Raw genomic sequence first — 1,153,433 nt, 5'->3', positions numbered from 1 at the left:
AAAAAGTTCATTGAAATCCTTTTTAAGAAGTTCCGACTGCTCTTTATGAATATCATTCTTCCCCACATGAATGATGAGTCGATTTGCAGTCTTATGTTTCATCAGAATGTTCTGAAGTTCCCTGTTTACATCAGATGTGGTTGCTTGTGGAAGGCAGCACGTTGTTGTATCCCTGCTATTAATGTTTCTGATTACGGAGTCGCCCACTATCAGAGTCCTGGGCTCGGCTGCACTGTGAGCTGAGTGCCGCTGTCTGCTCGACCTTGAGCCCCAGTTAGCATCAGTGTTAGCTACTGGCTGATTCTGTCTGTGTGTGATCACATTCATCAAATTTGGGGATTCCTCATTCATTAATACTTCAAATCTGTTCTCAAGATGTATAGGCGGTGGTAGGAGACCAGTGTTTGCAGTCCTTGTCAGAGCCGTATTTGGGGTAGAGGATGCTACTGCAGTAATATGTGATGCTCGTGACAATCTGATGTCTCGAGTGCCTTTGGGTCTCGCACCCTGTTTGTGCCATCGATTAGTAAAACGATCGGCTTGTTTCTCTACACTCAGTATGGCCTGTCGAGAAGCACTAGATTTTTAGTATAGCGATTTATTTTTTACAGGAGTGCCGTGAGGTATGATTTCGGCCTCTGTGCTCGCGCTGGCCAGTGGAAAAGCGGCTAATGGTGAAGATGGCATGAAGAAGACTATACATTCGCGAGATGGACGTATGAGCATTAGGCTCAGGGACGTGCACAGGGGGGTTGCTCAGGTTGCCCGGGCAACTGCCCATATGCCCTTCTCGACTCAAGTTGCCCTTCCGAGAAAAAAAAAATCGTACAATGGCTGCAGAATTTCACATAGGCCTAGATACATTTTTTATTTTATTTTTTTTAAATCGCAAAGCCTCATTCACTTCCATTCGTGCACCGAACTTGAAAGTCAGTAAGGGAAGGGCAAACTGTTTACGTGGCTGCAGCGCTGCACGAGACCGGTGCGTAAGACCCCACAAATTACTTAAGGCCCCGCCTCCATCTCGTGTCATAGCGTGTCAATTAATGTGTACAACATCCATGACAAAATGAAGCGAAACTATCCTTCTGGTCACGAAAAGAGGAAGAAGAAAAAACCCATGAGAGTGAATTGCGGGAACAACAATCAGGTAAACTTGTGTTCTCTCCTCTCTAAGTTTGATGTCAGCAAAGTTTGATGTTTTTCGGTCTTGCTAACCTAGCTGGGCAGGCAGTGCATCTCTTGCATCACTTTGTGTCTGACAAAAGTGAGAGTAAAATAAAAAAAAATATTACGTTTGTTTTTGATAAACGACAAAGTGCAACGGTGTTTGTTTACTGCAGCTCGGAAAACATAACCGCGTCGCGTGTGTTATCGTGCGTTCATATGCGCGTGCACGAAATGAAACTCGCATTTTTCAAGCGGAAATATGTGGAGACCAGACATACTGTACAATACATGCACGTGAATGATGGCACTCCCAATCAAAGTCACATTTATAAAACAAGAAACTGATGATCTAGTCTCAGTGTAGTTAAAAACTCTAAACAACTGCACTAATTATGCAAGATAGAAAGCAATGTATTGACAATTTGACATTGATTGACTATTGATTTATAGGCTATATTGAATTTAAAATGTTGATTAGCTGGACATACTGGTCAATATGGATGCACATCCCTCAGTAAATAATAACCATAAATCAAGAATTGCTTCAACATGCATAATAATAAATAAAAAAAATCATACTGATGCCGAAAATACCCAGGCTGTAGAGAGAACCAAAGTTAATCCCAAAAGCCAAAGCTCAGGGTTATAATTTATTATTTTCTTCTTATTTATGTTTACGTTAATATTCACTTGTTATGTTAACATTCTATAGAAAATACTCTATTCAAAAAATATTGTTTGTTTGAACCTCATTCTGTTCTATATTGTTGTACTTATTCTTTGACTGTTTTGTTTAAAGGAGGGAGGATTGCATTGGGAGCACTGAAGTGTCAGGTGTGATTGTGTGGCAATGGCAAATGGTTTACATAGCTCACGGCGTCACAGGTCAGGTAGAGGGCCCCTTTTGCTTAGGGCCCCAGGGGGAGTTCAGGATCGGCCCTGGGTTTAGCAGTCGATTCTGTTGCCTACCGGAATTCCTGTTCCCTTTACGCAATCATACCTCAAATCATGCGTAGTTGCCCGTAGCCTACGGCAAATGGTTTACATAGCTCACGGCGTCACAGGTCAGGTAGAGGGCCCCTTTTGCTTAGGGCCCCAGGGGGAGTTCAGGATCGGCCCTGGGTTTAGCAGTCGATTCTGTTGCCTACCGGAATTCCTGTTCCCTTTACGCAATCATACCTCAAATCATGCGTAGTTGCCCGTAGCCTACGGCAAATGGTTTACATAGCTCACGGCGTCACAGGTCAGGTAGAGGGCCCCTTTTGCTTAGGGCCCCAGGGGGAGTTCAGGATCGGCCCTGGGTTTAGCAGTCGATTCTGTTGCCTACCGGAATTCCTGTTCCCTTTACGCAATCATACCTCAAATCATGCGTAGTTGCCCGTAGCCTACGGCAAATGGTTTACATAGCTCACGGCGTCACAGGTCAGGTAGAGGGCCCCTTTTGCTTAGGGCCCCAGGGGGAGTTCAGGATCGGCCCTGGGTTTAGCAGTCGATTCTGTTGCCTACCGGAATTCCTGTTCCCTTTACGCAATCATACCTCAAATCATGCGTAGTTGCCCGTAGCCTACGGCAAATGGTTTACATAGCTCACGGCGTCACAGGTCAGGTAGAGGGCCCCTTTTGCTTAGGGCCCCAGGGGGAGTTCAGGATCGGCCCTGGGTTTAGCAGTCGATTCTGTTGCCTACCGGAATTCCTGTTCCCTTTACGCAATCATACCTCAAATCATGCGTAGTTGCCCGTAGCCTACCATCAGAACTGAATACGAGCAAGAAGCACAACTGAATGTACAGGAAGCCCTTTTTTCAGGTCAGAGCAACTGCCCCTCATAATTCCTGTGCACGTCCCTGATTAGGCTATTCGTTCTGTTTTCTTTCTAAACAGTTAGGCTATGTGTATGTGGTATTTTTCATGTTTTCATCACGCAATCATGTTTTTGATGCCGTGGTGACGCGTTCATGTAAGGGCGGCGGCGCTGCCGATAAAGCACCTAAAAGCTGTCACAAAGAACCGGCAAAAGCAATGATTATGAATATGTCAAATATAGCAAGGAGACATGTTGATTGTTTATTAATAAAGTCAAGATGAAGTTGACTATGCTGACTCGCGATCTTCGCAGTAGTGAATGCACCAGAGAGAAATGCACATTTCATTTCATAAGCAGAGAGCAGTCTGTTTTCTTTCGTTTTGAATTGTTCTGTTTACAAGTAGACATTTCAATATAGATATATTTTTCAGGTCCGTACAATTAAAACAAAACGAAATTCACTTTAAAGAAAGGCTTCGTGTCTTCTGTGTAAGGTGTCTGTGAAAGTTTTAAAGCAGTCTTTTAGTGCCGCTTCAGAGCGGTCGCGTCCGTAACGGAGAACTGTCACGTCTGTAACATTGTTTTTTCCTCATAAATGCGAACACGAAAAATAAAATAAAATGAATATTTTATGTTCTGTGGAGATCCAACCCTTCTTCATTAGATTTGCGCAGTGTAATTCACAGAATTACAACAACAAAAAATCGTTGCCTCCTAAAAGTTAAAGATTTTTTTTTGTCACACATGACTGTCGATTTCCCTAATATTAAATATAAAACGCATGTGTAGACTGATATTTTTCTAATGTCTGGACTCCTTTCTGGGAGGAGACTATGGATAAACAGACGTTTCAATATTTTGGTATTAATGCATTTTCTGAGAATTTATATAATTATATAAGTTAACTGCAAGTCTGCAAATGTCATGTCCATAACGCTGGAATTCCCAAATTTTAAATAATTTATCCTCAACTAGTTTTGTGGTGTAGGTCTACATATTTTATAATGTTAAGTTAACTTCAAATAATACTAATAGTAATTTAAAGATGTGGTAGCATTGGATCTGGACGGTATGGATAACGCTGGGAGTTGGAAGGGGTGTGTCGCGATTCTGCAGGTTCGTGGATCTGAGTGTCGCGATTTCGGTTTCATATCACATATCGTTACAGCCCTGGTCATTTTAGAATGTTAAGTTCTACTTCTGTATAGTTATTTTGGTGAAAGTAATTCAAAAGTAATACAGGAGTAATGTAACGCATTACAATTCTGAGACAGTAATATTGTAAGGTAATGAATTACTTTTAAATAACAGTAACAAGTAATATATAATGTATTACAGTTTGGAAGTAACTTGCACAACACTGGTCCCTGGTAGCAGCCAATACCAGTCCTTTGGAGATAACTGGCCCTGGGGCCTTTACAAGTCATAATCCGTATCTGGGTGTAATTCTATGAACCTGCTTGCCTTACATTAAGTATTCAGCAGTTAAAGGGATAGTTCACCCAAAAATGTAAATTCTGTCAGTATTTACTCTCCCTCATGTTGTTCCAACCCCGTAAGAACTTCGTTCATCTTCGGAACACGAATTAAGATATTTGTGATGAAATCTGAGAGCTGGATCACTCCTCCATAGGCTTCTTGAGGGATTGAACTTGCCAGCCCCGAAAAGTTATTAAAGACATCGTTAAAATAGTCCAAGTGACTACAGTGGCTCAATCTTAAGTTTATCAAACGATGAGAATACTTTTTGTGCGCAAAAACAAACAAAAATAACGACTTTATTTCAACTATTCATGTCCTTCTCTGTGGGCCTCGAGTCAGTTCACTAGTGTAACAGCGCAGCGCTTCTGTTGTTGTACGTTATACGTTATACGTATCACACACATGACCAGCGTCGGCCAATAGTGACGTAGCTCTACGCAATCACACTAGTTTAACTGACTAGAGGCCCACAGAGAAGGAAATGAATAATTGAAATAAAGTCGTTATTTTTGTTTGTTTTTGCGCACAGAAAGTATTCTCGTCGCTTGATAAACTTAAGATTGAGCCACTGTAGTCACTTGGACTATTTTAACGATGTCTTTAATAACTTTTCGAGGCCGGCACGTTTCAATCCTTTAGAAGCCTATGGAGGAGTGATCCAGCTCTCAGATTTAATCAAAAATATCTTAATTCGTGTTCGAAGATGAACGAAGTTCATACGGGGTTGGAACAACATGAGGGTGAGTAAATACTGAAAGAATTTTCATTTTTGGGTGAACTATCTCTTTAACGTGCAAAGTATATCTTGGTGTGAGAGGCACCAGGTGGCGTAGTCCCGAACCTTTAAGCATAGATTTGGTCAAAGTGTCAATAGGTCACATTTAGTATATTTTCTAAAAATATATTTTAGAACAATAAACTTGAAGTGAATATTCAGTTAATTTTTAAATGTGTATTTATTTGCACTTAATTAAAAATATATTTTAGGTATATTTTAACTGTGTACTGGAAATTATCATTGTAACAATGTATTGAAAATATACTTTCAAAAATACATTATAGTATTTTGTACAAAGTATAGCTAAGTATTATTTGTTTATTAATGTGCATATGTCATTCAAGACAAAGTAATTTATGGTATACCCTATGTGGCCGGTGCCAAAAGTTTCGTGGGCAAGTGCTCTGACATATAGTGCCGTTGTGCTTCGGGAGACCCAAGTTCGTCCCGGCTTGTGGACCTTTCCTGATCCCGTCTCTCCCACCTCACTTCCTGTCTAGCTACTGTCCTATCCTAATAAAATGCCAAATATATATGTTTATAAACTTATGATATATTGCTTGTATGTTTGGAAGACACCCTAATGAATTTGTAATGTACTTGTAACACAAATAAATTACACTTTAATATCACTAATCAAGCATGTAATTAGTCCCAACACGGGAATATACTTTAAGTATAATAAGTATACTTGAAGTTGCTCCAATTTAGTACACTAAATACAATTAAAGTTATGCTTCACTACAATTTAATTACAACTAAAATATAGTTAGTACAAAATTAGTTGTTTCAAAATAGCACACTTCAAGTTAACTAATCATTAACACACTTGAAGTATACTAAATTAGTCTGGCTGCAATTACACTTAGCATTTTTTTTTCACTAGGGAGTTTCGAGAGCTGCCAGGTCAGTATATTTTTTTGTTGATATGAAAAATCGGGTAGATTTAGCAATATAGCGGTTGAATATTACGATGTTATGAGGCACTAAATGAGGCAAGGTTGAGTTACATTCGAGATATTTTAAGGCATGAAAAATTGTACATTTACAGGAAAAAAAATGTTAATGTAATGTTAAGTAATATGTAATTTTGGTGATTAAAGATGAGTTTTGAGGGATAAAATTATTGACTACAGCGGAATTAAAAAAAAATGAAAACTGAAATGAATGAAGTAACGCTATATATTCAGACTCAGCACAATGCAGGTTTCAGGCCTTTGTTTTATGCTTGAGCTCATACCTATTATCTCACTCTCTCGATTGTACTCTTATTTGTGCACACAATGAAGAAGTATGTAATGTTGATGATTCTGGTTTTACAACAACTAACCTGCACAAAGATGAATTTCCTCGACCTGATCTGACGCGCCTCTCAAATTACAGCCAAGCAACTTATATAAAGTATAAGTCTATTTTTACCACCACAGTTCATTGAAAAGTTTTTCTGTGATTGTGTTTCATGTCACATGCTTTCCTCACTACATTAGCTAATTTGCCATTTGTATAATTTCAGAGATAACATGTGGGAAATAGTCATACTAATCATAGTCATAAAATAAAGAATAAGATGTGAAGAATGATGTAGTGTAGGCTGATCAATTGCACTTTGTCACTGCCATTTGACTCAGTATTTTCCACAATAATATTAATATAATATTGAATGGTGCAGATGTTTTTCTAAACTACACCTTCTCTGAATCGCACGATCTGTTTACACATTTGCGTCATCACCTGTCAATCATCTTGCATTCACCTTTTCATTCCATTTCACAAGATCAAAAATAATGAAGTCAGAAATTTCACATATTTCAAGTTCAACAGACTTGAACTCTTGACGGGTGTCATCATGTGTCTGTTCTGATGTGAACAATAGGGAAAAACAATAATCAAATGCATTTCTATTCTAAAATAAATAGAATTACAAGTAATGCCAAAACAATCTTTAATTGAAAGTAGGGCTCTGGAAAGATTAATCGCGATTAATCGCATCCAAAATAAAAGTTTGTGTTTACATAATATATGTGTTGCACTGTGTATAATTATTTTTTATATATAAATACACACACATGCATGTATACATTTAAGAAAAAAATGTTATCTATATATAAAATATTTATATTTATATATAATATAAATTATATATAAATATATACAGTATATACATGAAATATTTCTTAAATATATACATGCATGTGTGTGTATTTATATATATATATACACAAAATAATTATACACAGTGCACACACATATATTATGTAAATAAATTATATTTTGGATGCGATTAATCGCGATTAAGCTTTTCACAGCCCTTATTAAAAGTTTAATCAATATGAAAAAAATGCATCTTTTGAATATTTTAGTAAAGTATTTGTTCATTGATGTTGTTTATTTATTTATTACGTTGTATGTTTTCCTATTTTATGTTAATCATTTTGCATATTGTTTGGCCTATGCAGGTCATGGTAATATTAATACAGTTGAATTGATATTTAAAGCCGTGTCTTATTCACATTTGTAAAATAAACGTGTTTCCTGCAGGAGGCATTAAGCAATCAATGCTGTAATTCATGTCAGAAGAAGCTGTAGCTAAAAATAGCTTCTTTCAACTGTTAGTTCAAGGAATGTTTTCCTATTTACTCAAGTCATATTTCCTCAATGATTGCGTAAATAGGCGGAGCCAAAGATTAAGTATAAGAGCAGCGCAGAGTTCACTCATGCTTTTTGTTTTATTATCCCTCTTTCTCTCTCGATGAGTTTGTTCTGTTTTCTCTGAGCTCTTGTTCGGTTCTCGTCATACATCAGATGTAGTTACAGGATTCTCTCTCTCTCTCACACACACACACACACACACACACACACACAGAGCTAATGTGGATATTTCTGCTCCTCGTCGGTTCATTTTTACAATCATCAGAAGTCGAATGAAACAAGTCTATGCATTTCGTAAAGCTGAGTTTAAAATATGGGATTGCTTAAATATTGCGGTTGAAGTGAAAGTCACATGACAATCATTGCGCTGGACTCACTGTGGTGATGTGAGACGGATCACATCTGGAGTATCAGACCCTGCAGAAGAGATAAAGGTCTTAAATGAGAGATGGAAAGCAGAAAGAAGGACTCAAAAATCAATGAATCATGGGAGAAAAGCATACTGAAGATTATTCGCAGAGACAGCATGCAGCAAAAACCAAACAGTGAGTATTTTATCTGCAATTGTGTTTTGTTCTTAAAACGTTTGCCTTATTACAGATAGGGAAGGCTGGGGCAAGTTGTAACGATTTTTATTTAAGTGAATATTCCTCCAGGAAATGCATTTTTTAAACACAGCTTAAAGTCTGAAGATTACTTAAGATTAAACAGATTTGTACAGCACACTGTAACATATAATGTAGATAACTTTTAAAATGTGTGACAACTTGCCCTAATTACACTCAACCCTTATTAACTATTGTTTAAATGTGTGTATTTTGCTGTTCATTTTAGTTTGGAGGACTGAAATTCACAAGAATGATCCTAATTTAAATCATTTTCATATAAAACTACAGCGAAAGCGTGTTCGTCATTGGGCTTTTAATTCAAAACCGGAATTTTATGAAAATTTTTACTGAAATACAGACCATGTGACAACTAGCCCCGTTTTATCCTATACTTCCTATCCTATACTTCTTTTCTTTATAGAGTTTATAAATCTTTTTTTTATTATTATTCCAGTGTGTCTGGATGCAGCAGGACCTGAAAAGTTTCATTCTGCTGAAACAGAGACTGTCACAGATGAGGTGAGAGATACACAAATCATCTACAGAGAAAGAGAGACAAATGATGTGTGGAACTGAAATCTGAACGAAATGTGTTTTTGGCTTTTAACCAGTAGGAATAACCTAACAACCTAGCAAATGCATAGCAACACCTTAGCAATCACCCAGAACCCCTTTGCAACACCTGCAAGCACCCAACACACCATAGCAACCACCCAAACACCCTGGCAAACGCATAGCAACACCCAAGCTACAATCCATAACACCTTAGCAACACCCTAGCAAATGCATAGTAACATCCTAGCAACCACCCAGAAAATATATCCGCAAAAGTCAAGTCAAGTCACCTTTATTTTTACATTGCTCTATAAAATACAGATAGTTTCAAAGCAGCTTTACAGGGATAAACAGGAAATTAATGATTAAATGATGCAATCAGAATTCAACTCTGTCATTGATCAGCTGAGGTCAATTCATTGCCTGAGTTAATAAATTATAAAATAACTTCAATTCAGCCATAAAGCAGCTTTGTAGAAAACAGTGATGTCATTGTCAAGCTCAGTTCAGTTCTCATCCAACAGTGTTAGTGCAGTCAGATCAATAATATTGCTTAATATTATGTGTATCCAACTATGCAAGCCACAAGCAAGAGTGGCAAGGAAGCCAAACTCCACCGGTGACAGAAATTAACCTAAAAATCAACACCCTAGCAACCACCTATAATACCTTAGCAACTACATAGCACCATCCACAACACCATAGCAACCAGCTAGAACATACTGGCAACTTCATATAGCAACTCCATAGAAATGGCCCAGAAACCCATAGCAACACCCTAGCAACCATCCTGAACGCCCCTAGCAACTGCATAGCAACACCCTAGCCTTAAACCCTTAAAAATTCAAGCTTTCAAAACTAATCCAAACTATCTGTTCTGGCCTTCTCAAGCAAACATAAAGTTTGTATTGAATTGTTTTTGATCTTGTTATAGTGTATTGTTATATTTATTGCTGCCTTTTTTCCCTTTAGATCACTAATATACATTCAACTTGTTTTGAGCTCTTCAGCTCTCATTCAGCAGTCAGTTACGTCACAGTGTGTCTCCATCTGCTGGTGAGAGTCCTGTAACGCAAGAGGACACTTAAGCCTTGAGTGCTTGTTTTAATCCAATGGCAGCAGCGTATCTTACAGTAAATCCATGTAAAACACTGTACAGTATGAAGGTTGTCAGTTTACTGAAATGTGGCATTTTATCTACACTGACATCTGTCAACGTCTCTGTCCTTTTGCTTTTCCGTCATGGAGGATCTTCAGCTGGTTGACCTGAACGTGTAGTTCAGTATGAAAACATTTCACTGGCATTTTGCACCTTATTAACATGTTCTCATCATTTTACATAATTTTAGGGGTTCTGGGGAAAGTTCTTTACAATAAAACTTGTATATTGTTTTATATAAAATAAAAAATCTCTGTGAGGTGTATTACACCTAATGGTTTGTGTCTGTCTTCACTTTGTGTTTCTGTGGTTTTGTATAATTACATTTGAAAAATTAATAAGAACAGAGTTCTGCCGATACAGAGGATCCCGAATACGATTGGTTTTTAGAAAAAAGGTCTGTGGTGAACACAAGCTCAAGATATTTTCTCATTTTATTCTATGCTATAAAATATTTCAATAATACCAACTTGTCAATTGATCAAAGCTTTTACTTGTCTATAAAAAAGCGGTTATTAACAAGTGGGTGTACAGAGGTTGGCAGTGGATATTAAACATCACACCCAACAGGTTAACATCTCAGGTTACGACTAACTGATGTTCCCTGAGAACAGGGAACGAGACACTGCGTCAATGACACTAAGGGGAACGCCGGAGACAGCCCGTGAATCATTAATGTGAATGATTAACGTGCGACCTGGAAGTATATAAGGGTGCTATGCAAATATGACAAATCACCTTATCGTCTGAAGGGACTGTTTGGTAGGCAGGCCCCGAAGCATGGCGAGAAGACGCAGTGTCTTGTTACAGCCGTAGCCTAGAACTTTCCCTTTCGAAAGGGAACTCGCACTGCGTCGATGACGCTAAGGGGATCAGTATAACCATGCCCCCATGCTAAGGGGAGTGCATGCCCATTGGCAGTGACAACTGTCAGAACTAGCAGGATTCAACTGAAATGCCAGAAACACCCACCCCCTCAGGTCAAACTGGGCTGTCAGTGACAGCATTCCCTAAGATCATAGCCCAAGCTATATGCTTCACAGGAAAACCTCCATGAACTCTGTTTAATGAAAAGGCATACCTGGGCCTGCTCAAGGGCCTAAGACCACAACTTCAAATTAGAAGGGGTCCCTTATAGGGAATGTAGCTAGGGAACCCGAAGCAACCCCAGCCAATCACCAATCAGGGGAACATAATCACCCGAAATGCCACCAGGAGGGGCTGACCTGGTGTCACTTACATTGGACACTACAGTCTGGCCAGCTTCCTGTCTGTCCGAAGACAGAGCCTCTGGACACTTGCCTTTAGGTAAGGCATACAACCCGAGGAACGGCGAAGCTGACAGTAAACCACTCGGGCCGGATCTCAGAGAGGGGGTATCCCAGAGAGTATTACTCCACATAGTGCTTACAACCCTTGCCAGCAAGGAGAGTGTCTCTACTCGATCCACGGATCTACCCAGCGCTTATGTTTCAAAGCACTAAGATGGCCTGAAAAGGCCTAAGGACTGATCTAACTGGGAGGCTACGCGAGATACCTATGACCGTCTGACCAGACTCAGGAGGCTGAGTACTCATAGTGACCCTCAGTGAGGGGAGCACAAGGCCTGCCTGGTAGCCAAACCAGGCTGTAGACTAGATATAGAGGTTCCAGGAGGGAACCAGTAGCAAAAAGTTGGGGCGCAAGCTCGTCTTCAGGAGCTGCCTGCTAAGGCCAGCTGAACTGATAGCAAAGTGGCTACAGTTGCCAGAACCGAGTACCACTGGGAAACGCCTTATGGGGAGGCCAGGTGAGACCTGCTACCTTATAACCATAAGACTGGCTACATAGAGCCAAAACTTGGGAATCGCTCTTATTGCCAGTTAATCATTCACGTTAATGATTCACGGGCTGTCGCCGGTCAATGTGATCATCATGATTTGATTGTGATTTCAGACACCTGTCACGCCTGAGGCGTTCCCCTTAGCGTCATCGAAGCAGTGCGAGTTCCCTTTCAAAAGGGAACTACAGTAGATGAGATTAATTGTTATTGATTGATTTTAAAGCACTAATTTACAGCTTAATACACTGTAGGGCTGTTTTATGATTATGATTTTTTTAGTTAATTAGCTGATTGCATCACCTACTGCAAAACCTTTAAACAAAAAACATTTTGCAATAATGACCTTGCAAAAGATGAATCCGGACTAGATTGTAGGGTATCTGGCTAAATCATGGGTCGTTCATCTGAACACATATAAATGCACATTCCTTCTGAAATCACAAAGCTTTTAACCTCTGAACTCATGAAGGCAAATTATGCATTAGGCTCTGGCCAGTCTGCAATAGACGATTCGAGTGACAACTTTATGGCACCCAGATGTCCAACAGACAACAAGACACCGAGCTTCACAGAGATGTGTTATCACCCAACTATCCCCCCTTTCTGGCAAGGAAGAACTCAGGGTGAAGACACACACACACTTTCATCATATAAAGACTTTACCGAAATATATTTGATATGTTTTTATGTGTGTCGGCATGCCCAAGTCAGATGGGAATACATATATTGCTGTTGCAGTTTTAAATTAACTATAACGTGTGTAATTATGTATCAAGCCGTATCTTTGTAATTCCTATGCTTTTTCATGTGTTGTCTGGTACCAATGTAAATCTCGCAGTTTATCCCAGCTGAATCCATATCGTATATTGTGCTGAAATGTATTTTACTATGTTTTATCATCTCTGGAGGAAAATTTAACTCATTTCTGTCACTGTCATAAAACACCTAAATGACCTACGTGACAGGACAAAAGAAATTCTGCCCGCCAAAGTTTCGTTGAATGTCATTGGCCAGCTCCCCACAGAGGTGTGGACTTCAGTTCCTTTAAGAGAACTGACACCCCTGCCTCCGCTCTCTCTTACCCTCTTGTCCTCATTTCATAATGTAACGTCTCACCTCCGGGCGAGCTCTTCTTCTTTCTTTTATTTGTTTCTAGTTTAGTTTGTGTTTTTCAGTCTTAGATAAGTCTTCGTGTTTAATTCCAATCGACGAGGGAAAAGAAAACCCCGTGACATATCTCTTCAGCAAATCCATCTACAAGTGACCTTTAAACGAGCGCGCGCTCGCTTTGAAGGAGAAACACGCGCACGTGACCACGTGACGCACCGGACCGAGAGACACACACACATGCTTCTTCACAAGCCATGCAAAGAGTGCAAGTATCCGTGTTTGATCACGCTTTTAAGATTTGTTGAAGTCTTGTTGTCTCTCAAAGTTCCGTTGTCTATGTGAATTTGCTATTTAGAAAGATCCTCGGGTCTTTCTAAACTACCTCTTGCATAACTGCAACTCTCTACATTTCCTCTCTCTCTCTGTCTCTATGCATTTCTCGTTCATCGATGCCTTATCGTGTTTTGTTGTTTATTATGTTTGTAAATACATATATCCCATGTAACCGAAGTAAATACATAAGTAGTTCTGCCTTTTTAAATTCATAATATTCATTTGATTGATGTACTGCCTCTTTGCTCATTTTCCAAGTCCCTTAGGTGTAAAAGGTCTTAGAAGCTTACAAATTAAAGATACTTTACAGAGTATTCGCTTATAGGGCAGGAAACCCAATTCTTGTGGCCACAGAATTGCTTTTCCTGAAATCCTATAAAGTAGGATGATATTGTGGATCCCCACAAATATTATTCTGACAATTGAGCTAATTAATTTTGCCTGTTTTGTAAGACGTGGTCCGTGTTATTAATTACAATCAACTTGTGGTTAATTGCAAGGATACACATGCATGCATGCAGGTAAAATGACATATCATCCCTTATCGGGAGATTTATTAACATGTAAGACTGAATAATTATTAATTACCAATTATTAATTATGATATACAAATCCCAAGATATTTGGCAAAAACAGAAACTTATCCAGTTCACCTAAAAAAAATATTTAAAAAAGTGTAATGCAGCAAAACAAGTATTTGAAGGTCAGTAAAGTTCAATCATATTATTATAAACCATGTTACAGCAGTTGTGAAAAGAGAAGTGCAATGCCTAATCAAGTGTCACCAGATTCAAACTTCACTACTAATTTTAGCAAATTACCTTCTTAGAATAAATTAGGGCTGCCCCCTAATGGTGCGTTGACACCGGACGCGAATAGAGGGTCTAGCGCGAGTGATTTCAATGTTAAGTCAATAAAAAGACGCGTTACACGCGTAAAAAAATTCCTGCGGTGCGAATGAGGCGTAGAGCGCGGCGCAATAGACGCGAATTCGCCTGCGCGAATGGCGCGAATTGAGCGTCTGGCGCGTTGCGCGCGAATGATTTATTTAGTGCTTTTTGTGCATTCACGTGTTTGACGCGAATTCGCGTCTGCCGCCCGAGTTGAAAAATCTGAACTTCTGCGTCAAATTCGCGCCGCCTAGGCTGGCTCCATTTTTCATCAAATCAAAAATAAATTACAGATTAGGTGGGTGAGGGCGAGGGTGATCCTCGCTCCGATGCGGGACAACAGGTCATCAAACTGGGCGCGGGACAGGCGGAAGTACCGCTGAAAGCGGCCGTCATCCAGGCGAAGCTCCTGGAGCAAATGGTGAAACTCGCCGAACTGGGTTCATCTCCGGAGGGTCTGGTGGACCCAAATACGGCGATGATGATCCCTACGCCGCTGTTCTGCTCTCCAGAGCGGTGACTCTCTCGATAAATTACCCATCAACAACAGACATCTTGTAAAAAGATGGCCGCCAACGGGGTTCGAAACTTTTGAAAGTTTCGCCTTTGACGCGCGTAAATTTCGCTTCAAACTTTTTTTACGCGCATCAGTTTCACTCTTGGCGCGCGAATTAACACAAAGTGGTCAAGCGTCAAACTAGATGCGGTAGACGCGAATTTGACGTGCTATTCGCGTCCGGTGTGAACGCACAGTAATAGTCAAGTAATCGTTAGTCGACCAAAAATTTTATTAGTCAGTTAGTCGAAGAAAAAAAACTTGTGGCAAAGTCATGAGGTCACATTAACGGCGGATCTTTGTGGGAATTACAGTATGTCGGGCAGGAAACGTTCATCGTTTCACCTATCACCCATCAACCTTAAATATGGTTTATCATTTGAAACATGTTAGTAGCAAGCCAGCAACTTTAAATAGCCGCTCGCTCTAACATTAACCTAGATAAATGTGTGCTAGAACTATTATTAGGCACATATCCAAGTGTCTGTGCAGTGTGGAAGCTGAAGTATGAAGGCACCAGCGTGATCACTTGCATTTAACTTAAAATACTCAGTCATTTTTGGTCTTACATCACAAGTAGCCCAATACGTCATTTGAAACTGACAAGTTTTATTTGTGTACACTCACAATTGTCACACACAGTTGAAGGAAGAACAAGAAGATGATGAAGATCAAGTGTCAAAGGGTTTTAATAATCCACTTCGAAGGCAGTCCAAAAAGGCAGGAAAACAAAACACACCCTCTAACATAGAAGGTTAACGGACAAAGAGTGACTGTGAGGGTAAAACTTATAAAACACACTCAAACGAGATGATAATAAAACACAGCTGAAACACAGAACTCATAATGGTAACCAAAGAGACAAACGAATGGCGGGAAAATAGAACAAAGGGAAACAGGAAACTTGTGAAAAACTGAAAGTTTATGATAATGAAACTGAGAATGAGCGTCTGTGACAACAATAACTAAACAATGTGCGTTTGTAAAATAAAGAAACAATTCAGGAAGCTGTTTCTGCTGTCTTGGTCTCTGTAAACTTGAGTGTGTCAAAAATTTTACTGAAACTCAATCTGAACTTTCCTCACAGACATGATAAATACATCTATTGAAGGCTTGAAATGTCTATTTTCAACTGAACCGATTCAAATGGAAAACAAATATTCTAAGATTATGTAATGAAACATACATATAGGGGTATGCACTATTCTGTTGAGATGACGAATCGGCATCGTCAATAATCAATTATCAATAAACTATTAAAATGCTCAGACAGTCTTCTTGCTGTTTTTTCCACAACATTCATAATCATTACTTTAGCCATTACTTTTGATTAGGCTATGTATAGGCAATTGCAAGGTTCATTATTATGATTTGGCTTATTGATATACACGAGCGATTAGTTGAATAATCGAATAAATCGAAATTGAATAATTTGAAATGAACGACGAATAGTCGACTAGAAAAATCTTAAAACGAGGGCAGGCCTAGATTAAATCACTTTAGGGACTGTTCGTTTTTTATTTAAGGGGCCACCGGAGGAGTTTTGAGATTTGTTGTCAAAAAAGACTTGACCCTCCCTTAGCCAGCAATAAATTTTTCTATGACCCTCCAAAATGATTGTGAAAAAATGCATGACCCTCCCCGATAATTTATTGATTTCTGTACTGGTTTGCGCTTGGTAAAGATGTTCAGAAGCCATTGTTTGTTTACAACTATGACAAACCTCTGCATATGTTACATTACACTCCACGTTTATGGTGGCCAATTCAGTAGATTATAATACTCACATTGTTGTGGAAACACAATAAGCAACACTTCCTGCATACTACTCATCTAACGTTTGTATTCACATGAAATATAACAACATTGAGACCATTCAACAAAGCACAGTGGGTATAACAAATTCATCACATTTGCTCAGTCATTGTATATTTTAGCATAGGTATTACCTTTAAAAGCTGCCGAAGCTGAACATTATCCAAAACTCCATTTGGAGACACGAGCGTCAATTTGGGAGTTTGCATAACGTTTACTCATTCCTTCTCATGTCGTTTGCACAATTTCAAATCACCGGGACCGAAAGGATATTTGAAGAGTTGCGTACGTATTGCCGCCAGAAATCACATTCGCGCTTTGCTGCTAGTGCCCAGTGCCATGCCCTCTCAATAGTTTTCAAACTTTTTCTAGAGCGACCACTGATTGATTGTACGGGGGTCATGTGACACGTGGAGTATTTATTTTGCATGTATTTGAAAGATTTTTCAGTGTAATTCTATTGAAAGTTAATATCATCAATAATATTCATATTAAAACGGATTTAAAAACAGTTTTAAAAAATCACTGGCAAACCTTTTTTTTTAATTCTCGCGACTCACCCGAGGGTCGCGCGCAGTGTCACCACTCGAAACCCACAGCGCGAGGCTCAGGCAATTACTTTACTCCCCATACCGTTCAAGAAAAAAAGGAAATGAAGGATAAACGTGGTGTGCAGAGGGGTAGGTGCCTGAAGTGTGAAGAATGCGAGGATTACGACCTGCCAGCACAGGGCAATGCCTGCAGCTACTGTGGATGCACACCAGTACACCACCTTCAAGTCCCAGAGGCCGAGTTGGGTCAGAAATTTGAAAGTTGCCAGAAATTCGACCAGGTATTTGTCTACATTTGACATGGTTTATGTTCCTAGAGTTTCTGCTGTTGGTTTGAAGCTTTAAAAGAATTGTTGCTAGGCAACGTGAAACCTTTGAGCTAGTCAGCTACATTCCAGCTTCAAAAACAAAACGTATTGGTTACAAAATATATAATAAAGAAGAATGGCAGACATTTAGGCCAAAGTGGGCGAAGATAAAAATCCAAAATATTTAAAATTATATTTTATCTTTGTTATTAAAAATAAGAAAAAAGATACACAACATATAAACTGCTTAAACAACTATAAACAAACTGCTTTATTATTTTTTTCCAGCTATAGGAGATGTATAACAGTAGCATTCAAGAAAGAAATGTATGAACAATATAAAAATAAAACGCTATAACGTTATACACTTCACTGAAGTTATGTTTTTGTGCTTCCAGCTAGCGGTCCGTACTTTCGTCCTCAGAATGTTGTGATCCATTTTGAAATAAAGCGCGTTCACAAGAGCCTACTGTGATTGTTGGAGTGGGGTCAGGTGTTAGGCATTTATGGGTTGGGGGATGGTGCGATTTTTGCTGGGTCAGACCCATCTGCTAGCGATGGAGAGGGGGGACTGAGGGAGCTACATGGAGCTACATTGAAAATATGCACCGAAAAAGCCACTTTAAAATTTAGATGTTTTCATAAATACAAAAGTTGAGTGACCCTCCCCCTAGACTAAAAAAAAGTTGGATGACCCTCCCCTCACCAAAGAAAAAAACGACATGACCCTCCCCTATTTTCCTCCGGTGGCCCCTTCCATAAATACCGAAAGGTCCTTTATTGAAACTATTTGAATGTCAAATTATTTGTAAATACAATATTTGTAAATCATGGATGTGAAAGTGAATTTTGCTCACTTAGAAAACCTCCGCCAATGCTTTTTTTCATGAGATCGTAGACTAGATGACCGAGTGAAACTCTTTCCACACGAAGAGCACTTGTAAGGTTTCTCTCCAGTATGAACTCTCTGGTGTGTTTTTAAGGGGCTGGATGTAATGAAGCTCTTTCCACAGTCAGAGCACATATAAGGTTTCACACCAGTATGAATAAGCTCACTTTTAAATGTTGCAGTCGTGAAAAACTGTTTCCACAAAAAGAACAAAAGTGAGGCTTCACAGCAGCATGAACTTTAAAGTGTTTTCTTAAGTTTGATGAAGAAACAAATGTTTTATTACACTGATCACAGCTGAATGATCTCACAACAGAGTGAGAGCTCAGATGATCTCTGAGATTGCTTTTCTGAGTGAAACTCTTTCCACACTGAGAGCATGCGAATGGTTTTTCTCCAGTGTGAATTCTCATGTGTCTGTTAAGATTTCCTTTGTGAATGAAACTCTTTCCACACTCAGAGCAGGTGAAAGATCCTTTGACTCCAGATTTTCCAGCTTGTTTTTGTGTGAAATTCTCTTCAGTCTTTGAAACAACTGCATTTCCATCTTAATTTTTGAAATGATGAGGTTTTGGAAACAGATGTTGATTGTCTTCATTTTTATACATCAGTTTTTCATTTGTGAAATAATGGTGTTTGCCTTCATTCACTTCCATCCGGTCTGAAATCAACATATTAAATTCAACTTAGAAAAGGACAAACGAGAAACAAAGAAATAAAGTTCATTCTTAATTTAGCATAAATCTAGTTGACTTCTGAGTCTACTAGTATCTAGTTTTAGATGTAAAGTTTACATTTACATTTTACATTTAGCTGACGCTTTTATTCAAAGCGACTTACAATTGCTATATTTCAGAGGTCGCACGCCTCTGGAGCAACTAGGGGTTAAGTGTCTTGCTCAGGGACACATTGGTGTCTCATAGTGGATTCGAACCCGGGTCTCTCACACCAAAGTTATATTTCAGTTTTCATCTTAATGTTCCTCATCAGTCATTAAAGAGAATGAAGGAAAACACCAACCTATTTGTTCCTCTGTATCTTCATCTTTTATTCTGCAGGGTTCTTCCTTAATCTCCATCTTTACAATAGTATGTCAGTAGTTTCTCCTGGAGTAATTCCTCCTGCTTGCTTCTTCTTCTCCTGTGGGAAGATGGGAATATTCCCAGCATTTAAACTCTCATGATCGGCTGTGGGAGCTTCACTGACTGAAGGAGTGAATTGTGGTCGTTGTTGCTCATTTAGCAGATGATCATCACACTTACAATCACTCACAATTATTCAGGTGCAAATGTTCGCTCAAGCAGTCATTTAAAAACTATTCATGATTTAAGTTTTAACTTCAAATTCCAACTCACCTGGCTGATTTTTGAGTTGCTCTATCTTGAGTTATAGTTTGTCATAGATTGATTAAAATCCATCGTGAGCTAAGATGATCTTAAAGTCCACAGATGGTCACGTTCTCTAAAATCCACACTTGCTTCACATTGCTAGCATGTAACTTAGTTTAAGTTTACTTCATTTACTTTTTTACTTACTCATTTACTTACTTCATATTTGCTTCATGTTCTTGTAACACTACTGTTAAAGACTCCAGCAATTGATAGTGAGTTGGCTGGATTCTCTCGGGTATTTCTACAGAAACTATCATTTGTGTCATTGTGCCTCCAAATATATAGCCTAAACTATACACAAAGGGAACAAATTATTTGTGTGTTACCCTTGATTAAATAAAATGCTACTTCACTGTTTGTTATTGTTATAGAATGACAACTGAACAAGCTAATCAATGTCTTCAGGATTACTAAGGCTATAGGCCGGTGAGGTTTTTTTCAGTGTTGGAGCCAAACTCTGCTGGACAGCAGCTCTCTAGGACCGAACTTGCCTACCCCTGCACTAGGTGAATGAAAACATCCTGCAAAGTTTTAAATCTGAAAGTGCACCGTATATAAAGTTATTGTCTTTCAAAAGTAAGAGTCGACTCAGAGTCAATGAAATGAATCGTTTTTCAAACGAGTCATAAACTGTTTCGTCGTGACGTCAAGACGAAACATTATTGCCTGCCCACTTATTGAACACGCAGACACCAGGGAAAACTTTGAACCTCAAACTGGCAGCTGATTCCTGTGGATACTGGATAGCATCATGTCGAGAAGATGCTGTGCTCTACAATGTGAAAGGTAGGCTAAAGCCAGGTTTTTTTCCACTGCCCAAGGACGAGCATGTGAAGATCAGTGGTTAAAATAAATCTTTACCACGATGTCACAGCAGTATATTCCTAAACTTTTGCTGTATTCCCTTTATTTTACTGATTACTGCTTCTCAAATCTCATAGTTTAATGCAGGATTCGCAAACCGCTTGCTCTCGAGGGTGTTCAAAATACTTAGTTTTGAGTTTTATATTGTATAGGTCTCCTGGTAACTGGCTAACTCACATTATGACTGTCTTACTGAAATACTTCTGCTGATCAGCTGTGGGCCACTAAAACCTGAAACTGTGTCTAATAATGCAGATTGTCTGAAAGATTAAGCATAGAGCAAGATTTGTTTTAACAACTTTTATGTTACATCAGTCATTAAGCTAGAGCTCAGCTAATGTATGCACTGTTATTGATACAGTTTCCATGTTCCCCGCAATAAATTAGAAAAATACTCGGTAAATAAATATGTACAAGTAAAAAAAATGGTTTATTGATGGACATGCCCTTGTTAATGTTGATGGTAAGGAATTACAGTTGCATAATGTAGGCTACCTCAAACTGAGTAGTGTGTAACTGAGAAATGTCCTTCTCGAGTCGTCCTTGCGATGGAGGTTCGGGTTGAATGAATAGTTCTTCCAATGTTTCCTCTTCGGATTTGCGCTCGGATTTATATGGTAAAATCGACGTCATTGTTCGTTGTGTGTACTAGTTTACACATTAGTTTACGGTGTAGGAAGCCTCAGGACAGGCAAAGCTTACGTTGTTATGGCAATGGGCGCTTTTGTTTTTGACGTGCGCTGTACGCGGTGCCCAATCACAACAGGCTGAGCTGTCTGGCCAATCAGAGCAGAGTAGCTCACGGAAAGGAGGGATTTAGAGAGATTGATTCATCTGACGAGTCGTTTGAGAATCATTGAAAATGTGGTGATGTGCAAATGTATATTATGAGAAAATTAAACAGTTTTTTGACCTATGATGCATGTAAACCTGTTGTAGGAGACTCCAAATCAACATTAGAAAACTTTAAAATAGCAAAATAGGGGCACTTTAATCTATAATTTATACAGTGCAGAGGGTTTGATAGCTTTATTCAATTTCTGTATATTGTTCTGTATATGTCAGACAGGAAGGAAGGGCACAGGTAAATATGATATTTATTATGGGTTTATGTGAGGATTGTTTGAAGTTAACTTAAATTAAAAGTTACTTTTTTAAGCCTAAAATAAATGTTTAAAAATGTATAGCTTTCAATGACACTGTATTCAACATTAGAGTCACTGTAATGTTGAATGGCTATGAATAATTGTAACAGACTTTGTTGGATTCTGTTATGATGAATTAATTCCGGATGTACTGGCACTTGTTGTATACTTGTGTATGCAATGTATTTTTCCCCTTGGGGCTTGCCGTAGATAGGCATGGGTCATGAGCACTTTTGGTACTGGAGTGTCGGAGGTTTTTGGAGTTAGTTACTCATGTGTTGCATACAAACATCATCTCATAAAGTGGAGAGAGGAGACTTCCGGGTTAAGGATGGAGTAAGATGTGTTGTTTTTTAGCTCCGCTGACTTTCACTCAAATTTCATTAAAACAAGACAACATAAAGTTCGCTAGTGATCTTGAAGCCTTTGTAGTGTTGCATACGTTCAGAATAATTTGCAACCTGCTTTTTTAAATGAAAATTGCATTTGAACAGTTTGGGGCAGTAAAGTAGATGTTGAACAATAACTCGAAGAATTCCTGTTGTTTTGTTGGAAGTTTCTTTTATTTAGCGGACTCGATGCTGGATGTTTGTGAAGTCTTTAAAAGGTAATATGTGGAGGTGGGCTTTTTATTTTCTACGTTCTAATTTTTAGTTTACACTTTTCTTGCCTTCAACTTCGTGAAAAGTTGAGCTGTACATTTGTTCCTTTAACAGCTCAACATGTTGTGTTATCTAATGTTTTGTTGGGAGGATGGGTTGGTGTTAAACATTTCCATGGAAACAACTACCAGTGTAGTGTGTAGATAATTGGTTGGAGCAGATTAGGATGTCTGTTATAATCAGTGTTGTATAAAGTACTAGAAAGCAATACTTGAGTAAAAGTACAAGTATCGTCCTAGAAAAAGACTTTGGTAGAAGTGAAAGTTACCTTTTAGAATATTACTTAAGTAAAAGTCTTAAAGTATCTGATATATACTGTACTTAAGTATTTGAAGTAAAAGTAATTTTATTTTTATTTTTAAAGCAAGCGGTTAGAACTTTGATTGTGAACTTTATTGTGGCCGTTCGAAAGGGAACTACTCGGTTACTATCGCAACCTCAGTTCCCTGAGAGAGGGAACGAGTATTGCGTAGCCGGCCGCACTATAGTAACCTGGCGAGTTGTCGCTTCAGTCGTTAAACCTGCTATAATATCGAATTCAGGGGACTATTATAGGCTAAGACCACGCCCCCTTGGCGGGCTCTGACGTGTAATGTCGTAGGGCTAGCTCATTGGTCGCACGTCAGAGGCGCCCGCGCCATTGGATGTGCAGTTGCCGCAGCACAGCCGATGAGCGAGCCAGACGCTCAATGTGCTAGCTGTGCAGCTGCAAATGCGTTTTACACATAGGCTTCAGTAAATCGAGGAAAATGAGTTCCCCCCGGTCCTTCAGTAGGTGCTTCCATGGCGGTTTCAGTTGTGCTTCCTTCTCCTTTGGCAAAAAACAAGCATTACGCTGAAATAGAGCATGCGGAGCGTGCGTAATGCAATCTAAGAGCAGTGATCCGCCAAACCTCCCTTATTGCAGCCGCACACATTTCTTCTGATTTTATTTTGTAGTAACGAGTAACGAAGATGCTTAGTGGAAATATATCGGAGTAAAAGTATACATTTTATCTAGGAAATGTAGTGAAAAAGTGAAATGTAGTAAAAGTGAAAGTTGACATAAATTTAAATCGCGAAGTAAAGTACAGATACGTGAAATTTCTTCTTAAGTACAGTAACGAAGTATTTGTACTCCGTTACATTACAACACTGATTATAATCATAAAAGGGGGCTTCACTAAATGTTAAAGGGCTGAATAAACCAGTTAATAAGGGGAAAAGTCTTCGGATGTTATGTTCCTGCAAGAGACTCATTTATACGAAAGCATGTTCCAGGTCCTGCTAATATCCAACAACTTCACACAGCCATTGAAGAGGAGTGGACCAACATTACACACGCCACAATAAACAACCTGATCAATCTATGCGAAGGAGATGTGTTGCACTGCGTGAGGCAAATGGTGGGCACACCAGATACTGACTGGTTTTGTATGGTTTAATTTCTGCTAAAAAAAAAATATTCTTTTGTTTTGGAAGAAAAAGGAAGTTCCAACGCTTAACTATGGCTGAAAAAGTTGCCGGGTACACTACATTTAGAAAGAATTAGGTGTGCTCTAAAAAAAAGTTATTTTTTAGTTATTTGAAAAAAAAAGGTCCCCCTTTATTTATTTAATGTTTACTATGCCTTCATCACCTGCTTTTACCACCGGATAGCACTTTTGGATTGAGTTTTTGTGGATTTTTTTTTTTCAATGCATATTTCATAGGATGTACATTTTATTTGTTTGGATAAGAAAAAGTGTTGTTACAAATGATCTTCTGCTGAAATACCAAATAAAAAACATTTAAACACACAATTAAGTGGAGATGAGTTCAAACAGCTATGGTTTTATTGTTTTCTTATTTCTAAGTGTTAGACGAACCTTATACGAACGCTCAGTCACATAATGTTTAAAATTGGATAATTTATATCCAGACATCAATGGCTGTATTAGTATCAGTGATACTAACCTTCATTCATAAAAAAAGATAACATTAAACAAGTATTTAAAATATACTGTCTTTTTGTTGTCTCTACATTATTGGAAATTAACTGAAATTATTACATTACAAAATACATAAACTAAATATAAACCTTATAAAAACGTAAGTGTTTTTAATTTTGATTAATTGCGATTAATCACAATGTTTTTTTGATTAATCAAGTTAATTTTTAATCGATTGACAGCACTAATATATACACTCACCTAAAGGATTATTAGGAACACCTGTTCAATTTCTCATTAATGCAATTATCTAATCAACCAATCACATGGCAGTTGCTTCAATGCATTTAGGGGTGTGGTCCTGGTCAAGACAATCTCCTGAACTCCAAACTGAATGTCAGAATGGGAAAGAAAGGTGATTTAAGCAATTTTGAGCGTGGCATGGTTGTTGGTGCCAGACGGGCCGGTCTCAGTATTTCACAATCTGCTCAGTTACTGGGATTTTCACGCACAACCATTTCTAGGGTTTACAAAGAATGGTGTGAAAAGGGAAAAATATCCAGTATGCGGCAGTCCTGTGGGCGAAAATGCCTTGTTCATGCTAGAGGTCAGAGGAGAATGGGCCGACTGATTCAAGCTGATAGAAGAGCAACTTTGACTGAAATAACCACTCGTTTCAACCGAGGTATGCAGCAAAGCATTTGTGAAGCCACAACACGCACAACCTTGAGGCGGATGGGCTACAACAGCAGAAGACCCCACCGGGTACCACTCATCTCCACTAGAAATAGGAAAAAGAGGCTACAATTTGCAAGAGCTCACCAAAATTGGACAGTTGAAGACTGGAAAAATGTTGCCTGGTCTGATGAGTCTCGATTTCTGTTGAGACATTCAGATGGTAGAGTCAGAATTTGGCGTAAAGAGAATGAGAACATGGATCCATCATGCCTAGTTACCACTGTGCAGGCTGCTGGTGGTGGTGTAATGGTGTGGGGGATGTTTTCTTGGCACAGTTTAGGTCCCTTAGTGCCAATTGGGCATCGTTTAAATGCCACGGCCTACCTGAGCATTGTTTCTGACCATGTCCATCCCTTTATGGCCACCATGTACCCATCCTCTGATGGCTACTTCCAGCAGGATAATGCACCATGTCACAAAGCTCGAATCATTTCAAATTGGTTTCTTGAACATGACAATGAGTTCACTGTACTAAAATGGCCCCCACAGTCACCAGATCTCAACCCAATAGAGCATCTTTGGGATGTGGTGGAACGGGAGCTTCGTGTCCTGGATGTGCATCCCACAAATCTCCATCAACTGCATGATGCTATCCTATCAATATGGGCCAACATTTCTAAAGAATGCTTTCAGCACCTTGTTGAATCAATGCCACGTAGAATTAAGGCAGTTCTGAAGGCGAAGGGGGGTCAAACACTATATTAGTATGGTGTTCCTAATAATCCTTTAGGTGAGTGTATATATAATCACATTTTCATCATTTTTCACATTGTGCAGTGTGATTTCAATGCAAACAAAAAGTCTTTATATTTAATGCACCACGTCTCAACAGATAAAACAAGTTGTTTGAAATATGGATTGTTACACAGATGCCTCATATGCACAATTAATCTGAAAAAAAAAAACTCCACAAAGAAACAAAACACATCCATTCACAAATTAGTTTTCTAAATTATTAATTTGACCGTCCCCAAAGGTTCCTCTTGTCAAACAATCAAACTTCACTACTAATTTTAGCAAATTATCCAGCTTTTGATTAATCTGAATGTCAAATTATTTACTTGTAAGTGTATTGTTTGTAAGTGATGGATCTGAACATGAACTTTGCTCAGACAACTTTGAGCAACATTTTTTCTTATGATTCAGTAGATGAGATAGCTGAGTGAATCTCTTTCCACAGTGTGAGCACTTGTACGGTTTCTCTCCAGTATGAACTCTCTGGTGTGTTTTTAAGTTGCTGGATGTAATAAAGCTCTTCCCACAGTCAAAGCACATATAAGGTCTCACACCAGTATGAATACGCCCATGGTCTTTTAACTGTTCCAGTAGTGAAAAACACTTTCCACAAAAAGAACAAATGTGAGGCTTCACACCAGTATGAATTGTAAGGTGTTTTCTTAAGTGTGATTTCACAACAAATGTTTTATCACACTGATCACAGCTGAATGATCTCACTCCAGAGTGATGGCGCAAATGAATGTTGAGAGCGCTTTTGCGAATGAAACTCTTTCCACACTGAGAGCATGTGAACGGTTTTTCTCCAGTGTGAATTCTCATGTGATCATTTAGGTATCCTTTACGTCCGAAACTCTTTCCACACTGAGAGCATGTGAACGGTTTTTCTCCAGTGTGAATAATCATGTGATCATTTAGGGGTCCTTTACGTCCGAAACTCTTTCCACACTGAGAGCATGTATAAGGCTTTTCTCCAGTGTGAATCATCATGTGTCTCTTAAGGTCTGTTTTATATATGAAACTCTTTCCACACTGAGTGCATGTATAAGGCTTTTCTCCAGTGTGAATCATCATGTGTCTGTTAAGGTTTGATTTATATATGAAACTCTTTCCACATTCAGAGCAGGTTAAAGATCCTTTGACTCCAGATTTTCCAACTTGTTTTTGTGTGAAATTCTCTTCATTCTTTGAAACAACTGCATTTCCATCATTTTTAAAATGAGGTTTTTGTAACAGGTGTTTATCTTTATTTTTATATGTCAGTTTCCCATCTTCGTTTATGAATCGATGGTGTTGGTCTTCATTCACTTCCATTAGGTCTAAAATAAACAGTAAATTCAATTTAAAAAGGAAAAATTAGAAACAAAGTTAATTCTTTATTTAGCACAAAGTTTACTACTGAGTCTACTAGTATCTAGTTTTAGATGTAAAGTTATATATCAGTTTTCATCTTAATGTTTCTCATCAGTCAATAAAGAGAATGAAGGAAAACACCAACCTGTTTGTTCCTCTGTATCTTCATCTTTTATTCTGCAGGGTTCTTCCTTAATCTCCATCTTTACAATAGTATGTCAGTAGTTTCTCCTGGAGTAATTCCTCCTGCTTGCTTCTTCTTCTCCTGTGGGAAGATGGGAATATTCCCAGCATTTAAACTCTCATGAACGGCTGTGGGAGCTTCACTGACTGAAGGAGTGAATTGTGGTCGTTGTTGCTCATTTAGCAGATGATCATCACACTTACAATCACTCGCAATTATTCATGGTTTAAGTGAATTAAGGGTTGATTGCTGTAATCAGACAGCAATTAAATGTGGGAATGTGTGCAAAATAGAGACAAAGGAATATTTTGCCATTCAGATGAGATGCACCTAAAACTACAGTTATTTCTGCCACTAAAGACTGATTTACAGCAGCGCATTTAGAAAATGTTATAAAATGTAATTTAGGCACACAGAGTAGGCTTGTATCTGTTTTTAGCCTATGGATAGTTCAGTTAAAACCTTCCCCTATTTGGTTTACTATTAATATTGTTAAACTTAATGTTTGAGGAAATCTTTCTGCTTAAACAATAACAACACTGATATAAGAATGCATTGATTATTTTTCAATCAGTTAAGAGCCATTCAGGCGTTAAAAACGAGACGCGGTCAGTGAAAAGGAAAAAACGCAAGGCCCAGAGATACGTTTTAAAAAGTTGGACGTATTTTAAATTGGGCGCCGTATTTTTAGTACGCATGTCTGAGACGCTGCAAAGTTCGATAAAATGTTCGGTATAAATATAGTTATTAATAAAAGTTATAAACCTTTTTATAACCCCGCTTCAAAAAAACTGAAAAAACTGATCCAGTCTCAGTGCTTTGGTATTATTTCTTTCTATGTTAAAGGGATAGTTCACCCAAAAATGAAAATTCTGTCAGTATTTACTCACCCTCATGATGTTCCAACCCCGTAAGACCTTCGTTCATCTTTGGAATACGAATTAAGATATTTTTGATGAAATCTGAGAGCTGGATCATTCTTGCCAGCCCCGAAAAGTTATTAAAGACATCGTTAAAATAGTCCAAGGGACTACAGTGGCTCAATATTAAGTTTATTAAGCGACGAGATTACTTTTTGTGTGCAAAAAAACAAAAATAACGACTTTATTTCAACTATTCATTTCCTTCTCTGTTGGCCTCTAGTCAGTTAACGTAGTGTGATTGCGAAGAGCTTTCAGTAAGATTTTTTTGGGCGTAGTACCAAACCTTTTCACTAGGTGAAAACAAGACTCCATTACTGCCCATATAAGGGCACCACCATTTCCATATGTGATTTGATTGATGTGAACCATTATTTCAACAATTTTCATACAATTTATGAAGTAGACATCCTATTCAGAAGTAGTATGGGAAGTTTGGCCAATTTTAATATGAATTCAACCTCTAAGAAACATAAAAAGAACATGTATGTGCATTATTGCTCGTTGCCACATCACAAATGGTGAATCTATTATATTTTTATTTTGTTCTAAAATAAAATGAATGGATGTTATCTTTTGAACTCTTGGCATGAAAACAAACTCAGGTTTCAACCATTCTTTCATGATTTTTCATGTTCATTTCTGAACATGCCTTAGGAGTATGAAAATATTCTTGTAGCAATTTTAAAAATGATGGCTCCTCTGTCATTTATTTTGAAACTCAGTCACCAAATATGGAAACTAGAGATTGTAAGCTTTCAAATGATATATAGTTTGTCAAGATTAGTTTAAGTTTAGTATTGAATATTACTGAATGTCAAATTATTTACTTGTAAGTGTATTATTTGTAAGTGATGGATCTGAACATGAACTTTGCTCATTAGACAGCTTCGGGCAACGTTTTTTCTTATGATTCAATTGATGAGATAGCTGAGTGAAACTCTTTCCACATTGTGAACACTTGTACGGTTTTTCTCCAGTATGAATTCTCTGGTGTGTTTTTAAGTTGCTGGATGTAATAAAGCTCTTCCCACAGTCAAAGCACATATAAGGTCTCACACCTGTATGAATACTCTGGTGCACTTGTAAAGTTTGCAGAAGTAAAAAACTCTTTCCACAAAAAGAGCAAAAGTGAGGCTTTACACCAGTATGAACGTTAAGGTGTGTTCTTAAGTGTGATTTCACAACAAATGTTTTATCACAGTGATCACAGCTAAATGATCTCAATCCAGAGTGAGAGAGCAGATGATAGTTGAGATTTCTTTTGGATGTGAAACTCTTTCCACACTGAGAGCATGTGAACGGTTTTTCTCCAGTGTGAACTTTCATGTGCACACTTAGGTGTCCTTGATGTCTGTAACTCTTTCCACAGTGAGAGCATGTATAAGGCTTTTCTCCAGTGTGAATTCTCAAGTGATCATTTAGGTGTTCTTTCCGAATGAAACTCTTTCCACACTGAGTGCATGTATAAGGCTTTTCTCCAGTATGAATTCTCATGTGTCTTTTAAGGTCTGATTTCTGTCTGAAACTCTTTCCACATTCAGAGCAGGTGAAAGATCCTTTGACTCCAGATTTTCCTAATTGTTTTTGTGTGAAATTCTCTTCAGTCTTTGAAACAACTGCATTTCCATCTACATTTTTGAAATGAGGTTTTTGTAACAGATGTTGGTCTTCATTTTTATATTTGAGTTTTCCATCTTCATTTGTGAAACGATGGTGTTTGTCTTCATTCATTTTCATCAGGTCTAAAATAAACATATTCATTCAATTTAAAAAGGACAAATGAGAAACAAAGTTCATTCTTAATTCAGCACAAAGTTTACTACTGAGTCTACTAGGATCTAATTTTAGATGTATTGATGTATTCCTCATCAGTCATTAAAGAGAATGAAGGAAAACACAAACCTATTTGTTCCTCTGCATCTTCATCTTTTATTCTGCAGGGTTCTTCCTTAATCTCCATCTTTACAATAGTATGTCAGTAGTTTCTCCTGGAGTAATTCCTCCTGCTTGCTGCTTCTTCTCCTGTGGGAAGATGGGAATATTCTCAGCATTTAAACTCTCATGAACGGCTGTTGGAGCTTCACTGACTGAAGGAGTTAATTGTGGTTGTTGTTGCTCATTTAGCATATGATCATCACACTTACAATCACTCTGGATTATTCATGGTTTAAAGGGGAACTTGGCAGCTCTAGCCATTTCTTCGCAGATTTTCACTTTTGTTGTCGCATGTTTTCTCAGCGAGCTCCCCTACAGCTGTTGGGCGTATATTTCACAACACTGTCGTAAAAAAACTCACTTGCGGCCCCTCCTCCCCCTTTCAACCGCTGCTCATGTGCATTTGTTATTATCGGAGCCGGCCAACTTTATCGTGTAGAGCTACGTCTACCGAGGTGGTTAATACATCATACACAGTATCATGGCGTGTGTGTTTATGTTGAATTGCCGTAAAGCAGTTTGTTTCTCGCTCGTTCTCGCTTCTCACAAGACTTCCTATTTCCAACTTACCGGGACGTTAGTCCCCATGTTGCAAGGTTGGTTTTCCGCCTGGGAACGCTGGGGGGAGCGGGGAAAGTCACCATTTTCACGGGAACATGTTATTTAAACATCCAAATGATTTCTAAATGGTTTTATTAAGTTGAAATAGTTGCCAAGTTCAACTTGCTGTAATCAGACAATTGTTATACGTGTGCAGACTGATCTCTTGAAATGGCATATGTATGACACGCCAATTCGTATTTCCATTTTTGGCGTGCTATCAACACGCATAACCGCTTTTCAGCGTGTTTATCAACGCCTTTGACTTAACGTTATATTAATGTATTATGTATATATAAATATATGACCTACCCCAACCCCGTCCCTAAACCTACCCGTCACTGGGGTTAATACCATTTATGAGTGTTCTCCTACCATCCCAGGAAAAGAAATATCGCTCCACAGATGTAGATATAGATTTTGCTTCGTTTCGCTCGGACATTTAACGGCGTACACATACACGCGGAATCACTCGGACATTTAATGGCGTAGACATACACGCAAAAGATTTCGGCGTGGACATACACGCGGATAACTCAAAATGCGTATAGATAACACGCCACTTGACTTGAAAGTGGCGTGTATGTTTACGCAAAGTCATGATGTCATGTTGACGTGTGAATGTGTGCAAAATTGAGAAAAAGTAATAGTTTGCCATTCAGATGAGATGTACCTAAAACTAGTTATTTCTGTCACTAATTACATAATTTACAGCTGCACATTTAGAAAATGTTGTAAAATTAAATTTTGCACACATAGTAGGCCATTATCTGTTTTTTAGCCTATGCATAGTTCAGTTGAAACCTTGCCCTCTTTAGATATCATAAATCCTCCCAAAACTGCACAAATGTGGAGTGAAAACATTAATAAACAGAGTAAAAAAAGTTTTTAAAAATAAATATTTCATCACAAAATTACATTTTGTTGCCTGGGGTCTCTAGAGACACCAAGACCCCGTGGTTAACTCCTAAACGAAGACTGCACAAGGGTCAAAGAGCCAATTGCCAATCGGTTAAGTCATTGCATCACTACAGCTGCCGTTAGAAACTCTGTTTGGTATAGAAACAGTCGGTGTTCTGAGATGCACACTTAGAACTGAACATGCGCAATGTTGGCTGGTCCAGCCTGAACATTTTTTTTTTATTTAGAAACAAGATTTCTTTGGTAATTTCAAATATGAAATATAATTTTAAGCTTTAGCTTAGTGGTTTGGAGAATTTGATGTTCGAGCTGCACATGCATGACTGAAATATCTGAGGCCTTTCAAAGATGAGTGCTGATTAAAATAAAGGGACTTTGGCTCAGTTCATGTTTTCAGATTTATATTTCTCATAATAAATAGCAAATGTTCTCACAGTCTGATAAGATCTCTTCAAGTGTCCTTTCATGAACCCCTATGAGTGAACTTTTAATGAACTCAACAAGAACACATGGTTGAAATTAAAACAATTGTGAACAATTAAACAATGAACCAATAACAACATGACACATCAGACAATGGAACACATGGCAGGATCACATGAATTGCATGAAACAGGAACAAAGAACAAAACCCAAACCATGACATACCCCCCCTCTATGGGCAGCTCCTAAAGCCCAACAAAACCAAAAAGCAATAGTTCAGGAGGGTGGTGAAGCGGAGGCGGTCTTGGAGGAGGGCCGTGGAGTGTGGACCAGACAGTTCAGGGGGCCAAGGCAGACCAGACAGTTCAGGGGGCCAAGGCGGACCAGACAGTTCAGGGGGACAAGGCAGACCAGACAGTTCAGGGGGCCAAGGCGGACCAGACAGTTCAGGGGGCCAAGGCGGACCAGACAGTTCAGGGGGCCAAGGTGGACCAGACAGTTCAGGGGGCCAAGGCGGACCAGACAGTTCAGGGGGCCAAGGTGGACCAGACAGTTCAGGGGGCCAAGGCGGACCAGACAGTTCAGGGGGCCAAGGCGGACCAGACAGTTCAGGGGGCCAAGGCGGACCAGACAGTTCAGGGGGCCATGGCGGACCAGACAGTTCAGGGGGCCAGGGCGGACCAGACAGTTCAGGGGGCCATGGCAGACCAGACAGTTCAGGGGGCAGGGCGGACCAGACAGTTCAGGGGGCAGGGCGGACCAGACAGTTCAGGGGGCAGGGCGGACCAGACAGTTCAGGGGGCCAAGGCGGACTAGACAGTTCAGGGGGCCAAGGCGGACCAGACAGTTCAGTGAGCCAAGGCGGACCAGACAGTTCCGGGGGCCAAGGCGGACCAGACAGTTCAGGGAGCCAGGGCGGCATTTCATTTCAACCCGATGATCCTGCAGTAGCTGCACGAATCTCAAGCTGTCTGTTGGATATCTCGGCATGATTGAAGGAACATCTCCGGCGCTCAACCTGGCAAAGACTGAGATTCTCGTCTTCCCTACCACCCCATCAAGATCGGTCAGAAATCTTGAGTAATATTTGAGGACCAGCTGACCTTCACAGACCACATTACAAAGACAGCTTGATCACGCAGGTTTGCACTGCACAACATCAGGAAGATCAGGCCTTTCCTAACTAAGCGTACAACACAACTTCTTGTCAAGGCCCTGTTCATTTCTAGGCTTGATAACTGCAAAGCTCTTCTGGCTGGACTTCCATCATGTGCAACTAAACCTCTATAAATGATTCAGAATGCTGCCGCTCGTATTGTCTTTGACGAGCCCAGAAGAGCCCACCCTGCACTCGCTACAATTCGCTGCTTGAATCAAGTTCAAGGCATTGACGCTTACTTTTCTCGATACCAATTTTATCAATATAACATTACCTAAAAAAAAAAAAACTTATTTTTTCAGTTTGTTGACTTTTTTACACTCATATTTTGAGTCTGTAAAAAAGCACCAATGCTACAGTTTTCTATGTTTCCTAATCATTTAACAACATGTATTCTTTACTTCAATGAGCTCATTGTTTCTGCCTTAACTTAATGCATTGTTTAACAATGAAACTGAATGAAAATTAATTGAAATGCATTACACACAGTCACCCCTGATAACAGATGCCTCTAAATTGTAATTTAGACACATGCATTTTCTGTAAAGCTCCTTTGAAACGATAGGCTATGTATTGTGAAAAATGCTATACAAATAAATGTGAATTGAATTAAATATAGGCTACTGGGGTGCGGGATATATGCCTCGCGCTCAGCACACATGAAGCTTGCGCAAAGCGCTGGCAAAAATAGCCTAATGATTATGGATGTGTCGGGAAACGATAGCAAGGAGATATTTTAATTGTTTATTAATGAATTTGCGAATTTGCGATGCTGACTCGACATCCCTGCAGTAGTGAACGCGCGCGCGCCTATATGGATTAGGTAATCAAACTATTTATTTCTAATTGTTTCGTTTAAAAGTAGACATATTTTGAACATATATAGAACTATTTCTCATGTCAGTGAGGCAAGTATCCTATACGCTGAGTTTCGGTTCATTTGTGACGCGCTCCAGTTCTTGTAGTCGAAGGCGGATAAACTTTCTACTCTCGAGTGTATTCTGTGCGCTTTTAAGTGCCTTATCAGATTTACCGTGTTACCGGTCTTGGCAGCAATTATCTTGTCGAAAATATTGCATCGTGTGCTTATGGCATCGAGTCGGGTACATAGGTAAACTTTTGATCATTTCCACATATTTTCTGTCTATCTGGGTTGGACGCTTACACACACACACACTACAGCCACACGTGCGACGAGCCACGTCTCTGGGCAGCCGCGTAAACTAGTGTTTTTCCGCCACAGCCAATCATGCTGCATGTTTATTGTTTAACTGACGTTGACGAGATTAACCTCTTAGGTACCGAAACTTAGTACCGAAAAACAAGACATGTTTCGATACTCGGTAGTATCGAGGCAATTCGGTCGGTACCTAAAAAAGTACCGAACTCGGTACCCAGCCCTACTTACGAGTCTACATCCCTACCAGAAGTCTACGATCGGTCAATGAGCAACGGCTTGTGGTACCATCACAGAGAGGCACATTTCTCACAGAAGAGATGAGTTTTCATCTGTCTTTTGAATGTTGTCAGGGATTCTGCATTCCGGATGAAGGTGGAGAGATAATTCCACCACCAAGAAACAGTGAATCGAAATATTCTGGAGAGTGATTTTGTGGCTTTCTGTGATGGTACTACGAGCCGTTGCTCATTGTCCGATCGTAGACTTCTGGTATGGATGTAGACTCGTAAGAGCGAGTGAAAGTAGGAGGGAGCTGAGTCTGTGGTAGATCTGTAAGCAAGCGTCAATGTCTTGAACTTGATGCGAGCAGCGAGAGGAAGCCAGTGCAGAGTAGGGGTGTAACAATACATCAATATGGTTTGATGCTTCGATCAAACCTCTATCGATAAGGTGTGTTGATGCCATACGTAAAATATCAATATGAGGTACCTTTATTTTGACACTTTCCACATCCTCACATAACGTCCCTCTACACATTTCCTCCAAAGCGTGCATTTTCATTTACTCACCATACTATCTTGTATCGTTCATTTCCTCAGCTGAAATAGACGCCTGACAAAATTGACTGAACCCTAAACACGTTTCGTCACAAAACCCGGTATTGTCCACTGTCAAGGCATCGCGAGTTCATGTTTTACAGCAGAAACCGTTAAAAAACGGAAATAAAAGGAAAAGGAAAATAAAAGTTGAAACTTTTTATCAGAAACTTTCAGGTGTCTATAATTAACTTAGTGTATTATTATATATCATATCAATTACTTGGTTTTGTTTAACTCTGAAACATGAGATGTGGAGTTATCTCCTTTTGCTAAAAATATAACTTTTAATATATAAAAAAAACATACTTTCAATTAGGCTGGGCGATAAACGATAATTAACGCGACATAATTTTTTCTCGATGAAACGATTTCAAGAGTTCGATAAATGTTCGATAATGTTTAGCCTATGCGCCAAAAGTGGAACGAAACTCATTTGAACCGCGCGCCACACGGATCATTTATCCGCTCGGCTCAAAGTCCAAACGGCAGCGCAGGGCGAGCTCACTAGAGCAGATGCGTTTACACTGATCGGCCTCTGTCACAAGATCCAGTGGGAAGCGCTTGAATTCAGCGAAGAACACAAATGTCTCAGTGATTTAAACCAGTTTAAAGGCAGATGAAACAGCGCTGACAAACAAAAGAAACACTGTGTGCAACAATACAGTCAGAAGGCTTTTCCGTCTACAAATTCCCATCCTTTACCATGGGTTTACTGTAACGTTAGCCTAGTAATATTAACCGCACCATGAAATGCGGGATATACATATTGAATTGTATCATATTATTAATGTAGACAATGTATTCAAGGACTAATGGAATATAATTACAGTATTTAATAATGTATTTAGGCTACTGTTTTTCATACAACTACCATAGAAACCATAAAGTTACATTTTGCGATGATAGTGAGGTGCTATAGGCTATGCCTGGTTTTATCTGTGGTTATCATGACCTAAATGCATGATACTGGATGACCAATGGTTAACTTTAATAAAACTCAAAGTCAGAATATTACATTTTACCAAATAAAATTGAGGTAGTTCATTTTTTTTAACAGATGTTACTGTTTTTGTTAATGAACATAAATTTAACATAGTAAATCTGCATCCTAACTCAAGCTAATACTGTCAACTCACTGTCAAATATGCGTTTCGAGACAAAACATGTAATATTAATATTGCAGCCTGCACTGCAAACTGTGCCATCAAAGTCAGGCAACACAAACCTGTTTCAAGACTTACAATATCCCCCATTAGCACATGCTGAAACTAAGAAATTAATTTTCCTATTAAGATTATTTTATTTTTATTTATTTATTTTATTATTTTCTATTAATTTATTTTGTTAAGGAAAAATGACAAATGTTTGAATGTTCTACCTGAGATTTGTGAAATTTTCTGACAATAAAGAGCTAGTTTAAAACCACAATTAACGCTCTGGTTTCTACAACTTTTACTTAGGAGCAAAAATCTGCCTTTAAACTTGAAAGAAATAAAAATAATTATATTATATTATACCATATATTGTGATAATTTTTTTGGCCATATCGCCCAAAAATAAAGCAAACAACATGATGCGCTGCTTTAGCGCGTCTCGGTCTCCTTGAACAAATTTCTGGCGTTGCCTACAGCAAAATACAGCGAATAGCCTCATTGGCGCGCCTACTTTTGAAAGTCAACATCTAGATTATTTAAAGTAAAATGCATTATATAGGTAAGTCCCTTAGGAATAAATCACAGCGTGCTTCATGATAAAAAAAAAACTTGACTTTACAGTCCGGAAAAAATATAGGAAAATAGCAAATTATTTCACGGACCCCATGGCACTTGAGAACTCTTGGTCTACACAGAAGTAAGCCCTGTCTAGGCTCTTACCCGGTACGGGTTGTGTCGAGCCATTCGTTAGTCTGGTTGTTTGATGAGAAAAAGATGAAATGTAGTTGCAATAAACGAGATAAGAATCCGCACATCAGCTGCAGCGGAGGACTGGCGTTTAATTCTCGCCCACGTGTAGAAATCGAATATTAAAGCGGTTTATTCCTTTTTCTACCTCAGAACGAAAAATGAAAAAACCAAGCTGAATTAATATTTTTTGTCTTTTTGGAAAAAAATGAAAAAGGAACTGTTTTCTCATTTTTCTACCCGTTTCTGAAAGGAAAATCAAATGACCAAAAGATACATGGACCAGGGATGTGCACGAATATTAGAATTTTCGATCTGTAATTATTATTTGAAAAATAAAATACTATTAAAATTGTACAAAAAAAAAAAAAATTGCAGTTATAATTAAATGCGCTGTGGAGCGTGCTTATCAAGTTGATTGTATTTGATCACATAATGTCGTCGTCTGCTTCGCGAAGTTTGGAATTACTTAGATGAAAATTATATTGCAAAATGGAATTACATTTAATCAATTATTAATGAAACTGAGTTATCATAATATCACCACCACAATGAGAAATCACATGAAATCCAAAGACCAGTGCGACCGGGGAAGCAGCTGTCCATCACTGCATTAAAGAGTAACTAAACACTAAAACAACTTTTTTTTGTTACTTATCTGTAAGAATGGAACTTCATAAATGCTGTTCATTGATTCGAGTAAATTTTTTGACATTTTGGTATAAAGTGTTTTACTTTTCAAATATATGGTGTAAAAACGTCCGAGTGCTGCCCTCTTCAGGTTAAGCGGAAAGCTCCTGCAGTAGGGGTACTCTCTGACGTAGAATACTCTCTGACGTCACTCTGTCACGCCCTTGGTGCGAGCTCACCACGCCCTTGGCAGCCCCTGGTATAAAAGCATCTGCTTCCATCAAAACTACTGTAGCGAGTCAGGAGTTGGAATTACGAGTATTGAAAACGGATAGATATATATTAGCATATAGTTAGCATAGCATTTATTAGTGGTGGGGGAAAAAATCGATTCTGTTCAGTATCGCGATATTTTGCGCACGCAATTATATCGATACAGTAGCGCAAAGTATTGCGATATTTAATTATAAAATTATCTGTTTTACTTTCCGGTTTTCTCAGAGTTTACTCTGATCATTTACATTTGCGTATTACATCCACAAGGTGGCGCTTGTTGAGGTGCTTTGTTGTCGTACATTCAACAGCAAATTCAAATGAAAATGGCTTCAGTATTACGGTTGTACACGACGCTCCGCATCTTTCAAATCGAAAGTGTGGGTAAATTTCGGTTTTATGATTATTCTCAGGTTTATGTTACTCTATTATGTCTGCTTTATGTTACTCTATTGTATTTAAATAATTTTAAGTTATGTGCTGGGAGCTCAGTGAGTTTTGTTTGTTTCATATTAAATAGCTATTACCTGCTCAGTCTTGTCTGTCAGCGCGTTGTCATTGTCCTCTATTTTTCACTGCTTGAGAACATGGGTTGAAATCGCCCACTAAACCCTCATTCACTAAGTTAGGCCTATTCCCTAAGTTAACGTTAGTCCACTAATACTGTTCACTTGAAGGAGTGAATGAAAACGAGTGAGCGACAGGCGTTGAGCGTACATAAGCTGTACATTCGTTAATGCAGTGCAATGTGGGACAGAGACGCGATCTGACACGCGTCCCATTTTCTCACAAATCTCTACGTTTATTTAAATAATTCAAGATTGCTCTTATGAGAACACTCGACAAAACTGACATTTTGGCATAATTTGTGTGTGTTATGGTGTGTTATGGCGAGCCCGAAAGAGAACTTGATACTGACGCGCGTCTTTTCTGTGGGCCGTGTGTGTGTGTGTGTGTGTAATACAGGCAGGATTTAACGGATACTGCGTAATTGCGTTAAACATTTTTAACGCTTTAAACTTTTTTTTTTGTTTTTGTTGCGGTGCCGCGGTGGGCAAGTGATGAAACCAGTGTTGCAATGTGTCCCGAATGTTCAAGAACAAGTTTTTCAGTTTTTGCTCTTCAGTTAATGTGTAGAAGATAATGTTTACAGAATTAAATGTGACATTTAAAGTGAGGTGAGCGGTCTTATTTTCCTAATTTTTTGTAATGCCTTTGAATAATATTGGGGACGTGAATCGCAATATCGCAGAATCGAATCGCAATAATATTGAATCGTAGCCCAAATATCGCAATACTATCGAATCGTCACATTTTTGCCAATTCCCACCCCTAGCATTTATATAGTTATTTAGATTATTTCGTGTAGCCTAGGTAGTTAATCTCGCCTATCGCTCCAGTGTGCAACCCGCATTTTACGTAGGATTGCTTCTCCAAGGCAATGGAGGTGGAAATGGGCTTCTCCACACAGCTCGCGCTGCCAAACGCTGCTGTTCCTGCATGAACTCGGCTTCATTTATGATGTGAGTGAGCATATATTTTTAATCACAATTTATGTTCCTTCTTATTAGGCTAAAGGGCAATTCCATGCAAAGGTCATCTTTACCATGAAAAAATAAAGTTTTAACCAAAAGAACAAAACCCTTTTTAAGTTGTCCATTTAGGTCTGTAATATACTGTATTAATGTGCTTTAACAAAAATTTTAAGAAAATCGCCTTGTTTATCCACCAGATATGAGGTGAGCAACAATGCTTAAATTACAATTTCAACCAGCCATATTTCATGCTTTCAAAAAAAGGTATCAAAGACCCCCCTTTTTAAACTTTATTTTAACAGTAAGCATTTTTCAGAAAGATGGAGGCATGCCTGAGAAATAAATATACGGACATGACCGTTATGGACGCTTCATATTAAATCATACATATGACTATTGTGATCTGTTTCAAGACAGAAATGATTTTGGCCACTTCATTTCAAGTTTTGTTTTGTAGAAAGACTTTATTTAAAGTGAATTTCGTTTTGTATAAATTGTATCTTAATTTTAAATCAAAGTTTCATCAATAGCATGGAGGTGCGATCACTTGCAACACGTAAACTTGAGCGCGTCTCATAACTGAACAGAAACTCGACGTATGCCTCTCAGAAATATAGCCTATCTATAGAAAGATTGCAAAGATCAAAACGAAAAGAAATAGGCAACTCTCTGATTGTGTAATCTGTATGTGCTTTTTCCACCACCAACGTCCCTTTAGAGGCTCGGTACGATCACGCTGACAAAATAATAATAATAATAGGCTAATAATATTGCGTGTCAATTATTTTGTCAAATCATTTTTATACGAAATAAAATGTGATGATTTTGACTCGCGACTGTGCATTAAAATCCATAAACTGGCCGAAAACCGTGCGATCATTTAGACACAAAAAATGTAGGCGTTACATGATTGCTAGTGACTCACATCTACGGACAATAATGTCCATCGGTTCACCTGACTGTGGAGGAAACCTTTTGTACTCATATATGACAAACATTAATTTTTAATGTATTTTAATTTTGACTGTCTTCCGTAATAGTCTCTGCTTTAATGTTCCGTCTATGTGTTTATAGTAGCCTATTCACGTCCAAGTCGAGAGGCGTCCTGCAATTGCGCGAGGAACCTGATTGGTTTAGGCGCGAAACAGGCGCCCTCTAATTCGCTCGCGCTTCCTGTCATTCAGGCTCAGGTTTTGACAGCTCGAAGATAGCGTTATCTTAAAGCTAAACGGCTACCACAACGACAGATGGATAAAATGGTAAGATGATCCTAAAAACCAATACTTCAATACTTTTACATATTGAATTAAGATGTACAGTAAGATCCAAGCTAAAAGAAAAACTAATTCATAATTAGGGGGGGGGCTACATTCTGTCTTCAGAATCATTTCAGACAGTCTTCTTAATGTGAAAACACAGCCATTATGCGTCAACAAAAGTGCCATGATGGTTTGATTGTTGATTTTCCAAACAGATTCTATGTATTTCAGACGCGTCACATCCATAACAGGGTTTTTGTCACATCCATAATGTTGGTTTTTCCTCATAATACACTTCATAAAAATATATATATTTTAAACATTGATATTTTTATGTTCAGCTAAGACCCCTTCATCATGTGGATAGCAACAGGGGCGACTCTAGGGTCAGAGCTTTAGAGGTGCAAAGCACCCAATGAGCCCCACTGCCAACACCCACCCTCTTTTCACACAAAAACAAAAAATATGTCTATTGAAAAATTACTTTATCATTTTAACATTGGCTCAACTGACTCCAAAATCCAGATATTTTTTCTTCTTTTTTGAGACCTTTTTCAGAACACCAGCTTAATTGTGAGAGTTCACACAGACAACCCAAAATTGAGCCTTGGTATTGTAGCCCACATCAGCCCACATTACCCCCCCACCCCCCACAGCCAAGTGCATTTAAACGTGAGGTAGTTAGGGGGTTTCGGGGGTATGCTCCCCTAGGAAAATTTTGATTTCTCTGACCTACATATGTGCAATTTAAGACTTTTGAAGGCCAAAAAAATTGATAATAAATAGCTTTAAACCATGTCATTGTGCATTAGATTATTTGTCAATACCTGCTCGCTCATTTTAATCTTTCTTTTTCTCTCAGTCGCCTTATCCTGCCGTATTTCTTCCCCTCCTAAAGCTGAACTTTGACTGATAGTCTTTTCATTTTCGTCTGTGTCAGTGAAGAAAGTAAACATAGGCTCAACTGATGAGTTTTATGAATCATTTTCTAAGATAATTTAATTTACTCAAGGCTTCCAGATCAGCATTGCCAATAGGAACCTTCTACAAGCTTTGGAATTTGAAAAGTAATTTTAAATAATACAAATTATAGGCTACGTTTAACACAGTTAGTGGGATTGGCAATTCCCTCAGGCATGCGTTGTGGAAACGCGTCAAAGCATTCTGAGGTATAAATATGCAGCATTAATGCACGGACCGGTGATTTTGAACGAATATTTAATGTCAATAGTGGTTACATAATGTTAAAACTAATCCTGCTATTGATATCTTTGTAAGACTGCCGACCCTATAACAGTGGCAAGGGAAAACAATGTCCAGCGAAATATCGAACATTAAACTAATTTTACAGCGCTAAACCACCGTGAGTTCATTTCACGCATTTATAATCACTCGCGTTCAGCAGGGAGGAAGGGAGGTTGGTCGGCCGATGACTATGGACGAGTCACCCAGGTCCTGTGCTAGCCTATTCCACAGCAGCGGCGACCCTCTGGACTAAAATAGTCCGAAAATAAACAGTTATTATAGGTGTACTATGGTGATTCAGGATACTGACTCCAGTACTCACCGATATGATTTCGGAATCGGAACAAATATAGGTAACGTTAAAAGGAAAGAAGTGTGAGACACAGCTCTGGAGCAACTTAGTTGATTCACATTTCACAACACTACATAACTGGATCTCACTCTGCGTGTGTTTCGCGCTGGATGACGGCGTGCAGACTCGTGCTGAGCAGTGCAAGTACAGAGAAGTAGAAGAAGAGAAGAGGGTGACACCATTTGCTAAGCGGGGCCAGGGATGTTTTCATTTTTATTCTTAACACATACATTTTAAACCACAAACTACGAAGTATGTTTTGGACATTATTTAACCTTGTCAAAGCCGAACAAAATTTTTAGAATAACAACATTTTTTACTCCAAGTTTTAGGGGTGCTGAGCTCCTTTTTAGGGGTGCTGAAGCACCCCTAAAAAGGGGCTAGCCTTGCCCATGGATAGCAATATTTATACATTGGATTTAAAAGTTCACAGACTTTAAAGGAAATCGAACAGTATCGCAAAAAACTCTGTCATTTTCCGTCAAATCCATAACGCATGCATACTTTCCTTTTTTGGGGGTGCTTAAATATATTTTAGAAGAACATATTTTGCCTATCAATTCCCCAGATTGGGTGCTCTGAGAATATGCATTTCCAATTTAAATATTGTAAGAAGTTTTTTTTTTCTGAGACATTTCACCTGTCATTATGAGTTCAAATGTCACATCCATAACGCTGGAATTACCCTAAAGTTAATCCTCTGGTGTCGACAAACGCGCCGGCGCGATTTGCTGATTATTTTTTTCACATAGCAGCAAAATATGATGAACATAATAGTAATAATAATCCTGGAAAAAATTACCTCAAAATGACTGAATATAAGAATAATCGGATGCCGATCGCAATGCGGGAGTTAAGACCGCAGTTTGAGCTGGTGTCCACAGACAATTCACCCTCCTCCACTTCAGGTGAAGGTGGGGGAGAAAAGTTCTCGACTTCAAATGACCGCTCTGTTGCAAAGCTACTTGCGTCACTCCATTTTAGCTAGTTTGACAGCAGCTGTCTCTGCGGGTCTCTGTGTGTCAGATGGTTGCATAACAAAATGTACAAGTTAAACAGAATGTTATAACAAAACTTTTTATTTGCCTGATAAATTTAACATAATAGCTACTCAGTGTTAATATAATGGCGATTGTGGTTTTACAGAGGGGACGCTTTATGTAATTTTCTCAACAAGGGAGAAAAAAATAGAGCCCTGCTGACATTATTTATGATAACTTATCATTAAAAACTCTGTTTTAACAGGTTTCATTTGTTCATTGCAAAAAATTAAAACAAATAATAAACTTCACAAATTGCAATGTGAAAAAAATCAGTAATGTTTACGTTTCGCGAGCGTAACATTAGTGAACAACATCAGTCGGTTCATATCGACTCATTTCTGAATGATTCACTAAATGAGCTGACTCGTTTAGTCGTTTGGATTTAGATTTCTCCTAATAAATGATAAAATGAATGTACTCACAGTCTGAAAACAGCAGATTTAGAGCAGAATGAACGGCTGTGTTCCACTTCTCATGTTTATGTTCCCTTCCCTCGCTCACTTCTCTTCTTCTCCTAGACTCGGATGTGTGTCATTGCTTCGGTTGCTCGAGCGCCTCTACTGGCGGATTTCCAGCGATGGGAATTCTTTACATTTAGATTGACAGGCAATGCATCGCGGTAAAGTGAGAATTGCTCAGATATTCTAGCCAAGTGGTCCTCAAACTTTTAAGAGTGTCGTTCCCCTGAGGCATTTAACATCCTTCTGCGTACCCCCTCTCTTCCTCTTAGACTACAGTCACATCTTTTTCATTAAGGGACAATATTTGCCATTAAGGGAATATTTTCATTAAGGGACAATATAAAAATCGATTTTCCAGTATATTTTTTTACCTTTACAAATACTTTTGTAAAAATGAGTAGCCTAATGTTTTAAATTTAAAAAATAAATTGTTGAATAGAGTAGCCTAATATGCAATGATGGTAAAAAAAAAAGAAATACTTTTAAATATTGAATTAAGTCACTGTCTTAATGAATGATTCATCAGGTATTCATTAGTAACTAAGCAAGTAGGCTAGCTGTATTTAATGAATGGGTCATTGAATCCTTGACTCCCACGACTCATTCACGAAAAACCGCAGCGTGCTGCAGTTCTGCTGTGGCTTTCGTTGGGACTATTATTTCGTTGCAAAATAGAACAAAAAATACTGATAATACTGTGTTTAAAATGAACATCACTTAAAGGGATTGTTCACCCAAAAATCAAAATTAGCCCATGATTTAGGCTACTCATTCTGAAGACAGGGTTATATGACATTCTTCCTTCAGACGAATACAGTCGGATATAAAAAAAAAATGTCCTGGCTCTTCCAAGCTAAATAATGGTAGTGAATGGGCACTATATTTTGAAGTCCATACAAGTAGCCTACATCATCACATCTATAATAAAAGTGTTCCAAACGACTCCAAAGGGTTAATAAAGGCCTTCTGAAGCGAAGCGATGCGTTGGTGTTAGAGAAATATCCATATTTAAAATAACTAGCTTCCAGCAGACAGCCGTTGGCAAGTCAATTTACGCAACAAGAGTAAAGGTCCTTGCACACTGAGTCCGAAATATTTGTATAAGTTTTTTCGTATTCATGATTCGGTGGCTCTGAATTGTCAAAATACCATTCAAAATGCTTGCTACGGATGCGAAAAACGCAGAAAATCGAACCCGATCCTAATATTTCGGAGTTTCGGAAGTTCAGCAGCGCTATACGCTTGAAAGTTTTTCTTCGTAGAAGTTTTGCTTTTGGTGAGCTAATAAAATATTAAAACTCAGTTGAATCAATGTTTTGTGGACTCTCTCACTCTTGTTTTATTCAAACGCAGATGCTGCCATTTTGTGAATATATATTTGTACACTGTTGGATTATAGGATAACAAACATACGATTTTAAAAGAGTTTAATCTCCATGGAAAATTGTTAAAATACGGCAGCCGCACACTCAAACACTGTGCAAGATCAATTTTTTAGCAAGCTTTCGGCCTTACGACCTTCTTCAGGCATACAAACAGAGTGAATGTGGCCATATAAAAAAGCCCTTGTCAAACACCTCTCCTGATTGCATAATGCCAGACACCTGTGTTAACATGGCTAAGGCTACAGGGATAGGAAACATGGGAAATGTAGTTCAACATAGCCTATATCAAATACAGCCTTAGACACAGGGTCTACTGAAAACAAAACACATAAATTACATCAAGATTTCAAAAAAAAATTACATCTTTTTTTTTTAAAGAAATGTACAAAAGATTTTTTAATTACACTACATAAACACCCTATTCCATGTATATATCAGGCTATGGCCATCATAAAACATGGAATAGTCCATAGTAGTGGAATTAAAGAAACACACTCATATTAAAATCCTCATTAAGGCCCAGTGGTTGTAGAGCTTCTAACATATAGATCCAATATAACTCTCTCTGACATAGTCTCCTGTCTACATCACCCCCTCTCTGAGAAGTAACCTGTTCTATTCCCTGAAACCTGAGGGAGGACAGAGGATGTGAGTGGTTATTAAAGTGGCGGGCAACAGAATAATTCATATCATTTCGTCTTATTGAACTTTTGTGTTCGCTGATTCTTTGCTTCAGAGGGCGAATAGTTTTGCCAATATAGAGCATATCACATGTGCATTTAAGCATATATATAACATTTTTTAGTGTAACATGTGATAACCCCTCTTACTGGAAAAGAATATCCTGTTCTAGGATGTGTAAACGTGTTTGTTTTCCACGTATTGTGGCACTGAGCACAGTTACCACAAGGGTAATTTCCATGTTTGAGGGGAGCCAAAAGTGTCTGTCTAGGACTTGGTAATATATTGGCTCTAACCAATTTATTTTGTAGGTTTGGCCCTCTTTTGAAAACAAAAAGGGGTGGATCTTTAAAATGTTGAATGAGAGCTGGGTCTGAGGTCAAAATGTGCCAATATTTAAGAATGGTACTCTTAAACATGTAAGCCGGAGGGGTAAAAGTTGTAATACAGGTTACGGAAAAATTATTTTCTTTCTGGATACTCTTTGTCAACAAAATCTGTCTTGGTTTCGACAGGGCAGCCTGATAGGCGTTATCGACACAACAAACAGAATAACCCCTTTCTAGAAACCTTTGTTTCATTTCCAAAGACTTTTCTATGAAATCTTCATCGGAATGGCATATGCGCCTCAGTCTATAAAATTGACTCTTAGGTAGGCCATTTTTCAAGGCTTTAGGATGAGCACTACTTGCCAAAAGAAGGGTGTAACAGTCAGTGGGTTTCATGTAGAGTCTGGTAATGAGGCCTCCATCCTTTAACTCTATCCACATGTCAAGGAAAGATACACGTTGGAGATCATATTCAATTGAGAATTTTAGATCAGCATAAACATCATTCAAAAAAGACACAAAATCTAAAAGTTCTTCCCTTTTCCCTTGAAAAAGACAAAATATATCATCAAGATATCTGTACCACTTCAGAATTTTTTGACAAAAAGGTTTTTTTTTCCGGATTAAAGACAAATTTACACTCAAACATACCCATATATAAATTGGCAAAGTCTGGTGCGAAGGTAGAGCCCATGGATGTACCTTTTAGCTGTAAATAAAAATCCCCTACAAAGGAAAAATATTTTAGCTTAAGGACTAGAGAGGCCAATTCGCAAACAAAATTACTGGTGGGGAAATCCGTGCGATCTTGGAGGTAAAATCCTAAGGCATCTAATCCTCGTTCATGGGGTATATTAGTGTAGAGGCTTTCTACATCTAAAGTGACCAGAAAAATATCACCAGGTAAGTTGTTAATTTCTGCAATTTTATTAATTACATCAGTTGAGTCTTTGATGTAGGATGAAAGTTTAGAAACATACGGCTTAATGTAATGATCCACATAGTTAGATAAATGTTCCAAAAGGGAATCATAGGAAGCCATAAAAGAGTTTAATCTAAAATCACTATCTCTTGTTATCACCATAACTATTGTAATGAAGACTACGTTATGTTCTGGTGGAAAGTGAGCAGTCACAAGACGTCAAGTCAGAGACGTATATCTCTTTAACGGGCTGTATTTTGCAGCCACATTTAAAGCTCCAGTAGGTAACTTTTGTAAACAAATATTTGTTAAAACTGTCATTATGTCCTGACACTAGAATATGAGACTGATAATCTGTGAAAAAAATCAAGCTCCTCTGGCTCCTCCCTGTGGTCCTATTGCCATTTGCAGAAATACACCGCTCCCGGTCAGAAACAACCAATCAGAGCCAGGAGGAATGTCTTAGCAGTGTCAATCACGCTCGTGTACGCGCTGATCACCCCTCTCTTGCACAGCGCGAGCGCGTACCGTCGTTCGTGACTCTCCTGTTCGAACTCGTTCATCCAAATGAACGGATCTTTTTTCGAGTCATTTCGTTCATTCAATGAACGAAATGACTCGTAAAAAGATTTGTTCATTTTGATTAACCACTTCGAACAGGATCACAAACGTGCATCACAGAACAGAGCAAGGCGAGCATTTGTGCTTATAAAACTTAAAGTTTTTTATTTATTTTTGAAATGACCGATCGTTTCGCTAGATAAGACCCTTATTCATCGCCTGGTATCGTTTAAAGCCATTTGAAGCTGCACTGAAACTTTCATTTGGTCCTTGAAACGTTTGTGTCCTATTGAAGTCCATTATATGGAGAAAAAGCCTGGAATGTTCACATCAAAAACCTTAATTTATTTTCGACTGAAGAAAGGAAGACATGGACATCTTTATTTTATTTATTTATTTCGAGCAATATGTAATTACACATGACAAGGCAATAAGAATCATTTTGACTAATCTGTACAAGCCTTTAAATTCATCATACTTTCATCAACTTAAACAAATACTTCAATCTATCGCTCGAAACAGAGTGGGTAGAAGTCAAACTTATTTGAACCCACCCCGGTTACCATTAACAGGAAAAACAAAACAGAACAATGGTAGCTGCTTCCTTACACATTATCCTAACACTCAATTACAATTTTGTGTATAAATACATAAGAAAACATGAGAAAGGAAGAAGGGGAACCCCTTCTCCCTCACCAAAAGCAAAACAATACCAAAAACAAAACAAAACACAACATATCCTAAATACACACCATATATGATCTTAGGTAACAATTATAATAATACCAACAATGGTAATCAAATACCTACAAGGTAAAATAAGACCGATTATGAATACATGGATACATCTATGATAATACCAACAATGGTACTCAGAATACCTACAGGGTAATATGAACAGACTATGAATACATAAATACAAAACCACAAAATTAAACCATGCCCGCCATGTATTGTGATAAGACCTTCTGTTTATAGAGTACTTTAAATTTAAGACTGTTTTGGCATTGTTTTAGTTCTAGCCCCAAACTATTCCATAGTTTAAACCTGCATACAGACACACAAAAACTTCTCCTAGTAGTTCTAATCACTGGTATTACAAAGTTCCCATAACTCCTCAAGCTGTACGACTGCTCTCTCTGTATAAATAACTTTTGTATGTTAGCAGGTAAAAGATTGCAAAATGCTTTAAATAAATTTTTTGCTGAATTAACTTAAACTAGGTCCTGTATTTTTAATAATTTAGATTTAAGAAAAAGTGGATTTGTGTGTTCAAGATAATTAACCTTGTGTATAGTAAGTATAGCCCTTTTTTGTAAAATAAATAGTGATTGTATTAAGTTGTTATAGTTATTTCCCCATACTTCAACACAGTAAGTTAAGTACGGTAAAATTAGGGAACAATACAAGATACGTAGTGTATTCCATTCAAGTACCCGTTTGGCTTTATTTATTATCGCAAGGCTTTTGGAGACTTTGGTTTTTATGTGTCTGATGTGAGTTTTCCAAATTAGTTTGTTGTCTATTATAACTCCTAAAAAAAATATTTCAGAGACATATTCAATTTGTATCCCATCTATCTCAATCATCTTATCCATTTTTTCCTCATGAGTACCAAATAATATGGCTTTAGTTTTATCTAAGTTTAAAGACAATTTATTACTGTCCATCCATTTTTTAATATTCCTTAAACACATGTTCTGATCTGAACGAGCAGGTGGTTACCATTTCTAAATATATAACTTTCTGTGTTGATTCTCTTATACCTACAAAAAAGATGATTTTGTATCCTAATAACAAACCCTGGGTCACAGAGGAGTTAAAATGTATATAGAACATGAAGAAGAGAGTATTTCTCGCAGGGACTGATGAGGAGAAAAAAACAGATACATAGGGAAGTTAAAAGGGCAATCAAAATTGCTAAAAAATAATTATAAAAAATAAGATTGAGGGTGGAAAACCAGCCTGACTGGTCACTATTGTCAAAAATTTCAAACCTGTCCTGAACTCGGCTCGTTCTAGTTTTGTATCTGCCACAATTAACAAATCAACCAACAGGCCAAAAGCATTATTTAACACAATAAATAAACTTACCAAACCTCCATCTCAGGTTGCTCTAGCTTCAGATGAACTTTGCTGTTCATTCCTGAATCACTTGTTAGAAAAGACAGATGCCGTCCACCAGTGCTTCTCTAATGATGCTACAAATATTAGATATTTGCCCAATCAATCTGGTCAGTCCCTGACTTTCTTTTCTCTGACTACTCCATGTTCTGTCTCTGAGTTAATCTCGAAATCCAACCCTTCATTTTGTCATCTTGACCCTGCTCCTACTTCTCTTCTGAAACTCTGCCATTCAGTTATCTCTGCATCTATCTCTTACTTCATTAATGCATCTTTTACCTCTGCTTCGTTCGCTCTGCCACTCAAAACTGGTGCTGTTACCCCTGTTCTCAAGAAACCCAACCTTGATCCCTCAGTTTTAGCTAATTATCGTGCTATTTCAAATAGCAAAATGACTGGAAAGTACTGTTGCCTCCCAGCTTCAGTCTTTTCAAGTCGAAAATAATCTCTTTGATTTTTTGTGTTTTGCGCCCACTTAATAGTACTGAAACTGCACTTGTAAAGGTACTGAATGACCCACTTCTTTCTGGTGACTCTGGTTCTCTGTCTATACTCCTGCTGCTCGACCTCAGCTCTGTCTTTGATACTGTCTCCCATGAACTACTCATTTCTCTCCTATCGGATGTGGGTATTTCTGGTGTTGCTCTCTGGTTTTCTTCCTATCTCTCTGATTCTATTTTTCTCTTACAATTCTACATTTCAGTTCAAGATTTTCGCTCACCTACTGTCCCCCCTGAAGCAAGGTGTCCCCCAGGGAGCCGTTCTCGGGCCATTATTATTCATAATTTACATAATACCTCTTGGTCAAATCTTCCACTGTAATGGGTTTAATTATTATTTTTATGCTGATAACATCCAATTATATACCATCTGTACACCAGCTCTATCTGTCACAACTGACAAAAGCTCTGCTTGTGTGCATGAAATAAAAGATTGGCTTCATTCAGTTTTTCTAAAACTTAACGTGGACAAAACTGAGATCATTTTTACTGGACCTCCGTCACTTACTGGCAAAATTCCTACCAATTTCACCTGTGAGATTGCTGGCTCTCACATCAAACCATCTACTACTGTTAAAAATGTTGGTGTAATTTTTGACTCCTCTCTCTCTTTCCAGGCTCATATTAATTATATCACCAAATCAGCATTCTTTCATCTACGTTGCATCGGCCAGCTCCGTCCCTTTCAAGTCAAGTCAAGTCAAAGTTTATTTATATAGCACTTTTTAGAAACAACAAGTGTTCAACAAAGTGCTGTACCCATATATCCTTTATCAATAATGCAAACAACCAACATGACTAAATAAAAAAAAGAATAAAAGACCAAAAACAAAGAAACAAAACTCTCATAGCGTCAAATGCCAAGCTGTAGTAGTAAGTTTTAAGATTCGATTTAAAAATAGCAAGGGTTTGAGCCTGTCTAATATACAGGGGCAAACTATTCCAGAGCTTCAGTCCTGATACTGCAAATGCTCTTTCACCCCTGCTTTTTAGTTTCACCCGTGGGACAACTAAAAGCAAATGGTCAGCGGACCTAAGCACTCTTGACGGAGCGTATTGCCCAATCAGATCTGACATATACTTAGGAGCAAGGCCATGAAGCGTTTTAAAAACAAACATCAAAATTTTGAAGTTAATTCTAAAATAGGCTGGCAACCAGTGAAGAGAGGAAAGAACAGGTGTAATATGTTCACGCTTTCGTGTACCTGTCAACAAGCGAGCTGCAGCGTTCTGGACTCTCTGCAGTCGAGAGAGAGAGAGGCCATTACAATAATCTAAACGCGATGAAATAAAAATATGGAGAAGTCTTTGAAAGTCTCTAGAAGACAGAAATGATTTCACCTTGGTGAGTTGTCTCAATTGGAAAAAACTCGATCTAACTACCAAGTTGATCTGTTTATCCAAATTAAAATCACAATCCATAGTGAAACCTAGATTTTTTACATAAGGCTTCACTAGTGGATTCAATTCACCAAGATCCAAATTTAGTGATTCGTAAGTACCACCACGAGTAAAAAGCATAACCTCTGTTTTGTTTTCATTAAAACATAAAAAATGTTGTGCCATCCAAGCTTTAAATTCCCCGAGACACTGGAGTAGAGGTGCTAAAGTGCAAGTGTCTATTCTTTTCAAAGGCAGATAGACTTGGGTATCATCCGCATAGTCATGAAACGAGATTCCAAATTTCCTAAAGATATGACCCAGGGGCAATAAATACAAGGCGCCTTTATCAGAATCAAAGACGCTGAAAGGCTCATCCATGCATTTGTCACATCACGTCTTGATTACTGTAATGCCCTTTTCATTGGTTTATCTGCTAGCTCCATTTCCAGATTGCAATACATTCAAAACTCAGCTGCTAGAATACTTACCTAAACCAAGCGTTCTGCTCATATCACACCAATTTTGTACAATCTTCACTGGCTTCCAGTGGCTTATCGTATTAAGTTCAAAATCCACCTGCTCACTTATAAATATCTGCACAGCTTGGCTCCCCCCTATCTTTGTACAGTTTACCTGGATAAATAAAGGTTAAATAAAAAAATATAAAAACTATGGCACTCTCTCCCCCGATCACTCTTTTGTGTTAATACTATTTCTGAATTTAAAACTATGCTCAAAATTCACTTATTTTCTGAATATTACCATTCTTAAGTTGCATTGCATTTAGTGGTGTCTGATTGTGTTCTGCTGTATGCTGCCCTATCTACATAATTCTCCTTTTGTTTGTTATTTTCCATTGCCATTATAGTTGCTTGTTCATTGTAAAGCGTCCTTTAGCCATGGAGAGGCGCTATATAAATAAAACATATTATTATTAACACAAGTTTTCTAAACTATTATTTTTGTTGCATCTGTATGAAATGATCACGCACTGCTTGAGCGATGACACTGACACAAGTATTTTCACATTTTTACTTTACTGGTCGGTTCGTCTTGTATACAGGTAACACTCAGTGTTGCGCATGTACAACACAACAGTGGACCAATACAGGTGTCGGAAGAACAAAACGTGCAATACTTACAACATAATACACAACCACCTTCCTCAAAGGTTTCCCTTGTAAAACAATCAAACTTCACTATTTAAGGTAATCCCATCTTTTGCTTAACCTGAGTATCAAATTATTTACAAGTCATCGATCTGAACTTTGATCACTTAGACACCTTCGGGCAATGCTTTTTCTTATGTTTCTTTAAATTAGATAATAGGCTGAAACACTTCCCACATGAAGAGCACTGGTACGGCTTCTCTCCAGTATGAATTCTCTCATGATCTTTCAGGTTTCCTGACTGAGTGAAACTCTTTCCACAGTGTGAACACTTGTACGGTTTCTCTCCAGTATGAATCTTCTGGTGTTGTTTAAAGCCACTGTATAAAGTGAATGTCTTCCCACAGTCAAAGCACATATAAGGTCTCACACCAGTATGAATTCGCTCATGCTGTTTTAAAGTCACCATTAGTGAAAAACTCTTTCCACAAAAAGAACAAATGTGAGGCTTCACATCGGCATGAACTTTAATAATGTGTCTTTTTAAGTTTTTTTCCACAACAAATGTTTTATCACATTGTCCACAGCTGAATGATCTCAATCCCGAGTGAGAGCGTAGATGATCCTTGAGAGTTCTTTTGCACCTGAAACTCTTTCCACACTGAGTGCATGTGAACGGTTTTTCTCCAATGTGAATTCCCATGTGCAATTTAAGGTTTCCTTTTCTCATAAAACTCTTTCCACACTCAGAGCAGGTGAAAGATCCTTTGACTCCAGTTCTACCAGCAAATTTCTGTATGAAATTCTTTTCAGTCTGTAGAATGATGTTTCCAACTTTATTTATGAGATGCTGGTTGGCTTCAGTCACTTCCATCAGGTCTAAAATAAACATTACATTCAGGTTCAATTCACAAATTAGAAACAAAAAGAAAACCAGGGAGCAACAAATGTATGGAAGTAAAATAATGCCCAATGTTTTTGAAACAAAAAAGCCTGTTGAATCGCACTACTTGGAAAAAATATGCATTGCATTAATCATGCTTGCATTTTAATGTATTTTATTTTTAGGGCTTGCATTTTTATGGGCTGAAATTCAACATGGTTGAATATTTAAGCTGTGAATAGTTCAATTCAAAACATTTCAAAGACATTTTCATTATTAAAAATGCAATAATCCATATTCACCTTTCATATTTCACTTCCAAAATATTACAACTTTTTAAAAATACAACCTTTAATATTCAAAAGACAATATTCAGGCCATTTTATTTCTCATTGCAAATTCTCTTCCACAAATTCGGTGGTTCAAATTCGACAGTAAATTCAACGTTGAGGAACTGCAGGAAAAGCAGTAGATTACCGAGCATAATCTCCATCTGCTGTTAGTCGATCTCACCAGCAGGGGGTGCACGCGCGTGTTGTTGACGAAGACCAGAGCAACAGTTAGAGCAAGCCATCCATTCATAAAAACTCATTTACAGCAATTGATCATGCATTAAGTTTTTGTGATGATTATCTGGGCCAGTAGATATGCGGAAAAGATGATAAAGACAAAAGCTGTGTTTATGTGTAATTCAATAACTTCATAGAATAGAACATAGACTACACTTTCCATGTGTAGCCTTACATCTTATCAGCTTTCTCTACCATGAACAGTATTATAATCGGTTTCCCTCAATACCTCATCATACTCAAGGATTTCCCTTCCGTCGGGACAAAACACTTAACGTAGCTTAATGGACTAATACAGTGATATAAAGGACCAAACTCACACCTTATTGGGGATGTAGGCTGTACTATAGGCTAAAGGCAAGCAGATGGACTCAGAATATGAACTTAACGCGCAAAGTTTCATGGTGAGCGGTTCCCAGTGAGATACTGGCATAAAATCAACACTTTATCAGTTAATACTAACACTTTCTCTATCTATTCTCTCTCTATATATGTATATACAGGTGCTGGTCATATAATTAGAATATCATCAAAAGGTTGATTTATTTCAGTAATTCCATTCAAAAAGTTAAATTTGGATATTATATTCATTCATTATACACAGACTGATATATTTCAAATGTTTATTTCATTTAATTGTGATGATTAAAACTGACAACTAATGAAAATCCCAAATTCAGTATTTCGGAAAATTAGAATATTAATTAAGACCAATACAAAAAAGGATTTTTAGAAATGTTGGCCAACTGAAAAGTATGAACATGAAAAGTATGAGCATGTACAGCACTCAATACTTAGTTGGGGCTCCTTTTGCCTGAATTACTGCAGCAATGCGGTGTGGCATGGAGTCGATCAGTCTGTGGCACTGCTCAGGTGTTATGAGAGCCCAGGTTGCTCTGATACTTTCCCTTCCCTTCGTCTCTCTATTAATGTGCTTGAATACAGAGCTCTGTGAACAGCCAGCCTCTTTAGCAATGACCTTTTGTGTCTTGCCCTCCTTGTGCAAGATATCAATGGTCGTCTTTTGGACAGCTGTCAAGTCAGCAGTTTTCTCCATGATTGTGTAGCCTACAGAACTAGACTGAGAGACCATTTAAAGGCCTTTGCAGGTGTTTTGAGTTAATAAGCTGAATAGAGTGTGGCACCAGGTGTCTTCAATATTGAACCTTTTCACAATATTCTAATTTTCGGAGATACTGATTTTGGGGTTTTCATTAGTTTTCAGTTATAATCATCAAAATAAAAGGAATGAACACTTGAAATATATAAGTCTGTGTGTAATGAATGAATATAATATCCAAATTTACCCTTTTTGAATGGACTTTTTTGATGATATTCTAATTATATAAGCAGAACCTGTATATAAATATATATAAGTATGCCTACATGTACTGCATTAGATTAAAACTGGGAAGGGTCATAGAACTTGCATATTGTTGTCCTATATTGTTAGTTTAACTGTAAGTCGCTTTGGATAAAAGCGTCTGTTAAATGACAATGTAAAATTGGCTTGACATTGGACATTCGCACATTTAGGAACCGTCTCTAAAGTTGCATACAACATTGATACACATTTCTAACTTTAATAGCAAACCTCAATTTATTTGAATAAATATTAAAATCTAAAAGGTGCGCAATTATGCCTGACACCTACATGAACACTTTACAGTTGGTTTTATGACTAAGTCGATCTCTTCAAATGCTATTGAAGTTAGAAACGTATATACCATTGTCGTATGTAACTTTAGGGACGGCCCCTAAACGTGTGAATGTCCAATGTCAAGCCAACTTAACTGTAAAGACACTGAATTTAACATAAAACAGCCATCATAATAATCACAAATACACTTACATTGCTGTAAATGAGGTTTTATGAATGAATGGCTTGCTATTACTGTTTCTCTGGTCTTCGTCAACAACACGCGCGTGCACCCCCTGCTGGTGAGATCGACTAACAACAGATGGAAATTATGCTCGGTAATCTACTGCTTTTCCTGCAGTTCCTCAATGTTGAATTTACTGTCGAATTTGAACCACTGAATTTTTGGAAGAGAATTTGCAAAGCGAAATAAAATAAAATTGCCTGTTGAATAGAATAGGTTGTATTTTTATAAAGTTTGAATATTTTGGAAGTGAAATATGAAAGGTGAATATGGATTATTGAATTTTTAATAATGAAAATGTGTTTGACATGTTTTGAATTGAAATATTCACAGCTTAAATATTCAACCATGTGGAATTTCAGCCCATAAAAATGCAAGCCCTAAAAATACAATGCATCAAAATGCAAGCATGATTAATGCAATGCATATTTTTTTCAAGTAGTGCGATTCAACAGACTTTTTTTGTTTCAAAAACATTTGGCATTATTTTACTTCCATACAAATGACAAAAATCTAGTTAACTATTGAGTCTACTAGTATCTACTTTTAGATGTATTGTTTTATGTCAGTTTTCATCTTAATGTTCCTCATCATTACAGAGAATGAAGGAAAACACCAACCTATTTGTTCCTCTGTATCTTCATCTTTTATTCTGCAGGGTTCTTCCTTAATCTCCATCTTTACAATAGTATGTCAGTAGTTTCTCCTGGAGTAATTCCTCCTGCTTGCTTCTTCTTCTCCTGTGGGAAGATGGGAATATTCCCAGCATTTAAACTCTCATGAACGGCTGTGGGAGCTTCACTGACTGAAGGAGTGATTTGTGGTCGTTGTTGCTCATTTAGCAGATGATCATCACACTTACAATCACTCTCAATTACCCAGGAGCAAATGTTTGCTCAAATAGTAATTTAGAAACATTTCAACTCATTTAGCTGATTTGTATGTTGCTCTTACATTCAGGGGTCGAATTGAAAGAAAAATCAGGATGGTGAGGTTGCAATACTGTAGCTTACAAAATGATTAAAACATTTTTTAAAGAGTACAATTAAACTCTATATATTCAATATTCATGGCAGTATTCATGAAATAATTTATATAATTGCAATTTTGTATTCCAAATTCTTAGTACTCATCTTTCTAGATGTCTTCTACTTTTGACACAGTTAACGCCCTGATTCTCCTGGCAACAATCATGATGAAAGGTATCTCAGTAACAACACTCCAGTTGTTCAAGTCTTGCCTCTCAGTAAGTTCTTCAGGGTGTCGTGGAGGGGTGAAGTGTCTTATACCCATTTTCCACCAAGGTAGCTTGAGTGCTGGTTAGACCAAGAGCCTAGTATCAAATCAGTTCTTTGTCTTTCGAGCATTGAACCATCTATTACACTGATGGATCCTAAATGAGAGATACTCTAGCCACCTAAATCGAAACATCTAGCAACTGGGGTGCCTCAGGGCTAAGTGCTCGGACCACTTCTCTTATCCATCTACATGCCCATCACTAGAATCTGTCAATCAGAAACATGGCTTTTCCTATCACTGCTATGCTGATGAAACAACTCTTATTCACAGCAGTATGGATTTTAAGGTGTGCTCTTAAGTTTGATGAATAAATCTTTTATCACACTGTTCACATCTGAATAATCTCACTCCAGAGGTTTTAGAAACAGATGTTTTTTCTTCATTTTTATACGTCAGTTTTTCCATTTTAATTTGTGAAATGACAATGTTTGGCTTTATTTACTTCCATTGGGTCTAAAATCAACATATTAAATTAAATTTAAAAAGAACAGATGAGAAACAAAGAAATAAATGTTTATCCTTAATTTAGCACAAATCTAGTTTGAGTCTTCTATTATCTAGTTTTAGATCTATTGTTCCATGTCTGTTTTCATCTTAATGTTCCTCGGTAGTATTTAAAGAGAATGAAGGAAAACACCAAACTATTTGTTCCTCTAAATCTTCATCTTTCACTCTGCAGGGTTCTTCCTCAAACCCCATCTTTACAGTATTATATCCATAGTTTCTCCTGGAGTAATTCTTCCTGCTTATATTACCCAGCATTTAAACTCTCATGAACGTTTGTGGGCGCTGCATCACTGACTTAAGGAGTGATTTGTGGTTGTTTTTGCTCATTTAGCAGATGATTGTCACACTTAGGTGCAAATGTTTTCTCAAATAGTCGTTTAGAGACAATCAGTACTCATCTTGCTGGATCTGTCTGCTGTTTTTGTCACTGTAAAACACCATAACCTTCTGTCCACCCTCATGATGAAAGGCATGTTAGGAAATGCACTCCAGTTGTTCAAGTCTTAGTAGGTCCAGAAGGCTTCTCAGTAGGTCCTTCAGGGTGTCGTGGAGGGTTGAGGTGTCTAGTTGCAATATCTAGTTACTGGGGTGCCTCAGGGCTCAGTGCTTGGACCACTTCTCTTCTCCATCTATATGTCATCACAAGATCTGTCATCCAGAAACATGGCTTTTCCTATCACTGCTGTGCTGATGACACACAACTCTACCTGTCATTCTAGCAATCCGATGGTTGCTGCTAGAACTTCTCGGTCCAACAGATTTTCCTCATACAACATCAGTAAGACCAGGCTCTTCCTATCAGAGCTACACAACTCCTTGTCCAAGCTCTTGTTCCATCCAGAATGGACTATTGTAATGCGCTCTTGGCAGCCCTTTCAGCATGTACTGTCAAACCTCTGTATCTGATCCAGAATGCAGCAGCAAGTGTGGTCTTTAACTAGCCAAAGAGAGCGCATATCACACCTCTCTTCAAAAACTTGCACTGGTTGCTAAATGCTACTCGCTTTCATATTCAAGGCACTGATGTTTGCCTACAGAACAACCACTGGCTCTGCACCCCTATACCTTAACTCAATCCTTCAGACTTATGTGCCCTTCACAAGCTCGTGTTCTGTGAATGGCAAGAGATAATAAAATGTCTCTGAGTTAGAGAACACTCATTAAAGGGTTAGTTCACCCAAAAGTGCGACCAGAATACTTTTTGTGAGCCAACAACCCCCCCCCCCCCCCCCCCGCTACATCTGTATGACCATGTACTGCTTGAGCGAAGACACTGACACAAGTATTTTCACATTGTTGCTTTACTTTTCACTTCACCTTGTATACAGGTAACACTCTGTGTTTACTGCGCATGTGCAACACAACAGAGGATCAATACAGGTGTCAGAAGAACAAAACATGCAATACTTACAATGGAATAAACAATCACCACCTTCCTCAAAGGTTCCCCTTGTAAAACAATCAAACTTCACTATTTAATTACATTGTTTGCTTAATCTGAATATTAATCTGAATATGAACTTTGATCACTCAGATACCCTCGGGCAATGCCTTTTCTTATGTTTTTTTAAAATTAGATAATTGGTTGAAACCCACATGAAGAGCACTTGTATGGTTGCTCTCCAGTATGAATCCCCTGGTGTTGTTTTAAGGCACTGTATAAAGTGAAGCTCTTCCCACAGTCAAAGCACATATAAGGTCTCCCATCAGTATGAATACGCTCATGCTCTTTGGAATAGATGGAAAAGTGGAATAGATTGTTCACTCGGAGCAGGTAAAAGATCCATTGTTTTCCAGCTTGTTTTTGGGTAAAATTATTTTCAGTCTGTGAAAAGACTGTTCCCATCTTTAGTTTTGACATTCTTTTGAAACTGATGCCTTTGTCTTCATTCACTTCCATCAGGAATTTAAAATGTAAAATTAAAAAAGAAAAAGAAAAGAAATCTAAGGAGCCCTAAATGATCAGTTTTCATCTTTGAACAACCTATTTGTTCCTCTTTATCTTCATCTTTTAATCTGCGTGATTCCTCATCAAACTCCATCTTTAAAATAGTATTTCTGTAGTATTCTGATGATACTCAGCTCTATATTTCTTCACTCCCTGACGAAACTTACCAATCCACAAAATTAACAGAATGCATAGCTGATATAAAAAACTGGATGACTAGTAATTTCCTACTACTTAATTCTGAAAAAACAGATTCTAATTATTGGTCAAAAACTTCCTCTCAACCTAGAATACTGTCTAACGCTTGATTGCTGCTCTGTCAAGTCCTCATCGACGGTTAGGAACCTGGGTGTGCTCTTTGATACCAATCTTTCATTTGAAAGTCACGTGTCTAGTATCTGTAAAATCGTATTTTTTCATCTCAAAAATATATCTAAATTACGTCATATGCTCTCAATTAAAAATGCAGAAAAATTAGTTCATGCATTCATGACATCAAGGCTAGATTATTGTAATGCTCTACTGGGTGGTTCCCCTGCACGTTTAATAAATAAACTACAGCTGGTCCAGAACGCAGCAGCTCGAGTTCTTACCAGAACCAGGAAGTATGACCATATTAGCCCGGTTCTGTCAACACTGCATTGGCTCCCTATCAAACATCATATAAACTTTAAAATATTGCTGATTACTTACAAAGCACTAAATGGTTTAACTCCGCAGTACTTTTAATGTAGTGCTGGGCGGTATACCAGTTCATACCGAAAACCGGTGTATATATTTATGATATTAATTTTTAATATACCGCCATACCAATGTATTTAATTACACAACGTTTGGAACGAACGTTACGCTGCGCCGAGCGACACTGTTTCAGAAGGACCCTTTACAATGTTGCGCTTCTAAGCAGCGACTGCGAGGCGAGGGTAAACAGCAGTTTTCTTTTACTGTCTATGGGTAAACAGCAGTGCTCTGGTGTTACGTTACAGGGAAGATGGATGCTGCAGAATTATGGTTCTGTGTTATTTTCCTGTCAAATGTCGAGAGCGCATTATTGTAGCGCAAAAGTACATTAATATAAAGCGCGAGTGCGAATCTCTCTGCTCGTGCGCTGAATATAATGTGCCGCGCTCTCAGATATACGCTGCTGCTCACGTTGGTCTATTTTCTCTGGGCTCGCTCAGAGAATCCTGCACTAAAAACGTGTTCAGTGCAATCTTTCCTCTTGCCCAGCTAACAATTTTAGGTTATAAGAACGTTTTCATAACGTTCTCATTAAGTTATAAAAACATTATTTCTGAATGTTCTAGGAACATTCAAAACGTCCAGTTTTTAGACGTTGTAATAACGTTATTTCTTGGTTATAAGAACTTTATTCAAAACGATATAAGAACGTTCAATTCTCTCGTTATATAAACGTTGTATTAACGTTCTTGCTTGGTTATAAGAACATCATTCAAACGTCATTAGAACGTTAAATTCTCCCTTTATATAAACGTTGTATTAACGCTATTTCCTGGTTATAAGAACGTAGAACGTTAGAACAACGTAGAACAATATTCACTCATGACAGAAAAATAGACCATCCTAAGTCAATTGACTGCAGTAATTCCCCTCTCAACAAGTAGAAAATGCTTTGAACACCTGATTATGCATGAAAAAAATTTTTCATAAACCGGAAAACCGGCATAATAATAATAAATAAAAAAACGTGATATAAATTTTTGGTCAAACCGCCCAGCACTATCTTAACGTATTATAGTCCTTCACGTCTATTGCAATCTCAAAATTCTGGCCAGTTGATAATACCTAGAATATCAAAATTGACTGCTGCCGGTAGAACCTTTTCCTATTTAGCGCCACAACTTTGGAACAGTCTTCCTAACATTGTCCGGGAAGCAGACACAGTCTGTCAGTTCAAATCTAGACTAAAACACATCTCTTTGACCTAGCATACACATAACACATTATAGACTTCTACAACAGTGTTTCCCAACCCTGCTCCAGAAGGACCCCCAACACTACACGTTTTCTTTGTCTCCCTAATCAAACACACCTGATTCAACTCATCAGCTCATTATCACATATATCCCCATCCAAGATGGCAGCATGTGTCTCTGTTTGTGCATGACTGTGTGATTGATACTCGTTTGTTCATTGGAAAATTGCAAACTGATCACTGTGAGCTTTCAAACAATACTACTACTCTAATGAAGAATCATATTTGTCATACTCGATGGTTGTTTATGACGAAAACTCGTATAGTTTAAGTCAGGACTGATATCCCCAGTGAATTGGCTCTCTAGTCCTAGCAGTGCTTTCTGAAAACGCACGGTATCCTTATAATCCCTGTCTGGAAAAGATCTGTTTCATGCTGACTGATCAGTGCCTGGAGCCTGTTTACCTGCTGGAGCTTGAGTGCAGACGTGTCGCTGATTTTTGATGTGCCTGATCTCTTCATGATCAAGGAAAGTGCTTTTTTCCTCGTTCTTACTGCTGGTTGGGATATAGTCTGATGTTTTAGAGGTGATTGGTCTTGATTTTAACTCTTTTACCTGCAGCATTGCTGTACTCACCAGGCTCCCTGTTTTTGAGTGACGACACATTACATCATCGGTTGTCGTGGTGAAACGGAAAACCCGTACTGGATTTCTTCTGTCACTGACCTGGACGCCGTTATATACGAGGGCCTATTTTTCTTTGTCCTTATTTATTACTGGGGGCACCTACCACTGGAATGGCTACTCCGGTCCAGTGCTCCCAATACCGTGTGATTCATACAAGGGCACGTGTGCATTTGGTTGTTCACTTAATGTTGAACCATTCCTTCTGCCCCTTTTCTTCCCCTCTGACACTGTTGACTTGGTTTGCCTGTCCAGTATCATGACATTATGTGACAATTTTACCACTTTCTCCTGTGTGCTCCAAGATTCCAATTTTGGACATAAAAGCAATGAACCGTATAAAAAATCAACTAAGCACGAATATTTAATTGTTCTGTTGATGTTAATGTCAGGGAATGTACTGCCCAACCCAGGGCCAGACACCCTTATAAGTTTTAACACCCGGCTGATTTGAAAGAAAATTCTGGTCTTGGTTTCTTTCATATGAATGTTCGCAGTCTTGTTCCTAAAATGGACATGTTGCGTATCTGAGCTCACTCCACGGATGCTGATGTATTTGTCTTATCTGAAACTTGGTTAAGAAAATCTGTTTCAGATGGAGAAATCAATATTAGTGGTTACCATGTTTTTAGGACTGACTGCCTTAATAGAGGTGGGGGTGTAGCAATTTACATCAAAAATCAATATCAAGTTAATGTACTACTGTCAAAATTATTAGTTAAACAATTTTATTTTTTAGCTTTGGAGCTCGAAGTATCTAAATCACGGTTATTCGCCTTATTCACCTGGCGGCCATTTTGAAAACTCGAACGCCGTTGAGGGGTACACAAACACGGAAGTTTGACTCCAACGCAGCAGCACCAGCAATGGAAACTCCAGTGTGGACCACCAATCTTTCCTGTCTGCCCGAATTAACAGTACAAAATGTGGAGCCAGTGGGCCAGGACCGACTGCAACGTCCCCCGGGTTGTGTTAATTAAGGGATACAGTAACTGGATCGAAGGTTTTATCCATGACATCTAAGGTATGAATGGAAGCTAATTTACTGATCGAACTGTGTGTGTGTGTGTGAGTGTGTGTGAGAGAGAGAGAGGCGCGGGCACGATCGGTGTGTGTGTGTGTGTTTGTGTGTGTGAGAGAGAGAGAGAGAGAGAGAGAGAGAGACGCGGGCGCGATCGAACAGTGGAAACATAGAAATATACTACGTCATTTTGATCGTAGAGGACATCATTCAAACTGCAAAGTGTTTACTTATATTTGTGTACACTCGCAATAAAACACAACATTGTGATTTTGTCACACTCTAAGATTGGTGGTCCACACTGGAGTTTCCATTGCTGGTGCTGCTGCGTCGGAGTAAAACTTCCGGCTTTGTGTACCCCTCAACGGCGTTCGAGTTTTCAAAATGGCCGCCAGGTGAATAAGGCGAATTGGTTGTTATAGGAGACCCTCGGCTATTAGTGATGCTCTGCCCTCCTTAATGAAACTTCTTTCTGATTTTAACTCTAAGGAATTAGTAGTCTTCGGAGACCTAAATTGGAACTGGTTACAACCAGTATCTGATGATTTCAGAGCTTACTGTGATTTATTAAATCTTTTTCAGATTGTTGACACGGCCAAACCTTAAAAACCAGGAAAAATCATCGCTAATTGATGTAATCCTAACTAACGTTCCTCATAAATATTCAACTGCTTCCATTTTTGCAAACGACATCAGTGACCACTTTGTCGTAGCAACAGTTAGAAATACTAAAATGCCTAAAACTAAATCACGCATTATTGTTAAGCGAAATATGAAGCACTTCTCAGAACAAGACTTCCTTTATGATTTATCTTACTATGACTGGGATAAAAATTATATTAGTACAGATGTTGAAAGTGCCTGGAATCTCTTTTATGAAGGGTTTACCAATATAATTAATAAGTATACCCCACTAAAGAAGTATAGAGTCAAAGGTCGAAACAATGCTTGGTTTTCACCTGATTTAGCAAAAATCCTTCATGAGCGCAATGTGGCATGGGCAAAAGCCAGGAAATCTAATCTGAACTCTGACTGGCTGGTCTTCAGACAACTGCGCAATACATGTACTCTCAAATTTAGAAAAGCTAAATCTGATCATTTTCTTTCTCAAACCACTCATAATCTAAATAATCCTTCAAAATTTTGGAAAATTATAAAATCTTTATCAGAAAACAGTAAAGGCCAGGAGCTTCCCTCAAGCATTGTCATGGACTCTCTAAAAGTTACCGACAAGTCCAAAATGCTGTATTGTTTTAATGACCATTTCATAGCCTCAGGATTTTTATTTGAGTCACTCAGTCCTCAACATGAGTGTTCCTCTACAGTTGAGACTGTTAGTCTTGACCCTTCTAGTCTGTCTTTTAGTTTCAGTCCCATTAAAGTCTCAGACGTAAATAAAGCCCTCAAGCATTTGGACACAACTAAATCTGCTGGCCCTGACAAACTGGATCCCTACTTTTTAAAGCTAGCAGGAAATTTTATTGCCGAGCCCTTAACTACTATTTTTAATCTGTGTTTGAATAAAAATGTCATTCCTCTCATCTGAAAATCAGCCTTAGTGGTTCCCCTGCTAAAAGGTGGTGACCCTACCATCTTAGATAACTACAGACCAATCTCTAAACTGTCTGTCCTGGTCAAGATTCTAGAATCCCTTGTCAGTGATCAGTTAAAGAACTTTTTTTACAGTCATAGTGTGTTGTCTGACTTCCAATCTGGTTTTAAAAAAGGGCATAGTACAACATCGGCAGCTCTTAAGGTTTTAAACGACTTTGTTGAATCCATGGATAATAAGCAGCATTGTGAAGCCCTTTTTATTGACCTTTTAAAGGCATTTGATACAGTGGACCACATAGTGCTTAAACAGAGACTGTATAGGGCTGGGCTTTGTGAGAAAACTGTTGGCTGGTTTGTTAATTACCTTACAGACAGAACTCAGCGTGTGCAAGCAGAGGGTTGTACTTCTCGCTATCTCCAAATAACAAAAGGCGTGCCCCAGGGATCAGTCTTGGGGCCACTACTATTCATTCTTTATATAAATAACATTGATCATAACATGTCTGATGTAAAATTTCATTTTTATGCTGATGACACTATTGTATTGCTCTGCACCCACCGCAGACCGGGTCCTCTCCCAGTTACAACTTGCTTTTAACACGCTTCAACAGAATCTTTATGATTTAAAACTTGTTTTAAACGCAGATAAAACTAAAGTCATGCTTTTTTCAAATTCAAAATCGAAGTCAAATCTCCCGTCAATCCTTACTTCCCAGGGTATGAAAATTGAATGTGTTTCTAAGTACAGGTATCTTGGTATTTTAATTGATGAATCTCTTTCTTTTAGTCTTCATATTCAGCAGCTAGCAAAAAGATTCAAACTTAAATTAGGATTTTACTTCAGAATCAAATCCTGCCTTTCGTTTAAATCTAGAAAGAGGCTGGTCGCTGCCATGTTTATGTGTTTACTTGACTATGGTGATGTTTTATATATGCATGCGTCATCTCAAAGTTTACATGCACTGGACACTGTATACCATGGATCTCTGAGGTTCATCACTGGTAGGAAAGCCCTCACTCACCATTGTGAACTGTATGAACGTGTTGGATGGTCCTCACTATCAACACGGAGACTTCAACACTGGCTTATCTTCATCTACAAGGGTATTTTAGGTCTCCTTCCATTCTACCTTTTGACCTATATCAGTATAAATAGTACCGGAACTTATAATCTTCGTTCCCAGAATCTTTTCCTGCTATCTGTCCCAAAGGTCAGAACTGAGCTAGGAAAAAAGGCTTTTAAGTTTGCGTCTCCTTCTGCTTGGAACAATTTACAGAAATCATTGAAACTTACTGAGCTCGTCTCATTGGTTGCTTTTAAGAGGTTGTTGATTGACATGGAGGCAGCCACATCTGGCTGCAGATGTTTTACCTAACGTGTTTTTATGATTCTGGTTGACTTTGAAAAATTTGCTGTGTCAGTTGTTTTATGTTTCTAGTGTTTTTGCATATTTTATGTTTGTATGTACTGTATATGTGGTTTAGTACTGCTGCCTGTCTTGGCCAGGACACTCTTGAAAAATAGATTTTTAATCTCAATGAGTTAATCTCATTTTCCTGGTTAAATAAAGGTTTGAAAAAACAAACAATAAAAAACACTGTTCTATAATTAAATGTTAGGCTGCGTAGTTCAGATCAGCCGGAACCGGGAATACTTCCCATAAATCCTGATGTACTTGGTACATCATAAGAAGGATGGCATCTACGCTAATATTAGTCTCTCTGTTTATCCCGAGGTTTACCGCAGTCCGCCGGATCCAGGCCATATCCAGATCTGATGAAGAACCATCGCATGGACACGACGACAACGCATCCCTGAAGTGTCAGCCTCATCAGCCCTGTGAAGGCCTCATGGACATCTCAACAAACTCGTCTCCATACCGGCGTGATGACTCCGACCCCCAACCAGATGGAACTGGATAAATATTGTGAAAGTTCTGATCCAATCTGACTTCTGACCTATAATGCTGCCTGAATCATAATAATACACTGTTCGTTGGTTGGCCAGAGGAGGACTGGCCCCCTGACTGAGCCTGGGTTCTCCTAAGGTTTTTTTCTCCATTCTGTCAATGATGGAGTTTTGGTTCCTTGCCACTGTTGCCTTTTTCACCTTTCTTGTCATTGGCATTTGGCTTGCTTAGTTGGGGATATTTCATTTTATATTTAACAATATAATTTTTTAAGTCCTCTGTGTTTTCCATCTCAACACATTCTTTCCTTTCAATAAGCAGTAAACTACACCAAAATAAAATACACATAGCTTAAACGACATAGAACATTGAGGCTACAGATAATCTACCTAAATTTTGGGGGCTCGTCCGGGATATTCCAGAGGAACACAGGACTGACAAGTCATCCTAAAACAAGTTGTTTGAAATATGTACTGTTGTATTAGACTACTGTTGCCACTTTTACACAAATGCCTCATATACATATTATAAAAAATAAAAAATAACTGAACTCAACAAAGAAATGAGAAACATCCCTTCCTAAATCATTTTAAGGCAACACACTAGTTTTCTAAACTATTATTTTGACCTTCCCCAAAGATTCCCCTTGTCAAACAAGAAAAATTCACACCAAATTTGAGCAAATTATCCAGCTTGTTCTTAATATGAATGCCAAATTATTTACTTGTAAGTGTATTATTTGCGATTGATGGATCTGAACATGAACTTTGCTCATTAAATAAGATTGGGCAACGTTTTTTCTTATGAGTCCATAGATTAGATATTTGGATGAAACTCTTCCCACATGAAGAGCACTGGTGCGGCTTCTCTCCAGTATGAATTCTCTCATGATCTTTCAGGTTTCCTGACCAAGCAAAGCTCTTTCCACAGTGTGAGCACTTGTAAGGTTTCTCTCCAGTATGCATTCTCCCATGATCTTTCAAGGATTTTGAGCAAGAGAAACTCTTTCCACAGTGTGAGCACTTGTACGGTTTAGCTCCAGTATGAACTCTCTGGTGTGATTTTAAGGCACTGGATGTAATAAAGGTCTTCCCACAGTCAATGCAACAATGAGGTCTCACACCAGTATGAATACGCTCATGCTGTTTTAAAGTGTGCAGTTCAGAAAAACCCTTCCCACAAAAAGAACAAACGTGAGGTCTCGCACCGGCATGAACTTTAAGATGTGCTCTTAAGCCTGATGCCAAAATAAATGTTTTATCACACTGATCACAGCTGAATGATCTCAATCCAGAATGAGAGAGCAGATGATTGTTGAGAACGCTTTTGTAAGTGAAACTCTTTCCACACTGAGAGCATGTGAATGGTTTCTCACCAGTGTGAATCCTCATGTGCACATTTAAGTGTCTTTTATGAATGAAACTCTTACCACACTGAGTGCATGTGAACAGATTTTCTCCTGTGTGAATTCTCATGTGCACATTTAGGTGTCCTTTATGAATGAAACTCTTTCCACACTGGGTGCAGGTGAACAGTTTTTCTCCAGTGTGAATTCTCATGTGTCTCTTAAAGTCTGGTTTATGCATGTAACTCTTTCCACACTCAGAGCAGGTGAAACATCCTTTGACTCCAGATTTTCCAGCTTGTTTTTGTGTGAAATTCTCTTCACTCTTTGACACGACTGCTTTTTCATCTTCATTTTTGAAATGATGAGGTTTTGGAAACAGATGTTGATTGTCTTCATTTTTATACGTCAGTTTTCCATCTTCATTTTTTAAATGAGTTTTCTGAAATATATATTTTTTGTCTTCATTCACTTCCATCGGGTCTAAAATCAACATATCAAATTCCCAAGATTATATTAAAAAATGACAAGTGAGAAACAAAGAAATACAGTTAATTCTAAATTTAGCACAAATCTAGTTTACTACTGAGTCAACTAGTATCTAGTTTCAGATGTATTGTTATATCCTCCTGAGAACCAGAACTTTATTTGTGTCTCCATACCACGTCCAGTGAAATCCATGCATGAAATCCGTTCTGCATGAACCTCTTGTTTGTTAACATTTGATGGTTTAAAATCGATGCCATGCTTAATATTTACTTGGTATAAAATATATAAAATAATGGGGTAGAGTTTATTTGCTGCTGTGTGAACATTGCAATATTGTCATTCTGTCTGGTCCGTAAACTACGTTTCACAACAAAAACACGTAAGAAGTGCAGGGCTTGCAAAATTGCTAGCCCGACGTCCCGGGGCTGTTGTGTTTTCCAGTCGGGCTACCAAAATGCATAACCGGCCTGCCCAACGGGCTATCTGAAATGGTATAATCAAATTTCTCCTTTTATTTACATTATTGACTAGTTATTTTAGGAAAAAATATGACCGCGCAAGTTTTTGATCATGCTGATTTATCTGCCGCACAATTTCTCATGAATCTCCGTTCCTGTTTTAAAGCAACACCAAGGAACTTTTCCTCTGCGGTCGCCCTACAGGTTGGAAGCGGAATTGTCCATTACCGCTGTCATAAATAATTTAGCCTACCGCAGCCTACTGTCGCACGCGCATGCTCGCTGTTTATCCAGCACCGGCTTTGGAATCAACAATGGCCACAGACAAGGTAGAGTATGATGCATGATTTTATGAAAGACATCACAAACGAAGAAAAACTATGTAGGGCTCGACATTAAGGCTTGTCCGCTTGTCCGGGACAAGTGGATTTTTTGTAGGACAAGTAGAAGAGAAAATTAGTTGTCCGACCGGACAAGTTAAATTTCAAACAAAATAAAATGCCATGTTACTTCACGTTATGTGCCACTCGTTACGTCTATTTTACAGATTTAATTTTACAGATTTGAAACGAAGACATGTCCTGAATGTGAATGGCCTGTGAATGTCCTGAATGTGACTCGCAGAAAGACGCGCACCAGTATGATGCGCATGCACAGACCGCGCGCCAGAATACAGTTCTCTTTCGCGCTTGAACGAACATCAACACACACAATTAAGCCAAAATGTTATTTGTCGAGTATCTTCATAACACAAGAGCAGTCTTATGATGGACATAAAGAGTTGTGACTCGTGAGAGAATGAGGCGCGTGTGAGATCCGCGTCTCTGTCCACAGCGGCTGCTCTTAAAGGGCCAGCTACCAATAAAGTGTTCTGTCAGTAAAGTTAATGAAAGAACAAAGGGAACAGAGAAAATTACTCACTGCTCTTGACTAAAGAACTTGTGTAGCTTTAATAAGGAGTAGTCTATATATAATTTATAATTTATGCTGCGCAGACTGTTTGATAACTTTATTCAATTTCTGTATACGTCCTACCTGTTAGACAGTTCATTTTTATCCAAACATCAATGGCTTATTGATCATTATAGGTGTTATCAATCATTTAGTTGTTATTGCTAATTTCAGAATTATCACTAATCTGTGTGTGCATTTGGTTTAGAACCAAACAAGTTGACTCATGAAACCATTTGTTTATTATATCGCAATCGCATATCACAACCGCAATATTGATCTCAATAATAGGAATATGACATTTTCCCCAAATCGTGCAGCCCTAGATAAAATTATAAATCTTTACCCGGACAAGTGAGTTTTGTGCATGGACAAGTGAAACATAAATTTACTTGTCCGAAGGACAAGTGCCTCAAAAAGTTAATGTCAAGCCCTGCCGTAAAGCAGTCGAAATTTTTAGTTCTTTTTGTGCTCCGGTTACTACCCGAAACCCAAAGTTACATAGTGCCAGTAAAAGCGATACAGACCACGTCAGGCTATGGCAGACGTGTCATTTAACCTATTGTAAGTCGATGTACCATCACAAGGGTCTTGGAAATATATTATGAAGGTTGAAAAACTACATAGTGTTACTTTAAGAGAAACACATGATCAGTGGCGTAAGTTTGTTTTAAAAAGTGGGTGGGTCAGGTGTGTGTGTGGCGATGTCTAGAAATCCATTTCAATAGTAACATTACATTGGGTTTAATTAGTCTTTTAATGGGATCTACTAATATCTTTACTGTATCTCCACTAAAAGATCAGCAATATTGCTTGTGTACCTTAATGGTCTTGTGGTTAAAACTTTGCCAAGCGTGAGGTTCTGGGTTCTAATCCACACACGTATCCACCTTATTCCTGACAAGTTTACTGCGTTTTGAATTATGGGTGGCACTTCCGGTTTGGACAACTCCCATTCAAAAAGACTGAAACGAATCATTTCAAATCATAAGGTTGCCCTACAAATAAAGCTGATCCGTCAGTTTGACTTAATGAGCTATCAGTTTTCTTTCATGTTTTATCTAAGAATAACATGAGAATAACGTAACACTTGGTATTTTACCGTGACAAGTTATAACAAGAATATCTATAGTAAGAGCTCTGCATTCTTTTCCTCATGATTATTTTCTTTTTTACTTTTTAATTTCGCTGTAATAGTATGATAAAGGTCAACATATAGGCTACTGCATATTTGTGGTCTGTTCTCCCGCTTTAATTTACGATGTATACCATTAATAATTCACTGGAATCCTCCCCAAATCCTCACGTCTCTTTCCAGGTTTGGTTTCACAGGTAAATACAATTTATTATCTGTCAAAATGACTGAAATCACTTTAAAATATCACGCAATGCTGAAGTAAAAAATTTTTTTATTATTAAGGCAACGTATGTTACACAATACAGATTACCACAGTGATATTTAACCGACCGATTTTGCTTGGGAAAGATGCTTTTCAGAGATTATTCATGGTCTGTTGAAAGTAACTTGATGCTTTTACACTTTTAAATGTCTTTTTAATGTTCAATGGTTGAAGGGTGAGTAGAATAATATGTCATTGTGCACGGTTTAAAAATTAAGGGTATCACGATTTCGATTTTAAATCGAAATCGATCGAAATTAATTCACAAACTCAAAAATCGAAATAAAAAATGGAATCGTTGATACTGCCACGCCCCCATGTCGCGCCCGTGATAGAAAGTTCGGATCGTTTTACTGACTCTATTGTTCAATCTCGTTCATCAAAATTAACTAATCTTTTTTCTAGTCATTTCAGGGGCTTTAAATGTTATACTTTTAACAGGCAAATTCCCCGAACACATCCAACGCAATCCTGATCATATTCTGAATTAAGAAATCATTATAATGCAGTCAAAAGTAATTTACAGGGAACATTAATACTTGACCTTCCGAGTCTTTTGTTCATTTGTCGCGTGACAGAGGCAATGAACGGATCGTTCATGAACAACTCATCACGGCGCGGGAAAAAAACACACGTGTTGAAAGGCTGTGAGTCCTCTAACATGGATTCTATGCCCGAGCCCGAACTTGGCCGATATTTCCCGTCACTATCCTCGGGCCGGGCTCTTGATCTATAGACGTGCACTCCCAACGCAATAGAGTGCGGCGCGGGACTAGATTTGATAGCTGAGTGCGAGCGCGGGCGGTAATGCACTCACTCTGTGTGTGCGGGAGAATAAAAAGATTCGCGGGACTCCCGCAAACTAGAAATATCTATGAATAAAAAATATAAAAACTAATACATTTTTTTCATCTGTTGCAGAAAAGCAACAAGAACAACTAAAACAAAATAGAAACGATTTACAGGCCAGAGTTTCTATTTATAACATGTTTGCAGCGTTGAGCGATTTAGCCAATCACAGACATATGTGTTGATTTCTTGAACGCAATGACCAATCAGAAGCATTTAAGATAGACTCTCCTCACCGCTCAAAACTGACTTTTTGTTCAGTGCTGAATTCTGTATGCTGGCAAATCCTATAATTATAACAAACAAAGTGTATGCTATATATTATGAAAGATTCATTGTGCAGTCAGCTTCACTGATAATAACAGAGATGTGTGAGATTGTAGTGAACTGATGTCAGCTTTTAAGGAGCAACAGCAACCTGTGCTTAAAAAAAAAAAATCGAGAATCGAATCTAACAGTGACCTTAGAATCGAAAATGTAATCGAATCGAGGATTTGGAGAATCGTGACACCCCTATTAAAATATATTTTTTTTATTGCGTCCATAAAGCTAGTCTTTCACTGATTGTTTACAGTTTAACAGAAGTTACACCCATAATTCGCGCAAAGCGTCATGGGACGCAGGAATACTGTGGATAGACTTTTTTTTTTTCTCATTGAAAACCGAATATGTTCATCAGTGGTTACAGTAGATATCAAGCAGGGACACGTTTGTTTGCATTTTGTTTTGTGATTTCACCGGGACAAATAGAGAGTCTCCGCAACGGCGATAGATTGAAGCGCGCGTCCGAGTGAAGACTGCTCGAGCCACAAGAGAACACTGTATGCATGCAAATGATCGCCACGGCAACGAGCGCTCAGCTTGATTTAAAAAACAACACATTTTAGCGCTAGATTGTCTCTTATTTAATAACGAACTAAATGATTGCTCTGCTAGTTAATTGGAGATGTTTATTTGTATTAGGTACGTCCGTGCCTCGAAATGTTTCACAAATTGGTGGGGGAAAATATCGACCCTGAGGAAAAGTGGTGGGGAATGTTCCACCCATAAATTACGCCTATGCACAATAAACATTAAAGCTCCACTTTCACATGAATGCTTTACTTTGCGTGTCAGAATGTTTGAATCCATGTGCTAACACACTATCACTGTAAAGCTGCTTTGAATCAAACAAATCTGTATGGTAAAAAGTAGGGATGCAACAGCTCCGATACTGCCATTCTTGGGTATCGGTTAGATGAGGCCGATCCAAATCCGATATTGTGCACTTACGATTCTGTGTTATTGTTAAGCCCCACAAAAGCATAAAGCACCATAAAGTTTTCGTGCACTATATTATAAGTGTACTGAAGCCATACTATAGTATAATGTGAGATAGAAATGAATATTTAAGTCATTAAATTCAAGTTCACGTAAACTTTTCCCTCCGCTGCGGCTGTCAGTCATTCTCCATTCAGCATTCAGCAGCGCGTCGCGTTCGGTTACGACAGTCAACGATGAAACTCTCTCCAAGATGATTCAATGTTACTATTATTATACTTGATCTGTAGATAAAGGTCTATGGTTTTGCATAAAATGACTATCTTGCTGGACTGTATTGCTGTACCTTAATCATGTAAACTGTACTGAAGATACATGAAAGTCAGGCAATACAAACCTGTTTCATAACTAGAAACAATATCCCCGTTTAGACCCCTTTAGAAAATGCAGAAACTAAGAAAATTTACTTTTACATTAAGATATTTATTTTGAGGAAAAATTAGTGGAAAAGTGTAAAGAATTCAAAAACGTGAAGTGTTCGTCATGTTCTGACAATAAAAAGTAGTTTAAAACCACAATTAACGGTCTGGTTTCTACAACTTTGACTTAGGAGCAAAAATCTGCCTTTAACATTTGACATGACATTTATTCGTAATTATCGATATCGACTGATATAAAAAAAAAAATATTGTGATAATTTTTTTGGCCATATTGCCTAAGAGAGGTGCTGTAATAATGTAAAATATGTGAAAAGTGTGTTTTTTAACAATTAAGCATAAAAACATACAAGTACACCCCAAAAACAAAATTAAGACTTTGTAAAAGGGCATAATAGGACCCCTTTAAGAAAATAAAATGGCATGATAAGACATATATAAGCAAAAACAATGTTTCTTTTTTATTTATAAAAACATTTTTAAGTTTTAGGCTATTTTTAAACAAACTTTGTATTAAGATGATTCTCAATTATGTTATGAAAGACATAACCATGATTTGATACACTATTTTACTTTATACAATAGGCCTACGTGTGAAATCGCCATAAATGCGTAGTGCCATTCTATACAATGCATCTAATTTGTATATTAATGTGTTCTCGTGGCAACATATAATGAAAAAAGAAGTGTAATAATGGGAGTAATATCTTGGCAACATTTTCATAAGAATCTCATATTTCATTGGAATATTGATACATAATTTCTTTCCCTATTCACTTGTTGTTGCTAGGGATGGGCAAGAGTAGGGCCCTATAATTTCCGCGATCACGGAATCGCGGAATTGGCAAATTAACGCGGAATCTAGTGTTAATGCGGAATTTCGCGGAATTTTACATATTTGGAATGAAATTATGTTTTTGTGTGGGAGAAGAACGCATGTCTGGAGAAAATGCAGACCGGGGGAAGGAAATCTGGGCGACACAACCTCTCCCGTCATTTCAGCTGCCTCTCCCCCTTCAAAACAACGAAAGCATGGCGAAGCGGCTCTCCACGGCTCTGCTTTTGTCGGCGAAAAAGTTAAGAAACTTGAAGCTAAGCCCTCAGTACGGAGCCGAGCAGTTCCCACGTGACTTTTATGCAGTGTTTCCCACACACAGACTAATTCGTCGCAGTGCGCCACAGAATCAACACCGGCCGCCACATTTTGCGTTTCGTTATTCATTTTTTTAACGCTATTTAAAACACGCAGCTATTCTTTCAGTTGCATTTCCTTTCCCTGCTCTCCCTCCGTCTGTCACTCACACGTCTCTCTCGCATACACACACACACACACACACAACCCCTCCCCTCCGTGTCCGTAAACTAATATAATTTATTTTACTGGACAATTTAAAGCTCATAACCATTAATATTTTGTTGTTACCTGAAGTACTTCGAGTGCAGTGTTTGCGTCATGCAGCATTTGTCCTGAAAAGTAAATGTGATGTTTGTTACCTCAATAAATTTAAGGTCATTCCTGTTTTATTTGTGTACATTTTAATCATTAACATTAAAAACACACTCTTTTTACGAATAAATAACAGTAAAGGCTATAAAAAAAAAAAAATTCCCCAAAATTAAAACGGAAAAAACGGAATTTGGGAAAAAATAAAACGAATTTTATAGGGCCCTACAAGAGTGCCGAGTAGGGGAGAGCAGGGACGATTGAAACGCGGGAAGGATGAACCATTGAGATTTCCTTGAAAACCCCTCACGTCATGTATGTCAAATTTGGTCAGCACATTCAACACGCAATTTCGACAAGACTCGCGAAAATCTTCCTTCTTTACGTCATGCCGTTTTGGAGTTAAAACTGGAAAACTGTTTTTGAGTGCGGTAAGTGAATTCTTTCGTGCTGTACTTTTTTTTTGACTGATAAGTTGTATTTATTGTTTCATGTGCCATTGTAATGATAATACGGCAGGTGTATTAGTACCGCAACACACCCTTAAGTGTGCATTATCAGAGTTTTTTAGTTTAAACAAAGCTCAGGGAATACTATTCAATATTTAATAATATTTTGGGATGACTGTAATGACTTTCCATCATGAAAAAGAAAACTAAGTGCAAAATGTGCAGCGCCACTTAATCTGCATTGCATGTTCTCAAAGAAATTCAATAAAATGTAATGTTCTCTACAGAGGAAAAAAAGTCTAAGGCCCTGTCCACACGGAGACGCATTTAGCTGTATACGTACAAATTTTGTATCGTATTGGCGTTTCGTCCAGACGGATCCGGCGTTTTGGGACACTGAGGTGGATAAGTGGTGGATAGAGTGGATAAATCTGAAACCAACACCCTTCCGTTTTCATGTGTACGGCCAATCCGTACATTTTATGAAACGATGATGTCATCAAACCATGTGTTGGCATTAGTCACACACCGCTACGTCACACGTAAGAGCAACAACAATGGCGCACTATATGCTTGTGATCGTGCTGCAGAAGCTACTGAGCCTATTAGCTTTACTAAAGCAAAATCTTCTCCTCCTATGCTACTACGGTGTAGCCTGGGTTTCCCCATGCTGCCTTGCGCGCGGCGCGATTTTATTCACGCTGCTAGGCAGCCTGGATTCCATGGACCAGATTTTCGCCTCAGCAAGGGAACCGATCACAGAACGGGGAGGGAGCAGCAAGACGATGACGACGTCTATGTGACACACCGAAGCAGTTTGTTTATACCTATGGATCCAACATGGCAGCAGACATGAAGTTACCTTTCGATGCAGCCTTAGATATTCTTCAAAGTAGTTTAGTTAAATCTCCGACCCATTGTCTTATTCCTCGTCTAATTTCCGTCGCTCTTCATACGTCATCTGTGATCATAACAAGATGACGTAATTGAAACAATTGGCTATGAGCTACGTACAGGTAGGGGTGTGACGATAACCGCTTCACCGCGTTAATGAGATGCCTACCGCGGTGTGAGGTCATCACCGCACTTTTTTTTTTCCTGCTGAAAGTTACAGGAGTGCATATGGTGTGTGATATGAACTATAAACTCATTAATATTTGCTTATAGTTTACTGTATTCTCTCTCCCTCTCCGCCATGCGCACTCTACACAGTGTGGAGAACAGTATTGGGAGTCTCCGGGGCCTTTGCGAGAGGTGCGAAGTACCAAAGAGGCACCGATCAGTGGCGAGCACTTACTGACTAGGGTTGTAACGGTATGAGATTTTCACGGTATGATAATAGTCTCAGAAAATATCACGGTTTCACGGTTTACGGTATTAAACAATGATTATTATTATCAGCTGCAATGAACCTTAAATTAATGAAAACTGATAGGGTTTTTTGGTTGAACATATGGTTTATTAAAACAAACTTTTTTAATCTACCTTTTGAAAAAATAAGAAAGAAAAAATAAAGCTGCAGATCTCCCATTTGAACAAACATGTTTGATCAATTGAATTAATAAAATTCTTAATTTATTAATTATTATTTAAGATAATTTTTATTTTGACAGGTTGTACTAAACTCCTATGAGTTTCAGTCAGAGTGTATTTGACAATGATTATTTTCAACAAAATTATGAAATGCTCATTTAGTTCTCTCAGAGCAGCTCTGGATATGTTCATGTGTTCACGTCCTTATATAGTGAGTGAGACGGCAGACGCTTTAAACACCATGAGCGTCCCACATACTTGAGTATATACTAGGTGAAACGGTGCTGCTCATTCACACAGACACGCTGAACAAGCAGAATATAGATTTACAGTTTTTTGCGCTGTTTAATAGACACACTCATATAGCGATTTTATTTATTGCACAGCTATATTTTAGATTTATTCATCCATCTATCAAATCGCGCATTTTACGTGACATCTGCGTTATATTGTAAATTCCCTCAGCAACACGTAAATAATATGGACTTAAGTTATAAATGGAACTTTATCTGCAGGGAGGGAAGGTGTTCGCGAATATGGGAGAACATATTTGACATATTTCCTCATTTTGCAGCCACTCTTCGTCCATATTTCTGGACACAACTGGATATCAATCTTCAAGGAAAAACCCACGTTAGTTTTTCGGATACCCAAAGTATTCCCACACTGCAGATTTTAACTTTTTTTTTCGAAGAATTCGCAGCCTCAGTCTCAGACATTTTCTCCAGTGCACATGTATAGGTGGAGTAGTCAAGTGGAAATAAGTTGCATATGCGCATTTGAGATCTGCTTTAATTTTTTTTCCAAAACCGTGGATAAGCAAATGTTCACGATATGATAATCGTACAAGTCAATATCGCGATAAACCGCCATACCGGTATACCGTTACAACCCTATTACTGACAGCGTGACTCGTTATTTGGTTGAAGAAATGGTAAGTTACCATTCTGCACTGTTGAGAAGCCAGCGTTCAAAGCCATGCTACAGACATTTGATAAGCAATATCTGTACTTCCTGACCGAAAGCACTTTTCTCAAACAGCGATCCCAGAAAAGTATCTGTCAGTGAAGGACGGCATAATACAGGACTTAAAAGTCGTTGATCATTTCTCAGTGACTTTATTCTAATTAATAGTTAATTATTAATATTTACAATTTAATATAAATGGGAATCTGCTGTTAATAATAAAGAAAACTGCTTTATAATTTTTAAAAAAGGTTAAGTTTAGCCAAATTAATAATTAATAATTAATATTTACAATTTAATATAAATGTTAATTTGTTTATTTGTTAATAAAGAATACTGCTTTATAATTATTCATTTCCATTGTCATTTACAAGCTACATGCGCCCTTGATCGTGTCTGCAGTGGGGTGGGGGGAAGGGGGTTGTCGGTTAACCGCCAAACCGCGAGATTTGTTGCTTCTTCACCGCGGTAAGAAAAAATCCCATACTGTCACAGCCCTACGTACAGACGCATTTGATAGACATTCGTAGCACCCAATAAATGGCTCTGGGCATTCGTAAACCACGCCTCAAATAGAGAAAATTAACATGTGGTTCACAGACCCACGTCTCAATGAGACTAGGTCTGACGTTAGCCAGGCTAACTACGGTGAGCAATCTTCGTCTTCATCTTGCTGTCGTGTTGGGTTCGTATAGAGCGCGCAAGGTTATGCGCATGCTCCAAATCTTCTTCTCCTTGTTAAGTGTATCTCTGTGGCAGAATTACAGCGCCACATACTGGTCTGGCATGTATACCACATCGTTTTAATTCGGTTTCAGTGGTTTCGTGTGTACGCATATAGCCTATTTCTTAAGACGACGCCGTGTTTACGGAAAAAAAATTAGAACGAGGAAAAAAAAAAGATCGGATAGGGAAAGCTCTGGCTTCGTGTGGGTGTGGCCTAAGCCTGGGTCTCAAAGGGAGTTTTCATGTTAACGCGCCCTAAGCGATGTTGTGTGACGTCACTTCTTGCTGACGTTTAAAGTTTTGTCACAGTTTGTCATGTTTCGTGGTGCGTGGTACAGTTTTGTTGCCGTTTTTGGAGACTGGGGTGTCTACAAAGACCGCGTTTTTTACAGTGTGTTCAGGGGACAGGCAGCTGGCGGATAGTGAGGAGATGTTTGCTGTATGTGACAAAAAATGTTTTGGCCTAAAAAACGTGTGACATGCTTAGAGCACCTTTAATGTTCCTCATCAGTCATTAAAGAGAATGAAGGAAAACACCAACCTATTTGTTCCTCTGTATCTTCATCTTTTATTCTGCAGGGTTCTTCCTTAATCTCCATCTTTACAATAGTATGTCAGTAGTTTCTCCTGGAGTAATTCCTCCTGCTTGTTTCTTCTTCTCCTGTGGGAAGAGGGGAATATTCCCAGCATTTAAACTCTCATGAAGAACTCGTTGTTTAAAATCAATAGAACTCCTAAAGCTATTTTTCCCCTATAAAATTAAAACAACTCATAATCTTCACAAATTTTAATATGAAAAACCAGTCAGTGACGAGTTTACGTTTTACGAGCGTAATGAACATCATTCGGTTCATTTCGATTCATTTCTCGTTTAATCGTTTGGATTTAGATTTCTCCTAATAAATTATAAAATGAATGTACTCACAGTCTGAAAACATCAGATTAAGAGCAGAATGAACGGCTGTGTTCCACTTCTCATGTTTATGTTCCCTTCCCTCGCTCACTTCTCTTCTTCTCCTAGACTCGGATGTGTGTCATTGCTTCGGTTGCTCGAGCGCCTCTACTGGCGGAAAATAATCCATATTAATGAAGGAAAACACCAACCTGTTTGTTCCTCTGTATCTTCATAATATATTCGGCAGGGTTCTTACTCAAACTTCATCTTTACAATAGTATGTCAGTAGTTTCTCCTGGAGTAATTCCTCCTGCTTGCTTCTTCTTCTCCTGTGGGAAGATGGGAATATTCCCAGCATTTAAACTCTCATGAACGGCTGTGGGAGCTTCACTGACTGAAGGAGTGAATTGTGGTCGTTGTTGCTCATTTAGCAGATGATCAAAATTAATCAGAAATGAAAGATTCATCAAAATGTATCATACCAATTACACAATTAGAAGCCAATTCAAAAATGATAATGCAATTGTGAATCACATTGATTCAAGACAAATAAATTCATGTTCTCAAACATAACTTTGAAATTGCAGAACAATTCCAGTACAGTTATTCCAACTATCTTTAAATATATTAAAAGTATATTAGCATGCGTTTACCTATTTTCACAATACAACTTTAACACACTTTAAAATAATTGTACTTTAGTATATTTTCAAAAATATATATTTTAGAAAAATATAGGCTTACTTGAAGTGAAAATTGTTTATTTTTAAAAGTGTAGGCTATTTATTTGCACTTAAAATATATTTTAGGTATATTTTTAACTGTTGAAAATGATCACTGTAACAATACGTTGAAAATATACTTTCAAAATACATTATAGTATACAATAGTATATTGTACAAAGTATAGCTAAGTAATATTTGTTTATTAATGTGCATTTGTTATTGAACACAAATTGTGCACTTGTAGTATTTGGAATAAGCCAAAGGTATTACTGAGGATTTACTTTTTACTCAAATATAATACACTTATGTTATATTGCTTGTATGTTTCGAAGACACTATTAAGGAATTTGTAATGTATTTGTAACACAAATAAAGTACACTTTAATATCACTAATCAAGCATGCAATTAGTCCCTACACGGGCATATATTTAAAGTATGCTTGAAGTTGGGTCCAATTTAGCTCACAAAAGTACACTAAAAACACATAAAAGTTATTCTTTACTACAATTTAATTACAACTATAATATACTTAGTACAAAATAGGTGTTTCAAAATGGCACACTTCAAGTTAACTAATCATTAACACACTTGAAGTATCCTGAATTACACTGGCAAGCTTAGTATACTTAGCTTTTTTTCTTCACCATGGGTAACATCTACAACCGTTAACCAATAAGAATTGCATGCAACATTACAGTAAAGCAGTCTTTTAAAGAATAAACTCAACTAGTCAATTTGTGTATGTAGTAACACAAACTATGAGCACAATGTGTTTAACAGAATTTTTAATACAAATATGAAAATACAGAGAAATTCATACCTGACAGCAGAGACAGTGAGAGTGTGTGAGTTCTGACTCAAGAAACTTCAACGCACTGCATGAGTGTTTTCTGGTTACAGAATCACAAAGACGGTTCTGAAAGTTTCCCTTAAATACCCACCCCAGAACAAAACACCATATTTACTACACAAATACAGACCTTCGGAAAATGTTTTATATATTTACAGTCTAATACAACACTGTAGGGCTGTTTTATGATTATTTACTTGAGTTAATGAGCTGATGACATCATCTACTGCAAAACATTTTTAAACAAACAAAAAAACATTTTGGAATAAGGATTTAGCAAAAGATGAACTCGCAAAAACAGGAAAAAATGAATCTCACCAAAGTTCACCTGAAAAACTTCTAGAAGAATTAGAAGTTCAGTAAATCTGAATGTGCAATTATTTGTAAGTGCAATATTTGTAAATCATGGCTGTGAATGTGAACTTCACACTAAGACAATGTAAGGATGGATTTGCTGCAAAACTGCAGAATGACTAAAGAAACGTTGTCTGCAAGACGGTAGAAAACTGTACATTTCTTGTCTATTACCACCCAATGCTACTTATACCAACAATGGTAATAAGCACAGTTGTAATAGCTCAATATGTGGGAGAGCATTGAACTATAGACTGACAATATTGTATTGCAATAGGTAGCACTTCAAAGTCAATACCAAATCAAAAATAGTTAGCACATCATTTTTAATTGAAAAGGTTTAATGACAAAATATGGTTACACTTAAAATATATGTATGAGAGGATAACTTATACCATTCATTGTTCCCAGCATATACCTGTATGTAAAATGTAACATTATTTTCTTTCCTTTCAGAAACTACGGGCAATGCTTTTTCTCATGAGTCCGTAGAATAGTTGACTGAGTGAATCTCTTTCCACAGTGTGAGCACTTGTACGGTTTCTCTCCAGTATGAATTCTCTCATGATCTTTTAGGGTTCCTGACTGAGTGAATCTCTTTCCACAGTGTGAACACTTGTACAGTTTCTCTCCAGTATGAATTCTCTGGTGTTGTTTTAAGCCACCGTGTAAAGTGAAGCTCTTCCCACAGTCAAAGCACACATAAGGTTTCACACCAGTATGGACTTTAAGATGTTTTCTTAAGTTTGATTTCACAACAAATGTTTTATCACACTGATCACAGCTGAATGATCTCACTCCAGAGTGACGGCGCAGATGATCTTTGAGAATCTTTTTGCATCTGAAACTCTTTCCACACTGAGTGCATGTGAACGGTTTTTCTCCAGTGTGAATCATCATGTGCTGTTTAAGGTTTCCTCTTCTTTGGAAACTCTTTCCACACTGAGAGCATGTGAACGGTTTTTCTCCAGTGTGAATTTTTAGGTGCTCATTCAAGTCTCCTTTATGAGTGAAACTCTTTCCACACTGAGTGCATGTGAACGTTTTTTCTCCTGTGTGAATCATCATGTGCTGTTTAAGGTTTCCTCTTCTTTTGAAACTCTTTCCACACTCAGAGCATGTGAAAGATCCGTTAACTCCAGTTTTTCCAGCAAATTCCAGTATGAAATTATTTTCAGTCTTTAAAATGATGTTTCCAACTTTATTTATGAAATGCGGTTTGTCTTCAGTCACTTCCATCGGGTCTAAAATCAACATTACATTTGGGTTCAATTCACAAATTTGGGGAAAAAATAAAATTAGCAAAATCTAGTTTAACATGGAGTCTACTAGTATCTAGTTTTAGATGTATAGTTATGTGTAATTTTTCAATGTTCCTCATCAGTCATTAAAGAGAATGAAGGAAAACACCAACCTATTTGTTCCTCTGTATCTTCATCTTTTATTCTGCAGGGTTCTTCCTCAATCTCCATCTTTACAATAGTATGTCCGTAGTTTCTCCTGGAGTAATTCCTCCTGCTTGCTTCTTCTTCTCCTGTGGGAAGATGGGAATATTCCCAGCATTTAAACTCTCATGAACGGCTGTGGGAGCTTCACTGACAGAAGGAGTGAATTGTGGTCGTTGTTGCTCATTTAGCAGATGATCATCACACTTACAATCACTCGCAATTATCCAGGTGCAAATGTTTGCTCAAAATAGACATTTAGAAACATTTCAACTCATTTAGCTGATGTTTATGTTGCTCTTACATTCAGAGGTCAAATTGAAAAAAAATGGGGGGTTGGGTTGTAATACTATAGCTTACAAAATGATTAAAATATTTTTTAAATAGTTTTTATTTTTAGGATTACAGAGGATTTTTATTTGTATAATTAAAATCTAGATAGGCAAAATCATTTATATGATTGCAATATTGTACTCCATATTCTCAGTACTCATCTTTAGATCTGTCTTCTACTTTTGACACAGTTAACCACCAGATCCTCCAGGCAACAATCATGATGAAAGGTATCTCAGTAACAACACTCCAGTGGTTCAAGTCTTGCTTCTCAGTAAGTTCTTCAGGGTGTCGTGGAGGGGTGAAGTGTTTTATACCCCTTTTCCACCAAGCCAGCTTCAGTGCTGGTTCAGAGCCAGAGCCTAGTTTCAAATCAATTCTTTGTCTTTCGACACACAAAGCACCAGCTCTGAACCAGGAAAAGTGCTTCGTAAGTAGCACCAAAACATTACTGTTTTAGAAGTAAGAACCGCTTGCATCAGGGGCTGGGGTTACAGATTAAGCCAAAACAACAGTGATCCGTGAAGGAAACAAACTGCTTGGAGGGAGCTTCACAAACGAAACCACCGTTAAAGAAAATTCAGCACAAGATTGCTGCAACAGGCTTTGACTAGAACGTTGAACAGATTAACAACAAACTTAAAAAACTAAAGAAAAAGTACAGACTCTACCTGTGCGACTCCACCGAGCAAGGATACCGACAAGGCACTTGAGTGTTACTTTTTTTCTTGTTTATTATTTATTGTTGTTTCCTCTCTCTTCTACAACTTTTCGTCTGATCTTCCTGTTTGTGAGCTACTTTACACTATGCGTTTTCAAATCCCTACTATTACTAACATACGTAAATCAAATGTCACACGTCGGAGGCGGACAATCCTAACAATCTCCGTACCCTTCCGATGTCTTCTAATACTTTATTCTCTTTTCCTTTTGGTCTCTGGAACTGCCAGTCCGCTGTAAACAAAGCTGATTTCATTACATCTTTTTCAAGTCATTCAGGTCTCAGCCTATTGGCCCTGACTGAGACCTGGATCAGACCAGAGGTCACTGTCACACCTGCTGCCCTCTCCACTAACTTCACCTTCTCACACACCCCTCGTCTGACTGGAAGCGGTGGAGGTACTGGTCTGCTCAGCTCAAATGACTGGAAATTTGATCCTTTACCACCTCTGTGTGACAACAGCTCTTTTGAATCACATTCAATTACCATCACTAGTCCTATTAAAATCCATTTTGTAGTTGTATATCATCCCCCAGGTCAACTTGGCAGTTTCTTGGAGGAGCTTGATGTGCTACTCTTATCCTTCCCTGAAGATGGTACTCCTCTCGTAATTCTTGGAGACTTCAACATACACCTTGAACCTCAGGCTGCCGATTTCCACACCCTGCTTGCCTCATTCGACCTCAAACGAGTATCTACTTTGGCTACTCACAAATCAGTTAACCAATTGGACCTTATCTACACGCGCTACTGCTCCACGGACAATACACTGGTCACTCCACTGCACACCTCAGATCACTTCCTCCTCACTCTCAACCTCAACCTGCCTCAGAACACAACACACACTCCTCCACAGGTCACCTTTCGACAGAACCATGCTCACTTTCACCCTCTCGCCTTTCCTCTTTGGTCTCATCCACACTTCCTCCACCTGATCAGCTCTCAACACTAGATACTAACAGTGCAACTGATACTCTTTTCTCCACTTAAACATCCTGCTTGGACAACTTCTGCCCCCTTTCCTCCAGGCCAGCCCGCGTCTCTGCCCCCTGGTTATCTGATATTCTCCGCGAACATCGTACTAAACTCAGTGGTGCAGAGAGGAAGTGGCGCAAATCGAAAGATCCTACAGACCTGGGTCTTTATCAATCCCTCCTCTCTTCCTTCTCTGCTAATATCTCTAATGCTAAAATGGCTTACTATCACAACAAAATTATCAATTCTTCTGACTCTCGCATGCTTTTCAAAACCTTCTCCTCTCTTCTCAACCCTCCTCCTCCTTTTTTTGCCACATTCTTCATAGATAAAACAACCACCATCAGTGGCCGATTTACCAATCCACAAACTGACACACACATTTTACCAGCAAACGCACACATTCAACCCTCCTTCTCTCTACTTTCAGAGGCAGAAGTCTCTAAACTCCTCCTTTCCAATCGCCCTACCACCAGTCCACTTGATCCTATCCCCACTAATCTACTTCAAGCCATTTCTTCCTCAGTTGTACCCACACTCACGCACATCGTAAACACCTCTCTTCACACTGGTACCTTTCCCACAGCTTTTAAGCAGGCTCGGGTAACCCCACTGCTTAAGAAACCCAATCTAAATCCAGCACATCTAGCAAGTTACAGACCAGTATCTCTTCTTCCATTTGTCGCGATTACACTTGAAAGAGTTGTTTTCAACCAGATCTCCTCCTTTCTTACACAGAACAACCTCTTGGACAACAATCAGTCTGGTTTCAAAAGCGGACACTCAACTGAGACTGCCCTGCTCTCAGTAATTCTAGCTCTGGAACTGGCAAGAGCAGCTTCCAAAACCTCAGTTCTCATCCTGCTGGATCTGTCTGCTGCTTTTGGCACTATTTACCACCAGATCCTCCTGTCAATCCTAAAGATGAAGGGCATCTCGGGGACTGCACTCCAATGGTTCGAGTCTTAACTCTCAGGTAGGTCCTTTAGGGTGTCGCGGAGAGGTGTGGTATCTAAGACCCAACATCTAGCTACTGGGGTGCCTCAGTGCTTGGACCACTCCTCTTCTCCATCTACATGACATCACTAGGATCTGTGATTCAGAAACATGGCTTTTCCTATCATTGCTACGCTGATGACAAACAACTCTACCTCTCATTCCAGCCTGACGATCCAACGGTAGCTGCTCACATCTCGGCCTGCCTGTCAGACATTTCTGGCTGGATGAAGGACCACCACCTTCAACTAAACCTTGCGAAGACAGAGCTCCTTGTGGTCCCGGCCAACCCAACACTTCATCACAATTCATGTGACCCACACTTCTCCATTCAGCTAGGCTCATCATCCATAACTCCATCAAGGTCAGCTAGGAACCTTGGGGTTGTAATTGATGATGAGTTGATATTCACAGACCACATTGCTAGAACTGCCCGGTCCTGCAGATTTGCCTTGCACAACATTAGGAAGATCAGACCCTTCCTAACAGAACATGCTACACAACTCCTTGTCCAAGCACTTCTCTATCCAAGCACAGTTCTATCCAGACTGGACTATTGTAATGCTCTCCTGGCTGGTCTTCCAGCTTGCTCTGTCAAACCTTTACAATTGATCCAGAATGCTGCAGCCAGAGTGGTCTTTAATGAGCCGAAGAGAGCACACGTCACTCCTCTCCTCACAAAATTGCACTGGCTACCAGTTGCAGCTCGCATTAAATCCAAGTCACTGACGTTTACCTACAGAACAACCACTGGCACTGCTCCCTCTTACCTAAACTCATTACTTCAGACTTATGTGCCATCCAGAAATGTGCGCTCTGCTAGCGAATGTCGTCTTGTGGTACCATCTCAAAGAGGCACAAAATCTCTTTCTCGGATCTTTACCATGACTGTTCCCTGTTGGAGGAATGATCTGCCTAACTCAACCAGAGCTGCTGAGTCAGTAGCCACTTTCAAAAAACTGCTGAAGACGTATCTTTTTCGGCATCACTTGATCCAGTAATACTAACACTTTCTCTTCTCTTCTCTTCTATTCTACTATTTAAAAAAAAACTGTGTTAAATTAAACTGAGAGGGGTTGTAGCACTTAAGTATTGTTGTCTTACTGTTAGTTTAACTGCTTCTATTGGCGCTTTTCCATTACCAGTATCAGCTCGACTCGGCTCGCTTTTTGCTCCGTTTTCCATTGCAGATAGTACCTCCCCAATAGTACCTGGTCGGTCGTTATAGCGACGCCACAGGAACGACGCGACACACACCCGCTACCCACACACACACACAGGACAATGGAGGAAATCGAGTGTATGCTGTTTTTAAACCTCGGGATGTGGCTATTTTTCACAGCAAGAAGACAAACGTGGTTTCAGGAGAGGCTGAGGGCAGCAAAACGAAACACTGCTGAAAAAAATAGCTCTGTGTGGCGCATGCAATGATGACGCGGTGAATAGTGACGATTCTCTCTGGCCAATCAGCAGTCTGCAGTGTTTCACGTCACATTTTAGTATCGCCTCAGCTCGCTTAGAACCTCGCCGGAGGTGACACAAAAAAAAGTACCCGAAACCAGGTACAGGTACAACTTTTACAGAGTGGAAAACCAAACAGAGGCAAGTCGAGTCGAGCTGGTACTGTGTAGTGGAAAAGAGCCATATTGTTCTCATTTGTAAGTCGCTGTGGATAAAAGCGTCTGGTAAATGAATAAATGTAATGTAATGTAAAATATGAGATACGGACGCGCCGTCACATTAAATTGCTAAAAATTTATTTAGTAGCATATCCTATATTTTAGCCTATATATTTTGTACAGGTACAGATAGGGTACAGAACGACAGCTAACAGTTCACCGGAAATGCCCAAGCTGGCTTATCGAAAACCAGGAAGTTACTGTGCATATCGTCAATTCCTAAAGACACAGAACACATTCACTTTTCCTGAGCAATTTCATCTTCTCTCAGTGATGTGTTTGTCTCTGTAATGAACCCAGAGCTGGAGACGGATCAGAATCCATGTTGCAGAGGTTCTTTATTGTCAAATACAATCAAAGTAAAACAACTCAAGACGACAGATGATAGACAAAATCAATGATTTCAGTAAAAGAAGCTTCATTGATTGAGTATGAGTTATAGGCTATATATATATATATATATATATATATGGAAGTGTTTGTATATATACATATATACACAATATATTTTGTTCATTTTTCACATTGTCCAGAGTGATTTCAATGCAAACAAGTCTTCAATATTTAATGCATCCTGTCTGATAAAACAAATTGTTTGAAATAAGGATTATGATTTATTAGACTAATGTTCCTACTGTTACACAAACTCCTCATATGCGCAATTAAGGAAAATAATTAAACTTCACAAAGAAACAAAACACATCCCTACACAAACTACTTGTTTCTGAACTATTATTTTGACCTTCCCCGAAGGTTCCCCTTGTCAAACAATCAAACTTCATTACTAATTTTAGCAGATCATCCAGCTTTTGTTGAATCTGAATGTCAAATTATTTACTTGTAAGTGTATTATTTGTAAGTGATGGATCTGAACATGAACTTTGCTCAGACAACTCCGGGCAATACTTTTTCTTATGTCGCTGTAGATTAGATGATTGGCTGAAACACTTCCCACATGAAGAGCACAGTGCGGCTTCTCTCCAGTATGAACTCTTTCATGATCTTTCAGGCTTGATGACACAGAGAAACTCTTTCCACAGTGTGAACACTTGAACGGTTTCTCTCCAGTATGAACTCTCAGGTGTATTTGTAAGGCACTGGATGTAATAAAGCTCTTCCCACAGTCAAAGCACACATGAGGTCTCACACCAGTATGAATACGCTCATGCACTTGTAAATTTTGCAGAAGTAAAAAACTCTTTCCACAAAATGAACAAATGTGAGGCTTCACACCAGTATGGACTTTAATGTGTGTTTTTAAGTGTGATTCCACAACAAATGTTTTATCACACTAATCACAGCTGAATGATCTCACTACAGAGTGAGAGAGCAGATGATAGTTGAGATTTTTTTTGGATGTGGAACTCTTCCCACACTGAGAGCATGTATAAGGCTTTTCTCCAGTGTGAATAATCATGTGATTGTTAAGATTTCCTTTATGAATGAAAATCTTTCCACACTGAGAGCAGGTTAAAGATCTTTTGATTCCAGATTTTCCAGCTTGTTGTTGTGCGAAATTCTCTTCAGTCTTTGAAACGACTGCATTTCCATCTTCATTTGTGAAATGGTGTTTGTCTTCATTCACTTCCAGTGGGTGTAAAATCAACATATTCAATTCAATTTAAAAAGGACAAATGAGAAACAAAATTCATTCTTAATTTAGCACATATCTAGTTAACTAGTATCACATTTTTGATGTATTATTTTTCAGTTTTCATCTTAATGTTCCTCATCAGTCGTTAAAGAGAATGAAGGAAAACACCAACCTATTTGTTCCTCTGTATCTTCATCTTTTATTCTGCAGGGTTCTTCCTTAATCTCCATCTTTACAATAGTATGTCCGTAGTTTCTCCTGGAGTAATTCCTCCTGCTTGCTTCTTCTTCTCCTGTGGGAAGATGCACACTAAAAACTCATGGGTTATTTCTTCAACCCATTTTCTGGGTTATTTGTGTTGGGTCAAAATTATGGGTTATTTTTTTAGAGAGTAACCTTTTTCTGGGTTATAGGGCTAATATTTTGACCCAATTCCTGGGTTGTTTGGGTTTCTGGGTTATTTTTCAAAGAGTAACCCATGTTCTGGGTTATAGGGTTGGCTTTCTCTCTCTCTATATATATATTTTTTTGTTGGAAGGGTGTATTTTATGTAGTTATTATATTATCATGTCAACATAGTTCATAATAATGACCAATCACACTTGCGTATTGTGTACATTATGATAAAACAGTATCACCATTTGTAGGAGAAATAAAATGTCACACCCTCTAAACATGGGTATATTAACTAAGAAATAGAAGATATAAGTTCATATATTACATCCTTGCCCCTATATTATTTAAATCAGTGTGCCAGAAATTCAGAAGAAGAGCAAGAAGAAACGCCTCTTTCTCTCTCTCTACCGCCGCGCGCGCCCGCGCCCGCGCAGTTCTGGAATTTTCTCACAGTCGTCGACTCGTTTGAAATAACTGTCGCTTCGCGCTCAATCCTTTTGGCCTGTGCCTCTTCGGTGAAACTTCATCGTGTATTCAAGGTAAGCGAGTATTTTCAGTGTTGATGTAACGTAAACTTTTATGTGTCAATGTCCCCGTTGTTAGTTTAGCACCATTTGCTGACAAAATTACCATGACTTAGTTGCTACGGTGAGATAACAAGTTAACCGTGGCAAGTCTGTGGTAACATCTAACGTTAACTAACGTTAGTTTTAAGTCCGTGTAAAGTTTGTCAAACTAAAGAAGAAGGTGTTATTAACCACACAGCCAGATTTGAATGATTAAAAATAACGATAAGTTCATGAAATTAGGTGTCAAAATGGTTGAAATGCTTTGTACACATTGTTGAGAAATACATTTAACTGTTATGACCTATTTAATGTGTTTAGAAGAAAATGACTGAATTCACTTTACACGGTCTTTAAGTTCTATTTTTCATAACCTTGTGGCACCATTTGGCGTCTGTCCGCGACCAGCGCCCAGCAACGGCTCAGGACCTTGTTCAAAACCCTGCCGCGCAACAGAGCGCCATTTTCATAGTTTTATATTAAATTTATATTTATTTGTTACGGATGCTTTGAGGTAAAGTGTTCAGAATGAAGACTCAGCTACGATTGTATTTAAATTGTACAGTACAATCATAAAATAGTACATACATTATCGTAATTCCACAATGTCATTAAACATAACAATATTGCTGGCCGTACATTGTACTGTACAATTAAATACAATGGTTGCTGAGTCTGCAGTCTGAACACTTTACCTCAGAGCGTCCGTTAACTGAATGAATTGAGAATATCACCTGAAAATTGTTTGCTAACTTCTATATTGCTATGTTCTTTCCAGGTCAATGGACAGCTTTGTCACTCTTCAGCTAACCGCTGTCAGAGCTGATCGAAAATTTTAGAGGTGAGCATTTTACTGCCTAGAAACTTGTGCCTTATCTTTAAGCTGTTATGCATAAAATGGGCCAGATATTCATCTCTGAATTAATGTCATTACAGTTGTTAATGAAATAAAAGATGGACAGTATAGATTGTCATTCACAAAAAATGGGTAATGCTGCAAAAGAACCACATTAGTTAACTAGCAAATTGGGCCACATTTTAAAACAAAAAAGCCACAGTATTCCATTAAAAGTGATTATGTTAGCTTGATAATCAAAGAGTGACTGGTGAGATTGTCTCGACTTATTAACAATACTCATGTTGTCTTGTTTTCTGTCTTTTCAGATGAAGAAATAGATGCCTACAGATGCCAAAGGGGAACTAGCTCTAACACTGCTACCCACCATGGTGCCACAGGCCCTCTACAGGGTTGGGAAGAAGACTATCCGGCACTCCACTGAAGAGTCCCGGACAGCGTTCATACACCAAATGCCTGTAAGTACAATGGACCAGTTTCTCAGCACCACTCTGAGAGAGAATATTCTTAATTCTAACCATACTTTACAGTTGAAAGAAGGCAATCCAAATGACATGTTTCATGTGAAAGCTAAAGGGTGAAACCTGATTTAAAAAATAAAAAAAAATCCAAGGTTCCTCAGTTGTATTTAAGTTTTGGGCAATGCCATCCAAGGTAGCAATCTGACTAGAAAATGAAGTTAAAGATGTTAAGTTTTATTATTCAGTGGTTCTCAACCCACATTTTCTTGTACACATTCATGACCCACACATAAAGAACACACCAATTAAGAACCACAGCTCATTTGGCTTCCTTGTAATATAACACAGACTGCTAGTCTATTATCTTGCTTACAATTCACCTTCTACACAATATTCACTTTCTTTTACCTATCTTTCTGTCTGTCTGTTTTAGGTTGGAACAAATATGGTGGAATTCCTCCAGCAATCAAAGCCATTCCCCACTGTCCTGGCGCTGGGAGATCCCCAGCAATGTGCCTCTCAGGCATTTGTTATATTAGCTGGTCAGGCACTCCCTCAGAGCACACTGCTTGGAGCAGTTGACGTGTGCTTCAAGGCATATTATGTTCTTGATATCAACTACCCCAAGCAGTGTGCTCCCGCATGGGAGTTTCTGCAGCAAGTTGTGTATCATATTGAGGGATCTGAATCAAATCCAGTCAAATTTCTTAATACTGCCTTGCTTAATTGCAGAACTGTTTAATTGTGTTAAGCTGCAGTAAATTACATGACCAATGTTTGTGTTCTGTTTAGTTAATTACCATCATCATCATCATCAGCTGTTCTACTTTGTAGTCTTGTTTAGTGTGTGTACATCCTGCCTGTCTGTACTTTTTGGAGGTACTTTTAGTAAAACATTTGAATTGCAACTTTGGACTCCTCCTCTTCTTCTTCTGCCTGCACCACACCGTGACAGATATAATGTAAAACAAAGTTTTATTTTCTGAAATGAAGAGTACTGTCATAGTAACTAGTTTATTTCAACCCAGATATTGGGGTTGTTCTTTTGACCCAGAAGTTGGGTTATAGTTAACTACTATGTTGGGTTTTTTAAACGCAACATTTGGGTCAGGTATTTAACCCAGAATGTGGGTCAAAAAGAAGAACCCAATTTTCTGGGTTGAAATAACCCAGAAATTAGTTGGTCCCTTTTTAACCCAGGATTTGGGTCAAAATTAACCCATTATGGGTTATTTTTGACCCATGAGTTTTTAGTGTGTGGGAATATTCCCAGCATTTAAACTCTCATGAACGGCTGTGGGAGCTTCACTGACTGAAGGAGTGAATTGTGGTCGTTGTTGCTCATTTAGCAGATGATCATCACACTTACAATCACTCGCAATTATTCATGTTTTAAGTGGATTAAGGGTTGAATGCTGTAATCAGACAGTGATTATACGTGTGAATTTGTGCACAATTGAGACATTTACACAAAATATAAACATTTCTGTCACTTAAGACTGTAGCGTAATTTACATCAGCACTTTTTGAAAATGTTGTAAAATAAAACTACCTAGAAAAATATCTGTTATATGGTAGGGTAAAACAGGGCTAAAAGGGGCGCTAGGGTAAAAGGTGCCTGTAGCAATGTTTAAGATTCAGGGAAGGAGGAGGCGGGAACCAGCGAACAATAAAACAACTTTTAATAAAATAAAACAAATACAAAAACAAAAGTATCCGCCAGCAGCCCCTCACAGACGACTGCTGGCTACACAAAACAGAAACAAAACACAACAGGCGTGTTCCTCTCTCGATCTTCACAGTTGTCGCTCCTCCTTTTATGCTTGCGCTCCTCCGTGAGAGATGCGAGACCGGTGCGTCTCACAGGTGACGTTCATTATCACTCACGTCACCGGCCTTGCGCCGTTCTCTCACGTCCCTTGGCCTCGTCCTGCTCGCCACAGTGCCTTTGATTTTAATTTACTCTAGATGGGGGAAAAACTTTGATGCAGCATTTTCCAAAACATCCGCTTTTCAGGATGCATGTGGAAATGTCGTAGATTTATGTAGCGAATGAGAATAGCTAAAATAATTGATTATATTTTGAGACAAAGATCTTCTTTATGATTTTCAGATTTTTTTTCAAGAAAATTAAAGCAAAGGTTTTCCAGTTATGTAAAAGTATGGTATTTGGGGTTAAAGGCACAATAATTAACATGATGGTAAACAGCTGACTGATTTTTCCATTTGATTTCATGACAGAGTTTGGCAATAAAGGTATTTAATACCATGTTTGACATCACCTATTGAGTCCACTAAAAAAAAGCTCATTAATTACAATACAGGGACATTTACTGTGAGTGTAACCCATCTCTACTGATGAATCCAGATCTGGTCGCTCAGTGCTGAATTCAATGTCAAGGTTTTTTTTTTTCCAAGCTGATTCAGGATCAGATCTTCTGAGAACTGAAATCCAACCACATTACAAACTACAACTGTGCAGAAAAATGACCATAAAACAACCTTTTTACATCCTGAAAATAACTCATTAGCATTAATGAGGTCAAAGTGTATTTCTAATTTTTATACGCAATTCAACTGAATACCATTAATTAACAATTGAAGTAGTGGTTGAACAGGTCAAGTAAGCAATGAGTGAATTTGATATTTCTTCTTGTATTCCTTAAGGCATATCAATAATAGGGAAGCATCTAAAAGCACTCCTTTTCCACACTATAAATAATCTTCTAGATCCAATTCAACCCTCAGTTTTCACACTTTCGTCTTCATAGTATATTACTTTACCTTGACAAAATTTTGAAAATTTTATAATCATTCTTATTTATTCAAAAGCGAAACGTGAACAAATATTAGGCTACAGAAAATGGCTAATATGAGCCAACAAATGCTCCTCTGCAGCCATCTACTTGTTATAATGGCAATTCATGTCTGTAGTTTTAAATTAAAGTTTTTTCTGTCTAATGTTGGATTTCCTACATCTTTAAACATTTAGGTTTACAAATGGAGACACTTTCAAGATGAACAAATACTGTTTTTGGTCACCACATTAAAAATAACATTTGAAGTGTTGGACACATGTGTGTGTGTGTGTTTGTCTAATTACAGACACTGTGTTTCTTATTTATATATATATATATATATATATATACACACTCACCTAAAGGATTATTAGGAACACCTGTCCAATTTCTCATTAATGCAATTATCTAATCACCCAATCACATGGCAGTTGCTTCAATGCATTTAGGGGTGTGGTCCTGGTCAAGACAATCTCCTGAACTCCAAACTGAATGTCAGAATGGGAAAGAAAGGTGATTTAAGCAATTTTGAGCGTGGCATGGTTGTTGGTGCCAGACGGGCCGTTCTGAGTATTTAACAATCTGCTCAGTTACTGGGATTTTCACGCACAACCATTTCTAGGGTTTACAAAGAATGGTGTGAAAACTGAAAAACATCCAGTAAGCTGCAGTCCTGTGGGCGAAAATGCCTTGTTGATGCTAGAGGTCAGAGGAGAATGGGCCGACTGATTCAAGCTGATAGAAGAGCAACTTTGACTGAAATAACCACTCGTTACAACCGAGGTATGCAGCAAAGCATTTGTGAAGCCACAACAAGCACAACCTTGAGGCGGATGGGCTACAACAGCAGAAGACCCCACCGGGTACCACTCATCTCCACTACAAACAGGAAAAAGAGGCTACAATTTGCAAGAGCTCACCAAAATTGGACAGTTGAAGACTGGAAAAATGTTGCCTGGTCTGATGAGTCTCAATTTCTGTTGAGACATCCAGATGGTAGAGTCAGAATTTGGCGTAAACAGAATGAGAACATGGATCCATCATGCCTTGTTGTGCAGGCTGGTGTTGTTGTAATGGTGTGGGAATGTTTTCTTGGCACACTTTAGGCCCCTTAGTGCCAATTGGGCATCGTTTAAATGCCACGGCCTACCTGAGCATTGTTTCTGACCATGTCCATCCCTTTATGGCCACCATGTACCCATCCTCTGATGGCTACTTCCAGCAGGATAATGCACCATGTCACAAAGCTCGAATCATTTCAAATTGGTTTCTTGAACATGACAATGAGTTCACTGTACTAAAATGGCCCCCACAGTCACCAGATCTCAACCCAATAGAGCATCTTTGGGATGTGGTGGAACGGGAGCTTCGTGCCCTGGATGTGCATCCCACAAATCTCCATCAACTGCAAGATGCTATCCTATCAATATGGGCCAACATTTCTAAAGAATGCTTTCAGCACCTTGTTGAATCAATGCCATGTAGAATTAAGGCAGTTCTGAAGGCGAAAGGGGGTCAAACACAGTATTAGTATGGTGTTCCTAATAATCCTTTAGGTGAGTGTAAATACACAATATATTTTGTTCATTTTTTCACATTGTGCAGAGTGATTTCAATGCAAAAAAAGTCTAAAAAATATTTAATGCATCACGTCTAAAGTTGTTTGAAATATGGATTATTATTTAATAGACTAAACAGCTCATATACACAATTAATGAAAATAATTAAACTCCACAAAAAGAAACAAAACATCCCTTCACAAATAATTTTTTGGAAACACACTGGTTTTCTGAACTATTATTTTCCCCAAAGGTTCCCCTTGTCAATCAATCAAACTTCACTACAGTGGCGGCTGGTGATAATCATTTTTGGAAGGGCGGGGCGAAAAAACAAACAAATAAATTTCAGATAGCTGTTTGAGGTTTCTTACCCCTGTTATTGTCCACAAAACTCAAGTGCCGACACGTTTCTCATGACAAGCGCGGGTGAAGCTCGTCCTCTGTCACTGGCTGCTGCCGGATTTGTAAATCGGGTTGGTCCGGTCCGAGATCCTTTATCCTTTTTTTTTTCTTCCAACGAACGCCTTGTGAAAGGGTTTTTTTGTAAATCAATGACAGAATTTGGTTTAACTGCTGCCATTATCTCTACGAAAGTGATCAGCCTAGCAAGGTTTTGTCGAAGTCGCCTGTGCACTCGCAGTAGTGGCCAAGAGCGTAAAGTTGAATGACAGCTGACGAGAACCAATCAGATTGGATAAAATAACAATCAAATTCTGATTCGCCAGTGACGCAGCGACCTGCGCCCAGAGCGGGATCTTTAAGAAACCAATTAGAGACCAGCTTCAGGTCACATGCTGCTGAAAATTTAAGTACTCTCATAGACATCCATTTGTCCGGCGTCCCTCGCCCATGAAACCGCTTGAAACATATTGAAAAACAAAGAAAATAGTTAACCGATTAAAGCCAGTTTTTATTAAATGCTGAGGATCTTACTACCAGCCTGCACATCATATGAGTAAACTATTTTATTTGTTTTTCATTTTTATATAATTTTTGTATACATGTATATTTCTGTAATGTTGATGGGAGCGGCGCCCCAGCGCCCTCTATTGACGAGCCGCCACTGCTTCTCTACTAATTTTAGCAAATCATCCAGCTTTTGTTGAATCTGAATGTCAAATTATTTACTTGTAAGTGATGGATCTGAAAATGGAATTTGTTCATTAGTCACCTTTGGGCAATGCTTTTTCTTATGTCGCTGTAGATTAGATAATAGGCTGAAACACTTCCCACATGAAGAGCACTGGTGCGGCTTCTCTCCAGTATGAATTATCTCATGATCTTTCAAGGATTTTGAGCAAGAGAAACTCTTTCCACAGTGTGAGCACTTGTACGGTTTCTCTCCAGTATGAACTCTCTGGTGTATTTTTAAGTTGATGGATTTAATAAAGGTCTTCCCACAGTCAAAACACATATAAGGTCTCACACCAGTATGAATACGCTCATGCACTTTTAAATTTTGCGGAAATAAAAAACTCTTTCCACAAAAAGAACAAAAATGAAGCTTCACACCAGTATGAACTTTAAGGTGTGCTCTTAAGTTTGATTCCACAACAAATGTTTTATCACACTGATCACAGCTGAATGATCTCACTCCAGAGTGACGGCGGTGATGATCATCGAGAGCGCTTTTGCGACTGAAACTCTTCCCACACTGAGAGCATGTATAAGGCTTTTCTCCAGTGTGAATCATCATGTGTCTTTTAAGACTTCCTTTATATATGAAACTCTTCCCACACTGAGAGCATGTATAAGGCTTTTCTCCAGTGTGAATCATCATGTGACTGTTAAAATCTCCTTTGCGAATGAAACTCTTTCCACATTCAGAGCAGGTGAAAGATCCTTTGACTCCAGATTTTCCAGCTTGTTTTTGTGTTAAATTCTCTTCAGTCTTTGAAACAACCGCATTTCCATCTTTATTTGTGCAATGGTGTTTGTCTTCGTTCACTTCCATCAGGTCTAAAATCAACATATTCAATTCAATTTAAAAAAGAAAATGAGAAACAAATTTATCACATATCTAGTTAACTAGAATCAAGTTTTAGATGTATTGTTATTTTTCAGTTTTCATCTTAATGTTCCCCATTAGTCAGTGGCGGGCCGTGCATTTCACACTAGGCCTTCAGTGGTGTCCTACCTGAATTAATAACTTTTAATAGTGTAGCAGCGCACAGACTCTCTATAATTGTTGTGAAATTGCTGTTTGTATTTTGCACCGGCAGTTATAGGGTTAATGCGGTGAGTTGGGAAAAGGCCGGTAGAGAGAAACGAGCGAGTGAGTTCGGCATGTGCGTTAGTGTACAACGGTTTGCGTCCCGATTATAAGTTCAAAAGCGGAGCCTTCCTTGTCTTGTCCTTGAAAAATGAAGAAAATCATATTCACCACGGGAAAAACGGCAAAAAAAGCATTATACTCACCAAAACTACTAATTATTTTTTTCATGGGTTTGTACACTTTTTCCAAGGTCAAATTCAAGCACTTTTGAAGCACTTTCACGGTCCATTTTAAAGCCTTTTCCAGCACCTTACACCACCATAAATTACATACCAATACATAGTCAAAATTATTATATAGTGTTTTTATCACATTAAAAGAGATAATGCAATAAACAGGCAAAATTGTGTATTGTAATAGCACAAGGATCACATATTTAAGCAAATCACAAGTTTTATTTTTTAAAATGTATAACTGTCTAAGTAGATATGCCTATGAATAATAAAAACATTTTATTATATTGATTGCCCAAATATTGCTTCTCAGATAATATGATTTTTTTTAGGCTGTAAAACTGAAGAAATTTAAAGGGCTGAAAATATGAAGACAAGATTTGAACAGAAATATTTTACAGGCCTTGGTTTTGGGACACATTCTTGATATAGACAAGGTTTGAACAAAATCTGAGCTGGTGCAACAACAACCTGTAATTCCATTTTAACCCAGAAGACTCTGACAGTGCGCAGGCACCTGGCTGATAAATAGCCTATATATATATATTTATAAGCATTTAATTGCCAAGACATATATACACTCACCTAAAGGATTATTAGGAACACCTGTTCAATTTCTCATTAATGCAATTATCTAATCAACCAATCACATGGCAGTTGCTTCAACGCATTTAGGGGTGTGGTCCTGGTCAAGACAATCTCCTGAACTCCAAACTGAATGTCAGAATGGGAAAGAAAGGTGATTTAAGCAATTTTGAGCGTGGCATGGTTGTTGGTGCCAGACGGGCCGGTATGAGTATTTCACAATCTGCTCAGTTACTGGGATTTTCACGCACAACCATTTCTAGGGTTTACAAAGAATGGTGTGAAAAGGGAAAAACATCCAGTATGCGGCAGTCCTGTGGGCGAAAATGCCTTGTTGATGCTAGAGGTCAGAGGAGAATGGGCCGACTGATTCAAGCTGATAGAAGAGCAACTTTGACTGAAATAACCACTCGTTACAACCGAGGTATGCAGCAAAGCATTTGTGAAGCCAGAACAAGCACAACCTTGAGGCGGATGGGCTACAACAGCAGAAGACCCCACCGGGTACCACTCATCTCCACTACAAACAGGAAAAAGAGGCTACAATTTGCAACAGCTCACCAAAATTGGACAGTTGAAGACTGGAAAAATGTTGCCTGGTCTGATGAGTCTCAATTTCTGTTGAGACATTCAGATGCCAGAGTCAGAATTTGGCGTAAACAGAATGAGAACATGGATCCATCATGCCTTGTTACCACTGTGCAGGCTGGTGGTGGTGGTGTAATGGTGTGGGGGATGTTTTCTTGGCACACTTTAGGCCACTTAGTGCCAATTGGGCATCGTTTAAATGCCACGCCCTACCTGAGCATTGTTTCTGACCATGTCCATCCCTTTATGGCCACCATGTACCCATCCTCTGATGGCTACTTCCAGCAGGATAATGCACCATGTCACAAAGCTCAAATCATTTCAAATTGGTTTCTTGAACATGACAATGAGTTCACTGCACTAAAATGGCCCCCACAGTCACCAGATCTCAACCCAATAGAGCATCTTTGGGATATGGTGGAACGGGAGCTTCGTGCCCTGGATGTGCATCCCACAAATCTCCATCAACTGCAAGATGCTATCCTATCAATATGGGCCAACATTTCTAAAGAATGCTTTCAGCACCTTGTTGAATCAATGCCACGTAGAATTATGGCAGTTCTGAAGGCGAAAGCGGGTCAAACACAGTATTAGTATGGTGTTCCTAATAATCCTTTAGGTGAGTGTATATTTATCTACTGGAATAGAGCAGTGTAAATATTGCATTAGGTTATCCTCAACCTTACAGTAGGCAACTTACACTCCATCTCACATGATTTCTGTTTAGCAATCAACGATTGTTGTTATGCACTGGGATAACGTAGTTAACGTTACAGTCACTGTGCTGTAACTTTGGCAACGTTCACTGCATATTCCTGAAATGAACGTGCCTTAACGGATATGCAATACTAACATTACATTATCACACCAAGTAGCCTACTTCGCTTAAGTCGATGGCTGTTTACACTTGACCACTTCATGCGTTTTCTGTGATCGGATAGTTATCCTATCGTGAAGAGACCAGGTGTAAATGCCCTCCGAAACGCATTCGAGACGGATTTGAATCCGATCGCTCAAACCACTTCAGGAGGAGATCTGAGACTCATTCCAGACGAAACTGGACAAGTGTAAATGCATCTGATTGGTGAAACCACATATGTAAATTTTACTCCTCCCAAAAATGCTAAAAAATAAACATGTGAGAGCGTGTTATAGGCTATATGTAATGTTATAGCCAGATATGACGGCGCTACTGCAACACGCATTACCGCAGATGAGAAGCTGAGCTTCTAACTTATTCATCAAGCCAACGAGCAAACTATCGCAAATCAAAGTGAAAGTAAGTCGCAGACGCTTCACACAATCATCATTTAAAGTAAAGAAACAAAATGATCTTACCAGTGCTGTTGCCGTCACGGGCGTGAGTTTGGAGTGAACTGTGCTGGGGACAGAGACGCATTCGGAAGTGCATTTTCAGAAGTGCTGGATACAAACTTGTCAAACTGTGCAGTCTCTCTGCTCAACCCATAAATAAATGTATCGATCGGCAAATTTTGTTTGAGTTTTTAAATGGTCTAGTGGTTGATCTTTTGCCAAGCGTGTCAGAGGTTACGGGTTATAATCCGCACTCGTATAGTTTTTTTTCTCTCTTCAAAACTGAATATGTTCATCAGCGGTTACAGTATATCAAGCAGGGACATGTTTGTGTGCATTTTATTTTGTGATTTCCCCGGAATTAAAAGAGAGTCTCCACAACGGCGATAGATTGAAGAGCGTGTCCGAGTGAAAACTGCGCGAGCCACAAGAGAACACTGTATCCATGCAACTGATCGCCGCGGCAACGAGCGCTCAGCTTGAGTTCAAAAACAACATTTTAGGGTCCATGTAACGCTTCACAATTCAGTTTTCAGACCATACAGTCTGAATAATACATAAAAATTGAAACCAGACATTAATTTTTCTTGTTTTTCCAGTTACATTATCAATGGATAGTTACCTTTTTCTCCCCTTTTTTAAAAATTTACTTGTGCTAAATTGTGACTTCAGAAACAAACATTTGAATAAATGAAATCTAACCGATTTTCGATTTTTCGTCTTGTAATTTGCGCCGTGGGCGGTACATTAGCACGGGGGGTGTGGCCGTGGACTAACTTTACTATCATTTTATTGATGCAACTGCTTTATTTACACTGCACGCTGAGGAGAAGTTTAAAAGACGGAACACAGGACAACGTTTATCTCATGATATGCTGCATGTCAAGAGTAGCGGATTCATAATTTGTTTCGGTTAATTATCAAATGGCGAGTTCTTAAATCATTCGGGGGCATCGAGGCATGCATCAATATAATAAAGTAATATCGAATAAGTAGGCTAGCCTAGATAAATACAAACAAGCGACGCGGGCGCAATAAGCATACAAGCCACCGTTTTTCCCGCTGCTCCCGATGGCCAGACCTAAGTTCTACATTTAGCTCACACTGTTAGACATTACCAAGTTTTTTTTTTTTAAATAAAAAACTGGCAACACTGTTTTAATGGAAAATGGTATGATATGTCAGAATTTGGCCTTTTTTACAGCAAGGGTTAACAGTGCATTTATTAACAGTAAAAACTGCAACTTTGGGTGAAAAACGTTGTCATGTGTTCCGTTTTTTTTAAACTTCTCCTCAGCGTGCATTGCAAATAAAGCAGTTGCATCAATGAAATGATAGTAAAGTTAGTCCACGGCCACACCCCTGTGCTAATGCACCGCCCACGGCGCAAATTACGCGAAAAACGCGAAAGACGAAAAATCGATTTATTCAAATGTTTGTTTCTGAAGTCACAATTTAGCACAAGTAAAATTTAAGAAAGTGGAGAAAAAGGCAACTATCCATTGATAATGTATCTGGAAAAACAAGAAAAATTAATGTCTGGTTTAAATTTTTCATTTTTGCATTTGCATTACATGGTCTGAAAACTGAATTGTGAAGCGTTACACGGACCTTTTAGCGCTAGATCTCTTATTTAATAGCGAACTAAATGAATACTCTGCTAGTTAACTGGAGATGTTTTATTTATTTGTATTAGGTACATCCGTGCCTCAATGTTTCAAAAAGTGGTGGGTACAAAATGACTCATGACGAAATCTGGTGGGGACGCGTACCCACCGAAATCGACGCCTATCGTTGCCGCTCTCTCTTATTGCGGTCTTTGCTTTTTATTTTAGCTGATGATCAATAAAATGCAGCTCATATCTGTTGAATGTTGAATATTGAAGTCAGATCGTATTTATATCCGTTTTGCGAAAACACATTTATGTGACCAGGTGTATATGGAATCGTTTTGATAAATCAGATAGCTATCCGATCTGAGGAAACGCATGAAGTGGCCAGGTGTAAACAGCCCATCAGGGCCGGCTCTAGCCCTTTGATTGCCCTTGGCGAGATTGAGTTTTGCCCCATATAATAAATTATTCATACAAATGCTATAAAGAACGTTCAATGATATTTCTATCATCCTACATAGTTGCATTGTACAAATACCTTTTGTCTGACCATGTAACTTGTAGTATATAAATTACAATTACTACCACCACTACTATTATTACTAATCTATTCGGGGGTATGCCCTCCGTAAATAACCCAGCGCCGCAAATTAAACAAAACAAAATGAATGGACAGATGTACGAGTTTTATGGGCCACTAAGACAAAAAAATAAATAATAAAAGTATTATGTATCGACCCAAAAAGCACGTCGGCCCACTGGAAATCTCTACCATCCTGGGGGAAAAGAATTCGCTCCCGGTAGTCCCGATGGCCAGCATGCCTGTGCACAATACTAAGTACATTTATTTCGTTTGACACCTTAATGGCTGAGATGAGAAGACTTACTTCTATACTGGGCTTTCTTTTTATCTTCTTGCTTTCTCCGTTTTCGTCCCTATGCACCAGAGGGTTTCGATCAACGCGCCAGCAGCTGAGCACTTGCCTAACGTAACGTAACGTAACGTAACCCCCCACCCACGTTAGGAAATGATCGACAATAATCATCAATTCAATCTAATAATCAGGTTGACAAGTAAATAAACGTGTGGCTGAGGGGGCGCTTAGGATGATCATGTTTAACAAACATGTTTTTGTTTCGCTTGTCATTCTAATTCTGTGATTAATGGGAAGTAGGCCAAGGTCGACATTAGAGGGGGCCCGCGCGCCGCGCGCCAAACACATTTGTCGCCCTAGGCAACCGCCTAGTTCGCTTATAGACCCCTTTTGCGCCGACGTCACAATTACGTCACGGCGTTAGCTGGAGGCAAAACAAAGTGAAAACTGGAGGCGGCCAATTCAAACCAGCACAGATTCGGCTACATAATAAGGATCTTAAATTATTATTATTTTTATTAAATGTCATCTTGTTGTGTTTCTGGGTGCAAGAATCACCTACAGGATCCAATTTGAAATTTTATCGCATAATGTTTTCTAAATTATTGTGATTATTTGTGAATCATCTATAATTGTATACATTGTTGTGATTGATTGTGATAGACTTTTTGAAGAACCTGGTAAGAAAGAATAATCAAATACATATTTAATTAATATAATTTTAATACATAAAAAATATTTTTATTTCTAGAAAATATTCACATCATTAATGTCACTCTTTACATTGTGGTCTTCTGGCCTTGGTGCTGGGCAGGACCGCGCAATGTAACGTTGCCACAAGTCAAGACCATTCATCACATAGTTATAGGCATCTAAAGATGTATATGCCCTCAGTTTGTCTTTACGCTCGGTTTCTCTATCAGGTGTAGATGTCAGGCCACTCACCCGAGGTAACGTTAATCCAGTCAGATGATCGTCCATCCATTGACTGAGCGTGTATGGGTCGGCCAATCTGGTTCCGTCCGTTAAAATGAACTTTTACAAATAACAATCGCGGTCCTGGGTGACCTTGCACATGAAGATAAAATCTGATTTTCTCCCGTCATTGTTAAAAAACAAGCTAACAAAGCGGCCAGAGGGATCGTTCTGCCTCCACCCACATAAAAACGTCATCATGTTTACCAACTGAAAAGGGGTCTATAGCCCTGCAGCCCATAATGGCCCGTTCAGACAGGGCGCAGAATGCGCTGCACTATGAAACCCATTTATTGCAATGGCTTGCGCCGCGCGAGAACATTTTGTTGCTGAGTCCAAACCAACAAGCGCGGAAATCAAATTGAAATCTCCACCTACTTTTGCTCTGGCTTGCGTAGCGCAAATCGCTTTGTATCTGAAGGGCTACATTTTATTTCTCCATTTTAATAAACAAACTATTCAGTCAGATAGGTATTTGTTGACAGAGAACAGTTACAATTTCAAGCATTTTATCCAAAATTTAAGCACTTTTCAAACCTTGAAAACACAACATCAAAATTCAACCATTTAAGGATTTCAAGCACCCGTACGAACCCTGTTTTTTACACAAAATCCTAATTTCTTTCCTCAAAAATACTTAAATTACTCTGTTGTACAAGTTATCCGTGTGTTTCAGTGTCAACAACCTACTCTACGGTAGCCCAGTAGTGCACAACACAACGATGTTTAAAAAACAAACATAAGTTGAAAACACAACGAAATGAATCCCCAACACAAATGAATCCACAACACAACGCAAAATGTACAACACAATGAAATATAGCCGTAACACAACGGAAATGCTTCCGACCACTAGAGGGCTCTCGGAGCGCGGTAAAGTTTTCCTGGCCATTGTTCTACAGAGTCGGCAGTCTTAATACCACGATTAGTTTGAACAGTATGTAACCATTGTATATCGACATAAAATATTACTTCAAAATCACCAACATGAATTTTAGCTGCTTATTTATACTCGAGAATGCTTTGACGCGCTACCACAGCGCATGATCCCCAAGGGAACGTCTGGCAATTCCACCAAGTGGTTAAAACGTATAATTTATTATAATATAATTTGATAAATAAAAATAAAACCATTTGGTGAATTGCAGAATTAAAGGAAGGCATTGACACAATTTCACCTGTATTAAGTCAGTCTGGTCACTAGGAACCTACCACAAGATTTGGGACATGAAAAAAAACAACAACATTGAGGTGAATTACAGTAGGCCTAATATGTTTTTAAAAAAAACAAATTGTGTACTGTATACAGGGAGCTATTGGCACCTGTAGAAGCCCAAGTCAGTCTACTACCAATACAATCAAGCTTTGGGTTTTGAACATGTCAGTTTTTGAATGTTAAATGTAATTTTAATTAATACAAATTATACGTTTAACAACTTGGAGGAATTGGCAGACGTTCCCTTAAGGATGCGCTGGTAGCGCATCAAAGCATTCTAGAGTATAAATTAGGGCTGCACGATTTTGGGAAAATGTCATATCGCGATTATTGAGGTTAATATTGCGATTGCGATATAATAAACAAATGGCTTCATGAGTCAACTTGCTTGGTTTTAAAGCAAAATGTACATACAGATTGGTGATAATTATGAAATGTGTATTTCTCAACTCAAACTAGCAACAACAACTAAATGATTGATAACAACTATAATGATCAATAAGCCATTGATGTCTGGATAAAAATGACCCCCCTCCCCATTTTAAACATTAATTATAGCTGTCCAACATTACAGTGATTCTGTTATTACAATTAAAAACTATCATTTAAAAAAAAAAAAATTAGGCTTCAAAAAATATAACAGCTTTTAATTTCAGTGAACTTCAAAAAATCCTCACATAATCCCATAATAAATGTCATATTTACCTGTGCCGTTCCTGTCTAACAGGTAGGACATATACAGAAATTAAATAAAGTTATCAAACAGGTGCTGCATAAATGATAAATTATATATAGACTAATTCTAATTAAAGCTACAAAAGTTCTTTAGTCAAGAATCAAGACACGCCGCATTGCTGCAGTAATTCAGGCAAAAGGAGCCTCAACTAAGTATTGAGTGCTGTACATGCTCATACTTTTCATGTTCATACTTTTCAGTCGGCCAACATTTCTAAAAATCCTTTTTTGTAATGGTATTAAGTAATAATCTAATTTTCGGAGATACTGAATTTGGGATTTTCATTAGTTGTAAGTTTTAATCATCACAATTAAATGAAATAAACATTTGAAATATATCAGTCTGTGTGTAATGAATGAATGTAATATCCAAAATTCACCTTTTGAATGGAATTACTGAAATAAATCAACTTTTTGATGATATTCTAACTATATGACCAGCACCTGTAATTGGATAAAAGCTCTAACATAGCATACACTACTCAAAGCAGGGTAACCAAGAGAAAAGCTATGAAATTAAGAGACTGGACTATTGGGAATTATTTAATACTCATTCATGGAAAAAATATATTGATGTGCTAGTCAGTGATTCTGATAGTAGGCCAGCAGAGAAGGCCTTGCTTGTCCTGACGGCCCACCACTGATATTAGTATTTAAAGAGAATGAAGGAAAACACAAACCTATTTGTTCCTCTGTATCTTCATCTTTTATTCTGCAGGGTTCTTCCTTAATCTCCATCTTTACAATAGTATGTCCGTAGTTTCTCCTGGAGTAATTCCTCCTGCTTGCTTCTTCTTCACCTTAGTGATAATCACCATATTTATAATGAAACAATTTTTTTAAATATGATATTAGTCATATCATATAATAAAATAAAATAACATAATATAATATAAAAAAAATCGATCTTGTCTTTGATAATACTTTACAATAACTGATCCAGTTGATGATTTCATTACAGAGTTTGGCAATAAAGATATTTAATACCATGTATGACATCACCTAATGAGTCCACTGATGATGACACAAATTTTTTATTAGGAAATAAAAAAGCTCATTAATTGCATTACAGGAACATTTATTTTCCTACGGGATATGTAACCTACTGATGAATCCAGATCTGGTCGCTCCAAGCTTTTTTTTTCAAGCTGATTCAGGATCAGATCTTCCGAGAACTGAAATCCAACCACATTACAAATTACAACTGTGCAGAAAAATTAGCATAAAACAACCTTTACATGCTGAAAATAACTCAGCAGCATTAGTGAGGTCAAAGTGTATTTATAATTTTTATATGCAATCCAATATGCAACACAACTGAATACCATTAATTAATAATTGAAGTAGTGGTTGAGAGTAGCCTCGAGATTGTAGTGAAAATGAAATGTGAAATCATCAATTGCATTTTATTTTTATGCACTGTCACTGTGAAAATGAAAACATTTAATTTCATTCTCAATTGTGTCAGATATTTTGCGTCCAGTTTTCTGTAATGAAATGGTTAATCTGGTTTTAGTTTTCATTTTATCATTTAATTGATTTATTTAATTTAGGCAGAAAATGCCTTCCATAGTTGAACAGAACAAGTAAACAATGAGTGAATTTGATATTTCTTCTCGTATTCCTTAACTCCAGGCATATCAATAATAGGGAAGCATTTAAACTTCAGGCTCAGCTCAGTTCGGTTCTGGTCCTCAACAGCATCACAACATTTGCATACTCCATTGGCGACTATGCACATCAACTGTGTAACCAATAAATAAATAAATAAAATCATCAAATATTGTAATTGCAATTGAATTATATTGGTGTGTGGCAGCTGCATGCAAAATTAGTATTAATAATAATAATAATAACGAGCTTAAAATCACATTTTAAAGGGCCTATTGCATGAAAAACAGGCTATTTAAAAAAAAAAGAAAAAAAAAGAAATTCCAACATTGTTTTTGAAAGTCCAACAAAGTAAATATATAAATAAATACTCAAACCTGAAAAGTTGTGTGGCTCCCTGTTTTCATTTCATTATCATAGTACACTTGGAGGCTTAGTTGTAAATACTGTGCTACAACTAACACCGCTGTGTAAAACATATTTAAAAGCCTAGCTAACAGTTGCTAGGAGTTGCTGATATGTTTCAAAATGGTGCTATATTAACAAGACCGTGATTAAGGTAAAATAAAGTTAGATTTGGTGACGTACACACCCAACCCAGAAACCGAACTAAAAGTATGATGAAAAAATGTACTTGCATATGGTGTCAAAACACTCTTTGTCCAGTATCTCGACGAAATCTTATCAAAACTTTCCACAAATCCGCGGGAGACCGTCTTCTGGCAGCGAGAGAAAAAGAGCGGAAACACAACATGACTGACCCTGACTAACTATATAAAACTAAAAGCTCCGTGTTACATTTAGCCCCGCGCTCCCCTGTCTAATCTATAAAGGTTATATAGTTTATTGTTGATTGGTTTCCGCCAGTAGAGGCGCTCGAGCAACCGAAGCAATGATACACATCCGAGTCTAGGAGAAGAAGAGAAGTGAGCGAGGGAACATAAACATGAGAAGTGAAACACAGCCGTTCATTCTGCTCTAAATCTGCTGTTTCAGACTGTGAGTACATTCATTTTATCATTTATTAGGATAAATCTAAATCCAAACGACTAAACGAGTCAGTTAATTTAGTGAATCACGCGGAAATTAATCATAATGCTATTTTGGAAAATGGAAAATCAGAAATAGCCCTACTATTTTATTTAATGAACAAATTAAACCTGGTAAACAGACAGAGTTTTTAATGCATGTAAATCAAATCTAATTTAAGAGCAACATAAAAATCAGTATGAAGAGTTGAATTGTTTCTAAATAACGTTAGTTGTTTGAGAATAACACTTAATAATTGCGATTAATTGTAAGTGGGATGATCATCTGCTAAATGAGCAACAACGACCACAATTCACTCCTTCAGTCAGTGAAGCTCCCACAGCCGTTCATGAGAGTTTAAATGCTGGGAATATTCCCATCTTCCCACAGGAGAAGAAGAAGCAAGCAGGAGGAATTACTCCAGGAGAAACTACGGACATACTATTGTAAAGATGGAGATTAAGGAAGAACCCTGCAGAATAAAAGATGAAGACACAGAGGAACAAACAGGTTGGTGTTTTCCTTCATTCTGTTAAAGTTGCCCCCATTATGCTATTTTAAAGGTTCCTAATTGTGTTTTGGTCATTACACTTACATGCATCTGAGTTTTAAATGATTCTCAAACGACTCATCGTACGATTCAGTCTGTCTAAGATGGTCCAGTCTGTTGTAATCCCTAAAGCTCAGTGATTGTACAAACTGTAAAGACAGTAACAATAGTGTTGAATTTACCATATCAATCCGAGCGCGAGTCCGATGATGAAACATTGGAAGAACTAGTTATTCCACCCAAACCTCCATCACAAGGACTTGAGCAGGACATTTCTCAGTGATACACTACTCCGTTTGAGGTACATTATGAGATGTTGCAACTGCAATTCATCACCATCTATTTTTATCAACAAACCCATGTGTATATTTCAATTTTTTGTGGTGCACATGCAGGAACTGTATCATTAACAGTCAATAGTAGCGCATATGTTAGCCGAGCACTATCGTGAATTAAAGTTTGTAAAACAAATCTTGCCCCATACTTAATCATTACTCAAAGCAGTGAGAGCTAAAGGTTGACCAATAGTGAATGTTACCGATAACAATAAATAAGTTGGACGGGGACTTGCCGATAACCAGTTAATCACCCATAGTTTTAAATATGATACTGATTGAATCCTGCATAACACATAAAATAATGCTGAACTTCATTACAAAAATTGAAAGTACTAACCCATGAAAATTAAAATATAAAAATATGAATATATTAATTGTTAGTTCATAGTGCATTAATGTTAAGAGACACAAACTTAAAAATGTACAAAAAAATAGTATTGAAATCAACAAATAAACATTGTTTATTAACCTTAATTGTACAAATGGACGTTGTAAATTGTTACCATTTCATTATAAATCCAAACCGTTATTCTTATAGATGGTCATCTTTATATCTACGCAAACACCAGCATTGAAATTAGACACATATTGTATGTATACTCTCACACTTTATTTTCTTCTATTTTAAAACACTCGATGATTATCTAATCAAAATATGTGAAAACACACAAACATATGTGTTACAGTGACGACAAACAAATAACTTAAATCGAAAGCGTTTCTGATTTGTTTATGTTTCTGTCGGCTGTATGACGATACAGTTTGCTTTCTTATGTGACTAGCTTTATATATGCAACTTCACTGGATAACAAATGTATAAAAGCAACCAGCTTGATATAAACCAATGCAAAAACACCAACACCCACCGTTTAAAAAAAAAGCAGTGTAAACGCACAGATTATAGCTTATATATTTACTACAGAAACTAACTCTACGAACATGGAAAACAGTGATAGATGGGATAGATAGGATCGTAACCTTTACGCTGAGAAGAAAATCCAATACATCAACCACACGGCATACGCTAATAACTTCTCATCACTGTCTACTTTCTATATATAACAGTTCTATCTAACAACGTGTTTTACAGGACAGATCGTAAACAAAGGAACACAGAGAATGCGAGCGATGTGAGCTCAGGCTCTGGTTGGCGTTCTCAGTAGGGCTGTCAAAATTGCTCAAAAATGACGTTTGAATATTCCCTCTAAAAAAACACATATATTCGAACTATTCGAACATCCGGTTGCGCATTTTGTCAATGACACGCATTATGTCAATAACAGGACAAATTAATACAAAGAGACATAACTACTTGTATATGTAGTTTATTTAAGTTTAAACATATTTGACAACGTATTAACTTACACAAAAACAAGTAAATCAACTAATGGCCAAGACCACAGACCTTACTCTCCCAGGCAATCTCTCTCTCTCTCTCTCTCTCTCTCTCTCTCTCTCTCTTTCTCTCTCTTTCTCTCTCTCTCTCTCTCTCTCTCTCTGCGTATAACGGTTTAAATGAACAACAATAAACAAATATTGAGTGCTGAGCAAGAGTTTTGTGCAAGCAATTTAAGGTCGCGACTCTTATCCTAAATATAGCAGGCTTCATTCAGTGATTGAAACAAATATTATTAACATTAATTGAAGTTCTCTTTCATCATCTCGTGTTCGAGATCCACCTATGGGAAGGGCATCCGTACCTGACCTCTGCAGAAGCATCCAATTGCACCAAGTCTGGCTAGACAGACAGAAGCGCGCAGCCAATGCCAGGTGAGGCCACACGGTCTCACGGGACTCGAGGTTAAGGACATGGCGGCGCACGGTATGGGCGAACCTCCCACCGTTGAGCCTTCCATCGCCAGGCACCCTAACCCCGCTCAGGGCGGGCTGCTCGCTCCCCCTGAGCCGGTCTTGCCCAACAAGATGGACCGTTTTGCTGCCTCCGTTCACCAGGCAGTTTATAAGTCCTCGGCCGTGGCTGTCAGGGCCCTTAACGTTTCTTCGCTCCTCTCCGCCTACCAGGCGGAGATCCTCGAAGAGTTAGGGCAACAATTGGAAAAGGGAAATCCTTCTGAAACCCTGTGGAAGGAGATCCTCACGGTGAACGACCTCGTCCTCCGCAACGCTCGGCAGGCCGTCCAAGCTTGCGGGCGCTCCATGACGCTTTCCGTGGTCGGAGAGCGCGCGCTCTGGCTGAACATGTCGGGACATGCCCTCTCTTCGGCCCCGCCGTCGCACTGATGCAACAAAGGTGTGACGATAAGAAGGAGGATGAGGCTTTCAAGCTTTGCCTTCCCAAAAAATCAGTCCCACGCCAGGCGCCCCCTGTGCGGTTGCCTAACCCACCGGCTGCGGGACGACAGTTTCATCAGGGCAAAGAAAAGCCCCGCAACAAACCACCCCCTCGGCAACATAACCCAGCACCTACACACAAGCACTGGGGTAAGCCCGCTCCCACCGCGGCCGCGGCCGGGAGACCTGCGAATTCCAACCCCACCGACTCGAAACGCAAGCGGCCTGCCTGATGTTCAGCCGATGGGGGCTTCGAGTCCATGTTCACGGGCCGCAAGCCCTTCGGACTCCCCTCCTCTTCTAGGACCCCCGTCCAAAAGACCCAGGGGGTCCCGCGGATGGGTCAGCTCTCCGCCTGTAAACGAGACTGCCCAGCTTGTGTGTTCGAGAAATGTGTGTTTTCCACCCACGTTCAGGGGGTCCTTTGTGAGGGAAAGTTTAAGCTCAGTGACACCACAGTGCCCACACTCTGTTCCCCTCACTCTCTCAATAAAGGCTTCGGCCCCAGTGTTTGCCCAACAAAAAACACACTAAACACAAAAAAATATGAATCAAATGAATTCGTTTCGGAGAGAAAACCTCTCTCCGCAGAGAGAATTCATCTCACTGCAGAGAGAGAAAATCCCTCCGAACCCCTGCATGTCGCCTCTAGTGTGCCCACTAGATGGCGCCATTGCATCACAAATAAACCTGTCGGTCTCACACAGCTCCACTCTGGCCCGAGCGGGAGCTCTCGCGAGTCACGAAGCGGCTTGGCGAACCGTTTCAGCTCCCGAGTGGGTGATGCGTACAGTAATGCAGGGTTACAGATTGCAATTCGCAGTAAAACCCCCGCATTTCAACGGCATTCTCTTTTCTCGCACGGAAGAGAACGCCTCTCACATTCTGAAAGAGGAAATTTCATCTCTCTTAAACAAGGGAGCGATTCAGGTGGTATCCCCCAATCTGATGAACCAGGGTTTTTATTCCCGTTATTTTCTGGTCCCGAAAAAAGACGGCTCTCTCCGCCCTATCTTGGACCTTCGAGTGTTGAACAAACATTTGAGGAAATACAATTTCAGAATGCTGTCACAAGGCGCACTCGCCCGTGCAATAAAACAGAACGACTGGTTCACATCAGTCGATCTGAAAGATGCTTTCTTTCACATAAGCATCTATCCTCCGCACAGGAATTTTCTTTGTTTCGCCTACCAGGGCATATGTTACGAATTCACAGTTCTTCCGTTTGGACTCAGTTTGAGTCCCCGGTCTTTCTGTCTGTGCGCGGAGGCGGGCTTAGCACCTCTGAGAATATCAGGTCTGAGAATCCTGACTTATATAGACGATTGGCTCATCATAGCCGAATCAAAGGAGAAGGTGTTGCAGGACACCGGCCGTGTGCTCGCGCACATCACATCGCTCGGGTTCCAAGTGAATGTGAGCAAGAGCAATTTCACGCCCAGTCAGAATGTCATTTTCCTGGGCTTGGAGTTGAATTCGGTCTCCATGCGAGCGCGCCTCTCTCAAGAGCGCGTTCGCTCTCTGATGAACTGTCTGACGCAGTTCAGAGAAGGGGCAAAAGTGCAATATCGCACATGTCTCAGGCTGCAGGGTCTCATGGCTTCATCCACCCAAGTTGTGCCATTGGGACTTCTGAGGATGAGGGCGTTCATGAAATGGGTCTTGTCACTACATTTCAGCCCGATTCGCGACCTTTGCCGCTCGGTAACAGTGACACGCGCCTGCTCGGCGACCTTGCGCCACTGGGAGAGCGAGAACTTTTACGCACGGGGAACCCCTCTGGGGGCGGTTACGATGCGGAAAGTTGTGACGACAGATGCGTCCTTGACAGGCTGGGGTGTCACCCAGGAGGGCAGAACGGTGAGCGGTCTGTGGCCAAACAGACTACGTTCAGCGCCCATAAACTATTTAGAGCTTTTAACCATTTGGAAAGCTCTGAATCATTTTCTGCCTCGCCTGCAGGGACATCACGTTCTAGTACGGTGCGACAATACCACGGCTGTGGCTTATATCAACCGTCAGGGCGGCATGCGCTCGTCCACGCTCTAGCTTACAAGCTTTTGGTGTGGAGCAGACGGGCTTTCCTGTCGTTACGCGCAACTCACGTTCCGGGCATTCTGAACAGAGGTGCGGATCTGCTATCAAGGGGAAACCCAATCTACGGAGATTGGCGTCTTCACCCTCAGATAGTGGAAATACTATGGATGAGATTCAGACGGGTGAGCGTAGATCTATTCGCCTCGCGCGAAAACTACCATTGTCCTATGTTCTTCTCTCTAAGGGACATGGACGCGCCCCTCGGGGTAGACGCACTGGCCCACCCATGGCCCAGAGTGCTCCTGTATGCTTTTCCTCCCCTGTGCCTGATAATTCCCTCATTGGCTAGGGTGAGAGAGCAGTGCATGTCTCTCATTCTGATAGCACCCAGGTGGCCCAAGGCACCATGGCTGGCGGAGATAATTCCTCTGTTATACGCCGAGCCGTGGCGCCTTCCCGTTCGCACGGATCGATTGTCCCAAGCCAACGGGGAGATTTACCACCCCCACCCGGACAGGGTGGCTCTCTGGGCCTGGCCCGTGAGAGGACGAACCTGAACGCACTTGGGCTTTCGCCGCGTGTGGTCGCCACTATTCAGAATGCCAGGGCCGTCTCTACACGGTCCTTATATGGCTGTAAGTGGCACGGGTCGAAGGGTGGTGCGATGGGCGCGGTCTCACATCTTATCAGTGCTCAGTTCCTGATATTTTGTGTTTCCTTCAAGACCTCATGGAAAAAGGGAGGTCTTTTTCCACCATTAAGGTCTATTTGGCTGCGATTTCAGCCTGTCATGTGGGTTTTGAGGGCTCTACTGTCGGGCAGCACCCTCTAATCCGCAGATTTATGAAGGGTGCACGCCACTCGTTGCCAGTCATCAGGAGAACTGTTCCGGAATGGGACGTCTCCATGGTGCTGGAAGCACTGTCTCAACATCCTTTTGAACCCCTGGGGAGTATTTCCCTTAAGCTTCTGTCCTTCAAGACAGCTTTGCTCTTGGCCTTGGTATCTGCTAAACGTGTCAGTGAGCTACATGCACTCTCGGTTCACCCCTCGTGCTCTAAGTTCTCCCTCAGTGGAGATAAGGTTTCCCTTAAGCCTAACCCGGCCTTCATGCCGAAGTGCTTCCCTGCGTTCACTTCGGAGGTGTTGGAGCTGTCCGCTTTTCACCCTCCACCTTTTACCTCTCTGGAGGATCAGAGGCTGAATGCTTTGTGTCCAGTCCGTGCTTTACAGGCTTATATGACCAGGACCAACGCTTTCCGGAAGAGCGACCAGCTCTTTGTTTCATGGGCCCCTCCGCACAGAGGGAGTCCCATATCGAAGCAACGCCTCTCACATTGGGTTGTGGGCGCTATAACTATGGCTTATGAAGCAAAGGGAGTGCAGCCCCCAAGGGGCATCAGAGCTCATTCCACAAGGGGCTTAGCCGCCTCTTGGGCTATGTTTAGGGGAGTGTCACTGCAGTACATCTGCTCCGCTGCCAGTTGGGCTTCTCCTCATACCTTTGCGCGTTACTACCGGCTGGATGTCACCAGAACCTCGGTAGCACATTCGGTTTTAGGGGTGGGGTCTTCTTAGCTCTTCCCTGTACCCTGTTGAAACCAATAAGAGTGAATGGGCCGGCTGGTCATGTTCATTCTTGCCACCAAACATTTACTTCCCGTTATGGGTATAGTTTATGTGCCTTGGTGGGTTGGGGGTACTATCATGTATGTGTCTCATGCATGCTTCATGTCCTGCTTGTCCACAGCAGTTGGTGTGGCGTCACCTTTGCAGGTTCATGATTAATGGACGTGTCAGGCACCGCCTCCCTGAGGTGACCGTCTTTCTCTGGCTTTCAGAACCTCACTGTGAGTGTATTGGGCAATCGGGGAGCTGTCCATGTCTCTCCCATAGGTGGACCTCGAACACGAGATGTTGAAAGAGAACAATAGGTTACTATCGTAACCCCGGTTCTCTGAAACATCGAGTGGAAAGATCCACCAGCTTTGCCCCGCTTGCCGCACGAGAAGCGAATATACTTACTGAGGAATAGCAGCGCGCCCAGATGTTATATGCCCGTAGGTGAGGGGGTGTGGCCTCACCTGGCATTGGCTGCGCGCTTCTGTCTGTCTAGCCAGACTTGGTGCAATTGGATGCTTCTGCAGAGGTCAGGTACGGATGCCCTTCCCATAGGTGGATCTCTCCACTCGATGTTTCAGAGAACCGGGGTTACGATAGTAACCTATTGTTTTACAGTATATAGAACCGACATTGAATGCTCCGAGTGAGCTGTGCTGTGGTAAACTGCTGCTATAATGGCTATTTCGGGGGCGTCTGGCCATGCCAGTCACGCCAAACTACCTGAGCGCAATATATACTTATTTTTTCAGAGACACATAACATTGTAATACATAATCGTGTGTGTATTATTATCATTATTATATTATCATTAATTTGACTGAAACGTTATATTGTCCTAAAGTGTATTCTCACCGTGTACCGCCTGTTGTTTTGTATGGTTTCGCGGGCTATGTGACGTCAGAACTCGTAACTGGGAGTACATCGATCTAGTACGAGTTCACGGGTGGGAAGTCACGGGTTTGACTGCCGTTCCAGTGCACTTTCACGGGTATAAGGTTGGTCAAACACGGGTTACAGGTTGCCTGGAACGCGGCATTAACCCTGCCCCCTTGTTATCCTCGTCTTGTCATTATTATCTAGTCAGCATCACCTGTTCTCTTCATTCGTTTCTCCCTATTTTATCCCCTTGTGTTTACTGTCCTGAGTGTTATCTTACCTTGTGAAGCCTTGTGAGTATCCTGTCAAGAGTATTGTCAAGAGAGAGTACAGATTCTATATTTGCTGTTTGTTTATCGTCTAGTTATTTGTCAGGTCATAGTCTAGTTCAGTCACTCCTTACCCTGTCCATGTTTTGCCCCCTCGTGGGTTTAGTTTTTCCTGTTTATGTCAATAAATAAACTGTGTGTCAAGCATCCTGTCTGCGCTTGGGTTCATCTTCAAGATCATAACACGTTGTTCACGGGCAGCCAATGAAGACCATAGGCAGGCATTATACAAATGTGTTACTGCGTTACATGTGTAGGGTCTGGACCAATCAGACACACACTAATTATTCATATTCACTATATTTAATGAATATAAAGGTCTATGAAACTCTCCCCCAAAACTAACCTCACAAATGAAGTTACTTTGTCAGCCGGGTGTCCGGTTACAGAACACTTTAAGACTGATAACAGACTTTACGACCTCAAAGGAATGTGGCCACATGCGCCACATGCTTAAGAGAGAGAGACCATCTTTAATTAAATAAACTTTGCGGTGTTACTCTGATCTATGAAGGAACATGCCTCACAGAAACTGTGATGATTTACTGTCTCGTGTACTATTAGGTATAACAACATGGTATGTTTGATTGGGGTGTATGTGGTTGAACAACCACCCAACGGTCAATATAACCTCACCTGTATCATGCTTCCTAGCAAATTAATCCTCATTTAATGACACACACTTTGATGTACATCACCTTCTCTTAGAATGCAATGTGAATTTGTTATGTCTATTTGAGCTTGAATGAACAGTCTAAGCATGCTGGGGACAAAGACCATAAATCAACTAAGAGCCGCTTCCCCTCTCGGACATGTCACCTTACTCATAGGTCCATTCAAACCTTAGGGGTTGGTTCTTTTCTCGGGGTATATCAGAGGCAGGCAACAGTGACCGCCCTCTCTTAGTTTTTTCATCCAGCCGCAACACTGTTCTGGTGAGATTGGGGAGCCCCCTCCCCCTCCACGGGGGCCCCAGGGCCCAGCAGGCTTCGATTCCAACCAGATCCGGCCTCATGGAAAAGAGAGAAGACTCTCTCACAAAGAACCAAGGACAATCTCAGGAGTTTTGGAACAAAGACTCCAACCAACAACGACTCCAATCACCCATCCTTCCGACTTCCTCACTTCTCCTGGGTGCTCGGCGTGGCCTCAACAGAGTCCCAGGCCTTCACCAAACCAGTCATGCGTTCCTGGAGAAAGAGAACGCTCAACCAACTTCCACTTGACACTGCCGGAACCATCAACGACTCCAATTTTCAACAACTTCAAGAATTGTTCCCATTACAAATGCAAGTATTCAATTCAATGAAATGTGAAAATGAAATTCTGATGGTTCTTCTCATAGACCCTCTTCCGGTTTCCAATTTCATCCTATCACTAACCTATTTATGTATTCATGTGTGTATGTTGTTTAGTTTATTTATATTCATATAAATATCTATATTTAGTTAATAAAACTTGTACATAATATGTATTTGGTTCTGTTTTGTTTGCAATACAATTCACTTTACGATCACGGTTTTTGCTACTGGCTCAAAGTACTGTACAGGCGAAGAAATAATTATTCTTCGGTGGCCATGGAAGATACCCTTTATTAGAATAAATTAATAATCAAAATAGTTCGTTGGAAGAACTGATTAATTGATTGTAATATTAATTCAGCCACATCAAGTTAATCCAATTAACTGACCCAAATATTTATAATTAATAATAACAAGATATTATTGATTATTAATATTTCCAAAAAGCTGAGTTCCTTACACATGTGAACAGACCATTTACATTCACAGACAGCAATACTACACATTAGAGCTGCACTGATACTAAATTCAGTGTCCTCATACTCATTAAATTGCTTCGATAGCAACAACTGATACCACACAGTGTGTACAGTGCAGCTCTTGTGATAAAGACACACAGACAACGGAGTAAATAGAGAGCAGAATGGATACATCCATGAAGTAAATGTTTCAAATGAATAGAATGTTAAACTAATTAAATATTTATGCCTGGTGTGCACGAGCTGATAAACGAAACGCAGGGTGGAGCTTGTCAAGCACACATCCCCCTTTCACAGACATCGCTGGAGAGTGTGTAGTTCTGTAGCAGTAGAGTTCTGTAGAGTTTCCGCTAGAAAAAAGTGACGGCAGAGGTTTCGTTTAATGGACATTTTGATAATATGCCGGTCAAATATCGCCTCTTAATTAGTCAAGTTGAGGAAAACTGGAGGCAGGCTATGTAACTTAAAAAATGAAATAATTAGGTCGTATAGAATGCAACATGTTGCAGTGGTAGCTTGTGATAAAAATAAATTTCAAATAGCTGTTTGAGGTCTCTTACCCCCATTATTGTCCACAAAACTTCAGTCCGGTCCGAGAACCGAGATCCCTTATTTCTTCCAGCGAATGCCTTGTGAAAGGTATTTTGAGAAATCAATGACGGGTTAAATGTGGTTTAACTGCTGCCATTATTCTCTACAAAAGGGATCAGCCTAGCAAGGTTTTGTCGAAGTCGTCTGTGCACTCGCAGTAGTGGCCCAAGAGCGTAAAGTTGAATGACATGGTGACGAGAACCAATCAGATTGGATAAAATAACATGTATCAAATTCTGATTCGCCAGGGATGCAGCGACCAGGAGCGGCGGCGCCCCAGCGCCCTCTATTTACGAGCCGCCACTAGCCTAACTTTCAAATAGACGGAAAAAAACATGAACGTCCGGTGGTGGTGGAGCTCTGGCTCTGGACATCCGAGGCTTCAGGCGTTCCTGATTCACCATTGTCCGTCGCGTCTGGCCTCGGAATAAAGCTTTTAAGGCTAGTCTGCCTGGGCCTGGCCATATTTGAAACATCTCACTCAATCGTTCGTTGTTTAGGTCTATATTACAGCCGTTTTAGGCGTGCGCTTTATTTGAAATGCAGCATGCGATGTTGTTTAATAACTTTCAAACGGTAGAGCCTGTTCCTTTATAACATAGGAAGAGGCCGGTGTATTTTTGCTTTATACATTTTAAGCTTATTCTCAAATTCAGATTGTGTTAGGGGGGCGGGATTATCAGGCAATTTTAATCGGACAATTTGACCGGAGAGATTTAATTTTGTCGGACATTTCATTTTTTTCCCGGCCAATGTCCGGTAACCGGACAACGGAAACCCTGTTCTGTAGGATATGTCTATTAAAATAGAGTAAAACAATGCACATGTTACTAACGTTAACTGACGGTAGAGAGAGAGAGAGAGAGAGAGAGAGAGAGAGAGAGAGAGAGAGAGAGAGAGAGAGCGCAACCTTCTGTTGAATACTATTGATTGCTGATCGCTCACTCAGCATCATTTGGATTAAAAATAAATTGTATATGCAAGTAAAATTGTGAATGTTACATGATTTATGCACAACAGATGTTTAAAGTGCGCAAACATCCGAAGCACGTGCCCAGAAAACCACGTCTAGCGCTTGAATCCTGCATTGAAATCTCTTTCTGGCGAATTCACAAAAAAATCAAGTAAAAACACCAGTCTTGGAAAGTAACCTAGAAAACATAGCTGTTAATGTCTTAAGTGACATGAAATGCAGTTAAGAAATAAAACGCATGAAACTATTTTGGATCCGTACATTCGGTCTTAAAGGGACAGTAGCTTATAAACTTGCTGCTGTGTTTTAAATGTTAATCAAACAACAATGGACAAAGAAATCACTCGTTGCTCTTGACTGAATTACTTTTAGACGATTATATGCAGTGTTTTTACATTTGATTAGTTATTAAAATTCTGTGGCTGATAAATACTGTTAGAACTACCTGAAAACATGAAAAGCACTGTTTATTTCATTTGCATCTTAGGCCTTGTCCACACGGACACGGGTATTTTTATAACCGTGACTTTTTTTACGCGGTTCGGCCGTTCGTCCACACGGAAACGCAGTATCAGGTCACTGAAACCGAACGTTTTTGAAAACCCCTTCCAGGGTGAGGATATTCAGAAACGCCGGTTGCAGTGTTGCCCTATAGACAGTAAACCGGCGAGTGCGCCGTTATCCGCTGTGTTTGACGGCAGATTGTGCGCTGCTGACTGCTTTGTTGACGATTCTGTGCTATCTTGATAGTGTGTTTTTTCGTTTTCATGTATACGGAGATTTTTTTTTAAACCGAGCATGTGTGGATGGGATTTTTTTTTTAAATGCAGGAGGAAAAACTCTGGTTATAAAAATACCCGTGTCCGTGTGGACTAGGCCTTATATTGGGTTTATTTGTGCTATTTGTAATTTGAATATTTGTTCATGTTTTATTACTGACTTGTCTTTAATAATTTTTTTTAATGTTCATTATAGTATAGCTAGTCAGTCCTTTCAGAAAAATGCGGAGTTTTTTTGTGATTGTTGCAGGCAAAAATCCTTGATTATGCGGCACGTTTTCTTAAAAAAAAGCGATATGCAGGATATTTATGCAATTTTATGCGATGAAGCCAGTAAAAAAATCCTTATTAATGATTGATCCCTGCTGAAGCAGCTCTAAATATGCGGTTTACTATTAAATCAAATATGATAAGCAATAGAATGAACAGTGTAAGTAGCAGAAGCGTGTACAATACATTTTAACAAGCGTAATTAAGCATGAAAGAAAATAACTGAAGGAAAATTTATAATTGCTAAACAAATAAAATTAAGAATTATGATTCATATTCGTTTGGTTTCTCTACCTAATATATTTAAAAATTACAAATGCAGTGAAAACACAGGTATCGGTATCGGCAAGTACCAAAATGTAAAGTAACTGTATCGGACTCGCCGTGTTTTAAGCGTAGTTACACATTCTGCAAACCACACATCTGAGGTGGCGTTGGTGACACGTTGTATTAGTCTTTATATTTGATTATAAATAACTAATGATCAATCACATTGACTAATTTTGCAATCCTTTTAGGCCTTTATTTAGATTAAAACTCTTCTCATTCATTTGGACTGGAACATGGCGTTTTGATGATTATTTGCACACCCTGTCGTGCTGTCGACTATGTGCCACTGCAGTAGACGCATGTTGCAGTATTAACGCTAACGATTCATCATCTAATTGATTGATAATTTAAAGGACGATCAATCACGGTAATCAGACATCCCTAGTTTCTGTTTATTTCCTAAAATAACACAGTATATAATGCTGAATCATCCTGCACGTTAAACCTATATCTAAATATGTTACAGTTTAAAAGTAAATCCACATTGTTCTTAAGGGGGGCATGTTCCCCTACTATTTACACCTGAATATTATTAATTAATAATAATTATATATTCCCATCTTCCCACATGTGAAGAAGCAAGCAGGAGGAATTACTCCAGGAGAAACTACGGACATACTATTGTAAAGATGGAGATTAAGGAAGAACCCTGCAGAATAAAAGATGAAGATACAGAGGAACAAACAGGTTGGTGTTTTCCTTCATTCTCTTTAATATTTGAAGGCTACATGCTAATGTTCTAATGTATTAACTATATCTAATAACTAATAGCATTAATGATTAACTAATTTGTCCTTTAATTGAATTTTAGATCCTATTGATGTGAATGTTTTGAAACATGAGTTTCGAAAACCTCATTTCACAAATGAAGATGGAAACATTATTTCACAGACTGAAAAACAATTTACACAGAAAAGTGCTGGAAAATCTGGAGTCAATGGATCTTTAACCTGCTCTGAGTGTGGAAAGAGTTACACAAATAAATCAAACCTCAAGAGACACATGATAATTCACACTGGAGAAAAACCGTTCACATGCTCTCAGTGTGGAAAGAGTTTTTTTCACATGGGAAACTTTAAAGATCACCTGAAAATTCACTCTGGAGAAAAACCTTTCACATGCAGTCAGTGTGGAAAGAGTTTCACACATAATAGTAATTTCAAAGATCATCTGCGCTCTCACTCTGGATTGAGATCATTCAGCTGTGATCAGTGTGGTAAAAAATTTGTTTCTTCATCGAACTTATGTGCACACCTTAAAGTTCATGCTGCTGTGAAGCCTCACGTTTGTACTTTCTGTGGAAAGAGTTTTTCACTACTTAAGTATTTAAAAGAACATGAGACTATTCATACTGGTGTGAGACCTCATGTGTGCTTTGACTGTGAGAAGACCTTCACTACATCCAGCGCGTTAAAAACCCACCAGAGAGTTCATACCGGAGAGAAACCGTACAAGTGCTCACACTGTGAAAAGAGTTTCTCTTGCTCAAAATCCTTGAAAGAGCATGATAGAGTTCATACTGGAGAGACGCCGTACCAGTGCTCTACATGTGGGAAGAGTTTCACCCGATTTGCTAGTCTACACTATCATAAGAAAAAGCATTGCCCAAATTTTCCGGAATAAGTGAAGTTCATGTTCAGATCGATCACTTTCAATTAAATAGTTAGATATTCTGATTAATCAATAGTCATGGTGAGGATTGTTGGAAATTGAGGGAAGGTCAAAATGCTTAAATTTTAAATGGAAAAGTTTATTTTGCTCATGTTAGGGAGTAAATATAGTGAAACTAGTTCCCTTTCAGTCGGTCACGTTCGAAGTCATTTCGGCAGTTACCGACGAATTGGGATCCCGTCCTGGAATTATCTCCATCAATATTCTGTACAAATGAAGTTTGCCAGTCCGGCTGTGAAGAGGTGATGCACTATTATTAATGTCATTCTACTTAATCTGTTCTTGTACAAATGCCACTGTATTCAGCAGTACATGAAAAGTGTTTCTGTTGCTTCATGAAAATGTCTGAATTACAAATATTGTATCTCATCCACTTCACCTGTGATTAAGTACACAAACGCAGCACGAGTGTCACTACGGGAAGCAGAAAGTGTCCGACTTCACGGCTCCTTTTCAAATCATTTTATTATTATTTTTTTATATTTCCATTTTAATAAAAACTGATTGAAGGGATAGTTCACCCAAAAGAAAAAATTCTGTCATCACTTACTTTCCCTTGTGTCGTTTTAAAAGTGCATGACTAACTTTCTTTTGCTTAACATAAAAGAAGATATTTTGAAGAATGTTGAAAGCTAAAATGTTTTGATTACAAATGTTTGTGCAGTTAAAAAGATGACAATTCTGGCTATAGTTTCGTTATTTTAATAATTTCTTTATTTTTAATTTTTTTTTTAATTAATTGTATTTATTGATCACCCAGGGTAATCTAATTTAACTATTTGTGGCTTGTGTTTTGCATATATGTTCCCCTACACACATTTGTTCTGTATCTTCTGACTTATTTCATTTTGTATTTTTATTTATTAGAAAGGTATATTCTGTTCTAATTTAATTCTGTAAATTAATTGTTGACTATTTTTCGGTGCATCGATGTTGTGCTGTAGCCTAGGCTGCTTGGAGTCTGCTCGCTCAGGGAATTTACCCGATTTAATTTGATTTGCATGTGAAATGCAAATCCTGTCTGCACTGTGGTCTTTCTGCAGTTATTTGTTATTTCTTAGTTTCATTGATCCGAAATGTTTTTATACATTTCCTTCTATATCTTTGTGTGATGATCTGTAGGCTAAAGTGGCTTCAAAATGTTAAAGTTCCCTCCCCTCCCCCCAGACGCATGAGTCGACTATACATGAATATCAGATGATGTCACCAACATCTCCTCACTAACGTCACTCACTTCTAAAAGTTGTCTTCCGCCATTTTGAGTACCTGATTCGGCAAGATCGATACGTCAGTCGCAAAGGAACTAGAGCTTAGATTATCTGCCCGAGCCCGAACTTGACCCGACCCGGCCCGACCCGATATTTCCCGTCACTATTCTCGGGCCGGTTCCTTGATCTAGAGATGTGCACTCCCAACGCAAAAGAGTGCGGTGCCGGACTAGATTTGATGGCCGAGTGCGGGCGGTAATGCACTCACTCTGTGTGTGCGGGTTGCGGAGAATAAAACGATTCGCGGGACTCCCGCAAACTAGAAATATCTATGAATAAAACATATTAAAAAACGAATACATTTTTGGACATTACAAAATAGAAACGATTTACAGGCCAGAGTTTCTTTTTATAACATGTTTACATTTATTCATTTAGCTGACGCTTTTATCCAAAGCGACTTACAATTGCTATATTTCAGAGGTCGCACGCCTCTGGAGCAACTAGGGGTTAAGTGTCTTGCTCAGGGACACATTGGTGTCTCACAGTGGATTCGAACCCGGGTCTCTCACACCAAGGGCATGTGTCTTATCCACTGCACCATCCCTGTTTGCAGCGTTGAGCGATTTAGCCAATCACATACATATGTGTTGATTTCTTGAACGCAAAGGCCAATCAGAAGCATTTAAGTAGGGCTGCAACTAACGATTATTTTGATAATCGATTAATCGGACGATTATTTTTTCGATTAATCGATTAATCGGATAGAAATTAAATTAGATTTTTTTTTTATTATAACTAAATAAAACCGTAAATCAGGGTATTTATGTGTAAAAGTGTACTTTAAAAAGTGCAAAAGCCACACATTGAGTTTTACTAATATCAATATTTGCATTGTTTTTAATGATAATTGCTGATGGCAAGTTGACAAACATGATTATTGTTAAAAAAATGATATCCAACATATGTTTTAACACAATTTTTGTTAAAACAAATTTACACAGACATGTTGTTCAGATGTGAATATCTGAACTAAAAACAAACTAAAAACATCTAAAATATATAATTCATTTAATTTTTATTTAAAATTAATTATATATAAGGAATATAAGGATAAAGAATATAATATATATTATATATATAATATATAAAAGAATATAATATAAGGATAAATTGATTAAATAAATATAGAAAGACTGAAAACAATTGTGTGAATGTAGAGCCGCAGTAGATCGCGTTTGAAAAACAATTAAAACTTAGTAGACAAATGCTATAAAAAGAGAACGGAATGGAGGTAACGTTACCCAGCAAGCTAACAGGCTTGAGTAAAGGACAGGAGAAATTATGCATTAGTGCACAAGCATTCGCTGAAAACCATTGAGTACAGTGACTAAAAAACAATATTTTACTGCTGCTGTTATTAACTGCCTTTGTATTTAGTGCTTCGCTTTGTAAAGACCGTTTTAATTTAACCTATTTCTGCGGTAGCGCTATTTTAATCCCATCACTTACGTTGCGAGCGAACTGATTGCACAACCTGATGCTCGAGACAAAATACAGACATCCCGGAAGTCCCGGGAGTCTCCCGCATATTGATTGCGGCTCCCTGATGCCCGCGAATTAGTTCAAACCATAGATATCATATAGAGACTAGATGCCCTATTGGCCGCTGAGCACCGAGAAATGCGGCCGCCATCTTGAACCGGTCGTATTCCTAGTTTCGTTGCGTGGCAGCAGATAAGATGCCAGAGCATTGTGGAGCATTTTCCTGTTCTAATCGCCGGACCATCAAAAATAGGGCTTTTCACAAGTGAGTCTTAACATTACTGTACTATTGGTTGTATTTTGTGAATAGAATATTACCAGATAATCGAGAAGGAGCCAGGATATGTGCTATTACTGTACTGAAATCGTTGTGAAATGCTGTTTAACTTACTGCATCAGCCGGGGTTCACCCGGCATGGAGAGGTGGGGTAACGTTAACTGTTAAAGTAATAATTACAAGAGCTTCTAGGTTATAAGATAAGAATTCAACTGCCCTGTTGTATAGGTTATTTGTGTTTGCGCACATGATATCAGGAAGCAATGTAATACACGCATGACAGCGATGCGCAAATTGAGTTACCCCTCCAACTTCTAGTGTTATTGATAACCTATATCTTATCACACGCGATTTGGCTATTGATATTACAGAAGTCCTGTGGTAAAATTACATTATTAACTTACTCCATCTAACCTTGTAAAGTTAATCCGAATAGGGCTTTAGTCTCGACATTTTCCCCTCCCACATCCACATACAATAAAAAAGGTATAGGCTTAATGTTGTCCGAATTTAATTTTTACAAATTTCTGATGCAAACACGTTGAAAATCTTCTTCTCAATTTTTATAGAGATCGCTAAGACATGTGACCAACTGGGCGGCAACGTCATCAGAACGCAAAGAATTATGGGTATGTTTGGCCCGTTTACATGGGCTGGCATAGCAGGCTAGTGTTCTGGCATGAAAAAAAATATCAAGAAAACATTGTAGGACCATACCAGAAAACTCGTCCGTTCAAAAGTATGCTAATGTTTTAAGCACCACACTCCTCCCTCTCTCATCTATCTGCATGCAGTCACAATTCATGTCAAGATTACAATGCTGGAGTGTGTGTGTGTGTGTGTGCGTCCGCGAGAGAGAGAGGCGCGGGCGTGATCGAACTGTGTGTGTGTGTGTGTGTGTGTGTTTGTGAATGAGAGAGAGAGACGCGATCGAACAGTGGAAACATAAAAACATACTCCGTCATTTGGTTCATAAAGGTTATTCAAACTGCAAAGTTTTTACTTATATTCGTGTAATTTACACTCGCAATAAAACACAACATTGTGCTTTTGTCACAGTCTAAACTCTTGTCAAACTGTAACCTACAACTGTCACCCAACCAAACACACAGTTTTTAAAGCAACATATTTATCCAACCCCATTTCAAAACAGTCTGTGGGTTACATCTTTTGGACATTAATCATATCGCATTGGTTTTCATTTCTTGTCTTCAGAGCAGTTACATATTCTACATTGATTAAAAAAGAAAATCAAATGTGCTTTTAATGGTAGTATTATTTTATACGAAAATCTATTATTTACCATTCAGATGAGAATAAAGTCAGGGTTAATTAAAATTAAGGAAAACAAATATATTGATCCGTTCTTAAAGGATAATTCAGATATTTAGCACTTTGAGTCTATTTTCTAGTTAGTTTTGGATGAACTAAGTTAGAGTGGTGTGTAGAATTGGGTACGATAATCCTGTCTCGACTTTTTGAATCTTTTAGAATCGCCTCTGACCGCTTCAGAGTGGCTGTCTACGAGCATACACAAACATGTCCTTAAAACAACCCTTAATGTTCGTTTTCAAAACTGTGCAAGAAGGACTATTGCAGTTTATAACACAGCAGGTAGACGGCATCTTGAACACTGCGTTCTTCCCTCCATGCAATCAAGTCCGGCGCCTTCTGTTTGTGCCGCGGATTCCCAAAATGCTTTGCGTTCACCACTGGTAATACGTCACGATGACGTCACATTAGCAATCTCTATTACATGTGGCTGCGTTCGGTGGCTGCGTTCTGTGTGTGAAAGTGTGTGAAAGTGTGTGTGTGTGTGTGTGTGTGTGTGTGTGTGTGTGTGTGTGTGTGTGTGTGTGTGTGTGTGTGTGTGTGTGTGTGTGTGTGTGTGTGTGTGTGTGTGTGTGTGAGAGAGAGAGAGAGAGAGAAAGATAGAGAGAGAGAGAGAGAGAGAGTGTGTGTGTCTGTTCGTGTTTGTTTGTGTGTCTGTTCGTGTGTATGTGCGTGTCACAAATCATAAATTGTTTCTTCAACTTATTAAAATATCTTACTTTACTGCAACTATCTGTTTCTGCTTCTTTATTATATTTATAGTGTGTGATTTATAAAATACATTATATCCTTCATCACACATAATGTGTCTGGTCACTTTATATCTTATATCAGAATATTATATTACTGTTAAGCCTACTATGGATATTAAAATACGCCGAACCATGTGTCCTGTATCATAGCTACATGAATGACCTTTGCAGCAAAAAAAACCGCGTGAAAATCAGTTCAGTATTCAGTGAGATATGATTAATTTAATGCGCTGATAGCTCATTTCACCTGACATTCAGATTACACTGAGCGGAGCGGGTGACCGGTTTAAGATGGCGGCTCCAATTCTCGTCCGTGCCAATAGGCAGTAGCGGTCGATAGGGCGTCTACCTATATGATGTCTATGGTTCAAACTATCGAAATCTAGAGCGCGCAAGCAAGAGCGCGCATGCGAGACAGAAGAGACTGCTCCAAACCGTGTAGCGCGCGCGCTCGGCAGAGCGCCTGAGGGAGAGAGACCTTGCGTGTAGGGCTGCAACTAACGATTATTTTGATAATCGATTAATCGGACGATTATTTTTTTCGATTAATCGATTAATCGGATAGAATTTAAATTAGATTTTTTTTTTTATTATAACTAAATAAAACCGTAAATCAGGGTATTTATGTGTAAAAGTGAACTTTAAAAAGTGCAAAAGCCACACATTGAGTTTTACTAATATCAATATTTGCATTGTTTTTAATGATAATTGCTGATGGCAAGTTGACAAACATGATTATTGTTAAAAAAAATGATATCCAACATATTATGTTTTAACACAATTTTTGTTAAAACAAATTTACACAGACATGTTGTTCAGATGTGAATATCTGAACTAAAAACAAACTAAAAACATCTAAAATATATAATTCATTTAATTTTTATTTAAAATGAATTATATACAAGGAATATAAGGATAAAGAATATAATATATATTATATATATAATATATAAAAGAATATAATATAAGGATAAATTGATTAAATAAATATAGAAAGACTGAAAACAATTGTGTGAATGTAGAGCCGCAGTAGATCGCGTTTGAAAAACAATTAAAACTTAGTATACAAATGCTATAAAAAGAGAACGGAATGGAGGTAACGTTACCCAGCAAGCTAACAGGCTTGAGTAAAGGACAGGAGAAATTATGCATTAGTGCACAAGCATTCGCTGAAAACCACTGAATACAGTGACTAAAAAACAATATTTTACTGCTGCTGTTATTAACTGCCTTTGTATTTAATGCTTCACTTTGTAAACACCGTTTTAATTTAACCTATTTCTGCGGTAGCGCTATTTTAATCCATCACTTACGTTGCGAGCGAACTGATTGCACAACCTGATGCTCGAGACAAAATACAGACATCCCGGAAGTCCCGGGAGTCTCCCGCATATTGATTGCGGCTCCCTGATGCCCGCGAATTAGTTCAAACTCCCGAAATCTAGAGCGCGCAAGCAAGAGCGCGCATGCGAGACAGATGAGACTGCTCCAAACCGTGTAGCGCGCGCGCTCGGCAGATTGCCTGAGGGAGAGAGACCTTGCGTGTGTGTGCGTACCAGTAAACGCTCCCCGTGACGTAAGCAGACCAACTAATCGATAATGACATTCGTTGACAACGATTTTCATAATCGATTATAATCGATTTTATCGATTAGTTGTTGCAGCCCTACTTGCGTGTGTGTGCGTACCAGTAAACGCTCCCCGTGACGTAAGCAGACCAACTAATCGATAATGACATTCGTTGACAACGATTTTCATAATCGATTATAATCGATTTTATCGATTAGTTGTTGCAGCCCTACATTTAAGATAGACTCCCCTCACCGCTCAAAACTGACTTTTTGTTCAGAGCTGAATTCTGTATGCTGGCAAATCCTCTAATTATAACAAACAAAGTGTATATATTATCAAAGATTTATTGTGCAGTCAGCTTAATTGATAATAACAGAGATATGTGAGATCGCGATGAACTGATGTCAGCTTTTTAGGAATTAAGGGAGCACACTTTGCGCGCATTCAGTCATATCATGCCAAACCATGCACGCAGTACCTGCTCGCTTTTATGTTATAACAGTGGTTTGTGTGTGCAAACTCTCTGTGCAGTGTTCATTTTGTCTGTGGTGAGTGGATGTAAATATATTGTTGTTAATGAGCTAACGCTAGCTTAGGGGTGTGCGATATCACGATTTATGATCGTGGACGATTAAAATATCTCCACGATCTGCTTTTGAAGAAATGTCGTAACGTTAGTATCGTGCATTATATCAGTTGCATTTCTGGCGCCTCCGTCTCAGCATAGGCTACAACGCAACGTATATTCACATCAAATGTTAACGCAGAGGAAGGGACACTGCAGTTCACAAAAGTTAATTATTTGCATGTGCTTTAAAGCCTTGCCAGTTAAACATGTCATTCACGTGTTGATGCGCGGCTCTAACGTGCGCTTTTCTGAGCGCAGACACCCGTTTCGCACATGCACTAAGCCTGTCTAACAACAGCGCCTGGTTACTGAACCAAGTTATCTTTCTAGTCTTATTGCGCTAATACTGTCAAATACACACAAGGTTTACATAAACAAGGTTGGTTATGTATAAAGTGAAACAAAGAGAAAATTGAGAGAAAATCGGCTTGTCAAATGTCAGGCTGGAAGTAGCTACTACGCATCAGGTATCGCGTAAGGATCACACCCTAACGATGATATTTTTTGAAAATAGCGTTTCTTTTCATGGTAATCTAGGTGCGAAATGTTGTCTTTCGTAGCCATTTACTCTATCCATATGAAGCTCTAAATCGTAGCAAGCTAGATAGCTAATGCGTGTCAGGTACTCAAGATGGCGGCAGTCAACTGGAAAAAGAGCGGATGACGTAAGAGGTCACGTGACTGACATTCATGAATAGGCATCGGTTTCAGCCAGTAGAGGCGCTCGAGCAACTGAAGCAATGACACACATCCGAGTCTAGGAGAAGAAGAGAAGTGAGCGAGGGAAGGGAACATAAACATGAGAAGTGGAACACAGCCGTTCATTCTGCTCTAAATCTGCTGTTTCAGACTGTGAGTACATTCATTTTATCATTTATTAGGAGAAAAGAATTGGTCATTTATTACTCAGAAATTAACGACTGATGATGTTCATTACGCTCGTAAAACGTAAAATCTTTACTGAATGGGTTTTTACATTACAATTGGAAGATTATGAGCTGTTAATAAAAGCCTGAATTCAATCTGTTCATCATATAAAGTGATCATGTCTCTTCAGAAAATTTGGATTAAACAGTTCAGAAAATAAAGTTGGAAACATCATTTTAAAGACTGAAAAGAATTTCATACCGAATTTTGCTGGAAAAACTGGAGTCAAAGGATCTTTCATCTGCTCTGAGTGTGGAAAGAGTTTCAAAAGAAGAGGAAACCTTAAACAGCACATGATGATTCACACCGGAGAAAAACCGTTCACATGCACTCAGTGTGGGAAGAGTTTCAGATGCAAAAAGGTTCTCAAAGATCATCTGCGCCGTCACTCTGGAGTGAGATCATTCAGCTGTGATCAGTGTGATAAAACATTTGTTGTGAGTGTAAAGCCTCACTTTTACTTTTGTTCTTTTTGTGGAAAGAGTTTGTCAAAACGGCAGAATTTAAAAGTGCATGAGAGTATTCATACTGGTGTTAAACCTTATATGTGCTCTGACTGTGGAAAGACCTTTATTATTTCCAGCGACTTGATAAAACACCAGAGAGTTCATACTGGAGAGAAACCGTACAAGTGTTCACACTGTGGAAAGAGATTCACTCGGTCAACTATTCTACGGACTCATGAGAAAAAGCATTGCCCGTAGGATTGAAAATAATCCCAAGATATTTGAAAATGACTAAAGATATTTGCTTTACTGTTTTCCACCCCCTCTTTCTCAACCAAGAGACAATTTGGAGTGTGTGTTGATGTCTGTACTTCAGGGGTCTATGAATTGTCACACCTTTAGACGAAGGGGGAACTTGTAATTATTTGATTGGTCAATTTGCTCGTTACATTTTACATATATGCTGGGTACAATTAATGGTATAAGTGGTATAAGTTATCATCTCATACAACTATTTTAAGTGTAACCATAACCATATTTTCTCATTAAACCTTTTCAATTACAAATGATGTGCTAACTAGTTTTGATTTGGTATTGAATTTGAAGTGCTACCATATACAATATTGTCACTCCATATTGCAGCGCTCTCCCATATATCGAGCTATTGCACCTGGATAATTGCGAGTGATTGTAAGTGTGATGATCATCTGCTAAATGAGCAACAACGACCACAATTCACTCCTTCAGTCAGTGAAGCTCCCACAGCCGTTCATGAGAGTTTAAATGCTGGGAATATTCCCATCTTCCCACAGGAGAAGAAGAAGCAAGCAGGAGGAATTACTCCAGGAGAAACTACGGACATACTATTGTAAAGATGGAGATTAAGGAAGAACCCTGCAGAATAAAAGATGAAGATACAGAGGAACAAATAGGTTGGTGTTTTCCTTCATTCTCTTTATTGACTGATGATGAACATTAAGATGAAAACTGAAAAATAACAATACATCAAAAACGTGATACTAGTTAACTAGATATGTGCTAAATTTGTTTCTCATTTTTCCTTTTTAAATTGAATTGAATATGTTGATTTTAGACCTGATGGAAGTGAATGAAGACAAACACCATTTCACAAATGAAGATGGAAATGCAGTCGTTTCAAAAACTGAAGAGAATTTCACACAAAAACAAGCTGGAAAATCTGGAATCAAAAGATCTTTAACCTGCTCTGAGTGTGGAAAGTGTTTCCTTCATAAAGGAAATCTTAATCACATGATTATTCACACTGGAGAAAAACCGTTCACATGCTCTCAGTGTGGAAAGAGTTTCAGTCGCAAAAGCACTCTCGATGATCATCTGCGCCGTCACTCTGGAGTGAGATCATTCAGCTGTGATCAGTGTGATAAAACATTTGTTGTGGAATCACACTTAAAAACACACATTAAAGTCCATACTGGTGTGAAGCCTCACTTTTGTTCTTTTTGTGGAAAGAGTTTTTTACTTCTGCAAAATTTACAAGTGCATGAGCGTATTCATACTGGTGTGAGACCTCATGTGTGCTTTGACTGTGGGAAGAGCTTTATTACATCCAGTGCCTTACAAATACACCTGAGAGTTCATACTGGAGAGAAACGGTTCAAGTGTTCACACTGTGGAAAGAGTTTCTCTGTGTCATCAGGCCTGAAAGATCATGAGAGAGTTCATACTGGAGAGAAGCCGCACCAGTGCTCTTCATGTGGGAAGTGTTTCAGCCAATCATCTAATCTACAGCGACATAAGAAAAAGTATTGCCCGGAGTTGTCTAATTAACAAAGTTCATGTTCAGATCCATCCCTTACAAATAATACACTTACAAGTAAATAATTTGACATTCAGATTCAACAAAAGCTGGAAGATTTGCTAAAATTAGTAGAGAAGTTTGATTGTTTGACAGGGGGAACCTTTGGGGAAGGTCAAAATAATATTCAAAAAACTAGTGTTTCCAGCCTGGTTTACTGAATTCATTGATTATGTCTATAGTCTGTCATGTTGGATTGTTTGACTTTGATTGTATTTGACAATAAAGAACCTCTGCAACATGGATTCTGATCCGTCTCCAGCTCTGGGTCCATTACAGAGACAAACACATCACTGAGAGAAGATGAAATTGCTCAGGAAAAGTGAATGTGTTCTGTGTCTTTGGCAATTGACGATATGCACGGTAACTTCCTGGTTTTCGATAAGCCAGCTTGGGCATTTCCGGTGAACTGTTAGCTGTTGTTCTGTACCTTGTACTCGCTGTACATCATTACAAAATCATCAATGGTTGACTTTTTAATGTTGTATATATATTTTAATGCACACATACCTAATTTGACAATTAATTGCAATAAAGACTTGAAGACTTGAAGCTAATGGGAACATTGGAATAAGAAACACAGTGTCTGTAATTAAACACACACACACACACAGACGTGTACGCATACGTATCCAGCACTTCAAATGTTATTTTTAATGTGGTGACCAAAAACAGTATTTGATTATCCTGATATTGTCTCCATTTGTAAAACGAATCGTTTAAAGATGTAGGAGATCCAACATTAGACAGAAAACACTTTAATTTAAAACTACAGACATTAATTGCCATTATAACAAGTAGATGGCGGCGGAGGAGCATTTATTGGCTCATATTAGCCATTTCCTGTAGCCTAATATTTGTTCGTTTCACTTTTGAATAAATATGAATGATTATAAAATCACTAGGTTTCAAAATTTTGTCACGGTAAAGTAATACTATGAAGACGAAAGTGTGAAAACTGAGGGTTGAATTGAATTGGATCTAGAAGATTATTTATAGTGTAGAAAAGGAGTGCATAGTTTTTGGGGACTTATGGCCTGACATACACAGTTGTGTTCACAAACATCGCATTACCACAAAGTAACCATATACTGTTTAAAATTAAAAATAAAGTAGCAAAATTGCAATATCCATGAACCAAGTCAAGACACTCTATATGAAAAATATCAACAGATAATTATTTCTGAGCTTGAATTACTAAAGAAGATGATCAGTTTTATTAATATTATATTGGCTGCTCGGATAGTTTAAATCACGTTTTAGTGCAAGTTACAGACTTTGAATTTCCTAACATTTGAAGGAAATACAATAACATCAAAGCACTGAGACTGGATCAGTTTTGAAAGGGTGGGCTTTTCTTGAAGGGGGGAGGGGATCCATGTCTTTATGGACCTTTCTTTGTGCACTGGTGCGCAGTCATGTTGGAACAGGAACATCCCCAAACTTTCCCCACAAAGTTGGGATCATGACATTAAGAGTTCCTTTCACTGGAACTAAAGGGTCGAGCCCAACCCCTGAAAAACAACCCCACACCATAATCCCCCCTCCACCAAACTTTACACTTGGCACAATGCAGTCAGGAAAGTACTGTTCTTCTGACAACCGCCAAACCCAGACTCGTCCATCAGATTGCCAGTCAGGGAAGCGTGATTCGTCACTCCAGAGAACACGTCTCCACTGCTCTAGAGTTCAGTGACGGCGTGCTTTACGCCTCTGCATGCGACGCTTTGCAGTGAACTTGGTGATGTAAGGCTTGGATGCAGCTGCTCGGCCATGGAAACCCATTCCATGAAGCTCTCTACGCACTGTTCTTGAGCTAATCTGAAGGCCACGTGAAGTATGGAGGTCTGTAGCTATTGACTCTGCAGAAAGTTGGCAACTTATGCGCACTGTGTACCTCAGCACGTGCTGACCCCGCGCTGTGATTTTATGTGGCCTACCACTTTGTGGCTAAGTTGCGTTTGTTCCCAATTGCTTCCACTTTGTTATAATACCACTAACAGTTGACCATGGAATATTTAGTAGTGAGGAAATTTCATGAATGGACTTATTGCACAGGTGGCAACCTATCACGGTACCACGCTTGAATCCACTGTGCTCATGAGAGCGACCCATTCTTTCACAAATGTTTGTAGAAGCAGTCTGCATGCTTGATTTTATACAACTGTGGCCATGGAAGTGATTGGAAAACCTGAATTCAATGATTAGAGGGGTGTCCCAATACTTTTGGCAATATAGTGCATTTCCATTTTAAACCACAAAGGCGAATCAGTGGATATCACACAAGCAATGTGCAAACTTTGCTCTAGTTATGACGGTGAAGAAGTCTCATAAGTAGTGAAAAAATTAGAAGAGAAGTATTTAGTGTTAAACAAGTTGTTTTTGAAATGAGTAAGCTAATCTAACTAATCTTTTATTTTCCTCGCAGCGTGTCGGTTACGGGGTGATGTGCTGTAAAATTATTGCGGGGCAAATTAATTGTAATATTAATAAAATATTAATAAAATAATAATAAAAGTATTAGTAGTTTTAATAATAATTGAATACATTAATTGGAAATGCCAAATCCTCTTGATGAGGCCGATAGCTGATGCTTTTGACGATATCTCTGACAATCTTCAATATACGATATATTGTAAATTTTTAACAAATAAGTTACATAGTACGTTTATGAATGATTTTATGAGTTTATGAGGCATTTATATATAGCGCTTTCATATGTACATAGGTTTATGAATCACAATGGATTCAACAAGGTCACATGGTTGAAATAAAAGCAAATGGCGCCATCTAAAGGAACATCTAATACCATAACTACACATAGAGAAGCTCATGAAAGTTATTCAGAAGATCAAGACGAGACAAAATCAGATTAAACCAGTAACACAATTGTTATTACTTTTTTAAACCAAATTGTTTGTCAAAATACAACGTATGATCACAGTGTAAGAAATTAAACAATATTAAATCTAATTTCATCATTACTAGAAAGCAGCTGTATAACAAGCATGTCACTGTTGAATTGACACTTTTAATTCTAATATTCTGAGCTATTTCATCTTCTCTCAGTGATTTTTATCAGAGCCCATTTTATGAGAAATCGTCTCTCTCCTAACTATATAAAAACATCTGGTGCCACTTTACTTAAAATAATGAGTTATTCATACTTAATTAGCAATGCAGAACAACAATACACCCCTTGAATTAATGTTAACGACTAAAAACAAGTTGTTTGAATTATGGATGATGATTTAATAGACTACCGTTTCCACTTTTACACAAATGCACAATAAATAAAAAAAATTAAACTCCACAAAAGAAACATAACACATCCCTTCCTAAATCAGTTTATGGCAACACACTAGTTTCCTAAAATATTATTTTGACATTCCCCTTCTCAAACAATCAAAATAACATTTTATCAAATTTTCCAGCTTTTCATTAATCTGAATGTCAAATGATTTACTTGTAAGTGTATTATTTGTCAGCGATGGATCTGAACATGAACTTTTAGACACTTTCGGACAATGTTTTTTTGTATGGTTCCGTTGAAGAGCTGGCAAGCGGAAACTCCTTCCACAGTGTGAGCACTTGTACGGTTTCTCTCCGGTATGAACTCTCTGGTGGGATTTTAAGTTGCTGGATGTATTAAAGGTCTTTCCACAGTCAGAGCACACATGAGGTCTCACACCAGTATGAATACGCTCAAGCTCTTTTAAATGTTCCAGTAGTGAAAAACTCTTTCCACAAAAAGAACAAACGTGAGGCTTCACAGCAGAATGAATATTAAAGGGGCACTTCCCCATTTGCATTAAGCTTTGTATTGTTAGAAACCCAGTCATATTTTTGAATGGTCATGAATTATTCCCTCATTTTCCCCTGAGATGAGAGAAATAAGGATTTAAGTGTTGCAGTTCCTGTATATAATGACGTAAAAATCGTCATTCTGTGTAATTATAAGCAGGAAGTCCCATTTCTTTGTATAAGGGTTGAGATTACAAACACTAGTTCCTCATTTCTTCAGGGGGTGGGAACCACTCACGCTACAGACCTATTAGAGATCAGTGGGTGGGACTTCACTTGCAGAAACTAGAAGCAATATCCGCCATCTTGGAAGCAAAGCTAAGGCTGCGTTTACACTTGGCATTGACATGCGACCTGTATCCGGATGTTGTCCACATACACATTGAAAAGACAAGTGTAAACGCACTTCTGATCGGAATGTTATCCGATCAGCGTGTCCAGGTTCGGAGGTAGTCGAGGACGCATTGTGATCGGATCTCAGTGTAATGTAAACGCAATCCAGCCATCGTGTCTGCATTCACAGGTGGACGTAATTTAAATCCCCGCCCAGTCTCCCCGCGTGGCTGTCAGAAAATAATGGCAAGACGCAGTTTAGACAAGAAATGAAACTTATTTGAACCTTACAATAAACGTCAATCTTTAAAACAGTTTATTTAGACTTACATGATACTATGCGTGTCATTTTTTATTTTAATTTTGCAACATTATCTGAACGAGGCGATCGCCTGTATACAGTCAGTCATGATCTTAATGAAGAGCTGCACGCTGCTTTGCCAGAGGAATACTCGGAATCGGAATTTTTTTTTATGTTTAAATGTTGAATGTTTTTATTGTTTCAGCATGTTTATCAATCTCCCATTTCTGTCAATATAGTCATTGCACGCTATAAGCTTAAAACCAGATGATCGATGTGACTTTAACATGATCAACCCAGTTATTTTTGTATGATCAACTCTGGAAGTATTCCTTCGTTCAAAAAAAATAATTTGATCTAATAATTACTGGAGATTGAAAGTAAAGTGAGTGAGTGAAAGCAATTGGGACATTGTTTAATTTGTATCATCTTTACTCTTAATCTGGTGTCGTGCCACAGACCTAATTTATGCAGGAAACAGGAATCCGATCGGTTATCCAGATACAGAGGCTACTTAATGTGAACAAATATAAACGCACAATGTCCTGATTGTCTAATGATCCGATCTGCTTGATCGGATCACGGTGATCGCATGTTAATGCCAAGTGTAAACGCAGCCTAAGAAGCACTGTGGAGACAGATGGGAAGTTACGACTTTTTTGGTAAAAACAAATATTTTTTTTTAGTGGTGGGCCGTTATCGGCGTTAACATGCTGCGTTAATGTGAGACTCTTATCGGGCCATAAAAAAAATATCGCCTTTAATCTATTCTCAAAGTTGGGTTGGGATCATAAAATAGCTTTTTCGAATGCGCAACTCCATGTGTAGCCTAGTATATTTGACATAATTGACGCCGCGCCTACTGTCACAGATCGCGCAGCAGGGTATTTTTCTGTCAGGGACACTAGGTGTATAGTACTTTTACGTTACGTTGGGCGACGTTCCTCTTTACTTTATTTTAATGCAATTACATGTTGTTAAATGAGTTTATTCCAAGTGCGCTGTATCTTTTTATGGGCATGAGCGATGCTCAATTTACAAATGAATCACTCTTTTAAATCGATTCTGTTCAAAGACTTCATCAAACAAGTTGTCAGATCTGTTTAAATCGGTTTGCGAATCAGTCTGAATGATCTGTTCAGTTCCTCACGCACTGAATCGTCTGAAGCGCGTTCAATCACACTCGACACGGAGTCGTAACAGGAAGATTTAAGAACATCAAGAGCGGTGGATGAAGTGGCCGTGGATCTACAGTTTAGTCTAGTGAAAGCAAATCTGCAAATGCATCATATTTTTGCCAGCGATGAAGATCTTTATTAGTTGAACATCTTCGTAAGCTGTCTGTGAATGAATGATTCCACAGGACGATACATTCGATTTCATTTCATTCAGGTAATACGTTTTATAACCAAACAGATTATTACGCCTGACATTATCCGTTATTTGGACATATACATTAATTTATAGGCTACAGAAAAACGCTTCAGAGCGTCGGCTCACTGGCAAAGGTTAACAGGTTAAATAAGTTAACGTTACCATTGTGTACAGTTTATGAAATGAACACCCGCCCTCCCGCGGTAATGTGTGTGTATTGCGCAGGGGCAGTCAAACGAACCGTTTACATTGATTGAAAACTAATTTGTTTAAAAAGGAGGAGGCTATTGCCAGTAAAGGCAGGTTCACATAAAATCATTATGACATTATTTTTTTATCTAACGAGCATCTGGTTTGGAGACGCAAAAACGGACTGTAGCTACGTCGTGCTTATTGTTTTTTTCTTCTTCTAATTAGCCTACTATGTAAAAAAAAACGACGAAAACATGTTACTTGTTCAATTAATAAACAGTTTGTTTGATGACAAATCGCTAAAGATGAAATTGGCCTCCCTTTCTGTCATTGTGAGCGTGTTTTTTTTTTTTGTTTTCTAACGATATTCGACTTTTGCTCCTCTATTGTCGAATGGCATTTTTGGCAGAAATTCACATCCCTACGCGAGGCGAACTATTCTCAAAGACTTACTTTTAGTCATTATTTGGGTAGCACACATATTCTGAAAGCCTTCGGCAGAATTCAAATGAGCCATTTTAATCTAGATTAATTCCAAGATTACAGTGAGATTAATCTAGATTAAATTTTTTTATCTATGCCCACCTCTAATTTTTTTCCAAGAACCCTTGCAAAATTATGGATTAAGAAAACCACCACTACTGGTCACATCTATGGTTAGATTGATTTGTTTAGATCCAGTGAAGTCGTGTCCCACCACTTTTTCTCAGGATCGATATCACCTCATAGGTGTTGTTCTGGATTAGTGGGAGTGGCTTGCGGAGCTTTGCAATGTGGTGCATTGTGGGAGTTGTGATTTTCAATACAAATGCGCCCTAAAGTTACTTTCTGTCTATACCCGGTCAAGAAGGCATCACATTCAAAATTGTTGCATTTCGACTACATACATGACCCACTTTAAATAAAGATGAATGTTCCCACGGGTTAAATGCCCCTTTAAGGTGTGTTCTTAATCTTAATTCAAAAACAAACGTTTTTTTACACTGATCACAGCTGAATGATTTCAATCCAGAGTGACGGCGCATATGAGTGGTGAGAATGCTTTTGCGACTGAAACTCTTTCCACACTGAGAGCATGTGAACGGTTTTTCTCCAGTGTGAATTCTCATGTGCTCATTTAGGTGTCCTTTACGTCCGAAACTCTTTTCACACTGAGTGCAGGTGAACGGTTTTTCTCCAGTGTGAATAATCATGTGTCCTTTTAAGTCTGATTTATATTTGAAACTCTTTCCACACTCAGAGCAGGTGAAAGATCCTTTGACTCCAGATTTCCCAGCTTGTTTTTGTGTGAAATTCTCTTCAGTTTTTGAAATGACCGCATTTCCATCTTCATTTGTGAAATTATGGTGTTTCTCTTCATTCACTTCCATTGGGTCTAAAATCAACATATTACACTCAATTAATAAAGGACAAATGAGAAACAAAAAAATAAAATTAATTCTTAATTTACCACAAATCCCGTTAATCTACTAGTATCTAGTTTTAGATATATTGTTAAATGTGTGTTTTCATCTTAATGTTCCTCATCAGTCATTAAAGAGAATGAAGGAAAACACCAACCTATTTGTTCCTCTGTATCTTCATCTTTTATTTGGCAGGGTTCTTCCTTAAAACCCTGGGTGAAAGATCCTTTGAATTCAGTTTTTTGGGTTTGCTTTTGTGTGAATTCTTCTCCATCAGTGAAATTACTGTTTCCATCTTTATTTGTGAACGTTTTTTGACACAGATGGGGTTTGTCTTCATTCACTTCCATCAAGTCTACAATATTAACATATAACACATACAATTATCAACATTCAAATAAAGGACAATTTTGAAAAAAGAAATATAGATTAACTAGTTATTTAAAAAAGTAAGAAAGATTATATGTCAGTTTTCATCTTAATGTTCCTCATAGGGGTGTGCACGAATATTCAAATTATCGAAAATTATTGAACTAAATGATCTTACAAAATTAAATTACTTTTGATCAAATTAATGAATCTGAGCTATCATTATATCATCACACCACAATGAAAAAAAAATCACATGAAATCCAAACACCAGTTGGATGAGGAAAGACAGCTGTCCATCACTGCATTCACGACTGCAGGTAAGCGCAGTTTTACCCCGCGTGATCAGAGATGATAACTTGTCTGATAGCAAAATTATTTGGAGACATATGCTTCCTTTAAGTTAGGTTGAGGGAGACAGGTTTAAGAACAGAAAACGCAAAGTGCTGTTAGAAACTTCACTTAGCTCACAATTATCTGTCTCTGAAACGTCTGTCAGCGCAGTGTTTTCTCACTCGAGCATGTGGATATTATTGTTTTTCTCAACATGAACATGAAACAATAGAAACACAATAACCATATGCTGACTGAATCTAGTGTATATGTGCGTTCTGTACGATACGTCTTTCTCGTATAACGTCTTTAAAATAAACGAATATTTGATTTTTGTGAGCCTGAATATTCAAGTGCAATATTTCTGAAAAATGCCCATCCGTTTCTCATCAGTCTTAAAAGAGAATGAAGGAAAACACCAACCTGTTTGTTCCTCTGTATCTTCATCTTTTATTCTGCAGGTTTCTTCCTTAATCTCCATCTTTACAATAGTATGTCAGTAGTTTCTCCTGGAGTAATTCCTCCTGCTTGCTTCTTCTTCTCCTGTGGAAAGATGGGAATATTCCCAGCATTTAAACTCTCATGAACGGCTGTGGGAGCTTCACTGACTGAAGGAGTGAATTGTGGTCGTTGTTGCTCATTTAGCAGATGATCATCACACTTACAATCACTCGCAATTATCCAGCATTAAAGGTAGGGTAGGTAATTTAATAAGAGGCTAGCAATAGTGAGCTAGCTGTAAAACCATAAAGCCCAATTTATACTTCTGCGTCGGACCTACGCCGGAGCCTCTACGCTATACACAGGGATTAAAGTGAAAAAAATTCTTCTGACTGAATTTTTTTTCAGGCCAAGTCATATTCCTTTAACTTTATTTAAATAGTCGAGACCAATAGCGTTTTAAGGGGAGATGTTTTAAACCGCTTTAATATTGCCAGTTTGCGTATTTTAAAAGCTATTTTAATCTATGAAAAATGTTTAAACCTTTAAAGCCTGACACATTAAAAAAATGGCAGAAAATTATATTTTTTGGAAATTAGATGTTTATTAAGCGTTGAATCAAAATAAAAAATAAAAAATTTTGCCAACTAATTTTGTTTATGATTTTTTTGAATCACATTTGATACATCAGGCTTTTTGGGAACGTTTAGCTTACAACAGTGTAGATTTTGGATACGAAAAATCTATTATGCCTTTAACAGTTTGAAAACATAGAACATTTTAGGCAGTTTTTCTCTCTTTTTTTTTACATAGATCTTTTTTCCAGTCCTTTTATTTTACTTTGTGGTAGTCATAAAGTAGATAACATTACTACAATTTGACATTACTGTTTAGACAAAGCAATACCTGCAGTATCAAATTTGATACACAATTTCCAACACGATTTACTTGTAATTTAACGATTAAATTATTAAGTAATTATGCATTATTTCAATTCAGAAATTGTTAAATTAATTATATCAGGCGCAATCCAATATTAATTTTACCTTAACAACTTGAAATTAGCCTTTATTTTCCTGCCGAAAGCGTCTGGCTTGATCCAATCGCAGCCGCCATTTTGAAAAGCTAAACAAATCACCACTCTACTGCCTGCAGTACAATGAAATTCCACAAGATGGCAGAATACACGTATCAAAATAGATACAACAGGTTTTCAAATAAAGTATTGCTCTCACTGATTCAATATAGGCTATGTCTTAGAAACTTGTGTATTAAATATGACACGTGCGGTTTTAAAGGGTTAATTAGCTTGACAAATAATCAACGATCTACATAACTTTTCAGTGCATGTTTTTATTTATCTTATAAGACCAAACGATGCTAAACTATATTAATATACAGTTTGTTCCATGGCAAATCGTTTTGGCTGAGGGCAAAGTGAAGTTTCATAACTTTATATATTTAGACTATTTAACTTTAACTTTGTAGCCTATTAGAGAGCTGACTTATGTTTGACTGAATTGTTTGCTTTATTTCTCATTGTATAGCTTCATATAGCCTACCTATTAGGCTACTTATACTTTTATACTGGATATTATTGATCATTAAAACTGACATTTAACAAAAAGAGACAGGGTTGTGTAATGTTATATATTCTAAAATATATAAAATATTCTATATATATATTTTACTATGCATTCTCTTCACTGAATGTGTACATGCATAATAAAATAAAACGATACAACACTGACATTTTGTTTGTTAAATGTCAGTTTTAATGATTAATAATGTTTCATATTTTTGAAATGAAAACAAAAATAAGCAGGGTTGTGTTTTATATTGTTGTGTTGTTTTTTTAAGCAGTGGAGTTACCCGTGCCTGCTTGAATGCTGTAGGGAAAATGCCAGTGTGGAGGGATGAGTTGGTGATGTGTGTTGAGTGCTGGTAGAAGTGTGGGAGAGATGGCTTGTAGAAGGTGTGAGGGGATGGGCTCTAGAGGGCAGGTGGTAGGATGACTAGAGAGGAGAAGTTTAGATACTTCTTCCTCGGTTAGCGGAGAGAAGGTAAAGAGAAGGTTTCTGGTAGTGGGAGAGGATGGATTGGGTTCCTGTGTGTGTGGAGTTGAGAACTGACTGCTGATAGAGGTTGTTTTGTTGGTCAAGAAGTTAGCAAAGTCATCAGCAGTTAAAGAGGAGGTGGGTGATGGTGGAGGTGGACAGAGGAGAGAGTTGAATGTCTTGAAAAGTGTTTGTGTGTTAGAGGCACTGTTGATCTTGCTGTGGAAATATGAACATTTTGCAGCGTGAACATCAGCAGAAAAGGAAGAGAACAGAGATTGATACACACTCAGGTCAGACGTGTCTTTTGATTTTATATTTTGTGTTGTTATAAATATATGCAGTGAAGATAATCAATGTTTGTTGCCTGAATCACATTTGTGTGGCCATTAATATGTTTGTTTATGATAATATTTTCATTTATAAATGTAAAGAGGTGTTTTATATACATTTCATTTTATTGTTGATGAAAAGAGGCAGAGTTGTATTTAATACCATATTTCGTTTTATTGTTGCCTAAAATATACATAAAGAGATAACCGGAGTAGCCGGCCAGCGCGAGCTGAGTGACGCGATCAAGAACGCGCTGTTCCATTTGCAGAATAACCGGACTCGCGTCCTCGGGAGTTGTTCTCCCGAGTCGAACTTGGCAAGTCCGAAGTTTGCGTACTTGGTATTGAGAAACGGCCAATATTGACCCGCGTTCTGTTTTCTATCATGCGCCGTGCACGTTTGCGATGCTGTAATATGCACGCAAACGCACCAGGGTTGGATAGAATCAATTGAGTGTGAAACCAGACCAACGCTGCGGGGGGCGCCGGGAAAAACGTGCTCGGATTCGGACCGCAGCAAACCAGCTGTAGCCTGACATGCACTTATCCAAGAAGATTAATTGAGTGAGCAGTTTTTCCGTGAGTGGGAATTGAAAACCCAGACCGGATCATAAGCGAAGTGATTACAGAATGCTTCGAGTGGAGAGAGGAACGTGCTTTCGCTCCAATCCAGGCTTTATCACATCCCCCTCAGCAAGGTGAATACACCTCATCTTTCCTTAATTTAAGACCTATTCAAACTAAAATTAAGACATTTATCACACTATTTGAGAAATGAAAGCCTATTTACGGCCTTAAAATTATGAAAAGTGAATTTAGGACATTAAGGAACATAAGGACAGACGGGAACCCTGCAATTGACGGAAATCCCGGAAATCCGTCGTAACGACGGAGAACTTTAATCCCTGTATACACTACGCGATGGTTTTCATTTATACGCCGTTGTCCGCGTTGACGTGCAATTACACATGCAGAGGGAGCATGTGAAACCCGAGGGATGGGTATTAGCAGACTAATCACAGCGCTTGCGTCCGCGTAGAATTGATGCGTTGTTACATTTTTGGAGAGGTGCACGTTAGGGTACGCGCGCTACACACAGCCTACGACGGAGCTACGGCTTGAGTTCGACGCAGAAGTATAAATTGGGCTTAACGGTGCATTCACACCAAGGGGGTAATCCATCAGCCGGAAACTGAAGCCTAGCGGGAGCCGCCATTGTAGCAGAACTTCACCTGCTGTTAGCATTCCATTGACTCCCATTCATTTTGGCGTCACTTAGACAGCGAATAACTTTACATCTGAGGCGTCCAAAGACTTCATTTGTCCATTGTTTATTTCTAAAGAAACACGACAATGTATAAAAGCTCCATTACTTTGTATCTTACGTTATGGCCATGTAGAAGCCGTTTTTGTAAAAATAAGCTAACAATTGCGTTATAACCACGCGACTCCTTGTCACACCATAGAGAAATTACCGTACAGACAGGAGGAGAAGCTCTTAGGCAATCTTTTACTGTCTATGAGGCAATCGGGAGGACATGGAGGCATAAAGTCAAGGGAGAAGCCCATAGATAGAGAGTCCATAAAAGCAACGGTCTCTGCAAGATTAGGTGATCCAGAATTGTCTTGGCTCAACTACTAGAAGATTTACAACTGTCAGACAGGTTGTTCACGTCACATCTACGTAGTCAAGCTCAGTTTGCGCAGTCGCTCAGCCATCAGGAAGTGAGTGATTCTAATGGGCTTCACTTTTCTCCGTTGAAATCAAGGGGGTCGCTGTGTTCATTTCTTTTGCTGTCTATGATTCACACGGGGCGTCGACGTTAACGCTTCTCGTTTACTTTGAATGGGTGACGTCACGCGTTGCCCAACAGAAATAGGGGGCGTACCGGAGTGGGAATCACAGGGTACCTCAAGATATGATACATGGCTCACAATACCGATAATATCACGATACAGCAATTCTGCGATAATCTATAAATTGGTGGACAATCCTATAATGATACATCACAATATCCGTCTAACTATGAAAACGTATTGCCCTTGAAAGGGTTATGTACAGGTTTTCTCTCGGATCGAGGATTATATGGACAGCAACAAGACCAAATAAAGACCAACACCGGGGCTGTGGAAGGGTATACCTCACTGGCGGAGGAGGTAAATCCCTTCTTTGCCCGTTTTGAGGTTCAGCCACCAGAGGTAGCCACACCACATCCAGTAGCTCACAGCGACACCGTCCTCATGGTTGAAGAACACGGAGGTGAGACGTACGGAAGGCGGCTGGCTCTGATGGCGTCTGTGGACGCGTACTAAAGGACTGTGCGGATCAGCTGGTGGGGGTCTTTACTAAGACCTTCAACCAGTCACTCTCCCAGCTCACTGTCCCATCCTGCCTTAAGTCCTCCATCATTGTACCCCTGCCTAAAAACAAAAAAACATCACCACACTCAACGACTACCGGCCAGTAGCAAAAGCTACATAGTGGGGCTTTAAAATGTGGATGCCTGCATGGGTGTCTCTCTTATGTGTTTTCAGGATTAATATGTATGCAATAGCTTTATTTTCGTATTTTTAGATGTTTGGCACCTGACAAGGACTGTACTTAATTTCATTGTACTTGTTACAATGACAAATAAATATTCTATTCTATTCTATATGTCTGTGATTGGCTACAATGATCAACACTTCCAAAAAGTTTTGTAAATAGACATCTTTGACACTCTTCCCCGAGTGCTTACACAAGTACACACTGGAGCAACATGTTTGTCCCATCGATGGTATAAAAGCCAAAGTGCGTCCAGACTTTGAACTTAAACGTGGCATCCATTATTTTACTCACATTGCTATCCACCATCCCGTTAAAAACTCCAGGCATTCAGGAAAGTTAGGAGCACCCACCAAATTTGACGTTTAGCTATGCCAGTAGAGTGGAACGAACTGGTGATTAAAAGCCTTAATAATCGATCCTGCTTTGTTTTCTATGGAGCCCCTAAAGGGACGTGGTGGTGGTGGAAAAAAAATTAGGATGGGAGATTTTTTTTTTTTTAATCTTTTGCGTTCCCTCGCAAAACTTTTGCGTTCCCCCGAGAAACTTTGCGTTCCCACTCAAAAGTTTTGCGTTCCCACGCAAAACTTGTTGTGAGGTCGGACAGACACTTCCTGTTTAATGTGCCGCTTTCAGTGCTTCAGAGCTCCGTACGTTAAATGGAGCGTTTTATAGTGTTTGAACTTGGACTCAAATATAAAGAAATGCGGTCAGTGCTTAACTCAAGGAACTTCCCGGGTTCAATAATCTTGAGCTAAACGTTGTTAAAACACAAACGACACCTATTTACAATCAGAGTAACCTAGACAACTAGCTACAACCCAATTTTCCTCAAAACGAGCTTTATAATATTGGCTAAATGGATCTTTATGTGCAGGCGGCTGAGAGACAAGTCAAGGGACCATCTGCAAAGTGCAATATAACTCAAAAAACAACTACAGCATCAACAATCAAACAATCAATCAAAAAAACAAAATAATCATTAACTTCAATGTTACAAACTGTAGTGCCACCCAATTCAGCTTACACATCAATGGTGACCCACTGGTCATACTACACTGCTTTTGCACATTTTATATTATGAAAAATATTCAATAACTTCACTGTAACACCAAATTTAGTTCACACATCACTGCTCTAATATTGGTTATACAACACTTTGCCTTCCAAATGCATAACTGTAAATGTAACTCTTATCCAATACATTTACATTCTTATGAGTTCTTGCTCTTCCCTGGGAATCGAACCTATGACCTTGGCATTGCAAGCACCAGCGCTCTACTGTTTGAGCTACAGGAAAGCTAGTATGGGAAGTAATTGCACATAAAAAATAAGTAGGCCTATTATTTACAAAAAATTATATTGGTACTGTGCGCAGCTAGTTACAATCACATTAAACGCTACCGTTCAAAACTTTGGGGTCAGTAAGAATTTTTATTTTATTTTTTGGGTGAAATAAATAAAATAAATCAATACTTTTATTCATCAAGGAGGAATTAAAGGGGCATTCGGCAACCCTAGCTCTTTCTTCGCTGATTTTCACTTTTGTTGTCGCATGTTTTCTCAGTGAGCTCCCCTACAGCTGTTGGGCGTATATTTCACAACACTGTCGTAAAAAAAACTCACTTGCGGCCCCTCCTCCCCCTTTCTACCGCTGCTCATGTGCATTTGTAATTATAGGAGCCGGCCAACTTTATCGTGTGGAGTATGTCTACCGAGGTGGGTAATACATCATACACATTGAGGAAGGCGTGTGTGTTTATGTCGAATTGCCATAAAGCAGTTTGTGTTTTGCGCTCGTTCTCGTTTATTACGAGACTTCCTATTTCCAACTTACCGGGACGTTAGTCCCCATGTTGCAAGGTTGGTTTTCCGCCTAGGAATGCTAGGGGGGAGCGGGGAAAGTCACCATTCTCACCAGAACATGTTATTAAACCATCCAAATGATTTCTAAACGGTTTTATTAAGTTGAAATAGTTGCCGAATGGCCCTTTAAATTGATAAAAAGTGACAGTAAAGACATTTATAATGTTACCAAAGATTCTATTTCAAATAAATGCTGTTGTGTTTAACTTTCTGTAGTTACATCCATAGAAAGTAAAAGAAATGGACACAGCGACCCCATTGATTTCAATGGAGAAAACTGAAGCCCGATTAGTGCACTCAGTTCCTGATGGCTGAGCGACTGCGCAGGCTCAAACTGAGCTTGACGACAGTCTGACAGTTGTAAATCTTCTAGGAGCTGTGCCAAGACAAATCTGAATCAGCTAATTCCTCAAAAACGTTGTTGAAATATTTTGTCCTGTTGCTTTTATGGACTCTCTATCTATGGGCTTCTCCCTTGACTTTATGCCTCTATGTCCCCCTGATTGCCTCATATACAGTAAAAGATTGCCTGCGAGCTTCTCCTCATGTCTATACGGTAATGTCTCTATTGTGCGACAGAAAGTTGCGTGGTTATGACGCAATCGTTAGCCTATTTTTACAAAAACGGCTTCTACGGGGCCATAACGTAAGATACAAAGTAATGGAGCCTTTTATACATTGTTGTGTTTCTTTAGAACTAAATAATGGACAAATGAAGACTTTGGACGCCTCAGATGTAAAGTTATTCGCTGTCAAAGTGATGCCAAAATGAATGGGAATCAATGTAATGCTAACAGCAGGTGAAGTTCTGCTACAATGGCGGCGCCCGCGAGGCTTCAGTTTCCGACTTATGGATTACCCGCTTGGGTACATCTACAATGAGGAGGAGAAAAGGGGTCCTCAGAGTTATTGACCATGATATTGCCTGATTTATTCAGAATTACAAAAGAATCCTGGCAGAGTTTAGTGAGGACACAACTTTGATGGACCTTTTTTAAGGAAAATAAATCAAGATTTACTTTTTGTATTGTTTGATATATTACATGTCTATGCCTTTTAATTTAAATGTTTATTTTTGCATTTTGTAACACTCTGTTGTTCGGCAGGTTAAATTACATGTATTTTCCAAGTATAGAGCCTGTATTTAAAATAATACAACCGAAATTATTTTAAAATAAGATACATTTTAAGATAAATAGGACTCATGTCCTGAATGTATTTTTATTTTGATACATTTTTAACATAAAGAGGGCTTTTGTGTCTAAGACATGTTTTGTCCCTTAAATCACGAATAAGTGAAATACATTTAGACCACTAACCTTAGTGATTGCTATCAGGATGTTAAGATACTTTCAACCAGATTAATAATAAAAAACGTTTTTGGAACAAATTGCCTACCGTTACGCTGGATGTAAGTGTTTTGCTCAACTGTTTAGAAACAATTTAACTCCTCTAGCTGATTTTTTTGTATGTTGGTCTAACATTAGATATGATTCACTTGTATTTAAAATACCGTTTGGACAGTTTCATTTGTTCATTACATAAATTGAAAACACAACAACACATTATAATGTGAAAAAAAAAACGAGTGTAATGTAGCCTACAGCATCAGTCGGTTCATTTCGATTAATTTCTGATTGATTGACTAAGTTAAGTGAACTGACTCGTTTAGTCGTTTGGATTTAGATTTCTCCTAATAAATGATAAAATGAATGTACTCACAGTCTGAAAACAGCAGATTTAGAGCAGAATGAACGGCTGTGTTCCACTTCTCTTCTTCTCCTAGACTCGGATGTGTGTCATTGCTTCGGTTGCTCGAGCGCCTCTACTGGCGGAACTCCAGCGGTGCGAATTTTTTACATTTAGATTGAGATGCGTCGCGGTAAAGGGAAAGTTGCTCAGATATTCTTGCCGATCTTGAAAAATTAATAGGAAGCAATATATTAACCACAGGTTTCACAAATAAGTCTTAAGCTAATCTCAGACTAAAATGCATGGTTGAGCTTTTTTAATTGAAAGCAATGCCATTGTTTTGTCTCAAGATGCACAGATATGTTTTTTTTCTAATGCATGTTTATAAAAGCTACTTAACTAATTGAACTAAGGCTTAATTCTGGCTTCTAAGCACTGTCTGTGAAACTGAGCCTTAAACTTTGTGAAATTCCATCTTAATTTGCAAAATGAGTTTTTTTAAACATAATATTGCTGTTTGTCTTCATTCACTTCCATTGGGCCTCCAATCATTCAATTCCCAAAATTCAATTAAAGAATGGCAAATTAAAAACAAAACGAAAGAGCCGACTGTTAGCCTACTGTACACTACTGTTATTTCTTTATGGTATTTTAGTTTTATCTTCTAAAAAGTGGTGTTATTATTTGAGCTCTATATTTCCAAGACTGTTAAACTATCAATCCTTTAATTCAGTTCATAGAGAAGCTGAAAGAATATTGATGAGGGTTTATTGCTGTAATCAGACATCGATTAAACATGTTAATGTCTGCAAATTAGAGACAAAGTCATAGTTTGCCAATCAAAAGGTATGAAGATCTGAGTAGGCTAAACCTATAGTGTCTCTAGAAATGATAGCAAAGTTATTTACATGTAAGCATGTTTTTTTAAAAACGATCTACATATAGATTCATTGCATGCCTGAAACTATTCTTCTGTAGTTCATATTGTTTACAAGGTTTCATTTATGCATTGCATTAAATAGCCTAATGCTCAACACAACTCATAATCTGTCATGTGAATAACTGCTCAGTAACGGTCTTTGTAACTCTTGACTCTTAGGAGTCTGACTGACTGGTTTCTGATTTTTGATTCACCAGATTCCTCCTAATAATTAATCAAATTAATGCACTCAGAGTCTGAAAAACACAGGTGATTTTGAGCAGCAAAAATGGAGAATCCTTTAATTAATGTCCTGACTATCTGATAAACAGTGAATTTAATCAGTTACACGTTTCATGAATCACAATATTCAACAAGATCACGTGGTTGAAATGAAAGCAAATGGCGCCATCTAGGTATTACCCCAGAGTGCAGTCTGGACGATGGGGCGGGGCGACACTTTTAGGCGGGGCGACACGTGTCGCTCCGCCCACCCCCAATTTAATTGGTTTATAATACCGCAATCTTATTGGTGTAGATGATTCAGGTCTGAGCATGCGCATTCTTTTATGTACGATTTTGTGAATGATTTGGCAGTAGGCCTATTAAAGAAATATTAACTGCTAACTTTAATCGTATCTTATTATCGGTTTACCATGGTAATTTTTGTTAATATCTATTATTGGCTAATACTTTATTATACTTAAGACACAGAATAGATGAAGTTATTGTTTAAAAACGAACGCTTGGTGACAGCACCTGTACTTCAGGGAGATGTTTTACATTAGCGCGTCATTCACTTGGCTTCTTCATATCTCTATCAGGATCGGTGGATCAGCACAAACTCGGGATTTTACGCAAATGATGATAATTCACTGTAAGAATGTAAGCAGCTGATTTTAAATTCTAAAGCATGAACGTTTTTTGTTGTCATTTTTTACCGAGATTTGTTGTCCAATGCTCGCATTATTTGGTACAAAGTGCAAATAAAATGTTTAATGGCAAACATGTTTCCTGGTTGTTTACCTGTTCATACAATATGAGGGCCTATTGGTTCTGTAAATCCCTATGTTATAGTTTTTAAAGATTCATGTTTTCTAATTAGTGTCAACCGGTTAACATGTACGACTGTCAATCTGTGACTGTGACATCAGGTATATTAAAAATACAATTGTTTATTCATCCACCATCGCATTGCGTGCTCATGTTTTAATCATCGTATACGTAGTCTACGGGATAAAAATGGTTTCAAATATTAACACTCACATATAGGCTAGCAAAAACCCACTGCTGTAAATCTGTGCAATTATAACATAACAAAATAAAACAAATACCCAGCAAGTGATATGAACATGTACTAGGCCTGCTTAAATATGCTCTTGAGACTATAACATTTGCTATAGATCGACATAGTAACATGTTTTAGTAAAAAAAAAAAAAATATATATATATATATATATATATATATATGTAAATATATTTATTTATTTTCACATTGCTGCCCTGCACGGATTTTATTCCCATTGTACGCACAAAACCCAGTGGGCTTGTATGATATTTGGTAGCCTATTATTGTCTTAGTTGTGTGCATGGTTTTGCTTTAAAATAAAATAAAACACACTTTCGGATTTATACTATGTTTTACTGAAATACAGGGAATTATAATCATATGTGTAAAATCCCGAGTTTGTGTTTATTGATCCTAATGGAAAAACGAAGAAGCATAAACGAATGATGTAAAATTACGGAGCCCTGCATGAAATGCGGAAAAATATTGTCTAAATCTATATAGAATTTATCTCTCCTTTGATATGCCAGTATTTCATGCAGTCATGCTCATTGCCCACCAAAAGTGGCACTGACTTATCTGCACGTTAAATTAATAAAGTATAGCTAGGCTAAATCTCAAACAGTGTATAATTTATCAGCAACATCTAGAATAACATCTGTGACGCTGCCAAACTATTGCCAAAACTATATGAAATCTCGACTCAAAATCAGCTTAAAACACGACCAGATCCATTTTATTGCTTTTTCTTAAACCAAATTTTTTGACAAAATGTACGTTATAACCCTACATTATAAGAACTAAAATAACATTAAACCTTCTTTCATAACTCAGATAGCATGTAAAACAAGTGTCACTGCTGAATTGGCACAGACACACAGAATACATTTAGGCCTCGTGAAATGTGACCCAACTCTGATGTTTTGCTCATATGCGACACAGATCGGATGTGTTCTATGACAGTGTAAACAGGAAAAAAACGCATGCATTCGGATATTTCGAAATCGGTTTCAGGCCTCGTTCATATGTGGAAATAAATCAGATATGTGCCAAAGCGACTGTCATGTAAACAGGCAGATCGGATTTTCTGAGGCATTAGGCTTCGTCTCCGCGGTTTAATGACGAGAGAAACCCCGACGCGGATCTGTGAAACGTCGTGTTGTCGTAGGAGAGGAGTGTGGACACTAGGGGTGTCACGATTCTCCAAATCCTCGATTCGATTCAATTTTCGATTCTAAGGTCACGGTTCGATTCGATTCTCGATTTTTACATTTCCTTTTTTTAAGTCGAAACCGGCCAATCAGGATGCTATATGTCTTACATGCGCTTCATGAGGCACATACACAAGGTCTCTCACTCTCTGCCGTGCGCGCGCTATACGGTTTGGAGCACAGTTTTTTCTGTCTCGCATGCGCGCTCTTGCTCGCTCACTCTAGATTCGGGGAGATTTTAACTAATTTGCGTGCATCAGGGAGCTGCTATCAATATGCGGGAGACTCCCGGAACTTCCGCGAGACTTTGGATGTCTGCAAACTGTGGCTTTTTTGAAGCGCGAACGTTGTCAACATAACTCACTGGAAATCCAAAAAACGTCCACACCTGCGACTTCAATGAAAGAGGAGGGGGTTCAAGTTCTGTCGATGGGTCTTCTGCAACTGCAGTTGCCATGCTTTCTTTTGAGTGGCTGTAGCTAAGTTAGAGGAGGTTGACCATAGACTCGCAGCACTTCAACACGCGTGTTTTTTTGCGCTTGGCACGCCGACCGGACGTTACATGGGGGCGTGGCAGCATCGATGATTGCATTTTTTTATTCGAAGTTCAAGATTGTGAATTAATTTCGATCGATTTCAATTGTGACACCCTTAGTGGACACACGTCGACACAACATATCATAGGTTGGCTTGCTCAATATGCCATAGACCCACTGCTCCTCTTTAAAGCCCGTCACAATCTCATAAAAGTGTGTCTATAGCACAAATGTTATTTCTCGTGCCATTTATGGCAAAAATAGTTTTTGCATGCATATTGTAATGCATTGACTGACTATTGTAAGAGTGAGGTTCCTTTAAGAGGCTAAAAGCCTGGGGAGGGTGTGTCTGTTCTTTGGGGGAAATATGTGTTTTGCTGGCCAGTGTGTTTCCTGGAGTTGACCAAGCTAGATGTGGTCTATGTTATATGTTGCCTTGAGTTCAGTAAATATTTACAAGATTACGAACGTCTCCTCATGTTCTTCAAAGATATTACACATATGATACGCAGTTTTCGCGTGCATATGATACGCAGTTTATGGCATGTAATACGCACACACTCCACACCCCCTCTACACACACGCACTTTCATTAGATCGTGTTGTGTTCCCAGCAGTCCTGAGATCTCTCTTTCACACAATAACTGAAGCACATGTGCAGGCTGCAGTGATATCGCAAAGCTAGCAAACAACAAATTTTAAGTTCGTCCATCTGTACAAGAAACCCCTTTAAGCAAACGCAACGTTTCCGATAGTATGTCAAGTGTAAACACATGAATCGGAAATGGGTCACAATTGAAAGAACGTGTAAACAAACGGTCAAATAAATCGGATATAGGCAACAAATCAGAATTGGGCATCAAGACCTGCAGTGTAAACGAGGCCCTTTTTCCAGGTGAACCTTTGAGTCCAGTTTTTCCAAACTTCTTTTTAGTCTGTGAGGTTTTTGAAGACAGTGACTTTTGTCTCCCATCAGGTCTAAATTCAACACATTAAATTCTCATTTTTCACCTAAAGGAGGACTATTATTTGTGAGTGATGGATCTGAACATTTAGACACCCTTTTCTTATGTTTCTGTAGACTAACTAATCGGCTGAAACTCTCTCCACAGTGTGAACACTTGTACGGTTTCTCTCCAGTATGAACTCTCTGGTGCTTTTTTAAGATGCTGGATGTACTAAAGCTCTTCCAACACTCAAAGCACACGAGGTCTCCACCAGTATGAATACGCTAATGCTCTTTTAAATACTTCAGTAGTGAAAAACTCTTTCCACAAAAAGAACAAAAGTGAGGCTTCACATCAGTATGAGTTTGAATGTGTGTTCTTAAGTCTGATTTCACAACAAATGTTTTATCACACTGATCACAGCTGAATGATCTCAATCCAGAGTGTCGGCGCAGATGTTTATTGAGAGTGTTTTTCTGTCTGAAACTCTTTCCACACTGAGAGCATGTGAACGGTTTTTCTCCGGTGTGAATTCTCATGTGCACATTTAAGCTTCCTTTATGTCTGTAACTCTTTCCACACTCAGAACATGTGAAAGATCCTTTGTCTCCAGTTTTTCCAGCTGGTTTTTGGGTCTTTTCAGTCTGTGAAATGATGTTTCCATCTTTATTTGAGGAATAATAAGTGTTTTGAAACTGATGTTGTTTGTCTTCATTCACTTCCATTTGGTCTAAAATAAACATATACAATTTTCAAAATTAAAATAAAGTAGGATAAATGAGAACAACAATAATTTACTAGGTGAGTCACAATAAAGCAAAATTTTAGTCCTTTTTTCAGTTTTCATCTTAAAGGCGGGGTAGGTAAGTCTGAGAAACTAGCAGAAAACTGCTGGATTTTGAAAGTATCCAACAGAGAAACTCCCCCCCCCTTCCTTCTGAGCTCATTCCAAAGCCACGCCCCCAAAACACTTGAACGCGCAATGTCAACCGCTAAGCTGGAGGACGCGTTTACCAGTGCGGAGCGGATAGGAGCACAGTGCGATGGAGTGACATCATGTCAGAAACACAGGTAATAAAATACCTTTTTGACTGCTCTTTCTCTGACATAATTGTGAGACTTCGTGGCTTGCGGTCGGTACGCGCCTCTCCTCTTCCGTAATGAGCGAGTTAACCGCGTGCGTGCATGTGGGCAGCTCCTGCTGGTAGCCATAGCAGCGAGGGAGAGTGACAGTCGCACAGTCAATCAGAGCACTCGGTCCGAATGTAATAGGCCTATGTCACACTTCCTGCTTCCGGAACGCAGAGTAGGGATACAGAACTTCCGGTCAACAGAATTTCTCAATAAGGCCAAAATGTCTAGACCATCTGAGGTAGACTGACCACGAGCTATGAGGTTGTGAAACGAAGGTTTTTGCTCCTTTATAGGCTATAAGTTCATATGAAACCTTGTTTTAAGAAAAACGTGTTTTATCCGCGATCTTATAAAAAAAAACTACACTACCCACAATCCTAAGTGTAGCAGCAACAGCTGCTGATTGGTCCAACTCACTGTTACCATAGAAACGTTTACCTTACTGGCGAACAGCTAGAGCTATAACAACAATGGCAGGCTACACCCGCAGCTGTTGTTGTAGTGTACCGGGTTGCTCTGCATCAGGACGTAGACAGCCATACCTCAGCTTTCACGCTTTCCCGAAGGACAAAACACTCCGCAAGTCTTGGGTTAGGTTAATAAGGAGGGATGAGGGGCCTTTTATAATCTTTTAATATTCTCCGGGGCAGCACTTTCGTTTGCAGTTTGAATTTCACAAAGGAGAGCAACTTGTACCCTTTCCTCAGTTCTGACGTTTCCACTTGAGAGTTTTTATTTACCATCCAAACCACGACTTCAGGCAGTTTGCGGAGAGCCATTGTAAAAAGCTAACCGGAAGAGCCTAGGGCTGGACAATATTTCAATATTGGGTGTGATGGTGCAGTGGATAAGACACATGCCTTTGGTGTGAGAGACCCGGGTTCGAATCCACTGTGAGACACCAATGTGTCCCTGAGCAAGACACTTAACCCCTAGTTGCTCCAGAGGCGTGCGACCTCTGAAATATAGCAATTGTAAGTCGCTTTGGATAAAAGCGTCAGCTAAATGAATAAATGTAATGTAAATGTAAATATCAATATATATCGCGATATTTTTTTTTCCGATAACGGTGATATGATTTTTAAACACATTTTCGATATTTCAATATACATAGCAGCATTTGTCACTGACTGACGTTAGGCGCGCAGCCGTCAGAAAGAGCAGAACACAATTGGCTACTTTCCTGATGACGTACACCACAGACACGCAGCCACTGCTCAGAACAGCGGATCTCCAACGCGGCAAGTTTCAGCCACAGAATGAGCGCCCCTGACCGCAATGCAAATGTGACTGAACGAGCTTCCACAAGTGAGGAGAAAGCATACGAAATAGTTGATAAGAGAGGAAAGACTAATTCAGTGGTATAAATTCAGTGGTGTTTCGGTGTTTCAGCGTGCTGCAAAATGTGCCGGAGTGTGACTGCCAAGTCCGACGTCTAGCAGCGGGAACACATCACTAGGATCAGGAGATAGACTGTGCCGATGCGCGCGTCCGCGGCCAGGAACGTCGCGTCCACACTCTAAAAATAGGTCACCGAAAGTTCTAATGAGCAGGTATCACTCCCTGTGAATGTCCTGATGCGCACACGGTGCGCAGAATCCAGTTCTCTTTCTTTAGCGCTTGAATAATAACACACACATTTATGCCAAAATGTCCGTTTTGTCAATTGTATCCTCACAAGAACAGTCTAAATGAGTTAAATAAAATCTTAAATGAAAGTTAAGAGTAGCCTAAATGAGAAAATTAAATGCGTAAGATCCTCTCATCAGCGACAGATCTTAAAGGGACAGCAGCCAATTCTGTCTGTCAGTTAAGTTAACCAAAGAACAAAGGGGAACAGAGCAAATTACTCACTGATGTTGTCTAAAGAACGTGTGTAGTTTAATAAGGATTAATCTATATTTAATTTATAATTTATGCAGTTCAGACTTGGGGGGGGGGGGGTGGGGGTTGGGGGGGTGGTGTAGTGTTTACGTGCGGGCTGGGTGACACCGTGTGGTGCCTGTGTGAGTGAGTGTGTGTGTATGATTCTAGGTCAGAGAGAGAAGCGGTAGGATGTGTGTTTGGACGAACGACTGAAAACTCTGAAATTATCGTACATTATGGGATTTTTTACATTATTGATCGTACATCGTACAGAGGTCATAATTATCGTACATCTGGCAAAACTGTCCTTAGTAAAAGACAAGCTTCCGGTCTTCGTTTTTTTTCGTGACATAGGCCTATAATGAACTGTGTTTATTGCAGCCGAGAGGACTACAGACACTCTATATAAGCTTTTTTTATAAACTCCTTTTCAAAGTACTTACATTTTAGATATGTATTGTATATGATGACAGTTTAATAGATATCCAGAGTGTAAACATAAATGAAAGCAGATAAATCCAAACAACCATCACATGTAGACATTAACAAATACCAGACAAATGTGAGCTGCAAACACAGGTACTTCTATATACACAGGTAAATGAGGAGAACTCAGCAGAACAGAATGACATACGACCTTGAACCTTTACGAATTTTTTGTTTTTTTTGTTTTACCCCCGGAACAAACTTTACTTCCGTTTGGATGAACTGAATTCCATTACACAACAATTTAACTAAACTGAATTTAAGTGACACACACATTTCTATTGCATTTTGTTTTATTTCAAGCTCAATGTCATGATACAACATATGATTGTTTCATTTTGCTTATTTTTGGTTTGATGAAATCGTTCTTGTCTGTAAAAAAAAGAAAGAAGTTAACTCAGAAATTTGCAAAACCTAAATAGGTATAATGAATTAACCTTTACTACTGATGATTAACCTTAATGGGGTCAAGAACTGGCTTTTAAAAAAATTGGGATCAACGTACGACGTTCGCTTGGTTTTTACATTCAAAAACATCAAAATGAACAAGTAATAGGCTATTTTCGACCCTGGTTTTGACTCTATCTCCTGAAACGTTTTTATGAGCGTGCCACATTGAAGACTTGGAAGTAAACGCCCACTGCTATGATTGGGTTCCAATCCAAGGTTCCTGTGATGTTAAATTCAGTGCATCTTTTTGACAAGCTACATCCTTCATAGTTGGACCCTTCTGTGACTGGTTAGACACGTACACATTATCGTTAGATATCAAACGATCTGTAACAATGCAATACTATCAGATTTTTTTTATTTATTAAATTTTTACTCACATAAGTGTATTGCACCATCCATATCGGATCCAATATAGAAGGCACAGCATCGTTTTTAATCTTAAAGGATTATCTCACTTTCGAATAAAACATTTCCTGATAATTTACTCAACCCCCATGACATCCAAGATGTCCATGTCTTTCTTTCTTCAGTCGAAAAGAAATTAAGGTTTTTGAGGAAAACATTCTAGATTTGTTCTCGATTTAATGGACTTCAATGACAACCAACGGTTTGAAGGTCCAAATGTCAGTCTCAATCATTGCTCTCAATGCTGCTTCAAAGGCTCTACACGATCCAAGTCGAGAAATAAGGGTCTTATCTAGCGAAACGTTCGTTTAGTTTAAAAAAAAAAAAATAATAATTATAAACTTTTTAACCACAAACGCCCGTCTTGTACCATCTCTGAGATGCGCCACGCATTACAACATCACGTTGGAAAGGTCACGCAAGACCTAGTCGGAAGTACAGACCCAGTGTTTACAAGTATGATGTATGTATGTTGAATGACACATATTTATATATATTTGTGTCAGTTTATTGTTTAAAATGGTCCTTACGTGTACATACCATTATTGGTACGTGTATTAGCCTTTGCCCATTCGCTTTGTAAACACGTCTTGCGCTACCTTTCCAACTTGATGTAATACGTGGTGCATCTCAGTGATGGTACAAGACGAGCATTTGTGGTTAAAAAGTATATAATAAATATATATATATATATATATATATATATATATATATATTTTTTTTTTTTTAAACGACCGACTGTATTGATGGAACCAAATGTAAAACATTTTTCATTTTGACAACTTCAGGCAACACTTTTTCACATGAGTTCGTAAATGAGATGTTTGGGTGAAACTCTTCCCACATGAAGAGCACTGGTGCGGCTTCTCTCCAGTATGAACTCTCTCATGAGATTTCATGTGTCCTAACTGAGAGAATCTCTTTCCACAGTGTGAACACTTGAACGGTTTCTCTCCAGTATGAACTCTCTGGTGTATTTGTAAGGCAGTGGATGTAATAAAGGTCTTCCCACAGTCAAAGCACACATGAGGTCTCACACCAGTATGAATAGTCTCATGATCTTTTAAATGTTGCAGTCGTGAAAAACTCTTTCCACAGAAAGTACAAACGTAAGGCTTCACAGCAGCATGAACTTTAAGGTGTGCACATAAGTTCGATGAAGAAACAAATTTTTTACCACACTGATCACAGCTGAATGATCTCAATCCAGAGTGACGGCGCAGATGATCTTTGAAATTACGATTATGTGTGAAACTCTTTCCACACTGACTGCATGTGAAAGGTTTTTCTCCAGAGTGAATTTTCAGGTGATCTTTAAAGTTTCCCATGTGAAAAAAACTCTTTCCACACTGTGTGCATGTGAACGTTTTTTCTCCAGTGTGAATTATCATGTGTCTCTTGAGGTTTGATTTTTTTGTGTAACTCTTTCCACACTCGGAGCAGGTTAAAGATCCATTGACTCCAGTTTTTCCAGCACTTTTCTGTGTAAATTGTTTTTCAGTCTGTGAAATAATGTTTCCATCTTCATTTGTGAAATGAGGTTTTCGAAACTCATGTTTCAAAACATTTACATCAGTAGGATCTAAAATTCAATTAAAGGACAAATTAGTTAATTATTAATGCTATTAATTATATATATATATAAATATACAGTAGGTGGACAACCAGAATGCCTATTACCGCCGCGGCAAATCCACCGCGGCAAAAATAAACCAGTCGCATTTCAAAGTCGTTCGCGAAATGACCACCAGGTGGTGCAAAGGGAGATTTAGCGAAAGCAAAACGTAATTATGTAAAAGTAGCCTACATTTTATATAGAATATAGCAAACGTTTAGAGCAGAACATTTTATGAATCAAAAGTTAAATTAGGCCTATCTCACAGTCAGTGAAAATAAATTGGGTGCAATCAATGACGCTAAACTATTGAGGAATGAGAATGCTTCTCTCGTGCACGCTCACACTGACTGCTGAACAACCCAACTTCTGGGCATTTCTCAGTGAGAAAAGTGGTCGAGTGGTAGAACTTAGGTTTCGATCATTTTGATGACACCGTTTCAAATCCCGAATAAACATGGTATTTATAAAATTAACATGCATTTCCATTTTACACTTAGGGCACAAATCTCATCCAACAGATTGACTGAATTTACGTCTTCAAAAGCAGTTCTGTTAAAAAAATAGAAAATAAAACTTAATGGGGTTCCATGCAGAAAGAATTTTTAAAAACATAACCTAAGCTAAGCAAGGTGCGATTTGCCGGTGGGGGATTTCCCCCCTCCACAGTAATCAATGCTATAATTAGCCTAAATAGACCATATCAAATATATACTGTATATATATATTTTTAAATATGCAACAATACCAGCAGGTGGCGCTATTGCTATAACCGAATATGAGCATGGTCATGTGTTCAGGACAGGACTCTTATCAAACATGTGAAGTTTGGGGCAGATCGGACATTGTTTGCCTGAGTTACTGCAGGTTGTTTGTGGTTGCCTAGCAACATCGGAACTGCAAGCAAAATTTACAGAGAACTACTCTGATGATGCATATTCCACCCAGAGGCTGAAACTGGGTTTGCACATCTATATTTGTCAGGCCGCCGAGGGCACATCCTTCGACGAAAACTCAAGATCTTCGCAATTTAACGTCGCAAAGGCCTTAAGATTACACTCACCAAATTTGAAGATGATCAGATTAAAACTGTAGGAGGAGTTGGTTAAAGTACAACGTCTGGAAATGGCAAAAACTGCACAAAAAGTTAAAAATAGCTGACTTTCAGTTGTGTTTAGGGCTACGTTCCAAGAGACTTTTTTGTAGGTATTGGGTCATTACATGTATCTTTACATTGTTGCACTTCTAAGCAGCGACTGCGAGGCGATGGTAAACAGCAGTGCTCGGGTGTTACGTTATAGGGAAGATGGATGCTGCGGAACAATGGCGTTATTTTCCTGTCAAATGTCGAGAGCGCATTATTGTAGCTAGTGCTGCCACTAACGACTAATTTTCTAACGACTAATCTTTCGACTAATTTTTCGATTAGTCGACTAATCTAAACGACTAATTTAAAAAAAAAATCAAGTGTTTGTTATTTCATTGTGTCCATTTAATTTTGAACTCAACTGAAGGGCCAAAACATAAAATGTCACCTGTTCAAAAACATTATGTATTAACAATCAAAGCATTAACTATCTGCATTTCCATTATGCTATACCATATTAGTCAGAGTCCTAATCTAATCCTCTATTAACAAACATGTATGTATTAATTAAATTAGCTCTTTGTTCATCTATGCTGTTAAATAAATTTTTATTAGCTTACTGTAAATTTTTTATGTACATTTCTGAAATGCATAACTGATAACATCACTCTGAATTGTAAAGTAGATGCAATACATGCATTTTCTGATATTGTGAACAGCGCTACACAAATAAATTGGAATTGAAAGAGTCTAGCCCACTACGCATAGCTCTGCCTAATAATGAGTCGCGCTGAAAGCAGGCAGGCAGATATGCAGCTCGCGTTTACACTTGCGTGCATGGCGGGCCCGTGCCGCGGTTTGCGTGAATGTGAAAATAACACGGACTCAGGTGCGCACTTGTTCAGGAAGTAAAGTAACCTGCGCATGCGTTTTAGCTTATTATGATGTATTTAGTTAAAAAAACATATGTAAGGGATGATAGTGTTGATGATTTACCTTGGATACGAGCGAGAGTGAGCCTGTAGTGTATTCGTGCTTTGCGCGTGGAATCAGGGCAACACATTTGGAAATCCATTGTCTCCTCAAAAGAGTCCGTTTGAAAAACACAATACTGACCCGCGTTCTGTTTTCTATCATGCGCCGTGCACGTTTGCGATGGCATAATATGCACGCAAACGCACCAGTGTTCGATAGAATTAAGTTGAGTGTGAAACAGACCAACGCTGCGGGGGGCGCCGGGAACAATCGCGCTCGGACCGCAGCAAACGAGCCCACTTTGAAAGCACCGTCACCTGCCTCCGCAATTTTTCATACCAAAGCAGTGAAGGCGGGGCGGGAACGTGAAGGAAGAGGATAGCAGATTAACCAGCAGGCCGCGCACGGCGCACAGACTGCTGTGTGGAGGTGAATTAAAGTCAGCCGTTTGAGACGGGAGACCAAAAATAAATAGGCGGTCAATAGTAAAACGACACGTCGACTAAAAAAATTGCCGTCGACTAATTTGCATGGTCGATTACGTCGACTAAGTCGACTAATCGCGGCAGCACTAATTGTAGCGTGAAAGTACATTAATATAATGAGCAAGCGCGAATCTCTCTGCTCGTGCGCTGAATATAATGTGCCGCGCTCTCAGATATACGCTGCTCTTGTTAAAATAGGTCTATTTTCTCTGGGCTCGCTCAGAGAATCCCAGGGGTGATAGTAGAAAAAATCCTGAGCCTGAACTTTTTTCCCTGGGACAGATGCGTAAGGGCAAGTTTATCCTCCGCTAATTTCTGACACAAAGTGTTCTCTGACACTTCTAGTCTTCTAATATTGTTGTCATATATTTTTGTCATTATTTTTTGAGAATGCAAGACACACACAAACACATGCCTATCTTCATAACTCTTTTTAGTTTTTTGAATTCGACCCAAATCCTAAATTTCACTTGCACTGCACTGCAATGTATTTTTTCCATGATTAATATTGCATTGCAAAATAATGTGTGCTGGTCAACTAGTCTAAAATTAAGAAACCCCTAGAAAACAGTAAAAAAACATTTTTGTACATTTAAGATAGTTGTACTTAATTTGTTATTTCAATATCCAAATATGATAGCCTACTTGATAAAAAGAAAAGAAAAAAGGGCTTTTATTTGTGCCTTGCTGTCTTTGCATTTGAACATTGCACATTTTAAACAGGACACGCATTAGCTGAATAAACGTTAGCCAATACAAACATACTTATAGAAAATAGTTGACAATGAATAGACAGGAGTCCTGTCACAGGACCAATAATAGCAAAACGAACCACTTATTCTAAAAAGAATATCAAATAGAAGAATCTGACATAGGCCTGTGTTAATAGTAAAACGTCCGTCATTTAACGAATTTTAAAAACACGGGATGAATAATAAAAAATGCTTTCTGGCATTTTGACAGGAAAAAAAAACAGAAACCAAGAACAAAACGGTTCGTAAATTTTCATTTTACAATTATCTCTCGCGCAGCACTGATACAACGGTTTCTTATCCATAAGTAACGCGCTAGTTTTCATACAAAATTATTATGTAACATAATTAGGTACTTTAGTTATTATAACACAATAACGTAACACATGCAGGCTACGTTTCTCAACACTGAGAATGAATAAATAAACGCCTGTTTGCAGACTGTTATCAGTTAATTAATCCACAAATCACAGCACTTTCATAATCATTAAGCCATAGCGATTTTAATTTTATTTAGATTTATTGTTCATCAATACTTAAACATTTTATAATTTGCATGGCTGTATGATGTCTTCATCTTATCTGAGTGACATGAATGACGGAGTATTTTAAGATAACCCATGCGATTGCGATCACTCCGTGTGATAATAGAATCCAGATTATAGAATCCAGATTAAATTAACTCAATACAATACTTCAACTTTCCACATCCACCCCAGCCCGTTTACCTTCAGGAGTCAGAAGTACCGTGACTACTACGGTCCTCGCTTATGAACTCAATCAGAGGCGGCCGCGGGAGTGGAAGCGGGATCGAGCGGGATTCTTTATTGCTGTCGATTTTCAGTCTCTTTTTAATGATAGGCCTTACGCATCTGTCAATCATACCAGCTTGCTATTTGGGGAATGAACCCAGCGCTATGATTGGTCGAACTCCGCTTTTTTTTCTTTTCTTTTTTCCGCAGACACGTCTGTACGCCGGAAATCCGGTGTGGCGCCGGAGCGCTATCAGGCCTGGAATCCTGCACTTAAAACGTGTTCAGTGCAATCGCAAATCTCTCCTCTTCCCCAGCTAACAATTTTAGGTTATAAGAACGTTTTCATAACGTTCCCATTAAGTTATAAAAACGTTACATTCAAAATGTCCAGTTTTTTAGACGTTGTATTAACGTTATTTCTTGGTTATAAGAACTTTATTCAAAATGATATAAGAACGTTCAATTCTACCGTTATATAAACGTTGTATTAACGTTCTTGCTTGGTTATAAGAACATCATTCAAACGTCATTAGAACGTTAAATTCTCCCGTTATATAAACGTTGTATTAACGTTATTTCCTGGTTATAAGAACGTAGAACGTTATTAGCTATTCTATTCTACAATATTCACTAATGACAGTAAAATAGACCATCCTAAGTCAATTTACTGCAGTAATTCCTCTCTCAACCGGTAGAAAATGCTTTGAACACCTGATTATGCATGAAAAAAAAAACGTCATAAACCGTAAAACCGGCATAGTTTTGAAAAAAAAACGTGATATAAATTTTTGGTCAAACCTGCCAGCACTAATTTCTGTATTGTGATTATGAATTATTTTAACTACGTTTCACTTGAATTAATGTGCTACCAGCTTTCAATTGCTCTGAATGAGCCGCGGTGCGGCGGCAGATTACGCAATAGAGAGAATAAACGGTCACTATTCAAAGTCTGTGATTGTAGCGCCTCTTAGGCAGCAAATACACCCCAAATTTTACCGACGCGGCAGAACCGCGGCGGTAAAAGTATTATTCTGGTTGTCCACCTACTGATATATATATATATATATATATAATTAATACATTTGAACATTAGCATGTAGCCTTCAAATATTATAGAAAACACCAACCTGTTTGTTCCTCTGTATCTTCATCTTTTATTCTGCAGGGTTCTTCCTTAATCTCCATCTTTACAATAGTATGTCTGTAGTTTCTCCTGGAGTAATTCCTCCTGCTTGCTGCTTCTCCTGTAGGAAGATGGGAATATATAATATGTAGCGACTACGAGAATGAACCAAACACAATTGAAGCTTTTAGGTGATTGTTCATACATAATCACACAAAAGAGGCTTCACATTCCAGATTCAAATCACCAAACCCAGAGCCATAAATCACCCCTAGGCTCCGGAGAGTCTGTAACCAAAAAGACTTTTTATTGTTTAACTAAAGGAAGAACGTTGTCAACGTTTTATAATTTGGCATGACAGATCTGTTCAGAAATGGTGAAACAAGAGGCCCTAACAAGAGGTCACCTGACCCCTGCGACTGACAGACTACGTCTTTCTTAAGGACCAAGGTCCCATGAGAGATGAACAACAAACAGACTTCAGCAGGAACTATCCCTGACCTCAGACTGGAATGGCTTAAACCCCATAAACTTTACACACTAACACACTTTACATATCAAAATCCATAAAACTCATCCCAGAACAATTCTCGATGGACTTATAATCAAACATCATGCAACTACATAATTCTATATTGTTTCTACAATATATGTGTGTGTCTAATATGCTTAGATGCCATACAATTCATAATTGTTATAAATATTAGGTGTGTGAATGAAAGTGTGTCGTGCTTCCTGTCGGCAGGATCGTACGTTCTTCTTGGCTTGATTGAAATCTGGGTAAAATGTTTTGTATTCTTATAATAGTAATAATGGCTAAACTGTGGCCTCTTGTTCTCTCTGCTAGTGCTGGAGAGCAAGGAGATCACAGATAACGCATGATTTACGATAAGAAGAAAATAGAGCCACCTCCTAAATTAAGCCAGTGTGTAATTGGCCAGAACTCACCCTGGAGGTTAGACAAACTTTGAGTTTAAAATCTTAGACCCGAACACAGAAGTGCTCTCTTGTGCTCTCTCTCTTCGCTCCTCTGCTCTCTTCTCTCTCTCTCTCCAAGTCGGGTGGAGCAGACGATGGTTATAGTAACCATGTTGACGCATAGAGACAAACGACCCAAATCAAGATCAGGGTTTAAAACAGCTAAGCCATCTAACTCGTCTCACTTTCCTTTCTTTTCCTTTGTTTTCTTTTCCGTTAAAAGTCTTGTTTCAAGTTAAGTTTTGCTGCAAAGTTTCGTTTAAACGTTTCGACTGCAACGCGCTACCAACTTCAAAGACTTTCATCCATCCGCCAACACACCACGTGATTGGCTGCCCAAGATCTAGCAGGCACGAGGAGACCACCAGCCAAGCAACGGACCCGGGAAACCCCTTTACACCGACAAAAGGGAATCCCCAAAGCAAACCGAAGACAAGCAAGTAGCCTTCAGACTCTTAACTGAACTGGTGCTTAATATAAAATTGGATAACCCGCCTAAGAAACGATAGAAGGGTTAAATCGATGATTGATGGTTCGTTCAGGTCATGTCTTTTAAGTGCATATAGAAACTTGGGATCTCACCATCTGACTCCTAAAACTCATTCTTCCTCACTCTCTTTCTTTCTGCAACTCGTATGAATGTGTGTGTGTGTGTTAGATATTAGTTTTATGTGTTAGTCTTATAATCAATAAAGTATTGTTTGTATTTGAAAAGAGAAGCAATACTTGTGTTATGTGCTTACAAATTTATTGTCTTGAACTGCGATCTAAGCTACCTATGCTTTTACCCTTGAATTATTTCTAAATTTAGCTGTTAGCTGGGAATTAGTCTTTCTTGGCCAGGAAGATATTATATTTCCTAGAATTAATAATTGTTTATGCTTTCCGTTCATTGGATGAACTGATAAAATTATCATACTATTGATTCTGCTACAGTAAATTCTGAAAATAATTATTAATTATTACTATTAATTATTGATCATAATCCGTTATTAAATAATAATTAGTTATATTTATATGGGCGTATAAACGCTACAAATAATATAATATATAATAACATTCAGGTGCAAATAGTAGGTGAACATGGGGGAACATGCCCCCCTTAAGAACAATGTGGATTTACTTTTAAACTGTAACATATTTAGATAAAGGTTTAACATGTGCAGGGTGATGATGCATCATCTAATGTGTTATTTTACCAACACCTTCTAAGATGCATGCATGTCAGAATGTGTAACTCCTGTTGCGGATACGCTTTTCCTGGAACAAATGTTTTCACAAAAGGTAACATTCACTATTGGTCAACCTTTAGCTCTCACTACTTTGAGTAATGATTAATGGTTGAATCAGCGATTTAAGGCCCTAACATAAATGATCACATTCATCTAATCTTTCCTAACGACCCGCTAGCTGCCCGCACCATAAGCAGGCTGTCAAAACAAAACGTGTTTCTGAGAGGCTCTGAGATCTGCACACAAAAACAACTATTCTACACAAAAACAAAATAAATAGTGTTCCAACCAATCACCGACGGGGGGGGGGGGGGGGGTGTTGTGAGGTTTTTCGCTCATGCACGGCTGCACGCGAAGTCGGAGCTGAAGAAGAAGCTATCAACGAAGCAGCCCTATACCTCTCCCTCGTACAGAACTGTACTAAATAAATGATAATAGGCTATGATAAGACACCTTGCTGGTAATCATGTATATTTCAAATGACAATTTTGTTAGCTGGGAGCAAAGCTGGAAGCGAGCTATGTAGTTCACAGCATAATGTTCATGCATACAAAGTAAAAAACACTAAAACATTCTCTGCATTAGCCTATTTGAGAATACACAATATTGAATGTGCAAGTAACGGATATTATATTTACTTGGTTATAAAATTATGTTACAAAAACAACTATAATGTCTTGCCTAGCAGAATGAGCCATCATTGAGGTAGAGCGTCGATCTGAATTTCATGTGTCTGTCGCTTTAAGAAATGCGCGAGCATTATAGTTATTTTCCAGGAGGGAGGGGCGAGCTAACTTGGTTTGTTTGGGATCTTTTTTTTAATTTAAAAAAAAAAAAAAATTTATTTAATACAAAAAAATACATACAACCAAGGCAAATGCATTCCTTCTACAGTGTGTAAGAATATCGCATGAAAGGCTCAACACAATATAACAAAAATAAATACAAACTTGGAAATCATATCTTACATTAACTTAGGGTTAAAATTAAATAAACAAATAAAGGTAAATAAAATAAAAATTTAAAATTTAAAATTAAGGGGCAATATCACACCAAATCAAATGAAATTAAAAGATCAAGTTGCTTTATCGCACTCCCACCTCTCATTCCTTCAAGGGCTCTAGAAAAACACTTTAATTCATTTTTGAACACAACAAGTAGTGGGAGGGATTTAAAAAATCTACATTTGTGAATGAAATATTTTGCCATTATTACAATGTTATTAATCAAATAAAAATTAGCACAGCAGTCTTTGGGAATTCCAAATAAAATATGTTGTAAAGTAAAAGTAAAACCATCAACAACCACCTCCTTTTCTATCAACCAGTTCTGAATTGATATCCAGAAGATTTTGGACAAATTGCATGTAAAGAAGATATGGACTGTGTCTTCAGAAAGGTTATTACAGAAAGAACAGGGGACAATATCTATATTAAATTTTTGATTTAAGAGTTTGTTAGAAGGATAAATTTCATTTAAGTGCGATTTTAAGCGATTTTAAGTTTCATTTAAGTTTCATTCAAGTGATTTTGAAGTGCGTTTCTTTTGCTTTAGGGGGAATAGGAAAACTTAAATAAGCTGTACTAAGATATTTTACAGTAGTCTCATTAAACATGTGATCCAACTTATTTCTTTTAATTTGACAGGGATAACACCTTTTTAATACAACCTGTCTTATATACTTGTTAGTACAATGAGCACTTTTAAAAATGAATATCTCCAATGAATAAATTGGGAGGAGCTGGATTAACTTCAGCATAAGAAAGAGCGTATCTCATCAGCATTTTTATATCAGAGGGTATTGCATTAATGACAGTGAAGAACTCTTTCGGGTGACAAGTAAATCCATGCTTTAATGTAAAAGCATTATAGTCTAAAAGGTTACCCTTTTCATCCATTAGATCCCTCACTGACCATATGCTTCTGCTTAGCCAATTCTTAAAGCATAAAGACTTGTTCCTGTGCAAAATATATTTGTTGTTCCAAATAGAAACACTATGAGGTGTAAAATTGTGCGTATGTGCTAATTTCCAAAATAAGAGAACTTGTTGATGGAATGTTGATAGTTTCACCGGGAGTTTGGATAAATCAAAATCACATTTGAGAAAATATTGAATTCCACCAAATTCTTGAAATAAAGCTGAAGGAACTGTAAACCAAAAACTATCTTCATTACATACAAACATTTTTAGCCATTTGAGTTTTAACAAAATATTCATGTTTTCAAATTCAATCACATTCAAACCACCTTGTTCGTAAGATTTAATGATGTCCGCTTTTTTAATATAATGAGCTTTGTGCCTCCAAATAAAATTATACATTTTACGGGAGCATGTTTTAATAATCTTTGCAGGGGGAGCTAAAGAAAGAGCGGGGTAAACTAATCTGGATAAATATTCCACTTTGGTTAATAGGATTCGACCAAAAATTGAAAGGTCTCTCTGTAACCAGCAATTTAAGATTCGGTTTGCTTTTTGTAGATTATTTTCAAAATTGTCTTTCGTACACATTTTCTGATCTTTGGAAATTGTAATGCCTAAATATTTCACCTTATTATTTACCGGAATATTATGCAGACAAGTGAAATCACTCTGGTGAAGGGCAAAAAGTTCACATTTGTTTAAATTTAGTTGGAGTCCTGATGCCTTAGAAAAAGTATTAACTAATGAAATAGCCAGAGGAATATGATCCTTGTTTTTTAAAAATAACGTAGTATCATCTGCCAATTGACTGATTGCTATGCTTTTATCAAATACATTTAATTTCTGTACTGTTCGATCATGGATAACTAAAGTAGACAACATGTCTGCAAACAAAATGAATAAAAGAGGGGATAAGGGGCAGCCCTGTCTTATTCCACGACTAATAGAAAATCTTTGTGAAGTACCGCAAGGAAGAGAAATGGAACTGTTCATATCTTTATAAATCATTTTTATAATATTGACAAAGTGCTCACCAAAACCAAAGTGCTCTAAAGATTTAAATAAAAACCTATGCTCTAACGTGTCGAAGGCTTTCTTAAAGTCTAAGAAAAGAATATTTCCATCATCCTTAATCAAATGATTGTATTCAACCATATCCAATACTAGTCTTACATTGTTGTGAATAGATCTTCCTTTAAGGAATCCCGATTGAACCTCATTAATAACCCCATTAAGGCCCTCTTTCAATCTATTGACAAGAACGTGTGTAAAAATGTTATAGTCATTGTTAAGCAAAGTGATTGGTCGGAGATTATCTAAATATCTATGATCTTTATCTGGTTTGGGGATTAGTATAATCAAGCCTTGACTCATTGTGGGGCTCAAGGATCCATCTTCAATAGATTCAATAAGAGCATTAGTTTGTTTGGGATCTCGCTTCAAACACAAACAGGAGTTACGTCACCCACAATCGCTGATACAACCTATAAAGCAAACTTTAATTCACGTCAGTGCTCTATGAAGGTATATTTGGTGCAAATCAACTGAACGCCTGTGACAGTGAAATTTGTAGTTGTAGAGAATAGCCACACGTGTATCAGTAAATTTAAAGTCACACAAACACAACACAACAGTTACACCTTCTCAAATTCTTCATTGCAGGAGCACAAATCCTCTTCTACAAATCACAAATTAAGAAACTCGTGCGCTCTCATTTTTGCAACAGTTGCTGCAGGGAATATGGTGCAAAACAGATTTAAACACCCGCATCAAAAAATTTGTCACAGAGAAATTTTGCTCATCCGGAAATCAGTATGTGAATTCATCCAATGAGAGTTGCAAACTATTTTTCTGGCACAAACACAAGTACTTAACTACAGCTGCTTGAATCTGCTGCGACAGAAAAACACTGTTTTTACCTTTCAAGTGACAAGTTTCGCGTGCTCTCCCTTTTGCACTGTGAAATGTGGAGCAAAAGTGAGTTGTGCATCTGTAGAGGCAGTGGGCGGAGCTTACATTAATATTCATGAGTTTCCCGGAACTGCTCATTTTAGTTCACGCTCCTCGTTTCTCAGCAGGTTTAATGGATTATTTCAAAAAAGGTAAATATAGTTTCACAGGGTATCTGCAGAATTTTTAAAGTCAAATCAAAATTAATACCTTACATTAGGGGTGCGCAATATTGACAAAAATATGTCTCGATAATTTCAAACTCTTGTTGATAATTAGATGATATTTTACTGATTGTGTTTGTGTACTGCTACTATGGCTGGGTTAGGCCTTTCGTTGACAGATAAGCTGACTCACGAAGATATTCATATTTTTCATATTCTATTGCAGTGGCAGAGCCGGCCCGAGCCTTTTGGGGGCCCTAAGCAGAATTTGATTTGGGGGCCCCCTCCCACTACGCAAAGTCACCTGTGCTTGACAATTATTGACACAAATGTCACGCAATAATGATACATCATAAATGAATACAGTGAGGTTATGTATTAATACAAAATAAATAAAAAATAAAAAATTAATGCCTACTTAAATAAAAAAGTTGAAACTTTTACTTTACTCTTTTACTAACTCTTTGAAACTTCTTAAAACAAACTGTCTCAAAACGTATATAAAATAAATTATTTGCAAAAAATAATGACAAAACTGAGAAATCAGAAACATAACAAGAACAAGGGTTCAGCAATGACAATTATTGTTGAAAACTGTAAAAAAATATTATTATTATTTCTCTACTGTCTCAATACAGTGTAACTGTCCTCAAAATCTTTTTTATTATTGTCTTTTTTATTATTAAAAAATCTTTTTTATTATTATTATGACAGAATCCAACAAAGTCTGTTACTATAATACGGGTAATGTACTGGCGCTCGTTGTATCTGTGTATGCAATCTATTTTTCCCCTCGGGGCTTGCCGTAGATAGGAATGGGTTGTGCGCACTTGGTACCGGAGTGTCGCGGGTTTTTGGAGTTAGTGATCTGATGTGTGGTATAATAAAGTGGAGAAGAGTTCAAACTGCTATGTTTATTATTTATTCAAACTGCTAACCTTACACCAAGAAGGCTATGTTCCCCTGTGGCTATTTTCTCCAACTTAAACCGATACCGTGACTATGCGCAGTTGCGCACGAATTGTCTATGCACTCGCGAGGTGACTAGATTATGCGCATAGATTTATGTCACTTGTTTAAGTCATCTAATAATAAAAAAAAAATTTAAACTCGATTGGGGGGCCCCTGGTGGCCCCAAGCAGCCGCTTAGTTCGCTTATGCCTCGGGCCGGCCCTGTGCAGTGGTCAGTTCACAGCAGTGACAGAAATTATTATTTTTTATTTTTTATTAACAGGCAATATTTGCAAGCTTAAATTGATTTCCAGGGGCATTTTCACTTATATATGGACTTTTATTTTTAATTTTTTTTACTTTGAGGTATGCACCACTCAGGGGTGGTGATGGCGCAGTGGATAAAACACATGCCTTTGGTGTGAGAGACCCGGGTTCGAATCCACTGTGAGACACCAATGTGTCCCTGAGCAAGACACTTAACCCCTAGTTGCTCCAGAGGCGTGCGACCTCTGACATAGAGCAATTGTAAGTCGCTTTGGATAAAAGCATCAGCTAAATGAATAAATGTAAATGTAAATGTAAGGTATGCATAACCTTTTATGTCAAATTCTAACATTCAAATTAAATTATATTAGAATAATAACACAATACCACTGTTACCAGTTAAGTTAAATCATTACATCAAAATCCTTCTTTGCAGTGCAGAGATGACAAATAAGCGGCATCAGAACTGGCATTAATATATTTACACTCCATTTACAATTGCATAAATAAAGCTATGAGACAGTTTTTTTTAATTCAATATTTAAATAGGAACTGATTTCTAATTGTAACAATTTAATTAAAGGGTACTTAAAACCCGTCACTGAACAAGTCACTGTCTTAGTGAGTCATTCATTCAACCGATTTGTTCAAACGGCTGATTCATTCATGAAAAATTGTTAATTGAATCGTTAAAATGATTCGTTCAAAACGCAGATTTCAGTCAAAAAATCGTCGTTGTCTGTTGCATTGAGACTCTGCTACGGTTTCATTTTGAAATTCTCAATTCTCAATATTGTCAATGTTGTTTTATGCAACTCACAATGTTCATTTATTGTTCATGATTTAAGGCGAGACACTGCAGGTGAATAGGGTAAATATTTTAACTTACAGATATCACCATGAAACTTTACCAGTTGATTACTCACATAAATAGGAGAAAAAAATGTATTGCAAGTTTTCTGTAATTTTATGTTAAAATATGCTAAGCAGGCTATATCTAATTAAATATGCACTAATTTGCATATATTTGGAAGTGACGAATCTGACCATTGAAAAAAACAAGTTTCAAAATTATTTTTGCATTTTGTTGATATATTCAATGAAAAGACATTTTCAGAGGGGATTATGAATATCTCCTTTTGTTACCTGTGTGAAGCTTATGGCTATCTGGCTTTTTTCCATCCTCCTCTGCTCTCCTGTACCAACACCAGGATGGATTACACCTAGTGTGTGTAGGACTTTCATCACTAGACATGGAGTGGAGGAGACCTGCCCATATTTCTGCCTTCATTTGATCTAGTGACCCTTGATTATTTAGAATAGCCCCCCTGTAATAATTCTGCAAGGCTTTACATTTCTTGGCAGTGAGCTTACCCTGACCTTTCGCCCCTAACTTACGCTCAGCACTCCGTTTCCTAAGTGCTGTGCCCATGCGCTTGTGAGCGTGATCTAAGCACTCAAGCTTTACAATTTCATGTCCAGGGTATGGGTTGAGCGCAACCACCTCCTTGAATGCTGCACTGTCCCCATCTGACAGCATCTCTGTGTAGCGCAGCTGCTGCTCAATTACTAGAATAACTAGTTCTTCCAATCATAGGCGCCGATACCGTGGGTGCTCCGGGGCTCGAGCACCCACGGAAAATATCGAGCACCCACGTGTGCCAGACTACCAGTAGGCTACATTCATTTAAAATTAAACATTGCAGTTGGTGCTATGTGAAGCGTCTGTCACACTGTGATTGGTTATGTCGCTGTCAGTCGCCTGCTCCATATCCTATCCACCAATCACAGCGTTTCTCGGATGAAAACGCCTCAGATCGCAGTTAAACTTTTGATCTCCAATCTTGTCTGTATTTGTGAGAAGTGGCGCTGTCCTGAGCTATGGTCCTGAGTTGAAAGATAGCCTACTTTACGGCTTTATTATCAAGTAAATAGGTGTGTTCGTGTCGGCGGCTGTCCATTTCCAAAAAGGGGTTGCACACCGGACGAGAAGCGCAGCGCCGCGTCGCGCAGTGCCATGTCTTTTAAAATTCGAACACATTATTCTCTATGAGTGTAACTAAAGCCCCGTTCACACCGCCAGCGACTTTGTCGCTGTATGTCGCTAGGCTCTGCACTGTGAAGTCGCTTGTGGGCGTTCGTAGTGCTGTTGCTCTAATGTTATTGGTAGACTGCACGTCTGGCCATATCTATACAAAATACCATCACAAGTGATATATACAACTATACAATTTTAATTTGACTATGAATTAGGCTCAAAAGAAACAGTATTCTGTTATATGCTGGGAGAGTGTTTTTATATTACCACAGCGGTGTTCAGTAGATTAAATAATTTACTAGATTAAAGATCGATCAATCAACAAATTAAACTCACTCATACTGTCATAAATTACAAAAACGTCATTCGAATTTGACAAATAATCAATTTTCTTGTCCCTAATAGTCAGCACAATGCAGGGGAAACTGTAATATGAACTGCAGGAGTAACGTTACTAAACTTGCATCATAAAATTACACCACTCGAACTATAAATGTATGAATTAAACTCACTGAGACTGTCGGCAGTTTCTTTTCCATGCATCATTTTATTATATCCATATGTGGTTACAGTCAAATCATATAAAACAGTGGAATCATCCTCGAACTCTTCTGTCTTGCCTGCACTCGAGACGGTGACGTGAGCTCCACTGAAAAGACTTCTTTCCTATTGGTTGTCGCTCGCCAAAATCGCTTCTCATTTGCATAAAGTTGAAATTTTTGAACTTTTGTCGCTTGTCTCTTGTCGCTTGACACGCCCACATTCTGTCGCCAAAGGTCAATGTCGCTCCTGTCGCCGGAAGTCGCCAGCGCTCCATTGAAATGAATGGGATCATGTCGCTTTGTCGCTGCGCGTCGCTGGCGGTGTGAACGGGGCTTTAAGCTACATTCACACCGCCAGCGACTTTGTCGCTGTATGTCGCTAGGCTCTGTACTGTGAAGTCGCTTGTGGGCGTTCGTAGTGCTGTCGCTCTAATGTTATTGGTAGACTGCACGTCTGGCCATATCTATACAAAATACCATCACAAGCAGGGCTGGATTAACCATTAGGGCAACTGGGCACTGGGCACTTGCCCAGGGGCCACGACATCTAAGGGGCCCTGGGCACCAGGGGCGGAGTGGCAATCGGGAGAGTCGGGAGTTTCTCCGGTGGGCCGGTAGTGTTTCGAGGCCGCGAGGGCCGGTCTGATAAAATGTAGGCCTATTCATTGCAAGTTCGCCATGCGCACTTGTGGCCCAAGCGAGGGGAAGAAAAAAATATTTTAGATAACAGAGCTTATATTTGCACTAAATGCCTGTCTTTTTAGCAAAAATACGCCCTTCACGGTAGCTACAGTGGCGCAGGTCGTAGCGCGTGAAGTGCTAGAAAGCAGCTTTTGATGCGCTCGACCCGAGTTCAAATCCGCCTTTTGCCGAACTCTATCTTCTCCCTTTTCCCAACACATATGAGATGTAAAATGTATAACCTTACCTAACATAAAGGTCTCTAGCGTTGTATTTTGCCAACAAACTAAAATCGAAACCATGATATGGCTTTGTGCCTTTATAAAAACAGCACAAAACTTTAAGAATAGGCATCCTGTTTGTGCTGCGTGATTTAAAGAAAAGTGCGCTCTTTGCTCACGCGATCAGCATGGTTGGTGTTTTTCTCCTAAATAAAAGCTCAAAGGTTTATTTCTTGCAAGTGAAAAAATTAGGACAAAAGTATTTTAATTTTCCTGTATTATAGTGTAATGTAGACTAAAATATACTTTTGAAATATTCATTTTCATTTATATAGTAGCCTACATTTATAGGCTATATGGATTTTACGTCACAGGAATAATTATATAAATCATTAGTACATTATTATAATAATTGTTTGGCACCATTGATAATGTAATGTAGACTGAGACTCTCAGTCAAACTAAAAAGATGTTTGAGCCCTCTTTATTTTCCTGGTACAAATCAATGCTTTTTCTTTGTTCAACGAGCAGTTCATGGGTTGAAGCTCTTCATTTTGATCTCTCAAAGAGCACGAGAAGGATGCATTTAACCTTAAAATGTAAAAAAATTTCTTGCGGGGGAGCATGCCCCCGAACCCCCCTAGAGGCACAGAGGTCCACCCAACATAGTTTTACAAATTCCTATGGGAAAGACCGACCATTTATGAACTTTACTCCAGCATAGTACAACAAGGTTCCTTTTAAGTCAGTAAAACTGTAAATGCCATATTAAAATGTCCTTGGACAAAATATACATTTGGCCTGCCTAAGGGGGGGCCTACAAGACATTGTGCCCAGGGGCCTCTGAACTCTTAATCCGGCCCTGATCACAAGTGATATATACAACTATACAATTTTAATTTGACTAGGAATTAGGCTCAAAAGAAACAGTATATGCTGTTGGGGGAGTGTTTTTATATTACCACAGCAGTGTTCAGTGGATTAAATAATTTACTAGATTAACGATCGATCAATCAACAAATTAAACTCACTCACACTGTCATAAATTACTAAAACGTCATTCGAATTCGACAAATAATCAATTTTCTTGTCCCTAATAGTCAACACAATGCAGGGGAAACTCGAACTATAAATGTATGAATTAAACTCACTGAGACTGTCGACAGTTTCTTTTCCATGCATCACTTTATTATATCCATATGTGGTTACAGTCAAATCATATAAAACAGTGGAATCATCCTCGAACTCTTCTGTCTTCCCTGCACTCGAGACGGTGACGTAAGCTCCACTGAAAAGGCTTCTTTCCTATTGGTTGTCGCTCGCCAAAATCGCTTCTCATTTGCATAAAGTTGAAATTTCTGAACTATTGTCGCTTGTCTCTTGTCACGCCCACATTCTGTCGCCAACGGTCGATGTCGCTCGTGTCGCCGGAAGTCGCCAGCGCTTCATTGAAATGAATGGGATCATGTCGCTTTGTCGCTGCGTGTCGCTGGCGGTGTGAACGGGGCTTGACCATAGATATCATATAGAGACTAGATGCCCTATTGGCCGCTGTGGCGCAAGAAATGCGGCCGCCATATTAAGCAGGTCATACTCCTATTTGCGTTGCATAGCAGCAGTTGATTTCAGAGCACTGTGCAACATATTCCTGCTCAAATCGGCGGACCATCACTCGGGGATTACTTTACACAAGTAAGATTTAACATTTAACATTACCGTACTATTAGTTGTATTTTGTGAACAAAATATTCAATGTGTCCTGTATCGTAGCTACGTGTATGACATTTGCAGCAAAAAAAACCCGCGTGAAAATCCGTTCGGTTTTCAGTGAGATATGATTAATTAAATGCGCTGGCAGCTCATTGCACCTGCCAAACAGATTACACTGAGCGGAGCGGGTGACCGGTTTAAGATGGCGGCCCCACGGCTCGTCCGCGCCAATAGGCAGTAGCGGTCGATAGGGCGTCTATCTATATGATGTCTATGGGCTTGACGGTACTGATCCACTTTTGCGACACGACTGAAGCGTGGTGTCGCACGCCTCTCCACATTTGTAAGTTGATGGGCGTTCCTCAAGTTTACCGCTATGGGCGTGGTTTTGACCAAGCGGCCAGTCTAGAACAAAGGCCCCTCGAAAGACTACTTCTATTGGATAGACGCGTCGCGTTTGACGGATTCATTTGCATAAAGATGGGCATCGGCCAGCTTTTTGACGCGCAGCATTTTTCCCAAATGAAGCGCCGCCTTCCCGGGATGCTTTGCGGGCGCTTTAAAGTTGCGTGACGTCACCCATTGGAATAAAGCGGAGTGCGGCGCGACTGAAGTGTCGCACGGACAAGTGGATCAGTACCGTCACACACACCGGCGGCGCTCAGCTGCGGCTTTAGGACCTTGTTCAAAATCCTGCCGTGCCACAGAGCGCGATTTACATAGTTTCATAGGCGGAAATCGCGGGGGGGTCGGGGGGGTCAGGACCCCCCCTATCTAAAGGTTGTCCCCCCTAAAATATCATTAAAATATGTGTGTTGTAAATAAAATAATGATATATTCTTACAATGATTGTTTAAGAAATAAAATAATACAAATGCAAACGGGGCAACAACAAAAAACGTTTTAAACATTTTGAGTCCCCCCTCGCTTGCCTCACAGTGCTTTGGTCCACTGCCTCCGCCCCTTTTACCTCACCACCGACACACACACATTCCGGTGGCGGGAGAGATTAACTAAGTTTTTGAGTAGTGGTGGAACTCCAGTAAGTCAATGTTATTTTATTTACTTTAAACATCAGATGAAGTGATTATTTTCTCTTTAATATAGATGATGCTGAGTCATTAATAAATCATGTCAAAAAAACAAATGTCAAACTTGTGTACCAATGTAGCTACTTTTGTCACTGATGTAGTCTGCTAACTGTATGTTAGCGATTATAACGTTACCCTTGTTTAATACAGTCTGCGTTTACCTAGCTTGTTTAATACAGTATATCCCCACACACACACCCACACAGTGTACGCATACACTACGTGATGTAACGTCAGTCTTGTAGATTAGACTAGTCCGGGTGCGCATTTAGATTTTAACGCTTTCACTGTGATTTAGTCGGTTTATATCATTTAATATAGTTAATCTAATATAATATCACACGAAGAGAGTGCAGTTTTTCTCCAGATATCAGCATGATAACAAATATGATTTTGATTGTATACAAGTTTAATAAACAAGAAGTTAATATTAACTAAGTGATATTTTAGACACCATATTGCCAACGAAAATAGTTGAAAACTAAGCCACAGCACTGAGAAGAAACACAGCGAGGTCTTTCCTTACTGAATGAATCAGCTTTTTGAACAATCAGTTGAATGAATCTCAATGACTCACTCATTAACAGTGACTTACTGCCTCCTACTAGCGGTTTTAATTTCACATTTAAAGTATCTTTTCATGTTGTAAATAATTTCAAATATAAATATTTTACATTTTATTTTTAAAACGTCATAATATTATTTATGTCTGTGTAAAAACATCTTATGCTACTTTAACCCTCATTTATCTTTGGGGTCTATGAGCCCAATCGACTTTTCCGTAGTAAATAAAACACGGTTCCCGTCATCTCAGTTGCATAAAATTGTGCCACTTTTTCTACATTATCTATCTATACACACAATACACACTTGGCTTGATTCGGTTGTTCTAAAGGTATGTAAAAAAAAATGCCATTGTATTTTGGTGGCTTGATGAATGAAAAAGCTGACTAAATTGACCAAAAAATTCTTTAAAACCATACATTTTTTGTAAATAAGTTGTTTACACAAATCAACTTATTTACAAAAATATGTATTGTTTTGAAGAATTTTTTGATCAATTTAGTCAGCTATTTCATTAAACCAGAAAGAAACTTTGAGAAGAAGGATAATGGAACGGTTTCCTCCATGCTACACTAATAATAGTAAGGCTTTCCTCAGTGTACACGTATCCTTGCAAGTACAATTTTGCCTGTATTATTGGTGTCCCCTTCACAAATTGCTCTTGAGAATTGTTTATGTTTATTGTCCCCCCCAACATTTTGATGAAATTTTCGCCCCTGCATAGTTTTATATTAAATTACATGTATTTGTCTCAACTCGTCGTTAGTGTATATACTGGCTACAACCATGTGCTGCAATATACATTTAGTTTTACAGTAGTTGACAGAAATCAGCTGCTTGAATGAAAATTGCTGATGTTATCGGATTTTCACGTGATATTCTCAATTCATTCAGTTGGACGCTCTGAGGTAAAGTGTTCAGATGCAGACTTTGCAACGGTTGTATTTAATTGTGCAGTACAATAATAAAATAGTACAGACATCTTAATTCCATAATGTCCTTAAACATAACATTACAATATTGCTGGCCATAAACTGACAAAGTGCGCGTCCGGTGTGCGATAGGCTACCTCGAGTTGTCATAGACGCGGCGCTGCGCTTCTCGTTCGGTTCTGAAATGCAAACATTTTTTGACTTTTTTTTTCTTTCTTTTTTTTAAAGGGCGTGCGCGGAGTGCTCGGCTAACATATGCGCTACTATTGACTGTTAATGATACAGTTCCCGCATGTGCACCACAAAAAAATTGAAATATACACATGGGTTTGTTGATAAAAATAGATGGTGAGGAATTGCAGTTGCAACATCTCATAATGTACCTCAAACTGAGTAGTGTATCACTGAGAAATGTCCTGCTCAAGTCCTTGTGATGGAGGTTTGGGTGGAATAACTAGTTCTTCCAATGTTTCATCATCGGACTCGAGCTCGGATTGATATGGTAAATTCAACACTATTGTTACTGTCTTTACAGTGTGTACAATCACTGAGCTTTAGGGATTACAACAGACTGGACCATCTTAGACAGACTGAATCGTACGATGAGTCGTTTGAGAATCATTTAAAACTTAGATTCATGTAAGTGTAATGACTCCAAAACACAATTAGGAACCTTTAAAATAGCACAATGGGGGCAACTTTAACAGAATGAAGGAAAACACCAACCTGTTTGTTCCTCTGTATCTTCATCTTTTATTCTGCAGGGTTCTTCCTTAATCTCCATCTTTACAATAGTATGTCAGTAGTTTCTCCTGGAGTAATTCCTCCTGCTTGGACTCTCATGAACGGCTGTGGGAGCTTCACTGACTGAAGGAGTGAATTGTGGTCGTTGTTGCTCATTTAGCAGATGATCATCACACTTACAATCACTCGCAATTATTCATGGTTTAAGCGTTATGCTCAAACAACTATTTAGAAACAATTAAACTCTTCATACAGATTTTTATGGTGCTCTTAAATTAGATATGATTTACATGCATTAAAAAACTCTGTTTACCAGGTTTCATTTGTTCTTTAAATAACATAGTATTTCTGATTAATTTCCGAGTGATTCACAAAATTAACTGACTCGTTTAGATTTATATTTCTCCTAATAAATTATAAAATGAATGTACTCACTGTCTGAAAACAGCAGATTTAGAGCAGAATGAACGGCTGTGTTCCACTTCTCATGTTTATGTTCCCTTCCCTCGCTCACTTCTCTTCTTCTCCTAGACTCGGATGTGTGTCATTGCGTCGGTTGGTCGAGCGCCTCTACTGGCGGAACTCCAGCGGTGCGAATTCATTACATTTAGATTGAGATGCGTCGCGGTAAAGTGAAAGTTGCTCAGATATTCTTGCCGATCTTGAAAAATGAAGACGAAGCAATATATTAACCACAGGTTTCACAGATAAGGCTTATAAGCTAATCTCAGACTAAAATGCATGTTTGAGCTTTTTTAATTGAAAGCAATTTGCAGTAGCATATTTTATGTCACTGCCCATGTTTTGTCTCAAGATGCACAGTTATGTTTTTTTTCTAATGCATGTTTATAAAAGCTACTTAACTAATTGAACTAAGGCTTGATTCTGGCTTCTAAGCACTGTCTGTGAAACTGAGCCTTAAACTTTGTGAAATTCCATCTTAATTTGCAAAATGAGTTTTTTTAAACATAATATTGCTGTTTGTCTTCATTCACTTCCATTGGGCCAGAAATCATTCAATTCCCAAAATTCAATTAAAGGAGGGCAAATTAAAAACCAAACGAAAGAGCCGACTGTTAGCCTACTGTACACTACTGTTATTTCTTTATGGTATTTTAGTTTTATCTTCTAAAAAGTGGTGTTATTATTTGAGCTCTATATTTCCAAGACTGTTAAACTATCAATCCTTTAATTCAGTTCATAGAGAAGCTGAAAGAATATTGATGAGGGTTTATTGCTGTAATCAAACATCGATTAAACATGTTAATGTCTGCAAATTAGAGACAAAGTCGTAGTTTGCCAATCAAAAGGTATAAGATCTAAGTAGGCTAAACCTATAGTGTCTCTAGAAATGATAGCAAAGTTATTTACATGTAAGCATGTTTTTTTAAACGCTCTAAATATGGATTCATTGCATGCCTGAAACTATTCTTCTGTAGTTCATATTGTTTAGAAAGTTTAATTTATTCATTGCATTAAATGGCCTAATGCTCAACACAACTCATAATCTGTCATGTGAATAACTGCTCAGTAACGGTCTTTGTAACTCTTGACTCTTAGGAGTCTGACTGACTGGTTTCTGATTTTTGATTCACCAGATTCCTCCTAATAAATAAATATATTAATGTACTCAGAGTCTGAAAAACACAGGTGATTTTGAGCAGCAAAATGGAGAATGGTTTAATGTCCTGACTATCTGATAAACAGTGAATTTAATCAGTTACATGTTTCATTAATTACAACATATTCAACAAGATCACGTGGTTGAAATGAAAGCAAATGGCGCCATTTAGAAGAACATCTGTGACGCTGCCAAACTATTGCCAAAACTACATGAAATCTCGACTCAAAATCAGCTTAAAACATGACGAGATCCATTGTAATGCTTTTTTTAAACCAAATTTTTTGACAAAATGTACGTTATAACCCTACATTATAAGAACTCAAATAACATTAAAGGTTGTATCAGTGATTTCAGGCCCAAAGATAAATGTCTAATCTTTCCTAACGATCCGCTAGCTGCCCGCCCCATAAGCATGCTGTCCAAAAACCGCGTCTCTGTAGGCAGCCTAGGCTCTGAGATCTGCACACAAAAACAAATGGGTACAACCACCACTCAAAACCAAAATAAAGTGTTCCAACCAATCACTGACAGGGGCGGGTGTTGCTCCGATTTCGCGTCCAGCCGTGCACGAGCGCAAAACCTCACAACACCCGCCCCTGTCAGTGATTGGTTGGAACACTTTATTTTGGTTTTGAGTGGTGGTTGTACCCATTTGTTTTTGTGTGCAGATCTCAGAGCCTAGGCTGCCTACAGAGACGCGGTTTTTGGACAGCATGCTTATGGGGCGGCAGCTAGCGGATCGTTAGGAAAGATTAGACATTTATCTTTGGGCCTGAAATCACTGATACAACCTTTAAACCTTCTTTCATAACTCATATAGCATGTAAAACAAGTGTCACTGCTGAATTGCCACAGACACACAGAACACATTTACTTTTCCTTTTTCCAGGTGAAAGAACCTTTGAGTCCAGTTTTCCCAACTTCTTTTTAGTCTGTGAGGTTTTTGAAGACAGTGACTTTTGTCTCCCATCAGCTCTAGATTCAACACATTAAATTCTCATTTTTCATCTAAAGGAGGACATTTAGACATCCTTTTCTTATGTTTCTGTAGACTAACTAATCGGCTGAAACTCTCTCCACAGTGTGAACACTTGTACGGTTTCTCTCCAGTATGAACTCTCTGGTGTTGTTTTAAGATGCTGGATGTACTAAAGCTCTTCCAACACTCAAAGCACACATGAGGTCTCCCACCAGTATGAATACGCTCATGCTCTTTTAAATACTTCAGTAGTGAAAAACTCTTTCCACAAAAAGAACAAAAGTGAGGCTTCACATCAGTATGAGTTTGAATGTGTGTTCTTAAGTCTGATTTCACAACAAATGTTTTATCACACTGATCACAGCTGAATGATCTCAATCCAGAGTGTCGGCGCAGATGTTTATTGAGAGTGTTTTTCTGTCTGAAACTCTTTCCACACTGAGAGCATGTGAACGGTTTTTCTCCGGTGTGAATTCTCATGTGCACATTTAAGCTTCCTTTATGTCTGTAACTCTTTCCACACTCAGAACATGTGAAAGATCCTTTGTCTCCAGTTTTTCCAGCTCGTTTTTGGGTCTTTTCAGTCTGTGAAATGATGTTTCCATCTTTATTTGAGGAATAATAAGGGTTTTGAAACTGATGTTGTTTGTCTTCATTCACTTCCATTGGGTCTAAAATGAACAAATACAATTTTCAAAATTAAAAAAAAGTAGGATAAATGAGAACAATAATGGCTCGTTTCCACTGAGCGGTACGGTACGGTAAAGTTCGGTACGGTACGCAATTATTTGCGTTTCCACTGTCAAAAAAGCCGAACCGTACCGTACCACTTTTTGGGTACCCTTCCGTTGGGGTACCTAGCACAGTGGTACGGTACCAAAGAGAGGAGCTAGACTCACTGCAGAACGCTGATTGGTTGACAGAGTATCGTCACTTGCGCGTGCTACAAGGGGAATAAAATCATAAGAAGCGCCATTTTTTGATATACAGTTGGAATATAATACTACAGTTATTCTTTCACGAAATGTAGTTTTAAGAGTTTTTCAGACGAGAATGTAGTTGTTTAAAGCTCAAATCTGTGGTTTATTTATAATGATTTATGATAATTTGATCCATTCCAGGCGATCACCGGGCGCTCGGCGCTCATGTTCCCCGCCTGGAACAGCCTTTCCTCGGCTAGTCGTTCTGACGTTTGCCGCTGACTCTGTAGTGGTAATTCGTCTTGTGTAAATTTAACGGGTGATCTTTGGTCTCGTGAATCGATAATTCGTTCCCTGGCCAATCGTTTTGGCTGAGGGCTAAGTGAAGTTTCATATATTTAGGCTATAACTTTTCCGTTGTAAAGTTAACGTTAGACTAGTGCTGAATTTGTATATTTGACTGAATTGTTTGCTTTATCTCTTATTGTATAGCTTCTTGTAACGTTACCTTTTACTTATACTTTTATAATGGCTATTATTGATAAAACTGAAATTTAACTGGGTTGAGTTTTGTCATTTTTTATTTTATTTACAAGATTATCACTGTAATGTTGTTTATTGCAACATTTGTACAAATGCACATATCGCCTGGAATATGTTTAATATTTTTAAAATTTAAACGAAAAGATGCAGGGTTGTGTTTTATATTTCGTTTTGTTATAAATAGGCTAACGTTAAATGAAGTTTTATGTAACAAAGTTCGGGAGGAGCATGTTCAGGTGATCAACCAATCAACTCAAGAGGAAGCCGGTATAAATAAAGCTTTTCCTCACCTCCTGTCTCACGACAAGTCTCTCAGCATTCCTCCACCACCCCATCACCTCACACTCGGCTGGGTTTACCCCAGTATAGGGGGAGTACTCTGGGTTCGGGCAAAATTACGAGCTCGGAGCCCTCCCCCGGACAGCAGGCCAAATACGCATTAATATTACATTTGATTTCATGTATACGTGTGAACTCGTGAAACATGCAGTAAATAATATAATCAAGTCTATAGATTGCCTGAACCACATTTGTGTGCCTATAATGTTTAATATGTATATAAATGAAAACGAAAAGAGGCAGAATAGTGTTTTATAATATATTTTGTTTTATTGTTGCCTAAAATGTACATACGGAGCGAGCTGAGTGACGCTTTCAAGAACGCGCTGTTCCATTTGGAGAATTACCGGACTCGCGTCCTCGGGAGTCCTTCTGCTGAGAACTTTGCGTTCTTGTTATTGAGAAATGCCTAATGTCGGCGCTTGTCTTCTTGTGACAAACATGCCGAGAAGCAAGGACAATATCTGCTGTATGCCATCCATTAGTGTTTACTTTGTCGCTTTCTTCTTCGCGCGCAAATGACGTTGATCACTTCTTTCCGGCAAACACCACGCCTATCAAGAAGGGTATTGTTGGCGGTGGAAACGCTAGCCGGATCATGGTTTACTGACCCGCCCGAACCGAACTGTACCGTACCGTACTGCTCAGTGGAAACGAGCCATAATTTACTAGGTGAGTCACAATAAAGCAAAATTTTAGTCCTTTTTTCAGTTTCATCTTAATGTTCCTCATCAGTCATTAAAGAGAATAAAGGAAAACACCAACCTGTTTGTTCCTCTGTATCTTCATATTTTATTCTGCAGGGTTCTTCCTTAATCTCCATCTTTACAATAGTGTGTCAGTAGTTTCTCCTGGAGTAATTCCTCCTGCTTGCTTCTTCTTCTCCTGTGGGAAGATGGGAATATTCCCAGCATTTAAACTCTCATGAACGGCTGTGGGAGCTTCACTGACTGAAGGAGTGAATTTTGCTCGTTGTTGCTCATTTAGCAGATGATCATCACACTTACAATCACTATAAATGTTTGCTAAACTAGTATTTAAAAACTATTCATGATTCAAATATTCACTATTCATGATTTTTTTAGGTTTTCTGACCCCAAGACTCTCCAATTCTCCAGCTGTGATCCTTAGAGAGTCTTTGGCTATTCAAATACTTTCGTCCTCGCCATGCAGTAAGACGATATAGACACTTGTCCTCTTCCAGGAAGATTTGTAAAAAATTGTGATTGGAATTTCTTAAATATTGCCCTCATTGTGGAAATGGGGATCTTTTCTATGCTTTAGCGATTTTTACGGCCTTTCTTTCTTTCCATTTTGTGATGCTCAACAATCTTTTGCTGCACATCAAAACTACATTCTTTGGTTTTACTCATTGTGATAGATGATTAAGGGAATTTGGCCTGTATGTTTCCACTCCCCCAACTAGTGTGTATGCTAACGTTACCCTGAGGAAACAACCCAATGTGCGTGCAAGATATTGTGATTCTTACCTCGGACGAATCTCCGCAAATGAATAACAAATAAAGCGAATACATACTAATACAGATAAACAAACACTCAAAAATAAATCTTCCCATATTAAACCTGTGGTCATTTTCCCCTACGCACCTGACTTGAGTTTAACCCAGTGTTCCTGACACATGCAAAATTATACTCGGGTGACTTCCCCTCTGACCGTGTTGGTTGACACCGAACTGTGGAGAGCTGAAGTCAGGTCAACTTTATGGTAATGAGCTTTGACGCGGTTTTGCAGAATTTTTACGCTCTCGCCAGCGGCATTGTGAACGCACAGTAAGTGCTATTCTGACCTCATAGTTACCGCAATCGAACCCCACCTAACTGTGCGGTCACACCGCCGCCAGCGAGAGCAGCAAAATTCGCTCTCGCCGCCCTGCCAGCGACGCCGTGGAATGATTCATGGACGCTCTGACGTATATCGAATGCTTGGTCTTTTTTAAAACTTCATTTAAAGGGGCCGCAAAGCAAACAAGCATGTCGATCGGTATTTTTGCAGAAAATTGGTCGATACAAAGAACTTAACAATTATAGTGACATATTTGCTAACGAAATAAACCAATTAAAAGCCATTTGTGTGGTGTGGCTTTTGTGTTCATGGTTAAAGGGTAACTAAACCCCTGCTCAGAGCCTGACTCCACCCACTGGCAATATTTGAAAAATGCTGGAAAAGTGGGAGGGGGGGATCCTTGGGGCATGCACCTGAGACCCGCAGTGACGGATTAATTAACAGCTGCTGTCAGACTCTAAAATGGAGAGTGACTGGTGTGACGCAAGTAGCTTTGGTAAATCGACTGCATTTATATACCGCTTTAACAGACCTATGGCCACCAAAGCGCTTTACATATTGCCTCACATTCACCCATTCATCCACTCATTCATACACTGACGGCGGTGTCAGCCATGCAAGTCGTCATCCAGCTCGTCGGGAGCTGGCTGGGTTAGGTGTCTTGCTCGTGGACACCTCGACACTTGGTCAGGTGGAACCGGGGATCGAACCACCAACCTTTCGGTTTGTAGACAACCTACATTAACCACTGAGCCACTGCCGCCCATTTACCAATAGCGCGTGCTCTCTGAATCCAGCAAAATGACTCTGCGCGTTTGTCAACCCCAGAGGATTAACTTTAGCCTAACCATGAATTGTGATTAAAATATATATGATCACTCACCTCAAGACGACGCTGCAAAGTAGAGTTTGGGGGTGTAGTCTAATATGTAGTCATTGTTCATTGCCGAAGTATTTTTTGGCACACAGTGCCGTAATAAATCAATCACTCCTTTAGACTGGCTGCCTGCACATTCATTCACTGAGCTGCAGCAACTTGCGCTCTCTTCACGACTCAACCTCCACGGACAATTTTTAACAATAACTAGGCCTACTCAAGATTTTGTTTTAGAATAATTTTCGGGACAACAGCTTAGATTTCGGGACTGTCGAAACAGTGGTTTTGACGAAATAACATGTTTTTTATACTGCCAAAGGGCGTGGTAGCTCGTACCAAGGGCGTGGTGAGCTGGAACCTGCTTACGTCACCTGCCACCGCTAACGTCATCTGCCACCCCAAACATCCAATAGGAAAATTCAAGTAATCTCGAGTAATGTTTACCTTGGATATTATATAATTTGCATTCTTAATAAAATTTGTGGAAAAAGACACATTTTTTCATGTTTCCAACTCTAACTTTGAACCAATTCTGTAGAATATACACTCACCTAAAGGATTATTAGGAACACCTGTTCAATTTCTCATTAATGCAATTATCTAATCAACCAATCACATGGCAGTTGCTTCAATGCATTTAGGGGTGTGGTCCTGGTCAAGACAATCTCCTGAACTCCAAACTGAATGTCAGAATGGGAAAGAAAGGTGATTTAAGCAATTTTGAGCGTGACATGGTTGTTGGTGCCAGACGGGCCGGTCTGAGTATTTCACAATCTGCTCAGTTACTGGGATTTTCACGCACAACCATTTCTAGGGTTTACAAATAATGGTGTGAAAAGGGAAAAACATCCAGTATGCGGCAGTCCTGTGGACGAAAATGCCTTGTTGATGCTAGAGGTCAGAGGAGAATGGGCCGACTGATTCAAGCTGATAGAAGAGCAAATTTGACTGAAATAACCACTCGTTACAACCGAGGTATGCAACAAAGCATTTGTGAAGCCACAACACGCACAACCTTGAGGCGGATGGGCTACAACAGCAGAAGACCCCACCGGGTACCACTCACCAAAATTGGACAGTTGAAGACTGGAAAAATGTTGCCTGGTCTGATGAGTCTCAATTTCTGTTTGGCGTATTTTTTGGCGTAAACAGAATGAGAACATCGATCCATCATGCCTTGTTACCACTGTGCAGGCTGCTGGTGGTGGTGTGGGGGATGTATTCTTGGCACAGTTTAGGCCCCTTAGTGCCAATTGGGCATCGTTTAAATGCCACGGCCTACCTGAGCATTGTTTCTGACCATGTCCATCCCTTTATGGCCACCATGTACCCATCCTCTGATGGCTACTTCCAGCAGGATAATGCACCATGTCACAAAGCTTGAATCATTTCAAATTGGTTTCTTGAACATGACAATGAGTTCACTGCACTAAAATGGCCCCCACAGTCACCAGATCTCAACCCAATAGAGCATCTTTGGGATGTGGTGGAACGGGAGCTTCGTGCCCTGGATGTGCATCCCACAAATCTCCATCAACTGCAAGATGCTATCCTATCAAAATGGGCCAACATTTCTAAAGAATGCTTTCAGCACCTTGTTGAATCAATGTCATGTAGAATTAAGGCAGTTCTGAAGGCGAAAGGGGGTCAAACACAGTATTAGTATGGTGTTCCTAATAATCCTTTAGGTGAGTGTATATAAAAATATTAAATGGTTTAAGGCAACGGCCAACTAATTTGGGATTAGAGTGGCCTATTCCGATTTCCGATATTTCATTGAGTTTGACCTGCTGATTAGGGCTGCACGATTAATCGTTAAAAGATCGCAATCTCGATTCAACCCCCCATGCGATCTTAATCCTGCATTTCTACGATTCTGCCAATGATATTCAATGAGATAATGCGCTAAGGGTGGAATGGATCGCACTTCGGTTCTGCGCGCATGTGATTCGGGGATTAACTGCTAAATATAACCATCATAGAGTGAAAGTTTATCATTTGGACGTGTACTGTCTTGCTAGTTTACACATTCAAACAATTTTAATCGCAGAAGAGACGAAAACCGGGACTCGCGCGTTATCTGTGCGCAAAGCCCCCAGCCACACACACTCGAAGCGCACAGAGAGAGAGAGAGGCAGGCGCGTGTCAGACAGCGCTCGAATACAGAATTGATTCCTCTTTCGCGTTTCCTTGCCCTTGAACCGACACATAAACACAAAATTGTCAAAATACCTGTCTAAATGGACGTTTCAACAACTATTCTCTCGTTTATGTCATAAGTGAACAGTTGAGAAAGAAATGGATGTTTGTAATTTTTTTCCAGTCTGTGCAGTCGGTCTTAAAGTGACAGCACACACTTAATATATATACATACACTGTTTTCTGTGTTATTGATATTAATAAAACAAAAAAATACAGCTTTAACAAAGATGAAACTATATGTAATTTATACAGTGAACAAATAGTGTTATTTTACATTTAGGCTTAATTTCTGTACCTGAATACTACTGTTAGACTTTGTAAACTTTGTTATTTAGTGTTCATCTCTTCTTGTAATATGTGTATTTGTTCTTATTTTATTAATGACTGTTTACTTGTTTTAAATAATGAGTGAACTTTATCAGTTAGGCTATTAGTTTTTAATGTAGCTATCGAAAAACTTCGTGAGCTTTAAGTAATAAATGAAAAGCAAAGTTATATTATAAAACTTATCTCAATTAATAACTTATCCTAAACTACAGTATGAGATGGTTAAAAACAAAACTGCTAAATCACAAAGTACCAGCGGCTAGACGAAACAAACTTCTATAAAAGCAATATCCAAAACTGTCTGTGCTGGCAAGGAAATACCTCTCTATCACTGTTACAAGTCCCCCATCAGAAAGGGTTTTTAGCACAGGGGGAACATTGTAACATGCCTGCGTTCCTCCCTGAAACCTCAAAATGTTGGTAGGTTAGTGTTCTTGGCCAAGAAGCTTCAAGGTTCTGTGCCAATTGGAGCAAAAAGCACACCTTCTGTTTAGTTATTTGCATTTATTATTGTAGATGTTAATGTTAACTTATGTTCAACAACATAAAGCTTTAAAATGATTCACTTTAAGGGGTCTAAAATAAAGAAAAGAGACAATTTTTTGTTACTCCTGCACTTTATTATACTGAATGTCCTGTGTTTTTTATTTATTAATATTTATTAACAAATATTTATTTTCTCTCTTTTCTTTAGTAGAACATTTTACATTTAGCGTATAACATTTTTTGAACAGTAATCACTATAAAATAGAACTATATCAGTGGTTCTTAACCTCTTTTGAACAAACGCCCCCCTGACCTCTTCATGATCACACACTGATACCTGAAGCCTTAGTTTGTGGTCAAAAAACTGAAACAGAAGTTGCTTTTTTTATTTAACCTACATGTAAAAGCCTCAAGTTGAGAAATATTGTGCTTGGAAAAAAAGCAAAAACACATGGATTGTTTGAAAGGTATGGCAAATGTATGTATTTAGAAACTCAAACAAATTCAGGCTCACACACATTTTTTTTAAGATTAACCAATCACGTGAACAATAACATAACCTAAATGGCCAATGAAAAAGCAGCGGTCGTTCGCAGTCCATGTATCTTTTGGTCATTTGATTTTCCTTTCAGAAACGGGTATTAAAAAATACAAAATTAAAATACAAAGCGTTTATCTTTTTCAATGTCAAAAAGGGATGAGCGAAATTTTTTAAATTATTTGAGTTTCATTATCTATTTCGGATAACAAAAAATAAAATTACTTTAAAACTGAAACGAAAAAAGGCCCGTTTGTTCACATTCCGAGACCGGATGTGGCCACTTACATGACAAGAGCGCCAAATTTGTAGGACTGGGGCTGGGCGGTCTATCAAGTTTGTACAATACGCACAAAATTGCACATACGTGTGATATCTGCGCTAAGATTTCTGTGGGATGACAGGCCTTGCTTTGCAATGTCTAAAATCATAATTGAGTCAACTGACCATGTAAAATTTGGCGCGCTTGTCACGTAAGTGGCCACATCCGGTCTCGGAATGTGAACAAATCATTTTTATAATTTCGCTCATCCCTTTTGACACTGAAAAAGAGAAACGCTTTGTATTTTAATTTTTGTATTTTAAAATAAAAATCAAATAGCCTAGCCACTTGTTTTTTAATACCCGTTTCTGAAAGGAAACTCAAATGACCAGAAGATGCACGGACCATTCGCGCACTCAATTATGTAGGCTAATATAGCCAACTAGGCTTCAAATTTGAATAGCCGTAGTTTAATTTTAAATGACGATCAAAGACGACAACAGCTCGGCCACCTGAACTGAACCGAAGAAAAAATGACGAATACGTCAAAAAGAGCCACCGTAATTACGGTCATTAGTGTGAGCCCTGAGCTTGGTGACTCGCAGCCAATTTCTTAACATCAGGACACAAGGATGTCCGCTTGAGCCGGAGTGCGCCTGAGCAACGCAGTCTCATGAAAGTGCGTATCAATACCACGAATGTTATTTCTCGTGTCATTTATACGCCAAAAATGTTTTTTGCGTGTATATGCTACGCACTGAAAACCCCTTGGGTAGGATTAGGGGGAGGGGGAAATGGGGGTGCGTGCGTATAACACGCTATAAAGTGCGTATCATATGCACGCGAAAACTGCGTATCATATACACGCAAAAACGATTTTGGCGTATAAATGGCGCGACAAATAACATTCGTGGTATTGATACGCACTTTGATGAGATCGGGCTGGCCTGAGGTAACCAAACTGGGACAGCTGCGGTAGCCTACTTCGTCTGCATGTGCAAAGCTTAGGTGCTTCTTACGGGACGGTTTCATTGCCTCGTTAGAGAAAACCTGCGCAAAGCATCGGGAGCTGGATGTTCGTGGGTGAGGGAATAAAGCCATATCTAACGTACTCAACACTATACTGTCTGCACTTCTTGTTTTCCGCCATGATGTTTGAATGTTTTTTTTATATCAGATTTGTTTAACCTATGTAATTGTGGTTGTGTGCATTTTGATTGGACACATTAACTTACTCTTAAACCACGCAGCTTGAGTACATTTTGATTGGACACATTTATCTTATCTTAAACCGCGAAGCAGAGTTCGGAGGGTGCTGTCAGTCCGTCCTCAGCGGCGTTCACTCGTGTTCACTCTGACAGCGGCGGCATTTGTTTTTTTGGCGTTGCTATTGAGATCATCATTTGCCGGTGTTACGTATCAACTGGGGATCATGTTAACTGGGGACATGCGCGTGCACGCAGATGGTTTTACCTGGATTTCAAGCAGATGTTAACAGCGACAGATTCATACCCTATTTTACGGATCACCGATTAAAAACGAATATTTAACCAGTTGTATACAAGGTATGCGAATAAAGCGCATTGTTTATGCAATGTAGGCTATGCCTATGACATTCCTTCGTATTTGACGCATTTTCAAAGGAGTTTAACATACTTTAGTGTCTAGCTCAGAAACCACGCCCGTGTTAACAAGGGTCATTCGCTTTCATTGGATGAACAGACTTGTCAGCGCACTTGTGTTGTCATGAGTTCACAAATAACAACAGATGTAGATTAAAGTAGGCTACCTAAAAGAAACATAAATTGCAAAGTCATTTAAATTTTTTCAACAAGTTGCATTTATCGATCTGCATATAGCCTAATTTTATAATGGATCAATTATTTTTTATATAAAAATACTTATCAGCTTATTTTACTCTACTATGATATTTAGATCTCTTTTTTGAACAACCAGCTGTGACGCGTCCGTATCATTTTCCCTGGATATAAAGCAGCAATGCTTGTAGGGTCATGAAGTTAATATCTCATCAACTTGTAACACTTTCAAAAGATTTATAAAATAAAAAATAATTTCTTTGTTTCTTTCAGAACAATTTTGTATTTCCTAGGCTACTGCATCTTCTTAAAAGCATATAATCATTTGATCAACCAAGTGATCAAGCCATTGTATCAAGCATACCAGTAGCTCAAACAGTAGAGTGTTGTGCTTGCAACGCCAAAGTCATGGGTTTGATTCCCAGGGAAAGCAAGAACTGATAAAACTATAAAATGTGTACCTTGAAATGCAATGTAAGTCGCTCATACATTGTACATTATGCTCAGTAGCATGAACTTGAACGTTGTGTATCTAATGTCTTGTATTGGACATTTAGAGAACACTTTGTCTTTAGTGATTGAAGTCCTGTGAAAAAACAGTGGAAAGTGCAACTACAAATTGTATTACTGATAAAGCAGAACATATGATATAGTGATGATAGATTTTTACAAATATATAGGCCTACTGATATTCTCTATGTCTAATTTTCACCTACATCACTAACCTCTTAATCATTCGTCACCTCACATGAATAGCACGACCCTCTCTAAAACAACAGGAAATGCTTTATTGTTTACGTTTTTGCTGACCTCTTTAACAAAAGAAATTACACAAAGGTCTATGAGTTTTATAAATAAAATGTAATGTGTTTGGGCCTCTTTTTATGTAATATAAATTATGCCTTCATTTGACTGGTACCATGAAACTCATTAAAGGATTAGTTCACTTTCAAACATTTTTTGCTAATAATTTACTCACTCAGGAATGTTTTCCTCAAAAACCTTCATTTCTTTTCGACTGAAGAAAGAAAGACATGGATATCTTGGATGACATGGGGGTGAGTAAATTATCAGCAAAAAATTTTTTGAAAGTGAACTAATCCTTGAACATATTCTCTTTACTTGTTATTCATCACATCATGTGCATTCATTGTTGTCATCTGCTATATGTTAGGAACAGATTGAAAAAAAGTCTATAAATGAAGTGTCATTATTGTTACTGGTGTCATTGTTGTTAGGCCATAGACTACCACAGCAAATTGACGCAATTAAAGTTAGACAAATCAAAAACTTTGTAGGATAACCAATATCCTGACAGGTGCTCAATAAAGGAACACTATTATATTAAGAGGAGATGTGAACATTTCACAATGAAGGGTGATTGTGTGTTAAATTGGTCTTACTATAAAAAGGTAATACAACTGTGACATTTATTTTCTAATATAACATGATTACATTAGATGGAGAGCAGTAGGTATGAAGGCCAAACTGGCCAATGGGTAAGAAATATGTATACACATTGCAAAACATTAACTGTTCTTCATTAGCATGTATTATATTCTAACTTATTCTATAGTTTGTTCGTCCTTCCTTACATTGAATGTTCAGAAGGCTAGACTGTGTGGTCAGACCTTCACAGTTGGCAAATACAGATGTCCTGCATGCATGCACATTTGCCTATTTTTTCTTTTCTTTTGTTGCTTTCATACTAATGAATATGTTTGTTGAACATTCCCCTATATAAATGCTGTGGGTAAATCACTGGATCCATAAGCTATGACTTATCAATTTGCACCACTCTTTATGAACATTTATGGAGTGTATGCTTTATGCTTTAACTCATTCCTCAGCAACATTAAAATACATAAATAAATAAATGCTTGACATGTCCCTTTAACCACAGCAGTATTGCTGCTCAATTTAAATTAAGCCACAAATTGGCATCATAACAATAATCTGCGAATACACACGCACTGCAAATACACAATGTCAATAGTATAATTTATTTAATATATTTACAGTTGAAAATCAGATACAAATTTTATTGAACCGAATGTAACAAAATAATGTGGGCGTGGTCTGTGTGTCGCGAAATTAACCCTTTCATGCATAGTGGTCACTACAGTGGACAGCTATTTAAGAAGCATTTTCTTGACTTTGCAAGGGTTTTGATGGCAAAGTTAATCATCAAACTCTTCAGCGGACCGTGGTGGATAATCCTATACATTGCAACCAAGTTGTAAACCTTGGGCTGCGTCCCAATTCGCCTACTTATACTACGACCTAAAAGTATGTACTCTTTTTGTGAAGAAAAAGTACATACTTTGAGTGTGTAGCAAAAGAGTAGGCAAGCTTTGGGACATACTACTTCGTCATCTTTAACGGACAGCTCTGTCGCGTGCGTCCAGCCACCGTAAACTGCCCTGTCAATCATCTTGTCACAGTTAAAATCCTCCATTCAATCTAATTTAATTTCCTACCGTTTTCGGAGAGAAATGTTGTGGCACCTTGGTGTGCAGCCGTGGGTCATTAATGCGGAGACTCTCACTCTCCTCATGTGTTTGCAATTTGAATGTAATGATGCATTTAAAAGTTAATGGCTAAACGTATCTTTACAAAAGTTCACAATGCTGCTGCAGATGCAATATAATGTAGACAACATTGAATAAATAATTTTGCGTCATGTTAGATACTGATAATTACCCACTCAAACCCCTTTATCCAAACCTTTCTACATAACCACCGGACTCGCACGTCCTCCATGTCTGTAGTTCCCTTTCGAACGGTCACTTCGTATTGCGTAGCTATACGCAGGGGGGAAACTCCTTTTCCTCGATTTACTGAAGCCTTTATGTAAAGCGCATTTGCAGCTGCACAGCTAGAACATGAGCGTCTGGCTCGCTCATAGGCTGCGCTGCGGCAACTGCACATCCAATGGCGCAGGCGCCTCTGACGTGCAACCAATGAGATCACTCTGCGTCATACACGTCAGAGCCCGCCAAGGGGGCGTGAACTCAGTCTATAATAGTCCCCGAATTCGCCATTATAGCAGATTTTACTCCTTCAGCGACAAACTTCACGTCTCTGACCATTTATTGAGCCTTCGCCGTCGAACAAGCCTTCAGCCTGAGCGAGCTACAGTTCAGCAGACTACACATCTCAACCGTGTTTCTCCTGACGCCGTCTCTCCTGTGGCTATCCGGCGATATCCTTTTCAATATCTGTTTATTATGTGTTTATATCTGTATCAGCGTTGTTCCATATGCCTCGTGTTATGCGAGGCCTACGAACACGCGAGCTGCATTTCATGCCTGGGACTCTACCACGCAGAGAATGCACTCTCTGTCGGCGGATGTGCGGCCTGCGCGTGCATGCCTATCTCCGTGCTGCGAACTCGGCTAACGTTAGCTCTCTCTCGAGACGGCGGCGCCGCATCACCCGCGCTCCCTTCTCCGGCCCTACTTCAGCCGAGGAAGAAGAAGCGCCGCAGCCAACGGCATCCAGAGAGCACGGACGTTTGTGAATGCACGCCGGCCACGTCCCCGCGTGCTTCACTCACTCCAGCTCAGTCATCTCCGGTCCCGTTCGAGGGAGATCAGCGCCCCCCCACCACCACGTGGCGGGCCTCGTCTCTTTCGGCGGACCCAGCGAGGCAGGACTAACTCCGACGCTGAAATGCTTCGGATCCTAACACAGGCCGTCGCGGACCTCGAGCTCGAGTGGAACTAACCGTGCTAGCTGGCGCCGACCAGCAAAGCCCGCGAAACAGGCCTCTCAGCCCCGCCCTGCGGCTGATGCCGAACGCTTCCCGCCAAAGCCGTCCTAGCACGCAAAGGAAAGAGAGGGCACGTGTCCCGCGCTTGCCGGACCACCCTCAAAGAAGCCAGCAAAACTTCCCACAGCCCCCTGTACAGTTCAGGCGGCTGGGGATTTTATTATTGTAAACAGGCCCGCAGCAGTGAGCGCGTCTTTGCAAACAAACGCCGTTTTCACGGCGACCCAAATAAAGCACACGAGCACAACACATGGGTTCACGGTCCCCCTTCACTAGGCGGCCCCTCCCTTGTTGTAACACTGACTTCCCCACACGCAAATGCTTGTGCAGTCAGTCCAACATTCAATGTGTGCACAAATCACAATATAGGGGTTCACGGTCCCCCTTCACTAGGCGGCCCCTCCCCTGTTTTAACACTGACTTCCCCACACGCAAATGCTTGTGCAGTCAGTCCAACATTCAATGTGTGCACAAATCACAATATATGGGTTCACGGTCCCCCTTCACTAGGCGGCCCCTCCCCTGTTTTAACACTGACTTCCCCACACGCAAATGCTTGTGCAGTCAGTCCAACATTCAATGTGTGCACAAATCACAATATATGGGTTCACGGTCCCCCTTCACTAGGCGGCCCCTCCCCTGTTGTAACACTGACTTCCCCACGCGCAAATGCTTGTACAGTCAGTCCAACTCTCAATGTGTGCAAAAATCACAATATAAGGGCATCAGGTCCCCCTATGTTAGGCGGCCCGTCCCAATCAGTGTGTCAAGCCCTAGCCACACGGGTTATAGCCTGGCAAGCTATCCCCGATGTGTCGAGTTGAGTTATAAACGCTATAAAGCGAGGCAACTCGCTCCAATTCGCTCGCAGACCCCCAAAGTTTCAGGCGGTTCTCGAGACTTCGGTGAGAAGCAACGTGGGTCACATGCTTCGCACCGATGTACAGAATTCATTAGCAAAAGGGGTGATAGAATTAGTCCCCCCTGTGCTAAAACATACGGGTTTTTACAGCCGCTATTTTCTAATTCCGAAAAATGACGGCGGCCTCAGACCCACTCTAGATCTGAGACATTTGAACAAAGCTCTCATGAGACGGCCGTTCAAAATGTTAGCTATCAGTTTTACAAGCACAACACATGGGTTCACGGTTCCCCTTCACTAGGCGGTCCCTCCCCTGTTGTAACACTGACTTCCCCACACGCAAATGCTTGTGCAGTCAGTCCAACATTCAATGTGTGCACAAATCACAATATATGGGTTCACGGTCCCCCTTCACTAGGTGGCCCCTCCCCCGTTGTAACACTGACTTCCCCACACGCAAATGCTTGTACAGTCAGTCCAATACTCAATGTGTGCACAAATCACAATATAAGGGTATCAGGTCCCCCTACGTTAGGCGACCAGCCCCAATCAGTGTGTCAAGCCCTAGCCACACGGGTTCTAGCCTGGCAAGCTATCCCCGATGTGTCGAGTTGGGTCATAAACACTATAAAGCGAGGTTACTCGCTCCAATTCGCTCGCAGACCCCCAGAATTTCAGGCGGTTCTCGAGACTTCGGTGAGAAGCAACGTGGGTCACGTGCTTCGCACCGAAGTACAAAATCTATTAGCAAAAGGGGCGATAGAATTAGTCCCCCCCGCGCTAAAAAATATGGGTTTTTACAGCCGCTATTTTCTGATTCCGAAAAAAGACGGCGGTCTCAGACCCATTCTAGATTTGAGACATTTGAACAAAGCTCTCATGAGACGGCCGTTCAAATTGTTAACTATCAAACATATCCTCGCGCAAGTGCGCCCGGGGGATTGGTTTGTCACAATGGATCTGAAAGATGCTTACTTTCACATTCAAATAAATCCTCGTCACAGGCCATTCTTGAGATTCGCCTTCGAGGGCCGGGCTTATCAATACACCGTTCTGCCGATCGGTCTATCGTTGGCACCCCGTACATTCACGAAGTGTATGGATGCAGCGCTTTCTCCTCTGAGATTTCAGGGAGTGCGCATGTTAAATTATCTCGACGACTGGCTGGTGGGGGCACAGTCGAGAATCGAGCTATTAGCTCACAGGGATTTGATTCTCGGCCATCTAAAATGCCTGGGTTTCACAATCAATGTTTCAAAAAGCAAACTAACCCCCAGCCAGAGCATGATCTTTCTGGGCACAGTTTTAGACTCGAGAGCTATGACAGCGTGACTCACATAGAGCGCGCGCTCTCGGTGCGAGCACTTGCAGGCACTTTCAGATTGCGCGAGCGCGCGCCACTGAAGAAATTTCAGAAACTGCTTGGTCTCATGGCAGCAGCATCGCCAGTACTCCGCATGGGATTACTGCGCATGCGCCCGATGCAGCATTGGCTGAAACGCTGTGGGCCAACTCATGCATGGCAGTCAGGCAGCTTGCGTGTTATGGTGAATCACGGTTGTTTAAGAACCCTGATTCCCTGGCGGGCTCAGAACTGGCACCACGAGGGGGTGACAATGGGAACAATTTCCAGGAGGAAAGTGGTTCTTACAGATGCGTCCAACCTGGGTTGGGGAGCGCTGCACGAGGGCATGCCTGCATCCGGCCTCTGGTCGAGCACGGAGCAGAGCTTACATATCAACTGTCTGGAGATGAAAGCAGTTGGGTTGGCCCTGAAGGCATTTCTGTCGAACCTCAGAGGTCACTACGTCTTAGTCCGCACAGACAATACGTCAGTGGTGGCCTACATGAATCGCCAGGGGGGCATCAGGTCAGGGAACCTGCATGCGATGGCGAGAGACCTCCTCTATATGGGCACAAACCAACCTGAGCTCTCTGAGAGCAGCGCATATCCCGGGCGTCCAGAATGTGGGCGCGAATATGCTTTCATGGGACAACACTCCCCTCGGCGAGTGGTCCCTGAACCCACAGACGGACCGTCTAATATGGAAGGTGTTTGGCGAGGCCGAAATCGACCTTTTCGCCTCGAGAATCAACACCCACTGCAAATTGTTCTTCTCGAAGAACAGGGACGCGCTGGCCCATGTCTGGCCCAACCGTCCCTTTTATGCCTTCCCCCCCCCCCCGTCTCGATGATTCCACAAGTCATCAAACGGGTCAGAGAGAGCGGGTGCCCAGTCCTTCTGGTGGCCCCTCTCTGGAAAACCAGATCGTGGTTCCCGGAACTAGTTCAGTTATCGGACACAATCCCATGGCCTGTCCCACTGAGGAAAGACCTCCTCACACAGGTGAACGGGACATTGTGGCATCCGAGACCCGATTTATGGGCCCTTCATGTTTGGCCCCTCAACGGGTACCCAAGGACCTTCCTGAGAAGGTTTTAAGCACTATATCTGAAGCCAGGGCCCCGTCGACTCGGCGCCTGTATGCTTCAAAATGGTCAGGTTTTTCCAGCTGGTGCTCGAAAAATCAGGCTGACCCAGAGTCATGTGTGATATCAGTGGTTCGCTCATTCTTACAGGAGCTGCTGGACGCGGGTTGCTCCCCGTCCACGCTCAAAGTGTATGTGGCAGCCATAGCAGCACATCATGTTCTGACGGCTGGCCAGTCACTGGGAAGAAACGACCTGGTCGTAAGATTCCTGAAAGGTGCGAGGAGAATGAACCCCTCCAGGCCTCCGTCTGTGCCGCCTCTGGACCTCTCCACGGTCCTGGGGGCTCTGAAAGGTCCGCCTTTCGAACCGCTCCAATCGGTTGATCTAAAAACCCTCTCGCTGAAGACCGCTCTCCTTATGGCGTTGGCATCTATCAAACGAGTGGGAGATCTGCAGGCGCTCTCTGTGAGCCCTGCATGTTTGGAGTTGGGTCCAGATGACTCCAGAGTCATCCTCAAGCCCAGACATGGTTACGTTCCTAAAGTACTCTCAACACTGTTCAGAGCACAGGTGGTGACATTATCAGCCCTCCCTCCTTCTGCAGAGGATGGAGAGGTTAATCTTCTCTGCCCTGTCTGAGCGCTGAGAATCTATCGGGAGCTTTCTGCGTCTTTTAGACAATCAGAACAGCTTTTTGTCTGCTTTGGTGGTAGATCCAAGGGGGATCCAGTCACTAAGCAAAGACTGTCTAGATGGATAGTGGATGCTATTTCTATGGCTTATACCGCAGCGGGTCAAGTTTGCCCTATAGGTATCAAGGCCCATACGACCAGAGGTATGTCTCGTCATGGGCTTGGTCATCTGGCATTCCCATTAGTGATATTTGTGATGCGGCCGGCTGGTCCTCGCCTTCCACATTTATGAGTTTCTATAATAGGGAAGTGCCTTCCCTGCAGGCGAAGGTGCTTTCGGTATGATTAAGACCCGTCGGTGGCTGGTCTTGTCATATATTACTGTGCACTATCACATTCACATATATATATAAAACCCGCTGCTGGCTGGTTGTATTCATGCATAAACCCGCTGTTGCCGGTTATATTTACATATATATAAAACCCGCTTTGGCCGGTTATATGACATATATAAAACCCGCTTTTGCCGGTTTTATCCCTTACATATATAAAACCTGCTTTGGCCGGTTATAATTTCATATATAAACCCACTTGACTGGTTATATGTTCATATACCAATAACCCCGACAGTGTCTGGGTTCATTGGTGTAGTATGTTGGGTTATTTCTAACTGATGTGTACTATTTTAGACCTGACGGTGTCTGGTCTATTTATACATAATTATGCGGTTATGGCTTGTTCTGTATGCTCAGGGGCCTGAGTTGCAGTGGCAGCCAGTTACTCAGTGCGGCGTTTTGCATGGCGTCCCCACTGCGTATAGCTACGCAATACGAAGTGACCGTTCGAAAGGGAACTACTCGGTTACTCACGTAACCTCAGTTCCCTGAGTTAGGGAACGAGTATTGCGTAGCCAGCCGCACTATAGTAACATGGCAAGTTGTCGCTTCAGTCGTTAAACCTGCTATAATGGCGAATTCGGGGACTATTATAGACTGAGGTCACGCCCCCTTGGCGGGCTCTGACGTGTATGACGCAGAGTGATCTCATTGGTTGCACGTCAGAGGCGCCTGCGCCATTGGATGTGCAGTTGCCGCAGCGCAGCCTATGAGCGAGCCAGACGCTCATGTTCTAGCTGTGCAGCTGCAAATGCGCTTTACATAAAGGCTTCAGTAAATCGAGGAAAAGGAGTTTCCCCCCTGCGTATAGCTACGCAATACTCGTTCCCTAACTCAGGGAACTGAGGTTACGTGAGTAACCGAGTAGTTTTTTAACACCTTTCACTCGTGTTTGTAGTTCTAATCGAATCCTCGTCCAACGCGCGATGGGTTGTGGGCAATATCAGCCGTTAGAGTGTGCATCGATCTGCACTTCGGATTCTGATCGGAAAAAGTAGACCATCCGGGTATCTTTGGAACACTCATTTCAACATACTACGATTTGGGACGTACTAATTCTAATTTCGAATACTATTTAGGATGGATAGTATGCGAATTGGGACGCAGTAATTGTGTTTTGACTTTTTCCCCCTCCAAAACAAACGTGCCGCACAAGCCCTGAAAAGTGAAGCCAAAGCGTCTCGATCGCCCCCCGGTGACCGGTCCTAGTATAGCTCATAAACCCCGCCTCCCCATGTTATTCAATGGGACGTGAGACCGACTAAACAATTAAATTATACTTCACATATATTTTTTCCAAAGATAGTTTCTGTCATTTACTGTAGGTTTCATCACGCTGATGTAATTTCAAGTGTTTGTTTTTAAAATAAGTTTGTTTTTAGTTAGTTATTTTATGCAATAAAAACAGTGCTGTGGTGTCATGATTGACAGCTGTGATTGACAGGTTCTCTGAGCAAAGTAGTCACTGAAGCAACAACAGACTTTTTTTCAGGATCTTTGGAGGACTGAGGAGATTGGAGCTTTAAATTTAATATCTAAATTTCTATAATTAAATATTTCACACCGACATAATGGGTTGTTCTGCAGCACAGGCGCGTGCTTGCGATTGATTCAGCGAGAGTGAGGGCGGGACCAGAGCGGGACGTTGATTTCGCGGCTTTACTTCCTGCTCACTACTGAGAGTGTCTGGTCCCGAAATCGCAACTGCGCAGACTCAAGTCCCAAGATGTCAGCGCCATATCGGGACAATGGCGGCTTCACTTCTCGCCAATGGAAGAGAACGAAGGGGCGTCGTCCATCTTTTTTTTACAGTCTATGCTCCAAACCAAGATGGCCAATGGTCAGTCAGACATGCCAAGTTGCTCCGGAATATCCACCCATTCCTTCTATCCTAGGAGACTCTTGTAGGTAAAAAAATATTGCAGCATCAAGCAATATCTAATGAGTCATATCACAGTAAAAGTTTCCATGTTTTGATTTTAGATTGGGAGGAAAATCCGATTAATCACCTGTCCACTATATTGGACCTCATGCATCAATGGCTATATTTCAGCTACAATTCATACTTATACTCGTCCCCTTGGAATTATAAGGTTCTATCTGCGTTCTGAGCAGTTTTGAGATATTGAGCTTCAAAGTTTTTGCATTACATATAGGAAAATTTATATGGGGAACAAGTTTCTTTCAAACATGAAAATAACAGGGACCCTAAATGTATTCTAAATGTACAATATCAAAATCCTCTCAAATTTGTAAATGGTTTTTTTTGGAATGGGTCAAACGCAGATAGAACCTTCTAATTCTAAAAAAACACTTTTCGCTTAGAATTATAAGGTTCTATCTGCCAAAACATTATTTGAACATTAAATATAAAATTAATGTTGTAACAATGTCTCAACATGTGTTAGAAAGTAAAATTGTATCCTTTCTATGACATTTATTTCATATTTTTTAGCACTTCCATGTATTTAGGACATGCTAACTTTTATTGTTGTAATTAAGACCCCATCAATGAAATTGTTAACTATTTGACCTTTAAGGCTTAAAATTGTAAAAATTAAGACATTTTAAGACTTTAAAAACTACAATAAAATCGACATGCTTCAGCAAATTAATTCATAAAGTTAAATAATCATTGAAAAATGATTCACTGACTATATGATCACAAAAAATGTCAGACTATTTTTTTAATCACACACACACACACACACACACACACACACACACACACACACACACACACACACACACACACACACACACACACACACTCTCTCTCACTCACACACACACAGTCACACACACACAAACACACACACACACACACACTTTCACACACACACCAACACACTTTCACACACACACACACACACACACACACACACACTCGCACACACACACACACACACACACACTCGCACACACACACTCGCACACACACACACACACTCGCACACACACACTCGCGCACACACACACACACACACACACACACACACACACACACACACACACACACACTCACACACTCTCACACACACACACACACACACACACACACACACACACACACACACACACACACACACACACTCGCACACACACACACACACACACACACACACTCACACATACACACACACACACACACTCACACACTCACACACACACTCGCGCACACACACACTTGTATGTTAAATGTTTTTTTTTTAAATATTCAATTTACTCACTGCATATTTGTATAATTCAGATAATAATAACTATAATAATAATAGTTATTAATAATAACCTCATTCATAATTAATAATAATAACCAATACACTATAAAGAAAATGGCCAAATTGAAGCCACTTCATAACACTACACAATTTAGTGAATATTTAATTTACTATAAATGTATAGCATTCTGCCTTTATGGGGTTTCTTTTTGTCTTCAAGGAAAAAGCCGGCGACATGACATATAAAGTTGATTCTGATTGGTCCTCTTCTGTGCATTCGAAGTGCTGATTGGCTCACGCAGATAGAACCTTATAGAGCCAAGTTAGAGTTCGATTTTGTAGATAGAACCTTTTTGTTTTTTCAATAAAAAGTCCCACAATGTACACAACTTAAAAAAAACACATCACATAATGTAAATAAGTTGTCACAGAATAAGAATATGTGAATAACTCAATTTTGACAAAAATGTCAGATAGAACCTTATAATTCCAAGGGGACGTACTGTGAATATTGTTTTTGAAAATACTTCATCTGCAGTGACTTTTTTTTACTGTAAATAAATGTATTTGTATAATTAGAATGTAATTTTCATTGACATCGAAAAAAGTTTTGTAATTATGTAATTACATAATTTATTTGACTTGTAATGCATTACTTTATTCATTTCATCAAAGAAGTAATCTAATTACGTAATGCATTACTTCTTAGATCAAAACGTTATCTGTTTACATAATGAATGCTGCTTGTAATGCATTTATTTACTTGTAACATCAAAAAGTAATCTGATTTCGTAATGCACGTTATTGTAATGCGTTTCTTTACTCGTAACATCAAAAAGTAATTGATTACGTAATGCATGTTACTTGTAATGCTTTTCTTTTCTAGTAACAACAAAAAGTAATCTGATTACGTAATGCACATTACTTGTAATTAATTACTTATTAGATCAAAAAGTAATCTGATTAGGTAAAGCATGTTACTTGAAGCAGTGTTGGGGAAAGTTACTTTTAAAAGTAATGCATTGCAATATTGCGTTACTCCCCAAAAAAGTAACTAAGTACGTTACTTAGTTACTTTTTATGGAACGTAATACGTTACATTACTTTTGCGTTACTTTTTCTCACCTGCATGGGCTTGTTTGTTTGTTTTTTAATAACAGCTAAAACAATCTATTTTTGCCAATTGTTAAGGCCCTTTCACATCAAAAGTTAAATGAATAAGCCTAAGGCTGAAGGAAATGCATATTTACTACTGTACAGTAGAGGGCGCCGCTCAAACAAACCTTTCAGCTGCTGCTGTTCTTGATTAAATAACAATAGGATACAGGAGAAGGAAGTTCAACACTCTTATTTCTAAACCTAATCTAAAGTCATTTTTGCTTATTAGTATGGTTGAATTAGATCATTGTAGGTCAGCAGCAAAGACATTGGTTAATAAAGTGAGATTAAATACATAAAGTATATTTGTGTAATTTAACATAGTTAATTATAAAATTTTTGCACAAAATTCTGAGATTGCATCTGACTGTTTTTATTCATTTTGAGGAATACTGAATGTTTTTGTGCAAATGAGATGAGTAAATGCATGTTCAATGCAAATGCACACAACACCTCACTTTATTTCTCTCAACATGGGGACAGGAGAGCTGTCAGTCAATAAATGTGAAAAAGTAACTAGCGTTACATAATTGAAAAAGTAACTCAGATATTTTGTTGTAAATTGAAAAAGTAATGCGTTACTTTACTAGTTACTTGAAAAAGTAATCTGATTACGTAACTCAATAAGTTTTGTAATAAGTTACCCCCAACACTGGTTACTTGTAATACATTACTTTACTCAAAACATTAAAACAAATCTGATTATGTAATGCATGCTATTTGTAACACATTACTTTACTTGTAACATCAAAAAAGTAATCTGAATGCGTTATGCCTGCCCCAACACTGCTAATTTCAGATGAGATTGAAAAAAACATATCGCTAGGTTTTCTCAGAAGAGGGCTATGCTAGAAATGTGTCCATCTTGAACATAATCATAATTATCAGCTAATTAGGGTAAATTGACATACTCTGGTACACTGGAGGGAGCATCTGAGTGGTTTCCACAGTTGTACCTTGACAGGCTGTAGAAAATTCTGATGAAATCACGTCTTCATGTTCTGATATCAACGATACACGAAGTGCAACTTGTATGAAGGTCAATTGCCTTTGCAATATTTCGGATTTATATATTTTTTATATATTTTATAGTTTTCAAATGATTTGATATACTTTCATTGATTAGTTTGTTAAATACACATACTTTAAATGTTTGATTATTGTCTCTTCAGTTTAAACCATAAATGCAAGCTGTCCACTCAAGTGGACATCTGAAAATCTCTTTGAAAATTTTGTAAAAAAAAAAAAAAAAAAATCTAATCAAATCTTGTTTTTCATGCCCTAAGAGCAATAAAAACACATAGGAAAAAATCCTGACTGAGGTTATCCTAATTCATGCATGAAAGGGTTAAAGCACATTAAAACTTCCCTTAAAGGCGTCTGAAACATACAGCGGCGCAGAGTAAACAACAGAGTCCTAATATGATACAAACATTTAACAATAACATGGAAAGCTTTTAAATCTGCTCAGTGAAAAATTACCTGTGACGAATCTGTCACCGTTTATCATCTGCTGGAAATCCAGGTAAAACTTTCTGCGTGCACGCGCACTTCCCCAGTTAACATGATCCCCAGTTGATTCGTTACACCTGTAACTAGCCGGATAAGTCTGAGTGGGCTACTAGCAACATTTAAATAATAATTCATTAATTTGCACAGACATCATTTTATTTTACATTCAAATGAACATTGAATGTGTTGTCAGAGTCTTCAAAGTTGTGATGAATAACAGTAAGTAACGCCCCCCATTTATGCCAGAGCGCGCCCCTCTCTGCTGCCTCGTTCACACCGCCCCCCAACACTGTCCAAACGCCCCTGTTGAGAAACGCTATAATAAATGATAAAATGAATGTACTCACAGTCTGAAAACAGAAGATTTAGAGCAGAATGAACGGCTGTGTTCCACTTCTCGTGTTTATGTTCCCTTCCCTTGCTCACTTCTCTTCTTCTTCTGTCATTGCGTCGGTTGGTCGAGCGCCTCTACTGGCGGAACTCCAGCGGTGCGAATTCTTTACATTTAGATTGAGATGCGCCACGGTAAAGTGAAAGTTGATCAGATATTCTTGGCGATCTTGAAAAGAGCAATATATTAACCACCGACCGGTTTCACAGACAAGGGTTAATCTAGTCTCAGACTAAAATGGGTAACTGTAAGCAATTAGCATATCTTAAAATAGCCTATGCACAGCCATTTTTTCTCTCAAGATGCACACAGTAATGTTTTTTCTTTCTTTCTAAGGCACGTTTATAAAAGCAACTTAAATAACCTAACTGAGCTAATAACCTTGATCCTGGCTTCTAAACACTGTCTGTGAAACCTGGCAGAATAGATCTTTATCTGATGTGAGATTTATCATGTGCTCATTATTCCTTTCTGAAACTCATTATAATTTTTTTCTGCATAAACATCTTTTTAGTTTGTGAAATTCCATCTTAATTTGTGAAATGATGAAGTTGTTTAAAACGGATGTTGCTTGTCTTCATTCACTTCCATTGGGTCTCAAAACATTAAATTCCCATAATTTAATAAAAGAAAAGCAAATAAAAACAAAACGAAAGAGCCAACTGTTAGCCTACTGTACAGTACTGTTCATTCTTATGGTATTTTAATATTTATCTTCTCAAAAGTGGTGTTATCAGGAATGAGCTGTTTTTCCAGCACAGTTAAATTATCAATCCTTTAATTCAGTTCAGAGAGAAGCTGAAAGAATATTGATGAGGGTTTATCGCTGTAATCAGACATTGATTAAACGCGTGAATGTGTGCAAATAAGAGACACAGGAATCGTTTGCAAATCAGAGGTATGAAGATTTAAGTAAACCAATGTCACTAGAAATGATAGCAAAGTTATTTACATGTAAGCATTTTTTTTACAATCTAAATATATATGAATTGCATGCCTGAAATTATTCTTCTGTTGTTCATATTGTTTACAAGGTTTAATTTATGCATTGCATTAAATGGCCTAATGCTCAACACAACTCATAATCTGTCATGTGAATAACTGCTCAGTAACGGTCTTTGTAACTCTTGACTCTTAGGAGTCTGACTGACTGGTTTCTGATTTTTGATTCACCAGATTCCTCCTAATAAATAATTATATGAATGCACTCAGAGTCTGAAAAACGCAGGTGATTTTGAGCAGCAAAATGGAGAATCCTTTAATTAATGTCCTGACTATCTGATAAACAGTGAATTTAATCAGTTACACGTTTCATGAATCACAATATTCAACAAGATCACGTGGTTGAAATTAAAGCAAATGGCGCCATCTAGAAGAACATCTGTGACGCTGCCAAACTACATATTGAGAAGCTTATGCTATTACAAGTACAAGTTATTCAGAAGATCGAGACGACACAAAATCAGCTTAAAACACAAGTTCCATTTTATTACTTTTTTAACCAAATTGTATGCAAGTTAAAACCATAAGGACTCAAATAACATTAAAGGGGTCATATAATGGTACATGCTCTTTTACAAGTTGATTGTACTGAAATGTGTTGGCAGTGCCTGTACACAACCATCATATAATGATAAAAATCCATCCAGTGTTTTTGTTTTAATCTCCTTATGTTTTCCAATGCCTCAAATTGAGCCGTTCGATTTTGTGACGTCACTAGATCGGACGCCCCTCTCACGATTGATAATTGACAGCAGCGTTTCAACACAGACCTGCCCTGAGCGAGCTGTCATCGTAGTCCACCATTGTTGGTACACTGAAGCAGAATGGCGTCTAAGCGATTGTGGTGGTCTGTTCTTGTGTGTAATAATAAACACAGCAGTCATTTTGGTGTTCCTAAATTGGAACCGCTGAAGACGCAGTGGCTGAGTTTTATTTTTGAAGGGAATATTCCCAACGATCTAAGTAAATGCTTTTATGTTTGCGCTAATCATTTCTCACCAGACTGCTTTATAAACGAGGGTCAGTGTAAATCTGGTTTTGCTAAGAAGCTGCTCCTGAAAACAGAATCGGTACCAAATATTCGTGTTCCTGCTGCACCTCCAGAAGAAGTGAGTGTAACGTTTTATTAACCTTTAAATATTAATCTTTGCAAATCGCTTGCACGCTTCACGATGAATGCGCCTGATGTTTACACTCAGGGTATATTAAGGCATGTGTTCTCTGTAACGTTACGGCGTTCTCAATATAATTCATAATCCCACGTTTATAATTGACAATGCATTATGGTTAATGTGTTATTAAAAACCCTGCCAGTACATACAAAAATAAATCAAAGTGACATTACGTTAACCAACCATTCAGAAACGCCCTGTTCGAGCCTTAATTGTCAAACTTCTTCGGTGCCGTCATCTTGTTCAGGGTCCGACTCCGGTTCAAATTGGTATGGTTGCACAGATGTGTCCTCGGAGACTCCCGCTGACATTCTTTCTCCAAAATATACCCTCAACTGTTGTCAAGGCAAGAGAGGGGCGGAGTCAGCAAAGCTCATTATCATTTAAAGACACATGCATGTGCTGAAAACAGAGCTGTTTTTGACCAGGTAAAATGAGTGTTTTCTTACAATACTAATGAGAATTTTGAATAAAAGTACATTATAAAGTTTTCCTTTAGACCCTAAAGATTCATATTAACTTGTACAAAAATGTCATTATATGACCCCTTTAAACCTTTTTTCATAACTCATATAGCATGTAAAACAAGTGTCATTGCTGAATTGCCACAGACACACAGAACACATTTACTTTTCCTTTTTCCAAGGTGAAAGAACCTTTGAGTTTTTTCCGTTTAGCACATTAAATTCAATTTTTCATCTACAGAAAAAGAAATGTAAGTGAACCTCAATTTAGCAAAACGACTCGGTTACTAACGTAACCTCGGTTCCCTGAGAGGAGGGAACGAGTATTGCGTAAGTAGCTTACGCTATGGGAAAACTCCTTTTCTCGAGAATATTGAAGTCTTTATGTAAAACGCATTGCAGCTGCACAGCTGACAGCAATGAACGAAGGCAGCTCGGTCATTGGCTGTGCTGCGGCAACTTGCTCGAACCAATGACGGGGCGACTCTGAATGCGCGACCAATGAGCGCGCTTCGCGCCCGCGCGCGTCAGAGCCCGCCAAGAAACTCAGGGAACCGAGGTTACGTTAGTAACCGAGTCGTTCCCTTTCGAGAGGTCTCTCCTATTGCGTAAGTAGCTTACGCTATGGGAACACCATGCAAAACGCCGTGCGTGCTGAACTTCGCCTTATGATAGCCAGAGGCAGGTGCCTGAGCTAAAAAAGCAAAGTTATCATCCAACTAGCCGGCAGAAGCGAGCTTTATATGTGGGAAAGAATACAGAGCGGCTAGAAGGCGCTCAGTGTGACACAAGCACATACATAATCTAGATACGAACTCGTAGTTCAACTAGCATCATGCTGATAGTACATTGGAATGCAGTGTCGGGACCTGTAGGTTGTAGAACCTGATAAATGTGGACGGTGAGGCCCAGCCTGCCGCCGCACAAATATCCTCGATCGGTATCCCGCTCGACCATGCCCAGGAAGAAGCCACACTCCTGGTGGAGTGTGCTTTGACTCCCCAGGGGCATTGAAGTCCCTTAGCTTCATAAGCCAGCGCTATAGCTTCAACTATCCAGTGAGAGATTCTCTGCTTTGAAACGGCGGAACCTTTCGTACGGCCGCCAAAGCATACAAACAGTTGTTCTGTCTGTCTGAATAGGGCAGAACGCTCCAAATACACTCTGAGAGCCCTAACGGGGCAGAGTAGATTAGCGTCGTGTTCGTCTGCTGGGGACGATAGCGCAGTTAGGGAGATAACCTGTGCTCTGAAGGGAGTGGTGAGCACTTTAGGAATATTCCCATGTTTCGGTCTAAGGACGACCCTGCAGTCGTTAGGTCCGAATTCTAGGCAGGCAGCGCTTGTCGAAAGCGCGTGCAGGTCGCCCACTCTCTTGACCGAGGCGAGTGCCAGCAAGAGCGCAGTCTTGAGCGAGAGCTGTTTAAGGTGCACGGTTCGGAGTGGTTCGAACGGAGGCCCTTTAAGAGCGTCTAGGACAGTAGCTAGGTCCCAGATCGGCACTGAGGGGGGGCGTGAAGGGTTCATCCTCCTAGCGCCCCTTAGGAAACGAATAATTAGGTCGTTTCTTCCCAATGGACGTTCCATTACAGGGTCGTGTGATGCTGTGATGGCCGCCACATATACTTTGAGCGTGGAGGGGGCGCGGCCCGCCTCCAGAAGCCCTTGTAGAAAAGCGAGTACGTTCGTAATCTCGCATGTTTCAGGGTTCAGGCCCTTGGCATTACACCAGACACTGAACACTTTCCATTTCTGGGCATATAAGCGTCTCGTGGAGGGCGCCCGCGCCTCAGCGATGGTTTTTAGTGCTCCGCTCGTGAGGTTCCTGGGAACCCGTTGAGGGGCCATGCATGAAGGGCCCACAGATCGGGGCGGGGATGAAATATCATCCCGTTGGCCTGACTGAGGAGGTCTGGCCTCAGTGGAATCGGCCGTGGTGCAGATTGCATTTGCATCAGATCTGGAAACCATGTTTGGTTCTTCCAGAGTGGGGCTATCAGCAGCACTGCGTTTTTCTCCTCTCTGACCCGACTGATGACCTGCGGTAGCATCGCGATCGGGGGAAAGGCATATAAGGGACGGCTCGGCCAGCTCTGGGCGAGCGCATCCATGCTTTTCGTGAAGAAAAGAGGGCAGTGCGCGTTCTCCTTGGAGGCGAAGAGGTCGATCTCCGCTTTGCCAAAGGTTTTCCATAACCAGTGAATCGTCAGCGGGTTGAGAGCCCATTCTCCTGGGAGAATTTTGTCTCTGGATAGCATGTCCGCCCCCTGGTTCAGGGCACCTGGCACATGCGCTGCTCTCAGCGAGCGCAAGTTGTGCTGGGACCATAAAATGAGTCTCCTGGCCATTGAATGCATGGAGCTCGACCTGAGTCCACCCTGGCGATTTATGTACGATACTACCGTCATGTTGTCCGTTCGGACCAAGACGTGTTCGTTTCTCAGCTGTGGGAGCAGGGCTCTGAGAGCCAAAGCGACCGCTTTCATTTCCAGACAGTTTATGTGTAGGCACTTCTCCGGGTTTGACCAAAAGCCGGAGACAGGCCTGCCCTCGTAAAGGGCCCCCCAACCTATTTTGGAGGCATCTGTCGTTATCATCTTTCTCCTTGTGTTCACACCCAGACTCACGCCTGACTGGTACCAGTCGGCGGCTTTCCAGTGCGTCAGGGCTTTTATACAGCCGTGGTTCGCTCTGATTAAAAGGTGGCCCGAACGCCACGCGTGAGTAGGGACGCGGCTCTTGAGCCAGCGTTGGAGAGGGCGCATATGCAACAATCCTAGCTGGAGTACGGCCGATGCTGAGGCCATGAGACCGAGCATCCTCTGAAACCGCTTGACGGGGGCGAGCGCGCCCGCTCTGAATGATGTTGCAAGGCGCTGGATGGTGAGCGCGCGCTCTGATGAGAGACGCGCTGTCATTTGCATCGAGTCTAGAACTATTCCCAGGAAAGAAATCCTCTGGCTGGGAGATAGTATGCTTTTTGCAAAATTGATTCTTAGACCCAGGCATTCTAAATGGCTGATAATCCAAGATCTGTGTGTTATTAACTGACTCTCTGATTGTGCTAGAATCAGCCAATCGTCGAGATAATTCAGTATTCGCACTCCCCTTCGCCTTAGGGGGGAAAGTGCTGCATCCATACATTTCGTGAATGTACGGGGAGCCAGGGACAGGCCGAACGGAAGTACTGTGTACTGGTACGACTGTCCCTCGAAAGCGAATCTCAGAAACGGCCTGTGATGAGGCGCTATTGGAATGTGAAAGTAAGCATCTTTCAGATCCACTGAGAGAAACCAATCTCCTGGGCGTACTTGCGCGAGGATATGCTTGGTTGTTAACATTCTGAACGAGCGAATCATTAGTGCTTTGTTCAGGTGTCTGAGATCTAGGATGGGGCGGAGACCGCCATCCTTTTTCGGGACGAGAAAATAGCGGCTGTAAAAACCTGCCTCGCTCAGAGAGGGGGGAACAGTTTCCACAGCGCCCTTTTCTATTAGTTTGCGCACCTCGGTGCGTAGAACATGTGAGCACTCTTTTCTCACTTTCGTCTCGACCACAGTCGTAAAACGTGGTGGTCTGCGAGCGAACTGGAGCGAGTATCCGTGCTTTACTATATTCAATACCCATTTCGGCATATCTGGAATATTTTCCCATGCCGCTGCGTGTACAGAAATGGGCTGAATACAGGCTAGGGGCGGGCCGCTGTGACGCAGGGACCCGGCCAGTGAATCGCCTGAGCTCATAGCTCTCAGAGGCGCGGGCGCGCGCTGAGCAGCTGAGTGAATGGGCGCGTGTGTGATTACAGCAGCGCGCGCTGTGTCTGTAAAACTCGCAGCCTGGGCTGGGGTTGTGTTTGACACTGTAAGGACAGTGTTTATAAGTGGGGGTGTATAAACAGTGGTAGGCACACGCGTCACTTTTATAATGTTTCCCGCTTTTACTGGGGATGAATTTATAACTGTGTGAACAGTGCTTGTGTGTAGTGGTGCGTACATGACCGTAGGCACGTGATCTACATTCATGGGGTGCGCAGCTTGAGCTGGGAATGAATTTGGCACTGTTTTGACAGTATCTGGGAATGCACACTTTGTGGACATGTGAACCCTTAGTGACACAGGCAGAAAAAGACTCTTTTTGTGTTTTCTGTGCGTCGCCGTAAAAACGGCGTTTGTTTGCAGGTGATCGAGCTCTGTGACTGGCCCATTGACTGCTGTATGAACATATCCAGCCGCCTGTAAGGGGACTGGGTAATGCTTGAGCTTTTGCAGAGAGAGTGGTCCGGCTTTTGCGAGACACGCACTCTCTCTTTTCATTCTTGTGGCTAGGACGGCTTTCGAGGCTCGGGGTTCAGCACAATCTTGGGCCGAGGACCCCGTCGCTCAGAAGGCGGCTTGCGGTTGTGAGAGCGCGAGCGGCGTCGAGCGTCAGCCTGAGGCGCGGGCTGAGAGGCGGTGGGGGCTGTTCTAGCCCGCTGCGGCTGCGGCGGCCTCTGTCTGCTCTGCGATGAGCTGGAGCGCTTGGGCAGGAAATGCCGCATAGCTTGTGAAGCATTCTGGGCCTCAGTGAAGCGTTCGGCGAAACCCTTAACCGCCGATCCAAACAGCCCGCTGGTGGAGATAGGCGCGTCGAGAAATGGCGCCTTATCCGCGTCCTTCATCTCAGTCAGAGTCAACCACAGATGGCGCTCGAGAACAGTCAAATTAGCCATGGCACGGCCGATAGACTGGGCGGTGGCCTTCGTGGCTCGCAGGGCTATGTCAGTCGCGCTGCGTAGGTCCTTAAAGGCTTCGGGTTCGGGGCCAGACTCGTCCATAGAGCGGAGAAGCTTGGCTTGGAACACTTGAAGTACCGCCATAGAGTGAAGCGCTGATGCAGCTTGGCCGGCGGCGGCGTAGGCGCGACCGGCGAGAGCTGAAGTAGTGCGGCAGGGCTTCGAGGGGTGGGAAGCTTTGGCTTTCCAACCGGTGGTGGAGGGCGGGCAGAGATGATTGGCCACGGCCTCCTCGAGGGGCGGTGTTCCCTCGTAGCCTCTTTCCTTCGCGCCGTCCACAGAGGAGAGCGATGAAGAAAAAGAAGGCTTTAGGCGCGCAGAGTGGGGGGCTTTCCACGACTTGGTGAGTTCGTTGTGAACTTCCGGGAAGAAGGGAGAAGGCCTTTGCCGAGGGGCCTGCTGGCGCCCCTGCAGAAACCACTCATCCAGTCGGCTCCGGGTTGGTTCTTCGGGAGAAGACCAATCGAGCCCGAGGTCTTCCACGGCCTTAGAGAGAACGCGGATAATCTCGCTATCCATGGTGGAGCCCCCGCTCGCGCTAGCTAGCGTCGACGGGGCGGGGTCGAGAGTGGAGCCCGGCCAGTCGTCCGATGCAGCGTCGATTGACAAGCTGTCATCCATTCCCCCGTCGTCCTCGGACGCGCCGAAAGTCACAAGGCCCACCGCTCTGCTAGAGGGGTGTGGGTCCGGCTGGGTGAACTGAACCGGCGGTGGGGAAGGCAAGAGCGGCGGTGAAGCACGCGGAGACTGGCTCGGCGTGACGTCACTGAGCTCAGGTTCAGGAAGCCTCTGTGAGCGGCGCTTTTTCTTAGTGCGCGGCTCGAACAGAGGGATGGCGGCGATGGGCTCGCTCACGGCGAAAGCGGCGAGGCGAGCCCGCAGTGCGGAGAGACCCAGGTCGTCACATTCGGGGCATCCGCCCTTGGTCAAGCAGCTTCTGCGTGGTCCCGGCCCAGGCAGCGAGCGCAGATGATGTGACGATCCCCGTCCGGGAGAAGGTCTCTGCACGACGCGCAGGAAGGCATTTGAAACAACGCCTTGGAAAATTTGCTCTTTTACAAGTGTCGCAGAGCAAACAGATGTAAATACTTGCGTGAGCAGTACGCCGTTAGAAGGCGGCTGAAGGTGCCGACGTCCTCGTAGCAAATCCCGCTGGTATGCTTTTCGACGGCGAAGCTTCAATAATCCGGAGGATCCAGCGAAGAAGGTGTTCGCTGAAGGAGATTAAATCTAAAGAACTCTCATGACGGGGCGCCCAATATATAGCTCTTGGCCACGCCCATCTTGGCGGGCTCTGACGCGCGCGGGCGCGAAGCGCGCTCATTGGTCGCGCATTCAGAGTCGCCCCGTCATTGGTTCGAGCAAGTTGCCGGAGCACAGCCAATGACCGAGCTGCCTTCGTTCATTGCTGTCAGCTGTGCAGCTGCAATGCGTTTTACATAAAGACTTCAATATTCTCGAGAAAAGGAGTTTTCCCATAGCGTAAGCTACTTACGCAATAGGAGAGACCTCTCGAAAGGGAACACATTTTATAGGGTCTTTAGATATATTGTTATATGTCAGTTTTAATCTCTCATTCAGCAGAGAGAAGCTGAAAGAATATTGATGAAGGTTGATTTATGTAATTGATTAAACATTTGAATGTGTACAAAGGAATAGTTTTGAAATTAGAGATTTAACTTGAAGACTCCAGTTATAGGTCACTTAAGACTGTAGCATCATTTACTGCAGTACATTATGCTTTTATATATGCAATATATGCTGCATTTACTGCAGAAAATATGTTGTACAATAAAACTGTCTAGAAAAATACTTTGTTGTATGGCATCTCTGAAATAAACGATTCTGTTTCTTCATACCTTGTGTTTGCCAGGTTTCATTTATTCATTATATAGGTGAATTACAGTGAGACCCCATAAAGAGATCAATCTTCATAAATCAGGAGTCAAAAGTCAAAGTTCAACAAGTTAAAAGAGATATGCCATATATACTTCCATATGCCATAGAAAATGAGTAAGAGGATCCAGCCTTGAACTATAGGATACAGAAACACTAGTACTAGTCATATGGATAATCATTTGCCGTCATTGGAAAAGCTGGAAAAAAATACCAGATTTTGATGAATCTGAATGTCAAATTATTAAGTATGAACTTTCTGGTGTGTTTTTAAGTTGCCCGTTGTAATGTAGCTCTTCCCACACTCAAAACACACATGAGGTCTCACACCAGTATGAATATGTTCATGAACCTTTAAATAATTCAGTAGTGAAAAACTCTTTCCACAAAAAGAACAAACGTGAGGCTTCACAGCAGTATGAACTTTAAGGTGTTTCCTTAAGTTTGATTTCAGAACAAATGTTTTATCACACTGATCACAGCTGAATGATCTCACTCCAGAGTGACGGCGTAGATGATCTTTGAGATTACCTTTGTGACTGAAATTCTTTCCACATTGAGTGCATGTGAACGGTTTTTCTCCAGTGTGAATTATCATGTGTCTGTTAAGGTCTGATTTACGTCTGAAACTCTTTCCACACTCAGAGCAGGTGAAAGATCCTTGGACTTCCTTATTTCCAGCTTGTTTTTGGGTGAAATCCTTTTTAGTCTGTGAAACAACAGTGTTTCCATCTTCATTTTTTATCTTCTTTTGAAACTGGTGCCCTTTGTCTTCATTCACTTCCATCAGGACTACATTTTTTTTTAGAAACAATAAGAAATTTAGGGAGCCCCAAATTATTCGTTTTCATCTTAATGTTCCTCATCAGTCATTAAAGAAAATGAAGGAAAACACCAACCTGTTTGTTCCTCTGTATCTTCATCTTTTATTCTGCAGGGTTCTTCCTTAATCTCCATCTTTACAATAGTATGTCCGTAGTTTCTCCTGGAGTAATTCCTCCTGCTTGCTTCTTCTTCTCCTGTGGGAAGATGGGAATATTCCCAGCATTTAAACTCTCATGAACGGCTGTGGGAGCTTCACTGACTGAAGGAGTGAATTGTGGTCGATTTTGCTCATTTACCAGATGATCATCACACTTACAATTACTCTCAATTATTCAGGTGCAAATGTTTTGTTCAAGTAGTTATTTAGAGTCGTTGGGCTGTAAGTTACAGCTTTCAACATTAACAGCTGTGAAGAAAAGATTCTCAAGGCTTTTAAACCAAGAAAATGTATTTATTAAGTTACATGTTTCTATATACAAAAAGCAGCTGAAATGTGGACTTATCTGACCACAACACACTTTCCACTAGGCCCGGTTCCAGGCACCTATGGAAGGATGGGTGGCAGATATTGCCTTGTTAGAGAATAAAACTCCTCTGTACAAGGCAAGGACACATGACACAGAGTTTAGATGCCAGTTACTTTCAGTTTCGCTATGAATTCATTCATTTTGGCCAGTATTTCTTTAATCTTGTTTTGTTCTGAATACGGTTAAATATAAAGTCCCACTGTGGTGAAAATCAAGTTTTTAATGTTGTTTGGCCATGACGGCTGGTGACTCTTGGGTGACTGGCGTGACGGCTGGTGACTCTTGGGTGACTGGCGTGACGGCTGGTGACTCTTGGGTGACTGGCGTGACGGCTGGTGACTCTTGGGTGACTGGCGTGACGGCTGGTGACTCTTGGGTGACTGGCGTGACGGCTGGTGACTCTGGCGTGACGTCTGGAGACTCGTATTCAACTCGAATTCGGTCGAATTCAACAAGATCACATGGTTGAAATGAAAGCAATTGGCGCCATCTAGAAGAACATCTGTGATGCTGCCAAACTATTGCCAAAACTACAAATTGAGAAGTACGGCTGGAGACTCTGGAGTGACGGTCATGACGGCTGGTGACTGAAATAGTGGGTACAAAGTGAATGTTGCGCTCCTCCTTCACAACACCCACAGTAAATGCAGAGCCACTCAGTTGCAATGCTAGGTCTATATAAAACTCTAGAGTCCAGTGTTTATTCTGCAAAGGCATGAGTGCGTTGAGCGGCTCAGATAGCCCCCCGCAAAAAAAAGCATACGGCATACCTTGTCCATAGGTGTTGAATAAGCCGGTTGCGGTTCAAAGTCCTTTATATATTCCTCGATCAGGTGGACTCCCTGGCGGAGACACATGATCTGTGCGGCTGGATTCATGGTGGCTAGTGGTTCTGTTACGATTGCTGAGAGACTAAGCAGAGAGAGGGAATCCATTTGCACACACAACTTTAATGAAAAGATTCCACATAGGGAAACAGGAACATCCAGGAACTCAATCCCAAGACACAAAACAATACAAAACAAAAAACAGAACTGGGATAGTGACAGGGTGACAGGGATCGTGACAGGGAGTGCAGACGGCGTGCCTTCAGTTGCGGATGCCGACTTTAACTTCAGGCAACGATTCTAAAATCCCTTTAGAGCTCTTGGGATTCAATCCACTCTCTTTTCCTCATTTGAAATAAAATGACATTACTTAATAAACTGTATATAGGCTATATTATTTTTGTCACAGTGTTGTAGTGAACACACAGCGATGATCAAATATTAAAGTCTTTAATAGATATCCAGAGTGCAAACATAAATGAAAGCAGACAAATCCAAACAACCATCACATGTAGACATTAACAAATACCAGACAAATTTTTACCCCCAGAACAAACTTTTCTTCCATTTGGATGAACTGAATTCCATTACACAACAATTTAACTAAAATGAATTTAAGTGTCACACACAATTTTATTGTTTTATTTCAAGCTCAATGTCATGATACAACATATGATTGTTTCCCTTTGCTTATTTTTGGTTTGATGAAATCGTTTGTAAAAAAAAAATTAACTAATTCGAAATTAGCAAAATCTAAATGGGTATAATTAACCTTTACTAATGCTAATTAACCTTAAAGGGGTCATGAACTGGCTTTTCAAAAAATTTATATATTGTTGTCTTTGGTCAACTTATGACGTTGGCTTGGTTTTTACATTCAAAAACATCAAAATGAACAAGTAATAGGCTATTTTCGACCCTGGTTTTGACTATCTCCTGAAACGTTTTTATGGGCGTGCCACATTGAAGACTTGGAAGTAAACGCCCACTGCTATGATTGGGTTCCAAAAGCCAGCTGTGTGCCCTGTGATGTTAAATTCAGTGTATCTTTTTGACAAGCTACATCCTTCATAGTTGGACCCTTCTCTGACTGGTTACACGTACACATTATCATTAGATATCAAACGATCTGTAACAATGCAATACTATCAGATTTTTTTTTATTATTACATTTTTTACTCACATAAGTGTGTTGCACCATTCCTGTCGGATCCAATATAGACGGCACAGCATCATTTTTAATCTTAAAGGATTAGTTCACTTTCAAATAATAATGTCCTGATAATTTACTCACCCCCCATGACATCCAAGATGTCCATGTCTTTCTTTCTTCAGTCGAAAAGAAATTAAGGTTTTTGTGGAAAACATTCTAGGATTGTTCTCGATATAATGGACTTCAATGAAAACCAACGGTTTGAAGGTCCAAATGTCAGTCTCAATCATAGGTCTCAATGCAGCTTCAAAGGCTCTACACCAGGGATGTCCAAACTCAGCCACTGTCCTGCAGAGTCTAGCTCCAACCCCAATTAAACACACTTGGACCACCAGCTAATCAAGGTCTTATAGGCTAGAAACTTCCAGGCAGGTGTGTTGAGTCTGGCTAGAGCTAAACTCTGCAGGCAGGGCTGGACTGGGACTAAAAATTGGCCCGGGCATTTTTGCCCAGACTGGCCCACTACATCATAAACACAACCGATCTTTTCACGCCCCTGAATATGTATACTAACTCCTATTAAAACCACTAATGCCACTAATGAGTGAGTAGGAATGAGTAAGGGTTAATAGATTAACTAACTAATTGTAAAATACAATCAAACTACTCCACAATGATGAATCCTAAAACAAGCTATACGCTTATTTCACGCAGCTGTTATTTTGTAATCGAAAGTGAGGCTCCGGTGGGAAGAACCCCGGAAGTAAAGATAAACAACAATGCCTTGGACTACCAACCTGAAGCTGCTGCCGCGATTTACACTATTGGATGTTAATATCCAATATAGGATGTGTATATAGTTCATTCCTGCTTATTTTTTTACTTTCTGAATTATATATAAAAAAGTATTTTATTTATTAATTAATTTCACTGTATATAGTCTAAAGTACGAAAGACATGTATGTACAGTTTTAGAATAACCAATTTCTACATTAAACAACAATACGCCATCGCATTCGAGACTCTCCTATGATTAAAGGCAACACTTCCGGTTTTCTTCCCACCGGAGCCTCACTTTCGATTTCAAAATAACGGCTGCGTGAAATAAGCGTATAAGCTGCATTGGCATAGCAATACCAGTGTTTGACACAGGCTTTTTGATAAATCTTTGATGGGTGGACCTGTCCCTTTAGTAAGAAAAAATGTGCTTTTTAATGTTAAATTCATCGATCTGGTGCACTTTGAGAGTTAAAAAATAAGAGCTCCAACCCATAATCAGTGTGCAAATTGAACAAAGAAAAACTCAAAACTCCTGTGATATAGTGTCTGTCTATTACACTACTACATAATAATAGTTATAATATTAATCCCATGACAGTAATAGCCATATATTGTAAGACAAATGCACTGAAAAATAAAAGCAACTTTCATAATTAGTTTTGTACTAATTTCTATGCTTGAAAGAGAAAAACGCATGATCTTTTATTTTGGCGGAAAACATGGTTTACAAACGCGTCTCATTACAATTCTAGTAAAATGCGTAATCGTCAACTATGCAGATGTGTAAATAATGCGTAACTGGGTAATGGGTTCCTACACTCATAGCCTAAGTGTTCTGAAAGTAGCCTAGTTCTGCTCACACTTCTCTACACTCACTCATTCTCTCCTGATCCTCCTCAATATCCTCATCAGACATTTGAAGGGCTCGTTTCTTTTTTTCACGCTATTTCTCTGCACATTCCTTGCGTTTCTTCTCCATCTCTGACTATTTTGACGGATACACACTGACACTGCATGCTCGCTCAGAGCCCAAAGGGGGAGGAGTTTAAAGATGTGATTGGACCAGTCCCGTGTCAATCAAGAAAAGAACCAATGGGCCGCTGATCTACATGTTTCATGGGCCGGTCTGTGAAAAAAAAAAAAAAACCTACGCTGACTTTTTTTGTCCAATGCATTACACCGACACAAAGATCCCAGCGCCGCCAATTAAGCAAAACTAAACGAATGGGCCACCGATGTACGAGTATTATGGGCCGTTTAGACTATTTTATTTTATTTTTTTACAATGATCTGTATCGGCCCAAAAAGCATGTCGGCCCACCAGGAAAGTGCCCTGTATGCCCGATGGCCAGGCCAGCCCTGTCTGCAGGACAGTGCCCCTCCAGTACTGAGTTTGGACATCCCTGCTCTACACGTTCCCAGTCGAGAAGTAAGGGTCTTATCTAGCGAAACTTTTTAACCACAGATGCCTGTCTTGTACCATCTCTGATATGAAGTAATATGTGGCGCATCTCAAAGATGGTACAAGACAAGCATTTGTGGTTAAAAAGTATATTATATATTTAGAAAATGATAGATCGTTTCGATGGAACCAAATGTTATACATTTCTTATTTTGACAACTTCAGGCAATACTTTTTCACATGAGTTCGTAAATGAGATGTTTGGGTAAAACTCATCTCACACGAAGAGCACTGGTGCGGCTTCTCTCCAGTATGAACTCTCTCATGAGCTTTCAGGTGTCCTGATTGAGAGAATCTCTTTTCACAGTGTGAGCACTTGTACGGTTTCTCTCCAGTATGAACTCGCTGGTGTCTTTTTAAGGCACTGGATGTAGAGAAGGTCTTCCCACAGTCAAGGCATATATGAGGTCTCACACCAGTATGAATACTCTGATGCACTTGTAAATTTTCCAGTAGTGTAAAACTCTTTCCACAAAACGAACAAATGTGAGGCTTCACACCAGCATGAACTTTAAGGTGTTTTCTTAAGCCTGAAGCCAAAACAAATGTTTTATCACACTGATCACAGCTGAATGGCTTCACTCCAGTGTGAGAGCGCAGATGATTGTTGAGAAGACTTTTGAATCTGTAACTCTTCCCACACTGAGAGCATGTGAACGGTTTTTCTCCAGTGTGAATTCTCATGTGAACATTTAGGCCTCCTTTCTCAACAAAACTCTTTCCACACTGAGTGCATGTATGAGGCCTTTCTCCAGTGTGAAATCTCAAGTGTCTCTTAAGGTCTGATTTATGTTTAAACCTCTTTCCACACACAGAGCAGGTGAAAGTCTGTGAAATGACTTTGTTTCCATCTTTATTGGTGAAATTATGAGTTTTTTTGAACCGATGACGTTTGTCTTCATTCACTTCCATCAGGTCTAAAATCAACACATGAGAAACAAAGAAATCTAGTTTACTACTGAGTCTAGGGCTGTCACGATAACCGCAATAGTGTAGTACCGGAATACTAACATGCCAACAGCAGAGGAATGCAAGTAACCGCAGCAACCGTGATATTCGCACGTTTTCTTTTTTCATAATACTATAACCTTTTTGTTTTGAACTTTGAGCATCATGGGTGTAACGGTTCACAAAATTCACGGTTCGATACGATACAGTGGCGTCACAGTTTGGTACATTTTCGATACAGCAAAAAGAAAGAAATGCCAGAGAAAAGTCTTATTTATTAAAAGAAAAATTATTTTTAAATAACAGTTTTCCTACATCTTGAAATTTTTAGTTTTATAAATGGGGGTAATATTTGAAGGATGAACAAATAATGTTTTGGTCATCACATTAGAATAACATTTAAATATGATAATATTTGAGTTTTGAAATGCTGGAAAAAGACGTGTGATGTACTTGAAAGCATTGGACTATTTCTGCCAAACTTCCATGGTTACAGTGAGTGTTACTACAGTAAATCCATGATGAATGTTGCTGATCTGTGGACTTAAAACCTATAACTAATTCATTCATTAAACAATGTTTCTCTTGGTTTCCAATAACGGAGATTTGATGATTTCCATTTGATGTTGTGCAACATTGTGGTGCTCGCGCCACCACAGATTTTGGTCGGCAGGAAAAATGGTCCAACAAATCGTTCGGTTTGTAATGCGTACCGAACCGAAAGCCTCGTACCGAACGGTTCAATATGAATACATGTATCGTTACAACCCTTTTGTGCATGTGTACTGAATGTTAAACAAGTTAATGATGATAACATGACTGTGTTTATCATGGTGATTTGTACAAAGGCTTTGTGCAGATTTGCACTTAACAAGACTAAACAGTGAATGAGAGAGATCGACTGAGCAGCGAGCATGTGCGACTACATGCGTATGTCGTTGAGGTCAAGTCATATATATTTGTGAAAAGGTTGCCATGTCCAAGGAAAGCGAAATATTTGTCGTACCATTCTTTTAATATTTTATGGGTATTTCGACTTATGAATGGTGTCAGTGGCAGCGCTGGCCAATGCATTGAATCAATGCCATTGGTCTTTAATAAGTGAAGCATCAGCTTCAGCGTTACCCATTGCAGGACAGCAGAACCTTGAAAAGTAGATCAAGGTTACATCTTTAAAAGGTGATTTGTGTAATATATAGGAGGATCTGTTGACAGAAATGCAATATCATATATATAACTATGTTTTCAGTGATGTGTAAAGTAAAGACCTTACTTAATGAACCGTTATGTTTTAACGGAGTCTACTAGGATCTAGTTTTAGATGTTAATTGTTAAATGTCAGTTTTCATCTTAATGTTCCTCATCAGTCGTTTAAGAAAATGAAAGAAAACACCAACCTATTTGTTCTTCTGTATCTTCATCTTTTATTCTGCAGGGTTCTTCCTTAATCTCCATCTTTACAATAGTATGTTCGTAGTTTCTCCTGGAGTAATTCCTCCTGCTTGCTTCTTCTTCTCCTGTGGGAAGATGGGAATATTCCCAGCATTTAAACTCTCATGAACGGCTGTGGGAGCTTCACTGACTGAAGGAGTGAATTGTGGTCGTAGTTGCTCATGTAGCAGATGATCATCACACTTTTAATAATTCGCAATTATCCAGCTTTAAGTGTTTTGATCAAACAGCTGTTTAGAAACAATTCAAATCTTCTAGATGATTTTTGTTGCTCTTACATTAGATATGATTTACATGCATTAAAAACTCTGTTAACCAGGTTTCATTATATAAAATGAAAACACAAATCATAATCTTTACAAATTGGCCTTTCACCGATTCCCGCCTCCCTTAGTTAATGTTGCTACGTCCGACAAACAAATGGTCAAACTCGACAAGCGCGACAGATTGCCATGACGGGAAGTGGTATACCTGTGCGTGTCAGTGACCTTTTTTGGAGCAATACCTCAGCGATATCCTACAGGTCGAGGCAAAAGGGGTTACAGTGTATAGTGGAGGGATACATTCAAAATATATAAATACTTAATGAAGGAGACAACTACTATCGAGGCTAATGCTTACTGGTCTCAAGCAAAATCCGAGAAACCCCATGACCTGTACCTCAAATGCAACCAGCACAGCCTTGTGGACCAATCGTGCTCTTGCACTGCCGGGTACGTTCTCTTTCATATGTTATGGTCTTTTATTGTCTATTGCGAGTAGCTATTTTGTTAAAATACAAGGGTATGTTAGCTAGCTAAACCTACATGTGCGTCAAAGCCATTCAAAGCTAACTAAAATTTCTATGTTGTTTTGAGAATAGCCGTTTTGAGAATCAGAATCATATCGTTTTATTTCCTTTGTTGATTAACAGAATTCACAAATAATATAATAAGATAATATAACAAAATAAAATAGATAAAACAAAAATATAAGGCATTCAGATATCCATTTTATTTTATTATCTGTTATGCACCTTTAACTAAGCCAAAGCTATTTCCTAGTTGTGAATTATGTTCAATAATGGATATAAAACATTCTGATTCTGAAAACAGCTAATACTAATAACATTAATAACTAATGCTACTTCTGTAATTCTTCTTAATTAAGTTCACCAGGCTTTTGCACATTATGTGATTATAATTTATTGTTCTTCTTGTCTTTTACAGCTGCCACTGGTTAGTCAAATTGGAGAGCCTTGTTACACTATGAGTTACTTTTGGCAAAAGTTAAAACTGAAAATGGAAAACAATACAGTAAATACATTTACGCCAGTAGTAATGTGAAAAATCCGTTCCACTCACCACTTTCAACTGCATGTAGTTGACTCTCTCCTGCATCAGTAGTGGAGGAGGCATCCTGCACACAGACTCTGCACACACGTTTTGTAACTTACATGAGCGTCACCCTTTAACTTATTTACAGTAACATGTTGATAGGCACTATTACCATTAGTGCTATTAGTATCAACATACCGTACAACTTTATAAATTGGCCTACCGTTTTTTGGCCGACTTTCGACAGCCTCCAAGCTTCTCCTTAGCTGGGTTAGGCCCTTGCACAGCATTTACGGGATTGGGGAACTCAGGGGTAGGTTTTCCGTTAATAAAATGCTACATGAAAGATAAAAACAAAATTATTTAAAGTTGCTTATTGGGCGCTAAGTTCGACTTTGTTGTAAACTGACGAAAAATAAAGTTGGGGAGCTCAAAGAAGACCCAACACAACAGCAGCTACTGTAGCTAGCGTTAGCTAACATGTTAACTAATGTTGGCTAAAGCTAAAAGGGCTCGTTAAACTTAGCTTAGATAGTAGGTTAACATTCTGGCAATGATATCCATGGTAATCAAAACTTTGGTCGAATTTTACTTCTTGCCTCTAGTTAGTAGATCTAGACAACACGGTGACTAGTTAACTTAGTTGTTAGCCTTACCTTTGAGCAGACATAATTATGCTTAGTAATTTTCGACACATTTAACTGGCAGTGCGGCCGTCCACACTGTCTGATCCATTGTAGGCACCGCTCACGTTGTGTTTTCGGCTTTGGGAATGGAAAGAACACAACTCCTCCAGACAATCTCTCGGGATACCTAGTGTCCGATTTACAAACGCCATGGGAACACCGCTTCACCATCTTGCTTGGAGTCAATGTTTGACGGACCTGCTCACATAGTAACGGTTGCTATGCTGTGTGATTAGACAATGGCCGTTTTGGGGGAGGGGCCGGCGAAAGGCTAATGTGAAAAACAGTCAGGAACTAACGTTAGTTTACGTTTCACGAGCGTAATGAACAACATCAGTCATTTCGTTTCAATTAATTTATAAGTGATTCACTAAATGAACTGATTCGTTCAGTCGTTCTCCTAATAAATGATCAAATGAATGTACTCACAGTGAGTAGAATGAACGGCTGTGTTCCACTTCTCATGTTTATGTTCCCTTCCCTCGCTCACTTCTCTTCTTCTCCTAGACTCGGATGTGTGTCATTGCTTCGGTTGCTCGAGCGCCTCTACTGGCGGAAACCATATTAAACTCTTTAACCAGTTTCAGATTCAAACAAGCAGTTTGTAATTGTATATACCCTCTGGACTCTCTGTTACTGATGTTGTTTATTTTAATATAAATCTTGACTTCATTTTCAAGTTAGATGTTACAAGTATTATTAATAAAAACATGTGAGAGATATAAAGAGATTTTAAGATATAAAAGTAACAAATAAAATGTTTAATCAGTTACTTTCTTTCTTTTTTCTTTCAGCTTCACCAAAAACAGAAATGAAGCAAAGTCTTCAGGGTTGGGCTAGGCCAAAAAAAAAACTGACTAAACCCACTTAAACCAACTCTATAATAAAATAAACTAAAATGGTCTCACTCGCTATACCAAACACAGAATAAAATATCAAAAGAAAAAAGCACACAAGCCCTATACCGCTTCAGTAATAAAGGAAAAATTAAAATATTTACAGAAAGAGGACAAAATGAAGGCCACAATAAAAGGCGCTTGAAACATGAGGGACAAAGTCAAAATGTGGCTTGATATGAAGCCCAAAATTCAGTAATCATGGAATTGTTTCTAAACGACTATTTGAGCAAAACATTTGCACCTGAATAATTGCGAGTGATTGTAAGTGTGATGATCATCTGCTAAATGAGCAACAACGACCACAATTCACTCCTTCAGTCAGTGAAGCTCCAACAGCCGTTCATGAGAGTTTAAATGCTGGGAATATTCCCATCTTCCCACAGGAGAAGAAGAAGCAAGCAGGAGGAATTACTCCAGGAGAAACTACTGACATACTATTGCAAAGATGGAGATTAAGGAAGAAACCTGCAGAATAAAAGATGAAGATACAGAGGAACAAATAGGTTGGTGTTTTCCTTCATTCTCTTTAATGACTGATGAGGAACATTAAGATGAAAACTGACATAAAAATAGCATCTAAAACTAGTAGACTCAGTAGTAAACTGGATTTGTGCAAAATTGAGATTTTGATTTTCTTTTATTTTTTTGTCTCAAGTATCCTTTTATTAAATTATGGGAATTCAATTTTTTTATTTTAGACCTGATGGAAGTGAATGAAGACAAACAGCATCAGTTTCAAAAACCTCATTATTTCACAAATGAAGATGGAAATGCAGTCGTTTCACAGACTGAAGAGAATTTCACACAGAAACAAGCTGGAAAATCTGGAGTCAAAGGATCTTTCACCTGCTCTGAGTGTGGAAAGAGTTTTGTATGTAAATCAACCCTAAACACACACATGATTATTCACACTGGAGAAAGGCCTCATACATGCACTCAATGTGGAAAGAGTTTCATTCGCAAAGGACACCTAAATGATCACATGAGAATTCACACTGGAGAAAAACCGTTCACATGCTCTCAGTGTGGAAAGAGTTTCACTCATAAAGGTAATCTCAAAGATCATCTGCTCTGTCACTCAGGATTGAGATCATTCAGCTGTCATCAGTGTGATAAAACATTTGTTTTGGAATCAAACTTAAGAGCACACTTTAAAGTTCATGCTGGTGTGAAGCCTCACGTTTGTTCTTTTTGTGGAAAGAGTTTTTCACTACTTGGATCTTTAAAAGAGCATGAGCGTATTCATACTGGTGTGAGACCTTATATGTGCTTTGACTGTGGAAGGACCTTCACTAGATCCACCCACTTAAAATCCCACCAGAGAGTTCATACTGGAGAGAAACCGTACAAGTGCTCACACTGTGGAAAGAGATTCTCTCAGTCAGGAAACCTGAAAGATCATGACAGAAATCATACTGGGGAGAAACCGTACCAGTGCTCTTCATGTGGGAAGAGTTACAGTCATTTATCTACTCTACTGAAACATACGAAAAATCATTGCCCGAAGGTGTTTAAGTGAGCAAAGTTCACTTGCATAATTTGTAAATAAGCAAAAGATGGAATAACCTTTTATACAGTCATTTATTCTAAAATTAGTATTGAAATTTGATTGTTTGAGAAGGGGAACCAGTTAAAATGGTTGTGAATTGCATTGTAAGTATTGCATGTTTTGTTCTTCTTACACCTGTATTGATCCTCTGTTGTGTTGCACATGCGCAGTAAACACTGACTGTTACCTGTATACAAGATGAACTGAACAGTAAAGCAACAATGTGAAAATTCTCGTGTCCGTGTCATCGCTCAAGTAGTGCTTGGTCATCTCATACAGATGTAACAGGAATAATTGTGCAGAAAACTAGTTTGTTGCCATAAAACACTATGATTTATGAAGGGACGTGTTTTGTTTATTTCTGGTTTAATTATTTTCATTGTACATATAAGGCATTTGTGAAACAATGGCAACAATAGTCTATCAAATATCATTCATACATCCAGGGGCGGGTCAGACAGACTCAGGGAGGGATGGCCCATTCAAATACATGTAAACAGTGAATCAGTATAAATAGCCCTACATTGGAGGTAATAATACTGTATATTATTGATAACAAAACATATTATTCTCTGTGAAAAGTAATTCAAAATAAGTCATTTGAAATGTGATATGAAATAACTCATCAGTAATAGAAGCACATGTCCTGTGGTAAATGCAATGAAAGCAAGATTTTTCTTCCATAATACATGTAGTTGTAAACAAGATACAACAACTTCATTGACAACAGTAGAAGGTGGCTTTTGAGCTCAGCAAGAAGCTGTAGCAGTGTTTATTCATATCATATTTATATTACATACAGATTGGACCAATTAAGTTTTTTTTTTTTATTGAATGGCAGACAGCTTTTAAAAGTCTGCTATATTTTTTATTACATTAAAGAGGAACAGTAGGGCAAACACATTGTTTAAAAGTTGTAAAGAACAAACGTTTAACTGACATCAGTGCCAATAACTTTTTTTATGTTGTTATTTTTTATGTTATGTCAATAAGTTTGACAATGTTTGTAAGCATTGAGTCCACAAGGGGGCGTTAGAGTTATATAGTTGAGTTGAGTCTGCGGATGCAGCGGCGGGATGCAGAAAAGAAGAAAAGGAGTGTTGACAAGGAAAGGAAAGAATTGTAACGGAGATTGAGAAGTTCATTAAAAAGGTCTGAAAGCTACTTTGCTGTGTCAGTCATATTCAAAAACTTTACAACCACAAATTAAACATCAACAGCAAGGAATTATAAAAGCTGGATACGCCTGTTACGGTGACGGAGGGCAAAGCGTCCAACAAAATCTTCCATGTTCAATGATCTTGCTCTCCGTCTCCCCTCAATGCTCAGTACACCAATATTGCTCAGCCTCTCATCACTTATTGTTTTGCGCAAATTATTTTTTATAAGCGCCCAAATATAAAATATACTGCGCTCACAACTGCCACTGCTAACGGGCAAGGCTACAGATATTCAACACAAGCGGAAAAGTTGATTTTCTTTGTAAGGTTCGAGAAGAGTGGTAAACTCCACAACACTCGACAGGTCATTCCCACACTGTGCTTTTCTCTGAACAACCTTCCTTGCCTGATGCAGCTCATGTTAGAGATCCTCAAGATCACATTCATAAAGGCTTGCCAAACCTAAAACCATTTCGGTCGGTGGAGCTCTCGGCATCGCGAAAACGCCACGCTGATTTTGATCCTCGTTTACTTCTCCTTTTTTACCAAAGTCTAGCAGAAAAACACTATGATTTAGGATTTATGAAACACTATGATTTATGCACAGTGTGTAGCAGACAGGGCGACCCTTGCCAAATTTTTGTCCATCTTGGACAATGTCCATCACCCACTGCCAGTGTTGGGAGTAACGCGTTACAAAAGTAATGCATTACAGTAACATATTACGTTTTGCTGTAACGCAGTAGTGTAAGGCATTACTAATCAATTTTCAGTAATATTTTACTCGTACATGTTCGGTAAGGCTTGCGTTACAACAGACTTTTAGTTTTAATTGTAAAACAAACAAACAAACAAAAAAAACAGCAAGACCGCCAGACATTACGAATGAAAGATGCAAGTAGGCTAAATTAACTGTTCGTGGTCAGTCAATATCCGCGTGTGAGGTCCAAGTCTGTAATTAAAGACTAAATGGCAGCGTCTGATATATTTGTATAGCGATTTATTTTTTACAGGAGTGCCGTGAGGTATGATTTCGGCCTCTGTGCTCGCGCTGGCCAGTGGAAAAGCGGCTAATGGTGAAGATGGCATGAAGAAGACTATACATTCGCGAGATGGACGTATGAGCATTAGGCTATTCGTTCTGTTCTCTTTCTAAACAGTTAGGCTATGTGTATGTGGTATTTTTCATGTTTTCATCACGCAATCATGTTTTTGATGCCGTGGTGGCGCGTTCATGTAAGGGCGGCGGCGCTGCCGATAAAGCACCTAAAAGCTGTCACAAAGAACCGGCAAAAGCAATGATTATGAATATGTCAAATATAGCAAGGAGACATGTTGATTGTTTATTAATAAAGTCAAGATGAAGTTGACGATGCTGACTCGCGATCTTCGCAGTAGTGAATGCACCAGAGAGAAATGCACATTTCATTTCATAAGCAGAGAGCAGTCTGTTTTCTTTCGTTTTGAATTGTTCTGTTTACAAGTAGACATTTCAATATAGATATATTTTTCAGGTCCGTACAATTAAAACAAAACGAAATTCACTTTAAAGAAAGGCTTCGTGTCTTCTGTGTAAGGTGTCTGTGAAAGTTTTAAAGCAGTCTTTTAGTGCCGCTTCAGAGCGGTCGCGTCCGTAACGGAGAACTGTCACGTCTGTAACATTGTTTTTTCCTCATAAATGCGAACACGAAAAATAAAATAAAATGAATATTTTATGTTCTGTGGAGATCCAACCCTTCTTCATTAGATTTGCGCAGTGTAATTCACAGAATTACAACAACAAAAAATCGTTGCCTCCTAAAAGTTAAAGATTTTTTTTGTCACACATGACTGTCGATTTCCCTAATATTAAATATAAAACGCATGTGTAGACTGATATTTTTCTAATGTCTGGACTCCTTTCTGGGAGGAGACTATGGATAAACAGACGTTTCAATATTTTGGTATTAATGCATTTTCTGAGAATTTATATAATTATATAAGTTAACTGCAAGTCTGCAAATGTCATGTCCATAACGCTGGAATTCCCAAATTTTAAATAATTTATCCTCAACTAGTTTTGTGGTGTAGGTCTACATATATTTTATAATGTTAAGTTAACTTCAAATAATACTAATAGTAATTTAAAGATGTGGTAGCATTGGATCTGGACGGTATGGATAACGCTGGGAGTTGGAAGGGGTGTGTTGCGATTCTGTAGGTTCGTGGATCTGAGTGTCGCGATTTCGGTTTCATATCGCATATCGTTACAGCCCTAGTCATTTTAGAATGTTAAGTTCTACTTCTGTATAGTTATTTTGGTGAAAGTAACTCAAAAGTAATACAGGAGTAACGTAACGCATTACAATTCTGAGACAGTAATATTGTAAGGTAATGAATTACTTTTAAATAACAGTAACAAGTAATATATAATGTATTACAGTTTGGAAGTAACTTGCACAACACTGCCCACTGCACAATACCATCGTCAGGCAAAAGAACACCTTTAGCGACATGATGCTGTCTTTGTCCTGTTCAAGAGAAAGAAGAGCAGGGCCTAATTTATATATTTATTTATGTATATTGGGCTGCTTGTCTTGTTTTGTTTTATCAGTCATTTTAATTGTTGCTACTGGAAATTCGATCTGTACACCTCAACCCTCCACGACCCCCTGAAGGCCCTACTGAGAGGCAAGACTTGGACCACTGGAGTGCAGTTTCTGAGATGTGGGTGCCCATGTGAGATGTGTGAACCCATGAGGGTTCACAGGTTGTTTTGATGGTTAACTGTGATAAAAACAGCAGACAGATCCAGCTAGATGAGTGCTGATTGTCTCTAAACGACTATTTGAGCAAACATTTGCACCTGGATAATTGAGATGGATTTTAATTGTGATGATCATTTGCTGAGTGAGCAATTCACAATTCACTCCTTCAGTCAGTGAAGCTCCCACAGCCGTTCATGAGAGTTTAAATGCTGGGAATAAGAAGCAAGCAGGAGGAATTACTCCAGGAGAAACTACGGACATACTATTGTAAAGATGGAGATTAAGGAAGAACCCTGCAGAATAAAAGATGAAGATACAGAAGAACAAATAGGTTGGTGTATAACAATACATCTAAAACTAAATTCTAAACTCAGCACAAAAGAGAAACGTCCTCCAACTTTCAACTACATTTTTCCAGCCAGTTCTATTAGGGACTTTAAAGGGGAAATGAAGCAGTCAGTGAAGTTTACATGATTTAAAAGATGGATTTCCACTCTAATCAAAAATTATATAAGAAACATGACAAATGTTAACATATAAAAGAAACACCGTTATATCTTTCGTGGCAAGGGCGCCGCCATTGTGCAGTATTATAACCGGTGACGTCACGGGGTGAGTTTGCTCTGTGCTGAGTTCAGTAAAATACAGTGAAAGATGCATGTAAGCTGTCAGTAGTAGTCAGTAGAAAGGTCTCTTTAATGTTATTGTGACATTCATTGTCTTCCAACTGTTAGGCCTGGTTTCTAAAATCTTGGTTTAATTAAGACATTTAATTAGCTTTTATAAATGTGCCTTGGAACATTACTGTGTGGTTCTTGAGACAAAACAATGGCAGTGACACATTTTAAGATCTGTCAGTGCAAGTTGCTTTCACTTAAAACAGCTCAAACATGTATTTTAGTTTGAGACTTGCTTAAATATTTTCTGTGAAACTGAGGATTTGTGTCTTAAGGACTGTTTCACGGTGCATGTGCAATAATTATAACTTTAAAGGTTCATTGAACAAGCATTAAAAACATTGTTTAAACTGTCCAATAAAGATCTGAAAAGCTCATTTGGATTTTACGAAATTATCTTTGAAATACAATATCCTGAAAAAGGGACATTTATTTTTTTGCTGAGTTTTTTAAACTTAACCATATATATTTTTGTTCCTCATTTGTCCTTTTTTTATTGCATTATGGGAATTTCATATGTTGATTTTAGACCTGGTGGAAGCGAATGAAGACAAACAGCATTTCACAAATAAAGATGGAAACACAGTCATTTCAAAGACTGAAAAGAATTTGACACAAAAACAAGCTCGAAAATCTGGAGTCAAAGAATCTTTCACCTGCTCTCAGTGTGGAAAGAGTTTAAGACGTAAATCAGACCTTAACAGACACATGAGAATTCACACTGGAGAAAAACTGTTCACATGCACTCAGTGTGGAAAGAGTTTAACTCAGAATAGCGCTCTCAAGATCATCTGCGCTGTCACTCTGGAGTGAGATCATTCAGCTGTGATCAGTGTGATAAAACATTTGTTCTGAAATCAAACTTAAGAAGACACCTTACAATTCATGCAGATGTGAAGCCTCACTTTTGTTTTTTATGTGGAAAGGGTTTTTCAATACTTACATATTTAAAAGAGCATGAGCGTATTCATACTGGTGTGAGACCTTATGTGTGCTCTCACTGTGGAAAGACCTTCAGTACATCCACCCACATAAAATCCCACCAGAGAGTTCATACTGGAGTGAAACCGTACAAGTGCTCACACTGTGGAAAGAGTTTCTCTCAGTCAGGACACCTGAAAGTTCATGAGAGACTTCATACTGGAGAGAAGCCGCACGAGTTATCTTCATGTGAGAAAAGTTTTTCACTCATATGAAAAAGTGTTGCCCGATGTTTACTAAATAGGCAAAGTTCATATTTAGATCCGTCACACTCAAGTAAATAGTTTTATATTTTGATAAATCAAAAGATGGAATTTCTTGCAACATAGCGGTCATCTGACACACAGAGGCATGGTGAGGACTGTTGGAAATGGGGGGGGGGGGGGTAATTTTATTAAATTTTAATAACTTTATAATTTTATTAAAAATAAATACAAATTATTTTTGTCTGGCTGTGAAGAGGTGATGTACTATTATTAATGTCATTTATTACATCTGTATACTTGCATTGTACTGTATATAGAATTTGTTACAAGAATAAAGGAACAAAACTTGTACTTTTTGAGTGGCTTAAATCCTGAGCAAAATTTTTCATGGACTAAGTCATGAAAAAGTTATCTGAAAGTTAATAAAGTCATCTGAGTTATCAGATTTAAGCACTCTTTCTTCTTCCATTGTATGAAGGACTTCATATTTACAAGAGCCAGCTGACCAAACTTCACCCCACAGACGCTCAATTCTAAAATAAAAAGACACACAAGTAAGCACAAATCATAGCTTACAAAATAGCAAAGAACATGCAAATAATTCTCATATTGCTGCATTACAAGGTTTGGCAAACTCTGTCCTCGACTTCATATCATGTGAAGATTTGTGTGATTTATAGAAGATTGATCCGTCATGGTGTGACCTCTAAACTGAATTAGAAGAAAACCAATTTTAAAGCTGCACATGCAACAAGTTGAGAAAATTATTTGCATGTGCTTACATTTTAAGTCTCCCACAACTGAATGTATATAAATGGAAGTCAATACAACAAACGGTGTAGTGTGACTGTCCCTTTAATCAGGGGAGATTTGAAAAAAAGCTGCGCATTGTTAGTGATTTTCAACATTAGACTTGAGTGGTTTCTGCTGAAATTAAATTAGAGATCTTTGTGTTTGGCATCATGTGTAGCCTAAGGCAAGTGATTGTGCCCCACAAGAAATAAAGAGCGTGAGATGCAGCTTTTAATGATTTGACCAGTAGCTCGTACCTTTGATTGTGCACACTTTTTCCAGAAATGAAACTGCCCTGGCCCGTTCCTCGTACTGAAAGCATGCAACGAGCAATGTCCACATTTTCAACTCCCTGGTTACCACGTAGGCTACTCTCTACAAGATTTAGACAATATGCATGCATTGTGTTATCGATTTACAAACTTTTTTACAAGTTCCTGTAATTGTATGTTTAATGTCAAGCACACACATGATTTTAGCAGTCGGATGGTCGGATGAATTTCTGGCATGTCAGAAATTTTGGTCGCTCCTCGTGACTATCGCACAGTTGAAGCAGAGCTGCGAACCGATTGCCCTAAACTCAGTGTTTTTTTCCCTCACCGCGCCTGCGCGAAAACAGAATGTTAATGTAACCCGGGTAACCCAGGCCACTAATAAAATAAATGTAAAAAATAAGTAAGAAAGAAACAGAAAGAAATCACCGATTAAATGAGGTGATGGGCTCTTTAAGAGCTAGTAGCAGCAGTGAGCTAAGCCCCGCCTATCTGCTACTGGTGGAGCGAGTGAGATGAGGCAGCTTAAGCCGGGTTCACACGGGACTATTTTAAAATTAGATTTTCCAAACCTGAGAGACCCCACACACGGCGATAAAAAATCACGGGTCTAACAGTTTTGGTCGTACCGTGTGTTGTGCGCAGCCACACGGCAAAATCAACACATCACACACGAACCGATTTGACTCCAGAGCATTCCCAGTCACCGTCAGACGGAAAATCTCGCAAAATCCCTCGAGATCAAACGTGACTTCAGAGTAAACAATCATGGCGGACGAAGAGGATGCAGTGGCGATAGTTTGTTTTTAACCGAATCCATCTCCGACGTCCACCGGACTTTCTGGTGCGCCATGCCGCCGGCTGTTTTGATTTTGTTTCCCAGTGCTTCCTCTGCGCCTCTTCACCTCGCTTTCTGATTGGCTACACGCCACAGTCCACAGGCTGCGTGCTTGTTTGCCCGAGACAGGGGTAGCTGCAGCCTGGAGTAATGGGCGTGGCAAGAGGTAGGGGCATGGCAGGAGGTAGGGGCGTGGCAAGAGGTTTCTCATTGGTCAAAGGAGTTTCCTCCTGGCAACTGCGTTGGCCAATCAGCAGTAACCATAGTTACAAGTCATTTCCTTTAGCTTAAAAAAATCGTAATTTCCTTTAGACAGAAAGAAGATGGTGGAGGTAATACACATGTGCGATATAATTTGTTGTTCTCTTTGCTTTACATCTTTCAGCTTTGGTAATTATTTAATTGTTGCTGACAGACACGTTACAGTGAGAAGGATTAACGACTCCATTTGCGTCGAGGACATTAGAGTCTGCGATTTATATCGATGTCCGTTCTGTGCTCTCAGTGTTTTTAGACCTTGTGAATATAACAAGATCCATAGTCATTTGCAAAGCCACAGACTTCGCGCGGTTCGCCATGAACGTAAGTATGAGTTCAGTTGTGATATGCATGCCTGTTACGTTAACATCTGTTACAGATAACTTGTTAAGGTTATAGATAATGACGTGAACGGTGACGTTACGTATAAATTGGAAACTTATGACAAACATGTTTTGCTTTATATATTAATTTTCCTATTTTAAATTGTGTTTTATGTTTATGATTCTTATAGATTTGATCATCTTTGACTGCCACTTGGAATGCAGACAAACCAAACACTTTCACTGCTTCCACTGCTCAAAAACTCTAATTAAAAAGTGTGATTTTATAAAGCACATAAATATGTGCAAAGTAGTCAAACATACATCTCCTCCTTTGTACCCTCCCAGTAGTGATACAGCTCCGAAGGTGGTCCAGTGTGCATCTTTGTCTCCTCCCAGTAATGACACAGCTCCAAAGGTGGTCCAGTGTGCGTATTTGTCTCCTCCCAGTAACGACACAGCTCCAAAAATGGTCCAGTGTGCGTCTTTGTCTCTTCCCAGCAGTGGCACAGCTTCAAAGGTGGTCCAGTCAGATAGTTTTCCTGCTCAAAGTGACGACACCGCACCACAAGTGACCAAAACGGTGTCTTTTGCACCTCGTTGTAATGACACCAATAAAACCCGCTTGAAATATGTACGTAGAAAACAGGGGAAAAGATTATGTTGTCCCCACTGTAATCTGTGCGTTTTAAAAAAAATCTCAAGAAACATATACGAAGTGGATAAGACACATGCATTTTGTCTGAGAGACCCTGGTTCGAATCCACTGTGAGACACCAATGTGTCCCTGAGCAAGACGCTTAACCCCTAGTTGCTCCAGAGGCGTGCGACCTCTGACATATATAGCAATTGTAAGTCGCTTTGGATAAAAGCGTCAGCTAAATGAATAAATGTAAATGTAAATGTTTGGAATCCCCTAAGTGATCCTTTGCTCATCTCTAATAAAGCTAAAATTGTCACAACAGTTGGAATAATCAGAATCAGAATCAGAATCAATTTTATTGCCAAGTAGTGTTGTGCACATACAAGGAATTTGCTTTGATAATAAGGTGTTACCGAGGCTGCTATATTCAGCGCCAACCTGAGAAAAAAATACAGCATGACATGAGGAGAGGTGAGGAGAAAAAAGGGCAACCCCCAGACTATGCTCCTGTAAGGAGTACAGTCTGGGAACAGGAAAAAACACCTCAGCAACATTAGCACATAAACAGTACACTCTACAAACAAGATATTGCAACACGGTTGGGAGTGGGGGATGGAGGTAGTCCAGCCCAGGCAAGCAGCATCCGGTCCTGTAGCCATTATGGCGCTGGTCACAGACCCGCCTGTCAGACTGGGGGTACGAAGCGGCGAAGGCGTGGGATGGGGTGTGGGGCAGGTGCATATCTGTGTATGTGTAAGTTCATGTGTGTGTAGACCTGGAGAGAGTCGCTAAGCCAGCACCATAATCTAGGAGCCTCAGTCCGCAGGATTGTCGTAGCGATACACAGCAAGTTGCCATGGAGACAACCTTGATCATGTCCCAGGCAGAGTCAACAGTCACCAGGTGTCTGAGGAGTCGGGGAAGGATCGCAAGAGCGGCTCACTGCAGTGCTCTTCCGGGAGAGTTGTTGTTCCAGCAGCGGCCTTGGCCAAGGCCAGTGCTGGTAGGGGGGTGCAGAAACAGATAAGATTGGGATTGTTTGGTCTTCGGGCGAGTAGCCGCATACAATTTATACAGGCTATTCTCCTGGTCCATTTTGGTCTCTGAAACGATCCATTTGCCTTTGCAAAGCTGTGAGCTTCTCCATGATGTTATCCATATTCTGGTTCATAGACCCAGTCTGAGTGCTGACAGCTCTGCCCAGCGCTTCAATCATGACGGGCAGCCTTGCGGGGCTTTTGACAGCTGTCACCGTCTGTTTAGTTCCTCGATAAACCAGGGCAATGCCTAATCCAATCAGCAGAAGACCTGTTATCATGGTGCCGAATAGGTAGATATCTTCAATGTCCTCCACGGAAAGACCCGCCAGACACACGACCCGCCACCTCTCCCACGCGTCCATCATGTAGCCAGCTGCGAACGTCCCGGCAGGGCAGTCAGGTTCCCCCGAACCCAAGCTTCTCGTCGAGAAGATGGTGTCAATTGCATTGAGAGTCCAGTTGATCAAATCCATAATTTCTTGGTTTTTGGAGAGCAGTATAGTGAGAGTCTCTCAAAGTACAAGACAGTAGACGTGACGAGAGAAGCAAAGCAGGAGAGGTAAGGGGAGGGAGAGGGAGAGAAAATGCGACCGCCTTCGTTGAGAGCCAAGAGGGAAAATAATTGAAGGTTGGTATTTATTTGTTAGTAGTAAATTCTTACTTCAACAATGTGTGTTAAGATTAGCTGCTTATTTTGTTTGTTTTTGTGTTTAGGTGTTGAAACCTATTGCAAGACATGCCCAGTGTGTGGACTTGCATATCGCTATCAAGAATGGAGCACTGGTGTGCATAACTATGATGACCACATCATACTGAGCTTGAAACTTTGTCTTATGCTTCGGAGTTTTTTGCAGGTATTGTGGATTGCTTTATTTATTGCAGGTTGTCCAAACTCAGTCCTGAAGTGCTGCTGTCCTGCAGTTTAGTTCCAACTTGATCAGCTGGACCAGACTTTATTAATTAAGTTTGGAGCTAAACTCTGCAGGACAGTGGCGGTTCAGGAGCAGGATTGGACACCCCTGTTTTACAGTGTTAATGTTAGTTCTGCTAATGTTAGTGTCACAATGTCTAATACCTATTTTTTCCTCTTTAGTCTCACACCGCTGTTGAAAGTGTCTGTAAAGCTCTTTCAATATCCAATGGAGTGGTTTACCCAAGTAAAACAGTTCTTTGTGCTTATTTGCACTTTGAAGCATTAACTAATCACGACTACAAGTTTTCCTGCTTAAAGTGTGGATTTCATCCATCTGTTGTTATCGTGGATGCTCATCGAAAAGCAGTTTTTAACATGCCAGGTATTATACAGATCTAATTAGAATTTTAAATATCCTGCCTTGGATGTAACTTATTAGAATCAATCATCAATTGAAGTTTTGAGTTGTTGTCTTTTATTCATCAAATAATCCTCAAAAGTATCACAGGTTCTAAAAATATTTCCACATTGATAAGTAATAAATAATTACATTTAGATCATGTGACACTGATGACTGACACTGAAAATTGTTTTGCATCGCAGAAACTAATTATTTTTGATAGTACATTAAAATAGAATGCCAAAAATTTGAATTGCAATTTCTGCTCCAATAAATGCAGACTTGATGATCATAAGAGACTTCCTTCAAAGCATTAAAAATAGTGATGTTTCATAAGTTTTGACGCTATAAGTTTGAGGTCTTGTGGAGAGTAAGTTATTTTATTCATTTGGATCAAAGTACTACACAGACACGGGTATTTGTATTATCTTGTATTATGCCTAAACTTTTACACTGGAAGACATTACACATGAATGCAACATGCACACACACAAATTGGAGAAAACATCCCAGAAACACCTGCTATGAGTGTACCCCATATCATTATCTGTTATTACATATGAATGTATTTATATTTATGTATAACTTATAACTTGTGCAACATAAACTTGGTGTTTCCGCCCGGTCTGGGTTCATCACGAAGCAAGCAAGATGATTCACGAGTGACGAGACGGTAAGAGTAAGCTATCTAGCTACCGACTTCGTCAATACTGCATTGCCCCAGACGAAGCAGGGAAGGTAAAACTTTTCTATAATGTCAAAAGTGCAACAGATGTCGTCTGCATGGGAAACTCTTGTAGCTGAGATAGAAGAAAAGTTACTAACACTGACAGCAACAGAGTTGAATTATATATGCTGGGCACTCAGTCTAACGGTGGAAGAAAGTGACAAAGACTTGGCATATTCTCCAGTATCTAGAAGGGGAAGATGTTATTTCACAAGAGGATTGAAGGGATGTCTCTATTGTTGCAAGTAAATGACAAAATTGAGGGAATCAAAGGGAAAAATTACGGTAATGGCGAACAAATAGCGCAAGAGTGGTTGAAAATGATATCGCACCAAGTAATCCAAATGAACAAGTAGAAAATGTTTCTGTCCCGAATACAACAAGAGCAGGTTCTCAAAGTGTTTCTTTGGTCCTTCCACTGTACAGAAGAGAGTTAAAAATAATTGGACAAATTGGAGAACCAAATCAAAAGGATAAATTAGCGTACACTAGTTTGGAAAGACAAATACAAAGAGCACTGAAAAAAGGATTTGAGGAGGGAGAAGTCGTAGAAGCGGTCAATCGAGCTATAGCTCCAGGAACAAAACTGAAGAGTTATCTTGAAAGTAGAGTTGATCTGTCATTGCAAGCGCCCAGACAGATATTACGGACTCATTACATTGTGAAGGATGCTACAGACCTGTACCACTCCCTCACGCGCGCTGTTCAAGATTCAAAAGAAACATCCATTCAGTTTTTAGTGCGAACCATGGATCTTAGACAACAAATTGTCTTTGCTTCAGAAAGAGTTAAATCTGGTTTGAAGTACAGCACAGAGCTAATCCAAAATCAATTCCTCCAAACAGTACTCACTGGCCTCTATGATGACGCCATCCGTGCAGACATAAAGTCATACTTACAGAATCCGAAAGTTGAAGATGAAGTCCTTTTGGAGAAAATTACAGCTGCATACACTCTGGAAATGGAAAGAAAAAATAAGTTGTCAACTACATCAAAAGCAAAGATGATCAAAATTGCAGCGGTTAGTGAGGAAAGGGAGGAAGGTGTAAAGGAAAGCTACGTGCACAAACCAAACAATAATAATAAGCACTGTGAGACGAACAAACGTGATACACTGATGAAAAAGGTTGACCAAGGTAATAAAGCTATATGTGAAGCTATTCACCACCTCACCACTCAAATTGCTAGTCTCCACCAGACTTCCAAGCCCCAACCAATGAAAGTGAGCAAACAGCCGAACCGAAAATATCGACCACAGCCAAAGACTGTAAATAGGAAACAGTGTCAGCAGTGTCAATTGTCCAATCCGGATGGAAGGTGTAGTCACTGTTATAAGTGTGGCAGGGCAGAACACTGGGCAGCAAGTTGTAGAATGAGAAATACCTCAGCCAGCACAAACAAAATTGAAATTCTGATTCATCCCGCCGAAAACACAGACAACGTGGATCTGTTCAGCTTAAGAGCACCACTCACTGGTAAACAAAAACAAACAGCCAAGCAAGTAGGGAAGAGATGTCTAGTTCGAGCCTCCCTAGGGGGAGTTGACACTTCAATACTGTGGGACACCGGTTCACAGGTATCAATAGTGGGAACGAACTAGAAAAGAAAATACCTGCCAGATGTTAGGGTGAGACCAGTGGAGGAGCTGCTTGAGGAGGGAGCATTGGAGCTCTCAGCTGCAAATGGAACAGACATTCCGTATGATGGATGGATGGAAATCAAATTCACCTTGTCTAAGAATGCTGTGGCTAGGATGAGTGACAAACCTGTCGTGGTCCCAATCCTGGTTGCCAGCGGTGACCTTGAACGCCCCATCATAGGCTTTAAAGGGTTAGTTCACCCAAAAATGAAAATGATGTCATTAATGCTCACCCTCATGTCACTCCAAGCCCGTAAGACCTCCGTTCATCTTCAGAACACAGTTTAAAATATTTTAGATTTAGTCCGAGAGCTTTCTGTCCCTCCATTGAAAATGTATGAACGGTATACTGTCCTTGTCCAGAAAGGAAATAAAGACATCATCAAAGTAGTCCATGTGACATCAGTGGGTTAGTTAGAATGTTTTGAAGCATCGGAAATACATTTTGGTCAAAAAATAACAAAAACTACGACTTCATTCAGCATTGTATTGTCTTCCGGTTCTGTTGGGGATCCGCGTTCGCGAGTCCGCAGTGACGCTGATGACGTAAGACGCTGCTGTCGTGTATCTGGTGCGTCTGTGTATTCGGGTTCAAATAAATATGGCTGGGCAAAAAAATGCAAGTCTTCCTCTGTGTGGAAATCCGTAGACATGTTTGTGAAGATTGTTTTGTTTCCAGCGTGCGTCTCCCTCAGACTGTAAACGAGGCTCGGGCGCACCAGACACACGTCAGCAGCGTCTTACGTCAGCAGCGTCACTGAACGCGGATCCACAACAGAACCGGAAGACAATACAATGCTGAATAAAGTCCTAGTTTTTGTTATTTTTGGACCAAAATGTATTTTCGATGCTTCAAAACATTCTAACTAACCCACTGATGTCACATGGACTACTTTGATGATGTCTTTATTTCCTTTCTGGACAAGGACAGTATACCGTTCATACATTTTCAATGGAGGGACAGAAAGCTCTCGGACTAAATCTAAAATATCTTAAACTGGGTTATGAAGTTTAATGGAGGTCTTAGGGGCTTGGAGCGATATGAGGGTGAGTCATTAATGACATCATTTTCATTTTTGGGTGAACTAACCCTTAAATGTGATTGAAGAACTAGGATTGACGAATGACACCTGTGGAGACTGTACTCCTTCTGGTTACATGGTGGAAAGGCTGTGCTCAGCACTGGAGGTAGGGCGCAAAACGGCGAGAGCTGTCTTGTCTGTTTTAAAGAAACGAAAGCTTGAGAACCAACCCCACATAGCCAGAGTAGGCAGGCAACCGGTGACCATACCGAAGAACAAAGTGGTAGCGGTGCCATGTGGCCGGCTAAATAAGAGAGTGTTGAGTACTTCACATGTAGTGTTGGAGCCGAACCATGAGACACCATGGCCAACAGGCTTAGTCATTAAAGAGCAGTTAATTCAGCTCCTTTCAGAAGATAACGGTAAAATAGAGGTTACCGTGGAAAACCAAACTGACAATGACATCATGCTGTGTAGTCGCACGACACTTGGATGGTTGCACAATGTTGATGCCATCTACCCGTCGCAGTTGATCAGAGACCTGAGAGACAAGACAGCAGCAGTGCCACCTCACTTACACTGCAGTCCAGCCGGATGCCACAACCTGAGCTATTGGACCCACCTGTGGACCTGAGTCATCTGTCAGATGACCGACGGCAACAGGTACAACAAATGCTCAGAGAGGAATGTGAGGTTTTTGCAAAGGATGATTGGGACACGGGGTGTATTGAAGATTTGCAAATGGATACACAATTAAAAGACAATGTGCCTGTGCAAAGAACATACAATGCAAGTCCTAGACACCTCTACCAAGAAGTGAAAACTCACATACAGGTCTTACTCAGTCGAGGCTGGATTCAGAAGTCTTGTTCTTCATATTCTTCACCTGTAGTATGCGTCAGGAAGAAAGATGGAGGTCTACGCTTGTGCATAGACTACAGACTGCTGAACGGGAAAACACAGCCGGATCGTCATCCGATCCCGAGGATACAGGAGATCCTGGAAAACCTGGGGGGCAACTCCTGGTTCACGGTGTTGGACCAGGGCAGGGCTTACCATCAGGGCTTCATGAGTGAGAAAAGCAGACCCTGCACCGCATTCATAACACAATGGGGACTGTATGAATGGGTGAGGATCCCGTTTGGTCTTACTAATGCGCCTGCAGCTTTTCAGCGTTACATGGAGGGATGCCTGGGAGATCTGAGAGATGAAGTGTGTGTCCCGTATTTAGATGATGTGTTAGTGTTTAGCTCCAGCTTCGAACAACACATCCAAAACGTGAGACATGTACTGCGACGGCAAAGACACTGTGGTATAAAACTGAGGCCAAAAAAATTTGACTTTTTTAAAAGTGAGGTCTGTTATGTGGGTCGAGTAATCTCTGCAGAGGGATACAAGATGAATCCAAAAGAGGGGGAAGCAGTTCAAGCACTGAAGCATGGGACACCAACCACTGTGAGAGAGGTGAGAAAGCTGATGGGTTTCCTCAGTTACTATAGATCCTATATACCAGACTTCTCCAGGATAGCCAAACCTCTTTACAAACTGTTAGCAAAGTCTAAGTCTGAACAGACCCAAAGCCAAAAGAGAAAGAATGTGAGCCGTAAGTTTGCTCAGTTGCCACCGTCCTATCCTGTCCAGTGGACAATGATTCACCAAGAAATACTGAACAGAATGGTAGATCAGCTGACAAATCCACCAGTGATGGCATATCTGGACTTGGAGAAACCCTGTTTTACTTCACGTGGATGCCTCAGAAGAGGGCTTAGGTGCAGTTTTGTACCAGCGTCAAGAGGGTGTTCTTAGGGTCATTGCCTATGGCTCACGGACATTGTCACCGGCAGAAAAGAATTACAAGCTACATTCTGGCAAATTAGAATTCTTGGCACTAAAATGGGCCATCACAGAACGTTTTCGTGACTACCTGTTTCATGCACCTGACTTTGTTGTATATAGTGACAATAATCCTTTGACCTATGTCACAAGGTCAGCAAAGCTCAATGCAGCAGGGAAACGCTGGGTGGCAGAGCTGGCGGACTATAGATTCACACTGAAGTACAGACCCGGAACAGCAAACAGAGATGCAGATTTCCTGTCACGAAGACAAAAGCCCATTGAAGAGATCATTCGAGAGTGTACAGAGGAATGCCCTCAGGAAGCTATAAATGCATCGGAAAAGCACTGGAAAGCGATAAAACCCAGGAGGTTGATTGGATCTCTGCTGTCACATGTAACATCGATGCATTGCCAGAGGGGTATAATATCTTAGAGCCAATCCAGCCTCTTGCTGTGGAAGATATCAGAGTTGCCCAGAGTACAGACTTAGCCATTAGCAGAGCTCTGGCTTTAAAAAAAACACATGCATTCTTGAAACATAAAGACAAGCTGGCAGAAAGTGAAGCAGTGAGACAACTTCTCCGAGAGTGGGCCCGTCTAAAGATTGATGAAGATGGCATCCTCAGAAGAGAGACTGCAATGAGAAAGCAGTTAGTTGTTCCTGAGTCCCTGAAGCCTACTGTGTACAAGCATCTCCACGGGGAAATGGGACACTTAGGGGCCGATCGAATGGTGGCTCTCGCAAGAGAATGGTTCTTCTGGCCAAAAATGAGACAGGAAATGGAACACTATGTTACCCAGATGTGTCGCTGCATAAAAAGGAAAAAACCTAACAGAATAATCAGGACACCTATCCAAAGCATTGAGACCTCTGCGCCGTTTGAGATGATATCCATCGACTACCTACACTTAGACAAGAGTAAAGGGGGTGAGGAGTATATACTTGTAGTTGTGGACCATTTTACCAAATATGCACAGGCCTACGCAACGAAAGACAAGTCTGGGAAGACAGCAGCCAGAAAACTCTTTGATGATTTTATTGTGCGTTTTGGTTTCCCATCCAAGATACATCACGATCAGGGAAAAGAGTTTGAAAATACCCTCTTTCACAAGCTACAAGACTACTGGGGTATTCGCCATTCACGCACCTCCCCATACCACCCTCAAGCTAATCCTGCAGAGCGCTTCAACAGAACGCTGCTGGGTATGTTGCGCATGTTTGAAGAGTCTCAGAAGTCAAGGTGGAAAGAACACCTAAACAAACTGGTCCATGCTTATAACTCAACTGTGCACGAAGCGACGGGATTCTCTCCATTCTTCCTTCTCTTTGGTCGTGAGCCAATTTTACCAGTCAATCTAATGTTCCCCAAAAAAGGAGAAAGTGGAGAGAAGTCATGCAAGAAGCCTATGCTATTGCGATGCAAAACATGAAGAGTGCGAGGAGAGGACAGAAAAACTACAATCAGCGCACGTGGAGTTCTGGAGCCAGGTGATCATGTCCTGGTGAGAAACCTCACACCCAGAGGTGGTACTGGAAAGCTGCGTAGCCACTGGGAAGACGTGATTCATGTTGTCAAGGGAAGAAAAGGCCCTGATAGTCCAGTATACGTGATTGAACCATTTCAAGGAACAAAGAGAAGACGGAGTCTGTTTTAAGTGTGCAACACATGGCCAAGCACTTGCAGGTAAACTTGATTTTTCATAATGTAATTTAATGTCATTATTTGGCTTCTCCAGAAATGTTAGATGACACTCACATGCTTTATTTCTAGGGACTTTAAGTGAAAGCACAGTCGAAATGGATGATGAGCCAAGTATAGACAAGGCGTCTGTGACATGGCTGAGGGATGAAATGCCCAACAATACCGCCTGGGAGCAACCATTCAGCGAAGAAAAGGTGATTGCTCTATGAAGGTTGGAATCTTAAAAACTGAGGAATGAGTAGCCTGAAACATTTTTGTAATGTATTTTGATTATGTTTTTTAGCTCACACGTGTTTTGGACACAAAGCTAAATGGGAGTGAACATGTGGCACGTGTTTATTCTACAACCCTGATGCGAAAAGATTTTCAGACCTTGGGACTAGAACGCAATGTAGAGGCAACAGTTAGGATCATCTTAAATTTCTTTGATCCAATTTACTTTTCAAAAATGTTCCTGGTTTTAAGTGAAAGCTGTTATATCTTAACAGGTTCTGAATTGTTGTTTCAAGAAAATTGAAGACCTCAGCAAATTGCCGGTAAAATGTCATTGCTTGCCTTGTAGCGTGAATAAAATGCTAAAAGCTATTATGAAGAAATGTGTATGTTTCGATTATTAGGGAATCCAAGTATGGACGTCTAACAGCTATGTGAATGCAACGCTGATTCCCCCACTTTGTGTAGATCCCATGTTACATATCCCTGTAAGTAATTATATATATTTTTTTCAACAGCGTAATATTATTATTATGATTTGTTATTGTTTAGCATACATAGTTTGGATTTTATTGACTCTTTCAATGTATTATTGCTATTGACATTTTATGTGGCATATATGTTGTAAGCATTCTTTCAAAGCAGGCATTTTGTATTCTACAGGGGTGGTAAAAGTACTCAAAAATTATACTCGAGTAAAAGTATAAATACCTAAATAAAAAATGACTCCAGTAAAAGTAGAAAGTCCTCCATTCAAACATCACTTGAGTAAACGTACAAAAGTATCCGATTTAAAACGTACTTATACCGAAAGTAAAAAGTAAATATTCAAACTGTAAATATCAATAATTTAACAGATCAATTGTTTTGGGAGTGATATGCAATGTTTTAATTTAACAAATTATTAGATACTGCAATTAAGAATTTGTTAGATTTGCAATCATAAGAGACAATGAAGCAACTTGCATCAATTCTAAACAATTTCATTAAGTTTAGTGAATTTCAATTCAATTATTGTGGTTTGATTCCGATCTTGATTCAATATAGATTCATTTTGATAAATATTTGGTACAGTAGATGCATGTTAATTTTTAAATTAAGAAAATCTCACCTAATTCTGTAAACATAGGCTACAGAGAGCCCTGTCAGCTGGTATTATTACATGTTAAAAATACATGTGATTTTTATTATAATAACAACTTTATAATATTTTAATGATATAAGTAAACATATAATAAATATATAGTGCACATTTAACAAAATACTAATTTATACTAATATTAAATATATTATAAAATAATAATTTTTCCAGCCAACTAACATGCTATGGTCATCAAATGTTTTTATTTTTCCCTGAGGTAAATGTAACGTTATGTGACATTGTTCTCCAGCTGTTTTATTGACCTCTTTCCGCGGTTGAAAAACACTGATTTATTGATATTATGTATAAGGTATATACATTTCGGTAAGTTGTACTGTAACTTTCAACATAGGCTACCTATTATTGTTCATTTGTGTTTATTTACAATTAACTAGTAGTAAAGAGATTAACGGCACCCCATAGCAGGCGCTAGCTATCGGTCACGTCACATTTAAAAGCTCCAAAACAGTATTTATTGTTTAAATTTCGTAATACAATTGACAGAATCTGAGAGCTGAGAATTTGTTTAATATCAAAAGTAACCTAATCTGTCTTGTCTGTCGGTGTCAATGTCCTCTTTGCTTCGCGATTTTTCTCTGCGTGAGAAAATGGATGTGTGTCGTGAGAGCGTGTGTAAAGTGTCGATTGCGTGAGTCTCACACTGAATGAGTGAGAGTTGGCAGCTCTGCAATAGACATGTTCCATAACATTAGCTGCATCAAACAGAAGATGTGCAAGATTCAAGGTAAGCGGAAATCTCGGGATCATTGCTGGGCAGAGCTGCACCTTCACCTGTTTCTGCGGTCATCTTCCACAATGGCAAACTGACTGCTAGTGCTATGTGAGCGTATGCTGGCAAAGAGCTTGCGCATTCTTTTTTTCAAAATAAAACCAAGTTTTTCATTGGTTTGGAAAGCCAGTGTAATAAATACTTGGAGCAGGCATGGGGAAATGTAACGGAGTAAAAAGTTAACTTTGTCTTCAATATTGTAGTGGAGTAAGAGTAAAAGTAGATGCAAATAAAACATACTCAAGTAAAGTACAGATCCCCGAAAAAAATACTTAAGTAAAGTAACAAAGTATTTCTACTTCGTTACTTACCACCACTGGTATTCTATTTATTTTTGACAGGTTGATGCTTCTACAAAACACTGCACTCTATTTCCATCGTGGATCAAGTCACACTGGATGCTTGTGTAAGTAAGTCTTGACATTTTTATCCATGTCAAATTGATTTCTATATTTTGGTTTTTTAACAACCATTTTCAGATTTTGCATCCAAAGCTGAAACAAGTGCTTTTTCTTGATTCAGTCTGCGCGAGTGGTCTGAGTGATGGGAAATACAGTCAAGTGTACACGTCTTTTACATAGCTCAATAGTTCATGTTCAGAAGTTCAAGTTGAACAGTTCTTGTTCAAATGTTCTCAGCTGCTGTATGGTGGTTCAGTTCTAAACCATTCAGCATTTTCCTTTTTTTCCCCTTTTTTTCATTTGTGATGTTCTTGTGTTGATGATGTCTGATGTGAATTATATAACGTCATATACGTTTATTAAAAATGTAAAACGCGTATAACCAATCAACAGTAAGGGGCGTACACAATCAAAATGGGGTACTGTTGTATAGTGTGTTCATAAGTTTATCAGCAGAGTTATGAAGATAGGGGTGAGATACCTTTTGAATTGGGTTGTGTTTTGCTGATTTTGAATTTCAAAATAATTTCTAAAAATCACTTAATAGGAGGGTTGCTCAGACTGTCATCCCTGGCCATTGGACTATGATTTCCTGTAAGTATCTTCCAGTAAGTAAAATATTCTAGCACACAAATCAAATAATTACTTTCTTGCTTACTTGCTTTTTTACATTTCTTGATATGCTTGCAAACCTTATCCAGGAGATTCCAATGCAGCATTTCTCCAATAATTGTGGAGTCTTTGTGCTAATGGTGAGTTTTTATATTAGTGACATCAGTTTAATTTAGAAACCAAATAAAAAAAGTCTAAAAAAAATAGCCTTTGAATTTCAGTATGACCTGTACATTTCTCTTGGGGTAGCTTTTGACTTTTCTGAGGTGAGTCATCAGATATTTGTTCAACACATTTGTTTTGTTTTGCAAGCCAGTATAAAAACAGAATTTTAAACATTGTAGTAAGGGTTTTTTTTTTCAAGGCTAATATGCCAAGAATAAGGAAATGGTGGTGTGTACTGCTACTTGAAGACTCAGGGTAAATTCAAATTCTAATCTAAATCTAAAGTAATATTTTAGCATTTTATAAAAAAAAAATCTCTCTCTCTCCGTCTCTCTCTTTCTCTAGGTCTCCTACAAATCAGAAAAGGCACAGAAAAGATGCTGAGGTTGAAGGCCCATGTGAAGGCAAAACTGGTATGTTAAACCGTTTGGAATATAAGTCATGTAAACATAAAAAATGGCCAGTGAAAATTTACTTCTTCTTTTTTCAGCCATGGACCCAACAGGAGGCCTTGCTGATGTACGGATGAAGATTATGTCTTTAAAAAATGTTTTAGAGTAATGTTAGATTTTAAAATAGTTTTTCCATATTTTTATTTCCAGCTACCACCAGAGCTGCTGAGTCACATTCTTCTATGTTGTTGAAGAAGCAGACAAAGCCTTTCACACTCTGTCACTAGTGTGCAAAAAGTTTAATGAGACTGTCCACCATCCAGGTTTCCTTAAAAAAGCTCACTTTGCCTGGATGGACAGTGTGTATAAGTACTACTTTGTGAAATTAACAAGTTAAGCTAATATATTAAATTCATTTTTTTGCATTAAAATTCATTTTTCTTTTATCTTGTAGGTATAGTTGACTGGAAGTCAGTCAATCCGGATGTGAGAGAGGAATACAGGGTGGAGTTTAAGCTCACCAGATGTGATGCCTGTGGATTCCTGTACAAAAACACCACTGGATATTGCGGCAATGGAAAGAAGGGGCTCTTTACTGCGTTCTATTCAGATAGACAATTTGATGGCTTCTGTTCTATGGACTGCTACTATAGTATGAATGAGTAATAGCGGAATGAGTAATAGCCGCGGAATGAGTTAAAGCGGAATGAGTTTTGACTTTGATTAATTGTAATTTATGAAAAATTAATTGTAAAAATGACAACTGAATAAATGTTTTTTGAAGAAAATGGTGTTTGTTTTGCTTAGTTGATTAATGCCTCTTAGAAGTTTATTAAGCCGTTTTTACTTAATTTTTTTTTATATGGTGTTTTTTTTAAATTATTATTACATGGTGAGTGTTTGATCAAACATGTATATATGTATGCCTTTTATACAGCAAAAACATTTCCTGTACCATTATTATAAAAATAATATTACTTTTAGTTCGTATGTACTTGAAAGTACAAACCATTACTTTAATAGTGTCAGGAGACATTTTTATCTTTGAAATATTTATTTTTTAATGATTTAATTTAATTTATGTAGTTCAAGTACAATGCAATAAAAAAACAAGATGAATAGAAGGCATAGTAAATACAGCTCAAAATGTGTAAACCAGAGAATAACAAACTGAAGTATAAAATAAACGTAATATAAATAAATACAAAATTAAAAGTTTATAATATCAAGGTAGTTAGAGATATTGTTTACAGTTATATATATATATTGACAACAAAGTTGTTTGTCATATTAAAGTCAGTCCAAAAAGAAATAGAAAAGGGGCAATACAAAAACAAAGGTTCAATATCTTCAAGTGATGTGTTACAAAAAGTGAAATTTTCACAAACAGTCTAGCTGTGTCCCAATGTGAAGGGTGCATCCTTCGAAGGACGCACCATGTAGCCTTAGGATTTCCTAATTGGCAACCAGGTGTTCCCGATTACCGCTCCTGGCGCCAAGCAACGGTGCGAGAGTACAGCTGCCATCCTGATAATTCATTTTATACAATTGAATAAACAGCTATGGATCCAGAATTGGCTATTGTCATTTTTTGTTTGTTTATATTTTACTGGAAGACATGGTGAGGATGTCTGTCATGTATTTTCGGCTTTAATAGCCAAGATCATGGCCAGAGCTGGTTTGCTGCGTCCCAATTCAGAAGCTGCTTCCTGAATTGCCAGATTAGGCTACACTTTAAACTGTTCAAGTATTGGGTGTTAACTTTCGTAAATAATGTAATGAAAAGAAAAGAAAACATAGCCTACATAGGCATATGGTTCAAATGTTCACTTATATAGGCTACCTTGATGCGATTTTGTAGGCTAGTGTATTATTTTTATTATGTAGCATAAATGGACAAATGATGAATATGGTAAATATATATTTCAACCCCGTATTATGGAGGGAAAAACCCTCCATCTGTGGGAAAAAACAAAACAATCCGTGGTGACGGTTGTGCAATCCGTCCCTTACTCACAATATTTTTTATGTGTAAACATAAATCTATAAAAATACACAATTTTATTTGTGTAAACTCACAATAACAAGAAAACTTTGTGCTTTTGTAAAATAAAATAAAAGAATCGGGCGCGCTTAGAAAACCAGTAAAATCGATTTTTTTACCATATTAATTTGTGAATATTTCAAATATTTCAAATATTTAATAAACGGGAAAAAAGTCATAAACAAAAATCTGAAAATAGGTCTATTTTTTTTGCGGAGCATTTGGTGTGTACAGTTCAAATTCAAATTTTGGTGTTCAACTTTGCGTTTTAAAAATAGCCTAACAACCGTTCATTTTTCGTTTTTCAATTACGGGTTGAAAAAAGAAAAACGAGTGGACGCAAAGGTACACGGACCTTATCTTATTATATTTCAAATAATGTAGGCTATTTGTAGAAAAAGTTAATCTTGGGTCCGTGTACTTTTGCGTCCATTCGTTTTTGCACAAATAAAAGTAGGCTAGTTGTGAATGATGTATTATTCTTTTCTGTATGACCAGAAATGATAGAGTAAGTTCGTTCCACTGTTGATATAAAAATGCATGTTGTTGAGTCCGCGCCTCCACAGCCACACTCCACACACACACTTGGATATGCGTCAAAATCTTGTGTTAGGCTATTTATGACAATCTTAGCCCTGTATTATTATTGTCTAACCATTTATTATGACTGCCATTTGACAAATTGCTTTGTTCCTTTTTTTGATAAAAGCGGCTTCTATGCAGCCTAAATGTACTAATAATAATGATAATTATTATTATTTGTGTTTATAATTATAACTATAAATGAATTCACAGAAGACAGTAATATGATAATCATAAATTAATTTATGAATGTTTTATTTTTATATAAAACCTAACCTTGTGTTTGTGTTATATTTCTTTTTTATATGTGAAGTCTTTTTTTGCTTATTCTATTATACTGAGTTTTTTTCTCCCATAAAATGGAGTTTTAGAAAATTTAAGAAATTATCCATTTTAAAAAATCAAGTTTATGCACAGCATCCCTCATAAACAGGTGGCCTGGTTGAATCGTCGTGGGCACGATTTGTTAAACCAAGGGAAGTTTAAGAATTCGTGAGTACAGTTTATAAACTGAGGGGAAGGATTGCACAACAGTCGCCACGGATTGTTTTTTCCCCCAAAAGAGACTTTCCGGGCTCCGTACTACGGGAATATAAAACCCAGTTGAATATAAAACAGTGCAGTTCAAAGTTACTCCCGCTCTTCATCGGTAGCTGTCACAGTTGCTAGGTGACAAGAACCATCCGTCATTTTTTTTAAAATAAAAGTGGTGTCGTCAACGGCCGGCAATGACTCATCCTTCCTTTGACGGGGAAACGAAGGGTGCATTTGGCGTCGCTTTTGAATCAGGGTAGCCTTCGTCGCGCCACGATAACGCAACCGGCCTTTGAATACGACCTTCGAAGGATGCCAAATTGAATTGGGACAGCCTTCATCACGCCGCGGTGACGCAATCGGCCTTCAAATGCGGCCTTCGAAGATGCAGCCTTTGAATTGGGACATCCTTCGTCGCGCCGCTGTGACGCAATCGGCCTTCAAATGCGGCCAATCAGCCTTCAAATACGGCCTTCGGGTCTTCACATTGGGACATAGCTAGCTTCTGAATGTTTTTTTAATGACTGATCCTAAAAAAGTCGCGGTGGTGATGACGTCATGTAACCCGCGCCATACAGAAGGTTTCAATGGTAACGTACTTTTGAATGTATTCTGAATAGCAATATTTTCTATTTTTACAGTGAAATAAATGTATTTGGTCTTGTATAATTGTTTGTTGGTCAATAATGATTTATGTTTTGGCTCGCTTTTATGCGGTTAAGGAAGCTTTCACGTCCAATTGTAAAGACCTTACGGCACGCCCCATTCCTCACGTCACGCCCCATTCCTTTCCGACCTTATGGCACGCCCAATGTCCAGCCTGCAATTACCTCTACTTGGTTTGTCCCCGGGGGACACCACACACAAGGAGAAATCGGGCCAAAATAATTCAACATGTTGGATATCCCCGATTTGAGATCGGAGCGGTCCCGACGTCCTTCCGAGCAGACGAGAGCACTTTTAACACACCACACACGGCAGGAATATCTGAGCAGATTATTTTATCATAATCGGAGCATCCTTAAGATTGTCGGAAGGGGTAAATCGGGGCTAAAATCGGCCTAATTATCCTGCCGTGTGAACCAGGCTTACACAGAGCGATCTTCAAAACCCCTCCATGAGCTGATGCCAGAGTAAGAAGCGGACGAGACGGAGGCTTGTGAAACAGATCGATGCAGATACACGGAACAACAATGTGCCACAAATGAACTTCCTTGTTGAAAATATATAAATTCATCGCCTTGGCTGTTTTTGTTGTTGTTGTGAGATTCAAGTTCTTCTGTGATGAGGACCCTGATTCGTACTGGACACACAATGTGCAGATTGTATATGGCGAGCCACCCATGGAACCGTTTTCTCTGTTGAACTGTGTTTTAGAGCCATCAAACTGGTAGGGGAATTCTTTCTTTTACTTTTGGACAACCGGGACTCGGACTCATTGAGATCATCTTGTTTTTCTTTTCGATTTCTCAACAAAAGACATTGATTGTGATCCTGAATCATTCTAAAAGAATCAACAGTTCTCTGAACTCATCGACTCGAGTTATGAACTCGGGTTAACTAAAATTGATTTGACAAATCTTGAGTCTCTGATTCACATTGGACAGACTAAGTTTTGAGGAGAAAGTGATTCGTTTGCAACTGAAAGTGGAAGTTCAGAATTTCATTCTGTGTATTGGATCAAACTGATTGTTCATTTGATTATATTTTGAGGTATTTGAGCTATTGATTGCAATACCTTGTGTGAAAGCATTATCTATTGTTCTTTAATTTTGTTGCGTTGCAAGGAATCTGACACAGAGGTTTATTTTATTTCTTTTATTATTCATATGTGAGAGTGTTTCCAATAGAGTACTGTCCAAAACTGAGTCCACATATCTGGAAAAAAAACAAGAAGAGTGTGAATATTGTCATTTATTGTATTTTAATTGTTCATATTTGTGATTCACACATTTTGAGTAAAAGTGTATTTTCTCCTAATACAAGACCAAAAACTGAATCCGAAACAAGACTTTGTATTGATTGTTCACTCACCTGTTGTGCTGTCTTCCTCTTTCCAGTAGACGCATCTTCCTTCTGATCAATTGGCCCATATCGAATGTTACGCTAGTATGACACACTAAACACGTGATACACTTACCAACAAGTGTTTTTTTTACAAAAAAAAAGAAAAAAAGAGGGAGATCTTTAAGTTCTGTAGTTCTAGCTACAAATTACTGTTGCTTACCTTCAGTTATTACCCACGTCTTCCAAGCCACCTGCGATGTAACACAGTGCCTCTTTTATTAATTTGTTAAACAATGTTTTGAAATAAACCTGTTTTAAATTTTCATTGATGACTAATTATTGCAGTGTTCGGACATATTATAGACTGTTGATATAATTATATGCCTATAATTCATTGTAATTGACCTAAATGTTTAAGACAACTTTCAATGAGGAGGAGTAAGCTTCTATGTAATATTTTATTATCCTCGCAGCACGTTGCGGTGATGTACTATGAAATTATTGCGTGGTAAATTAATAATAGCCAGTGGCGTCATGCCCATTCAAAGTGAGGGGCACGTGCCCCCTCAGATTTTTCCTCCCTGGTAATTTTTTTGTCACAACTTTATTCCTATTATGCTCCATAATTACCAGAGCCTTTAACGACTCCAATATTCTTCTGGATGTGTCATAAATCGGTCAGCATCAGCCCGCCCCTTTTCCTAATATGGTGTCTGTTTATATCAAATCTAGAGAGCTATGCGCGTATCGCTCTATAATCTTTGCTGTGTATGCTCAAGCAACTCACTCGTCTCACACGTTGAGCTGGCAATGTTTTACATATGGTCTTGAAGTGGTAAGTGGGCAAAGCAACAAATCGGCATTGAATTAGTTATCGGATGATATTAAAAGGTAGTGGGTATTTTGTGGTTAACCTGGAAATTTTAACTTGATCAAAAAGTTATGGATTTGATATTAGCTGCGAATTCAGAGCATTAACTTAAGTTGTGTCAGTGTAACGTTATCGATAGCTAGCCTAGTCTAACCGTAAACTAGTTGGCTAACGTTACTGCCTGCCATACAAAGCCAATAAGCCATAGTAGGTTAAATGTACAAGTTACAAGTTACTGGCTTTTCTGTTAGCTCATAAATTACTCTTTACAAGTTCCTTATTTAAAATATAATAATGAGCAGTGTAGCTACAGTATTTCATTGATTTCACTAAAGTAATGTTACATATTACATTTGATTTGATTACTTTTTTACATTTCTGTCAAATATTAAAACCATTTTCAAATAAACGGGGTAGTGTTAGCCTTATTCAGCACTGAAATCTGTCAAACTTCTTTCAAAGTCTTTCATCACATATTAATATTAAAATAACTTAATTTTAGAGCACCACAAAGTCAGACCTCAGCACCTTTATGTACCTTTAATGTAAGATCGTTCTTAAGTCACATACCAATTTAATATCATAACATAAATACTGCAATGGTAGCCTACTGGTTTTAAAATCATGTGTAGTAGGCCTAAGTGTACAGTAAGTGTGTGTGTAAACATGCTTTAATGAAGTAGACCTCAAAAGCTTTTGAATTTATTTGAGCTTACAGTTCTTTCATCAACCTGTCTATTACATAAACTTACAAAATAGATACTTTAACTTAGTCCTCAGATAGAGGAGGGTTGCTGCTAGCTCCGTTAAGGTATTTCTGTCCCTCCCAAACTGCATTGAAATGGTATGTTTAGCAGCCAGAATTTAAAAATGTTCAGGGGGAGAAACCCCCTGACCCCAACATGATCCATATCACCCGTCAGAAAACAATTGCAATGTCTCAGATTGTGCCCCCCAAGAATTTTGGCTTGCATGACGCCCCTGATAATAGCAGATCAATTTAATAATAAAATTAGCCTTCCCTAATAATGACAATACTAATAAGATTTTAATACATAAATTGGAAATGCTAAATCATCTTGATAGCTGATGCTTGTTTTGACAATATCTCTGGATACATGATATTGTCTAGGCGCAACCCAGGACAGGGGGTTTATCGCACATATTTCACACGTATAGCAGTCAAGTCGCAGCTCGACGTTCGGACCGTCTAGTGTGAGCACATAAATCCTGAGTGTTGGCTTTACATCGCATGCGATCTACTCGTTCAGTGTGAGTAGGTACCTTGCTGAAATCGCACAGACATCGCACAGTGTATGGCCGCCTTAAGTGTGAATTATCAAAGAGGCGATCTGACAAAAGATTTGAAGAGGTCTCATTCATAGTGTAGTAAACCTTTCTAATACTTTAAAGAGGTTTAACAACATTAATGGAGGACAAAGGGTACATCACCACACAGGACTTTAGGGAAAAATATACTTTTATTGACAATCTGATTTAGAAAAATATTACCATCATATAGATGCACATTGAAAGAGGTTCTACCAAACATTTACTCAGTACGCTCACACTAGGACAACCCGCGATTCCCAAGTGCACACTCCAAAACTATGGCGTTATTATCCTATCAAATGTCGAGAGCGCATTATTGTAGCGCGAAAGTACATTAATATTATGCGCGAGCGTGAATCTCTCTGCTCGCGCGCGGAATATGATGTGCCGAGCGTGAATCCCTCTGCTCGCGCGCGGAATATGGTGTGCCGAGCGTGAATCTCTCTGCTCGCGCGCGGAATATGATGTGCCGAGCGTGAATCCCTCTGCTCGCGCGCGGAATATGATATGCCGAGCGCGAATCTCTCTGCTCGCGCGCGGGAACTGGGCACGCGCTCTCAGATACACTTCTCTTGTAAGAATTCTCTCTCTGGGCTGAGTGGGCTCGATGCCTCGCTCAGAGAATATGCCTGCACTTAAAACGTGTTCAGTGCAATCGCGAATTGCTCCTCTTCCCCAGCTAACAATTTTAGGTTATAAGAACGTTTTCATAACGTTCCCATTAAGTTATAAAAACGTTATTTCTGAATGTTCTAGGGAATTTCAAAAAGTCCAGTTTTTTAGACGTTGTATTAACGTTATTTCTTGGTTATAAGAAAGTTCAATTCTCCCGTTATGTAAACGTTGTATTAATGTTATTTCCTGGTTATAATAACGTTAGAACGTTCAATTCTCCCTTTATATAAACGTTGTATTAACGTTCTTGTTTGGTTATAAGAACGTTATTCAAACGTTCAATTCTCCCATTATATAAACCTTCTCTTAATGTTTTTCTAAGATAATGAAAAACGTTTCATTCAATAAAAAAATAATTATTAAAACATTTCTTAATGTTTTTTATATAACAAGGTAGCCTATATAATAGGCCTAGCCTATATGAAGAACCTAAAATTTTTTAAAAAGACCCATGAATCATGTCTATAATATGTGTAATGTAGTCCACTGAAGTCGAGTTGAATTGAACCGGGTTGAAGTGACCATATGAAATTAACATGAACATAAACTTGGACTAAACATAGAATCACCAACAATGGTACAGGGAACAAAGCTAGACAAGAGACAATGGGAACACAAGGACAAGGATTATGACCAAAAACAACCAATGACATTCACAAGTTAAAGTTAATTTAATTTATATAGCTCATTTTTACAACAATTTCCAAGTTTATGTTCATGTTAATTTCATATGGTCACTTCAACCCAAATCGGTTTATTGGAAAAAATATAGGCCTACTTGGGTTCAATTCAACTCGACTTCAGTGGACTACATTACACATATTATAGACATGATTCATGGGTCTTTTTTATTTATTTATGTCTTAATTTTAAAATCTGAAAGTTCTTGTTTTAGGTTCTTCATATAGGCCTATTATATAGGCTACCTTTTTATGAATGAAACATTTTTCATTATCTTAGAAAAACATTAAGAGAACGTTTATATAATGGGAGAATTGAACGTTTGAATAACCTCTTATAACCAAGCAAGAACGTTAATACAACGTTTATATAAAGGGAGAATTGAACGTTCTAACGTTATTATAACCAGGAAATAACATTAATACAACATTTACATAACGGGAGAATTGAACGGTCTTATAACCAAGAAATAACGTTAATACAACGTCTAAAAAACTGGACTTTTTGAAATTCCCTAGAACATTCAGAAATAACGTTTTTATAACTTAATGGGAGCGTTATGAAAACGTTCTTATAACCTAAAATTGTTAGCTGGGGAAGAGGAGCAATTCGCGATTGCACTGAACACGTTTTAAGTGCAGGCATATTCTCTGAGCGAGGCATCGAGCCCACTCAGCCTAGAGAGAGAATTCTTAAAAGAGAAGTGTATCTGAGAGCGCGTGCCCAGTTCCCGCGCGCGAGCAGAGAGATTCGCGCTCGGCATATCATATTCCGCGCGCGAGCAGAGGGATTCACGCTCGGCACATCATATTCCGCGCGCGAGCAGAGAGATTCACGCTCGCGCATAATATTAATGTACTAATATTAATGTACTAAAACTCACAACTATACAACATACACACCACACATAAAATGATTCAAATATAAAAAACTTCCCCATTTTCAGGAAACAAGACTCCGCCCAGGGGTCTAGGGAAAGGAATCAGCCGTGCCGAATTGTCCACAGAGAAAGCACGCGTTGTTTCTCCGCGTTATTCCCGTCTCGCAGCAACAGCAATTATCACACTGATACTGGCTTTAATTAGTCCTCTTTAAGCAATCTTCTTTTTAGGAATCACAAAGGTTGTTTTTGCGAAACGCAGCTCTTCAAATCACTCCGGGAACATGTGGCCAGCGCTCCTACACCCCTCGTCCTGCTATCACCTAACTACACCAATATAGTTGTAGCGACAATGAGTCTTACATTAAATTAGCTCAAATTATATATAGAAAATTTGAATAATTAATCAGGAATATGATTAACATATATCACATATTACAGCTAGATTAAATCATCGAAGCTACAAATAGACTGATTGTATACATGAATGATCACCACAATGAGTTATGGTTCGTCATTAATATATCAATAGTCCCATTACAGATCGATTATATGAGATAACTTTAAAGAAATTAATTTAGTTATCAAACGATCTGTCTGTCCCGCAAACGGCCGTAAGATTAACTTATCAATTTTCAACAAAAATTATCTCTTTCTTATAATTCCAAAAAAGCTATTTTCTGGCCATGAAAAATCACCTTCTTGTTATTATAAAATTTAGGTTACTGAAATAGTAACGAATTGTAAAGCTTTGTAGCTAGATCAAACATTTCATTGACTTTGTAAAAATGAGCATTTTAGACAGAAAGCAATCAAGAATATGGTTTTAATAAAATGAAACTACGGATACAGAATTCTACATTTAAACCCGGGATACATGTATGTACAGTAAACAGTAAAACCATGGTTCGAATTACGTTGGAGCCAGTGGGAGCTGAGCTCCCATAGAGAGAGGATGAGCTCCCATGAAAGCAGTAAAATCATACACCTGTGGGATCTCTAAAAATCATCAGCACCATTATTTTAAATTACAAATAAAGCATTTTTTCCTTCAATATATTCCTTCAATGTTTATGTTAACCCTTTTGCACGTATGATCGATGAACACCGGTGTGATTAGAACGGTCAGTGCATCACGTGATCAACTGCTAAATTCAAACGTGCTTTCGCGCTTTGGCTGGCGCTGAGCCAGAGACAGACGCGCTCAGTGCTGCTGTCATGCATCATAGACAGATCAACTGTTCTGTGTTTTCAACCACATACTGTTTATTTTAGGTTTCAGACATTTAAATACACATAAGTACTAGCAAAAAAATATTTTGAGTTTCTAAAATACACACTGATGTCTAGGAAAGCGGCAATCATAATCCTTTCCATTAACGTTACCTTACAATAACGTTTTCATATCAGATACACATTGTGTAAGTAGCTTTACATTTTACTCTATTCTTCTCCCAGTTCACCGGCCACTTACTTTCATGTATTTCGTGAGAAGTTGAGGAATTGACCTGTTGTAAAATAACATGGCGCCGCCCATCGCACATACAGCTCAACTAACTTAACGCGATCGTTATAAAGACGTTTAAACAACAAAACACATCCACTTGCACATATTTGAAAATCGGAATATCAGTGTTTCATGTTATAGCTAATACATTTGTGAATATTTTGTATAAAAAAGGAAAAATGACATAAGCAGATCATCATTCATTCAGCGCAGTGTGTGACAAGCAATGATGCGTCACCATGGAAACATTAAAGTGACAGGTCCTAAATAATGCTCATCTAGAATAACTCACGCTGGGGGATCAGTTAGAATATTTTAGAAATAGTGTAAAGTTCAGAACCAGCAACCATGCCACCAAAAATAAAAAGACTGCTACCAACATCAGGTACAACTTTGGCAAAATTCGGGTTTATTTAAAAAAAACAAAAAACATCATCAGAGGACAGTCTAAATTCACCTGCTAGCATGGTGCATAGCACTGGGACTGAAGACGACTCTACCGCTGTTACCACGACTAGTTCTGCTGCTGCTTTCGCTGCTGCTGGTGCTGATTGTGGGACAGAGATGAATGTTACCTCAGAAAAGGAGGCTTAAAAAGCCGGGTCTGACACTATGGACACCACTGAGCAATTGCCAAAGAAATGGGGACTAAATCAGTGGAGGTCATGGAAGGAAAGAAACCCCTGGCTGGTTACAGGGGAGGGTGGACTTGGATGCATCATCTGTAAGGAAGCTAAGACTCTATTACTTTCAGAGAAGAAAATTGGCGTGCATTTGTCGGATGCCTGGATCAATGGGACAGTGAGTAGCCCTGTGCAGAAACAGTTGCGCAAAAAATCTACACACCGTGACAGTCTTGCCCATGAACGAGCTGCTGAAATAGCAGATCTCAAACAAAAAGAAATACTTCCAAGCAATGTTGTCAAACTAAGTTCAGCTATGTTTGAGGAGACAGCCAGTTCATTCAGGACCGCCTATACTGTTGCTAAAGAAAGGTTGCCTTTCTCAAAATTCAGTCCCATAATGACAGTTAATGAGCTAAATGGTGCAAAAGTGGGCCCTGCTCACCGATCTGATCACTCATGTGCCAACATGGTTGAGCACATTGCAGAGCAGATGAAAAGGAAAATAATTTCTAATGTGAAAGCACTTGATTCCCGTATTAGCGTTACACTTGATGAAAGCACAATTCTTTGCCGTGCTTACATGATTATTTATGTGAGATGTGATGTTACTGGGAAGGGAGACCTGGACAATTTGTTTTTTGACCTTGTTGAGTTGGACCAGGGTACAGATGCGGAATCTCTGTATAACTCACTGAGAAACAGTCTTCAGGTGGCTGGGATGGATGCTGCGTTTCTTCGGAAAAATGTAATAAGCATAGCCACAGACGGTGCTGCTGTCCTAACCGGGAAACAGACGGGACTCATAGGAAGACTGAAACAGGATTTTCCTCGACTTCAGGCAGTACATTGCCTTGCACATCGTGTAGAATTAGCTGTGAATGACTCATTGAAGGTGGTTGCAGGGTGCAATAATTTAGAATATTTCCTCTCCAAGCACTATGTGATTTACCATCAGTCCACAAAAAATGCAAGGGAATTGGAGCAAGCAGCTTCAGAGCTAAACATGCACATTCTTAAAATCGGGAAAGATTTTACAATAAGATGGGTGGCAAGCAGTTTCAAAACTGTTAAAGCTGTGCTCAAGGATTTTCCTGTGTTGGCACATCACTTTCGATTAGCTAGTGAAGATGGGTCACGTTCTGGTGTGGAGAGGGCCAAATACACTGGTTTGCTTAAGCATCTGTCATCCACCGGGTTTGTCGAGGATATAGCTACAATGAAAGACGTGTTGCGTGAGCTGAAAGGACTCTCCCTTAAATTGCAGAGACGGGACACTTCTCGTGTTGATGCAAGCCGTTTCATTCATCAAACAATTGAGGTGCTCTCTGCCATGAAAGACCGAGGGGGGAAAACTGAAATTAAAGTCAAAACGGCCATAACCAGGGGACAGCTCAAAGGGGTTGTTCTTACCGAAGCGCAGCCCAAAATAAAAAAGAGCCAGTTTTACCAGGCAATTGTTGACAATCTCACCAAGCGTCTCCCTGAAAGTGACCTAGTGACTATGTTGAAGCCAATGGATCAACACTTTTGGCCCAAAGAGAGAGCAGAACTAGTTTTCTTTGGAGAGCATGAGGTTGCGACATTTGCAAAACTTCTCGGAGAGTCCGCTACTGAAGCAGTCAGTGAGTTCAGAGACTGGAAATTGGAAGGTGATCAGGGAAATACATTAAACAGACTTATTGTGGCAGGCAACACTGTTCTCCCAACCTCTGCAGAGTGCGAGAGAGGATTTTCTGCGTGCAATGACACAGACTGTCAGACCAGAAACAGACTGCGTGCCAGGAGCCTTCCTGCATTGTTGTTCGTGGACTTAAATGGGCCACCCCTCGACAGATTTGATCCTGCTCCATTCGTCCAATCGTGGATAAAGACAGGACATCGGATGTCAGCATCATGGGTCCCCGGACCACAACCACAGCCTGCTGAAATCAGACCACTTTGGTCCATTTTCTCTCCATAATGGTAGGCTAATTAATGGCTTTTACTGTTTAACTGGCCATTGCGTTCTCCCATTGTGTAAGATTTAGGCTATTTTAGGCTATTATAATGGAAAATATCACAAACTGAATTGCACAGTTCAGCACCACAATTGAGAAAGGCTTTTTCATCCTATCTACAACAAAGTCCAAAAAATGTCATTGAATAAGACATGTACATATTTCAATATTAGAAGACATCTCAGCTATCAAGTTAAATATCAAGTTCATTTGATAGTTAAACCCCAATTAATTTCATATTTGAATATTAATTTAATTTAAATATAGACCTAAGGGGAAAAAAGATTACTCTAGTCTAGGGGAAGATGTTTTAAAATTTGGTTTGAATGATCCTGCCCTGTTCTTGACAGTATGTGTTAAGTGGAATTATCCTCCTTTCTGACTTTTTCCATTATTTCACCATGCATGGGCGTGTTTTTGGTCATGTTATACCTCGGTTTCTGCTTGTTGTAAAGTAAAAGTGAATTAAATACCAAAGGATACCACTTTGAAGAGCCCATTCTTTGCCATGAGGACAACAAAGTCATACCATCAGTAGCAACAGGGTGATATAAGGTGGTTTATTATTGTCGTTTCTCTACTCCTGTATTAATAAACATTTAAATCAAAAGAATCACGTGCAGTGTTAAGCAATTATTTATCACACACACCACGCCTGCTTATAGGCTACTTTTTTTTTTTTAAAGAGACCCCCACAAAGATGAAATCATAATTCGAACCCTGAGTAAAACTAACGAGACAAACGAATAACAACGGGAGTGAGAGAGAGAGAGATTGAGTGTGAGAGAGAGAGAGAGAGAGAGAGAGAGAGAGTAAGAGGATGAGAAAGTGAAACTAAAGGTCAGGATTAGAGATTGCAGTAGGCACAAACCACAGACAAAATGAACCCTGAGAGACACAAAGATCAAATCCCCTGAATGGGGTTAAACTGATCTTAAAGCAATTAGATCGATAGGAATTACGATACTTGCATAAAGCATAAAGGAGCCATGGAACCGGAAACCTCTCACAGGGAAAAAGCTCTCTGTAGGGATGTCCTGGGGTCAGTCTTTTATGGAAAAACTGGGTTCACGCCTGTGTTTGCGCGAACCACCCATGATCATCCGAGAATCTGAAGCGGACAAAGTTTTCTTTGTCCTGTGGGGGATGCCCACTGGACTGAGGAGATTGTGTTGAGCCGTTCGGCTCCAGCACTATGAAATGTGTAAAATAATGCACATTACTGCATTCTGCTATCGGAATTCGGCTCTGTTAGATTGAGAGAATTACAGAGATATCAAACACGTCACATGAAGATTATAGGAATACAGAGTTACATAAGATATGCATTTTATAAGCATTTAGTTCCTTCAAAGCAAGTTTGTTCCTTCGTCATACATGAATATAAACTGAGAAACACACAGGAGTATAGGACACATTGACATGCTTATATTCTAAGTTTAATGTTCAAAGTTCATGTATGTGTGTGCGTTAATGTGTGATTGTGTGTGTGCGTATCCTTATGGTCAGCATCTGTCCATCCGTGGTGTGTACTACGTGAGGGTTTAGTTCGCAAATGGTTGTCTTCAAGACAAAGGGTAGTTTTGTGTGTAAATCCACTTATCAGTCTAAGGACACATAATAATTGATGAGGGGGGGGACACTAGCTTGAGACCCTGAATGGATCAGTTCTTATTCTTTGTGACTGAAAAAAAATTGCAAGCCGTGTAAGGATTTGAGAACAACGGGGACCTGTTTCTTGATAATAAATGAATGATTATAAATGAAGTTAATCAATGACCTGCTGGCAGACATTGGGGCACCATATCACATGATTCAAGGTTTTGTGAATTAAACATATATGTGTTCATATTTGTTCAGTAGTGAAAGGAAAACAGGATTCAGTCAGTCGCTACAGTCTATCTAGCTAGCTATCTTCGTTGCCGGACAAACCCTAATGGTCTTGAGCAACAAAAAGCGTCCCCGTTTTCCACCGAGCGCGAAAAGCCAGTCACGTTCACCCACGCACTGTTTTTCCCTCTCACCTCACCTCTTCTCTCTTAAATGTCCTCCACTCCAGGTGAGATAAATTATCTCTGCCTTCAGTTCATGCAATAAAAACATGCTACAGAAAGGTCCAGATGGGCGGAACCAAAGCCAAACAAAATAACATAAATCCTCACCACTAATCACAATAGGTTCAAACACTGATAAATCATCATGACTAACATGTAGTACATATATTTTAACCTTGAGGGCCAGGGGGGGACCAAGAACCAGTCGGGGGGGGGGGGGGGGGGGGGGGGGGGGGGGGGGGGGCGGGGGGGGGGGGGTAGGCATGGGAAATCAGAAAATTAAACTGGAAATAAATACTTATTTAGAAAATATTGAGCACGATCTAAAATATCTTTGCAATGCCCAGTGCCCTAATATAGATGGTATTAAATGTGGCACTGAACAAGAGCCTGAAAAGCATTTTGTATTTTACATAGATTGGACCCGTGTTGAGCGATATGCTCCATCTCGTCAGCCTGTGAGATCGGCGATACACAATATTATCGTGAGGGGGCGGGGCTTACTTATTTGATTATTAACTTGATTATTTACTCATTAACTTGCTTGTTTTATTACTTCATTTTATACGAGAATATTTTTTTATTTTGCTAGCAAAGGTGGAGTCTTTATTAATAGGCTAGATCAGGTTATTTGCCAGTATATAGTGAGGTAAAAAAAGATCCTAATCATTTTTGTATCTGACTCGAGTAACATGTCAGCAGGAAATTTATGGACACCCATGATCCTCTCATGCCGTTACAGATGCAGCATTTTGACTGTACTTCTGCACGAGATTAAAACACGTTTTAATAATTTCTAAGGTCAAGAAAGAGTCAGAGTTTGCGATATATGTCCTCCCACCAGTGCTCTCTCTGTCTGGATGCACTTCACATATGCGCACTTCAATAAGCCCCAAGAACGCGGGTTCTTGTGTTTTAAATGCCGGGAGAAATCAGAGTAAGGGGCAGAAATCGATCGGTTTATACTTAAACTTATGACTTGACTCTGATAAAGGAAAACAGGTTAGTGCGTTTACATGACCACATGCATTGTCAGTTTATTCAGAATAATCGGGTTAGAAAAGGCAAGTAAACGCACTCATCCTCTGAAAGTGAAAGTAGAAACGGACTGAGCTTTCAGCATCTGTCGCTGCTTTAACGCCGCGTTCTCTCAGAGACGACGTTGGATATAACGGTATAGCGACTATCTTAATTTACTGGCTTAATATTTCTCTTGTGCATTCTTCATTAATGGTGAGGCAATACCAACAGTTTCTCAGAAGCCAATGAAGAGTCTAGGGAGATGGTACGATGGGGATCTAAAGGACACAGTTCGAGTGGGAGAAGTTAGACGACAAGCAGTGGAAGGGTTGAAGAGCATAAACAGCTGTGCTCTACCAGGCAAACTGAAACTCTGGTGCTTTCAGTTTGCTCTACTGCCAAGGTTGCTGTGGCCACTGACTGTGTACGAGGTTTCTTTGACAACAGTGGATAAGCTGGAAGCGTTAATAAGTTCATACATCAGGAAATGGTTGGGAGTTCCACGCTGCCTCCGCAGAGTGGGACTTTATAGTAAAGGAGTATTGCAGCTGCCAGTCTCTGCTTTAACCGAGGAGTTTAAGTGTGCCAAGGTCAGACTGGAAATGACTTTAGCAGAGTCACGCGACAAATGTGTAAGGGAGGCAGCCCCGGTGGGGCTGCAAATTGGGGATATCGTGGGACAGGTACAGCATGGATTGGGGATATCGTGGGACAGGTACAGCATGGAAGAGGGGGTTTTGGGCTGAGTTTAGCTCCTCCTAAATGGCAGAAGGTAGGCCCAGCTCAAAGGAGGAAGCGTGTAGTCAACGAGGTGCGAAAGCAGGAGGAGAGGATGAGATGTATAAAGGCCATTTCCCAGGCCAAGCAGGGAGAGTGGATGAGATGGGAGAGTAGTGGTGCAACGGATCATCATTGATCCGTGATCCGTTCGGATCAATATCTTAGGTTCGGCACACAAGTGATCCGCGGATTGATTTATGAAAAAAAAAAAAAAGTTGTGCGCATGCGGCATGTTCAGTCCACACACAGCGTGGTCATGGCGAGCGGAGGAATAGAGGAGCTTGAACGCCCCGCGTCATTTAAATCCCCTGTATGGGAGCATTTTGGCTTCCCTTTCAAATATAATGATGAAGGAAAGAGGTTAGTGGATAAAACCGTGTGTAGGCACTGTGGCAGCATGGCCACGCATTTGAAGCGACATCGCCCCGATGTTTCACTGACAGGAGTGAAAACATTCACGCAGCACTACCAGGCTCTCGCTCGTCCCTCTCTCTCTCGCGTGCGCGCTCTCTCTCCCTCATATGAGGCGCAGTCTAGGGCTTAAAAAAAATCAAACTTCATTCACGCACACATAAAACACTTGCATACACATATACTAAGTAGTCAAACATACATGTATACTGCTGAAAGCTCAAACAAATGCATATGAATTGCACAAAGACACACCTAAAGTCGCTCTCGCACATAACGTTACACGCAAACTCTACACACACGAGATGTGCGCACAAACAAACTCTCCACGCACATACTCATATGAGACACGCGCGCACACACACAAAGTCCACGCACCTACTCATATGAGACGCGCACGCACACACAAACTCCACGCACCTACTCATATGAGACGCGAGCACACACACACACACAAACTCGCGCACAAACTCAATGAGACGCGAGTACACACAAACTCCGCGCACACACTCATATGAGACGCATGCTCACACAGTAGCCTACATGATGCATACGATTCTCAGTGTGAACACATTGGTAAGTTCATTTTTTGTTAACAGAGAATGAGAGTCCATTGCTTTTGTTTTTGGTTGTTTTGTTCATATATTTAAAATGTTTTCAGTGTTAAATAGTCTTTAGAAATAAAAGTTTATTGATCTTTGAAAAGGTGTACCTGCATTATTATGCCATTATCATTATTTTAGATGAAAATGGTCTCAGAACGACAATATTATCGTTTATCATCAATATTATAGTTTAGCGCAATAATTTCTTGGACAATTTATCGTCCAGCAAAATGTGTTACCGTGACAGGCCTAGCTATCATTTGTATTTATAGGTGCAGACATGAGGCCTTTTTTTTTTTGCTGATCCGAAAAATGATCCGATCCGTGACTCTGATCCGAGAAACGATCCGAACCCTGAGTTTTTTGATCCGTTGCACCCCTATGGGAGAGTGTGGAACAATGCAAAATGGGCAGGCAAGACCTTTGGTCAATGGAAGAGAGTAGGATCAGTTTCCTTATTAGGTCAACATATGATGTTCTCCCATCACCGCAGAACCTAAACCTCTGGGTAGGAGAGGATCTCTCTTGTCCTTTGTGTTCATCACCTGCCACATTAAGGCACATATTGACAGGATGTAAGGTGGCTCTTAGCCAGGGTCGGTTTACTTGGCGCCATGACCAAGTATTGCGATGTTTGGCTTTAGCATTGGAAGGCAAGCGTAGTATGACCAATAAGTTGCCGCCTGTTCTAGCAAAACATTACACGCAGAAGACAATATTCCACCGCCCAGGCGAGCAACCACCAAGAAAAGGTGCTAACACCAATTCTAGCCCAGGACAACTGGAAGCTGCTAGGGACTGGAAGATCCTGGCTGATTTTGATCAACGGCTTATTTTTCCACCTGAGATTGCCACCACTAACCTACGACCAGATATTCTTTTGTGGATCAGCACGCATTGTTCAACTGATAGAGTTAACAGTGCCATGGGAGGATGCGGTAGATGAGGCATATGAGAGGAAGAAACTGCGGTATGCTCATCTGGCCACTGAAGCAGAACAGCGAGGATGGAGAGTCCAGGTTTATCCAGTGGAAGTGGGTTGTCGAGGTTATGTGGCACACTTTACAACACGGTTCCTCAGAGACGTCGGATTCAGTGGCCAAGAGTTGCGTCGCACAGTAAAGAACTTATCTGAAGCAGCAGAAAGGAGCAGCAACTGGCTGTGGTTGAGACGGAAAGATTCTAGCTGGCTGTGTACAGGCCGCCATGCTACGGTTTTGTAGATTTCTTGAAAACTTAAAGAGTCTGTTGGTTTATTTGTATAGGTTGTATAGTATTTACAGTCATTACGTTCCTGTGTATATTGCGTGAATGACGGGTGGTTGGGCAGATATTGTGTTTTGTGGTAGGTGGTATGCCATACGGAACCGTTGCCACTGAAACTGCATATTAACGCACCAGTGGGGCTCGCCAGCCTTAGTCAAACGGGTTGGCGCGTATGGTTGGGTTGCGGACAGATTGTTAGATTGTGGTTAGGTCTCAGCAGCAAGAGGGAGGTGGAGGTCAGAAAGCTGGGTTGAGTTGAGTGGGGGACGGAGGGGGGTGACTCTGGGACGCCAGAATCACTGTCGAGCCCTCTTGAGGTGTCGTGGGCTAGTCGACGAAACACTGAGGACGGAAGGTGCCCACTTGAAGACCCTAGAGATGTTCCCTACTCCACTCAGTCCAGAGGGTTGTTATGGGGGGACCGCACTGTGGTTGCAGCCGTTGTGTGTGTTGACGCGCAATACACTGCAGCTATTAACACCAGACAGAAGGAGATTCACGTCACCAGATGGAAAGAAGCGTAAATGGATGGAGAAGCATAGGTTACTGTAAAGCTACGTCTTAGTTGTTGATTATCTTGGCGAAAGCTGAGTACAAATCAGCATGAAGTTTTAACACCTACTCTCGTGTAATGGAAATCTTGTGGACCTATATGATGACAGTGAAAAAATTAGAAGAATATTTCTTGTTAAACAAGTGTTTGAAGCTGCTTTTGATTTTCACAGATGGTAGAGTTGTGCTGTGTTCGTGAACTAAAGACTGGCCTAATTTTAGTTAAATTATTATTATAAATATTTAATTGTATTGTTTATAGTGTTATTAGTGTCATTAAACATTTTGTTAATGTGCTATGGAAACAAAATACTGACAAACAACGATGCCGTTTTCATCTTGGATCTGTATAAGATATGCGACAAACAAGCACTCTTGAAACAAGCACTCTTGACAATTTGTGAGTGGATCACCTTGCAATTCAATTTTGATGTGGGATGTAGGCCTAGTTTTTTATTCTGTTTTTAAAACATTTTCTTAGAGGAGTCCTCATACGCGCGTGTCGGTGTTGTCACAAGTCTTAGGCTATGTGGTGATGTCGTTATGAATTTAGGCAAGGCAAATTAATCGTAGTTCCTAATATTAATTTAATAACAAGTTAAGTTAAGTTAAGCACGCACTGGGTATTGAAGGGGGTTCCTATAGCATAAGCTAGCCTTACGCAATACGAGAGACCTCTCGAAAGGCAACATCTCGGTTACTTAAGTAACCTCGGTTCCCTGAGAAGAGGGAACGAGTATTGCGTAACCCGCCGTGCTATTGTGCTTTGAATAAGGGATCGCTTCAGTCGACTTAACCTGAATTCCTTTTGGCTGAATGGGCCAATATAAGGGCTTAGGCCACGCCTATTCTGGCGAGCTCTGACGTGCCAAGGCGCGAAGCAGCCTGATTGGTTCCACGTCTGAGCCGCCTCGCCATAGGTTCGTGCAGTTGCCGCAGCACAGCACAGCCAATGACCGTGCTATCCGCTCATCTGTGTCTGCTGTGCAGCTGCACTGCGTTTTAAAAAAACAATTCCTCAATATTCTCGAGAAAAGGAGTTTTCCCATAGCGTAAGCTAGCCTTACGCAATACGAGGGAACCTTGGATGTCCTGTTGCGGTGTAAAAATAAACAAAAACCCATTCAGTATAAATTACACAGAGTTGCATGTAAAGTTCTCACATTAACTATGGCTCTGCTTTTTTGGAAAAAGATTATAGTGCCTTTAGTCTTTAAAACAAAAGATAAAGTAATATGTATGCATATGATGCATACTTGCATCACAAATGCATACTTCACAAGATATCACAGCTGGATTCGATAAAATCTACAAGGTTTGTGAAATTAAATGTTTATTAGATATTCAGAGATTTGTTTAAATGATGTAGATGTGCATTTGCTGAGTGTTGACGGTAAATGAGAAAGAATTTTAGCCTAATTGTTTGCCTTTTCTGTTACAAATAATATAAAAGCAACGCTTTACTTTTACAATGTATTATACATTACTATGTATTATACATTATACTATGTATAAATCTCAAATTTTAATATGCTAATATAATTAATAATAACTATAAATATATAAATATATAAACTATAATATATAAATATACTATAACTAATCTAACCTGATATAATGTAATAATATGCAGCCCTAACACATATATGACTCAACAAGGACAATGACAACTCTCTGACTCTAGTTCTGCTACTGCTTCTACTACTACTGAAAACACCCACAAGGTGGCGCAAGCCGTTGAAGTATTCCACACAAAACAAGGCCTGGTTTGTCATTAGTCACGTGATTTCTACGTTAACAACAGAAGGCTCAAATCGAGGATTCATCTGGCACACCCATTTATTCTCTTGAATATCTTTTGTAATGTTGCTTCACCTAGAGCCAGGTGGTCATAACATTAAGGGGGCTCGTCCGGGATCAAACTGAGAAAAGCTCAGTCAATTCTTTGGTAGGCCTATTTAGTAAAACAGTTAGGTGAAAGATAATTGGATGAGTTTGTGAGTTTGATTATTTGGTAAGTAATAATTTGATTAAAAGTTATTCTTGGGGAGAGTTTGGATAAAGCCATATGGAAGAATTACATCAAACGAGGGTAGACAGGTTAGCCGTTGAGCTGTATGTGGGCGTCCTGAAGACTAGGTCTGAGTTGGACCTTGGTGCCCTTCGTCTTTTCCTCTTCTCCTGTATTGTTTTTCTTTTCTTTGTCTTTAATTAATTTTTTTATTTTCGTTTAATTTATTTCTAATTAAATGTTCATTTGTTAAGTTTACTTCTGTCACACCTCTAGGGCTGGGTATTGTTAAAAATCTTTCGATCCGTTGCCAATTTCGATACCTCAGTTTCGATACCGGTTCCTAACGATACTTTTTTCGATACCAATTTTATGAAATCCATTTTAACAAGATTACATAACACATTACCTCAGAAAAACTTTGGTTTTATTTTTTCAGTTTGACTCATGCTCCTAAGCCAGTGCAAAAAGGAACAAAAAAGCACAAAGGAACAAAAAATGTTTTATAAAGAGCTCATCACCAAAGCTGATTTTTTAAAATAAAAAACACAGTAAAACTTGTAATACTGTGAAATAGTATTACAATTTAAAATCTTATTTGAATATATTTCAAAATGTAATTTATTGAACTGAATTGAATTCAAAGCTGTATGTTCAAAATCATTACTTCAGTGTCACATGACCCTTCAGAACTATGAAAACAGTTTGCTGCTTAATATTTTGGAAACTATGATACATTTTTTCATGATTCTTTGATGAATAAAAAATTCAAAAGAACAGCATTTATTTAAAAACGAAATATTTTGTAACATTACACATGTTTTAATGTCACCTTTGATAACTTTAAAGGTTGTATCAGTGATTTCTGGCCCAAAAATAAATGTCTAATCTTTCCTAACGATCCACTAGCTGCCCGCCCCATAAGCATGCCGTCCAAAAACCGCGTCTCTGTAGGCAGCCTAGGCTCTGAGATCTGCACACAAAAACAAATGGGTACAACCACCACTCAAAACCAAAATAAAGTGTTCCAACCAATCACTGACAGGGGCGGGTGTTCCTCCGATTTCGCATCCAGCCGTGCACGAGCGCAAAACCTCACAACACCCGCCCCTGTCAGTGATTGGTTGGAACACTTTATTTTGGTTTTGAGTGTTGGTTGTACACATTTGTTTTTGTGTGCAGATCTCAGAGCCTAGGCTGCCTACAGAGACGCGGTTTTTGGACGGCATGCTTATGTATCTCTTCATTGGCCAGTCGAAGATGGAGCAAATTTTGTTTACTCCAAGCACTGTCAAGGTCTTCATCATATTTGTCGTGGTACAGGTCTTTGCAGCAATTATTTTACCGCAAATACTGGATCGCGTGCTGTTGGCATCGAGCCTGGAGAAATGTACCCACACGACTTTTCCACATTTTTAAGGTATTATGTGTGTGCGCTCACGTTTCATATGAATATGTGCGCGGAGAGTTTGTGTGTGTGTGTGTGCTCGCGCGTCATTGAGTATGTGCGCGAGTTTGTGTGTGTGCTTGCGTCTCATATAAGTATGCGCGTGGAGAGTTTGTGCGTGCACGCGCGCATCTCATATGAGTATGTGCGCAGACAGTTCCGCGCGTCTTGTGTGTGTAGAGTTTGCGTGTATGTGAATTTCATATGTATTTGTTTGAGCACTGACGTTGACGAGTTAACTCCTTAGGTATCGAAATCTGGAACCGAAAAACATGTCATTTTTCGCTACTCGATAGTATCGAGGCAATTCGGTCGGTACCTAAAAAGTATTGAACTCGTTACCCAGCCTTACACACCTCGTCTATATCAAATGCCTGACATGAAAATGAAACGAAACAAAACAAAAAAACATGTGAATGAAACAATGTTTATTGGATTTAAAAGGTTTATATTACAATTGGAGATTTGGCTTCAGGAGCCAACAGCGTTTCTTGAAATATCTTGATCAAATCTCATACAAAAGATGAAGTACTATGCATTGGATATTTGAAACAGTATATTTGACTTCAACTACGGCAAAGACTTAGAATACTCTCCGCTCTTCAAATACAAAAAAATGTGAGCCTTTATGGACATTAGGGGCTTTCGCTCAGGAGAAACCTTTTCATAGTTCCTAGAACTATTGGTGGAAGTTCACGGTTTTTGGTGCATGATTATGTATTTCTGCTCAGCTGGCGACACTGGACATCAACCACATGACACACTCTAATAACTTTTCATTACTGTCTACTTTCTATGTAACAGTTCTATCTAATATCGTATTAGACAGGACTGTTAGACAGATCATAAACTAACGAACAGGGAGAATGCGAGCGCTGTGTGCTCATTCTCTGGCGTACTCAGCACCATCAAAATAAAGGGCCGCCACACAGTTAAAATAAGTTACAACAACAAGTGCGGCTTACATCATTTCAGAATTCCTACTGGCGGTGCGAATGCAACCAGAAAACCGTTCCTCGGGGAACAATTATATCTCGGAGATCCACCCTGGTGGTTAGTTCCTAGAACTATCCGGTGCAAAACCCCTTACAGTGTTTCTTGAGAAAGAAAAATTCTGTACTTACTCAAACATCAGTTCTTTATCTGTTCCTTACCCTTGCATTGCAAACAAGCAGAGATCTCCTGTGCATGGCACTTCATTATAAATGGAGGCAGGATGGAGTTATGAGGCTTGACTGACAGTTAGAGGAGCCAATGCAGTTACGAGGTTAAGTCAAAACATTTTAATTGCTTTTTATTGGTTAAAGGGGTCATATAATGCCATTTTTGTACAAGTTAATATGAATCTTTAGGGTCTAAATGAAAACTTTGTAATATACTTTTATTAAAAATTCTCATTAGTATTGTAAGGAAACACTTTTTACCTGGTCAAAAACAGCTCTGTTTTCAGCACGCCATTTCAGTGCATATGCCTTTAAATGATAATGAGCTTTGCTCACTCCGCCCCTCTGTTCTTTGGGGCGTTTTGACACAACGCATGTGGAGTGTTGCCTTGACAACAGTTGAGGGTATATTTTGGAGAAAGAATGTCAGAGGGAGTCTCTGAGGACACATCAGTGCAACCATACCAATTTGAACCGGAGTCGGTCCCGGAACAAGATGACGGCCCCGAAGAAGTTCGACAATTAAAGGGCATATTGCAGGTTAGAGGACCCAACGAGTCAATGTATAGAAAAATAATGTAGGAACTATATTTTCTTTAAAATATACTTATAAATACGCTACAGAAGCTTCTGGAGACGTTTTTGTGAGAAAATTGTACTTCTGCGTCTGAAAATGGGCGTGGCCGGCGTGACTTAACGGGCGGGAGAGCGGTCGATTCAGACAACAGGAAAACAATGGATCGCAATGACATTTCGGACGCTGAGGAAATACTTACTCGTATGACGGACCACAGCCGTACAATTGTGAGCCTGCTATGCTGCCAAGAGAGCAGGGACAGGCCAGGATTAATGTTAGACAGAACGGTCAGAGACAAATTGAGTTGTGGTGTGAGGAGAACCAGTGGAGAACAGGAGAGGTGTCTTGGTGAGAGAGACCAGTGTTAGCTGAGAACTTAAGATATACACGTTCGCTAACGATATACACTGTGCTCACAATATTGTACAGATTATTACCATCGTATATCAGGCCAGCAGACATGAGTATGTTTAGGGTAAATACTATTAAATGTATAAAAACTATACTTGAGTATGTTTGTATTGTACTAAAAACATACTCAAGTACATTTTTAACACATATTTTTCACCTGGGTTATAACATAAACAGAAAATTAAAGATTTGAATATTTAAACAACCTAGTAATTTTCTTTTTCAATTACAAGTTGCCTCTATTAAGGGTATGACTACCTATATCACACTATTTGATGCCATTGGTACAGTATAAGACGTTCAGTATTCTTGCTTCGGCATCCCATGTTAAACTCCATCATATCGCCGGGATGATAATCCTACGATCTGAAGTGAATGCTACACACGACCGTGTTTTTCGAAGCCGATGCGGAAGAGAAATGCCGTCTCTTCACCTGCACAACCCGCACCAGGCACGAAAGATATATAGCACCGTCCTTTTTCTTGTTATGGAAACCTGTGGACTCAATGTCCTGACGGGCCGGAGTTTTTGCAACCTCCACAAACACAATAATTTACCATGATGATGATAAATTAAAATACAAAAACTACCGAAACCACACTGACTCACGATAGCTCTTACTTAATACCAGCCTAATCTGAAGTCTGCACTGAGCTGAGGCTCCCTGTCGTGACGTAAAATGACGCGATGTTGAAAAAAAAGCCGTTTTTACGAGCAGTCCAAGAAACGCTCACTTTATCTACTAAATTAGTGCCCTTATGTCGTTTTAAAACATTTAATATCAAGCATTAACTTTTCATATGGTATTTTCATACAAGGTTATATATTAATTTTGATTTTCTTTTTTACCTGCAATATGCTCTTTAAGGCTCGAACAGGACGTTTCTGAATGGTTGGTAAACGTAATGTAACTTTGATCTATTTTTTTTATGTACTGGCAGGGTAGATACAGACACTATGCGTTTACCTATGTATAGGTTAGTTCGTTGACCGATTGATATTGAAAAACTTATGTAGGATTACAAATTTTATTTAAATGTTTAATTGAGCTTCCAATACAATAGTATAGAAACTGAGAAAGTTTATTAGTGTGAATTTTGTATCTAAGGTAAATTATGTCACAAACCTCCCTGTTCCTGTCTGTCCAGCTCTCTATTGTAAGTTAAATTGGTCAGAGCCCTGAGACTATAGCCTTTTGTCTTTATGCACTGCCTGGCCATTAAGATAATGTGAAGGTATCGGTGAAGAGTCTGGCTGATTGGATACATTACACTGTTGTGCTGATTGGATTAGGATTGGTAACACTCTCAGTCTAGGGCACATTCCTTAACCCGTATGCCTCATTTACATGCTTTTGTTTCCACCTTTATGTAACTCCTCCCCCTGAAAGGGTATATGAACTAAATGTATACTGCCTTAGACTGGACTTGATTGAGATGACTACAGCGCCAAAATAAAGAACTTATACCTCAACAATCTCCTGGTCTGCAACTCTATCTTTTCTACACTTGAGAAGAAGTTCACAACAGATGGTGCCCTGTGACCCGGATGGAGAAACTGAAACTCAACAAAGAATGAACTTTTGAAACTTCAAAGCTCAAAGATCTCAACAAAGATCTGACTTTCCAGTTCACGACTGAATCTTTTGAATCCAGAAAGATCTCAACAAAGCTGCCTGAGTTCGCGAACTGAATCTCAACAAAGATCTCAACAAAGCTGACTGTGTTCCAGAACTGAATCTCAACAAAGATCTCAACAAAGCTAACTGAGTTCCAGAACCAAGCTCAACAAAGATCTCTGACTGAGTTTCCAGACGGAATTTTTTCCATACAACAATAATTTGGTGAGTTTCACTCCATTCAAAGAACCGTTGAAAAACCAGTAAAAATTATCCTCTGTGCCGTCAGAGAAAGAGTTATCAGACAGCTGTAGTGTTTGATTACCCAAAGTTATCCTTTAGAAGTTGTCTTTTAAAGATGAAAATATATCCTCTGTTCAGGCAGGGACGTTTTTAACATCACATGTTAAAAAGATATCCTCTGTGTCAGGCAGGGAAGATTAGTATTATTTTGCTAATTATTTGTTTTGTTGTTTGTTACCTTGTGGTGTTACCCTCTAAAAAATTTCTTTTAGAGAAGAGAGTTTGATCCTCTGAATAGTCAGGGAAGTTGTTGGTATCCTCTGTGCAGAAAGGGAAGATTTTAGCATTCAAGTTAAAATATTGTTAGCCTCTGTGCAAGCAGAGAAGAGGTAGTCTTACAGGCTATTTATTTTGGTTACCCTTTTAAAAGTTTTTCTTTTAGAGAGGAAAGTTTGATCCTCTGTTTCAGGCAGGGAAGAGTTAGCAATACATGCTAGTAATTTTGTTTTATCCTCTAAAAAGTTAGGAAGGTGAAAGATCCTTTCCGTTTCTTTCAGGGAAGATTAGCGTAACGTGCTAATATTTTGTGTTTCATCCTCTGTTTCTGGCAGGGAAGTTAAATGTGATGTGTTGGTAACAAGGAAGGTTTATCAACAGTTTGATCTGTGACATAAGTGTAGACTCTTTTGATCAGAGAAGTTTTAGTGTTTTTGATTGTGTGATAAAGAAATCCACAAAATGGTTAGAACGAATGCTAGGCTGGTTCCAACAACTGAAAAATTTGGTCTTGCGACTCCTTTGTGGTCAGATAGTGAATTTAAAACACTGTTAGGAGAACAAATGAACCTAATAGTCACTGAGAAAGTTAGAAAAGAACTAACGCAGAAATATGAGATTCATCCAGACAAAACTTGGTCGGTAGATGATTGTAAAAAAGTACTAGGAGCAAGTATTCGCAAGAACAATGTGAAAGGCATAATATGTTGCCATAGAGAATTTGGTTTAGCACTAGCTACAGAACAGTCTAAACGCAACTCAGAGCTAGAGAAACAGATTAATGAGCTCCGGGCTAAAGTTTCCTCTTTAACCAAGAAATTGAACCGCAACAAAGATGCAGAAAAAACTGATGGGGAAGAAGTAAGTCAGCCTGATAACATTTACCCTGATTTACGAACGTTCTTTGAAACAGATGTAGCCGTCCAATCAGTCACTGATAAGCCTGTTAATTCAGTTTATGTGTGTGGAGCTAGAAAAAGATCACAGGGAATTGAGGAAAATGAAAGTGTTTCTACCCACCCTTCTGTAGTCCGAATACAAACTGTCGCAAAAGCCCTTGGACCTAAGGATATAGAACGACTCTCTGAGAGTTTACACTCACCACGTAAACAGTTTTCTGAATTTAGAAGGGCATTGATCAGCAAAATTCGTCTATATGACATGTCGTTAACAGAAGTCACACAGTTAATGTCACAAATTTTAACTGATTCTGAATTCAACAGTTTTGAATCTGCAGTGACTTCTGAACTACAACATGCCAGTAGAGGCTATATGAGAGAAGGTGTTTTGAAAATCCTAAAGACTATCTTAGGACCCAAAATAGACTGGTCTAGAGTTATTAGCTGTGTACAAAAGAAAGAAGAAACGGTAAATGAATATACTGAACGGTTTTGTCAGTCAGCCATAACTTACAGTGGAATAGTGGATGATTCCGAAAGTGTGCTCGATGACAAAGGACCACTAATTCGTATCTGGTCAGATGGCCTTGTAGCCGAATACAGAAGAGCTTTGCCATTCCTAGATCTAACTTGGTCTAACAGAACTCTCAGAAGTAACGTTGACAGGTTAGCTGCATGGGAAAGAGATGCTGATGTTAAAACCAAAGTGAGAGTAGCAGCAGCAGCTACATTTAGCACAGCAAAACAAGAAAACAGGTGGTCTAAAAAAGAAGGGAGCTGCCACTATTGTGGAAGATTAGGACATTGGGAGAAAGAGTGTAGGAAGAAATTGCAAGATACAAAAAGAAATGCTATGCATAATTCTGCTCCTTCTCAGCCTGCTTACAACCCGGAAGCAGTTCCGCAAGTGTCCACTGAAACTTTAGGACAGCTTGTTCAGGCTCTTTTAAGAGCACAAAAAGACCAGGAAAAAAACTAATTGTTGGGGCTGTGAGTAGCTACCTTACCCCTGTAATACATCATAATGACACAAGAATTTTTGTGAAAGGTAGCATACAAGAGAAAGAAATTGATTTTTTGCTTGATACAGGTGCAGAAATTACCATAATTCCTACAAAATTGGCTAAAGGTTTAGACATTCCGTACAAGAAAACCAAATTTTCTTTAACTGGCGTAATAGGTGAAGATTCTGATTTGTATGAAACCCCGCCCATAGATGTACAATTTGGCCCAAAAACTCTGACTACAAAATTGTTATGTGCTCCATTAAATACAGGTGCAATTTTAGGCATGGATCTCCTGAGACAAATACATCTAACTTTAGACGTGTCCTCAGAATCTGCTAGCATTCAAATTTCCTCAGCACAAGTTTCTACCAATAATGTAATCCCTCCAGAGTATGCTTTCTTACAGAATCATCCAATTTGGGCTAAAGACAAGGATGATTGTGGTTTGTTGACAGGTGTAGAACCAATAAAATTGACGGGGACTCCACCTCCGGTCACCAAACAATATCCAATCAATAAGGAAGCTATACAGGGGATCAAACCTATTGTAGAAAAGTTGCTGACGCAAGGAGTGCTAGTTAAAACCAACAGTCCCTGTAACTCACCCATTTGGCCCATCAAGAAATCCAATGGGACATGGAGACTTACAATAGACTACAGAGTAGCCAATAAAAATATTGATAAAATCACCCCTCTAGTGGCAGATCCTTCCACAATTTGTAATGGCATACCATTAGAGAGTAAGATTTTTTCAGTAATTGATATGTCTAATGGATTCTTTTCTGTACCGTTGCACTCTGACAGCCAGCCATGGTTAGCTTTCACAGTTGACTATGAGCAATACCAGTGGACACGTTTGCCACAGGGATTTCAAAACTCCCCAACCATATACCATCAGGCTGTCAGACGTGATTTGTGTGACCCAGAATGTCCGGTAAAACAGTCCACTATGATCCAATATGTCGATGATATTTTGATTTCCTCAACAGATCACGAGGTACATCAAACAGAATTGGCATCATTGTTGGACTATTTGCATAAGAAAGGACACAAATGCAGCTTTCACAAAGCTCAAATTGCTAAAAAGCAAGTCACATTTCTGGGTCAAACAATTGGTGCAGGAAATAGATCCATTACACAGGATCGAGCGGCTTCAGTCAAAGCCATACCCCCGCCTACTACCATTAAAACACTCCGATCATTTTTAGGAACAGCAGGTTACTGTAGACCTTGGATTGAAGACTATGCCTCAATTGCACAGCCGCTCTATGACTTGTTGAAAGGCCATGGTAAAGATTCTGATACTGTTTGTATGGAAGAATGTCACCTCAAAGCGTTCAATGATTTGAAGAGAGCACTATGTCAAGCACCAGCATTAGGAATTGCCCAAACTGATAGACCATTTGTGCTTTATGTCCATGAACATTTAAGCTTCATGACTGCATGTCTAATGCAAGATCATGGGGGCAGTTTACGCCCAATTCATTACTATTCTGGTAAACTTGACATAGTAGCTCAAGGTATGGGCCCATGCCTCAGAGCAGTACAGGCAGTGCATCTAGCGCTTCAGGCTTCATCAGGAATGGTGTTAGGACAGTCTGTAAACGTAAGATGTCCGCACGCAGTGTCCGCATTAATGAATCAAGCAAAAGTCACTTCTGTCACTTCCTCTCGCTGGGGAAATTGGTTAGCAACTCTCACAGCCCCGAATATTGTCTTACAGCGTGCACCTGTCACGAATCCGTCCTCATGTATGATGTCTGCTATGACTGAAGTTTTGTTAGAGGATGAAGGAGAAATGACACACGATTGTGTTACGCTTACATATACACCTATGAGTGAAATAAAAGAAACTCCCACAGAGAATTCAGAATTTGAGTTGTTTGTTGACGGTTCAGCTCAAGTAATTGAAGGTAACAGACGAGCAGGTTATGCAGTAACGTCCACCACGGAAGTGTTAGCTTCAGGACGTCTTCCAGATCATTTTTCAGCTCAAGCTGCAGAACTAGTAGCCCTAACAAGAGCATGCACGCTAGCTTCAGGATCAGTTGCTAATATCTACACAGATTCCAGATATGCTTTTGGGGTAATTCATGATTTTGGTGTCATTTGGCAAACCAGACAGTTTCTAACTTCTGCTGGATCCCCCATTAAGCATGCTGAATTAGTGAAAGATCTAATGTTTTCCATGAAACTTCCAAAGAAATTAGCAGTGATCAAAGTGAAAGCACATCTCACAACTAATACTACGGAAGCTAAAGGTAATGCTCTTGCTGATATGGCAGCTAAACAGTCTTGTTTCTATGCAACTGTACAAGTGTGTTCAGGTAGTGCAGCACAGAAGAAAATGATGCCTCCTGAATCAATTATTGATCTGTACAAAGACGTTTCCTCCATTAGAACCAAAGTGACATGGGCCACATCAAGTGCAGTGTTTCCCCTAGGATTCTTTTTTAGGGGGGGTGTACTGCTAGTGTTGCGGAGCGGGCGTGTTACGGATACGTGGTGTAATTTTTTTGCAATCAAAAAGCATGTCTAATTAATTGAAATCATGTATTATGAATCATTAAACAATACTTTTTTTTAAAATATATGAAAAAAAATGTCACACTAATTAATTCTGCGCTAATTCACACTAACACTAATTCTGTGTTGTGTTTTTTCTGGTAATAAAATGAAGACATAAAACAAAAATTGTATCATTTATCATCAATTTTAATCATGTGAAATTAAATAAACTTTTTGTCAAATAACTTGCTGCACAATGAGCTTTACTGTTAAAATTAAAACATGGATTATTCCTTAAAAATTTCAGTTTTGATGATAATTTATTTGGATTAGTGTTAGTGTATTATTACATTGGGACATATCTAAATTCTAATGTACAACAGTAATATATTTCTGTCAAGTTAAACCGAACTTTTATTTTGACGGGTTGCCGTGAAGACCTTTTGAGTTTCTTTGTGTTTATGTCATGATGATAGTTGTTCTCAAATGAAGCGGTTAAATGATCACGAAGTAGGGTTGGGAACATACTGTCTATGGTTGGGAATCGTAAGAAATTTTTCGGTTCCGATTCCGGTTCCGCCAAACGATTCCGGTTCCGGTTCCCATTCAATAAAAATTATTAAAACTAATACAAATAGTTGTACGGGGAAAATACACAATCCTTTTTGTGTTTTATTTCTGATAGGCCCTACTTGTCAAATGAGTTTAACAGACTGGCAATGTCAACAAATGCAACATATTATTTAGCAATATTTTTTTCTGAAGGAAAATAAAAAATGTTGCATTCTCAAGGATAATTTGGGACCTCTCCTATATCTTATTGTATATCCAGCAGTGGAATACCCTCTCAGAAGGGGTAGAATATGCTTGAACACACATGTAAGATCCAGACAGGTGAAACATAATATTTTTTAAATCGGTTTGAATGATTGATTTCTGTGAAACTTCACTTGTTTCCTTACTGGATTAAAGTGCTCTAGCAGTTAATAAACAGAAATGCATGCGTCTTGCGGAAGAACATTGTAGCCGGAGCTACTTCTCTATGTTTATGTCAATGACGCGAGTGAGTCACGCAGGCACTGGGCTACTCCGCAGCAGTGCCGAACCGACCAGTGTAAAGTAGTCTGAGTCTAAACGCTTATTACAGCCTTACCGTAGTGATTCAGGATAAGACAAAAACACGTTTTGAAAAAAGGCATTCATGATGTAATCGCTCATTATATACATTTTGTAAATTCTGAAGCGAATTTTCGTTATTTGAAGCGACTTTCAAAAGGTGATTAACTGTTTTAACATCAGTGTTTATTCTCGAACTATAAACTTTTATCTCAGTACTTCTGTGATCATTTGAATATTTTTAACACAGAAATATCGATACGGTGTTGTTGAAAAGACAGAAAGTAAAGCTAACGTTAGATGTTTCATGTCAGCGACAGCGCAAACAGATTTGAATGTCCCGGTGTGAAGTTTTTGTCATTTAGGAATAAGATCGCGTGGGTGTTTGAATCGAGATCGTTTAAAGATTAATGGTGCAGCTCTACTGTCTTATTCTCTCTCTCTGCGTTGATATCTGACGCAATTTTTTTTAACTTGTTATACGAATAGCGCGAGGGACAGTGCATTCATTACAATTTTAATATTTATGTGGTGAGACGTCGCTATTAAAGGATAAGCTCCCAGCACTTCGTCCACACATCGCATCAGAACCAAAAACACTACCGGTTCTGCATAAGAACCGGTTCTCGGTTCCCAACCCTATTACGAAGTGACTTTCAGAGTGGATCTAGAGCCTGGAGAGGAAGTTCATGCGTTTGTGTCTTCATATAGGCCAAAAAATAGCGCAAGCGTCACACGTGCTTCAGTGTGTGTGTGTGTGTGTGTGTGTGGTAAATGAAACTGCGCGTCGGCGGCACCATTCATTCACACAGAACATGCAGGATTCGTATTTAAATAGTCTTTGTGTTTTAATATTCACACACACTAGTCTACATCGCGATTTGATTTCAAGTGTACTGAACTGCTTTCTATTTTTTCCTCAAATTTACAAATTCCGTGAAATTCCGCGTTATACACTAAATTCCTTTTTTATGACTGGATTTCGTCAGCATTTTAGGGGGGGGCGGGGGGTCGTTTTGGGGGGGCGGGGCGCCCCCCCAAAACAATGGTAGGGGAAACACTGAAGTGATGTTGATTACAGCAGCTGCAGTATTGTGTCAGGGAAGAAAAACCTAGACTCATGTGTCACACTGTAAGGTTGTTCCTGCACCAACAGGGATAGGTTAGGACACAGAACCAGTGAGGAGCCCCGGGAAGAACCGAATGCAATAGGCTTCGGGGGTTAACCCTGGGGTGAAGACTTCCCTCATAGGCCCTATCCTAGTCCATCCTTACCTCACTGTTCTTTAGGTGTCAAAGGAATTAAGAAATAGGGAGAGATGGAACGACAATAGCAGACCCAGAAAAAGTTTACAACCCTAGTGTTTGAACAAATACTGCTCTACTGCTTAGCAGACTCGGAAGTTTACAACCCTAGTGTTTGAACAAATACTGCTCTCCTGTCTTTTGTTTTCTTTCTTACTCTGTGCAGATACCACTGATGACTTCCCGAGACCCATACGCACTGACCTCGTCATCTGCGTATGAAGCCACAAGAAAACCTCAAGAAACAACTTGACCCTCTTCCGAGCCAACTATCACAAAAGGATAAAGAAAAGAAAAAGAAAAAAATACACAACGCAGAGACTCACATACGAAACCTTCAGTCATCCATCAACATGATCAAGATTGTCGTACCAGTAACATCACAGACACTCTCGCTTCGCACAAGATAATGATCTTACAGAACAGAGTGGCCTTAGATTACATTCTAGCAACGGAAGGAGCCTGCACCATCATCGGACCTGAGTGCTGCACCGGGTTTTAATGGATCCAACAGAGAACTTGAACAAAATCCAACAAGACATTCTTGATCTTTCAGCAAAATTACACCAGATGACTGAAGTAAATTTTTCATGGTTCGGAAACTTGATTGGGAAACCCTGGCTGTGGATAAAGGAAATAGCAATTCTGCTGTTATTTCTTCTAATAGCGTACTATCTATGCGTCCACAGTATCAAGTGTTTCATTCAACAAATGACTCACGCCCCTCACAAAGAAATGACAGTTCCAAACAGAAAAGACTATTACCCTTAAGAACTTCACGGACCCTAAATTTGCATGTTTGTTTCTGTGTCAGCATGCAATTGCAGAAAAGCAAACATAGAACACGCATTATGTGCCTGTAACGATCACAAGTTACAAGAATGAACTTTTAAGTCTTTAAATTTGTATTTTGTGAGAGTTATTTAGAACTCTCAAAGGGGGAAATGTAGGATTACAAATTTTATTTAAATGTTTAATTGAGCTTCCAATACAATAGTATAGAAACTGAGAAAGTTTATTAGTGTGAATTTTGTATCTAAGGTAAATTATGTCACAAACCTCCCTGTTCCTGTCTGTCCAGCTCTCTATTGTAAGTTAAATTGGTCAGAGCCCTGAGACTATAGCCTTTTGTCTTTATGCACTGCCTGGCCATTAAGATAATGTGAAGGTATAGGTGAAGAGTCTGGCTGATTGGATACATTACACTGTTGTGCTGATTGGATTAGGATTGGTAACACTCTCAGTCTAGGGCACATTCCTTAACCCGTATGCCTCATTTACATGCTTTTGTTTCCACCTTTATGTAACTCCTCCCCATGAAAGGGTATATTAACTAAATGTATACTGCCTTAGACTGGACTTGATTGAGATGACTACAGCGACGAAATAAAGAACTTATACCTCAACAATCTCCTGGTCTGCAACTCTGTCTTTTCTACACTTGAGAAGAAGAAGTTCACAACACTTACATCCAAAAACAGAACACCACAATCGCTTAGACGCCATTCTGCTCCAGTGTATTGTAGTAGAAATTTTAATAGTCATTGATCCCAGACAGGTATCATAAGAGAAAGAACCTATTCAATGTATAAAAGTATATGTGTGTACGTGCTTGTGCGTGACGTTTCAGGAACATATGGGACAGGACCTCTGACCTTAGGGACGGTCAGTTTTGGCCAGTTTATTTCAGTACCAGTTTGTGTCTTTAAGTAGAAACTGAACAGCAGTAAGGAACTTTATCTGGTTGGGTGAAAGGTACAGCGGGTGAGGAGGAACCTTGAAAAGAGTATAAATGCTGTCTCATACCTTCCTGTTGGGTGTCACTCTCTTGCACAGCGTAACTTCTGTGTACTAGACTGAACCTATTCTTGCAAGAATAAATACTTTCCTTTTTTATTAATTTGACTATGAGTGTTTAACACAATTTTTGCCACAACAGTATCAACAATGGCGGACTACAAGGACAGCTCGCTCAAGGCAGGTCTGTGTTGAAACGCTGCTGTCAATTAGCAATTGTGGGAGGGGCGTCCGATCTAGTGACGTCACAAGATCGAACGGCTCAATTTGAGGCAGGGGAAAACATATTGTAACAAACTCGGCTAGCAACCTAAGTAAACCAGAAGTCACTTTAAAGTCCAGGGCACTCGCAAGGCAAGAGTGAATAATGAAAAAAACTGTATTAATACTTGAAATCAAACATAGACAGTCCTAAGCAGGATAACCAACAATGTATATTGATAACAGTCAAATCAGAAAAATTGTCACCTATCCGAGAGTCCTTGATCAAAAAGTCCATGCATGAGAAGCATTGTCCTTCTACATGAATCCTCAGTCCTTGAGCCCAAAAGAAAATTAATCCAAATGTCCAGGGGGAAAAAAATGGTACTAATCCTCCAAACGTGATGAAATGGCAAAAATACCAAAAAACCAAAGTCTTCTCTTGAACTTCAATGGGTAATTAATCCATGATCGACTTCAAATAAAAAAACACCTAACTGTCTGTATCAAACAGAATCACCTAACATGCATCCCCTTGGCACAAAACTTGCTTGCTTTTTCTACTCAACAAGGCCTTCCTCTAAGGTGCTCTCCTGTCAAAATAAAAGTCAATTTTGCCAACTACAGGATGTTTCTACACCAAACATAAAAGTCCCACATACAAAAGATAGAGAACATCAACTAGGGCTCGAAACCAATTGAATCATACCTCAAAGTATTTTATCCTCCACATTTGTAAAATAAATTATATGTATTTAACTTAGCCCTAATATACAGTAGTGTCACAATATAAGGAGATTAAAACAAAAACACTGGATGGATTTTTATCATTATATGATGGTTGTGTACAGGCACTGCCAACACACATTTCAGTACAATCAACTTGTAAAAGAGCATGTACCATTATATGAACCCTTTAAATATTTGTAAGACCCACATACAGACGTAAAGGATGACCAATAAGATTTATCTTATCAAACTAAAATTATGAAATATAGAGTTACAAGGTTTCGGCCCTACATAGTGATGATACTTTCTCATTTGTAGCATTTATTTTTACTTATTTTTTGGAATTTGATCATTTTCCATGGCACACCTGACAACCTGTCACGGCACAGTGGTTGGGAAGAACTGAATTAGACAACTCCGGCAATGAGACAGTATCTGAGATAATCGGGTAAAATTCTTCCCACATTAAGAGCATTGGTGCGGCTTTTCTCCAGTATGAATTCTCTCATGAACTTTCAAGGAATCTGACCGAGCGAAACTCTTTCCACAATGTGAGCACTTGTACGGTTTCTCTCCAGTATGAACTCTTTGGTGTTTTATCAAGTCGCTGGAAATAATAAAGGTCTTTCCACAGTCAGAGCACATATAAGGTCTCACACCAGTATGAATACTCTCATGCTCTTTTAAATGTTGCAATCGTGAAAAACACTTTCCACAAAAAGAACAAACGTGAGGCTTCACACCAGCATGAGTTTTAAGGTGTGTTTTTAAGCCTGATGCCAAAACAAATGTTTTACCACACTGATCACAACTGAATGATCTCACTCCAGAGTGAAAGAGCATATGATCTTTAAGAAGGCTTTTGTAACCGAAACTCTTTCCACACTGAGAGCATGTATAAGGCTTCTCTCCCGTGTGATATCTCATGTGTCGGTTAAGGCCTGATTTATCGATGAAACTGTTTCCACACTCAGAACAGGTGAACAGTTTTTCCCCAGTGTGAATTCTCATGTGCACATTTACGTCCTCTTTGCGACTGAAACTCTTTCCACACTCAGAACAAGAGAACGGTTTTTCTCCAGTGTGAATTTTCATGTGATCATTTAGATGTCCTTTATGTCCGAAACTCTGTCCACACTGAGTGCATGTGAACGTTTTTTCTCCGGTGTGAATTATCATGTGTCTCTTAAGGTGTGATTTATATAAGGAACTCTTTCCACACTTAGAGCAGGTGAAAGATCCTTTGTCTCCAGATTTTCCAGCTTGCTTTTGTGGGGAATTCTCTTCAGTCTTTGAAACGACTGCATTTACATCATTTTTTAAATGATGAGGTTTTTGAAACAGATGTTGTTTGTCTTCATTTTTATATTCCAGTTTTCCCTCTTCATTTGTGAAATTATGCCGTTTGTCTTCATTCACTTCCATCGGGTCTAAAAATCAACATATTAAATAGCACAAAAATGAATTTAAGAAGGCAAATGAGAAACAAAGAAATAAAGTTCGTTCTTTATTTAGCACAAATCTAGTTTACTACTGAGTACTATTATCTAGTTTTAGATGTATTTTTGTATCCTCCTGAGAACCAAAAATATAAGATATTTTTTGTGTGAATTTAGTTTGTCTACATTGTTTGGAACATGAGAAACCAATGGAGATTTTTTTTTTGTATGTGAAAAAAAAACGTCTGTAGTAGGGCTGTGAATCTTTGGTTAGGCAACGAATCGATTCGATTCACGATTCATAGGTTTTCAATTCGATTCAAGAACGATTTTTGCAAATTCAGAAAGATTCGATTTGATGCGATTCACATTAAAGTTCGATGCGATTCAATTATTTCGATTCTTCATTTTTTCTATGCATTCATAGGATTATTTAAATTCTTCCCCCAATGGGTCTTAGTCAGGGTGTGAATTACACAGTGGTTTTCGGGGGTCAGAGAGTGGGGACAAAAAAAAAAACAACAAAATTTTTTCTATTGTTAATGTTAGTTCATGCTAGTTTTTAATAAATTTATTATTATAAAAAATATTTCCAAAGCCTATAAATTAGCATTTGTAGAAATGTAAGCCAAGATTTAAAAAGCATGATGAACTAACAATACTTTTAAAGCCTAACTATTTTGTAGGATATGTTAATGGATACACAACCTTAAAGTGTTCCTGGCACATCCTTCCATTGTGAGACTAAAAATACCATGAACTTTCCCACTAAACCTTAACTAACTTTCCTCATGGAATAGTAAGTATTCCTCATGGAATACTCTTTGTTCTCTTTATACTGAACATTTTCCTATGATTCTGAGAGAAAACGCGCCGGGTGTCTACTTTTGCTATAGGCTAGTAACGATTACGAATGCAACTTTAATCCGCATCTGATTGATGGATAAACCACGCGCTCTTATTTCAGTGTAATTAATATTGTAGTTATTTCAGTAGTTTCCTTCGTACATTTAGTTTAATGACATAAAGTTAAATTTCATTCATGATTCATAGGAAGCGTGTGTATTTTAGGTCTATTTGCGTTTTCTCTTTCCATGTAATAAATGCGCACCTTGAATAGTTGGGGTTTTACTTCAGCTGCTCAGGACGGGTATGACCCATTTCCGTAAAACTTCAGTATCTTATCTTAAAGAAAATAACGGCGACGTTTCCACGCAACAAACGCGTTGTTTCATAGCAGTGCCCGCGCAATGACATGGCAGCTTTAAAAATGGCTTGAGCGGTTTGACTCAAGACTTGCTTTCTCGATAGAAAGCTGTCATCTGCTCATGTGAACATCAGTGGCTGTCCTGAGGAGAGCTCAAAAATCTGTAGATGAGAGCTATATGGGACCGAGCGCGAGCGAAATCCAGTGAAAGATGGTAAAGAGTGCAGCGAGTATCTGTGAAGGAGAGCTGGGAGGACGCCAAATGACGTCGCACAAGTACGCCTCCATTAATTCACGCATGTAGTCATTTAATGTTTACATATTGTAAAGCACTGAATCGCTATAGAATCGAAAATTATTCGATTCTTAGCATTTTAAATCGATTATTGACCGAAATAAACGATTCACGTTTCAAAAATACATGTTTTCAGGATCAATGCATAATATGCATCGTCAGGATTTGTAATCGATGCATCGAGAAAACGAGTGAATCGTTACACCCCTAGTCTGTAGAGGACACTAAGAAAATAAAATGGCATAAGACATGTATATGCAAAACATTTATGTTATTTTTTGCCAATCAATTTTTCAGGCCGTTTTGAACCAAACTTATACCAGACCAAACCAAACAATTTAATAAAATTATTTGATATACTATTTTACTTTATGCAATATGTGATTGCAATAAAATTGCTATAAATGTGTAGTCACATTCTATACATGTAATTTGAATTTTATTGTGTTCTTGTGGCAACATGTAATCGAAAAAATAAGTGTAATAATGCGAGAAATAACTTTGAATATCTCATATTACATAGGAATAATGATATATAATTTCTTTCCTTTTTGACTTGTAGTTTCCCCCCCAAAATGCCTGATAAGTCCTGATAAGTAATGCTGTAAGTCTTGGTGTCTCTAAAGAGCACACGCACAATTTGGGGAAAAAATCTAATTGCGTTTTTTTTTTTTTTACGATTTGCAATTTAAAATGGGATTTTTTTTAAACAAATTAAATAAATGTATGTATATGTATATATTTGGGTAGGTCCTATTTTAAGCAGATGGTCTAAAGCACACGGCGCAAGTGCACTTAGGGCGTGTCCAAATCCACTTTTGCTAGTTTAACGACAGGAATTTTGACATAATTGTGTGTGTTTTTGCCCGTTAAAGAGCTATTATCAGTTAAAAAGAACTCAGTTTTGTCCAGAGTTGGGAGTAACGCGTTACAAAAGTAATGCATTAAAGTAACATATTACTTTTTGCTGTAACGCAGTAGTGTAAGGCATTACTAATCAATTTTCAGTAATATTTTACTCGGTACATGTTCCGTAATGCTTTCGTTACAACACACTTTTAGCTCAAAATTTAATTGTTCAAAAAAACAAAACCAAGACCGCGAGACATTAACGAATGAAAAATGCAATTAAGTTATTACCTGTTCGTAGTCAGTCAATAGCCGCGTGTGGTGTCCAAGTTTTTGTAAATAAAGACTTAATGACAGCTTCTGATATATTTGTATAGCGATTTACAGGTGCTGGTCATATAATTAGAATATCTTCAAAAAGTTGATTTCAGTAATTCCATTCAAAAAGTGAAATTTGGATATTATATTCATTCATTACAACCATACTGATATATTCCAAATGTTTATTTCATTTAATTGTGATGATTAAAACTGACAGCTATGAAAATCCCAAATTCAGTATCTCCGAAAATTAGATTATTACTTAAGACCAATACAAAAAAAGGATTTTTAGAAATGTTGGCCAACTGAAAAGTATGAACATGAAAAGTATGAGCATGTAGAGCACTCAATACTTAGTCGGGGCTCCTTTTGCCTGAATTACTGCAGCAATGCGGCGTGGCATTTCATAATCGCACTATGCCAAATCGTGCTGGATTAATCATGCAGCCCTAGAGGACATATAACAAATCAATGCCGTTTCCTAACATATTCTGATTTGAAACCCAATTATGTTTTTCTGAGATGTTTATTTACGACAAACAGTTTGAAAATTACTCAGATTTAAATGATAATTACAAAGTATTGTAATATTTCCATAAGAGTGCTAAATTTGACCATTCAGTCAATGTCAGCCATTTTTAAAGACAGAGAGGAATTTGTCAAGGTGAAACCTCCAAAAATGTGGTATCTCTGAAAAGCCCTGAATGTGCTCTTTACAGGAAAAACTGTGACATTTATGTTCTCAGACAAATTCGGTAAAATATAATGTCCTCTACAGAGGATAAAGTCTATGCCAGGGTCTCAAGAGGATATGTGAGTTTTTATCTTAATGTTCCTCATCAGTCATTAAAGAGAATGAAGGAAAACACCAACCTATTTGTTCCTCTGTATCTTCATCTTTTATTCTGCAGGGTTCTTCCTTAATCTCCATCTTTACAATAGTATGTCAGTAGTTTCTCCTGGAGTAATTCCTCCTGCTTGCTTCTTCTCCTGTGGGAAGATGGGAATATTCCCAGCATTTAAACTCTCATTATTAGAAACAAATCAACTCAAGCCGATGTTTATGTTGCCCTTACATCAGATATAATTTACATACATTAAAACAGATTACCAGGTTTAATTTGTTAATTACATAAAATAAAAACACAACTCATAATCTTCACAAATTGCAATGTGAAATAATTCAATTCCAAGAGCAATTCCAAGAGGGTCCTCTCACCATAGGTGCTCGGGCCCTAAAAACAGTCAGTAACGAGTTTATGTTTCACGAGTGTAATGAACAACATCAGTCGGTTAATTTCAATTCATTTCTGATTGATTCAATATATGAACTGACTCGATTAGCCGTTTGGATTTAGATTTCTCCTAATAAATGATAACATGAATGTACTCACAGTCTGAAAACAGCAGATTTAGAGCAGAATGAACGGCTGTGTTCCACTTCTCATGTTTATGTTCCCTCGCTCACTTCTCTTCTTCTCCTAGACTCGGATGTGTGTCATTGCTTCGGTCGCTCGAGCGCCTCTACTGGCGGATTACAGGCAATGCGTCGCAGTATACAGTGAAGTTGCACATTCTGCCAAGATATTCTAGATCTTGAAGAGTTAGGAGGAAACAATATTATTTAAACTCTGGAATGAAATAGAATAGATCTTTATCTGTGTGATTTCTCACGTGCACATTCATGTTTACGTTATGAAAGACTTTACACGTTTTGTTTTGTTTTTCTTCAATGAATTATTTTCAGTCTGTGAAATTCCTTCTTTATTTGTGAAATGATGAGGTTTTTGAAAAGGATACCGTTTGTCTTTATTCACTTCCATTGGGTCTCAAAACATTAAATTCCCATCATTTAATTAAAGATATAATAAATAAAATAAATTAAAAAAAAGAGCCGACTGTTTGCTTACTGTCCAGTAGGCTGCTTTTATTTCTTTATGGTATTTTATTTTTTATCTTCTCAAAAGTGTTATTATCAGAAATTAACTCTTTATTTCCAGCACTGTTAAACTATCAATTCTTCAATTCAGTTTATAGAGAAGCTGAAAGAATATTGATGAGGGTTTATTGCTGTAATCAGACATCGATTTAAGTGTGAATGTGAACAAATTACAAAGGCATAGTTTGCAAATCTAGACGTGTAGCTAAAATTATAACCTGCATTCATACAGATGTATATCAAAAAGTTCACCTATTGACGAAAAAATGGCACTGTAGAGTCCAAAACTATTGTTATAATTACCTATATAAACACATTAAAGTTATTCTGAGGATGTATACGTCAAATCACCTTAAAATATGACACAGATAATTAATAATACTTTGACGACTTAATTTAAATTTCCTGTTTCTCCAAATAGTATACAACTCAAAGGTATAACCACTAGGTTTATATTATCTTATAAGTTAGTTCATATTGTAATCACTAGATGGCAGCATTAAAACAGACATTACTTGGGATGTTCCGATCTGCCCTTTTCGCCTCCGATACAGATTTCAATACCTGGGAATCAGCATTGGCTGATTATTTTTATTTTCACCCGATACTGAAATATAATTTTTTAAACAGTGCTGAATTATCTAATAAACTGTATGCATCAATGTGGAAGAGACTGGGATAATTTTTTATGCAAAGCATCAGGCTTGACTGAAACATTACTTTCCTAACTTTGTAAAACAAAATAACAAACAGACACAAATGTAGTGAATTATTTATGAAATATTTGTGCACTAGTGCAACTGTAAATAAACCAATACCTTCTTGGTAGACATTCAAAATGTCTCCTACATTCAAGACTCATGTTCATCTGTGCCTCACATTAAACTATGGAATGGCTTCAGAAAGATTGGAAAATAGTGCATGAAAACTTTGGTTTTTTATAACGCCGTTGTGCTTTTTGTGGGGCTTAACAATAACACAATAGTATACGCACAATATTTGGATCGATCTCGTCTGACCGATACCCAATCCGGCTTAAACCATTTACTGTTATAAAAACACGGATTTGTGAGCATTTAGCGGAACTGAATGTGTCAATAAACACGAAACACACTCATTGTCGTCATCAGAGCTCGTGCACTCGCTCTGGATAAGCTCTCTTTATGAATAGACATTAAGTACGTTTACAAGCAGCCAATAACCCGATCAAAACCGGAATATTAGCAATAACTCGGTCGCGCACGGCCATTTAAACACCGGAAAAAACCCGAATATACTCATATTCCGTTTTATAAAAACCAGGGTATGATCCCTGGGTTACCCTTTTCTAACCCGAATATTTGGTCATGTAAACGCGTATCGGCATATCCCCATCAAAAGGAACATTGATTTGTGTTCTGCGCGTGTTCTATTCGCAAGGAATCTTGATCTTTTGAGTAGAGGAACTTCTCGGCGCATACAAAAACCCGCATGCAGTATACCGGAAGTAAACATGGCGAAACGCAGCACAGCATACTTTTGGAGCGAGGAGGAAACCAATTTCTTTATTAGTGTGGTGCAAACCATGAATATAATGTCTTTTGTTGACGGCAGAAAGTACCGAGATTTGTACGGGTTTGTACGGACGCCAGACCAAATCAAGTATCGCTGGAAGACGCTGAAAAAGGCATACTACAAGTAGAAGAAACAAAACGGTACTAGCGGAACCGACCCGTCTTCTTTCCCCCAGTTCGACATAATGGATGAGATTTTGGGGAATAGGCCCATCACTACTGCCGAAAACAGCGGGGTAGATGCCGGCTTTGAGGACGAACATGAGCAGTTAACTGACGACCAAGGTAGGTTAGCTCGACTTATCTGAGCAAAATAGCTACAGTACGTAACTAAGGTCAGTTGTTATAATAAATAGTAATGCTACTCATTAGTACCACAACTGCTGCCTAGCATGCACTGTCCCTGATAAATAAGTAAAAATAAACATCAAATTAATGTAAAGTAACGTCAGTGTAAGGCAGTCTATTGCTATTTTGCGGTCTCCTCATGATGATGCGTAAAAAGAATTGGTAAAGCCCTGTCTTTACCAATTCTCAGCCCCAGCCAATCTATTAGCCATACAACAACCATTTTGACAATTACGCACAACCCCCTGCTCCTCCACATCGTGTCCCCTACTCAGACACCTCAGCCTGAACGTGATGACAACAACAATGATGACCAAGGTTTTACTAGATTCTTCCAATTGTAGTGTCCCAGCTTTTAATCCATACAACTTTATGATTAATGAGAGAGTTGTGTCAGTTTTGTTCTGTTATTACGAAGTACGTTCTTGAAAGTATTTTTGTAAAACGTTTACACCTTGCACCTTTTTGTAAACAATTTTTATTTATTACAAAATATTTTCAGGGGTGTCCACATTTGCTCCATATGTTTAAAGCTACTATAGGTTGACCCTTATTTGAACCTCAGTTTTACCTCATTTGTAAAAACAAAACAAAGCTCTTACTTTTTTATGATTTATTTTGAATAACAAATGTTATATAAAAGTTACTTGAAAACTTGCATGTGCTGAACTTCTATTAGAAATTGTAAACACAACTTTTAGATACCTCTCCTCTGTCTTTCATAAGTAGGGAGCAACAAACTCAAGCTGGTTTCACACTCCAGAGAGCAGATAAACATTTAAAGACCTTAGAAAAAACAATGCAATGCAAGTAACAAATCATTAGCTTAGATCCGCTTCTTTCCCATCACCCCCCCCCCCCCCCCCCCCCATTCATCTTACTCTCTCAAGCTCTCCTCCTATAAGCGCCTACGGAGTGGGACATGTGCAGCAAGGTAATCCGTTAGTGCCTGTCTGATGGCTGTGGCTGCACTGTTATTGGCCCTATTGGCCAGTGACAGAGGATGTGGAAACTGCCTTCCTGCAGATGTCGCCTCCTCTGCCCATCTGGGATTCACATGCTCCTTCTCCATCTCACAGAAATCAACACAACATGTTGCTACCATGTATGACGTAAATGTGAAATGGAAATCACTGCGCATCAACAGAACACAGAAACGAGATTTCAGTCGACCAAATGCTATCTCAATACTTGTTCTAGCAGAACTCAAATACACATTGAAGGATTCCTCCTGTGGTGTCAGTCTTGGAGACTGCAGATAGCCCTTCATTAGCCAGGGCATCAGCAGGATCTCTCAGCAGGAAGAAATCCACATCCTGCCCCTCGATCTGCATTGCTCTCTAAAATGGGACATTGAGATATAAATATTAGAGTCCAAAATTATGTCACAACACATTTTAATTTTGTCGCAAGAATAAAATCTAAAACTCTGGTTTAATAAGATTAATAGAAAATTAATAACATACCTCTTACATTTAACAACCAAACCAGATTTCAAATGCTGTTTTCATGCATTACCTACCTTTGGGAAGGAGTGGGCATTCTGGAACAGATGGGACTGCCTGAATGCATTGGCGTCATGCGCAGAACCAGGCATTTTGCAGCTCACACTCCAGAAGCTATGGAAAAATTATCACAGTGAATCAAAAGTGTAATTTTGTGCAAAAAGCTGCTTGATTATGGCAAAAAGTATAATCCCAATTCATTCAGGTCAATAATGAGATCAAATTTATTTGAACATGAAGCATGTGAAACACTCAATAGATGCTAGGGAGGGGTTCTATTATAGCTTAGTGGAGTATGTCTGTGAACATTATATACAATTAACATCATAAACTTAAATATAAAAGCTGGGATTTGGCAAAAAACTTACCATTATTTGTCATCACAGACTCCCTGGAGGATATAGGAGGGCCATCCCTTCCTATTTATGAAGTTCCTGTAGCCATCACTTGGAGGCAAACAAGGGATGTGACTCCCATCCACACAGCCTATGATAAAAAATAAAATAAAAATAAGTTTACACACTGCAGTGTAGCCTACACACATAGTACAGTTCACATTTAACCTACTCTCAGAAAACTGCACTGAAATTATCAAGACAAAAGAGCAGGAAATATTTTTACCTATGATTAGAGGAATGGAGTGGGCCCATTCAAATCTTTCTGCGATGGCACATGCCTCCTCCAAAGTGGGTACTCTGATAAGTGTTTTAATGACAGAGTCGACCATTCAGTGGCAGAATAAATACACCAACTTCTTCACGGTGCTCTTGTGCACTCCGAATTGGTTTGCGATCACACAATACTCTGCGCAGCTTGCTAGTTTGTATAGCACCATGGCAACACGCATCCCTGTAGGCACTGGTGTGTGAATGGTTACTTCACAGGGCTTTTTTAGGCCAGAAAATTGTCACGCCAGTCCGTGTCAGTGAACTTCATCATTACAACCCGTTACCACGAGTCTTGACTGCGCACCTTCATCCAAAGTGTCCGGGGGGCTCTGGTGGTAACGGGTATCGTGGATAAGTGTGGCACAGCTCCAGCTACATTTCCCATTTCTTGCTCACCTTCTCTCCTTCTATTAATGAAGACCATGAGGCACAGTAGTGTCAAGTGCTGCTGGTGGGTCAGTACCAGCACCAAAGTGCAAACAAAGGCGATCGCTATCTGCCCCGAACTATTCATTATCCGCGTGCTGCTGCTGTTGTTGTTGTCTTTGGATACAGGAAGAAGAATCGGAAATGACGCATATTGCGTCTTAAGGTTGTCCGTACGTCCAGACGCTAACCGCGCGTCGCCGTTTACATCGGGATATTACCAATTGATTACAAATTCCATGTATACAGATTTAACTCTCTCTCTGCTCACTCATGTAAACAGGTTGTTCCGAATGTTTCAGAAACCCAAATAGTGACCTTAACCCGACCATAGCCTGAATATTGTCTGCTTGTAAACGTAGTCACTGAGTCTGTTTACATGCACTCGCTGTATGTAACTTTTTCACTCTAAAGCATAAAAATACCATAATATGTTTGTATATATTGAGGAAACATGCTAAGTTCACATACTTGTTTCTCTGAAAAACACGTCTACAGCCAGTTATTTTACTTTGAAATGAGTGTTTCCAGGTTGGAATGTTTGTTATTGTTTTGGTCTGTGATACTGCATGTTAACAATTTTCATTGTCCATTGCGCTCGTTCCTGTTGCGTGTGCTCAGATCGTCGAAGGCAGAACATGCATCATGTTTTTTTCTTTATTTTGCAAAAAGCCCTTTTTTTATTGTGTGTGTACACAAATAAAATACACTTAACGATTTTGATTGATGTAAAACACTTATCTGTATGACCAAAATCGAAGGAGTATTTGGAGTCTCTTTCGCATTGATAAGAAAAAAGCAATGTGGGTTAGCCACCCTAAGCCTGGGGTTCTCGACATTGTTAAATTATAATTAAATCAAATTAGAATGGATAAGTGTCTGTGACCCATTAAAAATACCAAAATTAGTTTTCCTGGGATTTAGTTTAAGCCTACATTCACAAATAGCAGCATAAACAACAGAACATGAGGATTCATCATCAACAACACGCACACACAGCACTTCTGTGAATGGAGAAAAAAAACAGGATAAATTATAAATAGGTTGTTATGGCCCAAGGTGTTTTGTGTTTTTCCACCAGGTGGCACTGTGCCGTGATTATTAGGTTTCTTCCAGAGCAAGCGTGTGGAGTGTTACCTCTGATTGAGGCGAACAGGCGTGGAGTGTTACCTGTGATTGAGGTGAACAGGTGTGGAGTGTTACCTGTGATTGAGGTGAACAGGTGTGGAGTGTTACCTGTGATGGAGGTGAACAGGTGTGGAGTGTTACCTGTGATGGAGGTGAACAGGTGTGGAGTGTTACCTGTGATGGAGGTGAACAGGTGTGGAGTGTTACCTGTGATTGAGGTGAACAGGTGTGGAGTGTTACCTGTGATTGAGGTGAACAGGTGTGGAGTGTTACCTGTGATGGAGGTGAACAGGTGTGGAGTGTTACCTGTGATGGAGGTGAACAGGTGTGGAGTGTTACCTGTGATGGAGGTGAACAGGTGTGGAGTGTTACCTGTGATGGAGGTGAACAGGTGTGGAGTGTTACCTGTGATTGAGGTGAACAGGTGTGGAGTGTTACCTGTGATTGAGGTGAACAGGTGTGGAGTGTTACCTGTGATGGAGGTGAACAGGTGTGGAGTGTTACCTGTGATGGAGGTGAACAGGTGTGGAGTGTTACCTGTGATTGAGGTGAACAGGTGTGGAGTGTTACCTGTGATGGGGGTGAACAGGTGTGGATTATGTTACCTGTGATGGAGGTGAACAGGTGTGGAGTCTTACCTGTGATTGAGGTGAACAGGTGTGGAGTGTTACCTGTGATGGGGGTGAACAGGTGTGGATTATGTTACCTGTGATGGAGGTGAACAGGTGTGGAGTCTTACCTGTGATTGAGGTGAACAGGTGTGGAGTGTTACCTGTGATGGAGGTGAACAGGTGTGGAGTGTTACCTGTGATTGAGGTGAACAGGTGTGGAGTGTTACCTGTGATGGAGGTGAACAGGTGTGGAGTGTTACCTGTGATTGAGGTGAACAGGTGTGGAGTGTTACCTGTGATGGAGGTGAACAGGTGTGGATTGTGTTACCTGTGATGGAGGTGAACAGGTGTGGAGTGTTACCTGTGATAGAGGTGAACAGGTATGGTGTGTTACCTGTGATTGAGGTGAACAGGTGTGGATTGTTACCTGTGATTGAGGTGAACAGGTGTGGAGTGTTACCTGTGACTGAGGTGTATTTGTATTCTGTGATGGAGGTGAACAGGTGTGGAGTGTTACCTGTGATGGAGTTGTGGATAAAAGTGAAGTATATGAAGAAAGGAGTGTCTAAAGTTGGAACTTGTATTTGTATTATTATTTTTATTAATTTCAAATTAAATGTTCATTTGTTAAAGGGTCACTCCACCCATTTGCATTAAGCTTTCCATTGTTAGAAACACAGTTATACTATTGAATGGTCGTGCAATACTCTCTCATTTTCCCCTGAGACGAGAGAAATCCTCTATTTACCTTTTTCACTTCCTCCTACAATGACGCAAAAATCGTCATTTTACGTCATTGTAGGAGGAAGTGTAAGACAGGGGGATTTCTGTAAAGACTACAACCACTAGATCTCACCCTTTCAAACCCGCCCATAGGGGGCTGGACCTAATGCGCTAACAGACCAATCACAGATCAGTGCCAGTGCGTTTGATTTCACCAGCAGAAACTTTTTGAAAATATGGACGAAGGTACTGAATAAGCAGACGGATGCATTATGGAGGATTGGGATTACACATAGTGTCAGCCATCTTTTTTGGAAAGTAAGCTAGCAGGCTCTTGTTATGTGGAGAAAGCTGAGTAGTGACTTCAGGGGTTGCCGTCCTCTTTTTCCCAGACATGTCCGGCCGTCAATGTCCGGGATTCAGCTTTTGCTTTCTGCGGTCGCCATTCATTGTTTACATGCACAGCTTTTGTTTCAATCTAACTGAATTCATTCTGATTGGTGATCTGAATGTAGTGTTTACATGAACGCTAAACAAGTGATCGGTTGATGTGCGTTTTAACATTCCTAAGAAAATTCCCGCTCCTCCGTGAGAGATACGAGACCGGTGCGTCTCACAGGTGTCGCTCATCAGTAATCACTCGTTCTCCACACGGCCTTCACTCGTCCTGCTCCATTGACCATACTACGATCCCGGACATTTTGGGCGATCTCGAAACAATTTTCGGGCAGACTCACGGAGACTCACTAGTAGCCTAGACTTGTTGTTTAACTACTGCGCTCTGTTACCGGTAGGCATGGCCACCTAGGGCAGCGAAGCAAGTGCATTCTGGGAGTTGTTGTCTTTCATCCACATAAGCCAAAAATACATTTTCTGTCTTTTCTCAGTCTAGAAAGCTCCAAATTCAAAAATAATTGCACATTTCTTCTACATATATTACCCATTTTAAATACACATTAATCTTTCCAGAGGTGGCGTGACCCTTTAAGTTTACTTTCATGTGTGGCCTCCCCTTTTGTTATTGCTTCACCCAAAGGATCATTGCCTGAAGCTTCATTCAGCATTGCTCACTAGTGACACCTAGCTAAATAAATAGCAGACAAATCACTTAATCCAGAACCAATGACCTGAACAGATATTTGTCCATTTCCTTGTTATAAAATAAAATTGTTCTCTGCACAAGTAAAGTCAGACAGAGAAAGATACATGTCACACACACACACACACACACACACACACACACACACACACACACACACACACACACACACACACACACACACACACACACACACACACACACACACACACACACACAGTTAATTATTATTCATAAATTGTTTGGATAGTAACAGTATGAACAACAAAAGTGAGACTGTGTTGAGTGCAGTGCTTATGGTGGAGGAAGTGTAATAAATCAAACTGCAACAGAAGGAGAGTCTGGAGAGGGAAACGTGAAGAATTGGGTTTCGGGGTTTATTTTGTGCAGTGAACGGTTACTAGTCTTAGTGAAGTGTGGTGCTTAAGGGACTGGGGATATAGTGGAGCAAACTGCAACACTGCAGTTTGGGGTGTGTGCATTAAGGATTGCAATAGATTTTTATTGATGAACAGAATTTTTGGAAGTGTGTTGGGGTTAAGACATCATAACCTCTCCAGCCTTGGAAAATATCCTTTCACAAGGAACAGAGGATGCGGGGGAACATAAAAATGCCAGTACCAGCTGGTATAAGTGAGGATACAGATTCTTCTGTTGAGCCCAATAGACTAGTTGATCCTCAGATCTTGTGAGATTCCCTTCTTCTGATAAATACCGGTCCACTTTTACAGAAGCATCTGCCGTTGCACTTGAGCTCCTTCTACTGTGATCAATCGTGCCAAAGGTCAACTAATAATAAAAGGTACAAAGACAATGGTTCACAGTACTAATTCACTAATGTGAAAATTTACACAACAAAGAAATATACTACTTACTGTTGTTTGTAGATTAACCTACTTCTGAAGAGACTGGCAGCTGAGCTGAGAGTCCTTGATGACCATGTTCACCAGGGCCTCATTCACCATTTCTTTTTTGGAATCTATAACAAGATAAAATGTTGGTGTATTGAAGGAGCCTAAAACATTATTTAAATATTCAACAAAAAAAAAAGTTTGATTATCTATTAATTTGACTAGTGTGTGGATAGTTATTAGTTTGTGCATGCTCATGCAGTGCTCGATAATGTCTGAGCATGGATGAGGTGTTATTGCTGTATGTCCGCTCCTTTAGGCACAGCCAGCATATCACCTTGAAACATGAAGTAATAGACATGAAATATTATACAGCCATATAGTGAGGATTAATATTATATCAAGACAGTAAAAAAAAAATTACACATACGTACCTTATTGTGAGTAACCATTTCAAAACACTCCCAGACAGGGGAGAGTTTCCTCTTTTTTTTTGCTGGCTCCCTTCTTTTTTTCAAACTCCCTTAATCCGGAAGCAACATTCAGACCGAGCCGTTGAAGTATTCCACACAAAACTAGGCCTCGTTTGTCAATAGTCACGTGATTTTCACGTTAACAACACAAGACTCAAATCGAGGATTCATCTGGCACACCCATTTATTCTCTTGAATATCTTTTGTAATGTTGTTTCACCTAGAGCCAGGTGGTCGTAACATTTTGGGGGCTCGTCCGGGATCAAACGGAGAAAAGCTCAGTCAATTCTTTGGTAGGCCTATTTGGTAAAACAGTAAGGTGAGAGATAATTGGATGAGTTTAATTATTTGGTAAGTAATACTTTGATTAAAGGGGTGGTAAAACACATTTTTTCGAAGGCTTGATTGTGTTTGTGGGGTGCACTGTGACATGTGTTCATGCTTCATTTTTAAAAAATTGCATTATTTTTCATATATTTTACCTTTATTCTACACCGGTAGTTTGTGCTTTGGTGTACTATAAACAATGGCGTCAATAAAACAAATCGGACCTAGAGAATGTTAGTGAAGATGATCGAGCAGAACCTGTTAAAGAACGGCTGTTAAACAGCGTTTCAGAAAGGTTTGTTTATTGTTGTTGTTTCTGTCTCATTACTTTTTAGATACGCTGTAATTAAATTGTACAAATTATTATAGTATTACAAAAAATAAGCTTCATAAAGAAGAATTTCATATAATCATTCTAACAAATTATACTAACGTTACAGTCCTCAAAAGGATTTTTTTGAGTAAAGACTGCAGATCTATAGTGATCGTTACTGACTGTATGGCACCGTTACTTTTGTATTTTTAGAACGATTGTAGCCAAATATCTGTTGCCAGAACTATTAACCCAAAACAAACACTAAACATTGGCTTTACTACAGTAGCCAAATCAAACACAGAACCATGTTTAGCATGCCTGTAGATAAACAAGCATTTAGATAAACAATACATAAAAGCTCTAATCAAAGAATAATTTACACTAATTTCAAGTTCGCTGTTGAGATTAAAAAAAAGTTTGTAACGTTAGGTGTTTGTCGTTAAGTATGAATCAGCATTTAACAAGCTGGTTTGCAGAGCCAAACAGCGTTGTCATTTGTTTACTTCCTTGCTACAACGTACAATTAACAATACGAACTATTACAGGAAAACACATCGACGAAAAAAAAAATAAAACTTAAAGGTTGTGGCCCGTAAACAACAGTTTCTGTTCTTAAAGTTGGAACTGCTCCATCTTTCAGGACAAGCCGTTGTGCGAATCCTGCATTGAGCTCGCGAAGATTGTGGAAGCTTTCCTCCGTAAAATGTGCAGCACAGAGAGCGAGATTTGGGTCATAATTATGAGGGACCGAGTTAAAAATAAATTAACCATTGATCCCTAACTCCCCCGACCCTAGGAAGGCTTGACAAAGTGGACCTGCAATCCGGGTGAAAATAACAGCATTCAGACGGCAGTGCCGCAGCAACAGCCTACTATACCACAACAACTCTTCTCCAACGCAATATAAAATGGCCTCTTCCCGATTTAGGATTCTCGGAGGAGGGGTTTATTGGGGTTAGTGATGTCAGCAACCCTGAAGGAATGTCGTGTAGTCCCTACCGGCCGTTTGCTGTAGTCCTTAGAAATTGATTTCTTTAAAAGCAAATATCTCCCTTTGCTTTGAACTTTGAGCATTGTAACTTTGCAGATATTGTTTATGCTCAAACAGCAACATTACACACTAGCTAAAGTTAGTATAGTGAAATCGTGTTTTACCACCCCTTTTGATTAAAAATTATTCTTGGGGAGTGTTTGGATAAAGTCATATGGAAGAATTACATGAAACGAGGGTAGACAGGTTAGCCGTTGAGCTGCATGTGGGTGTCCTGAAGACTAGGTCTGAGTTGGACCTTGGTGCCTTTCATCTTTTCCTCTTTTCCTGGATTGTTTTTTCTTTTCTTAGTCTTTAATTACTTTTCGTATTACTATTTTAATTTATTTTTTATTAAATGTTCATTTGTTAAGTTTACTTCTGTCATACCTTGTCTACGTCAAAGGCCTAACATGAAAATGAAACAAAACAAAAAAACCTTGCGAATGAAACTATGTTTATTGGAATTAACAGGTTTATATTACAATTGGGGATTTGGCTTCAGTATCCAACAGAGCCCAAAATAGCAAACAAAAATACAATTACTTCCCCACTTCCCTATCCAGGCAATAATTATCCAGGCAAAAATTATCAAACAAAAAGTGGCATCAGTCTCCCAACCTCCCAAATTACTATACACAATTAAATATAAGAGCAAACAAATCAGTGCAGGGGTAATCTGGAATCTAGGTCGTTAAACAGGCGGTAGTCAATATCACAAGTAGGGATGCACCGAAATAAAAATTCTTCGCCGAAGCGAATAATAATGAAACGCTTGGCCGAAGGCCGAACACCGAACGCGGTGTTTCACATTTTTTCCCTTTATTTTGCCAATTTTTTCACCATTGCATTTAATTAAATAGTAAAAATATGCTTTTTTACTATTTTGTCTTGCTTTTCAGAGAAAAAAATCTAATTGCAAAAATACAATTTATTTAACATTGATTTTTTTTTTAACATTCCAGCAGATATTATTTAAACAAAGCACAATATAACTTAAAATAAATAAATTAGTAAAATAAAAAATATATTTTTATTTGGCCATCTTTGAAGACCCCCTTCTTGAATAGCCTATGTCAGGCCTATAACTGACTGCTGATAGAATGTAACTAAAAAAGTGCATTGGAAAGTGCAAAAAAAAAAAAGTGGATGAACCCACAACAAATGAATAACTGTCCTAGACATAAGCTTTCTTTTGCGGTTTACATACACTTTATGATGGGCGTTGACAGGTTTGCCTCAGATCATTTCAATATAGCGCGCGCTCTCCGTGGCGATAAGCAGATAAGGAGTTGCCATGAGAACGACTGACATCTCTCTCTTTTCATACAGATTACATAAACAGAGAATATTTGTTTTCGTTTTGAATTAGATCATTTAAAAGTAGACAATTAAATGATTATAAAGATATATTGCCTTTGCCTATGTGACTAGTATTGGCTGAGTTTTGTTTAAGTTTAGAGACGTGCTCCAGAAAAAAAGTTAACGGAGACGGAGGGGCAGAAAGCACACCCTGTTTATTTTCTTTATTTTACAAAAGCACAGTTTTGTTTCAATTGTAAGTGGACACAAGTAGAAGTTTAACAGTTTATTTTTTCAAATTTCTTAAGTCTGCATTTAAGTGACCATAAATGACGGAGTATTTAAGTCTATTTTGCTGCTATGTGAAAAAAATCCAGCAAAACGCGGCGGCGAGTTTGTCAACTACAGAGGGTTAAAGGGCTTTAGTGCTGCAAGTAAGGGTACAACGTCTGCCACAGATGCATCTGATGAGCTTCTCTTTTCTTATCTGCTCAAAGGGGGCATGTTTGCTGCATTTATAAAGCGCGCGCCTCTCACTCTAAGCTGGTTACTATTTGATCGCGTCATCAAAAACGTCATTGTTCGGTCTTTTTACTTCGGCTTTTTTTTGCTATTTTCGGCCAAATAATTTCGGTTGCCGAACATTCGGTGCATCCCTAATCACAAGTATGGCAGTTCACAAGAAACAAACAAACCACTTCTTTCTCAAACAAACCCTCAAATAAACACCCCAAAATAAACACTCAACAGTCTTACTAATACACTCCGAAAACTAACTAGCAAAGTCAAGCAAGGCAAGTGAGCACAAGGCTAATGAAAGAAGTAATGAAGGGGGCTTTTATAAATGACCAGGAGTCAGCTGATCAATCAGGGCGTGGCACCAATCAGACTGCAGGAACTAATCCGGTCTTCCTGGATAAAAAAAAAAAAATAAACACCTCCCAAAACAGACTAAAACACAGAAACAGACCACAAGGGACGTAACAAAGCGTAACTCCATGTGTGGCCTCCCCTTTTGTAATGTTTCTTCACCTAAAGCCAGGTGGTTGTAACCCAGGATATAGTTTATTGTAACTGCATGTACTTTCTTGTATGAAAAGGAATCTTTTCATAGTTCCTAGAACTATTGGTGGAAGTTCACGGTTTTTGACGCATGATTATGTATTTCTGCTCAGCTGGTGACACTGGACATCAACCACATGACAAACTCATGAATAACTTTTCATTACTGTCTATTTTCTATGTATAACAGTTATATCTAATATCGTATTATTAGACAGGACTGTTAGACAGATCATAAACTAATTAAATTATTTACAACAACAAGCGCGGCTTACGTCACTTCAGCGTTCCTACCGGCAGTGTGAATGCAACCAGAAAACGTTCCTAGGGGAACCATTTGTTCTTAAGGAACCACCCTGGTGGTTAGTTCCTAGAACTATCCTGTGCAAAAGCCCCTATACTATAGCGTTTCTTGAGAAAAGAAAAACGCTGTGCTTACTCAAACATCAGTTCTTTATCTCATTACCCTTGCATTGCAAACAAGCAGAGATCTCCTGTGCATGGCACTTCATTATAAATGTAGGCAGGGTGGAGTTATGAGGCTTGACTGACAGTTAGAGGAGCCAATGGAGTTACGAGGTTTAGTCATAACCTCTTTTAAATGCTTTTTATTGGTTAAATATTTGTAAGACCCATATACAGATGCAGGGCTCCAGACTAACTTTTTTTTCTAGCAGTGCTGTAGCCTCTGACTGACAATTTTAGGAGCGCAAGCAGAAAATGTAGGGGCACATATTAAATCAGCTTGCAGTGCAATTATGCAAATTTCCCCCCAAAATAACTAATACCGACATATTCTTTAATAATAAATAGACTTAACGTACAGATATTACAATGTGCTGTTTTATTTTAAGTTAACAGGGCTCCAGACTAACATTTAACACTAACAGCAGCACCGGAGCCACTGAGTTCTACAACACATATCTGGTAGCACTGGGCTGACAATAAACCACTTAATTTAGGGTGTAGATGTAATTAACTTTAATTATTGTCATTCATAATGTCTTAATATTATTTAAAAAGTAAAAAGAGTGAAAAATGTATATTAGGGAGTGAAAATAGCCAATAAGCATCCTACTGTTTACAATGCTAATTCTATTTTATTTTTTTAAATAAGAGTTGACCATCTTTGAAGGATGGACAAAAAATGTGTTGGTCATCATATTAAAAATAACATTTATATATGATTTATTGTTTTGAAGTGCTGGAAAAAGATGTGTAGTACTTGTAAGCGTTTGACTATTTCTGTCACAATACCATAGTTATGGTTGGAGTTACTACATTACCCTAAATCCATGGTGAATGTTGCTGATTTGTGGACTGAAAGCCTTATATAAGCGTTTCTCCTGGTTTCCACGTCAGCGCTGTTTGATCTGATATCTATGGTTTAAAACAGAGAACTCTGAGGCGAATTCAATGGATTTCTTCACTGGATCTCCAGAGTCTGGATCTCCTAGTAACAGTTTCGCGTGATTGAGATCGGCCCGCAACTAGCGAGTTCGGGGTGCTGCGCTGTCTATTATTGGTCTGAACTAATAAACGGTCCGTGAAGCATAAATGAGTAGCGCATTTTCGTTCCACTTTCATTTTGTTTGCATTTGCTGCTCGGCAACGTTGTGGTTGCGCCAGCGCAACCTAAATAAATATTTGGTCGCACAGGCAGGAAAAATGGTCGCAGTCTGGAGCCCTGAGACATAAAGGATGACCAATGGGCCTATGTCACGAAAAAATTGAAGACCGGAAGTTCGTCTTTTAGTAGGGATACGGCTCTTCCGGTTAGCTTTTTACAATGGCGGAGTCCAATAGATACCGTTGGACCAAATCTCTCCGCGCCCTGCCTAAAGTCACATATGGGGATGTGGTTCGAATGGTAAATGAAAACACTCAAGCGTGAAAGCTGAGGTATGGCTGTCTACGTCCTGATGCAGAGCAACCCGGTACACTACAACAACAGCTGCGGGTGTAGCCTGACATTTTTGTTATAGCTCTAGCTGTTCGCCAGTAAGGTAAACGTTTCTATGGTAATAGCGAGTTGGACCAATCTGCAGACGTTGCTGCTACGCTTAGGATTGTGGGTAGTGTAGTTTTTTTTTCATAAGATCACGGATAAAATACGTTTTTCTTAAAACAAGGTTGATTTCATACGAACTTATAGCTTCTACAGGGGCAAAAACCTTCGTTTCACAACCTCATAGCTCGTGGTCAGTCTACCTCGGTTGGTTTAGACATTATGGCTGATAATCTAAATCCTTATTGAGAAATACTGTTGACCGGAAGTTCTGTATCCCTACTCCGCGTTCCGGAAGCAGGAAGTGTGGCATAGGCCAATAACATTTATCTTATCAAACAAAAATTATGAAATATAGAGTTACAAGGTCTCGGCCCTACATAGCTCTATATTCTCATGATACATTCTCTTTTGTAGCATTTATTTTAACTTTCTGGAATCTGATCATTTTCCAAGGCACACCTGACAACCTGTCAAGGCACAGTGGTTGGGAAGAACTGAATTAGACAGCTCCGGCAATGAGACAGTAGCTGAGATAATCGGGTAAAACTCTTCCCACATGAAGAGCACTGGTGCAGCTTCTCTCCAGAATGAACTCTCTCATGAACTTTCAAGGAATCTGACCGAGCAAAACTCTTTCCACATGAAGAGCACTTGTACGGTTTCTCTCCAGTGTGAATTCTCTGGTGTGATTTTAAGTTGCTTGATATAATGAAGCTCTTCCCACAGTCAGAGCACACATAAGGTTTCACACCAGTATGAATACTCTCATGCTCTTTTAAATTTTGCAGTCGTGTAAAACTCTTTCCACAAAAAGAACAAACGTGAGTCTTTACAGCAGAATGAACTTTAAGGTGTATTTTTAAGCCTGATGCCAAAACAAATGTTTTATCACACTGATCACAGCTGAATGGCTTCACTCCAGAGTGAAAGAGCATATGATCTTTAAGAACGCTTTTGTAACCGAAACTCTTTCCACACTGAGAGCATGTATAAGGCTTCTCTCCAGTGTGAGATCTCATGTGCACATTAAGGTGTCCTTTCCGAATGAAACTCTTTCCACACTGGGTGCATGTGAACAGATTTTCTCCAGTGTGAATTCTCATGTGCACATTTACGTCCTCTTTGCGACTGAAACTCTTTCCACACTCAGAACAGGAGAATGGTTTTTCTCCAGTGTGAATTTTCATGTGATCATTTAGATGTCCTTTGTGTCTGAAACTCTTTCCACACTGAGTGCATGTGAACGGTTTTTCTCCAGTGTGAGATCTCATGTGTCGGTTAAGGCCTGATTTATCTATGAAACTCTTTCCACAGTCAAAACAGAAGAACGGTTTTTCTCCAGTGTGAATTCTCATGTGTATCTTAAGGTGTGATTTATATAAGGAACTCATTCCACACTCAGAGCAGGTGAAACATCTTTTGTCTCCAGATTGTCGAGCTTGTTTTTGTGTGAAATTCTCTTCAGTCTTTGAAACGACATCTTCATTTTTGAAATGATGAGGTTTTTGAAACAGATGTCGTTTTTCTTCGTTTTTATATTTCAGTTTTCCCTCATCACTTGTGAAATTATGCTGTTTGTCTTCATTCACTTCCAACGGATCTACAAATCAACATATTAAATAGCACAAATTCAATTTAAGAAGGCAAATGAGAAACAAAGAAATACAGTTCATTCTTTATTTAGCAAAAATCTAGTTTACTACAGAGTCTACTAGCATCAAGTTTTAGATGTATTTTTGTATCTTCCTGAAAACCAGAAATGTAAGATTTTTTTTTGTGAATTTAGTTTGTGATTACATTGTTTGGAACATGAGAACCCAATGGAGATTTTTTTTGTGTCACACAAAATCACACAATTTTTTTTGTGTGTGAAAAAAAAATGTCTGTAGAGGACACCAATAAAATAAAATGACATAAGACATGCTAAAAAAAAATTTTGCCAATCAATTTTAAGGTTTCAGGCTATTTTTTTGTATTTGTATTTTTTAAAACCAACATTTTTTTGGTTATTTTTTAACTAAACATTGTATAAAGTAGGGATGCAAATCGATGACCGTTTGACCGATGGTTGACCGTCTCAACCTTAACCGATCAAAGTTGTCGGTAGTCGGTTAAAAAAAAAAAGTGATCTCTAAATTAGGCTATTATAGACAGTGGACTAAACGCTACTACAGTTAGCCATCTCATTCCAAGTTATTTTTGCGTGTAGTGAACAAATCCCTCACACTCAATTTTTCATAACTCGCCTGTTTGTACTTAATAAACCAATAAAAACATTTGGCGCGAGGTCACAGCGTTTGGGTTTGCGCGCTCACAAGGTTTGAGAAAAGTAAAGGCTACAGGCTAAAGCCTGTTTTATGCTTCTGCGTCGAATCGACAGCGTACCCCCGCAGACCCCTCTGCGTCGCCGCGAACCCCTCCGCCGTAGCTCGACGTGCACCTCCAAAAAATTTTAACTACGCGTCGAGGCGACGCAGACCACAAGGGCTGTGATTGGTCAGATGCACTGCGATGCAACTCAACCTGACGCAGAACCATAAAACGGCCACGACGCCATAGGAGTGACGGCGTAGCTACGCCGTGGAGTTGACGCAGAACCATAATGAGGCCTTAAAACACTCAAGGTTAGAGCCAGGGCAGACGACAGGATGAAGCGTGCAAAGAAAAGTAGTGTGTGGGAACATTTCACCAAAAAGATTGACACAGTAAGTTGCAACTTGTGTGATACAGTGCTTAAATACAGTAGTAATACTGTAGAAATACATTACATCTACATTTCAGTGGTAACAGATAAGGTGATGATGATCATCATCTTTCTTTATTATTGTTAGCACTAACGTTACCTCAAACTAAGTCTCTTCGGAGCTGTCATTTTCTTAAATGAGACGCTGCAATGTTTCAAATGAGCTTCTAACGCTAGACTAACACCTTTATTTTCAACGCGATCACCTTGTACCCAAACCATTTCGAAACTAAGGAGCCATTTGCCCTCCGATTACATACAAGCTCCTCGGCGCCGCGTTTGCGGGACTCATTTTTCGCGCTGTAGGGGATTTTAAAAAAGTGACGTGAGTGGAAGCGCGGCAGCGGGGCAGTGTGTGTGTGTGTGTGTGTGTGTGTGTGTGTGAGCAGGAGGCAGAGAGAGATGCGACAGAGTTGCGAAATTGCAGGCGCGGCTCGAAATGGCTGTTATTTCAAATAGCGTGTCATATTTTAAACTAATCGGTTAACCGGTTTCAACCGGCTAATGAGGCTCGGTGGTCGGTCAAGAAAATTTTTCGTTTTCGCCATCCCTAGTATAAAGATGATTCTCGACTATGGTATGAAAGATATAGCAGAAATATTTGATATAGTATTTTACTTTATGCAATATGTGAGTAAAATTGCCGTAAATGTGTAGTCCCATTCTATACAATGTAATTAGAATTTTCATTCAAACATTTTCATTTGAATATCTCACATTTCATAGGAATACTGATATATTATTTCTTTCCTTTTTGACATGTAGTTTCCTCCCAAAATGCCTGATAAGTCCTGATAAGTAATGCTGTACGTCTTGGTGTCTCTAAGGAGAACACGCACAATTTGGGGGAAAAAATCGAATTGCGTTTTTTTTTGCGATTTGCAATTTAAAATGGGATTAAAAAAAATAAAAAAATAATGTATAGCCCCTTTCACACAGAGATTCCGGAAAATACAAGGATAAAGTGACCTGAGATTTGATAAAGTTCCCTTGGCCTTTGGAATTAAAATAGCCCCACATCATCACATTCATTTCCCCATACCTAGAGATTGGCATGGTGTTATTTCATGTAGGCTAATAGCTGGTTTGATTTGCATTGAGAGATGATCTTATGGAAAGTGCCCCATGCCGATCTCTAGATATGGTAAAGGGTGTGTGATGAAGTGGGGCTTTTTTAATTCCAAAGGCCAAGGGAACTTATCCTGGATCCATGAAATAACTGGCTTTGAAAAATAAAAATCTGCCTGCCTCTATGGGAATTTAACATAGGGGTGTCCTAACTTACGCAACCTGTATTTTAAGGAAGAACATTTATTTATTTGCGATACATTATTAATTCACAAATAAAATTGGTGTCCTTAAAGGTTGGATTTTTAAATTAAGGCATCTAGATCAATTTCCAAAAGATGATTTTTTCACTTATGCTAGGCACTGTATGTGCAATAAACCAGCCAGAGTCTCATCTCCCATTCCCTTTAAAAGCCAGTTGCGCTCGCGCCATGGCGGATTCACTATTTACATGGCGGAATTTACAAGTGGACAAACTGAACGCGTCTCCAGAGTGCAAACGGATCTGTTCGTGCGCGAAGTTAAAGCAAAAGCTGTTTTTAATATTTGGCATGTTTGTGTGCTTCTGCTTATTGTTTGTGCAATAAGCAGAGTGTGCGCACGTTGTCCACCCGCGTATGGGCGCACATTACTAACGCACCTTTTAAATAAGAAAAAATTAATATTGCGCCATAGACTTTAGACCAGGTTTTTGTTGGTCAATCACGCAGTCTATTTCAGTTGCCTCAAAATAGCAACGCACCAACAATGCACCTGAACACACCTCATTTTCAGGCGAGCAGCCAATGGGCGCAAATGCACATATTGCTGCTGTCACTTTAAAGGGGCATTCGGCAACTCTAGCTATTTCTTCGCTGATTTTCACTTTTGTTGTCGCATGTTCTCAACGAGCTCCCACAGCTGTGAGGCGTATATTTCACAACAATGTTGTAAGAAAACTCACTTGCGGCCCCTCCTCCCCCTTTCTACTGCTGCTCATGTGCATTTGTTATTATCGGAGCCGGCCAACTTTATCGTGTGGAGCTATGTCTACCGAGGTGGGTAATACATCATACACATTGAGGAAGGCGTGTGTGTTTATGTCGAATTGCCATAAAGCAGTTTGTGTTTCTCGCTCGTTCTCGCTTCTCACAAGACTTCCTATTTCCAACTTACCGGGACGTTAGTCCTCATGTTGCAAGGTTGGTTTTCCACCTAGGAACGCTGGGGGGAGCGGGGAAAGTCACCATTCTCACCAGAACATGTTATTTAACCATCCAAATGATTTCTAAACGGTTTTATTAAGTTGAAATAGTTGCCGAATGCCCCTTTAAGAGCTAGTGCACGGATCCATACTGTAACATACGTTCTTTATCAACTGCTTATGTTTATTTAAGACATAACCGACTGTGTTTACGAGGATACTAGTCAAGACTGGAATTTTGACATAATTGTGTGTGTTTTTGACCGTAAAGAGCTATTATACGTTAAAAAGAACTCAGTTTTGTCAGAACTGTCCCAATTGTGCATGTGACAATTCTGTCAACTGTCCCAACTCCCGAAATGCGAGAGTCTGGTATCGCCTGCAGCGCGCTTGACACTTGCCATGTGCAGCTGCAATGTGGTGATGTTAAAAGCACATTGTGTGTGAGAGAGAGAGAGAGAGAGAGAGAGAGAGAGAGAGAGAGAGAGAGAGAGAGAGAGAGACGCAGCACCACTGAATCACTCGCGCTGTTTGACTCATGTTACTTTTTCAAATGCATGTTATAACTCAAACTCGCAGTGCTTTTAGAGATGGAGCAACATTTACTGATTACAGAGCTGCTCTTCACTAACACGCTCTGCATATATTTATTTAATTAATTAAAAATTAAATTTATTTAATTAAAAAAATAGCAGCCTTTGTGATTTCATAATCGCACTACGCCACATCGCGATTAATCGTGCAGCCCTAGAGGACATATATGAAATCAATGCCGTTTCCTAACAGTCATATTCTGATTTGAAACCCCGTAATGTTTTTCTGAGATGTTTATTTACGACAAACAATTTGAAAATTACTCAGATTTATAAAGTATTGTAATATTTCCATAAGAGTGCTAAATTTGATCATTCAGTCAATGTCAGTCATTTTTAAAGACAGAGAGGGATTTCTCAAGGTGAAGCCTCCAAAAATGTGGTATCTCTGAAAAGCCCTGAATGTGCTCTTTACAGGAAAAACAGATTTCAGACTGTGAAATTTATGTTCTCAGAGAAATTCACTAAAATATAATTTCTTCTACAGAGGAAAAAACGATCTATGGCTGGGTCTCAAGAGATGTGAGTTTTCATCTTAATGTTCATCATCAGTCATTAAAGAGAATGAAGGAAAACACCAACCTATTTGTTCCTCTGTATCTTCATCTTTTATTCTGCAGAGTTCTTCCTTAATCTCCATCTTTACAATAGTATGTCAGTAGTTTCTCCTGGAGTAATTCCTCCTGCTTGCTTCTTCTCCTGTAGGAAGATGGGAATATTCCCAGCATTTAAACTCTCGTTGTTTAGAAACAATTCAAGTCCTCTAGCTGATGTTTACGTGGCCCTTACATCAGATATAATTTAAATACATTAAAACTGTTTACCAGGTTTAATTTTTTAATTACATAAAATAAAAACACAAATCATAATCTTCACAAATTGCAATGTGAAAAACCAGTCAGTAAGGAGTTTATGTTTCACGAGCGTAATGAACTACGTTACATCATTCGGTTCATTTCGATTCATTTCTGAGAGATTCAATTAATGAACTGACTCAATTAGCCGTTTGGATTTAGATTTCTCCTAATAAATGATAAAATGAATGTACTCACAGTCTGAAAACAGCAGATTTAGAGCAGAATGAACGGCTGTGTTCCACTTCTCATGTTTATGTTCCCTTCCCTCGCTCACTTCTCTTCTTCTCCTAGACTCGGATGTGTGTCATTGCTTCAGTTGCTCGAGCGCCTCTACTGGCGGATAACAGGCAATGCGTCAGGGTATACAGTCGCCCATTCAAAGAGATGTCAAGATATTCTAGATCTTGAAAATTTAGGAGGAAACAATATTATTTAAACTCTGGAATGAAATAGAATAGATCTTTATCTGTGTGATTTCTCACGTGTGAACATTAACATTAGTGTTTACGTTATGAAAGACTTTGCATGTTTCTTTCTTCTTCATGAATTCTTTTCAATCTGTGAAATTACATCTTCATTTGTAAAATGATGAGGTTTTTGAAACGGATGCCATTTGTCTTCATTCATTTCCAGTGGGTCTCAAAGAAAAAAAGAATATTAAAGAAAATCAAATTAAAAACAAAAGAGCCGACTGTTAGCCTACTGTACATTACTGTTATTTCTTTATGGTATTTTAATCTTTATCTTCTCAAAGGTGGTGTTGTTATCAGAAATGAGCTCTATATTTCCAGCACTGTTAAACTATCAGTGTTGGGGAAGTTACTTTTAAAAAGTAGTGTTTGCTCGTTACTTCTTAAAAAAGTAATCCGTTACTTTACTTAATTATCCCCTTTGGAAAGTATCTTTTTACGTTACTCATTACTTTTACGCTAGTTTTATGTTGCTTGACTTTGGGCAGAATCCAATATCTGTTCCTAAATGTGTAGACCTACAAAAAATTCTACTATGAACTCTACTTATTGAAAAACTAGAAAAAAAAACTAGAAAAAAGAGAGATTTTTGGGATAGAAAAAAATAGGCTATATATTTTTATTTAAATAACATTTGAAAACCCTGTATAAACTGAACACCAAAGAGCAATATTAACTATTGAGCAGTGGTGACGCGTTCATGACAAAATGTCACAAAGAACCGGCAAAAGTAGGGATGGGGCCGATCCGATCCAGTATCGGGACCGATACCAGCATAATACACGTATCGGATTTTCCCGATCCAACCTGTGGAGATATCCGATATCCATGAGCCATGTCTGCGCTTTACCATTGTCTGCTGAAATGACTCCAAAAGTGATTCCCGCCGGCTTAAGCACAATATATACTTCTGCGGCGAACTCACGCCGTAGCTACGTCGTAGGCTGTGTGTTGCGCTCGTACCCTGACGTGCACCTCTCCAAAAATGTAACAACGCGTCAATTCTACGCAGACGCAAGCGTTGTGATTGGTCCGCTAGAACCCCTCCCTCGTGTTTCACATGTTCCCTCTGCATGTGTAATTGCGCCTCAACACGGACAACGTGTATTGACAACAGAAGTATAAATGAGACATCCGAAGTCTCCCTCATATTGCGGCTTCCCCTGATGCCCGCAAATTAATTCAAATCTCCCGGAATCTAGAGCGAGCGAGCAAGAGCGCATGCGAGATAGAACAGACTGTGCTCCAAACCGTATAGCGCGGTGTGTGCCAGTGTGCGCTAGTGTGCGTGTGTGCCTCATGAAGTGCATGTAAGACAGAGAGCATCCTGATTGGCCTGTTTCGTTAAGTCAACCTGTCAGCAAATCTTGTGTGTAAGATGTTTACAGTTATTGCACTTTTCTTATTTTTCAAATATGTGACATTTTAAAACCTTGATTTGTTGATGCTACAAGAGCCAGTGTACTTGATTTGTGCTGTTCAAATGCACACTGTTTTATTGATAGTGTGTTTGTAAGATGTTTGCACTTTTCTTATATTTCAAGACTCAAGTATTTGACATTTTGGCAATGTAATATTGACATGACAATCAATTTGAAACCCTTACAGTTGCATCTTTATTTTCAGAATGGGATTTTTCCTGTTAACAGGATTTCCTGTTTTTCTGACCTCCTTTTCTGACCTTATGCTTACCTCAAGTTGCCATACATGCATATGTAGTGGGACGTATTGTTGCCCGGTAATCAAGTTAATGTGCTTGGGGTAGTGTGGGTCCAATCACAAACAGGGTGGGATGATATAAAAAAAGAGAACATGTAGTCACTTATTGCGTGTGCGTGCTGGTTGAGTGTCGCGTCATTGCCCGTGGGACCGCCCTTTGTCCCTGTAGTGCTTCCGCTTTGAGGTAGGTAGTGAACACCGATGTGGGATTTTGTGTAAACGATTGTGTTGTTTATAGCATCGGGATAGTTCGCGGCTGTTCGCGGCTCCGGCTCTTACGTTACATGCCTCTCTTGTAGTCCCGTGTCATGATGCTTTGAGCGGCCGGGATAGGTTGCGGAGTGAGCTTTGAGCGGCGGCGCTCTCTCTTTGTAGGCCCCTGTTGCATTCCCGTGCTTCGGGGGATGTGTATCCCGTGTCCTCTGTATGCGTGGCGTGGATGGGCGACGGGTTTATGAATTAAAGGTACGTGAATCCTCCAATTTTTACAGCGCTCATTCTTTTATATATCGCAAGCATGCTCATGTTTGTATTTTTAGGAGGAATAGCTGTGACGCCTGGTGGGCAACGCTGATTTGCTGCTGCTGCTTTGTCTACATAAAGATTATCTCGATAACAATCTCTCGTGTGTAAAACACGTGTGTGTGTGCATGCACAGCCTAACGTTAGGCGTCTTGCGTGAGACTTGCTCGCTCTCCAGTACGTGCCACCGTGATCGCCGGGTGTCTTCCACACTTCCCAAGTGTTTGTGTTTTGTGTTTGTCCTTCAAAAGTTGCGACATCTTTGGCATTGTGTTGTGTGATAAAACTGCAGATTTTAGAGTGGCCTTTTATTTTGGCCAGCCTAAGGCACACCTGTGCAATAATCATGCTGTCTAATCAGCATCTTGATATGCCACACCTGTGAGGTGGATGGATTATCTCAGCAAAGGAGAAGTGCTCACTTACACAGATTTAGACAGATTTGTGAACAATATTTGAGAGAAATAGGCCTTTTGTGTACATAGATCCCAGCCATGCATTTAAACACTAATCAAAGAAATATCATCTCTTCTCTTATCTTCTTTTTTTAAAGAAGATCAAAAGATGCGCTTGAACCGTTACAATATTGAGTTATGATTGGTCAATTGCTGTCATTTATAGTTAATTAATTATCATATGTAGAGAATTTTAATATTTCATTAGCATGATAAGTTTTACATAACAGCTACTCAACACTTAATTAGTGATGGGACGGTTGATACCGGGGGTCCGTCACAGTTTTCAAAGCACTATTGTATCCCACACTGTACCGATGCTTGTATCGAAATGACAATAACACGTGATTGATGACGTTCGAAGCTTCAAGCTGGTTTGTACAAATTGTCCCTTCGCGACCCAACTGATGCATAAAAGGGAAATGCTTATTTTGGATTCATTTTTTGTTTAAATGATTTAACACTATACTTAGATCAATTAAATTGTAAAAATAATAATAACAATATTTTTTTCAACTACTCAATTACTAATTATGATCACATACTTATATTATAACGTATAATGAACATAAGTATATTTTATATTACTGATCAATACGTGAATCCGTTGACCAAGCTACACATGACATGAGTTGTGGTCTCATTGGCACAAATTAATTTAGATGAGATCAGATTAGATTAGATAGAACTGTATTGATGCCAGATTGATTCCACTCTTGGATTTTTTTTAAAACTTTTTTCTTGCAAAACATACAGAAATGGCATGTTTATGATATACAACTTTGTATACAATATAGAAAATGTATTAATAATATGTTCAATGTCATCAGATTACAAATGAGAAAAGAAGAGTTAACAAAGTGCTGAAAACTAAATAAAATAAATAAAAAGAGATAGAGAAAAAGAACATGATAATAAGATATTAATCTATACATATACAGTAACATTGTACGAATTAATTACTTGCTTTCTATTACCGAAGACATAATTGTATTAAGTTACATTTTAAACTCTTTCAAAAACACAGGAGAAAAAAAAAAAGGTATGTTGTTGGTAAACTTACATTTATAGATAATATAAAGTTAAAGTCTATAAACTAAATTTATAACAAAGCAAGCATTGTTTTTAGTAGGGTCAGAATCAAAGTATGTCTTTAAGATATATTATATTTTATACATCTTGGATATACAGCGGGTGAAATAAGTATTGAACATGTCACCATTTTTCTCAGTAAATATATTTACTCCATTAAATATATTTAATCCAAAGGTGCAATTGACATGACATTTTCACCAGATGTTGGTAAAAACCCAAGTATCCCATACATATACAAAGGAACCAAAACAAATAAGTTCAGAAATTAAGTTATGTGTAATGATGTGAAATGACACAGGGAAAAAGTATTGAACACATGAAGAAAGGGAGGTTCAAAAAGGCATGGAAAGCCAAGACAACTGCTGTAAACTATCAGTAATTAAAAAGCAATCCAGCCCCCTCTCAGTGCAAATTAATATCAGCTGGTTCAGTCCCAACTGATGGCCTACAAAAAAGTCTCATTGCCAAGGTGTCACACAAGACACATCTCATGATGGGTAAAAGCAAAGAGCTGTCTCAAGACCTTCGCAACCTAATTGTTGCAAAACATGATGGCATTGTTTATAGGCGCATTTCTTAGCTTGTTCCAGTGAGCACTGTTGGGGCCATAATACGGAAGTGGAAAGACAATCATTGAAAACATTTGGAGCAACATGATGATATATATATTTTTCTCTATATTGTACTAAAGAGTTTCTTTCTAATGATTTATAGTTATAGGCTGCTTGCATTTCCCCCCTAAAAATAAAAGTTTTCTGTAAAGTAAAAATTATTATTATTATTAGTAATATTATTTTATGCAGCCTTACAAGTAGCCACAGCAAACCTGGTGTGTGTGTGTGTGTAGGGCTGGATTAACATAAGGGCTAGGTTATTAGGGATTAGGGGGCCCGTGATTGGCTGGAGGAAATGAGATTGTCAAATCATAGGTGGTTGATTTGTGTATAATAAAATAACAAGAAGTTATTGGAAAATGTGCCTGACTGATATAATTCACCGCCCAATCAAATTAACTTAATTTGCGCCATGACGTTGGGAAAAGCCTCTTTTCGTTATGCTTTGCTTTCATGTAGATAGAACATTGGTATAAATCGCTCGCTGTCGCTAGTGTGCAAAAATGATGAAAAAAGTGATAGTGGTGCACAAAAATGGAAAAACAAACTCGAAAGACAGAAAAGGGATGCAAAAATTCCTAAACTAACTAAATACTTTGGTTCACTTTCATCCGTGCCCGTGGAAGACCCCGAGTGCAGCGCACAGTTAGCTTCACCCTCTTGCGTCGTCACCGATCTGCGTGTTTTATACGTCGAAAGCAGCTGAAGTAAGTTAATGAGTTAAGCACTATTTGGATGGTAATTGTTTCTCGTGGAGTCGTAAGGTATTTTCAATATTCGATGATTTTATTGCAGTCTGAATCCAGAATGTCAGTGTTTTTTCTCCCACCACTCACCCGTGTAAAAATCCCCGGCCAAATTACTGTTTTTTGACGAACATCAAGGTCCAATATCCAAGGTCTACATGGGCATTTTTGCCCCGATGAGTTTTTGTCTTATTGTAATATTAAATAATATAAAATAAATATATCACAAGTAAAAGCGCAGTTTTCCCCAAATATCAGCACAACTGATAATGTGATATGTTATGCAAAAATACATTAGTTGACCAATAAGTTAACATTGAGAGTTACGCTTTGGTTTATCGTCACTTTGCCGATGAAAATTCCAAAATGAAACCAAACCACAGCAGAAACAATCTCTGAAACTGAAAGTAGTGATTCGTTACTGAATAATCCGCGTTTTGAACGAATGGGTTCATTTAATGATTAAATGACTCCTCGTTTGTTTCCTCGTTGAATCAAACAGCCGTTTGAACAAATCGGTTGAATGAATGACTCGCTTATTAAGACAGTGACTGGATTTTAATGATATCATAAAGGATTTCTGCTCTGCTAAAGCTAGAAAAAAGACTATTGAACTGTAAGACCCTATTTTAAAGGAAAGTTCACCCAAAAATAAAAATTCTGTCATCATTTACTCACCCTCATGTTGTTCAAACTGAAAGAATTTCTTTTTTATGCTGAACACAGATATTTTATATAGTGTTAGTAACCAGACAGTTTACGGTAGTCATTGACTTAATATATTTTTTTACTACCATGGAAGTCAATGGGTGCTGTCAACTGTCTGGTTACCAACCTTCTTTAAAATATCTTCTTTTGTGTTCAGCAGAAGAAAGAAATTCATACAGGTTTTGAACAACATGAGGGTGATTGTTGTTGAACTATCCCTTTAAATCATTCATGGTTAAATAGCTACTTATTGAGGAAGTATGACTGAAGTATGAGAAATGTTTTTGCTGATTTTGGCAACCTTTATGTTTTTGAGTTCATATCTGGAGTAAATGCACTTATGGAAGGGGAGGGGGTAAAAATGTTTTGTCAATAAAATGTTCCCAAAATGAACCAAGAAATTATGTGGAGTAATTTGTATCATGATATTCCATATCAAAATGTTCCTTTCGTAAGATGTTTATATTATAACACGTTTTTGCATAACAAGGATTCTGTTCATACACAGTTTATTTCATAGCGCTATGATTGTTATTTGTTTACAAAATAAGATTTACTGCAATGCTTTTTTCCCCTTAGTTGATCAGAACAAAGTGGATGTTACTTGTTCAGACGTTATTTTCCGTTGAAAATTCTAATATTGGTCATACTTCCAAAAAAAGTATAGGGCCTAATGTGTGAGTCTGAATGCCCGTATCCATCCACACCGGCGCGGTGATTAACAGCCGCACACTCACCTCAAAACATTGGATTCATCCGCGCTAATTCATGCGGACGTACAACCCACGTAAAGTTGATAATTCTGTAAATAACTACAAGTGCAATTGCAGTCTTCGAACAGAGATGGTGACAAAGAGGAAAAGTTACGGACTGCAGCTTTAATAACAATAAAAAAAAATATGTATTGCGGTAGAAGACTGTGGCGTGGCAATCAGATGAAAGAAGGCCCTTGGTGTTGCTATAGCCACAGGGCCCAAAGTCCTCTTAATCCGGGCCTGCGCATGGCACACACTTCTCAATAAAGAAAAAACACAATCTCAACAAATGATACGTCTCTGCATTATTTAACGTAACTACACACCATGACATAGTATATTATGAAACATTTTCAACATTTTTTCACATTATTACCCACTTGATCACATTACTATTACAAAAACAATATTCTCATTAATTAAACACACTTCTTATAAAGAAAATTGCACTCACCAAGGATAAATATAAATCGAGGAACAAAAGAAAACAATTTTCCAAAGGAAAGATTAGAAAATCTATATCTCTTCAATATAGTTTCTGCACGGCGCGTTCCGTTTTCACGAAGCACTTCTCACACGCGAGCTTTCTAAAGAACTAATACCTCATAAATCTACTGTGCTTGTTTATTATGTATCGCTAAATTATCACTGTTCCTTCTTTCTTAACTCATTCAATCGATTTAATATCACTTTCGTGTCTTCTTCTTCTTTTGGTTTTATGGCGGGTTGCGAACCAACTTTAAAGGTGCATACCTTCACCTACTGTGATGGAGTGTGAAAAGAATGAACTAACTTCTCCTATATCCTATTATATAACCCACTATTCTTAATAAATCTCATGACTGCATTTATTTGTTTTCTTGAATTTGGACCATCATTTAATAAGTCGGTTATAGTGAATTCCTGGCATCCTACTGCTAGCAATTCTTCCTTAAGAATCCTCCTTTCTTTATTATAAGCCTTACATTTCTTCAATACATGTTCTACTGTCTCCTCTATTGAACATACTTCACATAAACCTGTGTTGTGCTTCCCTATAATGTGTAAAGTATGATTTAGATTTGAATGTCCTGTTCTTCACTTTCGTGTCATTCATAATCTCTCTTATCTCTGGTCTCTTCTTCTTTTTTAATTGGCGGTTAGCAACTATTTCTTGTGCATTACCGCCACCACTGGATTGGAGTAAGGAACGGGAGTTATTAACTATTCTGTACTGTTTTGAACAAACAAAATAACCAAACAAAACCAAACATATAAAGTAGAGTTTCTGGTCTCGTCTCAGCTTGATAACCGATCTTTCTGGAAACTATTTTTCAACCGTGGGCGGAGCTAACCTTTCACCTCATCCTCACCAATCTGAAATTAATTCAGAAACTTTTTTTTTATTCAATTATTTATAATGAAATACATTTTATTTCTTATTCTTCACTTACTATTAGTTTCATAGCGATATGAATAAACCAATACTAATTATAAATACTAGTGACCCAAATTAATGTACTGGGTTACATTCAACATTCGATTTCATACATTTTAGTATGGCAATAGTTCAACTAGTAGGCAACAATAACACATTAACTAATTGTTAATAAACATCTTACCTCTGTTCGATCAATCGTGTTCTTCTTCTGAGGTAAATCCATGGTAAACTCGCAGATTGTCTTCCAAACTCGATGAAAAGCAGATGAATCATGAAGCTAATGCTTTGTTTGTCGAGATGATGGTAGCATTTACAGGATAGCGTGGGTCACATATGGACGATTAGCATGTGAATCACTTGTGTGCACGTGGCTGTGTTCACATTACGCATAATGAGCAGACACTTGAGAAACCGTACCGTTCGTTGGCTTTTATACAGATTACATGAAGAGAGAATATTTGTGTAACCCTGTGGAAATTTGTTGAAAGTATATCTATATTATTTTACTTTTCAAATTGTATCTTTATATTGTTTTGTTTATATATTTGATTTATATTGTATATCTGTACTCATCACGTATATTGAAAACGCTATTTCATATTGTTGGAAGTGTATAAAGTTTCTAGGCTCTGATTGGGTATTTCACATGTCAGTTTGGTTTGGAGAGCGATATGATAGGCGAGAGTGAGAAGGGAGGGAACGAAGAAGAGGAGATAGAAGGAAAAAAACAACAACAACGACGACACTGAGTGTGATGCAGTTAAGATTTGAGTGTTCATTTGTTTTACTAATAGTAGTGAGTATGTAATTTCGTACAGAAGTTGAAGTATTGATATCCTACATTAGTCATCGTGAGTGTGTGTAGTTTATACTCGCGAGTCGCAAATGTGACGCACTTGTTATTCACGAGTGATTTGGATTAACCGGAGACTGAGCTCCTCCTATGGCGTTATTTTTTAGTCAAAAGTTAGGAGCGTGTAAGACATGCTCGCGAGCACATTGTTATTTCACAGGCGCAAAAATGAACCTTCAGGTGGCATGATAAAGTACTCGCGCACAAATTCAACAACCGAGAGGTGTACAGGTAGCTGCGAGCGAGCGCTTGGCATAATCTCATAGGTTAACTCTGCTTGTACAGTGGAATCCTGCTCGCAGAGTGCTGTTTTGCTCGCGCAGTGGATTTCTGCTCGCTCAGCTGATTTCTGCTCCCTTGAGTCTACATGACTTGACAATTTGGGGGCGGAAACCAAGGAGGGCACTGACTCTCTTATGATTGGTCACTTTCATCGTAATCACAACCACAGGGACATCCTTGTACCTTGATTGACAGCTCTCATTACAGGAAGCACGGAGTCAAAGTATCTGACGGAGTTCAGTCATTCAGTTAACACTGCACAGTGGACGGAATGGCGGCGACACCTGAAGATGTCGGCGTAAGTGATATTGATATATGATGGGGGCTGTGTGTTTGACAATGTAGCAATTTAATCTGAAATTTGATTGGAACACGTAAGTAGCTGACATAAGCCAAACAAATTTCAGATTAAATCGCTACATTGTCAAACATCAGCTGAGCGAGCAGAAATCCACTGCGCGAGCAAAACAGCACTCCACGAGCAGAAGCCCGCTGCGCGTGAGCAGGATTCCACTGTACAAGCAGAGTTAACCTATGAGAGTATGCCAGGCGCTCGCTCGCAGCTACCTGTACACCTCTCGGTTGTTGAATTTGTGCGCGAGTACTTTTATCATGCCAGCTGAAGGTTCATTTTTGCGCGTGTGAAATAACAATGTGCTCGTGAGCTCGCTTACACGCTCATAACTTTTGACTAAAAATTAACGCCATATCCTCCGGCCATGGTGGATTTCATTACCAGGTAGCGCTTCATGTACCCTGGATTGCCTGGAAGTTCCCCTGGCCTCGTTGGATGCCCTGATCGGGACCGCACGGCGAGTGTTGATCTTTTCGCCCGATGCAGCATGGTATTTTCTCCTTCCTGACGCTCTCTGCGTTTCTCCATTTTTCGTGGGACTGTGATGATGTGAGCATGACAAGCGTGAGTAGTATTTTCCATTATTGTTGGCTCTAGTAAGAGTGAAGCGGCGATTCGTATTTTTTCCGCCCCAACGCACACAAGCGTCGTTCAGGCCTGCATCTAATTTTATTTGTTTACTTTATCGGGACTGTTTTTGACATTTATATATTTTTGGTGGAAAAATAAGCCGTTGATCAAGATCAGCCAGCATCTTTCAGTCCCTAGCATCTTCCAGTTGTCCTGGGCTAGAATTGGTGTTAGCACCTTTTCTTGGTGGTTGCTCGCCTGGGCGGAGGAATATTGTCTTATGCTTGTAATATTTAGCTAGAACAGGCGGCAACTTATTGGTCATACTACGCTTGGCTTCCAATGCTAAAGCCAAACATCGCAATACTTGGTCATGGCGCCAAGTAAACCGACCTTGGCTAAGAGCCACCTTACATCCTGTCAAAATGTGCCTTAATGTGGCAGGTGATGAACACAAAGGACAAGAGGGATCCTCTCCTACCCAGAGGTTTAGGTTCTGTGGTGATGGGAGAACATCATATGTTGACCTAATAAGGAAACTGATCCTACTCTCTTCCATTGAGCAAAGGTCTTGCCAGCCCATTTTGCGTTGTTCCACACTCTCCCATCTCATCCATTCTCCCTGCTTGGCCTGGGAAATGGCCTTTATACATCTCATCCTCTCCTCCTGCTTTCGCACCTCGTTGACTACCCGCTTCCTCCTTTGAGCTGGGCCTGCCTTGTACCATTTAGGAGGAGCTAAACTGAGCCCAAAACCCCCTCTTCCATGCTGTACCTGTCCCACGATATCCCCAATTTGAAGGTCAGCCTTTGCCTCTACTACAGATTTCTTTGCTGACCACTTTCTACCAGTTTTTACCACAGGGGCTGCCTCCCTTACACATTTGTCGCGTGATTCTGCTAAAGTCATTTCCAGTCTGACCTTGGCACACTTAAACTCCTCGGTTAAAGCAGAGACTGGCAGCTGCAATACTCCTTTACTATAAAGTCCCACTCTGCTGAGGCAGCGTGGAACTCCCAACCATTTCCAGATGTATGAACTTATTAGAGCTTCCAGCTTATCCACTGTTGTCAAAGAAACCTCGTACACAGTCAGTGGCCACAGCAACCTTGGCAGTAGACCAAACTGAAAGCACCAGAGTTTTAGTTTGCCTGGTAGAGGACAGCTTTTTATGCTCTTCAACCCTTCCACTGCTTGTCGTCTAACTTCTCCCACTCGAACTGTGTCCTTTAGATCCCCATCGTACCATCTCCCAAGACTCTTCACTGGCTTCTCAGAAACGGTTGGTATTGCCTCACCATTAATGAAGAATGTTTTATCTACTACCTTTCCTTTAACTATCGAGATGCTCCTTGATTTAGAGGGCTTAAATTGCATTCGTGCCCATTCAATATTATCTGTTAACTTCCCCTATAACCGATTAGTGCAGACTACTGTTGTATATTCATGGTTGTCATGTCATCCATGTATGCTCTGATTGGTGGTAGTCGCATCCCAGAAGCCAAGCGCTCTCCTCCTACTACCCATCTTGATGCCCTAATGATTACTTCCATTGCCATGGTAAAAACCAGTGGAGAAATGGTGCATCCTGCCATTATTTCAACCTCTAAGCATTGCCATGCGGTGCTGAATTTTGGAGTTGAGAAACTAAATTGCAAATCTCCAAAATAGGCTTTCACTAAATTTGTTATTGACATTGGTACTCTAAAAAATCAAATGCTGCCCAAAGAAGCTCATGTGGCACTGAACCATATGCATTAGCCAAATCCAGGAATGTCACATGGAGCTCCTTCCTCTCCTTTTTAGCTGATTGAATTCGTTGCCAGATAACGTTGATGTGTTCTAAGCATCCTGAGAACCCTGGAATGCCCGCTTTTTGAACTGAAGTGTCATTGAAGCCATTCTTTAATAGGTAGGTTGACAATCTGTGCGCAATAATGCTGAAGAAAAATCTTACCTTCGACGTTTAATAGTGAAATAGGACGAAACTGACTGATAATTGTAGCATCTTTTTCTTTAGGTATAAAGACTCCACCTGCTCGGCGCCATGCTCTAGGTACAACCTGCTTTTCCCATGCCACTTTTATCAATTAATAGAAATACATTAACTTACAAGACACTTCAATGAGCATAAACATCTTCTAAAACATACATTTTTAAATATAGATGGCGTAGCATACATAATAGCAGACAACATTCCATTAGTCCAATTTGTACACCCATCTAACATCTTCAAATACAACACCACAATATATGACAAACACCAAAAAACTTTCATAACATTGCTTTTAGAAAACACTTACAGACAATGCCTTTTCAAGAGTGAAGTATGAATGGAGATGGAAATCATCTGAGTGCTCTCTCAAATGCCTGACAACAAAATGGCTGAACAGCACATGCTCTACTTAAATAGTGTGACATTACCTCTAGGGGGCGCTAAATTGCAAACTGCAGCAGAGAACAGCACAACAGGTGTGGAGTGTTACCTGTGATTGAGGTGAACAGTTGTGGAGTGTTACCTGTGATTGAGGTGAACAGGTGTGGAGTGTTACCTGTGCAGGAGGTGAACAGGTGTGGAGTGTTACCTGTGATGGAGTTGGGGATAAAAGTGAAGTATATGAAGAAAGGAGTGTCTACAGCTCAGGGTGGAAGCTGGAGAAGCTGAACACAGCACCAGCTGAAGCTTGGGCTTTGATCCTATAGGATGGTAAAGGTATTTTTATAAAGTCCCAATGTGATCACACCTCAGTCCAGTAGATGGCGGTAATGCACAATGATTGCAAGCTGCCAAATAAAATCTACTGAAGAAGGAGGAGAGTCTAAAGTTGGACCTTGGTGCTGGTCGGTTTTCCTCAGTCCTGGATTGCTTTTCTTTTTCCTAGATTTTTTATTATTATTATTTTTATTAATTTCTAATTAAAAGTTCAGTTGTTAAGATTACTTTCATGTGTGGCCTCCCCTTTTGTTAGTGATGGCAAAATGAGGCTTCCTGAAACACTGAGACTTTGCAGCCCATTGCTTCCATAGACAGTAAAAGAAATGGACACAGCGACCCCCTTGATTTCAATGGAGAAACATGAAGCCCAATTAGAAGCACTCACTTCCTGATGGCTGAGCGACTGCGCAGGCTCAAACTGAGCTTGACGACGTAGATGTGACGTGAGCGACCTGTCTGACAGTTGTAAATCTTCTAGTAGCTGTGCCACATACCGAATTATTTCCAATTCCTCAAAAACGTTGTTGAAATATTTTGTCCCGTTGCTTTTATGGACTCTCTATCTATGGGCTTCTCCTTGACTTTATTTCTCCATGTCCTCCCGATTGCCTCATAGACAGCAAAAGATTGCCTGCGAGCTTCTCCTCCTGTCTATACGGTAATTTCTCTATTGTGGGACAAGAGAGTCGCGTGGTTATGACGCAATCGTTAGTCAATTTTTACAAATAGGGGGTAATCTGGAATCTAGGTCGTTAAACAGGCGGTAGTCAATATCACAAGTATGACAGTTCACAAGAAACAAACAAACCACTTCTTATAAACACCTCAAAATAAACACTCAACAGTCTTACTAATACACTCTGAAAACTAACTAGCAAAGTCAGGCAAGGCAAGTGAGCACAAGGCTAATGAAAGAAGTAACGAAGGCGGCTTTTATAAATGACCAGGAGTCAGCTGATCAATCAGGGCGTGGCACCAATCAGACTGCAGGAACCAATCCGGTATTACTGGATAAAAAAAAGAGCAAACACCTCCCAAAACAGAATAAAACACGGAAACAGACCAAAAGGGACGTAACAAAGCGTACGCAACACATTTGTTGCCTGCACCTGTGTGTTTGCTTCTACTTGTGTTTCTTTGTCATTATAAGATCAGTTTTCTATCTGCTTCACTATGCCCTGAAGAAGGCTCCATGCCGCTATGCGTGGGCGTTTTAAAGTTGTGCTTTTAGGACATGGCATCTGTGTAATAAAGACATTTTAATTAAGGAGTGCCTCAGTCATCAGAGAATTTTTTCTCTACACTGTCTCTTAGATGTTTTACCTTGGACCGAAGAGCACCCAAATAAAACTCAAAAGGAATTGAGCACGCCATTCATCTTGAATCTAAAGGGCGTGGCACCAATCAGACTGCAGGAACCAATCCGGTCTTCCTGGATAAAAAAGAACAAACACCTCCCAAAACAGAATAAAACACAGAAACAGACCAAAAGGGACGTAACAAAGCGTTATTCCATGTGTGGCCTCCCCCTTTGTAATGTTGCTTCACCTAAAGCCAGGTGGTTGTAACCCAGGATATAGTTTATTGTAACTGTATATACTTTCTTGTTGTTGAAATATCATGATCTAATCTCATTATACAAAATATGAAGTACTATGCACAGGATATTTGAAACAGTATATTTGACTTCAACTACACGGCAAAGACTAAGAATATTCTCCGCTCTTCAAATACAAAAATGTGAGCCTTTATAGACATTAGGGCCTTTCAAACACGAGGAACCTTTTCATAGTTCCTAGAACTATTGGTGGAAGTTCACGGTTTTTGGCGCATGATTATGTATTTCTGCTCAGCTGGCGACACTGGACATTAACCACATGACACACTCTAATAACTTTTCATTACTGTCTACGTTCTATGTATAACAGTTCTATCTAATATCGTATTAGACAGGACTGTTAGACGGATCATAAACTAATGAACAGGGAGTATGCGAGCGCTGTGTGCTCATTCTCTGGCGTACTCAGCTCCATCAAAATAAAGGTCCGCCATACCGTTAAAATAAGTTACAACAAAAAGAGCGGCTTACGTCACTTGAGAAAAGAAAAACGCTGTGCTTACTCAAACATCAGTTCTTTATCTGTTCCTTACCCTTGCATTGCAAACAAGCAGAGATCTCCTGTGCATAGCACTTCATCATAAATGTAGGCAAGGTGGAGTTATGAGGCTTGACTGACAGTTAGAGGAGCCTCATAACCCCTAATTGAGTTGCGAGGTTTAGCCAAAACCTCTTTTAAATGCTTTTTGTTGGTTAAATATCTTTAAGACCCATATACAGACGTAAAGGATGACCAATAACATTTATCATATCAAACCAAAATTATGAAATATAGAGTTACAAGGTCTCGGCCCTACATAGCGATGATACATTCTCATTTGTAGCCTTTATTTTAACTTTTTGGAATTTGATAATTTTCCAAGGCACACCTGACAACCTGTCACGGCACAGTGGTTGGGAAGAACTGAATTAGACAACTCCAGCAATGAGACAGTAGCTGAGATAATCGGGTAAAACTCTTCCCACATGAAGATCACTGGTGCAGCTTCTCTCCAGAATGAACTCTCTCATGAACTTTCATATGAACTTTCAAGGAATCTGACCGAACGAAACTCTTTCCACAGTGTGAGCACTTGTACGGTTTCACTCCAGTGTGAATTCTCTGGTGTTTTTTTAAGTCACTTGATATAGTGAAGGTCTTCCCACAGTCAGAGCACACATAAGGTTTCACACCAGTATGAATACGCTCATGCTCCTTTAAACTGTGCACTCGTGTAAAACTCTTTACACAAAAAGAACAAACGTGAGTCTTTACAGCAGAATGAACTTTAAGGTGTATTTTTAAGCCTGATGCCAAAACAAATGTTTTATCACACTGATCACAGCTGAATGACTTCACTCCAGAGTGAAAGAGCATATGTTCTTTAAGAAGGCTTTTGTAACTGAAACTCTTTCCACACTGAGAGCATGTATAAGGCTTCTCTCCAGTGTGAGATCTCATGTGCACATTAAGGTGTCCTTTCCGAATGAAACTCTTTCCACACTCAGAACAGGTGAACGGTTTTTCTCCAGTGTGAATTTTCATGTGCACATTTACGTCCTCTTTGCGACTGAAACTCTTTCCACACTCAGAACAGGAGAACAGTTTTTCTCCAGTGTGAATTTTCATGTGCTCATTTAGATGTCCTTTATGTCCGAAACTCTTTCCACACTGAGTGCATGTGAACGGTTTTTCTCCAGTGTGAGATCTCATGTGTCGGTTAAGGCCTGATTTATCTATGAAACTCTTTCCACACTCAGAGCAGAAGAACGCTTTTTCTCCAGTGTGAAATCTCATGTGTCTGTTATGGTGTGATTTATATAAGGAACTCTTTCCACACTCAGAGCAGGTGAAAGATCCTTTGTCTCTAGATTTTCCAGCTTGTTTTTGAGTGAAATTCTCTTCAGTCTTTGAAACGACTGTGTGTCCATCTTCATCTTTGAAATGGTGCCGTTTGTCTTCATTCACTTCCATCGGGTCTAAAAATCAACATATTAAATAGCACAAATTCAATTTAAGAAGGCAAATGAGAAACAAAGAAATAAAGTTCAATCTATATTTAGCAAAAATCTAGTTTACTACTGAGTCTACTAGTATCTAGTTTTAGATGTATTTTTGTATCTTCCCGAGAACCAGAAATATAAGATTTTTTTTTATGCATTTAGTTTGTCATTACATTGTTTGGAACATAAGAAACCAATGGAGATTTTTTGTGTGTGTGAAAATGAAGATTAGATCAAATAAAAATGGCATAAGACAAGACATAGTATATGCAAAAAATGTATGTTATATAAATTGTAAGGTTTCAGGCTATTTTTAACCAAACTATGTATAAAGATGATTCTCGACTATGGTATGAAAGATCTAGCAGAAATATTTGAAATACTATTTTACATTATAAAATATGTGAGTAAAATTGCCATAAATGTGTAGTCCCATTCTATAGTGTTGGGTCCGAGTCCAGGTGAACAGGCTTGTTATTTCAAACAAACTGCAACGTGACACAAGGAACAAACTAATGTTACAGTATGAATAATAATGTGTGTGAATAATAGTATGTGCAATGCAGCCTTTTAAACTTGCCGGGGCAGTGACAAGCGCCTCTCACTGCTCTGCTCCTCCGTTTCTGATGCTTTCAGTTACGTGACGCTGGCTCTGAACGAAAACGCTTTGTGGAAACGCGTTGGCCTAGTACTTTTTGACCCTCTCTGCTATTATAGTTTTTCAAGATGGCGGAACGACATGGAAGGCTCCGTGGACCTACCCGTCACATGTATATAAAGATAATAGCATCTTTGTTTGCGAGGATAAGTCCGATAATTGGCAGAGGTATTTGTACATTTTTGGACATATTTATGAATAAAAATATTGATTTTAGATAATAAAATACCTAAAAAACTACACATTGTCCCTTTAACAATCGAGTCCAAGTCTGAGTCCAAAGAGGGCCGAGTCGGACTTGAGTCCGAGTCCTTAACATCCCAGTCCGAGTCGAGTCTGGCCGAGTCCACAAAGATTTAAATGATTTGAAATTGACCTTTCACAAAGACCCGCCCCTCTTAGTTACTGTTGCTATGTCCGACAAGCCTTTCCGCTCTCACTCCACATGTTCTCACACAGTGAAAAATATATTTGCGGAGCAAAGAGGACACTGACAATACGCCAACATACAAGACAGAGCAGCCTACTTTTGGTATGGAATAAAGTCTCATCTTTCAAATGTTTATAATTATTATGAAATTCAAACAATAAATACTGTTTTGTGGTGCTTTAATGTGTAGGCCTCGGTTCAAGCAGCACATGAACTGATAATCTCTTCTAGTTATAGGACGAATTAAACATGAATGAAAATCAGAATTGCAAATAGAAATCAATACACACCATTTTTCCAGTTTAAGTCCACTGACTTTAATCTTCTAACTGGTTTGGTTTGTTTGTTCGGACAAAAATGGCATTATGATTGGTCAGATCGCCTGTCAATCAAATTCCGGCGAACGGTCTCAACACTGAGCTCTTAAATGAATATTTTAAACCTTACAAACTGATTGCAATATATAGTCAAAGTCATACGTTTACCTATTGTACATCTTTCAGAATCTGCAAGGTAATGCTCAAGAATGCAACACGATGACTAAAAGAGCCAGGGGTAAACTTTTGAGCAAATTTTTTTTTTTTGATGTTTTACATGCTAATATCTTTTTTAGCCTATGAAGGGCAGGACTAAATTAATATAATTTTTCAACAAAATAAGAACAATTTACATCCAGTTTCATCCTTACTGTGTGTTCACACCAGACACGAATTGAGCGTCAAATTCGCGCCTGCCGCGTCTAGTTATACGCGTGTACACTTTGAATCCATTGACGCATCAAGAGCGAAATTTACGCGCGTAAAAAACAATTGTTTGAAGCGAAATTTACGCACGTCGGAGGCGAAATATGTTGGCGGCCATCTTTTTACAAGACAGCTAATGTTGATTGAGCATTCATCGAGAGAGTTACCGCACTGTATTTGCTCTGGAGAGCAGAATAGCGGCGTAGGGATAATCGTCGCCATATTTGGGTCCACCTGACCCAGTTTGTCGAGTTTCACCATTTGCTCCAAGAGCTGCGCCTGGATGACGGCCGCTTTCAGCGGTACTTCCGCCTGTCCCGCGCCCAGTTTGATGATCTGTTGTCTCGCATCGGAGCGAGGATCACCCTCGCCCTCACCCACCTAATCTCTAATTTATTTTTGTTTTGATGATAAATAATTAATCGCTGGCAAAAATATGATGCATTTGCAGATTTGCTTTCACTAGACTGTAGGCCCACGGCCACTTCATCCAACGCTCTTGATGTTCTTAAATCTTCCTGTTACGACTCCGAGGGTGAATTGAAAGTGCTTCAGAGGATTCAGTGCGTGCAGGAAACTGAACAGACCATTCAACTGATTTGTGAACCGATTTAGACAGATCTGCCAACTTGTTTGATGAAGTCTTTGAACAGAATCGACTCAAAAGAGTGTTTCATTTGTGAATGGAGCATTGCTCATGCCCATAACATTTACATTTATTCATTTAGCTGACGCTTTTATCCAAAGCGACTTACAATTGCTATATATGTCAGAGGTCGCACGCCTCTGGAGCAACTAGGGGTTAAGTGTCTTGCTCAGGGACACATTGGTGTCTCACAGTGGATTCGAACCAGGGTCTCTCAGACAAAATGCATGTGTCTTATCCACTGTGCCATCACCACCCCAAGTTAAATAAAAAAGATTCAGCGCGCTTGGAATAAACTACGCATTTAACAGCATGTATTGCATTAAAATAAAGTAACGAGAGGAACGTCGCCCCAACGTAAGGAAGTAAATGTAGCCTACTTGTTACTACCATAGACGGTTACTACCCTAGACAGTAAAGGTTTACTACCCACCTCTGTTGGGCGCAGAGTTAACGGTCACGGTGCTCTTCTTCTGTTGTTTGTTTACACTATGTATAAAACACTGGTATCCTATCGCGCAGTAGGGGGTTTCATTCATGTTAGTGACACCTTGTGTCCCCGACAGGAAAATACCCTGCTGCACGATCTGTGACAGTTGGCGCGCCGTAAATTATGACACATTGGAATTGCGCGAAAATATAACGATATTCGAAAAAGTAATTTTATGATCGAATTTCGAACGCAGTTCCACTATTCGAAGATCGCGACTCATTCCCTAGCTCTTTACGTGAAAAACAGATTTAAAACTGTGGAATTTATGTTCTCAGAGAAATTTACTAAAATATAATGTCTTCTATAGAGGATAAAGTCTATGCCTGGGTCTCAAGAGAATATGTGAGTTTTTATCTTAATGTTCCTCATCAGTCATTAAAGAGAATGGAGGAAAACACCAACCTGTTTGTTCCTCTGTATCTTCATCTTTTATTCTCCAGGGTTCTTCCTTAATCTCCATCTTTACAATAGTATGTCAGTAGTTTCTCCTGGAGTAATTCCTCCAGCTTGCTGCTTCTTCTCCTGTGGGAAGATGGGAATATTCCCAGCATTTAAACTCTCATTATTAGAAACAATTCAACTCCTCTAGCTGATGTTTATGTTGCTATTACATCCGATATTATTTAAATAGATTAAAACTGTTAACCAGGGTTAATTTGTTAATTACATTAAATAAAAACACAACTCATAATCTCCACAAATCGCAATGTGACAAAACGGTCAGTAACGAGTTTATTTCACGAGCGTAATGAACAACATCAGTCGGTTCGTTTCGATTAATTTCTGAGTGATTCACTAAATGAACTGACTCTTTTAGTCGTTTGGATTTAGATGTCTCCTAATAAATGATAAAATGAAAGTACTCACAGTCTGAAAACAGCAGATTTAGAGCAGAATGAACGGCTGTGTTCCACTTCTCATGTTTATGTTCCCTTCCCTCGCTCACTTCTCTTCTTCTCCTAGACTCGGATGTGTGTCATTGCTTCGGTTGCTCGAGCGCCTCTACTGGCGGATAACAGGCAATCCGTCGCGGTATACAGTGAAGTTTTCCATTCAGATGCCAATATATTCTAGATCTTGAACATTTAGGAGGAAACAATATTATTTAAACTCCGGAATGAAATAGAATAGATCTTTATCTGTGTGATTTTTCACGTGCACATTAATGTTTACGTTATGAAAGACTTTTTTCCCCCCATTAATTATTTTCAGTCTGTGAAATTACATCTTCATTTGTGAAATTAGGTTTTTGAAACTGATGCTGTTTGTCTTCATTCATTTCCAGTGGGTCTCAAAACATTAAATACCCATAATTGAATTAAAGAAAATCAAAAAGTTTATGGTTTTTTAATCTTTATCTTCTTTGTTATCAGAAATGAACTCTATATTTCCAGCACTGTTAGACTATTAATTCTTCAATTAATTTCATAGAGAAGCTGAAAGAATATTGATGATGGTTTATTGCTGTAATCAGACATCGATTAAACTTGTGAATGTGTGCAAAGTTATTCTGAGGATCTACACTGTTAGACTCTTCTGTAATTTTTACAGTTATTTACTTTAAATCAGCCAGTATTATACTGCTATTTCTCTTTACAGTAAATAACTGATTCCCATTGCATCATGGGAATTTTCTGTGACGTCAAACACCACATACAGAGACTTACTGTATTTTTTAAATTTGTTGTATACTACTGTATTATATTTTTGAGCGCAGACTCTTTCATGACCCAGAAAATGATAAAAAATGCCCTCATCTCGTGCACAAGACCAAAAGTACTAAATTGCTCATAACTCCTAGACCGTTGGTCCTAGCCTCAAGCTTTTTACAACACTGTGATCCTTGGCTCAAGACGGACAAAATTTAGGCAAGAAAAATTGTCCGCTATGTCGAATTTTGTCCAAAACCTACTTTTGCTAAGTAGTCCCTGGTTTTTCGCCCGATCGGAACCAAACCAGTCTAGGCCTATTCTCTGGACTCTCTAGATCAGAGGTCTTCAATCCTGCTCCTGGAGGGCCACTGTCCTGCAGAGTTTAGTTCCAACCCTAATCAAACACCTGAATCAGCTCATCAAGCTCTCCAGGATCGCTTGAATATACAAAGGTAGGTGTGCTGAAGCAGGTTGGAACTAAACTCTGCATGACAGTGGCCCTCCAGGAGCAGGATTGAAGACCTCTAATTTAGATCAATAATTATCGAAAAAAAGAATGAGACCTTTTTGACAGTTATAGCGCCACCTATGGTCCGATCTCCATGAAACTTTGCATGCTTCTTCACCATGTTATGACACATATGCTCATCAATTTTTGTGAAGTTTTGACTCTTTGTTTAGGATTTATAGGCTTTTGACTATTTTGCCCCGCCCCTTTTCTAAATGACCCTGTTACAGCCACCCAAATGCAAAATTTCAACTTTTTTTCGATAATTATTGATCAAGAGTCCAGAGAATAGGCCTAGACTGGTTTGGTTCAGATCGGGCGAAAAACCAGGGACTAGTTCGCAAAAGTAGGTTTTGGACAAAATTCGACATAGCGTAAAAAAAAATTGTTATAGCGCAAGCTTTTTCACAGGGGTGTAAAAAGCTTGAGGCTAGGACCAACGGTCTAGAAGTTATGAGCAATTTAGTACGTTTGGAGGAACGCAGGCATGTTACAATGTTCCCCCTGTGCTAAAAAACGAAAACGAAAAGTCAAAACTTCACAAAAATTGATGAGCATATGTGTCATAACATGGTGAAGAAGCATGCAAAGTTTCATGGAGATCGGACCATAGGTGGCGCTATAACTGTTAAAAAGCTTCAAAACCATGTATTTCCTATGGTACATTGCCTGTATTAGCTGTAAATGGTCTTTTCCATCTACGATCATATAATGTTCATATCATAATGTTCAAAACCATCATAAATCATTATAGAATTTGGCATATCATGGTAAATCATCCTATAACATGGTAACTCAAGGTAAACTAAGATAATCATACTAGTAAGTAATAAGTGAATCAAACTAGAATCAAATTAAATCATACTAGAATGTGTTCAATTGTGGTAAACCATGCTATAACAGGGTAAATCATGGTGAATCATACTAGAACTTGGTATATCATGGTAAACTGTGGTAAATCATGCTAGATTCATGGCAAATCATACTGGAACATGGTAAATCATGAAAAATCACACTAAAAGGTGGTATATCATGGTAAATCATGATGTCAGTTGGTTAAATGCTTGCTGCATAAAACTTAATGTCTTTTGATGCTTGTGTGGTTAAAAATCTTAAATGCCTTAACTGCTTGAACACCGCTAGAAGCTGCTTGCAGCTTTAATTTTTATTTATTATTGTAGATGTAAATGTTATCTTATGTTCAACAACATAAAGCTTTAAAATGATTCACTTTAAGGGGTCTAAAATAAAGAAAAGAGACTTTTTTTTGTTACTCCTGCACTTTATTATACTGAATGTCCTGTGGTTTTTGTTGTTGGTTTTTTTTGTACTTGAGTGCAGTAAATTTTTGTTTTGAAAAAATGAGAATCGTGTAGGAGAATCGTGATCTCAATTCCCATGGAGAGAAATCGTGATTCACATTTTAGCATGAATCGTTCAGCCCTACTCGGCGCCATCAAAATAAGTCACAACAAGCGCGGCTTACGTCACTTCAGCGTTCCTACAGGCGGTGCGAATGCAATCAGAAAACGTTCCTCTGGGAAACATTATTTCTCGGGGAACCACTCTGGTGGTTGATTCCAAGAACTATCCGGTGCAAAAGCCCCTATAGTGTTTCTTGAGAAAAGGAAAAATGCTGTACTTACTCAAACATCAGTTCTTTATTTTGTTCCTTAACCTTGCATTGCAAACAAGCGGAGATCTCCTGTGCATGGCACTTCATTATACACTCACCTAAAGGATTATCAGGAACACCTGTTCAATTTCTCATTAATGCAATTATCTAATCAACCAATCACATGGCAGTTGCTTCAATGCATTTAGGGGTGTGGTCCTGGTCAAGACAATCTCCTGAACTCCAAACTGAATGTCAGAATGGGAAAGAAAGGTGATTTAAGCAATTTTGAGCGTGGCATGGTTGTTGGTGCAAGACGGGCCAGTCTGAGTTTTTCACAATCTGCTCAGTTACTGGGATTTTCACGCACAACCATTTCTAGGGTTTACAAAGAATGGTGTGAAAAGAGAAAAACATCCAGTATGCGGCAGTCCTGTGGACGAAAATGCCTTGTTGATGCTAGAGGTCAGAGGAGAATGGGCCGACTGATTAAAGCTGATAGAAGGGCAACTTTGACTGAAAAAAACACTCGTTACAACTGAGGTATGCAGCAAAGCATTTGTGAAGCCACAACACGCACAACCTTGAGGCGGATGGGCTACAACAGCAGAAGACCCCACCGGGTACCACTCATCTCTAGGGGTGTGCCGGTTTCAGAATTGGTGATGACGGTTATGACGTGAGTCAAATGTGACAGTTCGTAACATAACCGTCGTCGTCCGGGGGGGACGTTCGTCTGTTATATGCGTTGCGACGTTTGTCTGTTATAGGACAACTTAGTTTGAATAAACGAGCAGACACTGATTAGCTACTTGCTCTACGTTTATTTAAAATTAACAGCAGACAACTAGAAGTGAATGTCCTTTCCATTAAATGAATCACACACAGTAAAAAACAAATCCTTGACAAAAAAAAACAACAACAACAACATTGCAATGAACGTGCTTTGTTTTAAATAAATCACACACAGTAAACAAAACCTTAACAACAAAAAAAACTTTGCAATGAACTGCAATTTAGACGCGCAAACTGGGTGCCAGTGCTGCGAGACGTACATGCCTGGGCAGATTCGGCTTGAAGTCGTTCAACCTCGGATTGCTGTGCCGCGCGCGCTGTTACAAAAAAAGCCGTGCACACAGCCAAGCGAAATGGGGTCTTGCGCACCCAACGCGTCATTTTTGCCACGCGCATCTTCACGCTCGTGCGGACACGTCGAGTATAAACAAGGCTTTACTCCGTGTCAGCGCGCGCTCTGATCGGTAAAGGGGCACAGACCTCTCTCGAATCTTCTTCAGCAGTAGCAGACTCCGAAGCACCACTAACTCCGGCCCCGTTTCCCTCGTAACCTGATATTAGTATTTAAACATTCTCTATGATAAAAATATAAATAATTAATAACACGGTTTTGGCGGTTATAGAGTTCTAATGACGATATTCAACTATAACCGTCGGTCTCACGGTTATATAGTAACCGTCACACCCCTACTCATCTCCACTACAAATAGGAAAAAGAGGCTACAATTTGCAAGAGCTCATCAAAATTGGACAGTTGAAGACTGGAAAAATGTTGCCTGGTCTGATGAGTCTCGATTTCTGTTGAGACATTCAGATGGTAGAGTCAGAATTTGGCGTAAACAGAATGAGAACATGGATCCATCTTGCCTTGTTACCACTGTGCAGGCTGGTGGTGGTGGTGTAATGGTGTGGGAATGTTTTCTTGGCACACTTTAGGCCCCTTAGTGCCAATTGGGCATCGTTTAAATGCCACGGCCTACCTGAGCATTGTTTCTGACCATGTCCATCCCTTTATGGCCACCATGTACCCATCCTCTGATGGCTACTTCCAGCAGGATAATGCACCATGTCACAAAGCTTGAATCATTTCAAATTGGTTTCTTAAACATGACAATGAGTTCACTGTACTAAAATGGCCCCCACAGTCACCAGATCTTAACCCAATAGAGCATCTTTGGGATGTGGTGGAACGGGAGCTTCGTGCCCTGAATGTTCATCCCACAAATCTCCATCAACTGCAAGATGCTATCCTATCAATATGGGCCAACATTTCTAAAGAATGCTTTCAGCACCTTGTTGAATCAATGCCACGTAGAATTAAGGCAGTTCTGAAGGCGAAAGGGGGTCAAACACAGTATTAGTATGGTGTTCCTAATAATCCTTTAGGTGAGTGTAAATGTAGGCAGGGTGGAGTTATGAGGCTTGACTGACCGTTAGAGGAGCCAATGGAGTACGAGGTTTAGTCAAAACCTCGTTTAAATGCTTTTTGTTGGTTAAATATTTGTAAGACCCACATACAGACGTAAAGGATGACCAATAACATTTACCCTATCAAACAAAAATGATTAAATATAGAGCTGGATGGCGCCTTGCATGGCTGACACCGCCGTCGGTGTATGAATGGGTGGGTGAATGTGACGCAATATGTAAAGCGCTTTGGTGGCCATTGAGTCTGTGAAAGCGCTATATAAATGCAGTCCATTTACCATTTTGTAGCATTTATTTTTACTTTTTGGAATTTTATCATTTTACAAGGCACACCTGACAACCGGTCACGGCAGTGGTTGGGAAGAACTGAATTAGACAACTCCGGCAATGAGACAGTAGCTGAGATAATCGGGTAAAACTCTTCCCACATGAAGATCACTGGTGCGGCTTCTCTCCAGTATGAACTCTCTCATGAACTTTCAAGGACTCTGACCGAGCGAAACTCTTCCCACATGAAGAGCACTTGTACGGTTTCTCTCCAGTGTGAATTCTCTGGTGTTTTTTTTAAGTCATTTGATATAATGAAGGTCTTCCCACAGCCAGAGCACACATAAGGTTTCACACCAGTATGAATACGCTCATGCTCCTTTAAATTGTGCAGTCGTGTAAAACTCTTTCCACAAAAAGAACAAACGTGAGTCTTTACAGCAGAATGAACTTTAAGGTGTATTTTTAAGCTTGATGCCAAAACAAATGTTTTATCACACTGATCACAGCAGAATGGCTTCACTCCAGAGTGAAAGAGCATATGTTCTTTAAGAAGGCTTTTGTAACCGAAACTCTTTCCACACTGAGAGCATGTATAAGGCTTCTCTCCAGTGTGAGATCTCATGTGCACATTAAGGTGTCCTTTCCGAATGAAACTCTTTCCACACTCAGAACAGGTGAACAGATTTTCTCCAGTGTGAATTCTCATGTGCACATTTACGTCCTCTTTGCGACTGAAACTCTTTCCACATTCAGAACAGGAGAACAGTTTTTCTCCAGTGTGAATTTTCATGTGATCATTTAGATGTCCTTTATGTCTGAAACTCTTTCCACACTGAGTGCATGTGAACGTTTTTTCTCCAGTGTGAAATCTCATGTGTCTGTTAAGGTGTGATTTATATAAGGAACTCTTTCCACACTCAGAGCAGGTGAAAGATCCTTTGTCTCCAGATTGTCCAGCTTGTTTTTGAGTGAATTCTCTTCAGTCTTTGAAACGACTGTGTGTCCATCTTCATTGCGATGTGGTTTGTCTTCATTTTTATATTTCAGTTTTCCCTCTTTATTTGTGAAATTATGCTGTTTGTCTTCATTCACTTCCATCGGTACTAAAAATCAACATATTAAATAGCACAAATTAAATTTAAGAAGGCAAATGAGAAACAAAGAAATAAAGTTAATTCTTTATTTAGCAAAAATCTAGTTTACTACTGAGTCTACTAGTATCTAGATTTTTTTGTGTGTGAATTTAGTTTGTCATTACATTGTGAAAATGAAGATGAAAATAAAATAAAATGGCATAGGACAAGACATGTATATGCAAAAAATGTATGTTATATCTATTTTAAGGTTTCAGGCTATTTTTAACCAAATTATGTATAAAGATGATTCTCGCCTATGGTATGAAAGATATATCAGAATTATTTGATATACTATTTTACTTTATACAATATTGGAGTAAAATTGCCATAAATGTGTAGTCCCATTCTATACAATGTAATTTGAATTTTCATTTAAGCATTTTCAGTTGAATCCGTCATATTTCATAGGAATACTGATATATAATTTATTTCCTTACTGACTTGTAGTTGAATTGCATTTTTTTGCAATTTGCAATATAAATGGGATTTTTTTAAACAAATTATATAAATGTATATATATTTGGGTAGGCCTAACACTAGGGGTCCTATTTTAAGCAGATGGTCTAAAGTGCTTGGCGCAAGTGCACTTAAGGCGTGTCCGATTCCACTTTTGCTAGTTTAACGACGGGAGAAATGGTTGGCGTGTCTGCCGCATGGTCTAAAAGTGTTGTCCCTATTCTCTTAATGAGTAATGGTTGTGTTTTGGGCATAATGTGCAATAAACCAGCCAGAGTCTCATCTCCCATTCTCTTTAAGAGCCAGTTGCGCTCGCGCCATGGCGGATTCACTATTTACATGGTGGAATTTACAAGTGGAAAAACTGAACGCATCTCAGGGCTCCAGACTAACTTTTTTTACTAGGAGCTCTGTAGCCCCTGACTGAAATTTTTAGGAGTGCAAGCAGAAAATGTAGGGGCACACCTTAAATCAACTTGCAATGCAATTATTCAAATTTCCCCCAAAATAACTGTAATACTGAAAAATTCTTTAATAATAGACTTAATGTACAGATATTACAATGTGCAGTTTTATTTTAAGTTCACAGGGCTCCACACTGACATCTGAGGGCAGCGGCACCGGAGCCACTGAGTTCTACAACACATATCTGGTAGCACTGGGCTGACAATAACGCACTAAGCTTAATTTAGGGTGTAGATGAAATTAACTTTAATTATTATCATTCATAATGTCTTAATATTAATTAAAAAGCAAAACGAGTAAAAACAATATATATTAGGGAGTTAAAATATCCAATAAGCATCCTACTGTTTACAATGGTACTTTATTTTTATTTTAAATAAGTGTTTAAATAAGAGTTTTCCTACATCTTAACATTTTAGTTTTTAGGACAATCTTTGAAGGATGAACAAATGTGTTGGTCATCACATTAAAAATAACATTTATGATATTTTTTGAAGTGCTGGAAAAAGATGTGTAGTACTTGTAAGCGTTTGACTATTTCTGTCACAACACAATATAGTAATGTTTAGAGTTACTACATTAGCCTAAACCCATGGTGAATGTTGCTGATTTGTGGACTGAAAGCCTACAAGTGTTATAAGTGTTTCTCCTGGTTTCCACGTCAGCGCTGTTTGATTTGATATCTATGGTTTATAACTGAGAACTCTGCGCCGAATCGGAGTGTTCCTCACTGGATCTTGCGGAGATGATGTTATTAATTCTGAAGCGAATTCAATGGATTTCTTCAATGGATCTCCTAGAAACAGTCTTGCGTGATTGAGATCTGCCCGCGACTGGCAAGTTCGACTGGCAAGTCTATTATTGGTCTGAACTAATAAACGGTCCGTGAAATGAGTAGCGCATTTTCGTTCCGCTTTCATTTTGTTTGCATTCGCTGCTCGGCAACGTTGTGGTCGTGCCAGTGCGACCTAAATAAATATTTGGTCGCACCGGCAGGAAAAATGGTTGTAAAATGCGACCAAAATACACTTGCGTAGAGCCTGGCACCGCAATGCGCCGGGTGTATGAAAGGTCTCTAGTATTCAGAAATACTACAGAAATTGAATAAAGTAATCGAATTAAAAATAAAGCTGATAGTCTTTTAGTCCTGTATAAATTAAATACATAGGCTAATCCTGATTATTTACCGTTAAAGCTATCTTTCGTTGTTTTATCAACATTAGGCCTAATGACAGACACATATTGCTGCAGTCACTTTAAGAGCTAGTGCACGGATCCATACTGTAACATACGTTCTTTATCAACTGCTTATGTTTATTTAAGACATAAAGACTGGGTTTATGATGATACTAGTCAAGACTGGAATTTTGACATAATTGTGTGTGTTTTTGACCGTTAAAGAGCTATTATCGGTTAAAGACAACTCAGTTTTGTCAGAACTGTCCCAATTGTGCATGTTACAATTCTGTCAACTGTCCCGACTCCCGAAACGCGTGTGTCTGGAATCGCCGCCTGCTTGACACTTGCCATGTGCAGCTGCAATGTGGTAATGTTAAAGGCGCATTGTGAGAGAGAGAGAGAGAGAGAGAGAGAGAGAGAGAGAGAGAGAGAGAGAGAGAGAGAGAGAAAGAGAGAGAGGCTTAAAAACATATTTATTTGATCATTTATCATATATCATTCCAATATTTCCCCCCAAAAAAAAAACTGCAAAAACATAAATAAATTAAAAATAAATTAAAACACAATCCAATCAATACAGATTACAGCCCTTTCATTACATCTTTAAAACCAACATTTCATCCTCCCCAACCTCACACAAAAAACTTCCCACTGACCACAATGCAGAAAAATCCATAATATTATTAACTAATTTGAAATAAGCAAACTCAATTTTAATCCGAGCAGCCACCATCCCCTTCAGAACTCTCTCTGCATCAACTGAACCAGCTCCCAAGATCCTGTTTTTACGTGTCTTCCAAATTGCCATCTTGGCTGTTCCCAAAAAGTAATTTAACAAAACCACTTTTCTTCTATCGCTGACTTTGTACTTTGGACCACTAATAAAAACTTGATAGGAAAATTCCTCACCCATTCTTTCAAAACAAACCTCTAAAAAGTTAAAAAGACCTCCTAACCTCCCACAATGGATAAACAAGTGATCAACCGTTTCCTCCGTTCCACAAAAAGGACATTCCCTCCCTACTTCTGGATTCAGGTGCGCCACGTGTCTGTTCGTAGCTATTATACCATACATCAGTCTCCACTGTAAATCTGCTGTACGCTTCTCAATAGGAGGTTTGTACAGAGATCTCCAGCATCCTCTGAAGCCTGGCCCAAACACTTCTGTCCACCTCCATGTTTTAACTCTTCTCAAAACAGTTTGATGAGACACTTTAACACACACAATGTATAATGCCTTTTTGCCAAGATCTTGAAATAATCCCAACTCTGGAGTTTTAAAGGACACAAAGGAGTCTTCACCCTCCGCCCTCTCCAGTGCAGCAGAGACCCGTATTGCTGGAAACCTGTAGCTCCATCCCTGCGAAGGCGCTCCCAATGCTTCTCTGCAGGCTCCAGGCAGCGCTGAGCGCACTTCATCCAGCATCCGACCCACCAGACGTAAAGAACGTAATCCTGTCTTGTGCTGAATTGAAACTGCCGTCATCCACCCATTGTCATCCCTTAGATGTTCGATCTTCGTACACCCCGCTCTGACCAGACAGTTCCTCACACTGCTTGAGGACAAAATGTTTGTTTGTATCAAAGAGTTATGAAACAGGGGTTCTCCCATAATCCAGTCCTGGGGTCGCAAAATCTCTCTGGTCACAGAAAACGTCCTGTTCCACACCTTTAGCATGGACTGGTAGAATGAAGTCAAATGATTCAAATCCAGCTCATTAACTTGCAGTAAAAACAGCTGCTTGTCGTATCCCAGATTCGATGTTCCTCTCAACAGAGCGCATGCCACACCCGTCCACCCTACGTCCTCCTCATACAAAAGTCTCTGCGCTGCCTGCAACCGAAAGGTGTTGATCCTGCTCCTTATTTCGATCAGACCTTGTCCCCCCTCTTGAGTTGGAAGATATAGAGCTGACGCAGGAATCCAATGCTGTCCTGACCAAAAGAACTCCACCAACTTTCTCTGGATACTTTTGACAATGTCATCTGGTGGCTCTAAAACGTTGAGTCTGTGCCATAACATGGAGGCGGCCAGGTTATTTGTAACCAAAACTCTACCCCTATAGGATAGCTCTGGCAATAGCCATTTCCATTTAGACAACTTAGCAGACACCTTCTCCAGCAAACCCTCCCAATTCTTTTTTCTATAGTTTTCTACTCCTAAAAACACTCCGAGAATTTTTATACCTTCTCTTCCCCAATGCAATCCCCCAGGAAGTGGAGGTGGCCCACCATTTCCCCACTGGCCCACAATAAAACCATTACTTTTCCCCCAATTGACCTTAGCTGTAGACGCTTTCTCATAAACATCCAAACTCTCACATAAAATTTGTATATCTTCTTGCTCAGTAACAAAAATAGTTACATCGTCAGCATAAGCCGACACAAAGCATCTCGACTCCCTAGGGTCACCTGGAACTACAAAACCCTTTAAACCATTTCTTAATTTGCATAACAGGGGCTCAATTGCTAGACTATAGAGTTGGCCTGAGAGAGGACACCCTTGTCGAATACCTCTTTTCACCGGCAATGGATAGGTCAAACCATTCCCCATCTTAAGCATTATTGAAGCCCCTTTATACAATAACTTGATCCATGAAATAAAACAATTCCCGAACCCAAAAGACTCCAAGACTTTAAAAATGTACTCATGACCCACCCGATCAAAAGCTTTCTCCTGATCAATAGACAGAAATCCAACATTGCAATTTTCAATAATAGACACATCAATAACATCTCTTATTAAAAACAGATTGTCCATGATTGTACGACCCGGAATACAATAAGTTTGTTCTCCTTTGACCACAATGTGCAAGTATTTTTTTAACCTATTGGCTAAAACTTTTGCCAATATTTTATAGTCCGAGCACATCAAAGAAACAGGGCGCCAATTTTTTAAAAAACCCAGATCTCCATTTTTTGGTAAAAGGGAGATCACAGCCCTCTGACAGCTAGATGGTAACATTCCCTTTTCAAAACATTCACAACAAACTTCATAAAAATCTTCACCTAAAACAGTCCAAAAAGTCTTGTAAAATTCAGCAGGCAAACCATCTATTCCTGGCGCACGCCCTGTGGAGAGCTGCTGAACTGCATCTGAAAGCTCGTTAAGGCTGATCATGGTGTCAAGCTTTTTCTTATCCCCAGGTTGCAACTTTGGAAGTCCTTGTAATAGTTGTGCCATGTTCTCAGAATCACAGTCAGTATGTCCATACAAGTCAGCATAAAAATCCATAGCCATTTTCCTCATTTCTGTCGGATTAGATGTTAAGATTCCATTCTCCTTGCGCAGGTGAAGTATGCGCTTTTGCTGTGCAACTTTCCGCTCCAGATTAAAAAAATAAGAAGTGGGAGAGTCAATGTCCTTGATAGAAGAAATTCTTGCTCGAATTAAAGCGCCCTTCGCTCTTTCCTCTAAGATGGATCTTAATTCAAGTTTCTTATTCCTTAAATCATTAGATACACCCAAAACATTTACATCCATCACATTTTCCATATCAATAATTTCCTTCTCCAACTGCTCAATTTTCTTTTTAACACACACAGTAGTATTGTAGGAAAAATTTTGACAAAAAACCTTTATCTGTGTTTTCCCCACCTCCCACCATTGTGCTATTTTTTCAAAATTACCTTTATTCAACTTCCACAATTTCCAAAAATCACCAAACTTTTCACAAAAAGACCTATCCTGCAGCAACTTAGTGTTGAAATGCCAATAGAACTTGGGGCGTGTTAAAGTAATAATGTTAAAATCTATGATTGCAATATGATGATCCGAAAACCCGGTAGGGAAAATGTTAGCATTAGATACTCTATTCATGCTTGTTTTACTTATATATATTCGATCTAATCTTGCTCCAGTTACATTAGAATCTAGTATTTTAACCCATGTATACTGTCTAATTCTCTTATTCATGTTCCTCCACACATCCATCAAGTCAAACTCATTAATAATATTCTGAAGAGCATTACTAGACGGTGGATGAGACTCCTCTCTGTTCCTGTCTAACAGAAAATTTGTAGTGCAATTCCAATCCCCACCCATTATTATGCAAGAATCATTATCACATTTTCTTAATGCACTCTGCAACTTCCCAAAAACTTCCACACGATCTGAGCCATTGTTTGGAGCATAAACATTTATGAAAATAAATTTTAAGTCATTTATCTCCCCAGCAACCATTAAAACTCTACCCTTTTCTATCTCTTCAGTTGACAAAATTCTCAAGTTCAAATTTTTTGAAAAAAGAATAGCCACTCCAGCACTCAAGTTTGACCCGTGACTGAAGACGCTCTCCCCCTCCCACCATCTACACCACTCTACTTCATTATTACAATCTGTATGAGTTTCTTGCAAAAAAGAAACATTTACATTCTTAATATTAATTAATTCTGCCACCATTGCTCTCTTGCTCCTGTCTCTCCCTCCGTTAATATTTAAAGAGGCTACCCTTATCATCTCCATAGAAAATATAAAGAGAAAGAAAAGAGAGACAGAAAGAAATAAAGAGTGTAGTAAAGCCATCCTGAGTGATATGCAAACCATTAATTCAATTATTTAAATTTACGTTTTATAGGGGTTTTATCCCTTCTCAGTTTTGCAAGAAACTTTTTTAAACGAAATCTCTTTCTCTGACTGAGTTCATCTTCTCCAACCTTCCTCTGCCAATAACGAACAGAAGTCTCAAACCTCTTCAGATCAGAAAAATGATTACTTACATCAACAGATTTTCCAAAGGTTTCGTCCAGGAATTTGTTTATTTCATCTAGAGAATAAACCTGCTCACAGCTTACTTGCGAAACATCTGACATGTCTGAGAAATCAGACAACCCACCACCATCATCATCATCATCATCATCACCACCACCACCATTGCCATCATCATCCATTCCCTCATCAACCATTTCTGATTGCACCTTCTTAATCAAAGATACTATCTTTCCTCTTTCCAAAACATCACCTTTCAAACCGCTTACGTCATCAATCGTCTGGCTTGTATTCTCTGAACTCTCCACAGTATCACCCTGCTCAGGCCCCTTTACCACAGTATCACTCTGTCCAGACCCTTGTACCACAGTGCTTCTCTCAACAGCCACATCAGTTACAACATTAACTCTCTTCATTTTTCCCTGTTTTGTCTTACTACCAGAAGCTTCCTCTGTATCTTTTTCATTATTAGTGGATGGATCTTCTACTATCATTCCTTCCTTCAAATTTGAATCCACATTCTGAACCTCATTATTCACCACTGCTGCTTCATTTGGTACACTACTCTTTTGTACTTCATTTTCATTCCTCTTATCTGAAGTATTGCTAGGGCCTGCTTCATTCTCTAGTTCAACTCGATGAGGACAAGACAGCCTGACATGTCCAATACTCCCGCAATCAAAACACCGCATTTCTCCCGTGCTCGCGTACATCATGTACGACTTGCCCTCAAAAACACATCGAAAAGAGATATTCAGCGTCGGTTCTTTTAGAAACATATACACCTGTCGCCTAAATGACAACACATGCTTTAAAGCGGCATTCTTACAACCAAGTGAAACCGTTCTAATTCCACTGGCAAGTTTCCCAAATCGAGAAAGCTCTCGCTCAATGTCGGCATCGGGAATAAAGGTCGGAACGTTGGAAACCGTCACCTTCGTCGTGATTGAAACTAAGGGTTGAACAGAAACAAATGTGCCACTTACCGATATCCCGCTCTCGATCAAACCATGAACCAGATTTTCTTCCTTCAAAAATACCACTACGGCCTTGTTCATCCGAGACGCCGAAATGATATTCTCATGGCCCACGCGCTCTGCCACGTCCAGTAACACATCCTCTACAGGCACACCTGCCTGGGTCACACACCTAATCCCATGCCGGAGCGACAGGCCTGACGCCTGCACACTCGCGTGAGTGTGAGACGCCATCCCTACCTCCGACACGAGACAACTCTCGCGGAAAACAAACTCAGTTTTTTTTTTTTTTTTTTTTTTTTATTAAAACTTTTTTTCCTTTTTCAATTAAAATAATCGAATACAAGAAAAAAGCAAGAAATAGTGAAAAATTGAAAAGGTCCTCTCACCTAGATCACCCTCCCATGCATTCCCTTCCCAATTCCCAGCATACACCAGAGAGAGAGAGAGAGAGAGAGAGAGAGAGAGAGAGAAAGAGAGAGAGAGAGAGAGAGAGAGAGAGAGAGAGAGAGAGAGAAAGAGAGAGAGAAGACGCAGCACCACTGAATCACTCGCGCTGTTTGACTCATGTTACTTTTTCAAATGCATGTTATAACTCAAACTCGCAGTGCTTTTAGAGATGGAGCAACATTTACTGATTACAGAGCTGCTCTTCACTAACACGCTCTGCATATATTTATTTATTTAATTAAAATTTTTATTGATTTAATTTAAAAACATAGCAGCTTTCGTGATTTCATAATCGCACTATGCCAAACGCGACTAATCGTGCACCGCTAGTGAACATGTATGAAATCAATGCCGTTTCCTAACAGAGTCATATTCTGATTTGAAACCCCATAATGTTTTTGAAAATTACTCAGATTTAAATGATGATTACAAAGTATTATAATATTTCCATAAGAGTGCTAAATTTGATCATTCAGTCAATGTCAGTCATTTTTAAAGACAGAGAGGGATTTGTCAAGGTGAAACCTCCAAAAATGTGGTATCTCTGAAAAGCCCTGAATGTGCTCTTTACAGGAAAAACAGATTTAAAACTGTGAAATTTATGTTCTCAGAGAAATTCACTAAAATATAATGTCTTCTACAGAAGAAAAAAGTCAATGCCTGAGTCTCAAGAGGATATGTGAGTTTTCATCATAAGCCCTATTCGCATGGGATTAGTATTATCTGGGGACCTCGTGTGATTTAAAAATTACCCCGCCACATCTGAATTTCGTGTGGCGCATTCGCACGGGATAACCGAAGCCTGTGATTTTACTCAAATTTACTGACTTATCTCCCGGATATGACGTCAATAGGCTTGGAAATTTCTTTTCGTTATAGGTCTACCTGTATGAAATATTATGACATAAACAGAATAAAGTTCCTTACCGCATGCTGCTATACATGTCATTCATCTCCATCTAATCATTCGTTTTGTTTTTGCTCTTCTGATGATTTTCAGCTTTCACTTTCTGCAAATTGTGCAGTTGCGATATGACCCAGCACCCAAAATACTATCAAAACACTCCAAACCAGCCTCCATTCTTCGCGAAAGATGGATAAAAAGGCGCACATGATACAAAAACCTTGAAAAAATGATATACGATCCGGCCAAATCACAGAGATGCCGATTCGCGCGGGACTAATATTATCACAGGACCTCAGTGTTCGGCGAAATATAGTAGGTAATTTGCGGGGGAATTTTTACTTTACAAATTACAGACATGGCGGATTCGCACGGGATTAAGATCACAGACAACCTCCGCAAATATTACAAATTACTAGAGGTCACCAGGTAATTCTTATCCCGTGCGAATAGGGCTTTAATGTTCCTCATCAGTCATTAAAGAGAATGAAGGAAAACACCAACCTATTTGTTCCTCTGTATCTTCATCTTTTATTCTGCAGGGTTCTTCCTTAATCTCCATCTTTACAATAGTATGTCAGTAGTTTCTCCTGGAGTAATTCCTCCAGTTTGCTTCTTCTTCTCCTGTGGGAAGATGGGAATATTCCCAGCATTTAAACTCTCATTATTAGAAACAATTCAACTCTAGCTGATGTTTATGTTGCTCTTACATCCGATATTATTTAAATACATTAAAACTGTTAACCAGGTTTAATTTGTTAAAGGGTCATGAAACCCTAAACCAAATTTTCTGAGATTTTAACAGAGGAATGTGTGTTGAACACCATTGAAGACAATGTTAGCATCTGTTAGATTTAATAGTAGGGTGAAAATGGTTAAATTTTAGTTTCTTTCCGCTATTTTCGTCTTCCGGGTTTAAAATCTTCATCGCAGGCTGTGACGTGGCAGAGCACTGTATAGTGCGTTGGTGACTCATCGGTCTCTCATGATTATTAATGAGACAGAGTTTTTATATCCTATGACAAGACACTGTCTCTTAATTATTCATGACACCACGTGGATCTTTCCAAAGACAGACATGTCAAACTGATATTTATCGCGAAAGGAGAGAGACAATCATGGGATGCAAGTGTATATTTTCGTGGTGCTAAAGTCAAAGTGGGTTGAATATATTTCCCCGCGATGCTGCCAGGGCTAGACTCTGGCTCCGGGCGGTTGGTTGGCCATCAACCACGGACACATCTAATACGTGTGCCGCAAACATGTTTCTCGAGAGAGCTTCGAGAACTGGAGAACTGAGATCGGCACACAAAAACAAATGGGTACAACCACCACTCAAAATCAAAATAAACCAACCACCGACAGGGGCGGGTGTTGTTTGTTTTTGCGCTCATGCACGGCGCCTGCACGCGAAGTCGGAGCTGAAGTATAAGGCAGCGTCTATCAACCCTATGCTATCAACGGACCAGATACATTTAACATGGAAGAGGCAATCCCCAAGAAGAGAAGGAGGATTAGGGCGAGGGAATACCCTCGTCTTTCGTCAAAGAAACTAATAATAATCTGGAAGGCTTTTGAACGGTGGAGAGAACTCAAAGAATTGAAAATTTTTAAATCGGACACCGAGGTTGCACTGTTTCTTCTGGACAGGTGAGTAGCTTCTAGTGCTGACTTTTTTAAACTGTGTGTGAAAATATAATTCTTTAAAAAATATGAGTGAAGCTCGACTAGACTTGGATAGCTCTAGCGAATATCGGATTGTAGGGATTTAGTGTGTGAGATTGGCATGCTAGTGAGCGAGTTGATTGTGACGAATTGGAATTCGTTGAGGGAGAGGCGAGCTAACTTGGTTTGTTCGGGATCTCGCTTCCCACTAGGGCTTTGACTCCGAACTTCGTTATTCGAATAGAATTCGAATATTTAAAAAAAATTATGATAATCGAACGAATATTAGGCAGCCTTTAATATTCGAACCTGTTATGGGCATTATTTTTTTGTAAATGTGTTTGCTTGTAAACGTTGTTTTCAATTCAGATTCCAAGGCTTTTTCACGCCTGGTGAAGTTGTGAATCAGGAGCTCATTAGCAAGGCAATTATTGGTCATCTGGGCTCCTGTAGGTGACGTTAGTGTCCTGGTTAGCGCAGCGCCTATTTTGTATATCAAAACAATGGCCGCGCCAACGCCTACGACAACAACTCCTGACGAGGAGTTCGAAATCTACACTCCGGACAATTTGAAAAGCAACGTGTGGCGCTACTTACATTTTACCAGGTATTCGTTCACTGTTAAAATCCTTCTGTGAACGGTAAGCCCCGGCTTCTTTAATCATTTTGACATCGATGAGCTAACGTACCGCTGAACTTTTAGTCATCATGAAAACAAATAGAGCGGTGCGTAATGGAGTGCATCAGAGCAGCATCAAGAATATTAAATACATTGCCGAGAATCTCTTATTTGCATCTTAAGTTTATTGCCAATAATAATGAAAGGTTTGCGAAAAATGTAGAACTCGGTGACGGTGAGCCCGCGCAAAACACATCTTCAGCACAGGAACGCATCTGATTGGCCGATGCGTTCAACAGCATGTCTATGATTGGCTACAATGCTCAACGCTGCAAAAGCACGTTGCAAGTACCTTTAATGCAGAGGTAAAAATATAAATAAAACTGTGATAGCCTATGCACTTTTCATGATTAGGTAAGTTAATCCCGGCAGCTGTAATCTTATTCACATTTGTTTTTCTGATTAATTGTTTTGCTCTATGAGAAAGACAAGGTAACAAAATATTTGGGGCTTTACTTAAAACATTCAGGGCTTAAGCCCCCTTAGCCCAGGCCTAGCGCCGCGGCATTTAATGGTCAAAATATTAATAATTAATATTCGAATATTAATATTAATAAACCAACGAACTTCGAATATGATTTTTGGGCAAAAGTCAAAGCCCTACTTCACACACAAACAGAAGTGACTTCACCCACAATCGCTGATACAACCTTTAATGCGGGAGACTTGTGAACGTGTAGTGTTGACGTGGGGGCCGGACACCGTGTGGTGCCTGTGTGTGTGTGTGTGTGTGTGTGTGTACGTGCTTGCGAGAAATGATTCGGGGTCAGAGAGAGAAGCGGTAGGATGTGTGTTTGGAATGGATGAACGACTGAAAACTGAAATTATGGGATTTTTTTCATTATTGATCGTACAGAGGTCAAAATTATTCTACGTATACGATAATTATCGCACATCTGGCAACTGCTAGCTGATGACAGTTCCCACTCTCTCCTGACGTGCCAAAACCCACTCCCTCCCTTCTTCTCACAGCCATCCACGCCCATTTAAGTTGCATTTTTCAAAAAGATTGTGAGCTAGACTTCAGAGTGAATGAAAGAGGGGGGTTTCATGACCCTTTAATTACATTAAATAAAAACACAACTGTAATGTGACAAAACGGTCAGTAACGAGTTCAGGTTTCACGAGCGTAATGAACAACATCAGTCGGTTCGTTTCGATTAATTTCTGAGAGATTCAATTAATTAACTGACTCAATTAGCCGTTTGGATTTAGATTTCTCCTAACAAATGATGAAATGAATGTACTCAGTCTGAAACAGCAGATTTAGAGCAGAATGAACGGCTGTGTTCCTCTTCTCATGTTTATGTTCCCTTCCCTCGCTCACTTCTCTTCTTCTCCTAGACTCGGATGTGTGTCATTGCTTCAGTTGCTCGAGCGCCTCTACTGGCGGATTACAGGCGATGCGTCGCGGTATACAGTGAAGTTTCCCATTCAGATGCCAAGATATTCTAGATTTTGAAAATTTAGGAGGAAACAATATTATTTAAACTCCGGAATGAAATAGAATAGATCTTTATCTGTGTGATTTTTCACGTGCACATTATTGTTTACGTTCTGAAAGACTTTTATTTTTTACTTTTCAGTCTGTGAAATTACATCTTCATTTGTGAAATGAGGTTTTTGAAACGGATGCTGTTTGTCTTCATTCGTATGGGTCTCAAAACATTAAATTCCCATAATTGAATTAAAGAAAATCAAATTAAAAACAAAAGAGCCGACTGTTAGCCTACTGTTATTTCTTTATGGTATTTCAATCTTTATCTTCTTAAAAGGGTTTGTTATCAGAAATTAACTCTATATTTCCAGCACTGTTAAACTATTAATTCTTCAATTCAGTTCATAGAGAAGCTGAAAGAATATTGATGAGGGTTTATTGCTGTAATCAGACATTGATTAAACGTGTGAATGTGTGCAAAGTCATAGTTTGCAAACCAGAGATATGAAGGTTTAACTTAAACTACACGTGTAGCTAAAATTATAGCATGCATTCATACAGATTTATATCAATAAGTTCACGTGTTGACAAAAAATGGCACTATAGAGTCCAAAATTATTGTTATAATAACCTATATAAAAACATATTAAAGTTATTCTGAGGTTCTACACTGTTAGACTCTTCTGTAATTTCTACAGTTATTTACTTTAAATCACCCAGTATTATACTGCTATTTCTTGTTACAGTAAATAACTGATTCCCATTGCACCATGGGAAATTCCTGTGACGTCAAACACCACATACAGAGACTTACTGTATTTTTTAAATTTGTTGTATACTACTGTATTATATTTTTGAGCGCAGACTCTTTCATGACCCAGAAAATGATAAAAATGCCCTCATCTCGTGCAGTTGTTGTTCAGTCAAAACGCTGCACCTGTAACTGCATGAGAGGATAATATATGAGCTGTAAGTTTCTCGCTGACATGTTGGAAGCTTTATTTAATATCACAACCGACATAAATGAAATACTCGGAGTCAGATACGCAAATGACTCAACGTCACATGGGCATGACCTGATTCATTAATAAAGTCATGTAAACATGTATAATTACCTAATTAAAATCTACTTGAATCTGTGTATCAGTGTTGTTCGAATACCTAAATTTAACCAGTTACTTTAATCAATCACAATTCAACAGACTTTTAGCCATGACATTTTTTCAACCATCAACTAAAGCCATTTTTACACTGCAGAGGTGGAACAGAAGCTGCATCTGACAGGGCATTTATGTTTATTTAAAGGACATGTTCGGTATTTTACACTTAAAGGTGCTATATGTAACTTTTCTTAACTTTTCAGTTTCTTCCCATCGGCAGCAAGCCTCCTTAACAAGGCCCGGGTTCCCCACTGACACTCCCTTGCAAATTACTCAAATGTCTCTGCACGTGTAAAAACTTTCTTCTCATTTCATGCACAACCTGGCACATTGCAAATACTTGTAGTTAGTCTTTATTGTTGTATATTTTATTTAGTCAATTTATATTTCATTTCATATTTATATATATTCCTACATTTATTTATGTCAACTGTATGTTTGTCTACATGTAGCACCTTACGACCAAAGCAAATTCCTCGTATGTGTAAAACACTACTTGGCAATAATGCACCTTCTGATTCTGATTCTCTTCTAAAATGAATCCTTTTTTTATTGCCTGTGTGTGAAGGTGTTGTAATCACACATTACAATGATCCACTTGTCGGGTTTTGCTATTACCTCTGAAGGCCAGTATTCCTATTTCTATGTGAAGGCTCCGGGTCAGATTTACCGCAAAATCCAACGGATGTGACGTGCATGCGCGCTCCCGAGCCTCTCTCCTTTTTATATACACTGCAGCTAACTACATGGAGTCTGATAACACAAAAAAACGACCTGCCTCCAGCACAACACAGACTCCAACACAAACTCCACATAAATTTAAAAAACAAAAAAAAGTTTTATCTGCTGAAGCTCGCCAGGCAAACGTCAATCGGATCAACTTAGGACGAAAACACGGATCAACATCGGCAGAGCGTTTGAGTTATGGAGAGACCTCCGCTTTGTTTTCGGGATAAAAACAGACTCGGAGTTGGCTTTTTTATCCTATTGGACAGGTAAGCTAGCCTGACTACGTCAGACTTCCTACTTCCGCTAATTTCATTTCGCTCCTGTAGTCAGTCTGAGATAGCAGCCTATCTTTCTGTTTTCCACCGGCCTGAAAACAGCCTGGCCAATCAACGAACAGAGGGCGGGCTGAAAGCCGTGACGTAGTCGGTAAGCGCCGTGTTTAAGATTAGGTCAGGGAAATCGAAAACGACCGCTGATATGGAGACGCGGATGCAATTCGCTCTGTTGTGGAGAATATTCCCGGCATTAGCAAACTGAAGCCCGAACACGAAGAGTGTGTATTAAACATTTTGAATGGAGGTGATGTTGTGGCCCTACTCCCTTTGGGAAAAGTTTAATTTATCAACTATTACCGATCGTCAGCGAGAAACTGGGGAGCCTTTTGACAGGTCAGTGTCTCTTTTCTTTTCCAGGTCTTAAATACCGTAAAACTTCAAATAATAGCCCGGGCTTTTATTTGCCCAAATCGTCGAACTGCACCGGCTTGTACTTGAGATAGGCGTCTAACTTATATGAGACAGGCCTTTATAGTTGAGATGTTGTTCATTGAGATGTTGTTCCTAGAGTCTATAATCTCTAAAAATCTCCAAATGCTCCACGTGAAACCGCGGTCTTCCGACCTCTTACTATCTTGTCGATTGATTTTTATGAATATGCGCGAGGGAGAGAGAGCAAGACAGCGCTCGTGTTGTTTGTAGACGTGGGAGTGCGCGCGCGCGGCCGGGGCTCTCTCTCTCTCTCTCTCTCTCTCTGCTCGTTTGTGCCCTGTCAAGCGCAGCAGTCATTCTATTACATCACTCACAGATCAAAAAAGTCGTTTACAGCCATGTTCACTCGGGTATTTCGCTCGCATCATCAAGTGTTTACAGTGGAAGTTCGATCATAGATTTGAGTTCGATGCATGATGTCTGTGGTTCGATGCGGCTGTGTCGGGGCATAACATACGTCATAAACAAACTTATCTGATTGGCTTACGGGTAACCAATGATTTTAAACTTCAGTACGCGCCCCCTAGCGAGAGAGAAAACACTTCTCTGTTATGCTATCCCAGACTCTGTGTACGAAGCAAAGTGAAGTAGCAGAGTCTGGTATTACCAGGCTACAGGTAAGCTAACATTACTTCAAAGCATGTAAAATATATTGTGATTTTGTGCTTTAGTTGGCTCAAATTAGATAGCATTAGTTCGCCGGCTAACGCCGACCAGTTGCTAACGTTATCTGATGTGAAATACTACATTTGTAACGTTATGCTTTCCACATTACTTCACCAGCTAACGCCGGTTTCACACTGCATGCGTTCGCAGAGCGTAAGAAGCGCAGGAGCAGTGCGTACGGTGAACGGAAGCAGGACACGCACGTTTTGCTTTCACATTGGCAGCGTTTGACAGACAGAGTACTTTATAATGGGTAAGTTGGCATTGCTTTATTTCATTTTCAAATACATTTAAGAGAAAAGACTTGTCAAGAAGCTTATTTTATTAATATATTATATAACGTTTGGTTCATCTTTGTTTTTGTAGCTTGGGCAACAAGTTTGTTTTTGGACATTTGTTTTCTTTTTAAATTGATGAAGGTCATTTGATTGATTTTTACACAATAGATATCATCAATGCGATTTTTGGGTAAAGCTGCTGTGTATTTTGGCCATGATCAATGCATTGTCACTTTAATTCAGCGTAAGCGGCGCAGCAAAAATAGACCGGGCGCCGAAACTATCGCGACACTGCTGCTCCTGCTCTGCTCCTGCGTGCTGTGTGAATGCTCTAATCTGTTAACATGGGCGCCGAAAAAAATACGCGCTGCTTACACTCTGCTAATGCGTGCAGTGTGAAACCGTGTTGGTTCTGCAAGAAATTATGACCTGGTACAAAACAACGGTTTCATAACGTTAGGTTAGAAAGAGGTTCATAATTGTCTGAATTGGAATCCTGAAATGAAAACAATGAAACCAATGCAATGGCTATTTTTATTGTGGTAAATTACAAGTTTTCAGATATGCTGAAATAAATAATGGTAAACTGTAATGAAATAGCAAGGTAAACTACAACATACATAAGACATGAAATGAATACAAAAGACTGTACCATGTTAACAAAAAGTAGGTGCTTTAGGATGTAACTTTTATTTTATGTACTAGATCTACTGTCTGAAATTGTTCAGTCTAGTTCACTAACCGTTTTCATTATTATATCATACATTCACATGTTGACATTGCTGATTGAGAAAGATACACAAATAGTTAGTGAAATGCCTTATGCTAGATAACATCACATGTCGGCTAAATGCAGTCAATGTAACGTTATCATGGTATGAGCATGGAGCATTATTTCAACGTCAAGCTGATAAAAGTAGCCTATTATTGTAGTGCAGTGGGAGTTTATATGAGTTTCCAGCATGTTTTGTGATGCTTTCTCCGGTGTGTTGAAAGTCTCAGTGTGGGCGGTACCATGAGTGCTCGCTCTTGAGTTTAAGATCGTTTCTGATGAAATAGTACGGTTAAAGGTGCAATGTGTGAAAATTTTGAGTATCTATTAACAGAAATGCAATATGACATCCATAACTATGTGTTCAGTGGTGTATAAATAACTTACTTAATAAACCGTAATGTTTTTATTACCTTACAATGAGGCATTTATATCTACATGGGCGCGGGAATCCCCTTCTATGAAGGTCGACATATTGTGACGTCATGTTTCTACCGTAGCCGACAGCGAACAAACAGCGTTACAGAGCGCGTTTCATCACTACCTTGAAAGAGAAGCCGCAGAAAGCTAGAAGCTAGCCATAAACACCGTGAGTAGTGACTTTTCCCTTGCCAGTGGTGTAAAATATGTAGTTGTATTGTTTCATGTAACTTTATTCTTCTCCCTCGCTGTGTTATGGCTATCCTATGTGGGGATAAATGTGCTGGTTACGTTTGTGAGACAGCTGATTAGTACTCTAGTCATTGACCGTAAAACAGTTACAGGAATCGCCAACCCGTCGATCTTGGAAGCATTTAAAGTCGATCGAGTTTCCAAAATCAGAGAAAAAAAGCCTATTGTGTGTAGTAAATGGTGTCTAGGGGATGCGAGGCGCGCGCGCTGTTAAAATCACGTCATTTTTGCCGCACGCACCTTTGGGCTCATGCGGACGCGTCCAGTATAAACAAGGCTTAACGCTTTAACCAGCTCAGCCACAGTAACAGCTCATATTAGCCATCTAAACTTTTACTACCCTGTTAGAAAAAATATATAGTTGCATAGTTTCATGTGGTTCTTCTCCCTCACTGTATTATGGGTTTGCTATGTGGGGAGAAATGTGCTGGTTACGTTCGTGAGACAATCAGCTGATTACTATTATTATATTATATATTAAGACCCTTGATCCTAGCCTGACTATGGCTTTATCCATGATGTGGTTTATAATGGACTGTGGTACAGAAACTTGGTTTACTCTGGCTATTCTCTGCTGTCTCAGACGACAATATGTTTGTCCAGTTTCAGGCACCGTAGCTTCTTCGAAAGGGAGGGGTGAGCGGTGGGCTGAGCCCTTAGTGTAAACTCGCAACCGAACCGCTAGATGTCGCCAAAAGTCACACACTGCACCTTTAAGATTGAAATTTGGACAAATGCTGCTGTCCCGAGAATTTTCGGTTTCTGTGTTAGCACCCCCCCCACCTCCACAATGGTTTCATAGGGGCACTGGAAGAATCATTCATAAAACGCATTAAACTTTAGTTTACAAAGACGTGTACCTCACCGAGTGGTCTGGGGTGTTCACTGATATGCTCACACAAAAATCGCTGCAAAAGATGCTTTCCAACAGGTTTTATCGTAGTTTTTGTCCAACGCCATTGACTTGTATTGGATGTTCTGTGAGTTACGGTATTACTCCGCCGCCGGAAACGGAAATGGGGTTGTTTGTATTCTTTCTGTAGTCTTATGCAGCCGCGGAATCGTAGGCTACGCTATCCAAACATTGTTAAAGGTGCATTATCGCCACCAACTGGGCTGGAGTGTCTATTATTCAAGCTCTCAACGGAAGAATGTCTGGTTGTGAGGCTTTTCGAAAAATAGGTCAGAGTTTTACAACGAACGGTAAAACACCTGTTGGAAAGCATCTTTTGCAGCGATTTTTGTGTGAGCATATCAGTGAACACCCCAGACCACTCGGTGAGTTTCACGTCTTTGTAAACTAAAGTTTAATGCGTTTTAGGAAGGATTCTTCCAGTGCACCTATGAAACCATTGTGGAGGTGGGGGGGTGCTAACACAGAAACCGAAAATTCTCGGGACAGCAGCATTTGTCCAAATTTCAATCTTAACCGTTCGATTTCATCAGAAACGATCTTAAAAAAGGGCTTTACTTGTAAAATACCGAACTTGTCCTTTAAGAATCAAAAATACAAAGAAGGTGTGCCCGGTTTGGGCATTTGGGATGAATTTCTTGCATAAGGTAAATAGCCTATAAACATGAAGTCATTATAGAGGTGCTCTTGAAATTGAAATTGTAAATAACAGTGACGAATCAAAATTATTCTGATTGGACATTGCATTTCTAAACTCAACAGAAACGTGTGATTTGTTATAATGCTCAACACTGCAAACTACGAGTAAAAGGAAATGACAATAAATATGATGTAAAACAAACAAATCTAATGTAAATTTAATGCCACAATATTCATATTATGGGTAGACTACTTTCTTTAAATGTGGTAAAAAAAAAAAAAATTTTCATGACTTTCCATGAAAAAAAAATTCTCATGCCACTCAAAAAAGTACATGTTTTTTCCCTTTATTCTTGTAGCCAATTCTACATTCAATGTAAGTATATATAGAATTAATTACATTAATAATAGTGCATCACCTCTTACCAGCCAGACTAACTAAATGAAATTGTACAGAATATTGGAAATAACTGGTTTTACTATATTTACTCCCTAATATAAACAAAATAAGCATTTCCATCTAAAATTGGAGCATTTTGACCTTCTCCCAATGTCCAACAATCCTCACCATAACAAAGTTCTCTTTCAGATGATGTTGCTTTGTTGCAAAAAATTCCATCTTTTGATTTATCAATATATAATTTACTTTATAGTTATTTTCTTGAAAGTGATGGATCTGAACTTTGCTTACTTCGGGCAACACTTCTTATGTTTCTGTAGACTAGACGATTGGGTGTAACTCTTCCCACATGAAGAGCACTTGTACGGTTTCTCTCCAGTATGAACTCTCTGGTGTCTTTTTAAGTCGCTGGATGAAGTGAAGGTCTTCCAACAGTCAGAGCACACATGAGGTCTTACACCAGTATGAACACTTTCATGCTCTTTTAAAGACTTAAGTTGTGAAAAACTCTTTCCACATTTAGGACAGACGTGAGGCTTCACATCTGCATGAATTGTAAGGTGTTGTCTTAAGTTTGATTCAACAACAAATGTTTTATCACACTGATCACAGCTGAATGATCTCACTCCAGAGTGACGGCGCAGATGATCTCTGAGATTTCTTTTCTGACTGAAACTCTTTCCACACTGAGTGCATGCGAATGGTTTTTCTCCAGTGTGAATTCTCGTGTGCATATTTAGGTCTCCTTTCTCAACAAAACTCTTTCCACACTGAGTGCATGTAAAAGGCTTCTCTCCAGTGTGAATTCTCATGTGTGTCTTAAGTTCTGATTTATATCTGCAACTCTTTCCACAGACAGAGCAGGTGAAAGATCCTTTGACTCCAGTTTTTCGAGCTCGTTTTTGTGTAAAATTCTTTCTGTTCCCATCTTCATTTGTGAAACGATGAGGTTTTTGCTGTGTGTCTTCATTCACTTCCACTGGGTCTAAAATCGACATATTAAATTCCCATAATTCAATAAAAGGAGGACAAATGAGAGAGAGAAAAAATATGGTTCAGTCTAATAAACTCAGCAAAATTTTTATATATATATATATACATACATAAATATATATATATACATACACACACACACACACACACACACACACACACACACACACACACACACACACACACACACACACACACACACACACACACACACACACAGGTGCTGGTCATATAATTAGAATATCATCAAAAAGTCTATTTATTTCAGTAATTCCATTTAAAAAGTGAAATTTGGATATTATATTCATTCATTACACACAGACTGATTTATTTCAAGTGTTCATTCCTTTTTATCAATTTTAATTTTGATGATTATAACTGACAACTAATGAAAACCCCAAAATCAGTATCTCAGAAAATTAGAATATTGTGAAAAGGTTCAATATTGAAGACACCTTGTGCCACACTCTAATCAGCTAATTAATTCAAAACACCTGCAAAGGCCTTTAATTGGTCTCTCAGTCTAGTTGACGACCAAAAGACGACCATTGACATCTTGCACAAGGAGGGCAAGACACAAAAAGTCATTGCTAAAGAGGCTGGCTGTTCACAGAGCTCTGTATTCAAGCACATTAATAGAGAGGCGAAGGGAAGGAAAAGATGTGGTAGAAAAAAGTGTACAAGCAATAGGGATAACCCTGGAGAGGATTGTGAAACAAAACCCATTCAAAAATGTGGGGGAGATTCACAAAGAGTGGACTGCAGCTGTGTCAAGCCACTCTTGAACAAGACAGCGTCAGAAGCGTCTCGCCTGGGCTAAAGACAAAAAGGACTGGACTGCTGCTGAGTGGTCCAAAGTTATGTTCTCTGATGAATGAAAATGTATAATTTACTTTGAAAATCAAGGTCCCAGAATCTGGAGGAAGAGAGGAGAGGCACCTAATCCACATTGCTTGAAGTCCAGTGTAAAGTTTCCACAGTCAGTGATGGTTTGGGGTGCCATGTCATCTGCTGGTGTTGGTCCACTGTGTTTTCTGAGGTCCAAGGTCAACACAACCGTCTACCAGGAAGTTTTAGAGCACTTCATGCTTCCTGCTGCTGACCAACTTTATGGAGATGCAGATTTCATTTTCCAACAGGACTTGGCACCTGCACACAGTGCCAAAGCTACCAGTACCTGGTTTAAGGACCATGGTATCCCTGTTCTTAATTGGCCAGCAAACTCGCCTGACCTTAACCCTATAGAAAATCTATGGGGTATTGTAAAGAGGAAGATGCGATATGCCAAACCCAACAATGCAGAAGAGCTGAAGCCCACCTTCAGAGCAACCTGGGCTCTCATAACACCTAGGCAGTGCCACAGACTGATCGACTCCATGCCACACCGCATTGCTGCAGTAATTCAGGCAAAAAAAGCCCTGACTAAGTACTGAGTGCTGTACATGCTCATACTTTTCATGTTCATTCTTTTCAGTTGGCCAACATTGCTAAAAATACTTTTTTTTTAGTTGGTCTTAAGGGTGGGGTATGTGATTCTCTTTTTTGTCCATATTTTCAAAATAACTTGAAATCCTATTCCCAACCCACTTACAGCCACTGAGTTACAAGCACTGAAATGAAAATTAAGCAATTTAATCATCTGTGGAAGAGGCAAGACTCGAAAAACTCCAGCCAATCATTTCCAAGACCACCTGGAATCATTGGACAGTAAGTTCGTTAATCAAACGGTTGTACCACACCCCCTTCCCCCCAGCGCGTGACCCCCTTCGTGCACATACTCAAAGCTTGTGACGCATGCGCATCTCGTCAGTAAAGCCGGTTCCATGATTAGTAGTAAATCGTCATTACAATCTTTCGCACATCTGAGTTTTCGCTCGTGCATGATTGCGCATCCATGTTCTTCAAATGGGTGGAGTCAGAGCCAGCGTTGGAGGAAAGAAGGTAGGACCATTTGAATTGTGCAATTTCAAAATCTGCCGGTCGTTTTCCAAATCACATACCCCACCTTTAAGTAATATTCTAATTTCTAGAGATACTGAATTTGGGATTCTCATTGGTTGTCTGTTTTAATCACAACTAAATGAAATTAACATTTGAAATATATCAGTCTGTGAGTAATTAATGAATATAATATCCAAGTTTCACTTTTTGAATGGAATTACTGAAATAAATCAACTTTTTAATGATATTCTAATTATATGACCAGCACCTGTATATAATAAATTATTTTTAATATATATAAATATATATATATATATATTAAAAATAATTTATTATTGTACCCTTTTTCAGGATACTATACTTCAAAGATAATTTTGTAAAATCCAAATAAGCTTTACAGATCTTTATTTATCAGTTTAAACAATGTTTTTCATGCTTGTTTCATGAACCATAAACAATTATTGCACATGCACCCGTGGAACAGTCCTTTAGACAAAACACAGGTTTCACAGACAAGGTTTAAGCGAGTCTCGAACTAAAATACATGTTTGAGCTGTTTTGAAAGCAACTTGCTCTGACATATCTTAAAATATGTCACTGCCATTGTTTTGTCTCAAGAACCACACAGTAATGTTTTTAAAGGCACATTTATAAAAGCTACTTGAATGTCTTAATTGAATTAAGGCCTAATCTTGGCTTAATCTAAGCCCTGTCTGTGAAACCAGACCTAACAGTTCACAGGTGCAAAAAAATGTATGTCACAATAACATTAAAGAGACCTTTCTACTGACTCTTAAAAACACCAGTAGAAAGATGCTCTACATGTAAATACATTATGCAATTATATATATATATACCTCAGATCTGTTTAAGAACACGCCTTGGTGGAAGAGTGAAGTAATATCTCACAGCAAGATCTGGCAAATCTTTCTCAGTCCATTAAGATGAGATGCACTATAGCATTTAAACTGCTGTAAACACCATATTTACACACACCTAAAGGATTATCAGGACACCAACCTAATACTGTGTTTGACCCCCTTTCGCCTTCAGAACTGCCTTAATTCTACGTGGCATTGATTCAACAAGGTGCTGAAAGCATTCTTTAGAAATGTTGGCCCATATTGAAAGGATAGCATCTTGCAGTTGATGGAGATTTGTGGGATGCACATCCAGGGCAAGAAGCTCCCGTTCCACCACATCCCAAAGATGCTCTATTGGGTTGAGATCTGGTGACTGTGGGGGCCATTTTAGTACAGTGAACTCATTGTCATGTTCAAGAAACCAATTTGAAATGATTCGAGCTTTTTGACATGGTTCGAGCTTTTTGACATGGTGCATTATCCTGCTGGAAGTAGCCATCAGAGGATGGGTACATGGTGGCCATAAAGGGATGAACATGGTCAGAAACAATGCTCAGGTAGGCCGTGGCATTTAAACGATTCCCAATTGGCACTAAGAGGCCTAAAGTGTGCCAAGAAAACATTCCCACACCATTACACCACCACCAGCAGCCTGCACAGTGGTAACAAGGCATGATGGATCCATGTTCTCATTCTGTTTACGCCAAATTATTACTCTACCATCTGAATGTCTCAACAGAAATCGAGACTCATCAGACCAGGCAACATTTTTCCAGTCTTCAACTGTCCAATTTTGGTGAGCTCTTGCAAATTGTAGCCTCTTTTTCCTATTTGTAGTGGAGATGAGTGGTACCCGGTGGGGTCTTCTGCTGTTGTAGCCCATCCGCCTCAAGGTTGTGCATGTTGTGGCTTCACAAATGCTTTCTTGCATACCTCGGTTGTAACGAGTGGTTATTTCAGTCAAAGTTGCTCTTCTATCAGCTTGAATCAGTCGGCCCATTCTCCTCTGACCTCTAGCATCAACAAGGCATTTTTGCCCACAGGGCTGCCGCATACTGGATGTTTTTCCCTTTTCACACCATTCTTTGTAAACCCTAGAAATGGTTGTGCGTGAAAATCCCAGTAATTGAGCAGATTGTGAAATACTCAGACTGGCCCGTCTTGCACCAACAACCATGCCACGCTCAAAATTGCTTAAATCACCTTTCTTTCCCATTCTGACATTCAGTTTGGAGTTCAGGAGATTGTCTTGACCAGGACCACACCCCTAAATGAATTGAAGCAACTGCCATGTGATTGGTTGATTAGATAATTGCATTAATGAGAAATTGAACAGGTGTTCATAATAATCCTTTAGGTGAGTGTATAATGACTCATTATTCCATTTCTGTTAGTCAAATGTCTGTGAAATCTGTTCCTTTAATGTCTCAGTTCTTGAATCTTTACATGTTCATAAAAATATTTTCACATAATCAGAAATTTTCACTTTCAAAGCAGTTGAAAATGGCAGGACGTTTCTTTTTTTGCTGAGTTTAGGATCTAGTTTTAGATGTATTGTATCTAGACTATATTGTATTGTTCTATCTATACCAACCTGTTTGTTCCTCTGTATCTTCATCTTTTATTCTGCAGGGTTCTTCCTCAAACTCCATCTTTACACTAGGATGTCAGTATTTTCTCCTGGAGTAATTCCTCCTGCTTGCTTCTTCTCCTGTGGGAAGATGGGAATATATTATTATTATTATTATTATTATATTATTCAGGTGCAAAAGTTTTACCCTAATACAGGGTTCCTACACATTTTTTAAAGTCAAAATTAAGTATTTTTAAGACCTTTTTAAGACCTGAAGAAATCAATAATAAAAAATACCGTACATTAGGGGTGTGCAATATTGACAAAAATATTGCAAAAATATCTCAATATTTTTGACGTTTTGTTGATAATAATTATATGATATTTTACTGATTGTGTTTCTGTGCTGGTGCAATGGCTGGTATAGGCCTGTTGTTGACAGCAGACTCACGAAGATATTCATATTTTTCATATTCTATGCAATGGTCAGTTCACAGCAGTGACAGAAATTATTAATTAATGTGCAATATTTGCCACCTTAAATTGACTTCCAGGGGCATTTTCACCGATTGTATGGACATTTTTTCTAAACTTATTTAAAGTTATGCATCACCTTTTATGTCAAATACTAACATTCAAATTATTCAAATTAAATTATACAGTAATTATACTTATTTATACAATAATACTTAATTACCAATTATACAGTACCACCGTTACCAGTCAAATTAAATCATTCAATCAAAATCCATCTTTTCAGTGCAGAGGTGACACAGCAGCGGCATCAGAAGTGGCATTAATATTTACACCCCATGCTATAAGATAGCCTATTGATTAAAAAAAATTCAATATTTAAATATAAAATGATTTCTAATTTTAGCATTTTAATTAAAGGGTACTTTAAATATGAAACTAAAACCGCCAGTAGGCGGCGGCAAGTCACTGTCTTAATAAGCGAGTTGAGGGAGTCATAGGGATGGGGCCGATCCGATCCAGTATCGGTATCGGCTCCGATACAGCCATTTTTGCCGGATCGGGTATCGGTCAGACGAGGCCGATCTAAATCCGATATTGTGTGTTTACTATTGTGTTATTGTTAAGCCCCACAAAAGTATTATAAAGCACCATTAAGTGTTCGTGCACTATATTATAAGTGTTCTGAAGCCATTCTATAGTATAATGTGAGATAGAAATGAATATTTAAGTCATTAAATTCAAGATCACGTAAACTGTTCCCTCCGCTGCGGCTGTCAATCATTCTTCATTCAGCATTCAACAGCGCGTCGCGTTCGGTTATGACAGTCAACTCGATGAAACTCTCCAAGATGATTCAATTACTATTATTATACTTGATCTGTAGATAAAGCTCTATGGTTTCGGATAAAATGATTATCTTGCTGGACTTGCTGTACCTTAATCATGTTACTTTTTAACGTGTGTCTGTTAGATCACAACACTGGAGAGCACTATAATTGTTCTTCAAGCACACAGTAACTGAAATTTAAAACTGTTAAAAGAAAAGGCTGAATAAACTATTGCATAGATAGATACTGTACAATACACTACGCATCAATATGTCTTTCCTTTGTGCGTTGAACTTTTCAATGCGGACTCGACGCGCTGCGCGCTGTGACTCCATGTTGCTTCAAGCGCATCATTCTGTGCTCGGGATGCGCATAAGCGCTTTGTGCCGCACTGTATTGGAGTCTTTCATAATCATATCATAATACTTTTGCGCAATGAAAGATTATTAAATGTCCCATCTATCATATGTTGCTGCCTCAATAAACAGCTGTGCTATACATTAAAAAAATGTCTTAATTTTATAGTAGCTAGACTATATATAGAATAATTTATCTTTTTGATTTTTGTTATCTTGTTTTTTAAGAATGTATTTTACAACAATACAAACAGCAATGTGTAACGTTTTACCAGATTTGGTGCTGGTGCCTACACTTATTGTCTCTTATTTGTTTCTAACCTTATACTTACCTCAAGTTGCCTTTTGGGACATACATGCATACATATCATACTTGCCTGTAGAGAGAAGTTTATTGCAGCATCATATAAAATCAACAATAATGATAATAATAATATTAAAGCAAACACAGCTCTGGTATCGGAATAGTATCGGTCGATATCCAAATTCAGGTATCGGGATCGGATGTGAAAAAATGCGGATTGGTGCATCCCTAGGGAGTCATTCATTCATTCAACCGATTCGTTCAAACGGCTGATTCATTCGGGAAAGAAACAAGTGATTGTAAATTTGAATCGTTAAAATGACTCGTTCAAAACGAGGATTTCAGTCAAGAAATCATCGCTGTCTGTTGCATTGAGACTCTGCCACAGTTTCACTTTGAAATTTTAGTCGGCGAAATAAAGGAGGGAAAGTGAAAAAAACAATATTGACAATATGGTGTCTAAAAAGTAACTCACAATGTTAATTTATTTTTAATTTAACTATTGTATAACATAAATATCACACTTGTGCACGGGAAAACGGCACTCACTGATGTGATATACTAATATAAGAACATAATATGATATAAATATAAGACAAAAACTAATTTGGGGACATACCTACTGCACACATCACGCAGTGAAAGCACGAGAGATAAATGCGATGTCAGCTCACAGTGCCTCATACATCGTTTATAACAATGATTACAATATCATAATGGACATTACACATCGCACACCCCTACGCACATAAAGAATGAACTTACGACTGAACAGACATTTGCCAACTTTCTTCTTCTCTCCTCTCTAACGTGCAGGAGACAGACGTTATTCTGCCGCGAATGTGATTAAGCAAGCAAATCCACAAAGATAGAATAATAAAAAACAATACTACGTTAATTCGATAGTTTTAATTTGGAAAACATTTAGATATGTCTAAGGCCATAAAAAGTCTTATAAAGTCTTATTTTTACTTATGAAAGGTCTTAAATTTTAGATGACACTTCGACTTAATGCCGGGCGTACACCAAAGGATTTTCACAGTCCCAGACTAAAGACCGGCAGTCTTTAGGAATCTTACTGGAGTCTCAGCGCGCTCCCGTCGTCTCGATCGTTTAATGTGAGGTGATAATCTGTAGTCGGCGACCCGATTTATGCCAGTCTTTCTCTAGTCTTTCATATCAAACATGTTTGATATTATCGCAAGTCTTTAGTCTGAGACTAAAAACTGTGAACCCAAGTCTTTAGATGTGAGCTGATAATCTTATAAAGTCTTTTCTAAATCTTTTCAAAGTCTTTAGGTGTAAAATCTAATTTAAGACTTTTTAAGGATCCGCGGGAACCCTGTAATAGTAGGGTAAAATGGGCGAGATGCCCAAGATATACGTTTAGCATGTGCAGGATGATGATTTATCAGCCAATGGTGTTACTATAGGAAATAAATATAAACATTTGTTAATAAAGTTGTTATAGCACAAAATGTACATAAAAAGGGGGGTAAATTGGTCCCTACTTGAATAAGAAAGGCATTTTAATTAAATATATGTCATAATAGAAATGTTTTCCAGGGTTTTTCCTGGCTCAATTTTTTTTTTACATTTTAAAGATAAATTCATTAATCTGGTGCACTCGAATCCGCTGTTAAAAATAAATAATCCATGTTCTTTGATTTAGATATCTGCATCTGATCATCACATTACAATTATTCAAATTCTCAGTGTATCACACTGAAGTAGGCTGATTTAAAATGAACATTTCTTTAAAATAAAAGTTTACCGCTCACCCCTCCCTTTCGAAGAAGCTACGGTGGCTAAAACGGGACAAACATCGTCGTCTGAGACGGCAGAGAATAGCCAGAGTAAACCAAGTTTCTGTACCACAGTCCATTATAAACCACATCATGGATAAAGTTTACAAAGCCATAGTCAGGTGAGGATCAAGGGTCTTAATACTAGTGGTCGACCGATATATCGGCCGATATTTGGCTTTTTTAAAATATCGGCTTTGGCCGATACGTTTTTCTGATTGGCCGATGTGTTGGAAGCGGGACTTTTATTTTGACGGCGCTGCAGAATTTTATTTTTTACAGGCGGCGCTGAGAACACCAGCACCTGAGAAGAGAACGGCAGCGCCTGAAACAGATCTCAACGCGCTCACTCACATTCTCCGTCTCTCTGTCAGTCATATCTAATAGTTTGTTAGACAGAACCGGTGGCTACAGAACTGGTAATCAAAGAAAGTAAATGGTATGTGAAAAAGTAATGTGTTTGCGTTTATATTATTTGTAACCGAAAAGCCAAACAATCAGGCTAAAATACTTTCTCATTTACCGTCAACATTCAGCAAATGCGCATCTACATCATTTAAACAAATCTCTGAATATCTAATAAACATTTAATTTCACAAACCTTGCAGATTTAATCGAATCCAGCTGTGATATCTTGTGAAGTGTGCATTTGTAGCCTGCATAAATGTGTTCCTGCGAGTGACGGTCCGTGCGAAGTGAGTGAATGTGAACAGAAGATCAGCTTCACAGGAGACGCGATCGAAAAACTTTAAATCCTTAATTTTAAAATATGCTGTGCTATATCCAGTTGCCCACTGTGTCATATTCATGTCGTTTTCACTGTGTGCTGTATCTAAAATTAGCGTTACCTTGTCAAAAGTCAAAGTAAAAAAAATATGATTATAAGTGTGCATGAAATTACCAGGTTACTGAGTGCCCTGTTACAGTGTTTACTTCCTTTTTATTCACATATTCATATATTTTTGAACAATTACTTTATTTGTGAAAAATACTGTAATAGGATTGCAGATTCAAGAAGTTGCCATCTAAAGAATAGGGCCTAAGCATGTTTATTTTAAATATTTATTAAATGTATCTAATTTATTAAGTATTGATTTATATAAATATAAAGTGTTATAATTTATATATATCAACATATATATTTATATATGTGTGTGTATATATATAAATGTTTGATATATAAATATAAATATCGCCTTTATATTGGCCAACGGCCACCCTGCTCTCTAAGATATCGGCATCGGCATCGGCCATCAAAAAACCCATATCGGTCGACCACTACTTAATACGTAATATAATAATAGTAATCAGCTGATTGTCTCACGAACGTAACCAGCACATTTCTCCCGACATAGCAAACCCATAATACAGTGAGGGAGAAGAAACACATGAAACTATGCAACTATATATTTTTTCTAACAGGGTAGTAAAAGTTTGGATGGCTAATATGAGCTGTTACTGTGGCTGAGCTGGATAAAGCGTTAAGCCTTGTTTATACTGGACGCGTCCGCATGAGCCCAAAGGTGCGTGCGGCAAAAATAACGTGATTGTAACAGCGCGTGCGCCTCGCATCCCCTAGACACCATTTACTACACACAATAGGCTTTTTTTCTCTGATTTTGGAAACTCGATCGACTTAAAATGCTTCCAAGATCGACGGGTTGGTGATTCCTGTAACTGTTTTACGGTCAATGACTAGAGTACTAATCAGCTGTCTCACGAACGTAACCAGCTCATTTATCCCCGCATAGCAAAGCCATAACACAGCGAGGGAGGAGAATTAAGTTACATGAAACAATCCAACTACATGTTTTACACCACTTACAAGGGAAAAGTCACTACTCACGGTGTCTATGGCTAGCTTCTAGCTTTCTGCGGCTTCTCTTTCAAGGTAGTGAGGAAACGGGCTCTGTAGCGCTGTTTGTTCGCTGTCGGCTACGGTAGAAACATGACGTCACAATATGTCGACCTTCATAGAAGGGGATTCCCGCGCCCATGTAGATATAAATGCCTCATTGTAAGGTAATAAAAACATTACGGTTTATTAAGTAAGTTATTTATACAACACTGAACACATAGTTATGGATGTCATATTGCATTTCTGTTAATAGATACTCAATTTTAACACATTGCACCTTTAAATTTGATCAATACATTAAATTAGAATAATAAGACTCTAGGCTGTTACTAATCAAATTAAATCATTTATATTGAAAAATTACAATGGTATTAAATGAGATTATGAGATTGTTTTAAATATTTTTTGAATATACAAATAAGCAATGTTGAAAAGAATAATACTTTGAAACTAAACCGCCAGTAGGTGTTGGCAGTAGGTGACCGTCTTAATGAGCGAGTCATTGAGTCATTCATTCAAACGATTAGTTCAAACGGCTGATTTATTCAGAATGAGGCAGTTTATGAATGGATAATTGAATCTTTGACTAAACCGATTCGTTCAAAACGCTGAATCATTCGCATAATGAAACATGGCTGAGTGTTCTTGTGAGATGCGTTATGGTTCTGCTGTGATCTTTGTTTGGAACTATTTTTGCGTCTAACATGAAAAAAGTGACTTAATTTGAATTATTTGTTTAATGGACGGTTATGAAATCAGTGCCTCTGTTTCAATCGTGATGGTATTCAGGAAACAGCACTCTGGTCGTGTGATGTTTTTTAACTGTATAATATGTTATAAATAACTGCGTGAGCCTCAACAGCGCAACTTTGTTACTGTCAGTAGCCTACATTAGGTAGGCCTATATTATTATCAACTATATGCTATCAATCGCCACTTACACTAAATGAAATAAAATCAGAATCCTCCTCGTGTATTCGGTGATTCCCTACTTATTTAAAAAAAAATTGATATTGAAAATTGTTTTAATCAGGGCATTTTGTCCAGTTGGGCAAGTACAATTCGCTTTCACTTGTCCTTTCAAAAAAAACATGCGTGTCACGGAGAAGCGTTAATGTCGAGCCCTGATAGGTTTTCCTTGATTGGTTTTCCCTGAAGAGATTACGTTGTTAAAAACGAAAGTAAAAGAGTGACGTACATTCATTACGTTTTACCGTGATGAGAGATCCGTGTCTTTATTAAACTCAACACATTATAATGATTTATCTGTCATCCACCCTCGATTAATTGGAATGTTACGTTTTTATTACTTGGCCTGCTCAACCAGTGGATGATGATCCGCGCAGCACTATCGGCAAACTATCGGTTTGAGAATGGACACAGGCCGGTGTTGTGCCAAATTTCGACTAACAGAACCGGCACGGTGGAAAAAGTTTATCTGAGCATGTGACTGTCTGTCCGAGTTTTGTCGAGAGCCGAAGGCGGCACGAAATTTGACGGAGGTGGCCGCCTAGTAGCCTAATTCTCTATGCAGGAAAAATCCTGCTTTCACTCAACTAACCTATAGGTTTTATCTGGTCACACCAGATACTGACTCCCCCAAAACAATAAAACTGCACATTTTAGAGTGGCCTTTTATTGTGGCCAGCCTAAGGCACACCTGTGCAATAATCATGTTGTCTAATCAGCATCTTGATATGCCACAACTGTGAGGTGGATGGATTATCTCAGCAAATGAGAAGTGCTCACTAATTTAGACAGATTTGTGAACAATATTTGAGAGAAATAGGCCTTTTATGTACATAGATGCATAAAAAGGGAAATGATTATCGCGGATTAATTTTCTGTTTAAATGATTTAACACTATACTTAGATAAATTAAATTGTAAAAATAATAATAATTTTTTAAAATACTCAATTACTAATTATATGATCACATACTTGATACACTGGATGCTATGATCAATACGTGAATCCGTTGACCAGGCTACACATGACATGAGTTGTGGTCTCATTGGCACAAATTAATTTAGATGAGATCAGATTAGATTAGATAGAACTGTATTGATGCCAGATTGATTCCACTCTTGGATTTTTTTTTCTTGATTTCTTTTTTCTTGCAAAACATACAGAAATGGCATGTTTATGATATACAACTTTGTATACAATATGCAAAATGTATTAATAATATGTTCAATGTCATCAGATTACAAATGAGAAAAGCATAGTTAAAGTGCTGAAAACTAAAAAAACAAAATAAAAAGAGATAAAGAAAAAGAACATGATGGTAAGATATTAATCTATACATCAGTTACATTGTACAATATAAAATCCTTACAATTGAAGAAGTTCTACTTGCTTTTTTATTTACCGAAGACATAATTGTATTAAGATACATTTTAAACTCTTTCAAAAACACAGGGGAAAAAAATGGTATGTTGTTGGTAAACTTACATTTATAGTAGGGGTGGGGGAAAAAAATCGATTCTTAGATGCATCGCGATGCGGACGTGGACGATTCTGAATCGATTCACAAATGTCAAAAATCGATTTTCAAAAAAAAAAAAATTTTTTTTTTTAGATATGCAGCCTATTTATAATGACGTAATATTGACGGAACGCAAAAGACGGAACTCTGAAGCGCGGAAGTGCAGTGCCCGGACCGTCTGTCTGTGGCGTGCGCACATAACAGAGACGCGATGGCTGAGCGCGAAATCCAAACACCCTCCTCGTTAAAAGCTGACGTGTGGAAATATTTTGGCTTCTATGAAGTTGAAGGGGAAAAGGAGCTGGACAAGAGCCACACTAGTTGTAAGCTTTGTAGAATAAAACTAAAATATTTCGGCAACACGACAAATATGAGAAGCCATATGACACGTTTCCACCCAGAGGAGGAAAAACACTCGGCTGTACCAGAGCCGTTTCTCTTTTACCCCTTTTCCACCAAGGCAGAGCTGGTGCTGGTTCGGAGCCAGAGCCTAGTTTCAATTCGGTTCTTTGGTTTTCCACACGCAAAGCACCAGCTCCGAACCAGGAAAAGTGGTTCTTAAGTAGCACCAAATCATTGCTGGTCTAGAACAGAGCCAAGTAAGAACCACTTGCGTCAGGGGCTGGGGGCGGGGTTACCGTGACCAACAAGACGAATAGAAACTTGTGACCGCCATTTTTAAATAGCAGCTAGTCGAGCTAATAGCAGCTCGATTATAAATATCCGTCTATGTAAGTTACGGCGAGCTGCACAAACGCGTTGGACTCCGATGTATTTTGTAAACCCATGAGCATCCATAGTATTGCAACGTCCGTTATTGTTGATGGCTTGTTCGAGATGCATCGGAGCGGCGCGGACCGATCGGAGCTGCGGGAGTGTTTGGAGAACATACGACTCCTTGTGCTTTTAGATCGCTATCGCAGTGCTTTGATGTCATGCGGAGATCGATCTGCGAGAAGCCGATGCATCTCGAACAAGCCTGGCGTACTGTTTGGCGCTACCGCACTAGCGTTGCTGGGCAACATGAGACGTATACAGTGACGTAAGATCTGGCTCTGTTGTGGCTCTCTAGCCGGTGGAAAGGCAAATCGGTTCTTATTAAGCTCGTCAGTCGAACCCACTCTGAACCAGCTCTGGCTCTGGCTCTGAACCAGCACCCGGTTCTTGTTGGTGGAAAAGGGGTATTTATGGCTCTGGGCTGTACCGGTGTTCAGACGATTTCTGCTGCCTTGTCGAAAAATGCTACCCAAACGCAAATCGATCATAGATAATGTTGATTCATTCTCTATTGTTTCCATAATGGTGTAAATCTCACAATATTATAACATCGTTATTTCATTTTAATCAGGGTAAGTGTATGGGGAGCATATTTGGATATTTTAAATGAACTAGCAATTATCACATTTGATATAACAAGTAAAAATGATATTATTATATGAAATAAAATTATAATAAAATTCGAAGTTAAGAGTACAGTATAATGTACTGTTTTTATTTTTAAAACGGTGTGAAAAGTAAAAATTATCATCAAATATTCATCTTTGACCTGTCAAAGTTTCCTACAAGTATCCACAGCAAGGATGCATAGATTTATGGGCGTGGTAAGCAGAAGAAAAATGAGTCTCCACATGCACCAGTAAGTAGCACATCTCGATGGGTAGCAAGAATCGTCAGAACACCTGTTGTTGTTATATTATTAATTTACTACAAGTATGCTGCTAGTTCAGGCACACATTTATTTTCCTGTTGGTTCTTTGCAATGTTAATAAAATATATTGTACGTTAATTCTTTATGGGTCATTACTTTGTACTTTTAAAGCAAAGTCTTTATATTCACACACACACACACACACACACACACACAAAAGATTCAGATAATCGATAATCGCTTTTGAATCGAATCGCAGGCCTCTGAATCGTAATCGAATCGAATCGTGAGGTGCCTAGAGATTCCCACCCCTAGTTTATAGATATAAAGTTAACAAAGATCATTTAAATTTATAACAAAGCAAGCATTGTTTTAGTAGGGTCAGAATCAAAGTATGTCTTTTATATTATATTTTATACATCTTGGATATATATATATTTTTTTTGTTTAGTTTATTTATTACAGGGACAGTACATATTCATAAACATTACTGTCAATATGCCAGAATTAGCCTAAAGGCTATTTTTCATCTGCAGTCCCTAGACAGATGGTAAAAGTCACCCTAAAAGAGATTACATATTACATAGCACTAAAAAAATTTTAAAATACATTTAGTAAAATTATCTATTACATTAGAATGTATAATCTAAACACATCAAGAGATCAATCGGACAAACATCACGTAAAAACATGACACACACATAAGGAGAAAAGCCAACAGTGTGCAGCAAGAACAGGTTTAGTAATAGGTTAATGTTGACAGCTCTGATGATCAATAAGCCATTTCCTCAACTGAATCTTAAAGGAACTATACGTGTTTATATTTCTGATGGTTATTGGGGTGAGGTTCCACTCAGCAGCAGCTTGAACAGAAAAAGCAGTATGACCAAATACACTTTTTCTAAGGGGAATGATACAATCTCCCCTAGCTGCACCTCTGGTCCTGCAGTAATCAACTGTTCGGGTATTGACAAACTGATGAAGAGGGGAAGATATACCATGAATAATTTTATAAATGAGACATAAATTTGAATATATAACCATATTATCCCAACTGAGTAATCTATATTTTTGTAGTATTGGACAATGATGAGAAATACATGGTTTATTGTCCAGAATTTTAACAGTTCGTTTGTAAAGTGATTGCAGAGGTTTCAAAGATGTAATACTAGCTTGTGCCCAAATGGGTAAACAGTATGTGATGTGTGAGAAAATCATAGAGTGCATGTACATTTTTGCTGCCTGTGTGGACATTTGATGGCGAATGTGTCTAAAATTACAGAGACTATATTTAATTCGATTACAGACCATTTTTACATGTGACGAAAATGATAACTTTGAATCAATTAAAACTCCCAGATATTTGTATTCTGACACGATCTGCAGTTTTTCCCCTGAAACAAAGATTTCTGGCTCAACACTGAATTTTTTGTGAGACTTGGTAAAAAACATTGCTACTGTTTTTGATGTATTCAGCTGCAGGCAGGAGTGTTTCAACCAAGCTGTGACATTAACCATGGAGTTAGTGAGCTTCGCAACCACCTGAGAGATATTCCTACCGTGTGCATAGACTATGGTGTCATCAGCATACATCTGCACAGAAACATCAGGACAAGCGAATGGGAGGTCATTTATATAAATGGAGAATAACAAAGGCCCTAAATTAGATCCCTGAGGAAGACCGGTGGACAGACTCAAGGCTGCCGATTTAGATGATTGAACTCTGACATGTTGGGAACGGTCAGTAAGATAAGACTCAATCCATTTAAGTGCATCTGAGGAGAAATTAAAACTACATAATTTTGTCAGTAAAATTTTATAATTAACAGTGTCAAAAGCCTTCCTGAGATCCAGGAATACCGCTCCAACAACCCCACCTTGGTCTAACAAAGCTCTTATATTTTCAGTAAGGAAGCAAGTCGCAGTCTCGGTGGAATATTTTGCTCTAAAGCCAAACTGCATAGGGTGGTGAGCATAAGGAGGGGTGTTTAGATGGTTAATAATTTGCTTTGCTATCAGTTTCTCGGCAATCTTAGACACTGTGGGCAATATACTTATGGGCCTGTAGTTTGACATGGAATAAGGATCTCCACTTTTAAAAACTGGAACAACTACAGCTGGTTTCCACATGCTTGGGAACAAATTTTGAGAAATGGACAGATTAATAATTTTGGTGATGGGGGGTGTGACTGATGTACTTAACGCCTTGAGCATCACCGTATCCATATCAAAAATATCTTTGAATCTCGATGGTCTGAGTGATTTAATGGTCTGAGATACTTCTAATTCTTTGATGTTAGATAAGTTGAAAACTGATTGCCTTATGTCAATTGACGGAGTAAATACGTTCTCAGGTGTGAAACAACTTGGTATGTCAGCCACAGAATCAATAAAATAATGATTAAAAGCCTCTGCTACAACCAGATTATTATTTGTCAGCCGGTCATTTACTTTCATTTCTACAGTTTTTTGTTCGTTGCGTTGATCACCTGTCATTTTTCTTAGGTGGTTCCATATTACTTTAGGGTTTCCATTAGATTTTTCAATTATAGTGATAAAGAAATCAGCCTTTGCTTTTCTTAATGACCTTACGACTTTATTTCTCAACATGGTGAAACGTCCTCTGTCATGAGTTGATTTAGTTTTATTTACTAATTTTAGGGCTAGGTCTCGTTCTTTCATGATTTTTATAATGTCTGGATTTATCCAAGGTACAGTGTTTTTGTTATGTTTGTACTTGATTTTTTGTGTGAATTCTTTAATAATTCTCTTAAGTGTTATTAGAAATATTTGGCTATCTTTGTCAGAGTCAACTAAGGGCAAAATGTCATCCCATTTAATTTGGTTAGCTGCGTCTAAAAAGTTTTGATATTTACTTTTAGGAATTGTAGTGGTGTCTTTTTTATTACTAGTACAAAAGTGAAAACGTTTTTTAGTAAGGTTTCTGGTGACAAGAGTTAAATTATGATCCGATAAACCTGTCAACATATTAAATGATTTTACAATTCTTTCTGGTCTATTGGTAAATATGAGATCGATTTGTGTCTTAGTAGAGTTTGTTATTCTCGTTGGCCCACGGACAACTTGTGTTAAATCTAACCTGTCTGTGATTTGTTTAAGCTTTTTTCTAGATAGTTTATCCTGCCAGTTAATGTTAAAATCCCCCATAATAATAATTTCTTTATCAAGATTGTTTTCTTTTAGCAGCTTCTCAAAGTTTTCATAAAAGCTGTTATCTGCAGAGGGAGGCCTGTACATTACAACAAGGACAAAGGACATTTGTGGGGAAAGCCTGACATTGAGCCCTAAACATTCTAGATTACAATTCGACCATTGGATTTTGTGACACTGTAATGTGCTTCTTATGTAAACCATCACTCCTCCCCCCTTTTTTGATTCCTGTCTGTCTGTCCTGTATATATTATAACCAGTAATATTCAGAGCTGCTATCTGGCTGGATGTTCTCTTTCATAAATGTGTCAATATTTTATCAAAGTTGTTCAGTATAGAAACATGAACAAAATAAATGATAGACAGTTTCTGTGAGTATTTGGCAAAATGAGCATTGTGTATTTGCTTTATATTTAATCATAAAATGTTTGACAGGGTAAAATCTATTTATTATTTTGAAAGACACTTCTTCGATTCCACTCTCATATGTCACAGACTCCTAAAGCTTTGTTTCGTCATATGCTTTTATCTTCTCTGCATGATTTGTTAGATATGGTGAGAGGCGTTATTAAAATTAAGTGACATGGCATCTGACGCACAGAAGCCAATGGCACATATCACTATCCGTATTCAATTGGCACATCCAATTCGGCCTCTAGTTCATAAACGCCAGAGGAGAACTGGCCCCCGACTGAGCCTGGGTTCTCCCAAGGTTTTTTTTCTCCATTGGGTCACCTGATGGGGTGTTAGGACACCATTAGGTCACTGGATGGAGTTTTTCGGTTCCTTGCCACTGTTGCCTTTGGCTTGCTCAGTTGGGGATATTCAAATTAATTAACCAATCATACCATTGATCAGCTCTACCAAACTTGGATGTCTTTTTTCCAGTAATAAACAAACATTAAGTTGTTTTGATTGATACTGTGAAGCAGCTTTGATACAATCTGTATTGTGAAAAGCGCTATATAAATATATTTGACTTGACTTGACTTCCGGTGGCACATCCGGTCTTCATTGACATGTACCAGTGCATGTGTCATTGACATTATTTGCTTGTGCCAGTGTATAGTGGCATGTGTCACTGACATTATCTGCTTGTGCCAGTGTATAGTAGCATGTGCCATTGACATTATCTACTTGTGCCAGTGTATAGTAGCATGTGTCACTGACATTATCTGCATGTGCCAGTGTATAGTCGCATGTGTCACTGACATTATCTGCTTGTGCCAGTGTATAGTAGCATGTGTCACTTACATTATCTGCATGTGCCAGTGTATAGTCGCATGTGTCACTGACATTATCTGCTTGTGCCAGTGTATAGTGGCATGTGTCACTGACATTATCTGCATGTGCCAGTGTATAGTAGCATGTGTCACTGACATTATCTGCTTGTGCTAGTGTATAGTGGCATGTGTCACTGACATTTCTCTGCATGTGCCAGTGTATAGTGGCATGTGTCACTGACATTATCTGCATGTGCCAGTGTATAGTGGTATGTGTCACTGACATTATCTGCTTGTGCCAGTGTATAGTGGCATGTGTCACTGACATTATCTGCATGTGCCAGTGTATAGTGGCATGTGTCACTGACATTATCTGCTTGTGCCAGTGTATAGTAGCATGTGTCACTGACATTATCTGCATGTGCCAGTGTATAGTAGCATGTGTCACTGACATTATCTGCTTGTGCCAGTGTATAGTGGCATGTGTCACTGACATTATCTGCATGTGCCAGTGTATAGTAGCATGTGTCACTGACATTATCTGCTTGTGCTAGTGTATAGTGGCATGTGTCACTGACATTTCTCTGCATGTGCCAGTGTATAGTGGCATGTGTCACTGACATTATCTGCATGTGCCAGTGTATAGTGGTATGTGTCACTGACATTATCTGCTTGTGCCAGTGTATAGTGGCATGTGTCACTGACATTATCTGCATGTGCCAGTGTATAGTGGCATGTGTCACTGACATTATCTGCTTGTGCCAGTGTATAGTAGCATGTGTCACTGACATTATCTGCATGTGCCAGTGTATAGTAGCATGTGTCACTGACATTATCTGCTTGTGCCCGTGTATAGTGGCATGTGTCACTGACATTTCTCTGCATGTGCCAGTGTATAGTGGCATGTGTCACTGACATTATCTGCATGTGCCAGTGTATAGTGGTATGTGTCACTGACATTATCTGCTTGTGCCAGTGTATAGTGGCATGTGTCACTGACATTATCTGCATGTGCCAGTGTATAGTGGCATGTATCACTGACATTATCTGCTTGTGCCAGTGTATAGTGGCATGTGTCATTGACATTATTTGTTTGTGCCAGTGTATAGTGGCATGTGTCACTGACATTATCTGCATGTGCCAGTGTATAGTGGCATGTGTCACTGACATTATCTGCATGTACCAGTGTATAGTAGCATGTGTCACTGACATTATCTGCTTGTGCCAGTGTATAGTGGCATGTGTCCCTGACATTATCTGCATGTGCCAGTGTATAGTGGCATGTGTCACTGACATTATCTGCATGTGCCAGTGTATAGTAGCATGTGTCACTGACATTATCTGCATGTGCCAGTGTATAGTGGCATGTGTCACTGACATTTTCTGCATGTGCCAGTGTATAGTAGCATGTGTCACTGACATTATCTGCATGTGCCAGTGTATAGTAGCATGTGTCACTGACATTATCTGCATGTGCCAGTGTATAGTAGCATGTGTCACTGACATTATCTGCTTGTGCCAGTGTATAGTGGCATGTGTCACTGACATTATCTGCATGTGCCAGTGTATAGTGGCATGTGTCACTGACATTTCTCTGCATGTGCCTGTGTATAGTGGCATGTGTCATTGACATTATCTGCTTGTGCCTGTGTATAGTGGCATGTGTCATTGACATTATTTGTTTGTGCCAGTGTATAGTGGCATGTGTCACTGACATTATCTGCATGTGCCAGTGTATAGTGGCATGTGTCATTGACATTATCTGCTTGTGCCTGTGTATAGCGGCATGTGTCATTGACATTATTTGTTTGTGCCAGTGTATAGTGGCATGTGTCACTGACATTATCTGCATGTGCCAGTGTATAGTGGCATGTGTCACTGACATTATCTGCTTGTGCCTGTGTATAGCGGCATGTGTCATTGACATTATTTGTTTGTGCCAGTGTATAGTGGCATGTGTCACTGACATTATCTGCATGTGCCTGTGTATAGCGGCATGTGTCACTGACATTATCTGCATGTGCCAGTGTATAGTGGCATGTGTCACTGACATTATCTGCATGTGCCAGTGTATAGTGGCATGTGTCATTGGCATTATCTGCTTGTGCCTGTGTATAGTGGCATGTGTCATTGACATTATCTGCTTGTGCCTGTGTATAGTGGCATGTGTCATTGACATTATCTGCTTGTGCCTGTGTATAGTGGCATGTGTCACTGACATTATCTGCATGTGCCTGTGTATAGTGGCATGTGTCACTGACATTATCTGCTTGTGCCTGTGTATAGTGGCATGTGTCATTGACATTATCTGCATGTGCCAGTGTATAGTGGCATGTGTCACTGACATTATCTGCTTGTGCCAGTGTATAGTGGCATGTGTCACTGACATTATCTGCTTGTGCCTGTGTATAGTGGCATGTGTCACTGACATTATCTGCTTGTGCCTGTGTATAGTGGCATGTGTCATTGACATTATCTGCATGTGCCAGTGTATAGTGGCATGTGTCATTGACATTATCTGCATGTGCCAGTGTATAGTGGCATGTGTCACTGACATTATCTGCATGTGCCAGTGTATAGTGGCATGTGTCATTGACATTATCTGCTTGTGCCTGTGTATAGTGGCATGTGTCATTGGCATTATTTGTTTGTGCCTGTGTATAGCGGCATGTGTCACTGACATTATCTAGATGTGCCTGTGTATAGTGGCATGTGTCACTGACATTATCTGCATGTGCCAGAGTATAGTGGCATGTGTCATTGGCATTATCTGCTTGTGCCAGTGTATAGTGGCATGTGTCATTGACATTATCTGCTTGTGCCTGTGTATAGTGGCATGTGTCATTGGCATTATTTGTTTGTGCCTGTGTATAGCGGCATGTGTCACTGACATTATCTGCATGTGCCTGTGTATAGTGGCATGTGTCACTGACATTATCTGCTTGTGCCAGTGTATAGTGGCATGTGTCATTGGCATTATCTGCTTGTGCCTGTGTATAGCGGCATGTGTCACTGACATTATCTGCATGTGCCAGTGTATAGTGGCATGTGTCACTGACATTATCTGCATGTGCCAGTGTATAGTGGCATGTGTCATTGGCATTATCTGCTTGTGCCTGTGTATAGCGGCATGTGTCACTGACATTATCTGCATGTGCCAGTGTATAGTGGCATGTGTCACTGACATTATCTGCATGTGCCAGTGTATAGTGGCATGTGTCATTGGCATTATCTGCTTGTGCCTGTGTATAGCGGCATGTGTCACTGACATTATCTGCATGTGCCAGTGTATAGTGGCATGTGTCACTGACATTATCTGCATGTGCCGGTGTATAGCAGCATGTGTCATTGACATTATCTACTTGTGCCAGTGTATCCGCCTTTTTCCTGTTAGCGAATTTACCCATAATTCATTGCGGGTTTGAACCGGAAGCCTTGATTAATGCTTGATTAATCTGTCACTGGAGGTGTGACAACATACGCATACGGTGACATGTTCCGCGACTCGTATCAGTCAGGTGTCATGTCAGTGTGATGCGATAATGTCAGTGACACATGCCACTATCCACTGGCACATGGCAATGAAGACCGGCTGTGCCAATACGCTTAGGTTGCCAACTGTCCCGTATTAGCAGGGACGTCCCGTATATTGGGCCTAATTTATTTGTCACGTTCGTGACCTCCCTTGTCCTGTTTATTGACTGCTACGCTGATCTAACCACTGACTGATACAAAAGCAACACGACACTAGAGAATGATCACGACACCGGTCATCATCCAATCACAGCCCACCCTCATGCGCATCAGCTCATACGAATAACAAACTCTAAATTGAGAATTAATCATTCTTTTGGGACAAATCATTGTTTGATTTGCGAACAGAGTCCTCTGCTGTCTGGTCGCTCCCGGTTCGATCCGGACTCGCAATAACGGCAAATCCCTTTCACTGTCCAGGTTTCGATTTTGGCAAATCAGTTTTGGCGAATTCAATAAAGTGATGGTTCATGTCTTCAACATCCAGCCACGCAAGAAAACATGAAATCTACCTGCGGGAATAATATGCTGATGTGATTTGCTGTAAATTCTGTAAATTTGCTGTAAATTCTGATTCTGTAAATTCAAAAAAAAAAATCTTAATTTCTGTAAAATGAAAAAATAATTTCATTCAAATGTAGTATCTAATGTTACAAAAGCTTTCTATTTCAGATAAATGCTATTATTTTGAACTATGGTTTGTGTGTAATGTGACTTTTTTTGTATGACCTTAAAATTAGTTTTAGAATTAAATTGTACATAAATAGGTTCAGCAAAAAATGTGTTCATGTCTGAGAACCTTTTAAACACATACGACCCTGAAATGACATATACAGTGTGATACAGTACAAATATTTTGAATGTCCCTGATTTTCCTGAAAAGAACCACGATTGTCCCGTATTTTTCTTTTCTGAAGTTGGCAAACCTAACGCATGGTGACATGTGCAATTGGCTTCTGTGCGTCAGATGCCATGTCACTTAATGTTAATGCTACTGGGTTTTTGGCACAATTTGATGAAAGGCTCAAACGCTTCAGAAAGCCGCGGTTTCCCATCATCACTAACGTTACTGTTAATGTAATGTTGATTGTAAGGGTTGTTTTGTGGTTTTACAGAGGGGAAGCTTTTTGTCATTTTATCAACAAGGGGGAAACATCGAGCCCTGCTTAAATTAGATATGACGGAGCATTAAAAACTCTGTTTATCAGGTTTAATTTGTTCATTACATAAAATGAAAACTCATAATCTTAACAAATTGCACTGTGAAAAACCAGTCAGTAAAGAGTTTACGCTTCACGAGCGTAACGAACAACATCAGTCAGTTCATTTAAATTAATTTCGGAATGATTCACTAAATTAACTGACTCGTTTAGTCGTTTGGATTTAGATTTATCCTATTAAATGATAAAAATGAATGTACTCACAGTCTGAAAACAGCAGATTTAGAGCAGAATGAACGGCTGTGTTCCACTTCTCATGTTTATGTTCCCTTCCCTCGCTCACTTCTCTTCTTCTCCTAGACTCGGATGTGTGTCATTGCTTCGGTTGCTCGAGCGTCTCTACTGGCGGATAACAGGCGATGCGTCGCGTTATACAGTGAAGTTTCCCATTCAGATGCCAAGATATTCTAGCAGATCTTGAAAAGTTAGGAAGAAGCAATAATATTTAAACTCCGGAATGAAATAGAATAGATTTTTATCTGTGTGATTTCTTCCGTGCACATTAATGTTTCTGTTACAAAACACTTTACACATTTTTTTGTTGTTGCTGTTGTTTGTTTGCATAAATTCTTTTCAGTCTGTGAAATTCAGAAATGATGAGGTTTTTGAAATAGATGCTGCTTGTCTTCATTCTCTTCCATTGGGTCTCAAATCATTAAATTCCCGTAATTCAATTCAAATGAACGAGCCGACTTTTGCCTACTGTAACAGTAGCCTACTGTTATTTCTTTATGGTATTTTAGTCATTATCTTCTCAAGGGTGGAGTTATTATCAGAAATTAGCTCTATATTTTTTAAGGAATAAAATAGTAAAGTGTAAACTAATCATAACTCTAACATCCAACCTTACTTCTCTTTTAGGCCTAATATTCTAACATTTGAACAAAATGTACTTTGAAGATAGTGTCAAAACCAGTCGAAAACTTGTGACTTTGGGTGTGTGAGTGTAAAAATAACAAACATGGGAAATTAAACTACACTTACATTTATTCATATAGCAGACGCTTTTATCCAAAGCGACTTACAAATGAGAACAATAGAAGCAGTTAAACTAACAGTAGGACAACGATACGTGAGTGCTATGACCCCTCTCAGTTTAATTTTAGTGCTTTTTTTTTTTTTTTTTAAATAGAAGAGAAAGTGTTAGTACTACTGAATCAAGTGCTGCCGAAAAAGATACATCTTCAGCAATTTCTTGAAAGTGGCTACTGACTCAGCAGCTCTGGTTGAGTTAGGCAGATCATTCCTCTAACAGGGAACAGTCATGGTAAAGGTCTGAGGAAGAGATGTTGTGCCTCTTTGAGATGGTACCACAAGACGACATTCGCTAGCAGAGCGCACATTTCTGGATGGCACATAAGTCTAAAGTAATGAGTTTAGGTAAGAGGGAGCAGTGCCAGTGGTTGTTCTGTAGGCAAACGTCAGTGACTTGGATTTAATGCGAGCTGCAACTGGCAGCCAGTGCAATTCTGTGAGGAGAGGAGTGACGTGTGCTCTCTTCGGCTCATTAAAGACCACTCTGGCTGCAGCATTCTGGATCAATTGTAGAGGTTTGACAGAGCAAGCTGGAAGACCAGCCAGGAGAGCATTACAATAGTCCAGTCTGGATAAAACAAGTGCTTGGACAAGGAGTTGTGTAGCATGCTCTGTAAGGAAGGGCCCGATCCTCCTAATGTTGTGCAAGGCAAATCTGAGAGAGATGTCTAGGTTTGAAACCTTGTAATCAAGAAAACAGAGTTTGCTTCTAACATAAGGGTTTGCATATTGAGAACCAATCAAATTGTGGGGAAATTATGTAATGTTTCATGTAATTTTCGCCATGCTCCTGTTCTTTAAAAACTGTTGTATTCCTTTTGCTGCTGGGATTCTCTGAGAAATGCTCGAGATCCTCCGGCCGTGATTAAAGCATGTTCAAAGGCATTACGTGAATTATTGGTTATTATTGCCGCGCAGAAACATAGTTAGGGGACTCAGCCGACCTCGATGAGGAGATGCGCTAGAGTATAAATATTACAGGAAATTAACGTCGACTGTAGACGAGACCCAGGTAGACTTGGGTCAGGTGCGAAATAAGAAAATCTACCACAACTGTTAAACTATCAATCCTTCAATTCAGTTAAGTAAGAAGCTGAAAGAATATTGATGAGGGTTTATTGCTGTAATCAGACATCGATTAAACGTATGCAAATTAAAGACAAAGGAATAGTTTGCAATTCAGGGTTATTGAGATTTAACTAAAACTACACGTGTTGCTGAAACTATAGCATTTACTCGTATACATGATGGACTCAAAAAGTTCATGTGTTGAAATAAAAAAATGGCACCATCTAGAGTCCAAAACTATTGTCATGATATTCCTTTTCTCTGGCGCAGTGCAGATCTGTTCTCACGTTCACCGCATTGCTCTTCTTGAAGTGATAACATGCGGTTACATGATGAGATTAAATCTTAAACCCTGTATAACCTGCATACATTCAGCTCTGACACGTTGCTTTTTGATACTGTAATCATGGCATGATGTTGCATTTAAATGATAGGAATTTGATTCAATAAATCTGTACCTCAATTGCAATGTGAGTGACTTTGGATAAAAACATCTGCCGGATAATTAACGGAATGGTTTTCACCCAAAATTGTTTGTAATAAACACATTCATCATTAAGATGTTTTCAACTACAAATGTTGCTTCTGGCTAAAATACGAGTCCATAATGTTTCTTTCTTGATTGAGAAAGTCATCTCGTCCGAATCAGGAGAGAAATATGCACAGATGAAGCAGAGAAAAGTGCAGATAATGTTTTATCATGGGGGAACTATTCCTTTAATGTGAATGGGAATTTGCACCATGAATTTGTAACACTGATACATTAAAAAAATATGAAGATCCAGTCAAGCACAGACCTTTTGGCTGCTACAATGCTTTTTCATATGAGCCTGTAGATGAGATAATTGGATGAAACCCTTCCCGCATGAAGAGCACTGGTACGGTTTCTCTCCAGTATGAACTCTCTCATGAACTTTCAAGTATGATGAACGAGAAAAACTCTTTCCACAGTGTGAGCACTTGTACGGTTTCTCTCCAGTATGAATTCTCTGGTGGTTTTTTAAGTTGTTGGATAAAGTGAAGGTCTTCCCACAGTCAGAGCAAAAATAAGGTCTCACACCGGTATGAATACGCTCATGCTCTTTTAAATAATGCTTTAGTGAAAAACGCTTTCCACAAAAAGAACAAACATGAGGCTTCACACCAGTATGCACTTTAAGGTGTCTTCTAAAGTTTATTTCCCCAACATATGTTTTATCACACTGATCACAGTGGAATGATTTCAATCCAGAGTGACGGAGCAGATGAACATTGAGATTACTGTTCTGAATGAAACTCTTTCCACACTGAGAGCATGTGAACGGTTTTTCTCCAGTGTGAATTCTCATGTGTCTCTTAAGGTTCGATTTATCTGTGAAACTCTTTCCACACTGAGAGCAGGTGAAAGATCCTTTGACTCCAGTTTTTCTAGCTCGTTTTTGTGTGAAACACTTTTCAGTCTGTGAAATGACTGCATTTTCATCTTCATTGGTGAATTGATGAGGTTTTTGAAACTGATGTTGTTTGTCTTCATTCCCTTCCATCTGGTCTAAAATAAACGCATATAAAGAAGGACAAATGAGAAAAAGAAATATACTAGGTGAGTCACAATTAAGCAACAATTTTGTTATTTTTCTTTTCCTCCCAGTTTTCATCTTAATGTTCCTCGTCAGTCGTTAAAGAGAATGAAGGAAAACACCAACCTATTTGTTCCTCTGTATCTTCATCTTTTATTCTGCAGGGTTCTTCCTTAATCTCCATCTTTACAATAGTATGTCAGTAGTTTCTCCTGGAGTAATTCCTCCTGCTTGCTTCTTCTTCTCCTGTGGGAAGATGGGAATATTCCCAGCATTTAAACTCTCATGAACGGCTGTGGGAGCTTCACTGACTGAAGGAGTGAATTGTGGTCGTTGTTGCTCATTTAACAGATGATCATCACACTTACAATCACTCTAGCTCAGAGGAGATTATCATATTAATTGGGAATGTAAGACACACACAAACACATGCCTATCTTCATAATTCTAGTTTTGACCCAAATCCAAAATTTCACTTGCACTGCACTGCAATATACAGTGAAAGTCCAAAGTTTCAATACTGCTCAAAACCATTTTTTATTCATGATTAATATTGCATTGCATATAATGTGTGCTGGTCAATATAGTCTAAAATTAAGAAACCTCTAGAAAACAGTAAATAAAAAATAAATAAACACTAACATCGGAACATTGTACATTTATGATAGGCTCCTTAATTTATTATTGCAATATCCAAATATGATACTAAATCGCACAGAAAAAAGGGCGTTTAAAATGTGCTGTCTTTGCATTTGAACATTGCACATTTTAAACAGGACACGCATTAGCTGAATAAACGTTAGCCAATACAAACATATTTATAGAAAATAGTTGACAATGAATAGACAGGAGTCAAAATAATAGCAAAACGAACCACTTATTCTAAAAAGAATATCAAGTATAAGTTAAACGAATCCGACATATAATGAGGGCTGTGTTAACAGTAAAACGTCCGTCATTTAACGAATTTTAAAAACACGGATGGATAAAACAAAATGCTTTCTGACATTTTGACAGACAAACACAACCAAGAACAAAATTTAAACTAAGCCTGTCAATTTTCATTTTACAATTATCTTCTCTGTGTGCGCGCGTCAGGGTTTGTGATATCTCGCGCAGCACTGATACAACGGTACTTTTTAATCCATAAGTAACTAACACGCTAGTTTTCATACAAAATAAATATGTAACATAATCAGGTAGATTACTTTAGTTATTATTAACAAAATGACGTAACACATGCAGATAGGGATGGGACGGTATGAAAATTTCATATCACGATTATAGTGACCAAAATTATCGTGATTATCAATATTATCACGGTTTTGTAAAAACGAGATTAAAGTGTTCAAAAAGAACTGATGCTCACGCTGAAAACATCCCCTCAAGCTTTATATTTGAAAACCAACAAACAACAAATAAAATAAGCAGCTCTATGCACTTTTTAAGGCAAGATTCTGTGGCATTTCCTTCCTTATAATGACTGTCGTCAATAGCAACGCATCATAACACAGCACACATCCATGTATCACAACGGACGCGCGCTCTCATTTCATTCATATAGCCTACAACTTGCCGTCTTGCGTCAATTCATTTGTGTCATGTGGATTTAACAGGTTTAGATTTAAAACATTAATCTCAATTCAATATGTAACAAACTGTAGTCTTGTTTGAACTTGTTCGTTCGTCTTTGGCTCAAAGCCACTTGCTGCGAACTTTTCTTCGTGGAAGCTTCACGTTTATAATGTCAAGTGAGTGAGAAAATATTTTAACTCAAAACAACATTTTGTGCCCAATTATTTCTCAAACGTAGTTTTGGTATTGAGGTCAAAGTTAACTTGCCTTGCGTTCGCTACAACAGTGCGTGATGGTCACACAAGACGACTCGGCAGATTTGAAGCGTTTCCTCTATTGCAGTTAATTATTTTGTGCATGTTCTGCAGACAGTGTGACAATCCTCGATTAAGATTCTCTCAGGACTTTTGTAAAATCCAAAATATGACCACACCTCAGATTTGGTCCTCTTAAAAGGCTGAAAAATCTCCCGAGCACGGTCACTGCCTTCCGCCATTCCATCTCGAATAAATAAATGTAAAAAAACAACGCTGCGCGTCTGCGTCAGACTGTTGCTGGCTGGACAGGATTTATGTTATTAAAATCGCGATAATCAAACGCGGTTTTAATGATAATTAATTTTTAAACGATAATACTAACCGCTATTTTATCTTTGTTTATATTGAAACTGGTAATCGTCCCATCCCTACATGTGTGGTGGATTTGGTTTGATACTCTCTGTGTCTGATTAAGTTGACTTATGTGTTAGACTGATCATCTGTTGATTGCTCAGGTCTGTGTCTGGTATGAGAGTTAAAATAAAGAAGGATGCACGGCGCTCAGAGTTTTGGTCTCACAGTAGTTAAAATATAAATACAAATTATAAGTATATATTGCAATTTGCTATTTGTTTCCCCCTCTATCTGTCTACAGAGAAAATTAACCAAGACAAGCGGGTGGACAGAGCAATTGGGGTCTGTAAAAAGGTGGTGGCTGCTTCTCCTACTTCTGGAAGAAGAAACAGGACCTTGCAGCTGCTCAGGAGGAGTCTCACTCGCCAAAGCACAAGCTCATCAGTGAAACACCAACAAGATGGGGCTCCCGTCAACAAATGGTGAAGCGGGTTCTGGAGCAGAAAAGGGGCATCCCTGAAGTCCTCTCAAATGACAAGAAGACAAGACCGCTGGTTCCTACCTGGCAAGATGTGGATGTGTTAGAGTCTATAGATGCAGCTCTAAGCCCACTCCTCGAATTCACTGATGCCTTGTCTGGTGAGTCATATGTCAGTGTATCATTTCTAAAACCAGTGATGCATCTCTTCAACACCTCCATCTTGAAGGAAGCAGAGGATGGCACAGAGCTCACCAGGACCATAAAGACAACAGTGATGGGATACCTCAACCAAAAGTATGATGACCCAACCATGGAGGATCTACTTAACATGGCATGCCTCGTAGACCCCAGATTCAAGCTTCAGTACACTCAGGAGGAGAAGAGAGAATACATCAAAGAGAGAGCTGTGTTGGAGATGCTGAAGGGAGAGAGATCTGTTGTGGTCAGGGAAGAGGAGTCCAGAGAAGAAGCCATGGGATACACTTCTGTACCAGCCAAGAAAACAAAGCGGTCTCTGGCTAGCTTTTTTTCAGGCCCACCACTACTACGAACACAGAAGACTTGAGTGCATAGCAAGCAGTTGAGAGGGAGCTCGGCAACTACCTTCTGTCTCCAAATGCTGACAATGACTTAAATCCTCTGGATTGGTGGAAAGTCTATCAAAAGAACTTCCCTAGAGTAAGCCAACTGGCACAACATTACTTGTGCATTCAGGCCACAAGCTCCCCATCTGAGGGGGGTTTTAGTACAGGTTGCAACATTGTCACATGTAAAAGGGCATCTCTGAAGCCAGATAATGTAGACCAGCTAGTATTTCTTGCCAGAAACCTCTAGAGCCATAATTATGCCAATTTAGCCATAAAAACCATAGGGTGTCATCAACACTCAACAATGTCCCTGCCCCCAGCAACACGTGTTTTTGTTGTTGCTCTCTCTTTTTCTTTTTTTTCTGCAGCTGAGCACTTTTCATATTTTTTATCCTGGATGAAGCACTTTGGTTTATAAGAACAAGTTTTGTTACGAGAAGTTTTGTGTAAAGCATAATATAATCAGCCTATGTTATTGTTTAAATTTAAATATATTAATAAGGTCAGTCTGAGAGTCTTGTGTTTATTTGACTTTTCTTGTTTGTATAAAGGTTAAATGGAAATAAAAGGTGAACGTTAATTTATTTGTACCGTTTTTATTTCTAAAATACTATGCAGTTTTATAGGAGGAGGTTTCAGACTTGGCAAATTCATTTTTCAGAAGATTGTAGGTACAGACATCTGTTGTGGGCGTTCTTGGCAGTTTTTCTGAGGCTTTTATTTTGTTCATATCGATATCGGAATTATATCGTATCGACCGAAATTAAGAAATATATCGTGATATAAAATTTGGCCATATCGTCCAGCCCTAATTTTCAGCATTATTACTTTTTATTAGTACTCAAAATCAGTTGTATTATTTGTGAATCAGTGTTCTTGAATACATGTGTGTGAGAGACATTGGGACATGCATAAACAGGTGTGTGTGTGTGTGTGTGTGTGTGTGTGCTGGAAGAGTTAGAGACATGGAATGTCTGTGCAGTGTGTGAAGTTTCCACCGAAGCATAGGGATTACATTTCATGTTGAATAGATATATAGATAAATAGGTAAATAAATAGGTAGCATATAAAGCTCAACCTCTTTGTCCAGAGGTTCAGAAAAGCTGGAGAATCTGAAAGCTGGGAATGTGAATATCTCTCCAGTAAACAGTCAATCTCTCCTATGCTGACACATAAAATAAATAAAAAAGATCTCCTGGCAAAATAACTCCGGTCCGGTCCCGTGAATTGAACAACAATGGGGAAAAGCTTAATTTCTAAATCTACACTGTCCTTTCACTCAGCGTCTGTGAAGTGGAGCAGGACAACGTCCCACCAGTCCTTGTTTCAGACTCTCATCCACACACGACTGGTTTTGGGCGTTTTTACTATGTGATAAATATAAGCAGCACGGCACAAAGGTTCATATGTTCATTGCCCCCAAATTATGACCAGAAATTGATAAATATTAAAGGGGACCTGTTATGCAAAATTCATTTTTGCATGGTGTTTGGACATAAATGTGTGATAGCAGTGTGTGTACACAACCACCCAGCAGTGATAAAAATCCATCCACTCCTATGATGATAGTGGTCATGTAATCTGTATTTATTTATAATTTATTATTATTATTATTGTTAAATTAGTGTTCATAAACGAGTTATGTATGGTCTTTCAAGAATTTCAAGTTAATAATATAACAATTTACGAAAAATATTTTTAAAGCTTGTGTCATGTGGTGCCCCCTAGTGGTTGTGAATGGTTGGCGCCCATGGGCACTGACTGGCTCAAGTGCCCTTATGGATAATCCGGCTCTGCATGCACTATCCACTGTCCATAATAAAGAAAAATGTATTTTAGCGTATACATCCTTGGTACATATGCATCAGTGAAAAACATTCCTTTCCTTATAAAGAACAGGCAACCAGAATTCATGAAAAAAAAATAATTCATTCAGATTTAAACCAAAGTTATGCATGTAAACAAAACCAATGAGTGTTAAACAGGGCGTTAGAGTCCGGTTATTATCAGAAATGCACTCTATATTTCCAGCACTGTTAAACTATCAATTCAGTTCAGAGAAAAGCTAAAGGATATGTAAGTTACACTGCTACTGGGTTTTTGGCACAATTTGATGAAAGGCTCAAACGCTTCAGAAAGCCGCGGTTTCCCATCATCACTAACGTTACTGTTAATGTAATGTTGATTGTAAGGGTTGTTTTTTGGTTTTACAGAGGGGAAGCTTTTTGTCATTTTATCAACAAGGGGGGAAACATCGAGCCCTGCTTACATTAGATATGATCGAGCATTAAAAACTCTGTTAATCAGGTTTAATTGGTTCATTACATAAAATGAAAACACAACTCATAATCTTAACAAATTGAACTGTGTCAGTAACCAGTCAGTAACGAGTTTACGCTTCACGAGCGTAATGAACAACATCAGTCAGTTCGTTTAAATTAATTTCGGAATGATTCACTAAATTAACTGACTCGTTTAACGTTAGTCGTTTGGATTTAGATTTCTCCTATTAAATGATAACATGAATGTACTCACAGTCTGAAAACAGCAGATTTAGAGCAGAATGAACGGCTGTGTTCCTCTTCTCATGTTTATGTTCCCTTCCCTCGCTCACTTCTCTTCTTCTCCTAGACTCGGATGTGTGTCATTGCTTCGGTCGCTCGAGCGCCTCTACTGGCGGATAACAGGCGATGCGTCGCGGTATACAGTGAAGTTTCCCATTCAGATGCCAAGATATTCTAGCAGATCTTGAAAAGTTAGGAAGAAGCAATATTTAAACTCCGGAATGAAATAGTTTTTTTTTTTTTTGCATGAATTCTTTTCAGTCTGTGATATTCAGACTTCATTTGCGAAATGATGAGGTTTTTGAAATAGATGCTGCTTGTCTTCATTCACTTCCATTGCGTCTCAAATCATTAAATTCCCGTAATTCAATTCAAATAAAAGAGCCGACTTTTAGCCTACTGTAACAGTAGCCTACTGTTATTTCCTTTTGATATTTTAGTCATTATCTTCTCAAAAGTGGAGTTATTATCAGAAATTAGCTCTATATTTCCAGCACTGTGTGATGGATTTTTTAATGAATAAAATAGTAAACTGTATATCAAACGAAACATAACTCAAACATCTAACCTTGCTTCTCTTTTAGGCCTAACATTCTAACGTTTGAATAAAATGCTCTGAAGATAGTGTCGAAACCAGTCGAAAACTCGTGACTTTTGGTGTGTAAGTGTAAAAATAACAAATGGGAAATTAAGCTAGACAGATGTCTAGATTTGAAACCTTGTGATTATGAAGCAGCCTAATCAAGAAAACAGAGTTTTAAAAAAATGGCACCAGACTAGAGTCTAAAACTATTGTCATGATATTCCTTTTCTCTGGCGCAGTGCAGATCTGTTCTCATGTTCACGGCATTGCTCTTCTTGAAGTGGGCATGTCTAGGGCAGGCAGTGCCTTGATAAGCCCTGCCTCCCCTGATAGATTATCTATCCATCTGATGATAAATGAAGCCCTGATCGCACGGGATTAGTACTATCTGGTGACCTCGTGTGATTTAAAAATTACCCCGCCACATCTGAATTTCATGTGGCGCATTCTTTCGCACGGGATAACCGAAGCCTGTGATTTTACTCAAATTTACCGACTTATCTCCCGGATATGATGTCAATAGGCTATTGCTTGGAAATTTCTTTTCGTTATAGGTCTAGCTGTATGATAGGCTATATTATGACAAACAGAATAAAGTTCCTTACCGCATGCTGCTATACTATACATGTCATTCATCTCCATCGAATCATTCTTTTAATTCTTTTGCTCTTCTGGTGATTTTCAGCTTTCACTTTCTGCAAATTGTGTAGTTGTGTATAGCGATATGACCCAGCACCCAAAATACTATCAAAACACTCCAAACCAGCCTCCATTCTTCGCGAAAGATGGATAAAAAGGCGCACATGAAACAAAAACCTTGAAAAAATGATATAGCTACGATCCGGCCAAATCACAGAGATGCCGATTCGCACGGGACTAATATTATCACAGGACCTCAGTGTTCGGGGAAATATTTGCTGGGGAATTTTTACTTTAAAAATTACAGACATGGCCGATTCGCACGGGATAAAGATCTCAGACAACATCCGCAATTATTACAAATTACTAGAGGTCACCAGGTAATACTTATCCCGTGCGAATAGGGCTTTAGAAAAGAAAAATGTTTGCTATTGTTTCGCTATTTCTGACCTAGGTGATGTCTTTTGTTCTCCTTCAGATCAGGTTCAATAACCAGAACGTTCATTAAAAAATGTAGCCTATATTGCTTTTCTATTGGCCGTTTTGAGTGGGGGTGTGTCAGTCACAGTTCACTCTGCACACACATGATCTAGATTTTAATCTGTTGGCAGCTTGTGTTAAACACTCACTGCTCACAACTTTGTTCTTTTCTCATTTAATGCTAGTGTGTTCTTATAAGCTTTTCCAGAAATTCTTGTAGTTGAACAGGTCATTTTTGTTTGCTTACTTTTTTTTGTGTGTCATTTTAGCAGGCTAAATTTATTATCAATGTTGACCTGGTTTAACTAACTTTTATGTGATAGCCCTATTCATACTTTGAATATGCACAGATGAAGCAGAGAAAAGTGCAGATCATGTTTTATGGGGGAACTATTCCTTTAATGTGAATGGGAATTTGCACCATGAATTTGTAACACTGATACATTAAAAAAATATGAAGTTCCAGTCAATCATAGACCTTTTGGCTGCTACAATAAAAACACTTTTTTTACACTTCTATGACATTTATTTGTATTTATTGTATTATTTTATAGGAATTCTCAGTTATATAGAAAACTGATTAGCAAAACAATTATCTTTCAATAACTGATTGTCCATATTTCGAAATCACTAAAATCAAATTCCATATTTGTCCATAATGGATAGAAACTAAAATCTAAACTAAACTATTTACCTGAAAGTTATGATCAGAAGATTACATTTGTTCACTTAGATACTTTCGGGCAATACTTTTTCATATGAGTCTGTAGATTAGATGATTGGATGAAACTCTTCCCACATGAAGAGCACTTGTACGGTTTCTCTCCAGTATGAACTCTCTCATGAACTTTCAAGTATGATGAATTACAAAAACTCTTTCCACATTGTGAGCACTTGTACGGTTTCTCTCCAGTATGAACTCTCTGGTGTGATTTTAATGCGTCTGATGTAATAAAGGTCTTCCCACAGTCAAAGCACAAATAAGGCCTCACACCGGTATGAATACGCTCATGCACTTTTAAATTACCCAGTCGTGAAAAACTCTTTTCACAAAAAGAACAACAGTAAGGCTTCACACCAGCATGAACTTTAAGGTGTTGTCTAAAGTTTGATTCCCCAACAAATGTTTTATCACACTGATCACAGCTGAATGATCTCAATCCAGAGTGACGGCGCAGATGATCATCGAGAGCGCTTTTGGATCTGTAACTCTTTCCACACTGAGAGCATGTGAACGGTTTTTCTCCAGTGTGAATTCTCATGTGTCTCTTAAGTTTTGATTTATTTGTGAAACTCTTTCCACACTGAGAGCAGATGAAAGATCCTTTGACTCCAGTTTCTCGAGCTCGTTTTTGTTTGAAACACTTTTCAGTCTGTGAAATGACTGCATTTTCATCTTCATTTGTGAATTGATGAGGTTTTTGAAACTGATGTTTGTCTTCATTCACTTCCATCAGGTCTAAAATAAACGCATATAAAGAAGGACAAATGGGAACAAGAAATATACTAGGTGAGTCACAATTAAGCAAAACGTAGTCAGTTTTTTTTCCTCCCAGTTTTCATCTTAATGTTCCTCATCAGTCATTAAAGAGAATGAAGGAAAACACCAACCTGTTTGTTCCTCTGTATCTTCATCTTTTATTCTGCAGGGTTCTTCCTTAATCTCCATCTTTACAATAGTATGTCAGTAGTTTCTCCTGGAGTAATTCCTCCTGCTTGCTTCTTCTTCTCCTGTGGGAAGATGGGAATATTCCCAGCATTTAAACTCTCATGAACGGCTGTGGGAGCTTCACTGACTGAAGGAGTGAATTGTGGTCGTTGTTGCTCATTTAGCAGATGATCATCACACTTACAATCACTTGCAATTATCCAGGTGCAAATGTTTTGCTCAAGTAGTTGTTTAAAGACTATTCATGATTTAAGTTTTAGCTTCAACTTCCAACTCACCTGGCTGATATTTGAGTTGCTCTATCTTGAGTTATAATTTGTGTTGTAAACCTTGTTCTTCTTAAGTGTAGAAACTCAGAAGCGAAGACCAGGAGACGTTGGGATATCTTTCAATGCAGAAGTTACTCTTTATTGAAGACTTTGCTGTTGCGATGCTGTAGTCACCAAGTCTGACTAAAAGAAAAGTTCCCTTGCAATTTATAAACATTTTAGGGGCGGGGCTTAACATTGTGATGAACAAAGCATGTAAATGATGTATACCGGTTTAGGAGCCTGCCCTATACTGAGAGTGTTACCAATTCCAATCCAATCAGCATAACTATTCAAACAGTGACACTACCAAAGTTTCAGTAATCTACTTACAATAGAGAGAAACAGGAATATCAGGCTGGAATAGAGCCAGATACAGAAAAACAGGATTTGCCGGACTCTCTTGCTGGAAAAACTGTTTCACAGCAAATATCATCATCATCATAACCTTAAATGCTGAATTCAGTATACGAAACTGTCTCAGTTTATATACTATTGTATTGGAACCTAAATGAAAAACATTTTAATAAATCTGTAACACTACATTTGTCAATGAAGGTTTTGGGAAACTTAGCGCTGGTCAGTGAAGATCCTTCCCACATTAAACACTCTTGAACCAGTAAATCAAAGTCTTCAAGATCAACTCTTTGGGACACTGGATGTTAGTGCAAACACTTTCTGCAACAGAACATCATTGAAGCTCTTAATAATGGCACACATTAAATGAGTGTTTTATTACTGCAACAGTTAATTTCTTTATGTTGTTTTTATCTAAAACTTCAAAAGTGTTGTTATCAGAAATTAGCTTCATGTTTTTAGCACTTTTAAAGCGATTAATTTATTCATTATAGGCCTATCACTCAACATAACTCATAATCTCTAAACATGGTTCTGTACACAAAAAAACAATCAATATAAGTTTCAGTAAGTTAGCAATAGATTAGGATTCAATACCAAAGTGAGATTATTTCAATAATGCGACGACTGATTGTTTTTTAATTCATTAAAATGAACCGAACCATACAACAATTGTTAATTTCAAGTCACAAATGAGATTCAGGATTCAATCTGAGTTTAATTGATTCTGTAACTGCTATGGGGTGTGTTTTCCGTACACTGACGTAACTCGCTTCTAAACTACCATAGTACAATGCATCGTTATAAAAATCAGCTAGTTGATAGTTGACTGACAACTGACTGTTTCTTGAAACCTACTGTCGCAAAGTTATTTTTTTTGTTTGTTTGTTTTTTTCATACTGTCGCAAAGTGGTCGTTCAACCACGTTGGTTAATGACGTCACTTATTTTTCTCAGTTATTTTGCTTTATTTTTATTTTTATTTTATTATGTTTATGCTTCAAATGAGAGATGTTTTGCACAGTAATTATATATCGCAAAAATGTACTAATGGCGATTAGCCAAATATAATCGTAAAGATGTACGCTCGTATGTGACAGTACATTGTTAGAACAGTAGCTGTTAGTCTAACCTGTAACGGTAGGTATCGGTCATTAACGTAAGTACAAGCACAAGCCTCTGTCACTGTGTGTAACCGATATCAAAGATACAGCTATTCATTCAGCTGACGCTATAAGTGAAAGCGACCAGCTGTATTTTTTAACTTACACTGCAGTACACGTCCATAACCTAAAATATGTGATGTGAAAGATTACGTGTCATTCTATTATTTTTGGCTGTAGAACTTGCATGATAAACAATAATGGGCGTGCTAATGTTGTTTTCCTCAGCGTCTCAGCATAATAACAGAGAAACGGGCTCTGATAATGCTTTGCTAATGTTAGTAATGACGACTCGCCTTTTTTATTACCCAAACAATTCCTTACCTTTTCAATTCGATGACCTCCTCCATATGAGCTAACGTAACGTTACTTTGCACTAACATGCATGACTTTGTTCGACTGTCATGAATATTTGAAATGTCCATTTACATCAAGTACAAGTTAGCCAAACATAGATGAATCTTACCTGTCCAGGAGAAAATTAGCAACGTTGGCGTCTGTCTTCAAATTCTTCAACGTTTTCAGCCGTCTCCATCTTTCAAAGGCATCTCCTATACAGATCCTTGTTTTATTTCGGACTTTGTCACGAAGTATTTCGGGATTCATAACGAGTTTTTTTTGGTTTCACAACGTTAGACATTTTTTTTAATCCGATTCCGACACGTTTGTAGCTGCAGCTGCGGTAACTAGCAGAGCTGGCAACCCGGATGCCGCAACACTACAGACTTGGTGATTGGTAGATAGGTGGAGGGTGGCGCATCAGACCAAAACACAACATGACAACATCAACATCAGTTGAGGGCTGCAACTTCACTTTTTAAATGACAATATCCTGGCCGGACTACTGTTGTCAGTGATATAAGTATTTGAAATGAACATGATTTCTTAATGTCTAGTGACATATCAGGGCCATTTTATGATTAATTGAAATAAATTTCTTACATACAGCTCCTTTAAGTACACATGTCTTGCAAACAAATACCTCTGCTTCTAACCACAGGTTGAGAGCTGTCGTTCCAACAACCACACACATTTGCGATGCTGTTTGCGAATGTTCGTTGGAACTATTGTTTCAGGAAACACTGACTTGTTGAACTATGCTGATAACGACGGAAATTGCGACCATACGGGCTTTCACTATTTGGCGCAAGCTAAAAAGCAGCACTGGATGCAACAGCGATGCTGACCTGGCGATCTTGTTGATGGACTAGTATGTAAATCTCTTATTTGTAAACTTGTTCTTCTTCTTCTTTCGTTTTTTGGCGCGTTGCATTCTTAGTGCATATCGCCACCTACCTTTGCTGTTGTGCAGTCATGATTTCTTATGATCAGATTTTCATTATTATTATTATTTCCTTTGCTTTGTTGTAAACTTTTTCTTCTTAAGTGTAGGAGACTTAGAAGCGAAGACCAGGAGACGTTGGGGTTGTATCTTTAAAGCAGGATTGTTTATTTGCTGTAGTCTGCTGCATCCAACATCTTACCCAAGTCTAATCTAAGGGAACTTTACATTGCAGTTTATATACATTTCAAGGGGGAGGGATTAATTTCATAGAGGAGGGGACTCTTGAACAAAACATGTAAAGGAAAGTACATGATTCAGCTGGTTACCTGATTTCATCAGGTAACAGTGTAACTCAGAGCCTTGAGATGCTAATCCAATCAGCCTGATTAGATCAACAAAAGGCCCAGCTGACCTTTGAGATGTGACAAGAGGTTAATGTCCAAAACCTTGATTGCCTCAAAAATGGAAAACAGTGTGTGCACTTTCTCAGTTAAAATACTGTTGAACCTAAATTAAAACATTTAAATAAATTTGTAATCCTACATTAGAATCTTCACCTATTACGCCAGTTAAAGAAAATTTGGTTTTCTTGTACGGAATGTCTAAACCTTTAGCCAATTTTGTAGGAATTATGGTAATTTCTGCACCTGTATCAAGCAAAAAATCAATTTCTTTCTCTTGTATGCTACCTTTCACAAAAATTCTTGTGTCATTATGATGTATTACAGGGGTAAGGTAGCTACTCACAGCCCCAACAATTAGTTTTTTTACTGTTCTTTTTGTGCTCTTAAAAGAGCCTGAACAAGCTGTCCTAAAGTTTCAGTGGACACTTGCGGAACTACTTCCGGGTTGTAAGCAGGCTGAGAAGGAGCAGAATTATGCATAGCATTTCTTTTTGTATCTTGCAATTTCTTCCTACACTCTTTCTCCCAATGTCCTAATCTTCCACAATAGTGGCAGCTCCCTTCTTTTTTAGACCACCTGTTTTCTTGTTTTGCTGTGCTAAATGTAGCTGCTGCTGCTACTCTCACTTTGGTTTTAACATCAGCATCTCTTTCCCATGCAGCTAACCTGTCAACGTTACTTCTGAGAGTTCTGTTAGACCAAGTTAGATCTAGGAATGGCAAAGCTCTTCTGCATTCGGCTACAAGGCCATCTGACCAGATACGAATTAGTGGTCCTTTGTCATCGAGCACACTTTCAGAATCATCCACTATTCCACTGTAAGTTATGGCTGACTGACAAAACCGTTCAGTATATTCATTTACCGTTTCTTCTTTCTTTTGTACACAGCTAGTAACTCTATACCAGTCTATTTTGGGTCCTAAGATAGTCTTTAGGATTTTCAAAACACCTTCTCTCATATCGCCTCTACTGGCATGTTGTAGTTCAGAAGTCACTGCAGATTCAAAACTGTTGAATTCAGAATCAGTTAAAATTTGTGACATTAACTGTGTGACTTCTGTTAACGACATGTCATATAGATGAATTTTGCTGATCAATGCCCTTCTAAATTCAGAAAACTGTTTACGTGGTGAGGGCAAACTCTCAGAGAGTCATTCTATATCCTTAGGTCCAAGGGCTTTTGAGACAGTTTGTATTCGGACTACAGAAGGGTGGGTAGAAACACTTTCATTTTCCTCAATTCCCTGTGATCTTTTTCTAGCTCCACACACAAACCGAATTTACAGGCTTATCAGTGACTGATTGGACGGCTAAATCTGTTTCAAAGAACGTTCGTAAATCAGGGTAAATGTTATCAGGCTGACTTACTTCTTCCACATCAGTTTTTTCTGCATCTTTGTTGCAGTTCAATTTCTTGGTTAAAGAGGAAACTTTAGCCCGGAGCTCATTAATCTGTTTCTCTAGCTCTGAGTTGCGTTTAGACTGTTCTGTAGCTAGTGCTAAACCAAATTCTCTATGGCAACATATTATGCCTTTCACATTGTTCTTGCGAATACTTGCTCCTAGTACTTTTTTACACTCATCTACCGACCAAGTTTTGTCTGGATGAATCTCATATTTCTGCGTTAGTTCTTTTCTAACTTTCTCAGTGACTATTAGGTTCATTTGTTCTCCTAACAGTGTTTTAAATTCACTATCTGACCACAAAGGAGTCTTAAGACCAAATTTTTCAGTTGTTGGAACCAGCCTAGCATTCGTTCTAACCATTTTGTGGATTTCTTTATCACACAATCAAAAACACTAAAACTTCTCTGATCAAAAGAGTCTACACTTATGTCACAGATCAAACTGTTGATAAACCTTCCTTGTTACCAACACATCACATTTAACTTCCCTGCCTGAAACAGAGGATGATACACAAAATATTAGCACGTTATGCTAATCTTCCCTGAAAGAAACGGAAAGGATCTTTCACCTAGCTAACTTTAAGAGGATAAAACAAAATTACTAGCATGGAATGCTAACTCTTCCCTGCCTGAAACAGAGGATCAAACTTTTCTTCTCTAAAATAATTTTTTAGAGGGTAACAACACAAAATAATAGAAAAAAACAATAATTAGCAAAATAATACTAATCTTCCCTGCCTGACACAGAGGATAACTTTTTAACATGTGATGTTAAAAACGTCCCTGCCTGAACAGAGGATATATTTTCATCTTTAAAAGACAACTTTTAAAGGATAACTTTAGGTAATCAAACACTACAGCTGTCTGATAACTCTTTCTCTGACGGCGCAGAGGCACAAAATTCGTACTGGTCTGGTTCTTTGAATAGAGTGAAACTCACCGAATCGTTGTTTGAATGAAAAGATTCAGTCTGGAAAACTCAGTCAGCTTTGTTGAGGTCCAGTTGAGATTCAGTTCTGGAACTCAGTCAGAAAGTTAATTCTTTGTTGAGATCTTTGTTGAGCTTGAGGTTTTCTAGATTCCGTCTGGAACTCAGTCAGAAAGTTCATTCTTCATTGAGATCTTTTGTTGATTCAATCTGGATTCTGGTGAGTAGCTCTATCCGGGTCACGGCACCATCTGTTGTAAACTTTTTCTTCTTAAGTGTAGGAGACTTAGAAGCGAAGACCAGGAGACGTTGGGGTTGTATCTTTTAAGCAGGATTGTTTATTTGCTGTAGTCTGCTGCATCCAAAATCTTACCCAAGTCTAATCTAAGGGAACTTTACATTGCAGTTTATATACATTTCAAGGGGGTGGGATTAATTTCATAGAGGAGGGGACTCTTGAACAAAACATGTAAAGATTTCATCAGGTAACAGTGTAACTCAGAGCCTTGAGATGCTAATCCAATCAGCCTGATTAGATCAACAAAAGGCCCAGCTGACCTTTGAGATGTGACAAGAGGTTAATGTCCAAAACCTTGATTGCCTCAAAAATGGAAAACAGTGTGTGCACTTTCTCAGTTAAAATACTGTTGAACCTAAATTAAAACATTTAAATAAATTTGTAATCCTACAGCTTCCTTCTCAAATATCCATCCTTATTTAATTATTTTGGTGCTCCATCTCATTCCATCTCCCATAGCCCACCTGGCGCTGCGTGTTCAGCTCCTCCAGACTGGACTATAAAATCTGGAATAGTCCAAAGCATCCTTATTCTGTATTTAAATCATTTCACTTAATCCAGTAGCCTACTATATATATATATATATATTCTATTAGTATTCTATATCCTTCTCTATCTTTATTAAAATCATAACCTAACAAATATGGCAAATCTTTATTAACCTTCCCTCTTTCATTTAAATATGATATCAATTCCTTTCTTTCCTCATCATACCTTTTACAATCATATATCACATGCTCCACTGTTTCTTTCTCCCCACAATTCTCACATAAACCAGTCTCATGAACTCCAATTATAAAGAGTGTTGCGTTCAATCTTGAATGTCCAAGTCTCATCCTAGTCATTATGACCTCTTCTTTCCTATTTCTACCATTTATGGTTTTCTTAGTATCTACTATTTTTTTGATATTATATAAATACTGCCCCTTATTATCTGTATTCCATTTTTCCTGCCAATCTTTAATAATATTTTCCTTAATAATAGATTTAACTTCACTTTTACTTAATGGAATATTAACATCTATTTCTTCCCTTTTTAAAGCATTTTTTGCTGATTCGTCAGCATACTCATTACCAGCTACCAGTGTTGTGTACTCGAGACTCGGACTCGGTCTCGGACTCGGTCTCGAGACCATATTTTAATGGTCTCGGTCTTGTCATGGACTCGTGTGCATTTTGACTCGGAATTGACTCGTACTCGAACATATTAGGACTTTGACTTAATCCCGAGTCCACTCGAGACCCATTCAAAATATGTCATGATTATTACTGTATGTTAATATTTCTTTAAATTGTTGTTTGATTGAAACGTCTTCTTGTGCGCAACTGCACATGACTTGAGACTAATGGTGTGTTCACACCGAGCGCGAATTTAATTATTTGCGCGAGTAGATTAAATACAAAGTCAATGCAAGACTCGAATAGTCGCATCATTGGCGCCGGGCGTTGCGAATGACGCGAATTGGGCGAAGCGTTTGCCGCGACTGTCTTCCGCTCAAGTTGAAAAATTTGAACTCGAGCGAATGTTCAAGCGTCTAACTAGACGCTATAGACACATATTTGACGCTCTATTCGCGTTCGGTGTGAACACACCGTAACATTCGCGGCGCGCAAATGCAGCAGGACCCAGGTCAGATGTGATGTGGCCTCTAGCTCAACTATGTATTGAAAATGTCTGCCTTATCATCCATAATTCAGTTTGCATATAAGAGCCACACAGAATTCGTGTGCAGTATGTTATGTGTAAGAGCACTAACTGATTGTAATAATCCCAGCCAAACTTGCCCTTGTAAAAATGACTATCCTTCCAATTATTGATTTTGGTGATGTTATTTACAGAATTGCTTCAAGTTCTCTCCTTAGGAAATTGGATGTGGTATATCATAGTGTTATCCGCTTTGTCACCAATGCTCCATATAACACTCACCATTGTAACCTTTACAGTTTAATTGGCTGGCCTTCATTACATACCCGGCGTCAAAAACATTGGTATCTTTTTATTTATAAATGCTTACTGTGTAACACCCCACCCTATCTAAGGTCATTAATTTCCAGAGCAATCCCATCTATGAACCTTCGTTCAAGCAGGTATGTCACCCTGGTGGCTACTAAAGCTCGTACTTCTTTTGGACGCCTCGCCTCTCCTTCCAGTTCTCTGCTGCTAATGACTGGAATACACTTCAAAAATCCTTCAAGCTTGAATCCATTGTCCCGTTAATCACTTTTAAATTATTGTTAGCAAATTTATTGTCGGACCATTGTACATGCTAACCCGATCTGTGCACATGATCTATGGATCTGTATATTAATCTTCTATGTTTATTGAGTACTACTTTGTCTTGTAATTATATGTGTAACTAATGTTTTTGTACCTCAACGCTTTTTTGGCCAGGTCGCCATTGTAAATGAGAAAGTGTTCTCAATGTGCCTACCTGGTTAAATAAAGGTTTTATTATTATTATTATTATAATTAAGTCATAATTTTAATAAAATTACCTTTACACCGCTATGTGGTCTTTTTTCCATTACAGTGTATGATTCCATGGTATATTTGATTTACTGTTTGAGTATGGTGCCAATTTTATTTTTACCACCAAATATTTTTCATATTCTTGAAGATATCTTTAGGTCTGGTTTCAGACCCAACCTAGGTTATCCAACCTCTCTGGTCTCGGTCTCGACGCGGACTCGACTCTCTTTGGTCTCGGTCTTGACTCGGACTCGACCCTCTATGGTCTCGGTCTCGACTCGGACTCGACCCTCTATGGTCTAGGTCTCGACTCGGACTCGACCCTCTATGGTCTCGGTCTTGACTCGGACTCGACCCTCTATGGTCTCGGTCTGGACTCGGACTCGACCCTCTATGGTCTCGGTCTCGACTCGGACTCGACCCTCTATGGTCTCGGTCTCGACTCGGACTCGACCCTCTATGGTCTCGGTCTCGACTCGGACTCGACCCTCTATGGTCTCGGTCTTGACTCGGACTCGACCCTCTATGGTCTCGGTCTCGACTCGGACTCGACCCTCTATGGTCTCGGTCTCGACTCGGACTCGAGTGAGCTGGTCTCGACTACAACACTGCCAGCTACTCCTACATGCGCTGGCACCAAACAGAATCCAACTTCTACTCCTTTCCTTTGTATTCGCCATAATAATGAAAATATTTCGCACATCAAATCTTCTCTAGAAGTACAATGAGTAACCAGTGATGTTAAGACAGAAGCAGAGTCAGAGCATATCACTATTCTGTCTGGCTTCACCTCCTCTACCCATGTTAATCCTATTATAATAGCGACCATTTCCACAGTATATATTGACCATTTAGATGTTAGTCGTTTAGATATTGTTATTTTAAACTCTGGAATATACTGTACACTCCTATTCCTGTAATCCCTGTTCTTGGATCCTTAGATCCGTCAGTATAAATGTGCATACTTGCATAGAATCTTAACTGTATGTACTTATTAACTTGGTACTTAATCATACCCATTTCCTCCCATTCCCGTTTCTTATCTAATATTCCTAAATCAATTTTAACCTCAGAGATAATGCATTTTGGAACCTCTCCCCATACAGGTGACACACTACATTCAATATTTGCAATCTGATATTTCTCTGTTAACTGGTTTATCTTCCATCCATATCCTCTCTCGATACTAAAGTATTCCCAACAATTATTTAAAATATCTTTAGCTATACTTTCTCCAGTGTAACTCTTTAAAGATGTCCAGAAAACCAAAGACAATTTCTCTCTCCTTAATTTCAACGGCATTTCATTCGCTTCTACTAATAATGCATTGACTGGTCTTGTTTTAATTGCTCCTAAACATATTCTAAGGGCTCTATATTGTATTCTAGCTAGACTTCTTAATAGTGATTCTTAAGCTGACCCATAAATCATGCAACCATAATCAATAGTTGATCTGATCAAGGCTTGACATATTGTTATCATTGAGTCTCTTTCTGCTCCCCATTCTTTCCCAGCTATTGCCCTCATCACATTTAAGATTCGCCTGCATTTTTTTAATCAATTTCCTCAATATGTTTTTTCCAGGTATATCTCTCATCTAACCACATTCCTAAATATTTAAATGTTTTAACTTGTTCTAAAGGTTTCCCATACAATACTAATATCATATAACATGATTTACTAATTGACATTTTAAAACTCCATTCTATACTCCATTCTTCCACCTTTTTAATAGCTGTTTGCATACCTGAAATCACTTGCTTTGTATTTCTTCCTCTCTTCCAAATAGCCCCATCATCAGCATACAATGCACATCCCACACCATATCCCAAATTGTCAAAAATATCATTAATCATAATATTAAAAAGAATTGGACTTACAACACTCCCTTGAGGAATGCCATTTTCTTCCTTATAAATTAATGACTGACACACTCCCACTTGAACTACAAATGTTCTTTCATACAAAAATTGAGATAACCAATTATACATATTTCCGTCTATTCCTATCCTTGATGCTTTAATTAACAAGCCTTCTCTCCATACCGTGTCATACGCCTTTTCTATATCAAAATACACTACTGCCATAATTTCTTTCATAGTTATTGTCTTCTCTACTTCATTACTAACCTTGATTAATGCATCCATGGTTGATCTTTTACCTCTAAATCCACATTGATACTTACTAAATGTACCCTTTTTCTCTAGATCATATGTTAGTCTATGAACTATAATCTTTTCCATTAATTTACATAAGTTTGAATTCAGAGCAATTCCCCATTATAATCTACTTTTCCTCCCCCAGAGCCAATTATGAGCATTAAAATCACCACAGACACCACATTCCTTTTTCTCTTTCTTAATCTTTTCAAACAACTTTATTGATATCTTCTTACATGGATTATAAAAATTATATATTACAATTGATTCTTCTCTAAAATATATTTCAACCACAACACATTCCATATCTTTAACCTCACATAATTCCCTATACATTGTTCCTTCTTTTATAAAGGTTACCACCCCTCCCCCTTGTTTCCCAACTCTATCCTTTCGAACAGACTTATATCCTGGTAATACAAATTGCAGATTTGGCTTAAGCCAAGACTCTTGAACACAAATTAAAATTGGGCTTATGATCCAAATCTAATACAAATTTTTTAAATTCTTGACCATTTGCTACAAGGCTCCTTGCGTTGTATTGCGTTACACATATCACCATTAATCTACTCAGATGTCTGTGAAACTTCTACTGATGTTGCTCTAGTTAGAATTGCATGTATTGCGCTTACTGAAATCCCAGAGATCCCTAGGAATTCTGATGCAGCTTCTAGAATTGTTTTAATCTTTGCTGATCTGCTTGGCAACATAGCAGTGACATTAATTACCATAACAATAAAGGCTAGAAAGTTCTCTTTAGTCATTATTAAAGTATTTTCTTTAATAACACACTGTTGTTCTGATTCCTTAGTTTTCTCCATTCTTATGTTCCTTGAGTCTTGGTTGAGATTATCCCTCATCTCTTCCCTTCTGTCCTCTTTACTTTTGCAGACCTTCACTGCTTCCGCATAAGTGACTTTATGCTCCGTCTTGTATTTTTGTACTTCTCTTGCTTTAATTTGTACCTCACATCCTCCATATGCTGCAGTGTGAGCACCTCCACAGTTGCAGTATTTTAATCCATTCACCTCTGTGCATTTATCATAATCATGCTCACCTCCGCATTTTGCACATCTTACCTTCCCCCGACACACTGCCGCCACATGTCCTATTCGTTGACATTTAAAACATCTCAATGGCATTGGGACATACACTCTTACGGGGTAACTTATATATCCCATTTGTACCTTTTCAGGCATTTTTCCTTCAAATGTCAACAAGACACTTAAGCTTTCCTGTCGTTGTCCTTCCTTCGTCTTATACAGTCGTCTCACATTAATGACCTTACCTCCTCTTATATTTTCATGCATTTCATCACTGTTTATATATGTTGGAATTCCATATATCACCCCCTTATCCCCCTTATCTACTCCAATCTCTTTGGTTGTGACCTTTTCTCCATTCATTTCTTTTATCTTGAGTAGTTTTTTTCCCCCCAATATCTTTCACTATGATCAAAACTCTCCCTTGTCCCAAACATTTAGCCAAAACCACTGACCCAATGATTTTATCGATCGCCTTGGATAGACCTATTGGATGCAAATGTGATCCTGTACATTTATAGACAAGACAAGTAGTTTGTTTAGGCATGGTTTGTAAGAATTACAAACCTGCGCACATATATTCAAACGCACATAACTATAGAATCAATTCTTAATGCGCATGTGAACGCCATCAGCTTCTATCACAGGTTCACGTTTAAAGTCTGTTTAGAGAGAACGGTGTCGTCTTAGCGGCCCCTAATTTAATAACAAATGATCATTTAGACGGAAGTGAATCAATCAAAACTAACTTTAGCTGGAAAAAACATTTTTCAAGAACCACTATAAAACTAAACCAATCTCTGTTACCTTAAATTATATGTTTATCTCTGTAAAGCTGCTTTGAAACAATCTACATTGTTAAAAGCGCTATATATATGAGGATGACTTGACTTGTACTCTTTTCAAATGTCAACATAATTTTGAATCCAGACTCCTACAATTTTGTACAGTTTGCTCTCTTACAATTTCTTGATTTTCTTTTGTCTTTTTTTTTTGGTATTACCCTGCATTGATTCCGTCATATCTTCGCTATCCTCTTGATCCTTAGATTTCTTACGTTATGATTTTTTTAGTATACCTCCGTAAATTCTTCCCTATCCTCCATTTTCGATTCTTCAGAATCTTCCTCCATGACTGCACAACAGCCGTCCAAAACTTGTAAACTTGTTTGCGTTCTATGTTGCATGTTGTTGCGCTTGCTTGTAGTATGTCTTTTTTTTACGATGCTGTTCATTCATCCATTGTTGATAATTAGAACAGTCCATTAATTTCCACATATATCTAGCTAGCTTTCGATTATGTGAGCTGTTAGCAGACTTGCTAACAAACACTCGTTTCTCTTAATTTTTTTTTCGTTATGTTTTATTGCCTAGCTTGCCACACAAGCTAATTTGCCAGCTGAACTCAGGTGTTGTGAGGTGTATTTATCACTTAACATATACTTGACATATAGTTATTATTATCCTATTACCATCATCAGTAGTTTAGTAGACTATGCAGTATGCAGTAGCCTAATATTTGTATGAAATCGGTATTTACGACAGTGCAAGTATTCGCTGTTTGACTAAAACACAATTTCTACACAGGGCAGCCCTAGATTAAATCCATTTATTGAAACTATTTGAATGTCAAATTATTTGTCCGTTTTCTAACATAATTGTTACATGCCACCCCAGTCTAGGGGTCAGGGAGGCAGTAACAAGGAAATTACTAACAGTTTGGCAACCAAAAACTCTCCTCTCCTGTTCCGGCACTCCACAAATCACACAGATTTTTGAAACACTCAAAAAGCATCAATAGACTTCAGGAGGGGACAAGGCCAAAACAATAAACAAAGTTCTGACTATTGGGGGAATATACCTTCTTAACCTTTCAAAATAAGATTCAAAATGAATAAAAACTTTCTTTCCTCACTACCTCTCTAGCCAAACACAGGAGAAAAACATGGACATACACAGAAAACTAAATCGAACTAAATCAAAAGAGTTTAGAAAACGGTTTAAGGAACTTAAGAAAATGTGGTTTAACAGCAGTCCAAGTCTGCTCAGGTTCAACAACCAACAATCAACTAAATCAACAATGAGATGTACAATTGATCTTAGCACACATGCTAAGGGGTGAGGCAGGAGAAGACAGTTTTGGCAGCATGGAGTCAAAAATGATCTCACTAAACTGGCTTTTCCTCTCCAACTTTATCCACAAGCTCTCCTAGTCAGGAGCCAATCAGTGGAAATAAGGAGATGATAGTAATTTGTATCAGCTGGTCTCCATTTGCACCCAGGAGAGAGAGAAAGAGCACAACAACAAAAAACACCAACACATTGCACACATAATAATTATGACGCCATGGGATTAGAATGCGTTGCAATTACGCCCTGGGACGTAACATAAGTACAGTATTTGTAAATCATGAATGTGAAAATGAATTTTCCTCACTTAGAAAACTTTCGCCAATGCTTTTTTTCATGAGTTTGTAGACTAGATGACCGAGTGAAACTCTTTCCACACGAAGAGCACTTGTAAAGTTTCTCTTCAGAATGAATTCTCTGGTGTCTTTTTAAGTGTTGTAATCGACCGAAACTCTTTCCACATTGTGAGCACTTGTAAGGTTTCTCTCCAGTATGAATTCTCTCATGCTCTTTCAGGTGTTCTAAACGAGAGAATCTCTTTTCACATTGTGAGCACTTGTAAGGTTTCTCTCCAGTATGAATTCTCTCATGCTCTTTCAGGTGTTCTAAACGAGAGAATCTCTTTTCACATTGTGAGCACTTGTAAGGTTTCTCTCCAGTATGAACTCTCTGGTGTGTTTTTAAGCGGCTGGATGTAATGTAGCTCTTCCCACAGTCAGAGCACACATGAGGTCTCACAACATTATGAATAAGCTCATGCACTTTTAAATGTTGCAATCGTGTAAAACTCTTTCCACAAAAAGAACAAAAGTGAGGCTTCACAGCAGAATGAACTTTAAGGTGTTTTTTTAAGTTTGATGAAGAAACAAATGTTTTATCACACTGATCACAGCTGAATGATCTCAATCCAGAGTGAGAGAGGAGATGATTGTTGAGAACGCTTTTCAAAGTGAAACTCTTTCCACACTGAGAGCATGTGAACGGTTTTTCTCCAGTGTGAATTCTCATGTGTCTCTTAAGGCCTGGTTTATGCATGTAACTCTTTCCACACTCAGAGCAGGTGAAAGATCCTTTGACTTCAGCTTTCCCAGCTTGTTTTTGTGTGAAATTCTCTTCAGTCTTTGAAACAACTGCATTTCCATCTTCTTTTTTGAAATGATGAGGTTGTGGAAACAGATGTTTGTCTTCCTTTTTATATGACAGTTTTTCATCTTCATTTGTGAAATAATGGTGTTTGCCTCCATTCATTTCCATCAGGTCGGAAATCAACATATTAAATTCAATTTAAAAAAGGACAAATGAGAAACAAGGAAATAAAGTTCATTCTTAATTTAGCACAAATCTAGTTTACTTCAGACAGAGTCTACCACCAGGGTCCAGACTGTGACCAAATTTTGTTATAGGTTGCGACCATCAGTAATTACCAACGTATTACCAAGTAATTCGTTTCCCAGCAGCGAATGGTAAACACAAAATGGAAGCGGAACGAAACTGCGCTGCTCGGTTGTGCTTTACAGAAAGCAATAAAGAAATAAAGAGATCCATTAAATTCGCCAGAGAATTAATAACATCACTGCAAGATCCAGCGGGAAACATTCAGTTTCAATGCAGAGTTCTCTGTTATAAACCATAGATATCAGATCAAACAGCGCTGGATTTGGAAACCAGGGAAAACATTGTGTCATGAATGAACAAGTTATAGAAGTCCACAAATCACCAACATTCACCATGGATTAAATGTAGTAACACTAACCATAACTACAGATCTTTTTCCAGCACTTTTAAACTATAACATTTATGTTATTATGTGATGACCAAAACATTTTTTGTTCATCCTTCAAAGATTGTCCTCATTTATAAAACTAAAACTTTCAAAATGTAGGAAAACGCACACTCATTTAAAAATAAAAAAAGATTAAATTACCATTGTAAACAGTAGGTTGCTGCAGAGGACGCTTATTGGATATTTTCAGTCCCTAATATCTATCTTTTCACTCGTTTTGCTTTTGAATTAATATTAAGACATTATGAATGATAATAATTATAGTTAGTAAGCTCAGTGCTTTACTGTCAGCCCCGCATTGCTACCAAATACTTTATGTAGAACTCAGTGCTGGTGCCCTCAAATGTTAATCTGGAGCCCTGTGAACTTAAAATAAAACCGCATTTTGTAATTTCTGTACGTTAAGTCTATTTATTATCAAAACATTTGTCATTAATTCAGATATTTTGGGGGGAAATGTGAATAATTGCATTGCAAGCTGATTTAAGGTGTGCCCCTAAATTTTCTGCTTGGGCTACAGCACTCCTATAAGAAAAAAGTGAGTCTGGAGCCACGACTAGTATCTAGTTTTTAGATATATGTTATATGTTATACTGACATATGTTATATGTCAGTTTTCATCTTAATGTTCCTCATCAGTCATTAAAGAGAATGAAGGAAAACACAAACCTATTTGTTCCTCTGTATCTGCATCTTTTATTCTGCAGGGTTCTTCCTTAATCTCCATCTTTACAATAGTATGTCAGTAGTTTCTCCTGGAGTAATTCCTCCTGCTTGCTTCTTCTCCTGTGGGAAGATGGGAATATTCCCAGCATTTAAACTCTCATGAACGGCTGTGGGAGCTTCACTGACTGAAGGAGTGAATTGTGGTCGTTGTTGCTCATTTTGCAGATGATCATCACACTTACAATCACTCGCAATTATTCAGCTTTAAGTGAATTAAGGTTTGATTACTGTAATCAGACATCAATCAAATGTTGGAATGTGTGCAAAATAGAAACTTTAAGGAATATTTTGCCATTCAGATGAGATTTACCTAAAACTACAGTTATTTCTTTCACAAAAGACTGTTGCATAATTTACAGCAGCGCATTTAGAAAATGTGTAATTTAGGCACACATAGTAGGCTTTTAACTGTTTTTTTAGCCTATGGACAGTTCAGTTGAGGTTAATGTAGTTAAAATTAAAGTTCAAGGAAATCTGTCTGCTTAAACAATAACACTGATATAATAATGCGCTGTTTATTTTTCAATCAGTTAAGAGCCATTCACACGTTAAAAACAAGACGCAGTCAGTGAAGAGGAAAAAAATGCAATGTAAAAAGTCTATCTATCTTCCCCCCCTTTCAAAACTGATCCAGTCTCAGTGCTTTGATATTATTGTATTTCTTTCTAATGTTAGGAAATTCAAAAGTTTTTGTTGCTCTTTAACTTGACTAAAATGTGATTTATTATACAAGCAGCCAATGTAATACTAATACTAATCAGACTGATCTTCTTCTTTAGTAATAAAAGCTCAGAAATATTTATAATCTGTTGATATTTTTCATTTAGAGTGTCTTGACTTGGTGGCATGGAAATAGAATTTTTTTCATTTTATTTTTAATTTTTAAACAGTATAGACAGTTACTTTGTGGTAATGCAATGTTTGTAAACACAACTGTGTATGTCAGGCCATAAGTCCCCAAAAACTATGCACTCATTTGCCACTTAAACAGTCAGGCCTAAAATTAATTTAGTTATTCATATGTAAGATAACATAAAAAAGACGCATCCCTCAGTATTCATCCTCAGCAAAATTCAATTCAGACCTCAGGTTTCACACTTTCGTGTATTCAAAAATATTAGGATACAGGAAATGGATATTATTAGCAAATAGATTGTAGCTTTAATACGGATTAGTCTATATTTAATCTATAATTTATGGTGTGCAGACTGTTTGATAACTTTATTCAATTTCTGTATATTGTTCTGTATATGTTCAGGTAGGACGGGTAAATATGACATTTATGTTGGGTTTATGTGAGGATTGTTTGAAGTTCACTTGAATTTTATGTTGATATATTTTTGAAGCATAATACATGTTAAAAAGTTGATAGCTTTTTAATTACACATGGATGTAAATGGCTATAATTAATGTTTAAAATTGGGGGAACATTTTCTTTATCCAGACATCAATATCAGTGATACTGAACTTCATTCATAAAAATATGCCATTAAAATATACTGTCTTTATGTTGTCTCTAAATTAATTTGGAGATTAACTGTGACATTATTATATTATATTATATATAAACCTGCCCGATTGCAGCCTTACTGAAGCTCCCCCAGATCATCACCGATCCTCCACCAAATTTGACAGTGGGTGCGAGACACTGTGGCTTGTAGGCCTCTCCAGGTCTCCATCTAACCATTAGACGACCAGGTGTTGGACAAAGCTGAAAATTGATGGTCTGGTCTTCAGCAAGGCTGGAGTCTGGCAGATTTGTCTTTGTGAAGGACGCATGAATCAAGCCATTTACAAGGTTGTCCTGGAAGGAAATGTGCATCCTTCTGCTCTGACAGTAGCTGCGTTTACATGGACCCCTATAATCGGATTGAAAAGCCTTCATGTAAACACCTTAATTGATCCGATTGAGCTCGATCCGATTGAAATTTCAATCGGACTGAAAGGGGTGGTTTATTCCTTTTCTAATCCAATCGAGAGAACATATCTCTTCATATCAAGCCCAAAGTGTAAACTCAGTAATCATGAAATTTGGCTGTTAAGTGGTGATGCACAATTATTGTCATTCATTGCATCTTGCATTGAGTGTAAAAATTATGTAACAAAAAAAAAACTTATACTAATTGGGTGACTATAAGTAATTAACACATTCCTTGAGTACCCATGTAATCAATTTAAGGTAAACCCACATTTTGTGTGGGGATGTGTATGCTTGTGTGTGCATCTCACTCTCGTCTTCTCTCTCTCTCTCTCTCTCTCAGGTGCAGCTCTGCCTTTCTGCCTTCATTGAACATGTTCCTAGAGGATTAACGGATGAGAGAAAAGTGTCCTTTGAAATACAGCGTGGATGCTGATGTGGAAGAGAGATTCTGTTGGCGTTTTGTATTGAGAGTGTTATAGCAGTTTTGTTATGATTCCCCATACAGCAACATGGTGTCGGCCCAGATCCGGTACACACCTGGGCCAAGTGGACTCCAGGTGTACCACATCTGGGCCAGACAGGCAGACATTATGTTGCTGTCTGTTGCTCCATGTGTTGTTTTTTTTTCATTTAGTCTTTTTATTGTGGCTGAAGACTTTGCTTCATTTTTTTTTCTGGCAAAGTGTAAGAGAAAAAAAAAAGAAAGAAAGAAATTGTTAAAACATTTTATATTTTACTTTTAAACCTTCAAATCTCTCTCTATCTCTCACATTTTTAAAAAAAATTAATACTAATTGTACCATCTAACTTAAAAATGAAGTCAATATTTATATTAAAATAAACAACATCAGTAACGCAGAGTCCAGAGAGTAAATACATTTACAAACTCCTTAGCGGATATTTGAAGTTTGAATCTCAAAATGATCTATTATGGTGAAAGTGAACAGCTGTGTCACCTAAGATGTTATTTATAAATTAATACTTAATTATTCAAAATCAAACATGTTTGGGAGCTATATAAATTAATTTATACATATCAAAGATAACAATAAAGATTGTCGTGTTTGTTTTATATCTGGGTTAAAGAGTTTAATATGGTTTCCGCCAGTAGAGGCGCTCGAGCAACCGAAGCAATGACACACATCCGAGTCTAGGAGAAGAAGAGAAGTGAGCGAGGGAAGGGAACATAAACATGAGAAGTGGAACACAGCCGTTCATTCTGCTCTAAATCTGCTGTTTCAGACTGAGTACATTTATTTTATCATTTAATACGAGGAATGTAAATGACTCTTAAAGATTCGGGTTATTTTAGTGAATCCAACCAGCCGGAGTGTTTACCGAATTAATCCGAATCAGATCTTGAATCCGAAGTTCAGGCTACTTTCATTATGTTTGACTAGAAGTGAATCGCTTACGAAAATTAACCATGGTTTTACTACAAATAACCCCCCCCCCCCCCCCCCCCCCCAAAAAAAACATGGTTACTATAGTTAAACAATTTTAACCTCAAATGAACCCATAACATAACCATTGTATTTACAGTTAAAACTGGTTATATAAATGGTGATCAATCTGCCAAAAGCCAATGGCCACTTTAACTATATAAGTCATGGTTAATTTTCTGCAATGTTGTAAATATAACAAACCATAAGCGCATAACTTACTAGTAAACTATGGCAAAGTGTAAAGAGTTTTGAGTTGGGTTTTGTAATAAATAAATTAAACATCTGTAAACAAATTGTAGCATAACATTTTGCAACATTTTTCCAACTGTGCTGCTAAAAATGTATGCTAAAATTTTTAGTGACACAAAAGTTTGCCTTCAACTCTTTTTTGATCCGATAATTGGTTCAAAATAGCAGCATAATCATTACAGTAAAAACTCAAATTATGAAATTGTTTCTTAATGGCTATTAGAGCAAAACATTTACACTTGGATAATTGCGAGTGATTGTAAGTGTGATGATCATCTGCTAAATGAGCAACAACGACCACAGTTCACTCCTTCAGTCAGTGAAGCTCCCACAGCCGTTCATGAGAGTTTAAATGCTGGGAATATTCCCATCTTCCCACAGGAGAAGAAGAAGCAAGCAGGAGGAATTACTCCAGGAGAAACTACTGACATACTATTGTAAAGATGGAGATTAAGGAAGAACCCTGCAGAATAAAAGATGAAGATACAGAGGAACAAACAGGTTGGTGTTTTCCTTCATTCTCTTTACTGACTGATGAGGAACATTAAGATGAAAACTGACATATAACAATACATCTAAAACTAGATACTTGTAGACTCAGTAGTAAAAAGGATTTGTGCTGAAGTAAGATTTGTATATTTATTTTTGTCTCCCATTTATCCTTTTATTGAATTATGGGAACTTAATTTGTTTATTTTAGACCTGATGGAAGTGAATGAAGACAAACATCATCAGTTTCAAAAACCTCATTATTTTACAAATGAAGATGGAAATGCAGTCGTTTCAAAAACTGAAGAGAATTTGACACAGGAAGAAGCTGGAAAATCTGGGGTCAAAGGATCTTTCACCTGCTCTGAGTGTGGAAAGGGTTTTGTATGTAAATCAACCCTGAACATACACATGATTATTCACACTGGAGAAAGGCCTCATACATGCTCTCAGTGTGGAAAGAGTTTCGGACGTAAAGGACCCCTAAATGATCACATGAGAATTCACACTGGAGAAAAAACGTTCACATGCTCTCAGTGTGGAAAGAGTTTCATTCGCAAAAGCGCTCTCAACATTCATTTGCATTGTCACTCAGGAGTGAGATCATTCAGCTGTGATCAGTGTGATAAAACATTTGTTTTTGAATCAAGCTTAAGAAAACACCTTAAAGTTCATGCTTCTGTGAAGCCTCACGTTTGTTCTTTTTGTGGAAAGTGTTTTTCACAACTGGAACATTTGAAACAGCATGAGCGTATTCATACTGGTGTGAAACCTTATGTGTGCTCTGAGTGTGGAAAGACCTTTAGTATATCCAGCAACTTAAGATCCCACCAGCGAAGTCATACTGGAGAGAAACCGTACAAGTGCTCACACTGTGGAAAGAGTTTCTCTCAGTCAGGAAACCTGAAAGTTCATGAGAGAGTTCATACTGGAGAGAAACTGCAGTGCTGTTCATGTGGGAAGAGTTACAGTCATTTATCTAATCTACTGACACATAAGAAAAATCATTGTAAGGTGTTTAAGTGAGCAAAGTTCACTTCCATAATTTGTTAATAAGCAAAAGATGGAATAACCTTTTATACAGTCATTTATGCTAAAATTAGTATTGAAGTTTGATTGTTTGACAAGGGGAACCAGTTAAAATGGTTGTGAATTGCATTGTAAGTATTGCATGTTTTGTTCTTCTTAGACCTGTATTGATCCTCTGTTGTGTTGCACATGCGCAGTAAACACTGACTGTTACCTGTATACAAGATGAACTGAACAGTAAAGCAACAATGTGGAAATACCAAGCGGCAACATTCCAATCTGAAAAATGAAGCCTATCCGGAAGTGCGAAAAACTGCAATGCATCGAAAATCCGCTAGGGGCAGGTCCCAAAAGGGATCAAATGTCCATAGACCCCCATGTTAGAATGTCCGTTTTCACCGGTTTTCACAGCATAAATTCATGTTTTTACAGGTTGGTCCCATGGACTTGTATTGTATTTTTCGATAGGTTCCGAGTGCCTCACAACTGTGAGGGGGTGCATTTTTTTCTAACTCGTTAGTTTAGATTGTATTTAGATATAAAATGTATGACAAATAGGGGCGTGGTTAACTTTGACTGACAGCTTGATTGACAGCTGATAACGGGCTGATACTCTAAAATGTTATTTAGTTTTACTCATTGCATAATCCATAACAAAACATCCCTTGTATATATACGTACCTCTTACGGTAATGGCGTCCATAACGAAAACTGCAGAAAAACAAAATGAATATTAACATTAAACAATTGGAAATGGTGACCAAGTAACGTTATATCAAGATACTGCTGGGCTCTTTAATTAAAGTTAGACTGCCACTGACCACTCAAGCAAAATAGCGACAGTGCTATTTGAAATTGGTCTTTATTTTGTACAGTCTATGGTCTTTAGTGACAAAGTATACCAACATACGCTATATAAAAAAAAAAATTCACAACCAGGTCACAACCCTGTCTCTTTTTGTGAGACCAAAGATCGCCCGTTAGATATAAGTTACACAAGACGAATTATAGCTCATGTTCAACCACTAGACTAGAGACATCAACACTAGCCGAGGTGAGGCTGTCCCAGGCGGGGTACATGAGCGCTGAGCGCCTGCTGAACGCCTGGTTCTAACAACTCTGAAAACGTCAGATCAAAATTTTAAATAGTCGCTATCTTTATAAATAAACCACAGATTTGAGCTTCAAACAACTACATTTTCGAATGAAAAACTATTAAAACTACATTTCGTGACACAATAACAGTAGTATTTTTAAATTTCGCGGCTTTTCAGTTAGCTGCTAACGTTAGCTTATTTTACCTAGAAGTTGCAAACACAACTCCGTTCATTCGTTGTAGTACTAACTTGTTAACTGTTCACGTTACAACTTACCAGCAAATTCAGATGAGTTGATTGTACTCTTCAGCAGCTTCGCAGTTAATATAGAAAGCTTTTACAGTCTATGATAAAAAGTAGCTTAGTCTGCCAGTCGATCTGATAGCTGAGGCTGCTTGGCTCGGCTGAAGACTGAAGAGGTGGGTCCACCGGCCGGCTCTGTCTCACACAAAGCCCGCCCTTTTGCCCATATATGGATTGGCCAGAAGGTGGGCGGGGTTAGGATTTCAAAAGATTTTCCAAGATGGCGCCGCCCATACCCCCCATAAACGGCTTAAAACCCGTTCTTCGAGAGTCTATGGGTGACGTCACAGACGCTTTGTCCATATTTTTTTACAGTCTATGGAAAATACTCGTGTCCGTGTCATCGCTCAAGCAGTGCATGGTCATCTCATACAGATGTAACAGGAATAACTGTTCAGAAAACTAGTGTCACCATAAAACACTAGGGGTGGCACGATCTGCCTTTTTTGCCTCCGATACCTGGGACTCAGTATTGGCCGATACTGAGTACCGATCCAATACTAAAATAATAATAAAAAAAAACAGTGCCGAATTACCTAATAAACTGTATGTATGCCTCACTGTGGGGAACAAACTGTGATTATTCTTTTGTTAAAGGCATCAACCTTGACTTAAACATTATTTTCCTTACTATGGTAAACAATATACCGACAAAATATATACTATATAATCAAAAGACATTTCTTTTAAAATTTTAAGCGCAACTTTTTAATGAAGCAGCAACATTGGACAGAACAACTAAGGCTATCATTAAACCGCCATTGCGCAAAAGTATTGTAATATGAAAGGCTCAAATTAAGAGCGTCACGAAACACTTATGCGCATCCCGTGTGAAGAAATATGCGCTCGAAGCAACATGGACTTCGCAGCACTTCGCATTGAAAAGTTCAAAGCATAAAAGGGAAAATATATACATATATTTATTTATTCATTAGTTTGAGACTTTTAACAGTTTTAAATTTCAGTTAATGTGCGCGTGAAGAACAATTATATCGCTCTCTACTCCAGTGTTGTGATCGTACAGACACCCGGGAGAAAGTAATGTTGAACTCCAGCAAGTTAAAGTCATTTTATGCAAACCATAGACCTTGATCTACAGATCTACAGTATAATAATAATAGGAACATTGAATCATCTTGGAGAGAGTATCATGGTGTTGACTGTCGTAACCGAGCGCAACGCGCTGTTTGAATGCTGAATGGAGAATGACTGACAGCCTCAGCGGAGGGAAGCACTTACCGATCCGGCAAATATTGGTAGTATCGGAGCAATAACGATACTGAGTATCGGATCGGCGCACCCCTATAAAACACCATGGTTTATGAAGGGATGTGTTTTGTTTCTTTCTGGTTTAATTATTTTCATTGTACATATTAGGCATTTGTGAAACAATGGCAACAATAGTCTATCAAATGGCGCTTTTCTACTGCATGGTACGGTATGGTACGGCTCGCTTTAAATGGTACCACCTCCATTGAGGTTCCAAGCGTACCGACCGATACTAAAATGTGAAGTGAAAACATGCATTGTAGATCACTGATTGGACAGACAGAACCGTCACTACCAGCATCATTGTATTTGCGACACGAGACACCAAAGCCGCTAGATTTAAATAGCCAGTAACAGCCACCGCTGTAGCACCTGTTTTTAAACTACTTGCTTGACTTGCTTGAAGAAAAATAAAAATAAAAAAGTCTAATGGCTGAATCGTGGTCAGTGGACGAAGTGCAGACGTTCCTCTCGTTGGTTGCCAAAGACACGGAATAAAAAAGTGTTTCAAGAAGTAGCTCAGCTCTTAGCTGCACACGGGTACCACCGGACCTACAAACAGTGTAGGCACAAATAAAAAAAAAACTTAAAAGCGACTACAGAACCATAAAGGAGCACAACGGCCGGAGGGGTGCAAACAGAAGAACGTTCGACCAAATTGCTGCAATCTACAGAAGTCGACCTGCAAGCAATGGGGGGAGGGTGCCCTGGACTCGACCACCTCGTTGTTGGAGAACACGATGGTACGGTGTGTTATGTTAACAATACAGGTGAAACTCGAAAAATTTGAATATCATGCAAAAGTTCATTTATTTCAGTAATTCAACGTAAAAGGTGAAACTATATAAACTCATTACATGCAAAGTGAGATATTTCAAGCCTTTATTGGTTAATTTAGATGATTATGACTTATATATACATATATATATATATATATATATATTATATCAATAACAATTTCCCCTAGAATTACCATAAGAACACATATTCTTGTAACTCTTTTTTAATGCACAAAGTTTTTAAACCACCTTGGAGAGTACCTCACACGCTGCTGTCGAGTTAAAACACTCTCATCCGGCCCAGCTCTGGGAACATGAAGCTGCTCCTGAGGTGGCTGCGTAAGCTAATCAGCCACATCGGCTCTGGTCGATCCATTAGGAAAAAAACGACAGTTTTGATGCATGCCATTTCTTACCGTCCGAAAGAATAAAAGTATTCTTCCCCACTTGCTTTCTGATTTCTTTTGGTTCTGAAAACCTTGGGTGTCCTTTTGGTACGTGCCAAGGAACCTTACCATGCACTTTGTCCCCTTATATGTTGTGCTCTACGCTTCGTGTCAAACCACTTCTTCATCTTAGCTTGTTATGCAGGTACTCGCTCGTGGAGTGTGTCGCTCTATAGACGTGGAGAAATTCTGTGACAGTTGTTTTCCATGGTCTCGAGTCTCGACTGCATTTTTAATACTCCTGTAAAGGATGATATTAATGAATACACGTCCAAGCGATGGTTCATCAACGTTGCTTAATCGTGAATGAAATATAAATTATGTACATCAACATGTGCATGATCTAATAGTTTTACACTAGGGCTGCCCGATTTGGGGAAAATTGTCATATTGCAATTATTGAGGTCAAAATTCCGATAGCGATATAATAAACAAATGGTTTCATGAGTCAACTTGCTTAGTTCTAAAGGAAAACGCACACAGATTAGTGATAATGCTGAAATGTGTATTTCTCAACTCAAACTAGCAAAAATGCATTTATTCAAATGAATTGAATAAAGTTATCAAAAGGTCTGTGCTGCATAATTTTTAATTATATAGAGACTAATCCTTATTAAAGTTAGAAAAGTTCTTTAGTCAAGAGCAGTGAGTGTTTTCTCTGTTCTTTGATAACATTTAATGAAAGAGCTAATTATTGGCTACGGTGTACTGTCCCTTTAAGACCAGCTGCTGCTGACAGAGACAGGGACCTCACACGCGCCTCATTCTCTCACGAGTCACAACTCTACGTTCATCATAAGACTGCTCTTATGTTATGAAGATACTCCAAAAAGACATTTTGGCATAATTGTGTGAGTTATTGTTCGTTGAAGCACGAAAGAGAACTGTATTCTGGCTTGCTGTCTTGTGCGCACGCATGATATTGGCACGCATCTTTCTGTGAGTCACAGTCAGGACATTCACAGGCAGCGCACAGCTTTTTGTCTCGCATGAATGGTTAAATAGCATTTGCATGAATAAGAGCAGGATCATGTAACACTAGCCAAATGATGACAAAAATTAACAGATGCTGCGTTTGTGATATGATTAATCGAGCAGCACTATTTTACACACATCTTTAAATAACATGCTGGTATTGTAAACACTCAAGTTCCATTCATAATGTACATCAAAGTTCACTCGACTACATCTCATAACGTCACATTCATACTCACACTATCAGTAAAACAGCACGAAAATAAACTCATAACACAAAGTGAATGAATAAAAGAACACATACAATAACACCACATACAACTCTACTTTATATTCCCATCTCTCATGTGCGCGCTAATCGCTAATTAGCGCTAATTACCCTAACCCTAATATAATGTAAACCATACATACCATATATACATGTTACTGCTGTCAATCGATTAAAAAAAATTAATCAATCACATAAATTTTTGTCATTAATCACGATTAAAACCTAACATAAAAGTTTAAACATTTTTATATTGTAATAATTTCATATTTAATTTCCAAATTAATGTAGAAACAACAAAGACAGTAGCCTATATTTTAAATATCTGTTTAATGGCATCTTTTTATGAAAGAAGGTCAGTATCATCGACACCAGTACTGCTACCGAGGTCTCTGTGAAATGTATTTATTTATTCTCAATTTTAGCCATTAATTATAGCCATTCAGCATCATAGTATAATTGAAAGCTATCACTTTTTAACATTTGTTTGGCTTTAAATAATATAAATATACTTTAAATTTAAAATAAACCCTTTATAATAAATGTCACATTTACCTGCCCTTCAATGTCACGGCTCAATTTTTTCTTTTGGCCCAGTCAGACCAGTTCAAATTTGTACCTGTCCTGATAAAATGCACATACAAATTATCGTTTATGACCAATTTAACCTTGTAAACAGTGTTTTAAAAATTTCAGGTAATTTAATCAAGGTATATTTAAATTTCAGGTAAATATACAAATATACAGAAATTGAATAAAGTTATCAAACACCTCTCAGTCTTCAATGCATGAATTCTAAATTAAATATAGATGAATCCTTATTTAAGCTACAAATGTTATTCAGTCAAAAGCAGTGAGTGATTTTCTCTTTCATTTGTTGACACTGGTGATTCACAGCAGCAGGTTTATTAGGCTACTGTCACGTTAAGAGCTGCTGCATCACATTTTCTCACAACTCTTTGTTTATTTAGGACTTCATTTAACTGATTTAACTGAGCTTGCATCATTTTGTGGTTTTTTTGTCCTGACGTGGCTTTTTCTGTCACAAAGACAGGAGATTCACAGACGCGCGGCAGTGCTGCACTCACTTTCTCTTTTGCGTCTTCTTATCGTGTGTGACTGGATTAAAAGCATTTCCATGAATAAATGTCACGTTTAGGTGGTAGCAAGCACAGGAAGATCAGGGTTCAAAAATCCTTTAAAGGGGTGGTATAATGCCCCTTTTTACAATATGTAAAATAAGTCTTTGTTGTCCCCAGAATGTGTATGTGAAGTTTTAGCTCAAAATACCCCACAGATACTGTTTTACAGCTTGTTAAAATCGTCCCTTTTTGAGGGTCAGTGTGTCCCTTTAAATGCATATGAGCTGCTGCTCCCGGCACAGAGAGCGGAGCGTCAAGAGCTTGTGTGTGTGCGCGCGTGTGTGTGTGTGTGTGCGTGTGTGTGTGTGTGCGCGTGTGTTAGCAGCTCCGATTACCTCACACAAACAAGCATTTTAAAATGTCAGAAACTGTTCTGCCTTTTATTTTTAAACTGGAGTCGGACAATGATGGGGAGACTCAAAAAGAAGGGACAACATGTAGAATGCAACAGACTGTCTACTGCGCATGTGCAACACAACAGAGGATCAATAAAAAAAAAAAATGCAAAACTTAGAATGCAATTCACAACCATTTTGACCGGTTCCACTCATCAAACAATCAAACTTCAATACTACTGGTAATTTAAGATTAAATTACTGTTTTAAAGGTAATTTCATCTTTTGCTTATTTACAAGTTAATGGGAGTGAACTTTGGTCACTTAGACACTTTCGAGCAATGATTTTTTTTATGATTCTGCAGAGTAGATAATTGGGTGAATCTCTTCCCACACGAAGAGCACTTGTACGGTTTCTCTCCAGTATGAACTCTCTGGTGTCTTATTAATACGCCTGATGTAATAAAGGTCTTCCCACAGTCAGAGCACATATAAGGTTTCACACCAGTATGAATACGCTCATGCTCTTTAAGAGTGTTCAGTCGTGTAAAACTCTTTCCACAAAGAGAACAAAAGTGAGGCTTTACACCAGTATGAACTTTAAGGTGTGTTTTTAAGCTTGATTCAAAAACAAATGTTTTATCACATTGATCACAGCTGAATGATCTCACTCCAGAGTGACCGTGCAGATGATCTTTAAGATTACTTTTCTGAGTGAAACTCTTTCCACACTGACTGCATGTAAAAGGCCTTTCTCCAGTGTGAATAATCATGTGTCTGTTAAGGTTTGATTTATATAAGAAACTCTTTCCACACTCAGAGCAGGTTAAAGATCCTTCGAGTCCAGATTTTCCAGCTTCTTTCTGTGTGAAATTCTCTTCAGTCTTTGAAACGACTGCATTTCCATCTTCATTTGTGAAATAATGCGGTTTTTGAAACAGATGCTGTTTGTCTTCATTCACTTCCATCAGGTCTAAAATAAACAAATTAAATTCCCATAATTCAATAAAAGGCAACATGAGAAACAAAAATAAATATTGTTCAAAATCTCAATTTAGCACAAATCCAGTTTACTATACTAGTATCTAGTTTTAGATGTATTGTTCTTTGTCAGTTTTTATCTTAATGTTCCTCATCAGTCATTAAAGAGAATGAAGGAAAACACCAACCTATTTGTTCCTCTGTATCTTCATCTTTTATTCTGCAGGGTTCTTCCTTAATCTCCATCTTTACAATAGTATGTCCGTAGTTTCTCCTGGAGTAATTCCTCCTGCTTGCTGCTTCTTCTCCTGTGGGAAGATGGGAATATTCCCAGCATTTAAACTCTCATGAACCGCTGTTGGAGCTTCACTGACTGAAGGAGTGAATTGTGGTCGTTGTTGCTCATTTAGCTACAGTGGCCGAGAAGTGCAAAACAAAACACAATTCTGAAACACAACGACAAATCTGAAAACAAAATAACAAATCAGAAAACACAACAACAAATCTGAAAACAAATTAGCATGTCAGAAAACACAACGACAAGTCAGACAAAACGGAAAAGGTAGGTATATGTGGCGAATGGAATACTGATCCATGATTGGACCAGACATCTGTCAATCAAGACATTCAGAACAGCAACTTTCTCCTTCAGCAGTCTGATTTGCGTGTTCATGTGTAAATATTACAGCTGTATAGTCTACGATAATAATTGTTTTTTTTTTTTATAATGTGCGAGGCTGAGAGTTGACATTATAGAGTTCTCACTCACTTGGGAAAAAACTAACAAAAACACTATTATTATTATTATTATTATTATTAAGTTATGATTAAAAATATAACGCCTAAAATTTTACACCTAATGTAAAAAGACGGGCCTTGGCTAACGACTCTTGTAGTAAGAGGAGGCCAGTACTAGGAAAAACTAGATTCACAGGAATAAAATCTCCTGATGGTCTGAGGAACCTACACTCAGATACTGAGAGGCTGGAGACTCCAGAATACTTAGCGGAATGCCACAACAATTCCTAGATACTAAATCTGAGCCAGATATGGCCCATGAGGGCCGACACTTGAATATATGTCTGAAGTTCAGAGCTATCATCTCAAAACGACTCTAAATAGAGAGGAGAACTGCTGCTCTAGTATAAGGTGGCTATCAAGGTGGCCCGATGAGGGCCATCGCATTATTTTGTAGTTATATCTGGAGCTTAACAGAGCGATGGCCTCAGTAGATGGCCTCCCGATAGGGAGGAAACCATCTCACGCAGAAATGTCTGTTTGATGCTCGGATGAACGGTGGCCTCACCAGAAATTTTCCGTGTAATAAAGCCAACCTGTTCACTACTACAGATTTGTACCGCAGTGTTATGTGTTTTTTATATTTAAATGCAGCTGAGTGCACCTTAGGCTTGGTCCAAATCTTACAGCAGATCAGCCTGGTATATTTGCAACACAGCCATTGTGTGCAAGATATTACCAGTCAGACCCTCCAGTGCGAAGTTTATTTTAAAAAGGCAGGGCCTGAGCACTTAGTGTTGGTGCCTCTCCAACTGACAAGAGACCTGCGAGATAGTTTGTGAACTTGTCGTCAAATGGGGCACTGACACATACCCATGTTCGTGAATCCCCTCAACATCCGCGTAGTTTGCTTGCTGATGGCGATGGATGCGCGCTGAACACAGGTTCTTCCATGGCTCTTCGATTTCATTGTATAGATCGGATAGAAATTGAAGGCTCAAGGGAGCTGGAGTGTTATGGCTGGGAAGAAACAGTTCATAAAGTCTGCCACGAGCGCTCCATCCCCTCACGCGCTCCTACGGCAGCAAAGTCTCACTGAAGCGCTTTCCATAACACTCAACAACTCAACATACGCGGGGCAGGGTGGCTGGGAGGGTTCGCCTCATCAACCATCTCCATTGGATCAGAGGATGTTAGTGACAACACATCCTCGTCCGGCAACTCAATCTCGCAAGCCTCCGAGGGGCGTGAGAGATAACACTCCTAGCGAGCTTACTCTGAAACCCAACGATTCTAGTCTCTGCTATGACTTGAATTGCCTGGCACAGATGTCTGTTCCTCTTCCCTTGAGAAGAGGGCCAGACGAGCGCAGAGTTTTCTCAAGGGAAAAAAACTCACAATTGGCACAAGCAGTTCCCCTAAGAACTGATCGTGCTTGCTCTAAGCCCAAACATCAAATGACACAAGTTGTGTGTGTCATCAAGTGTCAAATACAGACAACGGATCCACATACGGATCCATCCGAAACGTTTTTTACATAGCCATAGATTTACCTTTTAAAGTTTTCTATCCCTCTATCTCTCTCTCTCAGGTGCGGCTCTGCCTTCATTGAACGTGTTTCCAGAGGATTGGCGGACGGGAGAGGAGTGTCCTTTGAAATACAGCGTGGATGCTGATGTTGAAGTGAGATACTGTTGGCGTTTTGTATTGAGAGTGTTATAGTGGTTTTCTTATGATTCCCCGGACAGTAACATAGTGTCAGCCCACATCTGGGCCGTGTGGACTCCAGGTGTACCACATCTGGGCCGACACTATGTTCCCTTTCAGGCTCTGGCCCAACTTGATAGTTGTGCTTTTTTTAAACCTAGGGTATTTCCCATGAACGTGTCAATTGTGGTCATGCTAACATGCACTCTCTTCACCTCTGTTAAAAAGATTTAAGGAAATTAGAAATTGTACAAAATGAGATCATTTTGCCAGGCTAGCAAACAGTGAAATATAAAATTACCTCAGGTATCCAGAACTAGTTTCAGCAACATTGTCTTATTTCCTTTAAAGTTGCAGTGAAAAAGACTTGTTTTTAGTCCACTATTAGATTAGATTGATTACACTAGCTAGATTCACTCGAAACAGCCTGGTGTGGGCATTTGCTGGTTAAAATTGTGTAAATGCACAAAAACAAGTTCAATGATATGCTGTACACACTTTGAAACCACACAGCGCGAGCTTAGAATAAACAGACCGTTATCATTCGTTGGTGTGGATGCAAATATAACTTTAGTTATCATTCTTCGTGTGAATGGGCCTTAACTTCGCTTATTTTCATCATTGGTATAAATAGCAGTTGGTGATAATAGACAAGAAATGTAGTTCTCTTACGAGAGGTTCTCTCGTATTGCGCAAGTTAGCTTACGCTACGGGTAAAGTCATATTTTCTCGAGATATTGAAGCCAAAAATTATCCTTAATTTTGCATTTATTGTCAACGCAGTGCAGCAGCCAGAAGACCTAGAGCAGGCCATCTTGCGTGGTCATTGGCTGCTCTGTGGCAACTGCTGCAGCCTACCACTGAGCCTCGCGCGTAACATCGCGCCCTCTACGTGTCATAGCCCACCAAAATGGGGGTGGCTTAGTGATAAAAGTCAGACTCGGAGGCTGCGTCACTGATTTCATCATCTTCAGCGAAGCTCTCCGCATCGCTGGACTTTGAGAGAAGCCTTTTCTGCCGTCGAAACTAGCGACCAGCACGCAGAGGAAAGCGCCTGAAGAAGCCGGCCGTCTTCGCCACCTTCAGCCTTCCGTGCCTGCTACGCCATCCGGCGTTGAATATCCTTTTTGTGCTTGCCTTCTGTGAGTGTTCGCCGCTGCGACACTCACTCTCTCTCAATAAAAGAGCGCAAGCGTTTTTCTGAAAATGCCTCACCTTTCCTGTGGCTCGTGCAGAGCCCCGCTCAGCGCAGGAGACCGCCATGTGATTTGCGCTCTCTGCCTGGGCCCAGACCAAGCAGCCCTCGCCCAGGATATGGGCGCCTGCGAGCACTGTGAAGCGCTTCCGTTGTCGACCCTGCGGGCTCGACTCGAAGTCTTCACCCCGGACGCTGTTACTCCACCCTCTGGACCACGCAAGAAGAAGCGCCGTGCGCAGCCATGATGCCGGAGCCTGTGGCCACAGTGAAGTGCTCGTCGGATCGCATCCCGCCAGCCTCACTCTCTCCTTCTCCGCCCCTCCCGGACGCGGAGCTGTGGGCTTTGGCCCTCACCGCTGCCGCCTCAGGGGACGAAGCTGAAGGAGTGTACCCAGGTGACAGATGTTCCATCCTGGCATCGGACAGCGAGGAGTGGTCAGGTTCCCATCAATCGGCCTCCTCCTCGATCCAGGAATCCAGCAGGACTCGGGCTGGGGTGGACGCCGATCTCATGCGCCTCCTTCCTAAGGCCGTCGACCAACTTGGCCTGGATTGGTCACTGCCTAAGGAGCCCGTGCCCAATAGGCTCGACGGCTGCTTCCTTCACAGCCGCCTCCCCCCGCCCGTTTCCAGATCTGCGCCATTTCTGCCAGAGCTTCATGCCGAGCTAAGTCGTGGAACGCACCATTCTCCGCGAGGCTCCACTCACAGGTCTCCTCGGCGCTCTCCCAAGTGGACTGCGCCGCCGAGAAGGGGTAAAGAGCTATCCCCCCAGTGGAAGATGCGGTCGCAGCACACCTTTGCCCGCCCTCTGCGAGATGGCGCTCAAAATCTACCCTCCTGTCTAAAGCCTGCAGGACCACCTCAGCCTTTGTCGGCCGCGCGTTCGCCGCCGCCGGACAAGCTGCTTCCGCCCTGCACTCGATGGTGTGTGCAATTCCTCAAAGCTGATCTCCTCCGCGAATGGGACGAGAAGAGCAAGAACCCGGCTGCCATCACGGATTTGAGGAGCGCAATGGATCTCTCCTTTCGTGCGACGAAATCCGCGGCTCAGGCAATGAGCAGATGCATGTCCTCGCTCGCCGTCACAGAGAGGCACCTCTGGTTGATGCGTGCGGATATGAGGGAGTCAGAGCGCTCCGTGTTTCTCGACGCACCGCTCTCCCCTACTGGTCTCTTCGGCCCAGCGGTGAACGGGATCGTCGACCGCTTCTCCAAAGTGCAGAAGACCGCTCGGCGCTCTAGCTCCTCTGCAAGCCGCCCACGTGAGCCGCCTGCACGACACGCTAGCCAGCGCCCAGCTTACCCCCAGCCTCCACAGCGTTGACAGGGCGGCCGCCCTAGATCACGCTCGTCTGGACGCAGGTCCAGGTCCCCGGGGGGACCCCGACCCAGGATTGCGCTGAAGCCCGAGCAGGCAAAGTCCTCCTAGCAACACCAGAGAGGAAAAGAGAGAGGCAGGGTCTCGCTGCGGCCGGACCACCGTCAAAATATCTCGTCCTGTCAGTCCCCTCAGAGAAGGCTACTGCAGACGCACATTTAGCAGCCAAGTAATCGGCAACACAGCCCCCTCGCCTGCACACAAATGCCGTTTTTATGGCGACCCAGAGAAATCTCAGAAAGATTATAAATTCTGGTTATCCGGCTCACGCCGATGGTGTTTTAAGTGTAGAAAAAGTGCCCACAAGTCAGTGCTCACCCCTACACATAAACACGATGCCCCGCGTGCCTCACACACTCACAGAGCCAACTCCCATAAAGCTGGCAAATGCCGCTCGAGTGCTAGATGTAGAGAATGTGCCCACAAATCTGTGCTCACACCTACTTGCTGCCTGCTCTGTTACACGGCAACAGCCTCACAGCGGCCAAGTTATGAATGTAAGTCATGTGCCCGCCCACGAGCGCTCACGCTTACTGACAAACACTTCGCCTCAGGCTCTGCTCGCTCTAAATATCGTCACAAAATGTTCCCCATTCCCAGTAATCGGGTCATCAAGCAAGCCGCCGTTCCCGGTTCAGTTTCCAGAGCCCGCAAAGTGCGGCTATCGGAACCTGAAGTCCATTCTGCCCCTAGCTATACATGTAGAAGCATGGAAGGCTATTCCAGGTGTGTCGGAATGGGTGCTGAGCACAATAAGACAGGGCTATTCGCTTCAGTTCGCTCGCCGTCCCCCTCGCTTTTGAGCACGGACCAAGACGAAAGTGAAAGCGGATGTAGCGCATCTACTACGCGCAGATATAGCCAAACTGCTGTGCAAAGGGGCCATAGAACCAGTTCCTCCTTCTCGGAGCGAGTCAGGCTTTTACAGCCGTTATTTTCTCGTACCCAAGAAGAACGGAGCTCTAAGACCTATCTTGGATCTGAGATATTTGAACAAAGCTCTCATGAGACGGCCGTTCAAAATGCTCACGACCAGACAAATCCTCGCGCAAATTCACCCGACGGACTGGTTTATCTCTCTCGGTCTGAAAGATGCATACTTTCAGATCCCGATAGTCTCCCATCACAGGCCATTCTTGAGATTCGCCTTCGACGGTCGGGCATATCAATATCTCATATCAATATATCTTCAATATCTCGAGAAAAGATGACTTCACCCGTAGCGTAAGATAACTTACGCAATACTCGTTCCCTCTTCTAGAGAGAACCGAGGTTACGTATGTAACCGAGTACATTTTACATCATCATGCCGATAAGTTTCTTTAGACATTCGGCAATCCTGCAGCCTGAACCCCCTCTAGGAAATCCACCCTTACAAAAAAAAAGACGGAGAATCAAGACAATAAAATAATTAACTTTTTACTTAATCATAGACCAATTAATAGAAAAAGTTAATCTCTTTGCCACTAGATGCACAGAGCATGTGCATTTCATTCAGGTTTCATAACCAATTTCAATTGTTAATGTCTGCTTGTATGAATTGAAATGCATATGGTGCAGTTTTAGTTTTATTAGCTTTCCTGTTAGCCTGGTTAAAACCAGACCCTTCTCAGTCATAACTGAGTTAGGGTCTGGGGAAGGTTCATTGATAGCTCACTTCCAAAGGGGCGTCACCAACGGACGTCGCTCAAATGCCTCTGGGCGCAATTGGATAGACCGTAAAAGCAATCAGATCGATCGTCATCTTGTAAAGCCCACCTCAAAATTTGTGATTAGTGCCTCGATTTGGAAAGATGCGAAATGAGCTTGAATTGGCTCTTCACTTGACTAACTTGAAGAGCAAATCTAAATTTGCCGGAAGTTCTTCTGGGTTTCCCCAGGCTACTTTCCTGTAGCTCAAACAGTAGAATATGACACTAGCAAAGCCAATGTCATGGGTTTGAATCCCAGGGAATGCATGAACTGATGATATGTAAACCTTTAATCCAAAGCAAGTCTCTTTGGATAAAAGCACCTGTTGAATACATAACTGCAAATATAAAGTATGATTTATTACTACACACTTGGTAAATGTTGCACGATGTTTAACCCCTTGATTGTAAGTACATTTATTCATTAAGTCACACAAGTTCTGTTCCTTTTTCTCTTTGTCTCAAAATGTACAGAGCATTTCTTTAAATGTAAAAAAAAATATTTCAATGCAAGAAAGTATTTTCAATATGTTCTCAATGCATCATTTCTATTTGTGGTCAAGCACAATTAATGAAAATAATTTAACTCCTTAAAGAATCAAAACATCTCTTCATAAATCAGAGCATTTTACTGCTTTCATTAACTATTACTGACCCTGACAAAAGTTCCTTTCACAATTGATCAAACTAATTTGAGCAAATTACCTTCTTAGATTAAATCACTCTTATTTAAACAAATTCCAGCTTTTGCTGAATCTCAATGTCAAATAATTATTATGTGTGTATTATTTGTGAATGATGGATCTGAACATGAGCATTTGCTCATTTAGGCACCTTCAGGCAATGCATTTTCTTATGAGTCTGTAGGTTAGATATTTGGACGAAACTCTTCCCACACGACGAGCACTTGTACGGTTTCTCTCCAGTATGAACTCTCACATGAACTTTCAAGGATTTCATTTGAGAGAAACTCTTTCCACAGTGTGAGCACTTGTACGGTTTCTCTCCAGTATGAATTCTCTGGTGTGATTTTAAGGCACTGGATGTATTAAAGCTCTGCCCACAGTCAGAGCACATATAAGGTCTCACACCAGTATGAATACGCTCATGCACTTTAAGACTGTTCAGTTGTGTAAAACTCTTTCCACAAAGAGAACAAATGTGAGGCTTCACACCAGTATGGACTTTAAGGTGTCTTCTTAAGTTTGATTCCAGAACAAATGTTTTATCACACTGATCACAGCTGAACGACTTCACTCCAGAGTGAGAGCGCAGATGATCATTGAGAGAGCTATTCTGACTGAAACCCTTTCCACACTGAGAGCAAGTGAACGGTTTTTCTCCAGTGTGAATTTTCATGTGTCTTTCAAGATGTGACTTGTATATAAAACTCTTTTCACAATGAGTGCATGTGAACGGTTTTTCTCCAGTGTGAATTTTCATGTGTCTTTTAAGGTGCGATTTATATATGAAACTTTTTCCACACTGGAAGCAGGTTAAAAATCCTTGGACTCCAGATTTTTCAGCTTGTTTTTGTGCGAAATTATCTTCAGTCTTTGAAACGACTGTTTTTTTCTCTTTATTTGTGAAATTATGAGGTTTTTCAAACAGATGTTTGTCTCCATTTTTATATGTCCGTTTTTCATCTTCATTTGTGAAAGTATGCTGTTTTTCTTCATTCACTTCCATCGGGTCTAAAATCAACATATTCAATTCAATTAAAGAATGACAAATGAGAAACAAAGAAATAAAGTTCATTCTTAATTTAGCACCAATCTAGTTTACTACTGAGTCTACTAGTTTTAGATGTATTTTTATATGTCAGTTTTCATCTTAATGTTCCTCATCAGTCATTAAAGAGAATGAAGGAAAACACCAACCTATTTGTTCCTCTGTATCTTCATCTTTTATTCTGCAGAGTTCTTCCTTAGTCTCCATCTTTACAATAGTATGTCCGTAGTTTCTCCTGGAGTAATTCCTCCTGCTTGCTTCTTCTTCTCCTGTGGGAAGATGGGAATATTCCCAGCATTTAAACTCTCATGAACGGCTGTGTGAGCTTCACTGACTGAAGGAGTGAATTGTGGTCGCTTTTGCTCATTTAGCAGATGATCATCACACTTACAACAAGAATTGTTTGCATAATTCAGCTTGCAGCCTGACGTCTCTCTCTCTCTGTTAACATCTGTTTTTCATTATCTGGAGATAAGCCGACGAAGGATGCACCAGCACGAATGGTGTGTAACCCTTTTTATGGTCTTTGTCAACGAGAGAAGGTTGATGTGCACACTTGCAGTAGTTCAAGGCAAAGACAGAAAGAATATTGCTTTTTGTACAAGAAATTACCCATATATGGACTTGTCATTCTCTGTATCACATGTCTATATGATGTAATGTATATTTCTTATTGGATGAATGCCTGTACCACCCCCGATTAGGGCTGAACGATAAATTGCATTTGCGATAATATCGCGATACGAGAAAACACGATTCTCTAATCGCAACTTGCGCGATTACAAGGTGGTGACGTGACGCAAGCTTAAGCGGGGAGAACTCGGCTGCCTCGACTTTTCATGCCCTTTAACCTGTTCAGCAATGGCTTCTGGCTTGACGGAACAGTCAAAAACTGACACAGCTTAGACTTTAATCTCGAAGAGGAACAGCATGTCGGTGGTGTGGAACTATTTTGGTTTCAAAAAAGAAGATGCTGCGCAACGTCAGGTGTTGTGCAGAGCATGCCGTGCTCCCGTTGCTACTTCACGGGGTAACACTACAAACTTGTTCCAGCATTTAAAAAAATACCACAAATCAATTTATGACAGTTGTATGTCCAAAATGCCGAGCACCAGTGCGCCAGACAAGCCAAATACCTCAACAGGGATCACTGACCGAAATGTTCGAAAGTGTCACTCCGTATGAACGTAATTCAAAAGGGCACGGGGAAATTACTCAGGCAATAACTGAGTTCATAGCCAAAGATATGATGCCTCTCAGCATGGTGACCAAGCCTGGGTTCGTGGCATTGATAAATACGCTTGATAAACGGTACAGTATACCCTCCCGTACATACTTAAGTCAGACTGCCATACCGGAGATGTACAAAAAGTGCAAAGATAAAGTCGCTGCGGAGCTTAAAATGTTTTTTGTTTTTTGCTAGCACTACAGATATGTGGTCAAGCCGCACAGCTGAGCCTTACTAGAGTCTTACAGTCCATTTTATTGATGAAGATTTCAACCTCAGAGCTCGCTGCCTACAAACTACCTACTTCCCAGACGTCCACACAGGGGAAAATATTGCAGCCGGCCTAGGAGAAGGGCTTGCCCACTGGGATCTCCACGAGGACAATCACGTCTGCATCACGACGGACAACGCGTCAAATATGGTGCTGGCTGCGCTGATTAATGAATGGACGAGGCTCCAGTGTTTTGGGCACAGATTACATCTTGCCATTGGTAAGTTATCGTGTGTGTGTGTGTGTGTGTGTGTGTGTGTGCGTGTGCGTGCGTGTGCGTGCGTGCAGAGAGATGCGTTGATATTGAATGAATTCATTCTTCCTCCCACTCCTTTTCTAATGTGTAAGTTGAAATATTATGTTTTGATTTTATGTGCTTATATGTCTGTCTGTGGTGGAATGCCCACCTGCATTTCTTTTTTTGTTTGTTTTTGTTTTTTACATGTTCGAAATAAACACACACACACGAGAGAGAGAGAGAGAGAGAGAGAGAGAGAGAGAGAGAGAGAGAGAGAGGACAGGGGTGTGGATGTGTGTATTTCAGAATTACAGAGAATGTGAGTGTGTAATAGTGATAGCCTAGTATCACAAAACTCAAATTGTGTGTAATACACTATTTTTTATTTCTTTCAGAAAATGCACTCAAAGATGACAGTGTCAAGGGCAACAGCACTGTGCAGGAAGCTGGTGGGGCACTTTCCCACAGTTGGAAGAAGAAGCCAGCACTGACGGAGGCACAGAGGGAGCTCAAACTCCCTGAGCACAAACTCATAATGGAGTGCCCAACAAGTTGGGGATCTAAAGAATTGATGTTTGCCAGAGTGCTTGAACTGGCCAAAGCCATTTCTCAGGTATTGTCTGGAGATCGATATGCACGCTCCCTCATCCCAACCTGGCAGGATATTGACGTGTTGGAGTCAATTCACAAGGCACTGCATCCTCTACTGGAATTTACTGATGCTCTTTCTGGAGAGGAGTATGTGAGCATCTCCTACCTCAAGCCAGCTCTCCAACTTTTTGCCGCATCAGTCCTGGCTGAAGATGCTGAGGACACTGAGCTCACTAAATCAATAAAAACTAAAGTCCTAGCATACCTCATTAACAAATATGGAGACCCAAACATCCAGAAGCTTTTGGATGTTGCCCGTTTCCTGGACCCTAGGTTCAAAATACAGTACAATAGTACTGACGAATATCCCTGCTATCAAGACCCGACTGCAGACAGAGATGGTAGACTTAGCACAACGTACATATCATCGGGTAAATGATAATTATGTATTTCACAAAAACACAATTTTACTGTAAATTCTAACTGGAAAACTAATGGCTGTTGTTTTCATCTAATAGGAGAAGAGGTCTCGTACTGAAACTGTCCAGATGCCTCAAAGTGCACAGCCCTTGGGGGAAAAGGCGAAGAGGTCTCTTGGCAGTTTTTTCAAGACCAGTGCAGCCTCTCCTTCTTTGCCTGTAAAACTTGAAGATGTCGCAGAGGCAGAGGTAAACAATTACCTGATGACTCCTACCATTGATGGAGATGATGATCCCTTGGCAGGGCTGGACTGGGACAGAAAATCAGCCTGGCATTTTGGCACAGACTGGCCCACTACATATGATCATAAACATCACCCATCTTTGCATGCCCTTGAATATGTTCAACTCCTATTCATTAAAACCACTAATGGCATGTAATGAGTGAGTAGGAACGAGTGAGAGTTAACAGATGAAATAAGTACGAAATTGTAATTTATTAATACAATTGAACTATACTCCGCAGTGATGCATCAAAAAACAAGCTATAAGCTGCACTGGCATAGCAATACCAGTGTTTCCCACAGGATCTTTGGTAAAACTGTGGTGGGTGGACCTCTGTCCCTCTAGGGGGGTTTGGGGGCATGCACCCCCTAAGAAAATTGTGTGCATTTTAATGTTAAATTAATCAATCTGGTGCACTTTGAGAGTTAAAAATTAAAAGCTCCAACCCATTTTAGTGTACAAATTAAACACAGAAAAAAAAAAAACTCTTTTAGTATAAAACTATATTTACTATATTACACTACTACATAATAATAGTTATAATTAATCTCAAGACAGTAGCCTAATAGCCATATATTGTAAAACAAATGCACTGAAAAATAAAGAAAACTTTCATAATTAGTTTTGTACTAATTTATAAACTTGAAAGAGATAAGCACATGATCTTTTATTTTGACGGAAACTGCATCAAGCTTTTATTTTGGCGGAAAACATGGATACAAACGCGTCTCATTAAACTTCTAGTAAATTGCTGTAATCGTCAACAATGCAGATGTGGAAATAATGCGTAACTAGGTAATGGGTTCCTACACTCATAGCCAAAGTGTTTTAAAAAGTAGTTCTGCTTACCACTGGCTCTACACTTTCTCATCTCTCTCCTGATCCTCATCACTATCCTCTATATCAGCCACTGGAGCTGATGAAGGTCCTGCTGCTGCAGAAAACACATATACTTTGACACATTTTACAGCGTCTGCTTGAAGGGCCTATATCTATTTTTCACGCTATTTCTCTGCACATTCCTTGCGTTTCTTCTCCATCTCTCAGACTATAGACGGATACACAGTACACTTGACACTGCACGCTCACTCAAAGCACAAAGAGGGAGGTGTTTCAATATGTGATTGGGCCAGCCCAGTGTCAATCAAGAAAACAACCAATGGGCCGCTGATCTACGTGTTTCATGGGCCGGTCTGTCATTGGAAAAAAATATGATTTTTTTTTGACCAATGCATTACATCGGCACTAACCGAGCGCCGTCAATTAAACAAAACATGGGCTGCCGATGTACGAGTTTTATGGGCCGTAAAAAATAAATAAAAAATAAATAAAAATAAAAATATGAGATGTATCGGCCCAAAAAGCACGTCGGCCCAACCGGGCATTTGCCCGGTATGCCAGATTACCAGTCCAGCCCTGTCCCTTGGCTTGGTGGAGGGTGCACAAGACCAACTACCCACATTTGTGCACCATGGCCCGCAAGTATCTTTGTGTACCTGCCACAAGCGCTCCCTCAGAGCGTCTTTTTAGTACAGGAGGAAATATTGTGACTTGCACTCGCTCATCCTTGAAGCTAGCAAAAGTCAATATTCTGGTTTTCTTAGCAAAAACCTGTGAGCCACTGAAGAACAAAACTGTTGGATCATTATGGCTGGCAGTGCCATACTCGTAGTAAACTTTAGTCTGTGTGTTATTGTTGTGTTCTTGAGATAAGTGAGGTTGATTTTTCTATATTATAATATTCAAATAGTGTCTAATTTAAAAGTGCATTTCTTCATGTTTTATTTATAACTTTATTTAGTTTGATTTTACAAAATATTTTCAAAGCAAATTCTATGTTTCAGTTATGTGAAATGTTACTGACTTGGGAGCAGTAAGATGCATATAATTTTAAATTATTTTTTTCTTAAGACTGTAAATTGTGCACAGTGTTTACAAAGTGCATGCCTTTGTTTAAATTACTTAAATGCACAGTGGCAACGCCACAGATGTTTCTGTAATGAGCAGTTAAATAAAAATGTCTTATTCAAGTCATAAATGTTTTAATTTAATTCTAACAAATAGGCCCAGTCTATGGGAAAGAACATTTTACACTAAATGTATCTAATATTGTGTTGGTCATATTTAAATCATTCATTATGTTTTGTTGGGGAAAAAAGAGGATACAATAATAAAAAAATACAAAATGTTGCATATTAAATTGCAATTGCAATATTGGGTTCCCAATTAGATTATTTTCCCAAATTGTCCAGCTCTACCCCCGATGACATTAAGGACCCTTGAAATAATAAAACTAAAGCTCAAACTTTCTCCCCCAGCTGGGAAATTAACCATTGAAACGGTCATTTAAGGGACTGAGAATAAGGCACAACAGGAAATAATCAAACTCAGTCATTCAATTATCCAGACTTGATTGTCTTGATCAAATAATCATGTAAATTTGTTTATAATTTCAGGTTTTCTCATCTAGCGAATTTTTGTGTTGCTCTTACATGATGCACTATATTGCCAAGTATTGGGACACCCCTCCAGATCATTGAATCCAGGTGTTCCAATCACTTTCATGGCCACAGTTGTATAAAATCGAGCACCTAGGCATGCAGACTGCTTCTACGGACATGTGTGAAAGAATGGTTCGCTCTCATGAGCAGTGGATTCAAGCGTGGTACCGTGATAGTTTGCCACCTGTGCAATAAGTCCATTCGTGAAATTTCCTCACTACTAAATATTCCAGTTAACTGTTAGTGGTATTATAACAAAGTGGAAGCAATTGGGAACAAACGCAACTTAGCCACAAAGTGGTAGGCCACATAAAATCACAGAGCGGGGTCAGCACGTGCTGAGGCACACAGTGCGCATAAGTTGCCAACTTTCTGCAGGGTTAATAGCTACAGACCTCCATACTTCACGTGGCCTTCATATTAGCTCAAGAACAGTGTGTAGAGAGCTTCATGGAATGGGTTTCCATGACCAGCTGCATCCAAGCCTTACATCACCAAGTGCACTGCAAAGCGTCACATGCAGTGGCATAAAGCACGCCGTCACTGAACTCTAGAGCAGTGGAGACGTGTTCTCTGGAGCAACGAATCACACTTCCCTGTCTGGCAATCTGATGGACGAGTCTGGGTTTGACAGTTGCCAGAAGAACAGTACTTGCCTGACTGCATTGTGCCATGGGTAAAGTTTGTTGGGGGGGTATTGGATTATGGTGTGGGTTTGTTTTTCAGGGATTGGGCTTGGCCACCTAGGGTCCAGTGAAAGGAACTCTTAATGCTTCAGGATACCAAGACATTTTGGACATTTCATGCTCCCAACTTTGTGGGGATGAACATGACTGCGCACCAGTGCACAAAGAAAGGTCCATGAGCGAGTGTGGTGTTGAGGAACTTGACTGGCCTGCACCTAGGGAGTCCATGAATTAGAGCGGAGACTGCGAGCTAGGCCTTCTCATCCAACATCAGTGCCCGACCTCACAAATGTGCTTCTAGAAGAATGATCAAAATTTCCATAAACGCACTCCTAAGCCTTGTGGAAAGCCTTCACAGAAGATTTGAAGCTGTTATAGCTGCAAACAGCGGGCCAACTTTTAAACCCTAAGAATTAAGAATTGGATGTCATTAAAGTTCATGTGCATTTAAAGGCAGATGTCCCAAAACTTTTGGCAATATAGTGTATATGGTTTATTATAGATTGATTCAATTAAAATAGTTGGAAGTGCTTGACTGAGACCTGGATTCGCCAGAGGACTCCGCAACCCCTGCTTTTCTCTCTAACAACTTCTCTTTCTCTCCCACCCCTTACCAGTCTGGGAGGGGTGGGGGCACAGGTCTTCTCATTTCTAACAATTGGAAATACTCAACTCACTCTTCTCTATGCATATTGTAGTAATTTATAACCCCCCAGGTCAACTGGGTACCTTTGTAGAGGAGCTGGATGTGCTGCTGTCCTCATTCTCTGAGGATGGCAGTCCACTTGTAGTTTTTGGTCATTTCAACATTCATCTAGAGAAGACTTATGCTACAGTCTTCTCTCTCCTAGCCTCATTCCGTCTCCTCACCATAGGCACTCACAAATCAGGCAACCAACTTGACCTATGTACGTGCAACTGCATCACAGACAAGATTTTGGTGAAACCGCACATTTCCGATCATTTCTTCATTACTTTAAATCTGCCATTTACTACTTGTGCACCACCAACCCCTCCACCAGTTACATTCAGACAAAACCTGCGCTCACTTTCACCCTCCCATCTTTCCTCTGCTGCGTCATCCTCTCTTCCCTCACCCTCACAATTCACATCTCTGGATGTGAGTACAGCAACGAACACTTTGTTCCACTTTAAATTCTTCTCTAGACAATATCTGTCCTCTCTCCTCCAGGCCAGCACACGCTACTCCCTCCAACCCCTGGTTATCTGATGTTCTTCGTGGGTAGCAGGGCAGCAGACAGAAATGGTGCAAATCAAAAGATCCATCTTACTTGAGTATGTATCAATCTCTGCTCTTATCCTTTAACTGTTGAACCATCATATTTCCACAACAAGGTCAACAGCGCTTCTAACACATGAACACTTTTGAAAACATTCAACTCGCTCCTCTGTCCCCCTCCACCACTAGAAATGGGTATCGTTAAGGTTTTATACAAGGTTATGGTTTTATACTGTCTCCTCTCCAACAGTAAGCAGGTGTGTGGTGGGCGTTCTGGCACAATATGGCTGCCGTCGCATCATCCAGGTGGATGCTGCACATTGGTGGTGGTTGAGGAGATTCCCCCTTCTATGTAAAGCGCTTTGAGTACCCAGAAAAGCACTATATAAATGTAATGAATTATTATTATTATTATTTAACGGTATTACTACTCTTACCGATACTGCTTATCGATCCGGTACTTGTCTTTAACAGTATTCTTATCAGTTCTTTTTGAGATATATATATATATATATATATATACACACACATACATACATGTATATATATATACCGTATTTTCCGCACTATAAGGCGCACGGGATTATAAGGCGCACCTTCAATGAATGACCTATTTTAGAACATTAACTGTATATAGGGCGCACCGGATTATAAGGCGCATAAGATACTGCAGTCAAACGTTTGACTGGGTTTGCGTTATGCATCCACTAGATGTGCTAAAGGGAATGTAGCGAGTGCGCGGCGCCTGAGGCGAGGCATTAATTAGTTAGCGTGAGCGCGCTGGGGCGGGGACGTAACTTACATTCTCAGCCTGACTCATACGAGTATTCATGTGCTGCGGCTCGCTGACAGCAACAGCTTGCTGTTTTGAATGAGACGACCCGGTTACTGTGAACGGGGAACGCTTTATGAACATTCTGTGACGCGCGAGCAGCGCCGGGGACAGTGTGTCTGTTCGTATATCTGTTAGTAAGAGTGAGCGCTCGTGAGCGGGCACGTGAACCTGATTTATACGAGGTTGAACTGGCCGTGTGACAGTGCGGGCATAAGATGGACACAAGCTCGAGTTCGCGGGCGAATTTAATAACGCGGAGCGTTATTAACCAATTGATCCAATTAACCAATTGATCCATATATGAGGCGCTCCGGATTATAAGGCGCACTGTCGTTTTTGAGAAAATTAAAGGCTTTTAAGTGCGCCTTATAGTGCAGAAAATACGGTATATATATTTTAAAGATAAACAATTAAACAAAGATACACATTATATAGGCCTACACAGAGCTTTAATTTCTGGAAGGTCTACTAATATTACTGTTCAGGTATGGTTTAAAAATAAATCTAATAAAGTAATCAAATGTAAAATAAAAATGCATACTTTATCATAGTTGATAAATGCTTATTAAAGCTGAAGTTATTCATTCAAGAGCTGCAAGAGATTTTCTTTTTGCCTTTTGTTGTTTGATTCGCAGTAATGTCAGAAATGGTCAGCATGTTTATTAGACTGCTTCCCCTTTAAGACCGAGTTCAGATCTAGGCCTAATAGGCAACTGAAGCACCATATTTTCTTCCGACTATTTCCATAACTACATCCATTCAAGATATAAACTGTGTTTAAGTGAATCTCCAAAACAGTCATTTTGACATTTTTGTGTACATTTGATAGTTTAGCACATGAAACCTTAAGTATAATTTGCTTGTCTCGTTCCGGTCTGTTTCGGAACGCACGCAGGGAACAGCATCTCTTGCGCAGATTTTTGTGCTTTTAATAGCTTTTTTTATTATTAAACTCGTCCCACAATTTAGCAACAGTAGCTAGGCTGCATTTTATAATAATCACCGAACGTGCTGATTATGTCGTTAAGTTTGAGTTTTAGGGAGAAATAACAGTGTTCTGCTGCGAAGGGAAGGGAGAGGAGCTAAACAGAATGCGGCTATAGTTTTTAATGGTTTTACCTCAATATATATTTTTTATAATCTTTGGAAGCCGAAAACTAAAATAAAATCAGACTAATATCACAGATGTAAAGTGTAACCAGGCTACGTTTGAATGATTAGTTCTGTCCTCCGTCGTCACACATTAAGCAGGGCTGTCGTGTTGTGCGTGCTGTGGCACTGCTTGAGAGAGATCTCTCTACTCGGACTGCGAATAGCAAAAATGCATCACAGAAAAATGGTTTAATATTATTATACATAGAAATGGCTGGTGAGATTTAAAAAAAATTAAAACAACGTCTTTAAAGCAATAATAAATAGTAGCCTACTTGTATTTTCTTAATTTCACCAGTACTGACAGCAGAACCGATATTGCCAAGCTTATTGATACAGCGCCCTTTCAAAATTCAGCCCCGTTACAACCATCAGCAGTCTACAACCATCTACAGTCAGTTCTCAGCTGCACATACACAGGAATTCAGCTCAATCACATCAACAGCCTGAAATCCTCTCTCCCCCTTCATCTACTCTCACTTAGGGGTGGGCGCTATACCGGTATGAACGTGACTACCGGTATTATGTTGTGCCATGATATGGATTTAGCGATACCGAGAATACCGTTAGATATTCAAAAATATTTTTTTTTCGCAGTTTTATTGTTTTGGTAAATTTTGTACTCTTTCCAACTTTTAGCACTACTAATGGCAATACAGAATCGAGGCTGCAGCTGAACTGAACGTTTAAACTTTTCCTCTAGTCTAGTAGCCTACAACTCGCGCGATGCACAGGTATTAATAATCAAACAGAGCACGGCCACACTCCAGTCCAAGTTAATAGAGCACAACCCGGCTCCTCAAACACACAGCAGCAATAATAAGCGAGATTTAATAATAGGCACTGCAAAAGTGAACAAGATGAGCGAACAAGCAGAAAGTCCTATTGAAGAGCACGATGAAGAATTGGTTAAAAAGAAGGGGGGTTCCTCTGTCATATGGAACTGGTTTGGGTTCAAAATCTCCGACATCGACCAACAAACAATACTATGCAAGTTGTGTCGCCGTGTTGTTGCAGCCAAAGGTGGAAACACCAGTAATCTATTTTATTAATTTAAAAACCATGCATGTCCGCGAATATGAGGAATGCACCCAAATGCGTGCAACAGATTTTCCCGGAGACGGAGCACGCCCGAAGACGGCTCCCACTCTGACTCAGCAATCAATAGAGTCTTCATTCGCTGCCGGTACTCGTTATGACAAGACGAGCAAAAAGTGGAAAGACATAACAAGTGCCATAACACATCACATAGCAAAGGACATGGTACCCATTCAAACTGTGGAGAAAGAAGGTTTCAGAAAGTTGATTCAAACTCTGGAACCAAGATACGAGATCCCCAGCCGTAAATATTTTAGCCAAACATGCCTGCCACAGCTTTACACCGAATGTCGGGAAAAAGTTTACAACGAAATAAGTAACGTTGCATTTTTCTCCACCACTGCCGATCTATGGTCAAGCCGTACCACAGAACCGTACATTAGCCTCACAATCCACTACATTGACGTTGACTGGAAACTGCAAAGCAAATGCCTGCAAACTTCATATTTTCCTGACGACCACACCCGGGAAATAATCGCTTCGGGTCTGAGGGATGCACTTTCGTGTTGGGGTTTAAAAGAGTCACGTCAAGTATGTATGACGACCGACAGTGGATCAAACATGATCAGAGCACTGCAGCTGAACAACTGGACAAACCTTGGGTGTTTCGGACACAGGCTGCACAATGCCATTGGTAAGTTTCTAGATTGAAGCCTACATTTATGATGCTTATTATAAAGAAAAAATACAGCTCACAAGAAATCTCTTCTAATCTGAGCATTCATCTAGAAATTAGAATCCTATTTATTGAATCACATTACTGCGAGTAGCCTATACATGCATGTACAAGGAATTTGTCTTGGTTTACTGTTGAGTGAAAAAAGGGAGAACAACAATATTAAATAAGAACAATATAATATAATAAAAAGATTTCTTCAGTTTAACGCGTTAAAAATAAACACAGCATCCGTTTTTCCGATCATCATTTGGCGTAGGCCTACATATGATCAGGCTGTTATTCATGCAAATGCTTTAAAACAATTCAACCGTGACAAGACACGAGAACTCGCTGTCTGTGAATGTCCTCCTGTCAGACGCACACAGAAAGACGTGCGCCAGTATCGCGCACATAAGATCTACGTTTAATTTATAGTTTAAGCAGTGAAGTCAATAAATAAAGTGTTTGATAACTTTATTATAGCCAATATTTCCCACATGTTATACAGGTATCAATACAATTATACTGTAATGTTTAAAGTCTATCATTAATATTTTTTAAAAAATTCATAGAGACATCATTATTAGTATCAGTGATATTGGCCTTCATTCATAAAAAAAGATGCAATTACAACAAATTATACAGTCTTTAAGTAACTGAAATTATTACAATATAAAAATATGAAAAACTGATGTTTTTAATTGCGATAAATTACAGAAAACGTGTGATTAAGTAGTTATTTTTTAATCGATTGACAGCACTAATACAAATATATAAATACACACATACACATAAAAAATAGGAAAAATAAAAAGAGATCAGTAAAATACAAGTAGTAAAAGTGAGGGCAGTGTAAATGTTTACAGTTGAAGTTGTTTAAACATTAGTGTACATTAGTGCAAGATGTGCAAAAGGGCCAGAGCCCTTTTAAAAGTGAAGCAGAAAGTGAAGCAGAGTCTGAGTTGTGTGTCAGTGTCCATGTTGTAAATTACATGGTTGTAATTACTGTGATATTTATTTTGTTATTCTATTGTAGTTTATTTTTCACCCTATTATTTTAATTACTTATGTGCAATTTCCAGAGAGGAGTGTCCAAAATGAAACACGGATTTCTCGGGCCACAGGGGTGTGCAAGAAGATAGTTAGCACATTTTCTTATAGCTGGAAAAAAACGAAGGCCCTGATGAGTGCACAGATGGAAAGAGGCCTGCCCCCACACAAGCTCATCACAGAATCCCCAACAAGGTGGGGATCTCGTTTCCAGATGATTCAAAGAGTCCTAGAGCAGGAGAAAGCAATCACACAGGTCCTGGCAGCAGACAAAAAGACACGGCACCTTGCACCTACGTGGCAAGACATCATGGTCCTGGAGTCAGTCACAGCAGCACTGAAACCACTTCAGGAATTTACAGATGCCCTGTCAGGAGAAGCATATGTGAGCGTGTCCTATTTGAAGCCTGTCATCCATCTGTTAAATACAGAGGTTTTGAATCCAAAAGAGGGTGATACTGAACTGACCCAGGAGATCAAGAGTAAGGTTCTCAATTACTTGAATGACAAGTACACTGACCCAGCAACAGATGAGCTACTCACCATGGCTACATTTCTTGATCCAAGATTTAAGAACATGTACATGTCCACTGAGAAGCTGGAGGACATTAAGGTGAGAGCTGCCTCAGAGACTGAAGACCTTCTGGTGGAGAACACTGGCCTGGGAGAATCATCTCGTGCAGAGGTTCAACCTGAAAGGGAGAGAGAAGTAGCCACGGCTCCAGCAGATCCATTACCATCAGCCAAGAAGCCTAAGAAGAGCCTTGGAAGCTTCTTTAAGAAGACCAGCAGTGCATCTGCCTCTGCCTCATGTTCACAGAAGCAGATCATCGAGCAAGAGATAAACAGCTACATTCTGGCAATGGCACCAGACAGTGAGACTGATCCTTTGGAGTGGTGGTAATTTCATGGATCTAATTTCCCACGTGTGAGTTGTCTGGCAAAGAAGTACTTATGCATCCCTGCCACAAGTTCGCCCTCTGAAAGGGCATTCAGCACTGGGGGCAATGTCGTCACATGTTGCAGGGCAGCACTGAAGCCAGAAATGGTCAACAGGCTGGTGTTCCTGGCACGGAACTTGTGAAGAATTTGATGCAATGTGAAGTTCAAGTTGATACTAAGCTTTTCAAAGTAATTTTTTTCCGAACCATCAAGTGTTTAACATTTAAGTTTTGTGTTAATGACCTTATTTTTCATCTCCTTGAAATACAGTATTTTATTTAATTTGAGCCTACCTCATTTTGCAGGTTTGCACTGTTTGACAACAAACAATTGCACAATTAAAAAAAAAAAAAAAAACATGAAGGAAGTTGTTGGTTCTAGCTGAGGCTTCAGAAGATTTCTTTGAAAACATTACAGTGTTTAATATATTTGAGTTTGTAATTACCGCATTTTCCAAGTAGTGAAATACTTTCATTTTCTTTATCTCCTGTGTTCATTAAATATTTCATTTCATTTTATGTAATATTTAATGTAAATCATACAGGCCTACCTTGTGTTGCACGTTTGCACTTTTTGAGAGAAACAATGGCACAATAAAAAAGATTTTCAGATCTATGTCCAATGTAATCCCTCACCTTTTTCTAGTTATATAAGGTTAAAATACATATTTTGCCTCTAATTTAACTAAGGTGTACTAAAATGTGATTCCAATTTTTTCCCCAATTTTTTTTCTCATATCGCAATATAATATCGATATCGTCTGGAGAGTGAAAAATATCGTGATATGAATTTTAGCTCATATCGCCCACCCCTACTCTCACTGAGGCAAGGGTATCTAAACTTCTCTCCAGTCATCCTACCACCTACCCTCTAGATCCCATCCCATCACACTTTCTACAAGCCATCTCGCCTACACTTTTACCAGCACTATCATCAAAACTTCCCTCAGCACTGGTGTTTTTCCTACCACATTCAAACAGGCTTGGGTATCCCCACTGCTTTAAAAAACCTACATTAAACATGTCACTTGAATACAGTTATAGACCTGTCTCTCTCCCACCATTCATAGCGAAAACACTTGAACGAGTTGTTTTCAACCAGGTATAATATTTCCTCTCACAGAATAACCAGCTGGACGCCAAACTATCTGGTTTTAAAAAAGAATGCATTACTTTTGGTCACTGAAGCTCTACGGATAGCGAAAGCTGAATCCAAATCATCAGTTGGACGGGATATCCAAACCCCCAAGGGTTACATAGTCGTCTACCTAATACAATCAATCCTACCACCACAGGAAAACCTTAAAAGCAACTTACCTGTGATGGAGGATGATTTTCAGTTCCATGTTTCTTGGGAATATCCCGTACGAGCCCCCAGATCTGTTAGATTAATTTTAGGTAGACTATTTGCAGCCTCAAAGCTATCAGTCATCAGTTGGAAATAGGCGCCTCAAGCCCTGTGATGTGTGGCAGCAGCAGTGCGAGATCTCAGATGAATGATAAAGCAGACGCAGAGACAGTGTAGTGAAATAACATTTTCAAATTTATTAAGTAAGAAAGGTCATATTTATACAAACGATAAAGCAGAATTAACCACAACGTCCAGTCCATCCAATCACAGCACTCAAAGATCAACCCCTACAAAATATAGCATAGCCTATTAAGAAATATAATAACAAGTAAGAGAGGTCAGATGTTGAAATGCATGTGCGTGTCTTGAGTTCTCATTTGCGCGAATTATGTTTTTACTCCAATTCGTTTTAGGGACATTCTAAAACGCTTAACGTGAAAAACGCTTAACGTTGCTTAATGTACAAAGACAGTGATATTAAAAGTCCTAACTCAGTAAACACCATACTAATAAAGCATACTATGTACAGAAAAGCAGATGAGTCGAGAATATGAATGCAATGTGTTTAATTACGTTAAGCGTTTTCCTCCCATAGAAAACCGTTATAAAGAAAATGCTTAATGTGGCTTAATGTACTAAGACAGTGATATTAAAAGACCAAACACAGTAAACACCTTACTATAAAAGCATACTATGTACAGAAAAGCATATGAGCCCATATTACGAAAGAAAGCAAATTTGTGTTTAGGTTGAGAGAGCTTGTTGGAATAGGCCTAGTCTCCCTGTCTAGACTGTCTGTTTCTGAGTTTACAGATTTGTTTTTTACAAATCACTAAACCTGTCTATTTTATTATTAATAAAGAGTTTTTTGCATGAATAAATTTAATTTTAACCTTATCAACATTACCATCTCAAAACCGTTTGGGTTACATGTAAACAGAAGTTCATTTATTCATTAATAAGTCTCATAGATATAAGCACATTACATACAACATTATTGGCCATATAAATCCCCATCAACTACCCATGACCAAACTTGACTGATTTCAATATATTTTCATCCACACTTCAAGAGTGAGTTTCTGACCATTCGTTCACACCGGCGCCGGCGAGAGCGTCAAAGTGGCCGGAAGTTAGGGCTGTGAACCTACACTGACTCACGGTTCGGTTACGATTATCATGTCATCGATTCAGTTCAATTCGGTATCACAATGCATTTCGATGCACCGCATCCTCAATTTTCAAATTTACTTTAAAAGTGATCCGTGCGTGTTCGTCTATTCGGGAAGTCGCAGAGACAGAAACAGTGTCATTCCTGTTTGCATTTCAAATGCCTGTTTATGCCATTAAGAAAATAAAATTTTATCAAATCAATTTTGTTTTAAAGAAATTCATCAGTGTATACGTCACCATTAGAGGCGTGCGCATCAACCGTCGAGAGTTCACTGTTGAAGATGACGATCATTTTTAATACACCACAGAATAATTGTAATTTCACCATCGGCTGGCAGCGAATACTTAAATCAGAGAACAATATTGAGGCGGGTGGATTATTTGTTTTGGCTGCGGATTCGGGTGATGTTGAAGCTCATTCTCTTACTCTAAAGCAGTCCGGCTCTGCCAGGCGTAACAGCTCGGGGTGAACACGGCTAACATTGTTTATCAAGTTAATATAGCTATTACCTCCTGCCTATTCTATTTGTGCGTGACATGAGCGCACACAGCGCATGTCTTCTCCAGGGTCGTGCTTACCAGGTTGTTCATAAAAGCCGAAATGTGTCCAGATGTAGGCTTTTAAAGTAGCTGGAGCATTTTTAATTATGCGCACATCTCGCCTCCCTCTGCCAGTGTATGGTATCACGACAAAGCACATACGTGACAAATGACGTCAGAAAAGCGTCAGTACATTATAACCGGTTATGGTCTATTACTGAACCGATAACCGAATCGTCCTCGTCTGCATCGCGATGCATCGTAGAAACGATTAATTTCGACACCCCTACCAGAAGTCATTCATTTTCAATGTGAGCCGGCGACGAGCTCCGGCGAGGGTGGAGATGCGTGTCTTGGACGGCGAGAGCGGCGAAGAGAGTTGAAGTCAGGTCAACTTTATGGTAATAAGCTATGACGCGGTTCAGCGGTAACCAATCAGAATGTAGAAGTCTTCCGCGTGAGAGGATTCCAGAGAACGTAATCCTGTAAACTTTGGTTCAAACCACATTAGTTTCCAAGCAAAATGGAGGAGAAGTTAATAATTTCTGTTGCGGGTTTCCCATTGCTGTACGACTTGTCCCTGTTTACGCACAATTGCATTAAGACTACACTTCAACCAGGACCGTTATTGTAATGTAGACTGCACACAAATCAATGTTAATGTTAATTAAAGACCAAGTCTAGTAAACGTCTCCTATAAACTGCATGTTGAAATTAGACTAGCAGTTGACCATGAACACAAAAGCCACACCACACAAATTTTGTTAGCAAAGTAAGACCAAGCATTCGATCTACGTCAGAGCACCAAAGCGTCCACAAATCTTTTCTACAGCGTCAATGGCAGGGCGGCGAGAGCGATTTTTGCCGTTCTCGCCGGCGGCGGTGTGAACGCACGGTAACATCATTGAACAGCTCATGAACATTCACAGAGTTTTAATGGACTGACGTCGCCATTGTTTCACAAGCTTTTCGCTCACTTAGACAACAAAGCTTTTTCTTATGTTTCAGTAGATTAGAGGAGAAGGTGAAACTCTTCCCGCATGAAGAGCACTGGTGCGGCTTCTCTCCAGTATGAATTCTCTCATGAGCTTTCATGACTCCTGACTGAGAGAAACTCTTTCCACAGTGTGAGCACTTGTACGGTTTCTCTCCAGTATGTATTCTCTGGTGTGTTTTTAAGTTGCTCGATGTACTATAGCTCTTCCCACAGTCAAAGCACACATGAGGTCTCACACCAGTATGAATGTGCTGGTGAACTTGTAAATTTTTCAATAGAGAAAAACTATTTCCACAAAAAGAGCAAACATGAGGCTTTGCACCAGCATGAACTTTAAGGTGTGTTTTTAAGCCTGATGCCACAACAAATGTTTTATCACACTGATCACAGCTGAATGATCTCACTCCGGAGTGAGTGTGCAGATGATCATTGAGATTTCTTTTGTAAGTGAAACTTTTTCCACACTGAGTGCAGGTGAAAGGTTTTCCTCCGGTGTGAATTCTCATGTGGTCATTTAAGTTTCTTTTATGTATAAAACTCTTTCCACACTGAGTGCATGCAAACAGATTTTCTCCAGTGTGAATTCTCATGTGCCTCTTAAGGTCTGGTTTATGCATGTAACTCTTTCCACACTCAGAACAGGTGAAAGATCCTTTGACTCCAGATTTTCCAGCTTGTATTTGTGTGAAATTCTCTTCAGTCTTTGAAACGACTGCATTTCCATCTTCACTTTTGAAATGAGATTTTTGAAACAGATGTCTGTCTTCATTCACTTCTATTGGGTCTAAAATCAACATTAAATTCCCAAAATTCAATTAAAGAAGGTCAAAAGAGAAACAGAGAAATAAATTTCATTCTTAATTTAGCACATCTAGTTTACTACCGAGTCTTCTAGTAGGCCTATGTAGTTTTTGATGTATTGTTATATCTTCCTGAGGACCAGACATTTTTTGTGTGGGAATTTAGTTTTTTGGAGAAAACATATTTTATGCTATGTCCTCTGTAGTGGACACCAGGGGCCCATTCTTCGTACGTGGATTACTCAATTAGCTGGATTTCATTGTTGCCCCTCCCCTTGATCAACCCTCTCCAATGCGAGTAAATCACTTATGCAATTAAAACTTCACTCTGGGCGGCTAAATCATGTCTATCATTAGTCACTGCCTAATATATTCTTAGCCTCTAGCATACATTAACTGTCGAGTATCTAAGTATAAGTTTAGCAAAGATATATTTTCACTTGCTGAACACTGTCTGAGCGCTTGATAGTTTCACTCTCCGTCAAGCGATCTGTCATATTTCAATTCATCTCAATGGATATAGTAACTGTATGTACCGTAAACTCTAGTGTGAAGGCACACGGCTCGCCGTTGCTTTGCTGAGATCGCCGTTTCTCACACACACGGGTGATTCTATAATTGGAGATACATTTTGCATTTCAATAAAAAAAATAAAAAAAAGGTTTTCATACAGAACCATTGTTTAAGAATTACCTTGAAAACACTTTAAAGTTGATATATTCAGTGCTATACAAATACAGATAGTTTATTATTTTCTCTATTTTATCAAAATATCACCTGTTCATAGTTTTTCTCGTCAATTCTGTTACGGACGAACAACCAAATATATAGAAGTAACAGTACATCAAAAAATTATAAATCTTTTTAGTTTAATTTTTCATGTAGTCCTTTTATTCAGGCCTTTAAAACAGATATTAAATGTTATATTTATACAACTTCAAAATTAGATTCACCCCCAGGCAATAGTGGATTATCCACAGGGTGCACTTGTTTTTTTTTATCAAATTACTTGAACATTACAGGGTAGAGATAAAACTATAACATATATCTTACTCTTCCACAATATAAAAATAACAATATTAAGTAGTTTAATATTTTAATATATTAGCTGCAGTATCTATAATCAATAATAATATTATTAATATTCAAGATGAAAGACTAAATACAGAATTGACACATCTGGCAACAGAATTGACGGGGGTAACAGAATTGACCCAAACCAACCAGAACATGCCTATAACAAGAAAATAACTGCTGAGTTATTGAGAAATACTCGACCAGATATCCCTCTGGATCTCTACATGCCGTGTCCCATGTATTTTGTAAATTTCCTACCGTAAATGTATATATTTTTGTGAGTTAATGCAGCACAATCGCGAACATAAATTGACAACTTTAAAGGCGATTTTCTAAATGTTTCGATTTTTTGCACCCTCAGATTCCAGATTAATTCAAATAGTTGTATCTCGGCCAAATATTGTCGTATCCTAACAAACCATACATCAATGGAAAGCTTATTTATTCAGATTTCATGTGATGTATAAATCTCAATTTCAAAAAAAATGACCCATATGACTGATTTTGTCATCCAGGGTCACATTTGGTGCATGCACTTGACCCTCACGTGAGTCTCATTGACCTCCAGGTCTCTACACTGCTCTCGCCTGGCTCGACTGGCAGCCTGGGCATTCCTCCAGTATTTCTGAAGTCTCCTCCTCTCTCTTGGTGTTAAGTCTGCAACCAATCTGACTCTTCCCATTTCTTTCTTGTGCCTCCATCTTTCCCTATCCTTTTTTAAGTTCTCCTCTCTTCTCTCCGGGGTGGCATCACGTCTCGCTCGATATCTACTCTGTTTCTCCACAGCAGAGAGTGGCATGCCTGAGGCACACATTTTTACATTATATTACATTGTATTACATTATTATTATATTATTGTACGGTAGCATGACAATTAACCACACATGCTTGGGTGGAGGGTGCATGTGTGTGTCTGTGTGTTGAAATCCTCTGATCATGGTAGAATAACCCAATTGATCTGTGTGTGTGTGTGTGTGTGTGTGTGTGTGTGTGTGTGTGTGTGTGTGTGTGTGTGTGTGTGTGTGTGTGTGTGTGTGTGTGTGTGTGTGTGTGTGTGCGTGCATGCGTGCATGCGTGTGTGTGTGTGTGCGTGCGTGCGTGCGTGCGTGTGTGTGTGTGGCTATAAACACACATTATGCATTTTTGTGTGTGTTTGCATCATTGTGTGATTGTAACCAAGGCATTGGTCAATTCTTTTACCGTACCTTGGTAACAGAATTGACAGTAACAGAGTTGACATTTTTAGCATTTTTTTACTAATAACACCGTATGCTAGCATAAAGGCTAAGAACACATGGCCTGATACTAAAGATGATTTTAAAAACTTTTAAATACTTCCTTTTGTTAATATCTTTGAACTTTGCTTTCCCTATGAGATTGATGAAACAGTTTTGACATGTTATATAAGAACTCTTGGTGCAAGTGCCTGTAAGATTAAATGGCTTCAGAGAGAACAAAACACATACCTCCTAGTTCTTCAGAGTTTAATACCAAAAGGGAAGTGACATCATCTTGCGTTGTTTAGGATACTGATGCGACAGATAAGCAAAATTAATAAGAGACGATAACATGTTGTAACAGAATTGACACAGGATTTATGGATTGGTATTTTTCAACAATAAAAGTTACTTTTAAACAAATTAATTTAGCATAATTTGGAAACTGTCACCAATAATAATTTATAAACAAAATAATTAAAACCCCAACCAGAAATGTGTAATTTAAAACATGTTTAATGCATATTTTACCCTTGTTTGAAAAAAATACCACCCACTAAGGACAGTATGATATAATGACTTTCAGCATCATGAAATAGCTTTTAAAATCAACTATTTTCTAGTTTTACACTAACATTTTGTGACTCTTAAAAAGAATTAAAATAAAATAAAATGTGTTTTTGGAGTAAAATTTTGGTAAAGCTGTTAAAAATAAATGGCTTCGGACTTCAAATGTATCTCCAATTAAAGAATCACCCACACGCAACAAAAGAGAGAGAGAATGAAGCACGATTTTACGAAATCGCTGATAAATGGTTGAAACCGGAACCTTTACACTTTCACAGGAGTGACAATCACACAGTGTGAATTATCAAAGACTCAATCTGAGAGAATCGCAGATGCGTCACCGAAGCCTGTTGGATATTTGGCATGCTAAATATCTGGACCCGTATTGAGATTCAAATCCTGATATGTGGAATGTGTTCTGACTGAAAACAACATTGGCGATGACCTACAGCCAATGAGAGAGCAAGATACAGTCCAGCGGGAAGCCTGGGGAGGAGTTATACAGTGTTGTGCCTGAACGCGTTCATGAACTCGTTCATATTTTGGGCGAATGTGAACTGAACGTACTGTATTACCGCCTGATGAACGTTACTGTGAACTCGTTCATTCTGGTGTCTGTGAACGGCAGCACTATCAGTTTAACTTCGTTCAGTTGGGTGCCAGATTTCTAGAGCCTTCCAGACGAAACCCCGGATAAAACACACCATGAACAGGCCTTAATATGTTGCGGGAAAACACCCAATCTGGCAACACCAGCCACCAGTGTCGCACCGCCGCATGCGCCATCAAAACAAAAAGCAGCATTTAGTCGACAAAGCAGCAAGGATGAATTGTATGATCATTTAAACGAGTTTTATGACAATGTCGGTGAGGATGGGAAAATCTTACATGTCTGTATAAACTTTGCCCGCCGATAAAATAATCGCTGTCTGTGGTTCAATATGGGCTGTGGCAATACTTTTGAAAAATAATAGTTTGCAGCAACATATTGAAAACAAATAACTATGAACTAGTTAAAAAAATGTAAGTATGAACTATGAACTGAACTAGTTCATTTTAAAATTTGTGAACTAGTAAACTAGTTCATGTAGAAAGTGAACTTTCCCAACACTGGAGTTGTAGATAAGAATATCAGTATTTTAATAGAAATATTTACAATTATAACAAACAGAAACAAACCACAAACATTTGCTTAACCAGCCGCAGCAGCAGAACATTGCAAAATTATTTATCTACCCCCAACTCTCTTTGGAGAACACAATCCTTGCTCCCCACCTCTCCCCAATAATTTCCTCCTCCGTAATATTTTTTCTTTTTCTCCTATTTAACGCAAAGACAGTTTGCATTGAATGGTTTTTAATAACAATTAATCAATAATCTTGCGTTATTTCCTTATAACTTTTTTGTGTATGTTTGGTTGTGAAACGGCAAAATAAGTTCATTTGGAATTATTCAGCTTTAAAGAACAAATAGAAGATATGCCGGTTTCTCTGGTATTGGTCGCAAATTATGCGCAAACGGCATTCGCATTGGCTGGCGCTCATCACTGTTTTAATTTCAGCAAATCAGTTCGAGCGAACGCTGAAAATGTGATTAATATTCATGAATTCAGAAGCTCATCAATTCTTAGTGCATTGCATATTGTTAATATTAGTAGTAGAATTATCTTTTATTAATTATTACTATTTAATTTATATATATATATATATTTTTTTTTTACAGAAACACTGAATGACCAACAATATCTTAAGCACCACCCTTAAAAAACTCATTACTGCTACATCTAACAAATCTGTTTCACAGCTAAAATGTAGGCTAATTAATTGTTATTTACAACATTCAAATAATATGAAAAGCCTGTACAAATACTATAAATCGTGAAATAATGGAAATAATTGGGAATCAGTTGGGAATCATGTAGCAAACAGTACATTTCATTTATCTGTTACAACTTTTATGTCATTAGGTGGCTTGGCTGTTTCCTTATTAAGGTCCAGGAAGTAAAGTGCGTGATGCTCTTTTTTAATATGTCAATAAGTTGCTGTCTTGCCGCCAGCCAATCACTGGATTGCTGTTCATGGTTTTGAGGAGCAATATGTCTGGCCTTTCCAATGGACACAAGAACAAGCAGTAATCTCAGACAACTTAATCCAGATATTTTTAAATCAAATCTGCTTAAAGAACCAAATTAGTCAGAAATCAGTTATCACTAAGAAGAGCTGGCATCTGTCAAATCATCTCAGATGAACATTCACGAGGACGCCGGAACACTGAAGCGTTCTTTGTTTAAATTAGCTCAAAGTTACAGTTAGATGTAATGTAACCACCATGATAAATTATACATCATTATCATTATAAAGATCTAAGATTCAAGCTTCAAATTTTGACACCTGTCTTACTCTCAAAATCTTAGTGACCGTAATTTGTTATTATGTGTCAGGTGTTACAAATACGAAAAACGGAGTCGATACCTTTTGTTTGAAACATGAGCATCAGCCGCTCCTATTCAGAGAAAAATCTCCTGTACATTCGTCATAAAAATGCTTGACAAAACAACGTCCCTAAGGGCCTTTAGCTCAAAAGTTTGCACATTTTAAGAAATATTGATAGATTATCAATAAACATGATATGTTTATGTCAAATTGCTATACAGGAGTAATGTTTATTTTATTACCCAAAATGCACTAATAATCATTAGGAGTGCTGGATACTCTTAAGGCATAAAAAAAAAAATTTGTTTGGTTCCGGTTTCCAACCAACCCTGTCAACTTATGTGTGACCCAAATTTATTTTATGAGCTTGGGGAAGAAATAATACAAATTAAATAAATACAAAAATTAGGGATGCTCATTTCGGTTAATTTTCCCGATCGCCAACCGCGCTCGTTAATCGATTATTATCCACCGCGCTCGTTAATCGATTATTATCCGTTAACTGATAAGATTATAATATTGAATTGGCATTAAATGAAAATAAAATTGACGCGTAAGGTGACCTGTTAAAAATAGACTTTTTTTTTATTTATCAAAGGGTTTATTTTAATGTGCAAAGTGCAAGCAGCAGCATACAGAACAGATCAACAACAGAACCTGGATTCAGATCAAATTTTCACGCACCTGCAGCATTTCTGACAGTGACAACAGAGAAAAACAGAATAAAATAATGCAAATAAAAAAAAAAACATAAAATAGGCCTGCACTAAATATCAAAAATAATTAACAAATTAAGATGACAAATAGAGAAAACACTGAAAGCTTACCAAAAAAGGCAATTTTTTCGTTAGAGCGTTAGAAATAAAAATAGCAAAATAGCAGGCCTACCTCAATCCTCACCTTGTCTAATTTTTATTTTAAAAAAGCAACGTGATGTGGGGTTAGTCTCGAGGGCAGCCTGTTGACATTTAGACCCGCGGCTGAAAACACCCTCTCCGATGGCACAGATATCCCTGGAATACACAGATAACGTCTCGCTAGATGGTCAGCTTCGAGAAGCGCCCTTCATTTGCTTTCATGGGGGGCAAAGTTTGTTGCCCTTCATCACTCGATGCTTGTGGATGCTTGCTTCGCAAATGATACTGCATCGTACTTCTACTACTGCTGTATTTTAATAACGCGCAGCATATTTTACTGGTAACTTCATCACCCTTTCTATTAAAATGGTCCAACACAGTACTTCTTTTCGCTCGCTTCATTTTGCTTGCTCGGAAAAAAATGTCAGCAGTCACGTGTGTGTGGTTAGGTGTGCGTCGCGCCCAGTGAGTTAATAAATATAAGCTATAGCCTAAAAAATTCTGGGAAGGTTTGTATTGAGGTTAATACTATTAAAGGTATTAGATGAAACATTGCTTGAGATGTTTTGTTTTTAGGAGTAGAAAAAAAAGTACACATTTAAAATCAGCGTGTGTGTGTAACTGTAAGAAAAAAATGTAAATTTACAGGTAAATGTCTTACAGGTAAATGTTTTTTTACAGAATTTTGCCGTTTTGTCATTATACAGTGAATGCCTGTTATTTTATTGATATTTGCTGTAATTTAAAGGTTCACCATTAAATTTGCAGGTAATTTCTTGTATTTTGGTTTTACATAAATTTTACTTTTTTTAAAGGAAATTGTCTGTATTTTTACAGGGTTATGTGTAATTTTACATAAAATATTAAGTAGGCCTAATATTTTACAGTTTTTTTCTGTGAAATTAGAAAACAAAGAAAATAGACGGTGGGCCGAACGCTGCTATCTGCTTTAGTTTTTGAAATGATAGATCCTCGAGGATAGAGTAGCTGCTTTTTTCACATAAACGAAATCATTTTTTTCTGAACACGTATCCGTTTGTTGGCAGTGTCGAGTCGATCATCGTTTATTAAACGTAAATTTAGTTTTCAAAAAACTGATTAGGCAAACGCGAGGGAGTACTATACATCTAACCAATCAAAAAACGAATTCTACCGTCACGTGACTAACGTCTACCAATAGTATTCGTTAAAAATAAATTACCACGACTGTAGCGTAGCACATGCGTCCTCTAAGCCAGCAACATCCATGAGTTCACACCATAAAATCATCTCTAACGAAATCTACACAATCAAACATTTTCCAGCAGGAATCCTATCCGAAGTCGAGAAACATTAACAGCGGCATCCAAGATTCCAGGTGAATATAGCAGTTTATATCTGTCTAATAACGTTAGCTAATGTTAGCTTAGTGCATGAACTCTGTAAACCGTTAACATATAACTTAACGTTATTCCGTTTTATGTTTGTATTTACAGGTAACGTTACTCTTGTTAGAAATGACATACAGATCACAGAGAAGAAAACATTTGTTTTGAGGAGATAAGAGAGTAGGGATGTTAACCGATGACCGTTTGACCGATGGTTGACCGTATCAATGTTAACCGATCAAAGTTGTCGGTAGTCGGTTTAAAAAAAAGTGATCTCTAATTTAGGCAATTATAGACAGTGGACCAAACGCTAAAACACTCGAGGTTAGAGCCAGGGCAGACGACAGGATGAAGCGTGCAAAGAAAAGTAAGTTAGTGTGTGGGTTTCACCAAAAAGAATGACACGGATGTAAGTTGCAACTTGTGTGATGCAGTGCTTAAATGCAGTAGTAGCACATCATCTATTTAAATTAAAAGTAAATTAGGATATGAAAGACGATTAATAGACAGATTAAAGTGAAAAAGATAACATTTATCATATAAGTTTACATCTACTAACTACATCAACTAATAGCTAGTCATGGAAGAGATAACATGTAATGTAGCTAGCTAGTTATGATTACATCAACTACACACAACCTAACGTTACTAGCTATCATGGAAGAGATAACATGTATTAAATAGGTTTACATCAACAGCAGATATCCTAACCTCTGTTGGCGTATTATCATTTGTGTTTGTGGTGTAGGTTTCTACATCTAATATATTGTAATGGAAAAGATCAGGGAAAAACAGAAAAATGTGATGACCGCATGAATTGTAGTAGAAATGCTTCCAACTTATTAGCAGATAAAACTTGAGATTCAAATTCTTTAAATTGTCAAATAAAACAAAGGACATGTTTACTGTAATAAAGCTTTTTTCCCCTTTTGTTTAGTGTATTAATTACTCATGACATACATTTTCTAGAAATGTCAACCTTATTTTGAGTTTTAGCAACTACAAGCTGATACCAAGTTGGATAACCACTTCAAGTTACTGCTGAGCCCTAATGGTATGCTTTTATTATTCATATTGACACAAGGTGTGATTACTGTATGCATTTTAATCTGGGCTCATCTAGTTACACTTTTTTTTTAAAGTGCCTCATAAATGTAAATCCTCTTTTGTTAGACCGTGAACCAATAATTTTACTACACTGTTTACAACTCCGCTCATCTGTTTCCCCAGGTAATCCCAGATCCTCAGCCCTCCTGTGAGACATCTTCTTGACCTGATCTGACTAAGCCCTGACACATTCTGCTGAAACAATGAAAATGCCTTTTGTTTTTCACGGTTCATCATAAAACCATTTTAATGTTTTGCTCATCTGATTGGTGGAGCACATTTCATGTTGAAAAATGTGTCTATAGAAGCCTTTTATTAGTTTACCTTGGCAAAAATGCCTATCAATACACAGGGCTATGTCTGGCCTTTCTCTTAATACATCCATGGACTGGCCTGGCAGGGTTTACATGAGCAGAGTTTATTTTTTGTGTGCATAGTTTTGGAGGGATCTATTTATTGTTGTTTGTTAAATGTTCTACCATTATATATATTACTGCCATGTAATAATACTAAAGCCTGTAATACTACTAAAGCCTGTAATACTACTAAAGCCAAATAGTTGAATTGGCATTTAGTTATAAAGGTAGTCATGATAAGATAATACATATTCAACTTTTATAAGAATAAATGTATAATTAACGTTAAAAAAATATATATATTGGTATATCTGTATTCAGATATATTTCACTATTTCTGAGATTTAAATATCAATAGCTTACGTTTGGGGTTAAAAAGGATTCTAAGCATTTATGCCATGATTTATCCAAACATTTGAGGTCAAACAACTAGGCTACACTATAAAGCTGCCTTACAAACCTTCAACTTCTTGTACTGTCTTTTCTTTCTTCTTGCTGGCTCTCTCAATATTTCTTTTGTTAGCATACTGCATGTAGCATTCTCTATGGTAACCAACATGAATTGGCACATCTGGAATGTGGTCGGCTGTGATTTTATATTTCTCCACAGCTTTTTGGGCGATTTGGCTTTCTTTTGAATTTAAATTCACCCACTCTAAAGAACATTGTACAAACTTGATCCAACTTGTTAATGAAAAGGGTATGATGTTTGTTGATGTACAGCTAGTGACATGCACACAACACTCCATATTCAAGATAAAGTGTCTTATTTATGTTAGATATATAAATATAGGCCTACAATAACATTACCGCTATGTCACTCCCGCCCATTTCGGGTCCTAGTCTGGCCGTCTGCGATTGGTTAGTATTTTTAATGAGTTAAAAACTACAATCCGATTGGTTCAGGTACTAGAGCTGTCCCGCGATTTGCCTAAGAAGATTGACAATCAAAACATACGTTTGTGAAAATATATGATCAAAACAGAATTGCCAACAAATTTTATTTGACTACATATAATGACTTAATATCGTACATAAAAGAAGCGTATACTCTATCGATGGAGATCGATCAACAACACGAAAAACGCGTTCGGCCCACCGTCTAAAAAGGGTATAACTGCAGAAATAAGCAGTAATTTAACATATTTTCCTTTAAGATCATTAAGGGGGTTAAAGTGAATTTTAAGGTTAAATAATAACAAGATTAAAATACTATAATGATTCAATAGGCTAGTATTTGTACAGTGTACAGTAGGCAAGCCTATTGAATAGTCTTTTAATCTTGTTTTACAAGATGCTCATTGTGATCATCATTTGAATTTTTCTCTCCTAATTTCATGTATATTTTATGTCTTTTATGAATATTTTTTCAATTCTGCGTTACTGCATATTGCGTGGCTTTGTGCGCGTGTGACTGTGACTGTGTGTGTGTGACTGTGTGTGTGTGTTTGTGTGTGTGTTTGTTTGTTTGTTTGTTTGTTTGTGTGTGTGTGTGTGTGTGTGTGTGTGTGTGTGTGTGTGTGTGTGTGTGTGTGTGTGTGTGTGTGTGTGTGTGTGTGTGTGTGTGTGTGTGTTTGTGTGTGTGTGTGTGTGTTTGTGTGTTTGTGTTTGTGTGTTTGTGTGTGTGTTTGTGTGTGTGTGTTTGTGTGTGTTTGTGTGTGTTTGTGTGTGTTTGTGTGTGTTTGTGTGTGTTTGTGTGTGTTTGTGTGTGTTTGTGTGTGTTTGTGTGTGTTTGTGCACACGCGCGCGGGATGACTGATGACGCAGATTCAAATTATCCGCCATTACTTTTCCGTTGCTTAGTCCCGCCCACAACGGTTAGCTGGTCGTCAGATCTGTCGTCAAGTTTGGATCTCTGTGTCAAGGACAAGCGGGAGATTTGAATTCAGTCTACGCTGGTGACGTGGATTGTGATCACGGTGGTTCAAAGCTATAATCGTATTCGTCAGGAGCAGGAACGCTGAACACATGAGTGATAGGCCTGGTGTCAGTCAGTCCGTTCGGAAATAACGCGCCCTTTTTCAGTGAGCTTGGCTCGTCACAGCGGACACCATGCCAACCGATCACCGGTTGAGGTAAGAGTCTCATGCTACATGTGAACGATATATTAGATTTGTGTTAAGTTGACAGTTTCCAAGCTAACGTTAGCACTCTTAAATGTTCAGTCATAACTGGCGTCGAGAGCTGGAGGGGAAAACACTGCAGCATGTGCCTTTCAATTTTCCATCTCCAACTGCAGTTGAATCCACATCTCTTAAGACCTAAAACAAGCTTTAGTAGACTTGTTATGCGTATCAAAGTCTGCCCAATTGTGTATAAAACCTTCGTTATGATAATTGATCAGTCAATGAATCTCTTAACGTTGAACGGCGGGACATTTTGAAACGGTGTCTGGAAGCTGAAAACTCTTCTCTTAAAAAAACATCCTTGATTTTATTATAGTAAAATTGTAGTAACCACGTTTTTTGGCTTATTTATTAACATTTTAATAACCACAGTTTTACTTAAAATAGGCCTGCCGTGTTTTTTTGTTTGTTCTTTCTTTGTAGTTAAACCATGGCTAATCGTAATGGTTATTGTGACTAAATCTATCAAGACCGTTAAGAAATCAAATTCAGTTCTGTACTTGTTGATAAAGATACAGCAAAGCCTAGAACAGGAAGACTAGAATAAATATAACATGATGAACCCCTAGGTGTAACTGATGCAGCTACATCACAGTAAATCATATTCATTTTTACTTTCTATAAATGTAGCTAAAATCACATGGCAGCTCAAAACTTTACTGTTACTGTACGTTCACACCGCCGCCGACTTGAGCTTCCAAAGCTACCGGAAGTCATTCATTTTCAATGGAAGTTGGCTTCTCTCAGCTCCAAGGAGCTTCAAATCCATCGGCGTTGCGTTTTTGGCGTTTTGAGCGTCAATCAGAAAGTTGAAAGTAGCTTAACTTTATGGTAATGCGCTATGACGCGGTTCGGCGGCAAGCAGCGGCAAAAGCCAGCAACCAATCGGAATATAGACGTCCTTCGCGCTGGCTGATTCAGGAGAAACATACCATGTAAACTTTCGTTCCTACCAAAACATTAGTTCCGAGAAAATGGAGGAGAAGCTAATCATCACCGTTGCTGGGTTTCCTATCATTTATGATATGACGTTGTTTGCATATAGGTCATGAACCCAAAATCTCAGAGTCCGACGTCTTCTCCGCAAATACAATACAGCAGCACCAAACACAACAACTTCGCAATTATCCATGATCCGGTGATACACGTTTGCGAATGAGTGCAACTTTTATTTGAAATATGTACAAACGCTCGTTTCAAGCGGGAATGCAATTCATTTGCTCACGGTAACACCGATTTGACCAATTGCACTAATGCAAATAATAATAATAGCCAATTATTCTTTCTTCCCCCCAATCAAATATGACCAAAACGGTTATAAAAATGCTGTCATTATAAAATGTTTCTTCAATAAATTGCTTGTTTTTTCTGTTTATTACATTTAATGTTTTTACATGTTTTTAAAGTTATTGTTATCCAAATTTTTTGGGATATGTAGATCAGAGAAATACAATTTTTCTCCAACACCCCTAACTAGCCTACCTCACATCCGGGACCTCAGTAATTATAAAACCCTGCCATCTGCATGTTAATGAAACTAGTTAATAGTGAGCATTAGACACAAAACTAAAGTGTTAACTTTTTAGTCATAACCTCATTGGAGCTGAGCCACAGACTGATTCAAGAGTGCCTGCCCGAAGTATTTACTCTCCCTCATGTTGTTCCAACCCCGTAAGACCTTCGTTCATCTTCGCAACACAAATTAAGATATTTTTGATGAAATCTGAGAGCTGGATCACTCCTCCATAGGCTTCTTCAGGGATTGAAACTTGCCAGCCCCGAAAAGTAATTAAAGACATCGTTAAAATAGTCCAAATGACTACAGTGGCTCAATCATAAGTTTATCAAACAATGATTTCAACTATCCATTTCCTTCTCTGTGGGCCTCGAGTCAGTCCACTAGCATAATAGCGTAAGCTTCTGTTGTTGTACGTCACACGCATCACCCACATGACCAGTGTCGGCCAATAGTGAGCCTACGTGTGACGTAGCTCTACGCTATTACACTAAGTTAACTGACTCGAGACCCACAGAGAAGGAAATGAATAGTTAAAATAAAATAATTATTTTTGTTTGTTTTTGCGCACAAAAAGTATTCTCGTCACTTGTTAAACTTAAGATTGAGCCACTGTAGTCACTTGGACTATTTTAACGATGTCTTTAAATACTTTTCAGGGCTGGCAAGTTTCAATCCCTGAAGAAGCCTATGGAGGAGTGATCCAGCTCTCAGATTTCACCAGAAATATCTTAATTCATGTTCCGAAGATGAACGAAGGTCTTACGGGGTTGGAACAACATGAGGGTGAGTAAATACTGACAGAATTTTAATTTTTGGGTGAACTATCCCTTTAATGACACATATATCTACATTTCATTCCAGCCAGATGATATGACGGTAGCTGCTCTAATCTCAGCCTACCTGATGGAAAATTCTTGCTGGATGAATGACCTTCACCTTCAACTCAACCTTGCCAAGACAGAACTGCTTATGGTTTTAGCCAAACCATACTTGCTGTGTGATCCTGCTTATTTGCCTTATACAACATTATTCTATCGGAGCTGCACAACTTCTATCCAGACTGGACTATTGTAATGCTCTCTTGGCAGCTCTTCCAGCATCAGTCAAACCTCTGCAACTGATCAGTTGCTGCAGCAAGAATGGTCTTTTAAGGTAGCCCTATACCTAAACTCACTACTTCAGATCTGTGTCCTCCAGAAGCTTGTGTTCTGCAAGTGGACGGCGCCTTGTGGTGCCATCATCCCAAAGAGACACAAAATCACTTTCAATGACCTTTACCTGGACTGTTCTCTGCTGGTGGAATGACATGCCCAACACATTTTCAAGAAACTGCTAAAGATCCATCGTTTTCGTAAACACTTAGAGCCAGTAACTAAATCTTTGTAAACAAAACAAAAAAAACAACTTGCTATGTGTACTGTGCTAGACTAACTGGGACTTGTCACTGCACTTGTTGCTTCTATTGTTATCGTAATTGGTAAGTCACTTTGGACAACATGTAATTGTAAATGTTTTAAAAACAAGTTAAATTAGAGTATAAAGGTATACAACAATTGCCTTTTAATGCGGATATTTTTACATGTTCTAAATTATATACTAAGCTTGTATTTCCTTTCTATCACTTATCTTGACGTTCAGTGTTTGTTCAATTACTAATACTGTAAATGTGCAGGTATTCTGTACTTATACATTTAGTTAATTTAACAGAACTTTACTATAAAATTGCTATTATTAAGTACTTAATTAGAGACTGGTCAAACTTGTGAAATTGGATCTGTAAAAATTAAAACTGTAAATATACAAACATTTGTATTTGAATTGATGTATTTATTTAATTTTTATACATAATTTCATTGTTATTTTACACAGGAAAAACTATATATTAAAAGAAAATTACGGTAGATAAGACAGGATTATAATAAAATAACTTTATAAAACCCTAAATTTACAGTTTAACCTGAAAGTTAAATGTCTTTTTAATGTAATTTGACATAATTTATCAGTTTTTCCAGGATTTAATAAGCCATTATCAACAGTAATATACTGTAATTTAATCAATTTTGAATGTCTTTTTAATGTATTTGACATAATTTATCTGTTTTTCCACAGTTTAATAGGCCATTATCAACAGTAATATACTGTAATGTAATCAATTTTGATTATTTTTAATGTAATTTGACATCATTTATCCGTTTTTCTACGGTTTACTAAGCCACTGTCAACAGTAATATACTGTAATTTAATCAATTTTGACTGTAAAGTAAATTCTGTATTTTTACGGTTTTTGCATGTAATTGAGAAATGTTTTTTTTGCTGTAATTTAACGGAATCCGTCTGGAAACTTTGCTGCCAGAGATTTACCGTTTTTTTACGGGATTTTTTTTTACAGTGTGTAACATGGGACTAGGGTTGGGTATCGGCTGGGTTTTATCCACTACCAGTACCTACTCTGTATTTTTTAAACGGTTCCGGTGCTTAAACGGTTCTTGAAACCGCACACACTTTGTTAAAAAAATAATAACGTTACCCTTTTATTTACAGGGCCAAACTGGACTCAATATTAACTTAAATATTTAAACGGTATAAATACAAGTAACATATGCTAATAAATAAACCAATATAAAATTAAAATTCACATTTACAAAATATCAAATAAAATAATATTGTATCAAACAATGTAATAATACTGGAGATTATTAGAGATTACTACCAGGTTCCAGGTTCCCATGTTTTGTCTGCTTGAACCAGTCATATAACTTATCTGGTCATTGTACTAGTTACGGCAGCGCTTAGCTTGGCGAGTTTGGTATTTCGTACGCACAGTCTACGTGGCGTTGAGTGAACCTATGAGAGAGAACGTCTCTGGTTACTGGTGTAACCCATGTTCTCTGAATAGGGAACGAGACGCTGCCAAGCTCCTCGCGCTGCCGACAAGCTTCCTTTTTCAGCAGAGAAATCTGAGCAGCAGCCAATATAATATGATAACGTAAGAGCGTTGAGGCAGCGCCCGAGCCGTCAGCCAATGAATTGGCGTGATTCTATGGGCTTCAGACAATCAGCATAGAGAGGGCGTTCTGACTAGGGATGTGAATTTCTGCCAAAAATGGCATTCGAAAATCGAGGAGCAAAAGTCCATTATCGTTCGAAAAAAAAAAACACTCACAATGACAGAAAGGGAGGCCAATTTCATCTTTAGCGATTTGTCATCAAACAAACTGTTTTTTAATTGAACAAGTAACAAGTTTTCGTCGCTTTTTTTAACATAGTTAACATAGAAGAAAAAAACAATAAGCACGACAGTCCGTTTTTCATCGCCAAACCAGATGCTCGTTAGATTAAAAAAATAATGTCATCATGACATAATGATTTTATGCGAACCTGCCTTGTTACTGCAATAACCTACTTTTTAAACAAATTAGTTTCAATCAAAACTATTCGTGTGATGCCATGGTATGCAATGGTAGCTTATTTAAATGTAGCCTATAAATGAATATGTCCAAAAAAACGGATAATGTCATCATACTTGTAGAAGTTCTATCGTCGCGTAATAATCTGTTTGGTTGTAAAATGTATTACCTGAATGAAATGAACTCGAATGTATCGTCCTGTGGAATCATTCATTCACAGACAGCTTACGAAGATGTTCAACTAGATCTTAATCGCTGGCAAAAATATGATGCATTTGCTTTCACTAGACTGTAGGCCCACGGCCACTTCATCCAACGCTCTTGATGTTCTTAAATCTTCCTGTTACGACTCCGAGGGTGATTTGATAGCGCTTCAGAGGATTCAGTGCGTTCAGGAAACTGAACAGAAGTTCAGTGTCTTTGAACAGAATCGACTGAAAAGAGTGATTCATTTGTGAATTGAGCATCGCTCATGCCCATAAAAAAGATGCAGCGCGCTTGGAATAAACTATGCATTTAACAGCATGTATTGCATTAAAATAAAGTAACGAGAGGAACGTCGCCCCAACGTAAGGAAGTAAATGTAGCCTACTTTGTTACTACCATAGACAGTAAAGGTTTACTACCCACCTGTTGGGTGCAGAGTTAACGGTCACGGTGCTCTTCTTCTGTTGTTTGTTTACACTATGTATAAAACACTGGTAGATCGCACAGTAGGGGGTTTCATTCATGTTAGTGACACCTTGTGTCCCCGACAGGAAAATACCCTGCTGCGCCGTCAATTATGACACATTGGAATTGCGCGAAAATATAACGATATTCGAAAAAGCAATTTTATGATCGAATTTCGAACGCAGTTCGACTATTCGAAGATCGCGACTCATCCCTAGTTCTGACGCGTAATTTTACACCTGAAATCCAGCCAAACCTTGGAGCGTTTTGTCTTCGGCATCTTCATTAATCCGCTCACTATCGGCAGACATCCCAAGTCTCCCGGAAGTTTCCTGATGCCCGCAAATTAGTTAAAACCTCCCGAAATCTAGAGCGAGCGAGCGAGCAAGAGCGTGCATGCAAGACAGAAGAGACTCCAAACCGTATAGCGCGCGCACGGCGGAGAGGGAGAGAGCGAGAGACCTTGCGTGTGTGTGCGTGTGTGCCTCATGAAGCGTATGTAAGAGAGTCAGGCACCGAAAACAGGCACCAAAATGTTCGTTCTAATTCGGTCTCGTTACTACCGTTTACGTCGGAACCGGTTCCCTATTGGCACCGCGTTTCGGTACCCAACCCTAGCTGGGACACACAAGGTGGTAGAGTACATGTAGTACAGGTAGGCTATGTTATGAAAAAATAGAGTATCCATCGCTACTGTAAAGTAAAATAAAATAAAAATAATAATAATTTCCTACTTATCCCTTGCTGCCACTGGAGAAAAATAAATAAAAATAAATTCCCTACCGACCCATGACCTCAACTGACAACCAACCAGAACCAAACTTTTTTTTTTATATGCCTAATGTACTGTCTTTAGTGCATACAGGCAGCCTGAGGGCGCTCTATGCACATTTAGGCCACTAATTGCACTCGTGATGAAAAGGCATATAATGTGACATTTCAAGAACTCCTTTAAATAAACAAGGCTTCCAGAGATCGTTATAACATACAGATAGAGACTTTTTTTGCAGACAATAAACACACAATTACGAAGATTATACAATGCAATGCTAACTGACATACCCTTTATCATCATTGTGCAGAAGAATACTATAAATATATATATATATATATATATATATAGTCTGTTTTTTTATTTTATTTATCCGAAGCCACATCAGATCACAGAAGCTTGGTTAAAACACTCGACATGCGTTATAAATTTAGTTATGAGCAAAAACATGGTTTTAATCTCATAAATTGTCATGTATTTATGGTGTGCTAAGATAACATGCTAGCTAGCCCTAAGATGAACCCGCCCATCCTTTTTAATAATAATTTTGAATAGTAAAACTCACTGAAATTTTTCTTTTTTCAAGAAGGGCAGTTGATACAGTTTCAAAGAAGGTGAAGTGAGACGTTTGATCAAAGAAATTAGGGATTAAAACAGTGTGGATATAAAGTCGTCAGTAATTATAATGAAGACAAAAGAAAATAATAATTACAGCCATAACCAGGCCAAAGAGCTGTGAATGTGTGCAGTGAAGATTGAAACTGAATCGTGTTCGTTTGCACTACGAAACAATAGAGACAATACTGAAGGGGGTGGATTAGAATCCACTGCTGCTTCGATGTATATGTAATGAGTGATTATGATCAAGGTATTAATCAATATTTTTCCCTTCTAAATATAAAATGAATTGTGATTTCACTGGAGATTTTACTTAAATAGAAAGTGTTATAAAAGTTACCAGTGTGATTACTGAATGTTCTTTTCATGTATTCTTAAATGTCAGTATTTGATATCTGAATGCAGTGCTTGCTTATTAGGGCAAGCTTCCAGAAATTAAATATGGACTTGTTTGTGTTTGAGAAAGGTCTTCAACGTGTTAAAACATATAGGGGTCTTTGAAGCCAATAGTTTAAGGGGCCATTTCTTTGTTAAAGCCTTTCTTTCCAGTTAGACTAAAGTTCAGCTCTCCTTGAGAGAAAGAACGCATTATCTTGATGTTTTGAGAGGACTCTCCTGTTTATAGTTAGAGCCTGGCCAAATCCAACCTTGGAAAAGCTGTGTGTCATTTGAGATTGACTGAGTTGTTGTTCTGGGCATGCTGGCGCCCAGCAACTCAAATCTGCGAACTGGAAGGTCATGACGTGGCTAACTTCAGCTGCATAATCGATGGAGATATGCTTCAGTCTATCTGTATATGTGTGGAAAATTACTGTGTTTATCTATTTCATAGCCAATGAGAATCATTCATCCTGTAAGCAATGACGTAGCTTAGACCTTGGAAATCGTATAACTGCTCTAATCTTTGTAACTGTAAGCGGGGCGGCCTACGAACTCCTGTGCGAGTATTGAAGCTGACTTCTGCTGATGAAACTGGAAAATATCTTCAGTAAAACTTTTCTTAAATTTTTTTATAATTCTGACTCCGGGTCTTCATTCTTCATATCTGGTTCTGGGTCTTTGACTGTATAATCCCTTACAATACACTGAATGGATGCTTAGAAAATTACAATAAACATCAGTTAGCATGTTTGAGTCTTCTCAAAATAAACTCACCTGACATGATCTTTAAAAACAATTAATTAAAATCAGAGTTTTAGACTTATCTTCAGATTTGAAATATAACATGGTCAGGCATGTGGCTTTAGCTGCAGTGCATTTCTAGATGCCAACTTTCTTATGTTGGATATTTCATAACTTTACAAACCTTTGAAGCTATTTATAACATACAGTGTATTTCATTTTAAGAACAATTAATTCTGCATTTACAATAAACTGTCAAGTGTGTGCTTTCAAATGAGACAATAATTATGCTTTTAGTGCAATTAGTTCATGAACTGTATCTGTTTTTGTTTGGGTATGCCATTTCTTTAAATTATTTTTTTAAAGTTGGCCAAAGCGATGTACGAAGACAAACCCCTGGATTCAGTTATTAAGAAAATTATTAATTTAATGTAGCCTATTCTTGTGGCAGCATAAAATGTAAAAAGAAGTGTAATAATGGTAGTAATAACTTGGCACCATTTTCATAAGAACATCTCATAATTCAAAGGATTATTGATGTATAATTTCTGAGGTCTTCTACAGAGGACATGTATGAAATCGATGCCCTGTTTTGTAAAGGAAAGTCATATTCTGATTTGAAACCCCATAACGTTTTTTCTGATATGATTATTTACGACAAACAATTTGAAAATGACTGTTTAAATGATAAATACAACCTATTATCATTTCCATAAGAGTGCAAAACTTTGATAATTCAGTCATTGTCAACAAGGAGAGGGATTTGTCAAGGTGAAACCGCCAAACAGTTGGTATCTCTGAAAAGCCCTGAATGTGCTCATGACAGGACTGAGACATGAATGATCTCTGAGAAATTCGCTAAAATATAATGTCCTCTGTCTACAGAATATAAAGTCTATGCCTGGGTCTCAGGAGGATATATCAGTTTTCATCTTAATGTTCCTCATCAGTCATTAAAGAGAATGAAGGAAAACACCAACCTGTTTGTTCCTCTGTATCTTCATCTTTTATTCGGCAGGGTTCTTCCTTAATCTCCATCTTTACAATAGTATGTCAGTAGTTTCTCCTGGAGTAATTCCTCCTGCTTGCTTCTTCTTCTCCTGTGGGAAGATGGGAATATTCCCAGCATTTAAACTCTCATGAACGGCTGTGGGAGCTTCACTGACTGAAGGAGTGAATTGTGGTCGTTGTTGCTCATTTAGCAGATGATCATCACACTTACAATCACTCGCAATTATCCAGGTGCAAATGTTTTGCTCAAATAGTCGTTTAGAAACAATTCGACTCCTCTAGCTGGTATGTTGCTCCTACATTAGAAATAATTTACATGCATTAAAAACAGTTTACCGGGTTTCGTAACATAAAATATAAAACAACTCATAATCTTCACAAATTGTAATGTGAAAAAGAAAAACAGTCAGTAACGAGTTTACGTTTCACGAGCGAATGAACAACATCAGTCAGTTCGTTTAAATTAATTTCGGAATGATTCACTAAATGAACTGACTCGTTTAGTCGTTTGGATTTAGATTTCTCCTAATTAATGATAAAATGAATGTACTCACAGTCTGAAAACAGCAGATTCAGAGCAGAATGAACGGCTGTGTTCCACTTCTCATGTTTATGTTCCCTTCCCTCGCTCACTTCTCTTCTTCTCCTAGACTCGGATGTGTGTCATTGCTTCGGTTGCTCGAGCGCCTCTATTGGCGGAAAACACGTTAAACTCTTTAACCCAGATATAAAACAAACACGACAATCTATTGTTATCTTGGTAAAATCTCCCAAACATGTTTGATTTGGAATAATTAAGTATTGATTTAGAAATAACATCTTATAAGTGATACAGCTGTTCACTTTCACCATAATAGATCTTTTTTTGAGATTCAAACTTCAAATATCTGCTAAGGAGTTTATAATTGTATTTACTCTCTGGACTCTGCGTTACTGATGTTGTCTATATTAATATAAATAGGGGAGAGCGGGGCTGGTTGGGTCAAGGGTTGGTTGGCACACAGTTCAATTCTAGTCGTAATTCCTCTTGACCTGAACACACCCAATTTACTAAAATCATCGGACTGTCACTAACTGTTGAGGTGAGGATAACTTTTCTATTTTACTGTGTTAAAACAAAAAAAAAAACTTCTCCCCACTAAATACATTTTAGCACTATTATAGATAGAGATAATATAAAATGTAAGGATTTCAGTTGATAAAGATAGGATCAGCTATATTTTGATATGAAATTTAAAAGTCTCTGATGAGTGATGCTATGTGGCTAACTAGGGTTGGGCGGTATTTCGGTAATATCGTATACCGCGGGGTCTTAAAATAGCAACGGTATCAGTTTCAATACCCTCATTACCGGCACTTATATATAATACATAAATATAATTTATTCAATGCCTAAAAATGCTTATGTAGTTGTCATCAAGTGACAGTGTGGAGGAGAAAGAGAGAGAGAGAGAAGGGAGAGGCGGTAAATACTGAGGAGGCAATTTGTAAATGTTGCAATAAAAAAGGTGACTGCGAGAGATGGAAACACCTCTAACCTAATGTTGCATCTCCGAAACAACCACCCACTCAGTGCTGCGAGGGTGCATTTTGCCCCGAGTTCATTAAATAAGCGCATTCGTTTATATTTGTTAAAATATTATAATGTTATTTTTTTTACGTTGATAATGAAAACTGAACAGCACGAGTAAGATGGGATGCATCGGGAGTCAGACATTGACCACTTAATTAAGTTTCATTTTGTAAAAGGCCTTTCTTTAAAGTGTATTTCGTTTTGTATAAATTGTATCCTAATTTTTTTTTTTATCAACCAATAATAAATCAGAATCAAATATATCAGACAACATAATCATGACTTGATCATGCGCTGGCGCGCCGCGGTCACTTGCATTGAAATCTCATTATAAATTAACCGACACTCAGTGTATGTCTCACAGACATGACAGATATCTAAATAAAGCTTGAAATTTCATTAAACGAAACAATTCAAAACAAAAAGAAATAGGCCACTCGCTGATTATTTAATCCATGATGTGCATTTCTCTCTATGCGCGTTCATACGGAAATGGCGATCATCAAATTCATTAAACGAAACTATTCAAAACGAAAAGAAATAGGCTAGCCTACTCTCCGATTATGTAATCCATGATGTGCATTTCTCTCTATCGTTCACTATGGAGATGGCGATTCATCAATGTCTTTAAACTAAACAATTCAAAAGGAAAAGAAATATAGGCAGCATACTCTCTGATTAATCCATGATGTGCATTTCTCTCTATAGGCGCGTTCACTACGGAGATATCAATCGTCAATTTCTTTAAACGAAACAATTCAAAACGAAAAGAAAAAGGCTAGCCTATACCTTCTGATTATGTAATCCATGATTTGCATTTCTCTCTATATATGCGCGTTCACTAGGAGATGGCGATCGTCAGCTTAATCTTTGCAGCACTGACAGAAAAGTTGTATTAATAAAAATCAATGGACGCGTGTCACCGGATTTACAAATACACTTGTTGCTTGTTAATTTAATTTAAATGAATTAATAAAATGAATACAATTGTCATAAAAATAATTAAAATAATTAAATATTATTAATTGTCCCATTTTTGCTCATTTATAAATAGTATTTATATCTACCACCCCCTCAGCACCTGGGTTAAACAATTATTTGGCGCCACCATATTATAACGGCCCACGTATTAAAAATAGTTGAGTCTAAATAGGGCTACGGCTCATATTACATTTAATGCCGTCAACAGGGATCAGACACAACGTGCACGGGTTGGCCTTGATTTTTTGTTGTTGTGTTTTTTATGCCCGATCTGGTATTCAGTTTATGAACGGTGTAGACACAAGCCAACAGTTTGGTGACGCTGTCTGAGCCTTATGTCATAATTTTTAATTAGTCACGGTAATACCGTATACCCCGGTAAAATAGGGAGGAGGTTTGACGGTATCAAAATTTGGATACCGCCCAAGCCTATGGCTAACATAATTTCAGTAAAGAGTTGTTGACACTGATTTGGGGGTTGGTTGACTTTTAGTTAGTTGGTAACGTTAACTGAAAGCATTATTAATAAAAAATGTGAGATATAAAGATATTTGAAGAATTGAAAATAACAAAATGTTTTAACAGTTACTTTCTTTAATTTTTCTTTTTTTCTTTCAACGTCACCAAAAACCAAAATGCAGAAAAGTCTTCAGGGTTGGCCTAGGCCAAAACAATAAAAAAATAAAAAACTGACTAAACCCACTTTAACAAACTCTATAATAAAATAAAATAAAATACAGTGGTCTCCCTCGCTATACCAAACGCAGGAGAAAATATCAAAAGAAAAAAGCACACGAGCCCTATACCGCTTCAGTAATAAAGGGAAATTTATGTATATACAATATTTACAAAAAGAGGACAAAATGAAAGCAAGAATAAATAGACGAAATGAAAAACACAACGCACGGTACATGAGGGACAAATTCAAAATGAGGCTTGATATTGAGCCCAAAGTGCACATTCAGTAATCATGGAATTGTTTCTAAACGACTATTTGAGCAAAACATTTGCACCTGGATAATTGCGAGTGATTGTAAGTGTGATGATCATCTGCTAAATGAGCAACAACGACCACAATTCACTCCTTCAGTAAGTGAAGCTCCCACAGCCGATCATGAGAGTTTAAATGCTGGGAATATTCCCATCTTCCCACAGGAGAAGAAGAAGCAAGCAGGAGGAATTACTCCAGGAGAAACTACTGACATACTATTGTAAAGATGGAGATTAAGGAAGAACCCTGCAGAATAAAAGATGAAGATACAGAGGAACAAACAGGTTGGTGTTTTCCTTCATTCTCTTTACTGACTGATGAGGAACATTAAGATAAAAACTGAAAAAAGCACAACAGTTTTGCTTAATTGTGAGCCATCTGGTATATTTCTTGATGTTCTCAATCCTCCTACTTTATTTAAATTGAGAACTTTATGTTTATTTTAGACCCAATGGAATTGAATGAAGACAAACCGCATCAGCTTCAAAAACCTCATTTCACAATTAAAGATGGAAACAGACTCATTTCACAGACTGAAAAATGTTTCACACAAAAACGAGCTCGAAAATCTGGAGTCAAAGCATCTTTAACCTGCTCTGAGTGTGGAAAGAGTTTCAATAAGAAAGGACACCTAAATGATCACATGATGATTCACACTGGAGAAAAACCGTTCACATGCTCTCAGTGTGGAAAGAGTTTCACATCCAAACACTCTCTCGAAGATCATCTGCTCCGTCACTCTGGATTGAGATCATTCAACTGTGATCAGTGTGATAAAACATTTGTTGTGGCATCAAACTTGAGACAACACCTTAAAGTTCATACTGGTGTGAAGCCTCACGTTTGTTCTTTTTGTGGACAGAGTTTTTCACGACTGACTTGTTTGAAAGTGCATGAGCGTATTCATACTGGTGTGAGACCTTATATGTGCTTTGACTGTGGGAAGACCTTTATTACATCCAGCCACTTAAAATCACACCAGAGAGTTCATACTGGAGAGAAACCGTACAAGTGCTCACACTGTGGAAAGAGTTTCTCTCATTCAGGAACCATGAAAGTTCATGAGAGAGTTCATACTGGAGAGAAGCCGCACCAGTGCTCTTCATGTGGGAAGAGTTTCAGCCAATCATCTAGTCTACAGACTCATGAGAAAAAGCATTGCCCGAAGATGTCTAAGTGAGTAAAGTTCAATTTTAATTCATAACTTTCAGATTTGGGAAGTATGGAATTTTATTTTAGTGATTTTCAAGTCAAGAGAAGTATACATAGAAAATAGTTGTTTCCCTATTCTGTTTTCTGAAATTGAAAATTCCAAAAAAATTAAATTTATCATACAAGGGTCCGTGTAACGCTTTGCAGTTATTTGTTCAATTTGCACCATCAAAATTAACCAAATGAAAAATTGGCTTCGAACTTTCATTTTCCATTTTTTTTAAATAATTCAAAAACGGATAATTGTCTCTCAGTTTAATTTTCAATTCTACAAGCTTGGGTTGTTGCGTCCGAGTCTGGTTTTTGAACAAACATAAAAGAACGACTCATTGCTCTGATTTTACATTTCTCTGTGTTTTGCTCGCGGTTGGACGTACCAGTTCCGGGAGCGGGGGTGCACGTGGATGCATACCCAGAGAGGTGTAGCGTTATGTAGGCCTATATGGCACGTCTGAGTCTGACCATGAAATAATTTATCGCCAGTGGCAACGCGCTGAGATAGCTTTCAGAGACGACATTCTTCTCTTCTTTAGGCCTATAGCTCTTTTGAGGCAGTTTGTATCGTGTAATTTTAATAACAACTGTCAAGAGCGTATTAACACTAGAGTGGATGTTAATGCACGAGAGCGAATCTCTTCGTAGGGGAATTCACTCTCACACGAATCTCGGGGCGCGCTTTTTATTGCGAGTGCACGCTCAATCTTGGTCTTTTTGACTCAATCTCAATACTTTTTATAGAATTATCTTATCTCTTTTATAATGTGTTCATAAGTTGTCGACAAACAGAATAAGACATCACCGATTAAATACAATAAGGATCTATTATGCAAGTCATCTTTAATAGGCTAATTATTGTTTCAGGTATTTATATATAGGCCTACTGTATAGGGTGAATTCAGGGTTTTCCAAGTCACTCCAAGACACATTTCTAGAGAGAGAGAGATACAATATGATGTCAGATAATAAAAAAATGCTTGACAATAATGATGTTGTCTATATAAGCTGGTCTCAATTGCAGCTGTGGTTGTAAAATGGGTACTTGTAAAATGTACAAATACAGACAGATCAAAAGATCCAATTGCAGGAACCACATGAATACCAAAAGCCATGCAATCCAGGGGTTCCTGAGGAACACAACCCTGCTCCAACACTGTTTTCAAATAATATTCTGATTTATAGCTGAAGCAGGTGAGTTAGAGGATTAACATGGGTAGTAGAAATAAAGCATGACAGAGTGATACTGTGGTTCAGCATCATCATTAAAAACAATATCTGCTCAGAAATCGCTTAGAAAAGATTTGAGAAATGAAGAATTTATGCAAGGATAGTCAGATTCACATAAAGGGATTTCTGGAAATGAAGCTGCTGATAAGGTAGCAAAGAAGGGTTTCACAGTTCCTGGAGGGCCACTGTCCTGCAGTGACGTGACATATAGCAAAGTATGGTGTCCCATATTTGGAATTTGTGCTCTGCACTTATCCCATCCAAGTGCACACACACACCAGTGAGCAGTGAACAAACACACACCACTAACACACGGAGTGGGCAGCCATTTTTTGCTGCGGCGGCTGGGGAGCTGTTGGGGGTTCGGTACCTTGCTCAAGGGTCTCACCTCAGTCATGGTACATTCACTCCCTCCTCCAACAATTCCTTCCAGTACTGAGACTCAAACCCATAACCCTTGGGTTGCAAGTCCGAGTCTCAAACCATTAGGCCACGACTGCATCGTATATCTCCAACCAGCTACAAAACCCTAGCTTGGAAGTTTCTATAATCCCTGAAGAGCTTGATTATCTGATTCAGGTGTGTTTACTAGGGGTTGGAGCAAAACTCTGCCGTGACCCACCAGGAGACGTACTACACCTGCTCCAGGCAGAGTGAAATATTTTATATTTACAACATTCAAAACAGAATGAAAGTAAAGAATATGATATATATTTTTAAGAAAGAGAAGGATTTATGAAAGAAATAAGGGGATAAAGAGCGAGAAACAAAAGGTTAAACATTACTGTCCAATACTACTTAATATTACATTAAGCAAATTTGAAATCAACGGGTTAATAAAAAGGGCAATAAAAGGAATGTGGCAAGAAATGTGGGATAGATACGGAGGAAAAAGGTAGCCTAGACAAGCTTGTATAGATTACAAAGGGAGGTATGAGAATGGTGTGTGGAAAAGAAGAGAAGATACAGTAATTTCTCGTATCCGTATATGACATACCGCACTCAATCATAATTGGGAAACATGATAGGCCTACAGGCCTATAGTAGCTTACATGTGTTGTTACATCCTGCCTATTCTATGTAAACAGAGAGGGAAGACCACGTCGAATTTGCGTATAAATAAATATATTTACCTGTAGGGGAGACGCAATAAACAGGAAAAAAGCAAAGAAGAGGAGCTAAGAAAAAAGGAGGAGCCTGATAGATCCGTAAAAGTGTGCACACAGAGACAGTGGAGCATGCTTTATATCTGTGCATCAGATATAACAATGATAGGTTAAAGCAAAAAAAATCAAATAAGTCATTAGGTATAAATGGTTTATCAATTTATATTTGTGAGAAAATATTCTACAAGTGTGCAACTCTCATTGGATGAATTCACATACTGATTTGCGGATGAGCAAAATTTCTCTGTGACTTCACATTTTTTGATGCGGGTGTTTAAATGCGTTTTGCACCATATTTACTGCAGCAACTGTAGCAAAAATGTGAGCGGACGAGTTTATTAATTTGTGATTTGTAGAATAGGATTTGTGCACCTGCAATGAAGAATTTGAGAAGGTGTAACTGTTGTGTTGTGTTTGTGGGAGAGAAAAAAAGTCTACAAGTTTGCAACTCTTAATGCATTTCTCTCTGTGACTTCAAATTTACTGATACACATGTGTGGCTATTCTCTACAACTACAAATTTCATTGTCAAAGGCGTTCAGTTGTTTTGCACCAAAAATACCTTCATAAGACTGAGACTCAGACATGCCATATACATAACGCTCCACGTGCACCCCCGCTCCATCCCCGGTGGAACTGGTACGGTCTAACCGTGAGCAACATTGGAAAAAATGGAAAATCAGAACAATGAGTCGTTTTTTTTACGTTTGTTCAAAAACCAGACTCGGACGCAACAACCCAAGCTTGTAGAATTGAAAATTAAACTGAGAGACAATTATCCGTTTGTGAATTATTTAAAAAAATGGAAAATGAAAGTTGGAAGCAATTTTTCATTTGGCTAATTTTGATGGTGCAAATTGAACAAAGAACTGCAAAGCGTTACACGGACCATACAAGCAGAGTGTTTTTTTATGCGTTTTTTAAATTTTGTTTATCAGTGTTACAAATTCAAGGTGCGTATTTACATTTACTTTAAACGAATAGTTCACCCAAAAATGAAAATTTGCCAAAAATGAAAATTTGCCAAAAATGTACTCGCCTTCATCCAAGATGTAGATTTGTCCAGGATCCAAGAAATGTTTGTTTCTTCATTGGAACAGATTTTGCGTTTGATTAAACTGACCATAAGATAAAGTAATGAAGCACCACTGCTTTCTATTAGCCTTATAAAACTATCAGCTGGTAAAACAAAACATCAGATGTGGAGCCTAAAAACATATTTAACTGCTTCACACACACACACACAACAACTAAACTAACTAAACCTTACAAGACACAGTATTCCATTGAATTAGGTTACTTATAAAATAAATATATATTAAACAAAATAAATATTAAACAAATTGAATAAATAGGAAATATTTTTTTTAGATATCAAAGGTGTTTATGTTGCCTAGCTGATTAAAAAAATATAAAATAATGAAAAATTAAAAACACTTTTGAATCACTTTTATCTAGCCTGCGATGGAAGAACTGATCGATGCGGTGAACTTAATTTGTTGACTCCCTGTTACACGGAAAATTGTAAAACTAAATACAATGTGCTTCATCTCAAATTTCAATCAGCAGATCTTAAACAGATTCTAACATTTTTAATCCCACTTTGAGAGTTGAATAACTCTTACATAATACAAATTTAAACCTTCTTCTATAGGCCAATTATAGGTTGGTAACCGAGTATCGAGGTTGCAGAAGTACCGGAAGAGATAGCATTAACAGCTGAGAATTATACGGATACAATATACAAAATAGTCCGATTTAAAAACATTTTTTTATATATATTTGAGTTTATATTTGATTTTCAAAATGTTCTCCGCATATTATAACAGCTTGTCACCCAGCGATAAGCACTGTTATTCAACAAAATTGACGTTAGCGAGTGGGATACGTCTTACAGATCCGTTTGCCATAGCACCATGTCAATGGTTAAACGATGAAACGAAATGGCCAAGCATCCAGTGGCTAGAGATATATAATTACCACATTGAGACTCCAAGTGTATATACCCTGGGGAAGTTATAAGCGCAAAAGTCTCTTGATGCGTACAACTTTTGTTCTGTGTGGTCATGTCCAAGACATTCAATTTAATGATTACAAAGTTCAAAACTTTGTAGTGCTGAAGACTGAGGTTCTGCCTAGCCAAAGACAGAGTAAGAAGACGGAATTGTACAAGGCCTGGGTCATGGTCAACAAGACAAACAACTGTATTCTTACTGCGAACTGCACCTGTATGGCTGGGTATGTAACCAAAATAAGTTTACTATATTACATTTTCATGATTTACCCAATTCAGTCAGTGTCAGCAATTTAATCAAACAAAATGTAACTGCTTATTTGCTGAAATCATACAACTGTTGTTATGTATAGCCTAAAGCACAATTTAAACCAATGTGTTAATACAACAATTTTGTGCAGGTTAGGGTCATGCTACAGCCATGCTGCGGCTGCAGAGGTGTGGGTCAGGATAAGAAAGACGGAGAAGTGTTGTACATCAGGGACAAATATGTGGATTAACACATCCAAGAGAGAGATGAAACCAGCCAGACTGAGTGAGATCAGCTTCAGAAAGGCTAAGAGGACAGACACCCAACTGCAGCCAGTCAGAGTAAAGTGTAGAAAGAACAATGTAAAAGGTAGACACAATCTGAATGTAGACAAGATCAGGTCATGTAGGCTACATATAACAAGAATAATATGATTAATTAATTGCTTGTTAATTAATTGCCTTTTTAGTTGCAATATTGTACTAATGAAGCTTCTGAGGGTGTATTAGCACAGGTTGCTCCAAGGTGTTACACTATTTCTGAGTTTTGCTGATCTAAACTTTGTCTTTACCTTCTTTGATTATTCTGAAGCAATGGAAGTAAATGATTGATGCTGCGCTATTACACTAAGTTAACTGACTCGAGGCCCACAGAGAAGGAAATGTATAGTTGAAATAAAGTCATTATTTTGTTTGTTTTTGCGTACAAAACGTATTCTCGTCGCTTGATAAACTTAAGATTGAGCCACTGTAGTCATTTTGCCTATTTTAACGATGTCTTTAATAACTTTTCGAGGCCGGCAAGTTTCAATCCCTTTAGAAGCCTATGGAGGAGTGATCCAGCTCTCAGATTTCATCAAAAATATCTTAATTCGTGTTCCGAAGATGAACGAAGGTCTTACGGGGTTGGAACAACATGAGGGTGAGTAAATACTGACAGAATTTTCATTTTTGGGTGAACTATCCCTTTAATGACAGATGTAACCAGCTTTGATTGTAATTTGTATTAAAATAAGTTATCTAACATTTATTTTCTGTATTCATAACTGTATACTGCTTACTAGCATGGACTTCAGTGACACAGACTCCGCATCAGAATCTGACACAGAGACCGGAGACCTGCACTTGTAGCTCTGTATGATGCCAAAATGAACTACAAGAGAGAATTGAAGAGACCTTTGAAAAACCGGGGAAGGTGTTTGAGCAGTGTGTAAACCTTTAGCTTACGACTAAAAATCAGGCCTGGCACACACACAGAACTGGAAGGATAACAAGCAAAACCCTACATCGTGTATGCACTGTTGTAACCGAGAGTGCTAAAACAAACCTTGTAAAACAGGTAATGCACTACAACAAACAAGAGTTGTCCCATGTCCCAGCAGTACTTTGGGGAAGAGATATGGAGGACACAGCAGAAGAATTTACACAGAAATAATGAAAGCACAACATAACAATTTTGACGTGGAGCTATGGGGTCTTGTTGTGCGGCCAAGACAAACCACATCTTGGGGCATCGCCGGATGGAATGGCAAACTGCACCTGCTGTGGGAAAGCAACTGTAGAGATTAAGTGCCCATATAAATACCGTGATGGTCTGACAGGGAGCAGTGATGACACACAGTTCTGCTTAGACAAAGCACTTCAACTAAAGAAGAATCATGAATACTACCTTCAAGTTCAGCTTCACATGTTCGTATGCAACGCCCAGTACTGCGACTTCGTGGTTTGGACAAAGCAAGATATTACCATCAACCGCATCACCAGAGATGAAGAAATGCTGCAAGCAGTCCTGCCTAAAGCTGAAGGGTTCTTTAAACGAAGTGTTTTACCTGAGCTACTAACACGCAGCATGGATCCACTGATGCAATCACCTGCAGTCTGCTCACATTGTCAATGTCAGACTTTGGGATGATGATTGACTGTGCAAAGTGCAAGAACCATTTTCACTACACATGTGCCAGAGTAAGAAGAAAGCTTGTGGATTGGTATTGTGAATAGTGCAAAAAAGACAACTCAGAATGAAATTTACTTAGAAGCCAATTATTTAATACAGTACTAGTATTTTACATTAAAACACTTAAATGTGCAATAAGTTATGTATAATACAATACACAGTTACATAAAGAATGAATCTAAATCAAGCCATCTTCTTGGGACTATACATTTACAAAGGTTTGTTAATGCTCCACACACAATCACTACACTGAAAAAAATGTTAGGTTGACTTTACTTAATTTTATTATGTCAAGGGGTTGCACGAAATAAAATTATCTAAATCCAGATATATTTTTTAAGTTGAATGTACTTATATTTTGTAAATTGGTTGTACTTATATTTTATAAGTAATTTCAGATTAATTATATTCATAAGTTTAGCTAAATTATTATGAGTTGAATTTACTCAAATTTTTCAAGAATCAGCCTGTGAATCTCAACAATGGTGACAATTATAAAGCATATTGAAGTTCAAATAAATTCAGTGATTCAAGTCAAATTATTGGGAAATAATGATTATTAAATAAAAACTAACACCATCAGATTACCTTTCTATCTTTTCATCTGGCTGTTACAACTCAGTCAGGTACAGCAATCAATCACAAATCTAAAGTTAAAGAGTGAAGGGTCAAGAGCTCAACTAAAACAAACACTAATCTCCATTATGGTGACACAAAATTACGGTTTTCTCCTTCAGTGATTCTGCTTGTTAACATCAGGTATCTTCAATGTTGGGAATAAAAATAAAGACTTATTACTTCTTCTTCGACGTCTGTCTGTTATTTTTGTTTAAAATGCACAGGGATTTTGTATTGAACATAGTTCTGGATAACAGTGTCAAGGGGGCGGGCTCCTTTTACTCAGACGACCAATCAGTCTCTCTCAGTTTACTCATTTGAAAATGGTTAACTTTTAAGGAATTATTTTGATTAATTATTACTCAATTCTAATGTGTTAAATTTAATTAATAATATTGCCTGTAATCTGTTGCCACAATTTTAAATAATTTTTTTTTTCTAATTACTTTTAATTGAATAAAATTAACTTGTTTTAAACAAGGGCAGTGAATTAGAAAAGTACTAATAAAAAATAAGTAGGACTAAATAACACATTAAAATCAGTGAAATTAACCAGATAAAAACATGTAACATTTACAAGGGGTCAGAATCATTTTTTTCAGTGTATATCATCTAAGAGGTCAACCTGTGTGAGTGGAATAACAGTTGTCAGAATTTTGAATTCTATTTTCCATCCATGCTCTTTCAATGTGTATTCTCACATTAGACAAACGGCTTGATATGTCCACTTGATATGTCCACAGAGCTGCTTCCTTCCTTTGGTAAAGTGAGGGATCCTAAGGGTGGCACCACGTGTGGCAAGCTCATCTCTAATGGTAAAACCACGATCTGCTAGTATCTCATCATTATGGTCTAGAAGGTCATAAAATCCAGACTCAGCTGTAATTTGTTCATCTGAAACACGCCCGCCCCAACCTGCCGATACAAAGGTAATGGCTCCTGCAGGTGACATGCCAAGGCGTTCTGGCAATTTCTCGGCAATTTCCCGGGATCAACGTGCTGTGTGAAAGGGGCTTTGGACTTGTTCTGTCCTCAGAGACTCTGCTCTCGCATGTGTTTTAAAAGACAGGTAAGCAAATATAAGCCCCTTTCACACAGCGCGTTGATCCCGGGAAATTGCAGAGAAATTGCCAGAACGCCTTCTGTGTGAACGCAAACACGACCCGGGATTGATACCGGCATCGATGTCGGGTTGGGGACCTACCTAGTAACATTGCCGGAATCAGTCTCGGAACGCGCGCTGTGTGAACAAAAGCCAGGACCAATGCCGTAAGGGGGTGTGTCATAGTGATGACGCTCGTGCCATCACGCGACTCTGTTGCTCTTAGAAGAAAGTTTGTGTTCGTCATCAACAAAGAAAGGATGAACAAATGTCTGCAAACTGGAATAAAGCAGAGACCAGGAGCTCCTCACTATCCGCGCTGAAGCTGAGATTGTTCGCCAGGTTTGTGGAACGGTATGTGCGTGTACATGTTTTCGACGCGTACGTTACACGTCTCATCCTAACGTCATGTGTCTTTACGGGATCTTTATGGGTTGTGTGTGAACGCACTCACAGATCCCGGCAAATCACTGGCAGTGTGAATTAACCGAAATCAAACAATCCCGGGACAAATGCCGGGTCACATTATCCGTGTATTTTCTGGAATCTCTGTGTGAAAGGGGCTATATATTATTTATTGTACACATACAGTTATATGACACTTTGTTTGTACTTCAGTAATGCCTTTTATCAAGTTCAAATCATTTGACAAATAGTCACATATTAGTAACAGGCTAATATAGCATTACATTTCATATTCCTTGGAGCTAATTCATTACAATGATATAGAATACTTACAAAAACAAATTTATTAGCTAATACAATTTTTATGATTCGTGAATTTCATACATCTCTGGATGGTGACATCTCAAGCTTCGTCTTTGTTATTGTTATATGTACAATTAATAGTCAAAAAATGATTAACCTAGGAATGCAGGAAAAACGAACAAAGCAAACAAGTGCAAAAAACAACTCAAACATTTAAAACAGGACACTGAATATTTGAATATTAAAAATATATATAGTCAGTCATACAGAAGGAGACAACTCAGGTCACTCATGTGACGTGATAGTTTATTTACAGGTGGCAGATAACAAGCAGGTTAAACAGGTGAGAGTTCAGTATCAATGGCTGGTATATCACAATTAGCTGGAAGGTTTCAGTCTCTGTGTCTTTGCAGGTGAAGGGAATCGTGAAGGCGGATGGTAAGCGAGAGATCTGGTGAGATAAAGGACGTAGACGGGCAGAAATCTCAATGGTTGTAGGGTCTGGTAAGGATGCTTGTAAGTTGTAGAGATAGTAACAGCAACGTTAAGACCAGACACTGCGGATAAAGTCACCTTTATTTATATAGCGCTTTTTACAATACAGATTGTTTCAAAGCAGATTTAAAGAGATAAGGACGATAATGTTGTAATATTATTGTTAAATATAAAAGTAAATGTCCCCGTGGTATGTTGTAGGAACACTACGCTGTAGGAACAGTAACAGCAACATTTAGACCAGACACTGAGGTGAGGAAAGTGGCTGCAGATACAAGCTGTGTCCCAATTCAGAGGCTGTATCTTTTGAAGGCCGCAAAGTGGAAAGGGGAAAGTATAACGAATTGCGTCACTGTGGTGCACCGTGGTATCCCAGTTCGGAGGTCCTTCGAAGGCTCCTTTAAAATGTGGCCTGCAAATGCATCCTTCTTTTCCCGTGAGTGCAGGATACATCAGAAGGAAAACCTCGGACTTAGCAACACTAATGGTAGGCCGGAGGATGCAGCCCCTGAATTGGGACACACCTACAGTAAGTACTGATGAGTAATGGCTTGCAGGTGCAAGTAATTGGCGAGTGAAATTTTAGTTTTTGAATTTACTGAAAGGATAGCCTCTTGAGATCTAACATCTCATTTTTGAGGGGGTCAGAATAAGACAAACTACAATACAAAATACAGCACGTTTAAAGCAAACAAACAAAGATGCAAACAAAGAAAAAAACAACACTTAAACAGACAAACAGCTCACTCCCCTATTCTCCCACCTACAGTCTAAGACTGTATTGGACAAACAGGAGTGAGAAAAGGTGTGAGCCAGAGAGGACGATGGGAAGTGTAGTGCTGAGGGTGACAGAGCTGGTGACTGTTTTATATATATATATATATATATATATATATATATATATATATATATATATATATAGCAAGTGGCTCTTTTTTTTAGCGATATAGGATGGGCTGCGCTCTCCCATACAGAGCTCTAATAAATAATGACTACGCCACCCCAGCATTTAACCAGCTGGGGAAAAACCCATAAAAGGGCACACCAGTTCGTTCTCCTTCCCACAATCACAAAACACTGAGGCGTGAATACAGAAAAAGTCTCTTTATTCAATGATCACAATTAGTTTAAAATACCACTAGGGTCAGTAGAATAGTTGATATGGAAGAGAAGGCCACTGATTTATATTTGAACTAATTTGTATATGAGCAACTAGGTCCAACAAGGGAACAAATGCAGGCTCTTGTCATGGAGCTGGGGCGCACCATTAGCTGGGCAGCCTGAGCGGTGGGCTTCGAATCAGCCTGCAATAAGTACACCATGCCCAAAACTTCCAAAGCACACACACTCCAGTGAAATCCACTGCAAGAAAACCTACACCGCAATCTTAAAAGGAGTTTCCATTCACCCTGCACAGGATGGCTAGCCTGCCCACTTTTGTGTCACCCCTGCTCCTAAAAAAGAAGAAAGGAAACCAATTGATACAGAAAACAGCATTAATTGTTAAGGTTGCCAGCCAAAAACAATTAACACAAAATAAACACACGAAAAGAATGTACAGTCACTTAATACAATAAAGACAAAAGAACACACAAGAATGAATAATCAATTACTCTCCAAATAAAAACCAAATATTACAATAAGAAAAACAAACAGCAACAAAAACACCCCTAAGCAAAACAGCAGCGTCAAGGCTAATCAGTGTTGCGATCAAACGCCCACTTTCACGGCCTAAAATACACAAGGAACAGAGTTAAAAACACACTTTTAACGTTACTTTAAAGTGGACATAAAGACATGAGTGGGTTTACATACCGATCAGCAGGACTTCTGTTCAAATATCCAGCAGACCATTCTCTCATACCATTTACTACACAGAGAAAATCACGCGTCATATATACGCAAAATAAACGCAGTCCCATACTCGAAGATACACAATACAATGGACCTACCAAGCAGAAGGGCAGGAGTCACTCACAGCACGCTGTGTTCTACGTGCGATCGATCCTAAACTGGAACTACAGCAATGATGCAGAGGAAACACCCTCTCGAGCGATACGATCAGTACCTCCGAACAGACACCAGCTGAGCAGAAAAGTCAGTAAACACAATCTAGTCGCCAAACCATAGCTATGGCAAACAAACACCCACCTCACACTCAGAGCTGTCGAGCACCGGCAACCATGACACCCAGATGACAATGATGACGCAATATCCCGCTACTCTGGGGCTGCCATTTATATACTTTTAAATATTGCTCTGTATATATACATGGGGCGGAGTCATGGTTAAAGCGCCACTTCACCACATATATATATATATATATATATATATATATATATATATATATATATATATATATATATATATACACAATCACACACACACATACTGTATATATCCTCCTGTTCTTTAAATGTCTGTCTGTATCTAATGAAAATTATTGGTGCATGTCCAAGTTAGGTGTAGTCTAGTTCACTTCATTTTCAATTTCAAATTTCTTTGCGGAAAAAAAACTCAACTTCTATATGTATTTGCAAGATTATCAGTGGGATCAGTTCAAACTAACTCCTCCTTCTACTACCTCCTTCCACCAACTGGCAAATAACAAATCATGTTCATGGCTGTGAAATACCTAATGCATATCGTTTTTTTATTTATTTATTTATTTATTATAGATTTATGACACGTCAAGATTTAACTTTAAATTCCATAACTCTGTCAGGTCAAGAATAGCCTACACATTCCTATTCACCTTTTTTCCTGACATTTCCAACTAACAAAATTTGAACTCTGAGCCATACAGATAACTAACAGTGATTACTCATCTACAGCAGCATAAATTAAGCCAGTAAAACGTAAAGCAATGATCACACTTTACTAATTGTTTACATAATTTTTCAAGGAACAATGCATGCCAAGAACTTGCACAACATGCAAGTTCTAGGTGACTTACCATCACTTCTGCGTGGGCTCCGTCTGCGAGACGTGCATACGCCTTGAAGTGGAACCTGTTCGTCGAGTGGTGTTCTTCTAGCCGAGAGGACCCCAGAAGATGTTCGATAGGGTCCTTGCTTTCCTTGCAGCAAGAGTTGGAGCGAAGGCCGTTTCCCTCCACCCTCAAAGTACATGCTGCAGCTATTTCAGCTTATCACGGCCACATAGATGGCAAAACAGTAGGAAAGCACGACTTGGTTATCAAGTTCCTTAGGGGGGTAAGACTGTTAAATCCTCCTCGACCCCCTCCGTATACCCTCTTGGGACCCTTCCCTAGTGCTCCGAGCACTCTAGGATGCTCCCTTTAAGCCTTTGCAATCAGCAGACTTAAAGCTTCTACCAATGAAGACGAATCGTGCCTAGAGTTTGGGCCAAGTGACAACCATGTTGTACTGAGACCCTGGCCTGGCTATGTGCCCAAGGTACCTAACACCAGTGTTGTGCCTGAACGCGTTCATTGAACGATAGTTCATGAACTCGCTCATATTTTGGGAGAACTTGAACTGAACGTACTGCATTACTGCCTGATGAACGTTACTGTGAACTCGTTCATTCTGATGTCTGTGAACGGCACACTCTCTCAGTTTAACTTCGTTCAATACGGTGCCAGATTTCTATAGAGCCTTCCAGCTGAAAACATGGCAAAACAAGCCTGACCCCTAAAATCCACTGGATCCGTCTAGGGCGCGGAACATCAGCACCAGGTTTTTGATGCGTCCCTAGCTCGGCGTCAAAGTCCATTGGAAGCGTCTCAGACGCGTTTCAGTAGTTGGTGTGTGTTGGTCTCCACAGGGTGTTTTATTTTGAAAATCGACCGGATCCTCTATGCCGTTCTGTGTCTGACTTCCTGCCCGGTACGATGTACTCTGTGCTGCTTGACACGGCAAGCGGCGAAAATAGACCTGCTACCTATTCTCTGCGGAGCGAAGCGGAGAGACGCTTCTGGGACGCTTCTGAGACGTGCTGCGTCCGTAGCTGGTGGACTTAAGAGCATTGACTATAATGGCCGCGATTAGCTCCGGCATCCGCGACGCTGACGTTCCGCGCCGTAGACGGATCCAGTGGATTTTAGGGGTTAGTAATAGTCTAATCGTCTAAACGAGCTAATCGTCTCAGCTCATCAGCCAAAATCTGAAGTGCAATCGTGCCTACTGGTCATTATGTACCCGTGTTGCGTGGCTGATGCAAATGATTGCACGCCAAATGTGCATTGGCTCATTCAGTTTCACTCGAAGTAGATTGGCCTCTCTAGCGAGATTCCTATTCGTCGGTCATGACCTACGTGGTTCCCTCCTTTAGGGAACGATATGCAACTGAGATGCTATAGGAGACTCTCCCGTAACAACGACTGATGGTTCATCCTGCTGAATTACTTCAGCGTCAGGTAACACCCCCTTTTCAATAAGACCAGCCAGCAAACTGGCTTTTAACTCTTTTTTTAAGTAATGTTCTAGAAACAGATATCTCATACTGCTGAGCAATAACAAACGAATCCTCCTTTCAACAGTTGTCCAATGTTTCGATACTCGGTTGCTTAATAAAGTCTGTTGCTTAATCAAATGTCGCCATTATTCAATAGGAATCAAGTAAGCACTGAAGGGGGTGGATTGGAATCCACTGCTGCTTCAATGTATATGTAATGATTGATTATAATTATGGTATCAATCAATATTTTTCCTTCTTAATATCAAATGAGTTGAATGACTTCTCTGGAGATTTTAGTTTGTTATAAAAGTTACCAGTGTGATTACTGAAATGTTCTTTTCATGTATTCTTTAATGTCTGTATTTGATATCTCAATGCAGTAACAGTGCTTGCTTATTTAGCCCAGTATCCAGAAATTAAATATGGACTTGTTTTGTGTTTGAGAAAGGTCTTCAATGTGTTAAAACATATAGGGGTCTTTGAAGCTTATAGTTTAACGGGCCATTTCTTTGTTAAAGCCTTTCTTTCCAGTTAGACTAAAGTTTAGCTATCCTTGAGGGAAAGAACGCATTATCTTGATGTTTTGAGAGGACTCTCCTGTTTATAGTTAGCGCCTGGCCAAATCCAGCCTTGGAAAAGCTGTGTGTCGGTGTGTGTTGGTTTTCTTGGTTACAGGTTAAGGAACCACTGGTATTATTTGAGATTGACTGAGTTGTTGTTCTGGGCATGCTGGCGCCCAGCAACCCAAATCTGCGACCTGGAAGGTCACGACGTGGCTAACTTCAGCTGCATAATCGATGGCATAATCTGTATATGTGTGGAAAATTACTGTGTTTATCTATTTCTTAGCCAATGAGAATCATTCATCCTGTAAGCAATGACGTAGCTTAGACCTTGGAAATGGTATAACTGCTGTGATATTTGTAACTGTAAGCGGGGCGGCCTACGAACTCCTGTGTGAGTATTGAAGCTGACTTCTGCTGATGAAACTGCAAAATATCTTCAGTAAATATTTTCTTTAATTTTTTTATAATTCTGACTCCGGGTCTTCATTCTTCATATCATATGCTTGGGGCACAAGCATTCTTTGGGGCGGGCCCGGCCCCCCGGCCCCCTATGGCCCGACCATAGCGACGGGTCTGTGTTAACTTACCTTATCCCTACAATGCAGTCTAAATTTCTTCAGGATCCTGGACGAGCCCCCACTTTAAGTTTCAACCTCTCATAAAAATATCAGCTCAAAGAGAAGAGAGATTACGTGAAGACAAGAACGAGTAAACAGCAGTTTCAATCAAATCTATTAATTCTCTCACTCAAAACAGATGTCACAATAATAAATAACATGCGTTCTTTCAACCGAGGGAAGAATTTAACAGAACAGACTAACAATGGGGGTGGAAAAAACGACAAAAACCAAATAAAGATCTAAATACACTTGTTTGCTGGCTAGCCCACAAGATCTGTCGTCACTTTTCTTTCTCTTCCTCGTTGGCGTATTTATCAGTCAGCAGTATCAATCAAATCTATTCATTCTCTCACTCAAAACAGATGTCACGATAATAAAGAATATACATTCTTTCAACCAAGGAAAGAATTTAACTGAACAGGCAACATCTAACAACTAACTTGTTTCCTGGCTAGCCCACAAGATCTGTCGTCGCTTTTCTTTCTCTTCCTCATTGGCGTATTTATCAGTCAGCTTTATCAATCAGCCACTCTCAAATCACAAACAGGTACATCCACCTACAAGAGAAAGAGCGCGTACACGCTCCGAAAGGATAAAGCGATGCCCAGAAAAATAAGGGAGGGGTAAAACAAAGAAAACAAAGACACAGACCAAGCCAGCAACCGTAACACTGCTCTTATTTTATTATCACTTCGTCTCCTGCTTTCTGCTATTTCACTGCGATCCTTCTGTCAACCTTTCAAGCTGTAGACCTCAAATGCCATGTTCTCCATTAAAAGTAAAAGCAGGTGTAGGTTAAATATGTCACCATCTTTGATTTACTTCAGTCACAGTCTCAATTATAAGATGATTTTAACAGCTAGTGTGTGAACAAAAAAGGGAATTTTCATCGGTTACTTGTTCATGCCGTTTAAAGTCAAATACTGTATGTAAAATGCTGTGAAAACGAGGTAGTTTGCGAGTCACACCTTTTATTAAATACGGTTGTATTGTGAATGTAGACAAAAAGCATTTCAAAAATATTTGTATCAAAGTTGGCATGTGCAATCAGTCACAAGACATGTGCGAGCCAAAGTTGATGTTGCTGATGTCAAAGCAATGGCGTAACTCTTGATGCTCATGTTTTGGTGTAGATTAAATGAGAGATTAATTACAGATAGGTGCCTAATATTTAAATATACAGTTATGAAAAAGTGTACTGAATCTGAATTCTTAGTTAGAAAATTAGCTATGCGAAAAGCAGAGGAATTAGATCAAACTAACCTTGGGTAACAAAGAAACACTGAGGAAAAGAAGTTTCCAGGATCACTATTTTAACCATTTTTTAATTTAATCATGTTTTCAAAATCACCATCTTACATAAATCATTTTCAGATCAAAATATCACATTCATGTTATCAATAGTACAATGAGTACATTGCACTCTACCGTGTTGTAATTTTATATCTCTGACACTGAAGATCAAGCTACATTCATTGTTAGTATTTTTATATAACCCCCTTCACTGATTTAATAGGTCCATTAAACAACAAATGCCAATGACATAACCTTTTGGGGAAATCAATCATTCAAATCAATCAATCTGAATCATTCATTTTATAGACTACAGTATAATTACATGCTGGATTAAGTATTGAGCCCACATCTGTATTTGTTAGAAAATTCAAAGTACTTTCCTCCTACATCAGGGATTGATATTACGATAGTCTCTCAAATGCATTGTCACGTTGTTGGGAAGTCCAAGTCCGATCAGCTCCTCTTGTAACTGAAAATATATTAGCTTTATGACAAACCTATCATGTGCTGATATGTAATTCAGTCATATATTATTTAATTATCATTAATTTATTACATTTTTTAAATATGTATTGCACTGTTGACTTTACTTTATATAGGAAGTTATATGTAGTATAAATTAACTGTATAATAATAAAATTATGTAAAAAAAAAAAGAGAGATACATTTGTATTGCTGTAGGTAAATGAATGATTGTGACTATTGAGTTACTTACCTGTATAATGACAAGCTCTTCAATCTGAGACTCTGACAAATTTTCTAGACTTGTAACTTCTACTCGCATTCCCATCACTGATCAATAATAAAAAACCGGTCAGGAGTTATAATTCATACACGTATGTTCTACAGTTTAACAATTTACATTATGTTTTAAGATTAAAGTTAACAGAAGAAACAAATGGATCACATATCTACACAAACATACCATACTTATCTGAAAAGGTGTGTTGAGATGATGGTCATCAGATTCACCAAAAAGCAAACAGAAGACTAGCATTAGCAACATTTTAGCACTTTTAACACTTTTGATACAGAAGTTCTATAATTTTTTTTTTACAGAATCCACATTTACACCCACATTTTCATGCTTACCACTGTAACAGAAGAAAGGCAAACTGGCAAAGCATCTTTCATCTGTCCACTGACCAAAGTATTTTAGAGAAACAGCTGTGCAGTGTTGAGCTCCCTGCTGTCCTGGGACCTTTTCACCATTATCTGGTTGTGCAACATCACCTGGAGTTTTTGGCAGCCAATATGTGAAAGAAGAGCTGCTCTGATCTGACCACAATCTATTTCTGTGCAGACCAATCCATACATCATAACCAGAATAATATCCATAACCATAATAATAACGTGTAACATTCAGTATCTGTTGATGCTCTGTCTCATTTCTCACACTGGCCAGATCAGTGTATTTCTCTCTGCAGTAGCTCTGAGCTCCAGTCCAGGTCCTTCCCTCATACACCAAAACATACTTCTGAGAGGCGTTTTCTCTACCTAAGAAAAAAATATACATTTAAAATCAAGTCCAATCATTTGTTACTCAGTCAAACATATTTTAAATGCATACATTTTAATATTAGAATTTTAATATTAGTGTATACTTGTGTTTTGATCCAAGCCAACTGAGCTAAGATATGTTCTTGAGATCTTACCACAATACTGACAGTAACATTTGTTGAAACTTTGACTTACTTATTATTTTTTCATTGAAAGGAAACTAAATATGTATATATATTAAAAATAAATGTTTAATTGGAATGTCTTACCATCATAGCAGACAAATTTAAAAGTATAGCCACATGATACATCATCCCAGTTTCCAGTAGATTGCATGTAAACACACAGTTCATTCCCAGCATTGTTGTTTGGGTCATGATAAAAGTTTCTGAAATCTCTCTCTCCTTCCTGATAGAAATAATTGCTTTCCAATGACCATCTCCAGCTGTTCACATCATCATACTGTCCAATCCAGGCTGAGCCATTGTAACTCCCATTAACTGTGTTAATCAGACTGTTCATTTCCTCCATGTTATCAATGGTGGCCAGATCAGTGTAATTCTGTCTGCAGTATCTCTGAGCTTCAGTCCAGGTCTTAGACTCATTCACAAAGTGATACTGATGGGATGATGCTAATGCTGACAAGGTATGAAAGTTGTAAAAATACAAAAGTCCCTTTATTTTGTGATGTTTCTAATATATCTTACTCTCATTTGTTACATTGTTTAATTAAAGGTTATTATTATTATTATTAGATATCTCCTCACCGCTGTAGCAAATGAAAGGTAATGGAGTATTGCAGTTTTCATCTGTCCAGTTCCCAGAGTCACTGAATGACAATGCAGTGCAGTATTGACTGTTTCCAGCATTATCTGGCTGTCCTGTCCTCCAGTTACTGAATGAAGAGTTGCTCTGATCTGACCAAGATCTGGTTCTGTACAGTCCAATCCATGCAACTATATTATATGAAAATAATGACTCAACCATGTAGTTTTCAATCTCATTCCTGATACTGACGAGGTCTGTGTGATGTTCTCTGCAGTAACTCTGAGCTTCAGTCCAGGTTTTAGACTGGGTAACCAACACATAACTTGCACTTGCATTCACTCTTCCTGTGTTAAACAATTTAAACACATGATATATCATGGTATCACAAATATGTTAATATAATTACTTTATTAACAACGGCAGTTCTCACCATCATAGCAAACAAAGGGATAGTTATAGTTGCAAAAGGCTTCATTCCAAATTCCATTGAAATGCATGTACACACACAGACTCTGTCCATGTAAATTTACTGGTTGCTGGACATACCAGCTTTTAAATATTCCTAATGTTGCATTATCCAGAGACCATTTCCAACTATTCAGATCATCATAAAGACCAATCCAAGCTGAGCCATAGTAAGTGCCACGCACTGTTTTAAAGAGCCTGTTCATTTCCTCCATGTTATCAATAGTGGCCAGATCAGTGTAATTCTGTCTGCAGTATCCCTGAGCTTCAGTCCAGGTCTTAGACTCATTCACAAAGTGATACTGGCGGGTGCATGAAGATTGTGTGCAGGTCCCTGTGAATTGATTTACAGCACAGTAAAAAAAAAAAAAAAAAATCAGCTGGTCAATGATGTACCAACAAATCATAATGTACAAATTGTCATTGTACTAATAGTTAACTACTGTTATAGTGTTCATTGTCATGTAAGTCACACTTAATGCTTGTCAACAGACAACAATATAGAACCAGCTTTTGATGGAATTTTTGGATATTTAACTTATGATTGAATAATTAAAAAATTAGCATGGTAAACTGCTAGAAACTAGCACACTGAATGAAAGAGAAACACAGGAACTACATGTTGAAATCAACTGAAGATAAAGAAGATATTAAGGGGCAGATTTACTAAGCAGGACAGATTAGTGTGAGAGCGCAATTCCAAAACAGCGCCGATGGAGGAGGAAAGTTCTGCGCGTGATCTCCAGACGATGCACAAATGAAAGAACACAGACTCAGTCAGATAATTTCCATAATGAGCAAAGTAATCTACCAGGTAGCGTTTGGTTTAAGACGTGCTTTTTTGGGGTGGTAAATAATGACATATATACATTTCCCTCCTCCCATTAATTTTGTGCCTGAAAGGGAAACTCCTACAATCCTAATGGATACAATATCTCAAATCACAGTCTTTGTTCTACCCACTTATTTTATAGAAATGTGTGTATACAGTGTGTATAAACTGTGTCTATTCCTCAATTAGTGAGGTCAAACAATAAATCTACTGTAGGATCTAGAATTTTTTTAAATCTTGATTAAACTAGAAACAAAAACAGGTCTCCGAAAGATCGTTCGCACTTAAGGCAGTTATTGTAGCTATCACAGATAATAGTTTTTATGTAACCTGCCTCACTGAAACCTGGCTTAAACCCAGTGTTGTGCCTTAACGCGCTCATTGAACGACAGTTTATGAACTCGATCATATTTTGGGCGAACGTGAACTAAACGTACTGTATAACTGCCTGATGAACGTTACTGTGAACTCGTTCTTTCTGGTGTCTGTGAACGGCAGCACTATCAGTTTAACTTCGTTCAGTTGGGTGCCAGATTTCTATAGAGCCTTCCAGGCGAAAACCCGGATAAAACACACCATAAACAGGCCTTAATATGTAGCGGAAAAAACACCTAATCTTGCAACACCAGCCACCAGTGTCGCACCCCCGCATGCGTCATCAAAACAAAAAGCATCAAGGAGGATCGTATGATCATTTAAACGAGTTTTATGACAAGGTCGGTGAGGAAGGGAAAATCTTACATTTCTGTGCAAACTTTGCCCGCCGATAAAATAATTGCTGTCTGTAGTTCTATATAAGCTGTAGCAATAATTTTGAAAAATAATAGGTTGCAGCAACATATGGAAAAAAAGAACTATGAACTAGTCCAAAATTTTGAAGAATGAACTATGAACTGAACTACTTCATTTTAAAATTTGTGAACTGAACTTTGAACTAGTTCATGTATAAAGTGAACTTTCCCAACACTGCTTAAACCAAATTATTATGTTGGTCTCAATGAGTCTACTCCAGGAGGCTACTGTTATAAGCACGAGCCTTATCTGATTGGTCGGTGGTTGCAACGATGTTGCTACAGTCTATAGAGGTATTCTCAATGTTACTCATAAATCAGGACACATGTTTAACTCATTTGAAGTGTTTGTGCTAAATGTTACACTCTCAGATATAAGAAAAAAATCCCTACTATCCCGGACCTCCAGGGTCCAATGCTGATTTCCTAAAAGAGTTCGCGGATTTTCTTTCAGACCTGGTCAACGTTGATAAAGCCTTGATTGTCTGAGATTTTAACATTCCATAGATAATTAAAATTATGAATTAGGGGCTGCATTTACAGATTTACCAAACTCCTTTGGGGTCAAGCAAAATATTAGGTGGATAATTGGGCTTAAGCCCCGAATGTTTTGTCAAAAGCCCTGAATCTTTTAGGTTTTTTAAAATAACTTCAACTTTGTTTCATTTCCTCTCTGTCTTTCTGACTGGAGAGGCAAAAAGTGAAACAAAAGCTCTATTACAGTGCGTGGATGCGGACGGTAATGAATCGCGCATAACTCAGCTTGTTTGCCAACTGCCAATAAAAACTAACGAAGAAGAATATAAATCTTCTTCTTCGTCGTTGTCATGAGGGGCTGGCCGCTGGCGGGCTGTTGTACGGGCTTTGGGGGGTACTCGTATGTAAGCCCCAAATGTTTACATCGTCTGGCTCCGCCCCTGCTCTAGACTAGATTTCTGTAATGCATTACTAGCTTGTTGTCCTGCATCCTCAATAAACAAGCTACATTTTTTTTTTAAATGCAGCTGCTAGACTTACTAGGTCAAGAAAATATGATCGTATAACACCAATTTTATTATCTTTACGCTGACTACCTATTAAAGGGATACTCCACCAGTTTTTCTTATTAAACTATGTTATTCCCTTAACTAAGACGAGTTGATACACACCTCTCTCGTCTCAGTGCGTGCACTATATCGCTCTGTATTGCCGCAAAACTATGTTAGCACTTAGCTTAGCCCATGCATTAAATATGGGCCAAGCAGAGAAGCGACCAAACACTTCCACGTTTTCCCTATGTAAACACAGTTACTCGAGTAGTGTAACTTGACCTGGGCTGGTGACACAAAATAAACCGTTGCGCTTTTCTAAGCGTTTAAAATTGATGACTATATTGTATGGCGGAATACCATAACAAGTGATTTTGAGCACTTCGACTTGGCGCAATAATATCTTCACTCGTGAAAAGTCCTCTTACCGGCTCCCGCTTCCTCTCCCCCTCCCTCTGACATTTCCGTCAATACAACCAACGTGACATGCGCCGGCAGTAGTAGTTCGAGCGGAGTTGACGAAGTAACAGGTTGTTGGAAGCTAGTTTGTGTACAATAATGGTTAAAGCGTGCATCGTAAAGGGTTGTGAAAATAAGGAGAGTGTACATAGTGCTGTCATTTTTCACCGAATTCCAACACACCACATACAGCGGAGAGCTTGGTTAGCTGCTTTGAACAAGAATCCCAAAACACCATTGATGACTCTGAAGAAGTGGGGTGTTTGCTCCGAACATTTCACAAAGGAGGACTATACCTGCACAGGAACACGCCTAAAGGATGAGGCTACACCAACAATATTCAGATCACTTACACAAGAAAGAGGATCATCACCCAACGCTGTAAGTGTACTTTTGCATGGTATTTAGTTGTCCTGGAAGTGTCAGTAACCTTAGCTGAGTAACATATCTGTGAAATCAGTGCGCTTCTGAGACAGGAAATAAAAAGTTACTGTTTTATTTAGATAAGGGCTGAGCTCAGAAAGAAACATGTAGTATAAGCCTTAAACCGTATAACTCAACCAAGCTCTCCGCTGTATGTGGTGTGTTGGAATTCGGTGAAAAATGACAGCACTATGTACATTCTACTTATTTTCACAACCCTTTACGATGCACGCTTTAACCATTATTGTACACAAACTAGCTTCCAACAACCTGTTACTTCGTCAACTCCGCTCGAACTACTACTACCGGCGCATGTCACGTTGGTTGTATTGACGGAAATGTCAGAGGGAGGGGGAGAGGAAGCGGGAGCCGGTAAGAGGACTTTTCACGAGTGAAGATATTATTGCGCCAAGTCGAAGTGCTCAAAAGCACTTGTTATGGTATTCCGCCATACAATATAGTCATCAATTTTAAACGCTTAGAAAAGCGCAACGGTTTATTTTGTGTCACCAGCCCAGGTCAAGTTACACTACTCGAGTAACTGTGTTTACATAGGGAAAACGTGGAAGTGTTTGGTCGCTTCTCTGCTTGGCCCATATTTAATGCATGGGCTAAGCTAAGTGCTAACATAGTTTTGCGGCAATACAGAGCGATATAGTGCACGCACTGAGACGAGAGAGGTATGTATCAACTCGTCTTAGTTAAGGGAATAACATAGTTTAAAGGGGGGGTGAAATGCTCAGTTTCACTCAATCTCATGTTAATCTTGAGTACCTATAGAGTAGTATTGCATCCTTCATATCTCCAAAAAGTCTTTAGTTTTATTATATTTATAAAAGAAAGATAGGCTGTACCGAGTCTTTCCGGAAAAACCCGAGCGGGTGGAGGCGTACTGTGTGGGCGGAGCTAAATAATCACGACACGAGCGCGCGAAGCTTTTGCGTTGAGAGCGTCTGGAAGCTGTGAGTGACATCCGAAAATAAACCATGGCTAATAATCAGATTCAGCCAATCATTATATAAAGAAATAATTAAATAAATAAATACCATGTGGTTCTTTACTGGCAACATGACTTTCAGAATAATAACCTTGCTAGACTACAATCAAATAGTAATCCCATGCAGAACAAGGATCTAAACAATATAAGGGCTCGTTCATACAGAACGCGTTTTTGCTCACAAAAACGTGAGATGGGCAGTGAAATGGGTGAAAAACATAAGGTCTCGAGCGTTTTTTTAAAAATAGAAATGATTTGAACTTGAGCGCAGTGTTTTTAGAACACAATGTCATGCGCGAGTTTTACAACATTTGTGTGTTGTAAACAGACAGACTGGTTTATGAGGACATGATTTATTTTTACAATAAACAAACTGAAACCTACAGTGGCCAGCTAAACAAATGTATTTAAACACACACCATACATCGCATGCTCCATAGATACATTAACTGTATGTGATCATGTTGTTTACTTTCTGTGCTTACACGCACAGTTAACAACTCAGACATTTGAAGCAGTTTTACTCACCGCCTGCGGTTCCAACGCACGACCGTGAACCTTTATCGTTGGGACTGCTCCATCTTTGAGTATTAGGCGATCTGCAAATCCGGCGTTGAACTGGGCCTTGTTTATAAAACTATTACTGTCGAAATGAAGGGAACAAACAAAAACACTTGCACAACTCCGTTGCAGCTCTGGAAAAACAAAATCCATCCACAGGTCCCTTAACGCTGGGTTCTTTGGAAATTTGTGCAATGTTGTTTTGCCCTGGCAACCAAAAACACACTTTTTTGGTGCCATTTTTTTAATTGCAGCGCAGCCGAGCCCAGCGCTCTGATGGGCATAGGCGTACTCTCGCACGCACTAGGCTACAGATGCGCGCGCGCCCTTCCGGGAGAAGTGCCCTTAAGACCCGTATAAGGAAATTCCGGCGACTCTGACGTCACACAGGCCCGTATTCGAAAAAAACTTTCCGAAACTTGTGACAAACCGGAAGGAGTATTTTTGGAACAGAATTACTCCATCAAACTTACAACTTCATTTTTGAAACTTTGTCCATGTTTAGCATGGGAATCCAACTCTTTAACAGTGTGAAAAACTCACTATGCATGAAACAGCATTTCACCCCCCCTTTAATAAGAAAAACTGGTGGAGTATCCCTTTAAGTTCTGTATCAATTACAAAGTATTGCTATTGACCTTAATGGTTTAGCTCCTGTGTATTTAACTGATCTCCTATCGCCCTACAATCCATCCCGCTCTTTATGTGACGATGTTCGGCTGGATTGCCCTCGAGTGTCACTAGAGGGTGCTCCACCCCTGCACTGCCTTCCCTGGGACTGATCATGCACACACCCTGAACTGATTTCACACACACCTGTTTCCACTGATCACTCTCACACCTGCATCGAGTTCCTCACGCAGCTCCGCACTCATTTATACTCCACTCTAACTATCACTCATTGCTAAGTCTTGTTTTACTGTTGTGGACATCACCAAGCTTTTCCTAGTCTAGTCCTGTCTGTGTATCTGACCCATCGCCTGTTTCCTGGATTCCGTCTTGTCTGCCGCCTGCCTCTGTCTTCCCGCCTGGTTATCGGACTCTGAGTATTGCCTTGTCTCCTATGCTGTGTTTGCTGTCTGTGACCCTTGCCTGTCTGACTACCCTCTAATAAACTCACGCTGCGATTGGATCTACCTGTGTCTGGTTGTATCATGATACTTTAAGGTCATTCAACTCTGGGCTTCTGGTAGTACCTAGAATATCTAAGTACACTAAAGAAGGGAGAGCGTTTTCACATTTGGATCCTAAACTCTGGAATAGCCTTCCTGATAATGTTGGGGCTCAGATTCACTCCCAGTTTAAATCTAGATTAAAGACGCATATCTTTAGCCTAACATTCATATAATGCATCTCCTAACCTTATACAGTTATATCAGATCAAATGCACATGATTATTCTGGCTTAATTTTATGAACAGCAGCTACGCTAATTATTTTCTATTTGCTTTGTTTTATCTTGGGATACCCATCCTGAGGTAACTAGAGAGTATGCCAGCTTCACTTTGGACTATCTTCAGCGTATTATAAAGACTTCAGATGCCCAACACCTATAAAGAGACGGCGCCAACTCTAGACTTCAGATGACGCAAACTCTGAATCAACATGCACCAATCCTACATTTTTCTAAATGTCATAAACATCTGTTTACAAACAAGTACTCTTTACTTAAATGAGCTCATTGTTTCAGCATTAAATTATTTCATTGTTTAAATTAATAAATTTTTTGCTAACTGGGATTTTGTATATGTACGTTTCTGAAATACATAACTTAGACAGTTACCTCTGATAACAGATCCCTCTAAATTGTAATATGAACTCATGCACTTTCTGTAATGCTGCTTTGAAATGATGTGTATTGTGTAAAGCGCTATACAAAATAATGTGAATTGAATTGAATTAAATTAAAAAAGTTCGGCCGAAAAAATAACTGGGCCCACGCCTTTTCAGTGCTAATTTTTCACTGTGTGTCTTTAGTAAATCCTGACAGTAGTTTTTAATGCCAAAAGAGGGTTTGCACTGATGCAAGCTGTTAGTAAATTTGGCCCTTATTCTCTCCCAGCAGAGGACGATTAAACAACTCCACAATCAGCATTACCAGCTTCAATTATTTCTAACTAGATTGACTTTATTTCTGAATCAGACATCTACAAAAAAATCTTATTGAGAATTAACAGAGGTTTAGATGTTGAAGTTTTATTGAAAATGTTTGGTCACCATTCTGGTGATCAGTGTTTACTTTAGTTGGTCAGTTTGACTCTTGGGGCTTTATTTTAACAATCTAACAATGTTTTAACTATCTAGTCCTTTACAATTGTTGCTTGTCATATTGTATGTATATGATCACCGGTGTAAGCCATGTCACACTGTAAAATCAAAGTTGTCATAAATGTCAGTGTGATGAGGGGGGTGGTTTTGCGGCGTCTGCAGCGAGAGAGTGAGGGAGGAGCCGAGCGGTAAGTAAGTGGGTCAAGTGCAAAATGACGAACACCTGTCTCTGATTGCAGTAATTGGCGTGGGGAGACCGCATAAAAGGTGGCTGGTGCAGGAGAGAGGGGGAGAGAAGGACTGGGGACTCGTACGAACACTCACGACCTGCTGGCTGACAAAACGGACTGAGTTTACATCGGAAAGAGTTTTATGAATGGACTGAGTTTACACATCGGGAAGAGTTTGATAAAAGTCAACTGAGAGCAACTGAGTCCAGTGGGAAAGAGTGTCTTTATACTGTGCTGTAGTTTTACTACAGTGAACGCGCATGTGGCGCACCTTTTCTTTGTTTTGTTTATTTGTTAATAAATTGTACGAGTCACCGTTACGCCGACCCTTGTCTTCTTTCATCCCTCACAAGAACCTTCATTACAGTCAGACTGTACGGCAGTCAAGACGCGTTAAAAAGGTAAAAAAAAAAAGTCAGAAGTTTTACATCATCAATCAATTACACGTTTGGTGACTTTGAGCTGCACTACACGTGGGATTGAAATGGAGGCTACAAAGAAATCTTTAACGTTTATTTTGGTCATGGCCTGTCTTGAAAAATGAAGACTATTTGATGTCGTCATATGAGAAGTCAACCTGCAGGACTGTGAGTCAAATCTTCTGACACTGTTAGAATTTTGCCAGGGATAAAATTTGATCGCAACGGTCATTAATCAGCTGTCGGTGAACATGTCAAACTAAAGATCAAAGACCTCAGATTTAATCCAAGGATCAGAGGAGTCTTTTAGGATTTGCAAAATGTACATGTAGTGTAATAGCATAGTGCTTCTGTGTTGTATGTCACACGCATCACAAACATGACCAGCGTCGGCCAATAGTAAGCCTACGTGTGACGTACAACTCAGAAGGACTACGCTGTTACACTACGTGATCTGACTCGAGGCCCACAGAGAAGGAAATTAATAAAAAGTCGTTATTTTTGTTTGTTTCTTTGCGCACAAAAAGTATTCTCGTCACTTGGTAAACTTAAGATTGAGCCACTGTAGTCACTTGGACTATTTTAACGATGTCTTTAATTACTTTTCGGGGAACAAGTTTCAATCCCTTAGAAGCCTATGGAGGAGTGATCCAGCTCTCAGATTTAATCAAAAATATCTTAATTCATGTTCCGAAGACGAACGAAGGTCTTACGGGGTTGAACAACATGAGGGTGAGTAATTACTGACAGAATTTTATTTTTTGTCTGAACTATCCCCTTTAAGGTCTTTCAGTCATTAGGGCCCTATCATACACATGGTGCAGCACCAAGCACGACAAAGGGCTTTGCTAGATTGAGACCAACGCAGTTATCATTTTTACGCCCTGGGCCATAGCAAATGCATTTGTGCCTATTTGTCGTCCATGGGGGTGCTGGTCTGAAAACAAGGTGTGTTCAGCCGCATGGTTGGCACGTTGTTATTTTGAGGCAACTGAAATAGACTTCTCCATTGACCAACTGAAACCTGGTCTAAAGTCAATGGGACAGGATTTTTTTGTTAAAGAGGACGTTCGTAATGTGTGCCTATAGGCGGGTGCACAACGTATGCACTCTGCTTATTACACACACAGGGATACGCAGCAGCACACAAACATGTCAAATATTTAAAAATAGGATTACAATGTAAAAGATTAATAGTGTGAACATAAAGATATGGTGGAATCCGGCTTGTCATTCAAAATCCGGCTTGTTATCTAGATTAAGTCCATTATCTGGATGGTCTGCTTGCGCACTTTAACCTTGCGCAAGAGCAGATCCGTTTGCGCTCTGGAGATGCATTCAGTCTTTCCGTTTGCAAAATGCGCCATGTAAATAGCGAATCAGCCATGGCGTGAGCGCAACTGGCTTTTAAAGGGAATGGGAGATGAGACTCTGATTGGTTTATTGGACGTAAAGCCCAAAACACACCCATTACTCATTAAGAGAATTGAGACAACCCTTTTAGACCATGCGCCTTGTGCATCGACCAAGTGGATTCAGACAGGCCTATGTGCACTTGCGCCCTGCGCTTTAGACCATGGGCTTAGATTGTTAAAATAGGGCCCTTAGAGTTTTCAACAATAAGTTTCACAATATAATTTGAATCCACATATTTATAGAGTGCCGAAGTTATGACGTCATTTTGTAGGACAACTCGGACGTTAGCGGCTCATGGGTTTCCTCGATCGAAAAGCAATGCATTTTCCCCATAGACTTTTGGAAAATCGCAAAAAATAAGATCTGTGTTGAACAAAGTGTTGTGACCCTTACACATTTTGTCTATCAAGATAATCTTTACAAGTTAATCCAAAATTTATTCATTTTGAAGCCTATATAAAGTTTTAAAAACCACAAGCAGACACAATAAAGTTTAAAAAAAAAACACAAGCAGGCTATAACTGGTGTGTTTTATGTCATAGATCAAAACGTGAAAATATTTAGAGGCTTTGTTAACCACAGACCTTATTTCAGGCGATTTAGCAAAAAACCATTAAAAAAAATCCATAGACTTTAGGGCGAGGGAACCGGAAGTGCTAAAATGCTAACTCACTTCCACGTTTTGGCCTACAAAGTGACGTCATAACTTCGGCACTCTATAGGGCTCATGCCTATAAGCTAATTAAACTTGTTGATGTTTCATGTTGAAGACAGGTGCTAAAAGTCTTTCTCATTCCTGCCAAATAACGGCATCCATCAAAGCGAGTTAACTTACTGCTGTAGCAGAAAAAAGGCCTGGTGGATACACAGACCTCATCTGTCCATCGGCCAAAATACTGGAATGATACTGCAGTGCAGTGCTGATATCCATTTCCGTTATCTAGATTAAGTCCATTATCTGGTTGTGCCTGTAACTGAGGAATATGTGGTCTCCAGTTTTCATAACTGGTAATCTGATTGTTTGACCAAACCCTGTTTCTGTACAGGCCGATCCAGACTCCTCCACCTGCTGTCGCAAAGATCCTCTGGTTCTCAGTCTGATTTCTCACAGTGGCGAGATCTGTGTAATGATCTCTGCAGTATCTATGAGCTTCTGACCAGGTTTTCCAGTCAGAAATTCTAACGTAACTCTGTGTGGAACCTGAGAGAATAAATATATACACATTAGCTCATTGAAAAAAAGTTGCATTGAAATTAGGATCTAAAACAAAAGAAATGTCCTTACCATCGTAGCAAACAAATGGCAGTGTGCTGTCACATGAAAAATCAAACCATTTCCCATCACTATGCATCTTAACACACAGTTCCTTCCCCTGATTGTTGTCTGGTTCATGATACCAGTTCCTGAAATCTCTCTCTCCAACCTGATAAAAATAATTATCCTCCAATGACCATCTCCAGCTGTTCACATCATCATACTGTCCAATCCAGGCTGAACCATTGTAACTCCCATTAACTGTGTTAATCAGACTGTTCATTTCCTCCATGTTATCAATGGTGGCCAGATCAGTGTAATTCTGTCTGCAGTATCTCTGAGCTTCAGTCCAGGTCTTAGACTCATTCACAAAGTGATACTGGTGGGATGATGCTAATGCTGTAAATAGAGTAAACTAATGTAAATAATGTAATGTAAATGTAAATAGAGTAAGCTAATGCTAAAAATAGAGTAGTATATATCGAAGTATCCTAAATATTTGTGATAAATTCAATTGGGTCCAAAATCGGAGAATGCTGGAAAAGATTTACTTTTTTCTCATGCAATACAGATTTTATGGTTATAAATTATATGATCAGCATAAATAATTGAGTAAAAAATTAACATGAATTTTGGAATATCTATTAATTAGTTTGTCTTTCTTTTTCTTGTGTCACAAATTTGCTTATTTGATCAGTGACTTTTGAACCCAAATAAACATCTTTCTTGCAATTGATGTGACCTGAGGCAGTATGAGATAGATTTCATCGATTACTCTCCAAGATAGAAAAGACGATAAAGGGATAGTTCACCCCGACCTAAAACTTTTTAGTTACCGATATTCTTCAAATATCTTATTTTGTCTTTGGTAGAAGAAAGATATGCATACAGGTCTGGAATGATATGAGGGTGAGTAAATAATGACAGATTATTCATTTTTTAGGTGAACTATTCCTTTAAGATCTACTCACCACTGTAGCAAAAGAAAGGAAATGCATAATTGCAGTTTTCATCTGCCCATTTCCCAGAGTCACTGAATGAGACTACAGTGCAGGATCCTGCAGTATCTGGCTGTCCTGTCATCCAGTTACTGAATGAAGAGTTGCTTTGATCTGACCAAGATCTGGTTCTGTACAGTCCAATCCAAACACTATTACTATTCTGTAATAAATACTGAATCTTCTGGTTTTCAGTCTCATTCCTGATACTGATGAGGTCTGTGTGATGTTCTCTGCAGTAACTCTGAGCTTCAGGCCAGGTTTTGGACTGGTAAATGAAAACATAAGTATCACTGGCGTTTTCTCTTTCTGAAAGATATTAATATCATATTAAGCTTAGAGAGAGGTTGGTTTGGTTGTTTTCAATTTGTGTTTACTGTCTTAGACATTCTATTGGAACAGCTTACCATCATAGCAGCCAAAAGGATTATATGAACCTGTGCAATCTGTTGCATACCATATTCCCGCGATCATAAGCACACACACACTTTGTCTTCCATAATTGTTTGGTCCTGGGTTATACCAGTTCCTAAAGTCTTTCTCTTCCTCCTTGAAGAAATCACTGCCTTCTAGGGTCCAGTTCCAACTGTTCAGATCATCATAGAGTCCAGTCCAGGCCAAATCAATGGAATCGTCATTCACTGTATCCAATAACTGGGCCGTCTGTTGTTTATTCTCAATGGTGGCCAGATCAGTGTATTTATCTCTACAGTATCTCTGAGCTTCTGCCCAAGTCTTGGATTCATTTACAAAGACATATTGAGGGACACACTGCATGAGGGTAAAGAAACCTGTTGCAAACACCAAAGGGAAGTTGAAATCACATGATACTTTTTTAGTCATCTCCCTGTTTAGACAATGTCAGATTCATAATGGTGACTGCAGAAAGTCAATTTCTACAATAGCACTGACAATTGACCATTAATGAAGTAAACATTATACTGATAGGTGTCCAAAATGTACCATACTTACCTATAACATATAGATATACAGTGGTGGCCAAAATTATTAGAACACCTGACAGTTTTGAAAATATTGCTTTTTTTGGCCTCCAAACCATGATTTCATTTCATAATGTTCATGAAACATGCATATGGTTTCTTTGAGCACATCAATTATCAGATGAAATGAGTCATACTGTTTTATCCACTTTTAACTGTAGTATTTGATGTGTCCACCTTTTGCAGTAATTACAGCAGCACATAACTTTGACATAGTGTTTATATATTTCCTGAGAACGTCAACACTAATGTTATGTTCAACACCCATGACTTCTGCAACTGAAGCATGTACAATAGATCTGTCCAATTTATTTTCCAACTCGCCCCAAATTTGCTTGATGGCATTGAGGTCCGGACTTTGATGGGGCCAGTCCATCATTTTCAATGTTCCAGCAGATTCCTTCCGTCGCAGGTAGTTCCAGCAATAGTTAGAAGATGTCATTGTGTCAAGAATGTAGAAGAATGTCATTGTCCTCTTGGAAAACTGAAACCTCTTAATGAAAGCTTTTGCATAAGTTCTGCCAGGAAGACTCAATTGTTATGTCACTTATTACCTTCGCATCTATCCAATCATGTTCTAATACTTGTGGTATAAAAGATTGGTACTTACACGTGTCTGAGTTCGCAGATGCTGACGCTTTTATTCAGTTTGCAGAAACCGACGCCAATGTTCACTCATCCACGGCTTTATTCCAATCATAACAACACAAAATGATATGCTTCAACTAATGTCGAACTTATTTAACTTCAGTAAACACACAGAAATGAACCGATCAAACATACCTCTGCTTATGAACTGTAGTCGAAAGCTGATGACGTAACATGCAGGAAGGCCCGCCCTCACGTGATACTGATTGGTCGATTGATAAGCTTAAATCTGATTGGCTAAAGATTACGACTGCTCTGTGTAGGAGCAGAGTGCTGCCAGGAAAGTCTCAAAAACACACACACACGCATCTAAGGCGATACTCGTACATTTTAAATATTCAAAGGTTTTTATGCACAGTTGTATATCTACGAATTGTGTTTTGCATTTGTGAAATGTATTTTATGAATATATAATTTTATTTTGCGCATGTGAATTGCTTTTTGTGAATATAATTTTTTTTTTTGTGTGTATGTGAATTAGGTTTCATGCATGTGAAATTGCATGTGTGAATGATGTTTTTTGCGTGAATTATAATTGAGACTATTCTGCTTCCATATACCCGGTGGGGTCTTCTGCTGTTGTAGCCCATCCGCCTCAAGGTTGTGCGTGTTGTGGCTTCACAAATGCTTTGCTGCATACCTCGGTTGTAACGAGTGGTTATTTCAGTCAAAGTTGCTCTTCTATCAGCTTGAATCAGTCGGCCCATTCTCCTCTGACCTCTAGCATCAACAAGGCATTTTCGCCCACAGGACTGCCGCATACTGGATGTTTTTCCCTTTTCACACCATTCTTTGTAAACCCTAGAAATGGTTGTGCGTGAAAATCCCAGTAACTGAGCAGATTGTGAAATACTCATACCGGCCCGTCTGGCACCAACAACCATGCCACGCTCAAAATTGCTTAAATCACCTTTCTTTCCCATTCTGACATTCAGTTTGGAGTTCAGGAGATTGTCTTGACCAGGACCACACCCCTAAATGCGTTGAAGCAACTGCCATGTGATTGGTTGATTAGATAATTGCATTAATGAGAAATTGAACAGGTGTTCCTAATAATCCTTTAGGTGAGTGTATATAAAGCCTATATGATCTGAAGTATAGTAACTAACTACTTGAATAGTTTTTTCATTGGATACGTTTTACTCTTACTCAAGTAACTATTAAGATTATTACTTGTAATTTTACTTTAAGTAAATATTTCTATAAGTACTTGTACTTTTACTTTAGTACAGTTTTTGGATACTCTACCCTCTGTTCAATTTGGAAAAGTTAGGTCAAAGTTTGGAAATGTATTCAAAAATAATGTAGACAAAAAAATATGTCCAGAAAAAGATTCAGTATCCAAGTAAGGTCAACAAAACAATTTTGGTTAGCAACATGTGTAGAATATCATTGGTCATAAATTAACTGGCTCCTACTAAATAAAATCCTTATTCAAGCTACATTTTTTAATAAATTGTTTGAATGCGTTTTTTGTTTTGTTTTGTTTTTTCACTGAATATAACACAGCATAGTGATGTCAAAATGTCTGGAAAGGAAAATCTAAATATGCAAACAAAGACAATTATCACATGAAATGAGGAAAGTGCAAGATTCTGCCCTATTTGTAGATCTTATTCTTAACGGTCTTATTCTTGCCACTATAGAAGAAATAAAAAAACACGATGAATGTAATAATTTAGCAAAAATGCAAAAACAAACGTTTTTTTCTTGCAGTGGTTGACTTTTGGACCCTCTCCTCCCACATATATATTTAAATAATGAGAATAACCAAGACGAGGATAAATGTGTTCCATACCTGAGAATAGTACCAGTGAAAACATGGCTGTGGAGAAAAATTATGCATGTTTAATTGAAAAAATAATTGTATATTTGTTAAAAAGTAATTAAACACCAGTTTTGTAAAATATTTAGTTTACCGGTAGGATCTCAAGACTTCAAGTCCTGTGTCTTTCTCGCCGTCTCTGTTTGGTTTTATTGCAGCTCTATTTATATACAGCAAAATGTGGGTGTGACTATTTTCTTTTAAATCACGAAATCTGCTAGGTGGCCTGAAATTACCTACCAGTATGGTTTTGTTTAACAGAAATTTACAAAATATAGATATAGAACTTAACATCAATAAACCTGTTAGACTATTAGAAGTATGTTGTTGAAGAAGAAGAAGACATGTTGTAAACTGAAGAATATGAATGCATTTTTCTATTCAGTAGCTTTAAATTCAATTTCTTCACTAGCTTTATATACTTTATATGTATCTTTTTTTTCCAACTTGATAAAATACACTCTAAAAAGATGACTTTTTAAAGGTACTTTACATATAGTAAGTTCTATTTAGAACAATATCATCCTAAAGAACCATGTTATGCTTCTTTGTGCACCTTCTTATTTATTTCTTTAATCCGTAACTGTCCACAAATCCTTACAAAGCCACCTTATTATTGATTTTATGGAGCTCAAGCATGCAACACTCTCAACAGATAGTTGATGTCTTTCTTAAAATGTCTATAAATGTTAACTTTTCAATTGGAACTGGTTTGCTCAATTATATCCATGTCTTAAGATGATATTTAAATATCAGTCTGTGTGTCGGATGTCTAATAAATAATTATGACACGATGGCTGTAATTTTTAGTCTTCTAATAATGTTTGAACAGTTTAATGTTTCAGAATGTGTCCTGTATTCCTGAACTTTTTGTCCCATTAACATTAAAGAAGCTTTTCTTTTGCATTTGTTTTACATATTGAACTTTCTCACCACTTTCCATTGAATTTGTTTTCACAGATATTTCTGACTGGTCTGTAAAATCTGAATGGTTATTGTACTGTATAGTAATATGATAAATGATTTTTGATGCTGAATGTTTTTTAAAAGAGAAAGCAGCCATCTGTATTTACATAATGCAGAACCAGACAAACAAGTTACTAGAGGGTTTAAACAAATCACTAAAAGTGAGGATTATCTCTGTTCATAATCAAAGCAACCTGCATGACATTTCCCCCAGTTGTTTATTTCCTCAATCCGAATTTTTTTAAATCTGAATATGTTCATAACATTGTCTTCTGAATGGACGTTTCTGCCCCACCACACCACATGTTTTAAATATGGGTTTAAGTCAGAAAATACAAAGTTCTTTTCCCAAAGTCCCAAAAACAAATTTGCATAATTAGGGGCAAAACTTGCACCCATAGCTGTACCTTTAATTTGTTTATAGAATTCATCTTGAAACAAAAATATGTTGTTTTTCAATGTCCATTCTGCTAATTGCACAATAAAACATGCAGGTGTCCTTTCAGTAGATGATCTCATATCTAGATAGTATGTTAATGCTTCCAGCCCATCTTTATGGTCTATGTTTGTATACAGTGATTCAACATAGTCACCAATATAGATGATTCAGTAGTTTTAATCTTTCTAATGGTATTTAATACATGTGTTGTATCCTAAATAAATGAAGGAAGTTTACCAACCAATGGTTTGATAAAGCTACCCACAAATTTTGAAGCTGGCTCTGTAATAGATTCATTTCCACTGATTATAGGTCTCCGTGGCAGATTTTCAAGATTTTTATGTATTTTAGGAAGCATATAAAAAGTAGGAATGCTAGGATTTTTACAAAAAAGAAATTCACACTCATTTTTTGAGATCCATCCTTCATCTTTAGCATGCAATACAATATCAGTCAGTTCATTTTTGATTCCTTCTATTGGATTGGATTTCAGGCGCTGGTAGTTGCCTACTCACGGTTTTGTAGTTCTGCGTCTCAAGGCTTCTTCAATATACTGATCTCTGCCCCATACCACAACTGCACCTCCCTTGTCTCTTTTTATTAGATCATTGTTATTTGAAATCCAGTTCAAAGCTTCTCCTTCTTTTGAAAGATTGTATTGTTTTCGTTTTTTTGAGGTGAAGATCTTGTCAATATCATACATTACTTTCTTGTAGAAGGAATTCAAAGTTGGATTAGATGCACCTGGCATCCCAGCAAACAAATTTAGGTTCTGGGAACGTTCTGAGAACGTTAGTTTTTGGTTCCCAGAACGTTCCTAGAACTTTCCCTTAACGTTAGGGGAACGTTCCCGGAACGTTTTCCTTACGTTATAAAAATGGAACCTAAAAATAACCTACATGGAACGTTCCTATAACGTTATTGTTTGGTTCCCAAAAAAATAACCTCATGGGACCATTCGGGAACGTTAGGGGAACGTTCTGTGTTTGCTGGGATAAATGTTGACTTGGGTTTAAAAGTTGTTACCTTCTTGTCATTTGTTTATTTTGAATTGTATACGGTATTCAAGATATCAATGAAATTGTTCATAAAATTTTTTGATTTTTTATATTATTATTATTATTGTTTTTTTTTCTTTCTTTATGTATATGTGTGTATATATGTGTATGTGTTGTATGTATGTATATATATATATATATATAGCCTATAAAAGTATGTATATAATTTTTTTTCTCCTTTTTATATTGAGTTTGATTTAACTTCATAATGTGTATGATACTATTTCATCCTTTGAACTCTTCTCCCTTCAGGTTGCCTTGCATAGTGTGACCAGGTGTTTGCTATTTGATTAATTAACTGCTACTTAAAATGTACCTGTGACTGTTTGTTACACACACTCTGACGAAGACATATAGCCGCAAGGCGTAGGTGTATCTGTCACCAATTATATTGTTAAAAGCCATGATTCAATAAAGGCTTTTTATACTTTTTCTACCCTATTCGAGTGCCTTGGAGTATTTTTTTTTTTTTTTTTTTTGAAGATAACAGATATTATATTGGCGGTCTATCGAATCTATGAAAGTTAGAAATTGTAATATGGTTTCTGGGTGTGGTGAAGAGATGAGTCCCACTGAAGAGATGGGTCCCACCTTAGGACCCCATTAGTATGCCAGTAGTATTCCTGATCTAAATATGTTCTCGCGATAACTTGTAGCTAACGTGAACTGTTATAGCTTTATGTGGAATGCTAAATCCCGCTGCTATGGTAGTACCCCTGAGTGCAAGATAAGATAAAAAATAAAAGATAAAAGCAGTTTGTTGCCATCAAGTAATACATTTATTTGTATAGCGCTTTTCATAGTAGGTTGCGTCAATAGCAGAGGAGAAAGGCCGCGAAATTTAAAAATACTACTTTTATTGTGTCATGTAGTTTTAAGAGTTTTTCAGTCGAGAATGTAGTTGCTTAAAGCTCAAATCTGTGGTTTATTTATAAAGATAGCGCCTATTTAAAATTTTGATCTGACGTTTTCGGAGTTGTGAGATCCAGGCGATAACCGGGCGCACAGCGCTCATGTAACCCGCCTGGAACAGCCTTACCTGGGCTAGTCCTTCTGACGTTTGCCACTGGCTCTGATGTCTCTAGTCTAGTGGTTGAACATGAGATATAATTCGGCTTGTATAAGTCGATCTTTGGTCTCATTAATCTATAGTTTGTTCCGTGGCAAATCGTTTTGGCTGAGGGCAAAGTGAAGTCTCATAACTTTATATATTTAGGCTATTTAACTTTAACGTTGTAGCCTGCTGACTTAGTTTGACTGAATCTTTTAACTTGCTTTATTTCTTGACTTGTATAGCTTCTTATACCTTTTAGGCTACTTATACTTTAATAATGGCTATTATTGATCAATAAAACTGAAATTTAACAAAAAGAGACAGGGTTGTGTCATTTTATTTCATATAGCCTATGTAAGAATATTTTAATATATATAAAATATGATATCACCAACACGTCATGTATTTTTTCATGTATGGAATGGGAAGAATTTCAGACTATGTTGTCTTGAAAGAAATCAAGCATTACTGGCAAAGGCTGAAAAGAGACCATGCCTTTCTAAGAGCTTTTAAAAACAGGTTGCTGTTGATAATGTAGGTAAACAAAGTTTTTGTTCTGTACTTAGCTAATATGATGTACTGCAATATTAAATATATAATACTTTAATGTGTATATAATATAATGAATTTTGCTGCTTTGTAAATTTAAATCAGGAACGGGCAACTCGGTCCCTTTTTTAGGTCTCCTTTTGAGGTGGAGTTTACCTCCAACCTTAATCAAGTACACCTACATTTTTTTAACCAAAGTCTTCAGGTTTACTTATAGACAATTATAGGCAGGTGGGTTTGAGGTTGGAGCTAAATCTGCAGGACAGTGGATGCTGAGGATGCCAGAGTAGCCCACCACTGCTTTAAATCATGCAGAACATAAGCTGACCCGACTCTCCTTTAAAACAACTTAATTTGAATTGTTTGTGTTTTTTTTGTTGTTGTTTTTTTTACTTTTAGGACTGAAGAACATCTGGCAATGGGCTGTCACAACTTCTTTTTCTGTTTGTTGAGGAAAAGCAACACCACATCAGTGATCACATCTTCTTTTCATCAGTTAGGGTACAACTGAACAAACTGTTTAGACGAATAAGAACATGATAGAACATGAACATGATATAGACATGTACAGGGAAGAGCAAGACAATTATAATAATCATTAATAATATAATCATTATTTTACAAACGCAAAATCAAATCTGTTTTCTGTATCATAGTTGACTGTATGGGATTCTGTGGCACTCATTTGTGTGGTTTCAGCAACGGTGAATGGATGTAGGCCTAAATATATTTTGATGATCTTTTTTTTTTTTTTTTTTTTTTTAATATATGCTATTTTATCAACCTAATGCTGTATCCTCCAATAAAGTGTTGTGCAATAAAGTATGGTGAATATGGTGTGAACGTGGTGTCCTGTACAGTGAATACAACATTTTACTAGCCTCATACGAGTTTATTTCATAATAAACAAACAAACAAAAATGGAAGCATGCACATTACTGATGTCAGAAATGTAAGGCACAAAAAGAGGGGGTGAAGATGAAATTTTGGCAAAAAATTAACTAAATTTGTTGTCCATGATGAAGACAATTAGATTGTACTGCCCTTCCACAGGGGTCCAGTAACAGCCCTGGAAGAGCACACAAATGCACATTTCAAATGGCTGTAACTCAAAGTATGAATAGGATAAAATTGGCAGGACACCTGCTCTTGCTATGTTTACTAATTAATGTTGGACACAGTTTTCAGACATTTATGGAATTTGGCATAAAGTTTTTTTTAAAAGTTCTCACACAAAAAAAAAAACATCTCAGGCTGTCCTTCATATATGTCATAATGGTTTGCACAATAAACATATTTAGATATCAACCTGTCTATTAAAGATATTATTTATTTAAAAATGACTGTTTCATTACTAAATGCTTTCAACTACATTACCCATAAATCTCTGTCATTCTATGAATGGAATGGGAAAACATGGCGCTGTTATTTGTAGTTCATTGTAGAGTGCACAAAATGCTTAGGTTAGGGTTGGGATCTCTGCAAAGGAGTACCTTCAGCCGGGGTAAAGTGCTTCTAACATTTACAGTGTATGATTAGGTATAATTTTAATCACATCTTTATTCCATTCTCCACCATTTGAAGTATTGGAATTAAAATAAATGTAACTAAAGTATAATGAATCCACACAATTTTGTAATCAACTTCCAATATTTAATGATATTTCAAACTGTTTGCTTTATACATATATAGGATATATATAAGGGCCATTTCCACTGCATCTGGATGTTGCTGATTTTCCGAATTCAAGCACATATTTTTACTCTCCATCCCCCACCCGAGATGTAGACATTGCACTGCCTGTGCGCGAATTTCTTTTTAAGCGTTTTTTTAAAGCGTACACACCATCATATTTACGACATACATGTAAAAAAAAATCACACGATTATTTCTGCACTCTTTAAACTGATGCTTTGATTGATTCGTGACAACTCTGTCTCAGTGGATTTTTGCCTTCCAGTTTGCCCATCTAAGTAAAAACAGTGAGTGATGTTACATAGCACAACAGACTTTGAGTGTGTACAAATGCACGTGCTACAGGATGTTTGTGTGTTTTTCAGAGTTCCTCAGCCAGTCCAGCCTCCTCGTCCACCAAGTCACGACCCAATCATGCCAAGGGGAAATGACAACAAGGTTCAGCGAGCTATCTACGCCTGCTGCGTTGTGCCTTCCAGTTTGCCCATCTAAGTAAAAACAGTGAGTGATGTTACATAGCACAACAGATTTTGCGCGTGTACAAACGCACGTGTTACAGGATGTTTGTGTGTTTTGCAAAAAAAAAAGCTGCGTTTTTTCAGTACCACAGCATCCTCGTCTCATGGTGTCATCTCATGGTCTCAGGTGCCTCGGCACATCTCACCTGACTGCATCATCTAGGCCTCAAAAAATTGACTGCACATACAATATGAATTACTTCAAGCTACAGATTGTACTTTACATACAGCAAAAGACACTGCATCTATTTGGGTCTCATTAGTTAATCCAGGATGGACCTAAAAAAAAACTTTAACCTTACGGTTCATTAAACATTTTTAGCACAGCTAACTCAACATTATTATTTTTTTAATCTTCACACTGTATAGCCAGAGAACTATAACAAAAGTATTTAGGAAATTAAAGACACACTACAGTATGTCTGTTTAAAGCTGCTTTGTATTGTTGAGTATTTTTAAAAAATCTATAAATGTCCAAAAATGATGTGCATTTTGCTTGTAGTTTTGTGTTAATAAAAATCAAATCCATTACATCTCATAATTCAGTTGTTCATTTTGTATTGTATTGTGTAATTTAATCAATTTTATTTTTTATAGCCTGTAAGTTTTGGTTCACTAATTTTATTGCATTGAATGTTATTGTATTGTATGATGTTCTGTTTTAAGTAAAATTATGACATAAATCATATGAATTAGTACACAAAATGAGATGCATGTAATTAAAAAAAATTATATTATGCCTTATTGCTTAATAACAAATAAATTAATGTCGCAAAACCTGAAAATGCAATTTCTTTCATTAATCAGGATAAAAAAATACAAGATTATTATATGAATTAAGGGGTTTGATAATGATTACATTAAGATTTGTGATTTCGTAGTTTTATTACACTGTTCTCTAATCAAGGCTAGACAACCAATTAATATTTATACTAAGTATCCTACACACAAAACATAGCTAACATTCTGTAATTTATTTAAATGGATAAACAGTCAATAAGAAAAATAGTAATAAACACAACTTAACATTATTAACTTACATGGTTCTTTTAATAACAAAATTTGTACAACATATTGCGCTGATTATTACGATAAAAATAGTGACATAATTCTAATTGCATTTCGAATCGCTGTGAATACGGTAAGGCAGTATAAGGTCAGGTAAACCTCAGCTAGCACGATAGCTGTATGCTATGCTACTATGTAAGCTAACTAAAAAACACTAAGAACGAGAAATGTTTAAATTTATAATCAATAGCTTCGGTTTTATACTAGTATATGAAACATATAAGTTAAAAAAAAACATTAATGACTCGTTATAACGTAATTCAACCGACTTCTATAATAAAGTGATTTTGTCTGATTTGTAACCAGGCACTAAAGCGATTACCCATTAAACGTGCTTTGAACCAATCGTATTGCTTGGGTCCTAAGGTGGGACCCATCTCTTTGGTGGGACCATAGACTGTAAAAAAATATGGACGAGGGCTGCGTTCCAAACCGCATACTCAATGAGTAGGTACTTAATTTCAATGAGTACTTACTTAACGAGCGCTAAAAGAGTAGGTACTTTATAGCCAAATCTCGTTGAGTATGAATGCGATCCGGACATCATCCGCCATGTTGACGTTATCATGTGACCTACGACACATTATCACAAGCGCAACAACTTAAAAGATGAACGACACGTTTAATTCATCTATCTGTAAATATCTTGATATTGATGAAACTTGCTCATTTTGTGGTATTGTTGAAGAAACAGCTGCCAATTTATTTTGAGAATACATTTAGGGTTGATTTAAGTTGTTATATTTTAAACCCTACTAATGTGACCCACAGTTCCTTATGATTTTTTTAGAAACCCCAAAATCGTCATCTCTTGAATATGTTGTTAATTTCTTTATTTTATACCCAAAAAGTTTCTCCTTCAAGTTTTCCTCTTTTCTTGATGAATTCTCGTTTCATCCCTCAGACAATAACAACAAAACTATTTTTTAATGTATTATGAAGAACTATTTATATTTAAAGATATTTAGCCTTGTTATTGTTCTTTTTTCCTGTGTATAAATATCATATTATGATGTACACAAACCAATGATCTTTATGTTTTCTGTTTTGTCATTATGATTGTTCATTGTTAGATACAACTAGTATCTTTGCATGATCTTTATGTAATAAGTTTATAAGTTTAAATTATATGAGCGACAGGTGCACTAACACTTCATAACATCAGTAACTCGACAGCACAACCTAGAACAGTTTTCCTCTGCGTTTACTGTCTGCAGTGCACAAGGAGACGGGCCGCTGCTCGAAGATCTCCTTTGGAGAAACTGTTGACTTTATACTCGAAAAATGCAAGTATCGCTCATAAAAAATTAATATTACCTCAGAATGAATTGCATTGTTAGCCCACCCCAAAACTTAAACAAAATAATGTTAAATGCTGACCAATAGGCTACTTAATTATATTACTTTTTTATATACTAAAAATGATATAATTTAATAAAACAAGCAAAATGTAATTTGTTTTGTCATATGAGTTATGCATGAATACACGTGAACATCTCAATTGTCAGTCAAGCAATGAATTAATGCATACATTAAATAATTATATTTGATATACTGACAACAATAAGAAACATGAATAAATGAGTAAAAGAACAAATAAAAGTAACCATCACACAATAAACAAATGCATGCACATGAAACAAATCTTTATTCAAACTACAAGCATGTATTTGGGCGCTGAAGCCCACATCCTACTGCCATCTCAACACAGCGGTTCCCATTCTGCGGTTTTACTCTGATGAATTCACCAGAGGTGACCGTGCCTTCGTGCCGGAGCTTGTTGCTGCGCTGCGCTTCACAATCTGAGGCGATAAGGGCAGATGGAGAGATCTTATGACAGTCTCATCCATGGCGCCGTTTCCAGGATTCAGCTCTGGGCTCCTCATCCTCAGTGCTCACACCAGTCTGAATAAAAACATGTTTAGTTACTTTATAGATTGGTTTATTTACCTTATTTACAGCACATTAGTCTAATGTCAACAGTGTTGGCAACAGTGAATTAACGTTATCCTATCCTATGATAATGCCACACATACATCACTCAGATGTCTTTTTCATGTTGTGATGTGCTCATCTGCAATATGTCAATACTTACAATATTTTCCTTTCAGATGTAAATAGACATTTTAAATAAGCGTGTTTAAGATGTATATGGTTATGTAAATCCACTTTAGAGACGTTACGTGTGCTTAGAGCTCCCCTGTTAGCTAGCTATACAAAACATGTTTTTACAGCAAAATCACAACTATACTATAGTGTCTAACTACTTTACATCTTCAACAGTTAAAACGTCTACTCTATTGTAGTTTAACACATAAGGAACCGTGTTTACTCACATTTGAAAACCCCCGGCGTCGCTGATCTCCGTGATGTTTGATAATGACGTATGCTCTCGCGTGGCCTCCTGGGATAGAAGAGTATCCATCGGTTGAGCACTCAAAAATCGGGCCGGAAGCAGTAAGCCATTCGGGAACTTCTCCCCTACTCTTTTATGAATACTGATGTTTCGAACGTACTGCTTCCTTCACGTACTGTTTTCGCCTACTATATAGTAGGAAAGTAGGCACATTCGAACGCACTTAAGTCCAAATCTCGCGATAATTGGTACGTCACCCAGGTAATTCTCGCCTACTCTTTTGGATTAATACATACTTTTTCGCTCGCCTACTCTTTTCCCATACTAAATAGTAGGGAAGTATGCGGTTGGAACGCAGCAGTAGTGTCCGTGACGTCACCCGTAGGTTTCTGAAGAGTGCTTTTGAAGCCTAAAGTAGGCGGGGCCAACCGTCGCCATCTTGGCATCGCGTCAGCTCTCGTCACTCCCGGATAAAAGAAAATGGGCAAAGAGGCGGAGCGTGGGTGGAGCTGAGGTACTAATGCTATGCTACTGGCCTCGTGCTAAAGTGACAGCTGAATGTAGAAGTAAAGCCAATAGTTAAAGTTATGTTTTTGCCCTTCAAAATACTATAATAATTAAAAGACGTAACTAAAAGTGAGACTATGTGTATCGGGATGCATTATTATTCTGCTAGTTAAATGTATTATCATGCAGTAACTTACAATATTGCTCTGAGCTTGTGCGTGTGACAGTGATTCATGCGCATACATGTCAGTCAGTGCGGCATCGCACGTCAAGTTCATCAAGAGCTTTATTCAGTTCAGTTGATTTTAAAATCTGATTTTGGCCGCTTCTCAATTTCTCAAATGGGTTAAACCAAAAATATTACCTCAGAAGTTCAAGTAAATGCACAAGAAATCCGCGCTCATTCAAGGGTGTGTATCTATTGCATGGACGGAGAGAAAGCACTGACACCTGCAGGATTTTCTCACGGTACTTTTTATTTAACACTTAAAAGTTTGAGAGCAACTTAATATAATTTAAACGGATGAGGTGTAAAAAAATTCACCCCCCTCACAGTTGTCATGAAGGGCAAAATTAGCTATATAGACCAAAACCACTTTTTGCTCCAGGCTGTAAACATATTTTTTTCTGCTGTAAAGTTGGGGATTTTAACATGGGGGAGATACAGATTTGACTCACTTTTGCACCCTGCCTCAAGCGGTCAGTCGATGAATTGCAGTTTAATTCACTTCCGTGTTGGTTTCAAGAGAGAGACGGGGAGGTTGCCGCTTGGGTCAACTACAGCTCGCTGCATCCTGCGGTGGATATCCAACCCGGCCCACATCCAAGTGTGACGTCAGAAGCCACGCCCATCCAAGCGTGCCGTCGGAAGCCACGCCCATCCAAGTGTGACGTCGGAGGCCACGTGATTCGATTTGTTGTACACATGCGCAAAATAGCGCTGCTTCCTGTCGGAAATATTTTTACGGTTATCATAGTTATTGGTTTATAATAAAGATGAGGTTATTTGTGTAGAGGTGTGACGCTACAGATTGTTGGTGCAGTTAAATTGTGACGCTTTTTCAGGCTTGGAATAGTATAATATACATATAAGGGAGCCTCTATACTAAAACTAAAACGAATTTTTGTCACTTTCTTAGTGATCCAAACTGCACTTATAGTTACCCCTTCCAAATAATAAAAAAATAAATGTAAACTTTTCGTTCGACATTGACAACTTTTCGACATTTCTTTATAGAAATATTGCTTTTTTACAACCAAAGAATTCACTTAATGCCTGTTACAGCAAATGACTTTGAAATCAAATATAGAACAGCAGAATGGAATTTATGTAAACCTTAAATTAAAGAACCAATATGGTGAGACTCAAAAATTAGAATATCATGCAAAAATTAATTTATTTCAGTAATTCAACTAAAAGCTAATACTAATAGACTCATTACATCCAAAGTGAGATATTTCAAGCCTTTATGCGTAATAAATTTGATGATTATGGCTTACAGCTATGTTGAATTACTGAAATAAATGAAGTTTTGCACAAACATATAATCTCAGGAGTATTTCTATAAAATGTTTTTTTTTATTCGAAATGCATGAAGCATTTTGAAAATTTCAAATTACACAAAACAAATTAAAAATGTATATCAATCTTTAAACAACTGAAAAAGTGGAGTGAATCTTACTTTCTTGAATTATGCTGTATATTGATTAACCTCCTTAAGTTGAACTAATTTGCTCATTATCAGGTAAAATAACAATGGAATCAGCATATGCAGTCACTAAATGATATGGCCAAATATCAGAAGGCAAAACTCCAGAATGATTAAAGCATGAATTTATTTATATATAAACATGTATTTATTTATATTATATGAAAGAACAAAATTATTTGTGCTAGAACAAAAGCACCAAAAAGATCCCCTTTCCTCCAGTTGCTGCAAGAATGGCTTCAACTCTGAGAGAGAGAGAGAGAGAGAGAGAGAGAGAGAGAGAGAGAGAGAGAGAGAGAGAGAGAGAGAGAGAGAGAGAGAGAGAGAAATATAAATTTGTTAACATGCTGAACTGAAATAAATATTTCTGATTTAACACTTAACACTTATTAAATGTTGGAGTTGTAGAGAGAGAAAGTCAAATATTCATGTTACTGACTTATATGGTTCTCAAGATGAAGAGAAAATGAGAATTTCTCTTTAGTCCTAAAAGTGCAGCAGGGACATTCAAACCACCCATCCAGGCAGTATTGATCTGCATCAGGCTTGATCTGAAAATGTGTAGGATGCTGTAAAACATGACAATGACAATAATTATGTGATCTTCCCATTAATCTAGAATAGATAGAAGGATACATACAAGTATCACAATCACTTGCTTTCAAAATTGTAGTACTCCTGAAAAGAAGTATAATATAGTTATGAAAGACTGCTGATGTGATGGCTGGCTTGCCATCACTGTATTTACTGTATTTACTATGAATCAATAATAAAACTTATTCATGTTACAACAGTTTATCATCACATTACATTATCTAAACATGTATAACTTCTTTGCATAGCAAAAAACTTTTTCAATATGCAGTATTTACAACTGACATAGTGACATATTCTCATATTCTTGATCTCATATTATTTACAGGTAGAATAAGATTTACAGGATGTAACGTCACACATAAGCACTGAAATAATAATAAATTTTTCATATTTACCCTTAATCCAAATAACAACATTAAATTGGTGATATAACAATGCAGTTAGTATAGTATACTAGTAATAGTATACTAAACAAAATTCTCAGTTAAGAATCTAACGTAGTTAACGTTACTGATAGGAAATTCACTAAGCCACATGTAACGTTAACACACAACTCAGTTAAGACATCGCAGGGGAGTTAAATGACCAAATATGTAAGTTGATGATAATTCTTAGCTCTAAAACAACATCATCAAACCTTATTGATTCGAATTACATCGATATTTTGACAAGTATTACATATGGCGGGCTTTCGCGCTGAGCAGGCATTCTAGTCAAGTGATCAACCGCACCAAACTATTATAAAAGTGATAAGAGCTGCTTTCAACAGGTAGCTAACACATCTCATTCTCATACAACGCATTCTTATATTATGTTGAACAGTGTTTATACTAAAACCGCAAGTGTGTTTCGTGCATTTTGTTTCGCAGTTAACTTCGTCTTCTCTCGATGCTTCTTCCAGTGTTTAATTGTTAACGTACGTTAATGAGAACGTGTCCAATTTGGGCATGGGCGTGGTGGCTGCTGACGTCACACTTGGATGTGGGCCGGGTTGGATATCCACCGCAGGATGCAGCGAGAGGCTTCTCGCTTGGGTGGGACTCATCTCTTCACCACACCGGCAGTAGAGGCGCTCGAGCAACCGAAGCAATGACACACATCCGAGTCTAGGTGAAGAAGAGAAGTGAGCGAGGGAAGGGAACATAAACATGAGAAGTGGAACACAGCCGTTCATTCTGCTCTAAATCGACTGTTTTCAGACTGTGAGTACATTGATTTTTATCATTTATTAGGAGAAATCGAAATCTAAACGACTAAACGAGTCAGTTCATTTAGTGAATCACTCAAGAAATGAATCGAAATTAGCCGACTGATGTTGTTCATTAACGTTACGCTCGTGAAACGTAAACTCGCGTTACTGACTGTTTTTCACATTGCAATTCGTGAAGCTCATGGGTTGAGTTTTCATTTTATGTAATGAACAAATGAAACCTGGTAAACAGAGTTTTAGTGCGTGTAAATCTTATCTAATGTCAGAGCAACATAAAAATCAGCCAGAGGAGTCTAATTGTTTCTAAACAGTTGTTTGACTAAAACACTTAAAGCTGCATAATTGAGTTATTGTACGTTTGATGATCATCAGCTAAATGAAACTTTGCTCATGAAATTTGCTAAATGAAACCTGGTAAACCGTTTTTATTGTAGGGGTGGGGATGTAGGGAACTATCGCGGGGCTAGTTGTTAAACACATGCTAGCATGACGAAACTTTGTGTATTTACTAGTTGCCATATCAACACTGTATAGATAAAAAAAAGTGCCAACATTTAAAAATCTTTAACCTATCACTGAACATTTAACCTTAGCAATTGGAAGAATTTTACTAAGTAATTTTTTTAAATCTCTTGTCTTTTGTTTTTATTTAAAATGAGACAAATCTGATATTATTTTCATCTCACATCTGTTATTTAACAGTTTAGATAGTTCTTTAATGCTTCGCTAACTAGCAGAACACACTGGCCAGGTTTAAATCTCAGTTGTGCAGGTGGGAAATGTTATAACACTGCGTTACAGTGTGCGTTAGAGCTATGCTATTCTATTCAATATTTTTATGAATTCTAATGAGAAACCATGAGAACAAAGGTGAATAAAGACTCAGCGCCAATGTTCAGAATTTATTAATTATTTTTATGTTTTGAACTATGCTGCATAGCAGTGTTTGTTGTAAAAAAATAAAAAATTGAACTGTTTTACAGCAGTTTAAATGCTGGGAATATTCCCATCTTCCCACAGGAGAAGAAGAAGCAAGCAGGAGGAATTACTCCAGGAGAAACTACTGACACACTATTGTAAAGATGGAGATTAAGGAAGAACCCTGCAGAATAAAAGATGAAGATACAGAGGAACAAATAGGTTGGTGTTTTCCTTCATTCTCTTTAATGACTGATGAGGAACATTAAGATGAAAACTGACACTTCCTCCTGAGACCCAGGCATAGACTTTATCCTCTGTAGAGGACATTTATATTTTAGCGAGATCTTCATACATGTCTCAGTCCTGTAAAGAGCACATTCAGGGTTTTTCAGAGATACCAAATGTTTGGAGGTTTTACCATTACAACTTCCACTCCTTGGTCTTTAAAAATGACTGACATTGACTGAATGATCAAATTTAGCACTCTTATGGAAATATGATAACATTTTGTGTGTCTGAGTTTATTTATATCGGAGTAATTTTCCAATTGTTTGTCGTAAATAAACTTCTCAACGTTATGGGGTTTCCACTCAGAATATGAACGAAATATTCAGAATATATTACAGGGCACTGATTTCATACGTGTCCTCTGTAGAGACACCAGCATGTTTATCAGGCATTATGGGGAGATGCAACGAGTAAAAAGGCAAAGAAATTTTAAATCAGTATTCTTATGAAATTTAAGATATTCTTATGAAACCTGTTTTCAAGTTTTATGCAAAGTTTGGTTAAAATGGCCTGAAACCTAAAAATTGATTGGTATATGAAAAAAATAAAACATTGTTTTCGCCTTTACATGTCTTATCATGCCATTTTATTTTCTTAATAACAGAGTCCTGGTGTCCTCTACATACAGCATAAAACATGAATAAATTCTCCAATGGTTTCTCACGCCACAAACAATGACAATGACAAACTAGATTCACAAAGAAATCTCTTATATTTCTGGTTCTCAGGAGTATATAACAATACATCTAGATACTAGTAGACTCGGTAGTAAACTAGATTTGTGCTACATTTAAAATTAATTCTTGATTTCTTCGTTTCTCATTTTCCTTCTTTGATTGAATTTGGGGAATTTATTATTTAATATGTTGATTTTAGACCCGATGGAAGCGAATAAAGACCAATGGCAACATTTCACTAATGAAGATGGAGAACTGGCATATAAAAATGAAGACAAACGTATGTTTGAAAAACCTAATTTCAAAAATGAAGATGGAAATGTAGTCGTTTCTCAGACTGAAGAGAATTTCACACAAATACAAGCGGAAAAATCTGGAGACAAAGAATTTTTCACCTGCTCTGAGTGTGGGATGTTTTACGTGCACAAATCAGACCTTAATAAACACATGAAATCTCACACTGGAGAAAATCTGTTCACATGCATTCAGTGTGGAAAGAGTTTCACACGTAAATCAACCCTTAACAGACACACGAGAGAACACACTGGAGAAAAACCATTCCCCTGCTCTCAGTGTGGAAAGAGTTTCAGTCGCAAAGAGGACGTAAATGTGCACATGAGGATTCACACTGGAGAAAAACTGTTCAAATGCACTCAGTGTGGAAAGAGTTTCACTCATAAAGGAGGCCTTAATGTGCACATGAGATCTCATACTGGAGAAAGGCCTTATACTTGCTCTCAGTGTGGAAATAGTTTCACATCCCAAAGCGTTCTCACCACTCATCTGCGCCGTCACTCTGGAGTGAGATCATTCAGCTGTGATCAGTGTGATAAAACATTTGTTTTGGCATCAAGCTTAAGAACACACCTTAAAACTCATGCTGGTGTGAAGCCTCACTTTTGTTCTTTTTGTGGAAAGGGTTTTTCACGACTGCAGAATTTAAAACAGCATGAGAGTGTTCATACTGGTGTGAGACCTCATGTGTGCTCTGACTGTGGGAAGACCTTCACTACATCCAACAATTTAAAAACACACCAGAGAATTCACACTGGAGAGAAACCGCACCAGTGCTCTTCATGTGGAAAGAGTTTCACCCAATTATCTACTCTACAGAAACATGAGAAAAACCGTTGCCCGACATTTTCTAATTAGCATGTTCAGATCCATCACTTACAAGTAAATATTTTGACATTCAGATTAATCAAAAGCTGGATGATTTGCTGAAATTAGTAGTGAAGTTTGATTGTTTGACAAGAGGAACATTTGGGGAAGGTAAAATAATATTTAGAATATATGAGGGATTTGGGTAAAAGTGGCAACAATAGTCTATTAAATCATAATCTAAATTTCAAATAACTTGTTTTAGATGTATAGACATGATGCATTAAAATATTAAAGGCTTTTTTGCATGGAAAAATATTATAATAAAATTGCAGACAAACAGCAAATGCTTAACAGCTTTAATAGTCATATTATTGCATTTGGGTCTACATTCAACATAAATAGTTGTAACTTAAATTTATAATTTTTTGATGCAGAACGCCGTCTATGGATTGGAGAGTTCGCTTTTGAACAAATGTTCTGTTCTGATGTCTCTAAAAGTGTCACTCCTTAGCCGGAGCACCGATCGCCATCAAAGGGCACTCCTGTCTCCTTGATCATATCATGAACTATATATCCCATATAACACATTGCCTGCCCTCATTAATGCTTGATTACTTTCAACTGTGTATCATTATCCTATTAAGCTCTGCCTATAGAGGATATACACATGGCGTCACCGTCGACTGGAGTGACTTTGGTTACGCCCACTGAGTGATAAAATCATACCCTATAGGGGTGTAACGGTTCTCAAAATTCACGGTTCGATACGATACAGTGGTGTCACGGTTCGGTACGTTTTCAATACAGCAAAAAGAAAGAAATGCCAGAGAAATGTCCTATTTATTAAAAGAAAAATTATTTTTAAATAAGTGTGAGTTTTCCTACATCGAAACTTTTAGTTTTATAAATGGGGGAAATCTTTGAAGGATGAACAAATGTTTTGGTCATCACATTAAAAATAACATTTAAATATCTTTTTCCAGCACTTCAAAACTCAAATATTATCATGTGTGATGTACTTGAAAGCATTTTACTATTTCTGCCAAACTTCCATGGTTACAACTTACAATTGAGTGTTACTACAGTAAATCCATGGTGAATGTTGCTGATCTGTGGACTTAAAACCTATAACTAATTCATTCATGGAACAATGTTTCTCCTGGTTTCCACATCAGTGCTGTTTGATCCGATAATAATGAAGAAATTTTAATGCTTCTCACTATAGATCTCGCAGCGATGTTATTACTTAAGTGGCGAGTTCAAATGCTTTGTTTACTGGATCTCTTAGCGCTGTGTATATAACAATACAATATATACAATACAATACAGTGTCGCTTGATCAAGATCGGCTCGCGCTGCACTGACATTGGTCCAAACTGAAAAACGGTCCGTGAAGAAAAAAAAAACAAGTAGCACAGTTTCGTTCCGCTTTGCCATTTGATGTTGCACAACGATGTGGTGGACGCGCTAGCGCGGTTTTTGGTCTGCAGGAAAAATGGTCCAACGAATCGTTCGGTTTGTAATGCGTACCGATCCGAAAGCCGCATACCGAACCGAAAGCCTCGTACCGAACAGTTCAATAGGAATACCTGTATCGTTACACCCCTATACCCTATATATTGTATTTTTATAAATTGTACAAGTCATCAATTAAAAACCATACCCTATATAGCCTAAATTGAATTCAAATCTCATCAATTAAATATTTACCATCTTCTTTTCTGTGTAATTTGATGTTTTTAAATAAACACAGACAAACTATACAAGTTTTAGGGCTAGACAATATGTCTATGTATGCATATTGTGATAAAGTTAATTATTTCCATAATGTAATGATAAAAATTAAACTTTCATATATTTTAGATTCATTGCACACCAACTGAAATATTTCAAGTCTTTTGTTTTAATACTGATGATTTTGACATACAGCTCATGAAAACCCAAAATTCCTATCTCAAAAAATTAGCATATCATGAAAGGGTCTCTAAACGAGCTATTAACCTAATCATCTGAATCAACTAATTAACTCTAAACACCTGCAAAAGATTCCTGAGGCTTTTAAAAACTCCCAGCCTGTTTCATTACTCAAAACCGCAATCATGGGTAAGACTGCCGACCTGACTGCTGTCCAGAAGGCCATCATTGACACCCTCAAGCAAGAGGGTAAGACACAGAAAGAAATTTCTGAACAAATAGGCTGTTCCCAGAGTGCTGTATCAAGGCACCTCAGTGGGAAGTCTGTGGGAAGGAAAAAGTGTGGCAAAAAACGCTGCACAACGAGAAGAGTTGACCGGATCCTGAGGAAGATTGTGGAGAAGGACCGATTCCAGACCTTGGGGGACCTGCGGAAGCAGTGGACTGAGTCTGGAGTAGAAACATCCAGAGCCACCGTGCACAGGCGTGTGCAGGAAATGGGCTACAGGTGCCGCATTCCCCAGGCCAAGCCACTTTTGAACCAGAAACAGCGGCAGAAGTGCCTGACCTGGGCTACAGAGAAGCAGCACTGGACTGTTGCTCAGTGGTCCAAAGTACTTTTTACGGATGAAAGCTAATTTTGCATGTCATTCGAAAATCAAGGTGCCAGAGTCTGGAGGAAGACTGGGGAGAAGGAAATGCCAAAATGCCTGAAGTCCAGTGTCAAGTACCCACAGTCAGTGATGGTCTGGGGTGCCATGTCAGCCGCTGGTGTTGGTTCACTGTGTTTTATCAAGGGTAGGGTCAATGCAGCTAGCTATCAGGAGATTTTGGAGCACTTCATGCTTCCATCTGCTGAAAAGCTTTATGGAGATGAAGATTTCATTTTTCAGCACGACCTGGATCTTGCTCACAGTGCCAAAACCACTGGTAAATGGTTTATTGACCATGACATTACTGTGCTCAATTGGCCTGCCAACTCTCCTGACCTGAACCCCATAGAGAATCTGTGGGATATTGTGAAGAGAAAGTTGAGAGACGCAAGACCCAACACTCTGGATGAGCTTAAGGCCGCTATCGAAGCATCCTGGGCCTCCATAACACCTCAGCAGTGCCACAGGCTGATTGCCTCCATGCCACGCCGCATTGAAGCAGTCATTTCTGCAAAAGGATTCCCGACCAAGTATTGAGTGCATAACTGAACATAATTATTTGAAGGTTGACTTTTTTTGTGTTAAAAGCACTTCTTTTATTGGTCGGATAAAATATGCTAATTTTTTGAGATAGGAATTTTGGGTTTTCATGAGCTGTATGCCAAAATCATCAGTATTAAAACAATAAAAGACCTGAAATATTTCATTTGGTGTGCAATGAATCTAAAATATATGAAAGTTTAATTATTATCATTACATTATGGAAAATAATGAACTTTATCACAATATGCTAATTTTTTTAGAAGGACCTGTATATAAAACATTGATATATATATAAAACATTGATATAAGTAATTACCCGGATTTAGACCTTCCTTTATTGTATTTATATGAAGCATTCTCAGGCAAATTATCTTTATGTATTTCCCCAACGTCAAAATCAGCCACATATAGGCTAAATGTTAGGAAACACGATGGCTGCATGTCAATATCCAAGGATCACTGGATCTTTGGTAAGTTGTAAAGAACCCTATCAAGTCCAAATTTTAGTTTAAAGTTCTCTCTAGTCTAAAGTTTTAGTTTAGTTCTCGTGTTTTGGCAGTTTCCTTTATTAAATTCATTCACACAACAGCTCTTTTGCCACTGATTTTAGTGCATACCCTCTTTATAAGCCCTGTGTTTTCACTTACTCTTTCCAAAGTCTTGTTAGTGTCACACTGCATTTCTGAGAGCTCTCCCTCTGGTTATCCGTGTTTTGGTTTTAATTTTCTGCTTGGTTTCTTTTACTTTCTCCTTGTTTGACTGTTTTTCTGCTCTGTCTCTTTTGGATTATCTGTCCTGTGTTTTGACCTGTTGCCTGTTTTATGGATTATGATTCCGAATTTCTGTAATAAACGACTGCAGTTGGATCCTCAACCAGTGTGTTTCAGAGTATTTTGTGACAAAAAGATCTAGATGTGAATAAATCGCCAGGTCCTGACCATATTGCAAACTATCCCTTTAATGACACAGATGGCAGCAGGAATATTAAGCTGATGTCACTTTAAGACCGAAAGCACGGATTCAATATACTGTTACACATGCAACTTATTTCCCAAATGTTTACGTTCACTTAAGACATACAGTGCTTAGCATACGTGAACACACCCATGCTAAAGTTTACTCAAAAGAGGAATAAAAAAAATCATCTTTTGGAAATTGATCTTAATGCCTTAATGGAAAAAAAGGAAGAAAAATCCAACCTTTAAGGACACCAATTTTCTTTGTGAATGAATAATGTATCGTAAATAAATGAATGTTCTTCCTTAAAATGCAGGGTTCATAAGAAAGGACACCCCTATGTTAAATTCCCATAGAGGCAGGCAGATTTTTATTTTTAAAGGCCAGTTGTTTCATGGATCCAGGATACTATGCATCCTGATAAAGTTCCCTTGTCCTTTGGAATTAAAATATCCCACATCATCACATTCCCTTCACCATACCTAGAGACTGGCATGGGGCACTTTCCATAAGCGCGCGTTATTTGCCAGCGTTTTTCAGCGTGTTTTTTGTGTTCACACCCAAGCGATTTTCGCTGACGATGAGCCGAGTGAACATGCAATTCCCTGACATTAGATGGCGCTTAATGTAAAACAGAAATACCCCGGTACCCCAGGCTTTTCCATTTCTGTTTTACCTCCTCCACTACACTACACAAACGATGGCGATTGTCAAACGTTTGTTGGAAAAAGTTACAAGCCTATGTACATGAAAGACAATTAAGTGAAATGAAACTCACCATCAAGGCCCATTTGCTCTGCAGTACCACTCCATAACAGTTCTCTTTTATCAATATTTTTGTAGTTGCTGTCGTGTTTGTCATACAGTTCCTTATGTTCCGACACCAACGAGACCAGCAGCTCTACATTTATCTTGGCTTGCATCTTCCTCATCTTCTTCCCGGCAGTGTGTAGACGCTACTTGGCGTATATCTTCTTCGCCGTTACGTATGTGTGCTCGGCAAGACCGTTTTGTGTTTGAGCGCCCCCAAGTTGTGTTTTACTGTAACTTCAGAAGCTCCAGACACGTGAGCAAAAGCGCCAATCTCATTGGTCGGATAGTTTTTGACGTGCCGCGTCAAACCAAAAAATTACGCTTTTACCCGTGCCGTTTTTCGCGTCGGCGTCAAACGTCGGTGAATATTGCGCACGAAATTCGTCCCGGTGTGAACAGTCCTTTAGGCTTACTGAAATAAAACCATGCCAATTTCTAGGTATGGTGAGGAGTATGGGATGATGGGGGGCTATTTTAATTCCAAAGGCCAAAGACCTGTAAGACCTTCATTCATCTTCGGAACACAAATTAAGATATTTTTAATGAGCTTTCTGACCCTCTAGACAGCAAGCAACGACCACTTTCAATGTCCAGAAAGGTAGTAAAGACATTGTTAAACTAGTCCATGTGACTCCAGTGGTTCAACCCTAATGTTATGAAGCAACGAGAATACCTTTTTCATCTCTTCTGTGCCATTCTCCTATACGCTGTTGTCGTAGTAAACGCACTGCAGTGCTTCTACGTCAGAATGCCAGCTATGTATTTGCCACCACCTACGTCAGCATCACACGCATGTGTCGTTGTGCTCACGTGACTAGCGTCAGCCAATAATTAGCCGGTGTTCTGATGTAGAACCCGGAGGCACTGCAGTGGCCACAAAGAAACAGTTAAGATTCCTTGAAAACGGCACCATATCTTTTTTTTTGGAAGCATGTTTATTTCACATTTTTTATTATCTCACGTTCAATCGATGTCCGATAACAGCAATAAAACCTCAACAATATTCTTTCAGTTTTCTCTGAACTGAATTGAAGTATTTATAGTCTAAAAGTGTTGGGAATGTAGAGCACATTTCTGATAATAACACCACTTTTGAGAAGATATACATTCATTATTTGTTTGTCATTATTTAAAGTCTGTTGCCAGAAAGTGTTGGAACATAAATCTCTGGCTCTCCGGTATAATATTCTGGGAACAATTAACCTAACGACATTATTTCATACATCCAATGTAACCATATCAACTTTAGTTAATATTGTTATATTAAACTTTGTATTAAACTAAAATATATGATATATTATAAACCAGTGGTTTTCAATCCTAGTCCTGGGGACCCCGAGCTCTGCACATTTTATGTCTCCTTTATCTGACACACCCAGCTCAGATCATATGGCTCTTTCCTAACGAGCTGATGATCTGAATCCGGTGTGTTAAACGAGGGAGACATACAAACTGTGCAGAGCTGTGGGTCTCCAGGACTAGGATTGAAAATCACTGTTATAAATGATGTGCAAGCTACCTGATTAAATGTCAAGACTGATGTTCTATTGAGCTTATTTCTGTCATTGATATGCATGTATTGTGGCTTTAAATATGTGTACATTTATGTTACAATTCGTTTTTTAATTGGTTTTATTTTTATCTATTTATTTTGCATTTAAACTTAAGAGATGTGATTTGTTTCATATTTTGTCTCCTGCTTTCTCACAAAAAAAACCCAATCAAGTAATGGAATTGTTTCTAAACGTCTGTTCGAACAAAAAACGAATAATTGGGAGTGATTGTAAGTGTGATGATCATCTGCTAAATGAGCAACAACGACCACAATTCACTCCTTCAGTCAGTGAAGCTCCCACAGCCGTTCATGAGAGTTTAAATGCTGGGAATATTCCCATCTTCCCACAGGAGAAGAAGAAGCAAGCAGGAGGAATTACTCCAGGAGAAACTACTGACATACTATTGTAAAGATGGAGATTAAGGAAGAACCCTGCAGAATAAAAGATGAAGATACAGAGGAACAAATAGGTTGGTGTTTTCCTTCATTCTCTTTAATGACTGATGAGGAACATTAAGGGATAGTTCGCCCAAAAATGAACATTAGTCCTTGATTTACTCACCCTTAAGTCCAAAGAATTGCATCTATCCATCATAAAAGTGCTCCTCGCGGCTCCGGAAGGTTAATAAAGGCCTTCTGAAGCGAAGTGATGTGTTTTTGTAAGAAAATATAAATTTTATGGACTTCAAAACAGAAATGGCCATTCACTGCCATTATAAAGCTTGGAAGAGCCAGGACATATTTTATAATATAACTCTGATTGTATTCGTCTGAAAGAAGAATTTCATATAGGATGACTTTAGTGTGAGTAAATCATGGGCTAATTTTCATTTTTTGGGTGAACTATACCTTTAAGATGAAAACTGACATCTAAATCTAGATAGACTTGATAGTAAACTGGATTTTGCTCATTTTTGGCTTGCTGATTTTGTTTATAATTTGTCTGTTTTCAATTTAACCATGGGGATTTAATGATGATTTTAGACATGATGGAAGTGAATGAAGACAAACAGCATTACATGAAGATGGAAAAAGTTGTTTCACAGACTGAAGAGAATTTCCCACAGAATCAAGCTGGAAAATCTGGAGTCAAAGGATCTTTCATCTGCTCTGCGTGTGGAAAGAGTTTCAGACATAAAACAGACTTTAAGAGACACATGAGGATTCACACTGGAGAGAGGCCTTATGCATGCTCTCAGTGTGGAAAGAGTTTCGGACATCAAGGACACCTAAATGTGCACATGAGAATTCACACTGGAGAAAAACCGTTCACATGCTCTCAGTGTGGAAAGAGTTTCAGACATAAAGGTAATCTCAAAGATCATCTACACACTCACTCTGGAGTGAGATCATTCAGCTGTGATCAGTGTGATAAAACATTTGTTATGGAATCAAACTTAAGAAAACACCTTATAGTTCATGCTGTTGTAAAGCCTCATTTCTGTTCTTTTTGTGAAAAGAGTTTTTTACGACTGCAGAATTTAAAACAGCATGAGCGTATTCATACTGGTGTGAGACCTCATGTGTGCTTTGACTGTGGGAAGACCTTTATTACATCCAGCAAATTAAAATCACACCAGAGAGTTCATACTGGAGAGAAACTGTACAAGTGCTCTTCATGTGGAAAGAGTTTCAGCCAATCATCTAGTCTACAGAAACATAAGAAAAAGCATTTAGCTGAAGGTCTCTAAATAAACATTTTCAACATGCACAAATAAGAGGTGAATTACTGTATTGCTTTTATTCTCCCTCTTCTTTTGAAGCAGATTCTGTGTCGCATCATCAGGATATATCAGTGTTTCTGTATAAAGTGAGCATTTATAACTGACTCTAGTTGGCGGCATTTGTTGTCATTCTTAGTCATTTCAAGAACATGGACGAAGAATCGGTTTGCCAACTCAACCTGACACTCAAAATATTTGCAATGTACCACAGCATTTGTCATTTCAGTGTCTACAGTTAAATATGTGAATAAAAGATCTATAAAAGGTTCTCAGACATAAACACATTTGTGTCATTCATGTCAAAATTGCCTGTAACTCATATTCAAAGCATTTCAATATCCTTTAAAAAAAACTAAATTTTTAAGGCTCAATATGATTATATTTTCCAGAGATATAGTGATCTCAATGTGGCTCTATGAGTAACCTGGTAGTCCTACACATTTTCAATAATGATTGGCTACAAAGATCAACGCTTCAAAAACATGTTTTCTTCACCGGGCGCTTACACAGATACACACAGAGTCTATCAGCGGACCTCTATATCATAGACAGATCTGCTTATATACGCCTATTTTCAAACTCTCCAGTGTGTATCTGTGTTAAGTGCCCAATGAAGAAAACATGTTTTTGAAGTGTTGATCATTGTAGACAATCAGAGACACACACACATGTTGAGCGCGTGTTTAAGAATCCGTCAACAGCGCTCTTAATGCTAGAGGGAAATGCTGGCATCGTCACATTTTTAAAATTTCAGTACCTACTTTTGTACTTTTGATAACATATCACTCATGAGCAGTTTGACCGCACAGCTATTTCAAACATTAACATGTCGCTTGCTCTCATACTGTACAGTATATCATTATAATAACACAACACATGAACAGACTTATTTTCTCTTGCGTTGCATTTACATGCCAAACATGAAACTCTGGAATTTCTCTAGTTTATACTTTGTCACAAGTTTAGTTATAACAGCCACCATTTCTTCTTGTGGGGTAATACTCAACTATCACTTTACTAAAGTTTACAATAACTGATGATCTAGTTGATTTCATTACAGAAGTTTGATGAATCCAGATCTCAAGGTCTATCAGAGTTGAATTCAATGTCAAGGTTGTTTCTTTTCAAGCTGATTCAGGATCAGGGCCCGTATCCCTAAAGATTCTGAGAATCCTCTCAGAGAGCTCCTAACTTAACCTTAAAATTCCTTCCCAGGAGTTTTAGCTTAGAAGTGATTCCAGAACATTTTCAGTGAACTCTGAGCAAGGAATGGATGGAAAATCCTATCTTATTAAGGAGGAAAATAATGGATGGAAATAATGGATGGAAAATCCTATCTTATTAAGGAGGTGTGGTTGACCCTGTTGCTAGGTATGAGTCATCATTTCAAAAGCCGTGATTGGTTGATCCTACAAGTTTGATGAAAATGAACTTTTGGTGATAATGAGCAAAGGATGTACCCTCAAATCAATAAACATAATTATACACTCTAATCTTATGCAGACTGTAATTGTAAATAATATTTCACATTCAAGAAAATATCTGGAAAATGAATAGTAAGCTGTAGGGGTTATAGCCTAACATTAGAATCTAAAATATGTGAAAACTTAAGCTCATTACACCCTGTTCAAATAATGATTTGTGTCTTATTTGCTCATATTAATATCCTAGCTGGCATATTTTGTACTTTCACTCTCATATGGACCCCATTGAAAACAAGATGGCCTATCTCAAGGGGCTGTCCTTAATGAAGTAGAAATTGCAACGTTACAACTCAGTGTGGTCTTAACCAGGGTAACACGGCTCAGCTTTTATCAATGTCTGTAGCGTCTCAATAATTCCCTGTCATCCAGTGTTTGCAGGACATCTCTCCTGCCTCCTCTGTTGGCCATTTTGTGCAGCTGCTTAGGGGAACTCCTAAGCCACTAAAAGTCCTCTTCCCTGCTCTTAGCAGATCTCGCCTTAGGAGCCCTTTTAAGCGCTAGGAATCTTGAGGAATAGCTTTTATATTAACTGGGATTTTCGTGTCACTTTTAGGGGAAATTCTAAGAAAACGTCATGACTCTGAGAATTTTCTTAGAATTTGGCCGCTAGGAGCCACTTTTTGCACAAAAAATCTTTAAGGATACGGGCCCAGGGCCCGTATTCATAAAGATTCTACGAATCCTCTCAGAAAACTCTTAATTTAGCTTAAAATCTTTTACGTAGGAGTCTTAGCTTAAGAGCGATTCGGGACCGATCTGAGAGCAACTCTGAGTAAGGAAAAGACAAAAACTTTTATCTTAGTGAGGACCCCGTTGCTATGTATGACACAATCTTTTGAAGACTGTGATTGGTTGGTTGTCCAAGAAGGAAAAAAAGAGTGATTTTAAGTATAGGGTCTATTCTAAGCCTTCACTTTGAAAATACATGTGTAATTTTTCCTTTTTGACCATTCTCATACATACACACACACACACACACACACACACACACACACACACACACACACACACACACACACACACACACACACACACACACACACACACACACACACACACACACACACACACACACACACACACACACACACTATATGTGTATATAAATCCTTTTTTTATTTACCATACTGTTAATTTCCTATAAGGTATTTGATTGGATTAGAATGATAAAAATTGTTCCACTGTCTACAGGTCCTTCTCAAAAAATTAGCATATTGTGATAAAGTTCATTGTTTTCCATAATGTAATTATAAAAATTAAACTTTCATATATTTTAGATTCATTGCACACCAACTGAAATATTTCAGGTCTTTTATTGTTTTAATACTGATGATTTTGACATACAGCTCATGAAAACCCAAAATTCCTATCTAAAAAAATTAGCATATCATGAAAAGGGTCTCTAAACGAGCTATTAACCTAATCATCTGAATCAACTAATTAACTGTAAACACCTGCAAAAGATTCCCGAGGCTTTTAAAAACTCCCAGCCTGTTTCGTTACTCAAAACCGCAATCATGGGTAAGACTGCCGACCTGACTGCTGTCCAGAAGGCCATCATTGACACCCTCAAGCAAGAGGGTAAGACACAGAAAGAAATTTCTGAACAAATAGGCTGTTCCCAGAGTGCTGTATCAAGGCACCTCAGTGGGAAGTCTGTGGGAAGGAAAAAGTGTGGCAAAAAACGCTGCACAACGAGAAGAGGTGACCGGATCCTGAGGAAGATTGTGGAGAAGGACCGATTCCAGACCTTGGGGGACCTGCGGAAGCAGTGGACTGAGTCTGGAGTAGAAACATCCAGAGCCACCGTGTGCAGGCGTGTGCAGGAAATGGGCTACAGGTGCCGCATTCCCCAGGGCTACAGGTGCCGCATTCCCTAGGTCAAGCCACTTTTAAACCAGAAACAGCGGCAGAAGCGCCTGACCTGGGCTACAGAGAAGCAGCACTGGACTGTTGCTCAGTGGTCCAAAGTACTTTTTTGGAATGAAAGTGAAGGGGGTGGATTGGAATCCACTGCTGCTTCAATGTATATGTAATGATTGATTATAATTAAGGTATTAATCAATATTTTTCCTTCTAAATATCAAATGAGTTGAATGACTTCTCTGGAGATTTTACTTTATTTATATAAGTTACCAGTGTGATTACTGAAATGTTCTTTTCATGTATTCTTTAATGTCTGTATTTGATATCTGAATGCAGTGCTTGCTTATTTAACCCAGCTTCCAGAAATGAAATAGGGACTTGTTTTGTGTTTGAGAAAGGTCTTCAATGTGTTAAAACATATAGGGGCCTTTGAAGCCAATAGTTTAAGGGACCATTTCTTTGTTAAAGCCTTTCTTTCCAGTTAGACTAAAGTTTAGCTATCCTTGAGGGAAAGAACGCATTATCTTGATGTTTTGAGAGGACTCTCCTGTTTATAGTGAGAGCCTGGCCAAATCCAACCTTGGAAAAGCTGTGTGTCGGTGTGTGTGTTAGTCTTCTTGGTTACAGGTTAAGGAACCACTGGCATTATTGGAGATTGACTGAGTTGTTGTTCTGGACATGCTGGCGCCCAGCAACCCAAATCTGCGACCTGGAAGGTCACGATGGGCTAACTTCAGCTGCATAATCGATGGCATAATCTGTATATGTGTGGAAAATTACTGTGTTTATCTATTTCTTAGCCAATGAGAATCATTCATCCTGTAAGCAATGACGTAGCTTAGACCTTGGAAATCGTATAACTGCTGTGATCTTTGTAACTGTAAGCGGGGCGGCCTACGAACTCCTGTGTGAGTATTGAAGCTGACTTCTGCTGATGAAACTGCAAAATATCTTCAGTAAATATTTTCTTTAATTTTTTATAATTCTGACTCTGGGTCTTCATTCTTCATATCTGGTTCTGGGTCTTTAACTGTATACCCCTTACAAAAGCAAATTTTGCATGTCATTCTGAAATCAAGGTGCCAGAGTCTGGAGGAAGACTGGGGAGAAGGAAATGCCAAAATGCCTGAAGTCCAGTGTCAAGTACCCACAGTCAGTGATGGTCTGGGGTGCCATGTCAGCCGCTGGTGTTAGTGCACTGTGTTTTATCAAGGGCAGGGCCAATGCAGCTAGCTATCAGGAGATTTTGGAGCACTTCATGCTTCCATCTGCTGAAAAGCTTTATGGAGATGAAGATTTCATTTTTCAGCACGACCTGGATCTTGCTCACAGTGCCAAAACCACTGGTAAATGGTTTACTGACCATGGTATTACTGTGCTCAATTGGCCTGCCAACTCTCCTGACCTGAACCCCATAGAGAATCTGTGGGATATTGAGAAGAGAAAGTTGAGAGACGCAAGACCCAACACTCTGGATGAGCTTAAGGCCGCTATCGAAGCATCCTGGGCCTCCATAACACCTCAGCAGTGCCACAGGCTGATTGCCTCCATGCCACGCCGCATTGAAGCAGTCATTTCTGCAAAAGGATTCCCGACCAAGTATTGAGTGCATAACTGAACATAATTATTTGAGGGTTGACTTATTTTTGTATTAAAAACACTTCTTTTATTGGTCGGATAAAATATGCTAATTTTTTGAGATAGGAATTTTGGGTTTTCATGAGCTGTATGCCAAAATCATCAGTATTAAAACAATAAAAGGCCTGAAATATTTCAGTTGGTGTGCAATGAATCTAAAATATATGAAAGTTTAATTTTTATCATTACATTATGGAAAATAATGAACTTTATCACAATATGCAAATTATTTGAGAAGGACCTGTATTTAATTGGTGGTTTGAATGTTGGTTTTAATGTAGCAAACATGGAATAAAAAAACAAGAAGGACAAGAAAGCTCAACTGGACAGAGGAAAAGTGTTTACTGTGAGTCCATTTAGTGGATGAACACAAGGCCACCCTTAAAGGAAAATGCAGGCCGGGTGTCACAGCATAGAAACAGACGTGGGAGCTTATAGCGGTTAATAATAAATTATTTACGGTTCATTCCCTCTCCTTGTGCGGAAGCCTGCTATATTCATAAATGCATTTTTTTGAGCCCGCAAGGTGGGAATGTCCAGTCGAAACAAAATGAACTGCGACACAATAAGAGGTTCTGGAATGCTGTAATTGTTTGTGATCACTGCTTAACTGTGATACTTTTATTCTCATATATTTATATTTTTATTTTTTATTCTTATAATTTTTAGTATTATGTTTCTTGTTGTATTTGTATATGTCCACTGGAAGCCTCAGTACCAAAACAAATTCATTGTGTGAGCAAGCACACTTGGCAATAAAGCTCTTTCTGATTCTGATTCTGATTACAGAAGGTTGTGACAGAACCATATCACCACTGCTGCGTTGATGTATTTTTGATATGATATTATATGATATTTTCTTTAATTTTAAGAGTAAACGCCCACATTTCTAAGACTTTTCTTAGAATTTTGTCACTAGGAGCTACTCTTTGCATTAAGATTCTTTATGAATACGGGCCCAGATCTTTTGAGAACTTAAATCCAACCACATTACAAACTTCAACTGAGCCGAAAAATGAGCATAAAACAACCTTTACATACTGAAAATAACTCGGCAGCATTAGTGAGCTCCATGTGCTAAATTGTTTTAAAGTTTTTTTTGTTTTTTTGTATGAACAATCCAATATGCAACACAACTGAATATTGTTAATCAATTGTTATTGAAGTATGGTTGAACAGATCAAGTGAACAATGATTAAATTTGATATATTTTCTCGTATTCCTTAACTCTCTAGGCATATCAATAAGCATCTAAACCTCAGCTTGCTCAGGTCAGTTTAGTTCTGGTTCTCAACAGCCCTATAAGCTTGTTTTCAAATCATCAGCATCAAAAGCATGTCCTTACTCCTTGGTGGTTATTTTAAGTTTGAATATAGTCCTATCCAAAAATGATCTTAACTGTCCTCAATAAATATTATTTCTAAAATAATAATTAATGTGTTATTATTATATATATTATCCCAAATCAAACACATGTGGCGAGATAAATAGTGTTCGTATAATTTCATCCAAGATAACAGATACAAAAATATTAATATATGATTGTTGGATGGTTTAATATGGTTTTCACCAGTAGAGGCGCTCGAGCAACCGAAGCAATGACACACATCCGAGTCTAGGAGAAGAAGAGAAGTGAGAGAGGGAAGGGAACATAAACAACATCATTCTGCTCTAAATCTGCTATTTTTCAGACTGTGAGTACATGCATTTTTATCATTTATTAGGAGAAATCTGAATACAAATGACTAAACGAATCATTTTATTTAGTGAATCATTCAGAAATGAATCGACTGATGTTGTTCATTACGCTCGTGAAACGTGAACTCGTTACTGACTGTTTTTTACATTACAATTTGTGAAGATTATGAGTTGTGTTCTCATTTTAATTGATGAGCAAATGAAACATGGTGAAGATACCCCCCCCCCCCCCCCAAAAAAAAACACATTACCCTTACATAACATCAAAAGAATAACGAACCGCTAAAGTGTGTTGATTCATAATGAATCATTGTTTTTTTTAATTTATTTTTTATTTAATTTTTTACATATATCTTTATTGTCACTTGAATAATGAATTCCCCTGTTGAATAAAAGTTATATATATACATATATATTATATTACACACACACACACACACACACACACACACACACACACACACACACACACACACACATATATATATATATATATATATATATATATATATATATATATTCATTTATTTATTCATGTATTTATTTATTTACATTCCCCAGTAGGGGTGTAACGATACATGTATTTTATTTATTTATTTATTTATTTATTTTAATTTTTTATTAAACATTACAAATCATTAAAGCAACACATACAAACATGGAAAAATAAAACAAAATTGACAATAATATAAACAGACACAAATAAGTTGCCAGGGTAACATAAAAACAAGAATGCAGTGCATTCACCTTAAGAGGACATAAAGGATGAATATATAGATACAGTTTTCATTGCTTTGGGATTAACAGAGCTTTGGATAGTTTCCATGTATCTGTCTAGATCATCTTTGAATAGAGAAAGGAGAGGTTTAGAGCAAGTAAATTTTTGCTTATGTATGTGATAATGAATCGTTGTCTTGCATTGCATTTTTGAAAGTGAATGCAATCACAGAGATGATAATGCAAATGCACACATATGGTTGTAAATTTAAATTAAAGGTAACCGTAGGCCTGTATTTTAAATACTTTCAAAATAAAGATGTTATAATGAAATTATAATAATAAAATAATATATATATATATATATATATATATATATATATATATATATATATATGTATGTAGGCTATTTAAAATAGCTTTACAAATACAATATATAAAATAATGGTAAAACTTTACAATAAGGTTTCATTTGTTAACATTAATTAATGTATTACCTAACATGAACTAACCTTGAGCAATGCATTTATTACTGTAGGACTATTTATTAATCTTTGTTAAGGTTAGTTAATAAAAAATACAACTGTTCGTTGTTTGTTCATCTTAGTTCACAGTGCATTAACTAATGTTAACAAATACAACTTTTGATTTTTAATAATCTTGCCTATTTGTAAATGTTGAAATTAACATTAACAAAGATGGTGTAAAGTTATAAGCGTATGCCGTGTGGTTGATGTCCAGTGTTGCTAGCTGAGCAGAAATACATAATCATGTTTCTCTTGGTCCCCTCAAAGTTGCGTTGGATTTTCTCCTCAGCGTAAAAGTTAAAGGAAAATTCTGGGCAAAAATGAACCTGGGGGTAAATAACACACGTTTTCATGATAATCGAATGTACCCAGTTTTATCTTTAATTTTAGTATTACCACAGATTAGCTTATAATGCTAGTATATAGGGCATAGAATAAGTTAAAATAAAAATCGCTAGTTGATACCACTAACAAGGCTCAGAATAGCCTCACACTAACACGCTAGCATAATGAGGGTCTCTACCTGCAAACCGAAGCATTGAGAACTGTAAGTGTACCGACAGTTTAATAAGAAGATACTTTATAAAGACAGTTCACTTCGCGTATAGGCAGGAGCCATCTTTGGAAAACAGTCTCGACCAGTCGAACCACGAACGCTGTGCTTTTTTTTTTTGTTCAAATGCTCAAAATCCCTAGCCTAGAAATCTAGATGGACCCTAGCGGCAGCAAAAAATATTTTGCAGCAAAGTGTGGTCTAGCAACTCTCCGTTGGCATTCGAGCTGGAAAAACCAAACTCTGGTCAGGCCAATCACATCGTGTGTAGAGTTGGTGGGCGGGCTTAACATAATGAAGGCGGAGTTGTGACGGTTCCGCGTGATTTCCATAGGTGATCTGCTACTTGAAAAGAAAGAAGATGCTGCTGGCGAACAGCGGTCTTTCGAAACGGCTTTGACCGCAACTCTGGATGACTTGGAGTTAAGAGAACATCACTTAAGTCATTCTTTAAAAAAGGAAGATGTGTTCGGATTTTTGACGACCGGATACGGCAAAGGTTTAATATAGGCCTATCAACTAAAAACGCATGGGACTCACTCAGCCACAGCCGTCTGTTGCTCTGGTTGGTTGTAGCGCTGTCCTATTGCGTGCAGAGGGAATTTGAAAGACAACGGTTTATCCCGCCCCTCGGATTGAGGTATGCCAATTGTGAGTTCCCAGACCTAACATCTTGATAGGTCTGGCTTGTCAGGCTACAAAATCCCCACAGCGCTATTCATACAAGAAGCTGAGATTATACCGTTTTACCGACAACATATCCGCCATCCAAAACTGCACTCTTCCACTGAGCAATTCATCACAGGTGCCATTTTAATGCCTTAAGCAGGCATGGCATAAGAATTGCACCTGCAAGGAATTGGCTTTATGACAAGCTGTTCATAACTTATGCATTTTGAGGACGCCATTGTCAATCACCACACTCTGGAAGACCGCGCTCAGAAATTATCACCCTATTCTTTTCGTCTTTCCCATCCTCTGTTAGACCGTAGACCATAATTTAAGTAGTTTGGCACGCAAGGTGTGTGTGTGTGTGTGTGTGAGAGAGAAAGAGAGTCTGGTGCTCAGTTATACATTTACATTTAAATTGAATCATTAAGCAGATACTTTTATCCAAAGCGACTTGCGAATTAGGAGAACAATAGAAGCAAACAACCCAACATTAGGGTAGCACAACAATATTTAAGTGCTGTGACTAGTCCCAGTTTTTTATTTTTTATATAGAATAGTAAGTGTTCAGTGTTTCCTTTTAGGATTTTTTTTTAGCAGTGGGGGCAGGTCTGTCCGAACAGCAACCCCCAATCCCCAACAACCCAACAACCCCTCTATTCACACACAATGAGGCATATTTTCAGTTGTGGTTGAACTGTATTTTTTGAGGAACTATAGGGCACTTAACATCTACAACAGGTCTACAAAATTCATTTTACAAGAAATTCTTCATAGAGACACCGAAACGTAAAGTAAAATAGAATGAAACCATTCATAATGAAACAAATTGCATCTTTGCCTCAGTGGCAAAGTTGGCAGCCTTGCTGTGCGCGCATTTAGTTTACTCTGGTCTCCTCCTCTATCCCCCTCCTGTACTACTCCTGTCTGGTTCGGTCACCTGTCTAATATTTCATCAGGCAACCAGTAATAACATTGTAAAATGTTGAACCACTAGTGTTTCCTACAGAATGTTTTTTTAAAGCATTGTGTGCATCTGAGCGAAAAAAAAAAAAGTTTGTAATGCAAATTAGATTTAGACCTATGTACTATGTCCCTGCACAGAGTTTTTTTTTTCACTTTTCCCAACTAGCGCTTTGAAGTGCGGTGCGCTACCCTCCAGTGCAGTCGTAGGCTATAGTCTAAATGGATTAGATAGCCTTAAACACTGTGTAGGTAAAGTGAACTTAGGATACCTGATTATAATAGTGGTGGGGGAAAAAAATCGATTCTTATTTGCATCGCGATGCGGACGTGGACGATTCTGAATCGATTCACAAATGTGAAATCGATTTTCAAAAAAAAAATTTTTTTAGATATATATTTATAATAACGTAATATTGACGGAACGCAAAAGACGGAACTCTGAAGCGCGGAAGTGCAGTGCCCGGACCGTCTGTCTGTGGCGTGTGCACATAACAGAGACGCGATGGCTAAGCGTGAAATCCAAACACCCTCCTCGTTAAAAGCTGACGTGTGGAAATATTTTGGCTTCTATGAAGTTGAAGGGGGAAAGGAGCTGGACAAGAGCCACACTAGTTGTAAGCTTTGTAGAATAAAACTAAAATATTTCGGAAACACGACAAATATGAGAAGCCATATTTGGCTAGCCAAAAACACTCGGCTGTACCAGTCGTTGTTATATTATTCATTTACTACAAGTATGCTGCTAGTTCAGGCACACATTTATTTTCCTGTTGGTTCTTTGCAATGTTAATAATATATATTGTATGTTAATTCTTTATGGGTCATTACTTTGTACTTTTAAAGCAAAGTATTTATTCACACACGCACACACAAAAAGATTCAGATAATCGATAATCGCCTGAGCATCGAATATCAGCCCTCTGTATCGTAATCGTATCGAATCGTGAGGTGCTTAGAGATTCCCACCCCTAGATTATAAGGGGTGTAAATCGGATAGTTTGTCACGATACGATACGATATCAATTCTCTCAGCCAACGATACGATATTTGCGATACCTCAAAAAAATTCTGCGATTCGATTCAGGACAATATCGATTGATTTATCGATATTTAGATTTTATGTGCCAAGTTTACACAACCAGTTACATTTTTATTAACTCACAAATGCAACCAAAATATAAAACATTAACTTTTTATTAAACTATTTGAAAATAGCACACCCTCTCCCAATTAGGACATTTACAACAGAAGAGTCCATTTGCAAAAACAGATAACTCTGTTCTTTTTCAATTTCGTGAATCGTGTTTTTTTTTATCATGAATCAAGTAATATCAATCAAACAGCAGCTGGTTTGTATTAAATAAGTAATAATAACTAACACATAAAAAATCCAGGTAACTCTCAAAATTAAAGTTCATTGAAAGTATGTTTTTTTATGTATTAAAAGTTTGTTTTTTAGCCAGTTTTTTTTTTTTTTTGGCAAAAGCAGATAACTCCACGTTTCATGTTTCAGAGTTAAATAAAACCAAGTACTTGCTATGATATATAATAAAACACTCGCTTAATCTTTGTAACGTTAATCTCCTCAGCTGACAGACACCTGAAAAACTTTGTTGTTGTGATTAACGTACACACAATACAGGGAGCTTTTCCCTCATCACTAACGTGCTGCTTTAGCAAGGTTGCTTGAAAAAGTTTCAGCTTTTAGATATCACGGGTTAATCGAGTTCATTGAAATGATCCTTCCTCGATTACTTTTAGTCAGCTTTGACGAAACTCCTCTCAGCTAGTGCGTCTTTTCAAAGTGACCAACAGCCTTGTCACCTGACCTGAATACTGCGCCCTGATTCGCTAAAACGGAATTATCGAGATGTGTTCACAAACACCAAGGGGGCTTGTCGGTTTCTGCTGTAAAACATGAACTGCGATGCCTTGACCGTGAACAATACTGGCTTTTGTGACAAAATGTGTTTAGGGTTCAGTCAATCTTGTCAGGCGTTTATTTTAGATGATGAGATTAACGTTACAGACACACCGGCAAACAGTATGATGAGTAAACAAAAATGCGCGCTTTGGCAGAAATGCGTAGTAGAGAGACGTTACGTGAGGATGTGGAGAGTGTCAAAATAAAGGTACCTCATATCGATATTTTACGTGTAGCAATCGATGCATCGTATCGTTAGACGTTTTATCGATGCATCGATCCATATCAATGTATTGTTACACCCCTACTGGTTATCTTCATCATCAAACTCATCTGAAAAATAAGTAATGAATAATAGCGTTATAATTCAGGAACGAAGTTAACTATATATGTTATATATAGCAAATAATAACAATAAACCCACTGTTAATTACATTCTCTTAATGCAGTGTAACTACTTCAGCATGTAAATAATGCACCTAAAATACAAACGTGAGCAAGAGCGTTAATCAATCGCTATTATATCGAATTAACAGTCACATGCAATTTAGCTGGCAGGTGAAGAATACAAACAAAGAGAAAATCACTAGTTAACTTAATTTAAATTTGCAAGAACTATAGAATAATACAATGACACGAGGGCTGGGTAAAAATATCGATTCATCAATGCATTGCAATTATTTGTTTCTCAATTCAATATCGATTCATCAAATCCTATGGATCGATTCAGCCACCGGCCAGTGGCGGCGCTGTGGGCAACACTCTAATGAGAGCGTTCAGCGTTGTACAAGAAACGCTTTACCAAAACAGCAAGAAGACAGACAGTAGCTGTACTCCGTTCAAGCCTGCACCACCAACCAGGGACGTCGTTAGGCCTATTTTAGGGGGGCTGAAGTAGTGCTGGGCGGTTTGACCAAAAATTTATATCACGGTTTTTTTCAAAATTATGGCGGTTTTCCTGTTTATGACGTTTTTTTTTTCATGCATAATCAGGTGTTCAAAGCATTTTCTACTGGTTGAGAGAGGAATTACTGCAGTAAATTGACTTAGGATGGTCTATTTTACTGTCATTAGTGAATATTGTAGAATAGAATAGAGCCCAGTATAACCTAAAATTGTTATTTCTTAACGTTCTAATAACGTTCTTATAACCAGGAAATAACGTTAATACAACGTTTATATAACAGGAGAATTGTACGTTCTAATGACGTTTGAATGATGTTCTTATAACCAAGCAAGAACGTTAATACAACGTTTATATAACGGGAGAATTGAACGTTCTTATAACGTTTTGAATAAAGTTCTTATAACCAAGAAATAACGTTAATACAACGTCTAAAAAACTGGACATTTTGAATGTCCCTAGAACATTCTGAAATAACGTTAACGTTTTTATAACTTAATGGGAACGTTATGAAAACATTCTTATAACCTAAAATTGTTAGTTGGGGAAGAGGAGAGATTCGCGATTGCACTGAACACGTTTTAAGTGCAGGATTCTCTGAGCGAGCCCAGAGAAAATAGACCTATTTTAACAAGAGCAGCGTGTATCCGAGAGCGCGGCACATTATATTCCGCGCGCGAGCAGAGAGATTCGCGCTCGCGCATTATATTAATGTACTTTCGCGCTACAATAATGTGCTCAGCATCCATCGTCCATGTAAGTGCAACATTGTAAAGGGTCCGTCTGAAACAGTGTCGCGTAACGTTCGTTCCGAACGTTGTGTAATTAAATACACCGGTATGGCGGTTTATTCAAAATCAATATCGTGACAAAAATATAAACCGGTTTAAGGTTTGAACCGATTTACCGCCCAGCACTAGGCTGAAGCTACCCCAAAATGTTACTAAGCCCGCCTAAATGATAATAAGAACAACAATAAGTCTCCGGGAGTCTCCCGCATATTGATAGCGGCTCCCTGAAGTACGCAAATTAGTTAAAATCTCTCGAAATCTAGTAGTCCTAGGGCTGGGCGATATGGACATTTTTTTTATCACGATATGTTTTTCCATATTGATTGATCTCAGATGCTGCCAGTGTAAGGGATATCCTGAAGCTTGAAGAAATAAGAGATTCACTGAAACTTAAGAATAAAGTTTAATAACATAAAAAATTAAACGATATACCTTCCAATAATGAGCACTAGGGCTGTAACGATACGCGATATAAAATCGAAATCGCGATACTCAGGTCCACGATCCTGTATCGCGATGTGAGAAGGCAGAATCGCGATCACACCCCTTCCAACTCCCAGAGTTATCCTTCCTGTCCAGAACCAGGGCTCGAATTTCGGCGCGGGTATTGCGCATAATTCTAATCATTCCCGCAGGTCTCCCATTTATAATGTGGGAAATTCCCGCAATCGTAATCCACACAGATAATAAAATAAAATCATTCTTTTAACAACTATCTTCCAGACGCAATTTCACAAACAGCGTGAGTGTTCAGCGGTGCCGCGCGTCTTCTATCTCTTCTCATAATGTTTTGTGCAAGGCAGGCATCAAGCGCTGCGGCGATAATACACACTCGCGTTTTGGAGTCGGGACCATAGACTGTAAGGTCGGGACATGACGGAATATTCACTTGCACAATCGGGCCAGCAGTGCATCGTGACTGAAGTCTTTTTATGTCTTACCAGTTTAAACATTCAAGCGATTTTAAACTAATCAGTGCTCGCGCGCTCTCTGAGATTATTTTCTATGCGCACATTCATAGAAAATCCGCCTCAAAAACAGCTGGCTAGTAACTATTTTTCGCGGATTATATTGCTTTAACACGCAAAATTGTCAATTTCGGTCTTTGTGAGTAGGCTATACTCTAAATAGGCTATAGTCGGTTTTGTCTTTAATAAACATAAAACGCATGCCAGTATAATGAACACAGGATCCGTGCACTAGCTCTTAAAGTGACGGCAGCCATATGTGTGTGTCATTAATTTTGTTGTCAAAACAACAAAAGATGGCTTTAAGTTAAAGGAATCAGGATTAATAGCCTATGTATTTAATTTATTCAGGACTAAAATACTACCCAGTGTTATTTTCCATTTGATAACTTTATTCAGTATCTGTATATAAATACTAGTGTTAGACCTATTCAAAAACTTTTCTCTTTAATTGTCTTTATTTGTATCTTTATTCTATTGTATTTATTTGTGCTACTTTTTTCAATTTAATTAAACAATTTAAATCAAGCTTCCTTGTGATGTGTAAATTCTTAACAACAATAGGCTATTACCCCATTGTAAAAATGCAATGAGCGCAAACATTTAGGCAAGATAAATGTAATAATTTGTTTGGAAAAAATGCCCCCCCTTTCTCCCCTCAAACAAACCCCCCCCCCCCCCCTAACCCCTCCTCCCCCCCTCCCCTCCCCCCAGGCCCTTGAGAACTACCACATCTTTCAATTACTATTAGTATTATTTGAAGTTAACATTATAAAATAGCCTACGTAGACCTACACCACAAAACTAGTTGAGGATAAATTATTTAAAATTTGGCAATTTCAGCATTATGGACGTGAAATTTGCAGCCAAAACTTGAAATATAAATTCTCAGAAAGTGCATTAAATTAATCCTCAATTGACCGGCAACACGTCCAACATGCAGATGCATATTACGGCACCATCCCGAAATCAATTTAGTTGGAGTACAGAACACAGCCCAAAAGCAGCAGCCTACACTGCCGTATAGTATAATAATTTGCATAGTTATTATTGTTCTTTGGTGTTTAGATTATACAGGTTTTTCCTAATGTTATTTAATAAAAATACCGGTATTTTTTTTCTTCTCTCAAAATCTCTTTTTTTCACCACAAGCCCCGCCCCCTCAAGCCCCGCCCCCGTGATAGAATCGCGATACGAATCGAATCGTGGGTCAAAAATCGTGATACGAATCGAATCGTGGGTTTGGTGTATCGTTACAGCCCTAATGAGCACTAAATATTTTTGTTAAGGTCTTCAGGCAGACAAAGGATTCACATTACACTCCCACATTGTATGAATCTTTCCATTGGTCAAGAGAGCAGCAGGGCCCACAACTGGCAAAATAAAATTCAGAGCAGCGCTCTTTCACTCATACAGTTTTATATGCTTTCAAACTAGTGCAAACTATTAAGTGACTGGTCAGTGGTCACTTTTCAATATATTTAACATTTTTTGATTTTGTAATCAACAACAACTTATTTAAACAACTTAAAACAGAATTATTAAATAATAATAATCTCAAATATTTGTAGAGGCAAATATTTGTAGAGTTTACTAACTAAGTAAACATGTGGGTCACACCCTCTGACACATTTAAGTGCTAAACAAAGACAAAATAAATGCAAAAACTAAACCACTATAATACTAGTACCATGGGTACTGGTTTACCCATGGACATTAATGCAGGTAGAAGTACTTTAGAAACCAGCCTTTATTAATTATTATTGCAGAGATGGGGTTTGGGCATTGAGTGCATTGTGTGCGTAATTAGATTTTTTGATCCAGACACTTTTTATTTCACCTACCTTTTGTCTTCTGCATTCTCCTTACCCGTGTCTCCTGTTCTTCCCTCAGACTCATCCCCCAGAAACAGTCCCACTGACCCAGCCCCAAACCCCATCTCTGCCATAATAATTAATAAAGGCTGGTTTCTAAAGTACTTCTACCTGCATTAATGTTCATGGGTAGCCTAAATGGGTTCCATTCAGACCTTAATATTAAATAGTTTACTGTTATATGTCAACAAGATTCAACAAGACATTTTCACCTGGCTATACCCAATGTTTAGAACTGTTTGGGTAATTATGCAAATTAGCTAATACGTAATTATATTATGCACCGTTTGTCCATTAACAAATAATTTCAAAAAACTTGTAATACATTTTTTGTTTGTCTTGATGTAAGTAATGAACTCAGTAATTTTCATGGTGAAATCTAAAGGTTAAAATTTTTACCCTTTTCACGTGAGAAAAAGAATGAATAGGCGTATGAATGGGATATATTTGGGTCTTTTTCGAAACTTTCCCATAATGGGATTCTTCGGGGCTTTTTTTTCCTTACTCAGGACATATTGAGGATACAAAATCAGTTGAGTTTGCTTCTGTTGCAATTTGTTCAAGGTTGACCCCCATTTTGGCTTAAAATGACTGGACTATAAGCGGTTTCAACGGCAACAACATAAACAAACGTTACTGCGCATGCGCGCTTTTGTGGCCCAAACTTAACTTCCGGTAGAATCGATAACAACAGAGTTCATCTGTAGCAGAGCCGGTCTTTCTACACAAGCGAATTACATTAGCTAGCAAGTATGTCTAGTCAGTATTATATGGGACTAACAATAGAAGAAAAGAGCCGTTATTGGACAAACTTAAATGTGATAACGTTACACTACCAGACCCGTTCAACAAAATTTTGAGGCAAACTTTTTTCTACAGACCTGTTTGATTTACCGGAGGTCAGTCAGGTAAATATATTTGAATACTTAGTCGAGAAGGAATGTGTGTACACAAGGGAGGCGTTCAAGGCATATCGTAGCTTGGATGCCTATAACTATTTTCATTCCGGAAAAGTTAAACAAATTCTAACACACACGGATGGAAATACCTGTATCGTTTACGGGGAAATCGAGGCGGGTCAGACGCTTTCAAAGAGCTACTCCACCTGGATCATTGCGATGAAGTCCGGCGAAATCCAGAGTGGGCATTGCACCTGCATGGCAGGGTAAGTATGGCTGGCTAGCTAACGTTACATTTTACAATAGCATTTAGATACACTTTTTCAATACTTGCATTTATCCCGCTGATAAAATGTCTATCTGGATCTATGCAGCAATGGAAAGGTGTGTAGCCATGTGGGTACGATTTTGGTTGCTGCGGAGCAGTGTGTTCAGGATGGACTCCAGAGGGGCCCATCTGTCACTTCAAAACCAAGTGTTTGGTCACGGGTGACTAAAAAGGGGAGCATTTTAACAATTATTATATTTAATAATTATATCCTAGTCTTTTCAAATATCAGTGTACATTTGGTGGTATTTTGTACAACACTACATATGCCAATTTTTCTTAATAATTATTTTTATTATCATGTATATTTATGTATAATGTGCATTTCAAATATCCTTTCAGGCTGATCCACAACCAGTAGCTCAGTGTGATTTCTTGAAACCTGGCAAGAAGATCAAGCTACAAGCTCCCCTCTGCCTTCCCCCACTAAATCCAGATGGGTCACCAAAAAAGCTTTTTAAAGCCCTGAAAGTAAGTTATAGTTCATATATCTCTAACAAATCAACTAGTCTAATGTAAAAGATTCAGTACATATATATGGCAGTGTAGGTTAGGTCTTTTCACCATTTACAGGTGAAACTAGAAAAATTTGAATATCGTGCAAAAGTTCATGTATTTCAGTAATTCAAATTAAAAGGTGAAACTAATATATTTTGTGTATATATAACTATATACATATGCATGATTAATTATACTTATCAGAGGGTCAACATTTCTGTATTTAAAATCCTTTTTTTATTGATTTCATGTAATATTCTAATTTTCTAGATTTTGAATTTGGGGTTTTCATTAGGCTTGGGCGGTATCCAAATTTTGATACCGTCAAACCTCCTCCCTATTTTACCGGGGTATACGGTATTACCGTGACTAATTAAAAATTATGACATAAGGCTCAGACAGCGTCACCAAACTGTTGGCTTGTGTCTACACCGTTCAGATACTGAATACCAGATTGGGCATAAAAAACACACAAAAAAAATCAAGGCCAACCCGTGCACGTTGTGTCTGATCCCTGTTGACGGCATAAAATGTAATATGAGCCTTAGCCCTATTTAGACTCGACTATTTTTAATACGTGGGCCGTTATAATATGTTGGCCCCAAATAATTGTTTAACCCAGGTGCTGAGGGGGTGGTAGATATAAATACCATTTATAAATGAGCAAAAATGGGACAATTAATAATATTTAATTATTTTAATTATGACAATTGTATTCATTTTATTAATTCATTTAAATTAAATTAACAAGCAACAAGTGCATTTGTAAATCCGGTGACACGCGTCCATTGATTTTTATTAATACAACTTTTCTGTCAGTGCTGCAAAGATTAAGTTGACGATTGCCATCTCCTAGTGGACGCGCATATATAGAGAGAAATGCAAATCATGGATTATATAATCAGAAGGTATAGGCTAGCCTTTTTCTTTTCGTTTTGAATTGTTTCGTTTAAAGAAATTGACGATTGATATCTCCGTGGTTAACGCGCGTATAGAGAGAAATGCACATCATGGATTAATCAGAGAGTATGCTGCCTATATTTCTTTTCCTTTTGAATTGTTTCGTTTAAAGAAATTGACGAATAGCCATCTCCATAGTGAACGATAGAGAGAAATGCACATCATGGATTAAATAATCAGAGAGTAGGCTAGCCTATTTCTTTTCGTTTTGAATAGTTTCGTTTAATTTGATGATCGCCATTTCCATATGAACGCGCATAGAGAGAAATGCACATCATGGATTAAATAATCGTCGAGTGGCCAATTTCTTTTCGTTTTGAATTGTTTCGTTTAATGAAATTTCAAGCTTTATTTAGATATCTGTCATGTCTGTGAGACATACACTGAGTTTCGGTTAATTTATGATGAGATTTCAATGCAAGTGACCGCGGCGCGCCAGCGCACGATCATGTCATGATTATGTTGTCTGCTATATTTGATTCTTATTTATTATTGGTTGATAAAAAAAAAATATTATTAAAATTAGGATACAATTTATACAAAACGAAATTCACTTTAAAGAAAGGCCTTTTACAAAATGAAACTTAATTAAGTGGTCAATGTCTGACTCCCGATGCATCCCATCTTACTCGTGCTGTTCAATTTTCATTATCAACGTAAAAAAAAAAGAACATTATAATATTTTAACAAATATAAACTAATGTGCTTATTTAATGAACTCGGGGCAAAATGCATCCTCGCCGCACTGAGTGGGTGGTTGTTTCGGAGATGCGACATTCGGTTAGAGGTGTTTCCATCTCTCGCGGTCACCTTTTTTATTGCAAAATTTCCAAATTGCCTAGTCAGTATTTACCGCCTCTCCCTTCTCCCTCTCTCTCTCCTCCACACTGTCACTTGATGACAACTACATAAGCATTTTTAGGCATTGAATGAATTATATTTATTTATTATATATAAGTGCCGGTAATGACGGTATTGAAACTGATACCGTTGCTATTTTAAGACCCCGCGGTATACGATATTACCGAAATACCGCCCAACCCTAGTTTTCATAATAATCAAAGTTATAACTTTTGCACGATATTCTAATTTTTTTGAGTTTCACCTGTATTTTAGGAAGTTGTGCCAGGCTGTGCTCTCTTTTCTGTCATGTGTGACAGCAGTGAGACAGACACAGCCTCTGGGTCAGGTAGTCAGGATTTCACCAGCAGTCAGGGAGAGCAGGAAGCTCAGGGAGAGGAACTCTACGTGTTCAGCAGCTTAGCTCAGCCCCACAGTGAGCATGGTAGTGCTCTGAGCTGTCCAAAGTGCACAACATTTTATGATGCCTTCATTAAACTGAACCCAGATCAAGTGGTGGAACTAGAGAGAAACACTAGAAAACAGAGCATAGAACCACTCTGGCAGGATGCGCGCAAGCTACGCATAACAGCAAGCACAGCCAGCAAGGTGCCTCAGCGTGAGACAACTGACCCGGCTAAGTTTCTCACTGAACACCTCTTCCCAAAGTTCCAGGGGAGTGTGGCCACAAGGTATGGGAAGGAAAGCGAGGGACTTGCTAAGGAGCAGATTAGGGAGAGGGGCTGCATAGTGATGGACAAAGGGTTGGTAGTGTGTGCAGGAGACCCATGGCTGGCAGCAAGCCCTGATGGTATCATTGATGACAAGCTGCTAGAAGTAAAATGCCCTATCACACTCAGTGCTTGCACATCCCTTAATGATGCACTCACTGCCACAAACCAAGACATAAGAGTGGAGGGTGGGCAGTACATTGTGAACCCAAAAGGCCCCAGAGGTTACTACAGGCAGATACAGTTAGGGATGCACTGTCTCGGGCTGAAAACATCCTGTCTTGTTATTTGGACCCCAGCACAGCACCTGGAACTTGATGTGCCTTATGACGATGGTTTTGTCTCCAAATATATGCAAAGGCTACGTAGCTTTCACTTTAAACACATGCTGCCAAAAGTTGTGGATGCATTTGTAGAGGGAAGACTAAAGTTGAGTGACAGCTACATGAAAATAGTCTCAAAAGCAGCTTAGTGCTGATCTGAAATCAGGTTTACAAGAAAAATAGTTATTTTTCTTAAAGCATAGGTTGTTCCTGCCTTTTTGAGCACCAAGCTTTTTCACTTTTTACATCAAATACATAAATGCATTAAAAACGGAAATCGTAGTCTACAGTACTTTATTCATCAGTCAATAAATCAGTTACTCAATAGTTGTTGGTGTTCATTACTGCATAGATAATTTCATTTTATAATTACAATCCATGTGAAACATTGTGATACAAGTGCAACACTACAAATATCAATGCATGTGTTTGGTATTTTAATATATTTAATAATAAAAAAAGTAATCCCATAGGTAAAAGTATCAAATTAAAGGGTTAGTTCACCCAAAAATGAAAATTCTGTAATTAATTTCTCTCCCTCATTTCGTTCCAAACCTGCAAGACCTTCGATCATCTTCAGAACACATTTTTGATGAAATCCGAGAGCTTGATTGACACCCTAAGTAATTAAAAATAGCTTAATTTGTGTTCCAAAGATGAACAAAGGTCTTGCAGGTTTGGAACGACATGAGTGTTTTTATAGGTGAACTATCCCTTTAAGTTGTGGTTAAGTCCTGCTTTATTTTGGTACAAGTGGTTTCCCCAGATTTGAAAGTGCTGCACAAACAATTAATATTTTAGGACTCGGATGAAGATGTAACTTTACATCGAAACGTTAGTCACTGGTTTGTACCTCAAATAAATGGATTTTATTTTATTTATGTGTTGCACCGGCGATTTTCCTCTTCTGCCTTGTCTTGTCCTGCCCTGGTTGCACCGGATTGTTTGGGAATCACAGTAGCGCAGCAAGCCTTCCTTCTCAAATTAATATTTTATCTATTGTGCAAAGACTGTTATCATTTCTCCGTTTGACCATACTGACTGGCAGGGTGTTCCGCAGAATTCTGAATGTCTTCAGTTTTCCTATGGCCCTTTGCACGTGGATTCTCACTCGGGACATTTTTCTAGAGTGTGTCACCTCTAATCCTGTCAATTGTTTTCTTCCCTTTGTAGATGCTGGTACAAGAAGACGAACACATTTGGTGGCAAAATATTCAGGAAAATTGAAGCCTCGATCAGCCATTACATGGTCTCCTTGTTCAAGAAGGTCAATAAAACCTGAATTTTTTGTTATAACCTTGTCACTAGCACGACCACCCCAGACTTTTGATAAAAATGTAATAGCTCCTGTTGGACTAATACCAACAAGGAACTTCACAGTATTATGTGATTTGTAGTGGGAGTATGTGACTGCCCGTGTTTGCAAACTAGTTGGCCTCTCAATGAACACTTCAGTACAGTCTATTATACATCTAACTTGTTGGAAACCTGTAGTCTTGAAGAGGGTGGGGAGATTTCTTCTGATATCTTTCCTGGATGGCCACCGGACAAGGCATTGTAACTCTTTAGCCATTACATCGAGCCATTCATGAAAGATGTTTGAGACAGTTCCACAACTCAATCTGAAGCGAAAAGCGAGGTCTTGATGAGTTAAGCCTAGGCGAAGCTTCATCAGGACCACAAGAAACTGCTCAGGAAGGGTAAGTATGGTTGATGATGCGTTCCATGTTGTTGTCAGGTAAGTGAGGAGGGTGAAGAACACAGAAGCAGATGGTAGACCAGTGTAAAAATGAGTGTGCTTGTCGTCATTTAAAATAAAATCGGACGGACTGCCAAACATATGATCTTGTAGTTGTTTTTCTTGAGATTCCAGTTTCTTCTCCAGTGAAGCCATTTTTATTTTTAATTCAACATTTTCATTTTGTAGCTGGTCAATATCTGCCATTGACAGATCTGTACCCACAGCAGTGCATCCTTCTTCAGGGTCAGCATGGGTGACCTCTAAGGAAGGTGAATCCATAGACTCAACCACAGATGGTCTCCTCTGTCTCCTCTGGTATCGGTCCAACTTCTGTGAACCATCAATGGTGTTTTTATGAGCGAAAATTGATGGAACATAATCTGGATGGCATGGGTCCACTGATGGCACACCTAAAAAAAAGACAAACATTGTGTGTTGACAGTATTGCACCTTGCTAAGCATCATACATGCATGATTTGCATAATCCATAACTTTCCTGGTTTCATGGGCATTTCTATGATATTGATTACAACTTATTGATTAAAAAAAAATATTAGTAGCCTACTAGTACAATGAAATTAGGTCAAAGTCAAATGTATTTCACAATGCACATTGTTTTAAAGCTGCTTTACAGATAAAATATATCAGTGAAAATGTAGTAAAAGTCCATATTTAGTACTTCATTTAAAGCTTCATTACAAGAGCTTTATTCAGCATTATTGTATTTATGTCCCCAGGGAACAAGCCTAAGGCGACTGTTATTTGTAAATGTATGTAGGTTATTTGTAAAGCATTGATGGAAAAACATTGTGGCTCTTATGTTTGATAGATATCAGGTATCATAACGCTAGTTTAAATCATAGCTAAAGCGTATCAACTACAACATTGTCGTTGCTGTGTAAAATTAATGTATACAATGTTAGCTACGTGTGTAGTAATCAATTTAGTTAATACATAACTATTGCAGGTTTGTTACTGGTCAGCTAGCTATTATCTGTTGCTTATCATGAGTTGTTTACCTGTAACGAAGTGAGTGCTACAGATCCTTGAATTCTTGCCTGGCTGCCAAGCCTCTCTTCGCACAGCGGTGATCCATGCTCGTCGTCTTTGTTTTTAGGAATCCGAAACATTATTATTTTCGATAAGGTATTTGTTCCAGAGGTCCGGTTGCATCCCACAGCACAACAACCTGAGCCCAACTTCAGTCTACTCATCACCTTAATTTTAACTGCGTTTGTAGTCGGCGCCATATTACCGACAAATAGTATAGAAGTAACGTTTCTTTGTTACCGATAAACAAACAGACCGGAAGTTAACTTCGGGCCAGCACGTAACCCTGGCAACGCGCGTGCGTCCGATAAAACCATCTATAGAGCTCGCGAGCTCCAAACCGCGTAGCGCGCGCAGGACAGAGAGGAAGAGAGCCGGTATGCAGCGCGTTCACAGTCCGAACACAGTCCAGCGTCAGTGCGCACGCTCTCGGTCAGAGTAGCCGTTTCTCAATGTCAAGAATACTTCCTTGGCAGGATTGATCCTTCCAAGTAATTTCCTTCAGAGGCTAGGCAAGGGTCCTCTTTAGCATTCGGAGAACAAGTAAATGGAACAGGCTTGCAAGTGGACGTCATTGCGTCATTACGTCAGTTAAAAGGTCCACTTTTGGCGCTGCAAAAATTCAAAAAGTAGTGATGTACAGTACACTACCGTTCAAAAGTTTGGGGTCAGTACGATTTTAAATGCTTTTAAAAGAATTCTCTTCTGCTAACCATGTTAAATTACTTTGTACAACTTAATTAGATATTTATAAAAGAATTGCCGGTGACGGCAACCAAGTTAACAATTGTTAAATGACAGGTCCGGTTCAGTTAGCCATCAATAACGTCATTTATTTGTATAATTTGTAATATCAATACGGTAGTAATTTGTACTGGCATTTAAACGTTTAACTTTACTTATATGTACTACAGTTATAACAAATGTATGGTAACATAAATATACTTACATTTAAAAGCATTTTGCCCCGTTATTGCTCCGACTCCGCTAACGTCCGACATTTTTTATTTTTTGAACAAGATAGAAAAGCTGGCGCATAGGATTGTGGGTTGTTTGAGAGCGTGAAGGCTACACATATGCATCCTTTCCTGTGTATGGGATATTTTCCGAACGAAGGACTCAGTCCTTGGTTGAAATTCTGAGGATCCTCGACATTGCCTAAGTGTACAGTAAGTGTGTGTGTAAACATGCTTTAATGAAGTAGACTTCAAAAGCTTTTGAATTTGAGCTTACAGTTCTTTCATCAACCTGTCTTTTGCATAAACTTAAAAAATAGATACTTTAACTTAGTCCTCAGATAGAGGAGGGTTGCTGCTATAGCTCCGTTAAGGTATTCCTGTCCCTCCCAAACTGCATTGAAATGCATATGTTTAGCAGCCAGAATTTAAAAATTTTCAGGGGGAGAAACCCCCTGACCCCTCCTAACATGATCCATATCACCCGTCAGAAAACAATTGCAACGTCTCAGATGGTGCCCCCCCCCAGAATTTTGGCTTGCATGACGCCCCTGGGTTTGTATTCAACGCATGTACAATATTGTACAGTTTGTTCTGCTAAATAAACCATGACAGGAAACATGCTGGGGTCAATTTGTTCTTAAACATTGGTAATACTGCACACATTATTTAAAAATATACTCAGGTACTTAATTACTTGTGTATTTACTAATTATTGAATCGAAGCCTCAAGAATCGAAATCGAATCGAATTGTGAAATTCCTAACAATACCCTGCCCTAAATAACACGCTTGAATGAACTGACAACATAAGCTATACGACAGTTCTCAAGGACACACACACCGATCTCAAGCTATTCTCTCTCTTTTTTTCCTTTCTCTCCCTTTTCCCGCTCAATGTTTCCCTGTCTCTGCGCTATTCTCCGATATGCACTTTAACAATCACTGCTGATAGACGGCTTTTGTACAGCCCTTTATTCTGATACCATGGCGGGCCACCATTACCCAATCAACATAGAGGAAACACTGGTGTTAATATTACTGGGTCATGTTGATGAAAACGACTCTGGTTGAGTTAGGGAGGTCAATCTACCAGCAGGAAACAGTCCAGGTAAGGGTCAGTGAAAGGGATTTTGTGCTGGTTGCTGGATCTGGTTGGAGCTAAACTGTGCAGAGCTGTGGCCCTGCAGCAATTGAGTTTGAGACCGCAGGTTTAAATGCTGGGGAATATTCCCATCTTCCCACAGGAGAAGAAGAACCAAAGATGGAGTTTAAGGAAGAACCCTGCCGAATAAAAGTTGAAGATACAGAGGAACAAATAGGTTGGTGTTTTGCTTCATTCTCTTTAAAGACTACTGATTATACATCTAAAACTAGATGCTAGTAGACTCAGTAGTAAACTAGATTTGTGCTACATTAACACCTCATGCACACCGGGACAATTATTACGCGCGTTTATCGGCAGTGTTTTTCGAGACTTTTTTCGGGCGTGTGTTCATACCCAAGCAATTTTCACTAGCGATGCGCCGAGAGAACATGCAAATTCTCTCCCAGAATCCTATTTGATCTGCAATTCCTCTCAAAAACAACTCCGCCTTATCAAGATTTTTGTAGTCGCTGTTGCGTTTGTCATAAAGTTCTTTGTTTTCAGACCAGCAACTCTACATTCTTCTTGACTTGTTGCATCTTATTTTTCGTCTACTTATTTCTCTTTGTCGTCGTCTTCTATCAATGTGTGCTCTGCAAGATGGTTTTTTGATTGAGCAAGTACCATAGACATAATATTTAGTATGGCTATGCCAAGTACTAAAACTATAAATACAATAAGTGCCAATTAGGGGTGGGAGATATTGACAAAAATGAATATCTCGATATTTTTTTTCAATATCTCGATATCGATATTCAGACGATATTTTTGCAATCCTTCAAAGAAATGTGTGCAAACTGGTAAAGAAGGTCCAGTTGGTCTTTTGACTTGCTGCATTTGACCTATTATTGTATAGAATTACTAGTACATAAAGATATGAGACATTATTGATTTAAAGACTCCTAAACTTTTTAAAATAATAATATATTATTCAATAAAGTCTTTATTGTTCTTTTATATTTTTAATAGGGGTGTAACGGTTCACAAAATTCACAGTTCGGTTCAATAAGATACATAGGTGACTGGTGTTACGTTCGGTACGTTTTCGATACAGTAAAAATAAAGAAATGCCATAGAAATGTCCTATTTATTGAAAGAAAAATATTTTTAAATAAGTGAGAGTTTTCCTACATCTTGAAACTTTTAGTTTTATAAACGGGGGTAATCTTTGAAGGATGAACAAATAATGTTTTGGTCATCACATTAAAAATAACATTTAAATAACATTTGAGTTTTGAAGTGCTGAAAAAGATGTGTGACGTACTTGAAAGCATATAATATTTCTGCCAAACATGGTTACAAGTTAGTGTTAGTACCATAGACTGTAATTTTTTTTTTAAATCCATGGTGAATGATCTGTGGACTTAAAACCTATAACTAGTTCATTCATGGAACGATGTTTCTCCTGGTTTCCACGTCAGCGCTGTTTGATCAGTTAATAATGGAGAAATTGTAACGCTTCTCACTAGATCTCGTAGCGATGTTATTACTTAAGTGGCGAATTCAAATGCTTTGGTTACTGGCATGGGCGTAGGTTTGGTCTCAGCTTTGGTGGGGACATCCACCCCCCCCCCCCTTCCCCCCATTCTATTCTTAAAAAAAAAGTCCATTAGATTAAACTGGGAAGGGTCATAAAACTTGCATATTGTTATCCTAGGTTTACTGCTTCTATTGTTCTCAATTGTAAGTCGCTTTGGATAAAAAGTGTCTGCTAAATGAATAAATGTAAATCTGTTGTGGTTTGATGCGGTCTTTCCTGCATACAAAATGGTTAATTAATTTTGTAGTCTATCCTATGGCTAGCAAGTTTAACCCTCCTACCAGATATTGTTATTTGGATATTATCAATCAAGTAATGATTCATTATATTTGGATAACCAACAGTGTTAACTTTCGCCTTTTTAACATTGCCAACATGTTTTTCCAGCACATGTGTCTAGCAAGTAGGCTACACTCACAAATACGTTACATAAACAGAATGTAGAAACGAAAAATGTCTCAGATGATCCATTGTTTATGACTGCAAGATTCTAAGTTAAGGTAGGCTAATTAACATTCAGTGACTTCGTAGCATTCTATCATGATAGCGCAACTTCTATGAGTCTATCCGTGCTGCACACCCCTAATTAATGCTCCTAACCTTGAAAGATTGCAGAAGCTAGGTTTAATTGTAACAATATCCTGGGTAACCAGGATCACCAGTTAATACTATTTTCCACAGTAGAATCTGCATTTGAAATCCTGGTCAGTCACTGCTACTGCTAGTTATTTGTGTGGCTAGTTATTTTTGCCTACTTACACTCTGCTTTATGAAAAAGCTTCGTATGTCCCCTTTCTTCTTCTTGGGTGACATAGCTGATCTACAAAGTACAAAAAGGGGCAAAAAACGGAATATTAAAATGTTTTACTCTGGCCTTTGTATATGGCAGGCAGAGAGACAACCCTGGTAACTTACCATCGGCGTCGTCACGCGCGCACACACGCATAAACCACCCGCTCGCTGCCAGTGAGTGCAAGCACAAAAAGTAGTCCCGGCCCGCGCGTGTAGCCTGCCCGTCAGATAACCCGCCGCCAATCAAATTACGGCGTATCTTGTACTGTCGTCGTCCTGGCCGTTGGAATCAATCCAAATAGCAGCGCAAATATCAAACTACCAGTTCAAAGGAGCTTGCTAAATATTGGTGGGGACAAATTTGTCATCTCAAAATATTGATTGGGACTAGTACCCAGCGTCCCCCCCTAAACCTACGCCCTTGGTTACTGGATCTCTTATGTAGTAACGGTGTCGCTTAATCAAGAGCGGCTCGCGCTGCGCTGACATTCATCCAAACTGATAAACGGTCCGTGAAGCACAAAACAATGAGTTTCGTTCCGCTTTCATTACATTTTCCATTTGATGTTGCGCAACGTTGTGCTGTTCGCTCCAGCGCGGATTTTGGTCGGCAGGAAAAATGATCCAACCACCGGAATGGTTCGGTTTCTAATGCCGAATGTTGCTTCAACCTAAGAAACGTCATAACACACAGGTGAGGTAAGAACTTCGCTGTTGTATATTGCAAATTAGTAGCAGCTTACTCTCGTTCAATTGAGGAATGATCTTGATTTTGTACAAAAAATGAAATAAAATGCAGTCAAACAAACCCCTACAGTATTAAAATCGATACATATAATTGTTTAGAAGGTTATAGTGTGCGTTATTTGTTTCCTCTTTAACTTCCTTCAGCTCTTTTCATGTTTAGGGGGTCGGATTGTACAAATTATGAAATATTCGATATCCCAATTTTGCATATCGTCCAGACAACAATTTGGATATTATCGTCTAAACGATATATCGCCCACCTCTAGTGCCAATCTCATTGGTCAGACTGATTTTAAAGTGACGCGTCAAACCAAAAAAACTAACCCAAGGGTTTTTTTTTTTTTTTTATTAAGATTTTAAGCCTGATGTTTTGTGCATGCTCACATTGGTGCCCTTTGTTCAGTCACGAGGCGTTAAACGTCAGCAAAAAGTGCGCACAATAATTGTCCCGGTGTGCACGGGCCTTAAGAATGAACTTTTATTCATTTGTTTCTCATTTTTCCTCTTTTAAAATGTAATTAAATATGTTAATTTTAGACCAGATGGAAGTGAATGAAGTCAAACACCAGTATTTCACAACTGAAGATGGAGATCTGACAGATAAAAATGAAGACAAACACCTGTTACAAATACCTCATCATTTCAAAAATGAAGATGGAGCTCTGACAGATAAAAATGAAGACAAACACCTGTTACAAAGACCTCGTCATTTCAAAAATGAAGATGGAAATGCAGTCGTTACAAAGACTGAAGAGAATATCACAGAAATACAAGCTGAAAAATCTGGATTCAAAGAATCTTTAACCTGCTCTGAGTGTGGAAAGAGTTTCACATATAAATCACAACTCACCAGCCACATGGTAATTCACACTGGAGAAAAACCGTTCCCCTGCACTGAGTGTGGAAAGAGTTTCATACATGAAGCACACCTTAAGACACACATGACATCGCACTCTGGAGAGAGGCCATATATATGCATTCAGTGTGGCAAGAGTTACATTCAGAAAGGACACCTAAAGGTGCACTTGAGAGTTCACACTGGAGAGAAGCCTTATACATGCTCTCAGTGTGGAAAGAGTTTCACTCGCAAAGAGGACTTAAATGTGCACTTGAGAATTCACACTGGAGAAAAACCGTTCACATGCACTCATTGTGGAAAGAGTTGCGGGCACAAAGCGAACCTTATGAGACACATGATATCTCACACTGGAGAGAAGCCTTATACATGCACTGAGTGTGGAAAGAGTTTCATTCGGAAGGGACGCTTTAAAGCGCACGTGAGATCTCACACTGAAGAAAAACTGTTCACATGCACTCAGTGTGGAAAAAGTGCTCTCAAAGATCTCATGCACTTTCACTCTGGAGTGAGATCATTCCACTGTGATCGGTGTGATAAATCGTTTGTTTTGGCATCAAGCTTAAAAGCACACCTTAAAACTCATACTGGTGTGTAAAGCCACACGTTTGTTCTTTTTGTGGAAAGTGTTTTTTTCACAACTGGAACATTTAAAAGTGCATGAGAGTATTCATACTGGTGTGAGACCTCATGTGTGCTTTGAATGTAGAAAGACCATCCAGTGTCTTAAAACAGCACCAAAGACTTCATAATAGAGAGAAACTCATAAGAAAAAACGTTTGCCGAAGTTGTCTGAGCAAAGTTCATGTTCATATCCATCACTTACAAATAATACACTTACAAGTAAATAATTTGGCATTCAGATTAATCAAAACGTAGATTAGATAATTGGGTGAAACTCTTTCCACAGTGTGAGCATTTCCACAGTTCGCAGCCAATTTCAAGAAACTGCTGAAGACGCATCTTTTTCATTAACACTTGATCCATTAATACTAACACTTTCTTTTCTCTTCTATCTCTATTTTTTTTTAGCATTTACATATTGTTGTTAGTTTAACTGCTTCTTTTGATTTCCTCATTTGGAAGTCACTTTGGACAAAAGCGTCTGCTAAATAATTGAATGTAAATGTCAAAAGCTGGATAATTTGCTAAAATTAGTAGGGAATTTTCTATTTGTGAAAGTGGATTTGCAGTTATTATTTTGTCAATATGTTGAATTTTGGGATAAAATCATACCCTATATACTGTATTGAAAACTCATCAATTAAATATTTACTTTCTTATATTCTGCTTAATTGTATGTTTTAAATAAACACGGGCAAAAACTATAAAAGTTTTAGGGCTGGATGATACATTTACATTGATGTCACTTATGATACCCCGGATTTAGACCTACCTTTATTGTATTTATATAAAGCATTCACAAACAAATTATCTTTTGTATTTCCCTGGTGTCAAAATCAGCCACACATAAATGCTAGGAAACATGATTCGTGGCTGCATGTCAATATCCATGGATCACTGGATCTTTGTTATGTTGTAAAGAACACTATTGAGTCCAACTTTTAGTTTAAACTGATAATCGCTCATGTTTTCGCAGTTCCCCCTATTAAATTCAGTCACGCAGCAGATCTTGTGCCACTCAGTCTGGCTGAGGGGACGTGTGCCAATTTACTGTTACACAATGCAACTTATTTCACTGTGTCATTTGTGCTACATTAAAGAGACTTTTAAAAGAGACTGTTGCGAATACTCACCAAGCCCAAGTCTCATTTTGAGACTTTTCTGTGCTTTTAAGTGTTTAGGTGCGAACCCAAAGCTCAATGTTCACTTGCTTCTCCATGTTCCACTTCATCTCAGAGCGCACGCACACAAAAGCCACTTGAGGAACAGTATCACTTTCGCGGCTTAATGCAGTTTTCATAACTCTTAAAGTTATTGGCTAGTACAATAGACTGTACTTTACAACAATCACTTATCTACATGATTCGGACGTTAAGTTTGATGAAAGAAATGGACTAAAATATCACAGCCCTAGTTCATTGCTGTTGGTTTGAAGTCATTTCAATGTATCTGCTCTCTGCAAAGATTTATTGCAAATTTATTGTCCTTTTCAGGCACCTTGTAGAACTGCCAGACCAGTGAATGTAGTAAAGTAATTTTAGCTGCGCATAGAAAAATTGCTTCGCGAGTTTTTCCGTCATCAGGATCGGCTTTTCTGATCAGCCTTTATAGAGACCACAGATCAAACTAAATAAAGCTATTATGATCAATCGGAGCACCCTTACTGTTCGATAGACTTAAAAGTATTGGATTATATGATAATGTAGTTCTCTGGTTTACTGCTTATTTAAAGGGAAGAATGTGTTCAGGTGGAAATTGTTCAGTCAGATTTAATAAAGGTTGTTAAGGGAGTCCCCCAAGGATCTGTGCTTGGGCCATTATTATTTAATTTATTCAATTTTACTTCAATTTGCCTTTGTATATTCAAAGAAAGGTTCTGTGCTTTGAAGCTGGTTTTAAATGTTGAAAAAACAAAGTGTTATTTTCACATTTAAAAAATTCTAAAACTACATCAGATAACTTCACTCTTCTGACTTCACAGAGGAATTTCGATTGCATCAGTGTCAGAGTACAAATACTTTACTAAATATTAGAGACGAGGTTCACAGTCTGCTACCAAAAGGAGTGATCGAGTGAGCTGGAGAGCGGGTTTTACAGCCACTATTTTGTGGTACCCGAGAATGATGGGTCATCCTGTCCAATCCTAGACCCATTAACCGACCTCTTCACAAGCGTGTGTTCAGGATGACGACCCTGAAGCAGATCCTGGCACAAGTCAGTCCTGGGGACTGGTTTGCATCCGTGGATCTGAAGGACGCACACTCTCAGAAAAAAACGTTACAAAAGTATTCACTTGGGCTGTACCCTTTCAAAAGGTACACATTTGTGCCAAAAGTGCACATATTAGTACCTAAATTGTACATATTAGAACCTTTTTAAAGGGTACCATCCCAGTGACAGCTTTTGTACCATTTTTTCTGAGAGTGCAGGCGCTTCCTGACATTCGCTTTCAAGGGCACAGCATTATTCAGTGCTCCCGTTCAGGCTGGCCTTAAGACCAGTGCTCATTCACAAAGTGTGTAGATGCGGTGCTTTCTCCTCTAAAAGCAAGCGCTATAAGCATTCTTAATTATATGAATAGTCCATTCACTGGAGTATGCAGAAGTACCCCACTGGAGTACCCCCCATCCCCCCCAACCCCCCCCCCCCCCCCCCAAGTACCACCTCAGAAAATATTTGGTTCTCCAAGTACCACCATAATGGCCAATTTTAAAATACAGTAGAGTAGTAGACCCAACTATTCAGATACAAACAGCTCAAAATGTTGCTGTTTGCGAATGTTCATTGTGCCTTTCCCAAAGCCTCCTAGAGTAGCCAAATATGGTCTCAAGTTCCGTCGTTATCAGCATAGTTCAACGAATCTGTGTTTCCCAAAACCAGAGTTCTAACGAACCTTTGCGAATAGCATTGCAAAGTTGCGTGTTTGGAACGACATCTCGACCTGTGGTTTGAAGCAGAGTTTCTTGTTTGTGGACTCATTAAATCCTTATCTTGAGACAAATAAGCAAGCTGAGATTCAGTACAATCTGTCTTTTATTTAGAATACATACAAATGTCATTTAAGTCTTTTAGTTTGTCAAGAGATTTAAAGCGTTTTGTTTTTTTAAGTGCGAATGTCCTTACTAGGTAAGAACGAGATTGGAAATAAAGCAAAATAACTGAGAAAAATGATAAATAGTCCTCAGATGCCCATGTCTGAAATTCATAGCAAAATATCTAGCATTAATTAGATCTCAAACAGATTCAATTAAAGTAGTTATTACTCCAGCACGTGCATGACATCATTAACCAACGTTGTTGAACGACCAATTTGCGACAATAATATTTCGGGAAACAGTCGAGACTAGCCAATTGATTTCTTCAAAGATGCATTGTTCTTTGATAGTTAAGCGTCATGTTACGTCGTTGAATGGGAAATGCGCCCCTAATACACACTTCTCTTGCCAGATTGAAGCCACAAAAGCAGTTTCGTTGAACTGTTCATTATTTCATCAACCACCATTGACGTTAATTTATATTTAATTCAGTGATTCCTCTGCGTACCACACTTTGAGAATCAGTGTTCTGTTACATATTTGGGTGTGTTTCAACTGGGTTGCAATGAGAGCATATAGAGACCATCCCATCTCTTCAGGCTGGGCTGGTCTGTTCCCTTGAGGGAATTTCAGAGGCTTCTGGGACTAATGGCATTGGTCTCATCAGTTTGCCACCTGGGTCTGCTGTTTCAACTGGGTCTGCTGTATATGCGGCCACTGCAGTTATGGCTGAAATCTCAAGACCTGTGGAAGGCATGGACTTTCGGGTTGTATTCTCATCTTGGTCTGAGACGGTGGCGCGACCCAAACATGATCAGTCGGGGTGTTCCCCAGGGACTGATGACAAGACGCACTGTAGTTACGACCTCGGGCTGTGGTCAGAGTCACAAAGCAAGTGGCACTTAAACCTCTTAGAACTGAAAGCGTGTTCTTAGTCCTGGAGGCTTTTCTGCGACGATTTGATTCGCCCCAACAATATGTCTGTGGTTTCGTACTTAACAGTGTTGGAAAAATAGAGCTAAATTCTGATAACACCACCACATTTGAAATGATAAATTCATAATTTGTTTGTCGTTATTTAGACTCTGTGGCCATAAAGGGTTTAAACATAAATCTGTCTCTCATGTATAACATTCTAAGAACAATTAACCTAACATCAAATCATTATTTCATATATCCAATTTGTAACCATATCAACTTTATTAAACTATGTGCAAATTAGTTTTTTATTGTTTTATACATTGTCCATGCGTTCTCGAAGAAAAAAAAACTCTGGCTTGGGCGGTCTGTGGTCAGAGTCACAAAGCAAGTGGCACATAAACCTTTTGGAAGTGAAAGGCTTTTGGAGGCTTTTGGTTTCGTACATCATGCCATGGCGATGTGAGCTCCAAAGCCCCTTTAGACAATTTGTCTAAACCCACATGATGGGTAGGTTTAGGGATGGGGTCAGGTGAAGGTCATTCATACGAATTGGGCAACTCGTAAATTATGTACGATTTAGCAGAAAACTTACAAATTCATACGAGTGAGGTCGTATGAATTCATACGAATTAGCCACCTCGTAAAATTCAAGCGAGAACATGCACTGCCTACTGTTCGTTTCACTGTTTCTCTACTCTCTAGCAGGGGACGCTCTGACATCTCATTGGCCCGAGAGCCAGACTTTACCAAGCGCTGGTTCTGGAGGCTCTCGCTCTACCATTTTCGAGCCCTTGGCATCTATCGCTGTTAAGGAGCTCTCTCTCAAATCTGCTTTGCTTCTTGCCCTTGTTTCGGCTAAGCGCATGGGAGACTTACATGCGTTCTTGGTGAAAAATCTCGAGGGAACCAGGGGGCGGGGCTATGATCTCATACCTGCACAACTTTTTTAATTTTAGACATAACATATAACAAAGAAATGTTCAAGATTCAGTTTTGTTCTAACATTCTGTTTTACTCTAAATTATTATGTAACAATCTGACACACAGAACTGGAGTTTTTAAGTTAAATGCCACTGTATCTCTGAATTGTAAACAATTCCGTTGTCTCTAATTTGCACACTTTCACACGTTTAATCGATGTCTGATTACAGAAATAAACCCTCATCAATATTCATTCAGCTTCTCTCTGAACTGAATTGAAGGATTGATAGTTTAACAGTTGTGGAAATATAGAGCTCATTTCTGATAACGCAATTTGTGAAGATTATGATCTGTGCTTTCATGTTATTTAATGAACAAATGCATGTAACAAAATTGTGTGCATGTAAATCATATTTAATGTAAGAGCAACATAAAAATAAGCCAGAGGAGTTGACTTGTTTCAAAACAGCTGTTTGATCAAAACACATAAAGCTGGATAATTGCGAGTGATTATAAGTGTGATGATCATCTGCTAAATGAGCAACAACGACCACAATTCACTCCGTCATTCAGTGAAGCTCCCACAGCCGTTCATGAGAGTTTAAATGCTGGGAATATTCCCATCTTCCCACAGGAGAAGAAGAAGCAAGCAGGAGGAATTACTCCAGGAGAAACTACTGACATACTATTGTAAAGATGGAGATTAAGGAAGAACCCTGCAGAATAAAAGATGAAGATACAGAGGAACAAATAGGTTGGTGTTTCCCTTCATTCACTTTAATGACTGATGAGGAACATTAAGATAAAAAATTGACATAAAACAATAACTTCTAAAACTAGATACTTGTATACTCAGTAGTAAACTGGATTTTGCTCATTTGGGCCTTCCTGATTTTGTTTTATAATTTGTCCATTTTCAATTGAGCAATTCGAATTTAATGTTGATTTTAGACCCGATGGAAGTGAATGAAGACGAACAGCATTTCACAAACGAAGATGGAAACATCATTTCACAGACTGAAAAGAATTTCACACAGAAACGAGCTGGAAAAACTGGAGTCAAAGGATCCTTCATCTGCTCTGAGTGTGGAAAGAGTTTCATACGTAAAGGAAACCTAAATCAGCACATGATAATTCACACTGGAGAAAAACCGTTTACATGCACTCAGTGTGGAAAGAGTTTCACAACAAAAAGAGTTCTGAAAGATCATCTGCACACTCACTCTGGATTGAGATCATTCAGTTGTGATCAGTGTGATAAAACATTTGTTTTTGGATCAGGCTTAAGAACACACATTAAAACTCATGCTGCTGTGAAGCCTCACTTTTGTTCTTTTTGTGGAAAGAGTTTTTCACTGCTGCAAAGCTTAAAAGAGCATGAGAGTATTCATACTGGTGTGAGACCTCATGTGTGCTCTGACTGTGGGAAGACCTTTATTACATCGAGTGACTTAAAAAAACACCAGAGGATTCATACTGGAGAGAAACCGTACAAGTGTTCACACTGTGGAAAGAGTTTCGCCCTGTCAGGAAACCTGAAAACACATGAGCGAGTTCATTCTGGAGAAAAACCTTATGAGTGTTCACACTGTGGAAAGTGTTTTGCTTATTTATCATCCTGTGCAGATCATGAGAGAGTTCATACAGGAGAAAAACCTTATGAGTGCTCTTCATGTGGAAAGAGTTTTACCCAATTATCTAATCTAAAGACTCATGAGAAAAAGCATCAAGCTGAAGATCTCTAAGTGTTCATTTTCAACAAGCACAAGTAGAGCTGAATTATTGTATTACTTTCATTCTCCCTCTTCTTTTGAAGCAGATTCTGTGTCTCATTATCAGGAAAAATCAGTGTCTCTATATAAAGTGAACATTTACAATTCCACAGATTTGACTCTAGATGGCTGCATTTGTTATCGTTCTCAGTCATTTCAAGGTTTCATGGATGAAGAATCGGCTCTAAATCTATGTTTGCCAACTTCTTGGGCCTGTACCATGATGGTAGTTGAACAAACTCAGGGTTGCAGGATTAGTTTCGAGTTGACAAAACCAAACTAATCCGACCAGGCTTTGTTGGTACCATGATGCTGATCATCAACTTTCTCTGTCAACTCAGGCTTTGATCTTGATTTTAGGAGTTTAGTTGTGACATCAGTAGCGAACAGTCAATCGCACGCTGAGAAAGAGTGAAACTGAGATTAATTGCTCTCAAGAATAGCAGCACCATTCGCTTCTCTCTTCTGCAGGATATTGCGAGATTGAAAAATATTAAGAATTTAAACAAATTTACACGGCAAGAAGAAAATAGCTGTCTATGAAAGAGGACTACTAAAAGAAAAAGTCTTGCTATATCAGTACAAGTAAAAGTTGTGAAGTTAGTTTATACAGTTGTTAAAGGTATAGAGAGAGTTGAACATTTAAGCTCACATGTAGTCATTTTATAGCTTAATCTGTTGATTCTAAAGCATATTTATATTACCTTTATATATTTATTAATTTAAACAGTGCATAACAATTATTGATAAACTAAAATTGTACGTGTGATCGATTAATAATTACATAATATCTAAATCATACAAATTATTATTCTAAATAAGCATTACTAAAAGCCAGACGATTTTGTCTTTAAAAATCATTTGCTATGTAGTGACCTTTAATTTGGAGTAGGAACAAGGGGAGTGACTTTATTGCATCAGACATGCGTCACTGTGCTTACAGCTGATTGGTCCAAGTTCGGTTTGCAACCTCTTACCTGGAACATAACCTGCCCCGGACCAGGTTAGCCGTGGAACGTTAGTTACTAAGGGGATATGCACTGCTAAAAGCCAAACCACTTTCATGGTGCCTAAAACCCAGGGTTGGCGCAAACTAAGCTAAAACATACCTGGCTAGCCACCTAAACCGGCTTCATGGTATAGGCCCCTGGAAAGGAAAATAACGGACACTCAAAATATTTGTACTTTACCACACAGCATATGTCATTTCAGTGTCTACAGTTAAGTGTATAAAAGATCTATAAGGCTGTGTGTCCACCAAAGCGTTTCACGCAGCTGGTGTATTTTTCCAATTGTTTTCAATGGGAGCGTCGCGTTTTTTAAACGCCATGAACGTAACGAGACGCTTTTTTTCAGGCTGAAGCGCTGAGCGCCCAGCGTTTTATTACAGGTCGCCGAGAGTTGAAGAATGTTCAACTTTGGGTAAAACGCAGCGCTCATCACTATCACTTTTTACCCAACCGTCCAATCACAGTGGAGGAGGGGCGGGACTAATATCACACCGACTAACCTTTATATTCTGCTTGTTCAACGTCAACCGATGACAACAAGAAGCATAATAACGGAACAAAACATTGTATCGACATTTTAATATAGAACAAACACAGAAACAAAATATGTGTGAAATGAGATACTAGAAACACTTTCGCAGATATTCCGTATCATAACAAGCATCGCAAGCGTCTCAACTGGAAAATTGCATTATGAAATAAATGTTTTTCTCCAAAACACGTTGGCCACAATTATTAGCACCCCTAGTATTTTTTACAAGTAAAATATCTCTAAAGTATATTCCAATTAATATTTACCTTTTTTTGATCACACCAGAGTGACTAGGAACATGAACTTGTCCAGCGCTGACTTCTTGTTTCACAGGAGTTTAAATATGAGGAAACACAAAAGCCCAATTCCCTTAATCATCCATCACAATGAGTAAAACCAAAGACTATATTTCTGATGTGCATCAAAAGATTGTTGAGCATCACAAAATAGAAAGTGGCTGTAAGAAAATAGGTAAAGAATTGAAAATCCCCATTTTGACCATCAGGGCAATAATTAAGAAGTTCAAATCAACTGAAGATGTTACGAATCTGCCTGGATGAGGACGTGTGTCTATATTATCTTAATGCACAGTAAGGAGGAGAGTTTGAGTGGCCAAAGACTCTCCAAGGATCACAGAATTGCAGAGATTAATTGAGTCTTGGTGGTTAGAAAGCCTAAAAAAATATATCAAACAAGCCCTACATCACCAATTGTTTTTTGGGAGGGTTTCAAGAAAAATCCTCCTCGCTTGTCCAAAAACAAACTCCAGCATATTCAGTTATCAGACACGACTGGAACAAAAGGGCCTGGATTCTGTGGTCAGATGAAACAAAAAAAGTTTTTTTTGGCAGCAAACCCACCAGCTGTGTTTGGTGCAAACAAGGATAAAAAGTACCCCATGTCTACGGTTAAATATACTGCTGGATCTTATATGTTGAAGGCCTATTTTTTTGCTGGAGGTCCTGGACATCTTTTTCAGATACATGGTATTATGGATTCTAGCAAATACCAACAGATAAATCAACAAAAAAATGTGTTACGGAGCACAAAATGAAGCTTCTGTCACAACCGTCCCAGTTCCCTGACCTGAACCCTATATAAGATGAGTGGGCTGAACTGAAGAGGAGAAGCACCAACATGGATCTGGGAATCTGCAGGATCTGGAGAGATTCTGTATGGAGGAATGATCTCTGATCTCTTGTCAGTTGTTCTCCAAACTCAACAGGCATTATAGAAGAAATCTCAGAGCTGTTATCTTGGCAAAAGGAGATTGTAAAAAGTATTTAATAGCAGGGAGCCAATAATTATGGCCAGCGTGTTTTGGAGAAAAGCATTAATTTCATAATGTGATTTACCCCCCACTTTCAAATATTTTACTTCAATGAAAGGTAAGATGTTTGCGATTTTTTGGAATGAAATATCAAAAGGATGAACAATAAACAAAATTTTTTTACAGGCATTTTTACCAGGGGTGCCATCAATTTTGAGCACAACTGTAAACACATTTGGGTCAAAATGGCATGTAACTCATAATAGAAACATCTTAATATCATTATAGATTAACTTTTCTTTCGGTTTCTTCATTTTTAAGGCTCAATATGATTAATTTCCAGAGACATAGTGATCTCAGTGTGGCTCTATGAGTAAACTGGTACACATTTTCAATGACAGCACATTTGCTGAAGAACAAATAATTATGAAACTAGAAATATGTCTGTTTTTTTTTTTCAATCAACACAATTGAACATTCATGTCTGAGTGCCATAAATAGTATTTTTCTAAAGTTTGTGTGCCTGTAAAATTATCTATATACTCATTCTTAATAAACTTCTCTTTTCTTAATTTTAAAGGCCCCATTTGGTTCAACCCCACAGTGTTGGCGCAGTCATGTTCTTTAAGGATAACTGGTAAATTTAATAAACTATACAAAAGTAAAAATACACACATCACTCTGTATTCTCTTGGACCAGAACGGGGACATTTTTATTTGGCATATTTCTATTTTTATATATGGAAAGCAGGTCACATACATGTAAGCAGTTTGAGCACACACAAACATTAACAGGTCACTTGCTCTCATACAGTATATCATTATAATAACAGAACACATGAACACAGACTTATTTTCTCTTGTGTTGCATTTACATGCCAAACATGAAACTGTAATTTCTCTAGTTTAAACTTAGTTGTCACATCAGACACCATTTCGTCATTGTGAGTCCACTGATGATGACACTCATTTTGATTAGCAAATAAAAGCTCTTTTCAAAGTATTTGCATTAAATTCATTGCATTACAAGAACATTTATTTCCCTACATTTTTTTAATGTAGGCCTACAGCTCAAGTAAACAACGAGTAAATTTGAAAGTTCCCGTATTCCTTAACTCCAGGCACATCAATAATAGGGAAACATCTAAACTTCAGCTTGTTTTCAAATTATCAGCATCGAAAACATTTCCTTACTCCTTCGTGGCTATTTTAAGTTTAAATATAGGCCTTTCCAAAAATGCTCTATTATGATATCAACTGTGTAACAAATAAATTATATTTCTAAAATAATATTTTAATGTTTTATTTTTACTTATATTATCCCAAATCAAAAACATGTGGTGTTATAAATAGTGTTTGTATAATATCAGCCAAGATAACGGATAAATATCATATGAATGTTAGATAGTTTAATGTGGTTTCCGCCAGTAGAGGCGCTCGAGTAACAGAAGCAATGACACACATCCGAGTCTAGGAGAAGAAGAGAAGTGAGCGAGGGAAGGGAACATAAACATGGAAGTGGAACACAGCCGTTCATTCTGCTCTAAATCTGCTGTTTTCAGACTGTGAGTACATTCATTTTATCATTTATAAGGTGAAATATAAATCCAAACGACTAAACGAGTCAGTTCATGTAGTGAATTGCCCAGAAGTTAATCGAGATGAATCGACTGGTGTTTATTACTCTCGTGAAACTTAATCTCGTTACTGACTGTTTTTTTACATTGCAATTTGTAAAGATTATGATTTGTGTTTTCATTTTATTTAATGAACAAATGTATCATGGTAAACAGAGTTTTAGATGAAAGAGCAACGTAAAAATAAACTAGAGAAGTCGAATTGTTTCTAAACAGTTGTTTGATTAAAACACTTAAAGCTGAAATTTATTCAGAGAAAGAATATAATTTAGTGGTTGTAAGTGTGATGATCATCTGCTTATTGCTGTGGAATATTCCCATCTTCCCACAGGAGAAGAAGAAGCAAGCAGGAGGAATTACTCCAGGAGAAACTACGGACATACTATTGTAAAGATGGAGATTAAGGAAGAACCCTGCAGAATAAAAGATGAAGATACAGAGGAACAAATAGGTTGGTGTTTTCCTTCTTTCTGTTAAAGTGCCCCGATTATGCTATTTTAAAGGAACCTAAGTGTGTTTTGGAGTTTCTTACAACAGGTTTACATGCATCAAAGGTCAAAAAACACTTTTATTTTCTCATAATATGGATGGCACATAATCACTGGGGCTGCACGATTTGGGGAAAATGTCATATTGCGATTATTGAGCTCAATATTGCGATAGAATAAACAAAGTGTTTTATGAGTCAACTTGCTTGGTTCTAAATGAAAATGCACACACAGATTAGTGATAATTATGAAATGTGTATTTCTCAACTCAATCTTGCAACAACAACTAAATGATTGATAACACCTATAATGATCAATAAGCCATTGATGTCTGGATAAAAATGAACAGTCTGCGCTGCGTAAATTATCAATTATATATAGACTAATCCTTATTAAAGCTACAAAAGTTCTTTAGTCAAGAGCTGTGAGTAATTTTCTCTGTTCCCTTTGTTCTTTGAAACTTTACTGACGGAAAGCTTTATTGGCTGCTGGCCCTTTAAGAGCAGCCGCTGCTGACAGAGACGGGATCTCACACGCGCCTCATTCTCTCACAACTCTTTACGTTCATCATAAGACTGCTCTTATGTTATGAAGATACTCGACAAAACAACATTTTGGCATAATTGTGTGTGTTAATTTTAGTTCAAGCGCGCAAGAGAACTGTATTCTGGCGCATGGTCTGTGCATGCGTATGATACTGGTGCGCGTCTTTCTATGAGTCACAGTCAGGACATTCACAGGCAGCGCGCTCTCTTTTGACTTGTCGTGCATGAATGGTTTAAAAGCATTCGCACGAATAAGAGCGAGATCATGTATCACAAGCCAAGGATGACAAAAAATAACAGATGCTGCGTTAATTGCCTAATTTGTTTATTTCATACAATTTCGCAGCATTTTGCGTCATATAATCGCATAGGCGTGACATTTTTGATTGCGATATGATTAATCGTGCAGCACAAATCATCACCACATTTTTTAATTCTTCTCAAACAACTCGTCCGATGATCAAGTCTTTCTAAATCCCTCCTTTCCGCAATCGACTCTGCTCTGATTGGTCAGACGGCCCAGTCTGTTGTGATTGGTCTACCTCTTACAGCATGGATCGGAAAAGAAACGCACATTACCATAACTGAACTTCAGCTACGAAGGATTCCTAAAGCTCAGTGATTGTACACACTGTAAAGACAGTAATAATAGCGTTGATTTTACAATATCAATCCGAGCGCGAGTCTGATGATGAAACATTTGAAGAACTAGTTGTTCAACCCAAGCCTCAATCGCAAGGACGACTTGAGCTGGGCGTTTCTCAGTGATACACTAAGTTTGAGGTACTTATTACGTTATGAGGTTGGAACTGTAATTCCTAACCATCAGCATTTACAAGTGTATGTTTATCAATAAACCGATATATATTTTGAATTTATTGCCGTGCACATATGGGCACTGTATCAATAACAGCGCATACATTAGTCGAGCACTAACGTTAATGACTGATGTAACATTAAAGTTTGTACAAACAAATCTTTCTCCATTTTTATCATTACTTAAAGTAAGAACTAGAGGTCGACCAATAGATGGCCATCTTTAAATATCTGCACAAACACCATAGTATTGAAATTAAACACATATGTATATATTGCATTTATACTCACACTTTATTTGCGTCTATTTTAGAACACTTGATGATTATCTTATCAAAATTACAAAATATGTGTTACAGTGACAATAAAAGAACTGAAATCAAATGCGTTTCTGATTTGTTTTTATGTTTATGTCAGCTGCATGACAATGTAGTTTGCTTTCTCACATCGCTAGCTTTAAATATGTAACTTCCCTGCATAACGAATGTATAAAAGCGAACTAATGGATATAAACTAATGTAAATACAATAGATGGTAACAATCGTGACTTTAAACATGGGTTGGACTTGCGTGTGTTTTTGTCACTTTAACCACTTGAGGTACTAATGTTAGCGTCCTCTGAGCCTCGACGGCAAACATACTGCTGTTCTCCACTAATGCAGCATCTAGTCAACAAATTTCTTTGGTCTTCATTATACTATAGAACGAGAGTTTAAGAAACTTACTGTATTTTTGTGTAAATAATTAAGAGAAAGTACACCGCCATCTTACTCCGACCAAAGTGACTTGAACCAACCTTCCGTCGTGGGGGTTTGGAAGTTTTGGAAAAGTCATGATAATTTGTTTCAAAATATTTATATAATAGAATATGTTTAAGTGATACAATTAGTTAAACTAACTACAATACTTAATGTTCATTCGATCCATCCGACTGCACCATTTCCATCAGATTTAGTTTTGCAGCGTTGACCATTGTAACCAATCGCACAATTTTCCGTTGAGTTTATGGGTGTGACGACCAATCAGAGGCGTTCAGATTAGTCACCGCTGAACCGAAGAGTTTTGTTCCGTGCCCGCTTTCTCTGACTGAGTTCTGACTTGATACTCGCGAATTCTCCCATCATAAACAACAACAGTGCAGATTCGATCTAAGAGATTCATGCCGCAGTGTTGTCAGTTTCCGTGATTTTAACGGGAGTTTTGTGAGTGCCTAAACTCGCACAAGACCCAATTTGCTTATTGGATGCACGTAAAAGGTCATTTATGCGTATAAAGAGCATGCAAAGGTCGATTGATCACATTCTCTGCTCCCTTTCTGTATAGTTTATTCCAGTTAATTTAATTTATTCATCCTGCTGATAAGATTGTGTAGTCTTAATTTTCTAATGCGTAAAATATAATCTAATACATTAATATAATTCATAAATGGTTCTTAGGTTGTTTTATCTGTGTAGCCAGAATACGATGTGCAGTTTCCCAAAACAAAAAAAAATGATGTTGCCTATTCCTATTGTATAAGTTTTAGTGGAATTTTGTTTACTGAATGAGATATATAAATAAATTATAGCAGTTAAATATATTTACATGTGTCACTCTTCACAGTTCCTGGTAGTTCATAAATTATGGGAATTTATTCTAGATCCTATGGATGTAAATGTTTTGAAACATGAGTTTCGAAGACCTCATTTCACAAATGAAGATGGAAACGCAGTCATTTCAAAGACTGAAAATAATTTCATGCAGAAAAGTGCTGGAAAAACTGGAGTCAGTGGATCTTTAACCTGCTCTCAGTGTGGAAAGAGTTTCACAAATAAATCAAACCTTAAGAAACACATGAGAATTCACACTGGAGAAAAACCGTTCACATGCTCAGTGTGGAAAGAGTTTCGAGTTAAAAAGTATTCTTGAAGATCATCTGCACGCTCACTCTGGAGTGAGATAATTCAACTGTGAACAGTGTGATAAAACATTTGTTGTGGCATCAAGTTAAAAAAAACACGTTCAAGTTCATACTGCTGTGAAGCCTCATGTTTGTTCTTTTTGTGGAAAGTTTTTCTCTAAAGCAGACTTTAAAAGGGCATGAGAGTATTCATACTGGTGTGAGACCTTATATGTGCTTTGACTGTGGGAAGAGTTTTATTACATCCAGCCACTTAACACACCAGAGAATTCATACTGGAGAGAAACCGTACAAGTGCTCACTATCTGGGAAGAGTTTCACCCAATTATCTAATATAAAGTATCATAAGAAAAAGCATTGCCTAACGCTGCCTAAATGAGCAAATTTTCATGTTTAGAATTTGTTTCAATAAAGTACCCCTATTATGGATTTTTGAACATTACCTTTCATGCAGTGTGTAATGTTGCTGTGTGTGAATGTAAAGAGTCTGCAAAGTTTTGAAGCTGAAAGTGCATCATAAATAAGTCATTTTACTACAAAGGAAAGAGTCGACTGAACCGTCCAAACGAGTCGTTTGGAGTTCGAATCTATTTTAGTGAAGTTCACACGTCACAACTTACTACATTTGCATAATGCTCGCCTACGTTCTGCGTGGACAGGACATCTGGCTGTAGCTTGTTAGTATGGATATCATGTTGTCGAGACGCTGTGCTCTCCGGTGTAAAAGAGAATTCGGTTTATTCTCACTTCCAAAGGATGAGGCTGTGAAGAATCAGTGGTTAAATGCGAGGGTAATATAAATGCAGCAATGCACAGAGACATCCGTGATGAAAACCTGATCCAGAGCGCTCTGGACCTCAGACTGGGGCAACGGTTCATCTTCCAACAGGACAACGACCCTAAGCACACAGCCAAGATAACAAAGGAGTGGCTATGGGACAACTGAATGTTCTTGAGTGGCCCAGTCAGAGCCCAGACTTGAACCCGTTTGAACGTCTCTTGAGAGATCTGAAAATGGCTGTGAACCAACTTTACCAATCCAAACCTGATGGAGCTTGAGAGGTTCTGCAAAGAATGGAAGAAACTGCCAAATTAAGGTGCACCAAGCTTTTAGTATCGTACTCAAACAGACTTGAGGCTGTAATTGGTGCCAAAGGTGGGCCAACAAAGTACTGAGCAAAGACTGTGAATACTTATGTACATGTCATTTTTTTTTTCTTCAGTTTTTTCCGAAGATTTCAAACAAACTTCTTTTAATACAAACAATACCTCATTCATTTTGAGGTATTGTTTGTAGAATTTTAAGGATAATAATAGATTTAATCCATTTTGGAATAAGGTTGCAACAAAACAAAATATGGAAAAAGTAAAGCGCAGTAAATACCTTCTGAATGCACTATTCTTGTTAAGGCTGATGGTGAGGAATTACTGTTCCAATCTCATAAAGTACCTCAAACTGAGTAGTGTATTACTGAGAAACGTCCTGGTCAAGTCGTCCTTGTTTTAGCAAGGTTACCAATTAAAAAAAACAATTAAACCAAGGTTAAATCAACTTTGGCTAAAGCAAAGTACTGGTTTAGTGAAAGTGACGGCCAAGTATGGTAACCCATACTTGGAATTTGACCTCTGCATTTAACCCATCCAAGTAGGAGCATAGTAGTGAGTAGTGAACACACACACACTGCAAACGTGGATACACACACCCGGAGTAGCGGGCAGCCTTGAGTGGCGCCCGGGGAGCAATTGGGGGTTAGGTGCCTTGCTCAAGGACACCTCAGTCATATTCCTGCCGGTACTGGAATCGAACCAGCAACCTTTGGGTCACCAGTCCAACTGGTGTCATGGCCTAATGTTACCATTAGGCCATGACAGCTCCCAAGTACTTGAGTGAGCTCTTAACGCAATATAGTCCTTCCACACACTGGAGGTAGATCGTCTATTGCGATCTCAAAATTCTGGCCAGTTGATAATACCTAGAATATCTAAATCGACTGCTGGCGTTAGATCCTTTTCCTATTTAGCACCAAAACTTTGGAACAAACTTCCTAACATTGTCCAGGAAGCAGACACAGTCTGCCAGTTCAAATCTAGACTAAAAACACATCTCTTTGACCTAGCATACACATAACACATTATCAACTTCTATAATTCAATATTAGGCTGCCTAGTTTAGGTCAGCCGGAACTGGAAATACTTTCCATAAATCCTGATGTACTTGTTACATCATAAGAAGAATGGCGTCTACGCTAATATTAATCTCTCTGTTTATCCCGAGTTTTACCGCAGTCCGCCGGATCCAGGCCGTATCCGGATCTGATGAAGGACCTACGCCTGGACACACACACACACACACACACACACACACCAGATCTGATGAAGGGCCTGCGCCTGGACACGACGACAACGCAGTCCTGAACTGACAACTAGTCTCTCCCCTGTGAAGGTCTCCTTCGCTTCCCTTTACCTCTGTACAGATAAAACGTTGTCAAAATAATTCCAGTTCACATGGCTACGCGGAAGCGATTAAAACAAATCTGTATAATAAAATCTTAAGGCCAGACAAGTAATTTGTTGAGGTCAATTTATAAAGAAAGACTACACGCCTGCTCACATATATATTCAAACGCACATACCAAACGCGTAATACGCATGTTGGAACCTATTTCAAGGTTTGCATTCTCGAGCCCCCAGGCACTGTTTTGTGCAAATGAGCGGGCCTGAGTGCGTTAAGGATTTTCTGTTAGAATGCTGTTGTGTTAGTGGCCCCTAAGTTAATAACTAATGATCTTTGCAACGAAAGTGAATCAATCAAAACTTACATTAGCTGGACAATAACTATGGTAAAATCAACGCCATTATTACTGTCTTTACAGTGTGTAAAATCCATGAGCTTTAGGAAGCCTCCGGAGCTGAAGTTCATTTATGGTAATGTGCGTTTAGCTTCCGACGAGCGCTGTAAACGGTAGACCAATCACAACAGACTGGGCCGTTTTGCAGAACAGGGGGGATTGATCAGAACAGAGCAGTCTCACGGAAAGGAGGGATTTAGAGAGACTGAATCATTGGACGAGTCGTTTGTGAATCATTGAAAAATGTGGTGATGTGCAGTGTATATAATGAGAAAATGAAACTAGTTGGAGAAATTTGTTGACCTTTGATGCATGTAAACCTGTTGTAAGAGACTCCAAAACAAAATTAGGAGCCTTAAAAATAGCAATAGGGACACTTTAATATTTTAAATTTTGTGCTAGAACAACTAAATGAGCAAATGTTTTTATTTATTTCATATAACACATTGGCTGATTTATCATCGTCCTGCACTTGCTAAACTTATATCTAAATATGTTATAATTTATAAGTAATCTGCATTGTTCTTAAGGGAGGCATCTTCCTTTATCTCATGTTAGAGCAACACAAAAGTCAGCTGAATGGATTAGAAGTTAAAGTTAGTAAAAACTGCTACTTGTCATTGAATTGACCATTTGACAAACATTTGCACCTGGATAATTGCGAGTGATTGTAAGTGTGATGATCATCTGCTAAATGAGCAACAACGACCACAATTCACTCCTTCAGTCAGTGAAGCTCCCACAGCCGTTCATGAGTTTAAATGCTGGGAATATTCCCATCTTCCCACAGGAGAAGAAGAAGCAAGCAGGAGGAATTACTCCAGGAGAAACTACGGACATACTATTGTAAAGATGGAGATTAAGGAAGAACCCTGCAGAATAAAAGATGAAGATACAGAGGAACAAATAGGTTGGTGTTTTCCTTCATTCTCTTTAATGACTGATGAGGAACATTAAGATGAAAACTGAAATTTTAATTTTTAAAAACGTAACACCCGTGTGTATTTGTGTGAGTGTCTTTGAAGAGTGTTAAATATTTACACTTGTTTTGCAGCGTTGGGTGTTGCAGCCAATCACAGAAATGTTTGCTGAACATGTGAACGCAATGGCCAATAAAAAGCGTCTTAAGTTAGTCAGAAATTAAGAATCCACTCAATAGACCTTATTCACAGCAGTGCAGCGACGGATATGAAAGTGAGGCTGTGAGGCATCTCATTTCAAAGGCATCTGCTGTAAAAATCTGAATAAATGAATGTCTATCCCTCACAGCCTCACTTTCATTCCCGTTATAAATCAAAGATGGCGCTGCAGTGAATAAGGTCTATATTTGGTTTGTGCAGCGTGAGCTCTGCATGCAATATCATTTCATTATAACCAAGAAAGTGTAAACACTATGAAATTAAGAGATTCATTGTTTGATAGACAGATTTTCTGATTATAACGGGCGTTTTCACTCGGTAAGAGAGATTGTGCTGCGGCTGAGCTGAAGTTTCAACTTCACTGTTTGTAAAAGGGAATGTGTTTAGTTTTAGTTTTTATAATTAACCCATTTATAATTTAAATTAATTTTATTCAAAATATAAAGGGGTTAATTATAACTTTCTTGCATTTAACATGTTTTTATGTATATAAAATGACATTTGTCATTTTAATTTGATGCGAACACCAAAATGGTGACTTTGTCTTTGATAATAATTAACTAATTTAATTTATTTACTGGTATCGGTACTGACTCCTAAAATTGTGGTATCATATTTCAGTTTCTAACTTATTTCTTGTTTCTAACTTGTCCTTTATTTAAATTATGGGCATTTTTTTTTTTTAGATCATATGGATGTGAATGTTTTGAAACATGAGTTTCAAAGACCTCATTTCACAAATGAAGATGGAAACGCTGTCATTTCACAGACTGAAAAGAATTTCATGCAGAAAAGTGCTGGAAAAACTGGAGTCAATGGATCTTTAACCTGCTCTCAGTGTGGAAAGAGTTTCACAAATAAATCATGTCTTAACAGACACATGAGAATTCACACTGGAGAAAAACCGTTCACATGCTCTCAGTGTGGAAAGAGTTTCACACACAAAAGCTCTTTCAACAATCATCTGCGCCGTCACTCTGGAGTGAGATCATTCAGCTGTGATCAGTGTGATAAAACATTTGTTTTTGAACAAAACTTAAGAAGACACCTTGAAGTTCATGCTGCTGTGAAGCCTCACTTCTGTTCTTTTTGTGGAAAGAGTTTTCCACGACTAGATTCTTTGAAAGTGCATGAGAGTATCCATACTGGTGTGAAACCTTATATGTGCTTTGACTGTGGGAAGACCTTTATTACATCCAGCATCTTAAAAAGACACCAGAGAGTTCATACTGGAGAGAAACCGTACAAGTGCTCACACTGTGGGAAGAGTTTCTCTCAGTCAGGACACATGAAAGATCATGAGAGAGTTCATACTGGAGAGAAACCGCACCAGTGCTCTTCATGTGGGAAGAGTTTCAGCCAATTATCTCATCTACAGGCTCATAGGGAAAAGCATTGCCTGACGTTGCCTAACTGAGCAAATGTACATGTTCAGAATTAGTTTCATTAATTATTCTAAAATCAGTAATGAAGTTTATGTTAATTTTTGCAGGGTCAGTAATATGAAACTGGTGTTGCTGTAAAATACTGAGATTTATGCAGAGATTTCAATTACTTTCATTCATTTTGCTTGAGCACAAATAGAAATGATGCATTGAGAACATAGAAAAGACTTAATTGCATTTTAAGAAATGTTGAGACTGAGAAATAAAAAGGAACAGAATTTGCTTGACTTAATGAATAAATGTACTCACAATCAAGGGATTAAACATCGTGCAACATTTACAGAGTGTGTAGTAATAAATCATACTTTATATTTGCAGTTATTTATTCAACAGGTGCTTTTATCCAAAGAGACTTGCATTGCATTAAAGGTTCACATGATATCAGTTCATGCATTCCCTGGGATTCAAACCCATGACATTGGCTTGTGTCATATTCTACTGTTTGAGCTACAGGAAAGGTAATGACACTAAAACGCAGCTTTGAGAAGAAGTAAGGTACACACTGAGAAGAAGTAAGGTACACACTGAGAAGAAGTAAGGTACACACGTGAATGTTTATTTTAGTACACTTCACCAAAACCCCTCTACAGAAGAATGTGTATAGCAGTAAACCTTGAGATTATTACTTGTGACATTAGAACAAAATAAATGGACATGAGAACGTAGCCTATACAACTAAATGAATGATATCTTACATATTTTGTAAACATTTTCATTTAGTTTTGTGAACATTTTATAAAATGTTTACTTTCTTTTTATTTAAAGGGCTTATGTCTGTTATTGTAGGCTCATTTTGTAAATGTAAGCAACTAATTTAGCCGCAAAAACTGGGTACCTGTGTAGTGAGATGTAGCTACATGCTCAGCCAGATTCGGCTTGAAGTCACGGATATTCGGATGTGGAGCCACGTGCGCTGTTAGAGAAAAAGCCGTGCACACCGCCAAGCGAAATGGACCCTTGCACATCCAGTGCGCACGACCGTCCATACCACAATTGCATCATTTTTGCTGTGCGCACCTATGTAAACCTAGCTTTAAGGCTGATTTATACTTCTACGCCGGAGCCTCTACACTGTAGGCTACACGTTGGTTTTCAGTTATACTTCTGCGTCATTGTCTGCGTTGAAGTAGAGATGCAGAGGGAGCGGTTCTAGCAGTCCAATCACAGCACTTGCGGTTTACGTAGAACTGAGGCGTTGTTAAATTTTTGGAGAGGTGCATGTCAGGGTACATGAGTACGCGTGCTACACACCCTACAACGTAGTTACAGCGTGAGTTTGACGCAGAAGTATAAATTGGGCTTTACACTGGCGGCATAAGTGGGATGTCAGAGCTTGAATAGGAACGTGTCTCGCGATATGGACACACATGTGCTGGGATAGAAGTGTCTGGAGCCAGTGCACGAACTACCCGGCCGCGGGAGTACCGCGATCGAATCCGTGAGAACGTTTCGCGTGAGATCCGTGCGAGTTGGAAGTGAGCCAGGATGAGGACGATGTCTTTTGCTGTTGCTTGATTTGAGTGCTGCGCGTGCACAGAGGCGTCCCCAGGGTTTTTGCATAGTTTAGAGTGACAACTTTGATGTCAAAATGCAGGTTGGCAGGTCTGCTATTTGTAGAACTGTCCATTGAGACGTGAGAAATAAAAAGGAACAAAGTTAATGTGATTTTAATTCCTTTAAATTCATTTAAATATGCCATAATTTGCATTAAATCAAAGGGTTTAACATTGTTTAACTGTTAAACTGGCATTTACGACATGAGAGATGACGTTCCTGTAAAAAGATACTTCATCACTGCAGTGCTCTAATAAAAGTTATAAAAAGGATGTTGTTTAGTTAGTGGATACATGCAATGCGTTATTGACCTTCATGACCTTAGACACAGTTTTCTTTACATTTCTCATACAGTTATCATGAGAACAGCAGAATAAAGTTCAAACTGACAATTCTTTTTCTAGAAAAATATGACTGGTTAATGTACTTGAGTATAAGAAAATTAATTACAAAACAAATACATATTCTCTGGAAGCCGGTCTAAATGAATAAACACTGTTAATGTATTCCTGACATGTCTGGACACACAAATCTTATTTGATTACTTGCAATTAACAGTGCAGACAGTATGCCTGAAAAGATCTGATTTGAGTTTAGGGAAATCTTCATATCTCTGATTTGCAAACTATTCAATTTTTTTCATTGTCATACACACATTTAATCGATGTCTGATTTACTTTAATGCAAAATACGTGTTTGAAGTTCAGTAAAGTTGAATCATATCATTATAAACCATGTTACAGCGGTTGAGAAAAGATAAGGGCCAAACTTCAAACAGATTCACCACTAATTTGACCCTTAGATGAAATCACTCAATTAAAACAATCTGATTGTCAAATCATTTGTAATTGGAATATTTATCATGGATGTGAATGTGAACTTTGCTCAATTCAATTCACATTTATTTGTATAGCGCTTTTCACAATACATATCGTTTCAAAAGCAGCTTTACAGAAAAAAAACATTAGTCTACATTACAATTTAGAGTGATTTGTTATCAGAAGTGTCTTTCCAAGTTATGTATTTCAGAAATGTACATATACATTTCACACAGTAAGCTAACAATGTATTAATTTAAAGCAGAAACAATGAAATTGTTGAGGTAATGTGAACGTGTTGTAAACAAATGATTCGGATATATAGAAAATTGTAGCATTGGTGCATGTTGATTTAGAGTTTGCTTCATCTGAAGTCTTCATAAGAGACTGGATCCAAACTGGAGCTGACTTACTCTAGTTACCTCAGGATGAGGTATGGCAATGGGCAACTTTGGGCAATGATTTTTCTCATGAGTCTGTAGATGAGATAATTGGGTGAATCTCTTCCCACATGAAGCGCACTGGTGCGGTTTCTCTCCAGTATGAATTTTCTCATGATCTTTCATGATTCCTGACAGAGAGAAACTCTTCCCACAGTGTGAGCACTTGTACGGTTTCTCTCCAGTATGAATCCTCTGGTGTCTTTTTAACTGTGTGTTTGTAATAAAGCTCTGCCCACAGTCAAAGCACATATAAGGTCTCACACCAGTATGAATACGCTCATGCTGCTTTAAATACTTCAGTAGTGCAAAACCCTTTCCACAAGAAGAGCAAACGTGAGGCTTCACACCAGCATGAATTTTAAGGTGTGTTTTTAAGTTTGATTCCACAACAAATGTTTTCTCACACTGATCACAGCTGAATGATCTCACTCCAGAGTGACGGCGCAGATGATTGTTGAAAGACCTTTTCCGAGTGAATCTCTTTCCACACTGAGAGCATGTGAACAGATGTTCTCCCGTGTGAATTCTCATGTGTTTATTAAGGTCTGATTTGTGCACGTAAAACATCCCACACTCAGAGCAGGTGAAAAATTCTTTGACTCCAGATTTTCCAGCTTGTTTTTGTGTGAAATTCTCTTCAGTCTGAGAAACGACTGCATTTCCATCTTCATTTTTGAAATTATGAGATTCTTGAAACAGATGCTGTTTATCTTCATTTTTATATATCAGTTCTCTATCTTCATTTGTGAAATGATGCTGTTTGTCTTCATTCACTTCCATCGATTCTAAAATCAACATTAAATTCCCAAAAATAAAAACGACAAAGGAGAAACAAAGTTCAATCTTAATTTAGCACAAATCCAGTTTAATACAGTCTACTAATATTTCATTTTAGATGTTTTGTTATATCCTTCAAAGATCAGAAACTTTTTTTGAGTGAACAAGCCCTGAATGTTGTCTTTACAGGACTGTGACATGAATGATCTCAGAGAAATCCGCTAAAATATAATGTCCTCTACAGAATATAAAGTCTATGCCTGGGTCTCAGGAGGATATATCAGTTTTCATCTTAATGTTCCTCATCAGTCATTAAAGAGAATGAAGGAAAACACCAACCTGTTTGTTCCTCTGTATCTTCATCTTTTATTCTGCAGGGTTCTTCCTTAATCTCCATCTTTACAATAGTATGTCCGTAGTTTCTCCTGGAGTAATTCCTCCTGCTTGCTTCTTCTTCTCCTGTGGGAAGATGGGAATATTCCCAGCATTTAAACTCTCATGAACGGCTGTGGGAGCTTCACTGACTGAAGGAGTGAATTGTGGTCGTTGTTGCTCATTTAGCAGATGATCATCACACTTACAATCACTCGCAATTATCCAGCTTTAAGTGTTTTGATCAAACAACTGTTTAGAAATAATTCAACTCCTCTAACTGATTTTATCTTGCTCTGACATATGATTTACAGGCATTAAAAATGGTTTACCAGGTTTCATTTGTTCATTAAATAAAATGAAAACAACTCATAATCTTATCAAATTTTAATGCGAGCGTAATGAACAACAACAGTCGGTTAATTTTGATTAATTTCTGAGTCATTCACTAAATGAACTGACTCGTTTAGTTCTTTGGATTTAGACTTCTAATAAATAGTGATGGCAATTTCAAAACATTGCTTCATGAAGTTTTGAAACCTTTACAAATCTTTTGTTCCGAATTAATGGTTTGGAGTGTGTATCAAACTGCACAAAGTAACGTGGTTTCCGTAAATAAGGCTTCATTACGTCATAACGCCTATTTCACAAAAATGGCGGCCGAGACCGGAAGTAGGGGGGAAAAAAATTCGGGTGAAAGCGCTGGCAGTAGCAGTCGGAGAACAAATGCGGAGACTAAAAGCGGTCACTCCTGTTGCGTACCTTTTTATGTTTCAACTCAAAAAAGAAACAACTATATTTATAATTTCAAAGCTTTGTTTGTGGCGAAATGTTGAAAAAGCGTTGGATTTGGGCTATATGAAGAGAAGAGGGGCACTTTACGGAGGATGAAGTCCATGTACGAGAGTATGGTCGTAGATATCTTACACCACAGGCCGTGTTTTGCAGGTTTTAATGGAACAACTAGGGAGAAGTTAAATCACGAAGGAGGAGTGTTGATGCCGGAGGAGTGATGCCCTGACAAAACATATTGCACTTGATTGTTATCTGATTTGCATGTCATGCACTTTTATTTATTATTATTAACTGTTAGCAAATTAAAACTGTTTTCTGTAACTTTTTTTTTCTTTTTACCTGGGTTGGCTTGTGCAAGCAAGGGCAGCTGGAACATTTTTGGTTCCTAATGTACTAAATGTGCTGTCTGGTAAATGCAACCAGCACAAAAACATGTATACACTGCAGTGGATTGTTGGTTTCAAATGTGATCTAAAGAAAGTGATAGAAAGAATTTCATATATTTCAAGTTTTTATTTAACCCTTGTGTTTCATTTTATTTAACCAGTGTTTAGGGTCTCTATAGTCCCTTACGTAACATGGGATATATACTGCAAAAAAGAATGTGATGTATTACATAATACATTTCCATATATAGGAAACTAGTGCTTCATATACCGCAATATATAGATTGACCATGTATGGCTATATATTAATACATATAAAATATTGATAAATGAAGACAAAAACAATTTAATAATCACAAAATTTTATCCTTTATTGTGTACACATATTGCACATAAATGTTCCCATTTAAACGTGAATGTATATGTAAGGTTGACAATTGGCCTTAAACCATTCAGACTATAATTACTATATTTTGAAAGTAATGGCTGCACTCCTCAGCGCAGTGATAGTCTCTTGGCTAAATACTTTAGTACATGCATGTGTGCTGGGGTTTTTGATTACTAGTACTTTGAAAATATGAAACATTTAGCTATTATGTAAATAATCAACTAAGAACTATATTACATTATATATTTCTCTGTGTGTTTATGCTGCATGGGTAAATATATCTGCAATTTATTACACATGCAGTACCATATCTGATAACATATACATCTATATGTTATGAAGTGTATTACTGAATATAAAATTACATACATTATGATTTACATTTTGTCATTTAGCAGACGCTTTTATCCAAAGCAACTTACATTTGAGGATTAAACCAGCGAGTCATCGTGGAGAGGCAAAAACAATGCAAGAAGTGCTCAGAATACAAAGTTCAAACATTGCTCAGAGTAGCATAAACCAGACAAGTGAAGATTTCGAGAAAAAAAAGTTTATTTTTATTTTATTTATTTATTTATTTTGATTAATGATTTATTAGTAATATATATATACTTATTTTGAAATAACCTATATGAAAAGCGGCGATTCCTTATGCATTATATATTGTAATATATTAACACAATATATTATTCTGTAGGCTATATTTTCAAATATACTGTTACACCATTTAATATATTGGGCCCTAGACAGTAAAATGTGATTTTGCAACATTTTTTTTTCACTCACTTCATTAACGTTTTTAGTCTAACCATTTTTTATATAATTGCCTTAATTAAATAAATAATTAGACTTTCATTATTAGACTTAATAGCACCGTTAGGTCAAATTCACTGTAGAGATGTACAGCCATAATCTAGTCTAGTGGACGATTGCTGCAATCTAGACAACACTTAATTGCATGACATTTCAACAAAAGCCACGAGATTTCACACAGACATAATTTCAATGTATTTTTTATTTTGCTTAGATATAGTAAGTGTGAGCTCTGTCGTCAAAGTGGCATGACATTTAAATGAATGGAACTTTTTTTAATGTAAGCAAACATCAATTATTTGTCCAATTTGGATTTTTTCACAGCTCCCTGAAAACACTCAACAAAACGGACAACATCTGCTACTCTTACTTTTGGCGGATAAATCAATGACTGAGAGAAAACAAGCTGTTCACAGTCCATTTAGACGATGAATGGCGATCGTAACGACTGGGCCATAGGCTTCTGTTTTCTTCGAAAATTTCTGTCCGGAAAATTTCAGTGGTTCACCGCTGGGAACGATGATATCTGTCAACCCATCAATCACGAGGAGTCACTGAGAATCAAATGAACAAATGTCTGTGGTTTTACCTGACCTCTGCTCAGTTTTATACATATGAAGACGTTTAAATTAGTACTTAAAAGGAATTTTGGTAGCCTAGTTAATAGCATAATTAACTGAGCCATTCATAGAATTAACAAAACAAACCCTGACAATTGATAAAATAACATATAGCCAAATGATAATCTTATTAAATGATTAGATAAAAATTGCATTTGCACTTTCAATAAAAAATGTGTTTTTAAGCATGTTTGGCCCGGGTTTGTTGCATTTACACTGTTCTGACCACTAGGGGTCACCGTGGAGACGGGTGTCGGATTATGTCGAAGCCTGGACACAATACGGCACTTTTGCTTCAACTGCTTCAGTGAATCACGAAGTCTCGATCTGCCCACCACTACTAATAAATGATCAAATAAATGTACTTACAGTCTGAAATCAGCAGATTTAGAGCGGCTGTGTTCCACTTCTCATGTTTATGTTCCCGTCCCTCGCTCACTTCTCTTCTTCTCCTAGACTCGGATGTGTGTCATTGCTTCGGTTGCTCGAGTGCCTCTACTGGCGGAAACCAAATTAAGCTATCTAACACTAGCGTAGCCAGAAAAGCGTCTCTGGGTGTGCATAAGAGAAATTGGGTGTGCCACATTTATTGTCAAATTAATGTGCAAAAAAACTCGGACCCGGCGTATCACTAACTTTACAGAATATAGACTGGGCTGATGTGTAAAACTGGCTTGCCACATAAACATAATACTAGGCCTACAGTATATAAAATATAACTCAGGGCTCAACATTAAGGCTTTACATGTGCTTGTCCTTCGAACAAGTAAATCGGTCATTCCCTTGTCCAAGTAAAAATACAGAAATCGGTTTAAATTTATGCTTCATCTTTCATTTTAAATTCTCAGATTTGATCAATAAATTCAATTGAAATAATAAGACACTATGCTGTTACCAATCAAATTAATTAATTTACCCTGAAAAATTACAACTGCATTAAATAATGTTATGAGATTGTTTTAAATGTTTTTTGAAGATACAAATATGACATATTGGAAAGAATTATAGCCTACTTTTAAACATGAAACTAAACCACCAGTAGGGGGCTGCAGGTGTATGGAGCTAGAAATGTGTCTTTATTATATGCGAGAAAATAAATGATCTGAGAGAAGAAAAAAAAAGTTTGAGAGAAAAAGTTATCACACTGATAGCAAAAAAGCATTTCATGAGAGAAAAAAGAATATTTGAGAGAAAAAGTTTTCATACCAATAGCAAAAAATAATATTTGAGACTAAAAAAGTTTTGAGAGAAAGTATTTTCTCATAGAACATAAAAAAATATAAATTTGAAATTTTTAAAATTATTTCTGAGAAAAAAAATCTCTCTCAAAATACTTTGAAAAAAATCTCGAATATATATTTTTTGCTATCAGTGTGAAAACATTTTCTCTAAAAATAAAAAGTGTTTCTCTCAAAACGCTTTTCTTTGCTCTCGATGCAATTTTTTGCTCTCGTGTCAGGATTTTGCTTTAGCTGTGAAAATTGTGTCATGGGCGGGGCCACGTTCTTTTTTTTCCTATTGGAACGTTCCTATTGGCCAGTCGGGTGAGCATCGTCTTGTCTTAGGAGTCGAACTGAATCATTACACCATTGTTCGCGTTCGGTTCACCTAGATAGATGCCGTCTCTGCAGATGATGACACACACACAACTCGATGGGTAGCTGGCTGAGCAAGTTCAGCATCACTGAAGATTACACATTAAACAATAGCACTCAGGCAAGTTTACCTAGCATGATGGCTAATTAATAATTAGCTTTACTAGCGATTAGCAAGCTAATAATATAATACACATTCATTCATGAATATGAGTGCTATTTTTAATGTTTAATCTTCAGTGATGCTGAACTTGCTCAGCCAGCTAACATCCAGTTGTGTGTGTCATCATCTTACCCAAACATTGGAGTGTCCGTGCTCGACTTAGAGCTTAGATCAGGCCCAAAAAATCAAGCCCGATCCTACCCGAGCCCGTGCACGTTGTGTCCGAGCCCAGCCCGACGCATTAACAATAATTATGAGCCCGAGCCCGATTTAAACCCGAGTCCCGACCATTTTAATACGTGGGTCGTTATAACTGACGTTCTCAACTACTTTCTATGTTACTTTCTCCTCCTCCTCTGTTCTGCACCTCCAAATACTTTCAAGTTAGCCTACGTGTCGCCATCATACACATCAGCATAAATGCTCCTGATAAATTATGTGTTATTAAAGCATTAACACACAAACCACTGTTATAACATAAAATCAAGCAGCTACTGAGTGCATGGTTTGGCATGACTGAATGCGCGCAAAGTGCGCTCCCTGAAAAATCCCTAAAGCTGACATCAGTTCATCGCGATCTCACACATCTCTGTTATTATCAATGACGCTGACTGCACAATGAATCTTTCATAATATATACACTTTGTTTGTTATAATTAGAGGATTTGCCAGCATACAGAATTCAGCTCTGAACAAAAAGTCCGTTTTGAGCAGTGAGGGGAGACTATCTTAAATGCTTCTGATTGGCCATTGCGTTCAAGAAATCAACACATATGTCTGTGATTGGCTACATCGCTCAACGCTGCAAACATGTTATAAAACAAAACTCTGGCCTGTAAATCATTTGTATTTTGTTTTAGTTGTTCTTGTTGTTTTTCTGCAACAGATGAATAAAAATGTATTAGTTTTTATGTTTTATTCATAGATATTTCTAGTTTGCGGGAGTCCCACAAATCGTTTTATTCTCCCGGAACCCACACACACAGAGTGAGTGCATTACAGCCCGCGCCCGCGCTCGCACTCGGCCATCAAACCTAGTCCCGCGCCACACTCTCTTGCGTTGGGAGTGCACGTCTCTAGATCAAAAGCCCGGCCTGGCCCGAGGATGGTGACGGGAAATATCGGCCCGAGGTCGGGCCTGGGCTCGGGCAGAGAATCTAAACTCTAAGGCAGAGACAGCATCTATCTAGGTGAACCGAACGCGAACAATGGTGTAATGATTCAGTTCGACTCCTAAGACAAGACGATGCTCACCCGACTGGCCAATAGGAACGTTCCAATAGGAAAAAAAGAACGTGGCCCCGCCCATGACACAATTTTCACAGCTAAAGCAAAATCCTGACACGAGAGCAAAAAATTGCATCGAGAGCAAAGAAAAGCGTTTTGAGAGAAACACTTTTTATTTTTAGAGAAAATGTTTTCACACTGATAGCAAAAAATATATATTTGAGATTTTTTTTCCAAGTATTTTAAGAGAGATTTTTTTTCTCAGAAATAATTTAAAAAATTTCAAATTTATATTTTTTTATGTTCTATGAGAAAATACTTTCTCTCAAAACTTTTTTTAGTCTCAAATATTATTTTTTGCTATTGGTATGAAAACTTTTTCCTCTCAAATATTCTTTTTTCTCTCATGAAATGCTTTTTTGCTATCAGTGTGATAACTTTTTCTCTCAAACTTTTTTTTTTCTCTCAGATCATTTATTTTCTCACATGTAATAAAGACACATTTCTAGCTCCATACAGGTGTCCGTCTTAATGAGTGAGTTATTGAGTCATTTATTCAAATGATTCGGCTGAACGGCTGAATCGTTAAGGAATGAGGCAGTTGTTTAATGGGTCATTGAATCTTTGACTCAATTGATTCATTCAAATCGCTGAATCATTCATGAATGCAGTTACGTGTTCAGGTGAGCTGCGCTGTGGTTCTTGGGATGTTTGTTTGGAACTATTTTCGCTGCTCAAATAGAACAAAAACGGTCAATATTGTGTCTAGAATGTAAGTGACTTGATATTAATTACTTGTTTATTGAACTGTCATGTGAAATCAGTGTCATATTTTCAGTCGTGATGGTATTCAGCACTCGCGGTCACGTGATGTTGCTTAACTGTATGTATCATATCATATGTTATAAATATAAAAACTCCACATTAAATTTTTAACCGCTCTATGTTCATAAAGTTTCTTTGTGTGATCTGCGCTCATTTGTTTCTATTTCTCCTCATGACCTGCGCGAGCCTGAACAGCACAACCGTATTACCAGTCAGCGGCTCTTTGCGGATTGGTTGGCAGTCCGAATGTCGGCAGATATGTTAACATTATTTTGTTTAAATAATAATTTAAAAGTTAAAATACATTTTAAATGTACAAATATTAAGTAAACAACAATAGTCCAAGTTTAGGAAACGTTTTTATTAAAACTTTAAAAAATAATTCTGCATCTATTTTAGGTATGACCCGTGGCTACGCCAGTCATACTGTAGATTAGATACAAGATTTAAATCCCGGTTTATCAGACTGTGATTATTTTATTGGGAGAAATCTAAATCAGACAACTTACACTACGCTGTTTTTCGTATGTAATAACTCTCTCACGTGTTTTATTAATGAAACTTGTACCATCTAACTTTAAAATGAAGCCAAGCTTTATATTAAGTCAACATCAGTGACACACAACAATTGATAGAGTCCAGAAGTTATACAGATGCGAACTCCTTAGATATTATGAAGATTGATTCTTTATCCCAACTCAAACATGGGGAGATAGATAGTGTTTGTATAATCTCAAACAAGATAGCAGATCTTATGACAATCTTTGATTGTCTTGTATCTTTTCCAATCTATTATTGTTAAATAGTTGAATGTTGATTGGTTTCCGCCAGTAGAGGCGCTCGAGCAACCGAAGCAATGACACACATCCGAGTCTAGGAGAAGAAGAGAAGTGAGCGAGGGAAGGGAGCATAAACACATACAAACACGAGACGTTGAACACAGCCGTTCATTCTGCTCTAAATCTGCTGTTTTCAGACTGTGAGTACATTCATTGTATCATTTGTTAGGAGAAATTTAAATCCAAACGACTAAAGTCAGTTGATTCAGAAATGAACCGACTGATGTTGTTCATTACGCTCTTAAACGTAAACTCGTTACAGACTGGTTATTGCAATTTGTGAAGATTATGTTGTGTTTTCATTTTATGATGAAACCTGGTAAAACAAATTGTGATGAATAAATCACATATAATGTAAGAGCAACGTATAAATTGGGCTAGAGGAGTTTAATTGTTTCTAAACAGTTGTTTGAGTATTTAAAAGCAGGATAGTCAATTTGTTCCAGAAACATTTTTTGTTACGCTGTTTTTTCATAAACAATACCAATTATTTGCATGTTTATGTGCCTGATAACCGATATACAGAACCAAATATTTATTTGTTTTATTTCTGTTTTTTGACCATTAGCCTATGTCTAGCCTACAGCAATGACCTGAACAAACTGTTTTAACACTTTTTAAATACTGCAATTTCTGCAATTTTACCCCTCTTTACATACTGAACACAACACTTCTACATCAATAAATGGTCTGAAAGAGTGTAAAAACAATATACTGCACTCAAGTGTCTTATTTAATACAAGACAATTGATCAAAATCATTGATAAGGTAAATAACTAGGTAATGAATATAATAATTCTTACAATTTTAGTTTTTTAAAGAATAAAACATTCTAAACTGCCTGCTTTAAAAAAAACATTAATGCTTTAGTGTATATTAATAATCCCAGTTGCATCTTTTTATAGCAACAGCATATTAACAACAGGAAAAATACATTCATAAAGACTATGTGAGTTTATCTCTATTTTTAGCAACAAGCAACAAAACTACAACAAGCGTTTATGTAACATATCTCATTTGAGCATTAAATGTCTGTTATGTTATACAAAGTTAATTAACAATTAATTGCCACGAGATCTTGCGAGACTAAAACGTGACAAGATTTCTCGTCAAGTTGAAAGGTGTCTATCGCAATGTGAAAAAGGGGGAAATTAGCATTGTACATTACATACATTACAGTACCCTCTGCAGCACACTGTCGTTTTGCTGTTTTTATAAAAATAAAAACCATTGTAAACTAGTGCTGGGTATTGACACAAATTTCACAATTCAAATTGATTTCGATTCACAAGCTTGCAATTCGATTCGATTTGATTCAATATTGATTATTTTGGATACCAGGTACAATACATGACATATTTTCTCAAGGAAAACAAATCTCTTAACCCATGCTGTAAACTATGGGAGTCAGTTGTATCATTAAAATTGTTTCATTAGCCTAATATTGAAGGTAAAGATTTACTGATTTGTATACAAACACTTAAATTACACTTTTATTTATTTTTCTAATAATAAAGTTATATGAAATATAAACATTTAAATGATGGCTGTCATAAAAACTTGCCAGAATAATTCAAACATGCATTAAATATTGAAGAACATAAATTATAATGAATATGTAAGATGGTGCATGTATTTAGCAAAATGCTCCTCTCTAGAGTTAATTTTTCTAGCTGATTAACGAGTTCATGCCGGTCACTGGATATGGTTTTTCTGAGGTAAATGTGACGTTACATGACATTGTATAGAGCATCACAGTCCTGCCCACAGCCCGAGAGAGCTTAGGTGCCGGAAGTAAATTTCCCATTAATTTCTCCCATTGACGTTTTGGTAAAATCCGTATCTAAAGAGTTTTAGAGCATGCCTGAGGATAACCAGCTACGGCTGAACTCAAAAGAGCCTTTTGAGCGACTTCCAAATCTGAGGCTGGCCACCCAAACTTTTTCCTCCAGTAAATTTTATATAGTGAATGTGCAGTTAAAGGAGCATTTCACCCGTGGGAACATTCATCTTTATTGAAAGTGGGTCATATATGTAGTCGAAATATAATACAATTTTCGAATTTGGTGCCTTCTTGACCGAGTAAAGACAGAAAGTAACTTCAGAGTGCATTTGTTCTGAAAACCACAACTCCCACAATGCACCACATTGCACAGCTCCGCAAGCCACTCCCACTAATCCAGAACAACGCTGAGGAGGTATCCGCCTATCAGATTCAGAGAAAGCACTCTACCGTCTACAAGGCTGGGTGCCGCCAGAGTTTGAAATTCATTTCACAGAAAAAAAAAATCTAGTTTTGTTGCCGAAATCATTATTGAAATACTCCTCGTTTCTATTTATGTTGAAGTAACAACAATAGCTTCCTCAACTTATTGGTGCCCGCCGTACTGGCAATCTGGAGCTGGATATTTCAGAAGACCTGCCTGTCACGGAAGAGGAGCCCGCACTGACTCGAGTTGAGGCGGACTGGTCCTGTCGTTCTACCCGCTCGTGACGGCAATCCGACACTTCGCTGTATTGCGGCCCGTAAAGATAGCCACGAACATCGGATTTGAGCAGAAGACTTTCAAAATCATCTTCTTCCATATCATGTTTATTTCCTTCCATCATTGTCGTAACTTCCCATCTGGCTCCACAATGCTTGTTAGCTTAGCTTCCAAACAAGATGGCGGATATTGCTATTAGTTTTGGCAAGTGAAGTCCCACCCACTGATCTGTAATAGGTCTGTAGCGTGAATGGGCCCCTCCCCCTGAATAAATGATGAGCTAGTGTTTGTAGTCTTAACCCTTATTCAAAGAAATGGAACTTCCTGCTTTTTATGACGCAAAATGACGATTTTTACATCATAACAAGCAGGAAGTGGAACACTTAAATCCTTATTTCTCCCATCTCAGGGGAAAATAAGGGAATAAATCATGGCCATTCAAAAAGGGCCATTTTTCCTGCCGACCAAAATTTCGATATTTCAAATGTAGGCGCGTTGCGCGTGGTAAGCGCGCTCATAATCCGCCGGAGCCACCACAACATTGCCCAACATCAAATGGCAAACGTAATGCAAGCCGAACGAAACTGCTCGTTATTGTGTGGTTGAAGGACTGTTTATCAGTTTGGACCAAAGCAGCGCGAGCCGATCTTGATCAAGCTACACTGTTACTTCACAGCACTAATAAGAGATCAAGTAAAGGAAGATTTTGAATTTGCCACAGAAGTAATAACATCGCTGCGAGATCTAGTGAGAAACATTCACATTTCTCCGTTATTAACGGATCAACCAGCACTGACGTGGAAACCAGAAAGAAACATTGTGCCATGAATTAACTATCCAGTGTCCACAGATTAGCAACATTCACCATGGATTTACTGTAGTAACACTAACTGCAACCATGGAAGTTTGGCAGGAATAGTAGGCTATAATGCCTTCAAGTAACATTACGTCGGTTTTATTTTGACATTATGAATACAATTGCTGCCCTCAAACTAATCTGAACTAAAATATGTTTGTTTATAACTACTACAATATTACATTTCATTTTTTCCAATGAGCTGTTTTGTTTTATATGCTCCTAAGAAGAGTCAATTATAGCTCCAGAATTGCTCAAAGTAAAACAAATATCATACTTTATGATGTTAGTTTTCATTTAAAAAAGAATAAAAAAATTAAATCAAGGAAATTACCAAAAACCTGGTAAACAGTAAATTCTAACAACATAGGGCTATTTAGATAAACAATCTGGCGAGCATGTTGTTTTAGGCTAATACACCAACAGCAAATTTCTGTTTAATAAAGCACTCAGAAATGTGTGAGGCCAATGGTGTTTATATGAGCATATACAATCTCTTAGTACAGCCATAGCTGGTTTTAAGTCTACCATGTATGTTTACGTTTTTATGGCTTATACCCCAACTGTCAATGGAGAAATTGTATTGAATTCTTACTTACGGCTGTGGGCGGGACTGTGATGCTCTATACAAGCTGTTTTACTGACGTCTTTCCACGGTTTTAACACTGATTGAGCGATTCCATGTGACAAAAAAGATAGAGCACAACTTATCGAAATCCTTAAACACACTTTCAGATGCTCATTCTTCTTTATTTCACTCTGTAACTGGTATTATTAAGGCGGAAGAGAAGATCATGTGCTGCTGCTTCTCCTGAGCTGCGCCAGAGCGATCTCACGCCACAGCGCCAAAACGGTTATGTTTTTGAATTTCATAAGAAAATGGATGTAATTTGAAATCTGAGACTTTGTTTCATATCAATAGTAACAGCACAAAGATTATTGCGTTTATTGGATGGGATGCGTGCTACAATGTTCCATTAATTCATCAACTGAAAACAGGATGACTAATCGATTCTTGGGATTTAAGAATCGATATCGGTTCGTAAAGATGGAATCGATTAAAATCGAGAAATGGATATTTTTTACCCAGTCCTATTGTAAACTAATGTAAACGTCTACTCTGATCATCCAATACGAGTTGAAATCGCACACAGTTTAGCAGGAATCACAGTTCAGTGATCGCATGACAATAGCGGATGATTCGTTGCGCAGCTTTTAATAAACGGCTCTCGAGACCTTTCGTTTTTTCCCCATTCCACTTCCAGCGTCTTGTTTTACAAAAAAAAAACAAGTTCTGTGTGAACAGCCCCTTATCTTGTAGAATGCGTGCTCAGCACCGCCAGTACGGAATAAACTACGCGCAATCAAGAATTTGAAAGTGAAAGTAAATGCAAGCTCCCTGATGCGCGCAAATTATGCTGCATACAATAGCCCATCTTCCAATATCAAACTTATCTCTGGACTGTGTAGTTGTGGACTGTGTAGTTGTGGCTCTGGTCTCTGTTTTGGTCTCGGTTTGCACTTTGAATATTGAAAGAGTATTTTAATTATGGTTGCACTTGCACTTATTGTTTGCACTTAAGACTTAAGATTATTTTTTTTTTTTATTTATACTGTTTTTATTTCTATGTTCAATTTGTGGAGATGAGTTCAATTAGCAGGTCACACACAGCCTCAGTCAGAAGTTATGGAAGCTCATAATTCAGGTACAGTAAGGTCTGAATAGACTCATGTGAAATCATACAGAAGAGAAGCCAGTCAGTTGAGTTTGTGGCAAAACCTTTTACAGTGCTAGTATATATTTGTCTTTTACTGCATATTATAATTCAAACTCAAAGTAGAACTGAAATGACATTCATTAAACGATTAAGGTAAAACATTTTAAAATGCATTTTCTATTAAATGTGCAAAAATCTAGTTTCGTTCTCGTAAACCCAATCTCGTGTCTCGTCTCGTTTTGTGAGATAAGTGTCTCGTCTAGGGTTGGATACTCGCGAGTAACTCAGTACTTTTAAGGGCACCGACCGAATTACGTCGGTACTAGTACAGATTCAGATTAAATCAAGCGGTGCCACATTTCGGTACCTAAAAACGCATCTGGTGATATTGACTAGTGTCTGTGAATATTAAGCCGCAAAAAAGACTATTTTAATACGAATCCTGCATGTCTCTGTACTCTCATTGGCAAATCATGACATTTGAGATTTCTACAGCGAAAAACAAAACATGGAGATATTGCTGGTACGACAACAATTTATTGTTACTTATTAACAACATAAATGTATTTAAACAAGTGTGTGTGTGTGTGTGTGTGTGTGTGTGTGTGTGTGTGTGTGTGTGTGTGTGTGTGTGTGTGTGTGTGTGTGTGTGTGTGTGTGTGTGTGTGTGTGTGTGTTGGCTGGCTGGCTGGCTGGCTCGGCCAATAAGAAAGGTGGAAGTTCCAGGCGGGAGAATTTGGTTTATGGCTCTTTGTTTCAAGGGTGCTCATTTGCATGTGCACGCTGGATGGGTGGTAGCTGATGATACTATGAAAGATTCTTGTAATACTAATGTTGTTGTTATCGACATATCATGTACACAGTCATTTCGATCTTCAAATTACCAAGTTATAGAGACCAAACATTGTATAGGTGAGGTTACATTGACCGTTGCTTCTTATCAAAATAATCCACAGTATCAAAAATAAACATTAATAGAATTAAAACACACTACACAAAACAGTATATCATTCACACAATTTTCTGGGGTGCATGTTCATTTATAGATCCGTTCGTCTCTGATTAATGCAGCAAAGTTTGTTTTAGAGTCTATTTCTGTCTTTTCCGTTTGGACATTCTTCCCAGCAATAAAACCAACTTATCTGATCGTAGTCATGGTAACCAAAGATCCTTCTTGCTCATGTTGGGGGATGGGACCACAGATCCCAGAGTGAGTTTTAAATATTATTTGTTACCTAAAACAAATAATTGTGTCTGATTTGTTTCAATCGTTACACTACCTTTCTGAAGCCAGGCTAAAATAACGACTTAAACTCGACACCAGGGGTGGAGCTAGACTCTCACTACAGTGGGGGTGGAGCTTCATCATGGGGCCCTCTGCTACCCAGTCATTTTAAAATTAAAACCGTTAGAAAAACCCGTAAATTATTTGATGAATGCATATATAATGTGTAACTTGTTGAGCCAAGTAAGCTTATGTTAAATAAAACACAAAGAAAAGCCACATTTTTTGACAAGTTTGTATTGACGAACAAAGAAAACAGTTTGACAGTCAAGTAAAAATGTTATATTTTATATATGTTATATACTATTTTATATATATATATATATATATATATATATATAAAATAGTGCCATGTCAATTATATAATGTGTGGCACTGATTGAGCGCACTTGGCCTGTTCAGCACCATCGCTGTCGATCAGACGTCGCTGTCCGTGGTGCTGAAACATTTTTACTTGACTGTCAAACTGTTTTCTTTGTTCGTCAATACAAACTTAGATCACTTATAAATCTCCATAGGCTACAGGTGCTACATGAAAACTGGGATAAACTTTGAGAAAAACAACTGATTTATAACATTCTGAGTGACTTATTCATAACTAAAAACTAAAAAAAATTTCTTAACATTTTTTTCTTACCATTTTGTTGTCTGCTTAACGATCCTCCAGAACAAATAAATCTTAACAAAATTATATACAGGTGAAACTCGAAAAATTAGAATATCGTGCAAAAGTTATAATTTTGATGATTATGGCTTACAGCTAATGAAAAACCCAAATTCAAGATCTCAGAAAATTAGAATACTGAAAATCAATAAAAAAATTATTTTTAAATACAGAAATGTCGGCCCTCTGAAAAGTATGATCATGCATATGTATATAGTTATATATACTAAATGTATTAGTTTCACCTTTTAATTTGAATTACTGAAATGCATGAACTTTTGCACAATATTCTAATTTTTCTAGTTTCACCTGTACATATCATGGTCCTTTATTAAATCTTCATCATGGTGGCAAATCTGCCAACCACTTTGTCCTTGTCAATATGTATGTCCCGCTCCACACACAGCAAGGTAAGATTTGACAGTCTGGCCTCATCCATGCACGAACGCATGTCTTAATGAGCCGCAGACGGCTGAAACTTCGTTCGGCACTGGCGCTGCTGATGGGAAGGGTTTTATAAATCCTGTGGTGAATGGTCAGGTGTTTAACCAAATAAACACTATTCAGTACACTTTGATGTTACCTCTTGATTAGTTCATTCAATTTCTTCCCTGCTATTTTCTTAGACAGAAGAGATGTTTTTCTTCCAGGGTGCTGGGCTAGGATGTAGAGCTGAAACATGATGATCACGATCACATTCACTGCAATGGATTTCAGCTTTGTAGTTTTTTGCCATATGATCCATAGAGGAGCAGCACCTAAAGCATGCTGATAGTTCCTTAAGAAGCTGTTTGCGGTCTTCAAGACTTTTTGCTCTAAAGCCTCTGCATGTTTTTAGTGGATGATTTATCCTGTCAGTTGCATCTCTTTTCACAGACATGTTAACTTGGGTTTTATGAGCAGCTATTGAAGCTTGACTGCATTTATCTGATCTGTCTTTTTTTTGTGGTACTGAAGAAAAAATATTAAGTCTAGGATCTGTTCTTGTTTTAGCTTCCTAACGAATGATTTCCATTACACGAGAGTAGATGTTAAAACTTCATGCTGATTTTTACTCGGCTTTCGCCAAGATAAGCACCAACTAAGACATAGCTTTACAGTAACCTATGCTTCTCCATCCATTTACACTTCTTTCCATATGGTGATGTTAATCTCCTTCTGTCTAGTGTTAACACGCGTCAGCACACACAACGGCTGCAACCACAGTGTGGTCCCCCCATGACAACCGTCTGGATTGAGCTGAGTAGGGGACATCTCTAGGGTCTTCAAGTGGGCACCTTCCGTCCTCAGTGTTTCGTCGACTAGCCCACGACACCTCAAGAGGGCTCGACAGTGACTCTGGCGTCCCAGAGTCACCCCCCTCCGGCGTCCCAGAGTCACCCCCCTCCGTCCCCCACTAAACTCAGCCCAGCTTACTGACCTCTACATCCCTCCTGCTGCTGAGACCTAACCACAATCTCACAATCTCTCCGCAACCCAACCATACGCGCCAACCCGTTTGACTAAGGCTGTCGAGCCCCACTGGTGCGTTAATATGCAGTTTCAGTTGCAACGGTTCCGTATGGCATACCACCTACCGCAAAACACAATATCTGCCCAACCACCGGTCATTCACGCAAAATACACAGGAACGTAACGATTGTAAATACTATACAACCTATACGAATAAACCAACAGACTCTTCAAGTTTTCAAGAATTCTACGAAACCGTAGCATGGCGGCCTGTACACAGCCAGCTAGAATCTTTCCGTCTCAACCACAGCCAGTTGCTGCTCCTTTCTGCTGCTTCAGATAAGTTCTTTACTGTGCGACGCAACTCTTGGCCACTGAATCCGACGTCTCTGAGGAACCGGGTTGTAGAGTGTGCCACAAAACCTCGACAACCCACTTCCACTGGATAAACCTGGACTCTCCATCCTCGCTGTTCTGCTTCAGTGGCCAGATGAGCATACCGCAGTTTCTTCCTCTCATATGCATCATCTACCGCATCCTCCCATGGCACTGTTAACTCTATCAGTTGAACAATGCGTGCTGATCCAGACCACAAAACAATATCTGGTCATAGGTTAGTGGTGGCAATCTCAGGTAGAAAAATAAGCCGTTGATCAAGATCAGCCAGCATCTTCCAGTCCCTAGCAGCTTCCAGTTGTCCTGGGCGAGAATTGGTGTTAGCACCTTTTCTTGGTGGTTGCTCGCCTGGGCTGAGGAATATTGTCTTCTGCGTGTAATGTTTTGTTAGAACAGGCGGCAACTTATTGGTCATACTACACTTGCCTTCCAATGCTAAAGCCAAACATCGCAATACTTGGTCATGGCGCCGAAGTAACCCGACCTTGGCTAACAGCCACCTTACATCCTGTCAAAATGTGCCTTAATGTGGCAGGTGATGAACACAAAGGACAAGAGGGATCCTCTCCTACCCAGAGGTTTAGGTTCTGCGGTGATGGGAGAACATCATATGTTGACCTAATAAGGAAGCTGATCCTACTCTCTTCCATTGACCAAAGGTCTTGCCAGCCCATTTTGCGTTGTTCCACACTCTCCCATCTCATCCACTCTCCCTGCTTGGCCTGGGAAATGGCCTTTATACATCTCATCCTCTCCTGCTTTGCACCTCGTTGACTACCAGATTCCTCCTTTGAGCTGGGCCTGCCTTGTGCCATTTAGCAGGAGCTAAACTGAGCCCAAAACCCCCTCTTCCATGCTGTACCTGTCCCACGATATCCCCAATTTGAAGGTCAGCCTTTGCCTCTACTACAGACTTCTTTGCTGACCACTTTCTACCAGTTTTTACCACAGGGGCTGCCTCCCTTACACATTTGTCTCGTGACTCTGCTAAAGTCAACAAGCACATATAATGGTGGGACAGCCACAGAATGCTCTTTCTTGTACTTTCTTGTACTACTTGGATATTATAAGGGCGTTTTAAGGGCCACAATCTGGCTCAGTGTCAAGGTAGGACAATACATGAAAAAATAGCCATCCAGCTTGGTTGCCTCCAGCTCTGCAAGCTGATCTTTACCATACATTTTCCTCGAGCCTCTCCCAAACCATTTATAGACCTCCAAATGGGTGCCTAATATTAACTGATTTAATTCTTCATACCTATTTCGATGATTCTCTTCCGAGATATTTGATGAGCAAATCCTTCTCTTCATCTGGCTTGAGGTCAAGGTCTGCAATGGATTTTTTGAAAGATGCTCTCTAAGCCTAATAATTTATAGGTTGATCATCAATAAAATTCAGTTCAGAAGTTACCAACTTTTTGTGCAAGGTATTTATGGCCAGTCGACCGCTGCATTTCTACATAAAAGGGAGCACCATGACAATTATTTGATTCAATTTCGGGAGCATATGCGACCCAAATGGTCGTAATTTTCAGCCTTGATTAAAGGTGCTCTAAGCCAGTGTTTCCCAAACCTGTCCTGAAGGACGACCAACGCTGCACGTTTTCTTTGTCTCCCTAATCAAACACACCTGATTCAACTCATCAGCTCATTATCACATGGGTTATTGAGCTGATAAGTTGAATCAGGTGTGTTTGATTAGGGAGACACAGAAAACATGCAGTGTTGGTGGTCCTTCAGGACAGGTTTGGGAAACACTGCTCTAAGCGATGTCGGGTGACGTCACTTCTTGTTGACGTTTAAAGTATTGTCAAACAAAACGGAGGCTAGCTAGACCCGCCTCCTCCGCACACTAACCCCCCCCAATACTTATTGTCGGTTATTGGCTGGAACAGTTTGTTTCGTGGTGCGGGTTAGCCCAGTTTGTTTTTGTTGCCGTTTTTGGAGCCTGGGGTGTCAACAGAGACCGCGTTTTTTTTTTTTTTGTTTTACAGCGTGTTCAGGGGACAAGCAGCTAGCGGATGGTGAGATGTTTGCTGTATGTGACAAAAAATGTTTTGGCCTAAAAAATGTGTGACATCGCTTAGAGCACCTTTAATTAAAGGGATAGTTCATCCAAAAATTAAAATTTGCCCACAATTTACTCACCCTCAAGCCATCCTAGGTGTATATGACTTTCTTCTTTCAGAGTAAAGGCCTGTTCACACCAGGACGAATTTCGCGCCTCGTGATTAAACAGAGGGCGCCAATGTGAGTGTGCACACCGACGCGAAACATGCCACGCGTAAAAGCATAATTTTTTTGGTTCGACGCGCCGCGTCAAAAACTATCCGACCAATGAGATTGGGGCTTTTACTCACGTGTCTGAAGCTTCTGAAGTGACAGTAAAACACAACTTGTGGGCGCTCAAACACAAAATGGTCTTGCCGAGCACAACATATGTAACGGCGAAGAAGATATACGCCAAGTAGCATCTACACACTGCTGGGAAGAAGACGAGGAAGATACAAGCCAAGATAAATGTAGAGCTGCTGGTCTCGTTGGTGTCGGAACATAAGGAACTGTATGACAAACGCGACAGCGACTACAAAAATATTGATAAGAGAACTGTTATGGAGTTGTATTGCAGAGCAAATGGGCCTTGATGATGAGGTTAATTTCACTTAATTGTCTTTCATGTACATAGGCTTGTAACTTTTTCCAACAAACGTTTAACAATCGCCATTGTTTGTGTTTACATGAAGCGCCATCTAATGTCAGGGAATGAATTAGCATGTTCACTCGGCTCATCGTCAGCGAAAATCGCTTGTGTGTGAACACAAAAATCGCTTGGGTGTGAACACAAAAAACGCGTTGAAAAACGCTGGTGAATAACGCGCGTATATTCGTCCCAGTATGTCAACCCCTTAATACAATCTGAGTTATATTAAAAAATGTCCTGGCTCTTCCAAGCTTGATAATGAGAGTGAATGGCTGTTCGTCATTACGTTGTGCGTCAAGTTCAAGAGTTACTCTTTTTTAAATATGGATATCTTTCTTACATGAGTGCATCGCTTCACTTCAGAAGACCTTTATTAACCCCCGGAGAGCCGTGTCGAGCACTTAAATCATGAATAGATGCGTTTTAATGGATTTCCAAAATCAAACAGCCATTCACACTCATCAACTTTGGAAGAGAACATTTTTTGATATAACTCTGATTGTATTCATCTGAAAGAAGAATGTCATATACACCTAGGATTGGCTTGAGGGTGAGTAAATTATGGGCTGATTTTCATTTTTGGGTGAACTATCCCTTTGAGAGGCATGTTATTTTATCTTTGAACACCTTTGTTGACTCCTCTCCCCTGAAACGCAGTGGTTTAATGGCTGTCTTGCGCCCAGTTCTCAAAACGCACACAAGATGGCGCAATTTATTGGTGAATCCAATATTAAAAAACCTATACCCGATTGAGTAAATGCTTAAATAGCGGGGAAAATATCATAAAACCGATTTTCAGTTGATCTCTTTTGAAGGAGGCAAGGCTTTGAAAATGTTCTGAAGGGAGGGTGGAATCTTATGTTTTCAAAGCTAGCTCGCTTTTGCTAGCCTCTCTGAAAATTACTGCCTCTACATTTAAAGCTGGATAATACAAAGTGATTGTAAGTGTGATGATCATCTGCTAAATAAGCACCAGCGACCACAATTCACTCCTTCAGTCAGTGAAGCTCCCACAGCCGTTCATGAGAGTTTAAATGCTGGGAATATTCCCATCTTCCCACAGGAGAAGAAGCAAGCAGGAGGAATTACTCCAGGAGAAACTACGGACATACTATTGTAAAGATGGAGATTAAGGAAGAACCCTGCAGAATAAAAGATGAAGATACAGAGGAACAAATAGGTTGGTGTTTTCCTTTACTCTTTATTGACTGATGATTAACATTAGTTTTGGATGCATTTTATATGTCAGTTTATCTTAGATACTTACATACTCAGTAGTTAACTAGATTTGTGCTAAATTGAGAATCAACTTTATTTCTTTGATTCTCAACTGTCCTTTTTTAATTGAATTTAATATGTTCATTTTAGACCCGATCGAAGTGAATGAAGACAAACCTCATTTCACTTATGAATATGGAGAACTGACATGTAAAAATGAAGACAAGCAACATCTGTTTCAAAAACCTCATTTCAAAAATGATGAAAATGCAGTCTTTTCAAAGACTGAAGAGAATTTCACACCAATACAAGCTGGAAAAACTGGAGTCAAAGGATCTTTAACCTGCTCTGAGTGTGGAAAGAGTTTTGTACGTAAATCAAACTTTCAGAGACACATGAGAATTCACACTGGAGAAAAACCATTCACATGCACTCAGTGTGGAAAGAGTTTCACTCATAAATCAAAGCTTAATGTGCACATGAGGATTCACACTGGAGAAAGGCCTTATGCATGCTGTCAGTGTGTAAAGAGTTTCATATTTAAGTCACACCTTAACAGACACTTGAGAATTCACACTGGAGAAAAACCATTCCCCTGCTCTGAGTGTGGAAAGAGTTACAGACATGAAGCACACCTTAAGACACACATGATGATTCACACTGGAGAGAAGCCTTATACATGCACTCAGTGTGGAAGGAGTTTCATTCGCAAAGAGGACTTAATTGTGCACACGAGAGCTCACAATGGAGAAAAACCATTCACATGCCCTCAGTGTGAAAAGAGTTACACGACTAAATCAGAGCTTAACAGACACTCGAGAATTCACACTGGAGACAAACAGTTCACATGCACTCAGTGTGGAAAGAGTAGCGGACAAAAATCAAACCTTATAAGACACATGAGAATTCACACTGGAGAGAAGCCTTATACATGCACTCGGTGTGGAAACCGTTTCACATCCAAAAGCACTCTCAAAGATCATATGCACTTTCACTCTGGAGTGAAGTCGTTCAGCTGTGATCAGTGTGATAAAACATTTATTTTGGAATCAAGCTTTAGACGACACCTTAAAATTCATGCTGCTGTGAAGCCTCACATTTGTTCTTTTTGTGGAAAGCGTTTCACACGACTGCAACATTTGAAAGAGCATGAGAGTATTCATACTGGTGTGAGACCTTATGTGTGCTCTGACTGTGGGAAGACCTTCATTACATCAGGCGCATTAAAAAAACACCAGATAATTCATACTGGAGAGAAACAGTTCAAGTGCTCACACTGTGAAAAGAGTTTCACCCAATTATCTAGTCTACACACTCATAAGAAAAAACGTTGCCTGAAGTTGTCTAAGCAAAGTTCATGTTCAGATCCATCACTTACAAGACTTGCAAGTAAATAATTTGATATTCAGATTAATCAAAAGTTGGATAATTGGCTAAAATGTGTGGTGAATTTTGATTGTTTGTCAATGGGAACCTTTGGGGAAGGTCAAAATAGTTTAGAAAACTAGTGTTACCTTAAAGCGATTTATGAAGAGATGTTTTGTTTCTTTGTGGAGTTTTTCATTACTTGCACATATGTGGCATTTGTGTAAAAGTGGCAACAATAGTCTATTAAATAATAATCCATATTTCAAACAACTTGTTTTTGCTGTTTAGACATGATGCATTAAGATATTGAAAACTTTTTGCATTAATCTCTGCACTCTTTGAAATCTCTCTGAAAACATGAGAAATAAGAATGTGAAACAAGATAGTAAAACGGGGTGTATAACGATAGTTATGGTGGTGGTGATGGCGCAATGGATAAGACACATGCCTTTGGTGTGAGAGACCCGGGTTCGAATCCACTGTGAGACACCAATGTGTCCCTGAGCAAGACACTTAACCCCTAATTGCTCCAGAGGCGTGCGACCTCTGAAATATATAGCAATTGTAAGTCGCTTTGGATAAAAGCGTCAGCTAAATGAATAATGTAATGTAAAACTTATACAGTTGTGGTCAGAATTGTTGGCACCCCTGGTAAATGAAAAGCGGGACTTTTATTTTGACGGGCGGCGCTGAGAACACCAGCACCTGAGAAGAGAACGGCAGCGCCTGAAACAGATCTCAACGCGCTCACTCACATTCTCCGTCTCTCTGTCAGTCATATCTAATAGTTTGTTAGACAGAACCGGTGGCTACAGAACTGGTAATCAAAGAAAGTAAATGGTATGTGAAAAAGTAATGTGTTTGCGTTTATATTATTTGTAACCGAAAAGGCAAACAATCAGGCTAAAATACTTTCTCATTTACCGTCAACATTCAGCAAATGCGCATCTACAAAATTTAAACAAATCTCTGAATATCTAATAAACATTTAATTTCACAAACCTTGCAGATTTAATCGAATCCAGCTGTGATATCTTGTGAAGTGTGCATTTGTAGCCTGCATAAACGTGTTCCTGCGAGTGACGGTCCGTGTGAAGTGAGTGAATGTGAACAGAAGATCAGCTTCACAGGAGACGCGATCGAAAAACTTTAAATCCTTCATTTTAAAATATGCTGTGCTATATCCAGTTGCCCACTGTGTCATATTCATGTCGTTTTCACTGTGTGATGTATGTAAAATTAGCGTTACCATGTCAAAGTGAAAAAAATATCATCAGATTATCAGTGCGCATGAAATTACCATATTACTGAGTGCCCTGTTACAGTGTTTACTTCCTTTTTATTCACATATTTTTAAACAATTACTTTGTTTGTGAAAAATACTGTAATAGGATTGCAGATTCAAGAAGTTGGCATCTAAAGTATAGGGCCTAAGCATGTTTATTTTAAATATTTATTACATTTATTTAATTTATATTGATTTATATAAATATAAAGTGTGTGTTTATGTGTATATATATATATATATATATATGTTATAAATATATATATTTATATATGTTTGATATATAAATATATATATCGGCTTTATATCGGCCACCCTGCTCTCTAAGATATCGGCATTGGCCATCAAAAAACCCATATCGGTCATCACAAAATAGAAAGTGGAAGTAAATAGCCAAAAGGCGTTAAAAAAAAAACATTTCCACCATCAGGGTGGAATTAAGTTCATATCAACTTTACAAAATTACAAACTTTTTATATTACATATCTGCCTGGAACAGGAAAAGTGTCTGTATCGTCCAACTGCATGGCAAGGAGGGAAAACTCTGGCTAAAGACTCTCCAAGGATCACAGCTGGAGAATTGCAGTTGAGTCTTGGGGTCAGAAAACCAACAAAAAAAAAAACATTTTTCAAATTCTAACAACCCTTACAATACCACATGTTAAGTGGGAGGATTTAAAGTAAAATCCTCTTCGCTCATCTAAAAACAAACTCCAGCATATCCAATCGTCTTCAAACGGCAAACGGGACCTAGTTCTATGGTCAGATGCAACTTTTTTTTTTTTAAAAAGGCTTTTTTGCAACAAACAGGGATAAGTACCCCATGGTTAAATATATATTGCTGAATCTTTATTTTTGTGGGCCTTTTTTTTTGCTGGAGGTCCTGGACTTCTTATGTTCAGACACATGGCATCATGACTTCTAGCAATTATCAACAGATAGAAAAATTCAAAACCCTGACCGTTTCTGCTAGAAATCTTATAATGGGCAGTGGTAGGATCTTCCATCAGGACAATGATCAAAAAAAATCATCAAAATTAACACAAATGTGTCACTGAGCAAAAAATTAAGCTTCTGCCATGACCGTCCCAGTTCCCTGACCTGTACCCTATAGAAAATGAGTGCTGAACTGAAGAGGAGAAGCGCCAACATGAACTTGTGAATCTGATGGATCTGGAGAGATCCTGTATGAAGGAATGGGCTCTGATCTCTTGTCAGGTTTTCTCCAAACTCACAGCCATCTTTGATCATATTTACCAGGGGTGCCAATAATTCTGACCACAATTGTATGTATATATTTTCTGTATATGTTACAATCATGTTTCATATTCTTATTTCTCATATTTTCACATTGTGCAGAGCGATATTATGAAAATATTTCATAACTACTAAATAGCAGCTGTTAATACTATACCTTTCATAATATGGACTCTGACAAACATCACAGAGAGATGAAATTGCTCTGGAAAAGTGAATGTGTTCTGCGGCAATTTAGCAGTGACTTGGGTAACACTTTATTTCGATAGTCCACTTTAGACATTCAACTAACTGTCATTAGAGTATTAGTAGACTGTCTGCTTAATATCTGCTAACACTATTTTGTTGGTCCCCCAACAGATATTATACTGATTATAAGTAACTTAGCAACTGCATGTCAACTTGTTCTCCTAACCCGAACCCTAACCATAACCTAACAGTCTACTGACAGTCTACTACAGCCTACTAATACTCTAATGACAGTTAGTTGACATGTAGTTGAAAAGTTACGTATAGTTAGTAGAATGTCTAAAGTGACTATCGAAATAAAGTGTAACCATGACGTGTTTTGCAGCTGCTATCTAGTAGAAATAAGGTTTAAAATTAAGCTGAGAAAGTTCTTCCACTGTGACCTTGTTCTTTTATTTTGTTCTTCTATTTGTATTTTGGCAACCAATTTGTTTTTAAAAAGTAATAAAATCTGATTTTGTGACGTCTCGATTCTCTGAATATCTTGCATGAGCTTCTCTAGTTTTGGCAATAGTTTGGCAGCACCACAGATATTCTTCTAGATGGCGCAATTTTTCAACCAAGTGACTTTTTCTAATCCATGCTGATTCGCAAACGTACTCTGTAAAAATAGTTTTTCAGAATGTACAAATATTTATTTAATAAGTGAGTACATTATGAATCCATCTTCCAAACCATGTTTGGTCTTATACTGAATCACTACAGTATAACCTATAATAAGTGTTGATATTCTGACTATTGAAGATGCAACCGCTGCAGAGTAACGGGGTACTTGCGTGACTCGTCTTAAGCCCTATTCGCACGGGATAATAATTACCTGGTGACCTCTAGTAACTTGTAACATTTGCGGAGGTTGTCTGAGATCTTTATCCCGTGCGAATCCGCCATGTCTGTAATTTGTAAAGTAAAAATTCCCCCGCAAATTACCTACCATATTTCCTGAACACCAAGGTCCTGTGATAATATGAGTCCCATGCGAATCGGCATCTCTGTGATTTGGCCTGATCGTATATCATTTTTTCAAGGTTTTTGTTTCATGTGCGCCTTTTTATCCATCTTTCGCGAAGAATGGAGGCTGGTTTGGAGGGTTTTGATAGTACTTTGGGTGCTGGGTCATATCGCTATACACAACTATACAATTTGCAGAAAGTGAAAGCTGAAAATCGGTAAATTTGAGTAAAATCACAGGCTTCGGTTATCCCGTGCGAAAGATGCGCCACATGAAATTCAGATGTGGCGGGGTAATTTTTAAATCACACCAGGTCCCCAGATAGTACTAATCACGTGCGAATAGTGCTATAGACATAAACAGAGAGAAGTATCTTGTATCTTGGCCAGGACACTCATGTAAAAGATTTTAATCTCAGGGAGGTTCTCTCCTGGTTAAATAAAGTCTAAAAATAAATCATTAGCAGCTGAGGATTTTAAATTACCACCCCCCAAACACATCTGAATTTCTGTGGCGCATTCGCACGGGATAAGCGAAGCCTGCGATTTTACTCGAATTACTGACTTATCTCCGGGATATGATGTCAATAGGCTATTGCTTGGAAATGTCTTGTCGTAATTATAGGTCTAGCTGTATGATATATCATAAACAGAAGAATGTGCCTTACCGCATGCTGATATGTCATCCATTTCCTTCTAACAATTCTTTTTGTTTTTGCTCTTCTGGTGATTTTCAGCTTTCTCTTTCTGCAAATTGTATAGTTGTATGTTGTATAGCGATATGACCCAGCACCGAAAATACTATTAAAACACTCCCACGCAGCCTCCATTCTTCGCGAAAGATGGATAAAAAAAGCGCACAAGTAACAAAAACCTTGAAAAAAATTAAAAACGACACTGACAAATCACAGAGATGCCGATTCACACGGGACTAATATTATCACAGGACCTCGGTGTTCAGGAAATATGGTAGGTCTTTTGCGGGGGAATTTTTACTTTACAAATGACAGACATGGCCGATTCGCACGGGATTGAGATCACAGACAACCTCCGCAGTTATTACAAATGACTAGAGGTCACCAGGTTATACTTATCCCGTGCGAATAGGGCTTTAGCCATAACTAATTTCGTTAGATTTGCTTATCATATGCTACCCTTGTAGTGGAGGCCCTCTGTCTCTGTCGTACATTAGTCACACGTTTGCACGTATACGAAAGTCATACATATAGAACATATTAAATATTATTATTACTAATAAACATATTAGTAGACTCAGTAATAAACTAGATTTTTGCTAAAATGAGGTTTATATTTAATTGTCTAAATAAAATGGAATAAACTACTATGGAATTTGACTCATTAATTAGAAGTTCTTTAGTTTGCATTAAAAAATGAAGGGGTTTAACATTGTATTCAACATTGCTAATCAACTGTATAGTAAGAATAATTATTTTAAACAGACAAACAAAAAACGACACCGGATGTTTTTTTCTTTTTTTTTATATGAAAGGAAAGCAAACTAGATGTATGTGGTCTTGAGCTTGACTTGAACTAAATTTTAAGATTTCACTTAATTCCCTACCATATTAGAGAAATGCAGAAGCACGTTGATCTGCTGTCGTGGGTCTTTCATGCGGAGACACTTCTCATATTAATACATTATGATGCATTTAAACGTTAATGGCCAAACTAGCTTTTTTAATCAGGTTAAACTTTGAATAGTCACTTAAACCTTTATCTGAACCTCTCACCGTCGGCCGCGCATATCCGCCATATGTTCTGCGTTTTTTTAACACTTTTTACTTGTGTTTGTTCCTCCTCCAAAGCGCAGTGGGTTGTGGGCAATATTAGCCTTTAGAGTGAGCACGGATCCACACTTCGAAAATACACCGGAAAATAGACCATCCGGGGACTTCTGGCATACTCTTTTTAATACACTATGCTTTGGTACACACTTATTTTAATCTCACATACTGTTTAAAGGGATACTCCACCAGTTTTTCTTATTAAACTATGTTATTCCCTTAACTAAGACGAGTTGATACATACCTCTCTCGTCTCAGTGCGTGCACTATATCGCTCTGTATTGCCGCAAAACTATGTTAGCACTTAGCTTAGCCCATGCATTAAATATGGGCCAAGCAGAGAAGCGATCAAACACTTCCACGTTTTCACTATGTAAACACAGTTACTCGAGTAGTGTAACTTGACCTGGGCTGGTGACACAAAATAAACCGTTGCGCTTTTCTAAGCGTTTAAAATTGATGACTATATTGTATGGCGGAATACCATAACAAGTGCTTTTGAGCACTTCGACTTGGCGCAATAATATCTTCACTCGTGAAAAGTCCTCTTACCGGCTCCCGCTTCCTCTCCCCCTCCCTCTGACATTTCCGTCAATACAACCAACGTGACATGCGCCGGCAGTAGTAGTTCGAGCGGAGTTGACGAAGTAACAGGTTGTTGGAAGCTAGTTTGTGTACAATAATGGTTAAAGCGTGCATCGTAAAGGGTTGTGAAAATAAGGAGAATGTACATAGTGCTGTCATTTTTCACCGAATTCCAACACACCACATACAGCGGAGAGCTTGGTTGAGTTATACGGTTTAAGGCTTATACTACATGTTTCTTTCTGAGCTCAGTCCTTATCTAAATAAAACAGTAACTTTTTATTTCCTGTCTCAGAAGCGCACTGATTTCACAGATATGTTACTCAGCTAAGGTTACTGACACTTCCAGGACAACTAAATACCATGCAAAAGTACACTTACAGCGTTGGGTGATGATCCTCTTTCTTGTGTAAGTGATCTGAATATTGTTGGTGTAGCCTCATCCTTTAGGCGTGTTCCTGTGCAGGTATAGTCCTCGTTTGTGAAATGTTCGGAGCAAACACGCCACTTCTTCAGAGTCATCAATGGTGTTTTGGGATTCTTGTTCAAAGCAGCTAACCAAGCTCTCCACTGTATGTGGTGTGTTGGAATTCGGTGAAAAATGACAGCACTATGTACATTCTCCTTATTTTCACAACCCTTTACGATGCACGCTTTAACCATTATTGTACACAAACTAGCTTCCAACAACCTGTTACTTCGTCAACTCCGCTCGAACTACTACTGCCGGCGCATGTCACGTTGGTTGTATTGACGGAAATGTCAGAGGGAGGGGGAGAGGAAGCGGGAGCCGGTAAGAGGACTTTTCACGAGTGAAGATATTATTGCGCCAAGTCGAAGTGCTCAAAAGCACTTGTTATGGTATTCCGCCATACAATATAGTCATCAATTTTAAACGCTTAGAAAAGCGCAACGGTTTATTTTGTGTCACCAGCCCAGGTCAAGTTACACTACTCGAGTAACTGTGTTTACATAGGGAAAACGTGGAAGTGTTTGGTCGCTTCTCTGCTTGGCCCATATTTAATGCATGGGCTAAGCTAAGTGCTAACATAGTTTTGCGGCAATACAGAGCGATATAGTGCACGCACTGAGACGAGAGAGGTATGTATCAACTCGTCTTAGTTAAGGGAATAACATAGTTTAATAAGAAAAACTGGTGGAGTATCCCTTTAAGATTGAGATGCAGGGTCAATGGAGGTGAATGAAGACAAGAAACTTCAGTTTCAAAACCCTCATTATTCCTCAAATGAAGATGGAAACATTTCAAAGACTGAAAAGTGTTTCACACAAAAAAAAGCTGGAAAAGCTGGAGTCAAAGGATCTTTCACCTGCTCTGTGTGTGGAAAGACTTACACAATTAAATCAAGGCTTAACGCACACATGAGGATTCACACTGGAGAAAGACCGTTCTCATGCAGTCAGTGTGGAAAGAGTTTCTTTCGAAAAGGATATCTATCTGAGCACATGAGAATTCACACGGGAGAAAAACCGTTCACATGCCATCAGTGTGGAAAGAGTTTAACTTCGAGATTCGGTCTCAACAATCATCTGCGCCGTAACTCTGGAGTGAGATCATTCAGCTGTGATCAGTGTGATAAAACATTTGTTGTGAAATCAAACTTAAAAACACACCTTAAAGTTCATACTGGTGTGAAGCCTCACTTTTGTTCTTTTTGTGGAAAGAGTTTTTTACTACTGAAGTATTTAAAACAGCATGAGAGCATTCACACTGGTGTGAGACCTTACATGTGCTTTGACTGTGGGAAGACCTTTATTACATCCAGTGCCTTAAAATCACACCAGAGAGTTCACACTGAAGATAAACCACACAAGTGCTCACACTGTGAAATGAATTTCTCTCAGTCACGAGACTTGAAATCTCATGAGAGAATTCATACTGGAGAGAAGCTGCACCAGTGCTCTTGTGGGAAAACTTTCACCCTATCATCTACTCTACAACGACATAAGAAAAAGTATTGCCTGAATTTGTCTAAAGAGTAAAGTTCTTGTTCAGATCCATCACTTACAAATAATAAACTTAAAAGTAAATCATTTGAAATTCAGATTAAAGGGGTCATGAACAGAGATATAATTTTTCTTGAGCTTTTGTTGAGAATGCTATAAGAATATGCTGTAAGTTTCAGAACTAAAAAATGTCCTTGTTAGTCCAAAAACAGCTTTATTGTAACCAAGATCAGCGAACGACTTGTGGAATGTGCCTATAGTAAAACTAGTCTGTTACCATAAAACGATTTGTGAAGGTATTCGTTTTGTTTGTGTGGAGTTTAATTATTTTCATTACTTGCACATATGTGGCATTTGTGTAAAAGTACCAACAATAGTCTATTAAATAATAATCCATATTTCAAATGACTTGTTTTAGTTGTTTAGTGCATTAAAGTGTCATGAAACCCCCCTGTTTTAGCCTGGTCGTTCACAACTAAGTTAGAAAAAAAAGTCTCAAAAAATGGGCTTGTAAACTGTGGAAAAGTGGGAGTGTAAAGGGTGGGAAGAAACACAGACCTGCTACACACTAATTATACAGACACTTGAATATTAAAATATGACCTCAGAGAGAGAAAAAAACATTAAAATCAAACCCTATATAACAAACTGCTAAAACGAGGGAGAAACGCGGAAGAATATTTAATAAGTCTATTTCCATTACATTTACGAGCACTGCAGTCTCTGAACAAATGATGCATCAGTTAAACAGAAAGAATAAAGGAATAGTTACTTTTTTGTCTCTTGTTCTTTGAATTGTCGGTCTACATCAGGGGTGCCCAATCCTGCTCCTGCCGATCGACTGTCCTCACAGTTCATCTCCAACCCTAAACAAACACACCTGAAACAACCAATTAAGGTCTTCAGGATCACTTGAAAATTAAAGGCAGGTGTGTTTGATTAGGCTTGGAGATGAACTGTGCAGGACAGTCGATCGGCAGGAGCAGGATTGGGCACCCCTGGTCTACATCCTTGTCTTCTGTGTATCAGAATAATCCATCGTGTTGTCGCGTTCATAATAAAACGTACGGCTGTATCAGTGTCCTTATTTGCACATTTATTTCATTTGAAGAAGACATGTGCACACACGGAGCTGGTTCATGTTTAGAGAACAAGAGTATATGAAATATGTCCCTATAAACTTGAAACGCGCTTGCTCCAGTCCGTATATGAACGATGTAATCCGCGTTTGCGAACGTTGTTGACCTCATCACGGCATTCAGGACAGAAACCGTTCTCATGCGTGTACATCTGTTGTTTGACTTCTCCATGGTAATGTGATCTCATGCGTAATACAGCGAAGTGATTGGGTTGAACGAGCTCTTTCTCATGAATAAATGCAGAGTCGTTCGAGGGCCAGCTGACGTAGAATCGTGCCGGCAGCCAATCACACACCGAAGGAACGCTTCTACCTCACATTCAGCCAATCACACACACCAAAGGAATACTTCTACCTCACATTCAGCCAATCAAACACACCAAAGGAATGCTTCTACCTCACATTCAGCCAATCGCACACACCGAAGGAACGCTTCTACCTCACATTCAGCCAATCACACACCGAAGGAACGCTTCTACCTCACATTCAGCCAATCACACACAGAAGGAAGGCTTCTACCTCACATTCAGACAATCACACACACCAAAGGAATGCTTCTACCTCACATTCATTCAATCACACACACCGAAGGAACGCTTCCTCACATTCAGCCAATCACACACACCAAAGACACGCTTCTACCTCACATTCAGCCAATCACACACACCGAAGGAACGCTTCTACCTCAAATTCAGCCAATCACACACACCGAAGGAAAGCTTCTACCTCAAATTCAGCCAATCACACACACCGAAGGAACGCTTCTACCTCACATTCAATCAATCACACACACCAAAGGAATGCTTCTAACTCACATTCAGCCAATCACACACACCGAAGGAACGCTTCTACCTCACATTCAATCAATTACACACACCAAAGGAATGCTTCTAACTCACATTCAGTCAATCACACACACCGAAGGAACGCTTCTACCTCATTCAGCCAATCAAACACACCGAAGGAACGCTTCTACCTCAAATTCAGCCAATCACACACACCGAAGGAAAGCTTCTACCTCACATTCAGCCAATCACACACACCGGAGGAACGCTTCTACCTCACATTCAGCCAATCACACACCGAAGGAACGCTTCTACCTCACATTCAGCCAATCACACACACCGAAGGAACGCTTCTACCTCACATTCAGCCAATCACACACACCAAAGACACGCTTCTACCTCACATTCAGCCAATCACACACACCAAAGGAATGCTTCTACCTCATATTCATTCAATCACACACACCGAAGGAACGCTTCCTCACATTCAGCCAATCACACACACCAAAGACATGCTTCTACCTCACATTCAGCCAATCACACACACCAAAGACACGCTTCTACCTCACATTCAGCCAATCACACACACCAAAGACACGCTTCTACCCCACATTCAGCCAATCACACACACCGAAGGAACGCTTCTACCTCAAATTCAGCCAATCACACACACTGAAGGAAAGCTTCTACCTCACATTCAGCCAATCACTCACACCGAAGGAACGCTTCTACCTCACATTCAGCCAATCACACACACCGAAGGAACACTTCTACCTCACATTCAGCCAATCACACACACCGAAGGAACGCTTCTACCTCACATTCAGCCAATCACACACACCGAAGGAACGTTTCTACCTCACATTCAGCCAATCACACACACCAAAGGAACGCTTCTATCTCACATTCAGCCAATCACACACACCGAAGGAACGCTTCTACCTCACATTCAGCCAATCACACACACCGAAGGAACGTTTCTACCTCACATTCAGCCAATCACACACACCGAAGGAACGCTTCTATCTCACATTCAGCCAATCACACACACCAAAGGAATGCTTCTACCTCACATTCAGCCAATCACACACACCGAAGGAATGCTTCTACCTCACATTCAACCAATCACACACACCGAAGGAACGCTTCTACCTCACATTCAGCCAATCACACACACCGAAGGAACGCTTCTACCTCACATTCAATCAATCACACACACCAAAGGAATGCTTCTAACTCACATTCAGTCAATCACACACACCGAAGGAATGCTTCTACCTCACATTCAGCCAATCACACACACCGAAGGAACGCTTCTACCTCACATTCAGCCAATCACACACACCGAAGGAACGCTTCTACCTCACATTCAGCCAATCACACACACCAAAGGAACGCTTCTAACTCACATTCAGCCAATCACACACACCGAAGGAATGCTTCTACCTCACATTCAGCCAATCACACACACCGAAGGAACGCTTCTACCTCACATTCAGCCTATCACACACACCGAAGGAACGCTTCTACCTCACATTCAGCCAATCACACACACCAAAGGAATGCTTCTAACTCACATTCAGCCAATCACACACACCGAAGGAACGCTTCCTCACATTCAGCCAATCACACACACCAAAGACATGCTTCTACCTCACATTCAGCCACACCGAAGGAACGCTTCCTCCCATTCAGCCAATCACACACACCAAAGGAACGCTTCCTCACATTCAGCCAACACACACACCAAAGAAACGCTTCTACCTCACATTCAGCCAATCACACACGCCAAAGGAACGCTTCTACGTCACATTCAGCCAATCACACACCGAAGGAACGCTTCCTCACATTCAGCCAATCACACACCGAAGGAACGCTTCTACCTTCTACTCAGTGGCGTTGCCTCGACTTTGCTTTTCAACCCTAAAGAATGAAATGGCTTGGGGAAAAAAGCAAAAATAACCAATTTCCACTCATTGATCAAATTTATGAGTGCTTTTAGTGTTTTCAGTGATGTGCAACCTGTACATATCTGTTCACATCTCAAAAAATTTGTTTTGGGATTTATGACCCTTTAAGATATCGAAAACTATTTTGCATTGAAATCTCTCTTTGCACAATGTGAAAATATGAGAAATAAGAATGAACCAAACTAGATTGTAATATAAGGTAAAACAGGGCTAAATGCACTCCTTAAGATAAATTTTGCTTTTCACTACTATCATAGTATATGATTGCAAAAAATATGTATACTGTATATATTTGTATTGTTTGGGGTGAAATCTTTTCAGATTAGCCTACCTCAACAAATTGACAACTAGAATGCCAAAGGTCTGCAAGGCAGTAATTGCTGCAAATGGAGGATTCTTTGATTAAAACGAAGTTTGAATGACACAATTATTATTTAAATTAAAAATCATTATTTCTAACCTTGTCAATGACTATATTTCCTATTCATTTTGCTATATTTCCTATTCAAACTCATTCCATGTATGTTTTCATGGAAAACAAGGACATTTCGAAGTGACCCCAAACTTTTGAACGGTGCCCTCTATAGCGGAAACCAATACATGTCAAGTCAAGTCAAGTCAAATATATTTATACAGCGCTTTTCACAATACAGATTGTATCAAAGCTGCTTCCCAGTATCAATCAAAACAACTTAACAATGTTTGTTTATTACTGGAAAAAAAGACATCCAAGTTTGGTAAAGCTAATCAATGGTATGATTGGTTAATTAATTTGAATATCCCCAACTGAGCAAGCCAAAGGCAACAGTGGCAAGGAACCGAAAAACTCCATCCAGTGACCTAATGGTGTCCTAACACCCCATCAAATGACCCAATGGAGAAAAAAAAACCTTGGGAGAACCCAGGCTCAGTTGGGGGCCAGTTCTCCTCTGGCGTTTATGAACTAGAGGCCGAATTTACAGTAACTGTAAGATAAAAATTTATATGAATGCCTGGCTAAATAGATGCGTCTTCAGTCTAGTTTTAAACTGGGAGAGAGAGTCTGAGCTACGAACAATATCAGGAAGGCTATTCCAGAGCTTCGGAGCTAAATGTGAAAATGCTCTGCCTCCTTTGGAGGATCTGGATATCCTAGGAATGACCAGAAGCCTCGAATCTAGTGATCTTAAAGAGCGCGATGGATTGTAAGGCGATAGAAGATCCGTTAAATAGACTGGAGCTAAACCATTTAGAGCTTTATAAGTCAAAAGCAATATCTTGTATTTAATACGGAACTTTATAGGTAACCAATGAAGTGATGATAAAATCGGTGTTATATGATCATATTTTCTTGATCTAGTAAGAACTCTAGCGGCTGCATTTTTGACTAACTGTAGCTTGTTTATTGAAGATGCAGGACAACCAGCTAATAAAGCATTACAGTAATCTAGTCTCGAGGTCATGAATGCATGAACTAACTTTTCTGCATCAGAGACTGATAGCATATTACGTAGCTTAGCAATGTTTCTAAGGTGGAAAAAGGCTGTTTTTGTAACATATGAAATATGTTACAAAAACAGCCTTTTTAACATTCAATTAACATTCAAAAGAAGACACAAAGCCCAAAGATACTTCGCAAAACCATACGTTTTCTTTCTTATTATTATTACATTAGGCCTACATAAAAACAAAACAGAAACAACTGCTGGTTTGGAAATAACATTTTATTGGTGACACTGTTAATTTTTTGATAAAAAACTTCAAATATCTGCTAAGGCGTAGGTGCATGCAATTGTCTTTGATGCCAATACCTCAAAATTGTTGCTTGTCACTGATATTGTTGATATGAATATAAATATTGATGTCAATTTAAACTAAGATTGTACAAGTATAGATTGTTGATTTAAAATAGTTTTTAAACAAATGAGACGGCTTTCCTGGTTTCTAAGATACTGTGTCAAAGTAAAGGAATAGGCCTAATGCATGAGAGATATGAAAATGTAACACTCCAGTTCTGTCCGAGCAGCTCAATGCATGCACAAGTTGTCCGATTTAGTTTTCTGCCAATAAAAATAAAATTAATGTCCTTATATGCAAACATACAGTCAAATTAAATCAGCAGACTCGTTTCTTGAACAATCAATTCAACCAGCTCATCATGTGGTTGTAATGAGAAAAATCATGGCGACATCTGAGAACATCTAATGAACTAACTAACTATTGTCATAACTTCATATAGAAACACACGAGGATCTATTTCAATTTCAATTATTTAATTTATTAAATTTGTACAGAATTGTTTGTCAAAATATAACCATAGAATTAAAGATCTTAAATGACTGTAAACCTTCTTAGATAATAAAGTAGCCTATTTAAGAGCTGAATTGCAACAGACATTGAACATGTTCCCTTTTCCTGAGCAATTTCATCTTCTCTCTGCATGTGTGTGTGAGTGATTGAGTGAGTGTGTGTCAGGGTCCATATGGGCCATTTTTAGTAAAAAGAATTTTGTTGCTACTGATAATGAAAGTTGAATGCAACAGAAAACCCCTTGATTTAATGTAAAATAAAGTAAATGTGTTCATAAGGACTAAATAATCACAAGGTTTTTTGTTTTGTTTCCTTATTATATGAGTGCTATTCGGTGCTGAAAGGGTTCGGGTTGAGTACAAGTAGAAATGAATGAGTGTGTTTCCGGTTAGAGAAACAAGAAAGAGACTGAGTTGAAAGATTTATTGAGGTTATTCTGTCTGCATGTTGACATTTGAGGTCTACAATTAAACAGAAATCAGGAACAATTGGATAGGCTCATAAACAGTATTTCAAACAGTAAAAAGTGAATTACAATTGATATTTATGGGGCCTAACAAGTGGAAAAACCGATTGAATATTTTACTAATATCAAATTGTACCAAAAGATTTGAATAGCATAAATAAGATTAGTTTATGAGCTTATCCCCTGCATCAATATAAAGTTAAATGACTTGTAATCAATCACTCACAGGAACAAACATGCAGAACTCCAGAACATAATAATGACATTCAGACTGTCCTCCTATAAGCACCGTTTACCTGCCGTAAGTCTGGGCTTGTCTTGCACAGGCATTATTTGGCATATAGAGTAATTTGCGATAGAACAAGCCTATATTAGATATAAGGATATTTGGGTCTTTCGGACACATATCTTGCAGAATCTCAAGTGATTTCAAAGCAAAAAGAGTTTTCAATATGTTCTCAAAGCATCATATCTAAACAGCGAGACTAAAAACAAGTTGTTTGTGATATGGATAATGGCTTAAAGGTGGGGTATGTGATACTCTTTTTTGTCCTTTTTTTCAAAATCTGCCGGTCGTTTTCCAAATCACATACCCCACCTTTAATAAGCTGCTGTTGTCATTGATTCACAAATTCCAACTTCAGATTAGTCTGAATATCAAATGATTTATTGCAAGTCATGGATCTGAACTTTGATCACTTAGACACATTTGGGCAATGCTTCTTCATGTGGAGCTGTAGACTATATAATCGGCTGAAACTCTTCACACATGAAGAGCACTTGTACGGTTTCTCTCCAGTATGAACTCTCTCATGATCTTTCAGGTGTCCTGACAGAGCGAATCTCTTTCCAGTGTGAACACTTGTACGGTTTCTCTCCAGTATGAACTCTCTGGTGTGATTTTAAGTGGCTGGATGTAATAAAGGTCTTCCCACAGTCAAAGCACACATAAGGTCTCACACCAGTGTGAATACGCTCATGCACTTTCAAATAATGCAGTTGTGAAAAACTCTTTCCACAGACAGAACAAACGTGAGGCTTCACACCAGCATGTACATTAAGGTGTTTTTTTAAGTTTGATTCCACAACAATCACACTGATCACAGCTGAATGATCTCACTCCTGAGTGAAGGCGCAGATGATTGTTGAGAACGCTTTTGTATGTGAAACTCTTTCCACACTGAGAGCATGTGAAAGATTTTTCTCCAGTGTGAATTATCATGTGCACATTTAAGTGTCCTATCTGAAAGAAACTCTTTCCACAATGAGAGCATGTAAAAGGCCTTTCTCCAGTGTGAATCATCATGTGTCTTTTGATTACCAGCATTTAAACTCTCATTGTTTAGAAAAAGTTCAACTCCTCTAGCTGATGTTTATGTTGCTCTTACATTAGATATGATTTATATACATTAAAACTCTGTTTACCAGGTTTCATTAGTTCATTATATAAAATGTAAACAACTCAATCTTCACAAATTGTAACGTGAAAAAACAGTTAGTAACAAGTTTAGGCTACGTTTCTCGAGTGTAATGAACAACACCAGTCGGTTCATTTCGATTCATTTCTGAGTGATTCACTAAATGAATGACTCTTTAGGCGTTTGGATTTAGATTTCTCCTAATAAATTATAAAAATGAATGTACTCACAGTCTGAAAACAGCGGATTTAGAGCAGAATGAACGGCTGTGTTCCACTTCTCATGTTTATGTTCCCTTCCCTCGCTCACTTCTCTTCTTCTCCTAGACTCAGATGTGTGTCATTGCTTCGGTTGCTCGAGCGCCTCTACTGGCGGAAACCAATCCATAATATTAAACTATCTAACCCATAGACATCATATAGATAGACGCCCTATCGACCGCTACTGCCTATTGGCGCGGACGAGCCGTGGGGCCGCCATCTTAAACCGGTCACCCGCTCCGCTCAGTGTAATCTGTTTGGCAGGTGCAATGAGCTGCCAGCGCATTTTATTAATCACATCTCACTGAATACCGAACTGATTTTCGCGCGGGTTCTTTTGCTGTAAAGGTCATGTACACTGTAGGATTACAAATTTATTTAAATGTTTAATTTAGATTTCCAATACAATAGTATTTTATATTGAGAAAGTTTAGAAATGATGAGACCAGGAAATCTCTGCAAACGGTAGGAGTTCCCAGCGGGATATTCCTGACTGTCCCATCTCAGTACGAGAAGGCTAGGCTTTTCCTGTTCTCGTTGTTTACCGGGTGAAGAGTCATGCTGAGCAAGTTTGAACACCTGTTATTTTATTACTGGAACCATTTGTCTCATCTCAGTACGAGAAGTCTATGCCTTTCCTGTTCTCATGTCTCAGCTCATTTCATCACAATGTAATCCCTCCCCCTTGAAATGTATATAAACTACATGAGACCAGGAAATTTCTGCAAACGGTAGGGGTTCCCAGCGGGATATTCCTGACTGTCCCATCTCAGTACGAGAAGGCGAGGCTTTTCCTGTTCTCGTTGTCTCAGCTCATTTACATGCTTTGTTCATCACAATGTAATCCCTCCCCCTTGAAATGTATATATGAACTCAATGTATACTGCCTTAGTTAGACTTGACTTGACTTGGGTACGAAGCAGACTACAGCAAATAAAGAATCCTGCTTAAATAAGTCTCCTGGTTTTCGCTTGTGAGTTTTTCTACACTGAAGATGGAAGAAGTTTACAACAGATGGTGCCATGACCCGGATGGAGAAACTGAAACTCAACAAAGAATGAACTTTTGAAACTTCAAAGCTCAAAGATCTCAACAAAGATCTGACTTTCCAGTTCCAGACTGAATTTTTTGAATCCAGAAAGATCTCAACAAAGCTGCCTGAGTTCGCGAACTGAATCTCAACAAAGATCTCAACAAAGCTGACTGTGTTCCAGAACTGAATCTCAACAAAGATCTCAACAAAGCTAACTGAGTTCCAGAACCAAGCTCAACAAAGATCTCTGAGTTTCCAGACGGAATTTTTCCATACAACAAAAATTTGGTGAGTTTCACTCCATTCAAAGAACCGTTGAAAAACCAGTAAAAATTATCCTCTGTGCCATCAGAGAAGAAGTTAACAGACAGCTGTAGGGTTTGTTAACTAAAGTTATCCTCTAAAGTTGCTTTAGAGATGAAATGTATCCTCTGTTTTTCAGGCAAGGAAGATTAACGTACATGTTAATACTGTTTACCCACTGCTTTGCCAGGGAAGTGTTTTATCCTCTATAAAATTAGGGAAGATTAGCATCAAGTGCTAATATATTGTACCCTCTGTTTTCAGGCAGGGAAGGTTAACATTACGTGTTAATATTGGTGAACCTCTGTTCAAACAGGAATGTGTTTATCCTCTAAAAGTTAGGAAGGTGAAAGATCCTTTGCATTTCCTTTTAGAGAAGATTAGTGTAACGTGCTAATATTTTGTGTGTTACTCTTTGCTCTGGGCAAGGAAGGTTAACTGTGTTATCGAGTGTAGCCTCTTTTGATCAGAGAAGATTTAGTGTTTTTGATGTTTTATCCTCTAAAAGTTAAGAAGGTGAAAGATCCTTTTGCATTTTTCTTTTAGGGAAGATTAGCGTAACGTACTAATAGTTTGTGATCTGTTGGTAACAAGGAAGTTTAACAATAGTTGATTTGTGTTAACAAGCATACCCTCTGTGATCAGAGAAGTTTAGTGTTTGTTTGTGTGGTAACAAAGAAATCCACAAAATGATTAAGAAAAGTGCTAGACTAATCTCCACAACTAAAAAAGGTGGTCTTGCTACTCCTTTGTGGTCAGATAGTGAATTTAAAACACTGTTAGGAGAACAGATGGACTCCATAGTGACTGAGTCAGTCAGATTGGATTTGAGAAAGAAATTTGGTATTCACCCAGAAAAAGTATGGTCTATTGAAGAATGCAAGAAGGTGTTGGGTGCATGTATCAGGAAGAGAAACATAAAAGCGATTATTTTCTGTCACATGGAATTTAGCTTATCCATTGCACAAGAACAATCTAGGTGTATAGCTAAATTAAAAGAACAGAACAAACAAATGCACACTAAGGTGGGCCATAACAAGGCCTCAACCAAATGTGACTCAGAAGACCAACAGTCAGATGAAACTTATCCTGACTTAAAAGCATTCTTTGAAACAGATGTAGACATCCCATCAGTAACTGATAAGCCTGTAGATTCAGTAAAGGTTTGTGTTGCAAGAAGATCTCAGGGAATTGAGGGAACTGAAAGTGTTCCTCCCAACTCTTCTGTTGTCCAAAACCAAACTGTTGCCAAAGCACTCGGACCTAGAGACATAGAAAGACTATCCCAAAGCTTACCTTCAGTACGCACTGATGTTTCTGAATTTAGAAGGGCATTGATCAGTAAAATGCGTCTTTACGACATGTCGTTGGCAGAAGTCACACAGCTGATGTCACAAATTCTAACTGAATCTGAATTCAACAGTTTTGAGTCTGCTGTTACTTCTGAACTACAACATGCCAGAAAAGATGAATTGAGAGAGGGAGTTCTGAAAGCGTTGAAGAACATTGTTGGACCTAAAATTGACTGGTCGAAGATCACTAGTTGTTTACAGAAGAAGGGTGAAACTGTTAGTGAGTACACTCAAAGATTTTGCCAGTCAGCAGCAGCATACAGTGGTATAGCTGACACTTCAGAGAAGGTGCTAAAAGATAATGGTCCCCTAGTTCGCACATGGTTTGATGGTCTGTTGTCAGAACATAGAAAAGCATTGCCTTTCTTAGACTTAACATGGTCCACTAGAACCATACAAAACAACTTAGACAGTCTGGTGGCATGGGAAAGAGACTCTGATGTCAAGGAAAGAGTAAAAATTGCAGCATCATCCTTTAAGGTCAACACAGAGAATCAACAGAAACGCAAATGTCCTAAGAGAGAGGGCAGTAGTTGTTATTATTGTGGTAAACATGGACATTGGGGAAAAGAGTGTAGGAAAAACAAAAAGAACTTTAAACAAGTTAACAATGTTACTCAGCTCCTACTTTGTCTGCTTGCTACTCTGAAACAGCCCCTCCCCTCATCATTAAACTGGGGCAGCTGGTTGACGTTTTAACCATTTGGGCTGTGAGTGCTTTATTTCCCCACTAACTTGCAACAGAGATAAAAGACTTCTGTTGTTGTTTAATAGAACAAAAGGAAAGTGACTATCTCAGTTTTTCCTTTGGGGGACACTGGTTAAAGGTAGACTCACAGCCTTAAATGTTATTTTACAACACAGGCCTTTCATCATTAATAGTGTTAGGTCAGACTATAAACGTAAAAAAGCCCTCATGCAGTGTCCACAATAATGCCAAATATTGTCTTACAGCGTGCACCTGTCACAAATCCGTCCTCATGTATGATGTCTGCTATGACTGAAGTTTTGTTAGAGGATGAAGGAGAAATTACTCACGATTGTGTTACGCTTATACGCTTACATATACACCTATGAGTGAAGTAAAAGAAAAAGGTAACAGACGAGCAGGTTATGCAGTAACGTCCACCACGGAAGTGTTAGCTTCAGGACGTCTTCCAGATAATTTTTGAGCTCAAGCTGCAGAACTAGTAGCCCTAACATGAATATGCACGCTAGCTTCAGGATCAGTTGCTAATATCTACACAGATTCCAGATATGCTTTTGGGGTAATTCATGATTTTGGTGTCATTTGGCAAACCAGGCAGTTTCTAACTTCTGCGGGATCCCCCATTAAGCATGCTGAATTAGTGAAAGATCTAATGTTTTCCATGAAACTTCCAAAGAAATTAGCAGTGATCAAAGTGAAAGCACATCTCACAACTAATACTACGGAAGCTAAAGGTAATGCTCTTGCTGATATGGCAGCTAAACAGGCTTGTTTCTATGCAACTGTACAAGTTTGTTCAGGTAGTGCAGCACAGAAGAAAATTATGCCTCCTGAATCAATAATTGATCTGTACAAAGACGTTTTCCTCCATTAGAACCAAAGTGGCATGGGCCACATCAAGTGATGTTGATTACAGCAGCTGCAGTATTGTGTCAGGGAAGGAAAACCTGGACTCATTCTACACACTGTAAAGTGTTCCCCCACCTACAGGGATAGGATAGGACACGAACCAGTGAGGAGCCGAGGGAAGAACCGATTGCAACAGGCGTCGGGGCCAACCCTTCGGTGAAGAATCCCTCATAGGCCTTCCCATCCATTAATCCATCCTCACCTCACTGCGTTCTTTAGGTGTCAAAGGAATTAAGAAATAGGGAAAGATGGAACGACAATAGCAGACCCAGAAAAAGTTTACAACCCTAGTGTTTGAACAAATACTGCTCTACTGCTTAGCAGACTCGGAAAAGTTTACAACCCTAGTGTTTGAACAAATACTGCTCTCCTGTCTTTTGTTTTCTTTCTTACTCTGTGCAGATACCACTGATGACTTCCCGAGACCCATACGCACTGACCTCGTCATCTGCGTATGAAGCCACAAGAAAACCTCAAGAAACAACTTGACCCACTTCCGAGCCAACTATCACAAAAGGATAAAGAAAAGAAAAAGAAAAAATACACAACGCAGAGACTCACATACGAAACCTTCAGTCATCCATCAACATGATCAAGATTGTCGTACCAGTAACATCACAGACACTCTCGCTTCGCACAAGATAATGATCTTACAGAACAGAGTGGCCTTAGATTACATTCTAGCAACGCAAGGAGGAGCCTGCACCATCATCGGACCTGAGTGCTGCACCGGGTTTTAATGGATCCAACAGAGAACTTGAACAAAATCCAACAAGACATTCTTGATCTTTCAGCAAAATTACACCAGATGACTGAAGATAATTCTTCATGGTTCGGAAACTTGTTAGGTAAACTGTGGATATGAATAAAGGAAATAGCAATTCTGCTGTTATTTCTTCTACTAGCGTACTATCTATGCGTCCACAGTATCAAGTGTTTCATTCAACAAATGACTCACGCCCCTCACAAAGAAATGACAGTTCCAAACAGAAAAGACTATTACCCTTAAGAACTTCACGGACCCTAAATTTGCATGTTTGTTTCTGTGTCAGCATGCAATTGCAGAAACAGCAACACAGGAGCATGACCCTGTAATGATCACAAGTTACAAGAATTTAACTTTTAAGTGTCTAAATTTGTATTTTGTGAGAGTTATTTAGAACTCTCAAAGGGGGAAATGTAGGATTACAAATTTATTTAAATGTTTAATTTAGATTTCCAATACAATAGTATTTTATATTGAGAAAGTTTAGAAATGATGAGACCAGGAAATCTCTGCAAACGGTAGGGGTTCCCAGCGGGATATTCCTGACTGTCCCATCTCAGTACGAGAAGGCTAGGCTTTTCCTGTTCTCGTTGTTTACCGGGTGAAGAGTCATGCTGAGCAAGTTTGAACACCTGTTATTTTATTACTGAGACCATTTGTCTCATCTCAGTACGAGAAGTCTATGCCTTTCCTGTTCTCATGTCTCAGCTCATTTCATCACAATGCAATCCCTCCCCCTTGAAATGTATATAAACTACATGAGACCAGGAAATCTCTGCAAACGGTAGGGGTTCCCAGCGGGATATTCCTGACTGTCCCATCTCAGTACGAGAAGGCTAGGCTTTTCCTGTTCTCGTTGTCTCAGCTCATTTACATGCTTTGTTCATCACAATGTAATCCCTCCCCCTTGAAATGTATATATGAACTCAATGTATACTGCCTTAGTTAGACTTGACTTGACTTGGGTACGAAGCAGACTACAGCAAATAAAGAATCCTGCTTAAATAAGTCTCCTGGTTTTCGCTTCTGAGTTTTTCTACACTGAAGAAGGAAGAAGTTTACAACAACACGTAGCTACGATACAGGACACATTGATTATTTTCTTCACAAAATACAACCAATAGACCGGTAATGTGAAATATTACTTGTGAAAAGTAATCCCCGAGTGATGGTCCGCCGATTTGAGCAGGAATATGGTGCACAGTGCTCTGACATCTACTGCTGCTATGCAACGCAAATAGGAGTAGCCTATGACCGGTTTAAGATGGCGGCCGCATTTCTTGCACCACAGCGGCCAATAGGGCATCTAGTCTCTATATGATGATCTAACCTTCATAGTTTAGATCAAACGTGCCGCATAAGCCCTGAAAAGTGAAGCCAAAGCGTCTCGATCGCCCCCCGCGGACCGGTCCTAGTATAGCTCATAAACCCCGCCTCCCCATGTTATTCAATGGGGCGTGAGACCAACTAAACAATTAAATTACACTTCACATATCTGTTTTACAAAGATAGTTTCTGTAATTTACAGTAGTTTTCATCACGCTGATGTAATTTCAAGTGTTTGTTTTTAAAATAAGTTATATTTGATGCTATTAAAACGGTGCTCTGGCAAACATGATTGACAGCTGTGAGTGACAGGTTCTCTGAGCAAAGTAGTCACTGAAGCAACAATGGACTTTTTTTCGGGATCTTTGGAGGACTGAGGAGATTGGAGCTTTAAATGTAATATCTAAATTTCTATAATTAATTGTTTCACACCAACATAATGGGTTGTTCTGCAGCAGAGGCGCGTGCTTGCGATTGATTCAGCGAGAGTGAGGGCGGGACCAGAGCGGGACGTTGATTTTGCGGCTTTACTTCCTGCTCACTACTGAGCGTGTCTGGTCCCGAAATCGCAACTGCGCAGACTCATGTCCCAAGATGTCAGCGCCATCATAGACATCATATAGAGACTAGATGCCCTATTGGCCGCTGTGGCGCAAGAAATGCGGCCGCCATCTTAAACCGGTCATACTCCTATTTGCGTTGCATAGCAGCAGTAGATGCCAGAGCTCTGTGCAGCATATTCCTGCTCAAATCGGCGGACCATCACTCTGGGATTACTTTTCACAAGTAAGATTTAACATTTAACATTACCGTACTATTAGTTGTATTTTGTGAACAAAATATTCAATGTGTCCTGTATCGTAGCTACGTGTATGACCTTTGCAGCAAAAAAACCCGCGTGAAAATCAGTTCGGTATTCAGTGAGATATGATTAATTAAATGCGCTGGCAGCTCATTGCACCTGCCAAACAGATTACACTGAGCGGAGCGGGTGACCGGTTTAAGATGGCGGCCCCACGGCTCGTCCGCGCCAATAGGCAGCAGCGGTCGATAGGGCGTCTATCTATATGATGTCTATGAGCGCCATATCGGGAAAATGCGGCTTCACTCATAGACATCCAATAGATAGACGCCCTATCGACCTCTACTGCCTATTGGCGCGGACGAGCCGTGGGGCCGCCATCTTAACCCGGTCACCCGCTTCGCTCAGTGTAATCTGTTTGGCAGGTTCTGTTCTTGCACCACAGCGGCCAATAGGGCATCTAGTCTCTATATGATGTCTATGGCTTCACTTCTCGCCAATGGAAGAGAACGAAGGGGCGTCATCCATCTTGTTTTTACAGTCTAGGATTAGATATACAAGACAACACGATACGATCTGTTTGTATTTATCTCCCTAAATATGCTTCATTTGGGATAAAGATTCAAACTTCAAATATCTGATAAGGAGTTTGCAATTGTATTTACCATCTGGACTCCTTCAACTGTTACATGTTACTGATGTTCTTGCTTTTTTAAATCTTGACTTCAATTTAATATGGTCAGTATTATTAATAAAATTAAAAATGTGAGAGTTATAATTTTACATAAAAAAATCCAGAACTCAATTTCTGTCCGAACAGCAATGCAGTTGTCTGATTTAGATTTATCCAAATAAAAATAAAATCACAGTCTGATAAACGCAGTGAATTAAATCATTTTAAATGTACTGTATGTTGCTTTTGGCGCTTAATAAACAAAAATTAATGTGCGTTGCTGTAGAATATTGTAGCCGGAGCTACTTCTCTCTGTTTATGTCAACGAGTCACACAGGAACTCGGTAACTCTGTGGCTAAAATAGTGCCAATATAAACAATATAGACCTACCGTAGTGATTCAGGATAAGGCAAAGGTAATGTTTGGAAGATGGATTCACAATTTACTCACTGTTTATATAAATATTTCTAAATTTCAAAAAAAAAAATCGTGTACGTTTATGAATCACGATTTGATTCAACAAGATCAAGTGGTTGAAATGAAAGCAAATGGCGCCATTTGTGTTGCTGCCAAACTATTACCATAACTACATATAGAAGCTTATGCAAGTTATTCAGAAGATCAAGATGACACAAAATCAGTGTTCCAATGAGTTCCATTTCATTACTTTTTTATTATGTTCTTCAAAATACAAGGTATAATCGCAGTGCACAAACTTAAATAATATTAACCATTATTTCAACATTAGGTAGCCTACTAGATAGAGCTGTACTATTCTGGTGACTTTGTGAACATGACTTTGTTCATTAAAAAATGTGCTCATGACTTAAGCCACTTAGAGTGGCTTTTTCTTGCAAGTTTTGTTTCTTTATTCTTGTAACAAATTATACATGCAATGTAATATATATATATATATATATATATGAATGACATAGTGCATTAATAATAGTGCATCACCTCTTCACAGCCAGAACAAACAAATTAATTTGCACAGAATATTTAATGGACATTTGTACAACATTTACACACAAAATATTCATGAACATAAATAAGCATTTCCATCTAAAATTGGAGCAACCCTCACCATGCCTCTATGTAATTCAGATGATGTCGCTATGTTACAAGGAATTCGATCTTTTGATTGATCAGAATTATCAAACTATTAAAGTATTTTTAGCTTAACTGAGCAGCTTTGGAGTTATTGGAACGGTTATATGACTCTTTTCGGGTTGAATGGTGGTCGTCTCACACCTCGCAATCCTGCATAGTGCCGCTTTAACTTGAATGTGACAGATATGAAAATGAACTTCAGTTATTTAGGAAACTCAAGACAACGCTTTTTCTTATGAGTCTGTAGCTGAGATAATCGGATGAAACTCTTCCCACATGAAGAGCACTGGTGCGGCTTCTCTCCAGTATGAACTTTCTCGTGATCTTTCAGGTGTCCTGACTGAGAGAAACTCTTTTCACAGTATGAACACTTGTATGGTTTCTCTCCAGTATGAATCCTCTGGTGTGATTTTAAGCCGTTCGATGTAGTAAAACTCTTTCCACATGAAGAGCACTTGTACGGTTTCTCTCCAGTATGAATTCTCTGGTGTGATTTTAAGTGGGTGGATGTAGTGAAGGTCTTTCCACAGTAAGAGCAAATATAAGGTCTCACACCAGTGTGAATAGTCTCATGCTCTTTTAAATGTTGCAGTAGTCTAAAACACTTTCCACATAAAGAACAAAAGTGAGGCTTCACACCAGCATGAACATTAAGGTGATGTTGTAAGCTTGATGAAAGAACAAATGTTTTATCACACTGATCACAGCTGAATGATCTCACTCCAGAGTGACGGCGCAGATGATCATTGAGAACACCTTTGCACCTGAAACTCTTTCCACACTGAGTGCATGAGAATGGCTTTTCTCCAGTGTGTATTCTCATGTGTCTTTTAAGGGTTGATTTATCTGTTAAACTCTTTCCACACTGAGAGCAAGTGAACGGTTTTTCTCCAGTGTGAGACCTCATGTGTCTGTTAAGGGTTGATTTATCTGTGAAACTCTTTCCACACTGAGAGCATGTGAATAGTTTTTTTCCAGTGTGAATCCTCATGTGTCTCTGAAGGTGTGTTTTATGTATGTAACACTTTCCACATTCAGAGCAGGTGAAAGATCCTTTGACGACTGTGTTTCCATCTTCATTCGTGAAATGAGGTTTTTGCGGTTTGTCTTCATTCACTTCCACCGGATCTAAAATCAACATATTAAATTCCCATAAGTCAATAAAAGAAGGACAAAAAGAAATATCGTTCAATCTCAATTTAGCACAAATCCTATTTACTACTGAGTCTGTGTACTCACACTAGGCGATCTGAACCATGCCCGAGCACGTTTGGCCCCAAATCTGGTTTGTTTGACTAGTGTGATCGTTTTCGTTCCGTGTTCGGCTTGAAGAGGTGGGCTACGGCACGGTTTGATTGGGCTGGCTTCGTAATAATCTTCTAATACGTGCAGCACAATCAAGTAAAAATCGCTGTGGCATAAATTATGAATCTACTAGTAAAAAAGTAAAAAGTGATTTTCTTCAAAACAAAAACAGTTTCATCATAAATGACGCAAGCGTGCTCCGGCCCAGAACATAAAGTGCAATGTGAGAGCAGACCAGCGGGGGAGTTTGGGACAATTACACCAGGACAGGGTACAAGACAACCGTGCCTATTGTGAGTACACTAAACTCAGGATACTGTATTTTAAAGATAATTTTGTAAAATCAAAGGAAGCTTTACAGATATTTACTAGACAATGTGTTTAAACAATGTTTTTCATGCTTGTTCAATTAACCACTAACAAATTATTGCACATGAACATGTGGAACAGTCCTTAAGACACAAACCCCCGGTTTCACAGACAAGTGAAAGTCAAGTCACAGTTTAGACTCAGACTAAAATACATGTTTGAGCTGTTTTAATTGAAAGCAACTTGCACGGACAGATCTTAAAATATATGTCACTTACATTGTGTTGTCTCAAGATGCACATCAATAATGTTTTTAAAGGCACATTTATAAAAGCTACTTAAATGTCCTAATAGAACTAAGGCCTAATCCTGGATTAATCTAAACCCCATCTGTGAAACCAAGCCTAAGAGTTTACAGGTGGAAGAAAATAATTTCACAGGTCCAATAACTTAGGACTAGGGATAGGCGATATAACGATAGCAATAATTATTGCAATATAATTTCTCAATAAAACACTATCAAGAGTTTGATAAATTATACACTTGGCTCAAAGTTCAAAAGGCAGCGCAGCGTGAGCTTACTACCGCAGATGCATTTACTCGCTAAACAGTCTCTGTCATGCAACCACTAAACAGCGCTGTGAAATCCAGAGAGAAGCGCTTGAATTCAGCGATGAACACAAATGTCTAAGCAAGGCAAACTCCTTGCCTTGCCTAAGTGATTTCAACTAGTTTAAAGCCAGATGAAACAGCGCTGACAAACAGGAGAAACACTGTGTGCAACGACACAGTCAGAAGACTTTTCAGTCTACAAATCTCCATCATTTACCATGATTACTGTAGTAACACTAACTGCACTATGGTATTGTGGCAGAAATGTGACACAATAACCAGCCCATGACAGAACAACAGACCCATTAAAAGGGATCTAGCAGCAGTGAGGAAAATTCCAGCTCTAAGGATTACAGCATTGGTCACAATGTTTACAGTGAGAGAAATTCCTGAGTCTGTTCCAGTAAGGGACATTCCAGAGCCCAACCCAGAGAGCATTGTACTCTGTCCATAATGGCTCTAACATTTATGTTGTGTTTACCCATTCACAGCCTTCCCAGTGCTGCCTTCTCTCCCTGGAGGGGGAGGGTGCGGTCACATGTTGAGTGTTTTGATTCATGTTTGTATTTCTGTTTAAGTGTTTTGCTGTCAGTCTATTAATTAGTTCAGTCTTCCTCCGTCCCCTGCCTGTTTGTATCCACGTTACTGATTGAGTTAGTTCTGTTCAGGTGTGTCTAGTTAATTTACCCTCTGTTGTTTGCTGTGAATTTAAGCCCAGTGTTTAGTGCTGTTCAGTTGTCTGTCGTCGTTACTATTTACTGGTTGTTCTCTTCCTGTTTATGTTTTGGGTTACTCATCCACAGCCAAGGAGGCCGCCCAGAGCGGAGGTGAAACCAGGCCCTAACAGTAGACAGGCAGAAGAAAATTAATGTCACAGTTTCAATAACTTAGGACTATGGCTGTAAAAGATAATAGCCGATTTCGGGTCTAGCTTTCAAATAATAGACCGATCCGGGTCGGTTCTGTGTAGCAACTTTACGGGTCTATTCAGGTCCGGGTACAAATTTTTGGGCCCATGTAGAAATCTACTCTGATCACCTGTGTGAACATGCCATAGTCCTGGTGAAGGAAGCATGAGGAATGCAGATGTGCAATAACAGAGCAATAAACACTAGTGTCTGTAATGTAAGACACCAAAGACAGTGCTTTGGCATAAGTCCATTCTAATGCCAAACCACATGTAACTAGGGGTGCGACGGTGAAGAAATTTTGAGTTGGAGACGGCAACTGAGTTTTTTTCCACCTAGCTTTTAAATCACTTACAGTGCGTGTCCACTGGTGGAGATCAGAGCATGCGTTTAAAATTAATTGAGGAGAAAAAGCATGCTCTGCGCTAGTCAGTCCTTCCAGAAAAATGCAGAGTTTTTTTGTGATTGTTGCGGGCAAAAATCCTTGATTATGCGGAACGTTTTCTTAAAAAATGCGATGGAATATGCAGGATATTTATCCAATTTTATGCGATGAAATTGCGGGAACTTGCAAAAACTAAGGGAACTTGCAAAAACTGCGGGAACTTGCAAAAACTGTTTGATGAAAAAAAAAAAAAGTGATTCCCCAACACCCTGTTCTCACTAGGCTACTACCTTAATGTAAGGGTCATTTCTTATTACTTCCTATGATAAGCAAGCATACTACATCCCAGAAAGTGCTGGGATTATTTAAGTTATTATCTTTTTTTATTTCAGACCTTAATAAACACATGGTGTTAAACGCAAACTTATAAAACATTGAGTCAAACAAGTTTTGTAGCTTTACAAAATGAATATGCTACAACTTCTGTAAAAATGAATAAATAAAACATAAAAAAATAAAATAAAATATAAAAAAATAAAATTAGTGGTGGGCCGTTATCGGTGTTAACGTGCTGCGTTAACGGGAGACTCTTATCGGGCGATAAAAAAAATATCGCCGTTAATCTATTCCCAAAGTTGGGTTGGGATCATAAAATAGCTTTTTCGAATATCGTTATATTTTCGCGCAATTCCATGTGTAGCCTAGTATATAGCGTTATTTTTTTGTCAAAAGTTATGAGCGTGGGGGGGCACCAAAATGTTTGCTGTTAAACTGTCACTGAATGGAGGTAAGTTTGCTGTACATACACACTTCTCAACTCGTTGATTGGGTTGATTAACAGAGCTTGCTCCACTCGTGTCTAATTAGGTTTGATCATCTGAGTGTGCTCCACATGTGTTTAATTAGGTTTAATTATCTGAACGTGCTCCTCCCGAAATTTGTTAATAAAACATCATTAAGAGAGCGTCCTCTAGAGGCAAAATAAAAACTATCACTGATGCCTTGTGGAGTTTGTTTTGGCACGTGAGGCTGCGTGCTGCACGGAGAGTGCTGACACTTCAGATGCGCATTTAAAACACCGGCATAGAATACGGTATGAGTACAGCTGGTCACTTTTATGCATTAATATTCATTTAAGCATTTTTAAAGCAATTGACGTGAGAAAGGAAATTGATATGTTCATGTAGCTGACAGAAACTTATAAACAAATCAGGAACGCATTCGATTTCATTTCCTGTTTTTTATCATCACTGCAATATGTAATGTGTTATTTTGATTAGATAATCATCGAGTTTTCTAAAAAAGCATATCGTTTTTATTTTTGTTATGGTATGAATTTTTTATATACCGCAATACCGGTGTATGTCGCTTTAACAACGATCAGAACGTTGCGCAACACTGTTTGAGTGGGGTCGCTTTTCACTGTTGCACTGCGGTGATGCATAGCTGTATGTGTTACTAATGGTGCGTCCCAATTCGCATACTATCCGTCCTAATTAGTATTCGAAGAATAGAATTATGGTGCGTTCTATTATTTATCCGTGTCGGAGTTCCGGCTAGGAACACATACGTTGCCTAGCAACACGCACCAACACGCCCCTTTTCCTCAGATTTCCCAGCTCGGAAGTCGGACAACCGTGAGGACACCGAGCAAGAATTCCAATACGGAATCCAAGATGGCTGTGCCCTGTGTGACTTGATGAATTGTTTTCATTGTTTTTGGACCGCTTTGGTTGTTTAAATGACGATTTTAATCGCTCGTATTACTGCAATACCTTACTGTGTCCGTATCACTGCCTTTGGGTATGGGAATCGGTTTTGTTGTGAGTGCAATATTGTAAGCGCCTGGTACTCGCCAGTGCTACCATAGCAACAGCTTTCTGGGTGACGTCCATGTTTTTTCTCCGACTCCGACGTGCAAAACATACCAGAACGGTTGAAGTGTGGGAGTGTCGTCATATCCGAGGGCCGAGTCGGTTTGTTTACAATAATAGAACGCAGGCAAAGTACATCCCAAAACGTAGTATGTTGAAATGAGTGTTCCAAAGATACCCGGATGGTCTACTATTTCTGGTCAGAATCTGAAGTGCAGATCGATGCACACTCTAACGCAGGGCCGGCGCTCCGCACACGCACATCACTCACTGCGCGTAGGGCACCAAGTGCTTGAGGGGGCACCAAAAAATCGGGGTCGTGAAAAGTCATCACAATAGGTTACTAGTATAAATAACAAATAAAATATGTCTAAAGCATGTTAATATACAAAAGCAATACAAAAGTAATATAGGCCTAGACCAAATTAGTCGAGAAAAAGGTGAATCTCCTGTGCTAGTCTCCCTCTGGTGCCCCCCTTTCCCCACCTCCCAGTGGTCTGTTCGATTATGCCTCAATCAATGTTAAATGTGGCAGACACCGACCTCAGACATGCCCTCGAAAAGGCACCAAGAGTCGGCGGCGGAAAAAAGGAAAAAGAAGAGACAGCGGGATGATACTCGCGCGTCGCTTGCAGGTAAGACAATGTCTTAAATAAAAATTTTATTTTTGTAGCACGGGCGCCCTTGCGTCGTGTATGCATGTCCAGGGGGGGCGTCGCTAGTATGTGCAAATGATCCGGGGCAGGCTTTTTTAGCCCTGCATGTTTAATCTTTTATTTTAACGGGGGTCCGAGGGTTTCTCCCCTGGGAAATTTTGAAACTTGGGCTGTTTAAGATGCAGTTAGTTTGTTTGAGAAGAAAAGTAAGACCGCTTAGATACGTTTTTTCGTTGTTGTTCTATGTGGTTAATGCGGTCATTTTCAAGAGGTTCATAGGCCAAGGCCCAAGGGCGACATCTGTTGGTGAAACTGCAATTAGAAAAAAAAAAACCACAATCTCAGTGTTTGTATATTTTCATATTCACAGAATTGTCAAATTATTAGGGCTGGGAAAAGATTAATCGCATCCAAAATAAAAGTTTATTTGGTGCCATTGTTAATGTAAAATTATTTATTTGCAGCAGTTATTTTGGAAGTAAAGAGAACCTAACTAAGAAATTCTGAATGGTTGTTATTCCTTGGTGTGTGGTTGGGGGGGGGGCACCTCCAAGCATTTGTGCTTAGGGCACCCAAAAAACAGCTAATATTGCCCACAACCCATCGCGAGTTAGCTTAGGACTACAAACATGAGTTAAAAGTGTTAAAAAAAAATACAGACATGGAGGACGCGCGAGTCTGGCAGTTATGTAGAGAGGTTTAGATAACGGGGTTTGAGTGATTAATTATCAGTATCTAACCTGACGAAAATGTATTTATTCAATGTTGTCTACATTACATTGCTTCTGCAGCAGCATTGTGAAATTTTGTAAAGATATGTTTAGCAATTAACTTTTAAATGCATCATTATATTCAAATTGCAAACACATGAGGAGAGTCTCTGCATGAAAGACCCACGACCCATTTCTCTCCGAAACGCTAGGAAATTAAATGGGATTTAGAATATAATTAGCAGGTCTGTGTTTCTTCCCACCCTCTACACTCCCATTTTTCCACAGTTTACACGCCCATTTTTTATAGACTTTTTTTAACTCGGAGATGTGAACGACCAAGCTAAAACAGGGAAGTTTCATGACACTTTATAGAGAATGAAGGAAAACACCAACCTATTTGTTCCTCTGTATCTTCATCTTTTATTCTGCAGGGTTCTTCCTTAATCTCCATCTTTACAATAGTATGTCCGTAGTGTCTCCTGGAGTAATTCCTCCTGCTTGCTTCTTCTTCTCCTGTGGGAAGATGGGAATATTCCCAGCATTTAAACTCTCATGATCGGCTGTGGGAGCTTCACTGACTGAAGGAGTGAATTGTGGTCGTTGTTGCTCATTTAGCAGATGATCATCACACTTACAATCACTCGCAACTCCTCTGGCTGATTTTTATGTTGCTCTTACATTAGAGAAGATTTACATGCATTAAAAACTGTTCACCAGGTTGCATTAAATAAAATGAAGACTCAATCTGTACAAAATGTAATGTTAAAAAAACAGTCAGTAACGAGTTTAACGTTACGTTTCACGAGCGTATGAACAACATCAGTCGGTTCATTTCGACTCATTTCTGAGTGAATCACTAAATGAACTGACTCGTTTAGTCGTTTCGATTTAGATTTCGCCTAATAAATGATAAAATGAATGTACTCACAGTCTGAAAACAGCAGATTTAGAGCGGAATGAACGGCTGTGTTCCACTTCTCATGTTTATGTTCCCTTCTCTCGCTCACTTCTCTTCTTCTCCTAGACTCGGATGTGTGTCATTGCTTCGGTTGATCTAGCGCCTCCACTGGCGGAAAGCAATCCATATTAAATAACCTTCATACAAAATAACCAATATAAGATCTTTTATCTTGTTTGAGATTTTACAAACACTATTTATCTCTCCAAATATATTTGATTTGGGATAAATATTCAAACTTGTAATTGAATTGAATTATAATTGTATTTACCTTCTGGAGTCATTGATTTTTTAATTCATTTTACACTTATATGGTAAAAGTTTAATTAATAAAACATGTGAGAGTTTTTAAGAGATATGAAGATTTACCTTAAAAACTCCAGTTCGGTCTGAGCAGCTCAATTCAAGTTGTCTGATTTAGATTTCTCCCAATAAAAATAAAATCACGTTCTGATAAACACAGTGAATTAAATCAGTTAAAGGTATACACTATGTAACTTTTGCCTCTTAATAAACAAAACTTATTTAAAGGAATAGTTCACTTAAAACTGAAAATCAAACAGTTGATGGACCCCATTAACTTCCATTGTCAATGGGGTACATCAACTGTTTGATTACTGACATTCTTCAAAATATATTCTTTAGTGTTTAGCAGAACAAAGAAATTAATACAGGTTTCAAACAACTTGAGCGTGAGTAAATAATGTCTGAATTTTCATTTTTGGGTAAACATCCCTTTAACGACACAGACGGCAGCAGGAATATTAGGCTGATGTCACTTTAAGACCGAAAGCACGGATTCAATATACTGTTACACATGCAACTTATTTTCCAACTATTTATGTTCACTTAAGACATAACCAACAGTGTTGAAGTGTTGGGCATTTTGGCATATTTCTGTGTGTTTTTTAAGTGTTTAGGCACAAACCCAAAGTTCCCTTTTCTTCTCTATATTCCACTCCATCTCGGAGCGCGTCCACAGAAAGCCACGTTTGAGGAACAGTATGAATTTCGCTTCTTAATACAGTTTTAATAACTATTTTTATTATTGAGTATGTCCTGCAGTATTTTACGACAGTTAATGGACGTTAAGTTTGGGCTTTTAGGGAGGATTGAATGTTCGGAAGGTGTTAAGTCAGATTTAATCGAGGTTGTTTAAGGGTTAGTGCGCCCCAAAATGAAAATTATGTCATTAATTACTCACCCTCATGTCGTTTCAAACCCGTAGGAGCTTTTTTTATCTTCGGAACACAAATGAAGATATTTTTGATAAAATTTGAGAGCATTCTGACCCCTCCATAGAGAGCAACGCAACGACCACTTTCAAGGTCCAGAAAGGTAGTAAAGACACTGTTGTGATATATAACTACAGGTTGTGGGAGTCGTGCAACAGTGACGTCAGTGGGGTGCGCCTTGGGGAGCGCAAATAAAGACATGTGACTGTGTTATGCTCAAGTAGCTTAGCTGTAGCAATAAAGGTCAGTTAATAAAACAGTTCATTCCCAGCAAGACGACACGGTTCCTCTTTCATTTAAAAGCATCGACACATGACAGACATGGTTAAACTAGTCCATGTGACTCCAGTGGTTCAAACTTAATCTTATGAAGCAACGAGAACACCTTTTTCATCTCTTCTGTGTCAGTCTCCTATACACTGTTGATGTAGCAAACACACTGCAGCGCTTCCGGGTTCTACGTCAGAAAGGCGGTTCGGTATTTGCTGTCTCCTGCGTCAGCATCACATTGAAAGGGGATTTACAGTTAAAGACCCAAGGACCAGATATGATTAATTAAGACCAGGAGTTAGAAGTGCAGTCAATTTAAGACAAGTGTCAGAATTATAATAAATTAAAGAAAGGTTTTACTGAAGATAGTTTGCAGTTTCATCAGCAGAAGTCAGCTTCAAGACTCAAAAGGAGTCTGTAGGCCGCCCAGCTTACAGTTAAAAAGATACAGCAATTATACCCTTCACCAAGGTCTAAGCTATGTCCTTGCTTCAGGTTGAATGATTCTGATTGGCTAAGAAATAGATAAACATAGTAATTTTCCACACATATACAGATAGACTGAAGCTAATCTCCAGTGATTATGCGTTTGACACTCAGACCCTGAAGTTGGGCACGTTGTAACCTTCCAGATCGCAGATTTGGTGTTGCTGGGTGCAAACATATCGAAGAAAACAAGTCAGTCAATCTCAATAATGCCACTTGTTCCTTAACCTGTAACCATAAAGACTAACACAAACACCGACACACAGCTTCTTCAAGGTTGGATTTGGCCAGGAGTGTTCTCAAAACATCAAGATAATACGTTCTTTCTCTAAAGGAGAGGACACTTTAATATAACACAGTTCTCAAGGAAATGACACTTTAGTCTAACGCAGTAAAGCAAAGCTTTCACAAAGAAATGGTCCCTCAAACTAGGCTAGGGCAAAATCCAGATTCCAGATTCCAGATTTCCAGATTCCAGATTCCAGATTTCCAGAATCCAGAATCCAGAATCCAGAATCCAGAATCCAGATTCCAAAATCCAGAATCCAGAATCCAGAATCCAGAATCCAGATTCCAGAATCCTGATTCCAGATTCCAGAATCCAGATTCCAGAATCCAGATTCCAGAATCCACCACCTACAAAAGCGTCAGGATTCTGACAGAGAACCCGGAAGCGCTGCACTGGGGTTACAACATAACCACAAATAAACAGTAAAGATTCCTTGAAGACGGCTCCATATCTTGTTTTTTGGAAGCATGTTTATTACACATGTTTTACTCTCACGTATAATCAATGTCCGATTACAGCAAGAAACCCTCATCAATATTCTTTCAGCTTTTCTCTGAACTGAATCGAAAAATTGATAGTTTAACAGTGCTGGAAATATAGAGTAAATTTCTGACAATAACCACTTTTGAAAAGATAAATTCATTATTTGTTTGTCATTATTTTGAGTCTGTGGCCAGAAAGTCGCAGGTATAACATTCTAGGAACAATTAACCTAACATTGTATTATTATTTCATACATTCAATTTATAACCATATCAACGGCAGTTAATATTGTTATTTTAAACTTTGTATTAAACTAAAATATGTTATATTATAAACTATGTGCAAACTAGTTTTGATTAAATGTCAAGATTGATGTTCTATTGAGCTTATTTCTGTCATTGATATGCATGTATGGTTATGGATTTAAATGTGTACAGTTATGTTATTATTAGTTTTCTATTTAAACTATTTTTCTTCTATTTTTTCAATTCATGGAATTGTTTCTAAAAGACCGTTCTAGCAAAACATTTACACTTGGATAATTGCGAGTGATTGTAAGTGTGATGATCATCTGCTAAATGAGCAACAACGATCATGACCACAATTCACTCCTTCAGTCAGTGAAGCTCCCACAGCCGTTCATGAGAGTTTAAATGCTGGGAATATTCCCATCTTCCCACAGGAGAAGAAGAAGCAAGCAGGAGGAATTACTCCAGGAGAAACTACTGACATACTATTGTAAAGATGGAGATTAAGGAAGAACCCTGCCGAATAAAAGATGAAGATACAGAGGAACAAATAGGTTGGTGTTTTCCTTCATTCTCTTTAATGACTGATGAGGAACATTAAGATAAGAAATTGATATATAACAATAACATCTAAAACTACTAGACTCTGTAGGGATTTTGCTCATTTTGGGCTTCCTGATTTTGTTTCTAATTTGTCTGTCTTCAATTGAACCATGGGATTTTAATGTTGATTTTAGACCTGATGGAAGTGAATGAAGACAAACAGCATTTCACAAACGAAGATGGAAACATAATTTCACAGACTGAAAAGAATTTCACATAGAAACGAGCTGGAAGAACTGGAGTTAAAGGATCTTTCACATGTTCTGAGTGTGGAAAGAGTTTCAAAGAGAAAAGAAGCCTTAAAGGGTTAGTTCACCCAAAAATGAAAATGATGTCATTAATGACTCACCCTCATGTCGCTCCAAGCCCGTAAGACCGCCGTTCATCTTCAGAACACAGTTTAAGATATTTTAGATCTAGTCCGAGAGCTTTCTGTCCCTCCATTGAAAATGTATGAACGGTATGTCCTTGTCCAGAAATAAAATAAAGACATCATCAAAGTAGTCCATGTGACATCAGTGGGTTAGTTAGAATGTTTTGAAGCATCGGAAATACATTTTGGTCCAAAAATAACGACTCGGTTACTAACTTAACATCGGTTCCCTGAGAGGAGGGAACGAGTATTGCGTAAGTAGCTTACGCTATGGGAAAACTCCTTTTCTCGAGAATATTGAAGTCTTTATGTAAAACGCATTGCAGCTGCACAGCAGACAGCAATGAGCGAAGGAGCTCGGTCATTGGCTGTGCTGCGGCAACTTGCTCGAACCAATGACGGGGCGACTCTGAATGCGCGACCAATGAGCGCGCCTCGCGCCCGCGCGCGTCAGAGCCCGCCAAGATGGGCGTGGCCAAGAGCTATATATTGGACGCCCCGTCATGAGAGTTCTTTAGGTTAAAACGACTGAACCGAACTAACCAAGCACAAGCACGGCAGCTTACGCAAAACTTGTTCCCTCCTCTCAGGGAACCGAGGTTACGTTAGTAACCGAGTCGTTCCCTTTCGAGAGGTCTCTCCTATTGCGTAAATAGCCTACGCTATGGGAACACCATGCAAAATGCTGTGCGTGCTGAACTTCGCCTTATGATAGCCAGAGGCAGGTGCCTGAGCTGAAAAGCAAAGTTATCATCCAACTAGCCGGCAGAGGCGAGCTTTATATGTGGGATAAAGTATAGAGGGGCTAGAAGGCGCTCAGTGTGACACAAGCACATACATAATCTAGATACAAACTCTTAGTTCTACTAGCATCATGCTGATAGTACATTGGAATGCAATGTCGGGACCTGTAGGTGTAAAACCTGATAAATGTGGATGGTGAGGCCCAGCCTGCCGCCACACAAATATCCTCAATCGGTATCCCGCTCGACCATGCCCAGGAAGAAGCCACACTCCTGGTGGAGTGTGCTTTGACTCCCCAGGGGCATTGAAGTCCCTTGGCTTCATAAGCCAGCGCTATAGCCTCAACTATCCAGTGAGAGATTCTCTGCTTTGAAACGGCGGAACCTTTCGTACGGCCGCCAAAGCATACAAACAGTTGTTCTGTCTGTCTGAATAGGGCAGAACCCTCCAAATACACTCTGAGAGCCCTAACGGGGCAGAGTAGATTAGCGTCGTGTTCCTCTGCTGGTGACGATAGCGCAGTTAGGGAGATAACCTGTGCTCTGAAGGGAGTGGTGAGCACTTTAGGAATATACCCATGTTTTGGCCTAAGGACGACCCTGCAGTCGTTAGGTCCGAATTCCAAGCAGACAGCGCTTGTCGAAAGCGCCTGCAGGTCGCCCACTCTCTTGACCGAGGCGAGTGCCAGCAAGACCGCAGTTTTGAGCGAGAGCTGCTTAAGGTCCACGGTTCAGAGTGGCGAACGGGGGCCCTTTAACAGCGTCTAGGACAGTAGCTAGGTCCCAGATCGGCACTGAGGGGGGGTGTGAAGGGTTCATCCTCCTAGCGCCCCTTAGGAAACGAATAATTAGGTCGTTTCTTCCCAATGGACGTTCCATCACAGGGTCGTGTGACGCTGTGATGGCCGCCACATATACTTTGAGCGTCGAGGGGGTGCGGCCCCCCTCCAGAAGCCCTTGTAGAAAAGCGAGTACGTTCGTAATCGTGCATGTTTCAGGGTTCAGGCCCGCGGCGTTACACCAGTCACTGAACACTTTCCATTTTTGGGCATATAAGCGTCTCGTGGAGGGCACCCGCGCCTCAGCGATGGTTTTTAGCGCTCCACTCGTGAGGTTCCTGGGAACCCGTTGAGGGGCCATGCATGAAGGGCCCACAGATCGGGGCGGGGATGAAATATCATCCCGCTGGCCTGACTGAGGAGGTCTGGCCTCAGTGGATTCGGCCGTGGTGCAGATTGCATTTGCATCAATTCTGGAAACCATGTTTGGTTCTTCCAGAGTGGGGCTATCAGGAGCACTGCGTTTTACTCCTCTCTGACCCGACTGATGACCTGTGGCAGCATCGCAATCGGGGGAAAAGCATATAAGGGGCGGCTCGGCCAGCTCTGGGCGAGCGCGTCCGTGCTTTTCGTGAAGAAAAGAGAGCAGTGTGCATTCTCCTTGGAGGCGAAGAAGTCGACCTCCGCCTCGCCAAAGATTTTCCATAACCACTGAATCGTCAGCGGGTTGAGAGCCCATTCTCCTGGGAGAATCTTGTCTCTGGATAGCATGTCTGCCCCTTGGTTCAGCGCGCCTGGCACATGCACTGCTCTCAGCGAGCGCAAGTTGTGCTGGGACCATAAGATGAGTCTCCTGGCCATTGAATGCATGGAGCTCGACCTGAGTCCACCCTGGCAATTTATGTACGACACTACCGTCATGTTGTCCGTTCGGACCAGGACGTGTTCGTTTTTTAGATGTGGAAGCAGGGCTCTGAGAAGCAAAGCGACCGCTTTCATCTCCAGGCAGTTTATGTGTAGGCGCTTCTCCGGGTTTGACCAAAAGCCGGAGACAGGCCTGCCCTCGTAAAGGGCCCCCCAACCTATTTTGGAGGCATCTGTTGTGATCATCTTTCTCCTTGTGTTCACACCCAGACTCACGCCTGACTGGTACCAGTCGGCGGCTTTCCAGTGCGTCAGGGCTTTTATACAGCCGTGGTTCGCTCTGATTAAAAGGTGGCCCGAACGCCACGCGTGAGCCGGGACGCGGCTCTTGAGCCAGCGTTGGAGAGGATTCATATGCAACAACCCTAGCTGGATTACGGCCGATGCTGAGGCCATGAGACCTAGCATCCTCTGAAACCGCTTGACGGGGGCGCGCGCGCCCGCCCTGAATGATGTTGCAAGGCACCGGATGGTGAGCGCGCACTCTGATGAGAGACGAGCTGTCATCTGCATCGAGTCTAGAACTATTCCCAGGAAAGAAATCTTCTGGCTGGGAGATAGTATACTTTTTGCAAAATTGATCCTGAGACCCAGGCATTCTAGATGGCTGATAATCCTAGATCTGTGTGTTATTAACTTACTCTCTGATTGTGCCAGGACCAGCCAATCGTCGAGATAATTCAGTATTCGCACTCCCCTTCGTCTCAAGGGGGAAAGTGCTGCATCCATACATTTCGTGAATGTACAGGGAGCCAGGGACAGGCCGAACGGAAGTACTGTGTACTGGTAAGACTGTCCCTCGAAAGCGAATCTCAGAAAAGGCCTGTGATGAGGCGCTATTGGAATGTGAAAGTAAGCATCTTTCAGATCCACTGAGAGACACCAATCTCCTGGGCATACTTGCGCGAGGATATGTTTGGTTGTTAACATTCTGAACGAGCGAATCATTAGTGCTTTGTTCAGGTGTCTGAGATCTAGGATGGGGCGGAGACCGCCATCCTTTTTCGGGACGAGAAAATAGCGGCTGTAAAAACCTGCCCCGCTCATAGAGGGGGGAACAGTTTCCACAGCGCCCTTTTTTATTAATTTGCGCACCTCGGTGCGTAGAACATGCGAACACTTCTTTCTCACTTTCGTCTCGACCACAGTCGTAAAACGTGGTGGTCTGCGAGCGAACTGAAGCAAGTATCCGCGCTTTATTATATTCAACACCCATTTCGGCATATCTGGAATGTTTTCCCATGCCGCTGCGTGTACAGATATGGCCTGAATACAGGCTAGGGGCGGGCCGCTGTGACGTAGGGACCCGGCCAGCGAATCGCCTGAGCTCGTAGCGCTCAGAGGCGCGGGCGCGCGCTGAGCAGCTGAGTGAATGGGCGCGGGTGTGATTTCAACAGCGCGCGCTATGTCTGTAAAACTCGCAGCCTGAGCTGGGGCTGTGTTTGACACTGTAGGGACAGTGTTTATAAGTGGGGGTGCATAGACAGTGGTAGGCACATGCGTCACTTTTATAATGTTTCCCGCTTTTACTGGGGATGAATTCATAACTGTGTGAACAGTTCTTGTGTGTGGTGGTGCGTACATGACCGTAGGCACGTGATCTACATTCATGGGACGTGCAGCCTGAGCTGGGAATGAATTTGGCACTGTTTTGACAGTATCTGGGAATGCACACTTTGTGGACATGTGAACCCTTAGTGACACAGGCAGAAAAAGACTCTTTTTGTGTTTTCTGTGTGTCGCCGTAAAAATGGCGTTTGTTTGCAGGTGAGCGAGCTCTGTGACTGGCCCATTGACTGCTGTATGGACATTTCCAGCCGCCTGTAAGGGGGCTGGGTAATGTTTGAGATATTGCAGAGAGAGTGGTCCGGCTTTTGCGAGACACGCACTCTCTCTTCTCATTCCTGCGGCTATGAAGGCTTTCGAGGCTCAGGGTTCAGCACAATCTTGGGCCGAGGACCCCGTCGCTCAGGAGGCGGCTTACGGTTGTGGGAGCGCGAGCGGCGTCGAGCGTCAGTCTGAGGCGCGGGCTGAGAGGCGGTGGGGGCTGCTCTAGCCCGCTGCAGCTGTGGCGGCCTCTGTCTGCTCTGCGATGAGCTGGAGTGTTTAGGCAGGAAATGGCGCATAGCTTGTGAAGCGTTCTGGGCCTCAGTGAAGCGTTCGGCGAAACCTTTAACCGCCGGTCCAAACAGCCCGCTGGCAGAGATAGGCGCGTCGAGAAACGGGGCCGAGAAACGAGATCCTTCATCTCCGTCAGAGTCAGCCACAAATGGCGCTCGAGAACAGTCAAATTCAATTCAATTCAATTCAATTTCAATTCAAATTTATTTGTATAGCGCTTTTCACAATAAACATTGTCTCAAAGCAGCTTTACAGAAAGTGCATTTCGGATATGTACATAGAAAAATACAGTCAGTTAATCATGTATTAATTTATGGCATAACATATCACCGGCTTTGAGTCGTCTCTTCACAGGCGTTGAGTCGTCTCTTCACAGGCATCTGAAGTCTCCGTGAGAGGCTGGATACAAACTGGAGCTGACGAACGCTATTCACCTCGGGACTCTCGTCCAGAGATAACACCAGAAAGGCAGATGGGAAATAATTATATGATGCAATATATATATATACAATATCTATATACAATATATAGATGTTCATAATGTTAATGCATTCGAACTGATTCAGCAGTAGTATTAAAGGTTAAGCATTAAGTGAATGGTTGGTTAAAGAGATGCGTCTTTAATCTAGTTTTAAACTGGGACAGCGAGTCTGAGTCTCGAACAGTATCAGGAAGGCTATTCCAGGGTTTAGGAGGTAATGTGAGAACGCCCTCCCTCCTTTAGTGGACTTAGATATCCTAGGAATGAAATTAGCCATGGCGCGGCCAATAGACTGGGCGGTGGCCTTCGTGGCTCGCAGGGCTATGTCAGTCGCGCTGCGTCGGTCCTTGAAGGCTTCGGGTTCGGGGCCAGACTCGTCCAGGGAGCGGAGAAGTTTGGCTTGGAACACTTGAAGTACCGCCATTGAGTGAAGCGCTGACACAGCTTGGCCGGCGGCGGCGTAGGCGCGACCAGCGAGAGCCGAAGTAGTGCAGCAGGGCTTCGAGGGGTGGGAAGCCTTGGCTTTCCATCTGGTGGTGGAGGGCGGGCAGAGATGATTGGCCACAGCCTCCTCGAAGGGCGGCGTTCCTTCGTAGCCTCTTTCCTTCGCGCCGTCCACAGAGGAGAGCGCCGAAGAAAAAAAAGGCTTCAGACGCGCAGAGTGGGGGGCTTTCCATGACTTGGTGAGTTCGTCATGAACTTCCGGGAAGAAAGAAGAAGGCCTTTGCCGAGGGGCCTGCTGGCACCCCTGCAGAAACCACTCGTCCAGTCGGCTTCGGGTTGGTATTTCGGGAGAAGACCAATCGAGCCCGAGGTCCTCCACGGCCTTCGAGAGGATGCGGACAATCACTGTATCCATGGTGGAGCCCCCACTCGTGTTAGTTAGCGTCGACAGGGCGGGGTCGAAATCGGAGCCCAGCCAGTCGTCAGATGCGGCGTCGATAGACAAGGTGTCATCTACTCCCCCGTCGGCCTCAGACGCGCCGAAAGTCACAAGGCCCACCGCTCTCCTAGAGGGGTGTGGGTCCGGCTGAGTGAACTGAACCGGCGGTGGGGAAGACAAGAGCGGCGGTGAAGCACGCGGAGACTGGCTCGGCATGACGTCAATGAGCTCAGGTTCAGGAAGCCTCTGTGAGCGGCGCTTTTTCTTAACGCGCGGCTCAAACAGAGGCGTGGCGCCGATGGGCTCGCTGGCGGCGAAAGCGGCGAAGCGAGCCCGCAGTGCGGAGAGACCCAGGTCGTCACATTCCGGGCATCCGCCCTTGGTCAAAGCAGCTTCTGCGTGGTCCCGGCCCAGGCAGCGAGCGCAGATGATGTGACGATCCCCGTCTGGAAGAAGGTCTCTGCACGACGCGCAGGAAGGCATTTGAAACAACGCCTCGGAAAATTGCTCTTTTACAAATGTTTACAAATGGGCGAACAGATGTAAAATACTTGCGTGTAGTGCGCCGGATGGCTCAGTAGGATGGCGTTTGAAGGCGGGTGAAGATGCCGACGTCCTCGTAGCAATCCCGCTGGTATGCTTTTCCACGGCGGCGAAGGCTTTCAATAATCCGGAGGATCCAGCGAAGAAGGTGTTCGCTGAAGGAGATTAAATCTAAAGAACTCTCATGACGGGGCGTCCAATATATAGCTCTTGGCCACGCCCATCTTGGCGGGCTCTGACGCGCGCGGGCGCGAGGCGCGCTCATTGGTCGCGCATTCAGAGTCGCCCCGTCATTGGTTCAAGCAAGTTGCCGCAGCACAGCCAATGACCGAGCTCCTTCGCTCATTGCTGTCTGCTGTGCAGCTGCAATGCGTTTTACATAAAGACTTCAATATTCTCGAGAAAAGGAGTTTTCCCATAGCGTAAGCTACTTACGCAATAGGAGAGACCTCTCGAAAGGAAACCAAAACTACGACTTTATTCAGCATTGTATTGTCTTCCGGTTCTGTTGGGGATCCGCGTTCTGAGACGCTGCTGACGTAAGACACTGCTGATGTGTGTCTGGTGCGCCCGAGCTTCGTTTACAGTCTGAGGGAGACGCACGCTGGAAACAAAACAATCTTCACAAACATGTCTAAGGATTTCCACACAGAGGAAGACTTGCATTTTTTTGCCCAGCCATATTTATTTGAACCCGAATACACGGTCGCACCAGATACACGTCAGCAGTGTCTTACGTCAGTAGCGTCACTGCAGACTCGTGAACGCGGATCCCCAACAGAACCGGAAGACAATACAATGCTGAATAAAGTCGTAGTTTATGTTATTTTTGGACCAAAATTTATTTCCGATGCTTCAAAACATTCTAACTAACCCACTGATGTCACATGGACTACCTTGATGATGTCTTTATTTCCTTTCTGGACAAGGTCAGTATACCGTTCATACATTTTCAATGGAGGGACAGAAAGCTCTCGCACCAAATCTAAAATATCTTAAACTGTGTTCTGAAGATGAACGGAGGTCTTACGGGCTTGGAGCGACATGAGGGTGAGTCATTGATGACTTAATTTTCATTTTTGGGTGAACTAGCCCTTTAATGTGCACATGAGAATTCACACTGGAGAAAGACTTTTCACATGCACTCAGTGCGGAAAGAGTTTCACATCCAAAAAATATCTCACAAATCATCGTCTCTCTCACTCTGGATTGAGATCATTCAGCTGTGATCAATGTGATAAAAGTTCTGTTTTTGGATCAAGCTTAAGAACACTCATTAAAACTCATACTGCTGTGAAGCCTCACTTTTGTTCTTTTTGTGGAAAGAGTTTTTCACGACTGCAACATTTAAAAGAGCATGAGCGTGTTCATGGTGTGAGACCTCATGTGTGCTTTGACTGAGGGAAGACCTTCACTACATCCAGCAACTTAAAAACACACCAGAGAGTTCATACTGGAGAGAAACCGTACAAGTGCTCACACTGTGGAAAGAGTTTCAACCAATTATCTATTCTAAAGACTCATGAGAAAAATTATCAAGCTGAAGATCTCTAAGTGATCATTTTCAACAAGCACAAGTAGAGCTGAATTATTGTATTACTTTCATTCTCCCTCTTCTTTTGAAGCAGATTCTGTGTCTCATCATCAGGATAAATCAGTGTTTCTATAAAGTGAACATTTACAATTCCACAGATTTGACTCTAGATGGCTGCATTTGTTGTCGTTCTCAGTCATTTCAAGGTTTCATGAATGAAGAATCGGCTCTAAATCTACGTTTGCCAACTTCTGGAAAGGAAAATAAGGAACACTCCAAATAATTGTACTTATGCCATTTCAGTTTTTACAGTTAAGTGTATAAAAGATCTATAAAAGGTTCTCAGACATAAACACATTTGGGTCAAAATGGCATGTAACTCATATTAAAAACATCTTAATATCATCATAGATTAACTTTTCTTTCGGTTTCTTAATTTTTGAGGCCCAATATGATTAATTTCCAGAGACATAGTGATCTCAGTGTGGCTGTATGAGTAAACTGGTACACATTTTCAATGGCCGCACATTTTCTGAAGAACAAATAATGATGGAACTAGAAATATGTCTGTTTTTTTTTCAATCAACACAATTGAACATTCATGTCTGAGTGGCATAAATAGTATTTTACTAAAGTTTGTGTGCCTGTAACTCTAAAAGTATCTATATACTCATTCTTATTAAACTTCTCTTTTCTTCATTTTAAAGGCCCTATTTTTTCAATCCCATGTCAATCATGTTCTTGAAGGATAACCGGTAAATTAAAAAAAAAAAAAATTCCAAAAGGAAAAATACACACATCACTCTGTATTCTCTTGGACTGGAACGGGGACATTTTTATTTGGCATATTTCTATTTTTATATATGGAAAGCAGGTCACATACATGTAAGCAGTTTGAGCACACACAAACATTAACAGATCACTTGCTCTGCTACAGTATATCATTATAATAATAGAACACATGAACACAGACTTATTTACTCTTGTGTTGCATTTACATGCCAAACATGAAACTGTAATTTCTCTATAAACTTTGTTACAGGTTTAGTTATAACATCAGACACCATTTCGTCATTGACATCACCCATTGAGTCCACTGATAATGACACTCATTTTGATTAGCAAATAAAAGCTCTAGCATTTGCATTTAATTCATTGCATTACAAGAACGTTTTATTTCCGCTGCATGTGTAACATGCATTAGTGAGGTCAAAATGGATTTAAAATGTTGTTGTTTTTTTAATATAGGCTACAATCCAATATGCAACATAACTGAATATTGTTAGTTGAAATAGTTGAATAGATCAAATAAAAAATGAGTAAATTTGAAAGTTCCCGTATTTCTTAACTCCAGGCACATCAATAATAGGGAAACATCTAAACATCTAAACACACCATGTGGCGAGATATATATTGTTTGTATAATATCCAAGATAACCAATAGCGCATTTAATCTATGAACGTTGGATAGTTTAATATGGTTTCCGCCAGTAGAGGCGCTCGAGCAACCGAAGCAATGACACACATCCGAGTCTAGGAGAAGAAGAGAAGTGAGCGAGGGAAGGGAACATAAACAAGAGAAGTGGAACACAGCCGTTCATTCTGCTCTAAATCTGCTGTTTTCAGACTGTGAGTACATTCATGTTATTATTTATAAGGTGAAATCTAAATCCAAACGAGTAAACGAGTCAGTTAATTTAGTGAATCACTCAGAAATGAATCGAGATGAACCGACTGATGTTGTTCATTACGCTCGAGAAACGTAAACTCGTTACTAACGCGGTAACTGTTTTTTTCACATTACAATTTGTGAAGATTATGATTTGTGTTGTCATTTTATTTAATGAACAAATGAATCATGGTAAACAGAGTTTGTAATGCATGTAAATCATATCTGATAAGAGCAACATAAAAATCAACTAGATAAGTCGAATTGTTTCTAAACAGTTGTTTGATAAAAACACTTTAAACTGAATATTATACTGATAATATAATTTAGTGAGTGTAAGTGTGATGATCATCTGTTAAATGCTGGGAATATTCCCATCTTCCCACAGGAGAAGAAGAAGCAAGCAGGAGGAATTACTCCAGGAGAAACTACTGACATACTATTGTAAAGATGGAGATTAAGGAAGAACCCTGCAGAATAAAAGATGAAGATACAGAGGAACAAACAGGTTGGCGTTTTCTTGCATTCTGTTAAAGTGTGCAATGTATATAATGAGAAAATAAAAGTGTTTTTTGACCTTTGATGCATGTAAACCTTTTGTAAGAGACTCCAAAACACAAGTAGGAGCCTTAAAAATAGCATAAAAGGGGCATTTACATTTTGTCCTAGAACAACTAAAGGAGCAAATGTTTATATTTATTTCCTATAATAACACATCGGCTGATGCATTATCATCCTGCTCATGCTAAACTAGCATATAAATATGTTATAATTTAAAAGTAAATCCGCATTGTTCTTAAGGGGGCCATCTTCGTTTATCTTATGTAAGAGCAACACAAAAGTCAGCTGGATGGATTAAATGTAGGGCTGGGAAAAGATTAATCGCGATTAATCGCATCCAAAATAAAAGTTTGTGTTTACATAATATATGTGTGTGGACTGTGTATAATTATTTTGTATATAAATACAAACACATGCATGTATATATTTAAGAAATACTTGCATGTATATACTGTATATATTTATTTATAATTTATATTATATACAAATATAATTTTTCTATATATAAATATAATTTTTTTCTTATATGTATACATGCATGTGTGTGTATTTATATATACAAAATAATTATACACAGTGCACACACATATATTATGTAAACACAAACTTTTATTTTGGATGCGATTAATCGCGATTAATCTTTTCCCAGCACTAATTAAAATTTTTAAAAAGACTGCCACTTGTCATTGAATTGACTATTTGACAAACATTTGCACCTAAATAATTGCGAGTGATTGTAAGTGTGATGATCATCTGCTAAATGAGCAACAACGACCACAATTCACTCCTTCAGTCAGTGAAGCTCACACAGCCGTTCATGAGAGTTTAAATGCTGGGAATATTCCCATCTTCCCACAGGAGAAGAAGAAGCAAGCAGGAGGAATTACTCCAGGAGAAACTACGGACATACTATTGTAAAGATGGAGATTAAGGAAGAACCCTGCCGAATAAAAGATGAAGATACAGAGGAACAAATAGGTAGTGTTGTTCTTCATTCTCTTTAATGACTGATGAGGAACATTAAGATGAAAACTGACATATATTCTACTTAATTTTTAAAAACATAACACCTGTGTGTATTTGTTCGCATATATTTCTATTACAATTGTTATTGCAGCGTCGAGTGTTGTAGCCAATCACAGCCATGTTTGCTGAGAATATGAACGCAATTACCAATCAGAGGCGTCTAATGGTGTTCAAGTCATCTTGCCATGTTTCTCACTGACACGCCCGCACTCGTAAAGATTGGGGCTTAAAGAAAATCCCGAGCTTCCCACTCATATTTACGACATTGTGGTGGCGTTCATGTGCGTTCAACTTGTAAATACGATTTAGGATTTTCGTTAAGCCCAGATCTTTACGAGTTGAGGGCGTGTCAGTGAGAAACTGAATACCACAAAACTTAAAGTTATTTAGCCAATTGACTGCACAGAATATGATGGCATTATAATATAACAATGTAATGTAACGATAAACTTTGCAGTTGCTTCATATATTATTTAAAAACATAAACAAAGAACACCTGATGCACATTTCTTTGTTTTTCATTTTCTAGAACTAGAGTTTAAGAACCTTACTATATTTTTGTTATTAATTAAGAGAAAGTACACCGCCATCTTACTCCGACCAAAGTGACTTGAACCAACCTTCCGTCGTGGGGGTTTGGAAGTTTTGGGAAAGTCATGGTAATTTGTTTCAAAATATTTATATAATAGAACATGTTTAAGTGATACAATTAGTTAAACAAACTATAATACTTAATCTTCATTCGATCCATCCGACTGCACCATTTCCATCAGATTTAGTTTTGCAGCGTTGACCATTGTAACCAATCGCACAATTTTCCGTTGAGTTTATGGGTGTGACGACCAATCAGAGGCGTTCAGATTAGTCACCGCTGAACCGAAGAGTTTTGTTCAGTGCCCGCTTTCTCTGACTGAGTTCTGACTTGATACTCGCGAATTCTCCCTTCATAAACAACAAAGTGCAGATTCGATGTAAGAGATTCATGCCGCAGTGTTGTCAGTTTCCGTGATTCTAACAAGAGTTTTGTGAGTGCTTTTGTAAACCTCACGATCGCTCCTGGCACTGCGCATCTATAGCACGAGTGCTTTAGTAATTAAAGCAAACACGTAAACTCGGCTTCCCACCTCGTACGTACGAACATCCCAGGAGGACCTGAAGGCACCATAAGTTAGTCAGAAATTCAGAATCCGCTCAATAGACCAGAGATGTGCAGTGACAGATATGAAAGCAAGGCGTTTAGGGAAAGACTAGCCGTGTCTTCAAAGGCATCTGCTGTAAAAATCTGAATAAAGCTCCTAGATAACTCATATTGTTGGGAGTTTTTTGTCTACTGAAATTACTTAGAATTTTTTTTTGTTGCAGTTTTTCGTCAGCAGAACAGTCGAAAAACACATGAAATAACAGTACAACACATTGAAGAGATGAATGTTTATCCCTCACAACCTCGCTTTCATTCCTGTAATAAATCAAATATGGCGCTGCAGTGAATAAGGTCTATATTTGGTTTGTGCAGCGTGAGCTCTGCATGCAATATCATTTCGTAATAATTTGAAAGTGTAAACACTACGAAATTAAGAGATTCATTGTTTGATAGACAGATTTTCTGATTATAACGGGCGTTTTCACTCGGTAAGAGAGATTGTGCTGCGGCTGAGCTGAAGTTTCAACTTCACTGTTTGTAAAAGGTAATGTCTTTAGTTTTAGTTTTTATAATTAACCCATTTATAATTTAAATTAATTTTATTCAAAATATAAAGGGGTTAATTATAACCTTAATTGCATTTAACATGTATTTATGTATATAAAATGACTTTGGTCAATTTAATTTGATGCGAACACCAAAATGGTGACTTTGTCTTTGATAATAATTAACTAATTTAATTTATTTACTGGTATCGGTACTGACTCCTAAAATTGTGGTATCATATTTCAGTTTCTAACTTATTTCTTGTTTCTAACTTGTCCTTTATTTGAATTATGGGCATTTATTTTAGATCGTATGGATGTAAATGTTTTGAAACATGAGTTTCAAAGACCTCATTTCACAAATGAAGATGGAAACGCAGTCATTTCACAACCTGAAAAGAATTTCATGCAGAAAAGTGCTGGAAAAACTGGAGTCAATGGATCTTTAACCTGCTCTCAGTGTGGAAAGAGTTTCACAAATAAATCAAACCTTAAGAAACACATGAGAATTCACACTGGAGAAAAACCGTTCACATGCTCTCAGTGTGGAAAGAGTTTCGGGTGCAAAAGTACTCTTGAAGATCATCTGCGCGCTCACTCTGGAGTGAGATCATTCAGCTGTGATCAGTGTGATAAAACATTTGTTTTTGAACAAAACTTAAGAAGACACCTTAAAGTTCATGCTGGTGTGAAGCCTCACTTCTGTTCTTTTTGTGGAAAGAGTTTTTCACGACTGGAAAATTTAAAAGAGCATGAACGTTTTCATACTGGTGTGAAACCTTATATGTGCTTTGACTGTGGGAAGAGCTTTATTACATCCAGCATCTTAAAAACACACCAGAGGATTCACACTGGAGAGAAACCGTACAAGTGTTCACACTGTGGAAAGAGTTTTGCTTGGTCAGGAAGCCTGAAAGATCATGAGAGAGTTCATACTGGAGAGAAACCGCACCAGTGCTCTTCATGTGGGAAGAGTTTCGCCCAATTGTCTAATCTACAGAATCATAAGAAAATTCATTGCCTGACGTTGCCTAAATGAGCAAATGTACATGTTCAGAATTGGTTTCATTAATTATTCTAAAATCAGTAATGAAGTTTGATCATTTGTCAAAATAATTTTTTTGCAGGGTCAGTAATAGTTCATGAATCTAGTGTTGCTGTGAGATTTATGCAGAGAGTTCAATTATTTTCATTAATTTAACTTGAGCACAAATAGAAATGATGCATTGAGAACATATTTGAAAGACTTAATTGCATTTTAAGAAATGTTCTGTACATTTTGAGACAGAGAAATAAAAAGGAACAGAATTTGCTTGACTTAATGAATAAATGTACTCAGAATCAAGGGATTAAACATCGTGCAACATTTACAGAGTGTGTAGTTATAAATTATACTTTATATTTGCAGTTATGTATTCAACAGATGCTTTTATCCAAAGAGACTTGCATTGCATTAAAGGTTCACATGATATCAGTTCATGCATTCCCTGGGATTCAAACCCATGACATTGGCTTGTGTTATATTCTACTGTTTGAGCTACAGGAAAGCTAATAAAACTAAAACTGTACCATATGTATTTCAATTCATATAAGCAGACATTGAAAATTGGTTATGAAAATGAAACACACATGCACTGTGTTTGTTGCAAAGCAGCATCTAGTAGTAAAGAGATTAACTAACTTTTATTATTGGTCAATGATTAAAGGGATAGTTAACCCAAAAATGAAAATTATGTCATTAATGACTCACCCTCATGTTGTTCCAAGCCCGTAAGACCTCCGTTCATCTTCGGAACACAGTTTAAGATATTTTAGATTTAGTCCGAGAGTTTTTTGTCCCTCCATTGAAAATCTATGAACGGTATACTGTCCTTGTCCAGAAAGGCAATAAAGACATCATCAAAGTAGTCCATGTGACATCAGTGGGTTAGTTAGAATTTTTGAAGCATCGAAAATACATTTTGTTCCAAAAATAACAAAAACGACAACTTTATTCAGCATTGTATACTCTTCCGGTTCTGTTGTCAATCCGCGACATAATTTTTGGGTGAACTAACCCTTTAAGTAAACACTTATTATTTTATTGATTCTTTTTTGTAAGGCTGGATTTCCTACAGTGGTTCAGGCTGCATGATTGCTGAATGAGTAAAGAAACGTTATCAGCATGATGATGTAAAACTGTACATTTCTTGTCTGTTACAACCAAGAATGATGAAAAGCTCAGATATAATAGCAAAATATGTGGGAGAGCGTTGCTAGTGTGACTATATTGTATTGCAATAGCCTAGGCACTGAATCAAAAATAGCTGTAATTGAAGGGTTTGATGACAATGTCTGGTTATGGTTACACTTGAAATAGTTACAAAATAGATGAGATGATGAAATTATAACTGGACATGGGAATATTTTTGCCATGATGAAATATTGGGTTATAGTTTGCCATTATGACATGTTGGAGTGTGATTCTCAATTTAATCAGCCAGCATATTTTTATTTACATTCACATAAATGTACATATTTCCCCTTTTTTTTTTAGACACGTTTGAACATGTAACCCAACCCCAACCCTAAACCTGCCCATTTGTGTATTGTGAACCTGCCCATTTGTGTATTGTGATATTGTAGTGCACAGACTCTTTATAATTTTTGTGAAATTGCTGTTTTAATTTGCACCGGCAGTTATAGGGTTAATGCGGGAGTTCAAAAGCCCGGGGAGAGAGAAACGAGCGAGTGCGTTAGGATGGGGCATTTGTGTATAGTTGTTCTTGCGTTCCGATTAAAAGTTATGAAACGGAGCCTTGCTCGTCTGTCGTTCTTCAGACGTTAAACTGGCGGCACAATTGGGATGTCGGAGCGTGAATAGCAACGCGTCCTGCAGTCTCGTGGAGGAGATGCTGCAATGCGGACACACATGTGCTGGGACAGAAGTGGCTGGAGCCAGTGAACCAACTACCCGGCCGCGGGAGTACCGCGATCGAATCCGTGAGAACGATTCGCGAGAGATCCGTGCGAGTTGGAAGTGAGCCAGGATGAGGACGATGTCTTGCTGTTCGATGATTTGAGTGCTGCGCGTGCACAGAGGCGTCACCAGGGTTTTTGCATAGTTTAGAGTGACAACTTTGATGTCAAAATGTATACAGGTTGGCAGGTCTGCTATTTGAAGAACTGTACATTTTGAGACGTGAAAAAAAGGAACAAAACTAATGTGATTTAAATTAATTTAAATATGTATTAATTGTTGGTAATAAATCATCCCAAAAGTAAAACTGCACCAGATTTTTCCATTTATATTTAAACACTGGCATTTACAATATAAGAGATGAAGTTCCTGTAAAAAAAAATACTTCATCACTTCAGTGCTCTAATACAAGTTAGTATAAAAAGGATGTTGTTTAGGTAGTGGAAGTAGTTCGTTATTGACCTTCATATCTCATACAGTTATCACGAGAACAGAATAAAGTTCAAACTGACAATTCTTATTCTACAAAATATGACTGGTTAATGTACTTGCGTATAAGAAAATTAATTAATTACAAAACAAATACATATTCTCTGGAAGCCGGGCTGAACGAGTAAACACTGTTAATGTATTCCTGACATGTCTGGACACACAAATCTTATTTGATTACTTGCAATTAATAGTGCAGACAGTATGCCTGAAAAGATCTGATTTGACTTTTTTAGGGAAATCTTCATATCTCTGATTTGCAAACTATTCCATTGTATTCATTGTCATTCACACATTTAATCAATATCTGATTTACTTTAATGCAAAACCGGTGATGTTGGTCATGTTGAATCCTATCATTATTTAATCATATCATTATAAATCATGTTACAGCGTTTGGGAAAGAGATGATTTTTGATTCATAATCATTTTTGATGATGATTCATAACATTTTAATAAATCAAAAACAATCAGTCGTAGCAGTTATTGAAATAATCTCACGTTGATATTGAATCCTAATCTTTCACTACTGAAATTTATATTAATTGGTTGTTTGTGTACAGATTATGAGTTGTGTTGTGCGAAATTATGAATAAATTAATTGCTTTAAAAGTGATGGAAACATGAAGCTCATTTCTGATAACAGCACTTTTGAAGTTTTAGATAAATCAACATAAATAAGTAACTGTTGCAGTATAATAAAGCACTCATTTGATGTTTACCATTGTAAGGCCTGCCCAATCAGTCCAATGACAGTGTCCGATAAACAGAAGAAGGTTTATGCGTGTTACAGTCTTTTCAGCGTGGCAAAGAAATTTAAAAACCTCTTTGTTTCATCTGACTCCAAAAATGAAAAAGGTTTAATTGATGTTTGTTAATCCTTAAATTTAGGTGAATGTTTGATTATTCTATTTAACTCTTTATTGAAATTACACTCGTTTATCCGGATTCCTATAACACTCCGAGTTTATCACCGGCCGGGTATACAATCTCATAATCACAAGCTCGTCAGTCTTGCTCATTAGACAGAGGAGGCTGACTAACAATCCTAGATGATGGCATACTTCCCTTTTTTCTCATTCTAGAATATATTATTTAGTCCCCATAGATCTGAACACACTTAATTAAGGTAAAACTATATCTAACAAGAGGTCATGACCATTACCATAGAACCAAGCTGACCAACTTAATTACTTGTAATGGTAATTTTGTATAACCATGCTGTGGTTTCCCATGTACACTTAGTTAGAATAATACTATACAATAATCAGAGGTTGAGGCTAACTCTATTTAGATTGGTCTAACAACACTGTTGTTCTAAACGGAAAACCCATCATTAGCCTCTCCAGTCCTATTATACATGACTAATGCCATTGTGTTAGTCGGATCTCTAAAACTTCAGTCGGTGTGTTCCTCTGCTTAACCTAAGCTGGATTTAAGTCCGTTTACTAACCTGAGCGTAGAATTGTGGTGTTATGGACTTAAAGGACAATTCCGGCCAAAAATGAAACTAGGGGTAAATAACACATGGGTACCGAGTCACCCGTTCTCTGGGATGCGTTTTCATGATAATCAAATGTACCCAGTTTTAACATTAGTTTTAGTTTAACCACAGATTAGCTTATAACGCTAGTGTATGGGGCATCGAATAAGTACGAATAAAAATTGCTAGTTAATACCACTAACAAGGCTCAAAATAGCCTCACACTAACACGGTAGCATAATGAGGGTCTCTACCTGCAAACCGAAGCATTGAGAACTTTGTAAGTGTACAGACAGTTTAATAAGTAGATACTTTATAAAGACAGTACACTTCGCGTATACAAGCAGGATCCATCTTTGGAAAACAGTCTCGACCAGTCGAACCACAAATGCGGTGCTACGTGAGCTGAACTGTGACTATCGACCAGGACGTAGCACGGCATTCGTGCCATATTACAATATGCACTCGATAGTAATGCGACAACATGTAAGTAACTGAGTTCATTCTAATGCCTGATCTGTGACCATTGATTTCTAATATGTAATGATTCAGGTACAGTCAGATGTTCATGTCAGCAAATCAAACTCAAATGGTCAACTTGACATTGTTTCTCTTAGTCAAGTCAAGTAACCTTCATCAGATTCGGAGTGTGTGTGTGTCCAGGCGCAGGTCCTTCTTCAGATCTGGACACGGCTTGGATCCGTCAGACTGCGGTAAACCTCGGGATAAACAGAGAGACTAATATTAGCGTAGATGCCATTCTTCTTATGATGTAACAAGTACATCAGGATTTATGGGAAGTGTTCCCGGTTCCGGCTGACCTAATCTATGCAGCCTAACATTGAATTATAGAAATTGATAATGTGTTATGTGTATGCTAGGTCAAAGAGATGTGTTTTTAGTCTAGATTTGAACTGACAGAGTCGACAAGTTATAGTATATGCCTGTAGGGCTAATTACATGCTTGATTAGTGATATTAAAGTGTACTTTATTTGTGTTACAAGTACACTACAAATTCATTACGAGTGTCTTTGCAAGCAATACCATAAGTGTATCATATTTGAGTAAAAAGTATAGGCTATGCTCAGTAATACCTTTGGCTTAAATTCCAGATACTAAAAACTGCACACTTTGTCTTCATTAACAAATGCACATTAATAAACAAATATTACTTAGCTATACTTAGTAAAATATACTATTGTATACTATAAAGTATTTTGAAAGTATACTTCAATGCATTGTTACAATGATCATTTTCATCACACAGTTAAAAATATACAATAAAATCTAATCTGCGGTTTCAAACTCATGACTTCTCTGATAAATGCAGATCTGTTATAGGTTCTCTGACAGATGATATGGGCAGTAGATTAATAATAGATAGTTCTAAGGTGCAATCAATGTTTCAGCAGCTATGTACTAAGAAATCGAAGGGACCTGATGGGATCTCTTCACAGCTTTTGAAAACCTGTGCTGCAGAACTCACTCCAGTGTGGTGTACACTCTTTCAACGTTCATTGGACTCACATATAGTTCCTGCGCTCTGGAAAAAAGCTGTGATCATTCCAATTCCAAAAAAGCCACATCCGTCTGAGAATAATGATTTTAGACCTGTTGCACTAACATCAATAGTAATGAAATGTTTTGAGAAGTACATGGTGTCTTTATTAAAAAATGAAGTTATGTTAAAACTAGATCCATGGCAGTTTGCGTACAGGCAGGGTAGGAGCACGGATGATGCAGTGGGAAGTATTACCCATCTTGTATCTAAACATTTGGATGATCCAAAGGCATATGCGCGTTTACTTTTTATTGATTTTAGTTCAGCTTTTAACACTTTGCAACCGTATTTATTATTGGAGAAATTTAAATTGATGGATGTAAATCCGTTTATTATTAAATGGTATTTTTCTTTTTTAACAAATAGATCCCAACGGGTTAGGGTTAATGGGAAGATCTCTGACTCTCATGACATTAGTACAGGAGCCCCTCAAGGGTGTGTGAGCTCCCCAGTTCTCTGAACATTGTATACAAACAGTTGTGTGAGGATTAATAGTAACAATTACATTGTGAAATTTAGTGACAATACTGCTATTCTTAGTTTGTCATATAAAGATCAAGACATTTTGCCTTACTGCTCTGAGATTAATCAGTTTATAGAGTGGTGTGATGCTAACCACCTGATTGTAAATGTGAAGAAAACTGAAGAGATGATATTTGATCCAAAGTCAATTGGAAACCATAGCTCTATTTATATCCATGATGTTCCTATCACACAAGTGTCCTCCTATAAATATCTGGGTGTTTACATTGACTGTTCTCTTACGTGGCAGGCTCATATAGATACCTTGTGCACTCGGCTACAACAAAGACTGTATTTTTTGAGAAGTCTGAGACTTTATGGCACATATGTCAGAGTCAAGGCCCGCGGGCCACATCCGGCCCGCGAGAAGGTTTTTTACGGCCCCTGGGATGATCTTGATTTATTATTAGAACCGGCCCGCAGACCGCAGCAAGCCGGCAGCCCGCAGATCTTTTACACGCACCAATACTACATTTCCCACAATGCAACGGTGACGCACCGAGCAGTAGGCTGCTTCATTTCAATATTTATTGGCACAGCAGTCGTCAGCATCACAGTAAAATAAACTTTCAGATACCCATCAAAAATGGCAAAACGGAAGGTGGACACTGAGAACCGGGGGTTTCAAACAAGGTGGGAGTCGGAGTATATGTTCACGGAGGTAGCTGGAAAACCTGTGTGTCTTCTGTGTGGAGAAAGTGTGGCGGTACTGAAAGAGTATAATCTGAGACGACATTATGAAACGAAACACGCGGACAAAAACAAGAATATGGACATGGAACAAAGGCTACAAAAGGCAGAGGAATTAAAACGAGGCCTCAAATCTCGACAGGCTCTGTTCAAAAAAGCCAAATCACAAGGCCAGGCTGCTGTCAAGGCCAGTTTTATTTTGGCAGAAGAGATCGCTAAATCAGCCCGGCCATTTACGGAGGGGGATTTCATCAAAAACTGCATGATTAAAGTTTGTGACGAAGTTTGCCCAGAAAAAAGGCAACTCTTTTTAAATGTGAGTCTGAGCAGAAACACCATTGCCGAGAGAGTAGACCAGTTGTCCATCAATCTAAAAGAGCAGCTTGTGAAAAAGGGAAAAGATTTCATTGCATATTCTTTGGCTGTGGATGAGAGCACCGACATTTCTGACATTGCCCAGTTGTCAATTTTCATCCGCGGAGTGGACTCCAGCCTAAGCGTGACAGAGGAGTTTTTGGCTTTACGTCCTATGCATGGCACAACTACGGGGCATGATTTGTATGAAGAGGTGTCAAGATGTGTAAATGAGATGGAGCTGCCTTGGGAAAAACTCGTGGGTTTGACAACCGACGGAGCACCTGCGATGTGTGGACACAGGAGCGGACTGGTGGTGAAGATACGGGAAAAGATGCAAGAGGAAAACGCGACAGGTGAGCTGACAGCTTATCATTGTATCATACACCAGGAAGCGTTGTGCGGTAAAGCCTTGAAAATGGAGCATGTAATGAGCATCATCACGCGCACAGTTAACTTTATCAGAGCCAAAGGTTTGAATCACCGCCAGTTCAAGGCATTTCTGACGGAGTTAGAAACGGAGCATGGTGATTTGCCTTATCACACAGAGGTGCGATGGCTAAGCCAGGGAAAGGTGCTTCAAAGATGTTTCGAGCTTCGTGAGGAGATTTGTCTGTTCTTGGACAGCAAAGGGAAAGACACAACACAACTCCGAGACGAAATTTTTCTGTGTGAAATGGCTTTTCTGTGTGACAATACGAGTCATCTGAATGCAATGAACTTGCAGCTGCAGGGTCGGGATCGTGTCATCTCTGATATGTACAGTACAGTGAAGGCATTTAAAACCAAACTGACTCTGTGGGAGACGCAGATGCGGAAAGAAAATTTGAGCTACTTTCCCAGCTGCCAGACCATGAAAGAGAAGCTCTCTACCAGTGCGTTCCCGAGCGCACAGTTGGCTGATAAAATAGGTATGCTTGCCGCTGACTTTCGACGCCGATTTGCTGACTTTGAAGCACAAAAAAGCAGGTTGGAACTGCTCGGTAACCCATTTGCTGTTGACGTGGAAAGCTTACCACCAAACCTCCAAATGGAGTTGATTGACCTCCAATGCAATGATGCACTGAGGGCAAAATATGCGGCAGTGGGTGCTGCGGAGTTCGCCCGTTTCCTCCCCGACACAATGCCCCAGCTGCGCATCCAGGCTGCTCAAACGTTGTCTATGTTTGGCAGCACATACCTGTGTGAACAACTGTTTTCTTTGATGAACCTGAACAAAACATCACACAGAAGTCGACTTACTGCTGAACACCTCCACTCAATTCTGAGGATTACCTCAGCTCAGAGCCTTACCCCGAACATTGATGAACTTGTGGAAAAGATGGGACACCACCAAGTATCACCCTCAACCTCAAACAAGTGAACATTACTGTGCAATCACATATTTAGAGTTTTTACTCAGTTCAAGTTTAAAAGTTAAAGTTTAATATTTGTTTTCACTGCATGTTACTTCTCCTTAAACAAAGTGTTGTTTTTGATTAATAGATTTCTGCACTTTATTTTATTGTATTTCAATCCAATTATATTTTAAAAATATTTCAGTTGAGTGGATGATAGAAAATTGCTATTATTGTTTTTTTCTTTGAAGTAAATTTAGCCCACTTTTGCTAAAATAGAAAATATAGGCTACTGATGGTGCCTTGAATACCGGTTTCTTTCATTTAATGTTCATGTTATGGGGATTTTTATATAAAGGAAATTTGTCTTTTGTGTCTGTTGAAAATTAAAGATTACTGACAGAGCCATAAGAAAATATTGCTTTATTTATCTGATCATATTGGAATATATTTGTTAGGTTTTCAGTAGGTTCAATTAGGTTCACTAGACTATATGCGTCATTTAAAAATTTTTCAATGAACATTCGAACAGTCCGGCCCTCGGCTTGTAGCTAAATTTTTTATTTGGCCCTCCGTCCATTTGACTTTGACACCCCTGCTTTATGGGGTCAGTAGCAGGATTATGATGTTGTTTTATCAGGCTGTATTGGAGAATGTGATATCTTATGGAATACATCTCTGGTACGGTAATTTAACAGTACATTTGAAAGCTAGGCTCGGACGTCTTACTCGAACGGCCATGAAGGTCATGTGCAGAACAGAACCTCTTTATCTGCAGACTCTATATGAAAAATCTATATTAAGGGAGGCAAATAAGAATATGTATGATACAACACATGTCCTGCACTCTGAGTTCGTAATGTTGCCATCGGGGAGAAGACTTAGAATGCCTAGTTGTAGACTAAACCGGTTTAAGAATTCATTCATTCCTTCAGCGGTTAAGTTATTAAATAATATCAAGTAGAAATAATAATTAATCTTATTGTACAGAGTGGCGTGATGCCGACTACTTTATAGTGGACAGAGTGGCGTGATGCCAATTAATTCTTAGTGTACAGAGTGGCGTGATGCCGATTACTTTATAGTGGACAGAGTGGCGTGATGCCAATTAATTCTTAGTGTACAGAGTGGCGTGATGCCGATTACTTTATAGTGGACAGAGTGGCGTGATGCCAATTAATTCTTAGTGTACAGAGTGGTGTGATGCCGATTACTTTATAGTGGACAGAGTGGTGTGATGCCTATTAATTCTTAGTGTACAGAGTGGTGTGATATCGATTACTTTATAGTGGACAGAGTGGTGTGATGCCTATTAATTTTAGCATACAGAGTGGTGTGATGCCTATTAATTTTTAGCATACAGAGTGGCGTGATACCGTTTGCGTCCCAGTGGAGAGAGTGATGAGATGCCAATCATTTTACAGTGGGTAGAATGGTGTGATGCCAAACATTTTTCCAGTGTTTGGTGTGAGTAGAATGGTAGAATGTGGGTAGTATGGTGTGATGCCAAAAAATTTTCCAGTGTTTAGTGGCAGTATGCCGGGTACCCTCTGGTGCACACAGTATTGTCAGGCCAAATACTTGATTTTAAATGTGTATTTCTCTGTTTTTTATGTATTGTGTTTGTTTTAAATGTCTGGTGCTGCAGTGCTTGTATTTCTGAGCCCAAAACAAATTTCCCATTGGGGACAATAAAGTATACCATACCATACCATACCATACCATACCATACCATATATGTCCGAGCCCGACCCGAGACCGACAGTTAAAATCCCATTTTTTTCTCATACTAATGACACATGTGCGTTTGTTTGTGTTGAAAGCCTGCTTTTATTAAGCAACTGTAGGAAGACATTCGGAAATGTCAGCAGGATGAGTGCATCAGCTCGCACGGAGAAACAAGCGCACTTAACGCAGGCGCGCATGCACGTGTTTCGTTGTCACGGCTACATAAACAAATTTCCGCACACAGGAAGACAGATGTTATGGTAATATTTTACATGTATTTTAATCACAAAAACGAACGTTTGCATCACGTGAAAGCATCAGGCACATTGGCTACCAACATAATAAGCTGTTTTAAATTTAAAATGTTCAATGCCATATCGCGCTGATGTGACCGAGCCCGACCCGAACCCGAACATAATTTCTAAATATCTGTCCGAACCCGGCCCGGCCCGTCGGGGTCGGGTCGGGTATCCATCCTCTAAACAGCAGGTGAATCAAGTAAGCATATTTATAACAGAGAATAAACAGTGTCAGTACCAAAATATTAACATTCAAAAGAAGACACAAAGCCTAAAGATACTTCGCAAAAACATACGTTTTCTTTTCCGACCGTGAAACAATTATTATAATTACATTAGGCCTACATAAAAACAAAACGGAAACAAACTTTTGGTTTGGAAATAACATTTTATTGGTGACACTGTTAATTTTTTGATAGAAAACTTCAAATATCTGCTAAGGCGTAGGCGAGTGCAATTGTCTTTGATGCTATACCTGGAAATTGTTGCTTGTCACTGATATTGTTGATATGAATATAAATGTTTTTGTAAATTTATAGTAAGATTGTACAAGTATAGATTATTGATTTAAAATAGTTTTTAAACAAATGAGACGGCTTTCCTGGTTTCTGAGATACTGAAAGTTAGGGAGTAGGCCTAATGCATGAGAGACACGAAAATGTAACACTCCAGTTCTGTCCGAGCAGCTCAATGCATGCACAAGTTGTGGTTTAGTTTTCTGCCAATAAAAATAAAATGAATGTCCTCATATGCAAACATACAGGCAAATTAAATCAGCAGACTCGTTTCTTGAACAATCAATTCAACCAGCTCATCATGTGGTTGTAATGAGTAAAATCATGGCGACATCTGAAAACATCTAATGAACTAACAATCTACTGTCATAACTTCATATAGAAACACATGAGGATAATTTTATATTAAAATTATTAAACTTATTAACTTTTTACAGAATTGTCAAAATATATAACCATATTATTAAAGATCTCAAATGACCGTAAACCTTCTTGGATAATAAAGTGGCTTATTAAATGCTGAATTGCAACAGACATTGAACATATGCCCTTTTCCTGAGCAATTTCATCTTCTCTCTGCATGTATGTGTGTGTGTGTGTGTGTCTGTCTGTGTGTTTTAGGGTCCAGATGGGCCATTTGTAGTTAAAAGAATTTTGTTGTGTAAGGCGGGTGCCGAAAAGTCTGGGCCACCCCTGGTGGAAACAAAAGACTCCTGAGAATTAACATTTGAACCCTCCCTTGCATAATGATATAACAGCAGCATCCGAGACGCAGCCACACAGTGCAAATCACACCTCACACCTCACTTGGACAATTTACCCCTTCTCTCCCCTGCTCCTGCTCACCTGAAACTCACTGAAAACCCATGAAATGTTAAATGTGTACAAATAAGTAACTATGCATGTTCGGTATCATTTAAAGGGTCTCAGTGCGCCTGGTAAAATGGTCTCATTCTCCCAACCATAATGGAAAGCTAAAAGAAGTTACAAAATATGAGAAGTAGTGTGTTCCTCTAGGTGTTCCCTCCCCCAGATCCTCCATTCTGATCTCACAGTTGTGAGCCCCTCACTAGGGGACCAAATCTAATTATAATGACAGACACCACCATTTGGTAAGCAAATTGAATTATCTGGGTTTATAAGGAAAATGGGCAAAAGGTTCTGGGAGTCTGTAGGTTGACTGCCCACACAATCGCTGTGTGTAATTTTCATTGCCAGGTAATACTTTCTACAAATTCCTCGATTTCTGTTATGATATGATCAACTGATGATTTTATTCTCATGAATTGGATTTTGAATTATTGCTTCATTACCTGGTCAATAAATTGTAAACGTTTAATTTTATTCTGATTGACTCTTGAGATTGTTCTCCCAAGGAGATTATCGGATTCGTATGCTCCCGCTATTCTGCGTCAGATTGGCGACGGCTAATACTTTGTCACTAGTTAAAGTGTACTTGCTTTGTAGTGACGGGGCATTCCGTTTAGGGGTAGCTAACGTGCTGCCTGACCAGCCTAAATTTGGGTACGTCTCTTTTACCTCTGTCTTGATTTAATGTAGCTTTAGATAAGTGTACGTGAGAGATCACAGGCTTGGCCAGTCTAAACTATTATGAGGAAGGTATCGTTGGTCAACTCATACCTATAATAGGGCCAAAACCTCTACTAAAGCATGACTATTGAATAAAGTGCAAGTGTATGCAAATCAAGGGGACTAAAAGAAAAGTATCTCTGATTGTGTTTTGGGGGAATCCGACCGTCTGAGATATTAGTCAAAACCTCTGTTTAGTGACGAAACTGACGAGATTGTGATCGTGAGACCCGCAGAAGATGCGAGGACCTCTAAGCGGCATAGTTTCCTAATCTGAACGGGTAAAACATAATTAAAGAGTTTCAAAAGAATAATCAAACATTCGCTCACTTTTAATGATACCCAGATATCATTAAAACCCTTTTCATTTATGGAGTCAGATGAAATAACGAGTCAATACATATGAGAAAAATTAAATTCCATTTAATCTTGTTGTGTTGCATAAAAGGAAAGACAGTAACCCGCAGAGACCTTCACCTGTATAATTGGAAACCCTCATTGGACCAATAAACAGGCTTACAAAGTGATGACCCCGACGTGATCTCAAAACCAGACGAGCAACGTCTTTCTGGCGCAACATTCAACTTGAACTCTGCCCGGAACATGAGGTTTGAGCTCCTTCTCATCCATCTCCAGCTGCTGTGGTAAGTCAACCTTGTTTGCCTTTTAGAAGCGTTGAGGGAGAGATTGTTTGCACTTCACATACAGACACATTTTTAGTAAGGGTCGGAATACCCTCTGTTTAGACCGGAACCGAAAAATCCGGTGGGGAAGAATTAAACGGGAAACATGTCTTTTCAGGGAAAGCACAGCAGCAGCGTAGATGAGGAGATAATGGAGATTCTAGGCGTGCAATTACGAAAGCTCCTTGTTCGATTAAGCGACAAGGGATTAAACTTAAAGTGGAACAACAACGAAATAATATCCTGGTATTCTGCCGAGGGTGCGAAACTAAAATCAAAATCAAAATACAAGAAAATTCCCGCTGCCATTGTGTATTTGCTTCGTCATAACGACCTCGAGACCATAACAGGCCACGGAGAGAACCTTGTAACCGAGCTCTTGTGAGCCTGTGGCCCGAAGAGCGAAAGCTGCGAAGCCCAGTAAAGACTCGGACAAAATCGAATGACTTGCCAAAGAAATCAGTTAAAATGGCTGTGCTTAAAACTATGACGAATGCAAATGATGAAATCACAACAATCAGCCGCCCATTAACATGCAAAGAATGTTCTAGACATAAACAAGTTGTAGGAATTATGCAGAGAAAAGGGCCGTTTCAACCCTACTGGGAAACATTGATGTTACAGGCCACTGTGTATAAATTGGAAATTCGAGATGTATGGCAGATAGCTCTCCTCACTATCCCTCAGGAGCTTAGACCGAAACTCACCGCAGATATGAAATCTGGCAACATAATGAACCGAAACGATAATGAAACGGACAAAATAATCCACGAGCGTCTTAAACAGGCACTGTTAGACATGAGGGGACCGACGCATGCAGACTGGAGCAAAATATTAGAAATCAAACAAGCGAGTAATGAGTCATTTGAAACGTACGCTGAACGGTTATGGGTAACATACAGAGAACACTCAGGCATAGAGAATGTAGAGCGCAACCATGACGTGTTACTACAACTTGTTAAGAACAATGCTGGCATTCCAGTTCAAAAGGCTCTGTCAAATGGCGTCGACCGGCCGAAAACACGTTCAGAGCAATAGAAGACTGGGGTACTAGGATAGAAAACAGATGGGGATCAAAACCCCGTAGCATTGCGTCCGCACAATGGTTAACAGAAGGGAACAGCCCAGGCAAATTTAACCAAAGATCTCCAAGCAAAATGCAATGCCACTATTGCCAAAAAATTTAACCATTTCATGAAAGATTGCCAAAAAAGAGAAAGAGATTTAAGAGAACAAGCAAAACTTTGCCAAAAAACGCCTGCTAGCGACGACTCTGACCTGTAAACAATTCGCAAATTTCATCACGGAGTTTAAAAAACGAAAAGGCCAAAATGGCGACGCCCACAACGCGAGTGGAACGACTGAAAAATATCATAACCAATAGGGGTACGTGGCCTCCATCGCCGTAGGGAAACCGAATAAAAATAAGGGCAAATTTAGGAGGCCAGTTAGCTAACGTAATTATTGATTCTGGTGCATCTTGCTCCTGTACAGACATTCCCTTACCTTTAACCAACGAAACTATTCAGGTCACAGGCATCAGCGACACGTCAATGATTGCGACAAAAACACATCCAATTGAACTCGATTTAGGCGTGACCGTATTGAAAGAACCCCTCTGGTATTTACCTAATGAAGGCGGTGGATTGGAATCCACTGCTGCTTCAATGTATATGTAATGATTGATTATAATTAAGGTATTAATCAATATTTTTCCTTCTAAATATCAAATGAATTGAATGACTTCTCTGGAGATTTTACTTTATTTATATAAGTTACCAGTGTGATTACTGAAATGTTCTTTTCATGTATTCTTTAATGTCAGTATTTGATATCTGAATGCAGTGCTTGCTTATTTAACACAGCTTCCAGAAATGAAATAGGGACTTGTTTTGTGTTTGAGAAAGGTCTTCAACGTGTTAAAACATATAGGGGTCATTGAAGCCAATCGTTTAAGGGGCCATTTCTTTGTTAAAGCCTTTCTTTCCAGTTAGACTAAAGTTTAGCTATCCTTGAGAGAAAGAACGCATTATCTTGATGTTTTGAGAGGACTCTCCTGTTTATAGTGAGAGCCTGGCCAAATCCAACCTTGGAAAAGCTGTGTGTCGGTGTGTGTGTTAGTCTTCTTGGTAACAGGTTAAGGAACCACTGGCATTATTGGACATTGACTGAGTTGTTGTTCTGGACATGCTGGCGCCCAGCAGCCCAAATCTGAGACCTGGAAGGTCATGACGTGCCTAACTTCAGCTGCATAATCGATGGAGATATGCTTCAGTCTATCTGTATATGTGTGGAAAATTACTGTGTTTATCTATTTCATAGCCAATGAGAATCATTCATCCTGTAAGCAATGGCGTAGCTTAGACCTTGGAAATCGTATAACTGCTGTGATCTTTGTAACTGTAAGCGGGGCGGCCTACGAACTCCTGTGCGAGTATTGAAGCTGACTTCTGCTGATGAAACTGCAAACTATCTTCAGTAAATATTTTCTTTAATTTTTTATAATTCTGACTCTGGGTGTTCATTCTTCATATCTGGTTCTGGGTCTTTAACTGTACACCCCTTACACTAATAACAGTGAAGGGACTGTGCTGAGAATGGACATTATGCGAAAGTATGGCTTTGTAATTCACTGCTTTTAAAAACAAATTGAATTGAAAACAAACAAAGCAGTGAAAGAGTGCCCACCAAAAAACAGAACGAGCATTATGTCCATATCCACCCCAGATCCCATTCAACAGATGGTAAACAAACATGATTGCATTTGGGCTACACATGAACATGACTGCGGCCTCATTGACTTTGTTGTGTGCATTGAGGGGGATCCCCCTCCCCACAAAAACAATACCGCATCAAACCAGAGGCCGAGTCAGCTGTTCATGAAATAGGAGAACAACTTGAAATCAGACGAATAGTCCGTCGATGTAGTTCAACCACGAACTCTCCGTGTTTACCAGTACCAAAATCGAACCGTAAATGGCGTCTTTGTATTGATTATCAGCGTCTCAACAAAGTTTTGCCCAAGGCTACACCTATAGTGGCAAATCCGTCGACATTATTATCACAGATTTCAACACAAGCATCTTGGTTTACAGTGCTCGATGTAAAGAACGGTTTCTGGTCCATCTGAATCAAACACGCTGATCAGTGGAAATTGGCCTTCACTGTAAATCAAATACAGTACACGTGGGAACTTATGCCACAAGGCCTCCATAACAGTCCTGTGATTTTTCACAGGGCATTAGAAGACGCGCTCAATCCACTTACAGGGACCGGAAACGTGATTCATTACGCTGATGATATACTTTTCGCGACCGAGGGATCAATTGATGATCATTTATTACTCGTCGATGAAGTATTGTTAACACTCGGCAAAACTGGCTTCAAATTGAAAAAAGAAAAAGCTCAAATCGCACAAAGCGAGGTCCAGTACCTGGGTTACACAATAACGAAAAGCCACCGAGCATTAACAGATGATAGGCGAAAATGCATTGCTGAACTTCCCCGACCACACACGCTGAACGCGTTACAGAAAGTGCTGGGAACAGCAAACTACTTAAGAGACTTCATTCCAGACTTCGCAAACGTTGTCACACCATTATATTCTCTCTTAAAAGGAAAATCAAAGCCCTCTGACGTCCTTGAATGGTCAGAGGGACACGAAAAACCCTTTATGAGTCTAAAAGAAAACTTATGCTGCGCTCCCGCACTCGGTCTGCCGAACCCCAAAAAATCCTTCCACTTACAAGTGGACGCGAATGAAAACACACTAAGCGGCGTTTTAGCTCATGACCATGGGGGAAAATTGCGTCCAATTGCCTATTACAGCAGAAAAAAATCCACGGTCGAACAGGGATTCGACCCATGCACTCAGCACGTGCTGGCGGTTCACTGGATGTTGACAACAACTGAACCGATTGTAGGTTTTCAACCTATCCTTGTGCATACAGTTCACACGCCAGTACAAATGCTGTTGCAAGGCCGAATAAAAGGTGTGTCGTCGCAAAGGTTAGCAAGATGGCTAGCAGACATACAGGCACGTGACATCACAACTGTTAACGACCGAATATTACCTCATTTATTGGGAGATGTAGAGGGCCACCCACACATATGCCAAACCAAACAGGAAGCACAGAGCCCAGTTCATGATCAAGAACTTCCAAATCAGACACTGGTGTACATTGATGGTTCCCGATACTGGAATGATGGCAAATTCCACACAGGATGTGCGGTGTGGACTCCTCACTCTCCCAATTCCGGCACTAACCAATTGCTTACCGCATTTGCAGCGAACACTTTGACAAGGATGACTACACACACTTAACACAGCGGGGCCGTTTGAAGAAAAATGCCATTCCATGTACGAAGACGGGTGCAACCACTGTGGAGGTAATGTAAACTTTATTTATCCTTCCATTTGGGCACACATGGCATGAGGAGAGATGTGCATGAATGTTTTTGTAGTCTTATTTACAAAGCTTTAATTATTTCACTAGCTTCTTCGACTTGAATTCTAATTGTATTGTAATTGTATTCGCTGCAAATGCGGTAATCTTTAGCGCGTAGTACTTCTACGGGAGTTTGCACATCAAGTTGAAGTACAACTAGCCACAACTGCAGAATCTCGAGGTCATGAAAAGGAAGACAATGAAAATTTAAGCTCTTATATTTTTGCATTCTGTTGCCACAATTCGGAAATGCACAAACACGAACCATTTCTTCTTCACTTATAAGCAACTCTGATCTTAACTCGTCGCACATGATCGACGGTCCTCCCACCTGGACATTGTTTACCTTTTCCGGCTAAAGCACGGGACTGCAGCGCGAGACTACAGCTTGCCGTCTAAAAGAATATTTAGGTGAGTTGAAACAATGGCTAAGTTGTTAAACGTATCTTGTTCACATGTAGGGTCCCTGTTCATGTTGGACAGACATTTTAATTGCATTTTGTGTCTGTTAAGAGGCTCAAAAACGCTCTTTATGTCCATGCCCCCATAGCTGCCGTTTTAGCTGGGTGGGAGCTCTGGGCATTCGCAGCTCCGAGTAGCAAGCACCAATCCGGTTCGTTTTTTTTCTATAGTCAGTACTCACAAAGGTCTAACGATTTAACTTAAAAATTGCCTGGAGTTCTCCTTTAACTCTCAGCCCCCTAACAGCTGCCCACCTTACAAAGACTGAAGTGACACCGCGGGAAACCCTGTGAGTGGCCCATGGTGCCAAATGGGGAAACTGTAAGGCGGGTGCCGAAAAGTCTGGGCCACCCCTGGTGGAAACAAAAGACTCCTGAGAATTAACATTTGAACCCTCCCTTGCATAATGATATAACAGCAGCATCCGAGACGCAGCCACACAGTGCAAATCACACCTCACTTGGATAATTTACCCCTTCTCCCCCCTGCTCCTGCTCACCTGAAACTCACTGAAAACCCATGAAATGTTAAATGTGTACAAATAAGTAACTATGCATGTGTGGTATCATTTAAAGTGTCTCAGTGCGCCTGGTAAAATGGTCTCATTCTCCCAACCATAATGGAAAGCTAAAAGAAGTTACAAAATATGAGAAGTAGTGTGTTCCTCTAGGTGTTCCCTCCCCCAGATCCTCCATTCTGATCTCACAGTTGTGAGCCCCTCACTAGGGGACCAAATCTAATTATAATGACAGACACCACCATTTGGTAAGCAAATTGAATTATCTGGGTTTATAAGGAAAATGGGCAAAAGGTTCTGGGAGTCTGTAGGTTGACTGCCCACACAATCGCTGTGTGTAATTTTCATTGCCAGGTAATACTTTCTACAAATTCCTCGATTTCTGTTATGATATATCAACTGATGATTTTATTCTCATGAATTGGATTTTGAATTATTGCTTCATTACCTGGTCAATAAATTGTAAACGTTTGATTTTACTCTGATTGACTCTTGAGTTTGTTCTCCCAAGGAGATTATCGGATCCGTATGCTTCCGCAATTCTGCGTCAGATTGGCGATGGCTAAGGGTTCGGGTTGAGTACAAGTACAAATGAATGAGTGTGTTTCCAGTTAGAGAAACAAGAAAGAGATTGAGTTGAAAGATTTATTGAGGTTATTCTGTCTGCATGTTGACATTTGAGGTCTAGAATTAAACAGAAATCAGGAACAATTAGATAGGCTCATAAACAGTATTTCAAACAGTAAAAAGTGAATTACAATTGATATTTATGGGGGCCTAACAAGTGGAAAAACTGGTTGAATATTTTACTAATATCAAATTGTACCACAAGATTTGAATAGCATAAATAAGATTAGTTTATGAGCTTTTCCCCTGCATCAATATAAAGTTAAATGACTTCTAATCAATCACTCACAGGAACAAACATGCAGAACTCCAGAACAGAATAATGACATTCAGACTGTCCTCCTATAAGCACCGTTTACCTGCCGTAAGTCTGGGCTTGTCTTGCACAGGCATTATTTGCATTAATAGTGTAATTTGCAATAGAACAAGCCTATATTAGTTATACATATCATTCAGAGTCTCAAGTTATTTTAATGCAAAAAAGAGTTTTCAATATGTTCAAAAAGCATCACATCTAAACAGCGAGACTAAAAACAAGTTGTTTGTGATATGGATAATGGCTTAATAAACTGCTGTTGTCATTGATTCACAAATTCCAACTTCAGATTAATCTGAATATAAAATTTGCAAGTCATGGATCTGAACTGATCACTTAGACACATTTGGGCAATGCTTCTTCATGTGGAGCTGTAGACTGTATAATCGGCTGAAACTCTTCCCACATGAAGAGCACTTGTACGGTTTCTCTCCAGTATGAACTCTCTCATGATCTTTCAGGCTTCCTGACAGAGCGAATCTCTTTCCACAGTGTGAGCACTTGTACGGTTTCTCTCCAGTATGAACTCTCTGGTGTGATTTTAAGTCGCTGGATGTAATAAAGGTCTTTCCACAGTCAAAGCACACATAAGGTCTCACACCAGTGTGAATACGCTCATGCACTTTCAAATAATACAGTTGTGAAAAACTCTTTCCACAAACAGAACAAACATGAGGCTTCACACCAGTATGAACTTTAAGGTGTGATTTTAAGTTTGATTCCATAACAAAAGTTTTATCACACTGATCACAGCTGAATGATCTCACTCCAGAGTGACGGCGCAGATGATCTCTGAGATTACTGTTCTGAGTGAAACTCTTTCCACACTGACTGCATGTGAACGTTTTTTCTCCAGTGTGAATCATCATGTGCCCATTTAGGTGTCCAATCTGAAAGAAACTCTTTCCACACTGAGAACATGTATAAGGCCTTTCTCCAGTGTGAATCCTCATGTGTATCTTATAGTATGTTTTACGTATGAAACTCTTTCCACACTCAGAGCAGCTGAAAGATCCTTTAACTCTAGTTTTTCCAGCTCGTTTCTGTGTGAAATTATTTTCAGTCTGTGAAATGATGTTTCCATCTTCGTTTGTGAAATGCTGTTCGTCTTCATTCACTTCCATCGGGTCTAAAATCAACATATTAAATTCCCATGGTTCAATTGAAGACAGACAAATTAGAAACAAACAGCAATTCAGGGAGCCCTGAATTCTAAGTACTAGTTTAGTATACAGGTGCTGGTCATAGAATATCATCAAAAAGTTGATTAATTTCAAGAATTCAACTTAACAGGTGAAACTAATATATTATATAGACTCATTACATGCAAAGTGAGATATTTCAAGACTTTATTTGTTATAATTTTGATGATTATGGCTTACAGCTTATGAAACCCACAAAATCAAAATCCCAGAAAATTAGAATATTACATGAAATCACACAGTAATTACACAGGAATACCATGGTCATTGAACCAGGTTTTGGTTATTTTGGCAGTGTGGGCTGGTGCAAATCCTGCTGGAAAATGAAGGAAGCATGAAGTGCTCTGAAAATATCCTGGTAGACGGCTGCGTTGACTCTGGATTCAATAAAGCACAGTGTACCAAAGTCCTCTTTTCTGATGAGAGCAAATTTTGCATCTTATTTGGAAACCAAGGTCCCAGAGTCTGGAGGAAGAATGGAGAGGCACACAATCCAAGATGCTTAAAGTCCAGTGTGAAGTTTCCACAGTCTGTGTTGGTTTGGGGAGCCATGTCATCAGCTGGTGTTGGTCCACTGTGCTGTTCACTCAACGCAGCCGTCTACCAGGACATGTTCAGAGCACTTCCAGCTTCCTTCAACAGACAAGCTTTATGGAGATGCTGACTTCATTTTCCAGCAGGATTTGCACCTGTCAACACTGCCAAAATAACCAAAACCTGGTTCAATGACCATGGTATTCCTGTGTAATTACTGTGTGATTTCATGTAATATTCAAATTTTCTGGGATTTTGATTTTGTGAGTTTCATAAGCTGTAAGCCATAATCATCAAAATTATAACAAATAAAGTCTTGAAATATCTCACTTTGCATGTAATGAGTCTATATAATATATTAGTTTCACCTGTTAAGTTGAATTCCTGAAATAAATAAACTTTTTGATGATATTCTAATTATATGACCAGCACCTGTATAAGTTTAAGTCTAGTATCTAGTTTTAGATGCATTGTTAAATGTCAGTTTTCATCTTAATGTTCATCATCAGTCATTAAAGAGAATGAAGGAAAACACCAACCTGTTTGTTCCTCTGTATCTTCATCTTTTATTCTGCAGGGTTCTTCCTTAATCTCCATCTTTACAATAGTATGCCCGTAGTTTCTCCTGGAGTAATTCCTCCTGCTTGCTTCTTCTTCTCCTGTGGGAAGATGGGAATATTCCCAGCATTTAAACTCTCATGAACGGCTGTGGGAGCTTCACTGACTGAAGGAGTGAATTGTGGTCGTTGTTGCTCATTTACCAGATGATCATCACACTTACAATCACTCGCAATTATCCAGCTTTAAAGGCCATGTTGCAGGGTTAATTTTTCAACGAATTTGTGCAATTTGCTTGTTGGTAATAAACATTTAAACACTTATCCATTGTATATTATGTTGTTGGGTATCACAAAACGGAATATAATACGAAAAAGTAGGTACTATCTTACAGCGGTTTGCAACGATTCTCCTTTCCCCCACAATGCCTTGCATTACGTCACCTTGGGGAGAGAATTTACCAAAGACCGCCTTGAGAGCATTGAGAGTGACTAGAGAGAGACGAGTAGTAGACGAGATGATTCAGATGGCAGATTATAGATAAATTAAATAGATAAATACATAGATATAGATAGATATATAGACTAGATATATAGGTAGACAGACAGATATATATAGATATAGATAGATAGGCTAGTATATGCGGCAACTGCACATCCAATGGCGCGGGCGCCTCTGACATGCGACCAACTCTACGTTGTCAATCTACCTACTATATATTTCTATCTACCGTATTTATCTATCTAGCTGCTAGCTATCTATGCTAGGGTTATGCTATCTGGCTGTCTGCCTATCTCTCTCTATACCGCCCACACAAGCACCTGCCAAACACAGCGACAGACACACGGCGGCTACGTTTGCAACAACATTTTCACCGGAGGAAGAGATAAACGCTTATGGTGTGCTCACCCCGAACGCGAATAGAGCGTCAAATAGGCGTCTAGTTAGACGCTTGAACATTCGCTCGAGTTCAAATTTTTCAACTTGCGCGGAAGACGTTCGCGGCAAACGCGTCGCCCAATTCGCGTCATTCACGACGCTCTGCTCGAATGATGCGTCTATTCGCATCTTTGAATTGAGTTTGTATGTAATCTACTCGCGCAAAAAATTAAATTCGCGTTCGTTGCGAACACACCACGCCCATACAGCAAGCACGATGCCTTCTATTTCTAGATGACAAAGAAAAAGTTTACCAGTACTACGACACTATGACAAAGGTTACCGGTACTTATCTGAACTAACGTCATAATCACTACCACTAGATAAAAAGACAGATTTTTCACTCGGTGCTATTCAATGACAGTAAAAAAAAAAAATGTGTCGTTATTGTGCACTGCAGCTCGTAGACTAGCTCCAGTGCTCATTGCTGCGTTGCTAAATGATAGCAACTCACCAGGACACTTCACCAACTCTCCACTCATTTTCCACGGACCATGCATTTAATTGGCTTTAACCGCCATCAGTTCTTGGCAATTCCTCATTTGCCGTCTCACGTCTGGCAGGTTCGAAATTATACGGCTGCGGGCCATCATACATGTTGGCTCTTGCCACCTCTTCCTCATCCCAGTCAGACGCCATATACTAGACTGAGGCTAACTTTCCTCCACTTCTCCCCAACGTGACGTCATCACCGAATTGCGTAAAAAAAAACCCGTTACTACCAAAAACGTAAAAAACTGGTCTTTAAGACCATTTTTGAGACATTTTAAAAATGATATAGATATCTTGAATGATTTATGTACCTATTAATCGACAGTGGTGGTTAACCTGCAACATGGCCTTTAAGTGTTTTGCTCCAATAATAATTTAGAAACAATTCCTCAAATTTATTTTGTTTTTTGAGAAAGCAGGAGACAATATATGAAAACAAAATAACATCTTTTAAATGAAAAATAGATAAATGGATAAAAATAAAAAACAATTTTAAAACTACTTATGACATAAATGTACACACATTTAAATCCACACACATACATAATGCACACCAATGACAGAAATAAGCTGTTAGAACAGAAAATAGATTGTGGCTAAATTGTATTTCAATAGAACGACAATCTTGACATTTAATCAAAACTATTTTGCAGCATAGTTTATAATATACATATATTTAAGTTTAATACAAAGTTTACTATAACAATATTAACTAAACTTAAAATTATTACAAATTGGATGTAAGAAATAATAATACAATGTAAGGTTAATTTTTACCAGAATGTTAAACACGAGAGACAGAGATTTATGTTCAAACACTTTCTTGCAACTAAATGACGAACAGATTATTAATTTATCTTCTCAAAAGTGGTTATTATCAGAAATTAGCTCTATATTTCCAGCACCGTTAAACTATCAATCCCTCAATTCAGTTCATAGAGAAGCTAAATGAATATTGATGAGGGTTTACTGCTGTAATCTGACATCGGTTAAACGTGTGAATGTGTGCAAATTACAGACAAAAAATAATTTGCAATTCAGAGATCCAGACATTTAATTTAAAAATTCTAGTTCTGTGTGTCAGATTGTTGCATAATAATCTACAGGTGAACAAAATGTTAGAACAAAACTGAATCTTGAACATATCTTTCTTTTATGTTATTATGTCCAAAATTAAAGTATAGAGCGGTGGAAGTATGACGTCAAAGCCCCGCCCCCTGGCTCCCTCGAGATTTACAATTTATGAGTAAAATAATGCCTGTGGTAAACATAACTTGACAATACTTTGACGTTTTGTTCTACATTGTAAATGACACTCAAAATACTCATACCAGACACGTTTTGAAGCAGTTATGTTCATTTTTTAAAATGTACGTTTTGTAATATGTTGTAATAAGACGTTGTTACCGTTTACATTGTAGAACAAAACGTCAACGTATGGTCAAGTTATGTTAACCACAAGCTTTATTTTACTAGTAAATTGGAAAAATTCCACTATAAAAAAACACAGGAAAATCTTGCAGGAACCAGCGGCGAATTAGACTTTAGTTTCCGACGTCATCCCTGCGCTACTGTATTCTTTAAAATAGTACAAAGCTAGAAACTTCCTTTTAATGATACAAAATTTGGAAGGACAAAATAATGTATTGCTGTTGGCACTATTAGATTTTAATAGAACAAATAAAAAAATAAAAAATATTTTTTTTTACTTCACTGAATTTTTTTAGTTTTAAGTCAACATCCATAACTGAAAATTACATTTACTTTAAATGCATAAAATTAAAGCAGACAAAAGGGTCACAAGCCATTGGATCAAGACAATAAACTGTTCGAAACTTGTCAGATGAAACATAAATAGAAACAAACTTTCAGTAAAATCACACATTTAATGGCTCGTTTTAGTGCAGTCCAGTCCAGTACAATTCGGGACAGTAAACCCTAATCTGGCTTGCGTTTCCACCGCCAATAGTACCTTTACTTGATATGAGAATGACTTTTCTCTTCAAATGCTAAAGAGCTTTAAAATATGGCAATTCTGTGCAATGACACAATATGGTAGTGCAATAAATTGCAATATTTACACATGATTTGACAGTTTATTATTTTATTAAATATCAAAAATGTAAAAGGTGTGCATCATGCCTAACAACATGAAAATTTTACAGTTGGTTTTCACGACTGTAAATCATTCTCTTCAAATGCTATTGAAGTTAGAAATGTGTATAGCAATGTCGTATGTAACAGAAACAGTCCCTATTGCCGAGTTCACACTACACAACTTTAAACGTCGTCAGATCGCTGTGCTGTTCAGACTACATGACTTGCTCTGAAGTCTTGAAGTCGTTGTGGTGTTCACACTACGTGACACTACGTACATGATATGCAACGGGGGGGTTACACACTAGAGGGCTGCATTGGGATTGAGTCCCGCCGGGTCCCGCGAGACCAAAACGCAAATATCGCGGGAGCGGGCGGTTTGAACTTTGCTGCGGACGGGAATGGGCGGCTAAAAAAAAAAACTGCGGGATCGGGAGGTAGCCTAGCGACATGATGGAGATGTCAATAAATGATGTGGAAAAGAACCTCAAACGAGATATTTACAGCACAAAACATAAGCAAGGCAAGTCTGACATTTGGACTAGGCTACTATTCATCTTCCTGATCCAGAATACATGCAGGCCAGGGAAACGAAACAAACAAGCCCATGAATCTCTTTAATAATAGCAATACAAATACGTGTTTTTTCCTGCAGGACGGGAGAAGACACAAAATCAATGCATCTCTATTATTGTGGGGGAATAAATTCTCAGAGTTTTGCAGGTGGGGGCGGGAGTGGACATACATATTGCGGGTGCGGACGGGAGTGTAACACATACGTTGCGGGACCGGGCGGTAATGGTCAGAAATTCGGCGGACGGGAGCGGGATGAAGAAAACAGTCCCGCGCAGGGCTCTATTACACACTACACGAGCTGACAACAACTCTGTCACCCAATGACGCAAACCACATTTTGTCACAAAAACACACGCGAGAAGTGGAATGGGAAATGACGCGAAATGGGAGTTGTCTATTTGAAAATGGACGCCGGAATAAAATTGGCGGTGCAAAAAAATGAAATAAAAATTGTTTTGCAAAATTCATTGTTTGCGCAATGATCTGTTTAGAACCCCGGAAAAAAAAGAATATGGGTGAAAGGATGGATAAGCACACACGGGCAGCAGGGATTGCTGTGCTACAGAGAGAGTTGAGGTGAGTGAAACATGTTTATAATGAAAAAGTAGCTTCCTGCTCGTGTTGTGGTTTGGCAACGATCATTACGAATACAAAAGGCTTGTGTAATGTGATAAGCTGATCCTTGGCTGTTGCTCGTCGCGACACGTGACACCAAAGGCTATCGAGTCGGCAGACAGCTCCAGATATTTAGCATGCTAGATATTTGTCTGGAGTCGGCGAGCGTTTTTTATGCGTCGTTTAGTATTTCATACTTAAAGATTGACCTGTCGGCGAGCTCGTTAACTTGCAAATTGGGCTTAAAATCCTGTGGTGTGAACTAGGCATAAGTTTAAATGTCAAGCCAACTTTAAAATGTCAAATGAAGTCAATTTTTTTCTTGTAAGTGATGGTTCTGAACATGAACATTTGCTCATTAGACAACTTCGGGCAACGTTTTTTTCTTATGAGCACGGTTTCTCTCCAGTGTGAACTCTCTCATGAGCTTTCAAGGAATCTGACCGAGAGAAACTCTTTCCACAGTGGGAACACTTGTACGGTTTCTCTCCAGTGTGAACTCTCTGGTGTGTTTTTAAGTTGCTGGATGTAGTGAAGGTCTTCTCACAGTCGAAGCACACATGAGGTCTCACACCAGTATGAATACGCTCATGCTCTTTTAAATGTTGCAGTCGTGAAAAACACTTTCCACAAACAGAACAAAAGTGAGGCTTCACAGCAGCATGCAATTTAAGGTGTGTTTTTAAGGCTGATGCCACAACAAATGTTTTATCACACTGATCACAGCTGAATGATCTCAATCTAGAGTGAGTGTGCAGATGATTGTTGAGAATGCTTTTAGATGTGAAACTATTTCCACACTGAGAGCATGTATAAGGTTTTTCTCCGGAGTGAATTCTCACGTGCACATTTAAGTGTCCTTTATGAACAAAACTCTTTCCACACTGAGTGCATGTGAACAGATTTTCTCCAGTATGAATTCTCATGTGCACATTTACATCCTCTTTGCGACGGAAACTTTTTTCACACTCAGAACAGGAGAACGTTTTTTCTCCAGTGTGAACTCTTGTGTGCTCCTTCAGGTGTCCTTTATGTCTGAAACTCTTTCCACACTGAGTGCATGTGAACGGTTTTTCTCCAGTGTGAATTATCATGTGTCTGTTAAGTTGTGATTTATATATGAAACTCTTTCCACACTCAGAGCAGGTGAAAGATCCTTTGACTCCAGATTTTCCAGCTTGTTTTTGTGTGAAATTCTCTTCAGTCTTTGAAACGACTGGATCTCCATCTTCATTTGTGAAATGCTGCCGTTTGTCTTCATTCACTTCCATCGAGTCTAAAAGCAACATATTAAATTCCCAAAATTAGGGATGCACTGATCTTTTTCCAGAACAAGCCAGATACCGATAATTTTATTTTTAGTACTTGTCGATACAGAGTATGATATCTGTTTTTTTAATTGCATTTTTAATTTTTTTAAATATTGGGAAGAGAAAACAAAAGAATATGAATAACATTGTTTGGCTTAGCAAATAGATATTTCATAAAGTTATTTTCGTGCCTGTTAAATATGTATTGTAGGAGCTTATGTGCACTTCGTTCGGTTATATTCACTCTTCATATTATAGCTCTATAATATTTTATCTTTAATTTAATAGCACAGTGAATATTTAGAGCTGATCCAGCAGGGCTCAACCAGTCAAGAGCAGTGAGTGATTCTCTCTTTCTTCTTTTTTTTTAAAATCAACATTGAGGACAAAAAAAAGTAGGTTTATTAGGCTGCAGTCACTTTAAGAGTTTCAACATACTGTTAACCCTTTAAGCCTGAAGTGTACTGTTGCCGGAAAAAAATCATAATCAAATTACTAGACAACACTGAATGGAATAACACAAAATATTTATCATTTTAAAGCTTAGAAATGCAATCTTAACGAGTGCGGAGTAATCCTTATAAACCGGAGTGTTATAAACAGGAGATCATATTTTTCAAAACTACTGCCTTGATCAACTCAAAATAGGTGTAATTTGAAAGCTTAGAGTCTGAACTTTACAATGAATGTAGACGATTTGATTAACTCCTAAGTAGTGCCGAGTTATTTGCTGATAAATTCAAAAAAAAAGTTTCATAATTTACTTTTTTGTACTGCAATGTGTCAAAAACATCATACAGCTCAGATAGTCGTGTGTCATATGTCATTTGAAAGGTCTCTCAGAGAAGAATAAAACAAGTATAATTGTTTTGGGCTTTGACTAAACTTGAGTGAGTTTTTGTACGCAGGGATTAAAGTGAGAAATATTTTTCGGACTGAAATTTTTTTCAGGCCAAGTCATATTCCTTTAACTTTATTTAAATAGTCGAGACCAATAGCGCTTTAATAATGCCAGTTTGCGTATTTTAAAAGCTATTTTAATCTATGAAAAAAATTTACTTAGCTTGACAAATACTCAACCACCTACATAACTACATCAGCTCATTATCACATGGGGATATATGTGATAATGAGCTGGTGAGTTGAATCAGGTGTGTTTGATTAGGGAGACAAAGAAAACGTGCAGTGTTGGGGTCTTTCAGGAGCAGGGTTGAGAAACACGGCGATAGGTAGACGTGGATCAGCTGATGTGAGCTTGACTAACGTGACCTACCAGAACTGACGTTCTAATGTCATGTTTTCATAACTTCTGAAACATGCTTCAATCATGGAAAATGGCACATCATTATTTACAGCAGATTCTCACAATTTAAAAGAGTCCAAACATCAACATTACGTCGATCACGAGACATTACTCATGGAGGAACAATTTAAAAAATGCCAGATGGGGGGCGTCAACATTAAACTGTATTGGGCTCGCACATCAGATGTTTGAGCACAGAAAACGTATTGAAAACATCATGTACGTACTGTAATAATGTAGGGAACCACTCATTATACATACATCATGTAACAGTTCATGTTTTTACTTTTTAGTTTTAATCCAACTTTCGCACTTGTGCTGAGTGAACAATCAAAAAACAAGAGCATTCAACAGAAGTGCGCTCTCTCTCTCTTTACATCAGTTAACATCAGTAATATGTGCCTCATTTTTCCCTTTTTTGCTATTGCCATATCCGACAGAACTACAAACTTTCCAGCATTTCTATTCATGGTTTATGCTGTCTGTAGAGGACACCATGACTCAGTTATTAAGAAAATAAATTGGCATGATACGTCTTGTATAGGCAAAAACAATGCTATTTTTTTAATCACTTTATAATTTTCAGACTGTTGTTAACCAAACTTTGTATAAAGATGATTATGAAGCATAAAGAACTATGTTATGAAAGATATAACAGTATAATTTGATAAACTATTTTACTTTAAAAATGCCATAAATGTGTAGTCCTATTCTATACAATGTATCCAAGTTGAATAGAATGTATTCTTGTGGCAACACATGTAGTAAAAAACTAAAGTGTAATAATATGAGTAATAACTTGCCAACATTTTCATTAGAATATCTCATATTTCATAGGAATATTGATATATAATTTATTTCCCTATTCACTGGTTGTGTTTCCCAGTGACTTGTAAGACTAGCCTTACAAGTACGTCATCAATTTGTTTTCTTTAAGACCGTTCATAACTTTTTCAAATCAGAAAAACGAAGATTGATCTATTTTGATACCGAAAAGTAAGACTGATGAACCCTAACTAATTGCTGGTCATACTAGATCTTAAGACACACAGTCTTAACATAATGGCTAAGTTTATGCAACTGGCCCCTGGTGTCTCTACAGAGGCCATGTATTAATTCAGTGCCCTGTTTCATAACGAGTCATATTCTGATTTGAAACCCCATAACGTTTTCCTAATATGTTCATTTACGACAATTTGAAAATTACTTAGATTTTAATGATAATTCCAAAATATATTTCAATAAGAGTGGTAAATTTGCTAATTCAGTCATGTTTAAAGTCCAAGTAGAGGGAGTTTTAAAGGTGAAACCCCCAAACATTTGGTATCTCTGAAAGCCCTGAATGTGCTCATTACAGGACTGTGACATGAATGATCTCTGAGAAGTTCGCTTAAATATAATGTCGACTAAACGAGTCGGTTAATTTAGTGAATCACTCAGAAATGAATCGACTGATGTTGTTCATTACTCTCGTGAAACGTAAACTCGTTACTGACTGTTTTTTCACGTTACAATTTGTGAAGATTATGAGTTGTGTTTTCATTTTATGTAATGAATAAATGAAGATTGTGCCTGATAAAGTCTATGCCTGGGTCTCAGGAGGAAATGTGAGTTTTCATCTTCATGTTCCTCGTCAGTCATTAAAGAGAATGAAGGAAAACACCAACCTATTGGTTCCTCTGTATCTTCATCTTTTATTCTGCAGGGTTCTTCCTCAAACTCCATCTTTACAATAGTATGTCAGTAGTTTCTCCTGGAGTAATTCCTCCTGCTTGCTTCTTCTTCTCCTGTGGGAAGATGGGAATATTCTCCTCTAGCTGATGTTTATGTTGTTCTTACATTAGATATGATTCTAAATACATTAAAACTCGGTTTACCAGGTTTCATTTGTTCATATTAAAATGAAAACAACTCATATAACGTTAATCTTCACAAATTGTAACGTGAAAAAAAGTCAGTAACGTTAACGAGTTTACGTTTCACGAGCGTAATGAACAACATCAGTCGGTTAGTCGTTTGGATTTAGATTTCGCTTAATAAATGATAAAATGAATGTACTAACAGTCTGAAAACAGCAGATTTAGAGCAGAATGAACGGCTGTGTTCCACTTATGTTTATGTTCCCTTCCCTCGCTCACTTCTCTTCTTCTCCTAGACTCCGATGAGTGTTGCTTCGGTTGCTCGAGCGCCTCTACTGCCGGAAATCAATCCATATTAAACGATCTAACCTTGAATAGATAGAAGACAACAAGATAAGATCTGTTTGTATTGTCTTCCCAAATATGTTTAATTTGGAATAAAGATTCAAACATGAAATATCTGATTTTGCAATTGTATACCAACTGGACTCCATTATAACTGTTATGCTTACGTGTTGCTGATTTTCTTGCTTTTTAATCTGTTATTAATAAATAAATGAAATGTTTGAGTTATATAAAGTTGTACATTAAAAAGTCCAGAACTCCAGTTCTGTCCGAGCAGCTCAATTAAGTTGTCTGATTTAGATTTCTCCCAATAAAAATAAAATCAGTCTGAAACACAGTGAATTAAATCACTTAAAGGTACAGTATGTAGCTTTTGGCGCTTAAACAAAAATTAATGTGCGTTGCTGTAGAATATTGTAGCCGGAGCTACTTCTCTGTTTATGTCAACGAGTCACGCAGGAACTCGGTAACTCTATGGCTAAAATAGTCCCAATATAAACAATATAGACCTACCATAGTGTTTCAGGATAAGATAAAGACATGGTTAGGAGATGGAGTCACAATTTTCTCGCTCTTTATATAAACATTTTTAAATTTTGCACAAAAAAAAGTTACATAGTGTATGTTTATGAATCACGATGGATTCAACAAGTTCACATGATTGAAAGCAAATGGCACAATCTGTGACTGCCAAACTATTGCCATAACTAAATATAGAAGCTCATGCAAGTTATTCAGAAGATCAAGAAGTCACAAAATCAGCTAAAAAATTATGAGATCCATTTCATTACTTTTATATTATGTTTGTCAAAATACAAGGTATAATCGCAGTGTACGAACTTAAATAATAACCATTATTTCAACATTAGGAAGTAAAGCTGGACGATTCGTGAACTGACTTTAACAAAATTAATTTGCACAGAATATTTATGGAGATATCTAGTTTAACAACATTTACTCCCACACACAATATTCATAAACATAAATAAGCATTTTGATGCCCCAATTTCCGACAATCCTCACCATCACACTCCGTGCTATACGAAATTCCTCCGGAAAACCACAAAGACTAAAGAAAATTCCTCATCATCAGATTTAGCCATGGAATGGCTTTTGGATGAACTGACGTGTGCAGCAAAAGACGCAAATGTCTACGAACTTTCTGAGGTTTGGAACAGATACCGTGCTTTGGCAGAAATTGTCAAGGTAACCATCCGCCCATCTTACCTAAGCAGAAGGTCGACCTTCAGAGAGAAACTTGAACAACGGCTAAGGAATACACATGACTTCATCAACCTAGACCGGGGGAATACTGTTTGTTCTAGTTTAATTTGGACATGTCCCTTTGACAACCCTGCTATCAGAACCTAAAGAACCTTCACTATTACCAAAATACACAGCCCCTGAATGGTTCATGGAATTGATCCACGTTGCATTAAACTGAGAAGTGACATACTTGCACAACCAGCACACAAAGGTTTTGTAATAAACAAAGAGGAAATTATATCATGCGTCCCAGAGAGCCTCTTCATGTTCTTTCGCTTAATGTTTGCAGGACACGCTCTCTTAGAAGCGGATCATGATGATGAAGCTGCTCAAAATAAAAAAGATGACACTCAATGTAAGGTTCTTAGTGTTGCTCAAGACCTAGTGTACAACGTCAGTTGTGGTAAATACTGGACTCCCAAGTATCTTGGTCTAGCAAGCACATTGCACCAAGCTATCAGATCAAAAGAACTGGTTGAGCTGTTTCACAAGGCTGGTCAAGTCATAAGCTACAACAACTTAAAACAGGTTGATATAACTTTGGCAGAGAGCACACTTCGTACAATGGATGTGGATACAGGAGTAGTGGTTCCACCAAACTTTGTACCCAACAGATTTGTGCACTTCAGATGTGACAATATTGACATCAATGACAGCAGTTTTGATTTTAAAAACAGCTTTCATCCAACTCAAGTCGCTGGATGGTAGAGAGGTCCAGAAGCCTACACGGGACTGAATGATCTCCACCCACCTACAAAAACTAGTCTTCAAGTTCCTGAAATCATGGAACAACTTTCTCCAGCTGCAGTTGTGATAGGAAAAACAGAACCAGGATCGATTATACAAACCAACAAGGAATGGTACAATGAACTCCTTGATAATCCATTGTAACGAGGTTAGATGTTACGGGAAGAAGGACGCGGGAACCGGCGAACATTCAACAATTTTAATAATAAATGATTAAACAAATACAAAAAACGAAAGTAAAGCCACACACAATAAAACAAAACATTAAATAAAATCCAGGCCTTGCCTCTCTTGATCTCCACTGTCGTTGCCCCTCCCTATTATGCTTCCGCTCCTCCGTGAGTGATATGAGACCGGTGTGTCGCGCAGGTGTCGCTCATCGGTAATCATGCCACCGACCTCGCGACATTCTCCCACGGCCCTCTGCCTCGTCCTGCAGACAATCTGCACGACCAACTCAGAGGTCACAAGTATTGGCTATATGCCAATTGTACAAGCTCCCGCACATGAACTCGACACACTCAACACAGTAATACAAAGATGCAGGCACATTGCAACAGCACTTTGTCAACAACACATGGTCCTTACAGTTGACAAAGCACTTTACTGTAAGCTTATGGAACTCAAATGGGCAAAAGATGAATATCAGGATTTTCTGATCATCAGAATATCCGGAGAACAAAGCAGATTTGGCAAATTTCCTGTCACAACAATTAGCTTTGAAAGCTCCTGTCGAAAAGTGCATAGTTGTCTCTGGTGGTTTTACAGTTGAGGAGAGGGAGGAGTCCTATGACCCGACAGTGATTACAGAAAACCTTAGAGCACTCCATGAAGAAGCAGACATAAGAATTGTTTTTCATTGTATGGAAAACCAATCCTCAAGCATTGTGGTTACTGCAAGAGATACAGATGTCCTTGTACTACTTCTGGCCCATTTTCCTAAGATGCCCTGTTCAAAGATTTGGATGAAGGCAGGTACAGTTACAAAAAGGAAATATATCCCCAATTCACTCAATTGTGGAACAACTTTCACTTGATGACAGTTCAGTGGAAGACATCATTGCACCTACTAAGACATGGAAAGAAAACATGCTGGAAAGTTTTCAAAGAACACCATCTGCTCACAGGCATAGGTCAAGGCGAACTGGATGACCAAACTGTGAAAGACGCTGAATTATCTGTGTGCAAGGTATATCGCACACCCAATGTAACCAGCGTGATCAAAGGAAAGGGAACTCCTGTTTGTACAGTCCCAAGCTCCAGAAAGTCCACCACCAACCAGTGATGCACTGTCGTTACACATCCGCCGAGCACATTACCAAACTGCTTTGTGGCGCCAATCAAACAAGTGGTATCCTGTCCTTCCTCCGTCAGAGACAATGGGGTGGAGACTGGAAGATTCTACGCTCTCTGCCCATCTTGATGTCACTTCCTCCAGTCACAGACTACTGTTTGGAACTGATCAGCTGCAGCTGCGCCTCAAGATGTATGAGTGCACGATGTAAATGTAAAAAGTCTCGCCTGCATTGCTCTGCTGCATGCAAGTGCAAGACAAGTGATGCAGAATGTAGCAATTGCTGAACTGAATAAGAGCACTGCTCTGTGTTGTTGTGATCATATTGGAGAATCTTGTCATACCTTTGTTTGAATAACATTCACTTTTATATGCCATGCAGTTCATGTTTTAGTTATTATTCAGCTAATGTTATGTCCAACTTCATAAGGTAATTTTAGGCCAAGTTTATGGTGTTTATTTCCTTTATCTGTTCAAAGCTAATGTTAGTGGTGGGACACATTACCGTGATATGTGTTGGTAATTTGTTAATTTGTCTCAATTCTTAATATTTACAACCAATCTTTCTGTGAATATCTTTTGCATAAATAAACCAAAAGAAAATTTGGTTTGGTGAAATTTCAGTTCTTAAACGTGTTTACATGGTTTACATTACATGAAAAGTAATAAACACTCTTAATAATAGGATGATGGTTTAAGATATAGGCCTTTTGCTGCCACCAGCATGATGTTAATGTTCTTACATGGACATACTCAAATACACAAAATAACAGGTCAGTGTTTACCAGAAATATTGTAAGACAGAATGACTAACTTGTTCTGACTATTCAGTTTGTTTCCTTTACTCAATAAATGCTATATCACAATAAAAACAGTTTATCTTTGAGCCGGTACTGAGACATTTGCTCATTTTGGAGTATGAGGCGGTCATCTTGGATTTTACACTCTACTGAGTTTCACGGAAGAGATACAGCTTGACAAACATTCTCTCATGAGATTTAATTTATCCTGTATTTAGGATCTGATAATGTTTTTAAATCACTAAAATAAACCGACTCTTAGGAGTCGTGTTCGGGAATCGGACACTGTTCGAGCTCTATGCATGTATGGCTACAGTTTTTAGATTTCTCCCAGTAAAATAAAATGATAAAAATTAATGTGCTTAGTCTAATAAACATGAAATTTCACTTTCATGAAATCATTTGCAACTATTTTGAAATGATACATTTTTTCTCTAATAATTATCAAATCTGGGGCTGGCAAGCGATTATAATTTTTTATTCACATTAATCATGTGAATAAAAAAAACTTGGGACTGGCAAGTGATTACATTTTTTTATTCACATTAATGCCTAATAATTAATCAAATAAATCACAAGTTAATCACACATCAAATTTGGCTGAGAAATGATCACTGAGAAAAATCATTATTGTGTTAAATGAGAAAAGCATCAAATAAGTAGCTTTAGAAAGATATATCTTATTTCATTCAACATAGGATTTATCACACAAAGTTTTAGGCTACAATGAACGACCATGATTTTTTTCATAATGCATTTAGATTACAATTACATACATAATGCCATTAGATTATTGGGTTTATAATGGATATTAAAGTGATAGTTCACCCAAAAATAAAAATTCTGTCATCATTTACTCTCCCTCATGTCAAATCAAACCTGTATAACTGACTTTCTTCTTTAGAACATAAATAAAGAAGATTGTAGGGGAATTAACAGTTAAGACCAGGATACAAAGATAAAATAAATTGCAGAAATTTTCCCAAAACATACTGATACTATATACTTTCTCTCAGTTAGAGGTTCAGACAATATTCACCATTATTCTCTAGAGATTGAAGATGAAAAGTAAAGTAAATGCTTTAGATAAGACCTGGTCATGTAAACGACCCCGGTGACCTCAACTGTCGGGGTCAACTATAGAGTCAATGTTAACACATGTTGAGTGTCTCTCTCACAAACATGGAGAAAGCGTGTTCCAGTGAACAGACATGTAATTCTATAACCATGTTAATCTCATAAGCTTGAAGAACTAATTTAAATAATTTAATATTTAGAAGGATAAACATTGATTAAGAACTTGATTACAAAATCACTCATTAAAAATCTCTCGAAGGATATGCATTGCAGAATCCACTTCTTCACCATCAGTGACCATACTGTGTAGGAACCATGAGAAAATCAAACTTATTTACCTGAAAGTTATGGATCAGAACATTAACTTTTATCACAATGCTTTTTCATACGAGTGTGTATATTGGATAAACTGGTGAAACTCTTCCCACATGAAGAGCACTAGTTCGGTTTCTCTCCAGTATGAACTCTCTCATGATCTTTCAGGTTTCCTGACTGAGAGAATCTCTTTCCACAGTGTGAGCACTTGTACGGTTTCTCTCCAGTATGAACTCTCTGGTGTTTTTTTAAGTTATTGAATCTAGTAAAACTCTTTCCACAAGAAGAACAGACATGAGGCTTCACACCAGTGTGAAGTTTAAGGTGTGTTTTAAAGTTTGATTCAAAAACAAATGTTTTATCGCACTGATCACAGCTGAATGATCTCAATCCAGAGTGGGAACGCAGATGATCACGGAGAACGTTTTTCTGAGTGAAACTCTTTCCACATTGAGAGCATGTGAAAGGTTTTTCTCCAGTGTGAATCCTCATGTGCACATTTAGATGTCCTATCTGAAAGAAACTCTTTTCACACTGAGAGCATGTGAACGGTTTTTCTCCAGTGTGAATCCTCTTGTGTATTTTAAGGTTTGTTTTATGCATGTAACTCTTTCCACACTCAGAGCAGATAAAAGATCCTGTTTTTCCAGCACTTTTCTGAGTGAAATTCTTTTCAGTCTGTGTAATGTTTCCATCTTCCTTTGGTAAATTATGAGGTTTATGAATCTGGTGCTGTTTGTCTTCATTCACTTCCATCAGGTCTAAAACCAACATTTAATGAACATGGTTCAGTTAGAGACAGAAAAATTAGCACAAATCTAGTTTACTACTGAGTCTACTAGTGTCTAGTTTTATATATATTTTTATATTTATCAGTTTTCATCTTAATGTTCCTCATCAGTCATAAAAGAGAATGAAGGAAAACACCAACCTATTTGTTCCTCTGTATCTTCATCTTTTATTCTGCAGGGTTCTTCCTTAATCTCCATCTTTACAATAGTATGTCCGTAGTTTCTCCTGGAGTAATTCCTCCTGCTTGCTTCCTCTTCTCCTGTGGGAAGATGGGAATATTCCCAGCATTTAAAGGACAATTCCCGCCAAAAATGAACCTAGGGCTAAATAACACATGGGTACCGAGTCACCCGTTCTCTGGGATGCGTTTTCAAGATAATCGAATGTACTCAGTTTTAACGTTAGATTAAGTTTAACCACAGATTAGCTTATAACGCTAGTATATAGGGCATAGAATAAGTGAAAATAAAAATCGCTAGTTAATACCACACTAACACGGTAGCATAACGAGGGTCCCTACCTGCAAACCGAAGCATTGCAAACTTTGTAAGTGTACAGACAGTTTAATAAGAAGATACTTTGTAAAGAGTGTACCGTAAAACTTCAAATAATAGCCCGGGCTTTTATTTTCCCAAATCGTCGAACTGCACCGGCTTGTATTTGAGACAGGCGTCTATATGAGACAGGCCTTTATAATTTAGTGTTGAGATGTTGTTCCTAGAGTCTCTAATCTCTAAAAATCTCCAAATGCTCCACGTGAAACTACTGTCTTCCGACCTTTTACTATTGTGTCAATTGATTTTGATTAATATGCGCGAGGGAGAGAGAGCAAGACAGCGCTAGTGTTGTTTGAAGACGTGAGAGTGTGCGTGCGCGGCCGGGGCGCTCTCTCTCTCTGCTCATTTGCGCCCTGGTCAAGCGCAGCAGTCATTATATTCTACATCACTCACCGATCAAAAACAGGCTTTGGCGGGACACAAATTTGCTTTGGCGGCCGCCAAAAAGCGGACAATCTGACGGGTTTTAGAAGATTAAATAGGCTACAACCCGAAACTAAAAAACAGACCCGGCCTCTATTTGAGACCGGCCTTTATTTACCAAACCTGTCGCCACACCAGGCGTGTAAAAGAGACAGTCGTCTATTTGGGACTCAGCTATTATTTGAAGTTTTACAGTAAATTATACACTTCGCGTATACAAGCAGGAGACATCTTTGGAAAAAAATGGTCTCGACCAGTCGAACCACGAACACCGTGCTACGTGAGCTGAACTGTGACTATCGACCAGCTTGTAGCACGGCGTTCGTGGTTCGACTGGTCGAGACTGTATTCCAAAGCTGGTCGTTGTTGCTTCATATTAACGCATAATGATGCATTTAAAAGTTAATAGCCAAACAGATTTTTATAAAAGTTTACATTGTTGTTGCAGATGAAATATAAGATGGATAACATTAAATAAATATTTTTTATCAGCTTAAATCAGGGGTGCCCAACCCCTGAAGACCTTAATTGGTTGCTTCAGATCCTGAGGATCTTAATTGGTTGCTTCAGGTGTGTTTGATTAGAGTTGGAGATGAACTGTGCAGGACAGTCCATCGGCAGGAGCAGGGTTGGGCACACCTGGTTTAAATGTTAATTATTAATCACTGAAACCTAGGGCTGTGCAAAAATATCGATACAGCTATCTATCGCAATATTTTTTTTCGATATCCCCCCCAAAAAATGTATCCATATTCCAACCTATAGTATCAATACTTTTTTATCATGTTTTAAATGGATTTAAAATGACGTTAGCATTTCATCAAATCCCAGTGTGTCAAACGTCCCCCTCAGTTCATGTAGATCGCCGACTCGCTGTCTACGTTGCCCGTCGTACGTACATTCACACTAGGGGTCGACCGATTATCGGCGCCGATATTAAGCATTTTTATGATTATCGGTATCGGACATTTTCAAAACAGATTTGACGATAAATAAAAAAGAATTTTAAAATGCGCTATATTTGGCTCTGACGCAGCCACCTCTATCGGAACTCACCACTCTGTAGACTAGGGCTGTGTTCCAGTCCACTTTTAGACACGCATTTGCGAACTTCCCTAAGCACTTCCCCTAGGAGGGAATCCCTGTCGCCATTTTGAAGTGTGTTCCACTTCGTGAAGCGGACTTGGGAAGTTTATATGGACAGACCCTGGTTCCCTCGATTTTGACAGAGGAAGCGAGTCTACTTCATATGTACACTTCAGGCAGTTCCATATACCACAATGCAACACGATTGTAATGTCATCGCAGAGCTTGTCTAATCATCACCACCAAAAACAACTCTATGATATATCAATTAGATTTTTTATTTATTTATAAAACAACCCAAACACACCTATATACATTTGGATGCTCCATTAAAGCAGCACTATGCAGTTTTTTTAGCTTAAAGGCCATGTTGCAGGGTTAATTTTTCAATGAATTTGTGCAATTTGCTTGTTGGTAATAAACATTTAAACACTTATCCATTGTATTTTATGTTGTTGGGTATCACAAAACGGAATATAATACGAAAAAGTAGGTACTATCTTACCGCGGTTTGCAACATTCTCCTTTCCCCCACAATGCATTGCATTACGTCACCTTGGGGAGAGAATTTACCAAAGAACAGAGACCTAGAGAGAGACGAGTAGTAGACGAGATTATTCAGATGGCAGATTATTGATAAATTAAATAGATAAATAGATAGATATAGATAGATATATAGACTAGATATATAGATAGACAGACAGATAGATATAGATAGATAGGCTAGTATATGCGGCAACTGCACATCCAATGGCGCGGGCGCCTCTGACGTGCGACCAACTCTATGTTGTCAATCTACCTACTATACTATATTTCTATCTACCGTATTTATCTATCTAGCTGCTAGCTATCTATGCTAACGTTATGCTATCTGGCTGTCTGCCTATCTCTCTCTACACCGCCCACACAAGCACCTGCCAAACACAGCGACAGACACGACGCGGCGGCTACGTTTGCAACAACATTTTCACCGGAGGAAGAGATAAACGCTTATGGTGTGTTCACACCGAACGCGAATAGAGCGTCAAATACGCATCTAGTTAGACTCTTGAACATTCGCTCGAGTTCAAATTTTTCAACTTGCGCGGAAGACGTTCGCGGCAAACGCGTCGCCCAATTTGCGCCATTCGCAACGCCCGGCGCGAATGATGCGTCTATTCACGTCTTTGCATTGACTTTGTATGTAATCTACTTGCGCAAATAATTAAATTCGCGTTCGGTGTGAACACACCACGCCCATATAGCTAGCATGATGCCTTCTATTTCTAGATGACAAAGACAAAGTTTACCAGTACTACGACACTATGACAAAGGTTACCGGTACTTATCTGAACTAACGTCATAATCACTACCACTAGATAAAAAGACAGATTTTTCACTCGGTGCTATTCAATGACACTAAAAAAAAATATGTGTCGTTATTGTGCATTGCTGCTCGTAGACTAGCTCCAGTGCTCATTGCTGCGTTGCTAAATGATAGCAACTCACCAGGACACTTCACCAACTCTCCACTCATTCTCCTCGGACCATGCATTTAATTGGCTTTAACGGCCATCAGTTCTTGGCAATTCCTCATTTGCCGTCTCACGTCTGGCAGGTTCGAAATTATACGGCTGTTGGCCTGCCACCTCTTCCTCATCCCAGTCAGTCGCCATATACTAGACTGAGGCTAACTTTCCTCCACTTCTCCCCAACGTGACGTCATCACCGAACTGCGTAAAAAAAACGTTACTACCAAAAATGTAAAAAACTGGTCTTTAAGACCATTTTTGAGACATTTTAAAAATGATATACATATCTTGAGTGATTTATGTACCCATTAATCGACAGTGGTGGTTAACCTGCAACATGGCCTTTAACTGAACAGCTCCGGAGTTATTGGAATGGCTATATGACTCTTTTCGGGTTGAATGGTGGTCGGAAGAGTCTAGAAAAAGGTAACGAGAATCTGACAGCGTGAGGAACCGGACTAGAGTCCCACTCAGTCAGGCTTTCACTGTAAAAGTTGATTCCTGCGATTATTATGAGAACAGTTGTCAATATCTGACATAATTATCAGGACATAAATAAGCCTACATGTTGTAAATAGTGTAAATGAGCGCAATTTGCAAACTATTATGATAAATTGCAATAATCATGTCTAGATAACAACATCATAACGGACATTGTTACGAAATAATGTGACGTACATGATGTAACTTTATTGATGTCATGTGGCATTTAGGCTCAGGTAAGCCTACCGCTGTAGGCTACTTTATTATTATAAAGTGCAGAGGCCGTGAGTGGAGGACTCCACACACTGGAGTACGCGTGATGCTTGAACTGTTTTCAGCCTCAGCCACTTCATTATATGAGGACATGATTGCATAAACATCATCTCCTGAGCCGCTTAGACACTTCATAAGCTTTTTAATGCTTCAACTGAGAAAAGTTATCATCACATCATAAACGCACAGAAACTCAAAGATCAGTCTTTAATTTTTGCAAAATGTTTACAGAATGCCTGCACTTTTCAAGTTATTATTATTATTAGTGATGTAGTACTCGAGTCCGGTCTCGAGTCTCGAGACCGATTTCTGCTTTCTCGGTCTCGACCCTTCAAAGACTCGGTCTTGACTCGGTCTCAACCCTTTAAAGACTCAGTCTTGACTCGGTCTCAACCCTTTAAAGACTCATTCTTGACTCGGTCTCGACCCTTCAAAGACTCGGTCTTGACTCGGTCTCGACCCTTCAAAGACTTGGTCTTGACTCGGTCTCGACCCTTCAAATACTCGGTCTTGACTCGGTCTCGGACCACAGTGGGAGGAGAAGGACTCGTAATTTCAAACCGAGTCCTCGAGATTTTTTTTCCAACGCATTTTTGTTCATGTTTTTTTTGGGGGGGGGGGGACTACAACTATACATAGAACATAGTTGTTAACAGCAGTGTGACGTAGTGTGATATACACTATGTGTGTGTGTATTTTGGTTTGTGTGTTTGTGGGAGGGGAGGGGAGGGGGGGTGTAAAAGAGTCAGTATCGTCATTAACTCCATTACACAGTGCAATTGTGTTTATGTAATGTTTGTGTGTGTTATGGGGGAATAAAGTTTTAAAAGATACTGAATTCGAGTGTATTGTCAAAATAGTTAAAATTGGGAAATATTGGAAAATGTTATAAAGTAGCTAAGCCTACTAATTTAGACATGGCACTAGAACATTTGATTAACTAACTATGATTAAAAAAGTCAGGGTGGGCTTAACATGTTAATGACAGAGCAGCACTGTTGAAGCATTTTAGAAAAATAGGCAGAAGATGATGCATGTGGTAGGGATTTTTTTAATGATAGTAAAAGAATAGTCCATATTAAGACGTTAAGACTGCTCCTCTAAACAATTCCCAATCTAGCTTAGTCTGTAGGCCTAACTGTTGATTATTAACTGGGGTGATATTAAACCATGGATATCAAAACTGACATGTCAAGACAAAATCTCGACTAGGACTTGCTTCCTCAAAGACTCGGTCTTGACTCGGACTCGACTGTATTTGAAAAACAACAGACTCGGTTTTGACTCGGACTCGACCCTTCAAAGACTCGGTCTTGACTCGGACTCGGCATAGGCGGTCTCGTCCCCATCACTTATTATTATAATGTTATTATTAACAGTTCACAGATTTAAAGATATGTTTAAAACCATTTTTACACCAGACACTGGGGCGGCAGTGGCTCAGTGGTTCATGTAGGTTGTCTACAAACTGAAAGGTTGGTGGTTCAATCCCCGGTTCCACCTGACCAAGTGTCGAGGTGTCCATGAGCAAGACACCTAACCCCGCCAGCTCCCGACGAGCTGGATGGCGCCTTGCATGGCTGACACCGCCGTTGGTGTATAAATGAGTAAATGAGTGAATGGGTGAATGTGAGGCAATATGTAAAGCGCTTGGGTGGCCATTGGGTCTGTTAAAGCGCTATATAAATGCAGTCCATTTACCATTTACATATGCTATATATCGGTTCAAAATATCGGTTCTACAAGTCTACTTGATCTGTAATATTCTGTATCGGCATCGGCCCTGAAAATCACATATCGATCGACCCCTAATTCACATGGCCAATGTCTCAGAAGTAACTGGGAGCGAGGATGGCGGAAAATATAAGAGCACCTTCAGCTTGCAGAGCCGTCGTGTGGGTGCACTTTGTTTTTAAAATAAGTCAGGGGGTAATGAACAAGATGAAACAAATGCTGTTTATAAGCTTTACCAGGCTACACAAAAATACTCAGGAAACAACCAACTTGCGATGAAATAGCAGCACTACAACCTTCGCCGAAATCTGTTGATTCAAGACAAACTACACTGGATAATACCACCAACAAGCTTCCGTCCACCTCAGCTCGTGCATAGAAGATAACGGAGTCTGTGGCGCATTTCATCCGTAAGGATTTGCTGCCGTGTAGTGTGGTTGTAAAAAACCCCGGCTTCAGGCATATGGTGAATACTCTGCGTCTTGCAGATGAGTTATCAAAATATCAAATATCTAAAAACTGTTTGCAGCATAGTAGAGCACAGTCAAATCACCTTTATTTATATTGCACTCTTTGCAAAACAGAGATCATTTCAAAGCAGCTTTATAGTGATAACAGGAAAATAATGCAACAACGTTCGTTAAAGCTTTTACAGCAGCTCTTGAAGAAAGTGTCATTGTCCATATTAAGTTTGTTCAGTAGGCTACTTGATTCATTTAGGTTGTAAAAATCATTAGTTACTCAATTAGTTTATTTATACAGCAGCTCTGGAGAAAACAGTGATGTCATCGATCAGTTCAGTTCTCATGCAAAGGTGTCAATGCAGGCAGATCAATAATATTGTTGAATATTAAGCATACAGACTATTTCAGTTTTATGAATGTTTAATTAATGCACTTATTATTATTTTTTATTTACAACATGCTATTTCAGTTTTATAAATTGTGGCATCTACATTTTAAGTGTTATACCAGAATACCTCAGGTGATACACAGCAAGTTGTATTTTCACCTCTATTATTTTTTTTACATTTTTGTTTAAAAAAAAAAAAATCAACGCAATTGTATCGTATCGCAATATATCGTATCATGACACACGTATCGTGATATGTGTCGTATCGTGAGCCTCTTGCCAATACACATCCCTACTAAAACCCTTTTATCCAATCTTCTCTACTTAACCTTCAATCACGCACATCCGTCATGTTTTGTAGTTTTCTGAACACTTTTTACTTGTGTTTGTAGTTCTGAACTGGATCCTCCTCAAGCGCAATGGGTTCTGGGTAATATTAGCCATTATAGTGAGCACGGATCCACACTTTGAAAATCTATAGAAAACAGTTGACAGTCCGGGGACTTCTGGCATACTCTTTTCAACATACTACTTTGGGACACTTTTTAATCTCACATACTATTAAGGATGGATAGTATGGACATTGGGACGCAGGGAGAGTTTACATTAAATCAGATTAAACATGGGTAATTTCAGTAACTCAAAACTTTAACGCAGTTTTATAAAATTTTCAGTTATCACATCTATTAAAGTAACAGTTTCTGTTTCTTGATTTTTGGCCATAATCTCGGTTTATCACAGTTAATTTACCTGAAGTGGTTTGCTCTGATGATCGGTTCTGTGACGCGCACCGATAGAGAAGCTTGTCTATTAGCTCCAATGAAAGTCGATTGCACAACCAACCATAGAATACTGAGAGGCTTTTTTTAAATTATTATATAGGCCTATATATTTTTTGCGCTATGTTTTCGTGCTGAATTTGTATCACTTTCATAGGTTACTGAGTGAATACAATATAGAAATCCCTTTCCTTTCATTTCCCTATACATGAGGACCCTGGTGTCTCTACAGAGGACATGTATGAAATCAATGACCTATTTCCTAACAGAGTCATACGGTATTCTGATTTGAAATCCCCGTAATGTTTTCCTGAGATGTTCATTTAGGAAAAACAATTAGAAAATTACACTGATTTAAATGATAATTGCAACAAATCACATTTCCATAAGAGTGCTAAATTTGATCATTCAGTCAATGTCAGTCGATTTTAAGCCAAAGGGAAGTTGTAATGGTGAAACCTAAATATTTAATTGATATCTCTGAAAAGCCCTGAATGTGCTCTTTTCAGGAAAACCAGACTTAAAAGTCTATGCCTGGGTCTCAGGAGGATATGTGAGTTTTCATCTTAATGTTCCTCATCAGTCATTAAAGAGAATGAAGGAAAACACCAACCTGTTTGTTCCTCTGTATCTTCATCTTTTATTCTGCAGGGTTCTTCCTTAATCTCCATCTTTACAATAGTATGTCAGTAGCTTCTCCTGGAGTTATTCCTCCTGCTTGCTTCTTCTTCTCCTGTGGGAAGATGGGAATATTCCCAGCATTTAAACTCTCATGAACGGCTGTGGGAGCTTCACTGACTGAAGGAGTGAATTGTGGTCGTTGTTGCTCATTTAGCAGATGATCATCACACTTACAATCACTCGCAATTATCCAGCTTTAAGTGTTTTGATTAAACAGCTGTTTAGAAACAATTCAACTCCTCTTACGTTAGCTGATTTTATGTTGCTGTTACATTATATATGATTTACATGCATTACAAACTCTGTTTACCAGGTTTCATTACATGAAATGAAAACAACTCATAACCTTCACCAATTGTAATGTGAAAAAACAGTCAGTAACGAGTTTAGGTTTCACGAGCGTAATGAACAATATCAGTCGGTTCATTTCGATTAATTTCTGAGTGATTCACTAAATGAACTGACTCGTTTATTCGTTTGGATTTAGATTTATCCTAATAATTGATAAAAATTAATGTACTCACAGTCTGAAAACAGCAGATTTAGGGCAGAATGAACGGCTGTGTTCCACTTCTCATGTTTATGTTCCCTTCCCTCGCTCACTTCTCTTCTCCTAGACTCGGATGTGTGTCATTGCTTCGGTTGCTCGAGCGCCTCTACTGGCGGAACTGCGGAACTCCAGTCATTTAAACTTACAGGCAAGTCACGGTATAGTGAAAGTTGCTCGTTCAAAGAAACGACAAGATATTAACGTTAACCGATCTCGAAAAGTTAGGAGGAAGCAATAATATTCAAACACCGGAATAAAATAGAATATACATTTATCTGTGTGATTTCTCAAGTGCACATTACTGTTTCCTTTATGAAACTTACACATTTTTGCATGAAATTCTTTTAAGTCTGTGAAATTCCATCAGTTGCGAAATTATGAGTTTTTTTTTAAACGGATGCTGCTTGTCTTCATTCACTTCCATTGGGTCTCAAAACATGACATTCCCATAATTCAATAAAAAAGGGCAAATTAAAAACAAAACAGCCGTCTGTTATTAAACTACAGTATTATTTATTTATGGTATTTTAGTCTTTTTCTTCTTAAAACTGTTGTTATTATCAAAAATTAGCTCTATATTTCCAGGACTGTAAACTATTAATTCAGAATATTGATGAGTGTTTTTTTGCTGACATCGATTTAACGTGTGAATGTGTGCAAATTAGAGACTCAGAAACTGTTTGGTTACTCATGTTCGAAATAAATGAATACAGGTTATGAACAAGTTGAGGGTGAGTAAATGGTGAAGGAATTTTAAATTTGGAGTAAACTAACCCTTTAAGCAACACCATTGTTAATTTCCTCTTTTCTTTTATTTTCAAGATAGTGGTCTGAATCCGAGTCTTTTCTTGTGATTGCCGTCGTAACGGTGATAACATCTACAGGTGAGTAAGATGACATCAACTAAATTAGCTGATGTATGCGTTAGTTAAGCAGGCAAACGTAATATAACTGCCGACGAAACCAACGGATGAGGAGAAAACAGGTTTACCATTCAGCAGAGTTAAAGTGCTTTTAAACAATCATCCATCAGTTTATGTTCTTTATTTTAGATTCGCAGCAGCCATTCCCTCCGGACTGTACATCACTGCTGACGCTCTCCACTAATACAGAACGGGTTTACGTTGAAGGAGGAAAGGTTAGCAATATGCCATTATCAATATAGCAAAGTTTTGCTAACTAATATTTTAAATTTTGTTTAATTTATTAAAAACTATAAACACCATACAACATCATATCTTACCTCATCTTCACCCCTCATCTAATTGTTGTTATTAATAAGTTCTGTTTTTGTATTTTAGTTTTTTCTGTTAAATATAATAACACTAAAAGGCTGCAGTGACTTTTTCTGTTTCAGGAGAGTCTGTTCTCTAAGCAAAAACATGGAAAGTGACTATGAAGGGCTGAATCGTCATCCAGTTACAACAGCTAACAGACTGTTCTTCAGCATTAGCTGTCCATTTTGTCGAATGTAGAATTAGGTAAACCAAAATATACACTGAACAAAATTATAAACGCAACACATTTGTTTTTGCCCCCATTTTTCATGAGCTGAACTCAAAGATCTAAGACTATTTCTATGTACACAAAAGGCCTATTTCTCTCAAATATTTTTCACAAATCTGTCTAAATCTGTGTTAGTGAGCACTTCTCCTTTGCTGAGATAATCCATCCACCTCACAGGTGTGGCATATCAAGATGCCGATTAGACAGCATGATTATTGCACAGGTGTGCCTTAGGCTGGCCACAACAAAAGGCCACTCTAAAATGTGCAGACATGGAGAAACATGTGTGAGACTCTCTCACAAACATGGAGAAAGCGTGTTCCAGTGAACAGACATGTAATTCTATAACAATGTTAATCTTATAAGCTTGAAGAACTCATTTAAATAATTGAATATTTAGAAGGATAAACATTGATTAATAACTTGATTACAAATCACTCAAAGGATATACATTGCAGTTATTCTCCAGTATGAACTCTCTCATGATCTTTCAGGCTTTCTGACTGAGAGAAACTCTTTCCACAGTGTGCACACTTGTACGGTTTCTCTCCAGTATGAACTCTCTGGTGTTTTTTTAAGTTACTGGATCTAGTAAAACTCTTTCCACAGTCAGAGCAACAATGAGGTCTCACACTATGAATATTCTCATGCTGTTTCAAATTATACAGTAGTGTAAAACTCTTTCCACAAAATGAACAGACATGAGGCTTCACACCAGTATGAACTTTAAGGTGTGTTTTAAAGTTTGATTCAAAAACAAATGTTTTATCACACTGATCACAGCTGAATGATCTCACTCCAGAGTGACGGCGCAGATGATTGTTGAGAATGTTTTTCTGAGTGAAACTATTTCCACACTGAGTGCATGTGAACGGTTTTTCTCCAGTGTGAACCCTCATGTGCTCAGTTAAGTGTGCTATCTGAAAGAAACTCTTTCCACACTGAGAACATGTATAAGGCCTTTCTCCAGTGTGAATCCTCATGTGTATCTTAAGGTTTGTTTTATGTATGTAACTCTTTCCACACTCAGAGCAGCTGAAAGATCCTTTAACTCCAGTTTTTCCAGCACTTTTCTGTCTGAAATTCTTTTCAGTCTGTGTAATGTTTCCATCTTCCTTTGGTAAATTGTGAGGTTTATGAATCTGGTGCTGTTTGTCTTCAATCACTTCGATCAGGTCTAAAACCAACATCAAATGAACATGGTTCAGTTAGAGACAGAAAAATAATAAAGAAAGTCAGGGAATCCAAATTAGCACAAATCTAGTTTACTACAGAGTCTACTAGTGTCTAGTTTTATATATATTTTTATATGTCAGTTTCCATCTTAATGTTCCTCATCAGTCATTAAAGAGAATGAAGGAAAACACCAACCTATTTGTTCCTCTGTATCTTCATCTTTTATTCTGCAGTGTTCTTCCTTAATCTCCATCTTTACAATAGTATGTCAGTAGTTTCTCCTGGAGTAATTCCTCCTGCTTGCTTCTTCTTCTCCTGTGGGAAGATTGGAATATTCCCAGCATTTAAACTCTCATGAACGGCTGTGGGAGCTTCACTGACTGAAGGAGTGAATTGTGGTCGTTGTTGCTCATTTAGCAGATGATCATCACACTTACAATCACTCGCAATTATCCAGCTTTAAGTGTTTTGATTAAACAATCGTTTAGAAACAATTTAACTCATCTGGCTGATTTTATGTTGCTCTTACATTAGATATGATTTATGTGCATTCAAAACTATTTACCAGGTTTCATTACATGAAATGAAAACACAAGTCTCAAAATCTTCACAAATTGTAATGTTAAAAAACAGTCAGTAACGTGTACGTTTCACGAGTGTAATGAACAACATCAGTCGCTTCATTTCGATTCATTTCTGAGTGATTCACTAAATTAACTGACTTGCGTGGATTTAGATTTCGCCTAATAAATGATAACATGAATGTACTCACAGTCTGAAAACAGCAGATTTAGAGCAGAATGAACGGCTAGGTTCCACTTCTCATGTTTATGTTCCCTTCTCTCGCTCACTTCTCTTCTTCTCCTAGACTCGGATGTGTGTCATTGCTTCTGTTACTCGAGCGCCTCTACTGGCGGATAACAGGAAATGCGTCGTGCTAAAGTGAAAGTGAAAGTTGCTCACTCAAAGAGATGCCAAGGTATTCTAGCCGATCTCGAAAGGTTAAACTTCGTAATGAAATATAAAAGATATTTTTCTATGTGATTTTTTTAACGAGCACATTATTGTTTCCTTTATGGAACGTAATGGAAAAGTAAAACAAATATATTTCGTTTTATCATTTAATCATTCATATCTTAAATATAATTTAATCAATCATAATTTAAGAAATCAGATAGTTTGATTCGTTTTTCATGATTATGATAAAAAAAAGTTTTATCTTGGTTAAACATCTTGCAGAAGGGACATGTTGTACATCAGTTTATTTATTTTGCATTGTTTGAGATTTACGACTTATTGACACATAGATTGATACAGGACGATATGTGTATGTGCCCACAACCAGGGTGTGAAACCTTGAAAGCTAGATATGTTACATGATATGAAACATTACTCCAGTCAAAAAGATTAAAGATACACACACACACACACACACACACACACACACACACACACACACACACACACACACACACACACGTTTTCCTCATGGGGACCGCTGGCTGGTCCCCACAACGTAGGTGATCTCAGGTTTTACTATCCTTGTGGGGACATTTGGTCCCTGCAATGTAATATAAACAAGAACACACACACACACACACACACACACACACACACACACACACACACACACACACACACACACACACACACACACACACACACACACACACACACACATTTTCTGCTCCAAGCATTACAAAAAAAAGCATACTGGAGGTGTCATTACTATATTATTTCACAAGTTCTCAAAAAAACGGCACGTAGAGGTATAGACACATTCATTCTTAAACAAAATCCTGCATTACCACATTTTCTGATGTATTATTGTTGAAATATGGCACCCAGAACATGCCCCACCATGCAACTGTATATATACAGTATATATATATATATATATATATATATATATATATAGTATATATATATATATATATATATATATATATATATATATATATATATATATATATATATATATATATATATATACACTATATATATACACTATATATATACACTGCTCTACAGTAATTTGAAAGTGATTGCAGTACCAGTTTTGGACACAATCTTACATACGGCTCCTTTAACCTGTTAGCCAGCACGCCCGCTTTTGAAAAAAATCCCCAGAAATGGCATACCCAAACTAAAACAGACACAGTTCATGAAACCTTTGCATTAAAAGCATTATGGTCTCATTTGAAAGCAGACCCATAGTAGTTTATTGTAAAGTCAAAATTAGGATAAACATTGATTAATAACTTTATTAAAAATCACTCAAAGAATATACATTGCAGAAACCACCCCTTCACCATCCTTGTCCATATTGATTGCATAGGAACCCTGAGAAAATCAAACGTATTTACCTGAAAGTTATCGATCAGAACATGAACTTTTATCACATAGACACTTTCAGGAAATGCTTTTTCATATGAGTGTGTATATTGGATACATTGCTGAAACTTTTTCCACAGTGTGAGCACTTGTACGGTTTCTCTCCAGTATGAACTCTCTGGTGTGATTTTAAGTGGCTGGATGTAGTGAAGGTTTTCCCACAGTCAAAGCACACATAAGGTCTCGCACCAATATGGATACGCTCATGCTCTTTTAAATGTTGCAGTCGTGAAAAACTCTTTCCGCAAAAGGATGCACAGCAGACATACAGCTGAGCGCCTTAGCTCGCTCATTGGCTTGTGCTGCGGCAACTGCATGAACCTATGGCGAGTCGGCTACGATGCACGAACCAATCAGGTCGCTTAGAGACTGCCAGTATGGGCGTGGCTTATAGACATAAGCCACCATTTCACCATTGAATTCAGGTTAAAGCGGCACTATGCAGTTTTGGCAATTTCTTCGCTATATTTTCGCTTCTTGCTTGCAGGTTTCTCTATAAAGCTCCCCCTACAGCTTCAGAATAGATATTTGACAACACTGTCGTAAAAACTCGTTGGCGAATCTTCCCCCTCCCATCTTCTCCCTCTGGCCATGTGCATTTGATTTCAAACAAGCCGGCGAATGGATGGAGCCATGTCCACTGAGATATGTATTAGACACAGAAGGCTATCATATAAATGTTGAGATAGTGTATGTGTGCACTGCCGTAAAGCAATTCATTACATCGCAAGAGCTGATATCACGTGATACATCCTGAAGCTCAGGCCGGTGGCCCGCCGGGCCAAAGTTGCAAGGGTGGTTTTTCCGCTCACAGGCATTTGAGGGGGGGGGGGGGGGGGTTGGGGCAGTGAGACGGCCACCATTCAACCTCAAAAAAGTTATATAACCATTTCAATGACTCTGAAGCTGTTGAGTTAAGCTAGAAAAACTGCATAGTGCCGCTTTAAATCCACTGAACCGAATCCTGATCAAAGCACAGTACACAATACTCGTTCCCTTCTCTCAGGGAACTGAGGTTACGTTAGTAACTGAGGGAACTGAGGTTACGTTAGTATTGCGTAAGTTAGCTTACTCTATGGGAACCCCTTTCAAAATGCTGTGCATGCTTAAAAACTTCGCCCCATACTATAGCCTAGGGCCAAGTGCCCGAGGCTCATAAAAGAGTAAAGTCCTAATATGGCCAGATCAGTATGAGCCTTATATAGGAAAAGAATAGGAATGGGCCTTATAAAGGGAAATTCTCCTTCTTATATGGTATAGAACTCGCAGTTCATGTTTACCCAGGACCAGACAGACAATGCTTATCATTATGAAAATGTGCTTAACACTTTATTCATACAGGAAAAACCTTCGCTTGCAAAGCAGGAACTTCCATATTATAAAACCTGAGCATCCAAATCTGCATCCTAGCTTGCGTTTTAAAAAAAATTTAACAAATTAAAAAATTTGCTTCAATATTCTTGAGAAAAGGAGTTTTCCCATAGCGTAAGCTAACTTAAGCAATACGAGAGACCTCTCGAAAGTGAACACACTATACACTTCATTAACTGATTGTGAATAATATTTGCAAATGTAATATTTTATGAAACTGCACTGGAATCATGTGAAGATAATTATATTCAGGGGTGATTTACTTGCTATGAAATAAATTTATTCCACTGTAGTATGAAAAATCCCTTGCTTTTACAAAACCTGGTACAATATTATACTTATAACTCAATGTAATAAACAAGTTGGGTCAAAAGTAGTCAGATTACATTATCTTAAATGTGTTACGTAAAGAATTACATTACCAACTAGAATTTTTGTTATATTTGGGATCAGTAATGGACTACAGATTGTAAATGATCTAAAAATAACTTGGAAAGAGATATTTACAATATATGAATGTTCTTTATTAGATCTTGAATAGTTTTCTATTAAAAATTCTATTTACTGCATTATCAGATTTTTACCATATTGCTGATAAAAAAAAAGTTATTTTAGATTAGATTAGATTAGATTCAACTTTATTGTCATTACACAAGTACAGGTACAAGGCAACGAAATGCAGTTTGGGTCTAACCAGAAGTGCAATAGCAGCAAGTGCAGGATATACAATGGTTCCGTAAGTGCAGTACATGGATATGTACTGAATAAATATAGCTAGATATGTACTGAATATAATATACAGATGGCTATTACTATAAACAGAATTTTTACAGATATGTACAATGAACATAATATACAGATGATTATTACTATAAACAGAGTTTACAGGTGAATGTGTACTATGAATATATATACAGATGGCTATTACTATAAACAGAATGTGAGCTTAGTATACTAATGTGATATATATAGAATGTGATAATATACAGAATGTGAGCATAATAAACAGATGGTTATTACTATAAACAGGATTTTCAGATAGATATATGTAATAAGTAAGGCTAAATGAGCATTATAACAATGGATTTAAAGTAGTGCAAATTAAGTTGGACAGAAGCTATCCGAGTAAAAGTGCAATGGAAAGTAATTGCATATTACAGTTAAAGTACGGTATTGCAATGTATATGTAAACAATTGGTACTGTAAATAAACAGTCGGCAGTGCAAATTGATATTCTAGTCAGGTGAGTAGTGCAAGATGCATATGTAAACAGTTGTTACTATGATAATAGTCAGCAGTGCAAATTAACATTATAGCATTGCAAATAACAAATAACCAATAACAAAATGGAGTTAGGTGTGAGGAGGGAGAGGAGAGATTATCAGTATATGAGGGGAGTGGGATCAGTGAGGGTTAGAGATCAGTAAAGAGACAGCTCTGGGGAAAAAGCTGTTCTTTAGTCTGCTGGTCCTGGTCCGGAGGCACCTGAAACGCCTGCCGGAGGGCAGTAGAGAAAACAGTCTGTGGGCTGGGTGAGAGGAGTCCTTAAGGATGCTGCGAGCTCGGTGCAGACAGCGTTTCCTCTGGATGTGCTCGATGGCAGGTAGTTTAGTTTACATTCTAAACAACTCGATGGCAGCTGATTTTCCCACAGACACGGACCAGTTTTCATTTTCAAATTGATCGTCTCAGTAGTGCGTATATTAGTCAAAGTCCGTATTTTGAGAAGGAATATAAATTGAAAAAGGAAAAAAACATCTGGCCCACTTTTTAATTCAATTCACATTTATTTGTATAGCACTTTTCACAATACATCGTTTCAAAGCAGCTTTACAGAAAATGCAACGTCTACATTACAATTTAGATAGATCTGTTATCAGATGTGACAGAGTCAAAGTTATGTATTTCAGAAATTGACATAATATACAAATCATGCAGTTAGCTAACAATGTAAAAAGAAAACTTTATTTGTGTTCAGAAGATGAACGAAAAATTTACGGGTTTGGAACGAAATTAGTGTGAGTAAATAATGACAGAATCTTCCTTTTTAGGTGAACTAATTTTTCTTGTTGTAACAATTTTGATGTAACACAATGTCAACTTGCAATAGATACAACAAATTACATTAATACCTGTAATAAAAAATAATATTAGTGCATCACCTCTTAACAGCCAGACAAAAAAAACCTAAATTTTTACACCATATGGATGGAGATGCTTAGTTTTACTATATTTACTCCCTAATGTACACTCACCTAAAGGATAATTAGGAACACCTGTTCAATTTCTCATTAATGCAATTATCTAATCAACCAATCACATGGCAGTTGCTTCAATGCATTTAGGGGTGTGGTCCTGGTCAAGACAATCTCCTGAACTCCAAACTGAATGTCAGAATGGGAAAGAAAGGTGATTTAAGCAATTTTGAGCGTGGCATGGTTGTTGGTGCCAGACGGGCCGGTCTGAGTATTTCACAATCTGCTCAGTTACTGGGATTTTCATGCACAACCATTTCTAGGGTTTACAAATAATGGTGTGAAAAGGGAAAAACATCCAGTATGCGGCAGTCCTGTGGGCGAAAATGCCTTGTTGATGCTAGAGGTCAGAGGAGAATGGGCCGACTGATTCAAGCTGATAGAAGAGCAACTTTGACTGAAATAACCACTCGTTAGACCAAGGTATGCAGCAAATCTGTGTGTGTTGTGCAGTTTGAGGGAGCGAATAAATACATCATATCTGTGTCACTTTAGAGTCCTGTCCCCATTCATGCTACTAGTAGTAATATATTAATCTAGCTACTGTTATGTTATGTTGTAATTCTTAATATATTAAACAACGCAATAAATTCATTAAACATCTTACATTTGGGTATTTAAAGGGATAGCTCACCCAAAAATTAGAATTAGCACATGATTCTCTCACCATCAAGCCATCCTAAGTGTAAATGAAATTCTTCTTTCATTCTTGTTGCTCCATGCGGCTCCGAGGGGTTAACAACGGCCTTCTGAAGTGAAGCGATCCATTCGTGTAAGAAAAATTTCTTTATTTAAAACTTTATCGACTAAAATAATTAGTTTTCGGCAGACGACCGTTTACGCATCGATTTACAGCAAAAGAGTTACCTGACCCGACGCACAACGTAATGATGAACGCGGAAGTGCAGAGGATAGAACAAAACAAAACACCAGTCACGAATTAGAAGTCTAAAACAAGGAATTTTCAATTTCAATTTCAATTGATTTTTCAAGAGCTTGAATATGTTGCACAGCCCTGTTTATTTGAATCGCGAGAGGCGTCAAAGCTTAAGCTACCCCTACATCGTACATCGTCAAGTGTTACTCTTTTGGCGCAAGTTGACTTGCGTAGGCCGTCTGCCGGAAGCTAGTTATTATATAGTTTTAAATATGGATATTTTTCTTACATGAACGCAGCGCTTCGAATAAGAACTATTCTTAAGAAGGTTTTTTGGGAATACAAAATATTCTTATCTTTTTTCTTAAGTTAAAAAATAAGAAGAAATTGGTAGTTAAGAAGCATTTTATTCTCAATAATGTTTTGTGTATCCGGCCCCTGTCCTCTCTCAGTCCTTCACTGTCGTCGCTCCTTCCTTTCATCAATCTGGAGTTCCTCCGTGAGACGCTCATTATTAATCACTCCACCGCCCTGCTTGCCACATTGAACTTTAAGGTGTGTGCTTACAGTTTGATGCCACAACAAATGTTTATCACAATGATCACAGCTTATTAAGACAGCTAGAGAGAGCGCTTTTGAATGTAAAACTCTTCCCACACTAATTGCATATGAAAGTTTTTTCTCCAGTGTGAATTCTCATGTGCATATTAAAGTGTCCCTTCTGAAAGTAACTCTTTCCACATAGAGTGCATGTATAAGGCCTTTCTCCAGTGTGAGATCTCAGGTGGAAATTTAAGCTTTCTTTGTGACTGAAACTCTTTCCACACTGAGTGCATGTGAACGGTTTTTCTCCAGTGTGAATTCTAATGTGCACATTTAAGTTTCCTTTGTTATTGAAACTCTTTCCACAATGAGTGCATATGAATGGCTTTTCTCCAGTGTGAGTCCTCATGTGCAAATTTAAGCTTTCCTTGTGAATGAAACTCTTTCCACATTGAGTGCATATGAACGGGTTTTCTCCGGTGTGAATTCTCGTGTGCACATTTAAGCTTCTTTTATGAACGAAACTCTTTCCACAGTGAGTGCATGTATAAGGCCTTTCTCCGGTGTGAATCCTCATGTGCTCATTAAAGTGTCCTTTCTGAGTGTAACTCTTTCCACACTCAGCACATTTAAACGGTCTTTTTCCAGTGTGAATTCTCATGTGCACATTAAAGTGTCCTTTCTGAATGAAACTCTTCCCACACTCAGCACATTTAAACTGTCTTTTTGCAGTATGAATTCTCATGTGCACATTTAATTTTTTTTTATGCATGTAACTCTTTCCACACCCAGAACAGGTGAAACCATTTTTGATTCCAGTTTTCTTAGCTCGTTTCTGTGTGAAATTCTTTGCAGTCTGTGAAATAATAGCTTTTCCATCTTCATTTAGGAAATAAGGTTTCTGAAACTGATGCCATTTGTCTTCTTTCACTTCCCAAAATCCAATTAAAGAAAGACAAAAGAGAAAAATCAGAAATATTGGCGTGCCTCTATTGAGCAAAAATCAAGTTCACTATTAAGCCTGATAGTATCTTGATCGAAATAGATTTTTATATGTCAGTTTTCATTTCAATGTTCCTCATCAGTCATTAAAGAGAATGAAGGAAAACACCAACCTATTTGTTCCTCTGTATCTTCATCTTTTATTCTGCAGGGTTCTTCCTTAATCTCCATCTTTACAATAGTATTTCCGTAGTTTCTCCTGGAGTAATTCCTCCTGCTTGCTTCTTCTTCTCCTGTGGGAAGATGGGAATATTCACTCAGCATTACTCATGAATTGCTTTAGTAAAGGTGTGAATTATGGTCCCTGTTGCTCATTTACTAGATGCTTTCAATCAATTTTACAATTATAATTTTTTTTTTTGAGTCAGTGTCACAATCAGAAAAGTGAAATTCCTGGAATCGTTAATTGCAACGACATAACTTCTGACCCTCACAGTTAGTAATTGTGATGTGATAAATACAATAAAAAGCATTTACAATGGTAACAAATAATATTAAATATTTACATGAATGAAAAGTATTCAGTGTAGAGCATCATAAACAGACATATAGCATTCGTGCTAGCAGACATTTCATGATTAAGGAAATAGTTTTATTTATTTCTTACCTCAGAAAAACAAACTCATCTGTCACTCTCAGTTAAAGTAAAAACTGCCTGAAAATAATAAGTTGTGCTGAATCAGTATCTGCTGTCAGGTTATATCAGTGTTTCTCAACCCTGCTCCTGAAGGACCCCAACACTGCACGTTTTCTTTGTCTCCCTAATCAAACACATCTGATTCACCTCATCAGCTCATTATCACTTATATCCCCATGTGATAATGAGCTGATGGGTTGAATCAGGTGTGTTGAGGAGCAGGGTTGAGAAACACTGGGTAATATGCTTGTCAGTGTCAGTGTCGACTCACACCAGAGCGCGCGCTCTCGGTGCAAGCGCTTGCAGGCACTTTCAGATTGCGCGAGCTCGCGCCACTGAAGAAATTTCAGAAACTGCTTGGTCTCATGGCAGCAGCATCGCCAGTACTCCGCATGGGATTACTGCGCATGCGCCCCGATGCAGCATTGGCTGAAACGCCGTGTGCCAGCTCATGCATGGCAGTCAGGCAGCTTGCGCGTTATGGTGAATCACGGTTGTTTAAGAACCCTGATTCCCGGGCGGGCTCAGAACTGGCACCACGAGGGGGTGACAGTGGGAACAATTTCCAGGAGGAAAGTGGTTCTTACAGATGCGTCCAACCTGGGTTGGGGAGCGCTGCACGAGGGCATGCCTGCATCCGGCCTCTGGTTGAGAACGGAGCAGAGCTTACATATCAACTGTCTGGAGATGAAAGCAGTTGGGTTGGACCTGAAGGCATTGAGCTCTCTGAGAGCAGCGCATATCCCGGGCATCCAGAATGTGGGCGCGGATATGCTTCACGGGGCAACACTCCCCTCGGCGAGTGGTCCCTGAACCCACAGACGGTCAGTCTGATATGGAAGGTATTTGGCGAGGCCGAAGTCGACCTTTTCGCCTCGAGAATCAACACCCACTACAAATTGTTCTTCTCGAAGAACAGGGACGCACTGGCCCATGTCTGGTCCAACCGTCCCCTTTATGGCTTTCCCCCCCCGTCTCGATGATTCCACAAGTCATCAAATGGGTCAGAGAGAGCGGGTGCCCAGTCCTTCTGGTGGCCCCTCTCTGGAAAACCAGACCGTGGTTCCCGGAACTGGTTCAGTTATCGGACACAATCCCATGGCCTGTCCCACTGAGGAAAGACCTCCTCACACAGGCGAACGGGACATTGTGGCATCCGAGACCTGATTTATGGGCCCACCATGTTTGGCCCCTCAACGGGTACCCAAGGACCTTCCTGAGAAGGTTTTAAGCACTATATCTGAAGCCAGGGCCCCGTCGACTCGGCGCCTGTATGCTTCAAAATGGTCAGGTTTTTCCAGCTGGTGCTCGAAAAATCAGGCTGACCCAGAGTCATGTGAGATATCTGTGGTTCGCTCATTCTTACAGGAGCTGCTGGACGCGGGTTGCTCCCCGTCCACGCTCAAAGTGTATGTGGCAGCCATAGCAGCACATCATGTTCTGACGGCTGGCCAGTCACTGGGAAGAAACAACCTGGTCGTAAGATTCCTGAAAGGTGCGAGGAGAACGAACCCCTCCAGACCTCCGTCTGTGCCGCCTTGGGACCTCTCCACGATCCTGGGGGCTCTGAAAGGTCCGCCTTTCGAACCGCTCCAATCGGTTGATCTAAAAACCCTCTCGCTGAAGACCGCTCTCCTTATGGCGTTGGCATCTATCAAGCGAGTGGGAGATCTGGAGGCGCTCTCTGTGAGCCCTACATGTTTGGAGTTGGGTCCAGATGACTCCAGAGTCATCCTCAAGCCCAGACATGGTTACGTTCCTAAAGTGCTCTCAACACCGTTCAGAGCACAGGTGGTGACATTATCAGCCCTCCCACTTCTGCAGAGGATGGAGGGGTTAATCTTCGCTGCCCTGTCTGAGCGCTGAGAATCTATCGGGAGCGTTCCGCGTCTTTTAGACAATCAGAACAGCTTTTTGTCTGCTTTGGTGGTAGATCCAAGGGGGATCCAGTCACTAAGCAAAGACTGTCTAGATGGATAGTGGATGCTATTTCTATGGCTTATACTGCAGCGGGTCAAGTTTGCCGTATAGGTATCAAGACCCATACGACCAGAGGTATGGCCTCGTCATGGGCTTGGTCATCTGGCATTCCCATTAGTGATATTTGTGATGCGGCCGGCTGGTCCTCGTCTTCCACATTTATGAGTTTTTATAATATGGAAGTGCCTTCCCTGCAGGCGAAGGTGCTTTCGGTATGATTAAGAACCGCCGGTCTTGTCATATATTACTGTGCACAATCACATTCACATATATATATAAAACCCGCTGCTGGCTGGTTGTATTTCATGCATAAACCCGCTGTTGCTGGTTATATTTACATATATAAAACCCGCTTTTGGCCGGTTATATGACATATAAAAAACCCGCTTTTGGCCGGTCATATGACATATATAAAACCCGCTTTGCCGGTTATATTCCATACATAAAACCCGCTTTGGCCGGTTATATTCCATACATATATAAACCCGCTTTGGCCGGTTATAATTTCATATATAAACCCACTGGACTGGTTATATGTTCGTATACTAATAACTCCGACAGTGTCCGGGTTCATTGGTGTAGTATATTGGGTTATTTCTAACTGATGTATACTATTTTAGACCTGACGATGTCTGGTCTATTTATACATAATTATGTGGTTATGGCTTGTTCCTCTATATGCTCAGGGGTCCTGAGTTGCAGTGGCAGCCAGTTACTCAGTGCGCCGTTTTGCATGGCGTCCCCACTGCGTATAGCTACGCAATACGAAGTGACCTTTCGCAAGGGAACTACTCGGTTACTCACGTAACCTCAGTTCCCTGAGTTAGGGAACGAGTATTGCGTAGCCAGCCGCACTATGGTAACATGGCAAGTTGTCGCTTCAGTCGTTAAACCTGCTATAATGGCGAATTCGGGGACTATTATAGACTGAGGTCACGCCCCCTTGGCCCGCGGCCGCGCCATTGGATGTGCAGTTGCCGCAGCGCAGCCTATGAGCGTGCCAGACGCTCATGTTCTAGCTGTGCAGCTACAAATGCGCTTTACATAAAGGCTTCAGTAAATCGAGGAAAAGGAGTTTCCCCCACTGCGTATAGCTACGCAATACTCGTTCCCTAACTCAGGGAACTGAGGTTACGTGAGTAACCGAGTAGTTTCTTGGCCAAAAAAAGTAAATATACGTAACTGGAATGTTCTTGGTTATCTTATAAGCTTAAGAGTTTGTGCAGGCGACATTGTGAGTTGATAAAATGATGGTAATTATTAAATTACCAGTGTGAAATTACCAAGTACCAATACGTAACTGTTAGGCTAGTTCGGATGTTAGCTGGACGTCTTTTCTGAAAGAAAGTTCCTGTCTAAAAGATTTAAAGTTGTAAATAGTTAATCCCAAGAAAAGGCATACCCAAACTAAAACAGACACAGTTCATAAATTGAACACTTTGCACTAAAAACATTATGGTCTAATTTGAAAGCAGACACTTGGCCGTTTATTGTAAAGTTTATTGTAAATAGGCTAGTCATAATGAAAAAATAGTTATACATAGCTTACAAAGTTTTGTAAAGTTATTAGAAATGGTATTTTTATGAAATATCTTTATAAAATTGAAGTTGGCATTGTTTTCATCTAGAAATGCACTGCAGCTAATGTGACATGCATGACCATGTTATTCAAAACTGAAGATAAGTCTAAGATAAGATAAGAGTTGTATATAATGTTTTTCAAGATCATGTCATGTGATATATTTTGAGAAGACTCTAGAATGCTTTATTGTGTTTATTGCTGTTTTCTAAGCATCCATTCAGTGAATTGTCTCTATTGTTTTGTGATGCAAACGAACACCATTCAGTTGTTTCAGTCTTCTCTGCACACATTCACAGCTCTCTGTCCTGGTTATGGCTCTAATATTCTTTTCTTTTGTCTTCATTATAATTACCGACGACATTCTATTCACACTGGGTTTAATCCACCATGTTTTTGATTAAACTTCTCACTTCATCTTCTTTGAAACTGTATCAAACATTCTATATCAATACGTTAGCAGTTCGTGGAAGGCTTTTGTTTTGGGCGACCATGATTATTGTTCATGAGTCTAAATTCCAGCGACGCAAGAAAACATGCAATCTATCTGAGCGAAGACGTGTGGAGAAAGTAAAGTCGTATTTCACTAATTGTACAGTTTCAATCCGTTAGGATTACCAGAGTCAGATCCATCAGTAGCCTCTAAACAGATTGTTTTTGATTCTCTAAAACGAACCGACTCTTAAGAGTCATATGTTCGGGAACCGGACACTGGTGGAACTCAATAAATGTATACCATACACACAGTCAGATTTAAGTTTCTGCCAATAAATGACTAGATAAATGTACTCACAGTCTGAAACAGCAAAACACAGTTTTACTAACTAAAGATGGCTTCTACAAACATAACGTTAGGTGGTTGAAATGAAAACAAATGCCTTAGCTAGCAACCAGTGAATTATGTTCATTATCGCCACCTTCTGCTCCGGAGTGTGGAATAGAGTTTATATTCTATGCATCAGCCCTGTCTCCTTATAAAATCAAATTCTTTACTATTTATTTCACTTGACCATTTTATTAAAACCTTAAAATTCAATTCTTGAATTAAATTTTTCTTCATTTCTCCTGTCATTTTGTTCCTTTCTTGTTCATACATTCAAGAATTGCAGAGAATTTCTTTAACATGACATTGTTCACATTGCATTTGATGAACACAGAGATGCATATACCCTTGATTAGGTGTTTTTATTTGTATCAGATAAATATTTTAACAGTACGCCTGAGAGGATCAACACTGAAATACAACAATACTAATAAAAACTAATAGCAGCAAATTAGTGTAAAAACCCTTTGAAATGTCTTACTGACGTTTGTATTGATGGACAATTATTATAGGTTTTCATTTATTATTTTTTATGATGAATTAGATTTTTATAATGAATTACTCAGTGAATTAGTCTTTAGTTTTTTTTTTACCATACTGTTACAAAGACCTTGTAATTAAGATCTTGCCTAGATAGCAGCTTTAAAACATGTATTTTTTCAATGCACTTCCACGGACAGAACAGAATTTTTTATTGTTTTTTATGAAAGAAGAAAATTGAGGAGGAAATGCAACTTTTAGTTTAAAAACAGTGATTTATTAATGCAGAGTTAATTAATTACAATGCGTAGCTACAATCAAAACTCTTGAGTAGTTGCCTGAAGAAATTTGTTCATTAACAAAAAAAGCCTTTGTCAAGCAACTAAACTTGTTCAGCATATGGGTGGAGATTTAATAGACTGATGATGTTCTTCAGTTAGTTTTACTACATTTACTCCCCAACATAAACAAGCATTCCTACTAAATTGAGACATTTTGACCTTCCAACAGTTTACAATGTTAAACAAACAATTTTCACCAATCCTCATGGATTTAATTCAAATTTCTCTCCCAGATATGGTTGCTGCAATAATACCATATTTTGCTTGATCAGAATATCAAACTATTAGCTTGAAAGAGATTAATCTTAACATGAATTGTTTTTTCTAGACAACTTCAGGCAATGCTTTTTCTTATGAATTTTTCGTTTAGATTTCCCTCCAGTATGAACCCTCTCATGAGATTTCACGGCGCCTACCTGAGTGAAACACTTTTCACAGTGTGAACACTTGTACGGTTTCTCTCCAGTGTGAACTCTCTGGTGTTTTATCAAGTCGCTGGACACAGGGAAGCTCTTCCCACAGTCGGAGCACAAATAAGGTTTCACACCAGTATGAATACGCTCATGCTGATTTAAAGATTGCTGTCGTGAAAATCTCTTTCCACATAAAGAACAAAGGTAAGGCTTCTCGGGAGAATGGACTGCAAGGTGTATTTTTAAGTATGATGCCATTGTAAATGTTTTATCACACTGATCACAGCTGAACGACTTCACCTTGGTGTGAATGAGCAAATGTTTTGTGAGAATGCTTTTGGATGTGAAACTCTTTCCACAATGAGTGCATATGAGCATATCTTCAGTGTGAGATTTTATGTGCAAATTTAAGTGTATTTCCTTCATGTAACTCTTTCCACACTCAGAGCAGGTGAAAGATCCTCTTTCAGTGTGAGATCTCATGTGCACATTTAAGTGTCCTTTCAGGATGAATATCTTTCCACATATTGTGCACGAGAACAGATTTTCTCCAGTGTGAATTCTCATGTGATCATTTAAGTTTCTGTTACGCATGAAACTCTTTCCACACTCAGAGCAAGTAAGAGGTCCTTTGAGTCCAGGTTTTCCAGCTTGTTTTGGTTTGCAGTTTTCTTCAGTCTGTGAAATGGCAGCATTTCCATTTTTGAATTGAGGTTTTTGAAACCGGTGGCGTTTGTCTGCTTTTACTTCCATCGAGTCTAAAATCAAAGGCAAAAGAGAACAAAGAAATATTATTGAGCTTGTATTTAACAAAAAAACTACTTTACAACTGAGTCTAGTGTCTAGTTTAAGATTTTGTATGTCAGATTTTTAATCTTAATGTTCCTCATCAGTCATTAAAGAGAATGAAGGAAAACACCAACCTTTTATTCTGCAGGGTTCTTCCTGATAGTATGTCCGTAGTTTCTCCTGGAGTAATTCCTCCTGCTTGCTGCTTCTTCTCCTGTGGGAAGATGGGAATATTTCCAGCATTTAAACTCTCATGAACGGCTGTGGGAGCTTCACTGACTGAAGGAGTGAATTGTGGTCGTTGTTGCTCATTTAGCAGATGATCCTCACACTTACAATCACTCGCAATTATTCAAAGTTTAAGATGGCAGGCAAGGATAGTTTGCAGTTTGAAATGGCCCAATTGTTCAAGCCATTAGATAAATCACCTTCTAAGGCCCCATTCACACTATTGCGTTTTAGTTTAGAAACGGAGAATTAAAACTAATACGATCTCCAGTGTTTTAGCTGCGTATTAGAACTGATCTCCGTCCACAAAAAAAACGATTGGAAACGCGGATCACGTCACCATTCACCTACACTGGGCGTGCGAGTGCCGGTGTAAACAGTAATCAGATCAACTATTCCTCAGATTTCGCTGAGGTTGATAAGTGCCGATCTGGACATTGGAAAGTTTTCGCACCATTCCTCAGGAACCACAACTTCATTGATAAAATTATCCCACCATGCGCTTGTTCTTCCCGGCTTAACCCAAAACCGACGCTCCATGTACGGTCGATACCGCCGCTGCACACGGGAATTGTCACAGATCGCAGGAATAATAGCTTGCCTCCGGCGCATGTAGGCAGTTTTAGCATTGTAAAATGCAGAATTTACTTGCACTAACGTAACTGGTAATCCAGGCTGTTGTTGTATGTTTTCTTCCGTTGTATGACACCCAATCAGAGAGCCGAGCGTGAGCCTCTGCGTCATCGTTTCTAAAGTCCTCCGTTTTGACCCGTTTTCACTAAAACGCCTTCCGGAGATTCAAAACGCAAGAAGGGGTCGGCAGCGTTTCTAAACTTCTCAGTTTTAGGTCTTCATTTTTGCCGTTTTAGTGTGGACCGGAGGTGCAAAAGTAGCAAAAGGTCTCCGTTTCTAAACTTAAACGTAGCAGTGTGGAAGGGCCTAAGTTTGAAAGCCTGTCACTATAGTCGGGTCACGCTCTTGGCTCAAATAGACTATTGTGATTTGAGAAATATTTCACAGTAGGGGTGTGCGATGTCACGGTTTTTGATCGTGGACGATTAAAATGCCTCCACGATCTGCTTTTGAAGAAATATCATAGTATGGTGCAATCAGTTCAGTTCTGCCGCCTCCATCTCAACATACATTTGACGTATGTATGACGTACATTCACATTACATGTTAACGCAGCTGTAGAGTTACACTCACGGGACACTGCAGTTCAAAAAAGTTCATTATTTGCCTGTGCATTAAAGCTTTGCCGGTTAAACATTTCATTCGCACGCTATTACGCGGTTCTAACATGCGCTTTTCTGAGCGCGTCAAAAAGCGCCTGATTACTGGACTAAGTTATCTTTCAAGTCTTACCCCTAAAATCCACTGGATCCGTCTACGGCGCGGAACGTCAGCGTCGCGGATGCCGGAGCTAATCGCGGCCATTATAGTCAATGCTCTTAAGTCCACCAGCTGCGGACGCAGTGCGTCCCAGAAGCGTCTCTCCGCTCCGCAGAGAATAGGTAGCAGATCTATTTTCGCCGCTTGCCGCGTCAACTGTCTGCTCCTGAGCCAAAAGAGGACAAATGAACAACAAATAAACAACGCTCCGATTCTGAGGAAAAATGAAGAAGTCCCCAACACTCAACTACTGAAACGCGTCTGAGACGCTTCCAGTGGACTTTGACGCCGAGCTAGGGACGCATCAAAAACGTGGCGCTGACGTTCCGCGCCTTAGACGGATCCAGTGGATTTTAGGGGTAATTGCGCTAATACTGTCAACTACACAAAAGGTTAACATTAACAAAGTTGGTAATGTCTAAAGTGAAAGCACACATTTGAAAGAAAATAGGGTGCGTGTCATATAAGTGTCCATTAGATGCGCCAGGCTTAAAGTCCCTGTAAAGTCAAAATTAAGTATGTGTTCTGAGTTTGTCGTATCACAGAAAAATGTGTTATTAGCCACCCAGCCAAACTTGAATGATAAAAAAAGCCGCCAAGTACATAAAATAAAATATCAAAATCTTGAAAAAAAGACTACTGCTCTCAAACGCTGGGGGCGTGTCCACTGGCTGTGCTGAAACCACGCCCACTCACGGGACAGCTGCCGTTGCCACACTCAACTGTCACCCGCTACAGCCGGAATGGATGCTCCTAGCAGCTTATTAGGTTAATTATAACATAAGCACACAAGGCAACTTACACTCATTGGTGGACACGCACTGCCGATGATGTCACCAGTTGTCGGCGCGACGGGAGGATGAAGGCCGAGGCGGGAGATAGTCGGTTCGCCCCCATTCACCAGTAACAGCGGATTATCAGTGAATCCCAGTTGTCTTCGACGAAAGTTTATAAAACTATCCCGCGTAAAATGATCACTACAGAGTCGGTTTTGGTGGTGATCCTCAGTTGTCCATCAAGGTGGCTCTTCACAAAATTAATCCACCTCTTCTTGATGTGATCGTTTTTAGGAAATTTAAATAAGGACACCGATTTGTTTTGTACATGATCGCATCCAGATAGTACGCATTTCCGTGACGAAGACATAGCTAACTAGCGAACTGTACGCTGTAGTAGCAAATAATACTACTGACAGTAACTCGAGATTGAGCGGCAAACTGATGGGAATGTGCTCTATTTATATTGTTAGTGGAGCGGCCAGCCTCAGTGGCGTCATCGAGTAGGGGCGTGTCCAGGAGCTCATGGGCTCCAGTGCGTCATCGAGCCCCGTTTTAGCCCCGCCCCAAATTTTTTTTTCAAATTGCCTTTACAGGGACTTTAAAGTGCCAGTAGCCTAATAGTAAACATGCTGCCTGTCCTTAAAGGGATAATTCACCCAAAAATGTTGTTCCAAACCTGTATTTGTTTCTTTTTTGTGCTGAACAACAAAAAAATAGAATATATTTTGAAGAGTGTGCTTTGATTTCCATAGGAAAAAATATACTATAGAAGTCACTGGGGACCAGCAACTGTTTGGATACCTACATTCTTCAAAATAACTTTTATTTTCAACAGAAGAAATAAACTTATTTGGGTTTAAAACAACTTGAGAGAGTAAATTATGACAATTTTCTTTTTGGGGGGAACTAATTCTTTAATGTTAATAAAACAAGAGACCCCACACAGAGAAAAATCCCTCACTGCTCTTGACTGAGAACTTTAAAAGTAGCTTTAATAACAATCAATGTATAATTTATACAGTGATGTCTATGTAGTGTTTTATTTTTTATATTTGTTCATTTAATTTATTTCTTGAATGCTACTGTTAAATACACCTACTCTAGCTGAAAAATAAACCACTGTTTATTTCATTTAAAAATTAAAGGCTACACAACATTTTTATTTGCGCCACTTTGGCCTAATTGTCTGCCATTCTTTTTTTATTTCATATTTTGTTACTTTTGTTTTTAAAATAGGGAAATTAGTTTGGCTGTAATGCTCAGTCACTTGCAAAATAGTAAAACCAACATGTAAATGAATCATGGTTTTCCCGAAACAAATCGTGATATGATATTTTTGCCACATATCGCCCACCGCTATTTCACAGTTCAGTTTTGGTCAGTTAATCCTTCCCCGAGTTCTTAAAGGTGCTGTATGTAACTTTTTTACTCTACTAAAGCATAAAAATACCATAATATGTTTAGGAGACATGTTTACATGCTTGTTTCTCTGAAAAACACTTCTACAGCCAATTATTTTACACGTTCAGTGTTGTCAGTCGGTTTTTGTTTTGATCTGTGTAACTCCGCCCACGGCCAGTTCAGCCAATAGTATTTCGACACCCCAGGATGCGGGTTGGCAGGAAACACAGCGTATTGCAGCCATGGAAACGAGCAAACTCTCTCGGTCAGAGATTGCAGATTCAACACAACCTAAAAAGCCTCGATATCCATTTAAAAATCTCTATGAACGAGAGCATATTAAAACGCGGATAAACCAACTCATTAACTTACATTAAAGCAGCAGTAGGGAGTTTTGAGAAAATGTTGACTTAGCCTGAAAATTTGAAGAAGCACAACTTACAGGTCCCACCCCCTTGCTCTCTGCTGCACTACAGCCCTCCCTCCACAGCTCCTCCCCCACAGCGGAGCCTGCCGTGAACGCGCAGGCTAGTAAGCAGGACCACCGATGACGCCGGATTATAAACAGTTATGGAACATTCACTAATAGGGACGAAACATCAACAATATGCTTTACATTGACTATGGCCTGCCCATACTTTGTCTACAAACTTGGTCCTCAAATCATTATGTATTTTGCAATACATGTAACTGTATAAGATTGCACTCTTTCTATAAGTTATAAATAGCTACTAAGATAACGTTAAAGGATTAGTTCACTTTTAAAAAAAACTTTTGCTTATAATTTACTCACCCCCATTTCATCCAAGATGTCCATGTCTTTCTTTCTTCAGTCGAAAAGAAATTAAGGTTTTTGATGAAAACATTCCAGGCTTTTTCTCCATATAATGGACTTCAATAGGACACAAACGTTTCAAGGACCAAATGACAGTTTCAGCGCAGCTTCAAAGGGCTTTAAACGATACCAGACGATGAATAAGGGTCTTATCTAGCGAAACGATCGGTCATTTCAAAAATAAATAAAAAACTTTAAGTTTTATAAGCACAAATGCTCGCCTAGCTCTGTTCTGTGATGCACGTTCGTGATCCTGTTCGAACTCGTTCATCCAAATGAATGAATCTTTTTTCGAGTCATTTCGTTCGTTGAATGAACGAAATGACTCAGAAAAAGACTCGTTCAAAATGAACGAATCTTTTTTCGAGTCATTTCGTTCGTTGAATGAACGAAATGACTCGAGGAGCCAGAGGAGCTTGATTTTTTTTCACAGATTATCTGTCTCATATTCTACTTTCAGGACATAATGACAGTTTTAACACCTATTTGTTTACAAAAGCTACCTACTGGAGCTTTAAGTCATTAAGTCTCCTCGGCATTCGTTGTCAATTGCGCTCATTCCTGTTGCATGTCCTCAAACTGACAACCCGCGTGAGTAGAGTCTGAGGGGGGCGGGTAACAACGATCTCTGATATTTTGAATTTGGACTGAATTTGGTGCTGTCATTCTTACAGACAGCACCTTTAACTGCACCAAATATTGAATTTAATGAGATAGTAATTTTTTGTCTTTTAACCCATCCGATGGAGGCACCAGAGTGAACAGAAAGCATATGCTAAAAGAGAGAGAATTTTCTCCACTGAACATATCGTTTGCCAAGTCAACGCACTGCTAGCGTTGGTCATTATGGAAATAAGCTGGCTGTGTGTGAATTCATTGAATTGCGCACTGTCAGTAGATGACCTGCCAGACTTTCCACTCCCATCAGTGCTTTTAGTAATTCTAGCCAAACTTTACATTATAAAACCTTTCACAAATTAGAAAAGTGGTGTAAAGGTTCCAAAGAAGTGTTAACAGACCAAAACTGTACTGTGTAAGATTTCACAAATCAGAAGTCAAAGAAGGGTTAAAAAAAAGTACACTATGCATGGGAATTGTCACGAGTTTTCTCAATTTATACACAATTTAAACCCTTTGATTACAGTTGCCTGAAGAAAATGTGTTCAGTAATAAAATAAATCATTAAAGTTTTGTTCTTTTTTTCTTATGTTACATAAATGATACAAGAGTGCATCACCTCTTAACGGCCAGACCAAAAAAGCACAGGTTGATTTCCGTGTTTCCGCACTGAGATCAGGAGAAAGAGCACGAGATGGTGAAGTTTCTGATGGCGTTTCTCTTTCATCCGGTCTGAAATAAAGACACTACATTAGACAATTTGTGATTTCTATTCTGTGCTGTGACAATTTTTATTCTTGCATAATTATTACACCTATCACAGCTTTGTCATCAACACACGTCAATTTATCAAATTAATACTGTTTTGCTAAAAAAAATAAAAAAATAAAGAAAAATTATTATTTTATGATCTGATGAGGCTTATTACAGATTGAGGCAAATATATATTATTTTGCAGTATATTCTATACTGTGATAATGGCCAATTACATTAGCATTGCATTATTGATATAATTTATTCATATGAAAATACCTGAGATGGCTTGAGGAACACTGTTAAATCATATATCATGTGTTTGTGTGTTTGTCGTCTTCATGTTTTATTAAAAAGTTAAAATGTTTATATCTGCTTTATATTCATTTATATCCAGTGATAGCTGATGCCTTTGTTGAACGTCATGAAAACTACTGATTTTATGAGTCTAACTTGTACTTTATTTAATCTCTTTAAATTTCTTTCAAAGTTATTTTTAAATACTACGCCGTCCCCAGCAATTATTTCCTTGTAAACCGATTCAGTTGTGATATTGATATACTTCTATATACTTCTATGTATATATTGATGTACATTTTGTGATCTACATACAGACATTTCTTTTTTTTTTTTTTACATTTATTTTGGAGTTCCTCATTCAAGCAGTTTTTGGTCAAATATATGCTCATTTGTTAGAGAAGAGATCATATCATATCATGGCCTTTTCACTTATTACATGTCACTCCATAAGGAATATTATTTGATTAACACAATTTATAATCTGGAAAACAAGGAAGATGTAAAATGTATGAAAACTAGTGCTGTCCAATTGATTAATCGCATCTAAAGTTGTTTACATAATGTGTGTGTGTGTGTATATATATATATATATATATATATATATATATATATATATATATACCACACCATATATACCACAAATACATATTATTGTGTATATACAAACACATACATATAAATATACAGTAGCCTATATATATATATACATACACGCATACATTTTGTAAACAATAACTTTCTTTAGATGCGATTAATCGATTTCCCAGCACTATATCAAATAACATATCAAAAACATATCAAATTTTGTCTTCATATACAGCTTCGCTTTTGTAACTTTTTGAAAGATTAATAATAAAAGTCTAATTTGTACTTTCTGCACGAGGGCGCCCTCTGGCTTCGAGTATATACATTACTGCAATATTCGAATTATGTTTTAATCACAATTAAAATGTGAAACGGTAATACTAACCATCTGGAATAAAAAAACAACAACAAAAAACATTAAATTGCATCCTTATTGCAGTGTAAGACATTGCCCAGTTTATCCTCTTTCTAACTCATTTTAGTTAATTATACATAACAATACCATTTATTCTTAACCAAACATTTAAACACACCTCTACGTACCGTGGGTGCCTTTGTTTTACTGTAATTTAAACAAAATGCGAGTTTTCTACCTTTCGATGATAGCCACAATGCTAATGTTGCCATATTAGGCTAACAAACTCATCTTCCACTCGCTTAACGTTATGTTTTAAAGATGAACGCACGCTTTTATTTTAGCAGAATGATTTTTAAAGTAGGTTCAAAGAGCGCAAACTTTATCATTCATTTAGACACTTACTTGAAACGCTTTAGTGCCGTGAGTCAAACTGCCATCCATAAAATAAGTGCACGTCCCTTCCCTTGTTTGAATGAGCGCGTAAGTGAGCGCACCGAGATCATGAATGACAGGGCAAGGCCACTTCAGGAGCCAATCAGATTTCAGTTCTGGCCAGTGCCCCGCCTCTGGATCCGTCTGAAAAAGCCATGTTATATCAGAGACTACACTGAATGTTTCCAGGTTTTAAAAATGTATTTGTTACACCACACAAGATCATTGAAATGAAACGCATGCACGTAAAAAGGTAATTAAAACAGTGAAAAACCACCAGTGAGCAGTCAACACCAAAAAGGAACACTTTGAAGGAAATGCTAAAACATGCACCTTGCATGTTTAAGTCACTTTTGATAAAAGCATCTGCCAAATGCATTCATTTAAATGTACTTTTGCTTTAAACCAAAAACCTTGAATTTGTATGTATTGTAAATATAGAAGTCTACACAATAATACAAACCTAACTCTTTCCCCGCCAGCGTTTTTGACCATTTTCAAAAAGAAATCACCTTCGTTCATCTTCAGGGGCCGTATTCACAACACATTTTAAGGCTAAAAGTAGCTCCTAACTGGCGAATTTAGGAGCAACTCCTAAAAATAATGGGCGTGTCACTCGTAACTTTAGGACTCCTAATTTTTTTGACTAAGAGTAATTCACGAAGCATTTTAGCCCTAAAAGTAGCACCTAAGTCTGGGACAGCTTAAAAGAAGTCGAGAGGACTCCTAACTCACTAAGACCTATTCACAAACCGCTTTTTGTGGCATTTCACGTTGCGATGTTTTGAAATGCGTATGCGGCGGCTACAGGAGCTTCCAATCACGAGGGAACAAATTTGCATTGTAGGCATAACTAGGGATGCAACAACGCCACCAACAACAACCAAAACTACTCACTGCATGTAAACTAATTGTAACATTTCATTGTGAATCAAATTAAAATGTTCTTCTCTTTGCAAACGTAGGCAGAGGCATAGTGACAGATTAATTCAATAATGTTGCAAAGATATTGCATCAATCCATATGTTTCATTAGGCTACTAGGCTATTTATTTTTCCTTACTCTTTATTCATTTAGGCTATTTATTCAGTTATTCATCATCTTCCGTCCTTCGCACTACTTGTGTAGCGCACGCATTCTCAGACCTGTCACCTGTCACTCATCATCATAGGGGAGGTGTTTGGAATCATTCCCGCGTTACAATCATCAGCCAATCAAGGTGGTCACTTCAGTCAAGCTCGTGCATGAGTAATGACGTCATCCATAGCAACGAAGACTCACTCTTAGTTTAGGAGTTGTCATTTTTCTTTACTAAGAGTAGGTCTGAAAGGCGTTGTGAATAACTTTTAAGAGAAAACTCCTAGCTAAAATATTTTAGTGCGATTTAGGAGCACTCCTAGTGGTGAGATAAAATTCTTTGTGAATACGGCCCCTGAACACGAATTAAGATAATTGTGATGAAATCTGTGAGCTGGATCACTCCTCCATAGGCTTCTAAAGGGATTGACACTTGCCAGCCCTGAAAAGTTATTAAAGACATTGTTAAAATAGTCCAAGTGACTACAGTGGCTCAATCTTAAGTTTATCAAGTGACGAGAATACTTTTTGTGCGCAAAAACAAACAAAAATAACAACTTTATTTCAACTATTCATTTCCTTCTCTGTGGGCATCTAGTCAGTTAACGTAGTGTGATTGCGTAGAGCTATCAAATTGCGTAGAGCTAGCAAATGAGTCAGTAGTTCACGAGTGTGTGAAGCTCCTCTCACATGAAGAGCACATCTTCTCTCCCGTGTGTAATCTCTCATGCGCTCTCAGGTGTCCTGACTGAATGAAACTCTTCCCGCAGTGTGAGCACGTGTACGGCTTCTCTCCGGTGTGAATCCTCTGGTGTCGTCTCAAGGAGTCGGCGGTGTTAAAAGAGTTCCCGCACTCGCAGCACTTGTGAGGTCTTCCACCGATATGCATTTTCTGGTGCTCGTTGAAATACTCCAGTTGTGAAAAAACTCTTCCCACAAAAAGAGCACAAGTGAGGCTTCTGGTTTGCATGCATTTTCAGGTGTCTTTTCAGTAGCGTGGCCAAAATATAGTTCTTATCGCACTGATGGCAGCTGAAGGATCTCACTCCAGAGTGAACTCGCAGGTGTCTGTCAAGGTTTGCTTTTTGTGTGAAACTCTTTTCACACTGACTGCATGTGAACGGCCTCTCTCCGGTGTGGATTCTCGTGTGTTTATTGAGGTCTCCTTTATGCGGGAAGCTCTTTCCACACTGCGGGCAGATGAAATAATTTTTGCCTCCTGATTTGTCTCCAGTTGTGAAGTGAAGCTGATGGTGTTTCTCCTCCAGCTCATTCCGTTCCAACACGTCTAAAACGAAGATACAAAACTGTCAAAAATCAATTTAAAAGGAAAAATTGTGAAATGTAAACAATTAAATAGATTAAACAATTCAAGATGAAATTGAATGGCAGGAAGGCCATTAAAATATTTATTTTTATGTTGTTTTTTATTTATAATAATTACATAGTGTAGGCTATATATTCACAAAAACACTAGAAAGGGTCTAATAAAATATTGTATACAATTCTTATTGATTCTATTCTTTCAATTCTTAATCTGACAGGTAATATCAATTATTTATAATTATTGTTATATTACCTGTCAGATTATAAATTATATAATAAAAACTAGGGCTGTGAAAAGATTAATCGTGATTAAACGCATCCAAAATAAAAGTTTGTGTTTACATAATATATATGTGTGTACTGTGTATAATAATTTTATATATATAAATCAAACGCAAATCAAATGGCAGTGGCTCAGTGGTTCATGTAGGTTGTCTACAAACTGAAAGGTTGGTGGTTTGATTCCCGGTTCCACTTGACCAAGTGTCCATGAGCAAGACACCTAACCCCAGCTGCTCCCGACGAGCTGGATGGCGCCTTGTATGGCTGACACCGCCGTCAGTGTATGAATGTGTGCAGGGGTGCCGCTAAGGGGGGAAAAGTTAGGACGATTCTAAGGGCCCACACACTTTTGGGGCCCCCAGAGATCGATTTTATTAATGGAATGGGTGGGGAAGGGGGCCCAACCTCATATTCTTTCATAGGTCCCAACATTTCTAGCCGCGCCCCTGAATGTGTGTATGAATGGGTGAATGTGAGGCAAATATGTAAAGCGCTTTGGTGGCCATTGGGTCTGTGGAAGCGCTATATAAATGCAGTCCATTTACCATATTATATATAAATATAAATATTTTATAGATAAATAACACATTTTTCTTAAAAGTATACATGCATGTGTGTGTATTTATATAAATACAAAATAATTATACACAGTGCACACACATATATTATGTAAACACAAACTTTTATTTTGGATGCGATTAATCACGATTAATTCTTTCACAGCCCTAATAAAAACAAATGATACAGCAATAACATGAAATGGCAGGAAGGCATTGAAATGTTTAATTTTCATGTTAAATTATAAGTATTATTTATACATATAAATTGCATTTATTTTCAAAATCACCTGGTGTCAAACTATATAATAATAATGCTATGTACAATTATTCTTATTAATATAAGCTGTATATAGCTTATATTATATTTAGGCCTATATAAATATAATTTATATTTACAAAATACTGGAAATTATTATTATTATTATTATTTGGATTTCAAATAATAAATAATATAATGCTATAACAATGTTAGATAATAATGTTATATTATACTACTACTAATAAGAAGAATGATACAAATATGTATATATTTGACAGCTTCACGAATTGTTGTAGGCTACCTACTACAGCCACTAAATCTGCTGAAGGATTCTGACCTTAATATTCCTTCGCAGTCAAATAAATAAACACCAACCTGTTTGCTCCTCAGATTCTTCTTGTTTAATTCTGTAGGGTTCTGAATCGCTCATGTTTTCATTCTCCTCTTTAATAAGCTCCATCTTTACTGCAGCCTGTCGTTTAGAACTCAGCTGAAGTAACTCCTGCTTTTCCTCGTGTAGGAAGGATGTGTGAATGTCCTAAACACACCCTAAACCCCTACTGTGCTCCTCCGCGTTCAGACTGTCGGAGATGAGTCCGCTTGCTCGCCGTAGAAACTCGGCAAACGGAAAAGAGAAGGCGATTTTTTTTATTAAATTTTTTTTTATTGAAGTGTAAATGTACTTGTTTGAAAAGATTCGAAAGATTGTTTACATTCGAAGCCTAAGATTCGAAGTCAAAAACATGTGATCCATGACGTTCGATGCTTCAGTCAGCTGAAAAACACGTGACTATTTTAGTAGGTGTATTCGGCACGATTCGGCATAGACATATACAATACATTTTATTTAGGTCTATATGTTGTTTATATGTCTATGGTGTTCGATACGAGTTAAACTAGGCGTCCAACGACTGGAAACACACTGGAAATATAAACAGAAGATCATTTCAGTTTTTCAATAGTTTATTTTTCAAATGGGTTCAGTTAACAGGCTTGTTTTCAGAAAAAAGTGCCATTTGTACACAGTTAAATAGGGCTGGAAATCAGAAACTAATATTAATCCTAACTTGCAAATCACACAAAAAAAAGAATAATAATATTCACAGTTTTATATTTTTGTAATTTATGCAAATAAATTAGTCTTGCAATAATAAAACCAAAAATATATATTGATAAAGCTGCAAGAAAACTTTATGATCATAAAATATTTTAGACGTCGTCACTCCATTACATATCATGTCATAACAACCATTATTTTTAAAGTCGGCATGACTTTTCTAACCTATTGTGACGTATATCCCAGTGAAACACTTCTAGAACAAGAACAAACGCAGGGCGGGGCTTGATGTTGAATATGGGGAATGGACAGGTTGCCCCGCCCTCATCATCAGAGAAGAGATGAGCTGCAAGAGGGAGGGGGAAGTTATTTTCATTAAAATATAATATTAAAAATAAATAATGATGTTCACGGATAAATCATTTCTAATAAATACTGCAATATTCCTTAAAAATAACTTCATGGTGACTTTTAAAAAGTGGAACTGATGTAATGTAATGGGAATGAACATGAAGTGGGTAACTTTGTGCTTTTTCCTCTGTATTTTAGAAGTGAAAATAAAGTGTAAAGAAAATTCTTTTATTTTTTGGGCAAATTACACAATACACAATCGACTCCGGTTGACATTGCTGACAGTTTTTTTTTTGACATTTTCAATGTGTGACCCTGCGTCTCAATGTCCATACTATCCATCCTAAACAGTACGTGAGATTAGAATAAGTCTCAAGGCATAGTATGCCAAAAGAGTATGCCAGAAGTCCCCAGACTGTCTACTATTTCCATTGGATTTTCGAAGTGTGGATCCGTGCTCACTATAAAGGCTAATAATGCCCACAACCCACTGCGCTTTGGAGGAGGAACTACAAAATGAGTAAAAAGTGTTAAAAAACTACAAAACATGGCGGATATGCGCGACCAACGGTGAGATGTTCGGATAAAGATTTGATTTTAACTTTAAGTTTAACCTGATAAAAAAATATTTATTTAATGTTATCCGTATTATATTTCATCTGCAATAACAATGTGGGCTTTTATAAAGATCTGTTTGGCCATTAACTATTAAATGCATCTCATTATGCATTAATATGAGGAGTCTCTGCATGAAAGACACACGACTGCGGATCAACGTGCTTCTGCATTTCTCTCCGATATAGTAAGGAATTAAATGAAAATAGACCTCTTTAAACTCCGCCCTCTTCTAGAAAGGGGGCGGGGAGCAGCAGCTCATTTGCATTTAAAGGGACACACACAAAAACCAAATTTTTGCTCACCCCCAAAAAGTGTCAATTTTAATATGTTAAAAAATTATCTGTGATTATTTTGAGCTAAAACTTCACATACACATTCTGGGGTCATCAGAGACTTACATTTACATTTATTCATTTAGCGGACGCTTTTATCCAAAGCGACTTAAAATTGCTATGTATGTCAGAGGTCGCACGCCTCTGGAGCAATTAGGGGTTAAGTGTCTTGCTCAGGGACACATTGGTGTCTCACAGTGGATTCGAACCCGGGTCTCTCGCACCAAAGGCATGTGTCTTATCCACTGCGCCATCATGAGACATGACATAATTTCCTCCATGCCGTAATGCACGCATAGAGAGTAATCTTGAGTGATTTGTTGAGATCCCGCTGCATCAGTTTTCATCATCATCCGGACGATGTTTCTTCATATGAGCGGGCAGATTCCTGGAAGTGCTGAAACTCGTCCCACAGAGCGAGCAGAAGTACGGTTTCTCTCCCGTATGAACCCTCAGGTGTTGTTTCAGGTGTCCTGACTGAGTGAAACTCTTCCCGCAGTGTGAGCACGTGTGCGGTTTCTCTCCGGTGTGAATCCTCTGGTGTCTCTTCAACGTGTCGGACGAGTGGAAGGCGTTCCCGCACTCGAAGCACATGTGAGGTCTCGCGCCGCTGTGCGTTTTCTGATGCTTTTTCAGACAGTCCAGCTGAGAAAAACTCTTTCCACAAAGAGAACACGAGTGCGGCCTTGAATCCGCATGGATTAGCATGTGTCTCTTCAGGTGTGAGGGCAGAATGAATGTTTTCCCGCACTGATGACAGGGAAACGCTCGGACTCCAGAGTGAGAGCGCTGGTGTTTTCTGAGTCCGTCTGCTAATGTGAAGCTCTTTCCACACTGAGGACAGGAGAAGGGCTTCTCTCCGCTGTGGATCCGCTCGTGTCTCACGAAATCTCCTTTACGCCTGAAACTCTTTCCACACTGAGGGCAGAGGAAAGACAGTTTGACTCTTGTTCTCGGAGAAAAACGACGTTCGGTCTGTGAGCGGCTTGAGGATTTTTCTCCGGTTATGAAATGATTAGGTAAAACCTCCAGTTCAATGACTTCCAACAGGTCTGAAATGACATGATGAAACATATTAAAGAGTCACACAAAAGGAAAATTAGATTTTTTGAAATATCATTTCACACATAAATCAAGATGAAAACTGATGCAGTGAGATCTTAAAAATTACTTTATTGCATTGAATTCACACAAAATTGATTTAATATGCATTTCTGTAAACATAAATCAAGCCAATATCTATATCTATCAAATAAGTTAAATATCAGGCATTATTATGTATATACTCATTATTTCATAGCTCTTATGATATTTTAAATCAGCTGAAATGCATTAAGGTTTGTGGCCTGAATGTTCTTCAACAATCATCAGTGAGGATTCAATATAACGTTAGACACCGACCTGTTTGTTGCTCAGGATCATCTTTATTCATTCTGCAGGTTTCTGTATCACTCATGTTCTCATTCTCCACTCCTCTAACATGTCACGTGGACGTCAGTTGTTTCTCCTCTTTTTTTGTTATATTCTTCACTTGTACAATATGAAGATGGGAACTTTCCCGAATATTCACAGTTGATATTCAGTGTTACTCTTCTTCTTCTTCTTTGTTGTCTTCTGATTTCTGATGTAATGACGGTGCATTTCTGCCATCTAATGGGCTGGAATGTGAAGTGGGCTTTCATTTGATGTGATAGTGATTTTATTAACACGACCCTCTTTCATATCACTTTTTAAATGTGCATTGATGCTTTGGTATTAATCTTAGCAAAACAACCATTGCAATGAAGCACTTAAAATTGAAAAAGAAAAAATAAGTATTCTTCTTAAAACTTAAATGCGCGATCGTATGTGCACGAGCATGAAGTATCTTTCGATTTTGGACTCACTGAGTCTGTGTGTGATGCGTCATCGTGTGGTTAACATATACCTACAGGAAAGTTTATCACGACATAATTGATGTGTTAATCTAAAATTATCTTTAGAAATATATACATTCTAAAATGCTCGAAAAATATTAATTTACACAAAACAATTTGGGCTATGTGTGAGAGATCTGTTAAACGAGAATCGGGTCTTTAGTGATGTAGGTGTCACTTTCAACCACGAGATGGCAGCAGCGCTACAGCTCACATTACTTTTACATTATTACACATTCCAACTTAATCACAGAAACATGGTTTATTGTCAATCCATTTGTTAAAAAAAAACCCTTTGGTTCTTTGGTGAAGCGTCGAAGCAGCTTTTCTACAATCAGTATTTTAATGTGGAAACAGAAACTAGTTAATCACAGTGTAGCTTATAGGGTGGACTGAGTACAGTTTAGACACTTTTTGCGTTTTGATTTTTCACACAAAAATAGATACTGAAAAGAAGTGAATTTCCACATGACATTTATTAGCTTGTAGACTAAGATATTATCAATCAATAATACCCATAAGTAGTTTATATTTTCCACAATTAGCTCATAAAAATAAGGTGCTTTTTGTATCAACTTTGTCTCAACTGTACCCATGTGGTATAGTTGATACAGTACCATGGTACAGTTGAGAGACACCCATTTTTAATAATGTAAAGGTAACTAAACCTTCATTGCAAGTATAATAAATAAAGACAAATAAAGAAAATAACATTTGGGCAACATGTTTATTTATTAATCCATTTAAATTCAATCATTTTATTTAAATGAGCACTGGTTAAAATATATAAAACAGGAACAATATATTTAATATATTCATTAATAATACACAGTTTAAATATCACAAATATCACATTTTATTTCAATTTGCGTCCTATGCTGGCTAATTACGACGTTTAACCTGTTATCATAACACTGAACAACTAAACAGTGTGTGTCCTAATATAACTCTATCGCGAGTACAGATACACGTGTGTCTCAACTTACCCCGCTGGCCACCTCGCACATTTCTCTAGATTTTGCAATGACCTTGCATGACACAATACCATGAAATATGCCAGTTTTTGGGCACAGAATAACGTTTGTGATGATACCAGTTACGTTTAACAGTCGCATAAGGATAATAAGCTATTCATTGTGGAGTGTGCATGGTGAAGTGAAACTCTTATCTTAGAAAAAAAACAAAAAACTTTTGCTGATATCTTCGGATCGGAGCTGCGCCCATTGTTCAAATTTCATACACATGTGCACAGCAAAAATCACAACTTGTGCATGTTGCTCACGCAAGTTATTTAACGTGTCTCAACTGTATTCGTGTCTCAACGGTACACAGTCTACCCCTATTCAAGTCACTACGTATCAGGGGTGGTAAAAGTACTCAAAAATTACACTCGAGTAAAAGTATAAATACCTAAATAAAAAATGACTCCAGTAAAAGTAGAAAGTCCTCCATTCAAACATCACTTGAGTAAAAGTACAAAAGTATCCGATTTAAAACGTACTTAAGTCCCGAAAGTAAAAAGTAAATATTCAAACTGTAAATATCAATAATTAAACAGATCAATTGTTTGGGAGTGATATGCAATGTTTTAATTGAACAAATTATTAGATACTGCAATTAAGAATTTGTTAGATTTGCAATCATAAGAGACAATGAAGCAACTTGCATCAATTCTAAACAATTTCATTAAGTTTAGTGACAGCATATTATGGTGCAATGACTGGTAGGCCATTCTTTGATACAAATTTTACAATTTCAATTCAATTATCGTGGTTCGATTCCGATCTTGATTCAATATAGATTCATTTTGATAAATATTTGGTCGTGCTATGGTCATTACATGTTTTTATTTTTCCCTGAGGTAAATGTAACTTATGTGACATATGGTTCTCCAGCTGTTTTATGGACCTCTTTCCACAGTTGAAAAACACTGATTTATCGAGGCATATACATTTCGGGAAGTTGTACTGTATCTTTCAACATAGGCTACCAATTATTGTTCATTTGTGTTTATTTACAATTAACTAGTAAAGAGATTAACGGCACCCCATATAGCAGGCGCTAGCTATCGGTCACGTCACATTTAAAAGCTCCAAAAACCAAAAAACACTAGGCTATTATGTTTTGCATGCGGGAATCAAGCACGTGTGCTGTCTTGTTTATTCACTTCATTCTCTGACTCTCTGTTATAATATACAGTGAGAGAGAGGAAGATAAAACCTGTCACGTGTTCTCACAGGAGAGAGGGAGGAGGTCAGTCATGTTTCCTTGTATTAGACAGGCATACATGCTCCAAAAGTCCAAGACCACTATAAAAATCATTTTATTCAGCAGTCGCACAATATGTTTGTTACAAATTATATTGCAATGCATTTGTCAAGTTTTGCATGCTTTAATGACAGCAGCCCCCAAAAGGAACCACATGTTTAAAATTATTGAATAGAACACAAGAGCATTGAATAGAATGTTGCATAACTACAGAACAATAAATAGAATAAAGTGTTTCCCCCAATATGTTTCTTAAAGGTGACCAGGAAGTGAAGAGAAAACACCAGGAAGACACAAGAATCAGGTTTCCAGGCAGCAGCGCTATAATGACAGATCACATGACCTTCACATTAGTGCCGGTCCGTTTCCTTGTTCCTTGTTATTCACTGCAGCTGAGGTATTGTCAAGCTCATGTTTGACTTTGTAATTGTTTGAGAAGGGCTGGACATGCTTTTCATAAACAGGACATTAATCTTCCTCATAAAGAGAACATGGTTATGATTATGATTATTTAGTGAACATTAGTTCTGCTGTGAAAATTTCCCAAAACCCTCTCAAAGCATGACTAGGCAGGTGTGTTTTTGCATATATATATATATATATACAGTATATAATATGCCAATAATATGCTTTTCTAATCTTGTATTTACCCAAAAGGCATTTTTTTAAAATATATAGTTTGGACAATATAAATGTATTTATATAAATATATAATATATATAGAAATATATCAAGAATAATAATGTATATATATATATATATATATACATACATGTTAATAAATAAATTAATAAAAAACTAATTATAATTTATACTATTAATAATTATCTAAATGTATTTATATAGATTTTCAGATCTATATTAGTGATGTATTATTTTCCTTTTTTGTATTTTTTTAAAATACTTTTTTAAATATATATCTGTGTGTTTGTGGTGCATGATGCACACAGTTGCTGCCCATTTAGTTTGTTCCATATTGACCACGCAGTTTTCATTGCAAACGTCGAATGGAATCATGATTCATGCGTGTTGAAATGCTTCGCCGTTTGCATTGCATCACTGCAGCCGCCTGTCCTGCATATATACTCCTTGTGTTTAATGATGCATGAAAATACACGCACACGTCAAGTGTTTCTTCAGCTTGTGCATGTGTGACGTGTGAAGAACATCAAGATAATTTTTTTGTTTATTTATATATAATTTGCAAGCAAACTGTTGCAGATTATGCAGGAAGTTTGAACATATTATTAAATCCTGCATATGGCTTGTATATATTCCAAAAAACATCAATTACTCTTTATGTGATGCATGTTCTCTGTTGGAGATTGGCAGTGGACTAATTAAACTAGTGCAAACTAGTTTCAGTGTGAAAAGGTTTTCTAAAAGCCACACAGCCCGTAGTGCAGAGCCCATTTTTAAAGAAAGGAAAAACTCGATTCTGACCTCTGTCAACCTCTGCTGGACATGATGAACCTCAGACACGTTTTAAAAAAAATATTACATATTTTTTTATTTTCCCATGCTGATCGTGTCTGTGGTTTATATAAATATAACATTTAATAAATGTTTTTTATTTCCCCCTGCTGGAGGTTAACAGAGGTCAAGATGGAGAGGTCTGGAAAGCACCGTTCAGTCCGGTCTGACTGTAAACAGGCCTGAGGTTACATGTGTTGACCAATGAGCACTTTTAACTCAAACACGGACTTGTTTTTAAGCCAGCAAAAGCAGCTCCTTCACAAGAATCGAATTAAAGTGTTCATGATTAATGTGAGGAGATGAGAAGGGAATGGACTGAAGAAACATAAATAGCACATTCTTATCTGCAAATTCATTAACAACAGTGACTCATTTTAAATTTTAAAAGTTAAAGCATTGAACTATTAACTTTGGGCCTGGCTCAATGCCCTTTGGTCATCTGAGTGTTTAAACACGTTCTCTACACAGTTTGATTTGATATAGGACTGACAGATTTTACAAATTAATTTGCTACAGACAAATTTAGCTATTGATTTCTGGATTGAAATGAAATAAGTGCAGACCCAAACTAAAGACGTCGTTTTGGTGACCAGTGTAAGATCTGGAGTCACTCCTGAATTCTGTGCACACACAGTTTACTTTAAATACGGCTGTCAATCCCAAAACTTTGCATGCAGAAAATTTTATGTCACAATATTGGTAATTTTATCTAATGAAGATGAGATCACAATGCTTTAAATAAGGTTTGCAGGGAATATATGGACGCAGTTTATATGTGCAAGTGATGGTTGCGTTTAGATGATTTACTGCTGAAAATTTCATTCAGTTCACTAACAACACTGGGATTTTGAAGGGGTTTATCCGTCCTGTGCCTTTGCATATATGTGGCTTTAGGATAGCATAACTTAAATCAGAAAGAAAAACAGAAGAGGTATTCGTTCCTTTTTTGGTGCTTGTTTTGAATAAGGAATAAGGAAATATCAGTGGTTAGGAGCCATGGGGAATCCCTCGAGGCCCACACTCTTCTGTCTTGCATAATCTAGTCTGGGTTCATTGTTTGTTGGGTAGCGTGAAACGTGGTAACATCTAAATAACCCGAGTCAAATTATTCTTTAATATGACTAAATAGACCATTAGGTTACACCTTTTAGAGTCAGATGAGGTAGATATTACAGTAACCAGGTCTTTAAAAACTATGTGATACTTTCAAAACATCTTGGTTGATGATGACCTTTCACCCTTTACCATAATCACATGACTTTCCTTTGTTTTTTAATTTATGATAACCATTATTATTATATTACAATGGACAGGCATTAACTTGCTGCAAAAGTAAAAGTAAAAAAAAAATATATATATATTTTTTTCCTTATTTAAGATGTAAGAGTATCAAGAGATGTAAGTAATGCAAGGCCTGGACTCAATCGCAGCTTTCATTGGCTGTCTGGCTGACATGTAAAGCAACCAATCACTGTTTGTTTTGTTTCTGCATCATGCTTATGGGAATGAAAATGTAAAGTTTATGTCCCTACAATAACAGACCAGAATGCAATTCATTCAAGAATGTCATGCATGTTTACTGCAACAATGGTGCCGCCAACTTCACATACTTTGGAAAATCCAGCATTTATTTGATCCTGATAAGCGGTCATTGTCACAGTTGTAAACAGAACAGCTTTTTTTCCATGAGGGGGTTTGGCATCACAACGGCTTGGTTTTCAGACAGACCTTTAAAGAACGTGACACACGTCTCCTGTAGAATTCAACCAATCAGATGAGGACTTCAAATCTCCCAAAGTGTTTCCTATTATGTGTGCCATATGCATCAGATGTTCAGCCAACAGTTTTGTGTGTGTGTGTGTGTGTGTGTGTGTGTGTGTGTGTATATGCATTACTAGTCCCAGCCTCAGACGTATAGGTAATTTTTGCATTCATTACATTTAATGTTTCTTTTTTGTAGCTGAATTTTCCCAGTCTGTTATTGCGGTTACATAATTGCTTTAAATGTTGCTTAACCGAACTCAGTTCTGTAGTAACTGAACTGAGCATTCAGTTCTTCTTTAGTGCTGTCAATAGTTTAAAATGTTTGGCGTCCTGCACTAGTGCAATGCTGATAAAGTACATCCAGATGACATTCAGGCATTTTTTACTGCCTCCCCTTGCGGGAAAAAATGAACTTCCCTTTTTAGTCGCTGCCAGTTAAAGCAGAGTGTACTTTCTCAGAAATGGAAGTTAATCCTGTTGAGCATTAAAGCATAATGAAAGTGAAACAAACAACTATGTCTGTATGTGTGTGAGATAAAGCTTTCTGTGAAGATTGTGCATAGATCAAACCCCTCAAAATGCAAAAAAAAGCTTCTGAAAGAGTATAAAATAATCAAACTGATGTTTTCACTTTCATTTCTTTCTTTTATCAAAATCATTTAATTTTACATCAATAAATGAAACTATAAAAATATGTATGTATAACTCACTCATTCTCTCTCTCTCTCTCTCTCTCTCTCTCTCTCTCTCTCTCTCTCTCTCTCTCTCTATATATATATATATATATATATATAAACAAAATACACAGTTCAGTATAAAAGTGCAACTCTTGAAACAGAAAGTTTGAAGTAAGACTAACAGAGAATTTGTTTTTGCACAATCAGCTTTTGATAATGATCTGTCAGATAAAACGGTAGTTATGGTTAATTTGGTAACTATATTTTGTTGAAAGCATAAATCAGATCTGCTTTATTCCTGTAACAGTTAAACCACATGCATTACTGCCAGATAAGAAGCAGAAATACACTGGGAAAAAAGGTCAAATCTAAATTAAGTGGTTTTAATCAATTCAAAAATGCCATTTAACATCACTGAATCAACTGAAAAGATTAATTTCACAAGTTAAGATTATTAGTAGGTTACCACTTTTTACAGTGTAACATTTTTTTATCATGATCTCATTTCTCTTTTCTTGTACTTGTTTTTTTTAATAACACAACTGAATTCAAGTATTGCGAAATAGTTTGATCTCCAGCCAAAGTCTTTACCAAAGTCTGGGGAAAAAAATTCCAGAGAAGCGACAGGCGGATCCATCGACCCGGGACAATGCTGAAACATGAAATTGCAGCATCACTGTCAATGCAAATATGAAATGTATCCAATTTCCTCACGAGCCAGACTCTTCCGGTCTCTGTTTGAGTTGCAACACTGTCCTGACGGTTTTCTCCAGGGATGGACACTGTCCTGGACGGGACGTCACTAAAACCCTGCACATCTGTCGCTCAGTCAGAAACCCCTCCAGAGTTTCATCCAAGTCCTTATTTCCCTCTCGATATCCATCCAGGATGAGCAAACAATCCGCCGGGCCCAGAAGCGTCTCTCTGAGGTCAGACACTGATGGTTTTCCGTGATGAACTCTGGACTGTAGCATCTGGAAAAGGTCTCCTTCTGCTCCGCTACAGTCCACCAGCAGGACCAGGTGCAGCGGGAGAACGCTGAAGGCGTTCGCCGTGAGTCTTCCAGCCCAGCAGGACGACAGGATTCGGGCCACGGTGGTTTTCCCGCTGCCTGGTTCTCCTAACAGAAGGACAACCTGCCTCGTGTCGGGAAGGACGGAGCTGATGTTTAGCGATTGGTCATCTCTGGAATTGAGAGGAAGTGATGACATGGATTAACATGGAAATCAACGCGTAAAGTGTGTTTGTTGTGGTAACCTGTCAATCAGCCAGTGCTGTGTTTTTCAGCAGATCACTGGAAACAGTACTTTTTTTCTTCAGAACAAAACTATCCGAATCTACACAATTACTCGACCCTCACCAACCATTAAGAGATATATTATTGGGAAAAATAAATAAATAACACTTATATATATACATAATCATCAAAATTATAACAAATAAAGGCTTGAAACACTTTGCATGTAATGAGTCTATATAATATATTAGTTTCCCCTTTTAAGATGAATTAGTGAAATAAATTAACTTTTGCACGATATTCTAATTTTTCGAGTTTCACCTGTATGTATGTACATATATATGTCTGAGTAAAACATATCCAATAATAAGAGATGTCAGTAGCTGCGTGTTCTTTAAAATTGCGCAAATTGAAATTGAAAATACGACCAATGGAAACACAACAATTTCGCAAGAACTCCCATATATCACAACAAAGTTTTGACGCTCGCATGAGGTGTTTTTTCAGACAATTCGAATAAGGAATATTTTGCAATACTGCAATGGAAATAGTTGTTTCGCATTTACAGGTCACCTGACGTTCGTATAAGTTGATAGTTTTTAAAGATGATGTGGTAAGTTTGGACAGAAGACGAGACGAGTTCTTTATTAAACTCATAAAAGACAAAGTATTACGGTAATACTGGATTAACGAAGAAATGCCACAATTCATCAAGACCTTAAAGCAACCTTAAAGAGTTGTGAAAAATATGATACACCGGTGTTTTGCCAGATGAGTAGTTTATATATGTATCATCTTTTTACTCTTTTAATTCATGTTATAACTGTATATCTCTTTTCATTTCTTTTATAACTGTTTTAATTGTCCTTGCTTTTATTTTGTGATTATTTTAATTCCTTTCTGTAAAGCATGTTGAATTGCCATAGTGTATGAAATGTGCTATAAAAATAAACTAGCCTTGCCTAAAGCAGACAGGAGGAAGAAACACGTAGAAATATGTGGCTGCTCCAAATATAAGTGTCTTTCCTGGTCATTAAAGCTTGGATTACACTCCTACGTGTCCTTCCATTAAAAATAATAGCTAGTTTGATGACTGGAATGTGTGTGTTTGAGTGTGTGTTCATGTTTTTCTATCCTGGTGACGAACTTCAACCTGAATACACACGGTCTCATGGGGACTCTTACATTGAGGGCCTACATTAAGGTCTCAATGAGCAAACAAGATTATAAATCATACGGAATGAGTTTTTTGAAAATGTAAAAATGTATAAAGTTTTGTCCGATGGGTAGGTTTAGGTGTAGGTGTAGGTGTAAGGTTAGTGTGTGTGTGTTTGTGTGTGTTTGTGTGTGATGGGTAGGTTTAGGCTTAGTGTAAGGGAGAGAATATACATTTTGTACAGTATAAAGACCATTACGTTCAAGGAGAGTCCCCAAAAAGATATATGTGTGTGTGTGTGTGTGTGTGTGTGTGTGTGTGTGTGTGTGAGATGGGTAGGTGTAGGGTTAGTGTGTGTGTGTGTGTGTGAGATGGGTAGGTGTAGGGTTAGTGTGTGTGTGTGTGTGTGTGAGATGGGTAGGTGTAGGGTTAGTGTGTGTGTGTGTGTGTGTGTGTGTGTGTGAAATGGGTAGGTGTAGGGTTAGTGTGTGTGTGTGTGTGTGTGTGTGTGTGTGTGTGTGTGTGTGTGTGTGTGTGTGTGTGTGTGTGTGTGTGTGTGTGTGTGTGTGTGTGTGTGTGTGTGTGCGCGTGTGTGAGATGGGTAGGTTTAGTGTAAGGGAATATACTTTGTACAGAGAATATATTTTGTACAGTATAAAAACCATTAGGTTCAAGGAGAGTCCCCAAAAAGATAGTGAACCAGATATGAGTGTGTGTGTGTGTGTGTGTGTGTGTGTGTGTGTGTGTGTGTGTGTGTGTGTGTGTGTGTGTGTGTGTGTGTGTGTGTGAGTGTGTGTGCGTGTGTGAGATGGGTAGGTGTAGGGTTAGTGTGTGTATGTGTGTGTGTGTGTGTGTGTGTGTGATGGGTAGGTTTAGTGTAAGGGAGAGAATATACTTTGTACAGAGAATATATTTTGTACAGTATAAAAACTATTAGGTTCAAGGAGAGTCCCCAATAAGATAGTGAACCAGATATGAGTGTGTGTGTGTGTGTGTGTGTGTGTGTGTGTGTGTGTGTGTGTGTGTGTGTGTGTGTGTGTGTGTGTGTGTGTGTGTGTGCGGGTGTGGGTGTTAGTGTATTGTCCTTAAGAACAGTAATTGTCAAGTTTTCCTAGGAAGTTTTCTTTTATCTTGTGATTCAACAGAAACACGTGCGTAATTCTTTACATGTTTAAGTGAGTCAGATTCTTATTTTCCCATATAAATCACTCACTTGCTGTAAAGTGCAAATGACTCAAGTCTCTTTTCCACGTCCGCGTCTGTGTCTGTGTCGATCTGCGAATACTGTTGTGTTTGTACGTGCCTCAGAGACGGAGGGTTTTCTGCAGGTTCTGCACAAATAAAAGACAAACAGAGTCACTTTTCCACTTGACTAATGCTCACATCAGCTGAATGTATAACCGGCTTCAGTGATTCACGATCACACGAAGCCTCCAGATGTGCTACAGAATGTGATGTAGACACTTTTATATGCTATTTACAGTAGGAAACGAGACAAATGACAGAAGGAAACAGTTAGCTGTCGCAGTCGGGGGTAAAAGGCTCGAGGTTAATAATCATGTTTCCAGTTTCTACTGAACTGAACATGAATCATCAGTTTAACCATTTACTCCCAATCATAATACATTCATAAAGAACATGCTTTACCTTCTGAGGTTATGAGACATGTTTGTGGTCTGTTCTCGTTCACTGTCAGTAAAGCTGGGAATGAAAGAGACATTCATGCATTAGAGAAATACTGTTCAACAACATGAAGAGAGAGTTTATTGTGTTGAGGTACAATAAAAATAAATGCCTTAAAAGGAATTCTGCAGGTTCAAGACATACAGCAAAAATACATCTAAAATATATGCTAAATATAAATATAAATGTTGTTATATGCAGGTTAAGGAAATTGAAAATATATAAAGTTTAAACCTTAAAATGGTTTAATATATATACTACAAAATGTAAGGAGCAAAGAACATGTATTTTCAATCTTAAAAGACAGTTTGGGTAAATGCAAAATGTATTTTTAAAAATATATTTTGGACAATATAAATATACTTTGATTAAAAATATAAAAAGGCATGAGTATATCAATATATAAATTTATGTAAAGGCAATATATGTTGATATTTTACATATATTGTCGATAAAATACTTATACATTTTTAAATTTACTTTATATATATATAGGCCTATATGCGTGTCTGTATGTATATATATATATATAGTAATGTCGATATATTTTATATATTTCTAATATTAATATATATTTTGAAATGTACTTTTATATATAAATATATTATTGATAAAATATAAAACATATCAGCATGACTTAATATACATTTTTAAATATAAATAAATAATATGTTTTATATATTTAGTCATGTTGATATATTTATATTTTAAAATGTACTTTAGATACAAATATATAAATGTATTATTATATATGTATTGCATGCTCTCTACGTCCACAGGTAATATATTGCTTTGTTTTTACAGTATACTTTTGCGGTCACTTTATAGTGACATTCATATCATAAGCAGAATGAATGACTGAGCGGGAACTGATGATGTAAATGTGATAAACTCACAGTCAGTGTTGGCAGAGGACGAGCGCGGGAACAGTAAAGCGCATTTAGATGATTCATTTCGCCTGTTTTTCTGACCTGGGAATAGATAGAGAAAAAGGTCACGCACACGTTTTATCATTATTTATTGGAATTCACCCATGGCTGCACATTAAAAGAGGATATGAAACAGCATTTTTGCATAGTTTTGATATATCTTCTGATCAACACACTTCTTCTGCTCAGCATTCAGCTCATAATCATGAATTGGACCAATCTTTTGCAGTGTCAGGATTACTTCGGGAAAATATGTTTTGTCCAGAAACCTAAAAAATATGTTTCTTCTCACGTGTAAACCTCAGAGTAACAACAGCATATGTTCAGTGTACGGGATTTCACGTCAAATACTGCAGATTAATAAACCGAAACTCTCTGTTTACACGTCACATGATGCTGACTCACAAAACTGCTTTCTAATACATCAATCTCGAGCTATATTTGGGATGGAAGTAAGCAACATTCAACATTAACTGGTTTAAAAATAGTCTTTGTTACATTGATGTCACATGACAACAGGAATTAGGTGAGTGATGTCCAAGAAGTGCACAGTAAGCACACTATATAGGGCCTACGGCAGAAATAGTAAGAGAACTATATTAGTATGTTTTATGAACATGACTGGTAATATTAATGTGGCAATGATGGCGTAACGGCTGAGGTTAGTTAAGGGTAATTTACTGGGTCATTCCTGTTTCTGCAGGTTTTAGTTTCATAATGTTTAGATCTGTGCATGTACAAAATGTAATTTATGAATTTTCAAGGTTAATCTTTTGTCAAAAGCATCTAGTAACACATGCACGTGAATGACTAATGAGTTTTTCAGATGTCAGCTGATAAACCCGAGTATCTATTTCCTGATAGCGATCCAACAGGGGATTTCTTCTTCAAGCTATTTAATGTTATATGATGTTGACTCACATGATTACTCTCACAAACAAACTATAAATCAATCAAGCAAATCCACAGCGGATACTCCTAAAACGTATCATCATATCTGATCGACACACAACTGACACGTCTTAATGGACTGTGAAGAACAGTGATAGAATCAGTGGTTTTGACAGATTAATATGGTATTCACATGGTACTCGAAGGTACTTCAAATAATACCGTGGTAAATGTCCAAACATCATGGTATTATTTTGGTATAAGTCAAAGGCTAGCTATATAAGTTTAATTATTATTTATAATTATTTTTTTTATTAATTATTTTTTAATTATGTAAATGAATGAGCACTGTTGTGAAAATACCGTGGCTCCTCCTCCGCAGAATGACGTAGATGAAGGTTATGGCTAACAGCACGACGACCACAGCTCCGATCCACGCGTACTGAGCAGAACATTCATGAAGGATTTCATCTGTGGAAACATGAAACACTGCTTTCAAACTGCACTAAATACCCGTCTCTCAAAATAAACACATGATGGAATTTCCAGCGTTTTTATTAAAGTGTTATGAAGATTTTTTGAAAAATATAAACACACACACACACACACACACACACACACACACACACACACACACACACACACACACACACACACACACACACACACACACACACACACACACTCTTGTACATCTATCTTTATGAGGACATTCATTGACACAATGCAATCTCTAGCCGCTTACCCTAACCTTACTCATCACTACTAAGTGCTTAACCCGAACCCTTACCCTAAACCTACCCTTAACCTAATTATAACGTTATCCCTAAAACCAAGTCTTGACCCTCAAACAGGCCTTTAAAGGGGTCTCAGAAAGTGAGGACCGGCCAAAATGTCCTCACTTTACTCTCTTTGTCCTCACTACAATGGTCTAAAACTCAAACTGGTCCTCACAAAGATAGTTGTACAAGTACACACACACACACACACACACACACACACACACACACGTCAATATTTTGCATTCGATTTTATTTTCATTTTTTCAATTTTCATTTTTATTTTAGTTACATTTTTACAAATTTTCTTGTGTTTTTGTCATTTTCATTTTTTTAACTATGTCTATGTAGTTTTAGTTTACTTAATTTTTGTTATTTTAGTACTTCAACTTAACTAAATGAAAATGAGAAATGTTGCCTTGTAAACTATTTGAAATAAAACAAGTTTAACGTAATAAAGATAGTTTTATATATAAACTATTTTACAACAGCTTTGAACCAGAGTTGTTTTAATGTATTTGAAATACTATTAAAGTTTTGTTAATATTTTGAATTAGATGTTATTTTTATATTTCCTTTATATATGTTTATAAATATTTCCTTTATATATATATATGTTTATAAATATTTTATTTTCATTATATTCTATATTTTTATTTTCATTTTAGTTAAAGTTTTAGTAATTTTGTTGTGTTTTAAAAAAAATACTTCTATAAAGTTTAAGTTTATTTTTTGTTATTATAGTCATTAATGTTACCTTGGAAACTAGCTGACATAAAACATCATTTTATTTCATTTCATGTTTATTTCAAGTAATTAATTTTTTTTAATGGTTTTAGTTTTAGTTAATGATAATAACCGTGTTTCGATACTTTTCATCCAATCAGAGCCATACATTTCTGCCAATTAACAAAAATTAAATTACAGCTAATCGCAGTACTAATCTCAACACTTCTACTGAATGTGATCATCCATTGAATGCAAAAAAACGTGGCATAATGTGCAACGTTGTTACATAACAGAAGATATTTCCTTTCAGACTTTGAAAGATGAACACTTGCTTTAGGGTGAAACTTTATATTCTAACCGTATTCACATCACGATGAGACTTGTGTCTCCTGGAAAAAAACGGTAACAAAGGCACTCCTCCATATTTATCGGAAACAGGTCTGGTTTTTTTTTGTCTTTATCTGCGCATTTCATATCATCCGCCCCCTCATCGCAGAAACACATCAAGGAAAATCTGCCTCACACAAGCCATAAGCGATGGAAAACACGGCAGCTTTCACATCTGTAGGTTGATACTGACTTTCACATTTTCATTTTATAAAGATCAGTTCTTTCTCATAAGTGCTCATGATATCAAGATTTTGTTTCCCAAAAACGTCTCAGGTTACGACTGTAACCCTAGTTCCCTGACAAGGGAACGAGACGATGCGTCGATGACGCTTTGGGAACGCTTTTGCGTGACTGAGTCTGAAGCACTACTGTCAACTTGCTCCGTTACTCAACCGTGAGTAACACCCCGTTGTAACGAGGCGGAGGAGAACCGAATTGGATTCTGTAACCTTTCTCTATTATCTGCAGGACCCAAGGAGATATATTCGACAGATTCTTCCACTCTGTTAGAAAATCTACTAAGGGTACCAGTCTCTCGAGACTGGCCTCTGGTGTTACAGGAACAGCCACTTCGGCGACCTGAAGCATATTGGCAGGAAACAACCGAACTGACTGTTTTTGAACCCCCCTCAGAGGGCTCACGTCCGACGCAATGTCGAGTTGACACTGCGCCGAACTTTCTCTGGATACCACTGCGCCCCGAAGTACCAAGGGTGGCGGGGTTGGCAGACCGGTCCCATGAGGACCCCGAAGTGGAGCGGGCACCGTATTCTGAGGTGTACACCGCTCCACCCCGGTTGGGGCTGTCCTCGATGGTCTGACGTACATAGCGTCAGGACCTTTTCTGAGCCGAAGCCTTCCTAGCCATAAGTACGGTCCTCAGATCCGGCTTGGAGTTAGCCGACTTCGGCTGAGAATGTTGGCTCGGTCGCCAAGATTTATTCGTGGGAGCACGAGACGCAACACTTATTTTTTTGTTGCACACGGTGCGAGGAGCTTGGCTGGGGTTGCTCACGCCCAGCATCCCCAGGGGGATGGACTCGGCGAGGAAGGAATTTTTTAAAAGCCTCAGATTGTTTTTATTTTCTTGAAATCTTTCAACAACCGAATTCACCGAGTCACCAAATAGACCAGAGGGAGAAATAGGGGCATCTAAAAGAAAAGCCCAATCTTTATCTTTCATATCTGTCAGATTTAACCAAAGATGTCTCTCAGTAGCTACGAGGGCTGCCATAGACCGCCCAATAGCACGGGCGGTCTCCTTCGTAGCTCTGAGAGAAAGATCTGTAGCCCGACGAAGTTCTCGAATTTCGTCGGGACTAACTCCCTCACTCCTATCTATATCCCCCAGCAGATCTGCCTGATAGGCTTGGAGCACTGCCATCGTGTGCAGACAGGCTCCAGCTTGATCTGCTGCCGTATAAGCCTTACCCACTAAATTAGATGTGGTCTTTAGTGGTTTATTCGGCAACACGGGATCCTTCAGGGACGATGCTGACCCAGAAGACAGATAGCTCGCGAGCGTCTGTTCCGCTAGGGGCATCGACCCATAACCAAAATCTTTCAGCCCCTTTATATTTGAATACGTTTGAACATGGGGACTAAAAAGACGTGACGAATATGGTTTATTCCATGATCTACATAGCTCACTATGTAGATCAGAAAAGAATGGAAGGGCCCGTGATTAAGATGAAACATTAGAAGTGAGAAAACGCTCGTCTAATTTGCTTTTAGGACGAGAATCTCTCTTTTCTGCTGGCCAGTCAATACTCAACTTATCTACAGCACGAGTTATCACCTCAATAAGCTCCTCATGTGCTGGGGAGAGGGATGGCGAATCCTCTCCCCTTATTGAACTTTCTTTATTTGTGTTTGTGTACCTCCTCAGAGCTAGAGCACTGAAGCAACGGGCTCTCTTCCCGGGCGGAAGAAGCCGCAGCGCGGGCTTCCGACACCGGCAATAGAGCAATGGATCCTTCGGGTAAAGGAGGAGATAAGGCAGAGCCCGTCCCCAACCCCGCCGAAAGATCCATTTGCGAACCCCAAGTGAGCTTTCTCCGAGCTGCCTCGGCAGCCGCGGGTCCAGAACCCCGGGCTTCGCGAGCTTGTCCATCATCCTCAAATGTGGACAGACGGGAGCGGAGCATGCGGAGCGGGAGACGCTCACAATGCTGACAGTCAGTCCCCTCGAAGGCTGACATAGCATGCTCCACTCCCAAACAAACTACACAAAGCTCATGTGTATCTCCACCCGTGATATAACGAGGGCAAGGAGAAGCACAGGCTTTGAATAGTTGTATCGCCATAATACAATATAGTGAGAGACAGAGAACAATAAATATAACAGACAGTTTTGACACAGAGCGCTTTGCTGAGGCACAAAAGCTAACGCGAGCATTGCACCGGATGTGCTTTTAAATCTTCCTGGTCATGACGTCACCCGCCCGTGACGCTTCATTCATTCCATTGGACTAGTTGACAGTAGTACTTCAGACTCAGTCACGCAAAGGCGTTCCCAAAGCGTCATCGACGCAACGCGAGTTCCCTCGAAAGGGAACTGATTTTCCTACTTAGTATTTTTGTCTTGTTTTCCATTACAAATATTTAAACATTCTTAAATCAAGATACATTTACCAGAGAAGCTAAATTATTTAAAAATAGAATAAAAATAGATACAAATTAAGTGAGTTTATGGTTGAAACAAAAACAAACATTTGCCAATGGGGTCAGAAAAATAAACTAAATTCAAGGGGAAAGCTTGATTATTTCTCAGACCCCATTTGCAGATATTTGTTCTTGTTTCAAGCATAAACACACTTAATTCTGATAACATTTTCAAAAAACAAGACTTAATATCTTGAGTCATTTTGCTTTTCAAGTAAACACCATCTGTCGCTTCATATAGGCCTACTCGAGCTCTTTAAAGCAGGATGGATTCTGATTAGCTGATAATGTTTATATAGTTCATCAGCTGGAAAAAAAATCATTGGCTGCATCCGAAATCGCATACTTCCCGAGTCGACTATATACAGCGAGTGACAAAAAAAGTATGTCCGAATTCACAGTATAAAACAGTAGACGAAAAGTATCCGGATGAGCTACTACTTCCGCTGAGATCCTGAAGTGTGCATATGATGGATTCTTTACTGTCCCATGAGGCCACGGGAGAGGATTTATGAAGCGACAGTGAAGCGACGCAACTGACACTGGTAGGTCACATGACAGAAACAACATGGCGAATGTAATACATCCAAATTTCATCCATACTACCCGTATTCATTCTATATAGAACATACTTTTTTAAACAGTCTCAAAGTAAATTCAAATACAAATGTAGCGCCTACACATTCAGTATGTGATTCCTGACGCAGCGTATATAGGGGAGAGCGGGGAACAACCTAACGCTTTTTGACTTTCTCAGTTTGTGTAAATATACTTAGGGTTCAGATAATTCTTTTTTTCCTACATTAATTTCACACGTCTCGTACAATTATGTGGTTTTGTTTTCTTAATACAGTGTATACTTTTTTCTTGATATACCCTGAAAGAATGGAATTGAAATGTGACAACATGCCCCATAGGTGGGGTACATTGCAACGTGACCATATAATATAACAATTTAAAATGCTATCTGACCTAATCAAAAAGATATACAAGACAAGCTAAAATATTTTCTCAATAAAATACAGTGATTCACTTTTTCATATAAAATAATGGCATTTTTTAATAATTAAAAATAAAACAATTTTTGAGTTTGATAACGAACACACTTGAAAACAGCTATAGAGCATAGTATAAAACATAATAATAATTAATTTCTGATCCTTGACTCTCAGTCTTTGTTCACCTTTTTCTATTGTTTTCTCAATTGAATTCATAAAAGTATAGAATAGAATAGTATAGTTCTAATAGGGGTTCATTGTAACGCAGTGTTAGAACGTGCCCCACCTGCAAAACTGGGATTTAAAACCTGCTAGTGTCTTATACTAGTTAGCAAAGCACTAAATAACCATATCAACTGTTAAATAACATGCTGAAGATTAAAATAATATCAGATTTGTCTAATTTAAAATAAACCCCAACAATAGAGATGAAAAATAAACACAAGTAAGAAATTTACTTTTGCTATGGTTAAATAAATGTTCAGTGATATCTTCCAAAGATTTCAAATTTTGGCGCATTTTTTTCTCTATATAGTGTTGATGTGGCAACTAGTAAATACACAAAGTTTTGTAATCCTTGCATGAGTGGAAGTATTTAAAACAAGGGTGTTACAATTAGCCCCGCGTTAGGTTATATATATTATATATATCGGGAGCACACCTGGGATGCTGAAGGAGGCCGTCTGCTGGATCTCGCCGCTCCTGAGGAAAGAGCAGGTATAGTTGTTCACGAGATCTCGTCTCACCGTCAGCGTGCTCAACACTCTGACCAGATCCTCGTCTGTATAGTGCGCTGAGCTGTTGGACGTGTCCGTGAGGTTTGTGTTCTGACCGTCGCTCCAGAAAACCTGAGGTGACGGGAATCCCTGAGACTCACAGGAGAGCTCCACTTCATCCTGACCCGCTTTCCTCACGCTTTTCTTTATGGGAGTATAAGGAGCTGGAAAACATAAACGTAAAACATAAGATATGGAAGAGAATCTGGTGCAAGTTAAAGAGAAACACATGAAAAAGTGTTCAGGATTGTGGATAGGTTTGGAATACTGTACTAGGTCTATTTTTGTAGTGTGATGTATGTATATATTGTGCATATACAGTATGCAAATGTACTGTATGCATTGAACTCAACCACAAACTCTACCAAGATTAGACTACAATTGCCAAAATGTGCAGTATATACATAAACGAATGCACTGCAGCATAAGTATATGGAGCCGAAAAAATTGCTATTTAATATATGAAAAAAAAAATTAAAATTCAATACCACACATACTGTAGCTAGTGTGTCATCAGTAGAAAGAGTACTATTAAGTGTCCCATAATGCATTGCAGCAGTTAATTAAACTGCAAACCAATCACCTGACACCTTAAAAATGTTGTCAGCAATCAAATATGACTTTTATGAAGTTGCTTTGTAAAGCACCTGTAACATTGAGCGTGACTTGCTTGTAGTCTCCCTCATTTCCCTCTTTCACGATACACCGGTATGTACCCGAATCTTTTATCTGGAGCTTTTTCAAGCGTAATACCGCTCGTTGTTTTTCCAGCTGTTCTTGGATGAGCTGCGCCCGCTTTCTGAACGCATCATTGGTGTAAATGTGGTTTTCTGTGCCTTTCTCGAGCCGATACACGTCCACGTCTGGCTTCGGGTCGATGCGGGTCCATATGACGGTGAGGTCTGAGGATCGTTTAACCGCGGAGAACACACACACTAGCTCGACGTCCCCGTGCACCTCTGCCTCGTAAGAACTCTTCTGTATATTCACTGTAAACAGGCCTAGAGGAAGACAGGATGAAAAATTATTTTTTTAAAAGGGGACATATTACAATTAAAACAATTTTTTTTAAAGGGGACATATTATGCCCTTTTTCAAAGTCTTGATTTATTTTTGAGCTCAACTAGAATGTTTTCATGCTTGAATGTTAAAAAAAAACACATTATTTGTCCCATAATCTACATTGTTGCAGCTCCTCTTTTCCCAGTCTGTCAGTAACACTCTGTTTACTTCCTGTCTCTATGAAGCCCCTTCTTCTGAAAAGCACACTTTGCTCTGATTGGTCGGCTGGAGCAGTGTGTTGTAATTGGACGAGTGTGTTTGGGAAATGTCCCGCCCCTTACCATAACCACCAGTTTAACACACTACTAACTCACTCACCCAGGCCCCGCCCCTTTATTCTGCGTATGAACTATTTAAATGAGGAATATTCTGACGTGTTCGTTCCCAGAAGAAACTCAAGACTACAGTGGAGGCGGTTCAGGAGTTCAAAACTTTCATTCTCAAACAGCAACATTACACACTGAAGAAAGTTTAAAAGCATATTAGGAGCCATTTAAAACATTAGACAGATATAAGTCAACTTCATCTGTGTTCAGAACTGGAAGTGAAATGCTCAAGGGTAAATTTTCTTGCTCCGATGTTGCACTTTCACAGTTCATGAGACGTACTGGAGTTCTCAGTTGCGTTTTATCAACTTTATTTTAAATGAGTGAGCCTACTATAGTCATCATCAGTAAGATTATAATAATGAAGCTAAAATAAATGTGAATAGCAGCTCGATGAGAAGTGTTTGATGAGATCTGACTATCCTGACAAATCTAAGCAGTTTGTTCCTCTTCTGTAAAGCTTTTCAGGTGAAACATTAATTTGCTACATTCATTTCTAGGAGAAACCACAGAGACATTTTTCTCGTATTAGCAGTTTCTAGATTAATCTTTTATCATTTAAATCAGACAGATATGTGTAATGCATATTGATCATACCTGAAACTGAGACAGCAGACCATAGTAGAGCCTGAAACACGAGGACCAGCGTTCCCCTCATTGACCCCTGCAGGCAAAGACAACACATCAGACTGATATCACACACACAACCCTCCTGATCTGAAGCTCAAACTGAGCGGTTATGAAGAGTTCGTGCGTGTATCTACGAGCAGAACTGGTAACTGATGTCGTAACCCACAATGATTCACTTCTCGCTTCACACACACCACTGACTGAACCAGGAGAGTCTGCATTAATAACAGTTACAAAGCAGTTTTGTTTTTGTTGTTGTTGATTTGTCATGTGACCTGACATGAGTCAGATCTGTGGTATCACCGTGTGACTGTATGATTCTGCACATTAGCTGATACACATGTGGGACAAAACCTAAAGAGCCCCAGGTAGATTATCTTAGAAATAAAGTGACCGTTCTTCCTCAGAAAGGAAGATCTCTTTCTAAATGAAGCTTATCAGTTCGTCTTACACACATTACTCAATTCCCATAACAGACACCATAGCAAAGCTTTCATGGTAACACTTTACAATAAGGTTCATTAGTTAACATTAGTTAATGCATTACAATAATGCAATACATTTATTACAGTATTTATTAATCTTTGTTAATGTTAGTTAATAAAAATACAACTGTTCATTGATTATGTTAGTTCACAGTGTTGCTTATGTTACTAACGTTAACAAATACAACATTTGATTTTATTAATGTATTAGTAAATGTTGAAATTAATGTAAACTAAGATTAATAAATGCTGAAGAAGTATTGTTCATTCTTAGTTCATGTTAACTAAGTTTGTTAACTAATGAACCTTATTGTAAAGTGTTACCGCTTTCATGTATGTGTTGAGAACAGAAAATGTTCAAATGTTCATAATGTAATGAGTCCACATAGACTGATATATATATAACACACACATATACACATATCACGTTTAATTGTGTTACTTGTCGTTTCTTTGTTATTGTTTGTAAAATTAATTAGCAATTGCTGCATAGAAATCTTTCCTTCCTACACCATTTTTTATGAACCCCATTAGATGACCTGACCATTGACTTGAGTCAACTGACTCTATTCTACTTTTGAGTAGTTTGCAAAAAGTACCTTCAGGAAAGGAAGTGTAGATTACAAATAGACTTTTTATCTCTACATTCACACAATCATGTTAAGACTGAGAGGAATGGCGATGTTTTCAAGCTCTTCATTCTGATGCTGTTTGATTGTGAACATGAGCAGGAAATTAGTGACCTTTAAGTTGGATTCCCCAGGTTACTATAGTTTACATCACTGGGAAAAACTTGTGAGTTATTGAGTAAAAAAAACAACAACAACAACAACACCCAGATTGATAAGCTCACTCAAAGTTAAAAATAGTGAGAGTGAGTAACCCTTGGGCAACCCGGGGTTAATTGGTTGGCAAACAAACTCTACTTACCCTAGTAAGTCCCCTTTTTAATTTTTTGAGTTTCCCAACAACCTTTGGGAAACCAGTCTTCTAATCTGCCACAAACATTTTCTATTCAATTAAGAAGATGGGTTTTCTAAAGATGATCCACTTTAGCCTGAATGAGGAAATTCATACTTGTAGAGAAACGCTTAGTGTAAACTACATAACTAAGATCAGTCTTCAGGAATACTCTGTATGTTACTGTATTTCAGTGTAATTTTAAGATCTGTATGTGAAAACAGATGGGCCTGGTTCCACAGACAGGGATTAAGCCAGGATTAGGCCTAAAGGGCAATCTATTCTTCTGCGTCGAGTGAAATAATAATAATAATAAGTTTAATTTATATAGCACCTTTCTCAAGCTCAAGGACGCTTCACAATAACAGTAAAAACAAACAATCAGTTCACACATAAATGGACAATAGACATTTGCCCAGTCCAAGAAAATGAGCGATTAACGTTACATTTGTAATACAGACAGAAACAAAAAACGACACTATTTACAGACAGCATGGAAGGTGGACAGTTGAAGTAAAGATGCAAAAGACTAAGTTAACATTATGACGGTGTAGGCCATAGCCGACGGTGTCGTGAGCATTTATACTTCTGCGTACAGTTTGGGTTGCTCTGCAGTTACACTGCTGGTAGGGTTTCGATGTTCCACGTGTTCAGTTTCTTCGCCGCTGTTTTGAGTTTAGGCTACTACAAAAAATGGCGACTAAAACTGAGTGGATCATGTTGGAGTTGGAGCTGATCAATGCTGAAAAACAGTTACTTTTAGTTAAAATTACTAAAACTAAAATGCAGAAACGACAGAAGGCGTCAGAGGAGATGATACGTAAACCGGTTGAGGCAAAAAGTGGATGAATTTTCTGTGCTTGTCTGGCCACTGATAGACATGGACGAGGAAATGCATTTCAGATACTTTCGAATGTTGGCCAGTAGATTCGATGACTTGGTTCGTTGTGTGCAGCCATTTATCGTACATCAGAGTACTTCTGTTTTTAGAAATGGCGGTGGTGAAGGAAACGCGATCCCACAAAGCCGAGCCGACCAATCACAGATCTTGCGGTCGTGTGGTTACATTTTTGGGCGACACAGAAGTATAAATTGGGCTTTGGTTAAAATAGGACGTAGCTTTTATAAACGAGCTTTAGAAAAAAAAATTACTGGTGTGCATCTGGAGACGAAACAATGGCACGGACATATTTAAAGATATATCAGTGCAAGTTGCTTTCAGTTAAAACAGCTCAAACATGCGGTTTAGTCTGGGATTAGGGTTAAGTTTGTGCAATGGAAGGATGGTTTACCATAGCAGATTTCTAAATAATTAAAAATAAATCAATTAACAAAATAAAAAAATATAAATAAAACAAAACATTATTATGTAATGTTTACATTATTTTACATAAATATGTAATAAAATAGTACTTTTTAAGAGGTACCTGTATCTGTCTTTATGAAACCAAAGAACTAAGCTCAGGCTTAAACATGTTCAGTCCCATAGCTACAATAACAATATAGACACAAGAGATTATTCACAGTTCTGAGTTGAACGCTTTTTAATGACCATATAGAGGCTCTAATTCATAAATCATTTTACAGAGATTACAGGGGAGGATTTCCATCTGTATGCCATGACAGGTACCATAACAATGATACTCAATTGTATATATATATATTTTTTTTTAAATAAGAAACTGGTGCCAGTTGCATAAACAGTCAAGACTGAGTCTTAAGAACCATTCTGACCAACTAGCAGTTAGAAAAACTTAAGAAAGTTATGATTTGTCTTAAAGTTAAAAATTAGATGACTGACTTTAAGATTAGTCTAAGCATTTTATGCAACTGGCCCCTGCATGTAATTATTATAGCCCCCATATACAGCACAAGTAGAGAAATTGATATTATTCACTTAAAAAAAAGTTTTTTTACCAGTGATTTTCTACCACTTTGACAATTCCTTGACACTTAGCCAAATTTCTGTGTGCACAACTCTCCTTTTAAGTGCATCATATTGCATAAATACAGTGCAGCAAAACCACCTTCCACAAAACCACAGGATGTTAAATTGGGTTACACACAGTAAACAACAACTTAAAATGTATGACTTTAAAATGACAAGTTAAACATAAAATAGCCCAGTAAATTAAAATCAATAGCCTAACTCCAAATCATGATAATTTTATTTGCACTATATCTATTGGTAGACATCAGAATGATTATATATATATATTGTGTGTGTGATTGTATATACACGAAATTGCTAACTTACTTGATGATGAATATCGCGCATGAGCAGAAGCATGTAACCTGTGGCTCCGTGTTGTGTTTCTGCGGGTTTTTGGAGTGGATCTGTTGTAAAAGCTTCTCGAGCGCGTCCGCGGCTCCTCCCCCTCTCGCTGCTCATTGCTTGAAGGGCGTGGCGAATTTCAAAGAAAATCGAGTCTTGTAGAAAAAAATCCTGAATAATTCAGTTTAACTTCTCTTCATCCACGGATACTGAGAAGAACGCAATGACAGGACCGTTAAATCATCGCAGAATCCGGGAAATCATCACTGGAATGAACATGTAGATTTGCTGACATCATAGTCTTGTTTCCTACGTGAAACACATCTATAAAAAAAACGGAATAGGCCTACTATAAGGATAAATTTATTAATGAACTAGATAGATAGATAGATAGATAGATTGATAGATAGATAAAAAGACATATATATATCTATATATCTATATATCTATATCTATATCTATATATATATATAGATAGATAGATAGATAGATAGATAGATAGATAGATAGATAGATAGATAGATAGATAGATTTCTCTTTCCCAGTTTTATTCCTCTGGGTGTTTCACAAGTTTTTCATCAGTTTTATTTTGTCCAGCATGCAGAGACTTGAAAGGAATTTAGTATCATTTTCCATTTTCCTCCTCAGATTAAAAAAAAAAAAAAAAATTCTGAAAAGGCTTCACCACAGACACGATACTGCCCTTGAAATTAAGATCTGCCATCATTTACTGACTGTAAATGTCATATCACATGACCCTTCCTTCCTTCCTTCCTTCATGAAAGTAAACGAGGACTGAATCTTAGTTCATCTCAACATTTACTAACACATTACATAGAAGTTAATATCAGTTAATATAATTTAATTAACCTGTGCTTAAATTAACTAACAATAAACAGTTGTACTTTTATTATCTAACATTAACAAAGATTACTGATCATTGTTAGTTGACACATTAACTAACCGTAAGTAATGAGACCTTATTGTAATGTAAAGGGTTAAAAAAACAACTCTTTATAAAGAACCACCATAACATTAGTCAGCACTTATGCATTATGATTTTAAGTTAATCAGACAAGAGGCTGAGTAGTTGAATTATTAAAGTTTAATAATATGTATAAGAAAGTATCACAGTGGCTTACATTACTGTAATACTTGTGTGCTTGTCTTAAACGAAGCACATTGTGACTGTAAAGAAGATCAGGGGATTTTGTTAATAATGCTCAAGGTGAAATTATAACAAACTATCTCATTTCAGTAGCACTAAAGGTTCTCACGTAATCACAGGGCATTCGGGATCTCCTTTAACTGGAAATTTTTTGGATGTGATCAACTTCCTGCTGGTAGCAGATCAATTGAATGGCATCATCACTGTATGATTTAGATTATCTGGATTTTCCATCTTAATCCAGGGACTCGTTCAGATCAGATTTACTTGTATGATGGAATTTCCAGCAGGGCATCTGCAACGCCACGTTAATCAGAAGAATGTTAATATTAATATTTTTTCATTTTCCTTGATGGAAAATCCTTTCCTTCCTTCTTATATAATAATCAAGATTCCCATGTTTTGTGTTTTTTTTTCTTCAGGCTAAACCCATTTGGTGGGCTAATGTTACTCACCTATAGATTACTGTGCGACATGAGAAAAAACCATGTGATTTTAACAGAAACACATACGATCAGGACAAAACACAACAAATACTTGCATTGAGGTTCAGAAGTCGACACTGAATTTAAACTAGTTGTGGCCAAAAGCAAAAGAAATGTCCAGCATAGGAAAATTGACATCTTGACATCAATTGACATTAGTCTGGAGCAGTACGTCGGGGGGTTATCAACACCTGCTGATGAGATCTGCCTTATTTAGGGATATGTGCGGGCTGGACGACGAGATCCACGTCACCCTGTCCCGAGGAGATCCCTGCAGCACCCTAGAGGACTGGGCTTGACATTAAAAGGATAGTTCACTCAAATGACAATTACCTCATGGTTTACTTACCCTCAAGCCATCCTAGGTGTATATGATATTCTTCTTTCAGACAAATGCAATCAGAGTTATATTGAAACATGTTCTGCCTCTTCCATTATAATGGCAGTGAATGGCCATTTCTGTTTCAAATCAAATCAAATCAAATCAAATCCTTTTATTGTCACACAACCATATACACAAGTGCAACAGTGGGTGAAATTCTTAGGCGCAGTTCCGAGCAACAGCAGTATGACACGATGTGACGTAAACAATTACAGCAAACATCAGATTTACATAGATTACACATCTAATGTGCGCACAATTACTCACAGTACCATACACACTAACAGAACAATAAATAATATACAATATACACTATACACTATACAATATACAACAATTTACAATATACAACAATATACAAAAAATACAAAAAGAGGTATGTATACATGCAATAGATACACGTAAGGTGGATATATAAAAAAATAATAATACGATATATATATAGTAATATGCAGTAGGTTATGTTGTGGTGTGTTGACAGTTAGACTGTTTATGGTTATTGATCATGAGGGATCAAGAGTTTAGAAATCTAATTGCTTGTGGGAAGAAGCTGTCATGGAGTCGACTGGTGTCTGTCCTGATGCTGTGGTACCGCCTGCCTGATGGTAGCAGTGAGAGCAGTCCATGGCTCGGGTGGCTAGAGTCTCTGATGATCCTCCGAGCTTTCCTCACACACCGCCTGGCATATATATCCTGGAGGGAGGGAAGCTCACCTCTGATGATACGGCTGGCAGTGCGCGCCACCCTTCGCAGGGCTTTGCGGTTACGGCTGGTGGTGTTGGCGTACCAGGCAGTGATGCAGCCAGTCAGGATGCTCTCAACGGTGCTGGTGTAGAACTGTGTGAGGATGTGGCGGTTCATTCCGAACTTCCTCAGCCGTCTCAGGAAGAAGAGGCGCTGATGGAGCGGTTATTGCGGTATGCAAACTGCAGTGGGTCCAGTGAGGGAGGTAGAACAGAGCAGATGTAATCTCTGACTAGTCTCTCAAAGCATTTACTGATGATGGGGGTCAGAGCAACAGGGCGCCAGTCATTTAAGCAGGTGATGTTGATTTGCTTCGGTACAGGTACAATGATGGACGTTTTGAAGCATGTGGGGACTACAGACAAGGAGAGGGACCGATTGAAAATGTCCGTAAAAACACCAGCAAGTTGATTCGCGCACTTTCTGATGACGCGGCCCGGAATACCGTCTGGACCCGCGGCTTTACGGATGTTACGCGAGAACTCTCTCCGCGAGGGGGGTGTTAGTTCCGTCAAAGCGAGCATAAAAAGTGTTTAGCTCATCTGGGAGAGAGGCAGTGTTGTTCACTGTGGAGTTTATGTTTCCTCTGTTGTCCGTAATGATATTAATTCCCTTCCACATGCTTCTAGAGTCGGAGGTGTTGAACTGTCCTTCAATCTTGTCCCTGTATTGGCGTTTTGCTGCTCTGATAGTTTTACGGAGGGCATAACTTGCTTGTTTTTTCTCCTCCGCACTCCCGGAGTTAAAAGCGGAAGTCCGCGCATTGAGTGCCGCACAAACATCGCTATTAATCCATGGTTTCTGGTTCGGGTAAATCAGAATTGTTTTGGTCGGAACAACGTCTTCTACGCACTTCCTGATGAAACATGTTACGCTGTCAGCGTAAACCTCGATATCGTCATCAGAGGCCGACCGGAACATCTCCCAGTCCGCGTGATCAAAACAGTCCTGAAGCATAGAGTCTGATTGGTCCGACCAGCACTGGATCGATCTGAGGGCGGGTGTTTCCTATTTCAGTTTCTGCCTATAAGCGGGCAGAAGGAGAACGGAAGAGTAATCCGATTTGCCAAAAGGTGGACGGGGGAGGGATTTGTAGCCATCCCGGAAAGGGGAGTAGCAATGATCCAAAACCCGGGCCCCTCATGTGTTAAAGTTTATGTGTTGGTGGTATTTAGGTGCTATTTTCTTGAAGTTGGCTTTGTTAAAGTCCCCGGACACAATGAACGCGGCCTCAGGGTGTGCGGTTTCCTGCTCGCTTATTTCCCCATACAGTTCCTTTAATACTTATATTATATTCCTATAATACTTTAATAATGTTTTGAAGTCCATAAGTGTCACGGAATGGGTTGATTAAAGGTGCGAGGACTCAAGTGCGAAGCAATAAGGTATATTTATTAAATAACAAAAGAAAACTCTCATGAGGGAAAACGATAACAGGCAAGATCAGGAAACACAAGGAACATGGATAACATGGACAACGAACCAGCAGGACTGCAAACACAGGGAGACTTAATAGGGAAACAAACATAAGAGGGATACGAGGCAGGCAGGGGGAAATGAATCAATGATGAGATAAGGTGGACGGGGCTAGACAATTGACAGGAGAACACATGGCACAAGAAAATACATGACAAGCCATGTGCTCACAAGTTAACAAAGGCCTTCTGAAGCGAAGCGATGCGTTTGTGTAAGAAAAAATATTCATATTTAAAACTTTATAAAGTAAAATAATTAGCTTCCGGCCAAACAAACAAACGGAAGTCTAAATGTTATGAATTACAGAGATGAACCCAAGCGCAGACAGGATGCTTAACACACACACACTTTATTGTAGGACAAAACAAGGGAAAACAAAATCCACGAGGGGGCAAAACATAGACAGGACTAGTAGAGACAAAACTTTGACTAAAGGCCTGTTCACACCGGGACGAATTTCGCGCGCAATATTCGCCGACGTTTAACGCCTCGTGATTAAACAAAGGGCGCCAATGTGATGTGCACACCGACGCGAAAAACGCCGCGCGTAAAAGCGTCATTTTTTTAAAAACACCTCGGGTTCGTTTTTTTGGTTTGACGCGCCGCGTCAAAAACTATCCGACCAATGAGATTGGCGCTTTTGCTCACGTGTCTGAAGCTTCTGAAGTTACAGTAAAATACAACTTGGGGGCGCTCAAACACAAAACGGTCTTGCCGAGCACACATACATAACGGCGCAGAAGATATACCCCAAGTAGCGTCTACCATAGACATCTATGGCGTCTACACACTGCCGGGAAGAAGACGAGGATGATGCAAACCAAGATAAATGTAGAGCTGCTGGTCTCATTGGTGTCGGAACATAAGGAACTGTATGACAAACGCGACAGCGACTACAAAAATATTGATAAAAGAGAACTGTTATGGAGTGGTATTACAGAGCAAATGGGCCTTGATGGTGAGTTTAATTGTCTTTCATGTACATAGGCTTGTAACTTTTTCCAACATTTTCTGTTATTTCTGGGGTATTTCTGTTTTACATTAAGCGCCATCTAATGTCAGGGAATGAATTTGCATGTTCAATCGGCTCATCATCAGCGAAAATCGCTTGGGTGTGAACACAAAAAACCCGTTGAAAAACCCGTGCGAATAACGCACGCCGATATTCGTCCCGGTGTGTACGGGCCTTGAGACTTGACAGATTACTTGACGTTAAACAAACAGTAGATATGGGATCAGAACCTTCTCTTAGACAATACACGCGACAGGATACTCACAAGGAATGATACATGTAAGGTAACACGCAAGTAAGAATCACAAAGTATGGAACAACGAACCGGCACAGGACAGCAAACACAAGGGGATTATAAAGGGAGACACTAATGACAAGGACAGGTGAAGCTGACTAGACAATAATGAAAAGACGAGGCTAACAAGGGGGCGGGGTAACGTAACGAGACAACACAAGCACATGGCCCAAACAAAAGGCCATGTGCTTGTACACAAAACATGGGTCTGTCATGATCCAGCCTCAAGACTAGGGAAAATCAAAGACAAAAAGGCCAGATCATGACACTAAAGCGCAACTTATGCGAGTAATGGGACGTTCTGCAGATATTTAATTGGGTTATGCTGATATTTATCTGGGTAATGCTGATATTTATCTGGGTTATGCTGATATTTATCTGGGTTATGCTGATATTTATCTGGGCTATGCTGATATTTATCTGGGTTATGCTGATATTTAACTGGGTTATGCTGATATTTATCTGGGTAATGCTGATATTTATCTGGGTTATGCTGATATTTATTTGGGTAATGCTGATATTTAACTGGGTTATGCTGATATTTATCTGGGTAATGCTGATATTTATCTGGGTTAACAGTAAGTAGACTTATTGGCTGGAAGCTAGAATTTTACTTTGAAACGTGTTAAATATGATTATTTATTTTTTTACACAAACTCATTGCTTCCCTTCAAAAGGCCTTTATTAACCCCCCAGAGCCATGTGAAGCACTTTTATGATGGATAAATACACTTTTATGATGGATAGATGCACTTTTATGATTTCAAAACTGAAACAGCCATTCACTGCCATTATTTAGCTTGGAAGACCCAGGACATTTTTTTTAAATATAACTCTGATTGTCATATACATCTAGCATGACTTGAGGGTGAGTAAATCATGGGATAATTTTAAATTGTGTGAACTATCCCTTTAACACCCAATTGTACGGTGAGTGAAAATGCTGAGTGTATCCACAAGCCACAGTGGCTGGTGAGCAAATAAAGTTAATGTCGAGCCCTGCAGATGACTATATCAGCTTCACAGCACCAGCACCAATGTGCAGCACCACATGGATGAGGCGACGGCGGCCATATTGTGCCAGAACGCCCACCACACACCAGCTTACTATACTACTTATATATATATATATATATATATATATATATATACATATATGGGGATGATAAAGAGGCCATGATGGATAGAAGGCAATGGGCAAATTTGGCCAGGATGCTGGGGTTAATCCCTTACTCTTTTTCTGTAGGACATCCTGGGATTTATTTTGTTGATGACCACAGAGAGTCAGGGACTCGGTTATACTAGATTTTGGTGGAGATTGAAACTAAGGGACGACTGGCTGATCGACTGGGACTCTGAAGCATTATTTCCCTCCCTGCCCTTCCCTGACTCATCAGTGTCTACATCATTGCTGGTCCTGTCCAGCAGAAAACCTGTTACACTGAGACTGTGTGTTCATCATCTCACATCATCCTAAGATCTGCCTTTTTAAAATTTTGTAAGAGAAATCCCTTAAGCAAGTTTAGTGTTTTGTTCTTCCCTCATATTTAAAATATTAAAAATTTTATAGAATATTATTTAAACTTATAGGGTCATGAAAAACAAATATCCCATTCAGATATATCTTTTGCACTACTGACACACACACACACACACACACACACACACACACACACACACACACACACACACACACACACACACACACACACACACACACACACACACACACACACACACACACACACACACACACACACACACACACACACACACACACAAACACACACACTCTTGTACATCTATCTTACCCTAACCTTACTCATCACAACTAAGTGCTTAACCCGAACTCTTACCCTAAACCTACCCTTAACCTAATTATAACCTTATCCCTAAAACCAAGTCTTGACCCTCAAACAGGCCTTTAAAGGGGTCTCAGAAAGTGAAGACCGGCCAAAATGTCCTCACTTTACTCTCTTTGTCCTCACTCCAATGGTCTAAAACTCAAACTGGTCCTCACAAAGATAGTTGTACAAGTACACACACACACACACACACACACACACACACACACACACACACACACACACACACACACACACACACACACACACACACACACACACACACACACACACACACACACACACACACACACACATATATATAAACATTAAAAAGGACTTGCTATGCTGCTAATATCATCTCGTTAATTAAATTATAAAAATGCAGACTTTTAGACTAGATCTGATCTATTTTTCATTTCCAAATCAATTGCATGTTGCAATTTTTGGTTTTGCCAGTATTCAATGAAGCCCAGCAGTTTGAGAAACCAAGCGAGAGTATTGGTGTACGGTTCTCAGAGATGTGCTGACAATAAAAAAGGAAGTTCTGTGTGTTACACTGCTGGGATGACTAACATTTACTGTCAAGAATGAAGAGTAACTCCCTCTTCAAAAACACAGAATGACAAACAGTGCATCTATGAACTGAATGACTGATGAACGCTGTTATTTTAGTCATTCAAGATGCTTGGTGTGAAGTTTGTTGGACTCGGTCATTTGATATTAATAAAGCGGTAACTGATAATAATTTCACTTTCTGTTTTCAGTGACTCGTTCAGTGATCATGAGACACATGATGTTGACCACTAGATGGAGTCAAGTCAAGTCAAGTCAAGTTTTATTTATAGAGCACAAGTTTAACACAACTGTAGTCGATCCAAAGTGCTTTACAGTACAATAAAATAAATAAATAAAATAAATAAAGAGAAAACATAACGTAGAACACCGACTCATTTAAAATATGTACACAACATTACTCGAAATCAAGAGAGTAAAAATAGGTTTTTAAGCTGGATTTAAAAGCAACCAGAGATGGAGAGGTCCTGATGTTTAAAGGTAAATTATTCCAGAGCTTTGGGGCGACTACAGAGAAAGCTTGATCACCTTTTGATTTACACCTGGAACCAGGGACAGATAAAAGTGACCCAGCAGCAGGACCCAGTAAAAGCACTTCTTAATTTTCATTCAGTTGCAGTGAGTTATTTGTCATCCAGGTCTTGACTTCCTTGAGGCATGTGAAGAGGCTGTCTAATGAAAAGTCATTTCCTGGTTTGATTGGGAGATATAGTTGGAGGTCGTCAGCGTAACAGTGATAATTTATGTTATATTTCTTGAATATTGAGCCTAAAGGTAACATGTAGAGAGAAAACAAAAGAGGGCCAAGAATGGATCCCTGTGGAACACCACAATGGATCAGTGAATGACCTGATATTTACAGATCGACTCCAACAACACACTCAAGTCGACTCCAACAACACACTCAAGTTGTTTCAGAAGAATATTATGATCAATGGTGTCAAATGTGGCACTCAAATCTAAAAGTATCAAGATAATGGAAGACGCAGAATCAATGGACAACAGAATGTCATTTGTGACCTTCAGCAGTGCTGATTCAGTGCTATGCAGTGCTCTAAAACCTGTTTGAAATGGGTCTAGAATATTAAAAGTATCCATGTATGAGGTAAACTGTGACAGTGCAGCTTTTTCCAAAATCTTTGAAATGAATGGGAATTTAGAGATAGGCCGATAGTTGTTATGCACAGTCTGGTCAAGGTGATGTCTTTTCAAAAGGGGCTGTACGATAGCATGTTTAAAACTTTCTGGAAATACCCCATTTATTAAAGAGCTATTTATTATAGCTAAGAGGATGGGGCAGAGTGTGTCTAAAACCTCTCTAAACAGACGTCCAGGCAATACATCTGATTGACAGAATGTGAATTTCATCTGTGAAATTATTTTAAGTAATTGAGATGAAGACACTGGTTGAAAGTTTGTAAAGCTACTGGATGTAAGGACCAATTTAGAGTGATCAATGTAAAGAGGAGGGAGGTGTGATCTAATATCCTGTATTTTCTGATCAAAAAGAAAATTGTGTGCACATCAAGATTCACATCAGGAACTGAACAAACCACAGGATTAAGAACCGAATGTATGGTTTTGAACAGAACTTTAGGCCTGTTGGGGTTTTATTGCAATCAGGTTTGAGAAATATTTAGATTTTGCTTCACTAACAGAGTGTTGATTTAGACTGTTAAGCAGTCTTTCAAAATTTGTTAGGAGACTTGAAGCCCATCGTGTCATTGTCAAATGGTTTGATTGTTCCTTAAGAATCTGCTAAGAAAGTATAGTGCTTTAAATTAAATCTTTCTTGGCAGATTCTAAAGGAACAATCAAACCATTTGACAATAACAATTGAGTAGGTCACAAAAGATACAGATTAAGTAGAACACCAAAAACTAAAACATTACATTTGAAATGTATTTATGAACTAGATGCTTTGTGACAAACAATGAAAAGCAGAAGTATGATCCTAAAAGAGCCAACAACATTAGCAGAGCCATAACACCACATTTCAAGAGTAAGCTAGAATAGCGCATGACAAGAGAAGTGAAACCGCAGAACAGAAGAGGAAAATTAGAAAAATTAATTGTGTTTATGCATTTCTATATTTCGTTATAAAAAGTACCTTCATTGGCACATAATGCATTTATTATAACATTATGTTACTTTAAATGCAAAGACAAAGAGAGGTCAAATTGAAAAGAAGTCGATGTGAAAGTCACTGACATAATGCTGGAGTGTTTGGTTGGTTGCTAGGGAGTTCTGGGTTGTTGCTACGGTAGGTGGTTGCTTATTGGCCCATCCTTAAGTCTATATGATTTTCACAGGAATGTCAACAATATAAATGTATTTTGTTATTTTAAATGATCAAGACATGTTTTAATGAGATCCAAATCAGTTTGTAAAATCATAAAAATATCATATGTTGCTTTAATTGTGATTTGAGCGGCTGTTTGGACAGGGCTGATTTTATTCTGATATATATTATTTCTGATAAACACTTGAGGAATTGATGACTTCAGCTGAAAATGATGAAAAAGATGCAGAGCAAGGTATTACAATCTGATAAAAAATAAGGCAAAGTTTTTTATTTGTAATAATGTGCGCTGATGAATTGTTCAGGAGCACTTATAAAGTAAACCGAGTCAATGTTTTCTAAACTCCACTTGTACAGTGCCTTTGTGTCCTTTTTGAAGCTTGTAGTCTTTAGCTCTCATTCATAATAATTGCATGGAAAAAAGACCAGACATAGTCTTGTTTCACAGCAGAACATCGTCATGTGGGTTTCGAAACTAGGGTTAGTAACGATAACAGAATTTTAATTTGGGGTGAACTGTCCCTTTTATTATGTTCTGTTTTAATGTAATGCTGCTCATTCGCACTAGATGGTGCTCTTAGATTTTATAACATTAGGTAAAGGGCTCGATCACCCAAAAAAAGAAGATTCTCTCTACATTTATTGCCTTTAACATGTTGTTCCAAACCTGTATGCCTTATTTTTTTAATCATTTTATTATTTAACCTCCTGATTGACAGTGTAATTTGATTGACACACATGTCTCGTCATGAAACATAATAAGCATATCAAATCAATTGCTTTTAAATTGTAATGATTGTAAGACATGCAGAAGACCTAAACAAATAAAAACAATGAAGGCTATTTTATTCCAGTTTTATTCCAACAAAACAACTCTTAGTACATCATCTGCATTATCAGGCTTTGTGACTTTACTGTCCAATACAGGTAATAAGATCATCTATAACCACTGTAGATACTGAGAAGAGAAATCTGAAAGAGAATAGCAGTTTTAGCTATCCTTCTTTGTCCTCAGTTTTCCAAATGTACATTCATGTCCCGGTCACACGTAATGTTGTCACAATTTCCTTGTTAAATAAACATTACATAAAGACCCAATTCAATACTATTTTGTATTTTTACACTATGTAATTTATGTTCTATTTATTAAAACCAAGTTTAAATCTCATCAAGTTAGTGTTTTTACACATTTTTATATTTATTCCAAAATAATAACTAAGGCAGTAACAATTTAATCAATATGTATTATTTGTGAACTGATATTCAGCTGTTCTTTTTTAATAGTCAACTTATTTTCATCAGTCATCAAGATTGTATCTGGTCACAGACACGAAGATGAACTTTTAATTTCCCCAAGCTGATTGCTCACTAAAAAACCCTACAGTCATCATATTTGATTTTGATGTGACATCAGTGTTAATTTTGACAGCAAATTTTGAATTAGTTATAGTCTTAGTCTTTTGACTAAAATGCCATTTAGTTTTAGTCATATTTTAGTAATCTGAATTTTTTTAGTTTTAGTCTAGTAGTCGACGAAATACAATAATATAAGATTTTAGTCGACTAGGCCACATCCACACGAAGCCAGAGCTTTCCCTATCCCAATCCGTAAACACGCCGGCGTCTCAAGAAATATCTGCGTACACACGAAACCACGACTCAAACCGATATAGTAGGCCTATACATTCCAGACCAGTATGAGGTGCTGTAATTCTGACACATACATTAAAAACCGCTGTATACAATACTATATACAATAATATTGGGCACAGTAGCTTATTTTCTTTTCTTTTCTTCTTTTTTACCAAGAACATTATTGAACAATATGAAAAACCATAAATGGCCTGGTACAGAATAGGGATGAATCATGAAATTCGATTAGTTAGCAGACGCATAAACCTTGCCACAAAGAGCTGGCAAATGTAGTCTAATCATTATGAATGTGTTAAATATAGCAAGGGGACATTTTAATTATTTATTAATAAACTAGTGTTTTCTGTGTCAGTCTTGGCTGCAAAGATGTTGATGATGCTGACTCGCCACCTTCGCAGTATTGTGAAGGTGCCTATAGAGAGAAATGCACACTACATACGGATTACATAAAAGGGTGCGTTTTTTGAATAATAATCAAATAATTCCCAGCGATCGTCGAATATTATTTTTTCTTGAAATGCCCATCCCTACAAAATACGAAATGTCTTAATCAGACAAAATACAATCAAGCATCATATCATAAGAAAAAAATATAAATAGGCTAAATAAAGAAGTGAAATAAAGAAATAAAATAAGAATACATTAAACTAGGCCTAAATAATAAATAAAGAAATAAAATAGGCTCAGTATTCTGAAGCACGAACACAAGCATGTAGTCGGCAGTTGTTGTTGCTGTTGCGTGACGTGTCTGACTAGTCTACACCTGGAGTGATGACATCATCGTTTCACAAAATAGGCCAAAGTTTTTCCTCCTGATTGCGGCAACTCACGCGATCTGGCGTTTCTCGTCAGCTCCTCGACCTGCTTCCCTGGTTGTTTTTTTCAATAAAGAAAGCTGAAAAAACGTATTCCGTTGTTCAGGTCCTCCCTGAACGATCGTGTGACCTGCTATGGCAGTTCTTGATCGAGTAGCAAGGAACAAATGGACATTTATTAAAATCTCGACAGAAAAACCAAACACAGCCTCCATACGCATTCAAATACAGCGGTATACGGCGCAATCCTGTAAATATGGCGGCGGACCCATAATGCAACACGGCGTGACGTCATCTCCACATTCCCTATTCGCTCGGGTCACGTGACGTCACTGTAGCTTTGCGCCGCCATCTTTACGACCGACGGTCTCAGTAATGCCTGCAATATGTTGTGCAGTTAGCTGCAACAACAGCCGAAAGAGGAACCCCGAACTGGTATTTTATTCTATACCAAAAGAAAAGGATAGAATAAATGTCTCATATTGTATGAATGTCTCATATTGTATCATGTGTCATCTTTCTGTGTGCAGACACCCGACCCGAAGCATGCAGGCATAGAGCCCTATACAGCGCGCGAGTAATGCATTGAGCTCTGTTTCGTGTCTGAATGGACAAATACACACAACATTATGTTTAAATGTCCGTTTTGGAGAGTATTCACGTAAAATATGTCGGTTATGTCTTAAACAGAGTTCTCATCCAGTCTCTTTGGTAGAGAGAGAGAGAGAGGAGGAAAACAAACAAACAAATGGAAATTAACGCGGCCGGAGAAATTATCGAGCTTGTTTTTTTATTGTGCGATTAATTGATTTATTGACTATCGGCAAGCTACCAGCTGTTAGCCACTTAGCTAGCTAACAACTTGCTACCTAGTCAGAGCAAACTACCACCAAAATCATACATTTGAATTTTTTTTATAATACCTACATTCCCCATGACTAAATATAAATCCTTGGTGGCCAGGTGCCGCACTTTTACATCTTTACAGCATATTGATATGCATCGGTACTCTTGAAAGCCTTCAAGCGATCCCCACTGTATGGGTAGGGGTTATGCACAAGATATATATATACATATATATATATCATTGAAGCCAAATTGGGGCAAGTATGGGGCAGATAATAATGGACAAAAGAAAACTTGGGGTAACAAATAAGGATCGGAGACTAACATTAAAATTTTCTCCAGGTATCTCTGTCTTTCTCTCGCATTCAAATGGGCAGTTTGGGCGGCCATATACCGGGCGATATCGGTCGTCAATATGGCGGCGTTCTATTTGGTAGTGACGTAGGTGGCATCTATGAATAGCCTACAGCTAAACGTGTGTCCGTGTGGACAGGGCCTGTAGATCTTAGATGGGTAGATCAGCAAGTTACAGTACAAATGTGCGCATCTACCACAAACGCAGGACCAGGGGCGCGGCTAGAAATGTTGGGCCCTATGAAAGAATATGAGGTTGGGCCCCCTACCCCACCCATTCCATTAATAAAATCGATCTCTGGGGGCCCCAAAAGTGTGTGGGCCCTTAGAATCGTCCTAACTTTTCCCCCCTTAGCGGCACCCCTGCGCAGGACATCAGTTCTGGATCGCTTCCCAAATTGTCACTATCTAACATAGTCTAGTTTTTATTCATTGACAAAAATGTCAATAGATTGTCATCATAGTTTTAGTCATTCAAAACTAGTTTTTATTTAGTTATCGTCTCGTTTTCGTCTGTGAAAAAATGTGTTGATGAAAATAACATGACAATTGAATATTATTAAATAATGAAAATTATTCGTCAACGAAATTAACACTGTGTTACATAAAGCGTTAATATATATTATATATTAATATATATTGTTTTATTTTTGTTATATCGGTTATTTTCTCATCTCATTTTTTGAGGAGACACTGCCTCTCTCGCCTCCTCGGAGGAATCGCCCCCTGCTTTTTACATATGGGAACTATGTAAAAATGGGAAGTAAAAACAGACAATGTGGCATATATTGTTAAACTTATTGATAAAAAAGGTAACTTTGTTTCAATGATAATTTTTCAGACATTATGGTATGACATTTTGGTTTCTGCTATAATTTACAATTTCTGTTTTCATCACTAATACTGTCTTAAAGAGGATCTGCTGTGTGTGTGTGTGTGTGTGTGTGTGTGTGTGTGTGTGTGTGTGTGTGTGTGTGTGTGTGTGTGTGTGTGTGTGTGGCCTGGTAAACCCTACATTATGGGGACAAAATGTCCCCATATGGATGGCAATATCTGAAATCCTTGTTCGTGTGGGGACATTTTTTGGTCCCCATGAGGAAAACAGCTTATAAATCATGGGTATTTACAAAAAATGGGTAGGTTTAGGGGTAGGGTTAGTGTAAGGGAATAGAATATACAGTTTGCACAGTATAAAAATCATTATGTCTATGGAAAGTCCCCATAAAATATGGAAACACTACGTGTGTGTGTGTGTGTGTGTGGTCTTTTCCTGAAGGCATAACACCAGTCTGATGAAATGAATTCCACTTCACTGGAAGAGTGTAAAAGCTCTTAAGTTGACCTCTTTGTAATCACGATCTTCAGAGAGCATGTGGGAATCCGTGTTAACTTTCACACACTAGAAACAGCACACAGATCATTAGGTGCCATATCATACTGATATTCAGTCAAGAAACAGTTTTAAGAATCATCCAGACTTACTTGATTTTCCTCTGGCTTTTGAATCTTGCTTTCCACTTTGATCTTCAGGCACTAAAGGTGAAAGAAAAAAAAAAAGAAAAAAATACCACAATGTGCTGTAGTGTTTAGGATGATGCTTAAACGGATGAATACTTACTATTGGGTGGCTCATGAATACTGCCCCGTCGCACAAGTTTAAAGCCTCCAGAGTTGTGTGAATCTTGCTTTTTGTTTTTTATCTCTCCCGCTTTTTCATCTAGAGGTCTGTCTTTATCTTCTTCAAATACTGGAACAATATGGAGGTAGTTTTGTTTCTTTATTATTCAATCAAAAAATATATTTTCAATAAAAAAACCTTCACTTCAATAAAAGAAAAACATTTCAATCAAAGAAAAAAAGTATTTGAATCCAAAAATATATTTGAGACTCAAAAAAATACATTTGAACACTGCTTTTCTTTGATTGAAAATGTTTTCTTTGATAGAAGTCCGTTTTGTTTCGTTTAAAGCAACCTTTTTAATTGAAGTAACATTGTTTTTTGATTGGACCATATAATAGGTAGGACATTTGTGTCTTTATCAATCAATCAAAAAAGAAGTTGCTTCAAACAAACAAACAACAGAATCAATAAAAAAGTCACTTCAATGAAAAGATAAACATTTTCAAATATAGAAATTCGTTTTTGAATGCAAATAAAATATTTGAGACTCCAAAAAATTGCATTTGAACACTTTTTTTTTATTTTATTGAAAATGTTCTCTTTGATTGAAGTGCTCTTTTTTGTGTTTGGGCCATACATGGGTAGGACATTTGTGTCTTAATCATTCAATTCCAAAAAAGTTGTTTCAATCAAAAAAAATATTTTCAATCAAAGAAAAAACTGTTCAAATGCAAAAAAAAAATGACCCCATGAATAAAAAAAGTATTGAAGAGAATGTGTTTTTTCGTTGTTTTTTTATTTTTTATTTGAAGTGAAAAAATTTTAGAAGTTCAAATTGTTTTGATTGAATCTTTTTTTTTTAAGTGAAATAAGTGTTGAAGTTCAGATTTTTTTCGTTTGAATCATTTTTTTTTTTGAAGTGCAAAAAGTTTTGAAGTTTTTTTGATTGAATCATTTTGACACAAACGTTCCGCATTGGGCGGGTGCTTCTCTATTGGTCAGACATGTTTGATTGACAAGTGTCTACACCAACGACATCTTTCTGACAAAGAAGTCATGTTCGCCACTCGCCAGCAAGCTTTTTTCCAGCAAGTGGAGCGAGCAGCCGTGAAGTTCATTTTCCTGAAGCTACAGATCTATCTCTGTGAGCCTTGCAGCGGCCAAGTACAGGGGGTAGTGAACTGATGATCAAATGAGTGTTCCAATTATTTATTATTTTGGTTTATAGTCAATCTTGCACCTAGCACCCTAAAACCAAGTGATGTACGCAGTTGTGGTCATGATTATTTTCAGGAATTGAATAATCTGTTCCATATTTTGTATTTAGCTGTCTATTGCTGAAAATGACAATAAATACACAATCATACATCAAGTTAAACAATCTGTTATTTATTTCTTTATCTATGTGTGTGCATTAATTCTATCTATCAATCTATCTATCCATCCATAAATACGTATCCATAAACTGATATCAGTTTGTCTAATGAGTGCACACTGCACACACTAGCTCAAAAAGAGTAGACTTGTCTACTATTTTTATGTCCGGCGACTTGTTTGAGCTTCAACGGTTGCCGTAGTTCCCCTGTAGTGAGAGCGCAGCTGTTGCGAGATAGCAACATGCACGCGCAATATTTGCTAGTGATGGTCAGATCGAGGCTTCGTGAAGCAATGAAACAGTTGAACCAAATGGTCCATATTGTTTCGAGGCTTCGGTGATGGTGATGATGTTGATGGTGATGGATACATCTATGCATGCCTTGCTTAGATGGCCCAGCAGTGTCAGTAGCAGGCCTTGGTACAGGGGGAATGCCATCCTCTGCACCCTGCAAAATGGCAGGATGAATGCTCCTCAAATGGCGCATCATGGATGATGTATTGTTGCAGTAGGCGAGCTGCCGATCACAATACACACATCTCACTTTATTTGGGGTTTCTAAATGGAAATGCTCCCACACCACAGATGTACGGCATCTCTTCTGGGGAGCCTCCATTTTATCTATCTATCCAAATCGATTCAATCAAAACAATTTGAACTTCTAAATTTTTTTCACTTCAAATAAAAAAAAAAACAACAACGAAAAAACACATTCTCTTCAATACTTTTTTTATTCACGGGGTAATTTTCTTTTGGCATTTGAACAGTTTTTTCTTTGATTGAAAATATTTTTTTTGATTGAAACAACTTTCTTGGAATTGAATGATTAAGACACAAATGTCCTACCCATGTATGGCCCAAACACAAAAAAGAGCACTTCAATCAAAGAGAACATTTTCAATAATAAAAAAAAGTGTTCAAATGCAATTTTTTGGAGTCTCAAATATTTTATTTGCATTCAAAAACGAATTTCTATATTTGAAAATGTTTATCTTTTCAGTGAAGTGACTTTTTTATTGATTCTGTTGTTTGTTTGTTTGAAGCAACTTCTTTTTTGATTGAATGATAAAGACACAAAATAGGTAGACATTTAATGTCCTACCTATTATATGGTCCAATCAAAAAACAATGTTACTTCAATTAAAAAGGTTGCTTTAAACAAAACAAAACGGACTTCTATCAAAGAAAACATTTTCAATCAAAGAAAAGCAGTGTTCAAATGTATTTTTTTGAGTTTCAAATATATTTTTGGATTCAAATACTTTTTTTCTTTGATTGAAAAGTTTTTATTTTATTGAAGTGAAGGTTTTTTTAATTGAAAATATATATTTTGATTGAATAATAAAGAAACAAAACTACCTCCATAGAACAACACATCAGAGAGTTTTATCCATCTTTTCATTGCTATCTTAACAATTATCTGTTAGTCAAAATGGTTTCTCAAAATAATAACTTTTAAATATTAATTTGTACAGAAATTGTAAGGCTTTCAGAGGCTTTCCCTTTCAAGGGAACTCGAGCTGCGTCAAACGCTGTGGGAACGCCCCTGCGTTGTGCGTCATGAAGCACGTATGGAATCAGCCCAATGGAGAGATGGAACGTCATAGGCGGGTGACGTCATCGACCAGGAAACTATAAAGCACCCCATAAACACAAGCGCAACAGCTTTCTGTGCCTTCAGTCGCGCTATTTGTGAATCTGTCCCTGTGTGAATATTGTCTGTCTTTACATACTCTGCACCACACAAACAATTTATATATATATATATATTAAGAGAGATATGGCGAACGAACAGCAGTTTAGGAAGTGTGTCCCTCCCTGCTCGCGTTATTTTACGAGTGGGGATACACACGTTCTTTGTGTTGTTTTTTTGGGAGTGCAGCATGCCCAGTCAGCTCTCGAGGGAGCTGATTGTGAGCATTGCGAGCGTCTGCCATTAAGGACGCTCCGCTCCCGCCGGGTGCTCTTCGAGGAGAGCGGTTCGGTGCGCGCTCCCCGCGGTTCGGGTCCCGCTCTTGCCGAGGCAGAGCGACGACGCGTATCGTGGGGATCGCAGATGGATCTCTCAGCGGGGTTAGAGACGGGCTCTGCCTTATCTCTCCCTTCACCTGTGAGATCCAGTGCCTCAGTCCCGTGTTCGGAAGCACGCGCTGCGGTTTCTTCCGCTGGGCTGAGGCACCAGTTATAAATGAGGGAGATGTGGAGGATTCGCCACCTTACACTCCCTAAAGTGATGAGCTAGTGGAGGTATTAACAAGAGCTGTAGAAAAACTCAGCATTTTATGGCCAGTGACTAGACAGGAGTCTGTTTCTAAATCAAAATTAGATGAGAGATTTTTGCCTTCACGAGTGCAACCTCCACGCCGGTGCTTGCCGTTTTTTCCCGATCTCCACACTGAGGTGTCGAAATCGTGGAAAAAAACGGTGTCATATAGAGTGTTTAGTCCCCAGACTTACACATATTCTAATATTGTGGGGGCAAAATCATATGGTTATTCGGCTATGCCTCGCGTGGAAGAGACGCTTGCGAGTTTTCTCTCCCTCGAGGCTGCGTCATCTGTTAAGGCACCGGCATTACCCACCAAGCCTCGTAGAAATATTTCGGTTTTTGTGGATAAAGCGTATTCGGCGGCGGGTCAGGCTGCGTCATATCTGCATACTATGTCTATTATGCAGGCATACCAGGCTGACCTGCTGAGGGACATGAGTGAGAGTGAGGAGGTCAGTGCTGACGTGGTTCGCGAACTGTGTCAGGCTAAGTGGCCAAGCTAGTGGGTCGATCTATGGCAGCTCTGGTGGCCGCAGAAAGACATCTGTGGTTAAAACAGACAAATATAAAAGAAAAAGAAAAAGCTTTCCTTTTAGACACTCATCTCTCCCCCCTGGGTTTATTTGGCGATGATGTAAATTCTGTCATTGATAAATTCCAGGAGAAGGAAAAGCAAACAACAGCTTTTAAGAACTTCTCCTTTTAAAAAATCATGTCCCTGGGGTTGCTGGGCGGGAGCAGCCCCGGCCGTCTGCGAGCTCATCATATAGGGCGCTGAAGCAGAGTGTCGCGTCTCGTGCTCCCCCTGCTGGACAGTGGGCTAAGCCACGGCACTCTCAGCCGAAATCTCCCAGTAATAGAACTGATCTGAGGACAGTTATATTATCTAAGAAGGCTTCGGCTAAGAAGAAGTCCTGGCGCCACGGCACGCAGGACACTGAGGGTGGTCCCCACCGAGGCGGAAAGGTGTTCACCTCTTTCTACGGTGCCCATTTTTCCTCAGTGCCCTCAGGGGCCCGTTCTGCCAACCCCGCCTTCATGCCGGGGCGCAGACGGTCCCAGCGAGCGATTTCCCGAGGGACGCTCGCTCCCTCTGAGGAGGGTTTCAGAGCGGTTAGACCAGTTGTTCCCTGCTGGTGTGCCGTTACAGCGCGCTGCGTTTGCTGCTCAAGTTACACCAGAGGCCAGTCTCGAGAGACTGGTACCCTTAGTAGAATTTCTGGCAGAGTGGAAAAGCCTTCCAAAAATATCTCATTGGGTCCTGCAGACAATAGAAAGGGATTATGCTATCCAATTCAGGTGTCGTCCACCAAGATTCAGAGGGGTTCTGCCTACAGTGGTGGGCCCCGAGCAGGCTCTGGTTATGGAACAAGAGGTGAAAGCACTCCTTCAAAAGGAGGCTATAGAACGGGTTCCTCCTCCCAGTGTGGAGTCAGGCTATTACAGCCGATATTTCATCGTTCCAAAATAGGATGGGGGGTTGCGTCCAATTTTAGACCTGCGCCTTTTGAATCGCTCGGTAGGGAAGCCAAAATTCAAGATGCTCACTATCAAGGAGATCGTGTCACAAATCAGATCCGAGGACTGGTCTGTCACGATAGATCTAAGGGACGCGTACTTCCACATTTCCATCCTTCCACAACACAGGAAGTTCCTGAGGTTCGCCTTCGGGGGCGAGGTGTACCAGCACAGGGTTCTTCCGTTTGGCCTAGCTTTATCTCCCCGCACTTTCACGAAATGCATGGACGCAGCACTAGTGCCCCTGAGGCTTCAGGGTGTTCGTGTCCTCAATTACATCAACGATTGGTTGATTTTAGCTTAGACAGAGCAGATGGCGGTTCGACATTGAGATGTCGTTCTCCTTCATATCAGGAAGTTGGGGTTGAGGCTGAACGCAAAGAAAAGTGTATTATCTCCTCAGAAGACCACTTTTCTGGGTGTCCTTTGGGTTTGGGTTTCGATGCAGGCGCGACTCGCTCCGACCCGCATCGTTTCGATTCTCTCAGCTGTGAAACAAGTAAAGCTAGGCCAGCTACTTACTGTAAAACAGTTTTAGAGACCGTCGGGTCTGATGGCAGCAGCGTCCAACGTTATACCTTGCGGCCTGTTGTACATGAGATCGCTACAGTGGTGGCTCAGGACCAAGGGATTCTCCCCGAGGGGAAATCCGCTCCGCACGGTCAAAGTCACGTGGCGCTGCCTTCGTGCTCTGGTCATGTGGAAAGAAGCTTGGTTCCTATTCAAAGGGCCTGTGTTGGGGGCTCTTTGTCGTCGCGTAACGCTAACGACGGATGCTTCCCTCACAGGGTGGGGGGCGGTCACGAGTGGTCGTCCAGCCCAAGGGCTGTCGCAGGACCATCATCTATCACGGCTTATAAATTGTCTAGAGATGTTGGCGGTGTCCTGGCTTTGAAACAATTCCTAGCAGACCTGAGAGGTCATCATGTGTTAGTTCAGTCAGACAACACGTCGGTGGTCTCTTATATAAATCATCAGGGGGGCCTGCGGTTTCGCCGGCTTTACAAGTTGGCCCGTCAGATCCTCCTGTGGTCCCAAGGGAGGTTACTATTTCTGAGAGCAATGTATCTTCCTGGGTATTTGAATGTGGTAGCAGACTCCCTGTCGAGACAGGGGCCGAGGCCGGGGGATTGGAGACTCCATTCCATTGTATGGTTTGCGGACCTGATTTCTCTCCTGGACGGCTCTCCCTTGGGGCTCCCGGTCAGGAGGGATCTACTTTCTCAGGCGGGTAGCATGATATTTCACCCCCGCCCAGTATTGTGGGCTTGGCCTCTGAGGGGGCCCAGCTCATGAACTCTGGTCTCTCAACCGAGGTTGTTGAGACCATTCTTCAGTCCAGAGCTCCATCCACGAGGAAACTTTATGCCTTGAAGTGGAAACTCTTCACTTCTTGGTGTGGAGAGCACCTGCAGGACCCAGTTAACTGCCCAGTGGGTGCAGTGCTGGAATTCCTGCAGGAGCGCTTCTCCACAGGGCTATCCCCCTCCACACTAAAGGTGTATGTGGTGGCACTGGCTTCTTACCACGTCCCTTTCAGTGGAGTTTCTCTTGGGAGACACCCGCTTATAACTTGTTTCCTTCGTGGCACACTGAGGCTGAGGCCAGCAGTTCGTACGAGGGTGCCGGCCTGGGATCTGGCCATCGTATTAGAAGGTCTTTCCCTAGCTCCTCTTGAACCTATCGAAGAAGTTCCTGAGAAGTTTCTCACGTTTAAGACTATCTTTCTTTTTGCTATCTCCTCACTAAAGAGAACGTCCTGGTTGCGTATGCAACCCACCGTTCCCTGAAGGAGGGAACGGAGGACGTAGTCGACGCGACTGAAATGGGATCACGCTAGGGAGCCTATCATCTTCGAGTACTATTGAACGAGCCAATGTAATTGGCGTGCGTGATTCGCATCACACACTCCGCCCCCGCGGCGCGGGTATAAATACGGAAGTGGGTGCACGCACTAGTTGCTTTTCGCTGAGGAGCCGAGAGTAACCCGGGGTCAGCGGTGGTCCAGCGGTAGTGGCAAGGGGACTACGTCCTCCGTTCCCTCCTTCAGGGAACGGTGGGTTGCATACGCAACCAGGACGTTCCCTTTCAGTCGATAACGTCGGACGTAGTCGACGCGACTGAAATGGGATCAACCATTGAACACGCCACTAACGCTGCCACCTTCCAGTGCCTAAACCAAAGCCTCCTGATGCCCCCGCAAACTTAAGGCGGGGAAGGACAGGGCTTAGGCCAGGGAAGTCACTGCTGTTCCTACAGGACCACTGGGAAAGCGTTCCCCGTACGTTGGAAGGAAGGGACGCTGCGGAAGCCACATCCAACCCGAGGGAGGAAATGTGGAGAATACCCATATGAACTGGGCGGAAACCGGGCAGTCTAACATATGGAATGTCACTGGGGTGGCTCCAGCCTAAGACGGGGGGAGACCCACCGGACAGTGACGGCAGAGAGACTCTGCCGAGGGAAGACACGGGCTCACCGCAGGGAGCCGTATCGTGGAAGAATACACATATGGGGTCACCGAAGGGACCGCAACATATGGACCCAGCCTAACACAGGTTCCACACTGCTTACGAGTGGTAGGCCTAACACCAGACGTTCCGCACGTCCGACGTCGGAGGGGTGTGGAGGAACTCAACAGGGTTCAATTTTAAGGGAACTCAACTGGAGTAGAAAGGCGCACGTATCCAGTCCATAGGAGGGGAATGGCGCAGCAAGCCGACACTTGAACCGGGCTCACGGTGAAACTGGCTTCATGAGAAGGGAGCCCACGGGAAGCAGCGGTTCAACTAGGTGTCGTCCAGCCCCCAACTCTAGAATCTGTTTAGCAAAGTATATCGTCAACGCCCAGGCGGAGCACTTTACACTCATCATAGAGGAGCTCAACACCTAAGTGGACATGTTGCATCTCGGATCTTTGCCGAAATGAAGGCAAGCACTAAGTGCAACTTTGCATGGAAACAGCCTTCCCTCTCTGCTGAATTCCACAGATATTTGAAGAGCTGGTCTGAGGTCTATGACTTGCATTCTGTACACGTCCAAGCGAATCGGACAGAGAAGCCAGGGCTGGATCTGCCTCCTCCAGGGCAGCGCTTGCAGGCTCACCACCTGCTCCTATTACGGGAGAGGTAGGAACCTTGGGCACAATCCGAGCCGGGATCTCAGCTTGTGAGAGTTAGCCGGCCCAGACTCCAGGCACAGTACGTTGACCGAAAGCGAGCAAGTCCCTACCCTCTAGTAGAGACCACGCGAGCAGGAGAACTGATATAACAGAATTTTTAACTCACTACCTGCAGTGGCTCAGGGGCGGTCTCTGCAGTGCAGTCGCACCAGGGACAAGGCCCAAGAGGATAAAGAGGGACACAAGGATTTACAAGACCTTGCTCCTCAGGAACCTGACGATCAGAACGTGCTTCTGCATACTTCTGCAACACGATGAGCGTCGTTTAAACACCGAGGCAACATCATTTTGAGGGTGATTTAGGAAAACAGCCAACTGCAACCCATTTTGCAGGAAAGAGAGCACTGAAGTGATCGAAAGCTTTCAGGATCTCCTCAGGGGAGAAGACGCACTCAACGACTAGGTTCCACTTCTAAAGGCGTAAGCACGCTACCCAATTCTAGGGGGTGCTCGCAGAAGTGATGGTAACTAACACATGTTCTTGTGATAGCCACCTGAACCTCCGCGTTCGGATGTAAGACCGCCCGGAATCTCCGGGGGAAGAACGCGTGTGCCATCGTGCCCCGTCCCCGAATCCAGGGGAAGTCAGGAAGGCTGTTGAAGGGAACCAGGTCTAGTTGGGCCAATGAGGGGCAACTATGAAGACCTGTTCCTCTCCTGACATGGCACGTAGGTGCAAGTGACGGGCGCAAAAGACAGGAGCATTGCTCAACACAACATGTGAAGATCACTGGGCTTCAGGAGCATTTTCTGCTCAGCACTTGAGTGTGACAAGTTCACTGAGCTTCAGGAGCATTCCTGCTCAACACCTGAGTGTGATAAACTCACCGAGCTTCAGGAGCATTTCTGCTCAACACTTGAGTACGAAGAACCTCACTGAGCGACAGGAGCATTTCTGCTCAGCACTTGAGGGTGACAAGTTCACTGAGCTTCAGGAGCATTACTGCTCAACACCTGAGTGTGATAAACTCACTGAGCTTCAGGAGCATTTCTGCTCAACACTTGAGTGCGAGGAACTTCACTGAGCACCAGGAGCATTTCTGCTCAGCACTGCGTGTGATGAATTCACTGAGCTACCTGTGATGGACTCACTGAGCTACAGGAGCATTGCTGCTCAACACCAGAGTGCGATGAACTTCACTGAGTTTCAGGAGCAAATCTGCTCAACATGAAGAGTGATGATTTCACTGACTTGCAGGCGCAAGGCGACCATGAGTCGCAGTCACTTTTAGAAGGCTCACTGGGGTTAAACGCATTTCTGCGGGCCCCTGGGGCCGCTGAGTCCCAGTGTTTGTCCAAGGGTAGTCCGCTCGGTTTACCCAAACACTGGCGGAAAAATAAAACCGGGGGGGCAACTGAGCGGCCCCGGAATGGTCATGACCCAGCCGGACCCAGGGGATGGAGTCTCCACTTGCCCTGGCTATAACTGTCGTGAGGCTCGATGGCGGCACGATTGAGTAAGCGGGAGGAGTGGAATAAGGCGCCCTCAGAAGCGTCTGACTCCAAGGAGGAGGTGACGGGTGAGTTTGTGACATGCAAGGGAAGCTTGCGCAACGGTCGCAATGTCTAACAACTCGAGGCACGAATGCCCGTGTAGTCGGGGGTCGCCCAGGCCCCCGTTAAAACACGCCCTTTGTACATGGCCGCTCTGTTGAAGAGGGTTTGGCAGCAGACCGGGATGAACTATAGTCACACAGGGTGAGCTGCTCTGCCACGGTCACCTCGGGACTCGATCGTGAAGCTAGCGCTGAAGCGGTCACATATGGAGGGAGCCAAAGGCTGCAACTACCATATACCCCAGGAGCCTCTGAAAGTTCTTTCAGTGGGACCCTTTCTCACTTCAACACCAGCTGAACACATTCTCATTGGAGAGACATGTTGGACCGAGTACCTCTCCAAAACTAGAAAAGAGATACTCAGCCCGTGGGCGAGATTACTCTCTTCCAGTTGACCTGAAGACCCAACGGGCTCTGGAGCACTCGAGGGGAAGGACACTGTACTGATACTCCACCCTTAGACGCAACACACAGGATGGCCTGCGGTGCGGGAGGTAGAGATCTGAAGCACATGTCTTTCAGGTCAAAGCTGCAGACCAATCTTGGGCCAAGATGGTCACGACCCACCACCTAGTAGCACGAAGAACGAGTTTACAACTGGCCTTCGTACCGGCTGGAGGAGCGGCTATATCAAATCCTTCGCCAGCAGGATAAGATAAGCACGCACAAGTCAGGAGCACTGCTCAACACTCGGTGTGATGAATATCACTGAATTTTCAGGAGCACGTCTGCTCAACACCTAATGTGATGACTATCACTGACTTGAGCGGGGTAGCCGAGCCTGAGGTGGGGCAGCAAAGTAGAGAGAGTGGTGTTAGTGTGCTGTGCAACACTTACCTGTCTCCACAAGCGGCAGGGGGCGCGTGAGAAGGCGGATGACCGGGTCCTCGAACGCACCAAGCTGCCTGCTGGCGACCAAGGGGGAGCTGAGGGGTGTAAGGCTATACAGGGTCACACCCGCCAGACTGGCCCTCTTGGGACCCAGGAACAGATGAAATTGCTCTCTCTTTGAAGTGTGGGTACCGCTTGCTCCGCTTTTTTTTATTTTTATTTTTTTTTTAGGGAGCCAGCGGCGGAACAGACACACACACAAACAAAGGCTCCACCCGGCCCTCACCCGGGGGGAGGGAGTGATCGTGCCACTCCAAGAGCATCTCATCCATTCCTGGGCGGCCCGCTCCGGAATGCTTTCGCTGTCGCTTGCCACCTGGCTTGGCAGCGCCTGGAGCGGGCTGGGCGTCTCTACTGCGGCCGGCTCCCTGCTGAGGCCTGGGTGGAGGCTGCTGCGGAGGGCCAGCAGGAGCGGCGGCCGGAGAACGCCCACGGCGACGAGCAGGCGGAGGAGCTGCCACCGGCGGCGGGTGGAGGCAGCAGCTGGCCACCGGGGCAGGATGTGCCGGATGACCTCCGTCTGCGCTTGAGCGGCAGAGAACTGTTTGATGCAGTTCTCCACCGCGTCGCCGACCAGCCCAACCTGGGAAATTGGGGAGACCAGGAACCGAACCTTGTCCGCATCCGCCATACCAACCAGGCTGAGCCAACGAAGGCGCTACTGGACCACCAAGGTGGACATCGCCAGACCGATCACGCACGCTACGACACCCGTACCCCGGAGGGTGAGGTCGGATGCAGTGCGGTGCTCACCTATGAGCGCACGGTCTGGATTACCCTCGTGCATGCCATGGGTGCCCTAGCCTGCAGCAACGCCATGGCACGCAAGAGGAAGGGGCTTGCCCACAGGCTTTGTAAGCTCTGCCCGTCGGAACGGACGAAACTCACAGGCCTTAGGGGGGAGACGAGGATCCCCCCAAAAGGCAGCGGCCGCCGGACACAGGTGCACCTGTGTCGACAGACCGCTCCAATGGAGGGACACCTCGCAACCCTTCACCGTTCCTCCATCAAGGGTAATGAGGGGGAAAAGCTATTCAGGCAGTTTCTGGCAGAGAAAGATGCTGTTCACCACCTGATAAGCTCTCCATGCATTTCGGGAAAGAAAGGCACTGGGGCGGCGAGCTGAGAACCAGCGCGGCCCGCCCCAAGATACCAAACTCCAGATTCCAACCGAGACTGAACGGGACACGGTGGAGGTTCCACTCGAGCCCGGCAGCCTCGGCGGCCCGTTTCAGCATAGCTGATAATTCTGGATCCGGCTCGGGCAACATTGAACTCCCGGAGGGAGACAATGCAGCCGAGTCATCATCTCCAGAAGTCAGCTCACCCTCTGATGCTGCAATCGGCGTCCTGTCCTCCAGGGGAGCCCCGAGTGAAACCGCTGGCCCACCCATTACAGATGGACCAGCAGAAAACACAGGAGGCTCCAGTGGTTGCAGTGGAAGGGAGGAGTGAGGAGCCCACAGGGAATGGTTACCGGGCGGGACATCCAACACTATCCTCCGGTCACCCATCCCACACAGCACCCGAGGGTGGGGCATGGTAATGGGGACTCGCTCTCCGCGAACGAAGGCGAGTCTCGCCCTCAACACTGCGACAGTCATGTTCCCACAGTGAAAACATGAGCTGTCCACAAAAGCTGTCTCAGCGTGCTGTAAGCCAAACACGTGACACAACAGTTGTGACCATCAGAGAGAGACAGGGAACGACCGCACCCAGAAACGCACGGGCGGAATGACATCTTGAAAAAGACGCAAACGCACCCGTGTTGCTCTTTCAGAAAATAGGACCGTCACCAGTGCCGGAGCACACAGGGAAATGACCGCGGCAACACTGAACAGAGAACTGAAACAGTGAAGCACTCACTTTTCCGCCCTCTAACCAGCCATCAACACACACACAAACATTTAGAAATTTGTTGCTGTTAAAACAGCAGTTGAGAGCTCAAAGCTCGCGATCACCGCTGCACTCGCGCTGTAGAACACCAGCACTGGGAGAGTCTTCCTGAAGAACACCGACACACTCGCTCGTTGTAGACAACAGCACTCTCAGAGACATCAAACGATCGGCTCCGAAGCGAAAGGCAACTAGTGCGTGCACCCACTTCCGTATTTATACCCGCGCCGCGGGGGCGGAGTGTGTGATGCGAATCACGCACGCCAATTACATTGGCTCGTTCAATAGTACTCGAAGATGATAGGCTCCCTAGCGTGATCCCATTTCAGTCGCGTCGACTACGTCCGACGTTATCGACTGAAAGGGAATCGGAGATTTGCAGGCTCTGTCGGTTTCACCCTCGTGCCTGGAATTTTCGCCTGGCATGGTTAAGGCTTTTCTGCATCCTAGACCAGGTTACGTTCCCAAGGTCCCTACTAATGTTGTTAGACCTACAGTTCTGCAGGCCTTTTGTCCTCCTCCATTTCTGTCGTCTGACCAGGAGAAACTTAATTTACTCTGCCCTGTTAGGGCATTAGACGCCTATGTCCACAGAACTGCCCTGTGGAGGAAGTCAGAACAACTATTTGTGGGCTTTGGACCACCCAAGAAGGGGTGTCCCGCGTCTAAACAGAGAATGAGCAAGTGGGTGGTCAAGGCTATCTCACTTGCCTATGAGTCGGCTGGTCAGCCTTCACCTTTGGCTGTACGAGCCCACTCTACCAGGAGTATGGCGGCTTCTGAAGCATTACTGTCAGGAGTTTCCCTCAGTGACATTTGTGATGCGGCTGAATGGATTTCACCGAATACTTTCATTAAGTTCTACGACCTAGACTTAAGTTCTACCCCTGGGGCACAGGTGTTTTCGTCCTCTGTGCACTAGTTCTCACATGGCGGTCACTTGGTCCTATGGCGACGTGGGTATTAGCGTTCCTACAGCGTTTGACGCAGCTCGAGTTCCCTTGAAAGGGAACGTCTCGGTTACGTATGTAACCCTAGTTCCCTGATAGGGAACGAGACGCTGCGTCATTCCACCATACTCCCGGCATTCCCGCTAGCACTTCCTTCAGGCCTATCAGAAGCTGTTGCGCTTGTGTTTATGGGGTGCTTTATAGTTTCCTGGTCGATGACGTCACCCGCCTATGACGTTCCATCCCTCCATTGGGCTGATTCCATACGTGCTTCATGACGCACAACGCAGGGGCGTTCCCACAGCGTTTGACGTAGCGTCTCGTTCCCTATCAGGGAACTAGGGTTACATACGTAACTGAGACATTCTTTTCAGCTTCAAAAAGGATGCAAAATCACCATAAAAGTATAACAGTCCATCTAACTCATATGCTAAGGTAAAAAAATATTCATATTCATGAGCCCTTAATGAAGCAAAGGTGTAGAGTTCCATTCAAGCTATTTTAAGTAGTGCTGGGTATCCAAATATTAATCGTATCCAAAAAAAAAGTTTGTGTTTACAATATAGCCTATGTGTGTTTACTGTGTATGATTATTTATAAAGATGAATTTCAAGGGATCAAATTGTAATCGGCAGGGGGACTTTAAATCCTTCGCTCACACTTTGTAACAAATCCTTCCCTCGTGGATAAAAATTTCACGAAGACCTACAATTATACTTTATTTGTTTTATCCAGAAAGCTTATGTTATTTAATTTTGATAATGTTAGATTAGATTATTTTTTTTAATGCAATTGTTTTTTTATTATTTTATTTTGTTTTACTTTTAAATTACTTGATTTTATCAATCAGTTTTCTTTTTCTTCAGTATGCATTCTGGTTTCTTATGAAATATTTTTTTGTGAAGTTTTTTCAGGTTTTCCTATATATACTAAAGTTTTCTTGTAACAATTCAAGTTAGTAAGGTGGACAGCATGGGAAACAATTAAGAATATTTGAAGAATATTTACCTGAAAAATCTGATCTTGATTCAGGGGGAAACAAATGCTGTTACAGCATCAAACATTTCTGTTATAATTTCACCATTTATTTTACATTTGTGTGGGTTGGGTTGTTCTGCATTGTGAATGTGTTTAAATCTAACGTCTTCATATCTGTGTGCAGTCTACATTGTGACTGATTTTTATTTGGAAAAAAATGCCTCTGTTATATGACCTCTCATTAATTTTAATGGGAATTTCTAGGTGTGTGTGTGTGTGTGTGTGTGTGTGAGCGTGCATGTGTGTGTGTGTGTGTGTGTGTGTGTGTGTGTGTGCGCATGCGCGCTTGTGCGTGTGTGTTCTGTGTTTTATAGTCTCATGCCTTCATTTGTCTGTGTGTTTGTTCTGTTGTTTGAAAAAAAAAAAAAAATCTTCACATTCCATTCATTCCTATGGGGGTTAAATCACCCAGTGGGGAAGCATTTGTTACCATTTTTAATTTCAACCACATAAATTCCTCGAATCCAGTAAAATAAATAAAGAAATTGTATTCGTCAAGTGCGACACAATTCCTTAGGTCTTGGACCACTCTGATGAACACTAAATTTTTAATAAAATAATAATAATAATATTAATAATTTTGGGTCAAAAAACCTGAGGGAAGGAACTGTTTATATGTGAGAAATGTTTAACCCGTTTAGAAATGTATATAATAAAATGTCGTTTTTAGAAATGTCTTCATTAGCTTAATTGAGGTGACATTTCAAATGAGGTTATGTATGGTGAAAACACTTACAAGCAGGGGAAGCGGACTCAATGCTGCTGTCATGTTCTGATCCACTGGTTACTGTTTTCTCTTTATTCTCCTTTATATTCTCTTCAAGTTTCTTCAAACCCGTGGGTAGATCTCGATCGGTTTCCTCCTGTTTAAAAGCCTGTGTTTCTCTGTCCTCTGCCTCCCGCAGTTTCTGCTCTAGCTCGCTCTTCTTTTCCTTGAGTTTCTCAACTTCTTCTTTCAGGTCTTCAATTTCTTTTTCCCGATCATTCTCTTGATGAAGAAAAACATCCATCAAGCAGCTCCTAGTTTCTTCAGAAGTCTTTATCTTGTTTTCCAGCTTATCAATGATTGACGGAAATATATTGCCCAGGTTGGTCTCACTGCCTGCCTCTAATGCTTTAATCAGCTGATTCTCATGGACACTTAAAACGCCTGCTTGCACCTCATGCTTGTCTTTCGTTAAGCGTATCAGATCAATCATAACACTTTTACTAGACTCTCTGTCTCTCTTAAGGTTTTCCTTGGCTACTTCTACCTCTTTAATGTATTTTGCATGCTGGTCTTCCATATCTTTTCTGTGTTTTCTATGCTTTTCTTTTAATTCAGTCACTTCTTTGTCATGCTGTTCTTCTTTCTCCTTTAGAAGTTTCTCGGTTTCTCTTCTAAATTCGGCATGTTTTTCTTTGTCCCATAATAAAAATGCAGTTTTATATGATGACAGAACAAAGAATGCAGATTCCTTGTTTCGTGTCATAATTTCTATTAATCTGAACAGATCCTGAACACTTTCTTCATTGTCCTCCAAAAAACTTATCTCACACTTGTTGACAGTCCTGATCCCTGTCGGTTTAGTTCTCCCAATGATCACAACTACAACATATGCTAAGGCCTCTTCGCCAAACACTTCAGTGACTGTATTTAAACCCTTCCCAGTTTCTTTCCTGTTGTCAGTAACTAACAGAAAGGCATGAGGTCCAGGAAAGACCTGTAATGCACAATGTTCCATTTCATATTTTTGATTTTCGCATCTTGAGGGGAAGCAACAGAATGATGCCAAGCAACTCTTTCTGGTGGAAGGTGTTTTCACCACTGAGATCTTTCTGCCACACACATGACCCTCTCTGGGCCATGTTTCAGGATCAGTTCTTTTCCTGAGAATGATGTCACACCCGCGATCCTTAAGAGATTCCTCATCTCCAAGTATAATCAATCGAAGCTCTGAAGCAGAGGCAGTGGATCCAGTGATTGTGCCATCTGTCGAGAGGGAAGAGGTCAAAACGTATTACATCTCATAAATGAAAAGATACTCTTTAAAAATGTTAAGCATAAATTGATATTGTTTCAAAATTAGCTTTTTCAAAATGTTCACTTTTTATAGTAGCTATCGTTAGATGGTGCTGCCAAAATCAAGTTTCTAAATCACTCTATAATCATCCTGTAGTTCATCTTAAATTTAATCCTGTGTTTTATTTTTTGTAAAAACATTTAAATTTAACTTACATTGTGATGCATCTCTACATTCCCCTGCTGAAAAAGATGTTAAAACCCTTTACATATAATTTAAACAAGAATTTAATAAATTTATCATAAATGCCATATTGTTGTTTTGTTTTTATTTAAAGGTAAAACTAAAAGGTAAAAATGCATTTCTTACATTTAAAAAAAATCGATCTGCTATATGGGTGCATTATCGTGATATAGTGAATATTCAATAACAATTTGAGTATTTTTAGTATGTGATACAAATTTTACAAAAGTAAACATGCTGAATAAATAGTCACACTCACATACAAATTAATTTAAAATATGCTTTAATTTTTGTAACTAATAAGCATTCCTACAATCATTACTTTAGCCATAATAGTTTTTACTTGTATCGGATAGTGAAATACTGGAAGACAGTGAAGCACAGATGTAAGAATGCTTACCTTCACTGAGTAACCCTGCACAAATGTGAACATAAGACACACAGATATTAGTGCTCTTTATTAAATAAAAATAACAATGAAAATAGTGTGATTTTGCTGAGTTTTACTTACTGCATGATTCTGAATCTTCATTTTGCAATTCTAAAAAAATACACACAAGATTTGTAATAAATGCCTGCAGGGTCTTTCATATACAGTACAGGAAACATGCGTAAACAAGAACTGTAAATGTTTGAACTGAGTTGCACAGTTTACAACAGAAAATCCTTTACAAGAATGACTCGTTTACAAACTACATCAAAACAACAAACTAATTTAAACTCTTCACAATCAAAAATAGAATGTAGATCAATAAAATTGATGATTGTTTGATGATATCGAAAGTATTACCTTGGTAAGCTATCGACGCCATCTTGTTTGGTATGATAAGTCCCTCAGCTCATAAAAGGAGGTTAAAACTGAAACAGCCACAGAAGCAGAAACTATATATTCCTGCATAAGAGGATTGTGGTCCGATTCACGATTAATTCAAACAGAAAAATCAGTAAAACTCACACTGTGTGCACTGCACGCCTGTTATCTAATAACAGGAAAACACTCACGTACAAATGAGAGGTGGTAATCGGAAGTGCTAACCACAGAACGAAGAAAAGAAAAGGTCTAAATCATGTGTGAAAACAGTTGATGAGTGAGCTGAAGTGATGGGTGAAGTGACACACACACACACACACACACACACACACACACACACACACACACACACACACACACACACACACACACACACACACACACACACACACACACACACACACACACACACACACACACATGTATGGGGGGGCACAATTATTATTAGCCTACAGTATGTATATTTATAATAATCAACTCTAGTCGCGCAGCAGCACGTAATCATCACGTTAAACATATAACCAACAGCAATATGACCAGGTATTCATATATATACATACATACAGTAGTCAACATTTGAACTGGATCAAAACCTTTCATCAATGTTATAAATGAATTTTGAACAATACCCGTTCTTGTCTTAGGACAACTTTGATGAACTTTCTTGATCCACTTCAAATGCTGAAGGGCTCTGCTTGTGCTCAAAAATGTAAAAGTGCATGGGGCAAAAAATGTCACCAAAATTAATAAAAATGCCCCCAAAATTCAAGTTATGGACCAATAATGTCTCTGTATAAGTTCTTGTTTTTAATATTTATAAGAATACCACTTGGGCAAGAGTGCTGTTTTCCCAAATATCAGCATACTGTAAAATGTGATATTGCTTTTATACAACATTTAAATAAAAAATAGCATACTTTTTAGTTAATATTAGCAGACTTACATTTTAGACACAATATTGTAATTTTTTGCTCTATTTTGATGTTTAATGTGTTATTACTGATATAATCTGCGTTTTTGAGCGAATCGGTCTAATATAGACTCGACAACTCGCTCATCAAAACAGTAGTTGCATCCAAAATTGCATACTTTATACTATGTACGTTTGGTTTGAATTTACTTCGCGGCCATTAGTAAAACAAGAAGTATAAGTTAAATAATGCAGTGGCGACTGCTGGTCTTTCAAACAGAGGAAGCTCATTTTCGGCCTACATCATAAAAATTGTCCATTTATTTATAGCCTAGCTAGCCTAGCCTACTGTATGAATGAATGAATGAATGAATGAACAAACGATCTAAAAAAATATATATATAAAACTCGATGGAGGAAATTAAGTGTATGATTGTGTGAAATGTATGATGAAAATTTGTTAGCAATTTCGCCAAGCAAATACCAAGAAATATGTTGCAGCAATTTGTCTTTCCACTACACTTGTAAAATCCGCGATGGGACTGAGCTCGAATAGATTCCGCGTCAGCGACTTTTTATCGTACAAAATTGCTGTCAATCAAAAGGAGATTCAGTCATTGGACAGACCCTCCAATCATCACGCAGAAGCCCGGAGTCCAGCCCCGCCCACTCCTCCATTCGCCCCAGAGAAGCTGAGCGTCCGTGGGCGGGACATAATCATAATTTTGAAGCACTGAAAAAAACTTTCAAAGCAGCCCCATTGAAGTCAATGGACGCTTGGCTTCAACAGGGAAATGCATTGTGACGCTCCGGGAATGAATGAGAAGGAAATTGAGTCAGCCGACCTGCTATATGAAGCTGACTCTGAACTAACTCGTCTTTGAGATGAACGTGTTAACACAATAGTACATATTTGACCATTATTTTTTGACACTATAGGGGAAGCCGAGCTTCCCTTGCAGTCTCAAAGAAATCCCCACTGAAATAGTGAGAGTAGTTTTTTCACATTGATAATTCCAAATAGATAAAGTGCAACGATGCAACATGGAGGAATAAGTCATGCCTTCTAAATAAAAGTAGTTGGTAATAGTTGTTAAGTCACTGCATCACAACAGCTGCCATTAAAGCTCCGGTTGCTATTGAAACAGTCATTCTTCTGAGACACACCTATGATCGCACATGTGCATTAGCGAATCTAGCCTGAAAAAATGCATTTTTATGTTATGATTTGAGCTTTTAGAAACACAATTTATGAGACAGTTGTTAGATTTCATTGGTGATTTAAGATATGAAAATGAATCGAATTGTCACAACATAGGTTAGAAGTTATTTCAAACATGACTGACGTGTATATACAGTATATATAGCGAATTTGGAGAAAAACATGACATTAATTTGATGCTATGCTAAGCAAACTTATAAAACAGTTTGTTCCAGTCCTTGATGCAAAACTGTTGACACTGGCAAAACTGCCAGTGTGAATCCCCCCTAAAAGAATAGAGACAACCCTTTGAGATCATGCGCCATGTGCACGGACCATTTTTCCCATCGTTAAACTTGCAATAGTGGATTAGGACACGCTCTGAGTGCACTTGTGCCGTGTGCTTTAGACCATGCACTTAGATCATTAAAATAGGGCCCTATGTCATCTAGTCCACCTTGGAAGCAAGAAATGTCTCACTAGAAATGACTTCAGAAGTGAAAAATGTTGGTTCAAATGTTGTTACACACAAACTGACCAGAAACCACAACTTTCAGTCGCCATCTTTCATTTTCTAGCTAATACTGTCACTGAATGGAATGCATGATTTTGGGATATCAAAGGCAGCGAATGATACATCAATGCAGACTTCAAAACTCCATCAGATAAAGGAATCTCAGAAGACAGGAAGTGAAACTAACATTGGTTTCGGACGTGCCTTTGATGCCTTGGACTGTGTTCTCTGAAGGCAGCATTTTTCAAGTTTTCAGATGCAGCCCTCGTCTCTGTTTTCAGCTCCAGCTCGCGGCAACTCTTGCCGATCGGTTACATCCAGCCGCAGCCAAGGTCCAACACACCCAATGAGGGTAGGCGAGGTGTGTGCTTGTGTGTGTGTGTGTGTCTTGAGGGCATAATCAGTGGCAGGTGTGTGTAATGGCTGACTGAGTGCAGATGAGAACCAGGAGGGATGCTGGAAAAGGGAGTCCAGAGAGGGTGTGAGGGAAGTACTCATGAACTGATTATGTCCCAACAATGAACAATAATTAATCAATCGACCACTAGAGGTCCTACCAGTGATGGGAATTCAGTAAAGACACTATCTCCAATGGCTTGAAGGTTAATTGGGTTAATTGAAGCACTGTTGTAAAAAAACATACAAAGTAAAATATGCAGAGGAAACTCTTTATAAAACACATGAATAGTAAATTTGTTTGAATACTGATAAGGACAGCAGATTCTAATTGTATGCCCCAAACTGAAGAATAAAGGTACTAAATAACAATTTGGAGGCCGTATTTGAAGGAGGTTTGTTACTGTTGCGAACTTGGACAAACAAATGGAGTTGCTAACCTTCTTACAATGACAGCTGTGAAAACCTTGTCCTAAGATATTTTTGATACATTTTGGACACAGAAGGAACATCTCTCGTCATGTAGCATTTTTGTGGGACTTAAATATGCCATGGAGGGATATATAACAATTTTGAAATAAATATGGTGGGTAACAAGATTAATTTGGAAGCGAGGGGTTTCAGATCACAATGCAAGCGAGAGAAGCCTCATGTTACGGTCATCACGATCACAGAACAACACCCAGGATCAACACTGTTATGTACCGCAGGGTAAGATTAAATTAGCTTACATTTAACCAGTTTAATATGGAGAGGCACTGAAATGTAGACCTTCATTATGTGTTTTTAACACTGTGTATGACGTGAGAACAGTTAGCTATTTAGGTTTGTACATTAGCATGGACTCGCTAACTGAAATTGTAACTTAATGAGACTATGACAACCAGAAAATGAACGTCATTCATTGGGATTGGGGTTGAATCCTTAAGGACCAGGTTACTGCACCCACATCATTGGATTAATACACAGCTCAATCCAAAGCAGGCATTTTTTTCTGTCTTGTTTGGGTTTAGGAAGTGGAATAAAATAAATTCCATTGCCAATCCTCTCAGGATACCTGGAATCAGTGTTACAAGTTCCCCAGTCACATCGTTTAACCATTTTTGTAGCATAAACGGCATCAAACCGATGAGAGCTTCAGATCTTCCAATGTTTCTCAGGGCACTGAAACCTAAAGATCTTCCCCATGCAACTGATTCTCCACTGCCATTGGCTCATCTGCGTTCGAGGGGAGGGGCTTACTGATACGCAATCGGCCCTTGAATGCTGCCTTCGGATGATGAAGCCTTGGAATTGGGACACAGCACAAATATAGGGCTGAATAGGGAAAAAAAAATATCTATCCAGTTAAGATGAAGGTGAACCGCACAGTTTGCTGAAAAGCATTTTCAGTTGCTCCTGGGTTGTGCTGCTGAAGGGTATAGGTCATTAAATACTGCTCTACAAAACCTGTGATATATCTTTTTACACTGAGGAAAATTGAGGGACTCATACAAAACCATAACAAAAGCTGCAAACACGCACTATAGGCTCAAGATGGCAACTCATGATGCATTTAGAGCCGGGTACTTTTGAACAGGATCATTGGTGGAAGTTCTACTTATATGCAAATATCTTATGTAGGTCTAAAAGTCATCTAAAGGTCAATACTAAACGCAAAAATAAGATATTTTAACAAAATAAGATATTTTAACAAAATAAGAACAATTTAAACCGGTCATGCTATTCAGATTTTTTTCATTCCCCTGACACTGAGAAAATGGCTATATTAATATTCTGTTGTTACCCACTTGTTCTTAAGCATGTGTTTCATAGCTCAAATCATAAAGGCATCCTCCCTGTCCCTGAACGCCACAAATGCAAATCATTATTCACCCCCTTTCCAGTTAATTGTAATCGAATCAAAGGTCCAGTCAGGCCTATTTTAGGGTGTTTGTGTCCATTTGTGTCGTGACAGATTTTTGTTGTTGTTGTGCAATTCTAGTTATCATCACCATCATGGTAAAATCTACATGAGTCTAGAAACTCTAGAGCCACTTTACACTTCACTTTAAATTTACACACAAAAACTTCCCTATAAACACTTCCCCTCGGGAGAATCCCCATTGCTACTGCCTAAGTTTATATGGGCAGACCCTCGACTCCCTGATTTTGATCAAGGTTGCAAATCTGCCTATAAGTAGACCATGTCTCAAATGGTACCCTTCACCTGCACTTGCGGTCTTGTGGACTTAACCCATTTAAGCCCACCGGCAACTATAGTTGCCGCAGTGTATAGTTGTCATTTTCCTTTTTTAAGAATTTTTGTTATCCATGTTTTATTTCTCAATGACATGCAAGGAAACAACCAAATAAGGGATATATATATACTGTCACATGAGGCTGTCAACTTCTTACCTCTTCTTCCAAGAAACATGGCGTAGGCAAACCCTCCCAAAGAAAGGTAATTTTCATTTTACTAATATGTATTTTTGGTTGATATATATATATATATATATATATATATATATATATATATATATATATATATATATATATCCACCACTGCTTACAAGAGTTCTATAGTTTTTTGTATACTTAGTCAAAAGTCCAAGCGGCAACTATAGGTGCCGGTGGGCAAATGCCTTGTAAGTACATATATCATGGGGACATGAGGTATACTATGTTAAAAGGTTAATAAATCAAGGTTATTGGTCTTGTTTAGTGCTTTTTGCTTTCATAATGACCTATTGACTGGATTGGCATCTGATCAAAGAAGTGGTGGTGACCATGCTACAGTTCTTTGTCTCTTGAACCTCCGTCAAGGCGACCAGGCCATCGAGACCTATTTTCAGGACTTTTGTGGACTCAGCAATCAGGTAGTTTTTATTGACGTGACTCTAAAGGACATTTTTGGTTTTGGGCTGAACGAACCGGTGCGGTCTCGATTACCAGCCCAATACATTGACTATGCCTTGTTGCTGAGTGGTTCCTCATTTACTGTGGGTATAGCGGATGAGGAACCCCGCAGTTCCACAGTACCCACCAAGCCTGAGCTTCTTCACGTCATGTCTGCTGAGCCTGAGTTCCTTCATGTCATGCCTGATCTGAGAGACTGCTCACGTCAGTCCAGCTGAGCCAGAGACTATTCACGTCATGCCGGATGTGCAGTGTTTTCGGAGGAAATGGCCGCCGCCGTTACAGAGTCTCGTCCCGAGATGGCGCCGCCGCCGTTCTAGAGTCTTTTCCCGAGATGGCTGCCGCCTCTTCAGAGTCTCATCCCGAGCAGTGGTGGACGAAGTACACATACCATGTACTTGAGTTAAAGTAAAGATACTTAAGGTAAAATATTACTCAAGTAAAAGTAGAAGTGCTGCCTTTAAACATTCGCTTTGATTAAAAGTACAAAAGTATTGGCCTTCAAATGTACTTAAGTATCCAAGTACTATGTACTTGGTATATCTAGTATATACTATATATCTACTATATATCTACTCAGTGGTTAAATTGGGCCGGGGCTCTCCGGGGTTCAGCCCCGGCACATAAGCCTGCTTTTTTGCAGTCAGTTGCCTACTGGAAATTGTCACATAAAATTTGATGAAAGTAATGCTTTTGAAAACATATTTATGACCATAAATGAAAGATTTTTGAAATGGCATGTCTATTTTGTCTCGGCGGAGCTGAGAACAATCGGAACACGGCCGTATTCTTGTTCAGCTGCTTAATCTAGTTGTTAGTCGACCATGATCGCGCACGCGCATCTAGGTGACACGGATAAATGTACGCAGCAATATATAATGAATATTCCTGGGAGATCCGTAGTTGCCCGGGATGTGGCCTTGAATGACAAGGTAAGGAAACAGTGGCGGTTCTAGACCATTTCAACTGGGGGGGCCAAGCTGGGGCCAGTTGTACTGTTAGAGGGGCCAGTTGTACTGTTAGAGGGGCCAGTTACATTTAGACCTTATTGTTGTCATATCATTTTCTGCACTGCACTGCAGGCATTAACAGGCAAAATACCATGTTTATAATCATTCAACAATGTATTTGCATTTCCATTATATTTTTACATTTGCATTACATATTCAGTATTAGTCACAGTAACTGTAATTGACATGATGTCCTTCTTTCTCTTCATTTTGGTGAGAACTATAGAGCAAAAGCAATGGGGACCAAGAAGCGTATTAATTCATTTACTGAAAATAACTGACTTGCTAGGTAACTACTAACCGTTTACAGGGTTCCTGCACACTTTTCAAAGTCAAATTTAAGGCTTTTTAAGACCTGAAGAAATCAAAATTCATACCGTACATTAGGGGTGTGCAATATTGACAAAAATATATCTCAATATTTTCAATGTTTTGTTGATAATTAGATGATATTTTACTGATTGTGTTTTTGTGCTGGTGCCATGGCTGGTTTAGGCCTGTTGTTGACAGCAGACTTACAAAGATATTCATATTTTTTAATATTCTATGCAGTGGTCAGTTAACAGCAGGGACCGAAATTAATTTTTTTATTCATTTTTTATTAATTTAATTTGCCACCTTAAATTGATTTCCAGGGGCATTTTCACCTATATATGGACATTCTTTCTAAACTTATTTAGAGTTATGAATCACCTTTTATGTCAAATACTAACATTCAAATTATACAGTAATTATACTTATTTATACAATAATACTTAATTATACAGTACCACTGTTACCAGTCAAATGAAATAATTTAATCAATATCCATCTTTGCAGTGCAGAGGTGACACAGAAGCGGCATTAATATATTTACACTCCATTTATAATTGCATAAATAAAGCTATGAGATTTTTTTTAAATCAATATTTAAATATGAAATGATTTCTAATTGTAATGTTCTAATTAAAGGGTACTTTAAATATAAAACTAAAACCGCCAGTAGTCGGCGGCAAGTCACGGTCTTCATAAGTGAGTTGAGGGATTCATTCATTCAACCAATTCGTTCAAACGGCTGATTCATTCGGGAAAGGAGCAAGTGATTCCTTCAAAACGCGGATTTCAGTCAATAAATCATCGCTGTCTGTTGCATTGAGACTCTGCTACGGTTTCATTTTGAAATTCTAGTCGGCGAAATAAAGGGAAAACAAACAATATTGACAATATTGTGTCTAAAAAGTAACTCCCAATGTTCACTTATTGTTAATTTAACTGTTGTAAAACATCAATATCACAGTTGCAATTGTGCACGGGAAAACGGCACTCTTGCTGATCTGATATTCTAATATAAGAACATAATATGATATAAATATAAGACATAAACTAATTTGGGGACATAGCCTACCTATGAACCGCACACAGCAGTGAAAGGACGAGAGATAAACGCGATGTCAGCTCACAGTGCCTCGTATACAGTTAAAACATTGATTACAATATCATAATAGACAATGCATATCGCACACCCCATACGCACATAAAGAATGAACTTGCAACTGAACTGACATTTACCAGCTTTCTCCTTCTCTCCTCTCTCGCGTGCAGGAGACAGACGTTATTCTGCCGCGATTCCCGCGAATGTGATGCGAATTGTCACGTGAACAAGCAAATCCACAAAGATAGAATAATAAAAAAAAAAATACGCATACAACGATAACAACGATAGCAAAAAAACAGTTTTGTAAAAAATATTTCACACTCCACATTTAGGGGGGCCACAAGGGGGGCCAAGCTTGTTGTCACAGGGGCACGGGCCCCCCTGGCCCCCCCTCTAGAACCGCCACTGTAAGGAAAATAAGACTAAATCTAAATTAAATAACCAAGACTAGGTTGACCATGTGATTTTCAGTGTTGGGAGTAACGCGTTACAAAAGTAATGCATTACAGTAACATATTACGTTTTGCTGTAACGCAGTAGTGTAAGGCATTACTTATCAATTTTCAGTAATATTTTACTCGGTACATGTTCAGTAAGGCTTGCGTTACAACAGACTTTTAGTTTTAATTGTTAAACAAACAACAACAAAAAACAGCAAGACCGCGAGACATTAACGAATGAAAAATGCAAGTAAGCTAAATTACCTGTTCGTGGTCAGTCAATAGCCGCGTGTGGTGTCCAAGTCTCTAAATAAAGACTAAATGGCAGCGTCTGATATATTTGTATAGCGATTTATTTTTTACAGGAGTGCCGTGAGGTATGATTTCGGCCTCTGTGCTCGCGCTGGCCAGTGGAAAAGCGGCTAATGGTGAAGATGACACTATACATTCGCGAGATGGACGTATGCGCATTAGGCTATTCGTTCTGTGTTTTCTTTCTAAACAGTTAGGCTATGTTTATGTGGTATTTTTTCATGTTTTCATCACACAATCATGTTTTTGATGCGGTGGTGACGCGTTCATGTAAGTGCGGCGGCGCTGCCGATAAAGCACCGAAAACCTGTCACAAACAGTGTTGTGCAAGTTACTCCCAAACTGTAATACATTATATATTACTTGTTACTGTTATTTAAAAGTAATTCATTACCTTACAATATTACTGTCTCAGAATTGTAATGCGTTACATTACTCCTGTATTACTTTTGAGTTACTTTCACCAAAATAACTATACAGGAGTAAAACGTAACATTCTAAAATGACTAGGGCTGTAAGGATATGCGATATGAAACCCAAATCGCGACACTCAGATACACGAACCTGCAGAATCGCGACACACCCCTTCCAACTCCCAGCGTTATCCATACCGTCCAGATCCAATGCTACCACATCTTTAAATTACTATTAGCATTATCTGAAGTTAACTTAACATTGTAAAATACGTAGACCTACACCACAAAACTAGTTGAGGATAAATTATTTAAAATTTGGGAATTCTAGCGTTATGGACATGACATTTGCAGTCAAAACTTGAAATATAAATTCTCAGAAAATGCATTAATACCAAAATATTGAAACGTCTGTTTATCCATAGGCTCCTCCATGAAAGGAGTCCAGACATTAGAAAAATATCAGTCTACACATGCGTTTTATATTTAATATTAGGGAAATAGACAGTCATGCGAGACGAAAAAAATCTTTAACTTTTAGGAGGCAACGATTTTTATTTATTTTATTTTTTTGTAATTCTGTGAATTACACTGCGCAAATCGGATGAAGAAGGGTTGGCTCTCCACAGAACATAAAATATTCATTTTATTTTATTTTTCGTGTTCGCATTTAAGAGGAAAAAACAATGTTACAGACGTGACAGTTCTCCGTTATGGACGCGACCGCTCTGAAGCGGCACTAAAAGACTACTTTAAAACTTTCACAGATACCTTACACACACAAAGCCTTTCTTTAAAGTGAATTTCGTTTTGTATTAATTGTATATTAATTTTAATCAATGTTTCGTCAACCAATTGCCTGGATTTAAGCGCGTGAACTGGAGCGCGTCTCATAAATGAACCGAAACTCAGCATATAAGGTAGCCTATTCACGGACTTGAAAAATATATCTATATTGAAATGTCTACTTGTAAACAGAACAATTCAAAACGAAAGAAAACAGACTGCTCTCTGCTTATGAAATGAAATGTGCATTTCTCTCTGGTGCATTCACTACTGCGAAGATCGCGAGGCAGCATCGTCAACTTCATCTTGACTTTATTAATAAACAATTAAAATGTCTCCTTGCTATATTTGACATATTCATAATCATTGCTTTTGCCTATTCTTTGTGACAGGTTTTCGGTGCTTTATCGGCAGCGCCGCCGCACTTACATGAACGCGTCACCACCGCATCAAAAACATGATTGTGTGATGAAAACATGAAAAAATACCACATAAACATAGCCTAACTGTTTAGAAAGAAAACACAGAACGAATAGCCTAATGCGCATACGTCCATCTCGCGAATGTATAGTCTTCTTCATGCCATCTTCACCATTAGCCGCTTTTCCACTGGCCAGCGCGAGCACAGAGGCCGAAATCATACCTCACGGCACTCCTGTAAAAAATAAATCGCTATACAAATATATCAGACGCTGCCATTTAGTCTTTATTTAGAGACTTGGACACTACACGCGGCTATTGACTGACCACGAACAGGTAATTTAGCTTACTTGCATTTTTCATTCGTTAATGTCTCGCGGTCTTGCTGTTTTTTGTTGTTGTTTGTTTAACAATTAAAACTAAAAGTCTGTTGTAACGCAAGCCTTACTGAACATGTACCGAGTAAAATATTACTGAAAATTGATAAGTAATGCCTTACACTACTGCGTTACAGCAAAACGTAATATGTTACTGTAATGCATTACTTTTGTAACGCGTTACTCCCAACACTGGTCACAAAGAATAGGCAAAAGCAATGATTATGAATATGTCAAATATAGCAAGGAGACATTTTAATTGTTTATTAATAAAGTCAAGATGAAGTTGACGATGCTGCCTCGCGATCTTCGCAGTAGTGAATGCACCAGAGAGAAATGCACATTTCATTTCATAAGCAGAGAGCAGTCTGTTTTCTTTCGTTTTGAATTGTTCTGTTTACAAGTAGACATTTCAATATAGATATATTTTTCAAGTCCGTGAATAGGCTACCTTATATGCTGAGTTTCGGTTCATTTATGAGACGCGCTCCAGTTCACGCGCTTAAATCCAGGCAATTGGTTGACGAAACATTGATTAAAATTAATATACAATTAATACAAAACGAAATTCACTTTAAAGAAAGGCTTTGTGTGTGTAAGGTATCTGTGAAAGTTTTAAAGTAGTCTTTTAGTGCCGCTTCAGAGCGGTCGCGTCCATAACGGAGAACTGTCACGTCTGTAACATTGTTTTTTCCTCTTAAATGCGAACACGAAAAATAAAATAAAATGAATATTTTATGTTCTGTGGAGAGCCAACCCTTCTTCATCCGATTTGCGCAGTGTAATTCACAGAATTACAAAAAAATAAAATAAATAAAAATCGTTGCCTCCTAAAAGTTAAAGATTTTTTTCGTCTCGCATGACTGTCTATTTCCCTAATATTAAATATAAAACGCATGTGTAGACTGATATTTTTCTAATGTCTGGACTCCTTTCATGGAGGAGCCTATGGATAAACAGACGTTTCAATATTTTGGTATTAATGCATTTTCTGAGAATTTATATTTCAAGTTTTGACTGCAAATGTCATGTCCATAACGCTAGAATTCCCAAATTTTAAATAATTTATCCTCAACTAGTTTTGTGGTGTAGGTCTACGTATTTTACAATGTTAAGTTAACTTCAGATAATGCTAATAGTAATTTAAAGATGTGGTAGCATTGGATCTGGACGGTATGGATAACGCTGGGAGTTGGAAGGGGTGTGTTGCGATTCTGCATGTTCGTGGATCTGAGTGCCCCGATTTCGGTTTCATATCGCATATCCTTACAGCCCTAGTCATTTTAGAATGTTACGTTTTACTCCTGTATAGTTATTTTGGTGAAAGTAACTCAAAAGTAATACAGGAGTAATGTAACGCATTACAATTCTGAGACAGTAATATTGTAAGGTAATGAATTACTTTTAAATAACAGTAACAAGTAATATATAATGTATTACAGTTTGGGAGTAACTTGCACAACACTGGTGATTTTTCTCAGGAGATGTTTTGAGCATTTTACTTCAGACACCGGATTATCAGCAAACTGCCAAGAGAACTGCTAGCTGGCTACTCAAAATAAACTAGCAATATATTCAGTCAGCATATTTGTATTTGATCTGTGTGAATTACAGACATATAAGACTTGCTAGACCTACATTTAGCTACCAAGCAACCTTTCCACAAGGTTAGATTGTTTTATTTTTGTGACTTGTGCATATCTTGATTAGAAATGATGCAGAGTAGGATGAGTGTGTGTGTGTTGTAGTAGTAAAGAGAGAGAATTGGAGAAGGAAGTGTGTGTGAGGTGGACCTGGTCATCACAGACCCAGATCTTCTCAGCTGTTGCTGTTGCTGTCTCTTCATGTGGCACATTATGTTTGGCACATTGTATGGGTCACTATCTATCATAACAAGGCAATTGTAACTGTTAATCAGTCATCACTTGATTACACATTGTATTACCTATACAATGTTTAATCAAGTGATGACTGATTGACAGTAATATAAATGCTAAATATCCTAATACCTGTTGATACTACAACAATGCAAAGTATATGCTCTTAACCTTGCAGTTTTTCATATATCATGTAATACTCAATTTCTCAATTTCCCTGCACAAAACTCTCCAGAAAGTGCTATTTAATGGTTTATTTAAAAATAAAAAAAATCCCGGACCACCCTAGGAAGAGCACCCCCACATAATAAATCACAATTTAACCCCTGTATCTACTATATATCAACTATCTACTAAGTATATGGTCATAATTATTAACAATAAAGTTAATAAATAATAAAGTTTAATAAATAAAGTTATGATACATTCACATAAACCTTCACAACGCCATTAAATATATATATATATATATATATATATATATATATACACATATATATATACAAGGGTGTAACTTTGGTTTGTTGTTTTTTTTAAATTATGTGAGACCCAATTTACACTGTAATGTAAAAACAACATAAAGACAGTATATTTTAAACAATTGTTTAATAGCATATTTTTATGAATGAAGGCCAGTATCACTGATATTAATATAGCTACTGATGTCTCCATGAAAAGGATCCCCCCCCCCCCCCCCAAAATTTGAAACATTTATTAGGCTTCAAATATAGAACTTTTAATTTAAGTGAACTTTAAAAAATCCTCACATAAACCCATAATAAATGTAATATTTACCTGTGCACTTCCTGTCTAACAGGTCTTTGTTTTGTATTTTGCTTTATGTTTTGGATCTTCTGAATAAACTGCACTTGGGTTCTACAAACTTGCCTCCAGTGGATCCCTACGTTACATACAGCTAGGCACTCAACAGTGCTATGGTCAACGCCTGGTGGAATGCCTGGTATAGAAGTAATTTTTTCTTCATTCTATTTATTTTTATTGATTTATTTTCATATTTTTTTCATTAACTTTTTTTAATTTTTGATACACAATGCCCTGTTGGGGCAACTCAATGGCTGCACTTTGTTCTGCACTATGTTCCAACACTTCAAGACAAATGTATTTGTTGTTTGTTTTGTTTATCATACACAAGAGATTATAAGCTAGATGCAGCTTTTTTTGGGTTTGCATCAAATGTTCTTTGTTATACATAAACAAATTTATTTTGAATAAAGATTGATCTGTTGAAAGCAGTTATTTTGAGTTAGATGCCAAACGTTCTCCTCCTATTCAAATTTGACATTGATGGGGTGCATACAACATTTTGCCCACCCGCAACTATAGTTGCCGCACATTCAAATACGATTTTCAAGAAAATAAAAAAAACCTGCGGAAAATAAACGCAGAACATGTTCACAGAGGACACTATTAACACAAATATATGCATGAAACCATTCAGAATAATTTGGGCACAAATGGCTGTCACGTATGCGTGTCCGTTAAGTCCACAAGACTACTGGGTGTCGATTTTTCATTTTAGTTTTCAGAAGAGTGCTGGCAAACGCCCCCTTACCAGCCGATATGTGCCCTCGATGCGCACTTTTACAGAGTCCACGAGCTCTACAGCAGACAATTTAAAATTTGCATTCTGAAATAGAAAATACACTAAAAATTGCTTGCAAACAAATGGCTCAAACAAAAGATGACCTTAAAACATGCTTTTATTAAAGCTAATAACACATCAAATCTTCAATTCTCCGACTTCACCTGATTAAATAAAACCCCACTCAAAGTTTATGAGGTTTTTTAAGAGGGTGGCCACATGCAAATTCACAGTTGTTGCCTTCTCTGGATAAGCTTCCACGTCTTCTTGGACACCAACTTTGCCTGGCTAGCTTTTGTTCTTCTCTCGGGGTTCACACCAACAAAGCAACAATGTAATCTACAATGTAATTACAGAGAAATATAATATATTAGGTGAGGTAAGTAAAGATTAATTGCACTTTAGACATACAAAACCCATTGCATTCACAATATAAATATTCTAGGTTGTTGCCATTATTTTTGATTAAATCTGAGAGCTGGATGACGGAAAATAGCAAAAGAAGACTGGCTTGGTGACGTTATTAACTTTGCGGTAGTCAGTGCAAAAGCGAAAGGACGAGTCAGATTTAGGAACCAGCAAACATGGTGAAGTCCAGGGGCTTTGGCTGGAGGTAGCAAAACCATGATGCAACAAATATTCAACCTCTGATTTCATTACTTCACGTTTACGTGGATTAACACGGTGAGGATGTTGTTTAATGGGCACAGAGTCACCTAAGTCGATGTCGTGTGAGAGAACAGTAGTCTGTCTGGACAAATCAGAAAACAAGATGGGATACCCATTTATTAACTCTACTATATCTGTGCGTTGGTTCTGAGGCAAGTGAGCAAGATACGAGTCTAAATTACTCAGTACTACAGAATTGTTTAGACATGTACAAGACATTCTGTCTTCATTTTCAATCAGATAATCCTCTGATGGACCATATGCAGTGGGCAACACTGTAGAAATAGCCGCAGACACCACATCAGACACAGGGGTTTCATTTGAGGCTTCATCTGTGACATAAGCCTTCAACATATTCACATGACATACTCGACTTTTTCTTCTACGATCTGGCGTTAAGATTACATAAGTGTCAGTAAGCTTTTTCTCAACAGCATAAGGACCTGTGAATTTAGCATGTAATGCTGTCCCTGGGACCGGAAGCAAAACCAAAACTAAATCGTTGGGTTGAAAATTGCGCTTTACACATCTCTTGTCATAATGCAATTTCATCTTGGATTGTGCAGATACCAAATGAGCTTTGGCTACATCACAGACCTTATGAAGGCGTTCACGAAAGTCACTCACGTAGTCCAATACATTACTCGACACTGGGTTCTTTGATAATAACTGCTCACTTAGCAGTTTCAAGGGCCACGAACAGTGTGTCCAAAAACAAGTTCTGCAGGACTGAAACCCAATGACTCCTGCACAGTTTCTCTAGCTGCGAACATTAACAACGGAAAACCCTCAACCCAGTCTTTGCCAGTACTGAGACAATATGCACGTAGCATTGATTTTAGGGTTTGGTGAAAGCATTCCAGCGCACCCTGGGACTCTGGATGGTATGCGCTGGAGAGTTTATGATCAACTCCTAACTCCTTTAATACTTGAGCGAACACTTTGGAAGTGAAGTTAGTACCTTGATCGGTCTGGATAATTTTAGGCAATCCAAACGTTGAGCAGAACTTAACTATCTCCTTCACCACCGCCTTAGCTTTGAGAGTACGGAGCGGAACAGCTTCTGGGAACCGAGTTGCAGCACACAAAGTCAAAATATATTGATGCCCTGATTTTGATTTTGGTAACGGCCCAACACAATCCAAAATCAACCGTTCAAACGGCTCACCCACTACTGGAATCGGATGGAGGGGAGCAGGAGGTAAAGTCTGGTTCGGCTTAACCGCAAGTTGGCAAACATGGCAACTCTTGCAAAATTTGGAAACACTAGACTTCAATCCTGGCCAAAAAAGTACCGTAGAATGCGCTTGTAGGTTTTATTAACGCCGAGATGGCCAGAGAGTGGATGCTCATGAGCAAGCTGCTGAGAACGATAACCAGAAGGCAAGACAACTTGATAGACATTGAAAGCATCCCCAACCTTCTGTGGCTTCCAGCGACGCATTAGGATGTCATCTTCCCAAATAAAAGCGATTCTAGCATCGTACGAGTCCTCCAACTGACCAGCAGCAACAATGCAGGGGGTTAGAGATGGGTCAGACTTTTGAGCAGCAATTAAGTGTTCTCTTTCAAATTTCATAGCTGATGCTTCTAAGTCTGAGTTCATAGAACCATTAGGAACCAACTGTGGTTTAACAGAGTACACTCCAGAGGACTTTTTACTGGATTCAAAAATGAGTCAGCAAGATTCACTGTACCTTCCCACTTCCGTGCCTGAGCACGAGTTACTGCACAAGCAGGAAATACAGAAGGGAAACAAACAGCAATATCATAGTCAGACAATATCTCTGGCGTATAAACAACAACTGGAGAGGGGAAAACCTTACAACCTGCCAAGTCATTCCCCAATATAAGGCTTACACCATCTATAGGCAGCTCAGTTCGCACACCAAGAGGAACCATACCTGTAACTAGATTAGATTTAAGATAAACCACATGCACTGGCACTCTCACACATCCTAACTCAATTCCACGTACCAACACATCAGTACCAGAGTACGTTTCGGCGGAAAATGGCAAAGCATCTGCTAAAATAAATGACTGGGTTGCACCCGTATCCCTCAGAATTGAGATAGACTTTCCCAGAGTGTCAGTACAAAGAGAAACGGAACCACTAAAGAGAAAGTCCATACCCAGTACCATGAACCGGCATCGAAATATTTAGTGATTGTAACAGTCCGAGCAAAAGCTACACTTTTGGATTTCCCAGCAGCACTTTTCTGTTTCCATGCCTTACAATCATTAATCAAGTGGCCTTGATCCAAACAGTAGAAGCAAGAACGTTTGTTACTGGAAGGTTTTAGATCAGCTTTACGACCCTTATATGCTATCTCCCTCACAGCATGGGAGGTTTCCTTCTCCACCTGTTCAGTATTAAAAAACTGACGTTTGGGCTGACGTGAAGATGGAAATACCGTCTTATGGGTGAGCACAACTCGGCTGCTATCACAGCAGCTTCGGAGAGCGTGTTTACCTTCTGTTCATTCAGATGAACAACTACCAGTTCAGAAACACAATTTTTAAACTCTTCCAACAAGATAAGTTCCTGCAACTGCTCAAAACTGGTGACTTTATTAGAGAGGCACCACTTCTCAAAGAGTGTTTTTTTCTCTCTCGTAAACTCTACATAAGTTTGTTTGGCTTTCTTCACTAAGTGTCGGAAGCGCTGACGGTAGGCTTCAGGAACCAATTCATACGCTCTCAATACTGCTGCTTTTACAATCTCGTAATCAAGAGATTGCTCAATTGGAACAGACTTCCTGTGCCTTACCTATGAAATTGCACTGCAGAAGGAGCCCCCACATGTCTTTTGGCCATCCTAACTTTGCAACAATGCGTTCAAAGGTGGTGAAGTAACAATCTACCTCAGCTTCTCTAAAAGGTGGTACCAGCTTTACATACCTCACAACATCAATGTTCGGCTGGGTATTGCCTACTTGATCGTCGCTGACTGCGTTGGATCGCGAAGGTGAACTCTCAAACGTTGGTGAGGAAGGAGCTCTCAAGCGTGGAAGGGGAACAGGCTTCCTGCGCAAAACCTCAGCTTCTAACTCAAGAGTTTTTAGCTTGATGTCACGCTGTGCTTCTACCTCAACAGTACAGAGTTGTACTACTTTAATATCGTGCTCTTGTCTTTTAAGCTCCAAGTCAAGCTCTTTTAACTTAACTGCCGTCATCGGATCTATTCAAGATTCAGCAGGAAGAAGGGGTAAAACTGAAGCTAAAGTTTCTCCCTCTACTACCTTCTCCTCTAACACATCAAGTGGTGATTCAGCAGGTAAAATGCCAGTACTCACCAACCCATTATACAGTTCCTTCTTAATCACTTGCTTGGCAGCATCTCTGGACACAGTAACATTAAAGAAATCCGCTATTAACAAAAAATCTTTTTTCCTGCACAGATTAAAAACTTCTGTAGTTGGAGCAAGTGTAAACGCCAATAGATCAAATTCCATTTTGACGCATGCAGTCTGCCCTCATCCAAACGAGTAAGTTCAACAACAAATAACTTTGTAGAGGACAACTCTTAACTCTACAAAATAATGGAATTCAGAATCCCGGGCAATCCCCCAAATATGTTACGTCCAGTGAATGTCTAGGGGTCAGAACGTAACAAAGTTTAAGATTTTAAAGAGCAATAGTCCAGGCCCTGCCACAGAACCACAACAACAAAGTTCTTTTCAACAATTTTATTCAAAAAGTTAACAACAATTTACTTAGAGAGTAAATTGGAAAGAAAACAAAGACTTCAGGAGGGGACAATGCCAAAATAACAAACAGAAGTTTAATCTACCTGGTAGAGTCAATTTCTTACTAAATCTCTTAAAGAAAATACAAATAAACAACAGAAATGTACACTCTCTCCCTACCTGACCACAAACTAGGTGAAAACAGGGGACAGAATAAAAAGAAATAAATAAAGATGGCACCCACCTCCCTACAGTTCCCAGACAATAAACAAAGAAAATAATCAGATAGATAACAGCTTAAAGGTGCAATGTGTACAAATTTTGAGTATCTATTAACAGAAATGCAATATGACATCCATAACTATGTTTTCAGTGGTGTATAAATAACTTACTTAATAAACCGTAATGTTTTTATTACCTTAGAATGAGACATTTATATCTACATAACCACGGGCAACCCCTTCTATGAAGGTCGACATATTGTGACGTCATGTCTCTACCGTAGCCGACAGCGAACAAACAGCGCTACAGAGCCCGTTTCGTCACTACCTTGAAAGAGAAGCAGCAGAAAGCTAGAAGCTAGCCAATAACACTGTGAGTAGTGACTTTCCCCTTGTCAGTGGTGTAAAATATGTAGTTGGATTGTTTCCTGTAACTTAGTTCTTCTCCCTCGCTGTGTTATGGCTTTGCTATGTGGGGATAAATGTGCTGTATGTTTGTGAGACAGCTGATTAGTACTCTTGTCATTGACCGTAAAACAGTAACGTTACAGGAATCACCAACCCGTCGATCGCGGTCGACAAGTCGATCTTGGAAGCATTGTCGATCGAGAAGAGTTTTCAAAATCAGAGGAAAAAAAGCCTATTGTGTGTAGTAAATGGAGTCTAGGGGATGCGGACTGTTACAATCATGCCATTTTTGCCGTACGCACCTTTGGGATCATGCGGACGCGTCAATTTAAACAAGGCTTTACGCTTTAACCAGCTCAGCCACAGTAACAGCTCATATTTAGCCAGCTAAACTTTTACAACCCTGTTAGAAAAAGTATATAGTTGCATAGTTTCATGTGGTTCTTCTCCCTCACTGTATTATGGGTTTGCTATGTGGGGGGAAATGTGCTGGTTACGTTTGTGAAACAATCAGCTGATTACGATTATTATATCATATATTAAGACCCTTGATCCTCACCTGACTATGGCTTTGTAAACTTTATCCATGATGTGGTTTATAGTGGACTGTGGTACAGGAACAGTGACAATTTTACACACTCTTGGCTTACTCTGGCTATTCTCTGCTGTCTCAGACGACGATATGTTTGTCCAGTTTCAGGCACCGTAGCTTCTTCGAAAGGGAGGGGTGAGCAGTGGGCTGAGCCCTTAGTGCAACTCGCAACCGAACCGCTAGATGTCGCTAAAAATCACACACTGCACCTTTAAATGATAAAGCAAAAAGGTATGGACTGGGACATCTCACAAAGAAACAGTGCGTGGCTCCAGTGGTTAACAATAGGCAGCAAACCAACAGTTCTCTAGCCAGAACAACAGAAAGAGGCACAGTGTTGCACAGGTCCTCAACATCTCTCAACAACTGTAAACAGCTGTAACCCGCTCTCAACAGCTGTAAACAGCTGTAAACAGCTCTCAACAGCTCTCAACAGCTGTAAACAGCTCTCAACAGCTTTCAACAGCTCTCAAAAGCTGGGCCGGGCAGGACACAGACCATGCTCTGGAGAAAGGTTCTCCCTGAATGATAGTTCTGCTGGCTTTTATGCTGAGTCCCTCCTGGATGATAAGCAGCTTTCTGTACCTGATTACGTCTCCAGTACGTAATCAGCTACCTGATTAAGTGGGAGGAGCCAAAAGAGAGCAGGAGACATCAAAACAACAAAGAAAGCACACACAGATCACAGTACCATGTACTTCACAAAAATATACATCCTTACTCTTTACTCTTTAAACCCAAATGTCAATAAAAGGAACTCGAATCAATGAACAGCATTTATGAAGCTCCATCCTTACAGATCATTAACTAAAAAAAGTTGTTTTAGTGTTTAGTTACTCTTTAAACCCAAAAGTCCAAATAATTATTTTAAACAATGAACAGCATTATGAATCTCCATTCTTAAAGATCATTAACTAAAAAAAGTTGTTTCAGTTGTTTAGTTGCCCTTAGTTGCCAACCTAAAGGGGTTGTTTCATTTAAACCTTTTGCACAGGTTCCGCAAAAATGGGCAGGTCAGCACTATATAAATGAACGGTACTCATTCTAAAGAACACAGATCATCAGTGAACACATACTGTACTGTAACTGTAAGTAAGTGCAAAAAATGGAATCCAACATCTATTTTGTAAAATTTGAAAACAGTGATATTAAGGGCACACCTGAACCTCTAACAACAAGTCACCACCAGGATGAAGGAAAAACACGAAAGTGCAGTAAGTAAAGTTTATTCTGAAGCAGACATGGTGTCATTAATGTTTGAGGAACTGAGAAATGTTGCATACAATTTAAAAAAAAACTGCTCTAAGAACAATATGTCAATGTTTAAATATGAAATGGATTAGCACAGAATTGTTTTTCTCTAACTTTTCAGCAAATGTTCTCTTTTTTTGCATATTTACCATATATTAATTTCAGATGATCGTCATTATAAAAAAGCATTCAAAAGAACACTCTTTAAAAAGCCATTTCAATACTTAAAGGGTTAGTTCACCCAAAAATGAAAATGACGTCATTAATGACTCACCCTCATGTCGCTCCAAGCCCGTAAGACCTCCGTTCATCTTCAGAACACAGTTTAAGATATTTTAGATTCAGTCCGAGAGCTTTCTGTCCCTCCATTGAAAATGTATGAACGGTATACTGTCCTTGTCCAGAAAGGAAATAAAGACATCATCAAAGTAGTCCATGTGACATCAGTGGGTTAGTTAGAATGTTTTGAAGCATCGGAAATACATTTTGGTCCAAAAATAACAAAAACCAGGACTTTATTCAGCATTGTATTTTCTTCCGGTTCTGTTGTGGATCCGCGTTCAGTGACGCTGCTGACGTAAGACGCTGCTGATGTGTGTCTGGTGCGCCCGAGCTTCGTTTACAGTCTGAGGGAGACGCACGCTCCCTCAGAAACAAAACAATCTTCACAAACATGTCTAAGGATTTCCACACAGAGGAAGACTTGCATTTTTTTGCCCAGCCATATTTATTTGAACCCGAAAACACGGACGCACCAGATACACGTCAGCAGCGTCTTACGTCAGTAGCGTCACTGCGGACTCGTGAACGAGGATCCCCAACAGAACCGGAAGACAATACAATGCTGAATAAATCCATAGTTTTTGTTATTTTTGGACCAAAATGTATTTCCGATGCTTCAAAACATTCTAACTAACCCACTGATGTCACATGGACTACTTTGATGATGTCTTTATTTCCTTTCTGGACAAGGACAGTATACCGTTCATACATTTTCAATGGAGGGACAGAAAGCTCTCGGACTAAATCTAAAATATCTTAAACTGTGTTCTGAAGATGAACGGAGGTCTTACGGGCTTGGAGCGACATGAGGGTGAGTCATTAATGACATCATTTTCATTTTTGGGTGAACTAACCCTTTAAGAAGGTTGATTTTATGTATTATATTTATAATATGGAGTGAATTGTTCTTAATTGATATATGTGTGTGTTTTCTCTCTGTTTGTCAGGAGGATGTAGGTGTTTGGTGTTGATGACAGTGTGTCTCGGGCTCATTTGTGCTCTTCTACTTGTCTTTAACATACTGCAGCACATCACCATCATAAGTTACAAGAACGCATTTGAAGAGTTCAAACAGACTATCAACAGCTTACAGGACAATAACACTGATCTAATGATTGAAAAAGACCAACTGCAGAACAACTTCAACTCTTTGAGTCAGAAGAAACTGGAGCTGGAGACCAGAGTCAATAGTCTCACTGCTGAGAAAAAACAGTTACAGAGTAGCGTTGACTCTTTGAGTCAGAAGAAACTGGAGCTGGAGACCAGAGTCAATAACCTCACTGCTGAAAAAAGCCAGTTACAGAACAGTTTAAACTCTTCGAATCAGAAGAACCTGGAGCTGGAGACCAGAGTAAATAACCTCACCGCTGAGAAAAGCCAGTTACAGAGAAGCGTTGACTCTTTGAATCAGAATAAACTGGAGCTGGAGACAAGAGTCAATAACCTCACCGATGAGAAAAGCCAGTTACAGAAGAGTTTCAACTCTCTGAATCAGAAGAACCTGGAGTTAGATGGCAAAGTCACATCTCTGAGTGATGAACTAAATAAAGCTTATGTAAAAGGTAAGTACAGTTCTGTTTTTGTGTAAGTTCTTACTTTCCTTCTTCTTTTATGTTTTTAAAAAGTGTGTTTCTGTTAGGAAATCAGTGGGGTTGGTTTTTCATAACCACTCAGTTAAACTGGTCTGGGAGCAGGCAGTACTGCAAGGATCATGGTGGTGATCTGATCATTCTCAACAGTGAAGTGAAGCAGGTGAGTTTGTGTGAGTGTTTGCTAATGAATGAGGGGAGTCACACTTATGCCTGTTTTTATTCACATATAGAGAACCATAACTTCTATTGTCCTTGAAAAATTTCTCGGGGAGAGAGTGTGGATTGGTTTGACTGACATACAGCAGGAAGGCAGTATGAAATGGGTAGATACTTCACCACTGAATCAAGGGTAAGTGCTAAAAAGCACTGTGTATTTATTAGTTTAGTATTTTTTATTCTTGTTTTAAAAATCCACCACAACCACAAGTAAGTGTCTGTTAACACACCTCTTCCATGACATCAACAATCACAAGCAAATAAACTTCCTATAAATACATTCTAATATTCTTCTCTATTTTACTTTTCTGCACTTTCACTTCTACTCCAGCTTATTTTGCTACTCTGATTATTGTTGATTCGTGAATTTTGGGGTTCTGAATAATTAAAAAACTGAAACATGTTATTCAGGTTTTGGTACTCAGGTGAGCCGAATGATGTGGGTGGAAATGAGGATTGTGTTGAACTGTTGCCTTCAGCTCCTGTCCAGAACTGGAATGATCTCCCATGCAACGATAAGAGAAAAGGGATTTGTGAGAAATAGGGTTCATCCTGGATTGTGCTTTTATTTGTATTATTTTATGGAATCATTCATATTGTGTTCACATAATTTCTAATTGAGGTTCCTGCCATTTAAAACAGTCTGCTACTTTCATTTGATATGAACAGCTTTCTTGATATCAATTTTATTGTATAATTTTTCTGTAATGCAAAAAATCAAGAATGTAAAATTGTCATTATTTTCTCATTGCTTTATTAAACTTACAATTGTCACATTCACGTTAGCTTGGACTCGTTATGTTTTGTCATCACCTGCACACGTCACTTGTCTTTAAGTCACAAGTCAAGTCAGACCTGACTTGTTAAAAAGAGATGGTATTCATCTCTCATTTGGGTGGTGCTGCTCTTCTCTCTAGTAATATGACACATATTCTTAAGGTGATGATACACAGGGCAACTCTTTGAGCAAGTTACTGGGCAATCTTGCAGAGCGATTGTTGCTTGGGCACTTTCCCATTGAAAATGGGCAATAAATTTCTATCTGGATACTTTGGATAGGTCATGGGCCCTGTGTCTCATCTGGTTGCCCATTGACGGCAACATTGCTCAAAATGTTGCCCTGTGTTTCACCACCTTTATTAGAGTTGATCCTTGACTGTCTGCGGCTCAGGTCAGGAAGCAGACGAACTGACTAAACCGACCACATGCTAGATGTCTCACGTCACTGAGGTCAGATAAATCCCATCATATAGAGACTCTTTCACCTAAATATAATCATATTGAGACTGTGTCTGCTCCCCGAATTACTAAATACAAAAAATAATTAAGGGTAAAAATTGTATTGATGCAAATTAAAAGTAGATATTATAAAGATGAATAAATGACAAAGCTCGGGTGCTGAATGTAAGATCCCTTTCTTCAAACTGAGCTGAACGATGACATCACTGTTTTCTCCAGAGCGGCTGTATAGATAAATTAATTAAATGAATAACTTTTTTACAACAGAAATGAATCAACACTGAACTTAAGATGGATTATGACACTTTTATTTTAGATCTACTGTACAGCAAAACATAAATCTACTGCTGCATTATTTTCGTTATCATTGTAAAGTTTCTTTGAAACAATCTGCATTGTAAAAAGCACTATATAAATAAAGGCGACTTAACTTGACTTTCTTGGTATAACTTGTTTTTGCAACACTGCTGCAAAGACAGGAAGATAAATTAGTATTAAACAAAGTCCAAACGACCAACCGAATGGAACACTAATCAGCATAATGGTGGCTTCAAAATGTTCAAAAGAAACATCAGCAACACTAAATTAAGGCAAACCTTTACAAATTGTATCCAAAAATATTAAGAGTTGTAATAAGTTATACAAGTTATTTATAAAGAAGTATTTTGTTTGCAATTTATTTATATCTAAATCTGTGTGGCTGTACGTCTCCTTCAGTCTTGTTCTCTTTTTTTCAGTTCTTGTTCCTCTTTCCTTCAGAAGACTCTGTTTATTAACATCAGTTGTCACTAATAATGGTCAGTCATCACCTGTAAAGTGTACTTTATGGATTAATTTACTGCACAAAAAATTCTATATTTAACAGAGTACATCCTACACTACTTCAGTGTTGGTTTTCAACACCTGTGGATGAGACTTATATATAAACCAACCAGTGAACGTTTAATACCGGTGAATTTGCTGTGTTCTCAACCTTTGCTGTGGAGAAAATCCAATGTGACATTGGAGGGACCAAGAGAAACATGATTAAGTATTTCTAGCAACATTGGGCATCAACCACATGCAAACAATATAATACTTTTTGTATACAGTTTACTTTCTATGTATAACAGTTCTACCTATTAACGCATTATAGAGGTTTACTGTTAAACAGATTGTAAACTAATGAAGACGGAGAATTCAGGCTCTGGCAAAGCCGTTCTCAGCGCCGTCAAAATAAAGTCCCGCACAACAATCAAAGCGGCAGGACGAAAGTGACGGCTTGCATCACTTCACTTCAAAGTTCCTACTGGTGGTGCAAATGCAAATAGGAAAATGGTCCATAGGGGAACATTTAGTTCTCGCATGACTGCCCAGGTGGCTAGTTAGTTCCTATAACTACCAGGTGAGAAAGTCCCTTGTGTTGTGTGTGTTCGGGCCTGTTGTCTGGATCCTTACACTTCTGTCTAGTCTTGTGTTTTCTGTTTGAGCACATGGCGGATAAAAGTTTGTTTGTCATGTGCTCTTCTGCCTTGTTTTGTGTGTTTGTCTTTGCACATATCTTTTTGTGGGTTTCCGTGATGCGGCACACATTACGTAATCACGTTGAAAGGTCACGAGTGTTAGTTCAAAAATGAAGGATAAGGCGAAAGACTCCATCTCATTTTCTCCTCCAACTTCAAAATCGACCAACATCATTGTTTTACCTTTTATTTTTTTTTATTTTTTTTTTGTAAATGGCGTTTGACTTAGTCTTTGCACATTTTCTCTGTAAACAAGGTCTGTACTTCCACCTACATCATGTGTGACTTTTCAATGGGTTTCAATGGGTCCATAATGCGTGAAGTCGTAGACATGCAATAATGTTTTTTTTTGTGAAAAATGCACTATGGTTTTTTCCGTGTTTAAAAAAAAACCCTTTCATTTCTCTGCATTTGAGTCCTCTCTGTCCGTTCTAAACCAAACCTAACATTATACATTTAAATTATTCATTATAATTATTACATTATAAAGTTAATTGGTTGTAGGGCTGCATAGTTTAGGTCAACCAGAACCGGGAACGCTTCCTATAACACCTGATGTACTCCTTTCATCATAAGAAGAATGGCATCTAATGTTAGTCTTTCTGTTTATTCTGAGGTTTACTGAAGTCAGCCGGATCCAGGCCGGATCCAGATAAGATGGTGGATAAATATTCTGAATTTTCTGATCCCCAATCTGACTTCTGAACTGTAATGCTGACTGAATCATTATCATACACTGTTCGTTCGTTGGCCAGAGGAGAATTGCTGGGTCAAGCTCTTTGTGGTTTCGTCTGACAGGTTCAATGACTCCAGATTCGGACTTGTGATCCTCTCGCTTTATATCTTCCTATCTGCTCCTCTTTCATCTAGAGCAGGGATAGGCAACTACGAATCCTGGAGTGCCACTGTCCTGCAGAGTTTAGCTCCAACCCTAATCAAACACACCTGAACAAGCTAATCAATGTCTTCAGGATTACTAAGGCTAAAGGCAGGTGAGTTTATATCAGGGTTGGAGCTAAACTCTCAGCACTCCAGGATCAACGTTGCCTATCCCTGATCTAGAAATTTCACAGCAATCATCCATAAAACAAACATTTCATATGTAATATCAGTTCTTCTCTGGTGAGATTTATCGCATTATGAATGGTAAAAATACTCACTAACAGGACAACTGTAGCTTTCTGATGCACTGAGATGAGTTTCTCTCTCGGCCGTCTCTCTTTCTTTGGCTTCCCATTCATTTTCTCTTCTGTCCAGGTCTGTTTCTACCTAAGATTTGTTACTCATGTCAACAAGGTCAACCACATACAACATCACAAGAACATCCATGCTTGAACTGAGCTGCACAGTTTGAAACTCATTTACAGAAATTTCATTTAAAAAACAACATTCAAAGCATTAAAACCATAAACCTTAAATCATTGAGTAATAATATTAACTATTGTGGGATATTGAAATAGTTACCTCGCCTTAGTTGTATCAGTGCCATCTTGCTAGGTATGATAAAAACCGTGAAGTCCTTGAACTCATTATAAGGATAAAACCGAAACAGCCACAGAACAGAAGCAGACATTCTTGCAGAGAATTGATCACCAATCTACGATTAATGCCGGGCGTACACCAAAGGATTTTCACAGTCCCAGACTAAAGACCGGCAGTAGGAATCTTACTGGAGTCTCCGCGCGCTCCCGTCGTCTCGATCGTTAAATGTGAGGTGATAATCTGCAGTCGGCGACCCGATTTATGCCAGTCTTTCTCTAGTCTTTCATGTCAAACATGTTTGATATTATCGCAAGTCTTTAGTCTGAGACTAAAAACTGTGAACCCAAGTCTTTAGATGTGAGCTGATAATCTTATAAAGTCTTTTCTAAATCTTTTCAAAGTCTTTAGGTGTACAGAAAGCATAATTCAGACAGAAAAATCTGTATCTTTAAACCAAACTATGCACATGCAATACTTCTAAAGCCTAAATCACATGTGAAGACAGTTGACAACAGGGCTAAAGTGATTGGATTAAAGTAGCAAGATTCAAGCTTAAAGAAGTTTTGGATATTTGTCCTCTACCATTTTCAACAGCTGATGAAATGATATGAAGCTTCACTGAAAATTTACAAAATCCTCAAACTGAAGTCCGTCCATCCATTCACAGACTGCCATATGGGTGATTTATCCTTTTAACTAACAAATGCCAATTCTGTAATGACATCTTTCTCCTGGAAGTGACAATTTCGATGGAAAAACAGCATCTTCAGTGATGCAGCGACTTCAGTTAGTAGGCCTATTAGTTATGGACTTGATTTCTGTGATGTCTGTGCTATTAGTTGGTTTGTGTAAAAGTTTTTACATATAAATAAAAACATAGACATGACAAAATTGCTTTGAGTTAAAATTATTTTATTATCTTACAGCTTTTGCCTAGATAAGTCCAATATAACAGAAAACATTAGCCTGGCAACAAATATTACAATATTTATTTCAGACTTGAAAAAAAACGAAAAAAAAACACTTGTGTTAACTCTTGTAACTAAAATGTCTTACAGTGCAGTTTATTTTATTTTATAGAATACTGACTATGGCTAATAATACAATCCTATTAGATGAATATGAAAAAAGCAGTAGTGTTTGTAGTGGAGTCCACTGGAGGCGAGTTGCAGAAGAACCCAAGTGCAGTCCATTTATATCCAAACAAAATACAAAACAAAGACTTTACATGATCATTAGCATAAATGTAGAAACAACTCACCACACAGCGGCTACAGAGACAATACTAGACAAAGACGCATGAGGGCTTAAATACACAACGACCAGTGACTAAATAAAGACACACCTGTGAACACAGTCAAGACAATTAACCAATGACAACATGAAACAAGAGACTAGGAAGCACACGGCAGGATCACATGAGGGTAAGGAAATCACATGACAAGACAGGAAACATGACTGTAACATGTAACATCAACCCAAAACAAAACTATAAATTACAGTGTTTAGTTTAGTTTAGTTAGTTTAGTTAATACTTTATTGTCCCCTTAGGGAAATTTGTCTTGGGCTCAGTGTATGCTGCATTTCCAGAATAAAAAAATAACACATAAAATATTCTAAATCCATCACAGAATAAATCGATCACATGATCTAGCTCACAAAAACAATCTATACAGTAGAGCAAAACATGTAGACCATGCAAACGGTCGTCATACTGCACATCTACAAAGACCACTGTTATCACACAAATACCGGTGTATAAACCTAAGCCCAGCAGTGAGTACCAATAAATAAATATTATAATATAGAACAGTAAATAATGTTAAGTAATCAGTACAAACCAGAGACGTCATAGGCCTTTGTCCTTGTCATTCAAAAATCCAATAGAAACAGGCACAAAAGAGTTTTTAAACCGGTTCAATCTACATTTGGGCACTCTGTAGCTTCTTCCCGAAGGCAGGAGCACATATTCAGGATGAAGGGTGTGAGAAGGGTCAGCTAGTATCCTTTGTGCACCTCTGTACACAGACTGCTCATATAATGATTGAAGCGATGGATGGTCTTTCCACCCCACAATTTTCATGGCATGTTTTACATCGTTTTACAGCTACTTAATATTAGTTCATAAAGTACATTTAATATTTTTACGGAGATTAACTTTAACGTGTAACCCTAGCCTATAAACATCTTAGGGTGTTCTGGGTGGTTGCTGATTTGCATGGTCACATGACTATGATAAGCCGCTTTTCCACCGTCAGGCCAAACCGTTCTCATCCCGGGCCGATATGGATATGGTTTTATTTTCTACTGTGGGGCTGATAATGAAGCTCTTTGGAATGCAATACAAATCCGTCAGTCTTGGTAACGCAAGCGTTTACAGATGATATGAGATGTGGGTGATCAGTTATTTCTTTTAATTTTATTATTCATTTGTGTTTATGTCGCTCACATAGTGCGATTCGTCAGCTACAGAGAAACTGGCAGCCAGGCAACAGATAAGCGACCAAACCTGAGCTGCGACGTCACTACACACTACACTAGATTTGATGGCCGAGTTCTAGCGCGGGCTGTAATGCACTCACTCTGTGTGTGCGGGTTCCGGGAGAATAAAACGATTCGTGGGACTCCCGCAAACTAGAAATATCTATGAATAAAACATAAAAACGAATACATTTTTATTCATCTGTTGCAGAAAAGCAACAAGAACAATTAAAACAAAATAGAAATGATTTACAGGCCAGAGTTTCTTTTATAACATGTTTGCAGCGTTGAGCGATTCAGCCAATCACAGACATATGTGTTGAGTTCTTGAACGCAATATCCAATCAGAAGCATTTAAGATAGACTCCCCTCACCTCTCAAAACTGACTTTTGGTTCAGAGCTAAATTCTGTATGTTGGCAAATCCTCTAATTATAACTAACAAAGTGTATATATTTTGAAAGATTCATTGTGCAGTCAGCTTCATTGATAATAACAGAGATGTGTGAGATTGCGATGAACTGATGTCAGCTTTTTAGGAATTATTAAGGGAGCGCACTTTGCTCATAATAATGACTTAACATCTCATCTTAATGAGAAACTTTCTCGTAATAATGACTTAACATCTCGTAATAATGAGAAACTTTTTCGTAATTTTCCTGCTCGTAAATTCATCACAGCAAATATGGCACGCTCTGCAGTGAATAATGTTAATGATAAATTATCAGTATATAAGACGGGCTTCCATACTAGATAGTCTTTTATACATTTGTAATATTCATTTGTATTTCTGTGTATGAACAAGCAGCAAACACAGACGGGTTCAGTGTTCTAAAAACATATTAACACATATACCCATATATTTTATGAAGATGTTACAATTAAACTTAACGAATAAATGTAATAATCCAACTTTTATCTGATAGTTTTGTAAATTCACGTAACACCATTGGTGTGCACATGCAGGCGTCCATCGTTACCATGGTAACCGTCCTGCTTCTGCTTTCCACTTTCACACCTTTTCGCGGGCATGGAAAAGTATGGAAGATACTGATGATTTTTAATTGATGTTATTTTATGATACTACAGATTGCACTTCTTAGTTCACACTGACTTTAATGAAAACAACTGGTTTGCAGATCGTGCCATGTTTGCTGTGATGAATTTACACGCTTTGACCAGCGGATGTCGCTAGCGTGGCACTCCCTTCTGGTCCACTGCTTTGTGCATGCGTAGAAGTGCGAGAAAATAAGTCATTATTACGAGAAAGTTTCTCATTAAGATGAGATGTTAAGTCATTATTACGATAAAGTTTCTCATTATTACGAGATGTTAAGTCATTATTACGAGAAAGTTTCTCATTATTATGAGATGTTAAGTCATTATTACGATAAAGTTTCTCATTATTATGAGATGTTAAGTCATTATTACGAGAAAGTTTCTCATTATTATGAGATGTTAAGTCATTATTACGAGAAAGTTTCTCATTATTACGAGATGTTAAGTCATCAAATAATTATTTCTTAGCATGTACAGCGCTTTGAGCATGTAACAAGATCAAAATCGTAAAAGAGACGTTGTCTGCAAGCAGTGAATCAGAACCAAATACATATTGTGCACAATTTTATTAACTAAATCACGAACAAAACTAAACTAAACAAACATACATGTATACATAAATACATGTGAGTGATAGCATGGAACTGGAAACCGGAAAGGGAACTATGAAAAGAACCATTTAACTATGAAAAGAACCATCAGTTTATCATTTTCAAAGCACCTCATTAAAAGTATACTTGCGATTTGCGTTTGCAATGGACACAATTCTTGAAGTTGTTTAAAATTGAAGTTGTTGATGATTCCGTGAGTGTCAAATGTTGAAGTTGCAATCGTTTTCTTCTGAGTTAGATTGAAGAAAATATGATGAACTTGTGTGGTTAGTTCGACTCTGTTCTCATGGCTGGAGTGCAGCTTGTGGCCTGCCGGCCCTGGGCCTGGGAGGACATGCAGAGCAGATGGTGGGAGTTGAGACGGACTTCTTCTGGGTTGAATGAAGACATTTTGACCAACTCCTGAGGTTGTCCTTGATTTTGTCGTGCTTGAGAGAGTCCTCTCTCTCCTGAATGAGCACATGGCTGGTTTGGTCAAGGCCTGGGGCCCTGGTGAGGCCACGCAGAACAGCACAACACCCCGGATGTTCTGAGAAGCCAAAAAGGGGAGGGCTTGTTGAGGATGCTATTTGAAGCTTTAGAAAGATGGGTGTTAGCTTGATGAAGAACTATGAAATATTCTTGTAATACTAATATGTTGTTGTTATCGACATACCATGTACACAGTCATTCCGATCTTCAAAGAACCAAGTTATAGAGACCAAATACGCCACACAAATGATTTTGGTTAACCATAGTTGCAAAGTCTGAAACATTAACCCATTAGAGTTTACAAGAAAAACAACATAAAAGGAAAATCATGAGATGGGAAAATTAGATACAGGTTTATACCTTTCTCAAGCGGTTATACATTTAGAATATATAGGATTAATAGGGTTTATTTCTCCTTCTCAGAAGAGTCACATCTCTCAGGAATTCCAGTGTCGTAAAAAATTGTATCAATGTAACCGGACACTGAGTGGTGCCAGTGATGTAAGCTTCATTGTTATGCCAGTTTCAGGGGAAGTTATACAGATCTTTGTTGGGAGAGTGAGTTTGCCGGACAATTCATTAAATATAAGAATAATTTGTGTGTGTGATTGGTCGCTAACAGACATCTGCAGAGCTGCAGGCTGGGCGACACCTAACACATTCGCCAGATTCTATAATCTCCGAGTGGAGCCAGTGTCCTCTCGTGTACTCGCTTCAACCAGCTAGTACCGGACCCGCTCAGGTGTCTTCGCTTGCTCGCCATTCCACTCCACGGACTGGATACGTGCGATATTCTCCTCAGGTGAGCTTCCCCGAAAGCCCTGAGTTCCTCCAGCACTCCTGACGTTGGCGCCAGTGTCTATTGCCTGTGCGTCGGCTAGGTGCATCCCGTGTGCATGGTCCCTCCTCTGAGCGACCCCCACATGTGTATTTCCACTGTAAGCCTCTTTGAGCATGTGTCTTTCCCTTGGCAAGCCACCTTGCCACCCCTGGGGTTGAAATATTCCACCTGCGGCTGGACACCCCAGTGTTCTCCATATGTCTCCTTCGGGTCATATGTGTATTCTCTAAGTCCCCCCCTCTGGGTTGGCAGTAATTGCATAATTCCCCTAAACTTTGGGATATGCTCCCCAGTGTACCTTGGTATTCCTGTGCTAAATAGGAGTCCTTCGTCCGTGCCAGTCTCACGACAGGGATCTCAGATTTACGCAGGGCACTGGAAGACAGCTGAGAAGGTGGCGTGATTAGACTGGTAACCCCATTCGTCGTCATCCGACGTAACTCGGAGTGACAACGAAAGGGAACGTCTCCGTTATGTATGTAACCCTCGTTCCCTGAGTAGGGAACGGAGACGTTACGTCTGCCTGCCACTTTCCGCTGTACCGCGGGGATCGCCTGAGCTCAGTCTTGGCTCCTCAGCGAAGAAACATATCTGCCTGTTGCCGGCGTCCTCCTTTTATACCCACGAGGTGGGGCGGAGTTACGTTATGCAAATTCCGCAGACCCATGGCAATTCTTTGCCATTGGCTCGTTTTGTAATACTCGAAGTTGATAGGCGTTCTAAGCGAAACCCCATTCGTCGTCATCCGACAAAACGTCTCCGTTCCCTACTCAGGGAACGAGGGTTACATACGTAACCGAGACGTTTCTCCTGGAGTTATTCCTCCTGCTTGCTTCTTCTTCTCCTGTGGGAAGATGGGAATATTCCCAGCATTTAAACTCTCATGAATGGCTGTGGGAGCTTCACTGACTGAAGGAGTGAATTGTGGTCGTTGTTGCTCATTTAGCAGATGATCATCACACTTACAATCACTTGCAATTATCATGTTTCAGTGTTTTGATCAAACAGTCATTTAGAAGCAATTCCCTGATTACTAAATTTATACAAATGACCCAATTCAAGAGTTCATATTTGCTTGATTCTTCATATTGTGACTGTTTTTATGTTTTATGATAGTTATTCACGAGGCCCTTGTTTGGCCTGAGCAGTTTAACTGTCCACTGTTCTTCAGAAAAATACTAAATAAAAAGCAAAATGACTATTTATGATCTCTCTTTTTTTAAGTTATTAACATTTTGCAGATTCTACAAAGGATATGTAAACTTATGACCACAACTGTAGCTGATTTTTGTGTTACTCTTACATGAGATATGGTTTATCAAAGAGGCCACTAGATGGCAACTGTAAAAGAGGTATTTTATTGTAATGAAATGAAACCACTTTATTATCCCCTAGAGGAAATTTGTCTTGGAGGCAAGGTGTGTTTATTCCTCTTTTATTTTCCCCCATAGTGCTAAATTCATGTGTCAAACACACAATAAACTACAAAGCACTTCTCAAGATCTCTGTCTTTGTCTCTTCAACAACGAATCCATGCAATGAAGTAAACTTAACTCTGGAATGTCCTGTCTTTTGATAAGTTGCGTTGATGATGACGATGATGAAATGAGAATTAACTCCACAAGGTCAATTTTGAGTGCGATGCAATGGTTTTAATCCAACTATCCACAATGTGAGAAGATCATACACCACGGTGGTCAGTGAATCGTTTGTTCCTCCTGCCCCTTTGCTCGCCATGTGCTGTAGCCTCGTTGCCAGTGGGGATTGCACTTGGCTTTAGTGTCTGTTTCTTCAAACAGTGTTCACAACAGAACATGTGAATAAAAAGTCCTTTCTAGAAAGAAAGCACATAGCTAACATCAGTGATCTTAAGAAATAAATACAACGTCAAGAATATAAATTAGTGATGTGTCCTCCCCTATCGAGACTTCGAAGCGTGTGTCGAGTAATCCAGGATGATTTCTGTGAAGCGCGTATCGAGGCATGTGTCGGTGACGAATGTGGTGACGTTTGAAGCCTCGCGAGCCACCTGTACCACGTGACTGCTTCAGGAAGTGGTTCGGGGTTTGGCGGTCTATTTGAAATATAAGGGCCAGCAAAATGCAATGGATTCCCCCTCACATTTTGTGGACTTGGGACTTTGCGAGTTTGTTAGCGATCTATTCAAGCTTCTTTTTTTTTGCGATGGAACCATGCGATGTCATTAAAATCACAATGCACGTTTTACATTTATTGTCCACTTGATGGCACAATAGAGCAAATGAAGCACCATGAAGCTTCGGCACATGAGTGAACCAATTGGATGGAACGCTTCAATGCTTTATGAAGCTTCATCTCGCCATCACTAATATAAATCATCCCTACTTACAGTTGAGCAGAAACTCAGTTCTCAACAAAGGACTATAGACAAGCCAGCAGGTAGCGTGAGTTTAACCAAACATTGGATTTCCCTCTACCAAACGAACTGACTTCCTCTATGGTAGGTGAGTTTATATACTCGGTTACCACCCGGCAATAGCGCCCTCAAGCTGCTCCTGTTGTTACTACATGTGACCCCAAATACATTACACTAGTGCACCAGCAACAATAAAATACAAGTCACTTTTTGTCCGTTACAACAGAATGATATAAACACAAGTCCCTATTCCTAGCCTTGTATTAATTAGATAATGTTCATTTGTTGTTTAACATTTTAATTGGGGTATAAAAGAGGCATTGATTTTATGTGCTTTTAAAGACAGCCCTTGTGAGCTATAGTTAATTCATAGTTTTTTCTTCTGAACACCCTAGAACTGCAGTCCTGAAACCGCAGCTGCCGCTATATCATCCAGTTATCATCTAAGGTGGCTTGTCACAAAAAACTAGGGTCTCCGGTTGTGCAGGAACATACTACTGGAGGGAACACTTACATTCGTCTTCATCTATTGTTGGATTAATGGCGGGTTGTGATTAAACACTCTGACATCTACTGTGCTGGAGTGAGAAGAGAATGCATTTTGTAGTTTATTTTTAATTTTGGGAATGCAAATTGTATAATATACAAGGTACACATTTCTAGTAATTATGCAGTTAATTCTCATATTGTATATTCAGAAAAATTTTGAATATTTTCCTCTCCCTAAATGCCGAAACACAATGATAAATAATTTAATAAGAAGGCTTATATTGACCTATTAATATTTTGTTAACATCTATCTTGTAAATACATGTTTTGCTATTTTATTTAAAAAAAGAAAATCACTGGTAAATCAATAACAAATGCAATTTTAACAATATTTCAAGTGTAATTTATGAGATTTGTTGTATTTTAAATCCAATCTTTCTTTTTAAAAGACAATGTTTATCATACTTTTTTCAAAGTTAAGGATTCATTAGTTTAAATATACATTGAACCAAACACTATAATAACTTCTAGTTAATAATTCAATATACTTATTTTTGACAAAACATCCCATGTTTCGGTCGTGACTGCATATTTAGTGACAGTAATGTTTTGGTAGTCGGCCACATTACACTACAGAATTTAAACTCACATAATTAAAACACTAAAAAATACTAAAATACTCATGATTTGCATAAATGTACTCACATTTTTTTATTTTTTTTTTAATATTTAATATAAATATTTATTTATTTATTTTTTCCCCAAAATAAAGAATTATGTGTTCCCTTTTGTCAGTGCCAAAACAATGATGACATGTTTCCAAAGAAGACAAATTCTTTCCCAATATGAATTCTAAATAAGGACTTTATTTTCATTTGACTTTTACCATATTGTTGATCAAAGTCCATGTCCTTAAAAGCTTAATTTATTTTATTGTTATTTCATATTTTAACCACTAGATGGCAGCTGTAAAACAGGTATTTTATTCACTGCACTTCCACAGACACTGTTCAGTTTTCTGATCTCAGTGGTGTGGATATTTATGTCAAAAGCCATATTTTGAAAGAAATTAAATTGGTAAAATATCTAGTCAAAACATTTGTATTTTTAAAATATTGATTTATCACTGTAGGGTTAAATAATCATGAACACAATGTTGAAACCTGTTGAACTGAAATAAATGTATTAAGTCACTCAATAAGGACAAGGTTAGAACATAAATTAAAAACAATTATAAGTTGCTGGCTATATATATATATACGCTCATCTGCAAGAAATTACACCATTTGATTTATCAGAATATCAGACTATTTTAAGTGATAGTCTGACTGTGAACTTTGCTCACTTAGACAACTTTGGACAACGCTTTTTCTCATGAGTCCGTAGACTAGATGATCGGCTGAATCTCTTCCCACATGAAGAGCACTGGTGCGGCTTCTCTCCAGTATGAACTCTCTCATGACGTTTCAAGGTTCCTGACAGAGAGAAACTCTTTCCACAGTGTGAACACTTGTACGGTTTCTCTCCAGTATGAACTCTCTCATGATCTTTCAGGTTTCCTGACCGAGAGAAACTCTGTCCACAGTGTGAACACTTGTACGGTTTCTCTCTGGTGTGAACTCTCTGGTGTCTTTTTAAGTGGCTGGGTGAAATAAAAGTATTTCCACAGTCAAAGCACAAATAAGGTCTCACACTATTGTGTATTTTTAAGTGACTGTTTAATTGGTCCAGTCGTAAAAAACTCTTTCCACAAACAGAACACACGTGAGGCTTCACATCTGCATGAATGTTCATGTGTCTTTTCAGGTGCTCTGCCAAAATAAATGTCTTGTTACACTGATCACAGCAGAATGATCTTTTTCCTGAGTGAATCAGCAAATGCTTTCGGAGACTTCTTGCCCATGTGAAGTTCTTTCCACACTGATGGCATGTGAAGGGTTTCTCTCCGGTGTGGATTCTCATGTGCATCTTCAAGCCTGGTTTAGTTGTGAAGCTCTTTCCACACTGAGAGCAGATGCAAGAACATTTCTCTCTTCTCTGAGTGTTTTGTTGAGGTTTCTGAAACTGATGGCGTTTCTTCTCCACTTCACTTTGTTCCATCAGACCTAAAACAAACATATTACATTAGACAATTCAAGATTGAAATAAAAGTAATCCATAGAAAGATTTAATCAAAATTTAATTAAAGGAAGACAAATGGGATCCAAAGAAATATTGAGCCTCAATTTAGCACAAATCTAGTTTAATATTGAAGTATCTAGTTTTAGATGTATTGTTATATGTCAGTTTTCAACTTAATGTTTCTCATCAGTCATAAAGAGAATGAAGGAAAACACCAACCTATTTGTTCCTCTGTATCTTCATCTCTCGTTCTGCAGGGTTCTTCTTCAATCTCCATCTCAATAGTTTCTCCTGGAGTAATTCCTCCTGATTGTTAGGAAAAGTTTCTTCACCTGTGGGAAGACATGAATATTCAACAGTATTGAAAGATAAATATCAGCCTGACTTTTCTGTCTCTGTGTCTCCCTGTTTTCTTTCTTTCTGGTGGCTGCAGGTGTATATACACTCACCTAAAGGATTATTAGGAACACCTGTTAAATTTCTCATTAATGCAATTATCTAATCAACCAATCACATGGCAGTTGCTTCAATGCATTTAGGGGTGTGGTCCTGGTCAAGACAATCTCCTGAAATCCAAACTGAATGTCAGAATGGGAAAGAAAGGTGATTTAACCAATTTTGAGCATCACATGGTTGTTGGTGCCAGACGGGCCGGTCTGGGTATTTCACAATCTGCTCAGTTACTGGGATTTTCATGCACAACCATTTCTAGGGTTAACAAAGAATGGTGTGAAAAGGGAAAAACATCCAGTATGCGGCAGTCCTGTAGGCGAAAATGCCTTGTTGATGCTAGAGGTCAGAGGAGAATGGGCCGACTGATTCAAGCTGATAGATGAACAACTTTGACTGAAATAACCACTCGTTACAACCGAGGTATGCAGCAAAGCATTTGTGAAGCCACAACACGCACAACCTTCAGGCTGATGGGCTACAACAGCAGAAGATCCCACCCGATACCACTCATCTCCACTGCAAATAGGAAAAAGAGGCTACAATTTGCAAGAGCTCACCAAAATTGGACAGTTGAAGACTGGGAAAATATTGCCTGGTCTGATGAGTCTTGATTTCTGTTGAGACATTCAGATGGTAGAGTCAGAATTTGGCGTAAACAGAATGAGAACATGGATCCATCATGCCTTGTTACCACTGTGCAGGCTGGTGATGGTGTAATGGTGTGGGGGATGTTTTCTTGGCACACTTTAGGCCCCTTAGTGCCAATTGGGCATTGTTTAAATGCCACGGCCTACCTGAGCATTGTTTCTGACCATGTCCATCCCTTTATGGCCACCATGTTCCCATCCTCTGATGGCTACTTCCAGCAGGATAATGCACCATGTCACAAAGCTCGAATCATTTCAAATTGGTTTCTTGAACATGACAATGAGTTCACTGTACTAAAATGGCCCCAACAGTCACCAGATCTCAACCCAATAGAGCGTCTTTGGGATGTGGTGGAACGGGAGCTTCGTGCCCTGGATGTGCATCCCACAAATCTCCATCAACTGCAAGATGCTATCCAATCAATATGGGCCAACATTTATAAAGAATGCTTTCAGCACCTTGTTGAATCAATGCCACGTAGAATTAAAGCAGTTCTGAAGCCAAAAGGGGGTCAAACACAGTATTAGTATGGTTTTCCTAATAATCCTTTAGGTGAGTGTATATATATATATATATATATATATGTGTGTGTGTTTTAATGTGTGTATTAAATGTGTGTACAAATGGCACACTTCATATGAATACTCGGTCTTGTGTACTTATTTCATGTGTCCGTTAAATCCATGAGACCCATGGATGAGGTGTCTCATTTTTCATTTTAGGTTTCAGAAGGTTGCTCACGCATACTTTGTGATTGATATGTGCCCTCGATACGCACTTGATGCACCCAAACTGATGCAAGCTCTACAGCACACTTCTTTTCGACAATCAAAGCAGGGTTACGTTTTTGCACGTCGTGCACAATAACCCTAAATGCACCAGGCTGGCGGTGCCACCGGCTTCTTTTTTATATATATATATATATATATATATATATATATATATATATAAATATAGCTGAGAGCAGCGATGAAGGGCCAAAGCCGGCGGCATCGCCACCCCGGTGCCTTTAGGTAACTAAAGGAACCGGGGTTGCGGTGCCACCGGCTTGGGCCCGCAATCGCTGCTCGCAGCTATATATATATATATATATATATATATATATATATATATATATATATATATATTCTTCTTATTATTGTTTTCCTAAGGATTCTTCTTCTTCTTCTTCTTTTTTAGGGCCCAAGCCTTGAAAAGGCGAAGGACCTATTGTTTTCCTAAGGATTCTTCTTTTTCTTCTTCTTTTTATTATTAGGGCCCAAGCCTTGAAAAGGCGAAGGCCCTATTGTTTTCCTAAGGATTATTTATTATTAGGGCCCAGGGCCTGAAAGGGCGCAGAGCCCTATTGTTTTCCTTAGGATTATTATTTTTTTTTCTCTTTTATTTTTCTTACGACTATTCTGGCACTTTTGGGGCCCTTAACGTGCCCGAAAACTCTTGAAACTTTGCAAGCGGGTCAGAACCCGTGGCCATCAGGGTCGGGCTGAAGATGGTACCAGGGCGTGGCGGGGGGGGGGGGCTAGACAGCGCCCCCTGGAACGGGGTCCAAAAACTTGGTCCATAAAACAAACACACTTGCATGTAAGAATATGAAACTCGATACACATATAGATCTCATCGGTTCATATATACTTCATACTCTTACTTTTTACCCCAGCCCAAAAGGAAGTCGGCTATTTAGGTTTTTTTTGAAAATGCATGCTATGGAATTTAAAGTACTTCTCCTAGAGAATTCAAAGAAGTGGCACAAAACTCGGTAAGCATTAAGTCAATACATTGAGGATGAAAAATTGCCAGGGGATTTTTGATATCTCGAACGGTTTGGCCATGGCGAGGAAACGAAATGATGGCGAGAAACGTGAAACAGGAAGTGTGTTATAACTTCAGCATACATTAACTGATCTTGATGAAACTTCAGCAGTGTGTTCGTTGTAAGAGGCCGATCACATGGATGTAAGTATTGTGAGTCAAAGTTATAGCGCCACCAACTTAAATCACCCTCTTATTTTTACCCGATTTGCTTCAAACTTTATGTGTATAATGTAAACACACGCCAGATGTAGACCTGTAAAAGGATTATTGATATCTTAAATACTGTTGCCATGGCAATGCATTAAACTTTAATATTCTTTTTGGATGCTGTTTAGGCTCTTAACATGCTTGAAATTGCATGAAACTCGTCAGACACATCACATTTATTAGCCAGTAGACATGTGCAAAGTTTCCGAAACGGGCGTGGTGCAGGGGCTCAGTAGCGCCACCTTTTGACAAAAGAGGGAGGGTTAGGTCTACACTTTTATCTACAACCTTAAAACTCAGTCTGTATATTGCTCTCATCGAGCCGGAGAACTTTCTAATTTACAATCATTAGCTCCGACCAAAAGGAAGTCAGATATTTTGGTTTGAATGTGGATGTTTTGAAGAAATTTCTCTCTCTCTGTGAGAGGGAGAAGGAAGGGGGGGGGGGGGGGTTTGTCTGCTGAGTGAGAATACTTTTAATTCTTGTTTTTCAAGGTTTCAGGGACTTTTGGGGCCCTTAACATGCTCGAAAACTCTTGAAACTTTGCACACGGGTCAGAACCCGCAGCCATTAGGGCCCGGCTGAAGCTGGTACCCGGGCGTGGCAGAGGGGCTCGACAGCGTCCCCTGGAATGGGATTTGAACACTTGTCCATAAATCAAACACACTTGCATGTAATAATATGAAACTCGGTACACATATAGATCTCATCGGGTTGAACAACTTTCGTGCCCTAAGTTTTACGCCAGCCCAACAGGAAATCGGCTATTATGGTTTGTTTGGAAACGCATGCCCCTGGAATTCGATATACTTCTCCTTGGGAATTGATCGGATTGCCAATAAACTTGGTCAGCATGAAGTCAAGATATTGAGGATGATAAATTGCCAGCGGATTTTTGATAGCTCGAACGGTTTGGCCGTGGAGAGGAAATTAATTCATGACTAAAAAAGGACACATAAAGTTTGTTATAACTTAGTTAGTTTTACCTACAGTTACAAAATTGGCGTGTATATTGTTCTCTTCAAGTCGAACAACTTTCTAATTTACAGTTATTAGCTCCGACCAACAGAAAGTCAGATATTGTGGTTTGAATGTGGATTCTGAGAATTTTCTCTCCCTCTCTCTGAGTGTTCCCTGCCATTCTGTGTGTGTGTGTGTCTGTGTAGGGAGGGTGAGAAGGAAAGGGGGGGGTCTCTTCGAGTGATAGTTTAAACACAAAATCATAAATAGGGCTATACTGCCCTCTTGTGTCCAAAATTATGTTTATATATATAAATATATTACGTATTGTGACAGAGGATGTTGTGTTTTATTGCGAGTGTACACAAATATAAGTAAACAGTTTGCAGTCTGAATGATTATCCTTTATGAAAAAAATTACGGAGTATGTTTTTCACTGTTCACACACACTCACACAGTTCGATCGCGCCCGCGCCTCTCTCTCTCACACGCGCGCGCACACACACACACACACACACACACAGTTCGATCGCGTCCGCGCCTCTCTCTCTCACACACACACACACATTATGAATATAGGGTGGGGGGCTCACGCCCCTGCGCCTTTTATCTCAAAATGTATAGTGCCCTTTTCTGATAATTGTAAATAATAATAATTATTATAAATATTATAATAAATGAAACAAACACACACCCTTGCCACTAACAATAATACAAACAAATATTATATTTAAAAAAATGGTGGTAGGCGGAGTTTCCTACGCATTTAACGGTTCTAGTACGCAGTGCACCACGCAGCAGTTCGCGCGAGTCTCTTCAAACAAGCAGCAGGTAACGTTTAAGCTAATACGGAAAATTACATTTATCCTACCATCACCATGCTACTCTAAAAGTTGCTGCAGGATGAGAGTTATTCTTACCTATAATAAAAGTATAACTCGATTTCAGACGCATTCTGAGTGACAATGTCATTCGTTTTTATCCAAGGAATAAAAGTGCAAGGGGAAATACATCTAACAGTTAGTTTAATGAAATCTTAAGTCCATGTCCAACTCCAAATTGTAGGAACTTATGTCTTTGATTTCATAGAAACGCTTTACAATAAGGTTCTGTTACATGCGGCTGAAGCAGAGGCAAAAGCAGGATCCACGTGCAGCAGTGTTTTATTTAAATAAACTCAAAACTAAACAGACTTGGTAACCAGACTCAGGAACAGGACAGCGTGCATACAGCATTACAACAATACATGAACTCACCAAGACTGGACTGAAACACAGGGCTAAATACAGGGGCAAACGAACTAAACAGGATAACAAGGGGGGGGTGGTTAACGGGAAACACATGGGAAGACTTAAACAATCAACCAATGACACAACAGACAGGGGAACACAAGGCAAGATCACATGACTAGAACAGGGGATCACATGACAGACAAGAACCAGGGACAAGAAACAAAACCCAAACCGTGACATACCCCCCCCTCTATGGGCGGCTCCCGACGCCTATCAAAACAAAAAAAACCCAAGTTCAGGAGGGTGGTGAGTGGAGGCGGTCTTGGGGGAGGGACGGAGGGTCAAGTCTGTGCAGGGGGCAAGGCAGTTTAGGCGGCCAGGGTGGACCAGGCAGTGAAGACCCCTCGGGCGGCCAGGGCGGTGAAGACCCCTCGGGCGGCCAGGGCGGTGAAGACCCCTCGGGCGGCCAGGGCGGTGAAGACCCCTCGGGCGGCCAGGGCGGTGAAGACCCCTCGGGGAGCTATCATGAACAGACGACACCGGCTCAGGAACAGACGACACCGGCTCAGGAACAGACGACACCGGCTCAGGAACAGACAACACACACGCTGGCTCGGGAACAGACAACACACACACTGGCTCGGGAACAGACAACACACACACTGGCTCGGGAACAGACAACACACACACTGGCTCGGGAACAGACAACACACACTGGTTCTGGCTCGGGAACAGACAACACACACACTGGCTCTGGCTCGGGAACAGACAACACACACACTGGCTCGGGAATAGACAACACACACACTGGTTCTGGCTCGGAAACAGACAACACACACACTGGCTCTGGCTCGGGAACAGACAACACACACACTGGCTCGGGCTCGGGAACAGACAACACACACTCGGGCTCGGGAACAGACCACACACACACTGGCTCGGGCTCGGGAATAGACAACACACACTGGCTCTGGCTCGGGAACAGACAACACACACACTGGCTCGGGAACAGACAACACACACACTGGCTCGGGAACAGACCACACACACACTGGCTCGGGCTCAGGAACAGACAACACACACTCGGGCTCGGGAACAGACCACACACACACTGGTTCTGGCTCGGGAACAGACAACACACACACTGGCTCTGGCTCGGGAACAGACAACACACACACTGGCTCGGGCTCGGGAACAGACAACACACACTCGGGCTCGGGAACAGACCACACACACTGGCTCGGGCTCGGGAACAGACAACACACACACTGGCTCGGGCTCGGGAACAGACCACACATACTCGGGCTCTGGAACAGACCACACACACACTGGCTCGGGAACAGACAACACACACTCGGGCTGGGGAACAGACAATACACACACTGGTTCTGGCTCGGGAACAGACAACACACACTCGGGCTCGGGAACAGACCACACACACACTGGCTCTGGCTCGGGCTCGGGAACAGACAACACACACTCGGGCTCGGGAACAGACCACACACACACTGGCTCGGGCTCGGGAACAGACCACACACACTCGGGCTCGGGAACAGACCACACACACACTGGCTCGGGCTCGGGAACAGACAACACACACTCGGGCTGGGGAACAGACAATACACACACTGGTTCTGGCTCGGGAACAGACAACACACACTCGGGCTCGGGAACAGACCACACACACACTGGCTCGGGCTCGGGAACAGACAACACACACTCGGGCTCGGGAACAGACCACACACACACTGGCTCGGGCTCGGGAACAGACAACACACACTCGGGCACAGACAACACACACACTGGTTCTGGCTCGGGAACAGACAACACACACACTGGCTCTGGCTCGGGAACAGACAACACACACACTGGCTCGGGCTCGGGAACAGACAACACACACACTGCCCGAGCCAATGTGTGTGTTGTCTGTTCCCGAGCCCGTGTGTGTGTGGTCTGTTCCCGAGCCCGAGCCAGTGTGTTGTCTGTTCCTGAGCCCGAGCCAGTGTGTGTGTTGTCTGTTCCCGAGCCAGAGCCAGTGTGTGTGTTGTCTGTTCCCGAGCCAGAACCAGTGTGTGTGTTGTCTGTTCCCGAGCCCGAGTGTGTGTTGTCTGTTCCCGAGCCCGAGTGTGTGTTGTCTGTTCCCGATCGGACGGGACCAGCGGCGAGGACTCTGGGCTGACAGAAAGTACAGGGAGGACTTCCAGGCATTGTGGGACGCGGGAAGTCCTCTTCCTCCTCCGTCTCCGAGAGCGAGGACTCTGGGCTGACAGAAAGTACAGGGAGGACTTCCAGGCATTGTGGGACGCGGGAAGTCCTCTTCCTCCTCCGTCTCGGACGGGACCAGCGGCGAGGACTCTGGGCTGACAGAATGTACAGGGAGGACTTCCAGGCATTGTGGGACGCGGGAAGTCCTCTTCCTCCTCCGTCTCCGAGAGCGAGGACTCTGGGTTGACAGAAAGTACAGGGAGGACTTCCAGGCATTGTGGGACGCGGGAAGTCCTCTTCCTCCTCCGTCTCCGAGAGCGAGAGGGCGCTGTGCTGGACGGGACCAGCGGTGAGGGCGCTGTGCTGGACGGGACCAGCGGTGAGGGCGCTGTGCTGGACGGGACCAGCGGTGAGGGCGCTGTGCTGGACGGGACCAGCGGTGAGGGCGCTGTGCTGGACGGGACCAGCGGTGAGGGCGCTGTGCTGGACGGGACCAAACGATCTAAACAGGATAACAAGGAGGGGGGGGGGGGGGTTAACGGGAAACACCTGGGAAGACTTAAACAATCAACCAATGACACAACAGACAGGGGAACACAAGGCACGATCACATGACTAGAACAGGGGATCACATGACAGACAAGAACCAGGGACAAGAAACAAAACCCAAACCGTGACAGGTTCATTTGTTCATTGCTCATGTATGAACTAACATGAACTAACCATGAGCAACACATTTGTTACTGTAGGCTATATCTTAGTTAATACTACAACTGTTAATTGTTTATACATGTTATGTCACAGTCAGTCCATTAACTAATGATAACAAATACAACTTTGATTTTAGCGTTTTAGTAAATCCTGAAATTAACTTAGATAAATAAATGCTGTAGAAGTGCAGTTCATTAGCTAATGTTAACTAATGAAACCTTATTGTAAAGTGTTACTGATTCATGATAGCTAACACTGTCTTTCATACATATAATACATACATTAAATTTACAACATCAACAAAACTAAAAATTAATTTTCCATAATTACCTTCTTGATTCTCACTGTTTTGTTTGGTAAAGTAAATAATATTTAGTAATATTATCATAATTTCCTTATTTTCATTTGATGTGTTATGTATTCTAATAATTGTATGAACATATTTTCTTAGAATGCCAAGGAAAAAAAGAATAAAAACCAAAAAAAAAAAAAATCAAGAAGTAATTTTTTTTTTTTATCCTTTTTGGTCCCTCCGCCCCTGCCCCTGATGAGGTGTACACACACACAGTGTTTCCATGTTTTATGGGGACTTTCCATAGACATAATGATTTTTATACTGTACAAACTGTATATTATATTCCCTTACACTAACCCTACCCCTAAACCTACCCATCACAGAAAACTTTCTGCATTATTACATTTTCAAAAAACATCACTTAGTATGATTTATAAGCTGTTTTCCTCATGGGGACCAAAAAATGTCCCCACACGAACAAGGATTTCAGATATTGCCATCCTGATGGGGACATTTTGTCCCCATAATGTAGGGTTTACCAGGCCCTTTTGCAGAAATGACTGCTTCAATGCGGCGTGGCATGGAGGCAATCAGCCTGTGGCACTGCTGAGTTGTTATGGAGGCCCAGGATGCTTCGATAGCGGCCTTAAGCTCATCCAGAGTGTTGGGTCTTGCGTCTCTCAACTTTCTCTTCACAATATCCCACAGATTCTCTATGGGGTTCAGGTCAGGAGAGTTGGCAGGCCAATTGAGCACAGTAATACCACAGTAATACCACAGTAAACCACTTACCAGTGGTTTTGGCACTGTGAGCAGGTGCCAGGTCGTGCTGAAAAATGAAATCAGATGGAAGCATGAAGTACTCCAAAACCTCCTGATAGCTAGCTGCATTGACCCTGCCCTTGATAAAACACAATGGACCAACACCAGCAGCTGACATGGCACCACAGACCATCACTGACTGTGGGTACTTGACACTGGACTTCAGGCATTTTGGCATTTCCTTCTCCCCAGTCTTCCTCCAGACTCTGGCACCTTGATTTCAGAATGACATGCAAAATTTGCTTTCATCCGAAAAAAGTATTTTGGACCACTGAGCAACAGTCCAGTGCAGCTTCTCTGTAGCCCAGGTCAGGCGCTTCTGCCGCTGTTTCTGGTTCAAAAGTGGCTTGACCTGGGGAATGTGGCACCTGTAGCCCATTTCCTGCACACGCCTGTGCACGGTGGCTCTGGATGTTTCTACTCCAGACTCAGTCCACTGCTTCCGCAGGTCCCCCAAGGTCTGGAATCGGTCCTTCTCCACAATCTTCCTCAGGGTCCGGTCACCTCTTCTCGTTGTGCAGCGTTTTTTGCCACACTTTTTCCTTCCCACAGACTTCCCACTGAGGTGCCTTGATACAGCACTCTGGGAACAGCCTATTTGTTCAGAAATTTCTTTCTGTGTCTTACCCTCTTGCTTGAGGGTGTCAATGATGGCCTTCTGGACAGCAGTCAGGTCGGCAGTCTTACCCATAATTGCGGGTTTTGAGTAATGAAATGGCTGGGAGTTTTTAAAAGCCTCAGGAATTTTTGCAGGTGTTTAGAGTTAATTAGTTGATTCAGATGATTAGGTTAATAGCTCGTTTAGAGAACCTTTTCATGATATGCTAATTTTTTGAGATAGGAATTTGGGGTTTTCATGAGCTGTATGCCAAAATCATCAGTATTAAAACAATAAAAGACCTGAAATATTTCAGTTGGTGTGCAATGAATCTAAAATATATGAAAGTTTAATTTTTATCATTACATTATGGAAAATAATGAACTTTATCACAATATGCTAATTTTTTGAGAAGGACCTGTATATATGTATGTATATATATATATTTTTTTTTTACTGCACTGTAAGACATTTTAGTTACAAGAGTTAACACAAGTGGGGTTTTTTTTTAAGTCTGAAATAAATATTGTAATTGCCAGGCTAATGTTTTATATCTTATATTGGACTTATCTAAACAAAAGCTGTAAGATAATAAAATAATTTCAACTCAAAGCAATATTGACATGTCTATGTTTTTATTTATATATAAAAAACTTTTACACAAACCAACTAATAGCACAGAAATTAAGTCCATTACTAATAGGCCTACTAACTGAAGTCTGAGATGCTGTTTTTCCATTGAAATGATGTCACTTCCTGGAGGACGATGTCATTACAGAATTGGCATTAGTTAGTTAAAAGGATAATTCACCCATATGACACTCAGTGAATGGATGGACTTCAGTTTGAGGATTTTGTAAATTTTCAGTGGAGCTTTATATCATTTCATCAGCTGTTGAAAATAGCAGAGGGCAAATATCCAAAACATCTTTAAACACGAATCTTGTGCACTTGTACACCTATTATCAGCTGTCTTCACATGTGATTTAGGCTTTAGAAGTATTGCATGTGCACAGTTTGGTTTAAAGATACAGATTTTTCTGTCTGAATTAATCGTAGATTGGTGATCAATTCTCTTCTGCAAGAATGTCTGCTTCTGTTCTGTGGCTGTTTCGGTTTTATCCTTATAATGAGTTCAAGGACTTCACGGTTCTTATCATACCTAACAAGATGCCACTGATACAACTAAGGCGAGGTAACTATTTCAATATCACACAATAGTCAATATTATTACTCAATGGTTTATGGTTTTAATCCTTTGCATGTTGTTTTTTAAATTACATTCCTGTAAATGAGTTTCAAACTGTGCAGCTCAGTTCAAGCATCTTATGATGTTATATGTGATCGACCGTGTTGGCATGAGTAACAAATCTTATATGCAGGTAGAAATCGACCTTGACAGAAGAGAAATTGAATGGGAAGCCAAAGAAATTGAGACGGCCGAGAGAGACGCTCATCTCAGCGCATCAGAAAGCAACAGTTGTCCTGTTAGTGAGTAGTTTTTACCATTTGTAGATTTGAAAATCTTGCTTCCCCCTATTATTGTTAAATCACGGAAGCTACACCAGTCACTTTTGCCAATAGATTTCTATTTATTATGTATCATGTGTCAGACAGAGAGAAACAGGCATATAAGACTAAGGCTACATGAGAGGAGGTCATTCCCGATTTCTCTATTCCCCATTTCTCTATCTTCTCATCCCATCATGCTAGCTGTAAATGGTTTCTCTGGGTTTCTCCTTCCTTCCCCCATCATCTCTATGTTTCTCCTTCCTCTCACCCCATCATGACTTTATGTTTCTCTGAGGTGGTACCGTAAGATTGAGCTTATATACATCACAGAGAGACTTACAACTTCCTTGTAAGGTAGAAAAACACGTTGCTTATGTTTAAAATGGAACTTATTCCTAATGCACAATCTACCTTCCACATTAAGAAACTAACATTTCTCACCAGAGAAGAACTGATATTACATATTAAATGTTTGTTTTATGGATGATTACTGTGAAATCTCTAGATGAAAGAGGAGCAGATAGGAAGATATAAAGCGAGAGGATCACAAGTCCGAATCTGGAGGCCTTTAGGTAACTAAAGGCACCGGGGTTGCGGTGCCACCGGCTTGGGCCCGTAATCGCTGCTCGCAGCTATATTTATTATTATTTTACTACCTTTTGGGCACTTTTGGGGCCCTTAACGTGCTCAAACTCTTGAAACTTTGCACACGGGTCAGAACCCGCGGCCATCAGGGCCGGGCTGAAGCTGGTACCCGGGCGTGGCAGGGGGGCTCGACAGCGCCCCCTGGAATGGGGTTTGAACACTTGTCCATATATCAAACACACTTGCATGTAATAATCTGAAACTCGGTACACATATAGATCTCTTTGGGCCAAACAACTTTCGTGCTCTAAGTTTTACGTCAGCCCAACAGGAAGTCGGCTATTTAGGGTTGTTTGGAAACGCACGCTCAGGAATTTGAAACACTTCTCCTAGGGAATTCACCTGATCATCACCAAACTCGGTGTGCATGAAGTCAAGACATTGCGGATGAAAAATTGCCAGGGGATTTTTGATATCTCGAACGGTTTGGCCGTGGTGAGGAAACGAATTTATTGCGAATAATGGAAACAGGAAGTGTGTAATAACTTCTTTATACATTAATTGATCTTGATGAAACTTCAGCAGTGTGTTCGTTGTAAGAGGCCGGTCACATGGATGCGACTATTGTGAGTCAAAGTTATAGCGCCACCAACTGGCAGCAGGAAGTGTGTCACTTTCAAAATGCTTTTAAATCACCCTCTTATTTTTACCCGATTTGCTTCAAACTTTATGTGTGTAAACACACGCCAGATGTAGACCTGTGAAAGGATTATTGATATCTTAAATACTGTTGCCATGGAAACGCATCAAACTTTAATATTCTTTTTGGATGCTTTTGAGACTCTTAACATTCTTCAAATTGCATGAAACTCGCCAGACACATCTCATTTATTACCTAGTAGACATGTGCAAAGTTTCAGAAACGGGCGTGGTACAGGGGCTCAGTAGTGCCCCCTTTTGACAAAAGTGGGGGGGTTAGTTTTATCTACAGTAACAAAACTCGGTATGTATATTGTACTCTTCAAGCCGGACAACTTTCTAATTTAAAGTCATTAGCTCCGACCAACAGGAAGTCAGATATTTTGCTTTGAATGTGGATTTTTCAAGCATTTTCTCTCCCTCTCTGTCTCTGCGTCTCTGTGTGTGTGTGCGTGAGATTTGCTTTTAGTCTTGTTTTTCAAGGTCTCGGGGGCTTTTGGGGCCCTTAACGTGCTCGAAAACTCTTGAAACTTTGCACACAGGTCAGAACCCGCGGCCATCAGGGACGGGCTGAAGCTGGTACCCGGGTGTGTCAGGGGGGCTCAAAAGCGCCCCCTGGAACGGGGTTTGAAAACTTTGTCCATATATCAAACACGCTTGCATGAATTAATATGAAACTCGGTACACATATAGATCTCATCGAGCCGAACAACTTTCGTGCTCTAAGTTTTACGCCAGTCCAACAGGAAGTCGGCTATTATGGGTTGTTTGGAAAACGTATGCTTTGGAATTTTAAACGCTTCTCCAAGAGATTGCATCCGATCATCAGCAAACTCGGTGTGCATGAAGTCAAGACATTGAGGATGCTAAATTGCGGACGGATTTTTGATATCTCGAACGGTTTGGCCGTGGCAAGGAAACGAATTTATGGGGAGAAAAGAGAAACACAAAGTCTTATAACTTCTGCATACATTAACTGATCTTGATGAAACTTCAGCAGTGTGTTCGTGGCAAGAGGCCGATCACATGGATGCGACTAGTGTGAGTCAAAGTTATAGCGCCACCAACTGGCAGCAGGAAGTGTGTCACTTTCTAAATTCTTTTGACAAAAGGGGGGGGGGGGGGGGGGGGGGTTAGTTTTACCCACAGTAACAAAACTCCGTACATATATTGTTCTCATCAAGCCGGACAACTTTCTAATTTAAAGTCATTAGCTCCGACCAACAGGAAGTCAGAAATTTTGGTGTGTGTGTGTGTGTCGGGGGGATATATATATATATATATATATATATATATATATATATATATATATATATATATATAATACTGACTATGTCTAATAATACAATCCTATTAGATGAATATGAAAAAAGCAGTAGTGTTTGTAGTGGAGTCCACTGGAGGCGAGTTGCAGAAGAACCCAAGTGCAGTCCATTTATATCCAAACATAAGCAAAATACAAAACAAAGACTTGACATGATCATTAACATAAATGTAGAAACAACTCACCACACAGCATCTACAGGGACAATACTAGACACAATCAAGACAATTAACCAATGACAACATGACACAAGAGACTAGGAAGCACACGGCAGGATCACATGAGGGCAAGGAAATCACATGACAAGACAGGAAACATGACTGTAACATGAAACATGAACCCAAATACCCTATACATTACAGTGTTTTATTTACAGCTACTTAATCTTTTTCATAAAGTACATTTCATATTTTTATGGAGATTAACTGTACACTGTCAACTTTAGCCTATTAACATCTTAGGGTGTTCTGGGTGGTTGCTGATTTGCATGGTCACATGACTATGATAAGCCGTTTTTCCACCGTTGGGCCAAACCGTTCTCATTCCGTGCCGATATGGATATGGTTTCATTTTCCACTGTGTGAGACTGATAATGAAGCTCTTTGGAATGTAATACAAATACGTCAGTCTTGGTAACGCAAGCGTTTAAAGACGATATGAGATGTAAATAGCGATTATGTTATGGAGGATGATCAGATATATCTTTTAATTTTGTTATACATTTTTTTACTTTGCTCAGATAGCGCTTTTGCAGCTACAGAGAATCTGGCAGCCAGGCAACAGACAAGTGACCAATCCCGAGGCCACGTCACTACACATATTCTTCCAACCTGGTTACGTTGGGAATTTCAGGCCAAGAATGATTTATAATCATGACATGCTGAACCAAGCTCAAGTGGAACTATAACTGGAACCGTTCCTTACCGTATTTAGAACTGTTCAGTTTGACAGTGGAAAAGCGGCTATAACCATCCCTGCAAACACACATTATTGAGAAGTCAATTCCCCTTTATTTATATTTATATTTTATATTTACAGTATACAATACAGATTGTATCAAAGCAGCTTTACAGTGATAACAGGAAAATGATTCAATGAAAAAATTATCAATTATTAAATTAGTTAATTTAATCTATGAGGCAGTTCTGCAGAATAGCAGTGATTTCATTCTGCAGCTCAGTTCAGTTCTCATCAAAATTAGTGTCAGTGCAGTCAAATAAATAATATTGAATATTAATAATGTGTGTGGACAGTTAATTTAACTCCGCTTAGGGTTAATTTACCATGGTAATTTTCTCCAAACCACTTGAAGGCAGTGTCAGTAGATTGACAGCAATATTGTAACAGTGGCTATCTTGCATTCCAAATATCAATTTCTTGATGACATCATTAATCCAAGATGGCTGACAGTGATAGCCATGTGCAAAAGGCCCCAGGCATATATGTGAAAAACTTTTATACAAGGAGGTCAATTGAGGTAAAAAAAAAAAAAGAAAAGAAAAGAAGATTAGTTTGTACAGTAAAGTATGATGAATATGTTAGTATTTTATAAAATAACATTTAAAATAAAATCAAAAACTAATTGTCTACGTATGAGGAAATCATGCAACAAATTGCAAAACAGACATTTAACAAATATATCAACATAAATAACCATTCAAAATGACATATTACGGCATTAAATGGCAAATTTACACATACATACTGAGACAAATTTGCATTTTGCCTTCCAAACAGGGACAGCATACAGTAGGTCAAGCACTCAGTACAGAATAATAGAGAATATCCCAGAGGACAGTGGAAGTGACAGCAGTGATGAGGAGTATGTGTCAGCAAAGCCCATATACATAAATTTAACTATTGTTATAGTTCCAACAATATGTGTTTTATTGTTATTATACTATAATATTATTGTTTTTAATAACTGAGCTGATACACATAGCATAATATGCCATAATAAAAAAACAATATTCCATATTGTCATCTGTGGCTTTATGTCCCATTTTTTGCCGATGTTACATGGTGTCCACATACGTGGACAGTTAAACAGGTTTTAAATAAAAAATAGAAAAAAATGGATTTAAAATGGATTTAAATTTTAGGATCATATTAAAGTAATAAAAATAATCTTAAACAAAAATGGATAATGTTTTCCATAATTCATGCATGAAAGGATTTAATTAAAGCTGGAGTCCGTAGTTTTCCCTATTCGTCGCCATCTCTGTTTGAAATCTGCAATTGCAGTTATTCACGGAATGATCAACTTTACGTAGGTTGTGCTTCGGCACGGCGCGGATGAATCCAGTGTTTTGAGGAGAATGTGCGGCTGCCAGTCGCTGCCGATGTGGATACTGGCATTCCCAATCACAGATTATACTTTTTGGAAGTATGACCCACATAAGAATTTTCACCAGAAAATGTCCCCTGAACAAGTAACATCCAGTTTTGTTCTGACCAACTAAGGAGGGGAAAAAGCATTGCAGTAAATCGCGCTGATTAAATCTAACGAGCGTTTATCATATCTCGTTAAAAAGTGCAAATTATGCTTTGTTCTCAAATTGTTAATGCTAACAACATCAGCATTACGTAACTACATTTAATACCCTTCCAATATTTAGGGGTTCAGGCACCTATTATACTTGTAAGGATTTTTATTATTATTTTTCTTCTGCCGTAAAACGAATCGTGCAGACCAAACCGTAAGAGAGACTTGAAACTTGGCCAGATTGTAGTACAAAAATCAAGGAGGTTGACAGAGTTTGACCCAGATTAGCCCATAGGTGGCGCTACAGCGACTAAAAGCATGAAACTGCTCAAAACTCCTAGACCGTATGTCATAGACTCAAGACATCCAGACCTCATGAAGAACAAAACGTATATCTCTGATTTCATTTCCGGTAGGCAAATTTGTCCGCCATTTTGAATTTTGTCAAAAACCTACTTTTCGTCGCTGTCCGATGAAAACCGCGTATGTCCATTTTGCCGATTTTGAGATTTTTCGACGGATAGAATGTCCAGGTTCATTTCCGTATACAGTATGCGTCACATTATCTAAATGACCATTGAAAAGTTGTGAAATCATGTCATCTGATTTTCGTGTATATCCATTTGGTGTCAAAGCTGTCAATCACGCCGCGTATCTCCCACCCTGTGGAGGCATCTCGCCGGTCTCGTGAAGTTTCATCTTAAGCGTGTCACAGGGCAGCCGCGGAGAATAGTGTGAGGACTCAAGTGCAGAGGTGAAGAAGTGTTTAATTAAGTAAAACATAAATCAAACAAACAAACAAACAAACAAACAAACAAAGGAAATCCAGGTGTCAAGAACTAAATAATAAATCCAGGAACATGACATGGCATGCACAGAACTACACACAACTCAACACAACGAGCACAGGACAGCAAACACAGGGAGACTAAATAGGGAAGCAAACAAAGAGGGTAACGAGGGAAACTAGGTGAAGCCAATAATCCAATAACGAGCTAACAGGGTGGGAGGGGCTAGACAATCCACAAGAGCACATGGCACACAGAGAACTCATGACAGCCATACACTCACAGTAAACAAGACCATACACAAACACAAGACCAGGAATGTCACGGCTCTGTCACCAAACCAAGAATAACCAGAATAGCTGTGACAGAACCGTGACAAAGCGTCTCTGGAAGCTCAGCATTGGATAGCCGAATAACACTGTGAAGGTAAAGTATCAGCAAACGTTTGTTTTTGACAACTGTTCTCAAGTTTATTATATATTCACAAAATTACGTAGGACTGTGCAAACAAAGTATCAGTCTAGCATTGACATGTCAGTGTATTGATTCATTGTCCCTTCATAGTTTGCAAGAGACATTTAATAAACTGAGACGTAAGCTATTTAATAAACTGAGCGTAGCCTATTCATCTGTCAATATGAAACGCGACTTGGTCATTCTAATTAATGATCGGAAGAACGCGTATCGACCACCGTTACTGTAAAATATGCACGTATGTCCATTTAAACTCGATTTTGGTCAAATGTGGATTATATCATTACACTGGCAAGAATATGGTTACATTTAAAGATGCCATACCAAGTATGCAACGCTATGTTCAACTGCTTTTGAAATTACGGTGCTTTTTCACTTCCTGAAAAGTAACCGTTTTGGACATACGTGAGTTTCATCGGGCAGCAGCGTTTTGCAAACTAGTCCTAGGTTTATCGCCTGATTAGAACCAAACCAGTGCAGAAATGTTCTCTGGAGTCTGACTATCAATAATTATCAAAAAACAGACATTTCGATTCACGGTCGTTAAGGGGCGTCAAAATGTACGTTGTAGGAGGAGCCTATTTTACCAAAATGGCTATAACTTGAGAAGTAAATGAGATATATTCACCAAACTCGGTACACATATGTATGAGTTCAATCTGAGGTCACACTAAAAAAATCGCTGTGAAAAAGGGCTATGACCACCTGACCGTTAATCCAATTGACTTGAAAATTTTTATGCAGTGTCTTGGTCCAAGGTGCCGTGTATGTCTATGAGGACATTGGCGTATCTCAAAAAACATGGCCGCCATCAGCCAATGAAATTTGAGCACCTTAAACTAGGTTAACGGAGGCCGATCGGAACGAAATTCGGCGGGCATGTTTGAATCATTGCCTTACAGCTCTGTATAGGAAAAACATCGGCCACTAGTTGGCGCTAACAAGTTTTACGGCTCTGTAATCACGTGGTGTTACACACATCCTCACAATTGGTGAGCATATGTGACATAACATAGAAAACAAGCATGCACAATTTTATGGAGATCGGACCATAGGTGGCGCTATAACTGTCAAAAAGCTTTAAAAACCACATAGTAAATTGCCTCTATTGGCTGTAAATGTTTTTTTCCATCTCTGTAATCACGTGATGTTTCACACATCCACACAATATGCATTTATTTTGATAGATCTCCTCATAATGAACAACTTTGCCTGAATAACCATACGGTAAAAAATTTCTAACCTCCTAACTCAAAATGTACTAGTGACTGGTCACATCTAAATTTTTCAATTGGCCCAAGTGAAATTCTGCAAACTGATAAAATTAAATTTGCAAAATTTCACTTGGGCCAACTGAAAAATTTAGATGTGACCAGTCACTAGAACATTTTGAGTTGGAGAGGCTAGACATTTTTTACAGTGCACTGCTGTCAGTCAAATCGTTCATTAAATATTCAAGATTATGTAAAAAAACTTATTTTGCTAACTAGTCCAAGGTTTTTCATTCAATCTGAATAAAACCAATGCAGTACAATTCTCTGGACTCTCTAAATCAATAATTATCAGGAAAAAGTTCTGCATTTGGATGGCTATAATAGTGTCACTTCAAAATGTGGCCTTGACCAAGTGTCCCCGAAAGCCTATATCTCTTCAATGAATGTTCAGATCTTCTTAAAAATGAGTCAGAACATGTGTCATATGACTCTAAACAACCATGAAAAATTTCAGACAGATCACACTGTGTGTGTGTGTGTGTGTGTGTGTGTGTGTGTGTGTGTGTGTGTGTGTGTGTGTGTGTGTGTGTGTGTGTGTGTGTGTGTGTGTGTGTGTGTTTGTTTGTGTAAGCATGTATAATGGAGTTAACATGGAAAAATTGGTTTACTTTAGTACAGAATATGGTGAAAATCAAGAAGTTTAAAATGAAACTGAGTCAATAAGTGGTCTTCTACTGCCCTCTGCTGGCCATTATACTTATTAATAAAGCTTTTTCACAGGTGCTTTTGCATTCATATTTAGACACTATAAAATCACTTGTATAACAACAACCATTATAAGACAATCATATTTTATCACTCATTTACTGACCAGTTGAACGATGAACGCCGTGCTACGTGAGCTGAACTGTGACTTGGAATCTCATATGGTCCGTTGTTTCTGGAAGAAAGCACTGAGTGCATAATTTTAATAAACAGATATAATTCATGCATTTCCATGTAATTATATTTCACAAAAATAATTCCTATCAACCAGCACCTAGCACAGCGTTCGTGGTTCGACTGGTCGAGACTGTTTTCCAAAAGATGGCTCCTGCTTGTATACGCGAAGTTTACTGTCTTTATAAAGTATCTCCTTATTAAACTGTCTGTACACTTACAAAGTTCTCAATGCTTCGGTTTGCAGGTAGAGACCCGCATTAGAGATGCGCGGTTGGCGGTTAGAGCCGCGGACTCCGCGGATTGGGCGGATGACGTGACGAAAAATAATATTTTAATTAAATTCGGGCGGGTGGCGGGCGGTTGAACCAATCAAATGAAAAATATATGTATACATTGTTAAATATTGTTATCTGACTATACATCCAAAAAAATTTAAAAAATCGAGCACACTTTGAAATAGTCAAATTTTCAAAAAAGTCGAGTCTATGCAGAGACTGCTTGTTATTATCAGAGATGGCAACGCCGGCGAAGGAGGTAAGTGACAAACTCAAAAAAGGAGAATTAAAAACAAAGGAAATAGAAGGCGCCCCATACAATAGCAGCATGTTGAAATTATGTGCCAAAATGCATTTTCTATTAGGCTACAATGAAAATATTGTACAGTAGCCTATCAGATAAGGTCAGGTTTGCCGAAGTGCGTTTAATTTAGGCTATTTATTTATTTTTGTACCTGCGCGCCGATCGGAGACGGAGTTCACTGCTGATATTCTGAGAGCTTTCTAGTCTCGCGGATGTCATCAGCAGTGCCTTGTATCGCCCAATCAGCGGATGGCGGGCGGGTGCGGTTTTGAAAATTGGTCAAAAAGGTTGGTGCTGATGGATGGCGGACGGATGATGAGTTTTGTGATGCGGTTGTGGATGAAATAATAGCCCATCCGCGCATATCTAACCCCCATTATGCTATCGTGTTACTGTGGGACTATTTTGAGCCTTGTTAGTGGTATTAACTAGCAATTTTGAATTTTACTTACTCTATGCCCTATATACTAGTGTTATATTATAAGCTAATCTGTGTTTTGAGCTAAAACTAGGTACATTCGATTATCATGAAAACACATCCCAGAGATGGGGACAATCGAGTCTGAGACTCGGACTCGAGTCGCACTTAAGTCGCACAAACAGCTGACTTCAGACTTGACTTGCGACTCAACCCAAAAGACTTCAGACTCAAGCTTCGAGACTCGTCAACAACCTGTTTTCATGCAATGATTACTTTTTGAATCTAAAATCATTAATGTATTTATATTTTCTTTTATTGGCGCATATATACGTTGGGGAAGCGTATGATGAGCTGCATGCCATGTCCCCTGCCCTTTGGCATACTGTGCAACGTGCATGCGCTATGCCTATGTGCGCGAACTCGCATATCAAAAAATGCATTGACGATGACGACACCAAGTCCTCCCTGAGTTGTGCCTTTTGTCATTAGTTTTGGTTTTAATAACTTTACAAACAGTGGTGGTAAGCGAACAGCTACATGCAAGGTGTGTGGCACCAAGATAAATGATGCCGGATCCACAACGTCGAACTTCATCAGGCACCTCAAAATGCACCCAGATAGGTCAGTCACTTGCTAATGTGAAAGAGACGTTAAATTTAGCATATATCATCACAGGTATAGTAACAAGGTAACCATCACAAAGTGTTGTATCCATTTAGGTTAATATTTCACCAGGTCCGAGGGCTAGAGGGATGTGTTAAGTAGCAGAAGATTAGACTATGAAATGTCGCAACACACTCACGGCGGTTCGTGAAATAGTCACGAAATTTAAATCTATTGGATTTTCTCATATTTTTCGTGTCTCTCAGCACGTTTCCAAATTCGTGTCTCTCACCAGGGGGACAGATCAGATGGCAAGAGAGACTTGAGACTTGACTTGGACTCGTGGCAAAAGACTTGAATTTGTCCCTCAAAGACTTGAGACTTGACTTGGACTTCCAAAAAATGACATGTGAACATCTCTGCACATCCCAGAGAACGGTCGACTCGGTACCCATGTGTTATTAACCCCTAGGTTCATTTTGCGCTGGAATTGTCCTTTAAAGGCCTTAAATGCTTGAACCCTGCTCAAATGCTGCTCGCAGCTTTATTATCCTTGTTCTCGCATGGACCCGTTACAGTCTCTTATTTTCTGTAGCCACTCCGAAGTCTTTTGTATTTTACAGCGGGTTAATCTCCAGTTGTCACTTGTGATTGTCGTTTGAACTAGTGATGCGCGGGTCGGCTTTTTTTCCAACCCGCGGGTCCCTCTTTTATGAAATTATTTGGCCCGCCCCAGCCCGCCCCGCACCACTGTATCTATTTTTACAACCCGCACCGCCTCGCACCCGCGACCGTTAAATAGACATACTAGGTATTGTAATGTAAATGAAAACAGCCTTTAATTCAGCCTGAAAGTGCTTGGAAACATCGTCCTGTAAACTCGTCCGTTAAACATTGTCCTTGCAACAACAGACGATTATGAATATGAACCATAAATCTGGTCATATTAATAAGATAATGATAAACATATTCAACATTTACAAAGCAGTGTTTGTATTCATCTAATAGGCTAAACAAGTTTTTATTTCTTAGACCCCCCACAAATATGTCTTGACATGCTGGAAAATTGGAAATGCCCGTTTTGTGGCTCTCCTGTTTGTATATTTTTCACACGAGTTGCACTTCACGTAGCCGATACTGTCTCCTGCTGCAACTATTTTTGAGAACCGGTTCCAAACATTAGATTTAGCAGCCTGACCTTTTTTTTCTTTTAATTATGTAAATTCCCGACCTCAATTTCTCCCGCACCTCGTCTTCCATCTTCACTTTTATTTCTCCGCTCTTGTTGTCGTGGATGGCGGCGGAGGCTGCGGAGCTGGCGCGCCGCTTTCGTGATGTGTCACATGACGCCAAAGGTTTGGGGAAATCACACAAGTTACGTTGCTACGGCATTCGTATTGTAACCTTATCAAAGAACTTAATAAAATATGAAAATATATATTCCCAAATATTTAATATAGGCTGGAAATTGCACGCAACATACATGGATTTTTTTTTAAATTTTGCTTTTAATAACCCGCCCCGCAAATAAAGTGACAATTTCTTACCCGCCCCAACCCGACCCGCGGGTTACCCGCGGGGTCCGCGGGTTATGAGACGACCCGCGCATCACTAGTTTGAACCTTTCTGGATCCGACATCAAATTGATAAGTTTAATTATAGTTGTATAAGTAAATATAAGTTCTGTAAGAAAAGGCTATAAAACTCCACCTCCAACATCCTCACACTCATAGCCTACTAGCCGAGACTCTTCTTTATGTGTACAGATGTGGCATAATGACACAAAGGCATGCTCGAATTTCCCGTGGAAATCCACCAGTACCACTGGAGTTAAAAACATTATTACAAGCTTACCGTTTTGAATCGAGCTAAGGCAAGCTGAGAGTTTTGAACACCAGCTGGTTATGTACTTGCTCAACATTTTATTTTGCATAATTTTTAACCCAAAAAGTTACGGACTGCAGCTTTAAATATGAATAAAATACAAATATTAAGACAAAACTTAAGCAGTATCTGATTCTTTTCCCTTCAAGGTTGAGACACAGCAAATCACTGGATCAGAACAGGGAAAAAACCATCCACAGAGCAAACTCAGTATATAAACTTCTACTTATAATTCTGTCCTATTTAAACAGCAGAATAAAATGAATGAGAACAAAAATTAAAATGAAAACTCTTCTCTAAAATGTAATTCTTATAACCCAAATAAATTAATTATAAAACAAGTGCATATTAGTTCTCTGGAAACCGGGTTAAATAAGCTAACACTGTTTTGAGTCAGACCTTCAGTCACCTCACAGATAACATCTGCAGACATATGTAATATTAATACCATAATTGATGCAATGAGTTTAAAATTTAAACTATGATTTCATATTCATTATACAATACAAGAAAAGGGGATTGTAAATCCACTCCTTCAGTCTGAACTTCTGATATGATGATTTTACAAGCTCTGTTATTGAACATGCAGGTCTACTTTTACATAACTATGATTAACATTTTACATTTAACTATCAGATGATTTCATGCAAAGCGACTTACACAGTTTGCTAGTTAGTTACACAATTCATGTTCAAAGGGTTAAAATGCAAGTCAATGATCAGTTGATGAGTCAATTGATCAGTTGTAATCAACCTCCACTGGAAACCTGGAAAATCCCTCAAGTCGCTTCAGTTTCCATTGTAGGGAGTAGCTGTATATTTGTTCTCACTTTCAGACACTAATGGAAATAGACAGACAGACAATTTAAGTGTCATATGTTATTAAGAAAATTTTTAGTGGAAAATAAAATCAGATCAAGAGAAAGGGAAAACCTCAGTTTGACTCAAAGCATACATTGTATGTCTAGACAATGCTGTGGGGAATAGAAAGGTTTTCAATTGATATTATCAGTAAATAAATTAATGTAACGAATGTTCGCAACTTGTTCAAAATATTAGGTATTATGGTGTAATTTTAAAGTCAATGTAGTCAAAAATTGTATCCCTTAAAACTTATCTTTGCAACAAAATGACAATTAAAAAAAAAATCCTGCGAAAAATGTATTAATGCCTCAAAATAGCTTGAATGTAACTCTACAACCTTGTTTCATTTAGTATACGCGGAGTCATGAATATGAAAATGAGCAGCACCTCCACTCACACCAGCTCAGAGATTAATTCGTCAACTTTACTGAGGTAAACCAAAGTCCCTCTTTTAGTCTTTGGGTAAACACTGCACAATGTCAAGTGGAGGTGGCTGAGGAGCTGAAAACAGGGTGGAGTAGAGGAGGAGGAGGACGGCAGAAGAAGAGCGGGTGGTGGATCCATGGAGGAGGTAACCAACAGGTAACCAAGGAAATACAAACTAAAACTTCATGAAAACGGAAACAAAAACAAAAAGGCAGACCTTGACAATTGTATGAAATTATAATGATTTTATGATCCTCAACCATCGCATGCATCAATCAAAATTAATAATGTAATTCTTACTGTTAGGACGCTCTAATTCACTGCTGTTACTTCGCTCAGGTTTCATTTCTTCAGCCCTTCTACCCAGTTCTTCTGTTTTCCAGTACCGCTCCTCCATCAGTCTTCTCTCCAGGTCTCTCTCTCTTTTAAACAGATCTCTCTCTCTTTCATCCAGTTTTCTATACAGTTCTCTCTCATTTCTATCCAGTTCTCTCTCTCTTCTCTCCAGTTCTCTCTCTCTTCTCTCCAGCTCTTTTTCTCTTCTCTCCAGCTCTCTCTCTCTCTTTCTTCAAACACATATCTTGAATATGACTGTATGGTGCAACATTACAATTGTATTTTACAAGCTTTTTGCAATCCTTTGCTTCTGACATATTTTTTTACATTTACATTTATTAATTTGTGAATCATGCTTTTATCCAAAGAGACTTACAGTGAATTCAATGTATATATATTTTATCTGTTTGTATCTTCCTGGAAACAGACAATGTCACTAGCCACTTTTCCACTGTCGGGCCAGTGCGAGCCAGGGCTAACAACATGCCGGGTGGAGCCAATAGCCTCGGACCTAAAGCTGTCAGACCTTTCCACTGTCGGGGCAGTAGCCCCGCAGCACTGCCGTAAAACAACATCACACAACATCACCATTTCACCAGCTTACTGAAGAGCTAGATCGCAAAATGAGAATGACAGATGCGAACATTTGGTCTTTACTTAAAGGGATCCTATTATGCTTTTTCACTTTTTCAACTTTTATTTAGTTAGTGTGTAATGTTGCTGCTTGAGCATAAAAAAGATCTGCAAATTTACAAAGATCAATGTCCTCTCCAAAGGGAGATATTTTAACAGAATTCACTTTTCAACTGCAACGAATTGCTCGTTTGGACTACAGCGCGTTTTTTTCCGGATCTTATGAAGTCATAATATTCCTCATTTATATAACCCCCACCTACAGAATACACAAAAAAGTTGGCAAGGCCTGGTTGAGCTGCATTAGAGAAGAGTCCGTAATCAACAATGGCACAGGGAGGGAAAAAGACAGATAAAATATGAAATACACAATTATAATCATGATTAAGCAGTCTTAAAAATTCAAGCAGCCAACCCCTGGCAATTGGCCCCGGGGAAACACAGCAGTTGAACCTGTGAGCTTGTCTCTAGTGTAATGTTCAAGTTGAGGTAACGGGACGCTCCTCATTGTCATACTGTCATCTCTCTGGCTTTGGAAACATACTGCTTCATTTTTATGTCTTCTAATTCTGTCAGATTTTTCTCAGTTTATTATTTTCCTCACATTCGGCATCAGATTCTTAAAATATGTGGTATACACCACTAAAAATATAGTTACTGTATGTATATGATATTGCATTTCTGTCAACAGATCCTCCTAAATATTAGACAATGCACCTTTAAGTATGAGCCCAAACCTCAAAGGTGCCAATATTTCAGCAGCAATAAAGGATGAATTCAGATGAAAAGACACGAAAAGTCTCAATTTTCCTGAATGCAATACATAAGCAACTTTAAAAGTTAATAATATAATATAATAATATATTAACACATATTCCTCATTTGTAAGTCACAATGGATCAAAGCATCTGCTAAAAGAACAAATTTAAAAGGAAAGTGTCACAACTTTTATTGTTATTAACAACTGTATCATTTATGAATGTGAATTACTTATGAAGGCCATAAAGCTGAATTTAAACTGCATCAAATGTTTAAATTATACTTTTTTAAAAAAAATATGACTTACCTCTCCTGCCCCCATTTTCACCTGTAAGTAAAAATACAGTCAAGTCACAATGATTTTTTGCCTGGCATTTCATTATCAAAACTTGCTTATTTTAGCAGAAACTGTCCTGTCAAATCTCACAGGCTTCATCTGAAAGCTGCCTTTCTTCCTCACTTGGTCAGATAAAAGAGACATTATAATAAAAAAATAAAAAAAACAACAACAAAAAAAAAAAAAAAACAAGGCCTTCAAAGCTATTAATTGAAAAGCTATTTCTTTTCACTAGTCTGAAACACCACTTTACAGGGAGACCGGGGATGGTTGTAACATTTTTGACAGTTCTCTCTGTATTTTGGAGTTCTCTTAAGCCAGTGCATTCAAAATGTGATTCAAACTATTTGCAAATAGTTAGCTGCATGGTTTAGTTTCGAACACGAGGAGTGAAAACTTACAGTAGTAAAATACCCTGTGGTGAAATAACATGTCCACTGGGGTGATATGTAAAATTATGAAATGAGGATTATGACAAAAAATGGATTTCGAAAGCTTTTTATTCAACACAGACTTATTAACATAATTGGTGTGTGTGCGTGTAACAAAAATGCAAATTTTTTGTGTTTGTTTGTTACATTCTGTTACCTCCAGGAATGTGGTTGGGTACCCCTGCATTAGCATCATCATAATAAAACTGAATAACTTGCGTGCTATGATGTGTATAAGCGTGTTTGTTTCTGTCAGTCATAGTAACTGGCCACCAGAATGGCGTACAATTTTGCCACAGATCTTAGATTTTCCCAGCTCTTGTATATCATCTGATGCTCTCTTCAAAATGCTGAGAGACGAGAGATCACATGACAGAGCCCAGTGCGGCGCCTTCCCTTTTCCATACATTGTTCTAAGGGTGATACAGGTGGTCGTATTACATATGTACTTGGTACATGATCTAATATTAAATATACCTTTGTCTCAGTATATGCTCTGTTGTGAACTTTTTCTTCTCAAGTGTAGAAAAGATAGAGTTGCAGACCAGGAGATTGTTGAGGTATAAGTTCTTTATTTCGTCGCTGTAGTCATCTCAATCAAGTCTAACTAAGGCAGTATACATTTAGTTCATATACCCTTTCAGGAGGAGGAGTTACATAAAGGTGGAAACAAAAGCATGCAAATGAGGCATCTGGGTTAAGGATGTGCCCTAGACTGAGAGTGTTACCAGTCCTAATCCAATCAGCATAACAGTGTAATGTAAATATCCTAATCCAATCAGCCAGACTCTTCACCGATACCTTCACATTATCTTAATGGCCAGGCAGTGCATAAAGACAAAAGGTGATAGTCTCAGTGCTCTGACCAATTTAACTTACAATAGAGAGCTGGACAGACAGGAACAGGCAGGTTTGTGACATCATTTACCTTAGATACAAAATTCACACTAATAAACTTTCTCAGTTTCTATGCTATTGTATTGGAAGCTCAATTATACATTTAAAATAAAATTTGTAATCCTACAGTTCCCCCTTTGAGAGTTCTAAATAACTCTCACAAAATACAAATTTAAAGACTTAAAAGTTCATTCTTGTAACTTGTGATCGTTACAGGCAATGCTTCTGTGTTGCTGTTTCTGCAATTGCATGCTGACACAGAAACAAACATGCAAATTTAGGGTCCGTTAAGTTCTTAAGGGTAATAGTCTTTTCTGTTTGGGACTGTCATTTCTTTGTGAGGGGCGTGAGTCATTTGTTGAATGAAACACTTGATACTGTGGACGCATAGATAGTACGCTATTAGAAGAAATAACAGCAGAATTGCTATTTCCTTTATCCACAGCCAGGGTTTCCCAATCAAGTTTCCGAATCATGAAAAATTTACTTCAGTCATCTGGTGTAATTTTGCTGAAAGATCAAGAATGTCTTGTTGGATTTTGTTCAAGTTCTCTGTTGGATCCATTAAAACCCGGTGCAGCACTCAGGTCCGATGATGGTGCAGGCTCCTCCTTGCGTTGCTAGAATGTAATCTAAGGCCACTCTGTTCTGTAAGATCATTATCTTGTGCGAAGCGAGAGTGTCTGTGATGTTACTGGTACGACAATCTTGATCATGTTGATGGATGACTGAAGGTTTCGTATGTGAGTCTCTACGTTGTGTATTTTTTTCTTTTTCTTTTCTTTATCCTTTTGTGATAGTTGGCTCGGAAGAGGGTCAAGTTGTTTCTTGAGGTTTTCTTGTGGCTTCATACGCAGATGACGAGGTCAGTGCGTATGGGTCTCGGGAAGTCATCAGTGGTATCTGCACAGAGTAAGAAAGAAAACAAAAGACAGGAGAGCAGTATTTGTTCAAACACTAGGGTTGTAAACTTCCAAGTCTGCTAAGCAGTAGAGCAGTATTTGTTCAAACACTAGGGTTGTAAACTTTTTCTGGGTCTGCTATTGTCGTTCCATCTCTCCCTATTTCTTAATTCATTTGACACCTAAAGAACAGTGAGGTAAGGATGGACTAGGATAGGGCCTATGAGGGAAGTCTTCACCCCAGGGTTAACCCCCGAAGCCTATTGCATTCGGTTCTTCCCGGGGCTCCTCACTGGTTCTGTGTCCTAACCTATCCCTGTTGGTGCAGGAACAACCTTACAGTGTGACACATGAGTCTAGGTTTTCCTTCCCTGACACAATACTGCAGCTGCTGTAATCAACATCACTTGATGTGGCCCATGTCACTTTGGTTCTAATGGAGGAAACGTCTTTGTACAGATCAATTATTGATTCAGGAGGCATCATTTTCTTCTGTGCTGCACTACCTGAACACACTTGTACAGTTGCATAGAAACAAGCCTGTTTAGCTGCCATATCAGCAAGAGCATTACCTTTAGCTTCTGTAGTATTAGTTGTGAGATGTGCTTTCACTTTGATCACTGCTAATTTCTTTGGAAGTTTCATGGAAAACATTAGATCTTTCACTAATTCAGCATGCTTAATGGGGGATCCAGCAGAAGTTAGAAACTGTCTGGTTTGCCAAATGACACCAAAATCATGAATTACCCCAAAAGCATATCTGGAATCTGTGTAGATATTAGCAACTGATCCCGAAGCTAGCGTGCATGCTCTTGTTAGGGCTACTAGTTCTGCAGCTTGAGCTGAAAAATGATCTGGAAGACGTCCTGAAGCTAACACTTCCGTGGTGGACGTTACTGCATAACCTGCTCGTCTGTTACCTTTTTCTTTTACTTCACTCATAGGTGTATATGTAAGCGTAACACAATCGTGAGTAATTTCTCCTTCATCCTCTAACAAAACTTCAGTCATAGCAGACATCATACATGAGGACGAATTTGTGACAGGTGCACGCTGTAAGACAATATTTGGCATTATTGTGGACACTGCATGAGGGCTTTTTTACGTTTACAGTCTGACCTAACACTATTAATGATGAAAGGCCTGTGCTGTAAAATAACATTTAAGGCTGTGAGTCTACTTTAACCAGTGTCCCCCAAAGGAAAAAAACTGAGATAGTCATCCTTTTGTTCTATTAAACAAAAAAAGAAGTATTTTATCTCTGTTGCAAGTTAGTGGGGAAATAAAGCACTCACAGCCCAACTGGTTAACAACTAAAACAGCTGCCCAACGAGCTTAATGACGAGGGGACGGGCTGCTTCAGAGCAGCCAGCAGACTGAGTAGGAGCTGAGTAACATTGTTAACTTGTTTAAAGTTCTTTTTGTTTTTCCTACACTCTTTTCCCCAATGTCCATGTTTACCACAATAATAACAACTACTGCCCTCTCTCTTAGGACATTTGCGTTTCTGTTGATTCTCTGTGTTGACCTTAAAGGATGCTGTTGCAATTTTTACTCTTTCCTTGACATCAGAGTCTCTTTCCCATGCAGCCAAACTGTCTAAGTTGTTTTGTATGGTTCTAGTGGACCATGTTAAGTCTAAGAAAGGCAATGCTTTTCTATGTTCTGACAACAGACCATCAAACCATGTGCGAACTAGGGGACCATTATCTTCTAGCACCTTCTCTGAAGTGTCAGCTATACCACTGTATGCTGCTGCTGACTGGCAAAATCTTTGAGTGTACTCACTAACAGTTTCACCCTCCTTCTGTAAAGAACTAGTGATCTTCGACCAGTCAATTTTAGGTCCAACAATGTTCTTCAACGCTTTCAGAACTCCCTCTCTCAATTCATCTTTTCTGGCATGTTGTAGTTCAGAAGTAACAGCAGACTCAAAACTGTTGAATTCAGATTCAGTTAGAATTTGTGACATCAGCTGTGTGACTTCTGCCAACGACATGTCGTAAAGACGCATTTGACTGATCAATGCCCTTCTAAATTCAGAAACATCAGTGCGTACTGAAGGTAAGCTTTGGGATAGTCTTTCTATGTCTCTAGGTCCGAGTACTTTGGCAACAGTTTGGTTTTGGACAACAGAAGAGTTGGTAGGAACACTTTCAGTTCCCTCAATTCCCTGAGATCTTCTTGCAACACATACCTTTACTGAATCTACAGGCTTATCAGTTACTGATGGGATGTCTACATCTGTTTCAAAGAATGCTTTTAAGTCAGGATAAGTTTCATCTGACTGTTGGTCTTCTGAGTCACATTTGGTTGAGGCCTTGTTATGGCCCACCTTAGTGTGCATTTGTTTGTTCTGTTCTTTTAATTTAGCTATACACCTAGATTGTTCTTGTGCAATGGATAAGCTAAATTCCCTATGGCAACAGATTATGCCTTTCATGTTTTTCTTTCTGATACATGCACCTAACACCTTCTTGCATTCTTCAATAGACCAAATCTTATCTGGATGAATCTCATATTTCTGTGTTAGTTCTTGTCTAACTTTTTCAGTGACTATTAGATCCATCTGTTCTCCTAACAGTGTTTTAAATTCGCTATCTGACCACAAAGGATTAGCAAGACCACCTTTTTTAGTTGTGGAGATTAGTCTAGCACTTTTCTTAATCATTTTGTGGATTTCTTTGTTACCACACAAACAAACACTAAACTTCTCTGATTACAGAGGGTACGCTTGTTAACACAAATCAACTATTGTTAAACTTCCTTGTTATCAACAGATCACAAACAATTAGTACGTTACGCTAATCTTCCCTAAAAGAAAAATGCAAAGGATCTTTCACCTTCTTAACTTTTAGAGGATAAAACAAACAAAAACACTAAATCTTCTCTGATCAAAAGAGGCTACACTCGATAACACAGTTAACCTTCCATGCCCAGAGCAAAGGGTAACACACAAAATATTAGCAATTTATACTAAAATCTTCCCTGCCTGAAAAAAACTTTTTCCACTTCCCTGGCAAAGCAGAGGATGAAACACAAATTATTAGCACGTTACGCTAATCTTCCCTGAAAGAAACGGAAAGGATCTTTCACCTTCCTAACTTTTTAGAGGATAAAACAAAATTACTAGCATGTATTGCTAACTCTTCCCTGCCTGAAACAGAGGATCAAACTTTCCTCTCTAAAAGAAAAACTTTTAAAAGGGTAACCAAAATAAATAGCCTGTAAGACTACCTCTTCTCTGCTTGCACAGAGGCTAACAATATTTTAACTTGAATGCTAAAATCTTCCCTGTCTGCACAGAGGATACCAACAACTTCCCTGACTATTCAGAGGATCAAACTCTCTTCTCTAAAAGAAATTTTTTAGAGGGTAACACCACAAGGTAACAAACAACAAAACAAATAATTAGCAAAATAATACTAATCTTCCCTGCCTGACACAGAGGATATCTTTTTAACATGTGATGTTAAAAACGTCCCTGCCTGAACAGAGGATATATTTTCATCTTTAAAAGACAACTTTTAAAGGATAACTTTAGGTAATCAAACACTACAGCTGTCTGATAACTCTTTCTCTGACGGCGCAGAGGCACAAAATTCGTACTGGTCTGCAGTTGTTCTTTGAATAGAGTGAAACTCACCAAATCTTTAGTTTTACGGAAAGATTCCGTCTGGAACTCAGTCAGAAAGATAATTCTTTGTTGAAATCTTTGTTGAGCTTGAAGTTTCAAAATTCAGTCTGGAATTCAGTCAGAAGTTCATTCTTTGTTGAGATTCTTTTTTTGAGCTTGAAGTTTCAAGATTCAGTCTGGAATTCAGTCTTTGTTGAAATCTTTTGTTGAGATTCAGTTCTGGATTCAGGTGTTTCAGCTCCATCCGGCTCACGGCACCATCTGTTGTGAACTTTTTCTTCTCAAGTGTAGAAAAGATAGAGTTGCAGACCAGGAGATTGTTGAGGTATAAGTTCTTTATTTCGTCGCTGTAGTCATCTCAATCAAGTCTAACTAAGGCAGTATACATTTAGTTCATATACCCTTTCAGGAGGAGGAGTTACATAAAGGTGGAAACAAAAGCATGCAAATGAGGCATCTGGGTTAAGGATGTGCCCTAGACTGAGAGTGTTACCAGTCCTAATCCAATCAGCATAACAGTGTAATGTAAATATCCTAATCCAATCAGCCAGACTCTTCACCGATACCTTCACATTATCTTAATGGCCAGGCAGTGCATAAAGACAAAAGGTGATAGTCTCAGTGCTCTGACCAATTTAACTTACAATAGAGTGCTGGACAGACAGGAACAGGCAGGTTTGTGACATCATTTACCTTAGATACAAAATTCACACTAATAAACTTTCTCAGTTTCTATGCTATTGTATTGGAAGCTCAATTATACATTTAAAATAAAATTTGTAATCCTACAGCTCCAAATGAGTCTTAATGACTATCACCTTGTTATACAGTAGGGGGCGAATTCAATGTGGTCCATAACCGCTAACTTAATATATCCTCAACATCTCTATCTGACCCGGCCTCTTCAAAGTTGTTTAATGACTTTATTAATCAAGTTAATGTATGTAGTATTAGGCGATTGAGACAAAATCTTCTCAAACCGCCACGAGAGCTATTCACTTATCGGTTATCTGCTCATATCATCCACTTGTATTCCATTTATTTATAATGTAGTCGATATCTTATCTATCCTTCTTTCAGTCCACTCCCTGGTAACTTTGTGTCTTTTCCCCTTTACTGTCCCCTCTGGGTGCAAACGTTGGAGATTTAATACATCCCTTCTACATGATCAAAAATTTCTATCACAGCCATGTTCTTCCTTAGTGGAGTTCGTTAAATTTAATAGTGAATCTCCAAATAATTCCCAGTCTCTATGGGAGGAGGTAAAATGTTTTATTAGAGGGAAATGTAATGTCTTCTCTTCTTTTCATCAAAAATTTAGAAATGCCCTCAAACAACAACTGGAGAGAAAAATTCGGGTGGTGGAACAGGACCTCAAAATTACCTATTGTCAACGGAAGGCAGATTAACTATGTGCACTTCAATCTGAACTGAAAGGATTACATGGAGCTGAATTCATAATGCACTGCACAAGGCAGTCACATTATTTTAATGGTGAGAGACAAGGCAATTTATTAGCGCTACAGATGAAACATATGGAGGCTAGAGCAAATATATCCACCATAAAGAATGAAGGCATTCTATATACCCAGCCAGAAGATATAAACCGAATATTTTAAAACTTTTTATGAACAATTGTCTACTTTTGATACACCCGCGTGCTATCAGCAATACATGTCGTTTCTTGAACAGTTTAAATTTCCTAAAATGGATGAGTGTTATTATGATATGCTTAATTGCCCCAGGTCACTTGAAGATTTAAAATTTGCTCTGGACTCTATGCCAAAGAACAAAGCTCCAGGTAGCGACGGAATTCCTCCTGAATTAATTTCAGTGATCTGGGATATAGTGGCGCCGCTTTTTTTAAATTCATTAAACTTTGCGATTAAAAATGGAGCCCAACACAAAAAAAACAATGGTTATTTTCTATACGGGACGTCCCATACAGTGTGTACACCTCATATCTAACCATTTAACTGCAGCGTTTTGGAAATATAGGCCATTATTCTACTTTAAACACCTATAAAAACCTAATTTCTAATAAGTATAAAAATCAATGGTCAGTTTCTATAGGGGACGTCCCATACAGTGTGCACACCTCATATCTAACTAATTTACTGCAGCATTTTGGAGATATATGCCATTATTCTACTTTAAACACCTATAAAAACCTAATTTCTAATAAGTAGAAAAAAACAATGTTCAGTTTCCATAGGGGACAGCCCATACAGTGTGCACACCTCATATCTAACTAATTTACTGCAGCGTTTTGGGGATATGTCACATTATTTGACCTTACATGCTTTTAAGTAATACATTTTTTTTCTAAGTATAAGAAAAAAAAACATTTGTGCAAGTCATTTAAAAATATTTTACTTTGGGATTTTGGGGTACTACAAAATGTGTACAGTGATAAAACTACTCGGTTACTATCGTAACCTCAGTTCCTTGAGATAAGGGAACGAGTATTGCATAGCTATACGCAGTGGGGAAACTCCTTTTCCTCGATTACTGAAGCCTATAATGTAAAACGCATTTCAAGCTGCACAACCAGCACAGAGAGCGTCTGAATCGCTCATTGGTTGCACTGAGGCAACTGCACATCCAATGGCCGGGGCACCTCTGACGTGTGCGCCAATGAGCTAGCATTAAGCCACACACGTCAGAGCCATCCAAGGGGCACGGCCTGAGCCTATATTAGATCCCGAAAAGCGCCATAATAGCAGGTTTAAACGACTGAAGCGATATATATATATATATATATATAACAGACCGGACACCGTCGGGTCTAGAAAATTTGCATGTGTGTCATATTTAATCCACATAATATACTATTAGGACCAGACATAGTCGGGATTAATTAGTATAGGAAGAAATAACCGGCCAAAGCAAGTTTTTATATAAGATATTTATGTGATTGTGAACAGTAACTTCTATTGTAGACAAGACCAGACACCATCGGGTCTAAATCATACTGAAAACACCTTCGCCTGCAGGGAAGGTACCTTCATATTATAAAACGTCATAAATGTGGAAGGCGAGGCCCAGCCGGCCGCGTCACAAATATCTTGAATGGGAAAGCCAGAGGACAAAGCCCATGATGAGGCCATGCCTCTAGTCGAATGAGCTTTGATACCTATAGGGCACACCTGACCCACTGAGGTATAAGCCATGGAAATGGCATCCACTATCCAACTAGACAGCCTTTTCATAGTGACTGGATCACCCTTGGATCGGCAACCAAAGCATACAAAGAGCTGTTCCGAAGGTCTAAAGGACGCGGAACGCTCCAGATAGATTTTCAGTGATCTGACAGGGCAGAGAAGATTAACCTACGCATCCTCAGCAGAAGGGGGAAGGGCTAATAGAGTAATAACCTGTGCTCTGAACGGCATTGAGAGCACTTTGGGCACATAACCATGTCTTGGTTTAAGCATGACTCTGGAGTCATCTGGTCCAAATTCCAAAAACAAAGGGCTCACTGAGAGAGCCTGCAGATCTATCACTCGCTAGATAGATGCCAGTGCCAACGGGAGAGCAGTCTTTAGCGAGAGAGGTTGAATATCAACCGACTGGAGTGGTTCAAAAGGCGGACCCTTCAGAGCCCCAAGGACCGTGGAGAGGACCCAAGGAGGCACAGAAGGAGGCCTGGAGGGGTTAATCCTCCTAGCGCCCTTAAGAAACCGTACCACCAGGTCGTTTCTACCCAGTGATTGGTCATCTACCAGAGCATGAAGCACTGAAATGGCTGCCACATACACTTTGAGCATAGACGGGGATCGGCCCGCGTCCAACAACCCCTGTAGGAAGGACAGTATCATAGATACCTTGCATGACTCTGGATCAAAATATTTGTTTGAGCACCAGCTGGAAAAACCTGACCACTTCAAAGCATAAAGGCGCCTAGTAGATGGGGCCCTAGCCTCAGATATAGTATTTAAGACCTTCTCAGGAAGGTCCCTGGGTACCCGTTTAGGGGCCATATATGGAGGGCCCATAGGTTGGGTCGAGGATGCCATATTGACCCGTTGGCCTGTGTGAGGAGGTCCTTCCTCATTGGAACAGGCCAGGGAGTCCTGTCCGATAACTGAACCAGCTCCGGAAACCACGGCCTGGATTTCCAGAGGGGTGCCACCAGTAGGACTGGGCATCCACTCTCCCTGACCCACTTGATGATTTGTGGAATTATCGAGACGGGGGGAAATGCATAAAGTGGGCAGTTGGGCCAGAGATGGGCCAGCGCGCCCCTGTTCTTCGAGAAGAACACTGCACAGTGGGTGTTGGTTCTCGAGGCGAAAAGAAGGCCTCTCCGAATACACTCCATATCAGACTGACCGTCTGTGAGTTCAGGGACCACTCGCCTAGCGGTGTGTTGTCCTGCGAGAGCATATCCGCACCCATATTCTGAATGCCAGGGATGTGCATCGCTCTCAGAGAACTCAGATGGGTCTGTGCCCATAAGAGGAGGTCTCTCTCCACGGCGTGCCTGACCTGATACCGCCCTGGCGATTTATGTAAGCCACCACTGACGTGTTGTCCGTGCGGAACAAGACGTGGTGACCTTTGAGGTTTGACAGAAATGTCTTCAGGGCCAAAACAACCGCTTTCATTTCATGACAGTTGATATATAAGCTCTGCTCTGTGCTCGACCAGAGGCCGGAGGCAGGCTTGCCCTCGTCTAGCGCTCCCCAACCCAGGTTGGATGCGTCTGTAAAAACCACTTTCCTCCTGGAAACTACTCCCATGGCCACACCCTCGTGGTACCAGACCTGAGCCCGCCAGGGAATCAGGGTCATTAAACAACCATGATTCACCATGATGCGCAGGCTGCCTGACTGCCATGCATGGGTTGGCACATGGCGTTTCAGCCAGTGTTGCAACGGGCGCATGCACAGTAATCCCAAACGGAGTACTGGTGATGCTGCTGCCATGAGAAGATCCTTTCTGAAATCTCTTTAGGGGTGCGCGCTTGCGCGCCCTGAATGAGGCTGCCAGTGTTCGCACAGAGAGTGTAAGCTCTCGTGTGAGCCGCGCTGTCATCGTCACCGAAACTGTGCTCAGAAAGACCACGCTCTGGCTGGGGGTCAGTTTGCTCTTGGAAACATTGATTTTGAGACCCAGACATTCCAAATGTTCGAGAATCAAATCCCTGTGAGCTAGTAGCTCGGTTCTCGACTGTGCTAGCACCAGCCAGTCGTCGGTGTATTGATAAGCCTGACCCTTGAAGGCGAATCTCAAGAATGACCTGTGACAAGGGTTTATCTGAATGTGAAAATATGCATCTTTCAGATCCAGTGTAAAAAACCAATCCCCGGGGCGAACTTGCCCGAGGATGTGTTTGATAGTTAACATTCTGAAAGGCCGTTTCATGAGAGCCTTGTTCAAATGTCTAAAATCTAGTATGGGTCTGAGAACGCCATATTTTTTCGGAACTAGAAAATAACGGCTGTAGAAACCCGAATGCTTTAGCGCGGGGGGGGGGGGGGGGGGGAGCTCTATCGCCCCTTTTGCTAAGATATTCTGTATTTCGGCGTGAAGCACGTGATCTGCGTTGCTTCTCACCGAAGTCTCGATAATCGCCTGAAATTTTGGGGGTCTGCGAGCGAATTGGGGCGAGTAACCTCGCTTTATAGTGTTTATGACCCAACTCAACACACCGGGAATGGCTTGCCAGGCCAGCACCCGTGTTGCTTTACACATTTATTGGGGCGGGCCGCCTAACATGAGGGGGGCTGATACCCTTACATTGTGATTTGTGGGAGTGTTTCGGCAAGGCTTTGATGGGTGAACCGCTCTAGTTCGCCAGCTAGCAGCAGTGCTCGGGCACAAATGAGCGGCCACGGCCTCTTCGAGGGGCGACAACGATTCATAGCCCTTTTCCGCTGCGCCGTCCACGGAGGAGAGCGTTGCGGAAACTGAAGAGCCTACACGTGCAGAGTAAGGGGCCCGCCACGCCTTAGTCAGCTCCTCGTGTACCTCAGGAAAAAATTTCGCCAGCCTGTGACGAAGGGCCTGCTGGTGCCCCGCCAGAAACCAGCCATCCAGCCAGCTTCGAGGAGGCTCCTCGGGCGAGGTCCACTCAAGGTCGAGGTCCGAGACGGCCTTCGCCAGGATCCAAAGCATTTCAGCGTTGGAGTTAGTCCTGGCGGCTGAAACGTTGGCGGCAGACTGGGAAGCGGTGGTGGGGTCGAGGGAGCCCGGCCAATCTTCCTCAGACGCGGCGATAGAGAGGCTGTCGTCGTGCTTGACGCATCCGCCGAAGGAGACAAGGCTCGCCACATGGGTGGGGGGGCTGATATCCTGCGAACAGGACAGGTGAGGGCATTTGAGCAGGAGAAAGTGAGACACGCGGGGACTCGGGCGGCGTGCATTCAATAACTTCCATGCTCACAGGCTGCCGTTGGCAGCGGCGCTTCTTCTTCCTCTGCCTAAGTAAGGCTGGAAAGGGAAGCGTGGGTGAAGCGGCATAGCCGTCACGAGAGAGAGAGCTAGCCGCGTTCGCAGGACGGAGATGGGCCTGCTCTCGCAAAGCATCCGCCAGCAGAGAGTGCATTCTCGCCGTGGTCGACTCCCAGGCATGAGATGCAGCTTGTGTGATCGTTGGCCTTGTGCAGCTTGGATCCGCACGTGGCACAGGATGAGAGAGGCATTTGAAACAACGCCTCAAACACTCAAAAATAGAGAACAAATGACATAACGTCATTGCTGGATAGCCACAGGAGAATGGCATCAGGAGAAAACGGCCGAAGGCGTAGTCCGGTGAAAGGGTGCTCCCTCAGGCTGAAGGGCTTGTTCAACGGTGAAGGTTCAGTAAAAGCTCAGAGACGTGGAGCTGTCGCTGAAGGAGTGAAATCTGCTATTATGGCGCTTTTCGGGGTCTAATATAGGCTCAGGCCGTGCCCCTTGGCTGGCTGACGTGTGTGGCTTAATGCTAGCTCATTGGCGCACACGTCAGAGGCGCCCGAGCCATTGGATGTGCAGTCTCTGTGCTGGTTGTGCAGCTGCAAATGCGTTTTACATTATAGGCTTCAGTAATCAAGGAAAAGGAGTTTCCCCACTGCGTATAGCTACGCAATACGAAGTGACCTTTCGAAAGGGAACATGCTGTTCTGTCTGTACTTTGTACATGGGCCAGTGACAAATAAGGTTTTCAACTGATTAAAAATTCAAATAGGTTAAAACTGCACATCAAAGTAGTTATTATCTTTATGGGGATGTTTTTTACTTATTACTAAAATCTCAATTTTAAACAATGTATTTTAAGCGGTTTAAGTGAGAAATATGTGACGACACCAGTCAAAATGTCATACGGGATAACGTTAATGCATTTTCTAAATATTATAATATTAAAACTTTTCAAATCAAAAATACTTAATGAATATGTAAAGTGATGCAGTAAAACAATATTTAAAGCTCAGAAAAAAAAATCTGCACAACTATTTTTTTATCATTATATTGTGATTTCTTTAAACGTGACCCTACTTGTTCAAGTTCTTTACACACATTTTAACACTGCAATGTGATTTAAAATGCAAAATGTCTGAAAAAGTTTTACAGGACTTGATATCATGTTATTATTGTTTCCTCAACTCCATGAAGTGAAATTATGCATTTCAATGGGAAAAAACAGCGTTATCCCGCCTGACTTAAATTGTTACCCGGTATGACACCATATGAGTTAACACATGAATTGTCATTTTTACAACACTTACACATAATAATGTTCATAAATAATTAATGTTATGCAATGTTTTTCCAAGGAAATTAATTAGGCTCCACTTTAAAGAAATAGAGATGTGGTTTTCAGTGTGTAAACTGTTACACACAAACTCAGTGTGGTTTCTTCCCAGATTTGGCAAGTAAATACATTTTTTTTCATGTTTATGAATATCAAAACAGCACAACTTTTCAACATTAGGTTTAATTTATTACTGAAAAGTACCTTGAACCATTTTACTGATCATAGTCAATCTACATCAATATTCATAAATAATGTAAAGGGTTAAAGTAGGCGACATTCACTCATTTCACTGAACAAATTTACAAAAGCATCTAATTGAACAACATATTTATAAAGAAAAAGCTTATTAATGGGTTAAACACTGAATCACTAAATTACATTAAATGAACACAATGTTATTTTAGACAATGTCTATAGTAAATGTAATGTAACTGTAATTGAATATTATTATGAATTATATAATTTGCTAATATTCAACTAAACAATGTTAATGATATGTTAATATCACCATTTGAATGGAAATTATGCAAATTAAAGCTGAAAACTGTATAAGAATATATTGTCAAACACGTCATCCAAGATAACGGATGACATTATGGGCTAACAACTGTTATCCTATATGACAAAATTGTTATCCGGTATGACAAAATTGTTATCCGGTATGACAAAACTCAGATTAAATCTTAATCAGGCAGTATTTTTGGCTACCTATAGAAATCTGCAACCTTTACCTTCAACTTCCAAATATATAAATTCATGCTAAATAAACATATTGACATAAAATCCACATTATATATGTTATTTTAGCGTTATCCCATATGACACAGGATTTTACTACATAGTGTGCTAGTGAGGAAAAAGGGTAAGTTAAACACATTTTATGAAAGACATAAAAGACTTTCACCATTGTTTGGGGGTCCTTCAGGGTCTTCCTGATTGTGTAACATGCTGTCTCACATCGTGTCAAAATAAAATTTACAATAAAATTGCTCCAATTTGCTTGTTATCCCGTATGACATTGGCTGGCAGCCAGTTTTGGGACAGAATGCACCAAAGCATAACAATCTACTGGATGTCATATTCGTTGTAATATTTAAATATATTGTTGTCAAGACTCATACAATAATGCCTGTGGCAGAGATGTTAGGGTTTATTAATTTTTTTACAGTTTGTTTGGCTTTTTTGTATGTCACTCTAAGGTCCGGACAGTTATCCGGTATGACATTATAAGACTATAATGTCTAATAATTCTTACACTTTGTAATACCCTCACTATATGTTCATATCATTTGATAAACAGAGATTAATAGATTCAATAAATGTGCTTTTTATTAAACATTTCCTTATTTTGACTTCATAAAGGGGTTTGGACATCAAAATTGCACGTCACGTCATTGGGCCACATTCACTGTAGGATTGAAATATACTTTAATGTAAAAAAAAAGAAGACAAAGAACGTGAAGTATTTAGGAAAAAATACAAATTACAGTACACAAGGAACAAAACTTGACAATGAAGAGAGTAAACAGAAGGGATTAAACAAAAATAGGCTTAGAAAACAATGAATAGTCACAGAATACCAGAAACGTATACAATGCTGCTGGTCAATGTACAATAATGGCAATAATACAATAATCTCCAAAATGCTGCAGTAAAATGGTTAGATATGAGGTGTGCATACTGTATGGGATTTCCCCTATAGAAACTGACCATTGTTTTTTTCCACTTATTAGAAATGAGGTTTTTATAGGTGTTTAAAGTAGAATAATCGCATTTATCTCCAAAACGCTGCAGTTAAATGGTTAGACCTCTCTAAAGCCAGTACCGCGTGCTCTTCCCCCAAACACACAAAGCAATAATCGTGTGAATCCAGCTCAGACATGGGACGGAAGCATGGAGGAACACAGCGCTTATTGCTTTGTTGGCCTATTTCACTTCTTTTTTTACTTTTAAACTCTTAGATGTAGCGAGAGAGAGAGAAAAGATTTTGGAAATGAGAAATTTCTGCACACTGCCTGAATAAACTAACTCCTAGTTAGTTTACTAGGGGGGGGGGGGGGGGGGGGCGCCGATGACGTCACCGACCGAGACTATATTACCTCCGGGTCAATTTCATTGACGTGTTATACACAATATTCACAGCTGGTCACGATAAAATATGTTCCCAATGCGCTGAGCAGCGCAGCATCGATTGTAGCTTTCGAAAGGGAACTGACCATTCATTTCTTCTACTTATTAGAAATTAGGTTTCTATTGGTGTTTAAAGTAGAATAATGACATATCTCCAAAACGCTGCAGTAAATTAGTTAGATATGAGGTGTGCACACTGTCTGGGTCGTCCCCTATAGAAACTGACCATTCATTTCTTCTACTTATTAGAAATTAGGTTTTTATTGGTGTTTAAAGTAGCATAATGGCATATATCCCCAAAATGCTGCAGTAAAATTGTTTCAAATGAGGTGTGCATACTGTATGGGACATTGAATTCAAGAGAAAGAAAGAAAGAAAAAAGAAAGAAAGAAAGAAGATGGAAAGAAAGAAAAAAAGAAAGAGAAAGAAAGAAAAAACAAAGATAGATAGAAAGAAAAAAGATAGATAGAAAGAAAAAAAGAAAGAAAAAAAAGAAAGAAAGAAAAAAGAAAGAAAAAGAAAGATAGACAGAAAGAAAGATAGATAGAAAAAACGAAAAAAGAATAAAAAAGATAGATAGAAAGAAAGAAAGAGAAAAAATAAAGAAAAAAGAAAGATAGATAGAAAGAAAAAATAAAGAAAAAAGAAAGATAGATAGAAAGAAAGATAGATAGGAAAAAGAATGAAAAACTAAAGATAGATAGATAGATAGATAGATAGATAGATAGATAGATAGATAGATAGATAGATAGATAGATAGATAGATAGATAGATAGATAGATAGATCTGGGCAACTCAAGCGCCATGAAAGCGCATTCTCTCTCTGCTGTTACTGAAGTTACTGTTTTCATAGCAATAGGCGCACACGCTTTTTTTTTTCTTTTCTTTTTTTGGCGGCTGGCTTGACCGTGTATTTTCAAACTGCGGCTGGTTTGACCATAGACATAATAAATACATAGACGCTCTATTGGCCGCTGGAGCGTACGTCAACGGCGCCGCCATATTGCGGAGGGCAACTTTATAATACTTATTAACGAATTGAGAAAAATGCCTGTTTCGTGCCTGCTTGGGGCTGTACAAATCGCCACACAATTGAAAACAGGTCTCGAGGAATTATCTTTCACAAGCAAGACTGAACATTTGTTTCTGGTTGTATTTGGTCATGATATAATTACCTAGTAATAGTAATGTTCAGGGGAGAAAAAGCCAATTCTGACGAAATGTAGTTTTAATAGTTTTTCAGTCGACAATGTAGTTGTTTAAAGCTCAAATCTGTGGTTTATTTATAAAGATAGCGCCTATTTAAAATTTTGATTTGTTGTGAGATCCAGGCGTTCACCGGGCGCTCAGCGCTCATGTACCCCGCCTGGAACAGCCTTACCTCGGCTAGTGCTTCTGACGTGTGTCGCTGGTTCTGATGTCTCTAGTCTAGTGGTTAAACATGAGATATAATTCGTCTTGTGTATATCTAACGGACGATCTTTGGTCTCACAAAAAGAGACAGGGTTGTGACATTTTATTTTATACAGCCTATGTAGGAATATTTTAAGATATATAAATTATTTTATATACACTCTCTTCACTGTATGTAGGCCTATAATAAAATTACACACATCTTTTTGTTAAATGTCAGTTTAATGATCAATATAATTGATATAATATAATGTTTCATATTTTTCATATTGTCTATATTATTCTGCAATTGATATTACATTGTATTTGCTGTTCTTATTATTATTGTAATATTATACCACTTGCAATTATCAATCTACAGTTATGCTGTTAAATGATTGTACTATTCATAGTCACTATTTAACTTATTATTTTTTATTGTCTATATACTTGAATTGATATTTCTTATTCCATTGCTATTATTATAGTATTATACATAAACTATATGCTATTATCAATATTTGTATTATTATATTATGTAGCTACTTATGATATTATATAATTATACTATTCATTGCTATTTTATTTGCAGTATACTGCTTGTTTATTTTATTGACTAAACTATTTGCTATTACTTCTCACTTTATCTTATATTTACTATTTGCATTGCACTGTAGTTGTACCATATCATATGTATTACCATAAAGGATCCATCAGTTATCTTTGGTCAATCACAGAAAATGCTTTTTCCACAATAAGAAAACTTTATTTTATTTAATGTAAAAATTAAATTATCTTCACAATTCTTATCCAATAATAAAAAGCCAGATAGCCTACATGTTCCTGACAATTCCTTATTTTAAAAAAATGTTTTATAAGTCTAACTATCGAGATTTTAAATAACTAGAGATGGAACTTTTTGTACAACACGTACAAACCACTGAAATCAGTTGATAAATGTTTTTTTATATATATATATTTTTTTTTATCCAGAAAAAACGCAGCTCACCGTTTACTTGCATTTGATTACAGTGCAGTCTTTCCCTCCGCAAAATGGCGGACGCGTTGACGTATCGCAGCAACGTTCCAAAGCGGCCAATAGGGCGTCTATGTATTTATTATGTCTATGGGTTTGACCGCGGTCTTTCTATAATTCTCTCCCTTCTCAACTCTTGCGAGATCTAGCAACACTGATCATTTTCCTGTGAACAAACTCTGTGAACAAGAATGAACGAAAATGGCTATTAAGAAAAACTATCGATCTAATACCACACATATGGGCTACAACCCGGAAAAAAACGCAGCATCACCTCGAAAGTGAAAGTAAAAGGAAACGCTGTTCTTGCCTGTTCAGACGGACTCCAGGATCCCGAGCAGCAGACAGAGACTGTAATGTTTATCCTATTTTAACTAGGCTATACACATTATTACACAGTGTAAGTTATGTGTGTGTTCAATCAATGCCTACACTGGATCAAACGGCAACAAGTGCCAGATTTCTTTCGGCTGCCTTCCGCGCGCACGCGCATGACGTTAGTTGACTACGTCGGTGCGGCTAAATTAATTTATGTTTAATAAAACCCAATAGCAAGACATAATTTGAAATTTTCTGACAAAATGTTAAAAGCCAAAAATATTCTCTATAGGCTACTTGGCGTCAGAGAGATCTTTCATTTACGGTGTCGCGGAAGGACTCTCCCACTTTGATTATCTTGATGTCGTTATTTGTTAATGACGAAGCTAGAAAGGACATACATAAAACATTTTTAGACTTTATATGAAACATAGACTTCACAAATTTAAAAAAGTATGTAGGCTACTTCCCAACACCAGAGCAGAAGGTTGCCTTGAAATGATTTTTTTGACACCTTTGGTCTGAATCCATTCATAAATGATCATTATGATCCTTTATTCCAAACAATTGCATAATAAAATGGGTGGTCTCCTTCTCCAACTTTCGTCAACAATAAATTTTTTATTTATTTTGGAAAATGTATTTTTTTCAAAGCTTTTTCCCGAACAAAGTTTCCTGGAACAATCTGATAAAGCCAAACTGTTAAAAATAAGTCCCTCCTTTTCTCTAGCTGGTTTAACAGCCATTTTAATTGCATCGTATCTTTTATTTGATGATTATAACTTATGAAAACTTTATGAATCTCCACGGCTTTCCAGTTCCACCTAAATAATATAATATCTTGATAAAAGCTATTTAGGCTATTTAGTTCAACTTACTGAAATCAACCAATTTAAAATTAAAATTGCTTTGCTTTTAGATGCCATTGATCTCTTATAGGAAATGCAACAACTAACATATTCACAAGATCTTTCAAATAGAAAGAAAGGTTCAATTCTACTATTCTTTTCAGCCCTGTTTTGTTCTCAAATATATCATTTCTATTGTGAAAACCTTGATCATTTGTCTCTTGAATATGTTGTCATACATTATATTGTAGCCTACACTAAATTTTTCAATAACAAAAAATCATTTAAATCTCCATTGTGTCTATGTCTAGTAGTATTGTCTATGTCTATGCCATTGTAACTATTTCATATTGAATTTAATTCTCTAATTTCATAGTTCACAATAATAAAAGTGCCAAATTATTGATGCTCTATGAAAATGTATTTAAAGATGTGATTTAACGTGAATGTACATAATTCCATGTGTTTATTCTATTTTTTATTGTTATTGTATTTTATTTGAGATATGTTGTCCCTGTTCATCTTTGTACTTATTTGTTCTGCAATTAAAATGTTTGTGATGCCCTTTCAGTTTCATTTAATTGTATTTATTTATTGTTGTTAATACTAGCTATATTGCATCCTTATTGTTTTAATATAATACTTCTCATTTTCCATAGATGGTGCTATTGCACCATATAACATTACTTGATATTTAGAACATGTTGTCATTTTTCTTTTTATCACAGGTATTTCAATCTATATTCTGACTACAATAGTATAATCTACCTACAATTACCTCACTGTATTGTTTCATTTAACCTTATTAATTGATTATATTACATTATTGTCAAATTAGCACTTGGGTTACTGTAGGTCCTATCTGTGCTGTGTCCCTTTGATAAATGCAATGAAAATATTTTAAACATTTACTCGTCTCACTGGCATAAAAACAGATTCAGTATTTCACAAAATGAATAAAAACAGTGAAATGCAAACAGAAAATTACACAAACCTGCAATAATTAAATGTTAAACTACACAAATATACTTTATGTATTTAATCTCACTTTATTAACCAATGTCCTTGCTCCAATTCAACCATATGAATAAGCAATAAGCATTACTTTAGATGAACAACACATTTATGTTTCTTTTTGTTTTTATTTCTGAAGTAAGTCTTGAACTTTCTTCTGTGATCCAGAAGTGCAGCTGAAAGGTTTGTTTGAGCGACAGGTGTGCATGTGCATTTCCTTCAGCCTGAGGCTTATTCATTTCACATCTGCTGTGAAACGGCCTTTACATTTTATATCCTTTAGTTTCACTCCATATTTTCCAGCTTGTTTTTGTGTGAAACTCTTTTCAGTCTTTGAAATGACTGCATTTCCATCGTCAATTAGTGAAATGATGAGGTTTTTGAAACTGATGCTATTTGTGTTCATTCACTTGCATTGGGTCTAAAAATCAACATATTAATTATTAATAATAATTTAAAGAATGACAAATTTGTAACAAAAGAAATATAGTCCAATCGCAATTCAGCACAAATCTAGTTTACAACTTAGTTTAATATCTAGTTTTAGATGCATTGTTATATGTCAATTTTCATAATGTTCATCAGTCATTAAAGAGAATGAAGGAAAACACCAACCTGTTTGTTCCTCTGTATCTTCATCTTTTATTCTGCAGGGTTCTTCCTTAATCTCCATCTTTACAATAGTATGTCAGTAGTTTCTCCTGGAGTAATTCCTCCTGCTTGCTTCTTCTTCTCCTGTGGGAAGATGCGAATATTCCCAGCATTTAAACTCTCATGAACGGCTGTGGGAGCTTCACTGACTGAAGGAGTGAATTGTGGTCGTTGTTGCTCATTTAGCAGATGATCATCACACTTACAATCACTCGCAATTATCATGTTTCAGTGTTTTGATCAAACAGTCATTTAGAAGCAATTCCCTGATTACTAAATTTATACAAATGACCCAATTCAAGAGTTCATATTTGCTTGATTCTTCATATTGTGACTGTTTTTATGTTTTATGATAGTTATTCACGAGGCCCTTGTTTGGCCTGAGCAGTTTAACTGTCCACTGTTCTTCAGAAAAATACTAAATGAAAAGCAAAATGACTATTTATGATCTCTCTTTTTTTAAGTTAGACATTTTGCAGATTCTACAAAGGATATGTAAACTTATGACCACAAATGTAATGATTTTTGTGTTGCTCTAACAGGAGATATGGTTTATCACAGATGGAAGCTGTAAAACAGGTATTTTATTGTAATGAAATGAAACCACTTTATTATCCCCTAGAGGAAATTTGTCTTGAATGCAAGGTGTGTTTACATAGATAATACGTTGGATCCATAAACAATAAATATACATAATACATAATGATATAAACACTCCCTATAAAAACACAAGTCCCTATTCCTAGCCTTGCATTCATTAGATAACATTAATTTGTTGTTTAACATTTAAATTGGGGTAGGTATAAAAGAGGTACTGATTTTATGTGCTTTAAAAGGCAGCTCTACTGTGAGCTATAGTTAATTTATAGTATTTGCTTCTGAACATCCTAGAACTGCAGTCCTGAAACCGCAGCTGCCGCTATATCATCCAGTTCAGTTGGTGGCATTGTCACAAAAAACTAGGGTCCTGAAACTGCAGCCTCCGGTTGTGCAGGAACATACAACTGGAGGGAACACTTAGGCCGTTTCTCAAAACCAAGAATGCAAAGAACGGACTTGTGTTCTTGGGGAGAACGCTCTTGCTAGTTGTTCTTGGAAGAATGAACTTACAAGGTGACGAGCACACAGAACGCTGCTGACAGTTTGAGGCGATGTGTTCTTGCTGGTATTGCGCTATACCCCCACACAGCGCCGTCATCAGTACCCAAACATAACAAGAATTATTGATGATAACAGCCAGGTTTTTAGCATGACTGCCCGGTTGGCTCGCTTTCTACACCCGCGTGCGCTTATGGAGATTCTTCACTACCGAAAATGTTTGAGCATATTTTCGATTCGCCATTAATTTTCGTAAAAATGGCAATATTTGAAATCTACACAGTAGATTTCTCTAATCAAATGTTCTCAGAAGTGAATTTAGTGATCAAATAGCATACGAAATTGTAGAAAAACGACTTACTGTTGTTCTGCCTTTCTGCTCCCCGCTTCTTCATTGAATGCCGAAATGAATGCTGGGATATTTCTGCCATCAAGTTCACACAAGTTACCAACCGATGCATCCTCGGTAAAATGGGCGTGTCAAGAACACTTCCGGGATTTTTAACCGTTCTTGCCAAAATGCAAACTTGTGTATTGAGACAGTACTTGGGCAGCGACTGATGACGTTTCACAAGTCCACAAGAACACAAGTACAGACAAGAACGCATATTGAGAAACAGCCTTACATTCGTCTTCATCAAGGGGGTAAGCCATCAGCCGGAAACTGAAGCCTCGCGGGAGCCGCCATTGTAGCAGAACTTCACCTGCTGTTAGCATTCCATTGACTCCCATTCATTTTGGTGTCCCTTTGACAGCGAATAACTTTACATCTGAGGCGTCCAAAGACTTCATTTGTCCATTATTTATTTCTAAAGAAACACAACAATGTATAAAAGGCTCCATTACTTTGTATCTTACGTTATGGCCCGTAGAAGCCGTTTTGGTAAAAACTGGCTAACGATTGCGTCATAACCACGCAACTTTCTGTCGCACAATAGAGACATTACCGTATAGACAGGAGGAGAAGCTCGCAGGCAATTTTTTACTGTCTATGAGGCAATCAGGGGGACATAGAGGCATTAAGTCAAGGGAGAAGCCCATAGATGGAGAGTCCATAAAAGCAACAGGACAAAATATTTCAACAGCGTTTTTGAGGAATTAGGTGATTCAGATTTGTCTTGGCACAGCTCCTAGAAGATTTACAACTGTCAGACTGTCGTCACGCTCAGTTTGAGCCTGCGCAGTCGCTCAGCCAACAGGAAGTGAGTGCTTCTAATGGGCTTTACTTTTCTCCATTGAAATCAAGGGTGTCGCTGTCTCCATTTCTTTTACTGTCTATGGGGAACACTTACATTCGTCTTCATTTTGGATTAATGGCGGGTTTCGGTAGTGGCCACATTACACTACAGAATTTTAACTCGCATAATTAAAACATAATAAAATACTAATGATTTGCATAACTGTACTCAATTTTTGTTTATATTTTCCCCAAATAAAGGATTATGTGTTCCCTTTTGTCACTACCAAAACAATGATGACATGTTTCCAAAAAAGACAAATTCTTTCCAAATATGAATTCTATTTAAGGACTTTATTTTCATTTGACTTTTACCATATTGTTGATCAAAGTCCATGTCGTTAAAAGCTTAATTTATTTTAGTGTTATTTCATATTTTAACCACTAGATGGCAGCTGTAAAACAGGTATTTTATTCACTGCACTTCCACAGACACTGTTCAGTTTTCTGATCTCAGTGGTCTGGATATTTATGTCAAAGGCCATATTTTGAAAGAAAGTAAATTGGAATAACATCTAGTCAAAACATTTTTATTTTAAAATATTGATTTATCACTGTAGGGTTAAATAAATACAATGTTGAAACCATTTGTACTGAAATAAATGTATTAAGTCACTCAATAAGAACAAGGTTATAACATAAACTAAAAACAATATAAGTTGCTGGCTATACATACGATAGGCTAACCTGCAAGAAATTACATCATTTGATTTATCAGAATATCAGACTATTTTATGTTATAGTCTGAGGCCTAGTCCACACGGACACAGGTATTTTTATAACCGGAGTTTTTCCTCATGCGTTTAAAAAAAATCTCTGTCTACATGAAAACACAAAAACACGCTATCAAGAGCTGTCAAGAGCATGTCACACCAGCAGGTGGCGATATATAAAAACCCAGTTTTACTGTCTACATGACAACACTGACAACAACCAGCGTTTCTGAAAATCCTTACCCTGGCAGGGGTTTTCAAAAATGTTCGGTTTCAGTGACCTGATACTGCGTTTCCGTGTGGACGAACGGCCGAACCGTGTAAAAAAAGTCACGGTTATAAAAATACCCGTATCTGTTTGACCAAGGCCTGAATGTGAACTTTGCTCACTTAAATAACTTTGGTCAATGCTTTTTCTCATGAGCCCGTAGATTAGATGATCGGCTGAAACTCTTCCCACATGAAGAGCACTGGTGCGGTTTCTCTCCAGTATGAACTCTCTCATGATCTTTCAATGTTCCTGACTGAGAGAAACTCTTTTCACAGTGTGAGCACTTGTACGGTTTCTCTCCAGTATGAACTCTCTGGTGGATTTTTAATTCTTTGGCTGTAATAAAGGTCTTCCCACAGTCAAAGCACAAATAAGGTTTCACACTGTTGTGTATTTTTAAGTGACTGTTTAATTGGTCCAGACGTAACCAACTCTTTCCACAAACAGAACACACGTGAGGCTCCACATCTGCATGAATGTTCATGTGTCTTTTCAGGCACACTGCCAAAATAAATGTCTTGTCACACTGATCACAGCAGAATGATCTTTTTCCTGAGTGAATCAGCAAATGAGTTTTGAGACTTTTTGCCCATGTGAAGCTCTTTCCACACTGATGGCATGTGAAGGGTTTCTCTCCGGTGTGGATTCTCATGTGCAGCTTCAAGCCTGGTTTAGTTGTGAAGCTCTTTCCACACTGAGAGCAGATGCAAGAACATTTCTCTCCTCTTTGAGTGTTTTGTTGAGGTTTCTGAAACTGATGGCGTTTCTCCCCCACTTCACTTTGTTCCATCAGACCTAAAACATGTTAAATTAGAAAATTCAAAATTGAATAAAAGAAAGCAACCATGCTCAGGTATTTTATTTGAGGTTATCTATCAGGTGCTAAAAGTAGTTCCACAATTATAATATGTCATAAAATCTTGGCAAATACTTTAACACAGAAAGATACATTTCCCCTAACTCATCTTAAAATAAAAAAAAACTATAAGACAGGAAAATACAAGAAATGCATTTACAATACAACTTCTGTGTGACTGTAAATGCATTTTCCCAAACTGATCTTGTATTTTCATATAGTTAATGTTATTTTACAGATCCTATAATTTTGCTAATTATGATTTGTAGTCTTAATGTTCAGTATCAAGAATAGACACCAACCTGTTTGTTCCTCTGTATCTTCATCTTTTATTCTGCAGGGTTCTTCCTTAATCTCCATCTTTACAATAGTATGTCAGTAGTTTCTCCTGGAGTAATTCCTCCTGCTTGCTTCTTCTTCTCCTGTGGGAAGATGGGAATATTCCCAGCATTTAAACTCTCATGAACGGCTGTGGGAGCTTCACTGACTGAAGGAGTGAATTGTGGTCGTTGTTGCTCATTTAGCAGATGATCATCACACTTACAATCACTCGCAATTATCATGTTTAATCATGTCATGTCAAAGTAGTTACCTGGAGGATCAACGACTCTTTTAGTTATTCACGAGGCCCTTGTTTGACCTGAGCAGTTAAACTACCCACTGTTCTTAAAGGGACTATGTGTAGTTTTTTTAGGTATTTTATTATCTAAAATCAATATTCGTATTCATAAATATGTCCTCAATGGTGTACAAATACATCTGCCAATTATCTGACTTATCCTCGTAAACAAAGAATTTATTATCTTTATATACATGTGACTGGTAGGTACACGGAGGCTTCCATGTCGTTCCGCCATCTTGAAAAACTATAATAGCAGAGAGGTTCAAAAAGTACTAGGCCAACGCGTTTCCACAACGCGTTTTCGTTCAGAGCCAGCGTCACGTAACTGAAAGCAGCAGAAACGGAGGAGCAGGGCAGTGAGAGGCGCTTCACGGCCCCAGCAAGTTTAAAAAGCTGCATTGCACTGCTATTATTCATACTGTAACATTCGTTTGTTCGCAGTGTCAAGTTGCAGTTTGTTTGAAATAACAAACCTGTTCACCCGAAGGAAAACTCAACTTAGCTTTTTGGTACATAACAGCTACCGTTGATGCAACACGCATTTGAAAAAATGAGGCGCTGGAGAGCACAATTTGTTTGAATGCAAAATACAATTTCACCGCTAGATGCTAGGAGAAATTCCTACACAATGTCCCTTTAAGAAAAATACTTAATACAAAACAATATTCCTATTTATGATCACTTTTTATTAACATTAAGCTATAACATAAGTTATTAACATTTTGCAAATTCTGCAAAGGATATGTAAACTTATGATCACAACTGTAGCTGATTTTTGTGTTGCTTTTACATGAGATTTGAGATATTACCAAAGAGGCCATTAGATGGCAGCTATAAAACAGGTATTTTATTGTAATGAAATGAAACCACTTTATTATCCCCTAGAGGAAATTTGTCTTGAACGCAAGGTGTGTTTACATTTGCATTTATCTGACGCTTTTAACCAAAGCGACTTACAATTGCTATGTATGTCAGAGGTCGCACGCCTCTGGAGCAATTAGGGGTTAAGTGTCTTGCTCAGGAACACATTGGTGTCTCACAGTGGATTCAAACCCGGGTCTCTCACACCAAAGGCATGTGTCTTATCCACTGCGCCATCACCACCCCTACATTGTTTACATTGACAATACGTTAGATCAATAAACAATAAATATACATAATGATATAAACACTCCCTATAAAAACACAAGACCCTATACCTAACCTTGCATTAATTAGATAACATTCATTTGTTGTTTAACATTTTAATTGGGGTAGGTATAAAAGAGGTACTGATTTTATGTGCTTTTAAAGACAGCCCTTGTGAGCTCCAAGGTTGTTAAATGATACTATTTGCATCTGAACAGCAGAATTTGTGGTGGAAAAACTTATAATGCATGATGCTGTACTGAAAAGAGTTGGTCTCCCTACACTTTCAAAATACTTAAATATTTGAATTTATTTTTGTCAGATTTTCAAGTACTTTTTATTGCTGCAAATCAAAGTTGGTAGTGTTGTGATTCACCTTGTTGCTGATTGGCTTTGTTCATGGCTTATTATGATTTAACAAAGACTCCCTACAGGATAAATAAATGGGGGAAAAATCATATCCAAAACCAATGCCACTGAAAAGTATGAGGGCACTGTTGACCTCTATTATCCATGTGAACACCAATGTACTTGAACACTCCTGCTTGATAGATAAATGAGCTAATAAAACAGTTTTCTAGCTCAATGATCCTCAAAGACATCTCCAATTACAAGACAATGTAACCTCAATCTACTGGGAATCACCAACTTGCTGATGATCTGAATGAGTTCTAGTCATTTTGACAAAGGCTGTCCGTACAACCATCAACACCTCCTGCTAACGTCTCAGATTACGACTGTAACAATGGTTCCCTGAGAAGGGAACGAGATGGTGCGTCAGAAGTAGTGGCGCTATGGTGAAGCCCTGTAAAAATTACACATTAGTGGAACATTGTCTTTGATGCATGACATTGTACAGCGGATGCTGTAAAGGACACCCGAACCAAACATAGTGAGCTTCTGATTGGCTGAAGTAAGTCACACATAAGCATGCAGGAAGTATGGCAGGGTGAAGTAGTGGCTTGTTCCCTTCTCAAGGTACAATGGTTACAGTCGTAACCTGAGATGTCCCTTTCAACTCATGCTGTGTCGAAGTAGCGACGCTATGGGAACGATTATACCCAGTACACCATACTGACAAGTGCCTGTCCTAGTGTGAATCATATCGAGGACAGCTTATAAGCAGCTGAGACCCAGGAGCTTCCCTTGGTCCGCTGACACAAATGGAGAAGGATAATCCAAGTCACCTTTATTTTTGCTGTGTACAATACAGATTTTTTCAAAGCAGCTTTACAGTGATAACAGTAATAAAAGGCCTGCAAGACTTCTGAACGAGAAAGCCTCAGAACTCTTGCATGTATACCAGGTCTTAACCTCAGTGCACCACTAAGCAAACAAGATATCAGAGATCTCCCTAGATACCCATCATCCAAGGTACGTGGTGAGCAGCTTTAGCCGCCATGAAAACCTTAACAAGGAGGGGGATAGCCTAGCAGAAAAGCGACCCTGAAGGGACTCCATTACTGAACCAACTGGGCAGTTAACTGAAGACTCCTGTACCATGAAGTGAAAACTTTTCTAACTCAAGGCATATATTTTCCTTGTGGAGAGCACTCTAGAGTTAGGATGGTCTCAACAACCTTGGTTGAGAGACAAGAGTTCATGAGTTGGACCTCCTCGGGGCTAAACCCACAAGTCCGGGCAAGGGTTTTCGCCTGGGACAGAAGGTCCCTCCTGATGGGAATCTCCCATGGAAAGCCATCGAGGAGGGAAATAGGTCCATAGTTCACATACTCCAGAACTCCCGGAAGTAGATCGGACAGGGAAAAAGCATACAGAGAAAGCCTCAGCCAAGAGGAGCTAGACCGTGAAGGAGAACCAGAGCAGACGATGTGAAGTTTTCTGAGACACAAAATAATCAAATTCTGTCTGTCTGAACTCCCTCCATATCTGCTCCACCAGCTCCATTCCCTGGGCCTCAGCCCCTGCCTCTACTGAAATTGTATGTGCTGTTAAAGACTGAATCCTCTGCAAATCCCACACTATGCCTGGATTCATCCTCTGTGTCAGAAAATCTCGTCTTGGCATTCAGCCTTAACCCCGACTCTTTCATATGGGCGAGGACAACATCTTGATGCCAAACCGCCACCTGCTCTGATTGAGCTAATATCAATCAACTGATGATGTATAGTTGAATATGCGAATGCCCAGGAGTCACAGCGGAACCATAGCTGGATCCATGCATTCTGTGAAAGTGAGGGGTGACAGAGGCAGGCCGAGGGGAAGAACCCGATATTGGTATGCTTCGCTCCTGAAAGCAAACCTCAGAAACTGCCTGTGTTGTGGAAGGATGGATACGTGGAAGTATGATGGAGGTTGACCACCTGTTGAATTGAGGCAGACGAAAACCAGATTAAATTCTGCCTCTCTCTGTAGTCTGCAGGACCCACTGACACACATCTAGCAGAAGTTTCCACACTCCCAGATGACGCCAGAGGATCTACTCTCGAGACTGGCCTCTGGTGTATTGCTAGTCAACTCAGCGCCCTGAAGTGGATAACCGGTGGGGAACAACCGGTTCAATCAGAGGCCTGAGCACCTTTACATCATCCCTTCTTAAATTGCAAAACCCACGAGACACAATCGGCAGAAATTGCCGCACTGTTAAATAATCTAAAGCGATATCAGCTAGGGATGGGCGATATGGACTTAAAAATATATCACGATATTTTCTGGCATTTATTGCGATAACGATATCAATGACGATATAAATATAATACCATATTCACCACTGTTTTTGGCTACAAGTGATAGCTGCATGCAAAGTAAAATGTACCCTTCATCAAATAGGCTCCTATAAAATACCAATTGCCTTACATAAAATAATAAAAAAACAGTAAAAATCCAAACACCATCCCTTGCAGAAATGGAAAAGTTGCATATATACGTTTCTTCTGTAAAAGTGCAGATAATGTTAAAATAGTGCAACTATACTAAAAAACATCACACATTTCAAATCATTTACAAGTTTGAAATGTAAAAAAACTAACAACGAATAGTCAATCAGAATAATCAATATAACAATTTATTATGTCAGGTAAATGTATCATTACAATTTCGTAATCAATTTAAAGATAATCAATGCAAAACATCAAATGCTCTAGAACAAAGAGGAAATGTTTACCCGACAAGAAATACGTGAGGCAGAGAGACTCGACTCTCGACCTCACGGTCTGATCTGGATACAGAAAAGAGCCACAAGCTCTCGTTGCATTTCATTATATACCCAGACCTCATTTCAAATCTAAACATCATCCACAGTGGAAATTTACCTGAAAGTCACCATTTGCTAGCAGTGGAAAATTTGCATTCAGTCAAATGGTCAGAATGTGTTAACTCAAAGACACACCCTCCAGTGTGGAAGATATTTCTAAGCTTTTTAAGAACGTTATTACTGTAGCAATGTTCATGGAAGAAGGAGGCGTGAACCGGCAAACAATCAAAGAAACTTTATTTAAAATAAAACAAACAAACCAAAATAGCCTACTGCCAGCAGCCCCTCGAGGACGACTGCTGGCTAAAATAAAATACAAATACAAAAAAGAAACACAAGTAAAATACAGGCCTGTTCCTCTCTCGATCATCAACGTTGTCGTTCCCCCTTTATGCTTCCGCTCCTCCGTGAGAGATGCGAGACCGGTGTGCTTCCCAGGTGCTCCTCATTAGCAATCGCACCACCGGCCTCGCGCCGTCCTCTCACGTCCCTCGGCCGTCCTGTTCGCCACAATTACCTTTTGGTTTACTTCTTTGGGAATGAGACATTTGTAGCAGTCGCACTGAGACATTTAAAATAATACCAAACATGTATAAAAGTCAATGAGATTCATTCACATTAAACCATTTAGATTCTTGTGTGAGTTTGGGAGATCTCACCACGAGTGGGGGTCGAGGGAAAGAGATGTAAATTAGCACAAGAGTGAGTTCCAATGGCAATTTCCTTTGTTTTCTCAGAGAGTGTCCCTCTCTTAAAGTCCTTCCAGATGTTTCAGTCTTACAACCTATTAAGATTTTGTTAACATTGATCTTGTAAATAAATTTTTTGCTATTTTATTAAAAAAAGAAAATCACTGGTAAATCAATAACAAATGCAATTTTAACAATATTTCATGTGTAATTTATGAGATTTGTTGTATTTTAAAGACAATCTTTCTTTTTAATAGACAATGTTTATTATACTTATTTCAAAGTTAAGGATTCATTATTTTAAATATACATTGAACCAAACACTATAATAACAGTTAATAATTCAATATACTTATTTTGACAAAACATCCCATGTTTCGGTCGTGACTGCACATTTAGTGACAGTAGTGTTTTGGTAGCGGCCACATTACACTACAGAATTTAAACTCGCATAATTAAAACACTAAAACATACTAAAATACTAATTATTTGCATAACTGTACTCAATTTTTGTTTATATTTTCCCCAAATAAAGGATTATGTGTTCCCTTTTGTCAGTGCCAAAACAATGATGACATGTTTCCAAAGAAGACAAATTCTTTCCAAATATGAATTCTATTTAAGGACTTTATTTTCATTTGACTTTTACCATATTGTTGATCAAAGTCCATGTCGTTGGAAGCTTAATTTATTCTAGTGTTATTTCATATTTTAACCACTAGATCACAGCTGTTAAACAGGTATTTTATTCACTGCACTTCCACAGACACTGTTCAGTTTTCTGATCTCAGTGGTGTGGAAATTTATGTCAAAAGCCATATTTTGAAAGACAGTAAATTGGAAAAACATCTAGTCAAATCATTTTTATTTGTAAATATTGATTTATCACTGTAGGGTTAAATAACCATCAATGTTGAAACCCTTTGAACTGAAAGAAATGTATTAAGTCACTCAATAAGAACAAGGTTATAACATAAACTAAAAACAAAAGTTGCTGGCTATACATTCGATAGGCCTAAGCTGCAAGAAATTACATCATCTGATTTATCAGAATATCAGACTATTTTAAGTTATAGCCTGTGGCCTAGTCCACACGGACACAGGTATTTTTATAACCTGCTTATAACCAGGAGTTTTTCCTCCTGCGTTTTTAAAAAAATCTCTGTCTATATGAAAACACAAAAACACGCTATCAAATGCTGTCAAGAGCATGCCACACCAGCAGGCGGCGATATAACCCTAACCGTGAAGCCACGTTGGCTAATCAGAAGTCGGGCAAAAACCCCGGTTTTACTGTCTACATGACAACACTGCAACCAGCGTTTCTGAAAATCCTAACCCTGGCAGAGGTTTTCAAAAATGTTCGGTTTCAGTGACCTGATACTGCGTTTCCATGTAGACGAACGGCCGAACCGCGTAAAAAAAGTCACGGTTATAAAAATACCCGTGTCCGTGTGGACAAGGCCTGAATGTGAACTTTGCTCACTTAGATAACTTTGGACAACGCACTTTCTCATGAGTCCGTAGACTAGATGATCGGCTGAAACTCTTCCCACATGAAGAGCACTGGTGCGGTTTCTCTCCAGTATGAACTCTCTCATGATCTTTCAGGTTTCCTGACTGAGAGAAACTCTTTTCACAGTGTGAGCACTTGTACGGTTTCTCTCCAGTATGAACTCTCTGGTGTCTTTTTAATTCGCTGGGTGAAATAAAGGTCTTCCCACAGTCAAAGCACAAATAAGGTCTCACACTGTTGTGTATTTTTAAGTGACTGTTTAATAGCTCCAGTCGTAAAAAACTCTTTCCACAAACAGAACACACGTGAGGCTTCACATCTGCATGAATGTTCATGTGTCTCTTCAGGTACACTGCCAAAACAAATGTCTTGTCACACTGATCACAGCAGAATGATCTTTTTCCTGAGTGAATCAGCAAATGTTTTTGGAGACTATCTGCCCATGGGAAGCTCTTTCCACACTGATGGCATGTGAAGGGTTTCTCTCCGGTGTGGATTCTCATGTGCATCTTCAAGCCTGGTTTAGTTGTGAAGCTCTTTCCACACTGAGAGCAGATGCAAGAACATTTCTCTCCTCTTTGAGTGTTTTGTTGAGGTTTCTGAAACTGATGGCGTCTCTCCTCCACTTCACTTTGTTCCATCAGATCTAAAACAAACATGTTAAATTAGACAATTCAAGATTGAAATAAAAGAAAGCAACCATGCTCAGGTATTTTATTTGAGTTTATCTATCAGGTGCTAAAAGTAGTTTTGCAATTATAATATGTCATAAAATCTTGGCAACTACTTTAACACAGAAAGATACATTTCCCCTAACTCATCTTAAAATAACAAACTATAAGACATGTAAATACAAGAAATGCATTTACAATACAACTTCTGTGTGACTATAAATGCATTTTCCCAATCTGATCTTGTATTTTCATATAGTTAATGTTATTTTACAGCTCCTATAATTTTGCAAATGATGATTTGTAGTCTTAAATTAGTATCAAGAATAGACACCAACCTGTTTGTTCCTCTGTATCTTCATCTTTTATTCTGCAGAGTTCTTCCTTAATCTCCATCTTTACAATAGTATGTCAGTAGTTTCTCCTGGAGTAATTCCTCCTGCTTGCTTCTTCTTCTCCTGTGGGAAGATGGGAATATTCCCAGCATTTAAACTCTCATGAACGGCTGTGGGAGCTTCACTGACTGAAGGAGTGAATTGTGGTCGTTTTTGCTCATTTAGCAGATGATCATCACACTTACAATCACTCGCAATTGTCATGTTTTCAGAGTAGTTACCTGGAGGATCAACCTTAGGATCAAGGGCCCTTGTTTGACCTGAGCAGTTAAACTACCCACTGTTCTTAAGAAAAATACTAAATACAAAACAATATTACTATTTATGATCCCTTTTTATTAACATTAAGTTATAACATTAGCTATTAACATTTTGCAAATTCTACAAAGGATATGTAAACTTATGACCACAACTGTAGCAGATTTTTGTGTTGCTCTTACATGAGATACGGTTTATCAAAGAGGCCACTAGATGGCAGCTATAAAACAGGTATTTTATTTTAATGAAATGAAACCACTTTATTATCCGTTAGAGGAAATTTGTCTTGAATGCAAGGTGTGTTTACATTGACAATACGTTAGATCAATAAACAATAAATATACATAATGATATTGTAGGGTTACACATTTATTAAATGTTTTTAGGTTCCAATACAATAGTATATACACTGAGAAAGTTTAGTAGACTGAATTTAGCATTTGAAGTATAAATGATGATATCAGAATTATCAGTAAGAGATTCATTGCCAGTCCTGATCTCTCTATTGTAAGTCAAGCAATTCAGGTGTCGGACATTAGCTTTTGTCTGTATGCACTTCCTGGCTTTTAGGATTGGTGATACAGTCGGGCAGATTACTGAAACTCTCACCTTTTGTTCTAATGGCTCTCGAGCCACTGTCCCAGTCGGTGAAGAGTCTGGCTGATAGGATTAGGATATTTACATTTGAATCACCCTGTTATGCTGACGAGATCTGGGCTGTGGAACTTCCGGTAAAGTGCTGATTCCTGTACTTCACATTTACATGCGTTGTTCAGATTGCCTCCACCTTTATGTAACTCCTCCCCCTGAAAGGGTATATGAACTAAATGTATACTGCCTTAGTTAGACTTGATTGGGATAACTACAGCGACGCAATAAAGAACTTCTGCTTGAAAGATACCCCTTAAAGTCTCCTGGTCTGCACTTCTAAGTTTTCTACACTTAAGAAGAACAAGGTTTACAACAGATGGTGCCCTGTGACCCGGATGGAGAAACTGAAACTCAACAAAGAATGAACTTTTCCAGACTGATTTGAAACTTCAAAGTAGAGACCTGTGCGGGACATAATTTTCAGACCCGCTCCCGCCCGCTCCCGCAGTGTTCAGTCCCGCTCCTGCCCGCTCCCGCAAAGATTTGTCATTTTTAGTCCCGCTCCCACCCGCATCTGTGATATAATGTCCCGCTCCTGCCCGCACTTTCTGTCTGACGAAAGGTCTTGGGGAAAAAAATGCGTGCGCACAAAATTCCTTACCAATACTTGGTAACATATTTATTGGTAAGCCTGCATATGTTCAACCATACAAAACATTAAATAGGCATCAGTAACTAACGCCAACAAAGATAAACATTAATCTGACCAAATTCCATTAGGCTTAACGTGTAGGCTAACATAAAAACAGCCTTAGGCATTGCCTACACATAGGAACATTTGTAAAACGGATAATTCTTATCTACTATATTATAGACTTCACTATATCACAGGCCATTTAAACATTTAAAATGTGATCACAAAACACGAAACGAGAAGTACTTACATCTGAAGCGCTTAGGCCTATATCTGAAGCACTAGAGGCGCTCTGTTCCTCGTCCATGCTGTCTATTTTGAACTTGAACTAGCTTTCGAATTCGAACACGGAGCAGCGGGAATTTTGTCTCTAAACAAGTGTATGTGAGATTAGGCCCCGCCCTACCCGACAACATTCACAAGTTTAGGCTGCTTAAAACGTTTTTATTGCTGCCAATCAGAATCTCCCTCATTTATATATTTTACTTTACACTCATATTTAATTTGCGGGAGTGCAGCGTATCATCCCTCCCGCCCGCACCCGCAAGTGCACCTCATCATCCCGCCCGCTACCGCAATGACCTTTCAAAATTTGTCCCGCGTCGCACTGTTTTGCGTCGCGACCCGCGGGTCCCGCGGGGGTGCAGACCTCTACTTCGATCAAAGCTCAAAGATCTCAACAAAGCTAACTGAGTTCCAGAACTGAAGCTCAACAAAGATCTCAACAAAGATCTCAACATCTGACTTTCCAGTTCCAGACTGAATCTTTTGAATCCAGATTGAGCTCAACAAAGATCTGATTTTCCAGTTCCAGACTGAATCTTGAAACTTCAAGCTCAACAAAGAAAGAACTTTCTGACTGAGTTTCCAGACGGAACCTTTCCGTACAGCGAACGATTTGGTGAGTTTCATTCTTTTCAAAGAACCACTAAAGACCAGTACAAATTTGTCATTCCTCTGTGCCGCCAGAGAAGAAGTTAACAGACAGCTGTAGGGTTTGTTAACTAAAGTTATCCTCTAAAGTTGCTTTTAGAGATGAAATGTATCCTCTGTTTTTCAGGCAGGGAAAATTAATGTACATGTTAATATTGCTTATCCTCTAAAGTTTCTGTTAGAGATGAAAGTGATCCTCTGTTGTCAGGCAGGGAAGAATTTAGCATTACATGTTATTATTTGGTGATCCTCTGTTTCAGGCAGGGAAGTTTAGCATTACGTGCTAGTTATTTTGTTTTTGTTTTTTGGTGATCCTCTGTCCACAGAGTAGAATTAGCATTATGTGCTAGTTATTTGTTTTTGTGTTGTTCATCCTCTGTTCACAGAGAAGGTTAGCATTACTTGCTAATATTTGCTATCCTCTGTTTTCAGCAGAGAAGAATTGTTTTTATCCTCTGTAAAGTTAGGGAAGACTTATCCTCTGCTTTACCAGGGAAGGTGATACATCCTCTGTGTAGTCATAGAAGATGAATCCTCTGTTCAACAAGGGACGTTTAACAACAGTTACAACAGTTAACAGTTTAAACTGTTAACAGTAGTTTGTCCTCTACTTTGCTTAATAAGGTTCATCCTCTGTTTAATCAGGAAAATTTAACAACTGTTAAAAGTGTGTTAGCAAAGTGGTTTACCCTCTGCTTTGCCAGGGAAGTGTTTTATCCTCTATAAAGTTAGGGAAGATTAGCATCAAGTGCTAATATATTGTACCCTCTGTTTTCAGGCAGGGAAGATTAACGTACATGTTAATATTGTTTTATCCTCTGCTTTGCCAGGGAAGTGGAAAAAGTTTTTTTCAGGCAGGGAAGATTTTAGTATAAATTGCTAGTAATTTGTGTATCCTTTGCTTTAGGCAGAGAAGGTTAGCATTAACAACAGTAATCTGTCTTAACGAGTGTACCCTCTGTGGATCAGAGAAGTTTTAGTGTCTGTTTGTGTTGGCAACAAAGAAAATTCACAACAATGTTTAGAAGGAATGCTAGACTAATCCCCACAACAGAAAAAGATGGTCTTGGTACTCCTTTATGGACAGACAGTGAGTTCAGGTCATTGTTAGGGGAGTAGATGGACTCCATAGTGACTGAGTCAGTCAGATTGGATTTGAGAAAGAAATTTGGTATTCACCCAGAAAAAGTATGGTCTATTGAAGAATTCAAGAAGGTGTTGGGTGCATGTATCAGGAAGAGAAACATAAAAGGCATTATTTTCTGTCACATGGAATTTAGCTTATCCATTGCACAAGAACAATCTAGGTGTATAGCTAAATTAAAAGAACAGAACAAACAAATGCACACTAAGGTGGGCCATAACAAGGCCTCAACCAAATGTGACTCAGAAGACCAACAGTCAGATGAAACTTATCCTGACTTACAAGCATTCTTTGAAACAGATGTAGACATCCCATCAGTAACTGATAAGCCTGTAGATTCAGTAAATGTATGTGTTGCAAGAAGATCTCAGAGAATTGAGGGAACTGAAAGTGTTCCTCCCAACTCTTCTGTTGTCCAAAACCAAACTGTTGCCAAAGCACTCGGACCTAGAGACATGGAAAGACTATCTCAAAGCTTACCTTCAGTACGCATCGATTTTTCTGAATTTAGAAGGGCATTGATCAGTAAAATGCGTCTTTACGACATGTCGTTGGCAGAAGTCACACAGCTGATGTCACAAATTCTAACTGAATCTGAATTCAACAGTTTTGAGTCTGCTGTTACTTCTGAACTACAACATGCCAGAAAAGATGAATTGAGAGAGGGAGTTCTGAAAGCGTTGAAGAACATTGTTGGACCCAAAATTGACTGGTCGAAGATCACTAGTTGTTTAAAGAAGAAGGGTGAAACTGTTAGTGAGTACACTCAAAGATTTTGCCAGTCAGCAGCAGCATACAGTGGTATAGCTGACACTTCAGAGAAGGTGCTAGAAGATAATGGTCCCCTAGTTCGCACATGGTTTGATGGTCTGTTGTCAGAACATAGAAAAGCATTGCCTTTCTTAGACTTAACATGGTCCACTAGAACCATACAAAACCACTTGGAGAGGTTAGCTACTTGGGAAAGAGATTCTGATGTCAAGGCAAAAGTCATTAATTAAGGGACCCGATGCCGCACAGAGTCACACGCCCCAGGTTTACGTGGATCTCACGGACACAGCCTCGCCAGTCTGATCTTGGTCAGAGGGTGCAGGGTTTGCTAATACCTCTTAATTCGGTTGCCTACTGCTCACTCTACATAAAAGTGTAGTTTATTTAGCCACTTCCGTACAACTTGCCAAGTCAGTGATAGACAGTAATCAAAAGGTCTTCAGATGACGTGCCTACTGCTCCATTCATATGCACCTTTAGTTTGGCCTATCCTGGACACAGATCTGCGTTAGCACCAGCCTCCTCATAATCGATAGAAACAATGATTTCAGAAGAATGCAGAATAAATCAAGGTTAACATTTATTTTTGTCAGGAAAAAATGTATCATGCCAATTCCACAAGCAAATGATTAAAAGCCAATTCAGAAATAATATCTACATAACATCAATTGCTCAAAGATTACTCTAAAAGTAAGAAATGCATTCCTGACAGAGACACACAGTGGCTTGTGAGTGTATTCTGAGTTCAAGACTCGAGAAGCACTGACACAGCACTGCATGGGGGTTTTCCTGTTTACAGTTTCCCAAAGACTGCTCTGTTACCTAGACTTAAATACCCAGACCAGAACAAAAGGCTTGTACAAATATTGTTTAGAGTTGTTTTGGGTCTATTCGTGTACCCCAGGGGGTAGCACCTGGTTTTAGGGGGAGAGGGGAGGATATCAGATATCTTGAAGAGACACCACCCAAAGCGGAGAACAGGATTCTCCTAAGTGTTCAATCTTTCTCATAATCTCAATGACTGCCATGAAATTAAGACCATTTTACCAATCACACTGAGACATTTAAAATGATACCAAACATGAAAAGGAAAACAATAGACTCACAAGATACATCATATGTGATATATAGGCATTCTTAGTGAACTTTTGGTGACTTGACTCAGGGGGAGAGGGGATGAGGGAGAGGGGAATGCAGAGATAAGGGACAAATGTTTGGACAGGACAATGTCCTTCTGTTCAGGGTGTGTTTTATTGCTTTATTGCAGGGTGAGTTTTATCTCAGTTTTCTCTCAGCAGGGAAATCAGTTCTTACATTACTGTCTTTTCTCATGGCAAAGGGATTTTTGGTTAAATGCAATACATTTCTCATATGTATTAACTCGTTATTTCATCTGACTCCAGAAATGAAAAGGGTTTTAATGATATCTGTGCATCATTAAATGTGAGCGAATGTTTTACTATTCCTTTTAAACTCTTGAATGAAAATAATGTCAAAGTCAATTAGAATAATCAATATAACAATTTATTATGTCAGGTAAATGTATCATTACAATTTCATAATCAATTTAAAGATAATCAATGCAAAACATCAAATGCTCTAGAACAAAGAGGAAATGTTTACCCGACAAGAAATACGTGAGGCAGAGAGACTCGACTCTCGACCTCACGGTCTGATCTGGATACAGAAAAGAGCCACAAGCTCTAGTTGCATTTCATTATATACCAAGACCTCATTTCAAATCTAAACATCATCCACAGTGGAAATTTACCTGAAAGTCACCATTTGCTAGCAGTGGAAAATTTGCATTCAGTCAAATGGTCAGAATGTGTTAACTCAAAGACACACCCTCCAGTGTGGAAGATATTTCTAAGCTTTTTAAGAACGTTATTACTGTAGCAATGTTCATGGAAGAAGGAGGCGTGAACCGGCGAACAATCAAAGAAACTTTATTTAAAATAAAACAAACAAACCAAAATAGCCTACTGCCAGCAGCCCCTCGAGGACGACTGCTGGCTAAAATAAAATACAAATACAAAAAAGAAACACAAGTAAAATACAGGCCTGTTCCTCTCTCGATCTTCAACGTTGTCGTTCCCCCTTTATGCTTCCGCTCCTCCGTGAGAGATGCGAGACCGGTGTGCTTCCCAGGTGCTCCTCATTAGCAATCGCACCACCGGCCTCGCGCCGTCCTCTCACGTCCCTCGGCCGTCCTGTTCGCCACAATTACCTTTTGGTTTACTTCTTTGGGAATGAGACATTTGTAGCAGTCGCACTGAGACATTTAAAATAATACCAAACATGTATAAAAGTCAATGAGATTCATTCACATTAAACCATTTAGATTCTTGTGTGAGTTTGGGAGATCTTACCACGAGTGGGGGTCGAGGGAAAGAGATGTAAATTAGCACAAGAGTGAGTTCCAATGGCAATTTCCTTTGTTTTCTCAGAGAGTGCCCCTCTCTTAAAGTCCTTCCAGATGTTTCAGTCTTACAACCTATTAAGATTTTGTTAACATTGATCTTGTAAATAATTTTTTTGCTATTTTATTAAAAAAAGAAAATCACTGGTAAATCAATAACAAATGCAATTTTAACAATATTTCATGTGTAATTTATGAGATTTGTTGTATTTTAAAGACAATCTTTCTTTTTAATAGACAATGTTTATTATACTTATTTCAAAGTTAAGGATTCGTTATTTTAAATATACATTGAACCAAACACTATAATAACAGTTAATAATTCAATATACTTATTTTGACAAAACATCCCATGTTTCGGTCGTGACTGCACATGTAGTGACAGTAATGTTTTGGTAGCGGCCACATTACACTACAGAATTTAAACTCGCATAATTAAAACACTAAAACATACTAAAATACTAATGATTTGCATAACTGTACTCAATTTTTGTTTATATTTTCACCAAATAAAGGATTATGTGTTCCCTTTTGTCAGTGCCAAAACAATGATGACATGTTTCCAAAGAAGACAAATTCTTTCCAAATATGAATTCTATTTAAGGACTTTATTTTCATTTGACTTTTACCATATTGTTGATCAAAGTCCATGTCGTTGGAAGCTTAATTTATTCTAGTGTTATTTCATATTTTAACCACTAGATCACAGCTGTAAAACAGGTATTTTATTCACTGCACTTCCACAGACACTGTTCAGTTTTCTGATCTCAGTGGTGTGGAAATTTATGTCAAAAGCCATATTTTGAAAGACAGTAAATTGGAAAAACATCTAGTCAAATCATTTTTATTTGTAAATATTGATTTATCACTGTAGGGTTAAATAACCATCAATGTTGAAACCCTTTGAACTGAAAGAAATGTATTAAGTCACTCAATAAGAACAAGGTTATAACATAAACTAAAAACAAAAGTTGCTGGCTATACATTCGATAGGCCTAAGCTGCAAGAAATTACATCATCTGATTTATCAGAATATCAGACTATTTTAAGTTATAGCCTGTGGCCTAGTCCACACGGACACGGGTATTTTTATAACCTGCTTATAACCAGGAGTTTTTCCTCCTGCGTTTTTAAAAAAATCTCTGTCTATATGAAAACACAAAAACACGCTATCAAATGCTGTCAAGAGCATGCCACACCAGCAGGCGGCGATATAACCCTAACCGTGAAGCCACGTTGGCTAATCAGAAGTCGGGCAAAAACCCCGGTTTTACTGTCTACATGACAACACTGCAACCAGCGTTTCTGAAAATCCTCACCCTGGCAGAGGTTTTCAAAAATGTTCGGTTTCAGTGACCTGATCCTGCGTTTCCGTGTGGACGAACGGCCGAACCGCGTAAAAAAAGTCACGGTTATAAAAATACCCGTGTCCGTGTGGACAAGGCCTGAATGTGAACTTTGCTCACTTAGATAACTTTGGACAACGCACTTTCTCATGAGTCCGTAGACTAGATGATCGGCTGAAACTCTTCCCACATGAAGAGCACTGGTGCGGTTTCTCTCCAGTATGAACTCTCTCATGATCTTTCAGGTTTCCTGACTGAGAGAAACTCTTTTCACAGTGTGAGCACTTGTACGGTTTCTCTCCAGTATGAACTCTCTGGTGTCTTTTTAATTCGCTGGGTGAAATAAAGGTCTTCCCACAGTCAAAGCACAAATAAGGTCTCACACTGTTGTGTATTTTTAAGTGACTGTTTAATAGCTCCAGTCGTAAAAAACTCTTTCCACAAACAGAACACACGTGAGGCTTCACATCTGCATGAATGTTCATGTGTCTCTTCAGGTACACTGCCAAAACAAATGTCTTGTCACACTGATCACAGCAGAATGATCTTTTTCCTGAGTGAATCAGCAAATGTTTTTGGAGACTATCTGCCCATGGGAAGCTCTTTCCACACTGATGGCATGTGAAGGGTTTCTCTCCGGTGTGGATTCTCATGTGCATCTTCAAGCCTGGTTTAGTTGTGAAGCTCTTTCCACACTGAGAGCAGATGCAAGAACATTTCTCTCCTCTTTGAGTGTTTTGTTGAGGTTTCTGAAACTGATGGCGTCTCTCCTCCACTTCACTTTGTTCCATCAGATCTAAAACAAACATGTTAAATTAGACAATTCAAGATTGAAATAAAAGAAAGCAACCATGCTCAGGTATTTTATTTGAGTTTATCTATCAGGTGCTAAAAGTAGTTTTGCAATTATAATATGTCATAAAATCTTGGCAACTACTTTAACACAGAAAGATACATTTCCCCTAACTCATCTTAAAATAACAAACTATAAGACATGTAAATACAAGAAATGCATTTACAATACAACTTCTGTGTGACTATAAATGCATTTTCCCAATCTGATCTTGTATTTTCATATAGTTAATGTTATTTTAAAGCTCCTATAATTTAGCAAATGATGATTTGTAGTCTTAAATTAGTATCGCGAATAGACACCAACCTGTTTGTTCCTCTGTATCTTCATCTTTTATTCTGCAGGGTTCTTCCTTAATCTCCATCTTTACAATAGTATGTCAGTAGTTTCTCCTGGAGTAATTCCTCCTGCTTGCTTCTTCTTCTCCTGTGGGAAAATGGGAATATTCCCAGCATTTAAACTCTCATGAACGGCTGTGGGAGCTTCACTGACTGAAGGAGTGAATTGTGGTCGTTGTTGCTCATTTAGCAGATGATCATCACACTTACAATCACTCGCAATTGTCATGTTTTCAGAGTAGTTACCTGGAGGATCAACCTTAGGATCAACCAAGGGCCCTTGTTTGACCTGAGCAGTTAAACTACCCACTGTTCTTAAGAAAAATACTAAATACAAAACAATAATACTATTTATGATCCCTTTTTATTAACATTAAGTTATAACATTAGCTATTAACATTATTATTATTATTATTATTATTATTTTACTGTTATTCATAACCTGGAATGGCCCACAATGCCTCTCTGAAGTTAAGATTGCATAAACTTGACTCGAAAAGTCTCAATATTTTGTGAACATACTGAGGAAACAGTTGTTTTGTAATTGTTTTTTCTATCCTGTGTTGTAGCTTGACACACTTAGTTTGGAAAAATGTTTCCTGGGAAGGCTGACCTCTTTCTTCGAAAATGGGAAGGAAATATTGTTCCAAAATTGCAAAAGATGTCCACAGTGAAAAATCCTCTGGTCATGCCGACTTATAATGAGAGTGAAGGTAGGCTACTTTGCTCGTTCTGTCAAAATGTTGTTTTTCTTTCAGTGGACACCATTAGTTTTAATAGTTCAAAGAGTTTAAAGTCAGCCATTATACCAGCAGCCATGAAAGATTTCATTATATTTTGTGTTTTTCTGTCATACTATAGATTCATGTTACAGAGCTCTTCAAATTCTTATTACATTGCTTCCCCCTACTGCGTCAGGAAGGAGCAAAGGGTGGTCCAAGTGCAGGACAAAGTCAGCCCTTGCTTATCTCTTGGACATTAAGCCGGTAAGCAACTTAATTGTCCTTTTATGCTAGCTTTATTTTTGTTTGTCAGTTTTTTATGTACAAGCACTTTGTGATGTTATTAAACTATATGACTCTGATTTGCATAAATCTATACTGTTTTAATTTTGTTTTGTGTTTTAGGTATGCATGATATTATATTTTTGCAGATATTTTCAAACTCCTTTTGGGCAAGTGTCTTAAGGTTATTTGTGTATTTTCATTTTATTTATTACCGAATGGGCATTAGGACCCAGGGGAGGCTGTTTTTTGCTGCTCACGGCTCTATCATGCTGGATGTTTCATTCTGTATGTACATTCTCAAATTAAATGCAGTGATCCAAAACTATGGAGATAAATCAGTAGCTTAACTCGAGAGGTTGAAAATCTTTATGTCAGAACTTGTCATTTTAACATTCGTATTTGTAAGTTGAAATTTACACTCACATCTCTGATGTGAAAAGCTGAATCTTTCAATTTGCACACACAGACAATGATCAAAACATCCGTGTTTTGAATTGGAAGTTGTTGATTAATAGTCACAAATGTGTAAAATGACATTCACACAAAGAAAATGACATACACAAATGTTTACGACATTTACTTTTGCACTTAACTTAATTTTCGCTGGTCAATGTCAAGTCGGCACTTACAAACCTCTCAGATTTTTCAAACTGGTTGTGTACATACTTTAAACTGTGACTTAAAAGGTTAGTTCACCCAAAAATTTAAATTCTGTCAGTATTACTCTCCCTCATGTTGTTCCACCCCATAAGACCTTCGTTCATCTTCGGAACACAAATTCAGATATGTTTGATGAAATCTGAGAGCTGGATCACTCCTCCATAGGCTTCTAAGGGATTGAAATTTGCCAGCCCCCGAAAAGTTATTAAAGACATCGTTAAAATAGTCCAAGTAACTACAGTGGCTCAATCTTAAGTTTATCAAGCGACGAGAATACTTTTCGTGCACAAAACAAACAAAAATAACGACTTTATTTCAACTATTCATTTCTATTCATTTATTTCAACTATTCATTTCATTCTCTGTGGGCCTCGAGTCAGTTCACTCGTGTAATAGCGTAAGCTTCTGTTCTTGTACGTCACACGCATCACACACATGACCAGCGTCGGCCAATAGTGAGCCTACGTGTGACGCACAACACAGAAGCGCTGCGCTGTTACACTAGCGAACTGACTCGAGGCCCACAGAGAAGGAAATGAATAGTTGAAATAAAGTCGTTATTTTTATTTGTTTTGTGCACGAAAAGTATTCTCGTCGCTTGATAAACTTAAGATTGAGCAACTGTAGTCACTTGGACTATTTTAACGATGTTTTTAATAACTTTTCGGGGAACAAGTGTCAGTCCCTGAAGAAGCCTATGGAGGAGTGATCCAGCTCTCAGATTTAATCAGAAATATCTTAATTCGTGTCCCGAAGATGAACGAAGGTCTTACGGCGTTGGAACAACATGAGGGTGAGTAAATACTGACAGAATTTTAATTTTTTGTGAACTATCCCTTTAAGAGAAGAGCGTCTCTTTGGAGAAGTTTTACACATTGAAAAAGAAAGTGTTTTAGTTTTTCTTAGAGTTCTACACAAAATGTACTTTTACCCACACTTGTATGCTTATGCAGTCCAAAGAACAAATGAATACAAAGTGATTAATTTGAGCAATGCAGCTAATGTAAAACTTCTTCACATGATGATTTCCTACAAAGAAAACCTTTTTATAAATCCAAGATATAAAATTGTTTAAAAATGTCTTTATGAAATTCAAATGACATGTGAATGTTGACTTTGTGAAAATGTGAAAAAGTTTTAATAAATAAAAAAAATTAAAAAATTATTTTTTTGTTTTGTGTTTATTTTAACTGGTCAAAAATAGCACATCTAATGACACAAAATGTATGATTTATGACACAGTAGTGTATTTGATATTTTAACACACATTAAAAGTAACACAGAATGTGTTGTCCTTAACTAGACACACTGGTGTGTTAAGATATAACACAGGTTGTGTTGTTTTTAACACATCCATTTTAAGAGTGTGATGGAGAACCAGAGCAGACGATGTGGCATTTTCTGAGATGCAAAAAAGTCCAATTCTGTCTGGCTCAACTCCCTCCATATCTTCTCCACCAGCTCCATTCCCTGGGCCTCAGCCCCTGCCTCTACTGAAATTGTATGTGCTGTTAAAGACTGAATCCTCTGCAAATCCCACACTATGCCTGGAAAAGTCATCCTCTGTGTCAGAAAAACTCTTCTTGGCATTCAGCCTTAACCCCAACTCTTTCATATGGGCGAGGACAACATCTTGATGCCAAACCGCCACCTGCTCTGATTGAGCTAACATCAATCAACTGATGATGTATAGTTGAATATGCGAATGCCCAGGAGTCACAGCGGAACCATAGCTGGATCCATGCATTCTGTGAAAGTGCGAGGTGACAGAGACAGGCCGAGGGGAAGAACCCGATATTGGTATGCTTTGCTCCTGAAAGTGTTGTGGTTTTCAATCTTTCCGAAAAATAACTTCGCAGAGATCTTTGATGCCAGAAATAATTAGACTTTATTTTCTAACGCCGTCCCGTTCCATAGAACGGCGCTCTAACGCTCTGGCCCTCCGGCCGACTGGCCCTCTGGCCTTCCAGCGCGCTCCCGAGTATATTTTGGTTCAGAGTTATATACATACATCTTCTACCATAGGAGGTAACACACCCTATAGATAGTTTTGGGTAAAGGTCTTTTACCATGTGACTTCTCAGAATAGAATTTTCTGCAGCAAACAACATTCCATTCAAGGTCTTTCACATACACAGAGGAAATCCAAAGTCACAGACAGAAGAAATAATTGTGTCCAAATATATAGCAAAATTACTTGTTTTCTAAATAATAAAATCTTCAACATTCCCTCCTCTGAGGCTTATTAAGCCTCACATTCACTATCCTTTTCCAGAGTGTAGTTCCAAAATCCAGCTCCCTCAGTTATGCTACCTGGTGACTCAATTGAGTCACCCATTCTCCTTTCCAATTACTGGATTAAGCCAGCACACTCCGGAGGAGCACTCGAGCCAAACATCTTCTTCCATACATTTTATTTCTTTTAGTTGTTCTATCTTTTTTGTTTAATGGAAAAAGTAAAAGAATCGAGTTCTCCCTAGTCAGACAAACTTAAACATTGTTATAAGTGTGTGTATACCTTTGTTCTTGCATTGCATGTTATTGTCACAGTTATGTAGAGTATATCAAACATAAAAGTCTCTTATACTATTGAAAGTTTTCTTGCGGTGTAGATATCCTCTAGGGTCTGGCTCATCAATCATCTTCTTCGTCCTCAATTCCTCATTTAATGGAATCAACATCCAGGGTTTGTAAATACGAATTTGGTTGCCCTCTCACATTAGTTTTCATTATCTTTTTTCCGCATTTTCATTCGTTTAACCGTGGTTTTCCAACTAGTGATCTTAATATACAAAGTATACAACAGAATAATAACCCACTTTCAATATCCCTTATTGAGCAAACCTTAATTTTCAAAACTTTTCATTAAGTTTTCCTTAACTTCTGCTCTTAAGTTTTTCTTGACTCAATCGTAATCGCTAAATTTTCCTCCCTGCACAATATTATTTTGTAAAAGTGCAACACTGATCACCAAACATAAGTCAGTTTACTTTTTTCACATAATTGTTTTTCTCCTAATGCAGACAAAGCATTATAATAAATATCTGCTTATTATAGTAGTCTAATTGATTTACTATGCATTTTTGTTCTACTTGATCCATATGACTATTAATTCAAAATATGGCTAGGTAAACATAACTCTCTCATTTTTATCACTTCTTATGAGAGAATATCATTTCTTAAATTCGAAGAATCCATCTTTTAGTCAGTCAATTTTTGTGAACAGAACACTTTACACCTATCTAATAAATTGCAATACATTTCAATTACTGTCTATTTTATTACCAAATTTAAACAATAAATTCCATTTTGACCTTTTTAATCTCGCGTATTGCTTCCTATTCTCACTGTAGCTCCTCAGTTCAAGACTAAACTGAATGCTTTTTCTTCTTTTCTACTAATTTCTAAATAAACTATCATGAATAAACTAATTATGTCTCATGTAATCACTCTAACTAAGAAAGCTTCAGAGCAATGTTACATTTATCTCATAAAAGTCATTCAATAAACTTATTAGACAATTGGAAAAATAACTCTAGAGAACAACTTTTTGCACTCTTACATATTCCTTATATGTACATTTCTTTTTCTTTATATCTAACAATCTAAAAGTTTGTCTATCAACCATTTAAACCATTAGCATTATAACTTAATTATTATTAAAACTTCCTTGTGTTCGTATGCAACTTATTTTTAATGTTCAATACTTCTGTTTAGTTGACATATAATCTGACGTTATACTTGATAGACTTCCAATCTAAGGTTTAATTTCTGTTCCTGCCCCTCCTCTGCTGGTTTCATCGCTTTTACCCATCTATATCATGTCCACATAATCCATTACCAAGTGTTTTAATAGTTCTTCTGGTATACTGATATATGGCCTATTTTTGTCGCTGTTCTTTTCTTAACTTTGTTTTTGCCACAAATTTCACAAAACTTTGCAAAAATGCCTTTTAATTTAAAATGCCTTTAATTTTAACTTTATTTTAAATTTTAATTTCCTTACCTTACTCCCCCCTTTGCGCACTGGTTTAAAACCATTGCGCATCTGGACTGAGAATATTCAAAAGTATTCATTGGTTCGACAATCTGTCCTTCATGTGAATGCCAAATATCTAATTTTTTGACCCCCCTCTGGTGCCATTTAGATTGTTCACAAGGGCCTGTTAGTTATTGGATTTCAATAACTTCCTCTAAGTCTATAAACTTTCTATCCTTTCTATCAAGCACTACTTGATATCATTTTAATTAATCAATTGCATTTTGAATCAAATTGTATTCTTATCAATTAAAATTTAAAATTTAATATTTGTTAATACTTGCTTTAATTTCAACTGTAGCCTTAAATTAATTAAGTATACCCTTGTATTGACAAGTTACATCTGAGTACCCCTTAAAATTTATTTTAAAGTTATTTTTAGTTCTAATTTTTTCCTTCATGAATTGTCTTAATTCCCATTATGCTATATCAATTTCTTAAATTAATTGTTAACATTATTTTAGTTTCTTTTCTTAATTAGTCATTATCATTGTTTTCTATGTTGCGTAATATATTTTTCGCTTCAATCATTTTTGTTATGGTGGGGTTATTATTAAGTTGCTACTGAATCTATTCAAGGGCTGAACATTCATTCATAGGAAAGTTGGTTGATGTTGACTATTGTTTGAGTTTGTACTCATCTCTGTTGATTCTCTTTTCTTTGCACAGTTCCTCTCATTACTGTGTTTCTGGTCAAGTTTGTCTTCTTTTTCCATTCATGATTAGATCATTCTGTTAGTCTTGTCATATTTACATCTTTCACCAGGGTGACTCTTGAGTCGTTCATTGCAATAGACTCTTTTCTCTCATTGTCAGCATGTCCTTGATCCCTCACTTCAGTTGTGGGGGGTTGCTGAAGTCAGTTGGTGTATTTTAAGTTGAGAGGCATGAACTCAAATGTCACTCTGTTGATCACTTCCTCTGAAATTACAAAGCACAGTTACTGGTTCTTTTTGTTAGACTTTGTTAGTCCCAGAATCCTTCCTGGAATTGAGCTGCTGCTATCTGTAAATTAAAGCTTAATTATTTTTGTTAGTGAAAACAACATGTGATTTCAATCATCTGCTCATCTGTCCCATTGTACTTCTCGATGTTACCTGTAGAAAGGTCATGTGGGCTGAGTGGTGTCATTTCTGCTTTCATTAACAGCAGTGCTTTAATCCATATATTCTCATTTGTTTTTCATAAATTTGACTTTTCATCATTATTTGCTACTTTTTGCATTTTTCTCACAATAAATTTCCAATGTACTCTTAAAATTAGTCAATTCAACTCAGTTATCTCTTTGTCTTGAGTTCCACTATTAGCACATTATTTATTAGGCATCTTGGACAATACTCAACCCACTTTGACAAAAGTTACAAGACAATATTTCATACATTTGACAAAGATCAGCTCCATCACGATATGCTGAAAAGAAAGTCAGATATGTTGTGCGCTGCGCAAATGTGGCACTGTTTTTTCTATTTTTATTTTTCTCTTTTCATTCTTTGTTTTTTCATATTGTTACTTCAGTTCCTGACCAGGAAATTTAACCAAATGCATCCATGGTCATTATTTTATTGGGCAGAATTTGCCCTGTGGGCCCACAAATTTTAAATACAGCTGTATTGGCAAAATGATTGATTTGCCTTAGTGTTTCTTCAAACATCATCTCTCACTCATTCACACTCAGTGTCTCTCACACACACAGTGGTCAGCATACACTCTTGCAGGTTGTGCTCTAAATGTGGCATCCTATAATTTTAGCCAAGGTCTGATCAGGTCAACACAACTATGTCAAACACTACTGAGAAGTGTCAATGATCATAAGGTTTAGTTTAACACCATTGTTATAATCCTTTTTTTTCTTTTTACAAATTCTAATAGACTAAGTATTTTAGAATAATAAGCCTGCCAATTGTAATTTTTCAAATACATTTTGTCATTTGTTTTTCTGATTTTTCCTATTTTTTGTTTTGTTTTTTGCTCATGAGCTGCATTAAGAAATAAATTGGAGATCTCTGCATAATCTTGGATCCATGGCCAACAACATTTCCATCTCATTATCCCAGTTTTGACAGCATTTTTTGCGATTTCATAATTTTGGACTTTTGGAGTAATTTTCTCCAATCTATATCTCTAAAAACTTACCAAAACAAAATGGAGTGACCAGTATCATTGTTTGCAAACAATAATAATAATCTTTGACATTTTGCGTCTATCTTTTTCTTTTCTACAGATTAATTTTTCTCATGCTTTTAGCCCTATAGTTGTTTCATATAATAGCCCTCACTATACCAAATCCAGCCTCAGTTTGAACTATTTAGTGAGTTGAGCACCCACTTGTCTCTTTCAGTGTATTTTCTTTCTTTTTTATATTGAACCTACTGAAAAAGCAGAGAGGGTTAGTTTAGCAGAGAATAGAAAGAATTGCTTATGAGACCAGTGAATAATCAATAATCAGTTAATCTAATAATTAACTAAATTTGAAGCAGTCTCTAGAGTGATAATCGGAGTTGCCACACCTGTGTTGCCCGTAAGGGAAGGATGTCGGTCAGTTTTTCTGTTTTTAGATTAACAGTCTTTTGAAGCTTCTTAGCTATCGCTCTGCATGTGTCGTCAGCCTGTCACTCAAAGGCTTGTAGACTGGAATATAGGCTCTGTTGTTTCTCTGCCCCCTCTCAGTTTGGGCTTTGATAGATTTTACCTCAGCTTTGCATCTCAGGATTCTCGTCTTGTCCTCGGGAAAAAGTCTCCAGTGAAATAGTGAAAGTTTCACCTTTTCCAGCATTAAATCAGTCTTTGTCCATGCTGAGTTTTCCAGAGAGTGGTCATCTTCTGAAGGGAAGCTGAAAGCCCCTCACCCACTCTTCTTCTTCTCTCCGCAGTCGTCTTTGACCTTTCACCTCTTCCATTCAACACTGAAGCCATCTGAAACTTAAACACTCAGAGAGCTGCATAGATCAAATTAATCTTTATAAATATTTGTTCCTGAGCTATTAGCTTTTTTTTTTCTAAATTCCACTTTTTAACCATCTTTTTCCTAGTTCTTTTATAGTATATAATAATCACTGGTTGACAACAGCAGTTCTCCCATTCTGTTTTTAGTAAAGCAAGTTCTTCGTTGCAGGAAAAAGCAAGCTATTTCTTCATTGCAATATGAGCAATAATCTAACTTTTGATTTTCTGAGTATAATACAATTAAATAATTTTCCCTATCATAAAATCAGCCTTCAATCTTTCTTCTGTATTTGCATGCTGTGCTCAAAATAATCTAACATGGTGAATACAATTTTGCTCAGCCATTTCCAACAATTCCCATTACTACAATTCTAAGATTGCTGTAAATTATTTATGACTGTTTGTCACTCAATCTTGTTCACTTTTAGCACACTGCACAAATTATTTTTTCCTTAGCACAAACTTAATTATCTACAATGGAATCATTTTTTTTTTTCACTTTGTCTTCAGGGATAATGAGATACAAATTTTAGACGTCTTCAGATATAAGATATAATATATTAAGCATGAGCATTCTTATTTATCATTATCTATTCATATATATCATTATATCAGTCCATTTATTAATTAAATATATATTTTATACTTTAACTTATTTCATACTACAATAATCTGCAAGATTATTATATTGAAACAATTGTTTTCTTTTACTATTTCCTTTATTTTATTACCCATCATTTATACAGTACTTGTCCCTCAAGCTCATTCACACATTCCTTGTCCCCTATTTTTAACCACAGGCACAGTCAAGCACACACACAGGATCCCACATACACACACACACACACAAGCTATACTCTACTTACAGTGTTACTCACTGTCTTTATAATCAATACATCACTGATACACTTCCCCAACACAGTGAAAAATAACTATATAAAACTTAGCCTACCCGAGCAGACTTTTGTCAAACCTATGTTTGACAAAACGGTAACCGCAGGCTATTAGCTTCCCCGAGCAGTCTCTTGTTAAATTTTTAACAAGACGGTAACCGGAAGCTAAACTTGATCTGTACGCATGCTATACTTGTATCCGTCCGGGCCCACTTACAAGTAAACACAGATCAACACTGATATCTTATCAGTACTTATAATCCTCTGTGTACATGCTATCTTATTATCCGTCGAGGCCCTCTTAATAAGAAACACAGAAAACTAATACTAAACTTCATCTGTGTACATGCTATCCCATTATCCGTCAAGGCCCTCTTAATAGGAAACACAGAAACCTGATATTCTATACCAGTATACTTAAATCTATAAAAAACTGATAACCTCTACCAGTACACTTGTCATCCTCAAGGCCCCCTTGACAAGAAAAAACAATAACTGTTATCCTTTAACAGTAAACATAAATTCTTACGTACATACGACAAAACCTTTAGCGGCACATCAGCAGTACCAATATTCATACAATCTGCATCAGATTATAGAAACACAGGCAAACACTAACGGGAGCACCGCCGCGCTATAACACATTACTTGATATCGTCTACAACAATAGACACTTATTTCTATAATCAAAGATCCTCTTATCAATTTTATAGTTCTTTAAACTTGGAGAAGCATTTTAAAGGGTCTTACCACTCTGGCTCACTGGTGACAACACATACCTTTTCAAAAGCAAAAATTTGCTCACCTCAAAGTACAGTGGCCACTGTTGTCTGTGTCGGTCACCAGAGTCGCCTTTCGTGGTTCCTTCTGCTTCAAAACCCAAGCCCCACGTTGGGAGCCAAATGTTGTGGTTTTCAATCTTTCCGAAAAATAACTTCGCAGAGATCTTTGATGCCAGAAATAATTAGACTTTATTTTCGAACGCCGTCCCGTTCCATAGAACGGCGCTCTAACGCTCTGGCCCTCCGGCCGACTGGCCCTCTGGCCTTCCAGCGCGCTCCCGAGTATATTTTGGTTCAGAGTTATATACATACATCTTCTACCATAGAAGGTAACACACCCTATAGATAGTTTTGGGTAAAGGTCTTTTACCATGTGACTTCTCAGAATAGAATTTTCTGCAGCAAACAACATTCCATTCAAGGTCTTTCACATACACAGAGGAAATCCAAAGTCACAGACAGAAGAAATAATTGTGTCCAAATATATAGCAAATTACTTGTTTTCTAAATAATAAAATCTTCAACAAAAGCAAACCTCAGAAACTGCCTGTGTTGTGGAAGGATGGATACGTGGAAATATGATGGAGGTTGACCACCTGTTGAATTGAGGCAGACGAAAACCAGATTAAATTCTGTAGCCTCTCTCTGCAGTCTGCAGGACCCACTGACACACATCTAGCAGAAGTTTCCACACTCCCAGATGACGCCAGAGGATCTACTCTCGAGACTGGCCTCTGGTGTATTGCTAGTCAACTCAGCGCCCTGAAGTGGGTAACCGGTGGGGAACAACCGGGCTGGCTCCTCTAGTAACCTCCTCGTCAGATTCAAGCCTCCCAGTGCAACGTCCCCGGGCAGACACTGAAAGGTAAACTTACGTGAAACCAACAGTGGAGGGGGTTGGCAGAACAGTGTACATGTACACAGAGGAGAACGGGTATTGTATAAGCAGGTGTGAGCCTTTTCTGGACGGGTCCGCCCTCAGAGGCCTGAGGTTCACCTTTACATCATCCCGTCTTTAATTGCAAAACCCACGAGACACAATTGGCAGAAATTGCCTCACTGTTAAATAATCGAAAGCGACATCAGCCCCTCGAAACTGACCTCGAGTGGAGGTTGAGTAATATGCCAGGTGCCCTGAAAGGCTCGCCAGAAGGGGACAACCGAACATACTTCTCTAATGGGAGGGAGTCAGCCTCCCAGTTCTGCAACACTCCTGGGCAGAGACTGGACCAAACTCACTGGAAACTGCTGCGCCTCGTTGCACCAGAGGTGGCGGAGCTGGAAGAACGGTCCCCTAAATACACAGAGGAGAAGCGGGCACCTCATGATGAGGTGTGAGTCACCGTACAAGGGAACTTCGAGTAACTAATGCACTTTCAATAGGTTTCTGAGTGGGTGTGTCACTGAGTGGGGAAAACCTTTTTATTGTTTTAATAGGAATAGACGTGCTGTTTTATCCCATGACTATGCCGTCTCACAGTCACACTGCTGCAGGGGATCTGCAACCAGAACCGAACAATGTACTAGCTAAGCTAGTCACATCCAAAGCCGTATCTAAAGCCCTTGCATTCTTACTCTCTTCGATTACAGTTTGGATGCGTGTCTAACATTCTGTCAGCCTATTTATTTCATGTATTTATCGCACGAAATATATTAACTATTTATCGCATGTGAAACCCCCACCTCTGACAGAGAAGCCAATGCTAAACATGTGGCAAGCAGTGCAAGTAACAATAGCAGAAGATCCTGTGTCTCAGCGTGATTGTTAGTTGATTCTGAGTTACCACAGTTGTTTGATGTTCACTTCATTAAAGGAATAGTTAATTATTTTAACGAGGTACTGCAATCAGCAGACATCAAAATTGGAGCAGAACGGAGCAGACAGGGGCGTGTGCTTGTGATTGATTCAGCGAGAGTGAGGGCGGGGCGTTGATTTCGCGGCTTTACTTCCTGCTCACTACTGCGCAAGTCTGGTCCCGAAATCGCAACTGCGCAGACTCAAGTCCCAAGATGTCAGCGCCATATCGGGACAATAGCGGCTTCACTTCTCACCAATGGAAGAGAGTGAAGGGGCGTCGTCCTTCTTTTTTTACAGTCTATCACAGTGTTTCTCAACCCTGCTTCTGAAGGACCCCCAACACTGCACGTTTTCTTTGTCTCCCGAATCAAACACACCTGATTCAACTCATCAGCTCATTATCACATGGGGATATATGTGATAAAGAGCTGATGAGGTGAATCAGGTGCGTAAATCACGAGCGCAGGTGAAAATTCTTTGACTTCAGTTTTTCCAGCTCGTTTTTGTCTGAAAGTCTTTTCAGTTCTTGAAACAACTGCATTTTCATCTTCATTTATGAAATGAGGTTTGTCTTCTTTCGCATTTTATTCTGAGTATCAAAACTACACACAAATTCTTTCCAACATTGAATTCTATTTAAGGACTTTATTTTCATTTGCCTTTTACCATATTGTTGTTGGTCAAAGTCCATGTCATTAAAAGCTTAATTCATTTTAGTGTTAGTTCATATTTTAACCACTAGATGGCAGCTGTAAAACAGGTATTTTATTCACTGCACTTCCACAGACACTGTTCAGTTTTCTGATCTCAGTGGTGTGGATATTTATGTCAAAAGCCATATTTTGAAAGAAAATCAATTGGAAAAACATTGAGTCAAAACATTTGTATTTTAAAATATTGATTTATCACTGTAGGGTTAAATAACCATGAATACAATGTTGAAACCCTTTGAACTGAAAGAAATGTATTAAGTGACTCCATAAGAACAAGGTTATAACATAAACTAAAAAAAAATATTATTTGCTGGCTATACGTGCTAAGCTGCAAGATATTACATCATTTGATTTATCAGAATATCAGACTATTTTATGTTATAGCCTGAGGCCTAGTCCACACGGACACGGCTATTTTTATAACCGGAGTTTTTCCTCATGCGTTTTAAAAAAAAATCTCTGTCTACATGAAAACACAAAAACACGCTATCAAATGCTGTCAAGAGCATGCCACACCAGCAGGTGGCGATTTAACCCTAACCGTGAAGCCACGTTGGCTAATCAGAAGTCGTCAGCGGCACACAATGTGCCGTCAAACACAGCGGATAACGGCACACACTCTGACGTCGCAAGGTAAAAACCCCGGTTTTACTGTCTACATGACAACATTGCAACCAGCGTTTCTGAAAATCCTCACCCTGGCAAAGGTTTTCAAAAATGTTCGGTTTCAGTGACCTGATCCAGCGTTTCCGTGTGGACGAACGGCCGAACCGCGTAAAAAAAGTCACGGTTATAAAAATACCCGTGTCCATGTGGACAAGGCCTGACTGTGAACTTTGCTCACTTAGACAAATTTGGACAATGCTTTTTCTTATGAGTCCGTAGACTAGATGATCGGCTGAAACTCTTCCCACATGAAGAGCACTGGTGCGGTTTCTCTCCAGTATGAACTCTCTCATGATCTTTCAAGGAACCTGACAGAGAGAAACTCTTTCCACAGTGTGAGCACTTGTACGGTTTCTCTCCAGTATGAACTCTCTGGTGTCTTTTTAATTCGCTGGGTGAAATAAAGGTCTTCCCACAGTCAAAGCACAAATAAGGTCTCACACTGTTGTGTATTTTTAAGTGACTGTTTAATAGCTCCAGTCGTAAAAAACTCTTTCCACAAACAGAACACACGTGAGGCTTCACATCTGCATGAATGTTCATGTGTCTTTTCAGGTGATCTGCCAAAACAAATGTCTTGTCACACTGATCACAGCAGAATGATCTTTTTCCTGAGTGAATCAGCAGATGTTTTTGGAGACTATCTGCCCATGTGAAGCTCTTTCCACACTGATGGCATGTGAAGGGTTTCTCTCCGGTGTGGATTCTCATGTGCATCTTCAAGCCTGGTTTAGTTGTGAAGCTCTTTCCACACTGAGAGCAGATGCAAGAAAATTTCTCTCCTCTTTGAGTGTTTTGTTGAGGTTTCTGAAACTGATGGCGTTTCTCCCCCACTTCACGTTGTTCCATCAGACCTAAAACATGTTAAATTAGACAATTCAATATTGAATAAAAGAAAGCAACCATGCTCAGGTATTTTATTTGAGTTTATCTATCAGGTGCTAAAAGCACTTCTGCAATTATAATATGTCATAAAATCTTGGCAACTACTTTAACACAGAAAGATACATTTCCCCTATCTCATCTTAAAATAACAAACTATAAGACATGAAAATACAAGAAATACATTTACAATACAATTTCTGTGTGACTATAAATGCATTTTCCCAAACTATTCTTGTATTTTCATATCTGTTCCTAGTTAATGTTATTTTACAGCTCCTATAATTTTGCAATTTTGATGATTTAAACTGATGTCTTAAACTGGTATCAAGAATAGACGCCAACCTGTTTGTTCCTCTGTATCTTCATCTTTTATTCTGCAGGGTTCTTCCTTAATCTCCATCTTTACAATAGTATGTCAGTAGCTTCTCCTGGAGTAATTCCTCCTGCTTGCTTCTTCTTCTCCTGTGGGAAGATGGTAATATTCCCAGCATTTAAATCCTCATGAACGGCTGTGGGAGCTTCACTGACTGAAGGAGTGAATTGTGGTCGTTGTTGCTCATTTAGCAGATGATCATCACACTTACAATCACTCGCAATTAGCATGTTTTCAAAGTAGTTACCTGGAGGATCAACGACTCTTTAGTTATTCACGAGGCCCTTGTTTGACCTGAGCAGTTAAACTACCCACTGTTCTTAAGAAAAATACTAAATACAAAACAAAATTACTATTTATCCCTTTTTATTAAAATTAAGTTATAACATAAGTTATAAACATTTTGCAAATTCTGCAAAGGATATGTAAACTTATGACCACAACTAGTAGTTGATTTTTGTGTTGCTCTTACATGAGATACGGTTTATCAAAGAGGCCAGTAGATGACAGCTATAAAACAGGTATTTTATTGTAATGAAATTAAACCACTTTATTATCCCCTAGAGGAAATTTGTCTTGAACGCAAGGTGTGTTTATATTGACAATATGTTAGATCAATAAACAATAAATAAACATAATGATATAAACACTCCCTATAAAAACACAGTCCCTATACCTAGCCTTGCATTAATTAGATAACATTAATTTGTTGTTTAACATTTTAATTGGGGTAGGTATAGAAGAGGTATTGAATTTATGTGCTTTTAAAGACAGCCCTTGTGAGCTTTAAAGGTTCTTAATTGATAATATTTGCTTCTGAACAGCAGAATTTGAGTGAATGTACTGAAAAGAGTTGGTCTCCCTACACTTTCAAAATACTTAAATATTTTAATTTATTTTCAAGTACTTTTTATTGCTGCAAATCAAAGTTGGTAGTGTTGTGATTCACCTTGTTGCTGATTGGCTTGGTTCATGGCTTATTATGATTTAACAAAGACTCCCTCCAGGATAAATAAATGACATTACGTCCTCTGATGTCAAGCATAACCCTGATGATCTTAAGGATTGGTGGCACAGGTCCATTGCTGACTCTAAGAGGAGCAAACTCCCGATTCCCTCCCAGGGAGAGCTATCATTGAGGGAGTATGGCCGGGTCGCCAACGAGAGGAGGTTTTTCCTGCCGGATGTCCTCCTAAACCGCTACCTCATTGCGGGTCTCAACTCTCCTCCACCCCTGGCTGAACGGGAGAGGCTGGTTTGCCATTCGTTTGCTGATATGGTGGATTGTTTATCGAGGAGAGAGTCACGGGGGTCCATCTTGTCATCACCACCAGTCAAGCTGCCAGTGATTCCGGAGGGTCGTGTCCTAGGTGTTGTTTCCCAGAGGAATCAAGCTGGTCCCACTTCCACTCCCGAGACATCATCCGGACCCGAAGGTCTACTCGGCAAGCGAGGGAGACGGACCTCTTGGGAGTCAGCACCAGAGTCCTCCATGACGGAATCAGCCATCCTAGAGACTGATTCTCCAACCCCAGACACAGATCCCACCATGGTTCCCCAACCACTCACCAGTCCGCCAACTGCGTCTGCATCACGACCTAGGAAGAAGAAGAAGAGGAAGGGAGCCTCTCGTCCTTCGTTTCTGCTTGGTCCAGAACCCGCTGCTGCAAGCGCTGTCCCCGAGTCCACTGCTGCAAGCGCTGTCCCCGAGCCCTCTGCTGCAAGCGCTGTCCCCGAGCCCGCTGCTGCAAGCGCTGTCCCCGAGCCCACTGCTGCAAGCGCTGTCCCCGAGCCCTCTGCTGCAAGCGCTGTCCCCGAGCCCGCTGCTGCAAGCGCTGTCCCCGAGCCCTCTACTACAAGCGCTGTCCCAGAGCCCTCTACTGCAAGCTCTGTCCCAGAGCCCTCTACTGCAAGCACTGTCCCAGAGCCCTCTACTGCAAGCGCTGTCCCAGAGCCCTCTACTGCAAGCGCTGTCCCAGAGCCCTCTACTGCAAGCGCTGTCCCAGAGCCCTCTACTGCAAGCGCTGTCCCAGAGCCCTCTACTGCAAGCACTGTCCCAGAGCCCTCTACTGCAAGCACTGTCCCAGAGCCCTCTACTGCAAGCGCTGTCCCAGAGCCCTCTACTGCAAGCGCTGTCCCAGAGCCCTCTACTGCAAGCACTGTCCCAGAGCCCTCTACTGCAAGCACTGTCCCAGAGCCCTCTACTGCAAGCACTGTCCCAGAGCCCTCTACTGCAAGCGCTGCAAGTCACCTTTATTTATATAGTGCTGTACACAATACAGATTGTTTCAAAGCAGCTTTACAGTGATAACAGTAATAAAAGGCCTGCAAGACTACTGAACGAGAAAGCCTCAGAACTCTTGCATGTATAGCAACTCTTGCAAGATATCAGAGATCTCCCTAGATACCCATCATCCAAGGTGCGTGGTGAGCAGCTTTAGTCGCCATGAAAACTTTAGCAAGGAGGCGGATAGCCTAGCAGAAAAGCGACCCTGAAGAAACTTCATTACCGAACCAACTGGGCAGTTAACTGATGATTCATGTACCATGAAGTGAAAACTTCTCTAACTCAAGGCATATATTTTCCTTGTCTAGAGCGCTCTAGCGTTAGGATGGTCTCAACAACCTTGGTTGAGAGACCAGAGTTCATGAGTTGGACCTCCTCGGGGCTAAACCCACAAGTCCAGGCAAGAGTTTTCGCCTGGGACAGAAGGTCCCTCCTGATGGGAATCTCCCATGGAGAGCCATAGAGAGAAATAGGTCCATAGTTCACATACTCCAGAACTCCCGGGTGCAGATCGGACGGGGAAAAAGCATACAGAGAAAGCCTCAGCCAAGAGGAGCTGGATCGTGAGGGAGAACCAGAGCAGACGATGTGATGTTTTCTGAGATGCAAAAAAGTCCAATTCTGTCTCGCTGAACTCCCTCCATATCTGCTCCACCAGCTCCTGAAACAACTTCTTGAAACAACTGCATTTTCATCTTCATTTATGAAATGAGGTTTGTCTTCTTTCACTTCCTTCGGGTCTAAAATAAACAAATGAAATTCCCACAATTCAATTAAAGAAAGACAAATGAGAACAAAAGAAATATACAGTAAGTGAGCCTTAATTTAGCACAAATCTAGTTTACAATCGAGTCTACTAGTGTCTAGTTTTAGATGCATTGTTATATGTCAGATTTCATCTTAATGTTCCTCATCAGTCATTAAAGAGAATGAAGGAAAACACCAACCTATTTGTTCCTCTGTATCTTCCTAGCATTTAAACTCTCATGAACGGCTTTGGGAGCTTCACTGACTGAAGGAGTGAATTGTGGTCGTTGTTACTCAATTATCAGATGATCATCACACTTACTGTACAATCACTCTCAATTATTCAGGTACAAATATTTTGCTCAAATAGTCATTCAAAATCAAAAGCATTATTTCAGGTTTTTTTATTTTAAGGCGAGACACGGCAGGCAAAAACATTGTTTTTTTTCACTGGTCAATTTTGAGATTTTGGGATATTTCTCGTGACTGCACATTTAGTGACCGTAATGTTTTGGTAGCGGCCACATTACACTACAGAATTTTAACTCACATATTTAATTCTAATGATTTGCATAACTGTAATCAAATTTTGTTAAACTTTTCCCCAAATAAAGGATTATGTGTTCCCTTTTGTCACTACCAAAACAATGATGACATGTTTCCACAGAAGACAAATTCTTTCCCAATATGAATTCTATTTAAGGACTTTACTTTCATTTGACTTTTACCATATTGTTGATCAAAGTCCATGTCGTTAAAAGCTTAATTTATTTTAGTGTTAGTTCATATTTTAACCACTAGATGGCAGCTGTAAAACAGCTGTATTTAATTCACTGCACTTCCACAGACACTGTTCAGTTTTCTGATCTCAGTGGTGTGGATATTTATGTCAAAAGGCATATTTTGAAAGAAATTAAATTGGAAAAACATCTAGTCAAAACATTTTTTTTTTAAATATTGATTTATCACTGTAGGGTTAAATAACCATGAATACATAATACATACATACATAATCCAAATACATACATAAACATAAATGTTGGCTTGCATACGATATGCTAAGCTGCAAGAAATTACATCATTTGATTTTTCAGAATATCAGACTATTTTAAGTGATAGATAGTCTGAATGTAAACTTTGCTCACTTAGACAACTTTGGAGAACGCTTTTTCTCATGAGTCTGTAGACCAGATAATAGGCTGAAACTCTTCTCACATGAAGAGCACTGGTGCGGTTTCTCTCCAGTATGAACTCTCTCATGATCTTTCAAGGTTCCTGACCGAGAGAAACTCTTTCCGCAGTGTGAGCACTTGTACGGTTTCTCTCCAGTATGTATTCTCTGGTGGGTTTTTAAGTCGCTGGGTGAAATAAAGGTCTTTCCACAGTCAAAGCACAAATAAGGTCTCACACTGTTGTGTATTTTTAGGTGACTGTTTAATTGGTCCAGTCGTAAAAAACTCTTTCCACAAACAGAACACACGTGAGGCTTCACATCTGCATGAATGTTCATGTGTCTTTTCAGGCAGTCAGTGTACTGATAGAAACTCGGAAGCAAGATGCAAGTAAAAACTCAGTATTTATTATAAAGCAATGATGAAGCAAGAAAGAGTCCAGTGGTAACAGGCTAGCGGCGCAGGGACTCCAATGGTCAGATGAATCCGGTGAGTGAGGTGACGGAGAGTACTGAACAAACAAGACGAATCCAGATAACGACCACAGGAACACGAACAGGAACAACGAAGGCACGGGACTGGAACGCAGAGGGATCAACAAAACCGGACATCACAAAACAACGATCTGACAGTGGAGATGAGAAGTTGATGAGATATATACACAGGAATGGATAGACTGCAGCTGGTGATGAGGTAATGAGTGATTGCTGAACGAGCGCTGATGAGCGGCCACGCCCCTCTGATCAGCGCACACACATACAACAACAGAGACACGAGACAAGAAGAAGACATAGGATTTACCAACCGTGACAGTACCCCCTTCCCTAGGAACGCCTCCTGGCGTTCCCAGACTCCCTTACCTGCCGATTGTAATCATCGATAAGGGAGTGATCCAGGATGTCTCTAGCCGGTACCCAACTTCTCTCCTCCGGACCGTAACCTTCCCAGTCCACCAAGTACTGGAATCCGCGCCCCCTCTGCCTCGAGTCCAGAACACGATTGACCGAATAAGTGGGTTCCCCGTCTACGAGACGCGGCGGGGGGGGGGGAGCCGGGACTGGCGGATTAATGCGAGCAAAAAAAACGGGCTTAATTTTAGATACATGAAAGACGTGATGAATCCTCCTGTACACTGGAGGAAGATTCAGGCGGACTGTCACCGGACTAATGATTTTGGTGACAGAAAACGGGCCAATGAATTTAGGTGCGAGCTTATTTGAAACGGAGCGGAGAGGAATGTCCTTGGTAGAAAGCCACACTTTAGAACCGACGACGTACACGGGAGGACTCCGCCAGTGGCAATCGGCTTTGGCCTTGGTGCGCGCCCCCACTTGGAGTAGAGTCTCACGGGCTCTAGTCCAAGTGCGGTGACACCTCTGGATGAAGGCGTGGGCGGAGGGGACCGCGACTTCGGATTCCAGACTAGGAAAAATAGGTGGCTGGTAACCCACGCTACACTCAAATGGTGATAGGCCCGTGGATGACACTGGCAATGTGTTGTCGGCGTACTCCACCATAGACAGTTGCTGACTCCAAGAGGAAGGATTCTTGGACACTAAACATCGCAACGTTCGCTCCAAATCCTGGTTGGCTCGCTCAGTTTGACCATTGCTCTGGGGATGGAACCCAGAGGACAGACTGACAGTCGCCCCCAGAAGTTTACAAAACTCTCGCCAAAATTTGGACACAAATTGGGGTCCCCTGTCAGAAACCACGTCTGTCGGGAGGCCATGAATCCGAAAGACGTGATCAACGACAATCAACGCTGTCTCCTTGGCTGAAGGTAATTTGGGCAAGGGAATAAAGTGGGCAGCCTTCGAGAACCTGTCCACCACGGTCAAAACTACCGTGTGACCCTGGGAGGGTGGGAGGGCGGTGATAAAATCTAGTGCGATATGGGACCAGGGTCTCGAAGGTATCGGCAGCGGTTGGAGTAACCCATCTGGAGGTCGATTGGAAGTTTTACCCGTGGCACAAACTGAGAAGGCCAATACAAAATTGTGAACATCACGAGCCATGAGAGGCCACCAGAATCGTTGCTTGACTAAAAACATAGTACGATTAACTCCCGGATGACAAGCCACATTGGAACAGTGTCCCCACTGAATAACGCTGGACCGTAAACTCTCCGGCACAAACAACCGGTTCGGTGGGCAGCGAGTCGGAGGCGTTACCCCTTCTAAGGCCTTCTTGACCTTCGATTCGACCTCCCATGTGAGTGTAGAGATAAATAGGGTCTCTGGTAAAATGCACTCGGGAGTAGACGGGCGATCGGAACGGTCAAAAATGCGCGATAAAGAATCGGGTTTGATGTTTTTAGAACCCGGGCGGTACGAGAGAGTAAAGTCAAAACGTCCGAAAAAAAGAGCCCACCGAGCCTGCCTGGAATTAAGTCTTTTAGCCGAACGAATGTATTCCAAATTTTTGTGATCGGTCCAGACGATAAAAGGTACCCCCGACCCTTCTAACCAGTGGCGCCACTCCTCCAATGCTAGCTTGACCGCCAACAACTCTCTGTAGCCAATGTCATTATTGCTTTCGGCAGGGGATAAACGATGAGACAAAAACGCGCAAGGGTGCATCTTGTCGTCTGAAGGAGAGCGCTGGGATAACACTGCACCTACCCCCACCTCTGACGCATCGACCTCCACCACGAACTGACGTGATGGATCAGGGGTTATCAGGATGGGGGCTGAAACAAAGCAACCCTTCAGTTTGGCAAGTGCAGCTTCTGCTGCGTTTGACCACCTGAACGTCGTTCTGGGGGAGGTCAAGGCGGTCAGAGGCGCGGCTAGTCGGCTGAAATTGCGAATAAAACGCCGGTAAAAATTAGCAAACCCCAGAAACCTCAATAGAGCCTTACGGGAATCTGGACTTGGCCAATTTACCACAGCCTTAACTTTGTCAGGATCCATGCGCATTCCCTCAACCGAGATGATGTGACCTAGAAAAGGAACAGACTGTGCATGAAACACGCATTTCTCCGCCTTGACAAAAAGCCCATTCTCTAGCAACCTCTGAAGCACTTGTCGGACGTGTTGCACGTGTTCCTGGAGAGACGATGAAAAAATCAATATATCATCCAGGTAGACATATATGAATTGATCGACCATGTCTCGCAAAACGTCATTGACAAGTGCTTGGAAGACCGCTGGGGAGTTGGAAAGGCCGAACGGCATAACCAAATATTCAAAGTGCCCCCTAGGGGTGTTAAAAGCGGTTTTCCACTCATCCCCCTCCCTGATGCGGACCAAATGATATGCATTTCTTAAATCCAATTTCGTGAAGATAGATGCTCCTTGCAACATCTCGAAGGCTGAAGACATCAACGGCAAAGGATAAGTATTCTTTACCGTGATGTTGTTCAACCCCCGGTAATCAATACAAGGTCGCAACGATCCATCTTTCTTCCCCACAAAAAAGAACCCCGCCCCCGCTGGAGAAGAGGAAGGGCGGATGAATCCCGTTGCTAGAGAATCAGAAATGTATTTCTCCATGACCTCTCTCTCTGGGACAGAGAGTGAATATAATTTGCCCTTAGGCGGAGACGTACCTGGCAATAACTCTATAGCAAGGTCATAGGGACGATGTGGAGGAAGAGAATCAGCCCGAGACTTACTGAACACCTCCTTCATGTCCCGATACTCCGTGGGCACGTTAGATAAATCCACTGTCTCCTCCTGCAGCACATGAACAGAAACAGACGGACAGGCAGACACAAGACAGGACTTATGACAAAAACTGCTCCACGCCACTACTGATTTGAGCTGCCTGTCTATTTTGGGGTTGTGATGAGTGAGCCATGGGGGGCCAAGAACAATGGGTGCAAGCGGAGTGTCCAGGATATAAAAGGAGATGGTTTCTGAATGGTTGCCTGACGTGTTGAGGGTGATGTCTTCTGTGACCAGAGATATAGTGGGGAGTTCTTGGCCATTGAGGGCGTGTACTGCAATCTGATGGGTGAGGGGTTTGAGGGGAACTTGGTGGTTGAGTGCAAAGGTGTGGTCCATGAAGTTACCTTCGGCGCCCGAGTCCAGAAGTGCGTAACAGTCGTGACGGTGGTTGGACCATCGGAGTCTAACCGGAAGGAGAGTCGATGTTGATGAGGTCTTCTCGGCGGAGATCCCACCCGACAGTAGCCTCATACTTACTGTCGGGCTGGGCCTTTTAAAGGACAGTTGTAGGCGAAGTGTCCAGCTCCTCCACAGTACATGCAGAGGCCCTGGGATCTCCGCCTTTCCTTCTCCTCCCGGGAAAGCCGGGCTCGACCCACCTGCATGGGCTCGGGATCGTAGACGGGGCTGACCGCGTCCCCGCCTCCAGAACGTTGGCCTTCAAATCCTCCCGAAGGGCGGTTGAGCTGTGCTCGCTGTTCCACTCTGGACAGCCGTGCGTCCACTCTAAGCGCCAAAGCGATTAGGTCGTTGAGCTTGGTGGGAAGGTCCATGGCGTATATCTCCTTCTGGACGTGGTCAGCCAGCCCATGCAGGAACATGTCCCACTGCGCCTCCTCGTTCCATTGGTTCTCCGCCGCCAGGGTCCGGAACTCGATAGAAAAATCCGCTACGGATCTCCTTCCTTGACGCAGGTCGGCTAACACTCTGGCTGCTTCTCTACCGGCCACAGCGCGGTCAAAGACTCGTTTCATTTCGGCGGAGAGCGCTTGGAACGAGGCGCAGCATTCGTCCTGGTTCTCCCACACCGCCGTTCCCCATAGTGCCGCTCTCCCAGTCAGTAACGTCAAGACAAAAGCGACCTTGGTTCATTCCTCACGGAAGGTTCGGGGCTGGAGAGAAAAATGCATTGAGCATCGTGTTAAGAAGGCTCGACAAAAGTTAGGTTCACCTGAATACGGCTCCGGAGCCGGTAGACGGGGCTCCGACTGGGAGGGGTCCGCTGGTGGTGGTTGGGGAATCGGCGGTGCAGGCGGCGAAGTGGGAGCTCGCAGAAGTTGGATTTGCTGGGTGAGCCCGGACACCTGCGCCACTAAAGCCTGAACAGCGCGAGCTGTATCGTTGAGGTTCTTTTCTTGGTTATCCATCCGAAGTCTGCTGTTGTTCAGAAAGTCTTCCAGACTTTCTGACGGGTTACTCGCTGCTTCCATTTGGGTCAGATCGTTCTGTAATGATAGAAACTCGGAAGCAAGATGCAAGTAAAAACTCAGTATTTATTATAAAGCAATGATGAAGCAAGAAAGAGTCCAGTGGTAACAGGCTAGCGGCGCAGGGACTCCAATGGTCAGATGAATCCGGTGAGTGAGGTGACGGAGTGTGCTGAACAAACAAGACGAATCCAGATAACGACCACAGGAACACGAACAGGAACAACGAAGGCATGGGACTGGAACGCAGAGGGATCAACACAACCGGACATCACAAAACAATGATCTGACAATGGAGATGAGAAGTTGTTGAGATATATACACAGGAATGGATAGACTGCAGCTGGTGATGAGGTAATGAGTGATTGCTGAACGAGCGCTGATGAGCGGCCACGCCCCTCTGATCAGCGCACACACATACAACAACAGAGACACGAGACAAGAAGAAGACATAGGATTTACCAACCGTGACAGTCAGCCAAAAAAAATGTCTTGTCACACTGATCACAGCAGAATGATCTTTTTCCCTAGTGAAACAGCAAATGTTTTGGAGACTTCTTGCCCATGTGAAGCTCTTTCCACACTGATGGCATGTGAAGGGTTTTTCTCCGCTGTGGATTCTCATGTGGTTCTTCAAGCTTGATTTAGTTTTGAAGCTCTTTCCACACTGAGAGCAGATGCAAGAACATTTCTCTCCTCTTCTTTGAGTGTTTATTTGAGGTTTCTGAAACTGATGGCGTCTCTCCTCCACTTCACTTTGTTCCATCAGACCTAAAACAAACATATTACATTAGACAATTCAAGATTGAATAAAAGAAAGCAACCATGCTCAGGTATTTTATTTGAGTTTATTTATCAGGTGCTAAAAGCACTTCTGCAATTATAATATGTAATAAAATCTTGGCAACTACTTTAACACAGAAAGATACATTTCCCCTAACTCATCTTAAAATAACAAACTATAAGACATGAGAATACAAGAAATGCATTTACAATACAACTTCTGTGTGACTATAAATGCATTTTCCCAATCTGATCTTGTATTTTCATATCTGTTCCTAGTTAATGTTATTTTACAGCTCCTATAATTTTGCAAATTATGATTTGTAGTCTTAAACTGGTATCAAGAATAGACACCAACCTGTTTGTTCCTCTGTATTTTCATCTTTTATTCTGCAGGGTTCTTCCTTAATCTCCATATTTACAATAGTATGTCCGTAGTTTCTCCTGGAGTAATTCCTCCTGCTTGCTTCTTCTTCTCCTGTGGGAAGATGGGAATATTCCCAGCATTTAAACTCTCATGAACGGCTGTGGGAGCTTCACTGACTGAAGGAGTGAATTGTGGTTGTTGTTACTCATTTAGCAGATGATCATGTTGTGGCAAAAATTAACAAACCATCATATCAATACGTAAGAGACACTCTGAAACCGAACTGTCTGTTATAAAAGTATTTATTCTTGCAAGAAGGACTCAGAGGTTAAGCTGTGACAGGAGTGAGACGACAGTCAGGAAGAGCTGAGCAATCTTTGTAACTTTTTCCAAGGTTACAGGCTGTGTCTTTTCTTGGGGCAGGCTGCCAAATAAGGAATGCACTTACTGCATGTGCTCTTTATTGTCACTAACTGACAGTGGAGCCCTGAATTTAGCTGCCCCCTGACCTCTAGGACCCAAAAGCCTTGTTCAGCTGTTCCTAAGATGCTTCACTCTGCACATTCACAGATTCAAGTGTATCTCTGGTTCAAACATCACTCCAAGTAAGCAGACAAACATATTGCATTCCCTTGCATTAACAGGTATTATAACATTTCGTGAGTTTATTCAGAGTACATAAAGCTAAGTTTCTCCCATCATCACCACTTTTCTCCAGGCTACTGCACACAACAGTTATAAATAAGTATGATTTGTTACAACATAAAGACTAACTCACAATAGACTCCAGCTGAAGATTTCACCAATATCTCAAGTAGCTGAGGGAACACTTACAGTCGTCTTCATCTATTGTTGGATTAATGGCGGGTTGTGATTAAACACTCTGCCATCTACTGTGCTGGAGTGAGAAGAGAATACAATTTGTAATTTATTTTTTATTTTGTTTGTATGCAAATTGTATAATATACAAGGTACACATTTCTAGTAATTATGCAGGTAATTCTCATATTGTATTTTCAGAAAAAAAAATTGGAATATTTTCCTCTCCCTAAATACCGAAACACAATGATAAATAATTTAAAAAGAAGGTTTATACTGACCTATTAAGATTTTGTAAACATATATCTTGTAAACAATTGTTTTGCTATTTTATTTAAAAAAAAGGAAATCAGAGGTAAATCAATAACAATTGAAATTTTCACAATATTTCAAGTGTAATTTATAAGATTTGTTGTATTTTGAAACCAATCTTTCTTTTTAAAAGACATAATGTTGTATGTCATAATGCTGACTTTCTGTTATAACTGCACTGTCCACGAAACATCCGGCTTTGCACCATTTTACCTCATGTTTGGGAGGATTCCCAGACTTCCAATTGATGTAATGTTTCAACATGTTCTAAGGAATGATCTTGTCATTACTCATTCAGAGTTCGTGTCCCATCTCAAAAGAGACCTGAGTGAGGCAGCACAGGTTGCTCAGAGTCACAGTTCAGCCGAACAGGCTCGTCATGCTAAGCTCTACGACCGCAAGGTAAAAGGCTCTCCATTGACTGTTGGTGACAGGGTTTTGTTGGCAAACAGAGGCGAGAGAGGAAAACGGAATGTTGCAGACAAATGGGAGTCAATTCCTTACGAAGTGTTGTCAGTAAGATCCGCAATCAATGTCTACCGTGTGAAGGACACAGTCACTGGCAAAGAAAAAACAGTTCATCGGAACTTGCTCCTTCCTGTTAGTTTCCTGTTGAGAGACGATGAAGTTGACCTGTTGTCTGATTCCCTGTCAGATGGAGCTGGAAGTGATCATGGTGATGCTTTGCCTCATGACCAACTTGACAGTGGTGAAAAAACATTGCAGTGGATTTTGCAATCTGGAAATAATGTTGGACTTGATGAGGTTGTTGTCGAGTTACCCAGTTCATCTAACACAGTAGAAAATACTCATGTGGATGATGTTGTCGACGACAGTCATGGATGTACTGGCCGGGACAGGGATGTGAGCCAGTCCTCATTTCTAGATGATCAGTCTGCCCACAGTCACCCCATACAGCTCCCCACAGACTCGCCAGCTGATGCACACTCACATGTTCCCAGTAGTGTAGACTCAGAATCAGTTGAGCCTGTAATTAACCAGCCAAGGCAAGGCATGCCTATGACTAGGATTGGTAGGACCATTAAACCTCCAAAGAGATTAATTTGTGAGCTGAATGACCAGGTTGTGGAAGATTCAAGATCTTCAGTTAGTTCCTTTGTTACTCTTATGAGACATGTTTTTGCAGTGTAGCCTGAGACTTTATAATGTGCCTTTTGAGTAATTCTGTTCCTGAGTGTAGACAGATACTCCATTTTTCTCTGGAGTTTTTGAGCTATGTCAATTGGGAGAGGTGTAAACGGCATCTCTTGTGTCTATGTTAAGGTTTAGGTATTGGTACCACCCTATCCTTGCATATCTCTGTAGGAGGAGTTTTGTAACTGACTATAAGGCAGTAACACTCAATGTAATTAATTTTTTTTTCTCTTTCCCTTCTTTCTTCTGTTTTGGCTGTTTTGGATGCGCCCCATGATTTAGCAGAAATTTAGGGGGGTGTATGTAACGGGTTGTATATAGTTGTTAAATTCCTGCATAAATGGGGACGGCGCCATCTGCTGGCGTCACTTGGTATTGCGCCACTGTGCTAAAAATAGCGAATTCTGTGTAATCCACAGCAGAACTTTTGATAATTGCTGTGGTAAGTCGAATGTTAAACGCTGCAGAGACAATTATAGCCTAAGTGCTTAAAATCTCACTACACAATGTTTTATTTCACTGTATTTTTGTTATGATGTAACTAAGAGATGAATGCTGTTTGTTTGACCTCGAGTGAGTCATTAGTTTTAGAGTTGAATGTTAAATGTAGCATATGTTGCATGGCTGCTGCTAATGCTATTCCTCCGTCTGATTTACCGTGTGTTGTGTAGGGCTGTTCTATTCTCTGTCTGCGATGTCATGCCATTCCTGATTCGTTTTGGTTTCCCCCTATGCAGGTAATATATAGAATTTTTATAGTTTATTTTTGTTGTGTGAACAATGTATGTTATAAGAGCAATATTTCTGTTGAAAACAATTTGCTGTTTTATATACTGTGTTTTCATATAGCAGAAATGTTTTAGAAGCTGGAGATTTTATTTATTTTATTTTATTTTACATTTTACTGTGGAAAAGACAAAGAATTGTGAAACATGTATATTTGTACTTTTGTTAAAAAAAAGAAGAATCATTCTACTATATGATCACATTTGAACCAGTTTAATAAAAAAGAGCAGAACTTTTGATAACTGCTGTGGGCTGTTCTATTCTCTGTCTGCGATGTCATGCCATTCCTGATTCGCTTTGGTCTCCCCTTGTGCAGATGTTCCACATACACAACGAGACTGATACATAGAGGATCGTCACACCCGCAACTGTTCATCGCTGTATTGCGACTTGTACAGGTAGACTAGCCGCAAGCATCAGATTCGCGCAACAGATCTTCGAAATCCCCTTCTGCCATTTCAACTTCAAAACTCGTAAATCGTGATTAGACTACTATAAAAACTTTCTACACAGAGCAAGAGCCTGTTAGCTTAGCTTCTATAGAAAGATGGCTGACACTATCTTACTTTCTGTGAGTGAGATCCCGCCCCATATGGGCGTGGTGAAAACATGCGGAACTAGCTACTAGTACTGGCTGTAGTTTTAAGCCTCTGGCCCAAAAATCCTCCGATGACGCAAAATTAAGATTTTTGCGTCATCGGAGGATTTTTCCCAGACTAAAAAAACATAAATCTCTCATATCAGGGGGATATGAGGGGGGGAAGCACGGTAATTTGAAAATACTACTGGTTTTCTACTGATACAAATCTTAAAGGGTCATGAAACCCTAAACCAAATTTTCTGAGATTTTAACAGAGGTATGTGTGTTGAACACCATTGAAGACAATGTTAGGATCTGTTAGATTTAACAGTAGGGTGAAAATGGTTAAATTTTAGTTTCCCCCCGCTATTTTCGTCTTCCGGGTTTAAAATCTTCATTGCAGGCTGTGACGTGGCAGAGCACAGTGTAGTGCGTTGATGACTCATCAGTCTCTCATAATTATTAATGAGACAGAGTTTTTATATCCTATGAGAAGACACTGTCTCTTAATTATTTATGACACCACGTGGATCTTTCCACAGAAATGTCAAACTGTGATATCGCGTAGTAAAGGAGAGAGACAATCATGGGACGCAAGTGTATATTTTCGTGGTACAAAAGTCAAAGTGGGTTGAATATATTTCCCCGTGATGCTGCCAGGGCTAGACTCTGGCTCCGGGCGGTTGGTTGGCCATCAACCACGGACACATCTAATACGTGTGCCGCAAACATTTTACCCGAGAGAGCTTCGAGAACTGGAGAATGGTGGACTTCGGCCTTGTCCATGACCAATGCATTACGTCTTGCGAGTAATGCGGTACCAAGTCCTGAGGACTTTTCTATCCCTTCAGAGGTATGTGTGTGTCTAAAATGTAACCCTGGTCAATTTACTTGCCTTTTGTTAATGTTTACATATTGTAAAGCACTGAATCGCCATAGAATCGCAAATTATTCGATTCTTAGCATTTTAAATCGATTATTGACCGAAATAAACGATTCACGATTCAAAATACATGTTTCAAGATCGATGCATATGCATCGTCAGGATTTGTAATCGATGCATCGAGAAAACGAGTGAATCGTTACACCCCTAATTTTTTGCTATTTTATTAAAAAAAGTTTTCACTGGCAAATCCATAACAACTGCAATTTAAACAATATGTCAAGTGTAATTTATGAGATTTGTTGTATTTTAAATTCTATCTTTCTTTTTATAAGACAATGTTTATCATACTGATTTCAAATTCGTTAGTTTTAATATACATTGAACCTAACACTATAATAACATCTTAGTTGATAATTCAATATACTTATTTTTGACAAAACATCCCATGTTTCGGTCGTGACTGCACATTTAGTGACAGTAGTGTTTTGGTAGCGGTACATTACACTACAGAATTTAAACTCACATAATTAAAACACTAAAACATACTAAAATACTAATGATTTGCATAACTGTACTCACATTTTGTTTATATTTCCCAAAAATAATGGATTATGTGTTCCCTTTTGTCAGTGCCAAAACAATGATGACGTTTCTAAAGAAGACAAATTCTTTCCAAATATGAATTCTATTTAAAGACTTTATTTTCGTTTGACTTTTACCATATTGTTGATCAAAGTCCATGTCGTTAAAAGCTTAATTTATTTTAGTGTTAGTTCATATTTTAACCACTAGATGGCAGCTGTAAAACAGGTATTTTATTCACTGCACTTCCACAGACACTGTTCAGTTTTCTGATCTCAGTGGTGTGGATATTTATGTCAAAAGCCATATTTTGAAAGAAAGTAAATTGGAAAAACATCTAGTCAAAACATTTTTATTTTAAAATATTGATTTATCACTGTAGAGGTAAATAACCATGAATACAATGTTTAAACCATTTGAACTGAAATAAATGTATAAATCACTCAATAAGAACAAGGTTATAACATAAATTAAAAACAATATTAGTTGCTGGCTATAGACACGATTCGATAAGCTGCAAGAAATTACACCATTTGATTTTTCAGAATATCAGACTATTTTAAGTGATGGATCTGACTGTGAACTTTGCTCACTTAGATAACTTTGGACAATGCTTTTTATTATGAATCTGTAGACCAGATGATTGGCTGAAACTCTTCCCACATGAAGAGCACTGGTGCGGCTTCTCTTCAGTATGAACTCTCTCATGATCTTTCAAGGTTCCTGACTGAGAGAAACTCTTTCCACAGTGTGAGCACTTGTACGGTTTCTCTCCAGTATGAACTCTCTGGTGGATTTTTAATTTGTTGGGTGAAATAAAGGTCTTTCCACAGTCAAAGCACAAATAAGGTTTCACACTGTTGTGTATTTTCAGGTGACTGTTTAATCCAGTCGTAAAAAACTCTTTCCACAAACAGAACACACGTGAGGCTTCACATCTGCATGAATTTTCATGTGTCTTTTCAGGTGATCTGATAAAATAAATGTCTTGTCACACTGATCACAGCAGAATGATCTTTTTCCTGAGTGAATCAGCAAATGAGTTTTGAGACTTTTTGCCCATGTGAAGCTCTTTCCACACTGATGGCATGTGAAGGGTTTCTCTCCGGTGTGGATTCTCATGTGCATCTTCAAGCCTGGTTTAGTTGTGAAGCTCTTTCCACACTGAGAGCAGATGCAAGAACATTTCTCTCTTCTTTGAGTGTTTTGTTGAGGTTTCTGAAACTGATGGCGTTTCTTCTCCACTTCACTTTGTTCCATCAGATCTAAAACAAACATATTACATTAGAAAATTCAAGATTGAAATAAAAGTAATCCATAGAAAGGTTTAATCAAAATTTAATTAAAGAAAGCAAATGGGATCTAAAGAAATATTGAGCCTCAATTTAGCAAAAATCTAGTTTAATATTGAAGTATCTGGTTTTAGATGTATTGTTATATGTCAGTTTTCATCTTAATGTTCCTCATCAGTCATTAAAGAGAATGAAGGAAAACACCAACCTATTTGTTCCTCTGTATCTTCATCTTTCGTTCTGCAGGGTTCTTCCTCAATCTCCATCTCAATAGTTTCTCCTGGACTAATTCCTCGGGCTTGTTAGAAAAAATTTCTTCACCTTTGGGAATACATGAATATTCAACAGTATTGAAAGATAAATCTTATCAGCCCTATATATATATATATATATATATATATATATATATATATATATATATATATATATATATATATATATATATATATATTGCTGGAAACTTTTTCTTCAGAGACCAAGAAACGTTGGGATATCTTTCAAGCAGAAGTTTCGCTTTATTGAGCACTTTGCTGTTGCAAGGCTGTAGTCGTCCAAGTCTAACTAAGACAGTATAAATTGTAGTTTATATACCTTTTAAGGGGGAGGGATTTACATAGAGGTGAAGACACTCTGAAACAAAGCATGTAAATGAGGGACAGGAGTCAGCCCGTTACCGGAAATTCCCGCCGAAGTATATATATATATATATATATATATATATATATATATATATATATATATATATATATACACTCACCTAAAGGATTATTAGGAACACCATACTAATACTGTGTTTGACCCCCTTTCGCCTTCAGAACTGCCTTAATTCTACGTGGCATTGATTCAACAAGGTGCTGAAAGCATTCTTTTGAAATGTTGGCCCATATTGATAGGATAGCATCTTGCAATTGATGGAGATTTGTGGGATGCACATCCAGGGCACGATGCTCCCGTTCCACCACATCCCAAAGATGCTCTATTGGGTTGAGATCTTGTGACATGATGCATTATCCTGCTGGAAGTAGCCATCAGAGGATGGGTACATGGTGGCCATAAAGTGATGGACATGGTCAGAAACAATGCTCAGGTAGGCCGTGGCATTTAAACAATGCCCAATTGGCACTAAGGGGCCTAAAGTTTGCCAAGAAAACATCCCCCACACCATTACACCACCACCAGCAGCCTGCACAGTGGTAACAAGGCATGATGGATCCATGTTCTCATTCTGTTTACGCCAAATTCTGACTCTACCATCTGAATGTCTCAACAGAAATCGAGACTCATCAGACCAGGCAACATTTTTCCAGTCTTCAACTGTCCAATTTTGGTGAGCTCTTGCAAATTGTAGCCTCTTTTTCCTATTTGTAGTGGAGATAAGCGGTACCCGGTGGAGTCTTCTGCTGTTGTAGCCCATCCGCCTCAAGGTTGTGCGTGTTGTGGCTTCACAAATGCTTTGCTGCATACTTCGGTTGTAACGAGTGGTTATTTCAGTCAAAGTTGCTCTTCTATCAGCTTGAATCAGTCGGCCCATTCTCCTCTGACCTCTAGCATCAACAAGGCATTTTCGCCTACAGGACTGCCGCATACTGGATGTTTTTCCCTTTTCACACCATTCTTTGTAAACCCTAGAAATGGTTGTGCGTGAAAATCCCAGTAAATGAGCAGATTGTGAAATACTGAGACCGGCCCGTCTGGCACCAACAACTATGCCATGCTCAAAATTTCTTAAATCACCATTATTTCCCATTCTGACATTCAGTTTGGAGTTCGGGAGATTGTCTTGACCAGGACCACACCCCTAAATGCATTTAAGCAACTGCCATGTGATTGGTTGATTAGATAATTGCATTAATGAGAAATTGAACAGGTGTTCCTAATAATCCTTTAGGTGAGTGTATATATATATATATATATATATATATATATATATATATATATATATATATATATATATATATATATATATAATGTACACTCTTTGTGTGTGTCTTTCTTGGAAAGCAGTCTGGAAAGTCTTTGTCTAGGAGAAAGTGCCCGAAAGTCTACTCTGGTATGAGCGGTGCCTTCGGCCGGAAAGTGGCCATAAATGAAGTTGATTTTATGTGGCTGTTGTATATTCTCATTGGCTGGCAGCTACCCTCCCCTGAACCAAGAATAAAAGCTATTGTACACAAGTAAAGTTGAGGAGGTTTTGTGAACAGATTGGCTTCGTTGTTCATGATTCTCTTTCCATGAGCTCATGTCATTCAATGATGAAAATGGAAAATTCTGAGAATGAGGCACACGAAAAAATAAATAGAGATAAAATAAAATAATTTAACAAGTATTATAACAGGTCAATAGCTGTGGGAAATGTGGTCATTTAAGTTTGGGTACAAGTAGTGGTCATTTAACAGATATTTAACCTTTTTAGCATACTTGCCTAGCCATAAGCCATGTTTACACTTTCGCCTGATACAGCACCGTTTAAACTGTAGTGACTCTCTGCTCTCTAGGAGTACCTGGAGCCGGCAGATATACGCCCCTGGCAGTTTTACTGCCCCTGTTGTAATGCCCCAACAGTTTTACGCCCCATCTGTAGGGGGGAGGCTTGTACAGCGACACAAATTGGGTTATGTTCGTAAATAATCTTCTTTTTTTTTTCAATTAATACATTTATTTATTTTGTATTGCAAATGAAAGGATACAAGACATTAACAGTGAGAAAGAGAAAAAACAAAACAAAACAGAAAATAACAAGGGGGACATCAAAAGAGATTGAGGTAACACAAATCAATACAATTTTACATTTTGTCAATATAAAAAATTAAAGGTTCTTTACAACAGACTCAATGATAATATTTATTTTAGAAACCTTTGAGTTTAAAGGTTTTGACATTTTCTTAAAAGAAGAAAAAGGGACTTTATATCAGAGGAGAATATTCTTAAATCAGGATCATTGAATGGTTCTGTCTTTATGAAGATGAATCTTGGCCAGAAGACAAAGTAATAATACCGTATAATCAACAGTTTTATCGCAAGAATGAAAATCTGAAAAAAATTATATATTCTGTCATTTGTATGTTAAATAATCTGCTAAAGTTATTGTTGTTTAGCAATGATGCAACATTTATTATTTATAAACAATTAGCTTGTTATAGGTAGCCTAGATATCAATTCATTTCTATATCAATGGATGGGTCTATAATTTATTTCGAGAGACAAAAAGTTCTTGACGGTCAGGTTTATGTTCTATCTCTCTGGCTTAAACTTAGCTAACCACGTGTAGGTTTAGCTGCCCCTAGTCTTCTCTACTCACTTTAAAATTAATTTTCTTTTTAATTTTCTTGTGTTGCCTGTCTTTAGCTTGCGTGAGATGGCCTCTTCTGGTAAGACCCTGTTTACTCCTTGCATTGAAACATACTCTACATGGTTTCTGGGGCAACATTACAGTAGATATTGGAAATATATGAACTTGTTTTTTTACAGTCTATGGTGTGAACACACAAAAGACACATTTATAGGCATATATATACATGTATGTAAATCTCTCTCTAAGTAAAGAGTTGAACTGCACACTCCCTCAAATATTTTGATTATTTCCAAAATCATTTCTTAAAATAGCTTACTGGTCTGGACTAAAATGTAGGGTATGTGCACTTAATGTGGGTTTCATCATACTCTGTCTCTACCAAATTCTTTTTAACTTGCATCTCATAAAGGTGTGTATTTGCTTTAGCTAGGCTATAAGAAAATGAAAATCTCTCTCTAAACTTATAAACACCCATCTTTTTTTTACGACTTACAAAATAAACAACTTACAGAGACATACATGGACATGGTTTTAATGTCATTTTCAATTTTCTCTGCACAGTCCATCATTGGTGGCCAAAAGAAATCAAAGTGGCTTGACACTTTTTTCACTATTGTTCCACCAACAAGTGCTTGTGTCGTTGTACTTTGAAGATCAGGAGCAAATTGATGCAATCCACACCTGACATCAATTCTGCGCGCGCACACACACACACACACACACACACACACACACACACACACACACACACACACACACACACACACACACACACACACACACACACACACACAATAAAATCATCATGGATGTCCTTTTAAAAAATAGTTAAAGAAGAGGGGCAAACCATAGTTGAGTCATCATAATTCATAAATGGTGTTAATAAAAAAAATGGTGAACAACAATATTGTCTTTCTTTTAAATGGCCCTTGGAATTTTAGAAAAGGGATAAATTGTGTTTGTCTTCATAAAATGCTGTGTAAGACTCGACTGTTTTGTAGCTGTATGACGACCAATAGAGAATAGAAGGCCTACTACAGCTAATCAAGGATCCATATGATTACACGGTACTGTATGTCTAATGGGCTAAATTTGGTTAATATCTAAATGTAACTATAAATTAATTCACACATATTTCACTCAGTCTTCCATATAAAAACCTACGGTGAATAGGCCTATAACTGCAGTAGGTCATATACTTGTCATAACCCTATGGTCATAACATAGTTGATCCAACTGTGTATTTTTAATTCACAAAAACACATAGTCTTCTGTAGGCTGAGTGAAGAGAGTGAAGCCCAACTGAATAGCTACAGACATTTTAATCCGTGCAGATCTACACTCTAACGTTTATATTTAAATGAACAAAAAACAAAAAAAATTGTCTATGGACGGGTTATTAATGTGTAAGAGTCGATTTAATTATGTTATTTCGCAGTATATCCCCCTACTGGACGCATCAGGAACAACAGGGGCGTAAAACTGCCAGGGGCGTATATCTGCCGGCTCCAGACAAGGGGGTAATCCATCAGCCGGAAGTTGAAGCCTCTCGGGAGCCGCCATTGTAGCAGAACTTCACCTGCTGTTAGCATTCCCTTGACTCCCATTAATTTTGGCGTCACTTTGACAGCGAATAACTTTACATCTGAGGCGTACAAAGACTTAATTTGTCCATTATTTATTTCTAAATAAACACGAAAATGTATAAAAGGCTCCATTACTTTGTATCTTACGTTATGGCCCCGTAGAAGCCGTTTTTGTTAAAAACAGGCTAACGATTGCGTCATAACCACGCAACTTTATGTCGCACAATAGAGACATTACCGTATAGACAGGAGGAGAAGCTCGCAGGCAATCGGGGGGACGTCCCGTCAAGGGAGAAGCCCATAGATAATGAGTCCATAAAAGCAACGGGACAAAATATTTCAACAACGTTTTTGGGGAATTGGAAATAATTCGGTATGTGGCAAGTGAATGCATATGAAGTGATTAACGTTGGCAATTTTCACGTACAGCTACTAGAAGATTTACGTCTGTCAGACAGGTTGCTCACGTCATCAAGCTTAGTTTGAGTCGGTTTGAGTCTGCGCGTCAGGAACGGAAGTGCTCAAAAATCGCTAAAAATGGGCTTCAACTGTCTCAACTGAGTTCCAATGAGATGGCTCTGTCCACTTCTTATACTGTCTATGGCTCCAGGTCTGCAGCCTCCCCATATAGGAGTGACATTACGGGTGCTTCTCAATATCCCTCCTCGTCTCCTCGCTCCTCTGTCCTCCATCCTATGACCCGGAAACCAATCAAGCACAGCCATCTTGAAGGACATCTCAATTCTCTAATTGCACCGCGAGGAGTCGAGGATCGAGGAGTGAGGAGGCTTTATGTACTTAATGTTTTACATTCTCCTCCCCCTTCACATCGGTCACATTCTTTTTAATTTATAGTTTACCCTTGGAGTTTATATAAACCACACATCTCACATATTTCAACAGGGTATCTTGCTTTATTGTTATTCATTATGAATTTCTTAAATAAACAAACTTCAACAACATAAGGGCAGATCATTTGAGCCCTGCTGATGACGCTGTGAAGTGACGCTCGAGTGATCAAGTATTCCAATGTATAAAAAAAGCTTTCATTCGATTCCTCCGTCCTCACTTTCTTTCCTTGCAGCCTCCCCTCACAACCTACAGGGGGAGGAGCTGAGACGCGAGGAAAGGAAGCGAGGAAAGGAAACGAGGATGCACAAATAATAAATGAGAAGCACCCTACATGTTCGGGATGTTCTCGCTGCATTTACACCGTTACGACCAGCGGGTGTCGCCACCGTGCGGCGCTTCGAAAGAGTGAATCATTTCGTGATATTATTCGGAGTACATAAAGCTCAGTTTCTCCCATCATCACTACTTTTCTCCAGGCTACTGCACGCAACAGTTTTAAATCAGTATGAATTGTTACAACATAAAAACGAACTCACGACTCCAGCTGAAGATTTCATCAAGATCTCAAGTAGCTGAGGGAACACTTACATTCGTCTTCATCTATTGTTGGATTATTGGTGGGTTGTGATTAAACAATCTGCCATCTATTGTGCTGGAGTGAGAAGAGAATTAATGTTGTAATGTATTTTTAATTTTGTATGTATGCAAATTGTATAATATCCGAGAGACACATTTCTAGTAATTGTGCAGTTAATTCTCATATTGTATTTTCAGAAAGTTGTGGAATATATTTTTCCTATTTCCCAAATAACGAAACCCAATAATAAATAATTTAATAAGAAGGCTTATATTGCCCTATTTAGATTTTGTTAACATATACCTTATAAATCATTTTTTTGGTGCTATTTTAGTAAAAAGTTTTCACAAGTAAATCAATAACATTTGCGATTTTAACAATATTTCAAGTGTAATTTATGAGATGTGTTGTATTTTGAAGTTAAGGATTCATTAGTTTAAATATACATCGAACCAAACACTATAATAACATCTTAGTTGATAATCCAATATACTTATTTTTGACAAAACATCCCATGTTTCGATCGTGACTGCACATTTATGGCAGTGACAGTAATGTTCTGGTAGCGGCCACATTACACTACAGAATTTTAACTCACATAATTAAAACACTAAAACATTTTAAAATACTAATAATTTGCATAACTGTACTTAAATTTTGTTTATATTTTCCCCAAATAAAGGATTATGTGTTCCCTTTTGTCACTACCAAAATAATGACATGTTTCGGTCATGACTGTTTCGGTATTGACAATTTTAGATACTTTTGAGCCTATAGCTCAAAGATGCTAAACAGCGCTGAGCTAGCACAGTTCTGAACAGTTGTACGCACATAAAAAAATAAAATTTATTGAGTAACACCTCAAAAAAAGTTTGCTTAATTGGAGAAAAAAGGTGTTTGGTTGTGACTTTCCTTAAAGTTACACACAGATTTTCAGACTTTTGAACATATTTAGCTCAAAATTAAAATACCTATCTACTATGAAAGAGAGGGACATAGGACATATTGCCAGATCAAAAATGTAGGGTTGTGTTAAAATCAGTCTCAGCATATGAACTAAAATGTACACTCTGTTTCGGTAGTGACATGAAAATGCGGGACATATTTTTTTTTACATAGAGTTTCATGATTGACAAAGAAAATAAATAAATATATATATAAAAATTCAACTTCACTTTAAAAAAAAAAATCAAAAAGTTTTTATTTTTTAAAACAACAATGGAAAAAAATTGCAAAAAATTATTTTAATATTTTAATATTTAAATGCTTTTTTGGTTGTGGGACAGCAGTTTGCACCAATTTTGTAGAATGGCCCATGTAAATCCGAGTTCCTTTATCCCACAATAATAAGACTGATTTCACACATTCATCACTCTGTGATCTTCATCATCCCTCAGAAAGGTTGCACACCCTCCACCATCCCTTTTATCCTTCCTCATGAACATGTTCCTGGGACACAGTTGGAAGTTTGTAAGTTCAAAGTTAAAGGAACAGTGGTTGCACTACCTGGTCGGTGCAGAAAAAGGAAGCTATCAATGTTAATGCTAATCACGTGTTAAAATAAACAACTCGAGGTGCCAGTGATAGTTCTTATTTTGCTTTTTATTTTATTTCTCAGCCGCTCCAGCATCGGACACAACCCGGAAAAACTATCTTTTTTTTTTTTTTTTTTGCCGAAAACCGATAGTTCCACCAATCAACTCTGAAAAACATCATGTAGAAAAAGATGTGATTGAGGTTGGTTGGCACATCGTGGCGTAATAAAAAAAAAAAATGATATAGCTGATCTGAATGCTGACTTCTGAATAAATGCTGACACACATATTTAAATGGATTCACAGGCTGATATTTAACATACAGCAGATTTAGAGCCGTTTCTTGATCCATGAAACATTTAAATGACTGACGATGACAACAAATGATGCCATCTAGAATGAAATATCGGGTATTGCCAATGTTCACTTAATTAACTTCATATAGAAACACAGATATAATTATTTTGATGATAAAATTACACAGAATCTGCTTCCAAAGAATCAAGGTAATAAGATAATTCATTAAATTATTTGTTTAGCAAGATTTCATGTTTATCTTGTTATTGACCAAAATTTGTGTAAAGTAAAAGTTAGTTCATCTCTATACACTTGATAGCAGCTGTAACACAGGTATTTGTCACAGACCCTGAGGATATTTGATTTAATCTTAATTGCAAACGGTGACCATGTTAGATTTTTTTATCACTTATTACACTACATAGTTTTATATTTTAATAACTTTAATAACTTTGTTCATTGTAATGTCAGAGTCACCACCCACTACTAGAACATGGGAACAAGTAAAAGTGAAGTACTAGAATATCCTACATAGTGGTAATTTGTACTTATTCTAGTCTCTTTTAAAAAGGCACTGTTAACAAATGTTTGCCTGTTTGTAAAAGCAACCAAGAAAAAGGCTGAGAAAAAAAGAAAAGAAAAAACAAACAGGTGGTCCTGCACCCCGCACGTTATACCCAGGCAGAAGAGCTGGCCCTTGGGTTGAATGTGAAGGGCATCCCTGCGTTCAGCTCTTCCTCAGACCCACAGCAGGGACCAGTTGCAGCAACTCCTTCACTGCTGATAAATGAACTTTAAATTATCTTATACACGGTAAAATAATTTGTTGCTGCATTAAATTAAGTAGGCCTATAATCCAAATGGCTGGTCCAGTCATATCAACTGTTAAACCTTGAGTAGTAATGAATTGCTTTGACTTGTGAAAGTATACATCTGTGAAACTACATTGAGTTATTGATCACATTTCCCCCCAGTGTACTTCATTGTAATGAAATTGTGTTTTCCTCTTTTGTGCAGTTTTAAACAATACACCAACACTTTTACCTGTTCCCAAGCAAGTGGTGGCTGAAACATGTGCAAGTGGACTTTTTCTAACTTTACATCAAAAGGGAAGAAAGTACAACACTTTGTAATGCCCATTTTTGCCCACTGCACAGGACAGTGAAGAAACCTTCTCAGGTGACTGTCTTTTGGAGAGAGTATCTGTAAGTGCATAAATAACTTTACTTAATTTACACTTGAGTACCTATTATTTCTGAATGCAATTTGAGTTGCAGGAGTCCACATCTACAGAAAGGCCCACAGAAGAGCCTGCACAAAGCAGTGATACAGAGGTGGGCAGTGTTGTACTTTTCCTTTTAATTTTTGTTGCATAAGGCATGTGTTGACAGGTTTACCCCTGAACACCTGTCTCCAAGCAGGATCCTGTTGTAATCACCTGTATATGGAAAAATGCAGTTCTGTTAGGATCAGCATAAGTGTATGTAAGACACTGAGCTTGATATTAATATTTTTATGATATTAATAATAAATGTGAATCTCTGAAAATTTTTGGAGCCATGCACAGATCCTAGCCATTTTGCTTCCACATTTGTGATATGGAACATTGTCACACACCATCCAAGAGATTTTAGTCTGTCAGCTGCCTTTTTTTATTTTAAATTTGATAATATTACTAATCTGGAATATTAAGAATCGCAATATAACTTGCCTGCTCGTTTACACTGTGATCTCCCTTTCGGTTCACAAAACCCCCTTCATTGTGGCCTTGATGGGAATGTGTGTGCAGTCTCTATAGTCTATGGCACCAATTACATTAGGCAAGCCTGAGGGACATATACTTTAAGTCATATTAATCGGCATGGTTATGATTGCATGATCTTCATTAAATTATAATGTACCTGCGTTGGCAAAAAACAAAAACAAAACAAAAAACCTGCTATACATTCTTAGGTGGCTTGGAAATGCCACGCAAAAAAACCCTAAAAACTGCTTGAGCGCCATAAAACTTTGCGAATGGCATGACAGACAGCAGTTATCACTTCATTCTTTGCATCTCCAATAGTGTAAAGGAAAGATCCACTCGCAAAGAATCTCAGGGCAATGCTGTTTATTTGTGCTGTTAACATTTAACGTGTGTTTCCAACAAATTAATGATGTAAACGACATCTTCACTAGGGATGGGTACCGAAACCCGGTATTAAACGGGCCCCGGGGCTGAATTTTGAAAGACAGCAGTATCGATAAGCTCGGACGTTATCGGTTCTGCTGTCAGTAGGCTACTGGAGAAATTAAGAAAATACACGTAGGCCCACTATTTATTATTGCTATAAAGACGTAATCTTGAACATGTTTACCTAGCCACCCATTTCTATATATAATAATATTAAACCATTTGTCTGTGATTCAATTTTGCTATTCGCAGTCCAGAAGAGAGAGAGAGCGATCTCTCACGCGGAGCCACAGCGCGCACAACACGACAGCCCTGCTTAATGAGTAACAGTGAGGACAGAACTAAACATTCAAACGTGGTTACACTTTAGATCTGGGATATTATTCTACTTTTATTTTAGATTTCGGCTGACAAAGATAATAAAAATAAGATATTTGAGATGAAACCATTACAAACTAGACGCATTTTGTCTAGCGCACTTTCCTTCCCTTCACAGCGATGCGCTGTCATTTCTTCCTAAAACCCAAACGTACCCTCAGAATCAGCACGATCGGTGATTGTTTTAAAATGCAGTCTCTACTGTTGCTAAATTGCGGACACGTTTAATCATTAAAAGAGCTATTAAAAAGCACAAAAATCTGCGCAAGAGCTGTTCACAAGGCGACGCGCGCTCCGAAATGGACTGCAACGAGAAGACAAGTATAGGCTACTTAACTTTGGGCTTCATGTGCGCATCTAAACTATCAAATATACATAAAAATATAAAAATGACCAGCTCTGAGATTCTCTGAAACGCAGTTTATTCACTTAAACACAGTTTATGTCTTAAATGGACGTAAATAGTTGGGAGAAAATTATGGTGCATCAGTCACCTATTAGATCTGCACTCGGTCTTAAAGGGGCAACGTCTAATAAACCTGCTGACGATTGAGCCATAAATGCGAATCAAACAACAAAAGGCAGAGAAAATCACTCACAGCTCTTGAATGAAAAACTTAAACTTTAATAAGCATTAATCTAATCTATGATAAACTATGCAGTCCTATTTTACATTTGATTACTAAATTAGATTTCTTTTCAGACGAAAACACTTACCTGAAAAGTAAAGTTAGTAGACTTTCCTGAGATTAAAGCACTGTGTATATAATTTGTATCTTTGTTTAATTGTATTCTTTTTTTGACCATGTGTTTGTACTTGTTTTTGCTTATCGTATCCTATCTCATGTATATAAAACAAAAAAGCCTGCACACTGCTGCATAACAAATATTTTATTCGTTTTGTTAAAGCATTGTGTTCTCTGGAGTGATGAATCACGCTTCCCTGTCTGGCAATCCGATGGACGAGTCTGGGTTTGGCAGTTGCCAGAAGAACGGTACTTGCCTGACTGCATTGTGCCAAGTTTGGTGGAGGGGGGATTATGGTGTGGGGTTGTTTTTCAGGGGTTGGGCTTGGCCCCTTAGTTCCAGTAAAAGGAACTCTTAATGCTTCAGCATACCAAGACATTTTGGACAATTTCATGATCCCAACTTTGTGGGAACAGTTTGGGGATGACTGCCCACCAGTGCACAAAGCAAGGTCCATAAAGACATGGATGAGCAAGTTTGGTGTGGATGAACTTGACTGGCCTGCACAGAGTCCTTTGGGGTGAATTAGAGTGGAGACTGTTAGCCAGGCCTTCTTGTCCAACATCATTGCCTGACCTCACAAATGTGCTTCTAGCAGAACGGTCAAATATTCCAATAAACACACTCCTAAACCTTGTGGAAAGACTTCCAAGAAGATTTGAAGCCGTTTTAGTTACAATTCAAATGCAGGGATTGATCACCTCATACGTAACAGCTAAGAACAGTCTTTTATTAAACTCTACGTCCCAATCAACGAGTTCACATAGCGACCCCTACAGGGAAACTACGATACTTCATATAACTTATGACAATGTTTAACAGTGTAAAAGTCTAGGGGGTTACATGAATATCAAATTATTTACTTGTGAATGTGAACTCTGCTCACTTAGATACCTTTGGACAATGCTTTTTCTCATGAATCCGTTGATGTGATAATGTGGTGAAACTCTTCCCACATGAAGAGCACTTGTACGGTCTCTCTCCGGTATGAATTCTCTCATGATCTTTCAAAGTTCCTGACATAGAGAAACTCTGTCCACAGTGTGAGCACTTGTACGGTTTCTCTCCGGTATGAACTCTCTCATGATCTTTCAAGGTTCCTGATCGAGTGAAACTCTTTCCACAGAGTGAGCACTTGTGCAGTTTCTCTCCAGTATGAACTCTCTCGTGATCTTTCAAGGTTCCTGACCGAGTGAAACTTTTTCCACAGTGTGAGCACTTGTACGGTTTCTCTCCAGTATGAATTCTCTCATGAGCTTTCATGTCACCTGACTGAGCGAAACTCTGTCCACAGTGTGAGCACTTGTACGGTTTCTCTCCAGTATGAATCCTCTGGTGTGTTTTTAAGTCATTGGATCTAGTAAACTTCTTCCCACAGTCCAAGCACATATAAGGTCTCACACCAGTATGAATAATCTCATGCTGTTTTAAAAGTTCGAGCAGTGAAAAACTCTTTCCACAAACAGAACACACATGAGGCTCCACATCTGCATGAATTTTCATGTGTCTTTTCAGGTGCTCTGATAAAATAAATGTCTTGTCACACTGATCACAGCAGAATGATCTTTTTCCTGAGTGAATCAGCAGATGAGTTTTGAGATTACATGCCCATGGGAAGCTCTTTCCACACTGATGGCATGTGAAGGGTTTCTCTCCGGTGTGGATTCTCATGTGCATCTTCAAGCCTGGTTTAGTTTTGAAGCTCTTTCCACATTGAGAGCAGATGCAAGAACATTTCTTTCCTCTTCTTTCATGTTTCTTCCTCTTCTTCAGTTTCTGAAACTGATGGCGTTTCTCCTCCACTTCAATTTGTTCCATCAGACCTAAAATGAACATTTTACATTAGAGCATTCAAGACTGAAATAAATATAATCCATAGTTTAATAGCAGTTATTAATGAAGTATCAAGAATGGACACCAACCTATTTGTTCCTCTGTATCTTCATCTTTTATTCTGCAGGGTTCTTCCTTAATCTCCATCTTTTGAGAGTTTTGATGAGGTTTCTGAAACTGATGGAGTTTCTCCTCCACTTCATTTTGTTCCATCAGACCTAAAACAAACATTTAAACATTAGAGAATTCAAGACTCAAATAAAAGTAATCCCTAGTTTAATGGCAGTTATTAATGAAGTATCAAGAATGGACACCAACCTATTTTTTCCTCTATATCTTCATCTTTCATTCTGCAGGGTTCTTCCTTAATCTCCATCTTTACAATACTATGTCAGTAGTTTCTCCTGGAATAATTCCCCCTGCTTGCTTCTCCTTTGGGCAGATAGGAATATTCCCCAGTTAGGAATATTCCCCAAACATACAGTTAAACTGTAGTGTAGTGTAATTCCTGGGATTCAGTGCCTTTTGTGTCCTTAGTAAAGATCATGATCTTACTGCCTTAAAATGTTGAACAATATACATTTTGAAGCTGTCTTAAAGGCCATTCACTTCACATCTTTTGCGCGCTCAAACTCACACATTTGTTTTTTCCAGTCTACACCGCGGTGAGATGGAAAAAATCTCAACTAATCAGAATACCGCAAGCGCACCGCAGGTCATGTGACAAGAACTGAGCTTCTCCTTTCCATAACACTTACCCCTTTTCCACCAAGAAGAACCAGGTGCTGGTTCAGAGCTAGAGCTAGTGCCGGTTCGGAGTTGGTTCGACTGACGAGCTTTCAAAGAACCGGTTTGCCTTTCCACAGGCTAGAGAGCCATCACAGAGCCAGATCTTACGTCACTGTATACATCTCATTTTGCCCAGCAACGCTAGCGCGGCACACACAAACACACCAGGCTTGTTCGACATGGTTCGGCACTGCGAATCTCGAACTGCGAGAGCGATCCAGTCGAATGCTCTCCAAACACTCCCGCAGGTCCGATCAGTCCATGCCGCTCCGATGCATCTCGAACAAACCTTCCATCAACAATGGCAGTCGTTGCGTTACTATTTATGCTCATGGCTTTGCAAACCTACATCGTTATCCAAACACGGCGAATCCAGCACGTTCGTGCAGCTCGCCGTAACTTGCATTAACGGAGATTACAATCGAGCTGCTATTTAAAAAAGTTTCTGTTTGGTCACGGTAACCCCGCCCCCAGCCGCTGACGTAAGCGGTTCTTACTTCTAGACCAGCAATGATTTGGTGCTACTTAAGAACCACTTTTACTGGTTCGGAGCTGATGCTTTGGTGGTCGAAAAACAAAGAACCGATTTGAACTAGGCTCTGGCTCTGAACCAGCACTAGCTCTGCCTTGGTGGAAAAGGGGTAACTGAAAACTCAGCCAAGATGGACGAACTGTGATCATAGGCCTGTGTATCCCAATTTTATGATTAATACAACACTTACTATGCATGATTTTTTTCCTTCTTTTTTTACATTGTTGGGTATATCAGTAATGATCCTCTCTAATGTATACATTTTCTTAAATTATTAAATTTATTTTAACAATTATAAAAGTTTTTTGCATGTCCCTCAATTTATTGTCCACACTGTTATTTTTGATTACTTTCCCTTTAAATGAAAGCTGGAAATTTTTAATTAAATGACATATCATAAAGCAGTCATCACTTCTTTGGAGTGAATAAACAATTTGGGTTCTTTTAATTGTCTATTTTTACCGATTTATCTTTCAGATTTAATGTGGTCAACTTTAGCATGTCCACCATGTTAAGGGAAATATAAATAAAGTTAGTAGAAAAGTCCTATTTCAAAAATGACAGTTTTTCCTTTCCCGCTTTGAAGTCACTACAGTGGATAGCTATTCAAAAAGCATTTTCTTGCATGGGTTTTGATTGCATAGTTGTACATGAACTTCTACAGTGGACCCAAGTGCATCATCCTATGCATTGCCACCAAGTGGAAAGACATTGCATGTCGATTTTATTTTCCTTCAAACCAAGATGGCCAATGGGCAGTCAGAAATGCCAAGTTGCTCCGGAATATCTATCCATTCCTTCTATCCTATGCATGTTGTAACATTACTTGTAATGCATTACTTACTTGTATCATCAAAAAGTAATCTGATTACATAATGCATGTTACTTGTAATGCATTAATTTACTCATTAGATCAGTGGTCGGGAACCAAGGTCTCTCACCCTTTACCAACAAAACGAGCCCAAAAAAAATAAATAAGACACATCAATAGAGATCGGCTCTCTGCAGAAAAAGCAGCCAATTACAATTCCCGTATAGTACACCCCACCGAAGTTAATGAAAAGTTAATGATAATAATAATATTCATGTTGTACCGGCAAAAGAGCGTGTTCAGTGCTGTTCGCGAGTGTCACGCGTTATCACAGCAATCAACTAACCATTTGTTTCTGTGCTAACCTACAGCTCCTGCATTGGGATTCAAGCAGCTGCAGCTTGTTTAAGGTAATGGCGAAAACCATTTTTAGAAAAGCAGCGAAAATGTAAAAGTAGGCTAGGCTATTTAAACTTTAATATATAATTTTATTGAAACGGGTGTTTTGCTGTGCAAAGAGACATTTCGAAACATTTCACCCGCTGGTACTTTCACTTTTGCTGCAGAGACCCTTTATTGGCGCTTTTCCACTGCATGGTACGGTACGGTTCGGTTCGGTACGCTTTGGCGCTTTTTCACTGCATGGTACGGTACGGTTCGGTTCGGTACGGCACGCTTAGCTGCTTTTCCACTGCATGGTACGGTACGGTACGGTTCGGTACGGCACGCTTTGGTGCTTTTCCACTGCATGGTACGGTACGGTACGGTTCGGTTCGGTACGACATGCTTTGGTGCTTTTCCACTGCATGGTACGGTACGGCTCGATACGGCTCGCTTGTGGCGCTTTTCCACTGCATGGTACGGTACGGCTCGCTTCAGCTCGCTTTAAATGGTATCTGGTCTGTTGAGGTTACAAACCTGATTATAGGTTTGTAAAAAAACAAAAAAACTTGCATCACAATAAGTGTATTGTGATTGACAAAACATTTGGTAACTAAACAGAATTTTATTAAGTTTTGTGAAAACATGTTGCAATGTTTACATGGTACAATGACTGGTAGGTGGAGCTGCTGATTCTGGATAAATTTCAAACCGAAATCATAATTCTCCCACGATTCTGTACTGACAACCTAACAAAATAACGGATAAAATGTTAATTGCTGCATTCTATATAAAATGTTCAATAATCTGAATGAATAATTAAAAAAAAAATCAGTTTAATAATGAATGATTCAATTACTCATAAATACTTTATTTGTTTTATTTACTAGATGAATCAACATTTTTTTTAAATAAATCAATTGAATGAATGATTCAATAAATTATTTTTTTAACAGTCACTTTTCGCCATCGGCTTAATTATGTAATTGATACAATCGTTATTTGAAGCACCATGCTATTCTCAATAGGTGATTTCTCTATTTTGATCACTTCCATGGACATCAGTGTTTATATCAAACAATAAACTTTTATCCCAGTACTTCTGTGATATGGATATTTGCATGTAACACAGAAAATAATAATACTGTGTGTTGAAAAGACTGTTTGTAAAGCTGTTTCATATCTATACATGACAACTGCTTTCTCTGGTTCTATTAATACACACGCGAGAGCAGAGTCTCTGTCAAGCCCAAGTTCGTCGCAAAGCTCTCTCCATTTCGAAAACTAGGGGTGGCACGATCCGCCTTTTTTGCCTCCGATACCGATTCCGATACCTGGGACTCAGTATTGGCCGATACCGAGTACCGATCCGATCCGATACTAAAATAATAATTAAAAAAACAATGCCAAATTACCTAATAAACTGTATCTGTATGCCTCACTGTGGTAAAGAAACTGTGATTATTCTTTTGTTAAAGGCATCAAAGCTTGACTTTGTAAAACAATATACAGACAAAATATATACTATATAATTAAAAGACATTTCTTTAAAAATTAAGCGCAACTTTTTAATGAAGCAGGAACATATGATAGATTGGACAGAACAACTAAGGCTATCAATAAACTGCCATTGTGCAAAAGTATTGTAATATGAAAGGCTCTAATTCAGAGCGGCACGAAACACTTATGCGCATCCCGTGCGAAGAATGATGTGTTTGAAGCAACATGGAGTCACAGCGTGCAGCACTTCGCATTGAAAAGTTCAAAGCACAAAAGATATACATATTTATTTATTTATTAGTTTGAGCCTTTTAACAGTTTTAAATTTCAGTTAATGCACGTGAAGAACAATTATATCGCTCTCTACTCCAGTGTTGTGATCTTACAGACACCCAGGAGAAAGTAACGTGAAACTCCAGCAAGTTAAAATCCTTTTATGCAAACCATAGACCTTTATCTACAGATCTACAGTATAATAATAGGAACATTTAATCATCTTGGAGAGAGTTTCATGGTGTTGACTGTCGTACCCGAGCGTGACGCGCTGTTTGAGTGCTGAATGGAGAATGACTGACAGCCGCAGCGGAGGGAAGCACTTAGGTGAACTTGAGTTTAACGACTTAAATCTGTACCTCACATTAAACTATGTAATGGCTTCAGAAAACTTGGAATATAGTACAAGAAAACATTATGGTGCTTTATAATGTTTTTGTGCCTTTTGTGTTGTATAACAATAACATACGCACAATATCGGATTTGGATGGTCTCATCTGGTCGATACCCGATCCAGCAAATATTGGTAGTATTGGATCGGCGCACCCTTTATCCTTGTTTTATTCCTCTGGTTGTCAAAAATTCTGCGTCTCATCATGTCAACGCTTATGTTTTTTGGGAGTTTCAATACTCGCCAAAGAGTAATCGTGATCCATGATGTACACAACAGCTATAACCACCACTACCTCATTTGTCTACGTGACATTGCGGAAACCGAGGATAGCGCGGATATTGTGTCATTGACAGGCGACATTTTTTTCCGGGACGTGCCATTATTTAAAATTGGAATTTCTCTGAAATTAAAAATCTTTGTGGACTTTTGGAATATTGTAAGTTACACAACTGCAGGAAATATATATCACACTGTGCAAGTGATTTTTGGATATTTTATTACAAAAATCTTACATATTGTAGCTTTAATATTTTGTAATGATATAGCCTAAGTAAAACTATAAAAATATGTAATTAAGTGCACAAATTTAGCTAAATACTCCCCTCTATAGTTAATTTTACGTACTAGTGTCATCAAATGGCTTTCCTGAGGTAAATGTAACGTTATGTGACATTGTTCTCGTTTTATTGACCTCTTTCCGCGGTTGAAAAAAACTGAATAATCATACATTTCGGTAAGTTGTACGGTTTCCTTCAACATACCTATTGTTGATTCGTGTTTATTTACTATAAACTAGTGGTAAAGAGTAAAAGTCGGTTGACGTGCAGCTTGAACTGGGGCGTTACAGCGAAACCAAAGTTCGGTACCAATAAATGGTTTTTATTGTTTGAATTTCGTAATAAAACTGACAGAATCGGAGAGCTGATAATTTGTTGTAACGGCCCAGTCTTCTTTATCCACGCATTTTTAGACGCGACATGTTGTGAACAGCCAGAAAAGCTCCGTTTCTCCCATCATCACCACCTTTCTCCAGGCTACTGCACACATACGGAAATTATAAATGAGCATGAATTGGTACAACATAAAGACTAACTCACTTTAATCTCCAGCTGAAGGTTTCACTAAGATGTTTTACTTATGGTTGAGCGAGCACCATTCGTTTTCATCTTCTTCTTCTGGTATCTAATGGCGTTTGACAAGCCAGCTTATGGCGTATTACCGCCATCAACTGGACTGGAGTGTGAAGCATTAACGGGGAAGTAAAAAACATAAGGGGGGAAAACCCATGGGAAAACCTTGGGAAAACATAAGAAAATGAATGGGGGTGGGATAACTAGGTATTTCTCTCTGCATTTTTGATTGTCCTGAGGCACAACTTCATTTTGATAAATTAAAAATGATTAAACCTTGATTAAATCCTTCAGTTTCTTAATAAACTTGTTTCTTTCCATGGTAAATGCTGCACAATGTAGAAAAAATCTCTGCTTCACTACAAGATATACATAATCCAGTTTGAAGTTTGCCTATTGTGAACAATGAATGATTGAACCCCTTGTGTATCTAGACAACCCTAGAATGTCCTATTCGAATTTGTGTAATAATTAATCTTCTTTCCTACTTTTGAACTTGTTTTTGGATATTGTAGAGGTGTCTGCCCTTTATTTCCCTGCCTTTTATTTTTTTAACTTGTTTTTGGATATTGTAGAGGTGTCTCCCCTTTATTTCCCTGCCTTTTATTTTTTGAACTTGTTTTTGGATATTGTAGAGGTGTCTGCCCTTTATTTCCCTGTCCCACATTTCTTGCCACTTTTTTATTTTTGTGTTCTTTAATTCCTCCTTTTATTTCTGCTTTACTCAGTGGAATTTGTACTTCACGTTCATATGGTGTATTGTTTTGTCGACTATTTCAGTACCTTGTGCAGGTACCCATAGGAACCTCAGAACTATAAACTCAAATTACAAACCTCTTTTCACAGTTTGAGCACTTGTACGGTTTCTCTCTAGTCTGAATTCGATGGTGTTTTTTTTAAGATGCCGGATGAAATAAAGATCTTCCCACAGTCAAAGCACATATAAGGTTTCACACAAGTATGAATAATCTCATGCCGTTTTAAATGGTTAAAAACTCTTTCCACAAACAGAGCACACGTGAGGCTAAAAACAATTGTACCTACATCTGTACCGTCTTCCAGAGGGAAACAATTCACAAAATGTGTGAAGGGTAACCTAAAATTGTATGTGCTTCCCTGTTCATTTAAAGGGATAGTTCACCCAAAAATAACGACTTTATTTCAACTATTCATTTCCTTCTCTGTGGACCTCGAGTCAGTTCACTAGTGTAATAGAGTAAGCTTCTGTTGTTGTACGTCACACGCATCACACACATGACCAGCGTCGACCAATAGTGAGCCTACGTCTACGTGTGACGTACCTCTACGCTATTACACTAAGTTAACTGACTAGAGGCCCACAGAGAAGGAAATGAATAGTTGAAATAAATTCGTTATTTTTGTTTGTTTTTGCACACAAAAAGTATTCTCGTCGCTTGATAAACTTAAGATTGAGCAACTGTAGTCACTTGGACTATTTTAACAATGTCTTTAATAACTTTTCGGGGCTGGCAAGTGTCAATCCCGTAGAAGCTTATGGAGTGATCCAGCTCTCAGATTTCATCAAAAATATCTTAATTTGTGTTCCGAAGATGAACGAAGGTCGTACGGGGTTGGAACAACATGAGGGTAAATACTGACAGAATTTTCATTTTGGGTGAACTATCCCTTTAATGACTTTTCCTTTTCCCTATGCTCTTCATTGTTATTTTACCAGGTGTGCAAGCTAGGCCTAATTATGCTCTCTATAACTGCCTGATAAAATAAAACATAATTGTCTGGTCAACGCTGAAAATAAATACATTCTTTGTCAAATTGTATCCACATGAGTCCTTATTATCCATGTGAATACATATATACTTGTAGGAACACTCCTGCTTGATGGTTGTTTCATAAATGAGCTGAAAACCCAGTTTTCATACAACGCTCCTGCATCAGTGTTGAAAAGCCTCAGCAATTACAAGACATTGTCACCTCAATCTGCTGAGAATCAATCAACAACAACAATCAGATCAGGCCCAGACAACAGTCGTGTTTCCACTGTCAGGCCAAAAGCGAGCGTGCCAGTGCTAGTCACGTTTCCCGGGGCTTGATCAAGGCCTCATCGGGGTTTTTTGAAAAAAACTTCTGAAATATGCTTTTCTGAGTGCACACATCTGAAGCACGAGCACAGAAAGCTGGATGTCACGCGGCACGTCCTGTGAGTATTAAACTAAGCTCTCTTTCAGGACTTACTTGCGCTTAAACTGTCAAATACACAGAAGGTTATGTCAAAAACACACAAAGTTCTCATAAACACAGTCAATTATGTCTGTATAAACAGCTAGGGGAAAAATTGCATGAGTATATTTATTAGATATGTGTATTAAAGTGAAAGCAGAGTAATAGTACCTACTGCAATATATGCTGTCAATATGAATCAAACGACTGCTGTTGATTGAAAAAAATGTAATAGCTTTAATAAGAATACATTTCCTACATGAATGCTGCTGTTAAATGCTCTGGCAAGGAGATAAACATGGAGGACTGTGTACAGCTCACTGAGGGCAGGGTCTATGGTAATAGACCCTATAATAATGCATTTTGACATCACAAATGGCTTGTTCTGAAACACTGCTTATGATTTATGGGAATTAAAAAAGGGAGTGGGTGGATTTTTACCATTATAGGGTGGTTGTGTACACACTGCCGGCACATATTTATGTTCAAACACCATGTAAAAAAATGAATTTTGCATAATAGGCCCCCTTTAAATGAAGTAATTCTGTTGAAATTCCACCCTTCGCCAAATCTGAATAAAAATGATTTTCTTGAAAGTGATGGATCTGAATGTGAACTTTGCTCACTTACACAACTTTGGGCAATGCTTTTTCATATGAGTTCGTAGACCAGATAATTGGCTGAAACTCTTCCCACATGAAGAGCACTGGTGCGGTTTCTCTCCAGTGTGAATCCTCTCATGATCTTTCAAGGATGATGAATGAGAGAAACTCTGTCCACAGTGTGAGCACTTGTACGGTTTCTCTCCAGTATGAATTTTCTGGTGTGATTTTAAGTCACTGGATCTAGTGAAGTTCTTCCCACAGTCTAAGCACACATAAGGTCTCACACCAGTATGAATACTCTGGTGAATTTTTAAATATTGGAGTTGTGAAAAACTCTTTCCACAATCAGAACACAGGTAAGGCTTCTCATCTGCATGAATTTTCATGTGTCTTTTCAGTTCGGCTTTCAAAATAAATTTCTTTTCACACTGATCACAGCAGAATGATTTTTTTCCTGAGTGAAACATCAGATGAGTTTTGAGACTACTTTCCCATGGGAAGCTCTTTCCACACTGATGGCATGTGAAGGGTTTCTCTCCGGTGTGGATTCTCATGTGCATCTTCAAGCTTGATTTAGTTTTGAAGCTTTTTCCACACTGAGAGCAGATGCGAGAACATTTCTCTCCTCTTATTTGAGTGATTTTTTGAGGTTTCTGAAACTGTTGGTGTTTCTCCTCCACTTCACGTTGTTCCATCAGACCTAAAACAAACATATTACATTTATTAAAATAAAAGTAATACCTAGTTTAATAGCAGAATGCTATTACACTTAATTTATAGCTATTTATCGGGTGCTATAAACATACTTCTGAAATTATAATTCATCAAATCTTGGCAACTACTTTATGAACACAGATGCATTTTCCCTAACGTAAAATTACACAAACTATAAGATATTATATGAGCTGTAAAATAACATTAACTATGAAGAGATAGGAAAATACAAGATGAGTTTGGGAAGATGCATCTACAGTACAACATTGTGGCAATAAATCCATTTTCCCAAACTCATCTTGTATTTTCATATCTGTTCCTAGTAAATGTTATTTTACAGCTTATTTAATTGTGTAAATTAGGGGTTATAGTCTTAATGTTCTTCAGCAGTTATTAATAAAGAAACAAGAATGGACACTGACCTATTTGTTCCTCTGTGTATTCATCTTTTATCCTCCAGGATTCTTCCTCAAAATCCATCTTTACAATAGTATGTCAGTAGTTTCTCCTGCAGTAATTCCTCCTCCTTGCTTCTTCTCCTGTGGGAAGACATGAATGTTCAACAGTATTTTAATAGGTCAATAGTTGTGTGATGCTTAACCTTTTTAGCATACTAGCCTAGCCGAACGCCTTGTTTACACTTTCGCCTGATACAGCACCGTTTAAACTGTAGTGACTCCCGCTCTCTAGTGATGAGAGACACACATCCTAGCTATTTATGCTTCATATTTAAGATATTAAAGGATTTGTAAATTATATAGATAACGGTTTCATGAAAACATTTGCGATTGGTTTGTATACGGTAACATTACAAACGTTCGGGCTGTTATTGATGCATTTACACTGTTCCGACCAGCGGGTGTCGCCAGTGAGCGGCGCTTCGAAAGAGTGAATCATTCGTGTGTTTATTCGCTGTACAAAAACCTCCGTTTCTCCCATCATCACAACTTCTCTCCGGGCTGCAGCGCACAATAGTTTATTATAAATGAGTATGAATTATTACAACATAAAAACTAACTCACTTTATAGACTCCAGCTGAAGATTTCACCAAGATGTTTGAGAAGGGTCTTCTTCTTCTTCTTCTTCTTCTTCTTTCAAGTTTAATGGCAGTTGCCAAACCAAACTTTAATGGTGCATTCCCGCCACCTACTGGATTGGAGTGTGGATAACGTTATGGTAGTAATGACCTAAATCCTGTTAATTAAATGAGTAACTTTTAAAAAATTAAGTAGTAATTCATATATTTTAACTTGCTTTGGACCATTCCCTAATAATGCTTTGATAGAAAAAACTTCAATTTCCATTTCTTTTAATACTTGAAATAATTTAAATCTTTGTCTCGCATAAGCCTCACATTTCAATAATACATGTTCCACTGTTTCCATTTTTCCGGAACTACATTTGTCACAATATCCAGTCTGGTGTTTCCCAATCCTGGCCATACTTTGATTTAGTAAACAATGGCCAATACGCATTCTTGAAATTATAACATCCCTCCTCCTATTACCAAAATTTCTCCTTTCTAAACCAACTGTTCCTTGAATTTTGTATAAATGCCGACCCATATTTCCACTATCCCACTCCTTCTGCCATTTCTTCCTAATTTCTTTTGCTATTATACTTTTTATCTCAGTCTTACTTAATGCAATTTTAATATCAACTTCTTGGAATTTTATGGCCTGTTTGGCTAAACTATCCACCTCTTCATTTCCTGCAACCCCCATATGAGCTGGTATCCAAAGAAAATTAATAACGATTCTCAATTGTTTGATTCTAAAAAGACTTTGTAATATTTCATAAATTAAGTCCTGTCTAGCTGTAGAAATACCACTTGCTATACTTTCAATTGCAGATAACCAGTCTGTGCATATAACTGATCTGCTTGGCTGAACTTCTTCAACCCACTGTAATGCTAATATAATTGCTATTAATTCTGATGTAAATACTGAAATGTAATCTGCTGTTCTTTTCAAAATGTTGACTTTAAATTGTGGTATAAATACTGCTGCAGATGTTATACCAGAATGTGGATCTTTTGAGCCATCAGTATATATCTGGATGGCACTATAATATATATGATCAATGTAATCTTGTACCTTTACGCTATCCAGGATGTAAGGAACTCAGCTTTTTGGAAATATTAATAATCAATAATATCTTGTTATTATTAATTATAAATATTTGGGTCAGTTAATTGGATTAACTTGATGTGGCTGAATTAATATTACAATCAATTAATCAGTTCTTCCAACGAACTATTTTGATTATTAATTTATTCTAATAAAGGGTATCTTCCATGGCCACCGAAGAATAATTATTTCTTCGCCTGTACAGTACTTTGAGCCAGTAGCAAAAACCGTGATCGTAAAGTGACTTGTATTGCAAACAAAACAGAACCAAATACATATTATGTACAAGTTTTATTAACTAAATATAGATATTTATATGAATATAAATAAACTAAACAACATACACACATGAATACATAAATAGGTTAGTGATAGGATGAAATTGGAAACCGGAAGAGGGTCTATGAGAAGAACCATCAGAATTTCATTTTCACATTTCATTGAATTGAATACTTGCATTTGTAATGGGAACAATTCTTGAAGTTGTTGAAAATTGGAGTCGTTGATGGTTCCGGCAGTGTCAAGTGGAAGTTGGTTGAGCGTTCTCTTTCTCCAGGAACGCATGACTGGTTTGGTGAAGGCCTGGGACTCTGTTGAGGCCACGCCGAGCACCCAGGAGAAGTGAGGAAGTCGGAAGGATGGGTGATTGGAGTCGTTGTTGGTTGGAGTCTTTGTTGGTTGGAGTCTTTGTTCCAAAACTCCTGAGATTGTCCTTGGTTCTTTGTGAGAGAGTCTTCTCTCTTTTCCATGAGGCCGGATCTGGTTGGAATCGAGGCCTGCTGGGCCCTGGGGCCCCCGTGGAGGAGGAGGGGGCTCCCCAGTCTCACCAGAACAGTGTTGCGGCTGGATGAAAAAACTAAGAGAGGGAGGTCACATGTGGACTGTCTCTAATAAGGCCTGGAGAAGATCCTCCCCTAAGGGATGAACTCGACCAATCAGAAAGGGGACATGTCTGAGAGGGAAAGTGGCTCTTAGTTGATTTATGGTCTTTGTCCCCAGCATGCTTAGACTGTTCATTCAAGCTCAAATAGACATAACAAATTCACATTGCATTCTAAGAGAAGGTGATGTACATCAAAGTGTGTGTCATTAAATGAGGATTAATTTGCTAGGAAGCATGATACAGGTGAGGTTATATTGACCGTTGGGTGGTTGTTCAACCACATACACCCCAATCAAACATACCATGTTGTTATACCTAATAGTACACAAGACAGTAAATCATCACAGTTTCTGTGAGGCATGTTCCTTCATAGATCAGAGTAACACCGCAAAGTTTATTTAATTAAAGATGGTCTCTCTCTCTTAAGCATGTGGCGCATGTGGCCACATTCCTTTGAGGTCGTAAAGTCTGTTATCAGTCTTAAAGTGTTCTGTAACCGGACACCCGGCTGACAAAGTAACTTCATTTGTGAGGTTAGTTTTGGGGGAGAGTTTCATAGACCTTTATATTCATTAAATATAGTGAATATGAATAATTAGTGTGTGTCTGATTGGTCCAGACCCTACATCCCCCCCTTTCGACCGTTGTTGTCCCCCTCAAGGACAACCATGATCGAAATTGAAAGTGCCGACAGATCAGACACACCTTTGTCATAGAAGGCTGGAAGGCCATGGTGGCCTCTGGTTGCTCGCGTCTTCTGGAGTGGTGGTCGTTCCACGGCGGTTGATGTGGACAGTAGCCCAGTACAGGTCTCTGCAGCAGGTGTTGGGGCAGAAGGTGCCTTGACTGGGTATCACCTGTCATTCTGGAGTTAGGGTGAAATTGTGGTTCTTGAAGAAGGATGAGGTTTCCAGCTTTGATTCAGGTTTGGCCTCAGCAGGGCAGCGTGTGTCTTGGATCAGAGACTGCAGACCAGCTGAGTTTGAGTAAAGTCATTCTGGAAGACAGTAAACAGCTGTTTCATGGAGTTCACTGTCTGGTTCAGCCGAACGCTGTGGGTGTTGAGAATTACCACAGTTCCCTTCGATGTCTTGCCGATGGACGGCAGGGGGGCACTCTGTGTTGTGAGTTGCCCTTTTAGCTGTGGGATTTCAGTTTGAATTTCAGCCACACGTTGTCTCACGGTGGCTAGGTTCAGTGCGTTGACACTGGACATGCCAATGTTAACAGAGTTCCGACGGCAGTGGCGGTTGTGTCCATCTGGCTCTGCTTGTGTGACATTTTTTTTCCAAGTTGGTTGAGCATGTGTTCGACATTGGCCTCAGCGTGGGCGAGGGAGTGGAGTCGAACATACACTCTCTGGGTGTGGGTCCTGCAGTTGGTGATAAGGAGTCCCGGTTGTTCCTTCGGGACGCTGCCTGATACCGGACCTGGTGAGATGACCGACTGCGGCTGTCCTCTGGTTGGCTGGAGGCACAGGAAGACTAACCACAGCAGCATCCTGGAACAGACAAAGGGGAGAGGGAGAGAGAAAGGGAGGAAAGATCTCAGCGACTGTCGTCCTTTGTTGGCTAGGACAGTCTTTCCGCTTCGAGGACGCCGGTATGCCAATTGCTTCGGTGTTCTGGTGCTGCGGTGTGCAGCACATGCTGCGTCATGGGCATACACTGGCATGAACCCCCCTTTTGCACTGTGGCACCACAAGCTTTGGCGCAGCGATGTCATCAGGTGCATAACACAGAGTGTTGGCCTGTGCACGCAGCGTGTGCTTGTTGATTTCAGTTGTCTGGGGCACCGGTTGTCGGTGGGTGCAGACGGCGTTCGTGGGTGGTTGGAGGGGTTAGAGGTGGTTTCTCATAGTGTCCATTGGTTTGTCATAGTCTTTGGTAAGCTGGAAGGTTGGGGTCAGGTTAAGCAGAGGCTCTGTGACATTTTGGCACACTTGTGGTGAGAGACTAATTCATGACCCTAAAAGTTCAGAACCACTGTTTAATGGGTTCGCTAGATATGTAGCATAAAGTTAGGTGTTTCATGTGTATCTAGCTAGTGATGTGTCTCTTGTATCTTTATCATCTTAGCTGTGGATGTTAGGAGGCTAAGACTTGTGTGGTTCCTAGAGAATTTCCTGGAAAGGGCATAGCCGAGATGAAATAAATGACTTAAGATGGTTCTTATGACTAATTTATTTCTCTGGACTTAAATGGTGGTTCACTGCGGCTTGACGAAGTGAAGGATAGGAGGAAAAGGGACAGCTTTCCTATTCAAATTATGCTTATTATCAATCCTCAGGACTATAGTTATGCCCTAGTAATTGTTGAAATTACTTGTGTCGCAGGGTCACAAAAATGAGTGCACTTGTTGAAAATAAACACAATCACAAATAAAGGTGTCTCTGTTTCCTTTCTGGGCCCAATGGGAAATAGAACCACATTCGAACAAGAGAGGAAATGGAATTAAATCATATAGATGACCGAATAGACAAGGGAATAGCTGACTGCTATTATTATCAAAGTGGAAATAAAAGAATAAAATAAAAAAAATAAAGTAAGTAATCAAAACAGCGGTAATGATCTGAAATTGAAAATAATCAATAGCACTAGTGACTAACCTTTAGATTTGCCTGGACCAACACTCCCTAGTGGGTCACAGCTGTTGCGTGTTTAAGACCACACCGTGTGTGTCCCTCCAAAGGTTTAGTCAATATGCTGATGAAAATTCTCATAACTATAATAATTCTTCTCTAGCTACACAGCTTACATGTGATTAAACTTGGGTTTAATTGCCAGGGCATCTGCAAATTTAGCCTACAGCGCTCAGCAAGGACTATGCCTAAACTAGTGAAGGTGAAATTCAGCTGAGAAGAATTGAAAGTAAGGAAAGAGAAAAATTAGAAACCCTAAATGGGGTTAAAGAAAGTATTTTAGAATACTTTGCGCTGTATACATAAAAGCTGTAATTAAGGCTTCAAGTAAATGATGCTAACCGCTAACTGTAGAAGTTATTATGTAGCTTAGCCTAAGCTGGATGGATGCTAGGTTAGCTTAGCTTAGCCTAAGCTGGATGGACGCTAGGTTAAGTTAGCTTAGCCACCTAGGCTGGTTTGATTACAAAATGACGTCACGAGTTAGCACTTCCTGTGACAAGTCGTTGTCATGGGAACCAGTGCATGTCAGAACAATTCAACAGTACCTGAAGAATGTCTACACATTTTACTGAGTTATGCATGTTTAAACGGGTTAAAAGGGGGCGCCTATACTTTAAGTCTTTCAAGAACTTGATGTTACATTCAGTAAAATGCTAATGTGTTTTGGCATTTGCTAATTTTACTCATGGAACTCTTCTCTTTACTTTACACAACTTATTCTATTCGTTTACAAAGTAAGGAAATAGATTTGCTGTAAGTCAAAGCTTGTCTAAGCCTATATAGTTACGTCCCTCTCATGCATAAATGCTGACTTTTCAGCGAGTGAACAGTTTTGATCGCTAGGTAGCTCTCTGCTTGTGGATGCAGCTAAAAATTTAGGTGAATTACATCAATCTAACAATAATTTGTAAGGCCTTTACATTGTAGAAAGGGGAGCATCACCCAGGTCTACGTATATATAACACTGTCCTGAGCTTTCTTTTTCAGAAACAGGTTTAGCAATACTGCAATTTGGATTTCTTTAACCAAAGCAGGATAGATATCGGTACAGTTTACAAGCTGCTGAGATGAGATTCCTTTGTCAAACAGACTTACGCTTTAATGCTGAACTTACTGATACCAGTTGGAAATCTAAGACTCTTTCACTTACAGTAGAGATGTCAATTCCCGCTATCGTTTTATCTGCATTTAGACAAGCCAGCAACCAGTGATCAAAATGCGTATCGCATGTTGTGTTCCAGTTGGACCGCAATGGTCAAATGCACGCCTGTAGGTTAACAGTAGTTTAAAACTCAGGTGGTTTTCCTACACTATGGCGTCAAGGTATGCCCTATTTGGAGCTAGTGTTTCCTGTAACCCTTCATTGTCATGGAAACTAATGTAGCAGTGCCAATTCAACCAGCATGTAGCAAATGTTTGTTTCAAAAGAGTTGTGCATAGTCTGTTGGCAGGTGAGGCTTACACGTCCATTCAAGATTTTCTTTATATCATTAAAATTCTACTTTTACTAATGCAGAGTCTTGCTGCTCTTTGAGCACACATTTTCATCTACTTTAAAAGTTTTATGTCCTATGTTGACCAGGGACTTTTTAGCAGAGTCTTGCATTGTTTTCATGCTGTGTGCCTTCTGGCTTTGCAGTTCAGAATCAATGGGGTCTTAGGAACCTTTTCTGGGGAGGCCTTCTGTGTTAGAGGCCCTCTGCATCAGGTCACGCATCGTTGAGTGGGCATTGCGTGGGGGCAGGTGAAAATATGGTGACTAACTGGTTTTGGAGGAAAAGTTTCTTGAAGCTGGTGTCCTCCTCCGTCACAGGTTCGTTGTAAGTTCCACAGAAAACTCGTTCGGAGTCGGTGGTGGTAGCACAGGCCCTTCTAGGTCTGTCCTGCTTGGTGTTTGGGCAGGGCCCAGCTGGGCTAGATGTGTCTAGATCAGATGGAGTCTGTCTCGGTGTGCCACACCGGCTGCAGGTGCAGACTGCAGGTGAAAATCAATGTCTCGTGGATTGGCAGGGATGTTTCTGACCTTTCACTTGAGATTGTTGAGTGTCACTTCATGTGCCATTTCAGGGTTTGTCTGATTTACCTTTTCCTCCTGCAGCTGCAGGGGCTCTCAGGGCACTGTCTGGTGAAGTGTTAAGCCGAGGGCTTTGGCTCCTCCCCCCCTTTGTGCAGGGCTGGGGAAGCTTACGCTGCTAATGTGAAGGTCAGCAGGGTCCATCTTTCTTGTGTGGTCCATTTGCAGTGGGTTGGACTGTTGCAGCTCTCTTTGGACCACATGGAGTGCGTCAATAATGTTACAGCAAGCTAAGTCAGTGTTCGGACTTCCGCTGCACATTGATGGCTTTAGCTCTCTTTGAGTTCAACCATTTCTTTAAGTTCTTTGAGTGAAACAGTTCTTTACCCGTCGGTTTGCAGGTGCTCAGAGCTGTCGTCCGCCTGAAAACTGATGATCTCTTTCAGTTGCTCTGCTCTGTCAGGGTCCTTGCATCTGTCCTGTGCCTTCTCCCGTTGAGCAGGGTTCGTTCTCTGTGGAGTCCTGTGGCTGGCAGCGTTAGTTCATTTACCTCCTGTTTGAGGCCTGCGGGAGCATGGCCAAGGAGAAGATAATGCTGGTCAGCTCTTGGTGGCTCAGGCTGGGTGTCAGACGTCTGCTTTCATTGTTGCCTAACTGTTCTTTCCTCTGCCGTGGCAGGTCGTTGCCTGCTTCAGGCTGAAGGATGTCCATGACACTGCTCTGCCGGGTCTTCAGGTGGTCCTGGTGGCAGGGCTGGGTGTCTGAGGCCTACTGGAACACTTGTGGGAACACGAGAGAGAAATGGCAAAGGCAAATGCAAGTTTCTACAGAGGTGGTGAGCTATCTGTGTGGGAGAATGGCTATGTGGAGCAGCTAAAATTTAGTGTTGGTGAGCACACACAACAACAACAAAAAAAGTTTTGAGTATCTTAGTTGACGTGCTTTAAGCAGCATCGACTGATTACTGGGCTCTTACATGTCATAACCTATTACTCAAAAATGCTGATGGTTCTTCTCACATGTTGTGCTACGAGAGTAACAGATAGAGCAAAACCAAAATAAAACAATGGGATGAAACCAGAAAAGAAGAGGAAGAAAGGAGTGTTTTACCTATTTAGGTTTAGCTAGGAGACATAGGTAAACAGGAGTCACTTATGGGTTATGCTGCTGTTAGACTAAGCTACCAGGGACACATCAGACATCTCAAGGTCCAAAAGAAGAAGAAGAAACAATGGGAAGTGTTTCCAGTTCTGTCTGGGGCCTACTGTGCGTTTGTGTTTAGCCGTACTTCATGTACTTAGCTTGGTGCTAAGGAGTGAGGATGGGTAAAACACAGACAGGAAGTAGGATATTAATGACCTGTGTAACTCGCTATGGAAACAACAGTCGCTAGATATTGTAATCCTATAGAGAGAGAGAAGATGAGGATAGTGACTAGTGATCTAAAATAAGGTAAAGGTAAAGTTAGAACGTCCTTATAGCTCTAAGAAAACTAAAAGGAAAGGGAAGCGTATCAAGTAATTTAATTAAATTTCAAATTTAGTTAAGCCCTTCTTTTTTTCTTTAGCTGAATGTAAGAATTCAGGCTGAAACAAACGTAAATAACTAAATTGAAAAAAAAAAAAAAAAAAAATGTATGTAAACATTGTGTGTTCTCATAGCTCTGGTAACTAGAGGGGAACTTGACTAAGCAAATTGATTTCATTAAATTCCCAATTTAATTAAATTCAATTTAACTGAATAGGACTATTCAGGCTCAACAGGTGTAAATACACAAAATAAAATAGGGGTAGATTTAAGTAAAAATAAAAGAAACACAAATAAAAACCCAAAGTATCTGGGTTTCAATCTGAAAGTGAAACCAAGAGGAAGGGGTCGAGAGAGAGAAAGAGAGAGAGAAGAGGGTGGTTTAACCCTCTTATGAGACGTGCTTCGTGAAACTCTGACACCAGGGTGAATCATTCGTCTCAAATCATTCGGAGTGTATCACTGCTAAGGTCACGTGATTTTATTAAACTGGGCTTCGTTACGCGTCATAGCTGTTTCGAAATTGTTTTAAATTTCAACGGTTCGTGAACCATTGTGTATCTGGTCTCTATGTGAACTCGTATCACTTTATAGATTCGTACACATTTAATGACGCATTTGATAAAGGGTCTGATTGACTTTCAAGTCAAGCTTTCATAAAACGAGCCCTACGGTTTACTAAGATATTATGCCTTGAAAGACACCTCATATTAAACGATATTAGGTAGCTCGCGGATTGCCATTACCTGATTACACCTTTTGATAAAACCTTTGCGATTGGTTTGTAAAAGGTGTTCCGTTGATTTGAGTTTCCGCTACACTTCCACTGTTTTGACCAGCAGGGGTCGCCAGCGAGGGCGCTTCAAACAAAGAGTCATTTGTGACTCAGTTGACTCCTTTGATTCAAAGCCTCGAAGAGCTTTGACTCTCATTACTCGTGTTCAAATCACTCAGTTCAAATCACGCAAAATCTATAGTCTTTGGTTTAAGGTTACACTTTACGCTCTAACGTGTCTAAGTTTTTAGGCGGTGCTAAAACTATCACTCGAGGTAGAGGGTTTTACTTGTAAGTCATGCGTGTAAGTTAGGATTGAGGGAGCTATTGGCTACAACCGTCGCTTGTTTACACGAGGGTCTGTGAGATTGGTGCTGTTGTCAGAAAAACTAGATAGGAACGCCTGCTCGCGTTCCGGACGCAATGCCAACCAACAACACAGATCGTTCGGAGCAGCGATCGAGCTGTGCTGACAGTTTGCACTGAGTCTCTCGCTTAGACACGACGTTGCGTGTGAGTGACTCTTTTTAACAAATCAAAACAGCACCGTTCTTTCACAGACAATGGCAAATTACTAGTTAGCTAAGCTAGAATTTATACCACTAATTCGACGCGATTGTTTCATATGAGCGCTTCAGCGGTTTAATATGAATACAATGACGTAACGCATAATAAGGCCTTAATCGGTGATTGAGGAACATCGCTCAGATCACATTCAAAAATGCTGAAAATGGAGATTTCTTCGTCCATATCAGGTTAATTAGTTCTGGTACCATTTATGCGCGCGGCTAATCTGAGATTTCTTCGTCAGAGAAGGCTTATGCTCGATTTATATCTGAAATTAGGCTTTCTTCGCTAATATCAGGAGTTTCTTATCGTACGATTTAAATATGCATTATAGCATTTGTGAACTTTCTGCCATTCGTAGGAAGGCATATTCAAGCTATAGTTTTGCTGATTTACTCAGAAACTTGTACGTGCATGTATGAGATGTTAATAAAACTTATGGGACAACATATGATTGATTACTGTCTGCTTGCATACAATGTTTAATACGATGCCCGCATTCTCCACCATTATGTAAGGAACTCAGCTTTTTGGAAATATTAATAATCAATAATATCTTGTTATTATTAATTATAAATATTTGGGTCAGTTAATTGGATTAACTTGATGTGGCTGAATTAATATTACAATCAATTAATCAGTTCTTCCAACGAACTATTTTGATTATTAATTTATTCTAATAAAGGGTATCTTCCATGGCCACCGAAGAATAATTATTTCTTCGCCTGTACAGTACTTTGAGCCAGTAGCAAAAACCGTGATCGTAAAGTGACTTGTATTGCAAACAAAACAGAACCAAATACATATTATGTACAAGTTTTATTAACTAAATATAAATATTTATATGAATATAAATAAACTAAACAACATACACACATGAATACATAAATAGGTTAGTGATAGGATGAAATTGGAAACCGGAAGAGGGTCTATGAGAAGAACCATCAGAATTTCATTTTCACATTTCATTGAATTGAATACTTGCATTTGTAATGGGAACAATTCTTGAAGTTGTTGAAAATTGGAGTCGTTGATGGTTCCGGCAGTGTCAAGTGGAAGTTGGTTGAGCGTTCTCTTTCTCCAGGAACGCATGACTGGTTTGGTGAAGGCCTGGGACTCTGTTGAGGCCACGCCGAGCACCCAGGAGAAGTGAGGAAGTCGGAAGGATGGGTGATTGGAGTCGTTGTTGGTTGGAGTCTTTGTTGGTTGGAGTCTTTGTTCCAAAACTCCTGAGATTGTCCTTGGTTCTTTGTGAGAGAGTCTTCTCTCTTTTCCATGAGGCCGGATCTGGTTGGAATCGAGGCCTGCTGGGCCCTGGGGCCCCCGTGGAGGAGGAGGGGGCTCCCCAGTCTCACCAGAACAGTGTTGCGGCTGGATGAAAAAACTAAGAGAGGGAGGTCACATGTGGACTGTCTCTAATAAGGCCTGGAGAAGATCCTCCCCTAAGGGATGAACTCGACCAATCAGAAAGGGGACATGTCTGAGAGGGAAAGTGGCTCTTAGTTGATTTATGGTCTTTGTCCCCAGCATGCTTAGACTGTTCATTCAAGCTCAAATAGACATAACAAATTCACATTGCATTCTAAGAGAAGGTGATGTACATCAAAGTGGGTGTCATTAAATGAGGATTAATTTGCTAGGAAGCATGATACAGGTGAGGTTATATTGACCGTTGGGTGGTTGTTCAACCACATACACCCCAATCAAACATACCATGTTGTTATACCTAATAGTACACAAGACAGTAAATCATCACAGTTTCTGTGAGGCATGTTCCTTCATAGATCAGAGTAACACCGCAAAGTTTATTTAATTAAAGATGGTCTCTCTCTCTTAAGCATGTGGCGCATGTGGCCACATTCCTTGTAGGTCGTAAAGTCTGTTATCAGTCTTAAAGTGTTCTGTAACCGGACACCCGGCTGACAAAGTAACTTCATTTGTGAGGTTAGTTTTGGGGGAGAGTTTCATAGACCTTTATATTCATTAAATATAGTGAATATGAATAATTAGTGTGTGTCTGATTGGTCCAGACCCTACAAGGATAATCTCCTCATTATGTTTGTCTTTGTGTAACTGGATATCTATAGAAGGCATTGGAAAAAACCAAGGAGGAATTGCTGGCAAAACCACACAGTTGGCAATATTAACATCTTTAACTATTCCTCTTGCTTCCTCATTAATGAACCATCCAAAACTTGTTAGATTTTTATAGTTATATTCCCAACAATCCCTTAAAACATTCTTAACTGGATGATTTTCCGATTGACCATTTATGTTTGCCCAATATCTCATTCTTAACTTAATCCTTCTCATTCCCAGTGGCATTATACCCATATCCACATTAAGTGATGACACTGGTGATGATCTCATTGCTCCACAACAAATCCTTAATGCTTGATTCTGAATTGCCTCAATCCTAGCAAGCTGAGTTTTTGAGGCAGAACTATACACAATGCTACCGTAATCTATAGTTGCTCCAATTAGTGCCACATAAATACATTTGAGCGATTGCCGATATGCTCCCCATTCAGCTCCAGCTAAACATCTCATTATATTTATCACTTTTTTACATCTATCTATTATATTCTGAATATGTATTCTGAAATTTAACTTTGAGTCCATCCATACTCCTAAAAACCTAACAACTGATGTCTGCTCTAAAGTTTCTCCATACATTTTAATGTTTATAATAGGGTTCATCTTCTTTTTTGAGAAACAAATTACTTGTGTTTTTGCCATATATAGCCTAAAGCCCCATTTATTAGCCCAGTTTTCTATCGATTTTACAGCATTTTGAACCTTATCCTGTACAAACTTGACATTCCGACCTCTTTTCCATATTGCAGCATCATCAGCATATAAAGATTTCCCTATCCCAGGTTCTATCTGAGAAAAAATGTCATTGATCATTAAGTTAAACAAAATTGGACTGCTGACACTTCCTTGAGGAGTTCCATTCTCGATTACATAAATCGGAGAATACTCACATCCCACTCTGACTTGAATAGTTCTATTTAACAGAAAGTTCATAACCCAGTTAAACATTTTACCTTTAATTCCCATCATATCCAACTTAATTAAAAGTCCCTCCTTCCACAACATATCATACGCCTTTTCAACATCAATAAAAACACCTACCATAACTTCTTTATTAATCTGAGCCTTTCTTATATCAGCTTCCAAACACAGCACAGAATCCATAGTATTTCTCCCTTTTCTAAAGCCACTTTGGAAAGGGGAGAAGATATCCCTCTTCTCGATAACATAAACCATGGATAACATTACCATACGCTCCATTACCTTACATACATTTGAAGTTAGAGAAATAGGCCTATAATTACTGGATTGCGTATGATCTTTTCCTGGTTTCGCTACTGGTATAATTACTCCATGTTTCCATTCCATTGGAAGCTTTCCTGAATTCCATACTTTATTATAAAAACTTAAAATGACATTTAATGACGGATCTGATAAATGCTTAAACATTTCATAACATATCTCATCCCTACCTGGAGAAGTTTGTTTGGTCCCTGCAATTGCTCTTTTTAACTCATACAAAGTTAATTCATAATCCAATGTATCTCCAGTTGACTCCTTAACTTCCAATACATGTGGATTCTTCCGCATACTCTGTTCCCTTAACTTCATCATGTCATTTTATATATTTTCATTACTATGTACTTTCACAAATGTTTGTGCTAGAATCTCTGCCTTCCTGCTATCAGACACAACTACTTCCTCATTATGAATTATCGTCGGAATACTATTAATTCTTTGTTTTCCTCCCATCTTTCTAATCATATTCCAAATCTCATTAATTCCAATATTTCCTCCAATATTATTGCAATACTCTCTCCAATACTTTCTTTTTGCTGCCCTGATAACCCTCCTCACAATTGCCTGAGCTTTTTTATATACAATAAAGTCATCATATCTAAAAGATTTTCTTACTTTTTTAAGCGTTTTGTTTCTTTCTTTAATTGCCATATTGCATTCTTCATTCCACCACGGAACACTTTTCCTCTTACTACATGCCTTCTTTCTACCAAATACTTCTTCTGCTGTACTCCTAAGAACCTCATTAATTTTTGAATTTAAAACATCAATATCTTCCTCACCATTATCATTAATTTAAAACAATTTATCATGACATATCTGTAAATACATCTCCCAATCCCCTGATTTAAAATTCCACCTAGGAATTCTTTCCAAGACTGTTTTTAATAATTCTACTCCAATTGTACTACAAACAGGAAAATGATCACTACCAATAGTACTTTCATTCAATACTTTCCAATCACACCTACAAGCTAAATTTTCTGATACTATTGTCAAATCTAACACAGAATATTTGCATTTAGAAAGATTAACTCTTGTGTAGCTTCCGTCATTAATGCATACTAGCTCTCCCCAGTCCAGCATATCTTCTATGATCAATCCATTATAATCAGTTTTAAAACTCCCCCATAAAGTACTGTGTGCATTAAAATCATCACACCACACCCTTTTAAAGTCTCCAATTCCTCCAATGTTTTCCATCATTTCCTTAGTTAGCTTGTCACATGGGTTATAAAAATTAATTACCCTAATACTCTGATTTCCTTCCCACACTTCCACGACCACAGCCTCAAATTCATTATTATCCTCAATTTTCCTAAACCCTATACCTTGTTTAATAAAAGTTGCTACTCCACCACCATTTCCTTTAATTCTGTCTTTCCTAATTGTCTCATATCCACTAATCAGAAAATTGAACTGTGGCTTAAGCCATGTTTCCTGAACACAAATAATATCAGGGTACACATCACAATTTGCTATAAAATGCTTAAATTCTTGCCCATTTGCAATTAAACTTCTTGCATTCCACTGCAAGATTACAAAAACCATTATGCTGTCTGACTGTTTGTTCCTTGTATCACCAGTCTTTCATTTATCATGTCAACAGATATGTTCCTCAGTTCCAAATATTTTTCTGCAGCTCTAATGATTATCTTAATCCTTTCTGATCTACTTTCAGTCTGTGCTGAACAATTCACCACTTCTGCTACAAACGCTATGAATGAGACTTTATCTTCAATCAATTCCATTTTTTCCCTTGGTGTTGGCATCTTACTTGGTTGTGATTGTACCCTAACAGGGGATTCCTCTACCATGACTACTTTAGGGGTTTGTTTTACTTTTTTAAGTGCTTGAGCAAATGTTATTCCTTCTTCCATTCTCACATTTTGAACCTTAATTGCATCTTTCCTTACTTCACAGCCTCCATAAGCTGCACTGTGCTCTCCCCCACAATTACAGCATTTGGGGTTTTACTTTGTCCACATTTACCATACTCATGATCGCCTCCACATCTTGCACATCTTTGTTTGCCTCTACATACAGCAGCCACATGCCCGTATTTTTGGCATTTGAAACACCTTACTGGAGGAGGGATGTATAATCTGACTGCATAATAGACAAATCCTAAAAAAACTCTTTCTGGTAATTTGACCTCATCAAAAACCAACATAATTGAAAGACTGTCCGTTTTCTCATTATTTCTGAAACATTTCAAGCGTCTTACTTCCTTAACTGCTGCCCCTTTTACATTTCTTTTGATCGTCTCATCTGAAACATCCAAAGGAATTCCAGATATTACACCTCTAATCCAATTTCTCTCTTCTGGAATGAAGCATTCTACTTTATGTCCGATCATTGATTTAATTCCCAGAGCTGCTTTTTGTTGACTACTATCTTTACAAAATAACAACAGTCTTCCATCCTTCAAAGTTTTTACATTCTCTACAATCCCTACACTTTCTTCGATTGCTTTTGTAAGTCTCAAAGGGTTGATGTTACTCACAGAGTCGGAAGCAAACTTTATCATTACTTTAAACACCTTCTTCTGTCCTTGACCCAGTTGACTTCCCTTGTCACTTTCCGAGTCTGAAATTAACTCACGGCATTTCTTCCTTTTCTTAGTTTTAACTATGTTCCATCCTAAACTTGAATTTCCCCCACTATCTTCCTCAATCCTATCATCCTCCATTTCCGTATCGCTTCCGGAATCTCCGTCAGATCCTACCATCCGTACACCAGTCACAATCCAGCTGTTTGCCACTCTAGTAGTTTTTACATTCCATACGTCGCTGTGGGGAAACATCAGCGATTTTCTCCCCTTCTATTCAGGTATTAATTCTAATGATGTTTTTAAATATAATGTTTGTAGATGGTGCAGATGTGAGTACTATATTGATTGCTTGTTAATTTAAATGTTTGACTTTTTTTTCTTTAGTTAAGAGATGCACGAACGCAAATCTCCATTTTGAGCATTATTTAATGGCCCGAGACCACATATAGATAACATTTTAGTGTTGGTGTGTGGCAGGTATGTTTGTATTTATTGTTTAATTGTTTAGTGGGGATTTGATTGTATTGAGAAGTGTAAATCTGAAGAGAATTTAACGTTATGCATTTTCAGTTAAAACGGTTTCACCCTAATCCATTTCCCTAACATGAAACTTTTGGCAGTTAAAGATTTGTGTATTTATTGTCTGAATTGTGACTTTCATTGTGTTTTGAAATTGAACAGGTGTAGTGAGTTGGAAAAGACTTTCAGAGAGACACTGTCAAATGTACAGAAAGCCGTACACCATCTCTATATGCAGCCGCCTACAATGCAGCCAGCTTTACAAAGACTGTGGGGCTGGCTACCAGGGAAATGGACAACGGGGAGTGCTTTTGGGGTTTTACTCCTCAGATGACAACCCTGGCTACTGTAGCTGGGATTGCTTTTTGGATGATGGAGGTCTTGAACAGTGAAGTGTGTGTGCGCGCAGTGTTGTCTTTGATGTGACAATTTTGGTCACTTTTTTGTAATTCAAGTGTGCTGTCAATATATATATATATATATTTAAACAATTCAATTAACTGGAAATTATTCTTCATTATTTTACTGTGGTTGATTTGCACGTTATTTTGCTTTAAATACAAAATTCTAAATAATTATTTTGTTCATATTTGTATTTTTTTTACAGTATGGACCATACAGTTATTGTGTTTTATTTGTGTAGATTATTTGTTTTTTGTTTTTTTTACATAAAAACAATTAAAACTTAATTTGTGGAAATTATTCTTCATTATTTTACATTGGTTGATTTGTACATGTTATTTAGCTTTAAATAGAAAATTCTGAAATTATTTTTACTATAATATTATATTTAAAAGTCATAAACCGTAAAGTTTGGTATACTGCTTTGATATTGTGTGTGAAGATTAGGTGAGGTCACGTATATATGCGCTCGGTTAAATAAATAAATAAATATATATATATATATATATATATATATATATATATATATATATATATATATATATATATATATGCGCTCGGTCGCAGTCATAGACAGTAAGGTCGCAGTGGAGGTGACGTATTTCCGCTTTTGAATGGAGCTCCACTCGCCCCGTAGTCTGCAGCCAGCCCCTATTGGGATGTTTATCGTCTTCCTCTATTGTAGGATTGCTGGCGGGTTGTGAACTAACCACACAGTCTGCCATCTACTGTGCTGGAGTGAGAAGATAATTCAGTCTAAGACTGAGTTCCTATATTCCACATTATAACATTATTATAGCACTAAAATCAGCAACAATTCTCTCCTCATTTCCCCATTTACATTCAGTTGTTCTACTGAGCGTTTCTCATACCTGAAATGACTTTTTGGAGGTTGGTATGTCTGTGAACATGTATGGATTTTACGGCAGATTCACTGCATTGAGTCTAATACCAATTACAGTTGCTATTTCTATGTTGCTATCTTTACATTTGTACTAAGCTTTTGACTTTTTACAATAAAACTGAGCATGCCCATCAAAAATGTATTTATTGCATTTTTAAAAAATTATCGGAAAGATATATTTAAAATATATGAGTGTTAGAAATGGGAAGCTGATGTATGTTACTATAAGATTTAGATGTGATAAATGATGATGCCTGAGTCTGACTAACATCATGTAAACTGTCATGGGACACAGGTGAGGGAAGGCTTTATTTATACCGGCTTCCTCTTGTGCTGATTGGTTGATTACCTGAACGTGCTCCTCCCGAACTTTGTTACATCTTCATTTCTTGATCCATGAAATATTGAAATGACTGATGATGTCAACAAATGTGTCAGGAATCAATCAGACCCATTCACATCCACAACACAAAGATCACACTCACCCGAATACTAATCACCTGCACCTGTTATCAATCCCAGCAATCACTGAGCAATACAAAGGAACACACTTCACCCCCAGTCCCTGTCGAACCTTGAACTAGGAAAGACCCACTAACCTGCTCTCTGTGCAATTTCAGACGATCGATCCCGAACTGTTCCAGTTTTTTTCCACAGAATACCCGATTGTTACTGACCTGTTTCCAGCGACCTGAGACCCATCATTCTCCTTGGTATTCCTGTGCCTTCCTTGCATGGTTTTCCTGACACTCTGAAGTCTGTCTTTACCTGCGAGATTAAAAGACGGACACTCATCAGGGTCATTCTCTCAGTACCCGTTTGAACCTCTGAACGTTCCTGCTGTGCTCCCAAACATTCATTAAAAGTTATTTTGAACACTACTAACCTTGTTCTCCGAGAGTGTATCCTGACAAAATGACGCCGTTTAGAATTAAATATGTGGTACTGCTTGTCATGGTACTGTCGCAGGAGCGAGGACTCCAATGCAGGTTAGGTTTTTTTTTTCTTTATTAAATAACATAAAACAAACACAACAAAAACTACTGAACTGAACTGGAAGCAGGGAAAACATGAAGGGACGCGCAAGTCAACGATTTGGCGACATACATGACCAAGAATGACGATCCAACACAGGACAGCAAACACAAGGAGAAGAAACAGGGAAGCAAACGAGGCAGGTAACAAGGGAGAGCAGGTGAGAAAAACTAACCAGTAAACAGATAAGATAGGTGTGGCAGTAGACAGCCAAACACAGGGAAACATTTAGGAAGCCATGTGCTTTCACCAAACAGACAATACAACACACCTAAACAGAAGAGCACACGCTCACAACAGGACAAGACACAAGCAGTGTCAGAGCTCTGTCAACAAACCAAGAATAAACAGACCGAAGTGGCAGAACCCTGAATCTAAACAAACACCTGACATAAAGAAATAATTTTATTTTACAATTAAAATACAGTTCTGTACTCATTTAAGGGTAGTATTGTAACAGTTATTTTTATCTTAAAACGTTAAGACCAAAGTCCTAAAAATCCATCTACTTAAAGGAATTTCCCCCAAAAATGAAAATTTGGTAATTTACTCACCCTCATGTTGTTCCAAACCTGTATGAGTTTCTTTCTTCTGTAAAAGAATGTTGGCAACCAGACAGCTGACGGCACCCACTGACTTCCATAGTATTTTTTTGTTCCTATATTATCAACTGTCTGGCATTCTTTAAAAGTTTTCTTTTGTGTTCAACAGAAGAAAGAAACTTTCTTTTTGATGACAGCATTTTCATTTAATTCAGCCACCCTCTTAAAAAACGTCATTTGAGTGGGGCTTTATTTAATCAGGTGAAGTCGGAGCATTGTGATGAAGATTTGATATGTTATTAGCTTTAATAAAAGCATGTTTTAAGATCATCTTTTGTTTGAGCCATTTGTTTGCAAGCAATTTTCTGTGTTTAGTTCAGAATGCAAATTTTAAATGGTCAGATTCTAGTAGAGTTACAATGTAAAGATCACATTTTAGAGAACTTTAATACACTTTATAGTAATACACAGTTTAAGATTACAGCAGGAACACTAATATAACTATATAATGGCAGCCGAACACCTGACAGTATTATACTGTGCCGCCTATATTTTCTACAGCACAGTACTGTAATATTTTTTACAGTAATAAACTTGTTTCAGATTACAGCATTCTACAGGTAAATCTAGCTGCCTGTAGTTTACTGTAAATTAACGGTTACATTTTTCTTTAAAGGTAAATGTCTTTCTAGAACTGATAGGAAAATGTAGGATTTATCCTGAACGAAAGTTAAAATCAGCTTTCAACATCACCAGTGATAAAAGAAAAGATTCTCAAAGCATTTAAAGCAGGCAAAGTTATTTATTAAGTCACATGTTCAAATATACAGACAGTAGTATGGAACAAAATACTGTATAGAAAACTCAGTTGCAACAAATAATGCACTGTTGTGCAGAGGAGGCCGTAAAAGCCTTAATCGTAGTGCATAATAATGAACAAGCCTCACGGCAGCAGATCAGGTTTTGGACAGTTGAGAGGAGAATGATCAGCCAGAGTCCAGGGAAATAAAATCCGGATCGTGAGACAAGAATCAATGTCAGGATGGTAAGGCGAGGAGCGAACAGAACCAACAAGGAAATCCTTACTCACAATTGGAAACAGGCAAGTGTTCACTGCAACAAAGCAATGCAAAGAGAGAGGTGATCGGTAAACCTGGGAAATCCCAAACTCCAGCACCAGTAACAGTCCAACCGGTCAACAGCAACAGAGAAGAAGGGCTGGAGAGGGACGGGGAATCCCACAACCTGGGCAGAAAAAAAACAAAACATGTCAGATAAATAAATAAAAACTAGACAAGAAAAAAAGGTGAACTGCAAAAAGCACAGAACACACTGGCGGAAAACAAAGAGGAAGGAAGCGAAGATATGGCTTAGAAATCAAGCAATAATGGGAGACAGGTGAGCGCAAACAAGCGGACGCGCTGAAACACAAACTGGGGTTATGGTTCCAAGTTCCGTTGTTAATGAGCAGCATAGTTCAATGAGTCGGTGTTTCCTGAAACTATAGTTCTAACAAACATTCGCAAACAGCATCGCAAAGTTGTGTGGTTGAAATGATAGCTCTAAATCTGTGGTTAGAAGCAGAGTTTCTAGTTTGCGTGACATGTGGACTCAATAAATCCTTATCTTGAGCCAAATAAGCAAGCTGACATTCAGTACAATCTGTATATTTTATTTAGAATACTTACAAATGTCATTTACGTCTTTTAGTTTCTCAAGAGATTTAAATCACCGTTTTTGAAGAGTGCACATGTGCGAACGTGCTCTACATAAGAACGAGCCTATGATTGAATCTGGAAATACAGCAAAATAACTGAGAAAAATTATAAATAGTCCTCAGATGCCATGTCTGTAATTTATAGTAAACATTCTAGCATTATTTCGATCTCAAACAGATTCATTAAAATTAGTTATTAGCCTACTCCAACATCTGCGTGACATCATTACCAACGTTTTTGAACGACCGCTTTGCGATAGTATGGTTTCGGGAAACAGTCGTGAGCTAGTTGATTTCTTCAACAATGCATCGTACTATGGTTGTGAAGCAGTGAGTTACATCATTGTACGGGAAACACACCCCTGATGTGCGCGAACGCACGTGGAAAACAGAAACAAAACGAGAAGAAAGCAGAAGGAAGAACAAACCTGTGTTCTGACAGAAGAAGGAAACTGGTTCCCCATCAGGCTCGTCTGACGTTTGATTAAACCAGCAACCGCAATCTGTCATTAAAGAGCATCAAACAAACACTTTGAATTGCACAATAAAATGTACATAAAGATGATGCTTTATCAAACATAACATAAAGCTCAGAGTAGGGGAAATGTAAGTTTTTTTTTATCCATAAAATAATGATGCAGGTCACAAAGGCTCTGTCACCTCCTTTATCAGTTTCTTACAGTTTGTACGATTTTCATGCATCAAAGGACACATCTTCTGGGTTTTTTCAGCTTATTTTTTAAAGAATTATTTTTTGTCGTTTTTGCTTTAACTGAGATTTTGACTGACTTTTACTCCTCTGTCATCATATGCATCAGTCAAAATGTGAATCAAAACCATAATTCTCACTGTTTGGTGTCTCTTTTTCGTCACTGTTTTGTCGCAAAAGACTCATTCCTCCAGACTTCCTCAGTTCCTTCTCCCTTTTTTCCAGTTCTTTCTCCCTTTTGTCCAGTTCCGCCGCTCTTTTATCCAGTTCCTTCGATCTTTTGTCCATTTCCATCGCTGCTCTTTTAAGATGTTCTTTCTCTCTCTCACTTGACTGCATGATAACATTAAGATTGTATTATTACACGTTTTTTTTTTTTTTACTTGGATTCTTTTACATTTTCATTCATTCATTGGAAAAAGCATGGTTTTATACACTGTAAATGAAGAGTGAATTCATTTTATCTGTTCACAGGAACACTGTGTAAGTTTCAGAAGTGAAACCCGGATTTAGTGAATCCCCTAAATTCAGAGATGGGCATAAATAAATAGGCTACATGTGTTTCAGACATCTATCGATTCGATACCTTTTACCACCACCAACTTTAAAATAAAATGGGTTTAAGATGTTGTCTGTGCACAAAATGTGTAATTTAAACTCAAATTTCTGGATTACTATTATTTTTTAATTACGTTGTAGTAATAATGAAAATTAGGCAGTGGCTTTCTATTCCCAACATGGAATGGATAATGAGAATAAATGTTGAACTTAAGTGTTATTTTATTTGTTTTGATTTTAGTGAAAGAAAAGACCTATTAGTGTTTAATGTTGTTATGTTTTACATGTAAAAGAGTTTCTGTAATGTTTAAAGTTTTTTTGGTTACCATTGTGCTAAAGAGTATTGTTAACAGCTTCAAGGAGTTGGTGATGCATGAAACCATCTTTCCAATGAACATTCACAAACAGCATTGCAAAGTATTGTGCAAGAACAACAGCTCTATACTTGTAGTAAGAAGCAGAATTTTTAGTTTGCATGACGTGTGGACTCAATAAATCCTTATCTTGAGCCAAATAAGTAAGCTGACGTTCAGTACAATCATTAGGCTATATTTTATTTAGAATACTTACAAATGTAATTTACGTCTTTTAGTTTGTCAAGAGATTTAAAGTGTCGTTTTTGTAGAGTGCGCATGTGCGAACATGCTCTAGTAAGGACGAGCCTATGATATGATTGAATCTGGAAATAAAGCAAAATAACTGAGAAAAATGATAAATAGTCCTCAGATGCCATGTCCGTAATTTATAGCAAACCATCTAGCATTAATTTGATTTCAAACAGATTAATTAAAATAAGTTATTACTCCACCATCTGCGTGACATAAATAACCAGCCTATTGAACAACCACTTTGCGACAGTATAGAGACCCAGTCTACGAAGAGCCTGGCCACTCCCCTATTGTACTGAATTTTGGTTGTAGTTCCACCAGAGTTCCACTGGGGGCGATCGCCCTGAGTGCAAAATGAATGGGAGTCTATAGAGCTGGAAAGATAAATTTGTCTCTTTCACCCAATTGCCGTTGAGAAATCTCAGATTTGATTGTAGGTTTTGCAAGTTCAACATGGGTCATAGGTCAAATGTTGAATGAACGAGTACTTATGTCCTTTTGATTTCTTACAGGTTGAGTTGTTGTTGCCCATAACACGCTAGCATTCTGCTAATGGACGCTGATTGGTCAGTGAAGGACTGATTACGACCAGAGGTACCGCTTGATGGCATCGTGGCATCTGAAGCGCGACCAGAATGTGTGTGAGTATTTTCGGCGTGGTCTTTACCTGTATTACTTGTATTTACGTGTATTTACCTGTGTCAGCTGTGTTGTCGATGCCTCGAGAGAAAAATGGGTGTCTCCTGCAATATTGGAGACAGTCCCACCCAAAGATTATACCGTGGCGCGGAGGAAAAAAATATTTGATTTTGAAATCTTTAATTTGCATGCTTTTATTTTGAAAGCGTAACACAGCGTCTTGTCACCGGCCCGCCTCTCAACGGCTCAGACTGTTTGGGAAGCGGGAGTCTGCAGCTGGCGAGTGGCGATATGTCAGAGGTTAAGATGAAAAGACAGCAGCAGCTCAGTTTAAGTGATTTCTTTCTCATGGGGATGAAAGGAAACAAAGGAAATGTGAGTTGGTAATAATTTTGTAGGATAATTATATTTTCTGTCTAACCTTAGAATTGTTGATGTTAAGCTGATGTTGTGATTCAACATCTAACTAGTAGTGGTGTAACGATACATACGTATTCATATTGAACCGTTCGGATGAGACTTTCAGTTCAGTACTCATTTCAAACCGAACGATTCGTTGGACCATTTTTCCTGCCGACCAAAATCCGCGCTGGCGTGACCACCACAACGTTGCGCAACTTCAACATCAAAGTTTGGACCAATGTCAGTGCAGTGCAAGGGGGTAATCCATCAGCCGGAAACTGAAGCCTCGCGGGGGCCACCATTGTAGCTGAACTTCACCTGCTGTTAGCATTCCCTTGACTCCCATTCATTTTGGTGTCACTTTGACAGCGAATAACTTTACATCTGAGGCTTCCAAAGACTTAATTTGTCCATTATTTATTTCTAAAGGAACATGACAATGTATAAAAGGCTCCGTTACTTTGTATCTTACGTTATGGCCCCGTAGAAGCCGTTTTTGTAAAAATAGGCTAACGATTGCGTCATAACCACGCGACTCTGTGTCGCACTTTAGGGAAATTACCGTATAGACAGGAGGAGAAGCTCGCAGGCAATCTTTTACTGTCTATGAGGCAATCGGGGGGACATGGAGAAATAAAGTCAAGGGAGAAGCCCATAGATAGAGAGTCCTTAAAAGCAACAGGACAAAATATTTCAACAACGTTGTTGAGGAATTGGAAATAATTAGGTGACTCAGATTTGTCTTGGCACAGCTACTAGAGGATTTACAACTGTCAGATAGATTGCTCACGTCACATCTACGTGGTCACGCTCAGTTTGAGCCTGCGCAGTCGCTCAGCCATCAGGAAGGGAGTGCTTCTAATGGGCTTCACTTTTCTCCGTTGAAATCTAGGGGCTTGCTGTGTCTATTTCTTTTACTGTCTATGGTGCAGCGCGAGGCGATCTTGATCAAACGACACTGTTTCTACAGCGCTAAGAGATCTAGTAAAGAAAGCATTTGAACTCGCCACTGAAATAATAACATCGCTGCGAGATCTAGCGAAAAGCATTACAATTTCTCTGTTATTAATGGATCAAACAGCACTGATGTGGAAACCAGGAGAAACATTGTTCCATGAATGAACAGGTTATAGGTTTTAAGTCCACAAATCAGCAACATTCACCAGTAACACTATGTAATGGAAGTTTGGCAGAAATAGTAAAATGCTTTCAAGTATATCACACATCTTTTTCCAGCACTTCAAAACTCAAATATTATGAGATATTGGAATAGGAATATGGACACCTAGTCAGGTTGCTTTTGGTAGTTCCTGTTTCATCCTCTGAGGCAGAGAGAAGTTGTATTGTCCTCCGCAGGCTCAAAACTTGGCTCCGTTCCACAATGACTCATAACGGACTTAACCATGTTGCTGTTTGTCATGTCCATCAGGATAAACTTGACTTACTTGTCAAGTAGTCAATTTGCAAGGAATTTGCAAATGACAGGAGGAAAAAACATTTTGGCTCTTTTGCCTAGGCCAGTGCTTTTCAACCTTTTGTGTGCCACGGCACATGTTTGACACTGAAAAAATCACGGCACGCAAATTATTGTGGAATTAAATGTGGAAGGATATCGGGAGAAAAAAACAAGTTGGTTTATATGTTAAAATTCTAGATGCTGTTTTTGCCTTTCACCTTAATCTTTACATGTATCTGTGTCTGTTCATTGAGGCATAAGATACAACTAAGAAAATAAAATTTATTCAGAAAATTTGAATTCAAATTTTGATCAATATATGTTATTTATTAATCTACAAAACTGGATGATTAGGCCTGCAATTAAAGAATTGATTTGATATTTATCAGTTAATTACTGCCATTCAAAATGTGTTTTCCTTTATCTTTACAAATGTATCTTTTTAGTAGAATAAAGTATGTTGGTGAATGTTTTGCAGTGTAGTTAATTTATGACATATTTCTGTTCAAACCATTAACGGATCTGTCAGGTTTCCGATATATAGCAAAAATAATATTGGTCATTTTCGTAAACTGAAATAAAATAGAAATTTCAACATAAATGAAAAACTAAAACTAAACGATACTAACAACAGTTACTGAAAAACTAACAGAAATTAAATAATAACTAGCAAAAAAAAAAATAGTTTTCGTAACTAATGTTACTCTCATCATGGATGTGCTCTCATCCTGAACCGGAAAATCACATTTTTTCCATTCCACTGCGCTACTTAATTTTTTAATGTATGGCCATAATATGGAATAAAAAGACTGTCAAAAATAATATGTGCATAAATCAAAACCATAACCATCAAAAATTGAACATAAAACAAGCTTACACCAGAAGACTTGTGAATAATGCATCTGATTATGGCAAACAAAGTGTAAGTGTATGATATAGTTGCAGATAAGTATGTTTGTCTCTTCTTGTCTCATGTGAAACTAAAGATACCACACATTTTAGACAAGAATCACACTGAGCAAAAACAAACAGCCTTGCATGTCTTGCCCACAAATAGATGTAGAGTAGAAGTAAACTAAATGTCTGACCTGAATAGAACATGAATGTGAGTATAACTATGATTAAATTATATAAAAAGATGCAACGGACAAAAAACATAAATGGATTAATACAAGAATAATGTTTTAAAGGATTAATCATAGAAATAACATAAAGGAATAATCATAATCATATTTTTTATTTTTCTTATACACTGTAATTAAATGTCTTTAAGTGTTGTTAACTCTGCTAAACTAGAATTACTAAAACTAAATAGCCTAACATAATCGAAATGTGTTCACAAAATAAATAAAAACTATAATAACCTTGGTGTGTGTGTTAACTACTCCTAAAGTGTGTTCACTAACTAGATGGGTTAAATGCAGAGGAAAAATTCTCAGTATGGGTTACCATACTTGGCCTTCACATGTCACTTTCACATTGACTCAGTAAGCAATGACTGCGATAATATCTTACTTGTTATGATAGCTGTGAATTTTAACAGAAATAGATAAGATTAATTGGATCGAGGGCAACAACCAAAGACTATAGAATTACACAAGACGCATAACTCATATTGTTTTGAATTGGGGAAATGTGCAACCCTCAATATGGCTGAATAAGTCCAGCTTTCTAAATAAAAGCCAAGAAGCTCTGCTTAGAAACAATCAGACGCGATTAGCTTGAACCAGCTTGAAAAATATTGTTTTCTGTCATGATTGAAGCGTTTAGAAACAAAATTATTGAGACAGTTGTTGTCAGATTTCATTGGTGATTTCAATTTAATCATGAATTTTGGAGAATTTGCTGTTTCCCTATTCAAAGAGATGCGTTTCAAAGATGGCCGTCGAGTGAAATGACTTGTCTCAAAGGGACATTACTACATCTCAAGTAGTTGCAGTCACTATTTTTTTTTTACTTTTTTTTACTTTGTTTATGCTACAAATGAAGTTCCTTTAACTCAATGTAGCTTTTTTTTTCTGAGCCAACATTTTTTTTTGTATATAGTCTTCACTCTGTAAATTAAATACACACAAATACTTATTAAAGCTAGAAGAATTATTCAGTCTGATTTTCTCTTTGTACTTTGTTGTAGGATGAACATTAATGACACACGTTAAGAGCTAATTAGCAGCCTGTCAGTGTGTGAATATTGAATTTGAGTTCCTTTTTCGCACTTTCTATAACTCCTTTTAACATCAAGAACATCCCGCTATTTATTACTCATCCATCCATGTTCCTTTTTTGCTCTAACGTGTCAATAATTCCTGCTAAACTAAAAGCTTCACAGATATATTTGCATACCGCGATTTATAAAGGGTACACAGCAAAATCACCAGTGTTAAATTAACACTCCTCAGTGTACAAATGTGTCCACACTACAAGGTGTCAAAACTAACACTGAACCAGTGTTAAAGTTAATTAGATAATTAAGTGATTAATTAAGTGATGATTGGCCATTAGTGGTGACATCTGATGATAATAAGCAGAATCATTGAAGGAAAGAGAAACAACAAGAACAGAAAAAAGAGAAACACAAGAACTACAACTGAGTTTGAGCCAATACAATGTTGAGATCCAACAGCAATATAAACAGCTTTGAAAATACTTTGTATACAGAAGCTGTTGTGTTTAGGCACACAGACAATTAGCATATGAATCTCAACAATGGTGATAATAAACAAACTAGTGATAAACAGATCAACTCTGAACATCCCAAAACAAGCTACTAAAGTCATAACACAATAGCAAAATAAAAGCAAACAGGAAAAACCAATGAAAATTACAACTGCATAATTCATTCATGCTGCAATGTATGATGGGAGCCATGGATGTGTTTTGATTGGTGGCTCCCATCATGCACTGCAACATGAAGCATTTGTGTGATTGTGACCATTGTTGAGATTCATATGTAGATTCTTGATGTCTGTGTGTGATTTTAAATTCTTCAGATTATTAAAGCACCACTGGAATTAGCTACTGTAATGAGAAATGAATAAAGCTTTGGTACAACCAGTTTATAATGCTGGGTGAGATCAGTGAATCAGGATACTACAGGATTGTAATTGCATCATTGACACATAACCATCATGACCTGGGCTGCGTTTCCCATAAACATCTTAAGCCTAATGCTGCGTTCACACCAAACGCGAATAGAGCGTCAAATACGCGTCTATCGCATCTAGTTGGACGCTTGAACATGTTGAATCCATTCGGGTGTCCAAAGCGAAATTGACGCACGTAAAAAGCAAAAAATTCACAAGCGTCTGAGGCGAAATCCGCTTCTTATGGGAGGGGCGAGTGCTAGGCGGTTGTCTGTTTGCAAGATGGGTGATGTTGATCGAGCATTCATCGAGAGAGTCACCGCTCTGTATTTGCTCTGGAGAGCAGAACAGCGGCGTAGGGATCATCGTCGCCGTATTTGGGTCCACCAGACCCTCCAGAGGCTTTCCCAGTTTGGCGAGTTTCACCCAATTACTCCAGGAGCTGCGCCTGGATCACGGCCACTGTCCGCCCAGTTTGATGACCTGTTGCCCCGCATCAGAGCGAGGATCACCCTCGGCCTCACCCACCTAATCTGTCATTTATTTTTGTTTTGATGATAAATGGAGCCAGCCCACAAAAGTTATTAACCTGTCTTGTGATTTTGTTTTTCTCACACAAAACTGTCCAGACACGAACTATGTTCTTGCACTAAAGTATGTTGGTTGTCTTTACATTATAATAATAATGTTTCATATAATCGGATTAGATTAGAAATGGAATAAATAGCATTCAATACAAAATTAATATGTGTCATATATTGAAATCAAGTTCTCTTTCCTTCAATGATTCTGCTTATTAACATCAGGTATCTTCAATAATGCTTAATTATCTCCTAAAGGGAACCCCGACTAGTTCAGCATGTTGGCCTTATAAGTTTAACGTGGGCGTCAGCTATAAAAAGGTGATACAAAAACACTCCAAATGTTTTTGTTTTTAATAAAAAAAGCCGAAAATCCGTTCACTCGTAGGCCGCCATAGTTATTTACGTCTCAATGCATTCTGGGTAGTGACGTGTATAGGTTGAAGCCTAGCCGCTATAGCAGCTTCGTTTATTGTTTTTCCAACGTACCGGCTAGCTAGCTAAGTTTTGACAGTAGCGAGATGAACACGTCTGCCGTTCAGCCTTTTCAGTTTGAACCCGAGAGCACCGTAGGTTTAGATCAGGAGAATAAAGATAGGTCCACTCAAGAGTTACATGAAAATGAAGATTATCAGAGAGTTGAGGAAGCGAGAGTGGGGCAAAACAGATGGTGTCTGTGCGGCAACTGCAGACATCCCAAGTCTCCCAGGAGTCTCCCGCATATTGATAGCGGCTCCCTGATGCCCGCAAATTAGTTAAAATCTCCCGGAATCTAGAGCGAGCAAGCAAGAGCTCGCACATAACGTAACTGTGCTCCAAACCGTGTAGCGCGTGCACGGCAGAGAGGGAGAGAGCGAGAGACCTTGCGGGTGTGTGTGCTGTTCGTGTGTGCCTCATGAAGCGCATGTAAGACAGAAAGACAGAGAGCATCCATCTACCGCCGTCATTTGCTTTATTTTCCCCAAGCAGTCACTATGTTGAACGCACAGAAATACCCTCAGAGATTACCAGTCAGAGTCAAATTCCTTGTTTGTTTGTGCAAACCTGGCCATTAAAGCTGATTGTGATTCTGATGGGAATATATAGTAAAAAAGAGTGACAAAAGGTGGAGCTCTTTACAGCAAACGCTGTCGTTCTCGCTTGGCATGAGACACCCCTCGCTGCAGACTGTAGCGCGGTGACGTCACGTATTCACGTCACGTACGTACGTACCACGTATGTGTTACCACGCATGCGTAAAGTATGACTATAATCATATAATACGCATGTGCACACGCGCAGTTTGTTTTTATTAATCATTTAGAGAGCATATTAATGTATTGAGTTCCCTGCAATTTATTCAAGAAATTTTCTTTACTCTTAAAAAGGTGTTTGAGACCAACAAATCAAGGGAGTTTTACAGTGTTGTCACTGTGCTGTCTGTGCAATCTATCCATCTATTTGTCTGTTCTTCCTATCTATCTGTCTGTCAATCCATCTATCTCAAAATCTCAAAAAACTACTTTAAGCTTTTAAAACTATTTCAAACTTTCAGGCTTTCTCAAGCCAACCTAAAGTTTGTTTTGACAAACTTTTTTTTAACGTTGTCCATAAACAAAGTAAGTCTCTTAGGTACTTTACAGACAAAGCCAATAACACTCAAACATATGTTTGTCTAACATCTTCCTGTAATATATTTAAAATATTTAAAAAAAGAAATTCCTATGACTCTGTAGGCTACTATGTTAATGCCTTTCTTCAAAATGATTCAATATTGTTTGTTCTGTATTTTATCTAAATTAGGTGTTGTGAACTGGAGTGCATTTTCCAGAGAATATGAGCAAGAGTTCCGGGTGCCGTACTCGATGACTCAGTGCTTTCACTGCAATATACAAGGACTGCCCACCTGGGTACGTGATGGCAGAAGCGGAGTCGCGTGTGTGTGTGTGTGTGTGTGTGTGTGTGTGTGTGTGTGTGTGTGTGTGTGTGTGTGTGTGTGTGTGTGTGTGTGTGTGTGTGTGTGTGTGTGTGTGTGTGTGTGTGTGTGTAATGGCAGAAGCGGAGCCCTGTGTGGATTTTATTCGGATAAGGAGGTTGAAAGGGCTTTTGCTCAGTTGTTTTACCAATGAAGGAGGGGAATTTCAAGCAGAGTAGTGTGTGTGTGTGTGTGTGTGTGTGTGTGTGTGTGTGTGTGTGTGTGTGTGTGTGTGTGTGTGTGTGTGTGTGTGTGTGTGTGTGTGTGTGTGTGTGTGTGTGTGTGTGTGTGTGTGTGTGTGTGTGTGTGTGTGCGTGCGCATATTTCTTTTACACAATTATCATCTTTGTTTCGAAATAAAGGTTATCACTGTTATGAGTTTTTTTTTTGAGTTGGCATGCATAATATGTGATACAGAGATTGACAATGTACTGTATGTATTTGGTTTAACTTCAAACTACTTTATGTTAATAAATGTTTTATAATGCACAAAAAAAACAATTATTAACTATTACACAGGAATGATTAAAATAAGAAATATAAGGTGCCATTTATGTTTACAGTAATTTACACAGTGAAGTGCAAAAGAATGTGGAAATAAACTTTAAAGAAAATACTACACAGATAATACACAATATATACTTTGAAATTCCTTATAAGTTTACCTTAGATCAGGCATAGTTAAAACTATGGATGTGCCCTGTACTCCTTTTTGCTGCTTTCATTATAACTTTAGAGTTTTTTTTTTATACATTAAGATTCTTTAAAAATATGATGTCAAATTTGCGCATGCGTTTTAAAGACTCGTGACGTCACCACGCACATGCGCTGTCACCGTGATATGGCGCATGCGTGGTAACACATACGTGACGTGAATACATGATGTCACCGCGCTACAGTCTGCAGCGACGAGTACTTGCTTGGCATTGGCAAGCAGTTGCCGCACAGACATTAAAGCACATCGTTATTCTCCTGATTTAAGCCTACGGTGCGCTCGGGTTCAAACTGAAAAGGCTGAACGGCAGACATGTTAATCCCGCTACTGTCAAAACTTAGCTAGCCGGTACGTTGGAAAAATAATAAATGAAGCTGCTATAGCGGCTAGGCTACAACCGGCTACAACCTATAGAGAGCCTAAGTCCCTCCCCTCCGCTTCCGGCAAATGGGACCTTATTTCGGAAAAAATATGTATGGTAGTCAATGGCGAGAGACAACTTGTCTTTTTATTCCGTCTGAACTGTGCCCTGAATTACACATATGATGTTTGTCAATTTAAAAGATAATTATGAAAGTCAAGAAAGTCACAGTTTGTCATAAAACAGAAGGGTAACATTTAGTTTTATGTGAAAATCACTCTATGAACTACATCTCTCATCTCGCACTATGTACGTCACCAAGCTTGTGTGTGTGCAGTCTGCTACAAAACACACAGGCATGACGGCGTAACGTTGCGATTATAACGTTAGACGATAGAAAAAATGACAGGCGTTAGCTTCAGTAAAGTTTGCTTCATTCATTGAGAGAAAAGGTAAGACGTCACATGCGCGCCTTTTGGGTTTGTAGTCTTTGTAATTACGTATTTTCACAGTCTTATACCTAAACAGTTTTACATCAAACTGCGACTTTCTTGACTTTAAAATGTATCTTTTGTGAGATCATATGTGTAATTCAGGGCACAATTCAAACGGGTTCCAAATATTTGTTGTCTCTCGCCATTGACTACCATACAACAATTTTCCGAAATAAGGTCCCATGGTCCACTGGAAGGGGAGGGACTTAGGCTCTCTCTATACATGTCACTACCCAGAATGCATTGAGACGTAAATAACTATGGCGGCCTACGAGTGAACGGATTTTCGGCTTTTTTTAATAAAAACAAAAACATTTGGAGTGTTTTTGTATCACCTTTTTATAGCTGACGTCCACATTAATCTTATAAGGCCAACATGCACTAGTCAAGGTTCCCTTTAATTAATCATTTAATTATCTCATGAACTTCAACAATGCTTCAGTATTAATTTTAACACCCTGTAGTGTGGACACATATGTACACTGAGGCGTGTTAATTTAACACTGGGGATTTTGCTAGAAAAGGTTAAATTTCTCACTTTATATCATCGCCACGATATAGCCTGTATCATCATCATATTACCCAGTCCTAGAAAGCAGATTGCAAAACACATTTGACTTGCTTTTTGAAAAAAACAACAAAATATTTCTGTGTGTGTGGTTTAGTCTATTCCACCTGCCATCATGTTTTAAATGTTCTGAAACACTCCAATTATTGTGTGAACGTGTTTTCCCTTTATGCATCTTCATTGTGTCAGTTTTGTAAAATATTTTTTCAGTGCTGATCTCAGACATTTCTTGTTTTTACACAGTGATGGTGCATCTGCTAAATTAACAAATGTATATTTAACGTACCAGATTGAAAGAAGGTGATTTAATAGGCTATATCAAAACAACAGCTGCATTATAATGTGAAATACTTATAAATTTCATAAGCTGTATAGTTATGTTAGCTGTCTCAAACTTTTAAATGAAAAATATATATGACTTACATGTTCTGCCCCCATTTTCTTCTGAGGTCCGGTGTTGTTTTACACAAAATCTGTAACAAAACCCATTTGAAGAAAGCATAAATGTAACATTGAAAATTACAATATGACTATATGCAACAAAAAGTACACTTTTTTGGAGATTGGCATTTGGAGATTTTCTATTCTGTAAAAAAAATGAAGTGAAAGTAAGTAATGCTGTAATAAAACTCACCAGGATTCCCCAAAAAATGTATGTGTGTGTTAATTTCAAACTCTCTCGGTGAAGTCAGACGCTCAGCTGAAGCACCTCCCCATAGAGGTTTAGTGTAACCCAAACCCAGTCGATACTTTCAGTTGGATCACAGGACTCCATGATCTTTACCGTTTGCCCAATATTTATCCTGTTTTTCAAGTATAACTGCAAGTGTAAATTATACTTTATGCTATACATCAAAAGGAACTGCTATGTGTTACAGAGAGCAGTCATGTTCTTTAAAATTCCTTAATATCATGCATTTAATAGTAGGCTACCATCGTGGAGTTTTATTTTTTGAAGACCAGTTTGTTCTTATGTATTCTCAAAATTATACAAAGAAGCACTGAACTGTTATCTCTGACCGATATTCTTTTCGCAGTGGTTGCTCAGAAATTCTATTTTGTGGGAAAGATGTAGAAATAAGCATGACTTTTAGACAGCTTTTGTTTAAAATGTATAACAGTCAACAGAAAACAAGACAATTTCATGCAACATTTTATGTACAAAGATTCAAAGCCAGGATCTTAGAAGTACTGCCATTTCCTTCAGGAAATGTACTTGGCCAAATCTTTGTTTTCCTAGCAAATATATAGACATTTGTCTTTCCCTATGTAACATAAACCACCCACAATATCTGTGCTGCTTGTGTTGGTGAAGTTTTGATGATTCACTGTGGTTATTAAAAAACCTAAAATATAGTAGCCTATATCATAACTGTCCCCGCAGAGTAAAGCTAATGGTCATTCATAATAAAGGTTGTGTGAAATATTAATAGTCTTCCAGGCTATGCTGTGCCATCTGCTGCAGCCTGTTTGTAGCTAATAATTGTCATTTTTATCTGTATTTTAGAAGGATATATCAGACATTATATCTGATATAACAACAGTAACAACATCTGCCTGGCGTGTATGGCTTAAGAACTGCAGTTTAATTGGGAATGCCTGGGGGATGCAAATCCTGCTTGAGGCAATTCCTCACTACGCCTGCTTCTCCCTTAAGCAAGTCACTTAATTCATGTCCGCTCCAGGAATGCTCCTGGCCCCTGTGCACTGACTGCCCTCCTTCTGCATAAAAAAAGGGAGAGAAAAAAAAACTGCCTCTGCCAAATGCAGAACTAATGTTGACATCCGCTAGACTTGGAATATGTAAAAATGTGGAATACTTTTCCTCCTGTTTACGCCGAAGTCCTCCGCATCATCAGCCAATTCATTTAAACTTTGGCTCGTTCCTGCATTACACCTGCAGGGGAAATGTGGGTTTTGTTATCAAAGACTTCTAATATGCAAATAATCCCCTGAATATCAGTGTGATTCTGTTCTTTCCCCTCTGTAAAGTCCAATCAGACTGACGGCCGGATCAAATCTCTCAAGGCGTGTGCTTTACCCGACTCCATACAAAAGAAATGCCATGCATTTATGCCACACAATGCCATGGCTATACCAATGAAATTACTCACACGACATGAAGCAACATGTTATGGTATTTTGCTGAATGCTATAACAACTTGAAGACGAGGATGTGAAAATAAACAACTGTGATACTCTGGAAGTGTTCTTGCATGCCTGCATTCCACTGTCAGTGTGTTTCAATCATATATCGGCCTAAACTTTTCAATAATACATGGGTTCACACATTTTATGAGGATCCTGTCAAATTGTGCTGAAGAATATGAATTCTAAAGTTAATACAAATTTTATTTCATTCATATGAATGATAAGGCCTGTTTTGCACATGCTGAATCCACGGCACACACTTATCTCATGGATCACAGGATTCACACTGCCCATGTGAGCAGCATGAAGCTGTAAAAAAACACATGATATAAACATATTTAACAATGCACCCTTTATCAATTCAGGCTTTTCTAAAGTTACATCAATCTGTTTGACAAAATACAGCTGTGATTCAGGCAACAGTGACATGCAGTCAAATAGCAGTTGCTATTCAAATGTGACTGAATCCAGACATGATAGTTTGTAGATTAATTAGCATTTGAATGTAAATCACACCTCATCATATAAATTAGATATCATGATGATAGAGTCTGTAATAAATCTTAGTGACCCACTCCAGATAGCATTTTATAATTTATGGCCATTATTAACTCTTTCCCCGCCATTGACCTAATTTTCGGACTTTCCGTGGTTTCACTGTTATAAGGTAGGGGGCGCTATTACGCATCTTCTGAAAGAGTACTGAATCTGATGTGATTGTTTTTCGGAAATTTAAATAAGGAGACCGATCTGTTTTATACGTGATCGCATCCAGTACGCATTTCCGTGACGAAGGCATAGCTAGCTAGCGAACTGTAGGCTGTAGTAACTAATAGTACTGACAGTAACTCGCGATTAGGGGAGGGGTCAGCCTCAGGGGCTCCAGTGCGTCATCAAGACCCCGTTTTAGCCCCGCCCAAAAAAATCCAGAACACAGGAATGGTGAAAAACTGTCTAACTCCACAATTCAGTAATTCACAGTTCACAGTCTTTGTAATATGTTTTAGCAATACATTTCTAACATTTATAATGTGTTTAGAATGCCTTTACAGGGACTTTAAGCAACCTCTCAGTGATAAGTCGGACAGGGCAATAGCCATAACTAAAGCATATGAGATGTTTATAGCAAAAGATATGGAACCGTACAGCGTGATTGAGTGTGAAAGATTTCATCAGCTGATGAAAGTACTCGAGCCGCGGTATAATATTCCCTCCCGCCGACACTTCACTGTAATTCCAAAACTGTATGACGAGACACGGGGAGAACTATATTACTTCGGAGTGGGAAATGAGAAGCTGCGTTTTGCAAACACGCCCCATTTATGAAAGTCATACCAGTCAGCATCTCTCTGAAATGCTGACAGACGCGGTGGCGGAATGGAAACTGGAGAGGGCCAATAGCACATTTCCTGTTACTACAGATAATGCTAGAAATATAGTGAATGCTATCGATTTAGCAGCGGGACTTGGGCCACAGATCGAGTGCTTCGCACACACAGTTAACCCGTCAGCCAAGAGTGCAATCTCACTAAACCCAATATCCCGACTCCTGGGGAAGGTTACGAAGGTGGTTAGCTTCTTTCACCGAAGCACAACAGCTGCCCATGCCCTGAAAACCAAGCAGGATATGCTTGAATTGCCTGTTCACAAACTAATACACGACGTGACAACTCGTTGGAACTCCACACATGACATGTTAGAGGGTATGTGGAGCAACAGGCTGCCATCTACTCCACCCTGATGTACAAGGATATGAAGAAGAAAGTCAAGGCCATTGCCTTATTAACTGAAAGTGAGAAAAAACTGGCAAAGGGCCTCATTAATATTCTCAAACCTCTGAAGAATGTAATCACCCTCATGAGCACAGAAACATCCCCCTCAGTTTCAATGATTATCCCACTGCAGAAGATGATACTGAAATCCATTGCATCAAGTGCAGAGGACAGTACCACCATCAAAGAAGCTAAGGCAGCCATCACTAAAGACCTTAAAATCAGATACAATGACCCTGTTGTTCAGGATTATCTGCACAGAGCCACAGCATTGGATCCAAGGTTCAAGTCCTTGCCTTACCTGGAAGAAGCCTGTGTTCAGAAAATCTACAATGATCTCACAACAGACATTGTGGACATTGAAAAGTAGGTATTGTGTGTTTTTTTTTTTTTTGTACATCTAACATACATTTAATTTATCATCAATTACCCTAATGATAATTGCTGTTTTCTTTTATCTTTTCTTTTATTGACTAAGCCAAGCATATTTAATCTATTTGTGCCTTTGTAATATTTTTCTATTCCCCACTGCCCAGCAGAGAATAATAGTTTGCTGCCATGAGAGCTGTTTGTTGTTATTAACATTTCCAAAATGGCTATTTTGTCATATACTCATCCGGGTCAACGGAGCCAGGGCCATCAGAGACTTCTCCTCCCCAGAAAAAATCTGCCATAGCAATGCTATTTGCAGATTCATGAAGAGGTCACCTCATACAAGGGCACAGGCTGCATCTCTGTGGATGAAGACACACTTGCATGGTGGAAGAGCAATGAGCATAAGTTTGCTCACATTGCTAAGTTGGCCCAATGTAACCTCGGTATCCAAGTTACATCTGTACCAAGTGAATGTGTTTTCTCAACGGCAGGATACATAGTCACTGGAAGTAGGTCTTGCCTCTCGGCAGAAAATGTGGACCAACTGATAAGAATATGAAAATGAAGTGAACAGAGGAGTGTTGATTTTAAACAATGCAGTGTGTTTGATTTTTATGCAACATTTTATTTTGATAGCCAGCATTTTTGTTTTTAATATTTAAATATATACAGTGGCACTTTAAGTTTAGATAAGAACTCCATTCATATGTTTCTAAATACTGCACTTTAATTTCAAGTGAAAAAAATGTATCCTCACTCTCAGGGAATAGAAGCATTGTTAATACGGTTTTTGTGTTGAGGTTGAATTATGTTTCACTTTATGATTATGGCCTTTGCTATTGTTATAGCCTCATTATAGGCAATTATGTTTAATGTATTTTGACTTGTTTAAAAGACAGAGTTTTAAGAGTTCCTCTATTTTTCTTTTAAAAGATACAATTTTTGTAAGAGCTACACTGAAGTTAATTTCAATCTTTGTATGCCAAAAGGCACATAAGTTCCTGTAGATATAGCAATACCCATTCTCCTTTTTTTGCCAAATAAACGAAAATGTCATCAATGTCTTCTCTCATGCTGTATCATAATCTCACCTAGATTTCCTCAGAGATGCTCCCAAAAATGTGCTTAAAGTCAAGTCAAATTCAGTTTGTGCATGATTACATGATATGACCATTTTTTAAATACTGTATCCTAAATTGTGGATAATTAAGCTATATATCATATGCTGAAGTAAATTTCTGGAGTGTTAAAGACTAAAATAAAAAATAACAACAAGAACCGTACAGAACCGAAAACCTAATATACATCTCTTTGTCTCCCCATGTCTCAACATACATAGGAGGGTGTGCCTTCCAAGTAAAAGGCCTCAAGCTCTCAAGAGGGGGAAACTCAATCCGAATTCCTATTGTTAGCAAATGGTCCCATGTAAATCAACTTCTGCCTCCAGTAAGTCTGAACTTACATTTGGAATTAGATTTCTGGCTTAGTCGGGATATATAATGAAATGCAACGAGAGCAGGGTGCGTTTTCTGTAACTGTCACGCGGCGCTGGAAAATAGTCAAGGATTCAGATGCGAGTGAAAAAGTATTTATTAATCAAAGAGAAGAACAGAAGCTCAAATTGACAGGTAGCATCCAGGGATCGCTCAGTGAATAAGTAGTAGACAGTTCTCAGATAAACTTAGTGTAGAAGTGGCAGATGATCCTCAGGCAGGCTCGGTAACGCAGGGACTCAGTGGACGGAATGCCGATCAGCGTGGAGAAGATCCTTGGGAAAACGTTGAAGAAGCAGGACTGGAACAGGGAACAAGGCACAGACCCAGGAGAACCTCCACAACCATCTGACAGAGACAAGACGAGTGAGCGAACAATATATAGGACATCCTCATTCAGAACAGCTGGCGCCGATCGGCTCATCAGTGGAAAACGAGCCAGCTGATGAGCCGCGCCCATTCACTCAACACACACACACATAGCGAGAGAGAGTCAATGAATCCATGAACCGTGACAGTACCCCCCTTTCTAGGAACGCCGCCTGGCGTTCCCAGACACCCTTACCTGTCGATTGTAATCATCGAAAATATCGAATCATTCCCAGTCCACCAAGTACTGGAATCCGCGTCCCCTCCGTCTCGAGTCCAGGATACGGTTAACCGAATAAGTAGGCTCCCCATCTACGAGTCGCGGCGGGGGGGGGAACCGGAGCAGGCGGATTAAGAGGCGATCGAAAAATGGGTTTAATTTTGGAGACATGAAATGCGGGACAAATTCTCTTGTACGCTAGAGGCAGGTTGAGGCGGACTGTCACCGGACTTATAATCTTGGTGATAGTGAACGGGCCAATGAATTTAGGAGCTAACTTATTAGAGACGGAACGGAGAGGAATGTTCTTAGTAGAAAGCCACACCTTTTGACCAGCAACGTATACGGGTGGCCTCGACCGGTGGCGATCGGCCTTAGCCTTGGTGCGCGCCCCCACTTGGAGCAGAGTCTCACGGGCTCTGGTCCATGTGTGGTGACACCTCTGGACAAACGCGTGAGCGGAGGGGACCGCGACTTCGGATTCCAGACTGGGAAAAATTGGTGGCTGGTAACCTAAACTACATTCAAACGAAGATAGGCCCGTGGATGACACTGGTAATGCATTGTGTGCGTACTCCACCATAGAGATATGATGGCTCCAAGAGGAAGGATTCCTGGCGGCCAAACAACGCAACACTCTCTCCAAATCCTGGTTGGCTCTCTCGGTCTGGCCATTGCTCTGGGGATGAAACCCTGAGGACAGACTAACGGTCGCTCCCAGTGATTTACAAAACTCTCGCCAAGATTTGGGCACAAATTGGGGTCCTCTGTCGGAAACCACGTCAATCGGGAGGCCATGTAAGCGAAAAACGTGATCTACAACGATCACCGCTGTCTCCTTGGCTGAGGGTAATTTGGGCAAGGGAATAAAATGAGCCGCCTTCGAGAATCGGTCCACCACGGTCAAAGTTACCATGTGCCCTTGAGAGGGTGGGAGGGCGGTGATAAAATCTAGCGCAATGTGGGACCAGGGTCTCGAAGGGACAGGCAGCGGTTGGAGTAACCCATCTGGGGGTCGATTGAAAGTCTTACCAGTGGCACATACAGAGCAAGCCAAAACAAAACTTTGAATGTCGCGTGCCATAAGTGGCCACCAGAATCGTTGCTTGACCATAAAACTGGTGCTATTAACTCCTGGATGGCAAGCTACGTTGGAACAATGCCCCCACTGAATGACGTCTGACCGTAATCCCTCCGGCACAAATAAACGATTCGGTGGACAACCGGGCGGAGGCGTTACCCCTTCTAAGGCCGTCTTGACCTTCGATTCGACCTCCCATGTGAGTGTGGAGACAAATAGGGTCTCGGGTAAAATGCACTCGGGAGTAGACGGGCGTTCGGAACGATCAAAAATATGCGATAAAGAATCGGGTTTGATGTTCTTGGAACCCGGGCGGTACGAGAGGGAAAAATCAAAACGTCCGAAAAAAAGTGCCCACCGAGCCTGCCTAGAGTTCAGTCTCTTGGCGGTTCTGATATATTCCAGGTTCTTTTGATCGTCCAGACGATAAAAGGTACCCCCGACCCTTCTAACCAATGACGCCATTCTTCCAACGCTAACTTCACTGCCAACAACTCTTTGTTACCAATGTCATAGTTGCGTTCGGCAGGCGATAAACGACGAGACAAAAACGCGCAGGGATGCATCTTGTCGTCCATGAGAGAACGCTGGGAAAGCACTGCTCCTACCCCCACCTCTGATGCGTCGACCTCCACCACAAACTGACGTGAAGAATCAGGGGCTATCAAGATGGGAGCTGAAACAAAGCAGCTTTTTAGTTTGGCAAACACAGCCTCAGCTGTGTCTGACCACCTGAACGTAGTTCGGGGGGAGGTCAAGGCAGTCAGTGGCGCGGCCAGTTGGCTGAAATTGCGAATGAAACGCCGGTAAAAGTTGGCGAACCCCAGAAACCTCTGTAGGGCCTTACGGGAATCTGGACTTGGCCACTCCACCACAGCCTTAACCTTCTCAGGATCCATGCGTACTCCCTCAGACGAAATGATGTACCCTAGGAAAGGAACAGACTGTGCATGAAAAGCGCATTTCTCTGCCTTGACAAAAAGCCCATTCTCTAGTAACCTCTGAAGCACTCGTCTGACGCGTTGAACATGCTCCTGAAGAGACGAAGAAAAAATCAATATGTGATCCAGGTAAACATAGAAATTGATCAACCATGTCTCTCAACACATCATTGACGAGTGCCTGGAATACCGCTGGGGAGTTCTATAAACCGAATGGCATAACCGAATATTCAAAGTGTCCCCTGGGAGTATTGAAAGCGGTCTTCCACTCATCCCCCTTCCTGATGCGAACCAAATGATATGCATTACGTAAATCCAATTTTGTGAAGATAGATGCTCCCTGCAACCTCTCGAAAGCCGAAGACATCAACGGCAAAGGATAAGTATTTTTAATAGTGATGTTGTTCAACCCCCGGTAATCAATACAAGGTCGCAGAGAACCTTCCTTCTTCCCCACAAAAAAGAATCCCGCCCCCGCTGGAGAAGAGGAAGGGCGGATGAACCCGGTAGCTAGAGAATCAGAAATTTATATCTCCATAGCCTCCCTTTCTGGAGCAGAAAGTGAATATAACTTGCCCTTAGGCGGAGACGTACCTGGCAGTAAATCTATGGCACAGTCATAGGGACGATGAGGAGGAAGAGAAGCAGCCCGAGACTTACTGAACACCTCCTTCAGGTCGCGGTACTCCGGTGGCACATTAGACAGATTCACTGACTCCTCCTGCAACACAGAACGAGAAACAGACGGAACGGCAGACAAAAGACATTTGGCATAACAATCATTACTCCAAGCAGAAACGGAATTTTGGCCCCACTCTGTCCTAGGTCCGTGCTTCACCAGCCACGGGTGACCCAGGACAATAGGAGCGTGGGGTGACTGAGTGAGGTAGAGTGAAGTGCTTTCAGTGTGGTTTCCCGAGGTTATGAGTGTAATAAGTCCAGTGGAGTGCGTGATACCCGGGAGTTCTTGCCCATTGAGTGCGTTGATGGTGATCGTGTTCTCTAACGCAGTGATGGGGAGGTGAAGCTTGCGTGCCAGTGAGAAGTCCATAAGGTTTCCTTCTGCTCCCGAATCCACCAGCGCTTGACAGCTGAAGGAGTGTTCCGCCCACTGGAGTCTAACCGGGAGGAGAGTGGTGCTCGAGGGTCCGATCATGGAGAGCCCGCCCGACAGTAGTCGCCGTCCTACCGCCGGGCTTGGCCTTTTAAAGGACAGGAGTTGATGAAATGGCCCGCCTCCATGCAGTAAAGACATAGACCCTTCGAGCGGCGGTGTTCTCTTTCCTCCCGGGAAAGCCGAGCTCTACCTACCTGCATGGGCTCAGGATCGTTGGGGGGGCTGACCGCGTTCATACTCCGGGCGCTGGAACTCATGGTGAAATCGGCCGTGGGCATCCGGTACGGTCGGCTCTCTCTCTGTTGAAGACGAGCATCAACTCGTAATGCTAGCTCGATCAGTCTATCTAGTGTCTTGGGTAGCTCCAGGGTATAAATCTCCCTCTGAACGCGGTCAGCCAGCCCATGCAGGAACATGTCCCACTGCGCCTCCTCGTTCCACTTGCACTCGGCCGCCAATGTCCGGAACTCTATGGAATAGTCAGAGACTGACTGTTGGTCCTGGCGAAGGTCGGCGGGCCGCCTCGCATCCAGCGACGGCGTGGTCAAACACTGGTGTCATCTCTAGCTCGAGTGCTTGGAACGAGGACCAGCACTGATGTTGGTTCTGCCACACCGCTGTTCCCCAATGAGCCGCGCACCCAGAGAGTAGTGTCATCACCAGGGCTACCTTCGACTCCTCAGAAGCAAATGTCACTGGTTGAAGCGAGAAATAAATAGAGCACTTGGTTAGAAACGTTCCGCAAAGATTGGGCTCGCCCGAATACCTCTCAGGTGCGGGGATGCGCGTTTCTGGTGCGGGGGCACGCGGCTCTGGTTGATGGAAAATCCCTTGGGGAACAGGCGGGGGCGGTGCTGGCGCAGTGGGAACTCTCAGGCGTTGGATTTTAGAGGTGAGCTCGGACACCTGCGTTACCAAAGCCTGTATCGCCTGTCCCGAAGCTCCGATCTGCTCGTCCTGGCGATCCATCCGGGCGTGGTTTCCGGCGAGCATCTGCTCAATGCCGTGATCACTCGCTGAATCCATGAGAAGATGGTCAGATGGTTCTGTCACGCGGCGCTGGAAAATAGTCAAGGATTCAGATGCGAGTGAAAAAGTATTTATTAATCAAAGAGAAGAACAGAAGCTCAAATTGACAGGTAGCATCCAGGGATCGCTCAGTGAATAAGTAGTAGACCGTTCTCAGATAAACTCAGTGTAGAAGTGGCAGATGATCCTCAGGCAGGCTCGGTAACGCAGGGACTCAGTGGACGGAATGCCGATCAGCGTGGAGAAGATCCTTGGGAAAACGTTGAAGAAGCAGGACTGGAACAGGGAACAAGGCACAGACCCAGAAGAACCTCCACAACCATCTGACAGAGACAAGACGAGTGAGCGAACAATATATAGGACATCCTCATTCAGAACAGCTGGCGCCGATCGGCTCATCAGTGGAAAACGAGCCAGCTAATGAGCCGCGCCCATTCACTCAACACACACACACATAGCGAGAGAGAGTCAATGAATCCATGAACCGTGACAGTAACCAGATGAGCTCGTGATGTGAAGTGTCTTCATGACACTTCGCATCATGTATTATATAATGTCAAGGTATTGTGTCTTCTCTCTTTATTCCAGAGCATTCGATGTTTGTATCTATTATCTTTGAACTGATTATGCAACTGGTGTGATATATTTACCTGACATAATAAATTGTAAACATTTGATTTTATTCAAATGGACTTTGCCATAATTTTCAGTAAAGAGTTAAAAAGAATAGTCAAACATTCGCACACATTTAATGATGTAGAAAATCATTAAAACTTTTTCATTTATGGAGTCAGATGAAATAAGTTAATACATGAGAGAAAAGAGTTAATTCATGTGAGAAAATGTATACCATTTAATCAAATTACTTTGCCAAGTGGAAAGACGGTAACGAGCAGAGACCCTTCACCCGGTGATCGAAATCCTTCTTTGGGCCGATCCAGCTGGGCCTTTTAGAGCTTTAATTTATTTTTGACTGAAGAAAGAAAGATTAGAGTATCTTGGATGATATAGGGGTAGGTAAATTATCAGGACATTTTAATTCTGAAGTGAACTAATCATTTATATAGTACTCAAATATTTTTTTCTAGCCAGTTAACAAGCTACAGTATTGAAATTAAATACCTAATGTAATTGTAACATTTAGTGTCATGCAGTCTTCCTGTGGTTGAAAAATTAATTGTGGGATTACATGAGATGATACATTTTAGTACTGCAAAGTGTGTTTTAGCACCATTTCAGTTTATACTGTAACTCGATGTAAAGTGATGATGTTACAATCTCAGGAAGGAAGGACTCAAAAGCAGAAGAATGCTTAACTACAGTTTACTGAAGCATAATAATGAAGACAGTACAAGCCTCATGGCAGCAAATCAGGTTTTGGACAGTTGAGAGGAGAATGATCAGCCAGAGTCCAGGGAAATAAAATCCGGATCGTGAGACAAGAATCAATGTCAGGATGGTCAGGCGAGGAGCGAACAGAACCAACAAGGAAATCCTAACTCACAATTGGAAACAGGCAAGTGTTCACTGCAACAAAGCAATGCACAGAGAGAGGTGATCGGTAAACCTGGGAAATCCCAAACTCCAGCACCATTAACAGTCCAACTGGTCAACAGCAACAGCACAATTTGAGAAGAATGGATCCTGGAGAGGGACGCGGAATCGCACAACCTGGGCAGAGAAAAAACATGTCAGATAAATAAATAAAAACTAGACAAGAAAAAACGGGCAGGTGAACAGCAAAAAGCACAGAACACACTGGCGGAGAACAAAGAGGAAGGAAGCGAAGATATGGCGTAGAAATCAAGCAATAATGGGAGACAGGTGAGCGCAAACAAAAGGACGCGCTGAAACACAAACTGGGGTGTGTTTCCCGAAAGCATCGTTAGCCGGCTATGGTTGCAAGTTCAGTTGTTAATGAGCAGCATAGTTCAATGCTGCTCAATTCAGGGACGTGCAGAGAGTTTCTCAGGGGCTCAAATGTAAAAAAGGGCCATATATATATATATATATATATATATATTAGTAATATAAGTATAAGTATATACTACTATTTATAATGTTTTTTAAAAAAGCCTTTTATGCTCACCAAAGCTGCATTTATTTGATCTAAAATACAGAAAAAGCAGTAATATTGTGAAATATTACTACAATTTGAAATATTTGTTTTCTATTATACTATACTTTATACTATTATATACTAACCTTTGATATTTTTTGCAGGATTCTTAGTTAAAAAAAGAACAGCATCTTAAAATAGAAATATTTTGTAACAATATACACTACCGTTCAAAAGTTTGGGGTCAGTCATTTTCTTTTTCTTTTTTTTATAAAAGAAATTAATACTTTTATTCAGCAAGGATGTGCTAAATTGATATATATAAAAAAGTGACAATTAAGACTTATAAAATAATTTATATTTTAATTTAATGTTGTTCTATTTAACTTTTTATTCATCAATGAATCCTGATCCTGAAAGTATCACAGGTTCAATAAAAAAAACTGTTTCCAACATTGATAATAAATCAGCATATTAGAATGAATTCTGAAGAATCATGTGACACTAAAGACTGGAGTTATGGCTGTTGAAAATCCAGCTTTGCATCACAGAAATAAATTATATATATTTTAAAAGTATTAAAATAGAAAACTATTATTTTAAATTTCATTTACAGAAATCAGCTGCTTGAATGAAAATTGTTGATGTTATCGGACAGACAAAAAAAAAAACGAAAAAAAAAAAACTAATGAATCACTCAATTCTCATAGGCTACCCGCCAATGTGGCAGGTAGATTGACAGTTTTACCCGCCAATTGCAAAATTCACCCGCATTTGGCGCGTGGTCAGGTGTTAATTTCAGGCCCTGTACATGACATGTTAAATTATGTAATATTTTAAAATATGTGAAATTTCGATTTAATTGAATTGACACTCTACCTTTTATTGTTGAAAAAAAAAGTTTACAAATTGCCGTCGTGCCATAGGCCTACTCACTGAAATAACCATATTTGGCTCGAGAGCATCGGTTCCCGAGCAGTCTGTGGAATACGTTTTACACAGTGCATTTTCATTTTAAAACGCATAACCTTCGCTACGGTTGCGCCTGCTGTCCACACACACTAGGCTACTCCGGAGTTTACGACCCTCGAAGGGAGACTGACCTCTTCAGTCAAGTCCGAAGCAAGAGTCACACGCAAGTGATGCAACCCATAGCAACGCATTACGGCAACGACAGCTCAGACTGACAGAAACGTACAAATATACGAGTGCGCCGCTGCACAGAGACACAGAGGGGAGAGAGAGAGAGAGAGAGAGAGAGGGGGGGGGGGGAGATTTCAGAACTCCTGACCTGATATTTAAATACACTATTCAATTAATATATTTGTTTGACAGGGAAGCTGTGCGCAAACAGGAATATATATTATTTTTCAAAAAAAAAAAAAAAAAAAAAAAAAAGCACACCAGAAAAAAGGGCACTTTCTCTCTAGGAATAAAAAGGGCAGGTGCTCAAGCCCCCTTTGATGTCTATGTGTGCACGTGCCTGTTTGTATTCATGAAAACAGCAACATTTCAAAGTGGCTTGTTTGGTGCATAATTGTCCATGTAGCTCTCTCAGTCTCGGCCCCCCATCTCTAGCAGAGTCCAGTTTTGCGCTGTTTGACAGTGTGCGCGCGCTTCGAATGTACGCGCTCAGAAAAAGTGCATCATGTCTGTCAAGTGTTTTGAGCCACGTGTCCCCCACTTGAAAGGGGCTTCTTACTTCTGAATTGAACACTGGATTCCACTCACAAGAATGAGACGTAATTTGCCTTCTCTCAATTTATTGCAGAATTTCAGTAGGTGAAAAACCACAACAAACCAGTGTAAATATTTACAACAAATCTCATGTAAACAGCAATGAACATACATTTAATCTTTAATTAAATTTCACACTGTACACACACGGTTTATACTGGTTTAATCTGGTAAGCATTAGCACAATACCATTTCCTTTGACTATTTTACACCATAGCAAATAAGCTACAAAAGAAATAGCTTTTATCACCAGATTTGCATTATCAGTAAAATAGAATTGAACTATGTTTACCATAATAAATATTTTAACAAATGAATTACACATTTTAAGACAGTGAATTTTAGACAGATTTGATTTAAACAGATTGACATGAATTTCTTAATAGACCTTTTTTAAAATTACCGTTGCCACTACTGCACGTTTAGACTCAGCATTTAAACACTTAATCACAAATTAATATTAAATTAATAACTTAATCAAAAATAACAATGACACTTATAAACAACTCGGTAACCCAAGTCCATCACATCCACCTTTACATGAAGCCACCACACGCAGGTGTTAGTGCATAGATTGCCCAACACAGGGACGAATTTCCTCTTACCGGCAGTCTCTTCAGATGCAAAGCAATCCCGTGCAGTTTAAAATCAAAGTCTTTGACCCAACGTTTCCACTGCGCCCACGCTGCTCACAGTACACAATGAAATGAGTAGCGCGAGCCCTATTTTAAACCCAAGGCGCGTGCCACGCTGATTGAAACCAGCTTCACCTGGCGTGACAGCGGACAATTTGCCGCAACAATGTCAGAACAGAAGGCCAATGAAATGTTTAACTGGCAAAGCTTTAAAGTACGAGCAAATAATGAACTTTTGTGATTGCGAATAAGTGCAGAGTCCTGTAAGTGTAACTCTTCCGCTGCATTAACATGTGATGTGAATTACGTCGAGTTTTACAGTATCGGGAATTGTTTTTACTATTATTTGAAACGACAGGAGGCGACTCGGAGTAATTGCCCTCTAAACCACCATGAATCAGCGGTGAGAATAAGTAAGGTGCAGGTAAATGTTTATTTTAGTACACTTCACCAAAACCACACTACAAATGAATCGTGTTAAGCACTAAACCTTGAGATTATTAGGCTACTTGTTACATTAGAACAAAATAAACGAATCTGAGAATATAGCCTACACAACTAAATTAACGATAACTTACATATTTTCTATTTTCACTAAACATTTTCATTTAGTTTCGAGAACATTTTTTAAAAGGGCTTATGTCTGCTATTGTAAGCTCATTTTGTAAATTTAAGCAACTACTAGACGCATAAACTGGGTGCCGGTGTTGTGCCGAAATTCGACCCCCTGCCAAATTATTACCCCCCTCGTTGAAGTCAGTACCTGATTGCCTAATCCTAACCCCACCCCTAATCCTAACCCCTCCCCCACAACTAATCCTAAACCTACCAATGCTAGGGGGGTAGTAATTTGGCGGGGGTCAAAATTCGGCACAACACCGGTGTGATGTGGTGTGATGAGCCGTACCCTATATGCTCGGACAGATTCAGCTCGAAGTCGTGCATCTTCGAGCCGCGCGCGTAGTTACAAAATCTACAGTGCACACGCCAACTGAAATGGGCCCTTGCGCTCGTGCGTACGCGGCGAACAAACCAAGCTCGAGGCGCAAGAACTGCAGCTGATAGAATGTGCGCTGTAGCGATACTACCATATTTCTTCAAAAGCAGATCATGGAGACGATCAAAAATTGTGATAAGCATAAGCATACTCCATAAGTACAAATGTAAAACGACTGTTGTCATGTCTGAAAACAAACACAAGTAACGGAGTGTACAAAACTGTAGTATGGCACCCGTGCTACTGTGGTAGGCCTACATTTATTCTCGCACAGACCAGTCTTTTCGTGGATATATGTCGCACTGTGTATAGCCCTGTACAGGACCCTTTTTAATGAACGTTTGGTGTAGGTCTAGCCATCTAGATATCTGAACATCTTTGCCAAGCGCAAACCAGTACAGCAGTAATCAATAAATGATCGGGGAGGGTCGTGTCTTTTTTCACAATCATTTTGGAGGGTCATAGAAAACTTTATTGCTGGCGAAGGAAGGGTCAAGTCTATTTTGACTATGGATCTCAAAACTCCATTGTGTAGCCCTTTAAATAAAAATTGAACAGTCCCCTAGCATTAATTAGATCTCAAACAGATTAATTAAAATAATTATTACTCCACCATTTCAGTGACATCATTAACAGCGTAATTGAATGACCACTTTGCAACAGTATGGTTTCGGGAAACAGTCGTGAGCTAGTTGATTTCTTCAACAATGCATCGTACTATGGTTGTGAAGCAGCGAGTTACAACGTTGTACGGGAAACACACCCCTGATGTGCGCGAACGCACGTGGAAAACAGAAACAAAACGAGAAGAAAGCAGAAGGAAGAACAAACCTGTGTTCTGACAGAAGAAGGAAACTGGTTCCTGTTCACGCTGTTCTGCCGTTTGATTATACCAGCAACCGCAATCTGTCATTAAAGAGCATCAAACAAACACTTTGAATTGCACAATAAAATTTACATAAAGATGATGCTTTATCAAACATAACATAAAGCTCAGAGTAGGGGAAATGTAAGGTTTATTTATCCATGAAATGATGATGCAGGTCACAAAGGCTCTGTCACCTCGTTTATCAGTTTCTTACAGTTTTTATGATTTTCATGCGGACACATCTGTTTTTCTTTCAGCTTATTTTTTAAAGTATTTTTGTCGTTTTTGCTTTTACTGAGATTTTGACTCACTTTTAATCCTCTGTCATCATATGCATCAGTCAAAATGTGAATCAAAACCATAATTCTTACTGTTAGGTGTCTCTGATTCGTCACTGTTGTCTTTCACAAGACCCTTTCCTCCAGCCTTCTTCAGTTCAGTTTCCGCCTTCTTCAGTTCAGTTTCCCTCTTCTTCAGTTCTTTCACTCTTTTATCCAATTCCTTCTCCCTTTTTTCCAGTTCTTTCTCCCTTTTGTCAAGTTCTTCTGCTCTTTTATCCATTTCCTTCGATCTTTTATCCATTTCCATCGCGGTTTTCTTAAGGTTTTCTTTCTCTCTCTCACTTGACTGATGTAACATTAAGATTGTATTATTACACGTTTCTTTTACTTGGATTCTTTTACATTTTCATTTATTCATTGGAAAAAGCATAGTTTTATCCACTGTAAATGAAGAGTGAATTCAGCGTATACATTTGATCTGTTCACAGGAACTGTGAACACACTGTGTAAGTTTCATAAGTGAAACCTGGATTTAAATACAGGAGTGAATCCCCTAAATTCAGAGATGGGCATAAATAAATAGTTTACATGTGTTTCAGACATCTATCGATTCGATACCTTTTAGCAACACCAACTTTAAAATAAAATGGGTTTAAGATGTTGTCTGTGCACAAAATGTGTATTTTAAACTCAAATTTCTGGATTAGTATTTTTTATTACGTTGTAGAAATAATGAAAATTAGGCAGTGGTTTTCTATTCCCAATATGCTTTGCATAGGACTGGATAAGGAGAATAAATGTTGAACTTAAGTGTTATTTTATATGTTTTGATTTTAGTGAAAGAAAAGACCTGTTAGTGTTTAATGTTGTTATGTTTGACATGTGAAAGCGTTTCTGTAATGTTGAAGTTTTTGTGGTTACCATTGTGCTAAAGAGTAGGCTAGATATGAGAGCAAGGCAGCGACCCATCGTTCCCACGGCGTTACAGCAAATATGGTATCCCACGGCTCTGGGGTGCGTTTCCGAAAGCATGGTTAGCCAACTTTGGTTTAAGTTCAGTTGCTAACAGCATAGTTAAACGAGTTGGTATTGCACGAAACCTAGATCTAACGAACATTCGCAAACAGCATTGCAAAGTTGTGTGGTTAGAACGACAGCTCTTGACCTGTGGTTAGAAGCAGCGTTTCTAGATTGCATGACATGTGGACTCAATAATTCCTTATCTTGATCCAAATAAGCAAGCTGACATTCAGTACAATCTGTATCTTTTATTTAGAATATATACAAATGTCATTTACCTCTTTCATTTTGTCAAGAGATTTAAAGCATGACTTTTGAAGAGTGCACATAACGTGCTATAGTAGCCTACATAAGAAGGATATGATGATTGAATCTGGAAATAGAGAGAAATAGTCCTCAGATGTCATGTCCGTAATTTATAGCAAAACATCTAGCATTAATTCGATCTCAACAGATTCATTAAAAGAAGTTATTACTCCACCACATGCGTGACATCATTAACTAACGTGGTTGAACGACCGATTTGCGACGGTATGGTTTCGGGATCGAGTCGTGAGCTAGTTGATTTCTTCAACAATGCATCGTATATGGTTGTGAAGCAGCGAGTTATATCGTTGTACGGCAAGGCATGTGATGTCAAGGTTATTTTCGTAAACAAAAACTGAAATTAAGGCTAAAACTATTAGTCAAATATAATCATTTTCGTAACCTGAAATGAAATAGAAATTTCAACATAAACTAAACGATAAAACTAAACGATACTAACAACAGTTACTGAAAAACTAACATAAATAAAATAACTAGCAAAAAAAAAAAGTAATGTTTTCATAATTAATAATAAGCTCTCATCCTGCACTGGAAAATCACTTTTTTTCCATTCTACTGCACTACTTTATTTTTTAATGTATGACCATAATATGGAATCAAAATACTGTCAAAAGTAATATGTGCATAAATCAAAACCATAACCAAAAATGAACATAAAAACAAGCTTATACCAGAAGACTTGTGATGCATCTGATTATGGCAAACAAAATGTAAGTGTATGATAAAGTTGCAGATAAATATGTTTGTCTCTTCTTTATCTAATTCTAGGTGGAGGTGTTTTTGCCCATTCTACTGCCAGCATATTTTTCCATTTTTCAAAGCAAAATCACTTTCTGCACGAACCAGCCCAAAGAAGCAGAAATGGCCAAATATGTATTTCCATCATATACCTTATGCAAATACAGCTGTACATTAATTCCAAGTAAGATAACAATCTCATGTGAAACAGGATACCACACATTTTAGACAAGAACCACACTGAGCAGAAAACGGAAAAAACAAATAGCCTTGCATGTCTTGACCACAGATATTTGTCTGAGTAGAAGTAAACTAAATGTCTGGTCTGAATAGAACACATGAATGTGAGTATAACTATGATTATATGATATAAAAAGATGCAATAGACAAAAAGCATAAATGGATTAATACAAGTTTGAAAGGATTAATCATAGAAATAACATATAATAACATAGAATAACCATAATCATATGCATATTTTTTCTTTTTCTGAAATTAAATCTCTTTAAGTGTTAACCCTGCTAAACTAGAATTACTAGAACTAAATAGCCTAACTTAATTGAAATGTGTTCACAAAATAAAAAAATAAAAATAAACTGAAATTTATAGGAAATTTGAAAATGGTATTAAAATAAAAACTAATTTAAAATAACAAAATTATAATAACCTTGGTGTGTGTGTTAACTACTCCTAACGTGTTCACTAACTGGATGGGTTAAATGCAGAGGAAACATTCTCAGTATGGGTTACCATACTTGGCCTTCACATGTCACTTTCACATTGACTCAGTAAGCAATGACTGCGATAATATCTTACTTGTTATGATAGCTGTGAATTTATAAGATAGATAGATAAGATTAATTAGATCGAGGGCAAAAAAAGACTATAGAATTACACAAGACGCATAACTCATATTGTTTTGAATTGGGGAAATGTGCAACGCTCAATATGGCTGAATAAGTCCAGCTTCCTAAATAAGAGCCGAATTAGAAGCTCTGCTTAGAAACAGTCAGACGCGATTAGCTTGATCCAGCTTGAAAAATGTTGTTTTCTGTCATGATTCAAGTGTTTAGAAACAAAATTAAAGAGACAGTACTTTTCAGATTTCATTGGTGATTTCAATTTAATAGTAAGTTTTGGAGAATTTGCTGTTTCCCTATTCAAAGAGATTCGTTTCAAAGATGGCCGTCGAGTGAAATGACTTGTCACAAAGGGACATTACTACATCTCCAGTAGTTGCAGTGACTATTTTTTTTAACTTTTTTTTTTACTAATAAACTTTTTTTGTTGTTTATGCTACAAATTAAATTCCTTTAACTCAATGTAGCTTGAAAACGGTTGCGTACTTTTTTTCTTTCTTTTTTTTGCTGAGCCAACATTATTTATTTATTTTGAGTACAGTCTTCATTCTGTAAACGAAATACACACAAATACTTATTAAACCTACAAGAGTTATTCAGTCTAATTTTCTCTTTGTACTTTGTTGTATGATGAACATTAATGACACACTTTAAGAGCTAATTAGCAGCCTGTCAGTGTGTGAATACTGAATTTGAGTTGCTTTTTCGCACTTTCAATAACTCCTTTTAACATCAAGCACGTCCCGCTATTTATTACTCATCCATCCATGTTCCTTTTTTGCTCTAACGAGTCAATAATTCCTGCTAAACTAAAAGCTTCACAGATTAATTTGCATACCGCGATATATAAAGGGTTGGCCTATAGAATAGGTTAAATTTCTCACTTTATATCATCACCACGATATAGCCTGTATCATCATCATATTACCCAGTCCTAGAAAGCAGATTGCAAAACACATTTGACTAGCTTGTTGACATAACCAACAAACTATTAACAATCAAGACTGGCTAATGCTTTAGTCCTTCATGTTAACTGAAAGCAAATCTGAACGATTTTGTGTTTTAACCTTAATCAACAAGTAGAATCAAACATGGCATCCTAACTTTATCTTATTCCAGAAAACTCCCTCAACCGATGCAAGATGAAAATAAAGTCATAGGCCACTTACACACTGCAGTTACATTCGGTTGTCAGTTCACCTTTTAGTGATTAATCACATTCTGTTCAGTAATTTAGTAATTTAGTAATTAGTAATTCAGGAGTGACAACTGCATTCTACAACTGAATTAACTCCCGAGAAATGCAGATAGAATAGTTAGTTTGTTAGTGAATTTAGAAGCAGTGTCTATGTGGCCATTACTGAAACTGTGACATTGCTATGCTATTTTAATGTACCAGTGCTAACAGGGCACTACAAATATTTTTTTTTGTGTGTGTGTGTGTGTGTGGTTTAGTCTATTCCTCCTGCCATCATGTTTTAACTGTTCTAAAACACTCCACTTATTGTGTGAACGTGTTTTGTCTTTATGCATTTTCATTGTGTCAGTTTTTTAAAATAAATTTTCAGTGATGATCTCGGACATTTTCTTTTTTTTAGCACAGTGATTGTGCATCTGCTAAATGAACAAATGTATATTTAACATACAAAATTGAAAGAAGCTGATTTAATAGGCTATATCAAAACAACAGCTGCATTATAATGTGAAATACTTATGAAGTTCATAAGCTGCATAATTATGTTAACTGTGTCAAACTTTTAAATGAAAAATATATATGACTTACATTTGCTGCCCCCATTTTCTTCTGAGGTCCGGTGTTGTTTTACACAAAATCTGTAACAAAACCCATTTAAAGAAAGCATAAATGTAACGTTGAGAATCACAATATGACTTTATGCAACAAAAAACTACACTTTTTTGGAGATTGGCATTTGGAGATTTTATATTCTGTAAAATAAAAATGAAGTTAAAGTAAGTAATGCTGTTTCTGACTCACCAGGATTCCCCAAAAAATTTATGTGTGTGTTAATTTCAAACTCTCTCTGTGAAGTCAGACGCTCTGCTGAAGCATATCTGATTCTGCACAATGTATATGCGACTTGTGCTGTCACGTGATGAACGTATGACTCAAGCCCTTTTTTTACAGTAGATGCTCGATCCCGAAGACTCGGGATGAACGAACATTTGATGTGTTTGGGGAATTTGGCGCTATTAACATGTTGTAACATTTTAATGATATTCTGCTGCAATGAATGAAATAACTTGAAAAAAAGATTTGTTCATTTTGATGAATGAGATTTAAAGATCCGAGTCAGTAAAATAATCCGAACTTACCATTACTAACTCGAGGTTCAGGACTTCACTGTCCTTATCGCTGGTAGAGATGGATGGTCCATTGTTTGAAATAAAAAAATGTCCGTCCTTTCCTGAATTCGACACAGAATTCTCTGTTATACACACTGGTAGGATATATGAGAAAGGCTTTCATGAAGCTGAAACCAATTTAACATCCTCAAACATGTTCATTGTTCACTGAATGGAAACTGGAAATTATTGTATAGATGTACAAGCTTATCAATCAACACACCACCTATATTGAAAATGACATTGGGTTGCACTGTTATCCTCGCTCCGATGCGGATCAACAGGTCATCAAATTGTAGGACAGGCGGAAGTACCGCTGAAAGCGGCAATCATCCAGGCGCAGCTCCTGGAGCAAATGGTGAAACTCGCCAAACTGGGTTCGCCTCCGAAGGGTGGACCCAAATACGGCGACGATGATCCCTACGCCGCTGTTCTGTCCTCCAGAGCAAATACAGAGCGGTGACTCTCTCGATGAATGCTCAATCAACATTAGCTGTCTTGTAAAAAGATGTCAGCCAACAGAGTTCGCCTCCGACGCTCGTCAAGAGCGAAATTGTTATGCTGCGTTCACACCAGACGCGAGTAGAGCGTCAAATTTGAACCTGCCGCATCTAGTTATATGCTTGAACACTTTGAATCCATTCGCGCATCAAGAGCGAAATTGATGCGCGTCAACTTCGCTTCAAACTTTTGTTTTTTACGCTCGTCAATTACGCTCTTGACGCCTGAATGGATTCAAAGTGTTCAAGCGTATAACTACATGCGGCAGGTTCGAATTTGACGCTCTATTCGCGTCTGGTGTGAACGCAGCATAACCCTTGCTGCAAGAAGGAAAGCACGGACCCCATCGAACTTCTTCGGGGGGTCTTCTCAGCGAGAAGAACACCAATCGATGAACAGGTTCCACTTCAGGGCGTAAAAACGTCTCGTGGACAGCGCCCGTGCTGAAGTGATGGTGTTAAGTACATCTGGGGGTAACTCACCTAGAACCTCCACGTCCTGTTGAGGGATTACACATGGTCTTTCCAGAGGTCTGGACGCGGGTGCCATAGGGTGCCCCGTCTCTGAGTGAGCCAATAGGAAGCCACTAGAAGGTCTTGCTCCTCGTCCTCTCTGACTTTGCACAGTGTATGCGCAAGTATGCTCACTGGGGGAAACGCATATTTGCGGAGGCCCCGGGGCCAGCTGTGTGCCAGTGCGTCCGTGCTGAGTGTTCCCTCGGTCAGGGAGTAAAACAGCTGGCAGTGGGAGGTCTCTGAGGAGGGAAACGGGTCTACCTGAGCCTCCCCGAACTCTCTCCAGATCAGCTGAACTTCCTGAGGGTGGAGTCGCCATTCTCCCGGAAGCATAGCCTGTAACAGCTCGTTGAGCATACCGGGGACACACATGGCTCGAAGCCACCTCAGATGGTTCGGACTCCAGAGGAGGAGATGGCGGGCGAGTTGCGACATGCGACGGGAGCATAGACCACCTTGTTGGTTGATGTACGCAACGGTCGCAGTGTTGTCCGTACAGACCAGCATGTCCCTGCCCTGTAGCCATCTTTTCAAGCGGCTCAGGGCGAGATGTACTGCTAGCAACTCGAGGCAGTTGATGTGCCAATGCAGTTGAGGGTCCGTCCACATCCCTGACACTGCATGCCCGTTGTACGTGGCACCCCAGCCGGTGGCAGAGGCATCTGTGAATACCACAGCATGCCTGGACACCTGTTCCAAGGGGACTCCTGCCCGCAGGAACGAGGGATCTGACCACGGGTTGAAGGTCTGGCGGCACGCCGGTGTGATTGCCACCCAGTGAGTGCCGGGATCCCACGCCCATCTCCGGACTCAGCCGTGAAGCCAGTGCAGAAGCGGTCTCATATGAAGAAGGCCTAGCGGGGTTACCGCTGCTGCTGCTGCCATATGCCCCTGGAGCCTCTGAAAGAATTTCAGTGGAACCGCCGTCCTGCCTTTGAACGTGTTCAAGCAGTTCAGCACCGACTGAGTGCGCTGCTCTGTGAGGTGTGCGGTCTGTGCGACGGAATCCAACTCCATACCGGGAAAATAGATCCTCTGCACAGGGGAGAGTTTGCTCTTTTCCCAGTTGACCTGAAGACCCAGCTGGCTGAGGTGCCTGAGCACGAGGTCCCTGTGTTTGCATAGCTAATCTCGAGTAGTTGAGGATGCGAGCGCCCTGTTCTCACATGGGAACAAGGGCCCCCTCCATGACTTTCATGAAGACATGGGGGGACAGGGACAGCCTGAAGGGTAAGACCTTGTACTGGTATGCTCGATCATCGAACGCAAAGCGCAGGAACGGCCTGTGTCGAGGAATAATCGAGACATGAAAGTACAGGTCCTTCAGGTCGATCGCTGCAAAACCAATCACGAGGACGAATGCATTCGAAAATGCACCCCTGCGTGAGCATTCTGAACGGCAGCTTGTAGAGGCTCCAATTCAAAACTGGCAGCTGATGCAAATGATTGCACGAATGTGTATTGGCTTGTTTTAGTTTCACTCTAAGTAGATTGGCCCCTCTAGCGAGATTCCTATTGGTCAGTCATGACCTATACATTGTAGTGACTGACCGATAGGGAACCGCTTTTTTCCATTACGAAATGTTCCTCCATATCATACACCACAAATCACATTTGATGGCTTGCTTTTCATTGTAACTAGTGTCTGCAACTATACCAGGGGACAAGACCCTGAAGAGAAGAATATTATAAAGAGCTAATGGGAATCGGCTTTCAAGAGCCAGCTGAGACCATGAGGTGATTGTCATTATTTGTTGTGGAGACAGTAACAAACTTATGATGTTGGTTGCTTTATGGGCATGATAAATGTATATAAATGTTGATATTGAACTAATATGTCTCTATCATAGTTTTAACTCCTGAAGGTCATCAGACATGGCCTGGGATAATTTCAAGACATGGTGGTGGCTAAAGATTAAACAGCTTTTGGAGATTCAAGAGAAAGTCTGGATAAAAAAGGTTCTAATTTGAAAGTTAAACATTTACATTTGGGGTGGAGGATGTTGCTGATTGGCTATCGTGCTTGTCAGTTAAGACAATGAGTGGCCGCGCCTTGGAAGGCGGGATCAGCATTAGCGTGATGAGTGACACCTGGTGAAGTGGATACTTAAAGACCATGCTGCTGCAGGCTGGCAGAGAGAACCTTGTCCTGTCCTGTCCTGTCCTGTCCTGTCCTGTCCTGTCCTGTCCTGTCCTGTCCTGTCCTGTCCTGTCCTGTCCTGTGAGAACTTTGCCTTGCCTTGTCTTGAGAGAACCTTGTTTTGAGAGAACCTTGTACGTTGTTCACATGTATGCTCATTGATCTTTGTTTTGGCTGCGTCCAAAACCTTCTCCTTTGTGAGCGTGGCGGTCTACAGAGAAGAAGGGGTTAAGTAAGTTTGTCACGTGACATACATGGTGCACACGTAGTGAAATCTGTCTGTATTAAAACACTAGTTAGGGAATTGTGCCACCCGCTGTATTTATGTTTTTTAGTTAGTGTAGTTTTAGTTATGACGTCTGGGACGTTGAAGATTTTTCTTTTTGGGTTTTCTTTGTATCCTAGTATTAGTTGTTTAATGTGTTAGATAACCTTTATGTTTGTTACTTTCATTACTTTGGCACAATTCATTTTCCCCTTTTTTCTTTGTGGTTGGTTCTGTTATATCTTTATTCATTATCATATTTATTAAAACTTATTCACTTTATTCAGTGGTCTCTCATGTTTTCTCACCTCATTCAGTGTTATAGTGTGACGTGTCTGAGATGGTTATATGTGTTCCCCTCCTAAAAGCCCTAGACGGGTATGAGTCATAGGAGGGTCATAACACAAGAATGAACCAAATTTGCCATTAAAAGTAATCGTTCGTTCAACAATACATTAATCAAGCATACAACAACATGACTTTCCAAAATCAGGTAGAGCAGCTGCAGCATTGTATTCCTCAGTACAATATTAAAATATCAAAAAGAGCAACAGATAATATATTTGTTTTTACAACAGAATTGATAGCCATATCCTTAGCCTTACAATGGATAGAAGAAAAGCAACTTGAAAGTAGTGTGATATGTACAGACTCACAATGAGTCTAGAAGTTCAGAAAGTGGAACATCCTCAGCAAGATACGATATTTTAAATGAAAGATTACCGAAGTTATATAGTATAAAGCACTTAGGCGTAAAGGTGAGTTTTTTGTGGGTTCCAGCCCATGTTGGAGTAAAGGGGAATGAGAAAGCTGATAAACTGGCAAAGGAATCATTGAAAGATCCTGAGATCAACATCAGAGTACAGATGGGTTAAGTGGAAATTAAGGGGTTGATTGGACCTGAAGTGAAAAACAGGTGACAGACAGGGACGTCCTTAGCCCTATTTTAGGGGGGCTGAAGCTACCCCCAAAATGTTCCTAAGCCCACCTAAATGATAATAAGAACAACAATAACAATTCGATTTATCAATAACCTCATTGGAATGAGTATCCTCTAGTATTAGTATTAGTTCAAATCTCCTGGAATCTAGTAGCCTGGTTAAAACCAGACCCTTCTCAGTCGTAACTGAGTTAGGGTCTGGGGAAGGTTCATTGACAGCTCACTTCCAAAGGGGTGTCACCAACAGACGTCGCTCAAACGCCTCTGGGTGCAATTGGATAGACCTTCAGATCAGATCGATCGTCATCTTGTAAAGCCCGCCTCGATTTGGAAAGATTGGAAATGAGCTTTTATGGGCTCTTCGCCAGACTAACTTGCAGAGCAAATCTAAATTTGCCGGAAGTTTGTCAGTTTTTTCCCAGGCTAGGAATCTAGAGCTTGCGAGCTCCAAACCGTGTAGCGCGCGCACGACAGAAGGCGAGAGAGCAAGAGACCTTGCGTGTGTGTGCAAATGTGCGCGTGTGTGCCTGACAAAGCGCATGTAAGCCTATGTATTGGGCATACAACACTAAATCAAAGTTTATATAAAATAGATCAACATGAAACTGGTAAATGTGGATATCCAGAAAGTAAAACATATATTACTAAAATGTACAGCATACAATAGAGAAAGTCTTATATGAGTTCAGTCACTAAAGGATAGGGGTGTAAGCAATTATTTGTCACAGAATGGTGAAATAGTGAAGCGAGGATTCATGTGCCGGAATGAAAGATATTAAGTTTTATTATTAAGTAATACAAAATAAAACAAAAACTAGCCCGAGGGGGAATACAAGACAGGCATCAGGAAACTAGACTTTGGCAGAAAAGATACAACAAAGACTTTGATTTGGCTCTGTCACCAAACCAAGATCTCAACTAGAAAGAAGTGACAGAACCCTAACATTACTCACTTAAATTATATTAGGAGAAGAAACACATTATAATACATGAGGAATTATTCATTTTTAAATAATGCAGGACTGGTAAAAAAAAAAAATTTAAATAAATTATTATTATTTCTTTTCAAAAGTTTTTTGTAACTTTTTTATAAACCATATAATGGTGTGTTTTGCTTGTAATGGTTTTGCTTGTTATTACCAGGATAATACCAGAGCTAAATGCTGTTGGTAATTATGGTAAATGTTAAATTAGAATGAACTACTAAAATAAGGAGGTAACTGGCTTTTTCTGTATAGCCTATATGTTCAGTTCTAATAAACTTTCAAATAAATAATTTAATAATTAAGACAGTAGGTAAGTCTGTCAAGTTAAGATAGAGATTTGTATAGGCCTAATTGATTAAACAGTAAATGTATCTACTTTACTACATCCTAACTAACCAATGTTTTACTGTCAATTGTCAATTTTCTTTCTTTCTTTTCTTACTTAGGCCTACTGACTTACTTGTATACACTGTGAAAAGTGTTCAGTTCCCTTAATTCACTTCCACCCCTTCTGTCCCCCGTTTTAGACCAATGTGGGGTCCAATACCACCACATCTTGTCTTTCCATAGAGGCTGCTTCAAAATGTTAGTTCATCATTATGAACTTGCAAATGGATCCAACTTACTGAACACTCTTGAAGCAGTGAGTCCCAATGAAGAATGTAAACAGATCCACTGATAAGCCGCTTTCTGTATTATTTTGTCAGTCCATGCGTGGCGGATTCAATCACAATAGCCGAATCGTTATTATTGGCAGCACATTCATTTTCATAACCTGCATGGAAACCATAACATATTCTAATGGGTTTTCACAAAGTTTATCTTCAGTCACAGCTTTCCAAGGAAATGTTCCCGACCCATAATGTGATAAACCATCATAAGCAATTCAAGGTTATTCTTTCTTTCTTTGTAGCCAGGCAAGTTGTTGTTCAACTTTCCGATCAGAATCAAAACCCTGGCTAACCATTTCCAGCTAATTTCTTTGAAGTGAGGGTTTCAGAGCACAGCTGCTTACAGCGTTTGCTCTCTTACCTCTCACTATTTGTTTCAGGACTGATCAGGTTACTGATCAAGTTACTCAATTTGTCTGCCATATCAAAATCACGGTTTAAACTCACCCAAGTTATTTTGCAGAGATGGAGGCGGCGATCTTTGACAACACAGCTTGGCTTTGCGAGATGAAACTGCAAAGTATACTCCAAAGTTCTAGTCCATGCCAATTTGGGTAACAATTTTTATTTTTCTTGGGATCTGATGCATCCCTGCCAAACAACAATATTTATTTTATTTTATTTAACTAAATCCCTATCTGAACCACTGAATTCAGGGCACCCCTATCTGGAATAGGAGAGAAATCGAGAGTCAGGTTTGCGATTTTACACTTGAGAATCATCCTAATGTCTTTACACTCTGTCCAGTGATGCCTACACCACCCAGCCTCTCACCGGAGCCACCGGATCCGTGAGTGAAACTATCACTCCCCCTTCTCTCAACCTCTTCAACCCAGACATTCCCATTAAAATAATAAAATCTTACTACCTTGTTTGTTGTGTTGTGGCAAAAAATGATTATCAAACCATCATCAAGGCATAAGAGACACTCTGAATCAAATGGTCTTTTAAAAAGTATTTATTCTTAAAAGAAGGCCCAGTCACAACACAGAAGTTACGCTGTAGTGTGAGTGAGACCCTGACAGGAAGAGCCTGGCAGCCTTTATACTATTCTCAAGGTCTTTACTCAGCGGGTTTCTTTTCCCCGTGCTCGTTCAAGATAAGACATATGCTGTTGCATATCCTTCTATTCATCAATAGTTAACACTTAAGACCAACAAAGGTACATACTAGGGTAAATACTAGGATCAAAGGTCCCTTCCCAGCTGTTCCCAGAGTGTCTTACTCCTTAATTTTCATAGGTATACAAACATACATATAACCTGTTCACATATCACAATAGAAATGTGTGACTCACACTACTTTGTAATACCTACTGAGGATCAATGAAAATCAAAATTTCGATTACAGATGATTAATCAAGGAATGTCACAGAAGAATAATTGCCTGCATTCTCCACCATTAACTGTTAGGGGATTTACAGTTAAAGACCCAAGGACCAGATTTGATTAATTAAAACCAGGAGTTAGAAGTGCAGTCAATTTAAGACAAGAGTCAGAATTATAATAAATAAAAGAACATTTTTACTGAAGATAGTTTGCTCTCAGATATATCATATAGATGTTTAAAGAACACATGAAAGAACATTCTCGATAATTAAACTGGTAACTTCTATAACAAAGTTAGAATCTCATAAGCCTAGAGAAATCATTCAACTCATTTGATATTTAGAAGGAAAAATATTGATCAATACCTTGTTTATAATCACACATTAGATATACTTTGAAGCAGCAGTGGATTCCAGAATCCACCCCTTCAGTAAATAACCTTGATGCTTAATTGAAAAAATTAAGTTATGTGAACTTGACAATTCCACATTACTTAATTACTGAAGTTTATTTACTTAATCATTTTAAAGCAACACTATGTCTTTTTTGCGGTTTTTGCTCTCGGTGTCCCCCTACAGTTGGGAAACAGTATTGTCTTCTACAGGGGATACACGTACATTTGTTGACAAGCCGATACCGTCTTGAGTTCCCAAGTCTTGGGCAGACTGCCAGTGTCGCGTGTGAAATGTCTTCATCCCAGGTACATTGGCATATATTTCAGCATGTCATATGAATATAATTTCATGGTTTTTATTTTTTTTATTTTTTTCAAACATCAAAAGATCGCGTAGCTCATGTTTACAAGACAGCGTCATTAGGCTATAGTAGCCTATTGGCTACTGTTTTACATAACGGATATGCTAATTCATTCAATGTTTGTATGGTAGGTAATAGCCATATATCATCAATATTATAATATTAAGCTACCATAGACGAATCTGCAAATTTGAAAATCGATTTGCATTATAGCCTGAGGCAAGACACTTTCACCAGAAAAATGAATAAACAAACATGACTATCAGCCTGCAGACATTAGGATAGTTATCCTGAAAGATTATTTATTATAACCATCGTAAACCAGCATGTTAGTGTTTAACGTTACTAGCAACCAGATTGATAATTCGCTACTCTACTAGCATTAACTTACTTGATTCATGAAGACAAATGGAGGACCAGATAGATTCTGTAACATGGCCAGGCCATGTTATTCAGCCTTTTACATTTCGTGCGGTAGTCAGCTCCCTGACTCCCTGATTTATTTATAAATTTATAAACACTTTATAGATGACTGACTGCTGCGCTTGTGACAGGGTGCATGTTACTGAAAGAACGAGCAGAGAGAGCCGGTCGCGCGCACCCGCCCGCACTCTCACCGTCTTCAAACTGTCTTGCTCTCCCTCCTCGTCCGGCCTTTTAATTTGTCACTCTCCCTTTTTCATTTTTTAGACACCTCTGACAAAACCTTTGCCTTCTTCCTTTTAGTTGTTGCTTCGGCCACGACAACAACATACAGACGGAGACGGGTATCAAACGCTAGTTGGGCTCTCACGTCAGAATTTGAGGAAGTTGGGGGTGGTGGGGGGAAGTGACATATGCCGTAAAGCAGTCGAATTTTGTCGTTTTTTTTGTGCTCGGGTAACTACCCGAAACCCGAACTTACATAGTGCCAGTAAAAGCGATACAGACACTGTCAGGCTATGGCAGACGTGTCATTCAACCTATTGTAACTCGATGTACCATCTCAAGGGTCTTGGAAATATATTATGAAGGTTGAAAAACTACATAGTGCTGCTTTAACGGGTTTCTTCAATTTTTTTAAGTTAAGTCAGCTGATCACTTTTTACAGTGATGTGTCACAATACAGAGGGAAGTAGACAAGTAAGTGATACGTAAACAGTTTTATTGAGCAGTGGCACGGATCTGAACAGTTATGCTGACAGGTGAGCTTGTGGCAGAGTGATAGAATGGATGAAGGACTTCGCTGGATGATAATACGGGTCTGTGTCTTGTAGATGAACGGAGAGAGAGCAGCAGGCTGTAGGCGGATGACAGGTGGCTGAAGATGGATGACAGAAGACGGAGTTCAGGTAAGGAATCCTTGAAGTGGGTAAGGACAGGTAGGTATCAGGGTAGTCTGTTTGCGACCAGACAAGGGAGTGAAGGAGAAGAGAGTATATACAGTTGTGCTCAGAATTAATGGCACCCCTGGTAAATAAGATAAAAAATAAAAAAAAGTTTATCCTTTTGATCTTTCGTTCAAAAAAATCGCAAAAATCTAACCTTTCATTAAAGTAAAATAACACATCCAACCCCGCCCACATCCAAGTGTGATGTCAGAAGCCACTCCCATGTCCAAAGGTCATGTCAATCACAGTACTGATTGCCTGGGGCAATCTTGAAGGACATCTTAATTCTCTAATTGCACCAAGAGGAGGCAAGGAACGACGAGCGAGGAAGCTTCCTGAGGAGTCATGAGCGAGGACACACAGGTGTATTCTTCCCTCGCATCCTAACGGGGTGGAGCTAAAATGCGAGGAAAGGGAGCGTGGGAAGGAAACGAGGATGCACAAATAAGAAATGAGAAGCACCCATAGTTCTGTCACGAAACTCTAGATGATGCAGGCTTATAGGTCCATAGGTTAACTCAATCTGCTAGCAATCACACTGCTAGCTTTCAAAAATTGAAAAAGGAGAAAAATGCCTTGCAGGTGTGCAATGATAAATTGTTCTAATAGTGGCCAAGGGTTGTCCTATTTCTCATTTCCCAAGGACGAAAAAAGGTAACATATGTGTTAATTGTCAAATATATATATATATATATATACGTATATATATATATATATATATATATGTATATGTATATATATATATGTGTGTGTGTGTGTGTGTGTGTGTGTGTGTGTGTGTGTGTGTGTGTGTGTGTGTGTGTGTGTGTGTGTGTGTGTGTGTGTGTGTGTGTGTGTGTGTATTTTCGGCGTGGTCTTTTAAAACAATAAAACAAAAACTCTTCTAGCACGTGTATTTACCTGTGTCAGCTGTGTTGTCGATGCCTAGAGAGGAAAGAAAGTGCAGATCGCGAAAGCACCAAAGCGACTGAAGGATTGCCGTAATCGTACGATGTGTATGACGTCATTGACATTTTAAAAGACTTGTTAAAGCAAATAAGTGACTCTAAAAAAATCTAACACCCAGTAATGAGTAATTTCTTTGCATCTCCTTTCGAATACAACATTCAAATTACTAGACAAAAAATTATATCCTGAGAAAAGTGGATTTTGAGTGGTATATCTCCATAGACCTCCATTCATTCTGCACTCGTCCTGTGAGCGCCCTCATATGGAGCCAGAGTGGAACTGCAACCAGTTCAGAAGCCGGAAGTTCACTGAGAGTGAAAGTTCTCCCTTTATTAGATATTCTCTGGCAGTGCGGTGTGCTTTCAGAAACCATTTTCTTTCCCTAACTCCACTACCAGTCAAAAGTTTTCGATCTGTATGTTTTTTAATGTTTTTAAAAAATAAAATAAAAGGTCTCTTTTACTCACCAAGGCTGCATTTATTTGATTAAAAATACAAAAAACAGTAATCTTGTTCAATATTATATTACAATTTTAAAAAGCTGTTTTCATTGTGAATAATTTATTTTTGTGATCAAAGCTGAATTTTCAGCATCATTACTCCAGTCTTCAGTGTCACATGATCCTGCAGAAATCATTCTAATATGATGATTTGATGCTCAAGAAACATTTATTATTATCAAGGTTGAAAGCAGTTATTTTCATTTTTATTTCAGGAATCTTCTTAGATGAATAGAAAGTTTAAAAGAACAGTATTTATCTGAAATATAAAAGCTTTTGTTACATTAAACACTGTCGTTCAAAAGTTTGGGGTCAGTAAGATTTTTTTTGGGGGGGGGGGGAGAGAAATAAAATAAATCAATACTTTTATTAATCAAAGGTGAATTAATGATCAAAAGTTAAAAAAGGATACATGCAGTATTTTTTTACTTTCTATTAATCAAAGAATCCTGAAAGAAATGTACACAAATGTTTTCAACAATGATAATTAGTTTTTTGTGCATCAAATCATTATCATCATATTAGAATATGATTTATAAATGATCATGTGAGTAATGATGCTGAGTAAATTCACCTTTGATCACAGGAATAAAATACATTTTAAAATATATTAAAAATAGAAAAGTTATTTTAAATAGTCAATATATTTTACAATATTACTGTTTTTTTTTTAATCAAATTAATGCAGCCTTGGTGAGCAGGAAATACTTTTAATAATTTTAAAACATTAAAAACCTTACTGGTCCAAAACGTTTGACTGGTAGTGTATCTGCCACGGGTAATCCACTATATTGCAGCAGCACGTCTTGCTCACAGCAGTGTGTCGTGAATGTATTGGCAGTAAAATCATATCACAGGCCTTCATAAGCTTAACTGATTTTACTTAAAAGGAAGTGATGCATCTTTCTACACAGATGCTGTCAGACACCACAACATCAAATGCAGAGAGAAACTGACACAAGTGGCTTCTTAAAGAAAAGAAAAGGTTTCATTAAAGATTTTATTATTATAATGATGCAAAAAACGGCTTCAGGAAGGGAACATGCTTAAAAAAAACTAACTTAGATGCCAATTCTTTCCTAAGAAAATAGAAATTAACAGCAGTCTTTCCTTCCTCACTGCTCATACACAGGAGAAAAAGAAGTGCAAAAGAAAGAGCACCCCTCCCTACAACGCTCCCTGTTCTCATGACAGGATACCATGTACTTTATCCATGACAAAGGAGTCGATAGGTCCCTGTTTTCCAGACCTTTTCTCCATCATTTTCCTCCAGTAACTAACATGAGCTGCTAATTATGGAGAAGCATCTGAATCATGATTTCTTGGATTTCTTTAATTTATTTTGTTTTAAAGAGCTGGGGCTGGAGATGAGGAGTTCCCCATGGTCGCTCTCTCCTTTTTGTTACATTTTCCCTTAAAGGGGTAATTCACTTCAAAATGAAATGTCATCATTTACTTGCCCTCAAGTTGTTTCAAACCTGTATGAGTTTCTTTCTTCTGCTGAACACAAAGGAAGATATTTTGAAGAATGTGGGTAACCAGACAGTTGATGCACATTGACTTCCATAGTATTTTTTCCCATCAACTGTCTGGTTAACCACATTCTTTAAAATATCTTCCTTTGTGTTCAGCAGAAGAAAGAAACTCATACAGGTTTGAAACAAATTGAGAGCAAGTAATGATGACAGAATTTTCGTTTTTGGGTAAACTATTCCTTTAACTCTATAGATTCCCTGAGGGATCGTAACACTGTTCAGTTTAACATTAATATAAGGAATACTGTAATTATTTTCTCACTCTGTGTTTTTTTTCTTCAAATAACAATTGACAGAAACATACAGTAAATCGTTTCTACAGTAAGGCAAAGCTGGTAATACAGCAATGTATAAGCTACAAAATTGACAACAATGTAAAGTTTCTGCGGTAAAAATTGATTGAAAATACAATATGAAAACGACAGAAATCGTGCGATCTTCTGTAAACAAGCTTGTTTCGAGATGAACAAAAGGCAGTTCTTGCCTGTTTTCTGTCACGTTTGACCTTTTTATGCTTTAACTTCAAAGTTTTAGGTCTTAAACTGTTGACTTGATCAGAATATTGCATCATTTCATGAATTACACAATGAAATCAAAATGAACAATTCTTGTGTTTTTTGTATGGAATATTGCAGTATTTATTATAAATATATATTTTTTATCATTCAATCATTAAAAATTCAACATTGAACCAGAGAATACAATAACTTTGCAATATTCTTTGCAAAATATTTTGATTAGTTCAAAGATCTCATGAAAATATTTTAGATGTTTTTAACAATTTATATTTGTTTACTTCATAAACATTGTCTCTTTGTAATGTTAACACAATGTTGAATTATTTTACACACAGATCATTAACAGTTAAATCAGGAAATATAGTGTGTGGAAGTCATGATTTTAATTTCATTCTAAGATGTTTTAATGTTTTAAAGCCCAATATTGTTTAAAAAAAAGTGATTTCACAGAAATATTGCATTCTTGGTAAATATTACATCTAACACCATAAGTGGCAACGAAATGTATAAATATTTTGTATTAACACAGAAAAATGACCTTTACATCAGGTGGTTAAAAGTCATTGCAAAAGTACCTCAGAAAAAGACGAATTATAACAGATGTTTGCAGTCAAATATGAACAAAATGAGTCATAATCAATTGTTTCTTTTAACAAATCTCTTTGAGACCCACTAGTGAGATCTTGCATTATGAGAATCTTGGGCAGCTGAAAGATGTAAATAAATTGCAATGCTATTATTTTCAGTCTGTTCCTCAAACACAGCATCACATGACATCAGAAGACTCAGAAAATAGTGCACGCTGTTCTGAATACTGCTATGATACTGCATGGTAGTTTTTCGTTTTAGCGACTGATAGCTGTGGTTACATCAACTTCCAGTCACTCTATGAAAAAGAACAGCATGAAATTTTATAGTCGTACAGGTTTGGAATGACATAATAGTCAGTATATGGTGACAGATTTTCATTAGAAAAGAAGAAAAAAACAGAAAAGCTACTATCAGGCTGTTATTCATTGCTGTTTCGTCTTACTGGTTTCTGGATCCACTGGCTTGTGAAGCATGTCTGATCTTCAGCTCTCCTTCACATTCATCTAGAGTGCTGATTTTGTCCCTAGAAACTAGAGTAAAAACATTCACTAGCATTTTGCTGCAGCCTTCTCTCATTTAATTATGTTACTTTCTTTGCATTCAGTTGCATTGAGCATCTGTTTGTGATTTCAACTTGTAAATTCTTGTAAATGAATAATGATATTGACTGTCGAGTGAGATACAGAGACAGTAAATACTCACCAGCAGAATCTGCTGTGGCCTGAAGATGTTCTCTGGATCTCACATCTCTCCGTGTCACTTCTCTCTCTCTGATCTCCAGATCCTTCTCTCTGTCTTCCAGATCCTTCACTTCCCTCTCCAGTTCTTTCTCTCTTTTATTTAGCTCCCTTTCTTTGGCTCGCACTTCTTCCTCTCCCTTTATTATATTAGATTGTTTATTCAGAAATGCTTCTTTACGTTTTGCTTCAGTCAGATTATTTAGTAGTTGTTTTTCACTGTCCTTAAGCTGTTCTATTTGTTTTTGAAGTTTCTCTTTATCATCTTTTAACTCTCTCTCTCTGTCTTTGTAAATTATCTGCTCTTCTTCTAGTCTCTGGGCCTTCTTCTTCATCTGATTTTCCCTGCTTTTGAGAGCGTGCAACTCCTTTTTTAACTCTCTCTCTGTGTTTTTGTAAATGATCTGCTCTTCTTCTAGTCTCTGGACCTTCTTCTTCATCTGATTTTCTCTGCTTTTGAGAGCGTCTAACTCATCTTTTAACTCTCTCTCTGTGTTTTTGAGAGCGTCTAACTCATCTTTTGACTCTCTCTCTGTGTTTTTGAGAGCGTCCAACTCATCTTTTAACTCTCTCTCTCTGTCTTTGTAAATTATCTGCTCTTCTTCTACCCTCTGGACCTTCTTCTTCATCTGATTTTCTCTGTTTTTGAGAGCGTCCAACTCATCTTTTAACTCTCTCTCTCTGTTTTTGTAAATTATCTGCTCTTCTTCTAGTCTCTGGACCTTCTTCATCATCTGATTTTCTCTGCTTTTGAGATCGTCTCTGTCTTGGGACTTCTTTAGATCATCTTCAATTCTCTCATTTAATTCTGTTACTTTCTTTGCATTCAGTTCTTTCATATCACGCATTTCCTTCTTTAGATTTTCAGCAGTTTCTTTATTTTCTGCCAATTCTTTTCTTAGTTTATTCTCCTTTTCTTCATATGCAGCTTCAAAATAATTTGCAGCTGCTTTGACACACTCAAAGTGTTTAAGGAAAAACCTCCTACTGTCTGTCTCAGTTTTTTTAAATAATTCATTAACACTGTCGTACGTATTGTGTAAAATGTGGTATCTGTTCCCACACATCTTCACACATGAGTTCTTTTTTGGATCATTGTGCCAAGCCTGATCTATATATAATACCGTGCAAAAGTCCAAGACCTCCTTGCCGAACACATCACTGAGAGCTCGTAAAAGGTAATACTCTCTGCCAGAGTCGTTCACATCTCTATGTACTAACAGAAAGGCATGAGGCCCTGGAAACAACAGCGATTCAAAAAACTTCATGTCATTTTTCAAAGATTTGACTCCACTGCTGAACAGGTATGATTTCAAGTGTTCCAGCCAATAGGATGGAGTTTTTAATACAAAAACCTGTCGTCCACAAACTTGAGCTGTCCTGGGCTCCAATACTCCAAATTTAAATTCCTCTCTGCTCTGTCTTTCCCCAAGGATTGTGCCACATGCTTTATCCATAAGAGCATCATCACCTCCAAGAACCATCAATCTCAGCTTTTCATTGGAGCCTTTGTTCGGTCCGGCTTCAACTGTGAATGATTCATCTGTTAAGTGAATAAAGTCAGAGAACAAATGCATAAATACACAGCCAAAGAGAAACACAATGACACAAATGTTTTAAAAATAAAAACAGTGAAAGCTGAAGTTATGATACACTAAATGTAAAATGTAAGACTCCTCAATGACTCTCCAAGCCACTAGGCGGCACCACCTGCTGTGAACTCTTTGGTCAGGACTGCTCATCAAGTTAATGTGTTCCACCTGTATTTGCCCTATTTAAGTTTGGCAGTTTCATTGAGCTGTAATCAGTCTTGAGCCTCCTCTCTATGGATTTCCTGTTTCTCTGTTGCCATTGGGCTTACTTTATGTTTTGTAAAGCTATATGACTGCTCTTTTGTTTGTATTTGAAAACTGAGATCAAGTAAAGACTGCCTGCTTTTGAGATATCTGAGCCTCCTAGTTTGCTTTTGCTTCTGCTCATGGGTCTTTATAAACTGTCTTCCCCAGTAGATTAGAGGTAGAGAATGAGCTTTCTCTGACTGAGAGACCCGGTTTCAAGACCCACCTTTGAAACTTTGTCAGTCATTTGTAATAAAATAGGTGAAGAAACAATTTTCACACAGAAAAATTATTTTCTTGAAAAACATACCCCAATAATCTTTGTTTTATTAAACTCTGAAAATTTATTTTTAAATGAACAAAAATATATACAAAACTGTAAACAAAATAGATATCTATGCTTTTATTTGCATGGGGTGTGTCAGGCTTTTTGCATTAGCTTTGGATGTAGTGCAAAAATCATCATTTTCCAATATTGGATGCACATCAAACCACTTAAGTTCCACATCAATTACTGAATTTGAACTGAAATTTTAATTCTATGGAATTGTATTTTTATATCCTATAAGTTACATTGTGTATGAATTGTACTGCATTTTATTATATTTAGAAATACCATAAAATAAATAACATTTAATTTGGTGGCATGAACGGAATTTATATTAGGAATTTTAATTAACGACTTTTAATCAACTGGTATTCTGGTGATTTTTATTGAATGTGAGGTCAGTTGCTGTCTAAATATGACACTTGATTTGTTATTTTGTTAGATGTTGACATAACTTTGGTCACACTATCCTACATTTATCTTATTTACTTGTGAACAAACAAATATTTTCGAATTTATCTTTACATGTTTCGATTTATATGTCAATACTAAAATACTACTCGGAAACAAAGTAAGTATTTTAACAAAATGCCAACTTACCACCGCGACTCAAGAGACCTGTAATAAGAAAATAAGATAGTGTGACAACTGTCTGATTTGTACATTTAAACTTATAAAACATAGCTCTACTTCTCTCCCTTAATGTTTCACATTAGTGTTTTTTCATTTGACATTCCAGAAATAGTTGCCGTTGATACGTGTATAGGCCTACACATTTTCAAATACAGTTGCTGTTTTATTATATGTCTATGTCACTTTATGCAACAGTGATTCAGTCAATTTATTTTGTTTCGACTCACGCATTTCAGTTCCGTCTCCATTTCCTGTGAAATACAGAATAATCAAGTTTTGTTTATTAATTTCTTTCATTAGTCCTTAAATAGTCCACAATGACCTGGAATTTCTATGATCAACAAAGTAGTCTGTCTGTAGGACACATTTACTCTCTAAAAGCGAGAACAAAAACAGGACGAAATAGTCTAGAAAGCTGAGTCACTGACCTGTGCGTCTCCTCGCCATACTGTAGTAAGTAGAGAATGAACAAAATATCAAATGAAGCAACAAAATATCAAATGAACCTTAAAACAAACCCATTTTAGACCTTAGACTATCTCTTTCGAAAGTAAAAGTGACAAAAGCCTGTTTTTATTCCTGCAGGGCCGGATTTACCTCTGATTTTTGTGTGGGCCTATTGTGTGTTTTTTTTCTGTCATTAAGAAAGATAACGTGCTAGGCACAGACTATTTACAGTATTGGCAATTACTCAACGTCAAGTGGCAGACGTCTCTACTCTTCTGTTTTTGAGTAAAGAAAACAATGTACTTATTCAACGAAGAACCACTTCCTTAATTACCCTTACAAACAAGCAGAGACGGTGCAACTGCACAGAACTTCATTCACTATAGAATTGTGAGGTTTGACCGGCATTTTGAGGATCCATGGAGTCACGCAACCTGTGCAAGCAAATAGATGAAGGCATTAAGGAAAGCTACACTGAAAGCGAGATCATTCGAGGGGTGTTCCGCATGATTAAACCTGGAAATTTTAACAATATGTTGATAACCAAAGATGACAAAACTGTTGCAGAATTGAAGTTTTCTCCAGTCTCATCTAGGTATATCAGTACTGAACTTTTCCAGGAACATATGAGTGCCAAGCAGCATGTTCTAGACAGTGAAATGCGGACATCAAATACGACGACCATACAATTCAGAGTGTGTTTCTTCATACTGTATCACAAGACATCGGCCTAAAGCACAGTGACACTCGGCGAGAGTTGAGCCCTTTCCTCTCAGACCCCAATGTTTGAAACCCTGCTGAGGCAGGTAATAAGAATTACAAGTGATGAAAGTGAGAGGCAACGCTGGATGGGTGGTGCATGCACACAGCGAACAGTTTGAGTCTGACAAGGGAGCTAAAGAAGTGCTGAGAGTGGAAGAGACGACAAAAGATAAGACCATTCAGCAGCTGAGGGTACAAATCGAAGCTTTAACTACTGCAGTGAATTCCCTGAAACAGTGTGGATTGCTAAAACCTCCTTATTCATGGCACGAATACAGTGAGCCACAGCTACAAAGATATCAGCAATTACAGCCACCACCTCAACAGCCCACATTCGACTTTCAGCATCCAACACCGTTCGCATCATATGCCATATCACTGTACAAGCCGGACGCACAGGTCTAGTCTCAGACCCAGTATCAATCACAATGTCAATACAGAGCAAGACCCCAAACCACAATTCTTTTCAAGTAGACGTCTTCTTCAAAGACAAGGACAGTCACGATGCCCCGAATGCACAGATAAAAATGTGACAACTTGCAGCCACTGTTTTATATGCAGTACTGGGGGACACTGTCGGCTGCCTTGGGACGCTAAGAGATCAGAGAAACGGGGATTGATTTTTTTGTTTTGTTTTTTGATAAGAAAAATAATAATTTCTCCTCATTGCAGATGTGCCTATAATGGCTGGTGTATATACAGAATAATATATTGTGTTCATATATTACAATATATTGAATAATACATAAGGAATTGCCGCTTTTCATATATTGAAAAATATGTGACAATATATTTAATATATCATAATGCATGTAATTTTATATTCAGTAATACACTTCATAATATATAGATGTATAGGTGATCAGATTTGGTACTGCATGTGTAATATATTGCAGATATATTTATTCATGCAGCATAAACACACATAGCCTATATAGCGTAATATATAATGTAATATATTGTTACGTCCTTGTGTTGCGTGTGCGTGTTTTCGTTTATCTCCCCGCTTTTATTGTTTACTTTCACTTTCTCAGGTACCCGTGATTGGTCCAGTAGTTTGTCACTCTTCATCAGCCGCTGACGTCATCTATCTTATCTAGCGCCAACGGGAAAACAAGAGCACGCCAGATCTCTCTCTGCCCACGCTGCTTTGTGTTGATGACGTTTATTTGCCCAAATGATCCTGCTGTTTATTTTTGTAAACCCTTTTGTTTATGTTGCTTGACTTGAGTGTATGTTTAAAGCCATTATTGTATTCGTTTCTTCCCCTCTGTATTGTACAGTGTTCACACTGTATGTCACTAGCCCTGGAAGAGGCTGTCAGGTAAGAGGTCACGTGACACTGCTACGTAGGTTCTCGATTTGTGTTAGTAGGCTACATTAGGTTAGGGGCGAGTGCCACCTCATGTACTTTTGGTTTTGGAGTAGTCAGTGAAGATCAGTTAGGGCGTCCCGGACGCTGAAGAATTTTATTTAATTTCTTAATTTTTCTTAGTTAGGTTTAGAGGTTATTTAAAATTTAGACTTCGTTTGGTTTTGTTATTTTCTTTTCTTTGGCGTGTCCCCGCCTCTTCCTCCTTGTAGTGTTGTTAATCCTACAAATTAATGTGAATAACCACTGTACTTTACATATATTTATATTCCTTGTGGGCGTTTTTGCTTCACTCTTACCTTTTTGTACTGAATAAATATATCATCTTTTTGCACGTTATTCATCTGGACTTATCGTTCTTTGTACAGCACATCGATTATTTATTTTTAAATGTTAGACCCCTGTACCCCTAGATTATCCCGGGGAGCGTATATTTTTTAATCATTCATATGATACATGTTTCATATTGTCAAGCAACATTAAACACTAACAGATCTCCCCCTATATTAATACAGTTCTTGAGCAAAACACATTAAATAACAGTTCATTTTAACATTTGCTCTCCTTTAACAGTGAGAAGCAAAGCATGCTGGGAGAAATCTGTTTTAACTCATTCTGTGAATGGGTGTGAGTGTGTGTGTATATCTATGTTCATACCTTCACATTTATATGGGAACATATATGTGCAATATACATATGTACACAATAAAGGATAAAACGTTGTGCCCATAGAGTAGTTTCTATGGTTTTAGCTGTAGTACCTATACCATGCTACAGGGGGGTCTATAGACCAGAGGCTCACCAAACTTTACCATTCCAGGACCCACCTAGACAAGAATAATTTATCTCAAGACCCACCAAAATAATTTTAAAACATGAATGTGAGGTGGGATGCGTTAGTTCTCTTTAGAGCAGGTGTTTATCCTTGTCATAGTTTGAATTACATAAACGTTTAATTGCAATACAGACTTATGGTACATTATCAAAAATTTTGATAACTATTAAAATAGCAGTCTAATGGTTGTTGAAATAATGTGAAGAATACCGAGTTTTAGTCTGCTGCCTCAACTGATTTACACAGACATGGTAGAACAAATGTGAAGAAATGAAAAAAGCTTCCACTTTCAGCTTATGTGAATAACCACTTGTCACATAACCACAATATTAATCTTAACCAAAAGTTTGATATGACAAAAAATCAGAATATGAAAAATTAACAGACTAATAATTGTGTTTGATAGTAGGCCTAGAACTGTAAAATTTCAATACTAATATTTATGCTGTGAGTGTTGTTAAACTCATCGCATTTCTCAGTGCAGAAAACACTTTCATGCTTGTGTGTACATGTGAAAAACTTCTACATTAATATTTCCTTATGTGTTGATAGGAACGCAAACAATGCACTCTTACGATGACCATATCTCTGAATCATCCTTGACTATGTTCACTGACTGGAAACTCGAAATGATCGTATCAAATAGACTTACAAGCTTTTCAATCAACACATTATCCATACAGAAAATCACCTTGGCTTGCAGTTGTTGTTTTTTTTAATATAAATCATATAATAATGAGAAGCGCAGCTTTGCTTGTAACTGCCATGATAATACCATAGTTAAATTCTGCAGTTAATAATGGTAAACATTTTGTTTTTTAAATTAGAATGAACCCCTGAAATAAGGAGAAAGCTTACTTTTTTCTGTGTAGCCTATATGTTCAGTTCTAATAAAATTTAAGAAAAGAAATATATAATTTTTAATAATTAAGACAGTAGGCAAGTCTGTCAAGGTTATATAGCTCTGTTAATTTGTTTTTTATAGATTTCATTATATAGGCAAAGGTTGCCTCCGCAGAGTGTATTCAAATCGTTTAATGAACAGCTAGCCGTGGATTATCCTGTTTATACCATGGTCATTTGACAACTAAAAGCTGTTATTGATATTTGTAGCACAATATCTGACCATAAGGGTAAAAATTACATATGTTCTGCATATCTGATTTTTTGTGTGGCTAGTCCATTGGCAGTGTAAATTATAGGAATTGAATTCAAATCTAATTTACTCTTTCCTCGCTACTGACTTCTAGTACTTCAAGAGACTTCTAGTCCTAAGTTTTTCATTAACTGCAACTAATACAAGTGAACTTATAGGTAAAATGATGGTTGACTACTCAACTTGTAGTAAAGTTGTAGTTTTTTAGTTTATAAAAGTACACTTGAAGTATACTCTCTGTAAACTATAGTAGTGCAAGTACAATTGTGTAGCTATGTTTAAGATTCAGGTAAGAAGGAGGCGGGAACCGGCGAACATTCAAACAATTTTAATAATAAAAAAAAACAAATACAAAAACAAAAGTACAAGCCAGCAGCCCCTCACGGACGACTGCTGGCTACACAAAACAGAAACCAAACACAACTTCAGGCCTGTTCCTCTCTCAATCTTCACTGTCGTCGCTCCTCCTTTATGCTTCCGCTCCTCCGTGAGAGATGCGAGACCGGTGCGTCTCACAGGTGTCGCTCACAGTAATCACGCCACCGGCCTCGTGCCATTCTCCCACGGCCCTCGGCCTCGTCCTGCGCGCCTCAACTTGTAAGTTTTCTACCTACTATTTAGGGCCCGAGCCCCGATGGTGTGAGGACCCTATTGGAATTCCTCTGTTTATATATTATTTTTGCAGTATACTACTCCTTTTAGGTATTCTTTTTTTTATATACCTTTAACGGTACTTTAACTTTTTCAATTTTAAAAACATTTTATTCTAGCTTCATGCATAATTTTTTATCAACACACTCTAAAAAATGACTCCTCTGACCTTGGTGAACTGGTTGTACGTTCCTAGTGACTAGACTGACTTACTACAGGTGAACAATGCAAAACTCACCTGTAGTAAGTCACCAAAAACCCATTAAAAAAAATTTACACAAAAAATTATGTACTGTAAATATATGAAGAGAGTTTTTGTCAATTTCAGCTGTAGTAACCAATAGGAACCTTCTACAAGCTTTGGAATTTAAAAATGTCAGTTAAACGTGTTAACATAATTTAAAGGGGCATTCGGCAACTCTAGCTATTTCTTCGCTGATTTTCAAATTTTGTAGTCACATATTTTGTCAACGATCTCCCCCTACAGCTGTGGGGCATATATTTCACAACAATGTCGTAAGAAAACTCACTTGCGGCCCCTCCTTCCCCTTTCTACTGCTGCTCATGTGCATTTGTTATTATCGGAGCCGGCCAACTTTATCGTGTGGAGTATGTCTATCGAGGTGGGTAATACATCATACACATTGAGGGCGGCGTGTGTTTATGTTGAATTGCTGTAACGCAGTTTGTGTTTCTCGCTCGTTCTCGATTCTCACTAGACTTCCTATTTCCAACTTACTGGGACGTTAATCCTCATGTTGCAAGGTTGGTTTTCCGCCTGGGAACGTTGGGGGGAGCGGGGAAAGTCACCATTCGCACCAGAACAGGTTATTAAACCATCCAAATGATTTCTAAACGCTTTTATTAAGTTGAAATAGTTGCCGAATGCCCCTTTAAAAAATGTATATGTTTAACGCAGTTGGTGGGATTGCCAGACGTTCCCTTAGGCATCATACGCTGTGGAAGCACGTCACTCAAAGCATTCTCATGTATAAATATGCAGCTAATCCACGTAGATGATTTTGAATTAATATTTTATGTCAATATACAATGGTTACATACTGTTATAACTAATCCTGCTATTGATCTTTGTAAGACTGACGACCCACAGTGGCAAGGGAAAACAAATGTCCGGCAAATATCAAACCTAAAACTAACTTCACCGTGCTCAACCACTGTGCGTGCATTTCATGCATTTATAATCGCCCGCGTTCAGCGGGGAGGGAAGGGATGTTTGGGGGGGGGGGGGGGGGGGGGGTTCACAGTAACGGCTTGGGGGGGGGGGGGGGCACAGTAATGCGTTTGGGGGGGCAGGGCCCACGCCGGCCCTGAAGTGATCGGTAACCCAGGGAAATCCAAACTCCAGCACCAGTAACAGTCCAGATGGTCAGCAGCAACGGCACGGTCTGAGACCAATGGATCCTGGAGAGGGACAGGGAACATAGATAAAATAAACAATAGTGATGGTATATGATTTATGCACCAAGACAAGTGTATCCGTGGTTCATAGCCATACGTTTTGAGGAGCACATATATTGGCTTGGAACAGAACGTTATAATGCTATATTCCCACAATGATTACAGGTCTCATAATGACAGCAAATCTGTTTTGGGAAAACGTGCACTTCATAGCAATGTATCTAAAACTTCAGATTATAATTTTGATGCTGACTGGGTTGAGTCAGTCATTCGAAGTCTCAATTCACAAATAAAACCACATTTTAGCATAGGCCTATCATATCAATTTTATGCTGTCAAAATATGGCCTATTTACCGAATGGCATAATAACCATAAATCAAACCCTCTGGGGTCCTTCGGCCCAAATGGACCCGAAACATTTAAATATTTATTTTTTAAAAATCATAGCTTCATCGGAATGGTCTGAAATTTGGTGACTTTTTTGGTACTTGGAATATGAACATCCAAAAAAATTGGAGACAGGATTTGAATAATCTAAGTGGTTGTAAAAAAAATTGTCACACTCAGGACCTTCAGCCCAAATGGACCCGGCATAGGAAATGAATGGGAAATTGGCAAAAATGTGAAAATACAGAGTTTTTTTGTGCGTACAATCTACAAATCAGCCACGATCCAGAAAAAAAGCACACAACAGTGAAGGGGTGAATCTATAAAACATCAAGAGTGCAAAACAGACACATCCACACTCACACACACACACAAACACACTTTTATACATAAACAAACAAAAAAATTCAGATTTCATATGTGTTTTGCATTTTTAAAATGCTCAGTTTGTCCACCAGATGGCATCAGTCTCATTTCAAAAATTGCTTTCATGAGGTCTAGGCTTGACACTAAAATGAAATACAGCTTTAAAATTTTTTTAAAAAAATATTATTTTTTTTAATAATTTTCTATTATATTCAATGGGGGGGGGGGGGGGAATTGGGGGAAAATGGGTCATATTTATTGCATAAATATTAATTATAAATCATAAAATTATCTCAAAACACCAAAAAAGAAAAGAAAAAATATTATAAAAAACAAGTGAAAAAAAAATGATGATTTTCTTTTAATAAATATGAATCCCACCCCTCCGGCCCATTTGGACCCGAAGGTCCTGAGTGTGACTCTGAAATGAAGGACCCCAGTAAAAGAGAATGATCCGTGTTGTTTTGGAAAACTCTGCTATAATTAGTTATTTTTACCTATGTATACCTGAGTATTCTACACAGTAAAGAGTGGTAGGTGTTCCAGTATGAAACTATATTATTACCTGAAATTAGCTGTAGTCAATTTGATTCAAACATAATAGGCTAGTTATATTTTTAACTTGAGTCAAACCAGTTAATTTACATTACCACATCGCGAAAAATATAATCTAATGACTATTTATTTATTATTTATTTCTGAATCACTGAATCAATTTACACCAGTAAACATAATTTTTACGGGTTAGATCAAGACCGTTGGTGAGGAAAGTCGAAAGGTAGGACATTTTGACTCAACCAAAAAAGAGCGGTTTACACATTTATTTGTAAACGAGCCAATCCCCATCTCTATGATGTTCTAATGCAGAGATATAGGTCTTGCTAAACCCTTACGAAAAAGAAGTATACTTCAAGTTCATTTCATGAAGTATACTTAAGTACTGTTCAAGTATATGTTTAAGTATAATTAACTAATATAAACTAATGTCAATATGTACTAGTAGTAAACTTGTAAGTGTACTATTTTAATACCGCTTGGGACTAAATTGGCCCACTTTTAGTATATAAAAGTATATGTTTAAGTGTACTATAAGTGTAACATTAGTAAACTTTAAGTGCACAACTAGTTCATAATTACATTTCTCATTTGTACTGCAAGTGAACTTATGGGTATACTAGTAGTTTACTATTTTAATACTTGTAGAAATTTTTTAGTTTATGAAAGTACACTTTGAAGTATACTCTCAGTAAACTATTAGTTTAGTAGTTTTATACTACAAGTTTTCTTTAAGTGAACTTAACATTATACTTATAGTTTACTATTTATATATTATTTTTGCACTTGCAGTAGGCCGATACTATGTTCAAATGTTATTTTTTTACTTGAAAAATACCTGTAACTGTACTTTAATTTTAAAAACATTTTATTAGCTTCATGCATCCTTTTTTATCAACACTTGAATGTTGGTAAGTTTCATAAAGAAAGGCAACATTTTAAACCAAAAAGTTGAAAAAATCTCATTTTTGTCAAAGACTACGCCTTGATCAGATTCAGAACGATGATCAAAACACAGATGGAGTAGATCGAGTCCAACAACACCAAAGCTTCACAGTCGTTTTCTCTTCATGTGTAACGCTTCTTTTCATTTGGAAACATTACGCAGATTAGATTTACACGCTGTTTAATGCTTGATGATCACATTATTTTACATTTGAGTGAGCAATCTTCTATCACTTGTTTCAGCTTCTTCTTCTCCTGTGTTTTGATCTGAGATTCTGTACTAGAAGATGTGTCATAGCGCCCCCTATCGAATAACAGTGAAAACATGGATAGCTGGAAAAAACGTATTGTTTTTTAAAAAATAATGTATTGTGATGCATTATTATTCTCATGCAGTAACTTACAATATTTGCTCTGAGGGTGTGTGTGACAGTGATGCGCATAACGTTACATGTCAGTCAGCGCGGCACCGCACGTCAAGTTCGTAGAGAGCTTTATTCAGTCCATTTTAAATTCTGATAGATACTAAGAAGTTCAAGTAAATGCACTACAAATACACGCTCATTTAAGGGACGAATACAAAGCACTGACACCTGCAGGATTTAATCTGACGGTACTTTTTATTGAACAGTTAAATAAGTTAAAAAGTTAAACTTATTAAAAAGTTAAATAAGCATATTATAGTCTATCTGCTCCGTAAGATCAACGGTACAGCAGAACGAGTGTGGCCTCTATATCTTAGACGTTTTTAAATCTGAACTCCAAAAAGCAACAATATTGTCAGACATCCATGAGTGCATGTTCACAGAGGAAAACAACTGAAGAACAGCGCTGGTTGTTCTCTCGACACTCGACAACGACGGAATCCAACGGCGTGGGCGAAGGTAAGGGCGGCGTGTAATAAACTGTATGAAATAATCCCGAAAAAAGTACAAACACGGCAGAGATTACAAGTTCAGCAGCTGGAATCAGCTGAGGTGACATGATGGCTAACAGAGAGCAGACAAACGGCTAGTAACAGCAGCGGCAATCCACCTGTCACTCAAGTGGCCACGCCCTTGATTATGCAGCATTTTAAGGCTTAATATAATATAAACGGATGAGTTCTAAAAAAAATCACCCCCCTCACAGTTGTCATAAAGGGAAAAATTAGCTGTATAGACCAAAACAACTTAAGGCACCAGGCTGTAAAAAATTTGGAAATACTCAACTCTCTCTTCTCTATGCAATAACAACTCATTTGAATATCACGCTATTACACTTACAACTCCCTTTAAGATCGAGATTGTAGTCATTTATCGCCCACCAGGTCAACTGGGAAGATTTGTTGAGGAGCTGGATGTGCTGCTGTCCTCTTTCCCTGAGGACGGCACTCCACTTGTAGTCTTTGTCGATTTCAACATTCATCTAGAGAAGCCGTATGCTACAGATTTCATCTCTCTCCTAGCCTCATTCGATCTCAATCATCACCACAGGTACTCACAAGTCAGGCAACCAACTGGACCTGGTCTACACACGCAACTGCATCACAGACAACATTTTGGTGAAACCTCTCCATGTTTCAGATCATTTCCTCATTACTTTTAATCTACAACTCACTGTCCACACTCCACCAACTCCCCTACCAGTTACCTTCAGACGAAACCTGCGTTCACTTTCTCCCTCCCATCTTTCCTCTGCGGTGTCATCTTCTCTTCCCTCACCCTCACAATTCTCATCTCTAGATGTGAATACTGCAACGGATACTTTATGCTCCACTTTAACTTCTTCTTTAGACACTATCTGCCCTCTCTCCTCCAGGCCAGCACGCGCAACCCCCTCTAACCCCTGGTTATCTGAGGTTCTTCGGGAACACCGGACTAAACTCAGGGCAATGGAGAGGAAATGGCGCAAATCAAAAGATACATCTGACCTGAGTATGTACCAATCTCTGCTCTCTTCCTTTTCTGCTGATGTTCACGCCACAAAATCTTCATATTTCCATAACAAGATCAACACCGCCTCTAACACACGAACACTTTTCAAGACATTCAACTCTCTCCTCTGTCCACCTCCACCACCACCCACCTCCTCGCTAACTGCTGATGATTTTGCTAACTTCTTCACTCACAAAACAACAACCATTAGCAGTCAGTTCTTTCCTCCACACACACAGGAACCTAGTCCAACCTCTCCCACAGCCAATAACCTTCTCTCCTCCTTCTCTCCTCTAACCGAGGAAGAAGTATCTAAACTTCTCCTCTCCAGTCATCCTACCACCTGCCCTCTAGACCCCATCCCCTCACACCTTCTTCAAGCCATCTCTCCCACACTTCTACCAGCACTCACACACATCATCAACTCATCCCTCCATACTGGCATTTTTCCTACAGCATTTAAGCAGGCTCGGGTAACCCCACTGCTTAAAAAAACCAACATTAAACACATCACTTCTAGAGAATTACAGACCTGTCTCTCTCCTACCTTTCATTGCAAAAACACTTGAACGAGTTGCTTTCAACCAAGTATCATCTTTCCTGTCTCTGAATGACCAGCTGGATGTTAACCAATCTGGCTTCAAGAAAGGGCATTCGACCGAGACCGCATTACTTTCAGTCACAGAAGCCCTGCGGATCGCCAAAGCTGCTTCCAAATCATCAGTTCTCGTTCTCCTAGACCTGTCTGCTGCCTTCGACACTGTGAATCATCAGATCCTTCTGTACACCCTCTCATCACTGGGCATCACTGGATCTTCCCTCCACTGGTTTGAGTCCTATCTCACAGGTAGGTCATTAAGGGTCGCATGGAGAGGCGAGGTATCCAAAGCACATCGACTGACCACAGGGGTTCCCCAGGGGTCAGTCCTTGGACCCCTCCTCTTCTCCATTTACACCACATCACTGGGACCCATCATACAGGCACATGGTTTCTCTTACCATTGCTATGCTGATGACACCCAGCTCTACTTCTCATTTCAACCAGACGATCCCACAGTAGCTGCACGTATCTCTATCTGTCTGGCGGACATCTCAGCATGGATGAAGGAACATCACCTGCAGCTCAATCTGGCAAAGACTGAGCTTCTCGTTCTCCCTGCCAATCCGTCTCTACAGCACGACTTCACTATCCAGTTAGACTCATCCTCAATCACCCCATCAAGGTCAGTCAGAAATCTTGGAGTAATCTTTGATGACCAGCTAACCTTCACAGACCACATTTCAAAGACAGCTCGATCATGCAGGTTTGCAATGCACAACATCAGGAAGATCAGGCCTTTCCTAACTGAGCATGCAACACAACTTCTTGTCCAGGCCCTGGTTATTTCTAGGCTTGATTACTGCAATGCTCTTCTAGCTGGTCTTCCATCATGTGCAACTAAACCCTTACAAATGATCCAGAATGCTGCTGCTCGTCTTGTCTTCAACGAGCCCAAAAGGGCCCACGTCACTCCGCTGTTCATCTCCCTGCATTGGCTACCACTCGCTGCTCGAATCAAGTTCAAGGCGCTGACACTTGCTTACAGATTGTCCACCGGCTCAGCTCCCTCCTACTTTCACTCGCTCCTACGGGTCTACATCCCTACCAGAAGCCTACGATCGGCCAAGGAGCGACAGCTCGTGGTGCCTTCACAGCGAGGCACAAAATCACTGTCCAGAACATTCTCATTCACGGTTCCATGCTGGTGGAATGACCTAACCACCCTCGTCCGGAATGCAGAATCCCTGACAGCATTCAAAAGACAACTGAAAACTCATCTCTTCCGTGAGCACTTAACATAGAAAAAAAAAAAAAAAAAAAAAAAAATTTCTTGAAATCTTCGCTTGTCTGGTTTATGCTACTCTGAGCAATGTTTGAACTTAGTATTCTGAGCACTTCTTGCGTTGTTTTTGCCTCTCCATGATGACTCGCCTGGTTTAATCCTCAAATGTAAGTCGCTTTGGATTAAAGCGTCTGCTAAATGACTAAATGTAAATGTAAAAAAAAAATTCTGCTGTAAAGTTGGGCATTTTAACATGGGGGAGATACAGATTTGGCTCACTTTTGCAGCCAGCCTCAAGCGGCCAGGCGATGAATTGCAGTTTAATTCACTTCCGTGTTGGTTTCAAGAGAGAGACAGGGAGGTTGCCGCTTGCTCTTACCCAATTGTGAGGTATGTTCTTACAGGGCCTGTCAGCCTCTTCAAATGTGGTAAATCACACGTTTCTGCGAAATCCTCACTCTGAGCTATGAATCATCAAAGTTTGTCGCAATGTTAAGTCAATGGGATTTTTCGCCCCTGGGGCAAACACTGTACCCCTGATCGCTTATAAAAGTCATAGAACACCATTCCCAAATAATCCGCACGATTTTATGCCTCATTCATGGGTCTGTAAAAATTTTTTTGAGAGGATTAGCGTGCCAGACTTTCTTTCGGAATAATAATAATAAGTATGAGCAATAACAATAGTGAGTGCCTTGCCTTTGGTAAGCACCCACTAATAATAAGTATGCAAGAGAACACTAGTGATGCCTTGCCTTTGGCAAGCACCACTAATAAGTTTAAATAGGATTTCAGTAAGTTGGCTCTCTCAAGCCAATTTAATAATCTTAAGTACAATATCTGTAAGTTGGCTTTTCCGCATAAAAGACCTGTGACTGCAGATCATTGTGCTTCTGCATTTACTTACTTAAAGTAGGCTAACTTACTTTATAACGCAAGTCGAGTGTTTTAAATAATCTTCTGTGATCTAATTTGGCTTCAGATTAAAAAAATCCGACAGAAAATGTATTATTTATAGTGTTCTGTACGATGATGAAATCTATATCGATTAGCATTACATTATAAATATAATCTATTATTATGAAATACCTGGCATGGTTTGAAGAACACAGGTAGCTTAAATATCATTGCAATCATGTTTATTGTCTTAAAACATCTTTATCTGCATGTTACAGCGATCTCTGTCAGCTAGTGACGTCCTGGAATGTCACATGACTATGGGTCTTCTTCATGATCCATATATGGACTATTATTGTGCATATAGCGCCCTCAGGCTCTTGGTATGAATTGAAAACACAGCACATCTCAGTAGGAAGCGTTCATAATGATTACATCGACGCATTTGGGTATAAATTCAATAAATATTATTCCTGTCTATAGAAATATGATGTGAATCTATGAGAATATGTCAATATTTCTCCAAGTCTGCACATTTTTGAGTTAAAGCCCTGAGGGACGTTGTTTTGTGAATCGCTGTCATGACGACAGCACTGAGTGTTTTTTATGAATGAACCAGCTGACGCTCATAATTCATATTAAAGGTATCGACTCATTTTTTCATTTCATAACTCCTGACACAAATTAAGACATAACTGTCACTATAAGTTTCTCAGAATACAATAGTGGTCAAATACTGAATATTGAGTCGTATATCTTTTTAATGATGTATAGTTTGTCAAGGTATAACATTAAATCTGATAGTAAATTTGAACTAAATAAAAAAAAACGCTGGTGAAGGTTAAGTTAAGTCATTAAAAAGCATCAAACAAACACTCATTGTTTGAATTGCACAATAAAATTGACAAAGTTTATGCTTAACCAAAAATAGCATAAAATTAAAAACAGGAAATGTAATTTAAAAAAAAAATGTGCTGAGATTATGAAATTATATGCTGCATATTATATATCTGCCATTTATATGCATCAGTCAGAATGTGAATCGATACCATAATTCTTACTATTAGTTGTGTCTGATTCTTCGCTGTCGTTTTCTCCAGCCTTCTTCAGTTCAGTCTCCCTTTTATCCAGTTCCTTCGCTCTTTTATCCAACTCCATCGATCTTTCATCCAGTTTCTTTGCTCTTCTATCCAGTTCTATCTCTCTCCCATTTGACTGTTTGATGTGACATTAAAGGGATAATTCACCCAAAAATTTAAATTAGCCCATGATTTACTCACTTTATATGACATTCTTCTTTCAGACGAATACAATCTGAGTTATATTAAAAAATGTCCTGGCTCTTCCAAGCTTTATAATGGACTTTTTTAAAGCCCATTCAAGTGTATCTATCCATCATAAAAGTGTCCCAAACGGCTCTGGGGGGTTTAGGCCTTCTGAAGTGAAGCGCATTTAAACAGGAGTGAATCTCAGTTCTGCCATGTACACATTCCAGATAAATTCAGTTGTCAATTCAACTTTTGGTCCTTAATCCTGTTCTGTGCACACATTTCAGTAATTTACAGGAGTGACAACTGCATTCTACAACTGAATTAACTCCTGAAAAATGCAGCTAGTGACAACCACGTTTACAAGTTTTCTACGCAGCGTGTGGAACCAGTTGACCTAACAGGACTCTCCTCATTGTCATCCTGTCACTAGCTTTGGAAACATACAGCTTCTATTTCTGTCAGATGTTCAAATTATGTTCTGTTTTTTTGGTTTATTCTTGGCATCATGTTTTAACCCTCTGGGGTCCTTCGTTTCAGAGTCACACTCAGGACCTTCGGGTCCAAATGGGCCGCGGTGGGATTCATATTTATTAAAAGAAAATCATCATTTTTTTTTTTACTTGTTTTTTATAATATTTTTTCTTTTCGTTTTTGGTGTTTTGAGATAATTTTATGATTTATAATTAATATTTATGCAATAAATATGACCCATTTTCCCCCAATTTCCCCCCCATTGAATATAATAGAAAATTATAAATAAAATATTTTTTTTTTTTTTTTTTTTTAAAGCTGTATTTCATTTTAGTGTCAAGCCTAGACCTCATGAAAGCAATTTTTGAAATGAGATGGATGCCATCTGGTGGACAAACTGAGCATTTTAAAAATGCAAAACATATGAAATCTGAATTTTTTAGTTTGTTTATGTATAAAAGTGTGTGTGTGTGTGTGTGTGTGTGTGTGTGTGTGTGTGTGTGTGTGTGTGTGTGTGTGTGTGTGTGTGTGTGTGTGTGTGTGTGTGTGTGTGTGTGTGTGTGTGTGTGTGTGTGTGGATGTGTCTGTTTTGCACTCTTGATGTTTTATAGATTCACCCCTTCACTGTTGTGTGCTTTTTTTCTGGATCGTGGCTGATTTGTAGACTGTACGCACAAAAAAACTCGGTATTTTCACATTTTTGCCAATTTCCCATTCATTTCCTATGCCGGGTCCATTTGGGCCGAAGGTCCTGAGTGTGACAATTTTTTTTACAACCACTTAGATTATTCAAATCCTGTCCCCAATTTTTTGGGATGTTCATATACCAAGTACCAAAAAAGTCACAAAATTTCAGACCATTACGATGAAGCTATGATTTTTAAAAAATAAATATTTAAATGTTTCGGGTCCATTTGGGCCGAAGGACCAGCACTGCAATTGTTTTGTAAAAATGTGTTTCGACTTCATGCAGTTTTATTGAGTCAGTTTTTAAAATAATTTAATAAACTTATTATCTGATTTCTGTCTTCAGAATTACGTCTGCTATTACATAACCCTCCATCAATATTCTTTAAGTATACTCAGTACAAATTTCTCTGAATTTTTCCCAGTTAGCTTTAGGAAAACACCATCTCTCTATTACATAACTCTCCTGAACATGCATATCAAAGTTCATGAAACACAATATTGAAAAAGTGATCACTCCCTACAGACACTAATGGAGAAGTAGTTGAAGAGCCAATTCGAAGAGAGATCACGTTCTTGCCTTAATGATGGAAGAGGTACCAGGGTTAATGTTACAAGAAATTCAGTTTCTCGTATAGATCTTACTTTAGTCTCAGTAAATATGAGTAATTTATGTGAATGGAATGTAAAGAATGATACCAACATATGATCACTTCCCCACAGAGTATTGTGAGCATGTAAGTCTCCACACCATATTCCTCTTCTATCAACACTTTCTGAGATCTCATGGAATGTTTGCACTGATAATTTCTTGCACAGATTATAAAAATTGACTACTTTGATATTTGCTCTGGGACTACACATTTCTATTACTACACATTCATACTCATTTGGGACAGTTACCCTTCTACATGTTAAAGTATCCTTAATAAATATTACACATTCTCCACCTTGTTTTCCAATTCTGTCACATCTAACCGAACTGTAGCCTGGTAGGACAAAATCCAAATGTGGTCTTAACCAAGTTTCTTGTATATACATAACATCAGGTCTAACTTCCAGATCAATTACAACCTTCTTTAACTCTTGTCCATTTGCAATTAAACTTCTGGCATTCCAGACGAGGATATTAAATACCATAAAGAAGTTAATCACCTTGAGACACTCCATCATAATTAGTCGGGTTCAGCATCTCATGAATCAGTTCAGCTGTAACTTCCATGATTCCCAGTATCTCTATGGCTGCCTCTACAATTGTTTTGATTCTATCACTTTTTTTTCTTTTGCTGTATTGCCACATTTACAGTCTTACAAATGTAAGCAACAAAATTGGTTTTAGAGCATCTGCTTAATGAACAAATGTAGATTTAAAGGGGAACTTGGCAACTCTAGCTATTTCTTCGCTGATTTTCACTTTTGTTGTCCATGTTTTCTCAAAGAGCTCCCCCTACAGCTGTGGGGCGTATATTTCAAAATACTGTCATAAAAAAACTCACTTGCGGCCCCTCCTCCCCCTTTCTACCGCTGCTCATGTGCATTTTTATTTATGGAGCCGGACAACTTTATCGTGTGGAGCTGTGTCTACCGAGGTGGGTAATACATCATACACATTGAGGGCGACGTGTGTGTTTATGTCGGATTGCCGTAAAGCAGTTTGTGTTTCTCACTCGTTCTCGCTTCTCACTAGACTTCCTATTTCCATCTTACCGGGACGTTAGTCTCAATGTTGCAAGGTTGGTTTTCCGCCTGGGAACGCTGGGGGGAGCGGGGAAACTCACCATTTTCACCGGAACAGGTCATTAAACCATCCAAATGATTTCTAAATGGTTTTAGTTGAAATAGTTGCCAAGTTCCCTTTTAAAGTACCAAATTGAAAGAAGCTGAATTAATAGGCTATATCAAAACAACAATTTATTTATATTGTAAATTACTATTAGTTCATAAGCTGCATAATTATGTAAGATGTGTCAAACGTTCAAATAAAAAAAATACACAGGACTTACATTTCCTGCCCCCATTTTCTTCTGAGCGTTGTTTCCGACAAAATCTGTAACAAACCCTATTTTGAAGAAAGCATGAATGTGACATCGAAAATCACAGTATTACTATATACAACAAAAAAGGACACTTAAAACGTGAAAGGACACGTAAAAGAGTAGCAAAACTCGAGAACATGTGATTCGGAGAACTTGTACAATCAGTATTTGTACTCACGGCTCGCTCCTGGATCGAATGCTCCGGTCTGCCTCGCTGTCTTGCTGCCGTGTGGTTTGCGTCTGTAATCTCGGTATAGCTTTCCGTTTTGAATCTCTATTTACTATCATTCCTTGTTGTTTATATCGTTAAATATATCATACTCATTAACCAGATATCTGATATTATCTAATTTTGTCTGTCGCATTGATCTGACTTAGCAAGCTTTAATCTAAATCACTATCGCTAGCAAAACGCGCTAGCCTTCCGCTAGCCTGTTAATCTGCCATCCGTTTGCCGTCTTTTTTTCTCTTGTGCGCTCGCGCCTTTTCGAGTCAAACATCAAACAACCGTGGTGAGTAGGATCAGTCAACTGTTGTGGCAAAAATTAACCATCATCACTGCATAAGAGACACTCTGAAACCAAACTGTCTTTTATAAAAGTATTTATTCTTGCAAGAAGGACTCAGTCATTACACAGAGGTTAAGCTGTGGCGGAAGTGAGACAACAATGACAAAGGCTGAGCAGCTTTTTATACTTCCCTCCAAGGTCTTCAAAGCAGGGCTTCTTTCTATCAAATTCCTTAGATAATCCTTGCTCCTAGATCCTGGCTACCTATTGGCCCAAAAGTTCCCCCTTTATTTAAAGACCCCTGCTCCCCAGGCGGCAAAGTCCCCGCTCAGCCGTTCCTGAGGTGTCTCTCTCCTGTATTTCAGCTGTATAAACAATTAGAGCTCGGGTCAACCCTTCAGCTGCAAAATGGGGGAGACAGATAGGCCTAGTGAGATTGGTTGGCAGTTAACAGTTGTCTTTTCTAGCATCTACGATTGCTCTCTGAAACTTTTACACGCATCCATAGACATAAATCATGTCACGTTAACTGACCTGTCAATCAATTTGTTAAAGATAAAATCCTCCACATCTAATTTAATTTCCTGCCGTATCGGAAAGAAATGTTGATCTGCAGTCACGGGTCTTTAATGCAGAGACTTTCCTCATATTTCAGATTTTTATTTTACAGGTTTTCACATTGGAGTTGTGAGTGAAGGCAACATTTTAGCGTAGGCCTACAAGTACAACTATAAATTGTACAAGTTCTCCAATTCACATCTACATGCTCTCGAGTTTTGCTACTCTTTTACTCAGGGGCGTCATGCAAGCCAAAATTCTGGGGGGGCACAATCTGAGGCAATTGTTTTCTGACGGTTAGGCTAGCTATCGATAACGTTACACTGACACAACTTAAGTTAATGCTCTGAATTCGCAGCTAATATCAAATCCATAACTATTTGATCAAGTTAAAATTTCCAGGTCAACCACAAATAATCCCACTACCTTTTAATATCATCCGATAACTAATTAAATGCCGATTTGTTGCTTTGCCCACTTACCACTTCAAGACCATATGTAAAACATTGCCAGCTCAACGTGCGAGACGAGTGAGTTGCTTGAACATACACAGCAAAGATTCTAGAGCGCTGATTTGATATACACAGACACCATATTAGGAAAAAGGGGCGGGCTGATGCTGACCGATTTATTACACATCCAGAAGAATCAGGCATGTGATTGGCTACGGACAAAAAAGCAGGAAAATATACAGATTTTCTTGTTTTATTAACATTAAATAGATAGTTCTTCCAAAAAATTTAATTGTCATCATTTACTCTCTCAAGTTGTTTTAAACCTGAATAAGTTTTTTTCTTCTGTTGAAGTTATTTGGAAGAATGTGGGTAACCAAACAGTTGATGTACCCCAGTGATTTCCATGGTATATTTTTCACAATGGAAGTCAATGGGGACCAGCAACTGTCTGGTTACCCACATTCTTCAAAATATCTTCTTTTGTGTTCAGCACAATAAATAAATTAATATCGGTTTGGAACAACATTACAGTGAATAAATAATGACAGAATTTTTATTTTTGGGTGAACTATCCCTTTAAGGACAAGCGGCTGCATGTTTATTATTAGGGCTACTGTCTCTTTAAGACCCGTACGCAACGCGTCTAATTTGACAAGCAGATTTCTCTCAATTTTCTCGGTTTGCTTTCAGTTTAGACATAACCAACTTTCATGTATTTGTGTGTAACCTTGTGTGTATTTGAGAGTATTAGCGAAATAAGACTCGAAAGATAACTTAGTCCAGTAACCAGGCGCTGTTAGACAGGCTTTTAGTGCATGTGCGCGTCGGGTGTTCGCGCTCAGTAAAGCGCATGTTAGAACAGCGCATCTGCAGTGAATGACATGTTTATATGTTTACATGTTTGACATCTTTAAAGCACATGCAAATAATTAACTTTTGTGAACTCACTGAACTGATGTGTCCCGTTCCTCTGCGCTAACATTTGATATGAGTATTTGTCGCATTGTAGCCTACACTAATGCTGTTGAGACGGAGGCGCCAGAACTGCAACTGATAGAATGCACGATATGTATTTCTACAAAAGCAGTCAGCAGCTTGTTTGGAGCAAGGATCTTAGCGCAAATTTGAACTATATCGAAATGTTCTAATTCCATATCACATTTAAAAATATATAGATATATTTTTTATATCGATATCGGCCAGTCCTACTGGTGGCCTAACGGCGATGTTTTTGTCAACTGACAATGATACCACTGTAGCGCGAGAGCGACTGAGGTACGAAATTGAGCAGGTGAACAAGCTGAACGCAAATACGTCCTTGTTGATACCTGGAAAGGAAGGAAAAATCTGTACGCACGTCAGCCTCTCATATCTCCTCTCCTTTTCACTCCGGCAAATCGGAAAATCCGGAAAAATCACATTCCTGAGAATAGGCTACATTTGAGTCGTTATAGGCACTGGTAATTATGGAGCATAATAGGAATCAAAAAAAATTATCAGGAAGGAAAAATATGAGGGGGCACGTGCACGTGCCCACTTTGAATGGGCATGACGCCACTGCTTTTACTTTCACAGACTGGGCATTTGGAGATTTAGCCTACTATTCTGTCAAAAATATATATAAGCTGATCATTAGAGAACCCAGACAGCAATATAGTGTCGGCCCAGATCCGGTCCACATCCGGTACGTGTTGAATCCACATGTACCAGATGTGGCCCGGATCTGGGCCAACACTATGTTGCTGTCTGGGAAGGAGCCTATGCTACATCAAAATGACAATTATTTACAGACAAAAACAACAAGTACAACACATTCACCTGCATAAAGAAACAGATAATTCCGCTTACCTGCTCAACTGTGCTGTGAACAAAACCTGACAAAGAACAACAAAACGGATATCCAATTAATCGATTAATCCAAGCCGAAACAAAAGTCAGCATCTGTTTTCATCTTCTGAAGTGAAAGGAATACTGTTTCTGACTCACCAGGATTCCCCAGAAAATTGCCTGGATATGGTTAACAACAATACTGTGTGTTAATTCAAAGCAAACTCTCTCTGTGCAGTCAGCCTCTCTGCTGAAGCAGATCTGTCCGATGTATGAGCGACTCGAGGAGTGATCTTTCTTCTTTGTAAAAGATCGATGGTCCAATCACAGATCGTTCGTGATCATCAGGGATGGAGTGGTAAATGGTCATCGATTCGGGAGCACCGGTACTTTCTGTGGACGTGAGGCTCCCCTGAAAATCCCCTGCTCCCGATGGCCGGGCTTTACCTGATTTTTGACACAGAATTCTTTCAATTTGAAAAACATTTTATTCTAGCTTCATGCATACTTGTTTATCAACACTTGAATGTGGGCAAGTTTAATTAAAAAAAAGCAACATTTTAAACAAAAAGCTGAGAAAATTGCATTTTTGTCTTTTCAGACTTTCAATATGGGATTCAGAATGATGATCAAAACACAGATCGAGTCCATCAACACCCCCAAATCTTCACAGTCGTTACCTCATTTGTCTCATTCCCTGTGACATTTCATTCGGTAACATTTGGCAGTTTTGAACTTATAGGCCTATGCTGTTTAATGTTTGATGATCGTGTTGTTTGACATTTGCATAATCAATGCTTCTATCGCTTGTTTCTGATTCTTCTTCACTTGTGTGTTTTAATCCGAAGATTACTAGAAGTTAGTAGTGGGGAAAGAGTAAAGTTGATTTGAAGTAAATTCCTAATTTACATTGTCAATGGACACAAAAATTCAGATACTCAGAACATATGTTTTCTTTATAATCAATATTTTCAAACAATGGAAGTTTATTAGACAGAATATAACAATATATAAACTAAAAAGTAGTGAGTATACTACATAAATTTTTTTTTATTTAAACCGACAATTGGGTTTGTCCATATTAAACCCAAAAATAGGTTGAAACAACCAAACAATTTTTAGAGTGTAAGATTACATTTATTTGAATGAATGGATTATAGCATTTATTTATAGAATTCATTATGGAGAGAAAAGGAGAGAGAGAGAGAGAGAGAGAGGGAGAGAGAGAGAGAGATTTGTACCTGTTTCTGTTCAGCATCTCTCTCTATTAACAATGACGCTGTGAGTTTAATTACTTCAAAACCAGCAATGTAACCCCCTCCTCGCTGAGAATTATAATGTAGCAATTTAGTCATGTATCAATACACACACACATGTAAAAGTTTATGTTTTTATTTACAGCATAAATAATATATACAGTTGAATGAATGTTCAATATAAGTAAATAAATAAGAACACTGGAAGATGTTCCGCTCATGCTAAAAAAAGTGTAAAGTCTGATAAAAAATCCAGTATAAGTGGTAATAATATCTGTTGGCAGAGAGTTCAACAGAGTCACAGACCCAGGAAACCGAAAAATAAATATAGCTACTGAAATGTATATGAAATACATGTATTTTATGCTAAGTATACTACAAAACATTTACATATGTACTTAATATAAATACCCTGCAGTTTAACTTTCTGTTTACTAAATTTACGTATATACTTAAAGTCTGATAAACTGGAACAACTAATTTTGTACTAAATGTACTTTAGTTCCCTTTCGAGAGGTCTCTCCTATTGCGTAATGCTTACGCTATGGGAAAACTCCTTTTCTCGAGAAATATTGAAGTCTTTATGTGAAACGCATTGCAGCTGCACAGCATACAGCAATGAGCGAGGCAGCTCGGTCATTGGCTATGCTGCGGCTTGCACGAACCAATGACGGGGCGACTCTGAACCCGCTTCCAATGAGCGTGCTTCGCGTCCACGCGCGTCAGAGCCCGCCAAGATGGGCGTGGCCAAGGGCTATATATTGGGCGCCCCGTCGTCTGAGTTCTTTAGATTTAATCTCCTTCAGCAAAGAACCTTCTCTTCGCTGATCCTCCGGATTTGTTGGAGTCTTTTCGCCGCCGCCGCCGTCGACAAGCCTACAGCAGGACTGCTTCGAGGACGCCGGCGCCTTCAGCCGCCTTCGATCGCCCTTCTGCTAAGCCATCCGACGCGCATCATCGCTATATCCTTTCAAAGCTTTCAGTGTTCGACCCGCGACACTTTTTCTAAAAGAGCAATTTTTCAAGGCGTCAAATGCCTTCCTGCGCTTCGTGTCGAGGCCCTCTTCAAGACGGGGATCGTCACATCATTTGCGCCCGCTGCCTGGGACCGGACCACGCTGAGGCTGCCCTTACTCGAGGCGGATGTCCCGAGTGTGACGCCCTGGGCCTCACCGAGCTGCGCGCTCGCTTCGCCGTTTTCACCGCGAAAGAGCCCACCTCCTCCGTGCTGCCATCTCCTCTGGTCGAGCCGCAAAAGAAAAAACGCCGCTCACAGAGGCTGCCGGAGCACGCGGTTTGCAGTGATGTCACGCCGGGCCAATCCCCGCGTGCTTCACCGCCACCCGAAGACTCCCCGCCGCCAGTCCAGTTCACACAGGCGGACCAGCACCCCTCCAGCGGAGCGATGGGGCTCGTCTCGTTTGGCGCGTCAGGGGATGACGAAGATAAGGATGACAGTTTTTCCTGTGATGCTGCATCCGACGACTGGCCGGGCTCATCCTTCGACCCCGCGCCTTCGACATTAGCGGGCACGAGCGCGGGCTCCAGCATGGACTCAGAGATCGTCCGCATTCTCTCCAAGGCCGTGGAAGACCTCGGGCTCGATTGGTCTTCCCCGGAAGAACCCGCCCGCAGCCGACTGGACGAGTGGTTCCTGCAGGGGCGCCGACAGGCCCATCGACAAAGACCCTCCCCCTTCTTCCCGGAAGTTCACGACGAACTCACGAAGTCGTGGAAAGCCCCGCACTCCGCTCGCCTGAAGCCTTCTTTTTCTTTGTCGCTCTCCTCCGTGGACGGCGCGAAAGAAAGAGGCTATGAGGGGACCCCACCCCTCGAGGAGGCTGTGGCCAATCATCTGTGTCCAACCTCCAACGCTGGATGGAAAGCTAAAGCTTCTCATCCCTCGAAGCCTTGCCGGTCCACTTCAGCTCTCACCGGTCGCGCATACGCCGCCGCCGGCCAAGCTGCATCAGCGCTTCACTCTATGGCTGTCCTCCAGGTGTTTCAAGCCAAACTTCTCCGCAGTATGGACGAGTCTTGACCCGAGCCTGAGGCATTTAAGGACCTACACAGCGCCACTGACATAGCGCTGCGAGCCACAAAAGCCACCGCCCAATCCATCGGCCGTGCTATGGCTAACCTGACTGTCCTTGAGCGCCATCTGTGGCTGACGCTAACAGATATGAAGGATGCAGATAAGGCGTCTTTCCTCGACGCGCCTATCTCCCAAGACGGCTTGTTTGGACCAGCGGTGAAGGAGTTCGCCGAGCGCTTCACCGAAGCCCGTAAGGACTCACAGGCTATGCGTCACTTCCTGCCCAAGCGATCTAGCTCATCGCAGAGCCGCCAACGGCCGCCTCAACAGCAGCGAGCTAAGACGGCGCACCCGTTTCTCAGCCCAAACCTGAAACGGATTTTCGACGCCGCTCGCGCTCTGCCAACAGGAAGCAACCGCCCGAGCGACGGGGACCTCGGCCCAGGATTGTGCTGAACCCAGAGCCTCGTAAGTCCTCCTAGCTACAGGGAGGAAAAGGGAGAGCGCGTGTCTCGCAAGAGCCGGACCGTTCTCTCCAAAACGTCTAAAGCATTACCCAGTCCCCTTACAGGCGGCTGGAAATGTCTATACAGCAGCCAATGTGCCAGCCACACAGCACGCCCACCTGCAAACAAACGCCGTTTTTACGGCGACACACAGAAATCACATAAAGAGCTATTTTCTGCCTGTGTCATTAAAGGGTCACGTGTCCACACCAAAGTGCGCATTCCCACATATCAAAACTGTCAACGCAGTGCCAAATGTTTTCCCAGCTCAGGCTGGACGCCCCATAAATGTAGATTGTGTGCCAACTGTTACGTATGCACCACTACACACAAGCACTGTTCCCACAGTTATAAACACTTCCCCAGTAAAAGCGGGAAGTTGTATAAGAGTAGCGCGTGTGCCCGCTGTTATGCACGCACCCCAACTCACAAACACTGTTTATATGGCCAAAAACCTCCCGCCACGAGCGGGAAGTTTTATGAAAGTGGCGCGCGTGCCTACCACAGTCTATGCACCCCCACCCATAAGCACTATACACACAGTGTTAAACATTTCCCCATCTCACTCTGTGAGCATTACAGCGAGCGTGCCTGTAATCTCACACGCACCCCTGCACTTGGCATTCAGCAGAGCTGCTCAGCGCGCGTCCGAGCTGTAAGCTCGGTGTTAACACAGAACGTAGCTGGCGGGAGCCATACGTCACTGCGACACGCCCCCGGCCAACATTCAGCCCATATCGGTGCGAGCGAAAGCTTGGGAAAATATCCCCGACATGCCGAAATGGGTTTTGAACATAATAAAACACGGTTACTCACTTCAATTCGCTCGCAGACCGCCCCGCTTCACAGCGGTGGTAGAGACGAAAGTGAGAAAAGATGTTTCACATGTTCTACGCACCGAGATGCTCAAACTGATAGAGAAAGGCGCTATAGAAACAGTCCCCCCCTCTATGAGCGAGGCAGGTTTTTACAGACGCTATTTTCTCGTCCCGAAAAAGGATGGCGGTCTCCGCCCCATTCTAGATCTCAGACATCTGAACAAAGCTTTAATGATTCGTTCGTTCAGAATGATAACTACCAAGCATATCCTTGCTCAAGTTCGCCCGAGGGATTGGTTTCTGTCAGTGGATCTGAAAGACGCTTACTTTCACATTCCAATAGCGCCTCATCACAGGCCATTTCTGAGATTCGCTTTCGAGGGACAGTCATACCACTACCAGTACACAGTACTACCATTCGGCCTGTCACTGGCACCCCGTACATTTACGAAATGTATGGATGCAGCACTTTCCCCCCTGAGACAGCGGGGAGTGCGAATACTAAATTATCTCGACGATTGGCTAATACTAGCACAATCAGAGAGCCAGTTAGTGACACATAGGTCTTGGATTATCAGTCATCTAGAGTGCCTAGGTCTAAAAATCAATTTTGCAAAGAGCATGCTATCCCCCAGCCAGAATATTTCTTTTCTGGGAATAGTGCTAGACTCAGTGCAGATGACGGCGCGCCTCTCATCAGAGCGCGCGCTCACTATCCGGCGCCTTGCAACATCGTTCACAGCGGGCGCGCGCGCCCCCGTCAAGCGGTTTCAGAGGATGCTCGGTCTCATGGCCTCAGCATCAGCTGTACTCCAGCTAGGATTGTTGCACATGCGTCCTCTCCAACGCTGGCTCAAAAGCCGTGTCCCCACCCACGCGTGGCGCTCGGGCCACTTTTTAATCAGAGCAAATCACGGCTGCATAAAAGCCCTGACGCCCTGGAAAGCTGTCGACTGGTATCAGTCCGGCGTGAGTTTGGGTGTAAACACAAGGAGAAAAATGATCACGACAGATGCCTCCAAAATAGGTTGGGGGGCCCTTTACGAGGGCAGGCCTGTCTCCGGCTTGTGGTCAAACCCGGAGAAGCGCCTACATATAAACTGTCTGGAATTGAAAGCGGTCGCTTTGGCTCTCAGAGCCCTGCTCCTGTACCTGAAGGACGAGCACGTCCTAGTCCGAACGGACAACATGACGGTAGTCTCGCATATAAATCGTCAGGGTGGACTCAGATCGAGCTCCCTGCACTCGATGGCCAGGGAGCTCCTCCTATGGTCCCAGCGCAACCTGCGCTCGCTGAGAGCAGCGCATGTGCCAGGTGTTCTGAACCAGGGAGCGGACATGCTGTCCAGAGACAAAGTTCTCCCAGGAGAATGGTCTCTCCACCCCCTGACGATTCAGTGGTTATGGCAAACCTTTGGCAGAGCAGAGGTCGACCTCTTTGCCTCCAAGGAAAATACGCACTGCCCTCTCTTCTTTTCAAAGAGCACGGACGCGCTCGCCCAAGTCTGGCCGAGCCGCCCGCTGTATGCCTTCCCTCCGGTTGCGATGCTACCTCAGGTCATCAGTCGGATCAGGGAGGAGAAATGTGCAGTGCTCCTGGTAGCCCCACTCTGGAGAAACCAGACGTGGTTTCCAGAACTGATGAAGATGATACAATCTGCCCCATGGCCGATTCCACTGAGGCTAGATCTCCTCAGGCAGGCCAACGGGACGATCCTCCATCCCCGCCCCGATCTGTGGGCCCTCCATGCGTGGCCCCTCAACGGATTCCCGGGAACCTCCCCAGTGGAGTGTTGAGAACCATCACTGAGGCGCGAGCGCCCTCTACGAGGCGCTTATATGCCCAGAAATGGAATGTGTTCAGTGACTGGTGCAAGTCCAGGAACCTGAATCCTGAGACATGCGAAGTACCGAGTGTGCTCGTTTTCTTACAAGAGCTGTTAGAGGCAGGCCGCACCCCCTCCACGCTCAAAGTATATGTGGCTGCCATAGCGGCATCACATGAACCGGTCGAAGGTCGATATCTTTGGCCGCGCTATCGTCCCCAGCAGACGAAAGTGACGCTAATTTACTCTGCCCGGTCAGGGCACTCAGAGTATATTTGGAACGTTCTGCCCTGTTCAGACAGACAGAGCAGTTGTTCGTATGCTTTGGCGGCCGCACTAAGGGTCTGGCTGTGTCAAAGCAAAGAATATCGCGCTGGATAGTTGATGCTATAGCGCTGGCTTATGAAGCCAAGGGCCTTCAGTGCCCCTTGGGCATCAGAGCTCACTCTACGAGAGGCATGGCCTCCTCGTGGGCGTGGTCGAGTGGGATACCCATTCAAGATATTTGTGCGGCTGCAGGCTGGGCCTCACCGTCCACATTTATCAGGTTTTTAACCTACAGGTCCCCTCATTGCACTCTAACATACTGTCGGTCTAACTATGCATAGGCTGGGGTGTGTACATGCTGAGCATTGTCTCCTCCCTCATAGAATCACATCTTTGCATCTGATGTGGAGGATTTTTCATACATGACAGTACATAAAAATGTGCTTGTGTGTGTCTTTGGACGCCCTTTGGGCCGTTCCACGTTGTCCCTTTATAAAGCCCGCCTTCGGCTGGCTCGTTGGATAATTACTTCGCTCAAAAGCTCAGGCACCGGCCTCCGGCTTAATAGAAGCGAAGTCAGCACGCACGTCGTTTTACATGGCGTTCCCATAGCGTAAGCATTACGCAATAGGAGAGACCTCTCGAAAGGGAACGACTCGGTTACTAACGTAACCTCGGTTCCCTGAGAGGAGGGAACGAGTATTGCGTAATCTGCCGTGCTTGTGCTTGGTCAATTTGCTTCAGTCGATTGAACCTAAAGAACTCAGACGACGGGGCGCCCAATATATAGCCCTTGGCCACGCCCATCTTGGCGGGCTCTGACGCGCGTGGACGCGAAGCACGCTCATTGGAAGCGGGTTCAGAGTCGCCCCGTCATTGGTTCGTGCAAGTTGCCGCAGCACAGCCAATGACCGAGCTGCCTCGCTCATTGCTGTATGATGTGCAGCTGCAATGCGTTTTACATAAAGACTTCAATATTTCTCGAGAAAAGGAGTTTTCCCATAGCGTAAGCATTACGCAATACTCGTTCCCTCCTCTCAGGGAACCGAGGTTACGTTAGTAACAGCGTCGTTATCCAGAAGTAGTGCTGAGGTTCAACTAATGATATGAAGTATATTTGATTGTGCTAAAGTGGAACTAGGCTATTACAAGTCTACTTCAGTTACACTTTAATTATCTTCCCGTTAAAGACTGATATTGTACAGAGATCATCCATACTAATAGTGATATTAAACATATTTTAGTCTTAATATTAAGAAATGTGCATTGTACAATAAAGAAGAACTGCAAATTAAGTTGAAATATTTATATCAGTAAGGCTTAAGCGATATGTCAGTAAATATGTAAATGGTTTTGTAGTATACTTAAAGATGACATATGAAAATCTGACTTTTTCCGTGTTTAAGTGCTATAATCGGGTCCCCAGTGCATCTACCAACCCAGAAAAACGTGAAAAGTGAAAACCCAGTAACTTTGTTTTGGTGAGCCATTCTCTGCAAGCATGTCAAAAATAAGGGGATATTATTAAAATATTATCACCCCTTAATCTGCACATTTCCACCCACAGCGCCGCCATTTGGATTACGCAAGCGACAGCAGTGTAACCAGTTCTAACGCAATGGCAAAAGTTCGAGCAAAGCATGCAAACTGTTCTGTCCTTGCTACACAGACTAGCACAGACACTATTTGACCAAAAAATGTCACTGCTGTCTTCTAAAGATTATTTGCGTGTTTTTCTACTGTAGCCGAAACTCGTGTAAAGGATCGTCTCTCTTCTGAACCAAGCCGGGGAGCAGCAGCTAATTTGCATTTAAAGGGACACACACAAAAACGGAGAGTTTTTACTCACACCTAAAAAGGGGCAAATTTGACAAACTATAATAAATGATCTGGGGGTATTTTGAGTGGAAATTTCACAGACACATTATTTTTAGGATTTTATAGGATTTTTTCACTAGGGAATAAACTCTTCCTGAGCCTGCTGCTGCGGGACCGTGGTTTGGGACGGGATGCATCTTTGATGATAACATTCGCTCTTCCCAAGCAGCGTTTCTTGTAAATGTCCTTGATTGATGATAGTTGAGTAGCGGTGATACTCTGGGCAGTTTTCTGGGAGTGCTTTACGGTCTGATGTTGAACAATTGCCATACCACACTGAGATGCAGTTGGTCAATATACTCATCATGGTACAGTGGTGAAAGTCGACCAGAATCTTGGGACGAAGTTGAGCTTTCTTAAGGCTTGGCAGGAAATAAACAGAGGTGTCAAGTAACGAAGTACAAATACTTTGTTACTTTACTTAAATAGAAATTTTGGGTATCTATACTTTACTGGAGTCATTATTTTTCAGCCAACATTTTACTTCTACTCCTTACATTTTCACGCAATTATCTGTACTTTCTACGCCTTACATTTTAAAAATAGCCTGGTTACTCCTATTTCATTTCGGCTTGTTGTCATTCTGGCTTGTCAACGTTCAAAAAAATTACACACACACGGTTAAAAGATCTGAGTACCGCCTCCTGAACACATATCTCTAAACTGATTGGTTTTGAATTTTCTTTCTAACTTGTGAGAGGCTGTTGTTACATTTGGTTGTGCGAAGCGGCACAGCTCCTCCGAAGGAAACCTAGAGATGCGGTAAGTGACGGAGAAATCAACGGTTTTCTGCTCAAGAATTTGAGGCAAATCGCGTCAAATATTGATTTGGGGACAGCCATTTTTACAATAAACTATGATAATCGTGGTATAAGTGGCAAAAATAATCCTTAGTGTGTGTGTGTGTGTGTGTGTGTGTGTGTGTGAGTGAGTGAGTGAGTGAGAGAGAGAGAGACTTTTGACTTTTACCATCCCTTTGTTCTACATTATAAAATGTAGATATACATTAATCCATCACATTCACATTAAACACATTTTTTTAAATAAATAAACATATGTATTACATGCTCTTATCAAATTCAATTATAATACACCCAATAATACATTTCATTACCAATTAAAAACCAACCCCCCATACTCATTTACTGTAACCACTGCTTCCTTAACACCCCATCTCCATTTAAAGAAAGGGACACTATTAAAATGCTTATAATATGTATATTCTATAACCACTCGTGCTTCCACTAAAGATTTGAAAACAGAAACCATACAAATATCTTTTCCTGCATTTTTTTACTGATGTGATTTCAAAATTGCTAATTTAGCGTGACCAATGACAAAATTAGCAAGTACACATTGTTCTTGTAAAGATTTCCTATAACAACAGCCCAATATAAATAAGCTATTATTATACAGAAACCCCATTTTTGTTATTATTTTTCTCAACATTACAAAAATAGGATCAAGTCCAGGGCAATCACAAAACATATGAAAAATAGTGTCCAAAGCATCACAAAATGGACAATTTGAACAAAACTGATTTGTAGCTAGGATACAATGGATTAATCTCCAATTAAGATCACCACACCTCTTAGGAATTGGAGGTTTATACAAAAGTCTCCAAGATGGAAAAATATCATCAGATATAGAGAGATGAGATCTCCATTTAGTATCAACTTTTCCTTTCAATTGACCCATATGTAAAGTTTTAACACATATGTGATACAATATTTTTTTCCCTATACAATCAAAAACCAATTTTCCATAACCCTTTTAATAGGGAAACATAACCTGTCATCAATACCACATTCTTTAGGAAACACCTTTAACTGAGGAAAGTTCAGCCATACAACACCATCCTCCAAAACATGATTAACAAAGTGATCAAATAATAGAGGAAAGGAGGATTTAAAACCCCTAACAAATCCTTCTATAATTCTAAGAGAGTTCAAGCCAACTTGATCAGCAAGTGACTCTGAAGTTCTCCAGTGGCCTCTACTTAAATCAATCAAATCAATAACTTTAGTGACACCAGCATTCAAAAATCTATTGATTAAAGACTGAGATACATTTGATGGAAGCTCAAAAAAGGATTTAAAAAAAATAGGTTCTTCCACACCATAATGCTCCTCAACAGTTCTTGATATTTCAAAAAAATCCCATGATTTGAGCACTGAGACATAGAAACTAAAAGACAAATCAGAAAACTTTAACAAAAGTTTTCTTCATTAGGAATAATTGTTTGTCAATACCTATTCCACCAATATCTCCCAAGTATAGAACTCCCAAAAAACACCCAGGGCACATCATTTGAACTATACAATAGTTTCTGCAATGTTTGCAACCTCATTGCCAAGATCTTTGAATCCAGATGTATGAGCCCTTGTCCTCCCTCTGCCACTGGAAGGTAAAGGACTCCTGGAGGAAGCCAATGACATCCATCCCAGAAAAAATTAACCAATACCTTTTGGACACTTTTAAGCAAGTCTTTAGGAGGGTCTAGAACAGTAAACTTATGCCACAACATTGAGGCAATTATGTTATTAATGACCAAGCATCTTCCTCTAAAAGAAAGCTGCGAAAGTAGCCATCTCCATCTCTGAAGTCTACCATTAACATGATCACCTAATCCCTCCCAATTCTTCTTTTCATATTGATCATTCCCGAAGTAAACCCCAAGCATTTTGAATCCATCCCTGCCCCATTTACACTGTTTTGGCAATTTTGGAGGTACAACAATTTGCCAATCACCCAGCAAAAGAGATGTACATTTTCCCCAATTAATGCAAGCAGATGATGCTTTTTGAAAATTATTTAAACAAGATGTTAACCTGTTAATATCCTAAGAATTTTTTATAACTATCGTTACATCATCCGCATAAGCAGTAAGTTTAATGGGGGCAATTTCAGGGGAATCAGGAATAGAAATACCACATAACTGTTTCCTCAGCATAATTAAAAGCGGTTCTATAGACATCGCATACAAAAGGCCTGATAGGGGACAACCTTGCCTTATGCCTCGAGTTACTGAAAAAGATCTAGTCAAAGATCCATTAATCTTAAGCATATTATTAATATCACTATAATGCAGCTTAATACAGGATACAAAGTATGGACCAAATCCAAAAGCTTCCAGAGTCTTAAACATGTAGTGGTGGTCTACTCGGTCGAAAGCCTTCTCCTGGTCCAAAGAAAGCAAACCAATGTCCAACTTGTGTCTTTTTGCAATAGTAATGATGTCTCTCACCAAGAATAAATTGTCAAAAATTGACCATTTAGGGATGCAAAAAGTTTGATCCACGTGGATTATGTTTGCCATATGTTGTTTGAGTCTGTAAGTCAATGTTTTTGACAAGATTTTAAAATCAACACACAACAGTGAAACTGGTCTCCAGTTTTTTAGGCATCCAAGATCTCCTTTTTTGGGGATCAATGTTAACATTGCTCTCCGACAACTTAAAGGCAGAGTCCCTCCATTAATGCATTCAAAAAGGACATCATACAAATCTTGGCCCATTAGTTTCCAAAAGGATTGGTAAAATTCCACTGAAAGTCCATCCAACCCAGGTCCATCCAACCGAGGCTCAATTCCTGAACAGCCTGTGAAACCTCAGAGAAGGTTAAAGGATTGTCAAGCTTTATCCTTTCGTCCTCTGAAATGTTTGGCAAATCCTGTAAAAATTGGTCTGCTGTTGAGTCATCACACTGGTCAGAACAATACAAGTCCTCATAAAAAGAAATTGCACGAGACTGAATCTCTTGTTGATTAGTTGTCACTCGGCCATTTGGAAGTTTCAATTGATGAAATTGTTTTTGCTCCTTTGGCTTTTTTTCGAGTCCAAAAAAAAAAGTGGTGGGAATGTCCATTTCATTAAGTTGGGAAAATCTAGTTCTTAAAAAAGAAAATTTTCCTCTTTCCTCCAACAGATTTTTCAGCAGAAGCTTACTCTCTGTGATGTGATCAACAGAAGTTAAGTCATCACGAACATTTCTGACGCTTTGTTCAAGGATGCTTTGTTCGAGAATCTTCATTTCTTCTTTTAAGCTTCCGATACTTTGTGCAGTATATTGTTGGCAAAAGATCTTTATATGGACTTTGCCAATATCCCACCATTGACTTAATGACTGAAATCTATTTCTCTTTTCTCTCCAAGATTACCAGAAAAGATTGAAAAATTTAAGAAAATTGTGATCTTGTAAAAGCCTATTATTGAAATGCCACTGTGATTTATAGATTTTAGAAGAAACAACAGAGACAGATATTGAACAATAATGGTGATCAGAGAGAAAGGAAGGAGAAATACAACTATTAAAAAACCTCTCTCTATGTCTTTTTCTAACATAGAATCTATCCAATCTGGCTCCAGACAACCTATTTGAATTAGCTACTCTTTAACCAAGTATATTGTCTAACCCCAGGAAAAGCCTCCCTCCATAAATCCACAAAGTCATGATAATCAATCAGGTTTTTCAAAATTCCAGCAGATAATGGATAGGGTTCATCATGATTCCTATCTAAAAATGGATTTATTGTACAATTAAAATCCCCCCCTATTATAACAACATTATCATGAGGACACTGCAACAAAGCATCAGAAAGTTTTCCAAAGAAAAGAACACGCTCCTGACCAACACTTGGTGCATAAACATTAAAAAAAGTATAATCAATTTCACCAAGAGTAATATCTACTCGCAAAATTCTACCGGGCATAATTTCTAGCATTACTGGTTGGTTACCAATACGAGACGAAAAGAGCATGGCAACACCTGCTCTTAGATTTTTTCCATGACTCAAAGTATTGCCCTTCCAATCTCTAACCCAGTGTGCCTGATTTTGTAAGTCTGTATGGGTTTCTTGAAGCAAGATTATATCAGCTTTTTTAAAGATTAAATAATAAAATAAAGCAGCTCTCTTTGCTGTGCCCCGGCAACCATTAATATTAAATGTCCCGATGTTTAAGAATGTCATGTAAAGGTAAATAAAAATGGGGCTGAAGCAGCAGTGGATTCCAATCCACCCCCTTCAGTACTGAAGGGGGTGGATTGGAATCCACTGCTGCTTCAGGGCAAAAAAAAACCCAGAAAGATAAATGCATGGGGAATCATGACTATATATTATTATTTCTTATGACAGATCTTCAATTTTTGCTTAACAGCACTCATGTGTTTCTTAAGTCTGTAACGTTTGGGCTGGTCAATTTCCTCAAGTGTAGCTTTTCTAATAGCCATAGAAACAGATTCAACAAAAAGTTGTAAATCAGGAAAAAAAGTCTCTAGTTTAGGTCTTCGCTGGTTGAATGTGGCATCAAGGAAATTAGTAATCTGCTGAACAGAATAATGAGACTTCAGTTTAAAACTGAATTCTGAATTCCCTTCAGAATTTCCTTGAGAATTCATCTCAGTCACACCCGTTTCATCTGATGTGGCACTGTCAGCACTATCATAATCAATCGACTGAGATTCACCTTGTTCTAGCTCTAGTGGTGAGTCTATGATATTCTGTGATAAATTTTCAACCAACATTTGAGTCTCCCTCGGAAACTTAATCTGTCCATCAGAATCATCCAATTCATTTTTTTCCGCAGTCACTATTACAGAGTCATTTCCAACTCCATCATTCAAATGTGCATCTGTATCAACAGAATGTTCATTTGTACTCACATTGCTTAGTGACTCGAGTACAATTTGATGTTCTCTATCACCAGACAGAGTCATCGTTTCAACTTGCTCTTCTGGCTGTAACTAGCTGGAGTTACTTGCTGTACATTAACGTTAGCGGATTCATCCTCATTTTCAACTACACTCACAGCCTCAACAGTCAATGGGCATGCCTGCTTTATATGTCCATATCTGCCACACTTGAAACATTTAATCGATTTTGTGCTAATAAATACTGTGTAATCCTTGCTTTGTAAAGTCATCTTTGCAGAGACATTTAAAGATTGACAATCTGCATTCAAAACCATGTGTGTTTGGCGCCTAAAAGACATTGTGTTTCAACTCAGGTTTTTTTAGGCCAAGAGGAATCATCTTTATAGGTCCCACTAATTTACCATAGCGAACAAGTAAGCGCTCTAATGAGTCGTTAGGAACGAACGGGGGTACGTTAGATAACATCACCTTCTTTGCCAGATTAGATAGCGGTAAAACTGATAAGAAAACATCCCTTACAGACAAACCACGCTCAACCAAACCGTCTACCATTGACTCTTCTTTAAGAAAAACAACGATGGCTTTATTCATTCTATATGCCGATAAGATATTACGAGCGCCCAACTCATCTCCAATAGCATTTAAAACATCTTCAACTGTGATTGATTCGTCCGGCATGCATTTGCATCCATGCCGTGCAGTTAAAAATGAAAAACCATCTGAATGTGTCCCCATTTCAGCAGCACTTGACACGAACAGTTCAAATTACACCCTCAAAGCGATAACAAAGCCGCAAGAAAAAAGGAGATGTAAAGAAAACTTACAGAAAGCACACCGTCAGCACTCACTCAGACGCTCACACACCTCTCGCAATCACTCAGCCACGAGAGAGAGAGAGAGAGAGAGAGAGAGAGAGAGAGAGAGAGAGAGAGAGAGAGAGAGAGAGAGAGAGAGAGAGAATTGAATAAAAGAACTTTATTTCACAATCATCCTAATACACACAAATTAACAGGCTAACAACAGAAAACAAATTACGGGAAAAAAATTAAATTATCTTCAAAAATGGTACAAAAAACTCCCTTAGGTTACAACACCAAATCTTCTCAAAACAAGTAAACAAATCATTCATAGTTTTATAAAACTTATAATCAATCAGTACTCTCGATTTTACCAATGTTAAAAAAGTCTCAATAATGTTTTGACCAGGTTTCTGTTCAATTATATCCCTTCTACTAATATATATTGCCATTTTCGTTTGACCAATTATGAAATTCAGTAACTGACAAATATACTTTTTTGGACTATATTTAAAACCCAAAATAAAAACAGTTCCTGTAAATGATTCATTAAAACCACAAAAACATTTTTCTAAAAAAATCAAACAATGATATCAATCTTACACATTGTACGAATGCATGAATTTTTTTTTCTTTTTGTAAACAAAAGGGACAACCATCATTAACTTCCACATTTAAAACAGAAACAAAAGAATTAACAGCTAAAATACCATGAATTATTCTCCATTGCAATTCTCCAACCTTTTTTGATAATGGCGGTTTATATAGTACTCTCCATTTTGGTTTTACATTTTCCTTTAATACAAAAAAACTCCTCCACGGTGTATCCGTTTTTCTTGCCAGATGATTCTTATTAAAACCCATTACACAGGCTCCATACAATATCTTTCCTTTAGTAGATAATAAATCCAACCACTGTGAGTCCCAAGTTTTAAATGGAAAACCCTTTAAAACCATCCAACTTTGGTAAAAGCATCAAACAAGGAAAAAAATTATCATTTAACATTAGACTCTCCTCTGTTGTGAGGGTAGACTTTAACTTAGCTAAAAAAAGAGCAACTAATCGAATAGATCTAGTGCCTAAAAAATCTGACTTTTACAGCATTGTCCAATTTCTCTACAGCTATGTCCAGCAATTGTCTTAAAATAAACACTTTTGATTCTTTAAGCTTAAAACCACAATAAAAAAAAAAAACTGTTATTATCATTTACATCCAATCGGGCCCCAAGAATTAAAGGTTCCTCCAGAAGCCAGTAAAGTTAGTACGGGTTTTCTGAATGTGAAACAGACTCCAAACTTTAAAAAGACTTTTATAGAAAGGTGGAAAAACAGACAAGTCCATTGTTAGAGGAATTAGTAGAAACAGATGTTTGTTTAGTCCGAAACCTCCAAAGTTTTGCAAAACGATATGGGCCATTGCCCTCCAGCTGACATTCGACGCACCGTCCAGAAGTCTCTGCAGAAACTGCAAACGAAAAGCAGCAGTTCTGCTCTGTAAATGTATCAGTCCTTGTCCTCCTTCTTCTTTCAGTAGATAAAGAACACTCTGTCGAATCCAGTGTAATATGTCCCAAAAAAAGTCTACAAGAATCGCTTGTGTTTTCACCAGTAGTTGAGGAGGAGAATCAATACATATACAATACAACTTATGCCACAGTGCAGACGCGACCAGGTTGTTGATAACAAGAATGCGTCCTCTATATGACATTTTAGGGAGCAGCCACTTCCATTTTTCTAAACGTCCATTAATTTTTTCAACAACTCCTTCCCAGTTCTTTTTTTGAGCTGTGTCATCACCTAAAAAAAACTCCCAAATATTTCAAACCACCTTTACCCCAGACCAAACCTTCAGGAATTTTAGGTTTGCCATTTTTCCATTTACCAACCAAAAGTGTTTCACATTTCTTCCAATTCACTTTGGAAGAAGATACAAGAGTAAAATCATTAATTGAATTAAATAAAATTTGCACATCTTTTTGTCCACTTACAAACACCATTACATCGTCAGCATAAGCAGACAAACATATGTTCTTTTTACAGTTAGGCAAATTTAATCCATAAATTCTTTCCCTTATATTTTGGCTCAATGGCCAGGCCGTACAACATTCCAGAAAGAGAGCACCCTTGTCTTACACCTCTTTTAACCTGAAATTGAGCACATAAACCGCCATTAATCTTCAATACACTTTCAATCTAACTATAGAGTACCTGGACCATCATAATAAAATCTTTTTTTAAACCGAACGCTGCTAAAGTTTTCCACAAATAGGGGTGCTCGACCCTATCAAAAGCTTTCTCCTGGTTCAGTGAAATCAATCCAAAATCCAAATCAAGTAATTTTGACACCTCTAAAGCATCCCGAACTAAAGAGATGTTGTCCACAATGGATCTGCGCAGAATACAGTAGGACTGGTCTGGATGTATTACTTGCCTTATTACTTCAGCCAATTTGCTAAAACCTTAGAGAGCAGTTTGTAATCCCAACAAAGTAGTAATACAGGGCGCCAATTTTTTATATCTGTCAAATCTCCTTTCTTTGGTATTAGCGTTATCACTGCCCTCCTGCAGCTCAACGGCAACATACCTTTTGACAGACTATCACTCAGCACTTGCAACAAGTCCGCTCCCAACTCTGCCCAAAAAGACTTATAAAAGTCAATTGGGAGGCCGTCAATCCCAGGAGCCTTTCCCAATTCCATGTCATGAAGGGACTTATATACCTCTCCCAGACTTAGCCCGCCTGAAAGAGCCACATTACCTTCTTCTGACATCTTTGGAAGGGAGTTTAAAAACACATTGTCCTCATCACCCTCCGTTACATACTCACTTCTATACAGATTTTTGTAAAAACCCACTGCTCTCTTTCAAATGTCACTGGGGTTCAGCAAAACTTGACTCTCTTCCGACCGCAAGGCTTAAATCAATCTCTTCTGCAAAAAATTTTTCTCTAAACAGAAAAAAAAATTGGACGGTGCATCTATATGATTTATATTTTGAAATCTTGATCTGACCAATGAGCCCTGTGTTCTGTATTCTAGCAGATCCGCTAACCGAGCTTTCTTTTTGAAAAATAGTTCAAAATGATCACTTGTCCCAGTTGATTCAGCTATTTTTGACACTCACTTAATTCTTTCTCCAAAGTTTCCAAATATTTTTTAAACTCTATAGTGACGTTGTGAGTGTATTGTTGACAAAACTGTCTAATTTTAACTTTACCAATGGCCCACCACTGCTGTATTGATCTAAAGTTATTCTTTGATTTTCTATAATTCTGCCAAAAATACTTAAGAGTCTTTAAAAAAAACTATCACTCAGTAAAGAAATATTGAAATGCCAAGAGGTGCTGCTAGGTATAATTGAATTTAAAATAAAATTACATTGTACTATACTATGATCAGAGAACCCAATTGGAATTGTAGAGCAATTTTTGAAAATATTAAGATGATGTGTAAAACCATACAATCTATCTAATCTGGCAAGGCAAACCATGTTTTCCCTCATAGAAACCCATGTATATTGTTCCATATCTACATTTAATTGTCTCCAAATATCTATAGTTCAAACTTCTTGATTAGATGAATGAGACGTTTCTGAGACGACAAATGGGGTACAACATGGTTCCCATCAATCATATTTTATGTGCAATTAAAATCTCCCCCCAAAACAAATATTCCTCTTCCGAGCAATTTTGTAAAGTAGTACTCAGTAAATCTAAGGACAACATTATTTTCACAGGAACTGTTGGAGCGTAAATACAAATAAAAACCAAAGTATAGCTTTCATAGACAGCTCTGATATTTAGTAGTCTTCCTTTCACAACTTCGTCAACAACATAAGAAATTGGACTAAAACTCTCAGAAAATAATACTGCATCTCCTGCACTTATTGAAGTGTTATGTCTTAAAACAGTTAGCCCCTCAAATTCCCTTTCCCAATCTGCTGCATTCCCCCGTCACTATGTGTTTCTTGTAACAATAAAATATCAAGATTCTTCTGTTTCATTAACTCATTTTAACATTCCTCTTTTCTTAATATCTCTAGCACCATTTACATTCAGGGTTGCTAGATGAACTTCATTCATGACAGAGGAGAAAAAACAGCCAAAAAAGAAAAAAACACACTCATTAAATGTAGAAAAAGAGCTTAAATTATTCAACAACATTCATAAGTTTAAGCTCTACATTCCTGACCAATTTTTTTTAAACGATAAACTTCTTTATTTGTGAAGCATCCTTCAGCCATTAAGTTCCTTGTTTTCTCAACAAACTGTGTTAGGGAAATAATCTTGTACACACACCCCTCTCCTGTTCTTCGCTGACTTCAGGAACAACTTTAGCTCTTCAGCATCACAGCTACGAACAGAAAAGTCACTCAAAGACAACTCCACACTGGAATCTGATGATTCACCTACCATATAAATCAGCTTTCTTCACAGCTTTTTTATTTTGGAACTTAACACTCATTTTTCTTTTCTGAGGTGTTTTGAACATTTCTGTCCCTGTTTTCATTTCCAATTCCGCACAATCAATTCCACTTTTTTTTCTGTACAATACAACCGGTTACATAATTTTCAGTTGTAGCACCTTCTCTTTCTTTTTCAGGAAGTTTTGAGTGTTTTACAGCAGATACCATATCAACTTTGTCTGTCAAACCAACAGATTTTATTCCAGATATCTCCTTGCAGTTAACCACTTCAGTGCCACTGTGATGGTCACCCTGTACCTCTGAGCTCAGTGAAACTACACCAGCCTCTCTACTCGTGCTTGGATTGGAAACCAGATCCCCTTTCTTAGTGAATTTCTTTTCTGAGCAGTTACAAATCAAATGCCCTGCTTTTCCACAAACAAAGCACTTCGTTTTAGCAGTTGTTACAAAAATAATGTAATCAAATTCATCAGTTCTAAAACTAAGTGAAAGATCCAATTCCTCATCATTGTTAATTATCATATATGCAAATGTCCTGAAAGATACAATATGTTTCAAAAGGGGAGAACCTGTACTTATTTTTTATTGGGGATACCAATTTTCCATAGCGTGATAAAGCTTCTGTTATTATCAAGTCACTGAGAAGAAAGGGGGGAACGTAGGTGACCCTCTTAGTGAGAGGGGAAGAACAGAAACAAACTCGCCACCAATCACAATTCCACTCTCAACTTCATTCACCTTTTCAACGTTGCTTAGAACAATCACAGTAGCGTTATTCATTCTCGATGCGGATAAAATACATCCATGTCCTGCCAATCGCTAAACAAATCTCCTCTATACTCGCCGCCAACGCCACTTTTACCGCATGGCGCCGCGTGAGTGTAGACAAACCCTGTGTAGCTGGGGTCATGTGTGTGTGTGTGTTAGAGAGAGAGAGAAGCGAGTGTGTGTGTGTGTGTGTGTGTGTGTGTGTACGTGTGTGTGTGTGTGTGTGTGTGTGTGTGTGTGTGTGTGTGTGTGTGTGTGTGTGTGTGTGTGTGAGAGAGCGCGAGAGAAGAGAGAGAGAGTGTGTGTGTGTGTGTTAGAGAGAAGAGAAGAGAAGAGTTTGTGTGTGTGTGTGATAGAGAGAAGAGAAGAGTGTGTCTGTGTGTGTGTGTGTAACCCTACATTATAGGGTCAAAATATCCACAAGGTGACAAAGGTGGCAATATCCGAAATCCTTATCCTTGTGGGGATTTTTTTTTTTTTTGGAAAACAGTTTATAAATAGACTAAGTAAAAATGTAGAAATGCAGAAAGGTTTCTGTGATAGGTGATTCTATCTTCCGCTTCATGAAACATGTTAATGCTCAGTTGTACACATATATAGTTCTTTAATGTATTTGCATTGTACTAAAATTGAAATAAAACTGAAATTCATTTTCTATGGGCATATATGCAGCTGAAACAGGTAGCCTAGTGCATCCCAAATTTTTCAACATTAACATTTTAATATAACATTATAGTCATCATTATGGCCTTTAGAAAAATGTTTTTTTGAAGAGGTGGGGTAGTGCACTATAGGCAGGGCCGCATTAACGCCGCCTTCACACTGGCAGTTGAAATCAGCTCCGTAGTACGCAATACGCACCCAACGGACGTCGTACTACACAGTGAAAAGCGTCGGAAGCGGGTAGAACAAAAATGGCGGAGAGATTAGAATGGTTGATTTTGTCAGTTCTGTATGATCTCTCTGATGAAGGTTATAGAGATATTAATAGGAAGGCTGATGCGTGAGGAAAGTTGCTCAGGACTTTGACATGTCAGGTCGGCTAAAAAATGTGATATAGTGGTATAATTTATACCACTATATCACATTTAGTTCGATGTCTGCCTTCAATTTAATTGTATTAACTGCCCTAATAACGTTAGCAAATCATGAAAATAAAAAAATGACATGACAACTTAACTTTTAATAAAATAAATAATGATTTTATAACGATAAGAATTGAGGTTTGTTTATCAGTATCATAGCAACGCTAACTTCCGCTGGAATTGTCGGATAGGAACCGTCCGTAGATTTTCGCAAGAGTTCAATTTTTTGAACGCCTCCGGATGACCAACGGACACGATTTTCTTCGCACCGCACTCGGTCGGACCCGTTTCGGACCCATTCGCCTGCGGTCTGCGAATCTCCATAGGAAATGAATGACTTCCGGTCGTTTCGGAGCCGTATCGGAGCTGATTTCAACTGCCAGTGTGAAGGCGGCGTAAGAGCTCACAGGGCCCCGGGCCTATGAGTTACTGCAGCCCCCCCCCCCCACCACTTTAGGTCACCAACTACAGAGAGAAACCCCACATATATTGTATAAAGTAATCAAATAGATAGTTTTTACTATAAATTCAACATTCATTCTTTTTTACTTTACAAAAGTGATTCAGTCAAGGGCTGTAAATTACTTTTCTTCTGATGTTTGATTAACATTATTGACACAAATGGCGACAGCAGCTTTATTAGCAGCTTCTGTCACTTTAAGACCTCAGGGTCGGAACCATAGACTGTAAACTGGAACTCAAATGCGCTGGGCAAAAACCGTCTCAAGTTCACCATGGTCTCAAAACCATTAGCATTTACAAAATGAATTCTCTCCCACTGCTTACTGTGCCTGAGCAGTTTAAAATAATTTGTTTCTATACCACAATGCTTAAAAACGCGTTTAAATTATAAACTTACATCATGATGGCGCAGCAAAATTGACATTTTTCTACCCGATATATTATTGCCAGCCCTTTAGGCGAATATAGAATTTGATCAAACACAAAAAGCAATATCATACATCCATCAAGTTAATAATCAAACTTATCGAAAATTGGTGGGGTCGATGATGACGCTGTGTCTTTATCTGCTCCAACATGTGCCCGGCCCACTTACTGTTCCACAACTTCTCCGTGATCATCAGCATTATATTAGCCATAAATTATGTAATATAATATTTATGGCAATAATAATATATTTTTTATAATAGTAAAATAACCAGATAACTTGGGGATTTTACTGAGCAGCTCATGTTTCCTCTGCTGTTCAGCTTTTTAAAACAATTCTTCTTTGAGCCCCACTCAAACATGTTTTTTTTTTAGATGACATTTTTAGCTATGCTATCGAAGACGAAGATAATGCGTGACAATTTTAAGAATAGTCGAGAATGAAGTGAAGAGTGGAGGCGATTGATTGGTTGATGCGTATATTCTAATAAGGCGCAGGTAGCCATCATCTGATAGGCCTACGTGCAGCAGCAGGTCGGTCGTTCAAAAGTTAAATATAGAATAAATGTATTTGACTGGTAGGGCCTATATCAAATTAAAACGTGACGTTTCAATTCACCATGCCCTGCTGCCCACGGGGGTTTGATTGACAGGCGACCTGACCAATCATAACGCCGAATGCACAATTTTGTCCGACAACAAAGCTGTCAGTAGATTAATGTCGGTGGACTTGAACTTGAAAAACGGTAGGCTATTGTTTAAATTACTTAAATGACAATATTTGAGAGTTGAGACTTTGTTTCATATCAACAGTAGCCTAAGCTGCTCTGAGCTCTCTCTTGTATGTAGGCGCGTAGTCTCTCAGTGTAACGTTAGTCTTTGCCCCGCAATGTATTTTTCACTGCGTGAGTGAGAACATGATGTGCGTGACTCGTGAGAGCCGCCTGGCTTGTCATGCAGTAACTAAAAAAGGCGGGTCTCTGCGAACGGTCACTATAACATTAATGATAATGATTCCATGATAATACATGGAATATACGGCAAAGCGCCACTAAATAACAGGGCTAATTTGTGGGGGGCGTGGTAAGGCTTTGGCAATCAGATGGCTAGTAGTAGTCATTCTGCTCCACAGCCAATCACGGGCCCCCTCCTTGCTCGGGCCCCGGAGCTTTAGCCCCGTCTAGCCCTTTTGTTAATGCGGCCATGACTATAGGCTCCTGTGGCGCGGCCTAAGCTTTTGTCCTTAATGGCATTTTTTTCCTTATATTACTTTTACTTTTATACTTTAATTAGTTTTGAAACCATTACTTTTACACTTTTACTTGAGTAAAATCTTGAGTTGATACTGCAACTTCTACAGAAGTCTTTTTAAACCCTAGTATCTATACTTCTACTTGAGTAATGAATGTGAATACTTTTGACACCTCTGGAAATAAAGCTGTTGTGCTTTTTTTGTAGACTGTGGAGAGGTTAAGGGACAAGGTCAAATCGTCAGAGAGTTCAGTGAACAGTTCTTAAAATAATCTTTTTTTTTCTTAGTGTGAATAATATTTTAATGATCTAAAGAACCTTTTCCCACTATATGTGCAATTGAAATATTCTATGGATGTAATAGGTTATTCATGAAACCACAAATGCCAATAAAGAATCTTTATTTATGTGGTTTGACCTCAAAATGAAATTCAAGTTTTTTGTATCCTATAAAATTTTCATTGTCATCACATAAAAATCAGTTGAACTCAACCTTCACTGGAAGTCTGGAAAATCCTTTAACTTGCTTCAGTGAAATCACAGTCCATTCACAAATTAGGTGGAGATTCGTGCTTACTTCCAGACACTGTTAGAGAGAGAGAGAGAGAGAGAGAGAGAGAGAGAGAGAGAGAGAGAGAGAGAGAGAGAGAGAGAGAGAGAGAGAGAGAGAGAGAGAGAGAGAGAGAGAGAGAGAGAGAGAGAGAGAGAGAGAGAGAGAGAGAGAGAGAGAGAGAGAGAGAGAGAGAGAGAGAGAGAGAGAGAGAGAGAGAGAGAGAGAGAGAGAGAGAGAGAGAGAGAGAGAGAGATTGAAAAGTATCGTTTAATTCATAATTTAACATTCAATTCAACATTATTACATTAATCTTACACACACACTTTATAATTTTAAAAAAACAAAACCATCTCTCCATCATCATCAACATCACAAAGAACATTTGCAACAGACCATTTTTCAGCAAAACACTGTAAATTGTTTGTCAGCTTGTGATAAGCATATTCAATTCTAATGCGAGCTGCTAATAATCCTAAAAACACCCCAATCACTTCTTTTGACCCTTCTTTCTGAATCATGTTTCCTTGAAAGCCATATGGAAAGTTTAGCCACTCCAAACACATAGTTCATCAAAACTTGTGTTTGTTTTTTCTTTACCGAATACTTTGGTCCAAAAATAAACAAAGAAAAAGAAAAACATTCTCGCCAACTCAAACACCACTGTTCTAATAAATGAAACAACTCTCCTAGCCTACAACATCCACAAAACAAATGAACCAAAGTTTCATCTTGGGTGCAAAAGGGACATTCCACACCTTGACTGGGATCTAAATGGGCTACATGTTTATTGGTGGCTATAGCCCCATGTATTATCCTCCACTGGAGATCTCCTGTTCGTTTATCGATTGGTAGCTTATACAGAGATCTCCAACAGCCTTTCACAGACTGATCTGGGCCAAAATAATCAAACCACCTTGATGGTTTCATTCCCTCCAAAGCTCTCATATGGAGCATTTTCACACACAGAATATACATTCTTTCCTTGCCCAGCTCTTCAAATGACCCCAGCTGCACATTTGAAAATGAAAGAAAACTATTCTCTATGCCAAGCCCTTCTTCCACTGTTAGAGATATATCAAGGTTGGGGAATCCATATTCACACCCGTCCTCCCACTGACCCAACACATCACTATCACTTGCAAAAGCTTTCAGTGACTGTGGCAATGACTCACAGACCTCATCCACTATTTTTTTTAATTAATCTCTCAGATCTTATATTGGCCAACTGACCCAGTTCCACTAGGGGTGAGCGCATGGCTCTAAAGAGACGGCCTACCTTTGTGCATCCTGCCTCTCTCAGTGCTGAGCGTAAACTGGCAGACTTTAATGACCTTACGCAAATAAAATCATTATAAAACAGAGGTTCTTCAAAGAGCCACATTCCAGGCATCGCAGTAAAATCTCTTGAGAACTTCAAAATCTGCCATGCATGAACAACTGATTCATAGAAAGAGGTTAAATCTCCAAAATCTACTTCTTCAGTTAACAGAAAAAGTTGCTTACTGTACCCCAACCTCCCTACCTTCTATAGAAGCAGCTTTGCAGTTTCATGCCACCTCATCCCATTCCCATATAAATATCTCTGTGCAGATTTTAGTCTAAAAGTCGCAATCCGTGAAGATAAATGAACAAGTCCCTGACCCCCCTCACAAAGAGGAAGATAAAGGGCTGCAGCTCTAATCCAATGACAGCCGGACCAAAAGAAATCTAAAATTTTCCTCTGTAAACTTTCAATCAGTGCTTTTGATGGATTTAACACCATGAATTTATGCCAAAACATGGACGCCACTAAGTTATTCATTACTAAAACACGTCCTCTGTACGACATCTGGGGCAGCAACCACCTCCACCTGGACATTTTTGCACACACCTTCTCCATTATTCCCTCCCAATTCTTTTCTTGAAATTCCTGTGTGCCAAAGAAAATACCCAACACTTTTAATCCATTTTTTCCCCACTTTAAACCTCCAGGTAAACAAGGCAGCTTTTCATTTTCCCACTTCCCCACTTGTAAAGCTTCACTTTTATCCCAATTAACTTTTGACGAGGAAGCCCTCTCATAACACTCCAAAGCTTTTACTGTTGTACATATATCATCGTCATTTTTGATGAATATATTAATGTCGTCAGCATATGCTGACACCACTAAAGGGGACTCAAAATCACAATTTGGTAACCTAAACCCATTCAAGTTATTCCTTAACATGCACAAAAGGGGTTCAATAACCAGTGAATACAGCTGTCCTGAAATAGGACAACCTTGCCTTATTCCCCTCTCCACTGGTATTGGTCGACTAAGTCCCCTCCCTACTTTGACCATACATGATGCTCCGTTATAAAGGAGACTTATCCAGGCTATAAATCTCTCTCCAAAACCGAAAGCTTTTAAAACAGAAAACAAATACCTGTGATCAATCCTGTCAAAAGCTTTCTCTTGATCCAGGGATAAAAGTCCAACATTCTGATCATACTCCTTGCACACATCTAATACATCTCTCATTAAAAATAAGTTGTCCATTATAGTCCGATCTGGGATACAATAGGTCTTATCCATGTGCACAAGTAAGCCAATATAATGCTTCAGCCTATTAGACAGAGCTCTAGAAAGCACTTTGTATTCAGTACATAAAAGCGCAACAGGCCTCCAGTTCTTAAGATGGGATAAATCTCCTTTTTTAGGAAGTAATGTTAAAACAGCTCTTCTACAAGATGTTGGAAGCAAGCTTTGTTCAAAAGAGCTCATCAGGACCTCATGAACATCAGATCCTATAGTCCCCCAGAAGTGCTGAAAAAAGTCTATGCTGAGTCCGTCTATTTCTGGTGAGCGCCCTGAGGTCAGCTGATTAACAGCTATGGTGAGTTCCTCCAAGCTTAGCCCTTTATCCAGCTCAGTTTGTTCAGTTCTTCTAAGCTTAGGCAGCCCTTCTAAGAGTTCTTGTACACATTCTTCATCACAATGTTCTTTGCCATACAAAACGCTGTGGCACATCTTCTCATTTCACCTCCATCTGTTGTTACATGCCCATCTGGACATCTCAGACATGTCATGCGCTGATCTTTCACACTACTTTTTTCCAAGTTAAAGAAAAAGGTACTTGAGGCATCCATGTCTTTTAATTGAATGTATCTTGACCTCACAAGGGCCCCTTTAACTTTCTCTTGCAGCATGGAACTCAGCTCCAATCTTTTAGTTTTCAACGTGTCATTGCTTTCAGCCTCCCCACCATTTAAAAGGCCATTTTCTATCTTTCTTATAGCCTCCTCAACCTCCTTTATGGCCTGTTTTAACACAACAGAAGAAAAAGAAGTATATTGTTGACAAAAAATTCGGATTTGGGCCTTTCCAACTTCCCACCACTTATTTCCCACCACTTTTCTTTCCACTTCTGCCAAAGAATTTTAAAATTCCCACAAAATTTCTCATCTTGAAGCAATTTATTATTAAGACTGTAAATAGACTGTAAATGTGGCTCCTCACTAAGCCTATCATTATTAAAATCAATAGTACAATTCCAATCCCCACCTAGAATTAGATGGTCAAAATCATTTAACTCAAGAGCTTTCTTTATATTATTGAAAAAATCTATTCTTTCAGTCCCAATGTTAGGGGCATAAATATTAATAAAACAATAGATTGAACCCTCTATGTTAATTTTAACCATTTGACCTCGCCCTTTAATTAAATCACAGGAACTTAAAACATGAAATTTTGAGTTACTAGAAAAAAGGATTGCTACCCCTCCACTCACATTGCTCCCATGATTAAGATAAATTTGACCACCCCAAGACAAACCCCAATCAACTTCATCTTTTATTATACTATGGGTTTCTTGTAAAAAAATTAAGTCTAGTTTGTTTATTTTTTGTACCTCCTTAACCATTTCTAGCTTCTGCCTATCTCTCCCACCATTTATGTTTAAAGAGCCCACTTTTAAACTCCCCATAGAAAAAAAGAAAGAGAGGGACATACAGAGAAAAAAACTATGCAAGAAAAGCAACCTGATCGAGGCTATCACTTACTTTTTCTAGAGCCTTTTTTTTTCCTTTTCTAGTTTTATTTGACTTTGAAAACTTTTTAAGTCCCGTTACATGTTTTCTCAACCGATACCGTTTCCGTTCATCCAACAGCTCAAAAACAACCATCTTTTGTAATATTGCCACAGACCTAATACATTTTTCTGTATCATCAAAGTGATCATCAACCTTAACTGACTGTCCAAACGTTTTATCCAGGAAATGATTAATTTCCTCCAAAGAATACAAATCTTTCGCTCTATTTAACCCATCAACTCCTTCGCCCTCTGACTCATCCTGTTCCATCTCTTCAGCATCACTTTCCACCTGACTTCCAATATTCAATGGAGTGAGCACTTCCTTCTCCTTAGATGCAGCAAGAGCATTCCCTTCAATAGGCACGCTTTCACCCGTGGCTTCAATTTCACTAATTTGTTGCCCTGTAATTTCTCTATCTTTTGAAATTACCACAGCACTCTCAACAGAAGTTGATGGCTCCGAAGATACATCATCTCGATTTACCTCAATTTTCTCGTTAACTACATTATGCATTCTGTCTCCCTGAGCAGTAGACACACTACTAGAGGCTAAAACAATTTCCTGATCATCAACTTCATGCATTTGCTCAATATTATTTTCTGCGCGTTCAGCTTGTACTCTATGTGGGAAAGCAAGACGCTTGTGCCCCACATCACCACATTCAAAGCATTTCATGCTCCCCGAGTTTGCATATACAGTATAATATCCTCCTCCATGCTTTATCTTAAAGGATACATCCAAAGACTGTGTTGGAGAATCTAGAAACATGAACACTTGCCTACGAGGTGAGATTACATGTTTTAAACGCGCATCTTTGCACCCGAGTGTCACCGTCTTAAAACCACTTGCAAATTTTCCAAATCTACGCAATTCCTGTTCAATCAGCTCATTTGGAATGAAAGGCGGTACACCTGAGACAACTACTCTTGTCGACGGCACTGATAACGGCGAAACTTGAACAAATAAATCATTGATAAAAACCCCACTTTCAATCAATTTATGAACCAAGCGTTCGTCCTTCAAAAAAACAACTGCCGCTTTGTTCATTCGAGACGCGTGAGATATATTATCAAAACCCACCTGTTCACCAACTGCAAGCAGAGCCTCTTCCATCGTAACACCGGGATCAGTGACAAACCGAACCCCGTGTCCAATGGACAGCGGCGGCGTCACAGAGGACGCGATACCCGCGAAAAATCAAACAATTGTTCTAACAGCTATTTTTCGCCCTGTTCGAAAAATAAATGATGTCTTACCTTTATCGTGCACGTGAGGGGAAAAAATGACCACAACAATATCCCAAAAATAGCATAAAAACTAGCTCTCCATCCACATCCACTCACTCAATCAACCACTCACTCACACCAACGGAAACCCGACAGAGAGAGAGAGAGAGAGAGAGAGAGAGAGAGATTTTGATTTTTAAAACACCTTTATTACAATAACACAATCCATTCAATCAACATTTGAATCAAGCATCAATCACTAAAAGACCCCCAAACTTTATCTTAAATTAAAAAAAATAATGTATCATTTACAATTTCACACAAAATCCCTTTACAACACCAAATTAGTTCAAATGTTACTAGGTCATCCATTGCTTTGTAATAATTGAAATCTATTAAGATTCTAGATTTCACAGAATTATCAAACACAAACTCTAAACTATTACATGCACCTTGATCAACTTTCTCCTTTCTTGTAATGTAAATCGCCATATTTGCCTGACCTATTATAAAATTAAACACCTGACTTTGATACTTGCGGCTCTGGGAATATTTGAAACCACAAATGAACGTCTTCATTGAAAAACTCTCATTAAAACATTTAAAAACATCGTTTAAAACAATAAATAAAGGTTCCAACCTTGAACATTGCATGAATGCATGAAAGACAGTTTCCCTTTGTAAACAAAAAGGACAATTCTGATCAACGTCAGGATTAATTACAGAAACAAATGCGTTCACAGCAATAGCTCCATATAGCAATCTCCATTGCAAATCCCCAATTGTCTTAGACAATGGTGACTTATAGAACACTCTCCACTCAGGCTTTTCATCCTCCTCTAATTGAAGTACCTTACGCAATGGTGTGTCAATTCTTTTATCCAAAGCCTTCTTATTACACACCTTGACACAAATGTTATAACACTCCTTTCCAGATGTACTTTCCAAGCCTATTACAATCAAAACTTTAACTTTTTTTAAAAAAAAGTGCACTCACAATCACCCATAAAAGGAGTTAAATACAAATTGGGAAACGGATCTCTGCAATCCGGGTTAATAAACCCCAAAGAATACTCTCTTAACAGTTTCAACTCATTTTCCAAAAGTGCTGACCTCCATCTATCAAGAACTCTGGCAACCAAACGAGTAGATCTCACCCCCAGCTGTCCAGTCATTGAATTCACATCTTTAAAATCAGCTCCGGCTGTCCGTTGTACATGTCCAATAGTTGAAATTCCAGAGTTGAGAAGATTCTCTTGTGTCACAGAGTAACCCAGTTCATTAGTTCAAAAATTAAAGGCTCTTGCAGCAACCAATGCAATTAATTAACAGTCCTTCTCTTTGGTACTTCAAACAAAGCCCAGACTTTAAAAAGATTTCGATAAAAAAACGGAAGCTTGGAGAGGTTTAACTTTTGAGGATCCATCCAAAATAAGGCTTTATCCAGCCCCAGTTCTTCAAACTCTCTCAATAAAGAGAAAGCTACAATCCTCCAGTTTGCATTCTCTGAGTCTTTTAAGAGTCTTTGAATAAATTGAATCCGGAAAGCTGCTATTCGACTCTGCAAATGTACTAGTCCATGACCTCCTTCGTCCTTGGAAAGATACAGCACATGTTTTGGCACCCAATGCAGCTTGTCCCAGAAGGAGTCTATTAAGATAGACTGAAGCTTTCTCAAAAAGTCTGCTGGGGGGTCTACACAAATCAACCGATGCCAGAGAGCAGAGGCAATTAAATTGTTAATAATCAATATTCGCCCCTTATAAGACAATTTCGGAAGTAAAAACTTCCACTTATTTAGGAGTCCTTTTACCTTTTCAATAACATCATCAAAATTTTTCCTAACAACATTCTCATTTCCCAAATAAACTCCCAAATATTTAAAACCATCCCTGGTCCATTTCAGACCAGCTGGAAGAATGGGCTCACCACATAACCAACTCCCAACACTTATGGCTTCACTTTTTTGCCAATTCACTTTTGCAGAAGAAACACTTTTAAACTCTTCTAATAATCGAAACATCATGTTCACATCATTTTGATCTTTAATTAGTACAACCACATCATCAGCGTAAGCTGATAAATTAACAGTAAGGGTGGATTTTGGTATATTCACATTTCACACCTGACATCTCTGTTCTTAAACTATTTAGAAGAGGTTCTAAGGCTAACGTGTAAAGCATGCCAGATTTTAAAAGCACAGCCTTGTCTAACCCCTCTTAAAACTTTAAAAGGAGAGCATAAGTCACCATTTAATTTCAACATACTCTCAACGTCACAATACAGAGCTTAAATCATTAATATAAAATCAGAAATAAAACCAAAAGCTTCAAAAACATTCCACAAATAACTGTGCTCAACTCTATCGAAAGCTTTTTCTTGATCGACTGAAATTAAACCAAAATCTGAAAACTTTTTGCCATTATCGAAAATATCTCTTATAAAGGAAAGATTGTCACAAATTCTCCTTCCAGGCACACGATATGTCTGATCTGAATAAATGATGTGGTGTAAAAGTGCTCCTAATCTTTTCGCCAAGGCTTTCGAAAGTATTTTATAGTCGTTGCATAACAAACTCACAGGCCTCCAGTTCCTAATCTCACTTAAATCTCCCTTTTTCGTGAGTAAAGTAATGATGGCTCTACGGCAACTTTTTGGCAACTGCCCATCAATTAAACTCTGATTAAGAACTTCTAGTAGATCTGAACCTACCTCTGCCCAAAAGACTTTGTAAAAATCTACTGAAATACCATCAATCCCGGGCGTTTTTCCATTTTCCATACTTTTAAGAGCTCTTTCCAGCTCCTCCATCGACAGTGCTTTGTTAATTCCAGTATTTGCCTCTTCAGATACCTGCGGCATATTTTCAAGAAAAACATTATTCAGGTCTTGTGTACCCAGCAATTCACTCTTATATAAATCCTCATAAAATGTTACTGCTCTCTTCCGAATCTCTAAAGGGTTGAGCAAAAGAACTCCCGTTTCTGATTGCAGAGCATGAATGAATCTATTTTGGCCATTTTCCCTCTCCATATTAAAATTTTTTTTGAAGGTGCATCCATAGATTCAATACTCTGAAAACGTGATCTTATGATAGCACCCTGTGTAGTAAGATCCAATAATTCAGTCAGAGAAGCTTTCTTTTTTTTTAAAGACTCTAAATGAGTACTATCTTTTGTCAACTCAAAAAGCTCTTGAAGTTTAACTAAATCCTCTTCTAATTTTCTTATGGACTCAAATTTATCTCGAGTGACGTTGAGAGTATATTGTTGACAAAGTTGTCTAATTTGGGCTTTTACAAACTCCCAACACTGCTGTAAGGTTTGGAAAGAAAACTATATAAAGCCCAATATATAGCTCTTGGCCACGCCCATCTTGGCGGGCTCTGACGCACGCGGGCACGAGGCGTGCTCATTGGTCGTGCATTCAGAGTCGCGCCGTCATTGGTTCGAGCAAGTTGCCGCAGCACAGCCAATGACGAGCTCCTTCACTCATTGCTGTCTGCTGTGCAGCTGCAATGCGTTTTAGATAAAGACTTCAATATACTCGAGAAAAGGAGTTTTCCCATAGCGTAAGCTACTTACGCAATACTCGTTCCCTCCTCTCAGGGAACCGAGGTTACGTTAGTAACCAAGTCGTTACGTTCTGCAATTCTCTAGCAATTGTACTCGTAGAAATTGTGGCAATTGTCTCATCACTTTTATCATTTGTTTTATCCACTTTCCTTGCGCAATCGCGCGCAAGATGTCCATTTTCTCCACAACCAAAACATTTCATTGTGTTCGTTGTGGCGAAAATAACATAATTAAAATCTTCCTAACTAAAATTTAGAGTTAAGTCCAAATCTTCGACAGTATCTTTTAGAATCATATAGACATACCGTCTAAACGACACCACATGTTTTAGTAGAGATGACTTTCCCCCAATTGGGATCATCTTTATTTTTGACACCAATTTAGCATATCTGGAAAGCATCTCTACCAAAACCACATTCTTAATAAAGGGTGGCAAGTTAGATAACGTTACCCTTTTCGAAGGTGTGGAAAGAGGAAGCACCTGCTCAAAAATGCCACGAATATCAACACCAGTCTCCACCAATTGATTCGCCAATTCAACTGTTTTAACGAAAATAACAACTGAACCATTCATCCGTGATGCTGACAAAATATTCTCACATCCAATTAACGTACCTATAGCTAAACCACATTCTTCGACGCCATAAACCGAATCAATTTTTACCGCATGCCGTCTCGTTAAAACCCGAGATTCTGCACACCTGGAGTCGCCATGCTCACAGTACAAACACTGGGAGCAGAGAGCCCAGCGAATAACCACTTCACCAACAATCACGAATACTAAACACCACCAACCAAGAAAAACCAAACCATAAACACCCAAAAAACAACAAAAAAAGAAATAGAAAAGGAAGAAAAAGTAGAAATGAATCACTCGTACGGTACCGTAGTCGTACCTCACACCCTCCACGCTCAAACGCTCCGCACACTCACTCCGCACATGAGCACACAGAGAGAGAGAGAGAGAGAGAGAGAGAGAGAGAGAGAGAGAGAGAGAGAGAGAGAGAGAGAGAGAGAGAGAGAGAGAGAGAGAGAGAGAGAGAGAGAGAGAGAGAGAGAGAGAGAGAGAGAGAGAGAGAGAGAGAGAGAGAGAGAGAGAGAGTTTAGGTGCCATATCTTTTTAAATTTAACATTCTTTTTTTCCAGGAACATTAACAGCAGTGATGGGGAACTGTTATACAAAATAATGGTTCCAAAAGCAGTTTTTCACAGTGATGTCATAAAACCATGTTTGGTTTTCCAAAGAACCTTTCAGGCTCTTAAACTAACATTTTTTCTTAAAGTAACACCAGGTAACTTTTCAACCTTCATAATATATTTCCAAGTCTCTTGTGATGGTACATCGACTTACAATAGGTTGAATGACACGTCTGCCATAGCCTGAGGGGGTCTGTAGCGTTTTTAATCGTACTTCGGGTTTCGGGTAGTAACCGGCGAACAAAGAGAACTACAAAACTACTCGGTTACTCACGTAACCTCAGTTCCCTGAGTTAGGGAACGAGTATTGCGTAGCTATACGCAGTGGGGAAACTCCTTTTCCTCGATTTACTGAAGCCTTTATGTAAAGCGCATTTGCAGCTGCACAGCTAGAACATGAGCGTCTGGCTCGCTCATAGGCTGCGCTGCGGCAACTGCACATCCAATGGCGCGGGCGCCTCTGACGTACGACCAATGAGAACACTCTGCGTCATACACGTCAGAGCCCGCCAAGGGGGCGTGACCTCAGTCTATAATAGCCCCCGAATTCGCCATTATAGCAGGTTTAACGACTGAAGCGACAACTTGCCATGTTACCATAGTGCGGCTGGCTACGCAATACTCGTTCCCTAACTCAGGGAACTGAGGTTACGTGAGTAACCGAGTAGTTCCCTTTCGAACGGTCACTTCGTATTGCGTAGCTATACGCAGTGGGGACGCCATGCAAAACGCTGCACTGAGTAACTGGCTGTCACTGCAACTCAGGACCCCTGAGCGTACAGAACAAGCCATAACCGCATAATTTATGTAAAAATAGACCAGACACCGTCAGGTCTCAGTAGTATACATCAGTAGAAATACCCAATATACTACACCAATGAACCCAGACTCTGTCGGGGTTATTAGTATACGAACATATACCCAGTCAAGTGGGTTTATATATGAAATGTTAACCAGCTAAAGCGGGTTGATATCTGTTATGGAATATAACCGGCCGAAGCGGGTTTTATATATGTATGGAATTTATATATGTCATATAACCGGCCAAAGCGGGTTTTATATATGTCATATAACCGGCCAAAAGCGGGTTTATATATATATAAATATAACCAGCCACAGCGGGTTTATGTATGAACTACAACCGGCCAGCAGCGGGTTTGATGTATATATGTGAATGTGATTGTGCACAGTAATATATGACAAGACCGGCCACCAACGGGTCTTAATCATACCGAAAGCACCTTCGCCTGCAGGGAAGGCACTTCCATATTATAAAAACTCATAAATGTGGAAGGCGAGGACCAGCCGGCCGCATCACAAATATCACTAATGGGAATGCCAGATGACCAAGCCCATGACGAGGCCATACCTCTGGTTGAATGGGCCTTGACGCCTATAGGGCAAACTTGACCCGCTGCGGTATAAGCCATAGAAATAGCATCCACTATCCATCTAGACAGTCTTTGCTTAGTGACTGGATCCCCCTTGGATCTACCACCAAAGCAGACAAAAAGCTGTTCTGATTGTCTAAAAGACGCAGAACGCTCCAGATAGATTCTCAGCGCTCTGACAGGGCAGAGAAGATTAACCTCTCCATCCTCTGCAGAAGGAGGGAGGGCTGATAACGTCACCACCTGTGCTCTGAACGGTGTTGAGAGCACTTTAGGAACGTAACCATGTCTGGGCTTGAGGACGACTCTGGAGTCATCTGGACCCCACTCCAAACATGCAGGGCTCACAGAGAGTGCCTGCAGATCTCCCACTCGCTTGATAGATGCCAAAGCCATAAGGAGAGCGGTCTTCAGCGAGAGGGGTTTTAGATCAACCGATTGGAGCGGTTCGAAAGGTGGACCTTTCAGAGCCCCCAGGACCGTGGAGAGGTCCCAAGATGGCACAGATGGAGGTCTGGAGGGGTTCATTCTCCTAGCACCTTTAAGGAATCTGACGACCAGGTCGTTTCTTCCTAGTGACTGGCCAGCCACCAGAACATGATGTGCTGCTATGGCTGCCACATACACTTTGAGCGTGGACGGGGAGCGACCCGCATCCAGCAGCTCCTGTAAGAATGAGAGAACTACAGATATCTCACATGACTCTGGGTCAGCCTGATTTTTCGAGCACCAGCTGGAAAAACCTGACCATTTCGAAGCGTAAAGGCGCCGAGTCGACGGGGCCCTGGCTTCAGATATAGTGCTTAAGACCTTCTCAGGAAGGTCTTTGGGTACCCGTTGAGGGGCCACACATGGAGGGCCCATAAATCGGGTCTCGGATGCCACAATGTCCCGTTCACCTGTGTGAGGAGGTCTTTCCTCAGTGGGACAGGCCATGGGATTGTGTCCGATAACTGAACCAGTTCCGGGAACCACGGTCTGGTTTTCCAGAGAGGGGCCACCAGAAGGACTGGGCACCCGCTCTCTCTGACCCGTTTGATGACTTGTGGAATCATCGAGACGGGGCGAAAGGCATAAAGGGGACGGTTGGGCCAGACATGGGCCAGCGCGTCCCTGTCCTTCGAGAAGAACAATTTGCAGTGGGTGTTGATTCTCGAGGCGAACAGGTCGACTTCGGCCTCGCCAAACACCTTCCATATCAGACTGACCGTCTGTGGGTTCAGGGACCACTCGCCGAGGGGAGTGTTGCCCCGTGAAAGCATATCCGCGCCCACATTCTGGATGCCCGGTATATGCGCTGCTCTCAGAGAGCTCAGGTTGGTTTGTGCCCATAAGAGGAGGTCTCTCGCCATCGCATGCAGGTTTCCTGACCTGATGCCCCCCTGGCGATTTATGTAGGCCACCACTGATATATTGTCTGTGCGGACTAAAACGTGGTGACCCCTGAGGTTCGACAGAAATGCTTTCAGGGCCAATCCAACTGCTTTCATCTCCAGACAGTTGATATGTAAGCTCTGCTCCGTGCTCGACCAGAGGCCGGATGCAGGCATGCCCTCGTGCAGCGCTCCCCAACCCAGGTTGGACGCATCTGTAAGAACCATTTTCCTTCTGGAAATTGTTCCCATTGTCACCCCCTCGTGGTACCAGTTCTGCGCTCGCCAGGGAATCAGGGTTCTTAAACAACCGTGATTTACCATAACGCGCAAGTTGCCTGACTGCCATGCGTGAGTTGGCACACGTCGTTTCAGCCAATGCTGCAGCGGGCGCATGCGCAGTAATCCCAAGCGGAGTACTGGCGATGCTGCTGCCATGAGACCAAGCAGTTTCTGAAATTTCTTCAGTGGCGCGTGCTCGCGTGCTCGCGCGCTCTGAAAGTGCCTGTAAGCGCTCGCACTGAGAGCGCGCGCTCTGGTGTGAGTCGCGCTGTCATCGCTCTCGAGTCTAAAACTGTACCCAGAAAGATCACACTCTGGCTGGGGGTTAGTTTGCTTTTTGAAACATTGATTGTGAAACCCAGGCATTTTAGATGGCTGAGAATCAAATCCCTGTGAGCTAATAGCTCGGTTCTCGACTGTGCCGGCACCAGCCAGTCGTCGAGATAATTTAACACACGCACTCCCTGATGTCTCAGAGGAGAAAGCGCTGCATCCACACACTTCGTGAATGTACGGGGTGCTAACGATAGACCGAACGGCAGAACGGTGTATTGATAAGCTTGGCCCTCGAAGGCGAATCTCAAGAATAGCCTGTGACGAGGGTTTATCTGAATGTGAAAGTAAGCGTCTTTCAGATCCATTGTGACAAACCAATCCCCCGTGCGCACTTGCGCGAGGATATGTTTGATAGTTAACATTTTGAACGGCCGTCTCATGAGAGCTTTGTTCAAATGTCTCAAATCTAGAATGGGTCTGAGACCGCCGTCTTTTTTCGGGAATCAGAAAATAGCGGCTGTAAAAAAACATGTGTTTTAGCGCGGGGGGGGCTAATTCTATCGCCCCTTTTGCTAATAGATTCTGTACTTCGGTGCGAAGCACGTGACCCACGTTGCTTCTCACCGAAGTCTCGAGAACCGCCTGAAATTTCGGGGGTCTGCGAGCGAATTGGAGCGAGTAACCTCGCTTTATAGTGTTTATGACCCAACTCGACACACCGGGGATAGCTTGCCAGGCTAGAACACGTGTGGCTAGGGCTTGACACACTGACTGGGGCTGGTCGCCTAATGTAGGGGGACCGGATACCCTTATCATGTGATTTGTGCATACATTGAGTATTGGACTGACTGTGCAAGCATTCGCGTGTGGGGAAGTCAGTGTTACAACAGGGGAGGGGCCACCTAGTGAAGGGGGACCTGATACCCTTATATTGTGATTTGTGCACACATTGAGTATTGGACTGACTGTACAAGCATTTGCGTGCAGGGAAGGCAGTATTATAACGGGGGAGGGGCCGCCTGATGAAGGGGGACCGTGAACCCACGTGTTGTGTTTGTGAAACATACTCTTTTTGTGCTTTATATGGGTCGCCGTGAAAACGGCGTTTGTTTGCAAGAACGCGCTTACTGTTGCGGGCCTGTTTGCAGTAATAAAATCCCCAGCCACCTGAACTGAACAAGGGGCTGTGGGAAGTTTTGTTGACTTCTTCGAGGGTGGTCCGGCGAGTGCGGGACCCGTGCCCTCTCTCTTTCCCCTGCATGCTAGGACGACTTTGGCGGCGCTGTTTGAGGCGCGGCGCTTGGTCTGGGGCCTTGGCGTCGGGGAAGCGGGAAGCGCTTGGTTGCTCTCGGCTGGCGCTGGGCATCAGCCGCAGGGCGGGGCTGAGAGGCCTGCTTCGTGGGCTTTGTTGGCCGAGGCGTCGGCGGGGCTAGCTTGTGAGCACTTGACGCCGAGCTAGAGCGCTTAGGCAGGAAGTGACGCATGGCCTGGGACGATTTCTGTGCCTCGGTGTATCTTTCTGAGAACCCCTTCACTGCCGGGCCGAAGAGGCCGGTGCTGGATACTGGGGCGTCGAGGAACTTTGTTCTCTCCGCGTCCTTAATGTCAGTGAGGGTAAGCCAGAGGTGGCGCTCGAGCACGACCAAACTCGCCATATTCCTCCCGATAGCCTGCGCTGTGGCCTTAGTAGCTCTCAGGGCCAGGTCTGTGGCGCTCCGAAGGTCCCGAAAAGCCTCAGGGTCCGGGCCAGCCTCGTCCATAGACCGGAGGAGTTTGGCCTGGTAAACCTGCAGCACGGCCATCGTGTGCAGGGCCGATGCAGCCTGACCGGAGGCGGAATACGCGCGTCCGGCGAGGGCTGAAGTGCTACGGCACGGCTTGTTGGGATGCACAGCTCTAGTTCGCCAGCTAGCAGCTGTGTTCGGGCAGAGATGAGCGGCCAACGCCTCTTCGAGGGGTGGCAACGACTCATAGCCTTTTTCCGCTGCTCCGTCCACGGAGGAGAGCGTCGCGAAAACTGCGGGGCCTCGTGTAGAATAAGGAGTGCGCCAGGCCTTGGTAAGCTCCTCGTGTACCTCAGGAAAAAAGGGCGCTGGCTTGTGACGAGGGGCCTGTTGGTGCCCTGGCAGAAACCAGCCATCCAGCCGACTTCGAGGGGGTTCAGCGGGCGCGGCCCACTCGAGCTCGAGGTCCGCTACAGCCTGCGTCAGGATCCGAAGCATTTCCGCGTCGGAGTTAGTCCTGGTAGCTGAGGCGTTGGGCGTCGGCTGGGAAGCCATGACGGGGTCGAAAGAGCCCGGCCATTCTTCCTCAGACGCAGCGATAGACAGGCTGTCGTCATGCTCGCTAGGCCCGCCGAAGGAGACAAGGCCCGCCACGTGGGGGGGGCGCTGATCTCCCTCGAACAGGACCGGAGATGAACGGGTTGGAGAGAGTGAGGCACGCGGGGACGAGGCCGGCGTGCGTTCACTAACATCCATGTTCTCTGGCTGCCGATGGCTGCGGCGCTTCTTCTTCCTTGGCTGAAGTAGGGCCGGAAAAGGAAGCGCGGGAGAGGCGGCGTCGCCGTCACGGGAGAGGGCTAGCCGAGTTCGCAGCACGGAGATAGGCATGCTCTCGCAGGCCGCACATCCGCCGGCAGACAGTGCATTCTCCGCGTGGTGAAGTCCCAGGCATGGAATGCAGCTAGCGTGTTCGTCCGCCTCGTGCAGCTTGCATCCGCACGTGGCGCAGGTCTTAACATGAGGCATTTGAACAACGCTCGTACAAATAATACAACAATTAGCAATGAAAAGGATATCGCCGGATAGCCACAGGAGAGACGGCGTCAGGAGAAACACGGTGAAATGTGTCGTCTGCTGAACTGTAGCTGGCAAAGGCTGAAGGCTTGTTCGACGGCGAAGGCTCAATAAATGGTCAGAGACGTGAAGTTTGTCGCTGAAGGAGTAAAATCTGCTATAATGGTGAATTCGGGGGCTATTATAGACTGAGGTCACGCCCCCTTGGCGGGCTCTGACGTGTATGACGCAGAGTGTTCTCATTGGTTGTACGTCAGAGGCGCCCGCGCCATTGGATGTGCAGTTGCCGCAGCGCAGCCTATGAGCGAGCCAGACGCTCATGTTCTAGCTGTGCAGCTGCAAATGCGCTTTACATAAAGGCTTCAGTAAATCGAGGAAAAGGAGTTTCCCCACTGCGTATAGCTACGCAATACGAAGTGACCGTTCGAAAGGGAACTCGACTGCTTTACGGCATATACGTCACTTCCACAACCACCCACACTTCCTTAAAATCGCAGGGCTGTCAAGTGTCACGCATTGAGCGTGACAGTCACTCATTTCGGTCTTTTTACACGCTCTCCCGTGACAATAAACGGGTAAAAAAACAGGTAATGATTTTTGTCTTGCCTCAAGCTATAATGCAAATCGATTTGTAAAATTTTCAGATTTATTTATGGTAGCTTGATATTATAATATTGACGATATATGGTTATTATCTACCACTCAAACATTGCATTGAAGTATCATATAGATTCAGTAAAACGGTAACCTATAGACTAGGCTACTATAATGACACTGGCTTGTAAACTTGATCATCGAGATCATTTGTCGTTAGAAAAAAAATAAAACCCATGAAATTATATTCATATGACATGCTGAAATATATGCCACTGTACCTGGGATGAAGACATTTCACCTCACACTGATTGATAAAGCCTCACAAATAACATGCAAGTATTGATACCATTTTGTAATAGCATATATTAATTATTTTTTCCCTACAGACCAGTGTGAATACTGATATTTTTGTTATTTCAAATAGGGCCAATTAATAGGCTACTCCTAGGCTCTCGTTTTTAAATTACAAATGGCCTACTGATGTTTTTGTTATAGTATTTTCAATATTATACGCCATTATTTATGCATAAACATATCTGGTTAGAGTAATAAACATACTGTTTGTTTAAAAACAAAACATTTTGTCATCCGTGCTGCAAGCTTACAAGAGTGACAATATCATTAAATGTGAAGGGGGCCCTAAAATATTTTCCCGGGGAAAAGGGGTCTCAGACAAAAAAAAGGTTGGGAAACACAGATCTAAAGGATAATATAAAGAACATTTGGTGTAAAGTAAAGGCTTCTAGAACCTTTACTTTTGAGAGTACGTGGTCTGGCCTCAAAATGAAAGTAAAGTTTGGTGTTTCCTATGAAATTTCATAATCCACTGTCACATATCAATCATAATGTGCATCAGTAACATAATACTTACTATTAGGAGGATCTATATATTTGCTGTTAGATCGCTTAAGTTTCATTTCATTTATCATCTCTTGTATCTCCTGCATCTTCTGTTCCGCTGCTGGTGTCCAGCGTTTTTCTGTCTCCATCCCCAGTTTCAGGTCTTGCAATAAGCTGACAATCTTTTCTTTCTGTGTGTTCATGTCTCTCTCTCTTTTATCCAGTTCATTCTTTCTTCTTTCCAGTTCTTTTGGTCTTCGATCCAGTTCCATTTACATTTCTCTATACTGTTCTGCTTTTCTCGCTCCAGCTTCTTCCCGGTGTCTTTCCTCTTTTGACTGTATAGTGCAACATTACAAATGTATTTTTATGAGTTTTTTACACTTTGCTTCCCACAGATTGTTACATTTACATTCATTCATTGGGAAATCTTGCTTTTATCCAAAGTGACTTAAAATGAATTCATTGTATATATTTGTATATGTTTGTATCTTCCCGGAAACAGACAATGTCTCTATAGTGTAATGTCTTATTGAGCTAACGGGACGCTCCTCATTGTCATACTGTCATCTCTCAAGCTTTGGTTATACAGCTTCATTTTTATAAATTCTAATTCTGTCAATTTTTTAACATTTATTCGTTTTCTCACTTTAAACAAAAAAGTTTTAGCTTTGTTAATTCACTTATTTGAGAAAATGTGTGAAAATGTTCAGTCTTTATGCAGTGTCAGTTTTTTATTTTGATAATTTGTCAATACTGCTGTCAGTGATCTTCGATAGAAAAACTAACCAATCTAAAGATTTCAGCTTGAGTCTTCCTTCATGTAAGAGTATTCCATATAGAAGGGGAAAAGATATAAAAATCTCAAACTTATGTCAGCAGAAATGTAGCATTAATTCAGGGAAATTGAGACATTTTATTATCATTATAAACTTATAGGAAGACTTTTAGATTGTGTTAGAAATTAAGATTCCAACAAGACGTGCCATTCATTCTGGTCTTTATTAGAAGTTGAATGAACAATGAACCAGCACTGGGGAGGCATAAGCTCAGCTTCTAATATCTGGGTTATAGAATATATACAAGAAGAATATGAGGGGAGTCTTTGGCTTTAGCCAATAGGAACATTTCATCATATAGAAAAATATAAGAAGTCCATATGTGGTCATTTTCCGGCTAAGATCTCCACATATACATCTGTATCCAAAAAGGCCTTTCTCAATGCATGAGATAAGGAGACTTTACCATCCGAACATCGAAGCCCTTCTTAATGAACAGATGTGGCCAATACATTCATACAGAACAAAAGAATGATACAGCATGCATATACTGAAAAGCTGTGGATTATGCTGAGACAGTTAAACTAAAACTTCTGACAGATTGTCTCAATTAAATTGAATTGTATACGTTTAATGCTATATTTACATATTTACATAATTTTTACTCACTTTGGATCAAAGCAACTTTAATCTATATGGTCAAAATGAATAAATAAAAAAACTGCTCACCACTGAAGCCCCCATTTTCTCCTGCAAGAAAAATACAGTTCAGTCGTTTTCTAAAAAAAATATTAAATTCATGCATCACTTTTTTAAAATTCAAAAACATTTAGGGACATCCTTGTTAATCCTTATGTTTAACGAAACATTTAATAAAAATAAAAAGACTAGTAAAATTGTAAACAAATATGGAAGAAATAAAAAAGAACTGACTAAAAACATAAAAGTGTGTGTGTGTGTGTGTGTGTGTGTGTGTGTGTGTGTGTGTGTGTGTGTGTGTGTGTGTGTGTGTTAGTGTTAATTTTGTCACCTATTTTTAATTTAGTCTTAGTCTTGTGCCAAATGTCCTTGTTAGTTTTAGTCATATTTAGTCATTCACATTTCTTTTTTTGTTAGTCAAGTTTTAGTTGACTAAAAGCCTCGTCATTTTAGTCTAGTTTTAGTCCAAAGAAAACTCAATATATCTTAGTCAAGTTTTAGTCAAAACATTTTAGTCTTTTTTTAAAAATAACAAATTATTTCTGAGATGATTTCTGATAACCATTTCAGTCAAATAGTGTTTCACGCTTCTCAAATATTGGTTAAATGTCATAATTACCTGACAAAATACACTTGTTGAATGATTTTTGTTGAATGCAACCTTGTTAAACGTGTCTGGTTTTCTGAAGTTGTTCTGAAAAGTATTTTATTTTGAACTAACACAATTCAAAAGCTGGGGCCCAACAGACTCCGATTGACTATTTACAAAGGTCTTTAAAACTGTTTTTGGTTGCCTTGTGTCTCATTTTTCTGTTCAGAGCAGAAATAAAAAGTATATACCCAGAAAAACTGAAAAGAATATAGGCTACTGTAGTCCTAAAATATACATTCTAGGTTGGTCGTGAGAAATAACAAACAAATTCGATTTTACAAGGCTTAACAATTAATATTTCTGCTAGGTAACTGGTTGATTTACAGCGTAGATATTTTTCCCTGATATTTTTTGTCCGCAGTGCTTCCCGTCAGTTATAATGACACATGATTTTGACCACTTATTAAGTTTTGTTTTGTAGAAAGCCTTTCTTTAAAGAGAATTTCGTTTTGTATAAATTGTATCTTCATTTTAGTCAATGTTTCATCAACAAATTGCCTGGATTAATAAACGAGAAGAAAATATAATACACAACAGGCCTATAATCCGGACATGAAGGCGCGGGAGCGTGAACTAGAGAGTCTCATAAATGAACCGAAACTCAGCGTATAAAATACTTGCCTTTCACAGACCTGAGAAGAATATCTATAGAAAGCATCTTAATCTTCAGAAATGCTCTCTCCGCTCTAGAGTTACTATTACCACTCCGCTCACATGCTCTGGTGTGAGACAATGTGTATCTTCTTCTGTTGTGTAGAGTTGATTGACAGCTTTTAGATGCATCATTGGCATCGCCACCCTCTAGTTATATGAACGTGTCACCGAATCAGAACCGAAAACATGGGGATTTTTTATAGACAACAATTGCACAACCTATTCGATATTCTATAATGAAATCAACTAATAGGGTTGATCCACACATCAATGGAATATTCGAAAATCGTGACTCATCCCTACCGCTGAATATTCTATCTCATGATGAAAAAGTAGAGACGATTGTAGACGAAAATTAAGAGAGATTTTATCTTAGTTTTTATTTTATGCAAAACATTTCTTTTTTCGTCAACAATAATGCATGTTAATTTAGTCTTAGTCATCGTTTTTGGACATTGGTGCAGTCTCGTCATCGTCTCGTGACTCTCGTCTTAGAAAAAAAGGTCGTTGACGAACTTATTAAGTCTCGTCTCGTCTGACGAAATTAACACTATAGTGTGTGTGTGTGCGTGTGTGTGTGGTAATTACACTCACAATTGTGGAAAATTTAGGTCTATACATTGGGCTACTGTTGCGGTCTTTGTGGGACCAGTAGAAATACACTGGAAAATCTTATCTTATATGTCTATTTTTTTTTTTAAACATGTTATTTATCCAATTAAACAAAGTAATCCTCTGATTCAGATGATACCAGTTTCTTAACATAAATTATCTCCTGTTACGCTTTGCTTTGCACAAGTAATGAACTGCACATTCAGGGCACATAAATATTGCACACAAGTGGACAGTGTATAGCAGCCTTTGTTAGAAACATACAATGTCTGATAAGTTTTTGAGTCATTAGCCAATGTTTTTATATATATTTATATATGTTCCCAATTTTATTTGCTTGGATTTAAATATTTTTAATATTTTAATATGTAATAGCGTAAGCTTCTGTGTTGTGCGTCACACGTAGGTCCACTATTGGCCGACGCTGGTCATGTGTGTGATGTGTGTGACCTACAACACAGAAGCTCACGCTATTACACTAGTGAACTGACTCGAGGCCCACAGAGAAGGAAATGAATAGTTGAAATAAAGTCGTTATTTGTTTGTTTTTGCGCACGAAAAGTATTCTCGTCGCTTGATAAACTTAAGATTGAGCCACTGTAGTCACTTGGACTATTTTAACAATGTCTGTAATAACTTTTCGGGGCCTGCAAGGTCAATTCCTGAAGAAGCCTTAAGGTCTTACGGGGTTTTGAACGACATGAGGGTGTTAAATACTGACGAATTTTCACTATCCCTTTAATCTGTTGGTATCAAGTGGCTCCTCCTACACTTCCACCTAATGTTAGACCTGACTGTTGCCTTCCCCTGTCTTTCCTGATCCACCATCCTCACACCGGAGTGAGATGAACTCACTGTTGAATATAGCAGCTTAAATTCAATTCTAAAATCAGCCTAGTGATGGCATCATATAAGACACAAAAAGTACAAATATGGCACACACACACACACACACACACACACATTATATATATATATATATACAATTATGTAATTACAGGGTCACATCTCTCTCTCTCTTAAAAGGTCTGTGCTACATACATACATAATATATATATTTTTCCATAATAAACCAGCCTTATGGCATAAGTCATGTTTTCCAGCTTCTAGTCATTTATTGTGCATGCTACCTTATATTTACCAGTTGTTATTTTACTTAAAATTGAGATATGTCATGCATGGGATTGGTTCGGGTTTAACCAAAATATAAATGTAGATATCAGCAATATGCATGATTTCATGGTAAACCAGAGATATTGCATTTGTTGTTTTCCAGATTCTTGTCATTTATTGTAGGGGTAGACTGAGTACAGTTGAGACACTTGTTGCGTTTTGATTTTTCACTCAAAAATAGATACTGAAAAGAAGTGAATTTGTACATGACATTTAATTAGCTTGTAGACTAAGATATTATCAATGGCACGCACACACTAACATACATACACCATTCACTCTCCAGTCCCGTCCTCACCTGTTGTTTTCTGGCTCACGGATATTTGTCACGACTCACACACAAAAGGTTAGGTCCAAGTGCAGTAGTTTATTGGGGTAATCCAAATCCATAGTCAGCCAGGCAAAGGTTCAAAATCATATAAAGCAGTCCAAAACAAGAAACAAACCAGACAAGAAACTCCGAAGTGCAAACAGACATTAAGCAAGGACTCGACAACTAACACAGAAACAGACAGGGTATAAATAGACCAATGCAAACAATGTGAGTGGGAACAGCTGTGTGTAATGATCAGTGATGAGTGACAGAACAGGATGATGGGAAGTACATGAGGAAATGTGACGATCAGGGAATTATCCTCTAGAAAACCCAGGGAACACAAACCAGACACTGTGACATATTTCTCCTCACCCCATTTCTCTTCAGTCAGTCGCATACCAGACACGTACCACACACACACGCATAACACACACACATACCACACCCACACACATACCACCAGTGGTGGACGAAGTACACGTGCCATGTACTTGAGTTAAAGTAAAGATACTCAAGGTAAAATATTACTCAAGTAAAAGTAGAAGTGCTGCCTTTAAACATTCACTTGAGTAATGGTAAAAAAGTAATTGCCTTCAAAAAAACTAGGCAGGTAAAGTTTGTCATGCTAATTGGAGAAATCCATTTAAATGGTATCACGCTGAAATATTCTAAAACCTTGTGTGTTCATTTTCGATAATTACAATGTGTTCACCATAGTATTTATTACACAAATGCAACAAGCTACTTCTCCATTGCATGTCATGTCTTGAGTCCTCGGTCACTCAACACGTTTAATAGGCGTTCCCTCTCCGGAGCAAATAGAGTGTTGCGCATGTGCATGTTTAAAAAATTGAAGAGGGCAGGTCTTCTCTAAAATTCGGAAAGATCCTCCACTATACCTTTAAGTATCCAAGTACTATGATTTTTTTTTATGGCTATAATGTCCTTATTATAATTTGTCACAAGATTCTTGCTTAACTCAGTCTACGTGAAGACTAATGTCACTCTTGGCACAACAATCTATTTACAAAATGACATTAATTAGTCATATATATACAGAGTCTGAAATTAACACCTGACCATGCGCCAAATGCGGGTGAATTTTGCAATTGGCGGGTAAAACTGTCAATCTACCTGCCACGTTGCCCGGCAGCCAATGAGAATTGAGTGATTCATTAGTTTTTTGTTTTTTTTGCGTCTGTCCGATAACATCAACAATTTTCATTCAAGCAGCTGATTTATGTGAATGCATGTAAAACTAAATGTAGGCTATATTGCAGCACAGGGTGAAGTCAGTATTTACATTAACGACGATCTGAGACAAATAAATGTACATTTAATGTAAAACTATGTAAACGGCGCTCTGTGGTGCGGCAGGATTTTGAACAAGGTCCTGAGCTGTTGCTGGGCGCCGCGGACAGACGCCGAATGGCGCCGCTGGTGTGTGTACACTGATAGAAAGTAATGTGTTCGAATTTTAAAGATAATATATATATATATATATATATATATATATATATAATATAATATCAAATATATATATTTGAATTGAATATATTTTTTGTGTGTTTAATTTTGGAGGAAAGGGGACTGTTGCCATAAGGTATAATACATTTACAGTATTTATATATTTTTCTCGAGGGTCTATGGCAATATCCAGTGGCGTCATGCCCATTCAAAGTGAGGGGGCACGTGCCCCCTCAGATTTTTCCTCCCTGATAGTTTTTTTGTCACAACTTTATTCCTATTATGCTCCATAATTACTAGGGATGGCCCGATACCATTTTTTTTCAAACCGATACGAGTACGAGTATTTACATTTGTGTACTTGCCGATATCGAGTACCGATACCGATATTTCTACCGCAAAAGTAACTATAGGCTCCCAGAACAGAAGACAGAAGACTATTTTAGAACACAGGTTAGAAGACTGTTTTTATTTTCTTCTCTGCTTGTTTTAACAAGTCTAAAAATAAATAATAATGAGTAAAATAATAAATGTATTAACACACAAACCACTGTTAATTTAAAATAAAAGCAAGCAGTTACTGCGTGCATGGTCTGACATGACTGAATGCGCCCAAAGTGCGCTCCCCTAATAGTCTAATTCCTAAAAAGCTGACAGTTCATCGCAATCTCACACATCTGTTATTATCAATGAAGCTGACTGCACAATGAATCTTTCATAATATCCACACTTTTGTTTGTTATAATTAGAGGATTTGCCAGCATACAGAATTCAGCACTGAACAAAAAAGTTTTGAGCAGTGAGGGGAGTCTATCTTAAATGCTTCTGATTAGCCATTGCGTTCAAGAAATCAACACACATGTCTGTGATTGGCTACATCGCTCAACGCTGCAAACATGTTATGAATAGAAACTCTGGCCTGTAAATCGTTTCTATTTTGTTTTAGTTGTTCTTCTTGCTTTTCTGCAACAGATGAATGAAAATCTATTAGTTTTAATATGTTGTATTCATAGATATTTCTAGTTTGCGGGAGTCCCGCGAATCGTTTTATTCTCCCGGAACCCGCACACACAGAGTGAGTGCATTACCGCCCGCGCTCGCGCTCGGCCATCAGATCTAGTGCCGCGCCGCACTCTTTTGCGTTGGGAGTGCACGTCCCTATGCCTCAGTTCACCTCGACAAAGCACTCGCGGCGGCCAGTTTCGTTTCGCAAAATGTACGTGGTATCGGGGCGTGGTATCGGCGAATTTTTATGAGTACGAGTACGAGTATATGAGGACAGTATCGACCCGATCCCCGATGCCAGTATCGGTATCGGGACATCCCTAATAATTACCAGAGCCTTTAACGACTCAAATGTATTCTTCTGGATGTGTAATAAATCGGTCAGCATCAGCCCCCCCCTTTTTCCTAATATGGTGTCTGTGTATATCAAATGTAGAGGGCTACGCGGGGCGCGATATTTTTTTTCACAGGATGGTAGGGGAAGACTCATGAATATTCATTAGGGAACTGATCCCTGATTGGTCTTAACCCCAGTGACTGGTAGGTTTAGGGGCGGGGTTAGGGGGTAGGTCATCAGACCCCCAGTGACGGGTAGGTTTAGGGGCGGGGTTAGGGGGTAGGTCATCAGACCAATCAGGCATGAGTTCCCTAATGAATATTCATGAGTCTTCCCCTACCATCCTGTGAATAAAAATATCGCGCGCGGGGCGCTCTAGAATCTTTGCTCTGCAGGCCTATGTTCAAGCAACTCGCACGTTGAGCTGGCAATGTTTTATGCCTGGTTCAGATTACACGATTTTAGCCCGATTTTGGCACGATCCGTTTGACGTAGGGTCTCGTGGGGATTCGTAAACGACAACGGGCGTCGGGACGCAAGATTCGATCGTATCATCTTGTATAGTGTGTCATAGTGGGCGACAACCTACGTCGCGTCTGCGATGCTTCACGACATAACGACAAAAAGACTAGCATGTTTAATTTTTTAAACGGTCGTCCACGACGGGTTCCGTCACATGTATGAGGTTGACCAATAGGAGCACAGAAGCTTTGCCGTACACAACTTTCAAAAATGGCGAAACGAAAGAGAGACGATGGTGCTACTAGGTGGAGTTATGACATGGAGGAAAGGTTCGTAAGAAAACAATATTTTACCTCAAGTTCTCTTTGGTGGATTGACAGCCCATACTGTCCTCTTCGAGCAATCCAGGAACGTGTCCATTCTGAACACAGGACAGCCAATACAACACTCACCGCTTCATCCATTGTTTGTTTACGTTCGTTTCCGGAAGTCACTCGCTACTAGTTTCACCTTCTCAATGACATCACGCGCGTCGTTAAAGACGGCACGGGATGACTGGTCAGGAAGCAACGTGTAGTCTGACATGTTTCTTGTCCACCACACGACAAGATTTTAGGAGTCAAAATCGCTTAATCTGACAGAGTAACTATCGTAACAGACAAAAAAAATCGTGTAATCTGAACCAGGCATAACGTTACTGCCTGCCATTCAATTTGTAGGCTACTCTTTACAAGTTCCTTATTTAAAATATAATAATGAACAGTGTAACTACAGTATTGTATAATTTTACTAAAGTAATGTTACATATTACATTTGATTTGATTACTTTTTTACATTTCTGTCAAATATTAACCATTTTCAAATAAACAGGGTAGTGTTAACCTTATTCAGCACTGAAATCTGTCAAACTTCTTTCAAAGTCCTTCATCATATTAATATTAAAATAACTTAATTTCAGAGTACCACAAAGTCAGACCTCAGCACCTTTATGTACCTTTAATGTAAGATCGTTCTTAGGTCACATACCACTTTAAAATCATAACATAAAAACTGCAATGGTACTGTTTTTAAAATAATGTGTAGTAGGCCTAAGTGTACAGTAAGTGTGTGTGTAAACATGCTTTAATGAAGTAGACTTTAAAAGCTTTTGAATTTGAGCTTACAGTTCTTTCATCAACCTTTTTTTTCCATAAACTTACAAAATAGATACTTTAACTTAGTCTTTAAATAGAGGAGGGTTGCTGCTAGCTCCATTAAGGTATTTCTGTCCCTCCCAAACTGCATTGAAATGCATGTTTAGCAGCCAGAATTTAAAATTTTTCAGGGGGAGAAACCCCCTGACCCCTTCTAACATGATCCATATCACCTGTCAGAAAACAATTGCAACGTCTCAGATTGTGCCCCCCCCCCCCCCCCATTAAATATTAATATATTATTATATTAAATATATTTATATTAAATATAACGTTAAATATTAAACATGAAATATATATATATATATATATATATATATATATATATATATATACAAACACACACACATCTTGCTCTCTGCCCCGCTTAAAATCATTAGCAAAGTGATTTGTTTGGAACTATTGAGAGCTACATGAATCACATGACGGCGAGATCACTATGATTGTTATTGTTGTTAACCTACAGTAGGCAGAACTGCGGATCGTACCACACAAGTCTTGTACATGACCATTCATCACATAGTTATAGGCATCTAAAGATGTATATGCCCTAAGTTTCTCCACCTAAGCTCCGCCCACATAAAAACGTTATCATGTTTACCAACTGTAAAGCAGTGCCATAAAGAGAAAAGGTGTGTTCGACATCGGCTGCGGCTGGATGTAAGCGATCGGCGAGAGTAGCCGCGTGCAGGCGGGGAGGAGCTGCAAACGGAGATATAAAGCCGGACACGTTGTGGCTGCCGTAGTTTGCTGCAATTACGTCAGTCATGGCAGATCACGTGGTGTTTGCTTTCTTTATCGCAGACGAGCTGGAAGCGATAGAAATTCCATTATTATTGCATGACATTGAGCACAATGAGCAACGAAAGTGAGTAAAGGTTAAATGTAAGGAGTATCTTTTTAAACAAATTATAGACACATTATCAATTTACTTGTCAAGTTACTATATCTGACAATTATATGTTGAATACAAATACTGTATCGATAGTCTTTACAATACTGTACTGTAGTCTTTGCAATGTATTACTAATGTAATGGGTGGTTTTTGTAATCAATAGCTACTGTTGCTTGCCTTTTAATAATAATAATAATTATTATTATTATTTTGGTTTAAATAGAAAATTACTCATTCTTACAAAGAATAATGGAGTGTTACTCCAATTTCAACACTTATGTATACACTAATTATTTCATTAAAATCCCCATTCAACATAAAACACTGATAATAAAATTTTGACTACATGTGTGTTCAGTTAGGCTACATATATATATGAGTACAATTCCTTTTGTTCTTATATAGAATGGTTCCAAAAATAGACAATTTTGTGGAGGATGTTGTCCCTCTCTACAGTCCCTCAGAATTTAGAGGTCATTTCAGGCTCTCCAAAGAACAAGTGGAGGTTTGTACTGGTTAATATCGGTTAATATACAATTAATTGAAAACAAGTGTTAGTATGTTGTCTTGATAACCTATTTTTCTACCTTTGCAGGATGTCATTACTACCCTTGGTCCTGTTTATATGAATTTACAACAGACCAAACTTCCACTCACAAACAGTGTTCTTGCCTGCCTTTGGACATTGGCGAATCAGGAGTCATATCGTGGGGTGGCAGATAGATTCAACATGTCAAAATCCACTCTTGCCAAGCATCTCCATGAGTTTTGTTTTAATGTGAACACATACATGGCCCACCACATTTCCTGGCCCAGAGGTCAAAGGCTGGAGATGTCAAAGTTAGGGTTTGACGCAGCAGGTTTCCCCAACACTGTATGTGCAGTGGATGGGTGTCACATTCCTATAATGAGACCCCACTGTGATAATCCCCTAGCATACATGAATAGGAAACAGTTTTATTCTGTAAATTTAACTGGGTTTTGTGACAGTCAGCGACGCTTCTGTCACATCAGTGTGGGTCACCCTGGGAGTTGGCATGATGCCAGAGCATTTCGCTTGACAGAAGTTTGTCGTCTTCTTGAAGAAGATCCTCATTCCCTTGTTCCACAGGGAATGCACATAATTGGGGATTCTGCCTACCCTTTGTTGCCTCAACTTATGAGGCCTTATAGAGACAATGGCCACTTGTCTGCTAGGCAAAGATACTTTAACAGAAAGCTCAATGCAGCTCGTGTGGTCATTGAGCATGCATTTGGCATTCTAAAATCTAAGTTTAGGAGGCTCCATTACCTGCAAATGAGAAGCATTTCTAATATCAGTTCAGCAGTCTCAGCATGCTGCATTTTGCATAATCTTTGTTTAGAGCCCAGTGATCAAGTTGTTGTGGTAGATGGTGTTGATGATGAACCACACCACCAGCAACCCCACAACACTAATGCATGTCATCATAGAGACCAGATTTGTGGCCAGATCTAACTGATGTATACTAAACATAAAAAAAAAAAAAAAAGATTTGAATGTACAGAAATAGTCAACAAATGATTTAAAAAAAAACAGATTTTGTGTTGAAATTAGGAAATATATTTTATTGAACATGATTAGTTTGTCATTGGAAATTGTGTTCTTTGGGAACAAAAACACATTTTGGGGAAAGCTGCAAATCAAGAAAAAAAAAAAAAACCTTTACATTATTGAGGTTCATGGGTTCTGTAATAGATGCATAATTTGCTCTTGTCTTTTTCCCATTTTCTTTAGCTCCTCAACAATTGTTCCCAAGCTGGTCAACATCTTTTTTTCAAAGGACCTTCTGCGCCTCTCCTTAAGTCGCCGCCATCTCTCCAGATCTGGCCTTACCAGGGACTCAAGCACAGCAGTCCTTCTCTCGGCATGCTCTTCATACGCCTCCAGAAACTGTAAGGGTTGTGATCGTCTTTGCCTGTTTGTGATGTTTGTATTTGGTATGGTAGAGGTTCCTGGCTGTTCATCTATACTAGCACTTGCTGGCTGGTCTTGGGAAGATGATGTGGGCCTACTTTTGGAGGAGGTCTCTTCCAAACCCAGAGGTGTGGAGTGGATGGTGCCAGGTGGTGCAGTACCGATTCCCGATGACCCAAATAACTCATCCATTAGCTGGTGGGGGTGAATTTCAAATGTAAAATGAAAAATAACCAATGTTTCTTGTAAGACATGACAATGTTATTTCAGAAACAAAGTAAAGCAGTCTTCAACTTACTGTATAGTACTCCCAGGTGATCTTCCCCTCCCCAGTTGCACGGCGCCTGTCTTTTACCCTTTTATATGTGGTTAACATGTTTGCTAGTTTTTTTCTAATTTTCTCACTTGATAAGTTGTAGCCCTTTTGTGAGAAGGAGTTTTGCATTTTTTTATAGAAGGCCATTTTGTTCCTAAAATAAAGTTGCTGATGAGTTTTTGTAAGGTCCAGTAGAAATAGTGTCATTTGATGTGTTATTTCTGTAAAATGGAGGGGATAAGGAGATAAATAGATTAACACTACAAAACAAAGAAAAATGTAAATTAACCACAGTATTGACATTAATCTTCCTTATATTATTTGATGCAATACCTTGAGATTCATGCCTGTCTGACTGGAAGGAGGGGGATGAAGGTTGAATGGATTCTGAAGGGTTTCCACACATTGCACCAGGTTGCAGAGTGGCAGGCGGTGGGTACTTGACAGTGGAGGTAAGTTGTACAGGGGGCATAGTGGGGCACTGGCTGGATGATGGTGGTACAGGGGGCCTAGTGGGGCACTGGCTGGATGATGGTGGTACAGGGGGCCTAGTGGGGCACTGGCTGGATGATGGTGGTACAGGGGGCCTAGTGGGGCACTGGCTGGATGATGGTGGTACAGGGGGCCTAGTGGGGCACTGGCTGGATGATGGTGGTACAGGGGGCCTAGTGGGGCACTGGCTGGATGATGGTGGTACAGGGGGCCTAGTGGGGCACTGGCTGGATGATGGTGGTACAGAGGGCCTAGTGGGGCACTGGCTGGATGATGGTTTCACAAAACTGAGGTTTAGGGGTACCGGTGACCTAGTGAGACATGAAATAGGAGGTTGGAGGAGCTTTGCAGCAGAAGCTGGGCCACTGAGGAGAGCTGTTTGGAGAGAAGATGTGGTCAGTGTCACCCAAGAAATAATTCCAGTATATTCTTGTTCATTAAGTAAATGTATACCTTTTGTTTCAACAGCTGATACTTGCTCCATGACAGAAGAAAGGAACATTTGATCTGGGGGAATAAATGATAAATAAAACACTTGCACAAATCATTGGTGACTTGTAATTATTTCAGTTATGCTGTTTACTTACCATTTTGCATCCTCTCTGCAATGTCCTTGGAAACTGTTAGCATGACAACATTACCTTTGCTGTCTAACACATTAATGGTTATGTTGTCCATTTTGTTGTGTGTTACACAGGGTAATCCAGGTTATTTATATATCCTAAGGAACCATGGGACCATAGCCAACACCTGTTGCATTCATTATTACTAATAGTTAGCAACAAATGCAATTACCATTTTAAGTCAACCTTCAGTTTTGGCTCAACATTAATTAGCAGTGATTTCCATTGTTTTCGTGATTTAGTGATTTTAAGTAACTTTATGTATTAACCATGGTATTAACACACTTTTGAGATGTGTGTATAAGTGGTGTTTTGGACAAGATAACATATTGGATATATACTTTAGCAGTTTGACATGGGTGTTTCTGCTAATGCAAAATGATAAAAGTTACCTTTAAAAAAATATATAGGCTATATTCCCTGCTGTGTATGTTTTTTTTTTAGCAACATGATTTACATTACCCTCCACCTGAGCTCTTTTTAACATTTGAGACAAAACACCATTCATTTTCATATGCAAAAAAAAGCACATTTCTGTTGGATTTATTTTGTGATTTAGACCAACTCTTTGAAAGTGAACAGAATGTTGTCCTGTTGTTAAGTTGAAGATACAGCAAGTTGTTAGCAGTTTGTTAACCACATGCAGGTGAAGTATAAACACAGCAAAATAAACAAGAGAATATGAAGAAACCATATGAACAAATGGAGGAACATGATGTAGCCTATTATGCATCATTTGTATATGAGCATACATTTATAACCACATTAGATTGTATGTTTTTAAGATTAACATTTGAGTTATTAAAAAAAGCTCATTTGAATAGGTTATGCAGCTGAATAGGCTACTGTAAAAGGTTTGTATGAAAAATAATGCCAAATAAACATACACAAACCCTATAGGCTTTTAACAATAAAGTAAATACAGTAAAACAATATTTAATAAATATGATTTATAAGATGAAGACGACATTAAAACGTAAGGAACTGTTTTAAAAGTCCATATATGAGAATTTCTGGAACTGAATTCCTCGCAATAAACTTGAAACGCACGTCATCGGTGTTGTCAGTGAATCCGGCCAATCGTGGATCAGTTGTGTCGTCATCAGAACCTGTGCAGCCGCTCTTGAGAATCTGCGCTGGCTGAATCCTGCGGCTGCTCTCGCATCGCTCTCGCGGTACTTTGATAGCACACGTCACAGTCATGTGGAGTCAGCGCTGCATCAAGTCGGACAGAATTTCTAACCGGCATGCACTGCTTCAAGTCTGCCGCCGATCGGTCTGCGCAGAGCTGCATGAAGTCGAACAAGCCTAAAGAGTTGCGAGTTGCGACACGCTTTGATGTCGCCGCTATGGCTGTCACGTGGTTCATGTAAGCCCCAATAGTTCCAAAACATACGCTGGCTGTCATGTTCTTCTATGGGACATACAGCAGCGATTACATTATTGAATGGTAAATATGGAATAAAAAACACACTCAAAGCAGCAGTAGGGAGTTTTGAGAAAATGTCGACTTAGCCTGAAAATTTGAAGAAGCACAACTTACAGGTCCAACCCCCTTGCTCTCTGCTGCGCTACAGCCCTCCCTCCACAGCTCCTCCCCCACAGCGGAGCCTGCCGTGAACGCGCAGGCTAGTAAGCAGGACCACCGATGACGGCGGATTATAAACAGTTATGGAACATTCACTAATAGGGACGAAACATCAACAATATGCTTTACATTGACTATTGCCTGCCCATACTTTGACGACAAAGTTGGTCCTCAAATCATTATGTATTTTGCAATACATGTAACTTTACAAGGTTGCACTCTTTCTATAAGTTATAGCTACTAAGATAACGTTAAAGGATTAGTTCACTTTAAAAAAAAACTTTTGCTGATAATTTACTCACCCCCATGTCATCCAAGATGTCCATGTCTTTCTTTCTTCAGTCGAAAAGAAATTAAGTTTTTTGATGAAAACATTCCAGGCTTTTTCTCCATATAATGGACTTCAATAGGACACAAACGTTTCGAGGACCAAATGACAGTTTCAGCGCAGCTTCAAAGGGTTTTAAACGATACTTCCGCATTCCAAAGTTCCTATGGCGGTCTATGGGAGTGTCGCAACTCTTTATCTCTATGGCACTGCTGTAAAGGGGTCTTTATTAGACCCCTTTTGCGCCGACGTCACAATTACGTCACGGCGTTAGCTGGAGGCAAAACAAAGTGAAAACTGGAGACGGCCAATTTTATTGCATAATGTTTTCAAAATTATTGTGATTATTTGTGAATCATCTATGATTGTATACATTGTTGTGACTGATTGTGATAGACTTTTTGAAGAACCTGGGAAAAAAAGAATAATCAAATACATAGTTAATTAATATAATTTTAATACATAAAAAATATTTTTATTTCTAGAAAATATTCACATCATTAAAATTGCACTGTAATGTCACTCTTGACATTGTCGTCTTCTGGCCTTGGCACTGGGCAGGACCGCGCAATGTAACGTTGCCACAAGTCAAGACCATTCATCACATAGTTATAGGCATCTAAAGATGTATATGCCCTCAGTTTGTCTTTACGCTCTGTCTCTCTATCAGGTGTAGAAGACAGGCCACTCAACCGAGGTAACGTTAATTCTGTCAGATCGTCCATCCATTGACTGAGCGTGTATGGGTCGGCCAATCTGGTTCCGTCCGTTAAAATTAACTTTGGCAACTTTTGCAGTGAGTGATCTTGCACATTAAGATAAAATCTGATTTTCTACCGTCATTGTTAAAAAACAAGCTAACAAAACTTGCAAACTAGCGTTAATGAAGCGGCCAGAGGGATTGTTCTGCCTCCAGCTAAGCTCCGCCCACATAAAAACATCATCATGTTTACCAACTGAAAAGGGTTCTACTTGGCCTGCCAGAACTGATGCTGACGTTCAATTGATGTCATTACTAGGAAATACACAGAGAATATGCAGAGAAATAAAATAGCAATAACATTATCAAAATCATTCACATTAGTTTTGGCTGAAGAATACTTAATTATACGGTTACTAAAGCACAAATCTGTATTGAGACTTACAGCTCATAAAACACATGCACTGCATGCATCATGTGAGAGTAGATGCAGTGTTTCCCAGCAGTCGATGTTAAAAGCAGAGGCTCTGCTCCCAGTAGACGTCCAGAGAGGCGGAGCTGGACGTCATTTGACTGCAGTGAGCAACACTTATCAAATTCATTGCATCATTATCAAAAATGCTTGCAGTGGCCAGAAAAAAAGAAAATACTGACAGGGAAAGTGTGAAATTGAGTGTTAAATGTTTGTGAGGTGTATTTAATTCTATGCTGATAAAATTTGAGTTATGTGAAAGTATGTGATTTTTCCCCCCTCTCTCTTTACATTCAGTTTCCTGGAATGTAAATATCCCTCAGTACTGAGTTAAACAAAATAATAATAATAATAATAATAATATTTCTAGCTTCATACATTAGGTTTTTTATCATCACTTGAATGTGGGTAAGTTTGATAAACATTTTGAACAAAAAGATGACAAAATCACATTTTTGTCAAAGACTATGCCTGGATTGGATTCAGAAAGATGATCAAAACATAGATAGTAGATCATTTCCATGATCAAGACACCCACAAAGTTAGTCCTATACCTCTCTATGGGTCAACATTTCATTCGGTAACGTTGAGGCTCGTTCGACAATATTGTTCTGTTTATTTTGTTTATTCCAAGTCTTCTGTCACTTTAAATGCTCAAGCTCTTTGAAGCAGGATGGATTCTGATTGGCTGTCAATGCTTTTATCGTTCATCAGTTGGAAAAATTAATTCCAAAAGTGAGTCTAACATTATCATTCCTATATAGTTTATATATAGCTATCATTTTTGTGAACAAAGCTTCTATCACTTGTTTTTGCTTATTTTTCGCTTGATTTTGGATCTGGGGATTCTGTACTCTTTCAGAAGATGCGTAATAGCGCCCCCTACAGTATAACACTGAAAACTGTTGGGGAAAAGACTTAAGCATAAGAATTGAACAATTTATATTATTCAAAATGGAGCAGAGCATCCATGTGTTTGTAGCATGTTCTACACAGCATTCATCATGTTGACTAATCAGCATAGATTGTGAAGAGAACAATGAGGGCTAAAACTTCACAATCGCATGTTTTTGAAGTTTAACTTTAACCTGGAATATCCAAACACTCACTTCAGTTCAATTATCGTACACTCGTATGCAGATTACTTTCAGATCCTAAGAGGAAGAGACAGGTGTGTGGTTTTAGGTATCACATCTAATGAGTCAAATAAAAGGCTCAAAGCCTCATATTTAATTCACGTTTTCTACAAATCCACAAAAGAATTATTACCATCAGGTGGATCTAATTTCTTGCTGTTTTCTCTCACAAGTTTCAATCCTTCAAACTCAAGGTATTCAGTGTCTTCCGATTCGAAGTGGACAAATTATGCCAGGAGGACCACTTTGACTGCCCAGTGTGCAGCCCAGACATGCTTGCAGTATCCGTTGATGGAAACCGCAAGCACTACAGATTCAAGAGTGCAGCAAGGTACTTACAAAATTCTGTGTGTGCATTGACGGTTCATTACTTTGAAAGTAATGGCTGTGAATTGACAATTATAGGAATATTTAAAGTTAATATGTATCTTTTTTATTTAGATCGGAGGAACAAAACATCTTTGATGGCGTGTTCATTGCGAATGATGAGGACGTCGCAAGATTCGTGGACTATGTCCATACCTCAACCAGTCGTGTAAACTTGCACAACTTGACTTTTACCTATAAAACACCACCTCCTACAGAGGACTTTGTTTGAACAAGTTTGGACTGTTAACCATCTTCCATGTTTTAGGTCTGTAGAAGAGGTGTCTGTGGAGGGCAATGGTCAGTGGCGCGTGAAACGTCTCAGAAGTCCTCAGGAAAAACAGACAAGGAGGGCCTGGAACTCGCTGTATGTCGTCATGGGGTTCTCCTCCGTGCCCTCAATATATTCAGGGGGGAGATTTTTGCCTACCCCCTGTACCTCCAAAAGCAAATGGCCTGTAAGCCAGTTACATTTTTTGCAATGGATGTGGCATGCAAGTACTGGCCTTACCTCCGTAGAGTGACAGAGAAATGCCCTGAGCTTCAGGATCTCCTCACCATGAGGCCATTTCTTTCTGTTTTTCATGCCAAAGCTCGTTATTTCAAATGTGGGGAAAGAAAAATGATAGTCCATGAAATTTTCTTTCCCTGAAAACCTGCATAAGATTGTTGCCACTTAGGGTTTCTTTTTTCTTTTCTTTTTTAAAGGTAAAATGGAGTGGAGCGTATCAGGAGAGGGCTGGTTCGACCTTGTGGAAGAGGTGGAGCAGTGCAACGCCTTCCTCTCGAGGATTGCTGTTACGACAAAGCACATGTCAAAAGCAAATAAGGTAACCAGAAAATGTTGATCCTGATGACAATGGTGAGCCACTTTGCATAAATGCTGACTCTGAAAATATAAAACTCAGAATATTCAACACAAATGGATGGATCGAGTACAATAAAGATAGCGATGGATGCAAAGGATGTGCCCGAATCCGCGAAAGATCAGGGAGGAAAAAAATCTTAAATTCTGTAGTGGAAAATTATAACACCTTGGTTCCTAATGCAGAAAAACTGACCTTGGACACCATTCTATCTGACGAAATTGGGACACCATTCTATCTGACGAAATTGTTTGGTCATGGCAGCTTACACACGGTGGTATGTACACAATTGTGTTGACTATGTGAAATAGTCACAAAGTGGTACAAAATCTGTCATGCCTCGATTGTAACCCCAGAAAATCTTTAAATACTAATCTTAAATACAACCGACTTATGTTTCATCTATGTATTCCAGACTCTGTAGATCTAAGGACAAAGAGGAAGGCGTTCGACATTGTGATGGCAGTAAGGAGACTTGAGGAGGAGAAGGGGATTCTTATTGCAGATGTAACGGAGGCCAGCTAGTAGTTGCTGTGCAAGTAAACTTCACTCCTCTGATCTCAATAGGCGCTCTAGCGGCAGATGCTAGAGGCTGCAGTCTTTAGCCTCCTTGTTAGAGCGCCTGACTCTCATGCCGGAGACCCGGGTTCGAGGCCCGCTCGGAGCGGGTCGAGTGGGACCCGGGTGAAGGGGGGTTACATTGTTGCCGTGACCCGGATGGGAGTGAGGTTTAGGGGGTGAGTGTAACGGAGGCCAGCTAGTAGTTGCTGTACGAGTAAACCTCACTCCTCTGATGTCAAAAGGCTCTCTAGCGACAGATGCTAGAGGATGCAGTCTTTAGCCTCCTTGTTAGAGCGCCTGACTCTCATGCCGGAGACCCGGGTTCGAGGCCCCGTGGAGCGGGTCGAGTGGGACCCGGGTGGAGGGGTTACATTGGTGCCGTGACCCGGAAGGGAGTGAGGTTTAGGGGGGTGAGTGTAACGGAGGCCAGCTAGTAGTTGCTGTGCAAGTAAACCTCACTCCTCTGATCTCAATAGGCGCTCTAGCGACAGATGCTAGAGGCTGCAGTCTTTAGCCTCCTTGTTAGAGCGCTTGACTCTCATGCCGCAGACCCGGGTTCGAGGCCCCGTGGAGCGGGTCGAGTGGGACCCGGGTGGAGGGGGGTTACACAGAGATGAACAAGCATTGGAAATCTCTTTGCACCTGTGCAGACACCCTGAAGCAGATGTCATCCCAGCTTTGTAATGTGACATCAGGTATGTATTTGTTATACTTGGCATACAATACAATATTTCTGAAAGTTTCTAATTAATAAATGCTCAATGTGTTTTAACATGTCAGGTGAGACGTGGGGCCTGCTTCAAGATGGTATCCGAGGTCTACAGAGCTTGACGATGAAGAATAAGCAAGCAAGCAACAGCCTGGCAAAGCATGCAAAGAAATGTTATGTTCAAGTTCTGACTGAAACAGAAATGAACTTTGATAATGATTCTGAGGAATACCATACCAGTAGTGACTCTGAGCAAGATTAAACATGGCCAGAGTCCTTTTTTATGCCATTGTGTGCTGGGGAGGCAGCATTAAGCAATATAAACATTTCTGCAGTAGGCTATTTAATTTATCACAACTTCATAATCAGTATTGAGATGAAAGATCTTTAAAAGTAGGCAATTCTTTTTTTCTCTCTGGCCAGACAATACAGAATTATATGACAGAGCCCTGGTGTTGTTTACCCATAGCGACGGTTGCTGGTTAAAATGGATGAAGAATTTTTTTTAAAATGTTTTATTGTCAACAACAGGTAGCATGTACAGTGCCATATCTCATAAAACAAAAAAAATACTTCACATGCCTCAACAAGAAGGGGGAAAAAAAACAATAAAAATAAAATAAAAAGATGAGAGGGTACATTAGCATCAGTTTACAAATAGATATATACTATACATTTAACAATACCATAGGGTAGCCTATTACAATGCAATTTAAATACAGAAAATATACTTTACAGGTCAGCACCATTCATAATATTTTATAATTTTATATTATGTGAAAATGTTAAAGGAGGAGCATTTATTAATCACTTAAATTGCTTTTCTATTTTTAGATTTGGACATCACATCTACATACATTTTGATCTCTTTTTCACGCACCATAAAAAGAGGTTTGCCTAAAATTGCATTTATGAATGTGAAATTTACATAGTAATAAAATAAAATTTATAATAAAACCAACATCATTTAAAGAGCGATCCTTGATATAATAACCCAAAATCACATGTTTGTAAGATAAATTAAATGTTTTCAAAATACTATCAGCAATGAAAATCTCCACATTATGAGATTTCCTTAACCTTATTTGTAAGGAGGAATTTGTGAGGTAATAGGATGAGAGATACAACCCCCTCCCTGCCCATTGACGTGAGGGGGAAATTACCAAACGGCAGTAGTGTTAAAAGCAAAACTTTACAGATTCATAATCCTCCTCAATATCAGTTCAAACCGAATTACTAACTTCATCTATACGTCTTTATACCTATGTGACGAATAGGGGTGAGACTGTGTTGGTTCAGCCTACAATGAATCAATGCCATTGATCATGAACTAAAGCTTCAGCGTTGCCCATGCGCCGCATTGCTGCTCAACTGAGCCTTGTAAAAATGAAATATTAAAATAATTAACAGCTTGTTTCATTAAATACATCTTAGAATGAATCCGCATTTTTTTACATTATCGTTGAATTAACACTCACTCAAAGACATTCCCTTGCCGCCACATAGTGGCGTAACAGTGTAACTGGATAGAAGTGATAGTCTTGCGCATAGACGAGCAATGCCGATTCTCGTGAATATCAGCAGAAAGCCTCTCGTAAAGTGAGATTCGAGGATCGGAACTAACTGTTATACAAAAATGGTCTAACAAGCTTTTGTCAGGTTTATGTTGTTATTATATTACGTGGACCCTTATTTTGACATTGTAGGCTATCTTCTGTTTACTCCACTTCGTTCCAATGCGCTTTTTAGTTTCGGTTTCATTACTGAACATGTACTAGTCTTCGTGCCTCCTGACAACAGCGTAACATTTATTTAGCGATAAATAAAGAAATAAAGATAATACCGCATATCACGCTGTCGAGTCACTCAAAATGAATCAATGGAAATGCCTTCACCACGACAGCCCAACTTTTTTCTTATTGGCTATTGTGACAGTAGGCTACTGACGTAATCACACGTAATCAAACCATAGACTGTAAAAATCAAACATGTTTGACATTGTAAGGAAGTGACGTTGGATAAATGTATCCACAATATTCCTACGCCCCATGACGCTTTGCGCGAATTATGGGTGTAACTTCCGTTAAGCTGTAAACAAGCAGTGAAAGACTTGCTCTATGGACGCAATAATACATATATTTTTAAACTGTGTACAATGACATTACATTATTCTACTCACCCATTGATCATTAAAAGTACATTTAAAAGTGTAAAAGCATCAACAAGGTTCTTTCAACAGACCATGAATACCCCCAAAAGTGTGAATCTTTCAACAGCAAAATCTGACGGTTAAATATCACTGTGGTAATCTGTATTATGTAACATACGTTGCCTTAATAAACTTATTATACAGATATATGACAGATAATACATTTTATTTACCTGTGAAAACAAACCTGGAAAGAGACGATTTGGGGAGAAAAAAAAGAGATTCTTCATGCATTCCAGTGAATTATTAATGGGATATGTCGAAAATTAAATCGTTGAGAACAGACCACAAATGTGCAGTAGCTACATATGTTGACCTTTTTCATACTATTACAGCAGATTGCAAAAGGAAAAAAGAAAATAATCACGAAAAGAATGCAGCGACTAAAAATACTTCTTACCGTAGATATTCTTGTTATAACATGTTACGTTAAAATACCAAGTGTAACGTTATTCTCATGTTATTCTTAAATAAAACATGAAAGAAAACTGATAGCTTGACTGATAGATTGAGTCAAACTGACGGATCAGCTTTATTTTGAAAGGCAACCTTATGATTTGAAATGATTCGTTTCAGTCTTTTTGAATGGAAGTTCCCCAAACCGGAAGTGCCGCCCATAATTCGAAACGCAGTAAACTCGTCAGGAATAAGGTGGATTGTTATGACTGCCGTGTGTGGGGGGAGGGATTTGTGGGAAGAGTGGGTTGAGTTACGTGAGTGTTTGCACCTATGAGCGTGAAGGAGGAGGAGGAGGAGCTTAAGTGGGGGGCGGGGGGAGTTAAGTGTTGAACTTTTTTGGGGTGCATGGCCCGGCCCAGCCCGCGAATGCGAAGTGATCGGTAACCCTGGGAACGGGAACAGTAACAGTCCAGATGGTTAGCATCACCAGCAGCAACAGCACAGTCGCACAAAAATGGATCCTGGAGAGGGACAGGGAACAGCAGCAGCAGCACAAACTGGGCAGAGAAAAAACATGTCAGATAAAATACCAGAGAGAAAAAAAAACAGAAAAGAGAAAAAACAAGCAGATGAACAGCAAAAAGCAGAGAACGCACTGGCAGAGAACAAAAAGAAAAAAAAGCATAGATTTAGCAGAGAAATCAAGCAATAATAGGAGTCAGGCGAGCACATATGAGCGGACGCGCTGATTTACAGTTTTACAGCGATAAACTGGAAAATAATGATTCAAACAGTTCAATGCTTAGTTCTAAAAAGACAATGGTGTCATTGTTCAGGTGAAGTTCGTTTAGTGTCTATTGAAATCCATTCATTAACTGTAAAGTTAATACATTATTAAATAAGTGTATTTCGGCTATAAACTATCGTTGTTTTATACAATAAATTGAACCCTTTGTAAATAAACTAGCATTAGACCACTTAGTCTATTTAGACTATTACGTTCAATAGGCCTATTAAACAAATACTTAAATTTTTTGCGTTCTCATCCCGAGAGACAAAAGTGTCCCAAAATAAACAATAGGCTAATGGTTTATATTTAGCCTAATGTTTAAGGTCTCATAATGACAGCAAATCTGTTTTGCCAAAACGTGCGCTTCATAATCTAAAAGCCTACTTCAGATTATAATTTTGATGCCGACCGCACACCGCAGGTTGAATCAGTCATATGAAATAAGCTTCTGTTGTTGTACGTCACACGCATCACACACATGACCAGCGTCGGCCAATAGTGAGCCTACGTGTGAAGTAGCTCTACGCAATCACACTATGTTAACTGACCCGAGGCCAACAGAGAAGGAAATGTATAGTTGAAATAAAGTCGTTATTTTTGTTTGTTTTTGCGCACAAAAAGTATTCTCGTCGCTTGATAAACTTAAGATTAAGCCACTGTAGTCACTTGGACTATTTTAACGATATCTTTAATAACTTTTCGAGGCCGGCAAGTTTCAATCCTTTTGAAGCCTATGGACTAGTATGGAGGAGTGATCCAGCTCTCAGATTTCATCAAAAATATCTTAATTCGTGTTCTGAAGATGAGCAAAGGTCTTACGGGGTTAAACAACATGAGGGTGAGTAAATACTGACAGAATTTACATTTTTGTGTGACTATCCCTTTAAATGCTTTTCTGTTCTTTACATGTTTTGTTTACACATAGGCCTATTAAATGTTTAAATGTTCAACTAAAAGAAAACCTTAAGATATAGTAAGCTTGTTGTGTATGCTATAGCCTACTGCCTAATTTAAGCTTGTTTAGAAATGGTGACTTAAACTTAAAATAGTGTTTCTCTCGTAAAAACGACATTTAAATAAACGAATATTGTATTTATATTAACATGAATATTCGAATACTATATTTTTGTAAAATGCCCATCATTCCTTAAAATACATACAAATGTAATTTAAGTCTTTTGGTTTGTCAAGAGATTTAAAGCACCGTTTTTGAAGACCGCACATGTGTGCTCTGTAAGTACGAGCCAATGATTAAAAATGGAATTAGAGCAAAATAAGTGAGGAAAAAGATAAATAGTCCTCAGATGCCATGTCTGTATTTTATATCGAAACATCTAGTGTTAATTCAATCTCTAACAATTTCATTAAAAAGTAGTTTTTACTACTCCACCACGTGCGTGACGCCATTAACCAACGTGGTTGAACGACCACTTTGCGACAGTATGGTTTCGGGAAACAGACATGACTTGCTAGTTGATTTCTTCAACGATGCATCTAGTGAAGCAGGGAGTTACATCGTTGTACGGGAAACGGACCCCTGGCTGATTTTCCAGGCTGCTCTCGAATCGCTTTTGCGGTACTTTGATGCTAAATGTCAGTCATGTGGTGTCGATGCTGTCTCAAGTCGAACAAAATTTCTAACCGGCATCAGAGAATGTCTAATAGAAGAGAATTGGCAATGTCTGGTTACTTCCTGTTTCTGGACTGGCTGCAGTAACACGTCTCTGTTCATGAGGGGGCGCTCGCAGGCGAGTGCAGAATGAATGGGAGTCTATGGGGTTTCACCCCCAGAAATCCACTTTTCTCAGGATGTAATTTTTTGTCAAGTAATTTAAAAGTTGCATTCAAAAGGGGGGGGGGCTAAGATAATACCACCGATCTATATAGAATGACTGGATAGCTAATGACGCTCTAAACTGCCATCAGGCAGTGAAGCTACCGGAAGTGTTCGAGCGGCCATCTTACGATTCCCTACAAGCAGAGGGCTCCAACGGCCGTTATACAGATTTTGGTAGCTCCAACAGCACATTTAAGGTGACCCGCTGTGCAGCATACAAGTGTAAAACGACGTTCACAAAAGGATGTAGAAAAACTGCCCACAGGTTGTAATTCAAGCCCTATAAGTAGTAATTTGAACAATTGTCGCTATTCCTGCGTTGTTTTCTCCGAGGCAAGAGTAACTTAATGCTTCTACTAGTGTTGTCAAAAAAACGCTAATGTTACTTCGGTACAAAGTCAGTTCTGAAATTTTGATAATGGGATGATACCAGCATTTCTGCGGTACTGGGTAACTGATATTTTCGGTACCCAATAATAGCTGCTTTCAATCGCTTCAGTGTTTATCTAAGCGCGAGGCTCCACACTAACTTTTTTACTAGGAGGAGCACTTTAGCCAATATAGCCACATATATATTGCTTTTATGCATATATGATGCTTACATATATACCACGATGTATTATACTAGTGTCTGTGAATATTAAACCACAAAAAACTTGGCTATTAACCCTGCATGTTCTGCTTGTCTCTGTGGGAATGAATGGCGCAGACGCGCGGTTTCATTTACCACACACAAACAGAAGCACGCGAGACACTCGCGCAGGTTTCAGTCTCTGCTGCCTCACGATATGAGGACATGATGAACTTCCTCTCCAGAGCCGATCTGAGAGTCACTTCATGAGCATTTTACTTCATTTGAGAAAAAACTATCGTCATATCATAACACACACATCAATTCAAAGGTCTTCACGGCAACGCGTCAAAATAAAAGCTTGGTTTAGCTTGAAGAAATTGACTGAAATAATTATATTAGCCTATGTTGTACAGTAGATTTAGCTAGGTCTTAATGTAAAGCAATTTTTAATAAGCAGGACAATTTTTCGACTTTAAACAAATATCCAAATGCTTAGGGCGTTTGCATTGTAAGAATGTACAGGGAGACTTTAGATTTTAAAACGGCGTCTCTTTAGGCAATGTTTTCTCAGTCAAATCATACAATTTCCTATTGATTCAATAGAATGCGTGAGCTCACTAGGGAATACCAATTGACCTTTGGCTAAGCCCGCCCCCCTTAGTTACTGTTGCTACGTCCGTCAAACTTCGTCTGGGCTCTGGTGTTTGCTATCAACATGGCTTATGCTGTGACAGCTCTTCCTGATGAAATTTTATCCAACTTTTATAAATCAGCAAATAAAGTGTCGGATAGAAGTAGGCAAAAGGGGCTGCAATATGCGTTAGAAGGCTATATCCATGACATACAGGTGAAACGCAAGGAACAACAAGGCATCCAAATAGAGGCAAAAGCTTACCGGTCACAGTCAAAAAATGAACCACCGCATATCCTACTGATCGAGACGGAGGCTGGGACTAACAATATCAAAGAGCAACACTGTTCATGCAAAGCTGGGTAGGTTTTTATTCACTTCTATAATCGTTATTACAAAGCAAACGGACTAACGTTACGCGAGTATAACGTTGTATTTATTAGCAGCGTGTAGCATATCAACAATCGGTATGCTACAGTAGATAACATTAACGTTAGCTGACAAGGTGATGTTTTGGTTAGCTCCAAAGGGTTTTAATAAAACTGTCTAACTAGTATAACTTCACAGTAAGGTTAAAAGCAAAATTTACCTTAGAGCACACAAAAGTGTGCTTGTTGATCCTCGAGGGGTTTAGCTGACTGTGAGGACGTCCACACAGTTTAATCCAAAGACGACACTTGTCGGGATTTGACTTCGGTTTTGGGAAGGGAAAAAAATGGACACCCCCCTCCAACCTCTCTGGTAAACCCGTATCGGTGTTACAAATGCCCCAGGCACAACGTTTAACCATGTTTTTGATAATCCTACGACGATAATGGCCTGCCGAGACCAAAAATATGAGATGCTCGCGTTAAAGTCAATGGAGCGCTTTGAAAAAGTGTCGGACCTCTGTCGGAGCTCGTTCTTGGCTTAGCTGTGATTGGTCAATCTACATTCTAGGGCGTGGCTTAGCCAAAGGCGAATATGGCGGCGCGGTGGCTTCACTGTTGATGATGTCATGAGCTATCTAGTCATTCTATATAGATCAGTGGATAATACACTCAGCTGAAAATTGCATTTTTAAGTTCACTTATCTATTCTAAAAATCCGTTCAAAAATGTGATGATGTCACGTAATAGCAGAATGCTAGCGTGTTCCAGCCAACAACGACTTAACCTGTAAGAAATCGAAAGGACATAAGTACTCGTTCATTCAACTTTTGGACTATAATCTATATTGAACTTGCGGAATCAATAAAATCTACGTTGATTCAGCGACAAGCAAGAGAAAGGGATACATTTAGCCGTCTAGCTCCATAGACTCCCATTCATTCTGCACTCGCCCGCGATCACCTCCAGTGGAATTCTAATGGAACTGCAACCAAGATGATGATATACAATGGGGCTAATAGGAAATGCCAAGGCTCTCCGAAAGACGGGCTCTGCCGGCATGCACTGTTTTCGAAGTGTGGATCCGTGTAATATTGCCCATAGTCTATATTGCCCATAACCCATTGCGGTTTGGAGGAGGATTCGGTTTAGAACCACAAACACGTCTACAACTACAAACCAAGTTAAAACTGTTCAGAAAACTACAAAAATGGCAGATGTGCACGACCTACGGTTAAGTAGCCTAGAGATATTTAGATAAAGGGGTTTGAGTGACTAATAATCAACATTTAAGCTGATAAAAATATTTATTTAATGTTATCCATGTTATATTTCATCTGCTACAACAATGTAAACTATTATAATTATCTGTTTGTCCATTAACTTTTAAATGCATTATGCATTAATATGAGGAGAGTCTCCACATGAAAGACCTGCGACTGCAGATCAATGTGCTTCTGCATTTCACTCCGATACCGTAGGGATAAACAATAATAAATTTGGAGGATGTTATTTTATGACGTGATAGTTTGTCTCAAACTTTGTCTACTCTTCTGCTACAATCTCAAAAGTATACTTTTAGGGCGTAGTACAAGTATAGGCGAATTGGGCTGCAGCAAATGGATGCGTCCGAAATCACATACTCTCTTGAGTAAGATATATTTTGAATAATTAATTACTTCACGACCGCTAAAAAGGTATGTTCTATATAGTATGAATGTATTCTGGATGCACTACATCCGCCATGTTGTCATTAGCCTATCATGTGACCTACCAGTGAATGTATATTGATCCCCTTCACTCTGTGCTGCCGTTCGATTTAACCAGCAACCGCAATCTGTCATTAAAGAGCATCAAACAAACACTCATTGTTTGAATTACATAATAAAATTCACAAAGTTGGTGCTTTATCAAAAATAACATAAAATTCAAAACATGAGCAATATAAATTTTCTCTTTTTTTTTGCTGAGATTATGAAATAATAATTATTTCATGATCCTCTGTCATCGTATGCATCAATCAAAATGTGAATCAATACCATGATTCTTACTGTTAGGCATCTCTGATTCTTCGCTGTTGTGTTGCCCAGGATCAATTCCTCCAGCCTTCTCCACTTCTTTCTGCCTTTTGTCCAGTTTTTTCTCCCTTTTGTCCAGTTTTTTCTCCCTTTTGTCCAGTTCTTTCTCCCTTTTGTCCAGTTCTTTCTCCCTCTCACTTGACTGTATGTGACATTAAGATTGTAGGCCTTTTTTTTAAACAAGATTTTCAAACTTTGCTTCTCATGGATTCAGCATTTTATCCGTTTGTGTGTTCCTGGGATTAAGGAACACCGTGGCCACGGACACACTGTTAAGTTTCAAGAGTGACAACCACATTTAAAGGGGTCAGTAGTCTATATAAGGTATGTTGTGTCAAAAAGTGATTGATTGATTTATTGTTTTATGACAGGATGTGCAGATGGGAGGGGTTTTATGAGCACCAGGTGGCATGTGAATCCTTTAAATCTTAACTTTGAGTGCTTCGGAATTAAATGGATGTAAAATTATTGTCAGGTCACATGTGATATTTTATTTAACACGACAGTACCACCAATGACACACATCAGGGCAAATATCATTATTCTTCAACCATAATTAAGCAGATGAGACTAAATCGTTACATTTGGCATACAATCTAATAAGAATAGCATTGAATAACGTTTCTATAAATGGGGGTCATTCATGAACTGACATCATTCGAGCATACTTTTAACAAACCTGATTAAAATAAATAAAACATAAATCTCCTTAATAATTTCTGTATACTACATGTGCGGAGAATTTTTTTAAATAATATTTCTTAAAAACCTTTAATATAGCCAAAGAAGTAAGGTAACACGTGTCAAAATGGTAGGCCTACATGCTTTCTTTAACTAAATGCACAAAAATAAATAAAAAAAGCATTAAGCTGTCATTTATGTGCAAATTTATAAAGTCAAAGGGTGTTCTAATACTAACTTTACATGTTAGAAAAAATAAATCTGCTCTTCAAAAAGAGTCAGAATTGAGGTGTCACTATTTCTCTCACGCTTTCTCCAAGAAAAACAGGATGGGGACAGCTCCCAGGGGAAGGACTATTTAGCTTATCATAACAATCAATGGATAAGAGTAGGGCATATAAAATGTAACTTTGTGGTCATTTTATTTTGACTGAAGACTAGGGTTAGGGTTTTGACTAACCCTAACCCTAACCCTAACCCTAACCTGAAGACACATACAAACATCTAATTATATTGATCTTACAGCATGGGCCGTGTGAAGTGTCAAAATGATCTCAACTTGCTACCAGAATGCATGGCACCAGTTCTCCAGTGTTAGGAGACAATTGTCTGATGCTTTTAATCAGTGGATAAAATTTAAAAAAAAACTACAACTATTATACCCTATTCAAATGATACTAGCAACACCCTACAAACTAAGTACACACCTCCACAGACCTGAAAGGCTTCAGATAGGAGATTTATGATAGGAGACATTTGTGGTCTTTGATTGTAAAATCTTTTAATTGCTTGATGTTTCCTGAAACAAACTGCAAATGCTAACACATAGCAGCTACACAGAGAGGAAGGGGAGGGCCGGTGCTCCTGCCATGATGGAACCAATCTTCATTCTCAATGTAGCAAACGGAGAGCACACAGCTCTTCTGCTTCGAAAATTCAAGGATCTGTGATTTTAACCAGAGCCAAAAAGACCTCCTAATTTCACTGATGGTAAGTTCACTTCAACATATTTTAGTTTAAAACTAATTACTTATTTCATATAAACACTGTTTTATATGTTTATTTATCTGTGTAAGGCAGTATTCAGTGGTGTATTAGATTAAAATACTTATTTCAAATAATATGAACTATTATTCACTATTTTATATGTTTATTTTGATTAAAATACTTGATAATTGAACATTTTATTTCAGATAATATGAACTATTATTCACTAATTTATATGTTTCATTTATTAAGTCAGTATATCGCAGTGTGACCCTATAACCGTGATGTATTACATTAAAATGTGTATACTTGGTAATTTAGCAACTTATTTAATATAATATCAACTATTATTCACTATTTTATATGGTTATTTATATGTGTAAGACAGTATTTCACGTTTATTAGATTAAAATTTGTATACTTGGTAATTTAACATATTATTTCATTTATCTAATATTTATGGGTTTTATTTATTTGTTTAAGTCAGTATATCGCAGTGTGACCCTATAACCGTGATGTATTAGATTAAAATGTGTATACTTGGTAATTTAACAACTTATTTAATATAACAGCAACTATTATTCACTATTTTATATGGTTATTTATCTGTAAGCCATTATATTGTGGTATCCACATCATGTTCCTATATCACCATGTATTAGATTCAAATATGTATAGGCTGCTTGATAATTTAACAGGTTATTTAATATAATATGCACTATTATTCAATAATTTATATGGTTTATTTATCTGTGTAAGACAGTATTTCACGTTTATTAGATAAAAATTTGTATGCTTGCTAATTTAACACCTTATTTCATTTATCAAACTATTATTCACTATTTTATGCTTTATTGATTAACACATTTAAAGTTTAAAACTTACTATTAAATGTCTTATAAAATTAACACCTTACATAGATTTAATTTTTTTCTTAAAACCCATGTAGGAAAAAACTGTCATTTTCATCTACTCAGAAAGATTTAAGTCTCTGTAACTTTATCCTGATAGACGCATAAAGATCACCTCATTATGTTCAACACATGTTTAAAGTTTAAACTTACTTTTAAATGTTAAATAAATGAACAGCTTATTTATGTTTTATTTATCTAATATTTTATATTTCTTTAAACGCACTTGTTCCATTTTCATCTGTTCAGAAAGATTTAAGGGGCTAAATCTCCCTTAGTCAGATAGACGCATAAAGATCACCTCATTATGTTCATCACATGTTTAAAACTTACTTTTAAATGCCTAATAAAATGCTATGTTATTTTTATTTGTCATCAATCCTGTTTCTTTAAACTCTTTTTCATTCTCTCCCACACATATTAAGGACGATGCTGATCCATATGAAAATCATATCCGTGTCAGACCTCTTCATGTTCATAATTTCATCATTCTGTCTACATTATTCTACTATAATAAAATACATCCTCATTCCAAACATCCAACTAAAAACATTCTAGTCACACCAAGCAAATTGCCCGTCATAAACACACACACACAAACACACACAGTCATAAACTCCGGAAACACTAGCCTGGGTCCGGCCTCCTACGTACTTCATTTTCCTTCAGTACTAGGTCTGGGATTGTGCTGTAGTCTTTTGTTTTCTCCGATCAATTTTTTACCGGGCCAATCAGCGAACAGAGGAAATGGCTGAGAACGATGACGTTGATGTCGTGTGTTATTTTGAGCTGAAGTTCAGTACCGGCAGCGGAGAAAGATTCGAGCGAAGCCATTCGGTCAATTGTGGCAGCGCTGCCGAATATCAAGAAGTTAAAGCCGGGGCAAGAACAATCTTTGCTTAGTTTTGCTGGTGACAATGATATGTTGTATGAGCATCGCATGCGCATGACATATGTCACGACCAAACGTCAGCGATTGGTTATGGCAGATCCAGAGTGACTCTGGGCAGATCCAATAGTTTTAGACTTCAATAGAGTACCCGCCTATAAGTAAGTTAACGCTTGTCAATGGAGCAGTGCCAGACTCTATGTACAAATGAAATGTACGAGAGTCTGGTGGGACCAGGCTACGGAAACACATGGTCGGGGCCAAAAGTTCACATGCCACCTGGTGCTCATAAAACCCCTCCCATTTGCACATCCTGTCATAAAACAATAAATCAACCAATCACTTTTTGACACAACATACCTTATATAGACTACGGGGGTCATCGGATGCAAAATTCACTTTTACATGGTGTTTGCATATTACTGTGTCTTTGCAGTGTGTGGACACAACCACCATTCAATGAAACAAATCCATCCACTCGTTTTTTTTATCCACAAAAAGCCTAAACACTCTCAATAATCAAGCCTGAGCAATAAGATGTCATACATGATGTCATATTCCTCATGCTCCGCCCACGACCACTGACGGTCTGTCCAGTATTCATAGATGCCACCTACGTCACTATAAATAGAATGCCGCCAAATTGACGACCGATATCGCCCGGTATGGCCGCTAAAATTTTAATTTTAGGCTCCGATCCTTATTTTTTACCCACAGTTTTCATTTGTCCTTTATCATCTGCCCCAGACTTGCCCTTATTTGCCTTCCATGATATATATATTTATCTTGTGCATAACCCCTCCCCATATTGGGGATCGCTTGAAGGCTTTCAAGAGTACAGACGCGTATCAATATGCTGTTGCTGGATGGGTAACAAATGTAAAAGTGCGGCACCTGGCCACCAAGGATTTATATTTAATCAAAGGAAATGTTGGTATTATAAAAAGAATTTAAAAAGTATAATTTTGGTGGTAGTTTGCTCTGACTAGGTAGCGAGTTGTTAGCTAGCTAAGTGGCTCAGCTGGTAGCTTGCCAGCTGTTAGCCACGGCTCACGGCTAGCTGTCATTAATCTGGATTAGGCCTGTCGTGATAGTCAATAAATCAATTAATCGCACAATAAAAAAAATGAGCTCGATAATTTTTCCGTCCGCGATAATTTCCATTTGCATGCTTGTTTGTTCTCTCTCTCTCTCTCTCTCTCTCTCTCTCTCTCTCTCTCTCTCTCTCTCTCTCTCTCTCTCAGAAAGATGAGACATGATAAAATATGAGACATTCATACAATATGAATGTATGAATACAACATGTCTTCTATCCTTTTCTTTTGGTATAGAATAAAATACCAGTTCGGGGTTCCTCTTTCGGCTGTTGTTGCAGCGAACTGCACAACATATTGCAGGCATTACTGAGACCGTCGGTAGTAAAGATGGAGGCGCAAAGCTACAGTGACATCATGTGACCCGAACGTATTAGCATATTTCTGCCCTTTTTAAATTATTATTGTATTACTAATTATTTAAACTATATTGAAACTATCCAAGCAGCCTTTCGAGAGATGTGACGGCGGAATTGGTACATTACCAAAATGTCTTTACAGAATATATTTAAATTATCCATCAAATTGGCATTTTCTTCTTACAATCTTGCAAGTAACAATAATGCCTGACCAGTAAATTACTTGGTGAACAAAGAAAACATTTTGGCATTAGGCATTGGACATTGTAAAAGTGTTACATTATAAATAGAATTTATTTTAATTTGTATTTATTTTAATCGCCGTAGTGATTGGGAACATGATTTATTGAAAATGTAGAAGTGGTTCTTAAAGGAGAACGCAATTTTTAAGCTAATCTTGATCGTTATATCTTTGTGAGTAGCCTACTGTCTATAGAAAAAAAACGAACCGGATTGGTGCTTGCAACACGGAGCTGTTACAGCTAATCCAACAGTTAAAACGGCCGTTATGGGGCATACACATAAAGAGTGTCTTTGTGCCTTTTAACAGCCACAAAATGCAGTTAAAATGTCTGTCCAACATGAACAGGGCACTTACATGTGAACAAGATGCATTTAGCAACTTAGCCATTGTTTAAATTCACCTAAATAGTGTTTACTCACAAATGTATTACGATCAAGATTAACTTAAAAATTGCCCGGAGTCAATACTTTTTTAATGCTTGTCTTTCCATTCGCGTTATTCTAGTCGGTGCTGGATTGTTGTCAGCAAGAACCAAATTTTTGAGCACGTGAATTCTGATTCGTGTCAGCGCCGGATTTCCAGTCTGTGACTGGAAAAATAATAAGAGTCGTTCCAAAAGAAAAATTAAACTGGCAGATTTCAGAATGTTGTTGGCAATTATTTTGCAAGTAATTACATGTTTACTTGTCTTGCCTGGATCTGTAAACTCGTGAACGCCCTCCGTTGTTCTCTGAACGCCCCCGTTGAGAACCACTAATTTAAAGAGACATGTACCGAAACGGGTCGCTGTGGACAGAGGTGTTGTTTTACACAAACATTAAGAGGAATTTTAACCAACGTAAGTTACAAACTTTATATGAAGACCCTAAAGCAGTGGTCTTCACTATTTTTTTCATGAGAGCCGCACTTATAGGACAAAGTCAGTAGGAGAGCCATTTTTACAGGAAAGTATAAAAAGTTACAAACAGTCATAAATACCATGTCTGTTTATTAATGTCACCCCTGAACATTCAATATGCACTGCAATAAATATATATATTTTTAATGATTTACCAGTCAAATTTGTAACTGAGACAAGATGATTTCCCTTAATGACAAAAAAGCAGGATTTCCAGAATAGATTCATCCCAGAATGACATTAAGTTATTTTTTTCTACATTAGCCCCTCATGTATCTAATCATCCAAGAGCACATATGGCGTTAAGAGCTGGAAATACCGCCATAACTGGCAACTCCCCAGGGACTGGATATGTTTACATGCACAACTTTAGTTTCAATCGGTCTGAATTCATTGTGATTGATTAATCTGAACGTATTGTAGTTTACATGAATGCTTAACATCGTGGTATGATGCATGATCGGGGTGATGTGCACGTTTATAAGTCAAAAGATTCAAATTGGGAATAGGTTTTTTGACATTCGCACACTGCACACATATACAAAGTTTCCCGCTGTTGTCGCGTAATAACCATTTTCCTACATTGGTTCTTTATTTGTTTTAAACAGCAGACTTAATATCAAATTCTGGTCATAATTTGGAGACTGTGATGAACCGTTATGCCGTGCTGTTTGTATTGATCACGCAGTAAAAATGCCCAAAATCAGTCGTCTGTGGATGAGAATCTGAAACAAGGACTGGTGAGCCGTTGTCCTGCTTCACTTCACAGATACTGAGTGAAAGGAGAATTATAGAACGACGTGACACTCGTTTATACGACACTTTATTCATCAGAAGAACAGCGCGTTCAGCGCGACGGACGGCGTCCTTTCAGTTTCGGTTTTCAATCGATCAAGTGAAGATGTTCTCTCGATAAACCACCCCTTTCAATCCGATCAAAATTATTTGAAAATAGAGCTGACACTTTGAGGTTATGTTATAGTCCTACTTCTTTTTAAATGTTTTTATAAAATATCTGTAGTGACTGCTTGATCATATCACTGTATTATTTACCGCCATGCAAGCCACAAATGAAAGCTTGGAGAGCCGCGCAATGAGTAACACTGCCCTAAAGAATCATACCAACTTGTGGAAAATGAGCATCCGATGACCCCTTTTAACAAGCGAATCCCAGTTCTGGCATGTAGCCTACACATTGCAGATAAATTCAGTTGTCAATTCACCTTTTGGTGCTTAATCCCGTTCTGTACACACACAGTCCAGTAATTTACAGTAGTTACAAGACAACTGCGTTCTACAACCAAATTAACCCCAGAAAAATGCAGGTAGTGACAACCACTTTTACAAGTTTTCTACACAACAGGACTTTCCTCATTGTCATCCTGTCACTCTTTGGAAACATACAGCTTCAATTTCCGTCAGATGTTAAAATTTTCAAAAATGTTATTTTTTTTTACTATTAGCATCATGTTTTAACATTTATGAAGCAGTGTAATTGTTTTGTAAAAATGTGTTTTGCCTTCATGCAGTTTTATTGCGTCAGTTTTATAAATAATTTTTCAGTAATGATCTCTGACATTTTTTTTACACAGATAGAGCATCTGATTAATGAACAAATGTACATTTAAAGTACCAAATTGAAAGAAGAATAATTAATAGGCTATATCCAAACAACAATTTAAAGTCCCTGTAAAGGCAATTTAAAAAAAAATTCTAAACACATTATAAATGTTAGAAATGTATTGCTAAAACACATTACAAACACTGTGAACTGTGAAGTACTGAATTGTGGAGTTAGACCGTTAAACAGTTTTTCACCATTGATATTTTACGGTTTTTTTGGGCGGGGCTAAAAGGGTACTTGATGACGCACTGGAGCCACTGAGGCTGGCCGCTCCCCTAACAATATAAATAGAGCACATTCGCATCAGTTTACCGCTCAATCGCGAGTTACTGTCAGTAGCCTATTATTAGTTACTACAGCTTACAGTTTGCTAGTTAGCTATGTCTTCGTCACGGAAATGCGTACTACCTGGATGCGATCACGTACAAAACAGATTGGTGTCCTTATTTAAATTTCGTTATTTAAAAAACGATCACATCAAGAAGAGGTGGATTCATTTTGTGAAGAGCCACCTTGATGGAGAGCTGAGGATCACCACCAAAACCGACTCTGTAGTGATCATTTTACACGGGAGATTTTATAAACTTTCGTCGGAGACAACTGGGATTCACTGATAATCCGCTGTTGTGCTACTGGTGAACGGGGCCGAACGACTATCTCCGGCCTCGGCCTTCATCCTGTCGCGCGACAACTTGTGACATCATCGGCAGTGCGTGCCCACCAATGAGTGTAAGATGCCTTGTGCGTTTATGTTATAATTAACCTAATAAGCTGCTAGGAGCATCCATTCCGGCTGTAGCGGGTGACAGTTGATTGTGGCGACGGCAGCTTTACCGTGAGTGGGCGTGGTTTCAGCGCAGCCAGCGGACACGCCCACAGCGTTTGAAAGCAGAGACTACTGCTCATTTTTTCAAGATTTTGATAGCTAATTTTATGTACTTGCCGTTTTTTTTATCATTCAAATTTGGCTGGGTGTCTAATAACACATTTTTCTGTGATACGACAAACTCAGAACACATACATCATTTTGACTTTACAGGGACTTTAATTATAATGTAAATTAGGCTACTTGTAAAGTTCATAAGGTTCATGATTATGAGAGATCTGTCAAACGTTCAAATAATAAAATATACACGACTTACATTTGCTCCTCCCATTTTCTTCTGGGCGTTGTTTCTGATACAATCTGGAATAAACCCTATTTTGAAGAAAGCATGAATGTGACCGAGAATCACTGTATGAATATATGCAACAGGACACAAAACACAGCAAAACTCGAGAAAATGTAGATGTGAATTGGAGAACTTATGCAATTAATATTTGTACTTGTACTCTAAAATTTACACTCACAGCTACAATGTGAAAAATTGAAGAATAAAACAAAATCTGAAGTTGAATGTTGAGATTTGCACTGCAGACAGTAGTCACAAACCTGTATTCTAAATTTTATGCTGCAAACAAATATTCACAAAATGTGTAAAATGTAATTCACATATATACAATGACAGACACAAAGGCGAGGCCAAGATGGTGTCGTAAGAAGATGGTTTTTTCTGTAGCTCTTAAAACTTTTGCTCAAATCCCAGTTTTATTTTTAAACCGTTTCAGAAATAAATTTGAATAGTCGCACTTTAACTGTCACAAGATAAGATAAGGTTAAGGCAAAGCCGTCTAAGGAAAGCCTGGCCACTCCCTATTAAGTCCTATTGTACCGAATTTTGGTTGTAGTTCCACCAGAGCTCCACTGGAGGGCGATCATCCGAGTGCAAAATGAATGGGAGTCTATGCAGCTAGACGGCTAAATTTGTCTCCTTCACCCGATTGCCGTAGAGAAATCTCAGATTTGAATGTAGATTTTGCAAGTTCAACATGGGTTATAGGTCCAAAGTTGAATGAACAAGTACTTATGTCCTTTCGATTTCTTACAGGTTGAGTTATGGTTGCGCATAACACGCTAGCATTCTGGTAATGGACTTTGATTGGTCAGTGAAGGACTGATTACGTCCAGAGATACCGCTTGATGGCATCGTGGCATCCAAAGTTTTTCGGCGTGGTCTTTTAAAACAACAAACCAAAAACTCTTCTAGCACGTGTATTTACCTGTGTCAGCTGTGTTGTCGATGCCTCGAGAGAAAAGAAAGTGCAGATCGCGAAAGCACCAAAGTGACTGAAGGATTGCCGTAAAGCAGTTCTCTGGTCGTACGATGTGTATGACGTCATTGAGATTTTAAAAGACTTTTTAAAGCAAATAAGTGACTCTAAAAAATCTAACACCCAGTAATCTGTAATTTATTTGCATCTCCTTTCGAAAACAACATTCAAATTACTAGACAAAAAATTATATCCTGAGAAAAGTGGATTTTTAGGGGTATATCTCCATAGACCCCATTCATTCTGCACTCGTCCTGTGAGCGCCCTCATATGGAGCCAGAGTGGAACTGCAACCAGTTCAGAACCGGAAGTTTAATGAGAGTGAAACTTCTCCCCATATTAGACATTCTCTGGTTAAGGGGAAAAAACACAGTTAAAATACTCTAGGGGAAACAAGGCACAGGTAACCTGGATAACGCTAACAAGGACACCCGAGGAAGAACTAAGGCAGAGGGGAGCACAGGTGACCTCTAGAGGCCCGGAGACAAACAACAGGAGGAAAGATGCTGACATTAACAGCCTTTTTTTTCTTTGAACTTTGTTTAAGCTTTGCAGATGCATTTTTTCTTCTAGCTAGTTAGTTATCAACGTGCTAGCACGTGCTTTTGCTACACCTGCTGCGCTGAATTGAGAAAATGGAAGAGAAAGAAGAAACTCATCTTGCTCTGCACAGTTATATAAGGAGAACTCTAAGCACTGATATGGAGACAGTTACCCGATTCACCTGAACCCAATCCCGCCAAAAAAAGCAAACCGAGTTCTGATAGTCCAGTGGTGAGTGATACTATGCTAATGAGATTCATGAAGAGAGTGGAAGCCATGCCCGAAGAGACTTTGGGCCGAATTCAAGGAGTTGAAAAGACGATCATTGAGAACTCGAACTATATTAAACAGATAATCAGCTCTCTCGAATTCCAAGGAAAACATGTTAAGTGTTTGAATGAAAAATCTGACGAACTGCAATGGAAAATATGAAAACTGGAGAAAGAAAACGTTGAACTTTGTGATCAATGTAACGATTTGGATGCTTACAAGATAAGGTGGAATCTGCATGTCGCTAGCCTGGTTAAAACCAGACCCTTCTCAGTCGTAACTGAGTTAGGGTCTGGGGAAGGGTCATTCACAGCTCATTTCCAAAGGAGCGTCACCAACTGACGTCGCTCAAATGCCTCTGTAAGCAATTGGATAGACCTTAAAACCAAATCAGATTGATCGTCATCTTGTAAAGCCCGCCTCAACGTTTGTGATTGGTGCCTCGATTTGGAAAGATTGGAAATGAGCTTGAATGGGCTCTTCGCCCGAGTAACTTGCAGAGCAAATCTAAATTTGCCGGAAGTTCGTCTGGATTTTCCCAGGCTAGCGTGTCGCTGGTATTCCGGAGAAATCAGGAGAGAACGTGAAGCAGATGATCATCGACCCCTTTAGCCAGGTTTCCCCAAGCATCGCAGCTGATCTGCACCGTAGAATTTACATCGCTCATTGACTGGGGCATCGTTCTGCTGCGGAAAAATCCTCCCGTCGCATAATTGTCCTGTTCTCATCACGTACCAGTGGGACACAGTTTGGAAAGACGCCAAAACCTCCGACTTGCTCAGGGAGAAGAAGATTAAGGTATTCGAGGATCTCTCGCAGGAAGACAAGGATGCAAGGACTCTTCTGTGGCCGACAGTAGAGAAGGCGAGGAGGGAAGGGAAGAGGGCTGGCTTTCACGGTCTCTTCGCTGTCATTGAGGGTAGAAGACTGACCGCTAAAGATATAGCCAACAGGCCTACTTAGTAGCCTAGTAACGTTTAATCATATGCAACAGTTTCTTTCAGTGATTAGCGTGCAATCTGCTTAGGATCCGTGGTACATTTTAGTTATTTGTTTATTTATCTCTTTTTTAAGGGGAATCGATGCTTAAAGTCAAATCTATTGGGGTTTCTTTTTACTCTAGAAATACATATTAACATCTTAATGGTATTAAGCAGACTACTTCATATTAATATCAATATCTATAGCCTCCCCTTTATAAATATAGATAAATATTATTTTATTGAAAGGCTTTTGATTAAATATTGGTTTAATTTGTTATTTATCTTTGATTACCAATGGTTACTACTACTTGAAAACAGAAATTTAAGTTTAATCTTTATTTTCTGAACTTAAATATGAACACTTTACTACCGGGTGGGCATTTTTTGTGGTTGTTTGCACTTTTTGAGGAAAGTGAGTTGAACGGGTGTAGCTTTTCTTTGGTTCATTCACTTATTTTTTTCCATCATTATATTGTTCGTTGTTTATGTCATTGTCATTAATATCTTTTAATGACAGGGGGCTCAGGGATAGTGTCAAACGGAAAGCTCTTTTTTTGTTTGCTAAAAAACATAAGTCAGATTTTTGTTTTTGTGTGCACGGCTTGTAACAGCGAGCGCGGCGCCGTAACCGAGGATGAACGACTTCAAGCCGAATCTGCCCGAGCATGTACGTCTCACCGCACCGGCACCCAGTTTGCGTGTCTAAATTGCAACGTTTTTTTTGTTAAGGGTTTGTTTACTGTGTGTGATTCATTTAATGGAAAGCATATTCACTTCTAGTTGTCTTCGTCCTCCATTCTGCAATGTCTCCCACATGTGGTGGCGAGGTTTACCGCCGGAAACGGTGCAAAAAATAAATAAATAAAGAAGTGTCGACGCAAAAATATGGCCTCGACGTAATTTTGACGTCGAAGCGTCGACGTCATCGACGCGCCGCTACAGCACTAGTCTTAGCCCTGCACTTTTAGGAGTAATAAATGACTTTGAATTGGTGGACATTTGGAGAGAAAGATACCCTAACAATTTGGAGTTTACCTGGGCCAACAAAAATGGGTCCAGGCAATCTTGAATTGATTATTGGCTTATATCAAAATGTATGGCAAATTTTGATTTAAATGTTGGCATTCAATATACCCCTTTGACTGACCATAAAACTATCTTTATTAATACCCCTTTAACAGCAGATTTTGCACCAGGCCATAGCAAAGCCTCTTTGTGGAAACTTAACCGTTCACTCTTAGAATTACCGGATGTAAAGTATAAAAGTATAAAATTAAAGAATTAATTTCTATTGGAAAGCAGCCACAATTAAAAATTATTTTTGTACCAATTGGGAGCTTCTAAAATTTGAGATTGGAGTTTATTTAAGGAAAGTTGGAGCAATCTTATCCAAAAAGAGAAGAGTTCTTGAGGACAGCCTGATCATGAAATAATCTCAAAACCATAACTTTAGTTGTCTGTCTTTGGAGGAGAAATCTGAACTTGCAGCTTTGCAAACTAAATTAGAAGTAGTTATATGATTCGGCTTATGTCAAAATGATTTATGACCCTATGATTGACAGGTGGGCGGGGCTAATAACCTTTGACCTTCCGGAGGATGTTCCGGAGGTCCTTTGATGTAGGGATTAACCTTTGACCTTCCGGAGGGGGTTGTTCCGGAGGTCGCTTAATGTAGGGATTAACCTTTGACCTATCGATCGATCAAGTTGACAGTTGTCTTTACCCTATTGACCTTTGTATGATATATGAAGTTGCCAGTTGTCTTTGCCAGTTGTCTTTGCCCCATTGATTTTGACCTATTGACCCCGGGGGGAAATAACTTCTTGGTGTGGGAAATCCCCTCCGTGTCGGGGTGAGAAAATAATTTTTCTAATGTCGCATATAGATTAGAATAGATTAGAATTACAAAAGTAAAATCATCTTACCGTTTCACTATGGTGAAGAATTGGATTAAAGTTGACAGTCTCCGCACTGTGTGTGTGTGCGTCTGTCTGTGAGTGTGTGCGTGTCATCCGATATCCTGGCATTCCTGAGCACGCTATATAAATGGGGATAGTGAGAAAATATCTCCCAGTAACTAAAGTTGAAACACATTCTGTTCTTTAAAAAGTATATAAATGAAATGGTTAATACAATATCTTTTCAAAACAAAAATAAATATCTTACTAAAAATCTACTGAAGCAGTCATTTCAGATTAAATAAGTTTAAAGTTTTTAAACACTCTGTGTTTTTGACACTCTGTGATTCAGAGTGGTGGAGGAGTGTGTGTGTGTGTGTGTGTGTGTGTGTGTGTGTGTGTGTGTGTGTGTGTGTGTGTGTGTGTGTGTGTGTGTGTGTGTGTGTGTGTGTGTGTGTGTGTGTGTGTGACACCCTCCCTCCCCTCAGTCTCTCAAACACCAGCGCATGACAGCAATGGTCTCCGCGCTAAGTGTGTGCGTCTGTCTGTGAGTGAGACACCACCCTATTCCTGCACCCCCTGCTGGGGGGGTGAAAGTGAGAAAATATCTCCCAGTAACTAAAGTTGAAACACATTCTGTTCTTTAAAAGTATATGAATGAAATATTTATAAAATTTACATTTAGTCATTTACAAATATAATATTTTCACACTAACTAAAGTTGAAAACGTTCTGTTATTTACAAGTATATATGAAACGGTTATAACATTTACATTTAGTCATTTACAAATATATTATCTTCACCCTAAGTAGAGTTGAAATACATTCTGTTCTTTAAAAGTATATAAATGATATGATTATATCGTTCATTTTAAAAATAACCATCTTTTCTAAATTTACTGAAACACAGTGCACCAATTAGTTTTGTTTTAGATGAACACAAAATAAAGAAAATCATCTTACATTTTCAGAGAATTGAAGAAGTAAATCCCAACACATCATTGTCCTTTTAACGTATGAATGTATTTACAAAGATGCAATAAGTTTAAAGTTTTGATACAAAATATCCCTGAGTGTTTTTCTCCCACACCAGCGTTTGTGACACTCTGTGATTTAGAGTGGTGGAGGAATGTGTGTGTGTGTGTGTGTGTGTGTGTGTGTGTGTGTGTGTGTGTGTGTGTGTGTGTGTGTGTGTGTGTGTGTGTGTGTGTGTGTGTGTGTGTGTGTTCAGCCAGCAGTATGAGACGTTGAGGATGTTTTGTTAGTGTTAATCTTAAAAGTTAATGTTAAAAATAAAAGATAATTTAAATTCAATTCAATGAATTATTTAAAGTCTTAATAAAAACGTTGTAATACAGTCGTATCTTCTATTTATCTTTTGAAGATTACTGTAATGATTTTATTTAACGGTGACCTAAAGTATAATTTTTATTAATATAGCCATAATGATTTTTGTACTGTAACAGCATATTTAATCCCGTACACAAACACGACCATCACAGAAAACAACATCTTTACATTGTTTTTACATACATTGCACTCACACTAACTCAGTTCCATAAATTAACTAATCTCTATATTTAAATTAAATGATTATAAATAAAGTATATAACTCAATGAATATTAACAAGTATGTTACTAAAATGAATTCAAACTATTTAAACATAGTTTTAGCTAAATTAATTTATATATAAATACAAAAGTATATAAATATAAAAATACCTTACATTTCCACAGTGCTGAAGATGTAGTTCTTTATGCAATGATAAAAACAGTCCAAAGTCATAAACAAAATTTTATTCCTTTTTTATTCCTTCAGTGATAAACTACAGGGTGAAATGAATGCATGACCCCCTCACAGAGACGAGAGGAGTTACAGGACAGATGAGCCTCTGGGATGTGCCAATGTCATAGCATATGTAAAGTTAGTCTGCTTTCCAGAGTTTTATTCATACTAAATTCATTTGAAATATTAAAAGTTTAAATTAGATCTTTTAAAATTAAAAGACTGTTTAAATCAAAGCTTTAACGTTTTTTTAAAGTCGTATCTTCTATTTATCTTCTTAGAAGACTTCTGTATGATATAAATGATTTTACATAAATTTAACCTAAGCTATTATTTTTACTAAAGCGTCTGTTCAAAAAATAAAGCAAAAACTGTACTTTGGTATCTTAGATATTATACAAATTATTTCAAACAGTATTTTTGTCCATGCCGCATGAAATATGTTGTCAAAGTTTGTCACAATGTTTTTTTTTGTAGTTGTTGTTTTTGTTTTTAAGAAATCCCAGGACTCTACATTGCTCTTATTTAGATTAAGTTGTATCATTTAGAAAACCACTGTACATTTTCAGAGACGCGATGTACCTTTTTTGGTCCATCACACAGCATATTTAATTTTACTCCTCTTAATTCAAAGCATGATCTTACTTTTTCTACGGTAGCTATATGATCTATTGCACGTATAAGGTGTATATCATTTTTTACTTTTCTTGTATCTCTCAAACTATCCTTAATCAGTGTGGAAACACAGAGGGTGAAACCCTTTACTGAGAATATACTATCGGTTATCTACTCAAAATATATGTAGAACTTTAAAATGTTAGCATTTGTTGATGCGACAGTTTGTCTGTAGGCTGCATGAACAGCCTTTGGGAGAGCAGCTGATGATACTATATAGCAGGAAAACATGCCCTTTGACCTCCTCCATTTTGGAGGCTTTTTTGTTAAAGACCCA

At 39.1% G+C, this 1,153,433-nt stretch overlaps 40 protein-coding genes, 4 long non-coding RNA genes and 5 pseudogenes across 89 annotated transcripts in view; 16 read left to right on the top strand and 33 right to left on the bottom strand.

Annotated features, from left to right (window-relative positions):
* Positions 1–8,147: 8,147 nt before the first annotated feature.
* Positions 8,148–19,557, bottom strand: LOC143740667 (uncharacterized; annotated as a pseudogene). The gene is made up of 3 exons (XR_013204865.1): positions 19,500–19,557; positions 18,448–19,026; positions 8,148–8,300 (listed from the first exon to the last, which is right to left on the bottom strand). The product of XR_013204865.1 is annotated as an uncharacterized LOC143740667 (transcript).
* A 4,776-nt stretch (positions 19,558–24,333) lies between these two features.
* Positions 24,334–44,220, bottom strand: LOC143741172 (uncharacterized). 2 transcript variants are annotated; one of them, XM_077233602.1, is made up of 4 exons: positions 44,081–44,220; positions 30,287–30,406; positions 29,293–30,126; positions 26,149–27,000 (listed from the first exon to the last, which is right to left on the bottom strand). In XM_077233602.1, the coding sequence occupies exons 2-4, from the start codon at positions 30,342–30,344 to the stop codon at positions 26,243–26,245; spliced, it is 1,650 nt and encodes a 549-aa protein (XP_077089717.1). In that variant the 5' UTR covers positions 30,345–30,406; positions 44,081–44,220; the 3' UTR covers positions 26,149–26,242. The 2 variants fall into 2 exon arrangements, with proteins under 2 accessions (XP_077089716.1, XP_077089717.1); XM_077233601.1 differs by lacking the exons at positions 29,293–30,126; positions 30,287–30,406; positions 44,081–44,220 and adding an exon at positions 27,423–28,178 and having other exon boundaries at positions 24,334–27,243.
* An 8,804-nt stretch (positions 44,221–53,024) lies between these two features.
* On the bottom strand, positions 53,025–57,238 carry LOC143741194 (uncharacterized). The gene is made up of 2 exons (XM_077233638.1): positions 57,069–57,238; positions 53,025–53,992 (listed from the first exon to the last, which is right to left on the bottom strand). Exons 1-2 carry the CDS (start codon positions 57,124–57,126, stop codon positions 53,277–53,279), a joined length of 774 nt encoding a protein of 257 aa, XP_077089753.1. The 5' UTR covers positions 57,127–57,238; the 3' UTR covers positions 53,025–53,276.
* Positions 57,239–65,641: 8,403 nt separating this feature from the next.
* On the bottom strand, positions 65,642–83,681 carry LOC143741167 (uncharacterized). Of its 3 annotated transcripts, XM_077233589.1 has the most exons (4): positions 80,541–80,678; positions 80,157–80,276; positions 75,921–75,964; positions 66,850–69,136 (listed from the first exon to the last, which is right to left on the bottom strand). In XM_077233589.1, the coding sequence occupies exon 4, from the start codon at positions 69,129–69,131 to the stop codon at positions 68,025–68,027; it is 1,107 nt and encodes a 368-aa protein (XP_077089704.1). In that variant the 5' UTR covers positions 69,132–69,136; positions 75,921–75,964; positions 80,157–80,276; positions 80,541–80,678; the 3' UTR covers positions 66,850–68,024. The 3 variants fall into 3 exon arrangements, with proteins under 3 accessions (XP_077089703.1, XP_077089704.1, XP_077089705.1); XM_077233588.1 differs by lacking the exon at positions 75,921–75,964 and having other exon boundaries at positions 65,642–69,136; XM_077233590.1 differs by lacking the exons at positions 75,921–75,964; positions 80,157–80,276; positions 80,541–80,678 and adding exons at positions 81,927–81,942; positions 82,943–83,681 and having other exon boundaries at positions 67,659–68,873.
* Positions 83,682–91,031: 7,350 nt separating this feature from the next.
* On the top strand, positions 91,032–93,334 carry LOC143741209 (uncharacterized). The gene is made up of 4 exons (XR_013204963.1): positions 91,032–91,118; positions 91,924–91,986; positions 92,310–92,459; positions 92,896–93,334. It is a non-coding gene; the product is annotated as an uncharacterized LOC143741209 (long non-coding RNA).
* A 4,008-nt stretch (positions 93,335–97,342) lies between these two features.
* On the bottom strand, positions 97,343–109,647 carry LOC143741182 (uncharacterized). Of its 2 annotated transcripts, none has more exons than XM_077233623.1 (4): positions 109,418–109,647; positions 108,275–108,343; positions 107,849–107,968; positions 97,343–98,778 (listed from the first exon to the last, which is right to left on the bottom strand). In XM_077233623.1, exons 3-4 carry the CDS (start codon positions 107,904–107,906, stop codon positions 97,940–97,942), a joined length of 897 nt encoding a protein of 298 aa, XP_077089738.1. In that variant the 5' UTR covers positions 107,907–107,968; positions 108,275–108,343; positions 109,418–109,647; the 3' UTR covers positions 97,343–97,939. The 2 variants fall into 2 exon arrangements, with proteins under 2 accessions (XP_077089738.1, XP_077089739.1); XM_077233624.1 differs by having other exon boundaries at positions 109,414–109,601.
* Positions 109,648–109,678: 31 nt separating this feature from the next.
* Positions 109,679–124,753, top strand: LOC143741179 (uncharacterized). 2 transcript variants are annotated; one of them, XM_077233613.1, is made up of 4 exons: positions 109,679–109,778; positions 110,199–110,318; positions 123,153–123,263; positions 123,388–124,753. In XM_077233613.1, exons 2-4 carry the CDS (start codon positions 110,261–110,263, stop codon positions 124,197–124,199), a joined length of 981 nt encoding a protein of 326 aa, XP_077089728.1. In that variant the 5' UTR covers positions 109,679–109,778; positions 110,199–110,260; the 3' UTR covers positions 124,200–124,753. The 2 variants fall into 2 exon arrangements, with proteins under 2 accessions (XP_077089728.1, XP_077089729.1); XM_077233614.1 differs by lacking the exons at positions 109,679–109,778; positions 110,199–110,318 and adding an exon at positions 117,788–117,817.
* A 9,261-nt stretch (positions 124,754–134,014) lies between these two features.
* On the top strand, positions 134,015–134,895 carry LOC143740666 (uncharacterized). Its single transcript, XM_077232673.1, has one exon. It carries the CDS (start codon positions 134,015–134,017, stop codon positions 134,738–134,740), a length of 726 nt encoding a protein of 241 aa, XP_077088788.1. The 3' UTR covers positions 134,741–134,895.
* Positions 134,896–137,779: 2,884 nt separating this feature from the next.
* LOC143741192 (uncharacterized) lies at positions 137,780–153,706 on the bottom strand. The gene is made up of 4 exons (XM_077233636.1): positions 151,841–153,706; positions 143,301–143,420; positions 142,333–142,530; positions 137,780–142,147 (listed from the first exon to the last, which is right to left on the bottom strand). Exons 2-4 carry the CDS (start codon positions 143,356–143,358, stop codon positions 141,615–141,617), a joined length of 789 nt encoding a protein of 262 aa, XP_077089751.1. The 5' UTR covers positions 143,359–143,420; positions 151,841–153,706; the 3' UTR covers positions 137,780–141,614.
* Positions 153,707–161,196: 7,490 nt separating this feature from the next.
* Positions 161,197–184,379, bottom strand: LOC143741178 (uncharacterized). 2 transcript variants are annotated; one of them, XM_077233612.1, is made up of 4 exons: positions 184,270–184,379; positions 167,852–167,968; positions 161,821–162,637; positions 161,197–161,630 (listed from the first exon to the last, which is right to left on the bottom strand). In XM_077233612.1, the coding sequence occupies exons 2-3, from the start codon at positions 167,907–167,909 to the stop codon at positions 161,826–161,828; spliced, it is 870 nt and encodes a 289-aa protein (XP_077089727.1). In that variant the 5' UTR covers positions 167,910–167,968; positions 184,270–184,379; the 3' UTR covers positions 161,197–161,630; positions 161,821–161,825. The 2 variants fall into 2 exon arrangements, with proteins under 2 accessions (XP_077089727.1, XP_077089726.1); XM_077233611.1 differs by lacking the exon at positions 184,270–184,379 and adding an exon at positions 183,817–183,918 and having other exon boundaries at positions 167,852–167,962.
* Positions 184,380–186,482: 2,103 nt separating this feature from the next.
* On the bottom strand, positions 186,483–187,105 carry LOC143741200 (uncharacterized; the record flags this gene model as incomplete). Its single annotated transcript, XM_077233642.1, has 1 exon — positions 186,483–187,105. A coding segment is annotated over exon 1 (621 nt), but the record flags the coding sequence as incomplete, so codon positions are not given.
* A 25,291-nt stretch (positions 187,106–212,396) lies between these two features.
* LOC143741163 (uncharacterized) lies at positions 212,397–230,807 on the bottom strand. Of its 2 annotated transcripts, XM_077233580.1 has the most exons (8): positions 230,639–230,807; positions 230,180–230,480; positions 229,747–229,859; positions 229,551–229,618; positions 228,153–228,272; positions 221,133–221,252; positions 219,864–221,025; positions 212,397–213,846 (listed from the first exon to the last, which is right to left on the bottom strand). In XM_077233580.1, the coding sequence occupies exons 2-7, from the start codon at positions 230,378–230,380 to the stop codon at positions 220,478–220,480; spliced, it is 1,170 nt and encodes a 389-aa protein (XP_077089695.1). In that variant the 5' UTR covers positions 230,381–230,480; positions 230,639–230,807; the 3' UTR covers positions 212,397–213,846; positions 219,864–220,477. The 2 variants fall into 2 exon arrangements, with proteins under 2 accessions (XP_077089695.1, XP_077089694.1); XM_077233579.1 differs by lacking the exons at positions 212,397–213,846; positions 219,864–221,025; positions 221,133–221,252 and adding exons at positions 222,847–224,305; positions 224,659–226,724 and having other exon boundaries at positions 230,639–230,792.
* LOC143741183 (uncharacterized) lies at positions 229,754–232,887 on the top strand. Its single transcript, XM_077233625.1, has 3 exons — positions 229,754–229,836; positions 231,492–231,611; positions 231,807–232,887. The coding sequence occupies exons 2-3, from the start codon at positions 231,554–231,556 to the stop codon at positions 232,625–232,627; spliced, it is 879 nt and encodes a 292-aa protein (XP_077089740.1). The 5' UTR covers positions 229,754–229,836; positions 231,492–231,553; the 3' UTR covers positions 232,628–232,887.
* Positions 232,888–240,750: 7,863 nt separating this feature from the next.
* Positions 240,751–241,534, top strand: LOC143741211 (uncharacterized). Its single transcript, XR_013204965.1, has 3 exons — positions 240,751–240,916; positions 241,103–241,278; positions 241,432–241,534. It is a non-coding gene; the product is annotated as an uncharacterized LOC143741211 (long non-coding RNA).
* A 24,349-nt stretch (positions 241,535–265,883) lies between these two features.
* LOC143741156 (E3 SUMO-protein ligase KIAA1586-like) lies at positions 265,884–269,002 on the top strand. The gene has a single exon (XM_077233560.1). The coding sequence runs from the start codon at positions 266,274–266,276 to the stop codon at positions 268,245–268,247; it is 1,974 nt and encodes a 657-aa protein (XP_077089675.1). The 5' UTR covers positions 265,884–266,273; the 3' UTR covers positions 268,248–269,002.
* Positions 269,003–291,712: 22,710 nt separating this feature from the next.
* On the bottom strand, positions 291,713–297,875 carry LOC143741175 (uncharacterized). Of its 2 annotated transcripts, none has more exons than XM_077233604.1 (3): positions 297,783–297,875; positions 297,266–297,382; positions 291,713–293,711 (listed from the first exon to the last, which is right to left on the bottom strand). In XM_077233604.1, the coding sequence occupies exons 2-3, from the start codon at positions 297,321–297,323 to the stop codon at positions 292,747–292,749; spliced, it is 1,023 nt and encodes a 340-aa protein (XP_077089719.1). In that variant the 5' UTR covers positions 297,324–297,382; positions 297,783–297,875; the 3' UTR covers positions 291,713–292,746. The 2 variants fall into 2 exon arrangements, with proteins under 2 accessions (XP_077089719.1, XP_077089720.1); XM_077233605.1 differs by having other exon boundaries at positions 297,787–297,869.
* A 13,014-nt stretch (positions 297,876–310,889) lies between these two features.
* Positions 310,890–320,516, bottom strand: LOC143741165 (uncharacterized). Its single transcript, XM_077233585.1, has 3 exons — positions 320,404–320,516; positions 319,934–320,050; positions 310,890–315,364 (listed from the first exon to the last, which is right to left on the bottom strand). The coding sequence occupies exons 2-3, from the start codon at positions 319,989–319,991 to the stop codon at positions 314,235–314,237; spliced, it is 1,188 nt and encodes a 395-aa protein (XP_077089700.1). The 5' UTR covers positions 319,992–320,050; positions 320,404–320,516; the 3' UTR covers positions 310,890–314,234.
* Positions 320,517–322,518: 2,002 nt separating this feature from the next.
* Positions 322,519–323,013, top strand: LOC143741210 (uncharacterized). Its single transcript, XR_013204964.1, has 3 exons — positions 322,519–322,581; positions 322,697–322,862; positions 322,937–323,013. It is a non-coding gene; the product is annotated as an uncharacterized LOC143741210 (long non-coding RNA).
* Positions 323,014–335,822: 12,809 nt separating this feature from the next.
* On the bottom strand, positions 335,823–341,347 carry LOC143741173 (uncharacterized). The gene is made up of 3 exons (XM_077233603.1): positions 340,928–341,347; positions 340,463–340,582; positions 335,823–337,066 (listed from the first exon to the last, which is right to left on the bottom strand). Exons 2-3 carry the CDS (start codon positions 340,518–340,520, stop codon positions 336,081–336,083), a joined length of 1,044 nt encoding a protein of 347 aa, XP_077089718.1. The 5' UTR covers positions 340,521–340,582; positions 340,928–341,347; the 3' UTR covers positions 335,823–336,080.
* A 28,545-nt stretch (positions 341,348–369,892) lies between these two features.
* LOC143741201 (uncharacterized) lies at positions 369,893–637,074 on the bottom strand (annotated as a pseudogene). Its single transcript, XR_013204959.1, has 2 exons — positions 636,362–637,074; positions 369,893–370,379 (listed from the first exon to the last, which is right to left on the bottom strand). The product of XR_013204959.1 is annotated as an uncharacterized LOC143741201 (transcript).
* LOC143741191 (uncharacterized) lies at positions 394,459–401,500 on the bottom strand. Of its 2 annotated transcripts, XM_077233634.1 has the most exons (3): positions 401,111–401,500; positions 395,448–395,567; positions 394,459–395,293 (listed from the first exon to the last, which is right to left on the bottom strand). In XM_077233634.1, the coding sequence occupies exons 2-3, from the start codon at positions 395,503–395,505 to the stop codon at positions 394,551–394,553; spliced, it is 801 nt and encodes a 266-aa protein (XP_077089749.1). In that variant the 5' UTR covers positions 395,506–395,567; positions 401,111–401,500; the 3' UTR covers positions 394,459–394,550. The 2 variants fall into 2 exon arrangements, with proteins under 2 accessions (XP_077089749.1, XP_077089750.1); XM_077233635.1 differs by lacking the exon at positions 401,111–401,500 and having other exon boundaries at positions 395,448–395,587.
* On the bottom strand, positions 403,105–419,714 carry LOC143741207 (uncharacterized). Its single transcript, XM_077233654.1, has 3 exons — positions 418,789–419,714; positions 414,359–414,372; positions 403,105–404,165 (listed from the first exon to the last, which is right to left on the bottom strand). Exons 1-3 carry the CDS (start codon positions 419,712–419,714, stop codon positions 403,567–403,569), a joined length of 1,539 nt encoding a protein of 512 aa, XP_077089769.1. The 3' UTR covers positions 403,105–403,566.
* LOC143741185 (uncharacterized) lies at positions 423,966–426,359 on the top strand. Of its 2 annotated transcripts, none has more exons than XM_077233626.1 (3): positions 423,966–424,137; positions 424,969–425,085; positions 425,285–426,359. In XM_077233626.1, the coding sequence occupies exons 2-3, from the start codon at positions 425,028–425,030 to the stop codon at positions 426,097–426,099; spliced, it is 873 nt and encodes a 290-aa protein (XP_077089741.1). In that variant the 5' UTR covers positions 423,966–424,137; positions 424,969–425,027; the 3' UTR covers positions 426,100–426,359. The 2 variants fall into 2 exon arrangements, with proteins under 2 accessions (XP_077089741.1, XP_077089742.1); XM_077233627.1 differs by having other exon boundaries at positions 424,966–425,085.
* On the bottom strand, positions 432,820–602,751 carry LOC143741181 (uncharacterized). Of its 2 annotated transcripts, none has more exons than XM_077233622.1 (3): positions 599,195–599,364; positions 433,886–434,005; positions 432,820–433,689 (listed from the first exon to the last, which is right to left on the bottom strand). In XM_077233622.1, exons 1-3 carry the CDS (start codon positions 599,250–599,252, stop codon positions 433,037–433,039), a joined length of 831 nt encoding a protein of 276 aa, XP_077089737.1. In that variant the 5' UTR covers positions 599,253–599,364; the 3' UTR covers positions 432,820–433,036. The 2 variants fall into 2 exon arrangements, with proteins under 2 accessions (XP_077089737.1, XP_077089736.1); XM_077233621.1 differs by lacking the exons at positions 432,820–433,689; positions 433,886–434,005 and adding exons at positions 595,801–598,863; positions 602,599–602,751 and having other exon boundaries at positions 599,195–599,314.
* Positions 440,752–481,139, bottom strand: LOC143741180 (uncharacterized). 5 transcript variants are annotated; one of them, XM_077233618.1, is made up of 4 exons: positions 480,979–481,139; positions 480,636–480,720; positions 480,394–480,513; positions 456,859–460,181 (listed from the first exon to the last, which is right to left on the bottom strand). In XM_077233618.1, exons 3-4 carry the CDS (start codon positions 480,449–480,451, stop codon positions 459,334–459,336), a joined length of 906 nt encoding a protein of 301 aa, XP_077089733.1. In that variant the 5' UTR covers positions 480,452–480,513; positions 480,636–480,720; positions 480,979–481,139; the 3' UTR covers positions 456,859–459,333. The 5 variants fall into 5 exon arrangements, with proteins under 5 accessions (XP_077089735.1, XP_077089730.1, XP_077089733.1 ...); XM_077233617.1 differs by lacking the exon at positions 480,636–480,720; XM_077233620.1 differs by lacking the exons at positions 480,394–480,513; positions 480,636–480,720; positions 480,979–481,139 and adding an exon at positions 440,752–441,857 and having other exon boundaries at positions 459,402–460,169.
* On the top strand, positions 481,483–485,223 carry LOC143741198 (uncharacterized). The gene is made up of 3 exons (XM_077233640.1): positions 481,483–481,506; positions 484,137–484,259; positions 484,479–485,223. The coding sequence occupies exons 2-3, from the start codon at positions 484,196–484,198 to the stop codon at positions 485,147–485,149; spliced, it is 735 nt and encodes a 244-aa protein (XP_077089755.1). The 5' UTR covers positions 481,483–481,506; positions 484,137–484,195; the 3' UTR covers positions 485,150–485,223.
* LOC143741154 (macrophage mannose receptor 1-like) lies at positions 501,629–519,639 on the bottom strand. Of its 2 annotated transcripts, XM_077233554.1 has the most exons (12): positions 519,593–519,639; positions 519,472–519,498; positions 516,432–516,815; positions 515,998–516,333; positions 515,057–515,425; positions 514,607–514,972; positions 504,314–504,682; positions 503,883–504,227; positions 503,385–503,753; positions 502,694–503,112; positions 502,331–502,407; positions 501,629–502,084 (listed from the first exon to the last, which is right to left on the bottom strand). In XM_077233554.1, the coding sequence occupies exons 2-11, from the start codon at positions 519,494–519,496 to the stop codon at positions 502,405–502,407; spliced, it is 2,985 nt and encodes a 994-aa protein (XP_077089669.1). In that variant the 5' UTR covers positions 519,497–519,498; positions 519,593–519,639; the 3' UTR covers positions 501,629–502,084; positions 502,331–502,404. The 2 variants fall into 2 exon arrangements, with proteins under 2 accessions (XP_077089669.1, XP_077089667.1); XM_077233552.1 differs by lacking the exons at positions 519,472–519,498; positions 519,593–519,639 and adding an exon at positions 516,997–517,455.
* Positions 533,041–540,197, top strand: LOC143741176 (uncharacterized). Its single transcript, XM_077233606.1, has 3 exons — positions 533,041–533,216; positions 534,245–534,364; positions 535,310–540,197. Exons 2-3 carry the CDS (start codon positions 534,307–534,309, stop codon positions 536,260–536,262), a joined length of 1,011 nt encoding a protein of 336 aa, XP_077089721.1. The 5' UTR covers positions 533,041–533,216; positions 534,245–534,306; the 3' UTR covers positions 536,263–540,197.
* On the top strand, positions 534,336–575,628 carry LOC143740664 (uncharacterized; annotated as a pseudogene). The gene is made up of 7 exons (XR_013204864.1): positions 534,336–534,364; positions 543,000–543,119; positions 543,634–544,337; positions 562,522–562,650; positions 564,754–565,543; positions 570,525–570,599; positions 574,041–575,628. The product of XR_013204864.1 is annotated as an uncharacterized LOC143740664 (transcript).
* LOC143741186 (uncharacterized) lies at positions 550,944–585,445 on the top strand. Of its 4 annotated transcripts, none has more exons than XR_013204954.1 (4): positions 550,944–551,055; positions 580,495–580,614; positions 580,812–583,346; positions 584,489–585,445. XR_013204954.1 is itself a non-coding variant. In XM_077233629.1 (3 exons), exons 2-3 carry the CDS (start codon positions 580,557–580,559, stop codon positions 581,603–581,605), a joined length of 852 nt encoding a protein of 283 aa, XP_077089744.1. In that variant the 5' UTR covers positions 550,944–551,055; positions 580,495–580,556; the 3' UTR covers positions 581,606–585,445. The 4 variants fall into 4 exon arrangements, 2 of the variants coding, with proteins under 2 accessions (XP_077089744.1, XP_077089743.1); XR_013204955.1 differs by having other exon boundaries at positions 580,812–583,313; positions 584,489–585,183; XM_077233629.1 differs by having other exon boundaries at positions 580,812–585,445.
* On the top strand, positions 585,862–675,146 carry LOC143741160 (uncharacterized). 5 transcript variants are annotated; one of them, XM_077233564.1, is made up of 4 exons: positions 585,862–586,009; positions 586,413–586,532; positions 593,470–593,589; positions 594,505–595,584. In XM_077233564.1, the coding sequence occupies exons 2-4, from the start codon at positions 586,475–586,477 to the stop codon at positions 595,233–595,235; spliced, it is 909 nt and encodes a 302-aa protein (XP_077089679.1). In that variant the 5' UTR covers positions 585,862–586,009; positions 586,413–586,474; the 3' UTR covers positions 595,236–595,584. The 5 variants fall into 5 exon arrangements, with proteins under 5 accessions (XP_077089679.1, XP_077089681.1, XP_077089678.1 ...); XM_077233566.1 differs by lacking the exons at positions 585,862–586,009; positions 586,413–586,532; positions 594,505–595,584 and adding exons at positions 619,499–619,615; positions 671,391–675,146 and having other exon boundaries at positions 592,484–593,589; XM_077233563.1 differs by lacking the exons at positions 585,862–586,009; positions 586,413–586,532; positions 594,505–595,584 and adding exons at positions 619,499–619,615; positions 619,804–621,288 and having other exon boundaries at positions 592,484–593,589.
* LOC143740663 (uncharacterized) lies at positions 628,342–629,151 on the top strand. Its single transcript, XM_077232672.1, has one exon. It carries the CDS (start codon positions 628,342–628,344, stop codon positions 629,149–629,151), a length of 810 nt encoding a protein of 269 aa, XP_077088787.1.
* Positions 646,315–895,509, bottom strand: LOC143741177 (uncharacterized). 3 transcript variants are annotated; one of them, XM_077233610.1, is made up of 3 exons: positions 895,505–895,509; positions 646,595–647,516; positions 646,315–646,481 (listed from the first exon to the last, which is right to left on the bottom strand). In XM_077233610.1, exon 2 carries the CDS (start codon positions 647,414–647,416, stop codon positions 646,628–646,630), a length of 789 nt encoding a protein of 262 aa, XP_077089725.1. In that variant the 5' UTR covers positions 647,417–647,516; positions 895,505–895,509; the 3' UTR covers positions 646,315–646,481; positions 646,595–646,627. The 3 variants fall into 3 exon arrangements, with proteins under 3 accessions (XP_077089725.1, XP_077089723.1, XP_077089724.1); XM_077233608.1 differs by lacking the exon at positions 895,505–895,509 and adding an exon at positions 653,581–653,705 and having other exon boundaries at positions 646,595–647,553; XM_077233609.1 differs by lacking the exon at positions 895,505–895,509 and adding an exon at positions 647,665–647,820 and having other exon boundaries at positions 646,595–647,553.
* Positions 646,315–943,646, bottom strand: LOC143741188 (uncharacterized). Its single transcript, XM_077233632.1, has 4 exons — positions 943,538–943,646; positions 848,198–848,310; positions 847,141–847,962; positions 646,315–646,449 (listed from the first exon to the last, which is right to left on the bottom strand). Exons 2-3 carry the CDS (start codon positions 848,253–848,255, stop codon positions 847,199–847,201), a joined length of 822 nt encoding a protein of 273 aa, XP_077089747.1. The 5' UTR covers positions 848,256–848,310; positions 943,538–943,646; the 3' UTR covers positions 646,315–646,449; positions 847,141–847,198.
* LOC143741157 (general transcription factor II-I repeat domain-containing protein 2 pseudogene) lies at positions 678,684–680,504 on the top strand (annotated as a pseudogene).
* Positions 691,733–746,540, bottom strand: LOC143741162 (uncharacterized). Of its 5 annotated transcripts, XM_077233573.1 has the most exons (5): positions 744,531–746,540; positions 742,752–742,878; positions 729,951–730,070; positions 709,924–710,043; positions 691,733–692,792 (listed from the first exon to the last, which is right to left on the bottom strand). In XM_077233573.1, the coding sequence occupies exons 1-5, from the start codon at positions 744,567–744,569 to the stop codon at positions 691,996–691,998; spliced, it is 1,203 nt and encodes a 400-aa protein (XP_077089688.1). In that variant the 5' UTR covers positions 744,570–746,540; the 3' UTR covers positions 691,733–691,995. The 5 variants fall into 5 exon arrangements, with proteins under 5 accessions (XP_077089688.1, XP_077089693.1, XP_077089691.1 ...); XM_077233574.1 differs by lacking the exons at positions 691,733–692,792; positions 709,924–710,043 and adding an exon at positions 726,928–729,765; XM_077233576.1 differs by lacking the exons at positions 691,733–692,792; positions 709,924–710,043; positions 729,951–730,070; positions 742,752–742,878; positions 744,531–746,540 and adding exons at positions 695,769–699,952; positions 702,957–703,076; positions 703,352–703,455.
* LOC143741193 (uncharacterized) lies at positions 719,507–722,274 on the bottom strand. The gene is made up of 3 exons (XM_077233637.1): positions 722,168–722,274; positions 721,591–721,710; positions 719,507–721,396 (listed from the first exon to the last, which is right to left on the bottom strand). Exons 2-3 carry the CDS (start codon positions 721,646–721,648, stop codon positions 720,678–720,680), a joined length of 777 nt encoding a protein of 258 aa, XP_077089752.1. The 5' UTR covers positions 721,649–721,710; positions 722,168–722,274; the 3' UTR covers positions 719,507–720,677.
* On the bottom strand, positions 749,010–752,038 carry LOC143741195 (uncharacterized). The gene is made up of 2 exons (XM_077233639.1): positions 751,824–752,038; positions 749,010–751,474 (listed from the first exon to the last, which is right to left on the bottom strand). Exons 1-2 carry the CDS (start codon positions 751,876–751,878, stop codon positions 750,759–750,761), a joined length of 771 nt encoding a protein of 256 aa, XP_077089754.1. The 5' UTR covers positions 751,879–752,038; the 3' UTR covers positions 749,010–750,758.
* On the bottom strand, positions 758,895–776,534 carry LOC143741159 (uncharacterized). 2 transcript variants are annotated; one of them, XM_077233561.1, is made up of 9 exons: positions 776,476–776,534; positions 772,741–772,807; positions 771,403–771,756; positions 770,641–770,919; positions 764,783–764,890; positions 763,496–763,570; positions 762,564–762,617; positions 762,130–762,247; positions 758,895–759,708 (listed from the first exon to the last, which is right to left on the bottom strand). In XM_077233561.1, exons 1-9 carry the CDS (start codon positions 776,506–776,508, stop codon positions 759,234–759,236), a joined length of 1,563 nt encoding a protein of 520 aa, XP_077089676.1. In that variant the 5' UTR covers positions 776,509–776,534; the 3' UTR covers positions 758,895–759,233. The 2 variants fall into 2 exon arrangements, with proteins under 2 accessions (XP_077089676.1, XP_077089677.1); XM_077233562.1 differs by lacking the exon at positions 763,496–763,570.
* LOC143741166 (uncharacterized) lies at positions 791,693–808,981 on the bottom strand. Its single transcript, XM_077233587.1, has 5 exons — positions 808,959–808,981; positions 807,477–808,712; positions 792,064–792,192; positions 791,928–791,978; positions 791,693–791,844 (listed from the first exon to the last, which is right to left on the bottom strand). The coding sequence occupies exons 2-5, from the start codon at positions 808,462–808,464 to the stop codon at positions 791,831–791,833; spliced, it is 1,182 nt and encodes a 393-aa protein (XP_077089702.1). The 5' UTR covers positions 808,465–808,712; positions 808,959–808,981; the 3' UTR covers positions 791,693–791,830.
* Positions 831,001–834,073, top strand: LOC143741171 (uncharacterized). The gene is made up of 5 exons (XM_077233600.1): positions 831,001–831,161; positions 832,428–833,042; positions 833,120–833,232; positions 833,303–833,421; positions 833,700–834,073. Exons 1-5 carry the CDS (start codon positions 831,053–831,055, stop codon positions 833,830–833,832), a joined length of 1,089 nt encoding a protein of 362 aa, XP_077089715.1. The 5' UTR covers positions 831,001–831,052; the 3' UTR covers positions 833,833–834,073.
* Positions 899,216–900,318, bottom strand: LOC143740662 (uncharacterized). Its single transcript, XM_077232671.1, has 2 exons — positions 900,261–900,318; positions 899,216–899,897 (listed from the first exon to the last, which is right to left on the bottom strand). The coding sequence occupies exons 1-2, from the start codon at positions 900,316–900,318 to the stop codon at positions 899,236–899,238; spliced, it is 720 nt and encodes a 239-aa protein (XP_077088786.1). The 3' UTR covers positions 899,216–899,235.
* On the bottom strand, positions 907,083–907,770 carry LOC143741199 (uncharacterized). The gene has a single exon (XM_077233641.1). It carries the CDS (start codon positions 907,766–907,768, stop codon positions 907,094–907,096), a length of 675 nt encoding a protein of 224 aa, XP_077089756.1. The 5' UTR covers positions 907,769–907,770; the 3' UTR covers positions 907,083–907,093.
* Positions 916,458–917,569, bottom strand: LOC143740661 (uncharacterized). Its single transcript, XM_077232670.1, has 2 exons — positions 917,512–917,569; positions 916,458–917,148 (listed from the first exon to the last, which is right to left on the bottom strand). Exons 1-2 carry the CDS (start codon positions 917,567–917,569, stop codon positions 916,469–916,471), a joined length of 738 nt encoding a protein of 245 aa, XP_077088785.1. The 3' UTR covers positions 916,458–916,468.
* Positions 943,647–948,217: 4,571 nt separating the features above from the next.
* LOC143741197 (uncharacterized) lies at positions 948,218–949,492 on the bottom strand (annotated as a pseudogene). Its single transcript, XR_013204957.1, has 2 exons — positions 949,380–949,492; positions 948,218–949,144 (listed from the first exon to the last, which is right to left on the bottom strand). The product of XR_013204957.1 is annotated as an uncharacterized LOC143741197 (transcript).
* Positions 949,493–957,062: 7,570 nt separating this feature from the next.
* LOC143741168 (uncharacterized) lies at positions 957,063–972,872 on the bottom strand. 5 transcript variants are annotated; one of them, XM_077233592.1, is made up of 5 exons: positions 968,219–968,318; positions 962,760–962,973; positions 962,531–962,659; positions 961,503–962,431; positions 957,063–958,748 (listed from the first exon to the last, which is right to left on the bottom strand). In XM_077233592.1, the coding sequence occupies exons 2-5, from the start codon at positions 962,815–962,817 to the stop codon at positions 958,704–958,706; spliced, it is 1,161 nt and encodes a 386-aa protein (XP_077089707.1). In that variant the 5' UTR covers positions 962,818–962,973; positions 968,219–968,318; the 3' UTR covers positions 957,063–958,703. The 5 variants fall into 5 exon arrangements, with proteins under 5 accessions (XP_077089707.1, XP_077089706.1, XP_077089711.1 ...); XM_077233591.1 differs by having other exon boundaries at positions 962,760–962,873; XM_077233596.1 differs by lacking the exons at positions 962,531–962,659; positions 962,760–962,973; positions 968,219–968,318 and adding exons at positions 971,120–971,755; positions 972,192–972,765 and having other exon boundaries at positions 961,503–962,293.
* Positions 972,873–992,383: 19,511 nt separating this feature from the next.
* LOC143741204 (uncharacterized) lies at positions 992,384–1,032,218 on the bottom strand. Of its 6 annotated transcripts, none has more exons than XM_077233649.1 (5): positions 1,027,513–1,027,531; positions 1,005,870–1,005,919; positions 994,168–994,360; positions 993,747–993,821; positions 992,384–992,846 (listed from the first exon to the last, which is right to left on the bottom strand). In XM_077233649.1, the coding sequence occupies exons 2-5, from the start codon at positions 1,005,882–1,005,884 to the stop codon at positions 992,797–992,799; spliced, it is 333 nt and encodes a 110-aa protein (XP_077089764.1). In that variant the 5' UTR covers positions 1,005,885–1,005,919; positions 1,027,513–1,027,531; the 3' UTR covers positions 992,384–992,796. The 6 variants fall into 6 exon arrangements, with proteins under 6 accessions (XP_077089764.1, XP_077089763.1, XP_077089765.1 ...); XM_077233648.1 differs by lacking the exon at positions 1,027,513–1,027,531 and adding an exon at positions 1,006,081–1,006,328; XM_077233647.1 differs by lacking the exons at positions 992,384–992,846; positions 993,747–993,821; positions 994,168–994,360; positions 1,005,870–1,005,919; positions 1,027,513–1,027,531 and adding exons at positions 1,017,351–1,017,665; positions 1,022,254–1,022,328; positions 1,022,662–1,022,917; positions 1,027,300–1,027,342; positions 1,032,208–1,032,218.
* Positions 1,032,219–1,095,798: 63,580 nt separating this feature from the next.
* Positions 1,095,799–1,109,516, bottom strand: LOC143740726 (uncharacterized). The gene is made up of 3 exons (XR_013204887.1): positions 1,109,449–1,109,516; positions 1,107,972–1,108,278; positions 1,095,799–1,098,464 (listed from the first exon to the last, which is right to left on the bottom strand). It is a non-coding gene; the product is annotated as an uncharacterized LOC143740726 (long non-coding RNA).
* Positions 1,109,517–1,128,750: 19,234 nt separating this feature from the next.
* Positions 1,128,751–1,153,433, bottom strand: part of LOC143741205 (uncharacterized) — a 50,870-nt gene continuing 26,187 nt past the window's right edge. For 2 of the 3 annotated variants that reach the window (XM_077233652.1, XM_077233651.1), the window contains 4 exons: positions 1,145,993–1,146,048; positions 1,137,137–1,137,305; positions 1,136,860–1,136,922; positions 1,128,751–1,131,442 (listed from right to left, as the gene is read on the bottom strand). In XM_077233652.1, coding sequence (XP_077089767.1) covers positions 1,131,369–1,131,442; positions 1,136,860–1,136,922; positions 1,137,137–1,137,305; positions 1,145,993–1,146,007 — 321 coding nt within the window. In that variant the 5' untranslated portion in view covers positions 1,146,008–1,146,048 and the 3' untranslated portion in view covers positions 1,128,751–1,131,368. Of the gene's footprint in view, positions 1,131,443–1,136,859; positions 1,136,923–1,137,136; positions 1,137,306–1,145,992; positions 1,146,085–1,153,433 lie in introns of all 3 variants that reach the window. The other variant, XM_077233653.1, reaches the window with a different exon arrangement.

Source organism: Siphateles boraxobius, unplaced genomic scaffold, assembly GCF_051911475.1.
Source record: "Siphateles boraxobius isolate OS27281-9 unplaced genomic scaffold, OSU_SipBor_1 18, whole genome shotgun sequence".
Taxonomy (NCBI): Eukaryota; Metazoa; Chordata; class Actinopteri; order Cypriniformes; family Leuciscidae; genus Siphateles; species Siphateles boraxobius.
The sequence above is the reverse complement of the archived record's forward strand: the minus strand, read 5'-3'. Positions and strand labels throughout refer to the sequence as shown.

What these genes read in the sequence shown, in the direction of transcription:
- LOC143741165 (XM_077233585.1), bottom strand. Translation starts at nt 319,991, where the DNA reads ATGGAGATTAAGGAAGAACTCTGCAGAATAAAAGATGAAGATACAGAG. An exon ending in AGATACAGAGGAACAAATAG is followed by an intron (nt 315,365 to 319,933) that starts GTTGGTGTTTTC and finishes GTTGATTTGTAG; the next exon opens with ATCCGTTGGAAGTGAATGAA.
- LOC143741188 (XM_077233632.1), bottom strand. Translation starts at nt 848,255, where the DNA reads ATGGAGATTGAAGAAGAACCCTGCAGAACGAGAGATGAAGATACAGAG. An exon ending in AGATACAGAGGAACAAATAG is followed by an intron (nt 847,963 to 848,197) that starts GTTGGTGTTTTC and finishes TGTTTGTTTTAG; the next exon opens with GTCTGATGGAACAAAGTGAA.
- LOC143741195 (XM_077233639.1), bottom strand. Translation starts at nt 751,878, where the DNA reads ATGAGTGATACAGAAACCTGCAGAATGAATAAAGATGATCCTGAGCAA. An exon ending in TGATCCTGAGCAACAAACAG is followed by an intron (nt 751,475 to 751,823) that starts GTCGGTGTCTAA and finishes ATGTCATTTCAG; the next exon opens with ACCTGTTGGAAGTCATTGAA.
- LOC143741178 (XM_077233611.1), bottom strand. Translation starts at nt 183,874, where the DNA reads ATGGAGATTAAGGAAGAACCCTGCAGAATAAAAGATGAAGATACAGAG. An exon ending in AGATACAGAGGAACAAACAG is followed by an intron (nt 167,963 to 183,816) that starts GTTGGTGTTTTC and finishes CTACAGGAGAAG; the next exon opens with CAGCAAGCAGGAGGAATTAC. An exon ending in AGATACAGAGGAACAAACAG is followed by an intron (nt 162,638 to 167,851) that starts GTTGGTGTTTTC and finishes ATTGAATTTTAG; the next exon opens with ATCCTACTGATGTAAATGTT.
- LOC143740661 (XM_077232670.1), bottom strand. Translation starts at nt 917,569, where the DNA reads ATGGAGATTAAGGAAGAACCCTGCAGAATAAAAGATGAAGATACAGAG. An exon ending in AGATACAGAGGAACAAACAG is followed by an intron (nt 917,149 to 917,511) that starts GTTGGTGTCTAT and finishes TGTTTGTTTTAG; the next exon opens with ATCTGATGGAACAAAGTGAA.
- LOC143741182 (XM_077233623.1), bottom strand. Translation starts at nt 107,906, where the DNA reads ATGGAGATTAAGGAAGAACCCTGCAGAATAAAAGATGAAGATACAGAG. An exon ending in AGATACAGAGGAACAAATAG is followed by an intron (nt 98,779 to 107,848) that starts GTTTGTGTTTTC and finishes TGTTGATTTTAG; the next exon opens with ACCTGATGGAAGTGAACGAA.
- LOC143741163 (XM_077233579.1), bottom strand. Translation starts at nt 230,380, where the DNA reads ATGGTGAAGCGGTGTTCCCATGGCGTTTGTAAATCGGACACTAGGTAT. An exon ending in ACTACATGCAGTTGAAAGTG is followed by an intron (nt 228,273 to 229,550) that starts GTGAGTGGAACG and finishes ATCTTCCCACAG; the next exon opens with GAGAAGAAGAAGCAAGCAGG. An exon ending in AGATACAGAAGAACAAATAG is followed by an intron (nt 226,725 to 228,152) that starts GTTGGTGTTTTC and finishes TGTTGATTTTAG; the next exon opens with ACCTGATGGAAGTGAATGAA.
- LOC143741183 (XM_077233625.1), top strand. Translation starts at nt 231,554, where the DNA reads ATGGAGATTAAGGAAGAAACCTGCAGAATAAAAGATGAAGATACAGAG. An exon ending in AGATACAGAGGAACAAATAG is followed by an intron (nt 231,612 to 231,806) that starts GTTGGTGTTTTC and finishes TTTTTATTTTAG; the next exon opens with ACCTGATGGAAGTGAATGAA.
- LOC143741204 (XM_077233647.1), bottom strand. An exon ending in CGAATCAGAGACACCTAACA is followed by an intron (nt 1,022,329 to 1,022,661) that starts GTAAGAATTATG and finishes CTTTAATGACAG; the next exon opens with ATTGCGGTTGCTGGTATAAT. An exon ending in CTTCTTCTGTCAGAACACAG is followed by an intron (nt 1,017,666 to 1,022,253) that starts GTTTGTTCTTCC and finishes TTCTCTGCCCAG; the next exon opens with GTTGTGCGATTCCGCGTCCC.
- LOC143741166 (XM_077233587.1), bottom strand. Translation starts at nt 808,464, where the DNA reads ATGGAACATTGTGCATTACAGGTCTTTCCTGGACCTCATGCCTTTCTG. An exon ending in TGAGTCCGCTTCCCCTGCTT is followed by an intron (nt 792,193 to 807,476) that starts GTAAGTGTTTTC and finishes ATATTGTTCCAG; the next exon opens with TATTTGAAGAAGATAAAGAC. An exon ending in TATTCATGAGCCACCCAATA is followed by an intron (nt 791,979 to 792,063) that starts GTAAGTATTCAT and finishes TTTCACCTTTAG; the next exon opens with TGCCTGAAGATCAAAGTGGA.
- LOC143741168 (XM_077233596.1), bottom strand. Translation starts at nt 972,249, where the DNA reads ATGGATTTTGAGGAAGAATCCTGGAGGATAAAAGATGAATACACAGAG. An exon ending in GAGTTTCAGCCAATTATCTG is followed by an intron (nt 962,294 to 971,119) that starts GTCTACGAACTC and finishes AAACTAAACCAG; the next exon opens with GCTTGAAGATGCACATGAGA. An exon ending in AGAAAAAGCATTGTCCAAAG is followed by an intron (nt 958,749 to 961,502) that starts GTATCTAAGTGA and finishes TTCCATATACAG; the next exon opens with GTGATTACAACAGGATCCTG.
- LOC143741192 (XM_077233636.1), bottom strand. Translation starts at nt 143,358, where the DNA reads ATGGAGATTAAGGAAGAAACCTGCAGAATAAAAGATGAAGATACAGAG. An exon ending in AGATACAGAGGAACAAACAG is followed by an intron (nt 142,531 to 143,300) that starts GTTGGTGTTTTC and finishes TTAATATTGTAG; the next exon opens with ACTTGATGGAAGTGAATGAA. An exon ending in AGATACAGAGGAACAAATAG is followed by an intron (nt 142,148 to 142,332) that starts GTTGGTGTTTTC and finishes TGTTGATTTTAG; the next exon opens with ACCCAATGGAAGTGAATGAA.
- LOC143740663 (XM_077232672.1), top strand. Translation starts at nt 628,342, where the DNA reads ATGGAGGTGAATGAAGACAAGAAACTTCAGTTTCAAAACCCTCATTAT.
- LOC143740662 (XM_077232671.1), bottom strand. Translation starts at nt 900,318, where the DNA reads ATGGAGATTAAGGAAGAACCCTGCAGAATAAAAGATGAAGATACAGAG. An exon ending in AGATACAGAGGAACAAACAG is followed by an intron (nt 899,898 to 900,260) that starts GTTGGTGTCTAT and finishes AACATGTTTTAG; the next exon opens with GTCTGATGGAACAAAGTGAA.
- LOC143741186 (XM_077233629.1), top strand. Translation starts at nt 580,557, where the DNA reads ATGGAGATTAAGGAAGAACCCTGCAGAATAAAAGATGAAGATACAGAG. An exon ending in AGATACAGAGGAACAAATAG is followed by an intron (nt 580,615 to 580,811) that starts GTTGGTGTTTCC and finishes TGTTGATTTTAG; the next exon opens with ACCCGATGGAAGTGAATGAA.
- LOC143741156 (XM_077233560.1), top strand. Translation starts at nt 266,274, where the DNA reads ATGGACACCACTGAGCAATTGCCAAAGAAATGGGGACTAAATCAGTGG.
- LOC143741154 (XM_077233552.1), bottom strand. Translation starts at nt 517,084, where the DNA reads ATGGTTTGGAGGCCAAAAAAAGCAATATTTTCAAAACTGTCAGGTGTT. An exon ending in TCCTTTTGGCTGCTATGATG is followed by an intron (nt 516,334 to 516,431) that starts GTAAGCTGTTCC and finishes AATATCTTTCAG; the next exon opens with AAAGAGAAAACGCCAGTGAT. An exon ending in TCCTTTCTTTTGCTACAGTG is followed by an intron (nt 515,426 to 515,997) that starts GTGAGTAGATCT and finishes CTCTATTTACAG; the next exon opens with CATTAGCATCATCCCACCAG.
- LOC143741198 (XM_077233640.1), top strand. Translation starts at nt 484,196, where the DNA reads ATGGAGATTAAGGAAGAACCCTGCAGAATAAAAGATGAAGATACAGAG. An exon ending in AGAGGAACAAACAGGTTGGT is followed by an intron (nt 484,260 to 484,478) that starts GTTTTCCTTCAT and finishes TCACAATTAAAG; the next exon opens with ATGGAAACAGACTCATTTCA.
- LOC143741207 (XM_077233654.1), bottom strand. Translation starts at nt 419,714, where the DNA reads ATGGAAATGAATGGAGGCAAACACCATTATTTCACAAATGAAGATGAA.
- LOC143741199 (XM_077233641.1), bottom strand. Translation starts at nt 907,768, where the DNA reads ATGGAACAAAGTGAAGTGGAGGAGAGACGCCATCAGTTTCAGAAACCT.
- LOC143741176 (XM_077233606.1), top strand. Translation starts at nt 534,307, where the DNA reads ATGGAGATTAAGGAAGAACCCTGCAGAATAAAAGATGAAGATACAGAG. An exon ending in AGATACAGAGGAACAAATAG is followed by an intron (nt 534,365 to 535,309) that starts GTTGGTGTTTTC and finishes TGTTGATTTTAG; the next exon opens with ACCCGATGGAAGCGAATAAA.
- LOC143741177 (XM_077233608.1), bottom strand. Translation starts at nt 653,638, where the DNA reads ATGGAGATTAAGGAAGAACCCTGCAGAATAAAAGATGAAGATACAGAG. An exon ending in AGATACAGAGGAACAAATAG is followed by an intron (nt 647,554 to 653,580) that starts GTTGGTGTTTTC and finishes TGTTGATTTTAG; the next exon opens with ATCCGGTGGAAGTGAATGAA.
- LOC143741175 (XM_077233604.1), bottom strand. Translation starts at nt 297,323, where the DNA reads ATGGAGATTAAGGAAGAACCCTGCAGAATAAAAGATGAAGATACAGAG. An exon ending in AGATACAGAGGAACAAATAG is followed by an intron (nt 293,712 to 297,265) that starts GTTGGTGTTTTC and finishes GTTGATTTTTAG; the next exon opens with ACCCGATGGAAGTGAATGAA.
- LOC143741173 (XM_077233603.1), bottom strand. Translation starts at nt 340,520, where the DNA reads ATGGAGATTAAGGAAGAACCCTGGAGAATAAAAGATGAAGATACAGAG. An exon ending in AGATACAGAGGAACAAACAG is followed by an intron (nt 337,067 to 340,462) that starts GTTGGTGTTTTC and finishes GTTGATTTTTAG; the next exon opens with ACCCGATGGAAGTGAATGAA.
- LOC143741167 (XM_077233590.1), bottom strand. Translation starts at nt 83,679, where the DNA reads ATGGAAGTGACTGAAGACAAACCGCATTTCATAAATAAAGTTGGAAAC.
- LOC143741181 (XM_077233621.1), bottom strand. Translation starts at nt 599,252, where the DNA reads ATGGAGATTAAGGAAGAACCCTGCAGAATAAAAGATGAAGATACAGAG. An exon ending in AGATACAGAGGAACAAACAG is followed by an intron (nt 598,864 to 599,194) that starts GTTGGTGTTTTC and finishes TGTTGATTTTAG; the next exon opens with AATCGATGGAAGTGAATGAA.
- LOC143741160 (XM_077233568.1), top strand. Translation starts at nt 593,532, where the DNA reads ATGGAGATTAAGGAAGAACCCTGCAGAATAAAAGATGAAGATACAGAG. An exon ending in AGATACAGAGGAACAAATAG is followed by an intron (nt 593,590 to 594,504) that starts GTTGGTGTTTTC and finishes TTTTTTTTTTAG; the next exon opens with ATCATATGGATGTGAATGTT. An exon ending in GCCAATTATCTCATCTACAG is followed by an intron (nt 595,197 to 620,042) that starts GCTCATAGGGAA and finishes TCAAACTTTCAG; the next exon opens with AGACACATGAGAATTCACAC.
- LOC143740666 (XM_077232673.1), top strand. Translation starts at nt 134,015, where the DNA reads ATGTTGATTTTAGACCTGATGGAAGTGAATGAAGACAAACACCATTTC.
- LOC143741193 (XM_077233637.1), bottom strand. Translation starts at nt 721,648, where the DNA reads ATGGAGATTAAGGAAGAACACTGCAGAATAAAAGATGAAGATACAGAG. An exon ending in AGATACAGAGGAACAAATAG is followed by an intron (nt 721,397 to 721,590) that starts GTTGGTGTTTTC and finishes TGTTGGTTTTAG; the next exon opens with ACCTGATCGAAGTGATTGAA.
- LOC143741191 (XM_077233634.1), bottom strand. Translation starts at nt 395,505, where the DNA reads ATGGAGATTAAGGAAGAACCCTGCAGAATAAAAGATGAAGATACAGAG. An exon ending in AGATACAGAGGAACAAATAG is followed by an intron (nt 395,294 to 395,447) that starts GTTGGTGTTTTC and finishes CGTTTATTTTAG; the next exon opens with ACCAGATGGAAGGGAATGAA.
- LOC143741172 (XM_077233602.1), bottom strand. Translation starts at nt 30,344, where the DNA reads ATGGAGATTAAGGAAGAACCCTGCAGAATAAAAGATGAAGATGCAGAG. An exon ending in AGATGCAGAGGAACAAATAG is followed by an intron (nt 30,127 to 30,286) that starts GTTTGTGTTTTC and finishes TGTTTATTTTAG; the next exon opens with ACCTGATGAAAATGAATGAA. An exon ending in GCTATCTCATCAATTGAATC is followed by an intron (nt 27,001 to 29,292) that starts ATAAGAAAAAAC and finishes ACCTTAACAGAC; the next exon opens with ACATGATGATTCACACTGGA.
- LOC143741162 (XM_077233573.1), bottom strand. Translation starts at nt 744,569, where the DNA reads ATGGATGGCAGTTTGACTCACGGCACTAAAGCGTTTCAA. An exon ending in TTTGGTCTGGCCGTTAAGAG is followed by an intron (nt 730,071 to 742,751) that starts GTGATGCACTCT and finishes ATCTTCCCACAG; the next exon opens with GAGAAGAAGAAGCAAGCAGG. An exon ending in AGATACAGAGGAACAAATAG is followed by an intron (nt 710,044 to 729,950) that starts GTTGGTGTTTTC and finishes ATCTTCCCACAG; the next exon opens with GAGAAGAGGAAGCAAGCAGG.
- LOC143741194 (XM_077233638.1), bottom strand. Translation starts at nt 57,126, where the DNA reads ATGGAGATTAAGGAAGAACCCTGCAGAATAAAAGATGAAGATACAGAG. An exon ending in AGATACAGAGGAACAAATAG is followed by an intron (nt 53,993 to 57,068) that starts GTTGGTGTTTTC and finishes TGTTTATTTTAG; the next exon opens with ACCTGATGGAAGTGACTGAA.
- LOC143741180 (XM_077233620.1), bottom strand. Translation starts at nt 460,014, where the DNA reads ATGCATAAACCAGACCTTAAGAGGCACATGAGAATTCACACTGGAGAA. An exon ending in CTCCTCTAATCTACTGAAAC is followed by an intron (nt 441,858 to 459,401) that starts ATAAGAAAAAGC and finishes ACCTTAAAAGAC; the next exon opens with ACATGAAAATTCACACTGGA.
- LOC143741179 (XM_077233613.1), top strand. Translation starts at nt 110,261, where the DNA reads ATGGAGATTAAGGAAGAACCCTGCAGAATAAAAGATGAAGACACAGAG. An exon ending in AGACACAGAGGAACAAACAG is followed by an intron (nt 110,319 to 123,152) that starts GTTGGTGTTTTC and finishes CCACATGTGAAG; the next exon opens with AAGCAAGCAGGAGGAATTAC. An exon ending in AGATACAGAGGAACAAACAG is followed by an intron (nt 123,264 to 123,387) that starts GTTGGTGTTTTC and finishes ATTGAATTTTAG; the next exon opens with ATCCTATTGATGTGAATGTT.
- LOC143741159 (XM_077233561.1), bottom strand. Translation starts at nt 776,508, where the DNA reads ATGCTTCTGCTCATGCGCGATATTCATCATCAA. An exon ending in AGTCACGCTCAATGTTACAG is followed by an intron (nt 770,920 to 771,402) that starts GTGCTTTACAAA and finishes TATGTTTTCCAG; the next exon opens with CTCCTTATACTCCCATAAAG. An exon ending in GGCCTCCTTCAGCATCCCAG is followed by an intron (nt 764,891 to 770,640) that starts GTGTGCTCCCGA and finishes ATGTTTCCACAG; the next exon opens with ATGAAATCCTTCATGAATGT.
- LOC143741185 (XM_077233626.1), top strand. Translation starts at nt 425,028, where the DNA reads ATGGAGATTAAGGAAGAACCCTGCAGAATAAAAGATGAAGATACAGAG. An exon ending in AGATACAGAGGAACAAACAG is followed by an intron (nt 425,086 to 425,284) that starts GTTGGTGTTTTC and finishes TGTTTATTTTAG; the next exon opens with ACCTGATGGAAGTGAATGAA.
- LOC143741171 (XM_077233600.1), top strand. Translation starts at nt 831,053, where the DNA reads ATGGAATCCAACATCTATTTTGTAAAATTTGAAAACAGTGATATTAAG. An exon ending in TCAACAGTGAAGTGAAGCAG is followed by an intron (nt 833,233 to 833,302) that starts GTGAGTTTGTGT and finishes ATTCACATATAG; the next exon opens with AGAACCATAACTTCTATTGT. An exon ending in ACTTCACCACTGAATCAAGG is followed by an intron (nt 833,422 to 833,699) that starts GTAAGTGCTAAA and finishes CATGTTATTCAG; the next exon opens with GTTTTGGTACTCAGGTGAGC.